Here is a 1093536-nt window from a genome sequence, read left to right on the forward strand (position 1 = left end):
TCTGTGCATTAATTTTGTATCCTGCTACTCTACCAAATTCATTGATTAGCTCTAGTAGTTTTCTGGTAGCATCTTTAGGATTCTCTATGTATAGTATCATGTCATCTGCAAACAGTGACAGCTTTACTTCTTCTTTTCCAATTTGTTTTCCTTTTATTTCTTTTCCTTCTCTGATTGCTGTGGCTAGAACTTCCAAAATGATGTTGAATAATAGTGGCGAGAGTGGACATCCTTGTCTTGTTTCTGATCTTAGAGGAAATGTTTTCACATTTTCACCATTGAGAATGAGGTTGGCTGTGGGTTTGTCATATATGGCCTTTATTATGTCGAGGTAAGTGCCCTCTATGCCTACTTTCTGGAGGGTTTTTATCATAAATGAGTGTTGAATTTTGTCAAAAGCTTTTTCTGTATCTGTTGAGATGATCATATGGTTATTCACCTTCAGTTTGTTAATATGGTGTGTCACATTGATTGATTTGCATATATTGAAGAATCCTTGCATTCCTGGAATAAATCCCACTTGATCATGGTGTATGATCCTTTTAATGTGCTGCTGGATTCTGTTTGCTAGTATTTGGTTGAGGATTTTTGCATCTATATTCATCAGTGATATTGGCCTGTAGTTCTCTTTCTTTGTGACATCTTTGTCTGGTTTTGGTATCAGGGTGATGGTGGCCATGCAGAATGAGTTTGGGAATATTCCTCCCACTGCTTTATTTTGTAAGAGTTTGAGAAGGATTGGTGTTAGCTCTTCTCTAAATGTTTGATAGAATTCACCTGTGAAGGCATCTGGTCCTGGGCTTTACTTTGTTGGAAGATTTTAAATCACAGTTGCAATTTCAGTGCTTCTGATTGGTCTGTTTATATTTTCTATTTCTTCCTGGTTCAGTCTCGGAAGGTTGTGCATTTCTAAGAGTTTGTCCATTTCTTCCAGGTTGTCCATTTTATTGGCATATACTTGCTTATAGTAATCTCTCATGATCCTTTGTATCTCTGTAGTGTCAGTTGTTACTTCTCCGTTTTCATTTCTAATTCTATTGATTTGTCTTCTCCCTTTTTTTCTTGATGAATCTGCCTAATGCTTTATCAATTTTGTTTATCTTCTCAAAGAACCAGCTTTTAGTTTTATTGATATTTGCTATTGTTTCCTTCATTTCTTTTTCATTTGCTTTTGATCTGATCTTTATGATTTCTTTCCTTCTGTTAACTTTGAGGTTTTCTTGTTCTTCTTTCTCTAATTGATTTAGGTGTAAGGTTAGGTTGTTTATTTGAGATTTTTCTTCTTTCTTGAGGTAGGATTTTATTGCTATAAACTTCCTTCTTAGAACTGTTTTTGCTGCATCCCATAGGTTTTGGGTCGTTGTGTTTTCATTGTCATTTGTTTCTAGGTATTTTTTGATCTCCTCTTTGATTTCTTCAGTGATCTCTTTGTTATTTCATAGTGTATTGTTTAGCCTCCATGTGTTCGTATTTTTTGCAAATTTTTTCCTGTAATTGATATCTAGTCTCATAGTGTTGTGGTCGGAAAAGATACTTGATATGATTTCAGTATTTTTAAATATACCAAAGTTTGGTTTGTGACCCAAGATGTGATTTATCGTGGAGAATGTTCTATGAGCACTTGAGGAGAAAGTGTATTCTGTTGTTTTTGGAATGAATGTCCTATAAATATCAGTTAAGTCCATCTTGTTTAATGTATCATTTAAAGCTTGTGTTTCCTCATTTATTTTCATTTTGGATGATCTGTCCATTGGTGAAAGTGGGGTGTTAATGTCCCCAACTATTATTGTGTTAATGTCCATTTCCCCTTTTATGCTTGTTAGCATTTGCTTTGTGTATTGAGGTGCTCCTATGTTGGGTGCATAAATACTTACAATTGTTATATCATCTTCTTGGATTGATCCCTTGATCATTATGTCATGTACTTCTTTGTCTGTTGTAATAGGCTTTATTTTAAAGTCAATTTTGTCTGATATGAAAATTGCTACTCTAGGTTTCTTTTGATTTCCATTTGCATGGAGTATTTTTTCCATCCCCTCACTTTCAGTCCGTATGTGTCCCTAGGTCTTAAGTGGGTCTCCTGTAGTTAGCATATATATTGGTCTTGTTTTTGTATCCATTCAGCCTTTCTGTGTCTTTTGGTTGGAGCATTTAATCCATTTTCATTTAAGGAAATTATCAAAATGTATGTTCCTATTACCATTTTCTTAATTGTTTTGGGTTTGTTATTGTAGGTCTTTTCCTTCTCTTGTGTTTCCTGCCTAGAGAACTTCCTTTAGCATTTGTTGTAAAGCTGGTTTGGTGGTGATGAATTCTCTTAGTTTTTGCTTGTCTGTAAAGGTTTTAATTTCTCTGTCAAATCTGAATGAGATGCTTGCTGTGTAGGGTAATCTTGGTTGTAGGTTTTTCCGTTTCTTCACTTTAAATATGTCCTGCCACTGCCTTCTGGCTTTAAGAGTTTCTGCTTAAAGATCAGCTGTTAACTTTATGGGGATTCCCTTGTATGTTATTTGTTGTTTTTCCCTTGCTGCTTTTAATGTTTTTTCTTTGTATTTAATTTTTGGTAGTTTGATTAATGTGTCTTGCCATGTTTCTCCTTGGATTTATTGTGTATGAGACTCTCTGTGCTTCCTGGACTTGATTGACTGTTTCCTTTCCCATATTAAGGATGTTTTCAACTATAATCTCTTGAAATATTTTCTCAGTCCTTTTCTATTTCCCTTCTTCTTCTGGGATCCCTATAATTCGAATGCTGGTGCATTTAATGTTGTCCCAGAGGTTTCTGAGTCTGTCCTCAATTCTTTTCATTCTTTTATCTTTATTCTGCTCTGCAGTTCTTACTTCCACTATTTTATCTTCCAGGTCACTTATCCATTCTTCTGCCTCACTTATTCTGCTACTGATTCCTTCTAGAGAATTTTAAATTTCATTTATTGTGTTCATCATTGTTTGTTTGCTCTGTAGTTCTTCTAGGTCCTTTTTAAATGTTTCTTGTATTTTCTCCATTCTAGTTCCAAGATTTTGGATCATCTTTACTATCATTACTCTGAATTTTTTTTCAGGTAGATTGCCTATTTCCTCTTCATTTGTTTGGTCTGGTGGGTTTTTACATTGATACTTCATCTGCTGTGTGTTTCTCTGTCTTCTCATTTTGCTTAACTTACTGTGTTTGGGGTCTCCTTTTCACAGGCTGCAGGTTCGTAGTTCCCATTGTTTTGGTGTCTGCCGCCAGTGGCTAATGTTGGTTCAGTGGGTTGTGTAGGCTTCCTGGTGGAGGGGCCTGGTGCCTGTGTTCTGGTGGATGAGGCTGAATCTTGTCTTTCTGGTGGGTAGGACCGAGTCCAGTCGTATGTTTTGGGGTGTCTGTGATCTTATTATGATTTTAGGCAGCCTCTCTGCTAATGAGTGGGTTTGTGTTCCTTTCTTGCTAGTTTTTTGGCATAGCGTGTTCAGCACTGTAACTTGCTGGTCATTGAGTAGCGCTGGGTCTTAGCCTTGAGATGGAGATCTCTGAGAGAGCTTTCCCCGTTTGATATTACGTGGAGCTGGCAGGTCTCTGGTGCACCAATGTCCTTAACTTGGCTTTCCCACCTCAGAGGCACAAGCCTCTCCGCAACGGGAGAGGCCACAACAGTGAGAGGCCCGCGTACCGCAAAAAAAAAAAAAAAAAAAAAAAAGCCAAGCTATACAGACAAAAATCACACAAAGTCCACCACCTCAATTTTGGGATGATTCATTGTCTATTCAGGTGTTCCATAGATGCAGGGTACATCAAGTTGATTGTGGAGATTTAATCTGCTGCCCCTGAGGCTGATGGGAGAAATTTCCCTTTCTCTTCTTTGTTCGCACAGCTCCTGGGGTTCAGCTTTGGATTTGGCCCCGCCTCTGCGTTTAGGTCCCCTGAGGGTGTCTGTTCTTTGCTCAGACAGGACAGGGTTAAAGGAGCAACTGATTAGGGGGCTCTGGCTCACTCAGGCCGGGGGCGGGGGTGTGGATATGGAATGCAGGGCGAGCCTGCTGCAGCAGAGGCCAGCATGACGTTGCAACAGCCTGAGGTGCACCATGTGTTCTCCCAGGGAAGTTGTCCCTGGATCACGGGACCCTGGCAGTGGCAGGCTGCACAGGCGCCTGGGAGGGGAGGTGTGGATAGTGACCCGTGCTTGCACACAGGCTTCTTGGTGGCTGCAGTAGCAGCCTTAGCATTTCATGCTCGTCTCTGGGGTCTGCGCTGATAGCCGCGGCTCGCGCCCGTCTCTGGAGCTCGTTTACGTGGTGCTCTGAATCCCCTCTCCTGGCTCACCTGAAACAGTATTCTCTTGCCTCTTAGCCAGGTCCAGACTTTTTCCCGGACTCGCTCCCGGCTAGCTGTGGCGCACTAGACCCCTTCAGGCTGTGTTCACGCCGCCAACCCCAGTCCTCTCCTTGGGATCCGACCTCTGAAGCCTGAGCCTCAGCTCCCAGCCCCTGCCTGCCCCGGCGGGTGAGCAGAGAAGCCTCTTGGGCTGGTGAGTGCCGGTTGGCACCCATCCTCTGTGCGGGAATCTCTCCGCTTTGCCCTCCGCACCCCTGTTGCTGTGCTCTCCTCTGTGGCTCCGAAGCTTCCCCCCTGCCACCCGCAGTCTCCGCCGCGAAGTGACTTCCTAGTGTGTGGAAACCTTTCCTCCTTTACAGCTCGCTCCCAGAGGTACAGGTCCCGTCACTGTTCTTTTGTCTCTGTTTTTCTTTTTTTCTTTTTCCCTACCCAGGTACGTGGGGAGTTTCTTGCCTTTGGGGAAGTGTGAGATCTTCTGCCAGTGTTCAGTAGGTGTTCTGTAGGAGTTGTTCCACATGTAGATGTATTTCTGATGTATTTGTGGGGAGGAAGGTGATCTCTACATCTTACTCCTCCACCATCTTGAAGGTCTCTTAAGTGCTTGAAATTTGTTGTGTACATGATCTACTGCCACTTTTCTATGCAGCAATCAATGGCTTAAGCATTTGTTTGAACATCTTGTGGGTTAAGCCTTGGAAAAATACTTTAAAGGATGACTTTGTAACATGGGACATATAGTATTAATAAACTAACCTTTTACAAAGAACATTCCTGACACCATTACTTTTGACATCAAATTAAAATACTTACATTTAATAATGGATTACTACAGATGGCATTAATAAGACTAAATATATGTATGGTTATATTACCTATATATGTATGTATATATTTGTGTATAAATGTATGTGTGTGTGTGTATATATATACATATAGTAAAAAGGCAGATCCACATAAGAAGGGATCTGCGTAAGAAAAAAATGTTTTAAAAATTAGAGTTGTTCATGAATGGATTGGACAGCCTTGTAAGGTAATGAGCTCCCTGTCAGTGGAAATGTTCTAATGGAGATTGGATAAATCTCAATCAGAAACATCACAGCAGTGGCACCTACAGTGTGTGGGATATGGGATGAGATAAACAGATAGTTATTTTCCAAAATAATAATAGGTATTATTTCTTGAATATTAACTACATGTTAGGCCCTGCACTAAATTTTTACACCCACTTTCTACCTAAGGAATAGATATTTTTATCCTCAGTAAATAGATGAGGAAAATGAAGCCTAGAGAGGTTAAGTAACTAGCCCAAAGTGATAAGTATCAGTGCCAGCATTTGAATTCATGTCAGTAGAACTTCAGTTATGCTGTGCTGCTTCCCAAGTTAATAATCAGTGCCTTAATAGGGCACTGATTCTACATGCCCTGTGTAATTAAGACCAGTTTTTGAGGTGAGATATGAGCGTTTTATATTTGTTCATCTGTTATAAGAAATTTTAAATAGTTGACACAGTATGGTTAACATTAACTTGCTTTATTTCAAAAGATGCAAAGAATAAGAAAAATTCAACAACTAAGGACAATATAAAGGAAACTAGACAGAGGCATCAAAATTCCTCATAGCAGAATTGAGAATAAATATTGCTGAGTGAATGAGTGACTTTGATATTTTGTCCTAGCTCTTTAAAAATATCCCCAAATAATTCTTATGGTTTCATATTCCAAACAAATTCAAAGTGGCCTATAAGTTTTGCTCAGATCTCCATCCCTTGCTATGCCACTATCTTGTCCTTCACTTTGGTTTCTGACCTTGACACACATTATGAAGGTTTTTAGATTCCTACATTCTTATATATAATAACTGACCTTCTTTCATTCTTAGACTCTGCTCTTGATCCTGTATGTTACTTAAAGTTTACCTTTTCATCTCTGGTACTGTGTTGTGGACACTTTGTGACACACAAGGACTCTGTTAACCTCAGGTAAAAATATTGAACTATAAGATTAGCTTTGAATAAAAAGTGATCATCAATGTCAAGTTTATTGCCCAAGGACTATAACTGATTTTATTACAGTTTGTTCAAAGAATGTGAAGTGTATAAACAATCCAGGAACTTCTTAGGGAATGTAAATATTGTGTCACATATATGTCAATTTTGATGATGAACATCAATATTTATGATAAAAAAGGAACTAAGTAGAATTGCAATTTTTCCTAGAATATCTAAATTGAGCACACGGATTAATCAAATTTACTGCATTATTTAGTGTGAAGCAGTTATATTACTTATTCATATTAACAAAAATGGAAAAGATAAATTTGTAATTGATACGTTTAAGTGAATAGCCTTCACATTCAGGATTCTGAGATTTTCACCCATAATAATTCAAAAAACCTGCCTAGGATATTAAAACTATGTGAACATAATGGTGCTCATCAAATATATCACCTGTATTCTCCAGCCTCCTTATGCTTAGATGAGACCAAGTATATCTGGTTCTGGTCAATGCTCTTGGAAAGGAAGTGATTTTGTCACTTCTGGGCTGAGGCAATAAAATGCCTATGTTAGGTTTTGCATCTCTCTTCCCCTGGCATAAGGATCCAATCATGTCTTCTGGTCCCACTCTTCTCAAACTTTAATGTGCATACAGATCACTTGGGCATCTTGTCAAAAGGCAGATTATCACTTGGGTCCAAGGTAGAGGCTAAGACTCTGCATTTCTAATAAAGTTCCTAATGATATCAGTGATACAGGTCTGCAGAGCACAATTTGAGCAGCAAGACTGTACATAAAACACCTTCAAGATAATAGAGCCTTCCCCAGCCAGGGTCCCTGAATGACTGTGTGGAGTAGAGCCTTACACTAGGCATGTAGCGTGAGTGTGATATAAATGTTGTATCTGCCACATAGAATATCAAAGACAGTTTCTTTCTGCAGAAACTGACTTCTGTGAGTCAGTAGAGGTATAGAAGCCAAGCATAGACATGTAAATGAAAAAATAAGTAATTCCAGTTCATGGGTTCATAAATTGTAACAAATGTATCACGCTAATGCAAGATGTTAATAATAGGGGAAACTGTGTGTGTGGCAGGGTGAGAGATTATATGGAAAATCTCTGTACTTTCCACTCAATTTTTCTGTAACCCTAAAACTGCTCTAAAAAATAGTCCACTTATTAAATTTTTAAATTAAAACTCATTTTTCCATCTCTCCCCCACTCCAAAAAATTAAAAAAATTAATAAAAGTCAAATGCTAATCAGATAATGGAAGTGAAGAGGAAGAGACAAGTTCAAAGAATGTGGTTTTCTTAGGAAGGCAATAAATTCAGACAATTTAAAGAGCAACATTCAAATTTTGCTGTAGATTAGAATTATTATTCTTAGCTTAATATCTACTTAATATCTTGTTTTATATATAAAACAAGAAGAGATTTGTGTAACTGTCCTTTTCTAAGACTACCTTCCCTCAAAACATTATGAAAATTTAGACAAATAAAAGAAATAAAATTTCCGTTAAAGTTAGAAAGGAGATTACTTTGTTGTGTAAAAGCATATGTAGAAAACATGACTATGGGAAAAATTTGGAAATACTTTCATATTTCTGAAAATGCATATTCTAAAAGTTAAGAGCTTCATACTTACAGCAGTAAGTATGCATTCAGGGTATTATGAATTATGAGAGTAATTTATTTTTGAAAATTATTATTATAACAGTGACAGATGTACTTGGAAAAAAGTTATAAAAATGTAGAAAGTATACTTTGAAAACTAAAAGCCTCCTCTACCTTCACATTAATTCCTATTCCCAATTTTATTCTCCAGTTTTTGAAGGTTACACTCCTCTAACACTAAATAATATATTTGTATCCCCATTGATTATTTATCAAAACTAAGGATGAGGAATTTATTATATTTACATTACCTCTCCTTCCCTTCTTCCAAATTTTGTCATTTTTTATATTACTATTTTATTCCTGATTGAATATTTGGAATTTCATATGGTTCAATTTAACCATGAGGGTTGAGGACTCATTTCTATATGAATATATAATTCATATATGTTATCTTTTTTAACTTTAAATTGAATATGGACCATAAACTATTTAAGTTACAGTCTAAACTTTACAATGTATGTTGGTTCCCTATATGTAAAATTAGGAGATTCACACCCCTCATATGTTTCACCTCTTCTTTTTATCCTATACCTCATTGTTTTTTTAGCCATGATAATATTTTAACATTGTCCGGATAGATGACATTACCAATCTATTTTATGACTATAACAAAATCTATGCTATAACTAAATATATTCTGTAGTTTAATTCTAGAACTTAAAATCAAATTAATAGATTTTTTAAATAGAGAAATGCTACCTTTACTCTACAGCATTGTTATCCCCATAAACTATATTATAGCTTGTTTCAAGCATCAATATAGTTATTATCTTAATTTAGAAATGTAGAAGTTGAAATTTAGAAATGTTAAATAACTTTCTGGTGTTATATAGGTAAGTGGTGGAACAGAATAAAAACCAAAGCCTATCTCCCTCTAAATTGTATGCTCTTAACTACTCCATGCACTTAACTATTTACTTCAAGAACATGCCTTCTGACACTTTGGTTTGCTTCACTGCTCAACCAGCACAGTACTAAAGTACTGATGATCTCTGAATCCTCTTTCAGTTCTAACAGTGTGTAGCTCTGATTCACTACTTACTGTGGTTAAGAAATAGTTACTGTTTAAATATTGCTGTAGATTAAGCTTCATCCTATGGGACTGAATAGCCCCTTGAAAAGCACAACATCACCACAGTAGGATTTCTTTTTCCTGATGAAACACATGATACATAGTCAAAATGCATCACGCTTTTTATAGGCTGTATTTATTGCATGAATATAGCTATAAAGTAATTTTTCTTGTTTCTACTTAACTTCCAAATATAAAATGATTTATATTTTCCCCAAAGATGAAGGGTCAGCAATATACTATATATTGAATATTAAACTTTATAAAAAGGGACACATTAAATCAATGGTCAAACTTTGGACATAATGGACATTTTTGATAATTTTCTATCTTTTAAAAATATCTCCCCTTGATACTTTTTCCATATCATTGAAATTTCAGTGTATATTTCCATTTCGAGATGGAAAACTGAGTAAAATGGCAGTAATAATAAATGAAATACAATTTTGGTCATAGAGATGGGGGCATGGCATGAGCCAGTTGGGGACTTTATCCAATTCCTGAAAGAGTAACGGAAGATAAGACTCTGCCAAATTGTCCATCTTAAAATATATATTTGAATTCTGTGTTCTCTTTATAACATAGCTATGACTGTTTCCATATAAATACACACTTTAAATTACTTTCCATCAAATAGAATTAACAGTCCAAAAGTATGTCATATTATGCTGTGTTTTTTATCCCAGATCACTCTAGGTACGTTCCAGTTTGAGAAATATATAAATAGAACTAGCGTCAAGAACAATTGTTTCACATGCTTATTATTGGTTTACTAAATAATTTTTTAAAGAGTCTATTTCTTAGGACTACATAGCCTGGCTTTCCTTTCCCTTTCACGTTCCTCAGGGATTCTTTGACAATAGCCTACTCTTTTCCCATGGGCTTCATCAAAGTTGCATTTATAATTTAATTGCCTGCCATCCCATTTTCCAGGGTCTGTTTCCTTTAATATATTTGGTGGAGGAATTTTTTTTTGTCATACATCTGCCCCTTCTTTTTTCTGCCACAGCTAGTGTTTCTGTTCTTGTCTAGTCTCTATTAGTAACTCTGAACTTCACTGCTTTGTTGCTAATTAGCCCCTGGAACTCTAGGCTAGCCGTCTATCATCTTGTAGCATCATGATGCCCTTGGCGGATGCTGTCTAGATTGCTCTCTCATTTACTGCAGTATCCCCACAGTACAACTAACACAGAGGTATAGAGAGTGTAACAGATTATGATGAAAATGTAGAACTCCTGGGAGAAATTACCATGTAGTTAAAAGAGCACTCTATATTGGATACTAACTATAACTTTTCATCTGGCTAAAATAAATTAAATCCATGAAAGGTTTCCCTCAGCAGAGCCCTTGTGTTTCTCCCTCCCCATTTATAACTAGCTCCCTACCTACCTAGCTCTCTGTGCCAAAACAAGAAAAAAATTGTGAGAGAGTAGCATTATTTTACATTTTCTCAAATATTTTCTCTTGTCTGCTTTAATAGAAGACAGCTAGATTCTCATATCTACTTCTGCTTTCAATCTGTTGCAATATCATACAACATGTGGCCTCTGGAAAACTCCACTGAACACTCACGAGAGAATAAAGACTGAAAACACCAAATAATATGTTACTATTATTATGGAAATAGATTGGAACTTGCAGATTCCTAAAAGGGTCTTGGGGATACATGAAGGTTCCCTTGAACACAGTTTGAGAACTACTGATAGAGAGCATTTAAAACAGTGCCTGTCACAGAGTGAATCTAATTGTCAGAATTAGCTATTATTATTAACTTTATTTCTAAAGCTAATAAAAGTACCTTATCTTCTATCAGTTCACATTTTCAGTGCCCCTTGCCTGTATCAATTCTATTTCCTTTGCCTCCCTGGTTTCTCTACTTTAGCCTCTTTCTTTGGCTCTCCTTCTCAGTCTAGCTTTTCAAAATTGGAGACTTTCTTTTTAGCTATTCTTTGTTGGACTTTGGTTGCCCTTTGAATGTTACATCTGTTATATACTCACTCTGGTAAATATGTGTATGAGGCACCTGGCCTTGCACTCCATTATCCTACCCCTGGGTATTCAGACAGGCCTACCTTTCACCTGGTCTTCCACTTAAGGGAGGAAACCCTGACCAAGAAGTAGGTCTAGATATGTCACCTAAATGAAAACTCTGAAGCACAGATTAGGAGCTATAGTGGACCCAAATGAAGACAAGTACTTTGCCCAGGGTTGATATACTGCCTCTATAGTCTGCTACAAGGGCTGAGATAGGACCAGGTGGTTAAGAAATGGAGGAGGGAAAGGGAAAATAGGCAAGAAGAAATTGAAATGCTCAATATATTATGGAATAAGAGGAAATGAATAATAAAAATTAATTATTCATGACCTAGGATTAGGCAAAGATTTCTCTGACATGACACCAAATGCATGATCCATGAAATTAAAAGAATAAATTGAACTCCATAGAAATTAAAAAAAAAAAAGATTGGTCTGCAAAAGATCCTGTTAAGAATGTGAAAAGGCAAAGAGGATGAAAAGTTCATCAGCAACTGGGGAAAAATAATCCTGCAAATCACCTATCAGGAAAATTGCTTGCATATGGAATATATAATGAGGTCTACAAGCTCAATAGTAAGAAGACAATTCAATTAGAAAATGGATGATGTAACTGAACAGACACTTCATCAAAGAAGATATATGGATGGCAGATAAACACATGAAAAGATGTTCAACATTGCTTGCCTTTAGGGAAACGAAAATTAGAATCACTGTGAGCTATCACTACACACCTGTAAGAACGGGTAAAATAAAAAATACTGATAGTGCCAAATGCTGGCAAAGGCACAGAAAAACTGTATCTCTCATACATTGCTGGTGAAAACAAAAAATAGTACAGCTGCTCTGGAAAAGAGTAAGGTAGTTTCCTAAAAACTTACCATATGACCTAGCACTTTCCTCCCTCCTTCTCCCCTTCCCACTTCCTACCTCTTTTCTTTCCCTCCCTCCCTCCTTTCCTTCCCCATCCTCCCTTTCTTCCCTCTCCTCTACTCTCTTCTCCCTTCCTTTCTAATCAAGATTCATCCATCAGTCTTGGTTACTCTGTCTTGGGCAGATAGTTATTAAGTAACTCTAATACACACTTAAGTTCTTTTAAATAGGCATATATTCAGTATGTATCAAAAAGAGGTTGGCTTCAAGTAACAGAATTATTTACTCATGTAAACATAAGTCTAAATGGCAGACAACTATTAGTATCAGCAAAAATTCAATGGCTTTAGCTCTATTTCTCTGTGGTCCTTTGGTTGTCCATTAGGTTTCCCTATGGCTTTATCACCATACCCCATGGTGCTGAGAGGAGGAAACAGAGTTGCTTAGATAAACTCTCTTAAGAGTGAGAAAGTACCCTTTCTAGAGGAACCCAGGAAACCTAGCCTTGGGTCCTAATGTTCTAGAACGAGTCACATATCCGTTTCTCAATGAGTGCCTTTGCACAGGAAATTTCCAAGTCTGTACATCCTTAAACCAAACACTTTATCAAGGCCTATGAGATTATCCTGACTGCCTTCGGTGAATGGGAGTTTACCTCTGGACCTGGGAGTCAATCCCTCAAGCTGCATATTTACTAATGGTGGGCAAATTTGATAAAGATGTAGATTAGAAAACCACAGTGTCAGTTGTACAACATGTAAATCTTTTCTTGTGCACATTTTTAGAGGAAGCCAAGCCATTATATCAATCATGTAAGCTATATTTTAGAAGATGACAAAAATATTTAACCTTGCCCTACAAGCTGATATTCTATTAAAATACTACATTTGCTTATATCAAGCCAAGAAAAGTCTCGTCAGAGAACAAATGTGAAACATTCACCCATTTGTGAATTTTGTAATATCTGTGCTATCCACCAGGTAGCACTTAATGTTTTTGACAATTGAGATGTCATCTTTATGGTAATACGTATAATATCATATTTTTGCAGTAAGTGCAATTTTCTGGCTGAGCTATCCATCTAGAGTCGTTATTGACTGATGATAAAAAAATATTGCTTTGTAATAATAAGGCTCATTGCCTTATTGGTTTCTCTCTTCTTCAAGTCATAATAAATGTGCTTAAAGACATGGGGCCAAATTTTGTGTAGATTTCAGTTCTGGCATAAAGTTTGACTAAAGACTTTTTCCTTTCACTAACTAGCCTTATTTAGTGACCCAGGCCATCCTTGCTTTGTGATTCAATGTCAAGACACAGATTTCCCAATGGGTAAGATAACAAATCAAACAAAAGTAGACTTGAGACAGCAAGCTGGGTGAACAAACCTGTCTTGACTAGTGGTACCTTCCAGAAGATTAACTACCTGCCTTATCTTTTCAGTCTGTCTACTTTCCCCTGGATTTGGGCCAGTTTGAGTCTTTTAATATTCTCTCTGTCGCGGTGCCTGAGGACTAGTGACAAAAGCCCTGCTCTCTAAAGATCCTTGCAGTAACTGGGCATACGTATATACACAATACATTTTGAGTGAGATAATAATATATTTAGAGCAGAAATCTTGGAGTTGTTCCAAGGGAATCATGGAAATGAAAATGGAATCTTTCTCCTTGTGACTGTCAACATTTTCAGCATAGTCACCTCCCTCCCGTGTTAGCATCTGTTTTCACCTTACCTCCTGCTTGTCTCATTTTCCACTCTGTCATTACTTCTTCAGTCAGCCTCTCAACTCTGAAAAGAAAGACCATAAATCTAAATGAATAACATTTTTTTCCACAAATTCCAGTATTCTATATTAGTGATTCATTCTATCAGTATTTATTGAGCACTTCTATATGCAAGGCTGGGGAAGGTGTTTTAGAAGATACAAAAACGAGACATAAAATTTCAAAAAGCTTAGCTAGGTATGGCTTATTTCAGGCTTAAAAATAAATGCCATGTGAAAGGAATAGATAAAGCACTATGGCTGCTTAGATGAGTGAGAGTGAACACCTACATGGGGAGATAATGGTATAGAAATAGATCCTATATGATGTAGGGCTGAGTTGGGGAAACAGCTTCTTGCCCCTAAATACTTTTTCCATCTACTGTTTGATGCTTAATGTGTATTGTGCCACACAATTATCACTCTTTAATTATAGGTTTGATTTTGACTCAACTACTCATTAACACTTAAATCATTCTACCTCAGGGCAAACAACTGGGTGAGTATTACTTAAGCCCACTGTTTTATTCCTTCTCTCTGGCTCTCAGCAAATAAACTCTTGAAACTGCTGCTCCAGTGTTACCCTCTCTGCTTTAGAAATATCTTTAATGGAGTAGTTTCTTCTTCCTTTATGTTCTTATAGCATCCTACATATTTCTCTATTACAGAATATAAAGTATTTTACTATAGTTACCTATTTATACATTTCTCTTCCTTATTAGATGGTGAGTCCTTCAGGCCAGGGACTAGATACTAAACTAGATACTAAAAATTACTATGTACACTATAAAATATAATAGTAATTACTCACAATTGTAAATATCAGAAAAAAATTTAAATTTATTCTTTATACTATGTATTGCTAACATATGATTATAACTAATGGATTTTTATGCCAAAAGATGTTGAAAATATAGAAAGAAAAACGAAGTTAATAAAAAACCACCATAAATTGTATAACAGAGATGACATTATTTACATACAGATACATATCTACCCAAATTTACATGTGAGGACTCTCACATAGACTCCTGTCATCATGCTGTGTATGTGATGTAGTACGTGCACTTTTTCTGCTAAAAGCTTTACTGTGATCTTTTTCCAAAGCCACTGAATTTTTTTTTTTTTTTTTTTTTTTTTTTTTTTTTTTTTTTTTTTTTGCGGTACGCGGGCCTCTCACTGCCGTGGCCTCTCACGTTGCGGAGCACAGGCTCCGGACGCGCAGGCCCAACGGCCATGGCTCACGGGCCCAGCCGCTCCGCGGCATGTGGGATCTTCCCAGACCGAGGCACGAACCCGTGTCCCCTGCATCGGCAGGCGGACTCTCAACCACTGCGCCACCAGGGAAGCCCGCCACTGAATATTTTTAAAAGATAAAAAGAATCCTAATGAATGCACACTGGTGTACCTCATAGATGTGCCATAGTTTATTTAGACATTTAAGAAGTTTCCAATTTTTCACAGTATTCAAAAATACTTTGATGATCATTTATTAATTAAAATGTGCTAGACATACTGTTAGCTAAGTACTCTTCTAGACACTGAAATTTATGTGCACAGAACTTTGTATACATTTTGATTATTTTTGTAGCATAAATTAACAGAATTAATGTTATAGGCTGAAGGTCATGCTGACATTTTAGGGGGTTGATACTCCTCTAGAAATGTAATAGTTTGTGCTTCCATAGTGATATATAAGCAGCTCCTCCCCTTACTTGGGCAATTTTAAGTTAAAATATAATGTTAGACTCATACTCATTATTTGTGATGGAGATAGCAATAAGGATAAGGATTGGGAAAGAATAAAGTAATTTAAGAGTTGGGAAAATAAGACTGTTGTGAAGGGTTTTATTTCAAGTTGCAGTTTTATTTGGTTAACCAAAAGTATGAGCACTTTTCTCGAGTTATTTTTGTTTCTTTTTGTCAGATGTTTTTTCTTACTTGTTTTTAAAAATGACCAAGATAGAGTTATGTGTCATAATCTCATACTCACGGTTATGTCCCTTTCTCATTAAGTTTTTTCTCATTACAAAATATACTATTAAGCATCATGTATAATCCTGATATTATTTAGAGGGAATTTTAAAATTCAGTTAGAAAACTTGCTTCTTCATCTATTTCTCCAAGGTGTTTCTAAGTTCCACCCGTAGTATGGTTCAATAATCAGAAATAGAATCCCCTTCCAAATGAGGTAAAAGATTTAGGTAATTTGCTGCTTAAAAATACAAGGACAAATTTGGCATTGAACCAAATTGAGTTAGGGACTATACCTTCTTTTCCTCATTTTTTTTCTCTCAGTACTGGAAGAGAAACTTGGGAAGCTATACTTAGGGACTAAAAGTTACATGAAAACCTCTCCTTCAGGGAAGGCTTGAAAGAAACATCCCTTGAAATTTTTCTCTCTCCTTCTTCCTGTATTTTTAATTACTTCAGGGCTCTGAACCGGGACCAAGGCCTGGGGATTCAATCATGACTGTGATCACGTTTGTCAGAGGTCTGTCTTGTGTCAATCTCTTCAAAGAACTAGTGTTATTTATAATAGTGTTATTTATAATAACTAGTGTTATTTATCCATTGTATTGCTTTTTTACTTGTCAGTGCATTAATTTAAGCCTATACCTTTATTTTACTTTACTTCTTGTTTTGAATTAAATTCTTAGTAAATTTCCTCCATACCTTTTATTTTAAATAATATAAACAGAATTTTAAAAATTTTTCTCTAAGCACACCCTGGCCATATTCATTAATTTTTATGTATTATATATTATTTTATTTTAATTATATTCTAAATTGTCTGTATTTGCCACCAACAGACAACCCAAGAGTTCACCAACCCAAGTTTAGTTCACTAACCCAAGAGTCTAGGGATTTTTTTTTTCTTTAAGGTTAGATTTTTAGGTTTCCAATTTGCCTGATGTGTATGTGTGTATGTGCAATTCTGTTAATTGCCTGATGTATTAAATTATTGTCAGAAAATGTGATTGTCATAATTTCCAATGAGGGAATTTGTCGATGTTTTCTTTGTAATCTGTGGTGTGACTAACTTTTAAAAATACTTCTTGGACATTTGAAAATAACTTTTGTTCTTCACTGGTAAGGATCAGTGTTTGGCCTATGATTTGCATATTTAAAAATATTTTTTTATTTTTATGTATTTCAGTATTCCATTTCTTGGCAATTGAAGATGTAGACTATTAGGTGTCCATTAGGGCATGCCTTCTATTAATATAAAACAGCTATAAATCGTTTAATATTTTGGAATCCTGACTTGTACCTTGTATAAAGATGATGATCTGGGAGGTTTTGGCATTAATTAAGTGGAGTAATTGCTGTGCACACAATGTTCCTGAGAGCTGGCAGAAGAGGCAGGTAGGGCAAAGACCACGGAGAGTCCCACAGAAGTATTGCTTTGCTAGGTTGACTCTTTAGTATATTCCAAAAGTGACAGGCCTCATGAGGTAATAAAAGGAATTAGGCCAAAAGTCTGCTCTTGAGGTATCTTCTGATGGAATTTTAATGGAGAATCTTAAAAAAAATCATATTTTGTCAAATTTTTGAAGCAAGAAAAGAATTAACATTTTCTATCACAGTTCTCTCCTCACATTATTTCAAGTTTTCTTCACTATTAGGACTATATATATTTTTAGAAACTCCCAATTTTCTTCCCTATAATTTCCCCATTTTTTTTTGTATCTCACAACTACTCAAATGCCTTTCTTTCTAGAACCCCAAACCTTCTCATCTCCTACAATTATAATATCCTCTTCCATGTGTTCAGTGCCAGTTTCTCAAAAGACCCCCAGAAAAACCTGATTACACAAAGATGTACTGCAGTAAGGGAAACTATCACTTTGTCACAATTTTGGTAATAATGTCTGAAAATGGGGAAATTAGGAAAAGGTATCTGTTGGCATTCAGCACCTGGGATGTGTCCGTGTAAGATGGATCTGACAAGGAGGGAGACTTCTCTGGACTAGACAAAGTGTATGATATAATAGCTTTGGATTGGTGGACAAAATGAGAGTCTCAAAATTAGTCTTGGTGAAAAAGCTGTCTGGTTGGGTCACAGTCTGAACTTCCAGAACAGTGTTTCATATAGGTTACTTTGCTTAGTCTCAGTACTATTTAACACAGGAATGGAAAAGTATGCCTCCAGCCCTAGTATTGTTTAACCCAGAAATAGGGTATTATGCTGGTTTTAGTTCCCACCACTCCCTATTTAAAATGCCACCACCGGGAATTCCCTGGAGGTCTAGTGGTTAGAAGTTAGTGCTTTCACTGCTGTGGCCTGGGTTCAATCCCTGGTTGGGGAACTAAGATCCTGCAAGTGTGGCATGGCCAAAAAAATAAATTAAAAAATAAATAATAAAATAAAATAAAAAGCTACCACCAACTTTCTTTCTATTACCATCATCTCCTTTTTTTCTCTAAGAACCTCTCATCTTCCTTTGCTCTCAAGATCTTTTCAACTCCTCTTTCTCTACACCACCTTTAATGTCCCCTTGCCCTTAGGAACACTAAAACAGTTTAGGACAGAAAGAGGTCTTATGAGTGAGGGCACTATTTCTAGTCTCAGAAATTGCAAAAACAGTCCCACAAATTGCCAAAATCATTCACTTTCCTTCTGACTACACTTCTTAATCTGTTACTCTTCTCCCACGTTCTTATTTTTTTTTCCCCCTGCTTCTACTCACTACTGTATTCTTTGGATGTGAATTCCAACACCCCACCTGCCCCAAACCACCCACAGACAAATGATTGGCAACCAGGCAAGGGGAGAAAGTAAAATATTGATTCCAAGTAGAGTCATGAATAGTAAGCATCCTGGAAGCTTTTTTAAAAAACTTTTTTTTTTTTTCCATGATGAATAGCCATTTCCCTGTTTTATCTTTTGGTTTTCCTTGGAGGTGATATATGAAAGTCCTTGGAAAGACTTCTTGTTATAAAAGGAGAAGAAAAGGCCAAAATATAAACTAATCCCTGAAAGAACAGCACTGAGGTTGTACTGAAACAGATTACAATATTATTGTCCTGGTTTTATTTATGCATTTTTCCAGGGAGGTGTAGAGGGAAAGCAGTAAAGTGGAGAGCCATTGCTTTATCCTTACTATTCTTACATCCTTCTCTCATTTATTTTTTATTTTTAAATTTAATTTAATTAAAAAAGTATAATTGACATATAATACTATTAGTTTCAGGTGCACAACCTAATGATACAATATTTGTATATATTGTGAAATGATCACCGCAATAAATCTACTTAACGTTCATCACTGTACATAGTTACAAAATTTTTTTTCTTCTAATGAGAACTTTTAAGCTCTATTCTTTAGCAAATTTCAAATATATAATACAGCATTATTAACTATAGTCACCATGCTGCACATTACATCACCAGGACTTATTTATTTTATAACTGTCAGTTTGTCCCTTTTGACCACCTTCACCCATATCACCCACCCTTCACGCCTTGCATCTGGCAACTACAAATTTGTTTTCTGTATCTATGAGTTTGTTTGTTAGATTCCACATAAGGGAGGTCATTTTTTCTTAATGTAGACATTTATCGCTATAAACTTCCCTCGTAGCACTGCTTATGCTTCACCTCATAAGTTTTGATATGTTGTGTTTTCATTTTCACTTGTTTCAAGATATTTTTGAATTTACAATTGATTTCATCTTTGACCCATTGGTTTCCAGGAGTGTGTTAATTTCCACATATATGACCGTTGTCGTTGGAAAAGGTACTTCATATGATTTCAGTCTTTTAAAAAAATTTTTTTTTTCTCGGTATGCGGGCCTCTCACTGTTGTGGCCTCTCCGGTTGCGGAACACAGACTCCGGACGCGCAGGCTTAGTGGCCATGGCTCACGGGCCCAGCCGCTCCGCGGCATGTGGGATCCTCCCGGACTGGGGCATGAATCCATGTCCCATGCACCGGCAGGCAGACTCTCAACCATTGCACCACCAGGGAAGCTCCAGTCTTTTAAAATTTGCTTATACTTGTTTTGAACCTAATATCTGATCTATCCTGGAGAATGTTCCATATGTGCTTGAGAAGAATGTATATTCTGCTGCCCTTGGTTGAAATGTTCTGTATATATCTGTTAGGTACATTGGATGTAAAGTATAGTTTAAGTGCAATGTTTCCTCATTGGTTTTCTTTGTGGATGATCTATCCATTGATGAAAGTGGATACTGTAGTATTGTTTATTAGTCCCTTCAGATCTGTTAGTTTGTTTAATATATTTATGTGCTCTGATGTTAGGTGCATATTTATTTACAATTATTATATCCTTCTGATGAATTGACCACTTTATCACTATTAATGATCTTCTTTGTCTCTTGTTATAGTTTCCTACTTAATTGGCTTAGTCGATTTTGTCTAAGTATAGATAACCTCTGCTCTCTCTTTTGATTTTCATTTGCATGGAATGGCTTTTTTCCATACCTTCATTATGAGAGTGAATGTCATGGACGCAGCATGTAGTTGGGTATTTTTTTGTTTCTCTTTCTTTTTTTTTTTTTTTTACCATCCTATAATTTTATTTTTTATTTTTTTAACATCTTTATTGGAGTATAATTGCTTTACAATGGTGTGTTAGTTTCTGCTTTATAACAAAGTGAATCAGTTATACATATACATATGTTCCCATCTCTTCCCTCTTGCATATCCCTCCCTCCCACCCTCCCTATCCCACCCCTCTAGGTTGTCACAAAGCACCTAGCTGATCTCCCTGTGCTATGCGGCTGCTTCCCACTAGCTATCTATTTTACGTTTGGTAGTGTATATATATGTCCATGCCACTTTCTCACTTTGTCCCAGATTACCCTTCCCCCTCCCCATATCCTCAAGACCATTCTCTAGTAGGTCTGCATCTTTATTCCCGAATTGCCCCTAGGATCTTCATGACCATTTTTTTTTCAGATTCCATATATATGTGTTAGCATACAGTATTTGTTTTCCTCTTTATGACTCACTTCACTCTGTGTGACAGTCTCTAGGTCCATCCACCTCACTACAAATAACTCAGTTTCGTTCCTTTTTCTGGCTGAGTAATATTCCATTGTATATATGTGCCACATCTTCTTTATCCATTCATCTGTTGATGGACACTATGGTTGCTTCCATGTCCTGGCTGTTGTAAATAGAGCTGCAATGAACATTTAGGTACATGACCCTTTTTGAATTACAGTTTTCTCAGGGTATATGCCCAGTAGTGGGATTGCTGGGTCATAAGGTAGTTCTATTTTTAATTTTTTAAGGAACCTCCATACTGTTCTTCATAATGGCTGTATCACTTTACATTCCCACAAACAGTGCAACAGGGTTCCCTTTTCTCCACACTCTCTCCAGCATTTATTGTTTGTAGATTTTTTGATGATGGCCATTCTGACCCATGTCAGATGATATCTCATTGTAGTTTTGATTTGCATTTCTCTAATGATTAATCATGTTGAGCATTCTTTCATGTGTCTGTTGGCAAGCTGTATATCTTCTTTGGAGAAACGTCTATTTAGGTCTTCTGCCCATTTTTGGATTGGGTTGTTTGTTTTTTTAATGTTGAGCTGCAAGAGCTGCTTGTAAATTTTGGAGATTAATCCTTTGTCAGTTGTTTCATTTGCAAATATTTTCTCCCATTCTGAAGGTGGTCTTTTTTTCTTGTTTATGGTTTCCTTTGCTGTGCAAAAGCTTCTAAGTTTCATTAGGTCCCATTTGTTTATTTTTGTGTTTATTTCCATTTCTCTAGGACCTGGGTCAAAAAGGATCTTGCTGTGATCTTTGCATAGAGTGTTCTGCCTATGTTTTCCTCTAACTGTTAGATGGTGTCTGGCCTTACATTTAGGTCTTTAATCCATTTTGAGTTTATTTTTGTGAATGGTGTTAGAGAGTGTTCTAATTTCATTCTTTTACATGTAGCTGTCCAGTTTTCCCAGCACCACTTATTGAAGAGGCTATCTTTTCTCCATTGTATATTCTTGCCTCCTTTGTCAAAGATAAGGTGACCATATGTGCATGGGTTTCTCTCTGTGCTTTCTATCCTGTTCCATTGATCTATATTTCTGTTTCTGTGCCAGTACCATACTGTCTTGATTACTGTAGCTTTGTAGTATAGTCTCAATTCAGGGAGCCTGATTCCTCCAGCTCCATTTTTCTTTCTCAAGATTGCTTTGGCTTTTCGGGGTCTTTTGTATTTCCATACAAATTGTGAATTTTTTTGTTCTAGTTCTGTGAAAAATGCCATTGGTAGTTTGATAGGGATTGCATTGAATCTGTAGATTGCTTAGGGTAGTAGAGTCATTTCCACAATGTTGATTCTTCCAATCCAAGAACATGGTATATGTCTCCATCTATTTGTACCATCTTTAATTTTTTTCATCAGTGTCTTATAATTTTCTGCATACAGGTCTTTTGTCCCCTTAGGTAGGTTTATTCCTGAATAATTTATTCTTTTTGTTGCAATGGTAAATGAGAGTGTTTTCTTAATTTCTCCTTCAGATTTTTAATCATTAGTGTATAGGAATGCAAGAGATTTCTGTGCATTAATTTTGTATCCTGCTACTCTACCAAATTAATTGATTAGCTCTAGTCATTTTCTGGTAGCATCTTTAGGATTCTCTATGTATAGTGTCATGTCATTTGCAAACAGTGACAGCTTTACTTCTTTTCCGATTTGAATTCCTTTTATATCTTTTTCTTCTCTGATTGCTGTGGCTAAAACTTCCAAAACGATGTTGAATAATAGTGGTGAGAGTGGGCAATCTTGTCTTGTTTCTGATCTTAGTGGAAATGGTTTCAGTTTTTCACCATTGAGGATGATGCTGGCTGTGGGTTTGTCATATATGGCCTTTATTATGTTGAGGAAAGTTCCCTCTATGCCTAATTTCTAGAAGGTTATTATCACAAATGGGTGTTGAATTTTGTCGAAAGCTTTCTCTGCACCTATTGAGATGAACCTATGTTTTTCTCCTTCAATTTGTTAATATGGTGTATCACGTTGATTGATTTGCATATATTGAAGAATCCTTGCATTCCTGGGATAAACCCCACTTGATCATGGTGTATGATCCTTTTAATGTGCTGTTGGATTCTGTTTGCTAGTATTTTGTTGAGGATTTTTGCATCTATGTTCATCAGTGATATTGGCCTGTAGTTTCCTTTCATTGTGACATCTTTGTCTGGTTTTGGTATCAGAGTGATGGTGGCCTAGTAGAATGAGTTGCAGAGTGTTCCTCCCTCTGCTATATTTTGGAAGAGTTTGAGAAGGATACATGTTAGCTCTTCTCTAAATGTTTGATAGAATTCGCTTGTGAAACCGTATGGTCCTGGGCTTTTGTTTGTTGGAAGATTTTTAATCACAGTTTCAATTTCAGTGCTTGTGATTGGTCTGTTCATATTTTATATTTTTCCTGGTTCAGTCTCAGAAGGTTGTGCATTTCTAAGAATTTGTCCATTTTTTCCAGGTTGTCCATTTTATTGGCATACAGATGGTTGTAGTAATCTCTCATGATCCTTTGTATTTCTGCAGTGTCAGCTGTTACTTCTCCTTTCTAATTTCTAATTCTATTCATTTGAGCCTTCTCCCTATTTTTTTGATAAGTCTGGCTAATGGTTTATCAATTTTGTTTATCTTCTCAAAGAACCAGCTTTTAGTTTTATTGATCTTTGCTATCGTTTCCTTCATTTCTTTTTCATTTATTTGTGATCTGTTTTGATATCTTTCTTTCTGCTAACTTTGTGGGTTTTTGTTCTTTCTCTAATTGATTTAGGTGTAAGGTTAGGTTGTTTATTTGAGATGGTTCTTGTTTCTAAAGTTAGGATTGTATTGCTATATACTTCCCTCTTAGACTGCTTTTGCTGCATCCCATAGGTTTTGGGTCATGGTGTTTTCATTGTCATTTGTTTCTAGCTATTTTTTGATTTCCTCTTTGATTTCTTCAGTGATCTCTTGGTTATTAAGTATTGTGTTGTTTAGCCTCCATATGTTTATATTTCTTACAGATTTTTTTCTGTAATTGATATCTAGTCTCATAGCATTGTGGTTGGAAAATATACTTGATACGATTTCAGTTTTCTTAAATTTACCAAGGCTTGATTTGTGACCCAAGATATGATCTATCCTGGAGAATGTCCCATGAGCACTTGAGAAGAATATATATTCTGTTGTTTTTGGATGGAATGACCTATAACTGTCAATTAAGTCCATTTTGTTTAATGTATCATTTAAAGCTTGTGTTTCCTTATTTATTTTCATTTTGGATGATCTGTCCATTGGTGAAAGTGGGGTGTTAAAGTCCCCTACTATGATTGTGTTACTGTCCATTTCCCCTTTATGGCTGTTAGTATTTGCCTTATATATTGAGGTGCTCCTATGTTGGGTGCATAGATATTTATAATTTTTGTATCTTCTTCTTGGATTGATCTCTAGATCATTATATACTGTCCTTCTTTGTCTCTCATAATAGTCTTTATTTTAAAGTCTATTTTGTCTGATATGAGAATTGCTACTCCAGCTTTCTTTTGATTTCCATTTGCATGGAATATTTTTTCCATCCCCTCACTTTCTGTCTGTATGTGTCCCTTGGTCTGAACTGGGTCTCTTGTAGACAGTATATATACGGGTCTTGTTTTTGGATCCATTCAGCCAATCTCTGTCTTTTGGTTGGAGCATTTAATCCATTTACATTTAGGTAATTATCGATATGCATGTTCCTATTACCATTTTTTAAATTGTTTTGGGTGTAGTATTGCATGTCTTTTCCTTCTCTTGTGTTTCCTGCCTAGAGAAGTTCCTTTAGCATTTGTTGTAAAGCTGGTTTGGTGGTGCTGAACTCTCTTAGCTCTTGCTTTTCTGTGAAGATTTAATTTCTCTGTCAAATCTGAATGAGATCCTTGCTGGGTAGAGTAATCTTGGTTGTAGGTTTTTCTCCTTCATCACTTTAAATATGTCCTGCCACTCCCTTCTGGCTTGCAGAGTTTCTGTTGAAAGATAAGCTCTTAACCTTATGGGGATTCTCTTGTGTGTTATCTGTTGTTTTTCCCTTGCTGCTTTTAATATTTTTTCTTTGTATTTAATTTTTGATAGTTTGTTTAATATGTGTCTTGGCGTGTTTCTCCTTGGATTCATCCTGTATGGGACTCTGTGCTTCCTGGACTTGATGAACTATTTCCTTTCCCATATTAGGGAAGTTTTCAACTATAATCTCTTCAAATACTTTCTCAATCCCTTTCATTTTCTCTTCTTCTTCTGGGACCCCTATAATTCGAATGTTGGTGTGTTTAATGTTGTCCCAGAGGTCTCTGAGACTGTCCTCAATTCTTTTCATTCTTTTTTCTTTATTCTGCTCTGCAGTAGTGATTTCCACTATTTTATCTTCCAGGTCACTTATCCATTCTTCTACTTCAGTTATTCTGCTATTGATCCCTTCTAGATAATTTTTATTTCATTTATTGTGTTGTTCATCTCTGTTTGTTTGCTCTTTAGTTCTTCTAGGTACTTGTTACACATTTCTTGTATTTTCTCCATGCTATTTCCAAGGTTTTGGATCATCTTTACTATCATTATTCTGAATTCTTTTTCAGACTAGTAGGTAGACTGCCTATTTCTTCTTCTTCTTCTTTACTATCATTATTCTGAATTCTTTTTCAGACTAGGCCAGTAGACTGCCTATTTCTTCTTCATCTGTTAGGGCTGGTGGGTTTTTGCCTTGCTCCTTCATCTACTGTGTGTTTCTCTGTCTTCTCATTTTGCATAACTTATTGTGTTTGGGGTCTCCTTTTTGCAGCCTTCAGGTTCGTAGTTCCCATTGTTTTTGGTGTCTGTTCCCAGTGGCTAAAGTTGGTTCAGTGGGTTGTGTAGGCTTCCTGGTGGAGGGGACCAATGCCCGTGTTCTGGTAGATGAGGTTGGATCTTGTCTTTCTGTTGGGCAGGTCCACGTCTCGTAGTGTGTGTTGGGGTGTCTGCGGCCTTATTATGATTTTAGGGAGCCTCTTTGCTAATGGATGGTTTTTTTTTTCCTGTCTTGCTAGTTGTTTGGCATAGGGTGTCCAGCACTTTATCTTGCTGGTTTTTGAGTAGAGCTGGTTCTTGGCATTGAGATGGAGAACTGTGGGAGATTTTCGTCATTTGATATTACATGGAGCTGGGAGGTCTCTTGTGGACAAGTATCCTAAACTTGGCTCTCCGACATCAGTGGCACAGCCCTGACGCCTGGCTGGAGCACCAAGAGCCTGTCCTACACATGGCTCAGAATAAAAGGGAGGAAAAAAAGAAAGAAAGAAGAAGATAAAATAAAATAAAGTTGTTAAAATGAAAAATAATTATTAAGAAAAAAATGTTTTTAAGTAATTAAAAAAAAACATACAGACAGAACCCTAGGACATATGGTAAAAGCAAAGCTATGCAGACAAAATCACACAGAGAAGCATACACATACACACTCACAAAAAGAGAAAAAGAGGAAATATATATATATACGTATATATATATATATATATATATATATATATATATATATACGTATATATATATATATCATTGCTCCCAAAGTCCACCTCCTCAATTTGGGATGATTCGTTGTCAATTCAGGTATTCCACAGATGCAGGGTACATCAAGTTGATTATGGAGATTTAATCTGCTGCTCCTGAGGCTGCTGGGAGTGATTTCCCTTTCTTTTCTTTGTCTGCACAGCTCCTGGGGTTCAGCTTTGGATTTGGCCCCGCCTCTGCGTGTAGATCGCCTGAGGGTGTCTGTTCTTCGCTCAGAAAGGACGGGGTTAAAGGAGCAGCTGCTTTGGGGTTCTGGCTCACTCAGGCCGGGGGGAGGGAGGGGTACGAATGCGGGTTGAGCCTGTGGTGGCAGAGGACGGCATGACGTTGCACCAGCCTGAGGCACGCCATGCGTTCTCTTGGGGAAGTTGTCCCTGGATCGCAGGACCCTGGCAGTGGCGGGCTGCACAGGTTCCTGGGAGGGGAAGTGTGGATAGTGACCTGTGCTTGCACACAGGCTTCTTGGTGGCATCAGCAGCAGCCTTAGCATCTCATGCCTGTCTCGGGGGTTTGCGCTGATAGCCGCGGCTCGCGCCTGTCTCTGAAGCTCCTTTAAGTGGCGCTTTTAATCGCCTCTCCTTGAGCACCAGGAAACAAAGAGGCAAGAAAAAGTCTCTTGCCTCTTCAGCAGCTCCAGACTTTTTCCCCCGACTCCCTCCCGGCTAGCTGTGGCTCACTAGCCCCCTTCAGGCTGTGTTCATGCAGCCAACCCCAGTCCTCTCCCTGGGATCTAAGCTCCGAAGCAGGAGCCTCAGCTCCCAGCCCCCACCCGTCCCTGCAGGTGAGCAGGGAAGCCTCTAGGGCTGGTGAGTGCTGGTCGGCACTGATCCTCTGTGTGGAAATCTCTCTGCCTTGCCCTCCGCACCCGTGTTGCTTCGCTCTCCTCCGTGGCTCTGAAGCTTTCCCCCTCCGCCTCCCCAGCAGTCTCCACCCGTGAATGGGCTTCCTAATGTGTAGAAACCTTTCCTCCTTCAGAGCTCCCTCCCCGAGGTGCAAGTCCCGCCCCTGTTCTTTTGTCTCTGTTTTTTCTTTTTTCTTTTGCCCTACCCAGGTACGTGGGTAGTTTCTTGCCTTTTGGGAAGCCTTAGGTCTTCTGCCAGCGTTCAGTAGGTGTTCTGTAGAAGTGTTCCACATGTAGACGTATTTCTGATGTATTTGTGGGGAGGAAGGTGATCTCTGCATCTTACTCTTCTGCCATCTTGTAGCTCTCCCCATTTCTTTTTTTAACATCTTTATTGCAGTATAATTGTTTTACAGAGTTGTGTTAGTTTCTGCTGTATAACAAAGTGAATCAGCTATATGCATATGTATATCCCCAAATCCCCTCTCTCGTGCATATACCTCCCACCCTCCTTATCCCACCCCTCTACATGGTCACAAAGCACTGAGCTGATCTCCCTGTGCCTTGCAGCTGCTTCCCAATAGCTATCTGTTTTACATTTGGTAGTGTATATATGTCAGTGCTACTCTCTCACTTCATCTCAACTTACCCTTCCCCCTCCCCATGTCCTCAAGTCCATTCTCTATGTCTGTGTCTTTATTCCTGTCCTGGCCCTAGGTTCATCACAAATATATATATATTTTTAGATTACATACATATCTGTTAGCATAGGGTACTTGTTTTCCTCTTGCTGACTTACTTCACTCTGTATGACAGACTCTAGGTCCATCCACCTCACTACAAATAACTCAATTTCATTTCTTTTTATGGCTGAATAATATTCCATTGTATATATGTGCCACATCTTCTTTATCCATTCATTTGTTGATGGACACAGGCTACTTCCATGTCCTGGCTATTATATATAGTGCTGCAATGAACATTGTGGTACATGACTCCTTTTGAATTATGGTTTTCTCAGGGAATATGCCCTGTAGTGGGATTGCTGGGTCATATGGTAGTTCTATTTTTAGTTTTTTAAGGAATCTCCATACTGTTCTCCATAGTGGCTGTATCTATTTATATTCCCACCAACAGTGCAAGAGGGTTCCCTTTCTCCACACCCTCTCCAGCATTTATTGTTTGTAGATTTTTTGATGATGGCCATTCTGACCAGTGTGAGGTGATATCTCATTGTAGATTTGATTTGAATTTCTCTAATCATCAGTGATGTTGAGCATCTTTTCATGTGTTTGTTGGCAATGTGTATATCTTCTTTGGACAAAGGTCTATTTAGATCTTCTGCCCATTTTTGGATTGAGTTGTTTGTTTTTTTGATATTGAGCTGCATGAGTTGCTTGTATATTTTAGAGATTAATCCTTGTCTGTTCGTTCATTTGCAAGTCTTTTCTCCCATTCTGAAGGTTGTCTTTTCGTCTTGTTTATGGTTTCCTTTGCTATGCAAAGTCCTTGAAGTTTCATTAGGTCCCATTTGTTTATTTTTGTTTTTATTTCCATTTCTCTAGGAGGTGGGTCAAAAAAGATCTTGCTGTGATTTATGTCATAGAGTGTTCTGCCTTTGTTTTCCTCTAAGAGTTTTATAGTGTCTGGCCTTACATTTAGGTCTTTAATCCATTTTGAGTTTATTTTTGTGTATGGTGTTAGGGAGTGTCCTAATTTCATTCTTTTACATGTAGCTGTCCAGTTTTCCCAGCACCACTTATTGAAGAGGCTGTGTTTTCTCCATTGTATATTTTTGCCTCCTTTATCAAAGATAAGACAACCGTATGTGCGTGGGTTTATATGAGGGGTTTCTATCCTGTTCCATTGATCTATATTTCTGTTTTTGTGCCAGTACTATACTGTCTTGATTACTGTAGACTTTTGGTATAGTCTGAAGTCAGGGAGCATGATTCCTCCAGCTCCGTTTTTCTTTCTCAAGATTGCTTTGGCTATTCGGGTCTTTTGTTTTTCCATACAAATTTTGAATTTTTTTGTTGTAATTCTGTGAAAAATGCCATTGGTAGTTTGATAGGGATCGCACTGAATCTGTAAATTGCTTTGGGTAGTATAGTCATTTTCACAATGTTGATTCTTCCAATCCAAGAACATGGTATATCTCTCCATCTGTTGGTATCATCTTTAATTTCATTCATCAGTGTCTTATGGTTTTCTGCATACAGGTGTTTTGTCTCCTTAGGTAGGTTTATTCCCAGGTATATTATTCTCTTTGTTGCAATGGGAAATGGGAGTGTTTCCTTAATTTCCCTTTCAGATTTTTCATCATCAGTGTATAGGAATGCAAGAGATTTCTGGGCATTAATTATGTATCTCGCTACTCTACCTAATTCATTGATTAGCCCTCATGGTTTTCTGGTGGCATCTTTAGAATTCTGTATGTATAGCATCATGTCATCTGCAAACAGTGACACTTTTACTTCTACTTTTCCAATTTGGATTCCTTTTATTTCTTTTTCTTCTCTGATTGCTGTGGCTAAAACTTCCAAAATTATGTTGGATAATAGTTGTAAGTGGACAACCTTGTCTTATTCCTGAACTTAGAGGAAATGGTTTCAGATTTTCACCATTGAGAATGATGTTGGCTGTGGGTTTGTCATATATGGCCTTTATTATGTTGAGATAAGTTCCCTCTATGCCTACTTTCTGGAGAGTTTTTATCATAAATGGGCGTTGAATTTTGTCAAAACATTTTTCTGCATCTATTGAGATGATCATATGGTTTTTCTCCTTCAAGTTGTTAATATGTTTTATCACATTGATTGATTTGCATATATTGAAGAATTCTTGCATTCTTGGGATGAACCCGACTTGATCATGGTGTATGATCCTTTTAATGTGCTGTTGGATTCTGTTTGCTAGTATTTTGTTGAGGATATTTGCATCTATGTTCATCAGAGATATTGGCCTGTAGTTTTCTTTTTTTGTGACATCTCTTTCTGATTTTGGTATCCGGGTGATGGTGGCCTCACAGAATGAGTTGTGGAGTGTTCCTCTCTCTGCTATATTTTGTAAGAGTTTGAGAAGGATAGGTGTTAGCTCTTCCCTAAATGTTTGATAGAATTCGCCTGTGAAGCCATCTGGTCCTGGGCTTTTGTTTGTTGGAAGATTTTTAATCACAGTCTCAATTTCAGTGCTGTGATTGATCTGTTTATATTTTCTATTTCTTACTGGTTCAGTGTCAGAAAGTTGTGCTTTTCTAAGAATTTGTCCCTTTCTTCCAGGTTGTCCATTTTATTGGCATATAGTTGCTTGTAGTAACCTCTCATGATCCTTTGTACTTCTGCACTGTCAGTTGTTACTTCTCGTCTTTCATTTCTAATTCTGTTGATTTGAGTCTTTTCCCTTTTTTTCTTGATGAGTCTGGCTAATGGTTTATCAATTTTTTAAATCTTCTCAAAGAACCAGCTTTTAGTTTTATTGATCTTTGCTATCATTTCCTTCATTTCTTTTTCATTTATTTCTGATCTGATTTTTATGATTTCTTTCCTTCTGCTAACTTTGGGGTTTTCTTTTTCTTCTTTCTCTAATTGCTTTAGGTGTAAGGTTAGGTTGTTTATTTGAGATGTTTCTTGTTTCTTGAGGTAGGATTGTATTGCTATAAACTTCCCTCTTAGACTGCTTTTGCTACATCCCATAGATTTTGGGTCATCATGTTTTCATTGTCATTTGTTTCTAGGTAATTTTGATTTCCTCTTTGATTTCTTCAGTGACCTCTTAGTTATTTATTAAGGTATTGTTTAGCCTCCATGTGTTTGTATTTTTTACAGTTTTTTTCCTGTAATTGATATCTAGTCTCATAGCATTGTAGTTGGAAAAGTTACCTTATACGATTTCAATTTTCTTAAATTTACCAAGGCTTGAATTGTGATCCAAGGTATGATCTATCCTGGAGAATGTTCCATGAGCACTTGACTAGAATGTGTATTCTGTTGTTTTTGGATGGAGTGTCCTATAAATATCAATTAAGTCTATCCTGTTTAATGTGTCATTTAAACCTTGTGTTTCCTTATTTTCATTTTGGATGATCTGTCCATTGGTGACAGTGGGTGTTAAAATCCGCTACTCTTATTATTGTATTTGCTTTCGATTTCCCCTTTTATGGATGTTAGCACTTGTCTTCTGTATTGCAGTGCTCCTACGTTGGGTGCATAAATATTTACAATTCTTATATCTTCTTCTTGGATTGATCTCTAGATCATTATATACTGTCCTTCTTTGTCTCTCATAATAGTCTTTATTTTAAAGTCTATTTTGTTTGATATGAGAATTGCTACTCCAGCTTTCTTTTGATTTCCATTTGCATGGAATATCTTTATCCATCCCCTCACTTTCAGTCTGTATGTGTCCCTAGGTCTGAAGTGGGTCTCTTGTAGATAGCCTATAGATGGGTCTTGTTTTTGTATCCATTCAGCCAGTCTGTGTCTTTTGTTTGGAACATTTAATCCATTTACATTTAAGGTTTTTATTGATATGTATGTTCCTATTACCTTTTTCTTAATTGTTCTGGGTTTGTTTTTGTAGGTCTTTTCCTTCTCTTATGTTTCCTGCCTAGAGAAGTTCATTTAGCATTTGCTGTAAAGCTGGTTTGATAGTGCTGACTTCTCTTAAGTTTTGCTTATCTGTAAAGGTTTTAATTTCTCCATCAAATCTGTATGAGATCCTTGCTGGGTAGGGTAATCTTTGTTGTCGGTTTTTCCCTTTCATCACTTTATATATGTCCTGCCACTCCCTTCTGGCTTGCAGAGTTTCTGCTGAAAAATCAGCTGTTCACCTCATGGGGATTTCCTTATATGTTATTTATTGTTCTTCCCTTGCTGCTTTTAATATTTTTTCTTTGTATTTAATTTTTCATAGTTTGATTAATATGTGTCTCAGTGTGTTTCTCTTTGGGTTTATCCTTTATGGTACTCTCTGTGCTTCCTGGACTGGATTGACTATATCCTTTCCCATGTTAGGGAAGTTTTCAACTATAATGTCTTCAAATATTTTCTCAGACCCTTTCTTTTTCTGTTCTTCTTCTGGGACCCCTATAATTCGAATGTTGGTGTGTTTAATGTAGTCCTAGTGGTATCTGAGACTGTCCTTAATTCTTTTCATTCTTTTTTCTTTATTCTGCTCTGTGGTAGTTATTTCCACTATTTTATCTTCCAGGTCACTTATCTGTTCTTCTGCCTCAGTTATTCTTCTATTGATTCCTTCTAGAATCTTTTTAATTCAGTAATTTTGTTGTTCATCAAAAAAAAAAAAACATTGGCTATGGGTGCGGAGTTTAGGTGGGGGTGGAACTTAGGCAGGGGTGGGGTTTATGGTGGGGTGGGTCCTAGGCGGGTGGGGTGGTGACATTTGAGCATGGGTTGGGGCCTTTTCTTAGGACCTGCACAGAATGGGAGAGGCAGCACTTCGAAAGGAGCGCCCCTGCAGTGTGGGGTTCCAGAGTTTGGAGGTAGGGCCATGAGTGAGGGTGTGTGGGTGGGGTTTAGGCCCAGCGCATTGGAGGGGGTCTCCGAATGTAGAGGTAGGGTCCTGGGTGGGGATGTAGGGGAGGTGCTTGGGCTCTGCGCTGCAGGAGGGAGGCTCTGAGGGCAGAGGATTAGGCCCGGGAGCCCAACAGGCTTCCTTGTGCCTAAGTGGATAGGGAAAGCACTGGCCCTGTTCCCTTCTGTTCCTTTGTGCCCCTCCTCCACTGTCTCCCCCAGGGTCTTCCCCATCGCCACTGGACCCCTAACCGTGGGTGGGTCCCTCTGAGTGTGGGAACTCCTTCCCTCCCGCAGTCATTCCTCAGGGGTCCTGGTCCCAGAGCTCCGGCCTTTACATTTGCTCCCCCTTCCCTCCCTCCCACTCCCTCAGGACCCGAGTGGGTGGAGGGGGCCTAGATGGGAAGAGGATCAGGCCTGGGATCTCTACAGCTTCCTGGGAGTCCAAGTGGGCATGGGACAACTGGCCATGGTCCCTTTTGATCTTCTGTCCTCCCAATGGCTCCCCACTCTCCCCCTCGGGCGTGGGGTCCCTTCCCTTCCCCCAGCTGCCCCTCAGGGATGCCAGTCCCATCCCACCTCCACTTCTCCTCCCCCTTCACTCCCCCCATGCCCCTCGTCCTACCCCATCGCTGGGGGTTCCTCCTGTCCCCTTAGGTGTCCGTGGTCCCCCACAGGTGCCTGGTAGGATTCCACGTCCTCCTAGTATGCCATCTTGACTCAGCCTTTTCTTCTTTCATTTTTAAAATGTTGAAAACTTTCAAACCTGTAGAAAAATTGGAAGAACAATGCAATGGGTCTGTATATGCCCCTCATTTATATTCAAGGATTTAAACATTTTTGTAGAATACTTTAACCTGATATACTTCCACATATATTTCCTAAAAATAATTACATCCTCCTACATAGCCAGAATATGTCTATCACCATTGTCATTATATTGATGGTTGTGGGAGTGGGTGTAGAATTAGTCTCATTTTTCTATTCTACAAAAAAGATACCTCACTAAAGAAATAAGTGGTGCTTGGTGCTTTACATTTAATTAAAATAAAAACTATAATAGGAAATTCAGGTTTCTTCACTCAATGAATACTTTGGAGTGATCTTTTCTCTGGACATAAGATTTGAGAAGATTGTTCCAGGTGATTTTGATACTCATATTTAGTTTTGAAAAGTGATAACTGTATTTTCCTCCTCATTTTTTTACAGCTTCATTAAGGTATGATTGACAAATAAAAACTGTATATATTTAAGGTGCACAATGTGATGATTTGATATACATTGTGAAATGATTACCATAATTAAGCTAAACACATGTAGGACTACATCAAACTAAAAAGTTTCTGCAGAGCAAAGGAAGCAATCAACAAAATGAAAAAGTAATCAATGGAATGGGAGAAAATACTTGCAATGCAGTATTTTTCTAGTTGTGATTCTCAGATGGCTCCAGGGCTCAGAGCAGCCTGGGCAGAAAGCTTCCTCTCTCCAACGCTCAGGGATTGTCAATAGAATGATCATAGACAGAAGAGGTTGAAAGATCCCTGGAGGATGTTAATAGTTAGAAGTTGACAAGGTGAGAAGGAACCTACCAAGGCTACTGAGTAGGAATTGTTAGTGAACTATAGGGATACCAAGAGATAGTCAATCCCCAGGAGGCAAGTGAATAAAATATATAAGGGAGGGAGTGGAAAGCAATATCAAATGTTGTTGAAAGGTCAAGTTAAATGAAGGCTGGGCATTGACTTTGGCATATTGGAGGTCTCTGGTGACCTTAACACAAAAAGTTCTAGTTGAGTGGTAGGGGTCAAAGCTTGAATGGATTTGGTTTCAAAGGGAATCAAAAAGGAAGAAATAGAGACAGAGAGTGTGGGCGACTCTTTTGAGGAGTTGCTTTATAAAAGGAGAAGGGATTGAAGAGAGTGAGTAGAGTACAAGGGGGCATGTGTCAAGGGAAAGAGTTGTCAGGTGGGAGAAATTACAGCATATTTATATGCTGATGGGAATGATGCAGAGAAAGGAAAAATTGGTAATGTAGAGAGGGGGGTCAATTACTAGAGTAGTTTCCTTGACTAGGTAAAAGGGCTTGGATCTAATAAAAAGTGGACATAAGAGAATTCTTATATATACATTTTTAAAGTAATTTGTACTGCAGTCTGGATATATATATATATATATATATATATATATATATATTATGATAGTCTATTTTATTTGACAGATTTGTTCAGACTGTTTTGTTCTATAGTTGGTTTGCAGTGAATTACCATGTTTTAGTCAGAAGTTGCCTTTCTGAGTGCTGACAGAATCCATTGCCTTTAAGTTGTTTTTTGTTTTTTGTGGTATGCGGGCCTCTCACTGTTGTGGCCTCTCCCATTGCGGAGCACAGGCTCCGGATGCGCAGGCTCAGCAGCCATGGCTCACGGGCCCAGCTGCTCCGTGGCATGTGGGATCTTCCTGGACCGGGGCACGAACCCGTGTCCCCTGCATCGGCAGGCGGACTCTCAACCACTGTGCCACCAGGGAAGCCCAGTCTGGATATATTTTCAGATTTATCTTCCTAGTCATAGATTCAATTTTCTGAAATGGAAAGGTGCATTTTAATTAGTTTATCTATCAGACATTCAGGAAGCAGAATAAATGGATACAGGTACACATAGGCTATTAGACATGGTTATGGCAGACCGATGAAGTCCTCTTCTTATTCCTTATATATTTTCATTAAATTGGAAGCAAAATCATTAGTTCAGGGAGAGCATTAGGAGAAGGTTTAAAAGTGGAGAGGGTATGAATTAATCTTCGAAGAAGGTGAATAGATGAATTAGATAAATATACTGGGAGAGGGATAGAGACATGTTGTGGTTTTGAGTCTGGGTAGTGTTTTTATCTGTGACATCACCCAGAGAGAGTAAAGCTCTGTATAAAGACCACAGAAACTGCAACAATATGAGAAAATTGGTGAGAAGTATTTTGTTCTTTCAAAAAGGAGGAGTGGGGTTAGGATGATCTGAGGGGAAAATATGTATGCTTAGGGCTCCCATTCTCCTTGAAGAAGTAATGTTTCACCCAAAATAGAGGATATATGTTTTGTGAGAAGACTGAAAAGAGTAGAACTAGAGGCCTGCTTTGGAGAAGGTCAGTGGGACCTCACTTCTTGTCAGCCCTTGGATGCTATGTTTGGATATGAAACCTCTTATTAGAGTCCTCAGGTTCTTTGTATGTACTCCCATCTCTCTAGTGGGTGGATCTGGACTCTTTGCAGCTAAGGATTGGATACCACCCTGTTAGTAGGACTGATTAAAGACTTGCTAATCTTGTGATTTAAAGTATATAAAGTAATGAAAAAATTAATGTAGCTTCAACTTAAATGTCAATAAGATCAAACTAATGTAAAAGCCCAAATTGAATCTCTGTCATCATGTAAACTAACATAACAAATTCCTCCTGAATTTGATATATTTTCCCAGGTGAATTTGATACCCTTCCCATTTTGCTGTGCCAGGTGAAAGTTTCCATTCTATAGTCTTTCCAACTGTCAGTATACTAGAATGGTTCATAATGTTGTCTTTCCTATTTGAAGATCAAAAATTAAGTAATCAGGGCTTCCCTGGTGGCGCAGTGGTTGAGAGTCCACCTGCCGATGCAGGGGACGTGGGTTTGTGCCCCGGTCCAGGAAGATCCCACGTGCTGCGGAGCGGCTGGGCCCATGAGCCATGGCCGCTGAGCCTGCGCATCCGGATCCTGTGCTCCGCAATGGGAGAGGCCACAACAGTGAGAGGCCCGCATAATGCAAAAAAAAAAAAAAAAAGTAATCAGCTGATTTTGAGACTGAAATGCATATGAAATTTGTTATCTAATTTTGGAGATAGAGACCTTAACCTTTGAAAGAGAGGCATGATAGTCTTGACTCAAAGAAGAGCTAACTCAGAGACAGTCCTTTAAGCTATACTAGGAATCCTTCACTGTAGGAATCTCTATTAATTAACCTATGTTAGTTAAGGGAGACTTGGTTGTGTTAACAGACTTCAACATCTCAATGACTTTACAGAATAGAAATGTGTTTCTTGCTCACTTAATAGTCCAGGGAAAATGTTTCAGTTGTGTTGGCCTTTTTTCAGATAGTCACTCAGGGACCCACACATTTTCCATCATGTGCTTCTGTTACCCTTAAGGTCTTATAATCATAAGCCTCCCACCAGAAGACATGGGAAGAGGCTGGAGGAGCCCATGAAAGGTTTTATGTGTCAGGTACATTAATCATTTTTAATCATAATCTGAGTTGGCAAGAACTCAGAAACATGGTCATAACTAACTGCAGGGGAACCTGGAGAACATAACTTAATGGTATTTCTAGGAGAAAGAGGTAAATGATTTTGGTGAACTGCTTAAAGCCTCTGCCATACTAGTGAAGGAAAGAGTGACTGTGGCAAAATAAGAACATTGCTGAGGATTTTGTTTATTGGAAGTTGGTTGTAAGAGAGATGCTCGAGAGATTTCTGACTTTTAAAATATAAATTTTTAAGAGCTTTATTCTCATGTGTTTAAGAAGGAAAACTGGTAGTGTAGGAAGGCAGCTCTTGGTGAGAAATTTATAGTTTGGATCACTTTCACTTCTTAAATTTAGCAGGAGAGGAGAGAATTTAAAAGATACCAAGAAATCAAAATCCAATTTGGAGAAATGGGTGTCTCCAAAATTTTTTTAATTGAGGTATAAGTGACATATAGCATTATATTGGTTTCAAGTATGCAACATGATGACTCAATATTTCCATGTATTATGAAATGATCACCACAATAAGTTAACATCCACCACCATACATAGCTATAGTTTTTTTCTTGTGATAAGAACTTTTAAGATCTATTCTCTGAAACAACTTTCATATATGCCATACAGTATCATTAGCTGTAGTCACCATGCTGTACATTGCATCCCCATGACTTATAACTGAAAGTTTGTACTTTTGACACCCTGTATCCATTTCACACTTCACCACTGCCTGCCTGCCCCCACCTCTGGCAACTGCCAATCTGTTCTCTGTATCTATGAGCTTGTTTTTTTTTTTTGGTTTTCACATATAAGTGAAATCATACAATATTTGTCTTTTTCTGTCTGAATTATTTCACTTAGTATAATGTCCTCAAGGTTTATGTTGCCATAAATGACAAGATTTCCTTTTTTTAAATGGTTGAATAATATTCCATTGGATATATATACCACGTTTTCTCTATTCATCTGTCAGTGGATAATTAGGTTGTATCCAAGTCTTGGCTATTGTAATAATACCACAATAAAAATAGGGGTGCCTATATCTTTTTGAGTTAGTTATTTTTGTTTCCTTCAGATTAAATACCCAGAAGCAGAATTGCTGGATCATATGGTAGTTCTAATTTTCTGAGGAATGTACATATTGTTTTCCATAGTGGCTGCACCAATTTACATTCCCACCAACAGTGCATAAGAGTTCCCTTTTTTCTGCATCCTTGCCAACATTTATTTCTTTTCTTTTTGGTAGACATTTTAACTGATGGTAGGTGATATCTCATTGTGGTTTTGATTTTCATTTCCCTGATGATTGTGATGTTGAGCCCCTTTATATGTGCTTGTACCTGTTGTTCACCCATTTGTCTTCTTTGGAAAAATGTCTATTCAGAGCCTTTGCCCATTTTTTAATTGGATTTTTTTGTTTTTTGCTGTTGAGTTTTATGAGTTTTTAAAAAAATATATTCTGGATATTAAGCCCTTATCAGATATATGATTTGCAAATATTTTCTCCCATTCGGTAGGCTGACTTTCTCTTTTGTTGATGGTTTCCTTTGCTGTGCAGAGCTTTTAGTCTGATGTAGTCCTACTTGTTTATTTTTGCTTTGGTTGCCTTTGCTTTTGGTGTCAAATCCAAAAAATCATCACCAAGACCAATGTCAAGGAACTTACCACCTATGTTTCCTTTTAATGGTTTCAGATATTACATTTAAATTTTTAATCCATGTTGAGGCAATTTTTGTTTATAGTGTAAGATGGTGGTCCAGTTTCATTCTATTGTGTGTGGCTGTCCAGTTTTCCCAACACCATTTATTGAAAAACTGTCCTGGAAACTATTGTATATTCTTAGTTCCTTTAGTCATAAACTAATTGACCATATATGTATGGGTTTATTTTGGGGCTGTCTATTCTGTTCCATTGATCTATGTGTCTTTTTTATGCTAGTACCATAGTTTTGATTACTATAGCTTTGATATATAGTTTGAAGTCAAGAAGGATCATGGCTCAAGCTTTGTACTTTCTCAAGATTGTTTTTGAATATTCAGGGTCTTTTGTGGTTCTTTATAAATTTTAGGATTTTTTGATCTATTTCTGTGAAAAATGCCATTGAAAGTTTGATAGGAGAAATGTTCTGATCTCATTTTTTCACATGTACCTGTCCAGTTTTTCCAGTACCACCTATTGAAGAGACTGTCTTTTCTCCATTGATTAATTGACCGTAAGTGAATAGGTTTCTGGGATTTCTATTATGTTCCACTGATCTATGTGTCTCTTTTTGTGCCAGTACTGTACTGTTTTGATGACTGTAGTTTTGAGTATAATGTGAAGTCAGGAAGTGTGAAACTTCCAACTTTGTTCTTTTTTCTCAAGGTTGCTTTGGCAATTCAGGCTCTTTCATGGTTCCATATGAATTTTGGGAGTATTTGTTCTATTTCTGTGAAAAATGCCATGCATCTTTTGATAGGGATTGCATTAAATCTATAGATTGCTTTGGGTAGTATAGACATTTTAACAATATTAATATTTCCAATCCATAAACACTGGATATCTTTCCATTTATTTGTGTCTTCATCAATTTTTCCCATCAGTGTCTTATAATTTTCAGTGTGTCTTACGTCTCAAGTTAGTATCTTGTAGGAAGCCTATAGATGGGTCTTTTTTTTTAATCCATTCAGCCACTATATGGACTGAATTCTCCAATCAAAAGACACTTACATTTAAAATAATTATTGATAGGTTTGTACTTATTCCCATTTTGTTGTTTTCTGGATGTTTCATAGTTCCTCTGTTTCTTTCTTCTTCTCTTGCTCTCTTCCTTTGTGACTTGATGATTTTCTGTAGTGGTGTGCTTAGTTTCTTTTCTATTTTCCTTTTATGTATCTAGGTTTTTGCTTGGTGGTTATCATGAGCTTTACGTAAAACAATTTATAACAATTTAAGTTTGAATGCAATCTACAGCTTTTTATATTTTTACTCCCCCCCATGTTTTATAGTTTTGATGTCACATTTTACATCTTTTTATCTTGTGTATTCTTTAACTAATTGTTGTAGCTATAGTTATTTTTATTACCATTGTCTTTTAACCTTCATACTAGCTTTATAAGTGATTCAGCCACCACCTTTACATTATTCTGAATTTTACTATATATTTAACTTCTCCCATGATATTTATACTTTCATATGTTTTCCTGTTACTAATTAGCACCATTTCATTTCAGCTTAAGGAAGTCTCCTTAACTTTTCTTGTAAGGCTGGTTTAGTGACAATGAACTCCTTTATCTTTTGCTTGTCTGGAAAACTCTTTACCTCTCTTTCAACAACTTTGCCAAGTGGAGTATTCTTGATTGGAAGTTGTTTTTTGTTGTTGTTGTTGTTGTTGTTGTTTTCTTCCAGCATTTTGAGTATACTGTGTCACTCCCTTCTAGCCTACAAAGTTTCTGCTGAAAAATCTGCTGATGATCTTATGGGGGTTGCCTTGTGCATAACATAACAAGTTATTTGTCTCTTGCTGCTTGGATTCTCTTCTTGTCTTTAACTTTTGACAGTTTAATTATAATGTGTCTTGGTGTGGGTCTATTTGAGTTCATCTTTTTTGGAACTTTCTGGCTTTTCTAGATCTGGATATCTGTTTCCTTCCCCAGGTTAGGAAAGTTTTCAGGCATTATTCAAATGAGTTTTCTCCTCTCTCTTCTCCTTCTGGGACCTTTATAATGAAAATGTTGGTCTTCTTGATGTTGTCCCATAAGCCCCTTCAACTATCTCTACTTTTTTTCATTCTTTATCCTTTTTGCTGCTCATATTGTGTGAGTTCCACCACCCTGTCTTCAATTCCATTGATCCTTTCTTTTGTTTCATCTAGTCTGCTGTTGAATCCCTCTAGTGTATTTTTCAGTTCAGTTATTATATTCTTCAGCTCTGTGACTTCTCTTTGGCACTTTTGTATATTTTCTGTCTCTTTGTTGAAGTTCTCACTGTGTTCATTCATTCTTCTCCCAAGTTTGGTGACCATCTTTATTACCACTATTTTGAAATTTTTTTCAGGTAAATCACTTACCTCTGTTTCATTATTGACTTTTTCTGAGGTTTTATCTTGTTCTTTCATTTGGAATATATTCCTATTTCTTCATTTTCCTCGACTCTCTGTGTCGGTTTCTATGCACTAAATAAAACAACCATCTCTCCCAGTCTTAAAGGAGCGGCCTTGTGTAGGAGATGGATCTTATTGTTCTACTCTGCCTTAGCTCTTGGTTGTCTGTCAATCCTTTGTGATTGTTCATGCAGCCTGTTTTATTTTTAGTGGCTCCTTGTAGTTGAGGGTGTGCCAAGACCTGTCAGTGGAGGGGAGGATCTCAGTCAGTACCTAGATTCAAGTGGTTTGGAGGCTAGGCCCTCAGGCAGCAGCTTTTAAAGTATGTAAATACATGTAGTCCACAAGCATAAATCTCACTGGCCACCAGAGCCAGGAAATCTAGAGGAGTCTTCTGGTGGCAGTTACAAAAATCAGGGTGCCAGAAAAGCTGTCTTCTGGGACATGCTGGTAACCTGAAATGAGGCAGAGGGAGAGCACAAATATGGCATCCACCCACCTCTGTCCGTGCTGTTCTTACCTCAGTAGGCCCCTAGATGTGTGCTAAACCAGATCCCTGCCCTCAGAATAAAGTTCCAGGTCAAGCAAATAGGCCTCTGTCACAGAAAGACTGGGTGCAGGTTTCAGTCTCCTGACTGTGCAGTGCCCTGGGGATGGTGGCCAGCCAAGAAGTGACTCTCCAATTATTATAGTCCCATGGGATACATGAATGCCAGCCCTGCTGGCCACCACAGCCAGTGATCAAAGGATGTCCCATGGGTGGCAGTCACAAAAACCAGGGCACCGGACATGCATAAAGCTCTTCTCTGAGAGATACTTGTGCTCTGCAACATAACAGAGGGAGAGTGTAAAGATAGTGCCTGCCCTCTGAGGTCTCTGGAAAGGATTACAGTCAGCCCTTATATGTGTGTTTCATTAGAATCCTGTCCCTCAGGTCATAACTATGAATATAAGCTAACAGGCCTTTTACACAGAAAGACTGGGCTCCTGGGTCTGTTGCCTCTTGCTGGCCCTGGGAGTGTTGACAATTAAGAACTCTTTCTTGGTTGGTTAATAGAGTGATTGATGCACTCATGAAAGTACATACTAGGTAACACAGTTGTAAACTCTACCTGGAGTTTCATCTTTGAGGAGGTAGCTTATGAGCTGAGTTGTTCAAAAAGCATCAAGAATTAACTCTGCTGGTGATATGCTACATGGCTTGAGAATACAAAATTAAATAGAAGGAGCATTTGTCTCCTGTCTGAAGATTTACCATCTTGAATTAATAGTTTGAATAGGAAGACACAAATAGTCAATAAGGTAGTAAGGCTGATAGCCAATTTGCTGAACTGTTAAAATACCAAATTCTTCCATACCAGGGTAAGTAGTAGCTAATCCAGGTACCCCTTTATTTGTTCTCTACTCTGTCCTGCCTCATTATCACCCACAATCCTGTCTTCCATAGTCCCCGAACTTTCCTGTGTTCTAGTAACTAAAGGTTTAATACTCTTATGCATGCAATATTTTACATATAATCCCAGGGGATGCACTTCACCAAGGGGTAAAAAACTTTCAAGCCTTGAAATAGCAATGAGAATTTGGTGATCTGCAGTTTAAGACCAAAGTGTGAAGTTCAAGTTGGGGAAGAGAGGGAAATGGAAATGAGGAACTCATAAGGATAATATAGATCCACGGAGAGATATTAAGCAGATTTTTTTAAAATGATGATTTTGACCAACCTTAGTATATAAGTACTCATTGATGTGTGTTGAACTAGCTATTATGATGCTAATGAATTATTATTAGTAACATATACTCTTAATTTGCATATGTTTTTTGCTGTTGCTCTTTCTGTTCCTGCCAGCTAATGAGTTTGTATCCACATTTGCAAGATAGCTAATCCTTGTTTGGGATCTTATCTGCAGATGAAACAAAAGAAAATGAGACGAGGCACACAGATGCTAGAGATGTAGTTTCCATAAGCACGAACCTCCAACCAATGGGAGGAAAAAAAGAAAAGCTTCATACATATAAACTTGCATGCAGGGAATTTACCTCCTTAGCTATACAATTATAAAATCTATTATGCCAATGTTACTCCACTTTTCAATAGGTGATTTCAGATTTACAGACATGAGCACTGAAAAATCATTGGGAGGGGAAAAAAATCAAACTTGGTTGATCTGGAGTGATTTTTCCATTTCACTCAGAACATTTTACCATTTCACTCAGAACAGTACCTGAGCAAATCAGTGTTTTATTTTTACATCATAGTTTACTGTCCTTCCTAACTGACAGTCACTGCATTGTAGATACTGTCAATTATAATTCCTAACACTATGTGTATAATGTTTCTTCATCTTCCATCTTAAGAGTAACTGGGTAATGTTATTTACTTCCATCACATATTAATCTTCATATTCTTCCAGCAGCAAGCTCCAAAATCAAAACCTATCAATAAAATATGTATGCATTAAAAAACCCAAAATTTATCCACTTTGAGACATATGGGAATAAAATTTTCATATTCCCAAAGGTCTGCATTTTTTGGCATTGAACAGGGTATTACAATTTAACACAAAGTCAGGTGACATTTAGTACTGTTTAATATTTTAAAACTCTCTACTAATACAGATCATCTTAATGTGATAGAAATGTTTCTTGCACAGCATCATCTTGGGGGAAGCTTTGCCCCTATGGTGTTCCTCTTCTCCATCCCTCTTCCTGGGGTTGGTGGTGGTGCCTCCCCATCGCAGCAGCTCAGGGAGATCCATGCAGGCAGTCCTCTTCACTCTGAATGGGCAAGCGCTCTGGAGGAAGAACAGATTCCAATTTCTGCCAGCGCTCTGGAGGCCACAGGATGTGAGTAGCATGACCATGCAGGAGTCCCAGAGAAACCTGAACTCATGAGAGACACAAAGTGAGAAAGATGTTCTTTTATATAGGATCATCATTAATATCTTGAAAACAGAATTTGATCCAGGCCTGATGTTCCATGGAAAGATAATTATGATGATTAGAAGAGTAAACCCTTAGTGGCATTTTTTCTAGGTGCTTTATATATGTAAATTCCTTTAATACAACCATTTGAGGTAGGTACTGACATCCCCTTTTTGCATAAGAGAAAACTATGCTCAGGGAGGTTAAAGCACTAGCCAGAGGTCACATAGCTCTCAAGCCACAGAGGCTGGCTTCAAGGCTGAGTAGTCCAACTTCAGGGGCTGCTCCCTTAACCTCTATCTTCAGTAGACTTGTTGCATAACCCCCGGAGGCATGAATCTGGTTTACATTCTCAGAATTTCCTCCAGCGTTCCCAGTATCTCCGAGAGACTTTTTCTTTTTTCTTTTTTTGGTGGAAAATCAGAGATCCCTTAAAAATATCTATATTTTGTAAAAAAAAAAATACTGTCCCACATACTGCATGAGCAGCAGAAGTTAGGTGTGAGACTGTGTAGGGTGCCTCCACCGAAAGTACACTGAGCAATTCGGATCTACTGCTCATGAACAGAGGTGGGAAACCAAGGGAAAAAAATCCAGTATATGGTCTTCTACTGATGATGGTTCGACTTATGACTTTTGACTTTATGATGGTGTGAAAGCAAGACGCACTCACTAGAAACCATACTTCCAATTTTGATCTTTTCCCAGGCTAGCAATATACGGTACGATACTGATACTTTCTTGTGATGCTGGGCCGTGTCTTTGAGCTGCACAATTACAAGGGTAAACAATTGATACACTTACAACCATTTTGTTTTTCACTTTCAGTAGAGTATTCAATAACTTACATGAGATATTCAGTACTTTATTATAAAATAGGCTTTGTGTTAGATAATTTTGCCCAACTGTAGGCTAATGTTAAATGTTCTGAGCACGTTTAAGGTAGGCTAGATGAAGCCATGATGCTTGGTAAGTTTATTAAATGCATTTTTTTACTTAAGATATTTTCAACCTTCAGTGGGTTTATCAGGATGTAACCCTATCATAAGTGGAGGAAAATCTATATGAAAATCACTGCAGATGGTAAAAGACATACCATGATGAAAGAGGAGGGAAGGGAATTTTTCCTGGAGGATATAAGACTGAGTCCTGAGAGGGAGGGAGCCCTTAAAGACATGTCAGGGCTCCCTAGGGACATGAACTGCAGTGCTCAAAAGAATGTAGCAAACCGGTTTAAAATGCAGATCAAGGCCCTATACTCAGAGATTTCCAGGCCCTCCCTCAGACCTGTGAAGGGTAATCTGTGCCTTTTGTTGTCTGTGCTATCAGGTAATATTTTAATGGTGTGTAGAAGCTTACAAAACACACTCATATTGAGTGCCATCTATAAACCAGATACTGTGTGTCCATTTTTATTTTCAAATGTTTTTCCTATAAATTGGAGCTCCATAGTGATTAACATATGACACTGCTTTCATTAAAGTTCTTCTATTTATATGCATTTGAAAAATCACACTGCCCAGAGCCTCAGAGCTGGATGTCAAGGGAGACACTTGCAAATAGATAACCAGAAACATTAAAAAAAAAAAAAGTAAACATTCACAACAACTTGAAATACAAACAAGATAAGCCCAAAGGGTACCAAGAAGCCCATGGGCCCAATAAAGGAATTTTTCAACTTGTTACTGTAAAAATCAAACCTACAGAAAATTTGAAAATGTTGTATAAAAAACAGCTCTATTCACCAAAATTCACCAGTTATTTACATTTTGCTGCATTCATTCCCCTTTCATATGTGTATATATGTATTTCTACTTTTTCCTGAAACATTTGAAAGTTGTCATCATGCTGAATTTATCCCCAAATACTTCAGCGTGTATCACCTAAGACACTTTCCTACATGAACACAATACATTATATGCAAGACATTTAATATTGATACAATATTACTTAATATACAGCCCACATACAAATGCTTTCAATTGTCCAAATGTGTTTCAGAGCTATTTTATTTTTTTAATTTTCAACTGAGGATCACAAATTGCATCGATTGTCACTATGATGCTTCAGTTTACATTTGGCTTAATCTAGAGGTTCTACATCTGTAATTACCCGATTTTTTTTCCCCTCCTGATTAGAGTCAAGTGTTCCTGGCAAGAATACCATATAGTTATTATAGTCTTACCATTTTATCACATCAGGAGGCACAAAATATCAGTTCATCCCATGTCATGTGAAGTTTGATCATTCGATTAAGGTGATGTTGACCAGGTTTCTCTTGTAAACCAATCATTTTCCTTTTGTAATAAGTAATCAGGGGGAGGATATTTTGAAATGTAAATATCCTGTATGTCAACAACATATCATCTCACTGCTCTCTGAAGGAAGCTGGTTTCTAAAGCATCTAAAATAATTTTAACAACTACTGATTATCCTGCCTGAAACAGGACAATCAATTATCCTTTCTAAATTTGTTATTTCTTTTACATTTATTAGCTTCCCTTCTCTTAAGAAGTGCTGTCCCCTCCAACCTCAAATGCCTCTCTCTCTCTCTCTCTCTCTCTCTCTCTATATATATATACACATGCACATACACACACACACATATATATATATATATATATATATATATATATATATATATATATATATTTTCTTTTTAGTTGTGGCACATAGGATCTTTTAGTTGCAGCTTGTGGGGGCTAGGTCCCTGAACAGGGATCAAACCCAGGCCCCCTGCATTGGTAGCACAGAGTCTTAGCCTCTGAACCACCAGGGAAGTCCCCAAATGCCTATATTTTAACATAAAAGATTCCTTTTTAAATTCAAAATCTTAGTATCATTTGGTTTGTTTGATACTCAGATGTCCTACATTGGGCCAGTGGGAGTCCTCTGTTCATTTTTGGATATGTTTCCATGAATCTTTGAGCACTTCCTAACTTTTTGGTACCACTAGGTGTTGTGGGCTTACCTTGTACTTTATACCTGTTCCCTCTGAAATTAGACTTCTTTTATCAAGGAATCCTATTTAGAAATCAAGATCTGGTACTAGATGTGCTCATTGCTCCTGGGGGTGTCAATCTTCTATGCCATTTCAGGGGATAAACATAAAAAGCCCCAAACCACAGGATTCTCTCTTACCTTCCCCCATTCCCTATTTCTATCTCCCTTCTTCCAGAGTGAGCACTCTGTCTCCCCATAACAACACATTTACACTATCCTAAAATATACAAACAATAGTTTTGAGATCACTATACTATAAATACTACCAACAACAAATTTCCTGAGTAAAAAATCGAGATTTCTTTGCAATTATTTTGTTCCTTAAAATAGATCTCATTTTAAGGGTGTATTGGCAGAGTACTGTATTCAAAACTTAGTTGAATTCAGTCTTTTTTTCTTCCCAATATACAGTTATATTTCTGTTCGATATATAGTTAGGCCTATTTGTTTCTATTTGTATTCAGTTTTAGAGTTCGCTTTTGTTATCCTTTTTGATTCAATTTAACTTGAATAAATATTTAAATGGTTTAAGAGTAAAATTATTCTTAAAAGGTATGGCATGCAGAATAATGTCCCCACACAAACTCCAAAGATGCATATCCTGATCCCCAGAAGGTGTGAATATGTAATGTTCCAGGGAAAAATGGGAATAAAGATAAGGAGACTATCCTGTAGGGGATCCCATGGACACAAATGTAATCACAAGGGTCTTAAATGTAGACCTACTAGGCAGAAGGGTCAGATTCAGAGAGATATTTGAAGATGCTGATGCAGAACAGGGCCATGAACCAAGGAATGCAGGTGGACTCTGAAAGCTGGCAAGGAAACAAATTAGCTCCTAGAGCTTCCAGAATAAAGGCAGCCCTGTGATACCTTAATTTTAGCCTAGTGCCCATTTTGGACTTTTGGCCTCCAGAACTGTAAAATTATAAACTTACGTTGTCTTAAGCCACTAAACTTGTGGTGATTTATTACAGCAGCAATAGGAAATAATAAACTAATAAAAAATACACACAGAGAAGTTCCACTCCCATCTGCTACCTTACCTCTTTAATAGGCTAACTATATTAAGTAGTTTCTGGTTTATCCACTTTTTTCCAAAAAAGAAACCCAAATACATATTTTTATCAGTTTTTAACTATTACATTCTTATTTCCCTTTTTTCTCATACTGAAGGTATATATTCCCTTTTGCTTGGTACTTTTATTCTTAACAGCATATCCTGGAAACCACTTCCTATCACTTCATAAAGATGGAGCCTGTGGCTTTTACAAAAGCCCTATCGCACATCCAAGCGATTCTGATTAACCCCACTAGAAATCTAGATCTGGACTTTCCACTTGGCTTCACACCAAGAAAAGGTAAACCTAACCAACTTTAAAAACTCTCTTGAATATATCTGGAACTCCTAAGTAACCATTCTAACCATATTAACTGCAGAAGCCTAGATCTAAATGGTCTGTCATGCTGCCGTTTTTTTAATCTATTTTTGTTCTTGTCTGGGCTCAGCTGAGCTAGAGAACAGCTGGTCTCCATCCCCTCCACAATAACCCTTTTTAGGTTTGATAGCTGCTACTCAGTTGTTCCTCAAGCCTTTATTTGCTTTTCCAAGTTGTTTAACTTTTTTCATAAGGTTGATCTGCCAATCTTTTAACTGGGCTGAACTCTTGCCAATATTTTTGCCTGATTTCCTAGTTTCGGAGCTCAGTTTTAATAGAGTGATTCAATTTTTTAAAATCAACATTCGGTTTACCAAAACCTATTATAATTTTATTCCAAACATTTATTAGAGATGCTACTCTAACTTTCTGAAAAAAATGATTCATCTTCATAATTATAAATAATGGTGAAAATTCCCACAGATGGATAATGTCAGTATCATTTTAAAACATGGTATGGGAATGCAAAATATAACTGTTTTTTAAAGACTGAGATTAAGATAGAGAGTGCCTAGTCACTCTCTTAGCTATCTTGTCACGGATCTTTTTTTTTTTTTTGATTGGTATGTACATAGACATGCAAAGAACACAGTGAATTTAAAAGGGCACAAAAATCCAGAAATATATTAAACTTTAAACAAATTAGAAGTTCTCTTCAGGTACAGCATTGGTGTCCACACATACTGCATTAGGCATGGTCTTCCAGAGAAACAGAACCAATAAGATGTGTGTATATATAGGAAGAGATTTATTTTAAGGAATTAGCTCACACAATTATGGAGACTTGGTGAGTCCAAAAATCTGATGCAGAGGGCCAGTAGGCTAGAGACTCAGGAAAGAGCTGTAGTTTAAGTTCAAAGGCAATCTGCTGGTAAATTCCTCCCTGGTTGGGGGAATGTCAGCCTTTTGTTCTTTTCAGGCCTTCAACTGACAGATCTGCAGTATGTGAGTGTGACTTATCCAACCTGCTTTCAAAGTCCACCCATCTAAATGTAAATCTCATCCAAAACCACTCTCGCTGAATGATGTTTGACCAAATATCTAGGCACCTTGGACCAGCCAAGTTGACACACAAAATTAACCATCATACCTACAAATATAATCACCTCTGACAAACATATTTCCTCTGTGCTTACTCAATGTCACACACAGTTTTCACTATATTTGGGGTGATGTTCCAAATGACTTACTTATACACACTGACTCATTTAATTCTCACAATAACCCTGACACAGGTACTATTATTGTCTCTACTTCATAGTTGAGGAAACTCAGGTATAACAATACATTTTTTGAGCTGAGGCTTTAAAACATGCCCTCTGGCTCTCGAATATCTATATCAGGATCATCACCATATAATTTATCATACAAATGAGACACTTCTGACAGTCAATGGGGGTACTTTTTAAATTAAGTCAGAATAATAATCTGTCCAAGACTGTCCTGGACAATTTAATCATACTACTTCTTGATATTCCTAGGTCCCACATACTTTCCTGAAACAAGTAGATTTATCAAAATGAAATGCACATTATGGGCAGAATTGTGTTCTCCCCAAATTCATATACTGAAGCCCTAACCCCTAGTACCTCAGAATGTGACTGTGTTTGGAGATAGATAGGGCCTTTAAAGAAGGGACTAAGATAAAATGAGGTCATTAGGGTAGGCCCTAACCCAATCTGGTGGTATGCTTGTAAGAAGAGGAGATTAAGGCACACAAAGAGGTAACAGGGTTGCATGTAGACAGGTGAAAGACCATGTAGGGACACAGCAAAAGGACAAGTCACTTGCACGCCAATGAGAGCGGCCTTGGAGGAAACCAAGCTCACCAACACAGTGATCTTGGACTTCTAGGCTCCAGAACTGTGAGAAAATTTGTTGTTTAAGCCATGCAGTCTGTAGTATTTTGTTATGGCAGCCCTAGTAAACCACTACAGACATAAATAAAAAGGAACACTGTGCTGGAAACCAGTTCCTGAGATGTCCCAATATTCACACAAAATAAGGGAACAAAGGAAGAGGATGAGGAAAAAAAAAGGAAAAAAATCTGTTATTAAAGAGCAAGAGAGAAAGAGAGATGCTTACACATGTATGAAATACAATTCTTTTCAATAGCTTAAATACTTTGACCAACCAACCTAATATTTTATTGGGACTCAACGCTCCCCTCTCTTTGCTCGCTTGTGTCCCCTGTGTAGATGTGTCTCCTCCAATGGATTCACAGTATTTTTAGGCTTGAGGAATTCACTTTTACAGTAAATTTTAAAACACAACACCAAAAACACATTAAACATTATAAACCCTTAGCAGGTCATTGTACTTTTAGTATCTACTGAATGAGAAAATAGGTCCATTTACATGTATTAATGAGCCTCTTACAATAACTCTTTTGCCCAAAGATGGGGAATCAAGGATCTAGAATATTTGTCACCAAATTATTTTGATTGTGTACCCCACTAGCAAAAATACTTGAGAATTCACCTTTGTATTTATATATTTAAAATTGTATATATAAATATAAAATTATAATATATAATTATATAAAAGTATATTAAAATTATATATACATATGTATTAACACTCTCTAAAAAACCAAATGTTAGTAAAGCTCAAATTCTTATTTTTCAGATCCAAAGTTCTAACTATTTATTTATTTTGCATCCAAGGGATCACTATAAACACCCCTATATATTCCTGCTCCCTCTTTAGAAATCCCTTCTCTGGCAAACACCAAAATTACTGTCTGGAAAATGATCAGTGCTATCAGTCAACTGGTTTGTTTTGTCCACATGATGCCAAGGAACCACATGGACTAAATTTACAGTGAACTACCTGTCTTTGATTGAATTGGCTCTACTAAGAAGTTATTTTGGCATCTGGCAGACACAGCCTTCATGGGCCCAGCCTTTGCTTCAGGTGCCAGGGGCACAGGTGAGTGTTAGTCTGGTTCCCTCCACCCATTTCCACAGGGCTACAGTCTACAGAACACTCTTCTTATTGTTGGCTTCAGGGCACCCTCTGTTGAAGGAAGAGCTGGCAAGGACAGTCTGTGAGTACTGTGGTAAAATAATAAAAATAAAACCAGTTACTTTGTACTGGTCATTGCTGAGCAAGGACAAACATAAGCACATGAGTCTAGAGACAGGACAGAGGGGAAAACACAGAAAAGAAGTTAAGGAAGAAAGAAGATGACTGTTAATGGCAGCAAACTCCTTTTTAAGAAGCTGTTCAGAACTAGAGCCAGGGTCAGAAGAGGACCAATATGAGAAATCAGATGAAGCATAAAACTTCCAAGTTTATGTGATTAAAATGTTTTCTGAAAAGGACAATCTTTTATCCAAGATTAGGAATTACTTTTCAGCAACAAATATTTGTTGAATGAGTGAATGTTCATTAAGGAGGAAAGCTAAAATCTGGAAATGCTATATTTTCTGATCTGGGCATCAAGGAAATTCCCTAACTTATCTTAAGAGAAACATCCATAGTTTGCTGGAAAACAATATTAAGTGACATAAGAACTTTACAAATGATGTGCCACCGTGGATTGACCACAAACTAGTGCTACCAAAAAACTGTGATACAGTTCTTTGGTCCAGTCTCAAAAGAATTTTTTAAAGTTACAGTGTGGAATTTAAAACATATACATGAAATACATAGATTTAAAATTTTTATATTTACTGCCTCTTAAGAATTTTTAAATATGTTACACAGGCAAAGACAATTGGTTTGGATTGCCTCTGGTGACCACCATTTACCTCCAAAACCAATGAACAATATGAGGGAGGAGAGAAATGTATGACTGGTCCTCAGTCTCCTGGGATGAGTACCATTGGTTTTTGAGTAACAGACCAAAATCCTGGCTACTTGTCCTCTTCCACACATTAAACTTTTCCTGAATACAACATCCACATCAGTCTGCTCACAGCGGCAGCCAGGGAACACTGCTCCCTGCTGTATTGACAAATTCTTTCTGGACTGGAGTACCACAAAAGAGGATGTTGTCTTGATAACTACTGATAAGACCAGAGATGGGAGTGGTACCTGGAGAGCAGGACACTGGAGAGAAACATGGGACTTCACTCAGGGCCCGTGCTTTGGTACTGTGCATTCAATATGATGTTGCAAGTGGAGAGTGCAGGGCAGGATCTGTGCACTGGTGATCAATCCCGAGGGAGGAGAGCACTGTACACCAGTTACGAATCCCGTGGAGGAACTCCAACTAAATGGAGGACAGCACAGATCATCACAATGCCAGCCACAAGGAACAGACGTCTAACATCTCACCCGCTGCATCTGGGTGTCAGTCCCCAAGGAAGACACAACGCCATCAAGCACTGGACGGAACAGTGCATCGCTCTCACAGAGAAGAGACAGAGCAACACTGGCTTCCACTGTGGGTGTTGCTGGTACCCTGCTCCACAGAGAAGGACGTCCTGATAGTGCAGAGATTTGCCTTCCTGGCCCTGCCTCTGTGGTCACCATTTTCTGGGAATGTCAGTGTTACACAACAACAACACTCAAGGCAGTTACTTAAAAACAACCTAAAAGACTAAGAGAGAGGTTGAGGAGAACAAAATAATTCCTTTATCAGAGAGCATAAAAGTGAGCTCTCTTGAAAATATGAACAAAAGCAGATGTGTGGTCTAAGTGAATCAAAAAGAATTAATTAGAAATAAAGACAGGCATAAACATACCATGTGGAAAAATAAGCAACGGCACTGTTTTAAAATATTATGAAAAGGATATTCTTTATAAGTCTGAAGGATAGCAATGATAGCACCTGCTTTATTTTTACACATGGGTTAACATATACAAATTTGAGGCTTTCATTAACATTGTTTGATACAGTAGACAAGGGTCAGAAAGAGGATAGTAGTGGCCTGTCAACCAGCACACATTCCCAAGATGCTTATCTACACAGTGTTGAGCAGATAAACATAGTCCTCTAAACAAAAAAACATGTAGGGAGACTGCTTGCAGTCTAAGCAAGCACTGACTGGCATCTACTCAAACACAAACTAGTAATGGCAAAGCTTTGGTTGTAGAGGTGAATGAGAGGCATTGCTAAAGAATTATGCAGAAGACAAACAAGGAAAGTATCAACACTCCTAAGACCTAAGCTGGTGAGCAAAAGAATATATAGGAATAAAGGAGGGGAGAGGAAAGCTCTAGAAAAATGGAGAAATAAGTTAGAACAGAGGGGAAGCAGCAGCAGGTAAGGTAAAAGGCACAGAGGCAGTGGTGGCACGTTGAGAAAGCTTTATTTGTGGGGAATGGACCACTTCCACTGCCCCCCTTCCACAGCGACCCTAGTAGCAGCACCAGTTATGAGAACACGTCACCACCCAGAAAATCCCAGCGCTGTTCTCTTTCTCCTCCGTGAAGTGACAAGAGTAAGAGTCCTTGTACCTGGGAATATTTCCCTTGGATGAGAACGCTTTCCTTCCTAAAGATGTATAATACAGGTTCACAATACCTTATCTACAATTCCAAAATCCAAAGAGCTCCAAAAGTTCAATTGTTTTGTAACTCTCTGGTAGCAAAACCAGACATGACCTAAACTGTTAGAAAATCATACCCTTTATTTTTCCCCTGCAGTGTGCCTATTCATAATTTTTGCTGAAGTATTAATGTGCTTGATTATAGAAGTGGCCCCAGACGCTGCTGGGAGCGTTATGTTACACGGTATAGATATTGTTTAGATGCTGTGTATAGACACTGATACCACCTTTCCAACATCCAAACAGTCTGATTTCTGAAACACATTTGCCCTCCAAGTTTTAGATATAGTATTACTATCTTTAAATATCTGCAAAGATGAATATTTACCAAAGAAGATAAATGTAACCAGAGTTTTGGGCTCAGTCCTAGGTGGGATGGGACCCCATCTAGGATCTCACCAACTGTCAGGAAAGACAGATGTTTAAACACAGCATCAAAATACAATCCAATACGACAGATATATAAAGGAGCCAAGTGCCCTGGGAGCAGAGACTGCGGTCAGGCCTTGGGAAGGTTCCACTGAGCTGATGCATCTAAGCTGGCTCCCAGGAATGATGGAGACTTCCCTCTCCTGAGGGTAGACCTTTACCCAATGACATCCCCTGCCAGATTTCTGGCTAGAACATTCTCCTAATCCTCCTTGCCCCCCACTGAGTTGCAAAATTGAGACAATGTGATAGGTTGATACAACCCAGTACTTTGCCATCGAAAAGGAAAGCCATATGCTTTACAAAAGATTCAAAATGAGATTCTCTCTTCTAAAGACCTCATTCTAGGACAAGTGTTTTCCTTCATTATCAACAATTTTAACTTTAATCATTTCAAAGCAATTTTCCTGTTCAAGACTGAGCTTTAATCAGAATGCATCTTCAGGTCACTTCATGGCCTCTTCAGGATTCTCTCTAGATAACTACAGAATCATGCATAATCATTCCCATCCCCCCCAACCCCAGCACCTTCAGTAAGTAGTTAGTTCAACGTGTTATGCAGAAATAGATACAAAACAGGCCTCTAGGGGTATCTCCAGCTAATTTTCATGAATTAATTTCTCAGGATTAATGTTTATGCACCAGTCTCTTCACCACATAATCAAATCACTGGAGTTGAAGAGGTCTAACTCCTTATTTTGCAGCTTGATTAAGCAGGTGATGAAATACTTGAATATAATTTGGATAGTTAGAAACTCACAGTATCAACAATTAACCACAGTAGAGGATGACATTACTGATGATGTCTCATTGCTTACTTGTGTTCTCTCTAGTAGCTCGTGTCCCACAAGCTATTTTTATGTAGGAGATAAAACAGTTCATATAAATACATGAGGGGAGAGGCGTAAAAGTCTTTATTGTTGTTGACATTGTTTTAAACCATATTTAGGCCACTGGGCAGACAGCTGCTGAGACAAACCAGACTGCCATTGGTAGGAGAGGATTTGGGACAAGGTATCCAGTAGCCGTTGCCAGACCTGCTGCTATGGTGGATGCAGCCACATCCCTACCATGGTTACCTCTGTTCATTTGGGTGGTTATCTGGCATCCAGTCTCTATCTTACCATCTCTCCCTACTTCCCATCCCTCTTTTATTCTTTTTTCAAAAAAAAAAAGAAATCGAGGAGGCTTACAATACAACCAACCAGGAACAAAAGAAGATAAATAAAAGTGACAACTACAAGAGCCAAGATAATTGCTGTGGAGAGCACACTTGGTACGTAGCATGTTTTCTTCTTCATGGTGGCTCTCAGCTAGCTTACACAGCTTGCATAGGAGAGGGGGAAGTGTCCCAATTTTTAAGGGAAGCTAAGTTTTTAATCTGTTTAAATTTCTGCAAGCTATTTCTCACATGGGCTCTGTCACAGGATACTCGAAGCATCAAAATGGACAATGTCCATGGAAGTAGGTTCCCCCTAAAAGACAGTAGGACAGTTCAGCTTACTGGCAATTAGCTGTTCTGCCAAATGATTAAGGCGATGTCGTCTTGTATGGGATCTAGAGACCTAACTTATTCCAATGATAAGTACTTAGATTACCTGGCAGCACAGATAGATAGAATGCCCTTTAAATGATCTTTTCTAAATATTTCTTTCACCTGTGTTTTTGATATACAAGATCTGGTCTGTGTTGTTTGTGGCTGGAGATAATTCCTGATCCAAAAATCTGGCTGTGTATCTACAAATGAAGGATGAGTTGGAATTGATGATCTACTGCACTCAGCCCTTCTCCTCATCCCAGAACAATATCTTAGTGGTCAGAGCTATAACTACTGTTCTTAAACTTAAGCTTACCAAAATCCAAAGAATTGTGTTGATAAGGAAAAAAGAAATTATGCAGTATAATAAAAGGTATTTGAAAGAATGGTCTAAACCCTAGCAAAACTGGCTTCTCTAGAAGAAATATCCACCAGGTATTTGAAGTGATAAAGGTACACATGGTGAAGCAGGATCTTAAGGATTACTGAGATCATTAGAGGTATGGGTGTGGCGTGCGTGGGTACCGCCCATCTCAACCACCTTTTTGTGTCTGTACAAGTCTTGGTGAGAAGAAATGCCTTCATCCACTGCCTACACCCCAAGCTGGATGATCCAGATATTCCTTCTCTCCACTGCCAATAGCTGAGGGTAGGCACATGACCAGGGCTCAACCAATTAGATACTCACATCCAGGGCTATGAATGTAGAGGGAGCAATGCAAAGACACAGGAATAGTCAGAGATTACTGGCAGAGATGAGAGTGCCAGGAAGTGTGCAGTGACACCAATTGCCAAACCCGTCATCCTGCTCCTATGTGTGACATAAGGGTGTCCTATGTTGCTAACTGTCTAATTCCCAAGCCTTGTTTTCACCCCATCCATTCAGTGATATCCAATATCGATATCCTTCCAATGACATCTTTTCTACTTAAATTAGGATGAGTTCGTGTTATTTGCAACCAAGATACCTGATGAATACACTGCCATGGAAATCCTTACACATGAATAATGTTTATAAGGATATTTAGAAATTAGGTCTAATCCCCAGTCCCACAGGCGAGGAAATCGAGGCTCAGAAACGCTGCCCAGTCAGTTAGGGCTGGGACTCAGCACTGGCTCCTAGTTCAAAGTCGTTTTCACCATACCTGTTAGCGATACAAAGTGTAGAGCCCTGGAAATTGTAATGTTTGGCATGGGGCCCTGCATTGATGCTTTCTAAACCTGCTTTCTCCCCAGGGGAAAGTGAGGCCTTTCATTCTCTGCAGGAAAAAAACCAAACATTGCACATGAAGGTTTGTACACATCCATGCCACTTTGGGAACTGTTGCTGATTTGTAGCAGCAGAACACGTTACAAGTCACTGGGCTTTAAGGAATGCTTGCTGGCGGTGACAAGAAAGGCAGTGCTTACTACAGCAATGCGGTTATGTGCATGTGCATAAAAGAGCCTGGAAAACGAAGTGGGGAAAGACTCTAAAAGACACTCCCTTTACTCAACACCATAGATACATAAAAGCCTACAAAAAAAAAGAAAACTTAATCATAACTATTATTCTTAATATATTTACTCTTCAAATTAATAAAGGACTTAAATATTTTTTTAAAAGCCTACTATGCGCAGGGCATGATGTTCTAAATGTACCAAGATGTATGAGCCATAGACTCTGGCCTTGAGGAGCTTACAACTCAGATGGGAAGATGGTTGTCACAAGCTTGATCCATAGGATGTGTCTGGAAGAAGGAGATGAGAGTGATCTGATGAGCAACACAGGCCACTGAAGGATTAGGAGGAGATATATGTCCAACCCTGTAACAGGGGACACCACCTCTGCCCACAGTCGAAGGAAAGAAAAGGCAAGGCAAGACAGTGGAGAGCAAGAGAACAGTCAGGAGATTTTTTGCAATGGTGCTGCCAAGAGATATGATTGTGTATAAGAGAAAAGAAAAGAAAAGGAGCCTTCGGGAATGGAATCCACATTTCCTAGCACGGTATGTCTGGTCCTTCATTAATGGACCTCCGCTTTATGTCTCAGCGCTCCTCAACTTGTACCAGAATCACTCTCACACCTCTGCCCATTTGCACATATTGCTTTCTCTGCCTCCCGAAAGGCTTTCTTTCACTGTTTACCTGGATAACTCCCCTTCATCCTTCCAGACATAGCTTACATGGTACTTCCTCCTGGAAGCCCTCCAAGCCCTCTTGCCATTCTCTGCAGTCTGGGCTTACTTACAATAACTAGTAATGACCACCCTGTACAGTGAGGGTCTATTTAGTTCTTTGTATCTTACTAAGTATGAGCTTCTTGAAGCAGGCACTGTCATATTCTAAATCAAGGGAATGAAAGTAGAAAGAAGCTGAAAAAATGTTGACTGATTATATTAATGAAACAGGAGATGATGTGGATTTAGACTAGATACAATTTAGCAACTGATTGGACCTGGGAGCTGAGAAAAGAACAAGGTGTAGAGATGGCTCATTTCTCACCAGCCTGGGAAGATGGTAATGCTATTAATAATAGAGGGATCACAGTAGAAGGAGCAGATGTGGGAAATGATGAGTTCAGTTTTGGATTATCAATCTGAGGATCCTGTTGAATGTCACAGGAAGACATCCCGAATGCAACTGAGAATTCTGTGCAAGAGTCCAGGCAATGGTGGCAAGTAGAACTTAGACATTCAGGAATCACCCAATTGTACCCATGGGAATTAATGTGCTCACCTAGAGAAGAAGAAAGTAAGAGTGCTAAGGACACAGACCTGGGGGGACATTGCAGTTCAAAGGTAATGCTAGGAAGCTGTCAGCTACATACAAGAATCAATACATTTTGCTGAGCAGTAACACACCCACCTCCAAGGCTTGTGAGACTTTTGCACAAGTAGAGACATACTGCTCTCAGCTTGTAAAAAGGTGAGCATTGACAATAGAGCAGAGATTAGGGGAGGAAATAGTTGTAAGTCACCTTTAAAACTGTAGTTGCTTTTGACTGTGCTTAGAGAACATGTAAAGATCCAGAAAAAACCTATTAAAATTCTGAAAATGATGTTCACCTAGTGTGGTTATACATTTGTATATATGTATGTAACTCATGGACTAAATATATAATATAAAAACAAATCAGCAGATTGATCAACATATCTCCTCTAATGGAAATAAATGTTTTGTTACTTTTAAACATTTTTTCTTTCAGAAGGGTAAGTAAAATGCTTTCTAAGATTTTGAGCTGAGTTTTAAATTAATTTCACACTCTTAATACCACTTTGGTCAGAAATAAATTGTGTGACCCAAAAATGCTACTTAAATGGCTGTATTATTTATGAGGAATAATACTATTTATGGAGGGTAATTATAAATCTTTTAAATATTATGATCTATTTATTTTTAATCAGGTTCACTACTAAGTAAATAAAAACAAAAGAAATGTAAACTATTGAATAGATTTTTGCTACTTTTATTAGTTGTAAAGGATCTTGTTGCCTTCTTGAGAAGTCATCTTGTTAGTATAGTTTGAAGCAACAAAGAAATAATGATACTGTGATCGTGTTAAAAGCACACACACAAAGAAAAAGTTAACTATGTGAGGTGATGGGTGTGTTAATTATCTGGATCTTGGTAATCATCCCACAGTGTACATGCGTATCAAACCATCCCTTTCTACATTTTAAACATATACAATTATATCTGTCAGTTATCCCTCAATAAAGTTGGGAGGGGGAAGCATATTGCCCAATGTCAATTCTAATATTGATATTAAGTTCCTGAATTGCCTCTATGGTTTTTTTGGTTAGATTTTGAGCTCCTGCAAATAATAGTTGTCTTGCTTTTGTACTTTGATTACAGTAGATAATTCAGAGAAATCTCTCGAGGGTTATTTGACATTCAATCAATAAACATGCTAGCACAATGCCAGGAGCTGGGATGCTCTGTATGAGATAGCAATTGCAGTATATTGAAATTAGGGTAAATTTAGTCTTTTGACTTTGAATATGCAGTTATTGTCTGAAAGTTAATTATAGATGATGTTTAAAGTTCAAGTTTATGTAATGATAGATGATCCATGTCAAAGATGACATAGCAACAATAAGAAAAATACTGTTCGGATTACTAAGAAACAAAAAGAATTCCTGAGAGCTAACTATGGACAGTGTGTGGCTTATTTACAGAAAATTTCTATATTCCAAACTATCTGCTCAATTAGATTGAATGATTTGAAGTCGTATCTCTTCTCTCTCTATTGGCCGTATACACACACACACGCACACACCTTGGAAAAGGTTGATAAGTTCAGTAGTAGCCTAAGGAAAATATAACAAGGGCAAATTTATTTTTCCAGCGCAAAGTTACAAATTATCTTTGATCTGACACTATGGATTATACATGACTTTACTCCACTGACTCAGGTAACTGAATGCTGGCTCTAATTTATAAATTCTAAGTGTTGTACCAAACAATTAGGTTGTTTTACATATAGGTTAATGTTGAGAGTACAATAGGCTGATACGAACTGTTAAAACTCTTGGTGCTTTATAAATTCAGAGATAATGTTAAATTGTCAGGACTTCAGCCCAAAGAGAGACTGGGCTTAGCCTTGTGGCCCCACTGCTGGAGATACTCACTGCCCTGGGGAGAGGAACAGAGACTTGGCTGATGATGAAGGTTTCCACATATCTGGTGCTCTGTCTTCATCTCTGTGCCAGCTTCCCAGTATTAAGAAAGTGTCATCAATCATTTTCCTTACCAGAGTGGGCGTGGAGTGCACAAAGCACCAGGAGTAGAACCTGCCCTGCCTTTGGATGAAGCCTTTTCATGAGGATTCCTGGCCATATTTAGCCCACTGTAGCCAGTACTAACAGCATTTGAAGCAACAGTTCCAATTAGCTTTCCCTTTCCTTTTAGCACTTCCCCCCCACCCCGCCTCGGCTGGCTTTTCCATGAAAAGACAACTGCTTCATTACTTAAAAAAAATTTTTTTAACACAAGAAGTTGGAGGGGATATCTCAATGCAAACAAATTTGTTAAAGACAGACTCCAAAGAGATCCTCTCTAATCATCAAAAATCCTGATGATTCAGTATCAGTAGCACACTGTCCCTGTTCCTGAAATAACATGATACACAGATGGTCCAAGGGAGAGGTGTAGAGTAAGTAAGCATCAGTAGCAGAGTGCCAAGAGAGCATAAGCTTTGGAGTCAAGAAATCACAGTGGGATCCAGACTGGAAAAATGAAGAGCTGCGCCACCTTTGGTTAAGTTACTCCACTTCTTTCAGCCTTACTTTTCTCAGTGTCGAAATGGGAACAAAAATATCAACTTTGCAAGGTTGCCATAAGAATGAAAGGGTGCAAAGTGCACAGCTCTAGGGCAGAGCCTCGATACATACTAATTACTATGCTACCCCACAGTAAATCAGGTGCAGAGGAAGCCTGAAGTATAATAAAATAACACCAAAAGAGAAGAAAATGAGGTGTTGAAAATAGCTACATTATATTGTATCCCATTGTTAACCGTGAATAGTGTCCAATTAGGGGTTATGCCTTTGAGAAAAAATGTTTTTGGTTAGCTTATGATGTCAGTTTATAAGTACAAAAATGATTGCAAGAATTCTTGTTCCAATAAAGTTCCTTCTTAGGAGCTCTATCAACAATAGCAATAAAACATGGGTGCTGTTATGTTTCATTTTTTGATACAAGGCTAAACTTTGAAGGAGCTTTTCTATATACTGAGATGAGCTCAATAAAAACAAAATCCTCTGGATTAAGGTAACATCCCTAAGAAGCATCTAGCTCTGGTAAAGGCATTTGCAGTAATGAAAAACAGAGAACCAGAGGACTCCATTGTTGCTTTAAATTACATGTGTGACAGATCACAAAGAATTGCTTTTAGGTAAATGAGCAATATTTTCTTGATTTTCTCCCACTCTTTAACAGCAGTTAAAAGGTCCCCAAGAAGTATGAATTTTCTTAACAAAATAACACTGCACTATAAATGGTGCCAGTTCCTGACCACTGACTCATTCCTTAACGTTTCCTGACTTCTGTTTACACGATTCTGTTAAATAGTGACCTTAAACATCAGTGGCCTGCCTTCAGTCTCCATCTTCCTCTGTAATTTTCAACTCTGCTGATCATTCCCTGCTAGAAAGTCACCCCTGGTGATTACTCTACTTCTCTTCCTAGTGCTCTAAAGGTACTCCAGTTTTGCTGGCTTATCATCATCCCATTTCCTGAATCTAGGTATTCCCTGTGGTTATATTTTTTCTCTTTATATGCACTCCCTTGGTAAGCTCATCCACTGCCGTATCTTGAACTCCCACCACTTTACCAATAACCCTCAAATCCCTATTTCCAGCCTTACCCTTTTTCCTGACATCCACACTTCATTCTCAGTGGCCTCTTGGACACTCCCAACAGGGAGTCCTCCTCATTATGCAAATATGATGTACACGACACACCAGCTCATCAGCACTTCCCCACCAGTGAGCGTCTTACCCTGGTTTTGTGATTTGGGGGGCTCCTTGTTGCCCAGTCTTAACTGCAGTCTTAGAGCCATAATTAGACTTCTGGCTTTGCTTCACCACCATCTTATTAAAATTAGTTGCCAGATTCTTCCTTGCTTGAATCCGTCTGCTCCTTCCCATTCTCACTGCCATCATCCAGGGACAGGTTCTGATTTCCTCTTCCCTGAATGAACACAGTAACCTCTATTCCAAACTCCCCAGTTCCAACCTTGTTTTGCCCCAGCTGCTATACATACTGGTACCAGATTAATTTTCTAAAGCTTGGCTTCAATCAGATAATTCCCAGGATTATCACACTTCAGTGGTTCTTCACTGCCTACTCGTGTAAGTAAAAGAGGAACGGCCTAGCATGCAAGACAGTAAGAGGCCCACTTACCTACCTTTCCGTTCTTTTCTCTCACTGTTCCCTTATCATGTACCCTACACAAGCTCCGTACAGGTTCTCCAGGGTGACTTCAGTGTCCATCAAAGCTGGAGAACTAATGCCCTAAACTACCTAAACCACCAAAGTGAAATGGTCACAACGATTTCCTGGCTCCTCTGCACCTACGGCTTTACTCTTGCCACTCCTCTAAGCATCCTTCATCACCACCTCCACATCCTCATTCTACCCCTCCCTTGACTTCCAGCAACATTTTCTTTCTTTTTTTAAAAAATTTAATTTAATTTATTTATCTATCTTTGGCAGCGTTGGGCCTTCATTGCTGCGCAAGCGCTTTTCTCTAGTTGCGGCAAGCGGGGGCTACTCTTCGTTGCAGTGCAAGGGCTTCTCATTGCGGTGGCTTCTCTTGGTGCAGAGCACAGGCCCTAAGCGCATGGGCTTCAGTAGTTGTGGCTCACGGGCTCTAGAGCACAGGCTCAGTAGTTGTGGTGCACGGGCTTAGTTGCTCCGTGGCATGTGGGATCTTCCCGGACCAGGGCTCGAACCCGTGTCCCCTGCATTGGCAGGCGGATTCTTAACCACTGCTCCACCAGGGAAGCCCTCCAGCAACATTTTCCATACAGCTTTTTAAAAACGACTCTCTTCCATCCTCAATGCTATAGATTTCTCTCTTGTTACCTTATTTATCATTACATATTATGCCCTATCTTCCCTAGCTGACTATACGATCCTCTAAGGCAGACCCCTGTCTAATATGTCTTTTTATTCCTTACTCAGTGTAGCATTTTATCCATGATGGGCACTCAACAAATACCTTCTTCATAAACAAATAATACAATGTCAAAAATAACCACATTCCCTTAGACAAGACCAGTTTAGGAAAGAACCATTAACTGTGTGGCTGACAACATGGACCTGTTTATTAATTGTAGCATGAAGTACATTTCACAACATTGATTACTTCAAAATATAGATCTTTTATTGAGCAAAGAACTATATCTTTAGAAATAAGATTTTAAGATTTTATACTTCTTGGCAAAATAGTCAAAGCTTGTATACGTAAATGAGTCTAATTATTTCTTTATGTAAACAAACTACCTATGGCACATTGTATTTTTCAAAGATGACCACAAAAGTACCTCACAACTCAAATGCTCTTCTGCAATGTAATCTTTCCACCCCACTCTCCCTTTAAAAGGTAAAGTCTATTTCTTCATCTGGTTGGGAGTGGGTACCTGTGACTGCTTTGATCAATTCTGGGCATAGCACTTAAGTGATCTGGCAGCTTGTGCTTCCTAGAAACTATCCATCATATGAGAATTGTGACTCTGTGAGATCACCAAGCTGTGAGAAGCCCAAACCACACTGAGAAGCCTCGGAGAATGAAATGTCACATGGAGAGAGAGTGAGAGAAAGAACAAAGAACACGGAGGCACCAAATATCTCAGTGAAGATGTTGAAAGTGGGTCCTCCAGCCCTTCCCACTACAGTTGATGCCACGTGAGTCAAACACACACCACCTAGCTGAGTCCTTCCCAAATTCCTGATGCATAAAATTGTGGGTAAAATAAAATGGTTGTTTTATACCAGTAATTTTGGTGCAGTTCGTTACACAGCAATATATAAACACTACTATCACCACTTTGGATATGTAGAACTGTGTCCATGCAAATACAAAATTAAAATGGTATGCTGACAAAGCAGACAGCTAATCTTACAAATAGTAAACTTATATGTTATACAACCTAAATGCTGAAGAAAACCTAATACTGATCAATTTATGAATTCCCTTTTAATTATGTCCTTAGCAAAAAATTAATATGAAAAATGGATTACATATCTCTAATATTTTCCAAATCAAGCCTCCATTATGGAAGGTATACTAAAGAGTACATTAAAAAATAAGCTGAAGACTATAAAAGAAACATAGGATATAAGTAAATAATTGGAAAAGTTTGCAAACATGTATTCTGGTAAGTACATTGTTAGTTTATATGAATTATGATGTATCCCAACACTAAAATTCTACATAGCCATTTAAAATGATGATATAGCTATACTGACAGTAAAAATGTTCATAATATGTTAAATGGAAAAAGCCAAAAAGTACAAAACTGTGAATAACACAATCTCATTTTGGGTTATTTAAAAAGAAAGTTATGTATTTGTCCCCTCTTCCCTCTTCCCTCAACCCCCAACACACATACACATATTTTTTCCTGCGGGGAAAAGAAGACTAAAAAGGATACATATTGGGCTCCCCTGGTGGCACAGTGGTTAAGAATCTGCCTGCCAATGCAGGGGACACGGGTTTGAGCCCTGGTCCAGGAAGATCCCACATGCCACAGAGCAACTAAGCCTGTGCGCCACAACTACTGAGCCTGTGCTCTAGAGCCCATGAGCCACAACTACTGAGCCCACGTGCCACAACTACTGAAGCCTGCATGCCTAGAGCCCGTGCTCCACAACAAGAGAAGCCACTGCAACAAGAAGCCCACACACCACAACGAAGAGAGTAGTCCCCGCTCGCTGCAACTAGAGAAAGCCCGCATGCAGCAATGAAGACCCAACGCAGCCAAAAATAAATAAATAAAATAAATTAAAAATTAAAAAAAGAAAGATGCATCTCAATGTCATTATCCTTAGGGAGTTATATTACAGTTCATCCCTATTTTCTTCTCTTATTTTAAGGCAGTAATTCTTAAACTATGCTCCCCAACCACAGAATCAGTATCACTTGCGAACTTGTCAGAAATGCATATTTGTAGCCCCTACCTTGGTCCTACCAATCAGAAAGTCTAGTGTGGGGTTCAGCATTCTGTGTTTCTATACCCCTACTGGTAATTCTGATGTATGTGAAAGCATGGGATCTACAGCTTTACTTCTATTTTCTAATTTTTAAAAAGTGAATGTGTTTCCTTTATAAAAAATTTAAAAGGCCATTTAAAAAAAAAACTTAGGTTCCATTTGTTTATTTTTGTTTTTATTCTCATTATTCTAGGACGTGGGTCAAAAAAGATCTTGCTGAGATTTAAGTCAAAGAGTGTTCTAAGTTTTCCTCTAAGAGTTTTATAGTGTCTGACCTTACATTTAGGTCTTTAATCCATTTTGAATTTATTTTTGTGTATGGTGTTAGGGAGTGTTCTAATTTCATTCTTTTACATGTAGCTGTCCAGTTTTCCCAGCAACACTTATTGAAAAGGCTGTCTTTACTCCATTGTATATGCTGGCTTCCTCTGTCATAGATTAGGTGACCACAGGTGCATGGGTTTATCTCTGGGATTTCTATCCTGTTCCATTGATCTAAATTTCTGCCAGTGCCATATTGTCTTGATTATTGTAGCCCTGTAGTATAGTCTGAAGTCAGGGAGCCTGAACCCTCAAGCTCTGTTTTCTTTTTCCTCAAGATTGCTTTTGCTATTCAAGGTCTTTTGTGTTTCCATACAACTTGTAAAAGTTTTTTGTTCCAGTTCTGTGAAAAATGCCATTGGTAATTTGATAGGGATTGCACTGAATCTATAGATTGCTTTGGGTAGTATTGTCATTTTCACAATATTGATTCTTCCAATCCAAGAACATGGTATATCTCTCCATCTGTTTGTGTCTTCTTTGATTTCTTTCACCAACATCTTACAGTTTTCTGCATATGGGTCTTTTGCCTCCTTAGGTAGGATAGACATTTCTCCAAAGAAGACATATAGATGGCCAACAAACACATGAAAAACTGCTCAACATCACTAATTATCAGAGAAATGCAAATCAAAACTACAATGAGATATCACCTCACACCAGTCAGAATGGTCATCATAACAAAATCTACAAACAATAAATGCTGGAGAGGGTGCGGAGAAAAGGGAGCCCTCTTGCATTGTTGGTGGGAATGTAAATTGATACAGCCACTATGGAGAACAGTATGGAGGTTCCTTAAAAAACTAAAAATAGAACTACCATATGACCCAGCAATCCCACTACTGGGCATATACCCAGAGACAACCATAATTCAAAAAGACACATGCACCCCAATGTTCATTGAAGCCCTATTTACAATAGCCAGGTCATGGAAGCAACCTAAATGCCCATCCACAGACGAATGGATAAAGATGTGGTACATGTATACAATGGAATATTACTCAGCCATAAAAAGGAACGAAATTTGTAGAGATGTGGATGGATCTAGAGACTATCATACAGAGTGAAGTAAGTCAGAAAGAGAAAAATATCATATATTAACGTATATATGTGGAATCTGAAACAGTTGGTATAGATGATTTACAAAGCAGAAATAGAGACAAAGACATAAAGAACAGATGTATGGATACCAAGGGGGAAGGGGGGGGCGATGAATTGGAAGATTGGGATTGACATATATACACTATTTTTCTTTTGAATTTTATTTTTTTATACAGCAGGTTCTTATTAGTTATCCATTTTATACATATTAGTGTTAACACATATACACTGTTGATACTATGTATAAAATAGATAACTAATGAGAATGTACTATATAGCACAGAGTGCTCTGTGGTGACCTAAATGAGAAGAAAATCCAGAAAAGAGGGGATATATGTATACATAGAGCTGATTCACTTTGCTGTACAGTATAAACTAACACAACATTGTAAAGCAACTATACTCCAATAAAAATTTTTTTAAAAACTTAGTAAAAGAAGGTTAAAGATGGTATGTACATTAAGTTTTTCTCTCCTTTATATTCTATTTATTTCTTTTATTCTACTTTTCACAAATTTTAGCTTTTCTTATTTATTTTTAACTCACCTCCCTGTACTTAGTTCCCAGTTCATTGATTTTTGTGTGTGTGTGTGTGTGGTACACGGGCCTCTCACTGTTGTGGCCTCTCCCGTTGTGGAGCACAGGCTCCGGATGCGCAGGCTCAGCAGCCATGGCTCACGGGCCCAGCCACTCCATGGCATGTGGGATCTTCCCGGACTGGGGCACGAACCCGTGTCCCCTGCATCAGCAGGCAGATTCTCAACTACTGCGCCACCAGGGAAGCCTGATTTTCTTTTTAGCTTTGTCAAATCAGCCTATTTAACCTGTCCATTAAGTTTTAATTTCAAACTGCTGTATTTTTCATTTCTAAAGGTTCTATTTTGTTCTCTTTCAAATCTATCTACTTTCTCTCATAGTGACCTCATTTTCCTTTCAGGGTGTATCCCTTCTTTTATGTCTTTAATTCTTATAAGCATACATTTTTATTAGTCTCTTTGAGATCATTCATGTGGTTTATAACTTTTGATTTTGACTTGATCTTTAGAGAATTGTTTCATCTGTACATGTCTCAAGAGATAGGTTGTACAAGTGTTTCAACATGGATTTGCATATATTTTTGCCAGGTACCTGAGGAGTTTCTCTTGTCTAAACCACTTTGTTCCCTAATTTCTAAGTATAGAATCTCATGCACCATGCATGCAGTGTAAATTTAGACTATACTCTCTCCACAGTGAGAACCTACGCCTTCTTTTCTTTTCTTTTTTTTTTTTGTTGTTGTTTTTTGTTTAATTGTCATTCAGAGTCCTGAGACAAAACAAACTACCCGAAGTATAAGGAAACAACTAACTAAAGTTTGCTTGTTAGACTTTCCCTGAAGGGGTCAGGCCTTTAAAGCCCAGGCCTTCTGCAGAGGTTTCTGTCTCAACTCTCATGCACACCTCAGCTCACACAAAGCCACATCTCCTGTCATAGGATGCTAGGACCTGTGTCTAGTTTGGTAACTGCCCAAACTGCAACAGCTTCACATCCTGAGTTCACTTCTCTTTGTTTTCTCTACAATTTTTTTTCTCAAGGTCAACTTTGTATTATATTCGGCGTTTTTAAGTGTTTATAGGAGGGAATTTAACATTCAGTCTGACATATTGATGGAACCTCCACATTTTCTTTAATTTTGTTACTATATTGCTCTTGCAATTAATTTTAAAAAACCTCAGTTATTGAAAATGGACTCCACTTAATATAGTACCTTTGATTCTAAGCTATAGATTATTAAATAGAACCATTGCATTGATTTTAGGAATTGAAAAGTCTTTTATTAAAGAAAATAAGTCTCAAAACTTGATGATTTTATAAGATTTGTTATTTAATTTTCTTGGTATAGATTATCATTGGAGGTATAAATAGCTCTTTCTAGGAAGAAAACTCTGAGGAATCTGAACCAGTGTGAAAACAGCTAGAAGCAGGAAATTAAAATATTGCTTATTCCTATGAAAGGCAGGAGATCCCGTTACATAATGTAAGTGCCAGTGTAATCAGTTAGTGATTTATTAGTTGCTAGCAATATGACAATCTATTAGTTTAGCAATATAGTACAGAGGAACCAGCACAGTTCAAGAAATAGGACAGAGTAGGTTTGAATCCTATATCTGCCTGTTACTAGCCATGTAAATTCAGACAAAACTTTTAACCTAATATTAATAATACATTCTTTTAAAGTTGTGATGATCAGAAGGCAGAAGTTGCTTAATAACTTATTTTATTGCTTTTGTTATTGATAGCAGTCTGGGACTTAGGAGAGACTGAGGCTAAAAGCAGTGTTTCTCAAAGTGCAGCCCAAGACACCTGCATAAAACTCTCCCAGAGTGCATATTTGAAGGTCCATTTTAAATAATTCTTACTGGTGATGCTGCTCCACATTCAAGCTTGAGATCAACTGGTTAAGTATGTAAAAGAATTTTTGTGAGAAAAAACAAGGCATGTCAAAAAGAACTGAAGTTCCATTTGAGACCAAGAAGAATGAAAAGCAAAGGCACATTTTACAAACTATAGGATATGCACTAAATGGTCTGCTTCTCAGGAAGGGCAGGGGTTTTGTGTGTTCTAATGCAAAGTGATCTCCCAACAGAAGAGAGCAGAAAAGAAGAAAAATCACAGCTATCTCAACCACTCTAGACCGAGACACCATCATCTTTTACTAGGACTATTTCATTAGTCTCCTTTGGTTTCAAAGGTCACCTTGTCAGAAAAGCTTTCTGTGACTTCCATATTTAAAATAGCATCATCTGGTTCTCCTTATCCTGTGCTACTTTTCTTCAGAGCATTTATCAATTATCATATGAGATTGATATATAGCCACTCACTAGATTATAAAACTATGAGAACAACGACTTTATTTCGTTAACTGCTGTATCCCTAGTGCTTAGAAGACTGCCTGGCACATGTCAAGGGTCAAGATATACTTACTGAATAAATAAATGAATGGGCTTAAGGAAGTCCTCTCTTCCTTTTGGCTTATTAGAGAGGATAGGGGATTCCTAGAGAGAACAGGAAAATAATCTAGAGAAGGACCAGAAAGGAAGATGTCTTGTGGATGTTGGGAAAACCCAACCAGGGTCATGAGTTTGATGTGGAGAGGAATCTCACACCAAAGGGAGAGAAAGGAAGAACTTCTGCCCTCCTGGAACTCTTTGACAGAAATCAGTTTCTTGTAATATTAGGTTAAACCAGTCCTTCTGGAATAACAGCAGTAGCAATGATGCAAGGGAAGCTATAGAGACCCTAGCAAGTGGGAGGTCATGTGCTCATTATGGATGCTTCTCTTTTGAGGGACGATGGGTGGACCATCATCACAATCAGGTGCTATGTTTCCTACCTGGGATGAGGATCCCAAATATAGAAGAATGAAGGCATCACCATTTCTGATGTCTAACCCTTCAAGAAAAAAAAAATATAAAACCATTTCCCTAAAGATTTGTGAAATGCTTGGATACATAAGAATTAAGTTTTTTTCTTTCTTTTTCCAGTTCAAGCTCTGGCCTTTAATAAAAAATCACACGTAAGTGAATAGCTGGCTGAAAAAGAGGAATAGAGTAGAATTTGTTTCTCTGGATGGTGACTTCTAATTTTGGAATGATTGGCTCCTGTCAGGGACAGAGCACAATCGCAAGAAGACAAGGAAGAAAGTGTTTGGCAGCCTTGCCCACTGGATAAAGATGTTCTAAACCCAGACAAAATCAGATACAGAAGAGAACAATAGATGTGATACAGAAAAAAGAACCACATGGCAGAGAGTCTAGTAAGTCTCAGGGGAATATTAAGGGGAAGGGAAATTAAGTCTAGTATTTAGGTCCTTATCCGTCTGTGAATCAGAGCATAAATTCTGACACAGAGGAGTAAATGTGATCTCTTAGATATTATTAAGGCTTTATGAGAAAGGCACTCAGGACTGAACACACCACTGATTGAGAGAGAGAGTGCGTGTGTTTGGTAGTTCCTCAAAAAGTTAAACATAGAATTGCCATATGACCCGGCAGTTCCCCTCCTAGGTATATATCCAAAAGAACTGAAAACAGGTACTCAAACAAATACCTGTGCATGAATGTTCATATCAGCACTATTCACAATAGTCCAAAGTGGAAACAACCCCAAATCCACCAGTGAATGAACGGATAACCAAAACATGATATATGCATACAATGGATTATTCGTTATAAAAAAGAATGAAGGACTGATATATGAACATGGATGAACCTAGAAAGCATTGTGCTAAGTACAAGAAGCCAGACACAAAAGGTCGTATATTATATGGTTCCATTTACATGAAATGTCCAGAATAGGTAAATCCATAGAGATAGAAAGTAGACAGATCATCTTGCCAGGGGCTTGGTGGAGGGGAAAATGGGGATTAGTTCCTTAATGGGTGAGTTTCCTTTCAAGGTGATGAAAATGTTTTGGAATTAGCTAGGTGGGCTGATTGCACAGCACTGTAAATGTACTAAATGCCATAGAATTGTTCATTTTAAAATAATTTCAAGTTATGTGAATTTTATCTCAGTAAAAAAATAGTCTCAAAGGTGAAAAATATTTCTTAAATAAATTTTTTAAAAGACAGTGAGGGGTGGGGAGGGGAGGAGAGGGAGTGGCAGGTGGTACATGATAGAAAGGGATATGCTTATAGGAATAGCCCAGACCTAAGTGTAGCAGCATAACGTGAGGTACTTCACAAGGCTAACAGCGTAGAGACACGCGGAAGCCACCAGATGATCAAAGGAAGACACAGACAACCCAGCCAGCCAGACCATTAAGAATAATGCTTTCTAATTAAGAATGCAAAATATAGAGACAAAAGATGAATGATGTATTCCGATGGCGACATATACGCTGAACACTGCAAAGGTTAACTAGGGGAGCAGACCCAGATGGATTCAGAGTGGACTGAGTAATCGTGCCTGAAACACATCTATTATGACATGACCGCAAACACAGGAGAACCTAAAAACGCATAAACTTTACACTAAAATGTCCATTACCTTAAAGGAATGTCTTATTTATCTCATTTAGTGGTTGAAAGGAAACTCCAATAGAACCCTACCAAAATATTTTGTTGGCTTAAAGTGCTATTCCATGGTCTGGAATTTTACCTAAAACTGAACACAGAAATAATTTCTAAGAAATCATCTCGAATAAGATACTTGTTACTTGTGAGTATTATTTGGAAGGAAACTGCTAAACACAGCATGTTGTCTTTGTACAGTGTATACATGTAAGTTTTCCTGTTTAATAATCTGGAAGGCTTAATTTTTTTTTTTGCTAAAATACCATGGCTAAATGTACATGTCACTATATGTTAATCTTTGTCAAAATATTTGTTATAAAAATGTTGCCTCTCAGTATTCTGCCTCTCAGAATCATCAGCAATTTCCATTTGAAGAATTTATCCGTAAAATTCCATGAGGAGTCAGCAGGGCCTGGGAATTAAGCACAAGGGAAGATGCAGAGATTGAGTTCCTATCCAAACTCTCCACCATAAAGTCACTGACTATGTACTGGAAGGAAGAGCCAATATATAATTTGCAAGATACACTGAAAATAAAGTATTAGAAAAGTGCCTAACAAAGACAACATGTTCTCTGCAAAGAGAAATCCATCATCCATAACTGCTGCCTAATGGAATAAATAGGTTTAGTCTTTGAGATATTAATGTTATGTCTCAATATAAAACATAAGTTACATTATCCCTTACTAATGGCACTTACAAAGTAGTTACCCCTAAATATATGAGTCATATTATATCATTATAACTCTACCTTTAGAATCCAGAATTGTAAAGGATAAATGGATGGATAGATAAGTAATCTTCTCCCCAGTTTAGACACCACTACAAGATCAGAGTTTACAGTATGTGGCAGAGACTGCTACTTGCAAAATCAACACGCTTCCTCTCCTTATTACAATGACACTGATTTTCTTCCTGTGGCAATATACCAGTAAAGACTGCGTTTCCCAGCCTCCTTCATTACCAAGTTTGGTCAAGGAGATGAAAATGGAAGTTAATGGGTAAAACTTCCACAAATTAAAAGGGGGCTGAGAGGATACCATCTCTCTTACCCTCTATTGCATTCCTCTTTCATCCTTCCTAGAATTCAGAAGTGATGGCTGGCATCAGAAACTCAGCAGCCAGAGAAATGGACATAGAAATTTCAGTTGCCTGCCATTAGGACTAAAAGTTGTGCTCTAAGGATGGCAGGGCTGGAAGATAGATGGAGTTCTGGACTTCTTATGAGTGGGAGAAAGCCAAATACGGTTAACTTTAACCACAACTAATACACACATTATGTATCCAGTATTCACCTTCTCACTCCACCATTCTAGGCATAAGATGCTGCGTAATTCAAAGCTATAATGTTTGCAATTCATTCGAAGGTTTTCACAAATATCCAAGTATGGAAAGACACCAGCACGTGCCTGGATAGTCTGTGGCCTTGTGTCCATCTAAGCTACTTCGAGAAATACCTTGAATTCATATTTTTTTAAGTAAATGCGAATGACATAGTAATTGTTCTTACATATTTGCAATGAAGGGTGAAGTGCTTTGACAGCTGTCAGTAAAGTGTTGAATAGACTGTGGCAGTGAAAGGTGAGGAGATTTAAAAGCCCTTATTCTGGGCTTCCCTGGTGGTACAGTGGTTGAGAGTTCGCCTGCCAATTCAGGGGACACGGGTTCGTGCCCCGGTGTGGGAAGGTCCCACATGCCGCAGAGTGGCTGGGCCTGTGAACCATGGCTGCTGAGCCTGCACGTCCGGAGCCTGTGCTCCGCAACGGGAGAGGCCACAACAGTGAGAGGCCCGCATACCGCAAAAAAAAAAAAAAAAAAAGGAATGGCAGAGAAGAGAAGGAATAATAAATAAAAATAGAGGAGGAAACATTAGTGAGAACTGTTTTTTTGTAAGTTGGGGGAGATCTGAGAAGGTGTACGTGCTGGGAAATAAGCCAAAAGGAGGAAGAATGGAAAAGGCCAAAAAGGGCATACTTGATAAAGTATGGTCGCTGGGACATGGAGGAGATAAATTCTACAGCAGAGATGGAAGAATCAGTCTAAGACCAGAGGCACGTCCTCTCTATCCATTTAGCAATTAAAAGTCAAGAGTGAGGGGAGAGAAGAGTCAAAGATCACTCCCAGGCTTCTGGTATACAGCGGTGGTCCATACCTCTTACCTCAAACCTCCATCAATAGGTAAGAACAGGGGCAACTACAGGCATGTTAATTGGTGTAAAAATAGGAAGTTTGAGGGCACTTATTCCTCAGATTTCTCAGTGAAGCAGCAATGAAGCCATCTTTTTAGAAGGGTTAAGGGTAAAGTAGGGATTTTGAAGATATTTGGGGCAAACTCTGACACCGGATTAGGGAAGTTAACAGGGATACATGGAAAGGGCTGCCACTATGCAGCTGAAGAGGAGACGATACATTTGGGTTGACAGTACCAATTGGATTCAACGGTTTGGTTTTCTCCACTGGCATTCAGCAGTCCTGGTATAGGGACCAAAAGGTGAAGGGCAGGTTTAATCCAAGGCTGGACGTTGGCAGAGAAGTATGATAGGATGGGTAAGAGCTGGGGACTTGACAGTGCTGAAATCGACACACTTGAAAGTTAGGCTGCATGGTGAGAGAGAAGTTGTTAGTATTTTAGGTTTTAAAAGGAGGGGGTGGAAGTGATTAAAGGACTTCAAGAGTATGAAGGGCAAGAGGAATTAGAGGGAATAAGGGAGTGTGGAAGCCTCAAGGATAAGAAAGAATTATGTTTCTGAATCCTTCCCTTAGGGAGGGAGAGAAAGGGCCGGGAATAAAAGGCAGACTTATCTGGATGTGGTTACAGACTGAGACGGGCTCTTCAGTACAGACGGTAGGTCAGCTCAGGGCTTAAATGAAAAAGGCAGAAGCAGCAAGAACAGGACGATGGGTGTAAGCACCTAAGGGCAGTCAGGACACTCATTAAAAATGCTAATATTTGTCTGGCACCCCTGAATAAAAGAACGAGGCTGCCGGAAGCTGTCAGTGACTGCTGACAAGGCGTCCTACTCCGTGACACACATCCCAGACACCTATCACTCATTCCAACCTATTCACTGTCTGGGCAACAGAACACACTTGATTTAGGAAAACTCTGCCTTAGGAAACATTGAAGGTCAAAATCAGGGAAATCAAATTACTACTGACATAGCTCAGAAAGGTAATGATGAGAGGTTCAAAACAAAGATAATAGGATCTAAATCCAAGTAAACACTGAAGTAGACCTAGGAGAAAAGAGCAAGGATAGGATATAAAGTAAGAATCTATGACTGTTGTACTGATGGCCTTGTGTGCCATCTGACGCGGGCCTCGTGGTGCAGGAATGAGTCAGCACAGAAGTGAGCCCAACATGGAGGTGACATTTAGAGTCCTTGAATTCAGGAATGAGTATTTCAAGGTGGTAAGAAGTAAGGCTTTCTCCTAATTTTAATTACTCATATAATACACAACCAAGTATTACAGGCAATCAGGAATTTTTTTTTTAAGATAGGTAATTTAAAAGCTGTAGAGTTTTTACAAATGAAATAATAGGGCTCTGGAAAAAAAATCCAACCCATTGTTTAAATACAGAAGTTCACTTCTCAAAATATATCCTAACATTTTTCTCTTTGGCAATTGCACAAACTAACAGAAAGTTCTTTCAAGTCTGGGATGCTTATAAGAATAACGTTTTTTTGTGTGTCAGTATAATATAAGATGCTTTATTCTGCTTGAACATCTTTGAAGGAATGATCAAAGAAGCAGAATGGTATTGGTATTGTCAAATGACCTTGGTCTGTGATCTTCACAGAAAACAAACAGCTTTAAATGAGAAAAAGCTATCAATTTGGCCATATTACAATACGAGAGCTCATCACATGCTCTATCCTGTGGTTCGGAATTATAGCACTCTTTTATGTAGTTACCCTGTAAATCACTACTCACTATTTATGGTATTTCGGCACCTCTGGCCAAAATATCCAGTAAATCAAATTGAAGATGAAATATTTTTGGCATAAACCAATTCAATATGTTCTTGCTCCTGACAGCTGTAAAACCAGAGAGTTATTTTACATTTCAGGGTTTGAAGTGTAAAAAATCACAATTTTGGATGACCGGTTACATTCCAACTGAAATCCTGGAAATCTCATGATGTCTGGGAAATTAGCTAAGAGGGCCATAAGCAGATCATTGTTACTGGATGAAACCCACAGGAGAATCATAGTAAGGGGCCATTGACTAAGAAGCCAAAAGTAAGAGATTATAAAAAACAAAATTTTAAGAGATACCCAAACTGGAATGAAGGCTATTACAGGATGATAAAATACAGATATATTGGTTTATTCTAGAAAGTCAGCTAAGGTGAAAGAGTCAGAGTCCCTGGTGAGTCTGGTAATTATACTAACAAAACATTTATGTAGAAAGTAATCACTCTTATTTAAGCCTGTTGTAACAATTAGTAAAAGAAATAAAAGAGGACAAAAGGGATGTGCTAAAGCAAGAATATAAACACTAATGAAACAGTTCAGCACCACAGGGGAATACTGTTATAATTGTTTGAGGTTTTGTAAATAAAAATGACTGTCAGTATTATTATCTGAAAATGATTTAATGAAGCCACAGGATGATTTACACACATGCACTAAAACAATTTAAATTCTGGAAAATAAGATGTAATGTAGTCTTTGCTCTACTATTAATGGCTGAGAAATACACTGACAGCAACCAGAGGTGGAGAGCTGGGCCTGTGGCCCTTCTGTTTTTATGTGAGCTGTCTTGTATTGATGGGAACATAACCCTTGGAAACTCAAAATTTATGCTGAATATTTCTGAAATCTTTTAAGTGCATTTCTCTTAGTGGTTGTGACTACTACTTTAAAACAACACAGAAATATTTTTTGATTCATGCCACCCTCATTTTCCAGAATTGGTGGCATCCAAAGGTGAACTTGCGTTAAGTACCTAGGAACCCAGATTTCTACTTCTGACTCTGGATTGGCTGCAACTGTACAACGAACTGGTGCTTTGGGAGGGCTTAGCACTCCCTCTTTCTCCCAGCTGTCTCACTGCCCCCCACACCCAACACTAATCAAGATTAATACACGATACATAAAAATAGTGTCTGTTATGCAAAATCAGTTTCAGGAAGAGTTCTCTTGCTTCCTGTCCAATGGAATCACTATCCTAGACCCTTCCTATATCTGGTGTCATCACTGAGTGGCAGTTGTAGTATACTGGTCAAATACATGGACGTGGGCATCAGATAGACTCTGGCCTATACCAGAGACAAGCTAAAAGGGACCGACATCATCTCTTTCTATAAGTGTGTGACCTTCAGAAACTTTTTTTTTTAAAATTAATTAATTTATTTACTTTTGGCTGTGGTGGGTCTTCATTTCTGTGCGAGGGCTTTCTCTAGTTGTGGCAAGTGGGGGCCACTCTTCATCGCAGTGCGTGGGCTTCTCTTGTTGCAGAGCACAGACTCCAGACGCGCAAGCTCAGTAATTGTGGCTCACGGGCCTAGTTGCTCCACGGCATGTGGGATCTTCCCAGACCAGGGCTCGAACCCGTGTCCCCTGCATTGGCAGGCAGATTCTCAACCACTGCGCCACCAGGGAAGCCCCACTTCAGAAACTTTTAACCTCCCTAAGTCTCAGATTGTTTAGGGTAGTTGCAAGGACTAAATGAAATAATGCTCTGTGAAGTGCTTGGGCAAGTAGGAAGTACTCAATCAAAGCCAGTCATTTTTAATATTACTGTTACCAGTATTATTCATGTTTTTTTGCAATTTTCCCTTGAAAATTGTTTATCCAATGAAAAAATTGACAATAATAACCATGAAAAATTATAGGAAATGAAGATATAAGGTTTTTTCTTACTAATAAGCAGTACACAGTACCCCACAGGTACTCTTATTCTATTACTCACTTTGAAAATTTCATGTGTGAGGAATCATAGGACCATAAGTTATATTATGATGAGGGGGACTAATAGGAAATGAGGTTTTCTGGAAAACAAAAAATTCTGATTAGAAAATGAGTTGTCATCTGTTATGGACTGAATTGTGTTCCCCCCAAATGCATATGTTGAAGTCCTAACACCCAGTACCGCAGAATGTGACTATATTTAGATGTAGGGTCTTTCAAGAAGGGATTTACTTAAAATGAGGCCCTCAGGATGAGCCCTAATCCAATCTGACTGATGTCATTTTAAGAAGAGATTAGGAGAGACAGAGAGATACCAGGGGTACATGAGCCCAGAGGGACAGCCACATGAAGAAGCAGCAAGAGGGCAGTCATCTTTGAGTCAAGGAAAGAGGCTTCAGAAGAAACCAACCCTTCAAGAACCTTGATCTTGGACTTCCAGCCTCCAGAAGGATGAGAAATGACTTCTGTTTAAGCCACCCGGTCAGTGGTATTTTGTTAGAGCAGCCCTAGTAAATTGATACACCATCTATGGGTAACCAACTAGCAAAATAACAGTATGACAAAAATCCCCCCACAATTCTAAAACATGTTGAAGGTCATTTGATTATTTAGAGAGTATTTCAGTCTCTTATATTGTCTTAGAGTTATCTGTATGACCATCAATTTTCATTTTACCAGCAAAGAATGGAAATCCTTGCTATTAGAGAATTCTGGATAACTATTTATTTTAACAAGTATTGATTGAGTTGTAACCAAACAGAAAAGTTTTGTACTCACTGGTGAGGATTGTATGTAGCGGGAGAGAATAAAGATAAGTAAGAAAGTATTCAAATACTTTACAATATAATGAGAGAGAGAGAGAGAGAGTTGTAAACAACCATAAGAACAAATAAAAATGCTATAATAAATGTGAAGACCTAGGGATTTGAAAGCACAGCTGTGTGAAGGATTGATTTTACCTCGGTACACTGATGAAGATTTAGTTGAGAAGACACATTTCAGCTGGTACTTAAAAGATGAATAGGATTTCAACAGGTGAGAAGGAAGAGAGCATTCCAAGGATAAACAACAGGATAAAATTATTTTGGGATATTGGGAAAACATAGGTAAGGGCAATAGTCAGATAAATAGAATAGGGTGAGGATGGAGCAATGGAAAGCCTGAAGGGTTCTGAGTAGCATGGTGGACTAATAACAGATATTAATAGAGGGGGGGTCCTTCAAGATGGAGGAGGAGTAAGATATGGATATCACCTTCCTCCCCACAAATACATCAAAGATACATCTACACGTGGAACAACTCCTACAGAACACCTACTGAATGCTGGCAGAAGACCTCAGGCTTCCCACAAGGCAAGAAAGTCCCCACGTACCTGGGTAGAGAAAAAGAAAAGAGAAAAAAGAGACAAAAGAATAGAGATGGGACCTGCACCTCTGGGAGGGAGCTGGGAAGCGGGAAAATTTCCACATACTAGGAAGACCCTTCACTGGTGGAGATGGGGGTGAGCAGCGAGGAAGCTTCGGAGCCACAGAGGAGAGCACAGCAACAGTGGTGCAGAGGTCAAAGCGGAGAGATTCCCACACAGAGGATCGGTGCCAACCAACACTCACCAGCCTGAGAGGCTTGTCTGCTCACCCACTGGGGCAGGTGGGGGCTGGGAGCTGAGGCTTGGGCTTCAGAGGTCAGATCCCAGGGAGAGGACTGGGGTTGACTGCGCGAACACAGCGTGAAGGGGGCTACTGTGCTACAGCTAGCCGGGAGGGAGTCTGGGTAAAAGTCTGGACCTAAGAGGCAAGAGACCATTGTTTCAGGGTGAGTGAGGAGAGGGGATTCCTTTCCTGTTTGCCCACAGAAGGCAGAGCACCATCTAAACAAGCTCCAGAGACAGGCGTGAGCCACAGCTATCAGCTTGGACACCAGAGATGGGCATGAAACGCTAACGCTGCTGCAGCCATCAAGAATCCTGTGTGCAAAGCACAGGTCACTATCTACACCCCCCTGGGAACCTGTGCAGCATGCCACTGCCAGGGTCCTGTGATCCAGGGACAACTTCCCCGGGACAACTTCCCCGGGACAACACACGGTGCACCTCAGGCTGTTGCAACGTCATGCTGGACTCTGCCACTGCAGGCTCACCCCACATTCCAATTATAACTACCATACCCCTCCCTCCCCCTGGCCTGAATGAGCAAGAGCCCCCTAATCAGCTGCTGCTTTAATCCCGTCCTGCCTGGGTGGGAACAGATGCCTGAGGGTGACCTACACACAGAGGTGGGGCCAAAACCAAAGGTGAACCCCAGGAGCTGTGTGAACAAAGAAGAGAAAGGGAAATTTTTCTGTGCAGCCACAGAAGCACTGGATTAAATCCCCACAATCAACCTGATGTACCCTGAATCTGTGGAATACCTGAATAGACAATGAATCATTGCAAAACTGAAGCAGTAGACTTTGGGGGCTACTGTAGACTTTGGGTTTGCTGTCTGCAACTGATTTGTTTCTGATTTTTATGTTTATCTTAGTTTAGCTTTCAGCGCTTGTTATCATCAGTGGATTTGTTTATTGGTTTGGTTGCTTTCTTCTCTTTATTATTATTATCATTATTTTTTATTTTCATAATTTAAAAAATTTATTTATTTTCTTTTTTTCCTCCCTTTTACTCTGAGCCATGTGGCTGACAGGGTCTAGGTGCTCTGGCCTGGTGTCAGGCCTGAGCCTCTGAGGGGAGAGAGCTCAGTTCAGGACATTGGACCATCAGAGACCTCCTGGCCCCACATAATATCAGTTGGCAAAAGCTCTCCCAGAGATCTCCATCTCAACACTAAGAGCCAGGTCCACCCAATGGCCAGCAAGATCCAGTGCTGGACAGCCCATGCCAAACAACTAGCACCAGTAACACAACCCCACACATTAGAGACTGCCTAAAATCATACTAAGTTCACAGACACCCCCAAAAACACCACCAGATGCAGCGCTGCCCACCAGAAGGACAAGATCCAGCCCCACCCACCAGAACACAGGCACCAGTCCACTCCACCAGAAAGCCTACACAAGCCACTGAGCCAACTTCACCCACTGGAGGAAGACACCAAAAACAACGGGAACTACAAACCTGCAGGCTGCGAAAAGGAGACCCCAATCACAGTAAGTTAAACAAAATGAGAAGACAGGGAAGCACACAGCAGATGAAGGAGCAAGGTAAAAACCCACCAGACCTAACAAACGAAGAGGAAATAGGCAGTCTACCCGAAAAAGAATTCAGAGTAATGATAGTAAAGATGATCCAAAAAAATTGGAAATAAAATGGAGAAAATACAAGAAAGGTCTAACAAGGACCTAGAAGAACTAAAGAGCAAACAAACAATGATGAACAACACAATAAATGAAATTAAAAATTCTCTAGAAGGAATCAATAGCAGAATTACTGAGAGAGAAGAAGAGATAAGTGACCTGGAAGATAAAATAGTGGAAATAACTACTGCAGAGCAGTATGAAGAAAAAAGAATGAAAAGAATTGAGGACAGTCTCAGAGACCTCTGGGACAACATTAAACACTCCAACATTCAAATTATAGGGGTCTCAGAGGAAGAAGAGAAAAAGAAAGGGTCAGAGAAAAAATTTGTAGAGACTATATTTGAAAACTTCCCTAACATGGGAAAGGAAACAGTCAAGTCCAGGAAGCAAAGAGAGTCCCATACAGGATAAATCCAAGGAGAAACACCCCATGATACATATTAATCAAACTATCAAAAATTAAACACAAAGAACAAATATTAAAAGCAACAAGGGAAAAGTAACAAATAACATACAAGGGAATCCCAATAAGGTTAACAGCTGATCTTTCAGCAGAAACTCTGCAAGCCAGAAGGGAGTGGCAGGGCATATTTAAAGTGACAAAAGGGAAAAACCTACAACTAAGATTACTCTACCTAGCAAGGATCTCCTTCAGATTCGCCGGAGAAATTAAAACCTTTACAGACAAACAAAAGTTAAGATAATTCAGCACCACCAAACCAGCTTTACAACAAATGCTAAAGGAACTTCTCTAGGCCGGAAACACAAGAGAAGGAAAAGACCTACAGTAGCAAATCCAAAACAATTTAGAAAATGGTAATAGGAACATACATACTGATAATTACCTTAAATGTAAATGGATTAAATGCTCCAACCAAAAGACACAGACTGGCTGAATGGATACAAAAACAAGACCTGTATATATGCTATGTAGAAGACACCCACTTCAGACCTAGGGACACATACGGACTGAAAGTGAGGGGCTGGAAAAAGATATTCCATGCAAATGGAAATCAAAAGAAACCTGGAGTAGCAATTCTCATATAAGACAAAATAGACTTTAAAATAAAGACTATTACAAGAGACAAAGAAGGACACGACAGAGACTTCCGGGTAAGATGGCGGAAGAGTAAGACGCGGAGATCACCTTCCTCCCCACAGATACACCAGAAATACAGCTACACGTGGAACAACTCCTACAGAACACCTACTGAACGCTGGCAGAAGACCCCAGACCTCCCAAAAGGCAAGAAACTCCCCACATACCTGGGTAGGGCAAAGCAGAGAGATTCCCGCACAGAGGAGCGGTGCCGAGCGGCACTCACCAGCCCGAGAGGCTTGTCTGCTCCCCCGCCGGGGCAGGCGGCGCGGGAGCTGAGGCTCGGGCTTCGGTCAGAGCGCAGGGAGAGGACTGGGGCTGGCGGCGAGAACTCAGCCTGAAGGGGGCTAATGTGCCACAGCTAGCCGGGAGGGAGCCCGGGAAAACTCTGGAGCTGCCGAAGAGGCAGGAGACTTTTTCTTCCCTCTTGGTTTCCTGGTGCGCGAGGAGAGGGGATTAAGAGTGCCGCGTAAAGCAGCTCCAGAGATGGGCGTGAGTCGCGGCTGAAAGCGCGGAGCCCAGAGACGGGCGTGGGACGCTGGGGCTGCTGCTGCCGCCGCCAAGAAGCCTGTGTGTGAGCGCAGGTCACTGTCCACACCGCCCTTCCGGGAGCCTGTGCAGCCTGCCACTGCCGGGGTCCCGGGATCCAGGGGCGGCTTCCCTGGGAGAACGCACGGCGCGCCTCGGGCTGGTGCAACGTCACGCCGACCTCTGCCGCTGCAGGCTCGCCCCGCACTCCGTGCCCCTCCCTCCCGCCCGGCCTGAGTGAGCCAGAGTCCCCGAAGAGGCTGCTCCTTTAACCCTGTCCTGTCTGAGCGAAGAACAGACGCCCTCCGGCGACCTACACGCAGAGGCGGGGCCAAATCCAAAGCTGAGACCCAGGAGCTGTGAGAACGAAGAAGAGAAAGGGAAACCTCTCCCAGCAGCCTCAGAAGCAGCGGATTAAAGCTCCACAATCAACTTCATGTACCCTGCATCTGTGGAATACATGAATAGACAACAAATCATCCCAAATTGAGGAGCCAGGAGTCAGTGCTGTGCCTCTGAGGTGGGAGAGCGAACTTCAGGACACTGGCCCACAAGAGACCTCCCAGCTCCACATAATATCAAACAGCGAAAATCTTCCAGAGATCTCCATCTCAACACCAGCACCCAGCTTCACTCAACGACCAGCAAGCTACAGTGCTGGACACCCTATGCCAAACAACTAGCAAGACAGGAACACAACGCCACCCATTAGCTGAGAGGCTGCCTCAAATCATAAAAAGTCCGCAGACACCCCAAAACACACCACCAGACGTGGACCTGCCCACCAGAAAGACAAGATCCAGCCTCATCCACCAGAACACAGGCAGTAGTCCCCTCCACCAAGAAGCCTACACAACCCACTAAACCAACCTTAGCCACTGGGGACAGACACCAAAAACAACGGGAACTACGAACCTGCAGCCTGCAAAAAGGAGACCCCAAACACAGTAACATAAGCAAAATGAGAAGACAGAAAAACACACAGCAGGAGAAGGAGCAAGATAAAAACCCACCAGACCTAACAAATGAAGAGGTAATAGGCAGTCTATCTGAAAAAGAATTCAGAATAATGATGGTAAAGATGATCCAAAATCTTGGAAATAGAATAGACAAAATGCAAGAAACAGTTAACAAGGACCTAGAAGAACTAAAGACGAATCAAGCATCGATTAAAAACACAATACATGAAATAAAAAATACTCTAGATGGGATCAATAGCAGAATAACTGAGGCAGAAGAACGGATAAGTGAGGTGGAAGATAAAATAGTGGAAATAACTGCTGCACAGCAAAATAAAGAAAAAAGAATGAAAAGAACAGAGGACAGTCTCAGAGACCTCTGGGACAACATTAAACGCACCAACATTCGAATTATAGGGGTTCCAGAAGAAGAAGAGAAAAAGAAAGGGACTGAGAAAATATTTGAAGAGATTATAGTTGAAAACTTCCCTAATATGGGAAAGGAAATAGTTAATCAAGTCCAGGAGGCACAGAGAGTCCCATACAGAATAAATCCAAGGAGAAATACACCAAGACACATATTAATCAAACTGTCAAAAATTAAACACAAAGAAATCATATTAAAAGCAGCAAGGCAAAAACAACAAATAACACACAAGGGAATCCCCATCAGGATAACAGCTGATCTCTCAGCAGAAACTCTACAAGCCAGAAGGGAGTGGCAGGACATACTTAAAGTGATGAAGGAGAAAAACCTGCAACCAAGATTACTCTACCCAGCAAGGATCTCATTCAGATTTGATGGAGAAATTAAAACCTTTACAGACAAGCAAAAGCTGAGAGAGTTCAGCACCACCAAACCAGCTTTACAACAAATGCTAAAGGAACTTCTCTAGGCAAGAAACACAACAGAAGGAAAAGAACTACAATAACGAACCCAAAACAATTAAGAAAATGGGAATAGGAACATACATATCAATAATTACCTTAAATGTAAATGGACTAAATGCTCCCACCAAAAGACACAGACTGGCTGAATGGATACAAAAACAAGACCCATATATATGCTGTCTACAAGAGACCCACTTCAGACCTAGAGACACATACAGACTGAAAGTAAGGGGATGGAAAAAGATATTCCATGCAAATGGAAACCAAAAGAAAGCTGGAGTAGCAATTCTCATATCAGACAAAATAGACTTTAAAATAAATACTACTAGAAGAGACAAAGAAGGACACTACATAATGATCAAGGGATCAATCCAAGAAGAAGATATAACAATTGTAAATATTTATGCACCAAACATAGGAGCACCTCAATACATAAGAGAAATATTAACAACCATAAAAGGAGAAATCGACAGTAACACAATCATAGTAGGGGACTTTAACACCCCACTTTCACCAATGGACAGGTCATCCAAAATGAAAATAAATAAGGAAACACAAGCTTTAAATGATACATTAAACAAGATGGACTTAATTGATATTTATAGGACATTCCATCCAAAAACAACAGAATACACATTTTTCTCAAGTGCTCATGGAACATTCTCCAGGATAGATCATATCTTGGGTCACAAATCAAGCCTTGGTAAATTTAAGAAAATTGAAATTGTATCAAGTATCTTTTCCGACCACAATGCTATGAGACTAGACATCAATTACAGGAAAAGAGCTGTAAAACATACAAACACATGGAGGCTAAACAATACACTACTTAATAACGAAGTGATCACTGAAGAAATCAAAGAGGAAATTAAAAAATACCTAGAAACAAATGACAATGGAGACACGACGACCCAAAACCTATGGGATGCAGCAAAAGCAGTTCTAAGAGGGAAGTTTATGGCAATACAATCCCACCTTAAGAAACAGGAAATATCTCGAATAAACAACCTAACCTTGCACCTAAAGCAATTAGAGAAAGAAGAACAAAAACATCCCAAAGTTAGCAGAAGGAAAGAAATCATAAAAATCAGATCAGAAATAAATGAAAAAGAAATGAAGGAAACGATAGCAAAGATCAATAAAACTAAAAGCTGGTTCTTTGAGAAGATAAACAAAATTGATAAACCATTAGCCAGACTCATCAAGAAAAAAAGGGAGAAGACTCAAATCAATAGAATTAGAAATGAAAAAGGAGAAATAACAACTGACACTGCAGAAATACAAAAGATCATGAGAGATTACTATAAGCAACTCTATGCCAATAAAATGGACAACCTGGAAGAAATGGACAAATTCTTAGAAATGCACAACGTGCCAAGACTGAATCAGGAAGAAATAGAAAATATGAACAGACCAATCACAAGCACTGAAATTGAAACTGTGATTAAAAATCTTCCAACAAACAAAAGCCCAGGACCAGATGGCTTCACAGGCGAATTCTATCAAGCATTTAGAGAAGAGCTAACACCTATCCTTCTGAAACTCTTCCAAAATATAGCAGAGGGAGGAACACTCCCAAACTCATTCTACGAGGCCACCATCACCTTGATACCAAAACCAGACAAGGATGTCACAAAGAAAGAAAACTACAGGCCAATATCACTGATGAACATAGATGCAAAAATCCTCACCAAAATACTAGCAAACAGAATTCAACAGCACATTAAAAGGATCATACACCATGATCAAGTGGGGTTTATTCCAGGAATGCAAGGATTCTTCAATATACGCAAATCAATCAATGTGATACACCATATTAACAAACTGAAGGAGAAAAACCATATGATCATCTCAATAGATGCAGAGAAAGCTTTCGACAAAATTCAACACCCATTTATGATAAAAACCCTGCAGAAAGTAGGCATAGAGGGAACTTTCCTCAACATAATAAAGGCCATATATGACAAACCCACAGCCAGCATCGTCCTCAATGGTGAAAAACTGAAACCATTTCCACTAAGATCAGGAACAAGACAAGGTTGCCCACTCTCACCACTCTTATTCAACATAGTTTTGGAAGTTTTAGCCACAGCAATCAGAGAAGAAAAGGAAATAAAAGGAATCCAAATGGGAAAAGAAGAAGTAAAGCTGTCACTGTTTGCAGATGACATGATACTATACATAGAGAATCCTAAAGATGCTACCAGAAAACTACTAGAGCTAATCAATGAATTTGGTAAAGTTGCAGGATACAAAATTAATGCACAGAAATCTCTGGCATTCCTATATACTAATGATGAAAAATATGAAAGTGAAATCAAGGAAACACTCCCATTTACCATTGCAACAAAAAGAATAAAATATCTAGGAATAAACCTACCTAAGGAGACAAAAGACCTGTATGCAGAAAATTATAAGACACTGATGAAAGAAATTAAAGATGATACAAATAGATGGAGAGATGTACCATGTTCTTGGATTGGAAGAAGCAACATTGTGAAAATGACTCTACTACCCAAAGCAATCTACAGATTCAATGCAATACCTATCAAACTACCAATGGCATTTTTCACAGAACTAGAACAAAAAATTTCACAATTTGTATGGAAACACAAAAGACCCCGAATAGCCAAAGCAATCTTGAGAACGAAAAACGGAGCTGGAGGAATCAGGCTCCCTGACTTCAGACTATACTACAAAGCTACAGTAATCAAGACAGTGTGGTACTGGCACAAGAACAGAAAGATAGATCAATGGAACAGGATAGAAAGCCCAGAGATAAACCCACGGACATATGGTCACCTTATCTTTGATAAAGGAGGCAGGAATGTACAGTGGAGAAAGGACAGTCTCTTCAATAAGTGGTGCTGGGAAAACTGGACAGGGACATGTAAAAGTATGAGATTAGATCACTCCCTAACACCATACACAAAAATTAGCTCAAAATGGATTAAAGACCTAAATGTAAGGCCAGACACTATCAAACTCCTAGAGGAAAACATAGGCAGAACACTCTATGACATAAATCACAGCAAGATCCTTTTCGACCCACCTCCTAGAGAAATGGAAATAAAGACAAAAATAAACACATGGGACCTAATGAAACTTCAAAGCTTTTGCACAGCAAAGGAAACCATAAACAAGACGAAAAGACAACCCTCAGAATGGGAGAAAATATTTGCAAATGAAGCAACTGACAAAGGATTAATCTCCAAAATTTATAAGCAGCTCATGCAGCTCAATAGCAAAAAAACAAAGAACCCAATCCAAAAATGGGCAGAAGACCTAAATAGACATTTCTCCACAGAAGATATACAGACAGCCAACAAACACATGAAAGGATGCTCAACATCTTTACTCATTAGAGAAATGCAAATCAAAACTACAATGAGATATCATCTCACACCAGTCAGAATGGCCATCATCAAAAAATCTAGAAACAAAAAATGCTGGAGAGGGTGTGGAAAAAAGGGAACACTCTTGCACTGCTGGTGGGAATGTGAATTGGTACAGCCACTATGGAGAACGGTATGGAGGTTCCTTAAAAAACTACAAATAGAACTACCATATGACCCAGCAATCCCACTACTGGGCATATACCCTGAGAAAACCATAATTCAAAAAGAGACATGTACCAAAATGTTCATAGCAGCCCTATTTACAATAGCTCAGAGATGGAAACAACCTAAGTGTCCATCATCGGATGAATGGATAAAGAAGATGTGGCACATATATACAATGGAATATTACTCAGCCATAAAAAGAAATGAAATTGAGCTATTTGTAATGAGGTGGATGGACCTAGAGTCTGTCATACACAGTGAAGTAAGTCAGAAAGAGAAAGACAAATACTGTATGATGACACATATATATGGAATTTAAGAAAAAAATGTCATCAAGAACATAGGGGTAAGACAGGAATAAAGACACAGACCTACTAGAGCATGGACTTGAGGATATGGGGAGGGGGAAGGGTAAGCTGTGACAAAGTGAAAGAGCGGCATGGACATATATACACTACCAAACGTAAGGTAGATAGCTAGTGGGAAGCAGCCGCATAGCACAGGGAGATCAGCTTGGTTCTTGGTGACCGCCTGGAGGGGTGGGATAGGGAGGGTGGGAGGGAGACGCAAAAGGGAGGGGATATGGGAACATATGTATATGTATAACTGATTAAATTTGTAAAATAAAAAAATAATAATAACAAAAAAAAAAAAAAAAAAAAAAGAAGGACACGACAAAATGATCAAAGGATCAATCCAAGATAAAGATATAACAATTGTAAATATTTATACACCCAACATAGGAGCACCTCAATACATAAGGCAAATGCTAACAGCCATAAAAGGGGAAATCGACAGTAACAGAATAAGAGTAGCAGACTTTAACACCTCACTTTCACCAGTGGACAGATCATCCAAAATGAAAATAAATAAGGAAACACAAGCTTTAAATGACACATTAAACAAGATGGACTTAACTGATATTTATAGGACATTCCATCCAAAAACAACAGAATTCTCTTTCTTCTTCTGACATATATACACTAATATGTATAAAATGGATAACTAATAAGAACCTGCTATAAAAACAATAAAATTTCTAAAATTAAAAAAAAGAAGAAACAAGAAAAATCTCAAATAAACAACCCAACCTTACACCTAAAGCAATTAGAGAAAGAAGAACCAAAAAAACCCAAAGTCAGCAGAAGGAAAGAAATCATAAAGATCAGATCAGAAATAAATGAAAAAGAAATGAAGGAAACAATAGCAAAGATTAATTAAATAATTAAGTGTCCATCGACAGATGAATGGATAAAGAAGATGTGGCACATATATACAATGGAATATTACTCAGCCATAAAAAGAAATGAAATTGAGTTATTTGTAGTGAGGTGGATGGACCTAGAGTCTGTCATACAGAGTGAAGTAAGTCAGAAAGAGAAAAACAAATACCGTAGGCTAACACATATATATGGAGTCTAAAAAAAAAAAAAACTTAGGGGCAGGACAGGAATAAAGATGCAGATGTAGAGAATGGACTTGAGGTCACAGGGAGGGGGAAAGGTAAGCTGGGATGAAGTGAGAGAGTAGCATGGACATATATACACTACCAAATGTAAAATAGATAGCTAGTGGGAAGCAGCCACATAGCATAGAGAGATCAGCTTGGTGCTTTGTGACCACCTAGAGGGGTAGGATAGGGAGGGTGGGAGGAAGATGCAAGAGGGAGGGGATATGGGGATATATGTATACATATAGCTGATTCACTTTGTTTTACAGCAGAAACTTTACAACACTGTAAAGCAATTATACTCCAATAAAGATGTTAAAAAAATATTAATAGAAACAGCAGTGGGAACAGCAGCAGAAATTTGTCAGGAATAGTAGGACTAGTTAAGTAGCTAATGCTTATTTAGTACTCACTACATGCCAGGCACTTAATAAGAGTTTCATGTTCCTGATCTCAGTTATTGCTTAAAAACCCCTCTTTTCGATGCAGGGGACATGGGTTCGTGCCCCAGTCCGGGAAGATCCCACATGCCGCGGAGCGGCTGGGCCCGTGAGCCATGGCCGCTGAGCCTGCGCGTCCGGAGCCTGTGCTCCACAACGGGAGAGGCCACAACAGTGAGAGGCCTGCGTACCGCAAAAAAAAACAAAAACAAAAACAAAACACTCTTTAAGATAGATACCATCTCTGACTTTTAAAATGAGAAACCAGGTTCAAGGGAGTTAAGAAACTTGCCAGAAGTGATACAGATAATAAATGGTAAGTTGGGGTTCAAACAGATCTCACTGACTCCAAAACCCATTTACTTAATTCACATGAATATTTTCTCTTTGATATGAAAACTAGGACATCATATAATCCATCTTCTCCACATAGTTGTATCTACTATTTTTTTTCTTTTCTTTTTTTTTGCAAATTACAATTCTATACATTGTAATCAGTCTGAGAATATATTCCAACTTTTGTTTTTATGAAAAAATGTTATTAAAAATTTAAAAGGCAAACTTAAAATATATCCTTCTTTCTGGCAAGGAAATAAAGGCCTATCTTCTAGGTCCTTGCTACAATGAGAAGAGAATAGATCCTAACTCAGCCAGTTTTTCCTAAAATAACCAACTGGGATGGTTTGAAGATATAAATGGTAGGAGGTTGGGTTAGGGCGTTGGAGCACAGAAGTGTGTGGGCAAAACAATTTTCTGAAAATAAAAGCTTTTCATTTTTCACTATTTTGCTTCTCATGCCATTAAAATCTGGAATTTGGTACAACCTGAGCAGAAAATACCCAAGCTGGGGTGCTGGCAACCTTGGCAAACCTGTCAAAGCTCTCTTTAGCTGTGTCCTACTCACCAAGTCCTCCTTAAAAGGAAGATTTCCTGGGACGTAGTCTATCGCAGTGCTTTTCTAAAATAGACATACCAACTGAAAGCTGAAAAAACACTTTTTACAGTAATAAATAATAAAATGGCCAATACACTATAGTCCGAAACTTTAGTCATTGGACCATAAATGGGGATGCCAAACTGAATTATGGTGAGGATTTTGAGGTATTCACAGATAGGGACACAAGTTATGCATGTGTGTAAACATTGCCCTCCAAGCAGGAAGAAGAATGGCTGGAAGTCACTGTCACACCAGCTAATGGAATAAGCCACCACCAGTCTGATACAAAACCCTGACCCAAGACTTTGATCCTATACTTGGTATGTACCTGCCACAGGACAATCCTACTCACAAGCAAACTGAAATCCACATGTGTATGAGTGTCCGGTTTTTAATTTTTTGAGATTGATATTTTCACTGACCAAAGGGAATAAAAAGTAACAGGTAGTGACTCATCCTTTGGGGTTATTATTATTTTTTATGCTCTTAATGAATCTCTGTTGATTAGCAATTGAAGCAGTTCTTAAAAATGACTGATGGAGAAAGACACAGGCCATACGTCTGACAATATGTTTAAAAAAAATGCTTTCTGTCAAAAACATATTTAAAAACACCCACAGCATTGAGATATACTTACTGGAACCTTTATTTTATAGTCTCTGGTTATGGCCATGGAGACAAATGAATTAGAAAACAGAGGTAATTATAGAGATAAACCATGGAACCCTCAGCTTCAATCTTGAATGATTCCCACACCCAGGGATATTCTGGATTAGTAACAACAAGAAATTTAGGAGGGAAACACTACTTAGCAAATATTTAGTGCACACACTTGCAAATGATTAGTAGAAAGGACTTATAAATAATTTATGGAATTATAATAGTAACTGAAGTGTTTATGCTACATTTTGATATCTTTGACTAATATCATTTCTAGTTATTTTTTGTTCCTTATGCAATTCTTATTAACAACCCTCAAAATACTGTAGAACACATGATATTTGAATTGATTTGTTGTTGTCAAAATATCTTTTCATATGTTAAGCATGCATAGTATTTTGATATTTATAACTATAAAACAGATTTCAAATGGTCACTGTTTATTTGGTTTGAAGTTTTTGTTGGTGCGCTATTCCATGTGAAATAGAATTATGCTTCAGTAGTTTAAGAAGAACTATTAGCTAGATCCTTCCCATATCCAACTCCCCCAAACTAAGCTTAATGGGTAGGCTGGTGGAGGAACTACTGTCAGACGCATCCCCGTAACTTCCAAACTGATTCCTGTCAATGACATCTTTGGCAAAGCATTCCTATCAAAAAATTTTACTGAGTTGCACTCAGAAATATTCTGGAAACAAAGTGTCTGTTTGTTGCAGTGTAGGAAAGCAATTGTCAGGGACACTTATATACAATAGTATAATAGTACACTGGTAAAACTTCTTTTAGAGTAATATTGCAGATTCCCTGAGGAATAGTGGTGTGGACTCTTCAAGGTTGCTAAGGATGAGGGGAAAATGTCCTCATCCTTTTTTTGTGTGTGTCAAAAGAGGTATTTTAAAAATTAGATTCAGAAAAGAAAAAAGGCATTCCAATAATCTCAATAGTTTCGTAAATGTGTTTTCAGAAATAGACTTCTTACCCCTCAGGTTCTTTTTTAATGACTACCAAATTCACAAGAACTAAGCCTCTTTGCAATCAATGATTGTCTGACCCCTCCCTTTTCACCCCAAAATTATTAACATTAAGGGCATCTATACTTGTGAGTGGCTTATCATGACTTGGCTGTGAGATGTTAACACCTTCATGACCTTGACTCAAGTGAAAGCATTTCCAAGTACAAGCATTTAAGTAGACCATTATACTGGATGACAGGGCTGAGACTGAGGGAGTTTGAGAATAGTAAAGCTCCAAGCCCCTTGGGGTAGACAGATAAAATGAGGCAGAACCTGGGGCTTCCCTGGTGGCGCAGTGGTTGAGAGTCCACTTGCCGATGCGGGGGACGTGGGTTGGTGCCCCGGTCTGGGAGGATCCCACATGCCGTGGAGCGGCTGGGCCCGTGAGCCATGGCCGCTGAGCCTGCGCGTCCGGAGCCTGTGCTCCGCGGCGGGAGAGGCCACAACAGTGAGAGGCCCGCGTATCGCAAAAAAAAAAAAAAAAAAAAAAGAGGCAGAACCTGTTTAAACAACACATTTGTTATAACTAGTTGTGGTGTTTTCAAAGTCTTTGCTCTGGAAACTATGCTGATTTTTTTTTTTTTTTTTTTTTTTCTTTTTGCAGTATGCGGGCCTCTCACTGTTGTGGCGTCTCCCGTTGCGGAGCACAGGCTCCGGACGCGCAGGCCCAGAGGCCATGGCTCACGGGCCCAGCCGCTCCGCGGCATATGGGATCCTCCCAGATCGGGGCACGAACCCGTATCCCCTGCATCGGCAGGCGGACTCTCAACCACTGCGCCACCAGGGAGGCCCGAAACTATGCTGATTATGCCAGGGTTCACCTTATCACTGCTGCCACAAAAGCATTTCAGACAAAGATCAGACTTGCCCATCTCTGCTTTATATGGAGAAAACCAAAGATGACAATATGTATAAACAACTGAATCCAGGCTCACATTTTTCATTAACATGTGCTCAGTTACTAAAGACATTCTTGTTCTAAATATTTTGCTTTTCTACTTTCTTTAAGAAGCCAATATTTTGGTAAATGTTGGCTTTTGTTACTATATGTACAAAACAGAATGTTTTCTTGGTCTAATATTGGTTGCAAATATTTGGCAGACATTATTAATAATTAGAAAATTCTTTTCTTTTAACTTACATGGTATTTGCCTTCTACACACATTTTTAAACGACTATTCCTATTTTATAAGATTCTTTAAATATTATAAATTAAGTTTTAGATCTTAAGAGTTAGATTAAACTACTCAACAAAAATGAGAGGGGAAAGAAATTATCGTTTGTTGACCATGTCTGCTATGTTTAAGCACTGTGCCCAGAAAGAGGTACAATGACCTTGAAATGAACACTGGCTAGTGGAGAAGGCAATATGCTAGCACTAACCTGGGTACCTTGCGACAAGGCTGGCAGCAAAGCAAAGGAAGTGCTGTGAGACCACAGATTAAAAGCTAGCCTATTCTGATTGGGATGATACCCCAAGAATTCAGAAAGTAGGAGATATTTAAACTGAATCTTAAAAGATGAATAGTAGTAGTAGTGGCAATAACAATAATTACAACTACTGCTACTACCCCTTACATAGTTCTTGCTATAGGCCAGGCATTGCTCTAAGAGCCCTATGTATATTATGTCATTTAATTCTCACAATAATGCTATAAAGCAAGTGCTATTATCCCTATTCTTCAGATGAGGAAACTGAGGTTCAAAGAGATTAAATGACTTGCCCAAGGACACCCAACTAATAAGTGGTGGGGCTGGGATTTGATCCAGATGATCTAACCCCAGAGTCTGTAGTTCACAACTTGTATAGCAAACTGCCCCTCCTATAAAAAGTCACCAAGGAAGAGAGTCAACAAGCCAACCTAAACACAGGGAATAGTAATACAGGATGAGTTATGAGATAAATGATGGTGCTGTCTTCAACCACTGGAACATCTCCCTTGCCATGTGAGTGGATATGTGAAATATACAGCATTCCCTTATTCCTCCCACCATATGCCTCCAATTCAGTTCTCGATAGGAGAGAGAGAGAGAAAGGGAAGAAAATGGTTGAAGAAAAGAAAGCACGCAATGGAAATCCAGTTTATCTGAAAGTAATTATTATATACATAACAGAATATTGAAATAGGAGTTTCGGGCTGAAGCACCAACACAGTAATTAACACATTCCAAAGGAGGAGTTAGACCATATGCTGAATTCCCAAAGGAGGATTCTAAGAACCAATTACGCAATTCTTAAATGCCACATCCCCATTCGACTTCTAGAGCTGGAAATTAGGGAGGAGAATTTTTTTGGAGAAAGTTATTGGTAAGCTGTGAATTCAACTCTGGAGGATAGGAGATGTCTACCCCTTACCTCAGACTGGGGAGAGACTTCAACAGGACCTCATGGAGACCTCAATATTTGTCCCCTACAGTTTGAAGGGCATGTGGATTGGTGTCTGACTCATGCACAAGATACCTAATTGCCAAGTGATTGGTTAGTTCCATTTATGGTAGAGCAAAAGGAAGATTGCTAAGTTAAGAATTACCAATTCCCAGCATACACTGGGGTTCCTATGTGTGAGTGGTTTCTTTGGACTAGATGTGGGCATTCTGGAAGAGGGAATCAGAATGGGTCATATCCAAGAAGACCATCTGGATAGGGTCAACAGATCTCAAAAACTGGACAGACCACTTCCTTTCTTAGCCAGAACAGAGATGTTTTGCCCTATTAAAACAACTGCAGCAGGGAGAGTCTACACAGAACCAAGGGAAGCTTTCACAATGAAGTCGCTTTAATCCCACGTCCCCAAGTTCAGAGAGCAGGAATGCTAGACTAACACTATGGTATTTATTAAGGAAGAACTTTCCTATCCTTCCCTCCTTCCCAGTGCTCCAAACCCAGAGGAGTCAGAACCCGATATTACCAAACAGGATGGAGAAGCAGAAAGCCAGGTGGTGAAACAGACAGGAGACCACAGCAGGGAAGGGGATAGTTCCTGTCTCTGGGAGCCCTGAGCTTGGAGCTCGAGGAGAGAAACTTTAAATAAAGTTTAGAATATTAAATATTACATGGCTTGGAGATTTAAATTATTAAATTGAATCTGTGATTTTACCTAAAAAGTACTATAGGATATATTATTATCCAAGAGTGTCCAGAAAAGTCACGGGGCCTGCCTGAACATGTATCAATGGGCAAGGAAAAAACTTGCTGCATAGAGTGGACGTAAGGGGATTTAAAGAAAATTTGTTTTATAATTACATTTAACAAATTGTGCTTAGTCAACTAGGCAGCTACATATGTGACAACCTCTGCACTGAGCACACGTACACATGGAATTCTGCTCACTTCTATTCACAATGTAAAAGGTGGCACAAAGAGCTTCAGGGTCTGAGCTCTGGAGCCAATTTGCCTGAGCGTGCCTCAGTTTCTTTATCTGTAAAACAGACGTAATAACAGTGTATACTTCTTAGTGCTGGTGGGAGGATTACATGAAGCAATAAGTGGAAGCATTTAATGCAGTGCAGTAAGCACTCCACAACTGGTATTTGCCATGCTACTTGTCGTTATCATGATTAACAGTAAAAGGTTCTTTTGGACCCACCTTACCTGCAAAGAACAGCCAGAGCAGGAAGCTCACCACTATCATGTTTTATCTAACCTTCTAACCACTTGCGAATCAACAGACCCAAATACTGCCACTGCCGCCCCTCCCAACCAAGACGGTAGTAAGTCCAGCCACAAAAAAACAAAAATAAGAATACTAACTGCTAATGTTTACTACTTGCCTGCTATCACCACACATTGTACTATGGGCTCTGCACACATTCTCTCATTCATTCCTTCCCCACCCCTGGAGGTGGCTACTCTTATTATTGCATTTTCTTCTTGAGAAACGAAGACTTAGAAAGGTTAAGAACCTTGGCCACGGTAACAACTGCGTGTGGTTGATCCAGGATAAATGGTTATTGTCAACATTTTCGTCAATTTATGGTAATCAAAAAATTATTTTGCTAATGAAAACTAGTTTCTTTTTGGGGCCAGATATGTAATATACTACATGTTCACAGGGATTTCACTAAAGACTACTAGTAACTCAAAATAAAGCAATGCAACTTTTATGAAGAAGCAATCCTTCTTTAGTCATATCAAATAAGTATCTTTAGAATATATCGGACATGATGAAGCAAAATCAAACAGACTGCCCTTTAATTTCAAGTGAAAGGTTTTCATGTTAGAGCACATACAAAACCAAACAGTAATTAAACACATATGGTAACTGATCGGTTCACTATTTAATGGGTGTGAATAAGAAGAGGTAGCAATTTAAATGAAGTTAAAGCACAATATCCCATCAGGTAAACCGTTCAAAAAAGTCATTTTTCACTTCATGCCTTCTTTTAACCTCTCTTAGCCTCAGGTCCCTGATATTTAAAATGGGGATTATTTAAATGAAAGTATATATATATACATATAAAAGGAAAGTATTATGTACATATAGAGGAATTAAAGTATGTATATACATATAAGAACTACTTTTTTAGCTGTAAAAGGCTGTAAAATGTTAGCATTTGTTTATTATGAGACACTACTGTATTTTAATATACAGAATATCATCAAAAATTTAAATATAAATATTTAGCTGCCCAAATGTATACAATGCTTGAGATACAGAAGGTGCTTCAAAATGTTAATTAATAAGTGCAGATGCTCTTAGATCCTTACTAATGGCACGAACGCATCTAGCATTCAGAAATGAGGTGAGCAGTGACCTCATACATTTGTTATTATGATAATGAACTCTACCTAGAGCCACTGTAGTTTAAGGAAACACAGGAGAGAGAAGCTTACAAAGACACACAATATATACAACGGTTCTGAATCTGGAATTCAAACTTGTGTTACTGTTTTTGTAGCTTTTATCTTCTGTGAGCACACTGGCAAATGTACAACTACAACCATGAAAAGTGACATTAAAAATAATACCTTGCAATAATTAGGTGAAGGATTATTGACATGCTCAAATATTATGGTGTTTATGTCTTGAGTATGAGATGGAGAAACCTATTCATGAGAATAAGAGAGAGAAAAGTGCCGTCACTAATAATGTATAATGTATTCATCATTCCATTGCTATTAAGTATCTACTATGTGCCAGGTACTAAATTAAGTGCTGGATAAAAGAGTGGCCCCTTTGAGGAGTTCTCAATTAGTGAGGAACACACACGATCAACCAGCACTTAGGAAAGAGTATATCTGCTGGGAATGGGTAAGTTCTGAAGGCCATAGGAACCCATGAGAGGGATTTTTTGGAAGAGGTCCCTGTGCAAAGTGATGTCAAAGCTGAGCCTTGGATGATGGGGGAGGGGCGCTGTACTGGGAGAACATGTACGATGGCAAATGTTCAGGGAGCTGGACAGCATGAAGAATTCAGTGACCTGGGCGAGCGTGAGTGGCGAGGGGCAGGCAGAAGAGGTAACCAGGGACAGATTATAAAATGCCTTAGGTGCTATGACTCCTCAGGAAACATTTTAAGAATCCTGAATAAAAGTATTTCCCTGTGCGTCAAACATATTCCTTTCTTGCCTGCTATTATTATTAACAATAGCTAGTTGCTTTTTAAAAAACTTCAAAATTTAATCAAAAAGAAAGAGTGTAAGACCTAAAAGAAGCCATTCTAAATCCTTTTCTAATCAACAATAAAGAGATCGTTAAAACTGCATCTTGGGCTTCCCTGGTGGCGCAGTGCTTGAGAGTCCGCCTGCCGATGCAGGGGACACGGGTTCGTGCCCCGGTCCGGGAAGATCCCACATGCCGCAGAGCGGCTGGGCCCGTGAGCCATGGCCACTGAGCCTGCGCGTCTGGAGCCTGTGCTCCGCAACGGGAGAGGCCACAAAAAACTGCATCTCTCCACTTTTGGCAATGTACATTATGATTTGCGAGCTTGGAAAATGGTACTGATTTCACCTTCTCTTAGAAAGAATGGACAGATAGCAGAAAGGAGCCTTTTCCTTTGGCCTTATACTAGTGTGCCTTTATAAAGATTTTATACTCTGTCCATGAACACCAGGAACTCATGGAAAAATTAATGTTCCTGAAGCCAAATCATGGACTTTTAGAAACATCTCAACAGTTTCAATTTATTGATAGACAATGATTTCCTAAGTGCAGAACAAGCAACTACATTCTCCCTGCCTAATAAATGGCTCAGGCATCTGGTATAAGAGTTGTTAAATGGAAAGGAGAAACACTCGAGTACAATGGACTCCAAATCTTTGATACCTTATCAATTAAGATTGGATTTGCATGCAAGAAACAGAGCCCCCAGCCCCCAAAACAGTGGTTTAAACAAGATACAAGTTGTAATTATGCTGGTGGGTGCTAGTATGACAGCTCTACAGGGTCATCAGGGTTTAATCTCCTTCCATCTTAATTTTCTACTATGGTAGGTGTTATTCCCCTCATAGGCACCTCATAGTCCAAACTAGCTGCTGAGATGCCAGGCATCACGTCTGGAGTTTAAGATGTAAGAGGGAGGAAGAAGGTGAGGAATGGCATGCCTTCTCCCTTTCAAGGCACCCTCTGGGAAGTTGTACACAGTTATGCTGAAATTTTATTTGCCAAAATTTAGTCATGAGGCTCTAGCTAACTACAAAGAGAGTCCAGGGAGTGCAATTTTTTAGACATGTGGCAAAGTGCTGAACTGAAAAAGTGTGTTTTTCTAAGTAAGGAGGAAGGAAGGAAGGACAGATGGATTTTGGAAGGCAATTTTCAATCTCTGCCATAAGTACACACTCATGAGTTTAAAAATGTGAGCATTTAACCCCATTATATGTTTATTTATAAATTATATACACACTCTATTATACTATTAGTTTATAGAATTTATAAAATCTGGACAAAGAATTTTGTTAAAACTAAAATTAAAAATATAAATAAAATTTCCTATACTGTCTTTTAAACCTCAGGGGATTGTAATGTATACATCACTTTAAAGACTACTGCTCTACAAAGTAAAAACACTTAGATTCTACTTCTTCAGATTGTCAAGGAAACAGTCACGGAATCTACAAAATCTATATGGATATGAGCTATTCCTCAGTTTATTGAGGAAAAGCCTATCTCCACTGAGAAAAGTGACCACTCAGACAGCTGGGCTAATTCTGAGCACTGGCAAGACTAGAAAAAAGCCTAAGCATCACTGCAAGAATCAGAACGTTAGCATGCAAAAACGCCAGTCCTACAGAACAATGTGGAAAGCAGAAACAATATAAATTACTAGGTGTTAGTACACGAAGACTTTGAGGTTATTTTTGTATATTTCTCTAAATGGGGACTTGTTTCTAAAAATGCAATTATACCAATGCTTTTGGAAAGTACAATGGCAGTATGTATCCAAAAGCCTTACAAATGTTTTTACTTCATGAATAAAATTCTAAAAATTAATCCTAGGGTAAGAATCTGAGATGTGGTGATATATTTATAATGCATTTATAAATAAAGATGTGCATTGAAAACCAATGTATAATACAATATGATAATTAGAAACAGCTTATAAACCCAAAAATAGGCAAAAATAGTTAAGTGAATTATGATATAGCCATACAATGAAACATTCTGCAAGTACTAAAAATTGTACTTTCAAAGACTATTTTATGACATAAAAAATACACGATATAATATTAACCAGGGAAAGAAAGTTATCTTGAAAGAAAAGGTAAGTATGTAGATTCTCATAGTTAATAAATATTAAAAAGAAACCTATAGGTTTATAGTGCTAGGCAATGGAGAGACACATGGCTTCTGGGTCGGAGAAGGGGTAGTTTAAAGGACATTTAGAGAGTCAATTTTACTTCACATGGCAGGAAATGTCTAAATTATAATTTAGATAGTAATCATTCATATTGTAGTAACAGTGTATTATCAAATAATGCATTTGACTCTGAATATGCAGAAGCCATACCTATATTATTTCAAGGTAACTTTCAGAGCATTAAGTAAAAGTTCATCAAAATAAGGTATGCTATTTATTTAAACTGTTATATTAAACAACAGCCAATATGCCAAACTTCAGATCAGAGCAAACCTTTTGCAGCTAAGATTCAGCTCCAAGAAAGTAATGGTTTTACTTAGAAAAACTGCTAGGACCAAACTATAACAGCATAAATATATCACTAATATAAAAACTTTTCAATAGCTAAACACTACAAGGATTACCTGGTTTAAGTTTCCAAGTGCAAATTCAATCTGAAATGATATTGCCAAAAATCTGTGGTCTAAAGGATTTTTTTTTCTGACATCTACAAAGAGAGTGTACAGTTATAGCTTCTACTCACTGATCTGGGCCTTCAGAAACACATCAATACATGCAGTACATAAGAAGCAGCTGTAAGAGATATTTTTGTCAATACAAAGCAAGGTCACTGCATTATAGGAAGACTCAGCACTGTTTATTTCACTTCCAAAAGGGATTGTTCAAGGGCAGATTCTAAAAGAATGATTCTGAAGAACACTGAAACCCCTGGAAGAACAGACAACTTTGGAGAAAACTCAGAATATCTATTGGGATATTTTTGGATTATGTTACAAATTAAAGCAAAGAGTGTATTTTAAAATATATATGTTTTGCATATATCTTCACATAATTAAAAGTCCTTATTTCACAATAGAAAGAAATATAAATACCATAAAGAAAATAATAAATCAGTGGCAATTACAGTGATTCATTCTGGAAAATTTAAGATAACACAAAATAAGGAAAACTTGCAACTAAATGCTGACCAAAACGTCAATTCAATTTAATGAGGTTCTGCCCCACATTAGATACCTCGCTGGTTGCTGAGATACACTGTTAATGCTTCTTTAATACTGTGCTTTCTCTCTACAGAGCATATTACTAATAGGGAATAGGGCCGGTCTAGGGTAAGGCCACTTAGGCATTTACCTCGGGCACCAAATTTAAGGGTCATAAAAAACGCTTATTAATCAAGATACACGATACTTTAATGAAATATTAAAAAATAAAACTAATGCAAGAAATGCATGATAAAAATATCCAAATTTTAATATAGGTAAGGCCTGTCAGAAAGCATGTACCAAACACTACTTATTTCAAGTGGAAATGATAAAAAAAAAAATTGCACGTCGGGCTTCCCTGGTGGCGCAGTGGTTGAGAGTCCGCCTGCCTTTGCAGGGGACATGGGTTCGTGCCCCGGTCCGGGAAGATCCCCCATGCCCGCGGAGCGGCTGGGCCCATGAGCCATGGCCGCTGAGCCTGCGCATCCGGAGCCTGTGCTCCGCAACGGGAGAGGCCACAACAGTGAGAGGCCCGCGTACCGTAAAAAAAAAAAAAATTGCATGTCAAAAAATGCTTTTAGGTACTAATTTCCAGTTATAAAATAAATGTCATGGGGACATAATATATAGCAAGGTGACTGTCGTTAATAATAGTGTAATTCATATTTGAAAGTTGATAAGAGAGTAGACCTTAAAAGTTCTCATCACAAGAAGAACGTTGCACCTATGTATGGTGACAAATGTTAGCTAGACTTACTGTGGTGATCATTTTACAATATACACAAATGTAAACATTGTGTATACTGTTGTGTATACACAAAATAGTATACACGATGTCAACATCAAGTCAGTATGTTGTATACTTGAAACTAATATATGTAATACAATATTATATGTCAACTATATTGCAATTAAAAAAGAATTTAAAATTATAGGAAAAATGTTCTTAAAATGAAGAGAAGATAAACCTTTTTCATAGAATGTCTTTAGACTTTAGGATCTTCACATAATTCTCTCTGGAGAACATCAAGATAAAACACCATCCAGAATATTTCAGCTTTGTCCCTCATTAAGAGACAGAAAGGAAACCATGTGTAAGATAAGGTGGGTCTTCAGAAGAAAGCCATTATGGAAAAATAACACATTGGTATTTACAAAGCAAATCTCATTATTTATGATGGATGGTTACAGAAAGAGAAAATTTTTTTTAGAAATCATTATGATACTCCTTTAGAAACATGCATTTAATATTTGGCTAACCTCCTTTTTTTCATTGTCTAGACATTTCAACTTATTTCCCCATGCCTTTCACAAACAATCCTTTTGAAAGCCAACATTCAAGCCACTCTGAGAGGCCTTGAGGAAATAAGATGAAATATACACAAGAAACAAAAGTAAGAACACTGACTAGAAAAAAGAATAGCCCTGATAAACAGCCAGTGCTCCAGGAAATTTTCTCTGGAACACTGAAACAAGATCTAGCTGTAACATAATATGTTATAATAAGGTAAAGAACGTAACCACACAGCTGTGACATATTAAATTAAAAACTAGGAAACTCTGATATTTAGTGAACTAAAGACTAGTTCGTTTAAACCTGTACTATATTCTTTGAATGAAAATGGTCACTTCCAAATGATTCAGTGATTACATGTAACATTTAAATACTTCATTTATATTAAATGTTGGAAGATTTGTAAAAGTAAATTAATACTATTTTAAAATAAATGAATATATGAATATGACTTCAGAAGATTATACATATCCAAAAAATTGATTAACCTCTGAGTCGTTCTATTCCACTCTAGATTCTCATCTGATAAATTCTCATCTCCTTGATGAGGTAAGATTATTGAAATTGCTAATTCCTAATTCCCATATCAAATTTTCTCAATCAGTATCTCTAGGGTTAGGACACGAGAAACTACACTTTAAAGTAGCACCCCTGGCAATGCTTATACATCCAAGTTTGAGAACCATTGCTGAGGGTAGAGTTTTAATTTGGATTTTTAAAAATAGGCATGATGGAAATAGTTCATGGGACAAATTCTGAGGTTTAGTACTATAGAAATGGTCAGCTACAAAGCATTTTATAGGATTTAAGATCTCTTCCTCTGATTCAGTCGAACTGAGGTTGACTGATGGTAATTACAAGAGCATAATTGGCCATTATTGCAGGGAAAAAAAAACAACAACCCTAAAAAGTGTGTTCCAGTGCTTCACTGTCTTAGTCTTGGAATGTCTAAGTAAAGATTACAGTGTTTTGGTGATTTTTTTTTTTTTTTTTTTTTTGGCGGTATGCGGGCCTCTCACTGTTGTGGCCTCTCCCACTGTGGAGCACAGGCTCCAGACGTGCAGACTCAGCAGCCATGGCTCATGGGTCTAGCTGCTCCGCAGCATGTGGGATCTTCCTGGACCGGGGCACGAACCCATGTCCCCTGCATCGGCAGGCGGACTCTCAACCACTGCGCCACTAGGGAAGCCCAGTGATTTTTTTTTTTAATGTGTCAGTGTCATACATTATGAAAGCTTATGATTACTAACTTGTTCACTATTTATATATAAAATAATTTTATTTATATTTTTAAATCTTGGTTTCAATTCTGTTAAAAAACAGAAAATGACTGGGACACTCACTGTTAATGTTGCTATTGTTTTCAAATCTAATATTTCAAGATCTTTGGACCCTCAGCCTTCCACTGCCATGGCAGCATGGTTGTTTCAGCAGCATGAAGATCCTCTGATACACACTTGGCCAACACTTGAGGGAGGCAGTGGTGGAGGCAGGCGGGCCCACCTTTAGCCAGTCAAGGAGGAAAGCCCCACTGCAAAGAGATGTGTAGGAGAGAAGGGACAGCTTGTCTAAAGAGGCTGGTAGTGCATGTATGTCTATGCCACTCTCTCACTTCGTCCCAGCTGACCCTTCCCTCTCCCCATGTCCTCAAGATCATTCTCTACATCTGCGTCTTTATTCCTGTCCTGCCCCTAGGTTTTTCAGAACCATTTTTTTTTTAGATTCTATATGTGAAAAAAAAAAAAGAATTAACAAGATATCCTGAATAAACAACATAAAAAAAAAAGAAGAGGCTGGGCTGAGAATACATCCCCATCCATCAGTGGGAAACAGAAGGAGAACAGAATCTGAAGCAAATCAAGCATCATAGATTATAGACTACTAATGCTAGAACGGATTTAAGGGAACATATAAATAAGGCCCTTCATTTTACCAATGAGAAAGTAAAAGCAGGGAGCAGTTAAGTAAATTGTTAGATCCTTTAAAAGAGAAGATCTTATGGATCACCACAGTAACACTGTTTCTTACGGTCTCCATGAAGTCTCTTTAACCCATAATGGAATATGTAAGCTTTCCCTCCATAGTAATTATACTCTATGGGCAATGCTTGATCAATCTTGGGAAAGTTGAAGGTAAAGGGATGAAAGAAAAGACTGCAAATGTTCCCTAAACGGATCACTTTTTTTGTAAATCAAGTTACGTTTTAAATCTCCGCAAATCTTTCTACCTCAAATAGTCTACTTAAGGAGTCAAATTAGCTTTCAAACTACCTACTCAAATAAAAGACTACTCAAAAAGATCTTACATGTTAGAAAAGGAATAGGAGGAATTATAAATGATCCATGATGGCTTCCCTCAATCAGAATACTTTTTTTCATTTGCTAATTCATAACCAAAAAGCTGAGATTCAGTTTATTTTCATTACTGACCCCTGCAAATGGGCACTTGCCATCTGACATTTAACTCTTATGACAAGATCCCACACAATGTTATAATGGAACAATATATGAAGAAGCCCATGCTTCAGTGAAATATGGAATCCTAAACTATCAGAGCAACGTCAAGATATCTTAATTTTCTAACAACCATACACAGGAATCATAACTTATTCATGACTGATGGCCCTTAAATGGACATGCATACTGGGACATACCAAGGACATGTGATAGCACATCATGTCTGATTTTTCAAAGAACAGCCAAAGGGAAATGGCCACAGAGGTGAGAACCTTTTGTTTGAAAGTTTATTTATGTGTGTCAGTGTGTGTGTGTGTGTGTGTGTGTGTGTGTGTGTGTGTGTGTGTGTAGTTAGGGAAACAAGAAGAGAGATGAAATAGAAGAGAATGTGAGCAATAGAAGAAAATCGTGTCTGAACATCACTATAATGAATAGTTCTTATTCAGGAGAGTTGAGTCACTTTACAATGAATGTGGAGAGACAGATGGAGGCCCAGCCATCCCTACTTCCTGTCATAAAGGCTCTGGAGTGCCATCCAAGCTTCCCAGTAGACTGGTATTGAGTTTCTTTCTACAAAATTTGGTGCATAGAATAAAACCACCATCACATGTATTACAGTATCAGGGAAATTTTTCCAGCTACCTTTTTTCCAAACCTTCTCCAAGCTTACACATCTCTGTCAAGTAATGTATCTCTTTTTGAAGCCTGTCTTTAAAAATGGGGCAAAGGGTAAAAGATATCAACAGAAAAATAATGTAATGATTTTCCAGTTCTTTTTGTATATTTTACTATGTTTTAAATAATCATAATTCAGTTAATATAATCAGTGAATATCACTGCTACTCTAAGATGAATAATATCTTATTTCAGAGATGACTAGGGTTAGCTACACTGTGTTTGTTCAGAAAGTTCAGATTTAATAGCCTGTAGATACAGTTTTTCCGTCTTCGAACTGCACTTTTTGTAGAAATCTGTCAGCTTTACTCAGCAGCTATCTCTACCCAAAGGCATATCTATTCTGGATTAAATGTCAGTCCTCCCTTCTCTTCTCCCTGCTTTTCTATGGGTACAGAAATAGTTTATAGAAAGTGAAAAGTTATTTTTGGATCTAGTGATATTAACTTGGATTTTGAATTTTGGTAATTCAGTTTAGGATCCTTTTCAGTGTACACATCTGCTACTGCTCAGTATAAAGCTAATAATAATCAAGCTCTTAAAATAATGTGTTATAAAAACTAATATATCTCTAAAAAAACTAATATACAAAAGGAAATTTTCATGGTACCATAACATATTTGCAATAAGAGCCTTTTGCTGGTAATTGGAAGATTCGGCTTCATTTCACTGTTTAATTACCCACAAAACTGTTTATTGCCCTATATATTCCTCCAACAAGAATATAATCCTTTTAATGGGCCCCTCAGAAAACCAGGGAACATGGCATGGTTATAGCACATGTTATTCTTTTCAAATATAAGAGCCAAATTTTAATCTGACTTTCAGGCTCTGACAATACATTCTAAAATTAGTATATATCTGAACTAAAAAGAGTTATTATTTGAAGCAGAATGACATAGCTATGGGGTTAAGACATAAATAATAATTGCAACATAAACTATGTGTCTAAAATATAAACTTTTAATTAAATATGACTGATACTCAGTTTAGTCTTTACAACTATACTTTTATAAACTCTTGAAATATTTTGTTCCTACGTGTGATTAAATATTGTGTACTTGTGTATATACATTTGAAGAGATACTGTATTTTCTTTTTGAAGCTTATAAACAAATTTGACAGTTATAAACTACTAATTTTTTGTTTAAAAGGTAACTTTTTCACAGTCATTAAGAAAAAAATAAAATTAGCTTCCTTTAGTACTTTCTAGGCAAAAATCATTACAGAGTAGTTAATAGTTACTTAGAATATTGTTTAAAAGACTTTAAGACTTAAGTATTTCAAATTATGATTGTGTAGTTCTAGACCTGTGGTTTAAATTTATGCACACATGCACACATATGAACATTGTGTAATAGCGAAAATGGAAATGTAGCATCTGTTTGTCTCATTTATTTAGCACTTACTGTGTGCTGGTCACTGTGCTGGACATGGGGCTACACATATAAAAAGATGTCTCTTCTCCAAAGGAACCTAGAATCTAGTGGAGAGCCAGATATCTAAACCAACTGTCACAATGTGAGATGCAAAGCTGTAATGGGCTCATTACAGTGTGCAGGGGGCACAGAGGGAAAGAGGTGGGTTTAAAGGAGAAGCAGAAATTTGCTGGGTTGGATACACTGGGGAAAGTATTCTCTGTAGGAGGAACAACACTGGGTGCTAAGGCAGGGAGAGGCATTAGAGACCATGGAAAAGATTTGGCTGGATAAGTACAAGTCACTCATTAAAGTATCATACATTGGCAAGACATCGAGGGAGATAATACATGGGAGGATTCTACTCGCCATCTAAAGAAGCTCAGGTTTTACGTTATAGGTGAAGAGAAGCTACTGTAAAAATAACAGAAGAGACATGGTAAGATCTACATGTAAGAAGCCTGCATTAGCAGCATTGTGAATGACAGATTTAACAGCATGGTTAAAGGCAAGAAGGCTACTTAGGGGACCACTGTCAAAATGAATTAGGGTAACAGATGTGAAGATGAGAAGGAGACTCAGATATGAGAGGTATTTAGGAGGTGAAAAACAATAGGCTGTTGGGCTAATTAGATGGTAAATGAGGAAGAGGGAGAAGTCAGCAGAGACTCCTAGGTTTCTGGCAGGGATCATGAGGGATGAAGATACTGTTCTCAGAGGCAAAGCAGGAAGAGCAGGCTGGTGGCTGGAGTGGGAGAAGGGAGATGCAGCGACATCCGTTCTGAGTGGGTTTGCTATCCCTATGAGGCTTACAAGTAATGATATGTAGTAGGCAGTTGGACTGTAGCATACACATTTTGAAGCCCAGGTGGAAGATATAGGCTGGAGATCATGTTTGTGCCTCATCTACTTTAAGTGCTATTTTGATTCACTGGCTACAGATGAGTTTGCTGCGAAGTGTGTATAATGAGAGAACACGTAGGCCAAGCACACAACTCTGAGAAACAATCATTCTAGGATACACAGACCACAAAGAATAAATATTAGCTAAGTTCATAACATGGAAATAATCCTTAGAAAACTTAAAAATTATACTCATGCACACATTTCTATTCTAAATGCCAACTGTTAATTTAAGTTAGAGGTCTTGTTTTGATTACTTCCTCTATATAAGAAATTATTAAGGCAGATGATCTTAAATACTGAGAATTTTAAAAATTATCCTTTCCAATGAGAGATACTGGCCTGCACTCAGCTTTGGGTTTTGGCTTATGAAGAGAAGGGCTATGGAAAGGGAACCAAGCTAAATCAATAAGTGTGATGATCCCTTTCTGTGGCCTTTCTTCTTCCCTGTTCCAGGAGAATTGCATATATTTACACATATTTATTGCATTTACTATGTACCAGGGAGTGTTTAAAAGACATTATATGCAGCATGTAACTAAAGAGATTAAAATCTCTGCCTGGGGGCTCAAATTCAAGTGCAGCAGAGGGATAATAAACTAAACAAATCAGTTAAATTATATAGCATGTGAGACTGAGACAGGTGTAGTGGAGAAAACAAAGTAGAGAAGAGGAATAGGGAATTCCGTGCTGGGGAAAGGGTTGAAATCAAGGCTGGCTTCATGGGTGCGCAGCCTATGCAGTCACACAGGGCCCCAAGATCAGAAGGGCTCCATGTTGGGTGCAATGCTTCACTCCCACTGTCTTGAGCTTCTTAATTTTTAAACAAGTGGCCCCTTAAATGATACACTTGGTCCTGGTTATAATTTTCAATATGGTGGATGAGGAAGCCCCTTGTGAGTGTTATCTTTCCTTTGGCTCATCAGATATATTCTCCACCTTTCTCTGAACTCTTCTGTCCCAGGAGGCTGACCACATGGACTGTATCAGGGACCTCCTTTGCCCTGTGGCTGAAGATTTGGTTCCAATGATAGGGCACCCAAGCAGGAGTTCAAGAGGTCACTGCTTCTCTCAAGATATCCTGGCTACCCACTTCTCTTGTCCTAGGTGCTACAGCTGCTTCTACTCCTTGTCCATCTAAGGCCCACCTGCTTACCAGGCCTGGCATATACATATGCCTCCCGGTCTACCTACTCCCTGCCCATACCTTCATTAGACCTTTCTTCAACTTTTCTCATTTGAGTATGCCATGTGTGTCCTGCCAGTACTCAGGTTGAAAAACACCTCGTTAAGAAGGTGACACTTGAGTAGATTCTGGTGAGAGGTGAGGGGGAAGCAATGTGGCTATCCGGAGAAGACAATTCTAAGCATTGGAAACAGCCAGGATTCTAAGGGAGGGGTTACCTGGTGAATCAGAAAGGGTCTGCAAACCACAGCCTGTACACAAATCCAGCTGCTGCCTGTTATTGTAAACAAAGTATAATTGGAACAAAGCCACATCCATTCATGTGTGCATTGTTTATGGCTATTTTCATGTTACAATGTCAGAGTTCAGTAGTCGTGACAGAAACCACATACCCACAAAGCCTGAATTATGTACTATATTTTCCATTACAGATAGTTTGCTAATCCCTAAATCAGGGGAACAGGAAGGAGGCCAGAGAGTTTGAAGTTTAGTGGGTGAGGGGGAGGGTTATAGAAGACAGTGCCACAGAGGAAATAGGACAGATGATTTGGGGCCTTATGAGCCTTATGGAATGTTTTGAGGCAAGAACTTAAATTTTACCAAGGTAACTATGGTTATTGCCTTAAAAGTAGTCTTAAGAAAGGATAAAAGCTGAGAGATGGGGCAGGGGGAGGGGACACCACTGCAATAAGCCAGGAATCGAGTGATGACAGCTTAGTAGCAGCAGAGCTGCTGAGAAGTGGTCAGAGTCCACCACAGTCATGACAGAGCCAAATTAATTAGCTGATGGATTGAATGTAGAGTGTGAGAAAAAGGAGCTGAGCCACAATTTTCTTTCATGAGGAACTGCAAGTGTGGAGCTCTCGTGAACTGAGGTGGGGAAGTTGGTGGAAGGGGAGAGGGATATAGGGTTAGGGGTGGGAGTCAGAGTGGCTTAGCTCATGAGGTCAGACATTATGAGCTTTAAAGTTTGATTAAACATCCAAGTAGCTGTGAGATAGGAGGAAAATGTGTTGTCCTCCTATCTCATAGGAGAGGGAAGGAAGGAAGGAAGGTGGCTCTACTAGAGCAGGAGAAGGCTCTACTGCATTGGCCTTTTACTGCTCAGTGCAGCTGCAGGTCCATGACGATGAGGTTGAAGAAGGGACCACTGAAGTCAACAACTTGGAGGTCACTGATGACCTTCACAGGAGCAGTTTCTGTGGAGTGCTGTGGGTGAAAAGCCTGATGGGAGTGGGCTTAAGAGAGAATAGGAGGAGAGGAAACACAGACCAGGAGTACAGACCACTCTGAGTTTGGCAGTGATGAAATGAGAAAAATTGCTAGAGTTAATCTCTGTACTCAGCCTCTTTTTTTTTTTTTTTTTTAACAATGGAATCAAAACCAGCACGTTGGTATGCTGTTAGGAAAGATCTTATAGACAGGAAAATATTGGTGATGCAGGAGAGGGGGAAAGAATTGCTCAAGCTATGTCCTTGTAGGTGAAAGGGGATGAGATCTAGTAAGTAAGCACCAGCCTTAGTGACCTGCAGGGAGACATCTCAGGGCATGTGACACTGTGCTATTTAGTAAATACTCAGTCAATCAATATTGACTTTCAGTCTTCCTACAATTAAACCTTCTAATACTTTGTGAACAGTTAGGGCATTAGTATATAACCAAGAGCTTCAAGTTCAATTCACGGTTTTGTCACTGATGAGCTCTGAGACCCCCCCCAAACAAGACATCCAACCTTTCCTTGACTTAGTTTGCTTTTAATTATGAAATACAGTATCTACTGGTCATTGTAGTGCCTGGCAAATTAATAAGTTATCTAAGTAAGCCTAGCCAGGCACCAAATCTCTCTGATTCTTGCTCCTGTAGAACTCCAGATAGAGAAAAAAAAAAAGAAAAAAAAAAGAAAGGTACTTGTAGACTTCAATGTCTACCTAGCAATAGCCACGTACAGGTCTTTTCATAGTGCGTTATTCCCACTTGTATATCTTAAATTTCCTCCAAATGAAAGATATTTACTCTCCATGTCTTAACACCCTCTACAATTAAGTTTAATTTCTGCGAAGACTTATCTTTTATATAAACAACATACGTTTACAACCTTCTAGTTGCCATTATTTCCACAAGGCTCTCACATGCTGAGCTGGACTACAGATTCTAAACATACCCTGTTCATCCTTGGAGATACAGCTTAAGTATCACCACCACTGGGAGGCATTCCTAGGTCCCCTTGAGGAGACTATCTCCTTCTCTGTCCCCACTGCACTCTGTTTATACCTGTGCTATGACACTGACCAGGCTGTAATCTGTTGACATTTCTTTCTCCTCTTCCAGATTATAAGCACCTTATCCTATTCTTCCCTGAGTTGTCAGTGGCTGGCACAGAGCAGATAGTAGATAAATATTTGCTGAATGAATGAATTTCAATGTATACATTTCTGAATGGAGGCTGATCAAATAACATGGCATGATATGCAAGGAAGGAAATGGAGTAAATGGGTCCTAAGATAGGAGACTTGTGTAAATGTTCACAAGAAAGGGAGACTCGTGGTACATATACTTACCAGTTCAGAGTGTGTTATGAAAAGACTCTAGTTTTCAAGGACTGCTTTGGTAAAGAGTCAGGAGACATTTTCTTGACTCAGTATTAAAAAACAGATTTCTGACCTGTTCTACTTCCTCTCTTGGTAACTATGTTAAACAGACTTAGGGGTTTATTTCCTTAAGAAAATACACAAATGCCTTTGACCACCTTTTATTTTAGGAGAATATTGACAGCAATGAACTATTGAAGCCATAGCTCTAATACTCTCAAATAAGAAAGGATATAAATAAATTGAGTTTTCATAATGTGAATTTTCAGCATTGAACTTCCTGGCAGAAGAAAAGTTGACTTATCACTATTAGATTCACTCTTTCCCAGCCTAGTTACTCTCTTTGCCTTGCTGTGAGGTTTCTGTCTTCAAATTCTCCATTAGGCTTTTTAATAGACAATCTGCTTCAGAATTTTCTGAAGGAAAAAAAAAAGCTTCATTTCCCCCACAAAATGGCAGTTAAACCTTCCATTTAATATGAAATCAAGTGGAGACATCTGTGCTTTGTCATCAAATAAGCAAACAGTTTTATTTTTCTCATTATTATCTATTTATCAGCCTTGGGGTAAGAATTCACTTGCCTTTGTGCCACCTTGAGAATACAGTCTTAATTCCCCCACGTCCAGGCCTAAGATAGATTCATTACCTTTCTGTTAGTGTTTATCTGCATCTGCCTCAGACGCATGCTGTTTATATCCAGTATTGAACCACCCTTCACATTAAGTTTAAATTGGAAACATTTTTTTTTCCCAGTGAAGATAATCTATATCCCACTAGTCTCCAGGAAATATAATTATTCAGCAATAGATGAAAATGTTTCAGAGCCATGAAGGGTTTTGAAGCTGATGTCTTCCATTTACAGAGACTTGCGGAGGTAAATACACTGAAGGTCAGAAATGAAATGCCCACACTGATCACTAAGAAGTCGGAGGCTCTCATCTACTACTTACTGCTTTCAACTTATTAAAAAAAAAAAAAAAAAAAAAAGCTTTTGTTGTCCCCATCTCCCAGGAGGGCAACTCCTGGGAAGGAATTAAGTGTCTAGAAGATACCAGACCACAATGAAAGGGAGAAAAGAAAGCTCTGGTTTTGTTTTCCTCTGAACACACCACAGAATTGGTTTTCTGTGTGCACTTTATTTTTGTTCTGTGACATGATAATTTGAAAATCTCTCACAGCACTCCGTACCTCGGAAATCTGCAAAGGTCTGTTGACTACTGTAACAGCTCTGACTAAACACCCATTTCTTAGGACAAGTGTAGAACACTGCATATGGTAATAGCAATCAGTGCCTCACAAGTGTCATGCAGACCCCAGAGGAATTCTGGGCCCAACAAACCATAGCAGCCAGACCCGTAAGACAAACCAGATTTCTATGTTACATAAATGGGCCTACTGGGGTGAAGGAAAAAGTGACAGCAAATATCGCAATGCAGTAATAGCAAGGAAATTAGCAAATTAAGAGCATTTGCTGGTGGATCACGGAGAAGGCGAGCTGTTGGTTGCATCTCTGGACAGCTGAGACTCTAAGGTAGTCCACTGTTCAGCCAATCATTTTAAATTGTTGGTCTCTGCAAATATAACAATGTGAGACTCCAGATTAAGTGGTTTCTCCATCTGTGGAATACTAGCACTCCACCAGAGAAACAAGAGACTGCTTCATAGAAATCATGATATCTGGAGGATGGAGATGGTTAAAGAAAAAAAAAATAGAAAGAAAGGAAAAGGAAAAAAAGGAAAGTATAGCCATTCCTCTTTATCTACCTCACATCAAGCCCTGCTGAATAAGTACAGCATGAAGCTTTCCATTGATCAGTGATGCCATTTCCATGACAGAAAAATGTTGAACTCTCCACCTAGATTGAGATATAGAATTAGACCCATCTACACTAGTTATAAGAAATCAAGAACAATATAATAGAATCCTTCAAAATGATCTCCAAAATTTAACATATTCTACTGGGAGATCCATATCGCCGTAAAGCTGAAGTAGATATGCATCCACTTAGTACCTCTCAAGAGATTTTGGATTTTTACAAAAGTAACTTTCATATTTATCAGATGCTTACTCTATGCTGGAACATACTATGTGTAAATGGCTAACCTAATTTACACATACTGCCTAATTCCATCATTACAACTACCTTATGAGGTAAATACAACTATGAATCCAATTTCACAGATGAGAAGGCTGAGGCTTAAAGAGTTTAAACAAACACTTAACCATTAATTGGAAGGCTGAGCTCTTAACCTCTGTTCCATGCTATCAGTCACAACCTGTTCATTTCTCTAACTTCTGATCCCTGGTGTCACAAGGACAATTGTCAGGTCTATGTAGCATACCTCGTGTTGTTTGTGCCAAAGCTAAATACTGCTCCTGGCCAACAATGGGTCCACACCCCAACTCCTAGCACCTGACACACTCCTGAGTTTCTACCTAGACCAAGGTCCTAGAATCAGAGAATGTTTTGAATTCTGTCTCCAACAAAGCTATTGTCCTTTTCTTTCCAAAGAATCAGGAAACTTGACAACTATCTTAACAGCTATTTTAAGACATTTTGAAAGATTTAATTGCAACTCATTTTGTTTGCTCCTAATGCATTTCTAAATTTCTTTTCTCCTAAAAGTTGTAAAATAATAATAACTTTTCAGAGGTTTTAACAGGAAAAGAGACTTTTGGTAAACATACCATTTTTTTCTTCCATCATTGATGTGCTTCCAAGTGCTACAAAATGGACAGAATACTTGAAATAGAGTACAGCTGAAAAACTCTGAACTGTTAAACTTGTGGGTTTACAAAAACAATAAATCCTGATCACTCAATCCATGTAAGAAAAGAGATCACAACCACCACAGTAGGATCATTACTGGCTGCAAAGTGACAGGGTCTGGGGCTGATGCATAGCTTATCACATTGCCTCAACATCAAGTCCCCTTCAGACTTGCCTCGGTATCAGGGTTACCTTTATTCTCAAAGTCACCTCTGCTTCAAAATCTTGTGTTTGTCTTTCACTCTTTTGTATCCTTCTTGACCTCCACACAAGCACTGAATCTTATTATTTTTTCTTTAAGTAGCTTTGTCTGGGAGGGCACAGGTCAGAGGCAGGTCGGTAGGAATGGACTAGTGGAGTCTTCTGGAGGTCTCTACGGAAATCTAATCTGCTGAATTGAGTTAAAGTCCACTTGTATTTTGGACATATGCCCAGAAGCTAGTAGACAGCAGGGTCTTTTAAAAACAACACAATTACCACAAACACAAAGCAAAAAATAAGGGCAATGTTTTGCCCTTATTTTTTGCCCAATGTTTTGCCCTTAGGAGAGAAAGGGAGACCATAAAAATGCATTGTACTCCACCATGTATTTGATTTTAAAAACATTTTCCCCATTTCCATTATTAATAAGGATTTTTTTTAAGTTTAGTTTTTATCATTCTCTTTCCCTGTAACACTGTATGCAATAAAACCATCCTTTGAGCTGGGGAATAGCTCCATGGTAACAGATTCTCAAACATCAGCTCAGGATGGAGCTTTCAGTGTGTGATCACAGTTCAGAAAAGGAGGATAAGGAAATGATGAGTTTCTTTCCTTCCTTGGGATAATATCCTGAGAAAGAAATCTGCAGTCTCAGGAGGTAACTGGGAGGCGGGGAAGGAAAATATGGTCAAGTGACAGATCATGCTTAAAATGTTATTAAACTAGTTATGGAATTTCAACGTTTGAAATAAATCCTTTATTTTAGTTCCCTAGAGAGATGAAAAAAGCCTTTCCTACTCAAGAGAGCAGAAAAGAACTCTCTACCATGATGCCACACTTTCCAGCACACACAGAAATAGACTAATTCATTCACTCGCTCAAAATTCACATGCCTAGTATTTGCAAGCAAAGCCCCGTGGTAGGTAGTGTGCTAGGGTCCAAGCCTGTGGGTTTTTATATGACAAGTCTTTGTGAAAAATTATTGTAAAGTGTATCCAGACAATGGACTATTATTCAACGCTAAAAGGAAATGAGCTATCAAGCCATGAAAAGGCATGAGGGAAACTTAAATGTATATTACCAAGTGAAAGAAGCCAATCTGAAAAGGCTGCATCCTGTATGATTACAACTGTTTGACATTCTGGAAAAGGCAAAAGTATGGAGACTATAAAAAAGATCAGTGGTTGCTGGGGCAGTGGAGAGCAATGAATAGGTACAGCACAAAAGATTTTTAGGGCAGTAAAAATACTTTGCATGATATTATAATGATGGATACATGTTCTTATAACATTTGTCCAAACCCATAGAATGTACTGCATCAACAGTGAACCCTGAGTTAAACTACAGACTCTGGCTGATTATAATGTAGTAATGTAGGTTCATTCTTGGTAAAAAAAAAATGTAGCATTCTGGTGAGTGATATTGATAACGGGGGAGGCTTTGCTCGTGTGGAGACAGGGAGCATATGGGAGACTTCCGTACCTCCTTCTTAATTTTGCTGTAAACCTAAAACTCCTCTAAAAAACTGAAGTCTTTAACATTTGTTTAAAACCTTTAGAAAGTATTATACGCAGAATGATTTGAATGTTCTCATCTCTAACTGACTGTTCTAGAAGCTGGACACCAGAAGTCCACCTGAACATTGCTCATTGGGAAGGATCATCTCCACTTTGGAATCACTTTATAACACTGACAAGCAACCTAGTCTTTACACAAACTTAATAACTTGTTTGTCAAGTTCAACCTAGCCTCAGGGATTTGGAATAACCGAGTTTAAAGCAGGGGAATAGTGAAGTAGGGGACTATTCCAAATAAGGGACATTTAAAATTCTCATCATTGTTGCTGGACAGTGATCCTGCTTTAAGAAACTCTGGGAATATTTTATATTTTGAGTTGAGATAGGCCTTAAGTATATGGGTGCTCTTCTAAAGTGCTTTAGGGTGTTTAATACCATTTGTTCTTCCAATCTTGTTTGCACTATTAATTTGGTTAATGGGTTAGTAATCTTTTCTTTATAGATACCGGGAAAGAAAATTTCAGCCCAGCACTTTTCTAAATTATTACATCCTCTGAACAAATGGGGTACAGATTAATGAGGTTTTACTCAAAGCTTTGAATTCACAGGAGGCTGAAATGAAGCAACACATCCTCGTTTCCATTTAATGAAAATAACAATCAGGAAATGTAAATCTGACTTGATTGCAGGGTAACAGAGCTGGATAATTACGTGCCAACATTGAAATCACCTTCAAAGTCTAACCCCTGGCAAAATGAGAGGGCTCTGACCATCCACTGACAGTGCACCTACACAACCGTTTGAAGAGGAACAGAAAGTCACATATTCTCCTTTCTCATGTGCAGTCAGGCTCACACTATTACGTAAGTACTGATAACCTTACGGCATATTAACTAAAGACAGTTTCTGATTGTCAGGGCTTTAATTCATTTAACCATAAAACAGCATAAGAACCTCTCCTCCTCCAAAATGCCAAAAATTCCTATTTATATGATTTCACCAAAAAGAAAATGAGTAGATGAGATAATATAGTTACACAAAATATTTTCTACCACATCAGCATAACATGTTTAAGCTTTTCAATAAGCATTGGTACTGGGAATCCTCATTACAAGGCACAGTTAATTTCATTTCAATAAAACTTGTGTAAAAAAATGTGAACTTACCAAATCAACAAACATCTATTTTGAAATGATTGCTCATAAAGTAGCACTTAATTACAATAATAAAAATTCAAGTGTAGAAGTGAGTATGTCAGTGAAAGAGAGTTATGACTCCAAAGAGGGAAAACAGATATCCAGCTTCTTTTCTGTGTTACTAAATTACTTGGGGAGAAAATGTTAGTATTTAAATGTAGCATCACTACCCCCGAATGTGATACTCATAAATCCATCAAACTCAAAACAAATGCTACTATTATTTTACTTCTAATCTTCTAGCCAAACAAGATGTGATTAAAAACATTAAAAAATGACATAGTATCTTTGTGGTTTCTTGTAAGGATCCAAGGTGACAACAGGAAGAGACTGAAAACTGCACCATTTCAGTAAAGGCTCAAATCCGAATCCCAACCTCAATGTTTTCACCTGTAAAATGAAGAAATACTGCTGACCTAGACATTCTACTGGTATAATCTTAGTCAGCAATCTGAAGGGAAAAGACTTAATGTCTGTACTATAGCGCAAGATCAAGGTGCCAGATATTCTGTGGATTTGAAGGGTGCATAATTGCTATGCAAAACTGGGTAGAAGAAGAGGAACAGTTTCCTCTTCCCTTCATAAAATATTATATGCCTACAATAAGTCAAATCACTAAGGTTAGTGATGAACAGAACTTTCTGACCATAAACATTATCATAGGAAATTAAATACTTATAGAGGAAAGTGACAGACCTGTTTATACCCCAGAAGAGAAGGCAAGATTTCTAATGAGATCCCAAGTTTGCAAAAATTGTTGGGTAGGCTGAAACAGTTATCATGACTCTCAATATATGCCCATTAAAAATGATGTTGGAGGGAGGCAGTATGGACAGAAGAGAATGCCAAATATTTTTCAAATGACTTTCCCCAACCTGACATTACCGTGATTACTTAAGAGTATAAATTCAGTATTCAGTGCTTTGCCTATAATTAGGGTATGCTGTCACTAGATGACAGTAATGGTTAGGTCATTACTACTGGGGATAAAATTCATTCATTCAAGAAATCTCTAAAGTACCTACTAAAAATTCTGTTTATATTATATAAAGCTTACTTTTATATAAATCTTTACATGACAACTAAGCTGTATTAAGACAACAAATTCAATAGTCGTGGAGAACACATTTTTAAAAAAATCTGAATAATGAGATTTACCTTATTTCTGATTTAATCCCTAATCATTCTTATATGTTAATCAGAATATCCTTAATAACTATTTTGAAATCGTTTTTGGATTTTGGCCCTTCCTATGGTTGATTCTCAAATCTGGGAACAGTCCTGAGACAGTGTATTTTGGTGTCATAAGCAGTTTCTATCAATAATGTTCTATTTCTTTGAAGTGTTCTTCCATTTTACCTACAGGATTCTTATACTGCTAAAATTGTTATATTAATTTGAAAGGAAGGGGTTAGTTTATATTTTAAGGCTTCTTAGGAAGTTTAAATATATATACTTTAATTTTGTAATACTTGATATATAGTTTTTCACTTATTTTTATAATATTTGGTATAGAGCATACGAATAAAAAGAATACCCAAGGCCTCATCAATATATATCAGAATTAGATAATGACAAATACTGTTTAGGCTATCTATGCTTCATCCCGATTCCATTCTTTGCTGCCCCACCAAGAGGCAATCCGTATCCAGCCTTTTGTGTTTATCATTTTTTGATTTATTTTTTTAAATGTTGGTTTTTAACTGATTTTAGCTCAATTTCATTTACTTCCATTGCTGATACATGCAGATTTTTTTCCAGCATCTTCGTGTGCATGTGTGTGTATATGTGCATGCAAACACTTTAAATCCATTCCACCTTTCCTATTTTTCTGTTTCTCCCTCTTGGTTCTTTTGCACTGATTATGTTGTACAATTTCACTTTTTTCTTTTACTGGCTTGGCAGTTTACATCTACATGTACTCCTTTAGTGATTTGCATAGAAATGTAACTATGCATATTTTATTGATTTCTCCCTTTCCAATTCTTTTATTTCGTTCCTTTTTCTTGCCTAAGTCCTCTGCTACTAGGTGAACAAAAGTGATGGCAACAGATATTGCTTTCTTCCTGATTTTAAAGGGAATGTTTCTAAACTTTTACCTCAGAGTAGTATTTGTTGTTGGCTTTTGGTAGATACATTTTATTAGGACAACAGGGCCCCCTTCTATTCTTAGTTTGCTTGGAGAATTTTTACAATAATGAATCAAGGTAAAATCTTAGCAAACATTTTCTTCATCTAATGAGAAGATCACATCTTTTTCTCCATTAATCTGCTAATAAAGGTGAACTACATTTTATATTTTCTAATGTTAAATCCTTTGTTTATGTAATAAACCCACGTGGTCATGAGAGATTACTTTTTTTTTTTTTTTTTTTTTTGGCAGTACACGGGCCTCTCACTGTTGTGGCCTCTCCCGTTGCGGAGCACAGGCTCCGGACGCGCAGGCTCAGCGGCCATGGCTCACGGGCCCAGCCGCTCCACGGCATGTGGGATCTTCCCGGACCTGTCCCCTGCATCGGCAGGCGGACTCTCAACCACTGCGCCACCAGGGAAGCCCGAGAGGTTACTTTTTATTTAGCGTTGGACTTGGTCTACAATATTTAAAGAATTTTAAAATTCTTTAATAATTAAAGAATCTTAAATAGGTTTATGAATGAGATTTGTTTTAATCTGTGGAAATTTCTTACTTTCTTCTAAGTCTAGAAGGCATTAAAAAATAATTTTTGGTGCACTTTTTCCACATCTAGTTGTAGTGCTATAAACGTGCTTCAGAACTTACAGTTTCCTACACTTCCAGAAGAAAAACTCATCAGGGAGGTTTTTGTTTTTCAATTTCTGGCTTTTCTGCTCTTCCTACAAAGTTCATGGCAGAGCAATTAATGTCATAAGACTGTACAGTAAAACTCCATCATTATTACTTGGTAAAAAAGAAATATTCCATTCGGTATACTATCCTTTCAGAAGTAGAGACCAAAAGAATCCCAAAGATCATTTCCTAAGATTCTTTTCTGAGGGCTGGGGAAAAGTCTATATTATAAATATCTCAAAACAAATCTAAATTTACTACAAAAAGGAAAGTTTATCAATTAAATCTAGACTTTTTTTTTCCCCTAATTGCTCTGATTCACAGTGAGGAAATGCCCCAAGGGGATCCATCATTTGGGGATAGAACTAGGACCCATCTGGATGTTTTTGGAGACCTAACCTGCTCCTTTGAAAAAAGCCTTTGGTGCAAGGTTGACCAGGATGACATCCTCTGGCTGAAAATGGGGATATTCTCTAAGGAAAGGCCTTCTTGGTGAGGAGTGAATGTAGCCAGTTTGGAGGGCTGACTGTCAAAAGGAGTTTCATTTAATCATAACAACATAATTTATGGAGCACTTTCTGTGGGTTGGCTACTGTGGCAGTGTCTTCTCCACATTATCTTTTCTAACCTTCACAACAACGTAGGAGACAACTGATGCTACTTGCTCTGTTTTAAGGATAAGCAACAGACAGCGGGTTACAGAAGTCGTGCAACTTGCCCCAAACAACCCAAACTGGAGGAGGATAACCCTGGACTTGAAATCAGGTAATTTGTCTCCAAAGGTGATGCTGTTCCTCTCTCAGAAGTCAGAAATTATAAACTTATTATTTATAATTTATTATAAATTATAAATGATCTTACCCAGAGATCATTAGGGTAAGAACTTTACAGCTTTAGCTCTATTTTACGTATCAATTTGAGCCTCCATTATATGTTATATATATGTGGTATATGTTATACCAGTTACTCAAATGCAGGTATAGTTTCCTCTGCTATGGAATGAAGTCAGAAAAACATGGATGTAACTTTGTTTCATACACAATTTTCTAACATTTTCCCCAGCAAGAATTAGCAGCTAAACACATCTGAATACAATACTGTGCACCCAATCATCTCATTCAATCCTTCCTAACTCAGGTTGGCTACACTACCTATGGGAAGGGCTTGCTGTTTACTTCTCCCACACACTGCTTCATTTTGTCTTTTTTCATAGTTGAACAGCCTCAATCCTTCCTCTGCCTCTTCCATCAAGCTACCTTCCATATTTCTTCCACACTAAGTCCTGGATAAACTATAATACTCATCTATTTATGAAACTGGAATTTAACATGCCTTTTCAACTGGGCTGGTATTTTTACTAGATTTTTTAAAAATTGTTTTTGGTAGTGTTCTGGTTGCAAAGTTTTCAGTGGTCTATCTTAAGTCTATTTTTCCCCATAAACTTTGCTATTTTTGGTGTGTGGTCTTACAGATTGTGGGTATTTTCAAGCCTACATATATCATGCTATGGCAGAAATTTTGTATTGCTTGGCTATAATTTATGTGATATATAATTATTGTTTCTGATAATTTTATTAAATGCTAGAATTTGTTGTGACTGTATTGGCTATTGAGTTATCTACAAATAGAATAAATTAAACATTTCCAAATAACATGGAAATTATTTAAATGAATTAATTGGTGAAACACAAGCTACAGATAGGCTATTTCCAACTATTTTCTGGCTCTTAATAAACATATTTGACTCCAATCCTGAAGGGCTTTATTTGCCAAGTATTAGTGAAACAATATAAATGTATGTGACCTAGAAAAGTAGTTTTTCATTTCTTATTTGGGAATAGGAGATTTTATGGTGGGGATGGAGATAGGGAATAAAAATCACACTCATTTTTAAATCCTGTTAAACTATGTTTCCCTTATGAAAATCGAGAATTTACATTTGGTTGTTTAGTTCTTCAAGAGAACATGCTTAATATCTTGATTTCTAGTCTCCTATAAAGAAAACACAATCATAACTAATTAGAAATTCTGATGAACTTGGAGAGTTGTAATCAGAAACTTCAGGCAATATGTATTCAGAGGGTAGGACCTGGTGTCTGAGTTCCCGGTGCTCATGATGAAACTTCTGGCAGCTTTCATGCTTAATTGGGCCACTGGATCCTGTCTGTATGAGGAGAGGAAACAAGGTCTTGCTTGTTTGGCATTTAAAATGATTTGATTAATGATTACCTGGAAGCATTAGAGTATTATGATGCCATCAGTATTTCCTGTTTTTCTTGTGCTAATATTTATTTTGCAAGATGCAAAACTGGCGTTTCAGTCTGTCACATAATTTATTTATCCTATTAAGCCATACTGTTGTTGCTTATGAGTCAGGGAGACTTACCTCAATGTAACCTTACCTACTAGAGAACAGGTTGCCTATTTTAGCAAAGTTAACAATTGACCAGAGACACAAGCAGGCAGAACTAGAAAGAGACTTCACACAAAGGAGAAATTTCTCAAATGTAAATTTTAAAAATGCTTTTGATATGGGCTTAAATTTTTTTTTTCAATTTGATTTTGAACTTACATGTGTACCTCAGAATTTCAGCCTTAACCCTCTCAGTCTCATTCATGCCACCCTCTCCCTCAGAATGATCTCATCCATTTTCATCTCTTTGCTGATGACTCTCAAATCCAGATCTCTTGTTACATCTCTCTCTCTCCCTCTTCTCAGTTATACAAGAAAAACACCTAAATATCCCTAAATATCATCTTGACTCCTCTTCCCTCCTATGCTTATCCAATTAATCAAGTACAATATAAAGCTGACCTTTGAACAATGGAGGGGTAGGACTGCTAACCCTCCATACAGTGGAAAATCTAAAGAGGAATTTACAGTTAGCCCTCCATATCCATTTTTCTGCATCCACAGATTCAATCAACCACAGATGGTGTAGTACTATAGTACATATTTGGTAAAAAAAAAAAAAAAAATCCACGTATAAGTGGACTCATGAAGTTCAAATTCATGTTGTTCAAGGGTCAACTGTATTTTGTTTCTACCCCACTCTATTTTCAATGCCATTCCCTTGGTTCAAGTCAGCAGTTAGAATGGGGAGAGGACTGGAACAATCTCAGCACTCTCCTAACCAGTCTTTCTACTTTCATCCATCCCCACATTTGTGCTTTATGATACTTCCGGGATGACTTTTCTAAGGCACGCACTTGTGATAATGCCCCTACTCTGCTTAAAAACCTAGCATTTTCGGTGTAAAGCCCTAAGCATGGTGTATAAGGCACTTTATGGAGTTGATCTATGCTTACTCTCCTATCAGTGCTTGAGGAGAATTTTATTGAATACATATTATGTGCCAAACACTGTTCCAGATACTGAGAATACAGCAGTAAATTGGTATATAGTCTCTGCCCACCAAGTTTCACTGTTAGTGAAGAAAGGTAGAAAACAAATATACGAACATGTATTTTCCAATTTTAGGATTGATAGGTGCTATGAAAAAATAAGACATTACAGAGAGTGGGTTAGAATGCTGGTTTATTATAGACTGCTTGGGGAAGGCATCAAAGAAGGGGTGGTATGTGAGAGGAGTCTTGAATAATAAGCAGAAACATGTGAAAACCAGAGAAAATCCTGATATAAAGACTCTGGGGCTGACATGAGCTTGATATATTTAAGGGACAGGAAAAAAAAAAAAAAGCCAAAACAAAAAATATGAAGCCAGAGTGTTAAAAGGGGGCCAGATGCACAGGACTTTGAAGGTCATGATGCAGAGTTTGAATTCTATTCTACTTGCAATGTAAAACCACCGGAGGGTTTTGATTAGAGAGAGGGGTGACCTGATTTACAAGATTAAAAGCTTCCCTTATCTATATACCAAAAACTGTAAGACACTGATGAAAGAAATTGAAGATAATGTAAATATATGAAAAGACACCCTGTGTTCATGGGTTGGAAGAGTTAATATTGTTAAAATGTCCATACTATTCAAAGTCATCTATAGATTCAATGGAATCCTTATCAAAATTCCAATGACATTTTTCACAGAAATAGAACAAACAATCCTGAAATTTTTATGGAACCACAAAAGACCCCAAATAGCCAAAGAAATCTTGAAAAAGAAGAACAAAGCTGGAGGTATCATGCTTCCTGATTTTAAACTATATTACAAAGCTATAGTAATCAAAATAGTATGGTACTGGCATAAAACAGACACATCAACAGAACAGACTCAAGAGCCCAGAAATAAACCTATGCATATATGGTCAACTAATATTTGACAAGGGATCCAAGATACTCAGTGGGAAAGGACAGTCTCTTTAATAAATGTTGTTGGAAAAATTGGACAACCACATTCAAAAGAATGAAACTGGACCCAGAACTTACACTATTCACAAAAATTAACCCAAAATGGATTAAGAACTTAAACGTAAGACCCCAAACCATAAAACTCCTAGAAGAAAACATAGAGAAAAGCTCCTAGACATCAATCTTGGTAATGACGTTTTGGATATGACACCCAAAGCATAAGTAACAGAACCAAAATCAACAAGCAGGACTACATCAAACTAAAACCCTTCTGAACAGCAAAAGACACCATCAACAAAATGAAAAGACTATCTATGGAATATGAGAAAGTTTTTTCAAGCCATATATCTGATAAGAGGTTAAAATCCCAAATATATGAGGGACTCACATAGCACAATAGCAAACAAACAAACAAAAAACAAACAAATATGATTAAGAAATGGACAGAGGAATTAAATATATCTCTAATAGTTTTTCCAGAGAAGATACACAGATTGCCAATGGGTACATGAAAAGATTCTCAACATCACTAATCATCAGAGAAATGCATATCAAGAAAGTCAAAACCACAATGAGATCACCTCACACCTGTTAAAATGGTTATTATCAAAAAGACAAGAGATAAGAAGTGCTGGTGAGGATGTGAAAGAAAAAAAATTTTTTTGCACTGTTGGTGGGAATATAAATTGGTATAGCCACTATGGGTAAAGTATGGAGGTTCCTCAAAAAACTAGAAATAGAATTAACATTTGATTCAACAATCCCACTTCTGGGTTTATATCTGAAGGAGGTGAAATCACTATTTTGAGGAGATATCTGCACTCCCATGTTCTTTGCAGCATTATTAACAATACCCAAGATGTGGACACAACCTAAGTATCCATTGTCAGATGAATGGATAAAGAAAATGTGATATGTGATCTTTATATGTTAAATATAAATATGATACATAATGATATATATGTGAAATATAGTGATATATATACATACATATTTAAAACTGGAATAAATATAAAAGAATATTATTCATTCACAAAAAAGAAAATCCCCCATTTATGACAACATGGATGGAACTCGAGAGCATTATGCTAAGTGAAATACATCAGACAAATACTGTATGATCTCATATGTGAAATCTAAAACATCGAACTCATAGAAACAAAACAGAATGGTGGCTTTCAGGGGCTAGCGGGTGAGGGAAATGGGGAGATATTGGTCAAAGGGTACAAACTTTCAATAATAAGATGAATAAATCCCGGGGATCTAATATACAGCATGGTGACCATGGTAGTTAACAATAGTGAATTGTACACTCGAAAGTTGCTCTGAGATTAGAGCTTTAATGTTCTCACCTTAATGATGACAAAATGATAATTATGTGAGGTGAAGAATGTGCTAACATTAGGTGGTAAACATTTCACAATATATATGTGTATCCAATAATCACATTGTGTACCTTAAACTTACACAATGTTCTATGTCAATTATGTCTCTATAAAGCTGGGGAAATTTTTTTTTTAAATATCCCTTCAGCCTTTTCCACTTCCTCCTCTCTCCTCATATGATGCTGTAGCCATGCTGAACTACTTTTGGTCCCACAAAGCTCCAATGCTCTCTCTCCAGGCTTGTGTGCATGCTGCTCCCTCTGCCTAGAATATCTTCATCCACACCTGCCTTCCTCCGTCTCTTCCTGCTGGCTTCCATTTATCCTTTGGACCTCTCAGTGCAGACATTATTGCCTGGAGGAAGTCTCTGATCCCTCCCAGAATGAGACACGTATCCCTCCTCTATGCTTTCAAACTTCAGTTTCATAGCAGTTATTCCAACACGTCTCTGTTATTCCAACAGAGATTCCTTAGCTGTCAGTCTCCCTCACTAGCTCATCAGCTTCTTGAAAACACACATTGCCTAGGCAATTCCTGTTTATTCTGCACCAGCACAGAGCCCTGATGTACAGCAGGCATTCAAAACATTTTCTGAATGAATATAGTGACTTTTTAAAATAATAGTGGCTATTGAGTGCTTACAGGTAAAGATGGCTTTATGGAAACAAGCATAGAAGTAGGTATGCTTAAAATGTTTCAAAGAAAATAAACAGAGTATGCTCCAAAACTCCTTGTAAATGTCCTGGTTCCTCTTTGTCTTATAGCACAGTTTCTTAAGTACGTCAGTACCTTTGGTCCAACCTTTTGAATGCACTTTCATTTTCTCAGTACACATTTGTAAAGTGCAACTGTATTCTCCAGCTCTTCTTTACTATTTTTCTAAATAATTTCCTTGATTGCCAGTGCTCTCTCCTTGTTATTTCCTTTACCTTCCTAGACTAGTACTCACTGTTTCCTGGTTGCACCTCTCATTTTACGTCCAGCCTCTTAAGCTCATGAACTGCCACGCTCCTGAGCCATTCCGTATCATCCAGTGTGGCAGGAATGACCTCCAGCGCAGGGAACCCTCGCTTGCCCCCTATCACCCTTTGTTTGCATACAGGCTTGTAATTCAGTAGTCAGCTAATTCCTACGTAAGGTCTCCTCCTTCATTTTCCCACTTCATTCTCCATCTTCTGGCCACAGCATGTTTGTATTTTCACTAGATAATATGAGGTGAAGAGAGGCAGTGAAATGCAAGTGAAACCATTTTGATCATTTTGAGCAGCCCTCATAAAAGGATTTGATGGAAAACAAGGATGAAATAATTGGTTTAATGGAGAATTATAAACTGTCAGTGGACGTCATTTATCCATGTTATTTCTGGCCATGATTTAACGTGGATAATTGGAAAGAAAATGGACAGAAGGGGGAAAAATTCAGAGATAACTGAAAAGAGAGAGCAAGAAGTGAGAGAGAAGTTATAGTACAATACAGGTCAACCAAACATTGCGTGGAGACTGCCCTGGATTTGAAGCAGTTTCCACTGTGTTTCCTGATGGGGAAACAGTGCAAATCTGTGGATAAACATCCATCTGATGTTATATTTATCTGCTCTACTGATTATCTAGTGCACTATAGACTAAAGAGCCAACAGGTTGACTGTCTGAACCATTCTGCTCTATAACGGTCTTATTTGTTCAAGTAGATATGAGCCATTGAAGAGTCCCCAGTCCCCAAACGCTCACACAAACAGATGCACACACATACACACACAACTATATGGCATGTACGTAGTGTTTTCCTAATCCCAGAGGGACCTAGAGACTTGAATTTTTTTCTTAAGAAAACCTACAAGAAAAATCGAATAGTGCTATGAAGTCTCAGGCACTTTTAAGTAAAGCAATAGCTAACTATTTTCTGTGAAGAACTCAGAGCATGGAGGGTCTCATCCTTAATTCCCTTATAGCTAATATGAAGCCATCTGTATTTATGCAGGGTCATTCCTGCATTAATGCAATCCTGTGTGCAATGTGCCCCTCAATATAATGGTACTCGTTAGCAAACGTACACGTCTGTGAATATATTAAAAGGTTTAAAAAAATTAGCCTTTGTTTATAATTAGAAAACATCAGTGAAAGTGTATCTCATTTCATGTACTTTTATGAATAAATTAAGATTAACAATGAAGTATGCCCTCTCCCACCTCCCCGTCAAACCTCATAGAAGTTCAAGTCCTTACACTGTCACGCATTGTCTTGTTCCTGTCAAAATCTTTTTGATGTGTTTGGTGGTAGTAGATGTTTCCAGAGTTATTTTTATATATACAATACGGCAAATGTACCATTTGAACTGCTCTGAATCTTCAAAGGAAGGTATTGAAAGCTGTGCTTATTTGGGTAATTATTACCTTAGGGATATATAGAAAAAGGCCATTGTTGGGTGAAGGAAGTTTACCTGGAGGCATTGTGTTATCAGGTGGATATAGCATTCCTGGAATATCTGACCCTACTGAAGATATTCCAGGAAGATTTGGGGCTCCTGTGCAGCACACATCACTTTATGGTGAAAAGAATATCCCTCTGGCAAAACCACCATGTAATTAATGACTCCCACAGAGCCAATTTGTCCTTGGTAATATTTACACACTTGCTCCGTGGGCCTGTGCTATACTCCTAGGGTCCATCAGGGACACCTAAAGTTGGCTTAACCATTGAGACCTGGGCAGGAGACTGAAATGCTGATAGTAAGAAGGGGAAGAAGACATGACAAGGGCCAGGGAAACTTCATCTCTGGAGGATCCCAATGGTAAATAACTTGAATTTCCCTAAAGAAGGGATTGCTGTTTATGTGATTTTATGGCAGAATTACTTCAAGTTGGGAGGTGAGATTAGGTCAGGAAAGCCACTGTGGGACTGAGATACTGGAAGAGAATCTCATGAGTAGATCCAGCGGAGTATAATTGTTGATGCTGTTATTAAGTAGGATAAGGGAGTTGCCCCGGGCCTCCTCGCTAGGGAGCGATACCTCCAACCAATGAGGCTATCTATACCTTTGAGAAATAATGAGAAAAAACCAAGGCTGATCCTAATAGGGAAATATGGGGCTGCTAAATAAATAGAAAAGACCTTGGAAGTGGAGATTTAGAATGGCAGAATGGTGAGGAACAGGGACCACCAGACTGCCTGACACCCAGCTCTGCCACTTAGCTGTGTGCCCTCGGGCGAGTTACTGAACTTATCCGGATCCCAGTTTCCTCATCTGAAACAAGGACTAACACTGGCAGCCACCTGCTTTCTTAGCCCACAGCTGTTCCACAGCTCAAATTTCTATCATCTCACCCCTCACTGGCCATGGCCAGCTTGGCTGGGCATCCCATCAATGAATGTGATGCTGAGGAGTCAGCCAATTCTCTCTCAAAAGGAAAGATGCTGCTTTAACATTTGTGGTTTCTGCCAGAGGGGGCATTCTGTTCAGGATTCTTGGCTTTGGACAAAGCTCACCAAGGTTCTATGCAATAGCCAGGGCCTCTTGACTACTGTGAGATAGGACCAAGTCAGTCTTCACTCCCTTGCTCCCGTCGTTTGTAAGCACCACACAACCCCTAGGGTGTAGATCAGTGGGAGGGGAAAACTCAGACTTCCAGTCTTCACACTCTTACTGGTAGGAGGTCTCAAGCACAGCATTCTAGGGACTAACTGCCGTACATTATTTGCATTGAATTGTGTCCAGGGAAACCCTAGAACTAGAACTATCTGCCATTCTCATTTCTTTCTTCCTTTGTCCTTTCAAATGTGTGTTACTCCTGAAGTAATTACAAACATAGAATCTTAGAAAGTAATTCTACTAACATGTGTGAATATACATATATATACATATACACACACATAAATGTGAACACATACACATATGTACACATATATGTGTGTGTGTGTGTATATATATATATATATATATATGTACATGTACATAGACAGTCCCAAGGCAATATATATATTTCAAATAACAAAACCTAAAAAGGTTTCTGGTCATCTTGGAGCAAGGTTTCATATGAGACTGCCAAGCAGAAAAAGTGGCATTATTAGTATAGTAGGTGTATGATAGAAAACCAAGGATTTTCAACTGTATAAACAAATGAAAGTTTGAACCTTTCAATATTTCAAGGTCTCTATACTGACAAAATGTTCACAACCTGCCTGAGGCTATAATCTTGCAACTGCTTTAAGCCAACAGTGCTAAATCTACCTCTTAATTGGCTGAGACACACAGAAAATTCCGGTATTTCAGAAAACCGTTAAAATGATTCATTAGACCACTCTTTTCTGAAGGTAGCCTGAACCAGCATATCAATCGAATATTATGGAATACTTTACATCAGAAGTCTTGTCTTTAAGGTTAAAAAAATCAGTCATTAAGTGTCAGGTGCAGAAATAGATTAAATTTGGAAATCTGGCCAAATGCTGTCTTTTAATATATTGCTGTACAAACCATTTTCCTTCGACTCTGTTTTCAAAGAGCTATAAACATAAAAACAACAACCACAACAAAGAAGCTATGCTAATATTATTACACAATCTAACCTGGTTGTCCAGAAATGTATCTAGCAACCCAGCCTAAGAGTTGTAGGTGAGAAGGACCAGCATATTCAATCATCCATTTCACCTGGGAGTTAGATCGTCCTGGAGGCCAATCAGGCAACCTCAATGGCAACTGACCAGCCTACTGTTTTTTTCAATTTTTAAATTTTCTAAAGATTCTGCACTCATAATTTTAAAACTTTTTCACTAGAGTTCCAAATCATAACATTGGGGAAAATAATTTAAAAATTTCTATGAGTAGTCATTTAAAAAAGGGTAGTATTGGAAACATTTATTTTCTGTATCTTTTTAAATGAAATTACTTCCTTTTTGTCTTTGATAACTGTTGCTGTTTGAGATGGTTTGTATTTAAATGACATGTGAGCCCCACAAAAATACTGTCTAGCAGCTTGCAGTTTCACCAAGTTTAAAGACAACTAGTCTACAGAATAGTGGAAAGTGCTTTGCAAGGGAAAAGAAAGTGGAATCAGTGATTGGTAAACCCTCGGTTACCCAAAATTCGATCATGCTCTTTGGTTAGCTAGAAGTCGAAACTGATAGGGACAGAGTAAAGGGACAAAGTAGATGACTAAATAGTTAATCCCACTAAGGGATCATAAGTAAAGAAAAAAATATGGAAGACCCCTGTAAGTTAATGATCACTCAAGAAAGCAGGCTTGCCTAACAACAAAACCATGCAACAGAAGCATGAGACATGCCCCCAAACAATAAAATAATTGTAAAATGAGACCCACATCCTGTCAGCGAGGTCAGTAAGTTAATGATTCCCAGGACATACTCCTCTGCCCTCACTAAAAACAAAAATATAGGGGAAAGATGGCATTAGACTAACACCTGAGATGATTTCCCTTTTTTAGCATATGTTACCACCTTTTTGTTCATTTCCATTGCGCTATAACAGTCCCGGCTTGACCATGTAGGGACAAGAAAACTCCCCCACCTGCTGCGGAGGAGGAGCTGATGATGGAAGCCTGTTGTCTACTCAAAATTGAGGAAGGAGGTGGTCTTCTCCCCCTCTCCATTCTTCCTTTGATTATGAAACTGTAGCCCACTAAGTTCTCAGGGCAGCATCCTCTTGCCCACCCACTTGTAAGCCTCACAAGCATCCTATTCTAATAAATCACTTACTGTCTATTGCTTTGCCTCTCTCCTAATTCTTACCGCACTGAGACACAAAGAACTGGAGCTCCTCAGAGCCCCCCGAGACACATTTCTGTGGTTTCAAAACTGCTTTTCAGCACTGCAAATCTCACCAAGCAAGGATGGAAAGGGCAAAATTCCTATGTAAATATGGCACTAAGTGAATACTCCCAGCTGCCTTTCCACATCCCAAAGCAAATGATCACCTATAAAAATATTATTTTATCTCTAAAGATAATTTTTATTACTTTTACTTAGATGTAAACAAATTAACCATCATTGCATCATAAAATAATTTAAATCTGTTTTAAAACCTTTGTTTACATTTATGCCCTTGTCTTTAGAGACTAAATTTTAAATTGTAAACAAAAATTCTAAGTGTCAAGAAAAACAGCAAAAGAGCTAAATAAATCATGGAAAATCCATAGGATAGAATATTATGCAGCCAATAAAAACCATACCTCCTTCACTGATTATTTCGTGATATAGGAAGATGCCCATAGCAGGTCAAATGGAAGACATAAAACTTTATATGATGTATTACAATTTTAAAATAATAATGCATGCACATAAAAAATACTAGGAGGAAACATTAGTGTTAACCATTTCTTGATAGTGAAATTATGCATGTTTTCTTATACTTTTCTGAATTTTCCAAATTTTTTACTGTGAGCATGTAAAGCTTAAGTCAATCATGTGTACGTGTAGTTCTGATCTAACATTAGCTTGTGTTTGTTGCTTAAGTGTGAACAGTTTCAAATACAGAAATGACAGAGGGTCAAGTTCATTGTTAAGGTTAATGTCACCTGAAATAGAAATACTCTATTTAAATTCCAAGTAAATACCTGAGAGAATTGGAAACCTAAAGAAGGAGGCAATTGTATGAAATGTTTTCTAGACCTAAACTGGATAGAGAAACCATTACTAGAGAAAAGGCCATGCAGGTTTCATTCTGTCATTCCACCCTATAAAAATGTATTTTGAATTTAAACTCTTAAACACATTTGTCTTTAGTTCAAAGCCACTCCTAGAGGAACCCTCAAATACTTTCCATCTTGTTCAAGTGCTATTCTTTCCTAAGTGAAAGTGCTGAAGAAAAAGATACTCTGTTTTTGCTGTACCTAATGTTATTCTTCTTTACTTGAAAATAAAACATTAAATGTAAAGTAAATGTACAGTTAAAGTAAATTAGCTATCAGAGATGAAAAGAACTCAGCTCTCCCCTACAGAAAAAAAAAAATATGGAAGCTGCTCTTGAGAAGGAAAGCTATCTCTCCTTTAGTATACCCTGCCCACACATCAACCTGGTTTTGCACAAGCCCAGAGCAACAAAGTCAACTTGCTGTTGAAGAACAAAAACAAAGTACACACACACAAACAACAACAACAAAACACTCACGAAAAAATAACTTCTTGAGGAAAGAACTTATAAACCCCCAAACAGAGTTAAAAGTCAAACTCTGGCCAATAATAAATTGTGTGAAATTTACAAAAAAAAAATAAACAGTGACTGTGCACGTGTAAATTATCTTTAACCTATACCATGTGTAAGTTTAATGAACACCTAAGTACTCTAATCAGAATGCACACTCCGTAGTTAGCATCTGAAGATCATTATCAAGAGTTCACAGTCTAGGGATGGCTGTGTCATACACTTCAAATATCACCAGTATATCTGTACCACAGGGTCAGAGTAATGTTAAAAATAACTATTCTAATAAAATGAGTGGTATTTGAGAGGTGGTTTCCTGGAAAAATTATACAGATATCTCTGCCCTTCCACATACGAAATTGAAGAACTCAGCGGGACAAGTAGCACTCAAGGTGTAGAATCTCTTGTAGCTGTGTGCCCCTTTAATGGAGGACCCTATCATCTATCTGAGAAAACAGAGGGCCTGTGATCTTGCCACCTTTAATATCTTGCATTTTCTTCCGAGGGAAGCTTGCATTAAAGCTAATTGTTAGGAGTTCCTAAGTGGGCAAGGAGTAGCCTGTTTTTATGCCTGCATGCTAATAAAAGTATGGCAGGACTCAGACTAAGATTTGCTTTCATTTTAATATAGGGGGAAAAACCTGTATCTCCCATTTACCTTCAATTTCTGGAAGTTACTGGTATTTAACACAGAAGCCTGACAACTACATAACTCAGCTCAAGGGTCACCTTCTCGGCCAACATTTCCCTTTTCTCCTTTATGCTTCCCATGGTACAGGGTACTGTATTTATTATATCATTCTGCAGAGCATTGGCTCTTTCTTTTTGGCATGTATGTCTTTACTGATCGTGTGTTTCTTTACACTTAAAAGTTTAGAGTAGGGACCATTTTAACTTCATCCCAGAATGGTGCACTTTAATATTTGTAGTTATAAATTTGACAGTGGCTCTATGAGAAACTTTAGTTAAAAAAAAAAAAAATAGTGAGGGCTTAGCATCGCTGAAAATTCCTGGGAATGTCTCAAATCCTTTTCCACGTGCCTTCTTTTCATCAGCACACCATTCTGAGCTGTCGACTTCTTGGATAAAAACTCTGTATCCCTGTGCAAATATCATAGGAGCCCACCTCACTGCCTGACAATCACCTGGTCAGGCCATATTTGTAAGATACAGACAACAAATACATGAACGCAACCCCTCTAGGCTATTGCCACCCCACAGGCTATTGTTTCCCATGAAGGGAAAAAATGAGTTTGTAGCAATACTAATAAGCAAGACACAATTATTTTGGAGACTTTGGGAGCAATCAAACCTCCCACTCATACACATTTCCTACACTATATTTTTTCCTTAGAAAAAATAGTTTAAATCTTGCTGCTCCAATAAGACCCCATAAATTGAATAGTTTCTTTAGCCTGTTAATTTAGTAAGAACATTCTATACCAAAAATAATATTGAGGAATGCTGCTGAGAAAGCTGCAGAGCTAGAGAATGAACACCGCTTCTAGAATAGGATGTCTTATATAAGCTTCATTCTATATATACGTTTGGCAGAAGTGTCGTTCTGCATTATTTTTGCTACAATATGTGTTATTCTGAGGAGCTGTTATAGTGGTGGCTTGCAGATCCACTATACTAAAATTTCCATATTGACAGTTACAAGAGAGAAAATAATCTTAATACCAAATAAACTGCCAAAAAAGATATGGTTTGGTGGTTGTGGGTACAGTCTCTTATTTTAAAATGAATATATTATTTTAATTTTAAGAGGCAGAAAATAAGTCTTTCCTGTTCTAAGAGTTTGACTTGTTTTTCATTTATTGTTCTGCTAGTCTAAAAAAGGAAACCTAACATTTTCTAACTGACGGACAGCAGTGAATTCTTTTACTGAAACACCCACACTTAAAACTTCTTGGCAGTTTTTAAGGCAAGGCTGGGTTAGAAAGAAGATGATGAGAGTATGTCAACTTAACTAAGATGAACATCTGGCTTCTAGAGGCACCAAATGAAGGCAAAAATGTAGGATGTAAAAAATATTTTATCATGTAAAAGTTTTTTGGTGGAGAAACCTAATGGACAGAGAATCTAAAAGCTTTTGTGGATTAAAAAAAATAGAGTTAAAACTTGGTGTTTTTACAAGTGAGTAAATATAGATCTTAAAGAAACTAGTTTTTTTTTAAACAAAATTAGCCAAGAGAAGACATTGAACAATTCAGAATGTTGTCTTCTATTCAAGAAACACCTACTTAGCACCTATGCCATATACTGAAAGCAGCCTTGGAGATATAAAGATGAAGACAAGCTCTTAGGATATATATACATCATCATTTACTTCTGTTGTAAGTTAGTCAATGTTTTTTGTCCTCACTGCTCTGATATTACTCTTATCAGTTATCCTTTTTCAATGTAAAAATAAACTAAAACAGAGCAAAGCAAAATTATTTTTATTTCCTCCATAATTTAGAAACCTCTAAGACAATGGTTCTCAAGTTTTAGTGTAGAAAATAACTTACTTGGACAAAAGAACCCTATTGAGAGAGTCAGGGGTGGGACCACAGAAACTACAGTTTTAAACAAGCCCAGGAGAGGGCTGTAACATAGGTGCTATAAGAACCACCACTTGAGATACCACCACTGCCCTAAGAACTGTAACAGCGTCTATTCTTTTCCAACATGTTGGAGGTTCAGACACTGATCAGGGTATGACTTGGAATGAAGCATGGCACAGGAAATATTGTACTTCTAACTCATGGGCATTTTTGGTCATGTGCTACTCTATGTAGCTAGCTCTGAAACTCTGAACAGTTTTCCATGGGCCGTGGTAACAGCAATAATTACTATTGTTCTTTCCACAGTAAAGGAAACAGAGGAATAAATTTCCTAGGGAACTTTCTACCCAAGAAGTTAGTAGCAGATCAGAACTTTGAGGTCAATGGTTTTTTAAACCACAGGTTGGCTGTAAAGGAAATACATGGAATGAGTATTTCCTACAAGCTTTTTAGCATGAGTACTATTAAGAGCATATCCTCTAATGCTAATTAAATAAAATTGGTAGGTCATATTTTTCTACTGTCTTTAAAGTCATCTTTGATACACGATTTATTTATCTGGCTGGCCTAGATATGAATATCTTTAGGAAGCTCTGAGATCTCCTTGTTCCCTTTCTACTTCATTGTATTTTGAGTGCCTTGCACCAAAGCTTCAGAAACAAGGTTGATATAAATTAGTATTCAGAAAATTAAGTGTACTGTTTAATTCCTGTAATTGAATTAGAAGCTGACTCTCTGGATTATTTCTCTATACAATAGATGGAAAAATGATATTGTGTTTAAAAACACCAACTGTTATGGTTTACACTGGTGCTATAAAGAGATGTGACAATTCACCACTGGAAAAAAAGAAAAGTACTACTTTAAAAAACCATCTTCCCAATGTCTTTCTCTGCAGATGTAGAACTAACTCCCATGTAGACATCAAGAGTATATTCAGAGGTAAACTTTCAGAAATCGATCGATCCTATCTATTATTTTGGGCACCTCCACCCACTCATTTCACAATTCCTCAAGCCCACAACCTGCCTACCCCCTCACAATACCTCTCCCCATTGCCAGTGCCCCTTCTCCATTCTCACTGTGGTTTGTTCTTAATTAGAAGTCAGTCAATTGATTCCTGGTAAAGTGTAAGTTGATTTTTTAAAAGTCTGGAAGTCTTACCTTAAACCTATCTGCATTTAAATGTGACTTTTATTTACCTAAACTCAAGTGTACCTATCTTATTTAGAGAAGGAGGCTGCCTTCACCACACCCTTCTAGTTCCTCACAGCAAAGAGGCAGGTGCCAGGCTTCTGCAAGAGTCCCTACCTCTTATATTAGGCTTCTCTGTCTCCTGAGTTTACAAGCTGCATAAGACAGTAGCTCCACTAGTGTGGGCTTATTACGTGTTAATGCAGGATTTTCGGTAGGAGACTAAAATGTTTGAAGTTAGGATTTATACGTATACACCATTTGTTAACCTTGCAGAATGTAAGAATAATTTTGATCATGATTTTATAGGAACTCACGGATCGCTGAAGAGGCTTTTAGTTATATATACCAGGTTTGACATTAATACAGGGCAAAGCAAAAAATTATACACTTTCCTCAGTAATGTATATGATCCTGTGCTACAAAAATCATCCATTTATTAAATTAGCAGTTGAAGAAACGTGCTCCTTTCTTTTCTCCAATAATGTAGAACATCTATATTCACTACACTAAGTAAAAATTCTCAGCCTAGCACCGCCTATATTTTGTTCCACATATTGCAAATATAAGCTAAAAGATGTACATTTTTCAAATAATTTTAAATGAATTAAATGCATTGCTTTTCCCTTAATCTCCAGCTTCAGAATGGTAAAAAATAAGTTACCAAATTTTAATTTGCCATTATGGTATTATTAGTTATCAATAACATCAAATATTAGTTCAATATATTATTTTTATTTCTAAAATAAAGATATTTTATAATTTATTTCAAGCAAATCATCCACATGATATGTTCCCAAAATGAACTAAAATATTCCTTTTCCACATTCAAATAAAATTTAGGCAAGATATAAATGGAACTTATCTGACAACACATTATGAATTGTCAAAAATCTTGATCCAAAATAAAACAGACCCATATAAAATATTAACAATAGCCTTTGCCTGAAATAAAACTTTAAAGAGATAATTATAAGGGAAGTCAGCCTAATTATACTTATTTTAATAACAAAAAGTACATATAAAGTTTCATTATAATTATATACCTGAGGTGATCTGCTATATAGCCCTTAAACTTCTTTGGAAAATTAATAGGCAATAGAAATCAAATTCTTTCTTCCAATAAAGGAGAATAATCCCTTTATTCAATTAATTTAAAGGTACCTTCTTTGAATATGAAATGGGAAAATATTAGCTTGTTATCCAAGTTTCTTTCTAACCTGGTTGTGGGTAGAAGAGATGAGACCTGAAGATTAATTTATAGGGTTGAGTCCACCCAATAAGGACCTAGATGGGGTATGGTTGAGTCCAAGGCAGAAAAATCTCCACTCCATTCAGCCTTGTTTCAGTATGACTCCTTGGCCATCTCTGGCCTTTAAATCCAGACATATACCAAAAAAAAAAAAAAAAAAAGATCCTGAGACACTCACTGGACTTATAATTTATGACTGCAAACATATTTTAAGCCTGAGGTGGACAGGGTACAAACTCCAATCCTCAGGAAGATTATATATTCAAAAACAGACAATAGACATGACTACTTTCAATTAGAATTAACAATAGGGGGAAAATCAACAAACATAATGTCTCTTCAATTAAAAAAAATATATGAGAAAGTTCTGTTTATATTCATATAGACTCAACACTTAAGCTAACAGTAGGTACTCAGCCAGATATCTAATTTGTTTAAGAGCACCAGATCCTCCAGAAATTCTTGGTTTAGACTTGCATTAAATCTTGAGTGATGTACAAAACTCTCACTTGCCTTGGATAGATAATATGGCCAGGTGGTATTTTCAGGAGTGTGGAGATTTGTTGCCTCCTGGGACTAAGAGAATAAAGAGTGTTGCAGAACAGAGGTATAGAAAGAACAGAAGAGACCCTGAAAATAAAACTTCAGAAAGGATAACAACCCAGAAGCCTTAGTGAAGATAAATAAATTTCAGTGCATAGGTTCAAGTAGTAGAAGAGGAATAAATAAGGAAGAATCGTGATTTTTCCGGGGAGGATATGAGCTAGGGATGGGAGCAGTGGAGTACATTGGGGTTGGTATAGGAACAGTGAATTTCAGACGAGTATATGCTAACATGTTTTCTTGTTCCCTATCTTGGGTCTAACTAGCTTAAACTCAGCTATCAGGGGACATACAGAACAGGGAAGACCATAACATGCTCTAACTCTGGAACAAATAAATCTTTTCTGCACAAGGACCTTAATAAATCATGAGGCTGACAATCGAAGAATTAACCCTCCAATTTGCCTTTCCCCTGGCTGACTTAGGCGACAAAAATAAAACAGGTAATATTCCTCTTCAATAATAAAATTCTTAAACTCCTACAGTGTTTGTTAATGAATAAATACTTAACAGCAAAAACCTATAAGCTCCTTCAGCAATGGAAAGGTCTTATTGTACATTTTTAAGTATCTGGATACACAGACTCAAAACTCATGATATGCAAAAACTTTCATATTTGCCTTTTAAGATGCTCTCTTCATAATCTTCCTCTGAAATGGAGAACAGAAAATATAAGTGTGCAAAGTTTCTTTCAGGTCTACAAAATGAATAAACAACTCATAAATGATAGCACAATTTAACTATCAAAGTTTTATCATTTATTATCAGTAGCCAAGCTATTAAAGTTTCCAATTAAAACTAACAATGCAAAAAAAGCCATGTAAAAATCATGTAACTTTTGCATCTTTTTTTGCAGCTTCCTCCATCGCACTGAATAGCATCTCTCCCCTCCCACTCCACATTCAATCTGTAATCAAGGCTCTTTATCTTCTAAAAAACTCTTGATTCCATCTCTATCTACCATGAAGTCATTATCTCTGAACTGGGCTACTGCCAAAGCCACCTAAAGGATCAGCCAGCATTTTTATCTACTTTTTTCCCTCTCATCTGTTCTCTGTGATTTCACCAGAGTGCTCTTATAAAAATGTAAATCCAATCATGCTGTATCCCTGTTTAGAACTCTTTAAAGGTTTATCATTGTTCTAGGATAAATGCAAAACCCCTCAACAAGGTCCCCAGTCCACATCCTCATACTTGACTGCACACTGGAATCGCTCAGAAAATTTTAATAAAAACTCTGATGCTTAGGTCACACCCTCAAAGATTCTGGTGTAATTAGTCCAGGATGGGCCTAGGCAGCCAGATTTTTACAAGTTCCACTGAGAGCTCTCCTGTTCCACCAGGGCTGAGAACCAGTGTTCTAGAGTCCAATCATCCGATGTGGTAGCCACTTACCATATGTGGCCATTATGCACTTGAAGTGTGGCTGGTCTGAATATTGACATGCTGTGACTATAGAACATATACTAGATTTTAAAGACAGTGTGAAAAACAGTAAAATATCTCAGTAATTTTTAATATCGATTACATGTTGAAATAATATTTTGGAAATACTGAGTTAAATAAAACATTATGAAAAGTAATTCCATGTTCTTCCACTTTTTAACATGACTAACAGAAATTTAAAGATTACCTATGTGGCTTGTATTCTATTTCTATCAGACATCACCACTGAAGAGCCTTATCGAGCACTACACTCCCCCTCTCCTGCTTTGCCCCTCGCCTTCTCTTAGTTTCCGATATTTTCCTTCTTCTCACCACAAGGTCTTTGTATGCTCTCTGCTTGAGCTTTATTCTTTTCCTTCTTTTTTTTTCTAGTTAACTCCAAGTTATCCTCCAGATCTCATCTGAAGGGATAATACACCACACACCCTTAATATGGGCATCTCTCTCTCCCACACACATATTTCAGAGACTATATAATGTCTTCTCCAATTAGTAAGCTCTGTAAACACAGGTTAATATCTGCTTTTGCATGGCTCAGATTTAAATATCTGCTGAATAAATGACATAATACCAGAAGCAAAAGTATAGAAACTATCATATTAGAAATACTGAATCTACAAAACATTTGTCCATGTGCCAGACAGTCTGTTGCTAATATGTAAAATAAACTTTAGATAACTTTGTGGATTAGAACACATATACTCTTCACCTCTCACAGTGATACCCTGGGAGTGTAAGCTAATAATGTACACATATATTCATATATACATACACACATTTCTGTACATATATATTTACATGTATACTTGTGTTCTTAAGGTTATTTTTCATATTTTAATATTTTATTGCTAAAATCTATTCACAGAGATAAAAATCTGCTTTATCATGGCAATAGAAACTTTATTTTTTATAAAGATACTAAAGAAAAATACTACTTTCTATATGAACAGAAGGAAATATCTCAAAGAATGCTGCTTGATTCTTCAGAAAGTCTGTCAACATTTCAGAGTGGAAAGCATATAATTCTCCAACATTTTAACAAATAATCCTCTTTGCCTGAGTAAAATTTGCTCAAGAGTACCTCCCTCTATGTTCTTTTATTTTTTTTTTTATTATTTTTTTGTGGTACGCGGGCCTCTCACTGTTGTGGCCTCTCCCGTTGCGGAGCACAGGCTCCGGATGCGCAGGCTCAGCGGCCATGGCTCACGGGCCCAGCCGCTCCGCGGCATGTGGGATTCTCCCGGCCTGGGGCGCGAACCCGCGTCCCCTGCATCAGCAAGCGGACTCTCAACCACTGCGCCACCAGGGAAGCCCTATGTTCTTTTTTAATGTGAATCATTGTTTAGCTTTGGAGTTTACTGCCAAATAAATATATATGAGTTCTGTTTTATTATAGTTTGAAGAGGCAATGATGATACTCAATGCAAGAAGAGAGTTGAAAAAGAGCTAACGTGACCCTCGTCCCCGGTCTTACTCTACAAACCAAGCTGAGGAGTCTCCATCAGCTCCTTGCTCTGCTAAACTGGGTCTCCCTGAGGGAGGCCAATGAGATGTAAGCCTTCTTCATTTTCTTCCTGATTTGCCCATTACCAAGATCCAATTTTTCCTATTTTAAGAGTGTGTGATATAACTCCCAAGAGGGTGATCAAGGCAAAAGTATCAAACTATATGGTCACTGACCTAGTTGGAGAAATACTTTGTCCTACGTAATCTCCAATAACTGAATTCAAATTCTCTTCTGAAACAGCAGAAAAATTAACCTCCCCTCATTCTTCATTAAATGAGATTCAGCTAACTATGATGATTTAGGTCACAAGTCAGTGAACATTTTTCATAAAGAGTCAGATGGTAAATATTTTAGGCTTTGGGGGCCCAATGGTCTCCATTGCACATATTCATCTCTGTTGTCATGGCATGAAAGCAGCCACAGACATCAGGTTAATGAATGAGTACGGCTGTGTTCCAATATAACTTTATTGCAATATAGGTGGTGGGCTGGGTTTGGTCTGTGAGCTATTGTTGGCTAATTCCAGATTTAGAAGAAAAGTAAATGGCTCTAGAAAAGTAACCATGGACTCATCAAAAGGCAACTATGCAGACAACTTCCCAGCTGAAATTTTATTACAATATTTAATTCTTAGAGGTCAATGTTTTTTCTTATAACTGCATCTTGCTTTACATATGCTTGCATATATGTTACCTGATGACTTCTAACAAGAACTCTGTAAGGTAGCTCTCACTGCTTCCCATTCAGTAATTGAGGAAATTGAGGTCAGCTATATGAAATGATTCCTTAATATCATACAGGCATAGAAAGCAGAGCTGGAAGCCAGACACAGTTCTAACTTGAAGTTTAGTGTGTGTGTGCATGCATGTGTATTTCTCCACTGGAAATCTTAAAATTTTAATTATATTCTCCTGTTAAATAAAGTCTTAATACTTCTTAAATAGGACACATAACCATATTTGTAATATATTTTCTAATACATGAAATTAGAAGTTATATTTTGTCAGAAATAAAGTCAATTGTAATTTGTCATTAATTCCATGATATGTTCTTTTTAGAGGATTAGATTCAGATATAATACATAAATTTTGGTATTAAAATTACAACAGGTAGCAGAAGAATTCAGAATGTTCAATTATGTCTGAGGTCCTTTTGACCCAAAAGCTATTGGTAAAGAGATTAAAAGTGAAAGCTGTGTTTTAACCAGACAAATATCCTTGAAACAAAACTTACCATCTTTTAAAAGTCTGCATCAATGTAATCTTCCACTTATCACTTTGTTATTTTTCAATAGTATATCTTCTTATTATATATTTCTAGTTCTGTTGGTGGTGATTAAGCATTAACATGACTGGGCTTAGAAATGGTTCCTGTAAACTTGAAAATCAGATGTTCTCACTCTCTGCAGTGGTAAAGAATCCCATGGATCTTTTCCAGTATTAGAACTATACAATCAGTTGGGAGAGCAAAAGTGAGCTCTAACACGCAACTTCCCATTTTATTACTAGATAAATAATCAGAAAATAACTGACTTCTACTATATATAAAATAGATGATTAATAAGAACCTACTGTATAGCACAGGGAACTCTACTCAATACTCTGTAATGACCTATATGGGAAGAGAATCTAAAAAAGAGTGGATGTATGTATATGTATAAATGATTCACTTTGCTGTACAGCAGAAGCTAACAAAACATTGTAAATTAGCTGTACTCCAATAAAAATTTTTTTAAAAAAAGAAAAGAAGTGACTTCTTTAAGGCCACATAGCACAAGTGGTGAAGCAAAGATAGAATCAATGTCTTCCATCCCCTATTAGTCTTTTCAAGATAATACCTTGGATCACCAATGACAGAAATGCATATTTATCAATATAAAGTAACTATAAACCATATAGGCTTTATTTTATTGGGGCAATGTCTTATCTGTCCAATAGGCTGTATCACTAGGTACCTATCATAAGTAAAAACCTTTAATGATGGAAAGTACTGCAACAAAATGTCTTTACTCTGATCTGTAATAACACCTGTTTGGTTCCACATAATTTGTCAACTGTACATTGATATTTCTCTTTTTCATACGTTTGTACCTAGTTTTTCAAAGATACTTTATATTCCTTGAAAGAGAGAGGCTATCTTGTGTTTTTTTCCCCCACATTTTCCACAAGGCAGCCCAGACCTTGGCACATAAGTCCTTTTAGAAATGAAAATGATGAATTCAGAAAAAGGATACTTATTACAAATATTGTCATCATGCACAAAAATAAACTCAAAATGGCTTAAGGACTTAAACATAAGACATGACACCATAAAACTCCTAGAAGAGACAATAGGCAAAATATTCTCTGACATAAAACATACTAATGTTTCCTTAGGTCAGTCCCCCAAGGCAATAGAAATAAAAACAAAAATAAACAAATGGGACCTAATCAAACTTACTAGCTTTTGCACAGCAAAGGAAACCATAAAAAAAAAAAAAGACAGCCAGTGAGAAAATATTTGCAAATGATGGGACAGACAAGAGCTTAATCTCCAAAATATACAAACAGTTCATACAACTTAACAACAAAAAAAACAAATAACCCAATCCAAAAATGGGCAGAAGACCTTAATAGACATTTCTCCAAAGAAGACATACAGATGGCCAAGAAGCACATGAAAAGCTTTTCAACATCACTAATCATTAGAGAAATTCAAAGCAAAACTATAATGAGGTATCACCTCACACCAATCAGAATGGGCATCATCAGAAAAATCTACAAATGACAAATGCTGGAGAGGGTGTGGAGAAAAGGGAAACTTCCTAAGCTGTTGGGCGGAATCTAAGCTGGTAGAGCCACTGTTTGCATGGATGCAAAACAGTATGGAGGTGCCTCAGAAAACTAAAAATAGAATTACCATATGATCCAGCAATCCCACTCCTGGGCATATACCTGGACAAAACTATAATTCAAAAAGATACATGCACCCCTATGTTCACAGCAGCACTGTTCACAATAGCCAAAACATGAAAACAATCTCAATGTCCATTGACAGATGAATAAATAAAGAAGATGTGGTACATATATACAATGGAATACTACTCGGCCATAAAAAAGAACAAAATAATGCCATTTGCGGCAACATGGATCCAACTAGAGATTATCACACTAAGTGAAGTAAGTCAGAAAGACAGACAAATACCACATGATATCACTTATATGTGGAATCTAAAATATTGCACAAATGAACCTATATACAAAACAGAAACAGACTCATTGACATAGAGAACTGACTTGTGGTTGCCAAGGGGGAGGGGGGTTTGGGGTTAGTAGATGCAAACTATTACCTTTGGACTGGATAAACAACAAAGTCCGAATGTATAGCACAGGGAACTATATTTAATATCCTGTGATAAACCATATGGGAAAAGAATATTAAAAAAGAATGTATATATCTGTATAACAGTCACTTTGCTGTACAGCCGAGATTGGCACTATATTGTAAATCAACTATACTTCAATAAAAAGTAGTATTAAATAAAAACAAAACAACAAAAAGAAATAATGCTGTTTTTTTTTGCACATTACCTACCAATATATATTTAACTACTGTAAGTTTTTATATTTGCTCAACTATTCCATGATGGAAACAGCCACATAAAAAGAAAGTAATTATTTTAGTCTAATGTTCCTAGAGTTATTTTTCTAATAAACTGTATTAAGTATAATACATGGTTACTTGAATCTAAAAGTATATCTTTCAGTAAAAAGATCAGATGGATTTTTAGTTGCAATTGGACATTTAAAAACATTTACATGCTAGCTAAACATTATAATTTGCAGGAGTATTATGGCTTTGGAAACACATGAGAGTTCAAATAGGATCTGTTCTATCTTCTTCCAGAGTGAAGATGCTAAAAATAGTGTGGGCTTAAGCTGGGCCACAGTTTTGTGAAATTGCTATCACTTCACTGGAAAATGGAGGAAATGAAACAAGTCTGTTGGGTGGGCAGGGAGGGCCTGTGTAGATGATGGATTGGTACTCATACATCACCGCTTCAGTGCTGTTATACCAAAGGCCTTTTACAGCTTATAGTTAAACTTAACACTAAGCGTAATCCAAATATACGACACCTCATTGTACTTGTATTACCGTATGCAAATATAAATAGTTACCACAAATTGGTGAACAATTAATGAGATTCATTGCAGGGATATTTCATCACTGAATGCTGTTTTCCTGCCAACTGAGACATGATGTATTTAATTTAAATGACACCACCTGCTCCCACTTCTAAGTGAAATGAAAAAGCTGCCAAAGGGCATGTTGGGAATTTACTTGCAGACTTCCTTTTAATCAGGCATTTCTCCATAATACTGAAAGCCAAAAACATCATGAAAAATAACACAGCTTTGTAAGTCGATAGTTGAATTTGGAGTGCTCGCCAAATAAAAGAAACTCAGGATATACAGGATGATATTCGACAATACTATTCTTTTCTTGCTGTGAAATTACTTTCTTACTCTAAAGAAAAAAAAAAGATGTGTATGAAAATACAGTACTGCCTGACATGACAAATCAATAAGAAGTGACTTATAAGAGAGGAAAGTAGAGTGAATGTTTTCATTTGTCATAGTTACCAAGATAATGATACTGTGAACTTACGACTGTCTGAGGAAAATGTTTCCCTAACATTAATTGGAAATGTCTCAATACCCTCTTCACCCAGTGAACTACCAACATGTTATCATGCACATTTTCCTAGCAGGTAAGATGAGTTAGAGGATGGACAGGTACTTTTCTAAGAACCTTGCAGGACCTTCCTTATATCTTTCCTCTTGATATTCAGTCCCCTCTCCTGAGCAATTGAACTGCTATTTAACGTGAACACTGGAGGGTGTAGGAGGGTATTAAACAAGTGTATATGACAATTTCTTATCTAGGGAGTCTGTCAAATGAGGATCCATTTTCCAAAGTCATCAAGTTGCTAAGGATAAGTATTATGCTGTATAAAATCTGCCAAATTAGTTTCCCATTAAGTCATGCTTTCATTCCTAGAAGTCTCAAAATGATGTCCTAATTAAAAAGTGATGTCAAAATCACATTTGAACTGCTAATGTTTATAAAATAAATTTTAAAAAGTACTAAGCCAAACAAAAAGATTCACATAGAAATACACACTCTTCCATTCATTCAGCAGTCATTCACTCCAAACATTTTTCTAAATACCCTCTACACGCCAGGTTCTAGATGCTAGGAATAGGTCCATGAACAAGACAGGCAAAATCCTTGCTCTCATAGAGCTTACATTCTGATGGGTGATAGGAAACAAATGTCTAATGGCAGAATGCCATGAACAATAGAGCAGGTTGAGAGAGAAGGGTATGAGCTTCTACATAGTATTTAGAGCAGATTTTTCTGAGGAGGTATCTGCATGAGCTGAGGAAGGGAAACAAGCAAATATTGATTATACTGCATGCCATACCCTCTTGCCTGCTCAAGGACTTCACTCTTGCAGATGTCCCCTATTATTTATTCCACTTTCTTCCCCACTAGCATACAAATATGCACTAATATCTTCCATCCTGAAAATAAAAATAGATAAATCATATTTATTTTTGACCTAATAGCTCCCTCTAAAAACCATTCCACACCATTCATCTATTTCCCTTTGCAGCCGAAATCCTCAAAATAGTCCTTTCTACTCAAAGTCTTCTTTTCCTCCAATTTGTTCTTGAACCCACACCAAGCTGGTTTTGAGCTCCACCACTCAAGGAGATAGCTCTTCAGAGTCATCAATAACTGTCTTATTGCAAAAGTCAATCCAGTCTCCATCTTCCAACAGCACTTGACACAGTGGATTCTCTTGAAATTTTTTCTTCTTTTGGTTTTGAGCACACCACCCTCTTAGCAGGACTGACTACCCATCTCAGTCTTCCTGGATGGTTCCTTCTCATCTTTCTGACTTGGAACATTGAAGTGGTTCAGGCCTCAGTCCTGGGGATTTCTCTTCCCTATTTACACTCACTCTGCATCATCCAGGCCATGTTTTTAAGTAGATTAATGACTTCCAAATGTACCTGCAGCCCACAGACCATCTCCAGATTCAGGTATCCAACTGCTTACTCAACGTTTCCACTTAGTTGTCTAATATGTATCACAAATAAAATGCTTCTAATTCTTAATTTTGAGATCCCACATATACTTACTACTCTCACAGTCTTCCCCATTGCAGACTGTGTATTGCAAAGATGGCTGCCACAATATCATCCACCAGATGTGCTCTTCTTGCCTTGACATGCCTTCCATTGAGTGGTAATGTGTCTGTCCCCTCTTCCTTTAATCTGGGTGGAACTTTGTGACTGCTTTGTCCAATAGAATATTGGGAAAGTTGCCTTATGTGATTTCTAAGACTAGATGATGAAAATTCCATGCACCTCCATTTGGTTTTCTTGGGTCACTCTCTCTTAGAACCTAGCTGCTTTGCTGTATGGAAGCCCAAACTGGAGACTACCTGGAGAGGCCATGGGTAGGTGTTCCAGCTAACAACAAAGCTGAGGCCCTAACCAAAATCTAGCATCAGTTGTTACACATGTGAATGAAGGTACTTCCAGATAACTCTAGTCCCCTATCATTAAGTTGTCCCAACTGAGGCTCCAGATATTGTGGAACAGAGACGAGGGCTCCCTCCTTGGCCTTGTTTGAATTCCTAACCCATTGAACCTGAGAGCAAAATAATATGGATATTTTAGGTCACTAAGTTTATTACAGTAGTAACTAGGATGGATTTACCAACTGCTGAGGCCAAAATCCTTAGAGTTGCCTTCCATTTTTCCTTTCTCTCATACCCATGCTCAATCTATCAGCAGACCCTGTGAAAACTAGGTCTTCCTTTGAAATACATCCAGGATCTATGACTTCACACCACTATCCCTCTTGTCTTGACTATTACAGATGCCTCCCAACTAGTCATTTTTTGCTTCTATCTTCCCTCTTATACTGTCTACTCTCAACAGAGTAGGAAGATTACTCTTCTAAAAGTTTAAGTAAGACCATGTCACTTCAATGCTCAAAACCTTCCCATGGCTTTCTTCGTGATACAGCTTAAAAGCTAAAGTCCTTAATGGCCTACAGAACTCTTCATGATCTGGACCTCCACCACCTTGCTAATTCTGATTCTCCTGCCACTCTCCCTGCCTTGCTTGTTGCATTCTAGGTAAACTGGTCTACCTGCTCTTCCTTAAAAGCATCTAGCACTCTCATGCCTCAGGGCCTTTGTACTTGCTGTTCTGCCTGGAATACGCTTCCCCCAAATAGCCACGTGGCCACTCACTCTTCCCTCCAGGTCTTGCTCACGAGTCATCTTGTCAGAGAGGTCTTCGCCAAGTAGTTTACATAAAATAGTGTCTTATACCTATAATTTTCTATTCTTCTTATCCTGATTTCCAATCTCCTAAATTATTATATATTTGGTTTTTTGCTTATTGTCTGTTTTTCTCCTATTTGATGAAGGCTTTCTGAGAACAAAAATTTTGTCTTGTTGAAAGCTCTAGTTCCCAGGACTGGGGTAGTCCCTAGTATAGCAGGAACTCAGTAAGCATTGCTTGTTGTTAAAGACCGTTCCAAGCAGAGGGACAATGAAGTGCAAAGACCCTGAAATAGAAACTAACTTGACTTGTGTGAGAAACAGTGTGACCATGACAGAATGTGTATGGGGGAGAGTGAATCAGATGAGGTAACAGAACAAATCAAAGGCCAAATCAGGCAGGTCCTTATAGGCTATGATAAAGACTAATGGGAAGAAACTGAAGGACAATGATGCGATCTAATTGGCCTTTTAAAAATATAATTCTGAATGTCTGTAGAAAATAGTCTGTATGAAGAACAAGAGGGGAAGCACTGCTAGGGAGACTAGTCCTGAGGCTTTTGCAGTAATTCAGACAAGCAAGAAATGACAGTACCTTGAACTGTGATAATAATGACAGAGGACTCCAAGGTGGTCAGATACAAGATATATTTTGAAAGTAGACTTCAACAGACTTGATAGTTTAGATACAAGATAATAAGAACAATCAAAGATTACACCTAGATTTTTGGCCTTAGCAAGTGGTTAAACAGTGGTATTGTTTTAGGAGTAGTTTTACTTTAAACAAGGGTCCTATTTTCATAGGATAGATTCAGAGTTGGCAAGCAAGTTCCAAAGCAATGTTCAAACATATGATAGTTTAGATGAACAGTAGTTCTAAGAACTGATGGGTAAATTCTTTGGTTCTCAGAGACCCCTGGATACAATACCTAACTGGAATAAAAATATACCAAGAGATTAATAGTGACACCCACACATAACAGAGACCTGTGTGTGCCACTGTCTTGAAGAAGCACCCCTGACACCTGCATGCACAGATGGCCTAACTGGACACCCTGAAGACCGACAGGATTTATATCTGGCAGGAGAGCCATCAAGAAAATTTCATAGACAGACTTCTGTCCACAGAGACACACCTCTTCAGAACATTTACAGATACTCTGGGGAAAAAAAAATCACACTAAAACCCTAATATGAAACCACTCATACAAAGAACTAAGTACTCACATGTCTTTCTCCCAACATGCACATAAAAGAAAACAAATTTGTAGGGCAGCTGCTGACCAGGGCTAAAAAGGAATGTAAAATATTGAAACATCATAAGAAATACAGCTCTGTAGGGAGCAGCCATTAAAATGGGCTCTGCTGACTTGGTGTTACCCCAGCAGAAAAAGCAAGCTGACCTCAACATCCTTTCTCTTCTCTTCCTTTAACGTATTAGTCATTCAATTTCCCAAAAATATTTTGGCAGTGATATTTCATTCTCCTTCAGAAGTAGAAATGAAAATTATTACTACATTATCTTTAGTGATAATTTTATATATAAAATTCATAAATATATGTATACATCTATATATGATTTTTTTAAAAAAACATTGATCCTCTGGACTTTGTCCTGCTTATTTCTGAGGTTTCCAGTAGCCAAAAAATAAAATAATTTTCTTTTCCCAGTTTGAAACCAGCTGAGAGATAGACGAAGAAGATCAAAATGTCAGCTTTCTTACTGACAAAGCTGATCAAAGAATGTGGCTTAAAGATGCCACCCTAGTGATCCCTCTAATACCTTCTAATCCCTCTGAATTGCAGTTTCCAGCAATGTTGGACAATTGCCAACCAGTCCCTCAGGGGAGACCCTGGACTGAAAGCTCTCCGAAAAGCAGAGAATGTCTGTATTGCAGAAAAGAGTGATTTGGGCACAATCATTTCCTTCTGCCAAACTCCACTATAAAAAGAAGCCATTCCTCCTGTCCTGGAAGGAGCAAATAATGAGGTGGAGAGAAGAACACACCTTCCTCACAGGTACTTCCCTCCTGGAGAGTGGTGGAAATTACCTTCCTCCATGAAAGCATGAGGAGTTAGGAATAAATGTTCCACCTCACCCTCCAAAGTTGGAGAAGGGAACTAAATTTTATCTTCAACTGTAGAGCTGGATTTTTGCCAACATCTACATAAAGCTCCCCCCTTTCATTTTTCTTCACATACATGAATGAGGCAGCTGGTTGGGCAGAGACACGGAGTGGTTTGAAACCTACTCCCTCCATCTACAGCTTTATGAAGTTCAGCAAATAAACTGTCTTCCCAGTATCTTTTTTTTTTTTTCAACTTGAAAAGCGCCTATACTATCTCCTAGGGTTTTGTTAGAATTAAATGGAAATAAATTTGAAAGGCTTGGCATATGAGTTCTGAATTAATACCACTTTCTTCCTTTTCCTGCCTGATTCAGTACTAGGACAGGGATTAAAATTTGTACTGAACCAAATTCCACAACTTTATTCTAGACTGTGTCACTTGGTTGACCTCCATAGTCATCGGGACTAAACCTTAGGCTTATATAGTCTTGTTTTCAGTGCTGATGAAAGATTACTTTAAAAAAGAATACATCTTCCATTTTTCTCACCTAGTGCTTAAATTCTTTCAGCTATTTCTTTCTTCTTCTTTTTTTTTTTTTTTTAGTTAAGACATTTAAGACGTGTCTTTAAAGAAAATGCAACAACAACAACAAAACAAACCACTACCACAAAACACACATCCTCAGCATCCTGATGACTCTACCACAGTAGATGACCATTGCCATTTCCATCTTGGGACACAGTACTTTCCAGGTTTACTTATAGTGGGCGTGTGGAAAGGAGAAGAATGTTTTGATCATAAGATGAAGATCCTACAGAATCATACATATTGAATTAGAAAGAACTTTATAATTTCAACCCTGTAATTTAAAAAATTACATACATATAAAGTTTAAATGAGTTGATGTTACACAATTAGCAGTTAACAACAGGGCTTGGTCTTCTGACTCTCAGCTCAGTGTTCTTACCTCTGGTTCAGACACAGGGAGAAAAACATGGAGGAGGGGATGCACTTGGGACTCAGGGGTGACTAGAGACAAGTGCTTTGAGAACAGAGAGAATGAGAAAAGAGAGGACTGCAAAAAGTGGCCAGAACATTCTGAAAACAAACTTGCCTAACTTTGTGATGGGGTCCCAAACAAAATATGCTTTGTGATTACATTGTGCTCCTGAGTTTGCTATTTGTACCTGGCCCTGCTTCTTATCCTGATCACAGAAGCAAGCTAGTACAGTTGCCTTGGCTGTTGACTCAACATTTGTCACAGGATTCCATATTCTTCTACTTTGCGACTAAAAACCTAAAGCAAGCATACCATTTGTAAAAATCAGTATCCTAGGATGGGTTAAATAAGAGATATTGAGCAAGTGGGCTAGAAATAGGCATGGGACTTCCTTTCCTGTATGAGTAATGATGAACACTGTCATACAATTGTCTCCTGAGGGCAAGGTAGTGTGCTGACAGTGCTTTTTCCTAACAGCCCTGATAACCAATTCAAGCATAGGCATAGCAGCCATAGAGAAACATCTGCTGAGACAGAAATATGAAGACACATTAAATCTATGACCAAAAGAGAAGACAGCGCTGGAAATACAGGCACTCTGGGATTCAAGTCTATATCCTGCTTTTTAGCCCCAGAGCTGATGCTCTGTGCATTGAATCAGGGGATCAGTCTAAGACTGGTTATGCATCTGGGAATTCAATAGGAATTAACTAATATTCAGGAAGCAGCTACTAAGTTCCAGGCTCTGGGATACAGAGGATGAGGCACCTTTCTTACCCTCAGGAACAGCACTACAAAGCAATGCTTAGTCTTGCAGTGAGGCAGAGATAGATGGGCTTAGAACTCATCCAATGCTCCCCCTAGAAGCCAAAGTACAGAAAGGTAATGAGTTCAAGGCAGTGGCAGAAACAGAACTCGAGTCTCCTGACTCCTGGCTGAGCGCTGTTTTTAATGCACAAGCTCAAAATGAAAATACACTCTATTTGACCATCTTTTCTTTTCTTCAGGGTTCAAAATCTTTGTTTCTGACTTTTAGAAGGAGGTTTGATAGCCAAAACTTTTTCACTGAACCATGTCCTCACCCTATGATAACTTAAAACAATTTCAATTTGAGAGATTCCCCCCAATATTAAAAATATACCCTATGTTATATCACATAATATATTTAAAAGGGAGAGGAAACCACTGAAGCTAGATATGAAAGAACTTGAACAGATTCTGCATACCAACAGGAATCTGATGTCACAACCCACAGCTCTTGTTACAGGTGAAGATCACAGGTGAAAAGACAAGATCACAGGTGAAAAGACAGGGTTTCTTCTTTGAATATTTGATTAACATTATCTATTTATAGGGTGTTACCCAAGACCTCCAGAAAATATTGCATTTGCAAAATATACATAGCAGAGCTAAATGCCTTAACCCACATTAGCTGCTCTCTTAATGAGAATTGGAAGCTCAGCAAGTAATGAGTTAATTTATTACAAGCCCCTCTCCCAGAAAGGTCCCCTTCAGTATCTCATTTTCCTCACCCCCTATAAGTAAACAACTCCTAGGTAAGTATTAAAATGCAGGGATCTAGAGAGCTTGACTTCTCAATTTAAAAGGTAAGAGCAAGGTTATCTTTCATGATCCTTTTGCTCAGGGAATAAGCTCTGTCTTTGCTTCTGTCTCAGCTCATGCAAAAAAAAAAAAATGCTAAGAAACTTAAATTACCGTTATCTTTTTTCAACACACTGAAACATCTAAATGAAAAAAACAAAAAACACCACCTCTAAATGGACCATCTCACCTAATTTGAATCCTCACCAAAATCATATGATATGCCATATGCAAAATACCAGAAGCAGCTTGAGGGGGGAAATAATGTTAGTTTTAAGAAACTGCCATTATATAAAGATAAAAAGCTATGAGAAAAAAAGTTCAAATTTTTAGTGTGAATTAAAATATACTTTTTATATCTTTCTTGTCCTTGCTTTAACTAATTCAGAAAGATAAAATTCATCTTATTTTGAAACATTCAAGTAAATCAAGCCTGAAAATTAGTTAAGAGAAGAAGCAATCAGTTAGACAACACATTTCTGTTGTGCTAGAGAAAGCGCATGCCTGTAAGTGTGAGCACACTAGGTACTAGCGTAAGAATGCCAAACGTTTTACACACCTATATTATACATTAGGAACTAATTTATTCATCTGATATTTATTCGTTACTCACCATTTGGAAGACACTCTGCAAGGCCCTATGGGAGAGTCAAGTCATAAGATAATCCTTGACCTCTTAGAAGCTGAGATCTACTAACAGAAGTAAAATACACATGTGAATGCTTACAGTGCGTGACTGTGCAAGTGTCATGTCTGCCTCAAGAAATGCCAAATCACCTAACATAGGTTATTTGTTTTGAAATGAATTCCTGCATTTGCCTATGAAAATTAAATGACCAGGAAGACAGATTTAAAGAATAACTACGATCCCTGAAGTAACAGAAGGGCAAACAATGGTTATTTAAGCAAAAGAAATATCAAAGTACAAGGTATGCTTTTCAATTAATCACAAAGTCTTAAGAATTCTTGGACGTCATGGAGTTTATGCCTAATTTTTATTAAGCAAGATATAAAATATTGTGTTTGATTCTAACCATACCATGACACAATACAGAAAAAAAAATGCACATATATTTTAAAGTTTAGGTGCTATAATTAACTATACAGACTGGTGAAAATTCATCTTATTTTGAAACACTCAAAGAAAGCAAGCCTGAAAAATAATTAAGAGAAGAGGTAAGCAGATAACACAGATCTGTTGAACATTCACCCTGTGCCTGCCATTATGGAAGGTAAAGAGAAGAATCAGAGGGGAAGCTCCTTGAGGTAGGGAATATACCTCATTCACAAGTCTATCCATAGTGCTTAGCACTGGCCCAAAGGAGATAATCAGTTAGTACTTTTAGGAAATAAACTTAGAGGAATGAATGACTGACTGAATCCCTAACTTCTGGCATTTATGTTAACTTATTTTCAACCTATTCCTAGAAAAATAGCTTTCCAATTGCAAGTTGGTACAATAAGGTCAATGCTAAAAAATATTAGAACCCAAAGAGAAAGGAAAGACAAAAAACACTCAGAGCTGAGGAAAGATGGTTACGTAAACTGAATATCATCTCTCTTTCTGAGATACCTAGCAGTCAAGGAAAAAGGGAAGTAATTTTGCAGTTCTTATTGTCTGACTAAAGGAAAACACCAGTCTTCAGAGAAAGACATTTTCTTGGAACTATACTATAAGAAAATTTTTTCTTGTGGAAAAGGAACTCTGGGTAACTTAATGGGCAATGATGTCAATACCTTCTTGCAGATGGAGAAATGCTCTTCCTGTGGTCCACTGTTTCAAGTGTCTTTTGATTAAAAACTAAAAGAATGGTAATAAACTGTAATCCAAATAAAGCATTTTTATTGGTAGCTAAGCTTCTTGCTTTCTGGTGGTGGTTTTAACGTAAAGTTGGGGAAAATGTAGAGGAATAAGTGGTGACTGTGACCCCTCTCAAACACCAGTAGTTTCCCTGTTATTCTATTGGCAGGAGCTAGACAGTAGTCACTTCAAAGTTGAGGTCTTGGTGAAGAATGCTCAGAGAATAGGCTCCTATGCTTGTTCACTGAATAAGCTTTAAACATACACGTGGTAAGCAGAGTTGGGAAATAAAGGCCTGAATTTGAGGGTGTTAAAAACAGTTTTTTTTTTTTAAAGGGAACTCTTTCACTAAAACCAAGTGAAAAGGAACTTTAAAGATAATTCAGTACACTTTAAATGAACAACTTGCTTTTATTTCTGAAATTCAGGTTGGAACGTATCTTTGAGACTAATTTATTGAGGATATCATAAAACCAATTTACATTAAGGTTTTTTAAAAGATATTAAAACTTTTCTATTTGTATATCTTTGAACTTATTTTTGGAAGCACTTCATGTAAAGTATGAATTATCATCCATGTTTAACTATCTACATAATTTCCCAAATACTTTAGTAAGGAGGAACATAGTAGAGTGACATTTACTCAAGGAACTAGAATATATAATTTCTAGAAGAAAATATTGAAAATGACAATTTAGTTTTTCTTTACTATCAATAATTTTATTACACCAACTAAAGATAGAAAATGTTCAGTAGTAGCATGTGCAGGCAAAGTCAAGGCACCATAGGCCAAGGAGATTGGCAATATTGACGACTTTGTCTGAATTACCAATTCTACTGGTTGAAGCTTTGCTGCAGTTAACCCAAGAGTCTCTAAAATAAACAACTTAGCAGCAATATATGCCAGTCCAACTCCATTGTACATCATCCAATGACAATGAGGGTGGATTCTGAAATTCATTTCCATAAAAGTTCCCTGAAATTGTGCTCTAAATTATTTTAACATGAAATTGACCTTAAAGATTTGCTAAAATATTAAATGCATAATGTTTAAAATATTTATTAATCATTTTTTCTTTATTGCAAGGTCATATCTGTTCAAATAGAATTCACACACTTGAAAGAGGAATCTGATGGTTTCTTCTCTGATCCCTGTTTTCTTATAACTTCCAAGTTTCTAGTTTGTTGTGGCTGTATATTCCACAAACAAAGCATTTATCTAACAGAGAAGATCATCAGGAAATGTGAGGAAGTATTAAGTGAGAAATCTGAGGAAACAGATACAACTGGAGTATAAGAAGCAGTTTGAGAATGAATATGACATTACAGAGAGTAAATAATCAAGCTCCCTCCCACCCACAGCTGAATGGCATGTGCATCTGATCTAATGATGTCTCTTTCCTGTGTAAACTAATTTTTAGATTTTCCCATAGATCTGTAGAGAATTTTTGAATAACCAAGTAGGAATGAGAACAAAACCAGAAAACTTGCAGACACATCTTAAGCAACAAAAAATATTAAATCTACAAAATTCATAAAGTGTCTCCTGTGTGTGCATACCCACCAACTTCTTGATAAATTATAAAAAGAATGAACTATGGTTTCATCCCACAAAATTCATATTCGTGTTTGAATGAAAATATATTTATATAAACCATTCTTCTCATAAGAAACTTTCCCTAAGATAATATTTTTTAAGATTATCATAGTATTTTTACTCACTGTCACAAAGGGCATCTGTACATTTTCTTGAAAACAATGACAGGTTAGCACCATTTGGCCCCAACCATTGCAAGACTCGTGTAACTGGATATTAACCAATCATAACTTCTTTACATGATGCAGTTGGTAAGGGTAGAAAGCCAATGATGTAGGGTGAAGGAGTGGCTCCCAAGATGAACCTGGTCTGTTCCACAGTCTTAGACCACTATTTCATAAATGGGAGCCGCTGGGCATAGGGGGGTACCTTAATAGGGAATATGAATCAAGTATTTTTAAAAATCCTTATCAAATAAAATCAAAGCACATGGCTTACAGTCCATGATTTGATAGATTCATTTTTTATGTATGCATGGCAGCAGGCTATTATCTGTGATTCCTTTAACTCATTGACTTTGCTGTACACAGCTGAAAATGATGCCAGTCCTAGGTTTCTACCAGCTTTCTAGATCTGGCTAGAAAATCAAAACCATGCACATCTGACACAGAGACCACACACATATTAGCATGTTCTTTCTTATGGGCCATAAAAACCACCAACTATATACAAAGTTCCTTTATTCAGTAAGTGTTAATGGAACATCTGCTTTCTTCAAAGTGCAGCACTAAGAACCATGAGAACATAAAGCTAAAAAACAAAAGCTTGTCCCTGAGGAACATGTAAAGAGAATAAAGTGCAAAGATATGTAAGGAGTAGTAGTAGAGAAATTACAAGGCAGCATGAGCACACTGAGTGGCCCCGTGCAATAGGACACACTTGTGGGCCAGTTATCTGTTCATGGATAACTAAAGGTATGATCCTTGCCCTCAGGGAGTTCACTGTCTAGAAGGATAGACAAATGAGTATTTTAAATGTTCATTTTTCAATACCACATAATGTTATAGAAATATGCACAAGTACAGATTATAAACATAATTACTAGGAGATTCTCAAGATCAGCTCTACAGTGCTTTAATAGGGAAGGCTTCTTGAAATAGGCAAGTTTGGACCTGAGCCTTGAAGGACACATAGGATTTCGACAGGTAAAGGGACAGCTCTGCAGAGGCATTTTGGGTGTTAAGAACAAAATAGATAAAAACCCTAAGGCAGGGGCTTCCCTGGTGGCGCAGTGGTTGAGAGTCCGCCTGCCAATGCAGGGGATGCGGGTTCATGCCCCGGTCTGGGAGGATCCCACATGCCGCGGAGCGGCGGGGCCCGTGAGCCATGGCCACTGAGCCTGCGCGTCAGGAGCCTGTGCTCCGCAGTGGGAGAGGTCACAACAGTGAGAGGCCCGCGTACCGCAAAAAAACCAAACCAAACAAAAAACCCTAAGGCAGGAATCCATAGCAGGAGCTGTGCAGGGGATGGTGAGGATCAGACAGACAGGAGATGGGGGTTAGAAAGTGGCTGTGAGCTATGAGCTGCAGAGCTTAGGGATAGTTAGTTGAAGGTCAACCTTGAGTATCAACTCAGAGAGTGGACTCAATTTGATGGGCCACAGAGAAACACTGTGGGCTGAATCATTCCTGTTACAGACTGAGGTCTCTAGAAAAAAGACTCTGAACAGTCTGGGGTTCAGGGTGTTTATTAGAGAGTGCCCTTGGGGTTAACACTTAGACAGGAAGGAGCAGAAAGCAGAATGAAGCCCAGGGAAAAGTCAGCTGACTCCATAAGGAGCTCTGGAGCTGAAACTGGTAAAATGGGTGTTTGAAAGATGAGTGAGTCACTGAGTAAACTAAAAAAGAGTGTCTCATTTCCCAGAGTTCTACAATTAACTTCTTAGTTGTACTGCTGTGAATCTACATGTAAACTCTCTTAAAATTAATGAAATAGGAGATACCCTCCCTGTTTTATTATCTACATGCTAATAGACTTAAATATTCAGGATTTGGGTGGTAAATGCTCAGTTATGATCATGTTGTTGGAGATTTAATATTCATTTAAATGCTAGATCCTTCGTCCACCCCAATTACTATTTTCAGATGAAAAAAACATTCCATGCAGCATTCCTAAAAGAACCTTCTCGACACTGAATATCTGCATAGCAAATGTTCATATCACGATGAACTCTGGTCCTAGGCTACAGGAGCAAAACCTAACTTCACGGAGTCTCATGTCTAGAAGAGTAATAATTCACCTATCCCCCGTAGGATTGACAAAACTGAGTCAAAAGCCCCAGTATTTTGGAACTCTGATTTCTGACGTACACTGGATCCTCCTGTGGCACACTAGTTGTCCTCCAAATGCATTCTGCTATTATTCTTCCTGGGCACATGGTGGCTCATCTGGAGACTACATGTCCCAGCCTTTCTTGTGATGTGGAGTAGCCATGAAAGTGTGGCTCAACAGGATATAAGAAAAGTGAAGCATGAAACTTCTGCTTATCTTCAACTTAAAGACAATCAGTGTTCCCTGAAACTCCTCCCTAACTCACTCCCATTAGGGGCTGGAATGCAGATAAGGTAGCAGTCTAGTTTCAACTAGGCAGATGAGGACAATTTAGAAGAATGGAAGTACAGCATGTAATGAACTGGGCCTCCAAATAACCTAAATGTGCAGAACAAAACTGTCACTCTAGGACAGAACTGTTAGGTGAGAGAGAAACAGATGTCTATTCTTTTTGTTTGACTGCTTAACCTTTATTCTAAATTGTACATTTACGGCTGTGTCAGAAAAAAGTACTTATAATTAAATAAGGAAATAAGGTCATTGATGTCCTTCATGCTCCTTAACTGCTTGGAAAGAAGTTCAACTTAATTTTAAGTATCATCATAGATGCCATATGGAAGTATTTCCTGTTCTCGAAGAGAGTGCAAATTAAGTCAAACCAGTTTTAAGATAGGTAATTCAGATGAATAAGTAACAAAAGTATGCAGGAAGTGCTTTATCTATTACTGACATAATGTAAATTACTTAAAGTTTAACAGAAAACTTAATAGAAATTTTCTGTAAGTAGAACATTTATAAGACCAAGCCTTACCAGCATGGTATCTGATAACTTCTGGTTAATAGTATAAATCACTACCACAAGGTAAGCTCCATGAGAGTAGAGAATGGTTTGTTTGCCAAATACACAGAACCTAGAAAATATTCCTGGTACATAATAGGCAGTGTATAAGATTGCCAAATGAATGAATGATTTCTTTCATGGTCTAACATTTGTAAAAAACCAGAACAAATACCTACAGAGAGAGTATTGAAAGATTTTCATCTATCCTGAAATACATTAAACCTTCTCAAAATCAACCACAGTCTATTTGTTTAAATTACATAAAGAAAAAAAAATCCCATGATTCTATAATTAACAAAACTTTTGCTATTGGACTTACTGATTAAATTCAAGATTTATGAGCAGTTGTGTCATTGGAAAAAGGAACTCCTAGAACTCTTTAAGAAAAATGTAGTAGAATATAAAATTGTATTCTATCAAATAAACAGTGAATTCCCTTATAATAATGGACTAACACTGGCCTTACAATCCTGGCTTGTTTTAAACATGGCTTTTACTGTATATACCTATGTTTTAGAGAGAATATTTTGAAACTTTTCTTAAATCTACAAATGAATGAAGTGGTATAATGCTAAACCCAGAGCACATACTTTATACCAGGTAAAAAAGATCAAAAAGACTTTAGGTTCCGCATTACCTAGTCTATTTTCAGGGCTTCAGTGAACTACTCTAGTAGGATCAACCCTTGCTAAAGTGGGCAAAACCATTAATTCAATAAGTCAATAAGTGAACCAGTTATCTTTGTTCCATTTTAAGCCCAAAGAATACACTCAACTAGGAATGGTTGCTATTGATCACAGAGGGATCCTATGGATAGGTAAATCTATAAAATTATTAGGAAAAGCTCAACCCCATTGCTTTGTTTAAGGTAATGTGCTCAAGTGTCAGTGTAAGTTTAAAAGAGTCAGCTCACATAGCACAGGGAGATCAGCTCGGTGCTTTGTGACTGCTTAGAGGGGTGGGATATGGAGTGTGGGAGGGAGACACAAGAGGGAGGGGATATGGGGATATATGTATATGTATAGCTGATTCACTTTGTTATACAGCAGAAACACACCATTGTAAAGCAATTATACTCCAATAAAGTTGTTTAAAAAAAAAAAAGAGTTGGCTCATGTTCTGGCTCTGAGGTTCATCATTCATCATTAGACTTCACTATGCCATAAGTTTTCAATATGTTTACTGCAGACTTTATTTCCCATCCCTTAACTCATAGGAACATTAACAGAATAACAGGACAAAATGCATTAAAATAGAATAGGGACTATGGAAGAAAGAGATGGTATGGATCCAAGATAGCATTAAACCTATTTTATTACTGAGAAGATTTATCCAGTTTTAAAAGTATTCCATGTCTCAGTCATTACTTCTGTGCTTTAGAAGATAATGCTCTTCATTCTAAGTTAAGCATGAAGAATTTTTAACAAATTTTCCAAAAATAAAAAAGAAGAAAGAAAGAAAAATGGTCTCAAAAATATGTATCCAATTCAAGGGATACTACACACTAAAATAGCAATTGATTATGATAATAAAATATTTCTGTGCTCAGATCTATGACTGCCAATGTCTGGTTAACTTCCCAATACAGAAATATGCTCTAATTCAAATGCCTTTTTTAACCCCCCCTTCAAATATCCTGGCATATTCAGAAAATATTAATCTTGCCAGAAAGTATAATGGAATCTTAGAAAGTACTGGGTTGGCTAAAAAGTTTGTTCGGGTTTTCCCTTGACATCTTTTTCATAAGATATTATGGAAAAAACCAAACAAACTTTTAGGCCAACCCAATAAGAAGCATTCAGAAAAAAATGTTAAATATTTTCTTAGGATGAATTGTTCTGATAATCAAGTAGTCTCCATTCTCCGTATCACTTTTTGGTCACTGTTGATAAGGTTTATTCTGGGTCTTAGTGTTAAAATTTTGCTTGTGTGTACATTAAAGCCAGGAATGCTCTAATTTTATACACTCCTTGTAGATACTTACTTTGGTTTCCCTCTTCTCAGCACCTTTATTCTTGGAGCTTCTTCTTCTAGTCATCATGGAGTTCTGCCCAATTTTAATGCTGATACAGTTAGCTGCATTCTGTCTAATGCAGTATCCTCTTTCTTACTCTCAACCTAGGAGGACATTTCTCTGTTTGGCCATAGAAAAACCAATTTGAAGGGTGTATCTGAATTGTCTGTGTATTAGAAAATCCTCTGGGTTTTTGTTGTTTTTTTATTCAAACAGAAAGTCACAAAAATTATAATCATCCTCATCAGTTCACTCAGTCCCATGTCCTGTGTTTGTTTTACCCACCTCCATCTTGAACAAAAAAGAAAAAACACCCCCATCTCTTCCTAATGACTTTCCTTTGTTAGTGGCACCTTCCTTCTTGTAGTCAACCAGACACAAAGTCTAATTTCTGCCAAGTAAGTATAAGAACATTTGAAATAAATTACTTAGGACTCACATGAAAGCTACTGGTATTCCCTAAACAGTTACTCAGGAAAATCATTTAAATACATGTATACTTATGTTTTAAAAATGATTAAAACTCTATGTATAGAAATCTAAATTTATCCTTTGAACACTACCTTATTAATCTTATAGTTAGTTATTAAAGGTGTCATCCTACCTAGGAAAAAGTAATTTTTAATTTCATATGCAAGTCCTGTCATCCTCACAAAACTGACCCCCAGCTACACCACTGACTCATTCTGGACCTTCCTTCAAACCAGATATAAGTCACAAGAAATCAGTGTAACTTCTGCTCCAGTTGATGGTATGCATTAGCTTAATATCTGTGTGTTATGACTACAATGGTTTCTAAAGCTGCACACTGCCTAGAGGCTTTTGCTTAAGAAAAAGTTACAAGCGAGTTGGGTGTAATATTTTCAAAACGTTTTAATTTTACCTTAAAAAAAAAAGATTGCCAAGGTAAAGATGGCAAATTGTAAAATAATGAATTTTCACTATAATAATGACATTTCACTATATATTCTTCACTCAAGTCTGCTTAAAATATATATTTGGATAGAGACAAAAGCGATCAAGATACAGTCAAATTTCATTTAAATATGTTCTGTTAATAATTTCATTTTTATTTTGTGCCAATATCTTACACACACCTAGGAATTTGACATGGTGGCAGAAGGCTGTATAAGCCAGAGCATCCACCAGGAGCTGATGATCTCAGTACACTTGCTGTCATCCAATACTTCAAATCTTTAGCCTAAAATTATAATAGGGGCAGGGAATCAAGGGTTTCTTTATTTTAGGCAGCAGTCACTAAAAGGCTAACTGTATCTTCTGAGCTATTAATTGACTTAGCTCCAGGATGACTGTATAAAACATATGGTGTAAGATCCAAGCAACTGTCCAGGGCTATGCACAGGGGGCATTTGGCTTCTTTTTGAAAAGAAGAACCGAAGGTAATCCCTTTGCAGCTGCAGTGCAGATGGTTTTCTTTACACCATTTCACTGAATACTAAACAGAAACTGGAAAAAGTTTGAAAACATAACAAACAAACAGCTGAGTGTTAGCTTAAATGCTCTTTGCATCTATCAGAGAGAAGCATTCAGAAACCCTGGATGTTTACCAGATAGTTTAAAAGAAAAACAGAGATGTGAAAACAGAATAAAATGATTTGGAAATTGTACCTAAATATGGTTCTGTGTGGTTTTCTTCAAAGTAACAATATAATTAAATCTCTCTGAAACTTCAATTATGGGTGTCATGATTCATAATCCTCGACATCATCAAAAGTTTAGGTTTCCCTGAAAATATGCTTAGATGATTAAAGCTAAAATCACCTTGCCCTAAAGGAGGTACTTGAAAATCATGGCGACATCTGTTAACCTTCATTCTTTCTCTTTGGTGCGGCAGCATAACGTACCGACTTCCTTTTCAATAAAAATGTACCGTGAAGCTCGGTTACCATTTCAACTTCACATCGTCTATTCTACTGTGACAGAAAGAAAATACTACACTGCAGACTGGTCAGTAGGCAGGAAGAGAGCAAAGTCATGTCAATGACTGGGTTTGGCCTGTTAACATGCTAGGAAATAATAATAGTATATTAAGTCCACTGGAAAGCACTAAGATATTAACACTAAACACAAATCCAGTTATCTGAACATGCTTGATACTCTTCTAGACACCTGGGTTGCAGCAGTAACAAAATACTGTCACGCATATAAATACACATGCATAGTATTTCATACATAACTAGAAAGAAGAACACCAAAATACTACCACTTTTAGTTTCTAATTATGGATAGGATTATGGTGAGTATTTATGGATAATTTTTCTTAACTAACTTGTTTTTGGTCTGATGCTGTCTGGACATTCTAAAATAAACAATTCACTTTCATAGTAAAAAGTTATTTAAAAAACTATGTCATATACTTTATTAATAATAAGCAGGTCCCAACCAAAAGGTGGTATTACTTTATGTAAAAGTAAGTTATGCATTTGGTAAATAGAATACTTTCTTTGTGTTTCCAAACTTCCTCAAAGTCAAGTGTTAAAATGAAGAGCTCCTCATAACTGAAATAAACAATTGCTGCATTTCTCTAACAGAGCAACTATGCAGTTCATCAGTTGGACAGTTCTTGAGTTGTAAACAGCAAAACGATTCAGTCAAATTATGTTCTGAAGCCCTACTATCCAATGAGATCAAACCCAAAATAACCTACATGAAAACGAACTCTTCCTCTTCTCCACTGCTCTGCTCTTCCCCATATTTGTGTTTCATAAGCTTTTCACACATTTTGGCAAATAGCAATAGACTTGCATTATGAAAAACAAGCAAAGACAAAGCACGCCAACGCCAGCTCTGAATGGTTGGTCGCTGGTGTGATGTCTTTTTTCCTAAATGTCTGCCATCTGGAGCCAGCATCCTCACTGCTCTGCCTTGCCAGCATCCATCTCATTCCCAACTTCCAGCTAAAATTGTTTTGCTTATCCCTTGTTTACTCTTCTTAAGTCCTTTCTTCTCACTTGCTTGCCTTTCGCTTAACTTGGTAAAACACTACCACGACAGCATTTAATTATCTTATCAATGTTCAGCTAAAAAGGACTATACAGAATTCACATATGGCTGCTGCTATCAGTTGCAGCCCAATGAGTAAAAAGATGCTTCACATTTGAATCCTTCAACCAGAAAAGTTGTGCTATAACACACTGAAGAAATCATTGATTAAAATTTGATAGACTATGTTTCCAAAGAAGCTGGGAAGGTGATCTTAATATACTGGGAGGCATAGGATCCCTTTTTGGTTACATTAGTTACTAACCAGCCTAAAGAGAAATGCTGAATTGTTGACATGGGAATTAATGCTTAAGTCTAATATACACGGCTGCTTGTCAGTCCCTTGGCCATGAGGAGGGCTTTAATGGGCCTCAAATATCCTAAGGCTGCTAGTGCTTCTCAGCAGCAGAACTTGAAGCTGGAGGAGAAAGAGTCTATGGCCTAATTCAGCTTGAGAATGGATTAGTCATGATGAGAGATACCTTAATTCATTACATAGTACTGGGAAATTATTTGGGTCTCAAATATGTGGTTTTCTTCAAAATAATAATACAGTTAATCTCTCTGAAACTTCAATTATGGGTGCCATAACTCATTATTAAAAGCTTATGTTTCCCTGAAAATGCACAGAGATGGGTAAAGTTGAAACCATTTCCATTTCTGTCAGGTCTGCAACACAGAACACCTTGTACCTACCCTAGGATGACAGGAGAAGCTCAAGTGAGGGCACAGGGAACAGAGCCTGGGGTGAATGAAAGACTTTCCAGACAGGTTTCTGATGATGCCACGCCCCATATGCTGGGATAGTTTTTACTTGCTTGGCAGGTAATGATGCTTAAGTAATGAGACCAGTAAAATTTATTAGTTCTTTGTTAGATTGTTAGTCCTTTTTCCTAAGGAATGCTATTACTTTTTTAGCAATTTTCTCTATTCCTAAAACATTGCAAAATACTTTAATTTTTGCATGAAATCCAAAAGCACCATAAGGTTTAATGAACAGAAAGACTCTCACTTTGCCAATTCTAGAATAACCTTATCTACTAATAAAGACAATGTCACAGGAAATCCTAAAACTCACATCTACACAGCCTTAATGCCAAACATCAGTCTAGTGAAAAATGTGATAAAGGGTAATATACTCATAAACAAATAAGGGGTGACAATTTATTACAAATAGCATATTGGGCTTATTCATCAAAGTGCCTATACAGCTGAAAGGTGGGTGTACAAAAAACTTTTCCTTTTCTTTACTGTTTATGTTTATTCTTATGATTTGTCATAAGTGTTAGTTCAACGTGCATAAAAAATTTACTTCAAATTGAAAATCTTCTGTGTATTTTTTGTTTTATATATATTTTAAGATTTACCCTATGAACCCTTTGACTGCTATAGTAGTACACAAATGTTATAAACAAAGCAAGAAATCCGGGGAGAGTATTATCATGCACAGCTGCTGTATTGACTGTTCAGCATTGATTGTCCCTTCTGGAAACAGCCTCCTGGTGTTGCTCATGGAAAAGCCACCCTTGCCCAGCTGTTAATGCTTGTGGTTTGGGTGGACCACCTCCCGGCTTTAGGGTGAGCACACCTAATAACAGTATTCTAATCCTCTGGCCAAAGAGACTGGCTCACATGTAAGCCAATGACATAAGCCATTTAACAAGATTCAATTTTGTAACTCTGCTGCTTCTTCTGCCTCTATTTCCATTCTCCAGGTATAATCATCGATATTAGTTTGGTATGTTTCCATCCAGACTTATTTCTCTGTCACATATATTTGTCAATAAAATAAGCCTATACATACATATGTATATATACTGATATTTATGTATATACACATATAAAGTTTCTCAATAGAGTGGTAAAGTATGTGAAACTAATTTACTTCTTTTACTTAACATCTTTTCATTTTAAGGCAACACAGGTAGCTTAATTTGCTTAATCACAGATAATATTCTATCATATAGAAAAGACATACTTTATAACATAACCAGTAGGGTATTCTATCCCACAGTGAGCTATGATAGGAGATAAACACTGGCTAAAGCAATAACCTCCTTTCTGAAGCACTATCATTACTTGGCACCTCAGGAATGCCATAAGATTTAGAAGTAGTCAATGCTGAGGGGAGAGAGTCCTGTTGAATAAATTGGGCCTGAGAAAAGGTAAAGAAACTCAGTAAAACTCAGGGGAAAAAAAAAAAAAGATGTCATTTGCACCCAGTCTCACTGCTATCTTCCTCAGATTCCCACCCAAGAGAGCAGAATTTAACATCAGAAGGCTTTATTTAGCAGGAGGACAAAAAACATCTTACTTTGCTTCTAGTAAAACCAAGCTTAGGTTGGCCTTGGAACTGAGCCCCAACTCCTGAATCAGGATTGGGAGTTTGGGATTAAGATCTCAGTTGACTCAAAGGAGATGGAAGTTGGTGGTGAATGAATGCAGGATCCAAGGAAATTATAAGTATGTAAAGACTGAGACCTAGGGGACCACTGGCTGTTCATAGGCTCACATGTAAAACATGTGAGTTGGCCTTATCAAGTCCAAAACTGCATGTGTTCATCTAATTGATCGTTAAACAGAAAGTTTGTGTATGTGAACTATAGCAACTAGTATATCCTAAAGTATTAATTCCTTAGGTCAGGACTCATGTTTACTTAATATTCACAAAAATTATGTTTTTACGTACATACAATATATTATATGCAGAGCAGTTACTGAAGGTGATATCCCTCACCCTTTACTTTCTCATACTTACTGAAAATTTAATTAACTGCAATGATTTGCTTAGTCTTTAGTTTATGAGATTAAGTTCCTTTGGGACAGGAACCACATCCATTTTATTCTGTAGTATATCCCTGGCACATATGCCATGTGATTGGCCTAACCAATACATTTGGTTCAATGTTATCTGTGAGCAATAATGAGTGGGGGAAAAAGGAGAAGAAAAGAGAAAAAGGGGAGAAGAAATGGAAAAGGAAATGGAGGATAAAGAGCCTAAAGAAGAAAAGAAAAAACTCATTTCAAAATCAAGTACATTAATCTGTAATACTATTCCATGAAGATGAGCTCTTTTTTTGCAAAGTAGCTAAGAACAGGATAGTTTGAAGGAAGGAGACTATAATGGTTCCATTTTGCTTTTCTTCTATTCTTATCTAAAATTCTATATATAGACCATATTTCCTTACACATTTCTCCCTTCTCAAAAAGGCAGATAAAGCAAAATGCCAATTCTATTTTTATTATATCAAAATGCATGTATACTCATGTAAGTGGTATTTTCAAATGGTATTGAGTTTTTCTTGTGCCAGCTAGTTTACTTAATAAACCCCTCAGGAGACCTAAAGCACCATCAAACTGAGAAAGAGTTATGTAAAATCACTCTGCAGTAAAGTGTTTTTCCCTTTGCTTTAGCACTATCCTCTCTTTTCAGGATTAAGTACATTGTAAAAAAAAGTTGTCATAAAAATCAAAGGATATTGAGTAAAAAAAGTACATGAAGAGTTTTTCTAACTTTCTAGATCATCTTATTTTTGTACCTTATTCAATAACTAATTCCCATTCTAAGTGGAAACTTCTCTCATTTGAGCAAGAGAAAACGAGGTCAAACTTTTGTTCCTTTTTGATTGAACCATTTTAGCAGGAAAAATTTACCATTTACAGCATTTACTTCATGTCTGTACTTGGTACGGTAATTCTTAATTGTCTGTAGATTTTGGATTATCTAAAAACATCAAGTTTAATCAGAATGGAGCTGCCAGGGAGAATGGGAGAAGAATGTATTACTGCAGCTAATTGTAGCTCTGACATAAAGAAGCTAAAGATTTTAATTCTGCTTAGAAAGATCAGAAATTCCAAGTAAATACTCAGGAATTTAATCATTTCCATATAGATACTGCCCCAGGCTAATTTAATATTTATTAAGTCCTACTAAAGTACATTTTTAGTACTTTTTAAACTGAGTTTAAGATAAAAAAGAACACTAAAATTACACCCAAAGGGAAGTCATTTTACTGTGCTGTTTCCTCAGATAAAATAATTTCATCGAAACTAACTTCTTAGACAGAAAAATATTTTCTATACTTAATTCAGAACATAAACTATCTTTTATGCTTTTGAGTGTAGATTAATTAAAGGCATCAATCCCCAAGGAAACAAATAGCACAAGTCTGTTCATTTGATGGGCCAGATTGGGCTCTCTGTGCTTGTGCAATTAGCCAGGAAATTGCTACATTTCAATTTCACTATATTCTTTTCAGGACCAGTTCTCGATGGAGAGTCAAGCAACATTCCAAATTCCATTCTACTTTTCCTCTAAGGGGAATTTTTCCAGTGTCAGAGAAATGATGGTGTATAATGTCTTTATATGCAATTCCTGTTTTTTTTTTGTTTTTTTTGATAGACAACAAAATCTTTGAGGGCCCACTTGAATTTTATATTGTGATCAGAGTCTTGCATATATTGGCATCTAAGTATACTTCATTATGACTAAACAAAAATTAAACGCATCTACTCTCAATTTAGTCCTCTCTAGGATTAAAACATCCATGACTTTGAGAAAACAGTTCTATGTAGCAGAAAAAAAAATTATCAGAGTTAATATTCTAAGAACTAAATCAGGTAACACTTTTGTCTAAAAATGCTAACACAAACCAATAAACTATCTTGGTTGTTAGTATATGTCCTGTATTTACCAAAAAAAAAAATTCTGATTTCTTTTTCAACAAAAAAATTTGTCAAGTATTGAACTATGTATAATTAAAATTTAATTTCATGTAGATTTCTAGTAATTTATTGCTCAGAAAAATTTAATCTCATTATAAACGGGTATTGTAAATATACAATGAACTCTAAGACACAATGCAGTCACAGTACTTAACTTGCTAACAGGCATTTATTATGAAGCTTAATCTATTATGAAGTTTAATCTGTCTCTTCCTCACTGTGCTGGGTACTATGCAGGTTACAGAAATGAAACACATGGTCCTTTTCCTTTAGAAGCTTAAAATATAATTGAGATAATAGCAAGCCTCATAAAACCACACTGAATAATAATTGCTCAGCTGTGAGGTGCTGGTAAAAAGTGCTCTGGGAGTATGACACAGTAAATCAACGTGGACTGTAGGAATCCACAGAAGGTTCATGCAAGAGCTGAGACTTGTGTGGGCCCTTGATGGAAGGAAGGGTGTAGGTGAGTGAAAGAAGAGAAGCAGCTTGGTGTCTGTCTGGGGAGGCTCAGAGGGCTGGGGTGGGGTGGGGTGGGGTGGGGAATGAGGCTGAGCTGGAACTGAGCAAGGCCTTCAAGCTGAAGCAGCTGCTGTGTGATCTGGACATTACTCTACCTGCAAATGTGAGGCACACATTTTGGCTCATCGGCAAAAGTATGTCCATTTGGGAGCAGGTGAAGAGTGCTCAGGAGGTCTGGCAAAAACACGGCAAAGGCAAGGAAAGGGACTCGATAAATGTGTTGAAGGAAGGGTTGCTTTTATCCACTTGCTTTCCACTGTTTCATCCACTTGGTCAAATCCAAGGCCCCAAGATCAAAAGTAACAAAAGCAGTGACCACAGCAGGTGAGGTTGTGAGATATTCATTACGAACTTAAACTACCCAGGATATTTTTTTTTTAATAAGCAAGGCCCCAATGATCTTACTAAATAAAATGCCCCACTGCAAAGAATCCTGTGAATTTTAGAGCTAAAGGAGCTCAAAATGAGAAAGAAATGAATGATAGTGCAAATTAAAAGGAAGAAGAGGGTGAAACTCCTAGTTAAATAATTATAAACTCCACTTTCCAAGTAAAACTGTAATCATTCATTTTCATGGTGTGCTTAAATTAGACTGGATAAATGTGTGTTACTTTGATCAATTCCATAATATCCAATATTATGAATAGATAATTCTGACATACACACACACACAACCATAATAGTTAATGTCTAACTTGAACTAATATCCACAGTGAACTTCTGACCATTAGCAAATTCATTAATAAGAAAAATATTTTTATTCTATCGTGTGTAACACATACGAATTATCAACTAAAATTACACATTTTCTTAACCTACTCATGAAGGCACAAGGTCCTATTTAACAAAGGGTGACAAGAAAGACACTGAGCTGCGGTGCTTTGTGACCGACTGGAGGGGTGGGAGGGAGGGAGACGCAAGAGGGAAGGGATATGGGAACAGATGTATATGTATAACTGATTCACTTTGTTATAAAGCAGAAACTAATAAAAAAAAAAAAAGAAAGAAAGACACTGAGCTGAGCAGTACTAGATCTTCAGGCCTGTCTTGCGCTAGGTGTTCATGCTTGAATATATCTTACCGATTGCGGGCTTCCTCTTTCTCATCTATAACACTGATATGATTACTGTATCTCCAACATCCCCCTCACTGACTAAAATCCTGCTATTTTATGATAATAAATGATTATGATGCTGCTACTGCCTCTAATGATGTCAATTACACACTGAGGCCTTAATTATTGGTCAGCCATTATCCTATATACTTTATATATACTCATTTAATCTTCACAGCAACCTGTGAGGTAGATACTCTGGTTATTTCTATTTTAGAACAGAGGTTAAACAACTTGCCTGAAGTCAAGAGCTAATAAGTGGCTGACACTCAAACACAGGCAGTTTGACTGGGAGCCCACACTCCTAACTGTTATGCTAATTTACAATATCTGATCATGCTTTTCAGTGTAACTATTGAGTCCTTATCAATGAATTTACTAATAGTTCCATTTCTGCTGATATTAATCTAATTTAAATCTTTAGGTGTTACAGCTATAACTCTCTACTTATATATGCAACATTTTACAGGGATTTCAGTTGTCAAAAAATATGTTTCTTAAAACAACCTTGTGGGGCCTCCCTGGTGGCGCAGTGGTTAAGAGTCCGCCTGCCGATGCAGGGGATACGGGTTCGTGCCCCGGTCTGGGAGGATCCCATATGCCGCGGAGCGGCTGGGCCCGTGAGCCATGGCCGCTGGGCCTGCGCATCCGGAGCCTGTGCTCCGCAACGGGAGAGGCCACAACGGTGAGAGGCCCGCATACCGCAAAAAGAAAAAAAAAAAAAAAAAAACAACCTTGTGAAGGATATTTAGTGGTTTTTTACATTTTCATTTCATTTATGAGAATTTAGAGCTAAGACCTAGACATTTAAAGACTTCCAAATTACAAAGTTAAGCTGCGTTAAATCTGTAATAGAACAAGGAAAGGTAAAACGAACTAGTCACAAAGCCAATGGACAATGCAGCTCAGTTAGAAACTTCAGATTCCTGGCTTCTACTCTTGCCTAAATGTTTAGCCCTCTCAAATTGTTTCTGCAAGGTAGGTCTCTCTCCTGCCTAAGGTCCTGACAGATCAGAATTGATAAAATGAAATAAAGTACATCATTTTCTCCTCAAACCTACTTTTTCTCCTAAATGCCTTCTTCTGGTTAATGATATCAACAATTACTGACCCAAACCAAAAATTGGGAAGTCTATTCTTACTCTCCATCAATCCCATGTTGTCACTCAATTCCACAAATCCTACCTTGAAAATACTGCTCACATCTGGTTATATGTCTCATTCCCATTGCTGTTGCTAAAAATCTTGAATCATTTGCAGGCTATGAAAGGTCCTCTGTGATTGAGGACCATAAGCTCACCATCCTCATTTCCACTCTTCTATACCCTAGGCTATAACCTCACCAAACTATTCCTTATATTTTAGCACAAGTTCCATGCTCCTGTGCGTGAAAATCTCTCTGCCTGGAATTCTTCTCTTGGTTATGAGCACCTCCTTATCTTAAACATCTCCTTTTCTAAGAAATTTTTCCTTTTCTGTCCCCATCCCCACATGAATTACTCTTTTTTGTCCGTGCCCATATTATGGTACCATTCATATTGTAGTTTTAGGGTAATATATTCCATTTGATGAGATTTAGTTCTAGGCCTTGTGTTTTGAATATGTTTTCTTCAATCCATAAAACAGCCATGCAATGAAAATATTTTCCCATTTTACAGATGAAATCCCTGAAATACAGAGAGATTAGAAGGCTATATAATTCAGAAGTGAAGGCCAGGTTTAATATTTGTTGATATCTCCAAAATCCCATGCTCTTCCGATTTTACCATAGCACTTTATTATTTGTTTATATGTCTGTCTGCACCACTGGCCATTGAACTCTTAAAATACAAGAAATATGTCTTATTCACCATGGAGGCCTCAGTACCTGGTACACAATCTGGCACTCAACAAGTGTCTGGTGAGTAAATGAATGAGCCCATGAATGTTTGCCTCACTATATAAAACCTTGTTTTATTAAATATCATTTAAATAGAAATGCCAGTTTCATAAATGTGACTGATGGGGAAAGAAGATTTGAACAATGTTTGAGTTTTTAATGTACTTTTTATTGAGTTTCTTATATCCTAACTCATTAATAAAAGAAATAAAGAATAATATTGGTATGCTTCATCTCCCAACATTATTCAAATTGGCTTTTTTCTTTCTATAAGATGTTTGGGATAAATTATTAATCTGTTCTTCCAGAAAGGTAAATCCATTTTTCACACAATGACCTAAGCCCTGATTTATAAAAACATATTGCATATACAGTCTATATGTGCAATCGTATTTTGACTCTTTAAAAGGCAGTACTGGCCATCAGTAAGTAATTTTTAAAGGAATACAGTAAAATCTGGAACGTTCTCTATTTTAAGAAGGCAAATTGTGTCATTTTTTTCTTACCCTCAACCTGTTGTAAAATAAGTTTATCCTGAGAATGGGGGCATTCTACTAATAAATTCTATTTTATGGAATTGGCAATTGTGAGACAAGTACACTAAATTCTTGTCATAAGATTATAAAAAAGCACTTCCTGCCATGGCATAGTACAAAACTAAGAGAATATTGGCTTATTTGTCCCAGTGGCCCCTCTATTCTTTGAGAACAAAATTGAATGGGGGGGAGGGTGGGAGGGAGGGAGATGCATGAGGGAGGGGATGTGGGAACAGATGTGTATGTGTGACTGATTCACTTTGTTATAAAGCAGAAACTATTAAAAAAAATGGAAGAAAAAAAAAAAGAACATAGCACACCTGAATAGAGAAAGAATCATACATATGTTTTTGAAAGTAAATAATATTTAGCTACTAAAAAAAAAAAAAAACAAGCTTTGTGTTATCTAGTAATGTGAAAAGGAATCCTAATACATCCTTAAATCACTAATCAAATTTTTAAATAAAATAGAATGGAGGTCAGAAAAAAAAAAAAAAAAAAGAGTACATAATACTCTTAAGGTTTCTCAAAAATATTTCAATTTATTTTAAAATTAAGAGAAAAGAAATAAACTTTTATGTCAAGTAAAATGTTTTAATATATAATATTAATACTATGTCTTTATATCAACAAGGTCATAAAATAAAATTATATACATACCTAAAAAAAAAAAAAATTGAATGGGAAAAGTGAATGCTATGACAATTAATAGCTGCAAATGAAATTCTGAAAAATTTTAAAGTTGCTCAGAGATCTGAAAGATATTTGGTATAGAACTTTCATTTTCAAATGTTATGGCTATTCTTTCATAAAAAGGCAGGATCAAAGGTAATCAGAATTCAACCCTAGAGATCAATTAGGCAGAATTCTTTATGATATTTCTATCAAGCTATCCTTCAGTAATTGCTTGGAGAATGGTCTATTGATGGCACCACACAAATTCATGAAGCAGTCTTTTACTTACCCAACCAATACTTACAGAGCAATTTACTACAGGTCAGGAGATTAAACATTATCTCTACTAGTTTTCATTACAATTACAAGTATTATCACCTCAATTTTTGTGTGTGTGTGTGTGTGTGTGTGTGTGTGTGGTACGCGGGCCTCTCACTGTTGTGGCCTCTCCCGTTGCGGAGCACAGGCTCCAGACATGCAGGCCCAGAGGCCATGGCTCACGGGCCCAGCCGCCCTGCGGCATGTGGAATCTTCCCGTGTCCCCTGCATCAGCAGGAAGACTCTCAACCACTGCGCCACCAGGGAAGCCCTCACCTCAATTTTTTATACAAAAAATTGAATGTAGTAAAAAAAAAAAAAAAATCAAACTTGGAAAGGTATGAAATGAAAAACGAAGGCCTCCTTCCACCCCTCTCAACCCCTAATCATTTTTCCCCCAATAAAATTCTGGTTTCCAGTTTCTAGGCATTTATCTCTACAGAGATCCACTAATTATTTACACATGATATCATATTCAAAATAATTTTCTGTATCTTTAAAAAAGTACTTTAATATCTTGGAAATATTTTCATAGTTCCAAAGAAGTATATGAGAATATCTGTTTCTCCACATCTGCTCAAGACCTCTTCCTACTCTTAAAAATGGAGGAACTTAAAGAGTTTTCATTATGAGTTGCATCTATCCAAATTTACCATATTAGAAGTTAAAGTTAAGATATTAAAAGTTTAACGTTATTATTCTTTTCCATTTTAACCATTTTTAAAATTTAAGTATAGTTGATGTAAGTGTTATATGTTACAGGTGTACAGTATAGTGATTCACAGTTTTTAAAGGTTATATTCCATTTATGGTTATCATAAAATATTGGCTATATTTCTCATGTTGTACAATATATCCTCATTGCTTATTTTATATCTAATAGTTTGTACCTCTTAATCCACTATATTGCCCCTTTCCTTTCCCTCTCCCCACTGGTAACCTCTAGTTTGTTCTCTGTATCTGTGAGTCTGTTTCTGTTTTGTTATATTCACTAGTTTGTTGTAGTTTTTAGATTCCTCATATAAGTAGTATTGTACAGTATTTGTCTTTCTTTATCAGACTTATTTCCCTTAGCATAATACCCTCCAAGTCCATCCATACTGCTGCAAATGGCAAAATTTCATTTTCTTTTTTATGTCTGAGTAGTATTGCATTGTATGTGTGTGTGTGTATATATATATATGTATATATACACACACATATATATATATGCCACATCTTCTTTATCCATTCATCTGTTGATGGACACTTAGGTTGCTTCCATATCTTGGTAATTGTAGATATTTTTTAAATATTTTGAATTATTTTTAAATTAAATATTTTAAATATTATATTTTCAATTAAATATTTTTAAATTAAAATGAAGATCCCATTACATATGAACATAAATAACATTTTGATAAGTAATCATAATCTGAACTTTGAATTGAAGTTCAAAGATTAAGTAACCTACACTAAACAAAACAAAAAAAAATTAGTGAAGTTAATGGCTTTGTTTTACATTTTTTATAAATCTTTTTAATGTTTGCTTTAAGAGATGACAGCTGAATTTCCATATCTGGTTCTGCATTCACTCTCTCGCAATATGTAGTTTTGCTTTAAGTATATGAAAAGAAATTGGCCTCACATAGCAGGTATATAGTTGGAAATGGGAGGTGCACTTTAATAGTCTTTTTACATAATTGCAGATATTCTTCTTTGATAGAACACCAAAACTTGACAGTGGTAGTTTTAAAGAATAATTGCAATGTAGAATCTGAAATCCCACCAAAGAACTTAATGTAATAGCTCTGTTACATTAAAATTTATTTATTGGTCTCGAGGCATCCATATTGTAACGTGTACTTTGAACGATCTTTACCTATGCATGATTTTAATGCATACTTTTGTAACATCATGTACTGGTCATTTGGAAATCCCAGTTCACTATATTATGCAGATCTTCCAAATGCTGTTTTATTTCATTATATAATATTTTAAAATAATCTATAACATCACTGATATTTTCACAGAAGTCCTTAAGAATTGAGCAGCTCTAAAGCTCATGGTGAAAGATATAAGTTTTCCAAAATTAAAAATAATGCTTAGAAGCATAATTCAATCATTGGAAACAAATACTATTAGTCATTTTCCTTGAAATGATAGGTTCACTTCATCAACTTTTGGGAAGATATCTGTCAAACACCAAAGTCTGGATAACCATACTGTAATTTATCAGTGAATCAAGTAAAAATGGTGTTACCATGTACAGTAGTGGCTAGTTCAGCTGGCAACTCAATAGCACAAGTACTTTTCCTCAAGATAGCCACTGTACTTCAAAATGTAGCAAAAATGTGTACTTTTGAGTTCATCACACAGAGTATTAGAAAGGACATTGTACCCAAAGGTTGAGACTTAATAAAATTAGTAATTTTACTCCTTCATCCAGGACATTCTTAAATGAAACTGGCATACTTTTTTTTTTCTGCCAGTGTATAATGAAGAAAACATTAATACTAGTTCAACTTTGTGCCTTGATTTGTGCTAAAGCACCAGTAGTTTTCCCACCATCGCTTTTGCACCATCAACGAAACTCAGCGAAAAAGGTAAATACTGCCTTAGCATTCTTATAAAAATAGTTTTGACCTCACGGACATCTTAAAAGGGTCTTTGGGATGCCCAGGGGTCTGCAGACCATAGTTAGAAAACTGGTGCCTAAATCATCTCTATTTCAAAAGTAAGGAAACTACGACATTAAGTAACCTACCTAAAGACAAATGGTAAACAGGACAGCAGAAATTCAAACCCAGGCATTCTAACCCCAAGTTCCGGTTTCTGATGCCTATGCAGCACTGCTTAGGACATATTGTTGCCAATATTGTCACAAAGTTCTTTTCACTGAAATTTCACATTGGCCCTTGCTTTGCCTTTCCTCTGATATCATAATATACATTCATTCATCAAGTATTTAGATTGCTTCTACTATGAGCCAGGGACTGAGCCCCATGATGGGGATGCCAAAATGAATAAGGTATTGTCCTCACTTTCAAGGAGTTCATAATTGACTGGGAGATAAATGTGTAAACAACTACCTGTAATGTGTGTGATAAATGCTATAGTAGTACTCTGTACAAAGTATTTTGGAAGCACAGAACAGTGATTAATTCTGTCCAAAGAAGGGAGGAGGAGGAGTGGGTGATCAGGGGCTTAAGAGCGAAAGTGCATTTGAGTCAGACTTGAAGGACAAATACATCTTCTAATCCTTTTATTCACAGGACAGTCCTTCACATACTTGAATACAGCTACTGTGTGTCCTGCATAAGTTTTCACTTCTTTGAATTAAGTATTTCCATTGCTTGAAGAATGTATTATGGATGAATATAGGAAATAAATCCCCCTATTATGGGAAATGTCTTCTAAAAATATGTATCTATCATTCTTTTGCAAATATATTTTCCTTTTTAAAAAAAATATTCTATTTATTTATTTATTTATGGCTGGGTTGGGTCTTTTTTGCTGCACACAGGCTTTCTCTATTTGCGGCGAGTGAGGGCTACCCTTCACAGCGGTGTGCGGGCTTCTCACTCTGGTGGCTTCTCTTGTTGCGGAGCACGGGCTCTAGGTGCGGGGGCCTCAGTAGCTGTGGCATGCGGGCTCAGTAGTTGTGGCTCACGGGCTCTAGAGCGCAGGCTCAGTAGTTGTGGCGCACGGGTTTAGTTGCTCCACGGCATGTGGGATCTTCCCAGGCCAGGGCTCAAACTCGTGTCCCCTGCATTGGCAGGCGGATTCTTAACCACTGTGTCACCAGGGAAGTCCCAAATATATTTTCACATTTGTTAACATCAGCCTGTAAATAATCATGAGAGCCCGCTGATTTTGCCTAATATCTAAATAGCTTATGCCAAACCACAATTAGGGACAAATGCACAAACTAAAGAGACTGTTCACAAAATGCCCCAACCAGACTTTTTAGCCATCTTTCCTCTAATCCAGAGGTCAGAAAACTTTTTCTGTAAAGGCCCAGACAGTAAATATTCTATGCTTTGTAGGCCAGATGATCTGACATAACTATTCAGCTCTGCCTTACAGTGTGAAAACAGCCAGAGACAATATGTAAATGAATGGACATGGCAGGGTTCCAATAAAACTTTATTTACAACACAGGCAGTGGACCACATATGGCCCACAGGCCATAGTTTGCTGACTCCTGCTCTAAGCCATCTTTCCTTTTATGCCCTCCTCCTTTTCACTGTATAATGCAAAGAACATTAGATTTGGAATCAGGAGAACTGGCTTTTAATTCTACCTCACTCATAACCAGCTGGGTGATCTTAGGCAAATTGCTTTACTACTCTGGCCCATGTTTCTTCTATCAAATCAAGGATCTTTAGATTATATGATCAATAATGGCCCTTCCTAAATTCCAAAGAATTACCTCAAAGTAACTCTCTTCCCCACAGTATTCCTAATTCATTCCATCATGAAATAAACAGTGTGACCTTCAATGATATTAATAGAAACGTTTACCTCAAATGAAAAGAGGGCAGGTCTACTTCACTCTATAAAGGTAAAGTTCAATTATGAGTAAAACACTAACAAGACTGTCCATAAGAAAGCAACCAGGGACCTAAAAAACTCTGGAAATTTTAGCAAATCAAATAGGTTTGAAAGAACCGTGTAAAGAGTAAAGCAGAAATATAGTAGGCATAATATTCTTCTTCAAATGCTTGGAATCGAACAAAGATTAGAACTTAAAACATCCTAGGTCTGAATGATATTTCTGAGTCCTTGGTTCTGACCAATTTTAAGTTCTGTGCCTTCTGAAACTTTGTAATATCTTAAGTCTGTAAAGTCATTGCTAGTAATAACGTTGAAGTAATATCATTTAGAGTTTATATCCCTGTGTAGTATATCATTCGAGCTCCCTGGCCCTATGAAATTGTCAAAGGTAAATACTGTTGCCTTTTTACAAATAAGGAAACCCAAATTCAAAAGGATTGCCCTCCACCTAGAAGACTCTTGACATGTCATAAAAAGGGGAAGGGCTAAAGCTAAGCTCCCAAATCAGCTTAGACAATATATACTGAACACTAAAAAACAGACACCAAAAAATATTTTGTAAAGCATCACCTCCTTTGTACTCTAGGAGGAAGGAGAGGTTGGGTGAGTGGGATTTAACAGCTTACCAGCAACAAAGCACTGTAAATTTGGAAATAGTTGCCTAGCCTTTTGCTTTAGCTCTTAGCGTTCAATTTACCTAGCTTTTCTAAGTGCTTCAACCAAATGTAAATGCTCATAAAACGTACGATGGGGAGAAGGGGTGTTCTATATTAAAACAACCTGGACTAGGAAGGATGTTAAAAGCAAAGAATATTCCTTTCAATTTGATTGGCTTCAAAGACAAAAGCCATATTCTTATAAAAATAAAATACAAGCAGCTGTGAATAATTCAAATCACTAAATGGCATGAATGGATTAATATTTTAATGTTATACTTGTCTTTTATCCAGACACTACTTTGAACATAATACATTTGGTTTCAGAACTGAAACCCTCAATATTCTGAGTTTGGTTTCTTTTTTTTTAATATGTATAATTAAATTCATCTTTGAAGACTCCTGAAGGTCATAGAGGTCAGAGAAATGTATTTTTATTCAAATGAGTCCATCTGTGGGAGGCCGCCACAGTTTCCTACAAAGAAAACTACAAAGAGATTTGAGAAAGAGGCAATTCGAAGCTTGGTTATCCAAAGAGAAAGGCTAATATGGATGAGGAAATTCATCTCAATCAGTTTATTTTCCCTGGGTTTAGAGGATACCAAGGGGGGAACAGGACTGGAGCAAATCATATGTATGCCTGGCTCTCTTCCCTTTCACTCACTCTCCAACTGTTCACAGATTAAATCTGATTGTTTACCACTAATGTCCCAGGTTACCTCTTATGAGAGAAAGGTAAGAAAGGAATACTTTGTGGAATCCTTGGAAAGGAGAAAGGTACATTCATTCCACTCTTGTGTGGAGCAAGTTGGGGGAATTCATGGGCTGACAGTGTGCACGAGTCAAATGACTTCCTAAGCAACAGAGAGTGAGGCTACTCCACTTTCCTGCAACCTGCCTCGCACTAGAAGCTCAAGTTCTCCTAAGGCTGTGGCCAGGAGAGGTAGCACACAGGACAATGGTTGCATCTCACGTGGGAGTTGGTTTCTAACATCAGCCCGTTAGGCAAAAATAGCCTGAAATCAAAATACCCTTGAAAATCCCTTATACTTTCTTTAAAGTACAGTAGGTATGGTTTTCCAAACATAACCCTCTAATTACACATAAATACAATGTAGTCGATAGTATACAGTTTATAATCAAGAAGTCCATCTTGTACCCCCCAAAAAGCCATTGAAATATTTAAAGATTAGAATCAGTCTTGTGAGAAACTAATACCATCAGGCATGCAAGAAGCCACTTGGGGTCACAGTCTCCTGAAAAGGAATGCAGGCGAAAGTGCCTCCACTTTGTAATGTTAGACCCCTTCTCTCCTCCTTCTGCTTTCATTCTCTCTTTCCTCCATTCAGCCACCCCTCTTCCTGACTAGTTAGAGTCGAATTCAAGTCACCCTGGGCACTAAGGCACTCCTAGGAATGCTGAGCCTTACGTGTATCAGTTTTTTATCGCCGCTCTAACCAATTACGCAAACTTAAAACAACTTATCATACACAGGCGTGAAACAACACAGATCTATTACCTTACAGTTCTGAAGGTCAGAAGGTGGGTCTGGTTGCTCTGGGTTTCCCACAGCCGAAATCAAGATGTCCGCTGCCTGGCTCTGGGGGAGCATCCACTTGGAAAATGATTCAGGTTGTTGGCTGAATTTACCTCCAGGCAACTGTAGGACGGAGGTCCTACTTCCTCGCTGGCTGTGGGGCAGGGGTTATTGTCAGCTTCTAGAGGCCGCACTTTGTCTCCTGGACCCCTTTCTCCATATTTAAAGCCAGCGGCAATGAACTGAGTCTGTCTCATGTTCCACATCTCTAGACCTCTCCCTCCGCCTCTGCATCCCGCTAACTGATTCTCTGGTCTTCCTCCTCTGATTTTAAAGCCTCATGTGATTATATTGGACCCACCTGGAAAAACCCAAGCTCCTTGCCCTCTTTTAAGATCAGCTGATTATTAACCTTAACTGCCTGTAAAGTCCTTTCACAGCAGTTCCTAGGGGAGGGTTTGATTGAAAAACGTCCTCTTGAGAGGATACCTTTAGTATTCTGCCTACCGCACTGTAATGACAAATTCTTAGCCCCTCAAACACATTCCTTACATCCCCTAAATTATATTGCACATTTAGCCAGAAGTCACAGGCGGCCAGGTTGGCATTTAAGATCTCACTGCAAAATGAAGAACCAAATGAAAACATATCAAAGAGGACTATTACAAGACGTTACAAATATTTGAATAAAACTTAAAAGAGTTGAAGTAGCAAGTATGAAAATAAGCATGCACTAAAGGAAGGCTGACAAAAACTCTAGAGGGAAGGAGCCTTTAGAAGTTTCATTTGCTCTTTAGACATTTGGGGTCACTGATTTATTGAGAGGTGCCCAGATGTTACTTATTGCCAGGCGAAATCTAAAGTGCTCAGCGCTTTGAAACAAAGACGTTTAAAGGCCCAGGTGAAAGTCCTTAACTGAATCTAAAGATTCCAGCTGGGGGTTGAGATGCTGCCAAACTAACTTGACTTCAAAACCACTCTGTCATTCTGATTTGAGCCAGTGTTTGCACTGTACTGCCTTTATCCTTGCATATTCTTGGGTTTTGCTAAATGACCTCTGAGCAGAGTCAGCCATCCTGGAAGTCAGGGATTCCCAGGAGCTAACACTTCCTTTGTCTGGAGCCAGTGGTCAGAGGTTTCGCCACTGTCTTCAGCAGACAAGCTGGCCTCTTTTAATTCTTTCACAGTCTGAAAGGGGACTGCTGGTGGCATGTTTTGTAGTTTCTCTGTTGCTTTACCTGGTCTGGGGACCTTGGGTTGGCTCAGAACATTGTGAAACCCAAGCATGCTCTGTACCTCCTCCCCACGTCTACCAAGAACTGAGTTTATATCACATGACCTGCCAGTCAACCTTAAACAGGCATTTTATAGGTATTTGACACAGAATGGTGAAAATAGTGAAAAGGGTCTTTTTCCCCTACAAGTACCAGCAAGCAACTTAGAATTTTTCATAGAAATTCTAGAGATCAAAAATCACTGAGCAGTAAGAAAATGGGGGAAGGGAGCAGGATTCAGTTTATTCTCCCCATCTAAAGGACATAACCACGTATGATGTAAAGATGACTTTCTGACCTGAGAAGCTGACGTTAGGAACCAAGTGAGTAGGAGAAAGGACTAGATGTGTTTTCTTTGCTCCTTCCGGTGCATTCCTGACCCGTTTTCCTCTGGGAACTCTACAGATGATGTACAATGCCTGCCTCATCCCCGCTATCCCCTATCTCCTACACAAGATGTAATCAATACACCTTGAACGGCGCTGCTCTTATTTAACTGAAGGGCCGCAGAAGGTTGTTGTTGTTTTTTTTTTTTTTTGCGGTACGCGGGCCCCTCACTGTTGTGGCCTCTCCTGTTGCGGAGCACAGGCTCCGGACGCGCAGGCTCAGCAGCCATGGCTCACGGGCCCAGCCGCTCCGCGGCATGTGGGATCTTCCCAGACCAGGGCACGAACCCGTGTCCCCTGCATCGGCAGGCGGGCTCTCAACCACTGCGCCACCAGGGAAGCCCCACAGAAGGTTTTTACACTGCTAACTCAAAATCATGGGAGATATTCCCTCCAGAATAAGGGAAAGTGGGTCTCTTAGAAAAACTCTATCACTAAATGGAAGTATCCTTAATTATGTCCTTCCACCTACTGGCATTCTTAGACCATTTGGGGGCATGTCTGATTTCTAGCGACTTCATAGTATATTCATTAAGGCAAAACAATAACATTAAATCTTCAGCTTTTTCAGAGGTTCAATATTAGAAAGACCTTTTATAGCAACAGCCATTTCTGTGCTCTTTCAATGAAATAATTTATACATTATCCATTGCATTTTATATTACAGAATGCCAAAGAGACAGACCTATGTGGTAAATTTCTCCTGGATTTCAATTCTAGCTCAGGAGTTATTAATTGGTATCTATCCCTATCCCCACCTCTGGTTTTATCTGGCCAGGAAAGACTCGGTTTTGGTTTGGTTTTAGTTTGAATTTCTTTGCATGGGGCAAACACAAGCTATACCATTCTCTACGGTTCACACCAAGCCTCTTCACACCTTTACTTACTGGCCTGTGCACTGCGGACCTCTGAGACGAATATGAAAGCTCTCTTGAGTTCAACAAGGAGAACTAGGTAAACCAAAGTATTTTCTTTTTTTTACTTTAGTTGCCAGTAACTTCAGAGTCAGGTTTAGTGCTCATCCACATTAATAAATCCATTTGAAGTTGCTTCTAACTTTTCCTCCGTATAATTTCATTGCTTGTTCTGAGTTTATTTCGAATTTCCTAGTTTTTACTGCCATTTATTTATAAAGTTTCCTCAAGTTTTTATTATAAATAATAAATCTTAATGATATTTTGTAAATAGGGGCCTCCAAAGAAACATACCAGATGTAGTTACCTCTGTACTACACTCAATTTAGTACAGCCCTTTCCCAGCCTAGCACAGCAGTCTATCGTTTAAGAAATGGCCACCAAACATAAATCAGGCCTCATCTGCCATGTTAACACAAAGAAGTTAAGAGGGGCTTAAGCCAATGTACACATTACGTACCTAAAGGGATCAGAACGTGCCACTTTGGCATACTGATTATTTTGAGCTAAAGGCACTTAAGAGACAGCAGATGTAGGAAGGGCTCTCTTTTCCTCCTTTATACTTAAAAGCAGGTCATACAATTTCCCAAGCAAGAGATGACCTCCCTCTACCAGGAAGAGAACATTCTTATCACTGGAAACTGGGAACCTATGCAGAAATGGATCTATACAAACAAATGCACTAAAATAACCCTTGTCTTCCATTAGTTTCCCCCATACACTTCCTAATCATTTTCCCACAATTTACTGCCCCTAACTGAAACCCCTTTGTCTTGTCATTTCTCCACAAATTTATCACTCTTTGTTAAAAAAGTATATAAACTCTCAGTCCTAACTGCGTCTTTGAGTCTTCCCTTTTCTTATGAGGACTCTCATGTGCCCATAAAGTATTTAAAAACTTTCTCTCATTAATCTGTCTTATATCAATTTAATTTTCAGGCCCAGCCACAGAACTTAAGAGGATAGAAGGAAGATTTTCCTCCCCTACAATGAACACATATACAAATTAGCCCAAAACAGTCCTGCAAGGATGTTTCTAATCATTGTTCTAGCAACGGATCATAAGAGAAACCAGTGGCAAAATAGCAGACAGTCACAGGGAGGAAGAAAGCTTTGTCTTCCTTCCTTCCAACTGTGTCACCATTATTGGAACAAAGAACTAAATATTTATGTTTACTGCTTTTGTAGTTTAGTATTTATTATATAATGAAAAATTTATCGCTGAATTCCAGTCAGGTTAAAGGAAAGAAACTTATGGCTTGTGACAGCACAGGCTATGAAAATAGACTAGGGTTGGGTTTGTCTCCTGCTACAAAGAGAATTGTAGGGATTAATAAAACCTTAACAGAAAGCAATAGAAGAACTGATCACAGTAGGCAATGGTGAACCTTTCAGAGGTCCTAACTTATTGAAGCAAACCAGAATATGGTTCCATGACACAGGTGCCTTTTGCCACCTGCCAGAAGTCCACTCCCTTACCATGTAACCAGTCAGTCTCAGAAGAACAGATGAGAGGTAAACACTGAGAGCCATCTGCAGGGTGGGCTTCAGGTGGAAATACTCATCCGGAAATTTCTTCCTGACTATGGACTAGTCATCTGTGGCATGTGAGCTCATAATGTCACCACAAGACACCCCAGGAAGGAATAATTATGTAAAATAGGTAACTAAATCACCTCTAGGGCTCAGAGCAGAAGAAGCATTTGCTTCACCAAAGAAACAAAACAGAACAAAAGAAAACAAAAAACAAAACAAATCCTTATTGCAAAAGTCTCAAAAAAAGTAGGGCTGAGGGACCCATTTTAGGGGTGATGCGAAAGGACTTGTCTGGATGGGGGTAGTATGACTCTATTATTGTATGCTGAGGAATAAAGGTGTTTATTACCTGAGACCAAAGATCTGATCCACCAACCAAATATGGGGTATGGCATACAGACTCTGAAATTTTTGTCCTCAAAAGTCTCAGATTATCAAGCACAGACTCTTAGGAAGCTGCCAAAAAGTCTCCCCAAACATCCAGAGAGCCTTGGGACCAAGGAAAACCAGAAAGTGGAGAAAATGACCAGGGGTAGCTGAGCCAAGAAAATGAAGCTGTTTGGTTGTAAATTTCAAATTATTTCTCCTAACTGACATACTTGCCTTTATTCCCTAAAGATAGTTCTGAGCTAAACTTAGTAGCTATATTTTTATTCCTAAATCTTTTTTCTTTCTTTGTGAATTTAACTGGGCAACAATAAGACCTATTATTATTGCATGTATGAAACTGCATTCAATAAATGCTAAATAATAGAAGATTTAAAATCTTTTAATAATCCTGTGAATTACTCTCATGGTCTCTTTTCTCTTGCTCTTCTCATTTAACAAATCTTTCTTCAAATATATCACATTAGGGGGGTTGCTGTCTACCCTGATGGGTCATTGACTTTGTAGAGCATGGCATATGCTGAATTGAACATTGTAATTACATTTAGACCCAGGGCAACACCCAATTGTTCACTCTCATCTGTAGCTGGAAGCACCTACAAATGACATGTTTTAATGAATTACAGATCCTGTGGTGAGTTAATAGGATAACAAATCTCAGTCAGTATTGCATAAATTGGGGTGAGGAGAAGCTGAGCTCTTTGTAAACATATGACTTGGTAGGATGGAATTCCTCTAGAGACAGTTAAGAAATGATAAGGTTGAATTAATATTGGCCCTTGTATTCTCACTGTTCTGTCAGCCTACTCGATTCATATGTTCCAGTTGACTGTTTCCCAGAATTTCTCTGAGGGTAAGACCTGAATATACAAGTATTGTTGTAATTGGGAGGGGGGGGGTACATGCATAAACACACATGGCAAAATCCTCTCATGCATCATCAATTATTAGAGAAAACCCTTAAAAACTTCTGTGACCCTAGGCCTTCTATTTGTTGCCCTTGTACCTTAGGTAGCTGGTGTGGTATAATGAAACATAAAGCATTAATGAAATTCTATTTTCTTTTTACCTATCAAGTTGGAAAAAATGGAAAAGATTGATGACATCCAGTATTAGTAAGGATGCCTAGGGATGAAGGGAAACTCACTTACTGCTAATGGCCATGTTTATTGCCACCACCTTTCTGGAAAGTAATAGGATAATATACATTACAATTTAAAGGTAAAGGTACCTTTTGAATTGGTAATCTAAATTTGGGGGATTTTTTCATACACATTTAAAGGAGCATACATAAGGATTTCTGTACAAAGGTGTTTATTGCAGTATTGTCAGTAGAGGCACAAAGCTAGAAACAACCTGAACGTTCATCAATAGAGGAATGATTAAAGAAAACATGCTACCTCCATATTATGGAATATCATACAGCTATTAAAAAGAATTAATTGCATCTATAGGTATTGACATCAGGGGAATGAATGTGAAACATTGTACAAAAAGGAGCAAGTGAGAGAATATATGTATATAGTATCATTCCAGTTTAGGAAAGGGAGGGAGAAAAAGAGGGAGGGAGGAAGAAGAGAAAGGCAGGCAGGGGGTGGGGAGAGAGAGAGAAGGAAACAGGTAAGTGAAGGGAAAATGCAAAAATCTGTTTCGGTGGGTATGTATCTATCTTTAAATGAGCATAGAGAAGGGATGCTATGCTGCAGCTAACTATCTAACACTGGCTACTCAGAGGAATGAGATGAAGAAGCAAAGGTGAAGTTGTTCATTTGTCTTTACATAGATAGCTTGGTACGGTTTTATTTGACACAGAGAACAATAACTGTTGTTGCCCACCTTTGTTTAAAAAAAAAACCAGTAATACAATCTAAAGAAGATAGGGTGATGTAGACCACGTAGGGACCTCCAGCTACTTTTTAGTTGGTTGAAGCTATAAGATGATTGGGGTGGAGTCGAGGGTGAAGACTAAACTGTGCTTTCTTTCTCAGCGGGAATTCCAGCATGGTTTGGACATGAAAATGCCCAGAAGGCCTGGCAATTCAGTCTTCAATTTCTACCTGTCAATTCCAATTTATAGACTGGGGATGACTCATGGTGACAGACCAACAGACTATAAACATACTGGCTTTGGGGCCTAGACAGGGGGATCCATTTTGTTTTTTCCTAATAAATAAATCTCTGGAAGAGTAAATGTTACTGTTGTGCCAGAAGAAGCCTTGGCTTAAGACATATACTTATGGTCTTAGGTGGAAATAGTAGTTACAATTTTTAATAGACTAATTCTTAGCCTCCTAAATCATCAGGTTCAGTCAGTAGTTATCTGGGCCTTCAATCATATATTCCTAAAGAATCTCTGAGCATGCCCTCCTAATAAATGTATATTTATTTATAACCAATATATATGTTCTACTGTTGATCAACATTTTGACTTAATTTTTGATGAAATTAAATAGAAGTAGATATATTATTAGTTTTTCTTAATGCATCCCAATGGATTGTTCTTTGTGTTTCTTGTGATTTGTATACTCCTCTTTGGGATCTATGGTTTTACAGGTCCTAATGATTTATTTATTAAATGCACTTATAAGTTCCATTAGAAACATGGAACAGTTAGTTTGAGCCAGAAAAAACAAAAATTCACGAGGAGAAATCTCTGTCATCAATTAATGTAGCCTTAAATGTTTTAAGATCTAGTAATTTTATTTCCCACAAATACCCAACACTTTAGGTCTATTAGATGTCCTTATTAATATGACTGATTTAACAACATAATCAATATCACTGCATTCTTCAGTTCAACAATTCATTTCAGTGTTGTTGCTTGTCCCTTAAATCCCTTGACTTAAGCCATTTTAATATACGAACATACAGATGTAAACAAAAGATAAATTAGGAGATGTTGATACACATAATGAAGGGATTATTTTGTTCAGTGAAAGACAGATCTTGGAATATCTTTAAATAACTAACTCCATTAGTTATTTGCAAAAGTATGCTATTTATATGCATTAGTTATAGATAGACATCAGCAGAAACATCAAATGAACAAAGTAATCATTAGGACTTGTAAACAATGCTTAGCCAATCAAACAAACAAACAAAAAACAGAAGGCATATTAGACTAATACAGGCTGTGCTAAAAGGTTAATTCATTTTCAACTCAGGTTAACACAAATTTCATTCTCTGTTGACATGGGTATAGATTTACCAAAAATCATATTTATGACAGAAAAGATCAGTCCTTAAAAGTGTATGTGGGGTATGTCTCCCTGAACTGCTGCCTTCTCTTACAGCTTTACTCAATTATATATACACCCAGATTAATGGTTTGAGAGAGTGCAGTGAAATTTAAGCACCACAATTAAGCAAACATATTTGAGTTAAAACATGACTTCATCATTGTCCCACTCATTAACTGAACACCTACTAAGACAGACATTCCCTGCTTGCACACAACCCTCCTTCCCTTGTTTCCATCTACTCTTTACCTTTCTCCATCTTTCTGTGTGCTTGTGGATGCAGTCTTTGATAGAGTATATTGATGGACTTCTCTAGTCCCTGGCTTTTGTTTGGGTTTAGCCAGTAATAGGCCAGTGAAAAGCACTGAGAAGGCATAAGGGAATGAGGCTCTATTTCTGCTGGGTTTCACTTCTGCCATAGCCTGAACCCCTCAAAAGGCCACAGCTCTTGCCAGCAGTTGTCTCCTACAGCTACAATCTCAGCCACAGCTCTTTTCAGATCCTAGTAACCTCTCCCCACTTTTGGCCCTCAGACCTAGGAGTGATAATAGCTTCCCGCTATTGCTAGCCCAAGAGTACTTCACCATCTTTGTTGTCTCTCCCTTATCCCTGCTCATATCTTTATAACTAGTCTCCTTACTAAACACTCCACAATTACACCAATGAAGTGTACCATCTCTTTCCTTATGGGATCCTGACCCACACATTGATATGCTAATAATCTATTAAGAGCTCTATAACATATAAAAATAAATTAGAAATTGATTCTTTTCTCAAACAGTTTACAGTCTGGTACAGGAGATAACTGTGGTTCATCTGATATTGGTTGAGTTCTGTTTAGATATGATTGAGAAGGGGAAAAAAGAAAGGTAGAATATTCCATGGGATGACTTGTTATCCATATGCTGGCTTGAAATAATTTAAATTTACATGTGACAGAATGAAACTGTATTTAGAAACATTATATCAAGACTTTAAAGTGTCTGTCTTTTATAATTTGTGCACATACAATGTGATATTTGAAAGGGCAATTAAAAATTATGTGCCCTCGCCCCAAATGATTATTTCACATACACATTCATCTTAAGAAAAAACTTCTTGTTTATTTTCTATATGCATTTTTTTTTTTTTTTTTTTTTTTTTTTTTGTGGTACACGGGCCTCTCACTGTGTGGCCTCTCCTGTTGCGGAGCACAGGCTCTGGATGCGCAGGCTCAGAGGCCATGGCTCACGGGCCTAGCCACTCCATTATATGCTTTTTTTTTTTTTAAACTTCTGCATACAAGCCCACAGACTAAACTTTCTCTCAAAGAATACTTAAAACTATCTGATATTAATGGAACTGTTAATTACACATTTTAGCAATCTGGTGGGGATAAACTCAATTTTGGTCATATTTAATTATAACAAACAATTGGCTGGGTTCTAGCAGTGAGAAGGCACTAAGTGTTCAAGCAAAAAGGATACTATGTAATGATGTTTATTTAATTCAGGGGTCCATTCAATAAAGTAGAAAAAATTAGCACTTTTACATGTATAATTAGCTTTAAATTTTTTTTTTTTGCAGTACGCAGGCCTCTCACTGTGGTGGCCTCTCCCGTTGTGGAGCACAGGCTCCGGACGTGCAGGCTCAGCGGCCATGGCTCACGGGCCCAGCCGCTCTACGGCATGTGGGATCCTCCCGGACCGGGGCACGAACCCATGTCCCCTGCATCGGCAAGCGGACTCTCAACCACTGCGCCACCAGGGAAGCCCAATTAGCTTTAAATTTTAAAGCCCTGGATTTTAAAGTCCATACCAGATGGATTAACAAGCATTTAATACATGCTTCTCAATAGAACATTTACTTCAAAAGTTTTGACAAAAGGGCTTCCCTGGTGGCGCAGTGGTTGAGAGTCCGCCTGCCGGTCTGGGAAGATCCCACATCCCGCAGAGCAGCTGGGCCCGTGAGCCATGGCCGCTGAGCCTGCGCATCTGGAGCCTGTGCTCCGCAACGGAGAGGCCACAACAGTGAGAGGCCTGCGTACCGCAAAAAAAAAAAAAAAAAAAAGTTTTGACATTTATATGTTCTCAATATATAAACAACAGATGAGATGACTGAAAAGAGATAGCTCTTATCCTTAAAGTTTATAATGAGAAATCTATGCATGAAAATTAACGATAGATTACAAAGCAGGATCTTTTCTCTATAGGTATTTATTTCTAGATAACTAGTAAGGCTAATCTAGAATCACTTTGTTTAATTAGACTTTAGACAAATATTCCCACATGAATATGTTCATGCTTGCTTTATAGCTTCCTGGCTTTCCTTCATCATAATAGATTTGCCATTCACACTGCATTTCAAATCAAATTTTACATGACTTCAGTAGACATATTATAGAATTAACAAATATTGAAACACTATTGCTTGAAGTCTTCTTTTAAGAACTGGGGTTTAGGGGGAAATTAATTTGTAGGTAAGAGCTACTGAGTACAAGTTGGATAATATCTGGATTGGCAAACAGAAGGTGCTTAAGCATTTGCAGAAGTAACCGGAAAGAACAATGAGTCCATTTTCAAATTACATCTAAGAACAGATTTAAGATTTTAAAATTTGCCTCTATCCCAATGGCCTGCTTTTCAAAAAGGTACAAACATAAATATGTCTTCGTCAAAATAAACACTAGGTCAGTAAATCTCAAATTCATAAAGTACACTCATAGCTTTGAACTGTAGAGCCTCAAGTGATACATATATACAGACATATATTAAAGCACTTAGCATGAAAACCGTCTGCTGTAAAATAGGGCAGAAACACATTAACTATTCTTATCAATCTCAAGTCCAAAAGGGTTACAATTTAGAACATATGCAGGATCAGTTATGCAAAATGGACTCAATAGCTTCTCCAATAATTTTCTCACTATTCAGAGATTTTTTTCTCCTATACTTTTGAATCTGATGAACAGGGAGAACAGAAAGGAAATATTTAAATAATTTAGTTTTGTTTATTTGGCTAGAATAGCAAATCACGAAACACTCACAGAACATAATTAGCTCCTCTGCACTGTGATTCCAAATCTCTTTGGATGCGGGGCCAGCTGACCAGATGGTGTGCCGCAGCATAATGCCTTTGAAATGGAGGCTTGAGTTCAGGTCCACAGGCCACAGGACAACAGAGGCAGATTGTGATGGGGAAGTGACATATTCAACTAGGAAGGCCTGCGGCTGGCAAGTGCTGCTGTACTCTGAAGCCAAAGGGCAAACCACAGGCCACCTTCCTCAGCCCCTGCCTCTTAGTATGTGGTTGCTACTGTGTTTTAACCTTTAGTGGGGGTTGGAGGGACAGGCAATTTTGAGAGGTCAGAGACACAAAAGAGGTGAGGAAGAGGGGGGAGAAATAAGTTCCCAAAATACTCGTAACTGGCCATGCTGAACAAAGGATATGTGGACGTTTGCAAAATGATAAGTCATTCCTCTAAATTACCTTGTATAAAAGGGAATTTCTTAAAAAATCTTCTTCTGCTCTTAATTAATGAGACTGATTGGCTAGCAGTTTGCTTTATGACTAAGTCTGACAGCGTTTAATGGAAGAGAAGCTTAATTGCAGAAAAGCAATGGAAGAAATTCATTAGAAAGTCTTGAAACCTGAAAATTATGGGCAAAGCAGACTACCCAAATGGAGATGGAGCAATTTAAGATGTCTTAATTAGATTTAAAACCAGAGCTTAGAAAAACTAAATTAGCTTTATTGAATCAGATAAAAAAAATCTGAGATAAAATGAATGGTTATTATTGGATTACTCATGATGGTCTGTACAGCATTGTACTGGTGAGGCTAAAAGTCAGCTTTTATGAGGAGTAACAACAATAACAAAAAGACAAAGAGGATAGTGAGCATGAACTTTAAATAGTACTGCATTCATTCCTAACATTACAGTAAAGGTTTTAAGAAGATGATTTAGCAACTGCCTTCTGCCATATTATCTTGAAGAAATCCAAAAAAGGTAAGCAAAGAAAAGCTTAATTTCAAGTTTGTTGGGCAAAATATTAGAAGAAACACACCAATTTATTATTCATCTGAGAGCTAGAAATTTATATAACACTGTGTGATTCAAAGGTGATAATAGTATGGATATGGAGGGGGCCAGCCAAACAATTAACAGAATACTATAATTATTAGATAAGTATGGGGCATTAGGGTTAAAAATAAAGAGAGACTAGAGGAGGACAAAAATATCTATAGTAAGTACAATCCTAAAGCTTGTTACTCATTCATTCATATTTATTGGACAAGTAAGTCTCAAGCACTATGCTGGGAATACATCTTAGAACAAAATATACAAGGTCCCTGCCATAGTGGAGATTAAAGGTTAGTAAACAGGATAGACTTTAAACAAAAATGACGAGATAAATGTAAATTACACATTGAAATAAGCACCATAAAATGTATAAAGCACCAAAGTGAGATGATGCTAGGGAAATAGGATTTGGATAGGGCCTCAAGGAGGAAGTGGTATCCACACTTAGACCTGAAGTTGGAGGAAGGAACAGCTAACGAGTGCCCAGGGAAGAATATCCCAGGCAGAGGGAGCCAGGACAGCTGAGGCCTGCTGACTGGTCGGGGAAGGTGAGGAGAGACAAGCCTGGAGGAGGAGGAAGGGGAGACGGACCAGTAAAGATTGTGGATTTCACGCCAAGGCTTAGGATCTAAGTGAAGCATGAAGCCTTTGGATGGATTTAAGCAGAAAAGTGACATGATTAGATTTGCATTTTTAAAAGATTGTTGTCATTGCTGAGCCAACACTGTTTCCAGAAAGGTCTCTGGATCCCTAAAGCACAACCAGTTACTGCATTCATTTAATATTCATTTGAGAAACATTTTTCCACATCTATTGTTTGCCAGTTCCACTGAAGAGGTGGGAAATGCAAAGATGAAACGGGCTTAGATTTTGCTTTCCAGAAATATAAAAATTATTAAATAAATATGACTTATTAGAGGTAAATGTGTATTTAGAGGCATGTATAAAATGCTAAGGGAGGGCTTCCCTGGTGGCGCAGTGGTTGAGAGTCCGCCTGCCAATGCAGGGGACACGGGTTCGTGCCCCAGTCTGGGAAGATCCCACATGCAACGGAGCAGCTAGGCCCGTGAGCCATGGCCACTGAGCCTGCGCGTCCGGAGCCTGTGTTCCGCAACGGGAGAGGCCACAACAGTGAGAGGCCTGTGTACCGGAAAAAAAAAAAAAGCTAAGGGAAACAAGGGGAAACGTTACAAAAATGATAAACTTTTATTTGATAAACATTTTTAAAAATTAATTAATTTTATTTATTTATTTTTGGCTGCATTGGGTCTTCATTGCTGTGCACAGGCTTTCTCTAGTTGCAGCGAGTGGGGGCTACTGTTCTTTGCACACGCAGGCTTCTCATCGCAGTAGCTTCTCTTGTTGTGGAGCACGTGCTCTAGGCATGCAGGCTTCAGTAGTTGTGGCACACAGGCTCAGTAGTTGTGGCTCACAAGCTCTAGAGCACAGGCTCAGTAGTTGTGGTGCACGGGCTTAGTTGCTCTGCGGCACGTGGGATCTTCCCAGACCAGGGCTTGAACCCGTGTCCCCTGCACTGGAAGGAGGATTCTTAACCACTGCACCACCAGGGAAGCCCAAAAGTAATAAACAATGAACTGTGTCTTATAAGGGGAAAATATTCCAGCCAGTAGCAATTGCAAAATAATGGAGGCATATAAGAGTATGGAATGGAATGGAGACAAAAGAAGTTCAGCAATGCTGGACTTAGAAAAAAAGTAAAGGCTGGGAAAGGTAAACTTGTGACAAATGCTGGGAAAGGTAAACCTGTGACAAATGGATGGGATGGATGGGATGATTTTATGTGCTAAGGGATTTGAACCTTATCCTATGGTTAATGAGGACACTTGGATGAATTCAAGTCAGACCAGACATTGTATTTTAGAAAGATAATTATAGACCCATGCAGAAGAATAATGAGGAGGAAGGTACTACTGTAGTAACACGGAGGATAGTTAAGAAAATTCTCCAGTAGTTCAGAGGACAGATGTTGTTATGGACTGAATGTTTGTGTTCCCCACCCCCCACCCCCGCCACCAATTCATATGTTAAAATCTAATCCCCAGTGTGATGGCACTTAGAGGTGCCATCTGGGAGGTAATTAGGTCATGAGGGTGGAGCCCCCATGAATGGGATTAGTGCCCTTATGGGAAGAGGCAAGAGACCTGACTAGTTCTCTTTCTGCCATATAAGGACACAAAAAGTCATCAGTCTACAACCTGGAATGTCTTCACCAGAATCTGACCATACTGGTACCCTTGATCTCAGATTTTCAGGCTTTAGAAATGTAATAAATTAATTTCTGTTATTTATAAGTCAACAAGTCTGCATTACTTTGTTATAGCAGCCCAAGCTGACTAAAACAGATGGTAAAGGCATAACCTACCACATGGGAGAATGTGGAGACACCAAGGATGGACAGAATTGCTCTCCCAATTCCTTTATACTTCTATCTTTGCTTCTCCCACAACCACCTATGGCCAGGAATTTTACTGGAGAGCCACGGGTTTCCATTATATGCACACCAAAGACAATATAAGAACCTTTGGAGTCAAGATGCAATGAGGAAGATTAGAAGAGTCCCAGAAATGGAGGCCAGGGAGCCCCAGGCACAAATTTCCCTACTTCCTCATTTTGTCTAGGAAATTGGATGGCTTGTGTTTCTACCTCCGAACTCTCAGAAGCTGAAATTTTAAAGTAATATGTGCCATAATTTTAGCATTTAAGCCTAAAATCCAAGAGAGCAGCTGATTCTGCACCAGAACATGCTCAGAACTCTCTCTCTCACCTTTTTTTCCCCTCTCTCTCATTCATTGTCTTATATTATTTATTTGCATATCAGTCTTCCTTAGCATCTAGCACAGTTCTTAGCAAGTAGTACACACTTAATATCTGTTTAATGTTCATTTATAATGATAGCAATTGATGAATGAATAGATGAATGAAAATACATGTTCATTATTTATTTTTGTTTCAGTCTGAGAGCTCTGGAAAAGTATCAGTTCCACTTCCCAAGCCCCAGATTCAGAATTATCTTGGGTGGGGCCTGATCACTGGTATTGCTAAAAAGCTCCCAGGTAATTCTCCTCTGTAACCAGGTTAAGAACTCATGTCCTATAAACTCCTGTTATGTTGCATTCTCAAATATTGCATTTCTATATATTTCACAACATGGGCACAAAAAATGTTGCTTATCACACATACTCAGGAAATACTTGTTGAATTATGCCAATTTTTAAGAATTAAAATACATTCTATTAAACTAAAGTTATAGGATTGTTTCAGTAAGATTTAGAAAATTGTGGCCAGTATACATTAAAAAGGTTTGTTATAGAAATAGACTCACAGACATAGAAAACAAACTCATGGTTACCAAAGGGGCAAGAGGGGAGAGAGATAAATTGGGAGTTGGGATTAAAATACATACACTACTATATATAAAACAGATAATCAACAAAGACCTACTGTATAGCACAGGAAACTATACTCAATATCTTGTAATAGCCTACAATGGAAATGAATCTAAAAATTTTATATATATATATATATATATATATATATATATATATATATATATCACTGAATCACTTGGCTGTATACCTGAAACTAACACAACACTGTCAATCAACTATATTTCAATTTAAAAAAAAGGTTTATTGTAAAGCTTTTAAAAATGTACAGCATGGGTGGGGGAAAATGTAATATAATATATGTAAAGCAACTGACTTTCTGCTTGTATTTTTGTACTAGCAACATATATTTTATTCTAAATATATTTCTTTTAGCCTGATTATAATAAATGTACCACATACTTACTTGAAAAAATTTCAGATAATAGAGAAAGTACAAAGAAGAAAGTAAAATTCATTCCTTTCTCTATTAATCACTGTAATATATTTTGGTATATATGGTTTTCCAATTTTGTTTCTCTGTAACAGGGCAAATGAATGAGTCTTGACCCAGAATTAATGACCAGGGCTGAAAGTTGAGGTTAATGAGATGCTAAGTTCCCAAGGGTATATCAACCCCACAGCAAAGGAGAAACCAAAGTGGAAAAAAAAAAAAAAAAAAAAAAGAGCTGAACTAATTGCAGGACTGAGAAATTGGAATGGAGTAATCTTAAATGATTATTACTACATGAAAGAAGCCCATCTGAAAAGGCTGCATACTGTGATTCTGACTAGAGTTGACCCTTGAAGAAGTAGTGTTTGTCTAAGTCTGCACATATGTTTTTCATTTCTCATTTCTCTTTTATTTTAATTTTGTTTTTCATCTTTTATCAAACAAAGAATAAAAATCTATCAGTGTTTTGCTTTTGTTTTCTATTAAGCATTCAATTTTATTTTTTATTATATTTTCTAATTTATCATACCTGGTATATATCATTTTTTTTCTTCCTGAATTTATTGAACTGCACAGGTCCACTTGCATGTGGATTTTTTTCACTAAATACATAGTATGGTACCACATGATCCAAGATTGGTTGAATCTGCAGACGTGAAACTGCAGTTAAGGAGGGCCAACTGTAAAGTTACAGTAGGATTTTCCACTGAGTTGGGAGTCAGCGCTCCTAACCCCACCTCCACCCCCAAGTTGACTCTTGAACACCCCCCTCAGTTTTTCAAGAGTCAACTGTACTTTACATTCTGGAAAAGGCAAAACTATGGAGATAGTTAAAGAATCTGTGGTTGTCAGAGGTTGGGGGGAGAGAGGGACGAATAGGCAGAGCACAGGAGATGTTTAGGGGAGTGAAACTGTTATGAATGTACCACAATGGTGCATTCATGTTATATATTTGTTAAAACCAATAGAAAGGACACCACCAAGAATGAAGCCTAAAGTAAATGATGGACTTTGGGTGATAATGATGTGCTAATGTAGGTTAATCATTTGTAACAAATACATCACTGTGGGGCAGAATATAGACTGGGGGAAGTTGTGCATGTATGGAGACACATGGTATAAGGGCACTGTCTATACTGTCTCCTCAGTTTTGCTGTGAATCTAAAACTGCTCTAAAAATAAATGCTATTAATTTTTAAAAATCTGTGTGTTTATCCATCAGACCTTTTGATGAAAGAGAATTTGCAAAAAGCAAAAGAAATCAGAAAGGTATAATAATGAAGAGATTTGACTTTACTAAAACAAAAAGTATATTTGTCTATGAAGTTAAAATGCAAACTACTATGTAGGAAACATACTTGCCCCCAAGTATAACTCATGATTGATTAATGTACTTATTATATAAATGAATATTTAAAAAAAATTGAAATTTTAAAATGGACTAAGTTCATGAAAGAAAAAAATCCTAGATGAAACACAAATCACAAATGAGCATATGAGAAAATATTCCACTGTACTAGGAATCAAAGCAAAATGTAAAATAAAACAGTAATATTTATCACTTATCAAATTAATAAAAATTAAAATAAGTGATAGAACACAGTGGTAATAAAGTACAAGTGAGATGGACATTCCCATACACTGGCACTGGAACTAAATAGCAATAAACACTTCTGGCAAGCAATTTGACAATATAACAATATGCATTAAGAGGTGTAAAACTGGTCCTACTTTTAACCCACTAATTCTGCCTCTAGAAGTTGGTTCCATGGCAATTTTCAGAAATGTAGAAAAGATTAATTTATAAAGACAACTATTATAGCATTACTTATAAATGTTAAAAATTCTAACAAACTGAGGGTCCAAAATTAGATTATGGTACACAGGTAGCAAATAATTCATGAATTTAAATTCATATTTTTAGTGGTCTGAAAAAATTTTCATAGTGTAATAATTTAAAAATATTAAAAAAACTGAAAATATGTACATGTAAATATATAGAGAAAATAATAGTATTTAAAGATGATATAATTATCTAACTAGAAATTCAAAGAAAATCAATGGGAAAACTACTAGAAACAGATAGTATAATGTCTAATGAACAAATAAATTCAGGGGAAAAAAAGATATTTACCAGGCATGATAAATTAGAAAATATAATAAAAAATAAAATATAAGATCGATGGGCTTCCCTGGTGGCGCAGTGGTTGAGAGTCTGCCTGCCGATGCAGGGGACACGGGTTCGTGCCCCGGTCTGGGAAGATCCCACATGCCGCGGAGCAGCTGGGCCCGTGAGCCATGGCCGCTGAGCCTGAGCGTCCGTAGCCTGTGCTCCGTAACGGGAGAGGCCACAGCAGTAAGAGGCCCGCGTACCGCAAAAAAAAAAAAAAAAAAAAAAAAAAAAAAATATATATATATATATATATATATATATATATATATATATATATATATAAGATCGAATGCTTAATAGTCAGAAAGCAAAAGACTGATAGATTTTCATCCTTTGTTTGATAGAAGAGATGAAAAACAAAATTAAAATAAAAGAGAAATGAGAACTGAAAAGCATATGTGCAAACTTAGACAAACACTACTTCTTCATTATCCATATAGCTAAACTGTCAAAAAGAAAAATGAATACCCTCTATGAAAAAAATTTTAAAAATATGAAAAACAACTTACTAAAGGAAAAGTGAAGATAATCCATAAGCATGGAAAAAGATGTTCAGCCTCAGAAAACAAATCAGACAGAAACTAGGAAAACAAAAAAATTCTTTTTTCCTTTTAGATTGTTAGCAGTTAGGACATTGATTAAGTCTAGAATATGAGATTAAGTTCTCTGATTCCTTGGTAGAGTATAAATTGTACAGGGGGAAAATTAGTAATATTTGTCAATAGAAAGCAAAATTTAAAATGTACATGTGATAATCTTGACATTTCAATTCTGTAACTTATTTTAAGGATATAATTTGGCAAGTACACATGAATTTATGTAGACAGATGATCTTTATAGCAAAATTCAGGACATGTTAAAAAAATATTCAACATCTCTTGTAAGTACTTCATATTTACTGAGTCTAAGGTAGAAGTGGCAGCTCCCAAGCACACATGTGATGCAGAGAGGAAAGGATGTCCCACGAGAAGATTTTGAACAGTGTGAGATGGGAGTCATCAGATAAATTACTCTCCCTTCCTCCCTTGTCCTGAGACAATGTTTATATCGCCTCTTAGAATATGGTTCTGCAAGACTGAGTGATCAATTGTGCTGGATAGTGAGCAGTGGGCAGCTCAATTAATCATCCCCATTTTGGCTCTCCCACCATCCTGTCTCACTCCCCTTTTCTCTCTCACTAACCCCCTACGATTGGACAAACCTATAATATTATGGCATATAAGTCTTTGCTTTACACATTACTATCTTAGGAATCCCAAGCTAAAGGAAAAGTGGAATTTCTCAGTGTCCATCAATAGGAACTTAAACTATGCAGAAGTTAAACAGGATGAGATAACTTCAGTTGTACTGATACACAACTTGTATTCATCATATTGATCCAAGTTGTATTGATATTTCCAAAAATGTGCCAGCAATATTTCTGGTCTCACATTTTCTTCCAGAATCTTACCACTCTCCTATTAAGAGTTTGTGTCTACTTCCTCTAACCTTGAACCAAGACAGGCCCTTGTGAGTGATCAACCAATGAAATCCATCAAGACTGACATAGCATGGCTTCTGACGCTATGATATTCAAAGTGATACTTCTTCCACCTAGTTCTGTCTCTCTCTAGACAATTGCCTTTTGAACACAGTGACCACTTTGTGAGGAAACTGTTGTCAGATACTGTGAAGGGAATGAGATTTAACCTTATCTGCAAGTAAATGATTTAGACTGCCACAGTATGTATGTATTTATGTAGCATGTACATACATAAATACTTTTGAGTACTATCTCTCTCTCTCTCTCTCTCTCTCTCACACACACACACACACACACACAGAGAGAGAGAGAGAGAGAAAACGTGAGGCCTCAGGGATAGAAACAAAGCTAGTTTATTATTCACAGTAAAAGCAGCAACCAGAGCAACATCTTGCATGAGTTTCCCAAACCCCCGTCCCTTCAGGGTAACATGGTGGAGGCCAAATGGTACCTGCCCATGTAGTGGGGTACACTGTAGGAGAAGAACCCACACATTAGGAAACTCTGATCTAATATAGGGCTGCTGGTGATGTCCAGTCCTCCCCTCAGGAGAGAGAGACCTTATCTCTAGATAAGGCTCTAGAATGTAAGGAAAACTTCTGGGGAAGGGAAGGACAGGTTTTTATTTTCACTATCTTGGACTGTCTCCAGGGAGGGATATGTCTCTAAGCTTTACCATCCTGGAATATCTCCTTATAAAATATTCTCAAGTTGGCTGTAAATGCCTTTGTTCAGAAGACCTGGACCATGCAGAAACATGAAATATTCATGGAGAACTGTCTCCCAACAGGAAGCCAGGCCACATGGACAGCACAAGTGGAGACATTCCAAAGGACAGGCCCAGCCAAGAGCCAGCATCAATTGCCAGATACATGAGTGAACAAGTTTTCCCATGATTGCAGCCCCCAGACTTCGAGCCATCTCAGCTGATGCCAAGTGGAGCATAGATGGGCTGTCCCCAGTAAGCCCCGCCCAAGATTGGAGATGCTGCTGTTGTTTTAAGCCACTACATTTTGAGGTGGCTTCTTATGCATTAATAGATTATGGAACAACAGGGGAAAATGTCTGTGACAAATTAAATTATACAAGCAGTTGTAGAACAAGATTATAACTTGGTTTCATTTGAAGATATATCTCTGAGTACATACATGCATACAGAGAAGTAGGAAGAAGACAAACACAAACATATACAAACACAAAAATATTATGATGATACACCAAAATTGTTCATTCTGGTGGGATTTGAAAATTCTATTTTATACATATATGTATTAGTTGATTTATTTTTAAAAAACCAAAGATACGTATTAGTTTCATTAGAAAAAAAATTTTGCTTTTATAAAATAGTGTGTATACACCTTAATCTCTGGATTATGAGTTCATGAATTTTTATTCTTCCTTATATTTTCTTCCTTCCTCCCAAAGTTTCTATAAACAGTAGGCATTGAGTACATCTATAGTGATGTGAGGTAATCAGGATAGCAGTGGGAATGCTTTCAGACAGTAAAAGCTGGCTTCTTTTAAAGTACAAATGTCAGGCCATTTTCTATAGCATACTAGATGATAGGACCTTTAGGGGACTTTTAAAGAAGAAAGTGCTCTGCTATACATGAAGATAGATATGTCCTGTTCTATCATTATTTTGACACTTGATCTTGACTATCATGTTCCTATTTTTCATTTCAGAAGTACCTGGTTAAAGACAGATTTAAGAAAATGCTAAAAATTGAAATTACAATTGTTAAAAATAAAATGGTAGACATAATTTTATCTAACTTTCTTCATGAAATAAATATTCCATTAAAGAGAGCTTCAAAGCAAAAGAGTCAATAATGATTAATTATGTAGGTTATCTGGCTTTAAATATGAAATAGCCAAAGAAACTATAACTTCCATAGTAAGTAATAACCACAAAAATCTATTGACTTTAATACATATTAAAAATGCTGTTCTCGGGCCTCCCTGGTGGCGCAAGTGGTTGAGAGTCCGCCTGCCGATGCAGGGGATACGGGTTCGTGCCCCGGTCTGGGAGGATCCCATATGCCGCGGAGCGGCTGGGCCCGTGAGCCATGGCCGCTGAGCCTGCGCGTCCGGAGCCTGTGCTCCGCAACGGGGGAGGCCACAACAGTGAGAGGCCCGCATACCGCAAAAAAAAAAAAAAAAAAAAAAAATGCTGTTCTCATATTAGGCAGAATAATTTTTCTGTTTAAAACTGTGGGCTCAATATTTACTAAGAATATTATTAAATCAACTAAAAACAAGAGTGTATTTCTTATAATCATCAATAAATAGCTCCAAATTCTTAAAATGAATTAGTGTTACTCCGTGCATATATCTTTTAAATATATGCATTCTAATATTCTACAAGTATACAAGAATAACATAAATTTAGAAAGTAATAGTAACTACCTACTTTTTTCATTTAGCATATTTATATTTTCCTTTTAAAAAAATTTTTGACAATTGTTATGTATCAGCAGGAAACATAAAGGACAAATTTAATATTAAACCCACTATACTTTACTAAATCCCTCTGGAATGAATCTGGAATAGTAACAGTGAACACATACTTACTCTGAGTAATTTTTGAAAATCCATAGGAAAGAACCATGTAGTCTTCTTTTATTATTAATATAAAATGTTGGTCTTTAAAAGTGTTCTGCTTTAAAATTTATTGTTTCAAAATAATACAAATGTGTATTTCGCTCATCTGTCTTAATCATGTTGTAACTTGAAACACACACTTAAAACGTTACTGAGGGCCTCCCTGGTGGCGCAAGTGGTTGAGAGTCCGCCTGCCGATGCAGGGGATACGGGTTCGTGCCCCGGTCTGGGAGGATCCCATATGCTGCGGAGCGGCTGGGCCCGTGAGCCATGGCCGCTGAGCCTGCGCGTCCGGAGCCTGTGCTCCGCAACGGGGGAGGCCACAACAGTGAGAGGCCCGCATACCGCAAAAAAAAAAAAAAAAAAAAAACCAAAAAAAAATAACGTTACTGAATAGAATGCCGTATGACTAGACCTTGGGTCTCATGACAAATAGCTAATCTAGCCAAATGAAATAACAATAAAAACTAATTGATATGCGAACACATTAAAATCTCAAGATTATCACTTCACAAAACATATCTAACTCACACAAACTCTGAAGACATTTACATAAAAATCAGCTAAAAGGAGTTTTTATCAAATGGTCAGACCTCAAATTGCATGCCACATTCTTGAAATAAAATGGTTTGCCTGAGTCTCTAGCAATTGTCTGCTTACTCATTCATGTCTGTCCCCTACTAGACTGTAATGTTCTAGAAGACAGTGGCTGTCCACATACAGCTTTGTATTCTCAGAGCTTAGACAAGGCCTGATATATGGCAAGTGTAAAACAATCTGCCCTTGAATAAAGAGAAAAGAAAGTGAGGTTTCTATAGTTGTGGGGCTTTTTCCCCTAAAGAATATTCATCATATTCCAAAATCAAATCCATGTTAACAATAAAACCTAAGAAGGGACATTTACATTTTTGAAGGCCATTTCCGTCATGATTTAAGAAAACACACCAACATGAGACAGCCCCAAAACATTCAGTCAATCTGAGAAGATACACTTAGAAGATAACAGGCAAAATATACCAGTGTGGTGGAGAATCAAGGTCCATCACAATTTAGAAAGAGATCTTAAATGAGTACCAAAGTTTCTGCCTAAGAAGAAATAAGATTGTAACAGGAAAAAAAAAAGGGGGGGGCAATTGAAGTTACATAACCTAAAGCCCTCTACAATAGACACTTCTATCTTCTCTATAAGACTACAATGTTTAGGATAATAGAGACCTAACCCCCAGGGGGTGATACAGTACTGCAATGCAGCATAATAAACTCTATATTAGAATTGGGCATTCTGGCTCCACCTCCACCACTGCCAGTAGTTTGGGCAGGGGGGAAGTCAGATCACTTCTCAGGGCTTTGTTTTATACCGTGCAATGTGCAAGATGAATGAGACAATCTTTCAAACACCCAATTCTACACTAAAAACCATTCTGAGCAGAAGCAGACTCTGCAAAAGAAGGAAGATAATTCTTCATGGTCCTAAGGGAACATTTGGTATCCCTTGTACTCTTAGCCATCTGTCTATTCAACTTGAATGATATTTCTATTTTTCCAGTCCAAATCTGTCCCTCCTCTTTCTTTCAAAACTCTGCCAAAACTCATCTTCTCCAAGGTTCCTTGCCAAACATCTCACCTTTATTTGATCATTATAATCAGTCCCACAATAATGCAGTTAGATATGCCACTCCTTAAAGTTAAAATTAGATGTGAACTTGTCAATCTATATTTTAATTTATATATGGGTACCTATCTGGGTAATCTCTTTACAACTTATACTTAATATAGGAGCATTGACTAAACAATCAACTCAAGGCTCATAAAATAATGTGACAGACCCATCAATGGAAAACGATATGCTTATAGTAAACTATATTTTTCCTGAAGTTTTAGAAAAAGTTTTGAAAATATGTAAAGTCTCGATCTGCTTTTTTCACATAACTCTTATAGGCTTTGAGCAGCTCATCCACTACAGCAACTATTCTGACTAAATGTACTTTCTTCCAAAACTACCAAATAATTGAACTTTCAGTTAAAAAAAAAAAACAGTGAGAACTGGATCAAGACTACCACTTAAAAACACTCATCATCAAGTTTGTTAAAATGAGATTGTACAGAAACGCAGGTTAAGGGACTTAATCTATCTTTTTAAGGCAAGGCTTCCTTTTCATGTCAAACTTTTAAAACAGTCCTCAGCTAAAAAGCATGTACAGATTTTAAAAGGTTATAAGTCTACTTAGTTAAGGGCAGAGTGATGCCACTGCCAAGACAGGTAGACAAAATGATGTTAATTTCTAAAAGGGAAACCAATCACCTAGAACATGCCCACTTAGAAATGAAGGCAAGACAGAAGCAGCCATCCATAAGCCTGCTGATGTATAGTGAACGTGACATTATTTTATCTGCTACAAATTCATGAAAAGGGAAAATCAGGGTGTTTTCTTATAAAAGATCAAAAATTATATGTGTCTTGAGCAGCTAGCAAGACCTGACATGTCCAATCAGTTTTCTACTTAAGAGAAATTGATTTGGAAAAGGGAGAATGTCCATTTTCTCTTTCTTTCTGGTACAAAAATAAATAAATAAAATAAAATAAAAAATTAAAAAACAGTAACGTATGTGAAATGAAGATTTATATGAAGATATTCTTTGGAATGTTACCAGTTAACCAACAGAGGCTGAGACCAGGGGCCTTTAATTAATAAGGAAAAAAACCCCAAAAACCTCAGTATTTTAGGTCTCCTAAATGCTAATGAAATGGCTTGATGTTCATTAAACAGGAGTGGTCTTAAGAGGCAAGGAGTTCTGGGATCCAACAGCTGTTTGGAAGAATGACTCTTCATTAACCTTGATGTAACAAAAACCACTGTCACTGGCAGACACTCATCTGATCGATATTAAATCACACCACGTAACAGGTCAATGTGTTCAATTGTCTGGGGAACATTTTGCAGCTCACTCATCCCGGCAGACACATCTGGACACCTGCACAGGGTCATATTAAGGCTTTGTGGATAGCTATGGTGTGACATTGGTAAAACTTTCTTCAAAGATTTCCAAATAAAAACTATCTCTGACTTGTTCTAACTTGACATTTGAGTTCATCAGTGACCCAAGTGCTGGAGCAAACTCAAAACTGTTTCTTGAGGAAAATCTGGCCTTGACCAGAAGAAACCTTTGGGTGGCTGGCCTGTCTAGCCTAGGGTACTGGTCTCATTCTATAATTTTCATAATAGAATGAAAGCCCTACCATCTGTTTGATCACTCATAGTTTTGCCTTTAATCAGTACTATAGAATATCTGCCATCTAGGCTGTCTCCAGATTGTATAACATTGAGCTAATCGTTATCCAATTCCTATAAAAAATTTAACTCACATAAAAGAAATCTGAAAAAGAGAATCCAAGACAGTAGTTCTCAAATGCCAGACCAGTTGCATTAGAATCCTACCACGGACCTGTTAAAAAATCAGATGAGGGACTTCCCTGGTGGCACAGTGGTTAAGACTCTGTGATCCCAGGGCAGGGGGCCTGGGTTCGATCCCTGGTCAGGGAACTAGATACCACATGCATGCCACAACTAAGAGTTTGCATGCCCTAACTAAGGAGCCTGTGTGCTGCAACTAAGGAGCCAGAGAGCCACAACTAAGGAGTCCATGAGCCGCAACAAAGAGGCCCACCTGCCACAGCTAAGACCCAGTTTAACCAAATAAACAAACAAATAAATAAATAAACATTAAAAAAAATCAGATGACTTGATCTCATCTTGAACTGCCTAAATCAGACATTCCAGGAATAGAGCCAAAGAACCTGTATTTTTAACAAGAACTTTATATGATTCTTATGAATACTCAAATTGAAAATGACCAGTCTATGGGATTCAGAATCCAGTCAGTCCTCAGGGTATGCAAGGCTCTTCTGTCTTTGGATTCATTAAACCTCTGCTGAGATTAACTACAACTTCACCATATGAAATATTAGCTTGATTTACAAGTGTTTCTTTCAATGTTACATCATAATCTTTTATTTTGATCACTATCACAAACAGCTATGTGATTTCTTCTTCTGCCTTTACCATAAAAATGTTAAGAATGACACTGCTAATACATCACTCAGGGTAAACTCTCTCTCTTTATAAGAAATGGTATGAATTTATTTTCCTGATTATAAAAACTATGTTATTCATAATATCTCTCTTTTCTCCTGGGCTGCCAGGAAGCTCAAACCAAACTGATGACTAACTATAGCAATCACACTCAACTTCACAGTAAGCATATTTGTTTCCTCCCTTCTCTTCTATCTCTTTACCCTTTCAATGATGTTTGTATTAATAGTTTTTAGGCAAAAACAAAACAAAACAAAAAACTCCCAAAGTTCTTTTGGAAAAAAGCAAGATATGAAAAAAATCTCAAATAAAAATTATAGTGGTTTTATAATTTTTGTCCTCTTTGATTTAGATTATTAATTGGTATCAATTTGGGGATGGGCTTGTTCTATTTTTCTCCATATATTTACCTGTACAGAAATGTAGTAGGTCTAGATTAGTCACAAGCCATCCTTAGTCACTAAGAACTCCAGAGAGATGATTACTGTTTCCAAACTAAAGGTTTTGGAGAATTCTAAAGGAAATAAAATTCCTTGAAATAGCAGAGGGGGAGAGAATGAAAAACAATTATTAACCAGTTTGAAACCTATGGTCCATGGCCAATCCAAAGTCATGACTCAGAATTCAGCTTTGTGTATTAGAAATACCTGGAACCCACAGGATTAACTGAAGCCTGTTAGCCTGCAATTTGGAAGAACTCTGAAATCACTGTTCTGCTTTCTGATCCCATCCAAGATCATTAGATCAAAAATTTTGGTGTATAGATAGTCCACAACACATAAACAACTGGCTCATGTTCTTTTCCTTTATTGTTTCTTTTTCATTTAACTGGAAATGACTAGTGGGTTACCTCCTTTGATTAATGTAACAGGGGAATTTAGAATTCTTTAGGCCAAAATGACAATTTCATAATAAAACTGAGAGTGCTTATCAAAATTGTGTGGATTTCAAGGTCTCTTTAAAGGCTTTTAACTGAAATAACTGTACTATTAGAGAATTTAGAGTTTTCCAAAGTCTTTTTTCAGTCTTTAACTATGGTAGTCTTGTATCTTTGCCACACAGAAAAACCTAAATGCAAAATTTTAGAAATTCAGGCAAAGAAAATTCTTAGAAAATATTTCAGAGCCAAAAATGAGATTAAAATGTTTAGTGCACATACTTTTTTTTGCCAATAAAATTTGATATGTCAATAAATGGTGCTGGAACAATTGAATATCCACATGCAAAAAGGTAAATCTAGACCAGACCCTATACTATTTACAAAAATTACCTGAAAATGGATCATAGACCTACATGTAAAACACAAAACTATAAAACCCCTTGAGGACAACACAGGAGAAAATCTAGATGGCTCTGGGTACAAAGGAGGACTTTTAGATAAAATATGAAGCCCATAACCCATGAAAGAAATCATTGAAAAGCTGAACTCCATTAAAATGAAAACTTCTGCTCTATAAAAGAAACTGTCAAGAGAATGAGAAGACAAGTCACAGATTTAGAGAAAGTATTTGTAAAATACATGTCTTATAAAGGACTGTTATCCAAAATATTGAAAGACCTATTAAAGCTCAATGACAAGAAAACAAACAACCCAATTTAAAAAATGGGCAAAAGACCTCTCAACAGACGCTTCTCCATGAAGATACATAGATGGTAAATAAGCATATGAAAAAAATTGTACATTACTTGTTATTAAGGAATTACAAATGAAAACAGCAATGAGATACCACTATACACCTAGTAGAGTGGCCAAAATCTAGAATACTGACAACACCAAGTGCTGAAGAGGATATGGAGCAACAGGAACTCTCATACATTGCTAATTGAAAAAAAAACAAAAATGGTACAGCTACTCTGGAAGATAGTCTGGCAGTTTCTTATAAAACCAAACATACATTTACCAAACAATCCAGCAATCACACTCATTGGTATTTACTCAAATTAGTTGAAGACTTGTGTCCACACAAAAACCTGCATATGGATGTTTATAGCAGCTTTATTCATAATTACCAGAACTCAGAAGCAACCATGATGTCCTTCACCAGGGGAAAGGATAAATAAATGGTGGTACATCTAGACAATGAAATTTTATTCAGTGCTAAAAAGAAATGACCTATCAAACCATGAAAAGACATGAGATAACTTAAATGCATATTACTAAGTGAAATAAGTCAATCTGAAAAGGCTGCACACTGTATGATTTCAACTATATAACATTCTAGAGAAGGTAAAACTACAGGGATAACAAAGAATCTGTGATTGTCAGGGAATAGGGAGGAACGAGAGATGAATTTGGTAGAACACAAAAGATTTTTAGGGCAGTGATACTATTCTGTGTGATACTAAAATGGTAAATACATGTTATTATACATTTGTCAAAACTCACAGAATGAATGTACAACACCAGGAAGTGAACACTAATGTAAAACAGACTTTGGGTGATAATGACGTATCAGTGCAAGTTCACTGATTGTAGCAAATGTACTACTCTAGTGTGGGATTTTGATAGTGAGGGATATGGCACAGGGAATATAAAGGAAATTTCTGTACCTTCTGCTCAATTTTGTAGTAAACCTAAAACTGCTCTAAAAATTTAAGTCTACTAAAAAATATGTATTTTTTGAGTAAAATGTCATGCAAATAAAATCTTAACCATCTCCTTTCCCAGGGGTATAGTTTTTCAGTTTGAAACTTAGAATAAACAAAGTATCCAAGTTATTAGAGACTGTTCTTCACAATCATACAGAATTCTGAATTATAAATTTATTATTTGATCTTATCTATCATGGACTTAAATGGCTGTTATATTTTTAGCCTAAAATATTAATATTAGGGATTCATGAACTAATCTGCAACATGAATCACTATTTATTTTTGCCATTGTTATAATCAACATTTAGTCTATTCCAAATTGATTAAGTAGAGATCAACATCAATGTTTAGACTGGTCAGAATAAACAGATCAACTGCTGGGCAGCATTATGTTCTATTGTGTAGAATAAGCAAAGTAAACAAACTAGATTGGGGGAAAAAAGGAAAATACAAGAAGTTTAAACCACCTAACTTATAAGTAACACATTTTCCACTTTCCCTCATATTTGTAAAATATTCCATATATGTGGCACGTATATACAATGGAATATTACTCAGCCATATAAAGAAACGAAACTGAGCTATTTGTAATGAGGTGGATAGACCTAGAGTCTGTCATACAGAGTGAAGTAACTCAGAAAGAGAAAGACAAATACCATATGTTAACACATATATATGGAATTTAAGAAAAAAAAATGTCATGAAGAACCTAGGGGTAAAGCAGGAATAAAGACACAGACCTACTTGAGAATGGACTTGAGGATATGGGGAGGGGGAAGGGTAAGCTGTGACAAAGCGAAAGAGCGGCATGGGCATATATACACTACCAAACGTAAGGTAGATAGCTAGTGGGAAGCAGCCGCAGAGCACAGGGAGATCAGCTCTGGTGCTTTGTGACCGCCTGGAGGGGAGGGATAGGGAGGGTGGGAAGGAGGGAGATGCAAGAGGGAAGGGATGGGGGAACAGATGTATATGTATGACTGATTCACTTTGTTATAAAGCAGAAACTAATAAAAATAAATAAATAAAAAATAAACCACCTAACTTATAAGTAACACATTTTCCACTTTCCCTCATATTTGTAAAATATTCCATTCATTTGAATGTGCTATGACTAAAGAGGTAAGTTGATAGTAAATATTATCTTCCATAGAGAGGCTTTGCATATATAGTGTGTTCTTGGATTCCCTGATATTAGTTAAAATAAAATGCCAAGTTGAGGGTAATATTTTTTATTGGCGAATTTAACGTTGACAGACACACTTATAGAGTTGAAAAACGTACTTCCTGGAAGCCAAAGAAAAAGTTTCTTATTCCCTGAAAGCATGTCTGTCACTACTGTATAGTTAGTACAATAAAAGTATTATCAGAAGCTTGGCTTTGAGCTTGTAACTGGCTTAGAAGTGATGTCATTTTCTATACAAATGGAGAAAAAGAATGTATCCTTTCACTGATGCTACGACTGTACTGACAGTTCACTAATACAGACATTCAAGTTACAGTATCTGCCTTTACATCTGTCATCAACAGCTCCAAAATCATAATGTGCTCTCTTTGAAACAAAGTTTGTAAGTGAACTTACCTACTTCCTTTGCATTTCTTAAAGCCATTTCGGAAAAAAGAAAACCTAAGAAAACTAAAACAGAGGTTAACTAAATTTCCTTGTTTGTTTAAAAAAATCAGAGTTGTGCTTTCAATTTTGAAAGCTCAAATAGACACACTTACATGGAATTAATCAAATAATATTAAGGAATTAATCAAATAATATTAAGTCATAATTTTGGGATTCTAAGAACTATGTCAAGCAACTCCATTCTTACCAAGTCTTTTTACCCTTAACTATTTTCTCTTCAATTTAATAATCCCATGTGCCTTGATATACCGACCACATCCCTCCTTTTTAAACTGCCTATATTCCGTTCAGGGGATATTTTCTAAATTATCTAAGTGTTTAAATATCCAAATATTTAATATCTAAATGTTCACCTGTTATTATGCAATTTATATAATATTATTTGGGATATTCAATCGTTTCACTATTCTTTTTTTGTTTTAATTAATTAATTTATTTATTTTTGGCTGCATTGGGTCTTCGTTGCTGTGCGTGGGCTTTCTCTAGTTGCAGTGAGTGGGGGCTACTCTTTGTTGTGGTGTGAGGGCTTCCCATTGTGGTGGCTTCTCTTGTTTCAGAGCACGGGCTCTAGGCCCGTAGTTGTCGCATGCGGGCTCAGTAGTTGTGGTTCGCGGGCTCTAGAGCACAGGCTCAGTAGTTGTGGCTCACAGGCTTAGTTGCTCTGCAGCATGTGGGATCTTCCCAGACCAAGGTTCAAACCCGTGTCCCCTGCATTGGCAGGGGAATTCCCAACCACTGCACCACCAGGGAAGTCCTGTTCCACTATTCTTATCCATGTTTAATGTAAGTGCTTTTACTTCAGTATTTGAAATTTATATATTTAAAAGTAAATTTTAGCTATATCCTGTATTACTTATGAGACTTTAAGGACAAGAAGTGCATATTTGCGTGCACGCACACACACACAAACACACACACACTCTTTATTCATTGTTGGGTCCAGTAAGTATTAATTGAATGAATGAAAAGACAAATTAAAACAAACCCTAAATTTGAACCATCTTCTTAAAGAAAAAACTAAGACAGACTTTTCTGAAATTTTTCCAAAAAGAAATGTAAATATACTTCTTGTCCTTCAGCATTTTCACATCTTGTCTCAACTCTCCACTGTTATCCTTCATTTCATCCTTATCAACTGCATTCAGTCGGCATTTACTCTGAGTTCTATTTCTTAATTATAAACAATTGTTTGAAGCTCTAGCTATGGCTGATGTATTTTTACCTTACAAATGCTATTCTCTTGAACTTCCTGCTGGAATAATGTTAGTAACAGATGGTGGAGCTTCTTGAGATATAAAATGGGACTTTACATATCAGTGCAAATCTGACAAGTGACTTAATCACAAAAGACACTCTCCTTCAAAAAACAATCAGCTAGGCAGCAGTGATGAACCCAAAGAAAAAAGTCATCTTAGATACACACTTTTCTGTATTTTTCTCTTTTCATTAATTAAGCAGGCTCACAGTTAAAGCAGGTTTCTATTTATAGGATTTAACTTGATTTCAGCTTCAGTTTTCATGGGGGAAATAAAGCAAGAATCCTGTACTTATTCCTCAAATTAATTGTTTTTCAAGGAGTATGTGGGCATCAGTGCACTTAAGTATAGAATAAAAAATTTATACAAGGCAGAATTACTTCAAAAATCATCTAGGGGGCTTCCCTGGTGGCGCAGTGGTTGAGAGTCCGCCTGCCGATGCAGGGGACACGGGTTCGTGCCCCGGTCCAGGAAGATCCCACATGCCGCGGAGCAGCTGGGCCCGTGGGCCATGGCCACTGAGCCTGCGCGTCCGGAGCCTGAGGCCCGCGTACCGCAAAAAAAAAGAAAAAAAAAAAGCATCTAGGCATGTCAAGGTGCATCTAAGTATTCAGAGCTACGAGAATAAAGGGGTAGAAAAAAGGCAAAAGTATCTCTGAAAAAAAAGCTTCAAACGATTCTGAACAGCAAAGAGATTTCTATAATTTGGGGGTAATATTTTAAGAACATAATTGACATGCTTTAAAAATTGTGGTTTCTTCCAATAGCAAAGCCTGATCACAAATCCTTATCCATGAGTATCTATTATATTTGTTGTTTTGGTTCAAACTTAAGGCTCTTTGCTATTACTGTAATTTGGGTGATTTCTTAGTGGCATAAAGAGAAGAAAAGATGAAAATCATTAATTTCAGCAAGAAGCCTAAGTGACAGGAAGGGAAATGGAGGTAAGCACAGTGTTAAGAGTCATGTAAATATCTGGAAGATGAGAGCAAGGATTAAAAACACAAAGGCAGTGGTTGGACAATATTCACAGTATAAAGTAGAGGCAGAGAGAAGAAAAACCGAGCCACAGAGCAAACAGAACAGAGCATCTCCTCCTCTTGGCATAGTCCAGTCACTCCGTGCCAACGGGCTCTCCCTTTGCCATCTGAGCTCTCCCGTGGGTGCTCTTCCCTCTAATACCCCACCTTCTTTGTGAAACCTCCCTATTCTTATCTCCTTTTTTTTTTTTTTTTTTTGGCAGTACGTGGGCCCTCTCACTGTTGTGGCCTCTCCCGTTGCAGAGCACAGGCTCCAGATGCACAGGCTCAGCGGCCATGGCTCACGGGCCCAGCCGCTCCGCGGCATGTGGGATCCTCCCGGACCGGGGCACGAACCCGTGTCCCCTGCATCAGCAGGCGGACTCTCAACCACTGCGCCGCCAGGGAAGCCCCTTATCTCCTCTTTATCAGAGTCTTAACCATCATTTCTAAAATAAAAACTTGCCAATCTTAAAGATTACTCTATGCTGAGAAAAATATTAGTGAAGTATCAATACATTATTCTTTGAGGGATATTGATATTTGACTGAGAGTTTCCCTGAGACACAAAGCCTTAAACCTAAAGAAATGAATCTCACATCTTGGGCATTTCACATCTATTGACTGGTTCTTGGGAGATTACAGTGTTCCTTAAATCAAATCGTACATGTGCCGCTGCCTGTTTTTCTGTACACTGGTCATGCAGTATTTTACAAGATGTTCAAAGAACCCAAAATGAATGAAAAGAACCTCAAGCTACAATTACCAATTGCAAATACAATGATAACTTTTCATATACCAGAAAAATTACACTCCTATGTACACTACTGGTTAAAGGAAATTTTATTTAGATGAGATCTTTTTATTCACACCTCCTCAACTAGTAACCTATTCCTATGGTAACTAATTATTACCATGTGAGTGCATTAGTCTGCACAGGCTGCCATAACGAAATACATAGACTGGATGGCTTCAACAACGGAAATGTATTTTCTCACAGTTCTGGAGGCTGGAAGTCAGAAATCGGGGTTGGATTTCTGGAAGTCAGAAGTTCTGGTCAGGTTCTAGTGAGAGCTCTCTTCCTGGTTTGCAGATGGCTGCCTTCTTGCAGTGTCCTCACATGGCAGAGAGAGAGAGAGCAAGCTCCAGTATGTCTTCCTCTGCTTATAAGGGCACTAATCCATTCATGAGGGCCCAACTCCCATAATGTCATCTAAAACTAATCACCTGCTAAAGGCCCTATCTCTAAATATAATATAATCACTTTGGGGGATAGGGCTTCAACATATGAATTTTGGGAAGTCACAATTCAGTCCATGACAGTGAGAGAACACTCTTTAAAATAAAAAATTTTTAAATGTATGAGCAATAAAATAATGCATGTGTATGTGGGGAGATTTTTATTATCCCCAAAATCTTACCGTGTATTTTTTTAAGAAGAACTTTCTGTGAGTTTAACTGTTCCTGAGTATCTTTTCTTTGCCTTCATCTCTAGATTTCACTTCGGATCAAGCTGAATGGCAAGGCCATTCCTGTGCACATGGAAGCAACTGTCAATCCAGTTTCCTCCAGGCTTTTGTTTGAAAGCTCTTTATTTTAGCAGGTGAGCCTCAAGCTCTTAAATTTCAAAAATAAGCATGACTCCACTCAAGTGCCATTCTCAGAAGCTGGTTGGTTTCTGAAATGCCTGAACTCATTATCCTCATTTTGAGGTTTCCGAGGCTGACATTTCTCAGCCCCTCACCCGCACTGCTCAGTCACAGCTCTGTCACCCTAGGAGCTCCCCGTGGGTCCTTAGGGCTCCAGATGAAAATAATCAACATACAGAACCAGAAAACAGAGCAATTAACTAAAGGCAGCTGACCTTGAAAGAGACACAAACTCAAACTGAAAAGTTTCTATCTGGAGATCTTTTTATTTTGAATACGAGATTCTTGTGAATTAAAAAAAAATGTGTAACCGACTTTAAAATTCAGTGACAGATACAGACAAACATGAGGTATTGGATGAGCAAGACTAAGTCAAGCTGAGGAAAAGAACACCTGGTGTATATTATGTTGGCTAAGGGTTTCTTTGTTTTTCTTATTCCCCTAGCCCATTTTTCTGTTTGAAACAAGAGGCATGAAATTTGTTGATTCAGTCATTACAGCAAGAGTAGCTATGTGATAGTGGGAAGCAGCCGCATAGCACAGGGAGATCAGCTCGGTGCTTTGTGACCACCTAGAGGGGTGGGATAGGGAGGGTGGGAGGGAGGGAGACGCAAGAGGGAAGGGATATGGGAACAGATGTATATGTATAACTGATTCACTTTGTTATAAAGCAGAAACTAACACACCATTGTGAAGCAATTATACTCCAATAAAGTCTTAAAAAAAAAAGAAAAGAGTAGCTATGTGAGATCAGGACAACCCTCTGAGCTAGTTTTGCCACAAGAACCCAAATCAATCACCCCAAGTATAACTGTAACCTAGTAGGTTATATCGTTATAATTTTGATCATCAAAAGGGACTAGAGGGTTCAAATCATAGTACAATGATTGCATATTGTATTCCAAACTGCAGTGGTCTAATCTAAACATGCATTAAACCTGTGAGTGTTAGGATTTGGGCTGCACAAAGAGAACAGACACAAAGGTTACTCAGGCATGTTTTATCTTCAGAAAATCTCTAACAGTAGTATGTATGAACTGGCATAGGGCAGGCACTGCTCTGTTTATGCAAGCAGTCAGCTAGCCACTGTCTTTAAAAGAATAATTAAATGCACGGACTACCCACTAAGCACTGTATTTGGTGCTTCTTACATATACAATTTTCCTTGAATCAACTAGCCTATCTCCATTATTCTTCCTACAGTCTAATCAATTTTTGTTTTGGAAAACAGCCAAGTTTTAACAAGCTCTGAACTGAATATAAAAATAAACTTTAAAAAAAGAAAACAAAGGGACTTCCCTGGTGGCACAGTAGTTAAGAATCTGCCTGACAAAGGAGGGGACACGGGTTCAATTCCTGGTCCAGGACGATCTCACATGCCATGGAGCACCTGGGCCTGTGTGCCACAACTACTGAGCCTGTGCTCTAGAGTCCATGAGCCACAACTACTGAAGTCTGAGTGCTTAGAGCCTGTGCTCTGCAACAAGCCACCGCAATGAGAAGCCCGCATGCAGCAGCAAAGACCCAGTGCAGCCAAAAATAAAACAGAAATTTAAAAAAGTAAAAAAGAAACAAAATTTCTGGAAAGAATTTTTTAAAAATAAGGAAAATTCCAATTATTTTAATAGTGTCTTGACTAAGAAGCTCTAAGTTTTTCTAAGACAATATTTTTTTCTAGGATATGCAATCATGTTTACAATTTAAATAGTTTCTTCAGTGGTCATACACAAACGACTTACATAGATACCAAATAGTGGAATTTCTGCTCCCAGAATTCAAAAAAAATCATGTGGGTAGACGCAATTGTATGTGGGGCCATTAAAACTTCTAATAAGAGAAAATATAACATACTTTCTCATTTCTCCAATCTAATTTTATAATTTAGAGTCTGATTCTATAAATTCAAATAATTTGTAAGTTATCTGAAACTCATTACATTTTTCAAAACTCAACCAAAAAAGAAAAAAGGCAGAGTATGCATAACTGTAATAAAAATGAGAACGTTTGAGCTTTAGAATGAGACATGTCTTAGAGTCCCACTATATCTAAATAACCAACAATTAAACGAAATGAAACTTCAAGCATTCACAACATTTTTGAACTATGTCTAAATGCTATGTGACAATAAGTAAAACTATGGGCTCCTCTGAGCCACTGTTTATCAAGACATGGCTTGACCTTACACTAGAACAGCATTAGTTTGACTTGGGGAATACTTGCTGAAATGCAGCTTGCCAAAACTCACACAAGTACTACCAAATCAGTATCTCATGGAGGATGGGAAATCTCTATTTTCAATCAAGCACCACACGTGATTTTGACACACACTAAACTTTGTAAAACGGTGCTGTAAAATTTTAGTTACGGATAACAAGGATTCGGTTTAGAGAGCTTCAGAATGGAATCAGAAGGTTTGGCTCTATCCCTCTTTCTATCTTCTCAGGGAGATGTGTTCTTTTAACACCTAGATTTCAGGTTATTCTGTACTAAATGAGACTTTGTATTCTTAACATCCCAGTAATACCTTGATAGCACCAATTTCTTATAATCCTATTTCTGGCTCTCTATATAAGGAAGGCATTTTTTTTGATGTCACCAAAGATTCCTACCACCCTTATTTATACTATGTCCTTCTTCCAGGTTTCAGCCAGCCTGGTCCACTTACCTGTGACAAAAGCCCTGTGCTCCATCTATGAGAAATCTCGGCTGTTTCTCCTTGTCCTGTTTGCTTTGGTTAAATCACTTTTTTTCTGATCAGCTTCTTTTATTGTTAGTATTAGAGTGTGAATGTTTTAGAGCAAAAACCTACTTAGTTGAGCTTTATTTTATTTTCCCTATCATCTTTTGAATTAAAAATTATTTTCAACTTTGAGGTATAACTGACAAATAAAATTGTAAGATATTTTAAGTGTACAATGTGATGATTTGATATACATATTGTGAAAGGATTCCACTCATCTAGTTATCAACACATCCATCACTATATATACAGTTTGGGGGCTGTGGTTGATGAGAACATTTAAGTTCTACTCTCTCAGCAAATTTCAATTATACATACAGTGTTATCACCTGTAGTTACCATGTTATGCATTAGCTCCTCAGACCTTACTCATCTTATAGGTAAAAGTTTGTACCCTTTTACCACCCTCTCCCTATTTCCTCCACCCTCCAGCCCCTGGCAACCACTTTACTACTCTGTTTCTATGAATTTGACTTTTTTTCTTTAGAATCCACATATAAGAGATACCATGCAATATTTGTCTTTCTCTGTCTGATTTATTTCAATTAGCATAATGCCCTCAAGGTCCATCATGTTGTAGCAAATGGTAAAATTTCCTTCTTTCTCATGGCTGAATAATATACTTGTGTGTGTGTGTATGCATGTGTACATATATGTGCGTGTATATATATACATGTGTGTGTATATATATATATATATATATACACACACATTTTCTTTATTCTTCATTCATTTATCCTTTCATGGACACTTAAGTTGTCTTCATATCTTGGCTATTATGAATAATGCTGCAATGAACATGGGAGTACAGATACCTCTTCAAGATAATGGTTTTGTTTCCTTTGGACATATACCCAGAAGTGAGATTGCTAGATCATCATTTTGTTTTTAAGATGGAATACATATCACTCTCTCATGACATAGTTCCTGGAAAGTGCATCATGCCATGAGCCTAATTCCAACCTCTAATAGCCACTATAAGCAGACAGTCTCTTTTTTTCAAAGATGTCCTTGTATATGTTCCAGTAACTTCTTATTTCTGAACCAGGAGGCACCATTAGAGCTAAGCTCATTCACAGATCAGAAATCCACTTATCCATTTTAAAAAGATGTATTAAGTGCCTGTAATGAGCCAGGCACTGTTTCGTAGCAGTGATCCCAAAAGACATGGTCCCTGACCTCATGAAGCTTAATTTCTATTAAAGGGGATTAAAAAAAGAAAGAAAATAAAAAAGTAAAATAATATAAGATAGTGATAAGAGTTATGAAGAAAATAACAGTAGTGATAGTGATGTGTGTGTGTGTGTGTGTTCCATTTTAGATTGGGTGCACAGAAAAATCTTCTCTGAAGTGGGGAAGATAGGAGCCAGCTACAGAAAGATCTAAGGGAAGAGAACTCAAGGAAAAATATCCAGCTAACACAAGAGACCTATGGCCTATTCAAGGAACTGAAAGACCTGAGTGGTGCAAAGCATAGGCAGGACTGAGATACAACAGCTGCATGGTGTGAGATCCCTGAAGGCCATGGTCAAGTGAGTCAGAGAAAATACTGTGGGGAAGGCTTTTAATTCTAAGAGCAACAAGGGGCCACTGAAGTGTGTCATGTAGGAGAGGGACCTGGTTTGAGGGTAAGATGACCCCAGCTGCTATCTAGATACTGGAGTTTAGAAGATGAAGAAGGAAAGGCTGTGGGCCAGTTAGGGAGCTCTTGTGGTGAGACACGATGATGACTTGGGTCAGGGAAGCAGCAGCAGAGGTGGATGAAAGTGGGCAAGTTTAGGATATGATGGTGGTAGAACTACTAGGCTTTGATGGTGGGTTGCAGGTGGGAGTGATAAAAAGTGAGACATTAAGGATGCCTCCTAACTTTTTGGCTTGAGTAACTGGTTAGACGGTGATGTCATCTACTAAAATCTGGGAAATCTGAGGAAAGAAGACAGGAGTGGGAAGGAACAAAGAATTTCTATCTAGACATGTTAAATTTGAGATGCTTATTGAATATCCAAGTGTGATAAGATCAATCTGGAGATATAATTCTGAGCACCAATGCATAAAAACATCTTTTAAAGACATGGGATCCATTTTCTTAGGGAGAGTTTAAATAGGGATGAAAGATCAGGGTAGAGCTCAGTGGCAGACCAAATTTAGAGGTCTCACAGAGAAAGATGAAAGTGAAAAAGAGACTGAGAAAAAAATGGCTGGTTGTACAGGTTCAAGAAAGCTAAGAGAAAAGAATTCTCAATATGTTTTAAAGAGGAAGTGGTCAACTATATCGAACACTGCTGAAAGGCTGAATAAGAGGAATACCTCGGAAAGATCACTGGTTTTGGCAACACTAAGGTAACCCTGACAAATCCTGAGACAAATGAGTGAATTATTTCTTCAAAGCCTAGGCATCTAGCTGGGCTGCAAAAGAAAATGATAGAAGAAAGGTAGAATGGTAAAAAGGAAGGAGATACAAAGAAAATCTTAGCACAGGTTCAGACCCTTATCAGATTTTAATCTTCAACTGTCATACAAGAACAACTAACAATAGAATTAAAAACAAAACAAATATACTATCTGGCACATGCCTTAAATCAGTCCAAAGATGGAGCTTAGAATTTATCAGCACAGGATAAAAATGTTATTGCTCCTAATTCAGGAGACATAAGGAGATTTTTGAAAAGACTTCTAATTAATTATTGAACAAAGAATAGCCAAGCAAAGTCTACTAATGCACTGCATCTGTGTAAGTACCCCTAGGAGGACTTACCACTCCACCCTCTGCCCAGAGTGAAACTCCAAAAACCTGATGATTAATACCAAGCCCCCATTTGTTAAACAGCCCAAATCACCCTTTGTCATTTAAATTGCACTGAATTTGAATCTGCATAGATTGCAAGTAAAAAAATGGAATCTTGAAGCCACATAAAATAATCACACTTTGTCTTAAAACAGAACATATTAATCTTTTCTGGCACTGCTCCCCCACTGAAACCACATATCTCAATGCTATTCTTCGGGTGAGTCACGCTGTAAAATTTCCAGTTGACTTATCCACAGAGAGATGGCACCACCTGAAATAGAGCCCACGGAAACTTTAGAGGGAAGTGAACCTTCGTGTCTTCACCTTCTGCTTTGGCTCTGACTTCAGGATATATTACACCAAGACCAGGGCGGAAATCCAGAGCTCTGAAAGCCCAGCAAGTTGCAAGGGTGAACCAAGGCTCTTTCATACTCAATTCTTAAACTGATTCTCCAAATTATATCCCAAGATCTGCTTTCCTCAAAGCATGGTTCTTTTGCCACATTCACCTGGTCATTGGTGCTTAAAAAAAAAAAAAAAAAAAAAAAGCAAATCCCAAAGCCCCACTTCATACTTATACACCAAAATCTGCAAGGGGGAGGCAAAGGCAGCTGCATTTCTAATAAGCTCCCTTAGTGTTTTCTAGGTACTCTGAAGCCTGAGAACCCTTATCCTAATTTGTGTACTGTGAGATGACACTGCAGGATTTTTGTAGGGTAAGTTTTTTCACCTTTTGTTTCATTCTCCAGCTCATTTTACACCACACTGCCAGATTATTGTTCCTAACTTGCTGTTGGAATCATTTCTCTACCCTGACCAAAAGCCTTCTGGGTGCTTCATGAAGAATAATGTCCAGACTTCTTTTTGTGATATTCAAGGTTCTTAGTCATAGCTTCAGAATTTGCCCTTCCCACAGTTGAATTTTCACCCAAATAAAATTGCTCAAATACCCAGTACCTGTCCTACAGGCTTCTACCTCCCTGCTTCTAACTTGCTCTTTACTTCTAGAAAGTTACTTTCCCATTTGCCCACAAGCCCGAATCCTGTCTTTTCTTTGAGGTTGAACTCATGGAAGCCCATCCATTTCTTTCCTGCTGGAAGTAATCATTTCTATGAATGTCACAGTGTTTTATCTCTGTCTCTTGCTACAGGGTGTATGATTTCTACCTTTTATTATATGATAGTGTGGATTATTCTTTTGTCTGCCCAGCACCCTGCAGAAGCTGGGAACAACAGCCCCTTTCTCTATGTTGGCATCAACAAAATAAGGTTTCCATGGGACTGTCACAATTTCTATGTAATACTGCCTTCAGGCCACATTAGTTGATCTAGAAGTAGATGCCTGATACAAACTATGGCTCCATAGTGTTCCACCCCTTGACAATGATTGATTGTTCCAGAATGGGCACCTTGGGCCAATCATAGCCCTTTCTCATCTAGATTTTGTTCCACAGGTCATAGGTAATTTGTTCAGGGTTGGCACATGACCCAAACTGAACCTCTGGATTGAGAGTCTGAGGTCAGAGTATTCTCTCCTCTGGCTCCAACTGTGCTGTGTAACACTGGGAAGCAGTCCACAGCTGTGACCATGGGATTGGGCTTCCCCCAGTTTAGAAGGCCTTGGGATGGGGGAGACAGGCATCTAGTCAGGGTGAGGCTGGAGGCCACTTCAAAGTGTTATTCACCATCATCCTCAGGGACAAGCAAGGGGGCCTTGTGACACTTTGGGGGAGCCATCACCACACAAATAATTCCTCTGCTTGCTAGCTTATTTCTACTGCTTTATTAGTTTTTCTTTGCATGGTGATGTGAAGTGGAGGCGAAAGGTTCATGCTACATTTATAAAAAGTTGAAAGTAATATTTGCAAAAGATAGTATTTATTTTCCCCCAATTTTTCCTGATGCCTCTACACTTTCTCTGTCTTTCTTTTTGTCTCTGAAAAGTTATTAGATTGCCTCCTTTGGGGAGGGGTAGGGAAGAGAATTTTGAGAGCAGGAGAGATCTGGATTGCTACGGCAGAAGGAGGGGCTTCTACTGTGGGTTAAAAGAAATAGGGTCTAAGAATATAGAATGTATAATGAGCTTTGAAGACATTATAATTTACTCTAGGCCCAGTTTATTTTCAATTGAGCAGGAAGAATATAGAGTATATTTCCCATGCATCTGTAAATGATTCTGCTTTGCATGATTCATGATGTTTTTGGTTGGTTTATTTTTAAACCAGACTGAAGTTATAGAAAAGCACATTCAAACAGATATACTCATCAAAGGATCATGGTAATAGTCCCCATAGCCATGTTGGAGCCTTTCAGGAATTAAAAAAAGAGAATATAGAAAATAACTTCATAAAGAAGGCAATCTTCCTAAACCTAAAGGATAATGATATATCAATTTAGGGTACTGTCCTCATACACAGGCATATCCTATTTAAACCCTTTTCATAAAGGGGCCTTTTATTCATATTCTTCCTTAAAACCAAATACTAAATTTCCTTTGGTAAAACAAACAAAAAAGGTGTCATGGACAATGAACTCCAAAAGAATGAGGAGTGAGACAGTTATGGGTAGTGACAGAGTGAAGAAGAATATAATAAAAATTCACATTAATACAATATTGTTATGTGAAATACATAAAGGCTGTAGAGAGACTTCCCTGCAATCAAATAGTAGTTTCATCTAAAGGGAAAAATACTTCAGCTAAAGCATGGTAGGTTTTTGGGTTTTTTTTTTCCAAATTAAAATATAAAGAAGTATTGTGTGACTATAATAAAATCAAATGAGAACTCACTTTTAAAAATTGTTTAAAGTTCTTATAAAGTATACTTTTGTGACTCTACAGTATAATACTATTTGAAAAGATGTAACAGTTAACCAGCAATGCCTATCTGGGCAAAAAAAGGTTATTTAAATACCATGCACTTTGATAAATGACCTTTAAATGGCCTTGCCCATTTTGTACTATTAGTTTTCAGTCATTTCAGGGTAATGCACTGAATCAGAAAACAACAGCCCACTGAAACCATGCCTTTAGATGTAAAGAATTCGTTCATTTAATGGCATTACCATTCCCTATGCAGTACATAAATTTTCTTTGTTTGAAAGACTGAACAAATACCTTTTTTTTTTTTTTGGTTTGTTTTTTGTTTTAATGTCAAAAGAGGCACACAATTCAGTTTGTTTTAAAAGCCTCTGGACCAAATATTTTAAGATTAGAACTTTTCCTTGACCAGAGACTAGATAATTCCATAATGACTTGGAGAAATGACATAATCTATAATCTTATTAGTTTATTTTTGAAGTGAAACTTAATTTAGTGAACAACCAAAATAAAATCATGGCTCATTTGAGAGGAATCTTTCATTTTCCTGCAGCTTCTCAGCAAATACTAGGCAGATAGAGTTTAAAGCCTCTGCAGGAAATAGGCAAATACATTTCACAACGAGGGAGATTTAAGTAGCTTTGAAATGGTTCAGTTAAAGCTCTTCAACTATAAATAAAATCACTGGAGGTCTATGTAAAACTTTAGTCTAATGTTGTTAGTCTAAAGTAAATTCTAGTTAATAATTATTATCTTTCTGAAAATCAGGTTTAGTGATTAAAAAAAGACTAAGCCCACAATTCCACAACTTGATGAAGGCTTATAATTTCCCCTTTCCTTACACTGATCATAATACCATTATATTTATTTTAATGTTGTAATTTTATTTAAAGGGAAGATCAGTTAATGTAAATTGAAATTAGTGCAAATATTCTACATCATTCCTTCAGTGAAACTAAAAATTTCTTTTTGCTTTTTAAAACTATTTAAATTTTGAACTGTATCCTACATGTTTACATTTTAAATAATAATATTAAATAACAATAGTGAAAAAGAAATTTTTAAACTTGCTTTTCTCTCAGTGAGTTTAACAGTCAAAGTATTTACATAATTTATTTCCTTCTCATTAGCCTCTGCATTCTTGGATTCACCCGTCACCTTTTGAAATACGTGAGAACTTTAGAAAAAGAGCAGAGAAGGCCTGTGAAATTGATGGGTAGTGGATCAGCTGACATGGATGCTAAGTGTAAGAGAACAGAATTTTCATGGAATAATACCTGCCTTTAAGCTTTAATGAGTCATGAGCAAGGCTCAGTTCTCTCTCCCAAGGTCAGAACAGCAAGTCTAATCAGTATGATGCAGCACAATTCTCACCAGATAGCCAGGCTGCCCACTGCAATGTCTCTACAAGTACTTTGCAAACTAAAGAAGCTTGGAGACATCATGTTGTCACTTCTTTTGGTCTTCCACATAAAGGTGATGACAAATATATCATTGTGATTTAAGCTTATCATGCTTAATTTTAAGGTTTGATCCAACATAGGTGAACGTGAAGGCAGCTCAGTATTTCAGCTGGGGAACTTGTCTAACAGATATGGTGAGTTAATTCCAGTCAGTGGAATCTAACATGCATCCAATCAATTCTTGGTTCCTAAGAACTCTCAAATCAACACACTTCTTCATATTTTTTATTATTGCCACCTTAGGCTGGGGACTAATCATCTCCCACTTGAACCAATAATATCATTGAGTAATTGCATTCTCTACCTGTAGTCTATTTGCAATCTAATCTTTCATTCATAATGTGCCCAGATCAGTCTTGCTGACATGGCTCTTCTTAGTCATTACCCTCCTGAGCAAAAAATTTAAATGGCTTTTTAATGCCTCTTAAATTTGCATATATGTAGTTCAGGATATGATATGCATAAAGCCTTCTACAGACTCTTTCTGTGGACAACTATATGGAAATTGAATCCTCAAACTGTAAAAAGATTTACTTTTATAAAAACATGTAATAAGATTTAATCCTTTAAATACTTAAAAATTCAGTTCTATTCAAATAATATTTATATGTTTTATGTTCATTAGCAGTTATTTATTTTGCCTTTTGATTTTAAAATGTACTTTAGATATTTTACAAAAAAATTTTACAAAAATTTGAAAATATTTATTTTTCAATCTTTTTCATTTACTTTTCATTTACATTTCAATAAATATATATTCAAATTTTCTATACTCTAATTCAATTAAATATTTTAATCCTTTATATAATTATTAAAAATAAAATGCAAATTATGTGAAAATCTTTATTATAGCAAGATAGTGATTTTGCTAAAATGGAGGTCAGAAAAATTTTATGAATAAACATATAATAATTTATGAATTACATGTGCTTTTTTTTTTTTTTTTTTTTTTTTTTTTTTCTTTTTGCGGTATGCGGGCCTCTCACTGTTGCGGCCTCTCCCGCTGCGGAGCACAGGCTCCGGACGCGCAGGCCCAGCGGCCATGGCTCACGGGCCCAGCCGCTCCGCGGCACATGGGATCCTCCCAGACCGGGGCATGAACCCGTATCCCCTGCATCGGCAGGCGGACTCTCAACCACTGCGCCACCAGGGAGGCCCTACATGTGCTTTTATATTACACTTCCAAACATCCCAAGCCTTCCAGCAGAATATATAGACTTACAAAAATTAAATTCAGTCATCTTTGATATGTTTGCTGCTTTTAGCCATGTGTAGGTATATTTATCAAGTGAAGAGAAAGGAACACATTTAACAGTTTATAAACTTGATTTACAGCTATAAAATATTTAGATACATGGTAAGTGGACCTCCATGCCCTAAGCCCCACAAATATTAGAAAGAGACCTGCTGTGAGTAATGTGTAGTCATTGAGGCCAACTTTTAATATTTTTATGTAGTTATTAAAAATATTCTATTACATTTCAGACATAAATGGTATACAGAATATAATGAACAGCTATATACTCACCAGCCTGCTTAAGATTTGAGACAGTACCAGTAATCTGGTGTCACTGTACACCCATCTCCAACAACATTCACTCCCATCCCTTCCAAAGGTAAGCACTATCCTGAGGTTTTTTTTTCCCACATATATATATATATAATTTTATTGGAGTATAATTGCTTTACAATGGTGTGTTAATTTCTGCTGTATAACAAAGTGATTCAGCCATACGTATACATATATCCCCATATCCCCTCCCTCTTGCATCTACCTCCCACCCCTCTAGGTGGATACAAAGCACGGAGCTGATCTCACTGTGCTATGAGGCTGCTTCCCACTAGCTATCTATTTTACATTTGGTAGTGTATATATATCCATGCTACTCTCTCACTTCGTCCCAGCTAACCCTTCCCCCTCCTCGTGTCCTCAAGTCCATTCTGTACATCTGCATATTTATTTCTGTCTGGCCCTGAGGTTCTTCAGAACCATTTTTTTTTCTTTTTTTTAGATCCCATATATATGAGTTAGCATACGATATGTGTTTTTCTCTTTCTGACTTACTTCACTCCATATGACAGTCTCTAGGTCCCTCCACCTCACTACAAATAACTCAATTTCATTTCTTTTTATGGCTGAGTAATATTCCATTGTATACATGTGCCACATCATCTTTATCCATTTATCTGTCGATGGACACTTAGGTTGTTTCCATATCCTGGCTATTATAAACAGAGCTGCAATGAATATTGTAGGAAATGACCCTTTTTGAATTATGGTTTTATTAGGGTATATGCCCATAGTGGTATTGCTAGGTCATATGGTAGCTCTATTTTAAGTTTTTTAAGGAACCTCCATACTGTTCTCCTTAGTGGCTGTATCAATTTACATTCCCACCAACAGGGCAAGAGGGTTCCCTTTGCTCCACACTCTCTCCAGCATTTATTGTTTGTAGATTTTTTGATGATGGCCATTCTGACTGGTGTGAGGTGATACCTCATTGTAATTTTGATTTGCATTTCTCTAATGATTAGTGATGTTCAGCATCCTTTCATGTGTTTGTTGGCCATCTGTATATCTTCTTTGAAGAAATGTCTATTTAGGTCTTTTGCCCATTTTTGGATTGGGTTGTTTTTATCATACTGAGCTGCATGAGATGCTTGTATATTTTGGAGATTAACCCTTTGTCAGTTGCTTTGTTTGCAAATATTTTCTACCATTCTGAGGCTTGTCTTTTCGTCTTGCTTATGGTTTCCTTTGCTGTGCAAAAGCTTTTAAGTTTCATTAGGTTCCATTTGTTTATTTTTGTTTTTATTTCCATTTCTCTAGGAGGTGGGTCAAAAAGGATCTTGCTGTGATTTATGTCATAGAGTGTTCTGCCTATATTTTTGTTTTCCTCTATGAGTTTTACAGTGACTGGCCTTATTTTAAGGCTTTTAATCTATTTTGTGTTTATTTTTGTGTATGGTACTAGGGAGTGTTCTAATTTTATTCTTTTACATGTAGCTGTCCAGTTTTCCCAGCACCACTTATTGGAGAGGCTGTCTTTTCTCCACTGTATATTCTTCCATCCTTTATCAAAGATAAGGTGACTGTATGTGTGTGGGTTTATCTCTGGGCTTTCCATCCTGTTCCATTGATCTATATTTCTGTTTTGGTGCCAGTACCATACTGTCTTGATTACTGTAGCTTTGCAGTATAGTCCGAAGTCAGGGAGCCTGATTCCTCTAGCTCCGTTTTTCTTTCCAAGATTGCTTTGGCTATTCGGGGTCTTTTGTGTTTCCATATAAATTGTGACATTTTTTGTTCTAGTTCTGGGAAAATGTCATCGGTAGTTTCATAGGGATTGCACTGAATCTGTAGATTGCTTTGGGTAGTAGAGTCATTTTCACAATGTTGATTCTTCCAATCCAAGAACATGGTATATCTCTCCGTCTGTTTGTATTACCTTTAATTTCTTTCATCAGTGTCTTATAGTTTTCTGCATACAGGTCTTTTGTCTCCTTAGGTAGGTTTATTCCTCGGTATTTTATTCTTTTTGTTGCAATGGTAAATGGGAGTGTTTCCTTAATTTCTCTTTCAGATTTTTTATCATTAGTGTATAGGAATGCAAGAGATTTCTGTGCATTAATTTTGTATCCTGCTGCTTTACCAAATTCATTGATTAGTCTTAGCAGTTTTCTGGTAGCATCTTTAGGATTCTGTATGTATAGTATCATGTCATCTGCAAACAGTGACAGTTTTACTTCTTCTTTTCTTATTTGGATTCATTTTATTCCTTTTTCTTCTTTCACTGCTATGGCTAAAACTTCCAAAACTATGTTGAATAATAGCGGTGAGAGTGGGCAACCTTGTCTTGTTCCTGATCTTAGTGGAAATGGTTTCAGTTTTTCACCATTGAGAACAATGTTGTCTGTGGGTTTGCCATATACGGCCTTTATTACATTGAGGTAAGTTCCCTCTATGCCTACTTTCTGGAGGGTTTTATCATAAATAGGTGTTGAATATTGTTGAAAGCTTTTTCTGCCTCTATTGAGATGATCATATGACTTTTCTCCTTCAATTTGTTAGTATGGTTTATTACACTGATTTGCATATATTGAAGAATCCTTGCATTCCTGGGATAAATCCCACTGGATCATGGTGTATGATCCTTTTATTATGCTGCTGGATTCTGTTTGCTAGTATTTTGTTGAGGATTTTTGCATCTATGTTCATCAGTGATATTGGCCTGTAGTTTTCTTTTTTTGTGACATCTTTGTCTGGTATTGGTATCAGGGTGATGGTGGCCTCATAGAATGAGTTTGGGAGTGTTCCTCCCTCTGCTGTATTTTGGAAGAGTTTGAGATGGACAGGTGTTAGCTATTCTCTAAATGTTTGATAGAATTCGCCTGTGAAGCTATCTGGTCCTGAGCTTTTGCTTGTTGGAAGATTTTTAATCACAGTTTCAGTTTCAGGGCTTGTGAGTGACCTGTTCATATTTTCTATTTCTTCCTGGTTCAGTCTTGGAAGGTTGTGCTTTTCTAAGACTTTGTCCATATCTTCCAGGTTGTCCATTTTATTGGCATAGAGTTGCTTTTAGTAATCTCTCATGATCCTTTGATTTCTGCTTGTCAGTTGTTACCTCTTCTTTTTTATTTCTAATTCTATTGATTTGAGTCTTCTCCCTTTTTTGCTTGATGACTCAGGCTAATGGTTTATCAATTTTGTTTATGTTCTCAAAGAACCAGCTTTTACTTTTATTCATCTTGTCTATCGTTTCCTTCATTTATTTTTCATTTATTTCTGATCTGATATTTATGTTTTCTTTCCTTCTGCTAAGTTTGGGGTTCTTTTTTCTTCTTTCTCTAATTGCTTTAGGTGTACAGTTAGGTTGTTTATTTGAGACTTTTCTTGTTTCTTGAGGTAGGACTGTATTGTTGTAAACTTCCATCTTAGAACTGCTTTTGCTGAAGGTTTTGGATCATCGTGTTTTGGGTCATCGTGTTTTCATTGTCATATATTTCTAGGTATTTTTTCATTTCCACTTTGATTTCTTCCGTGATCTCTTGGTTATTTAGTAGTTTATGTTTAGCCTCCATGTGTTTGTATTTTTTACAGTTTTTTTCCTGTAATTGATATCTAGTCTTATAACATTGTGGTCGGAAAAGATACTTGATAGCATTTCAATTTTCTTAAATTTACCAAGGCTTGATTTGTGACCCAAGATATGGTATATCCTGGAGAATGTTCCATGAGCACTTGAGAAGAAAGTGTATTCTGTTGTTTTTGGATGGAATGTCACATAAATATCAATGAAGTCCATCTTGTTTAATGTGTCATTCAAAGCTTGTGTTTCCTTATTTATTTTCATTTTGGATGATCTGTCCATTGGTGAATGCAGGGTGTTAAAGTCTCCTACCATGATTGTGTTACTGTCGATTTCCCCTTTTATGGCTGTTAGCATTTGCCTTATGTATTGAGGTGCTCCTATGTTGGTGCATAAATATTTACAATTGTTATATCTTCTTCTTGTATTGATCCCTTGATCATTATATAGTGTCCTTCTTTGTCTCTTGTAATAGTCTTTATTTTAAAGTCTATTTTGTCTTATATGAGAATTGCTACTCCAGCTTTCTTTTGATTTCCATGTGTATGGAATATCTTTTTCCATCCCCTCAGTTTCAGTCTGTATGTGTCCCTAGGTCTGAAGTGGGTCTCTTGTAGACAGCATATATATGGGTCTTGTTTTTGTATCCATTCAGCCAGTCTATGTCTTTTGGTTGGAGCATTTAATCCATTTACATTTAAGGTAATTATTGATATGTATTTTCCTATTACCATTTTCTTAATTGTTTTGGGTTTGTTATTATAGGTCTTTTCCTTCTCTTGCATTTCCTGCCTAGTGAAGTTCCTTAAGCATTTGTTGTAAAGCTGGTTTGGTGGTGCTGGATTCTCTAAGCTTTTGCTTGTCTGTAAAAGTTTTAATTTCTCTGTCAAAGCTGAATGAGATCCTTGCTGGGTAGAGTAATCTTAGTTGTAGGTTTTTCCCCTTCATCACTTTATATATGTCCTGCCACTCCCTTCTGGCTTACAGAGTTTCTGCTGAATGATCAGCTATTAACCTTATGGGGATTCCCTTGTATGTTATTTGTTGTTTTTCCCTTGCTGCTTTTAATACGTTTTCTTTGTATTTAATTTTTGATAGTTTGATTAGTATGTGTTGTGGTGTGTTTCTCCTTGGAATTATCCTGTGTGGGACTCTCTGTGCTCCCTGGACTTGATTAACTACTTCCTTTACCATATTAGGGAACTTTTCAACTATAATCTCTTCAAATATTTTCTCAGCTCCTTTCTTTTTCTCTTCTTCTTCTGGGACCCCTATAGTTCGAATTTTGGTGCATTTAATGTTGTCTCAGAGGTCTCTGAGACTGTTCTCAATTCTCTTCATTCTTTTTTCTTTATTCTGCTCTGCAGTAGCTATTTCCACTGTTTTATCTTCCAGGTCACTTATCTATTCTTCTGCCTCAATTATTCTGCTATCGTTTCCCTCTAGAGAATTTTAAATTTCATTTATTGTGTTGTTCATCATTGTTTGTTTGATCTTTAGTTCTTATAGGTCCTTGTTAAACGTTTCTTGAATTGTCTCCATTCTATTTCTGAGATTCTGGATCATCTTTACTGTCATTACTCTGAATTCTTTTTCAGATAGACTGCCTATTTCCTTATTTGTTTGGTCTGGTGGGTTTTTACCTTGCTCCTTCATCTGCTGCATATTTTTCTGTCTTCTCATTTTGTTTAACTTACTGTGTTTCGGGTCTCCTGTTCACAGGCTGCAGGTCTGTAGTTCCTGTTGTTTTTGTGTCTGCCCCCCTTGGGTGAGGTTAGTTCAATGGGTTGTATAGGCTTCCTAGTGGAGGGGACTGGTGTCTGTGTTCTGGTGGATGAAGCTGGATCTTGTCTTTCTGGTAGGAAGGACCACATCCAGTGGTGTGTTTTGGGGTGTCTGTGACATTACGAGTTTAGGCAGCCTCTCTGCTTATGGGTGGGGTTCCTGTCTTGCTAGTTGTTTGGCATGGGTTGCCCATCACTGGAGCTTGCTGGTCACTGAGTGGAGCTGGGTCTTAGTATTGAGACGGAGATCTCTGGGAGTTGGTGGCCCAATGTCCTGAACTCTGCTCTCTCACCTCAGAGGCTCTGGACTGACAACCAGCTGGAGCACCATGACCCTGTCAGCCACACGGCTTCAGTCACTGCTCTGCAGCTTCAACTTCAATAAGTAATTTCCAATGTTTTCCTTCAGATTCATCTTCTATAACATAAGAGGAATTATCTTATCTTGAGGGTCTTTTTTATTTTTATTTTCCAAAAATGAAGAGGACACTTTACAAACTTACTCAACCCGGAGCAACTTGCTGCTCCATACGCCAGCAGGCAAGGCCTCGAGTTGGAACTCGAAGCCACTACCAGCCCTGAGTTTTTTATTGCTATTTTAAATATCAAGTTCTTTAAAAGTGTGTTTTCTGTTTGTTGATGAAGTCTAGACCTGTTTGATCACTGTATATGATTGTTCTTATACTAATAAACTAGCAGAACTGTCTTAGTAATTCTGCAGATGCTTCTTAGATTTTCTTTTTTTATTATTAATTAATTTATTTATTTTTGGCTGCTTTGTGTTTTCGTTGCTGCATGCGGGCTTTCTGTAGTTGCAGCAAGTGGGTACTACTCTTCGTTGCAGTGTGCGAGCTTCTCATTGCGGTGGCTTCTCTTGTTGTGGAGCACAGGCTTTAGATGCACAGGCTTCAGTAGTTGTGGCAGGCAGGCTTAGTAGTTGTGCCTCATGGGTTATAGAGAGCAGGCTCAGTAGTTTTGGCACACTGGCTTAGTTGCTGCACAGCATGTGGGATCTTCCCGGACCAGGGATCCAACCTGTGTCCCATGCATTGGCAGGCGGATTCTTAACCACTGCACCACCAGGGAAGTCTGCTTCTTAGATTTTCTAATTAGACAATAATATATTTGAGAGAAAAAAAAAGAAACTTGGAATTTTCCTTTCCTATTGCCACATCTCTTCTTTCTTTCTTGCCTTAATGTGCACGGGCAATGACCTTTGGCACAATGTTGAACAGAAGTGGTAAGAGAACCTTCTTGTTTTGTCTGATTTAAAAGGGAAAGCCTCTTGTCTTGTCTGATTTAAAAGGGAAAGCTTCTAACATTTCTTCATTAAGTATGATAAGTGCTGTAGGCTGATGATATTGTTTTAAGAAGTGTAATGATGTGATCAGAAATCTTTTCAGAAAAATTCTTAGCGATAGGAGGATGAGTTGGAGCAGAAATACCTGGAATCATGTTACAGGAATCAATGTTTTTCAGTGAAAAAGCCATGGGGCCTGTGATGCCCTATCAATAGAACACACCACATGGTTCTAATTCTGACCACTGAAATAAAGAACTGCATTTTCACTTGCTTGGTTCACCAAGTTAGAAAAATTTTAACATAACACAAACCCACATGGGTCTTCCAATGGATAATATATAAAACTGTGGTTACTGTGATTCATTACAAGCTCCATTACACAGAAAAAAGTCATCCAAGTCACTGACAATCAAACTGATCTTTTAATTCTCTTGTAAGTTTTCTTTTTCAGGAAAACAAAACAAAACAAAACCAATAAGATGCTGACACAAAGCAAAGTCATTTTTAGGATTACCCAACAAAAGCTTTAGGAAAATTAAAAATTTCTAAAGAAAATCATCTCCCAGAAGCTCAGTCGAAATACAAAGTCATTTCCATAGTTTTGTGCTTGCATATTATGAGTAGAGCCCAATTACTCAGTAAATATTTCATAAGTAAATATCTATTTAAATGAGGAAATTCAATCTCATACCTTGAATCACTGTATATTCAATAGCTGATTTTTTCTCCTTGTATTGTCTAGGCTAGGCAGTAGAAGATTTTCCTTCTTTTTTGGGCTCCTTATACCTTCCATTTTATTTTTCTATGTAGACATGTGATGTAGACACTGATTATATCTTATAAATAATAAAATAAGGATTTCAATCCCACTTAAAAAATTTGAGAACTTATAAAATTGCTAAATTAATAATACTGAATATATTTCACTAAATCTTGTTTCCTGACCCACTGTCAGTAAATATAACATTTCTGGTGTAATGGACATGCTTAGTTCTAGCTAAATGGCCCAAAGGAACAGTATCTGCCATAGCAATGAAGTCTAATGACAATTCTGCTGACATCTCTCCCATCTGAAAATGAAATCATGTGGAAAATAATTTCTACATTAGCAGAATAATTAAGACAGAAACAATAGTTGATTTGGTAGAAATGGAAGCTTAGTTTGTCTCTGTGTTCTCTAGTTGATATTATGTTTCCTTGCTCTTTTTTAAAAATCTTATATATTTTTTGATGTTCTAACTGTATTGTAATTAGAACCAACCAATAGCAATGCTAAACCTTAGGTACTTTTGTGGTTTCTTGTTTCCATTTCTTTTTTTCCTATATGAGCATTTCTTTGTTTTGAATATTGCTCCAGAGGATGGGCTCTTTTCTGAGACTTAACTATCTTTGGATATACAGATATTTTAATTATTATGGCATTTCTTTTCATTGCCTTTGGCCTTTTTATGGAATGCATGCCTTTGTCTACACCAGCCAAATAAGAATTATACCTGAGTAAAATAGATGAGGTTGCTAGGTTCTGGCACTGTTTAAAGGAATTGTGAAAAACAATTGAAGGAAAACCCCAAGGTAAGGTTTTATGATTTTAGGAACCAAGGGACTTTTGTCACAAATATTTTTCTATAAATAGAGCTTGCTTTAGTTCCTAACAAAATTTTTAATGTACAAAAGCATGTACCACAAGGAAACAAGAAAATACAATCAATTAAAGTCCAAGTAACGTTTTAGAGAAAGTGTGAACAGAACACTTTCCTTGGATTCTGTCAACATATTCTAATGACCTTTTTCTTTATTTGAAAATGGCTACTTTTAAGTAAAAGTTATTCTAGCTGCTGAAGAGAATTTACACAAGGAACATACTACAGTTCAACAATACATAAAATGAAATGTCAATTCATTCTCATATGTCCACAAGATTATTTTGCACTGTATAAACAGAGTGTTTTTAATGCAGCTGAAACATATTAACCACTCCAGGCATAAACCACTTCATTCACAAAACATGCAGCATCCAGAGTGTTTTATTGTACCAAATAGTTATTATTTTCACGGATTTCAGAACACTGTTCTACCAAATCCTCCCAGAAGATTTCATAGGTTTTTCTTACGAGTTTTCAGTACACAAATGTCTATTCCTCTAAGAGTCTCTGACTTACACCTCTACTTAGACTGCTGTGTTGGTTCTGCCCTATTATTTGTCTGCCTCCTTGCAGGTAGGCCTTATATACCTCAGTCACTGTTGTATCTATTGACCATGTTATGATCTTCCTAGGCATCAGGGCATCTCTTGATGACAGTGGGAAAAGGACTGGGAATACTCACAGGTGTAGTGCCCTCCTTATTATCCACAACTTGAATATCTGTCCTTATACTCTCTGAATCTTTTAAACATCTCCCCAAATTCCATTCCAACTCAACCCTTTGTCAGTTGGTCTCAAAAATGTCATAACTTCGCTTCCCTTTCTCTTCCTTTCAGCCTCCTTCTCTCTCCAAGAATCTTGTTTTGCTACCCTAGTTAATGTCATACTGTATTTCTTTTTTACCAAAAATGTGTAACATAGGGAGAAAATTCAAAACAGGCATGACTAATAAACCTCTTTGGAAGTTCACTTCCCACACATTACCTAATCTAGCACCCTCTTTGTAGTTAACACAATCCTCATCTCTCCTGATCCATTCCACCCATTGGAATCCCGGCCAAAATCAATTTGGATAATTGGTAGATGCTCAAAATGTGTCTTGAAGACATAAATGAAAGGTCTGAATGATATGAACTCATAAAGTTTACTTTTGCTCTCCTTGACTTTTTCAGTACTTCTTTAAAAAGTAAAAAATGTTTTGAACCTCACTAAGTTCAAAAGGAATTCTATGGAATGTTAATCTTAATTTCAATGCTTTCTTATAGATTATCATTTTCAGATCATTAGCTCATTTAATTAACAAACAATATTTCTAATACTCATTTATTTGAAAACTATCATCTATTAGGCATATTTCATTCAAGAAAACATTCTAGGGGTCTAGTATTTCATTTAATTAGGCATCTATGAAATAAGAGATTAGGTTAGCTCTTTTCCAAATGATTTGGAACTAAAAAGAATTCATATTTTGTATAACTCCAAGTTTCCACTCTCAGATAGAGGCAGTATATCATGCATAGTTTCTGCACCAAATTGTTCAGTCCTGCTTCATGGTTCCTACACACAAATTGTTAACAAGGTGACACTAAGACCACAAACTTAAAAACCAAAATACTTTTATACAGCATGGAAAGGTTATCTTCACCATGAAATGTTTAAGCCAAAAGTTTTTTTTTTCCTAAATATACTTTGCTCAATAAAGTAAAAATAAATTATTTATTTTAGATACTAAAAACCTAGAATTTCTATTATGACATACATCAAATCATTATACAGCAAGCAGTGAACATATTTCAGTGGTTTGTGATTTAAAACTAGATTAAAATAATAGAAAAAAATCAAAGATAGGAAATGTACAAGATAAATGGAAGCCATGGAAAGGGTCCATCTGTGTTTTCACCAAAAGGAATGGAAATCTATGAGACCATTTCAAATATAAGTAAATAAATGAATATTTATAATAAATGGAAGAAAGAACTGCTGCCTTCACTTTTAATTTATGAAGAGTCTGCTAATCTGAAATAGTTAAGAATCACTATTTGAAAATTCACAGCTATGGAAGATGGTGGAGTAGAAGGACATGAGCTCACTTCCTCTTGCGAGAACACCAGAATCACAACTAACTGCTGAACAATCATCGACAGGAAGACACTGGAACTCACCAAAAAAGAGACCACACATCAAAAGACAAAGGAGAAGCCACAATGGGATGGTAGGAGGGGCAAAATCACAATAAAATCAAATCCTATAACTGCTGGGTGACCGACGCACAAACTAGAGAACAATTATACCAAAGAACTCCACCCGGTGGAGTGAAGGTTCTGAGCCCCATGTCAAACTTATCAACCTGGGGATCTGGCAATGGGAGGAGGAATTCCCAGAAAATCAGACTTTGAAGGCTAGTGGAATTTGATTTCAGGCCTTTGACAGGATTGGGGGAAACAGCGACTCCACTCTTAGAGGGCACACACAAAATAGTGTGTGCATCAGGACCCAGGGGAAGGAGCAGTGAACTCATAGGAGACTGAACCAGACCTAACTGCTAGTGTTGGAGGGTATCCTGCAGAGGTGGGGCATGCCTGTGGCTCACCGCAGGGACAAGGATGCTGGCAGCAAAAGTTGTGGGAAGGACTCCTTGGTATGAGCCCTCCCAGAATCCACCATCAGCACCAGAAAAGAACCTGTAGCCTCCAGTGGTGGGTCACCTTATGGCAAAACAACAGGGAGGGAACTCAGCCACACCCATCAGCAGACAAAAGGATTAAAGTTTTACAGACCTCTACCCAGCAGAGCAACAACCAGCTCTACCCACCACCAGTCCCTCCCATCAGGAAGCTAGCACAAGCCCCTTAGATAGCCTCATCCACCAAAGGGCAGACAGCAGAAGCAAGAAGAGCTACAATTCTGCAGGCTGTGGAACAAAAACCAATTCACAGAAAGACAGACAAAATGAAAAGGCAGAGGACTATGTACTAGATGAAGGAACAAGATAAAACCTCAGAAAAACAACTAAATGAAGTGGAGAAAGGCAACATTCTAGAAAAAGAATTCAGAATAATGATAGTGAAGATGATCCAGGACCTAAGAAAAAGAATGGAGGCAAAGATCAAGAAGATGCAAGAAATATTTAACAGAGACATAGAAAAATTAAAGAACAAACAAACAGAGATGAACAAATAATAACTGAAATGATAAATACACTAGAAGGAATCAACAGCAGAATAACTGAGGCAGAAGAATGGATAAGTGACCTGGAAGACAGAATGGTGGAATTCACTGACACAGAACAATAAAGAAAAAAGAATGAAAAGAAATGAAGACAGCCAGCCTAAGAGACCTCTGGGACAAGATTAAACGAAACAACATTCATATTAGAGGGATCCAAAAAGGAGAAGAGAGAGAGAAAGGACCTGAGAAAATACTTGAAGAGATTATAGTTGAAAACTTCCCTAACATGGGAAAGGAAACAGCCACCCAAGTCCAGGAAGCACAAAGAGTCCCAAGCAGGATAAAGCTAAGGAGAAAGATGCCGAGACACATAGTAATCAAACTGACAAAAATTAAAGACAAAGAAAAATTATTAAAAGCAACAAGGGAAAAATGACAAATAACATACAAAGGAACTCTCATAAGCTTAACAGCTGATTTCTCAGCAGAAACTCTACAAGCCAGAAGAGAGTGGCAGGACATATTTAAAGTGATGAAAGGGAAGAACCTAAAACCAAGATTACTCTACCCGGCAAGGATCCCATTCAGATTCGATGGAGAAATCAAAAGCTTTACAGACAAGCAAAAGCTAAGAGAATTCAGCACCACCAAACCAGCTCTACAACAAATGCTAAAGGAACTTCTCTAAGTGGGAAACACAAGAGAAGAAAAGGACCTACAAAAACAAACCCATAACAATTAAGAAAATGGTAATAGGAACATACATATCAATAATTACCTTAAACGTAAATGGATTAAATGCTCCAACCAAAAGACACAGGCTCGCTGAATGGATACAAAAACAAGACCCATATATATGCTGTCTACAAGAGACCCACTTCAGACCTAGGGACACATACAGACTGAAAGTGAGGGAATGGAAAAAGATATTCCATGTAAATGGAAATCAAAAGAAAGCTGGAGTAGCAATACTCATATCAGATAAAATGGACTTTAAAATAAAGAATGTTATAAGACACAAGGAAGGGCACTACATAATGATCAAGGGATCAATCCAAGAAGGAAATATAACAATTATAAATATATATCCACTGAACACAGGAGCACATCAATACATAAGGCAAATACTAACAGCTATAAAGGAGGAAATCAGTGGTAACACAATAATAGTGGGGGACTCTAACACCTCACTTACACCAATGGGCAATAACCCAGACAGAAAATTAATAAGGAAACACAAGCTTTAAATGACACAACAGACCAGATAGATTTAATTGATACTTATAGGATATTCCAGCGAAAAGCAGAAGATTATACTTTCTTCTCAAGTGCACATGGAACATTTTCTAGAATAGATCACATCTTGGGTCACAAATCAAGCCTTGGTAAATTTAAGAAAACTGAAATCATATCAGGCATCTTTTCCAACCACAAAATTATGAGATTAGAAATAAATTACAGGGGAAAAATGTAAAAAACACAAACACATGGAGGATAAACAATGTGTTACTAAATAACCAGGAGATCACTGAAGAAATCAAAGAGGAAATCAAAAGTTACCTAGAGACAAATGACAACGAAAGCGTGATGATCCAAAACATATAGGATGCAGCCAAAGCAGTTCTAAGACAGAAGTTTATAGCAATACAATCCTACCTCAAGAAACAAGAAAAATCTCAAATAAACAACCTAACTTTATACCTAAAGGAACTAAAGAAAGAATAACCAACAAAACCCAAAGTTAGTAGAAGGAAGGAAATCATAAAGATCAGAGCAGAAATAAATGAAATAGAAACAAAGGAAACAATAGCAAAGATCAGTAAAACTAAAAGCTGGTTCTTTGAGAAAATAAACAAAATTGATAAACCTTTAGCCAGATTCATCAAGAAGAAGAGGGAGAAGACTCAAATCAATAAAGTTAGAAATGAAAAAGGAGAGTTACAATGGACACCACAGAAATACAAAGCATCCTAAGAGACTACTACAAGCAACTCTATGCCAATAAAATGGACAACCTGGAAGAAATAGACAAATTCTTAGAAAGGTATAACCTTCCAAGACTGAACCAGAAAGAAACAGAAAATATGAACAGACCAATCACAAGCAATGAAATTGAAACTTTGATTAGAAATCTTCCAATAAACAAAACTCCAGGACCAGATGGCTTCACAGGTGAATTCTATCAAACATTTAGGGAAGAGCTAACACCCATCCTTCTCAAACTCTTTCAAAAAATTGCAGAGGAAGGAACACTCCCAAACTCATTCTATGAGGCCACCATCACCCTGATACCAAAACAAGACAAAGATACCACAAAAAAAGAAAACTACAGACTAATATCACTGATGAATATAGATGCAAAAATCCTCAACAAAATACTAGAAAACAGAATCCAACAACACATTAAAAGGATCATACACCATGATCAAGTGGGATTTATCCCATGGATGCAAGGATTCTTCAATAGACACAAATCAATCAATGTGATATACCATATTAACGAAGTGAACAATAAAAACTATATGATCATCTCAATAGATGCAGAAGAAGCTGTTGAGAAAATTCAACACCCATTTATGATAAAAACTCTCCAGAAAGTAGGCATAGAGGGAACCTACCTCAACGTAATAAAGGCCACATACAACAAACCCACAGCAAACATCATTCTCAATGGTCAAAAACTGAAAGTATTTCCTCTAATGTCAGGAAGCAAGACAAGGATGTCCACTCTTGCCACTATTATTCAACACAGTTTTGGAAGTCGTAGCCATGGCAATCAGAGAAGAAAAAGAAATAAAAAGAATACAAATTGGAAAAGAAGAAATAAAACTGTCACTGTTTGCAGATGACATGATACTATACATGGATAATCCTAAAGATGCCACCATAAAATTATTAGAGCTAATCAATGAATCTTGTAAAGTTGCAGGATACAAAATTAATGCACAGAAATGTCTTGCATTCCTATACTCTAACAACAAAAGATCAGAAAGAGAAATTAAGGAAACAATCCCTTTTACCATTGCAACAAAAAGAATAAAATACCTAGGAATAAACCTACCTAAGGAGGTCAAAGACCTGTACTCAGAAAACTATAAGACACTAATGAAAGAAATCAAAGATGACACAAACAGATGGAGAGATATACCATGTTCTTGGATTGGAAGAATCAATATTGTGAAAATGACTATACTAATCAAAGCAATCTACAGATACAATGCAATCCCTATCAAATTACCACTGGCAATTTTTACAAAACTAGAACAAAAGTCTTAAAATTTGTATGGAGACACAAAAGACCCCGAATCGGTAAAGCAGTCTTGAGGGAAAAAAACGGAGCTGGAGGAATCAGACTCCCTGACTTCAGACAATACTACAAAGCTACAGTAATCAAGGCAATATGGTACTGGCACTAAACCAGAAATGTAGATCAATGGAACAGGATAGAAAGCCCAGAGATAAACCCACGCACCTATGGTCAACTAATCTATGACAAAGGAGGCAAGGATATACAATGGAGAAAAGACAGTCTCTTCAATAAGTGGTGCTGGGAAAACTGGAGAGCTACATGTAAAAGAATGAAATTAAAACACTCCCTAATACCATACACACACAAAAAAAACTCAAAATGGATTAAACAGGGCTTCCCTGGTGGTGCAGTGGTTGAGAGTCTGCCTGCCGGTGCAGGGGACATGGGTTCATGCCCCGGTCTGGGAGGATCCCGCATGCCGCGGAGTGCTGGGCCCGTGAGCCATGGCCGCTGGGCCTATGCATCCAGAGCCTGTGCTCCGCAATGGGAGAAGCCACAGCAGTGAGAGGCCTGCATACCGCAAAACAAAAAGGATTAAACACCTAAATGTAAAGAGCAGACACTATAAAACACTTAGTGGAAAAGATAGGAAGAACACTCCTTGACATAAATCACAGCAAGATCTTTTTTGACCCACTTCCCAGAGTATATGGAAATAAAAACAAAAAGAAACAACTGGGACCTAATGAAACGTAAAAGCTTTTGCACAGCAAAAGCAACTATAAACAAGATGAAAAGACAACGCTCAGAATGGGAGAAAATATTTGTAAACAAATCAACAGACAAATGATTAATCTCCAAAATATATAAACAGCTCATGCAGCTCAATATTAAAAAACAAACAACACAATCCAAAAATGGGCAGAAGACCTAAATAGACATCTCTCCAAAGAACACATACAGATGGCCAAGAAGCACATGAAAAGCTGCTCAACATCCCTAATTACTAGAGAAATGCAAATCAAAACTACAATGAGCTATCACCTCACACCAGTTAGTATGGGCATCATCAGAAAATCTACAAACAGTAAAGGCTGGAGAGGGTGTGGAGAAAAGGGAACCCTCTTACACTGTTGGTGGGACTGTAAATTGATACAGCCACTATGGAGAACAGTATGGAGGTTCCTTAAAAAACTAAAAATAGAATTACCATATGACCCAGCAATCCCACTACTGGGCATATGCCCAGAGAAAACCATAATTGAAAAAGACACATGCACCCCAATGTTTTTGAAGCACTATTTACAATAGCCAGGTCATGGAAACAACCTAAATGCCCATCGACAGACGAATGGATACAGAAGATGTGGTACATGTATACAATGGAATATTACTCAGCCATAAAGAGGAATGAAACTGGGTCATTTGTAGAGACGTGGATGGACCTAGAGACTGTCATACAGAGTGAAGCAAGTCAGAAAGAGAAAAACAAATATCATATATTAACACATATATGTGGAATCTAGAAAAATCGTACAGATGAACCTGTTTGTAAGGCAGCAATAGAGATATAGAGAACAAACATATGGACACCAAGCGGGGGACAGTCGGGGGTGGTGGGATGAATTGGGAGATTGGGATTGACATGTATACACTGATGTGTATAAAATAGATAACTAATAAGAACCTGCTGTATAAAAAATAAATACAATAAAATTCATTAAAAAAATAAAGAAAATTCACAGCTATGTACACACACATAAAAATATAAAATTTGACTTTTATGTGATTTCCTTTTATAGCAAGCAGAAAATGCATCAATATTAATTGTAATCAGTTACTTTTGGGTGCTGGCAAAGAACATGGCCACAATAGAAATGTATTAATGTCATCTACCTGGAAGCAGGGATGGTAAAGGGAAAGGCTAATGTCTTCCACAGAGCAAAAGAATTACTAACAGAAGTTGTTTCTGAATTTTCTAAGCAATCATCAGATATCTTTAATACCCAATCCAGTGACATCAAGTAGTAATATGCACTGAAAAACACTTCTAGACAACAATCTTAAAGGATACTAACAAAATATATTTCTCAAACTAGAAATCTGAGCTAAAGTCATACATTAGTGAATCCATATTATGATGCAATAGGACATTTTCTATCATTGTGCAATGATGATATATTCAAGAGGTTTGGCACAGAGATCTTCCATGGAGACAAATTCATAACTGAAACATTTCCTACCCAATCACATCTGTGATATTTTTCCCTCTGGCCATAGCACCATAAAACACTTTAACAGAATTTAGTCAGAATAAAACTTAGAAGTCATTTACTTTACTCACCTTTATCTTATTTTTTTGACTAATTTGTTTTCTTCTGATTATAAGGTAATAAAAATTTGTTGCAGACCTTTTAGAATATAGAGAAGTACAAAGCTATAAAAAAGAATTGACCATAATCATAACAACTGGCACAATTAACATAATATTGTGTATTCTCTTCTTTATTTTCACGTATTCACCTAAAACAATATCATGAACATGATGTTATTAAAATTCTTCACATATATAGATTTTTAACAACTGCATAATAGTTCATCCTCTGGAGGAAACATAGTTTAATTGTATTCCTATTTTAGGTTGCTGAGGATGTTCATTAAAACCTTTCTAGGGCGGGGCTCCCCTGGTGGCACAGTGGTAGAGAGTCCGCCTGCCGATGCAGGGGACACGGGTTTGTGCCCCGATCCGGGAAAATCCCACATGCCGCGGAGCCATGGCCGATGGGCCTGCGCGTCCGGAGCCTGTGCTCCGCAACGGGAGAGGCCACAACAGTGAGAGGCCCGCATACCGCAAAAAACAAAAAAACCCACAAACTTTTCTATATACATAATCAAAAGATTTTATATATATTTTTAAAAAATATATATTATTAAATTTTTAGTCAACATCCTCAGCAATGTAAAATAGGAGTACATTAAATAAATTATATATTTATATATGTGTGTGTGTGTGTGTATATATATATATATATATATATATATATAAATATATATATATATATATAATATATGCCCATTTTGTTAAATAATCATTCAAGATGAATTCAGAGGAGAGGAAATTCATCCTTTTATACATGAGGAAATGTAGACCCATACAAGTTATGTGACTGATGAGGTCCAAAACTAAGGTTATCTGATTTTCTGTTTTACTATATCCATGTTCATAAAGGAGTCTACTAGTTTATTTCCATAATGTCATCCTCTACAAGTTAAAAGCGCAGATGTAGGATCTTATTCTGTTGTGATGCATTCTATTACTATAACTTAACATTGGTATCTTTAAATTCATAATCCATTATTCATCTTTCACTCATAAAACTCTTTAATTCCCTCTCCAGCCTACATATAGTGGCAATAAACCAAATCAGAAAAGCAAATCAAATATTAAGAAATACATAGGAAATATTAAAACAAACTAGGAAAAAAAGAGTAAGATATTCTTTTCTTATTTTTCACTAGATTATAAGTAAAAATCTACTCAAATATGGAAAAAGCTCCATTGTGATTACCCATAGGCAACAATTTAAAATACACTGACGAGATGCTATGATATAGTATAATTACAATTCAAAGAGTTAAAGCATATTAAACAGATTTGGATACAATTCTGAAGTTATTTGGGAGGGATATGAAGGGTAAAGGCTTCAGTGAATTTCTACAAAGTCAAGATAAGCATCCTGGAACAATGCGGGCTGATTTTTAGATAGGATGTTTACTTTCTGGAAAAGTTCATTCCCTGCTTCCAAGGGGAGAAATGAATCAACAATCCAGAAAGCCTGAAACTTAACTGACCTTTCACAGACAATCTCCAAATATATTGATGGATAAGCCAAAAAATCCAACTGAGAATTCCTGGAAAAATATAACAACTTTCAAGTGTATATGCAGTGTAAGATTCAAGATTATTCTGGTTTTTTTAGAATTGTAAAACTTGAGTTTTTATTTCTGAGAATTATAAAAATATTAAAATAATTTAATGATTCAGATAACCATTAATTAATAAAAAATAAGAAATCTCTATACTCAAACATCACAACTTAGCTTTAAATAAAAATTGTAGGGCTTTAATTCAATTTTTTTCCCTCTGTCCTTTTGAAACTTATTTGGGAGCATCATTATTAATTATTTTTCCTAATCATAAATGTTACTGGAACATAAAACATGAGAGCTCACTGTAAGGGTAAAAATATATGTACTAAAACTCACCAAATACAAGTAGGTTAGTATATGATGTGACAAATGTTTTCCTTCACCCTAGTACAGGTTCTTCATTTAATTTTGACAAATAAAAACAATACGGATTAAATGAATGGAAATCTAAATTTAGTCCAACTTATGAACCAAAAGCCATTCTGCATCCATATATTTATATCCATTTAAAAAAAAAAGAAAACAACCACTAAATTTCAAAATGGTTTTGTGTCTCTGACTCATATTACTGGTTCAAGTTATAATTAATGAGTAGATTTCTTTTAAAAACTTGATGTAAACCAACGGCATTAAAGTCCTGCACAGAACGTATTTGTCAGTGCTTTGCATATCATAGTTTCTTACTGTAATAAACACAATGAGATTGGCCTTCCCACATGGTTCTCACTTTTTCTTTTTCTTTTTTTTAAGATATAACTGAGAGAGGATATTTCCATACGTGATATATTTTCAACTTTCATGTGTCTACTTATACTTCAGTGGTTCATAATACTATTATTAAGTACACAGCAGGAAAGACAGCCCAGAAAGAACTACACAATAGATATGATATTGAAGGTTATGTGCAATTCCCAATATTCTGGCTATCAACCTTATCATTTTTCTCTCCCAAATAAGAAAGCATCTGGAATATGAGTGACTGACAATTATACAATTATATAGATAAGATTGCACTAGCTTTATTTACTAATAAAGAAAAAGCAAAGCAATCTCAAACTTTAGTACTTTATTATTAGTAATTATTTACCCCACACCCCACAACTAATAACAAAACAACAACATTTTTAGCACTTCATTTCAGAGTCACTACCCTACCAATTAAAACCCAAACTAAAGTTAACATTTTAATGTGGACTTGGCCAACATGCTACATTTAATAGATTTAATCTTATTGATGAGAGAGAAATAAAACTGCTTTTAGGTGATTTATTTTCACTTTCAGGTTGCTACTAAGCTTCTTCATGACAGTCACTTCTACTATACTCTCTAAGTGATCTACAACATTTCCAATCTGTTCATTCCATCTTTAATATACCCTACAACGATTCAATTGTATTTTTATAATAAGTACTACTCAAAAGCAAGAAAGACCTTAGATATTTTTCTTATCATCACTGCAGCTAGAAAAAAGAAGTAGGGGTCATCACCTAAAGTTCCCTTCCACTTACGCACAATACTTATCTAACCTCAAGTCTCTTGCTATACTTTTAGCCAAAAGTGAGTCAAGTGACTGCTTCTCCCGTGACAATAATAGTGGTCCCTCAGGATAGGTGAAGGAAATTGTTTTATAGAGATCACCAACATTTAGTTTTAGACAAAAGGATGTGGCTAACTTTTTTTGCAAACCTATCTAAAGGTGCTCAATATTAACTTCTACATACATACAAGTATGGCTACATCTAGATGTAGGAAAATCTAATGGGTTGAAGATCCAAGTTTTTAAAGAGACATAGGTGACTAGAAATCAGGTGTAGTTTCCATTAACTAAAATATTCTTCACTTCATATAATTATTTGTTGCAGGGGTTCATAAATAGAGAATTTCTGTACATATTCAAAAATGAAAAAAATTATATGAATTTAGTCACATATTTTATGGAATGTAAACATGGTATAAGGAATGTGGGCATTTCTGTTATAAATTAAAAGCTGAAAAATGTTAGTTACCAATATGATTTCTATTATACATGCCTTTTAAACTAATTACTTAGAAAATTGATGTCTATAGGTGTTTTATACATTATTTCTGTTAAATACTAACTAAAAACATAAAGTACAAAGCATTTATGTGAGGAAAAAACAACCATTGCCACTGGGATCGGGTAGTCAGCTGAAAGCATCTTTTGGCACTTTATTGAGTTGTCGAAGTTCTTTTCTAGATACACACACACACACACACACACACACACACACACACACACCCATTGACAGCTTACATTATCTATATGATATTTAAAAGGAAATTTTCAAATATAATCTGTTCCACTATAAAATTCACAACTACTCTTGGCTGGGCTACCTGAGCAACCTGTGTGACATACTTTTGTTCCTACATTTGAAATCCAATCATATGAGTAATAAGAAGACTTACCGGCCCAAACGAATTACTGTCAAAACTGTGTCCATGATGATCACCTTCAACCCAGATGTGACCACGGGGGACTTTGACATAGCGGTTTTTGTGTCCAATAGTTCTAGAAATAAACAGCATAACCATTGAGAAAAGATCAGAAAAGAGAGAGACCAAACAGCTAAGCATACAAATTCAGGAAAGGTAAAAATACTACTGTAAAGATGCAACAGATTATTATAGGTTACATGTAAGGCTACTCTAGAATTTTCTTTTTAAATAAGATGTGGTTAAGACCCTGTAAACCTACCCACAGTATTTTTTTTCATGTTTCTGTAGGTAGGAATTTTGTGCTTAAACAAGATGCACTAGCACCAGATAATGGTTTGCTACTTAACTTAGTTCATAATATCCTATGTTTTTATAAAACTCAATAAGCCCCAACAAAATGCAGATCTATTTTATTTCTGACATCTGCTTTTACCTCAATGGTCAACTTGGCCAGCTGCAATCTTCATTTTTTTAGTCAAATAAACTTCTCAAACCAACTGACAGAATTTTCATAACCTCTTAATACTTTAAAATTCAGAATATATAAGAAAAAAAAAACCCTAGATGATCTCTTGTCAAATATAAGCTATCAATGTCAACTGAAAATTTTTGATTAGCACCATTCAATTTCATAAATTTTTTTTTTTTTAATTTTTGGCTGCATTGGGTCTTCGTTGCTGTGTGAGGGCTTTCTCTAGCTGCAGCGAGCGGGGGCTACTCTTTGTTGTCCTATGTCAGCTTCTCATTGTGGTGTCTTCTCTTGTTGCAGAGCATGGGCTCTAGGTGCGCAGGGCTCAGTAGTCGTGGCTCGTGTGCTCTAGAGCGCAGGCTTAGTAGTTGTGGCACACGGGTTTAGTGGTTCCATGGCATGTGGGATCTTCCTGGACCAGGGATCGAACCCATATCCCTGCATTGGCAGGCGGATTCTTAACTACTGCACAACCAGGGAAATCCCATAAATCATTCTTGAAAATGAGAAGCTTTTCAACAATTTTGAAGACAATATTTGGAGAGCAATGATCGACGATATACATTTAGTGGAACATTCTGTCTTCTTAAGCCTGACAAGGAAACCAAGTAAGGAAAGGCTCTCTTGTACTGTGTTGGTGGCAATGTAAAGTGATACAAGTTTTTTCCTATTTTGACATTGGGGGCCCATTTTTGTCAAATTTATTAATAGACTAAAATGTATGTACCTTTTGACCTAGTTATATTACTGATAGAAATCCATTCCAAAGAAATAATCAGAAATATGGACAAATATTTATTACCAGAGATGTTCAACACAGGCCTTCTGTAACAACAACAAAAAATTATCTTTCTAAATAATCAACAAGAGATTGGTTACATAAATTATAATATAACTAATTAAATAAAAGGGATGGAATTAGATTAAATATTATCCCAAGCCTATAATAATAAAGTCTTTTCAGGGAAGAGACTATTTTTTTCTTCTTTCATTCCCCAAAGAATTCCAGACAATGTCTAGCTTAAAGAAGCTTCTCAATAAATAATAGTTGAATGAATAAATGTCACCCCCAAGTCTACAGACTTAACCCCAGAGACTGAGCTTTATACACTGTTCTTTGAGGTGGAGTCCCAATCAGACCATTTCTGTTAGTTACTAAGTTGTATATATGCAGAAGAATACATAAAAAAGGAAAACTGCACATAAGTTGGTGCTATAGAAATTGAAACTATTCATTATCTAGAATGGTTTTTAGTTTTCAAGATAATTTCAGTGTTGAATTGCTTTGCTTTAGATCACTCACTCATGCAAGGTGTTGTGACCACTAGAAGCCCACAGTAAGTAAATGACTGCTGTTTATTTTTAATTACTACTGGGAAGAAGAGTTTCAGTTTTTTAAAGAAAAGCAGAAAAAGTTGAATACATCATACTGTCATATAAATGTTCTTCAATTAAAATCAGTCAATTAGTTGCTGACATCACTAGTCATTTTATCATGAGATTCCTTCTAAGAACTAATATCCCACATCAAGTATTAATGATGGGGAGAAGACCCTTTTACTTAACTGTTGGCAAGGCACATTCTCCTAATAAATCCAGATATTTGTTTACCTTATTAAGCTGGTTAGTTTGGATAAGTACTTAGAAAGGAAACAATTACCTATTTTGTCTCCTCAAATAACCATTCAAGCAGAAATATGAAATAAAACCAATCATTTCTGCAATGAAATGGTAGGTTCTAAGTCAAGCATATTCTTCTGGAAAGTGAATCTGATATAAAACTCAGATTCAGTTTCAATGTCATATAAATCAAGGAGTCAAGATACTTGTGATAGAAAATAACAGTATCATAAAATTACCAGTGACAGTTGCACATTTCCTTGCATTGACTATCTTATTTTAAATTTTTAAATATATCCAACTTCCCATCATTTTCTAGCCCCTTGCAATGCTTTAGTTTTCTTCATTGCACCCACTAACATGATATTTACTTCCTAGTTTATTGGTTTATTGCCTATCTTTCCTCCACTAGAACGTAAATTTTGGAACTTTGTGTTTCATGTTCACGAGAGTATTCACAGAGCACAAAAGAATGCACCATACAAAGTGCTCAATAAACATTTATTAAATGAATGACCAAATGAATGTATAACTGAAGAATGAAAAACACTTTCACAAAGGTTGAATAATACAGTAGAAAGTGCATAGATTCTGGAAACAGACTAAACCAGTTTTAATCTTTATGCAGTTATAAGTAATCTTGTGCAAATTACTTAGTTTCTATCTCCATTTGTCTACCTTTGAAATGGGATGGATTAGACATGCCCTAACTGGGTTGAGATGCAGGTTAGTAGTTAGATGAGAATATAATGGAGAGGTTGTCATAGAGCATGGTCTCTGCAATCAGCCTGTCTTGGCTTTGAGGTCTGACTTAACACTTCCAAGTTTATGTAATCTTGGACAAGTTGATAAAACTCAAGCATCGGTTTCCTCATTTGCAGAATGGGGCAAATAATAGTACCTAACTCAAAAAGTGGTTCTATGGATAAAAGTGGCATGTATTAAACACTTGATAAATGGATTCTCTTACAGTTGAGACTTTTTAAGTAAAGCACTCAATCTAGTTCTTATGTACAGTAAGAACTCAGTAAGCTATAGTTATTATTGCTATTATCTTCCTTTGTCCACTCTTTTCTTTCATTTTATAATTCAGAATGTGTTCAGCCTCTACTGTCTATTAGCATCAGTCTTTTAAAATTACCTGAGTTATGCTTCAGTGATTTCTTTCCCTCACATTTGCACTGGGGCTATAGACTATCTTTAATGGTACAGTGAATCTTATTTTTCTTTTATTCTTATGCCCTTCTGGGATATTCTAAAACTTACATGTGAAAACACAATCTATCTATTTGTACATATACAAGCATGCAGAGAGTAGCAGGTGAAAGCACAATCTATTGGTTTTCACTTACTAATCACTTACATATTTGAATGTTGCTATGCTAATAGAGAATGGTTCACCTAGACACTAGACAGGGTGTGAAATAACTCTTTGAGCTGTAGAACCCTGCTAAAATTCATGCCATATACACATATTTAATTTCTCAGGCTTCAATCTAACTTTTAAAAAAATAACCCAAAGTAGCTTTAAAATATATGACGTTAAAATATTGAGCTGGTTCCTTTTAGGACTGCCAAAGAAATATAATACTTCTAATAGAATCTCTCTAGAGAAGGAATTTTAAATAGCTTTGTGCTCCTGAATTCACATAAAAGAAAGACAAGGTAATATTTTAGGTGATTTAACAGTTAAGTGAGGTGTCAGCCTACAAGGCTGTATGTATCTATGGCTTGCAAATAATTTTGGTTTTGACTGTCAAAAATGAGTTCTGTATGGTATTCTAACTACCTGTCTACAAAAAGGCATTTTTAGTACTAGCTTTACCAAGACAAGTTACCTAGGTCTTATAAATGGAGTGAAGAATGATTTTTTCCAATTTGATTTGACCTTGAAAACAATGGTTTGTTGTTTTTTTTTTAGGTCTCAATGTTTTGAGTGTCATCAGTTGAATACAAAATTGTATATGTAATCCTTGATGTCACAAGCAGGAAACAAATTCATATTTAAAGTATTTCCCAAATACACACACACACATTCTTAACATAGGTAATTAGTATTAATAATTCATAATTGATTAAGGTGTTTTTATTTATTTTTCAAACCATTCTATTGAATTTTTTTCATTGTCCAAAGTAGTGGCTGCCCTGAAGGCGTTTACTGGACACTCCCTGGATCCTAGACCCTCTGGGTTTTCATTGTCCAGAAGGGATCAGGAGTATAGAGCTCAGGATTCAGTAAGATCAAGAGTTGGAACTAGATCTCTTTTATCATCATTAATAGACTGACTAGAAAAAAGTAATCTACCATCAGGAAAGGAAAATGAAAAGGACATTTGCCTATCTAGGGTGACCTCAGGAAGGGAAAAATTCTCTTGAGAGTCCACATCCTGCTCTCAAGGTGAGACGGGTTCAAATTCACATTGCTTATGTGGTCTGGGATAGTCAAGAATTAACTTTAATTGGCTCCAGGAATCTGGCAGAAGGAACTATAAATCTCTTCAGTGATAATCGCTCAATTCAGAGTTTTCAAGGTTTCTACAGATAAGTCCTAGTCAATAGGCACTCACAATCCAAAAAACAGAACTCACAAGGAAATAACCAGCATTAATGAGTCAGAACTCATTAACAAACAGCAGAATTTGACCACCAAGGACTTAAACTGCTGGATTTCTCAAACATAGAATATAATATATACAAATTCAAATATTTTTAAAAATTAAAAAAAGGGAATGAAAAATATGAACAAGGAACAATATATGTTTTTAAAAGACAGATATTTGAGAAAAAATCAAACAGAGCTTCTAAAAATTAAAATATACTATTAAATAGGTGGATTAAAAAGCAGATGAATATAAATGAAAGAAAGAGGAACTGGAATATAATCTAAAAGATTTACTTAGACTTTAGCACAGAGAGGTAAGGAAATGAAAAGTAGGAGAGATGGAGAATATTATTAGAAAATGTAATATAAGTGCAATGAGAGTCCCAAAGGAAGAGAATAAAAAGGAAGAGATAACATTTGAGAGATAGTGATAGAGAATTTTCCAGAACTGATGAAAGCATGAATTACAGCTTCAGTAACCAAAGTGAATCACAAGTAAGATAAATAAATGGAAAGAAATCACACCGTGATATACTGTAATGAAACTGCAGAACACTAAGGAACCCTTCTTCCCTAAAAAATTTTTGAAAAGCTGCCAGAGAAAAAAGAGTAGATTATCTTCAAAGGAATAGCAAACTGACAGCAGAGTTCCCTTGTTAGGAGATAAATATAATCCAGCAATTTTAAGTGTACAGTTCAATGAGTTTTAAAAATCTACCCAAGCCCATAATCACTAGATCAAGATATGAAACATCCAATCACCCAGAAAAGGCCCCTCATGCCCTTCTGCAGGCAGACCTGCCTCCCTCCATCCTCAGCTCCCAGCAACCACAGCTGAGCTTTTTGTCACTATAGTTGTGCCTCTTCTAGAATTTCACATAAATGGGATCATGCTATATGCATTCTTTGATTTCTGGTTTTCTTTCTTTAATGTAGTCTATTTGCTTTTGAGATTAATCTGTGTTGTTGCACATGTTAGTCATTTGTTACTATTTCTTAATAGTTTACTGCTATAGAGATATACCACAATTAGTTTATCAATCAATAGTTCAAGGACACTTGGGTTCTTTCCAGTTTTTGGCTATTATCAATAAAGCCACCATGAACCTATAGGTATTTATGTGGATACATGTTTTCATTTCTCCTGGGTAAATATATACAAATGAAATGGCTCAGTCCTATAGTAACCAAATGTTTAGCCTTGCAACATGTCAGACTGGCTTCCAATGCAGGTGTACCAACAATGTGTGGGTTCCAGTTGTTCCATACACCATTAACACTTGATAATCGCCATTCTTTTAAATTTTAGCCATTTTAGGGACCTACCAAGATTATAACTTATACCATGATTCAAAACATAAGCCACAAAGCAGTCTATTATATATATATATATAACAGATAACAGTCTAAATAAACTACCATAGACAACATTTCACAAGCTGGAAACATCTGCAAGAAAATAATTGGTGAATGGAGGAATAAATAAATGAACGAATGTCAAATGTTGCTAACTGCAGAGGTGTTCAAAGGATGATATTGTTTTAGGCTGGAACAGTCAGAAAAGGCACTATGTATATTTGAATCCAGATATGAAGAACAGATAAAACCTAAAAGGTAAGGAAGATAGTGTGGGTTTCAAATCCCATTCGCTTATAGAAAAAAAGATTTCTTTTTCCTTAGTACATTATTTTCTGGAGATATACCACTGTAAATTAAGGGAGATATTTCATAACTCACTTTCTAATGTGGACATTCAATTCTTATAATTGTATAGAAAAATTAAATATATTTAAATTATTTTATTCTAAAAATGTATTATTGATTTTTCTCTTATATATTCTATTTGTTATTACAATATACCCAATATTAACTTAGATCATATTGAGTCAAAAAGTTTAAGGTAACTATATTATTGAATTATAGCATAATTATAAACATTATGTAAGCTATCTAAATATATAAAAGATAACTCCACAAAGTAAATAATGTATCCAACTTACATATATTTATAATTAGTTTTTGCTAAAATGATCACCAATTGCATGACATGTCAAAGGTGTAAATACCATAATCAGTTTACCTATTGTTAACTGGATCTTATCATGTAATATATATAGTGATTCATTCCATGCATGGCTTCCTAGCAAACAAATTTAAATAGAACAGTGAACTTGTAAGGCATAATTTTATTTTTCAAAAAAATCAATATGTATTATAAATGGTATTGTTGTGCTTATTTACAAAGTTCTCTTTCAAAATGATTTCCTGGGTGTCCACATCATTCATCGTTTAGTTCCACAGGTTTTTCCCACATGCTAGTTACAGAAGGGGGTGGGGTAAACATATTTCAGTGCTTTCCTAACGTAAGGTCCAATAATACTTAGATATTAGAGGAACTATGAACAATTTTCCATCTGTTTCCTCTTATCCCAGTCTTATAACTTTAACTTTTTAGTATTAAAAGGAATGGTTACTATTCTCTTTATTTCCTACAAACAAAATTAATGAGCCTTGGATTAATTACTAGTAAAACAAAAAATAAATGCCTCAGAGCTAAAGAGATCACCAAACAATGGCTCTTCTTTAAAAATATATCTTTAGAATAGGAATAATAGACAATTTTGAAGGTGGAAAGCAGTGTGGCAGAGAGAAAATTAATATAGGCTTTCAAACTAGCCAGACTCCGGCTGAATTCCAATTCTGCCACTTCCTACTTGTATGGCCTTGAGCTCATCAGTTGTAATAGAGGATAACACGATCTGCTTCATAGAGGTGTGATGAGATATGAGATAAGGCATGTAACATTTTTAGAATAGTGCCTGGCAGAATAGACCCTAATAAATGGTAAACTTCATGATCAGAATTAGGGAATAAGCTTAGCTGTTCTTATAATACAATAATTAAGGCAGCTAGGAAAAAAAACTTCTCTAATTCAAATTAATTCCACAAATATTTATTAAGTACCCAGTGGTATCAAGAACTGTTAGGAACTAGAGATGTAAACATAAATATGACACAGACCTACCCTGGAAGAATTTTTAGCTTAGCTAAGTAAATAGACTATTTTTTAAGCATACAACTTCAACTCAAAGTGGTAAGTCAATGTTACAGGTGCAAATAGGGCAAAATAAGGAGCTGGACAAGAGATATCCAACTCAGCTAGGGTTACAGGGTAGTCTTCAGGGAAAGGTAATACCTTTCATATATTATAACCATATTTCTGAAATTATCAACATCCATGTATTACACGATGAGTATAAATTATCAGCATCCCTAAACCACCAAATTTAAGCCAAGGAAAAGGTACATAATATTGCAACTGTGAATGAAGAATGTCACCTGCCATATCAGTAAACAAAGGGTTTTGCGACCATCAAGCCATCATCCACTATAGCCACTCCCGGACTGTGCACCCTGAGAGGATTCAGGGTGGGAAAGCAGGATACTGGCCCTAGTTAGATAAGGTACATATCAAAGGAATGATTTCAATGAGCCCAGACAGACTCTGGTATCTTCCCATACATATAAAAGCTCTAAATTCATTAACTTGAGATGTCTGGCTTTCTTTAATTAACAGTAATCTTTTGATGTTCTGACTGCCTGGCTTTTGTTGCAAAAACTCCTATATATCCGGGCTCCTCCCTTACCTCTTGGGAGCCATCCCTCAGCTCTATCTGAGAGGCTGCCTCCATGTTTGAGTCCTCAGAAAGTCGGCCAAAGAAAACATAATTCTTAAATTTTAGGCTGTGCATTTTTTTCAACTGACACAACCAATTAAAAAAATCAGTATTTAAAAAAATAAAAAAAGAATCTGAAAGCTTCATGTACAAGCTAGGACTGAGGAAAGCCTTTTTAAGCAAGACTAAAAACCAAAAGTTATAAAATATACAAATATCTGAATATTTAAGAATTAAAAACATTTTTGTACCATACAAAGTCAATACACTAACACTAGCTTTGGAAAAAAAAATTGTCCAAATGACATACAAAGGGAAAATATCTACACCATAAAAATATCCTCACAGTCACTCGCATTAAAAAAAAAAAAAAGACAAACAATCCAACAGAAAATGGGTAAAAGATATAAATAGGCAAGTTACAGATGAGACATATGAAAAACCACTCAAATTTGCTAGCATTCAGGAAAATACAAATTAAACACAAGATACTACTTTACAACCAACAGCTGAAAAATTAAAAAGAACTTTAATACCTACTGCTGGCAGAAGTATAGGAAAAGTATACTCTTTCACATTACTGGTAGAAATATGAAGAGTTATAATCTTTTTGGAAAGCAATCTGGCAACATCTATAAACTTTTAAAAATTCATTTGCCTTATGACTAGCAATTCCACTCCTGGGATTCAATGCCATAAAAATAATTGCATAAGGACACAGGTACAACAATGTTTATTACAACGTTGTTCATTATGGCAAAAAAATTGGAAGCAAAGAAAATTACTAAAAACAGAGGAATGGTTTAATAAATGATGGAGGGCCCATACCATGGAAAACTGTACAACCCATAAAAAGAACAAAAATAAAGCCATTAACTGACTTGAGAGATTTTTCAAAAAGTATTATTGAATGATAAAAGTAGAAAAGTACATGTAATATGTTTCCACTTTTGTGAAAAAAATGTTGACAAAAAGTCAGTATACATATAAATGTGAATATAGGAAGCACTGTTTCAGAATAAAGAAAATCATATTGGGGATACACAAGAGGCTATAGATCTGAGTGAGGGATGGGGAAATTAATATAAGAGAAAGGAGAAAGAAGGAAGAGCAAAGACAAAAAAAAAAAAAAAGAAAAAAAGGCATTTCTAAATAAGGCATTATGATATTACCATATTCATGCCTTCATGTAAATTTTAAGTTGATTCATATCAAAGCTAACTACAATAGACAAAATACAAATATATTTATATGTACATATATAAATGCGAAACATAAAATAAACATTTAGAGAAGAGCTAAAAAGCATGGCTTCATAGCAGTGAAACTAGATAAAAAGTAACAATAAAGAGTAAAATAAACACTATTTTATAAAAGCCAGAAGTGTTAATTGGGTGTAATATTTCCAGGGGTCCTCCCATCTCGGGTCTTTCCTCTTAGGCTGCATGCATCAGCAGATAAATGTTGCAGGGGGGCAGGGAAAAATGGTATACCAGTTTATGGAAATATCCTTCATTTTGTTATACCTAAGTGTCCTCAATTAGCCACTCACTGCACTAAGTAAAGGATCTGTCAAATCTTAGTTCCAGTAGGATGCCAATTAACATAAATTATTTCTATTGAAGTAGTGGTTATGAAATGTCTTCACATTTAGAAGTCCAAAAAATCTGGATTCAGTCCACAGATGCCAAAGGTATAGTGCAGGCAAATTTTCACCTCTGTCCTCTTAGAATTTTCAGCTGGGCCTGAGAAGTAAACTGACAGAAACTGATTAACTGGAGAAAAGCAAGGTTGGCACCAGATGTGGAGGGCCAACTGTACTGCACCATCGTATATAAGGGACTTGAGCATCCCTGGATATTGGTATTTGAGGGGGGTCCTGGAACCAATTCCCCTCCGATACTGAGGAATATACTTGTATAAATATATACAAATTTATATAAACTTTATGTTACACAGGAGCCCTCATAAGGAATGAAGACACAAAGAAAGGCAGAATCTACATGATTTTTTATAGTTGGCTGAACAAAGAGAGGTAATTATGGAGAAGTAAATGAATTATGGGCAGAGGCTAAAGGAAGATAAGAATTATTATAGAAGGTCCATTTGTGTAGAATTCTCTGGGTCTCAACTTCTTGTCCTTGATGATAAGAATGTTACTTTGCTTCTATTACAGAGGACATAACTCACATGAGAATTTCATCTCCTGCTTTTAAGAAAAAAAAGGGAATAGGATTTGCTATTTTTCAAGTCCTTTTAAATCAAAATAATCCTTATGCCAAGGTGGCATATTTTGGAGTGGCATATTCTGCCACCCTTCACAGGCAAAAGCAAAACACAAAAACAAACAAAAAATATAAAACACAACAAAACCGCCAAACCAAATACGAACAACAACAAAAGAAACCATGTTCTCGACTTCCTGAGAGATGGCTCCCCATCTGTGATTAAAATTAAGAGAGAAAGATATAAGAGTGGGGGGTACCTACTGATGGGCTGAGGCTGCTCTGGTCCTCCCTGACATAAAATTCATAAAGAATCAAAAGAGAACCTCTAGCTGCAAAATCAGTTGTTTTTCCTGGGTTCATTTTAATGAAAAAACTTAGCCACCATTCAACATAGTCATTAGAATGAAACTTATTATCCTCTGTGGGGTGGAAAGCTCTGGAAACCTTCTGCCTCTGCACTCCTGTTTCAGAGTTGATGACTTAATGTTTTTAAGCCACTGTTTAGGCCTTCTAGGACACAAAGAACAGTCTAATCAAGGCATATGAACTGACCAATTTGCTTTCTTTTCCTCTCTTCTTTGTGGAGGCCTGCAATTTTATATTTTAAGAATCTGTTCCTCTGTTAACTCTACTCATTATTTATTGCCTACAATGGTTATGAAAATATTTGATCTTCAAAGTGTAGCATGATGCAGTATCTTTATTTTTTAACATCTTTATTGGAGTATAATTGCTTTACAGTGTTGTGTTAGTTTCTGCTGTATAACAAAGTGAATCAGCTATATGCAAATGTATATCCCCATATCCCCACCCTCTTGCATCTCTCTCCCACTTTCCTTATCCCACCCTGCTAGGTGGTAGCAAAGCACTGAGATGATTTCCCTGTGCAATGCAGTTGCTTTCCACTAGCTATCTATTTTACACTTGGTAGTGTATATATACTACTCTTGCACTTCGTCCCAGCTTCCCCTTTCCCCACCACCTGTGTCCTCAAGTCCATTCTCTATGTCTGCATCTTTATTCCTGTCCTGCCCCTAAGTTCATCAGAACCTTTTTTGTTTATTCCATATATGTGTATTAGCTATCTGTTTTTCCTTTCTGACTTACTTCACTGTTGGACAGACTCTAGGTCCATCCACCTCACTACATATAACTCAACTTCATTTTTTTATGGCTGAGTAATATTCCATTGTATATGTGAGCCACATCTTCTTTATCCATTCATTCATCGATGGACACTCAGGTTGCTTCCATGTCCTGGCTATAGGAAATAGTGCTGCAATGAACATTGTGGTACATGACGTTTTTGAATTATGGTTTTCTCAGGGTATATGCCCAGTAGTGGGAGTGCTGGGTTATATGTTAGTTCTATTTTTAGTTTTTTAAGGAACCTCCACACTGTTCTCCATAGTGGCTGTATCAATTTACATTCCCACCAACAGTGCAAGAGGGATCCCTTTTCTCCACACCCTCTCCAGCATTTAATGTTCGTAGATTTTTTGATGATGGCCATTCTGACGGGTGTGAGGTGATAGCTCATTGGAGTTTTGATTTGCATTTCTATAATGATTCGTGATGTTGAACATTCTTTCATGTGTTTGTTGGCAATATGTATATCTTCTCTGGAGAAATGTCTATTTAGGTCTTCAGCCCATTTTTGGATTGGGTTTTTTTTTTTTTGATATTGAGCTGCTTGAGCTGCTTGTAAAGTTTGGAGATTAATCTGTGTCAGTTGCTTCGTTTGCAAATATTTTTTCCCATTCTGAGGGTTGTCTTTTCATCTTGTTTATGGTTTCCTTTGCTGTGCAAAAGTTTTTAAGTTTCATTAGGTCCCATTTGTTTATTTGTGTTTTTATTTCCATTTCTCTAGGAGGTGGGGCAAAAAAGATCTTGCTGTGATTTATGTCATAGGGCATTCTGCCTATGTTTTCCTGTAAGATTTTATAGTGTCCAGTCTTACATTTAGGTGTTTAATCCATTTTGAGTTTATTTTTGTGTATGGTGTTAGGGAGTGTTCTAATTTCACTCTTTTACATGTAGCTGTCCAGTTTCCCCAGCACCACTTACTGAAGAGGATGTCTTTTCTCCATTGTATATTCTTACCTCCTTTATCAAAGATAAGGTGACCATAGGTAAGTGGGTTTCTCTAGGCTTTCTATCCTGTTCCACTGGTCTACATTTCCTGTTTTGGTGCCAGTACCATACTGTCTTGATTTCTGTAGCTTTGTAGAATAGTATGAGGTCAGGGAGCCTGATTTCTCCAGCTCCGTTTCCTTCTCAAGATTGTTTTGACTATTTGGGGTCTTTTGTGTTTCCATATAAATTGTACACTTTTTTGTTCTAGTTCTGTGATAAATGCCACGGGTAGTTTGATAGGGATTGCACTGAACCTGTAGATTGCTTTGGGTAGTATAATCATTTTCATAATATAGATTCTTCCAATCCAAGAACATGGTATATCTCTCCATCTGTTGGTATCATCTCTAATTTCTTTCATCAGTGTCTTATAGTTTTCTGCATACAGGTCTTTTGTCTCCTTAGGTGGGTTTATTCCTAGGTATTTTATTCTTTTTGTTGCAATGGTAAATGGGAGTGTTTCCTTAATTTCTCTTTCAGATTTTTGATCATTAGTGTATAGGAATGCAAGAGTTTTCTGTGAATTAATATTGTGTCCTGCTACTCTACCTAATTCATTGATTAGCTCTAGTGGTTTTCTGGTGGCATCTTTAGGATTCTCTATGTATAGTATCATGTCATCTGCAAACAGTGACAATTTTACTTCTTTTCTGATTTGGATTCCTTTTATTTCATTTTCTTCTCTGACTGCTGTGGCTACATCTTCCAAAACTACGTTGAATAACAGTGGTGAGAATGGGCAACCTTGTCTTGTTTCTGATCTTAAAGGAAATGTTTTCAGTTTTTCACCATTGAGAACGATGTTGGCTGTTTGTTTGTCATATTTGGCCTTTATTATGGTGAGGTAGGTTCCTTCTATACCTACTTTCTGGAGAGTTTTTATCATAAATGGGGTTGAATCTTGTCAAAAGCTTTTTCTTCATCTATTGAGATGATCATATGGTTTTTCTTCTTCAATTTGTTAATACGGTGTATCACATTGATTGATTTGCATAGATTGAAGAATCCTTGCATTCCTGGGATAAACCCCACTTGATCATGATGTATGATCCTTTTAATGTGCTGTTGGATTCTGTTTGCTAGTATTTTGTTGAGGATTTTTGCATGTATGTTCATCAGTGATATTGGCTTATAGTTTTCTTTTTTTGTGGCACTTTTCCTCGTTTTGGTATCATGGTGATGGTGGCCTCATAGAATGAGTTTGGGAGTCTTCCTCCCTATGCTATATTTTGGAAGAGTTTTGAAAAGGATAGGTGGTAGCTCTTCTCTAAATGTTTGATAGAATTCACCTGTGAAGCCATCTGGTCCTGGGCTTTCATTTGTTGGAAGATTTTTAATCACAGTTTCAATTTCAGTGCTTGTGATTGGTCTGCTCATATTTTCTATTTCCTTCTGGTTCAGTCTTGGAAGGTTGTGCTTTTCTAAGAATTTGTCCATTTCTTCCAGGTTGTCCATTTTGTTGGCATACAGTTGCTTGTGGTAATCTCTCATGATACTTTGTACTTCTGCAGTGTCAGTTGTTACCTCTCTTTTTTCATTTCTAATTCTGTTGATTTGAGTCTTCTCCCTTCTTTTCTTGATGAGTCTGGCTGATGGTTTATCAATTTTATTTATCTTCTCAAAGAACCAGCTTTTAGTTTTATTAGTCTTTGCTCTCGTTTCCTTCATTTCTTTTTCATTTATTTCTGATCTAATCTTTATGATTTCTTTCCTTCTGCTAACTTTGGCATTGTTTTGTTCATCTTTGTCTAATTTCTTTAGTTGTAAGGTTACCTTGTTTCTTTGAGATATTTCTTGTTTCCTAAGGTAGGATTGTATTGCTATAAACTTCCCTCTTAGAACGGATTTTGCTGCATCCCATAGGTTTTGGGTCATCATGATTTCATTGTCAATTTTTTCTAGGTATTTTTTGACCTCCTCTTTGCCTTCTTCAGTGATCTCTTGGTTATTTCATAGTGTATTGTTTAGCCTCATGTGTTTGTATTTTTTACAGTTTTTTTTCCTGTAATTGATATCTAATCTCATAATGTTGTGTTCAGAAAAGATACTTGATATGATTTCAATTTTGTTAAATTTACCAAGACTTGATTTGTGACCCAAGATATGGTCCATCCTGGAGAATGTTCCATGAGCACTTGGGAAGAAAGTGTATTCTGTTGTTTTGGGGTGGAATGTCCTGTAAATATCAATTAAGTCCATCATGTTTAATGTGTCATTCAAAGCTTGTGTTTCCTTATTTATTTTCATTTTGGTTGATGTGTCCATTGATGAAAGCGGGGTGTGAAAGTCCTGTACTAATTTTGTGTTACTGTTGATTTCCCCTTTTATGGCTGTTAACATTTGCCTTATGTGTTGAGGTGCTCTTATGTTGGGTGCATAAATATTTATAATTGTTATATCTTCTTCTTGGATTGATCCCTTGATCATTATGAAGTTGTCCCTCTTTGTCTCTTGTAATGGTCTTTATTTTAAAGTCTACTTTGTCTTCTATGAGAATTGCTACTCCAGCTTTGTTTTGCTTTCCATTTGCATGGAATATCTTTTTCCATCCCCTCAGGGCAGAGGATTAGGCCCGGGAGCCCAACAGGCTTCCCGGTGCCTAAGTGGACAGGGAAAGCACTGGCCCCATTCCCTTCTGTTCCTTCACACCCCTCCCCCTATCTCCCCCAGGGTCTCCCTGTCACCATTGGATCCCTAACCATGGGTGGGTCCCGCTGGGTGTAGGAACCCCTTCCCTCCCCCAGCCACTCTTCAGGGGTCCTGGTCCGGAGAGCTGGCCTTTACTTTTGCTCCCCCTTCCCTCTGTTCCACTCCCTCAGGACCCCCATGGCTGGAGGGGGCCGAGGTGGGCAGAGGATCAGGCCTGGGATCTCAACAGGTTCCTGGGAGTCCAAGTGAGCAGGGGACACCTGGCCACGCTCCCTTTTGATCCTCTGCCCTCCCAATGGACCCTCAATTTCCCCCTTTGGGGGTGGGATCCCTTCACCTCTCCTAGCCAACCCTGAGGGGCACCAGTCCTGTCCCGCCTCCACTTCTCCTCCCCCTTCATTCCCCCGACACCCCATGTCCTACCCAGTCACTGGGGGTTACTCCCTTCCCCTTAGGTGTCAGTGGCCCCCTACCAGTGCCTGGTAGGTGCCCTAGTTGTCATGCAGTGTCTTTTTGTGTGTGTGTGTGGTACGCGGGCCTCTCACTGTTTTGGCCTCTCCCGTTGTGGAGCACAGGCTCTGGATGCGCAGGCTCAGAGGCCATGGCTCACAGGCCCAGCCACTACGCAGCATGTGGGATCTTCCTGGACCGGGGCACGAACCCATGTCTCCTGCATTGGCAGGCGGACTCTCAACCACTGCACCACCAGCGAAGCCCCATGCAGTATCTTTTGAAATAACTACATTTAGGATATTTTATCACTGTTTTTTTTAAGTGTTAATTACCTACCAATAACATTTCAGTACAAAACTATATCACAAGGACCAATTGGATTTTGGTTAAATTCAAATTGAGATCCTTCTTTTTACATGATCAACATTGCAAAATAGTAGAACTAACTAATCAAAGTCAGCAGGGATTAGTTAGTCATCAGTCATTTTCCAACTAAATATTCCTTAATATGTCTTTATTTAACACTTTCATTCAAACAAAGTACTACAGAGAGAGAATATAATGATTTCTTAAAAGAATTACCATACTAGATTACACATTTGACAGCTATAGACTATTCTTCCTAAAATATAAATATGAATAAAACAGGTTTTATGAAGTACAAAACAAGGAATCTTGCTAATTTCAGTCCCAATTGCTTCAGCCTACAAGAACCTGTATTATAAATCCAAATTATAATGTTTAGAATGCCAGCATTCATATATAAATAGGTGAGTGAATTGTTGGAAAGTCACAAAAGATGATGTTTTTCCTTCCCTAGTCATAGAACTATCACATGGTGGCAGAGCCCTTACCTGGGAATTCTCTGGGCTGCAAAGCATGAACGAGGTTATGGGTCGAATACCTGGAGGCCAAGTGGTTTGCTGTAAACATAAAGTTTACTTAAGGCTTCCTAGGATATTTTGTTTCATAATTACCTTTGAATATTTGCTACCAATGACCTAAGTTTCAAGGAAGTACACAGCAATTTTATCAGCTTCCAAGGAATGTGCTCTGGAGTAGAAGCCTGACTTTTCCATTGTGAAAGAGAAAATACAGGGAATGTTCAATTCAGGTAGAAAGAACAGGAAATCACTTTTAATGAGGTCTTATTAAACTTCTAATGCAATCCAGAATAATATTAAGCAGCATAAAATTGACTTCTATATCCAGAGTTCGTATGGTGAAGGCTGACCTGTAAGAAACTGGATTCATGTGGATAAAGTAAATCTTAAAAAGATGTAATTTTTTTCATCTTGTTGTGAAGATATAAATTGACAAGTAAATCCTCCCTCCATAGACACATCCTCTTGATGTTCTGCCATGTAGGCCAATTGCTATCCTCATAAAGTAAATTTTTAAATAATATAAATCACCTTGTGAAACTTTGAAACCAGATGGAAAAGCCACAGCTAAAAGGAAAAAAAATCATTTTTATTTATACCTGGGGTCCAACAACTACTTGCGTCCTCCTTAGCTCCCACACTGGTACAAACCACCAGCATCTCCTTCCTGGACTCCCACAGTTACCTCCTCACTGGTTTTCATGTCTCTACTCTCCTCTATCTTTAGTCATTCTCCATACAAGTCTAATCATGTCATATTTCTGCCGTGTTGAAAATTTTCCAGGGGCTTCCCCTCACACTTAGAATAAAGTCCAAATTTCTTACTGTAACCTACAAGCCCTTACATCCAAGATTCTGGGCCTTGGAACTATAGATATTTTGAACAAGATAATTCTTAGCCATGAGGAGCTGTCCTATGCAATTTGGGATGCTTAGTAGTACCCCTGGCTTCCACCCACTAGATGCCAGTAGCATCCTTTTCACAGCTGTGACAACCAGAAATGTCACCGGGCATTGCCAAATTGGAGGCATTGCCCCCACCGGGCATTGCCAACTTGGGGGCAAACTCTCCCCCTCCAGGAATCACTGCTCTGTGTGATGTGGCCCCTCACTGCGCCTCTGTCCTCATCTCCTCTGGCTCACTCGACTTCAATCACAGCAGCCTCTTCCATGTCCCTCCCACAGACCAAGAGCCCACTTGACTCCGGCCCTTTTCTGTACTTCCTGTTCTCTGCATGGAATGCTCTTTGTGTTCTATGTCCCTGCTTAAATGTTCTCTCTCTTTCCCTAAAACAGCTCTGCCTGCCACCCTCTACCCCTTAGCATACTTTTCCGCATAGCACTTACCTGCTCCTTAGCTTAATAATCTATCTCACTGTTTACTTGATTTTTGTCTATCTCCCTGACTTGACAAAATTCCACAATGCCAGAGACTTGACCTGTTTTGTTTAACACTGTCTCCCTAATTTCTAAAACAGCACCTGTCTATATTTTCTATAGGTGCTCAGTAAATATACACTGACTAAATGGATGAATAAGTGTGAATTCTGGTAGTAGTCCTCTTTAGAATACTGTAAACAATTTGTGGTTGCTGTTCCTCTCATTTTGATAATAGCTTCATATAATATCCTAAATTGAAGAGGATTTTAGAAGTCTTCAGGTAACACAGTCATTTTACAAGTAAGAAATTTGAGGCCTGGAGAGGTTACTTTGTCAACAATGATTAGACTTAGTTTATCTTAATTGATCTTTAAAAATCAAAATGATGAAAACCAAAATTTTTCAGGGCTTCTCTTACAATTTTCCTTTTGGGTATTTTACTCCCATTAATGGACACTTCACTTACAAACTAAACTTTTAGAAAATCTGAACTGAATGTGGATATAGGCATTGAGTATAAGATCATTATTTAAGAAGGTTATTAGTTGCCATCTTATTAAGTAAAGACGATTTGTCTTAGATATTTAGATAGGAAAATCACTCAGTGACATATCAGATCGTAAAAGGAATCAATGAAAGAATATCAATGGCCTACAGTTCATAGAAATTGCATTAATTTATGGTTATAAACTAAAATAATTCAGAATATGTAAAGCATAGAATTAGATACTTGGCATAAGCACTATTTGAATGGATTCATTTTATGGATTTTATAGACTGATTTGCATCAAAGTTGTAGGACTACATGGGAAATAAACATTACTGAAACAAACATGCACTGTAGTTTATGATAATTTTTAACGTGAGTAGTGAGATTCATTCCTATCAATTCAACTCAATTTACATTTATTAAAATGAGCATCTAAAACATACACTATTTTGGAGGGTTCGGGAGGATTAAAAAGCTAAGAATGGCAAAGTGTATGACCTAAAAAACCTTATAATATAATATAGTACAAGAGATGAAGTAAGTACATGGAAACCACAACACAAACAGAATCTGATAAATGCTGGATTTGAGACATAATAATGATGATAATTGACTACTATCTGTTGAGTCCTTATTATGGACCAAGTAGTAGACTAAATGATAGTAATTTAGACTTTCTCAAGCAAAGAAAATAGTAAAAGATTTGAACACAGATACACAAAAACCTGTGTACTTAACTACTATTCTGCACTCCTTTAAGAAAAAGATTAATTCTGACTAGGCTAATCCTGATCTGGGAAATTAGATGATGATAATTGCATATCTACTACTAACAGCTTTCCCTCCTACAAATGATCAGCCTATAACCATAATATCTAAAAAAAGTAAATAAAAACCAAAAAAACACACAAGTTTTTGGAGCTGATTATTCCAAAATCAAAATTCTGCATGATTCCCTTGTTATAAACAGTCTATCCTTAGCACAATATTATTAATCTTTAAGTCATGGTCAAGTCTGTGATTGCCCTGTAAATTTATTTTGGTTAGGATATTAGGATTAGAAAAGTTTCACTTATTACTTATCCTTATATTTTTTAAAACTATCCTATTACTTCTTTCCCATAAAAGAAACAAAAGTAAAAAGGATGAATACATTCATCATTTCCCCTAAATTTTCAATTACAATAAATTTTTTCTGGGTAGTTGTTTCTAACAGACATTTAGAGGAGCACACAGCCAGTCTTGGGAGATCTGGAAAGGTATTGCAGAGCAAGTAATATCTAAAACTAAGAGACGAATCAAAGGTAGCAAAAAGAATGTTAGGAAAAGGCATTTCAGGCAAAAGGAAAGCATGTTCAAAGGCAGGAAATGAGAGACCAGAAAGTGCCTCATAGGTTAATATTAGAAGAACTCTGAGTTCTGTGGTTTGTCTGGAGCATGGGTATGATGGTACATATGGTACCATATTTCCAAGAGATTAGAAATCCTCTCATCCAACACATTCCAGATTGATAAGTGTCAGGTAATCTTTTTTAAGTTGGCAAGGCAAGGAATTATACCAAAATCTCATACATTCATTTCTTAATCATATCATTGTATTATAAAACATATAATGCCCAATTAATTCACCAGTCATTTGAGATAAGAAGTCATTCTCTTTGGGTATAAGTGCACAAGTTGAAATTCTGAGAAGTCTTTTATAAACCATATTCATACTACACTGTTTATAATTCCCAGTTTTAGTTTCTTTACATTGGAGTAAAAACTTAAAGATATTTGTGACAAAATCTGAATACAGAATCCTTCTAGACTTTTACAAATTTTCCCCAGGATTTCACAGTTGTCTCACCACATTTGACAGCCATTTAGAAAAGAAAACTCATTACAAGTTAGTCTTTAAAAACATCTGACAGTTTTTTTTTCTTTTCCACGTTTCATCAATTTGTATAACATTTAATTAAATTAGATGTGTATGATAATAGGTATAACTAGCATAAACATGCATGGGAATAAACACAACTGATTTCTTTTAGGCATACATTTTAGCTGGTAGGAACGAAAGTACATAGTATTATAGAGTATAACCTTTTAGCTGTGAGTATTCTGGGTTACAGGGCTGAGACAAATGTTTTATAGAAGGAATAGAGAGCTTGAGTGAATCAAGCTTGTCCAGCTGAAGGCTTCATTTAAGAGAGCATCTGTTTAGTTCAGTGTGGCAGATCAGCCAGACAGGAGGATGCAACACCAAGGAAAATGGAGGTTGGAGAGAAGAGCCAGTTGAGCCTTGCTCACAGGGCTTGTGAGCAAGCCTCTAGAACTAGGGAGCTTATTAGGAAAGGCAGTAGGAGCAGTGCTTCAGAACATGCACTCAGGAGCTAGTCTGCCCGAGTGTGAATGCTATCTCTTTATTCATTAGCCATGTGACTTTGGGCAAGTTCCTTACACTATACAACTCTTAATAGTCAATCAGTCCCCACAACTTAAAAAAAAAGTCCTTATTCCTGGGATGTTGTTAGGATTAGAAGAGCTAATATTGTAATTATGTGCTCAAAAGAGGCACTCAATTAACATCACCTTTATTATTATTATTATTATTATTATTATTATTTTTTTTTTTTTGCGGTATGCGGGCCTCTCACTGTTGTGGCCTCTCCCATTGCGGAGCACAGGCTCCAGATGCGCAGGCTCAGCAGCCATGGCTCATGGGCCCAGCCGCTCGGTGGCATGTGGGATCCTCCCGGACCAGGGCACGAACCCACGTCCCCTGCATCGGCAGGCGGACTCTCAACTACTGTGCCACCAGGGAAGCCCTCATCAACTTTATTATTATGCCAAAGTGTAGACCAATAAGTTTCTAGATATACTGTCCCAGGGCATAGTCATGAGTTAATATGGGCAAAGTACTTTGAATAGGGCCTGGCATGTAATAACATTGGTGTATTAATTTGTTGTTATGAGCCATTTAAAAGTTTTAAATGAAGGAGTGATCAGGGTTGCACTTTAGAAGGAACCATGCCAACAGTGAGAGGGAGAGATTGGGGAGTGAGGTGGGGGTCAAATCAGGAGAGAATGCTTGGTAGGTGATAGGTGCTGAGCTAAGACACTCCGAGGGCAGACAGGTAAGAGGACAAGTAGGAGTCAGGACTTACTCATGTGACAGAACTGGGAGTGCTGGCTGCCTGACTGGATGCAGCTTAGGAGCGAGAGGGAGGAACTGAAGACATTTATCACAGATGCTTTTTTCCATGCAGCTGCACTCAAATACTACATCTCTTTTGGTTTATGGGTAAACTCAGGAAAGTAGTAAGAAAGTCAAAGCAGGTATTTCTAAGAAATTCACAAAATCAGCTACAAAAGGAGCAAAAGCCTTATTTTTATCAACAGTCTCTCTGCATCCAGCAACCTCAGTGACCAGAATTAACTAACCCCTTTCTTATTAAGCCATCAAACTTCTCTCTCCCCTCCAAAATTATTTATACTTTAGAATCACTAAACCATGCAGGCAGTCTTTGAAGATCTAGACATGAGAAGTCTTGTGGAATAATTCTTTGAACATCTTTCTTTTAATATGAACTTGCTGGATAACTGATTTAATGTTCATTCTGAGAAAACTCTGTACAACAAAGTCAAGTAGTAAAATCATTATGCTCCCTCTATTGAAATGTGAAAGCTTTTCAGGATGTTTCAGATTTTTCGGTGTATAATCTTCCCTAGAATTAGGCAAATATTTATCCTTAAAGTGTAATTAAGTTTTCTAAAAACCACACAGAGGGAGAAACATACCCTAACCTTAAAGAACTGCCAACATGCCCTCTTTACTATGTAAAAGACAAAAACTAATATTTGGCTAAATAGGTAACCATGTAACTACAGAAGCCCTGTTTTCAAATTTTTATGCATAGAAGGCTTTTCATATGTATTTGGATTCCTTTGTGTTTTAGAGAGTTTAGATAATAGGGTAACAGTTTACACAATAAATCTGGGTTTATGGAGTAGTAAAATAACTGGATTCACAAGTGAAATTTAAGTTCTCAGTTCACTTAATTTAATAAACATTTATTGAGTACTTTGTAGGTGCCATACACTGGGACATAAAAATGAACAAAGACAGATACAGTCTATTTTTTCAAGGAACTTCAAATTTAGTGGGAAAGATGGACATTAATCAAGTAATCATTTAAAATGTAATATCATGTGCGACTGACAAGTGGTTAAGTTCCAAAATATACAAACAGCTGATATAGCTCAATGAAAAAAACAACCCAATCAAAAAATGGGCAGAAGACATAAATAGACATTTCTCCAGAGGCATATAGATGGCCAACAGACACATGAAGAGATGCTCAACATCGCTAATTAACAGAGAAATGCAAATCAAAACCACAATGAGGTATGACCTCACACCAGTCAGAAAGGCCATAATCAAAAAGTCTACATATAATAAATGCTGGAGAGGGTGGGGAGAAAAGGGAACCCTCCAACAGTATTTGTGGGAATGTAAATTGGTGCAGTCACTATGAAGAACAGTATGGAGGTTCCTTAAAAAAAACTAAAAATAGAGTTACCATATGATCCAGCAATCTCACTCATGGGCATACATCTGGAGAAAACTCTAATTCAAAAAGATACATACACCCCAATGTTCATAGCAGCACTATTTACAATAGCCAAGACATGGAAGCAACCTAAATCGACAGATGAATGGATAAAGAAGATACGGGGTGTGTGTGTGTGTGTGTGTGTGTGTATGTCGATATATAATGGATTACTCAGACATCAAAAAGAATGAAGTAATGGCATTTGCAGAAACATGGATGGACCTAGAGATTATCATACTAAGTGAAGTAAGTCAGATAGAGAAAGACAAATATCATATCACTTATACGTGGAATCTAAAAAAATGATACAAATGAACTTATTTACAAAACAGAAATAGACTCAAAGACATAGAAAACAAACTTATAGTTATCAAAGGTGATGAAGGTGGGGATACAGATACACACTACTATATATAAAACAGATAAACAAGGATCTACTGTATAGCACAGGGAACTATATTCAGTATCTTGTAATAACTTATGATGGAAAAGAATCTGAAAAAGAATATATATATATATATATATATATATATATATATATATATATATGTATATAACTCAATTACTATGCTGTACTCCTAAAACTAACACAACATTGTAAATCAACTATATTTCAATTTAAAAAGATGTAATATCATAGCTATGCTAAGAACTGTAAAAGAAAGGAACTTGAAGCCACAAATACTTATAATAGAGGAATCCGACCTAGCCTGGGAGAATGAAGGGAGGTGTGAAGAGAAAGTTATCTTCAGGCAGATTGAGAGCATATGCAGAAGTCCCATGTCCAAGGAAATCCAGGACATGTGGGAGACTGAAAGAAGGAAGGAGTAGCAGGAAGGCAAAAGGAGTGGGAAAGGAGAATAAAATGATGAAAGAGTGATGAGCAGGGACCAAACTGTGCTACACTCTGCTGGGAGAATTAAGAATTATTGTCCAATGATTTTCTTTATTCAGTTGATTAGGTGCCTAAATAAATAGTTTAGTTAAGGTAGAAGAAATAACTCCATATTTAATCACAAGAAAATGAGTTCATGTTTCATAGAAATGCAGTTTTTAATGGCCCTAAAAGAAGTACCTGAGCAGAGAGGACTGTGCAGCAGGACAGGGTGTAATGAGGTTACAGGACTTTCACCTAAAGGTACTGGAGAAAATTTCTAATGCGCTGACACCCAGAGAACAGTGCCATGAAATTACTCTACTTCTACTGCCCAGGAAACACGAGGCTAGGCTCTGTTAAGGTAAAATCCTGAAGAAGGAAACATTCACCTCTATAGCCTTTTGTTGGTGAACATTCTTCTCTTTGAGAAACCACTCTCTGGTCTAACATGAACTATCCCCACCTCCAGGCCCTCTTGAGTGCCTCTCCGTCCTGACGCAGCCCTCCAAAAACAAACTCTCACTCCATTCATCTAGCATTCCATCCCTCTCCATCTTCCACCTGCAGACGCCCAGGGCTTATTAACTCCATCTACCATTCCCACTATTCAATCAACTATATCTGTATTTTCCAAGGAAAGGGAGGGGTGGGTTCTTACTCTCATGAGTTTGGAGAAGAAGCCTTACCTTCAAGAAAAGTAGCAGTGCTAAAAAAAGAGGGATACAAGAGCTTCCCTGGTGGCGCAGTGGTTGAGAGTTCGCCTGCAGATGCTGGGGACACGGGTTCGTGCCCCGGTCTGGGAGGATCCCACATGCCGCGGAGCGGCTGGGCCCATGAGCCATGGCCGCTGGGCCTGCACATCTGGAGCCTGTGCTCCGCAATGGGAGAGGCCACAACAGTGAGAGGCCCGCTTACCGCAAAAAAAAAAAAAAAAAAAAAAAAAAAAAAAAAGAGTGATACATTAAATCAATCAGAGTGCTAAGGAAGAAAATACTAGTATGGGCCAAAGCTAAGAGAACTTTTAAGTATGGAAACTTGAGTTAAGTCTTAGGCTTAGAGAAGGAGACTGAACACTCTGGGTCATTCTAGAGTAAGTAACCCAGGCATGAAAACACAGAATAAAGGAATGATGCATGTCAGGCTTGGGATAAAGCATGAAATACTAGGGAAAATTTAAAAACTACCATGACTGCAACAGAGCATTTACAGGGAGAGTAGTGATAACAATAAAATAAGGAGAGCAAAATCGTAAAGAGCCCCAAACACTACAGTGGGGAGTTTGGTCTTTTCCCCTGTTTTTATCTGAGATCCATAGGGAGTAACATGATGAGAGCTGTATTTTAATAAACTACAACAATGAACCTTGTAGTGTTTATCCATGCACTCAATACATATTTATTCAATTCCTATAATGCCACCAAACACAGTGCTAGGGGCTAGGAGGATACACAATAAACCAGTAAAGAGGATATTCATTAACGTAAGTGTTGAAAAGTCTGATGTAGTGATAGAAAGGAGGCATCCAAGAGACTGTGAAATTTTTATCATAGATTAAATCATAGAGTCAAAAGAGGGGAATTAAAGGTGACTCCACTGTTGGAACTCTGAAATGATGAAACTATTGTATCAAGCAGAAAACTGGGTCATATTTGGGAGAAAAGTGATTAATCTCATCTATAAAATTTGAGTTTCAGGTGATGAGTGATTTCATCAAGTGGGGAGGTCCCACTGACAAATATAGAACCTGATAATCCTCTCTTTTCACTCATTATTTTTGGTTGACAATGCATAATGCCTTTACATCAATATTCTGCCTGCGTGTTCATGTTAATGAGGTTTAATAGAGAAGGTACCTAATGGGAGGATTGCAGAATGTGTGAAAATCAAAGATATTTAGGAAAGAACATTTTAATTTACTCTTAAATATATGTGAAGTATGTTTATGTGTTTATGACTATATAATCACATATATGCATATATGTAAATAAATGTGTCTGCGTACACACACACAAAATATATATTCATGTCTGTACACGTTTCTTTCAACAGATATGTAGATGGTGGAGCTTTTCAGAATCCAGCAGTGGAAAAGACCCAAACATTTATTCAAGACTCCATCCAAATTCCATCAATAATTCCACATATACTTTTAAAAGGTATTTTTACATACTTTTTAATTATTTAAGACAAGTCATAAATATGGGTTTTTATGAGCAACTAGAAATTAAAATTATAGTATATACAAAGCCACAAAAGAGGAAATGACTCAACTAAGAACTGCAGGCTTTCTAACCACCATTTACCTAAACTATCTTGCATAGCAAGATAAATCTAACAGAAGTTATAAAAATGAATTCAAATTCAGCCTTAAAAGTAAAATTAAAAATACATTACAAAATGTAAATCAGACAGCATTATTTTATGCTAAAACTGCCTTTCCCTCCAAGGATTTTTAAGCATGCAAAACCCTGATTTTAGCAGTCATGCTCTAATTTCAATTGAATTGAGAATTATTCTATCTTCATGAACACAAAAACAGAAGAATAAAGAATAAATGACCTGTCCCTGATTTAAACAGTACATCAGAAACTGAACAAATAAAGTGATTCATACTTGTAAATACTAAGTACTTCTAATAAACCAAACTGGCTAAAAGACAGTGAAAGGGCAGTTTTGAAAAATCCTCTGGGGGTCGGGTATCAAATGGATGCCATGAAGCAGAACTGCGTATGTTTTTACTTACCTATCTTGACAGCAATATCCCTATTTTCTGTTCTGGCAGTACAAACAAAATATTTTATCTAGCTTCAGCCACATTTATCAAGGAATAAAGAGGCAAATATTACTGCTATCTACTTTAACCTGTCTAATTCTTCAAGTTCTATTCAGGACTTCCTGAAAAATTCATGTACTTATTTTCAGGCACTTGATGGAATAGTAAATATGTATCAAAATAATTTCCTCTTCTGAAATCACAGTAAATGCACTTAGAAATTTCTTCTCCTGGAAGGTAGAAAAAGTTCCTAGAAGAAGGTGGCTTTCTATAGCACATACAATGTTACAAATTACAAACATTGGTTAGGCAACCACATTCTAAAATGGTAGGTCTAGCCTTTCCTGAAACCCAGTTAAAATGCAAAAGAAGAAACAAATATACAAACAAACCAAAGACAGAAACTCTCAAGCACATGGAAAATGAAAGAGGGCTGAATCATTTATTCCTCTCCTCTTTTTTTAAAATATGCAAGTTGGCTGCACCTAACAGATTTTAACATGTGTGAATCTTTTGACCCAGCAAATCTGAAATTCTATCTAGCAGAAGGAATTGCAAAACTGCATAAGGACATACATATGAACATGGTCACTGAGACATAATTTGTAATAGCAAAAAAAAAAATGACAATGTAAGTGTTGAACAATAAATAAATGGCTTAAAAATTATAATACATTTAAACTGTGGAATGCTGGGCATGGATTACAAATAATGAGTTAGATTTGTGATGCTATAGATAAAGTTCATGATGGATCTCAGATTGGAAACATGGAGTTACAGAAAACCCACGTTGTAGATTTAAAAAAAACCAAAATACACCCAGGTACATACCTATGGGTTTTTATGAGAATTAAAAATTATGGAAGGAAACACATTTAAATGTTAAGATTGTTCATCTTGTGGGAGTAGGATAACGGGACATTATTTTAGGAAGAAAACCTCTTACATTTCTTTTATACAATTCAGTATTTTGAATTTTTTTGAAATGTCATGTACGAACAAGGAAGCAAAAAAATATGTTGACTAAATGCCAGAGACTGTCTGGGAAGTAGTTGCTATTTGCTCCTAGATGATAATCAAGGTCTACCACCATCTGAAAATTGAGGTAAACACCTTGCCTACTGCCCTGGTACCCTGAGACATCAAAGCTGGGGCCCCTCCCAACCCACGCTATGAGTCTGTTATTTTGCATCCATTTACTGACTACAATTCCCAGCACATGGCAATGGCAGGGAGAACAAACCTGGATAGAGAGGGAATGGACAGGGTCATAGGACATTCTGGAAGGCTGAGATCCTCTCCTGATAAAGACATGCAAGTGAGGGGAGTCAAGAAGAACTCTGGGAGCACTAACATCTGGAAGTTGTAGTTTTACATGTTCTGTCACCAAAGACAATCTCAAGTCTGACTTAGGATGGCTAGGATATGTCTAGTCTTCCTCATAGTCAGATAAGAAGGAAACAGGAGCAGATGTCTTACTTCTGCCTAGGAAGGTCCTGGTAGATGAATAAACACTGGCTAATGGACAACAAGTGAGAGGCTATACAGAGAGACACGAAGGAGCACAACACATAGAGAAGAGAGAAGGCAATGTAAAGAGAGTGGCAGAGATTAGAGCAATACAGCCACAAATCCAGGGATGCTGATGACCAGCAGAAGCTGGAGGTGGCAAAGGACAGAATGTCTCCTAGAGCCTCTGGAGAGGGCACAGCGCTGTAAACACCTTGATTTCAGGCTTCTGGCTCCAGAATTGTGAGAGATGACATTGCTGTTGTTTTAAGCCACCAAGTTTGTGGTAATTTATTTGTTCTGGCAACTCTAGGGAACGAATCCAACATTTTTTTCTTTTCATGCCCTTCCTTTCATTCGAAGGTTATGAGTAATGATCATCACCTTCACCAAGTACTATTTGTATGTCAGAAATAGTGATAAATTTTTTTACAGTCTTTTTATTATTTAACTTCCTAACAACCCTGCGAGGATGACATTATTACTAACTCATCATAGAGGAAGAAACTGACAACTGGAATTCAGACCCAAGTCAGTCTGATTTCAGTCTATCATCCTCCACTAAAAATACTAAAGAATAAGGGAGAGTATAAAGTAAATGAATACTTCCTTACCTGCACATGCATTAATAAAGTCTCTGGAAGAAGGGGGGAGAAGGGGGAGATGGAAGGCAAGGTGAGAGGGTATCGTCTATTCTATTACATTATTAAAAATTTCTGAATCCTGTTAATGTACTGTATGGATATATTAAAAAATATCCAAAGAAAATAGCAGTTGCCTAGTGAAAAAAATTTAAATCCCCAAACGAATAACAAGAAATTAATAAAAATATAAATTTATGAGCAAAAGAAACAATTTTGAGAATAGAACTAAAATCATACTGGACTTAGAATACAAGGAAACAGGTCCAGAAAGTATTAGGCGACTAGTGGAGTTCTGCTGACTTTTTGTAGTTATTTAAATAAAGTCAACTCTTTCCTACAATATGTGCTAATTCCCTGCCTTCTGCTCCACTCAGAAGTATCCACTGACAATATGCCAAGAGTGGCCAACAGTGACTAAACATCCCAGTGTTCAATGCACAGGTCTCTCCCTCAGGCATCTCTCTGCTGTCCTTTTGCTGTAATTCTTAAAAGTTTACGAACATACCCTAAGAGAGTGTAGAAATTAAGGGTCTCAAAACATAGATTATGAAATTATTATCAAGGGAGTTATAAATCTGTATTCTTTGGATGTTAATTAAGAAAACTGAAATTTTCTGTCATAAGTGATTTTCATCCAGACTTAGAATTAGGAGACGGGAATATTTCTGATCTCTAATAGCTATTCCTGAACCTACAATTCTAAAATTTTAGTGCCTTTCACTGTAATCCTGCTATCTGAAATGCATAAGCTACAAAAATGCCAACAAATTGGATTCTTATTGTTATATTCTTCTTCCCAGAATTCTTCCTTACTAAGCACTTCTTTTTTCATTAGAAAAGAATTTCTCTAATAATTTTCAAAAGAACAAGAAAATAAATTTTTATCAAAACAGTGACTCAGTTTTTCATTATTATCAATTAGCATTTTATCAAATCTTTACAACTACTCAATATGCCACCAATCATAGCCGGTGCTTCATCTTTTCCAGAGACACATGCAAACCCCAAAAGATAATTGAATAGATTAGAGTGAACACCAATAAAATCTAGGTCAAACTTAATAACCTTCAAACAGCAGCAACCACGATGCATACTAAATGCACCAACCATGAACAAGATGTCTTGATGAAGCCAAAACCAATTCAGGGACTTCCGAGAATGATGTATTTCCATATGGTGACTTTTGTACGACTTTCTTTTTTCAGTATATTTACTTGCAAATGTAACCCTTATTTCACTATTTTCAATACAGTATTTTAAATGACAAACTGATTACTGATCATTAATCTTTGATTGACTTGCCCTATTATGACTCACTGAAATGAAACATTAGATACAGAAACTGGCTGGGGTGGAAGATTGTGGCTAAGGTACAGTCAACAAACCTAAGCCTTCAAATAACCAGGATTTTAATATTAGGAATCACAAACGGAACTGAGAAAGGGCAGAATCAGCAAATAAATTGAGCCTATACTACCCAGGGCTTTCTCATAGCGGCGCCAGTTGTTTTCAGAATCATTTACATCTAATTCTATGGAGCAGTGAGGGTGTGTTTTCAGCACCCTCAGGATGGCAAGGGCTTCTGTGAAGTGTTTATCTCATGGCTGTTCCTCCCGTGAATTCTTGGGAGGACCCTGAACCAAAGGTGCTCTTACAAAAACGGTTTTACCATGTATACATTTTTTTCCCCACAATTCACTGATCCCCTGAAAAAAAAATATTCTACAAGTACTTACTATGGACTAAGGTATTAGTGAAGATAAACAATTAGGTGCCTGTCTTGCAGAGTGGGTCCCCCGGTTAGGGACACTGTGGGATGTGCTAAGTGGTGGCAATGTGTGAAGCCAGGGGCCTACAGGGGACAGGGTAGCTGATTTGTTCTGGAGAATTCAGAAATTTTCACAGATGTCTTAGACAGAAAGGCCATTCAAAAGCTATTCTTTTAAAGGTTTTAGAAGTAATAATGGCTTTCTGCTTTCAGATTAGGTATCCCATAATTTACCCTGTATTATTGAGGTGACTGCCAGCTATCAGGTAAATTTGAAAGTCAGAATGCTAGGAATTGATCCTATGAGTTCCTACATTTTTGAAATAGTATTTTCATATTTAATATGCTTTTCTAAGCTTCTAGCTCTCATTATACTTGTAGGTTTTAAAAAAGAAATGATCACTATGGGGTATGTCCCATTAATTATCATAGTTCTTACCCATGCCACACCTTTTCCCCAGTAACCAGTCTGAGTTTTTGTTAGAAAAAGTATTTTTACATAATTATAGAGATGCAGTTAGAAAAACAATAGAGAGAGTACCCATATACCTTTCACCCAGATTTCCCTAATGTTAATATCTTACATAAACATAGTACAATTATCAAAATAATTATATCAAAATAAGAAATCAACATTGGTTTAATACTATTAACTACAAACTTTATTCAGATTTCAACAGTTCTTCCACTGATGTCTGTTTTCTCCTCTGACATCTTGATGCTTTAAAAACTAATTTAGTGAATGACCAGTTATTTGAGAAACAAAAAGGAATAGGAATTAGAATTGTCAGCTTCTTAAATGAGACATACATGATTAAGAGTATTTTTTGTTTTATGTTTGAAATATAATTGTTCAATGGGATAAGCTTTGTTCAATGTTATTTTATGTGTTACTTATTATATAACCTTGGCTGAACTCTGACATAATAAATAGATGCACAAAAATATATTTTTCACATTCTCTACTCTCCCCTGTTATTTAAAACTAAAGGTAGTTCGTTAAACTGGGGATGGAAAGCTAAGTCCTGTCTGGCAAGTTTTCACAAGAGTGTAGCATCTAGAAGTGCCCCTCCTAGTAGGAGAGGGGTAGCTGCAGACACCCACATTGAGATCCACATCTGCTAAAAACACGAGCTCCTCCTAACATCAAAGCGAGGTGATTTGCTACTAGCACCTGTGCACATCCCTCTTCTAACTGTGCATTAGCTCTTATCCAATTAGCCAATAGAGGCCAATGTGCTTTGCTTCAAATTACTATCCCTTTGAGGAATTTCAATGTAAAGGGCACGTAAGAATTCTAGAAAACCAGGCCAGGGAGAGAACGGCCTGGGATGACACCCCCTGCTTGTTTCTTCTTCTGTTCTCCTTTTCGGACTGGGAGCACTGGCTGGGATCACATTATATTTTCATGTATTCCATAATGTGAAAGCTTGAATCTTGGAATACCAAATGTGCTTAACTACCCATGGCATACCACCAGGAACATTATTTTGACACATATGAAAACTGGAAGTATAAATTGCTCTGGTACGAGGAGGACACTCCATCTCCCCTAGAAGTTAACAGTAGATGACTTCAGTACGACTGGTCGGGGAGTCACTTTTTACTAATTCTCCAGAATCCTCGGCATTAGTCAGAAATTATCTTTTCTTGTAGTGTCATTCTAAAGCACCTGCAGCTCTACTGAAACTTGGAGCCCTATTATAGATTGGGTTCATTAGGTAGAAAAAAATATTAACAGCTACAGTATTTCTTTTGGTTAAATAAGAATAAAGTTCAGTCCATTAGTATTTTCCACCACTCCCATACAACACTCACAGTGCCCAGATGCTATGAAAATAATAATTCCACTCTGCTCTGGAAAAAGAAGCATTCATAAAATTGTGGAAATAATTGTTACTTACTTAAGAGGTTGTTAGGAGGCCTAGCACTCAGGAAAGAAGGTATGTGCTCATGTTAATGAACTGTACAAAAGTATGCAAACTTCAGGCTTAAATGCAGTTCTACTTCTTCCATGGATAGTTGCATATAAAAATCCTAAAATGTTTGTCAGTTGTCTATTGTCTATTGTCTATTTGGTCCAAAGGACCCTGGTAGTAAAAATAGATGCCAAAGTTATAAATTACATTTAAATAAACACAGTAGAAACATATATACAAGATATAAAACCCTCAATCAACTTGGAGCTTGCTATAATTTATCATATTTTAGAAGGTTATTTTAATATAATTTACGTGAACCATCTAAATCTGACATATTCATATCCCTAGAAGAAGACTTTAAAAATTAAATGGCTTGGGACTTCCCTGGTGGCACAGAAGTTAAGAATCTGCCTGCCAATGCAGGGGACACAGGTTTGAGCCCTGGTCCAGGAAAGTCCCACATGCCACAGAGCAACTAAGCCCATGTGCCACAACTACTGAGCCTGAGCTCTAGAGCCTGTGAGACACAACTACTGAAGCCCAAGAACCTAGAGCCCGTGCTCCGCAACAAGAGAAGCCATTGCAATGAGAAGCCCACACACCACAATGAAGAACAGCCCCCGCTCGCTGCAACTAGAGAAAGGCTGCATGCAGCAACGAAGACCCAACACATCCAAAAATAAATAAATTTATTTAAAAAAAATTAAATGACTCAAAACCTGTAATAAACGTTTGAAGCTTTAAAATGTCATTTTTCTCCTCTTCACTTACTCTGTTGTTTGGGTTAGGCTGAGGGGACCACAGAAATTAGAAAGACTCTGGTCTAAAACTGTGTCCTGTTTTATATTCTTCAAGCAGGATTTAGAATTATGAAAAATTCTACCACCCATTGTGAGAATACAAGGTGGCTCTGGTGCTTCAGATGTATAATATGAGCAAGCCATGTGATTTCTTGCTAAATTCTGGATGTAATGATTTTCTCATCAGTTTGACAGTCAAGACTTTCATTTAATGTGTAACAGGGTAGAAGTTGTAAACTGGTGGAAATGGACTGATTTTCTGATTTGCCCCATTGCATGGCAGAGTCAATAGATTAATTGTGTCAGTTTCAGCATTCCAAATCTTCACCTGGGAAGAGGCAAGCCTGGGGCAGTTGCTATGGTGACCATGTCCATGGCTAGGCCCCCAGGCATAAACACACTGCCCCACCAGTAACCATCTCTTGAATTTTAGTTATTTGACTATAGTAAGGACAAAGAATATATAAATGATGAATCATTTATTGATCATGAATCAACTTTACCTGATGAAGAAACAATGAATACAACTATTATTCTAGATTTTATTCTCAAGAATAAGTAATTCTTGTACTAATGGAGAAAATTTTGATTGCTTGACCATAAATACAAGAAAAAGATAAATTCTTGTTATAAAGTACCATTCTGAGAATTAATTAAAAGAAAGCATTTGATAGGGTCACTTACCAGCAAATTACCTTTCTATATAAAATCAAAGTACATGTGCATTTGGTGTCATTAATGCCATGAAAAAAGAGAAACAAATAGAAGATAAACTTTCAAAAGAAAAAGAACATAGAAAATGAACTCATAAAAAATGAATTCTTGAATACAGATATTACCTGAAAGTAGGCTTTACTATCATTTCACTTTTAAGGAAGATTCTACCTTTTGATTACTAGTGTAACCAAGCAGGACCATATGGGGCCTTCCTGGGACAGACCCCTCCCCCATATCCTCTGTATACCTAGATAGCAGTATCAGATGCACATTTCCCAAGTTGATTTACAGAGGCTAAAACCGACACCAAATGGAAGAATTAACTACTTGATGACTGTGAGCACATAGCCCCTAGGTCTACTTGAGCCTTAGGATTGATAATGTTAACCCATGTGACACCACCCTGTTGCCTCACCATGAACCAATCAGAGTATTGTGCATAAGCTGATCACACACCTGGGGATTCCCCTCCCTCATTTGGCCTTTAAAAATGCTTTCCTGGCTCACTACCTCTTGCAAGAACACCAGAATCACAACTAACTGCTGAACAATCATTAATAGGAAGACACTGGAACTCACCAAAAAAGATACCCCACATCCAAAGACAAAGGAGAAGCCACAATGAGACGGCAGGAGGGGCTCAATCACAATAAAATAAAATCCCATAACTGCTGGGTGGGTGACTCACAGACTGGAGAACATTTATACCACAGAAGCCCACCCATTGGAGTGAAGGTTCTGAGCCCCACGTCAGGCTTCCCAACCTGGGGGGCCGGCAACGGGAGGAGGAATTCCTAGAGAATCAGACTTTGACTAGTGGAATTTCATTGCAGGACTTCAACAGGACTGGGGGAAACAGAGACTCCAGTCCTGGAAAGCACACACAAAGTAGTGTGCTCCTCGGGACCCACGGGAAGGAGCAGTGACCGGATAGGAGACTGAACCAGAACTACCTGCTAGGGTTGCGGGTCTCCTGTAGAGGCAGGTGGTGGCTGTGGCTCACCATAGGGACAAGAACACTGGCAGCAGAAGTTCTGGGAAGTACTCCTTGGTGTGAGCCTTCCCAGAGTCCTCCATTAGGCCCAACAAACACCTGGGTAGGCTCCAGTGCTGGGGCGCCTCAGGCCAAACAACCAACAGGGAGGGAATCCAGCTCCACCCATCAGAAGAGAAGAGGATTAAAGCATTACTGAGCTCTGCCCAACAGAGCAACACCCAGCTCTACTCACCACCAGTCCTGCCCATCAGGAAACTTGCACAAGCCCCTTAGATAGCCTCATCCACAAGAGGGCAGAAAGCAGAGGCAAGAAGAGCAACAATTCTGCAGCCTATGGAAGGAAAACCACATTCACAGACAGACAGAAAAAATGAAAAGGCAGAGGACTTTGTCTCAGATTAAGGAACAATATAAAACCTCAGAAAAACAACAAAATGAAGTAGAGATAGGCAGCCTTCCAGAAAAAGAATTCAGAATGATGAAAGCGAAGATGATCCAGGACCTTGGAAAAAGAATGGAAGAAAAGAGAGAGAAGATGCAAGAAATGTTTAACAAAGACCTACAAGAATTAAAGAACAAAGAAACAGAGATGAAAAATACAATAACTGAAATGAAAAATACACTAGAAGTAATCAATAGCAGAATACCTGAGGCAGAAGAAAGGATAAGTGAGCTGGAAGACAGAATGGTGGAATTCACTGCCGTGGAACAGAATAAAGAGAAAAGAATGAAAGAAATGAAGACACCCTAAGAGACCTCTGGGACAACACTAAATGCAACAACATTCACATAATAGGCATCCCAGAAGGAGAAGAGTGAGAGAAACGACCCAAGAAAATATTTGAAGAGATTATAGTCAAAAACTTCCCTAACATGGGAAAGGCAATAGTCACCCAAGTCCAGGAAGCACAGAGAGTCCCAGGCAGGATAAACCCAAGGAGAAACATGCAGAGACACATAGTAATCAAACTGACAAAAATTAAAGACAAAGAAAAATTATTGAAAGCAACAAGGGGAAAATGACAGATAACATAAAAGGGAACTCCCATGAGGTTCACAGCTGATTTCTCAGGAGAAACTCTACAAGCCAGAAGGGACTGGCATGATATATTTAAAGTGATGAAAGGGAAGAACCTACAACCAAGATTACTCTATGCAGCAAGGACCTCTTCACATTCGACAGAGAAATCAAAAGCTTTACTGACAATCAAAAGCTAAGAGAGGGCTTCCCTGGTGGCGCAGTGGTTGAGAGTCCACCTGCCGATGCAGGGGATACAGGTTTGTGCCCTGGTCCAGGAAGATCCCACATGCCGCGGAGCAGCTGGGCCCATGAGCCATGGCTGCTGAGCCTGTGCGTCCAGAGCCTGTGCTCCATAATGGGAGAGGGCACAACAGTGAGAGGCCCGCGTACCGCAGGAAAAAAAAAAAAAAAGGCTGAGAGAATTCAGTGCCACCAAACCAGCTCTACAACAAATGCTAAAGGATCTTCTCTAAGTGGGAAACACAAGAGAAGAAAAGGACCTACAAAAATAAACACATAACAATTAAGAATATGATAATAGGACCATACATATCAATAATTACCCTAAATGTGAATGGATTAAATGCTCCAACCAAAAGACACAGGCTCACTGAATGGATACAAAAACAAGAGCCATACATATGCTGTCTACAAGAGACCCACTTCAGACCTAGGGACACATACAGACTGAAACTGAGGGAATGGAAAAAGATATTCCATGCAAATGGAAATCAAAAGAAAGCTGGAGTAGCAATTCTTGTGTCAGATAAAATAGATATTAAAATAAAGAATGTAACAACAGACGAGGAAGGACACTACATAATGATCAAGGGATCAATCCAAGAAGAAGATATATGCACTCAACATAGGAGGACCTCAATACATAAGGCAACTTCTAACAGCTATAAAAGAGGAAATTGACAGTAACACAATAATAATGGGGGACTTTAGCACCTCACTTACACCAATGGACAGATCATCCAAACAGAAAATTAGTAAGGAAACACAAGCTTTAAATGACACAATACACCAGAGAGATTTAATTGATATTTATAAGACATTCCATCCAAAAACAGAAGATTACACTTTCTTCTCAAGTGCGCATGGAACATTCTCCAGGATAGATCACACCTTGGGTCACAAATCAAGCCTCAGTAAATTTTAAAAAATTGAAATCTTATCAAGCATCTTTTCTGACCACAACGCTATGAGATTAGAAATGAATTACAGGGAAAAAATGTAAAAAGCACAAACACATGGAGGCTAAACAGTATGTTAATAAATAACCAAGAGATCACTGAAGAAATCAAAGAGGAAATCAAAAACTACCTAGAGAAAAATGACAATGAAAACACAATGATCCAAATCTTATGGGATGCAGCAAAAACAGTTCTAAGAGGGAAGTCTATAGCAATACAAGCCTACCTCAAGAAACAAGAAAAATCTCAAATAAACAATCTAACCTTAAACCTAAAGGAACTAGAGAAAGAGGAACAAAACCCAAAGTTAGCAGAAGGAAAGAAATCATTAAAATCAGAGCAGAAATAAAAGAAATAGAAACAAAGAAAACAATACAAAGATCAATAAAACTAAAAGCTTGTTCTTTGAGAAGGTAAACAAAATTGATAAACCACTAGCCAGACTCATCAAGAAAAAGAGGGAGAGGACTCATAATCAATAAAGTTAGAAATGAAAAAGAAGTTACAAAAGACACCGCAGAAATACAAAGCATCCTAAGAGACTACTACAAGCAACTCTATGCCAATAAAATGGACAACCTGGAAGAAATGGACAAATTCTTAGGAAGGTATAACCTTCTAAGACTGAACCAGGAAGAAATAGAAAATATAAACAGATCAATCACAAGTAATGAAATTGAAACTGTGATTAAAAATCTTCCAACAAACAAAAGTGCAGGACCAGATGGCTTCATAGGTGAATTTTACCAAACATTTAGAGAAGAGCTAACATCCATTCTTCTCAAACTCTTCCAAAAACTTGCAGAGGAAGGAACACTCCCAAAGTCATTCTATGAGGTCAGCATCACCCTGATACCAAAACCAGACAAAGATACTACAAAAAAAGAAAATTACCGACCAATATCACTGATGAATATAGATGCAAGAATCCTCAACAAAATACTAGCAAACAGAATCCAACAACACATTAAAAGGATCATACACCATGATCAAGTGGGATTTATCCCTGGGATACAAAGAATCTTCAATATATGCAAATCAATCAATGTGATATACCATGTTAATGAAGTGAACAATAAAAACTATATGATCATCTCAATGGATGCAGAAAAACCTTTTGACAAAGTCAACACCCATTTATGATAAAAACTCTCCAGAAAGTGGGCATAGACGGAACCTACCTCAACATAATAAAGGTCATTTATGACAAACCCACAACAAACATCATTCTCAATGGTGAAAAACTGAAAGTATTTCCTCTAAGGTCAGGAACAAGACAAGGATGTCCACTCTCACCAATATTATTCAACATATTTTTGGAAGTCCAAGCCCCGGCAATCAGAGAAGATAAAGAAATAAAAGGAATACAAATTGGAAAAGAAGTAAAACTGTCACTGTTTGCAGATGACATGATAGTATACATAGAGAATCTTAAAGATGCCACCAGAAAACTACTAGAGCTAATCAATGAAGTTGGTAAAGTTGTAGGATACAAAATTAATGCACATAAATCTCTTGCATTCCTATAGTCTAATGATGAAAATATGAAAGAGAAATTAAGGAAACAGTCCCATCTACCATTGCAACAAAAAGTATAAAATACCTAGGAATAAGTCGACCTAAGCAGACAGAAGACCTGTACGCAGAAAACTATAAGACACTGATGAAAGAAATTAAAGATGATACAAACAGATGGAGAGATATACCATGTTCTTGGAGTGGAAGAATCTATGTTGTGAAAATGACTATACTACCCAAAGCAAGCTACAGATTCAATGAAATCCCTATCAAATTACAAATGGCATTTTATACAGAACTAGAACAAAAAGTCTTAAAATTTGTATGGAGACACAAAAGACCCCGAATAGCCAAAGCCGTCTTGAGGGAAAAAAATGGAGCTGGAGGAATCAGACTCCCTGACTTAAGACTATACTACAAAGCTACAGTCATCAAGACAATATGGTACTGGCACAAAACCAGAACTATAGATCAATGGAACAGGATAGAAAGCCTAGAGATAAACCCATGCACCTGTGGTCAACTAACTATGACAAATGAGGCAAGGATGTACAATGAAGAAAAGACAGTCTCTTCAGTAAGTGGTGCTGGGAAAATTGGACAGCTACATGTAAAAGAATGAAATTAGAACACTCCCTATCACCATACACATAACTAAACTCAAAATGGATTAGAGACCTATATGTATGTCGGGACACTATAAAACTCTTAGAGGAAAACATAGGAAGAACACTCTTTGACATAAATCACAGAAAGATCTTTTTTGATCCACCTCCTAGAGTAATGGAAATAACAAAAATAAACAAATGGGACCTAATCAAACTTAAAAGCATTTGAAAAGCAAAGGAAACTATAAACAAGATGAAATGACAAACCTCAGAATGGGAGAAAATATTTGCACATGAATCAAGAAAGGATTAATCTCCAAAACATATAAACAGCTCATGCAGCTCAATATAAAAAAAACAAGCAGCCCAATCAAGAAATGGGTAGAAGACCTAAATAGACATTTCTCCAAAGAGGACATACAGATGGCCAAGAAGCACATGAAAAGATGCTCAACATCACTAATTATTAGAGAAATGCAATCAAAACTACAATGAGGTATCACCTCACACCAGTTAGAATGGGCATCATCAGAAAATCTACAAACAACAAATTCTGGAGAGGGTGTGGAGAAAAGGGAACCCTCTTGCACTGTTGGTGGGAATGTAAATTGATACAGCCACTATGGAGAACAGTATGGAGGTTCCTTAAAAATCTAAAAATAGAATTACCATATGAACCAGCAATCCCACTACTGGGCATACACCCAAAGAAAACCATAATTCAAAAAGACACATGCACCCCAATTTTCATTGCAGCACTATTTACAATAGCCAGGTCATGGAAGCAACATAAATGCCCATTGACAGATGAATGGATAAAGAAGATGTGGTACACATATACAATGCAATATTACTCAGCCATAAAAAGGAACAAAATTGGGTCATTTGTAGAGATGTGGATGGATCTAGAGACTGTCATACAGAGTGAAGTAAGTCAGAAAGAGAAAAACAAATATCGTATATTAATGCATATATGTGGAATCTAGAAAAATGGTACAGATGAACCGATTTGCAGGGCAGAAATAGAGACACAGATATAGAGAACAAACATACGGACACCAAGGGGGGAAAGTGGCGGGGGGTTAGGGGGGTGGTGTGATGAATTGGGAGATTGGGATTGACATGTATACAGTGATGTGTATAAAATGGATAACTAATAAGAACCTGCTGTATAAAAAAATAAATAAAATAAAATTCAAAAATTAAAAAAAAATAAAAATGGTTTCCTGAAACCCACAGGGGAGTTTAGGTTTTTTGAGCATTAGCTGCCTGGACTCGTTGTACAGGGCCTTACAATAAATGCTGCACTTTTCTTCACCACAACCCGATGTCAGTAGATTGGCTTTATTGTGTACAGGCGAGTGGACGCAAGTTTGGTTCAGTAATACTAGGACATTTAAAAATAATTCACCAAGCCTGCTATATTTAAGCATTACTTTTTCATAAAGTAAAGTTTATCAAATAAACTTCACACATAAATATTTTGGCCACAGTTAATTTTTGGGTAATAACGGAAATATACTGTTAACACATTGTTAATTTGGTCTATATTGTGACTCAAAAGATCTCATTTTTTAATTAGAACATTATTTCTTATCACTATAACATTACAGTCTTTATTTAAGCTATCCTTTGAGGAAGACTGAAACCGATTTCCCAGAACTTAGGTTAATGAGAACTCCATATCCCAGTGCACTGCAGATTATTTCACATTGTAGCCTTCTTTCTAGTGATTGACAACAGAAGTGCAGATTCACACTTGCCTAGGAATAGTCCCCCCTGGATGGATGTACAAGGGAATTAAAAGCCTACCCTTTTCAGTGGCTTTAAGGTAGCATTCAGCTCACCTTGTCACTTGGTGGCAAGTTTACCTAACTGATTCTTACGTGTGACAAAGTAAAAGTTCACAGGATTACTTTAAATTCTGTCTCCTAAAACTTTTTTCCCCTCACTTTGTGATTTTACATGGAACACTGCTTTATTTGAACAGTCAGCCTTTATCAGCATGAAGCCAGGTTTTGTCCGATGAAGACAGGGACAGAGCTGCTTCTCTTTCTCCCCAGCGTTTCTTCAATCCACTTTATTAAAGCAAAATTGAGAAGAGGTTTCTGGTGACAACATTTGTAGTTCTTTAGGCAGATAAAAACGTGTACGTATGGATCAGGATTTATTCAGTTTTATTTCTGCCTGAATATTGTAGAATCAATATTAATTCTCAGGGAAAAGATCACTGGGATGTGAGAAGGCCTCTGGAGGTTCCAATTTGGTAGAACCTTTGCCAAAGTATTCCTGCAAAAGATGCACAAGGGCACCATCGTCTCGTGTCACAGGGTACTCTGACTGAAGGTATCACATTTACCATATGTTTCTGTCACGGTGGGAAACCAGGCGGGTTGGTTTTATTTTAAATATCAAATATTTGAATAATATTAATAAACGATAGATAGTAAGATCCTCACTTGGAGAACAGGATTCTCAAGTTTGAGAAAAATATAAAGATAGGTGTTGGTTGTTTCACTTTTTTTTTTAAGATTTTTTTTTTTTGATGTGGACCATTTTTAAAGTCTTTAGTGAATGTGTTACAATATTGCTTCTGTTTTATGTTTTGGTTTTCTGGTCACGAGGCATGTGGGATCTTAGCTCCCCAACCAGGGACTGAACCCGTACCCCCTACATTACAAGGAGAAGTCCTAACCACTGGACCTCCAGGGAAGTCTCTGTTTCACTTTATATCACATCTATGTGTTATAATTATTACTCCAAAATAGAACTGCTATACAGTCAATTAAACAATTTGGAGAAATGCTTTTTTTATGCCTCTGTCCCTATACTGCCCTACAGCCTTTCATATATATAATTCAAGAAAAGGTTAAGGATATCTTCTTAAGAGAAGAAAAAACAAAAGGAACAGTTGAAAAATTTTAACTCCATCTAACCATTCATGACTATACATGATAATGAAGGCAAAGAATAGAAGCTGGCAGGGAAGGAAGGTCTTGTAAAACTTGTATTGCTGGGGTAAACAAATCATGGCACAAGATGTGGGAAAAACAATTATAAAAAATATTTTCAAGCTAAAGAGGAAGAGCAAAGGAAGACCAGCTTTTATTTTCTATACAGAGCTATTCAAATAAGTAAATTATGTTGGTTTTTAGTAGGTTGAATGAATGGAAAATAAAGTTACACATAAGTTCAGATATTTGGTCTTAATCAGCAACTCCCACTTCAAGGGCATGGCCTCAAACAAGGACATCAGTCTTTACAGGCCTAAAGAGTATATGAGGAACTATCTATAAAAATGAAAACAAACTCCAAAGGGTCCCACCCCCAAATACTCTCATAGCTCCACTTTGCTGTAGACTTTTAGTGCAGACACTGTATTCAATTTCCATGTAGATCTACTGACCTTATATCTGTGATAAAATGGTGTTAGGTTATTTGACAGCATTCAGAAGTTCTTTGTAATTTCCTGTTTTATTAGGTAGCAGTAGGGAAAAACATAACAATAATCAAGTATGGATACTTAAATGAAAGAACATTAAAAAGCTGGTGAACTTGGCTTTCTATAAAGTATGCCATGTAATTACCTTTTATTCATTCATTTCACAGTCTGTGTCTTATATTACTTAATTGCAAAGAAAAGAGCAGACTGCTCATGTGTACACTAACTGTAAGTGATTGAACGATCCTGTTCTCAATTCTTGAGAGAAAAAAATATATTAATGAAGACAATATAAAGAAGGCAAAAATAGGATATAATCCACAAAAATATATACTGCCCTCTTAGAAAAACATGATTTAAGAACAGATAGTCTAAGAACTAAGTTAGTTAGCTCCCACACTTGATCTTACTCATTTTATTCATTAATTTTATTCTAAATTAAAAAAATATTTCACATCAGATTCAAACATCTGCAAAGAAATATTAATGATGAAAAGCCAATTATTATAATAATTTTATGTGCAAGGATGGGAGCCCAAGAGTAGCAAATGGACATTTGCTAAAAGGCTGTTCCACTGAAACTTGAAAACAACCATGTTCAAGGTGATATGTTTTCATCCTCCATATATTAAAAATGGTCTGTGTTGATTTCTGTCTGAAATTGGTGATTACATGAGGAGGAGCACAATTTATTGATTTCATCTAAGAACTCAACACCAAAGTAATTTAAAAACCTAAAGACCTGCCTTTAGCCACAAAGATTATTCTTACTTCTGGTTCTTGTCAAGAAATACAATCATGATCTCTTTGATGCCCAAGTCTTTTAAATGTTTTATCATAAAATATAATATTCATGGAGGATCAGCTGAAGGATGCATAGTCCATTAATTTTTCTGTAGCCTTTAAGTTTTTGCCTGGATTCTCTTTAGTCCATTAGAGACCTTGGAATAACTTTAGAAACGTGTACAATTTTTTTTTCCCAAAATGTACTTTGGTACTAGCACCTAGAAATGCCATAAAAAATATCTCTATGAATTTTATCGTCACACTTTTTTTTTGTACAGACATTGGTGAGGCCATCATCTTTTATTTCACACATAGTGTCCTTTTATGAGACCCATGAAAAAAATTTTATTTACTTGTTATCCCCCAGAAAAGCTGTTCAGGGGACACTGTAAATATTTTAACTGACTGTGGTAGTTTTAAAACATGTGTGCAAATTCTTTGACATTCCTTCAATCTAATTTCCCTCTCTTGAATATGGCCTTGCTTTAGTGTCTCAGTTCTAGTTGGCAGAAAGTGACAGAAGTGATGCTGCATGATTTGGGAGGCTAGAATATAAAAAGCAACACAACTTCTACCTATCTCTTTCTCTTTCTCTCTCTTTCTCTCTCTCTCTCTCTCTCTCTCTCCTCTCCCTCCCTCCCTCCCCTCTCACCCTCATGCCTTGGAGACCTTAGCCAACATACAGATGTTCAGCTACCTGAGCCACTGTGCTGGAGAAACCACATGGAAGGACCATAGAGACAGACAGAGATGCTCAAGGAATGCCAACTGTTCCAGCCTCTGCTCTTTGAGTCATCCCAGTATCAAATGCCAAGTTTTTGAGTGAGAAAATGCTGAGATGATTCCAGCCCCAACTTTCCACCTAAACTGGCTAATGACAGGTAGTACAGAAATGAGCTGCCCACATTAAGCTCTGTCCAAATTGCAGATTCATGAGCAGAATAAATGTTGTTATTCTGGTGTGATAGGAATAGTAATGGCCCCCCAAAGATGTCCATATCCTGCACCCTGGAGTCTACAGGTATGATAAGTTATATAGGAAAGGGGAATTAAGGTTGCAGTTGGGATTAAGTTTGCTTGAAATTAGCTGCCCTCAAGATAGGGAGATTATCCTGGATTATCCAGGTAGGCTAATGTAATCACAAGGGTCCTTAAAAGGGGAGGAGTGAGGAAGAAGAAGAGAGTCAGAGGGAGATGTGAGTACAGAAGAATGGTCAGAGAGATGCAACATCACTGGCTTTGAAGATGGAGGTAAGGAACCATAAACCAAGGAATGAGGTAACCTATAGATGTTGGAAAAGGCAAAGAAACAGATTCTCTGCCAGAACCTCTAGAAAGAAATAGGGTCCTACTTGATTTTAGCCTGATAAGATCTATGTGAGACTTCTTTCATCCAGAACTTTGACAATAAATTTGTGTTAAGTCACTAAATTTGTGATAATTTATTATCATAGCAATAGAAAACGATATACTCTTAAGTCTCTAAGTTTAGGGGGATTTCTTATCATTAATTCTATAATTAGAACAGGGGCCTTGCTTAATTCTCAGTTTTGGCCTATAGGAAGTTCAAACCCAATCAATGAACCATCTTGGACCATTCCTCAGGATCTCATATCTCCACTCTAATTTTCCCTTTCTTTTGATATGTTTTCTCCCTGGTACTATGCTTATTTTTTATATACTACCTCAAATCCTTTTAGAACAGGGCCAGAAATAAATAAATAAGATTGACTAAAACAATATATTTACCATGACCTATCACAAGTAGTGAAATAGACAGAATGAAAAGTATCTTGTCTCTAGCAAAAGCCAAACCAAACCTCTAAAGCAGATCAACAGCTATGGAGGGCATCAACACAAGACAGAAGCAAACATTTAATTTAATTTAATATTTTCTAAAATTAGAGAAATAAAGTATTTAACTCTTCTGTTTTTCAATTTAAGAACATGAAATAAAACTTCTTACTCAAACTACAATAAAAAACTATATATGTGTATGTATATGTGTACATGTAAACACACACTTGATATATATACATTTCAGCTTTGTATTGTATCTGCTTAAGAGAGTATAAAAAAAGACACAAATCAGGAGTTGACAGAGAAAGACACAGAAACAGAAGGAAAAACGAGATGATTAGAAAAAAAAAAGTATGGTGGGGAGAGAGAGAGATCCTCACAGAGACACATAGGAGATAGTCAAACAGAAATTTAACAAAAAGAGGTACATTCAGAAAGAAGAAAAAGGCACTTTCATGGCATAATTAACACTCCCAGCATATGCCTTTTCTTGATATTCTTACTGAGGATTTCTGATATTACACTGGGTTTTAACATGATATCTCTCTCTCTCAACAATTACTCTATAAACCTGGTGCATCTGGCCTTTCTCTGGTCTTCTCAACTTCAGAAACCAAGTTCCCTGAAGGAAGCTGAGCCTCTCCCAGTTCCTGAGCCAGAGGTAACCAGGGCAGAGTGCAGAGTAGCAGTAATCACCTGACAACTAGGATCCTTCCTGTTGCTTTAGGTGACTCTTCTGTACTTGTCTGCTCCACTACCTGCCGCCTGGCTGCAACCATCTTTGCATGGACCACATCCATGTCACTAAGCTTCTGCCTCCCTCAGTTGCCCTCACCTGCCCTTACTCTTACCTGCATATGTGGTCTGGACAACCTTTTAAATGTGTACCTCTGTCTCTCCTATCTACTTAATGCTACTGGCCGGAGTCCTGCTCCAAAACATAGGCATTAAGCAAAGCCACTGTATGTAATGACCCAGCCAAAGACTCCACCTGGCGGCAATTTTCTACTCCCTTTCAATATTATAATTTGTAATTTTGGACACCTTATTGAGATCTCTGTAATTTTACCCATAAAAGAAATGGCAGAAAATTCTCCTCACATGGAAGCAGAAGCAGAGTTACACTGCTTGTCAACTACAAGCCAGAAAAAGGAGAAGCAAAAATGATGCTTAGGTGTACGTATTGTCCCATCTCTGCAGAGTCCCTTGATTTAGCAAAGCTATTTGCCTATTGGGAATCAATGTGTAAGGAGAACAAAGTCTTGGGAATTCTTAAGGATTGTATCTTTGACTTCCTTGTAACTCTGCAATGGTTGGTATTTAATGCCCACAAGATTTAATGACTACTGAAATTGCTCTCATTACCATAATCAATACAACGTGGAAACTTGTGAAGCAGTGTATAGGATTAAGTAACACTAAGATATTTACCTCCATTTGAGAAAATAAGGTCTCCTTTAATCTTGGACATCTGTAGGAATTCCTCATTATCCTTGAGATAGGTTCACCCATGGTCACATAAATGCTGCCTATAAATTCTATTTTGTATCAGAAGAGTGCTTCCCAGTTTATAAAGCACTTGTACGTTAATCATATAGAATGAAGTCTCTTTCTGTTCTGGCTGTTTCAGTATAAGTACAGAGTATTATTTGGAGATGATGTGCTTCACTGAGCCTGCACTGAATTGTTCACGCAACAGCTGTAAATCAAGATTGACTTTTTGAGCCTAACTTTGCATAATTCAACAAGTTCCTCAACATCTTTTGCCTAAGCACGCTCATGACGTATAAGAATCTGCAGAGCTAAATAACTACCCATGACTGTCTCAAAATGATTAAATAAAAAAGGTTTTGCATTAACAAATCAGGAATGAGTCACTGTCTGATTCTTCACTGATCAAGAAGTGACAGAGAAGGTGCCATGTACAAAGAGAAATGTCATAGAATGATTGAATTGTGAATTTCTTCTAGTTCCCAAAAATAAGAAAATGACCACAAAAGGAGGTGGTAGATGGGGGATGATAACTGCTATTAAATACTGGTTTGTCAAGAGAAATATTTATCAGAGTCTTGGTGATGGATTTAGTCTTAGCTCTGGAGAAGTAATCAGTTCTGGAGCCATTGAGTATACTGCTTTTAATCATTTCACTCTATTTAGGACTGAGCAAAGTAAATCAGAAACCCCATTAAGTCAATATATAGTTAGTAGGTGCTTCAACATCGCACAATAATAAAACTTCATTAGTGTGCTGAAACCTTTACCTCCTTTTCCTCTGTGGTACAATTATTTGGAAAGATGGTGACCAACTCCTGTACCAACCAGATTCCTTCATTGTCTCCTGCTTCTTTTATCTTCTTTTACCAAGGTCATTATCCTTCCACTGTGACCTGGCCTTCGGAGATAGTAAACCTTTTGTTACCAGTTGGCCCATCCTCAGGCAGCCTGTACCTGAAAAAGCTTTGTTGACACCACTCATGCCAGCAAGGGATAATGGTGATATCACCAGGAGGAGGAGAACAAATGTTCATTTAGTTCTCACCATGTGTCAGACAATTTTTTCACATTTTTGTCACAAAAATCATACAGAGGGTTATATTATTATTCTCTATTTTACAGAGGAGGACAGTGAGGTTTAGAAGACTTAGGAAACTTGCCAAGGGTCACAGGAAGTGACACAGTAAGGGCTTAAACTATTACTTAAAACCCAATGCACTTAGTCATCACACTAGTAATTTGCACTACTAGTAAAGTTTGAAGTCATAAGAGGAGATCAGAATCATCACCATGTCACTCTCATCATACTGAAGTATGTAACCATACCATGCTGGATGATCATCTCAGCCCTGTGCTTTCCACATAAGCCAAATTACCTAGTATCATTACCTAGTTATTTCATATGAATGTGTTTATATCTTCAATTATATTCTAAGTTTATGAGGAGCAACAGCTATGTTTACAAGTTAAAATTTCTTCTTTAGTGCCAAACACAGTGTTCTTCATAAAATTGGTCAGTATACAATGATTGAATCAATGGTATATTGTATAATCTCAAAATACCCTCTGAGGGCCTTAAAGGGATAGGTTCCTGAAATCTGACGAGTGCAATTTTTCCAGGGAGGGGAGGTGCTGAGGGACAGAAACAAGAGTTACTGTGGTCCAGGGAAGGAAGAGGGTGGGGGGATAAAAGGTGGGGCACTATGCTTAGGAAGAGCTCAGACAGACAAGCAGATGATGGCAAGTAGAGTATCAAGACTAGGATGAGAGCCCTGGATTGAAAATACATAAGAGACATAGTTTATTTCATTCTGTGTTTTACAGGAGTGTTCCAAGTGTTTCCTTGGGGACAAAGAAGAGCATCAGGAATTTTCCTGGCCTGAAACATATGGAAATGAAAGGATGTCATTAACCCCGAAGACAGGATGTCATTGGCAGCAGCAAAACTAACTCTTCTTAACTGAGTACAGTGTTCAGGTAATTTATACCTCATTTCCATTGACCCTTATTCCTGTCTAACTTATTCTCTCCCCCACCTTGAATATCCCTTCTCAGTAACCATTCCTACCATGTACCTAGTTGTTCAGACCAAAAGCCAAGCTAAGGAACTACCTTCCATTCCTCTTTCCCTCAGTCCCTATATCTAATCATTATCAAGTCTTTTGACTTGATTTTCAAAACATATCCAGACTCCTTCTACAGCAGTTTCTTTCCATTTCTTTTCTATCACCCTGGTTGAAGTTGCTATCATCTCTTATCTGGATTATTATAGCCCCTCACCCCCACTACCTAGCTTCCTGCTTCTATTCTTGCCCTCTCCTGTTAAGTCTGATATATACCAGCCTCATGATCAGTTAAACATATTAATCATATCACATAACTCCTTTGCTTCAAAGAGTCTAGGCTAGCACTGCCATGGCCCACAGGCTTTAAGTAGTCTGACCCTATCTCCTTCTCTGGCCTCATTCCACTACTCTCCATACCCTGTCATAGGACCCTGCTTTGCCTCCCTTATACATGCTGAGCTCATTAATACCTGAAGGTCTTGCCTTTCCCTCTACCTTAAATACATCAATACTGTATCTTCTCAGGACTACTCCTTTCTATTCATCAGGTCTGGGCCACCTTCCCTGACTGCTTAAGTGCTCAAACACTCCTACTCTACTGAATCCAGTCAATGGATGTCACCACACCCTCTTCTATATCTTCATAGCACCTACACCTATCATTTATTTATTTATTTACTTGTGTATGGTCTGTCTGTGTGTCCTATTTCTAGATCCCACTTCCTTATGTAACTGAGCAGGACCCTATGGGGCCTTCCTGGAACAGACCCCTTGCCCCAGGTCCTCCTCCTTCCTCTTGTCTGTAGAAAAACCTTAGCCTCTTAGGCCTTCCCTGAGTTCCAAAGAGTAAATTTAATCAGAGAAGTGAGACAATGCAGAAGAAAGGAAAACAGTCAAGCAAGAAAAAAAAATAGTTTAGCCATTAAATAAAGTCAAGGACCTTTAGCTCCACTTCAAGGGCTATAGATAGTATTCTGAGCCATGTCCTTCGAGCTGTTTTGCTGACACTGAAACCCCCACTAGGTGGAAGAAGTTAAGTGTGTGCTGCCCACAAGCACACAGACCCCAAACCAGGTGGAATCAGAAGGTTGATGGTGTTGACTCCTGATTACCTCACCACCAACCAATCAGAAGAATGTCCACAAGCTGATCACAAACCCCACAGCCCCCCTTCCTCACCCTGTCTTTAAAAATCTTTCCCTAACAGCCTTCGGGGAATTCGGGCCTTTTAAGCACTAGCTACCTGGACTCCTTGCTTGGTGTCTGCAATAAACACTGCACTTGCCTCCACCACAACCCAGTGTCAGTAGATTGGCTTTACTGCGCGTGGGCAAGCAGACCCAAGTTTGGTGTGTTAACACTTACACCATAGTTCACACAGACTCATGAGAGTAGGGACACTTACTAATTTATCCACATTACTTAGAACACCAGTTACATAGTAAGGCTCAATCACTATTTCCAGAATAAATAAATCACATGAAAAGTCTTTTGTGCTTAAGCCTTCTCTGAAATTGCTGCTTAAGAATTTACTTTAAGCATGTTGAATATTTTTTTACATTCTCAGATGATAGCAGAGAAAATATCTGATATATTTGCCACAGCAAAAAAAGGGAGGACATGTCTCCTATAGTTTTCTTACACACATATTTTGAGTACTGTGGTCCTTCCTATGGGAATCTAACCTTAGAATTATAATGTAAGGATGAAAGAGATAATTGAAATAGTGTAAAAAATTTCATGTTGCCTTTCTGGAGAATGCAATAGCATTTTCTAAAATGACATATTACTATACATGCCCTCAGTAACAAGGGGAAGCTGCAAAAATGTTATTTCAGAATATTATATCAGGGAAGAGCTCTAACTCTCTTCACTTTTGCCACAGGGTTTTTAAGATTGCTGTTACCATGCTTACTTGAAACAATCACAGATAAGAAGTGTGTGGAAACAACAGCTATATTAACTTTATCACGTACAGTTAAGTATTCCACACACTTGAAAGCACTGCTCCTTCGTTTTCATAGTGTGCTCCCTAGAGAAACAGACTTGGAGGAAGGGCCTGGTGGAGACAGAGCTGCAGTAAACTTGAACGGTACAGCCAGATGCCCATAGACTGGAGGCGGGTAACGAGGCATTGATCAAACACTGGGTTTTCTGGCTCACACCACAGGGATCAGATGAAATATCTAGAAGTGCCCCAGGCAGATGACCCAAGGGAAGGTGTGGTTAAGTCCACAAGGTTTGTCTTTGCATAATTTCCACCTCATTTTAAGAAATCCTCCACCCCACCTATTTCTCCCTCTACTCCAAGGTATTTTTCTTTGCAGTAGATACAAAGGGGAGAATTCCCTGAATTAAGCCTTCTTGTGATATCAGAAGAGAGAAATTATATGATGCTTTTGTAATAAGTATGTGCTCTTTAAACACAGGACTCTTAATAAAATGCCTTCAGCCTCACTCCGTGCTTTTCATCTTTGATGCTAAAATTCCAGGCTGTATGATTATTGGTTCAGGAGATGTTTTCAGTCTTTCCTCAAATCTTCCCCCATGGATTAGGCCCTTCGGCCTCGACTATGTATAAGGCCAGCCCCGGCCCTAGAGGCTCTTTTTCAATAAGGAGAAAAAACAGATTCTCCCTCCTCAGACTTCTGTTCCTAATTAATGATGAAAACAAACAGAAAAAGCAAAGATGGAAAGAAATGGCATATATGACAAAGGTCCCCTCTCTGGCTGTGAATGCTGGTATTAAGAGGAGTGGGCAGGATGGGGGTGGAGAGACTCGCAGAGTAGGGGACTCCAGCTGAGAGAGTTACATATCTGAGGACAGGTTCAGAGTACTCTAAATTTCAGGAGGGACTTATACCCCTGAGACTTAATGGCAAGAGTCTCTGTTGAATGATTCTAGTCGTTCTAACCCTGAGGTCAGGCAATTGCTCACACTAGACTATTTTACTTCCAAGACGGCAGTATCATTTGGTTCAACCACATACAACTAAGTGTAAGAATGGGAGTGGGAAGAAGGAGTTCACTTTCAGACTTGTTACGCTTTGCAAAGCCAGTTCAGTTTAGCTCCTATAACCGGTCTCTCACTTGTGGAGGTACAAACTCATTTTATACTTTATCCTATGTCCTGGCAGAAGGGACCTTTGATGCTCTCATAGTAACTCAGCCTCTGGATCCTCCTTCAGTGATTCTTGTCTAAGTGTCAACTGTACCAACAAGGATGCATACAGAGCCCCTGCTCGTTTCTACAAGAAATCCACATACATTTGGATTTTTAAAAGGCTTATTAAAAACCTGGGAACCCTAAGGAGTATCCTCCTGCCATCTGAGCAGCTCTCTTTATCTCACCGGCCCCCTTGACTCTTTCCCGCTCCTTTTCCTGCTCGTGTGCCCTCCCTTCCAGGCCTACTCCAGATCTGTCTCCTTCTTTTATGGTATCAGTTCAACTCTTCCTGGCTTATGATCTCCCAATTTCCATGTTATCATCTATTAGGCAGATGGCAAAACAATTCAACAGGATCTACTCTCTCAAAATGCAGTCTGAGATATCAGTACATGAGTCAACACACATTTATGGACTATTAATCTACTTGTCTGTGGTCAGCACTATGTTAGGTGCTAGCAGGGAGGGAATCATATGAAACAATGGCTCCAAAAAGCCTCATGGCTGAGGAATTCAGTCTGGTTGGGTAGGCAGACATTTCATTAAAAAAGCAACTCAGTCAAGGGACAGGGGATATTTTGACATTTGTGACATCTGTGACATTTTTTGAGCCAGACTGACTGAGAAGAAATAAGACAGGAAACACATATCTTTACTGAAAAGATACACCCAATGAACACCTTACTTTAAATGAAACAACAAGAAATCCAAACAGTCCCTCTAATACGAATTCATATATGTATGCCAATGATGGCTTACACATTTGAATAAAGTAAGTGCTGATGGAGTTTTGATCGAAAAAATTATTATTTTTTCTAATGGGAAAGAGGAAGAATATCCTTAAAATATAATACTTAGTTCCTACTAGAAGATGAGATAGCAGAGAGACAGAATGGAGATCTAAATGTTAGATGATTTTATATGCAAATCACTTTCCTTGAATCTATAAGAAAGTCTAAATATACCACTAAATTTAAGCTTCCGATAGTACAGATTCTGCAACTGGCATGGAGGTTACCAAACCACTTCACTCAGGAACACACAAATGATAGTCAGGGATTCTTTTATTTGCTCTTGAAGAGCAAAGCTTATACAGCTAAATCCTCTAAGCAAAAAATGCTTAAGAGATGGAAGAAAGCTTAGAGCCTTGGTTTTCAACCCTGGTTACATATGAGAATCCCTTAGGGAGAGCTTTTAAAATGCTGGGTCCTGGGGCATCACCTCCATTGATTTGGATTTAAATGGTCTGGCATGGAACCCAGCCTTTTTTGTTTGTTTGTTTTTAAAATGTCCCAGGTAAGCTCTTAAGAATTACAGATTCCTGGGCTCCATTCCTGAGTATTTCCAATTCAGTTGATTTGAAATGACTTCCAGGAATCTTTGTTTTTAAAAGTGTCCCAAGAGGGGCTTCTCTGGTGGCGCAGTGGTAAAGAATCTGCCTGCCACTGCAGGGGACACGGGTTCGAGCCCTGGTCTGGGAGGATCCCACATGCCACGGAGCAACCAGGCCCGTGCGCCGCAACTACTGAGCCCGCGTGCCTAGAGCCTGTGCTCCGCAACAAGAGAAGTCACCACAATGAGAAGCCCACGCACCGCAAAGAAGAGTAGCCCCAGCTCGCCGCAACTAGAGAAAGCCCGCGCGCAGCAAGGAAGACCCAACGCAGCCAAAAATAAAAACAAATAAATAAGTTAATTAAAAAAAAAAAAAAAAGTGTCCCAAGAATCCACCTGCCAATGCAGGGGACACAGGTTCGAGCCTGGGTCCAGGAAGATCCCACATGCCATGGAGCAACTAAGCCCGTGCGCCACAACTACCGAACCTGTGCTCTAGAGCCTGTGAGCCACAACTACTGAGCCCATGTGCCACAACTACTGAAGCCTGTGCGCCTAGAACCCATGCTCCACAACAAGAGAAGCCACCACAGTGAGAAGCCCGCACACTGTAACGAAGAGTAGCCAGCCCCCACTCAGCACGACTAGAGAAAGCCTGCGCGTAGCAACGAAGACCCAACGCAGATAAAAATAAATAAATAAAATAAATAAATTTAAAAAATAACCTTTAACAAAAACTTTTTTAAAATAAATAAATAAAAGTGTCCCAAGAGCTTCTGTGCTTAGCCAAGTTTTAAAAACCACTGATCTAGGGCCTCCCTGGTGGCGCAGTGGTTGAGAGTCCGCCTGCCGATGCAGGGGATACGGGTTCGTGCCCCGGTCTGGGAGGATCCCATATGCCGCGGAGCGGCTGGGCCCGTGAGCCATGGCCGCTGGGCCTGCGCATCCGGAGCCTGTGCTCCGCAACGGGAGAGGCCACAACAGTGAGAGGCCCACATACCGCAAAAAGAAAAAAAAAAAAAAAAACCACTGATCTAATGCAGAATTGCAGAAAGTGGAGTTGGTTGGTTCCAAAAGCATAAAGCTAGTACACAGGGGTCAAAATGTAATGTACTGGGAATTCTTTTGCTATCGGACAAAGGCTGTCCTAGGGCCCCTGAAGGCCTCATGATTTCCTGGGTTACCGGGAAAGTAATGTTCACAACACTATGAAGCAGTGAGTAAGCCTCCCCTTCTTGAACCCTCAGCTCTAAAAAGGTAGACCAAATGACTTCTCCTCTGTCCCTACTTAAGGGAAGACAAATCTATCTCCCTCTAGAAAAGCATGCCCACAATAAGCAGCCATATAAACAGGGATTAAGGTACAGCTCAGTGATTGAATAAAGTGTGGGCATCTCACTGTACTCATTGTATCAACAGAGAATGATCCAGTGGGCTGTTACTGAATAGAAAAGCTGCCACCCCAAAAGCATAAGTGCAACAAAAGAAATTTTACACAGAAAAGACCACAGACACTCAACAGAGGGGAATCCTCTGCTGAATTTTGTTGAAAGGTGAAACAGAACCTGACATTATAAATTCAATCGGACAAGATAGTAGTACTATATTATGAGCCCACAATTGGCCCATAGTCTTATTTGGAAATAAAGGAGATCTAATTTCAGAAATATCACAGTGGAAGAACCATCAAAAAAGTTAAAAATAACATAAATATTGTGTAATAATATAGACAAAATTTCACATATGCATAGTTGGTGGTTATTCATTAGAAATCACAAAATTACAGTATCTCAGGAATACAAGGGTCTTCAGAGATTCAACTGCCCATCAACCCAATAGAACAAAGGACAACTGTGGTGAAGTTTACAGATTTCCAACGAGTATCATCTGATCCAGCTAGACCAAGGGTTAAGGGAGTTGAATAACCTACCCACATTTAATTCATTAGCTAGCTACATAAACGTGGGCAAGTCACAAAACTTTTCAGGTTCCGATTTCCTCATCTATGATATGAGTGAACTGAACTTGATCTTTGAAATTCTTGGATCCAGTTATGCAAATGTATTTCACTAAGTTTTAGTAATTTAGTCATTAAACAAAGAAGACAAACATCTTTAGATGTGTTGGCCCACCCAGCAGGTGACCTATAGAAGTCTGACATCCTGGAGTAACTCTCCTGACTATCAGGAAATGTCTCAGGTGTCATGAGAAAGAAAAACCACAAGATTATATTTTAGAGTACTAGATGGCTTAAGGAAAAAATGGAAGAACTTAGAAAGTCTTTCTGACTAATATGCTTATAAGTGGGGTTTTAATCATGACCTCATCACATGTCGACAGTGTGCTACATGAAGAAAGCAAACCTGATAAAATACTTAGGGGACCAATCATCACTGTTGCCATTCATCCAGCATGACAGAGTAAACTGCTACTATGGAGAATTACATTCAGCATAATCAGTGATAATGCTGTCTTTAAAATGGAAATCAGAACCTAGAGTAACAGCCCCCTTTTAGATTGAATGCATCTCTCAGAAGAGTGGTTTGTGCATGTCTCATCTCCAACAGAAGTAAAGTATTTCATTTTATCCAGAAACCTACTAGGAGAAACATCCCATTTTCAGAGATATTCTGTTGATGACAGTATTATGGCTACACAATATATCAACTGAAGCACCACCAGACAACATGCCACACAATGTACGTTGCTCAGCATAATGTTTCTAAATCTTTGTTTATTTGCAGCTTTTGTAACTGTCTGGAAGAACTATTGATGGTCTCAAATATCTTCCTATTCTCTGGTGGTCTTTTGAATGAACAGTGCCTGTGATCCTTTTGCTCAACACAGCAAAAGAGATCTTTTCAGTTATGATTAAGTAATAGTTTGAAATTCTCACAATTATATTAATGCATTTAAGTATACAGTCAATGCTTAATTTATTGGTGATAATTCTATTTAGAGAATAAAAGAGGACACATCGTTCAAAGAGAAAAAAGAGCTTTCAACTTGTGAGTAATTGAAAAAATCACAATTTGGTTTTACTTACTGCATTCATTCCCCGCAGGCTTAATTTAAACACCTTTAAGCTTTGAAAGTTTTTCCTGTACGCCTTCCTCATTGAGAAGGTAAAATCTAAATCTTAAAAAGTGTTTCATCACAGAGTCTGTGCACAATACAAAGGAAAACATAAACTCAATTTCATAACTGAATGTATCTGCAGGTTTCTTAGCGTCCAACAGTGAGGCAACAAGTTCTAATTCATTAGGTTTATTTTGTTCCTCTTCCTTCACAGAATTCTGAGTGCACTGTTGAGCTCAATTTTTTTGTTAAAATGGCATAGCTACCCGTTAGTAATTTTTTTCAAAAAATCATAACTTGTTGAAAAGACTTAAGAATAAGTTCAAAAACACCACTACTGATATTAAATCTGTTTTATCAGTCTTGTTTTGGTGCACAGAATCTGTCAGCAATCAAATAATTTTTTAAAAACCTGTGGGTTACTCTGGATTATTTTTGTGGATAACATAACAAATTCTACTTCCAAGGTATAAATTCACTGTTTATTTTCACTGATGAATTGCATTTCATTCAAGAGTTAGGTTTCTTGCAATAAATATTAACATAATTAACATAATGTTAATAAATATTAACATAATGTGGGAAGATCTTATAATTTTTCAATGGACTAGGAATCCTTGACATCCAAATGCTGAACTGAAATTGTAGAATAACTCATTAGGAAACAAGCAATAGCAGTGTCAAGATTTACAACAAATATACTGGATGTGTTCTAAAAATTAATATTAAGCTGCTATGCTTGGCTTAATTACTTTTCTTCTTCATTTTCAAAGCATATCTGTCTGGTTTTATGAAGTTGGTCTCCAATCCCCTCTCCTACAAACCTGTTTAATTAAAGTTTAACAGCTGTGTACACTTTAGAAACAGAATAATGATTTTTCTCCCTTGAAATACTTAATCCTTTCCTAAAATATGATCCTTCTGAATATATATTTAAAAAGCAATGGACGTGGAATAGACTTCCAAGAGGAAAACACTGACAGCTTAGGGTATCAGCACCATGTATTCAGTGGGTAGACAAGAAAGTAATTCCCAGGCCAGAAAATCCAAGGCCCGCATGGGGCACAAGCAGATCTCTTCCTTCAGAAATAAAATGAGAGCTACACAAAACAACTAATAAGTAAAAAGAAAATTAAATAAATAAGCAGAAGGTAAAAAATACTCTAAAATATAATATTTAATGGGTTTTGTAAGATTTCTGGATATGACTCTACACATCCAACACCCAAATAGTATGACTAATAAGGTAACACCAGCTATTTTGATCAGCGTTACCACTTTATCACCACACATGCAAATATTTATTAAATAATTATATATGTGTGTGTATAACATAAATTTCTGAAATGATGACAAGAATTAGAGGACAAATAGACGTGATGAATCCTTGAATAGTACACCTTTACATGTGAAATTAAAAAATAATAATACAAAAATCTGTTCAGATATCAGTAGCAAATGCATACAATTTCACACTATCAGCTTTCTCTCCTCCAAGTGTTCTTCCCAGCATACTGAAGTGACCACCGCGGAGGCAAGATCACATGTATTTTTAGGCCCTTCTGATAGATCCTTAAAAAGAGTCTGATTTCACCTCACACCCTGCCATTGTGCTCTGTTTGTGGTGCACATTCAATTAATGTGTGTTGAAGAGGCACATTGATGCAAGAGCAAAACCAATTCATTTACAAGAGAAGAACTCTAAAAGAGGCTTTAGTAGAGCATGTTATTGTTCAAAATATTTGCTTCCCACCCCTGAGGAATGGTTGTATATACCCACCCTGCTGAAAACAGGCATGGCCATATGACTTGTTTTGGCCAATGACATGTGAGTAGAAATGATACGTGCCTCTTTGAAATAGAAGTGTTAAGGTCCGTCCCATGGTTGCACCATGCTTCCTCTTCCATCTCCCCTGTGACTATAGATACCCTGTCAGCCTGAGTCCCTAAGGGAAGGAATCACGGAGCAGAGCTTCATGGAGCTGAGTGAGAAAAAAGCTATTACAATAAACCATTGAGATTTGGGGGTAGTTTGTTATCACCAAGTAAGTCAGCATAAGATGACTGACACAGGGCCTGTGCAAGCCTTTTCAATAATAAACAAGCACATCCTCATTCCTCTTGCTATGCAGGGACAATCCCTGCAGCACTGATGCTGCTGGAGAGAGTAAAGGAAAACAGATGGCTGGGACTCATGTTCTTTACCACTTGCTTTCCTTAACCTTCAGCAACATGAAAAACTAATGTTCAGCAATTTACAGAGTTTACATTTTTAAAGATAAGGAGCTGGGACTGATGCTAATTGGACTAAGTTGAAATATTTCCAGAATAAATAGAATCATTTCAGAGAGTGAGAGGCAGGATTGAAATTTTATAAATATTGCACAGGAGCCTTCTGCAGTCATTAAATATGACAAATCCTTGCTGAGCACATGTCTCAGTATGCTAGATTTCAGATGACTGGACCCTGCTAAATGCTGGGCTCCAGACATGAGTTGTTGCCCTTGACTTCAGGGTGCTCACAGGCAGAGAGACATATGTTCAAATGGTTGTAATACAATTAGATGCACTGTATACCTGTAAGATCAATAAAGTACTATGGCAACAGAGAAGAGGACAATCATTTCTGTCACAGAAAGGGTACAGGATTTTGTTAAATGGGTCGGGGATGGGGAGGTCTGCCAAGCACAGGATAACATGTGAGTGTATGTAGAGAGGCAGCACATTTTTTAAAAGTCTGGAATAATACAACTCTAGTACACTGTGTGTGTGTGTGTGTGTGTGTGTGTGTGTGCGCGCGTGCGCACGCGCATGCGCACATATACAGCTATCCTTTTCTTTTTAATTGTTCCAGAGTGTTTTATTTTATGACTGTACCATCATGTCCTTAACTATACTGACGTACCTTTAGAAGGCTGCAGTCTTTTGCTATTATAAACAATGATGCCTTGGAAACACTCCTTTTCACTCATGTGCAAGTCCATCTCCAGATGAATTCATAGAAAGGGAATTGCTGAGTAGAAGTTACCCAGGCAAAAACAAAAGGAACAAGACAAAAGGAAGGGTGCTTCCTACATATGCAATGGTATGTGAAAAGGTGCATAACTGCCATGAAACTGCAAACTACCAGGGTGGCTAGAACTTACTGGAGAAAATGCAGCTGGAGAGACACTCAGGGGTCATCAGATCATGAGGGGTAGTACATGCCGTGCTCCTGAGTGTGGGAGACATAATAAGACTAACATTTTAATGAAATCATTCTTGTGGAAGTGTGGGGGATGGATTGGCAAGGGTATATAATAGGGTAACCAGTTAGGATACAGGCACAGTAATCTGGGAGGAAATAACAAAGGCCTGGTAAATCATCTTTTGGGCACTGTGAAAGAAGGGTCTCCCTTGCTTGCCTCTTGTGCTTTCTCCTTTTGGGCACATCACATCCAAGGCCAATGTCTAAGATGCCTCAGGGTAAAGCAGCAGCTGTAGGGAATGACCCAGTGTTGGGATCCACCCTTCTACCCTGGAATGGGGAGAGATTCTTTGGGTGCTAATCCATCTACAAAAAGTTAGGTACGGACTGCTTCCTTCTTTTCTACAAAAAAAAAATACCTATTATAGAATTTAAGAGCTGGAACACATGTCAGAAATCTTTGAATCTCATTTAGTCCAAGGGTCCTCAAATTTATTGTGAGCTGCTTTCCATTTTCCTAAAGGTGTGAGATCCTAGGGAGGTCATTACAAAGAAAGTGGAAATGAATTCCTAAAACCTGACACTAATGTTGTCATCTGGAGATCAGAAACTTTGAGAAACATTCTGCTAGAACAATGCCACCCTCCATGTGGTAGCTATGTTGCCTATAGAAAGTACATAGACATATGTATGGTCTTCTACAATACAATGTTTCTAGATTTTCATAGCTTTAAAATATTGAGAAAAACATGTTGGAAACTTTATAGTGAACTCCCATTTCTCTATATTCATTAAACGCATAGATTAGCATTAACACACTAATAGCGTTAACTCATAGTAGATAAATGTATAAAAGTTATTTCAAAGAATTCAGGTTCTAAAGTTCTGTATTTTGGACCTTTAATCGTCAAAAATAAGATGAAATAACTTAAAAAAAACGTATCTCCTTAATCTATGAGAATGAATTAAACTAAAAGGCAAACCACAAACTGGAAATATATTTGATCTAAATATGACAAGGAGCTAACATACATAATATATTCAAACTGAGAAGAAAACATTTACTACCCTTTTAAAATGGCCAATTCTGGAAAAGACAGTTCTTAGAAAAGGAAATGAAAGATTAATAATTGTATAAAATGTTCATTCTTTTTAGCAATAATAATAATAAATGAAAACAACAATAAGAAACATTTTTTTCACTTTTCTATTAGCAAAGACTAAAATGATGTTAATACTCGTTGCTGGCTCAATGCACAGTGAAATTTTTATACTTTGCTAGCAATGTGAAAAGTAAAACTTTCATATAAATTTTCTTATATACTCCTTGATTCCCTCCACTTTATAACTAAGGATACTGCAAGTTTTAATAAAAAAGCATGATTTTTTTGAAAGTCCTGTGAGAATACTAGAGCTCAGAAACATTATAAAGTTAGGAGTCATTTCAATTCCCATCATGCAGTGAGCATTCTCTTGATTTTAATGATAGCTGTATTAGATTTAGAATTCAGGCTTGATTTACATAATCCCCCAAAGACGGTCCCAGAAATCCATTAAAGGTCACCTTAGTTTCCCATACATATACCAAATTCGAATCCGCTCATTCACTCCCTCTTCTATTATCATATTCCATGGTTTTGTAAAGCCTACTGCTTATTATACTTTCATCTCAAATAGAAAATCCTTCAGTTTGGCTTTCCATCTTACTAAACTCCATTCTAGTATATATTACTTACTCCTCTTCATGTGAGAGTAAAAGATTAAATAGCCATTTACTTTTTGATGTAAAATTACATCGATTATGTAAAATTGAAATTCAGACTGCAGAAATGTTCCTTGGAAGTATCAATACACCTGGAGATGCAGCACCGTGGGACTCAGTGTTTATCACTTCCTGCTCCAGGCTGCATATTAAAATCAGGTATTGCATAATAGTCAGGAAGTAGAATTTATTTGTGTAATAAGCAAAGTGGAAAACCTCCTGGGTTCCCAGGTGACCAGTTGCAGAAGCCTGAATTTAATGACTTGCTATTCATCATAAACCAAACATACAAGTTTCATCACACAATTTCCCCTTCTGAAAGAAAATATCAACAACTATCAGGCTCCTAATAATTAATAAATTTTTAATTATTTTCACTCCGATTCTCATTTGAATCACAACAAGGATGATCAATTTCAAAATCTTATTAGTTCTGCTAGCGTGAACCATTCAGATTCTCACACAGGATCACTCTGCAGTAAAAAACTCGGAAGACATCCCTTTTTAGTTTTTATTTTTTTTTGTCCACGCCACTGGGCATGTGGGATCTTAGTTCCCTGACCAGGGGTCGAGCCCACGCCCCTGCAGTGGAAGCTCGGAGTCTTAACCACTGGACCGCCAGGGAAGTCCAAGACACTCCCTTTTTAATGAATAATTTACAATTAATATTTCTGATAAACAAATATTTTCCAATTTTATAAAACTGCATAGACTTCAGTGTCAAAATCAACATTTTAAGTAAGGGAATAATTACTGCTTGTGATTATGATGCTATTATACACATCGGTATCTATCATAATGAGTTAGATAACATTTGAATATTTTCCATAACACAATGAAATGAACTGAGGAACTAAATTACTTAAAGGAAACAGATCCCCTAGGTTACTACCTCCTTCTCTGGACTCTCAGTTTGGTCCAGCATAGGCAGACTGAGCTAAAATTAAAGCCAAAAGATAATTGGAGTTCTATGTTGGGCTTATAAGATGAGATATAAATAGCATGAGGGTAATATTCTGATACAGAGCTTTTCCAACTGCAGGGCTGTTCCTTTTGTATTAAAAGAAACTATCTGGGCAATGAAATTTATTCTACTCTTTTATGAGCATTGGGACTGCTCTCCAGTGAAGATGTTTTGCAAGGTTCCTATAGTATATTAGCTCTTCCCCATCCAGCTCAAGACAAATATCTTTCTTTTTTTGCGGTATGCGGGCCTCTCACTGTTGTGGCCTCTCCCGTTGTGGAACACAGGCTCTGGAGGTGCAGGCTCAGCAGCCATGGCTCACGGGCCCAGCCACTACGCGGCATGTGGGATCTTCCCAGACCAGGGCACGAACCCACGTCCCCTGCATCGGCAGGCGGACTCTCAACCACTGCGCCACCAGGGAAGCCCAAGACAAATATCTTCATTGTAGAGGTCCACCCATGAGGCTTCTAGCAATTCCGCAAAGATCTCAAAGCAGCAACTCAGTATTTTCTCTCCCACTGCCCTCTGCCTCATCCAACAAATAATCAAAGAACCCATGGCTTTTAGGCTAATTCTTCTCTTCTATTTAAACTATTGGCCAGGACTAGAAATAAGTTTTGTATTTTCTATTGATTTCCAAGTTAAGGGAATAAAAGTAGATAACACAGACCAAGGGTTGGCAAACTATGACCTATGGGCCAAATCTAGTCCAACATCTGATTTTGTAAATAGATTTTTATTACACCATTCATTTTATGTATCATTGAGAGTCGCTTTCTTGCTACAATATCAGTGTAGAGTATTTCTGACAGAGACAGTATGGCCTGCAAAGCCAAAACTATTTCTTATGGGCCTTTTACAGAGAAAGTATACTGATCCCTGCTGTAGGTATAATAAGAAACAAATATCACAACTGTGAAATATCTTGCCAACAGGTAACAATGTGCAGGAGGAAGCAGGTCAAGATCCCAAAGATATAGTATAGCCAGCCTTTGAGTACTTGCATGGAAAGTTTTAAAAGTGTTTTTTCTTCCACCTCTTGGATTCACTAAATATGGAGCTATGTCTTAACCTAGCAGTACAATCAAATTATTTCAACAATGACAAAAATATGATAATCTAAAATGGGCAAGACATTCTGCTAAGCTCTGGGTTAACTCTGTGCTAACCAAATTATATCCATTATTTCATGCAGAAAATTAAATTACACTAAATTTTGATAGTGTGTTGAAATTCACAAAGGATTAGTACATACATTAATTTACTTCCTTTGGTCTTCAAAATAACCCTGAAAATAGAGAGATTTAAAAAAAAAATCAAAACTCAGAGAGGTCAGTAACTTTCCCAAGGTCACCTAGCTTGTAATCTCCTATTATCTTAGCTCAAGTGTAACACTCTTCTACTTTATCATGCTACCCCTTATTGTTCTTAGGCATCTTTAAAAAAAAGATACTTTTATAAGAAAAAATTAACAAAAATTTTAGAGCAACCACAACTAATTAAATCAATACCTCAAACACATCTGCTCCCTACATGAAAATCTTCCTTCAAACATTTTAAAGAGAAACCACGGTCAATGTTAAGTTTAAACAAGGTTAGCTGAAATTGCACAAAAATAGAAGAACTATCTGTTCCTTAATTATTAAGTAATTATTCAGCCTGAAATATTCTTGCATCTTCCTGGCATGCTTCTTAAACTTAGTTAAAAAGGTACTTTAAAACAATCTTTTTAGTTTCCTACTGAGATAATTATACTTATATGTCTTTTCAAAATATTTGACAGACTTACATTACTGTGAGCAGAGGAAAAAAACTCAATATTTAGTTCAAAGAAGTGTACAAAAGTTAGCATTTGTCTATATTTTAACTTGGAGTCCACAACTTCAGAAAGTAATACTACTAAGAAAGGTAATTAAGCCAGCAGCAAAGAAGGCTAATACACTCATGCAGCAGCCAGCTTCAGATGTGATGTACTTCCTGCCAGGAAGAAATCAGATTCCAAAAGAGCACTTCACATAATCTATCTATACTGGGGGAGGGGGATGAGACTAATGGCAGAACCGAGGAGCAAAGTCCCAAAGCCAGCCCAAGAAGAGAGAAAAGGAGGTTAGTGAAAAGCATAAAGTTAGAAACTGACTACTATCTTTGAAAGAGAAACAAGGAAATGTGGACGAGGATGGAGCCAGACCACAGCATCCTGCTAGGCTTTCTGTTGCAAAGATTTTCCCTAATGAAGCTCAGCCAATGGGTTTCCTACCTGAAGCACCCCAGTTATTTCAGTCCATGAACTACCTAGAGAGGCCATGACAGTGCTAATATCTCCTTTTAGATATGGCGAGTTTAGTTTGAAGAACGTTAAATAATGAGGCTATCAGTTAATAATTATTTTCATGTTCTCCCCTTTAGTTTTCTATAAGTGGTTTTGTCTAAATCATAAATCATTGCTACCCAATAATACGCCTATGGTATCTTTGTGTACGTTACTCCTAGGACTGTTACTTATTATTTAGGACTTACTAAATAAGCAATTCTGGAATTGTCATGTTTACAAGTAACTACCTAGTATAGACATATGAGTATACTAGTATAACATAACATACACATTGGGAAACATAAATACTTACAGATATATCTCAAGTATATGTTTTTCTTTATGGAGTATTCAAGGAAAAAACTGCTCAAAGATAAATATTTGACAAATCCTTTCAATATCCTACTATGAGACACAGATTAGAAGGATATACACCAGATATACCTCTGGGAATTCAATTAGGGCTAAGAGAAAAAAGGACCGTGACTTTTTTCTTCATACGTTCCAGTATTATTTGAATTTTCTGTACTAACCCTGTATTATTTTCACAATTAAGGAAGAGGCTGGAGATGTCCTCTTCATCTCAAACTTCAACCTGAAAGTTGTCTCCGACACAGCCCAACTCCTTAGGTCAACCAGATGTTCCTCTTCCAATGTTCCAGGGACCTTTGGCACATCTCCATGGTGGCAGTTCTTTCATTATGTTGTATTTTTTTGTTTGTTTGTTTGTTTTTTGCTATTTTTGTTGTTTTCATACCAAACTGTAAGCTTTAGAAGGCAAGGACTACCTATGGCTTTTTATAATCTCAGAATTCTGCACAATGTCTAGCATATAGTAAATACCCTAGGCACTCAATAAATGATTAAATCATGATGCCTACTAATAATAATATCTAATATTTACTGAACACATACTTATGTGCCAAGCGCTCTGCTAACCAAATTATATTCACTATTGCATGTAGTTCTCAAGAAAACTCTACAGAGTATGTACTATTATAATTTCTGTTTCACAGACAGATGAGAAAAATTAAGTTTAGAGAAATAAGTAATTTGGCAAAGTAACACAATAAGAAGCAAAACTGGGAAACGGATCAAGGAAGTCTGAATTCATAGTTTGTGCTTGTAACTTCTACATCATAGTGAATGAATAAATGAATGACTATGCATGAATGAATAAATGTGGAAGAGTTTCATATTTAAAGAAGACTCCTCTTCAAGAGACAAGACGACTAAGGTAGAAGATGAAACCAGAGAACCACCGATGGGGGTGGGGAGAATACCACAATAATAGATGTTATCACTGTTGGAAAAAGCAATTCAATCTAAATATTCTAGTAACTTCCAGCAAGTACTGCATCCTCCTAGGTGGAGGTATACATACTATGTTTCCAGAGGTAGTACCTCTGGAAATCTCCCTATATTGCTAAATTGATGACAGAAATGATCTCAACTTTAGAAAACCAAGATCAACATTTCTATATGTAAACTTAAGGTAACTATCACTTTGATAGTTAGAAAGAAATACCTATTGCTAGGGCATAGAGCTTTTATTAGCAATTCCATTTTTATTCATGGATATAGCAGTAGTGTGATAAATAATCATTTACAACTACATAAAAGAAAGAAATATTTCCAAAAAGGTATGGGTTACCTACCAATCCCTAATTTTTGATTAAAGAAGAATTAAAATTCTTTAGCAAGAAGAAGGTAAAAATGTTCAGAATATATTAATAATTTTTCAGGTTCACATCAGAGGGAAGCTGATGATTTTTCACAAATGTCTCTTATTTAGTGGTAAATAAACCCTTGGACAGACTCTGGGACACTTACTTTCACAATTCAAGCCCTTACCTATTAACTAACAGCACTGGTTAGATCCTAAGTACTAAGCAAAGATGTGCCATGCTATTTTGCTTTGGAAAAATTCAGGGTTCAAATTAAACCAGGCTAAAGGGCCTTAGAGCATTCTGAAAACTTGCTGTTCAAGTTACCAACAGCTAGGACCCAGTGTGTAAATATCCTTCCGTCCTCAGAAGCAGCCATCTATCTGGCTCCCATTTGAGAAGTATAAAATAAAACCATTATTTTTCATGCTCTAAAACATTGCCTTCACCAATCTTTATCAGGGTCCTGGACACAAGCTTCTTTTCACGTTTCTTTTTCATTCTATTCTTCCTTTTAGGACAGATACATTCCTAATTACTAATCTACCAAAAATGCCATAAATCAATGCATGGTCTTCAAAGAGAGCCATATAGACACATTAGACTTCTATTATTCAGAGCTTCTGCACCAACCATAAAAAGAAGTTATTAAACAGGCATCATTTTTAGTTTTACTGGGGAAAACTCAATTTAGTTCTCTTTTTCTTCCTATAAAGCTTCATCATTTGCTGGAACATAATATGTTTCAACCATCTGTGGTAGGTTAATATTGATTTCCCTATCTTTCCCTATCTTTCCCTAATAGCACATTTAAGATCAACAAGCTTTAAAATGTTTAATTTCTAGTGATTCAATGGATTTTTTTTTGTTAATAGCAGAAAGTTATCTTTAATAAATCAGGATGTTTTGACATTTCACAAAATAGTCTCTGGACTTGAAGAGGAATTATTATTTAAATATTTTGCAGTGAGAGAAGTCTCATGATTCTCTACCTCAGACTACTTTGCAATATCAATACTTGTGAGAGAAAGTCTTGCACTGTACTTCACAGCAGGAAAATCACTGTGCTGTGAGCACAACACCATTGATCCCACCAGACTTAATTCCTCCCGGAGGCCACAAAGTGATTGTTTTCTATGAACACTTCTTGGAATTCTCCTGAACAAAGATGGCCACAAACAAAACAAAATCAAATTATATGAAGTGAATTAGAAAGTAGATTACATTTACTGCTAGGGTGACCATTTGGCGCAGTTTGGGCAGTTCAGTTTATGCTGTTTATTCCAATGTAATAATTAATATCATCCCCTTTCACTCTCGAAAGTGTCCTAGCTTAGGTGATGAATTATATGGTTTCCCTCTTCACTGGAGACTAAAAAGACTATTCATTTACTTCATTGAGGTTGCTAACTACATGGAAGCCCAGATTCCAGATGTCTGTAAAGTGTATTTCATCAGGGACGAGGAGAAATGATGCTAGATTTCATTTCTGACTGGGCTGACAAAATCTGTGAAACAAAAATACAAGTGTCCCAATAAAAAATGCTGATGCCTTCGAAATTTCAACTGTGGTTGATTCATATTGACTTGCTGCCGTTTAGTGCTTTGTACTCATTTTATGCTTTTCTAAAACAGGGCTTCTCTGTGAGTCATAACAAATTAATGAGAAAAAGCAAATAACTATGAAAAACATTTTGGTGGAACTAATGGGTCTAAATATTACTTTCATTAGCTTTTGACTGTTCATGTTATAGATAAGATCCCCATTTGGGTTAACTTTATGATGATAACTAACATTCCTAGCTAAGCTATCCAGAGAATCAAGTAATTGCCTTGTGATTTTAATCAATGTTGACATCAAGAGAGAACATTCGGACCCCTGAATGTCTCCTCTTTTACTATATTAGAAACAGTCATCTGAATTCTTTGAACAAATACTTCAACTCTACTTTTCACCTTGCCAATATAATCATAATGACGGTGATTACAAACAATGTGACTACTTTTATGAGTCACTCCGAAAATAACAAAATCAAAGTAGTCATCATTCATGTCATAAACAAGGACACTTAACTACTGTTAGAAGAAGCTAGATGTGATTTTTCTCAAGAGAAAAATACTTTGACCAGTTAATTGGGTCAGATTGCCTCGCTTTAACCTATTCTCACAGCAGGCAGAGTGAGTCTCTAAAAACACCAATACAGACCTACTAGAGAATGGACTTGAGGACACAGGGAGGGGAAGGGTAACCTGGGACAAAGTGAGAGAGTGGCATGGACATATATACACTACCAAATGTAAAACAGATAGCTAGTGGGAAGCAGCTGCATAGCACAGGGAGATCAGCTCTGTGCTTTGTGACCACCTACAGGGGTGGGATAGGGAGGGTGGGAGGGAGGGAGGGATATGCAAGAGGGAAGAGATATGGGCATATATGTATATGTATAGCTGATTCACTTTCTTATAAAGCAGAAATTAACATACCATTGTAAAGCAAAAACAAACAAACAAAACACCAATCAGATCATACTGCTCCATGGCTCAAAACTCTCCACTGGCCTGCCATCCCACTAGAGTAAACACCTGCCATCCTTCCTATGACCCACAAGGTTCTGTGAACCTCTCAGACCTAATCTTCTACCTCCACGGTCTTCCTTCCCAAAGGTGCAACATGCTGGCTGGCGTCTTGCAATTCCTTATACTCACCCAACCAATGTGTATCCATCTCAGAATTGCATTTGTTATTCCTTTGGGCTGAACTGTCCTTCCCCAGATTCTAGTATGGCTCTCTTTCCCCTCCCCTCCCTTAATTTAGAAGTCTGCTCAAATATCTTCTCATTAGAGAGGTTAACAGTAAATATCCTACCTAAAATAGCAATCCCAGACCCTACCATCACGCTACACATCCTTTCCTACTTTATTTTTCTTCACAGCACTTCTAGCTCATGACATTGCATTATGTGCTATATGTTTGTCTGTTCATTATTAGCTTCCAACCACTAAAATGTAAGCTCCATGAAGGCAGAGACTTTGTCTCTTTTGTTCAACTACATCTCTCCGGTGTCTGGACTAGTGTTCTAAATGAATAGTTCTAAGGCCTACACTGTCAGTGAACTGATTACATTAAATATAACCTAATCATCTAGAACTATTTCTAAATTTTGTGTTGCCATGTTTTGGTTCCTGAATCTGAAGCCCACAGCTTTCCCACTGCACATGATATTTAAATCAATTTCCTCTGAAAGGGTATTTCATGCAGTGTTGGTAAGAGTATAAACATACACAAACCTCTTGGGAGGGAAATTTGGCTGTATATATATTAGAACTAAAAACAACAACAACAGCAACACCAAAACATATGTCGACTGAATATTTCCACTTCTAGATATCTATTCTGTAAGAATAGACACACAAGTTTATGAAGGCATGTGTACAAGGATGTTCATTAAAGCACTTTGCATTTTTCAAGCTTATGTTAACTTCTATAATTTAAACAAACAAAATATCTTCCCTAGAGAGTAAGGTCTAAGCAACTACTAAGGAGAGCAGATTACAGTCTAATTGAAAGTGAGGTTTTGGGTTCCCCTGGTGGTGCAGTGGTTAAGAATCCGCCTGCCAATGTAGGGGACACAGGCTCGATTCCTGGTCCCGGAAGATCCCACATGCCGCGAAGCAACTAAGCCCGTGCGCCACAACTACTGAGCCTGCGCTCTAGAGCCCACGAGCCACAACTACTGAGCCCGTGTGCCACAGTTACTAAAGTCCGCATGTCTAGAGCCCGTGCTCCTCAACGAGAGAAGCCACCACAGTGAGAAGCCCAAGCACTGCAACGAAGAGCAGTCCCCACTCGCCGCAACTAGAGAAAGCCGGCGAGCAGCAATGAAGATCCAACACAGCCAAAAAAATAAAATAAATAAATTTAAAAAAAAGAAAGTGAGGTTTTGAAGGGTAGTGCTGAGTAAAGGGCTGCTAATCTCACTGCCAGAATCTGGGAGGCCTCAGGGTACCTGCCATAACTACAAGCCCTTTCCAAGAGGTTCCTTATAATTACAGGGCTTGTACCAGGTAAATGGCAGGCCTAGACACAGCTGACTGGACCAGGGAAGGGCACCTATCCCAAAGGCACCTGATCAATTGGTTGACAGTGGCCTGTCAGGTGGACAGATTCTAGATCTATACCTCAAAGGGGCACACTCAGATTTCTCTCAGGTTGTTTAAACATGGGGCACACCCAAGGAAGTCAGCAGTTGACAATGGGGCAAAAGCCAACTGAAACACAGACAAGACAGGCAGAAGCAATGTGACAGCAGACAGGGCACAAATGTACAGAAGCCGGAAGTGCTGCACTGCCATTCCTGTTCTTTAGTGAGGCTAGGCTGCTCCTGGGCTCTATCACCCTTCCTTCCCTAGGTAGCTTTAAAATGAGTGCTCTTTAAACTATACTTTACTCTCTATTATTGTAATCTGAAGGAGTTTAACTAAAAGAACATTAAATTGAGGACTGGATTAAGCTTTTTAAGGGCTTAACCTTTGAAAAGATTATGGTTCCCTTTATAGCCTCTAATTATGTGCAATTCAAAATAAAAATAATATAAAACCCACAGCAAGTATAACCAAGTCCTGATAAGTCCAATTTGTTTTTCTTTGGTCATTTAATAAAATAACAATTTTTTGCAAAAAAATATTCTTCTAGAGACCTACATCAGTGCTTAGCTTGCCTGCTAGGTAAACCAGTATTAACCAAGACAAAGGTGGGACTGGAAAGTCCTATCACAGACCAAAGCACCTTGCCTACTACAAGTTAGGACACCAGCCGACTAATGACTTCCAGTGGTAGACAGAGAGCATATTAAAAAAATTTTTAATATGTTCTTATATTTTTAAAAATGGGTCACAGAGAAAAGAAGTAAGCACATGAGTAAACAGTATTTTATTCCCTAAATGTCCCTTAATGTTTTTCAATGCTGTTAGAAAATCATTATAGGAATATATTCAATTATTAATTGAAAGTCCAGGAAGGTTAGGATATTTAGGTACCAAAGATTCAGAGAAATGAAATTTAAAATTTTCTTTTAAAACACCAAATACAAAGGTAATTTTCTTCTAATCAATTATTTACTAGTCTTTAGAGGCCACACAGTAGAAAAGTCTTGAGCCTTGCCACTTCCGTTCTTTATATTATTCATTGCTGCATGATAGAGGCATAGTGAAGGGACCAGAAAGGGATGCATGTCCAAAGTGTCAGTTTGCAGGATGGAACAAAGAAGCTAGACTTTGCACACGTGGGTTGCAGCAGTGGGGAAAAAAGGTGTAAACCTACTACATTCCCGTATCCCCTTTTCTCACCCTTCAATCCTGTACCATTAGCCCTTTTTCTAGCTCAGCCTCTCCTCTGTGAACCCAATATTTACATTTACTGAGGAAAGCAAGAACCCATCCTTTTTTTCTGAGAGGTCTGTTGTAGGACTTCTGATTGCACAGAGGTTTCTTTTTATTTTTATGTCTGAACAAGCTTTGCAATCTCACATTGTTGACTGGTCAGCTAGTGAGCAATAATGATACATCTGAATGAAATTTGTGTTACCTTTGGATTATACTATAAAATGTATCTCTTGACATTCCTAGTTCTGTTAGATTACTTTAGATGAAATTTTTGCCTACTTTATTGATCTTTCTTTTGTTTTGTTTTTTAATAGCTTTACTGAGGTGTAACTCATATAACATGATTTACCCATTTGAAAGGTAGAACTCATTGTTTCTAATATATTCATAAGAGTTGTGCATCCATATGATGGAATGTAATCAATAATATAAAGGAACAAACTACAGGTGCACAACACGGAGGAACCAAAAAACACTATGCTAAGTGAAAGAAACCAGGTACAAAGGACTATATATTGTATATTACCATGTAAGTAAAATTTCTAGAAAATGCTAACCTATAGAGACAGAAAGCAGATCCATGGTTGTGTGGCACTGGCAACGGGGAATGATGGGAACCAGAGTTAAGGGCAAATCAGGTGAGGGAATGTTTGAGGGTAATAGGAAGGCTCAAAAACTAGATTGCAGTGAGGGTTGCACAACTGTATACATTTATATTAAAGCTCACTGAACTGTATATTTAAAATGGGTGAATTATATATATGTATGTAAATTATACCTCAATAAAGATTTTTTTAACATCTTTATTGGAGTATAATTGCTTTACAATGGTGTGTTAGTTTCTGCTTTATAATTGAATAAAGATTTTAGAAGAAAAAAAGACCAAACAAATACTCATGGATATAAACTAAACATACCATACGTCGATAGCTCCATTGATACCATGCAGGCTATTAATGATTACTTAATCTGGACATGAAAATGTTTGCCATTCATTACTGCATCAGCAAGTTCTCAAACTGTTTGGTCTGAGGACACCCTTACACTCTTAAAAATAACTGAGGTCTCAAAGAACTTTTACGTGTATATTAGATGTCAATATTTATCATATTAGAAATTAAAATGAAGAACTAAAAAAATCTTTAGTGATTCAATGTAAAATAACAATAATAAACTTGTATGTTAACACAAAGAACATATTTAATGAGAAGTATAGTTGTTTTCCAAAACAAGAGAAAAAATAGTAAGAAGAGTGGCTTTTTTTTTTTTTTTTTACATGTTTGGCAATCTTTTTAGTATCTGGCTTAATAGAAGACAGCCACATTCTCTTATCTGCTCCTGCCTTCAATCTGCTGCAATATCATACATCATGTAGCCTCTGGAAAACTCCACTGTACACTCATGAGAAATGGCAATGAAAAGGCAAATAACACCTTAGTATTACTAGGAAAGTAGTTTTGATCTCACAGAACCCCACAAAGGGTCTTGGAAACTCCTAGTGGTCTTTGGGCCATCCTTTGAGAACTGTTGGTCTAGATTCTGCTCTAGACCATTTTAATTAAGGTTCATTTTAATGAGATTGCTTAAACTGTATTGTCAGTAATACAAGCTTTTTGGGAAAATAGGATTAAAAAACTTTCTGAATATAGTTTTCAAAGTATATTTAATCCCACATTGTATAGACTTGGCTGTAACTTAAAGTAAGCAATCAGTATGAGACATATCAGGCTACATGAATATTTACTTGTTGAATCTCAAACATTATTCTAGACTTATCAGCAAGTAGAATAAATAAGATGTTACTACACATTGTTAGAACACCTGATTGTTACAATGTTATTTTTTAAAGCTACTGTTTTTTTCACTGAATCAGAAGCTTCTGTTTCACATTCTTTTCCATCTTCCCCCATCTCTATTAATAATAAAAGCTCCCCCTTAGTTCCTGTGTTTGCTTCTAAAATAACAAAATGTTATTGAATTTTTTCTAAAATGAACCTTGACATCATAACCTAAAACAATCATACTAATTTCAATACCTGAAAAACAGTTATTTAATGGTCTTTTTATAAAATGTGGTTAATTTCAGCTTAATTAATATTTATTTCTCTTGTGCTTCCCAGTAAAGGATAACAATACCATCAGTCAGTTTATTTACCTGTTATATCCTGAAATGGTTGATGATACTCACTAAAGATGTACCAGTTCATTTTGAAAGTCTCCAAAGGTTTGAAGACTTCAGAGACAACTCTTTGGATTGAAATGTACTTTCCATGTGATGTGATTTAAAACTCAAAAAAAATCTAGATATTTACAACCTAAAATAAAAAAAAACCCAAAAAACAAAAAAACAAAAAACCCAAAAAACAGTTTAAGTTCTTACTTTACAATATCTCCTTCGAGAGCAATCACTCTCTTAATGATCTTCTGTTCTGGGTTTTTAGGAGACCTAGAAAAAGATAAGGTTATATAATCAGTTGTGTCTCTTGTTTTAAGAAAATGAGAAGAAATTTTACAAGAAAATACACTATATTAAAGTCATTATAGGATCCTTTGCAACTGTGACATGACATCAGTCCTACTTAGGTCCCAAGTGAGATAGAGCTAAGAGTGAAAGAATCCTTATTTTAAACCTCTGAGGGAAAAAGATCACACTGAAACTTTTCAAAAATTAAAAAAAAAATTAATAAAAACCCAGAAGTATAAAGATTTTCATTATTAAATCTAAGTACCTGTAGGAAAGAGGATTCATACATAAAATAATTAGGCATTTCTTTAAAATGATAACATACTTAAGTTTCTTCATTTTATTTAAAATAAACAGAGGAGTTTGATTTAAACAAAGAAAACAATGAAGAGAGAAATTTTTTTGAAAAAACAAACAATTAGGAAATTTTTTTTTTTTCATGTTGGTTTATTTCTAACAAAGCACTTAGACCAGGCCCATCCAGAGGAGGGGATGTCACTTCCTCAAGGACTTGAAGTTTGGGGCTGTTCTTAACCCCTTGGTCCCTTGCCACATTTCCTACTTAAAGCTGCTTCTGACCCTTGTGCAGAAGGATCAGTTGGAGAGGGGCAGGGCCCAGCCTTGCTGGAGTATTGTCACTTGCACTCGCATCATTCCACAGAAGCACAGAGGACACAGTGTTTGAGGTCCCCCTAAACTCTGTGTTTTCCTTCCTCCAAGACCCTACCCTCTTTGGGGCATAATACTGGACAAGGGGAAGAAATTTCTCCCCTTGTCCCTCCGGGATTGGAGGGACAAGGGGAGGAAATTCTTTTAAAACACAACTAGGTTTAGCCATTTAAAGATTATGTAATTCAGAGTGCTAAAACAAGACTAAAAGAAATTGATAGGTTGTGATATACTTAATGCAGACATCATTTATTTTAATCTATGATTAGTAGCTTATGGTAAATGTTTACTTAAGGTAATACTATTTACTCAAATAAATACTCCCCTCCCCTTCTCTTCCCTCCTCCCCCCTTTACTCTATCTCTGGGATTCCTCACTCTAGGAGAAGCCATGTCTGTTTCTCAGCAGTCCTACTGAGAAACTCATTTAGTGAGGAACTAAGGTTGGCCAACCTTCATGTGAATGAACTTAGAAGTAGATCCTTCAACACACTCATAGATAGAGAGAACAAATGGGTGGTTGCCAGGAGGGAGGGGAGTGGGAGGTTGGGTGAAATAGGCGAAAGGGATTAAGAGGTACAAACTTCCAGTTATAAGATAAATAAGCCACTGGGATGTAATATACAGCAAAAGGAACATGGCCAATAATATTTTCATACCTTTGTATGGGTACAAATGGTTACTAGACTTATTGTGGTGATCATTTCCTAATGTATGTAAATGTCGAGTCACTAGGTAGTACACCTGAAACTAACACAATATTGTACATCAACTACATTTCAATTAAAAACAAACAAACAAAAAAACCCCAGTAGATCCTTCAGCCCCAGTCAAGTCTTCAGAAAGTGCAGCTGTGGCCAATAGCTTCACGGCAACCTCATGAGAGACCCTGAGCCATACCACCCACTGAAGCTGCTTCTGGTTTCCTGATTCTTAGAAAAATGTGTGAGATAATGTTTGTTGTTTTAAGCTGCTAGAGGTTACACAGCAATGGAAAACTCAATCTTAATATGTTCAATTTCCTGCCAATAACAGTTTCAGTCTTTTGATTTAACATGTGTTTCAAGAAACAGCTCACATATCACATAAATGATCACTTAAGATGTATTTAAAAATCAGAAATAGATAGTATTTTCAAGTCACATTTTGAATTGAATTACCTTTAAAAAGGAATGTAAATGCACAAATACTAAAAAGATGAAATACATTCAAAATGTAATACTTCATCAAAGGAAATATGCAGTTTCAATAAGATTTATATTTCACATTATATCTTGTAGAGAAAACAAAATCATCTAAACCATTTGAGTCTACTTGTGAAACTTAGTGACATAACTTTCTACTAAATTAACTATTAATATTCTTTATTTTAAAAGGAAATTTGATCAGAGTTTTTGACTGAACTGTCCCCTTCACTGAATTGACTAACCATTATATTTATATAAATTTAATGTCATTTATGTACAGAGTGAGGGATCTGGGCACATTCAAGATGACGGAATTCATATCTTCTGTGCAGGGTTACTTATAGATCTTTAGAAAAATTTGCCCCCATGTCTCTCTGTTTAGATAACCAGAAATGTATAAAAAAAATTCAACCTCAGTGATCACCAAAGAATTGTATATTAAAACAATAGGACACCATTTTCCTATTATATTGACAAAGAAATAGTAATAATACTATTAATACAGTTTGTTGTTGAGGATTTAGTACGTCCTAAAGTACGTGATCATGTAACATACCTTTTGGTAAATAGGTTAAGATTTTATATTCTCTTTAACATATCAATTATGCTTTTAGGAATGTATCCTTATGAAATGGTTGTGGATGTATACAAAATTTTAGCTACATGGATGTTGTCTATTTTAAAAAAGAGAGAAAAACTCAACAAGAAAAGATTGGTGAAATAAGTTATAGTCCATCCACATTATAAAATATTCTTCAATCATTAAAAATGACATTATAAAAGAATTTTTAATGATGTGGAAATATCAACAGGATACAGAGATTTAACATGCGAGCTAGAAAAGTTATGTGTACCATGACCTTGCTTCAGTAATTATAAAGAGAAAACGTGCATGCAGCTGTCCTGGGAAAAATTAGGAAGGATATAAAGCAAAAGGTGGGGGGCATAGTTCTGTGTGTGATAAAAGACATGCCTGGATTTTTGGTTCAGATTACTGGGAAGTCCATTAGAAAATGACAAATATTTGTGTCACATGATGTTAACTGAGAAGAAATGTTCCAAGACAGGAGTGAGACCTGAACTAATTATCAAGTCTCCCCACCTAATATTGACGCGCTATTAACATTAATGAAATAACATGAAATGCAACCCTTATTAGCGTAAAATAGTATTTATGCCACAACTTTTAAGCTTTTGAGATATACTTGAAAAGTATTTTATATTTTAAAATAACCTACATAATAAGATCATGAGGCAAAATAGAATATACAAAGTGAGCTACATATATAATTAAAGTCTTATGAATTACTACTTCAAATGTATCTATAAATTTTAATGTAATATTAATCTCATGAATCTAATCACATGATTCAAAATTTTTTAAAAAGGCTATTACTAACATTAATCCCATTACTGTTCAAAATCTATATCTATATTTTAATCATTAGGCTGTTGAATGCATTACTTGGATGTAAGTACAAGTGGTACGAGAGTTATTACAGATTTATACTGTGAAAGTCACTGAACTTCCCTTTGTCTACATTTTCTTGGCCACTTGCCTGTCTTCTAGAAGTAAGAAAAATAACAAGTGAAGGATTATGCCTTAGTTTAGGGACACGATGTATGCTGCCCAATAAAATTTGCATTTACATTTGAAATTTTAGTGTTTTCATAATAAGCATTGCTTTACAATATTTATTTCTGGAGTCTGAATTTTAGGCATTCTGTTTTATGCCGAAGATTTAATTAGGCAAGGTTCTCCAGAGGTTTGGACAAGATGCCTAGAATCGTCTCTCTATTGCATAGGTCTCAGAAGATCAGTTTGTTGTGGCAGAACTTACCTCTAACAAGAATGGTTGTGGGGAAGGGTGAAGGGTTAGCATAGGCATAATAAGATTTCTGTGATACGTAATGTTCCTCTCCTTGAATTTCACTTCCTATCTTGATAGAAGTGTTGCCATTTTTACCCTGTGACAAGCCAACAGAGCCATGTCTTCAGTCTCATAACCTTTGTAGCTAATTTCATGTTTGTGTATGTTCCCAAAAGGTTGTTATTTTGATCCTGTTTGGAACACTGGGAAGGTACTCTGGAAAACTCAAGAGAGACCCTCTTGTGTTCTGTGGGAATGAGGAGATTAGCAAGTGTACCACCCTCTCTGTTGGTACACTTGTGTTCATCCTGATGTCAGACATAAACCTGAACCCTGTGTCTGAGCACATTCACCCTTCTCCCATTTATAGTAAAATTCTAAAACCTCCCTCTGTGGGTTGTGTAGATTTTTATATTTATATGGTTCAGGATTGGCCCAGATTATTACAGAATTCATGTCAGGATTAGAAGTCACCTTGGCATATATCACAGAAAGGTCTAAATTTTAACTCTTCATTAATGAGGTAAAACTAAGAACTAATATTCTAGGAATGACCTATAGTAGATAGACTATTTTTTATACTGTCAAAAGGATGGACATTCATTAAATCAACTAATTTTACATCATCAAAGTGGTAAAAAAAGAAGTATTGCTGCTTTATTATCAAAATGAAAATGAAAAGTCCACACAACAGAATAAAAAGTCATGAAAAACCTTAGCAAATGATAGCTTCTCTTTTCTTCTCTCTCTTTTTTTTTAATTTTGGAAAATATTGCCTGGGTTTCATATGAGTTTCATAGGTTAGAGCTAGAAAAGGCCTATGAGTATACCTAGCCCATTCCTGGCAATATTCAGTCTCACCCATTCTCCATGGCTTAAGCATTTCTGCTTGGGTGCCTTGTGTCCTACAAATGCATGGACTGGGGGACATTGGAAATGGAATCCACGGTCACTGTTTCACCTTTGGTACAGACAGCTGCTGACTGTAGGCAAGCCCTGTAAACAATCTGGGTCTCATTTTCGGAGAGATAAGGCTAGATCAGAAGTCCTAAACCAGAAGTCAGACAATCAGATCTAGCTTCTAGAAATGTTTTGTTTGGTCCACACATCATTTATTTATTTATTTTTAAATCTGGAGCTGGCCAAACAAATAGGAGACTTCACATAAAAATTCTAATTTCTTGTTCCTCTTAGAAAAATACAAAGATCTGGCACCCCAAGCCTACATTCTTCCATGGATCTGAGAAGCAGATCCTGAGAAGTTGCCCCAGTGCCAACAGCTTGTTTCATGTGGGTCTCAGTGTCTGAGGACACATGAGTTTGGGAACCCCTAGAAATCTTGATGATTTCTTCCACCTCTAGCATCATATAACAACTGAGAGAACACATGAAAACTCCAGCAGAGGGTCTAACGCATAGTAGGAAATCGGTAAATCTTAGAGGCATCTCTTCCTAAAATAAATTCATAAAGGAGATCAATTAACTGGATACAAGCAAATCGTTAGGATTTTTTTTTAAGACTTACATAGATAGAATATTTATTTCAAAAACCCTCCAATAATTTCAGAGTCTGTTTCATTAGAGGGCAAGAAAGGCCTTTTTAAAGGTTTGGTCAAATTTTATTACACAATTAACTAAAGAAACATGAAAACTAAATATAACTCTATTCATATTGGAAAGTCACAGGTCAGTTTTTTTTTTTTTTTTTTTTTTTTTTTTTTTGCGGTATGCGGGCCTCTCACTGTTGTGGCCTCTCCCGTTGCGGAGCACAGGCTCCGGATGCACAGGCTCAGCGGCCATGGCTCACGGGCCCAGCCGCTCCGCGGCATATGGGATCCTCCCAGACCGGGACACGAACCCGTATCCCCTGCATCGGCAGGCGGACTCTCAACCACTTGCGCCACCAGGGAGGCCCCACAGGTCAGTTTTAAGTTAAATGGGTGTTATCTATAAAATCATGATAAAAATGACTTTTTTCTATGTTGAATTCTGTATTCTTGCTTCACTATCAGTAGTAGCTCAAACTTTGTGCAAACAGCTCCTTTTATAATGATCTATTTTCTAAATTCAATACAGTTTTATTAATTAGCACTCTAAAAGTTCTTACTTAGGTCAGCATTTCAGCTACATTTTTGCCCCTTGCAGACTTCTCTTTGTATCATGTGAATCTTTGAAACTTAAACAAAAGAAATTATCAAGACTTTTTTGTTGCTCTTTGGGTTTATTCTTGAAATCTTCAGAAGTGTGAAGTTTATAACTTCAGATACAGTTTCAGAAAAGTGTATGTATGGGATTTCCCTGGTGGTGCAGTGGTTAAAAATCCACCTACCAATGCAAGGGACATGGGTTCAATCCCTGGTCCGGGAAGATCCCACATGCCATGGAGCAACTAAGCCCATGCGCCACAACTACTGAACCTGAGCTCTAGAGCCTACGAGCCACAACTACTGAGCCCTTGTGCCACAACTACTGAAAGCTGTGTGCCTAGAGCCCATGCTCTGCAACAAGAGAAGCCACTGCAATGAGAAGCCCAAGCACCACAACCAAGAGTAGCCCCCACTCACCGCAACTAGAGAAAAACCGTGTGCAGCAACAGAGACCCAGTGCAGCCAAAAATTAATTCATTCATTTAAAAAAAAAACCAAAAAACCTATATGTCATAGAATAACCTTTAAAAAAGTGTATTTATGTGTGTATATATGCAATTCCTAACAATTACTCTTGCTCAGATATCTCATAAAATGCTCCAATCCAAGGGCCTCATTGTTAGAAAAGTGAATTACAGATGAGGTGGCAAGAACCCAGGTTAATGCTTTAAATTTTTCTTCTATGATACCATATTTTCTTACATAGGGAACAGGTGTTGGGGGAAGGGAAATCCTGGGAAAGGATAACCATCAGGCAGGGGCAGAGGGTTGTTATGTGTGTAGAAAATCCTAGTGGGAAGTGAGTAGAATTTCAGAACACTGGGGACAGTGCTCTTGGGCAGACATATTTTGTGGGTGGGGATGGGGTATGGAACGGATGGCTTATTCTCTCAAAGCAAACCCTCCCTGAATCAGGCTCCTGAGCAGTAGCAATATGATCCTATAGAGACCCTGAGAGATTCCAGTCAGGGTTCTAGTGATCCAAGAATGTAGCAGCAGGAACAATAAGCTTATGTTTCAGATTTATGGCAGATAATTCCTTATACAAATAAATGTATTCTAATAGTACTTATGAAACAACAAAAGCATGAACTCTAAAGAATTAAACTGTTGTCTATTGATAAACATTTTCTTGGTTAAATTTAAGAGTTGTCTCACCGTCACTAACTACGATTAGAAGAAGTTTAATACGCAAATAGTGACAACGTGTCTTATTAGTAAATCAGCCTTGATTATACAAAATCAATTAAATGTGTATTATGACTCTAACTTCTGTAACTGAAAAAGCTGAAATAGTTTTGTAATTGACTGTTTTGATTCTGAAAAATAAATGTCTTCACTTAACTGTGAAAAATCTAAGAAATTTAGTATAATCATAACAATGAGCTAATTTCTACCAATGTTTATTAATTCAAGCATTTCAAAACATAGAACACTGCAATCTTCAGTTGTGAACATAACTGCACTTACACTTCACTGTCTAGAATTGTATGTAAATGAACATATATAGTACATACATAAAATATATAGCACTTATGTAACACACATATGTGTGTATGTGTGTGTATTCCACCATACAATATGGAATCATACTATTTAAAGAAACTCCTCTGAACTATAAAGAAACTTCTGGGCTGAAAAATACATTCTCTCATTTATTTATTTTATAAATTTGTGTTTTCACACATTGAATATGCTTGAAGTTGACCATATCTGTGGAAGTGGAGGAGATGCATACCTAACATAAATATAAATATTGACTATTCTTTCAGTATAGACTCTCAAAGTGCAGACATTCGTATAGAAATACTACTACTCTGTCTCCAAAGTATACACTCAGGAGTGTCTGAGCAGTTTTTGCTGTACTCAAGACAGGTTTTACCCCTCTAGCCGCACTATCTCATTGAGTATGACTTTTCAGTAGAGTACCACTTAAGGCCATGGAATAAAACAAAATTAACTGGTCTTCAAATGAATTAAAGCCATCAGTCTAGTCTCATAACCCTAATATCATGAATAAGCTAACTGGATTTATACTTTAAGCTTTAAACAGGTTGGGAAATAGTGCCACATACTTGTGGTAGGCTTGAAGAATATACAAACAACAGAACTTGAAAGTGCAAGGTATTGATATTTTCCATATCAAGCCATATTTATATGCATGAATATGGCACAGAAAAAGCAGACCAACTGAAATGCAAAATGAATAAATTCAGTTCTCTGTATCCCTGGGTTCTGCATCCACAAATTCAACCAACCACAGGTTGAAAACATTTGGATAAAAGAGAAATTCCAGAAAGTCTCAGAAAGCAAAACTTCAATTTGCCGTGCATTGAGCACTACACTAAACCCACTGAATCGAGTGATGTGTAGGCTGCTGCAGCCTCCTGCCATTCCACAGACACTCAGTCTCTCTCCAGTACCTAGTCGTTTGAACACTGTTCACCTCGCATCTTGTTCGTTGGCTGCTGATGCTGTAGGCACCCTTTGTTTCTGTGAAGCAAATGGCTCCTAAAAAGCCATTAAGTGGTCAAAGCATCCCTCAAAGGTTAAGAGGGAGTGTAAAGTGCTTTCTCTCGAAGAGAAAATGAAAATCCTAGATCTTTTGAAAAGTGGCATGTCGCTGGCCAAAGTGGGCAGTAAGGTCGGTAAGAACAAACTGAGCATTCACACAATAAAGCAGAAAGAAGCTAAAATTTGCACAAGTATTAGTGCTTCACCTACAATTGCAACAATAGTCTCTCTGGTTGATGTTAAAGTGCTTGCAAAGACTGAGAAAGCATGAAGTGTGCGGCTAGAGGACATGTCACAGGAGCATATCCCTGTTGATGGCAAAGTTATGCGTGAAAAGCACTTCATCTCTACGAGCCTTACTGTGAAGGGGCTGGGGAGAGCGAGAGGAAGGAGATGAAGGCTGCTGAGGGATGGCTGGCGAGCTACGAGAAGATCATGGGAGAATCAGCATTGACTGATGCCAAGCGTCATCAGTGCCCCCAGAAGAGCTCAAGAAATTCATAGAAGAGAAAGGCTACCTTCCAGAGCAAGTCTTCAATAGTGATGAAATGTGATGAAAGCCCCAAATCGCCTGCCTGTGTTCTGGCAACACAACAAGGAGGCTTGGGTGATGGCCATCTTGTTCTTGGGATAGTTCCATCAGGGCTTCATTCCTGAAGTGAAAAAAATACCTCAAAAAGAAGGGGCTGCCATTCAAGGGCCTCCCCATCATTGGCAATGTTCCCAGCCACCCCACTGTCTCTGCTTCACCGACAAGAATGCAGAAGTAATATTCCTCCCTCCTAACTCTATGTCACTGCTGCAGCCACTTGATCAAGGCATCATCAGGTGCATTAAAGCAACTTACACTTGCCTCACCTTCAGGAAGACTTGTGGATTTATGGAGGAGCTTCACAATTACAGAGACTGTAGATGTCCCAATGCCCAAGACAGGAGTGCATGTTGGCAGCCATTATGGACTGAGGTTGTCTATGATTTCAGGGGCATCCCCACTACTGATGCAAAAGTCAGGAATGTTCCAAGGGAAGTTAGTGGGGAAAGCTTCTCTAACATGATCGAGGACAATGTTGAGGAATATCTAGTAGCATACAGACGCTTTTACCAACAAGGAACTTAAAGATCTGCTGAAATCCTCTACAGACAATGATGATAGTGATGCAGAAGACTTAGAGGAGGCAGAGCTATCAGTTTGGATGCTTGAAAAATCTGCAGCAGTTTTTTTTTTTTTTTGACAGTTTCATGCATTAAAAAGGACACGAGCTTCAAGTATGATTCTTTGATGGAATGAAGACTCTGTATTACCTGAGGGATAATGATGCACCTAGAACCACTGCAAGATTTGTTTGATGATGAAAAGAAAAGAAGAAACAGCTTCCTATAACAATGTTTCTAACAAAAGCACCTGCAATTGTGAAGCTCTGGCCTTCAAGCTTGAAGATCCTCAGCCCTCAGCCTCTACAGATCCTGACATTAGTATCACTGAGCCTCCTCCAAAGTCTCAACATCTGCAACTGAAACCCAGTTCATCCTTCTGACGTCCTGCCAGAAGGTTCAAGTTAGCCTGGTGTCTCACCACTTACCTACAGTGCCAGACATCTCATCCCCTCACCCCATCAGCACGGTACAATAATACAACAATCATCATTGTCGTCGTCATCACCATCATCATTATCATCATATGAGGGTTATCAAGAGAGAATAATCAGGGTTTTGGTGAGGGTTAACACAGTGTGTGTGTGTGAGTGTGAGAGAGAAGTGAATTTATATTTTCTCTGTTTATAATTATATTTTCTATATGTATTTGTATTTTAAATATTCTGTGTTTTATTCTATATATTTTTCTTTCAGGTCATTAAATGAAAGCAACCTGTAAGTATTCAAAGAAGGAAAATGTTACGTTTTTGCTGACGTGTACTGTGCAGTTAGGCCTGCCATGGTTGCATCTGTAGTGAATGTATACAGATTTTTCTTGTATACAGATTTTTCTTGTCATTGTTCTCTAAACAATATGGTATAACAACTATTTACACAGCATTTACATTGTATTAGGTATTAGATGTAATCTAGAGATGATTTACAGTACACAGGAGGATGTGCATAGTTATATGCAAATACTACCCCTTTTTATGTAAGGGACTTGAACATCCGTAAATTTTGGTATCTGAAGTCCTCCTCAGATACCGAGGGACAACTGTCCTAGTATGTAAGAGCTGAAGTGAGGACATTTACACCGATGCTCATACAAGACGTTAGTGGTACCTGCAGTCACCTGAAAAAGGCTATTGGAAAATGGCACAAGGATCATCCTGTCTCTAACTTAGCTCACTCACAAGTTTGCCATGATGTTGGTCATATTGTGAAGTGTGAGATGCCAAGCTCAGGGCAGGGGACATCCTAGTAAAAGTGAGGAATAAAGACAGTCTCGACCATTTTACCTGCAGCCAGCACTTAGCGCCCACCCACTTTTTCACCCATAATTCATTTCTAACCAGAATGAATAACCAAATATCTGGAATAAATGAGACAGAATTTTTATCCTTATAAATACAAAAATGAATACTTTACCTATGGTGCATTAAGCTTTTGAAGTTTGCCTAATTGAGCCCAACAGGTGCTTGCAATGGACAGAAGCTGTTAAATTCACACATGCCCATCAGAGGTGTGCCCTCCAAACAACATGGCCAGAATGTCTTCAATGTAACTTTCTATGATCAGATAAAAAGGTGACATATAAACTGATGTACTAAACCCCAGCCCTTTTGTCTCATGACTGTGGTTACCATGTGATACTTTTCAGGGTCAGGCAATAAATAAATAAAGAGTCGGATGGGAATGGGGGTATTTCAGTGGATACCAGCATGAGAGCAGAGGGTGATGGGTTGGGGGGTGGGTTTACAAGTGAGAACCAGACAGGCCAACATACCTCTCAGTAGATACCAGCGTGGACTGAGGTCAAGCTGTCCTTCCCCTGATTCTATCACAATATAAACTCCCCAATGCCAAGATGCTACTCTGACAAGACACAGAACCATAAACAGACTTAATTTGCTCTGAATTGCCTCAGAAGGCTCTTAAGTTTACCTCAGCTTGAAAAGACTAGGTTTCGTTAGCAATAAGAAACTTAAATCCAGAAATGGCAAAATAAAGGTATATACTTTTGCATACCTGGTTTTTATGGTCTGAGAATTTGAACCCATTCCATTTTCTTTTGTCTACTGCATATATCTGTGGATTACCATTTCTAGTTACTCTGATGACATGCATTATTAATGTATCTACTGTGCTGCAGATTCAAAATTTCCTAGTAAAATTGAGTTAGGTATATGCATGAGGAGAGGTGAAATTCCACACAATCATGGAAACTATCCGAATTTCTCTAAAATGCTCGATCACATGGAGGAGGTTGACAACGTAGAAGTTAGAATATAAGTACAATATGAAGCTTCCTGGCTCATTTCTGTTCTAACCCTGTTGGATTTATTAATTTTTAAAATACAGTACTATTGTTTTGAGGAGGAATTCTGTTAGGTTCCAATAACTACACACAATTTGCTCCCTTGAAAGTGTCAACATTATGCCCCCAGTAGTACACTGAATAGCATTCATGAACTGTCTTCAGAAAAAAATACATGAGGTTTGGGATTTTGCAAAATCAACTCAACTGGTCACCTCTGAAACCAGCATTATCATTTACTTGCTCAGCTTGATAGCCACTTATATAGCTCTAGTTTCTAAGTTATCAGAAACTTTTTCTTAGTATTTTATTTCCTGCAATTTGTACTGCAATAACTTGTTACTATGAGAGTTTATTTATGAAGCTTTAAACTAAAAAAAAAAAATGCTACGATTAAATCAGATGTCTAACTCCTATTTGTTTCTAAGCCTCCTAGTATTACCTCTTTCCTCTCTGCTGGATGGAATACACAGAGTTACAGAAAGGGTAAGAGTTTAGTGTCCGATAAGCTAGAAGGGCTTAAATTTAAAATGGGTTTTTAGTGGCTGAGAATAAATGTCTGATAAAAGGAGGCAGGTTGAGAATGGTACTTTGGAGGGGTTAAAAGAATTGTGAGAGATTGTAAGGGAATTTTGGGGACAATAGAAGGAAAAAGGGGGAGAATATTTCCAAGGACTAACAGAAGTTACCAAGTTATTAGGGTAAACCAAGCCACAGAGATACAGACCAACAGGTAAGTAGGAAGAGAGTGCAGGGCCAATAGATTCACCAAAGAAACCACTTGAAGACAGAAGACCCTTAGAGTTGCTAAATTTGGTTTCTAGCCAAATTGGTTTAACAGAGCCTCAGAATCCGACAAAGTCAGTTAGTTATGCTGTTGTTACAATCTCGTGACTGTCCTTTCCCATTTGGTTATCCTGGAAAAGTTTTATCCTTTGTAAGAAAATTCAGAGGTCAAAGTATCCCTAGTTGCAAGTGTTCTAGATACAGAACACCAAAGGAATCCCGTTTCAAAAATTACAACTATATCTCAACCTGTGATGCATTCTTTCACAAGGCTAAAGATCACCTTGCTATTTTTAGTTGACTGTATACAGTCAGCAATAACTATAAAATATGTTCAGGTATGTCTTTTTAAAGAAAAACTGAGTATGCTGAGGCTACAATTTGCCAGATGATTTACCCTTTTCTATCATTCTTTAATATAAATATATGGTAGACACTTTTTTCTAGTCCATAAAGTTTTATTGCAAATAATGGAGACCCACTTAAAATGGAATATACAGTGTCTACCCACATGTGTTCTTCCTTACAGAAAACCACTTCGATTCTACTTTAAAAGACGTTGATTAATATGAGAAGGCTTGCCTGCTTTTGTAAGCCTCAGTCCTCTAATTCTGTACACACACAAAATGGACTCTAATCTCTCCAGCTGTCACTTTGATGCTCTTCGTGAGCTGTACATTTCACAGGCTCTGAAACCACTCTATAGCTCAAACATGATCAACGGCTTTCCTCAAAACCAGAACAGCAGTGAGAGATTATTAAGTCAAAATGGAAGCAAACTCTCCTCTTCATGTGTGCAGGAAATTCATAGGGGGCCTGATTTCCATATGGCTCCCACAGATGAAGCTTAATGAATATCTTCCAGACACAGGTATAACCATTAATAACTCTCAAATACCTCTACAATGGAGTAAAACAAGGCCAAATAGAATTAAGGGAAATAATCTCCAACTGGTTTAACATGCCTATCAGTTAAATGCATGAAGGAGGCTTTGATTTAAATAAAATCAGATTCTCAGAAACATATGCTCACCACCCACCATTCTTCATCTGAATGGTAGAAATTTATGAGTTTCATTTCACTGTAGCAGGGGAGCTTTGCCAAGAAACAAGAGCACAAACATCAGTGATTAAGAAAGATCTCCAGTATAGAATATGTTTTCAGGGGGCTAATCTTCCTTAGAGTGGGTTTATAGGCAATGGCATCATGTTTTGGACTGACCACATGGAGAGATGTTTTCACTAATGCAACATTATTAAACTTTGTTTGGGACTTTTAACTAACCTAAGTCAACTCCCTAAAATAAAATGCCTTTCTTGAAAAGATATAACAAAATCACAAACATACTTCTCACAAAAATCCTCTGATTCAGCTTCCTTTAAAGATGTATAGCCCCAAAGCCTTACTAATGCACACCACCGTATCTCTCCCACCTTTTATCAGCTCTTTCTTGCCACTACCATCTGTTTGCTTGCTTTTTTCCAGCACATTGCCCATCCCTCAAGGCTGTTCACTGGCACTCAGATCCCTCCCTCTAATTCTCCATCGCACCATCCAAGAAATGCCCCAGGTCTTTTCCAATTCTTCTTCCCAAAGCTTTTCTTCAACACTACCCCTGTATAGTTTGGACACTATCCTCCTCAGATATAATTTTTTCAATGAGATAATATCTAAGTTTCTTCTGGCCTTCTCTTTCAAACACAATTATTTCCTCTTACACTGTTTTGTGTTATACATAGGAGGAAAACTTCCTAAACATCTCATCATTTACAATCACCATTCCCTAAACTCTTATCATTCCAGGCTTTAAAGGTTTAAATACAATACTCAGAGGAGGTATATGATGAAGATGTAGCTAATTCAAGTGTTTCTGGAGATAGCCTCATCCACCAGAGGGCAGACAGCAGAAGCAAGAAATACCACACTCCTGCAGCCTGTGAAACAAAAACTACATTCACAGAAAGACAGACAAAATGAAAAAGCAGAGGGCTATGTACAAGATGAAGAAACAAGATAAAACCCCAGAAAAACAACTAAATGAAGTGGAGATATGTAACCTTCCAGAAAAAGAATTCAGAATAATGATAGTGAAGATGATCCAGGACCTTGGAAAAAGAATGGAGGCAACTATCAAGAAGATGCAAGAAATGTTTAACAAAGACCTAGAAGAATTAAAGAACAAAGAAACAGAGATGAACAATACAATAACTGAAATGAAAATTACACTAGAGGGAATCAATAGCAGAATAACTGAGGCAGAAGAATGGATAAGTGACCTGGAAGACAGAATGGTGGAAGTAACCTGGAAGACAGAATGGTGGAATTCACTGCTGTGGAACAGAATAAAGAAAAAAGAATGAAAAGAAATGAAGACAGCTTAAGAGACCTCTGGGAAAACATTAAATGCAACAATATTCGCATTATAGGGGTCCCAAGGAGAAGAGAGAGAGAAAGGACCAGAGAAAATATTTGAAGAGATTATAGTCGAAAGCTTCTCTAACATGGGAAAGGAAATAGCCCCCAAGTCCAGGAAGCGCAGAGAGTCCCATACAAGATAAACCCAAGGAGAAACATGCCGAGACACATAGTAATCAAACTGGCAAAAATTAAAGACAGAGAAAAATTATTAAAAGCAACAAGGGAAAAATGACAAATAACATACAAGGGAACTCCCATTAGGTTAACAGCTGATTTCTCAGCAGAAACTCTAAAAGCCAGAAGGAAGTGGCATGATATACTTAAAGTGATGAAAGGGAAGAACCTACAACCAACATTACTCTACCAGGCAAGGATCTCATTCAGATTCGATGGAGAAATCAAAAGCTTTGCAGACAAGAAAAAGCTAAGAGAATTGAGCACCACCAAACCAGCTCTACAACAAATGCTAAAGGAACTTCTCTAACTGGGAGACACAAAAGAAGAAAAGGACCGACAAAAACAAACCCAAAACAATTAAGAAAATGGTAATAGAAACATACATATCAATAATTATCCTAAATGTGAATGGATTAAATGCTCCAACCAAAAGACACAGGCTTGGGCTTCCCTGGTGGCGCAGTGGTTGAGAGCCCGCCTGCCGATGCAGGGGACGCGGGTTCGTGCCCCGGTCCGGGAAGATCCCACATGCCGTGGAGCAGCTAGGCCCGTGAGCCATGGCCGCTGAGCCTGTGTGTCCGGAGCCTGTGCTCCGCAATGGGAGAGGCCACAACAGGGAGAGGCCCGCGTACCGAAAAAAAAAAAAAAAAAAAAAAGACACAGGCTTGCTGAATGGATACAAAAACAAGACCCATATATATGCGGTCTACAAGAGACCCACTTCAGACCTAGGGACACATTCAGACTGAAAGTGAGGGCATAGAAGAAGATATTCCATGCAAATGGAAATCAAAAGAAAGCTGGAGTAGCAATACTCGTATCAGATAAAATAGAATTTAAAATAAAGAATGTTACAAGAAACAAGGAAGGACACTACATAATGATCAGGGGATCAATCCAAGAAGAAGATATAACAATTATAAATATATATACACCCAACATAGGAGTACCTCAATACATAAGGCAACTGCTAACAGCTGTAAAAGAGGAAATTGACAGTAACACAATAATAGTGGGGAACTTTAACACCTCACTTATACCAATGGACAGATCATCCAAAATGAAAATAAATAATGAAACAGAAGCTTTAAATGACACAATAGACCACAGAGATTTAATTGACATTTATAAGATATTCTATCCAAAAACAGCAGATTACACTGTCTTCTCAAGTGCGCATGGAATATTCTCCAGGATAGATCACATCTTGGGTCACAAATCAAGACTCAGTAAATTTAAGAAAACTGAAATCATATCAAGCATCTTTTCTGAATACAAAGCTATGAGATTAGAAATGAATTACAGGGAAAAAATGTAAAATACACAAACATGTGGAGGCTAAACAAGACATTAATAAATAACCAAGACATCACTGAAGAAATCAAAGAGGAAATAAAAAAATACCTAGAGACAAAAGACAATGAAAACACAATGATCCAAAACCTATGGGATGCAGCAAAAGCAGTTCTAAGAGGGAAGTTTATAGCTATACAAGCCTACCTCAAGAAACAAGAAAAATCTCAAATAAACAATCTAACCTTACACCTAAAGGAACTAGAGAAAGAAGAACAATCAAAACCCAAAGTTAGCAGAAGGAAAGAAATCATAAAAATCAGAGCAGAAATAAATGAAATAGAAACAAAGAAACAATAGCAAAGATAAAAAAAACTCAAAGCTGATTCTTTGAGAAGATAAACAAAATTGATAAACCATTAGCCAGACTCATCAAGAAAAAGAGGAAGAGGACTCAAATCAATACAATTAGAAATGAAAAAGGAGAAGTGACAACAGACACCACAGAAATACAAAGCATCCTAAGAGAATACTACAAGCAACTCTATGCCAATAAAATGGACAACCTGGAAGAAATAGACAAATTCTTAGAAAGGTATAACCTTCCAAGACTGAACCAGAAAGAAACAGAAAATATGAACAGACCAATCACAAGCAATGAAATTGAAACTTTGATTAGAAATCTTCCAATAAACAAAACTCCAGGACCAGATGGCTTCACAGGTGAATTCTATCAAACATTTAGGGAAGAGCTAACACCCATCCTTCTCAAACTCTTTCAAAAAATTGCAGAGGAAGGAACACTCCCATACTCATTCTATGAGGCCACCATCACCCTGATACCAAAACAAGACAAAGATACCACAAAAAAAGAAAACTACAGACTAATATCACTGATGAATATAGATGCAAAAATCCTCAACAAAATACTAGCAAACAGAATCCAACAACACATTAAAAGGATCATACACCATGACCAAGTGGGATTTATCCCAAGAATGCAAGGATTCTTCAATATATGCAAATCAATCAATGTGATACACCGTATTAACAAACTGAAGAAGAAAACACATATAATCATCTCAATAGTTGCAGAAAAAGCTTTTGACAAAATTCAACACCCATTTATGATAAAACCTCTCCAGAAAGTGGGCATAGATGGAACCTACCTTAACATAATAAAGGCCATATATGACAAACCCACAGCAAACATCACTCTCAATGGTTAAAAACTGAAAGCATTTCCTCTAAGATCAGAAGCAAGACAAGGATGTCCACTCTCACCACTATTATTCAACATAGTGTTGGAAGTCCTAGCCATAACAACCAGAGAAGAAAAAGAAATAACAGGAATCCAGGTCAGAAAAGAAGAAGTAAAATGGTCATTGTTTGCAGATGACATGATACTATACATAGAGAATCCTAAAGATGCCACCAGAAAATGACTAGAGCTAATCAATGAAGTTGGTAAAGTTGCAGGATACAAAATTAATGCACAGAAATCTCTTGCATTCCTATATACTAATGATGAAAAATCTAAAAGAGAATTTAAGGAAACACTCCCATTTACCACTGCAACAAAAAGAATAAAATACCTAGGAATAAACCTACCTAGGGAGACAAAAGACCTGTATGCAGAAAACTGTAAGACACTGATGAAAGAAATTAAAGATGATACCAACAGATGGAGAGATATACCATGTCCTTGGATGGGAAGAATCAATATTGTGAAAATGACTATACTACCCAAAGCAATCTACAGATTCAATGCAATCCCTATCAAATTACCAATGGCATTTTTTATGGAACTAGGATAAAAAATCTTGAAATTTGTATGGAGACACAAAAGACCCTGAATAGCCAAAGCAGTCTTGAGGGAAAGAAAATGGAGCTGGAGGAAGCAGACTCCCTGATTTCAGAGTATACTATAAAGCTGCAATCAAGACAATATGGTACTGGTGCAAAAACAGAAACACAGATCAATGGAACAAGATAGAAAGCTCAGAGGTAAACCCATGCATCTATTGTCAACTAATCTATGACAAAGGAGGCAAGGATATATAATGGAGAAAAGACAGACTCTTCAATAAGTGGTGCTGGGAAAACTGGACAGCTACATGTAAAAGAATGAAATTAGAATACTCCCTAACACCATACACAAAAATAAACTCAAAATGGATTAGAGACCTAAATATAAGATCAGACACTATAAAACTCTTAGAGGAAAACACTGGATGAACACTCTTTGACATAAATCACAGCAAGATGTTTTTTGATCCACCTCCTAGAGTAATGGAAATAAAAACAAAAATAAACAAATGGGACCTAGTGAAACTTCAAAGCTTTTGCACAGCAAAAAAACCCCATAAACTAGATGAAAAGACAATGCTCAGAATGGGAGAAGATATTTACAAATGAATCAACGGACAAAGGATTAATCTCCAAAATATATAAACAGCTCATGCAGCTCAATATTAAAGAAAAAAAACAACCCAATGCAAAAATGGGCAGAAGACCTAAATAGCCATTTCTCTAAAGAAGACATACAGATGGCCAAGAAGCACATGAAAAGCTGCTCAATATTACTAATTATTAGAGAAATGCAAATCAAGACTACAGTGAGGTATCACCTCACACCAGTTAGAATGGGCATCATCAGAAAATCTACAAAGAAGAAATTTTGGAGAGGGTGTAGAGAAAATGGAACCCTCTTGCACTGTTGGTGGGAATGTAAATTGATACAGCCACTATGGAGAACAGTATGGTGGTTGTTTAAAAATCTAAAAATAGAATTACCATATGATCCAGCAATCCCAGTACTGGGCATATACCCAGAGAAAGCCATAATTGAAAAAGACACTTGTACCCCAATGTTCATTGCAACACTATTTACAATAGCCAGGTCATGGAATCAACCTAAATGCCCATCGACAGACGAATGGATAAAGAAGATGTGGTACATGTATACAATGGAATATTACTCAGCCATAAAAAGGAACGAAATTGGGTCATTTGTTGAGACGTGGATGGATCTAGAGACTGTCATACAGAATGAAGTAAGTCAGAAAGAGAAAAACAAATATCTTATATTAATGCATATATGTGCAACCTAGAAAAATGGTACAGATCAACTGGTTTTCAGGACAGAAATTGAGACACAGATGTAGAGAACAAATGTATGGACACCATGGGGGGAAAGCGGGAGGGGCATGGGGGTGGTGGTGTGATGAATTGGGAGATTAGGATTGACATGTATACAGTGATGTGTATAAAATTGATGACTAATAAGAACCTGCTGTATAAAAAATACATATTAAATATCAAAAAATAGAATACATATCAAAAAATAGAATTTACATATCAAAAAATAGAATACAATGAATACATTGTTCAAAAAATAAATTAAATAGGGCTTCCCTGGTGGCGCAGTGGTTGAGAGCCCGCCTGCCGATGCAGGGGACACGGGTTCGTGCCCCGGTCCGGGAAGATCCCACATGCCGCGGAGTGGCTGGGCCCATGAGCCATGGCCGCTGAGCCTGCACGTCTGGAGCCTGTGCTCCGCAACGGGAGAGGCCACAACAGTGAGAGGCCCGCGTACCGAAAATAAATAAATAAATAAATAAATAAATAAATAAATAAATAAAATAAAATAAAATAAAAAACTACACCTAGGCATTTCATATTCAAGCTAGAGAAAAGAAAAAAACATAAAAACAAAAGAGTGTTTCTGGAAAAGTCTTATTTCCTTTTTATTAACTTTTAATACATAAAAGTCTAACTGTTCATAGTTACACTGATCTAATCACATAATCAATATCCTAGAGTAGAACTATTAGTTACAGATTTAAAGCAAATATGTAACATAATTTAATGAAAGAAAAAGCAAGGAAATGGAACTCAATGGTCACAACTCTACAGAACAAATGAGAAGACAAAAAGTAAATGATCATCTCTTACAGTATCTTTCAAACTATAGTACTACCTTTCTAAGTTAAAATCTCATTTTAATGAGTTCCCAACAATGCAATTTAATCACTTTCAAGTCAAAGATGCAGCTGTTTAGAATGCAGGCTGTGTGGTTGCTATGGGCATGTGTACTTGACCTCCTGCCTGTTAACAGAGACTCAATTAATTATTTGCTGTTTTGAATGGTGATTTCATTTCACCTCCACCTTTCTTTGAGTGTTAAAAGGCTCAATTACTTTATCACCTTAACCTTAACTTTGGAGAACGCATGCAGAATTTCTTAACTGCCAACTAATAAACCATCTTGACAAAGAGAGCTAATTTTCAGGACCATAGCTCCTATATGTCTTATGCTGGAGTCAGCTGAAGTAACATATTGACCTGGTGGCACATCCCCTTCCAAGAGAGCCCCTTTGATTTGAACGGCAGCTTGGTGCTAAGTTGTTTCCTGGATATAGGTAAGGAGACAAAACTAGTACTGCAATGGGTATTATTGTCACAGTTACAGTGAAACTCTGGTTTCATTAGAAATATTACCAAACACAAAAATGGAATGCTCTCAGTGTAAATGGAAGGTATGCTGATTAACAGCGTATTGGTTTTTCCTGCGTACTTTTAGTTTTTCCTATATGCTTTCAGGTTACATTAAGCTCAGTTGTGTAATCTCATATTTAAATTCTGAAACACCAAACTAGAACATAACAGCTTCAAAATAATGTAAAAATGGCTTTTGCAATGTATAGCTAGAGCTGATACCATTTAAATTCTAAATGTGAAACACTACCCATAAAGCCAAAAGCTAGTCTGGAATCTATCAAGAATATTCTCGCTCCTCTTAAATTCCTTTAATATTGATACCATGAAGCATTTTAGAAGTTCCCATTTGCTACTTATTTATTTTTAGATTACTTGGTCTCCACAAGTCGAACGGAAGATATGAAAGTAGTGATTGTCTGAACTTTCTCATTGTAAACAGTCCCAAGTCAGTTACTAGGGCTTAAAAAAGAAACAAGTAGTATTTCATAGTGATTAGTTTTTAAGAAATATACCAAGAAATTGCTACTAGGTATCCCATATAAGTAAAATCATACAATATTCTTTTGTGTCTGGCTTATTTCAGTTAGCATAGTGTCTTCAAGGTTTATCCATGTTGTTGCAAGTATCTGAATTCTGTTCCATAATTGTCATTTTCATGACTGATACTAGTCCTTGCTCATGAATATTCAAAATGATTTATTAACCTAGTAGCAATATCTTGGTATATTTCTTATGATCTAATAAAAAATGGCAGCTGAAATTTTGAAAAAACTCATAATTCCTTAATTCTTTCCACGAAAATTTATACTGACATGAAAATGAATGATTCTATATAGTCTATAGATCTTAGTCTATGGATTAGTGGTTCTGAAACTTTAAAGTCTAGGGTTGAATCCTAGGAATGTGAAATCCACATTTTAAAAAGCACATAGATGATTCTGATGTAGATGTTCCTAGCCCACCTTTGACAGACACAGCTGGAAACCTTCACATGAAAACTCTATGAAATTCAGCATACTGGATCCCCACACATTCAATAAGGACATAAGCCACAAAGAAAAGCCATAAAATATTTCCAAAATGAACAAGACAAAAAATATTGATTTCAAAACATGTATAAAATTGTAAACTAGTGGGAAAACAAAATTTCCTACTAGGAAAAAAACCAACATTCTAATAATTCCATATTTAACTCCAACCTGGAATTGATCTAAAACTAGTATGGAACAACATAACTCAAGTAAGAAGGAAAAAAACGTTCCATTTCCAGGGTTCCTTAGAATATAAAAACCTCACCCAGAGTAGACATAATGATGAGAAGCTATGATGTAACAGAAAGGCTATGGTATTAGATATAGAAGAATTTATTTCTTACAATCATTAGTTCATTCAACAAATGTTTGCTGAACTACAACCAGGTACAAGGCACTCTGCATGGCACTAGTTTACAAAACAGACCTTATAACAATTTACGGCACTCATGGTATTTTTAGGATTCAGGCCCAAATGTGAGCCGTATCACCTCGATCAAGTCATTTACCTCTCTTAGCATCTATTGTGTCATGAATGAAAAGAGGTGATGACAATTGGCACTGCTGACCCCCAAATCTTGCTTCAGAGATCAAATGAATTACTAAACAAAAGCTTCTGAGCGTCTGCTTTTTATAAAATGAGCCTCAGGAGATAATAAGTTGTATTGACAGACCCCAAGGGTCCAATTCCTACTTAAGGAAAGAAGTTATAATCTCTGAAACTGAGACCACAAAATGAACTTCTCACCGCAAAGATCAAAATGAAACACTCAGTGAGGTGTGTGTTGTGGTCTATTACATGTAAGGATTCTGCTACCAAGGAGAAAGCTTGAGTCAACTTCCAAATAAATGTCAAATAGCTTCTGTCTCTCAGCATCCCCAGCTCTCTCCCTGCCTTCCTCCTTCTTTCTACACTCCCTCCTTCCCTTCTTTCCCTTCCTACCTTCCTTCCTTCTTAGAACCTTCTTCATAAAACCTGTTAATAACTGAAGATGGTATAGAGAGATTAAGCCATTTTTAGGCCCAGTAATTTGTTGATTTTTTTCATTAGTTCATGAGCTGTTAAATTTGTAGCTAAATGTATTCTTACTGGGCAATTTAATTGCTCCAGTGAAATGCAAAATTTCAATCAACCAACTCTGAGCGGAAAGCGAAGGGAATCTAATTGTTCTATGTGTTGTGTATTTTAATTAATTGTTCCTCACTCAAAAACTAGGTAACAAAAACAATGATATTGTATTAAAAATGCTCAGGAAATTCAGCAAATGGGTCATAAAGCATCCTTAAAACAAGCAAAAATGGAGAAATCCAAGGCCTAAGAGATTCAGAATAAGCCACCAGAAAGTTGACACATGACAGGCATTTGTCCACCTTTTAGTCTCATGTTTACTGTTTCCTGTCTAGGATAATGGATTATGCCATTTATTAATATATTTTCTAGGCTTTTATCCTGAGTATTTTAAAATGTCCTAATTGACTTAATTATTTGTAAACTGAAATAATGGGTACCTATATTTTACAATAAGAAAGGTATGCCATAGACAAATAAATGTTTTCTAAAAAGCACAAACCAGATTGTTAGAACTCAGACCAGAACCATGTGTATGAGACTCTTCATCTATTAGTCAGAATACTTAATTATAATTTCTCATGGTTGCCATTATTATTTGCAATGGGATTTCATTTTTAAGAAATCAGTATAAAGAAATGTATAAGTAACACCAAAGAAAAATTGATGGTGATAGTCTAAAATTATTTTCATTCTTTCTAAAAAGTTGTATATTCACAATGAATTTTGATATGAAATAAATAGATCAAACTATTAATTGTTAAAAGGGACAAATCCTACTTAAAATAAGATTATCATCTATACTAAACGTTCCATATTTCCAAGTGAGAAAGATAAAAGTATTTAATCCCAGTATGAATAGATTAATGATTGATATAAAGACCCCATAGAAGCCTCCAGTTAATTTTCTAATGCTTTGATAAATCTTTCTAAGGTGTATATAAAAAACACTAATCCCTCTTTTAAAAAAAGAAAAATCTATAATTTTGCTAACACATTTTACAATTTATGACTTTAAAAACATACATAACAAAAAATACATATAACTTTAAAAAAATCAATATAACTTTTCTAGAATATATGTACGACATGTATATCCACACGAATCCATGTAGCATATGCTAATTTTCTCTGGGGCAGAAGGTACAATGTTGTCTGGCTATCACTACAAATTGCTCCAAAGACTTTTCTAGTACTTTCAGTTTCCCACTATTTATTTTTTAAATTTTTTTCTGAAAACACTCTTTTCCCCATCACCCAGACATAAGTGCTAGTAAACATTTTGGTATTTATCTTTTTTCATTTTTTCTAACTCTATACATACTTAACTTTTAAAAAATAGAACTGTATATACTGTTTTGTAACCTTTTTTCAAAATTTCATAGTTTATAATGACAAGATTTTCCAATTCTTAACTCGCAACAGAATGAGAAGTTTCAGGTGGGACTAACACAAATTAAAAGCGATCTGTGATTATCTGATTAATTCTATCAATACTGGTGTTCAATGAGATAATAACCCAAATTAGAGCTTCGAGAGAACTGAATTATTGGGTTTGGCAGCAGTCACACTGTTAAAATTATGTGGGTAATTAACAATTCTTGCCTACAGTTAGGTTTATATTTGGCATATCAAAACAATTGGTCATGCTTTACACAGCATTTAGGAAAACCTTGCTAAACTTACAATTAAGATCAGAACTGACAAAATAAACAATTAAAACTACTTTCCTGGGGCATGACAAAGTGTTTAAAATAAAATTTGAGGGCTGTCTTACTAACTTTTTTTCCCTGCATCTGGTCCTCTTCCACTTCTGCTGCCCTCCTTATTTTTGCTCTGTGAAGACAAGCACTGCACAAAATCAACACCTGCCACTTTCTCAGTTAGGAGAATTGAAACAACTGTATTCAATGTCTGGAATAATAACTACCTTCTCTTAACCTTTGTTCTCTCGTTTCTTGGAAAAAATGAATGCAGAAACTAAATATAAAGGTATTAATTAAAAAATGATAGTAGGACATTTAAGGTGAAACATACATTGCAAGACCTTTTTCAAAGACTTTTCAAAATGTCCCAGTGAGGATTGCTCATGTATAAACTGGGAAAATTTATTAATACCTGCATCTGGTTTCAGGTTCTATTAGAAAATCTGAGACAACATAGTGATTTCCCCTATTTAATTCTCATGTTATCAAAAATAACACAGATACATTTGAGCTACTGTCTTCCAAAGCAAGACCCTGCTGCGTCATTGAGGCAAAGGTATAAAACTGAATCAGGTCACATATCCAAGTATATACTCCATGAAGGAGCCATTGATTCAGAACTCCCTATTTAGGGCAACATTTTGACCCTGGCTAGATCACTAGTTACTCAGAGTCAAGTAGTTTTAGTTGAGTTCTTACTGCATAAGTGCTCATATTAGGAGGAAAAGGATATACAGAACATCAAAATTTGCACCTCTGTTGGCAGTCTCAGTAGAGAATCCTGGGGCTGAATAGACATGAAGACCTAGCAACTCTCTGATCCCTGGAGGAGGTCCCATTAGGTCAAAAATGAAGCAAATTGGTGGGCACCATGAAGAAGCTAACACAACAGGGTCCATGAACTACCTAAAAAGACTCTACTGTCACTGTACAAGTATGCTTTGTGAGGACTAATGGATATTTGAAAAGATATGAACAGCATATACCAATCATATTTATTTTTTCTTATAAATTAAGGTTTTCTTAATTATCATAAATTAAATAATCTAGTTTCAACTTCATCATGTAGATAAAGGTATTTTTTTAGATAGGATTTTTGCAATTCAAGTCTCTTATGGAAATGGTAGTTTGTGAATTTCCTTAAGTCATATAATTTTTCTCATCTAATTTGAAAAGTCATAAGATAGAACCATTAACTATGATCCCTTAATCACCCAAAACAGAAAGCCATAGGTGAAAGATCATTAACCTCTTAACATTAACTATAACCTCTTAACATCCTTCCCCCTCAATTTAGGACCATATTTTTAAAATTATGCTTATTGTCATTAAACATCACACATGCATAATTTTGATTCTATTTATCAAACAAATCCTCTTTGAAGTGAAAACATCTGATAAACTCCACATAAGCAATTTTTATAAAGAAATATAAATAAATTGGTCAGCTCTGTCATTAAATAGAAGTTATTGGCAGTTACTGTATACAAAACAAAAAGTTACTAAGTTTCGAAAGGAAGTAGAGAAGCAAATTATTTGACCCCAGACTTCAAGGAAGCCTAAGAGTCTAATTGTCCAGGTAATGCAGACACGAATAAAAGATCTGTCCTCCTTTCTAAAAATAATAGTCTATCTAGTCCTAATGCTAAGACTTCCTAGGTCTCTTGCAAATCCTGCCAAAGAGATTGTCCTCTACCGTCCCCAGAGTGAAGCCTGTCCCAGCTAAGAGAATTTTTAAAATATAACTAAGAAACAACATAATATAGAGGAATGAACACAACTTCAAGTAGGGAAACTTAGTTTTGATTCCTGCTCAAATCTCAGAGCCTCTCTGGGCCTCTGCTGGCCTGTTTGTAAAACACAATCTCCTCAACACCCCCTCCAGGGCTGTGACACTATGATTAGGGTAGGGTGAAACACATCTTCACACTTGATTAAAAAAAAAAATCACACAATAATAAATTTTCCCCCCCTTCAAGAAAACAACTTAGGACTTTATATAATGCTTCACATATTTTATCTTTTAATTATTTTTCCTCTTAGATTACCTATTTTCTTAAGGAGAGATAAAGTACTATATAATGTTATGATTGGGACCTCCAGTTACTCCCAGTGAAATAGTAAAAAATTCTTAACCCAAATGACAAACAGCAGAGTATGAAAAACATACATCAAACTAGTGGAAAGGGAGAATAAAAAATTAAAAGTTATCATAAATGTTTCTTTTCAAGATCACTCCATCATTTTTATATATACCTATAACGTATGGGCAGGTAACAAGTTGAAATTCAAGAAGAGACAGGTTGAAGAATGTACTTAACTGAATTAAATAATCTTTAATATTTATAAAGATGTCAAGAAAGAAAATAATATTTGAATTCTCACAAAAGCAAGTGTTTTTGTTATTTTTAAACTCTTGACAGAGAAAAGGATAATCAGAGTTGACAGGTCTTCACAATGCACTGTATTCCACCCAATAAATCTGTTTTTGAAAATACAATGACAACTCTATTTGAACTGGAACAGTTATCTTTTTAAAACTACATGCAAAATTTTAAATGTTCCTTTCCATTTGCTTTTTCGTTAATCCTTTCAAAGGTTTCTTTGACTCTAATATCCTGGGATGGTATTTCCCAAGCTGTGTTTCATGGAACACTAGTTGTATTGATTCCAAGATGTTAATGGTAGAACCTTAAGGCAAGGCTCCTATGGGAAACTAAGCTTTGGAAACACTAGGTTAGAGAAGGGAGATGAGTTTCTTTACTGCAAGGTTTCTTAGAGCCTTTCAAATGCTAACATGAACTGCACGTTGCAAACAGATGGGTATAGTAAGCAGGTGTCCAAAACGTCTTTAAGAATAGAATCTCTTTTATGCCTAAAATGTGTTAACATCTCACAGATGGTATGGATAACACTGCTCTATGATTTAGTTAAGAAGCATTACATTCATTTAAAGATATTAATTAAAAATTATAGTTGTTCCTGTCAACTAATGTCCCTAATCTCCCAGAATATTCCATTAAAACAAAAATACTCTTGAGAAAGATGGAATATTACCCCATTATCAATCTCTAACAGCTTGGTTCTAGATCAGTTTAACAGAGAATGCCAGAAAAATAAATGGGAGAAAGGAAAAAAGAGATACTTAAGAAGTAGGGTAAGCTGAATATGTAGGGCAAAGCAGAGCCTCAATTCTCAGTCTTTGGAGGTTTAAGGAAGAAGCTTTAGGGTTACTATGAAGTGTAGGCTGTTTTAACAAAGTGACCCCATAATGTGTCATGATTCAGACTTAAGCAAAGTTCATTTATGGCTCAAATAACAGTGGGAAGTGCTTCGGTTTGGTAGGAGTCATGGGGGGTGTGCACCTCAACTCTGTTTGTCGTCAATGGCTCTTCCATTTTCAACACATGGCTTCCAAGGTCACCCTTGGGGTTGCCTCCATCCAAGTCAGTGGGAAAGAACAGAAAATAGAGGTACAAGCATGGGGGATATTTTGAGCCAGACCTGTACTTTATGCACATCACTTCTACTCATATTTCTTTGGCTAAAATACAGTCATGTAACCACAATAACTACAGAAGAAACTGTGAAAGGTGGTCCAGCTGGTGCACAGGAAGAAGAGAAAAACATACATTTTAGTGAACAAATAGTAGCCTTTGCTATATATGTGTAAGGAAAAAGAGGTTGAATGACGTACAGTAGCGAAAAGTCACAAAGCACAAGGACAACAAAAACAAATGTGGTCTATACAGTTGCCCAGTGTTAGAATTGTTTCTACCATCAAAAACAAACAAACAAAAAAGAACATAAAAAGCTATTATTGAAAAAATATAAGTTAATCCAAACATCAAAAATGGAGCAATTAAATGAAGTATAGTATTCCTGTTCCTAAAGTAGAGCATCATGTACTCAATAAACATCATATTGTGAAATGTCATAATGTCTGAAAATCTGCAGAGGATTTCACAATATTAAGATGTACACATAGAGTAAAATATATATGGTAAAATATAGAGTAGGGGCTTCCCTGGTGGCGCAGTGGTTGAGAGTCCGCCTGCTGATGCAGGGGACACGGGTTCATGCCCCGGTCCAGAAAGATCCCACATGCCGCAGAGCGGCTGGGCCCGTGAGCCATGGCCGCTGAGCCTGCACGTCCGGAGCCTGTGCTCCATGACAGGAGAGGCCACAACAGTGAGAGGCCCGCGTACCACAAAAAAAAAAAAAAAAAAAAAAAAAAAAAAAAAAAAATATATATATATATATATATATATATATATAGAGAGAGAGAGAGAGAGAGAGAGAGAGAGAGAGGGAGTGAGTGAGAGAGAGAGAGAGTAAAATATAGAGTAAAATATATATGCTCATGCATATGGAAAAAAAGCCTGGAAAGACAATCATTAAGATATTATTTCCGAGTAGCTATATTTGGGAGTTGGAATTATAGATGTTCGATTTTTAAATTTTTATCTGCAATTTCTTCTTTTTGAAATTAAATATGTAGTATAGTTATAATAAGCAATATTTCTAAATAAAAATATCAATATGTAACTAAATACGTACCAATGACAAAATTCTGAAGCTGTTTTATAGTAAAAAGCAAAGACAAAATTAAAAAAACATATATTTGATCTCTTTCCACACACATCTGATGGGCACATTCTTTTAAGACATGAGGAAAAAATTGTAAAAGTGATTGTTGGTAGGGAAAAAATTAATAACTTCAACTTTTATTGCAATCTTTATTTTATAACTTCAACAAACAACAACAAATATTTCTGAGCTTTCACTATGAACCTATAGAGACAAAGACCAATGTTATTTTGTGCCACCAATTATCTGTGTTGACCGATGGACAAGCAATTACTTTCCATCCAGAGCCCTGCTCAGTAAAAACCCATACATTATTTTCTGCTTATTGATTCTGATGAGAAGCATACAGCAGCACATACGGCTTATAAAGCAATGATTCAAATATATACATATATATCTACATAGCCACATGAATAAGGAATTTTAGTAATATATATTGTGACAATATCCTTAACACTTTGTAATTATAAGTTAATTTATAATTATCTCCCACAATCATGAAGAGATTAAGTTATATTTAAGTAACTATATTTGTGAACTTCTTTCAGAACACTGTAAAATTCATGGCCATTGCCTTCACAAATAATACCAGGCAAAAATTTAAATTTAAACATGCTGATACAATAGATTAATAAGAAATATGAACAGGCCATATTTAAGGTCACAGGATAACTATTTTCCCACCTACATCTATCACCCGTGCTGTACTCTGTACTTCTAGTTAGCCCCATTCCTCTAAATACTTAATCTCCATTATTTTAGTTATATCCTAATTACATGGTAAGTACCAAGAGGATAGAACTCGTACGTATTTTTCACAAGCAACCTGGAATAGTAGAAAGATCACAGGCATTGGGGGCATTGAGGGCAGGATTTTTTGCCTTGGAAAGCCTCCTTCTCCTTGCCACTTTCTAAATCCAGGCCTTTATTATATGACACCTACATTACCGCATAAACCTCATAACCAACCTCCCTAACTCCAGTGCCGATGTTCTCTTGGCTACCATACTACCAAGAGATGGCTGTTAAAGACATAAGCCTGGGGACCCCATTTCCTACTTGAGAACCTTTGTTGATTCTCCAGTTATGTGATATATAGAAAGTTAGATCTATTAGACCTGACCTTACTTTCCTTGGCTATACAATCTTAACTATGGCAGATTCTGATGTGTTGCTGGACAAGAGTAGACTCATAGTCATATGTGGCACATTTTTATTAATGGCGCATTTTAAAGTTTTTTCTTTTTTCTCTCTTGGATAGGAAAATTTTCTAATTTTCATGCAATAAGATAAAAATGTGTATTTCATAATTAAAAGTAAATTTCATGAGTTACACTGGATTAGCACAAATCCTATGAACTGTTTACACAGTACTGGTATTTCCAACCACATCACTTAGGATGATCAAAGCGAAGTCTACAGAAGATTAATAAATGACAATGTTCTGTACATACAAGAAAATGTTATAGCCCTGACACAGCCTCTCAGAAGTTGAGAAAGGATGAGGCCACCTTCATTTTTTGAGCCTCTCAGCATATTAAAAAAATGGAGAAGGGCCAAAACACAACTACGTATAGTATGGCTTGTTCTAAGTGTTTATATTCAACAGATTAATGCGTTCAACATTTAAAAACGCAATGCCATACAACTGTGCTACTCGTAAATTAAGATTCAGTATCATTACAATGAATATTTCACAGTTTACTAAAGGTGGTGTGGCTTGGTAATAGGAGCAAAGCTTAAAGTTTTTTGATGATCATCTTTTTGCAATCTTGTCAGTGTGTCTTTATCACTACATGATAACATCAAAATCACCCACTTAGGCCTCTTCTGAATGGGAACCTGGGTCCACAGGGCCATCCTGGCCCTGCCTGAGATGTTTCTGGTTCTTGTCCTCAGACACAGACTATTAGACCCTGTTAATTGCATAGGAAATGCATGGCTCTAACAACAATAATAACCACCACCACAGTGGCTTCCTATTATCTGTGAACTGAAATACTCCTAAGGACCTTCTTCTAGTTAACATGCTTTCCACAATCACTCCCTACTTATCACACTTCATGCTTACCTTTTGCACCTGGCCTATCTATTCAACTCCAGATTTAGATCCTGCTATCCTCTTTGTTTCTGCTGAAGCTGTTCATTCTGCCCCTCCCATTTCTGCCACCAAAATCCCACTCATTGGCCAAGCCTCTTCTTAAATATCTGCTCTTTTGGGAGGGAGGGAGAGGGAAGGGATGTGGGAACAGATGTATATGTATGACTGATTCACTTTGTTATAAAGCAGAAACTAATAAAAAAAATACTGAAAAAAAAATCTGCTCTTTTATGAAACTGTCACCTTCTGCTTTTTTCATCCTTGATTGTATTTCATATATTTTTCATTACATAAGTTATGTGATACAATTATATGCACATTTATTTTATTTCTCTAAGAGATTATAAGTCTACTGAGGGCAAGGAAAATCTTGTATGCATCTCTACATTCTCTGTGTCCCCTGGCCTAATGTATTAGACATGGTAAACATTTGATAAATATATATTAATTAGAAATTACAATAGCCACAAGACTTTGGCAACAAGCTTATTCAAGTAAATATTTCTGGTGGTTTCAGTAACTTAAATACCCAACTATGTACTTAACAGCTGCGTTATTAAATAACATGTATAATAATTATAGATTTACCACCCATTTCAAATATAACGGGCATAAAGTATGTACTTCATAAATATTAAACAAAGAAGAAAGTATAATGATAATGCATCAACAATGCTATCAGCCCTCAAAATTTAGATGAATCATAATCATAATCTAGCTTAATTTTCCAAACAGAATCTCAGCCATATTTGAAATTCAAATTAAAGATGCATTACTTTTTTTTTTTTAACTTAACTGAGTTCCGAAATGTATTGGCAAGAGCTTTATAATATACAACAGATTCATTAGGATGTTTAATCAGATCACTCAAGCATTTGTTCATATGGAAAATTCATCCAAATGTATCAAAACTCTTAGCCAATATCAATATAACTATAATTAAGAATATATTCAGAAATAATGCCATAATTAATGCTTTATTCAAATTGCCAAATTCTTGGCAAATAAATTAATGTTGCCCTTGTAGGCCACTTGTATTCAGTCCCTGGAGTTAAAGCAACTTGGCTGGACTCCAACGACGAATCACTTAGGAGGGAAAAAGATCATTTCTTTAGTGAGAATTCACTGCATCAAATGGGACACACCATGTAGAAAATAATAACCTACTTATACTTACTGAGTTCTCAACCTCATCTTGTTATATAAAAACAAAAGCATATACTTTAAAATCACAAGGAGAAAAATGCAATTGAGAAAGAAATGGTATTACAGTATCTTATCAAATAATTTAAAGAAAAGGCCTGGTTTTCGTAAGACTTTCCTGCCTTTCAACCTTTCAACATACGTCAGCTCCTTACAGCTCACAATCACAGACAGACACATGCCACGTGAACAGCCTAAATGAAAAGGAAAGGAAACATCATCACAGCATCCTCCTCTCCTTCCTCCCGGCTGCCAGCTCTGCACATTAGTTAATTGCACGGCTGAGGCTCATGCTCCTGTCACTCTACTAAAACTGGTCTCTTAAAAGTTATAATGATTTCCCGATGAGTAAATCAATTGGGCTAATTTCCTTGTCCTTTTCTCTAAAAACTCTACCCTGATGACTGAGCCTCTCCTTCCTGAAAAATCTTACCAACATTAATGAAGATCCATGGATTTGTTGTTTTCTTTTTGAAGTTCCCTTTCCAGCCCTTCTTGCCATCCCCCAATAAACAGGTCTTCCCCAAAGTTGACCTTTTTCTCTCTTTGCCCTGGTATTCTCATGTCTTCAACTACTGTATTAGATCCATTAAAAATGACAGGAGGATCGAAAATCTCTAACCCTCAAAGTTCCAGAGCTCTCCTTACTTCCTGTCCAACAGTGTGACTTTCTTGTGAACATATAGTCACCTGGGTGTTGCACTGATACCTCAGACTCAAACAGTCAAAAACAAAATACACCTCTCTCTCTTCTCCCCTACTGCCACAAACCACAAGCAAAACAAACCACAGAACAGAAACCCTCCTCCAGACTTCCTTATTTCTCTTGCTGAAGACACTCTCTTTCTAGAGAACCATGCGGGACATTACAGTCAGATTGGACTTTTCCGGTTCCTCTCTGCCCATTTCAGGGGACCCTGCCTCGCCAATGTCTCTGCTGTCTGTCCTGTCTCTGTCCTTATCACTATATACACTCCAGAGCTAGTTCTCACTGGCTCTTACCTGGAATAAAAAGAAAACAAGTCTCTTATTTGTCCCTCTGCATTCCATCCCTAATGCCAGTCCCATGTTAATATGCTGGGGGATAGCTGTGAGTATTCATCCATTCCCTAAATATTCACTATTATCCTTGTGCCATGTCATCTTGTGTAGAGAAACCACACACCTGGCTTTCTACTGACAACCCCAGGTGTATTTGTTCAGGTCCAGATCAGTTTCCTATGATCTCTCATCTTTTGCTGCAAGCCACAGGAAATCATCCTACATTTAACTCTCTTCTTGGGGTTATTTCCCCCACCTCAAACCAAAATACGAAATAAGATAAGTTGTCCCTGAATGTCTGCTCTCACTTTCGTCTTTTTATCAATAGGAAAAGTGCAGTCCTCAGCTAAACACTACATTTCCTAGCCTCTCTTTTTGCTAAGTGTAACCATATGACTATATTTTGGCCAATGGAATATGAGCAAAATCACACATACAACTCTCAGGTCGTGCCTGTAAAAGTAGGCCCCCCACTTCTTTCCCCCTTTCCACCTTTGATCATGTAGGTGCCAGAAACACCTTAGAGGCTGGGGACCAACAAGGAGTCTGGTTCCTGAACAGCCTCTTGGAGCAGTGCCATGTTCCCCCATCCTCCTTTTCTGGACCAGTTGTAATTTAGATGTTTGTTTGTGAGAAAAATAAAGTTTGCCCTTGTTTAAGCCTTTGTTATTTTGGTTTCTGTTAAAGTAGCTAATACAACAGGCTATCAAATACATAGACACAATCTCTTCAACACCTCTCCTACTTGTGAACAACGATGACACATGTAGTTCATGAGATACTGTATAGCAAGGAGTCAGGCAGTCACTGTTCTGAGCTTCTAACGCCAGGAGAAAGGTTTAATTGGTATTACACAGAAAGGAACATAGTGCAAGAAATAGAGGAACATATTTTCAGTTTGGGCTCAAATAAGAAAATACATCTTCCTAGAAAAAGGTCCACAGCTACAGTACATTCGATGTAGATAGAAAATTAGAGAGCTACAGCTATCACACCATTTCTACTAGAAAGAAAAGGAGACATTTTGAAGAGCACAACAGAGAGAAGTAAAACTAACATGAACATTAGTCATTGGCTCATACGAAGACTCAGAACTTGGAAATGAGAATCAGGAGAAACAGAAGCTACAGTCCGAATGAAGACTAACATGGAGTTCGAATATTACCGGGTCTATTAAAGAGGAGAAATGGAATTGGAAAAGCCCAAGAAGAGGAACTTAGAGTAGATCAGAACAGATGCTAGAACCTAAGATAAAAGTTAAGACAATTTCCGTAGAAAGGAAAAATCTTGAGTTACCTGAACTCCACTGAAACCCATTTATAGTCATCTAGTTACTGATAATACTTGTACTTACGTTAAAGAGTAGTTGTAAGCAAACTTGTTTTCCCCAGATGCTGATCAGCAAGAGGAGAAAAAGTCATCAGGGACACAGATAAGGAAGTGAGTTGCTGTTACTGAAGTTTGATTCAATGACAAGGGGAGTCCAACCTCCACAAAGAGTCCTTGAAATGGACAGGTCTAGTGCATAGATTTTGTATTTCAGTTCTTTCTGGTTCAAGTTTCTAAGGATTAGGTGTTTTCCCATATCTGGCAAGGCTAAATATTCTTGCATCATCACAAGCAGGCCTGAACCCCATTAAGGATCCTGGATAAAGAAAAACCAGGTTAAGATGTGCTACATCTCCTCCCTAGTTTCTGCCAGTCTTTGTATTCTTAGCCAAATGAATCACAAGTTGCATGTGTGTGTTTTCTACCTATCTATAAGCCGCCAGAAATACTACAGTAGTAAAGAAATATAATCCTACAGGTTAGGTGATTTTCAACAAACCCTTATGCAGCATTTATAAAATCCCGAAGTAAGAAATCCCTCTAGATGTAATACATATAAGATGCCTTAGAGCATAGTGGTAAAAGCATGGGTTTCACTGTCAGATGGACCTGGGGTTAAACCCCAGCTTTATCATCTTAGTAGGTGTGTAACTCATAAAACGTCTCTAAACTTCGGTATATTCTACTGCAAAATTAAGATCAAGTAACAACACAGACAAGCATACAACTGCATGTATAATAAGTGCTATGAGGGGACTTCCCTGGTGGCGCAGTGGTTAAGAACCTGCCTGCCAATGCAGGGGGCACGGGTTCAAGCCCTGGTCCAGGAAGAGCCCACATGCCGTGGAGCAACTAAGCCCGTGAGTCACAACTACTGAACCTGAGTTCTAGAGCCTGCAGGCTGCAACTACTGAGCCCATGAGCCACAGCTACTGAAGCCTGTGTGCCTAGAGCCCATGCTCTGAAACAAGAGAAGCCACCACAATGAGAAGCCCGTGCACCACAAGGAAAAGAAGCCTGCGCTCGCTGCAACTAGAGAAAGCCCACAAACAGCAATGAAGACCCAACACAGCCAAAAATTAATTAATTTAAAAAAATAATAAGTGCTATGAACAGTCAAAATACTGCAGGAAGATGTAACAAGGCAGTTTGGAGAATCTGGGAAGGCTTCTTGAAGAAGTGATATTGCAGCTAAGATCTGAAGGATGCAAAGGGTTAACCAAGGGTTGATAAAGAGTGTCCTAGGCAGGAGAACGCCAAGGCAAAATGGCTCCTGGTGGGAGAAAACACAGCTCACATTAAAGGCAAGTCTAGCTGGAGAACAGAGGGTGAGGGATAGCTCAGTATAAGGAAGCTGGAGGTGTATGCAGGTGCCAGACAATACGGGACAGCATAAGCCATCGTTCAACGAAGGGTTTGAACTAGCAGGTGACGTGCATGTACTAAGTATTCAGTAAATGTTACTTCTGTCATCACTGTTGGGAAGTAACACCTGGGCTGGGGAGACTGCCTTATGGTCATTGATTCTGGGACCAGGAGAGAGAGCATTTGTAAGCAGTCTCTTCTTAGAGAATGGTTTCTTTAAAGCCTCCTTCTCTCTGAATGGGCTACAAAGACACACAGGCCTTTTTCTTATTTTTCTCAATTTAAAAATTTTGAGATAATTGTAGACTCACATGCAGTTGAAAAAATAATAAAGAGAGGTGCTGTGTAGCCTTCATTCAGTTTCCCCAATGGTAACCTCTTGCATAACTACAGTACATTATCACCACCACAATACGGCCATTAATATAATCCACTGAGGGCTTCCCTGGTGGCGCAGTGGTTGAGAGTCCGCCTGCCAATGCAGGGGACACGGGTTCGTGCCCCGGTCTGGGAAGATCCCACATGCCGCGGAGTGGCTGGGCCCATGAGCCATGGCCGCTGAGCCTGCGCGCCCGGAGCCTGTGCTTCGCAATGGGAGAGGTCACAACAGTGAGAGGCCCGCGTACCGCAAAAAAAAACCCAAAACAAAACAAACAAACAAACAAATATATATATATATAATCCACTGAACTTATTCATATCTCACCAGGTTTACATGCCTTTGTGTGTGTGTATGTTGGTGTGTATACTGAGTTCTATGCAATTTTACCACGCATGTAGATACATGTGACTATGGCCACAGTCAAGATACAGAATAGTTCTACCACAAAGGGCCCTCATGTTAACCTGTAATAGCCATGACCACCTCCCTCTGCATCTCCCTAAACGCTGGTAACCACTAACCTGTTCTTCATCTCTATAATTTTGTAATTTCAAGAATGTAATATAAATGGAATCATATAAAACATAGCTTTTTTGGATTATTTTTACTTAGTATAATCCTTTTATGATCCATCCAAGTCATTCCATGCTTCAGTAGTTCATTCCTTTTAGTGCTGAGTAGTATGCCATGGTATGGATGTAGCAGAGTTTTGTTTAACCATTCACCTGATGAAGGATATAAAATTTTTTCCCAGTTTTTGGCTATTACAAATAAAGCTTTGTTATACATGTTCAGGTTTTTGTGTGAACATAAATTTTCATTTCTCTGGGATAAATGCCCAAGTGTACAACTGCTGGTATGTAGTTGCATATGGTAGTTGCATGTTGTTATATAAGAAACTGTCAAATTGTTTTCCAGAGCAGTGGTATCGCCAATAATACATGAATTGTCCAGGGACTCTACGACCTTGATGACATCTGATGCTTTCACAATTATTCATTTTAGCCATTCTAACACTTGTGTAGTAATATATTATCTTGGTTTTGATTTGCATTTCCCTAATGACAAATGATGTTTAATATCTTTTCATGTGCTTATCTATCATATGCATACCCTCTTCAATGATTTTTTCTTCATGTCTTTTGCATATTTTCTAATTGGATTGTTCGGCTTTTTTAACTGAGTTTTGAGAGTTCTTTACATATTCTAGATATAAATCCTTTGTCATATATGTGTTTTGCCATATTTTAGTCCAGTCTTTACCTTGTCTTATCAGTGATTATAAACAATAATCATTATGAAGAAGCAGGGAATTAAAAAGTAATATACATGTGGAACACTCAGAACTTGCAAAGTTCCTTAAATACTGGACCCCATCAATAAAACTATAGTTTCTGACATGCTCCAGAAACAGAAAATGGAAGCTTTGTTGCACTTTAACCTGTGTTTCCCCCACTACCACATCTGCCTAATGTTCATGTGGACTCTTTCCTTCCATAATATATCATTATTCTTAATGAGTAATCAATATAGGTGGTTGCATATCTCCTTGCCCAAAACTGATGTTTGTCAGGATATCTGCCTAGATGAGTCTCAGATCACTGGGCTTTTGCCATTTTCTCAGTATGACCAGAAAGAGACCTTGCCTTCTGCTTACCAGCTGAAAAATCTTCAGGTGTTCCCACTGCCTACAAAAAAATACGAATTTGTAAACCTTGTGTTTAAGGGTCACCACATAATGACCCAAGGTACCGCTTTATTCTTACTTCCTCTGTCCTAAAATTTCTACCACAGTCATTATACCCTGCAATTTACTTCCAAAAGTCTAATGTTTCCTGATACTAAAGACTGGACTTGCTCTACCAGATTGGGGCTGTTACTAGAATGAAGAGCAGGTGGAGTTACATAACACAAGGCACATAATCCTCTTACTATGAAATTGAATGTCTCTCCCATATCTACTTTCCCCAGCAATTACAAGCTAAACATTGCAAAGTAATAAATATTCATCTAAGTAAATAAAAGTTCACTTACTCGGCAATATATATTCTGCTCTAACAAATTTCATATGTTTAAGTTGTTTTCCATGGAAATCTGGTTAATTCAAATATGGTATCACTCACATTCCCATGGTAGGGATGACTGGAGGGCTGGGCTCAGCTACGATTTTCAACTAGAATGCCTAAATGGGGCCACTTCAAGAAGGCAGGCACAGGATAGTTGGACTCCTTACATGGAGTTCTCAGGGGATCTCGTAAAGAGTTTTCCAAATGATGGGAAATGAAAGCTGGTAACTTCTTAAGGTCTGAGCTAGGAAACTGGCACAGTGTCACTTCCACTGCACTCAACTGCTTAAAGTGTTCATAAAGCCCACTCAGATTCAAGGGGGAGGGGATACAGGATCACATCTCTTGATGGGAAGAATTTACAGTGACCTTCACTTCACCACATGATTTGCTGGTGGATTAGGGGAGAAATGTTCTGAGTTTTTAGATACCTGAACATGTCTTCAGTCTGCCATTATAGAAGGGATGGTAAATACCACCTAACTTTGCAAAAGAGATTTTCCCTCGTAACTTTGAAAACAATGCTCTGTCTTCTGATGTTCAGTGCTGGGCCTGAGAAGTCAGATGCAAATCTGATCTATGATCTTTTTAAGACTTTTTTTTTTCTTCTCTTGAAACTTTTATGATCTCATGTTTATCTTTGGTGTTCCAAAAATTCAGTATCTTGGTGTAGATTGCTGTATGGGAGCAATCAAATGAGAAATTTCCATCTTCAGATCTAGGTTATTGTCTTCTACTATTTTCTTACTAATTTTTTTTCTCAGATTCCTATACTGTACCTCCTTTTTTGGTATCTATGCCGTATAGCTTTATTTTTCATATTTTTCATCTATTTGTCCTCTTGCTCTATTTTCTGCATGATTTTCTCAAAATTGTTTTCTAACTTTATTGATATATTTCCATAATCATTTTCTCTACTCCTCTAATGTGTCCTTCATCACAGTATCCTTAATTCTTATTTTACGGATACAATATGCTCTCAAGTATTTCTGAATATATCAGATTAAATTTTAAAAAAAGAGACAGGTTCCCTGAATTATTACATTGTCATCTGGAATCAACTTTCTTCCTTCTTTTTTTTTTTCATCTTTTACTTTCATGTTGTTGGGTCAGAAGATGGAGTTGCTAATATAGGTTTCATCCACTATTGTTTAAGAAGGACTTTTCCCTAAGTCTTTTCCTTGAGTGGAAATTCTGACTGGGATATTTGTGTGGGGTAGGGCAGCATTATGGGAAGGAATCAAAGGCAAAGAGCGAAATTTGCCAACTTGCAGGTTAAGGTAAAAGCGCAGGGAGCCACCAGACAGATTTAGTCCAATCCCCTCAACTGACAGAACAAGAAGACTTTACTCCCTTTAATCTGGAGCATCAATAACCATCTAGAAGCCTTAGCTTTCCCAAGTCAATGCCTTCAATTTCTTTACAGAAGAACCATCGGTTTTGTTGTTGTAGTTTTAACTGAACACCTGCCACATGACTTTGTTCTAAGAACAGAAATTAGGGAGAGGGATGGAGGTTCTCTCAATTAATCTCTGTTTATAGCCACACTCCTTACCAAAACCTCTGTGGACCTTGCTAACTTTCAGTCCAGAGTTCCTCTCTTCTGTTAAAGGTTTATCTTTTTAAAAATATTTCACTAGGGATGGAAGGCAAACACATATTCCTGTCTACTGCTTCTAGCTAAAAGTTCTTAATAGTCAGTTACGTGTAGTCTCAATTTAGCCATGGTAACAGCTCTTGCCTTTAGAAGAAAAAATTTCAAAGGATCACCAGAAGATGATATAATAGAAAATGCAATTAGGTGATAATATATTTGGATGAAGGGAGACTTCATTTTGTAAATACCTTTTATTATATACCGTTTACAATGTATCTGTTATTAACAAATGTTCATTAGAAAACAGATGGGTGATTCCCCTGTGGTAGGCTGAAAATATGGAACTTCTCACCAATATTTCAAAACATTTTTGTTTGTCTGGCAAATATACAAAAAAAAGGTAATAAAAGAGCTAGAAAAGCCAAAGTTAGTAGCAAGAGCACTGAACAAGAACTACTTATAGACATTCTACGTAGACAGTGATATTCACTGGCCAATTCATCAACATGTCACAAGACGGTGGTAAGGCATGAACAGAGCATTATCAATGGCACACAAGTAACCTTATGCATGTAGAATCACAGCATAAGGATTCCAGTGTCACAGAGGATTTGCAAAGACACCCTTTTTAAATTTCTAACACTGGTGCCAAAACACCTATCAGTTGTTCTTGTACAAAGGATTACTTTGCTCCTATAAAATAAAATAATGTAATGTTAATTATTTCAAACATCTTTTTAAGCCAGTCTTCTATTAGGGTCCCAATGTAATTAAAATCCATTGACGCATAACTTCAACTTACATATTTTTCATACCTTATATGATTGTATTCAATCATGTATGAAAGTGTGATAAAGATATAAAACTATTAAATAAATATAGTGTCCTTTATAAAAGCTTTGACAGATTAGTTCCAAAGACATTAAAGAAAACTTGAGAGGGCAGGTTAAAATCAGCTGCTTTTATGTCAAAAGGGAGAACTTGTTTCATTATAACTAAGTATTTGAATAAAAACTATTATGAAATTTGGAAGGTCGTTAATTATATCTCACATAGCTCAATTAAAGAAACATTTATTAGAATTTCTCAATACTCTGACAAAATCCTTCATTGCTAAAACATAATGAAAATGATATTTAAGTGTCAGGCTAGGTTCAAATATGAACAGTGAACAGTGAGCATTAGTGGTAAACTAAAGTCAAACTATAATTCCCAATTTGTAATAGGATTAGACTCTTTCCTCACCATGAGATTTCAGTCCAACACCACTCCCAAAATCAGTGATCAAGAAAAACAGACAGGGACTTCCCTGGTGGTCCAGTGGTGAAGACTTCGCCTTCCAATGCAAGGAGTGCAGGTTCAATCCCCGGTCGGGGAGCTAAGATCCCACATGCCACGTGGCCAAAAAACCAAAAGGTAAAACAGAAGCAATATTGTAACAAATTCAATAAAGACTTTTAAAAAATGGTCCTCATCAAAAAAAAAAAAAAGAGAAACAGACATACAATCCATTTCGACATTTCAATGTTTGTGAGAAAGAAGTAAGCAATTAGAGGTAGAGAATTGACAACAGCTAAGGGTTACAAAACTGACCACACCAAAGTTCCTCCAGCAATTCCAATATAATCTAAGGAATTACAATTGAACTGAGCAAACTAAAATTGAACTTCAGTACCCACTGGTACATAAAACATTAAGTGAACTTCCTAACACTATGAGAGTGAAGTACAGGCAGAGAAGAATGAAGATGAATGAAGAGACCCTGTGAAGCACCAGTAGAATTCTGAAAATAATTTTAAGATAATCAGCATAGAGGATACGTAAGATATAGGTAAAAGTTACCCTAAAGTGACAGAATTCTTTTCAGGCCCAAAGAGGGAGGATCAAGGCTTACTATTATCCAATAGAAGGCATAAACATCTCAAGAGAAGGAATGCTTAACTACCAATGAGGCTGGTCAGAAAAAAGAGCAAGAAAAAAGTCAGGGAGCAACCAGATTGGCCAAAGTTTTATCCAGCAAAGTCCTCAGGGAAAGAGATGATGAATTTTGGGGGAGTTGGGCCACCTGCCACTTTCATGAAAGATACATATCTGTTTTAAGGTAGAGATACTTCTTTATAATTCTCTAGGGTATAAATAAGTGGTTTCAAATCTTAGGGCTTGAGTTCTTGTAGCCCCTTCAGAAGCTGCAACAAGCAGGGGTGAGGTGCAGGGTATGAAGATACAAGCACAGTTCTGTGTCAATCTGTTATACATTTGACCAAGGGATCCACGTCTTTTAAAAAATGGGAAAACGCCTGGCTTAGTTCAAATTGTTTCTGCTATTCTGACTGCAGGTTCAGCACATGGTATTCCAGACAGTTTTCCAGTTTCCATGCATCCTGACTCTGGAAATTACCCTGGACAGCAGTCTCAAGCAATTCAGGTCACTAGAAAGGAAGAGTTCTTTTGGAAACAACACAACTGCACTCCGATTATTTTGTTTTGTTTTCATGGACTCTTGTGAGTTTGCCGAGGGTGAGTCAGGGCCCAGGAGATTGAATACAGTAGCTCGGGAAATGAGGGTAAAACCAAGTTTCCCAAGCTGCACACTCCAGGACTGTGGTAATGACACCATGCAGGTAATGCTTCCATATATGTTCTCCTGAGAATCCAGAATACTCTCTTGGTGACAAAGACATTCTGTCTGGAACCCTCATACCATAAATGACCTTTGGGAGGATTTTTCTACTACTGTATCATTATTGTTACTATTGTAATTAGTTTATGTTAGCATTTTATTATATACTGAATCAGAACATACTGGGTTTAGTCTGGTGCTAAAAATTTATTACTGATAACTTTTCTTAACTGTAAGTGGAGATAACACTAATCCATATCCTTTCCTCTCCCATCTTAGATACTTGTATGATACAAAGGCAAATAACATATTCTTTATAAAACAATATATAAACTATAAAACTACTTATCCATTACTTAATTACATATTCACCCACTTACTTAATTGAAATATCCCTTAGATAAAGCCAGAGGTATAACAAATTCTTTTGTAAACTATAAAGTACTATGCAAATAAAAAAATTGTTATTGACAGAAAAAAGTTAGTGTTCTTAATTTTTTTAAATCTCACATAGATTAAAGTATCAAAATAAACATTAAATTTGGTAAAATAAGAAAAAGATATCTGGGGGATTCACATAAAGCAGATTTTCTGAAAAATACATACTTAATATTATAAATTGAGATATACCACTTCGTATATTCTCAACTAACACATATTGATAAATTTTAGAAAGAAAGCAATAAATCATTGACAAACATCATGGATTAACTGAATGAAAGGGCAGGAAACAGTGAGAATAGTGTACCCCAACACAGCTTAGTGGAGGCTATGAGTCTGGAAGCAGACTGCCTAGGTTTGGAAGCTTGATTTTACTGCATATTACCTTAAGGACCTTATGCAAGTTTTTCATAGGGCTGCCGTGAGGCTTAATTCTCACAAAACACTGAGGTCAGTGCTTGTCACTGAGTGAAGATCTGGTAAGTGTTAATTAATATGATTGTTATTACATTACAGTCTCAAGTTTCCACTCCTACCTCCTTGCAAAAGGGGTGTTCTATGATCTTCTGAGAAACAAGTCATTATCCCCAGAATAAAAACAATACCATGGCCCCTAAAATCTGATCAGAGCTGAATAAAATACAGAGAGTCCTCAGCCAGCTGTCCCTTTCAAGGGATGCAAAGCTCTGCATGAAACATGTGTTTCTGCTTATATACTCAGCACCTGCTGGATCTGGGCATGGTTATTCCTTCAACATACGCTATATGAGCCGTTTATTTCCTTACCTTCTAGAAATAAGTCCATTAATAAAACTAGGCATTTAGGAATACAAATAAAAGTTGGATTTTGAAACCTCCAGATAGATGTACACGGAAAACAAAAATATTCTTACTTATCACATCAAAGTTATTAAATAAGTGTAGCTCAAACTAATTCAAACTGTCCCAAGTTGCAATAAGATCCAATATATGGTACAGCTACTAAGTCATGAACAGCTTGGGAGCCCATCCTATGGGAAGTTACTTTTATCATGAGAAGGGCTGGAATATGTGAATTTAATAATCCAAGAACTTGTGCCCATATTCCTATTTATGTGGCTGTCACTTCAGCGCTTCATTCTGTTGCTTTCCCAGTCAGTAGTTACATTTAGAATCCCACCTGCCTTACTATAGGTCTGCTATTGGTCCTCCCAGAATGACTGGCGTATATCCAGTCAAAATTGTTTCATCATTATGCTATCTCTCCCATAGGCTGAAAAAGAAGAAAACCAGACACAGTGTCTCTTATTAGCAATAATACTTCTACTGTTTCATAAAATAGATCTTGGAAAATAATGTTTGGACCTATATGTCAAGCTAAGTAAGACCCAAATCACCCAGAGAGAACAAACATATGCAAACATTTGCATACCTTGCTATGATAAAGTTTGGGGAAACTATTTAAATCCAGCATATACATCACCAATGTACAAAACAACTAATCACATGCAATCAGAGTCCTGAAACTGCAGTTGCCTCAATTAAACAGATACTTAGTCTACATAGTTCATCACCTACTAATGTCTCTGTAAAGAGAGTCAAAATTATGAATGGCCTGATTAGTTTCTGTTCTAGAAAATCTAGTCTCCTGCAATTAAAGAGTTACTAAAGGACTCCTTTATTCCTTTATTCAGATTTGATATTAAGACAATGGCTCAGTAGAGTGCAACTGCAGTCTTTGAAAACAAGGTCTTCCTTTCTAGTCACTAAATGCTAAAGACTGCCCTCCAGGATAATTCTTTCTAGCTTCAGGATGCACATGAACTGAACTAGCAGATGGATCACTGCTCAGTGAATGACATAATATGAGGCAGATAATGGAAACTAATTTCACCTCGGGTAGTGGTTTTTCCAATTTGTTAAAGTCATAGACCCCTTGGTCAAGTGTAACCAATGAAAACTGAGTTGCTCTTGTCCTTCCACATACCCTTTCCCTAATACCAACTCTCATGGAGATCATCTGGGCCTGGGAGGCATGCACATGCTTTAGGGTGAATTTTGCCTGTAACTCACATGTGGTTTAGGAAAGACTTAATTGTTGCTGCCATAAATACATACTAGTGATGATATACAGATTTGACCTTGAATGCCAACACCAATCAAAAAGTAGTGACTGACTGACATGAAATAGATTCTAAGGACAACTCTTGACTCAATGAGAAAAAAAAACTACAATGATTGATTTGCAATGATCGATAAAGATATAACAAAGGAAAAATGATGACATTTGTATGATATATTTTTGTCTTTGCATTGTGTAAAGGGCTTTTTTTTTTCATATGCTCATAGACTTTTAACACTAAAAGTGATTTAAAAAAAAAACAAAAACAAAAACAAAACCACCAACCAGTTTAATCCCCTAAAGCAAAAGCACATTTTCCCACAGTAGCTATTTACTTTAATATTTATTCATTTACAAGACATTTATTAAGCACAAATCTTTAACAGATGCCATGCTGGGGGAAGCATATTTGCCTGTTTTTCTATTTCTTTCAAGAGCAATAGTTTTATCCAGTGTGCTTACATTCCAAAGTCCTCGCTGTCATCAGGTGACTGTGCCACCAGTCCCTTTGAGAATCTCAACATCTGATTGTTTCAGCTGCTTCCTTTAAAAGCACTGCCATCAGGCTCTCACATTTTGAGTCTACTTTCCTCTCTATTTCTGAAACCCCATCGTAATGAAGTAAGCTCCCTGAGATCCACCTACCGTCAGGGAAATCACTCTATCACCTTTATCACAGTCAAGGAAATCACTCTATCACCTCTATCACTTTTGCTCCATCAACTTCTCTCTTTCTGCTAGATTATCCCTATCAACACAAAAATAGGCTCTCTTGACCCCATATCTCTGCCATATTTCTGACTTCCCCAGTTTCTTGTGCTTTTCTCTTGAACTTAAGTCACTTAGACTTTGGTTCCTACCACTCCATCAAAATAGCTCTTACAGAGTCAGCTCCGTTTGGCACAGCTGATCACTCCTTGGAACATGTACTTCATCTGGCTTCTGAATTACAATCGTTGCTTAATTCTCCTTCTGCCTCATCAGCTGTACCTTTTCAGTCTCCCTTGCTGATGTGCCCTCCTCTCCCTGACCTCTAAATGTTAGAATTCCTCAGGACTCAGACCTCACACCTCTCTTCATCTACACTCACTTCCCAGTTAACTTCGTCCTGTCTCATGTGTCTAAATGCAGTTCATATGTATAATGTATGTGTATACATATATACATACACACATTTGTCAGTGCATACATACACATGTATGCATGTATGTAATATATTCATTCCCAACTTCTCTGAATTTAAAATTCATATATCCAACTGCCTATCTATTATCTCCACTTGGATGTATCCTATGCGTCGAAAATGTAGCATGCCCCTAACCAAAGCCTGACTCCTCACTTTCCACCCTGTTCCTCAGTCTTCCCAGTCTTCCAAACTGCAGTTAATAACAACTCCATCCCTCCAGACTAAAAACCTTACGGCATTATTGGCTATTCTCTTTCTCTCTCACAAAATCAGCAAATCCTATTTGCTCTCTCTTCAAAATTTATCCAGAATCCAACTACTTCTCACCACCTCTCCTACCACTGGCCCCAGCCATGATCATCTTTCTTCTGGACTACTACAGTAGTCTCCTGATCCTTTTTTCTATTTTTTTCTCTTGCCCTTCTCTATTCTCAATTCTCAACACAACACCAGTGTGAATCTTTCACCAGGCCAGATCTGTATATTCTTCTGCTCACATCCACCAATGGCTTTTAAGGCCCTACACATCATGACTCACCTGATACTTGTCTGAAGTCATCTTCCATCTTCACCTGATCTAATCTTGCTGTTCTTTGTGCAGAAAAAGACTGCTACTGTCTCAGGGGCTTGGCAATTGATGGTTCCTCTGTCTAGACCACTCTTCCCCCAGATGTCCACACAGTTCCCTCTCTCATTTCCTGCAAGTCTCTGGTCACATGTCACCATATTAGAAAAAGTCTCCCATGACAATCATGTAAAAGACACCTCCTTCCAGGCTTCTAGGCACTTCTTATCCCTCTTGTACCTTATTTTTCTCCATAACACTCATATATATGGAGACACACACACGCGCGTGCACACACACACACACCGCTGCTGTTACTGTTTATTTTTGTTTCCTCCCCCATCTCCACATACACACAAAACAGTGTCGGTTGCACGTTGACAGGGACTTGGATCAGGTGGGTTTACTGCTGTATTCTTAAGGGCTAGAATGATGCCTGGCACAAAGTGAGAACTCAAAACTATTTGTTGAAGTAGTAGTGAATAGGAAATCATACAGGAAGGTCCAGCAAAGTTACAATGAAAAGATCCAATAATGGCCTGTTGAGTTACAAAGAGTAAGTTGGAGATTTTCAGAAATGGAATAGGATATTCTAAGCAAAAGCAGGGAATATGTGCTGATCTTCTGCCACTTTGGGTCACCAAGGCGGTCAGTTATTTATGAATACCCCTCCCCCACTGACTAGTCTCAGCTTATAGTGATTGTTCTCATACAGAAATTTCTTTGGCATGTGTGATCTATAACACAGAATCTAGTATTTACTTCAGTATTATTTAATACTTTTTTCTGGTTGTTCTTTTAATAAAATCAGTAAGTATTTATTGTTTATCTACTATGTGCCTGCCATAACAATCTGCCAGGGTAACTTCTCTCTGAAAACAAAACAAAACTTGAATATCTGGCCTTATCAGACTGTTCTAGATAAGAAAATTGTGCCTGTAAGTAACTTTACTGTTACAAACCATTTCTTTAGTTTAGCCAAAATGGGTGTCCTTAATTTAGTAAAAAACTGTAATTGCAATGATTTCATTAACACTGTATTAGCAAGTCAAATAATTGCAGATTATGCAGAGCAGATATATATTTCTCAGTCTATTTTTTTACTTTAGTTTTGATCTTAACAATTTTTCTAGGACTATAAATTCTACGAGGGCAGAGATGATGTATTGCTCAGGGCACCTAACAGAGGACCTCACACATAGAAGGCACTAAAAAAATGCCAGCAATGATAAACCCTGGCATGAAGCACAGGTAAATAAAAGTATCTTGCTGATGAAATATTTCCAATTTAAGTTGTTAGTATGTGAAACATTAAAATTTTGACAAACTGAAAAGGCACGTGTTATATTTGGCTTTAACCATATTTAATTTTGTTTTTGTCCTCAGGCTGTCTCCAAAGTGAATAAAAAGAGAAAGTTGACTTTTGGCAACACTGTAAGTGCAGTCCAAAAGCTCACAAAACCACTCGCATTCATATTCATATTCCATTCTGGAAAAAAGGATTTAGGGTTCTTGGAACATCCTGAGTAGAAGTTATAAAACAAATGCTGTGGTTTTGAAAGTACTGCAAAACTGTTGAAGAGAAATTAAACAAAAGCTCTGAACCTTATTTGTGTTCTGTAACACTGTTCAAGGTAACATTTTTATTTTTAAATGTATGTCCTCATTTACTCAGGAAATTAAGAAATGAGCTCCCTGTGTCAGTGTCGCTGCTACTAAAACAACCTAGCCATGGGCTGATTTACAATGGAATCCTAATCGAACAGTTATGGTTTTAACTATATCAGCATATCTTCAGGTTCTTCAGATAAATATTCCAAGCATTTCCCATAGATTTCACAGGCAAAGTAAAGAGTAAAGAGAGCCTTAGAGCAGACAAGATTCTCTAGAATACTTAGCATATCATTCTGCTTATTTTTCTTAGTTATATCTGACCCATATTTTCTTAGTTATTTCTGACACACAATTTCAAAGACCTGCTATTCAAACTATAAATGTTTTCATTAACACCAAAGAAGAGGTTTTAGAGAAATCATAGAGTCTTATGTCTTCAGTAATGTAGCAGATATTTTAGTTTAATGATTATTTGTATGGAGACAGAACTTAACTTTCTCCCTGTTATACTGGTTCTTTTTCCTTCTACCAGCAATAGTCATCTTTAAACATTCTAGTGAGTTCCTCCATTTACATGGCAGTATATTCACTTAGATGCCTTCAGACTAGAAAAAAAAGAAACAAGCAGCATGTGCTCACCAGTATAAGGGGTCAAAAACGGATACTTTATATTAGTGCTATAAATAATTTATAATTTGACTCATAAGCATGCTTACCTCAAAAAGACTCTTACTACTGATAAAGTTTATAAAATTTTAGAGTTGGAAGGGCGCATACAGGCTTTGGCCAGACAACTATCTGACACAGAAGGAGACTGTGGTTTGTGGGCATCTGATGGATTTCTTAAGGTCACAGAGCCAGCTGGGTGTTCAACCACAGGTACACTGAGAGAAATCAAATGAAGCTCATTCTAGGGCATAGGGTAGGCTCTGTGAGTACAAAAGGAGAGAGTTGCAAGAATAGGCTGTATTTCAGACAGAGAAAGAACGCTCAGGGCTCAAGATTATAAATGAAGCACAATTTCAACTGAAGACAAATTGCAGGAATGGCTTCAAAGTTGTCTTCTTAATGAGGTTGTCAGAGTTAAAGCCAAGTTGCAGGCCCAGGTGTTGAAAGTGTCCGTAGGATGAGATGTGTCAGGTGCCCATCACCATGGAAGGCAAGAGAGTGCTCCAGAGATCAGTAGATGAGGGTGACAATTAGGAAGGGAAGTGAATGGCACTGATGAGAGGTAGAGATGGGAGAATGGGCAGTGACTGAGGAGAGAAAGAAAAGTATCCACCAAAGAGGATTTTCAAATTCACGGGTCCAGTCGCCAGTGTAAAGTGAGTCTGCAGTGTGCTGGGTTAATCACGTTGTGTTACTGAAACTAAATTTTAAATGGACTTCCATTTGCTGAGAGCAGTATTCATTAATACCTAATTCAGTCTTAACACTTATAAATAAGTGTTGGCCAAACTGTATACCTGGAGAAATGCTGCTCTTGCCCTTTTCCTGAAGCCACGTGCACCCAAAATGGGTAGGTGTATGTGCTATCATTAAAGAATAAAATATACATAAAAACACATGTTCAAGAAACATCTTCCTTCAGGGATGCAGCACATTTGAAAAACAGTTTGCTTGTGTTGTCATCCCTCTGAAAGGAAACCTGGGAGAGGGAAGTAATAAAGGGAGAATCTGTGGGATCCTTTATTCTTTTTTTTGTGGGCCAGGATCATTTCCAATGGCTCAGTAATTATACTCCAAGCCAAGACGTTTCCTTGGCATGATCTGACAGTCTGCAACTTTGCCGCTAGACAAGGAATGAATTTTGGCACCGTCTTGTGTTGAAGACTGAAACAACTATGAAAGAGTGTCAAGTGATTAAATTCTCCATAAAAAATGAATGCATGAATAAGCAAATGAACAAAAGAAGAAACTGTCCATTGCTTGCGTGATTTGGGTTGGTTATGGATCAATTCTCACCAGGAAGAAACTATGCTTCGCGTGGGGAAGGGTACGACAAAAGCTTGGAATTGCTATGTCTTTGGTAGGAGAGTCAGAGGAAAATCTCATGGTCAGTACTCCCTTTCATGCCACATGTCCCTCTGGGACTTTGCAGCCTGGGAAGCATATAACTGGAACTCGCTTTTCTAGTCATTTCTGCTCTTGCGTAGGATGGCAAGAGAGCAAGTATGTCAATTCTTATAGCCTCCTGCCTATGCTGGGTTAACTCAGGTATTGAGTGAGTTAGAGTGGGAAAAGATATGCAAGGAAAGAAGACTCTATTAAGAAAGAAGATGAAATGTGATGTAGATCCAAGGTACACAAATAAAAGAAATGTCTATGGCTATTTCAGTTAATATTCGGTCTAGCTAATTCTAATACACAACAATTCTGATGAGCTGTACAAGCATGAGTTTTCCAAAGTAAACAATGCAATTATTTCCATTATTATTTTGAATTTATATTATGTTCTTCCTTTAGGGAACTTCAGTGTCTCATACAATATGGCAATTACCCTCAGAAGTACCTCACTACAGTGGTAATAGTACCTCATATTATGCAGCTGGTAAAATAAAAACAAATACATATTTCATATAAGTAGGAATATATTCATTTCCTCTATTTTACAGTTTCTCAGTTTACAATGAAGGTATTCACATATAGTAATCTTTACATGATACTAACATTGAGGCAAATCAAACATAAGTTGAAAAAGACACATATTTCACACTGGAAAAGTTTAAACAAACATTAATAGAGATTAAGCTTTAGAGGTTAATAGGTATAGAACTACCACATATATAAAATGTTTAATAAACTTTATTTTATAAATATATATACATATATATAAACATATGTGGTAGCTACTCTGGAGTTTTGGTAAAGTTAGGTGGCTATGTATATATAGGATCACAGCATTGAATTTCATGGATGATCTGGCCCAACCCCTTTAGATTACAGATTTATCTGCCAAGGATTTAGCTTTTATCTTACAGAGGAGGAAATGGTGGCTGAAAGGATTCACTGTATCTTATTTCTTGAGAACTTGTTCAAGCCTCCTTGGAAGAAAGAAACTAGTGAATACACTAAGTTACTGAAAGAAAATTTGCAATTAGGAAGAGGACAGGGGTTCCATATAGCTTACACGCACTGCTGCTTTCATTCATTCAACACACTTTCATTGCATGCCTAATGCATTGCACGTTGTGCTCGGTAGGCAAGAGGGCTACAGCAGTGGGCTAGACCACAAGGTTCTGGACCTCAGGGAGCACACAGTCCCCTGAAAGATACAGACAAGTAGAGAGGCAGTTAGAAGAACCTGAGATAAAAGCTATAAAAGGGGTAAGTAAATGACAGCAGATGAGATTGTTGGGGTAAGCATGTGCCAGACTGCAGAAGGCTTGTGAGCCATGCTAAGAAGTTTAGTATTTGTTCTAAGAGTGAGAATCATGTAAGAGCTTTAAGAAAGAGATAGACATGAGCAAATTATGTATTAGAAAGTTGACTTCTGATTAAAGAAGGCAAGTCAAGGCAGGCAGATAAATGAGAGAAAGGCTGCCACGGTGCTTTAAGGCACAACACGACCCCCTGCACAAGGAAAGCAGAAGCTGGGATAGAAACGTGGTCTTAGATTTTTGAAGGTAAAATTGAAATAATCTGGTGACTGACTGGATGTGATGTGTGAGGGAGATGATGACTGAGGAATGGTGTCCAGGACCTTGTTTTAGTAAGTGGGTGACAGTAAGTCATTCACACATAAAAAGATAGAAGGAGAAAGAGCAAGCTTTGAGGTTAGGATATGCCTCATTCCAAACTAACCCCTCCCACATACATACTCACATAAACACCCTTGCTGACAAGCGGGAAACAGAATTCATTTTATAGCAAACTAGCCTAAGTCCCTGTAACTTGAGCATTATTATAGAGTTAAACCTTAATTATGCATATCTTTTATTTGAGTTTAGTTTGCAGCCTATCTCAACAGATTAAACAAACTAGTCAGCTTACATTTTTTTCTTTTTTTTTTTAATAAAACAAATCAAGTTTACTTCTTTGTACAGTCTGCGTCCTACCAAGAAAATTCTTTGAAAGAAGGACATGTAAAACATTCCCTCAGGGGGTCAAGCCATGAAAACCAAATATATTTCCAGCTTTTCTTGATCATAAAGTCATATATTCACAATAAAGCTGCAATTACCTTTCAGAACTGTAGTCACACTCATAATCAGATATAAATATAAATTGCATTTTAAATGTAAATATAAATGACTCCAGGATTAAGCTTTGTTTGAATGACTGACCTCAGTTCTTATAATCAAAAGTTGGCTATATATACATGAATTTGTAAAAGGCTTTTGGAATGACTTCTTGAATAGAGCACTAATAGCACAGGAAACAAAGCAAAAATTAACAAATGGGACTACATCAAACTTAAAAACTTGTGTATCAAAGGGCACAATCAACAGAGTGAAAAGGCAACCTAGGGAATGGGAGAAAAAGTCATATATCTGATAAGTGGTTAATATCAAGAATTTTAAAAAAATTCCAACAACTCAACAACAAAAAATCAAATAATTCAATTTAAAATGGGCAAAGAACTTGAATAGATATTTCTACAAAGATTATACTAAATGGCCAACAAGTATATAAAACATATACAAAAAGCTCAACATCACTAATCATTAAAGGAATGCAAAACAAAAGAACAATGAAATACCATTTCACACCATTAGGATGGCTACAATAAAAACAAGCAAACAGAAAATGACAGGTGGTCATGTGGATGTGGAGAAATTGGAATCCCTGTGCACTACAGGTGGCATTGTAACATAATGCAATTGCTATGGAATAACAGTATAGAGGTTCCTCAAAAAATTAAAAGTAGAACTACTATATGATCTAGCAATGCCACTTCTGGGTATACCAAAATAACTGAAAGCAGGGTCTCAAAGAGATATTTGTACATCTGTTCATAGCACTATTCACAATAGCCAAGAGGTGGAAGCAACCTAAATGTTCACTGGCAGGTGAATGAATAAACAAAATGTGGTATATACATACAATGGAATATTATCAGCCTTCAAATGGAAGGAAGTCCTGTCACATGCTAATACATAGATGAACCTTGAAGACATTATGCTAAGTGAAATAAGCCAGTCACAGAAAAGCAAACACTGTATGATTCTGCACCTCTCAAGTAGTCAAATACATAGAAACAGAAAGTAGAATAGGGGTTACCAGGGATCTCGGGGAGGAGGGCAAAAGGGAGTTGTTATTTAATGGGCATAGTTTCAGATTTGCAAAGCGAGAATGTTCTGGAGAACTGTCTCACAACAGTGTGAACATACCTAACACTACTGAACTGTACAGTTAAAAATGGCTAAGATTTTTTGAAACTGTCCATGTTATATTTTGTGCTTTTTACCACATTAAAAAAAAAAGACCACATACTGTATGATTCTATTTACATGGAATGTCCAGAATAGGCAAATCTATAGAAACAGAAAATAGATTAATTGTTGCCTAGGGGTGGGGAGATTGGCGTAAGTGGAGAATGACTGCTAATGGGTATAGGGTTTCTTCTGAGGGTCATGAAAATGCACTGGAATTAAATATTGGTGATGGTTGCACAACTCTGAATATATTAAAAACTGTTGAAATGTACAATTAAAAACAGGCTTTTGATGTCTAGTGATTGACACACTTGTCTCCCTCTACACAGCCTCTTTTACCTGCCAGACAAAGGCTATTAAGCAATTTCAAACCATTCAGCAACCCCTTCAAACACTAAGAAATATTATAAAGTAGTTCTTTCAGATATCTCAATAATTATTTTCTTTGAGTCACTGCATTCAACTCCCTAGGAATCCTAAGGCAACAAACTAGAATGCAGCATTAATAATGCTGTGCTAAAAACAATGCCATAATGCCAGAGAATTTCAAGGATAAAAATATGAAATCCCCTTGCCTGAGATTGAGTGTGCATTGCAAAACACAACTGTATGGATCTGTCACCTTGAATAACATGTTTTGACATCTTATCTCAGCATCTAAAATTAAAACTACATCTTCAATTTGCACTAAAAGCCTTGTGTTTCATCTAGGTTAAACTCAGATAAGGATTTAGTACGAAGAAGATTAGTTACAAGAATACTTATTTGTCTTCTTTCCCCCCCTCAAATTTGAAAAAGATAAAAGAAAGTTCAATACTTTGTAAATCTCTCAGAGTAATATAACTGTTTTGAAGATGTATTATGTTTACACTTTTAATAACATTTTGAGCAGAAAAAATAAAGTAGGAATTTCACTAAGATGACAGCATTCACTTCATCTCAATAGACATTTCATAATGATGATAATCAATAGAACTTCAAATTCTATTTTCTAAATATATTTGCATATCTGTAACTCTATTGCTGTTACTTATTTTCCAGTAATCTCAAAAGCCCAGGATAATGTAATACCTCTTGCTTTTAACAGAAATGGTCATGTGGGTTGGCAGGAAGGAGGGTTAGGTATATCCCAACCTTGTGCCTTTCATCCCGAAGACCATGGATCAGTGAGCAAAAAACAGGAGGCTAAACAACCCGGTCCTGGTTACAGAGATTTTCTTAGATCCTCTTACTTTTACACTGTCCTTTCTTTTTACTCCGCATTCAGTTTACTCTCAACTGGCCTTTATGTTTGATACGATTCCTTCTTTACCAGTCCTACCATAGGTGGAGGTCTCTCTGGTTCTGACCTTTGATGCGGTACTCATATTCTCTCCCCCAAGAGACTCAACTCAGACCCCAGCACAAGTCCTCCACCCAGGGCTCAGGAAGCTTTAGACAAGCCCCCTAGAAGGTAGACAGATATAGCAGGAACCTCCAGGAGAACAGACCCTACAGGAACAATGCCAAAGAAAACACTCATTGAGCAGAAAGAAAGGTTCCTGACTTTACAAAAAGATGTCATTCTGAATTATACAAAGGCTTATTTTTCCAAGGCAAGAAACCCACTTAACAATATCTTCTAGACAAACTATTATCTTGCAAAATGAAAGAGATGTGTATCTTTAGTGCACTTAGATTCATATGGAATATCGATCACATGCAAGTTACAGGTATTCTTAAACTGTCTGCTTTTCTATTTTTTCAAATCTAAGGCAGCATCATTATTCTACTATTATTTGAACTCAAGTTATTTCTCAGAAGTAGGAAAAATCTAATAATTGTCTACAAGCACATTATTCTGAAAGGTAGCAAGACAATTGTCATTGATGCAGAGCCAGCTTGGGTGTTCATTAAAAGTACCAGGCGGAGCGTGAGACCCAGTATTAATGGGACACAGTGTTAGCAGGTCTTCAGAAACAAGCATTGATGCTGATTGCAAATTGCACATGATAACATATATTGGAATCTCTAGATCTTTCACTGATGAAGTGTGAAATTGTGTGTAAGAGATAGGGCACTGAAACACAGGGCAGTTTCTAAAGAAAAGAAACATTTTCTCTTGTTCAAATGAGGAATTTAACTCCAGGCTGTTCCATGGTTAAGACCTTAAAAAGTAGACACACTTTCAACAGTGACTAACATTTGTATAGCACTTGGTATGCACCAGCCACTGCTCTAAGTACTTTGCATATACTCATTTAATCTTCAAACAATCACCCCAACAATCCCAAAAGGTAGGTAACATTATTGTTCCCAATTCACAGTAAAAAACTGAGGCTCAGAGAGGTTCAGTGACTTGCCTAATACCACACAGCTAGCCAATGGAGAAACTAAAATTTGAATTGCATAGTTTGTCTTCAGAGTCCATGCTCTTAATCAGTAAAAAAAAAAATCAGTGTTTTTTTTAATAAATATCCATTTCACAGTGGCATTGATTTTTTAAAAAAATTACATAGGCTGAGCTTCCCTGGTGGCGCAGTGGTTGAGAGTCCGCCTGCCGATGCAGGGGACACGGGTTCGTGCCCCGGTCTGGGAAGATCCCACATGCCGCGGAGCAGCTGGGCCTGTGAGCCACGGCCGCTGAGCCTGCGTGTCTGGAGCCTGTGCTGGCAACGGGAGAGGCCACAACAGTGAGAGGCCCGCGTACCGCAAAAAAAAAAAAAAAAAAATTACATAGGCTGCACTTACATATACATGGCTCAAGCTTTCCAATAAACGTGCTTGGTTAATTAAGATCAACTGCGTTAGTGAACCCGCTCAGACTAGCAGGGGTGTAGACAAGTCAAATGATGGAGTCCACTGTGATGACTAGTTATTTTGTATCTAGATACCACACTGATAATTCTCCTCTTTCAAAGAGGAGATTACTGTCTGTATTCTGAGCACCTAGTATCAACGCTCAATAAATGTGGATATTGAATGAGGATAAAAGGTAAATAAGTCAACACTACATAAAAGAAATGTCTGGAAGCACAAAGGGGCCAGCACATTGGCGCGGGGGGAGGAAGGGGAGACAGAGGTGATGGAGAGCTCCTCCTTGCTGCCTTGGCTTCCTTACTCTCTGCAGAGCTCCACAGCCTAGGCGCTGCATCCTTGCTATACTGGGAGGGAGTTCAGACTGCAGGCCAAGGGGCCGGGGAAATGAGAGAGGGTCCCACGGCAGGGAGGCGGCGGTGGCTAGTCACACCCGCATCTGGGAGCACGCGCCGGGGAGGCATCCCGGAGGGGGAGTCAGGCAGCAAGGGGCCCCCCACGTCTTTTTCAAAGAACCAAGAAGTAACTGAAAGAACAAGGATTTCGCCTTCTCTTACTCAGGGTCTTCTGTCTTCCTTTGAAAATGACGTTAGAAAAGAAAAGGCAGAGTTGAAATGGAACACAGAAGAAAGTCAGATTCATCCCTAGAGAGTTAACACATTTTCAGAGTCAGTGTAAATCAGCAGTTAATGTCTTTGGAAGGAACATGCTACCGCAGGGTACTAGAGACTGGCCTGCTGACACTATTAATTATTCCCCGAAAAAAAAATTATTGCAAGGAGGGCATAAATAGAAACTCAATGACCTTCCTTCCCCCTGCTTTCCTGATTCATACCTTCACCTTTTTCTGAAACACTGCCACACATCTCCATTTTGTTGCCACCAAAATGCCATCTTTGCCATGAAACCTTTCCTGATCACTGGAATGACACTTGGTCTAGAAAGCTCTTAGCTGTCACTTGTGTATCCTATTCACTTATTCAACATACATTTATTGCATGCCTGTCACGTGCTGGGCATCCTTCTAGACACTGGACATAAAGTGATGAATAAAGCAGACACAAATTCCTGCATCCAGGGAGCTTACCTTCTATTTACTATAGTATATCTTATTAAACTATGGTTGTTATACTTTGTATGACATAGCTTATAAGCCTCTTACTGGACAGTAAGCTTGTAATAAGCAACCTTTGTACTGCTTACACTTTCGAATTCTCACCTTGCCTAGCAGACTGTCTTACACAGAGCAGGCATTACCTTAAAAAAAAGAATTGAGTTCAACCTTTTTAAATCAAAAGGAAATCTATATTTCCCCATACAGTATTAGAACATGCTACCTTTGATGGACTTTCAGGAGAATATTTCACCTGTGAATTTGGTATAAATTCTCATATTTTACCACATATTCTAGACATTAAAAAGTGGATACACACACACTTGGTCAGAGGAAAAGAAAAACTTCATTCCTCTTCCCAGTGTACTAAAAATGATGTGACAAAAAAAATTATAAAGGCAATATTATTAAAACTATTTCCGAAAGGGGTGTTTATTAAAATAAGTTAAAGGGAAGGGGAGGAGGAAGCAAGTTTAAAATCAGTGACTGACATAATTCAAATTATTTTCAAAGGAATCTTAAAAAGTGTGTCACGAGGTGTTTCTTAAATTCCTGTTCATTTTGAGAAAGCATGACAATCTGTAATAACTAGAAGAGATGGAGTACTTCCTCATCTGACTTTAATCTCCAAAACAGTCAAGTGCATTGACAGAAACTGCAACATAATTAATACCTCTAATACATTTGACTCACTCATAAATCACTTAGTAAGTGATCACACTATTGAGAGAGATACTGTTTGATCAATAAAGATGGTGAGTCTACAACACACTATTATTTACACCAGGAAATCACCATCAAACACTTAAGTTAGGGGTCACCCAATTCCTCAGGGGAGATGAAGCTCTTTCCGTGACCCAACCCATCTTTCTTCCTTCTCTTCTCTCTCTTCTCATTTCCTTTTCTATTCTATTTAGCAAATATTTAATTTTTCATAAGCCTTAGGAAATTCTTTCTGAAATCAAGTAGAAGTAAATAATAACTATTCTTCACAATTTGATTCCTCAGTCACCCTAATCCATCAACAGTATTTCTTAAGTAGAATGATTTGCTCTAAGCATTATGCTACCCTCCTTCCAAATGAACTAAAGCTCATCCTGTTCACCCAACAAAACCCAGTCTGAAGATAAAGCCATCGTCTAAATCTCATTTCCCACCTCAGTACAGGTGGGACATGGCCTTAACTTTAAAAATTTCTAAGGAGACTAGGGTGATAGGGATAAAGATAGGTTGGCCACAGCAGAAACTGCAGCTCTCTAGCATCATAATTTCAGGATTTAAGTGGCATCCTTAGAATGAAGTCCCCCCACTGACCCAAGAAAGGAAACAACACCTAAGCTTAAAGCTTGGTTTACGTCACCATTCTTTTCTGACAGATTTAGTGTCACGAGTCAATCTACAAGTGTTTTTCCCATCTAGGGGTATGGAGATGAATAGGCTCTCCAGAGCATTGCGGGGGGGGGGGACTTTTTAAACTCTTTTCCCTGCAGACATTCTGAGACGCCCTGTTCCCTTAATAATTTAGGCATTAGCTGCTGTTGATGGGAAGGTGTCATGCCCCTAGTGGGTGTTGGGGGGAAAAAAGAGAAACACAGAACTACACTCACTAAAAACCTTGGCCCTCCTCAAGGATGATCTATATTCCGTAGCTCCAGGACTAAAAACAGAAGCAGAGGGGTCACCAATTCGTATCATGACATCCAATTTCTGGGTCACCAAATCAGCTGACCCTTTCCCCAAACCCCTGTGTAAAAGACCTGTGATGGTCTTTAAAAACATCCTGGAACTCTGACCAAAAATAAATTTTATTCATTTCTAATGTTGAACTTCCTTTTTCTTTTTTGATGGGAAAATGTTGCAAAGCTGAATGAAAAAGACAGCAAATACACAAGGCAGATCCAACTCATTTCTAAGCTCCGAATCAGACACAATACAAAATCACCCCTGCAGCTTTGTACCAACTGCTCATGCCCTCAGTAGAAGAGAGTCATACGTAATGTAGCAGTGAAGCTGTTGACAGGGCTACATGGTCACAGAAGACCCTGCAAATTTGTTGCTGTGGACATGAGGATGTGATATGTAAAGCCAGCCTGATGAGATTTCACATCTCTTTTAACAGTGTCCTGGAGGCAAGTTCTTGTTGTTTACTTAGCATCTGCAGTAATGTAAAAGCTTACTGAAAGTAAACTTTTGAGTTCACACATTTTCTGTATCAGCTAAACACATGTGCACACAAAATGACATCATTTCCTTGTTAAATTGATAAATATTCAAGTGTTTATGGCCTTGGTAAATAATATATAGACAAATCATCTAGATTATTATATTTCAAAATGCTCTCTTTCAAACAGATATAAATTTGTAACTTCATTCAAGTCATGGGTTCTTAAAGTCCGTGACCATTATGGGTGGGGTGGTTAGTGTATGGACTTTAGAGGCTTATGAAACCATCAGGAATCACATGTGCATGTCTATGGGCCAAGAGTCCATGACTCTGATCAAATTTCCAAGAGGGTAAATGACTTCAGAAAGGTTAAGAATCACTCATTTAGAGATATGGGTGAATAGTCAAGGGTATTTTCAATTGCAGAGAAATACTGACATTTTGGTTACCTATAAATAATCCTCATCGAATTATCAGATTCTCCAAATGGGAATGAAGATAGTTCTGAAACCTCGCTATTGTCACTTCCAGAATCATCTACGGGATCCCTTCAGCTCCTTCCATCCCATCACCACTCTCACTCTCCCACCACACTCCATTTTGCATATCACTCTGAAATTTGTCAATTATACCACATGGGGCTTGTGTGATCTTGATCAAACCACTTGTCAAAAACTCATAAGTCTACGGGCACCAGGCAAGTAGTGTAAATGATCCAGTTTCATTGTCTATAAGATGTGGTTAGTGATGCTGTTGATACGTGAGGATTAAATGACAAAAAGGTTTCCTTTGGTAAATCTCAAAGTTTTATGCCAATACTAGTTATTTTTACCCATAAGAATTAGGAGAGTCAAACCAGCTATTTTTCATGGTATAGCCTAGAATATTAGTGTTGTACATAACGTTTGTAATCCACAAAATTCAGAGTGTCTTGCCACAAATACTAACAAATATGTTCTTTGATTTACATTGAATTGTTGTACTGCCATCCTTTTGACTTGATTTTCTGAACTGGTAAAAGTATTGTTAAAATAGTGTTTCATCTGTTAGGAATAGGGCCAAGAATACAAGTGACCCTTGAACAATACAGGTTTGAAATGTGCAGGTCCATTTATATGCAGATAAATATATCAGAAAAAGTTTGGATATCTGCATCAATTTGAAAAAACTTGTAGATGAACCACACAGTCTAGAAATACCCCCAAAATTAAGAAAAATATAGGTATGTCATGAATGCATAAAATACATGTAGATACTGATATATTCTTATGTAGGCTTAAGGTGAGTGATATTTAATATAAAATTAATAATGTTAGTTTTCTTACTGTTTTATAACTTTGCTTTCAAGGAATTATATTACTATACAAATGCCTCTCTCATAATTAGAGAAACTGTGTATCAGCCTATCATCACAGGTAAGTGGTTTTTAAAAAAAAGTAACAATGTTTCCACAACTGTATTATGAATACGAATGTAACTCTGTATGCCATAAGCATTTTATAATGATTCATTCATTAGTGTATAGGTTAGGCTACCATGAAGCAACCACATCAATTACACTAGGCTACCATACAGCAATCATATTGCTCCTTGTTCATTATTAATGTATGAATTGTTACTCCTGTAAATAAATATAAATTTATTTTTTACATTATCTTTTCATTTTTGATGTCTGGTGTTAATAATGCATATAACATCTATAGTGTTTTATTTCATATAAGACAATATTGATGTAGGTACTGACAGATGATTCATCTTGTAAACAGATGACATAAATTTACAGTATCAGTAAATACAGAATAGTACTGTAAATGTATTTTCTCTTCCTTATGATTTTCTTAATAGCATTTTCTCTAGCTTTATTGTAAGAACACAGTATATAATACATATAGCATACAAAATATGTGTTAATCAACTGTTCATGTTATTGGCAAGGTTTCTGGTCAACAGTAGGCTAGTAGTAGTTAAGTTTTGGGAGAATCGAAAGTTATACTGGGAATTTTGACTGTGCAGGGGTTGGTGCCCCTAACCCCTGCAGTTTGAGGGTCAACAGTAAAATGAAAAACCTGTAGGCAACAAAAATAAAATTTGCAAAGAAGATGCATTTTATTTACAGGAGAAGCCATCTTACTTTATAAAGTGTCTCTTATATTGAAAATAATTGGAATAATTGTAGTAACCCTAGGGAACTTGTATCCATATCCATGAAGAATTAGAAAGAATAATGGGAGGAGCAAAGGAAGCAGAGTTCTGCTACAGAAGTGGACACACTAACTAGCAAGAAGATAGTCTTGTAGTCAAAAATGAACTACAAATCAAAATCAAATATAATAATTCAGTAATCAGTAATTCTAATAATCTAGGTTATTTAGGTGTTGAATTCCAGGTCAGTATAATATCTAAAACCATGATCCTGAGAACATAAAGAAAGATTATATCCAATACTTTCCATTTAGGGGTCATACATTAGAAAGAGATCCAACTAAAACATGCTGTGCTTAAATGGATAACTATTAACCATCTAGAAAAGGCAAATATTCAGAACCATGCGGTTCTTGAAAATGGGAAACACCTAAATTTTTAATGTAACTTTCATTCAACTACATACTTTGGTTGACAGTTCTAATTACAAGAAGGTTCTCTATATGAGGGCCACGTGAGTTTCCTGCTTGCTCTTGTACTCCCAGCATCCAGCCCACTGCTTAGGCCTAGTTGGGCATGATATTTACTGAAGGAATGGATGAATGGATAAATACCTGAATGGATGGCTATATGGCTGCATTGAATAATAAATCTCATTTTAACTAATTTAGTAAGAAAACTTTTTTAAAATATTGCTTGCTCCAGAATGCAATTTGGGACTCAGGTATTTTTTTCCTCAGGGACTTTGAAGTTTAAACATCCCATGATTTATAACAGGAATATAACAAGTTCCCATGGTATTTAACATAGTTAAATGTCCTTGTCTACCTGATCGGTCTTTTTGCTAATAGTTTCCCCAATAAACACAAATTAGGAAAAGTGCAAAACCAGAAAAGTTGTTTCAGTACCATTGTCACCAAAGTCTCAAGCAGCACATATTTTTAAAAATAAAATAAAATTCAATAAAACAGTCTATCACAGCCAGAACAATTGTGCAATTTTACTTTCATTATACTACCTGAAACAAATAATTTGAATTCCTATTCCTAGTAGTTAGAAGTTAATGATATCTTTTTGCTCTCTATAAAACCTGGCAGCTCTGTCTAAGATGGTGTGTCATAGAAAAATTTCAGCATTTAATCCTTAAAACTAAGTTTACCTATTCTTTCCCTTATTGCAAAAGAGAATGATGTTGACATAAGGATCAAACTGTTTGCCCTCAAATGCCATTATGAATGTATAACAGAGAGGAAAAATAAATGTACAACTTAGATTAGATTACTGGGCTTCTAGCAGGCCTTCCCTGTGCCAATTACAGAAGACTTTCATTTACATATAAATAGCTCAGAAATTCCAACACAAATGTACTTGAAAACACTGAATCAAGTAGTTCAGAACATGGACTAGGTGCATTTCAATTTAATTTTAAGGTGTTACAGCAAGCATGTATTCAAGTAAATAAAAGAAATGGAATCAATGTTTATTACAGCAAGCAATGTCTTTTTAAATTATTGAAATTATTCCCACACTACTCTTAAGCCCTTCAGTCAAGGTTTCTTTTAGCATGCTGTTAGGTTTTTTTTTTTTTTTTTTTTCTGGAAAAAGAAGAAGGATTGAAGATTGTACAGAGTTGTGGTGTCACGTTTGGGATTATATACTGCTGGTTTTTTGTTTATTTTTTTTCTCTTAGGTTTTTCCTGTCTACATCAGAGATTGTTCTTGAGCTGGCTAGCACCTTACAAAAGATATAAATGAAACAAGGTGCATTTGTCCAACTTTAGGTGCTTTTATCTTTCTGTTTAACTTGGTTTAAATTTTCAATCCTTGTCTTGCTCTCTCCCACTGGAAGACATTTTTTAATGAGTATAACCTCATTAGCAGTCTCTAACCACTAACTCACCACAGATTAACCACTCCATTTACTGATCCGGTGCTTATAAAGAGCCACTTCAACTTCTACTGCAGTTTCACAGTTGGATTTGATAGATGGTATAAACAAACAACTCAGTGTGGCAGAGAACAAACAACTCTGTATGTGACCAATATGTGCAGATTTCTCATTTTCTGAGTTTACTTGTGGATCTAGATAGATACATAGAGAAAAGGAGGCTACTTTTGCTAACTATTCATGCACTGAAATAACACTGGTGATGTTTTATATTTTACAAATGAGATTACAATGATTTGTTTTGTGTAAATACCTGAAAATATTTAATTCACTGAATTTCACAGATAAAATGACACAAGCTAAAATGGCTAAAATGTCTCCTCCTAGTAATGGGGGGTATGTGTGTGTGTGTGAAGAGAGAAAGAGACAGAGAGAGAGAGAGGGAGAGACGGAGAGAGAGAGAGAACAAGAGCTGCTGAGCATTCTGTAATCGAGATGACTGAGGGTGTTTAGTGGGAAGCCCTTGGTCCAGGGAGAGCTTCTGGCCAGTGCACAAGGAGGAAACACTACTGATCTACAGACACAGTTGAAGGACTTGCAAAAATGACTACTCTGATAAGTTTCATCTTCAGCGGATAAACCACATACATTATTGAGTATCTACCATGTGCAGGGAACGCTAATACTGTTCATCTATGAGTTCAACAGTATTCAGACACAAACACTGATACATGTATAGGAAGGACCAAAAAATCTAACTTTATATTTCATGGGATAGAAATTCAGAAAAGGAATAAATCTAAATTCACAGACTAAAGCAGGATTACTGTTATTTTTTTTTTTTTTTACCACAAAAGCTTCTCGATGTAGAAAGACAGACTAGGAGAAATGATTTCTTAAAAATAAAAGGCAGAGGCAAAATTAAACACATATTTGGCTAACAGATTTGAATACATGGGGGCAAAAATAAGTCTTATGTATTTTATAGAATTAATTTCTTTTTTTAAAATTTTATTTATTTTTTTACATAGCAGGTTCTTATTAGTTATCTATTTCATACATATTAGTGCATATATGTCAATCCCAATCACCCAATTCATCCCACCACCACCACCCCCACCGCTAGAATTAATTTCTTAAAGCTTATAGTCTAAAGGTCCATGTTCTTAAAAATTTAAGAAACTCGAAAACACATAGCAGACAAATATTAAAAAAAAATAAAAGTACAACAATTGTTAATCAACCTCTGTTGTTTCTTTCTTATTACATACATCTGAAAAACTCTGAGGGGTAAAATTAATCTTTATTAATGTTTGCAAACAAGTCACCAAATTCAGCCTTAGCCAAATCTTGGTAAAATGAATTTGCACTGTTAAGTCCAGTAATCATAAACTCGGCAGCTCTGCCATTAGCTTCCACATCAAACAAACTCATACTGAACACCAGGGTCAGTGACAAACTGAAAATACATTGCTTGGCATGTGTTTTTCTCTTGTACTCTACCACATTCTCTGTCTCTCTTGCTCTACAAATTATACAAATTAGATTTTGCAATCAGCATAGAGAAATCTCTTTGTCTGCCATGACTGCCAAATATACTTAATAATCACCTTCTTTCTAAACAAAGATAACAGCAAAAGGCTATGATGAGATTTTTATGCAATGGAAAAACTATGTAATTTATTTTTAATGAATATGGTACAACTGTCTATAAAACTGCTTATTAAATACACCATCAAAAAGAGATTCTCTGGGAAAAAATAACTATGCTGTTTTTCAATATGGGCCTCATTATTTGAGAACTCATTTCTCTGATACGTACTAGATGCTGCTAACATACTAAGTTTTTTGTTAGTTTTCCTTGCTCTCTCTTATGTTCTCTTAATATCACAATATGTTGCCAAGGAAAAACTATGTATTAAAAAAAAGAAATGACATATATTTGTAAACTAAAATGATTGGGTTTAGAATAGGGAAAAATATCTTATGTGTAGCAATGTGGAAATTAAGTTATATTTTCTTCAAATGTCCCTGGAATCTGAACCTTCCTCCTAAGAAAACCTGAGATAACCTAATGGATTAGGATACACTGTACATCAATTAAAATTATCTGATCTTGACATAAAGTAACTACTACTCTTTAATATTCAAGGGGAATGTTTAAATCAATTTTTAAAGTATTTCATATAAAATTCTAGTAAACAGTTTTTATGAAAGTCTTCTGAAAAATCACTATTTAAAATATATTAAACAAACTACACAGAATGATTTTAAAGTAAGAAATATGATTCTTCTAAGTAGTTATAGCCGATCAGATGTCATTGTAAAAGGATCACTTAGGACAAGAGTTTTCAGCAGATTAAGAACTCATGGGCATTGATCCAATCGATTGGATCCATTGATCCAATTTTCATACAGCAGTGGCATAATGTAGGTGCAATAATAGAGTTTAACAACTTCCATGGGACATAGTTCAGGGAAGGTCGAGCAGAGAATTACATCAGGGAGAGCTGTGGTTTCAGCTCACTCCTTCCTCAGGGCCAGCTCAGAGCAGAGGAGACGATGTCTCCACACTTTCCGAAGTGCTCTTCTGAGCACTGGAGTCCTCTGGGGAGGTACTCTCTCCATTTTAGAGGTGAAAAAATGAACTACAGAGAGGTCAAGTAATACAATTAGAACAAGCTACCAGTAAGCCTCCAAAGAGAAAGAGCTACCTGTCTCTCCACATCAGGTGGTTCTGGCCAGACAGGAATGAACCTTCTCAGACTTGTTCCATCCGAAGAACCAAAGGTTGTAATTAAAATCACTTAGCCTCAGCAGAGAACTAAATACCCCGAATTAACCTGTCATATCTGGAGTCCACTAGTAACTAGTTTGAGTCCACTCAAATGCCTTAGGACTCTTTTGTGGTGAATCTAAAAGCATATATAAATCTAAGCCTACCAGGTTAGAAAAATAAATTAAAATGACTCTTATACTTGGAAAATAAGGTATTTGGGCATTTCAATTTACTGCTTGCCACTTTCCACAGCAGCTATAACTTGAGCCACTTCAATACAACAATATATTTCCTACACAGCTGAAAGAAAGAGTGAAACTGATAGTCCCGATTTTTAAGAAAACCCTTGTTAGTCAAAAAGAAAAACAGCTTTAAAAAAATACTGACAGCCTGAGAGTGGTTTCAGGCAAGATTCCAGATCATGTTTCACAGGCAATGTAAAAAGAGAACAAAACGGCAGTCATTCCAACGGGATAGTGACAGAATCACAATCACAGAATTTTAAAACCTAATCTGCCAGAATCGATTCTTCTCCCAAATTCCCGATTCCTTCAAGGAGGCCAGAATGTAGCTAATTCCAGCTCATCACTAAGTTTAGATCCTGCCAGGTACGATTCTACCTCAAGAGCCAAATGGCAGTGAAAAAGAGGTTCAGAGTTTTGGATTGAGACTATTGCATATTATCACTGTAAAGAAATTAGAGTTCAGGCAATTACTTAAAAAAAAAATCAGTCACATTCTACAATATCATCACCTAAAGTGAAGAAATATGTGAAAAAAAACCCATAACTGTGCTGAAAAATTTGCCACTTAATTTTAAAAGATTTTTTGTTCCTTTCACTAGACAAACTCTTATTTCCCAATTTTCCCATTTACGTGTGAAAACATATAATCATATAATGAATGTCAGTAGATTATGAAATTCATTTTGTTACAAGGAAATATCTTTGCTTCTTTTCCTTTTCTTCACATGGGCTTTGTACAGTTGGAATGATCTACAGAACAAACACAGGGAAGTCACAGACGATGCCAATTTTGACTTGGATTAAACATTTAGTTTTGCAGCTCCTAAAGAAATCGCATTGAGTTGTTCTCATTAAGACTCAAGCCCAGAAACTCCCTGGAAGTGGGGATGGGCTACTGAAGTTATCACTATGAGTAGCTGTTAAGAATAATATTAACATTATCTACATTAGTAAAAAATTATTAATTACATAGTTACCCATTGTATTTACTATATTATTAAGCAAAAATATATGGTGAGAAAAGATGAAAGCTAAAGAAAGTCATCAGTGATACTATTCTGTATAAAATGAAATTCATGCTGAATTACTGACTTCATAAAACAACAACATAGAAATATTGATAGTATTAGTGACAATTGGATAACTACCTCATATTATCATAGTACTTCCCAAGGGAAAATGCATTTTCTTGTACATTTTCTCACTTGCCCAAATAGATTTCTACTTCTCGTTTGTATATTTTGTATAGCTGACCCTAGAGTAAGCTGATAAATGAAGTGTATCAACTTACAAAATGTCCAAGAACTTTGGAGAAAAACGGCATCAAAATGAAGATAACAACAAAACTGAACATATACACACACAAAGATACACACAAACTGAACAATTAATAAATGAAAGATGGTGGGAGCCAGATATTATTACTGTTGGAGTGGTAGGTCAGAGACAAACAAGGGAGTAGTGGTGATTAGAATGATACACATGGGATAAGCAAGAAGAACTACAATCCTGCAGCCTGTGGAACAAAAACCACATTCACAGAAAGATAGACAAGATGAAAAGGCAAAGGGCTATGTACCAGATGAAGGAACAAGATAAAACCCCAGAAAAACAACTAAAGGAAATGGAGATAGGTAATCTTCCAGAAAAAGAATTCAGAATAATGATAGTGAAGATGATCCAGGACCTCGGAAAAAGAATGGAGGCAACAATCGGGAAGATGCAAGAAATGTTAAACAAAGATCTAGAAGAATTAAAGAACAAACAAACAGAGATGAACAATACAATAACTGAAATGAAGAATACACTAGAAAGAATCAATAGCAGAATAACTGAGGCAGAAAAACGGATAAGTGACCCAGAAGACAGAATGGTGGAACTTGCTGCCATGGAACAGGATAAAGAAAAAATAATGAAAAGAAATGACGACAGCCTAAGAGACCTCTGGGACAACATTAAACGCAACAACATTCGCATTATAGGGGTCCCAGAAGGAGAAGAGAGAAAGGACCCAAGAAAATATCTGAAGAGATTATAGTCGAAAACTTCCCCAACATGGGAAAGGAAATAGCCACCCAAGTCCAGTAAGCACAGAGTCGCATACAGGATAAACCCAAGGAGAAACACTCGGAGACACATAGTAATCAAATTGACAAAAATTAAAGATGAAGAAAAATTACTGAAAGCAGCAAGGGAAAAACAACAAATAACATACAAGGGAACTCCCATAAGGTTAACAGCCGATTTTTCAGCAGAAACTCTACAAGCCAAAAGGGAGTAGTAATGATATACTTAAAGTGATGAAAGGGAAGAACCTACAACCAAGATTACTCTACCCAGCAAGAACCTCATTCAGATTCAATGGAGAAATCAAAAGCTTTACAGACAAACAAAAGCTAAGAGAATTCAGCACCACCAAACCAGCTCTACAACAAATGCTAAAGGAACTTCTCTATGTGGGAAATACAAGAGGAGAAAAGGACCTACAAAAACAAACCTAAAACAATTAAGAAAATGGTCATAGGAACATACATATAGATAATTACCTTAAACTTGAAAAGATTAAATGCTCCAACCAAAAGACACAGGCTTGCTGAATGGATACCAAAACAAGACCCACATATATGCGGTCTATAAGAGACACATGTCAGACCTAGGGACACATACAGACTGAAAGGGAGGGGATGGAAAAAGATATTCCATACAAATGGAAATCAAAAGAAAGCTGGAATAGCAATACTCATATCAGATAAAATAGAATTTAAAATAAAGAACATTACAAGAGACAAGGAAGGACACTACATAATGATCAAGGGATCAATCCGAGAAGAAGATATAACAATTATAAATATATACGCACCCAACATAGGAGGACCCCAATACATAAGGCAACTGCTAACAGCTATAAAAGAGGAAATCGACAGTAACACAATAATAGTGGGGGACTTGAATACCTCACTTACACTAATGGACAGATCATCCAAATAGAAAATTAATAAGGAAACACAAGCTTTAAATGACACAATAGACCAGAGAGATTTAATCGATATTTATAGGACATTCCATCCCTAAACAGTGACTTACACCTTCTTCTAAAGTGCACACAGAACATTCTCCAGGATAGATCACATCTTGGGTCACAAATCAAGCCTCAGTAAATTTAAGAAAATTGAAATCATATCAAGCATCTTTTCTGACCACAACGCTATGAGATTAGAAATGAATTACAGGGAAACAAATGTAAAAAACACAAACACATGGAGGCTAAACAATATGTTACTAAGTAACCAAGAGTTCACTGAAGAAATCAGAAAATGCCTAGAGACAAATGACAATGAAAACATGATGATCCAAAACCTATGGGATGCAGAAAAAGCAGTTCTAAGAGGGAAGTTTATAGCTATACAAGCCTACCTCAAGAAACAAGAAAAATCTCAAATAAACAATCTAAACTTACACCTAAAGGAACTAGAGAAAGAAGAACAAACAAAACCCAAAGTTAGGAGGAGCTTCAAGATGGCGGAAGAGTAAGACGCGGAGATCACCTTCCTCCCCACAGATACATCAGAAATACATCTACACGTGGAACAACTCCTACAGAACACCTACTGAACGCTGGCAGAAGACCCCAGACCTCCCAAAAGGCAAGAAACTCCCCATGTACCTGAGTAGGGCAAAAGGAAAAAGAGAGACAAAAGAATAGGGACGGGACCTGCACCAGTGGGAGGGAGCTGTGAAGGAGGAAATGTTTCCACACACTTGGAAGCCCCTTCGCGGGTGTAGACTGTGGGTGGTGGAATGGGGAGCTTCGAAGCCGCGGAGGAGAGCGCAGCCACAGGGACACGGAGGGCAAAACGGAGAGATTCCGACACAGAGGATCGGTGCCGACCAACACTCACCAGCCCGAGAGGCTTGTCTGCTCACTCACCGGGATGGGTGGTGGCTGGGAGCTGAGGCTCGGGCTTCAGAGGTTGGACCCCAGGGAGAGGACTGGGGTTGGCTGCGTGAACACAGCCTGAAGGGGGCTAGTGCACAACAGCTAGCCAGGAGGGAGTCCGGGAAAAAGTCTGGAGCTGCCAAAGAGACAAAAGACTTTTTCTTGCCTCTTTGTTTCCTGGTGTGCGAGGAGAGGGGATTAAGAGCGCTGCTGAAAGGAGCTCCAGAGACGGGCACGAGCCGCGGCTATCAGCACAGACCCCAGAAAGGGGCATGAGATGCGAAGGCTGCTGCTGATGCCACCAAGAAGCCTGTGTGCAAGCACAGGTCAGTATCCATACCTCCACTCCTGGGAGCCTGTACAGCCTGACACTGCCAGGGTCCCATGATCCAGGGACAACTTCCCCCAGAGAATGCACGGCATGCCTCATGCTGTCCTCTGCTGCCGCAGGCTCACCCTGCATCCGTACCCCTCCCTCCTCCCGGCCTGAGTGAGCCAGAGCCCCCGAATCAACTACTCCTTTAACCCCGTCCTGTCTGAGCAAAGAACAGACACCCTCAGGCGACCTAAACACAGAGGTGGGTCCAAATCCAAAGCTGAACCCTGTGAGCTGTGTGAACGAAGAAGAGAAAGGGAAACGTCTCACAGCAGGCTCAGGAGAAGCGGATTAAATCTCCACAATCAACTTGATGTACCCTGCATCTGTGGGATACCTGAATAGACAATTAATCAACCCAAATAGAGGAGGTGGACTTTGGGAGCAATGATATATATATATTTTTCCCTTTTTCGCTTTTTGTAAGTGTGTATGTGTATGCTTCTGTGTGTGATTTTGTCTGTATAGCTTTGCTTTTACCATTTGTCCTATGGTTCTGTCTGTCCATTGTTTTTAACTTAAAAATTTTTTTTGTAATAATTATTTTTTATTTTAATAACTTTATTTTATTTTACTTTATTTTATTTTACCTTCTTCTTTTTTTCTTTTCTCCTTTTTATTCTGAGCTGTATGGAGGACAGGCGCTTGGTGCTCCATGCAGGCATCAGGGCTGTGCAACTGAGGTGGGAGAGCCAAGTTTAGGACACTGGTCCACAAGAGACCTCCCAGATCCATGTAATATCAAACGGTGAAAATCTCCCAGAGATCTCCATCTCAACGCCAAGACCCAGCTCCACTGAATGACCAGCAAGCTACAATGCTGGACACCCTATGTCAAACAACTAGCAAGACAGGAACACGACCCCATCCATTAGCAGAGAGGCTGCCTACAATCATAAGGCCACAGGCACCCCAAAATGCACCACCAGACGTGGACCTGCTCTTCAGAAAGACAGGATCCAGCCTCATCCACCAGAACACAGGCACTGCTCCCCTCCAACAGGAAGCCTACACAACCCACTGAACCAACCATGGCCCAACCAACTGGGGACAGACACCAAAAACAACGGGAACTACGAACCTGCAGCCTGCAAAAAGGAGACCACAAACACAGTAATTTAAGCAAAATGAGAAGACACAGAAACACACAGCACATGAAGGAGCAAGGTAAAAACCCACCAGACCTAACAAATGAAGAGGAAATAGGCAGTCTACCTGACAAAAAAATTCAGAGTAATGATAGTAAAGATGATCCAAAATCTTGGAAATAGAATGGAGAAAATACAGAAACGTTTAACAAGGATCTAGAGGAACTAAACAGCAAACAAACAGTGATGAACAACACAATAAATGAAATTAAAAATTCTCTAGAAGGGATCAATAGCAGAATAACTGAGGCAGAAGAACGGATAAGTGACCTGGAAGATAAAATAGTGGAAATAGGGCCTCCCTGGTGGCGCAGTGGTTGAGAGTCCGCCTGCCGATGCAGGGGATACGGGTTCGTGCCCCGGTCTGGGAGGATCCCATATGCCACGGAGCGGCTGGGCCCGTGAGCCATGGCCGCTGGGCCTGCGCATCCGGAGCCTGTGCTCCTCAACGGGGGAGGCCACAACAGTGAGAGGCCCGCATACCGCAAAAAGAAAAAAAAAAAAAATAGTGGAAATAACTACCACAGAGCCGAATAAAGAAAAAAGAATGAAAAAAGAATTCAGGCACAGTCTCAGAGACCCCTGGAACAACACTAAATGCACCAACATACAAATTATAGGGGTCCCAGAGGAAGAAGAGAAAAAGAAAGGGACTGAGAAAATATTTGAAGAGATTATAGTTGAAAACTTCCCTAATATGGGAAAGAAAATAGTTAATCAAGTCCAGGAAGCACAGAGAGTCCCATACAGGAAAAATACAAGGTGAAACACTCCAAGACACATATTAATCAAACAATCAAAAATTAAATACAAAGAAAAAATATTAAAAGCAGCAAGGAAAAAACAACAAATAACACACAAGGGAATCCCCATAAGGTTAACAGCTGATCTTTCAGCAGAAACTCTGCAAGCCAGAAGGGAGTGGCAGGACATATTTAAAGTGATGAAGGAGAAAAACCTACAACCAAGATTACTACACAGCAAGGATATCATTCAGATTTTATGGAGAAATTAAAACCTTTACAGACAATCAAAAGCTAAGAGAACTCGGCAGCACCAAACCAGCTTTACAACAAATGCTAAAGGAACTTCTCTAGGCAGGAAACACAACAGAAGGAAAAGACCTACAATAACAAACCCAAAACAATTAAGAAAATGGTAACAGGAACATACATATCGATAATTACCTTAAATGTAAATGTATTAAATGCTTCAACCAAAAGACAGAGATTGGCTGAATTGATACAAAAACAAGACCCATATATATACTGCTACAGAAGACCCACTTCAGACCTAGGGACACATACAGACTGAAAGGGAGGGGATGGAAAAAGATATTCCATGCAAATGGAAATCAGAAGAAAGCTGGAGGAGCAATACTCATATCAAATAAAATAGACCTTAAAGCAAAGACTATTACAAGAGACAAAGAAGGACACTACATAACAATCAAGGGATCAATCAACGAAGAAGATATAACAATTGTAAATATTTATGAACCAACATAGGAGCACCTCAATACATAAGGCAAATACTAACAGCCATAAAAGGGGAAATTGACAGTTACACAATCATAGTAGGGGATTTTAACACCCCACTTTCACCAATGGACAGATCATCCAAAATGAGAATAAATAAGGAAACACAAGCTTTGAATGATACAATAAACAAGATGGACTTAATTGATATTTATAGGACATTCCATACTAAAACAACAGAAGACACATCTTCTCTAGTGCTCTTGGAACATTCTCCAGGATAGATCATGTCTTGGGTCACAAATCAAGCCCTGGTAGATTTAAGAAAATTGAAATCATATCAAGTATCTTTTCCGACCACAACGCTATGAGACTAGATATCAATTACAGGAAAAAATGTGTAAGAAATACAAACACATGGAGGCTCAACAACACACTATTTAATAACCAAGAGATCACTGAAGAAATCAAAGAGGAAATCAAAAAATACCTAGAAACAAATGACAATGAAAACACGATGACCACAGGGAAGGTTGGAGGGAGGGAGATGCAAGAGGGAAGAGATATCGGGATATATGTGTATGTATAGCTGATTCACTTTGTTATAAAGCATAAGCTAACACACCATTAAAAAGCAGTTATACTCCAATAAAGATGTTAAAAAAAAAAACATGATGACCCAAAACCTATGGGATGCAGCAAAAGCAGTTCTAAGAGGGAAGTTTATAGCAATATAATCCTACCTCAGGAAACAAGAAACATCTCAAATAAACAAACTAACCTTACACCTAAAGCAATTAGAAAAAGAAGAACAAAAAATCCCCAAAGTTAGCAGGAGGAAAGAGATCATAAAAATCAAATCAGATATAAATGAAAAAGAAATGAAGTAAACAATAGCAAATATCAATAAAACTAAAAACTGGTTATTTGAGAAGATAAACAAAATTGATAAACAATTAGCAAGACTCATCAAAAGAAAAGAAAAGGAGAAGACTCAAATGAAGAGAATAATCAATGAAAAAGGAGAAGTAACAACTGGCACTGCAGAAATACAAAGGATCATGAGAGACTACTATGAGCAACTATATGCTAATAAATTGGACAACCTGGAAGAAATGGACAAATTCTTAGAAAAGCACAACGTTCTGAGACTGAACCAGGAAGAAACAGAAAATATGAACAGACCAATCATGAGTACTGAAATTGAGACTGTGGTTAAAAATCTTCCAGTAAGCGAAAGCCCATGACCAGATGGCTTCACAGGCAGATTCTATCAAACATTTAGAGAAGAGCTAACACCTATCTTTCTCAAACTCTTCCAAAATATAGCAGAGGAAGGAACACCCCCAAACTCATTCTATGAGGCCACCATTACCCTGATACCAAAACCAGACAAAGATGTCACAAAGAAAGAAAACTACAGGCCAATATCACTGATGAACATAGATGCAAAAATCCTCAACAAAATACTAGCAAACAGAATCCAACAGCACATTGAAAGGATCATGCAGCATGATCAAGTGGGGTGTATCCCAGGAATGCAAGGATTCTTCAATATACGCAAATCAGTCAATGTGATACACCATATTAACAAATTGAAGGAGAAAAACCATATGATCATCTCAATAGTGGCAGAAAAAGCTTTTGACAAAATTCAACACCCATTTATGATAAAAACCCTCCAGAAAGTAGGCACAGAGGGAACTTACCTCAACATAATAAAGGCCATATATGACAAACCCACAGCCAACATCATTCTCAAGGGTGAAATACTGAAACCACCTCCTCTAAGATCAGGAACAAGACACGGTTATCCAGTCTCACCACTATTATTCAACACAGTTTTGGAGGTCAGAGCCACAGCAATCAGAGAAGAAAAAGAAATAAGAGGAATCCAAATCAGAAAAGAAGTAAAACTGTCACTGTTTGCAGATGACATGATACTATACATAGAGAATCCTAAAGATGCTACCAGAAAACTACTAGAGCTAATCAATGAATTTGGTAAAGTTGCAGGATACAAAGTTAATGCACAGAAATCTCTTGCATTCCTATACAATAATGATGAAAAATCTGAAAGAGAAATTAAGGAAACACTCCCATTTACCACTGCAACAAAAAGAATAAAATACCTAAGAATAAACCTGCGTAAGCAGACAGAGTTTGACCCCTATCAAACTACCAATGGCATTTTTCACAGAACTACAACAAAAAAATTCACAATCTGTATGGAAACACAAAAGACCCCGAATAGCCAAAGCAATCTTGAGAAAGAAAAATGAAGCTGGAGGAATCAGGCTCCCGAACTTCAGACTATACTACAAAGCTACAGTAATCAAGACAGTATGGTACTGGCACAAAAAGAGAAGTATAGGTCAATGGAACAGGATAGAAAGCCCAGAGATAAACCCACACTCATATGGTCACCTTATTTTTGATAAAGGAGGTAAGAATATACAATGGAGAAAAGACAGCCTCTTCAATAGATGGTGCTGGGAAAACTGGACAGCTACGTGTAAAAGAATGAAATTAGAACACTCCCTAACACCATACACAAAAATAAACTCAAAATGGATTAAAGACCTAAATGTAAGGCCAGACACTAGAAAACTCTTAGAGGAAAACATAGGTAGAACACTGTATGACATAAATCACAGCAAGAACCTTTTTGATCCACTTCCTAGAGAATTGGAAATAAAAACAAAAGTAAACAAATGTGACCTAGTGAAACTTAAAACTTTTGCAGAGCAAAAGAAACCATAAAGAAGAAGAAAAGACAATCCTCAGAACGGGAGAAAATACTTGCAAATGAAGCAACTGACAAAGGATTAATCTCCGAAATAAAAGCAGCTCATGCAGCTTAATATCAAAAAAACAAACAACCCAGTCCAAAAATGGGTAGTAGACCTAAATAGACATTTCTCCAAAGAAGATATACAGATTGCCAACAAACACATGAAAGAATGCTCAACATCACTAATCATTAGAGAAATGCCAATCAAAACTACAATGAGATATCACCTCACACCAGTCAGAATGGCCATCATCAAAAAATCTACAAACAATAAATGCTGGAGAGGGTGTAGAGAAAAGGGTATCTTCTTGCACTGTTGTTGGGAATGTAAATTTATACAGTCACTATGGAGAACAGTATGGAAGTCCTTAAAAAACTAAAAATAGAACTACCATTCGACCCAGCAATCCCATTACTGGGCATATACCCTGAGAAAACCATAATTCAAAATGAGTCATGTACCACAATATTCACTGCAGTTCTATTTACAATAGCCAGGACATGGAAGCAACCTAAGTGTCCTTTGACAGATGAATGGATAAAGAAGATATGGCACATATATACAATGGAATATTACTCAGCCTTAAAAAGAAACGAAATTGAGTTATTTGTAGTGAGGTGGATGGACCTAGAGAGTGCCATGCAGAGTGAAGTCAGTCAGAAAGAGAAAAACAAATACCGTATGGTAACACATATATATGGAATCTTAAACAAAACAAAACAAAACAAAACAAAACAAAAAACTTCTGAAGAACCTAGGGGCAGGAGAGGAATAAAGACACAGATGTAGAGAATGGACTTGAGGACACAGGGAAGGGGAAGGGGAAGCTGGGACGAAGTGAGAGAGTGGCATGGACATATATACACTACCAAATGTAAAATAGCCAGCTAGTGGAAAGTAGCCGCATAGCACAGGGAGATCTGCTCGGTGCTTTGTGACCACCACGAGGGGTGGGATAAGGAGGGTGGGAGGGAGACACAAGAGGGAGGAGATATGTGGTATATGTATATGTATATGTACAGCTGATTCACTTTTTTATAAAGCAGAAACTAACACACCATTGTAAAGCAATTATACTCCAATAAAGATGTTAAGAAAAAAAAAAGGCATTGGCTTCTCCAAGTGTACAAAAGTGGGTATTTTACTAGAACTACTACTACTTCTTTATTCTGTATCTTTTGCATCACTTAGACCAATAATGCTCGTTGATGCCTAAAATTGGAAAGACAAGGACAAGAATAAAATGGTATCATCAGTTAACCCTGTTGACATCTTCTCACATAAACAGCTGGTGTTGAGTAAACTGAAGTGAAAAAGCTAAATAACATTTTCTAAAGCAAGCAGGGAACAGAAGAGACACACAACTGGAAATAAAAATATGGAGTATTGTGTATTAGTAGTTAGCCATAAATGCTTTCAAAGATGGGGTTGCTTAGTTAAAATGACACCTTGAACCCTGGACACTCAAATTACTAACTGTTTGCAACTACAGAAATATTGCACACCATCATTTTATGTAACAATAAGGAGTTACTAGGTTGCTTTTTTTTTTTCCCCTCAAAATTTTTTTTTCCCTGGAGAAACCCTTATCTCTATTCATCAACATAGTAGTTCTTCTCCTAAACGTAGTCACCTGACATTAACTGGGCTGGTCATTCCACATATACATACTCTTATAACATTCCATGTTTGATATTGGGCAAGTTACTTCTCTGGGCCTCAGTTTGCTCATCTGTAAAATGGAAATGAAAACAGCACTTACCTCATAAGGTTATTGTAAGATTAGATGAGCTAATGAATGCAAAGTGCTTAAAGGAGAGCCTAGTACATAGGAAGTTCTGTAAATTTTAGTCCTATTGTTCTTACTACTTTTCATTGTTATTTACTCCTATTATTCCCTCTTTCATATCAATCTAAACAAAAAATATGGAATTTTAGAACCAGAAAAACCTTAGAGAGGACACAAGAAACCCAAATCTCTAGATCTAGCTCCTGCTGTTTATAATGTTATTTCCTTTAAGCTCAAGATTTACATTTTCTAGAAAGCCTTCTCCTGCATAAACCAGCCCCCTTAAGGACAGTCAGAAAACACTGAATTAAATTCTGGGCTCATCTTTACCAAGTACTGCCAGTGAGCCCCAGGTAAATCACCTTCCATTTAGTGGCTTCAGCTTACTCATCCCTAAAATAAAGTGTTTGCACTTGAGAATTGCTAAGGTCCCTTTTAGTGCTAATATTCTGATTCAGTAAATCCCTTAGTGTTCTTTAATGTATTTATATGACATTATAAATTTGACATTTTGACACTTTAGAATTTATCTCTAGACACTTTGGATTATAAGCATCAAGATCCTCTAGGGCAGGATCTTTATTCTTCTTTTCCTTTCTCTCCACAGCACTTTGGTCATTCAGAAATTAGATGATTAGCCAAAAAATGTCCAGGGACTGAAAAATAAAGGACTGATACAGCCATCAGTAGTTCCAGAAGTAATCTAGAATTTTACTGATATTACACTTATCTTTTACTAATACTACTAGTTATCAAAAAGCTGTTCAATTCTATCATAGAAAAGGGCATTTTTAAGGGTAATACACCCAGTTATAGGGTATATTAAGGGTATTTTACAAACCAGATAACTTTATTGTTTCTGTAGTTTTGGATAGGTAAGTAAGGGGCTTAATGTGTTCAAAATCAGTAGCCACATATTTTCCTAATGCATACATTAAGATTATAAGCTTCTCCCTAATATCATAAGAAATCACCATGTGGGAGTTTTGCCAATAAAAGGAAACATTTTTGTCTATTAATGTTTTCAAGTGATACAGTATTTTGCAACAGAATAAATATGAATAGGAACTAAATGTCAAGAACCAATAATAAGCAGTAGTAACTCCTGAGTAAATCCCTTGCTCTTAGTTAGTAACACTGTTGTGTAAGCTCACTCAGACTGAAAATGAATCTTTTTACAAGGAAAAATTTAATTAACATTTTGTCATCATTACACTGTTTCGTTGTAAGGTGATTTACCTTATCAAGGTGTTAGGTGCTTATATACTTAAAAGGCTAAGATAACCTTAAACTACCATATCTAGTATAGAACATTAATCTTAAGAATTAAGTGCTCAAATTTGCACAGGTCTAAAGGATTTCAAGGCAGCTGTAAACACACAGTCTTTCTGAAGTAGAGGTTTCTAAAAAATCTGGAATGCAACCAGTAAGGTACATTGTAAAGTCAGAGAAGAAACAGGAAAAGTAAGCATAGTTCAAGAGAATCGCAAGATGCAACTGAGGCCAAAAGCAAGAAGTCATTAATTTCACAACTATGCCTTGGATGGTTTTAAACCCACTTCAGATACATTAGTAGGATATCATTTTCTATTTCAGGAGGAGGAATATCAAGCCGAGGCAGCTTTGTAGTAAATGAATCCTACAGCTGTATTTTGTGAAAAGGGGTCATTTTAATTTCAGGGTCTTTATTACCCAGTAAGGTAACTGACTGAACTGTGAAATAACATTTACAATGTAAATAAACTCAGTTGTCTTCAGAGCAGGTAGTTATTATTCAAGTATTTACTTTTTGGGTTCTCTCATGTATCAAGATTTACATAATAGAATCTTGGCCTTTTCAATATTAGACAGAAAGTAAACTTTACAAAAGCAACTTAAGGTACTTAATTGTGTATAATTTAAAATATTATGGGGGGGCTTCCCTGGTGGCGCAGTGGTTGAGAGTCCGCCTGCTGATGCAGGGGACACGGGTTTGTGCCCCGATCTGGGAAGATCCCACATGCCGCGGAGCGGCTGGGCCCGTGAGCCATAGCTGCTGAACCTGCGCATCCGGAGCCTGTGCTCTGCAAGGGGAGAGGCCACAACAGTGAGAGGCCTGTATACCGCAAAAAAAAAAAAAAAAAATCTATCACAGAAAAACTCCCATAGGTCAGCATGAGATTATTAACAAACTGGTACATCAACCACACCATAGTTATCAAGTGTTGCAATGAAGAACCCTAATTTGAAGTTAAAATATTTTCTCATGATCAGCAGTAGGTATTTGCATCATATCCTAAGTTAAGAGGGTAGCTCGTGTCCATCCAAAAGGACTTACAAAATTTTAAAGGCAAAGAAAGAGTAAGGATCCAAAGATCCTTATTTTTATAAAATCCAAAGTTCCTTGGTGGCAGAAATGGAAAGATAGCAGTAGATTAGTAGATAGTGATCTGGAAGAGTAATAGAAAGAGAGTTAATACACAGTGCTGTCTGGTTCAATTATTTTTGAGAACTTTATCTTCATCAATAACTAAAAGTAAAAGGGAAGGAGGGGAAGGGAAGGAGTGAAAATCATTCTCTTTTCCACCCTGCTAAAGCCATCTGCTGGTTGGAGACAGACACGGTGGGTTCAAAGACCCTAACCTAGGTTAGCAAGCTTACCAAATACAACTGTGACCCTGAATGGTGTGCACCAAGCAGTCGCAATGACCTAGGCACCAGCAGTTAACTAAAATGGTGAGGTAAAGAGTTCTAGCTCGTTCAGTAAAATGAGTGCTTGGGCATACAACTACACCGCTTCTAGCACTCAGTGGAAACACAATGAACAGTAAAAAGGGTATACTGGTTCTTCAGTATGTACAGAAAGAGAGTACCATTTCTAATACTTTTCTGGAGCCAATGTTTTATCTGAAATAAGTTGAAATGAAGCACAGTTTAAAATCAAAGGGGCTCATTCTCATAGATCATGCTATTAATAGAAAACAAGTTTAAAACTCTGGGGAACAGCATATTGGTAAATTTCTCATAGTATAGGTAATAGTTAGGTCAACCTTGGGAATGATAACTCACTAACTGAAATAAGGCTTCCACTCATGACCTAATATAAATAAGAAGGTAATTGAAACACATTTCTAAGCCTTGGAATTCAGGGAATTGTTTTCTTTTTCATCTCAGATTTAAAATATTTGGGAAACAGGTGTCATTTCCTTTTGAATGTAATTTCTATTCCAAATTCTGGTAACTGCAATATACAGAAATAGGAGAGTATGCAATTAGTAACATGAAGATAATTTTGATCTCATATTTTTCATCATTATTTTTTTTATATATGAGGTCACTGCATCTGTTTCAACCATGAATTCAGTATTTCATTTTAAATTTGGAAAACATAAAATCTCAAATTAGAAGGCTCAAGTTTTAGAATTTATTTATTGACTCACTTTTTCATATGCCAACTGGGATGAAAAAATATAGTGGGGTGTTCCACTTCAGGAATCATAAAAATTTTCAAAACAGCTGATTTATTCTTTAATAAAAGTAGAATATACTTCTCTAAACATATTATAAGCAAATCTACTAACCTTTATGATTAACATAAATATTATACTTATGGCACTTTAAGGAAGGTATGTTTAGATCCTATGTTTGGCAATGCTCATTAGAAGGCAGGTGTGTTACCTGCACAGTAAAACATTATATTTAGCATCAAGTATAGTGAGCCCAATTCAAAGAAATTTATGGAAGTTCAGGTCAGTGAGCTCTCCTCTTTGTATCCCCTATTTATTTAATGCCTGTATAATCAAATATAAACATGGTAATGATTTTTTAAAATAGCAACAAAAACTATCAAGTTTTACTTCATTAATCCAAAGTTCACAAAACTATGGAAGTCAGGAAATAATTCCAGCTGCTCTGCTGTCTCTTAATCATGTGCAAATATCACCTAAAGAATGTTTTTCCATTTCTCCATGTATGCTACCAGCTACCATTCCACACCAACAATCTATCAGCCCAGTTCTATACGCCAAGGCCCACCTATAAAAGGATATGGTCACCACACTAGATGGTTATTTCCAACAATGAGAATTTAAGCCAAATTCCCTAAAATAATTTATTTGAAGAGAATTTGATACTGCCATTAAGGAACTAAACTCCTTACATAGTTACAGGAGTTACCAAAATGACCAACAACATTTCACAAACTGGCAAATGTCAGTATACTTAAAGTGAGAACAACAGTGGCATTGAAAACTTAATTCAAAAAACTTGAGTTTTCATTCTTAACTGAAGCCAACGACCAGTTTAGGGGACTTTCCTCCCAAGTTTAAAGAAATGTATCATATTAAACGATTATAGCAAAGAGTATTTAATCAAATTTACCTAACATTGGATTATACATCCTGGCTTATCTTTTAATCTGAAACTCTCTCTTCCTTTATTTAAAAAAAATCTATTACTGCTCCCAGGTTTTCAGGACATATTCTTCAAGAATGACACATAACAAAGATGTATAAGACTTTAACTACAGCAGTAAAGCACTGTATGATAAATCAAGTTCTATTTACATCAGAAAATATCATAAATTAATACTGATGCCATTATTTGGCTCAAATATTGCACTGAAGGGAAATATTCAAATTGCTCACTTTAGCATGTATTCAATTACAAATGTATAATGTCATCATGTAATTCTGGTTGTTCTGAATTATGATTCACAACTAGTATTTTGGTATGATAAATATTCCAGAAGATAATCCTGCTTAGGGATTAGTAGCTAATTCTGATGGCCATGTACCACCTAAGGAAACTTCAATTATTGTTTTCCTGAGGCTCAAATAAGCTTATTTTTTAAAAAAGCCTTGAAATCCACTGAATTTGTTTTGAAAATGAGTAATAAATATGTTTAAATTAAAAGTGTAAGCATGTACTTATGTTTTCTTAAAATGTGTCTTTGTGGCATTTCATTTCTATCTTCTTCGCTAGAAACATCCAACTCTAGCAAAAGGCATCAATGACCTCAACTGCCAGATACAGCATCTTTTTCAGCCTACATTCTTTTAACCTCTCAGGGGTATGTGGCAAAGTTAAACTCTCGCTGAAAGTCTATCTTCCCTTGGCTTCCAAGATACCATTTTCCTGGATTGCTTCATTCTCAGTCAACATTTCTGATTGTTCTTTTTTCACCAGTCACTTAAATGTTGCTAGATCCCAGTGCCACATACTTGAGAATCTCCTTTCCTCATTCTATCTGTCCTCTCCTAATGGGATTTTATGTACTCCCATGGCTTCGACCACCATCTCTATATATGTGAATTCTGATCTGTTCTCAGCCCAAGTCTTTCATATGAATTTCCAGTCCATACATCCTACTGGAGCATAGACATGTGGATATCCCATGCATAATTATAAAGACATAAGGCAACCTATTTTAGTTAACGTTAAAAGCATAGATTCTGGAGCCAGAATGCCTGAGTTGGAATCCCACGTCCACTAGGTGTACGAACCTAAGCAAGCCATTAATCCCTCTGTGCCTCAGTTTCCTTATCAGTAAAAAAGAGATAATAATAATAATTTACCTTATAGGGATGCTATAAGAGTAAAATGAACTTAGAATGGAGCCTGTCATATAATAAGGGCTACATAAAACATTTGTTAAATAGAATAATTAATACTATAATTTAAGATTCTTAAAATATTCCCTATAATTCTCTATGTATACTTGTATCTGTAAAACCACCTGTCTTGATTTTTAATATGGCCATCATATATAACACTTAGATATTTTATCTCCTGTAAAGGTCAACCTATTGATAATATCTAAGCTTGAGGCACTTGGGAAAACAATAAACTCAAGCAGGCAGATAGATGCTGGCAAGAGTCATGTGGTCCCTGGGTAGGCAAAAAGAAACAGGGAGGTAGGGCAGGCCAGGTAAGAGAATGATCTATTTAATACTCTGACAAGGATCTTAGTGATGACCAAGGTGCCCTGAACAGCATGGTTTGCCCTGCTACAACAGACAGCTAACATCTAAAGTGGGATTTCAGGGTTTGAAAGAAGCTTACAAATCTCAACTTTCCTCTATTCCCTCTAATCCATGACAACCTTATTTCTTCCCATGAACTGGTTTTCCAAGGCTAGGAAAAATGATAAAGAAATGAAAGATGGCTATAAGTTTCGAATGGGGTCCACATCTTGTTCACTATACCCCAGCACCTAGCAGAGTGCCTGGCATATAACTGGAGTTTAATGAATATATCTTGAATCAAAGAATAAAAATCAAAAGTGAATGAGGCAAAAGAAGTTAAATTCCTAGTTCTATAGCTGATTCTACTGACTATACTTTCTTTTGAAACAATCACATGCCACAGTCCTATTCCACCTCACCCCATCCACATACATTCCTATAATTCTTTTTTTTTAAGATTTATTTATTATTTATTTATTTATTTTATTTATTTTTGGCTGTATTGGGTCTTAGTTGCAGCACGCGGGATCTTTTGTTGCAGCATGCAGGCTTCCCTCTAGTTGTGGCATGCGGGTTTTCTCTCTATGGCTGTGGTACGCGGGCTCCAGGGCGCGTGGGCTCTGTAGTTTGAGGAATGCAGGCTCTCTAGCTGAGGCATGCGAGCTCAGTTGTTGCGGTGTGTGGGCTTAGTTGCCCCATGGCATGTGGTATCTTAGTTCCCTGCCCAGAGATTGAACCCACGTCCCCTGCCTTGTAAGGTGGATTCTTTACCACTGGACCACTAGGGGAGTCCCTCCTATAATTCTTAATGGGAGCTGTGGTAAGTGCCAAGGGCATTCTATCATATCCTCCTTTAATTGTCAAAAGATGGTTTCTTAAAGGTCTCTCGAATTAAACACACACAAAAAGGTGATTTTTAAAAAGCTGTGAGAAATTGACAAAAAGTATTAATATAGTACAGTAATGTGGAATTATAATTAACTCAACCAAGAAGCCTAGAATTTCATGGTTACTTAATGTCTCACTTTCTTGTTCCTCCTCCCCCCAACATTAACATCTTAACAGTTTATTTATACAGTACCCCAAAATGCCTGTAGGAAATACATGAACATTAAAGGACATACAAATTCGGTATCTGCCAGTTCAGTCTTGCAGAACTTTATATTCTCCATCTTAGTTGAATCTGAGATTATTCTTTAGGTAGAAATTCATTCTTTTATAAATGTTATGGGTTAAAAATTAGGCTTTTAGAAAAAGAGAACAAACAAAACAGTAAAGAGCAGTGTTTCAATGCTAGAATATGCTAGTATTATTGTGTGATATAGTAGTTTTTAGTCTAAAACAAATAACTGTATCTGTGGCCTTCTTCATGCCATCTTTGCAGAGGCATAATGAAAAAGTCTTAGTTAATATGTACTGGACAAGAAAGTTGCATAGAAGGAAATGTTTGAATTGCTAAATATGAGACAAAAAACCATTGTGGACAGGAATATTAAATAGAGATCATTACTCTACCTTCAAATATGAGAAAATGACTAATAATTTGTCAGCTGTTTTGTCAGTGAAGGGATTTGATAGGGATGTGTAAGAAAGTTCATAGTCCAAGAGGTAGTGATCCTTTAACAAAAGAATAAAACACTGAGGCATTCACCAAGTTGATTCTTGTCATTTCAGTATCAATCAAAAGATGTCATGTCAAGCAATTGTGCTCTCTGAACCATTTTTAGTAGAGTGAACCTACTGTTCCCTAGATGCCTTCTGATCTATTTGGAAGTTTCCTCACCATCATCATTAAAAGCAACATTACCATCTCATCTTTACACAGCATAGGATCGAAAGAATGGATAAAATTAAATCAACAATGCCTTTGACTTCTACAGACTTAGAATCTAATATTGTAGTCTTGGATATTATGAACAAACTAGATCAACCATTTGTCAGTCTATTAATGTCTTATTTCTTAACTATTCAAAATTGATTGATGAGTGACAGAACAATAATAAATTTAGATAGACAACACAGATGCAAGAAGGAACGACTAACAAACAAAAACTTAACAATTGATCAAATCTGATACTTTTTTGTACTATCAGCAAGTTAAGGGGTGTGTGTGTGTGTTACATAAAGTAATGAATGATGATCATTTTAAAGGTTACCTATGTGGACAGTTGATTATTGAAAACTCAGGTTGCTATCTGATTATGATTTATTTATATTTACTTATAATTTATTTATGATCTACCCTGATTCAAGGCAGCTTACAGAGATGTGAATAATATAATGAGAAAAATAATTTAAAAATGAGAAAAATAAGGTAGAATATAAACAGAAAAGTAGTAAAGAGATAATAGTGTGATGAACATACAAATTTCTGTAATGAAACCCTGCTAGAAGAAATTGCTAAAAGCAACTCACAAACTTCATTCTTTGCTTCCAGACACAAAGATCACAATAGCTATAGTAAAGCAAAACCTGTTTCTCTGTAGAAGCACAACTATTTGGATGAGGAGAGAGACAAGATGGCAGAGTAGAAGGATCTTGAGCTCACCTCCTCTCATGAGCACACCAAAATCACAACTAGCTGCTGGACAGCCATTGATAAAAAAAAGACTGGAACCTAGAAGCGCAAGTATTTGGCTTGCTCGTTAACCTATTCAGCCAAATCAACAAGAGTCAGCCATGATCTTTCTTCTCCCCTCTCTTTCCAGATTTTTCCATTAGTAAACCCTGTAGGCTTTATTGCCAAAATATATCCTCAACATATGATCACTCTTCTCCATTTCCAACGCTGCCACTCTACTCCAACATACTACCCTCTCTTATCTAGATTATTCAAAAGACCTACTGTCTGGTCTCCTTACAACTTATTCTCCACATAGGAGCCAGGAGGGTCATTTATAAAACACAAATCAAGTCTTGTCACTCCTCTGTATACAACTATCCATGGCTTCCTAATGTACTTTCAATGAATTCCAGCCCTTTCCCATGACCTTTGTGATCTGTACCTTGACTTCCTCTTAGAACACTTCTCCTGTGACTCTCCCCCTGGCCCACCATGCTCCAGCAAATTCTTTCTCTTTTTCAGTATATGCCACACTCATTTATGCTTCAGAAGCTTTGCACTTACCCAGAACACTCAGTCTTTGAACTTCAGCGTGACTAACATTTTGCCAGAACTCACTTGAAATATCACCTCCTTAATGAAACCTTGACTAGAAACCCAAATAAATGTGTGTATGTACACATTCACACCCATACAGTCATATAACCCAGTTTTATTTTCCTTATAACATTTCCTAATGAAATCATCTTATTCATTTCCTTGGCTGTTGTCTGCCTCTCCGCCCCCAAATAAAATGTATGCTTCATGTCAGGAGAGAACCTGTCAGCCCCATAACATGGAATCGTGCTCAATACAATGAAAATTCCAGATACTGGGATCAAAAAACTTCTCCACAATAAATAGAATTTCCCTAAAATAGAGGCCAACATTTATACAACAGCATATAATTCAGTAAGGTAGCTGTATAGGAGAGGTGAACACCAGTGCATTTAATCCCTGCATTCAGTTCCCTGTGGTCTGACGTAATCAATGAGTAGGTCTTAAGAGTATCTAGAAGGAGCTGTGAACTGTATACCGCCCCCATAAACTTCTTTCTCTCAGCCAAGACTCTGAAAGGAGCAGCAACGAGTTTCAGAGGCTGCTTGCTTACCAGACATGAAAAGTAGCTCCTCTAATCAGCCAGGTAATGGCAGAGATGGTGCAGTAATAATTAGTCACACTAGTGGAAATTCAGAAAAAAATCTAATTTAACTTCCATTCCTAGTTGAACCAAAGGACTGACAAATATATTTCTTAGAAGGTAATTTGGAGAAAATTTCCAGCCAAGATGACACTGTGATTTACTCTTTAAGGCCATGCCTGTGTGACAAACACAAAACCACAAAAGGTAAATATGTGAAGAAAAACTTAGAAATTTCTGCATTTAAAAAATAATCTCAGCACAAGTCAACCCTCTTAACCCTTCCACCTATACAAACATTTTTACCACCAAAAATTATAAGCTACACAGCTTAAATGTAAATGGTGCCCCTTTTGAATTGCCTAACACAGCTTCCACAAACAGAAACATCAAGTAGTCAAAGAGCCTGAGGTGCTATATTACTGGCCTCCAAACTCAGAAGCATGTAAAGGCAGCTGGGACTTACAGACTGCAAGACCCAGGAGGCTGGCTAGAGGCAAATACAAATTATTTGCAAAATAATTTGCAAAAATATTGGTGGTTGTATAGCAGACAGGATAATGCCCTCCTCTGCCAAAGATATCCATGTCCTAATCCCTGGAACCTGTGAAAATGTGACATTTCTGGGCAAACACTTACTACATTGTACGCAGAATTAAAATTGCTAATCAGATGACCTTAAAACAGGGGAACTATTCTGGATTACCAGTCAGCCCAATATAATCATCTAGGGTCCTTAAAAGTAAAAGCAGAAGGCAGAAGAAGAGTCAGGGTCAGAGTGATGTGACATAAAAAAGACTCATCAGGCTTTGAAGATGAAAGGGGGCCATGAAACAAAAATGCAGGCAGCCTCCTGAGACTAGAAAAGGTGAGGAAACAAATTCTACTCTAGAGCTTCCAGAGGAATGCAGCCTTACAGACATCTGGTTTTTAGCCCAATGAAACACATGTCAGACTTCTGACCTACAGAACTGTAAAATAATAAATCTGTGTTGTTTTAAGCTACTAAGTTTGTGGTAATTTGTTATAGCAGCAATAGGAAAATAATACAGATTGTAATTAAAACCTCCCACATGAGATAAGAACAAAGTCAAAAATTCCAAAATACATTTAAAAAAAGAAGGAAGGCAAATAAAATAAAATGTGGGATATTCATCAGAAAAAATAATAATATAATCTAAAATGATTTGAACATAAGAATAGCTTTAAAACTCAAAAAGATAAAAGGAATAAGTCCATAAAATAGAACATAAAAAGTTTAAAACAGGTAGAAATTAATCAACACCAAGTATGTATGAAAGAACTAATTAGAAATTTGGGGATGAAAATATATAGTTACTGAAATAAAAAAATAGATTGAATAATCTGTAAATTTACTGTAGTCAAAGAGAGATTTAGTAATTACTAATTCCAGAGAGTATTGAGCAGAGACTCAAAATGCATTCCAGGAAGATAATGCAATAAGAAATATAACAGAGTACTTAAGGGACATGGAGGAGAGATTGGGAAGTTCCAACATACATCCAGTAGAAGTTATAGAAGAAGACAAAGTGAGAAACATAGAGAAAACTAGGAAAGAAGGTGGATAAGAAGTTTCCAGAACTGAAAAAAGTTGTGTGGTAAACTATACACTGAAGACCAAACAAGAAAACAAAAATAAATCAACCTGTAAAACCACCACAGGGAAACTGTAGTACACCAAGATAAAGAGAAAAGCTTAAATGCTACCAGAAAGAAAGGACTGTCTATAGAAGAGAACAATTAGACTGGTAGCAGATTTCTCATTAGCAACATCACAGAAGACTACTAAGTATTACCTTAAACATGTTGAAGGAAATAGAACTCAATACTGCCTAAATTATTAATCAAGAATGAGCCAACCTATTCCCATAAAAATGTACTTTAATTCTTTGTATATAAAAAAAATTACTGTAAAGTTTAACTTTACTCTTAAAAAAAAAAGAATGAGCCAGACTTAATATAAACTAATGAAACTTAGATATAAACTAATGAAACTTAAGCTGTAAACCTTCACATTTGCACAGGGCCCTACCCTATTATGCTGGGAGTTGTTGGAAGCTGAAGAGTGTTCCAGACAGAGAGGGAAAATATATCAATCAGGCATTTCTGGAAAACTGCCTACAGAGATTTCAAAAGGAGTCTTCAAGTACTGGGTCTTCTTTCCCTGTTTTTAAAAAGACACTTCCATTCCTAACTTTGTATTTTATAGGGTTGGCCAAAAAGTTCATTCAGGTTTTTCTGTAAGATGTTACGTTTTGGCCAACGCAACATTAAAAGAAGGTCTCAGAGTGTATTAGCTGCATACTCCACAAAATCAGATCTGCCCTGGACTTCAGCAACAAGAAAAGTGAACCCAGAAACAGGAGTTGAAGTAATAGTAAACATAGAAATTGGTAAAATGTTTTCAGAAGCTGAACTGATATTAAAAATAAGTAATTTTATAATAAACAGACTAATCAAAAATTCTAATTGAGATTAACATGGCTAGTTATTATACTAAAGTCCTTTGTTAAGGAAAATAGTGTCAATGTATAAAATCATTGGCCTCAAAAGTCTAGGCTTACAGTTTATATAGCAAAAAATCTGACACGTCATTAGATGGGATAGCTATTAACTGAGTCTTTTTATAATCTGGGGTAATGAAGAATTGCTCCCTTTCTAAATGAGATTCTTGGCTCTGCACCCAAGAATGCTGGGCCACACTCTTAGCGCTGGCAATGGGAAAGTAGTTAGCAAGGCTCAGCATCGACTTTTAGGAGGGAATCCTCAAACCCTCAAGAGGGCAAAACAGCTTCCCTTGGTGCTTGCTCTGCTTAAGATGGTAATAGCTGTATAGTATAAAGGACCCACTCAGAATGGTCTGGAAGCCCTTCATATATTATATGAAGGAAGCTCTACATAGAACAAAGTCTTACATTAACGACTTTTCAAAGTTTACGTCATTAAATAGAAAAGACACTGGACTGTAAAAAAGGAAGCTGAGTTTTACCCCACATTCTTTAACATCTGCTATATTTTTTTTAATGTAGATTCCTGCTATTCCTATCTAGAAAATGAAATGAAGATAACCACCTCAGAGGAAGTAATATAAAATAAATTAAATGAGAATCATAAACTAAAGTGAGCCTAGCATTTCAGAGAATATATTCCATTTGCCATTTAAGCTGTACACAGAAAATGTGTGTGAACCAACATACTAATAGATAGCAATGCTACCAGTGTTGATATTATATTTAAGTCTCTCTCCTCAGGGGACTTCGGATCAGTTTAAGGAGGAAAAGGGATACAGGAGGGTTATGCATATCTCTGCATGAGGACAGTGAAGTAACCTGCTGAATCCAATTTCAAAAAAGGAACAAGAGAACAAGTGTTCATGGCCTGCTGAGCCACTTTCCTAGTGGTCACGTCAAAAAAAAAAAATAGGTAATTGGTATCTGTATTTACCACTTTCTTAGCATTCATCATAATGAATTAGAATAGCCTGTGAGTCCCTTGAGGCCAAGGACTATGTTTTAGTCATAAATTATATTCCCAGTACCTATCACAATACACGGTACATAGAAAGTGCTAACGACACTTGCAGAATTAATGAACTGAATCTCTAGGTAGCTGGAAAAATCCTTGGTAAGGAAGGGTGGTTGCTGACTACAATACATTTGGTCACAGGTGATTCTTGAGCTAATTCAACGTGGGGGAGGATCTATAAACCTCTAGCAACATCTATAGCCACAAGTCAGTGGCACTTCAAGAGATGACAGGGAGTCCAGCAAGAGAGACAGTTATTATAATGACTACAAGCGAGATACCCAGCAGCCAGGAAACCCAGCTCTCATGACTTGTCAATTGTTTTTATTAGGAAGTATTATTGAGCCAACCCATACTCATTTTCTCTAGGTTACTTAGAGATAGGATGGATAACACACATTCTTAATTAATTGCATGTTTATCTAGAATGCTTAGTAAATTAAGTCATAGACCTAACTATTTAGAAACTATTCAATAATTGACCGAAGGACTAGTAAATAAATTACCGGTTTAATTGAAAGCCTCCGTTTTCAAGAAAGATATCAACTTTTGAGTTTTCCTGAAGCAGTGGTTGGCAATCTTGGCTATACTCTAAACTTAGCCTTAATCCCAAATGTTCCAGTTTGATTGGTGTGAGCTGGGGTTTAAACATTTAGTATTCTTCAAAGCTCCCTAGATGATTCTAAGGCAGTGATCCCCCAAATTGTCTGCATATTGGAATTACTTGGGTTCTTTTTTAAAATTCCAAACCCAAGCCATACTCCCAGATAATTAAATCACCCTCTGGAAACGGGGCCCAGGCATCAGGATTTCTTGAAGCTTCCCAGGGGATTCCAATGTGGAGACAAGTTTGGGAGCCATTTATACAAAGAGCCTAAATCCTGGTGAAACTTTCCAACCATTTAATCACTAAACTGGTAACTCACCAGAGACCTACTATCCCCAGAAATAGTAATGCTAAAGATAAGGACATAGAGCAACCAAAGGAAATAAGATACATAAGAAACGTTTTAAGTGTCATGAAGAAATATTTTTATGAGATTTTAGTAGAGGAGATGGAAAAGAGCCTGAGTATAAAGAGTTATTCTAAATGTTTCTGAGAGTTGGTATCATTAGGTAGTACAGACCTGTTCAGCATTTTATTGGAAAATACTATATATAAGCAACTGTTCTTCATTTAAGTCTGAAAATCAGGACACGCATCTGATGAATATTTTGCCAGTTCCCAGGTGTCATTTCCTTAGAAATTTGCAAGTGGGATTCAAATGTCAATGTCCATCCAAGGAAAAGGAGAGGAGCGAGGAGAAGATGGCCAATATCACAGAAGTTGACAAAAGGAACAGGAAAATGATATGCAGGCATATTTCACCTTGCAAGTTATCTGGTTATTTCCCGTAGGACAACAATGAGTTGGTATTGACAGTGATCTCATGGCGGGAGCTAAGTGACTAGTCCCTTATTAAAAGATCATAAATGATTCCTTTGTTAATTGAGGAAACCATGAGGCACAAAGTGAGTTGGGATAATGCTGACCAGAATTCCCTCCCCAGCTCTTGAGAGTGGGTTTACAAATCAGCAGGATACCCAACCCCCAAACTGTAATCAGGGAGGACTGCCCTGACGTCTGGTTAAGCTGACAGTCAGCTGCCCCACAGAATAGAATCCCAATAATTTCATCTTCTTAGTTTCACTCAGATTTAAAACTTTTACCTTTTCTATTCTATGTTGGAAAAAGAACATAGATTCTTTTTTAAAATGACTATAGTAATCTTAGAAAAAGGGTAATTGGGGTAGAGCTATGTAATGAAGTCTGTCAGTTTTTTATTAAAAATATACTTCTCTAGGCTCATGGATTTAATCAATTATAAGCAGTATAAGCTAAAAATGCTGCTACAGCCACTGAACTGATATAACAGACTGATCCCAAGACCCATTCTTGGGCAGTGAGACTCTGTAAGCTGTGCCCCTCTTAGACAAGCTGGTAAATGCCACTAAAGGGGATCAGAATATTCCAATACTATATACATCAGTTTGAAATCAAAGAAAAATCGTCTAATAAGTGGACCAAGAATTGTTACATTGGATGTTCACAACCACTAGCAGACACCAACTTAAATATATACCGTTATATCTGATAGCCAAATACCTCCAGGGCATCTTATAAAATTACAATACTAAAGAAACTGCCCTGTTTAAAACTTACGGTATTTATCTTTATGATACTTTAAAAAAGTGTTATAGGATATCGTGACTTCACCCACAGTTAACTGACGTTTTTATCCCTTTAAAATTCTGATAACCAATCACTCTTAGTAAGAAGCTGGAACAGTTTTTCCCTTTGATCCACCTAAATTCTGTATTACTTAGTAAATTTTCTTTCTTTGTAAAATGGTGTATAACAACAAGATAGTTAATTGGCTCTCTTTGTCCCAGTTGATCTGAAGCCCCAAAAGGTTGAGAACAAAAGTTCCCAAAGTACTTCCAAGGTAAAGTCAATACTTTTAAAACAAACTCTAAAGCACAAGTAAAATGCTACCTCACATTTGCAGATGTTGCAAAGAAAAGTAGTCAAAAAATGCTTTTGCAGTTCAACACCCACCTTGAGGGTATAAAGGTTTCAACCCTTTGGAAGGACTAGATCCTTAGGGAAAGTTTACTGAAGGATTGGGAATCAAGGAACCACTGCAATACGCCATTGGGAGCACAGTGGACATAGTGGTCTGTCCCCCACCTAGAAACCTAAGGGACATAACTCATCTCTCCCTGGTCAAAGGTTTGAGTGTTGAGTTTTCCTTGGACCAGGTATGAGGAAGATTGATTGGGTGGAGGTGGGCGGATCCCCAAATCCTAAGATTTATTTTCATTCCAACCATGCTAGTAAAGTAAAATGACTGTGTTCCAACAGTTCCATTTCTAGGAATAAAGTATATAATAAGCATTCAATAAGCACTTGTTGGATAATCCTGAATTGCCCATTCACAAAAACCTTTTTCTAATTCCCCCAAAGCTTTTACTACAGAAAAATATGCTGCTGGGGGCAATAAAAAACCTTACCTATTTTGAAGCTAAATTCACCATATTTCAAGTAGTTACTGTCATCTCTCCTTTCTAAAACTTTGGGGGAAATTAAATTAACCTCTGTAAGCTCAGTTCTCTCATCTGTAAAACAGGGATAATAAAACCTAATTGAAGTTGAGTTGTGTCAAACAAAGAAAACAACCAATGTGCGGCATCCTCATAAAATGTTAGCCCACCCTCTCTCACCTCCTTTCTATTGATACATTCTTTCTTTAGGTGTGTTAACGTTATATAATCTGGATTAAAGTGAAAGTCTCTGTTTTCTGCTTTTTGTCTGGCAGATTGCCAGTCTTTTTTAAGTGATTTTGCCAGGTGTGTGTATTATCTACTGTGTGTGGATTTAAGTAGTTTAAGTCTACTTTGAGTTTATAGATGACTCAATGTTGGGCATAATTACTGCTTAACTATTGATGCAAGCCTAAAAAATGCACCCTTTTGGGTTCAACCACATTTTTGTCTACTATGTACCATATCCTTTCAAAAGTTTTTTTCCCCTCTCATAAAAACATGCATCTGTGGTATCCATGGGATATGTCCAACAGATTTAAGAAGTAGGTTAGGTGAGTTGAAAAGCACAGGATATACTCAATCTGTTTTAGTCATCATGCCTCTTGGCTGAAAAACCTCAGTGAAAGCAGAGTGAGCTGATGGCAGGAAAGGAAATTAACAAGTGAGAAAGCTGACTTAAGAGTTATGGGGAAACAATGGATAAAAGAAAAATATTCAGCATTCTACAAAGGCAGGCCATGGGGTAGTGTTTTTTTTTTTTTTGTTTTTGTTTTTAAATGGTCTAAGTGCTTTTATGCATCTCCTCTACTCCCAAAACAAAGGCAAAGAAGGGCTAGTATGTCACTGCTTATTTCTATTTTGTCAGCATTTTTACTAAAATGATGCTTTGGTTTTTCTCCTATGTCGCTAAGTTATTTTGTCTCTGAGACCACGGACTATTTCCCCTGAGGAGCCTGAGAAAGCCTCCAGGAACTTTCCTGACTACATGCTTCCAGTGAATGGAATACAGGACAAAGAAACCTGAGGTCAGTCTTGGATCTGTGCATTCTGACGAGTCACATCTATTTTCATTATCATCAGGAAACATTTCTAAAGTGTTTTAGAAAGCCTTAAATACAATTTTTGCTACAAATATAAGGCTGCTGAGGTCAATATAAAAATTCTCAGAGATTCACAAGAACTCAAGCTTTCACACTTTAAAACCTCCTAGGAAAAAATATTTGAGATAGGTCTACGTTTTGAGATATAAGTTGGCTATAATAAAAAAAGTAGATTCACTCTAATTGTGACTAATCACATAAGGCACCATAAAAAAATCTTCAAAGCAGTTATATATTGAAACACCTTTTTTTTAAAACCATAGTTTGTACCATTTTAAGAAGAATCATGATTGATTATACCACAAGTGGCCTCTTTTTCAGAATAGGTAACAAAGAGTATTGGTAACTATCAATAGCCTCCATAGAAAGGAGAAAGTTTTTATGGTCTGGTTCCCCCTTCTAAATAGGTGCTTCTCCAGCTCTAGGGTCTAAATAAATAACCAGCTTCTAAGTTTGCTCATTTCCCTGCTCTTTCCCTCTCCTCCTACTGGGTTTCTGTTTTCTCCCACCAAAATTCAGCACCATAGAAGCTTAGCTCTGTATCAGAGAACAGACAATAAAATGTAGTCAAGAAAGAATCCTAAGAAATGCAGCTTGCAGAGAAAACTCCATTCAGTGCCAGTACACCAAATGATCTTCTGATAAATAAGTGTATCACTGTTGAATCAATTCCACAAGACTTAGCAAGAGGGAACTATATCAGACTACAGAATATTAAAACCTTTAATTGCTAAACAAATCAATAATTTTGTATTTAGTATTTTAATTCAAATCAATCAAGGTCTTTATGGTAGTGAGGTAAGGTAACCCAGGAAAAAACAAACCTTTTTTTTTTTTTTTTTTTTTTTTTTTTTTTGCTGTACGCGGGCCTCTCACTGCTGTGGCCTCTCCCGTTGCGGAGCACAGGCTCCGGACACACAGGCTCCGCGGCCATGGCTCGCGGGCCCAGCCGCTCCGCGGCATGTGGGATCCTCCGGGATCGGGGCACGAACCCGTGTCCCCTGCATCGGCAGGCGGACTCCCAACCACTGCGCCACCAGGGAGGCCCAAAACAAACCTTTTTAAGGAGAAGTTAGATTTATGTGACTTGTTACTAAGAGAGGAATCAGTGAAGTGGTAATTTGTACTAAAAAGAAAAGAAAAAAATGGGTCACTAGGGGAAGAAGCAAATCAGTGCACTAAAATCTTTAAAACAATCATCATCTTGGTGAAAACACATCTTTAAGACTGCACTTAAAAAGAATTCTATTTATAAACAAGACGAAAAGACAACCCTCAGAATGGGAGAAAATATTTGCAAATGAAGCAACTGACAAAGGATTAATCTCCAAAATTTATAAGCAGCTCATGCAGCTCAATAGCAAAAAAACAAACAACCCAATCCAAAAATGGGCAGAAGACCTAAATAGACATTTCTCCACAGAAGATATACAGACAGCCAACAAACACATGAAAGGATGCTCAACATCTTTACTCATTAGAGAAATGCAAATCAAAACTACAATGAGATATCATCTCACACCAGTCAGAATGGCCATCATCAAAAAATCTAGAAACAATAAATGCTGGAGAGGGTGTGGAAAAAAGGGAACACTCTTGCACTGCTGGTGGGAATGTGAATTGGTACAGCCACTATGGAGAACGGTATGGAGGTTCCTTAAAAAACTACAAATAGAACTACCATATGACCCAGCAATCCCACTACTGGGCATATACCCTGAGAAAACCATAATTCAAAAGGAGACATGTACCAAAATGTTCATAGCAGCCCTATTTACAATAGCCCGGAGATGGAAACAACCTAAGTGTCCATCATCGGATGAATGGATAAAGAAGATGTGGCACATATATACAATGGAATATTACTCAGCCATAAAAAGAAATGAAATTGAGCTATTTGTAATGAGGTGGATGGACCTAGAGTCTGTCATACAGAGTGAAGTAACTCAGAAAGAGAAAGACAAATACTGTATGCTGACACATATATATGGAATTTAAGAAAAAAATGTCATCAAGAACATAGGGGTAAGACAGGAATAAAGACACAGACCTACTAGAGCATGGACTTGAGGATATGGGGAGGGGGAAGGGTAAGCTGTGACAAAGTGAAAGAGCGGCATGGACATATATACACTACCAAACGTAAGGTAGATAGCTAGTGGGAAGCAGCCGCATAGCACAGGGAGATCAGCTCGGTGCTTTGTGACCGCCTGGAGGGGTGGGATAGGGAGGGTGGGAGGGAGACGCAAAAGGGAGTGGATATGGAAACATATGTATATGTATAACTGATTAAATTTGTAAAAAAAAAAAAAAAAAAAAAAAAAAGAATTCTATTTGATGTATTTTAATATATAGGCATTTAGAAATTTGACTATACATAGATACCTCGGTTTTTTAAAAATCTATGCCCTAGAGACAAGATTTTTTGATCACTCTGTTGTTTTGACTTTTTAAATGTCCTTTTCTCTCTTTCAGCTGTTTTTTTTTTTAACCATAAGAGCTTCCCTATCTTGAAGACATTTAAAAATACTTCATTTTGAAGAAACTATCAAAGGGACATCAGCTGGCACGTATGCTTGGCATCAGGGCACACCAAATGGCCCAATTAAACCACTTGCAGTCTTTGCAATATGCAATTTAAATGCACCCAAGAAATGTCAAATGGTTTCTCATGCAGAATTATCTTTACCAATGTGCTATGCCTCAGGAACCGAGCACATAAATCCCTGCAGATGTTTGCCTCAGACACACACTGGGGGATGTTAGTTACCACACAAGAGAAGAGACTTTTCAAGCTGTACAGGATGGCAAGAAATGTCTTCTTCAGGTGAAGCAGTGTGGCCAGGGGAAATGACCAGCACCTCTCTCTATTATAAATAGTATTCCCTGCATCAGGCCCTAAAAAACAACAGCAGGAAGAAAGCCTCTATACATTTTCCTTTCTCCACCAATTCTTCAAAAGTCTTCTCAATGTGATAAATTTGAAGGAGAACATGGTAAAGGATAAAAGAGAATGATTAGTAAAATGTACAGGTTCTCTATTTGAAAAAAGAAAAATGGCAATAAATTAACAAAACAAAATAGCTGGGCTGGCTCAAAAGGGGCCACCGAGAATAGAAGAAGGGCACTGACTCCACCCTCTCTCCTTTCTCCAGTCAAGGGGTTGGCCTATCTCCTAATGTGGTTCTAATCCAGGAAGCCCCTACCTCAGAAGGCAGGAGCTCTAATTAATACCTCACTGCCCTTACTTCCTCTTTGGAAGCTTCTTTCTATAGCTAAGATACCTGTCAGAAACCCTACATAACTTGTTCCCAAGCTGTGCCTGGATCTATGCTCTCAGCTCTACTATCTGCCTTTCTGCTGGGGGCTGGTTCCAGTTCTGTTCAGACCCCTGCCTGCCTTAGTGAAGCTCAGCCACTTTATTGGATGGGATCCTGGGAACACAGTTCTATGCATCTCTGCCCAAGCTTAATTATTGTCCATGGTTTGGAATGTATAACAATGTCTGATGGAAAATGATCCATTAGGCTTCAAAGGACAAAGTGAGCAGAGGAATGAGGGAATTCAGGGGAGGGAGAGGATGACCTGCAAGGCTCTAAGCACCAGCCTAACCAGCAGATCCTGGTATTTAAACATGCCTTCTTATAACCTTGGGATATGATGGATAAATTCTAGGGGCTTATACATGTAAATATCAGACATTTATTAGATTGATTTTTCTGTGGGAATAACATGCTTAGGCTGGTGCTTTGGGAATTGGCACGTTTAATAATAGCTCCTGACACAACTATTTTTTAATATTTATATGATTTATATTTTATCAATTATTAATCTAATTGATCAATAGCTGTTATTTTTCATTCATCTCTAATTTTATATTTAAAGATGCATTTCAGAGTGAGCTGTTTATTTTAAAAAGTAATGTGTCTTTAGCGCCTATTAAGATGGCAGAGTAGAAAGACATGCGCTCACTCCCTCTTGCAAGAGCACCAGAATCATAACTAACTGGTGAACAATCATCGACAGGAAGATACTGGAACTCACCAAAAAAGAGACCCCACATCCAAAGACAAAGGAAAAGCCACAATGAGATGGTAGGAGGGGTACAATCACAATAAAATCAAATCCCATATCCGCTGAGTGGGTGACTCACAAACTAGAGACCAATTATACTACAGAAATCCACGCACTGGAGTGAAGGTTCTGTGTCCCATGTCAGGCTTCCCAACCTATGGGTCCCGCAATGGGAGGAGGAATTCACAGAGAATCAGACTTTCAAGGCTAGCAGGATTTGACTGCAGGACTTCAACAGGACTGGAGGAAACAGAGACTCCACTCTTGGAGGGCACACACAAAAGTGTGTGTGAATCAAGACCCAGGGGGAAGGAGCAGTGACCCCATAGGAGAATGAACCAGACCTACCTGCTAGTGTTGGAGGGTTTCCTGCAGAGGTGGGAGGTGGCTGTGGTTCACCGCAGGGACAAGGGCACTGGCAGTGGAAGTTCTGGGAAGGCTGCTTGGTATGAGCCCTCCCAGGATCTGCCATTAGCCCCACAAAAGAGCCTGTAGCCTCCAGTGCTGGGTCGCCTCAGGCCAAAACCAATAGGGAGGGACCTCAGCCCCTCCCATCAGCAGACAAGAGGATTAAAGCTTTAATGAGCTCTGCCCACCAGAGCAACACCCAGCTCTACCTACCAGCATTCCCTCCCATTAGGAAGCTTGCACAAGCCTCTTAGGTAGCCTCATGCACCAGACGGCAGAGAGCAGAAGCAAGAAGAACTACAATCCTGCACCCTGTGGAATGAAAACCACATTCACAGAAAGACAGACAAAATGAAAAGGCAGAGGATTATGTATCAGATGAAGGAACAAGATAAAACCCCAGGAAAACAATTAAATGGAGATAGGCAACCTTCCAGAAAAGGAATTCAGAATAATGATAGTGGAGATGATCCAGGACCTTGGAAAAAGAATGGAGGCAAAGATCGAGAAGATGCAAGAAATGTTTAACAAAGACCTAGAAGAATTAAAGAATAAACACCTAGAAGAATGAAAGAACAAACAAACAGAGGTGAACAATACAATAACTGAAAAGAAACATACACTAGAAGGAATCAACAGCAGAATAACTAAGGCAGAAGAACGGATAAGTGACCTGGAAGAGAAAGGGTGGAATTCACTGCCACGGACTGAATAAACAAAAAAGAATGAAAGGAAATGAAGACAGCCTAAGAGACCTCTGGGACAACATTAAACGAACCAACATTCACATCATCTGGGTCCTATAAGGAGAACAGACAGAAAGGAGCCAAGAAAATATTTGAAGAAATTATAGTGGAAAATGTCCCTAACATGGGAAAGGCAATAGCCACCCAAGTCAAGGAAGTGTACAGAGGCACAGGCAGGATAAAGAGAAGGAAAAACACTCTGAGACACATAGTAATCAAATTGACAAAAAGTAAAGACAAAGAAAAATTATTAAAAGCAATGAGGGCAAAACAAAAAATAAAATAAAAGGGAACTCCCATAATGTTAACAGCTTGTTTCTCAGTAGAAACTCTATGGGCCAGAAGGGAGTGGCATGATATATTTAAAGTGATGAAAGGGAAGAACCTAAAACCAAGATTACTCTACCCAGCAAGGATCTCATTCAGATTCGATGGACAAATCAAAAGTTTTACAGACAAGCAAAACCTAAGAGAATTAAGCACTACCAAACAAGCTCTACAACAAATACTAAAGGAACTCTCTAAGTGGGAAACACAAGAGAAGAAAAGGACCTACAAAAACAAACCCAAAACAATTAAGAAAATGGTAATAGGAACATACATATCAATAATTACCTTAAACGTGAATGGTTTAAATGCTCGAACCAAAAGAAACAGGCTCACTGAATGGATACCAAAACAAGACCAATATATATGCTGTCTATAAGAGACCCACTTCAGAGCTAGGGATACATACAGAATGAAAGGTAGGGGATGGAAAAAAATATTCCATGCCAATGGAAATCAAAAGAAAGCTGGAGTAGCAACACTCATATCAGATAAAATAGACTTTAAAATAAAGAATGTTACAAGAGACAAGGAAGGACACTACATAATGATCAAGGGATCAATCCAAGAAGAAGATATAACAATTATAACTATATATGCACCCAACATAGGAGCACAATACATAAGGCATCTGCTAACACCTATAAAAGAGGAAATCGACAGTAACACAATAATAGTGGGGGACTTTAACACCTCACTTTCACCAATGGACAGATCATCCAGACAGAAAATTAATAAGGAAACACAAGTTTTAAATGACACAAGACCAGATAGATTTAACTGATATTTATAGGACATTCCATCCAAAAACAGCAGACTACACTTTCTTCTCAAGTGCACATGGAACATTCTCCAGGATAGATCACATCTTGGGTCACAAATAAAGCCTTGGTAAATTTAAGAACACTGAAATCATATCCAGCATGTTTTCTGACCACAATGCTATGAGATTAGAAATCAATTACAGGGAAAAAAACGTAAAAAACACAAAAACATGGAAGCTAAAAAATAACATTACTAACCAAGAGATCACTGAAAAAAATCAAAGAGGAAATCAAAAAAATACCTAGAGACAAATGACAAAATAAAACCATGACAATCCAAAACCTATGGGATGCAGCTAAAGCACTTTTAAGAGGGAAGTTTATAGCAATACAATCCTACCTCAAGAAACAAGAAAAATCTCAAAAAAACAATCTAACCTTACACTTAAAGGAACTGGAGAAAGAAGAACAAACAAAACCCAAAGTTAGTACAAGGAAAGAAATCATAAAGATTAGAGCAGAAATACATGAAATAGAAATGAAGAAAACAATAGCAAAGTTCAATAAAACTAAAAGCTGGCTCTTTGAGAAGATAAACAAAATAGATAAACCTTTAGCCAGACTCATCAAGAAGATGAGGGAGAGGCCTCAAATCAATAAAGTTAGAAATGAAAAAGGAGAGTTACAATGGACACCGTAGAAATACAAAGCATGCTAAGAGACTACTACAAGCAACTCTATGCCAATAAAATGGACAACTTGGAAGAAATGAACAAATTTGTAGAAAGGTATAATCTTCCAAGACTGAACCAGGAAGAAACAGAAAATATGAACAGACCCATCACAAGTAATGATATTGAAATTATGATGAAAAATCTTCCTACAATCAAAAGTTCAGGGCCAGATCGCTTCACAGGTGAATTCTATCAAACATTTAGAGAAGAGCTAACCCCCATCCTTCTCAAACTCTTCCAAAAAATTGCAGAGGAAGGAACACTCCCAAACTCATTCTACAAAGCCACCACCACCCTGATACCAAAACGAGACAAAGATATTACAAAAAAACAAAATTACAGAACAGTATCACTGATGAATATACATGCAAAATTCCTCAACAAAACACTTGCAAACAGAATCCAACAACACCTTAAAAGGATCATGCACTATGATCAATGGGATTTATCCCAGGGGTGCAAGGATTCTTCATTAGATGCAAATCAATTAATGTGATACACCATAGTAACAAACTGAAGAATAAAAACCATATGATCATCTCAATAGATGCAGAAAAAGCTTTTGACAAAATTCAACACCCACTTATGATAAAAACTCTCCAGAAAGTGGGCATAGAGGGAACCTACCTCAATATAATAAAGGCCATATACGACAAACCCACAGCAAACATCATTCTCAATGGTGAAAAACTGAAAGCATTTCCTCTAAGATCAGGAACAAGACTAGGATGTCCACACTTGCCACTATAATTCAACATAGTTTTCAAAGTCCTAGCCATGGCAATAAGAGAAGAAAAAGAAATAAAAAGAATACAAATTGGAAAAGAAGAAGCAAAACTGTCACTGTTTGCAGATGACATGATGCTACACGTAGAGAATCCTAAAGATGCCACCAGAAAATTATTAGAGCTAATCAATGAATTTGGTAAAGTTGCAGGATACAAAATTAAAGCACATAAATCTCTTGCATTCCTATAGTCTAATGATGGAAAATCTGAAAGAGAAATTATGGAAACACTCCCATTTACCACTGCAACAAAAATAATAAAATACCTAGGAATAAACCTACCTACAGAGGTGAAAGACCTGTACTCAGAAGACTATAAGACACTGATGAAAGAAATCAAAGCTGACACAAACAGATCGAGAGATATACTATGTTCTTAGATTGGAAGAATCAATATTGTGAAAAAGACTATACTACCCAAAGCAATCTACAGATTCAATGCAATCCCTATTAAATTACCAATGGCATTTTTTTACAGAACTAGAACAAAAAATCTTAAAATCTGTATGGATACACAAAAGATCCATAAAAGCCAAAGGAATCTTTAGGGAAAAAAACAGAGCTGGAGGAATCAGACTCCCTGACTTCAGACTATACTACAAAGCTACAGTAATCAAGAAAATATGGTACTGGCACACAAACAGAAATATAGATCAACAAAACAGGATATAAAGCCCAGGGATAAACCCACGCACCTGTGGCCAACTAATCTATGACAAAGGAGGCAAGGATATACAATGGAGAAAAGACAGTGACTTCAATCAGTGGTGCTGGGAAAACTGGACAGCTACATGTAAAAGAATGAAATTAGAGGAGGAACCACGATGGCGGAGTAGAAGGACGTGCTCTCACTCCCTCTTGAGAGAACACCAGAATCACAACTAGTTGCTGGACAGTCATCGACAGGAAGACACTGGAACTCACCAAAAAAAGATAACCCACAACAAAAGACAAAGGAGAAGCAACAATGAGATGGTAGGAGAGGCACAATCACAGTAAAATCAAATCCCATAAATGGTGGGTGGGTGACCCACAGACTGCCGAACATTTATACCACATAAGTCCACCCACTGGAGTGAAGGTTCTGTGAACCACGTCAGGCTTCCAAACCTGGGGGTCTGGCAATGGGAGGAGGAATTCCTAGAGAATCAGACTTTGAAGCCTAGTGGGAATTGATTCCAGGACTTTGACAGGACTGGGGGAAACAGAGACTCCACTCTTGGAGGGCACACACAAAGTAGTGTGTGCATTGGGACCTAGGGGAAGGAGCAGTGACCATAGGGGAGACTGAACCAGACCTAGCTGCTAGTGCTGGAGGGTATCCTGCAGAGTCGGGGGGTGGCTCTGTTTCACCCTGGGGACAAGGAAACTGGCAGCAGAAGTTCTGGGAAGTATTCCTTGGCAAGAGCTCTCCCAGAGTCTGTCATTAGCCCTGCCAAAGAGCCCAGGTAGGCTCCAGAGTTGGGTTGCCTCAGGCCAAACAACCAACAGGGAGGGAACCCAGCCTCACCCATCAACAGTCAAGTGGATGAAAGTTTTACTGAGCTCTGCCCACCCAAGCAACAGTCAGCTCTACCCACTACCAGTCCCTCCCTTCAAGCCTCTTAGATAGCCTCATCCACCAGAGGGCAGAGAGCAGAAGCAAGAAGAACTACAATCCTGCAGCCTGTGGAACATAAACCACATTCACAGTAAGACAGACAAGATGAAAAGGCAGAGGGCTATATACCAGATGAAGGAACAAGATAAAACCCCAGAAAAACAACTAAATGAAGTAGAGATAGGCAACCTTCCAGAAAAAGAATTCAGAATAATGATAGTAAAGATGATGCAAGACCTCGGAAATAGAATGGAGGTAAAGATTTAGAATATGCAGAAATGTTTAAGAAAGACCTAGAAGAATTAAAGAACAAACAAAATGAGATGAACAATAAAATAACTGAAATGAAAACTACACTAGAAGGAATCAATAGCAGAATAACTGAGGCAGCACAACGGATAAGTGACCTGGAAGAGAAAGGGTGGAATTCACTGCCACGGACTGAATAAACAAAAAAGAATGAAAGGAAATGAAGACCTCTGGGACAACATTAAATGCAACAATATTCGCATTATAGGGGTCCCAGAAGGAGAAGAAAGAGAGAAAGGACCAGAGAAAATACTGGAAGAGATTATAGTCGAAAAGTTCCCCAAAACGGAAAGGAAATAGCCACCCGAGTCCAGGAAGCGCAGCGAGTCCCATACAGGATAAACCCAAGGAGAAACATGCTGAAACACATAGTAATCAAATTGGCAAAAATTAAAGACAAAGAAAAATTATTGAAAGCAGCCAGGGAAAAACGACAAATAACATATAAGGAACTCCCATAAGGTTAACAGCTGATTTCTCAGCAGAAACTCTACAAGCCAGAAGGGAGTGGCATGATATACTTAAAGTGATGAAAGGGAAGAACCTACAACCAACATTACTCTACCCAGCAAGGATCTCATTCAGATTCGATGGAGAAATCAACAGCTTTACAGACAAGCAAAAGCTCAGAGAATTCAGCACCACCAAACAAGCTCTACAGCAAATGCTAAAGGAACTTCTCTAAGTGGGAAACACAAGAGAAGAAAAGGACCGACAAAAACAAACCCCCCAAAATTAAGAAAATGGTCATAGGAACATACATAGCAATAATTACCTTAAACGTGAATGGATTAAGTGCTCCAACCAAAAGACACAGGCTGCCTGAATGGATACAAAAAAAAGACCCATATATATGCTGTCTACAAGAGACCCACTTCAGACCTAGGGACACATTCAGACTAAAAGAGAGGGGATGGAAAAAGATATTCCATGCAAATGGAAATCAAAAGGAAGCTGGAGTAGCAATACTCGTATCAATAAAATAGACTTTAAAATAAAACATGTTACAAGAGACAACGAAGGACACTACATAATGATCAACGGACCAATCCAAGAAGAAGATTTAACAATTGTAACTACATATGCACCCAACATAGGAGGACCTCAATACATAAGGCAAATGCTAACAGCTGTAAAAGAGGAAATTGACAATAACACAATAATAGTGGGGGACTTTAACACCTCACTTACACCAATGGACAGATCATCCAAAATGAAAATAAATAATGAAACAGAAGCTTTAAGTGACACTATAGAGCAGATAGATTTAATTGATATTTACAGGACATTCCATCCAAAAACAGCAGATTACACTTTCTTCTCAAGTGCCCATGGAACATCCTGCAGGATAGATCACATCTTGTGTCACAAATCAAGCCTCAGCAAATTTAAGAAAATTGAAATCCTCTCAAGCATCTTTTCTGATCACAACGCTATGAGATTAGAAGTGAATTACAGGGAAAAAAAAGTAAAAAGCACAAACACATGGAGGCTAAACAATACGTTACTAAATAACCAAGAGATCACTGAAGAAATCAAAGAGGAAATAAAAAAAAACCTAGAGACAAATGACAATGAAAACATGACAATCCAAAACCCATGGGATGCAGCAAAAGCAGTTCTAAGAGGGAAGTTTATAGCTATACAAGCCTACCTCAAGAAACAAGAAAAATCTCAAGTAAACAATCTAACCTTACACCTAAAGGAACTAGAGAAAGAAGAACAAATAAAACCCAAAGTTAGCAGAAGGAAAGAAATTTTAAAAATCAAAGCAGAAATAAATGAAATAGAAACAAAGAAAACAATAGCATAGATCAATAAAACTAAAAGCTGGTTCTTTGAGAAGATAAACAAAATTTATAAACCATTAGCCAGACTCATCAAGAAAAAGAGGGAGAGGACTCAAATCAATAAATTAGAAATGAAAAAGGAGAAGTGACAACAGACACCGCAGAAATACAAAGCATCCTAAGAGACTACTACAAGCAACTCTATGCCAATAAAATGGACAACCTGGAAGAAATGGACAAATTCTTAGAAAGGTATAATCCTTTCAAGACCAAACCAGGAAGAAAAAGAAAATATGAACAGACAAATCACAAGTAATGAAATTGAAACTGTGATAAAAAATCTTCCAGCAAACAAAAGTCCAGGACCAGGTGGCTTCACAGGTGAATTCTATCAAACATTTAGGGAAGAGCTAACACCCATCCTTCTCAAACTCTTCCAAAAAGTTGCAGAGGAAGGAACACTCCCAAACTCATTCTATGAGGCCACCATCACCCTGATACCAAAACCAGAGAAAGATACTACAAAAAAAGAAAATTACAGACCAATATCACTCATGAATATAGATGCAAAAATCCTCAACAAAATACTAGCAAACAGAATCCAACAACACATTAAAAGGATCATATCACGATCAAGAGGGATATATGCCAGGGATGCAAGGATTCTTCAATATGCAAATCAAGCAATGTGATACACCATAGTAACAAATTGAAGAATAAAAACCATATGATCATCTCAATAGATGCAGAAAAAGCTTTTGACAAAATTCAACACCCATTTATGATAAAAACTCTCCAGAAAGTGGGCACAGAGGGCACCTACCTCAGCATAATAAAGGCTATATATGACAAACCCACAGCAAACATCATTCTCAATGGTGAAAACCTGAAAGCATTTCCTCTAAGATCACGAACGAGACAAGGATGTCCACTCTCACCACTATTATTCAACATAGTTTTGGAAGTCCTAGCCACGGCAATCAGAGAAGAAAAAGAAATAAAAGGAATACAAATTGGAAAAGAAGAAGTAAAACTGTCACTCTTTGCAGATGACATGATACTGTATATAGAGAATCCGAAAAATGCCACCAGAAAACTACTAGAGCTAATCGATGAATTTGGTAAAGTTGCAGGATACAAAATTAATGCACATAAATCTCTTGCATTCCTATACAGTAATGATGAAAAATCTGAAGGAGAAAGTATGGAAACACTCCCATTTACCACTGCAGCAAAAAGAATAAAATATCTAGGCATAAACCTACCTAGGGAGACAAAAGACCTGTATGTGGAAAAGTATAAGACACTGATGCAAGAAATTAAATATGATACCAACAGATGGAGAGATATACCATGTTCTTGGATTGGAAGAATCAATATTGTGAAAATAACTATACTACCCAAGGCAATCTACAGATTCAATGTAATCCCTATCAAATTATCGATGGCATTTTTTACGGAACTAGAATAAATCAGTTTAAAATTTGTATGGAGACACAAAATACCCTGAATAGCCAAAGCACTCTTGAGGGGAAAAAACAGAGCTGGAGGAATCAGACTCCCTGACTTCAGACTATACTACAAAGCTACAGTCATCAAGACAATATGGTACTGGCACAAAAACAGAAATATAGATCAATGTAACAAGATAGAAAGCCCAGAGGTAAACCCACGCACCTATGGTCAACTAATCTGTGACAAAGGGGGCAAAGATATACAATGGAGGAAAGACAGTCTCTTCAATAAGTGGTGCTGGGAAAACTGGACAGCTACATGTAAAAGAATGAAATTAGAACACTCCCTAATACCATACACAAAAATAAACTCAAAATGGATTCGAGACCTAAGTGTAAGACCAGACACTATAAAACTCTTAGAGGAAAACATAGGAAAAACACTCTTTGACATAAATCACAGCAAGATCTTTTTTGATACACCTCCTAGAGTAATGGAAATAAAACCAAAAATAAACAACTGGGACCTAATGAAAGTTCAAAGCTTTTGCATAGCAAAGGAAACCATAAACAAGAGGAAAAGATAACCCTCAAAATGGAAGAAAACATTTGCAAACAAATCAACGGACAAAGGATTAATCTCCAAAATATATAAATAGCTCACGCAGCTCAATGTTAAAAAAACAAACAACCCAATCCAAAAATGGGCAGAAGACCTTAATAGACATTTCTCCAAAGAAGACATACAGATGGCCACGAAGCACATGAAAAGCTGCTCAACATCACTAATTATTAGAGAAATGCAAATCAAAACTACAATGAGGTATCACCTCACACCAGTTAGAATGGGCATCATCAGAAAATCTACAAACAGCAAAGGCTGGAGAGGGTGTGGAGAAAAGGGAACCCTCTCACACTGTTGGTGGGAATGTAAATTGATACAGCCACTATGGAGAACAGTATGGAGGTTCCTTAAAAAACTAAAAATAGAACTACCATACGACCCAGCAATCCCACTACTGGGCATACACCCTGGTAAAAACCATAATTCAAAGAGTCATGTACCCCAATGTTCATTGCAGTTCTATTTACAATAGCCAGGAGATGGAAACAACCTAAATGCCCATCGACAGACGAATGGATAAAGAAGTTGTGGTACATATATACAATGGAATATTACTCAGCCATAAAAAGGAAAAAAATTGAGTCATTTGTTGAGACGTGGATGGATGTAGAGACTGTCATACAGAGTGAAGTAAGTCAGAAAGAGAAAAACAAATATCATATATTAACGCATGTATGTGGAACCTATAAAAATGGTACAGATGAACCCGTTTGCAGGGCAGAATTTGAGACACAGAAGTAGAGAACAAACGTATGGACACCAAGGGGGGAAAACCGTGGTGGGGTAGGGATAGTGGTGTGCTGAATTCAGCAATTGGGATTGACAGGTATACACTGATGTGTATAAAACTGATGACTAATAAGAACCTGCAGTATAAACAAAGAAACAAACAAGGAAACAACTAATACTAAAATTTCTTTGGGTTATTTGTATGGACATATGTTAATATAAATGTTACAGGCATTACATGACATGTCTAAAAATCCTATATGTTCTGGTATAATGTTATAAGTCATAATTCTAGTTATTACTTTAAAATGTATATCTCAGAAATAACTAAATTTCCTTGTCAATTGCATTATTATGAACTTTCGTCAAATCTTTAACCATGGTCATTTTTAAGTCTTTTGTCATTTACACACAGTTCTGAGTATACTGTGGTGTTTTTGCAAAAATGTTCCTATAAAAGGGTTTCATCTTCAAGGAATTCATGGAAAAGACTCTGAAAAGTATAGGTTTCTGGTAACTGACTATACTGTTGAACTGAATGAATAAGCATTTTCAGAATTCTATTGGAAAACTGATGAATTCATAAAACTGCTAACAAAAGTTCAAGATGAAAAAGAAAATTCATTACATGGGACTGAGTGAACTGATGAGGATGATTATAATTTTGTGACTTTCTCTTTGAGTAAAAAAGAAAAAATCCCACAATGACTCCGAGGCAAAAAATATACAAATCAATTTTCACCTCAAAGTAAAGGAGCTGTTACAGTGGCGGATTAGTGGACTGAATGTCAATACTATGACATAGTATAAGTGTGTTTCATGTTTGGTAATTGCAATCATTGTTGCTTTTGTTGTGGTCATCCATTTACAATGCTTGGTGTCAGTTTATTTATCTCTTGTAAAAATAAAATACAGTGTGTGTGTGTGAAAAAAAAAAGAATGAAATTAGAACATTCTCTAACACCATAAACAAAAATAAATTCAACATGGATTAAAGACCTAAGTGTAAGGCCAGACACTATAAAATTCTGAGAGGAAAACATAGGAAGCACCCTCTTTGACATAAATCACAGCAAGATCTTTTTTGACCCACCTGCTAGAGTAATGGAAATAAAAAGAAAAATAAACAAATGGGACCTAGTGAAACTTAAAAGTTTTGCAGAGAAAAGGAAACTATAAACAAAACGAAAAGACAGCCCTCAGAATGGGAGAAAATAATTGCAACTGAATCATCGGACAAAGGATTAATCTCCAAAATATATAAACAGCTCACGGGGCTCATTATTTAAAAAACAAACATCCCAATCCAAAAATGGGCAGAAGACCTAAATAGACATTTCTCCAAAGACATACAGATGGCCAAGAGGCAGGTGAAAAACTGCTCAACATCACTAATTATTAGAGGAATTCAAATCAAAACTACAATGAGGTATCACCTCACACCAGTTAGAATGGGCAACATCAGAAAATCTACAAACAATAAATGCTGGAGAGGGTGTGGAGAAAAGGGAACCCTATTACACTGTTGGTGGGAATGTAAATTGATACAGCCACTATGGAGAACAGTATGGAGGTTCCTTAAGAAACTAAAAATAGAACTACCATACGACCCAGCAATCTCACTACTGGGCATATACCCTGAGAAAACCATAATTCAAAAAGACACACGTATCGCAGTATTCATTGCAGCACTATTCACAATAGCCAGCTCATGGAAGCAACCTAAATGCCCATCAACAGACGAATGGATAAAGAAGAGGTGGTACATATATATAATGGAATATTACTCAGCTATAAAAAGGAACGAAATTTGTTCATTTATAGAGACATGGATGGACCTAGAGACCATCATACAGAATGACATAAGTCAGGAAAACAAATATCGTATATTATCATATATATGTGGAATCTAGAAAAATGGTACAGATGGAACGGTTTTCAAGGCAGAAATAGAGACACAGATGTGGAGAGCATACATATAGACACCAAGGGGGGAAGTGGGGGAGGGGTGGTGGTGGTGGGATCAGTTGGGGGATTGGGAATGACATATATACACTATTATGTATAAAGTAGATAAGTAATAACCTGCTGTATAAAAATAAAATAAAATAAAATTCAAAAAATAAAAATAAATAGAAAGTAATGTGTTTTTGAGTATATTCATACCAATTTAGCATGCATAGCATTTAACAGAATTAATGTTATTAATAAGAGTCTTCTCGTAAAAATAAAGTGAATAACACTAATTCAGGCTTTATCATGTATAGCATACTCAATAACATAAAACATTACAGTAATGTCATTCTGCCAACCACATAAGTCTGGGCCATGGCACTAATGATTTTGCTCAGTGGTATCTTCTTCCTGCCTCTTAGACCTGGAGTTAAGATGAAGCCTGAGCTAAAAAAGTAGAAGAAAAGGAAGCTCTTATATTTGTATACTATTTTAACTATTTACTTGGAAAGACATTCATAGGGTTAAATATCTCTAAATATATTGATATTATCAACATTGTTCCAAATAGCTATAAATTTTAGTTATTTAAAATGTTTAATATGAAACTCTTCTATAATCATTACAACAGAACCCCATATCCATCAATACTTAATAGAGTTTATTGTATTCAGCTGGATTTCACTGCCAGGTGTAATTACCTTGAATTCTATCATTTTTGCTCACTCACAGATATAATTTTTCCAAATTGTAAATAACATTCTTTTTTGACTTCATAAAGGACATGACATTTTGACTTCCAGGGGTAGTTAACTAATTTAAGAATGTTCGCTCCTGAATCATATTTCCCCTTCTCTGCATTTTCCGGAGCCCACTTCCTAGATTTGATTCATTGACATAGTACTTTCATCTAGTACAGACTGATGCCTTCCATGAGGTAGGCATTAGCCATCTGCCTCTTTCATCTCTCCAGAAGGTTGGAGGGACTTATATTGCTTTGAGTCAATCATCCTCAGAGCAGAAAAGCTGATACAAAGTAGACTTCAAAATAATAAACTTTTTCAATTGTAATTCTTATTCATTATAGCTAAACACTAAAACAAGTCTCACTGAAGAAAAATTTAAGAATTAAAAAAATAATATGACAAATAAAATGGATCTCTTGGTTAATATCTTATAGACAGTTATTTTAAAGAGGGCTTAATAATATTTACCATTCATAGGAATCTGCATACATATTAAATGGTAACTGAATAAACGGTAACCTATAAGTCAAGACTTTTCAGTGAAATAATACTTGTCAGTGGCACCAGTACATTTAAATCTAATGAATGTATCTTTTGGGATCATAAATCCCTCAGGTTAAAACTCTCATCAACTGGATGTTCATTAAGCATTATTTGGTCCTTTCAAGACAGATGAAATGCCACATTTACTCAGAAACAGAAAGAAACTAGTCACTGTAAAAACTTCCTTCTTTAATATAAAACATGTGTAACTGTAAAACATTCTTATCCATGAGAAATGTCCTCAGTTCTGTACAGCATATGTGTGTATATTATATATATTCTAAATGAAAGATTATTCAAACTACACATTCTTCAGCAGATTCTCTCACCATCACAATATACAAGCCCAAAGTAACTAACATTTCCATTTCTGCAAAAGGCAGAATTTGGTCAACTAAAAATTATAATGCCTTGAATTTCTGCAAAGAAATGTAACTCCTTTCTTCTACAAAGTCATATAAAAGTATACACAGGCACCCCAAAGGGAGAGTAAAGCCACATTCTTTCTAACTCAGGCTGTCACTTCAATCAAAGGTAACTTCCAGTTATTATGAGTTCGAATAAAAGACAATAAAAATGTATCTATAAAAATTTATACCGGGACCTCCTTGGTGGTGCAGTGGTTAAGAATCCACCTGCCAATGCAGGGAACACAGGTTCGAGTCCTGGTCCAGGAAGATCCCACATGCCACAGAGCAACTAATCCCATTTGCCACAACTACGGAGCCTGTGCTCTAAAGCCTGCGAGCCACAACTACTGAGCCTGCATGCCACAACTACTGAAGCCCCAAGCCTAGAGCCCATGCTCCACAACAAGAGAAGCCACCGCAATGAGAAGGCTGTGCACTGCAACGAAGTGTAGCCCCTCTCGCCACAACTAGAGAAAGCCCACACACAGCAATGAAGACCCAATGCAGCCAAAAATAAATAAATAAATTTATTTTAAAAAATTTATACCATGACTATATAAAATTATAATGTGTATTTTAGACTTCTTTCTTTTTAAAAAACTTTTAACCTGTTTTTAAAATTGAAGTATAGTTAAGTTACAATGTTGTGTTAGTTTCAGATGTACAGCAAAGTGATTCAGTTATTATATATATATATATATATATATATATATTATTTCAGGTTCTTTTCCATTATAGGTTACTACGAGATTTTGAATATAGTTCCCTGTGCTATACAGTAGGTCCGTGTTGTTTATCTATTTTATATATAATGTGTATATGTTAATCCCAAACTTCTAATTTATCTCTCCTCGCCACCATTATCCCCTTTCATAACCATTAAGTTTTCTATCTGTCTGTGAGTCGATTTCTGTTTTGTAAATAAGTTCATTTGTATTATTTTTTTTTATATTACACATGTAAGTGATATCATATGATATTTGTCTTTCTCTGTCTGACTTACTTCACTTAATATGACAATCTCTAGGTCTATCCATGTAGACTTATTTCTGAAATGTGCTGGCTAGCCTATTTGAAATAATTCAAACTTCAGATATGAAAGAACAAACAGTTCTTGTAAAGAATAAGCTTAGGTTAAGAAGAGTTCTTTGTGTTTGTAGGACAGTCTGTACCCAGTAAATATGAACTCAGAAAGGAATCATAAATAGTATTACAATTAGAGGCAACATGATTCTTTATGTTATATATTTTTTAAAGTTAAGTTTTCAATACATATGAAAATAGATAAACAAAAGATAGACAACTAAGGGCAGAAGAGTAAATCTACATAGTTCAGCATGCCACACTACCTCCTAACCCATTTTTCTTAAGTGTGAAGCTTTAAGAACCCCTAAAATACATCAGCATGTAGAAACCCAAGAACTATCAAAATTATTGTCATCTTCTCTACCCTTCAGAGAAATTAACCAAAGTCTTAGGGAGCAACGCATCTTCAACAAATGACCCAGCATATACTGACTTGAGCCCTACTACCAAATTTCTGCTTTAAAAAAACTAAACCCTTGAAAACTGAAAAATTGAAATCATTACCTTGATTTTTCTTTTAAAGAATTAATTCTATTTTCTCACCTTGATGCTTTCTCACCATGTTTCGTGTCCCCTTTCTCACAGCTTATCAGTGGTCATTAAACAGGCAGTACCTTAGCCTTATAAAATAGGATCATAAACTGAAATGAAATTAACTATGCTGTTTAAAGTATTTGAATTTATATATTTAAACACACGATTATGGAAAACTTAACCTTTCTCTAATTGTTCCAGGGAAAATTTAAGCATTTCTCCTCTACAGCCCACTATAACAGTCCATAGTACCCAGCTTCTAGTTCCCTAAATATTTATTTACAGACCTATCTCCCCTGTTAGATTAGACATTTCATGAGGGGAAGACTCTACCTTATCATCACCTCTCTGCTCCCAGGGTCTAAAATAGTGGCTAGAACACACAGGGCACTCAATAAATGTTCAATGAATTGACTTTATGTACTTTGGCCCAGATACTTGTCATTTACATATTCTGCTGACCATGTGGGATAGGCATTGAGCTATACTGCTCAAAATTTTATCAGGAAATCACAGAACAAATTCTCCCCAAGGGTAATCAATATCCTTGTCTTTTTCATGTTGGTGACTTCAAGTATGTAAAGTTACAGCCTTCTATATACCATAAGAAGGTAGAGCCTCTTAATTCAGAATATGTACACAAATATATTTTTGACTCTGTAGCATACAGTAATAACTTTAAGCTTAAATAACTAATGGTGAAAAAAAGAGCTGTTCTTGCCAGAATCCAAGTCCTCTGAAAGTAGCCAATGCTGTCTTATTAATTAGTAAACTACTGGAAATGTTGCCAGAATTTCTTTCAGCATCTAGAAAACGGAGTCTGCAACATGCCAAGTCTTCAGTGATTTGTTTTTGTAAATAGCGGTGTAATAAACCCGAGGAGGCCAAAAAAAGCAAATTTTTAAAAAATAAGTATTCATTTGTTATCAAGATGGATATGGCCTTTTTACCCAAGCCTACTACTGACAATCCAGAAAGACTATGTGAAGTAGTCATTCATTTATCTTAATTGCATTTGCAGGTGCTTCCACAACTCGAGGTTTAAAATGCCCTCAATTTTGCATCCCTGTGGCTTTTCTATAAGGAATCACATTATTTTACCCACGTACTTTATTATTTTTCTGACCTTTCAAGAAAATTCAATAATATAAATCTACAAAATGAAATAATACTCAAGAATTCTACCTTCCTCCCTCAGCGTGCCTGAACAAAAGCTTCAGATTTACATTCATTGTATTGCATGGGGATTTTATGAAGAGGCACCATTGTGGTGTTCAGAGCTGTGCATGCTCTGAAGTCAAACTGTTTGAGTCCTGGGTTGGAGCACTGACTGGTTTTAAGACACTGGGGCAAGTTATCTTAATTTTCTAAGCCTCAGTCTTAAATCTACAACATGGAGATCATTTAGCATCCATCACATTGTTTTCTTCAAGTGACTAAATGAATTAATTCGCGTAAAGTGCTAGGACAATGCTTGTGACACAATAAGAACTCAATGAAAGTTAATTAGTATTATTATATATCAATATGGATCACTGATTTAAAATTAAGCTGCTTGGGAAAATGAATATTGTATATATTTTCAAAGCCTGCTTTCTCTGTTTTGATTCAGATACTGTCTTAAGAGTTTAGATATTTTACTTAGATGAATTTCACTCTCACAAAGTATAAGAAATCTATGGCATTAGGTTTCCAGGATTCAGACTAAGTCAGGACCCAATGCCCTTTTTTAAAAATCTCGAAATTTCTGTAATCTCTTATGCATGATACAAGGTTAAAAAACTTGAAATAGAATGGTGCTTATTTCCATGTATCTGGTTACATTCCTGCAGTTCATGCCTACTAGTCTTTATATAAATATTTTTAGTCTAGTTCTTTAATTACACAGGGAGGGTTGGGAATGGGGGAAGAGTTTCATGCAGGGGATGGCATATCACTTAGTTTTCAAAAACAAATAAGATTTCAATGTTAAACATGGCAGATAGTCTGAGCTAAGTCAGGTTCACAGACTGGAGAGAAGTGGGCAAGCCATTCAGAGCGTAACAACTAATCAGACTGCCTAGTGAAGCATATACACTAGTGAAGAGGTGGTCAATAAAGCAGGAAAGGCCAGGACCAAACCACAAAGGGCCTTGACTAACTGGCTGAGTCTGGAATTCATTATCCAGGTGACAATGGTTGTTGGTCTTGGATAGTTGGAATTTCAGGTAGGATTGTCTAGAGACACTGGAAATGATGATGCTCTGATTTTATGGGGAATTCCCTTCTAGCACAGGGACTGGTACCAACTTCTCAAAGAGAGATGGGGTGAGTAATATGGGTGGCTGGGAGTCATGATCCATTCCTACCCTTCCTCCATGTTCCTCATCTGCAAGTCCTATCAAACCTACCTCCAAATATATCTCAAGTCCACAGGCTTAGGACTCACCATATTCACTACCACCTCAATGTCCAAGCTACTAGCATCTCTTTTACTGCCCAAATAGACTTCTAAGGGGTCTTTTGGATTCCAATTTGCCCTATTCCTTTCCACTTTCTAAGACTTACTGATTCTTCACAGTGCAACCAACATAATATTTTAAAGTGTTAACTGAAGGCCTTTTAACAATTTGCCTGTGACACTTCCATTAAAATCTATGTTCTTCTTCATAGCTCTTCACTCACAATATATTCTACCCACATACATATTTTTTCACTTACACTTCATACCGAGCTCTTTCCTGTCTCAGGAAATATTATTCCTTCTTTATGGAGTGTTCTTCAACCACCACCAAATCATTTCAGAGCTGGCTCCCTTCCAGCCTTAGCATCTCAACTTTAAGATTTTCTCCTTCCCCATTCAGTGGGGTTCCAGTGCTATTCTCTGACATAGCACCTTTTCTTTTCTTTAAAGGACTTTCTGCAATTTAGAGCTATTCTATTTTTTGTTTACCAGTGTGTATGTTAAAGTGTATATATGTCTACGTGTGTGTGTGTGTGTGTGTGTTTTGTGTGTGATTGATTGATTGGGGTTTTTTGTTGCTTGTTTCCCACACTAAGCTATAAATTCTATGAGGGCAGAAACCACATCTGTACCAGAATAAAGTAGGCACTTAATAAATACTTAATGAATAAAATAGATGAACAAAGACTAAAAAAATGAATGAGATTTTAAAATATGAGAATCATTAACAAAACAAAGGAGAAGTCATAGGAACATATGCTATTTTCAAAGTAAAAGGAGAAAAGGAACAAAGAAACTGCTTAGGAAGATAACACTTTAAATAGATAAGAGTCATGTTCCAGGTACCACAGGAGGTGATTTACATTGGTTATTTCCTTTAATCTTTGAAGTAATTCTTAAAGGCAATGGGCCTGATAGCTCACTTTTGCCCCTCTAGATCCATTCTCTATTCTTTTCACTGTGTAGTAAAAATCTAACCTTGGCCTTTGCCCTTGGCTTCTGGGAAGTAATCTCTGTGCCCTGGAAAAGTTAGGAGTATCTTCAATTGCCTGGGAGCCTTGAGTCATGCTGGATAGTCTAACTATATGATTTAGGGTAGGGGTTGACCATGACAGAGAAAAACAACAATGGGATTTAGGGTGGGCACTTTGGGTCACATAGTCTCAGTCAACCCAGAGACTGAGACCAACCACTTGGGCAATCAATCAATCTTGCCTATGAATAGAGACTCAATAGGAATTCAGAATGCCAAGGCTCCAGTGAGCTTCCCTGGTTGGCAATACTATGCGCATACTGTCACACACTGGTGCCAGGAAAATAACGTGTCATAATGTGACTCCATAAGGACAAGATAATAGAAGCTTTGCATTTGTACTTTCTCAGACGCTGCTCTCTGTGCTTCATCCATGGGCCGATTTTAATCAGTATCTTTTCCCTATAATAAACCATAACTGCGAGTATAAGAGCTTCCAGTAGGTTATGTGAGTCCTCCTAGCAGACTATCAAAGCTGAAGGTAGTTTTGAGAACCCCCTCCCCAAAATGCAGTTGGAGGCAGAGGTGCAGGCGGTTCCCTCGGACTCTGTAGTTGGCTTACACTCTTGCATCCACCATGATCTCTGACTTGCGAGCTCAACTGTATGGATTACACAGATGAGCTCAATCTTTAACTGAAGGTTGAGTACAGCCAGTGAGGAGCCCAGATGAAGGCTAGAGAGAGGGAGGAGAGAGAAGCTGGTATTTATTCATGTGGTTCCCTCCCAGCAGGACTGCCTCAGATTGGCTGTGTCCTTGATAGAAAGTCACTTCTCTTAAGGCAAAATGTTCTACATGATTCCATTAACTCTTCCCTCCCTTTGGCTGGAAAAGGAAGATGCAGAAGTGAAGGTGAGTGACAGCAGTTTCAATGGATTCCTGCATATCCTCCCATTGTTACTCCCCCATAACCCACATACTTTCATAATTAGTCTTTCTATAAAAAAATCCTTCTCAATTTTTCCTAAACTGAGGAGGTCTTTTTTTTCTTTTCCTGTCAGGAGCCTCACTCATACAGGAAAGCACTATAACATTTTACAGATGAAAAAAACGAGCCTCAAAGAGGTAAAAAGAACTTGTTTAAAGTCACATACTAAGGGTAAAAGTGAGACTGGAACCTGGGTTTGTCTAACAGCAGGGCACATGCTCTTTCCATGACAACAGGCAGAAGAAAAACTGACAAAGGGGATAAAGAAGGAAAAGCAAGGGAATAAGCAGAGAACCAGGAAGATGCATGGTTCACAGTTTCTAACAGAATTTCAGCAAGAGATTGAGGATGGGGTGGGGCTCAGTGTGAAGACATAAAATCCTTCAAAGAAGACTGAGCGCTTAGTAAACCCTGAACTAAACCAATGTGACACCAGGACATTTGAAGAGTAAAAAAATAAATACATAAAATATAAATAAATAAATAAACAAAATTATGTAAACATTATGCCAGTCAATTAATCATGAAGAATAGAGTGTGTGAGTGTGTGTGTATGTGAATCAGTATATGCACACATACTTACCTACATACATACAAATGCACATACATAAAGAGACCACAGGGAATACAGAATATAGAATAAGAGAAGGAAAGTGTGTGAGAAGGCAGATGGCAAAATTTGTTTCATGTATCACTAATAATTTTGTAGAAATGTCTGTGACTGATGGGCAGCATTTTTCATTGTGGAAAAGGAACGTTTCATGATAAACTTTGGCAGAGAAAAGTGTATTCTGTATGAAATAATTTCTCACATTTCCAAGCTGGTTTAAATTAATATGCAAAAAGCAGCAAGAAAAAAAGATTGATTTTCGTATTTTTATGAAATCAATATGCAGCTTAAATTTGTCACTTTATTCGTATTTTGTAAAACAGTACTACTTTCCAGTTCCGGGGGTAAAGTGACAGAAAGCACAAGGTATAGGCTCTAAAACTGAGCAAAGATTCTGAAATGAAACAAAAAAAATGTTTAAGAAAAAACATCAAACAATAAATTATGATCTCTCCAAGTTATTATTGTTTTTATATTTTTAATAGCGTATATATCAACTTCAGGCAATTGAAAGATAAATCTTAGTGCTATCAAAAGCAATTAAAAAGATCCCTTTAATTTCCAACTAAAATTTAATATAGACGATAGCAATGTTGAAAGACATCCTATTCTCCAAACTTTAAACGTCCCAGAACAAACCACGAGGCCATTCTAATTTTAGAAAAGACATCTCAGAAGTCTAACTCAAATCCCTTTTGTTCTTTTGTTCATTGAATTAATGGGCTAATCAGGCGGTGAAGCCAGCTATCTCTCTGCCCATAACAATAAAACAGGAATTCCTTGAGAGACTAGTTTTTTACTCAGCTTTCAGTCTGGTATTCAGCCATGACAGAGGCTGGGTGCGTGGATACTCTCTGGCAAAGTAGAATGGATGCTATACCAGGAGGCAAGAGGTCTGCTCAGCAAATGATTTCTTTTGCAACCTAAGCAAAGAACCTCACTATTGTTTTTCTTTAATCTCTTCTTTAAATTGAAGGGACTGGACTAGATCTGGTAAAGCAAATAGATTCCTTACCTTTTACCAACACCTTTTTACTGGTAATGACGGCTGAGCATGTAAGAAGAAGGCTTTGTGCTCAGTAGGAAGGAGCACTTTGATCTATTAGCAATGTCTGCGGATGGGCAAGCTGCAATAGACATGTTGTTTAGTTCCTAGACAATTGTTAGATGTCCTTTGAACACAAACATTTGGTATAATTAGGATTAATAATGAACTAGTCTATAACAATAGGCCATAAAGAACACTGGACTTGAGTTTTTTTGTCTATAAAATTAGAAAATTATAGTGAATAACATAACATCTAAGGTCTCTTATAACTAGAACATTCTGTGCTTCTAGGTAGAAAAGATTCTGAAATTTGTCTTAATTGCTATTTGGAGATTAATAATTATAATGAACACTGATGATTATATTGATCAATGTTAAGTAGCATTTAGATTCTAAACATATAGATATACAAAGCAGTGATTCTCCTGGGACCCTTGCTGTACTTCTCACTAATCCCCTCCCAGTTATCATTTAGGGCCCAGATGTCCAGGGGAAATGGGGCCATCTGGAACTGGTCTCCTTCCTGGAGAGATAGCTAAGGTGGAAAGACAGCCGCACCAATTTCAAAGAAACAACCACCAGGCTCTCTTCACATCTGTCTAGAATGTACTATTGAACGAGTTTCCAGGGGCAAAGACAGGACAATGTCCCAATAAAAGTTCTTTTCTATTTGCAAATATATGATGAAACAAGTCACATTTCTGTCTCTAGTACAGCCATCCTGGAAGTTTCACATCCAGAATCTCTGCCACCCCTACCCTTCTCCAAAGATAGTCCATATGTAACAGAAGAAAGGTGATAAATATTACCCAGAAGCTCACAACACAGATTTGTAGGTTGAAAGGAAAACAGTTTTTAGCAAAAGTGGTTCACATTTTTGTCTGAAATATAAAACTAGATGTAAAACTGTAGTGAAAAAAACACCTGCCAATGGGTAAAGTCAAAGAAACTTTGAATAATGAAAAGAAAGCTATAAATTCCATTGGAAAAAATAGTGAGCAACATAAAACTGTAAAGGGTTGCAGGCTCCACCTCAAAAGGCAGCCTCTGCATCTGAAAATGACAGGATTGATATGCTGCAAAACATTCCACCAAAGTTTGAAGCAGCATATCCCATGGTGGCACTGCTGATAACTGTCATGGCAAATAGTGATTTGCATTCAGTTGATGAATAATAGTTTAGGGAAGTAATTATATATGGAGGTGATGGTTAGAAAAATCTGTTTTTTGTTGTTAAATAAAAACATTATCTGACTAGAAAGGAACTGGTGATTGGAGAATTTTTATCAAGAAAATAAGAAAATTTGGTCAAAACTTAGCCAGAGTAAGTTGTTTTTGCAAACTAGACTTTAACATGTCTGCCACATTGAACCTCACGGGGGAAATACTGAGTGTAAAGTGATTTTCCCCAATGAGTTTGGACTCCTGATTCACTGGGGATTCTAAAAGTCTCTGCTGCACCATCATAGCCACACTGAAGGAGCCTTGGACAACAGGCATATCATATAATATTTTAACTAAACCCCAGATAGAACAAACCTACATTTCTTGGTTGTATATATAAATAGACTTATTTTCAAATTTCAGTTAAGCAATTAAAAATGATTACCTATTTGATGTTTTTCTTGACACTATTGTTAATTCAAGTCCCACAACTTAAATTTCAGATCAGAGAAAATCATGAGTTTAAAAACATTTGTACTTTTTAGTTTTTAAGTAAATGATGCTGTGTATTACTAAAAGTTTATAACATATAAAGAACTCTTACAACTCAACAACAAAAAACCAAACAACTCATTTCAAAATGGGCAAAGAACTTCAATAGACATTTCTGCAAAGAAGATATACAAATGGCCAAAAAGCATATGAAAAGATGCTTAAAATAATTGGGCATTGAAGAAATACACATCAAAACTATAAGATACTACTTCATACCCACTAGAATGTTGAGAATCAAAAAAATGAAAATAACAAGTGTTTGCAAGGATGTAGAGAAATTGTAACCCTCACATACAGCTAGTGGGAATGTAAACTAGTACAGCTACTGTGGAAAACAGTTTGGTGGTTCCTTAAAAAGTTAAACATAGAATCACCATGTAACCCAGCAATTCCACTGCTAGCTATATACCCTCCAAAACTGGAAGTAGGTACTCAAACAAATACTTGTACACGAATGTTCATAGCAGCACTATTCACAATAGCCAAAAGGTAGAAACAGTCCAAATGCCCACAAGTGAAAAATGAATAAAAAATGTAGATATGCATACAATGGAATGTTATTCAGCCATAAAATGGAATGAAGTACTGATACATGCTACAATGTGGAGGAGCCTATAAAAAATTATGCTAAGTGAAAGAACCCAGACATAAAAGGTCACATACTGTATGATTCCATTTATATGAAATATGCAGAGCAGGTAAATTCATAGAGATAGAAAGCAGATTGGTGGTTGCCAAGAGCTAGAGCAAAGGGAGAACAAGGAGTGATTACTTAATGGGTTTGGGGTTTTCTTTTGGAATAGTGAAAATGTTTTGGAACTTGATGTAGGTGGTAGTTGCACAACACCGTGAAGGCACTAAATGCCACTTACACTGGACACTACAAAATGGTTAATTTCATGTTATACGAATTTCACTTCATTTTTTAAAGTTTATAGCAGACTTCCCAAGACTTTGTTGATGATAAGTACCCATAAAAAATGATGGGGTCATTACAAATGAGTGAAATAATTTTAAAAGGAAATATTGTCCACTGCCAAACCTGGGACAGTGAGAATCATGATGAATAATGATGGTTATGACTCACTGTGGGGAAGATGAATCTACTAGTCCTTACTGGTACTAAACAAAAAGGGAGAAGAGAAAGCTATTCCTTATAAGAGCTAAGGGCCAACTAATAAATATACTGTTGGCCCTCTGTATCCACGGGTTCCACATTTAGAAGCCATGGTTGGTTGAATCCCTGGATTATGGAACCTCCAGCAACTTGAGGGCCAACAGTGCTATGCCATCTTATATAAAAGACTTGAGCATCCACGGACTTTGGTATTTGTGGGGTGGGGGAGGGAGGTCCTGGGACCAGTCCCTCATGGATACTGAAGGACAACTGTAAAAGGAATGATAGAAATGACCGTTGTGCAACATCATAATACTACTTGATTCAGGCAAGAATCGTCAATGAATGCTAGACCTACTGCATAAGAGTTTATAAGGAATAGAATATTTAGACAAAACATATTACTTAATACCAAAAAACAGTTAATGCTACAGTGGATAAACCTGGAAGATACTACCTTTGCTAAGGGATGAATCTTGACATCACTAAAACTGAGGCAAACTGACATTGTGTACCTCCTGATATGAGGTACTAAAGTTGTATTACTTTCAAAATGCAAAACCTCAATCCAATCATGAGGAAACATTAGAAAAACCAAAAATAAGGGAAATGATACAAAATTCAAAACATGTCAGTGTCATGAAAAACAGTGGAAAGAGACCTGACAACTAAAGGCAATGTGTGATGCTCAATTGGATTCTTAGTTAGGACAGAGAAATGGCTAACACGAACACTATTAGAACAATTGATAAAACTTGAATATGGACTATACACATTAGATAATAGCATTGTGCTGTTGTCAAAAATCCTGAATCTGATAGTTGTACTATGATTATATAAGAGAAACAAACGCTTCTTAGAAAGGACTTAGCGCTAAAGGGTCATCATATCTACAATTTACATTCATGTTGGTCAGCAATAATGATAGCAATAAAAATGACAACAATATATGTGTGTGTGTGTGTGTGTGTGTGTGTGAGTGTGAGCGTACATATACAGAGAGAGGGGGCAAGCCAAAATGCTATCAATTGTTGTGGGTATTTGGGAATTCATTGTACTATCCTTGTGGCTTTTCTGTAAGTTTGGAATTTTTTACTTAAGAACTAAATTTTTAAAAATTGTGTTTCTGGGGCTTCCCTGGTGGTGCAGTGGTTGAGAGTCCGCCTGCCGATGCAGGGGACACAGGTTCATGCCCCGGTCGGGAAGATCCCACATGCCGCAGAGCGGCTGGGCCCGTGAGCCATGGCCGCTGAGCCTGCGCATCCGGAGCCTGTGCTCCGCAACGGGAGAGGCCACAACAGTGAGAGGCCCACATATCGCAAAAAAAAAAAAAAAAAATTGTGTTTCTGAAATAACTTTAATTTCATTCAAGCCTATATGCTTACACAGATCAGAGAATATGTTCATAGCCATACTATCTCTTAATTGCCATTTTCCTCGTAGAAGCATGGCAAACGGAAATGAGAAATCCCATTTGCTTATCAAGTCTATCTGCTTGCCAGTGCGAGATTATTCCCCATGGCATCACTTTTACTGCTATTTTGGATCCACTTTTAGGAGGCTCAAATGTGTGGGATTCCACCATTCCCTTGAGAGGTATCTTCTGTTAACTGTCGCTTGCTGAAATAGAGGTCTTCCTTAAATGTTTCCTTAGTTGTGCCACCAATTATGCAGCATAACTTGCCGCTCAGGAAGATAATTCTTATTTCCAATGGTCTGTACACCAACCTCCTTTAATTATTAACCTCTGGCTTCTTTGTGATTTTGACTATTGAACTATAGTCTCACAGAACATCAGAGCTGAAAGGGACCTCAGAGACAACCAGGTTTAATCCCTTCATTTTTTAGATAAAGCACAGGGTCCAGAAAGTTTAAATGACTTACCCAAACTAAGACATTAAGTTTAGGTCAGAGCGAGAGTAAGAAACCTGGTCTATTCATTCCCTGACCTGTAATCTCTCCGCCTACCACGATGCCTCATCAAAGCGTTCAGGGTCTTTCTTTTAACTGATTTCCGCTTTAAATGTCTGAGAAAAATTAGAGAATACTAATTTGCTTTTCATAAACACTACACGTACAATAATCTTTCAAAGCAAGGTTTATTTCTAACCAAGCTGAAAGAGCTTTATTTCTTAAGGTTCAGAGCAAAACCCAGTTAATCCTGGTCCCATGTAAAATACATGGGCCCATGAAGCATATCTTTAGTTCTCTCAATTTTGAACATAGTTCTGCCTAAATCCTTGTTCCTCTGCCAGCTATCTAGAATTCTCGGAACAGCATTTATCACACTCTGGAAAGGGAAGTTGGCTCATGGAGATTTCATCCATACAGGCACTGCTGGAAACCAACATCCTAATATTCTTGCTAATGAGGCTTGATTACAAAAGAAGAGGGTAACAGAGTTCCAATTTTTCTTAAAATACAACGTTTTTTTACTTCCAGAAACATTTGAATGTTTGTTTTTCCTTCCACTTCTGATTCTGACCAAGATTGTAATCCCATATCAAATTTCAGCAATAAGGGTAGTCTTGTAGTCCTTTTTGCTACAACCAAAAAACAGAAATGCTGAAAATCTCAAGAAAACCTATTCGTATAAAATCTGTAAAAAAAAAAAGAAATCTGGGGGAATTCTGGGGCAACATACAGGTGACTGATAAGAACTATGCAATGGAAGGACAACAATCAAAGGCCAATTAGAGTGGAATGGAAAGATCAGGGGAAGTCAGGAAGTAAAGACAATGGCTCTAAGGCAATATTCTCAAGAATTTTGATTCTACTGGGAGCAGAAAATTCTAGAAGTTATATTTTTAAATAGCTTGCTTCCAAACTCTTAAAAGTTTTCTTGATATACATCACAAATCTCTATTAGTAGTGGCCAAATCTGATGGTCAATATTTTGTTTGCCTAATACTTAAAATCACATGAGCATTAAAACAGCTAGCCACTCCATTCTTCTTTGGGTTTCCCTAACACTGAGGTCTTCTGGCTGCCTTCTTGCTGGTTGTTCCTTCTCCTCCTCCCTTGGCAGCTGTTCCACTTTCGGTGCACATTAAATGATAGACGGCCTCAGGTCAGATCTCCGGACCTCTTTGTCTCTGTACACTCCTTCCCCAGGAAGTTTCATCTAAGGACAAGTGGATGACTTCCAAATTTGTATCTTCAACTCTGACTTCTCCTCTGGAGGCTATGCTCATACATCCAAAATGTGATGTGGCCATTATCTAGCTAAAAGGCAACCCAAGCTTAACTGACTGTTCTGGAAAGCACAGAGAAAATAAATGAATGCAATGCTTTTATTTACAGCCAATGAAATTGTTCTCCCCAGCCTTCTACCTGCTAGCTAGAAGAAAATCACATGAACAAAACATCTTACCTAGTTTAAACTTGGCCTAGTCTGATAGTTGGAGAGATCCTTCAGATAATATTTAATTTCTCTCAAGGAGAAAAAAGAACACTTGATTCTTCAAATATCTGCCCTCATGACATTGGTGGGAGGGGTCCACTGGCTTTCATGATGACCCTTTTATGTACTAGCTCCTTGTTACTCAAAATGTGGTCTGTGACCAGCGGCATTGATATCACCTGGGAGCTTGTTGGAGATGCACAGCCCCGGTCTACACTCCAACCCTACTGGATCAGGATCTGCATTTTAACCAGATCCTTAAGTGATTCACAAGTCTGAGAAGCACAGCAGAGCTGGCATCCACTCTGGATGCCCCTGGATGCCTCTTACCCTGATGATGTTCTGAGCTGCAATCTATGATTGCTACAATTTTTGTGGGATTTTGGTTGGTTGGCTTGGCATTTTTGTGTTTGTTTTTTTTTTTTTTGGTTTGTTTCCATCTGTTCGCTCAGAGCCTGGCAGTTCTGAGTAGCCCAATCATCCTCACCCCAGCTCCCACTAGTGGCAAACTCTGGAATGACTGACTTGTCCTTCATTCAGTGTGTAGCTCAGGCACCAGCCCAGCCTCTGATGTAGGGACTCTGGCCATTAGACCACTGTCGCTCAACCCAGCTCCTGTGGCTCAGGAAAGCTAATTCTTCTGCCCGACTGTGTGGTGTGGTGAAATTGTTGTGGCATGGTGTAAGAGATATGGGAGAGCAAAGAGGTGATATGTTACCAGAGACATAAGCAATGATTTTACTTACTTAATTCATTCACCCATCTCCAAGAGGGCACTTTGGAAGACACCTCTCCAACCACCTAATTGTCATCTCTCTCCCCTCTTTTCTTCTTATAAATCCTCAGACTAGATCAAAGAAAAAGCTTTTCTTTTCCTTCCATGACATCGTATTTTTCTTCCTTCTGATTTACCAAATAGCAGATAGTCTCTTCCCAACTTGGGAAAAATTATGTGAGCTGAGACACTTGAGCTCAGACGGAATCAGGGAAATCTTATCTCAAGATGAAAGCCTAGCTTGCCATATTTGGTCTAGAAATCCACACCTTAGGGCCTTTGTACTAATTGTTTCTTCTGATCATTGCATAATTATATATCTATCTCCCTTTAGGGAAGTGAATGAGTAGAACCAATGAGGGTAACATTTTTTTGGTTTTTGCTTTATGCAGTTGAGCAAAATATGAAAGCATTTTAAGCATTTTGCAACATTATGCCTCCATTATATAGGCCATACAGAACTCTGGGGGTGGGGCAACTCATTCTTCCTGCAGAATCCCACATCTCCCTTAATATCATCACCATCCATCCATCAAGATAGTTGTACCACAACGTAGGAGTCATGCTTAAATCATCTTTTTCTATATCCTTTACATACAATCAGTTAACAGTCCTTTTATGTCTAAATTTAAAATATCTCTAGAATCCTACCATCTCTCACCATCTATTCAGCTCCCATGGAAGTCTAGCCATTAGCTTCTGTTTCTCCCCTTAACTCCTATCTTCCTCTCACTAATTGTGAATGCAGCACCCTTATGATTTTTGAAACAGTGAATGAAAATGATATATCCAATAATATCTCTCCCTTAATAAAACCATTTAATGGCCGCACATTACAATGAAAATCCAACTCCTTCACGTGGTTTGTAAGATCATAGATGATCTCAGCTCAGGACACCATTTGGGTTTCATGTCCTACCAATTCCTCTTTGTTTATTACACTTAGGCGCACTGGCCTTTCTCTATCCCTAGGACACGTTAACCTCATTCTTGTCTTAGGACCTTTGCATGCTCTGTTCTTCTGCCTGGAACACCACGGCCTAACTGACTCTCCTTTCAACATTGATGTCCGAGCTCAAATGTCACCTTCTCAGGAGGAACCACTTTAATACTGCATGTTAGACATCCCTCTTTGTTATTCACCATGCTATTACTGTTTTAACTTAAAAAAAAATTCATACCAATCTCTGGAATCAACTTATTACATACTTGCATGTTTATCATTGCCTATTTATCATCCATCTCCTAAATCTCCCCAACAAGTAAAATTTCTAATATCAGTGACTTTGTTTTTCACCTTTATATTCCCAGCACCTAGAACAATACCTTGGTATTCAAATATATTTCTTAAATAAATGAATGAATGGATGAATGAGTGAATGAATGAATGCTGGCATGGGCATGGTAGGAAGGAGATTTACACATTGCTGTGTGTGGTTTCAGGAAAGTTAGCTCTAATACATATCAGGAGTCTTAAAATGCCCAAATCCTTTGGTCAAAAAGTCTCTTATGGTAATCCTATCCTATGATGTTTACCATAGCATTATTTACAACATAAAACAATGAAAAAAAATTTAACAAATATCCAGTATTTGGGGAATGGGTCATCTATATGGTATTAATATATGCACTTGAAATAATAAAGATTCTCTTATTTTTATAACTTTTTAAAATGGAATATTTTCTGATATGTAGTAACAAAAAAGCATACCAAAGTATACACCTCCTTTGATGGCAAAGGTTTTTTCTCCCTTCTTGATCCTTTCTAAATTTTCCAAATTTTCTAAAATATACCTGAGCTATTTTGTTAATAAACAATCTTAAACAGACATATATTTAGTTAAACAATGTAAAAGGAATAAAGAATCAATACAAGTCTCATTCAGTTAAAAATGGCATTAATTTTTTCTAAACTCACTCTTTCTAAGTACAATACTACATGGATGGGTGTTTACTTATATTTAAATTCACTATATTTTAATCACCCTCACAATGTTATCCGTCCTGTGAAGTTGTTTTGACTTGGGTCTTAACACAATGTCCTAAATCATATATGAGATACTTCATGATTCAAAATGTATGTATGTTTGAAGATGCATAGTAAAGACTATAACTTCTCTAAAAAATTACTAAATGAGCTTCTAACTTTACCAAATCATAGATATGTACTAGTAATTTTAACAAGAACTGTAAATTCTCCATTCCTGTTCAAATTAAAATCTCTTTGGTCTACTAACAAATTTAAGTCTTCTAAACAGGACTTTCTTCTCCAAATAAAATGATTCTTGGTGTTAATGGAAATGTATGATTGTTACAACAGACTGCAAATATATGGCTGCAGGCAGAAACAGAATTATAATGAATATCTGATGACTTGTGGTAACTGGAGACATTTTGAGAACTCACCCATTAAGAGAATGAAATACAAATATAACCATGCACACTTGAAACAAAGCAAAGTCTGTATGACAGATTTGATTCAATACTTTCAGTGAAATTTTATCACATTTATATACACACAAAAAATATTTCAAAAAGGGCTATAGGTGATTGAAGGGCCATGGAAAAACCAGAATTTATTAGCTAAATGTTAAAGCAGGTTAAACATTTGATGTTTCCATCATTTCACACTCAGTTAGGCCAGGCTAAGCCTCTGCTGAATGCTTGCTTTATGCCAGGCCTCATGCTGAGTACTAAGAACAGGAAGATGCATACATCCTGATCTCTGCCAAACCTTGAGGAGATAAACTATAAGGAACCAAATGTATATTCATTTTGAAAACAAACTTCATAATAAGTCTGAGTATTAGAATTCTCTTGTCAGCAGCCACAATAGCTAAAGTGCTAAACATACACATTTACTATGGAGTAAATACTCCATAGGCACCTCAGACTAGAAACAGCTGGCAGCTTCAGGCTGTTTGTTTCAAAATGAATTGAAGGCTCGTAATCAGAACTAGTGAGGAGATTACTGATAGGGTAAGTATTTACGTACTTTCATAAGAATAAGCTTTCTTTCAAATCTAGGGCCATTTAAGTGGTGTTGGTATGCAATTGAATTCTAGAAAACATTTGTTGGTATTTCTTAAACTTGGTCAGGCAGGAAATCTGTAAAAGACATCTACTTGAAATACATGTTTATTAAACATGCATGACTGGTGAAAAAGGAAAGTTCTATAAAAACAAGACCTGACAATGCTGTTGGTTTTGTATGATTATTAAGGAAATAAACTTGTACTCGCTTTCTATGCTTGTTTCTAGGTCTTAGACTTGATCGCACCTCTTTGTAACACTGGTATTCCAAGGAGAGTCCTCAGTATCCTCTGTCCACAATGCAGAACTAAACTGCGAGGCTACAAGTCCAATACCTCATTTAGCCACTGACTCTTGTTCAGACAAGTTATCTTACTGCTACAAGCATAAGCAAAACAGTAAAATGGCAAGGAATCTATAAATGTGTGTTAATTTCTGCATTTGTGGATTAGTTGATATACTGATACACCTCTTGTTTGCTGAAAGGGTTAAAGTAGGTCAAAATGAAGATAACAATGCCTTCCTTCCTTGCAGTGGTGGCTCCTGACTTTCTTTATGGGTTTAGAGGCGGCAACCTCTGCTTAGGGTGTCTGTACAGCGCTTTACGTACATTTAAGAAAATGTCAATAGCCCTTATCAAAGAATGGGGAATGGGATGATAAAGATTATATTGTAATCGAAGCCCCATAAACCCTACTTTCCAGGGTGAGGAAGAAAGAAAGATCATCTGATTGTCCAGCAGGAGCTACTTTCTTTGCTGTGGGTCGCCAGAAGCTAGAGAAGGGGGCAGGAGCCTTCTAGAAGCAGGGTTTTGTCACTCAGAATCTGAACTGGAGTCTCAGTAAAGAACAACAAGCACCACTTTGCAGTAGCCATTCTGAATTTAACAGCGACAGTTTGGAGGCTGCAAATTCAGAGGTCTGACTTTGAACATGCGTTTGTTTATTGGCACAGAGCTAGCACCATACATTTAGTTACAAAGCACAACGGAGCAAATCTAGATTAATATAAGAATCCATATTTTGTTCTTCCTATGCTATATGTCACACGTCTGAGTGAGACCCTAACAAGAGCAAGAATTAAGAATAGGTCAGAAGAACATCTGCTCTGCTTATTTTGATTACGTGGGCAGGCAAAGGAATTTGCTTTTATAACACCAAAATAACTTGGAATGCGGCAAAAATAAATGCACCTTCTGTCTCGTGGAATGTTATTACAGTACGACGCTTTGTGAATGCTTGGTGGCATTTTCAAACAGTTTTTGTTCCCCTCATTTCTTTCTCAGCTCCATAATGCAATCCTCATGGTTTGAGCACTAGACTTCAAATGAGACATCTATTCAGAGCATGTTCAGACAAAACGAGTGGTTTCCTTAGTGATGGGAACTATGTGAAAGCGCTCAGCACAGCCCGTCCATCCAGGCTTCTCCCAGCACTGCAGTCCACACATAGGCTCTCAGTGAGCATTATACAGCTGGGGAGCACCCCCAGAGTCTAAAATAGCTAAAACACTGACTATTCATTGCATTTCTAATAAAACATACCCTTTATAGAAGGTTAAGGATGTAAGAAGTACTCTTACTATTGCGGGTTAATGTACTCATGTTTTGCATCATGTCTACGGAATGGAAAGAAAGATAAGGGATTTCACAAAAGAGACACATTTTGTTCCTTCATTTGAATGTATTTTAAAACATTTTCTTACCTTAAAGCCTAAGCTTGCCTTATTCCTTTTCTGTCTATGCCTAAAGTCTGCTGCTTCTGATTTTCCAGTTTTCTGCATAGCAGTCATCTTTGATAAAGATTTGAAATTCTGTTGTTAGGGAAAGGTGTAAATTTTGCCTTTTGATAGTCTCAAATATATTTTTAAAAATAAAATAGTAAATTAGTTTTATGTATAGCAATGTTGAAGTTTTATGGAGCTGTTTCCATTTATCCATTGACTTATCCATTTCCAGGCCAACACAACAATTAGAAAAAGAGCTGGCTTCTCTAATACAACTGTCATTAATCTTAAATATTGACTCTAAAAGGCAGCCAAATACAGACACTATCCTAGAGTAATAAAAGCCAACATGAAAACTTTTAAAAAATTATCTGAGTTGATATAATGCTTGCCTTTGAGGATACTTGTTTATAGGTATCGCCACAATACGATGAAATCATCCGGTAGGAAGACAGGAATGCAGTCAAAGATTCTGAAGTGAGAAAAGTGAGATACAGCTAAATTACTGTTAGCATTCTGCTATGAATGTGCTGTGTCAATCTGGTTACAAATAAGCAAATACAAGAAGCACAAGCTGTTCTGTAAACATGCAAAGAAGAAGCGAATGAGAGCCTCAGAAGATACCTAGAGGCAAGAAGATAGTTTTAGGAGTGTTGGCTTTGGAGCTCGACCTGTATTCCAGCCCTAGTTCCTCGCTGCCTCGATGACTGCAAACGTTTACCAACCTCTCTGAACCTCAGTTGGCAGGTGCCTGAATGTCTCACAGCATTGTAAGAATAAAACTGAACCTATGCAGAGTTAACCACACTTCAGTGTCTTGCACATAGTTAACTCTCAATGAATATTATTCATTATTATTCTAGGTACTTTTATTATCTCAGCACACATAATTTCCACATGTGTAGAGCGACGTATTGCAAATTCTGATCTATTCCCTTGTGTTTTGTGGAGAGCTCAAGGAAAATCATTTGTATTTCCTTAACCAACAACAATAACAGATATAACAACAGGCTTCCCTGGTGGTGCAGTGGTAAACAATCCGCCTGCCAATGCAGGGGACATGGGTTCGAGCCTTGGTCCGGGGAGATCCCACATGCCACAGAGCGACTAAGCCTGTGTGCCACAACTACTGAGCCCACGTGCCACAACTACGGAAGGCCACGCGCCTAGAGCCCGTGCTCCGCAACAAGAGAAGCCAACGCAATGAGAAGTCCGTGCACCACAACCAAGAGTAGCCCCCGCTCACTGCAACTAGAGAAAGCCTGCGTGTGCAGCAACAAAGACCCAATGCAGCCAAAAATAAATAAATTAAATAATAATAGATATAACAATGATATTAAATTTGCTATCAAAGAGAATATTACATCCCTGTCATTGATAGGTGTGAGCTCTTCTTTTTCTCCGCCCCCCCCCCAAGAAATTGTGATGGATTCCTCCTCTTGGTTCATATTCGCACAGCGGTTCTCTATGTAATTAAGAGTAGATAACTCTGACCCATTAGCAGTGGATTATGGCTTAACTGTCTCACACAAGAACCAAAGAATAACTCTGCTCTCATTTATACATGGCTACACATCCACAATTATAGATTTAAAGACTTAACGCTGCTGTGCTTAAACACTTTGCAATTTTACTTTCTTATCCATTGAACCTCTATTCAAATTTCACTCAACCATTTATTCAATAATACATTCTGAGCAATTATTTTGTACTATGGGCCCAGCGGCAGAGCACTAAACCCAGCCTCTTTTGGCAGGGGACAAATTTGTCACAAGAAGGAATATTTAAAGTGAGCGTTAAAGGTGAACCGTGGGAGGCAGTCTTGCTAAAGGAAGTTGTGTGCCTGACTGTGTTACAGGTGGCAAGAGCTCCAAGTGTCCTGGATGGAATCAGCAAAGACACAGAGGAGAGAAAAGCCAGCATGGTGCTTGAAGAGCAACCAACGCTGTACATGACTGGAGAACAATGCGACCAGTAAAGAGTATCTGGATCCAAGAGGCAGGTTACAGAAGGACCTCAACGTTAAGGAGCTTGGAATAATATTCTGTTTGTGATGAGAAACAAATTGGTTTTTTTGCAGAATGGACTATAGGGAATGAGAATGGAAGCAGGCAAGTTTGGAATGATTGCAGCGACCAGGGCAAGACAGGCTTGAAGGCCTAGCTGATAGAGAACGTGATTTAAGAAAATTTGAGAGTAAAATCGGCAGAATTTAGCAAACGGTTGAATGAAGGCTATAAGAGAGAAGGAGGCTCAAAGATCCTGGTCTCCTCCAGGTAACTGGGTACTGCTACTACAACTAAAATAAATTTTTTAAAAAAGGGGGGAACTTCCCTGGTGGCGCAGTGGTTAGGAATCCACCTGCCAATGCAGGGGATGTGGGTTCGAGCCCTGGTCCGGGAAGATCTCACATGCCACAGAGCAACTAAGCCCGTGTGCCACAACTACTGAGCCTGCGCTCTAGAGCCTGTGAGCCACAACTACTGAGCCCATGCGCCAAAACTACTGAAGCCTGTGCGCCTAGAGCCCATGCTCCACAACAAGAGAAGCCACCGTGATGAGATGCCTGTGCACTGCAATGAAGAGTAGCCCCCGCTTGCCACAACTAGAGAAAGCCTGTGCACAGCAATGAAAACCCGATGCAGCCATAAATAAATAAATAAGTAAGTAAGCAAGCAAGTAAAGTTGCTAAAAAAAAAAAAAGAAAGAAAGAAAAATCACTTTAGAGACAAGCTTAAGACGTCAGTTTTAGACATGGAGAGTATGAAGTGCCCGTGCTCATGCAAGTAGAGACATTTATCAGACAGTCTGAGGAGCATATCTAAATGGATATGGAGGAAGTATTTGCAAGAGCAGGGATATACATTGGAGAGTAATGAATATATAAGTAGAAGAGATTATATTATCTAGGAGAATATGAAGAGCAGAGGCAAAAGACGAAACCTAGGATAAATATTTAAAAGGTAGATGAGCCCACAATGACAGCAGAATGAATGTGTAGGCAAGCATGAGCATGACTGGGAGGCTTTGATGTACAAGAACCAAGTTGGGAGGGCACTGATGAGATTCCAAAGGGAAATTTTGGTAGCATGGCTAGAGCAGAAGCCAGAAAAACATGAGCTGGAAAAGTAAGTAGAAAGTGATGATGAAGTAATCTCAAATGCTGATAGCTCTCTTGAGAAAATTCTATGAGGAGGACAGATATAGAGTGACAGAGTAGGATTAAAGGTTAAGAGAATGTTGTTATTAATTTAGTATGAGTAAGAATTAAGCATGTCTATGAACTTCATGGCAATTTGTCAATTACAGGGTGGAATGGGGATAAAGTCTTCTAGAAACGAATTCCTGTGAACACAGAAGTAGATGAATTTGAGGGAAAAAAGGGAGGGCTGTAGAGAGAAAAAGTCTCATTCTTTAAGACTACGAAAGAAAGATAATGATGAGTGTGGATAAAGAGTCATCAGTATGTTGCAAGGTTGTGAAATAAAGGGAGTTCACACCTCCAGGCCTGAGTTCAATGAAACTAAAATCAATGGCATGTTCCTAAGAATATTCAGAGAGTGACAAGGGATGCTGAAGAGGCTGCAAAATTTGGAGTCCTCTCTGAAGATAACTGGATAAAGAGCTGACTTAGGACAAATACAAGAATGGGAGGCCACTGCTGAAGACCCAGCTGAAACAGGACACTCTGCACTTACTATGATTTCCTCCACGACCAATTTACCCCTTGGAGACAAGAGCAGAGAACAATCATGGTGTTGTTCAGAGGTTCTGACTGGGCAGGTATGGTGGGAGACTAGAGCAAGAGACCCAAGGTGACTGAATGGTGAGTAGTTTAGATGATCAACCTTGGTGGGTAGGAAAGGAAGAGAGATAAGAATGACTAGGAGAGAAATGGCCTCAGAAGATCTGAGATCTCTATGGTGTCAAAAAGCAGACATAGGAGGAGCACAGCTCTAAAAGAGCCAGATAGATAGAACTTTAATGGTAGAAAGCAGGACACTCAAGTTCAAGATTTCCAAGGTAGAATAATTCCATTTACCAACGTCATCAATGGAGCATACCTGGGAGTGGGTTTTTGAAATGCAGGGAAAGTGAAAGTTATTTTCATTTAAGGAGATTTAATAATTTGGGGCTGGTTTTATGCTTAAAAATTGAAATCTCCCAGTATTTTAGCAGCAGCCTGGGTGGAAAAGCATATCATTTTCCAGATATCAAGACAGGACTCTAGGGCTTCACTGGTGGCACAGTGGTTAAGAATCCACCTGCCAATGCAGGGGACACGGGTTTGAGCCCTGGTCCGGGGCTGATGGTTTGAGCCCTGGTTCAAGCTCTGTTCGAGCCCTGATCCCACATGCCGTGGAGCAACTAAGCCCGCGAGCCACAGCTACTGAGCCTGTGTACCACAACTACTGAAGCCCGCACGCCTAGAGCCCGTGCTCTGCAACAAGAGAAGCCACCACAACAAGATGCCCACGCACTACAACGAAGAGTAGCCCCTGCTCACCGCAACTAGAGAAAGGCCACACGCAGCAATGAAGACACAATGCAGCCAAAAATAAATAAATAAATTTATTTTTTTTTAAAAAAGACAGGCCTCTACTGAGAAGTAGGTGAGTGATAGCCAACTGGGCAGGTAAGGAATGGTGTGCGCCTTACAGAAGAGTTAATAATTAGTGGCTTGATATTGGTACTGGGAAGCCAGAGGAGGTGCAGAAACATGATCCTCCATCAATATGCACACACATGCATGTGCACACACACATACACACACACAGCCCTGAGGGGTGGGAAAATGAGTGGTCTCCAAGCAGAGATGGCCATAAAAATAATCAAGTCCCGAAAGGAGATTAGATTTCAGCTGAAGCAGGAAATAGAAGAAGAGGTCTGGGATATCATTGAAAGGATGGGAAATCTGCTTACAAAAGAAAAATAGAAAAAGTGGAAAGAATTGGGAGGATTTGTGTAGAATGAAGCATACAGCAGCTGGATGATGGTATGCGAGAGGGTGCTGGAGCCGTGTTATCTGTGACGAGAAAAGTACGTGGAATGAGAGGCAGGGTGAGGAGAGGCCTACCTCATATAAGGATGAGTCTCAGAGAGTGACTTGCTGAGAATCCAACAGATGGCGAAGGTTACAAAACTTTGATCTCAGTTAAAGGCTATTCACAGTTCAGAGGACCGGAGGGAGGACATGGTTCAGGCCAGGCAGGGGCTCCAGTGCCCACCCTGTCTGACTCTTAACACTTCCAGGGAGGACACAAGGTGTTCAGCAGGTCCTCAACCACTGGCACTGTGGCTACTGATGGCAGGAAGCATAGCCTGACTGGCTGTCCAACACTGCCATGCTGAGGAAAAGCGTTAAGTGTGTGCTCCATGGACACTGCTCTAAGTTTCATTTGATAACCACGTGACACTTAGCACAGTGAGTGGTTCCAGACTCAAGCTTGGGAGTCAGATTGATGTGGATTCCAACCCTGGCTGAGCCATTCACAAGCCATGTTATCATAGGGAGTGAAGAAATCTGCTTCCTCTTTATCTGTAAAAGGAGGAAACAGTATCTGCTTACAAACTAACTCTAAGACACTAAAGAGATGCTGTAAGCAAAGCGCTTATTTAGCTCAGCATCTGGTAGACAGCACTCCATAAATAGTATCTAATATTATGAAGTCCTTATTGCTTACCTAGTGGACACCTTCCTTTTCCTGGGGAACTTCTCCTTGTCCTCTACCCTTTAATTTGGGCAGGGACGACAGAATAGTGCTTTATCCAGGAATAAACATGTGGCCCAAGTAGGAATTCCCTCCAAATTTTTCACATTGGAACTAAGAGAAAGGGATAGTCTCCCTGGTGGTAAAATTGCGAGATGAAGAACATGAGAGCTGTTGGTGGTCATGCTGTCAGACATGTAAAGAAAGCTGACCAGCAGTAGAAGAGAATAAACCCAATACTCCAAGAAAAGCAGACACAGGAGAACAGAAAAAGAATCTCCTGGCATCATGTGAGTTCACGGCCAATTTGTCTCTGAGGTCCAGTTTCTCTCCCGCCCATATTATTGTTGCATGTAAGACTACACTACCCTGCCCATAACCCCACCTTGTAACTTGAGCTGGTTTAAACCTAAGCTAATTTTAACCTAAGCTAGTTAAAATAGCATTTGTCTCCCTGGCAGCCAAAAGTATCCTGATTAACACACACACTTAGTATGAACAGCTACTAACAGTTTTAAAATAGAAGACACTGGCAGGGACAGTCTCATAATTCCTTGAAGAATTCTCTATACACACTCAGAGGTCAACAAATGCCACAAAACTCGAATTCTGTCAGGCAAAGTCTGCACATTTATCCACCTGCATTTGACTAGATTTCACTACTTCTTATATTACTCAGAACTTCTTTTACCCTCCCCAGCTCCTGAATCAGAAACCAGCTGATGAACAGGCCAAATCCAAAGAGAGCCAGGCCTGACTTAAATATACAGAGTGATAATAAATGAAGCAGTAACTGTCAAAAATAAATAAGTATGGAGTGTCCAGAATCTGCTCAGAACTACCTTTACCTGCTCATCTTATCAACTCATTTCTGAAAATATTCTAAAGACCAAAGGTTGGAGTAGAATCCGCCGCCCCAAATAGTCCTAGTAGAATAGAGTAGGATTATAAGATAGAGTTGAAGAAAATTGTAAGATTTAAAGCTGAAAATTCAGCAGTGGCATCAGTATAAGAAGTAACTACAAGAATCTCCCATCTCTTCCGCCATCGTTGCTAGTTGTAGTAAATGGCTTTCATTCCTGAAAACACCTTCCTTACCCTAAAAGGAATAACTCTGCGAACAATCACTAAAAGATCAGACAGAGAACTTTGGCTCTGGGCCTCCTGTATGCTCCATCAATGAAGGAAGAGAACCAGATGAGAATGATAACAGTCACCTTTGTTCTCCCATTTAGTAGAAGTCAAGCAAAAGTGACATAAAATATTCATGAAAATTCAAACAACTCTTTAACCTCTATGGTGCAATATAAAAGGATGCCTAAATATTTTACTGACAAAAAAAGCTTGTTTTCTCTGGCTCAGAAATCACTGCCTTGATCTCCTGCTTAGACATAAAAAACTGATAACTTTCATTAGCCCACCTTACAAAATAACTCATGTAAAAGCAAGAAAATACCAGCAGATTTTGCCTAAGAATATTGCACAAAGTGTTATCTCATGCCATGTTGGTTCTTAATTTTTGCCTAGAATTCTTTTTTTTTTTTTTTTTTCGGTACGCGGGCCTCTCACTGCCGTGGCCTCTCCCGCCGCGGAGCACAGGCTCCGGATGCGCAGGCCCAGCAGCCATGGCTCACGGGCCGAGCTGCTCCTCAGCATGTGGCATCCTCCCGGACCAGGGCACGAACCCACGTCCCCCGCATCGGCAGGCAGACTCTCAACCACTGCGCCACCAGGGAAGACCCTGCCTAGAATTCTTATGAACCTACCTGCCATTTGGTTCTTGGAGTTTAATTTTTGCCTAGAACTTACATGAATCCTAGTAGTTATATGAACACAACTGCATTTAACATGTACTAATCAAAGAATAGCAAAAGAGGAAGAAGCTAAGTCAAGAGACACTCTATTCTCCCATAAATAACAGCTCTCTTTTTTTTTTTCTTTTTTTTTTCTTTTTGCGGTATGTGGGCCTCTCACTGTTGTGGCCTCTCCCGTTGCGGAGCACAGGCTCCGGATGCGCAGGCCCAGCGGCCATGGCTCACGGGCCCAGCCGCTCCGCGGCATATGGGATCCTCCCAGACCGGGGGCACGAACCCGTGTCCCCTGCATCGGCAGGCGGACTCTCAACCACTGCACCACCAGGGAGGCCCAACAGCTCTCTTATGAATAGTCTCATGTGTAACTGATCTGACAAAATCTACCACCTTGAGAGGCAGGTTTTTTATTAACTAAGCAATTCTCTGATTTTACTCAAATGCTTGGAAGAAAACCAGCACACGCGTGAGAGTAATAAATTATTCCTTCAGTCACATGATGGGGTTTAATTAATCAAACATTGACCTTTTAATATGTAAAATTCACTACTGAATATACAAAGCAAATAGGACATATTTTCTGCCTTCAAGTTGCTTACTATTTAGGCACAAATAAACCATAAAAGATAATATGTATTAGAGTGAGAGAAATACAATAATAAAAGGTAAATTTAAATTATGATAAAATAAGGAAATACTTATCTCATTGAGATGGAGGGGGGCTTCTTAAAAGATGGGATTTTTGAGCAGAAGCCTTGTAGACCTGATACACTTAAGAAGAAATAAACTGTGAAGAATCCAACAGACAAGATTTGTTCAGGAAATGATAAGGCATTTGATGTAGCTGAGGGATGGGATGTGAAATAGGAATACAGAGAATGACTGGACAGTGATATGGGAAACATATCAGAGTCAGTGTAGCACAGTGGTTACAAGTGTTAGCCTTAGACTCAGACAGACTTTGGCTTGATTGCTGACTCCACTAATAAGCAATTAAGTGAGTTTTTGCACACTCAGCCCTCAGTTTTCTGATCTGTAAAATGAGACTAATGGTTACCTGGTATTCTAATAGGGAGGACTGAATGATACAGTTCATGAAAAACTCTTAACAGACCACTTGGCACAAGACAAGAACTCAGTAAATGGTGTCTACTATTATTACTGTTGTGTTTTGATTTAAATTATTATATCATAGATAGAATTGAAATTAAGTTAAGAAAGTTAGATGTTTTACTAAACAAAACAGCTCCAGGTATAGAAGTAAAATTTTACCCCAAAAGAAATTCATATCTTTTTTTCAAAAATAGCTATTATTTCTGATTATAAAAATACATATTGACTGCAGAAAGTCTGAGAAGCATAAAAAGAAAATTAAAAACCACCCATTATCATGTGGAGAAAAGGGAACCCTCTTACACTATTGGTGGGAATGTAAATTGGTGCAGCCACTATCGAGAACAATATGGAGGTTCCTTAAAAAACTAAAAATAGAATTACCATATGACCCAGCAAGCCCACTCCTGGGCATATAGCCAGAAAAGATGAAAACTCTAATATGAAAAGATACGTGCACTCAGTGTCCATAGAAGTACTGTTTACAATAGCCAAGACATGGAAGCAAACTAAATGTCCATCAACAGATGAATGGATAAAGAAGATGTGGTGTGTGTATATATATATATATATATATATATATACACACACACACACACACACACACACACACACACACACAATGGAATATTACTCAGCTGTAAAAGAATGAAATAATGCCATTTGCAGCAACATGGATGGACCAAGAGATCATCATACTTAGTTAAGCAGAGAAAGACAAATATCATATGATATCACTTAAATGTGGAATCTAAAAGAATGATATAAATGAATTTATTTACAAAACATAAATAGACCCACAGACATAGAAAACAAACTTACGGTTACCGAAGGGAAAAGGGTTGAGGAGGGATAAATTAGGAATTTGGGATTAACAGATATACACCACTATATACAAAATAAACTACAAGGTCCTATTGTATAGCACAGGGAACTATAGTCAATATCTTGTAATAATCTATAATGGAAAATAATCTGAAAAAGAATACACACACACAGAACTGAATCACTTCACTTTGCTGTACACCTGAAACTAACACAGCATTTCAGCTATGCTTCAAATTTAAAAGATGATGTCATATACAGGTCAGCACTTTATCAAAAACAAAACCAAAAACGAAAAACAACCATTATCCCATCAAAGATAACTACTACCAATAGTTTAGAATACTTTCTTTTTCTTTCTTTTTTTTTTTGAGGTACGCGGGCCTCTCACTGTTGTGGCCTCTCACTGTTGTGGAGCACAGGCTCCGGACGCGCAGGCTCAGCAGCCATGGCTCACGGGCCCAGCCGCTCCGCGGCATGTGGGATCTTCCCGGACCAGAGCACGAACCCGTGTCCCCTGCATCGGCAGGCGGACTCTCAACCACTGCACCACCAGGGGAGCCCCATATTTTCTTTTTTGATAGATTTCTTTCCAGTTATTCCTGTGCAACCTATGAACTACCTATCTGGCTACTTACCTATCTATTTACCTGTATATATTTTCTAAAAATGTACTTTACTATTTCACTATTTTTTACATGGCTAGAGAAGAAGTTAAAGTCAATCCTCTGAAAGGGAAGACAAAAGGGATGAGCAGAGAGAAGCCGAGATGAGAGACAATTTTAGACTTAGAGAAAGACAAGGAGGACGAGAGGGAAGAAGAGAGGAATCTGAGGAAGAGACAGAAAGACAGAGATTTATCTCCTTGACTTCTGACATCTTTCTCATTTTTGGTTGTGAATTTCCTCAAGGGGTGAAATTACTTTTGTCCTTCAACTGGAGTCATATCCTGTATTAAAAAATAAGACCTAGGGCTTCCCTGGTGGCACAGTGGTTGAAAGTCTGCCTGCCATGCAGGGGATGCGGGTTCATGCCCTGGTCCGGGAAGATCCCACATGCCGCGGAGCAGCTGGGCCCGTGAGCCATGGCCTCTGAGCCTGCGTGTCCGGAGCCTGTGCTCCTCAACGGGGTATGCCACAGCAGTGAGAGGCCCGTGTACCGCAAAAAAAAAAAACAAGACCTATAGTTAAATAAGGATCTCATTTTTTTTTTCCAATTCTACTTTTCAAAACTCCCTTGAAAAAGAAAATGAGAACACTGCTCCAACTTGCTTTAGTTCAACATTCTAACAAACAGCCAAGGTTCCTCACTTTACATCCTGTTTCTAACTTACGAGCAAATCTGGTATCAGAATCAGACGAGGACGGACAGTGCCACTGAAGATCTTCTCAGCTCAGTGTCAGCCCCTCTTCATCAGTGGCCATTCACATGTATTTAACATGTCAGTTCATCTTTCTAACCAGGCACTGCATCTCTTCAGAGCTCTATTTCCGAAATGGTGCCAGCAATAAAAATTCTGTCATTAACACTGAACCAACAGTAACTATATAAAAACATCCACTGTCGAGTGCATAAAATTTATTCCTTTTTTAAAATAGTATTTTTATTTTTAGCATCCCTTGGTGCTGACTACATTTAATTGGTTGACTCAGTCATCAATCAAGCATTCGCTTATTTTACAAATGAATACTGAGTGCCCTGTGCAGTAAAAAGAGCCTTGACTCTGTAGGCAGACCAAACTGAGTTCAAATTTTAGCTCCATTATTTAATAGTTTTGGGACACTGGGCAAGTAACTTAACTTCTCTGAGCCAATGTTTCTACACTGTCAAATGGGGATAAAAATATCTATCTTGTTAAGATGTTGTGAAGATCAAATAATTTTTAAAACAAACAGTATGCAACAAATGTTTTTTTCTCCATGTTTTTACATGCTATAGATATTAAAGATGATTAAGACACAGACACCTCTCCCCCATGCAGGAGAATCTTAGAGACTAAAAAGGGTCAAATTACAGAAACAGTTGTAATATATTTAAAAAAAGTGATAAGTGATAGCAGGGATAAAGAATGCTAGCGTGGGTCAAATGAGAGCTCCTATCTTGTTAGAGGATCAGAGAAGATTCCACAGGGGAAGCAGCATGTGAACTGAACTAACTTATTTCAGAGTATGTAGACAAAGTGAGAGGCAGGGACTTAGAATGGAAGGTAGAAAGGAAACCCCAAACAAAGGGGATAGTTGGAACAAATGATGATATGATGACAATGACCATGATAATAATGAAAATAATAGTGATGTCAAACATTCATTCAAGCTTACTATGTTCCAGGTACTTTTCTAAGCTTTTAAATATATTAACTACTTTAATCCTCAAAACAATCCTAGGAGGAAACTGAGATGCAGAGATGTTAAGTTCTTGCTGAGGGTCACAAAGGTAGAAAATGGCAAGGTAAGCGTTCAAACCCAGGTTGTCTGTCCCCAGAACCTGCACTCTGACCCACTACCCAGACTACTTCTCTAACAAAAGCGCAGAGGCAAACACTGCCTAGGATTCCACGAAACAGCAATAAACCTTCACAAATGAGTAGCTTTAACTTCAACCATTAAATCAACAAATACATATTTATTGCACCTTTATATTTTCTTATTTGATGATCCAGGCAGAACTCTTTCAACATAATTTAAGGGCTGTAATTACTCATTTATGGTTAAAAATCATTTCAATACATTTTCATTAGAACTGAGTACTCATTCAGGAAACCCTGCAGATATTTATTACGAGGCAGCTGACATGCACATCCATGTAATACACTGTATTTGCAATGGATTCTAAAGGAAAAAAAAAGAAAGAAGAAGAAAAGGGAAGGAGGAAAAGAAGAAAAAGCAGAGACCTATCAATCATAAGAGGGTGATATAGCGGAAAATCTTGGAAGACCTGTGGGGTTCTAGTCTTGCTCTCTCTGACCAGCTGTGTGCACATATCATGTTTCTTGAACTTTTAGGACTCAGGGCATTAGAGTTTTAAGACTTTGTTTCTCATTTGATGACCATTCACAATTGTACTAATTCAAAAGCCCCCAAATCCTCATCCTGTCACAATTTAATGTCTTCACATGGTACTTTATTATATAGATATGATAATTAAATAAGTTCTTAACATATTTTTTGGAGGGCTACCTTTCATTACTAACAAATGATTGACCTGATGCAAAAGTAAAAAATCACCTGAAACATATACTGCTTCTACTCAGCTGCTGGTGCTCTTGTATCAAAAGGAAACTACAGCTAAAGAACAAAACCCTCACTCTTTTTATCCAAAGGCAGAGTTATTTTCTCTCTCACATTGAAATCTCATTTCTAATGTTCCATGATATTAAATTTATAAAAATGAGTATGAAATCTTTTGAATTTATCATGTGCTACACCAAAAGGACAATTGCAAGAAAAGCTATCTCATCTCCCATATGCCAGAAAGAGGTAATCACAGGAAGTTAAAACAACTTCCTATGATAGAGCATAAGGTAGCATTTAAAATATTCCACTCTCACGGAATTAAAACTTAGATTTTTATATGATTTCTGAAAGAGACTGAAATTTATAATATTAGTTATGACTGTTGGTTTCATTTATAAACCAAGAAAGTAGTTTAATCATCTATCTGTTTGATTATCACCACTTCCTTTCATTATGGGAGTCCATTATAATTGGTTTGATAACTGGATTTGTCAATTATACAGTCAACACCAATCAACCACAATGAAATGCTTAAGGAACCAATGGTATAAAACTAAAATTCCTTTTTCATGTAGTTATCACAATTTTAATATAATTCTTCCATATGCGGAAATAAAAATCTGCCAGTGGTGAAATTATTTGGAATAGGCAAGAAATTGGCGCTGGAGAGAGTAAGATTGGGTCAGTTACTATTATCACAAGTACATTAAAGTAAATGTAGACACAGTGCATCACAACGTTCCCGACACTGGACCGTAGGTGCCTAACATTTACGGTGTAAGCGCTAGAGTGTCTAGTAAAGAAGAAATTCTTTCTTTCTTTCTTTCTTTCTTTCTTTATTATTAGTTTCTGCTCTATAACAAAGTGAATCAGTCATACATATACATCTGTTCCCATATCCCTTCCCTCTTGTGTCTCCCTCCCTCCCACCCTCCCTATCCCACCCCTGCAGGCGGTCACAAAGCACCCAGCTGATCTCCCTGTGCAATGCGGCTGCTTCCCACTATCTATCTACCTTACGTTTGGTAGTGTATATATGTCCATGCCTCTCTCTCGCTTTGTTACAGCTTACCCTTCTCCCTCCCCATATCCTCAAGTCCATTCTCAAGTAGGTCTGTGTCTTTATTCCTGTTTTACCCCTAGGTTAGAAGAAACTCTTACGGTAGCATTCTGAAACAAGTGTTACTAGGTTAAACAAGATACTACTTATGTCTTGAACTTATTTTTATTCAAAAGGTTAAGAACCATTTGAATAAAGTTTTATAAAAGAAAAAAATAAAGCATTTGGGAACATTTTAAAGAAAACCACAGAGAGAAAACATTTAGTATTTAGAAAAAAAACTGGTATTATGATTATAATAAATGTAAACTCTTGGTCTATATCATTTCAATAAATACTTAAGGAATAATTAGATGTGAATGTTTTTTTCCCCTCCCCAAGTAAATCCAGTAACATGAAAATGCCATTTCTTTTTACTCCACTAGAGGGTAGTCTCTCAAAACCAGGGCTGGAGTCATGAATCCAGCCTGTTTTTGACCTGTTGATAAATTAATCCTCATGTTCCGTCCTTTTCAACAAGATGTTTCTCTAGGATGCTAATTAAGGTTGTAAAACATGCATTTTTTAAAATTGCTGCCTATTTACTCACAGGTGTCCTTGCAGAAACATACATCACTATGCTTTTCTGTGTTTCTTTTCAAATTTCTGATAATTCAGTGGGTGTTTTACATGTGGTGTATATAGTATATTTTCCTGGTAAATATAAATTCTGAGTTAATAGGTCTAAGAACAAAGAGAAATCATTTTCTTGAGGGTTTAATTTTATTGCAGGTGAAATTCTTCCCCAGAGTTAGTAAAGCATGCACCCTAACACACACACACAGATACCCACTAACACCCTGACACACGTACCCATTCATATGTGGCTGGCAAATTAATTTCATCACATAAGGAGAAGTGAGTGAATGTTAACTGGAAAAATATATTTTTAAAAAATACCCTCTTAATATGCAATATTGTGAATTATAGAGAAGCAAATATATGCTTAATTTTAAAAACTGGTCAGTCCAGGTTAAGAAATGTCATTGCTTTAAAAACAAACAAAAAAAGTGTTATTAAACAACAAGCACATATGCTAAATTAAGTAGGACCTACAAAAAACCAAATGCCACTCAAACAGTTTTAAGCCGCTCTGCTTAAATAATACAGCCCTTGGTGAACTTCACAGAGAAGGAGTCGGAAGCTCTGCATCCCTCCCAGGTGCTTTTAATATTTGGGAAATCCTTATTAGTAATGTGCCCTGCTATTTTCAGAGAGAAAACACAGTTTCTCTGAATGACTGAGAATCCAAAAATGGGAAAACTTGTCAAAAATTCCTCCCCCTCAAAAAAAGGAAGGAAGAAGGGAGGGGGGAAGGAGGGAAGGAGGGAGGGAGAGAAGGAAGGAAGGAAAAAAGGGAGAAAAGAAGGAGGGAAGGAAGGGAATGATACCTAGGAAAATAAGCAAGGCTGTTCCACTTATTTGTATCCTAAGTAGCAGTGTCATAGAACAGACAGGTTGTTTCAGCCAACCAGACGGGAGCAGCTGCGAGCGCTACATCTTGGCAGTCCGAAGCGATTGGCCCCTCTCTGGGGAGTGGAGGGTGTTCAGTTATTAATGACCGCTGAGCAGGCAGCACCATGTCAGTGTGACAACTGATCGGGTGAACGATGCACCACTAACCACCATGGAAACAAGGAGAAATAAAGCCAGCTCCCAGGATCTCTCCTCACTGGATTGAGGGCTTCAGCCTGCCGACTGAGAGAAAGAGTTCCAGGAAAAAGAAGGAATCCTAGCTGTAGCCTCCCGCCTTCGTTTACATTTTAGAATACAGAGATAAGATTGCTTGCATGTGTGCATATCTATAGTACACGTTTGTGTATACTTTAGTACACACACGTATGCACCTATTTACACCCGGGCAAGAACACAACCATGTGATTATAGCAACTAAGGAACTGAGGAATCCAGCACGCAGGGACACAGAAGGTGGTGTAGCACAGAAACCGCTTTTACAGGGTAAGTTTGAAATATGCATTTCTATATAAATACGCTCTATTTCTTGTTTAGTGGATGCTCTTTTCTTTTTTTTTTTACACCTAAATTCTCCTCTGATGTTCTCTTCTGGTCTGAGTTCTGAGAGCAGTTTTCTTTCCATTTCATTTTTGAGAGGAAATTCAAATGCAAAAGCCCTCCGGCTCTGTGTATGCCTAGCTGTGTTTGTGGGATTCTCCAACATGAATTTTACTAGCTTGAACGCCCATCAGAGGATGTGAGTGGGAGAGAAAAAGCAGTGCTGGGGTGGGGGGGAGGAGGAGAGAAAGGAGGGACAGAGAAGATGAGGGGACAGTGGGAGAGAAGACCAGAGGAGAAAAGGAGAGGGAGAGGGGGCGAGGGAATTTTGCTTTTTCTTCACAGTACTTGTAATGAAAAGCAGATCACACATCATTCTGTGTTTTGAAAACAACCTCCCAAATGGGGCATTTTTCTCCCTTTCACCTAGTGGTTGGAGATTTAACACAAATGCTGCTGTATGTCAAGAGCCAGAACCACTAAGCAGAGTGGCAGAATAAGCATATCACAAACAGTTATTGAATTTCTGCCAGGCTACATCTTACGGATTGGGGTAAATGACTTCCCTTTAATAACATCCCCTCGCTGGTCTGAAGGGACAGTGCAAATGTCTGATTGCTGCTTATGCAGCTGCAACCCTAGGTAAAAGGATCCCATGAACCAGAAGACTTCTAATCTTTTTTGGTAATTAACAGGATCACAGCAGGATGGCTTTAAAATACATTTCCTATTTAAGAAGATTGTTTGTTCAAACCAGCGGCTATATTCCCTTTGCTGTTACTGAGCTAGAAGGCTTAATTCTCCTCTAATTTATTCATTTTTAACAATATGTCCTTGTTTCCGTGCATCTAATTTTCATGAAAGCAAGCAAGGAGAATGAGTCGAACCTTCCTCATTTAGTGAAAAGGGGACAATGTGAAAAAAAAAAAAAAAGAAGTAAGGATTCAAAATATCTATCTAGAAAGCAGTGTGCCCTGGCACTATAAATACTGTTTATACCCTATATTTCTCCTCATTAGCCTCAGAAGCAATGCCTTTGAGACAGAATTACTCTCAGTAAACTATGAGCATCTATGCAGAGATGATTCATGGTATACAGTGTGGGTTAATTTATACTTCCAGTCGTGTGAAAGGAAGCCAGCTACTTAGAATATGCTTTCAAACAGACAACGTCAATTGAGGATGTTCATGGAAACATTGACGACCCCCTTTAATGGATCCTGTAAAGATATTAAAACAAACCAAGTATTTACATTTCATCTTCTGCAGCTCCCTCCTCCTTTCCTTTAGGTCAACTAACCAAATAGTTAATGGAGACGGCTTCTTTCGAACTGCACGTTATTTTTTTCTACTACTGTAATTTCAGAGTTTTTATTGGTTTTCTAGTTTATAAATATGAGCCAAAACCAAGAGACAGTAACCAGCCACTTAGACCCTGCCACTTTCCCATAAATGTGTCAAAAAATGAGTCACTTTACAATATGTAATGTAAGAGGTCAATTAATTCCAGGGACCTTTGTAAATGATGACAATAAAGCAGCTCTGACAATATGCCATGGGCTTCGATTTTCCCTCTGTAAAATGAACAAGTTTAAGAAGAGGTTTCCTGCTCAGAGTGAAAAATGAAAGGTGCTGAAGCATTCGCTCAAAATATTGGCAAGTTTGTTCGCTCTGCCTCAAACGCCACACGCAATCTATAGGAAAACAAAATGATTCATTACAAGGAGGAAAAGGTCTATTTGCTCTTCTGCTATTCATTAGAAGTATGCCTTCTGTCACAGAACAGATGTGATATTTTTGAGGTATGTCCTAAGTTCCTAGCCAAGAGAAAAAGCTTGAAGCAGATATTCAACCTCCGGATTTCAAACTCCTGTATAATGTAGCATTGCAGTATTGATTTCAATTTTTCCTAGACCTTTTCTGGGGAAACTTTCCATACCAAACACACACATTCTTAAATCCTACCCAACCTATTTTAAAATTGCAATCAATGACACCTAAGAACAGTGGATTCACTCTTTAACCTTGGTAAAGCTCACATACATATTTTGTGGATTACAGAGATCAATACTGTGCCCACTTGAGTCTGAGAAATACAATCACTCCAGAACACTGGGGTTGTCACTCATTGTGTGCCAGGGAGTTTGGTGATCTGATCAGCATCTACCAATGCCAGATGATGGACATATGAGCGTGCCTGCAAGACTTAACCACAGTCTCCCCCAATCATGAAGCTATACCAGAAATAATAGCTTTCTGGCAAGACAAGCTTCAAAGAACCATGTTTTCAGAGTGTTGCTTTTCACAGGGAACATGCTGAGTTAGAATGCTGATTAGTAGGTGGAATTTTTTTCTTTGGTTATTGTTGCTGCTGTTAATAGCTTAAAAACAGTGATATCAGCTTTCTAGCCCAGCAATTTATGGACTTATGAAAATAGTAATCAACTTATAATTCACTAACTGTATTTTATTATTTTTGATCTTTTTTACACCTACTCCTTTCTTTTTTTTTTGGCCACAAGATGGGTTCAATGTTTTACTTTCTTCCCCCAACTCCGAATTTTTTCTGGTGCAAAATGCCTATGTAAAATGACACTGTGATATTTATTACAAAATAATTATGTTGATGAGAAAGGTTTGTAATCTGAATTTAAAAATAACATTTATGTAAGTTAAATAGTATTACTTAATTAGCAGCCCCTGAAGATGGTCACAGATGAGACATCTGTTGGGGAATCTGAAGGAGATCATTTAAAAGGAAGCTAATAGCATGCTAAAAAATGAGTCCCACTTCTAGCCTCAGTGAGGATGCCCCCGAAGAATGATTTAAAATAATGTAGCTCCAGCCAATCTGGAGAAACACTGGACACATCTGCAGCCACTTATAATGTTCCATGGAGACCTGGTTCTGAGGGTGTAATCACTTATGTATCACTCCTTGGTCCCATGCAACTAAATAAAGCAGGTAAACATGGGCAATAGATCAGTATATCTTGTCAGGGCTGCCAAAAGTAAAGCTCTTTTATGCTGGCTGCGAGAGCAGCACTTAGGAAAGCTTCCCAGCGTAGCAACTGAACACAGGTCCCACGCACTGTACAGTGCATGCCTCCCTGGCTCTCTTCTGATGAAGTGATGTCTGGTTGGACACTTAGCAAGTAGTACATGACAGCAATCATTCCCTCGGCCACAAAGTAAAAGGAAATCAAACTTCATATAAAGAAAGTAGGTGGTGCCAGAGGACAGAAAAAGTAACACGGAGAAATATAAATGTTTCTTTAACCTGATGGGAGGGGTAGAAATAGATCTCAGTTGGCGCTATTTAGAAGTCATTAAGTCAAGGGGAGCAGAGATGACAAGATGTTCCTCTCAAATTTTGTGAAGAAATGCAGTGCCCACTGGGCCATCTACTGTATTTGCATAATTGTCATATTTGTATATAACTGTTTGCTACTATGTTAATTTATCTTTAGGTTGTGATGAGGGAGGGCTAGTTTTTAAGGTGCCATTCATAAAAGCACATTACACAACCTCAGCGTGGGGAAATGAAGAAGGGGAAGAGATTTTCGTATAATAATAGAATTTTAGGATTGAATGGGACCTTTGGTAAATGGTCTAATATGCTCGTTTTTTACTGGGGAAGAAACTGAGGCCCAAAGGGTTTAACATCTTTACCCCAAATCACCCAGCTCTTTATTCGAGGCCTAGGGTGCTCCCTCCAGCAGTCTGTTAAAGGTCTGCCTGCTCACTCTTCCAAAGATAATATTCTTTAATAAGTAAAAGAAAAGACACATAGGTATACGCAAAAAAAAAAAAAAAAAAAAAAAAACTTAAGGAGGTGTTTATCCAGATAATCAAGCACTCTAAAAGTAAAAGCAGACATTCAACAATAGAAGAAATATGATTTGTTAAGTACCTCACAATCAAATATTTGTCTTTGGGATGTAGTCTACTATATTCTGTAATAAGTCATAAAAATTAGAGATTTGCCCTGTTTTTAAAACATCTTATAATAATACTGCTCTCCTTCACCTATAGAAATTCAGCTATTGATCAGCCACTGTAAGTTTTCCCAGGAATTCTGAAGAGACTCTCCAATCCTTTTTTACTGGGTTTACCAGTAATATTTTAAGGCACTTAACATGTGTCTTCTTTATATGCAGTGTCCATTCTCATGCTTTGCTTCTACACCTCACAGAGGAAACTCTCAGAATAGCAATCCCTACTTTCCTCTCTCCATCTCCCCCATTCTGCCTTACCCTTTCATTTCCAAAGTTAAAAGTAAGAGCCTTTGTAGACAGTGACATACCTCCTTAATTTCACAGCCCTATTTTTTCTTCTTGGCAAATTTCTCTGTTTCTAAATGTGCTCTCCACATTTCGCTAAGATAATAGCAATGAACTGACCCAAAAACTTTGGGGAAGTAAAGGAGGATACAAAATTAACACAGCAATTGTGACTATTTGTTTAAGAGCTACACTGTGTACAGAGTAAATGACATTTGCTACTCCCAACAACCTGCTAAGGGAGTAATGATGATCACCTCTCTTTTAAGATTGGAGAATTAAGTTCTGTGAGGTTAGAGACTTGTGACAGTCAGGGAGCTAACGTGTGGAGGAGTTGGGTAGCCTCACTCCAAAGACGGTACAGCAATGATCATAGTACCTGGCACTTTGTGAGCCCATTAGTAAATATTCATTCCCTTTTCCCTGAAATCCCACTCTAGCCTAACCCTTTCAAGTTTTATGCCCTTTGTACCATACCACACTATATGTGGATAGATTTCTTCAATTAAAAATCTGTACTTCTTAATTTACATCACAGCTAATAATATGCCCAAGTTAAATTTTAAAAAACAACAACAATGACAACACACAACCAACATCTATTCTTGGATAAAAAGATTCATGTCTTCTACCTACTCATCCATATGTTTGTCTGACAGCATTAGCACTCTGATAAACAGATACTTGACAAAGGTCTCAAACATTGGATAAAATGGGATGAGAAAATTATTCAGGCATGTTCCAGGTTGTTGGAAAATTAAGAGCAAAGTCCTCAAAGTCATTTGAAGCACCACCAATGGATAAAGTTTACTAGAAAAGCAGCTTCTTTGGCATCTCCTTTCTAGTTAATCTTGGAGAGAAAATGGCACACAAAGACCTCAAAATGCCAGTAAATTTATTCAGATTATTCTGAGGGCCCTTTCTAAGGGAGATTTTATCTTTCAAAAGTAATGTCATCCTCGGAATAAATGAAAATCCCTGAAACACATGTTCTAAAGGTTACCATGTAAAGCTTTACTTGCAGAAGGTGAAGCATTCTACAGATAATCAGCTACTCTGTTTAAGAAGGGTTACGTAAACATCACCACTCTTTTCCATGTCTGCATTGAAAAGACCCATGGACTCCCCAGTGCCCCACTTGAAAGGCTTAGCATCAACAAGCAATATTTTCTATTTCCAGAGTCCTGAAACCCCTGGGATTTAATTCCCTGAGAAGTGAGAAAGGAGGCAGTGTTTCCTGACTTGTACAAAGCAGTGACTCCAGGAAGGGGAGAATGTATAACTCCTGGAACTGAGCCTGCTAACGGGCCATGGCTAAGCAATGGCCTTCAGCAAGTCTCAGGACTTTCAACACTTGCCAATGACATGAATAATACTGACTATTTTGATTACAGAAAATACTTAAAGAGGCCTCATTTGCATTGTGATAGAGAGGACTGAATGTGCTTTATTACAAATGCTTTCTAAAAATAGGAAATTAAATTAATAAAATGACTATAAAGGAACAAGGGCAAATATTCTAGTAGATTCATTCCACTGGTAAAATTTGCTCCATAATATCTTACAGTCTCATAACACTGAAAGGTCAGGGCATTTAAATTACATTGTCAGAAATTTACTTTTGTTACGAAAAACTAAAAACTCAAAAAAATGCTAACAGCAGACATGTATTTTCAGAGGTACAATTCATATTGGCCTTTATGTCATTAGAATAGTTTTCTCACTGCTATATTCATATTCCCAAGACATATTGGTCTTATCATTGTTTGCTAACAATGTCTCTGGGCTCCATGTTTAATTCTATTGTCATCAAACAATCAGTCACTCAGAAACACCAAATACTGAATATATTCTACAGAGTATATGGGACCACAATGGACTTTTCTGAAATTTCAATAGTTGCAGGAGGTAATTTCAATATACATCTAGACAGATCGTATTTTGATTTCTACAAAGACCAAGGGGTTAATGGCCTTACACTGCACATGTTTAAGGCATTGACAGTAAAACAATGGAGTGGATGAAAATGGGCCTGAGTGTAAGTTGCAATGCTGTATCACTGAAGAGAAAGTGCAGTAGAATGGAATGAGAAAAACAATGCTACAACCATATATGAAAAAGAAATATATTCTAAGCATTTAGAAAACTTGGAAGCTCTTTTCCTAACAGTTCTGGAATGAAAAACATGTAAAATGCCATTATAAGATAGAGCTTAGATTGTATTCATCCAACAAGTCAATTCTTTGTGTGAATAGCTGAACTGATTCACTTACCAAACATACAATTTATATTTGTTCCTCTTACCTTAGTTTATCACCCACGCATTTTTTACACAAACACTAAAGCGGCTCAAAGAGTGTCATAAGGTGATGTTCAGCTAACTTTTTAAAATCAATGAGGCATTTGCCAACGTACCATTTCCTTAATCAGTTACTTTACTTTTAACAAGCAAGCAAATTCCATGTAAATATCAAAGTCTCATTTTTCATTTACACTATAAACTGTGACACACTCTGCTGCTGTTGGACAAAATGATCAAAGAAATGAAGAATTACATGTTTTATGATATAAAATACTGTTAGCAGAGACCTTATGAGTTCAAATCACATTATGTCTCTTTGACAATCCCTTATTGGCTAAGGGAATGATCACAGAATTAGCAGATCTCATTTACTACATACCGGCATTTTCCATGCCCAACACTGCTGAACACTTCATGTGAATTTTCTCATTTAACCCTCATAATAATCATATGAAGCAAGTTTTTTATTATTTTAATAGTGATTATTATTAATCCCATTTTACAAATGAGAGAAATAAGGCTTAGTGAAGAAAAGCAACTTGCCTCATCTAATTAAAGGCAGAACTGAATAAAGGAACCAGGTCAGTTTGGCTCTAAATATCATGCCTTTGTACACCAGGCAACACTGCTTCCCTGTTGGTATTACCTAAATATAACTAGTCTGTACTGCCTTCCAGGAGTCAGATTCTCTATCCGAATACAATCAACTCACTTAGCATTTCATAGCATGCGTTCTTCTCATACTAGGATATTATCTCTTGGCAGGATTCATTCATATTTTCTTCTTTTCTTGGTTTCTGAGAAAAAAGTGATGATTTACTTAGTTGTACTTGAGTATCACTATCCATTTGATTAACTAAAATGATTTCTGCAGTTCACTAGGCCAACCTTTGACTGGTGGCTTGTAGGCTTACAGACTTCTTCCTTCACCATTTTTCTGTCAAGTAGAATTCAACATGTTTCTTTAACCGAGGTCGCTCTGCGCAATGACTGACACAAAGGAGAAATGCAAAATTTAGCCCACAGGTCTCAATTTCCATTATTTATAACAATCCTTCCTGGGTCCAACTCCAATCTGTGGATCCTTCCTTTCCTCATGCAATCTCCTTTAAACAAGGAAGGTGAAAACAATCTGAATACTACTTCACTGCTAATATGATTATCAATTGTCAATGAAATGCATCAATCCTCCTCATTATCAATAAGCTTCCAGCTCTGTAAAGATAATTGATGAAAGCCATAATCCATTTTTCAAAAGGAGCATGCTGAGGAGCCAAACCTAAAACTTCAGCAGAACTGTTCTATCCCAGCTGCTTGCAAAACTTCAGCATTTCTCGCTGAGTGACCTCCTCAGAGAACTATCAGGGGAGTCCTTCAATCTGACTGTCCTACATAGAAAAAGCTGAATGTGAAATTAAGGCCAAAATATTACTGAGGATTCTTCCAATGATAAGGAATAGGGTTTAGAGAGCTCATGCTCAGATGTCTTTTCTTATCAGAATGAAGTGTTTTTTTTAACCATTATAATTAGGCAACTGAAAAATGAATTCAAGCTGAGGGTGATAAAAGGTTAAAATATCTGTGCATCATGAATAACCTAACTCAAAGCAGGTACGAAATAAAGAAAGACTTTCAGAATTTTAAATTAAACTTTTTGATTGTTTTATTCCTGCTATTTCTTACATTCATACATAACAGTGAGGCAGAGGAGGAGAAAAAGGGGGATGCTGGACAACAGTTATTCAACATGTACCACAACCTGGACCCTGGTTAAGCTTTTTACACGCCTCATCTCACCTAACGTCACAGCTCTGTAAGGGAGCAGAGGCTCAGGATGGGGAAGCATTTGCCCAACTTCCCATTGTATCAGGGTCCTGATTTGAACCCTGAATGTCTGACTCCAAAGCCCATGCTATTAAAATCATGCTATTTGCCTCCCATGTCATATATATATATTAGAATAAGCATAATATATTTCTCCTTTGGGAAGCATTTTACTTTTCATACAGAAGCATCCAACAACAGCCTCTTTCTATAGTTGTAAGTTTCTCAGCAAAGTTCAGAAAGCTTATATAATAATTAATCAAACTTCAGTTTTACCACATGGAGCAACCTGATTAGTATTTCATGAATAATATAATGAACACTTAATATAATACAACTAATCTAAAAGAAAAGTATTATTTGTGGATTTTCTACTTGAACATTGCCATTAATCTGTGTAATTTCAGAAGTGTAATGAAAAAAAATGATCATAGTTGAATTCCAAAAGGACTTGTGAATATCTAAGATCTTTACCATATATCAGGAATAAAATGAGGAACGTTTTCCAGGCCATAAATTCCTTGCAAATTGAACATGTAGAACAATGTTTTAACCCTATCCTTCCCCACTGAATGTAGCTCACCAGATTTAGGAAATATTTGAAACTTCTTTATATTTTTCTATATTGTGTTCACCTAGGAAAGACGACAAGCACTTATAAGCTCAAATCTGCTCCATAAAGAATTTTTTCATATCTAGAATAGTAACTCCTCCTCGACCACCACATCCTGACCCCATCCTTCCCACACAACACTGAAAATCATAGTATATTCAGTTCTTAATTTCATTTAAGCATGAGGTTTTCCTTTTGAGATAACTATGTTTAATTATAAATCAATGTGCTACTCTGTACTTTACTTGATAAAGAATTCTATGAATCTTTGAAAGGAAAGATATTCTACAATAATTTATCTTTTAGTCATTCATTTAGACATGTCCCATCATGGTTATTTAATCAATGACCGTGGATACATCCAAAATCAATGAAAAGAACCTTGAGGTATTGATAAGAAATGATGTATAACATCTATTTGCTGATGTATAATACAACAAATAGAACCATATCTATTTATCTATCTATCTAAATTTTCTCATCTTAACAGGTGCCATTCTATCAAGATTTTCCAAGGCATCATATTCCAAAAGTATTGCGAAACACATTGTCTAGATGTAATATATCGATATATATATGTTTGTACATTTTGACTCATTTTCAACATTAAACAAAGTTTATTAACCTGTAAGTACGATGATCAACATCGAATTCACAGTGCTTATTTTTAATACAGAATCTCAATCTATGAGAGTGACACCTAATTATTTTTCAAAGTTTCAGAACTTGTGGTTAAAGATTCAAGTCTTTTTTCATTGTCCATTGTCTGCCATTTTTGTTTTAGGTTTAGAAAAATTGCTTATTAGCGATGAACAATTACTTGCTTTATACAGAATATGCATACAGTAGGAATACTGTGTTGTATTTTTCCCAAGAGAAGACCGGGAATAGGGTAGGGCTAAATGAGATAGGGGTTTGACTGTTAGGGATATGACTGAGATATTTAAGTGGATGTTCTTAGTTAATATACCTGTGAGACTATGGTAAGAATAGTCCCTAGTCTAAAGGGGACCACCACCTATAGTCATTCTTGGCTCTCAGATGATGTCTATATGGTGGTAGATCAGGTATCCTTAGGAGGAGTGGACAGAAATGGACAAAACCCTTTTTCCCACATGTTCATGAACTCCTGTTTTCAAATGCTATATCACATTCTACATGGAACTCAACTGATGGTTACCCAGAAACCACCACTGGCATCATTAATGAATGAATTCTACACTGCCTATTGATTTGCCTTCAAATGCCATTGAATAATACAAGTCAGACCTGGTATAACAGAATCGTGAAACTGAGAGAAATTTTACAGATATTAAGTCACTTGCTCAAAGTGACCTCACTACTTAAATACGTAATTGGAACCAGAAACCAGGTGATTCAATTCTTGCCCAGCAGTTATTGCACAGCACACTGACTGTGATGGCAGAGCTTCAAAAAGATTGGACCACATGCTCCTATCAAATCATTCCTTTTCTTAAGCACCATTATGACCAGAAGTTCCCAAACTCAACCTTGTAGAGAAATTCAGCAGTGTCTTCCCTGTGAAGGGCCCATATTTGTACAAGTGTTAGCTGCTGGAGTCTGGCAGAAGCCCAACCCTCTATCATCCAGTCACTCTTCAAGATGCCTCTTTAGATTGACATTTTACTGACATTAATGTGTTGCTGCTTCTCTGCATCAAGCATGTTAATTACTTGAGACCTGGGTTTTGAATTTGTGCCGTAAAGTGGTTTTAGCTGAAGAGTTGTTTTGTTTCATTTTTAAATCAGTCACATAAGAGAGAGAGAGAGAGAGAGAAATTATTAAATGGAAAACTCACAAATTCAAAAATGGCAACCATACAAAAAGCAAGTTTCATAATTATCCAAAATAGAAATAGAATGATACAGTTCTCTGTGCTATTCTATTGGAAATTTCTACGCCTCTTGGATATTCCATCCCAAATTTAAAAGCCTCTGAGATCATTCTGCCTTAATCCTCTTTGCTGGGAACATAAGAAGCCTTATAACATACAAAATAATTACAATTTTTGAAATTATAAATCTCATTTCAGTTATTTTTTTAACTTTTTATAAAAATCCTGTCATAAGTTTTCTCCCAAAAGAATGCATAATATAGAATAATGAGCACTAGAAGCTCTGAGTTGCTAAATTAAAACATTTAAATTGCTGATGATAACATGATCTTCTTTTAGAGTGTAGAGTTTCCATTTATCAAAATGACTTCAGAGATAGTTTTATTTTCTCTCATTTGAAAAATCCTTCTTGCAAGTACTAATGAAAGATGTTTAAATAACATTTTAACTATCTCTTTAAGATTTATTTCCCCCCAAATGTAACTATATCTCAAGAAATGACAACTGTCCTATCCCATCATCTCAAAAAAGTTATGCTATCACTTTTGTAGATTTATATAGTTAACCATTGTACCTCTATAGCTCTATCTATTTCAAGGCCAACTTAATACAAGCATGTAGGCATACATGTATACACTTGCACACACACAAATACTGGATTTTTCTTAACACCTGCCAACTGTTAATAATTCTTACCAGTGTATAAATATTTCAAATAAGTCTAGCCACACTTACCTGTACCTGGTTTCCAATAATTTTTCATCTCCTAAGACATGCCATAGAACTGAGATGACAAATACTGTGGTGTGTTTTAAGAGTTATTCTCACAGAAATAAGCAAAAAAAAGAAAAAATCTACAAGGCAAGTAAAATTCTACAACCTTTTATGCAAGTCAGTCAAATGCCATTCAAGTAGCTCTATTTTGCTCTTCCACTTCTGTTCTCACCTCACCACCTCCAAACTAAGTTACAACAAATTCTAATAAATTTGACCATTATTATGACTATTATTAATTTGATAGTGATTAATATTTAGTAATTACTTTGTTTCCTGTTCAGTTAACATTAAGAGCTCTTTTTTTTAATACTAAGAGTTTTTAATGCATTATTTAATTTTCATGCCATCCCTCTGAGGTAGGTACTATTATCACCCACCATTTAATAGATGAGAAATCAGTGACAGATGAGGAAGAAGAACTAGAGTCTGTGTCTGATCCCTTAACCACTAGACTGCCTCTAAGGAAAACCACTGAGAGTACTGGAGAGCAAGAGAATACAACAAAGCATTTGCATTGGCTACTTAAGACGTATTGGGGTTAAATGTGGGGCAAAGTGGGAACAGTAAAAAGTGATATGTCTGTGATACAGGTTTGGTGGAAAGGCTACAATTTCACTTTCACTTCCCAAGCATAACACCACTCATATCTCTGGGTTTGGGTCTATATTCAGGCAACCATTCTGAAAACCAAATTTGCTGGAGAAATGTCTCCTGCTGTTGAAGAGTTCCATCTTTCCTTCCCTTCATGCATGCACATACACACCTCCACTTTTCACAGCTTGAGCTAGTTTTGTAGAGGGGAAATGATGAAACCCCAGGTAGAGAAGAGACCGTAGTCATACAATTGTCTTTCTCCCACTCCCTCTTTCCCATAAATATATAATTCTATAAGCCTCAATTCAATATTATTCTAGAGAGCGAAACAATTTCTTCTGTCATCTGCTTTAGATTTACCAAATGCCATCTTTTGTTCTAGAAATGTTTTCACATCTGTTGCTAAAGCTCCAAGTTTATATATTTCATGTATCCTTATGCTGTCAGTGTAGCAACAAACACCATCACTTTGATTGCTGCTGATAACAGTTTTAAAAGGAAGGAGGGGATATCATACATGAAACTACTCAATATGGTTGTCAACAGTAGTTGAAAATAGTTCTAAATACTAGAAATGTCTCATCATGAATTCCCCTGCCTAGTCTTTTCAGGTTTTGGCTTTTTGGAACAAATGCTAAAGAAAGATTCTTAAATGTAGGGGAAAGGAGGGTTGTTATTAGGAATAGAAAAGGTGGAGGACTTGCCAATGGGCAGCAGGGGAAGAGATACTAGTGTATCCTAATCAGCTGTAAGCTGCACTACTCATCAAATTTAAAAATACGCGCACATCCAGGATCTCATTCCATTGGAAGCAGGGGCAAAATCTCTTTGGGAGGAGAGGATCATGACTTCTGGAATAATGGGGAAGAAAGTAAAGGCAAGCAGAGGGAAGGGGAGAGTCTTATACACAAGAACAGAGAAAAGATAAAAGGAAGGAAGAGAAGGTGCAAGTACAATAGCTGTTAGAAGTGAGTTGGGCCCAAATGTGGGTCCACTTCCCAGGACACGGAAAGCAAAAGCATGGCTACAGACTTCCAAACGTTCCCAGTAGAGAGCAATTTCAATTTCCACGGCAAACGAATCATGGAGACAAAAGTGCACTCATCTCTGTAGACTGAAACTATGTATTTCCAAATAAAATAATCACAATACCTTTTAAGGTGCCCTTTAAAAATTAATTTGACTCTTTTCCATGAGATAAACCAAGGAATCCATGTGTCAATATGCTGAAAAAATGACAAAATTGATGTCAAATAACCTTCATTTTGCAACAAAACCTTCTGTGATTCTGACATCTAGTTAGTCCAGTTGACATCATGAATGAAACTCAGAAATTATGCAGCCAAAGAACAGAATACTAATTCCTGACAGCATGTGGAAAGGAACAGATGAGAACAAAACACCACAGAAGTTTATAAATTGACCAAATAAGACTACATATGTTACCATCTTCTGTGATAACAGAAATTTATTGACTGACAATTTACATTTGATTTGCTCCCTTATTCTGCAAATCACAAAAATGGGTTGCTGTGGCAACTGCTATTTAGCTTGCTGGGAAGAAAACAACAACAATAACAACAACAACCCTCAAAGTACCTTCTAAGACACAAATACAGCATGTATTTTTATTGTTCCTCCTACCCCAAGAGAACAAGTCTCATGACAGAAACTATTTTTTCATAGTTTTAAAACTGGGCTTGCTTTCTGTCATTTGCATTTTTTAAATTATGTATACTACCAATTTATGCAAATGGGAAAGAAAAAAATCCATAGAAATATAAAAGAGATGGATACAGATTGCCTGAGTCACATGAATGTGATTGGGCCATTGTCTTTTTTTTTTTTTTTTTTTTTGCGGTACGTGGGCCTCTCACTGTTGTGGCCTCTCCCATTGCACAGCACAGGCTCCTGACGCGCAGGCTCAGCGGCCATGGCTCACAGGCCCAGCTGCTCCGCGGCATGTGGGATCTTCCTGGACCCGGGCACAAACCTGTGTCCCCTGAATCGGCAGGCAGACTCTCAACCACTGTGCCGCCAGGGAAGCCCTGGGCCATTCTCTTTTATAGCATCCCCACTTTTATCATCGACAGCTCTTTTAACCAATTTAACTCCGTTGATGTATCAAATCTGTGCATGATACTCCCAGGAATACACCGAGAGCTCAATGCTTAAAGCATCAGCAAGAGCAGTCTTATTTTTCTGGACCAAAACCAAAAGCAAGGTGCAAATAGGAGATCATTAATTTTCTGGGAAGCATATTCTTAACCTCACAATAATGCACATCAGAGTCTGTTCACAAGGAGACTGTGCAGGACCCTAGAATACATCACGTCACCAACATCTGTGCACAGTGGAGAAAGCAAATAAACACCTCTACTCTGAATAAAATGGGAAGAAGAATACTCATCCTTTACCAGCTTACTTCTCCAATGGAACCTAAAAGAATGGACACAAATTAGTTGATCCTTTAAGGCCTTGAAAATAAAAACTTGAGTTATTGTTGTCCTTATTCAGTGGCAAGTTTGATAAATTTTTAAACTCCCCTGATGCTGTTCTAACTGGGAAGGTCAACTTTTCTTCAAAGAGCTCAATTACCAGCCCTTAAAACAACACAAGTCTCTTCTTTCTGGAAGTTTACTGATTCTGAGAAAGCTCTTCTAGAAAAATGGCCTACTTAAAAAGCAAAGAAATAAAACAAAGCAGATATGTCCTCTTCCACCACCACTACTGCCATATGAAAACTCTCTCTCTAGGGTTTCTCACCACCCAAGGCTTGAGTTAAGGGCTGACTATTTTGAAGCAGGGACTCAAAGAGGGTAAGGATTGGTGGGGTATGGCAGCTAAAAGATACTAGAGATTTATAATATAAATAACAAGATAACAGGAACTAAAGTCTCAGTGTGTGAAAACGCTATGTATCCAAGATGCAGATAAAAGTGTTCCTTACAGATCTTGGAGGCAAAAGTTCCTGACTGTATATATTAGTCTTCTGTCGCTCCAGTTAATCACACAAAAGATTAAATGGAGTGAACACACAAATAGATTCTTTTTTCACTTTTCCTCTGGCAACAATAGAGAACAATCGTTTTAAAAATAATTGGAGAAATCTGTGTTTTGTTCATAAGAGAAAAGGAAAACATTCATTCAACAGTACCACATAGAATCATTTGCTTAATAGCATTTCTAATATGTTATGCATTTATTCAATCTACTTCTTACTACATTAAAATGCAAAAACAATTACTCTGGATGTAAATCCTAGAAAAACAATCAAAGTTTCTATTAAATCAGAGAAGAGACAGTTAAGCTGAAATGTGATTTGCAGAAGCTCATGAATAGACAATACTTGGAGTTTCTCACTAGAAAGTGAAAGAGTGGTACAGACCCAGATTCCTTCCCATTTTCCCTTCCCTCCTCTCTCCCTCTTTTTTCCTTCTCTCCTTCTCTTCCTTCCTTTCTTCTTGGACTCAGACTAAGGAGAGTCTTTATTTAAAGCCTAAAAATTCAAATTATGTAGGCATGTAAAATCATCTTATGTTATAATACCAGCCTTAGCAGATAGAAACTTCCTTTCACATTCTGTTATAAATAGTTTACATTCAACTGAAGAGTCACAGGGGAATATGGGCAGCTTCAGCCTTCTAGGTCCATTGTTACACACACAAAAATTCTTGGTTTGTTCTTTGTATACTTATATTAAAGCCATTTCTGTTCATTAAAAACTCAAAATAAGCATGTTAAAGAAAAGGCAACTGAACGTGAAGCAAAGAATAAAAAGAATCTGCATGTATAACAAGCATTGTGCACTTTACTTTGTCTGAAAGGAATTTTTTAAATCCACATGCTTTAATTGGGGCGCTTCTGGAGTAATAATCTCAAATATGAGATTCAATAAATATGTTCATGCTCTGATTAAATGTCAAAGCCATAGATTTGTTATTTCAGATATAGTGAGCAATAATTTTGTTGGATAATAATGGACTCCCAAAGATTTATTTGTAACACTTGCTGTCCATTTCAAAGCTCTGAGTTGTACTGTAGAGTACTTCCAATTCTGCTGATAATATTACAGAATCTGGTATACAGAACTGACATTTAAGTAAATTTTACTCATTTTTACATGTGCTGCATGGATTCTAAGTACTTCTGCCAAAACTTGGTACCAACAATCTTTGCACATCTTGACTAACAGCAGATATTGTTTTGGTTTGCATCAACTTTTTTCCTTAACAGGGTATATATGAATTTCTTTACAACAAGGGTTTTTTTTATGCCCTGAAGTATTTAGGGAAACACACTATTTTCTGTAAGTACCATTTTCCAGCAGATTCTTTACTCCAATCTAGGCTTCCCTAAAGATGCAAACTTCACAGATTGTTGATGTAAGGACCACTTCCAATTTGATCACTATCAGCTGGCCATGAGCAAGGCCTGCCAGCCACTCCAAACCAGTTTTCTAGAGAAATTTTCTCAACACTTACATTCAATTATCTTAATGTTTATTATTATTCTTTTTTATTGTTGTTATAGCATTTTAATTTTTTTAAGTCTGTGACAAGTCCAGATATTAAGAACATACTATGACCAAATTTACATGGTTTTCTCCGTTCTCCAAGTAGAAATGCCACAAAATTTAAGAAATTAATCCATATCCCTTACACCCTCATTACACTATACTACTACTACAGACATAATCTATAAAAATCAAATGAAAAAAACCTATCTCATTTTCACAAAACGTTATCTTCATTAGTTCTCTCCAGACATATTTATTCAAGATACAATTATGAGGGTGAAGATTGGATTAGAGGTATTCTCATGATTAGATTTAAGCAATCTGTATTTAACTATACTTTTATACATGCTACTATTTATAAGTGGCTTTTGCTACAGTTTCCTTAGTCGCTCAAATTATAAACACATACATATTTATTTCTCAGTTTGCCAAGTTTATGTTATTCAATATTCCACTCATAGAAGATATTGTCGGGAACTCAGCATTCATCAGCAAAACCAAGGTCACAAATGAGTGTCTTACACACTAAATATTTCTTATAATGCTATTTCGGGAATCTACAATTAAAGTCAACTGATATGAATTCATTCATTCAATACTTTCTTAACTAGCCAGGCATTATTCTAGCTAGACATTGGAGACATAGCCATGAACAAAACAGGAACTCTTTAATAAAGGTAACTTTCTAGTTGGAGGTGGTGGGAAATAGGCAATAAACAAAATAAATAAATAAATAAATAGGTTCCAGTGGTCCTGAATGCTATATAAGGAAAACAAAACAGGGACTCGAAGCAGTACTTTTGGTAAGGTGGTCAATAAACATCACCAAATAGGAAAATTAAAAGCCAAATTAAAGAACAAATGTCTGAAATGCCTAAAATAATTTCAGTACAATGTAACATGTTCATTGCCAACTATGTGATGAACCATTAACTTTTCCTTCATAAGTTTTAAAAAGAACTATCATCTAATTTTATCATACAAAAAAAGGAATATTCAGCCTTGTGTATGCTGATGAAGTAAATAAGACATTGGTGTAGACCTGGAAGTACTTTATTAACAACTAATAAAGGGGCTAATCAAGCACCTATGCATCTATAACACAAAGCTTTATGCAGTACAGCTTAACAGAAAGATGACCGATAATGGAATCGGGAATCTGGGATCAAGCTCAGGAGCCATCACTTACCAGCCCTTAGACTTTGACCAACTCGTTAAATTTTTCTGAGCCTCACTTCATCACTGTTAAGCAGGTATAAAAGCACAAGCTGACAGGATTATTCTGGGACATATCTGAAAAATGAATTTAGTTTTTTTTTTTTGCAATGTAGCATATTATGACTGCTATTACTTTCACTGTTTTGTTATTTGTTGCTATTGTTATATGATAGCAAAAAATTCATGGAAATGACAAAGATCTTTAAGAAATGTTAGGATCAGAACTACAGTAAAATATGAAAGTAAAGCATCAAAGACCTTATCTGCCCATGGATATTGGAATTAAGTCTACATTAGAAAAAATTATATTCTTTAATCTATGTTTCTCCATATAATTGCTGGGGATCAGTCATTAAAGAAAATCACAAAACTAGAATTTTCAACTCCGTATCTTTCATCATTCTGACACAGTTTAATTATTCTTCTCATACACTGAGGATAGCTTTCATTCACTGAAACAAAACTATACCTTCCAAGAAAACCTACACAATGCCAGGAGTAATGACAAAGATATATCTTACTAACCAGGGTCATGTATTACAATTTTAAAACATCATTAAAAAAAAATTAGTTGACTTGAAATTTAGATCTTAAACTCCAACTCCTTAGTGGTTTAATCTAAACTTTACTACATGGCTATCTCTGAAGAAGACATCTAAAATGTAAATATGATATAAAAAATATAAGTATTAAATACAAAAATTCTTAAGCTTCAAAGAAAGTTTCTTCATAATATGAAATTAATATTGAATAATTCTTGGCTGAACAATGTGAAATATTCCTGCAATACAAATTAATGGTAAATCAACTTTACTTCACAAAATAATTTTGTTTGGGCACACGGGAATAGTAAATTTTGGTGAATGTTCCAGATCAAGTTTAAAGGATTCTAGGTTTTGAATCATGCAACTGCGTGAAGGGAAAGTTTTTTCTCCTAACTCAAATTCAGGAATCAAAAACAAAACATATTAAATCTGACCCTGTGAAGCTGTTATAACATAATGTAAAACTATTTGCTTCTCTTAGCTTAAAATGATAGTTTTAAATGAATTTCTAAATTTTCTGTAGAGAGTTTATCACTAAGAAATTCTTCCAAACAGGTGATATGTCACCGAGTTTTTCACCTAATCCATATATTAGATGAATACCAGGCTTTTAAGTGTAAAGTGGATGCAAATTTACAACCTTGTTTTGAAAGAATCCTTTCTCCCAATTAAGATTTAGAATCCTTTCCATGACTGGTCCTCTAGCCAAAGTGAAACCTCAAAAAAAAGCTTAAGTTGGCATATTGCCCAAGCTCCTCATGAGGTAGCTGTTGTAAAAGAAGTAATGTTAGCAAGAGCCTATACTGCCTATTAACACAATATCAAAATTTGTAGGCATCACAAATTGTACTACTTTCCCTTTCAAAGAAATGGCCATTTTGTCTTTTTTACTTCCTCCTTAAACTTTGATCGTTTCTACTCAACACTTAAAGGCAATACATGCTGCTTTATTTATGTCACCGTTTTCGGGCATCTCATATCCCCCAAATGTTCTTTACCAAAATGTAGCCTAATCCTTAAATGGTATAGTGGTTGAATATTACTGGAAACTTATTAAAGTAGAATTAATCATAAAGCCTATTATGAGCAGGTAGAATATGAATCAAATCGTGTCCCCTCTGTCAAAAATAATATTAGGGCTTCCCTGGTGGCGCAGTGGTTGAGAGTCCGCCTGCTGATGCAGTAGACGCGGGTTTGTGCCCCGGTCTGGGAGGATCCCACATGCCGCGGAGCGGCTGGGCCCGTGAGCCATGGCCGCTGAGCCTGCGTGTCCGGAGCCTGTGCTCCGCAACGGGAGAGGCCACAACAGTGAGAGGCCCGCGTACCGCAAAAAAAAATAAATAAAAATAAATAAATAAATAAATAAATAAATAATATTAAATGAATTCAAGGAGGTTTCAGGCAACGAAATTTCACAAGTTGTTTACTTAAGGTAGTCCCACAAAATTAACTCCAAGTAAAGAGCAATTGGGAAGCTACTGGAAAGTTAAGTGGCTATAAGTTGTTAAGTGACAGGAAGAAGGAAAGTCAAAGCTTTAAGTTGCATATAGTACCTTTTACTTCCACACATGAGATAAATAATAAAGCTTCACTGACTTAGGGTGCATCAAGAACTAACTCTGTCTGCCCCTTCAGACTTCCTCTAAGTACCACCAGATCATCTCACAATGATCATTTGTCAACACAAGTGTTAAAGAGCACACGACGTGTCCAGTAACAAGCTTCTTCTTACTGAGAGATGCACAAACATGCACACAGGCATGAAAACTCCCCCTATACCTTGTTTAGATGATTACTTTTGAAACTCAAAATCGTAATTTGGAAAGGTTTTCTCAAACTTTCAAATGAGTTTTTATTATTGTTCTATTTTAAAATCTTTCTTGTAGCCCCTGGACTCAAAGATAGCACTTGTCTTAAACAGTTTGACAAGAGTATAAGGGGGAAATCACAGAGCATGAGGGAAATCCGACACGCTTTTCAAATAAAAATATACAAGCAATTCCATGCTCATTATAAGGAACTAATAATGCAGACCTTATCTGTATTATCAGCTCCCTCAGTTACAGTAACAGAAAAGCATCATCCATCACTGAACTCATTGGCAGACAAGCGCTGACCCATGGCACACCTGAAATGTGATGCTATGATTCATCCCCTTGTTCACTGCATTTGAAGAAATGAGTTGACCATAGGAGTTCATTTTATTTCAATTCTTTTCAAAATGTGTTTTATTTTAACAATTCTAAGTAAAAATATAAAACTCTGGTATTCATGCTGTTTTGTTTAATAGCAATGAAAACCAATTTTTTTATTATATGCAGAACAGAAGCTGAACTACCCAGAGACCCTGCACTCTGAGTTCCTGTCAGAGGAACATTCCTTTCTAAAATGTAACTTTCAGTTTTCTGTAATAATATTGCAACTAAAATATTCTTCACTCTCTATCTACAGTACATCATCGGACTCTTGTTCAGAGGCATCCTTATCTTCTTTACAAAACAAAGACTTTCTGTTCTGCCAAGCTGAGCTAATGAAAGAACACAAACATGATGAAAATCTTTTTCCTGTCATCTTTTATGGCATGTCTCTGCTTCAAAAACCAACCCTCCTGAGATCAGGATGAAAGCATTTACTTGTACTTGTGACAATCAATATAGAACACACTTTTTTTCTTTTTTTTTTTTTGTTGGGGGTGGTATATATGCCTATCATGTCCTCCCATGTATAAGATGCCAGGGAGAGCAGTGCTTGTGATCAGAAAGCACTGAGCAGCATACGTGTACCTGGTTAACTCAGGCTGGAATCACTCTATATTTCTTTTAACTACACCAGGGAGATGGACAGTCTTCAGATGACTCAAAGAATGGAGGCTTCAAAGACAGGTTAGGGTATTTGGCTGCCTTATAATGAAGAAGAAAATATTTAAAAATTGTTTGAATTGTCTGGAAAATTACCCCAAATGTTTTCATCAGAAATGGAGGGTAATTGAAAGTAGGTCTACATTGAGACATGCATTTCCAAACCATCATACTGCAAGGTACCATATAAGTATTTCTCCTGTCACACAATCAGGGGAATTTGCTAGAGAGACTGTCTCTAAATGCAGCTGGAAAATGCCTCTTAAGACAGAAGGATGGCATCATTTACAAATCGTCCCACTGCACTACCCAAATAAACTGGAACTGGACAATAAGAACAGGCTTTCAGAAAACAAAAGTATCAAGGGAAAAAGGAAAGTTTATTTAGGCAGACTTGTCCTCTTTATCCATGTGAAAGTTTTCAAATACAAATCAATGCCTAACTAAGTCAATTACCCAAAACTCTACTGATAGGAGTAAAAGTTGGAACAAAATGGGAAACCTTAGTACATAAGTTTAGTCAATCACACTGGGAATTTTCTGAACTAATGGATCTTACACATGTGCATGTACGTGAATATTTTGCAAAGAGAATAATTATTTTTTACACATATATAAATTGTTCCTGACACACAAATAAAAAAAAATCTCCAAATTTCCTATGAATTGTACAGGTCCTAAGAATCCTTTTATAGACTATTTCTGATCCTAGTAAAATTCCCACCCTATCTATATGCCACAGTTTGACACACGTGTAAAAGATGTGGATAAACATCATGAAAATCTGAAAATATCATGAAATATCCATGTAAATTATGTCACTCTCTGTCAGTAATATGTTATATTTGCTCAGGAAATATATTTAAACAGTTTTGAACTTATTTAAGATTATTACAAAAATTATTTAATTATAGAGCATGGAGGGACCTCTCATTTTAGAAATCAAGTCACTAAAGGTCATGAGGTCTTCTTCTAATTTTTGGGTCTGCATGCTTTCACAACACCCTGCTGCTAAATTACTATTAATCACCCAAATAGAGATCTATAGTTTAATTATAACCTGAAGCAAATTTTCCATTATTCTGTTTTCTAATTTGGAAAATAAGATAATTATACTTCAATCTAAGATGAGTGAATGTTAAGGATAATGCATAAATGAGTGCTTTTCCCCACAGACACCTACACTTGGGACTATACAAATGCTAAATAACAAGAGAATGATAAAAAGCAAGTTAAAAAGCAAATCAGACAGTCAAATTCCATTGGCTCTCACACAATATTGAATGAAGTACTGTTATGCTATGTTATAAATTAGAGCTCCCCAATACATGGAATGATTCTCACTGAAGAAATACAAGCATAAATAAACAGAACACGTTCCGGCTTAGAAATATCATTTGTTTGGCTAATTACATACAAAAATCAGCTTCACAAATAATGCTATTAATGAAATGCTCAGTTGAACAAAAACTGTAATTAAAAATAAATACAAATCAGAATTTTTTTCATGATAAGAAATGACAGAATCACAACAACCTTTTTTTTAATTTTAGAATTTTATTTATTTTTTTATACAGCAGGTTCTTATTAGTCATCCATTTTATACACATCAGTGTATACATGTCAATCCCAATTGCCCAATTCACCCCCCCACCACCACCACTACCCCCGCCGCTTTCCCCCCTTGGTGTCCATATGCTTGTTCTCTACATCTCTGTCTCTATTTCTGCCCTGCAAACCGGTTCATCTGTACCATTTTTCTAGGTTTCACATATACGCGTTAATATACGATATTTGTTTTTCTCTTTCTGACTTACTTCACTCTGTATGACAGTCTCTAGATCCATCCATGTCTCTACAAATGACCCAATTTCATTCCTTTTTATGGCTGAGTAATATTCCATTGTATATATGTACCATATCTTCTTTATCCATTCATCTGTCAATGGGCATTTAGGTTGCTTCCATGACCTGGCTATTGTAAACAGTGCTGCAATGAACATTGGGGTGCATGTGTCTTTTTGAATTATGACAACCTGTTATTTTTAAGTATACAGAAATCACTACACCAATATGAAACACTCCTGAGACTCAGATGGCATTCCCCACTCTCTAAAAGAATATTATAAATGAGGAATTTCTGCACTGCGAATTATCCTTTCTGATCGTAGCTATGCTATAACTAGCTGCCACAAATCTGCTGTTTTGGGGTGCCATGTTTAGCATTATTTTTTAAAGAAAACTATCTTGATCCTTTTTAATTTTATCCCTATGGATCTCCCCACATAGCACAAGCCCCAAATTTTGAAAACAGCTGAAGAAAAAAGATAAAAAATCTAAAGACTACCTCACAATCTGCCCAAAGCGTATTTTAAGAATCGGGAGGAAAAAAAGAATTGTGCTGTTTAAGTTACTCCTGGTTTCTCTAAAAGAAATTCATTGCAAGGCCTACATTTTAATCTAAGGGAGTCAGCTGAGCCTAGTTTCATGAGGGATGAAAATAGTACATGACTTGTTTAAGATCTGCACTAATATTCTCTGTTCAAATAGAATGTCCGGAATATGACAAGGACACAAAATAATATCAAATCTCCTCTCTTTTTTTTTTTCTTTTTAGCTACAGCTATTCCTATCATAATGACAAAAGAGCATGTTATCCAGTTTGAGAATCTCAAAATATCTGATTTGAGATTCTCAAAATATCAGAATCTAAGGAAATCATCCTTAAAAACAGTATCCACTAAATATATGGGTAACAACATACATTTTACTGCATAAATTCTGTACAATAACAAAAATAATTTTGCTCTAAAAGAGATTTCTGTATAATGGTAACTCTATAAAAAATCTTTATGGGATTTCCCAGAACATTAACAATCAATTTGGAAATAAGAGTGAAAATTTTGTCCAAACCCCACATTTTGTGGGAAACTAAGATTCAGAGAGCAATATGATTTATCTGAATCACACAGCAAAACTAGGCCTAGAAAAAAGTTTTCTTATTCTAGCTCCCTTCTGCAACACTCAACTGCCTTCTAAATTTCATCTGAGTAAAACTTTTCTATCAGAGAAGGAGAAACAAACAACAACAAAAGCCAGTGTACTCATCCAGTTATAGGAAATACATTTCTGAATAGTTACTAAGATGAGTGGTACTATGTTAATAAACATTTGAGAGGAAGTAGAGCTTAGTGGTAGTGAAAGATAAACTGAGGATTATTAAGATTTTAAGAGTTTGAGCAAAAATCGATTCGAATAGGGTAGAGCCAAACTGGAAGTGGTTAGGAGGCTCCATTGGCAGGAGCTCAGAGAGAGACTTTGAGAGAAAAAATGTGGAAGCAAAAAAAGGGAGTTATTGATTGGCTATAGCTTAAAGCCTAGTAAGCTATTTGCCTGCTTGTCCTTAGCATTTTGATTTTGTAACCTTGAGGCATTTACAGGCTTAGATTTTGGTTTCCTTACATAGGTCACCATAGAATTAGAGTCCTATCAGTTAATGGCCTCCTTGTTTAATTAATTTAACAGTGGTTCAGAGGCAAAATAAAGGGATTTGAATCTGAGGGGGTATAAACTGGCAAGTCATTTAACCTCTTTGGCCTCATGTGAAAATTAAGGACGATATTAGCGTCTACAAAAAGAGATGACATGAGGAATACCTGTGAGAATTTACATGAGGCATGAGACCAGTGGTACATGGGACATGCTTGCCATTGATGTATTGTTACTAACTGCTCTTATCATACCCACCCTCCTCCAGAGCACTTCCTTCTTCCTTGCCCCATCCCTTACTTGGCAAATACTTACCATGGAAGCTGAGTGCTATCATAACACACTTAGGGTTTTTTCACTTGAAAGGAGAAAGACCAATTAGGATTCAGTCAAGGTCAAGGGAAAGAGACCTCACTGTGGCAGGTCTATAGACTGAGATGACAGTGGGGGAATTTGTGTTAGAAAGAATGCCTAAGGTCTCTCCAAATTTTCAACACCGTTTTAGAATGAACCACTTTGTATGAGTCATTTCACTCTGAGAGCCTCCTTTACCTCATTTCTAAGAGAGGATGGGAATAAATGGATGGTTCAGAAAACTGAGGTCTTTGGAGCCTCTTCAGGATCAGATGCTATGGGCAGAAAGGCTAAGCTGGGTACCATCTAAATCTTTCCAGAACCACACTCTCCTCCACCATCCCACATCCCATGCTAACCAGAATAGATCTTCCTTTCTATGTTTGACTTCTTCTGAATCTAGGTGAGACTTTATTTGAACAAAGGTTTTCACATTTGAGATGAGGTTGAGAATCAACAGATCTGTATGCCCATTTCCAGATAAAAAATTTTATGGCATCAAAAATATGCTAATTTTATATGATACTAAATTTACTCAGGTGGCTGGAACTTGATATTAAAAATCCATATCTTTCAAATTAGCAAAAATATCATATTGAATATATTGTTCATATGTCAATATTAATACTTACTGGCAACTCATTTTTGCCTCAGTTATTCCATCAAGGGACATAATCCAGGCAATACACTTATCCAGTGTAGTGTGCCTCAATATGATGACTAAAGTAACTCTCTTCCTCATTTACTACCAGCTAGATGTAAACGTAAAATGAAATAGGAATAATGGCAGGTAATTAATCTGATAGCATTTAAAAGCCCCATAATGACTAAAATTCAGTGATCCTAATGTGTCTATGACATAGGGTTACAGCACTAAACATAAATTAGTGATCAATTAAATACAAAGGTTAAAACTGAATAAGTAAGCTTACCCACAGCTATTTTTTGGACATCTTTTAAAATATGTTTCATGTTCAGAGTAGTGTCAGTTTAGAATATGAAGAAACCTTAACTATCATATAACCAATTTCTAAATTTTAATGATCAATGACTTGAGGCACAGGAAAGTAAAATGTCCTGTCTACAATCACACAATCGCCTAGTAAACCTGATCCATATTTCATAATGCAAAGCAAATTTTCTTCCCCTATATCAATTTTTTATTAACAGATAAATATTTTAAGATAGTATCCATTAAACTACTATAGTCATCATTATCCACTCCCTGAAAGTTGACTTAGATATTTAAACAGTTAATTCTGAAAAACTGGAAAATAAATATTTCTCAAGGAAAAAAGAATAGCCTTTCATAGGGATGCATTTAGAATAATGTAACAATACCTTTGGGATATGGAACCTTCAATTAGAATTGAAGAAAGACTGAGTCTTACAACAAAGGAATATAAAGTCAGATAATGGGAGAATAGAATTTAAGTACTTTATACAAATGGACTTAGCTAGCAATTTGCTATAGAAGAAAAGGAAAAACTGGGCTTTAATGTAGCCATAGCAACCTCCTATCTTGAACAATTTTTTATCTTAAGCATCCAAATGTTTCTCTTCTTCAGACTCTGTAGTCTCTATAATACACATAATGAGGTATGGGGAAGGAGCCACACTTTGTTCTTAAGCTTTAGGATTGTAAAAATTCACCTGAAAGGTACTGGATTTTACATTTTCTTACCCATGTGTTTCCCCACTACTTCAGTTGATTTTTTATAAGCATCATAAAAGAACACAGAACATTCAGGTTACTTCCACTGGATGGATAGAACTAAGCCTCTTCCTTTCTGCATCCATAGAGTAGTACACATACTACTATTACAACAAGTCAACTCTACTGTGCATCATCCTCTGCTATTTTCTCCTTCAGTAACTCAGAACTTGGTGAGCAGATAGCTCACCTTATGTATTGTTGACTTTGCAGTAGCTACAACAGTGCCTGCCAAAAAGGAGGTATCTGGTCAATGTTTCATAACTGTAGAAAAACAGAATAAGCTAAAGAATTAAGATTTTTTTACCAAGAAAAAAAGTAGCTTTTGCTCTCAGAAGTTGCATACATAATTATATCTAAAAATAATGTCTGTTTTTATTTAAAGAAATCTAAAGTTACGAGTGTCCACAGGTATTAAAAAAATATAAGATATAAGAATTCTTAAAATTGTTTTCTTTTAATGGCCTAAACTGGGAGGTTTCATGCTGCTGGTCAGAGTCTAATTATACATATATTACTTGTTTAATTTAAAACACAGAAAACACTTTAGATCTTTGACTCTCCCTTAGGCAAAATCTATGTGGGGAAGCCAACAAAAAAATTAAAGACACCATGAGAAAAATTCAGAAAGCACAAAAGGACATATGTATTCGGAAAATTCCACATATTAAAATGCTTTCTAAATTAAAAAAAAAATTTTGAATTTACCACCCACACCCCCAGAAAAAGGGCCTTAAGTTCACTGCCAATTATTCTGTCAAAGAAAAATCACTTTTAATCTTTCAATTCTTAAAAATCTTATAAAATGTAAAGATTAGAAATGCAAGCACAGTGACTGATGCAGTAGGCCCTCAGCAAATATTTATTGACAGATCAAATGGAAGAATAAATGAAAAACTAGATAGATGATAAGCTCTATATAAGGGTTGATTTTGGACTGTATGAGTCATTCATGCAAGTCATTTAAAAGAGCCTTTATATAATACATTTCATTGATATGTCAGTTTTCATTCCTGGTGACATTTCATTAACATTGTCTTTTGAACTTGTGTAATATTCAATTATAACTTATTTTGCTTTAATATATGATTCTGTTGCCTTTAAAACTAAAAGAAGGGGGACTTCCCTGGTAGTGCAGTGGTTAAGAATCTGCCTGTCAAGGCAGGGGACACGGGTTCGAGCCCTGGTCTGGGAAGATCCCACATGCCATGGAGCAACTAAGCTCATGCGCCACAGCCACTGAGCCTGTGCTCTAGAGCCCATGAGCCACAGCTACTGAGCCCGCATGCCACAACTACTGAAGCCCACACGCCTATATCCCATGCTCTGCAACAAGAGAAGCCATCACAATGAGAAGCCTGCACGCCATAACGAAGAGTAGCCCCACTCAAGGCAACTAGAGAAAGCCCACACATGGCAACGAAGACCCAATGCAGCCAAAAATAAATAAATAAATAAAAATTTAAAAATAAATAAAAATAAAAGAAGGTACAAAAATAACCTTATAAAATAGTTTTAGATGAAAAAACAACTGAAAAGAGCAATAGTTAGTTATGAGTTGGTCCTTAGCTCCTACATATGACTATATATATGAATGTGTACCCTAACAACAAGAAATCTAATGAAAATTCATCCACTATTAAGATTTACTTGCATATGGCTTAATTTATTTTAAAGAAGAGAAGCAAAATATTTTATCTACATGTTATCTACTTTACATCCATCCATCCACCCATCCATCCATAATATAATATTTATTTGAAGACTTATTATGTCCCAGTCCCAATGCTAGGCTCCAGATCATCTACCCAGGCAACAGTCCTAAAACCTTCAAAACCTAAGTTGAAATATTGACTTTTTGAAGTATAGTTTTCCTACTCTTTAGAAGAAAAAATAATCCCAGCAAATTGATGGAGTATGGGAAATTATGTAAGTATATCAATAATTACACAATACAAATTTTCTAAGTTTGAAAACATTTTTCAGAGAGTTTATTTTTTCCATTATATTCAAAAAGTAAAAGTAGAAGAGGGAAAGATGAGGGAGGATAGAAGTGAGAGGGTTTAGGGCACATGCATTAAAATTCTCAAAAAGTGGCTGGTCCATCTATTTTTTAATGACATAGTTTATTTTAAAAAAATTTTACACCAATGCACATAAAAAAACAAACGACAATATCTCCTTCTAAAATCAACATGACCATTATCACTGTTACCTAGCCCAAATCTCAAAATAGCCACCAGCAGAAACCATTTTCTCACTGATAAAGCTAAAGTGTACCTAAAGAACAGCTATGTTTTTAAACTGGTGCTGGTAAAGTGAACCACTTTCTGTTTTGCCAGTGGAAAAGTGGCAGTATAACTGTGTTACTTCTACTTTCTTTTTTTTAAATAAATTTTTATTTTATTTATTTATTTATTTTTGGCTGCATTGGGTCTTCGTTGCTGCACACGGGCTTTCCCTAGTTGAGGCAAGCAGGGGCTACTACTCTTTGTTGTGGTGCACAGGCTTCTCATTGCAGTGGCTTCTCTTGTTGTGGAGCACGGGCTCCAGGCACGTGGGCTTCAGTAGCTGTGGCTCACGGTCACTAGAGCGCAGGCTCAGTAGGTGTGGCGCATGGGCTTGGTGACTTCGCATCATGTGGGATCTTCCCAAACCAGGGCTCGAACCTGTGTCCCCTGCATTGGCAGGCAGATTCTTAACCACTGAGCCACCAGGGAAGTCCCCTATATCTACTCTCTAACCACCAAACAATATGAAAAATATTCTGTAAAAATCTGGGAGCATATCTTTTTCTCTTTATTTTTTTTTCCTATGTTGTTAATTTTAAGTTACTTAAGAAGGGAAACAGTCATTTTAATCATTATTCCATATTCTATCATCCAACATGAATTATAGAAAGACACAATTGTGAGTTAGCATGCAGCAAACATTTGTTTAATGACCTATATACTGGCCTAGGTACTAATCAACCGATCAAATGTACTAATATAATCAAAAGTAAGCTGAACACAGTTCCTAATAATAATAATCTCATAATCTAGTAAGAAAATAATAATCTAATAATCTTATATCTAGTAAGGAAATAGTCTAATAATCTAATGTCTAGTAATAATCTACTGTCTAATAATTTTATGGCCAGTAAGGGAAAAAAGAAGTGTAAACAAATGATTATCATGACACAGATGAGAGGTGACCAAGAATGAATCCAGGAAGTTTCCCAGCATAGATGTTTGGGGGTTGAGGTCATGCTAAGGGCCATGAGACTCAAGAGGTCCAGTTTCTGGTGACGATATACTCTTTACTAAAGCAGGTATGTCAGGCTATCATTTCTGATGATGATGATAATTAAGAAGTCTAACCTAACTTCCCTGAACCTGACTCTATAATTACAAACAAATTGCAGATTCATAATTTGTATTTCCAAGTAGATTTTTTTTTTTTTTTTTTTTTTTTTTTTTTTTTTGCAGTACGTGGGCTTCTCACTGTTGTGGCCTCTCCGGTTGCGGAGCACAGGCTCCGGACGCACAGGCTCAGCTGCCGTGGCTCACGGGCCCTGCTGCTCCGTGGCATGTGGGATCTTCCCAGACCGGGGCACGAACCCGTGTCCCCTGCATCGGCAGGCGGACTCTCAACCACTGCGCCACCAGGGAAGCCCTCCAAGTAGATTTTTTAAACGGAGCAAAAGCACTGACCAGCAGATTCAAGTATTTGTACTCTCTTGACAGTCATATTTCTCACTGTAATGTATTGGCATTTGGGTTTTGTCCCTTGTGAGTTTGGTTAGTGTGAATCACACCCTAGTGACTATTAGTAGATTGATAAAATTAATTTTCTAAATTTGAAAAGCTGAAGTCAAAGGCAATGCCAGCCCTTCCTAAGAAAAACATCACTACATTACCTTCTGTTAAAATAATTTCATAGCATCTCTACATATGTATGCAAGCCTAAGGATAAAACCTGGGTTCTAATCCCACCTCATCAATTATTAGCTGTGTGATTTCAGGCAGATAGGTGTCAATACCCTTACAAATAAATAAATAAATAAATAGTGGTTAAAATCCCTCTCCAATCTGTTTCAAGGCCACTATTAACATAAAATAATGAATAACAAAGGGCTTGGAAAACCACAAAGCTCTAAGATATAAGATATTATTACTGCCTTACTATCCTGCAAACAATCCATGCCAAATAATCCAATAGTGAAAGTATCATAATCAGTTTCAAATACATGAGAAAAAAATCAATATTACAATAAAGGCAAAATTTACATATCCTCTGTTGTACTTCCCATACTGACAATTTCTTCCTACAGACCTGGAGAAATAAAATTTGAATTTGTTCACCACTTTAAGAACTCTCCTTATTTTCAAAAGCTTGCAGAATAAATATAGTTCAGATAGGGTTGTTTCTGGCATATGGCTATGCCAAAATGATGAAACGAGGTCAGAATAGAGTTTCTAATTTAAGAAAATACAAAAATTTTAAAACAGAAAGTGGTATTATTAGGTTAACATCCCCCCAGAAAGAATGTTTCACCTTGAACATTTCTAATCCTCTAGTTAACATAAAGGAGAATATATAGGAGTCTTTTTGCTCTGCCAGAGAAAGTGGATATAACTGGTTATTTGGCAGAAGTTATGATTGCTCAGTTCTCAACTGAGTGATTTATGGCAACATGCAGAAATTTATACTTTGTACCTAGGTTTTTCTCTTCATTTTGAAAATAAAGAGGCAATAGACTTCTATTTTAAGTTTTATCCAGATGCCTCTCCTATGTGCTCCCATTTCATCTCTGACACTGAATTGTAACCATCTGTTTACCTGTGTCTCCCCAGAAAGACTGAAAACTTATGAAGGGAAGAGACCATATTTAAGTCATCTTTTTATCCTCCAACTATTAACCCAATAACTGGCACAAAAAAGGTGTTCATTAAATGTTGACTGGATAAATTGAGGAATAAACTAAGATATAATATTAGATTGACTTTAAAGTCTAGTTCCTTTGTATTACACTCAAATTTAATCTTTGGATTTTAGTAATAAAGGTAACACACATTCTGTGTAACTAATAGATTTACCCAAGTTAAACCAGTTGAATACTAAAATTAGGAAATCAAACAAACCGAACTGCTTAAATTGTATGTAGCAAACATGAATATGTACATTTATTAAGTAATATAACTCATTTATCAGTTCACTGAAAACATTTCTTGAGCATCTACTATGTTCTAATTACCATGCCCAGGAGCTGGCAGGCCTCCTCAGGCTCTCAAGGAAGTGAGTGTCTGGTGGAGCAGAGAACCAACTAAATATTCTGACAGAGGTGTGTGCTGGGGCCACTGAACGACCTCAGAGGGCAGCTAAAGTACAACTGGGGGGAGGGGTTATATGGAAGGATTCACAAAGAGGTGATGCTTGAACTGAGGGTTGATAAAACAGCAATAATTAATGTAAAACAAAGAAACAGGCAATCCAGGCAGAGAGAAAAGGGTGAGGCACCCACAGTTCTACTGGCAGAGAGAAGGCTGCATGCAGAATGGCAGAAAATGACAAGAAACACAGAGAAAAAGAGGAGGGACCCCAGATCGTGGAGGGTTAAGGATTTATAAAACATCTTCAGGGAAGAAGCAGTTATATTAAATTCTTTCCTCAAGGGGCTTAGAGCTTACTTAAAACAGATTAAGAGTAATAGGTGAACAGTATTTAAAAAAGGAATTTTGATCAGCGAATAGGTGAAGTAACAAAACAAAACAAACAAAAAAAGCAAAGACACTTAATTCAAGATAACTTAGGAGTTATCTGAACTTCATGATCCAGTTTTATCACATCTCTTAAAGGATAAGAGGAGAATTAGGTGTGACTTTGAACTATAAATATTTCCAACAATTTTGAAAACCAAAGAATGTTTTAAATTAAAAAGAAAGTGTTTTATCTCTCTGTAGAGACCATATCTCCAAATACATTGATCTCTGTCACTGAAGTACCTACCTTAGAGTCACTCAACAATGCCATTATGAATTTCAATATTGGGCAGAGATGAAAGAAAAGAACAGTATTCACAGACTGATTATTCAGCAGACCATTACTGCTGGTAGGCAAGAAGTCTCAGAATGAACAGTCCAGCCATGCTCCAGCTGTCCTGCACACCTGCGGGGAGAGCTCACCGGCAGTCCAACGGATGGAGTGTACATGTAAAAGTAATGTGGTATTTTACAATACAGCACATATCAAAATTGCAACTTGGTTTCAGATTGCTTATTGTTATGATAAAGACGTCAGTAACCATTTAAAAGAAGGTACATCTAAGTGTCTGTATTAGCGATGTAATCAGTTACTTTTTCATTGTTAGTAACTAATGGAATGTAAGTGATTTTCAGGGAAAAATAAAACAGTCTAACATTAATCTGAATTTCAGTTAAGTATGACAATATACAGGTACATCTACAGCAAGTTAGACTACCTTTTCCAAATGCTGCAAAATTCAAGTCACTTTATACAAAGGAGACTATGGAGAGAAATATGAATTAAAATGAAAAATTCAGCAAAATTCCACAATTTCTAGTTCATTTTATAATTTTGTTTCTAAATGTCATCTCCTGGGAACCTGAGGAACCACAGCCTAACTCATTTGATTGTAACTGAACGGTATTATTTATTTATAAACTTTTAATTTTGCCTCTCTAAGAGAAAATAAAAAAGCCATCACTGAAAGGTTTTCTTTTTTTTCCCCTATAACTAATTGTCAAAGAGAACGACAAATAATAAATAAAATTACAGGCTATAAACAAGCAACTATTTGAAAACAAAGAAAAATTCTGGCAGCACAATTTTTACATTTAATGCAACTTCAGTCTTCTAAAGATCCACTTTCGCAGCCATAAAAAAGAATGAAATAGTGCCATTTGCAGCAATATGGATGGACCTAGAGATTGCCATACTGAGTAAAGTAAGTGAGACAGAGAAAGACAAGTATATTGCTTATATGTGGATCTAAAAAAATGGTGCAAATGAACTTATTTACAAAACAGAAATAGAGTCACAGATGTAGAAAACAAACTTATGGTTACCAGAGGGGAAAGGAGGGGAGGGATAAGTTGGGAGATTGGGATTGACATATACTATATATAAAATAGATAACTAATAAAGACCTACTATATAAAACAGGCTAGTCTACTCAATACTCTGTAATGGCCTATATGGGAAAAGAATCTAAAAAAGAGTGTATATATGTATATGTTTAACTGATTCACTTTGATGTACACACCTGAAACTAATACAACATTGTGAATCAACTATACTCCAAAAAAAAAAAAATCCAGCCTATCCAATGTCTGGGCCAATAACTATTAAGGACAGTCATAACAAGGATAAAGTCATCAAAACATACTGAATTAACTGTAAACTAAGAATATTATATATAAGATAATCATAATTAGTTAATGGATATTGTGGGTTTTTCCCTTTGGACTAATTATTTTTCTCTTTTTTCTTTTATATTTTATTTTATTATAGTTAGCATCATGCTGCTATTCCTGCAAGTACTGAACAAGCATGGGATGTGAATATTACACTGTTAAATAAATGAATTACTTAATTTCCTGTGACCATCTATACATACTCCATCTTCAAAAAGTATATCAATATTCTATCATAAAGGAGATAGGAACCTTTTCTTCAACATGCATGACATTTCTGGACAATGCAATTGTGGCACTGGCACTTATCTCCATGAAGAAAATCTTTGCAGTTCTATGGCATTCATCATTTGACAAAAGCAACTATTTTCCTTATCTATCAGCTCTTACTGATCTTACTAGCAGTGACCGTGGAATCCTTAAGGACCCATTAAATCTCTGAAGAAAAAAGCTAAGATGAAGGACCTGCCACTCCAAATTCATGTGCTACTTGGCCTAGCTATCACTACACTAGTACAAGCTGTAGATAAAAAAGCAGATTGCCCACAATTATGTACATGTGAAATCCGGCCCTGGTTTACACCTAGATCCATTTATATGGAAGCATCTACAGTGGATTGTAATGATTTAGGTCTTTCAAATTTCCCAGCCAGATTGCCTGCTGACACACAGATTCTGCTCCTACAGACTAACAATATTGCCAAAATTGAATACTCCATAGACTTTCCAGTAAATCTTACTGGCCTGGACTTATCTCAAAACAATTTATCTTCAGTTACCAATATTAATGTAAAAAAGATGCCTCAGCTTCTTTCTGTGTACCTGGAGGAAAACAAACTTACAGAGCTGCCTGAAAAATGTCTGTCTGGACTTAATAACTTACAAGAACTCTATATTAATCACAACTTGCTTTCTATAATTTCACCCGGAGCCTTTATTGGCCTACATAATCTTCTTCGACTTCATCTCAATTCAAATAGATTGCAGATGATCAACAGTAAGTGGTTTGAGGCTCTTCCCAATCTGGAGATTCTGATGATTGGGGAAAATCCAATCATCAGAATCAAAGACATGAACTTTAAGCCTCTTATCAATCTTCGCAGCCTGGTTATAGCTGGTATAAACCTCACGGAAATACCAGATAATGCCTTGGCTGGACTTGAAAACTTAGAAAGCATCTCTTTTTATGACAACAGGCTTATTAAAGTGCCCCATGTTGCTCTTCAAAAAGTGGTAAACCTCAAATTTTTGGATCTAAATAAAAATCCCATTAATAGAATACGGAGGGGTGATTTTAGCAATATGCCACATTTAAAAGAACTGGGGATAAACAACATGCCTGAGCTGATTTCCATCGACAGTCTTGCTGTGGATAATTTGCCAGATTTAAGAAAAATAGAAGCTACTAACAACCCCAGGTTGTCTTACATTCACCCAAATGCATTTTTCAGACTACCCAAGCTGGAATCACTCATGCTTAACAGCAATGCCCTTAGTGCCCTGTACCGCAGTACCATTGAGTCTCTGCCAAACCTCAAGGAAATCAGCATACACAGCAATCCCATCAGGTGTGATTGTGTCATCCGTTGGATTAATATGAACAAAACCAACATTCGATTTATGGAGCCAGATTCACTGTTTTGCGTGGACCCACCTGAATTCCAAGGCCAGAATGTTCGGCAGGTGCATTTCAGGGAAATGATGGAAATTTGTCTCCCTCTTATAGCTCCCGAGAGTTTTCCTTCTAATATGGATTTAGAAACTGGGAGCTATGTTTCCTTACACTGCAGAGCTACTGCAGAGCCACAGCCTGAAATCTCCTGGATCATACCTTCTGGTAAAAAACTCTTGCCTAATACTCTGACAGACAAGTTCTACGTCCACTCTGAAGGCACACTAGATATAAGTGGCATCACCCCAACAGAAGGGGGTTTATATACCTGTATAGCAACTAACCTGGTTGGTGCTGACTTGAAGTCTATTATGATCAAAGTGGATGGCTCTTTTCCCCAGGATAACAATGGATCCTTGAATATTAAAATAAAAGATGTTCAGGCCAACTCAGTTCTGGTGTCTTGGAAAGCAAGTTCTAAAATTCTTAAATCCAGTGTTAAGTGGACAGCCTTTGTCAAGACTCAAAATTCCCATGCTGCCCAAAGTGCTCGAATACCATCTGATGTCAAGGTATATAATCTTACTCATCTGAACCCATCAACTGAGTATAAGATTTGTATTGATATCCCCACCATCTATCAAAAAAGCAGAAAACAATGTGTAAATGTCACCACAAAAGGTTTGCACCCTGATCCAAAAGAGTATGATAAGAGTAACACCACAACATTTATGGCCTACCTTGGAGGTTTTCTGGGGATTATTGGTATGATATGTCTTTTCAGCTGCCTCTCTCAAGAAATGAACTGTGATGGTGGACATAACTATGTGAGAAATTACTTACAGAAACCAACCTTTGCATTCAGTGAGCTTTATCCTCCTCTGATCAACCTCTGGGAAGCAGGCAAAGAAAAAGGTACAGCATTGGAAGTAAAAGCAACTGTTATAGGTGTGCCAACAAACATGTCCTAAAAACAACTAACTAAATCTACTTCAAAGAAAACTCAAAACTGTGGTTGTACTTTAAAAAAAAAAAGGCAGAGAAATATTACTTTGTAGAAGGAAGTTTAAGCTTCACCAATGCTGCTCCTGACCAATGGACATATGTACAAGTTCAGCATTTTAATTAACTGGCTTCGAAGGGTACTGTGGCAACCAAATAAAACAATTCCACTTTCTAGAACTTTCATGTAACTTTTATGTCTGGACTACAGTTAAAGTGGACAAAAACATTTCTGTATTTTTTTTAAATATATAAGAGTAGTTGAACTGAGCAATACCTCCTCCTGTGTTGTATTACACATGTTAGCCACGAGTTTTTGCATTGACCAGATAAACTTGAATTGACACGTGGTGTAATAAAATGGACAAATTCTGTAGAGTAGACACAGTGAATATGTGGACCTCTTTTATAAGGAAAAATACATTTTGGATTAAAATCAATTGTTTTTGTCTTGTTTTTGTTTCTAAATAAAGAATAATTTCTGGGAAATATCATTTGACCAGATATCATTTAAATGACAATGTTTTCAAAAAGTGTTTTTCTATAATGAAATTTGGAATGCTAAGAGTAAGACACTTTTACTGGGTGATGTAACTACATTTTTATAATGCACAAAAATGGATTTTAGAAGGCACTTTATCAATATTGAAAGGCAATAATAACATTGTACTTAACACTTTATTGACAGAAACAAATCCTCTTGGAAATTATGTATTCACTTATAGATTTTCTTTTCTTAACAAGCAGCTTTTGGAGTGGATTTAATTATTAAGTTCATATAATGTAAACCCAATATCTAAGGAAATGAAAGTCTTATTTTAATAATTGGTAGTGGCTCAACATTAGGCTGCTTGTTTTGCAGAAAATATCGCCAAATTTCCGTAGGACTTATGATCTAGGTGTAATTTTCAAATCTTGCTGTGATTGTAAACACTTAATGAGCTTCACTGCAATAACAAGCAAATAATCTAATAATCTTCTATGTTGCAAATACAGCAAGGAAACATGTTCTACATGACCCCCAAAGAAGGAGGTTTATATACTTGTATAGCAACTAACCTAGTTGGTACTGACTTAAAGACAGTTATGATCAAAGTGGATGGTTCTTTTCCCCAGGATAACAATGGATTTTAGAATTTTAGTAAACTAGAATTTTTAAAATTTATTTTAAGATATACTGAATTCATAGTGGAAGAAGCTCCAGAGTTCAATAGAAATTTAAGAGGACAGTTTTGCTCATGAAAAGCTTCTGAGACTTAGAGTAAAAGAAAAAAATTAAGTGCAGTTTTCCATGACTGTAAGGCACCTAAATAACACAGCTTAGAAAAATTGAGAATCACTGAATTGAAGTGCTAATAACATTACTAATTATTTTAGAGTCTTATACAGAAAATACAAGAATTTTACCTGGAAAAAACAACCAAGATTTTTAGGGCTTTAGTCATATTTACAAACAAAAACCCATAGTCCTACAAAACCAATGTATTTGTGTACAAAGAAAACATCCTGAAACTCTAAAAAAAAATTTACAGAAGGTAATAAGCCTTACTTTTTATAGGCAAATTGCTTATCTCTACAAAGCTACAAGTCTTCCATGTTAACTGCTACTTAATCTGTTCATAATCTAGTGTTTAAGTTCTCTTACCGTAGCTTTCTGCATATCATCAACATGTCACTGGCCTGTAAACATTTCTACCACTGAAATCATATCAGTTTATTTGTTAATACTAGTCATTTGCTTTTGTGATAGCACTAACAGTTTCTAATTAAGTATTAGCTGTTTTTGACAATGTTGGAAAGTAATCGTTATGAACTCTTTAAAACGAAAGGACAACTGTGTTAATTTTAACACAACCAAAATATGAAACTTGTTAATTAAATGTGTTTCCCAAACACAAACTTTACAACCTGATGAATCACTATCACAGAGAGGCTGACATTAGAATTTATCAGTAAGACATGCTCATACATCATAAGAGGTTTCAGCACCACGGACAGAGCTTTTTAAAAGAGCCAGGCTATTTATCAAAAATATAGGAGCTGAAATATGACCTATTAGGATGCAGGTATTGTATAGGTCAGCAAGAACTTGCTCAGATTTCTTGTATGTTTCTATCTTCATGAAGAACTATATCAAACATATGGTAAAGCTGAGAATCCATTTCAAGCTACATTTTTCTTAGAGAAATTGCAGTAAATAAGTACTTGGAATAGATACCTAACAGTGAGCACTAAAATGAAGTATTTTTGTTACAGCGGAATAAATAGAGATACTTAAAGCAAATCATGATCCTATTTACTTACTCAAATTTTAATCTAAATTGCCAGTGAGAAAAAGAAAAAAAGACATTTGTTTCAACAACAGAATGTCATTTCATACTCCCTATATTACCTCCTAAACCTCACATAAAATTAACTAAGCACTGGTTAAAGTACTCAAAGCATGTAACTTACAATTTGGTGATACCAAATGGATACAAAGGCAAACTTTGCCTATAATAAATAAAATTCTAAAGTTTATATCTCTATGAATGCCACATGTTCCCCTCACATTGCATGAAGGAAAACATTTTTTTAGAAAAAAATAATTTTACAAGAATTATATGTTATAATTTACACTACAAAATAAATCCAAATTTTCTATAAATAAGCATGTCTAGTTGAATACAAAAATGTATACAATGTGAAGCAAAATGTGCAACTGTCAGCAAAGCCAAGTAACAATATGCTGCCAGTCATATGTAACCATTTTACTTAGAAAGAAATGAAATAGATTTATGGTACATATGTCAGTCCATTGATACTTACTGCAGTTCTTAAATTTATTCTAATTAGGTAAAAATTTCTTAAGCAACACTATATAACAGCAAGCATAATTTTAACATTATAATTCCTTAGTCTATTCATTTAACTATATTTTCTTTTGTTTATATTCAATATATATGTATTGTATGGCTATTAGTCACTGGGAAAATAGAAGTGAACAGGACAAATTCCCCACCATTAAGGGGCTTATATTCAACTGGTTTGCATTCTGGTTATGTATCACTGATTTCACAAATATGTGTTAACCATGTTACCTAGTGGAGACCCAGCTTCAATCTATAGTTTCACAGAATGGTAATGTTCAGAAAATCAGATTTTTTTTTCTTTGGTCTAAAATATTTTATTTATCACAACATGTTGATATAGGAACTTAATTTAAATTTATTATTGATTTTATTCATAGATAGATAGATAGATAGATACTAGACTAACACCATCCTCAGACTGGTTAAATAAACAGGCATGTCTACTTACCAAAAATTATTTCTAGGCACAAAAACATGGATAACTATTATGTTTCCCCTATTTTCAACATAGAATGATCACCCAAGAAATATAAGTTAAATTCAAGAAGGTAATCTAGCACTGCTAAAATGTTTATGTATTTTATGAGGAAGACCAACTTACTCTATCCACTCTTATAAAATCTTCCAACAACTATGAAGAAAAACTCCACAGATTAGCCTTTTACATGAAAAATTAGAAGTGATAGGTCAGTAACCAATAAAGCAAACAAAACAACTAAAAGTTTGAGCATATATTTGCTAAAGAAAGAGAAAATTCCAATAAAATGTTCTCACAGCTGTCATAAACAGCAAGAAAAAATTCTCATTGTATATATAAACATAAAGTAACATCTTTAGCTTCATCACAATGCTGACTTTCTAGGAGACAGGGAATTATAAATAGTAATTATATTGTGGCTACATTTTCTTTGATTCAATGTCTGTCTCTCTTGTCTCTCTTTCTCTAACTTTCCAAAACAAATGATAACAAATAAGTAAAAGTTTTTTCAAAGAATATGGTTGTTACAGGTATGTTTAGTATATCAAGCATCCTAAATGGTCATTTGGGGATAAATCTAAACAGAAAGACTAAAATGATCTTCTCTTTCAAATGGTAGTATCTGCACCCTGAGTTCTATAGCCCCCACCTTTATAATATCATTTTACCCTGACTAATGCATTGTTAACTAGGCTGTGCTTGGGAGCATGGCAGTATTGTACTGGAATGAAAAAGCCATGCCTGTCATGGAGTTCTGGAAAATGAAAGAAACTGACTCCAGTTTCAACACAATAGTGGCTACTTTCGTGTGTTAATTTGAAAAGTGAGGACTTTATTGTTAGGGGTGACCACCAATTTGGTTTATATTATTTCTCTGAAGCAAGGGAAAAATAAAAACACTGTTTGTACACAGGAATAAAATGGCAAAATCTGAGTTAATTGTAATAGCCACATATATCCAATTCCAAGTAAAATTATTAAAATACAAGCTTTAAAGAAGAATATTCTAGTAAAATATAGATTTTTTCCAAAATCTGGCCTAAACATTCCATTAATGATATAACAAAGGTGCTTGTGAATTGACTAGTAAGCGTTCAGTATTCTCAAGTGAGAAAATACATGAAATAGAACACAATTCCTTTTTATTCCTACTGAAAATAGACAAGCCCATAGAGATTTGAACCTACCTATTCTAGTTCACTTTACATATATATCAGAGGGCTCTTAGCTTACCTTTGAATAAAGCCATATAGTCAATACCAAATAAGGGGTCATGTATATAACAGATACATCGATACAGTTTTCTCTTAAAAGCAAAGTGAGGTATTTAAATAAGTAATAAATTCAGAGCAAATTTATCACATATGATTTCAAAATTATTGTAGTGTGGTCCAGAGTAAGAAAGCATAGCAAAAAGAATTGTGGTTAACCTTGGCAAGTCTTTCAGAAGAGTGAACTACAATGGCATTTGAAGACCTCACAGTGCTTTGTGTCTTTATCTTTTCTAACTCTAATACATCTTCAAGAAACTAATACCATTATGTGACCATTGTAAGGAAAATCCAGCTTCTCATTAAAATATATGGTTTGGTGTCAAGTCATTGATTCAAAATCCAATTGTGATATCCATTTATAATGTTTATCAGCCTCTGCAACAAACAATGGAGTAAACTTAGGACATAAATTGACCCTCCTAATCCTAGCACTGAAAGAATCAGAGTGTAATAAAATAACTTCCCTGTCAGTTGAGGTACCAGATTCAAGGTTGGTAAAGACAAACAGTTCTTAAACCATCAGAGGTGTTATCACTACAGGAATATGATCAAACACACTGAAAGAGTTCTTCAAAAGAATACTATATAAAATTGAAATTCACTATCAAAACTGGGATTAAAGACAGATACCTCTGGTAAACATCTCTTTAATAATGATTGCAGAGAGGAGTCATGTAGTCAATAAAGAACAAAAAAATCATGTCCCCAAAATAACTTTAAGGCTTCTGGGATTCCCACCCCTGTTTCCTAGTCAATCAACAAACCAACATTCCAATATATGATTTTTACATTAAATTGTTTATTTTATTAGAATTTAAAAACACATTTATGTACAAAATGCATGAATTTATATAACTATGTGATTCTAACTACCCAATTCAAACCCTTGAGTGTAAAAATAAGAATCCTTCAATAGAGAAAAGGTATAATAAAAAAAACATTTATTTCTTTTTTCTGTCAAAATCCGTATCTATATATACTCATATAGATTTAATAGACTGCATTGAAAAAATGAGCTACATCAAAAACAACCGTGTTAGATAAGGGGAGTTAGGTTCTTCCAACCAATGGGTTACGTGCATCTCAGTCCAGGCTCAGGCCTGAAGTCATAATATGATGCTTGAGAGATTTTCTTGGCACATATAATGCATAGCAATTAATAAATATATTATCAACATTATTATATTTGAATAAATATACATTCATATTTCCTTGAGTAACAAGATAAAAACTAGAAAGAAAGGAAACAAACACTTACTGAATGCTGAATATGTGCCAGACTAAAAATTTGCTATGGTTGTAAGAAATCCACTACAGATCTAAAGGAGAAGGGGTGTGGGAAAAATGAATATTTACCATCTTACTATGTGTTAGGCATACTGAGGAATGTGCTTGCTCACCCTCCTGGTCTCTGTTTCTCTATATGCACGTCTCTCTCTCACATGTGTGTGACACACACACACACTTATATTAACTCAATTTTCATGAAATCCTTGTGGGTTCAGTGTTAACACTCTCATTTTATACATCAGTCTCAGAGAAGTAATTTTCTTTCCCAAGATAATAATATCATAGAACAGAAAAACCAAAAGGTACAACATCATGAAAAATAATAATACCCAGGTACTTTTCTGGCATGCCATACAAAAAATAACTAATAGGTGGTATTTTAAGGAGGGAACACTCCATCAATAATATACCAGATTCATTAATTGTGCTATTGTCTTCTAACTATCTCCATCAACATGTTCACTTATAATATTCCTATGTCGGTTCTGCATGAGGGATTGGGGTAAAGGGCTCCAGTTTGCCAACTTTCAGTTATTACTTGCCAAAGGCACAACTGTGAGCACTGGTTTAGCAAACAAACAAACAAAAATACACACACAAAAAACAAAACAACCTTCAAAAACCTGCATATATTATAAATTGAACTTTTAAAATAAGCATATTCACTAAGTACTCACTGGCTGCAAGGTACTTTTAGAGACTTATAAAAGACTCTTCTGTAATTATTTCCATGCATCCATTTCACAGTCCCCATGCATAATGCTCTCCTGTTTTTCTATCCCATTACAGAAAAGTAAAGGATAGTCAATTACCTGTTTTACTTGTTTTCTGACTCTAGCTTATATTTGTCATACATGATAATTCTGACCTTAGAAGGAGGTGCATAAAGAGTAAGGACTGAGGGGAAAATTTTTTCCCTTCAACTTTCTGCCAGCATCCCCATCCTTGCATGTATTGGTGCCATAAAAACTAACAGCTTAGAGGGTCATAAGTCAGTGCACTCTGACACAGTTTAGTGTGTTGGACGACTTGTAGTCTGTTACAAATGGGTTCTGAAAAGTTCCAAGTTATGAATTGATTCTGAGGAGTTCTAATAAATGAATTTGTTCTAGAAGAACAAAACTAATTAATATAGGATAGATAACATGGATTATTTGTTCATAAATGGGGCAGCAAAAAATATTAAATAAAAACTTGACACCATCGAACTTATCCCTGAGATTAAAACCTCCAATGCCCATATAGGAAGTTGATTGTCTCTATGTCCCAGTAGAAGAAACAAGGTGATTCATTAAAACAAGCAAACATTTCCACAGACTAGTAAGCTTCTATGAAATTAAATTGGCATGCAGATTTTATGTGTAGAGAAGTATCTCAGTATTTAATGAGTACTAATTTTTGCTTGTTAATATTTCATAGTCACTATGCTGAATCCTGTTCTCATTCAGAAGATACCACCCCATCTTGATTTTTTTTAATGAATCATTGATATGGCAGAACTCCTTTGCTACTATTATTTGGAAAATAATAGTAGTAAACTTCCTAAACAGAGAAGCAAGGAGTGGCCCATGTTTTCATTCATACATGATTTTTTCCCATGCACTCTTCATTTATTGAGGATCTACTATGTGACAGACATGGTATTAGCTGCTAGAGATGCAACATTGACTGTGATAGACAAATTCCCTGACATCATAAAGCTTAGTCTACAGGTAGATACCAACAAATGAATCTGGCAATTGCAATATAAGTTAATAGAAATATGATAGGAATGAGGATAGCTTACCCATATGCTTGGGTACAGGTTATTATAAAGGAGCCCAGAAAGGGTTCTAACAACTAAGACTGTCTTTACACAATCTCCCAATTAAAAAGCTGAGAAATGTTGGGAGCAGGCTAGGGATAGTGTGAAGATGACAACAAGCTGAAGAATTTGAATAGCAACAGCATGCTGAGTAACTGGGAGAAAGTTCTGAAGAAGGAAAAAGCCAGAGCTGGCTTCAAAAGATAAATGAAGATATGGGTAAAAAAATCAAACTTTACTTGGTGCTAAACATGGTGGAAACTAATGTCCCAGGGAAAATGACTAGACCAAATTCAAAACACCAGGACTAATTTATAAGGCTACAAATATTAGTTTTCCATATTTCACGCCTGTCTCCCTCTATAACTAAGCCCCAGTTTCTCATCCAATCCCTAGTCCTCCATAGTTGGGAATATGAGAAGTGGGAAATAAAAGAGAAAAGGAAATAGATACAGGCACACTCTATACACTACTGCTCAGGTCTCCCCTCATCTGAAGCCACATCCCACACACACACAGACTCTCAAGACCCTTAGAAGCATACACTCAGACACAAACTATTCATGTTCAGAGTAAGTATGGTCCATTATATGTAAGATATCCTATTTTCAAATATTAAAAAAATACACCTCCCATGAAGTTAACAGAGGGTCAAAATGTTACTCCAGCTCTCCACTATTTCCCCAAAGAGAAAATAAATGAAAGAGACCTTAGGTATTCTGGCCAGTTTTGTACATTAAAACCCATGTAATGTAAAATTAGGGTCTATGTGTTTGAATTTAAGACCGATCTAGTTCTATTTCCACTGTTAATTGTATTTTTCTTTCAGAAATTTCACACATATGGTACATAGAGTTTAATAAGTATGTAAGTATAAAAACAGATTTAGAAACACCAGGAACAAATAGTGTGTCTCATTTCCTTGGATTATGTTTTCTACCATACCAGACATAGTTCTAACTGGATCTCACAGATATCATTTTCCTCAGATAACAGAAAATAAATTGCTCTCTTATGTTTCCAGTTGAGATCCTGAATTCAAAATAACTTAAAATAAGAAAGAGTAGAATAAGTAGAAGTACTCACCCATGAATAGGACACTCATTCCACATTTTTTATGGTTTCTCAAAACTGAGCTCTCTTAAGAAGAAAATTTTATTAAGATTGTCTAACACAAGTCTAATATAGATTACTAAAGAAGTAAATTATGTTAATAATTTAAAGTTTAAATTTGAAGATGTACTTAAAAGTTAATAGAGGAGATAAGCATTAATAGACATAAACATAATAGACATAATAAACTTAACAGAAAAGATAAGCATTAACATAAAAATTTGGAAATACTTTTGCTATTAAATTTTCTCAAAAAGGTTTTGGGGAACTGTGATACAAAGACTATTAAATTAGTTACTTTTCAATCCTTCAAAATCTTTTGTTTGAAAGGTCTGTTGGAGGTTTTTACCTGAAACCAAGGGGGAGTGAAAGCACATCCACCTTCTCATGATATTTTAAATGCTGGGGTCTTGGTATGCCCAGAAAGATTCCTACAACACTCTGAAGTGAGCTCCTAATTGTGTAGAGGACTACAATTCACCATGGCAAGTGTGTCTGTTCCATTTCACTCTGGTATGAATAATAGAGAAGACTTTAGACAAAATGATACTAAGTAAATGTAAAAACAGAGTGATTTTTGTTTTACTGATACGAGTAACTCTGCCCCAGCACTAGGCTGTAGTACTCAGGTCAACTGTTTTTCAGTGTGACTACTCACACCAGGTAAGAACATGTATGTGGCTCAGCACAAACTCTCATCTCATTCCGGAAAAAACAAGTCAAGTTTTAGGTTCACTGAAGCCAGAATATATAAAATACTAGAAGGTCTATGAGATCAGTAGTCCTAGATGTCAAACTAAAGTTACAATCTTAAATGTCATAAACCTCTGATTACACATTTGTCAAGTACTTTCTAAGATATAAGACATTTTTACATATGTCTGATATTTGAATATATCCTCCGTAGCTACTCTGCGATTTCAGAAAAATCATGCTAACCTACTTTGATGAATTATTGGTCCTGGCAATGGAAATATCAAATAAAATTATCATCAAATTTGCAAACCCACTGAATCTTTCCCCTGCTCCAAAGTGAGCACTGTCAAACACCTGTGCATGCTTTCACAGGGGCAATGGGCTTATCAATAAAGATTTTTGCTATAGTGGGAAAAGCCAACCCTATGATCTTTAAATAACCTGGTTTCAGAAATGAATTTTTATATTAAACCTCTCCTAAAGATCTCCTTGACTTGAAATTCCAAGCTTAAAATAATGATGTCACATTATTCCTTTAAAATATATTATTTTAAAGTACATAATTTTATATTATTTTGCCTTAATATACTTTACTACTAAAGTAATGTGATTATTATACAAAATCAAGAAAATACAGAAAAGAGAACCCCACATTCTTCCTGTCCCCTTCTTACAAAGCCTGTCATTCTGTCTTCCACGAAGTTTATATTATCTGACTCTACTACCTTCACTCTTAGTACAGACTAGAGGTGCCCAGACTGTAAAATTGGCATGAAAGACTTCCAATCTCAGGATGAAAGAAGACTTCATTGCTCACCCCATCATTTCCTCACCCAGCCCCAAAGCTCCCAATGACACGATTGACAGATATTACCATCCTCTAGTATTATACATCAGTCCCTTATGTATCAGCCTATTACATTTTTGCAAAGCTTTAGGAGTAAAAAGATTTTCACTCTCATGTTCAGCTGAGAATTTGCTTCTTTCTATTTTTCACTAGTTTTATTTTAGGGAGCAAAAAAGGAATGAATTTAATGTATGTACTACAGGGCAGCCCTGCAAGTTGATCATGTTATCATGTCCCTATAAGTTCTTTTTTTTTTTAATTTATTTATTTTTTATTTTCAGCTGTGTTGGGTCTTCGTTTCTGTGCGAGGGCTTTCTCTAGTTGTGGCAAGCGGGGGCCACTCTTCATCGCAGTGTGCGGGCCTCTCACTATCGTGGCCTCTCTTGTTGCGGAGCACAGGCTCCAGACGTGCAGGCTCAATAGTTGTGGCTCACGGGCCTAGTTGCTCCGCGGGATGTGGGATCCTCCCAGACCAGGGCTCGAACCCATGTCCCCTGCATTGGCAGGCAGATTCTCAACCACTGCGCCACCAGGGAAGCCCTGTTCTTTGCTCCACACTGAAGAAGTCCATGTCCTTAAAGCTATTCAGGTCACTCTTCTCTGAAGATGATCCAAGTCATCAAAGTCTCTCTTAAAATACAGTACCGGAAACAGAATGCCACCCTGTAGGTGTGCTAAGCTCTCTATTTGGTTGGGGAGCAATGTTAACAAAATTCCTGCACTATTTTCAATCGAAAGCAGAGCCAACTCTAAGCAGACAAGGGTCTTCATACTTGACGCCAAATCTTGGGGTTAGCAACATCACCAAGACCAGCATCACCAGCACTTAGTAAATGCTAAGCCCTAGCAGACATATAACCTAATTTAACCCCTATGAGGAAGGTTCTATCAGTAGCCACATTTTATATGACAGGTGAGAAAATTTAGGTTTAGAAAGTTTAAGTGACTTACCAAGATTTTGCTAGTAAGTTTTTATGGGTAAGAGGGGTTTGGTCTCCATGTAAAAGCAAATTGACAGGTTGTTAGTTTGCTAACACCTAATATAAACCTTGGAATTTCTCATATGAACTGATATGACCTCTTAGGTAAAAGTCACTCAGCAGGTAGTAGGGGTGGGTATTATGAAAACTTAATTAGCATCAGCAATTATCACAAGAGCAGAAAATTAAGAATCTCTATAGTTAGAAATACTATTTCATTGATAGCATGCTTTTGGAAATAAAGCCTGACACCAACTAAGAACCGGAAAACAGAAACAGAGCAATTACACCTCCATGATGCTATGGTCATTAGAGAAATTGATAGAACTACAAGGCTTTCAGTCATCAAAAGAAAGACAATCCAAAAGGAAAAACTAATGAAAGGTATTCCCATACATCAAGGTTATTCCATTGCTTAACTTACTAACAGTAGTCTAACCCCATCCTGAGTTAACAGGATGCTGAGGAGAAAAGTATAGATGAGAATAACTAAAGCTTGTTTTTGTTTAGCTATTGGCTTCCAAACTTGTTTTTAACTGTGCTCCACATTAAAGTAAATATAATACATTGTGACACACACATAAACAAAATTTTAAGTTTCACAAAAAGAATTCTAACTGTGCAATTCAAACTCAGTATATTTTCTATTCTATTCTAGTTCTTTTTTTTAAAAAAATGCTGATATGATCTATTAATTGATTTTATTAACTACCAATTAGTCATAACCTGCAATTTGAAAAACATTAAACACCTACCAGTACCCATGGTCAGAAATAAACCACAAGTCAAGAAATATCTGTGGAATTGCCATTTAGCTCCTCTTTTTGTAGTTATTAGTTCAAAGCTTAATATTATTATTTTTTTCATTCCAACACAATAAGGGAAAGTAGAAGAGAGGAAAAGATGGCCACAGCAGCTACTGAAGAGGTGCTTTGTGAAGGGGAAGAGGAAGGAAGAGCATGTTACATACATATTGAGGCTTAGAAGAGTTGAATAACTTGCCCAAAGAAGGGCTGGGATTAAAACCCAAATCTACATGACTCCAAAGTTTGTAATTTTTACATAGGTTACAGAATAGTCCACAGGAATATAGTTAATATTTCTAAAATGCATCTGTCTTATGATACTACACTAAAAACCTCTCAAAGGGTAGAAAAAAAACTTAAAATAATTAAATCAGGAGATTATCAGATAAACTTTTTATAGATTTCTAAATAAGGACGTATGGTAGAATGGTAGAGCAACTAGGCCCGTGAGCCACAACTATTGAGCCTGTGCGTCTGAATGGTAGATTCCCAGGCTGTCAGCTGGGAATGTTTTCTTGAGTTCCATTTAAGGAAAGGAGGAGTCATTTCCTAGGGCTGCCTTAAGAAAGTACCATACAGCCTTCTCCCCTGTGCCTATACCCAAATCTCCCACTTTCTCTTATAAAGGAACTAGTCATTGGACTAATTTGATTATTCTGCAGAGACCTTATTTCAAAATAAGGTCATATTCACAGGTATTGGGGTTACGACTTGACTATGTCTTTTCTAGGGACACAACTCAACCCACTACAAGCAGATAGAAATGCATAAATCTAGGATGTCAGCTATATAGTTCTCAAAAATTGTAAAGTTACAAAGATACACAGCAGCTCAGTTCAACTTCAAATGGCAACAGGGAATGGATGGAACAGTGTTAAACCTCTTCCATCTCAGTTCTTTGATAGCATTTACAACAGTATAACAAAAAGGCAAACCAAAATAAAGTAAAATTAATTTTCAAGGATTCATTCTGTGTTCAATTTATACTAATTATCATGCTGAAAGAGCCATTTAGATGCCTTATAAATTTTTTTTTTTCTGTTTGAAGAAATTTTTTAAATCAGTCTTTATTTAGTTGCTGATGATCCATTTCACCATTCCCTAATCATAGCAAAAAAAGATGTTAAGCCAGAATTACAGTTTTCCATCATGCAAAACAAAACTTATACAAAACACTGGCATATTCCTTTATAAACTTAGGAAGATCAATTTTTTTCTATTTCACACTTTCAGACCACACTGCTCAAAGTAAGAAAAGGCAAATGTAATCAAACTTGATAAGCCAAGAAGCAGACAAATGACACGAAAAAAAATAATTTGAGGAGTAAAGATATTAAATTACCACCACAATGTTCTGAATAATAAAAGCATGGAGTCAAAAGCAGTTCAGTTTCTTAAGATCAAGAGGCATTTCAACAGCTTTACCAAAGACCAGAAGTCAGTGTTTATTTTTTGTAAGAACTTTAATGTGAATGAATTAAGAAATTATACTTTTTAAAATCTCACTTCGAAATACAGTTGGAATACAGATGGATTCTCTGATACTTCGTGCCCTACATTAACTCGTGGGGCCAGAGGACCAAAGTAAGAGGGAAATAGTGTGCCTCCCTGTTTAGTTGTGGTAGCTACTTTTTATTACATGGGCAATATAATTCATTGTTTCTTATGTAACTGCTAATCTATCTTAAATTTTAATAGCCATCCATAAACAAACAAATGATATCACTTGTTCCAAGTTAGGTGTAACTTACAGATGGAAAACCCTGCAAAATGACTTGCAATAAATTAAAATAATCCTGAAGGAAAAGTGGAACATAGCTAGAAAAAGATTAGAGATAAGAGATAACTTACTTGTAAAACCCTTTAACACAAAAGAGAACTGCCTGCATCTATATTCTAGGAAGGAAAAATCTTGAAAATTAGGATGCATTCAAATGCCACAAATATATCAGAACATACCATACTGCTAAAAATGTTTCAGTTAACATGATTTTAAAAATTTATCTCCATTGAAACCTTTATTTAAAATTGTTTGGCTTTGTGGAAAAAAACAGCAAACAAATGAATATGGTGTCCATTTGATGTCAAGTATTTCATGAACAGAGGGATAAATCTGGAATTTTTATCTTTGCCCTATATACATTGTACATTGAAGAAAATTTTTTGGAACTGAGCTAATAAAAGGCTAAATTAAGACACAATTTTAGTGCTCTGGGAACCTCAGCAGCACTACTACCCAGAGGCAAAAAGCCTAAATGATTCCATGAACAGGTAATAAATGGTAACAATGGCCAGAGACTGGACTAGGTTGATATTTCTTTATTCATTGGTATTTACTATGAAATTAAAATGTTAGAAGCTGCCGGATATACAAGTTTGAACCAGATATGTACTTGCCCTGCAAGAGTCTAGAGGATTATCTATGATGGGAAAAACTACACAGGAGGAAAGAGAGTAAGAAATGCTACAGCAATTAAGTAGCTTCCAGATATATTTTGTGAAAATTCTAGATAATAGTAATTAAACTGGCCCTGATATGCAAGATAACCATCTCCCCTATCTAAAAAGTTGTTTTTGTAACAGAAGACACATAAAATAATGCCTGTTCTCTTTATAAAAATAGGAATAAATCTTCATTTTCTAAAACAGAAAAAAGTACATTTTCTTCTGAATTAAAAAATCCTATTTTAAGCTAGGAAAAGAGAACACCTATTAAGATATATTTAACCTGCTACAAATGTGGTTCACCTCACAATTCCCCAGCAAAAGGAAAAACTAGGATATTCTTTCTCTGACAAAATTGCCTTATGCTGTTGGCATTGCTACTTCGAAAACTGAAACTCTAATTTTATTTCTACAGCTACCTTCCAGCTTTCTATTGTCTCATCTACTAAACCCCAGTTACCATTACAGTTCAATTTCCCAGTTACCATTACAGTTCAATTTCCTAGTTTGTTATTTTCTCCAAGAAAAATGAACAGGAGCAAAAAAAAAAAAAAAAAAAAGAGCAGAAAAGAAAGGAGGAGAGACAAGAACAGAACACATCAACCCTGAAAAAGTGAGACGCAAGAAACTAAAAAGCAAGGTAAGAAAAAAGGAACAGACAACGGGCAGAGTTGGGGTGAGAGAGGCAGACAGAGAGTCTGGAGGCGTTAAGAGGTCAAAGCCCTCTGTCCACTTGAAGTGTTAGCTTATTTGCCCTCGTTAAATATTGTCTTGTCTCTGTTATCACCTGCTCCATACTGCCCTTTAGAAAATTGGTTGGCAAAGGCAGATATGACACGAAGTGGCAATGACCTGGCTAATATGAACCTTTTGGAAAGGAACACATATTCCTGAGCCCAGGTGAGTCAATATTAGATGTTTTCTGCTTGCACATTCAATCTACAGGGTTCTAAAATCTAAACAAAATTCAAAGTCCTAGCTGTGTGCCTTTCAAAAATACTAGACTTCACTTAATATTATAGATTTGCTGTTGAATAAACAAAAGCTTGGAACACAAACGATGAGAAAGCTAAAAAATATAATTGGGCAGGGGTGAAATAAGTTAACAGGGCCAAGGCATTTTGGCCAGAGTGCATTTTGCAATTTGGGAAATATCTGAACTCTCACAAATGTCATAGGGTGTGAGAACTGAAAATATTTCCATCTGCCTAAACGAAAGGAACTATTGCTCCTCATTCATATGCTAATGATAATTCCATGCTGTTCTCCAAGTTATTAAGACTATTTGGCTGCTTGAGAAGAAAAATTGTCTATTCTTCCCCTGAAAGGGTAATTTTAAAGCCACTTGGGTAAATGGCTGAGTGACAAAGCAAAGCAAAATTTAATATCACTGAGGGAGCTACTAGAAATTGTCTCTTCTTGTCTACTCTACTTACAACAGAGGAAAATATCTATGACACATAGTATAGAACTTGGATGATAAAATGGTATAAGAATCATGGAACATTATGCCTTTTTCACTGAAAAATACATGGTTCATTGGTGGCAGAGTAGGACTAGCACACAGATCTTCTGACTGTTAATCCAACAGTCTCTACCCTGTGCATCAGTATCCACAAATTCTGGCATATTTGGGACTGAGAGAAAGCCAAAGAGAGAACATTAACTCAACTATTGTTTCTGGTGGTACTACCGCATTCCAAACCTATACCACTAATAATAAATATTAAAGTCTTAGATACAATTTACTGACTAGAAATAATATTTTGAAGAATGAGAATTTAGTTCCCTTATATACTTCCACATTTTCCCTCTCAATCTTTGCTCAAAATATAATTTTACCACAAACTTTTTGTTAAATCAACACTCATATACACATATTATAAACTCTTAGTGCTAAACCACATAGTATACTATGACTATGATTACACTGTTTCCTGTACAGTTTTGGATTCCCTACAGATAATCATTGCCTTTTTTTTTTCACTTGCTTAATTTTCAATGTACCTAGAACATTTCATTCTTAAATTCTGTACAGATCTATAAATCTGTTAACATGTCTTGCTTAATATAGTATTCTTCCCATTCTCTTTATCATTGTGGGTTGACATTTTCTTTTTATTCCTTATTGCTATTTTAGTGACATTTCAAGAAGAGAAGATAAATGCATGTGTTCAATCAACCATATTTAATAAGGAGCTAGAGATTGATTTTTAACACCTGTATGCAGAGATTGATTTTTAACGCCTGTATGCAGTATTGAAACATTAAGGATGTTAACAAATGCCCAAAGTCATGAAAGACAGTACCATCACAGTAAGTAGGTGTGGACGAATTTACCGATTACAAATTGATTTTGATTATTGAGGAAAATAACAGGTCAAAAATATAAGTCAGAATTTTCATCTTCATTTTTTTCATTCTCTTCATTTTTTCAAGACAAGGGTTTGGATTTTAGTTTAATATAAATCTTTCTCATCTCCAAATTTTAGATTAATGTTTCTCAAACTTTACTGTGCTTATGACTCATCCTGGGAGCTTTTTACACTAAAGATTATGTTTAAGTCTTCATTTCTAACAAGCCCCCAGATGATACCAATGATTCTGGTCTAAGAACTACACTCTGACTAGCAAGGCTTTAGAAAGTATCATTTAACCATGTTACAAGAAGGGTAGAAACTGGAGGACACCTACTCAAACATGGAAAATATTCTTAGCACATACCTTAAGTTTTCCAATTCATGTTTCTAAGCACAAGTTCCCTACCAGAGAAAGCACAATGTCACCCAAAGGAAGAGGAACAGGCATTCTAGGTCAATGCTCACAATCCATGGTCAACTTGACTCACAGTTGACCAGTTTTTCTGCACCAAATCAGCTGTCAACAAAAAGATCACGTGGAGTACTGGGGAACTGCATAGCATGTATGTTTCAAGGCTTAAATTCTGACACCAACCCCAACTGGCATTTTGCAATACATTTCAAGTCTGACGCTAACCACTCAAAGTTAGTACAGACCCCACAAGTTAAGGACTTCAGGGCTCCACAAGTCTGCTGTCACTTCAGAAGCCAGCCACAAGTGGCCTCCCAGGTCACCGGCATATCTGACTAAATAGCTAAATATGGGGGCTTCTAATGACCACCCTCAGGATTGATAACTCTATAGAAAGATTCACAGAATACAGAAAAGTGCTATACTTACAATTATAGTTGTATTATAAAGAATACAAACCAGACCATCCAAATGAAAGGAAGCATGGGGCAAGGTCCCGAAGGGTCCCAAACAGTTTCTGTGTTCCTTCCCCGTGAAATCCGGGCATGTTACTCTTCCAGCACATCAATGTGTTCACCAACCAGGAAGCTCCACTGAGCTCAGTGTCCAGTTGCTATTGGGATTTTGGTCATGTGATTGAACTCAGTCTCCAGGGAAGTTGGGCTGATATCATGTGGCTCAAAGCCCTAACATTCTAATCACATTGGTCTTTTCTGCTGACCAGCCCCCTCCTGATGCTATCTAGGGGCCATCATCAGTCACTTTATTAACATAAACTTAGACGTTGTCCAAAGGGCTCATAAATAACAAAGACATTCCTATATATCCATAGCCCAGGACAAAGACCAGTCAAATTACTATACAACAGCTTCCATTCATTATATTTGGTAAATTTCACTGCATTCCCTTTTACCTTAATTAAGATATAAATACATTCTTATTAGAAATGAGTTAAGAGAGAAAGTGAGGTGATAAAGACAAACAATTTTAAAAACTGAATTCTAGTTTGTCTCCTCACTAACCTGGCAAAATGTACATGACAAATCACTGTATCTCACTGAGTCTTAGTTTCCTCCCAATGTCAGTAAGGGACTGAATCGAATAACCTCCCTAGCACTTTCTGACTTTAATATTCTATAATCCCATGAGTTTACAAAATCTGCTTTATTCATTTGCCCAGTTATAGAGTGATTTTGCTAGCTGCCAACAATATCACCTCCTAGGCTGGTCAAAATGAGGGCTATTAGAAATATCTTTGTGGTAATTATAGTAAAATGATATTCCAACAGTCAAGTCAAATGATGGGGGAGAAAGAAAGGTTATAGTATCAGCTTGCCCTGAGCTGCATAATTTAGAGAATAGGGCTTAGAAAATTATCTTCTTCCCTAACTTTAAAAACTAAAAATTGGGCTTCCCTGGTGGCACAGTGGTTGAGAGTCTGCCTGCCGATGCAGGGGACACAGGTTCATGCACCGGTCCGGGAAGATCCCACATGCCGCGGAGCGACTAGGCCCGTGAGCCATGGCCGCTGAGCCTGCGCCTCCGGAGCCTGTGCTCCGCAACGGGAGAGGCCACAACAGTGAGAGGCCCGCGTACCGTAAACAAACAAACAAACAAAAATTAACTCTAGCAATTAATTATGCAGATTTAGGAATACATTTATTATCATTTTCTAGGACTTTACTGCAGACATTATGGATTTGGAGTTAAAGCCAAATTCCATACTTACCTGTGTCAAGGAAGGCAAAACAATATGAAGCTATTTAATCCACCATAAATTAAGAAGAACATAAAATTAGACAGAGCCCTCTAAACTTATCAGTTATCCTTCATCTGTCTTTCTCATTCCAACTCTATTGTTATTTGAACAGCAAGTATCTTATTATATGAAATAAGAAACTCATGTGTTATCTCTAGTATCAGAAGTATGACAAAGCTGTCTGCATAATTCCAATAAATGGAACAATTTTACACACATATTGAAGAAATCAGAAAAGGTACAACATTCAGGGTTCATTTTGCTATTTCTCTTTCCTGAACAAGACAAGCAGATGACTACAATGAATATCTACTGTGAATTTACAGGGATTCAGTTGGAAAATAATTCATGTTAAACAGAGGTTTTCAACATCATTAACAGAGACTGAGAAACTGGGCCAGCGTGCACGAGAGCAGACATCATAGAGGTCATGTGTGTTAATGAGAAAAAGAACATTTATTAGCCTGCAATTTAAAATATAAAGCACTTCTCCCTCAATGGCTTAAAATGGAACAATATCCTGTACCTGAGGACAGGAGAAGGCAGTGCCCTCAATTAGATGAACAACTCTCCTGGTCCCTAAACTTTTATTGTTGTAACTGAAATTTATCATTCTGATTTTATTTTTAGATTGTGACCTCTTTGTTGTTGTGGACAGAGAGCAGAACATAACCCATCCTATATTACTGCCTACACAGGAGAGTTGTGTACCTTTTTTTCTTTAAGTTTAAAAATGGACACATTTTCTAATTACTCAGTAGCTGAAGCACCCTATTTCCTAACTGTTGTGTGAGCTCTGATCAATGTTTTATGTTTGCATGTTTGTTTTGAGATCAAAAAAGACAGAAAAATGTTTTCAAATATAATTTTAAAAAATCAGAGTGTCTTAAGAAAGATGTCCATTAGAAACTGCTCTTTTATTATACAAATGAGAAATAAGAAAAAGCACTGATTTTAAAAAGAGGTGACATATTACACAATTATGGTACTATATAATAACTTCATAAGTTACCAAGAAGTAACTTACTTTTCTGATACATCCCCCACCTATTCCCCCAACCCCCTCCCAGGCTAAATAAGTGGAATAGATAGCCATGACTCCAGACCACACAGCAGTGACTCTTAGGTCAAAAACTCCAGGAATAACTCTGTGACACCATGGGTTACCCTTAAAATACTAAGAAGCTATTCCCTGTAAAAGGGCAACAATTGTTGGATTATATGTTTTAAAAGAAAAATAAAAACGCTCTATCCTGTCTACATTTAAAAAATCTCACCTTGGATCATTTTACAAATATTTATGTCTTAGGAATTTATTTCCTTTGCTTCCAAGTTTCTTGTTCCACTGATTTCAAATGAAAGCATTCTTTACAGACACTTCTTACTGAAGCTAAGAGAAGGAATAATACCTTGAATGAAAATGGCTCTCACAATTGAAGGACACCAAAGTAAGCTGAAACCACACCCAATAACTTTCATCAGGGCCATTAGGAGACTCAGTATATCTATCTTGCTCTCCACTGTGGGAAAATACACTCTTGTTTTAAATGATAACAGTAGTAATCATGTCGTGCCTTAAGAGAAACCAACTCAGATACTGTATATTCAAAGCTGCTCTTATGCACAAACTAATGATTTAATCACATCTTTAAAACAGTTTTATTTTATTCATTCTTTACCCTGACTTGTTTTGTAAAACATTTTAGAAATTATAATTTCTGTTTTACTGTCATAACATATACTGCAACCTTGTCAAATGAGGAGATTTAATTGCTGGACTAACAAAACCTCCACACTGTAAGACAATTTTGCTTGCAAGGCAAACCCACCACGTTATGATGAAGTCCACAATATTTACCAGGCAAAAATAGCCAAAACTATGAGCGCAAATAACACTTCTTTATGCATCTCCACTATTTGCCTTTAGTGACAATGTGCCAGTGTCCCTGAATAACTGTTTATTCCTTTTCCTACAATACTTCTAAGTCAATACACAATGCCTCCACAATCAATTTAAATTTCAAGTTAGTAATATTTATTTAGTGCCTATTTGCCAGGCACAATAGTAAGTGTAGTCTGACCTCTATATCCACGGGTTCCACATCTGCAGATTCAACCAACCACAGATCATGTAATATGTTTACGATCCATGGTTGAATCCCACGGATAAGGAGGCCAACTAAAGGACTTGGGCATCCATGAATTTTGGTGTCCGGGGGTAGGGGAGGAACAGGAACCAATACCGCCCCCCTGATACCAAGGAATGACTGTACTGGGGATAGAAGCATTGAGTAAGACAGATGACAATTCTGCTCTCATGGATCTTAGAGGTGAAAAGCCATGTAAGCCAGAAGTTGGATATACTTGGAGAGTTTGCAAAGGAAGAAATCATGCCTTCCATAGAGAAGTAGATCATAACGCTGACTGGTAGAGTAGCTTAAATACAACTTGTCCACCCCCAGAATCATCTTTTCCTTGTGCTCCCATAATTTTCACTTCTTTTCCCCCTTTCTTACTATTCAAAATACTTACCACTGCTTATTTGAGGGTTGCTTAGGGAAATACATTAAACCCACAGAGGGTGGAAGATCTGGAGGACTGGCTGTGTGTAAAGTAACAGCAGACAAGAAAGAAACTGAATGGGTTACTTGGAGAGGGATGCTTCCCAAAGGCAAACTAGCCCTCTCAAGCTAGCACTCTCAAGTGTTTATCCACTATTCATGGGCTAACACTGAATAACAACATTGAGCAAAATACAGCCCTAAAGGCACCTGTAGTCTTGCAAAGGCGAAAGAAGTTAACCAAACAATCACTGCATATATAAACACAAACAGTGATAAATGCTATGAAGGCTAAATATGAGATCCTGTTTCAAAAGGGTCAGATCTGGACTGTGGGGTCATGAGGATTCCCCCGGCAAAGTACGGTTTAACTTGGAATATTAGAGCTGAATGGGTACACTATTGCTAAATGAAGAGAAAGAAGAAGAACCTTCTGGTAGAGATGTGCACAGCGTGTGTAAAGAGTTTGGAGAAAGCCAGACAGGGTCAACAACTGAAAGAAAGGATGAAGGCACAGCATGGTTAGAGGCAAGGGGACTAAAGAAAGTGATGAGAAACACAGCTAAGGAAATAACACTCAGGCAAGTACTTCAAGCAAGGCCTGAAAAGCCAATTTACAGATTTAGGTCTTACTCAATAAGAAGCTGTTTTGCTAAAATATACACATGGTATGTCTGAAGGGAATACAAGTAGTGCCTCTGAAGAGAGGAACTGAGGGGCTCTGGAGGACAGAGGTCGGAGCGAGATTTACTTTTCACTGTACAGCCTGTTGTGCCTTTTGAAATTTATCTTTGCACTTTTATTATGTGTTTAAAGGAAAACAATGTGAAATATATTGAAATCACTGGCTCTGTTAGGAAGAATTGATGAGTGGGAGGGTGAAGGCTAAGAGAACAAACAGAAGGCTACTGGCAGTGGCGTGTGTAGGGTTGGGTGGCAGTGGAGATACTAAGATCAGAATGATGACAGCTTTACAAGAAGAGGTCAACAATTCTTTCTCACGGAGAGCATAATGGAGGTCAGAGAGAGAATCTGTCAAAAATGAATCCTACATCTCTGACCTGAACCTGTATGGATGGCAGTATCACATTCACTCTGAGGAAACACTAAAAGACAGATTTGAACTGAAAGTCAGCTTGGCACATGCTTCCACTTGAGAGGCCTTTAAGGAATCCAAATAGAGAAGTCAAGTATGGATACTGGGAGTGCAAAGGAGAAAGCTGGGCTAAAGCCACAACTCTGAACCATTAACATATAAATGATAACTAAGCCATGGGTATAAATGGTATCACCTAGAGCCATCCCCTATTGCAATTTCTTTTAACATATTAGCATTAAATTGAGAAGATCTATTTCTTTTTCCAAATAACTACATTTTAATAATATATACTGATCTTGGTAAAGTCTTATCAAAAGTAAAGCAAAGAAAAAACAGATCTAGGATCTCTTGAGCAACACAAAATGGAACATGAGTCAGCATGGGACTGACTTTTTGGACATCTGGATCTAATTATAGACAAGTCACGGATGGCAAATATCCACTGTAAGTATTAACGTGAAAGGAATCACCCAGGATGGATATATGAATCAGCTGGACCACCTAAACCAGGAATTGACAAATAAGAAAATATCATAGGAATGGTGTGTCTCCTAGATGAGTCATTACGTGAACTCACCCACTCAGTCTGACGGTGTCAAATGAGCATCAGGGCAAATGCTTAGTCTGGTAATCACAGACATTAAAACAATACTAATGCACTATATGGATTATGAGCCACTTCTTATTAAAGAGCATAATTCTGTGAAGCAAAGTCTGGGGTAGTGGGAGAAACAATGTTAAAAACTCACAGGCAGGGCTTCCCTGGTGGCACAGTGGTTGAGAGTCTGCCTGCCAATGCAGGGGACACGGGTTCGTGCCCCGGTCTGGGAAGATCCCACATGCCGCGGAGCGGCTGGGCCCGTGAGCCATGGCCGTTGAGCCTGCGCGTCCGGAGCCTGTGCTCCGCAATGGGAGAGGCCACAACAGTGAGAGGCCCACATACCACAAAAAAACAAAACAAAACAAAACAAAACAAAAAAACTCACAGGCAATTAAAAACAAATTAATAAATAAAAACATAATTCCAAAGGATGGCTCTGGAACGTGCCATTAGAGCAAATGCAAACGGGCAGCTGCTATCTGGACATGCTGGCTCTATTGTCATTTGAAGTCAAGTCAGAGTAGTTACTGAATAGTATGAAAGCCAGGACAGTTGAGTTGCTAGGAGAGATTAAAGAAATACCAACCAAAAATAATTTTTTCTAAAGAATAAAAAAAATCAGACGAATAGAAAAAAAAATGAAGAGAGGTTACAATGTGATATACCCACAAATGAGTTTAATAGCTAAAAATAGCTTTCAGGTAGCTAAAAATTTTAACCAAAACTTTTAACTAAAAACATAAAAGGCTATTAATTCAAAATGAGTGGATCTGGACCATCCTTGTTACTATAACAAATCCTTTTATGAGAACTGGGGAAGCATGAGAACTGGAAGCATAACATCAATGTGTATAGGAAAAATCAGAAAACGCATTGGTAGCATTTATGAATGTCCCAACAAAAAAAGATCTATCCTATGGGTCACTGCAATGCATGCTTTCCTTAGGCACAGCTCCTATCTCCTCTCTTTTCTCTCCTATTATGAGGTTCAGAGACACCTCAGTCTTAATCCTGCCTTACTCTCAGGTACTGAAATCACATTAGAGGCCTTACCCCTCCCCCAGGCCCATTTTTTTCCAGGAAACATTTATGGAACACAAAGTAAGGACCTCTGAAAACCTGCTTTTCCATAAAAGCAACCAAAACATGATTGTTAAACTCTTTCACAATTCTACAAATTAACCAAAGGTTTGAAATAATCTGAGAGGCACCTACTGAACAAAAATGGATGAATCTTGCTAAGAACTGTGAACTTAGTGGCATTTTAAATTGCCATTTTGGTAAACAATCTGGCAGTTCTTGAAAATGTTAAACACAGAGTTATCCTATGACCTACCAATCCCACTCCTAGGTATATACCTGGAGAGTTGAAAACATAATATCCACACAAAAACCTCGACACCAATGTTCATAGCAGCATATTCATAACAGGCAAAAGGAGAAATAACCCAAATCTCCAGCAACTGATGAATGGTTAAGTAAAGTATGGTACAGCTATACAGTAGAATTTTATTTGACAATAAAAAGGAATGAAGTTCTGACACATGCTACAATCTCAGGAACCTTGAAAACATGCTGAGTGAAAGAAGACAGTCATAATAGGTCAAATATTGTATGATTCCATCTATATGAAGTGACCAGAAGAGGCAAATCCATAGAAACAAAGTAAAAGTAGATTAGCGCTTGCTAGAGCTGCAGGGGAAGAGAATAGGAAACGAATGCTAAAGAGCATGGACTTCTCCTTGGGATGATGAAAATGTTCTGAAATTGCAGACTGGTGATAACTGACCAACTTTGTGAATATACAAAAACCCACTGAATTATACACTTTAAAACACTGACATTTATAGTATAAGAATTGTATCTCAATAAACTTATTTTAAAAACATTTCAGTAGATGACAGTTTTCACCTGAGGCAAAAATACCATTTAAAGAAGACATTTTAACGTGAAAATATGAAGACAATTATGTATTTTGAGTTTAGCAGAAGTCACCTGACAGATTTATTGGCTTCCAACTTTATTCATTCTACAAATTCCATCTGGGAAGATAACCTCACAATAGCAAGCATTGTGGGTGGGGGAGAGAGAGAGTGTAGAGTGGTATTATTACCAAATGCTTATATTAGTTTATTATCAAATGCTTACACTTAGTCATCAAACACATAGTTTTTTTAAGTGTTTCACATGGAATAACTCAATGAATTCTCAAAGTAACTCTAGCTGGTTGGTCCTGTTATTAACTCCACAGGGAAACAAAAACAGGGTTAACTAGGCCAAAGTCACAAATGTAGTAACTGATGGGGCTGAAATCTGAATCTAGGCTGACTGGCTCCAGAGCCTGTGCTTTTAACGACATGCCATGCTGCTTCTGTAATAAGAACTTTTGAGGAATATGTTAAAAGCAATACAATAAGCAATTATGTTGAAGACATCACAAATATATAACACAGGAAAAATTTTAAAAAAGAGAGAGAGAGAGAGAACCAAAAACAATTTCCTAATGTTTTCTAAATAGGTTCTCATAGCTTGGGATATAATTTCCAATTAGAACATCATGTGTAATTCAACTTAGACAGAAAGGAAGATCATGTGCTCTGAAAAACTCTGTTAAATGACTTGGAGAGGGGCTCTAATGATGAAAACACTGATGATGAAGATACATGTAAAAAACTGAAACTTTCTTCATGACAGGTAAGAGCAGAAAAAAGAAATAAATTTAAAATAATAAATTTTACATGTGATTTTAAATAACTATTGTAACAAAATTAAATTGTTAAGTAGACATTTGAGTCACCTACAGTTGTGTCTATGAAAAAACAGGAGATCACTTTATGTTCAAGGTTACTTTCCTTTGAGAGACTATATGGTATAAGTAGCTAGTCACTTTTCTATTCAAACCATCCAAACAACTCCTGGCTATTCTCATACTCCATGAAGTAATACACTGTTAGTTCACCAGTAAATTTGGATAATGTCAGAAAGCCAAACCTTAGCAGTACTTTATTTCACTTATTTTTATTTTATTTTCAGTACTACTTTGTTTTATTAATTTTATCACACCTGCCCTTATCAAGTGGTAACTTTCAAGAAGTCTTAAAATCTCATCCATGACATGGAAACGACACAATACAATAATCCCTTTTCAGGGTTAAATATTGCATTCAAGTTTGACAAAGGCGCTGATATAAACCATCATAAATACATGCTCTCTATTTTGAATTTTTTAAAAAGGCTTCTCATCATGTCTTCAAGTAATTCCTTAAACTCTCAGTCATCTCCAAGACACACAGTGTGTTCTCATCCCTAGGCAGTCAGTCCATGGGCCCTTGTTCTGACAGGCTGACAAACCTCCCTCTGTAGTTATATGCTTTCACCACAGGCAAATGAACTTCCTGGCATTAAAGAGTACATTACCTGCCGTTACCTTTAAGATGATGTAACAAACCATGCATCTTGACGGTACCATCTTGGACCATACCTCTGACTGAGTCCTTAGGACTAAGTCTGACAGACTTTTGCTTTCATTGGCTCTGCCACTGGGCTGGCTTTGCATGTTGCAAACAGGAAACAGAGCCAACTAAGGAGAAGCAAGGTTTGGATATTTTCTGTGCTTTGTTTTACTGCCAAATACTCAAAATAGTTTTCATAACTTTGCATTCGAAGTAAAAACAATACCTATATAAATATTTATGTATGTGTGTCTACAGACACACCTATGTATATATTCATTTTATGGCATAAAAGCAAGCCTTATTGCTAATCCCATCTCAGAAAAATGATCCTATTTATTTCAATCACTCTACTAATCTTTCTGTGGTTCAGTTTTCTCCTTGTGGATGACTTGAGGTTACCTGTTCTTCTGTTTGACTTCCATAGGACCAACTGTGCCATTTCATTAGTCACACTCCATTCCTGATGCCTGAAGAGATTATAAACACTGATGGCTTTCATGCCTTAGGAAAAGCTGTTTCCCACCAGAGAGCTGCTCTGTCTGCCTATGTTAGGGTCAGGATATTACAGAGAAAATAGTCCCAGGGAGTCTTGAGCAATCTGGCCAGCATTGCTCCTGTATAACAGGGAATGATTATAAGCACTTGAAAACAGAACTTGAATTTTATTGATGTGCACAATGCCTAGGCCACGTGTCAGAGGACCTCAGCATAGAAAAGATTCAATCAGCATTTGTTAGACTTAAATAATACTTGCGAGAGGGAAGGCCTCAGTTCTACTGACACTTAGCTGGGATAATCCAGGTGATTTTTCATTCATTTCTCCAGATCTTTAAAATGTCTAGAAAGATCTAACTACTAGCTTGTATGAAATATAGGGCACTGAGAATTAGGTTCAATGACCACATAGGGATTTAATCAGCAAAATCCAACATGTGAGAAACTTTTTACAGGACAACTAACTTGGTTTCTTCAACAAATTAATTGTAATGAGAGAGAGAGAAAAAAACGAGAGAGAAAGAAAGAAAGAAACTGACCAATCTATGGATTTTACAATCTACGTAAAGAACATAAAGTTCAAACTGTGGATCTTTTTTAGGATCCTGATTTGAACAAACCAAATGTAAAAAACCAAGCTAAACAAATATTTACAAGGTAATCATGGAAATTTGAACACAATATTTGATATTAAGAAATTACGCCCAACATTTTAGAAGTGACAATGGTATGATGGCTATGTTTTGGAGACCTTATCTTTTATGGATACAGACAGAAATATTTACAAATAAAATAACGTTATGTCTGGGATTTGCTTTAAAATCATCTTGGAAGGGAGGAAGCAAGTGGAGTGATTGAAGCTGGAGTATTAAGTACTCTCTGAGTACTTAATGTTACCACCACAGTGTCTTTATTTACACCACCTGGCCTCTTATGTGTAACTTTTCCATAGGTTCCTCCTTAATTCAGCAAAGTGTGGTGCTTGTTCCTCCCACTGCATCCTGCACACATTTTTACTGCATGCATCATACTTTAGTGTGGTTAGTGTCTCATACTGGCAACTTCTTCTGCAGAAAATATTTTGGCAAAGTCAATCTTAATTTACCCTGGAATAGTAAAAACCAACAGCTACCCAGAATCATTCCTTCATCATCCTCACTAACAAAAAGGATTACCACTTCCTTAACATTAGCTCTGCCCATAAAACTTTCTGTGAGAACACAGCAGACACTAGCAGGATGTTCTGCATTCTTTATCCATAACTCAGCTCCTCCTCACTAATAGGCCATTATTTCATCCTCTCTGGGGTTTAATTACAAAAATCATCTATCCCTATTTTCTTCTAATCCCACCTCTTCAATTTCTCTTTTTAAATTATTATCTGTACTGGATTGTGAGCTAACAAGTTAGGAACCAATTGTTACTCTTAGTATCCCATGACAAGAACAAAAAGTATTTTTTTAAAAAATTTGGATGAGGCTTCCCTGGTGGCGCAGTGGTTGAGAGTCCGCCTGCCGATGCAGGGGACACGGGTTCGTGCCCCAGTCCGGGAAGATCCCACATGCCGCAGAGCGTCTGGGCCCGCGAGCCATGGCCGCCGAGCCTCACGTCCGGAGCCTGTGTCCCGCAACGGGAGAGGCCACAACAGTGAGAGGCCCACGTACCGCAAAAAAAAAAAAAAAAAAAAAAAAAAAAAAAAAATGGATGGATGGATATCAAGCTCCAAAGTAATATTCTGTGTGTAACTTAGCTAAATATAAATGCATTAAAAACCTGTAGTTTTACTATAAAGAATTCTGAAGGTCCTCACATAAGCCAAAAGAGAATATCTTACAATGAGAGAAAATAATCATATCTCTTTAAAATAGCATTTTATGTGTTTGGGAGTACTACCTTATGACAAATAGCTAGTTTTTCAACTTTTTTTAAAAAGCTCTTATCAAAGCACTATCTAAAAGTCATGATGAATCTGGGAATTTGAAAGCAGATTAATTCATAAGTACTCAGATTTCTCTGTCATTAAAATGTCAACACGAGGCATTATACCTATTAAAGGTAAATTATTTGTTTTACGAACTGTGACATCCTCTAACGATAAACACTACGCTACTATGTAGAATTAGTGCTGCACTTTTATTTCCAACACAGTCAATAAATAGTCTAACGTTCTGATGAGTAATCTGCGCTTTGTAACCTTTTCAACTGCTAAAGGATGTCTTGATTTGAAATATAAACTAAATTATAACTAGCTTCTCTTGCTAAGGATGGAAATCAGCCAGTTTATTTATAAATCCACTCATGACTAAGAGAAAAGAGTAAACTCTGGAGCCATGTTATTTCTCTTTACCTACACTCTTCTTAGAAACATAGTAAGAATATCTAAAATTGCAAAAGAAAAATGTTTGCACTTTTAACAAATATCTATCAAATACAGGAAAAAAATGTATTCACCTTTTAATGAGAGCTATATATTTTCTTTATGGTACTTGCACAACAAGCACACAAATCTCCAAAAGTTACCAAGTCTAGGACACTATAAAAATCAATTTTTCATTGAATGACTGCTCATAACCATTCAGCATGAATTATTGCCTTATTAAATACCAGAGACTTTTTCTCCCTAACTGCACACCCCATTGTTCCAAATCTAGTTAGATGAAGCAGAAACAAACTCATATTTCCTAACACTTATTCAAATTCTTTGGACTAGAAACTACACTGCAGATAGTCTTCACATTTCATCAAATTATTCTCTCAGTCAGATCCATACTAACGAGGCTCTGATGTATCACTGCTTTTTGCTTTTTATGAAAAAGAAAAGAATCCCCACTAATTTCACAGTACAAAGATTCATTCATTACTTAATCTTGTTTCTTAGTCTATTAAAATTAAAGATGCATATGCCCTTTTGTGCCACAGTGTTATATTCAATAGTTGGCTAAAAAATATGAAAAATGAAATTAAAACTATTCTACAATATCTTTAATGGCTATTTATAAAACCCTTCTGCCTTATCTTTCCTGATTTATCCTGGACTGACTGACTGGCTGGCTTTCTTCTCACTGAGATTTTTAAAGTTATGTTAGAAAGATAAATCACAGTAGATAGACAGGCATTAGCATTTTATCTACCATGTGTATATATATATATAGGATTTGCCCAGTGAGGATTATAAGTACTACATTAACAAATACAATAGAATTTTGTTTTTAAAGTACAGTAAAAAAACACCACCAAGAAAGTCCGCACTTCAACATGGGGGGAAAAGAATCCCTTTTTATCATTCAGGTTGTTGGATCTGACCTACAAATTAATTTCACAAAGGACAAAAATGGTGATGCTGGGCCAATACAGGTAATATCTACAAAAAGGAATTTTAACTGGAATACAGACCCTCATTCTCTGAATTCTAATTGTTGTGAACTAGGGATAATCAATAAACCCCTTAGTAGCAGCTTTAGTTTACACTTCACTCAGGACACTGTGAGGATGTAAAAATCACTGTAAATTAGTCATCATTAAAACTCTGCTGGGGGAAGAGATATATTCAGAAGTGTATGGGCAACAATTCTGCCTTCTTCTCCAGGGTCAGGATGAATATGGTCTTCTGAATTTGTTTCGAGAAACAGAAGACTCCAAAGTTTGTGATAGTTTCTTGTGCAGAAGCAGATATCAGTATATGCCCTTTCTTTGGGGTTGGTGACACAAGCCCTGAGGATAAAAGGGCAGTTGCAAAGCTGGATCATAACCTTCAACTCTGGCTAGCTCTGCCTAATGGTACAATGTCATTGGCAACTGCGTGTCCACTAAGAAACTAAGGGGCTAAGGAATATCCACTCTAAAAGAAACCGTGTTTAGACCTGTTCTAGGTAGGCATTATCTTTCTGTGAAGTCCTATAACTTCAGCTAAATAAATTGGGACTTTCTCACGATAGTGAGAAACTATCGTCTCTTCCAACCAATCCCTAATTGACCTGAAGGGACAAAGTGTTCAATAAAAATTGTTTTACTAGAAAGCCTTGTGCTTATATTCTGTCTCTTGGTCTGTATGTATATAATTGTATATTATTTTCCATCACAATGCATGTTTTCCACTGAACTAAAATAATATATACTTTTTAAAGCCTTTCATTGTTGTATAACATAAAAACTATAAAAAATTTTAACACAGCTTGGATGGATTTTCATGAAGGGGACACATTTGCAGACACCAGGAGGTGTATGCCCCATCTCAATCATTACCCCACTTCTAAGGTAACAAAAATTTCTATTTTTGTTAAAAAATTTGTTAAAAATTTCTACTTCTAACATCCCAAATTAACTTTGTCTGTCTTTGAACTCATGTAAATGGAAATACGTTATACACACTCTTTTTGTTCCTGACGTCTTTTGCTCTGTGAAATTTATACATGTTGTTTGGGTTGTAATAGTTTACTCCTTTTCATTGATCTATAAAGTTTAAATTTATATCCCCAATTCATTTGTCAATTCTATTCTTAACAGTAAGTTCAGTTGTTTCCAGCTGTGGGATATTTAAAATAATGTTGTTTATGAACACTCTCATACAGACTTTTTGGTGTGCTTACATACATTTTTCTGTTGGGCATATATCTAAAAGTGGAATAGCTTGGTCATAGGGAATGTTTAAGTTCAGTTTTAAAACACAATAGCAAAAGTTTTCCAAAGCAGTTATACCAACCTACATTGCCCGCAACAGCTTAAAAGTTCTAGTTGTTCCATAGCTTCCATTTCTGACACTTGATAACTTTCAGTTACTTTATTTTTTAATATTAGGCCATTCAGGTGGGAATTAGATGTCTCTCTTAGCTTTAAGTTACATCTTCCTGAGAACTAAATTGCTGATTACCTTTTCATATGCTAATTGACCATTAGATTAGCTTCTTTGTAGAATGTTTACTTATTTCTCCCATTTTCATTATATTATGTTTTTCTTATGGATTAGTAGGAGTTCTTTATTCTAGATTTGACTTCGTTTCAGATATACATAATTCTGTGGCACACATTTCCATTATTTTTCCCCACACTATATTTCAGTGATACTTTGTCAATAAATCAGATGATCACAAATGAATGGGTCTATTTCTGGATGTTTTATTCTGCTCCACTGATCTCTTTCTTCATACTTAAACCACTATTACATTCTATTACTGCAACATTATAATAAGTTTTGGTATCTGGTAATGTTAATCCACCCACTTTGTTACCTTCTTCAAGACTGACCTAGTTATTCTTGACATTTGCATTTCCATTTGCGTTGCAGAATCAGTGTGTCAGCTTCCCCATAAATCCCTACTAGATTTTTAATTGGGATTGCAGTGAATCTATAGTCAGTTTGCAGCACTGACATTGACACAATCCATAAACACATGGTATATCATTCCATTTATGTAAGTTTCTTTTCAAGCCTTTTGCTAGATGTTTTTCTAACTTTTTTTTTTTTTTTTTTTTTTAGCATTTCTTCCTTACATAATGGAAAGATACACTGATGAAGTCTTCTCCTGAGGTTTGTTCTGTGAGGACATTTTTATTTATGGGTTTTCTTGAACAAACATCATGATTCAGATTTTCCATTTCTCCTTGTATCAGTTGTTATAAGTAGAGTTTTTTCAATAAATTTGTCCATTTCACTCAAATTTTTAAAACCCTTTATTTTCCCTTAAGGTTTATAGGATTTTTAGCATTGTCCTTTTAAAAAATTCCCCATACTATCAAAGTGTACTTTTCTTACCTGCTTTAACTGTCCTATTAAGGGCTCATCAATTTTAGTAATCTTTTCAAAGAACCGTGTTTTTTTTTTTTTTGACTTTCTTGATGTAATGTACATTTGTTTCTGTTTCATTGTTTTTAACTCCTTATTTCCTTCCATCTAATTTCTTTGCCATTTAATTTGCTGTTCTTTATCTAGCTTCCTTGAAAAGAATACTTGGATCATTAGTTTTCAACCTTTCTTCTTTCTATTATGTTCTTTTAAGGCTATGAGTTTCTCTCCAAATATTTCTTTCCCTATATACCACTAGCTCTGATGTTTTATCTTAATTCTCATTCAATTAAAAATATTTCATAATTTGTATTATAGCTTATTCTTTGACTGAGGGATATTGAGATTTGGATTGTTATATTTCCAAAAAGTAGGACATATTTTAGTTACTTTTTTGTTCTAGAATTTTAGCATGATTCCACTATACTCAGTGTACATATTCTGTATAATTTCAGTTCTTTTATATTTATTGAAATTTGGTTTCTGACCTAATATATGGTCTATGTTACTAAAAGTTCCATGTGAACTTGATAAGATATACATTCTACAGTTACCAGTTGCTGACTGTAATGTGTGTATTGATTTAATCTTGTTAATTGTATTGTTCAAATCTTCTCTATTATTGTTTCTTAACTGTCTTACTGTGAAAGCTCTGTTTAAATCTCCCATGATTGTAGGGGCTTTTTCTAGATTTCTCATTTTAGCTCTGTAAAATTATGCTTTATCTCATTTGAGATTTTATAATTAGGTACATACAAATTTAGAATTTTTATATCTTCTTGAATTGATCTTTATTATTATGAAATATCCAGTAATACTTCCCTTAAGGGCTACATTTTTAATATTATAGATACATCAATATCTCTTTCCATCCTTTTACTTTCAAATTCTGTCTTTATTATTTAAGTAGTATCTCTGAGTTAGCAGCAAATAATTCTTTTAATTTTAATCTAGACAATCTCTGTCTCTGTTAGATTACTTTTAACAAATTTAATTATGAATTAAGTCAACCATTTTACTATTTCTTTCAATTTATCACTCTTTCCTTTCTCCTTATTTTCTTTGGATTATGTATTTTTAATTATATTATTTCCTACATCTACTTGCTTGTTACTAATACTTTTTTTTTTTTTTTTTTTTTTTTTTTTGCAGTATGCGGGCCTCTCACTGCTGTGGCCTCTCCCCTTGCGGAGCACAGGCTCCAGACGCACAGGCCCAGCGGCCATGGCAACCGCTCCGCGGCATGTGGGATCTTCCCGGACCGGGGCACGAACCCGTGTCCCCTGCATCAGCAGGCGGACTCTCAACCACTGCGCCACCAGGGAAGCCCACTAATACTTTTTTTAACCCTTTCAATATTACTTTAGGGATTACAACATACATTAGTGACATTATTTGAGTTTAATCCAAATTAGTGATTTCAACATTTCCTAGAATATTAAAAAAAAAAAAATTCACAACATTTTAATACTGTTAATTTTCTTTTGCCTTTAGTTGTTACATTTTAAAACCCAGGACATATAATTATTGTTTTATAAACATTAACTTTGTTAATATTTTTTATGGCTGGCCTTTCTTCCATATTACTGTGTTTCTTTCAGGAATGATTTCCCTTCTGCTCACAAACTGCCTTAATATTTCTTTAAGCACTGGTCTACTAGAAAAAATTTCTCACAGGTTTTATTTGCAACTATGTTTTACCTTACCCTTTCACCACTATTTCCCATGGGTACAAAATATTGCATTGGCAAATATTTCCTATCAGCACATTAAAGATGTCATTCCATTGTCATGGCATGGTTTCCATTTTTCTATTGAAGTGCCAACTAGCAGCCTCATTGTTGCTCTACTGAAGGTAAAATATTGCTTTTTCACTATGGCTGCTTTTAAGGTGTTTTATTTTGTTGGACTTTGAATTTCAGCAGTTTTACTAGGATGTGTCTCAGAATTAATTATTCTGTTGGCTATTGAGAAACCTTTCCTGATCTCTAGCTTGGTATCTTTCATTAGTTTGAAAAATGACAGCCAGTACCTTTTCAAACATTTCTTCTGTCACATTCTCTCTTTCCTCCCCATTTGGAACTCTAAATATACAATTATTCAATCTTTTTACCATGTCCTTTATATCTTCTTTGTATTTCTTATTTGTATTATCTAAACTTGCTTCCCTTTGCGCTCAACGTAAATATTTCTTACTTATATTTTGTAGTTGTAAAATTTGCTTTTTATGGCTTTTATAGAGTCCAGCTTTCTGGTAACATAGTCAATATTTCTATCTATTTTCTTATCATATTAACAATAGTTATTTTAAAGTCTGTGTTTGACCTTTCTAACATCAGGATCATCCTTTGCTATTGCATTATCCTTTTTCGCCATATTTCCAGGGCATTACTGGTAATTTTTCAAAGAATGCTAGACAGTAAACATAAAAACTATAAAGACTCTGTGTGATATTATCTCCCTAAAAAGATGATATGATATTTTTTTCTGGCAAGTAGATAGAAGACTGAAAATTACCTTGGAGGGGCATGATTTCAAGATGACGGAGGAGTAAGACATGGAGATCACCTTCCTCCCACAAATACATCAAAATTACATCTACATGTGGAAAGACTCCTATAGAACACCTATTGAACACTGGTAGAAGACCTCAGACTTCCCAAAAGGCAAGAAACTCCCGACGTACCTGGATGCTCTACCTGGATACCCTCAGGTGACCTACACACACAGGTGGGGGGAAATCCAAAGCTGAAACCCAGGAGCTGTGCAAACAAAGAAGAGAAAGGGAAATTTCTCCCAGTAGCCTCAGGAGCAACGTATTGAATCTCCACAATCAACCTGATGTACCCTGTACCTGTGGAATACCTGAACAGATAACGAATCATCCCAAAATTGAGGCAATGGACTTTGGTATTAACTGTAGATGTGGGGTTTGCTGTCTGCATCTTATTTGTTTCCGGTTTTACGTTTATCTTAGTTTACTGTTTAGAGCTTATTATCATTGGTAGGTTTGTTTATTGATTTGGTTGCTCTCTTCCGTTTTTTATTTTATATATATATATTTTTTCTTCCTTTTTCTCTTTTTGTGAGTTTGTATGTGTAGCTTCTTTGTGATTTTGTCTGTATAGCTTTGTTTTGCCATTAGTCCTAGAGTTCTGACTGTCTGTTTTTGGGGTATTTTTAGTATAGTTTTTAATGCTTGATATAATTGGTGGGTTTGTTTTTTGGTTTCACTGCACTCTTCTTTCTCTTTTTTTATTACTTTTTAATTTTTAATAATTTTTTCCTATTTTAATTATTTTATCTTATTTTATTTATTTATTTATTTATTTTCTTTCTTTCTTTCTTTCTTTGTCTTCCTTTTCTTCTAGGCATGTGGCTGACAGGGTCTTCATGCTCTGGCCAGGTGTCAGGCCTAAGCCTCTGAGGTGGGAGAGCCAAGTCAGGACATTGGTCCACCAGAGACCTACCAGCCCCACATAATATCAAACAGTGAAAGCTCTCCCAGAGATCTCATCTCAACGCTAAGACCCAGCTCCACTAAACGACCAGTAAGCTACAGCGCTGGACACCCTATGCCAAACAACTAGCAAGACAGAAACACAAATCCACCGATTAGCAGAGAGTCTGCCTAAAAATCATAACAAGGTCACAGACACCCAAAAACACACCACTGGATATGGTCCTGCCCACCAGAAAGACAAGATCCAGACTCATCCACAAGAACAAAGGCACCAGACCCCTCCACCAGGAAGCATACACAACCCACTGAACCAACCTTAGCCACTGGGAGCAGACAACAGAAACGGGAACTACGAACCTTCAGCCTGTGAAATGGAGACCTCAAACACAGTAAGTTAAGCATAATGAAAAGACAGAGAAACACAAAGCAGATGAAGGAACAAGGTAAAAACCAGACCAAGCAAGTGAAGAGGAAATAGGTGGTCTACCTGAAAAACAATTCAGAGTAAAGATAGTAAAGATGATCTAAAATCTTGGAAAGAGAATGGAGAAAATTCAAGAAACATTTAACAAGAACCTAGAAGACCTAAAGAGTAAACAAACAACAATGAACAACACAATAAATAAAATTAAAATCCTCCAGAAGGAATCAACAGCAGAATAAGTGAGGCAGAAGAACGGATAAGTGACCTGGAAGATAAAATAGTGGAAATAAGTACCACAGAACAGAATAAAGAAAAAAGAATGAAGAGAAGAATAGAGGACAGACTCAGAGTCCTCTGGGACAACATTAAACACACCAAAATTTGAATTATAGGGGTCCCAGAAGAAGAAGAGAAAAATAAAGGGACTGAGAAAATATTTGAAGAGATAATAGTTGACAACTTCCCTAATATGGGGAAGGAAATAGTCAATCAAGTACAGGAAGCGAGGAGAGTCCCATACAGGATAAATCCAAGGAGAAACACACCAAGACACATATTAATCAAACTATCAAAACTTAAATACAAAAAAAAAAAAATTAAAAGGAGCAAGTGAAAAGCAACAGTTAACATACAAGATAATCCCCATAAGGTTAACAGCTGATCATTCAGCATAAACTCTGAAAGTCAGAAGGGAGTGGCAGGACATATTTAAAGTGATGAAAGGGAAAAACCTACAACCAAGATCACTTTACCCAGCAAGGATATCATTCAGATTCGACCGAGAAATTTAAAACTTTACAGTCAAGCAAAAGCTAAGAGAATTCAGCACCACCAAGCAAGCTCTACAACAAATGCTAAAAGAACTTCTCTAGGCAGGAAACACAAGAGAAGGAAATTGTTTGTTTTACAGTAACAAACACAAAACAATTAAGAAAATGGTAATAGGAACATACTTATAGATAACTTATTAAATGTAAATTAATTAAATGGTCCAACCAAAAGACATAGACAGGCTGAATGGATACAAAAACAAGACCCATATATATGTTGTCTACAAGAGACCAATTTCAGACCTAGGGACACATACAGACTGAAAGTAAGGGGATGGAAAAAGATATTTCATGCAAATGTAAATCAAAAGAAAGCTGGAGTAGCAATTCTCATATCAGACAAAATACACTTTAAAATAAAAACTATTACAAGAGACAAAAAAGGGCACTACATAATGATCAAGGGATCAATCCAAAGAGAAGATATAACAATTGTAAATACCTATGCACCCAACATAGCAGCACCTAAATACAAAGGCAAAGGCTAACAACCATAAAAGAGGAAATCGACAGTAATACAACCATAGTAAGGGACTTTAACACCCCACTTTCACCAATGGACTGATCATCCAAAGTGAAAATAAATAAGGAAATAGAAGCTTAAAATGATACATTAAACACGACAGACTTAATAGATATTTACAGGACATTCCATCCAAAAACAGCAGATTACACTTTCTCAAATGCTCATGGAACGTTCTCCAGGATAGATCATATCTTGGGTCACAAATCAAGCCTTGGTAAAGTTAAGGAAATTGAAACCATTATCAAGTATCTTTACTGACCACAACACTATGAGATTAGAAATCAATTACAGGGAAAAAAACGTAAAAAACACAAAGACATGGAGGCTAAAGAATACACTACTAAGTAACCAAGAGACCACTGAAGAAATCAGAGGAAGTCAAAAAATAACTAGAAAAAAATGACAATGAAAACACAACGACCCAAATCCTATAGGATACAGCAAAAGCAGTTCTAACAGGGGGAGTTTATAGCAATACAATCCTACCTCAAGAAACAAGAAAAACCTCAAATAAACAACCTAACCTTACCCCTAAAGCAACTAGAGAAAGAAGAACAAAAAATCCCCAAAGTTAGCAGAAGTAAAGAAATCATAAAGATCAGAACAGAAATAAATGAAAAAGAAATGAAGGAAACAATAGCAAAGATCAATAATACTAAAAGCGGGTTATTTGAGAAGATAAACAAATTTGATAAACCATTAGCTAGACTCATCAAGAAAAAAAGGAAGAAGACTCAAATCAATAGAATTAGAAAGAAAAAGGAGAATGAACAACTGACACTGCAGATATACAAAGGATCATGAGAGATTACTACAAGCAACTGTATGCCAATAAAATGGACAACCTGGAAGAAATAGACAAATTCTTAGAAAAGCACAACCTTCTGAGACTGAACCAGGAAGAAATAGAAAATATAAACAGACCAATCACAGCAGTGAAATAGAGACTGTGATTAAAAATCTTCCAACAAAGAAAAGCCCAAGACGAGATGGTTTCACAGGCGAATTCTATCAAACATTTAGAGAAGAGCTAACACCTATCTTTCTCAAACTCTTCCAAAATACAGCAGAGGGAGGAACACTCCCAAACTCATTCTTTGAGGCCACCATCACCCTGATAGCAATACCAGACAAAGATGTCACAAAAAAAGAAAACTACAGGCCAATATCACTGATGAACACAGACGCAAAAATCCTCAACAAAATACTAGCAAACAGAATCCAACAGCACATTAAAAGGATCAAGTGGGGGCCTCCCTGGTGGCGCAAGTGGTTGAGAGTCCGCCTGCCGATGCAGGGGATACGGGTTCGTGCCCCGGTCTGGGAGGATCCCATATGCCGCGGAGCGGCTGGGCCCGCGAGCCATGGCCGCGGAGCCTGTGTGTCCGGAGCCTGTGCTCCGCAACGGGAGAGGCCACAGCAGTGAGAGGCCCGCGTACAGCAAAAAAAAAAAAAAAAAAAAAGGATCAAGTGGGGTTTATCACAGGAATGTAAGGATCCTTCAATATACACAAATCAATCAATGTGATAAACCATATTAACAAGTTGAAGGAGAAAAAAATAGGATCATCTCAATAGATGCAGAAAAAGCTTTTGACAAAATTCAATACTCATTTTTGATAAAAACCCTCCAGAAAGTACTCATAGAGGGAACTTACCTCAACATAATAAAGGCCATATATGACACACCCACAACCAACATCGTTCTCAGTGGTGAATAACTGAAACCATTTCCACTAAGATCAGGACCTAGAAAAGATGTCCCCTCTCACCACTATTATTCAACATAATTTTGGAAGTTTTAGCCACAGCAACCAAAGAAAAAGAAATAAAAGGAATCCAAATTGGAAAAGAAGTAAAACTGTCACTGTTTGCAGATGACATGATACTATATATAGAGAATCCTAAAGATGCTACCAGAGAACTACTAAAGTTAATCAATGAATCAGGTAAAGTAGCAGGATATAAAATTAATGCACAGAAATATCTTGCATTCCTATACACTAATGATGAAAAGATCTGAAAGAGAAATTAAGGATACACTCATATTTACCACTGCAACAATAAGAATAAAATATCTAGGAATAAACCTACCTAAGGAGACAAAAGACTTCGATGCAGAAAATTATAAGACACTGATGAAAGAAATTAAAGATGATACAAACAGCTGGAGAGATATACCATGTTCTTGGATTGGAAAAACGAACATTGTGAAAATGACTATACTACCCAAAGCAATCTACAGATTCAATGCAATCCCTATCAATCTACCGATAGCATTTTTCACAGAACTTGAACAAAAAATTTCACAATTTGTATGGAAACACAAAAGACCCCGAATAGCCAAAGCAATCTTGAGAACGAAAAACGGAGCTGGAGGAATCAGGCTCCTGGGCTTCCGACTATACTACAAAGCTACAGTAATCAAGACAGTATGGTACTGACACAGAAACAGAAATATAGATCAATGGAACAGGATAGAAAGCCCAGAGATAAACCCATGCACATATGGTCACCTTATTTTTGATAAAGGAGGCAATATAGAATGGAGAAAAGACAGCCTCTTCAATAAGTGGTGCTGGGAAAAATGCACAGCTACATGTAAAAGAATGAAATCAGAACACTCCCTAAAGTCATACACAAAAATATACTCAAAATTGATTAAAGACCTAAATGTAAGACCAGACACTATAAAACTCTTAGAGGAAAACATAGGCAGAACACTCTTTGACATAACTCACAGCAAGATCCCCTTTGACCCACCTCCTAGAGTAATGGAAATAAAAACCAAAATAAACAAATGGGACCTAATGAAACTTCAAAGCTTTTGCACAGCAAAGGAAACCATAAACAAGACAAAAAGACAACCCTCAGAATCGGAGAACATATTTGCGAATGAAGAAACTGACAAAGGATTAATCTCCAAAATTTACAAGAAGCTCATGCAGCTCAGTATCAAAGAATAAACAACCCAATCCAAAAATGGGCAGAAGAGCTAAATAGACATTTCTCCAAGGAAGATACACAGGTTGCCAACAAACATATGAAAGGATGCTCAACATCACTAATCATTAGAGAAATGCAAATCAAAACTACAATGAGGTATCACCTCACACCAGTCAGAATGGCCATCATCAATACATCTACAAACAATAAATGCTGGAGAGGTTGTGGAGAAAAGGGAACCCTCTTGCACTCTTAGTGGGAATGTAAATTGATACAGCCACTATGGAGAACAGTATGGAGGTTCCTTAGAAAACTAAAAATAGAACTACCATATGACCCAGCAATCCCACTACTGGGCATATACCCTGAGAAAACCATAGTTCAAAAAGAGTCATGTACCACAATGTTCATTGCAGCTCTGTTTACAATAGCCAGGACATGGAAGCAACCTAAGTGTCCACTGACAGATGAATGGATAAAGAAGGTGTGGCGCATAAATACAATGGAATATTACTCAACCATAAAAAGAAACAAAACTGAATTATTTGTAGTGTGGTGGGTGGACATAGAATCTGTCATACAGAGTGAAGTAAGTCAGAAAGGGAAAACCAAATATCGTATGCTAACACATATATACGGAATCCAAAAAAAAAAATGCTTCTGAAGATGCTAGGGGAAGGACAGGAATAAAGACACAGAAGCAGAGAATGGACTTGAGGACACGGGGAGGGGGAAGGGTAAGCTGGGACGAAGTGAGAGAGTGGCATGGACATATATACACTACCAAATGTAAAATGGTTAGCTAGTAGGAAGCAGCCACATAGCACAGGGAGATCAGCATGGTGCTTTGTGTCTACCTAGAGGGGTGGGATAAGGAGGGTGGGAGGGAGATGCAAGATGGAGGAGATATGGGGATATATGTATATGTATAGCTGATTCACTTTGTTATACAGCAGAAACTAACACACCATTGTAAAGCAATTATACTCCAATAAAGGTGTTAAAAAAAATTACCTTGTATCCATTTGAAGTTAGTATATTTCTGATTTGCCTTGATTCCCAAGAAAAACTCTTTTCAGAGGATTCCATGAAAAGTCTGAGGTGTTAATCAGGACTCCTCCTTGCTCGGCCTAAAATCTACTTTTTATGTCCTATGAAGCAACATGAGCTCTACTTGGTTTCTGGGAGTCTCACTCTCCATATATGCACTAAGTAAGTAAATACTTCAAAAAGATATTGTAAACTAAACACTGGGTTGCTTTCCCCTATCTTTGCTTTTTCTCTAGGACTAGTAGGCTCTGGCTGTTTCAGAACCCTCTACTTCAATTTTTGATCTCTAAAACCAGTGCCTTTCCTGCTACAAGCCACTGTTTTCTATTCCTCCATGCTGCCCTATGATGAGAATTTCCAAATGTCCTTGGGCAAAAAGCTGCTGAGAAGGCAGTGCTCACACATCTACCCTGCTCTTTTCTCCACAACTTTGGATGTCTTAGTTTTGCTCTAGTGCCTTTAAACAGGTTCTTCTTGTTATTTACCCTGTTATATTTTGGTTCCTTTAGGCAGGAAGGAGAGACTAGTACCAGCTCCTCCATCACAGCTGATTCTTTCACAATTGTATTTAATGAGAATAAAATCTAAACCAGAAGGACTATTAAAACTTTAAGTCTATATGAGCACTAAATGGAGTAAATTTAGGAAAAAAGTCAGATGATTCTTTGCTCAAAGCCCAGTGTAATCACTATTTACTGTGTGATTTTAGGCAAGAAACTTAACACCTTTGGAGTTGAATTCACTTACATGCAAATAAGGAATCCTCATATTTCTTCACATATTTCATAGAATTAAGTTAGCAAGTACCTTGCCTTAGGTCCTGTACCCTGATGGCTCATCATTAATAATTAACCTTAGAAATACAGTCGTTTCACATCAAAAACTTTTACCTATGTGTGTCACTATTTTCTTTTGTATTATCTACAAAGAGAAAAAAAGAGATGGTAACAATTCTCTGTGGTGTAGCTATAATAAATTTATCTGGAAAAGAAATATATATAGGCTGGCTATCCACTTGTAAACTTTTTTGTTGTTGTTGCTTTTATATAAGAAAAGAAAAGTTTTTGGCCCAAGGGTTCTATCTTATTTTTATTTGTATCCTCCCAGGACATGACATATAGTAGGGAAATAATTAATAACTCCTAAAGAGAATAGGGCATAAATGTGTTTTATGAAATATAAAGAGGAAGCAGAGACTTACAATTCAAGATCCTAACCTTTAAGAAATTCACAGTAAAATGAACTAGAATCTTGCTTTCACCATCAAGGGCTAAGGCCGCCCAGTTGCCTGGTGACTGAAAATGAAATGCAGAAGCAGCACAACCTGTAAGAGCTTTTGGTTTTAGAAATAATACTTACGGTGACTGACTCTGATTATAGAAGTAACTCATAATCAATCTAAACAAAATTTCAAAATCAATCAGTCAAAACAAGAAAATATTAAGCATGCTCCTATTGCCTCAAGATAACAAATCCCATATCAAGGTTGAATAATTAGGATATATTTGGTGCAATTTTTCTCATATAAAATTGACACCATACAGGATATATTTATGGTTAACATTTTATTTCACTTGGCATTATGTACCATTTTTAAAATTATCTGGCAACCTTTAACAGGACAGTATTAAATAACCACACAGTAATCCATTACATTAGAAGTCCTTTATGTTTTTTAAATCAATCATGACTTTTTTTCTGGAAGTTATATTGTTTCCAAGTGCTTACCATTTAGAAATAAATGAAATATAAACACTATTGTATACTAAATCTTTGTATACATCTTTGATTATTTCCATAAAATAAATTTCTAGAAGTTAATATTAATCTTAATGATATTGCTAAACTCCTGTCTAGAAAAATTGTACAATACCAATTTAGTCTGGAGAACATTTCGGATTAAAAAGAGAAGCAGACTTGCAGTGAAATATTACGGTTTTAAGTTTAAAATACCAAATTATGACAAATATTTTGCACATATACGATGCTCTAAATCACAAAAATGTTTTCTTGCCTTGAAAGGGTTTGATCTCATGGGTCACAGATACACTATGGAACAAAATATCAGATCATTGTCTTATAGGAATTCAGCCCCATAGCACTAAAAATATAAAAAGACTCACACGTACAAGTAGTTTAATATTTTATAATTATTTATATAACAGATCATAGAAGCATGTAAACCACTTATTTTTCATTATAAATAATGCAACAGGTATTTTCTTCCTCTCATGCATCACTAAATACTATGCATATGATAAGACTTTTATCCTCTGACAGATTTACCCTTCTATAATCAAAATAATCCTGCAGGATATTTTAATGTCCATAGAACTTTGAATGTCAAAACTTCTTATTGATAAGAACCACAAATTGCTATCCTTAGAAATAAGTAAGAATGGTCAGAACGCAATCTGTCTTATATGTGGATTCTCTGCTCTGGCTGGAGGAGTGGGCTTTGGCAAAATGCTGTGATTCTGAACAATTACTCAGAAGCATCTGTGTTGCTGAATTCTGCCCAATGAATCTGTATCTCCTGGAGAAAACTGTTTTAAATTTCTCTCTATTATGAATAATCTTAAGCACTCATTACTGAAAATTGATTTTTCCCACACGGAAGAACACACTTCACAAAGAGGGGGAAAAGGTAAAAGTTTATAAAGTGACAGAACTCTACCTCTAGTTTTGAAACAGCATTCAATTATAGAATTTTAAGTTCCAATAAAAGAAGAAAAACATAATTTAATAGAAAGCACATCTTCTAGAAACTACTGGTTATTAAACACATATTAATTTATTCTGCTACACAGTAGGACAAGTAGGGGAAAAATCTGGCCTCAATGATGACAACATTAAAAGGAATTACTGCCAGCACCGCTTGTCAGAATTTATATTACACTTTTCTAGCCTGTAAGTGTTCTCTGGTCCCCTATTCTATTTACAAAATGAACATTTTATTTTAGCTTTTTACTATTCAAGAAACAAACATGCATTATGGCACATAATTAGACAATTATAAAATAAGATTGCTGCATTTTTTCATGTGAAAGAAAACACATTCACATTCCAGTTTCTCCAGCTCTGCAAAGTATTCTGATGATAGATATAGATAGATAGATAGATAGATATAGGTATACAGAGATACACACACACACACTCTCCAAACAGTGTTGCATTCAAAATAAACCCAATACCAATGACAGTCAACACACAATTCATAAGGGTGAGATTTTTTAATTGTGTAATATAATCCATTATAGCACTTAACAACTAAACACTGTTCGCTTCATACAGAAAGTAGTGGCAATTAAGCTTAGAGGTAATTATATGCTTTTACAATTGCTAAGTGTAATTTTAGAATGAAAAACTGCTATGAAATGCAAATTTAACTTCTATCCAAAAATGCTAATTTTTCAAATCACACTGCTTTCAGTTATTTCAGGGCATTGCCACATTCACAGATGCTATACAACACTCTGTGATATCTTTTCTAAACAGGTAAGAAACCACCCTGTGGACGTATTTTCTCAAAGATCCACACATAGCTATGTTTCTCTTGGTTAATGTAGATATTAAATAGAATTGTTTATTCCAGATTTCTTGAATTACCAAACAAAAAAACAATGAAATTGTTCTGTAGAGTAGAATCTAAGCCTCCACTTCAAACTATTTGGTCCATGGATAACACAAAATCTAATTTGAAATCAGAAGCTAGTTTAACCTTTCTTCAAAAGATAGTTTGTGGATCCACCTAAATGTATAACGGCAATGAAATAGGCATGACCAAAATTAAATTGAGACTCTTTTATCGTATGTGCTTAATATCTAGACACTTAATTCACTCAGTGTCATAATGTAACTTTAGAAATTCTAAACTTGGTTGCTTAAAATTAAAGCTATTTTGAAATTTAAAATATTTCTGGAAGCATTCTACTAAAAAGACTATTTTCTGTTCATACTGTTGCTTACAATGTTTATGATTTAAAACTTTTATCTGGTTCATGTGCTTTATTTGAGGAAACAATAGCCTTTATTGTGGTGTTTTATAACTTCTCCAAATTAAGCCAGCAAAAAAAAACTCACTAAACAAAAAGGAAGAGAAGAAAATAAGTTGCTTTTTGAAATTGTTGAAATGTTTTAGGGAATCAGTAGGTTTGTGCTTTGTTTCTAAATTCCTCACTAGTTGGCGCTGAGGTTTACATAGAGAAATAAAGTCTTAGACCAGCACTGTCCAATAGAAATTAAGATGAGCCATATATTAAGTTTTTAAATTGCCGCATTAAAAAAGTAAAAAGAAACAAAATTAATTTTGATAATATATTTCATTTGATCCAATATAAACAAAGTATTGTCACTTCAACATGTAATCAATATAAAATTTATTAATGAGATATTTTATATTCTTTTGTTCATACTTTTTTTTTTTTTTTTTTTTGCGGTACGCGGGCCTCTCACTGCTGCAGCCTCTCACTGCTGCAGCCTCTCCCGTTGTGGAGCACAGGCTCTGGACGCACAGGCTCAGCGGCCATGGCTCACGGGCCCAGCCGCTCCACGGCATGCGGGATCTTCCCGGACCGGGGCACCAAACCCGTGTCCCCTGCATCGGCAGGCGGACTCTCAACCACTGGGCCACCAGGGATGCCCTAATTATACTTGTATTGGAATTTTTCCCTAAAATCATCTCGAGAAGCAATGACCTCAAGTAACCACACACTCTTCACAGAGTCATACAGGATAAGTAAGTTTGGCATGATGAAAAAGAGAAAATGTGGCATTTTAAAATGTTGGTGAACACAGCACAAACAGATAAAACTTTGTAAAAATATGAGAGTCACCAAATGTGCTCAGCTAAAGAAGGACACAATTTCCAAGGGGATTAATTTATCATCTGATTTTAAGTTGCTTTTCCCTTTATAGTAGCCATGTCTGTGAAGCTCAGAAGATTCTACATGTTGAGTTATCATACTCTTTCTTACCCATTGTGGGTGCTCTCCAAGCTCCAGTGCTGGCATGCTCTTGCCCAAGACTTCCTCCTTTACCAAACTATAGTCAGGATTCTCTGAGCCCTCTTGTCAACTAGGCCTCAACCTTGGCCTATAAAAACAGCACTTTGGGCATAAATGATTTTGTCTACCCCATGCACCCTGCCACCCGCCCCCCCACCCATAGACACACTGAGAGACTTGAACAAATATTAACATCATTTCTAATAGCTCAAGCGCACACTCCAGAATGACCTAGCCCCCCTCCCTTAAAATGCCTGCCTGAAAAAGTTCAACACTGCCAGGAAAATTTACTAGTATTGAAAAATAAAGTTTTCTTCTTTGTAAATTCATTTAGGCATATTTAAGGAGTACCTTTACAGTGAAATCTAAAACCTGATTTTCTGTTGGATATGCTTTCTGTAAAAATAGACTTAATTCTGAGTGTTAGAGAATTATTTATGAATATAGATTTACCAAAAAAAAAAACCTTGAAAAAACTATTTGCATATGATATATGATCTAATTATCTGTGATTGGTTTTCACTTGTGGGTTTAAGTTCTTCCTCTTTTTTTTTTTTTCCATCTGAATTTGGCTTTTATTTGAACAATCCAAACTCATTTAGCTGGAAAACCAAATTCCCTGGGGTCCCATTAAGTATGTTGCTAAGCAAACTACCTAACAGCATCTATAAACAGGAGGTCTGGATGTGAGCCAGTCTTGTAAGTTGAGAGCGGGTCAGTGCATTTTAAACCAGCACATCATTAAAGAAGAAAGGAGTTTTGATGTTTAGCCAGCTTACATTTCTTCCTGGGCCAATATACACAGTTATCAACCTATGCTAAATTTACTTTGGTTTTGTACTCCTGCCTTTGAAGCATCTTCCATGTTGCTGTATAGATCTGACTTAACAAGTACTTCCTTATTTTGAAAAACAGATCTAAAGATAATCTTCAAGATCTACTTGTATACCTTTCAAGCAAGGTTGTAAATGATAGTGGAGACTTTCCCTGCATTCTTTCTACAGGAAATAACTTGTCATGAGAAAATAACCTAGATTCTATACCTGACACTAAAAGTAAAGTAAGTTTTTAAATGGATATTAGATTATCTGTTACTGAATTAAATCTAATTAGTCTGCTAGGGGTACTGTAACAAAGTACAACAAACTGCCTGGCTTAAACAACAGAAATTTTCTGTTTCTTTATGCATACATTCAGGATTTGTTTCAAAAAGCAACCCAGGGTTTAACAGCGAAACTGCTAAAATGGAATCATTGTATTTTGGCACTTATTATGAATTAGCATTAGGAAGGAAAAACTAATTCTAAGAATGTTTTCCTAAAAAAGAAACTAAGGTCTCTTTCTTTGTTAACTTGGGTCCCCCAACCCCACAGAAGATCCAACAACTAAACTAAGAAGAAATCAAGGACCTTCCATGCTGGGGAATTTGGATATGCAGCAAACAGATGGATTGGCAAGGAGACCAAGGCCAATTTAAGAACAGAGTTGTCTGTTTCTGTAGTTTCTCCAGATGATCCTGGCAGGGGCAAAAGTCCACAACAACTGTCAGGAACATAAAGGCCAGAAACACAGTTGTTTGAAAGAAGGCTAAGGCCTGAAGAGGAGCCCATGATAAAAGAGTTTAGGCGAGTACATTTTAAGAACTACAGCCTAGGGCACCCATTTCCAGAAGAAATTGATAGCACTGGAAATAGACATAAAAGTAGAGAATGTAGACAGGATAGCTCCAGCAAGGACAATCCTACAAACCTACCCACTAACTGGCATGTCTAAATAACAAGTTCTGAACTATGGAAAACACTATGGAGGTTCCTCAAAAAACTGAAAATAGAACTACCACTTGATCCAGCAATTCCACTCCTGGGTATATATCCAAAGAAAATGAAAACACTTAATTGGAAAAGATACATGCACCCCAATGTTCCTAGCAGCAAGACTTATAGCAGCCAAGATACGGAAGCAACCTAGATGTCTGTCAACAGACAGATGGATAAAGAAGATGTAAGATATATATACAATGGAATACTATTCAGCCCTATGAAGAATGAAATCTTGCATTCTGAAACAACATGGATGGACCTGGAGGGTATTATGCTTAGTGAAATAAGTTAAACAAAGACAGACAAGTACTGTATGCCATCACTTATATGTGAAATCTAAAAAATATAACAAACTAGTGAATATAACAAAACAGAAACAGACTCGCAGAAATAGAGAACTAGTGGTTATCAGTGCAAAGAGGTGTAGTGGGGAGGGGCAGGATAAGGTTAGGGCATTAAGAGGTGCAAACTACTATGTATAAAAAAAATAAGCTACAAGTATATCCTTGTAAAGCATAGGGAATATAGCCAATATTTTATAATAACTTTAAACAGAATATAATCTATAAAAGTATTGAATCACTATGTTATACACCTGAAACTAATATTGTAAATCAACTATACTTCAACCAATAAATCAACAAATAACAGGGTCTGAGGTTTCCCATCACTGCCTTCCTAGCTCCTGGTCACCAATGGTATCATTTCACCTTCATTTGTTTTCTTGTACTTGGAAAGATTCTTAAAACAGAAAAACAAAGCTTCAGACACATGATCATAATGTACTAAAAGACAGTGATTTTATCTTATAATCAGGCTATTCAGAAAAGTTCTGGTTGCTCAGAGAGCAAGAGAAAAGTTCTGAGCATGTGTTTGATATGCATCTGTATTTCATAGGTCCAGTTTTACTTCCAGGAATCAGTATAAAAATCCAAAACTTTTCTAAGTATCCAGCAGTGAATGAAATCAACTTTTTTCACAAGCACTGCAACAATCGTTTTCTGAACAGAAAAATATGACTACAAGACAGATAGACAGACTGATAGACAGACAGAAACATACACATACACTGAGGGAGAGAGGAAGGAGCAGAGAGGGAGAGAGGCAGAGAGTGAGGGTACCATACGACATACATTTATATTTAAAATTACCATGTATTAAATTTTCCCACCAGACATTTTCAATACTGTACCACCTCACAATTATTCGAAACTCATAGGGTAACATAAAATCAATGTTGGGGATCACTGATCTCAAGGGAAGTACTCAACTCTCCTAATTTTATACATATCACAATAACTATTTAAGTATTTGCCTTTAATGACCAGAGAGGCAGAGAGAACCATAAAGAGACAACCTGTAGAGAATAAATAATTTCAGCCTTTCTTGCTTCCATTCCCAAGGTTCAAGATTCTTCTGCCTCGAAAGAACATGATCAGTCAAACATCTATGATAAATACATTGCATAACATTGAATGTTTAAAGACTACAGTCATATAGTTTATAATAAAGGAATCTGAGGGAAAAAGTGCCTAAAATCCTGAAGGAAAATTACCAATTTCCTGATCAAGCTGGGATTTGCTTAGCATATGTCTTAAGATGCTCTTTAGACAAGAAGCAACATGAACATTTTTCCTTTTCCGTGATAATCCTGCTGCTTCCAAAAACAACAGCAACAACAACAAACCTTCAGGTAGCTTACACTAAAGGCAGATAGAAATGTAACTAACAAATATATTAAATCAAGAATTAAAAGATAAGGGCCGGGCTTCCCTGGTGGCGCAGTGGTTGAGAATCTGCCTGCCAATGCAGGGGACACGGGTTCGAGCCCTGGTCTGGGAAGGTCCCACATGCCGTGGAGCAACTGGGCCCGTGAGCCACAACTACTGAGCCTGCGCGTCTGGAGCCTGTGCTCCGCAATGAGAGGCTGCGACAGTGAGAGGCCCGCGTACCGCGATGAAGAGTGGCCCCCACTTGCTACAGCTAGAGAAAGCCCTCGCACAGAAATGAAGACCCAACACAGCCAAAAATAAATAAATAAATAAATAAATAAATAAATAAATAAATAAATAAATTTAAATTTAAAAAAAAAGATAAGGGCCAATGAATAAAGTAAGGTTAGGGGTGGGAAACAGAACAAGGAATCAGTAACTTGAAGGAAAGCATGAGTGAATATTGTGGGCTTGATGAAAAAGGGCACAGGCATTCAGTAATTTCTTTTCTGGTTTAATAGAAACCAGTATTAATCTCAATCAAGAAAGTAATGTATGCCCAGAAGAATGTCTTCAGTATTCTGAACACAAGCACTGCTGAGACTGTTTTGAAGATAAAGAAATCATGTATGTCACTTGCTAAATCTGCTTGCTAAACGGTATAAAATGTAAGGGACTTCTGTAATACAAGTAGCATCATGGTGCTGGTTCCTAAGCAGAATCCGCTCAACTTCAAGCTCTCTGGAAAAAGAAGAAATGAAACTTCACAGCTTTATTTAGTACTGATATCAAATCCATATTAAATTTAATCTACAAATTGAAACACTCTAGGAGGCGATTTCTTATCTCTATCAACACTTCTTCAACGTGGAGTTGTATGTGGAGTATTTTTTAAAGGCAACATACCATTAAATTAATAAAAATCAACTTGAAGTTGACAAAATGACAGAGAATGCATGGTAAAATGTTGGAAAAACCACTGTGCAATAATCTATGTAAACAACAGAACTACTCTTCTCTATATGGCTAAGAGGGAAATGTAACCTGCTAAGGGACTGTTACTGCACCATATGCTACAGACAAATGAACAATACATGAAGTCAGTAAGAATTCCAGCAGAGAATAACTGAGAGTTTCAGTCATAAAAGCCCCAGGAGATCCTAATCTCCTGGAAGTAGAGCTTTCTCTCAGAGCCTTAACATCACTACCAAATTGCTGTAGTCAGAGAAAGGGGATTTTTAATAATTGAAGTTTCTTTTTCAGAATTTAACATAATTAGATAATTGTAGCTGAAAACGTCTTCTCTCTTTAGATAAAATACAAGTCTATTTGTCAAATAGTACATTTTTCTGATAATTTTTTTACAAAATGACTTTTTGAAAGACATTTCTAAACCAGCTTTTCTACATGAATAAAAATTTACATATTAGGGCTTCCCTGGTGGCACAGTGGTTGGGAGTCCGCTTGCCGATGTGGGGGACGCGGGTTCGTGCCCCGGTCCGGGAGGATCCCGCGTGCCGTGGAGCGGCTGGGACCGTGAGCCATGGCCGCTGAGCCTGCGCTTCTGGAGCCTGTGCTCCGCAATGGGAGAGGCTGCAGCGGTGAGAGGCCCGCGTACAGCAAAAAAAAAAAAAAAAAAAAAAAAAAAATTACATATTAACAGAAAATTAGTAACTTATTCGAGAAGGAAAGACAAAACAAAAAACAATCTAGTATCTAACTGAGACTCATTAGTGTTACATATGCTCACTTAATTTTTATTGTATTTAATCATGTTATATTGAACTGACAATTAAGAAGTATTATGCATTACAAAATATGAGCAAAATAATCCCTTCACTTTATAGACCTAGAGTCTTATATCCACACAACAAATTAACTTGCCAAAGGCCACAGTGCTCACCACTAGGCTGTAAAGTGCTCTGACATTGTATTAATCTCCATTATGTGTCCTATGTTCAGAATAGTTCCTGGTATCTAGTCGAATCAAGGCAGGATTCAGCCAGCTCTCTCACTCCTCAAGCTACTTAATCAGAGAAAGAATGGCAACACTAACATCTCCACCCCCCACAAGAAATCTTCCAAACAAAATTTAAACTGAGAAACTGGAAAGGTGCCATCATCTCTCTCTCCCACATGGGCAGACACTCTACTGGCTACAAACACTCACAATTGTTGACTGGTACGCCCCATGGTCTAATTTTCCCATTGATGACACGTAGGATAACTCATGTTTTCTAAGTATCGTTTAACTTAACGAATGATTTGATGAATTGACCAGAAAGGAACATAGAACAGTAGTTAAGAGCTTGGACTTTAGAGAGTTTACCATGTAGCTCTGCTAACTGTGTGAAAAGTTAATACAACACCTCTTTGCCTTAGTTTCCTCATCTGTAAAATAATAATAAACACATCATATGGTTATTATGAGATTAAAGGAGCTAATATTTGTACAATACATGGGACATACCTGCCATGGAAGCACTGTGGATCAAGTGCTACAACATACATACTATCAGGGGCACACTGTCATGCCTATTATTAACAATTTCTACAGAAGAGTTTGAATAATATCCTATAATAATCTACAAAGGATTGAGTACAAATGCTGACAAGGGAGAACACATTACTGTTGCAAGAAGTAAATTGAGGTCACCTAAAGCACTGAATACTCATCCAGACTTTGGCCTCTTACACTCATTCTCTTACACATTGATTATGACTTACTTAGTAAACTTTCTAAAGATGCTGCAAATGGTAAGTCTGTGTCTACAGGACAGAAAAAAAGCACCACAGATAAAGTCTGTGATTTTTATACATGGCTTGAACCATCAGTGACCACAATGGTTTGGGGATACACACAGTAATTCTTTTTCTCAGGGTTGGTAAATAGTGAACTATACTCTGTATGTGCCCTATCAGAGGGCAAGAATGAATGAATTTCAGGTGTAACAGTGTAACTTTCAATCCCTAGCAGAATAGCAGATACAGTGTGCCTCCTGGGATGTTTATCGTACTATCAGAAGAACAAGCCAGGATTGAAATGTAATCTTTATGTTAAATGGGAGTAAGAAGAATTTAAGATTTATTGATTACAGAGAATATCTATCAAGAAAATGGAGACGAACTATGACAAAAAAGAGCTTCTAAGATTGTTTTAACTTTTAAGAGAACCACAAGCAGCAATCAGCCTTTCTCTGTTTTAGCATTTCATGATCTTCTCATCTCCAAAAATAAACACACCTAAAATTTCAAACTTTTCTAAAAACATCTGACTTACACTGAAGTTAAATATATTAATGTAACAAAGTTTACTTGTAACTTTAAACATCTCTTAAAACGAATTCTAAACATCAACACTTCTCAAAAAATGAACCTCCGCTGGGCATCCATCTGTGTGGAATATCTTCCTTCAATTTTTTCTACCTGCCTCATATCATAAAGAAAACTTATAGACACATACACACATTCATGTAAGATTTTTTAAAAATCTTGGGACCCTGGCCTCAGTCTCATTAAAATGATACTACAATCAACAGTGAACTGGCTGTAATAACAATACTATTTCACAATTTAACAACTCTACAGTTTCCAGCCCTTTCACATAGTAAATCTCATTGCACAGTTAAAAATGAGGTGAGGCAGGTACCAGGAATTAGAAAACTGAGGCAAACAGGGATTAATGGCTTCCTATAGCTGACGAGTGACAAAACCTAGTCTTCTGATTCCTGGTTCAAGGCATATTACCATGCACACACACAGATACACACACACTGCCTAGAGCCATAATCTATATTTTTATTGTACGTAATATTTTTGAAGCTATTACCTCACCCAATGCAAAAACATATTGCTGGTTTCAAAGTTCACAGTGCTTACAGAAAATACACAGCCTAAATCTTCTGGCCCTTGTTTGCATATTTTTAAATTTCACAATTACATTCTCTCTGCTTCAGAAAATTCTATTACCGTATGAAAAACTATTAACCAGCCTCATATCGACTCTGGTAAAAGAATTATTGAAAAAAAGAACATAGCCCCATAAAGCATGTACATGGCAACAAACATAATCCCTTCTTGGCACAGATGCACAAATTTAAATTGCTGGGAAAGAATGTGAAAGATGTTTTGGAATCAATGCAATAAATGTTCAGAGAGAAAGATGAAAAGCAGGAGAGGTATACATATATAAAGTTTAACATTAAAAGAATTCCTCTAAGTGGGATGGACTTTCCAATAGAGAATAAAAAGCCAACAAATACTAAGCATACAGTAGGCACTTAATAGCTTCTCATTGCCTTAAGGAGCCCTTACATTTTATAAAAGCAAATAATGAGCTCTATTAAACTGAAAAGTGTTTTTGTTTTTGTTTTTAATCTACCAGAAATAAAGTCAGAATAAACTACTGCCTTAATTTCGGAGTCCTCCTGATACTATGTTTTCCAACTCTGTGCAGGCCAGTTCGGATTAACTAGCACACTAGTAACTTCTTGCTTCCACATACAACTCATTCACTGTGAGGGCCCGTAGAAGGTCAAGGAAAAGGTTTTACTGAAGCAGCCAACATTTCCCCCCAAGTGTTTTGTAATGCAAAGCCCCAAAAAAGTGTAATGCAAAGGATGGGGAATAAACAGCAAAATCAAGCACTTTCTGGTAACCTTTCCCTCACATAATGATCATCACTGCATTATTCTCAGAATTTATGCATTTGAGTTTTATTTTTTGAGGTATCTGAACTGTATTACATAACAGTTACTTCAAATCATTTCACAGAAGTTTCTTTCCCTGATGCACAGACTGTAAACTCACTGAAGTTTAACTAGACTGTCTACTATTTTAATTCCTAAGTTGTACTATATATACACTTTTGAGTAATAATATAACATAGGGGTGGGTAGGAAAGACCATCCTAGGTTCGTTGTGAAGAGGAATCTATAATTTGTTTATGCTAAGTACATACTCCATTAGGGACCACATGATTCATAATATCAGAAATTATCTGAAGAAATGCAATACGGATCTGCAGCTTGGAACTTTAACGACAAAAATGCACAAAATAATTTAAATAAGAGGTGGAATATTTTTCAGTGTAAGAAATTTTTTTTTCTTTTATGAAAAGCAGAGTATTTTACTTTATATTGTGAAATACATTTCTACACAAGTCAACAGAAGAAATGTATTTGCCTCATTACAAGCAAAAAGTATCTTTCACTGTTGAAGTGTCATATATGCGTTATATATGAAAAGAAGGATCAGAAGATTGAGTTTTGTCATATGGATGTCATTTGTTGAGTCTACAGCATATTGTAAATCTACTCACAAATGTTGATGGACAAAAAAGCATCATACTCCCACCTTTTGCTAATTCATGAAAATTAAAATATGCTGCTTAAAAATAATATAAAATCACTTAAATCATAAAGAAAAATAAATGATCCATTGTGTGGACAATCTTATTGCCTATGGCTTCTCAGTGATTCTCTTCTAGTTACGGAATATTGTTTAATATAGTTTATTTTCTACACATAGTGAAAATTAGAGAGCAAGTAAGAATGTGTCCCCTTAATATCTTTTCCTTTATTCATACAATTCTTTTCATCCAGAATATGCACTTCATTTGATGACTATCCATCCTCAAGTTCACTGATGAATGTGGATGAAAACAATAATAGGAAAAATGTTGAATCTTCAAAGTACCCCATGAAAAATTCATAAGAAAATGGTCAGGGAAAGTTTGTTACTACAACAAAAACCTGGTTTAATTACTGAATTTCAAACTGCCCCACTTTTTGAAAATTTATCCTCTTTTCTTCACCCTTCTGTTAATTATTACTTTCTGTCTTTCCACATCTCCAAATTTAAAAGGTGTAGATGTCAAATAGAGTAATAGAGAGAATATAAAACTGAAGATCAGTTAATGTTGCTATATACTAATTGTAGATCCTTTAGTCCATGAAGTAACTAAAATCATTGTTACAAGGACCTTTGGAGATGACCCATAAATTTAATTTACCTAGATTAGTTTTTGCCATAAAATATTCACTGAAAGTTAAGTACCTGTGAGATTTCTTTTATTTACATGTGGGTACATCAAATATGACAGGAAGATGGGGTTTCCTGTTACAAAGAGTGGAAAGGGCCTACAAGGTACTTGGAATCAGAGGGCAGGAAGTTGAATCCTAGCTTCCCCATTCCCTATGTGTATTTGCCTGGATCTTCACTTTCTTTTATTGTAAAAATGGGGTCCTACTGATGATCAAAGGAAACAAGAAAGCACCTAATACCATGAGAGGGACATAGTATGTGATTGAGTATGCTAAGTGCTCTTCATATTACTATTTCCAACTAGCTAGCAGACAACTACATACTCCTAAGAACCAGCAAGCATCTTTCCCATGAACCACAGAACCAAATAATAAAATTGTGCTGAAATGAATGTACTAATTACTTTCAATTCAATTATGCATACATATTGACAAAACCTCTACTTTTTCATTCTGGCTGCTCCATTTAAGACACGTGCTTCATTTTATAAATTAGGAAGAATTTTGACATACTGTTTATTAGGTTCTTACGATGTTTACAGGATAGAAAAAATGCTATTCTTTAAACTTAAATCCAGCACACCAAAAAAACATATTATAGTGCTTAGTTGATGCTACTGAAAAATAAAATGATACTTAGATTTTACAACCACCAAATATCATACCATTATTTCTATAATATTTTTCTATCATACAATTATGACTATATCAGCTTACCATTATTATCACTACATGTAAACCTATTTAACTATAATTAGGAGTATACATTACCTGATTTCCTTATTACCATACTATTTTCATTGCCAGTAAACAAACTGCACATATGTTTGAGATCCACATAATAAGAATGTCTTAAAATCACTGAGCCCAATTTCCCCTGCTGTGATTTGCTGGAGAATAAGTAAAGCAATATCTTTTTTTTTTTTTTTTTTCTTTTTTTGCGGTATGCGGGCCTCTCACTGTTGTGGCCTCTCCCGTTGCGGAGCACAGGCTCCGGATGCGCAGGCCCAGCGGCCATGGCTCACGGGCCCAGCCGCTCCGCGGCATATGGGATCCTCCCAGACCGGGGCACGAACCCGTATCCCCTGCATCGGCAGGCGGACTCTTAACCACTGCGCCACCAGGGAGGCCCCAGTAAAGCAATATCTTCATGTGATTTTCCAAAGTAAGGATGGATAACAGTTCCCCTAACCACATACTATAAAACATGCTTCTAACGAATAGTCTTGTACCTTTGTCACCCTATCACCATGCTGATACTTTCTTATTTATGTTCGGATAATAGAATGTAACCTCTGTGAACTGGGATCTTGCCTGTCCTGTTCATTGTTATATACATACAATCCTCTACATACTCCCTGACATATCATAAGTGCTCAATAAATACATTAGAGAAAGGAGTGAATCATGTACTGGAGCCCCTTGAATTGCTGAAATAGGTAATGGTTTGGAAAAGAGATATGGAGGAACTAATACACACATCCTATGGGTGCCCCCAGCTTGATTCATAGGCTGTGGCCCAACATACACAGCTAATATTTGGCAGCACGACAATGAATCCAAACCCAGATGATCAGTAAGAGGCACAAAGGAAGGCTCTGTTGCCCTAAAACACACTGTTGCACTTTCCAATTTTGAAAGTGGATACTGGGATAAATGCAAAGGTTTTATATAATCCTAAACAAATGACCAGCATTATTTAATCTAGTTGCATGCCACAAACAATAACAAAGAATTGCCCTTAAGGCTTTTCAGTAGCATGATAAAAGCTAACACAAGAATAAAGTAGTACACTGAGGGCTTCTTATCGTTGCTTCCATGCTGTTGATTACCTCTTACAGCTAAAACCTATAGCTATAAATTTTGTAACTAGCTAATCTGTCACTTTAGATATGCTCAAACCTTACTTACATATAGAACAAGTATTGAACACAATTCTTTGGATTCAAAAGCTTTAAGAATAAACATTTCAATACACACAGTCATTTCTTACTTCAAGAAAAGAAATAAGCATAAAAAAAGGAGACTTTTAAACTTCTTTCCCCTAAGTGGCAGAAGAAGGAATGAGTGTAGAACTGAAATATATAATACAGAATCTTATTTATTTCCTTCTGAGTCTCATTCTCAGTATAGTCAGTTCTGTTTAGGTGCCCATCACCTTTATGTTTTCAGGACTCAGAGTGCGGAACTCTGGGACAGAATTCCCGTTTACCAAGCTAATAGCACTAATGGAACTAAATCCATTGTTTGTTTTCTAGTTCTACTACCACCAGGTGTTTACACTCCTTTGAGCTTATTAGATCTAAGGAAGTCAGAGGCTGTCCCAAGGCCTCAACATGATTCAGTCACAGAGGAGGCAGGCTGCACTTGAGTCCAGTCCCCCCACCCTCTGTGATAGATTCCACTGAAAGGAATCCTCACATTCTTTGAAAACTCAAGAAAGCAGTCATCTTGGATTCAAGATAGAGTTTGTCAGTTGATTTATCAATTGAAAAGGAAAATAATAAGTTTGAAAAATTATAATTAGGAAATAGAGTATAAAGTATCCCCAGTGATGAAGTAGTTAAGAAAATGACTTAAGGGGATATGAAAACTTAAAACAAAAATCAATCGTGCTCCTCAGAGAAAATAGCTGGGAGTGGAGGGTAGAGGTGAGAGTGTGTTGTGAGTTGAGGACAGTCATCATTTTAAGAATGGATTTAGGCACAAATAAGAAAGGAAAAAAAAACCTGATCCAAAAGATATACTCAATGGACCTAGAAGCAGAGACAAGTACAAGAAAAATAAGATAACTCAGGATAGTTTCCAAATAGTTTGGATTCTCTCAAGAGTTTATGTAAATTTAAATTTGGAAGTCAGCAATTCATTAATCAAATCAACCCTAATTTGTACCATGATTTGAATGATAAATCTTACAGACATAGATTGGCTTGGCAGCTCTTTCTTAAACTGGTGCCTTGCTAGATTACATAAACTTTTATATTCATTATTATTTTATAACAGAAATTTAAATGATCATTTATATTAAATGCTGACATTAAGTATTAATAAATGCATCTTAAATGTTTATTTTGTGGCTGCACCTAAACTAAAAAATGAAGAAAAGCCATTATGTTCTGCTTAACCCCATGCTGCCTGCAGATGGATGATGTGATACTCCAAATCAGTAATAGTGTATAAACACCGTGTTTTTGTGAAATGCATGTGAAAATGATGCCAATAAAATATCTCCAACCTGGAATGGAAGTAAACCATTTTGATGCATGTTAACATAAGACTTTATAAGGAATATTAGTCATATACTCAAATTTAGTTCTGATTACAAAACAAAAATATGCTGGAAATTCCATAAAGATCAAACTAATTAAAGTACTTAATTGCCTCTGACTAATTATGGAAATTGGCAAGCTCAGTAAGGAAACGAGTTTTTAAAAAGAGTTTATATTTTAGGCCATAGCTTCCTAGGCTTCACTTTACTGGGAGCCACTTCTATCATCTCACATCTGATACTGCAAACTCTGTCCATAGAGAGTTATAAAGGGAAATGACTACATATGCATTCAAAGCTTAACTGGGACAAGCAGAAGCTATATTCTCAGACTTAGCCAGAAGTTGTGTTGGCACTTTCCTCAACAGCTATATTATGTCTTGTTTCTCATTAGCATGACCTCTCATTTCTAAGTTTTGGTTGTTGTTGTTAAAAGAGCACTTCCTTCTATGGGGCATATTTGGAGATCATTGTGGGTCTTTTAACTCAAAAGAGCAAAGTGCCTGAATCAGGAAATTGCAAATCCCTATGAAATATTTGCCATGAAACAAAAGACAGAATTTTAGACATAAGGAAAGAAGATGGACTCTGGAGTTCAAGTGATAATGGTTTTTTAAAAGCCAGTTCTGCCTCTTAATAGCTATGCCCGTGAGAATTTGAGGAGGTTACTTGATTTCTCTTGGTCTCATTTTCTGCATTTATAAAATGGAAATAATAGCACCCAGTTTGCATTGTTGTCACACTAATAGGGAAACCATAAGGGGTGTAGCTTATTTATGAAAATAGTAAGTGCCCATGAATGGAAGTTCTTATATTTTAAATCCAATGAAACAATTTTTCTTCATATGTTTGGTTCACTCCTTATTATAGGTATACGAGCAGCCAGGAAGAATCAAAGAGTACTCTGGGGTATTCCTGAGAGAAATTATAATTCTGCCTTAGGAATCAAAGAGAAATTGGGGGAAAAATAGTGAAAAAGGAGTCAATAAATAAAGTAAATAAGTAAAGTAAATGTTCTTCTATGTTTAATCTTTACTTAAAATTATTTGCAGTGTCAATTTCCACATAAAATGATAGCCTCCATTTATAGAAAACTACATTACATAACGTGAATTATGTACAGTATTCTATAGTAAGTATGTATTAATAATTTGAAGTCAGTGACATAGTAAAAATATTCAATTTCTCCAAATTCTGTTAAACAAGGATATAATCCATTCACTCTCTCAAGTACTGAAAAAGCTTCCCCGCCCTCTCCTTCTCCAAAGCTTCTGGTCTTACTACAGAGACCACGAGACACACTTGTCGCAAGCAGTACTGCAAAGGCAATTCTTTCCACCCTGCCTCAAGGAAGGTATAAACACACTGTGGTGAGGAAGGTTGCTGTGCTAACGGTAGAACTCAAGGAGCAGTGTGACTTTTGGTGTTACCCCAGCAGGCCGCAGACACTGCCTCTTAATGGCTATGCCACCATTCAGAACTATCCATAGATGTGTGTGTGTGTGTGTGTGTGTGACATAAAATCTGAATATAGGAGTATTTAGTTAGTATATAGGAAACCAGTACATCTGTATCTCCCACCACCACCCCAATTACCCCACAATAGTATCTGTATAAAATTTTTAAAATGTGTCAATATGTGAAAAAAAAAAGGTTTGAATCCAATAAAGACAGTGTTAACAAAGATGCTCTTTTTCAGGCCCTATCACAATAAGTATATATTAAAACGAGAAGTCTCTTTCTAGATGGTTGATGGTTTGTTCTCTTTTAAGTAGCTTTATTGCCGATCTGTACATGAATGTCATCAGTGAATGGAAACAGTCCAAGGACTCATATCACTCCCACTAGAAGGAGAAGCTTCAATAAATCTCTACAGCTATGGCGGTGGTCCAGTCCCTGTGCCATATGGCATTCCACCTGCCCCAAGAAGTTTTGTTAACATCCTTTAAAGCTCCAAATAAAAATACTGAGGCATAAACAATCAAGTCTGCTTTGCAGTTGGGTTTTTTGAGCTCTGTGTGGTAGCTGCAAAAATTCCCCATGCTGTGCGTGTTAATGAGACCCTCCATAGGCACTGTTAATACAAAAAAGCAATCACCCATAACTCACAGGCCTTTGCCTTCTGACTATGTCTGACTGTGTTCATTGCATTTAGCAACTGGAAATAAAATAAACCGGGAGACGTCAGTCTGGATGTCAGGAGGCAGGGGGAATGAAGATCTAAAGGTGACAACAAAATTTCAAAAATCTAGAGCTTCTTGGCACATTACCTCCAAGGATTTATTTCTAAAAGAACTTAGCAATTAAACATAAAAATATATTAAAATCAACATATAAGTAAACAGCAACTAGTGAAACTGAAAACTCACTTTACGTGAATTCTTGGGGGTCAGAACAAGAATAGAAAATTTCAGTTTCTATAACCTAATGAAAAGAATAGCAAGGAAATTAGAGCCAACTGATTGCCATATCCCTTTGGATTACTGTCCAATGACTGCTCATTCAAATATTTATTTCAATAGTTCTAAACATTTTAGATTAAATAGCATAAGTACAAACAGAAATGAGTGATTAACTTGCCTAGTTTTTTGAAATGTAAGGGAATACACTTTAATCTAAAAACTATAATGAGAACTACATATATATATATATACACACACACACATATTTGCGTGTGTCAGAATAGAAAAATACAATCCTAAGAGAAAAGAAAAATACAATCCTAAATTATCTCTTATTACAATATTACATATTCAATGTTTAAGTTAAAAAGATCATAGGGTTCTATAAATTTTACAGGTAAGTCAAGGTACTAATACGGAAAATGAAAAGGCCCTGAAGTTTGAAGAAAATCTTATTAAAAAATCATACACCTTTGATTTAAAAAAAAAATCCAAAATGGAGGACAGGTTTCCTTTATCATAAAGCCTATCAACAAACAGAATTTTCCACTGTCTTCATAGTATCTAACGTAATACCTCTCACTCTGGCAGTACTGCCTTCCGTGCTGCTTCTAAACAGGAGTTCTCAACCTGGGGCTCATGGACCCAGGGGTTCACACATAGAATTCAGGGATATTTGTAAACCTGGGCAGAAAAAAAATACATCTTTATTTTTGCTAACCTCACCCTCCAAGTTAGCATTTCATCCTACTGTGAATGTATGCAAAAAAAAAAAAAAAAAAAAAAAAACCCACCACTACAGTCATATTAGCAATTCCTGTGACTTGGTCACCTACATATCTTGAAGTAATTTTTTCCTTTCAACGCCACCTTGAAATTATAATCATTTTTACACTAAATGTTAGATCACATCATTTAATACATTTATGAAGAAGCACATATATAGTACATACAAATTTTTTAAATTTTTGATAAATGTATTCTATACATATAACTGGTTTCCCTTGTAATCCTGTATATTTTATTCATTTAAAAATTTATTCTGGGCTTCCCTGGTGGCACAGTCATTGAGAGTCCGCCTGCCGATGCAGGGGACACGGGTTCGTGCCCCAGTCCGGGAAGATCCCACATGCCGCAGAGCGGCTGGGCCCATAAGCCATGGCCATTGAGCCTGTGCGTCCGGAGCCTGTGCTCTGCAACGGGAGAGGTCACAACAGTGAGAGGCCCACATACCAAAAAAAAAAAAAAAAATTTCTTCTGAGAAGGGGTCTATAGGCTATAGAAGATTCCCACCAAAGGAATCCATGATACAAAGAAAGGGTACAAGTATCTTTTTTAAAGAAAACATCACACAGTGATGCCAGTGTATATGCTTCTGACACACAACTGTCACCACAGCTGAAGTCACAACCATGGGACTACTCATTCCCTCATGCCTACTTAGGCCTTCATTGTTCCTCTCTTCTGCCTACTATATATCCTAGTATCATTCCACTCTATTGTTTTAAGCACCCAGGACCGTATCTCATCTTTTATCAGGCAGGTTGAAGAGGAAATCAATTTCAATATATAACCTAAGAATGGTTCTTACTGCCCAGTTCTTTGAGAACCCCCGGGATTCATGTATCAAGGACAGGGTCAGACCGAGGCAACACTGGGAAGAGGCCACATATGTTTTCTGGAAATCTCCCCTTATAATTTTCTGTAATTCTACCCTTTTTTTCAGTTTTAGTATCTTCTTGTCTCCCCAATAGAGTATAAATTAGTCCACTTATCTCTGGGAGTAGAATTTGTAGTAGGCTCTATTTTCCCCCTAAATGTGTACACTTTTATACAGAAAAAAAAAAAGACTCAAAAAGTATGGGAAAAATATAAGTAAACAATAATGTTGGAGACCACTGCACACGTGTGATGTGTGACATAAAATGAAGTAGGAGAAGGGGAGCAAGGTGGGGCTCTTCCAACAGCCTGTGGGTCCCAAGGAAACTAGGTCCTTTCTTTGCTGGTTAAAGGGAGTCTTAGCCCTTAACTCATCAGCGAGTCTCTGGCAGCAGAGTAACTCCACAGAAAAGGGGGAAGTTTTGCTGCCTGTGGCTATAGGGCCACCAGGCTCTCCCGATTAGGATCAGCTGAATATGATCCTGTCGCTTAGCAAGAGCTCCCAGACATTCAGGTCAATACTACCCAAGCCCAAATTATGCACGTTACCTTTAAGAGTGTGAATAAAAACCATCTGCACTCTTAGATTTCAAATGCAGTATTGGGACAGAAATTCAGACTGCTATAATATAATTGGGTTCGGGTCATACTCATAGTATGAAGCCTCCTGGGAATGAGACAGACTAACATGCCTAGCACATAGTATGCTCTTAATAAATATTTGTTGAATGAGTGATTGAATGCTGTATTCAATAGGACAGAAGAGCGTGCCTTAGACTTCTTTCAGGATTATATTTAAATCATCAATGATAATAGCAATCACTTATAAACAGCTTATCATATGGCAGATATTGTTTTAAAGAGCTTTACAAATACTAACTCACCCAACTCTCTTTATAAGGCTCACAAGGGCTATTTACAGAAGAAGTAACTGAAGCACAGAGGTCTTAAATCATCTGTCCAAAATCACTTCATCAGTAACTACAGATCCGGGAAGCAAATGCAGGCAGAGTCTGGGGTCTTAACTAGTTCACCATACTGCCAAGTCAGAATACGGTTTACCTCTATGTTGATGATATTGCATTGAAAAGGAAAAATTAAAATATTTTTTAAGGGGGTGAGAGATGAAGGAGACCAGGTTGATGTACACCTGTCAGAGAAGGAGAAGCTACATTAGGAAGGGCTGGGGCCTGCTGGGCAGGGTCCCTCTGGAGAACACAAGTCGCAGCCGGTGCTTGTCCTCCCCTGCCAGCTTCTACTACTCTTTCTCCCTCTGCTGCTCTCGTCAGCCTCGGTTTTACGGGTGTGACTTAAATTCTCTGTTGCTGTTTTAATAAAGGCTTCAAATAAAGGTGGTATTCCACATTTCAGGTCAATTCATGGTGCTCACCAGCAGGATCTGCCTTAAGTGGCTGGTTCCTGTAGCTCAAGGGAAAAAACTATTTGGTCCTGGGAGGAGCTAGGGGTCAACCTCCTGATGTAATGGAGAGTCAGGCACGTGTGAGTGATGGGAAAGGGCGCAGAGAGTGGCCACTTGACAAACTTGGCATTTCTGGCATCCCCTAAAAGAGGGAGACTTAGGGCATTACTCACACTAGCTTGTACTTTAGTTTTTAATCCTGTAGAATAATTGCTACTCATTTAATAGGAAGATTTCTGATTTTTAAACCTATTTTTAAGCCAAGAACCTCATTCCAACTGGTTAACTTCAAGTAAGACCAGACCTATGAAGACAGCTTACAAAACAGTTTCTCGTGTTCAAGCACCATTCTTACTTTATATTTATATAGTACCATGCTACTGACAAAGCACTTTGACACACTGACTGGGGGAGGGGTGGGCAGGTATGCACAAGATGGAAAAGAGAGATCAACAGTTCCGCTGAAGAGAATCCAGTACAAACCAGTGAGAAGTCCTTCACCAGAAAAATTAAGAGTAGTGCTTCCTACAAACATCTGCCAGCTATCCTAATCACACTGACTAAGAGTACCGTGGAGAGAAAATTGCCCTCAAGCAGCAAAGGGGAGAGAGCTCTAGTAAGTAGTCTATATGCACCATAAACTCAAGTGTGCTACTTGAAAAAACATGAGAAAATTCACATTTTATTGTGGCCATTTCTCTAATCAAAGCTCTAAAGGCGTATCTCAAAATCAAGGCTTATCTCAAGGGGGATAAAAAGAGCAGAGAAACCTGTCTCAAAAGCAGAAACTCCGCCTCTGTGGTCCCAGAGACCTGAGAGTCCTCTGCTTCGATTTTAACTATTGTAAGACATTAATGCTTTCACAGAGCCCACCTTTTTAATAAAAAAAATGAAATACTGCAAGGGCCTGCCAGAAAGGAAATTAGCTCAACATTAATGACCAGGAAAACCACGCTATTGCTTAATAAATATGGCAGAAATATTTTCTCAACAGCTTTCCTTTAACGTTTCTACATTCTACTCATGGACTCTAACTTTCCTATCGCTGAGAACCCACGTATAGAAAGTAATCAGAAGAAGAAAGATGTATTGGTCCACATTCCCCTAAACCCTACAAATATCGAAGAAATGATGGCATCCTTCAGCAAAGAACTAGGGCAAAGATAAGGTAAGAGAATAAGGATGACATTTTTAATACAGTGAAGTTTCAGAGAATTGCCATTCTTCATACCTTTTATGATCTTGCACTGACTTGGCTTAAGGTGATTTCTCCACCTCCAACCCAGCCCAGTGATGGAGAAGAGACGGGCTTGGGGGTGGGAAGCGAAGACTCACTATACATTTTAAGATGAAAGGATGCCTTTCCCAGTCTAAATGCTTATTCAAGCAAACTGCTATCATAGATTAGCCTTAATATATCTGTTCAAGTATAATAAGGTTTTGTTTACAGGACAACCCAGTGTGGGGCGAGGGGTGCTGATATATATGTTCATGAGATAATTTCAGTTGTATTACAAGTGCAAATTAAAGTGGCCAGTTGTCAGTATATCAAAATAAATAATGACACAAAAACTGTCTGCAGATACACGTTTTAAAGCATTGTCTCACACCATTTTTTACATAAATTAAATGTCTGGCCAATAGCTAAAATCACTGATCACTGAGCTTGTAGGTATATGCTTTATCATTTCCTTTTACTTCAGGGCAGCATGATGGTTATTATTTTTTATTCCTCTAAGCTTTCTAACGACTTGCTCTATTTTTCATGCTCAAGGTAAACAATAACATCTAAGAAAAAACAAGGTTTTCTCTGATTCTACTAGACCTTCAGGCTCCAGTGTAAAGTTAAATCTAGCATCACCATACTACCAAATTCTAACTACAGATCTTCTTTATCATCAAATGTACTTTTAGACTCACCAAAAGTGAAAATAATTTTTGTTTTGCATAAAATGTGACATACATAACAGAAATATAGGATTTTAGGAAATATTTCACTCTTTCATGTACTAATAGAATAAACAGAAAAGCAGGGTAGAGAGCAGTGATTGAAAGGAGTTGGAAGAATGGGTACTGGAGTCAATCACATGCAGGTCTGAATCCTTTTAGTAGATATGTCACTAATGATATGTGACCTTGGGCAGGTGACAATCTCCGGAGCCCTGGTTTCCTCAAGTAGTCTGGCTTCAAAAGCTAAACTCTTTACCACTGAGGGAACACTACTTCTTTACACAAAACAGGATTATTAATCTACCTAGGTAGGTAGGTACATATATATGTATTTGTGTGTATCATCATGTGATGTAAATAAATTTCATAACAAACTTGACTAGGCAGTTTGACTAACTAGAATTTGAAGCTGGGGAAGGAGGGCTGGTGTCACAAGTTTGACTGTCATCTTAGTTAACTAAATGAAAATACAAGTAAAACTTCTAATAAAAAGGCTGACACATAGTGAACATCAATCATGCTACTCCCTTTTCCTTAGAGCAGGCTTTGAAGAATAGAAATGGACTGACCACAGCAGCCCTGAAATGAGAGATAAGAGAACACTATAGAGACGGGTAAGGGTGAGAAGCAACAAAGGCATATTGCCTTGCTCATAACTTTTTCCAGGGCTAGCCTGGCTTACAAGTTTTCAGTTTAATATTGTTAAGTGACTTAATATAATTTACAGTGTATTATTTTGCATTCTCAATGATATTCCTTTTTTAAAAAAATATTCTTTGCCATATTCCTCCCCTAAACTGCAGGTAAGAAGACTGAGGCAAAAATAGAGTAACTGTTTTACTTAGCTTCACAGAGCAATTTAAATTTCATTACTGCATGTAAAACGCATTCATTACATCACAGTTACATTTGCTAACACAATACTTCCAGAAATACAGTTAAAATCTCCAGCAGGGTAAAATGCTGCTGTACACACACACACACACACACACACACACACACACACACACACACACACACACACACACACACATACTCCACCTGCATACTTTTACTTCTAAGCAAAGTGCCCTGACTGGATCTGACTTGTAGTGCACTCTTAAAAACAAACACCCTAAAGGCAAGTAACTGTATATTCCTTCTTCCTCACTTGGAAGTGTTTTAGGTTAGTAGCACAATCCAGTTTCTTAAGGTAAGGAGATTCCAGTATCTCTTACCCTTAAACATGTCACAGCGCTAGTGAATGCCTTTAGAAAATGAAGTCAGGCCAAAAAATAGTTGATTTTCTATGACCTAAGCAAGAAAACCTTTTTTAAAAGCCACTTCACGTTTCACATTCTTTCTGTACACATCCCCCCACCCTATCACATCACCCTAGTTCTCCACTGCCGTTCAAGGATAAATGTATTTATTCTGCAACAGAGGGCAGCTTGGTTCTCTTTCTAGAGCTAGGAACTACATGGCATAAGGAGGTGAGGGGGATTATCGACAGAGGCAGAGGAGGGAGGGAGCCACACAGAAGTCTGGGTTCATCAAGAGCTGGCAAAAGGCAACTGGAACAAATAGAAGTTGCACTTACACAGAGCAACCTCATGTCTGGTATCACCTAGAGTTTGGCTGATCAACTATGTATCCAAGTAGAAGAAGTAATTTTCTCTCAGACTTACCCAGAAGCCAACAAATTCAGAATACAGCAATGAACTTTCATAACACCATTCAACCATGATCAAATTACCTTAAGCCTTGAAAATACCATGAGGTCTCATGCCCCGATATATTATTGAAAGCCAAAGACAAATATTGCAAAGTAAAAACACTACACCATGATGTAAGTATAAGGAACTGCACCAAATTCCTTGTTTCCTAGGACAACTTTTAAAAATATCCTAGGTAAATTTCTTTTAAAAAATTGTACTTTTTATTTCCTGCTTTACTAGTGCCCTAACTTTGTATTTAGTCTGCAAAATGAACAATCGAATACTGCCACCAACCATAATTCCTTCCCTTCTTCCTCCAATAAAACTTAATATGTAAAATATTTCATATTAATAAAATTGCATGAATTGTTTGTTTTGAAAGAGAGAAGTCTCAATTCTAGTTAACAGCAGATATAAATCAGTGAAGGGTTGGAACATTCCAAGTTTGAAGTGCCTGGTCCATCCAGATGGAGCTATGAGTCTGGAACTCAGGAGAAATCTGGACTGGATTTGAGAGTCATTTGGGCAGTTTAATCAAAGAAAAGTGGATGACAGCCCAAGGGAGTGCAAAGTATAAAAAAGAAAAGATCAAATACAGAACTCAAGTGAATAGCCACATTTTTAAGCAGGATAAAGGGAAAAGAAACAACTAAGACCAAAAACAAGTCACAGAGGTAAGAAAAGGGGAGTGGTAGCTGATGAGGCAAGGGAGGAATTTAAGAAGGGATGGCTGACCAGGTAGATGGGGCAGTGACCAAGTACAAAAGGAGAGGCTGAGTCTGGCAACCTGAAGTCCATGTCAGCCTTAGCGAGCTCTCCTGCAGTCAAGTCGATGGTTTGGGCAGTGGATGGAGTATTAATAGGAAATGCATAGAGATGGTGAGTGAGAACAGCTATTTAAAGATGGAGGTAGAAAGAAAAAGGAAAAGTGCGACAGGGAAATATGTATAAGGAATTTCCTCCTTTTTTTTTTTCTTTTCCTTTTTGAAGGATTTAACCTGTTTCAAGACTAAAGGGAAGAAATTAAACTACAAAAGGAAGTTGGTAAGAATCAGAGAGTGACAGATGAAGAACATAGGAGGAAGCTTTGCTTTTCAATCTGAGTTTGAGTGCCTTTCTCCCACTCCAGGAATGAGGGAGGTAAGAATGAGTAAACAGATCAACAAATTTAAAGGCCTAGTAAAAATAAAATTGAGCAAATTTATGTACAATGGTGGAAAAGTGTGATAGAGATTTGCAATGAAAGACCTAGAAATGTTCTTAAAAACAGAATAAAACCTTGAGCAAGGGCTTCCCTGGTGGCGCAGTGGTTGAGAGTCCACCTGCCGATGCAGGGGACACGGGTTCGTGCCCCGGTCCGGGAAGATCCCACATGCGGTGGAGCGGCTGGGCCCGTGAGCCATGGCCGCTGAGCCTGCGCGTCCGGAGCCTGTGCTCCACAGCGGGAGAGGCCACAACAGTGAGAGGCCCGCGTACCGCAAAAAAAAAAAAAACAAACCTGAGGCACACACCTGCAACCTTTTTTAAAGAAAAAAATAGTTTTTATTTCACCCAGGTTTTAGAATTCTCAAGAGTGATTATTTGAGATGAAAGAGAAGAGGGGTGTTTAATACAGTTCTGTGCATGGGAAGTCCTCAACAACCAGAGATCTTGACTAGAGAGCTGGGGCCAGATTAGGAAAATAACTCATTTACATGGGCAATGACTTAGAGATCAGTAGGGAATCTCTTTAGTAAATATGTTGACTGGTAAACCTAGTTAAGAGATTCTAGATGAGATAAGCAATAGTATCTGTAGACAGCATAATTTTGATTCCTTTTGATAGCACAGTTTGTTCCTATTACTTTGACACTTACTTTGGCCTTACTATGGGTCAGCTTCCCATTATTTAAACCGTACCCTATTCATTAACTGACTTTAAGCCTTCAAGACTATGTCACATATGTTTTAAAAATACTATTAATTTCTTAAAATTTCTCTCCTCTCTCATGTCAGTTCTCAAGAGGCCGAATTACTTACAAACTCACAGCTGCTCTTTGGGATTCAGCAGTTATGCTCTGGCCTGGTCAGAAGGCAGGAAGTTCCCACAGCACCGTCACTCCACCCCTGCCCTGGGGCACAGCTCCTGCACATACATGCCAGACTGTGAGCTCCTTTAGAGCAGGCATCGGACCTTGGCAGCTTTGTAGCCCCTCGGTGGCTAACACAGGGACTTAGCCCTTGTAGCTATTCAGTAGACATCTAATGAACTGACTGTCGTTCTCCTTCTACCTTTAGTATTTGTTCAACACTGAAGTAAATATTTAGCTAATTTCAGTCTACTTATGATCACCATTATCCCATTTTGCTGTTAACACTCTTATTTATCATGCTTCAAGCACAGCCACTGGGAAGAATTCCTGAGATCCCCAACAGAATCAATTCCTCCTTTGTCCCACTACATCTGTTAACCACATTTGTTACTGTATATCATAATTATTTGCTTTTAATGCTCCACTCCCTTTTAACAAAGAGCTCTATCAATGCCAGAACCTCATCTTATCACTATACCCACTGCTGGCACAATGTGTAGTAAATACCAAGTACTGAATAAATGTTTGGGAATGAATAGTTCTTATCTCACAATCCAATAAAACCATATGCAGTTGATAAAAATATTACTCAGTATTTGTTTCTAAATAAAAGAGTAACACCGAAAACGCAGTATTTCCTTTATGAAATTTCTTTTACAAATTATTCTCACCAACTCTGTGAGGCAGGAGATTTACCATTATTTCCGACCTTAAATCACAAAATCACTGATACAGAACATAACTGTCTAGCTCCAGTCAGTATCAACTTATAATTAGATTTAAGCATGCAGACACTAAACTTCCAGTTTATTTTGCTATACACTTAAACTGCCCCCCCTACAATAAAACAATTTTTTACTTATTATTTTCAGAGGTAATATTTCAAATGCAGAAATAGATTTTTGTAGGTATAATAAGCTTCAAATAATGCATTTTAGTGAATTGTTAAAATGAATAAATTATTTTAATTAAAAACTGCTGATGTTTGGTATGTTATTTACTATGTCAGTTTTTAAACATTAATTGGCACTACATAAAACTTACATTGTAAAGTGTATGAAAGATCTACCAAGTAATAGATTTTTGGCTTCCATTTATACTTACATAGAATTACAAAGATTTTTATTAAATCTGCTGAGTTAACAGCATTTCTCTAATTTAAAGTAATAAGGACAGTAGGAACCTAAATCCCATTAATATCTTTGGAAGATGGAATGAGAGGCTAGAAACATTTTTTTTAACTTATCAGTTCTGTTTCAAGTGATGCCAGTTTCTGTGAACTCATTACAAACTGAGCTGACTTTATCAATTGCTTTTGAAGACTAATTTCATCAAAGCATAAAGTTACAAGGAATAAAAGTGAGACAGGCTGGGAGAATATAAGAGGCAACACTAGCCAGAGAAGTCAATACATTCAAAGTAAAGAGTCAAAAATCAGTGTAAAATTTTAATTGCATCACTTTACCAATTGCCACACTACCTTTTACACTGTATATGATTTTTATCATGAATGAAGTTTTGTTTCTAAAAGTAGATGCATACAACTATTTTCACTGAAGGTCTGTTATGTGGCCAAGTCTTTCTTCAGGGTACTTTACATATGTTATCTTGCTTATTTTAATTTTAACCATCCTATGAGTACTTTTTACAAATATGTATGATTTCAAAATTCATGTTCCTTCCAGAACATTATGAACTTAAGGTTTAGAAATTATAGAAAAATATGAAATAAATTAAAATTAACCCACTCAAAAAAGTTTGTCTGAGTTGTCTCCAAATCTGTAAATTTAGTTTGGCAATGTGAATAGAATGCTGCAGTGTTCAATCAAATTTAATTTTTTAAACCAAGCTTAATTCTGGCCTTACAAGAACTAACTAATCAAGATAATTAATATTTTAGAATGAAGTAAAAGATTACATTGTTCATTCTGAAGAACAAATTGCTTTAGGGTAGTGACCTTTCACGGGACACCTTACAAGCAGAGGCAGAGCTCTACTCTTCATTTTCAGAATCAAACTGTAAAAGCAAACTAAGAAAAAAAAAAAGAGTTCAATAAAATGACCTACTCAACACTAGAAGTTTCAAATGAAAATCAACATGGCATTTTTCTTAAAGCTTTCGTGACAATGATCGGAAATTAGAAGATAATTTTCATTCAAAAAGGTTATGGAAGACACCAAAAGAATAGTCTCCTATTCATTGTTTCCTAAGTAAATGGGTACTTTTTAAAAATAGTTTTCCTGTATTAAAAATAAAACCTGCTCATTAGAAAAAAAAAAAAAAAAGGCATAGAAACAGAGGCTAAAGAAGAAAGAAAAAAAAGAAAAATCAAAGCAGTGCAGAAAAACAGGAAATTAATATGAAAATGCAAATTATTCTCATTTTTCCTAGTTTCTTTCCCCCGAGTAACCATTGTTAATGTTTCTCAGAAATCATTTAAAATTTTTCTCTGTATATATGTTTGTTATTTACATATCTGTACAGCTTTAGCTTTACATAAGTGCACTCAAACTATTTGCATTCTACACTTTACTCATTTTCACTTAATATATACCTTAGACATCTCTCTTTAACAGTACATACAAAACTAGCTTTATTAATTTTCATAGCTGTGTAGTATTTTATTGAGTGGGTATTTCACAATTTATTTTGCCCCTATTGAGGATGACTTGAGCTGCTTCCACTTTTTCACTATTACAAACAAAGCTACCCTAAATTTCCATGCATTCTCTAGAATTCGTAAAGACTACTTAAAATAATGAGTTTTTTTTTTAACATGACCTGAAGAATACTGAAAAGGTTGAGGAAATACAGTAGCCATCAATAAGTTCCAATAAGCCAATCAATTACTTTGTAAATTAACTAAGCATTTATAGGAAAATAAATCTCAGAGCAATATAATTAATTATCTGATGAAAAAAATCTCCATACATCTTTAAAAAGACAAAAAAAGAGAAAAATAATTATGGAATTGGGGTTCAACAAACCAAAGTGAAATATGTCATCAGTTAAAAATGAAAACGGTACTTCTCAAATATAAACCCCAATTCCAAGAAATTTTAAAGGAGGTGTCAGCTGGAAGAATAAGAAAAATAATCATATTAAAAACTCACCAGAACTAGTACACCATATGATAGCGTTCAATGTGCTTACTTAGTACTGTTACATTCTATCAAATGATAAATTGACCTAATGCTGAAATTGAAGTTTCAAAAGTTTAAAATGATTTTGCTCCCCTGAAAAATTATCTTGCTGCCAAATCATTACTTTCAAATTAGAAGATTTCTCATATTTTGGAATTTTCACACATTAGAAGAGATTTGGAGACAAATATCTGCCTTACAGTAATAACAGCAACCAACAAGAAGGAAAAAACACTGAATATAACTTAGAAATTCAGACAGATGACATTAAACAGAGTAATGAAGAGTTTATAGATGAGTTAAGGTTAAGGATATTTAGGATTTAATTCAAAACTTTCTCCAAGGATTCTAATACATTTTGGGGCAAGTACTCTTCTCTTGTTCTCCAGGACACCAGAACACAATTACTAATGGGAGAATAAACAAGGCTTTCCTTCTACTCATTTTTTAAAAAAGATGAAAATGGGGACTTCCCTGGTGGGCCAGTGGTAAGGAATCCGCCTTACAATGCAGGGGATGCAGGTTCGATCCCTGGTCAGGGAACTAACATCCCATGTGCTGCAGGGCAACTATGCCCGTGTGCCACAACTACTGAGCTTGCGCACCTCAACTAAAGAGAGAAAACCCACAGGCTACAGCTAGAGAGAAGCCTGCGCACTACAACCAAAGATCCCACATGCCTCAAGGAAGATCCCACGTGCTGCGACTAAGACCCAACGCAGCCAAAAATAAATAAAAATAAATAAATCTTTTAAAAAAAAGAAAAAGAGGAAGAAAATGTTCTCTCTACTCTGCATAAACTGGCTGAAGGTTTGGCCTGACATGACAATTCCTCTAAATATGGCTCCAGATCTGCCCTTAGAATCAATCATATAATTAATTTATTTCTTTGTGGGATGCGTTTCAAGAAAGCAATTGGAATGAACACACTTAAAATGTTTGCCACCATTTACCAGAAACCTTGCCTTATTTTCTGAATAAATCAATACGACCTATGCATGTTAACTTAACTACTTCAACTCTCTCATTTAAACATGCAAGTATCTCTGTTTAAAGTTAGTTGATTCTAAAGCTAAGAGTAACTGGACAAGCTAGCTGTCATCATTTTTCCTTTTGAGCTTTAAAAACACCTCATCAATATAACTATAATCAATTTAAAAATATGGAAATATGTGTATGGAATATGCAAAATAGAACCAAATATGAAATATGTAGAAGTGAAAAACACTGAAAAGCAGCCAAAGACTAAAAGAGAATGATTCTCCTGTAACACATTAAAAACAATACTGTACCTGAAGGGAAAAAAGAAAGGTCAATGGTAATCACTAGAAAGTTGATATCCTGTGACAGTGTTAATCTATATAATTTGACTTGACTAAGAATTTTACAGGATGATAGGATGATGTAACACATCAACTAGTAGAAACATAAGCTTTATCTTTCACTATTGTTCTGTTTCTTCAAGGAACATAGAGTAGTAAGTAATTTACTACGGTCATTAACCTGGTCTGGGTGCATTATTATCAGAAACTGCAAACTCTGCTGAAGTAAAAATTCCAGTCTTTTAACATGAATGGATATCCATTAGGGATCCAGTTAAAACCACCAACCTCATTTCAGTAGATATCTTATCTCACAGAATGTATGTTGCTAGACATAAAGTGTCACTGGTTTACCTCTAAAGATCCAGAGCCTTCAGGAAACTGGGTGTAGTTTTTTTTTTTTTATTTTTTTTTTTTGCGGTACGCGGGCCTCTCACTGTTGTGGCCTCTCCCGTTGCGGAGCACAGACTCCAGACAGGCAGGCTCAGCGGCCATGGCTCACGGGCCCAGCCACTCCACAGCACGTGGGATCTTCCCGGACTGGGGCACGAACCCGCGTGCCCTGCATCGGCAGGTGGACTCTCAACCACTGTGCCATCAGGGAAGCCCTGGGTGTAGTTTTAATAAAATGGGACTCATAAGTTTTTATTATATTTATAATGAACGCTTTTCAGTTTTATAGGCTCTTTGAAGGAGCAATTTAGTTTATTAAAAGATGACTTTACATCCTTCACAACTCTCAGGATTTCAATTTTATGTTGCTACCCCTCTAAATACAAATGAAGATATTGAAGTTTTAATAAATGTAGTTATTTTTATTGACGTGTATGGGATGCAAGTTTACAAATTACAGAGAAAAGTACAGAAGATTAAAATCTCCTTCTAGTCTGATTCTTTCAATATCCTTTCCATCATACAAAACCTCTCAAAACCAACCAATGGCTATACAAGGTATATAACATTTAGGTATTAATAAAGCAGGATTCATGATACTGCCTTTTCAGAATCAAGTATAATAAAATCTTTTTAAATTGACTTACTGATGCAGTGGAGAGTATAACTGTTTAACTTGGTGGATCTTTAATCTGTTTAACTTGGTGGATCTTTAATCAGTCTCTTTATTATATCTAACACATCCATATGAAATTTTCAGACATACTGGCTTTATTTACACCATCATATTCTAATTCAAGCCCCAAAGTAGGGATTATTACAAGTGAACTAAAGGTAGACACAGGAAATTTTGTCTGTTTACTTTCCCAGCAAAAAAACCTACAATATATGGGATCCTAATCAAGGAGCTGATTAAAATAGTGACTAAGGCATCACCTCTGCCCCAAAAAACCTCACTATCTGTTGGAAAAAAGAGACATAAAAATAATTATAATACATTATGATATGGCTGTAATAGATATAATAGATATCTATATTTATAATAGACAATTCCAAGCAATAAAGGGATCACTGAGAAAGAGCTACCAACTCTGCTTAGCAGAGAGATGAAGACCTCATGGAGGTGATGTGCCACCTGGAACTTGAAAGATAACTAGGAGTTCACCAAAGAGATAAAAGACACAAAGGCATGGCAAACAACAGGAAGAACACTATGTTTGCATGATTGCTAATCAAATGTAGTACCCTTGCACAAATTAATATTTTAATTAATATTTACTTTAGTCAACAACAATCTCAACAAAAATATAGTATTACAGCGGAAAAAAAAAACTTCCTATATATTTTCTTCCACAAGGGCAAAATCAGATCCTAATCATGAAATCTTGATTCCCATCTTAGCTTGTTTGGATATTCAGGAACAATTCTTATCTATTCTTCTAAGAAATTCATATGAAAAATCTAGCATCACACATAATTTGCTTGGAGGGCCCAAAGACATCATTTAAACACAAACAGTTCATTAAATGAATATGCAGAGCATGCCTACGTCCTACAGCTACATAATGAAAATCAATGTGTTGTCCCCAAGCAACATTTATCATGTCAAATCCACAGGCAATTGCCTCAATTTTAGGAATTCAATCTTCATGCAATTTTTGGAGATTTACACTACCCAATCTACATGAAAAACTAGATAGTAATCTCAAAGCACATCTTTAGAGAAGTAGCTTCTTTAACTTGACTAAACATGTTTCAAATGTGATAAATGTATCACTCCTAGGATAAAGCAGAATTGTCACTGAGAAACAATCAGAAGCCAAATGAAGGATTTCTACTGACTTTTAATACCAGGTTATTAACTTCCATGATCCCCACTCTTGGCAGAAAAAGTCAGTGCAATTAAAATCCATTAATGGAACTTAAATGTGTCTGGAAAAGGGAACTATCAACTGACATGCTGGCCCCAAAGTCCACCTGGCTGATAATTCTCTGATGACAAGTTTCAAGAATTAAAAATAACCTAATTTGTCACACACTCAGAGTTTCCCATCATGTAGAATTCATTGTTAGAGAAGTGCCTTCCTTTATCCCATGGAGACCCATCATTTAAAATGATCTACTCCAAATATACCCAACGGGGCAAAGATGAGTGTCCTCACAGTTAGTTTCACTTGCTGAACCCAGCCAGCAATTCAATTGTCGCTGCTTTGTTCTAGGTGGCTGCCCTCTAATGATCGACAGTAAAGAGGATATGTAGAATTGACTCTTCACAGACACTAGTTGAAACGCGGCTAAAAAAATAGCATCAAAGGAAAACATTACATGAGCAAGAAGGGAGTTTGGGGAAATGGACTACTTCTCTATAGGAATGGGATAAAGAGATAATAAGCGATTTTACTCTTGAACTCTAGTTAACCCAACACTGATCGATTAGTAGAGTAGAAACAGAGATGAGTGTGTATGGAACTTTGCGGATTCAGAGACAGCTGGCCTCCTGAAATTCATTTTGGAAAATGGTGGATAGAAACAAGCAAACAAGTAAGCAAACAAAAAAAGAAATCCATAGGTGCCCACCATTTTGGGAGACCAGGCACAGGACAGACGACTTGAGAGCTGGTCTCCTGCCCCAAACTGCAACACTGATAATCGTGGGGAAGCAACCTAACTTTCTGCAAAAAGGCCATTTGCTATCTGGAAAGTGAGAAGTAAAAATCAAAACCTCCCGAACTAGAACTACATATTCAGACAGATACCAGGAAAAGGAAATGGCTAATGTTTAAAGGTATATTTAAGATGAATTGTTCTTGAAACAAATGCTTTCATAAAAAGAACTACTCAATCATACAAAAAAGCAAGGCATAGGTTTTCTTTTGTTTGTTTTGACTTCATTCATGCAATAAATATTTATTGCCAGCATCCTATGTGTCAGGTGCTATTCTTGGCACTGGAATACAACAGTAAACAAAACAGATACATGGTCCCACTCTTGCACAGTTTTTATAATAAAGGAGACAGATAATAACAAGAAAAATACATTAATATGTCAGATGGCAATAGTGCTATGTAGAAAAATAAAGAGGCCCAGAAGGATAGGGAACATTGGGGACTGTGTTATTTTAAATAAGGTGGTCAGGGAAGGTAAGGCATATGTTTTTAAAGAAAAGAAGAAAAGTAATAATGTTTGGGAAAAAATAGGCTAGGATTATATTACTTTTTAAAAAACTATTGGTTCTTTTAAAATTAAAATTGAAAAACCAAAGAAACCCAAGAAATTAGATTTGGAGTGCTACTTGTTCTGCCTCTGTCACTGTCACACATGAGGTAAAATATTTTATCTCTGGCTTCCTCTTCTCCATTTTTTAGAAGGAGCAATATGGGTTTGACACAAAAAAACATAAAAACTAAACGAATTCTCAGGATATCACACAGTACAATCAGTAGCAGAGCAATGAAATGCCCGAAAGATAGCTCCCAATTGTTTGAAAAATCACTAAAACCTAAAACTTCTCTCGGAAATGATTTCCATGTCTTTGGAACCACATTACATGTACTACCCTTGTAAGAACTTTGTTAGAAATAAATTGTAAATGGTTGCTTTAATAATGCCAAGGATCTAAACACTATAGAACTGCTGAATAGATGAGATTCACTGATCAGTCATGCTCTTAAAGTCTAACCACTCCAGTCTACACTCAGAAAGGAAATAAATCTCACTTTAGAATAGTCATCTATCATCTTTTACAGGATCTGCATTTTAAAATATTATTCTAAAATAATATCATTTCTCTAGTGGATGAGAAATTATTATGTCCTGTCCAAGAATTCTTCAATGACTGAGACAAATCTTCCTGTGAGTAGTTTTGAAAATACTTTCAAAAGTCCACAGTGCTCAGTGGTGCAAATGTCTCATGAGAGGTATCTGCTTTAAAATGCAATTTAGAGCGCCCTTCTGTTTAAATAAATTACAATATGAACTGCAAGGCATAAAACAAAAATCTCATTTTAGTCTCTAATTAACCCCAGAGCATATAGTCACCTCTGCATTACAACACATATTTTTAAAAAATCTGATTAAAATATAATATTCAGTACAACTTTCCATGCATACTAAGTATTCAATAGTGCTGATATACATTATGATTATTAGCACACAAAGTAGCTATATCTAATAATACTGTAATGATTGATAAGCTCTTTTTTCCCATGAAAATTCTATAATACTATACTTTGCTATTTAGGTTAAAAAATAACAAGTAATTAAAACACACACACACATACACAAACACACACAACTTCTTGGCCACCACCAACATTCAGGTAACATGTTGAATACTTTCATAAAGTAAGTCATTTAGTCTTCACAACAGCCTGTGAGGTATGTTTTGCTACCCCTGTTTTAAACATAAAGAAACCAAGGCTCAGAGAAGTTAACTGACCTACCCAAGATCACAGAGTAAGAACCTAGTATTCCAACCCCAGTTTTTCACAGAGTCAACTGCTAGAATCCCTCGAGGAAAACAAACAACCAACCAACCTTAGATCAGAATTATATAAATTGATGCTATTTTCTCATAGAAATAAAATTATAATATGCAATTATAATCCTTACCAAAGGCCTGATGCTAAAGGAATCCAGAAACATAGAAGAACATGTTTAATTACCTACTGCATACACTATGGTTCAGAGACATCTATAAATTAACCTAAAAATAATCATCTCTGTGCTACGTGTCTTTTACCACAATAAAAAACTAAAATGTAAAGTATGTAAAAAGAAAAAAATAATAATAGTCTAGATTTAATTCTATTTACTTTTCCATTCCAAGTTTCCACCAAGCTACTACTGCCTTCTAAAAGTCCACCTGACCTACTTTTATAGAAACAAATAGAGGAAAAACGTAAAACAAACAGACAAAAATACTGCAAGACCACAGAATTTAGAAAGGTTTTTGCAGAGATATTTTGGGAGTCAGATATTTATTGAACAGAAGTATTCTGAGCACCTCTCTGTACCAGGTACAACGCAAGGCAGGAAAAGCAAAAAAAAAAGATGAAAGCAAGGCTCTTACCTTTGAAGAAGTCCTTTTTGACATTAAAAAAAGGCAATAAAAACAAATAATCACAACATAAAATATGAAGTGCTGTCTATAAGTGTAAGGACAGAATGCTTTAGAGGAGATTCTGGGTGAAACAGAATCCCTGTTGATTTTTCTTTTCTCTTCTTTTTTTTTTTTTTTTTTTTTTTTTTGAGAAAACCTCCTGAATAGTTTGTTGTAGCACTCTCATTTTCCCAAGTAAGTTTCTCTGGACGAAGAGCTAATGTCCTGCAGTGTCCAAGCTGCCAGGTCAGCAGCGCTCGAACACTCTCAACTTGCCCTTTACTGACATGCAAGAGCTTTATGTGTGAATCAATCCTCACTGGCACCGAACTGTCCTTGTTCTGAGCTCTCTCATTATTTCTTCACAATGTAAAAACAAACAAACAAACAAACCTTTAAAGCTGTGACTTGAATAATGGCAAATACCAAAGGTACAAAATGGACACAATCAAGTCTTTCTATCCTAGCTAAAAAAATCCTTTTATTAGTGTAGTCATTATTGCTGGGAGATCTGTTTATATTTTTATTTGGAGGGTAGATTGGGTTGTGAGGTGTGACTATACAGTGCTGAGACTGAATTCTTTTCATAAATACATCAAATATAATACATACATGTAAGACATCAAGATCTCACACATCAAATGAGTGCAGCCTTTCAACGTATTTTACTGGACAGCCTATATATTTGCTTCAAGGGCACTGTCGTTGCCACTTTTAGACCTTCTCTATGGGAACTGTCACAGAGCCAATTTACCAACTCCTCTGGGAAATCAGTCCCACTGAAAGTCACAGGACATTATAGGTCAAAGAGGTCTCTTCTGCTAGCCAAACACATTTTTTTCTCCTTCTATCTTTACCTCTTTGATTTGATTTCATGAGCGAAATTTATAAACTAACCATTTTAGTACAAAACAATAAATAACACTAAGTTACAGAAAACAGCAACAACAACAAAAACACAAGGAGGTTTTATACTAGAAAAAGAAAATCACCTCAGGAGCTGTGCGGGCACCCTGCTATTTTGCTCCTGCTCTGCACTCTCTCGGCTGCTGCAGCTCTGGAGCTGGGTCTAATCCTGTCCAGAGTTTCACAGAGCAGCCCATGGGGACAAAGTGAGGCTGCCGATGAGGGGGCCTTATTTGATTCGCATCAGGAATCAGACTAGCTGGGGCAAGTTCATTTGTGCCCTGCTTGCATTAAGTGCCATTGCACAATAACACTGGTAAAACTGGCTGGAAGCCTTTCTGCATCGTCTAGAAGCACAATCACCCTAAGTAGAGAACTGCCTAGACAGCTCCCAACTCAAGCACGTACAATTAAAACAAGCTACAATACATAGTGTTAAATCTCCAAAGACGCTCCAGGACACTAAATCTGTTTTCCTAATGGTACACCAGATTGCTTTAAAACTACCCCATATACTAGCCTATTCTTACACAATTGTGATTTTTAAAAAATCAATAAACTCCTTCAGATCTCACTATTAGTAAAATCCTGAGGTTTTTCATTACCTCTACCCTAGAACACTATATCGTGCTTGCTTTAACTTAAGCCTAATTCTTCTCTATTCATCCTGAGGAAACAAACAAGAACATGTTTCTTTTAATATCCCTTCATGCAAGTTAAGTCCCCCTTAGCTTTCCAGCTGTAAGCTACATAAGCCCAGACTTGCTAGGCAATTTTCCAGTCTTTCCGTTTGTTCCCGCAAATCAGCTTCTCAAACTGCAGTAAAGGTAGGGTCTACGTTTATGTCCTTTCTGGTGTGTAGTAACACAATCAGTGACTCCGATCTTCAGATTGTTTCAAGTGAGAGCATAGCCTTAGAAGCTTATTCTCATCTCACAAGCAAGAGAACAAGAAAACAAAAGATAACAAAACAAATAAGCAGACAGTAAGCCTCACTGGGGGAGACATCTTTGCTGAGGTGTTACTCTTAGGGGCCAGATGGGCACAACAAGTAAACATTTCAAGTAAGTACATAAAAGAAGACCAGCACTTGCCATCTACCATTCTTTAATTGTTTCTGGAAAAAAATAACTTTTACAAAATTTTTTTTTTTTTTTTTTTTTTTTTGTGGTATGCGGGCCTCTCACCGCTGTGGCCTCTCCCGCTGCGGAGCACAGGCTCTGGACACGCAGGCTCAGCAGCCATGGCCCACGGGCCTAGCTGCTCCACAGCATGTGGGATCTTCCCAGACCGGGGCACGAACCCGTGTCCCCTGCATCAGCAGGCGGACTCTCAACCACTGCACCACCAGGGAAGCCCTACAAAAAATATTTTTAAGGCACTTCCCTAGTGGTCCAGTGGTTAAGAATCCACCTTTCAATGCAGGGGACACGGGTTTGATCCCTGGTTGGGGAGATCCCACATGCCACAGAGCAACTAAGCCCGTGCACCGCAACTACTGAGCCCCTGTGGCCTAGAGCCCATGCGCCACAACTAGAGAGCCTGAGTGCTGCAACTACTGAGCCTGCGCGCTCTGGAGCCCGTATGCCACAACTAGAGAGCCCGCAAGGGCCACAACTAGAGAGAAGCCCACATGCCACAACGAAGAGCCTGCATGCCACAATGAAAGATCCCGCATGCTACATGAAGATCCCGCGTGCCGCAACTAAGACCCAACGCAGCCAAGTAAATAAATAAATAAATATCAAAAAAATATTTTTAAGATTGTCAAGAAAAATCTATTGTATGAGTTAACCTTGGCGGTGGGGGGGGGGTCTCTCCCTGTTATGGGATATCTAATGTCAAACTTTCTACAAATCCCTATCTCTCCATTTAGTAATAGCCATTTAAAAACTATCATTAAGATACAGCGCTGGGCTGAAATGTACTTAAAGCATCACTACCAATTAAATTTCCCTTGGAAGGGACATACAATGGTAGCCAAACACTCGGGCTTTGGAATTGGGCTGCCTGAGTTAAACACCTCAGCTCAGTCACTTAATAAAGTAAACTTTGTGCCTCAGTTTCCTCATGGGAGTCTGACCTATTTCACAGGGGTGTAAGAAGAATTGAGTTGATAGACTAAAGCACTTACTGTAGCCCCTAGAACAAAATAAAAGCTCAATTAATGTCAGTGATCATTATGTTGAGTTCTAAGTCATTGCTCACCCTTACCATTCCCAGACTTCAAATGTAGCTTTAAAACTATACAACCAACCAATTAATTCCTAGCAAAAGACAGAGCTTTTTGTTTTGTTTGTTTGTTTTCTTTGTTTTAGGGAGTTGTTTGTGGTTTTTTGTTTGTTTTTTGGGTTTTCTTTTTGTTTGTTTTTTTTTCAACCAGGCTGCGCAGCTTGCAGGATCTCAGTTCCTCAACCAGGGATTGAACCCGGGCCACAACAGTGGAAGTGCCAAATCCTAACCACCAGACCACCAGGGAACTCTGGAGCTTTTCTGTTTTAAAAGACTGACTTTACTACATCACCCTTCGGTTTGCTCTCAAAACTAACCCTTTCCCAGAATGACCACTAGTTAATCCACACCTCATCATTACAGTACCCAGCACTTCACACACTTGTCTTTCTCCTGCTGCTCTCAGCTCAAAGGACTCCCTACCAAACAAACTATGATTAGCCTCCAAAATTCAATTTTGCACTTTTTTTCAGTCTTCGATCAGGAAGTAACGGCTTCCAACAGAGTCCATTACAAAGTTTTATACATTGCTTGTATCACTCAGCTTTGCTTTTAAAGACTCACAGCTAAACATTTTGTCCCTATCTAATTTGTTGATATTTTAACAAGACTCTCTCAGGAGATTAATCATTCAGAAATAAAGTAAAAATTTTATTGACACAGTTTCATTTAATATTTTTAAATCCAAGTAATGGAAATGGTAAAAGCAAGAAAGATTTTGTCCATAACACAGCTTGTTACTGATTAGAATTCCAAAATCAGGGCCTCCCTGGTGGCGCAGTGGTTGAGAGTCCGCCTGCTGATGCAGGGGATACGGGTTCGTGCCCCGGTCTGGGAGGATCCCATATGCCGCGGAGCGGCTGGGCCCGTGAGCCATGGCCGCTGGGCCTGCGCATCCGGAGCCTGTGCTCCGCAACGGGGGAGGCCACAACAGTGAGAGGCCCGCATACCGCAAAAGAAAAAAAAAAAAAAAGAAAATCAAACCAAGTACTCAATTAATAATCCCTTTTAAATTACTTTATTTTGTGGCTGAATTACCACACTGATACTTATTTAATTATGCCAGGGCCCAGAGAACTGAAATTTTTACTGGCAGGTTATGAAATGTTTCTTAAAGCTGTTAAGTCCAATTACAAAAGCCTTCTTTCAGAGGTTCAACAAAAGGTAGAAAAGAGGGAGAAAATTATTTCCCTGGTGCCAAAGGAAGAGTTATAAAATAAATGAAAACAAATAGAGTGAAATCAGATGAATGAAGCATAGTGTAGGTGTTTAGTGTCCACACGTATGAGAGGCTGGGCACAGAATACAGAGTAGAAAATGGAAAGACTGGTCTCGTGCCATCCTTTAGGTCTTTGTATAAAATACTGTCAACATATTTACTTTTTTTTTTCTTCAATGAGGTTGGCTGTAACTTAAGTTTCATAGTTGCTAATATGTGATCATTACTCAAAAAAATTAGACTTGGGAGCAATAGATATTTTTAATTAGCTATCTCAAAGCAAGTACCATTATAATCATCTAATTATCCTTTGAGGCACTTTACGTACAGGGGTGCTGGCTCCATGTTTATAGTTTAAAACTAAGAGCGTTTATGAAAATACAGTGATGAGAAGGAAAAGAGCGCAAATTTCTTAAGCAATTTAAAAGTTAGTTTCAGAAAGTAAGCAACCACTAACTACATTTAAACTCAAAAATTACTACGTAACTTCAGCTGTTAAAACTGGTACAACTAATACTCATGTTCCATTTAGTCGTATACCAATAAAGCCTAAAGGTATTTCTTAGCCTGAAAGCCAAAGGTTTAGCTATATTCAATCAACAAGATTGCTTATCTAGATAAATAATTACCACTTTTATCACGGTAAGATGCCCTCCAATAATAACACAAAGTATGGTTCAATCATCCCTTAAGAGCAAATGACTTTTTGGAAGACATAATTGTATTAAACAAGTCTTTAGAGATCACACCTCCTTATTACTCTAGCAATAATACAGAATGGTATTTGAGCTATAAAATAGCCTTTCTTCACTTATCTTTATTGTAAGCACAAGTATCTCATCCAGAACCTGCCCAGAAATAGATAAGGAGGACACTTATATGTGGGCCTGAGGGTTTGGCTCAGGTAGAGAAAAACGACCCAGTGTTCCTGGTCTCTAGGCCCCATACTACCTGCCTATCAGCCCTTCTGCAGTCTGCAGAGAGACACCTCATGTTCTCCCTGTCCGTTCAGATTCTAAGAGCTAACAATCAATCCCGTCTCCTTTTCCTCCCTTCCAAGTAACGCCTTTTGGCTGAGACTTTGTTTTTTATGTTCTTGACTCCCTGCCTCATCTTAAAATGACCTCAGCCTCAACAGTTCCATAGGAAGGGACCACTGACGTGAAGATTACTAGAGATTTCGGTGGCATATTTGTCTTAAAAATTAAAAAGTTCTTCTTTACAGATAGAGCATATTTCCAACATAATTATGTGGCTCTCTCTACCTTGTCAGTTTGAAGTTTTCAAGCTGGGTTTGTTTGTTTCACACATAAACTGCAAGCTGTAAAAACTTATAAAATTCATCTAATCTACTCTGCTGTTTCTAGATAGAAATCTCCTCAACCAGGCAGACTCTAAGGACTATCTGCAAACCTACTTATAACCCCATTAAGGTATCTCCTTATTGCCATAGGCAAGAAATATTTCCCTTTCTCTATGCCTAATATAGTTAAGTATCACCCATTTTAAAGTGTGTTTCCTTTTCTAGGCTCACCAACTGGTAAAATATAAGAAATATTGCATCCACTTATACTCTTAATCATAGTACTGCCATTTAAGGAAAAGTGTAAAAGAAAATAAAAAATTGCCATTGTACTATTATAGTATTTTGAGTATTGAAGGGAGAAACCCAGTTAAGAAATCTTCAAATTTACAAAGAAGAATGTTTTCTTAGAGTGAGAAGTGGAACACTAGTCAAAATAGGAAATACCAAAACTTGAGAATCTTGTGATTTGTCCTCCAGCTGTATAGATATGGACAGGGACTCTGGCCTTCCCTGCACCTACCTTGAATGAAAAGGGGAAAAGACAGAATAAGAAATTTAACTTAGGCAGAAATTATATCCTTTTTTATAGGAGGAAACAAATATTCAGTTCAGTTACTCTCTCCAACAATTAATTTAACACATATTTATTAAGTGTACTCTTTATACAAGACCTTATGTAATACATGAAGGATATGAAGAAATATAAGAAAACTACAAATACTTCAAAGCAATGACAGAGAGAATGAGTGCTTCAGAGACCATGTATGATTGGTCTGCATAAATATGAAAGCATTTCAGATAGGCCCTACAGCATGAATTGGATTTTAACCAAAGGAGATAAGACAGAGAACATTCCAGGGACTGCTTCAATGTGGAATTACAGGAGCAAAGGTGTGCAAAGAGGATAGCAGTGGCTTGTTCATGAAAAGAAAGGAAGAAATGAAAGAAGGAAGGAAGACACTTTGAGTTTGAAGCATGGAGTGATTCAATGGGAATAGTAGAAAATGGAGCTGAATCACAGGTTGGGCCAGATCAACAAGGTGTTGAGAATTAGGCACAGTCTATTTTACTCTGAAAGTAATGGGGAACCTGAGGCTTTTGATGAAGGGCACATCATCAGAAGCTTGGCAGAGAAATATAGTTTTAAAGCATATTATGTAACAAGGGGACAATCGGAGGGTTATTGAAACACAAATCTTAAATTGAAATTAGAAAAGAAAAATTTGTAATATTCAATGATCTGGTTCTTGGACTGGATAATGGGTTCATGAATTTTTATTGTGTTACTATGCCTCATATACACATATACACAAACACACGAAATTTATACTGTGTGTATCATGTATTATTTTGTGTGTTTAAAATAATATATATAGTGCTATTTAATTTTAGCTTAAAGTTATTTGGAACACATTTCAGAACTGACATAACTGGGAAAATAAATAAATATTAAGGGATAAAGAAAAATATGATAGTGACTCCAAGGTATTGCCCTTGTGCCTGGGAGGTCATACGCATTAGCTGAAATCAAATAGAAGATGTTTGGTGAGGCATCAATGAGGTAGAATAAGCACAGTTTAAGAAGCTGAGAGACACCTAAAAATAAGGAAGATATATTAGATATAGGCAGTAAAAATAAGGGAGAGAACTCATAAGAAAGATTAAGGATGGAAAAATATAGATTTAGCAAAGTTCAGCAGACTACCAGCATAGAATCAATTTTTTTTAAAAGGGATGAGATCAAAAAGGAGAAAACAGAGAGACAGAAAAAAAAAAAAAACTTGGAGGTGAATCTAGGAAATCAGGAAATCCAAAACAGATTTCAATCAGAAAGATGAGCAAACAGGGAAGTGAAGGAAAGGAAGGAAGTGGACCTAGGGAGCCTGAAGCCAAAGAAAGTTGAAGCAGAAAATGCTGGGCAATAATGTAAAGATCATAGAGAGTTCATGGAACAAAAGCAGCAGGAAAAGCCCACTGAACCTGACCATCTGTGACCTTCAAAAGCAAACATTACAGTGGAGAGGCGAGCATAGAACCAGATGATCAGAACAAGAGGGTGCAAGAGGAAGCAACTCCCACAGCTGCCTCCCCCCTTCCCTTGCAGAAATCTGATAGTGAATGGTAAGATTGAGATATGAAGAGGTTTTGAGATAAAGGGGAGGAATTCTGTGTATTGAGAAAAGGAAGCAATGGAAGATATAGGAGTGAGGGGAAAATCATTTCTTAAACAAGATCATGGAAAAAGGTGAAAGGAATAGGCTAAAAGGTCCAGGGAAATTTCTTAGGAAGAAAAGGGATGGTGAAGGATGTTAAACCAAAATGCTTTGCTGCTTTTTAGACAACGGAAGAGGCAAGATGGTCCACTATGGAAGAGTAGAGTATTGGAGCTTAGAGAGAGTGGAAAGTGTTGGAAGTAGCCTTTGTGAGATATGGAGAATAATTTCTCAAGAGGACACATTCCAAAGAGCAAGAATTAACTAGATACATCACAGCATCCCTGGACTAATTTTTCTGTCATCCATTGTCATGTAGAAGTAGTCATTAGCCAATATGGTGAATGCAATGGGACTTAACATTCTACATTTTAGAAACTCATGCTCTTGGAGAAGGTTTTTTTGATCCTCAGGGATACTGACAGAATCTGCTTCAATCAAGTTATTGAGAGGGACAAGAACACCAGACAGATAAGTCTGGAAACAGGAAAGGAAAAGCTCAGAGTACAAACAGGTAGGTAGTCTTACAATAAAAGAGCAGTGGGAAAGCCCTGCTCACCTTCCAGGAGACATGAAAATGAAGGAGACTGAGCAAAGAGAGGTTCAAAGTTTCAAAAATCCAGACTAGAAGGCTGAAATCCTGCTTAATGCTGTCCTTGTTTTTTCTTATCATCAACAGAACTGGGATAATCACTAAATCATCTTAATCATTCATACCTCCGGTCTTCATCATGCTGTATTGAACCAGATTCTCTCTCTCTCTTTCTCTTAAATTTCCAGGGAATTGTAACAATGAGTCAGGTCTGGGAACCCTTATCTAGAAGGTTAATTTCACTTTATAAAAGAATACATCACAGATTTTCCTTTAAAAAGCAAGCAACTTGGGCTCCCCTGGTGGTGCAGTGGTTGAGAATCCACCTGCTAATGCAGGAGACATGGGTTCAAGCCCTGGTCTGGGAAGATCCCACATGCCGCGGAGCAACTAGGCCCGTGAGTCACAACTACTGAGCCTGCGCGTCTGGAGCCTGTGCTCCACAGCAAGAGAGGCCACGACAGTGAGAGGCCCGCGCACCGTGATGAAGAGTGGCCCCCGCTTGTCCCAACTAGAGAAAGCCCTCACACAGAAATGAAGACCCAACACAGCCAAAAATAAATAAATAAAAAAATTTTTTTAAAAAGCAAGCAACTTTTGTTCCCTAATTATGTATTACTTCTGCTGTCAAAAATACAGATGCTTTAATACACTCAATGGATAAATAAAATGATGGTAAAACCCAATTATAAAAGAATATGACTATTACACATATGAAGGTTCAGGTAAAAAAGCAGAGCAATGGTGCTGAAAGTAAAAGACAATTCAATGTCAGATTTGTGAATACCAAGGGACATCTGCTGTTTGTGTCTGCCTGGTGCCATCCCCATTTTCTGCTTTCTCCTTGGGTGGACTTCCCATTCGGGTTCTCAATCCCTATACTTGAATTCTGCCAAGGGCCTAGCCAACTACATATCTTTGAACCTTTATCCACAGAGTCTAAGCCAACAGTTGGCCAGAAGAGCAAAGCAAAGTCAATTAGAGTTGTTCCCTGGGATTTTATAAATGTTCAATGAGAGAAAAAGACTGTCTTCTTTCTGGGGAACTGAGCTAAGGCAATGTATGTCTGAAAATAATTGCCACCATGTGTCCCTCTAAACCTTGCCTCATGTAGGGAAAAATAAATAGAGAGAAGCATAGCTGAGAAAGTTGGGACAAAGAGGAAGAAGAATGTGACAACACCATTTGAGTACCTCAACTTCTGAGGTCAGTTTCACCCCTGGACCTCCCAGTTTCATGCATCAATACACCATCCTCCAAATCCCTTAATCCGTCCCTTTTCACTGTTAACGTAAACTAGATTGACTTAGATTTGTCATCTGCCATCCAAAAACCCCTGAGAGACAAATATATTATGATGGCCAACCCAGAATAAATCGGTCTGTGCCATCTAAATATCATCTCAGCTTCTAAGAACCTTGGTGGTAGAGGGGCTGTGGTCAAGAGGGTGAGGTGAGGGAGACAACTGACATTAGATTCGCCAGAGAAGATGAAAGAAACGTGGTATCTGCTAGGGTATCCATAGTCCCTGTTTCAGGCCACTCTCATTTTTCCAAATTCATCGAGAAATTGCATATTATTAGACATTGCCTGTATTATCTCACTGAAGGCATACCTTCAATACTTAACTACACAGACTAAAACTGACCAGTGCTTCTGTCTAGGCAAACACATTCTGCACAGCACACTTCTCAAGGGTCAACTGGAAGTCACATTTTGAAACTGAAGTGAATTCTTCAACTTGTCCTCATCTTTGCTTTTAATCTAGTCATTCAGGCAATTATGAAAAAACAGCCCGTTATTCCTGAGAAACACAATTAAGTAGACAGGCTAAACCATGATTTGGAAGGCATTCTCATTAATGGAAGTGATATAAGAGAGAAAAGACATCAAAAGCTCAAATGGAAAAAAATAAGCACAGATCTTACCTTTACTCTAAGGAGCTTGAAAATTCAGTGTTAACGAAAAAGTAGCCATCCTTACATTGAGATTTCTTTCATGAAACTCTTAAAGCCCCAAAGGAAACTGCTCAAAATTAGATTAAAATGGTTCTATGGTTATTGCCTGAATACCCAAGCCCAAAATGAAGTAGAGAATGCCTTAATTTACCAACTCACTAAATCTTTACTCAATTAACTAATTTATAATGCTGGTGATGAGTCTCTCTGTTACTTTTCTTTCTTTTTGTATATTTGCTGACTTATGAAAAAAATCCCTCCCATTACATAAAATGTCTCTGACTTTGACAATCTATAACAATAACAATATTTATTAAGTACTTACTATGTGCCAGATACTATCCTATGTATTTTCCATGTATTCATTCATTCAGTCTGCCTATAAGGTAGGCACTAATTATTTCCTTTTTACAGATGAGAACACTAAGGCAAAGGGAGGTTGCATAACATCTCTGAAGCCTCAGAATAAGAAGTAGAGACAGAACTGTTGGAATTCAAGTAGTTTGGCTCCAGGACCAGTGCTCTTAATCACTGTGCTTAAGAGCAGTGTAAGATTAAGCTCTATTCTATTTCCTTTTCTATGTGAGACTGTATGTGTTATGAAAAACAAAAAACAAGCAAATCATGGCAGAATGGAAGAAGCAGCACCCTAAAAGACAGCTAAAAAAATTTTATGGGGCTAGGGGGAGGAGGAAAGCCAGAAGATGGGAATGGAATGAAGAGCGGTACTGGGAAGGAAAACAGTGGAAGCAGCCAGTGGTTTAATTTGGTGCCCTCAGAATCCTCACGGGTGAGTACTGGTCAGAAAAGGTACAGGAGACTAGATCCTCACTTTGGATCCTCATATTAGGCTTAATTAAATTAGAGTTAATTAAGTATCAATTAGAGATTTAGTGATAATTTTTGAGCAGGGTGATATGATTTTCTCCTTTACTTTATGAAAAAGGATCTGAAATTCTGGATAGGGAAAACTGCAGTTAGAAAGTTACTTCGAGGCTAAATCCCATGATCCAAATGAGATAATGGGGACCCAACAATGGGTCAGATGGGATGGAAAAAAGGGAAGACTTGGAGGCTGTAAACATGTCTGACAGGGTAGAAAGAGGGGAAAACTGAGAGATCATAAGAAGGGAAGGGTCAAAAAATAGAGATGGAATCAATTCCAGGAAGGTTTAAAAACATCCCATGGTTTTGGAAAAAAAAAAAAAAGGAGGAGGGAGTCAACAAAGGTTTCTAGAAGGAAAAGAAATCTTGAGTGAGACTTGCTGAATGAGTAAAAGCTCGGCATAAAGGGAGTGGGAGAGAGTAAAGGGGTGAGGGGAAGGAGAAAATTGGATTAATTGAAGAAGAAGGACCAGTGTGAGCACCTAGGGACAAGAGAAAACTCTGTGATGGAAGAACCAAGAAAGAGCCTTGACACAAGAATGGATCAGGTAGTGAAAGGATATAAGGGAGCTTAGAGACTTCAGCCTTGAGGGTTCATGGATCTTTGTCCTGGTTCACTGCATTAATATTGTCCAGCTATTCCTCATCTACCTGCTCCCTGGAGTAGGAATTTTTTATTTTGTCTTGGATTCTTCTAGAACACTCCTGCCCCTCACATTCTGCATGTTTTCATTTCTCTCATATAATGTCTTCATCCTCATCTTATCCACAGTTTGTTTTATCATAAAGTTTAGGCTTTCCATGATCCCTCATGGCCATCTGATAGTCCATGGCATTCTTTCAGCTTCCTCTCAAATGTTAACTCTTTCTCTTGATCTGTCTAATCCACTACTATCTTTTTTTTTTTTTTTTTTTCTTTTTGCGGTATGTGGGCCTCTCACTGTTGTGGCCTCTCCCGCTGCGGAGCACAGGCTCCGGATGCGCAGGCCCAGCGGCCATGGCCCACGGGCCCAGCCGCTCCGCGGCATATGGGATCCTCCCAGACCGGGGCACGAACCCGTATCCCCTGCATCAGCAGGCGGACTCCCAACCACTGCGCCACCAGGGAGGCCCCACTACTATCTTTTAATCAGGCTGTGTCACAGGACAAGTGACCTATAGCTTGATGATCTTTGGAACAGGTGCCCACTCCAAAAACAATCACCTGAAAGGGTAATTTGATTCAAATCATCGCAGCTTCCTCTATTTCTAGAGTTTTCCCTAAAACCAAAAAGTTATCAAACGACCAGAATAAGTTATTATTCTTAATTTGCAATTCTATGGCCAAAAAATAGTGGGAAAATAGAAGGATTTGAATCACACAAATAATGAAGAGTTGTAAGTATCCATATTTTTCCAACATAAAACGCATCATCAATAGTTAACTTTGGTAAGCCTGAGAATAGAGACATATTTTTTAAAATACATAAGTCAATTTAATAGTGAGATAATGATTTTATTTTGAAGAGACTTTTTAAAAAATAAATATTCACCATCTTTTACCTTTGAGTGTCCGTAGGACCTTTAAAACATATCTTTTCTTGCTTATTTAGAAAATTCTGTAAGAAACACTGATGACAAAGTTTATGGTAACAACTCAACAAAATTAAAGATATGAAATCAGTCATCCTTTCCTTTATAGTCCTTCCCATGCTTCAATAAAATGTGTACTATTAGGAACCTTACTTTCAATCCCATAATATTTTTTTCCAAATTTATGTAAAGGTTTAAATATCACCTAAATAAAATATAGGTTATTAGGAATTTCTTGGAATATAATTCAACATTTTAAGAGAGTCTAGTACAAAGCCATGCAACCTATCAGGATCTCAATAAACATCTATGAAAAAACAGATTAAAGAAGAAGATCTAAACTGTAGCCATAGGGCACATCTAGCTCAAAGACTTGTTTTGTTTGACCCACACCAGTGTGGCAAAATTGTTTTTTAATTAATTGCATATGTGTGTGTGTGTTTCTGTGTGTGTCTGTGTGTGTGTGTCTGTGTGAAATTTCACTGAAAAAATGCAAATTTCAGGGTTCTAAAAATCAAAACAAAACAAAAACTGGAAGTTCTGGCAAAACTAGGCCTGCATTCTCACATGTCAACAATCACTTTAAGTTAAAAACTACACTCTTTAATCTGGCGTTCAGATCAGTTTGTCATGGTCCCCACCACTCTTCATAGTTTACCATTGGTTAAAACAGTCTGTGGTTGCCTCCTCACAGAGACATTGTAAGTGTAACAGAAAAAAGAAGTACTATTTCCTCTGCACTGTAGGTACTTTCCAGATCACCTACAAGAGCCATTCCATTCCTTCGAGAGTCTCCCATCCATACTTCTGAACATACCCTTCTATTTAAAGTCATTACATATCTCCCTCAGACTCAAAAAGCTGCTAAATCACAGACTTAACTTTAATCTGCACGTTCAGACCCAAAATCCAGTGCTTATCTGGCCTTGGCACAGCTAATATGGCTAGCAATGAGTAAGACTCATTTTTTCAAACGGGAATTAGGAAGATGCTCTTATCTATATGAATATAGCCATTTTTACATCTGAGATTAAGTTTACTACACACAATAGGCAAAATAAGAAAGACATCCATTTAGTTTAACTTCAAAAACCATATATATTCTCTCCTCTCTGAATTCTCATCTTATTTCCCTCAATAGTAAAAGAAAAGTCAGATACAGAAAGCATCAGACTACCCACAAATAGGCAACTATGAAAGAGAAGTATGTCAATCTTCAGAGAAGCCTCAGAAGCAAACTTTGGCAAAACATTACTTTTCTCCTCCTTTCAGAAACTTCTCTGTTCAAATTCTACTTTTATTCTTTCTAATACAAACCTAACATTGGCTCTCACACAAGTCATCCTTTTGTTCCTTCTACATTTCTCATCTGTAGAAGTGCTCATCAGCTTGTCAGCCAAGGCTGTGAGAATTTATACTTAATCTTCACATTCCCTCTCAGCTGAAATTTTCTCCCAAACCCTTAATAATTTCCTATCTTGATTACTATAATTTCTTTTTTATTGTCCTCTTGAAATTCATACTCTTTAAATTATGTACAACCAGAATATGTGGCTAAAATAACATTTCCCCCCAACTGTCTCTTTTTCACTAATGTAACTTCACTCTCTGGGAAAATTCCAGTTTACCTCTAAATTACTCTGGAGACCTTGCTGCAATTATCTTCTCTGTCACTGGAGTGTGGAGTCACACATCACTAGTTTTGTCATCTCACCTTCCTTCCAGAAAGCCCCAAGCAGATATTCTTTGAGGTATTCTCTTTTTAAGAGCATTGTTTTTAAAAGTTGCCTATCAAGATGAAGAGCAGGAAAACATGTGAAGTACGACCTACATCTGTATTTTCCTTCTTCCCTAAGAAAAAAAGGAGTGGTTCAAAGTGTATCCCACATTTTACATTTGCATTGAAATTTAATTTTAAGGATATAATTTCTAATAAATCGAAATTTGCAAGTAAATGGTTTCTCAGATTCAAACATCTTTTGGGCAAAAGATGAGAAGTCCAATTCTACCATATGAGGCACCAAAAAATGTAAATATTAGGAAACTAACTATATCATCAAAAGAACATCATTTTAGGCAATAAGCCTTTCAACTTCAGAAGGCTTGGCTTTATGACTTTATACCCAGTCAACCACATTAACATTCTGAAATTTTTCAGTAAGAAAAATAAGCATCTTTGAGGGGGAGCGGAACAGAAAAAAGACATTTTATCAAAAGCATGCAGATGATTTGGTTCATACAGGCCTTTAAAGTAAAACCCCAAATGGTATATTTTAATTTTTCCTTTGTAAATTTCTGGGAAAAAAATGCAAATGTACATTCTTACCAAGATGTTCCTCATCTACTGATACCTGTCTCTGTCATTCTCTCTTTTTCACACACACACACTCACACACACATACACACAAACACAGTGGAGTTACAATGTTCCTGGTTGGGAATGTTTTTCTCTGCTCTTTAATCCACAATGAATGTTTATCATAAAGCTAGTTCTCCCTTTGGTATTAGGATGCAGCCAGTAGCCCAGCAGGAGAGAAAGGGAATCAGTTCTGGAAGGTCTCCAGGTGAAGATTAGGATGACTTTTCCAAAAAGGCACCAGGAGCACTGCACTTAGCATCAGTAGGCTTAAGTGTTCACCTGACCTTTTTCAGATGAAACTGTTAGAGGTACAAAAGATGGTGTTGGCTTTAGACAAATCAATCCCACTCCTGGAGCTGGGATAGGGCTCAGCTTCTCCTGAAGCATTTGGCCTACAAGAGAGCAGAACAGCTGCATGAAGAAAATAGGAGTACTGTAGGGAAAGAAGCAAAGTGAAATGGATGCTAAGTAGACATCTAACCAAAGTCCATTGATCAGAATCAAAGTTGTAACTAAATTGTTCTACTTCCTTTACTTTTTCCATTTAAAAACAACAACAAAGCCAGCTATATCTGATTAGAATCAAACTATAATAATTTCAGGAAACCCTTCACCTCAAAATCATGAAGGTGAAAAATAACCACTATGAATGAAATTCTAATACAAGGCAGAAAAAGTATTAGAGGTGTAATTATCGACCTTCTCCATATACTCTAGAAATCATATATTTAATATAAAATTAAATGTAATATTTTTGACATGCTTAGATCTCTACTATGAATTGAAGGCCTTCAGTACTTCTCTTGGGGCCAGGGTCTTAGAATGCTGAGACGCAACAGTATTTTTCATTTCTCACTTTCCTTTTCAAAATAATGAGCTACAGAAATGCTACTGCCTCTTTGTACTTTTATAAGCAGTAAAATTCAAAGGACTATGGTGGACAGAAAATTTGAATCATAAACACAATAATAAGAATTTTCTCTTAGTCATCCTTTCCCTATGTGAAAATAGTTTAGCCTAGCATCTATGATCTTATAAACACCAAAATATAAACAAATGTTCCAAGCTGGGAACTAAGTCACTGCTCCTGTTCTAAAGTTGTCTTGCACAGGTCATCAACCAGGCATGGTAAACCAATGTTTTACAAGTCTTACCAATTTCTGTGCACACCTTTTAAGCTGTACAATCCTTATAAATGGCACGTTTCTTATGAAAATAAATGTTTTCCTCTTGAAAGAGCTGCAAATCAAGAATGCATGTACCAGTGCTATTATTATATGCTACATTTAATAAAACAAAGGGGTAAACTTTCAGCATATTTTCAGAAGTTTTATCAGTTGTTTCCATTACAGTGTTCAAGAGAACTGCAGCAATAAATCCCAGGCAACAAATAAAATGTCTCCCATACAGTCTTAAGAGAAATCACAGAACAGTCCAAGGCTTATACATTCAGTTATACCTAAAATATTTTCATTAACCAAACAGCCATTGTGAAAGTCTCTGCTGATGGAAGATTTCCAATAAACCTACTTTATAAACTGTAAGGTTGGTATTCAGTGTTACTAAAATAGTTGTTGTTTTTGATTATTTCAGGCTGACCAGGTGTAGGCCAGAGCTATGTATGTCAAAGTCACTCACTTAGTTAACAATGACACCAGTGGAAATTACTTTCTATGAACAGTTCTGAAATCTTGGCCCCTGGCTAAAGCCAGTTATTGCAAAAGAGGAATAAATCTTGGAAATTGGTGGCCTGTCTCTTCTAATCCAAAATAATGAATATTAAAAAAACAAACAGACAAACACCTAAGGTTCTGCTTAAAAGGTGAAATAACAGGGCTTCCCTGGCAGCGCAGTGGTTGAGAGTCTGCCTGCCAATGCAGGGGACACAGTTTCGTGCCCCAGTCCGGGAGGATCCCACATGCCGCGGAGGGGCTGGGCCCGTGAGCCATGACCGCTGAGCCTGTGCGTCCGGAGCCTGTGCTCTGCAACGGGAGAGGCCGCAACAGTGAAAGGCCCACATACCGCAAAAAAAAAAAAAGGTGAAATAACAAACACTTCTACTTGGAAAATGTACACAAGTTAAAAAGTCATGTATGTTGAGCCACTAAAACTAATGAAGTTAATAAACTAATGAAAAAATAAGGAGGTTATGAAAATACTAAGGAAGTATGGGTATTAGGCTGGAGTGGTAAAAGACTATACTACTGACTTACTAAATCGACTACTGGTGTATGCTCTAATGGTTCAGTTTAGCTATTTAGCTGTTTATTTACTACCCCAAATTATTCATTAATAGGAATTTCTAAGTTATTATACTATAAATATGAGACTACTGGAAGAATTTTACAAGCCTCTTTATAAAGTCTGCAATACTGACTTGATCACAATAAAATCACAACTTTTGTGTTTTTCTTTGAGGTACTGTTTCTCACAGTGTGATCTTAGGATCACCTGTGATGTTCCCAGGCCCTTCCCAAGACCTAATGACCCAGAATCTCTGAAACTAAGACCCAGGACCCTAAGTGTGAAACAAAAGTTCTAAGTAAGTCTGTACTGGTTGGAGCTATTGTTTTTACCAGTGCATAAATTTTCAATAAATAGAGCTAGTACAACACAAAAATTAGCCCTCCTGGTGACATGAAATTAAGTTATATGTTATTCAAATTAAGTGAGCTTCTGTTCTTGCTTATATATATTTTATTAAGCTCTTATAAGATGTTTTGTCTTATGAAACAGTGAAATCACATGTAATTTTATATGGCTGTCTCTTTGGCTTAGCTGCTGATTTTCTATGATCCAAACTCAATGTTCAACTATAATGATTAAACAGTACCACTAAGTTAATCATGATTTTTACCTTTTTTGTCCTGTTTTATTTTATTTATTTTATTTTATTTTATTTTTTTTGCTTTATAACAAATTTAATCAGTTATACATATACATATGTTCCCATATCCCCTCCCTTTTGCGTCTCCCTCCCACCCTCCCTATCCCACCCCTCCAGGCGGTCACAAAGCACCGAGCTGATCTCCCTGTGCTATGCGGCTGCTTCCCACTAGCTATCTACCTTACATTTGGTAGTGTATATATGTCCATGCCACTCTTTCACTTTGTCACAGTTTACCCTTCCCCCTCCCCATATCCTCAAGTCCATTCTCTAGTAGGTCTGTGTCTTTATTCCTGTCTTACCCTTATGTTCTTCATGACATTTTTTTTTTCTTAAATTCCATATATATGTGTCAGCATACGGTATTTGTCTTTCTCTTTCTGACTTACTTCACTCTGTATGACAGGCTCTAGGTCCATCCACCTCATTACAAATAGCTCAATTTCATTTCTTTTTATGGCTGAGTAATATTCCATTGTATATATGTGCCACATCTTCTTTACCCATTCATCCGATGATGGACACTTAGGTTGTTTCCATCTCCGGGCTATTGTAAATAGGGCTGCTATGAACATTTTGGTACATGTCTCTTTTTGAATTATGGTTTTCTCAGGGTATATGCCCAGTAGTGGGATTGCTGGGTCATATGGTAGTTCTATTTGTAGTTTTTTAAGGAACCTCCATACCGTTCTCCATAGTGGCTGTACCAATTCACATTCCCACCAGCAGTGCAAGAGTGTTCCCTGTTTTCCACACCCTCTCCAGCATTTATTGTTTCTAGATTTCTTGATGATGGCCATTCTGACTGGTGTGAGATAGTATCTCATTGTAGTTTTGATTTGCATTTCTCTAATGAGTAAAGATGTTGAGCATCCTTTCATGTGTTTGTTGGCAGTCTGTATATCTTCTGTGGAGAAATGTCTATTTAGGTCTTCTGCCCATTTTTGGATTGGGTTGTTTGTTTTTTTGTTATTGAGCTGCATGAGCTTCTTGTAAATTTTGGAGATTAATCCTTTGTTTTATTTGTTTTATTGTGTTTAATTTGAAAAGTTTTCTCTAATCCTTAACAGAAGTGAGGTATAAATTAATCAGTAAGTGATCTCAGAGTAGTTCTAGATTGATTCGGGCAATGGGAATACCATTTTAACTTCTATTCTCAGAAGCCAACAAACGGCTAATAGGAAAATAAATTTCACAAAATAAATCCTGAATCTCATATTTAGACTAAGAATTCATGCTCACAAGTATTTCTTCAAGTTCAACTAAAGAACTACGTTACTATGTACAGAAAGAACAAAGGAATAATTCAATTAGAAAATCACAATTTTCCAGCTATAGTAGTAAAACGTGATTCAGGCAAGCATGATCAATAGATGCTAAATCTAAGGGGAAAAGGTTTAATTACAAACAGGATATTTAAAACATCTCAAAGTATTTCCCTATAAATTACTTAAATTTCCAAAGGAAAAAAGTAAATATGGTAGAGAAACTGAATGACTCTTGAAACAAATAATCAAAATAATGCCAACAATAATACTTTTAATTTTTATTAAAAATGAAAGAAGTCCAGAAGAACAACTTATATGCAACTAAACAATGTTTTAAGTGGCTTTCCTATTCCTATTAAAGCTTTATATTTAAAATGTCTACATGATATGTGCTTCACAGGCTTGAGACTATCAAACTTTACCACCCATGTGACTTTAGCAGTTTTATTGCATAACGATCCACATAACACTGCATATTTGTCTAGTTCAGCCTATGTCATAAAGTGCTATTCATAGGGGGGAAAGTAACAAAGCTTACTAAGCACTGAAATTCTCCAAGGTACTTGCTACTTGGGTCAGGGAAAAAAAGCTAATTTAGCACTACCAGCCTGAATAACAGATTTCCATTTATAGATACATGGATATATATATATATATATATATATATATATATATATATATATATATATATATATATATATATATATATATATAATATTTCCATTTATATATACATGGATATATATATACTATAATATATATATTCATATAATATATGAATCTGAATTCCATTTATATATATTTATATATATATATATATCAAAAAAAGAACTAAGAGTTTTAGTTAGTCAATTAAAATATGTCAAAAGCATCCCAAAATAGTTAATTCTATTAATGCTAATGATTAATCCTTGAGAAGGATACATCATCACTAAAACATTAGTTTTATTCCAGCCAAAGCTGCATAATCTGAATCTAATCATGAGAAAACACTAGATAAACACAAATTGAGAAACTTTTAACTTCCTCTATTCTTTAGAAACATCAATGTCACAAAAGATCAAGAAAAGCTAAAGAATCGTCCAGATTAAAAAAGCCTAAAGAGATGTGAAAGGTAAACGCAATGTCATCCTTGACTGAGTGGTGCGGGGGAGGACTGCTATAAGGACATTACTGGGACAACTGACAACGCTGCAGTATGGACTGCAGATTAGATACAAGTATTTTCAGTGTTAAACTAGACTTGATAACTGTACTGTGGTTATGTAAGAGAAGGTTCCCAGTTCTAAGAAAGACACACTGAAAGATTAAAGGGTGAAGAGACATTGTCAAAGCAACCTACTCTCAAATGGTTCTGGTGGGGAAAAAAATACTTTATACACACACACAATATAAAGACAAAATGTTAAGATCTGGACAAAATGTTAACATTTTTTAATCTGTGTAAATGGTTTATAAGCATGTTTTTGTACTATAGTTACAACTTTTCTATAAGTAAAAATTGTTTCAGACTTCCCTGGTGGCACAGTGGTTAAGAATCTGCCTGCCAATGCAGGGGACACAGGTTCAAGCCCTGGTCCAGGAAGATCCCACATGCCACGGAGCAACTAAGCCCATGCGCCACAACTACTGAGCCTGCACTCTAGAGCCCGCGAGCCACAACTACTGAAGCCTGCGCATCTAGAGCCCATGCTCTGCAACAAGAGAAGCCACCACGATGAGAAGCCTGCGCACCACAACAAAGAGTAGCCCCCGCTTGCCACAACTAGAGAAAGCCCACACACAGCAACGAAGACGCAATGCAGCCAAAAATAAAATAATTAAAAAAAATTTTTTCAAAATAAGAAGTAAAATCTGATTTTTTCAAATTAAAAAGAAGAAAGAAAACAATTTGGCAGTAGTACTCAGTAAAGTTGAAGAAGCATACATCCAGACTGGGCAGTTTTACTTGTAGGTATATACCTTAAAGAAACTCTTGACCATATACAGAAGGAAGTATATATAAGAATGTTTCTTGGCTTCCCTGGTGGCGCAGTGGTTGAGAGTCCGCCTGCCGATGCAGGGGACACGGGTTCGTGCCCCGATCCCGGAAGATCCCACATGCCGCGGAGCGGCTGGGCCCGCGAGCCATGGCCGCGGAGCCTGTGTGTCCGGAGCCTGTGCTCCGCAACGGGAGAGGCCACGGCAGTGAGAGGCCCGCTTACAGCAAAAAAAAAAAAAAAAAAAAAAAAAAAAAAGCTTTATATTTAAAATGTCTACATGATATGTGCTTCACAGGCTTGAGACTATCAAACTTTACCACCCATGTGACTTTAGCAGTTTTATTGCATAACGATCCACATAACACTGCATATTTGTCTAGTTCAGCCTATGTCATAAAGTGCTATTCATAGGGGGGAAAGTAACAAAGCTTACTAAGCACTGAAATTCTCCAAGGTACTTGCTACTTGGGTCAGGGAAAAAAAGCTAATTTAGCACTACCAGCCTGAATAACAGATTTCCATTTATAGATACATGGATATATATATATATATATATATATATATATATATATATATATATATATATATATATATATAATATTTCCATTTATATATACATGGATATATATATACTATAATATATATATTCATATAATATATGAATCTGAATTCCATTTATATATATTTATATATATATATATATCAAAAAAAGAACTAAGAGTTTTAGTTAGTCAATTAAAATATGTCAAAAGCATCCCAAAATAGTTAATTCTATTAATGCTAATGATTAATCCTTGAGAAGGATACATCATCACTAAAACATTAGTTTTATTCCAGCCAAAGCTGCATAATCTGAATCTAATCATGAGAAAACACTAGATAAACACAAATTGAGAAACTTTTAACTTCCTCTATTCTTTAGAAACATCAATGTCACAAAAGATCAAGAAAAGCTAAAGAATCGTCCAGATTAAAAAAGCCTAAAGAGATGTGAAAGGTAAACGCAATGTCATCCTTGACTGAGTGGTGCGGGGGAGGACTGCTATAAGGACATTACTGGGACAACTGACAACGCTGCAGTATGGACTGCAGATTAGATACAAGTATTTTCAGTGTTAAACTAGACTTGATAACTGTACTGTGGTTATGTAAGAGAAGGTTCCCAGTTCTAAGAAAGACACACTGAAAGATTAAAGGGTGAAGAGACATTGTCAAAGCAACCTACTCTCAAATGGTTCTGGTGGGGAAAAAAATACTTTATACACACACACAATATAAAGACAAAATGTTAAGATCTGGACAAAATGTTAACATTTTTTAATCTGTGTAAATGGTTTATAAGCATGTTTTTGTACTATAGTTACAACTTTTCTATAAGTAAAAATTGTTTCAGACTTCCCTGGTGGCACAGTGGTTAAGAATCTGCCTGCCAATGCAGGGGACACAGGTTCAAGCCCTGGTCCAGGAAGATCCCACATGCCACGGAGCAACTAAGCCCATGCGCCACAACTACTGAGCCTGCACTCTAGAGCCCGCGAGCCACAACTACTGAAGCCTGCGCATCTAGAGCCCATGCTCTGCAACAAGAGAAGCCACCACGATGAGAAGCCTGCGCACCACAACAAAGAGTAGCCCCCGCTTGCCACAACTAGAGAAAGCCCACACACAGCAACGAAGACGCAATGCAGCCAAAAATAAAATAATTAAAAAAAATTTTTTCAAAATAAGAAGTAAAATCTGATTTTTTCAAATTAAAAAGAAGAAAGAAAACAATTTGGCAGTAGTACTCAGTAAAGTTGAAGAAGCATACATCCAGACTGGGCAGTTTTACTTGTAGGTATATACCTTAAAGAAACTCTTGACCATATACAGAAGGAAGTATATATAAGAATGTTTCTTGGCTTCCCTGGTGGCGCAGTGGTTGAGAGTCCGCCTGCCGATGCAGGGGACACGGGTTCGTGCCCCGATCCCGGAAGATCCCACATGCCGCGGAGCGGCTGGGCCCGCGAGCCATGGCCGCGGAGCCTGTGTGTCCGGAGCCTGTGCTCCGCAACGGGAGAGGCCACAGCAGTGAGAGGCCCACGTACAGCAAAAAAAAAAAAAAAAAAAAAAAAGAATGTTTCTTGTGACTCTGTTTCATATAGCAATAATTGGAAGCAACCTAAATTGCCATCAATCATAGAATGTATATGTGAATTACAGCATAGTCATTAATGAACACTATGCATTGAATACCTCCATCAGAGCTACACATGTTAAAATGAATAATCCCAAAAGCAATGTTGAGGGAAAAAAACTCTTGCCAAATGTACATAATGATACCACATTTTTAAAGTACTAAAACACGAAAAATCTTAGATATTTATCAATGCAAATACATGTGTCAAAATATAAAAAGCATTATGAAAACTGAATAGCAAATTCAAAATAATAATGAACTCTGGGGGGTGACCAGCATAACCTAGGAGGGGTACAGAGAGAGCTTCAGTTGTCTCATAACACTATTTCTGTAAGAAAAGAAGCAAACAGCAAAATGCTAAAATATGAGAAAACTGGATGGTGGCTACATGGATATGTATTATTATTCTCTATCGTTTGCAGTGTTTCAAAAATATTACCTAACAAATTCTTTTTTAAAACTTTAGAAGTTCTAATTAAACAAAATGAATGCTGAGAAGCTCAGTTCAACCCTCTTGGCCAAAAAGGAGGACCACGATGAAATATAATAAACTAGTGTTCAATTAATTTTTACAATATGCAAACACTCTTTGCTATTGTAAACTCGTCAAAACCCTTTTTCATTAACTCACACCATGTACTTCAGCCTTTTGTATTACGAATCCCAGTGTATGATTATAGATTAGTCAGTCACGTTTATTTTGTAATATGCTTAATTACCCAGTAAATCTCCATTCTCTGTACTGTTTTGCCTTACATTGACTGATTGCTTTCTGTGGTTTCCCTTGCAGGTGAAAATTTCATACCTGGGTTGGCTGATATTTATTAAGGTTAAAGAGGCATTAACCTTCATGGTTACAACAGAATTCTGAGCAGCATCAGGCCTCCACTGAGACCACAGTGCCTATGGTAGTCACCATTTCTTCAGCTGCACAGTATTTTTATCAAAGTCAGCCTGTGCAGGCATCGTATGACATAAATGATAACAGAAATGTGCTGCATAGACCAGGGAGAAAAGTATGAAATGCCTTTTAAATTGTTACAAGAAAAGAAACAGTGCTCTACAGTGGAGGAAACTGGAGATCGATAACAGAGCATCTCAGTTTTGTTCTGCCACTCATTCCTTGTGGCCTTAAGCAACCCACATCCCCTCTCTCAACCTGGGATTTCTCATGCGGAGATAATGACAACGTCCTGCCAACCTCCCAGGATTGGTGTTAGGCCTGAAAGAGATGACACATGCAGAAGTGCTTTGTGAAAGATAAAGCATTCAAAAACCACAAAGTGTGATTGTCATTATTCTGATCCTTTCAGAGCCAAAAAATATCCTTGCAAAATGAATACAATAAAATTCTCAGAAACAGATAAGGAAAATTAATTTGGTAGTTTCAGCAAGCTATGCTTTGTATGTGAGTGAGTAGACCTGCTACAAGAAAATCTCCAAGAGAAAATAAACAACTGCTAATGATATTTCAGTATGGAACTCTGTTCAAAGTAGGAGTACACAAGGAAGTTGAAGGAAGGTGTCTGAAGTACTCTCTTCCAAAATTACTTAAGGACTAATTGGTGATTGCAATTTGTGTGTAAAAATTAAAATGGACACTAGCTGAAAGGGAGTGGCAAGGTGGAGAATACCAAGAGTTGTTGCCTTCCTTAAAGCAGTGGTTCATTAAGTGTGCTCAATGGACTCCTAGGGTCCCTGAGGACCTTCCAGGAATTCATGATGGCAAAACTATTTTCATAATAATATTAAGATGTTATTTGCCTTTTTGCCGTGTGGTGCAAAAGCACTGATGGGAGAATTGCTGGTGCCTTAGCACAAGTCAATGCCATGGCAGCAAACTGTATTAGTTGTCATTATACTCTTCACTGCCACATACTTGCATGCCTTAAAAGAAACAAACAAAGCTTGTCTCATTTAAGAATGCCCTTGATGAAGCAGTAAAAAAATCTTAATTCTGTTATATCTCAACCCTTGATTCAATTTTTTTTATTGTGTGATAAAATGGTAAATAAAAACAAAGCAATTGCTACATACTAAACTGTAAGAGGTGTTTCAAGGAACAGCACACCCGTGTGGTTTTTTTTTTAGTTGCCAGCTGAACTAGCCACTTTTTTCATGCAACACCATTTTTACTTGAAGGAACAACTGACAGACAACCTACAACTTTTCAGACTTGGGTAATGGGCAGGTATTTTGCAAAAATGAGGGAGGTAAATCTTTTAGAAATTTGAAAAACTTCTAATGGCCTCTGGGAGCATAAAAGCTTCCCGGTGCAATTTTTTATGATTAGATCTGTAGTAATATTAACAAATGGGATTTGTTTATGCTGTATAATGAAATGCATCAACATTTGGAAAATCTATGAAACTCAGTGAATTAACATTTTCTAAATGACCAATAGTTGATGTTACAGTATTATGCCTGGGTAAAGTATTTGTTCAAAGTGCATGGTAGATCAATGGATTTTAAAATAACAAAATACAAAAAAATCATTAATATGTTTATAACTATTTTTTAAGAAATTACCACTTATTGAATTTCAGTATATTACTAAAGAAGAATGTCCACAGTTATCCAATAGTGCTATGAAAATACTCCTCCCTTCTCTAATCAATCAATGAAGTGGGCTGCAACCAAAGAAAAGAAAAGAAAATGATGTAGAAAGGAGTAGAGTTATGGAGTGGAAAGGAAAGGAAATTATCTAATTCTATCACAATTCTTCAACAAGACCTGTGCACATTATAATCCATATTGTGCCTCTTACACTTCAGTGTAATTTTGCTTCAAAAAATAGCACTCATAAATGTTGTTCTGTCCTAAGGCTAACTAGAGCCCTTTTGTCCAACTGTGGCAAGCATCCACCTTCCCTTACCCTGTAGTCCTGTGGTCCTTAGTCAGTGGTTGACAGGTATGGAAGTATAAATGTCCAGTTCATTGAACTTGGGTTGGAACAGTGGCATAATTCATACTACAGAACTTCCATGAAATTTTAAACTTCAGCTGCACTTGGACTGAAATTACACCCCTTCTTTCCCTTCCCAGTCCTGCCTTTCCCATTTACTACTCCCTAACTCGTTTCTCACTTTATTATTTGCAAATAAATCCTCATCTTAGCATCAGCTTCTAGGGAATCCAACATCAAACAGCTAGTTAAGAGCCATTCAATTATTTGATCAATGCTGCTCTTTGAATTCCTGGTATATGATGATCAACTTGATTATCACAGTAATAGGAAGGTTAGGGTACAATTTCATTTTATATCAACATAATTCTAGCTAAATATAAAGTGAATGAAATGTGAAGGAAGAAATTTTAACTCTGCCAACAAAAAAAAACAGGCAAATTTTGGTTATGATCTTTGGTCCATTTTCCAGAAAGGGCATGATCACATGTGATATTTGAGTCCACAGCATTGTAACATTCTTTTAGAAAATAGGCTACAAGGAAAAGGAAATAATAGAGCAACACTGTGATGGGATAGAAGGAACAGGACTACATAGAACCACATGAGCAAGATATGGGTCAAGATATGTGTGAAGATAATAATCAGCGGAGAGGAAATGACTGGAAAATGCCAACTTCCAAGGGTTAGTTGACTGGTGAATTGATATTCCTGATGAAACGGGAGGGGTCAGGATAAAAAAGGAATGTAATAGATGAGAGGGAAAATGAGCACACAGAAAATGTTGACATGGAAAAAAGGGAGGGGAAGGAGAGATGAGGTGAGCAAGCAGTATTCGAAGGTTCCAGACATCTTTTCTCTGGCATTGGTAGCACAGAAAGCAGCACTTACCGGACACTACTGCCAGTTTCAAGGTACAAACAGCCACACCACCATGTCCTTCTCAGCAGTACTACATTTAGACCAGTGTGCATTTTCTCACGCTATTCTGCATTATTCCATTAACATTGCTTCTTTATCTTCTTCCCTTTTTTCTACATTTCAGTTGCTCCCCAAATCATTATGTTAAGAGACCACAAACTTTCTGCCTCTGGTCAACATATGTTCCCAAAAATCAATAAGCAAAGAAGGAAGTGGGATATATTACACACTTTCTATCTGTTTTCTTTTAGGCTTACTGTAAGAGCCAGTTTTTTTTTTAGCACCCAAGAGGAAAAAACGCATATTAGAAACCTGTTCTGAACAAAACCATATCTACCTACAACTTCCTTTGCCAGTCTCTAAGGACAATGGTAAAAAGGAATCCCAAAGCATATATGTGTCTATAAAGTCACTGCCTAAAAAGACAAAAACTGAATAGAAACCTTCAGTAAGTCTGCTCTCATAATTCTGCATAAGTCAGGAATGAATCACTTTTAATACTGCAAGCACGTAACAGACATCTGATGATGAGTATGTATGTTTGTCAATACATGTCTCTTTACATTTAAATATGTTAATAATAAAGCATTCTTATAAGCAGAATTCTAGCACATACAAGAAAAAAACATATCACATGGTAGCCCATTTTAAAGTTAATCCAGATTAGTATTTATAACATTTCAAGTGAATCAATACTTTGAAAATTTCTTTTTTGAAAATTTCTTTCTACTATTAATCTGTTTTCTTATTAGTTGTATTTATTAGAGAGTCTAACATGACAAATTTTGGTTTCAACAGCACGTAGAGATTCCTAAACCGCTTCTATTGAAATATAACACTAGGCCACAGAAATCTATCAGAAATAACGTCAGGATTGGCTTCTTTGGGTTCACCAGAAATCCTCTCATTAAGAGATTATCTGCTGTTGAAATAGTTTCATCTTTGCACTTTATAAAAAAAACTTTATTGAAAACAAAATAATTCTCTTCTCCTGAATTTAAGAGTAAGTACTAGCCACATGATGCCAGCATATAAATAAAAGTCACAGACCTAAAAAGCTGTCAAGGTGGGGACAGGAGCATTTGGGACGTGTGCCAGGATACAACATGTGTCTGGAATCAGAGTACTTAATACAACTAAGTCTGTTTCAATCAATTTGTATCGGGAGAACATTAGGTTATCATTAAAAAAAAATCAGACTCTACAAGAAGAACTTTCCTTTTATGGGGGCAGGGGTGCAGGGGGAGGCATAAAGCAAAAAGGTCTCTATCTGGAAATATCTTCCAAAAGCCAGGCAGCATGGAGCTTCAAGCACAAGAACCAAGGTAGCTTCCTAATGATCCTGGGGACTAAATGGCCAAGACCAGCACATCCCACAGGTCAGCTCTCAAGTATGTGTTGGATGTACAGAGGACTGGGGAACAAGTTGAAGTTCACAGCTGTATCCATTCCCAGAAACCGACCATATATTGAGCGAGTCCAGTGAATCTTGTATGAGATTTCCTAACTTGAGCAAGGGCAGCTTTTCTGCCCCTGAAGCTTTGTCCAAAATGCATAAACATTCTATAGTTATTTACAAAAGAAAGACTATGATTAAATATAGCCTCTGCTCTTACAGTTAGCTATCAATTTTTAAAAAGAAATTTAACAAAGGGCTTCAGCCATTTTAGGAAAGAGGCAATTTATTACATTGTAAAAAATATGGATATACGTAAAAACAAAAGGGTAAAATAATTTATACCTTTGAAAAATGACCAAGACATAACAGTAAGCATTAAAGTACAAAACAGGTAAGTCAACAAGCACTAGCAATGCCAGTTTTTCTTTTAATTACCTCTTAACAATCCCATATATCTGAAATACTAACAACTTGCCAACACACCAACAGCGCACAAACCTTCAGTGCTTCTACTCAGTCACCTTTATTATAAAATAATTTCTCTCCAAATTGATGACAGATATATTCCAATGGAAACAAAATCAATTCTTAATAATTACATGTTTAATTCTTAAAAAAACTATTGATTTAAACAATGCTGAATTTCTGTTTCAAAGAAAATACTGAACATTATTTCTTAAGAATCCTTTCCCTTTTTATATTGAAGAATATAGCTGACTTACAATATTATTCATTTTATACCTAGTAGTTTGTACTTCAAATACGGCAATTATTAAAAGTATGTAAACTATGGGTTAGGATAGTGATACATATGTACCAGCTATGATTTTATCAGCTCTGGCTATGAACATTACAGTCAGGCAATGAAGGAAACCACTTTTCCTTAGAGTTGAAATCCTCCCTCGTTTCTGATAGGAAACGTCCTGCTGAATGTGCTACACATGTTCCAAATGCTCCCATATCACCTCACCCCAGGCCCCTCCCAGCCATCTTCCATCTTTCTAGGATAACATGTGTCATTTAAGTGCTTAATTTATCATGGGGAATGACCTCAACGAGGGATAAAATTGGATTTAATGAGGAATTTCCAGGGTGTTTGACTAAAAGAGAAAAGGAATTATTGCATATATTAAAATACTCCATGCCATTAGAGTGCACTAGCCTTTTGCATTTCAAAGGCAAATGTTTGATAAGGTTCAATTAGAAGCATTTTTTCATTTATTATGTCTAAATATACAGGAAATGTTACATTGGAGAAATGCTCAGAAAAAGTCCAAATATGAAGACCTGAAGATTATGTAAGCTTTGGTAAAAATCTCTGTGTTACATTTTCTCAGCTCTTAGATGTAATTCCAAAAAGGACCCTGGATAGTGTAGGATGGCTAGCATATGGTTTATTTTGAGTTTTATGGAACAGGGATTTGCATGTTTTAATAAATTTCTAACCATAACCACAGAAGATCTCTTTGGATTTCACCAAATAGAAACCAAACAATAATGAGTTGATGAAGTAACCAGGTCTTTGTTATGATGGCATAGAAAAGAGAAAGGTGTGCTGAGGGCATTGTTTTAATGATGAAAGTGGGGTACCTGGTGCTCAGTATTCTTCAACACTGGATCATTCTACAACCAATTTAATACACGTGAAGGATAGCTTCTTGTCTTGTAAATAATTCACTTCTTCACTTCATAAGGACCTACTGAGGTCTGATATCAACTCAAACATTAGCAAGGTCCTCCATACTCTAGATCACATAGGGATCTGAGGAATAAAGAGACTGAAAAGCAAAGAAATGCAGAAGGAAGATCAACGAGATCAAATACTTATTTTACCCTTATTTTTAAAATAGTTTTGATGACACTATCAATATATTATAAAAGTGTTGTATAATTTCAAGAAACCTTACACTTCATAGCTTATCTTGAAAGAAAATGAATGTGGGGCAATGCTAGCTCTGTTTTACAGGAAACTTTCGGCTGAGGTAGAGTTACATTTACTCGTTCATTTCTTCACTTTTCTTTTTTCACTAAATAATTGCTGTGCACCACTCAGATTCCAAGTTCTGTGTCAAGCCCTAAAGATATTATAATGCTATGATACCCTTTCCTCAGTTTAGTGAGTGGGTGTGGGAGAGAGAAAGAGAGAGAGAGAGGCAGTAATCAAACACATTATCAACTATGCAATTACAAAATAAGGTACAATCTAAAGAAAGGAAATGTAGACCTAGGAATATCTGGAATAAAGGAAACTGACTTGGGCTTGGGGTTACTGAGGAAGGGGGACAAAGAAAGCTTTATTTGGAAAAGAAATGCTTGAGCTGGGAGTAAAGAATGGGCAGATGTTAACAGGGCACAGGCGAGATCCGACAAAAGCAAGAGAATCCCTATGATGGGCAGGGATTGGAGGAAGGGAAAAACGAGAGATCACCAAGGAACAAACATTAACAGTCAATGAAGCTGGAATATAGACAGCTAAGTAAGCAAAGGAATCTGAAAAAGACTTTCATCTCAGGTTACATAGGGACTAACTCTTGAGGAGACCTTCAATGGTCATACAAGTAGACTCAGTAACAAAACAGTTTTAATGGGGGCTTTCCTAGTGGCGCCGTGGTTGAGAGTCTGCCTGCTAATGCAGGGGACACAGGTTCGAGCCCTGGTCTGGGAGGATCCCACATGCCGCGGAGCAACTAGGCCGGTGAGCCACAACTGCTGAGCCTGCGCGTCTGGAGCCTGTGATCCGCAACAAGAGAGGCCACGATAGTGAGAGGCCCGCACACCAGGATGAAGAGCAGTCCACGCTTGCCGCAACTAGAGAAAGCCCTCGCACAGAAACGAAGACTCAACACAGCAAAAATAAATAAAATAATTAATAAACTCCTACCCCCAACTTTTTTTTTTTTTTTTTTTTTTTTTGCGTTACGCATGCCTCTCACTGTTGTGGCCTCTCCCATTGCGGAGCACAGGCTCCAGACCCACAGGCTCAGTGGCCATGGCTCACGGGCCCAGCCGCTCTGCGGTATGTGAGATCGTCCCGGACTGGGGCACGAACCCGCGTCCCCTGCATTGGCAAGTGGACTCTCAACCACTGCGCCACCAGGGAAGCACCCCCAACATCTTCTTAAAAAAAACAGTTTTAATGCACTGCTGGTAAGGGAAATCTCTAAGTAAGGAAAATCAATCTCTCTCTCACTCTCTCTCTGATCATGCTATTTGTTTTTGTAAAGCAAAGGTTTATAAAAATACAAATACCAGGATAGTGTTTACATCTCAGCAGGAAGACATAATGATAATAAAGATAATGAAGAGGCACCCACAGGGAGATGCAGTGAGTGAGTTTTAAGTTGGGGGTCAGATTCGTGGTTGTTCAGTTTTTTGTTTGGTTTGGTTTTCTGGTGTTTTTGTTTGTTTGTTTTACAACTTATAAGTTTTTTTGCATAAATTATTTTATTTCAAATGTTACATGAAAATGGGGAGGGTGAGGCTAGAGAGGCAGGCAGATAACAGACTTTATAGGGACATTTAGGCTACCTTATATAACTACAGTCTTCATCTTAAAATAAGTGAAGGTGATGAAGGCTATTCACATGATAGTAAACTTGAATTTTCAAAAGATCACTTTGGATCAAGTGGGACAAAAGGTTATATGAAGCTGAGTAGATGAAGAGACACAGGTTAATCAACGCCTGTAGCCGTCCTGGACTCAGATAATGTCACTGGAGATGGACGGCAGTGGACAAACATAAGATCAATAGGACTTTGTGGTGGAAGCAATATGAGGGATGAGGTAGCAAGAGGTTTCAAGGATAAATTTGAGACATGGAGCTTATACAACTGGATGTGTTGTGGTTGTTCTTCACTAAGATAGAAAACACTGGCAGAGAACCTGGTCCAGTCTGCAGCATGCTGAGTTTGAGGTGCCTTTGAGATATACAGGTGGAGATGGCAGGCAGATAATTAGATGCAGATGTCAGGAGCTCAGACGAGGAATTCGGCACAGCAATCAGATAGGATAGCAGAATGGCAAAAATGCCATTTATTTATTTCGAAATAAAAATTTTGATAGAGATTTTCTTAAACACTTTAATAAACAATACAAGATTTCCTTAAAAGGAAAACAGCTAAATAAGTGGTGTATGGGTGTACATGCAAAACCAAAGGAAAAATATTTATAAAACTAAAACCAAGAATTGTTCACAAGTCCTACAGCAATCAAATTACTTGGTCTGTCTACCTTTCCAAGTATTTAAAAACTGACAACTAACATAACACAAAGCTGTCTCCATTTTTCAAATGGTTAAGGTAAATTATTCTGATATTTACACCATCACATATTTCCTACTACTATAAACAATGCATGAAAGCTTGGCAAACTTCACTTCATGCTTGGAAATGAAAATCGTCAAATGGCAAACCCCATCTTGCATAACTTTAGCCTTTACTCTAACTTCCACACAGGTTTTCTTTGGTTCTTCCAAAAAGGCCAGTTCGTTCCCTCCTTAGGGTACAGTCCTCCCTCAGTATCTGTAGGGGGATTGGTTCCAGGACCACTCACGGACACCGAAATCTGCAAATCTCAGGTCCGTTATATAAAATGACACAGTACAGTCGGCCTTCCTTATCCCCAGATACAAAAGCTGTGGATACAGAGGGCTAACTACATCTACATAGCCTTTCTCCCAAATCTTTTTTTTTTTTTTTTTTTTTGCTGTACGCGGGCCTCTCACTGCTGTGGCCTCTCCCGTTGCGGAGCACAGGCTCCGGACACACAGGCTCCGCGGCCATGGCTCGCGGGCCCAGCCGCTCCGCGGCATGTGGGATCTTCCGGGATCGGGGCACGAACCCGTGTCCCCTGCATCGGCAGGCGGACTCTCAACCACTGCGCCACCATGGAAGCCCTCTCCCAAATCTTGATGGAGCTAAATAACTCTTAAGCATCCATCAGATCTCTGCTCAATTTTACTTCCCCAATGAAGCCTTCCCTGCTTGCTCATTCTCAAGTGGGTTGCTGCCTCTCTCATAACACACTGTCCTTTTCCTCACACCAGTTGTCAACTTAGTGTGTTTATTTGTTTAATCTGTCTTCCCCAACACAGGATAAGTGTCATAAGGGAAATATATCCATTTCATCTGCCAAGAGCAACACATATGTTAGGGGCTTAGTAAGTATTTATTAACTGAAAATTAATGAATCAACGATGACTGAGTAAATGAGCAAAATAAAGTAAGTCAGAGAATCATGAATAAATATTACTATAATGCTCAATAAAAAGTTTTTTAAGTGGAGACACTTTGAAAATAACTGAGGCACTCCTCTGAGAATGTCTCATAGAATATCACATAATACAACTGTCAAGTATAGTAATTTTTTCTATAAGGAATACTGCCAAATTTCAGAGTGCCTTCTAGAAAGTCAAGTTGAATCGTAAGAAAATTCAAAATGGAAAACGGAAAAAACCCCTCAAAAATAAAAACCCCGAATAAACAAAATCATTTTCACACACAAAAAGATTCAATATCACACATGATACAAAAGAAATAATAAATGTGGAATGAATGAACACATGCCTAATATTCCTACAACTATTTTCTTCACAGTTTTAAGTGTAGACCAAAAAAACGTGAATTTACATAACGACACTTCAATTATCCTTCTTATGAAATTTAGATAGAAGCTAGGATGTAGAATTTTTGCCAGTGTGTTTGTTTCTGTGGACCTAGAAGCAGTTTAGAATGTCAGGAACAAAGAATCTTCAATTTAAAGCATTCACAAACACCAATAAAAATAGCTTACAAATCTCACAGAAATGCATACTTTTTTCCTAATTAATTCACCATACTGACTCATTTGGGGGGCTTTTTTAAAAAAAAAAGAAAAATCAAGAGGCGTAGAGTTGGTGGGGTGGGATAAACCGTGCTCCCGGTGGAAGCAGAGGAGCCCAGCGGGAACCATGGTAGTTCTCATGGTAGTTCCCATGGTAGCGGGAACCAGTACAGTGGTAACAGCTGAACTGACCATTGCTGCTGCAGGATTTGCAGGCTGTTTGTTACGCTTTGCAAGCCGTGAAGCATATGGAGCCTCAAGTAAAACAAGTTTTTCAAAGTCTACCAAAATCTGCCTTCAGTGGTGGCTATTACAGAGGTGCGTTTGAACCCAAAATGACAAAACGGGAAGCAGCATTAATACTAGGTGTAAGCCCTACTGCCAATAAGGGAAAAATAAGAGATGCTCATCGATGAATTATGCTTTTAAATCACCCAGACAAGGGAGGATCTCCTTATATAGCAGCCAAAATCAATGAAGCTAAAGATTTACTAGAAGGTCAAGCTAAAAAATGAAGTAAATGTATGATGAATTTTAAGTTCTTACTCATTTATGTATATGAGTACCAGCTTTTTATAATAAAATGCCTCAAAGCTAAAACAAAAAGAAAAAAGAAAAATCACTTAGTTGTATATGAACTCAGGAGCCACCACTTGAGAGACCTGAGCTCAGTGAGAAAGTAACACAGACAGCACACCAGAGATGGACTGGTAAGGTGGGTTCTGAAGTAAACCCAATCTGTCTCTGAAATGTTCAATTTCCCAAACTAACAGATTTCTTTCTTCCTTCCTCTTCCTTTTTCTCCTTCTTCCGTAATTTATTGATTTAATACTATATATCAGAGCCTTATATATGGCACACACTCAATAACTTAATATTATAAAAGCCTGGAAGATTGGAGACGCAGAAAAGCATCACTTGCAAGCTGGTAGAGACAGATAAAACAGGGCAGGGGTGATTCCAGGGTCAGTCTAGGAAAAGAATCCAGCAGCTGCCTGCCTTTTAAGCCCCCACTCCAAATGACCTAAAAGAAGAATATGAGTGATAAAGATCTATTAGAAGGTAAAATAGTCATGTGGGAAAATAGCTTTTATGATGTAAGCTGAACTGAAAGCTGACCCAATATAGACATGTTATAGAGAAAAATTATTCTAATTTTTTTTGATAATTTGTAATAGTGGTGGTGGATGGAAAAGTCAAGGTTTTGCAATCAGACCTAGTTTGAGACTAAATTTTGCCAATTATTAGCTGAATGACCTTGATTAAGTTCTTTAAATTCTCTGAATCTTAATTTTCACATCTGTAAAAATAAGAATAATAACTACCTTTCAGAATTATTCTGAAAATTAAGTGGGAATGCGTGCAATACTTGCCATAATTGCAATAACTGTAGCTTTCATCATCAGAGTGGAGGAGGAGTAGAGAAGATCAAGATGTACCCCCCAGCCTAGCTGAAGAAGATGAATCAGGCTTGTTGTCATTAAGTCCAAAGCAGCAGCAACCCTTCCAGGGCCTCTGCCTCAGAACATCTTCCTCATATGCAAATTTGGACTCATTCCAGGTCTCTGCCAATTGGAATGAGAATGACTGGCTCAAATCCCCATTAAATTCAACACTATCCCATAGCCAGTTTGCTATCCAAGCTACAGCTGTGACTAAATACTACCTACTGTCCCTGAAACCACCCCCTTCATTTATTTTCCTTACACAAATAGACTTTATTATGTACAGCATTCAGTATGATCAGACCCTGAAGCCAATATTCAATATCCTAGACACTAATTTCAACAAGGCCTAATTTATGCAAATTAAACACTGTACCCCTTTCCACTGTTAATTTTCACAGACTTAATACAATTAGAATCTAAGGTTCTGACACTTAATGACAAGACAAAGACAAATCAGGCAAGAATTATAAACACCTTCTTTGTTGAATCCACCGTATTTATCAAAATATGGAAAACAAAAATAACTCTCTCTTAAGGCAAGGGTTCTAAAATTAGGTCTAGGCGATTGTAACTGAAAACAGATAATTCGTAATGCAACCTATCAACCCGTTAAGACCAACTCTTTTTGTAATCTTTCCCTCTGATGACCCTCTATGAAATTCAGAAAACTTAATCTCCCACATTTTCAACTGCTTATTTTTTACTGCCAACTCCCATCAATTTGGCAAGTAGATGAGAGCAGTAATCACTGGAGAAAATGTAGGAGAAAAAAAATGAGCCAAATCAACTGATTTTGTTTCGATAGTCTATTTAATCCGCACAATGAGTCAGCCCACGTGTTCCTACTAAATGTAATTAAGTGTATTTTGTAATTTTTGCTTTAAAAAAAGAGGTCTTGTGTATAATAAAACACCTTGTGTCCTTAAAGAACAGTGGTAGAAACAGTTGCTAAGGTGATAGTTTGGGATTAGCATCTTATTTTCACAATAATGAACGTTTTGACTTCGACTATGCAATAGATTTCCTTATCAGTACAACCAAAATTCAATTTGAATAAAGTTTTGGTAGTGGCTTTTAAGGAGACAAAGTACATCTATAATATAGAATGTTTCCTTAAGGATACACAGTTACTGCTATGTTTCCATTTCTTCTAGTCAAAAATCAATGTCACACTAGGCCATAATGAATGGCTGCTTGTCAGCTGCACTTAACTGACTGAAACTCATCATTCCTTTAAAATCTATTCTTCTAGCAAGAGTAATTTAATAACTTGACTTAAGTTTGTGATTTGATTCAGACATATAATCTAACCATGGTATGGAAAGTAAGGGAAAAAGGTTGTCTTGATTAGTATTACAGATGTTTACAACATAGCCAATTTTTAAAGGACAGAAGCTACAGTCATTTATTAGATACAGATTCACAACTGTTGTCTGTCATGTTTCAAACCCCTAGGTGTGAGATTTAGTCAAGGCAAATGAAAATGAAGAAGGACGAGCTGCAAAACATGATTTTGTTCTCATACGGTAATTAAAAGGAAAAACTGCACAACGTGTTGTATCTATGACAATCCCATTTTTTCATGTCAAGGACAGTTCCATTTTCTTTTAACAGATTTGTATTGCTGTCAAGTCTGTTATAAAGGCTAGTACTCACAAGTCTAAGCTATAGACCTAATTAATAGTATTGGTAGTCTCCAATTAGCTTTGCTAAATTTCTTTCTGAAGCACACTAGTGGCGTCAGAAAAAGTAAACATCATCATTCCCATTCCAACCCCCACTCCTAAGTCTCTGCCACAATGAACTGTTTATCAAAGGCACATTAGACATCAGACCTACTCAGACCTTATACCTTATGAACACTAAATGCTTTTAAAAGGTAAACCATAGCGCACCTAAAACACATGTGGTACAATAGTAACAGCACATCAGCACAGGTCAACCCTACAGTGTTATGTGCACATTCTTGCTCAAAACACCGTAAGGTAACAATACCTTATGTTTTTATGTTTGAATTAGGCAAACATTTAATTCACATTTGCATCTTATTTTCTAAAACTATTAATTTAATATGCTTTTGAATATTATGAATAGGAGTGTATTCATCTAAAACATGTTAATATACTCCAAGTCACCATGGGTGTGCCTCATTTGAGGAAAATAACAATTCTAATTTATAAACAGATCTTTCCAAAAAAAAAAAAAGGTCGCTTTAAACACATTCACCACTGTTATCTATCATGTATCAAATTGAAAATACGATCTGCTTTGTCAAAACTTTATCTCTATACGAGACAGTGAGTAGAAAGGAAAGGTGAAATACATAAGCTTTGGAGCTAGACAGAGATGTAAATTCTCGCTCTACAACTTACTAGCTGTGTGGTTTGAGGGTAAGTCAGTTAACAGTTCTAAATATGTTAATTTTTTCACCTGTAAAAATGGAGATAATATTTACTTCAAGTTAAGTAACACACGTAAAGTGTCTAGCAAGAAAAAAACAATGTATAAGAAAATTAATGCCAACTTAGCCTACTTACATGAAATGATTGTTACTGACAGTATAACTGACCACAGTAGCATTTATGAATCAAGGAAGCAAAGTGCTACTTATTATGGCATTTATAGTTAAGGACCAAGGTCTAAGCAAATGTATGCTCAGTTTTCACTTCTATCTTTATATGTAAGTACAAAGTACATGCCATATGCACACACATACATACATACACACATATATCTTTTCCACCAAGGAGGAAACTACCAGATTTTCTATGTCTCCAGATGATTTATGCACCAAATAACTTGAAGCACTTTAATGGACACTTTAATAAATACACTTTAATGGACAAAAATATATATATATATATATATTTTACAGTCAATGAAAGGAGGTGCTTACAGGTATTGCTTAGGTATTTGAAGCCTGTAGCAAAAAACATAATGTTAAATTTCAAAATGCCCTAACATTGTATGTGGAAAATATGATTCACCTAACCCAACCATGAAAAATGCCCTTAACCAATCTATGAAACAGGTTTTTTTCCCAGATCATGAAGAAGTATTCACTGAAAGGTTGTGCATTGTAGAACTATTTTGGTGTTTTTTGTTTGTTTTTTAAGTGGAGGCTAAAATGAAAAGAATAATTCAGAAAATAGAATATTTATTTCCCTTACCATAAACTTTTGCTGAATACACTTTAGGGAATTAGAGACAGCAAAAGAGAGCAGGATGAGGACAGGTGTATGTTGCTCAGCTATCACTCAGATCATCAATAAATCAATCCCTTTGAGATTTTGCTTTTAACATACAGCTGAAGTATATCAGCTAGGAAAGAATCCAATCTCTTCCAAGATTATTTATAACAAAGCACTCTTAACTGAAGTCCAATTTGTTTGTGGAATTGCAGTCATTCTGATTCAACTAAACAATAAATGAAGCTGCCTTTAATAGCTCCAACTCTCGAGCATAAAAGAAAACAAAAGGGAACTGCAAGACAACAATACTTCACAACCCACGGGCCCAGATGATTTTCATTTCCAAGCAGTTACTGAAGTGGAGAAAAAAATCTAACAGGCCACAGAGAACAATTCATTCACCTGAACTGCCTGTGTACTTTGTGCATCAGCTGTATTTCACCTAGTGAGCCATTAATGTTATGCAAATGAGCTGGCTGGGGCTTTTTTTTTTTTTAACCATTTCTCTTAGTTCTGAAGGCCTCACGCATCACCAAATTTCCAGACATGTCAGATGACCACTCTAAATGTTCCTCCAACTCAACCAAAGCCAAAAGCACAGCTAGACCATGACTACTGATTGAAGGAGAGCAAATTTGGGAAGCTAGGAACAGGAACATGCTAGAATTTTTCCAAAAAGCAAAGAGAAGTAAACGTATAAATATTCCTCAATGAATTAAGTTTGGGTTCTGACATACTATTATCTTCCATAATGATTCAATTATTTAGAAACAACCTATCATCCTGTCTTCCATAACCATTTCTTATTTTGTTATATTTAGTAAGCTGTATTTTACTAGGGAAGAAAAGAGGACTGTATGATATTTTTTTGTCCTATAACAAATCTTTTTGTGCACTTTTCTTCTGACTCAAGTGTCTAAAGGTGAAAAATACTGTTACTGAAAAACCTGCCTTATTCTTTTTATGCCAAGTAAACAGCAGTTCACTTCAGAAGAAACAGCATTTTTTAAGCTTGATGTTGCCTTGTTCACTTGCCATTCAATCATTCCAGAGATATTTATTATTCTGAATATGAAATATATATTAATATGTTGAATTATGAAATACTTATGCTGAAAGTGTTCACCATCACTAGTAATTCTCCATCTAAATCTCTTATAGAATTAAAAGCTGCAGTATAACTGAAGCAAACTGTCAGGAACAAACACTGCACTAGCAAATTCTCAAGTTGTTAAGGTTGATATTCTTGCATGGAGAGTAGACATTTCAACAACAGATCTTAAAGTCCTTCATGTATTGGGCTATAATCCTATATGACAGGGAGCTTACATCCATTACAGAAGTAAAATTTTCAACTTCAGAGAAGTAAAAGACTTAACTCCGTACATCTGCTTCTTGTTACTAAAAATTTACAAACTGCTTCTAAAGATAAAAGCTATCCATTTGGGGGAACAGTACTATTTCTATTGAACTTCCATCTTACATCTAAAAACATAATGCCACTCTGTCACTGCTTTCTTCATGTGTTTTATTCCCTAATACAAGATCTGCTCTGAAGGTCCACTTAGTATACTCTCTTCTAACAAAACACCTCATATCTGTGAAAGCTATGACAAGAACAGAAAAGAGAACAGAATTTGCTTTAACAAAGGAAGAGAACATATCTCAGAACCTTACCAATAATCGCTTTTTTTTAATTTATTTTTTTATTTTATTTTTGGCTGTGTTGAGTCTTTGTTGCTGTGCACGGGCTTTCTCTAGTTGCAGCGAGCGGGGCTACTCTTTGTTGTGGTGTGTGGGCTTCTCATTGCAGTGGCTTCTCTCATTGCAGAGCATGGGCTCTAGGCATGTGAGCTTCAGTAGTTATGGCACGTGGGCTCAGTAGTTGTGGCTCGCGGGTTCTAGGGCACAGACTCAGTGGTTGTGGTGCACGGGGCTTAGTTGCTCCATGGCATGTGGGGTCTTCCTGGACCAGGGCTCGAACCCGTTTCCCCTGCATTGGCAGGTGGACTCTTAACCACTGTGCCACCAGGGAAGCCCTCATTGCTTCTTTTTTTTTTTTTTTTTTTTTTCTTTTTGCGGTATGTGGGCCTCTCACTGTTGTGGCCTCTCCCGTTGCGAAGCACAGGCTCCGGATGTGCAGGCCCAGCGGCCATGGCTCACGGGCCCAGCCGCTCCGCGGCATATGGGATCCTCCCAGACCGGGGCACGAACCCGTATCCCCTGCATCGGCAGGCGGACTCTTAACCACTTGCGCCACCAGGGAGGCCCCTCATTGCTTCTTAAAGTAGGTCATTCAAGAGTATGAAGAATGATCTTCCTCTCTATCCCAAACTCACATGAAGGATTCTCTCCCTCAGGAATGGGTTCAAATGAAGCAATGGTTTATTCATCTGGTGGTAGGGATGATCATATATCACGTAAAAGGTAAGCATCATCAACAAACAAGAGAAAGTCAAATAGTGTGCGTGTGTGTGTGCATGCACATGCGCACACCCGCATTTATGAATGGGTATGGGGCCATTAGAAATATGCCAATGAAAAAAATTCTGAATTGAGCAGTATCAACTCAGACTTGGCAAACAGATTACAGAGATATGAAAGTATTATGACAGATGAGCAAGCACCCTAAATGTTGTCACAAGGGTATTTTAAATAGCTGTCACAAGATTTGAGAAGATAAAGGTTAGTGGACATTGCCATTGGAAAAGGGATAAAGGACAGGGAATAACTTGAGATGGAGGGCAGGAAAGGAAACGAATACCAGCCTCTAAAGAATAATACTCCAACATTGCATTAGGCTTGAGCCAACACTAAACTGGGCATTTTGAACATTTAAATTAAAATTAAATTTTTGAGAACCTGTGAAGAGTCTATTTAAAATTAGTAATATTGGCACAATATGAAGATAATTATTCAGAGATATCTTTTGATATTGTTTCAGATTCATGAACTTGTGTTTTCCAAGTCCCAATCATTAGAAAATGGTGTTTTCTATTATTATTCTAAAATCTTAGAGTCTCGCTGGAAATATATTTAAAGAGTTACTAGTTTCTAAGATCGACAATGTCATTATTTACAAGAACGGAGATTTAGTTTGAGTCTATATAAAATGTTTTCTAAAGTAAAAATGATATGATGAGCATTAAAAAATTTCACAAATTTTACTAATGTTGCCTAGGCTTCCTCTAATTTCTACAAATGTTTCCAACTTTATTATAAGTGGAAAATATGGTAAGAAAGAGAATATGGAAGATAAAAGACATTGTAATCCAATAAAATTCTATGTGATAAAAGGTCTCGCCTAGAGTATTTACAGGAAGCAAGAAGAGGAGGGGTAGGGGAGGAGGTGGGGGGATGCGGTGGGACATGGTTGGGGGAGGTCTATCGTTCCTCCACTAAAATGAAACACTTCCCTAAGTGTAAACTACCTAAAGGTCAATGCCAAGAGGGAATTATGACTCATAAATAACACGAGAAAAACTTAAGAATCATTTACTAAATGAATATTCACCTGCAGTGAGTGGGTATAGAATGCAACAAAGATGGCGCCTGTCAGGTCTCAACGCGCCCTCAGCCAGGCATGGTGGGCAAGCTAAGAAGAGGGAGTGTGAGGAAGGCTGTCCAGGGAGGAGGAGGACAATGTGAAGCCAGATGAACGAGGGTGGGCGAGTGCTCCAGACATCAGAACACACGAGGCTCAGAGGTAAGAAGCTAGATGTGATTCTGCTTGGCTGTGGGGACTGCCAGAAAATAAAGCCCTTTACAGAAAGGCAAAGCCAAGGTCATGAAAAGCAACATCAATGATATGTGGAAGGAACCCCTCCAAGAGCTTTTGTCAGGGGAATCTAAAGGTTGTGTTTCAGCAAAATCATACAAACTAATTGGGGTCAACGTTAGCTACCAAAGAATCACAAAATATGTATCAACTTGTATTAACACTCTCAAAACCTGCTACAAACAACTTTATCTAAAGTCAGACAAGTATTTAGGCCAAAGCTCATGAAGTCAAATGCTTTCAAAAGCCAGGCAAGTAATATAAGCAAGTGAACAGGCCCAGTGGTGCCCTTAGTGAACTCAGGAGGACTTGTGATAACTCAGCCCCCAAAACCACTGCCAGGCAGAGTTTTAGGTGCAGCATGCCCTGATATAACATTTAAAGAAAACCAGAAATCAAGACTCTTAGGTGAAATACATTAATTTTTAAACAGCAGCAACTAAATCAATGTTTCTCAAAACGTTAAAGTACCACACAAAAATATTTGCAGAAATTATGTAACTCCACAGATAGCAAGATCATTTAGAACAAATTCATTAAGACACAAAGTACAGGTATCAAGTCATCTCAGATTTGAGCTAAACATTTTTTCCCCAAATACCTTCATTGGAAGAGATTTCTGAGTGATAAAAGTTTTGCTTTGGTGGCTATTAATGGTAGAGAAAAGTAAGTTAACCTGTTCTCATTTGGGCAGAAATCTGTTTGCCTTTGTTCGGTTTGAATTTTCTCATCTCAAAGTAAAGTGGATGGTCCTAAGCATTCCAGAATGATCCTAAAAGCCTTTGAATATATGCAAATCTGCAAAGAGGAAAGCTTACAAATATAGACCATAGCCATTATGGAACATTTTTTAATTCACCTACCAATCTCTGATCTGGTAAACAGAAATGAACAAAAGGATGCTATTTCATGGATGACACTCTGAAATAGGACATTTCACTGCCCAGTACTGTACTCAGAGTACTACTTCAATCTTCATGGTGGACTGTCAGTATATCTAACACTAGTTTATTGGATAATTGATGAGCCCAATGTGTTAACATTTTATAGACAAAAAAAAAGAAAAAAAAGAAAAATCAAGCTACATACACAAATGTTTATCTAGTCTGTATACTTTGTTTCTGGAAAATAATCTTCAGCTCTTATCAATGCTAATTTACATAGTAAACTTATATGCAACTCTCAAATGAAATTCAAGTAATATGATATAAAAATTTTTAATTATCCACAATCCCATATCCAGATATAACCACTTTCTATTTTTAATCTATATTCCAAACTAATACATCAAGTAATTCTAGACTGATGAAAACTTCTAGTTATGTAAGCAATTCCACCTGCACTCCAGCAACCCCTACTATTATAAACACTAACATCAGTGCATTTTTTTCCATTTCCTCACATTTTTATTTTTAAAAACCCCCAAAATAATAACTGGATAGATTTATTTTGTAATATATGTCTACTAATGGGAACAATGGGATTCTTCACTGGGAATTAATATTTTGCCTAACTGGGAATCAAAGTTTGTTTTACTTATAATCATAGTTGACTGCAAATGTAGCAATCAAGTACCCCAGTATTTACCCAAAGTAATAAAAACTTATGTCCACACAAAAGCCTGCATGAAGATATTTACAAGAGCTTTATGCATAATTGCCAAAACTTGGAAGCAACTAAGATATCCTTCAGTAGGTGAATGAATAAACATACTATAGTACATCCAAACAATGGAATATTATTCAGCACCAAAAGACGTGAAGAAAACTTCAAAGCTTATTACCAATACGTTTTTAAAGCATTTCTTCCCATAGTGATCAATATGGGTGCCAATACTGAGAGACTAATTTCTCTTCCAGAAGTACTGCAAATATCATAATTAAAGAAAATAATTCAACCACAAATTGAATACCGTATTTTCCATGAGGCTAGAATGTGTTCTCAGACATATTACAAGTGCAATATTGACAGATACAATTTTAAATACAGTGTTTGAAAATTTCAGAGTATAAAATTAGTGGAACAGAGGAATGGTGGAAAGGAAGGTGTAGATCATTCATTTTACAAAAAAATTCTCCACTTAAAATGACTCATTATGAGATATCTTTATAGAGCACCTTCTAATAATAATAACATTATTTATTTATTTATTTTTTGGCTACGTTGGGTCTTCATTGCTGCACATGGGCTTTCTCTAATTGCGGAGAGCGGGGCATTGCAATGCGCAGGCTTCTCACTGCAGTGGCTTCTCTTGATGCGGAACACAGGTTCTAGGTGCATGGGCTTCAGTAGTTGTGGCATACAGGCTCAGTAGTTGTGGTGCATGGGCTTAGCTGCTCCATGGCATGTGGGATCTTCCTGGACCAGGGATCAAACCCGTGACCCCTGCATTGGTAGGCGGATTCTTAACCACTGTGCCAACAGGGAAGTCTAATAATATTATTATAGTGTATAATTAACAAAAAAATTCACATGTATGTCAACTTTACCCTAATAAAACCCTGGGGGTTACGAATTATGAATACAAGTTTACAAGTGAAGAAAAAATCAGCAAGAAAGGTAAGCACTATGTCCAGGATCTTAAAAATAAAGGAGCCACGGATAGATGAGCCAGGATTTGAAATGAAGTCTACTAATTCCAAAGCTCATGCTCTGGTTAACGTAAGCATTTCTAGAACAATCAGAGTACAGAAAGCATCTGTAGTAATCATTGTCCAAACCAAAAGTTTTAACTAAACATTAAAATTATTTTCAAGAAAAGGTTATCTATCTATATGCTGTTTCTAACCAGAAAATAACTCCCACATACCAGCTTTATCTGCTTTCTATTATTCAAAGCCACTATTACCAAGGAATGTTTCTGGAAACAATAAATGCTTTTGACATTTTTCTTGTATTTTTTAGAGATATTCAATACCTCTACCAGTCTAAAGCCTCGTCACTGAAAAGAATAAACCATGAAAAATTTTCTCTCTGAAAGGAAACTAAAGCGTACAGAGATTAAACAACACTGCATGTTATTTCTTTGGAAAAGTGAGATTGTTTTTGCTTAAAACAAAAGAGTTAGTTGCTTGATTTAGATAATATTCTAGCAAGCTCATAAAAAAATAGCTTCTGCTCTTCCCGTTTTAAAGTATTATGCTAATTAAGTTTTTGAATACAAAAACATTTATTTACCGAAGTTTCAGCATAACAAAATGGCATTTATCAAACTTCATTTTGCCTTTAAACCAAACATCTCCAACTGATGCACAAATGAACTATAGTAATTTTTGAATTTGTAAAATAATGTTTGAATCTAATCAATATTTTCTAAAAATACCATACTTTCACAATTGTGCAGAATTCAGATGTAGAAATATGATAACATTCCTAACACTAAAGTGGTTACAAGTGTGATGTTAGGGACACATTTTGGTTCATTGTATAAGATGCTACATGTTATTTCTTCTTCTAATTCAGTTTGGAAGCCAACTCCAAATGACTAAGATATATCAAGGAAACCTCCCATTGAAGGAGGATTAAGACAAAATGCACTTCACTTTTACAAATAAGCGATTTCATTTTTTTCTTTTTTTTTGCGGTACGCGGGCGTCTCATTGTTGTGGCCTCTCCCGTTGCGGAGCACAGGCTCCGGACGCGCAGGCTCAGCAGCCGTGGCTCACGGTTCCAACCGCTCTGCGGCATGGGGGATCTTCCCGGGCCGGGGCACGAACCCATGTCCCCTGCATCGGCAGGCGGACTCTCAACCACTGCGCCACCAGGGAAGCCCGCGATTTCATTTTTAAAAAATACTTGCAGCTTCTCATTATCACACAGATGTTCACTTTATGTACACTGTTCACAGAGGACCAGGCTGCCTAGAGTGAAAAGTTTTTTAATTTGAGTAAAAGTGTAAAGTGTCTTTCCGTATCTATCACAGGAAACTCATAAAACTGAGTGCCCCTCAAGTGGTGCAAAATGGCCCTTCAATAATTCAGCTCTCTGCCCTGAATTGCCCAAATTATCATACACTGAATTCACACCCTCTGAGAAAGAAGTTTTCAAAATACCTGAATTGTGATGCCTCTAAAAGACGGAAAACACAAGGGCAAGAAGCAGTTTCAGGTACTTAACTAAAAAATATCTGGGTAGGGCTTCCCTGCTGGCTCAGTGGTTGAGAGTCCACCTGCCAATGCAGGGGACACGGGTTCGTGCCCCGGTCCGAGAAGATCCCACATGCCGCGGAGCGGCTGGGCCCGTGAGCCATGGCCGCTGAGCCTGCGCGTCCGGAGCCTGTGCTCCGCAACGCGAGACGCCACAGCAGTGAGAGGCCCGTGTACCGCAAAAAAAAAAAAAAAAAATCTGGGTAGATCAACAACTCCAGAGATCTTTCTAAATATGACACGAGGCCATCATTTTAACTTACTCATCTTAAACTACCTATAATTTATAAAAGTAGACTAGACTCACACAATTATATTCCAGACAAATACCAAAACAAGTTTTTCCTTCAAGGGATTTATTAGATTATGATCTTAATATAATCCAACTAGAAAGAAACAAAAATCATTCTCAGATTCTCTAATGAAAAAAACCAACCAAGACTTAATTTGGCTGGCAGTGTTTCATGTGGAACTTAGAATATTTCCCCTGAAAGATGCCATATCTCTTACTAAAAAAGAGTAATATAAAATAGTCCATATTATATATTAATAAGGGTGGTTGTTCAGTTACCTTGTTTTAACTGAAAATTAATCCGAAGCCTGTCATTCTGTAGGACAGACTGATTCAGGTCACCCGTTACAAAATTAAACATTTTCTGCTTTCACTGCATCTCATTAAACATGCTACTGCAAGTATAAATAACTCAGTGCTTTCATTTGCACAGTCACCCATTTGCTATTGTTTACAGCAACCTAATTTGGCACATAATAATTCAGGCAGCATTGGTTTCATATTACACTGAAGTATTAATTTTTAATATAATTGCATTATTTCATCCAACAAAAGCTAGTTCAGTGGGGATTTTACTCAAGTGAGTCTTCAATTATTATACAAGGCAAATTCTTCTAAGACTTTGCACCTTCATTGTCCTACTGATTCATTTCTCTATAAATTAAAAACTTGTTATGAGATTATTTAAACTAACTTATTTGCTTAAACAACACAGTGAATGATTACACTGGTACAAAGTATATGCCCTATACATCTCTAAAACACCTTTTTCCAAAGGACATTTGAATCAATAATTAAACAAAGCATGTTTTCTTTTCCAGCACTATAATGTATTATTACTAAACCCCACAACTTTGCATGAAGGCTAATAAATAAATTGCTGGAACATCAATAAAATAATGATAAGAAGCATATAAGATGTGTTCCTATATGCTTCTTGCTATCACAAATTTGAATGAAGCAGATATTTGGAGAAATGAATTGAAGATCAGTTAACTTGTCATTCCTCAAATGTGGGGTGATCACAAAGAAGTACAATGTACATACTTGAAAAGAAAAAAGGTGAATCGATTGAAAACAGAAGGTCAAGGGTAAAATACAAATATTGGTTAACAAATGTTCACAAAACAGCATGAAGGCCTTCAATTAATCACTAAGCATCTTCTCATGTTTGTGTATCTTCTATGTAATGGCTCATATTTATAACAATCCCCTCTGAAATACTGGCTTTATGAATAAGAGTATATTTTTAAATTAACATGTTAAAATTCCATTTTTCAATACTTATATTTATGGTTACTAGCAGATAATTGAGGAAGCAAAGTAATTGATTACCTAAACTGTAAACTGAATTCTGCAATACTGAGATCAAGCTCTACTAGCCCCATGGCCAGTTCTCTACAGAGCAGAAACTAGGTCATTTTTTGACTTGATCTAAAAAGACTGTGTTTAACTAAAGAAGCAAAAAAGACTTGATATTTTGGGGGAACACCTATAAGCCAAGTGAAGATCTATATTAATAAGAATCTTTTCATAACAATATTTTTCTATACCTTATAAGTCTATTTCTCAAAACATTTTAATCATAATAGATTGCATTTCTTAAAAATATTTATAAGAATTCATTGTTTTTATGTGAAATATATGAGGAAGGGATTGTTTCCTCTAAAGAGCTCTGCAATTGCAACAGGTATTACAAATTACAGGAATATAAATTATGTTTTTAAAAATACAGTACAATATAGAAATTTTCAATTAACCCTATCAATAAGGTTTCCCTAGTGTACGAGTTTAATAAAAAACATACCAGCCTAAATTAGTATATCAGTAGATAAAAATAGTAATTTAAAAATTATCATTTATTAATCTTTGATTTCAGTGTGAACACACATGGGGATAATAAAGCATGGTGCTGGAAATGACAAATTTGGATACTTGGAATGAAGAATAAAGATTCTAAGAAGTCAAGAGTCGTGAATCTCAGTGGAAAATGTGCCCCTCTCTACCTAACACTTGACTTGTAGTATAATATAACAAGATCGTGGGTCAAAAAATTCCCATTAACTTCCTTAACTTGACCTATATAATAAAATGACAAGGATTTAATTGTGGCCAATTTTTCCTGAGCCTTTAAGGATGGGGTAAAGATGAGCAAGTCTCCTCCTCATTTACTCTGAAGTAAATGCACGGCATAATATTCCCTGTGCATTCACCAACTCCAGCAATGTCATTTCCCTCTCAGACTTGACCCTCGGAGGGGTACCTACTTAGTTGCTGCTCTCTGCATATACTACTTTGTGTATACCATGAGATCTGATTAGGAAGATAGTCTTCTGGGTCTTGTGTAACCAAGTCAGAACTATTTTTTAAAGCTACTACTTAATCTAAATGCCCCTTTATCTTTGGTTTAGAGCTTCACATAATCAACACGTTTTGGGGGCCTACTATGTATCAAATTACCAAATGTCTTAGAGATACAAAATGAATAGAACTCAAGAAGCTTAAAGTCTAGTGAATAAGACATATACATTTAAGGACAATTATTACGTAATGTATAAATGCTACAGCAGAGACAGGCACAGTTGCTATTGGAGAAGAACATTTAATCCAGACTAAGGGGAATAAGGAGAAACATTACAGGAAAGAGCCTTAGGCTAAGTCATCAAGGAACCAGTTATTCAGATGATTCAGATAGGCATTTCAGGGACAAAAATTCAGGAACAAAATGAGGGGAAAAGCACATGAGTGAAAGAAAGACTGCAGTGAGGTTGGAGAGTTAAGCAGGGCCTTGGGTGTCATGCTAAGAACTATGGAATTTATCCTGAAGTCTACGGGGAGCCACTGAAGAATTTTAAGCAGGAATGCGATATGACCACAGAGCAGCTTTGTGTTTTAGAAAGATCACGTTGGAAACAATATGTCAGAAACCTTTTAGGAGATGACGGCAGCAATCCATGTGAGAAATGATGAGGTCCTCAGCCATAGGAGTGGTAGTAGGGAAGGAGAAACGGTAATCCATTCAACAAGCACAGAATGAGAACCCATCATTGTCAGGTCCTGTTCTGGGAACTAGGGATACAGCAATAAGCACAAATCTCAACCCTCATGGAACTTATTTTCTAATGGCACAAACAATCTATAAACGAGATGAATAAGTGAAATAATACTATTTTATACAGGAAGAAGTACAGAAGGGAAAAGGCTGGGAAAACAATGTATCTGGGAGTGGGGTTGAAATCTCACCAAGAAGGTCAGTACAGAGCTGAAGGAAGGTAAAGAGCAGGCTATGAGAATATCTGGGTCCAGAACATTTCAGTAAGAGAGAAGATCAAGTGCAATGACCTATAGCAGGACTGTGCTTGCATGAGTGGGAGGAAAGAGTTGGGGGGTGGGATGGGAAGGGCTGGATGAAGGTAACAGAGAAGGCAGTTAGCTATCTAAACCCTTTGCTACCTAGACTTCTGAATAAGCAGATGAATGATATTCACCCAGGAGGAAGAGACAATCTCTGAAATGCCTGTAGCCAGAGGTCCCTAGTTCAGGATTATCTATAGTAACTAGAACCTAGGATTTGTGAGGTATGTCTCCTAGTATAGTATTTTATCAGATATATATCATATCTGTATCATATACAGATATAACTCTCTAGAGGTTAAAATGGAGATGTTTCATAATTTCAATATTCCTTCTCTCTGGGGTAATCTCATGAACCCCACTTGGATATCTCATCTATTCTAAGCCAGAGGATCAGGTCCAACGTGGGAAGGACCTTGAGAGTTTCCCTTGATATCCTGGACCTCTCTAGTTTGCCTAAGCCCTTTGATTGCCTGTATGCTTGACATCACTTAATAGAGTAACGCTGGGTAAGATCTCTGATTCACGTTTGTCTGATTTGACAGTCTAGTCCTATTTGTTTGCTCAGAGAGGAATAGCAGGGAGGCCAGTGTGCTGAACATTATGATTGGAAAGAGAGTCATAAAAAGGTGAGTTCAGAGTGGTAAATGTGGGGCTGAAATTATAGTGCCTGATAAGCCATTGTAAGGCCTTTCCCACTTACTGAGAGATAGGAAACCACTGAAGAGTTTGGAGTGAAAACAATGACACAGTAATTGTGACTTGTGTTTTGAGAAAAGAATGGGGTGCCAAGGGCAAAAACAGGGACACCTGTTATTATAATAAGTAGGTGAAAGATAATGGTGGCTTGGAGAGGTAGAGGTAGTGGAAAATATTTATATTCTGGGTATATTTTGAAGATACAACCAACAAGATTTGCTGACAGATTAGCTGAGGAGTATAAGAAAAAGAGAGTAATTAAGCATAAACCCAAGTTTTCTAGCCTAAGAACCTGGAAGGATAAAATAGCCATTTACTGAGATGAGGAAGACGATGGGAGAAGCAGGTTTCACAGGAATGATCAGGAGGTCTGCCTTGGATATTTTGGACTTGGAATCAAATCAGACATCTAAATGGAGATGAAAGTGGACTACTGGATATATGAATCTGCAGTTCAGGAGAGAGGTCTAGAATAGACTTACAAGTTTGGGCTTCATCAGCATTAGATGGTATTTAAAACCAGGAGCCTGGATGAAATCACCAAGAGACAGTGTTGTTAGAGAAGAGGTCCAAGCACTGAGCACTGGGAGACTCCAGTAATTAGAGATCAGAAAGAGGAAGACGAACAGGAAAGAACTGAGGAGTGACTAGGGAAATGGGGGGCGGGGGGACACCAGGAGAGTGTGGCTTCACTGGAAGCCAAGTGAAGAAAGTTACTTCGAGGAACAAGGAATGCTCATCTATGTCACCTCACCTTATAGTCAAGAAAAATGAGAATTAAGATTTGTCCATTGGGGCCTCCCTGGTGGCGCAGTGGTTGAGAGTCCGCCTGCCGACGCAGGGGATACGGGTTCGTGCCCCGGTCCGGGAGGATCCCATATGCCGCGGAGCGGCTGGGCCCGTGAGCCATGGCCGCTGAGCCTGCGCGTCCGGAGCCTGTGCTCCGCAACGGGAGAGGCCACAACAGTGAGAGGCCCGCGTACCGCAAAAAAAAAAGATTTGTCCATTGGATTTAGCAACATGGAAATCACTAGTGACCTTAATAAGAAGAGATATTTAAGAGGTAGAACACACAGATTTTTATCTAAAAATGATTCCTTAGGTTCTGGCTACGGTGATTGGGTCGGTAATAGTATATTAACAGACGGACATAGTAAATACAGTCATGATTCTCCACACTCAGCTTCGAAGTTTAATAAAAATCCCCAACTGCATCTCTCACTAATAAAGTATTAATACTTAAAGTGAAATATCCACATATTAACACAGAAAACTTGAAAAAAAGGAGTTGCAAAGGCTAATAATTCATTGCTTCTTACCTGTCTCTTCTTAAAATGAGACTTCTTAAACAGATCTCATTTTAAGAAGAATGGTGCTTAACGAAGAAGGGCACTGAGTTAAGTCTATCATCAAATTTATGCAGGATTAAAAGGCCTCATTCACCTAAGAGAAGAGATCCAGATTTGGGTCTATTAGCTTGCCCAACACAGTCTAATCCTTGAGGTAGGAAAGATGCTTCCAAATCATTTCTGCTGGAAACAGCAGATGGAGATTTTGTTTGTTTTGTTTTGTTTTATATGTTCCCTCTTGGCAAGTACATTTCTGGAAAACTTGCCCAGAAGAAACTAATCCTCGAAGCAGGAATTTGTTTTTAGGTTTCTGCCCAAGAGGAATTTAGTTATGGATGGGAAATTTAGGACTAGATACCAGCTGTAGCCATGAATTAATTACAAACCAGAAACCGCAACTGACAGACAAGAAGTTGACCAACTAGTTACAGAGAAGATTAGCTAGTAAGGTTAGCATCCAGGGAAAATTCATGTGGCCAACAGGGAGGCTACCCCTCCACCCTACTGCCAGGACACTGTGTATAGAAGCAACCGTCCACCCACCCCCAGACTCCATCCACTAGTGAAGCAGCAGCTCCTAAGTCGTGGTAAATGTAGATCAGGTAGAGAAAATAATAAATCTCCCAGGGGCAAGTCTTTGGTACCCATAGCTGTGCAGCATGATACTCAAGGCAGGAACCAATGGGCGAGGACACAGATATCCTGAATTGACCCCATCAACTTCCAATCTTTTGTTATCTAAGTCTTTTATACAAATAAGTAAAAGGGTTAATTGTTTAAAGCAAGCTTGTTTACAGATAATTGGAAACAATTATTAACTTGATGAGCTTTAGAGAGCTGTGAGATAATTTAGCACTAACCTAAAGATATAAATAACATTTCTCAAATGCTGCTTATTTTAGCAGAAAACCGTTTAAGGCAGAGTCATCTCCACATGGCTTAGCTGACAGCCTGCTTCCCACGTTAAGTTTGCGGGAATTCATTCTCTCCAACTGTCCCTGAACATAGAACAGGCTATATTTCTGAAAGCCTCTTTCTGTTTAAAATATATTCTATTAAACATTTTTTTCTCCTATGTCTTGGCTACATTTTCATGAGCAGTGTATTTTCATGAGCAGCAGTGAACCCAGACTGCCATCTCAACTTTTTGTTGAGATTTCTGATTCTCAGTGGAAACTGATAAATATCATTCAACTTGATTCAACAAACCCTCATGGAGCAGTTACTATGTACCAAGAGCTGTGCTAATGAAAAGCTGATTAAGAGACCAATTCTTACCCTAAAGGAGGGAACTGGAACTCTTTTCTTTTTTTTATTTGTGGGGGTGGGGTGGGGGGAAGATCAGAAGAAAACTTTCTGGAAAGGGACATCGGTTTGAGATGGACTGTGAAAGATGGTCAGAGTTTCAACTGGCAGAAGAGCATTCAATGAGCAAAAACAGAAAAGTGGCCTGCCCAAGCAGGAGGGAAGGTGGGTGGGAAGAGGAGATGCGGCCATATCACAAAGGCCTTGAATCTCCTGGTGGCCAGGCTGTGCTTAATGAGGAATCATGGAAGACTTAAGAGGCGGGTGGGGGTGAGAGGACTCAGGTTTGATTTCTTCAGGCTCGGGGCAGGATAATGGATACCTTAGAATATGAGACAGAGAGAATGTGTGGTCAAGAAAAGATGCAATGGGAGCTTTCTGTATCTATTCAGTGAAATGGGAAGAGAAATACAGACATTGTACGCATTAAGGAGTAGACGCTACATGATGACTGAGGAAACGACTGGATACCCAGTCAGCGAGGTCTTCCCTGACCACCCTATTCAAAATTACAGCAGTCCACTCACACACACACAACCCCACTCCTCTTTTCCATTTTATCTTTTTTCGTGGCACTTACCACCATTTAACATACACAAATTTAAATATACTTTAAATCATATCTTACTCATTTAGTTTATTCTCCATCTTCCTCAACCATAAAGTAAGGTTCATGAGGGCAAGGACTATGATCTGTTTTGTTCACTCTACCAATGCAGGGATTTACTAAGTATCTGTTAAATTAATGAATACATGAATAAAGACCAAAATGACTGAAATCTGATGGTGTCATGAACAGAAAATTAATGGCTTTAATGGGGTCAGGGTTTTCTTTTCCAAGTCATGAGGCTATAGATGATTACGGCAGGATCAACAGACCTGGGTTCTATCTCCAGCTCTGGCACTAAGGTGATCTGTCAGTTTAGACGAGTCATTTTTCCTCCATAAACTGGATTTCCCTCATCTGTAAAACCGAGGTTTAATTAAACGTACATTTGCCTACTGTAGGAGTAAACGAAGCCCCCATTTAATCAGCCAAGGATATGGGACCTTCCTGCCAGATCTGTGAAACAGCCAAATTCTTGTCATGTCACTACCCTTTTATACATTTGGTGAAAATAATTTACCCAGAAAGAACTTATGCTGCTATAGACATGTTTCCATTTAAAGGAATGTTTACAAACAGCAGCTTTCCTATTTCTTGAATCATACTCAGTGTGGGGAAGGTCACAGCCTCTTCCAGATGGAGAAAGCAGAGCAGGGCCCAGGTGTCCTTGATCAATCTCTCTGCCCTAGCTTTCCAGTGTTCCAGAAAGCTTGCTTCTCCAAAGGCCACCCTTAACTGATTTAATACTCTGTTATCTGAGTGGCTTTGATAATGAGTTTGGTCCAAGGATCCCAATTACAAATTAATTTCCTCCCAACCTCCAAGATCCCTTTTAGTGTTAATATGCTATATTTCTATAAACTTTAATAGGACCTCACCCAGTGGTGGAGCTGATAACCTTTCTTCCTTCTAAATACAAATTCACCATCAGAGTATATATGGTCCCACCAGATAGCAATTTCTTTAAGCATTGAAAAGAAGTGTAGTGATTTGGAATGAGAGGAATTTTAAGTAGTTTGAATGGGTTATAAATATAACTGTAAAGTCCTTTGGAAACAAAGTTATTGAGATATATTCACTGCCATGATTTCAACATAGCCTAATTTGTTATTATTTAACATTCCTATCCCACTTGGTTAGCATTATGGCTCATGAGCTGTAGGGTAATGGGGGAAGCATGCCATCTGCTTCACTGCTAGGAGCGCTGGTCTCCTGAGGTCACTAACTGTGATTAAAAACGTGGCCTTAAAGTAAACAGTGACTCCATGCCCTAAGAGGCCAGAAGCTCAGATGATTTACCAGGCAACTTCTCAGCAGGAGACTTAACCTTGAGCTATCTCTTTAACCTAATCTTTAACAGACTTGATAAGGGCAATATTTTTTCCCTCTCAAGCTTTCAGATTAGACTACGTTTTTTTCTATACACCATTCTGCAGGGATAGATATTACTTATCACCCACAAAGATGTTGGCTGGGTTAATTAAAATATGATTCCAAGATAGACCACAAATTGAAATGCTAAACAAGGATCATTCCCTCATGTCTATGAGTTCATGAGCCATTGCATAAAAATAGTCTCAATGCATTCTTTCTATCATTACAGAGTATCTGCTTCAAAGAAGAATAAGGAAATGCTAGCCCATTCATGTCTGTATATTATCATATTTAAGTATGGTAATTCAAGGAATTTTTAATTAGCACTAATTATTAATAACCCCAGCTTTACAAAAAGAGCAGAGGAAGCAGTCACTTATACGTTAGCTTTAGAATTAGAAGATCTCTGTCCCCAATTTTCTCAATCATCAACCCCCCCCAAAGACGTTTTAAATTTTGCCCTTAGAGATTTATTCCTTTGTGTCATATATTTCTCCCCCCAGGTAGTCTCTTAAAAGAGACTTACATCCTTGGAAGATGTAAGATATTAGGATGCAATCAATCACTAACACTGGGTAAAGCCTCCCAGGCAGGAGGAACTCAAAAGTATTAGGTGTTTGGGAGCTGGCAGAGTTAGAAAAGAGAGGAAGCAGATCTAAGACAAACTTCACCTATTTCACGGTTTTGCCCAGGGCAGGCTTCCACTAATAGGTTTTAGCTTTGTGGTGGTAGCAATGGGAAAATACAGTGGTAACTTGCTGGTTTCAAAATTCAACCTCACCAAAAAAAGAAAAAAAAAAAGCAGAAAATGGTAACTATACCCCTAGGGTAGAAATATGAATAAAACTTCAAATTTCTATACAAACTGCTATCTTTGCTGGTCCTTGGTAACTTGGAAGCATCTGCAAATCTTGCCCATTCTTTATTGCTTCTAAAGCAGGTGCAGCAAGGCCCAGTGACCACATAAGGCACAAAAGCCAGGACCACAGAGGAAGAGAGGACTCCAGACTCGGGACCCCAGCATCAAGAGTGTGCTCTGTCTATCTGCAAAGCTGCCAGTGTCTGCAATCACGCACCCAGGCATGATTTGATTACATGACAGGGCAGAGTTTGTGGAGATGAAGGAGGCTTTCATGTAAAATTTATATCAAAAGCAGCATTTGTCCATATAAGAAACACCTTTACATGATTCATTTCCTTATCAAAACAAATAACAACCTTTAAGTTTTTGTATTTTTACATTGTCTCATCATCCTAAAAAAATACATAAACATTAAGAAATGCAATCTGTGTATAAAAAAATCATTCCTAGGAGAAGACGGAACAAATGATGAGTTTTTTAAGCCAAATCAAGTACATATTATCTTGAAAAACATGCAGTTACACAAATAATTGTAAAATCAAGTAGCAAATACAACAACTATATGTGTTTGATATATACTTTGGCCTCTCTCTTCTGAGAGTCCCTTATTTCATCTTATAGTTGAAGAATAAAAAGACGTATTTACTTAAAATGATTGTTGTAAATAATTATCGTAAGTATCCTACAGTGAATTCAGTATTTTCTCCTCTATGTGTATGATGATGTTAGATACAAATTTTAAATTTCTCACAGTGTGTATTACAGTTTAAAAAAACTAACCAATGTTGACATCATGAAAGAAGAGGTAAATTATGGAATTCTATTATCAAAATCTGGAATTATGTGTTTAAATCCAGCTAAGCCCCACTACCTCATCTGAAAGAAGACTTACAGAACACAAACCCACCACACAGAAATGCTTTCCTAAAGAGTATAATCAAAGTCCCCTTAGAAGCTTACCTGGCGCCACACCATCCTTGGATACCTTGGCTACTTGCACCTTCTCTGAGAGCAAGCACATCTATTTTTTTTTTCTATCACTGACCCACCACCTTGGCACTGGATGCCATCCAATCTACTTCCCTCAAGGACTATCATCCATCAATGCTTCCTTCTCTCCTCTGCAAATTTAATCTCTCTCCCTACTGCACTTTTACCTAACCACATAAATAAGCTCAAGCCTCCTGCAATTGAAAACCACTCCTCTCACATAACACCGCTTCCTACCAAACTATGTCCCTTCTTCCTTTTCTGCTCAACTTCCTAAAGAAACGACTATACGCCTCAACTCTAATTCTTCAGCGTTTAAGTAGTGTTCAGCCCTCAACAATTCCACATCTGCCTAACCCGGAGAACCCTCTCAAAAGCGCACTCTTCAAACCAACTGGTGACACTCCCTTTAGAGAATCTTTAGCCCTTATTCCATGTCTAACATTTGAGACTGTGGGCCACTAGTTCCTATTTGAAACTCTCCCCTCTCTTCACTTCCGAGTCACGCCTACATCTACAAACATGTTCTTCTCTTCCTCCTGTGTGATCAGCACTTCTCTGTGATTTTTCCTGGGTCTTTTCCCAAGTCTGTAACCTGTACAAGCCTCAAACTTTGCTTGAAAAAGAAAAAAGTGGGCAAAGAGATAGTCAAACTTACTGCTTGAAACCAAAACCTAGGAGCCATCCATGCCTATCTCAGGCTGGTCCCTTCTAATATACTAACAAAAGATTATGCAGGGATCTTTCTAAAATACAAATCTGAGTGTATGACTTCCTATTTTGAAATCCTTATATGGAAACCCAAAGCTTCAAGATCAAAGTCAGGATTCTTAGTGTTGCACAGAAAGGTATTTGCCATCAGGTATCGAGCTATTTCTCTAGCATCACTGCTGCAGCTCCTAAAGCACCCAATATTCTGATTATGCTATCTTGGACAACAACACGTCCCTGAATATGGCATGGTCTTTAACACCTCCATCCATCCGCCATTTCCACACACTGTGTTCTGATTCTAGAATACCTTTCTCCATACTGGCTAACTCTTCTTGTCCTTCAAGATTCAGCTCAGGCATCATTGATTGGTATTTGCATTTGAATCTGTGCAATTCCTATTCCTACCATCTGTGTTTGTATGTGTATGTGTCTTCCCCACTGATCTGAAAACCACCAGTTTGCTTTTTCTAGTGCCTACCATGTAGCTGCCCATTAAATGGGGGCAGGAGGAAGCCAGCTTGCCTTTTACATTAAAAAAACAAACAAACAAACAAAAATTCATTCAAAGAAAATGTGTCAAAAGTGAATGTACTATAGCATAGCTTCCATTACTTGAAAGTTATCATTACCTGCCTCCCATTATGATAAATAAACTTCAGTGCTGCCTTAAAGAAACCTCTTCTACTGATCTGATTTTCACTTTTTCATAATGTTCCATATTATTCTTGAGCATAGTGACAGAATGCAATCCCAGAACTGAAGAGTCTAAATTCATTCCATTTGTCATGAGTATTGTATTTATCAAGTTGAATTATTTTTATGCAGATGTAGTCCATCAATTAACTCATCTATTTATCAGAGTTCATTATAAAGGAAAAAAAATCTCTTTAAAAAAATATGAAGCACAAGAGGAGAAACCTTACTCTATTATGTGAGCAAATTAGCTGTCAAAAGCAATTTTAAAAGGCTTACCAAATAGCATCCTACCTTTTTGAAAGCATTTTCCAAGGTCAAGAGTTTAATCTAAGTAACTTCTACACAATACCTGTATTTCAACAATGTACGGACTGTAATTTTGACCTGAAGAGACCTCCATCTAATAAAAACACAAGTATTTATCTGCTTATTTTCTTACTCAGAGCAGTTTTTCCTCAGTCCTCCAAAAAGATACAACAATTGAATTTCGCTTATGTTATACATACAAAAAGGGCATCTCTGAAAAGAGCACTTATCTCTTACCTTACATGAACAAGTTCAAAACTCTTAATGTAAAGTACAGTTTCAGGACCACATAGCTCCTATTAAAACTGTTGCATTCTCCACAGACACACCCAGCTGATGGAATGGTCAAATGTAGAGTAACAAAGTTCATCACAAACTAAACTGCTTTTGGAGTAAAATAACAAATATATTGAATACATAAGCCCTACACCTGCTTTTTTCCCACCTCAGTCTATCTTTCATTACCTTAGCTAGTGGTTGTTAAGCTTCCACATACATTAGGATCATGTGAAAGGCTTATTAATACAGATTGTTGGGCCCTACACTCACACTTTCTGACACAGTAGGTCGGTGTTGGGGCCTGAGAATTTGCATGTCTAAGTTCCCAGGTGATATTAATGTTGCTGGTCTGGGGATCACACTTTGAAAACCACTGGCCAGGTAACTGCATCCACCCAGATGCCTTCCATGAGTCATCCGACCTTATTATCAGGCCCATTTAACCAACTGCCCATTTGGATGTCTTGAGGCGTCCTGAGTGCACAATACCCTGCACTGAATCTCTATCCAAAACCTACATCAGAAAAAAATGGTACCACCATCTATCAAGTTGTTCAAGTGCAAAGCTTAGAAGTCATTCTTAATTATTCTCTCTCTGGCCACATCTAATCAATGGGCCAAAATTGTCTAATCTATTCCTACACATCTTTCCAATCTATACACTTTACTTCATTCCCACTACCACCCTGATCAGGGCCAGCATCATCTCATGCTTGATACAAAGTAATAGACTCCCTAATCAGACACTCCATTTCTTTTGCCCCCTTACTATCTTTTTTGCATAGTGTAGACAGAGCAATCATCTTAAAACATAAGCATGGTGATGTTAAAATACTCCAGGGACTTCTAGGCCTTTTAAAACAAGGTCTAAAGTCCTTCCTGTGGTTTCTCATAGCCTCTAAATAAGGCCCCTAACTGTATCTCTTCAGGCTCATCCAGTGTAAACTCTCCCATAACCATGCTGACCTTCCGCCGCATGTCTCTTTATCCTACCTCAGGGCTTTTGCTTATGATGACACCGCTATACATCATCCACTTTACTTTTTCTAGCAAACTCCCCATTCCTTGAATCTCAGCTTAAGTGTCATGTCTAATAACAATCTTCCTTGATTCACGAGAATAAATTAAGTCACAACCACGTCCTCCCAAGTCACTGTGCACAGTCCCTTTGGTATGATTAATCACATTTGAAACTGCTTGTTCCTTGTACATTTACCTCACTGGTTAAGCTCCATAGGAACCATTATGTCTTGTTCACCATTTTAATCCCAAGCGTTGTTTACTGCTTATTAACAAGTAGTAAAAGTCCCAAACTAAGCACTGATAGGCTGATATGTAGGCAACTGCAAAAATTGTGGTATGTTAATAGAGATGGGGAATGAGCAAAAGTAGAAAGTGGCTGGCCAAGCTCGCTGTAATGTCTGGCCTCGGCTTGCTCTCACAGAATAGCTCCAACCTTTTCAACAGGTCTCACTTAGCCCTCCTTTCTGTCCACACACGCCAGAATCCAAACCAAGCCTGGCCATTGGCAGAAAGAATATAAAGACTCCAAGAAAGCATCTCATTTGCTCAGCAATCCTCTTGCACTGCCTAAACGTTCTAGCCCAGCTTTGCAATAGCCAAGCTTCCATACAGTTGTTGTGACTATTTCTCTTATTCTGCAACTCTTTACCAATCCTCCAAGACTGTGTTCCAGACTGATTCCCCGGGAAGTACTTTCCTATCTCAAAATCCAGCATACTTCTGAGTCCCAACCAAAACTAAAATCTAGGCTATCCCTTTAAGATCATCCCCAACAGTAGGCACCTGTCTCAATCTTGAAAGGTCACCTTCTCATCACTAAGTATATACCTGCCCCAAATGGACACCTATGCAGAATCAGTATAGGCCTTCCACAAGAGCTACACTACTAGTCCTTATCCCCACAGAGTCATCTCTTAAGTTGGAAGCTATCAACAGAAGCTTTGCCATAAAACTCATGTCTTGACTTTGCCAAGGTTTGTACTCCTGTCTTTCATACGGCCCATGGGGTATTTTTAATCTCTGCTCTTCCATCCATTCATTCAAACACTTATTGGGAACCTACTGTGTGCCAAATACAATGCTAGACATGGAGGATACAATAATAAATAAGAAATGACCTTTGCCCTGTAAAGAGACCACTAAGATTATAATACAGAAGTATGTACTGAGATGCCATAAGAGCCCAGAGATCAGCTAACTGATCTAGATATCTTCCTGGAGGACGTGATAATGGAGTCTTGATGGATAATCAGAAATTAACTATGTTTCAAAGAACATTACAAGAAGGAGCACCTTGAGAAAAGTGCAGAATTATAAAATATCAAAGGCCTTATCGTGAAATAAAAACAGCTCAGCACTGCTGGAACGTAAGGTGTGAAGCCCCAAGTAGTGGGAAGTTGGGCTGGAAGAGATGGACGGGGTCAAATCATGGGTGGCCTTATTTGACTTGACATACTAAGGAGGTTAGACTTTGTTCTCATGGAAATGACACCACTGTAAAGTCTCATGGAGGAGACCGGCACAGTCAGATATGCCCTATGATGGATACTTCTAGAGGGCTGTGTGGAGAAGAGATTCAAGGGCACAAGACCAGGGGCAGGCACAAAGGGGTCACTGCAGCCATCTATGACAAACGAGGAGGAGCTCAACTAGCAAAGCAACAGTAGGAATGAAGAAGAAATGCATGGGAGGAGTTGGAACTCATAGCCTAATGGGGAAGATGTAGAAAACTAAATGTACTACAGAGTAATAAGCTCAAAATTAAAGGACATGCTAGGGGACAGAAAAACAGTTATCTTACCTTGGGAGTGGAGTCCTCATGAATAGAGCTTATGAGCTTCTGTCTTGAGGAAACAGGAGGTGCAGGTACATTGTTGTGGGACTTCAGAGATAGAGGACATTCATTCTGTCTGATTAGGGGGCACTTCTTGAGGAAGGTGGGTCTGAAGGGGTCCCAAGCTTTGGTCATTTGGAAGTTAAAGTTCGGAGCATTCAAAGCTGAGGGAAAAATCACACCCAAAACCTCAAAGGTGCACAAAATAGTGTGAGAACTAATAGTTATGCTTGGCTGGAGCACGAGTGGCATAAAGAGAAGCAGTGATAGGGTGGAACTAAAAGTAGGTTTGAACCTAATGCTGGAAGGATGCATATAGCTGAGTCATCAGTTTGATAACAAACTCCATTTTGCTTTAAGTACTATATGTATTTCTTGAAATTTTAAAAAATTAGTAACTTGCCTAGAGCTTCCTCAGCCAAAACCTAATTTTGAAAGTCTTTTCATGGGAAGAAAATGTGCTTCTCTAGCTTTTCCTTTATATACTCTACTGATACCACCCAAAAAGTATTACTTGTGCCTGGTTTTTACCTACACCTATTTTCCCCAACAAAGAAAAAATTAATGAAAGTCAAAATATGACATGGTAGGTAGATCTGAGATGTAAAATTAGTGAGACTAGCCAAGCAATTCCTACAGGAAAAATTTACAAGTCTCTGATTGGGTAGGACAGCCTCTTAAAAAAGCAAAATCCATCATTTCATACTATGAAACCTTGACACTTCCATTAAAAGGAAGGTTAGAATGATCCTTAAATAGGATGCACTCATACTAAGAATTTTTTACAGTAACTGAAAAGAATCTTAATTATTTTCCTTTCTTTACTTGAACCCCTCTAGAAACCTTATTGCCAGTAATTTAGGCTGATGAATGTCGTCAATAAAGAAGAGCCTTGATTTTAACACTCCTCCCTCAAAGCCTATCCCTCTTGTGGTTTTCCAATAGGCTATTGTTAGATTCAGTTACAGTAAAATAATTACCAGCTCCCAATGCCAGACACACTGTGGGTTATCTATCGTCCCTTAGAGGACTGTTGGACTGTTCTTAACAAGCATTCTAAATTACAGTAGCAGCTTTATTGCAATTAACAAACACACAAATCACCAATCCAGTTATATCTCAAAAGAGAGAAGGGTTTTCTGAAGTAGACTGCCATGGTTGTTTTCTCAACAACTGTTTTGCAACCCAAATTTCAAAGACCAGTCTTTAAGCAAATAGGCACATGTCCCAGCAGCAGGGAATACAGAGAGATTGGCTTTTCTTGCTATTCCCAACAGAAAGAGTAACACTACAACGGTTTAGAGAATTAACAGAGTGCAGACATGAACAGACACCAACATTCCCCATCAGTATGTAAAGCACTCACGCATCAGCATTTACAGCTCTGTCCCCGGTCACCCCTCAGTCTCGGATCCAAAGTGGTAGCACCTAGACACAACTCTGCCTCTCCATTTACAACATTCTAATCTTGACATGTGTCAGAATCAAACCTGGCAAGTTTCCAGCCCATGTGAATTCCTTCGTGTTGGGGGAAAATGCAATTGCTCTGTGCATATTTATAAGAATCCCATGGAGGCTCTCAGAGGATCTGCTCAGAAGGACTTGGGGACCACAGGTCAGTGCCTGAAAGTCAGTAAGCCCACATCGCCCACTAATGGAGCAGCGCCCTCCAGTGAGACATGGACACAGCACGAATGCCTCTTCCTCTGCAAATAACAGAAAAGCACTCTCACATAAACAGTTCTATCAACAAACTCCAATATATCTGAGGGGCATCAGCTTGTTAAAAAGGACGGTTATATTCTGGAATGAATTCTAACCGGCTTTGGAACAGAATTCTTGTCCCTCCACCTCTAGCATTTCTAACTTGAACTACTTCCCATAACTACCCCATACTCCAAAAACATGTGTGGGAGACCGCTGAGGGAAGCAAGTAATTACATTGAAATTTTAATAATAAAGAGTCCACTTTTAACAAATCGATAGACCTTAATTAGACTGGTGTGTGTGTGTGTGTCTGTTTATGTGTGTGCGTGTGTGTGTCCATGAGTGAGTCATAAGGCAATACAATTAAGTCTTAACATATATATTATGCACTGCTTCCCAACCTTTTCTACCCTGGGGCATATGGAAAATAATTGTGTCCTTTGTATGGAACATGGGTAAACATACAAACATGCTTGTGCAGATAGAGGTCAGTGGCCTGGGGACTCCAGCCACTATCTAACTCTTTGTGTCCCTCATCACAAGCACCGTGTTTGTAAAATGACACCTTCATACTGTAAAAAAAATTCTATCAGAACTGATGATTTTAAAGATCAAAAATCACCTGAAATCCCACCAACTCAGAGATAAGCACTGTGAATGCTTCAGTAAACATTACTCCACTTATCTCTTTAGGCATATACAGAAACATATGACTCACGCACATTGGGTGTGAAACTCTGTAATAGTGCATGATTTATATGTATTTGTATTAAATCTCTAACTGAATGCTTTCTCATCTTTAGGCTATGAATTTGAACATGAAGAAGGAAAACATAATGAAGCATGGTCTCTTACTCATAACTCTTTTATCATTTTCTAGATCATGTGCATTGGACTTACTCTTTCTCACATATACCAACAATGTAGTTTTTTTGTGACCAAAACTATTTCCTTGGAATCTATGCCTAACTTGCCCCCAGCAATTAGACCTAAAACTCTAACTCCAGTCCAACTTTCAAGATGTCTCATTCTTCTTAACAGAATTAGAAACATTCATTTCTAACAGTTTCTGGGTCACTGAAACAACTTACCCTGAGAACAAAATATTTGTCATAAACATTAAGAAATAGAACATGGAGAAGGGGACTTGAACTCCCTGAATAATCAATAAAAGGCAAGACACATAAGTAGTCTGTTGGGAACAAGTCACCTGTGTTGCTTTTATATTGAGTCAAAAATATTTCTGTATTTGATTTTACTTGAGGAAGAGAGCAAATTGCATAGAGTAGGAACTATTTTACAGAGGTGATTTAACCAACACAAAAAGACTTAAACCAGACTTTTACAAGTGGCTAGGTTTTACTAAACATTAGAAGAGGCACAAAGCTGGTCCTATGAGTGGTCTCAGGCAACTGCAGTGAGCTGAATGGTGACCCCCTCCCAAGATGATACGTCCGTGCCCCAACCCCAAGAAATTAAGTGTGACCTTATTTGCAAAAGGGGTCTTTGTGATTAAGCTAGCGATGCCGAGATAAGAGCATCCTGAATGAAGATTGGCCCTAAATTCAAAGACAAATCCTCAGAAGAAAAGGGGAAACAAGCAGGAACACAAAGGGGAAGACCACGTGAAGATGGAGGCAGAGATCAGAGCTCCTTCTACAAGCCAAAGAACGTCAATGATCACCAATAACCACCAGAATCTAGGAGACAGTCATGGAACAAATCCTCCCTCGTGGCTCTGGCAAGAACTAACCCTGATGACACCTTGATTTCAGACTTCTGGCCTCCAGCATTATGGGAGAAAGAAGTTCTATTATTTTAAGCCACCCTGTTTGCTGTAATGTCTTACAACAGCCCAAGGAAATGAATACACTAATCATCTACTGAACACTTACCGTGGCCAAGGGTTTTCCAAACACTTTACATGAACTTATTTAATCCTAGTAACAACCCTATAAGTTAGAAATATTACTGTCGCTATTTTACAGATGAAGAAACTAAGGTACAAAGAGTGTCCGATCTGAGATCACATAGGAAGGGAAAAAGCCAGGATTTGAACCCAGAAAGTCTGATACCACAGAATGTGGTACTATATTATACTCACTTTTACTTGAAGAATAAGTGTACCTTTGGGTATAATGGGAAATAAACTGACATATGAAGAGGCCAGGTTACAGAGACCATGAAAAACACAAAGGATTTTGTCCATGATACAGTATATAAACAACAAACAGGTCAGGCTTTCAGTGCATTGCCAAGTCTATTGGCTCAACCTCCAACATGTATCCTGCACCTATATGCTTTTCTCCACCTTTATAAGCCACTCCTCTAGAATAAGCTACCAGTATCAGTCGCCTAGAACAGATACCAATCTCCTAAGTAGTCTCCTAGTTCTACTCTTCCCTATTTAAAGCATTCTCCACATAGAAGCCATATTTACCTTTTAAAAACAAGTCATCTCACTCACCTTAAAATCATCAGTGACTTCCCAGAGCTCTTAGAATAAAAACTCCTTGCCATAACTTAGCAAGGCCCTACATAGTCTGCCTTCCTCTTCAACATCATCTCATACTGTCATTCTTAACACTTGATTACAATGTAGCTACTATGCACTGCTTTCTATTTCATAAATGTGTCAAGCCCTCCTCTGTCTTTGGGCTTTTGCACTTGGTGTCCCCTGGAAGCCCTCTTTCTACTTTCTGAGTGGCTACCTCATCCTGATCCTTTAGGTCTCAGCTCATATGACATCTCCTCAGAGAGGTCTTCACTCACCACCTACCTCAGGTGTTCCCCATAAGTTACCCCCTCATGATGCTCTTTACTAGCATAGCACTTATCACAATGTGAGAATCTCCTTTATTTACTTGTTTACTACACATTACAACACAGAACAGAATGCCCAAGAGGGAAGGGACCTTGTCTAGCTTGTTTACTACTAAACCACAGCACCCAGAGCAGTGAATGGCTCATAACAAATATCAGAAAACATCTGTGGTGAGCATTAAGAAATGGTGTGATGGACTGGTACTTAAAGAAAATTGTTCTGGGTAGGAGAGTATAGGAGGGCTTCCAAAAAAGACACAAACTACAGAAAGAGACAAATTAGAAGGCTATTACTACAAACCAATGAGGAGTGTTCAAAGGTCTGGATAATAACTGAACCTAAGGCCTTACAGACCTCTAGAAGATAAAGGCAATAAAATTTAGCTATTGGTTAAATACACAGGATATGAGGAATTAGGAATACTGAAAGTCAAGAAACTGTCCCAAGCCTTATAGCTTAGGTTACATGGAAGACTTCTATAACATTTAGAGTCTACACTTCACAATTTAGTTTTTGATTTATCCAACAGTAACCGAATGTGGACTAAGAATCCAGCAGAGATACTCAGTAGGCTTAGTAAACTTCAGAGGTTTCATCCAATATGACTAATGTGGGAAAAGTTATTTTTGCCAAAACTAAGTGGATGTATTATTATATCCTTGTTCAACAGAAAGAACTATGGGCTGAACATTGTTAAAATACGCTGGCTTTCAGTATTATATAAATAGAGATACTAAGCTACAAGTCAGGGATAGCAGTTGATGTCTAGTGGCGCTAAAAACAAACAAAACAAACAAATGAACTAGATTTCATAAGGTTATAAGGTAGGTAAGTCAAGGCAGTAAGCAACTCGTCTCTGAAAGTGACAGGTTACTAGAAGGAGACCATAAAAATGGTAGGACAACTGTGGTTCTTTTTATGGGCACTATGGGATGCTGTTAAACAACCAGTACATGCTTCATAATTGCTAAGTTATTTAATGTTATTTTCATCCTTTTAATACCTTCAAATGCACCACCAAAAATTTCAGCATTCAAAACTGTGTTCAAAATAGAAAATGTTTGAGAATCACTGACCTGCAGTGTTTCAAGCATCGTGGTAGGTACCGGGCAAATAAATATGAATAAATCATTGCCTCATGAGGCTTGTAAAACTCATCAGCTATTAAGGAAAAGAAACACACACAAACAAACACACACACACACACACACACACACACAAATGATAGAAACAGGCATATGGATTAACTTCTGGCATAGCAGCATGAAAAGCTCTGCTGATCTGGTCTCCAGTGAAAGTGGTAAAAAGTATTTTTTAAAGAACAACAACAAAAACATATAAAGTTTCAGGAAATGGTCCTAAGGGCAAGCAGCAAATGAAAACAGTATCTGTTCCAGAAAATCTATGAGAATTCAAGAAAGGCAAGAGTCTGTGGTATTTGAACCAAGACTTTTCCCTCTGTCCTCACTCCTAGTTCAGAGATAAAGGGTACACTTTTATAATGACAAAAGGATCAATCTATCAGGGAGATACAGCACTTTTAAACACATATGCAGCTAACAACAAGAGAAAGAGGAGCTGCCACTGAGGAAAGAGGAAAAATGCCCAGAAAGAGAGCAAACAGCAGGGGTGAGACTAGGGAAAATGAGAATGGAAAAAGAAATGCAAACGAAGCAGTGTTATCATAAGAGAAATCCTTAACTCATTTTGTATAACAATGCTCTAGAGATCATAATATGTAGGGGAAAATATGACATACTCCTATTTTCATGAGGATAGGTGGGAGTAGGAGAGTCATCCACTGAAGAGTTTAGAGAGAAGCAGTCAAGGACAAATGTCAGAAGGTATAAGTCAATTATTAAGGAAGCACAGGAGAGCCCTCCTTTGTGTAGTCAGAGACAATAGGCATACTTACTGAATTGGCCATGTTCCAGCGAAGACTACTAAAGAGGCATTTTGAAAAAAGAATACCACGTATTTATGTTAAAACTAGAATTCAAGTTAAGCTAGCTTCAGGAAAATGATGCAATCTAAATCAATTTCCAGATTTTAATGTTCATAGCAGTCACCAGGGGATCTTGTTAAAATGTAAATTCTTATTCAATAGGTCAGGGATTGCACCTGAATGTCTGGATAGGAATAGAAAATAAGCTCCCAGATGATACTGATGGAGACCGCTAGGAGTAACAAGAACCTAGATTTCAGTACCTTCGAAATATGCGTGACGTGTATGTGCACTAGAGGAACTTTTCTCAAACTCTCATGTGCACAGAAACCACTTTGGAATTTTGTGAAAAGGCAGATTATGGCTAATAAGTCTAAAGTGGGACCAAATAGTCCACATTTCTGAATATCCTAGGTATACAGATGCTGCTCGTTCACTGACTACACTATGAGCAGCAAGGAATTACAGAGCTCACAATTAAACCACAGTTGTGCTTAACATAATTCATACTGGCTGGACATATTTCCTATCATCCAAAATCAATTGGATAAAGCAATACAGACGCAGTTTTTCCTGATATTTTTCCAAAACCCAAAATGTTTGCAAGAAAATAATAATAATGTAATCACAAAAGTAAAATTATAAGTAAAATTATATTTGCCTAATTATACACTGCATAGGGAAAACATCATAAAATAATCTCACCATAGGGCTCTGAGTCATTGCCTACCTTTGTAAAAATATCGGGAGAGTACTAGATGTCTAACTATCAGTGAGAATTAAAGCCAAAGAACCATTTGTGGAAACCAGATGTAGGAATTAAAGAATTTGCAAATAGTCCTGCTTTCTAGCTTGCTGTAAATTCCCACAGCTTTACTAAGAATTTCTTCTGATCTGCAAAATAATTGAAGGCAAAAGACAGAACCAGTTATTAGATAAATTTGCATCCAATTTATGGTGAACACATACATAAGCAAAATACAAAAATAATTAGAATACATTTTTCCTATTAGTATGTGAATCTCAACCACAGATACCTACATACATAAACCATGGAGGGAAAACCTAACTTCCATAAGAAAACATGATATCTGACCAACCTACTCGAATTTCCCAAGGGGGTATCCATAGACAGAGAAACATCACATCAAGTTTCACACTAAAAAGATTTTTTTTTAATCCGGTTAACGTGAGATTGGAAGTCTTTGGCAGCATACAAATAGGTGAGGGCTTTGCCTAACATTATTGAGGGTGGCCAGGATATAGTTGCTGTCACCCAAAATCAATATGATAAGACAGGTTCAGAGTTTTTTTAAAAAAACTAAAAACTAAATTTAAACCCACAACATTTAACAATATTTTCCTAATTCTCTATAAGTCACATATAATTAATTTAGGGAGAAGAAAAAAAAAGGCAGTAATGAACAGGAACTTTTCTGACAAAAGTAGTTTAAACAAGTGCTCCTTAGAGACGCTTTCTAGTACAGTGATTATTTAACATGTTTACAGATAAGTGCAGAGGGGAATCTCCAGCTCAAGCATGACAATAAGCTCTGTGAGGCAATGAAAGGTCAAGAGGTTTTTCATATACTGCAAGACTGTGCATCTTTACGGTTAGACAGGAAACTGCAAATACAGAGAAACTCACTCTACCAACTATTGAAGAAAGTCAAATAAAATGCAGCCCTGGCCTTCTAGGAGCTCAAGTCTAACAGAGAGGGAGAAACGTAAATCACTACCTGCAATCTGAGGATTGATAGAGTTGTGTGTCTAGAGTCATGAGGTGCAGGGATGAAGTGACTGTGCTGAGGGATCAGGAAAGGCTTCACAGGTGAATGAGCATCATGAAGGATGGGGAGGAATTTGCATAGACAGCATGAGGCAAAAAGGGCCTCCCAGGGAGAGACAGCAGCTGACCCTATGACATGAAACAGTATGGCTTATGAGAAGCCAATGAAGGCACACAGGCTGAAAAGGTCATCAGGATGGAGACCACCAATGGCCTTTAATACAGTGCCATGACCTGAAGATCAACCCCTCAAATCATAGGATCTTCTAAATAAGATGCACTGTGAGAAAAATAAAAACAGAAACAAAAATTATAAAAGAAGCAGAAATCACCATGTATAAAATCATGGCTTAGACAATGTCTCCTTGGCAAAGACCTAATAAACGTGAGAAGATCCAGAGAAAAGCTTTTAAAATGATGAGAAAATGAAGGGAAGAGGTTAATATATCAAGACAAACTGCAAAGATTAAGGTTCTACAGTTTGGAACTAGAGAGGACTGAAGTCTGTACAATCATGGTATCAAGGGCTTATTCTCTAAATTTCAGAACACAAGCTTAAAGGAGAATCCTTGAAGCTTGAGGGAAAACGAAAGTGATTTTGGATCATACAAGAATTATATAAATTTCCCATACAATTCAATTTTCAATGCTAAGAATCCACTTGTCCAAGGTAGTCTCCCCTGGTAAAATCTCACTCACCCTTCCAGAACCACTTAATGTCAACTCTAGAACCACACTATTGGAACTCATTTTTTCCTCCCTAGGACTTCTACAGCATATGACAACTTTTAACACAATCTTCCTTTTTTCTCTCTGAATTGTAAATAAATTTCCTAAGGCTATGGACCATAGCTTACTCATATTTGTATACTCAACAGCATCTAGATTCAATAAACACATATTTATTTAATGCAAAAAATATTCATGGAGAGCCTGTTAATTCGAAGCACTGTTCTTAATACTTCTACACAATCAAGAAGTGAGAGACACAATATCTACCCTGAAAGACCTCAAATTTCGTAGGCAGATTAGGTAAGGAAGTAAGTCACTATGATACAAAATCAAGGAAGAAGGTACAATCAAAGCATACATTGGTGTAATTTTTAAAATTCATTCCCAAGCTCATTCCAAAAGCATTTTTGACCACTTATAGAAATACACCGTAACATTTAAAAAGATTATAAGTTATTGGCATAAAGGAAAAGTAATAATAATTTTTTAAAAAATGAGGTCAGTGTAGTTGACAAAAAGTTTAACAGAAGTTTAGTTAGAGTTGGGCATCGAAAACACTAGTCAGAGGATTCTTAGCAACAGTTGCTCCCGAGAAGTTCAGCCTCTCCTGACACTGAGAACTTCGAGAACTTTCTTCTATGAATGCTCATAAAGCAAACACTGTGTGTTGTATGGACCCTCTCCTTACCCACACCACTGTGATGAATCCAATAATGACTTTCCTGAGGATGCTTATTAATAATGACCCTCAATCTGGCCAATAACATAACACCACAGTACAACTCACTAAAAGCAATTCTCAAGGGAGGCAAAATGTAGCTCTGTGATGGTCTGGCTTGAATTAAGGAAAAAGATCTAATCTCTAGCAGAATGGATGGATTACATATTCCTCAGTAATATTTCACAAATACTATCACTATTTATCACGACTGAGTTCGGGTAAGGACAAAGCAGCACAGAGTTTGAAATTGTGATCTCTGAGAAGAAACGGGAATCAGTTAATGGCATACTGAACTTCCTCATCAGCTGACGAACAACAAAGGCTGCAATGATCTCATGAAAACTTTACAGCTGTATCTGGATATTATCCCAAAGGTAAGCAGAGGAAGACTATTTCTCTCAGAAAATGGTCACAGGTCCTCATTAACACATTCATCAATGGGTGCTTGAGGTCCCAGAGACATGGAGCCTGGCCCCAGTGATTTTAGGACACCCAATTTTCAGAGTAGGCATTCCCAATCACTTTCAAAGACTTGATAAGATACCATCTTTAAAATAATACATGGTAGGGAGTGTTTCAAGTTATCTTTCAAAATAAACTGGCTGCAAAACATATTCTTGTGAGATGAGTGAGATAACTTGCTCTACAGGATTATCAGCTACAAACTAATAGAATGTTAAAGGGCACCTGACATTGATTTTAGAGAAACTTCAATGACACCATTCTTAAACTTAATGCCAATAATTAGATATTAGAAACAGTTTTCTTTAAAGACCACCACCACGCACCTGCCTCCCAGTTTGTGGTAATAAATTCAGAATACCAGCATAAGAAAAGACCTGATTTTTCTCATTTCTAGGTAGGAAGAAAACTGAGAAGAGGTATACATCCTGCTCATGTAGAAATCTATCAAGCTATTAAGATATAAAATGGAATTCCAAACATATTTCCTGTTTTACCTACTCAAAAGTATGTATGAAGCTGTCAAGAGAATACTTACAAACCCTGGTTTTGACACTGGTATTAAGGACCATAAGCATTATGTACAGGCACCCTAACTGCGTGGAAGAGATAGGGGCACTCATATCACAGATACAAACGTAATTTAAGACTCTTCTGTTCCCCAAAATCAAGCCTTCCCCAATGAAAATAATTAAAAAACAAAGGCTGTATTGAGAGAGTCCCAGGCAGGATAAACCCAAGGAGAAACATGCCGAGACACATAGTAATCAAATTGACAAAAATTAAAGGCAAAGAAAAATTACTGAAAGCAAAAAGGGAATAATGACAAATAACACACAAGCGAACTCCCATAAGGTTAACAGCTGAGTTCTCAGCAGAAACTCTACAAGCCAGAAGGGAGTGGCATGATATATTTAAAGTGATGAAAGGGAAGAACCTACAACCAACATTACTCTACCTAGCAAGGATCTCATTTAGATTCAAAAGAGAAATCAAAAGCTGTACAGGCAAGCAAAAGCTAAGAGAATTCAGCACCACCAAACCAGCTCTACAACAAATGTTAAAGGAACTTCTCTAAGTGGGAAACAAAAGAGAAGAAAAGGACCTACAAAAACAAACCCAAAACAATTAAGAAAATGGTCATAGGAACATACATATCGATAATTACCTTAAACATGAATGGATTAAATGCTCCAACCAAAAGACACGGGCTTGCTGAATGGATACAAAAACAAGACCCATCTATATGCTGTCTACAAGAGACCCACTTCAGACCTAGGGACACATACAGACTGAAAGGGAAGGGATGGAAAAAGATATTCCATGCAAATGGAAATCAAAAGAAAGCTGTAGTAGCAGTACTCGTATCAGATAAAATAGACATTAAAATAAAGAACGTTACAAGAGACAACGAAGGACACTGCATAATGATCAAGGGATCAATACAAGATGAAGATATAACAATTATAAATATATATGAACCCAACGTAGGAGCACCTCAATACATAAGGCAACTGCTAACAGCTATAAAAGAGGAAATCGACAGTAACACAATAATAGTGGAGGGCTTTAACACCTCACTTACACCAATGTATAGATCATCCAAAAAGAAAATTAATAAGGAAACACAAGCTTTAAATGACACAATAGATCAGATAGAGTTAATTGATATTTATAGGACATTCCATCCAAAACCAGAAGAATACACTTTCTTCTCAAGTGCGCATGGAATATTCTCCAGGATAGATCACATCTTGGGTCACAAATGAAGCCTCAGTAAATTTAAGAAGATTGAAATCATGTCAAGCATCTTTTCTGACCACAACGCTATGAGATTAGAACTCAATTACTCAATTAGAACTCAATTAGAAATATAGATCAATGGAACAGGATAGAAAGCACAGAGATAAACCCACACACCTATGGTCAACTAAACTATGACAAAGGAGGCAAGGATATACAGTGGAGAAAAGACAGTCTCTTCAATAACTGGTGCTGGGAAAACTGGACAGCTACATGTAAAAGAATGAAATTAGAACACTGCCTAACACCATACTCAAAAATAAACTCAAAATGGATTAGAGACCTAAATGTAAGACCAGACACTATAAAACTCTTAGAGGAAAACATAGGCAGAACACTCTTTGACAAGATCTTTTTTGTCCACCTCCTAGAATAATGGAAATAAAAACAAAAATAAACAAATGGGACCTAATGAAACTTAAAAGTTTTTGCACAGCAAAGGAAACTACAAACAAGACAAACAGACAACCCTCAGAATAGGAGAAAATATTTGCAAATGAATCAATGGACAAAGGATTAATCTCCAAAATATATAAACAGCTCATGCAGCTCAATATTAAAAAAAAAACACCCCAATACAAAAGTGGCCAGAAGACCTAAATAGACATTTCTCAAAGAAGACATACAGATGGCCAAGAAGCACATGAAAAGCTGCTCAACATCCCTAATTAGTAGAGAAATGCAAATCAAAAGTACAATGAGATATCACCTCACACCAGTTAGAATAGGCATCATCAGAAAATCCACAAGCAACAAATGCTGGAGAGGGTGTGGAGAAAAGGAAACCCTCCTGCACTGTTGGTGGGAATGTAAATTGATACAGCCACTATGGAGAACAGTATGGAGGTTCCTTAAAAAACTAAAAATAGAATTACCATATGACCCAGCAATCCCACTACTGGGCATATACCCAGAGAAAACCATAATTCAAAAAGACACATGCACCCCAATGTTCATTTCAGCACTATTTACAAAAGCCAGGACATGGAAGCTACATAAATGCCCATCAACAGACGAATTGATAAAGAAGATGTGGTACATATATACAATGGAATATTACTCAGCCATAAAAAGCAACGAAACTGGGTCATTTTTAGAGACGTGGATGGATCTAGAAACTGTCATACAGAGTGAAGTAAGTCAGAAAGAGAAAAACAAATATTGTATATTAATGCATATATGCATATATTAATGCATATATTAATGCATAACCTAGAAAAATGGTACAGATTAACCAGTTTGAAGGGCAGAAATTGAGACACAGATGTCGAGAACAAACGTATGGACACCAAGGGGGAAAGTGGTGGGGAGGGTGGTGGTGTGATGAATTGGAAGATTATGATTGACATATTTACACTAATATGTATAAAGTCGATAATTAATAAGGACCTGCTGTATAAAAAAATAAATAAAATTCAAAATAAAGAGAAATGAAAAGACCAAAATTAATTAATTAATTAAGAAATCAATTACAGGGAAAAAACATAAAAAACACAAACACATGGAGTCTAAACAATACATTACTAAATGACCAAGAGATCACTGAGGAAATCAAAGAGGAAATGAAAAAATATCTACAGACAAATTACAACAAAAACATGATGATCCAAAACCTAAGCGATGCAGCAAAAGCAGTTCTAAGAGGGGAGTTTATAGCAATACAAGACTACCTCAAGAAACAAGAAAAATCTCAAATAAACAATCTAACCTTATACCTAAAGGAACTAGAGAAAGAAGAACAAACAAAACCCAGAGTTAGTAGAAAGAAAGAAATCATCAAGATCAGAGAAGAAATAAATGAAACAGAGACAAAGAACACAATTGCAAAGATCAAAAAAACTAAAAAGCTGGTTCTTTGAGAAGATAAACAAAATTGATAAACCTTTAGCCAGACTCATCAGAAAAAGAGGGAGAGGACTCAAATCAATAAAATTAGAAATGAAAAAGAAGTAGTTACAACGGACACCACAGAAATACAAAGCATCCTAAAAGAGTATTACAAGCAACTCTATGCCAATAAAATGGACAACCTGGAAGAAATGGACAAATTCTTAGAAAGCTGTAGGCTTCCAAGACTGAACCAGGAAGAAATAGAAAATATGAACAGACCAATCACAAGTAATGAAATTGAAACTGCGATTAAAAATCTTCCAACAAACAAAAGTCCAGGACCAGATGGATTTACAGGTGAATTCTATCAAACATTTAGAGAAGAGCTAACACCCATCCTTCTCAAAATCTTCCAAAATACACTAATATGTATAAAAGAGATAACTAATCAGAACCTGTTGTATAAAAAAATAAATAAAATTCAAAAATTCAAAAAAAAAAGACAAGTGATAATGTTGGAAATAAACTGAAAAGTCAAGTGCCAAAAAAAAAAAAAAGGCTGCAATGTTCAGAAGGGATTTCCCTCAAGGTATTGAATATTAAAACTGCAAAAGCAGCTTGCTAGTTTTGTTCAAAGTTGGCATGCATTTAAAAGCTGCCATATGTTCTGATTTGTGTCCAGAGTTAGGAGGAAAGATGATCACTCTTCTAAAAAGTGTATAGACTCTGTGTCCAATCACAGAGAACCAGAAATGTAGAGCCAACCAGTGTGAGCAAAGGAAGCCAGCTCTTTGAAATGATCTTCAAGCAACTTCACAGACAGGGAAAATTCACTGGGCCGCCTCCTACATGAGGGATAGCTACAAGAAAGCAAGAGAAAGACTTGGCATCTATCAAGTCTGAAACATTTGATTGTGGTCCATGAAGCTGACAAATGTAAACTATCCAAATTTCAAAAAAATAGAATCTAGGTTTCCATAAGCACAATAATCAAATTCTTTCCATAGGTAAACATATTGAAAATTGCTCACATTACATTTCGAAGAGTCACTTGAAGATTTCCCTGCAATTTATTTTGGATTTTTTTCTTATTGCTTTTGTTGTTACTGTTGTTTCTGAAGCACTGAAATATGTATGTTAAGAAAGAGTTACGGGAGTTTCAAAGAAAGAGGACATCACTTCCAATTGCAGACGAGTAGCCATAAGTAGGAATAAAGATGTGTAGTGGGGGACACTAAATTTTGTCCAAAGTTCCTTTCAGAAAGTATCCTGAAAGAGGCAATTCCTGTTTGCCCAGACTTAGGTAATTTGTTTAGAAGTAGGGAAAAGCCTGGAAAGACAAGTTAGTGACAAATTCTAAATAGCCTTAAATGTTGAGGGATGGTTTAAGCAATGGTGACGGTGTTGAACTGAACCTGGACATTAAATTACCACACCATGTAAGTATCCCATGTTATTCTTTCAGTGATTTCAAAGGGATATATAATTCAGAAGACCAATTCTGGAAATTTTAGGAAAGAGATCAAACTATATATTTCAGAGCTCGGGAAAGAAATAGAAAATACACCCACCTCCCTTATCCTTGATTGTTGTGTCTTTGTATTTAAGTGTTCTGTACCCACAGAATTCTGGTGTTGACACAGCTCCAGCTTTTACATCACTTTAAAGGCCAAGTGAATTGGAATTATATTAATGAACATAGTAACTATTAGCACAGTTAAGTATCTCCTAATATCCACCACCTCAAAAGTAAAGCTTTGAACTGGGTCACATCCTATTCAAACACACCTACTGCAAATTACTAAGTTATACTAGAATAGCGATTACTGCAAAGCCCTAACCTATACCCTGTCTCTTATTGTCTTCCCTTCCCCAACTCACCACTACACAAAAAAGTCAAGGATATATAGTTCAATCATTTCCTATGCTTACAGCAGTAATTCCATATCATTCTTAATTTTGTCTTACAAGGCTTCTCTCTTTTTTTTTTTTTTTTTTTTGCAGTACGCGGGCCTCTCACTGTTGTGGCCTCTCCCGTTGTGGAGCACAGGCTCTGGACGCGCAGGCTCAGCGGCCATAGCTCACGGGCCCAGCTGCTCCGCGGCATGTGGGATCTTTCGGGACAGGGGCACGAACCCGTGTCCCCTGCATCGGCAGGTGGACTCTCAACCACTGCACCACCAGGGAAGCCCAAAGGCTTCTCTTTTAATATAAAGGTTATATTGACCCACCATCAGTGGATCATGTACATTAAGTGGTTTTTCTGGGAGTGGGGCTGTTGAATCCTTTCACACTCCAATGCCAAGTGACCTTTGCAAAACTCACAATTGTAAAACACAACATGAGATGAAATATAAAGCGAGGAGACACATTTCTCCCATATACTGAAAGAGATAAAAGGACTGCTTTATGACTGTTAAATTCTGGCCGTATTTACAACCATTGGGATGTTTTAAATGTCTTCAGAGGTAATTTTTAAACATAATTAGCATTTATTAAAACATGATGGACTTTCTTTTGGAAAAAAAAACAGTAAATGACTTCAATCCTTCAGGCTCTATTTGTATCAGAGGTCCGCAGTCCTGCAGAAGTGATGTGCCAAGCTTCTGATTCCTGTTTCTGGCAAGCAAGCGCAGAAAGAAGCTGAAGCCCAGAACAGGCAGCTCAAACATATCCATGATACCTAGATAGGTGGGGCCTTCCTGACACACCTATTTCAAATTGAACTTTGGGTCCTGTATAATCCCCTTTTTGTGTTCCTTCGTTCCCCCCAATGGCATGTATCACCATTTATCACACCGTATATGTTATTTTTTATCCACCTCTCCAGGGCAGATAGTTTTGTCTGTTTTGTATCCCCAGTGCCTAGAACAGTACCTGGCACCTAGCAGGATTTCATGGGAGGGAGGAAGGAAGGAAGGAAATCCAAATAAAGATCCCATAGGAGCTACTTACCTACGTTTCATACATTATGATGTCCCTTTAATTTGAAACCAACCCTCTCTTAAAACCTAGGTGAGACTAGCCACTAAGAAAAAGAATGTTTTTCCAGATATAAAGAGGCAATGAAGAGGCACAGATAATATTTTTCAATCTGGGGAGATTCAGTCAGAAAAGAGCTTTTAAGGAACAACAATAAAAACAAGGCAGAGAAAGAAAATGAGGAGATCTTTGCAGGTGACCAATGTCACAGCAGCTTACACCATCTGAAAGCCCTCTTTCTCAAAGATCAGGGTCTTCCTGGGCCTTAGCTCACAATCAGAAGGTGCCTAAGTGGTTCTACCAAACTGAACTAAAGCTTAGAATTATAACATGAACATGTCTATCATCCAGGCTTATTTTCGACAGGTGTCTCACACTTTTACAGAGCTCAGAGAGAAGGGATCTAAAAAATGTGTATTTACCTTTAAACCAGGAAAAAAGGGCAATGCAACTTTTCTCTTCCTTTCAGTCTAAAATCCATTCCCTAAATTCCAGCAGCATACACACAAAATTAAAACTCTTCAGGAAGAAAATGTCTTTACTGAAGGAATCTCCACCAGCTTCCAAGGATAGTTGAAAAGGTCTCCCTAAATCACTCCTGTGGTGATTTAACCTCTTTCTTGCCTGTCTCCCTGCAGTGAAGAAAGAACAGCTGTTCATCATCACTCATATGATATCCTTTCATGCACAGTGAAAACCAAGAAAACAACCACATTCGAAAGTTCCTGTCAAAAGAGAATTCTTCTGGGAACAACTCATGGCTTCTGTGTCTATGATTTCACTGAACTTGAAGAGTGTAATTAAGTCCCTATGCAGACCTCACTTCTCGAGGCTAAATAAACCCAGTTCTTGAGATTTACAGAACAGATTTCTCAAACCTTTTAACAATTTCTGTTGGATTCCTCTAGATTCTCTCCAAATTCCATATAATAAAGAATATCATTATATTCTTTATTCATGACCAGAGCTGCAGGAGAAAAGTAGAATTGCCTGGCAGCCTCTTAATTTTTCACTCTTGCACTTGTACACTTTGTTTTCCTCCCTATGGGAATTACACTGCATGCATCTCTACTGAGCTATAGTCTGTTTACAGTTACTAGTTCTTGCCAATTCGACATTTTTTTTGAACTGTAATCCTTTTCTTGTTTTTCAGCGTACTGAAATCTTAGCCTGGTTTGGTGATATTGACATATAACATGTCATTAATGAAAGTGAAAAACACCAGGGTTAAGGACAGTGATCTGGAGAGTATTATTCAGTAACCACTTCCACAAACTTCCCAGGAGGAGCCTAAAATAATGTGAAAAACACACTACTGAGTTTAAATCTCAACACTGTCATCTTCTAGAACTATTCTGAGGATAGCAATGCCTATCATGAGAAATGACTTAATAATGGACAGACTATATATATATAGCAGAGTAGGACTTCCCTGGCAGTCCAGTGGTTAAGACTCCACGTTTCCAGTGCGGGGTGCGCAGGTCCAATCCCTGGTCTGAGAACTAAGATCCCACATGCCATGCAGCCAAAAAAAAAAAAGGAATATGGCAGAGTAATAAGTACTCTGCCATAATACTGATACATATTTATTATTTTACCTTCATGGAACAACCATCCAAACCATTATGAGCTACTTTCACTGCACAAACCATTATGAGCTATTTTCACAGCACAATGGCCAAAGTCAAGAGGGCTCATTACTCCTCAGAATGAAACTCAATGTGGAGGATGCAAAGCTTGTCAAACTAACAAGTCAAAGGACTTAACTCTCCACATATACCTCACCATGCCCTGCTTTTCATGTAAGACAGCAGTAATGACATGTAGAATGGGATACAGACAACGATGCACAGGTAAGAAACACAGGGAAACTCAGAAAACAGTAACCTGATACAGGCAAAATAAACTTAGAAGCCAAATATCTGAATTAGATTATTTACCTCAGTTATTATTGAATATTAGACCAAAAGCTGCTCAGATATAAATTTAACACCTCATTTTAGACATGAAGTCAATAGCTTATTGTTTCAGTGATAATCAAAATATTAATGCTTTTTGCTTTACAAAAATAATTTTTGATTCTAATATTTCAAAAAGGCATCTATGTTTCAATGTCAAGAGGCCACAGATTATTTTAAATGCAAAACAAGATGAAAAATTTTCTAATTTTTTTTAAAGATTCAAATGAATCCTAACTAGAACAGGGCAAGAAATACCAAAATAATGTATTTTCTCTAATGACATCCCTTACATTTGACCACTTAGTGAGGAACTCAACACAGCTGGAAAGCCAAAGATTTCCCTCCCTCACAGGAGTAGTATAAAAACTTTACTATTTGACAAAGCATTTATGGATATGCTTCAAAACTACTGACTGACAAGAATATAATTTTATCCATAATTTTAAAAGGTTTCTCAATAATGTGGCAAAAACTTTTAATCAATTATATTCTGTGTAATAGAATTTTAGAAGAGGAAAATCATGCTTATGGTATAAATAAGTAATGAGAATAACACACAGTATGCTCTTCCATTCACCAGATACTATATGAAGTGCTTTATACAGATGATCTCATTTAATCCTCACAGCATCCTTACCAGAGCTGGATGAAGAAATGGAAGTTTATAGAAGGTAAGCCACTGTTCAGGGTCACACAGCTAAGACTGATAGCCAGGAATATCTGAATCAAGATATGAATCTCAACCCAACTCAGTTCTGGTCATGAAATCAAGTTAGTAGGTCATGACCAGCATTTTTTTTAATAGGATGTGATAGAACATGCTATCAATAATTACACCCAGAACATAGGCATAAACCTGAACCATCCTGAGCAAAACAGAATGTATAATATATGGCTTTAGAAACAAACAAAAATTTGTCTATCAAACACGGTGGGGCAAAAAGTTATGTTCAATGAAAGTCATTTTTTTTAAACAAGGCAGAACAGTTTGAACTTATATATAAATCAAGTAATAGTCTTTATATCTATGCTGTGATTTTTTTCCCTTTTTTTCAATATTTACATAATTTAAACACTAAGCTACCAAAGAAATAGGAGGAAAACAATATACACTTTATGCATAGCAAAGAAACTATCAGGACTTTGTCAAAGGTGCACTAAGATTTCTCAGTGTTTTCCAGTTTTGACACCCAAACTGGCAAGGACAGGTTCAAACTAAATTGCTGATACTGTGAAATAATGTTCACCAGATGGAAGCAACATTTAATGCAGGTGACAGTTTCTATAATTCAAAGCTAATATTAGTATTCAAAGAACTTAGCAAAGAAAACTTAAAAAAGGAATCTTTCATTTTCACATGTAATTTTTTCAGTCGTTATTTCAGAGTGGAGATTAGTCCAGGTGTTTCTGTTATGTAGCAGTGAATGAACTTTTCAGAGAGAAGACAACTAATATTTTAGCCTATAAAATCATCATGTAAATTTAACTGGTTTATACTACAACCCTTAAGACTTGAAACATCTGTTCAACTCAAGTTTTTCTTATAATCATAAAGTTTCAAACTGAATATTACAGCATTTTCCAGTATATTTTTAACATGGTGGTTTTGTCCTTTACTAGGTAAAAGACTTTTAAGGTGTGACCCATGTTGAGGTACTGAAGTAATTGCTCACATCACCATCTGCTCATAGATATTTTCACCTAACACTATATAGCCTTCATAAGTATATTAAAAATTATCTTCACACAATTTGGCACTTCATTATATGTATTAATACCTAACTTATCTGAGCTTACTAGTTCAACATCACGAAAAATAAAAACCAAAGATGAGAATGAAAAAGGAGATAAAAGAGTGGTCAAGTTGACAAAACACCTATCATAACACCTATGCACTGAACTAATGGTACAGAACCTTAGGCCTTCCCTCTCAGCCTATGTACTCATAATTTAGACACAATTTGAACTGGGTAAGAGTACTGGTTTCCCCTTCCCTCCACAAAAGATCAGAGTAAGTGAATTAGAAAAGAGTCACAGATTGTCATAAGGAAGCATGCTCAGAACAACATAATATAAAATCTGAGTTTAGAAGTGAAGGAAAAAATAATTATTCATAAGAAGTAAAAATAAAGGAAACAGGGACTCACTCTCCCACCATGCTGATGGGAGTATAAACTTGTGTAACCATTGTAGATAGCAATTTGCATACACTTAGTGAATTGAATATATGCCTTACCAGCCAGAGATACTTTTCCATATAGCCACAAGGAGCCATACGTGACAGTGTGTCATCAGTGTTATTTATGCTAGTAAACCTAAGTAAAAATCAATAGGGGATTGGATAACACAAATGTGCATATGAATAAAAATTAACTCCGAAATAGAACTTAGACCTAAATGTAAAACATACAACTATAAAATTTCTAGGAGAAAATGTTCATGACATTTGAGTAAGCAAAGATTTGTTAGAAAGGATGTTAAAAAGCACTAACAATAAAAGAAAAAAATGGACAAATTGAAATTCATCAAAATTAAAAACTTCTGCTCCTGAAAAGAAATTATTTTAAAAAAGAAAAATGTGAGCCACACAATGGTAGAAAGTATTTGCAATACATGTAGCTGACAAAGCACTGGTATCCAGAAATAGAGTTCTTATAACTCTGTAAGACAAATAAACCAACTTAAAAAAGAGCAAAACCAATCTGAAGAGACACTTCATTAAAGAAGATGTAAGAACCACCAATAAACACTTGAAAAGATGCTCAACATCATAATTTATCTGGAAAACAAAAATTAATATCACAGTGAGATACCAGTACACTCCATTAGAATGGCTAAGATTAAAAACTGATAATACTGTACATTTCACCAGAAAGGATATACAGATGGCAAATTAAGCACATGAAAAAATGTTCAATACCATTAGCCATTAAGGGAGTGAAAATTAAAACCTAAATGAAGTAGTAGTACTCAACTATTACAGTGGCTAAAATAAACAATAATGTCAATAGCAAATGCTGGCAAGGATGTGGAGGAACAAGACAAATCATGTCTTGCTGGTGAGACTGTAAAATGGTACAACCACTCTGAAAAACAGTCTGGCAGTTTCTTAAAAAATAACAACAACAAAAGCTTAACGTACATTACTGGGCATTTATTCCAGTAAAATGAAAAGTTATGTCTGCAGAAAAGCATATACACAGTAGTTCATAGCAGCTTTTTTTGTAAAAGCAAAAAAATGGCAACAATTCAAATGTCTCTCAACAGGTAAATGGTTATATCCATATCACGCAGCAATGAAAAGGAAAATAACTATTGATAAACACAAGTCAACACCTTGGATAGATATTAAGGGCATTCTATTGAGTAAAAATAGCCAGTCTCAAGAGACTATATACTATCTTATTACATTTATATAGCATTCATGAAATGGCAAAATTATAGAGATGGTGTACAGGTTAGTTTTTCCCATGGTTTCACAAAGGGTGCAAGAAGAGGTGGGGGAAGGGAGCAAAGTGGGATGTGTGTGACTGTAAAACGCTAGCATGAAGAATCTTTGCAGTGATGGGACAGTTCTGCACCTTGACTGCAGTGGTAGTTACATGAATCTAACCATGAAAAAATTCCATGGAACTACATACACATGTACACAGAAATTAGTGTATATAAAGCTGGTGAAATCTGAACAACTCTGTGAACTGTACCATATCAATTTCCTGGTTTTGACATTGTAGTACAGTCATACAAGATGTTACCACTGGGGGAAATTTGGGTGCAGAGTACAAAGGACCACCTGTATTATTTTTGCAACTATGACTCTATAATTATTTCAAACTAAATAGCTTTAAAAAAAAAAGGGTGACAATACCAAGAGTTTTCAAGAATGTGACAGAAACTGAACTCTTATTCATTACTGGTCAGAGTGTAAAAATGACACAACCACTTTGTTAAACATTCTGACAGTTTTTTATAATGTTAAATATATCCCTATCATAAGACCCAGGAAGTTCATTCCTAGGTATTTACCTAAGAGAAATAAAAACATTTATCACTACAAAGACTTATGCATAAATTTTCATGCCAGCTTTACTCATTCTAGCCCAAAACTGGAAACAACCCAAATGTCCATCAACAGATGAATAGATAAACAAATTATGGTACATCTATCCAATGAAAAACTACACCATAGTAAAAAGTGAACTGCCAGTTCAAGCAACAGTATGAGTGAATCCCAAAATATGCTGAATTTTTAAAAAAGCCAGAATCAAAGAGTACATACTGTATGGTTCCATTTATAAAAAATGTAATACAGGAAAAATGAATCCATTGTGACACAAAGTTTCTTGGGCCAGGGGTAGGACTGAGTGGGAAAGGGTACCAGGGTATCTCCTGGGTTGAAAGAAATGTATATATTGATTGTGACATTGATTACAGGAATATATTCATTTGTCAAAACTCAGTAAACTATATATTTAATATGAGCTTATTTTATTATATGTATATTATACCTCAATAAAGTTGATGTTTGCAAAATGTGGTATATGCTCATAACAAAATACCAAGTAGCAATTAAAGGTCATGAATTTGATGTACAAATGGCAGCATGGAAAAAAAGGGAAAGAACCAAGTGAGATTTACAGCACCAACGTTTTTGTGACAACAGGGTAAAGAAAATCTACCTCACAGAGCTGTTGTGAGGATTAAATTAATTAATGTTGGAAAAATTTAAAACAGTATCTGAGATATGACAAGTGCTATATAAGTGTTTGTTAAACAATAAATAAATACAATGAAACAAACAAAATAGCATAATCCTTTTTCAAGGATACATATATATCAAAAAAAGCTAAGGGAGAGCTAATTGTAGGGACATTCATTAAAAACTTTATACAGATACTTATAATGGAGGGACAGGAATGCAGGTAGAAGGAAAAACATAATAAAGTAAAATAAAAGAGGGGCTATACATCGATCAATAACAAGAATCGCCCGGAGCAAACAAATTTTGTGCACTTGAAGTCATAAAGGGGAAAAAGTACAGTCAAAAGGCAAAAGTATTTGGATCACACCTGATTCAAGGAACAGCCTACAGACTTCCACTATTTGTCCTGAATTACTAGAACCATAAATAACAGGTGTCTAATGATGACACTGAGACTTTATCAAGAGGACGAGAGACATAGGCAAAAACAGAGGGCATCAGGCTAGCGCACCATTACACACACACACACACACACACACACACACAGGTGCCAAGTAAGTTTGAGAAAGTATCCATCACATCCAATAAATGGAATGTTATAACAAGTTTTTTTTAATGATTTTTCCTGTAATCAATACATTTTATTTCTAAAGACATATAAAAAGGAATAATAAGTTTATGATGTAAAATTTTTCTTAAATGCTTGTGGAAATTGAACACATTAGATGTCTAAATAAAAGGAAACAACAACTAGACAACTGGACATGAGGAGGCCCAATTTCCTTGTTTACTACCAACCAGCTATGTGACTTGAGAGTCACCTAAAGAAATTACCGTTCATGGAGCATAGATGATGTACAGAATGCTTTACAACTGCCTTGAATTTTACCGTAGCTTTATGAAGTAAGAATTATCCTAATGTTACAGATAAGACACTGAGATTCATTAACTATTCAAGGTCACACCATAAGTAAATGGTAGAGCCATGTTTAACAAGTCTTGAATCATTCTCATTACTTATATAATGAGAATATATATTTATATATTTTTTGAAATATAGAAATATAAATATATATTTATAATACATATAGTATTAACTTCATACACTAAAATGAATTGAAGAAATATTATTCAAAAACAAAGAATGGCCTTTGGAAAACTCTGCTGCCTAAAAGGATTTAATGGTCAAAGCTTGTCTGGGTTAGTACCATGAATTAAACTAATGAGAGGATGAAGATATTGTTAACAGAAGGGAAGCTCTCCTGAAATGCTAACCCTGCCATTTCTGTCATGTGATGAGAAATCAATGTTCAAGTAATATGTGCAGATAAAGCTATTACAGAAAATAAATGCCACAGTATTTATGAAGATAGCTTTTTCCAAAGCAAAAACATACTAGTGGTGGTAGGGTGGAGAAAGAGAAAAACAGTAAATGTTGTGCCACAAACGAAAATGAAATTAATGCTCTGAGAATAAATTGTAAAGAATCAAAATGTAATGTTCAGCCATTTGTATAAATATTGTAGGTCAAAATGTATATACATTTATATACACACACACATATATACATATATGCACATATGTGTATATAAATATATATTTATGTATAAATTTTAAATACACATTTTATTCAATATATTACAATTATATATATAATATATATGTATATTTTCTGAAAAAGTCAGGAAACAGGAGGTTAAACTATCTGGACATCAATATCCAAAATCAAAATAACACACACATAAAGCATGATAGAAGGAACATATTAAATAAGAAAGCTTAAACATGACCCTTCCTGTTCTCCTTAAATAATTTTTTAAAAAGTGTGCTCCAAGAACAATGATCTACATGACATCTATAAAAGGAAAGCCCCAGAAATTAGAATTTGAAAGTATAACTGTCTAAGAAAGAAAGAGTCTTCTGTTGAGGAAGGTGGCTCCAGATTGCAGATGTTAGTTGTGAAAGGAAGGAGAACAGGAGAACTCCATGACAATTATAAGAATGTAGAAAAAAAAATCGTTCTGCTTTGGGAGGTTGTTTTCTTCTGTTTTGCTATGAAATGGGGTCTCTAGAGGGTGGCGAGGTGGCAGGGGGAGAGTGGGAAGTTGGCTATGGAAAAATCAGAGTATGAATTTAGCAAGGGAGAGGGTCAGATTATTGGAAAAGAATTGGCATTTTGGCAGCAACTTAGAACAGCATCAATAGGTTTCAGGGCTTCAAAAAAAATCCACTTCCTTAGGGCTAAACTAGAATGGCAAATTAATAAAAAATTAATTAATAAATACAGGTTTATTCGTTTCTTTGGTGGGTCTAGCCCAGAAAGACTGATGAACTTCTAAACACTGAAGAATCAACTTTCAGTACCCGCAAAGCTGAGAACTGAATCCCAGAGATTGGTCCTTGAAACAACAGCCTCCTTCTGAGACTGTCACTACCCTAGATGAGGTCTCCATTCCATTGGTCTCTCTCTGCAATGTTTTACACAAAAAGTAGTTGAGAATTAAAGAAGCAGTTTCCTAGGAAAAGTGGTGAAAGAAAGAGTAGGGAGGAAAGAGGATGGTAGATACCTTCTAAAAAGTATCAAAAATTTCAGGCATATATAGATCTCTAAATATCATGAAATGTATGATAAAATAGTATGCCAAATTTTCAAGTATTACTTTGCTGTCCTTATTTAAATAAAACTGACTTAGATCAAAATGTGTATAATGACTACTTTTTCTTTTTCTTCTTCATTCTATTTTATATTTCTAAGTTTTCCAAAGTGAACATCTATAAGTTTAATACGAAAAAATGATTAAAAAATCTAGCACAGATCTCACTTTATCTGGCATCAGCATCAATACATTTTCAGAAACACTTAAAAGCTTTTCATTTTTCTATAGGGAATCATACTGATGATACTGGGATGGAGACTGTTTTTTCTCCTTTAATTGAGAAAAGAGGTTACTGACTGAGGTGCTGTAATGATGGGCTCTTCTGATAAAATAATGTGGCCAAGCCAATCTTTGGAGTGTAATAACTCAGTTATTGGGGTCTCATACATAAAGAGGTATATAATGGACAAATAATACGTCTAATCTTCAGCCTAACTGATTAACTGGAGAAACCTAAAAGTGTTTTATTGTTGATTCCCTTGATACTCTTAGAACTAATGTCTTTTCATAATTGATATATCTTTTAAAAGTATTCTTCCCTTCACTGTTTTAAAACTAGCATAAAAAATAGAGCTTTTTATTTTATCCCTCTCAGTCAAAACTACAGAGATTGCTATTCTTGCTAAAAAATGTCCCTCAGTTTGATGCCCCCAAACTACCTTCTAAGCAAAAGGCCTGTTTCTGACATATAGGCCTACTTTCATTGTGATAAAAATCTAAACACAGGAAGCCAAATTTGGGCCTTCACAAATTTGAATCTTTTCCTTACAAAGAATAAGATTACATCATCCATTCTTCACCAGGAAAAATGATCCTAAATATTTTTCACCTCTTTTTTAAAAGGGTACGTTGTATTTTATATAATTTTACCTCAACAAAGTTGACTTTCAAAGATGAGAAGACATTAAAAAATATCCATTGAGAGAAGCAAATTTACAAAAAGAAAAAGTTAATCACCTAGAATTTTTTCCTTAGCACTATTTTCTAACATTACTGCAGCACTTACCACATTGAACTGTGGTTTGTTTTGCATTATCTGTCTCCCCCAGTTCAACAGTGAGTTGGGAGAAGGCAAGAAATGTACTTCATTCACCTTTGTAGACACACTGTTAAAGGGACTGGAACATGGTTATATCAATTTACCTAGAATTTTCAGAGGTAATTTCAGTTTCAAATATATTACTCGATCTTCACAGAATGTATCAGCTCACAAATTAGTATTACTCTTCTACTTAAAATTCTTTAATATTTCTTCCACCTGTTCACATGATGGCACAGGGTCCCCTTCCCCTCTCTTCCACATGCTGACCTACACAGCCTTCAAAACCCAGGACTGGGCTTCCCTGGTGGCGCAGTGGTTGAGAGTCTGCCTGCCGATGCAGGGGACACGGGTTCGTGCTCCGGTCTGGGAAGATCCCACATGCCACGGAGCGGCTGGGCCCGTGAGCCATGGCCGCTGAGCCTGCGCGTCCAGAGCCTGTGCCTTGCAATGGGAGAGGCCACAGCAGTGAGAGGCCCGGCCCGCGTACCGCAAAAAAAAAAAAAAAAAAAAGAAAACCCAGGACTGTACCCTGTACAGAGTACATGTGTGTGTCTGTATGTGTGCGTGCATGCATGCATGCATGTGTTTCCCCCATTATCTGCTTACTCCTTGAGGGCAAAATCCAAGGGTTATTCATCTCTGTATTCCTACCAGAGTACCTAGCACATAATAGGCTACCAACATATGTTTATTGAATGAAATGACAACTGTTATCTAGCACTTTTGCCGTTTGTTGAGCTTGAAAAAAATAGAGCCAATTATTCTCAGTTGTGTAAAGCGATTTTGATGTGAATTTTTGGGAACTGGACAAAGCACAATAAACTGCCAAAGTTTATTACTAGTTTCAAGGTGGCTCGCTAAGATCAGAATCTACAATCTCATGACAGCATCTAGAAAGAAAAAGCCAAATGAGATACAGCCTATCACCCTGTTGCTATGTGTCTTTTATCATTAAGTGGAACTCACAAACAGCTGGCTATTTCTTTGAACTATGCTCTAAACAACAGTCACATTTGGATGTTGAATGCTACCTGTCTTTTATTTCAGGGAGTAATGATCAAGCTCTTGACCAAGTTAGTCTATCAATTTGCTGATGTCTCCTAACTTTTATCCCTCAGGCTGAATCAGTGAAAATGAAGAAGTTAATAGGATTAACAGCGTGCTACCCTCAGCAAAATGGAGGGAAAACCTGTATGAATTATCAATATATATTAGCATTATACTTTTAAAATGTATGCTTATGGAATTGATTGCTCATTATTAAAAGAGCTTTTCTGATATTTAAAAAAATGATTAACTGTAAGAAGTATTTTTTTAAATAGATTTTTTCATATAGTTCTTAGTTTATCATTTCAGCCCATTTTTCACATGTGAATAAGATGGAAAACTCAAAAAAGGAAAAGAAATAGCATATAACCATCATCTTAAATTATGTTACAAAAACTTAATACCTTATTCTAATTTTTTTTTTTTTTTGAGGTACGCGGGCCTTTCACTGTTGTGGCCTCTCCCGTTGTGAAGCACAGGCTCTGGACGTGCAGGCTCAGCGGCCATGGCTCACGGGCCCAGCCGCTCCACGGCATGTGGGATCTTCGCGGACGGGGGCACGAACCCATGTCCCCTGCATCGGCTGGTGGACTCTCAACCACTGCGTCACCAGGGAAGCCCCCACCTTATTCTGATTTTTAACCCTAAATAGTCTTTTATCCATATAGCTCACAATTTAGAGATTTTAATTTTTTTAAACATTTGCTTATTTGGCTGAGAGCTGTTATCATAAATGTTACCATTTGGTTTTTTATTCTTATTTTATTAGCATTTACCATTACTTTCAAGTCACTGAGTTTTGATTTTTGGTTCCATTCTTTCTAATTTCACTTCAGTATTTTAGTCCTGAATTTTGTCCAAACATGTTCATATATGCTATATTCAATTATAAAAAAACACAAAAAGCTTTGATTATCTACCTCACAGCAGGTCAAAATATACATGGTCCCAGAGTAATACTCAGCTTCCCAAATTCTACATACTATATACAGTACATAAAGTTTAATTCTGTATGAAAATTTAATGTATTACTATAAAATGTAACTATACCTATAGTATTGTTTATTAATTCAAAAAAATAACTATCAAGTCAGTTTTTCTTAAGTTTTACCCATAGTCATAATTTACACAGCATATCTTTACTCTTTGACAGATTTATTTTTCTTACTTATAGCTGTTTCCTATACGTTCTCATTGAAGTTCTAACTTCCTTTAAAAACCCATAGCAGTATGACTTTTCTTGGTATAACAGTTCCTAGGACAGTGCTTCTAATTGTTAGATTTAAATCTAGTAATAAGACAAAAACATAACAATTCTACCTAATAAAAAAGAGTACAATCAACCAAAATCAGGTCTGATATCCAGAGAATCCAGAATAAATATACAGAATATACTTGAGCATTTTAAGCAACACCACACATTCTAGGAAAACAGAGATGCAGACTGAGTTGTTTTACTAAATAGAACAATTACACTGGTGTACTTCAACATAGTCTTTGAAGTTATAAGTATGTTCCTGCATCTCTATTCCTTATCTTTCCAATCTCAATTGTGATCACTGTCTACAAGATCATATGCTTAAGTTAGTAAATAGACAGCAAAGAGTTCCACAAAAAAAAGCAGATATAAGATCTACACATGGCACAGTGTCCTACTTCACAAAGGTATTGTGATAAAATGGTACCATCTGATAATATTTATAGTACATTTCATGAAAAAATGGAAGTTACGTAAATATAAGGGTGAATAAAATCATGAAATTGTACGAGACAGTTTTATTTGGTACACCTGATAACAAATGTAAAAGGAAAGGAACTGATTGTTATTGGTGGTGTAGTAGTTGGGGGCTGGATCAGACAGGCAGTGAAGATGAGGCAGCAGTGAAAAAAAAGTCATGGAAAATTATTTTAAATTTCCATCTATTGGTTATGTTTTAAGTCAGCATTTCCATCTGTATACAAAGAGCCACAATCTTTTCTATGTAGAAAAATATTATAACCTTGATAACACAAAAAGGAACTACTACAGTTTTAAAACATCTGACTTTTCCAGGCCAATCTTACTTTAATGGTATCATTATACAGAAGAAAGAAAATTGTATGGAACAAATGAAATAATGTACCTCTGTCATAAACTTTGAAACATAACATTATAATGAAAAAAAGTCTCAGGAGAAATTTTGGGGAGAAAAGATGTATTCTTCAATAATAATTTAACTTGGCCTGAATTCATAAGAATATCCCTTAGTTTTGCAAATTGCCTCCGGTTTGCTGAGAGCCATTCTTTTATGCCGGCTTAAAATAAGCAAAGATTACACAAGTACCATGTGCTATCCTAAATAAGGAAAGAGGCAAAAAACAAGTACAATATGGTATTTAAACAGCTGTGTGAAGATCACTGGTTAAAACAAGAATCATTTTTTCAGCTGAGCTTGTTAGGCTTCATTTTGCTAAATATAAACTAGTGCATCATTAAATTAACCACTGATTTGTATACCAAAGCCCAGAGCCCCACCTGCAAATAATCCAATAAACATAATAATTTTTCAAATGCTAGTGAAATTGTCATAATTTGGGACTGAAAATGTGGAGAAGGAAGAAGAAAATACAGAAATTATTTTGTAGCTATAGTGGTCAAAAATGCAATTGTTTTCATTATGTGCAATTTTATTTGAGTGAGCTGACAAATGTATAAAAAGAATACTTTTGTAAATACTCTAGTAAGAATTTCACACCAATCAATTAGTGCAGATTATTACAGAAACTCAATCTTTCAGAAATAAACAAAAACTTTAGATATTATGCAGTCAGTCTAGTTGAGCATTAAGTAAATGAGCTTGAACCAGTTGACAAAATGGAGGAAAACAGCATAATCTTGAAATAGTTTTACTTCAAAAGGTCCATGAGGCACCATCTAGTATATTAGAGGAGTTAGTTTACTATGTGGTAACTCACTGACCTAAGAATTACTACTTATTCACATTGACTCATTCTGGTCTCCACTTTCCATTATGTTAGAGTATTTTATTTCTCCATACAGTAAATACAGCATTGTGGTAAAATATATGATTAAGCAAATACATTCAAAAGATAATAAATATTCTTTTTTTCAGGGCCATTGTGTTACATAAACAGCTTCTGCTCTAAATAGATTTAAGCGAGATTCATGTACCCCTCCCTCATCCACCAAAAAGTTCAATAGAAGGACTTGGGGAGCAGGGGGTGAAGGGATGGTCCATGTATTTGGATGGAAAAGAGACCATACATTTATTTTCACTCACATTCAACTAAATGTTTAAATTGCCCTCTATTAAGAACGCAGACAATAAATGACAGTAGTATTAGAGTACCTGTGACCAGTAATAACAGGTAATATGACAGATAATTTGACATATTGTTATACTCATCACTAACTCCAACATTAAAATACTTATTAGAAGTAATACTAATTTTTACTTATTATTACTATACATGTGTTACTGTACTGGAGATTTTAAAATATTTTGTTGACTATATTTCAACTAATTGACTTGCTTTATAATCCTATGCAAGCTATTTTGTGCATTTGAAAACATTCTGTGACATCCAGACTTCACCAGATTGCAAAGGAGTCCACTGAACCAAAACAAACAAACAAAAAACTGTTCGCCATCTCTGATTTTTAGTCTAAAAAGGTAAGGTGAGGGAAAGGGTAAGAAGACAAGAAATTCTGGAGCTTAAAATTACACTTTGTGTTAACTTTTTGTTTTTGTTTAGTTTTGCTCTACTTTTTAATTCTGGAAGAACAATCATCCTAGCTGAAGTCAATCAAATAAATACTGCTTTAAGCACTAATTCACACCTTCCTCTTCCACCCTTTATTGGTTCTAAGAAATGCTCTTTGGTTTAAAATTTTACAGTAATAATGGGAAAAGTATGAATTTTTTTTTTACCCTTACTTGGCCATTTAAAAAATAACTTCAAGGTATACTAGATTACGATAGCAGATTTTACATAACCCTGACAGTAAAGTATACTGCTTTCTATGCCAGGTGAGTGTAAACAGCTTCTTGTAATCCTGGCTGATTGATGTGGGTGGGAGAAAGGATTTGCAAGATCAATAGCTGTACTATACCGAAGACCAGAGACCAGGATGACTGGCTCTAGTAAAAACATCACATCTGGAACAGCAGTTGCAATTGGAACCACAGCCTGATTCAGCTTATAATAAAACAGCTTACAAGGTCCGTTCTCCTTGTGCACAAGCCAAGGTAAGTAAAATGAGCATGTGATAAAAATCTCTACTTTTGAATTTCTTGAATATTTCACGGTGGCTCTAATCTCTGCAATTCCTGTGATACAGTTATTATTTTTTGATTACTCTCCTGGATGAGAGAACACTTCCAGGGCTTTTCGCTTGGCCCCCTTCCATAATATCCCTCATTCCATGACTCAGAGACAATGTAGATGTTCTTCAGGGTAAACACTGAAGAACTAGGTCAATGATCGTAAGGTAGATACACAGTCTCCCTGGAACTACAGTGAGATAAACTCAATCTAGAGAAGGAGGGAGGGGGAAAGCGAAATAAATCCATCATCTGCTCACCATAAGGCCTCATTTTTCCAAGAATGACGGTAGTGTTTTGGTTCCCTCAAAAGATTAGTATCAAGTAAGGGCCATGTCTAGTAATCCTTAAAAGAGCCGAGAGTTTCCCTTTCCATAATGTTCAGTCACTCTGGTAAATAACTGAGATCCCCCTAGGGAGAACCTAAAGGAAGATTTTCAGTATATATTTATAGCAATAGTTTATCCTCAAAGGGATCTAGCTCTCCCACTTTATTTAAGGGCTGTGGACTTGTGAACTGGCTCAGGTCTGGAAACGTAGTGAGAGGCCATGATGGTGACTGAAATCAGGTTTCTGCTCACGTGACCCAAAAGTTTCTGTACCCTAAAGGCTGTACTTTAATGGTTTAGCCACCACCAATGATAACAACATTGGGGTCACAAAATTCTGACTGTCACTCTGGCTCTCCTGCCCATTAGAGTAACTGTACGCCTCTGGCAGTTACACCTAGATGCCCAGCCTCTGTCACTCCAGGATGCCATGGTTCCATTTAAATGAGAGAGCCCATTTCAATAGTGGCACATAACATATTCCAAGTCAATCAGAGCATAGGCATCCCACAATTTTTCCAGGATTTGAGTGCTCCCTTCACCAATGCATTTCCCAATGTCTCAACAAAGGGAGTATGTGTGAGTCACACATGATACATCCACTCTTCTCCCTAGATTTTTTCCTAGCAAGGTTGAGGCCATTATATAGTCTTCAAGCTGGGAAAAATTAACCCCCTCAGGGAAATAAGGAGGGGCTGGTTCCACAATAAAGCATAGGTGAAATTGCAAATGAAGCACAGAGAGAACTGAGGTTTAAAATTCTCAGATTCATCTAAGTTTACCTAAGTATATTCATTTCAATTCTCATGATCCCATGTCTACCCGATCAATTCTTATCTTTTACATCAAAAAGCTTGGGAGGCTATGAATTCAACTTAATGTGTGATTCTACAACTCTCAGGGTCAAATTTGGGGTCTTATTTTCAGCTTCGTCAGAACTGCAACAGTAAAAGACAGGACAACCCATCATGGAGCTCTGTTTCTCTCACTATACCTGAATTGAGAGTTTAAAGCCCTAAACTAATCATTTCCTTGTTAAAATTTTTCTGTGCAGTCAAAAGCGGCCAACCCACCCAAGAGTCCTAGAAGGCATTATTCCCACCATGATAGTCAATTACAACTTCCATTTGATTTCCTAAAGCTTTGACTTTAGAGAACACTTCACTTGCAGTAAGAAAGCTGATAATCTAAGTAACTAAAAGTGCATGTCAGGGCACTTCTCCACTGGCAATAAGACCCTACTGTGTTCAATCCCAGTCAGTTCAGATAAGTAAATTCTCATCCTTGAAATCTGTTTTCTGAGACCACTCCTGATTATTATCCACTAGAATGGAAGTATTCTAGGTATTTCAAGCATAGGGCAGTTAATACGGGAAATCTATTATGCAGATGTTGAAGGGATGAGAAGAACAAAAAAGGAGAAGGGGGCATAACCAGAGGCATACAACAAAAACAGGGCTGCAAATCACAGCCAGGGTGCTACTATGCTGGGCTGGGGCCCACAGCCTGCGATCATTGTTCAACATCTGGAAACACTGCCACAGCGGCCACTGGGACTGCTCTGTTTTTGTTCAGTGGAGTCCGTATTACTCTACAGCAGTACAGACAGAGATGCTCATGAAACCAACCCCAGCGCTAGTGAAACGTCCAGCCACCTGTGGTCACCGTCAGCCATCATCTACTCCTGCTGCATGCTGAAGTACCCCGTCTAATACAAGGAAATAAACAACTGCTCTTTCCCCTCACCCTCCCATCTTTCACCACTGCCTTCCTTTGGCTGTACCTGACAGAAAACTTGCTAGCAGTGGTGTCTGGCATACGTGCTTTACACATTTTGTATCTCTGCAGTGGAGTGTAATAGGGCAGGCATGGATCTGAGAGATAACTGCCCTAGCTGGCATGAAACCAAACACTAATGGCTAAATAAAGTATGACCATTTTATCCTACTTCAACCATATAAAAAGTTAAATGGCAAATTAAGAAATGTAAAGAAAACCAAGTAGCACAGAAGTACTCAAAATGCTATTTTCATTCTATCTTAGCTTTCTCAATATTCAACAAGTATTTACTGTGTTTACTGAACCTGATTTTGCATCCAATGTTGGAGTTAAATATGCAAGATCAACTACAGGAGTTTTTCCTCTAGTTTGAGGAAAGAAACAAAATACAGTGTCACAAGAACTAGGCTATATGTACCAGGCACAAAGAAGAGAGAACCACGACTAACAGATAAGTCAAGGAAGGCTTCAGGAAAGAAGTGACACTTGGAAGAAAATTAGAGCTTGGTCAGAATACAGGAAGAAAAGGGTATTCCATGTCAGAAATACAGCATGTGCAGAGGCATACAGACACGACAAAGCATGCCTGAAAAGTGGCAGAATTTTGTGTGGCTGGAATATCAACTGAGGAGTTGGGGGTGGGGAGAGCAGCAAACTGGAAAAAAAGGCTGGACTAGTTACAGTGAGCAGAGTATGATTCTGCATCTCCTACAGCTGATCAGATGGTGTTTTGGGGCTTTATACAGTAGCACTGTCAGATCTGGTTTGCATTCTAGAAAGATAACTGCCAGAGGAGTGGAGGATTGATTAGAGAGAATAACACTCAGGGAATGGAAGAGTAGTTCTCTATTCTAGTGAGAGAAACAAAAACTAAAGGTGCAATAAAGTGAAATAATCCCCACTTGTCCTATATTCATAGTCTAAGAAAAGCCTGGCTCTCCTCATTCTTCCTTTTGTAAGTTCCCCAGCTTCTAATCAATCTGTCAGTTAAGCTCATTTCAAAACTATTTATGTATTTTCAGTGACCACTTTAATAACCCTATTTCTCTATAGAGATTAATAAAATTACCCTATAGATTCTTCTAAACAAAAGATGGAAACCTGTGGAATGTAACTGAAAAGAGTAGCTAGTAAAAAGTAATCTGAAGTAAGTGTGGCATATATTCTATTTTTTATTTACCTATTTTGTTTTAATTCTTTTACAGCAAATCTACCTCTTAATAATATTATATTATTTAGGTTATCATTTAAATTCTGCCATATTCCCTCATACATAATCACTAGAAGAATTAGAAGTTGCCCAAAGCAAACCAAGAGGAAAATATTTTTAAAGTACAGTGGCAAATCCCACCCATAGAAAAATAAGAATCGATTCTTGGGGCTTCCCTGGTGGCGCAGTGGTTGAGAGTCCGCCTGCCCATGCAGGGGACACGGGTTTGTGCCCCGGTCCGGGAAGATCCCACATGCCGCGGAGCGGCTGGTCCCATGAGCCATGGCTGCTGAGCCTGCGCGTCTGGAGCCTGTGCTCTGCAGCGGGAGAGGCCACAACAGTGAGAGGCCCGCGTACCGCAAAAAAAAAAAAAAAAAAAAAAAAAATCTATTCTTATTGTTTTTATGGTCACTCTCCCTCAGAACAGCATTGACTTTTTTATATCATAATAAAAGGCAATCATTTGTGATGCTATCACAGCCTATTTTATATTGCCAACCAGAAAAGAGGCCATCTTCAATTGTAATCAACAGTTTTGCACAAAACTTCTTTTATTAAATTCTTGCTATGGAGGAGGTCCAAACAACAGGGCAAGAAATAGAGAACTAGCCTTGACAGGTGAGAGGAAAATAGAACACGGGTGTTTCTTTAGCATCCTGCTTATACTTGTATCATAGTACTTAACGATACTTGACCACAAAATTATCTAACTGAAGAGTAGCCTATGAAAGCCATTGATAGCAGAAACAATTATTATTCATTCTTGTCTTCATTGCACAAAGCACAAGACTGACACACAATAAACACACAATACATGTTTAAAGAAGGGAAGTGGAAAGAAGTGGTGAAAAGGGACAGATACTGAAAGACGAAGTAGGAAAAGGTCAAAGACAAAATATGCCTACTACTCTGTATTGCCCAGGGCAATCCAATCTCTAACAATATATATATATTTTTAATAAGCTAGACCGTTCACAGTTATCATCACTCATATGTAAGTATTGCTTTTCCTTTCAAGTATCAAAGATTAAGTTAAAATTTCTTCAGTGGGATTCTGGACATAATGCATTCCTAAAAAGAAATGACTGATTTTTAAACTATTTCTGAGAGTCTTAGGTTTCTTAAAAACTTACATGGACATTTTCTGGGGTCGGGGGGTGGAGGGTGGAATGTTGTCAGATTATTTGCATATACAATATAGTATACTCTCCCAAATTCATCCCAACCCAGCTTTAGAGTTAAGCTCTGTTTAATCTAAACCAATCATGGTTACTACCTCTTCATCACCAACTAGTGCTTCAGAGAATGACACTAAGTCAGTTTAGGCAAACAATATACAAGAAAAGGTATCTTACAGTCTTTTAGAAAAAAGGGGGGAAAAATGGCTTTCTTACTACTCAGCTAATGCAAAAATGTGTTAGAGCTAATCATTCTGTAGGAATGTAAGAAACAGAATAACCACTCTGGCCACAGTAGTCTGGAAAGACGTGGAGGAGGTAAGACTCACACCATGTCCCATGCCTTACTGATAGGAAAGTACCTTGAGAGGAAAGGAATTGCAAGAGGGTGGATAGTATAAGCAAAGGCATACGAGACATAAAGTCTGAAAGGTGTCGGATGTGTTCAAAGCACAGGCCAGCCACCCTAACTGAAAGATTTATAGACAAAGAGAAGACATGACAAAAAGTTAGTAGGAACAAGAATCTAAAGACCAGTATACATGTTTCATTGTTGTAAGAGCCAACAAAGTAAAATTCTTTGTTGTGATCTAAATGTATCATTTAGGGATAAACACATCAATAGAGATAAAAGACAAAACTCTTCAAAATTTTTAGCAATGAATAAAATTATACCACTATAGTGGTTCTTATTTTTCTTTTAAGACTCCATTCTGAAGGGCTACAGCTTAAAAGACTCCAGCTACCAGGGACTTCAACTTAACAAATTCCTTTATGAAGGAGTAGAAAAAATAAGCAAATTTATTTTAAAAGATGGAAGAAAGGGAAATGAAGAAATGAATGAGTATATCTGATAGTATGTATTATCTCATATATTTATATGCTCAAGTAAGAAAGATTATATCCTCATATTTATAAGCAATTATAAAGGAGCATTTGTAATGGACCTCACATATATTATCTCTGAATTCTCACAACTTTGAAACGGAAGTATTGTTGGAAAAGAATCTAAAAAAAAAGAGTGGATATATGTATATGTATAACTGATTCACTGTGTTGTACACCTGAAATGAACACAACATTGTAAATTAACTATACTCCAATAAAAATTTTTTTTAAAAAAGTATTGTTGGCTCTTTATACAGGTTTGAAAAGTGGCTCAAGAGGTTAAATGGACATGGAAGACTCAGATTCTTACTCAGGCCTCAGACCCTCAATCCTTTACCCACTCCAGGATTTCATCTAAGAGATACATATGATACAAAATTCAACAATATCTAAAGCCATTCTGATCTAGAGGTAAATGAAGAGTCTAACTGTCAGTGCATCATTATTCAGACCTAATGAAGAAACAAAGATTTAGCCAAGCTCAATGTGATTTGGCTGAATGCAAGATTTGTATGTTAAGATCCAACATTAAATATGCAAAGAATATTACATGACTCCCTGTAAGTTGAGGTTTATCACTCAAAGAGACCCTAGATATTCAGTATTTTGAAGAACTAAGTAGTAATGAATCAGAGGAATAAACTAATATAAAATATTCAAAGGTCTAAAAATTAAAAGCAAACATTCTTAGCAAAGAGTGTATGGGATTTTATTTAACTCTTAAATTTGGAACTTTTAAAAAAATCACAAAAATCAACAATTCATCTTCAATCTCTCAAGTCTAATTATCATGGCCCCAAAAGAGACCATTATAAGGCTGCTTGGAACAGCCTGTCAGTCATTGATTTCATGAGGTTAGTAAAGGCTATTTATTTTGTTGTCAAATTAAGGAAAATTTAAGACCCTCACACAGTTCTTTAAACTTATTAAAAATAAGATTTTTTTAAGTTTGTGAATTTAACATTTCATTACTTCCTAATCCTCTCAGAGTTAAATCAAACTTTAAAAATGTCAGGAAAGGCCAAATAAAATTTGTTATAGGTTCTATATGTTCCTTTTTTTGTTGTTGTTAAAGAATATCAAGTAGGCAGTTACTTTTTTTTTTTTTTTTTTTTTTTTTTTTTTTGCGGTACGCGGGCCTCTCACTGTTGTGGCCTCTCCCGTTACGGAGCACAGCCTCCAGACGCACAGGCCCAGCGGCCATGGCTCACGGGCCCAGCCGCTCCGCGGCATGTGGGATCTTCCCGGACCGGGGCACGAACCCGTGTCCCCTGCATCGGCAGGCGGACTCTCAACCACTGCACCACCAGGGAAGCCCGGCAGTTACATTTTTTAAATCTTCATTTTTTCCACCCCACCCTTTGAGCACCAAGTATGTTAAATAAGCATTTACAGAATATAAACAGTACTTATAACACAATCCTTATAATACTATACTCGACCAAACTATGGAGGATTAGAGAAATAGAAACCATGTTGGCTTTGATTTTGCAGTTAATGCTTTCCAATATAGGCCAGAATCTAATAAGTTAAAGTGTGAAAGAGGGCCACAGGTGGCAGGAGAGGGCCTTTAAGGGGCCTGAATATCAGTGTACAGATTGATTCTGTCCACAAAGCAGATGGCAGCCTTTCCCCAAGCTGCCTGGTTAATACAGATGGGAGAGCTAAGAGGGTACTTGGGTTCCTTACGAAGACCAGCAAAGGTTTTGAGCACACAAACAATATTCCAGGTTGAGCACAAGGGAAGGGGGTTGAAGTCTGGTGGTAACAGATAGCAGGTACATACGGATGTCCGAAGGATGCAGAGAAAGAGAGGCCTGGGAACCCACTCCCCATGAAAAGATTTTACCCCAAAAGCTACCACAAGAAGCCTCAGATCAGATGCAAAACCACATCAGGCCTCAACATGACTAAACCTCAACCAAAATATTTATTGTGAAACACTGGTATGGCTCAGATCAAACCACAAAATAGTTTTCTAGTTCTGACAGAAAAGAAACTAGAAAAGTGACAAACTTGGAAGACAGCACTTTTTGAAGGCAATACCTTACCAAGCCACTTTAAGACTAAATACAGTCATCCCACAGTATCCACAGGAATTGGTTCCAGGAGCCCGTATATACCAAAATCCACAGATACTCAAGTCCCTTACATAACACGACGAAGTACAATTATTTCTCTGTATTCACAGATGTGGAACCCATGGATATGGAGGACTGACCACAACTAACTATAACATAATTAAGAAAGATTTCTCTTAGTTAATAGACTCTTTTAAAAATATTTCATTACTAAAGCAAGACTATTAAATATCTGGTGTTATTTACATTTCAAGTATGTAAATAATTCTTTCAAACTAATTACAGAGCAAATATATTGTCTGTTCTTCACAAGATTCAGGGTTACCCAGACTGTACTGAATAACTCAAAGATTAGTCTGCTAATTAGCCAGAGGTTAGCCATCTACAACAATTATTTCTCTGTATCATTATCTTAAATTTTGTTCACACATTGTGGTAACAAATATATCCCTCCATACCATCATGGTGATCAAAAAATCACCATATGCCTTAAGGTAAGACTCCATTAGACTGAGAATCTGAGTGGAAGCTACCAAATATGTCTGTGGGAGGGCAAAGCTGACGGCATGCTTACACTTTCAGGAATTGGTGCAGAATCATTTGTAATTATGTAACACTCAACAATGAAGTGCTGAGGGCATTCTTTTTTTTTTTTTTTTGCGAGGGGGTGGTACGCGGGCCTCTCACTGTTGTGGCCTCTCCCGTTGCGGAGCAGAGGCTCCGGACGTGCAGGCTCAGTGGCCATGGCTCATGGGCCCAGCCGCTCTGTGGCATGTGGGATCTTCCCGGACCGGGGCACGAACCCGTGTCCCCTGCATCGGCAGGCGGACTCTCAACCACTGTGCCACCAGGGAAGCCCGAGAGCATTCTTTTTTTCACCCTCACAGAATCCAGAGAACTGTTCAGCAGTATCAAGTCGTGACCCTGATGTTTTATGGCATAAAGACCATAGTTTAAGTTCTCATAAGCACTAAAAGCCACCTCTACACAAGAAGTAGAATATCCTCCTATACTAATGTGCTACATATTATAGCCTTCTCCAATATGTTCCAAATGTGATATGGTGCTATTTTCAAAAGAGTAAAAAATTCACAGAAAAGCAGATCCAAGCAGGACTCATTTTGCCAGTGAGATGGTGGGAATGGATCACAGAAGGAGGTTAGGAAGCAGAGGCAGAAGAGAATATTACCAGTAAACTACCAAAATTCTCATTATCTACCAATGTTATATATTTGATTGTCCCAGGGACCAGCCCTCAAGAATAATCCCATAATCTGTTTCAAGGGAGACTATATTCTATAGGGATAGGTACTATTTTAAGAAAGAGACAGTTTTAGTTCCAGTGTAGATCATTTAAAACCTAAGTTTTCCTAGAAAGTTAAATAGCATAAAGTGTAAAACAAAGGAAACAAACAGATTAAAGGAAGGCCAGAATGTTGGCTGAAAACATACCTTCAGGGCACACTTCCAGGCAATGCCCAACGCCTATTAGGGAATAACTAATGGGTAATATTTCAGGTGCAACATTTTATAGGTGATAGCAATGACTTATATGAAAATTGCTTCTATTTTTCTCTTTCATCTATATTTTTAATTAAGTACTATTAAATGAAACTCTTTCCTCCCTCGTAAGCTATTCATTACTGTTTATTTCTGTATATAAAGGCCTCTTTTAAAAAGTACCCTCATCACCACAGCATCCTCCATCCTGGGAAGACATCTACTCAGAAAGAGAGGACAAGTCATTGATCCTCAGGCATAAGTCATGTGAGGCTTTGACAACAGCAGATCACACCTGGCCTGCACACTGCTGCCAAGTGGAGAACATCTGCTCAGGGAGTCATTTCAGGACAGACGCTAATTCTATAGTATGAATCTGAACAACTCCAGGCCCCCAAACTGCCTTCCACGCATTCACCTCGGTCAATGTCATCACCATACATCCACCTTCTCATCCAAATCAGAAGCTCGGGAGTCATGCCTGCCTCTTCCCTTTCATCCCACAGTCAATCAGTCCAAATTCTTGTTAGCTCTTTAATCGCTTCATTTCTCTCCAACTGACTGCCTCAGTGTTTGCTTAAGCATTTCCAATTCAGGTTAATCAGTTTCTTAACCCTTTTCTCTGCCTCTGGTTTTATGACCCCAAAATTCATGCCTCAAAACACAGCCAGGGGCTTCCCTGGTGGCGCAGTGGTTGGGGGTCCGCCTGCCGATGCAGGGGGCACGGGTTCGTGCCCCGGTCCGGGAGGATCCCATGTGCCGCGGAGCGGCTGGGCCCGTGAGCCATGGCCGCTGAGCCTGCGCTCCACGGCGGGAGAGGCCGCAGCGGTGAGGGGCCCGCGTACCGCAAAAAAAAAAAAAAAAAAAACACAGCCAGGGGCTTCCCTGGTGGCGCAGTGGTTGAGAGTCCGCCTGCCGACTCAGGGCACACGGGTTCATGCCCCCGTCCGGGAAGATCCCACATGCCGCGGAGTGGCTAGGCCTGTGAGCCACAGCCACTGAGCCTGGCATCCGGAGCCTGTGCTCAGCAACGGGAGAGGCCACAACAGTGAGACGCCCGCATACTGCAAAAAAAAAAAAAAAAAAAAAACACAGCCAGAGTAATCTTCCTAAAACCTTTAAGCGGTTCCCCACCACCCTCAGATCAACTTCAAACTCTTTACCACAGCTTACAAGGTCCTTTATGATCTGACTGTTTACTCTCAAGCCTCCTCTCTTACCACTGCTACTTTTCATACCCAACAATACTAAAATTTTGGAGTGCTTAAATTGATAGTATATTGAGAGTAATCCATACTCTCTCAGCACCAAGTCCCACCATTCCTTATTCCTCAGGGCTTAATTCAGTTTGTAGTCCTCCAGGAAGCATTCTTAGACCTCTCATATTTGGCCCATCTATGTGCTCCAAAAGCACCCCGAGCTTACAATTATCACACTATATTGTACTGTTCACATTTTTTTCTCCCTCTCTCCATCCCTAACTATAAGATCCTAAAAAGTAGAAATAACATCATTCATACATGTATCATGATGCCTAGCCCAGTACTTGGAACCCATGATACTCTCAATAGATATTAACTGAATAAAAGAATGCATAAATAAATATGGGGATGGGAGGGTACACAAATCTTTGCTTCCGTCAAGAAAAAATGGCTACCAAAATGTACATGAACTATGCTAAGCTACTCTCTAGGTCTGCCCAAAGAAAAAAATAACAACTAAGAATTTGTCTGAAATTCCAGGACACTCCTAATAAATCCAGGAAAGTTTACTGATGGAGAAGCTATCAAGTGATGCTGGCCTTTCGTTCTGACTTACCCTTGTTTGTCTCACCATCATACCAAATAAGCACCTGTCCATACTATGAGAGTTTAAGTCAGCACCCAAGTGGCTCTGTGTCAGCAGATTACAACCTCTACTGAAAGAAAAGGATTTTAGTCAAAATCCTGCTTCCTTACATGATTTAATCACTGCACACTGATTAAATAAATGACAGTAATTATAAAGGATGTTTTCCATCTATTCTAAGTGCTCCTTGGAAGCTCACAACTGCTCAGATCTCTGATTTGAGATAATGTACTCAAAGCCTTAAGTTAAATCAAATATTCTCGACTAGGGAAAAAAACTTACAAAAATCTTTTTTTCCTAAATTATTTATCTTTGAAATTGAGCTTTTCAGGTATTTGCAACGTATCCTGGAGGTGATAAAAAATAAGTCCTTAAAAAATCTGCAAATCAAAATTGTAGTCCTAAATCCAAACCCTGCTGTTACTATGTAACTATGCCCTAAATCTTTAAATTCAGAAATCCTTGAATTAATTCAGTATCCTCTTAGACTCAAAAACTTCAAAGTCCAAGAATAATGGGAAAACAATAGCAGTTTATTTAATTAAGAGATGTAGAACTGTACAGTAATTAGTATAGAAAGGCTTTTCAAAGGCTGTGTAAAACACTTCTAAAACTATACTTTCATGTTTGCCTTTGTGACTAAGTAACTTACCTTAAAATACCTACCTGCAGATATGATGATATAAATCCTTAAGCCTAAAATGCCTATGTTAAAACCCAAAGTATGTTAAAATCCAAAGCACAATAAGCAGCATTCTTCATTCACAGTACTTAAAAGTACATTCCTTCATTTTTGAAACTTTATAATTTTTTTAAGTTTTATTTATATTTATTTATTTATTTATTTAATTTATTTTATTTGTTTATTATTTTTGTCTGTGTTGGGTCTTCGTTGCTGTGTGCAGGCTTTCTCTAGTTGCAGCAAGTGGGGGTTACTCTTCATTGCAGTACACAGGCTTCTCATTGCAGTGGCTTCTCTTGTGGCAGAGCATAGGCTCTAGGCTTCAGTAGTTGTGGCACGTGAGCTCAGTAGTTGTGGTTCGTGGGCTCTAGAGTGCAGGCTCAGTAGTTGTGGCACACGGGTTTAGTTGCTCCACGGCATGTGGGATCTTCCCGGACCAGGGCTCGAACCCGTATCCCCTGCACTGGCAGGTGGATTCTTAACCACTGCAACACCAGGGAAGCCCAAACCTTTATAATTTCGGCAAGAGAAAACAATGCCAAGAAATATCCCTGTAGGAATTTAAGATAAAGGCTTGCAATTTGTAGTTTTGCCTGAATAATTGACCTGAACGTGGATGCCATGACTCTGGGACTTGATATCTACTGAGCAATTACTAATAAATAAGAAGCTGTCTCAGAAATTCCTTTATGCCTGACACACTGGAATAGTATGTGACAAAATAACAGATTCTCAATAAATATTCACTGAAGTCGAACTGACCGGTTAGATGCAGAATTTTAGTTTACACTGTAAAGATACCCTGAAACTGAAGAAAATACAAGCATAACTTCAGCACAATTTTACAGTGGATTATGCAGACAGAATTATCAATTTCTCCTCCAAATCAATGAAATGCTAAGGCAGAGGGGATAACAAAAGAATTTTGGGATATAGACAAATTTGAAACCAAGGGAGAGAAATCTCTGGGTGCCAAATTTGAAGAAGGAACTCAAAGTCTGGTTGGTAACAAGAACTGAATCCAAAAATTTAGAAATATACCAATAGGGCTTCCCTGGTGGCACAGTGGTTAAGAATCCACCTGCCAATGCAGGGGACATGGGTTTGAGCCCTGGTCCGGGAAGATCCCACATGCCACAGAGCAACTAAGCCCGTGAGCCACAACTACTGAGCTTGAACTCTAGAGCCTGCGTGCCACAACTGCTGAGCCCACATGCCACAACTACTGAGGCCCGTGTGCCTAGAGCCCATGCTCTGCAACAGGAGAGGCCACCGCAATGAGAAGCCTGCAGGGGGGAGTGGCCCCCGCTCGCCACAACTAGAGAAAGCTCACGTGCAGCAACGAAGACCCAACACAGCCAAAAATAAATAAATAAAATAAAATAAATAAATTTATATAAAAAAAGATATATACCAATAGAGGCATACATTGTTTTATCATGCTTTGCTTTATTATGCTTCCCAGATATTACGCTTTTAACAAACTAAAGGTTTGTGGAAACCCTGTATCAAGAAAGTCTATCTGTGCCATTTTTTCAATAGCAGTATTTTTTAATTAAAGTATGTACATTGGCTTTTTAGTCATAATGCTATTGCACACTTAATAGACTACAGTATAATGTAAATATAACCTTTCTATGCACTGGGAAAACAAAAAAGTTTGTGTGACTTACTTTATTGCAATAGTCGCTTTATTGCAGTAGTCTGAAACCGACCCACAATACCTCCGAGGTGCACCTGTACTAATATTAGTAAATTAATACTGATACTATATTTTAGTGTATTAATACTGATACACAAATACACCAATAGTGTTCTCTGATCACCACATAATAATCAAAAAAAACCCTAATTAATAATAATGTAAAACCTTTTCACCTGGAAATTAACAAACAAGCTATTAAACAACTAATATTTATAGATCATAGCAAAAGCACTTCTCTGAAGAAAATCCGTAGCATTAAATGTTTACATACATAAATTTTGAAAAAAAAAAAAGGTGATTTAAACATTCCACTCCAAAGCTAGAAATAGATCAACAAAGTAAAACAAAGTCAGAAGGAAAAAATTAATGAAAATAAAAACAGAAAAGCTGTAAAACTTATAAAGAAGCTGGTTCTTGTTAACAGACACATGGATCAAAGAAAAAAAAAAAGAAGAAAAAGAAAACAAAAGAATAGAGAGCCCAGAAATAAACACAAACATGTAAGATCAAGTAATTTACAACAAAGGAGGGAAGAATATACAATGGGGAAAGGACAGTCTCCTAATAAATGGTGTTGGGTAAACTGGACAGTCCCATGCAAAAGAAATGAAACAAGACCACCGTCTTACACTATATACAAAAATCAACTCAACATGGCTTAATGACTTGAATGTAAGACCAGAAACCATAAAACTTCTAGAAGAAAGTACAGGTCATAAGCTTCATATGACATCAGTCTTGATGATTTTTTGAATCTGACTCCAAAAGCAAAATCAAAAAAAGCAAAAATAGATAAATGGGATGACATCAAACTAAACATCTTCTGAACAGCAAAGGAAACCATCAACAAAATGAAAGCAACCTACCAAATGGGAGAAAATATTTGCAAATCATATATTCAATAAGGGGTTAATATGCAGAATACATAAAGAAGTCAAACAACCCAATAGCAAAAAAAAAAAAAAAAAAATTCAATTAAAGAAATGGGCAGAGGATCTCAATAAACATTTTTTTTCCAAAAAAGACATACAGATAGCCAATAAGTTCATGAAAAGGTGCTCAACATCACTAATCATCAGGGAAATGCAAATCAAAACCACCATAAGATATCAACTCATCACCATCATAGAATGGCTATTATCAAAGGGACAAGAAATAATGTGTTGGCGAAGATGTGAATTAAAGGGAACCCTGTGCACTGTTGGCGGGAACATAACCTACTGCAGCCACTGTGGAAAACAGTATGAAAATTCCTCAAAATATTAAAAGTAGAACTGCCACATGACCCAGCAATTTACTTCTGGGGATTTATCCAAAGAAAATGAAAACACTAATTCAAAAAGATATATGTACCCCCATGTTTACTGCAGCATCATTTACAATAGCCAAGATAGGGAAACAACCTAAGTGTCCATCAATGGATAAATGGATAAAGAAGATGTGATATATATACACATAGAATACTCTTCAGCCATAAAAAAAGAATGAAATCTTGTCAATTGTGACAAACATGGATGGAAATTGATGGGATTTTGCTAAGTGAAATAAGACAGAGAAAGACAAATACTTTATGATATTACTTATATGTAGAATCTAAAAAACAAAACAAAGAAAGAAAACAAGCTCAAAGATACAGAGAACAGATTGGTGGTTGCCTGGGTGTTATGTGTGTTGGGGGCAGGGGGGGATTATTATTAAAAAATAAATACTCAGCATCAACAACTACCTATTTATTGACAAAATGTATTTGCACTTAAAAAAAAGGTATAAAAGGTAAATAAACCAAAGTCAAAGTGCCAAAAAATAACATATTAAAGCTGTTTTTTGGAATACTGTGAATCTACTGTAACAATTGTTCAACATTTGGTTGCTTCACAATCTGTTTTTTTTTTTTATCAAATATGACTAGAATAAGCCTGTAACATCCATGAAAACATTAACTGAAATTAATATGCAAATTACGGTGCCTGTGTGGGATGCCATTTCATTAATTTCATTTCACTGACATAATTGTGTTCTCTAAATATATGAGTTTTGCAAATGCTATCCCATAGAGAATGCAGTATTTGGTGAATATTATTTTACTAGCATAAAATCCAACAATAGCTTAGTCAACAGGAAAAAATGGTAATCTGAGATTTTAGTCTCAAAATAATTTACATGCATTTTTAAAGATGTATATTCTTTGAGCTAATTGTGATAGCTTTTTCAAACAAATATATTTTTACTTTTAAAATAACACCTGTTAATGGCAGAAACTTTCAAAGACTCAAGAAAGTACATAAAATGGGACCATTAAAAAAATCTGTTATCTTTAAATTATAAGTATTAATTGTTAACATTTTGCTAAATTTTACTTCAATAGTCTTGTATGGAAATAGATATATATTTTTAAACAATACAAATGTGAAAGCAAGCAAAATAAATATAATTTTCTATTCTATTTTTTTCATTTAATATTATAGGTATTTTACTGTATCAGTAAATAAATTCCAACATGTCATTTTAAATAAATGCATATTGTGATAATCATTTGGACCTACCAAAATATTTTTAATCATTCCATTATTTTTCAGTGTTTATGTTTTTGTTTTAATGCTTTAGTACTATGAAACCTTCTGTAATACAACACTTCATGTAATTATTTGTGTAGCTCTCTGATTATTTCTTTAAGAAAAATTCCTTGAGGTGGAATTACTAGATCAAAGGATGTAAATCTTAATGCATATCATCTAATTCCTTCCAAAAAGATTTAAGAATTTTACATTCCCACTACAAGGATATAACTTCTATTCCCTTGAACCCCTGCCCATACTACATATTATTGTTCAGCATTGTCAATGTGGTAGGTCCAAATAGCATCTCACAGTTGATTCATTTGTATTTCTTTATTAGAAAGGTTGAACTTGTGAAATTTTACTGTAGTAATAATCTACTAGAATTTGAATTTAAACTATAATGTAGTTCTGCCTATACCTGAACTGTGAGCAACACTGCTATTTTAAATTTATTACTGCTTGAAGTCACATACAGTAAAACATGGTGTGCTTAAATTATGTACAGTACTTTTTTTTTTTAAGTTACATTTCATAAAATCTCCCAAAGCAAGTAAGAGTAAATGTCTTATCTCCTCACTTCTAATTTCTTTCAGGTTTATACAGATATGAAGAAAATTTTACTTAAGAGTTTTTCATGTATTAGTTATTTTAAAAGCAATTCGTCCATCATCACAGCTCAATTAAGAACATGAATTATCCATATTTAACAGTGAGATTGCAAAAAAGAGTGCTTAGCCAATAATTGTTAAATTTAATGAAGGTTTTTAAGTTTTCAAAACCACAGCAAACAGTTTTTAATGAAGACCAAAGGTAAGAAATAAAATACCTCTTCATTTTAGACAAAGTTATAATAATTCCAAAATTGTAATACATAATCTCCCTCCAGAAGTAAATGTTACAAGATAGCTCAGTTTTCAGTTGTCTCCTATACTGCCCGATTCAAAAATTCTCATAGCCACATTTAGTCTCCAGTAACATTCCTGCTTCATGAATATGGAATAGCACAAGTCAAAGGGCAAAGTGAAAAGAGAAGGAGAGGAAAGTTGGAGAGGGGAGAAAAAACAAAGGAGGCAAATGATACGGCTTCCTCCAAGGTTAATTCCATTTCCATCAACAAAGGAGACTAGTCAAGGGCTTCAGCATTACATGCCACAGTGATTTTGTGGCAAACACTCCCAACCTATTTTTTTTTTCCAGAGAAAGAATATTCACTGCAAGAGAGCCACTTCTCTTTGTCACAGTCACAGCTATCAAACAGAAAGCACTGGATTTGATTCAAGAAGATGCATAAGACTTAACAACCTTATAAACTTTCACTGGTCTCAGTATCAGAAAAAAAAAAAAAACTACCAAAAACATTTTGGGGGAAAATTGTGGACCAGATATCAGACGATATTACAGAGTTACTGTTAATTTTCTTAGGTGTGAAGAGGTAATCAGTTTTATGTAGAAGAATGGCTTTATTCTTTTCTGTAAGTATGAACATGGTAAGTATTGGTCTTCAAATGTCTAATCCCAAATTGCTCTATTGAAAACCAAAATTAGTTAGAAAGAGTAATATTCACAGAGTGGTGAAAATGAAGATTACTCTTATCTTGCATATGAGGGAAGAGGACCAGTATAAATGTTTAAATTAGTTAATATTAACTCTAAAAGCCATAGTCTAAATAATATTAAATTATACATAGACAACTACAGATTACTGTCTTATCAAGTAAACTGACTTAGAAAAATTTAGAAAGGTGATCCCCATACCTGAATTGTTAATTTGCAATTCTTTAATCCTCCTAAATTAGCTGACAAATGGTAAACATTCTGGGTTCACAATGGCATTACAGTTTAAACTTTACCTTTTTGCAATGTATTTCTTATCCCATTTTAAAAGAAGGTACTGGTACTTATTACGAACATGATCTAAAATAATCTATTCCAAACCTCATATTCCAATATGTGAATAAACAAAAGCTAAAGAAATATGGGAAAACTTAGCTCATCAATGCACTGTTTCTGAATACAAGAGTAAAATATTTAACTATTTTCAGAGCTAAGTTAGAAGCTAGAAAGCAACCTTACGTTATCTTGATAACTTAAATGCTATCATAAAGTCCTCTGGTTTACCCAAGATAAATGCAGAGGAAGAAGGAGAGAGCCACAAATTGCTTGAGGTCAGAAATGGAAGCAGAAAAACATGGAGCATATAATATGAAAAATTCTGAACTCTCCAGATGTCTACATATGAAAAAGCTCCTGATCTCAATGTGAAAATGGGGTTTAACTACATACATTATCACCTGTTTGGAGAGGAGAGGTAAATATAGCCATATATGATATATGGAGATAAATACAGGAATAAAGCACTATTAAGCATAGGAACCACTCATATTTTTCCATCTTTTCATTGCTAGGCTGGAGAATATAAAAGCGAACTGTGGTAGCCACTTGATGACCTCTCAGTCATAGTAGAACTAATGAAAGTACAATGATCCAATCTTACTTAGAGAACTTGTATTAGTTTTAAAAAGAGTACCACTGGAACAGCTCTCTCAGAATACTTTCCTATAACCTCTTAAAAGTTATTTTGAAAATTGTCAATACAGCTGGGTTCTTTTCAATTCAGCTGCAGGTTACAAAGGAATATTATAGATGCTTTAAAAATTGATATAATGCAAGAAAATTTAAACTATATTACACCAATTATGACATGTTACAATGAAATCCATGGCAGCTAGAAATGAATAGGAGCTCACAGAATGATAATTAGAAATGCATTTACAAGATTACTCAGTTTTCCCCAGTAGGAGAATTACTGTTCCTTCTTGCTCCTTATTGGTACAAAATTTATGTCAGGGGCCACAGATTCTTAAAGTGTTACAAAGTCTGAAGAATACAAAAAAAATGGCCATCAAAAAAATTAAGGCTTCAGATTTACAAGACCCAGTGAAGCAAGATTTAGCTATACAAATTAGAGGTGTGTTATGTCTTAGAGTAGGTAACAGCTGGATACTGTGCAGAATAAATGTGCGTACCAATGGGTGGGATGTTCATAATGCTAAAGAGCAAGAGAGAGGTGTACAGCTTGGGAAGTGATGTGGATAATTACTTAGTAAACAGCAGAATAATTGCTTCAGCAAATTCCCATGTAACTATTCCACATGAAACTTCAATGTGCCCTTGGACTTACTAAACACACATAGTTGTCTCAGATAACCTTAGCAAAAAGAATCAGCAGTGAATCACAGTTAAAAAGAAGATCGCTGTTTTATTATTTAGTCCCACAAAACACGTTAGGGACTCTAAACATTAATAACACAGAGACAAAAAGCCATTGATTTTTACATTAGTAAGACCTTGGTAAGACCTCAGAATCCATTTTTTTCTAACCTGCTCAAACTATGTGTCTGATAAAGCCTATGATGTATAAATTTAATTATTTAAAATATCTTCTCATCTTTTGGAAAGTTTTCATATATATTCAATACTTGAATTTCATACAAAGTAAAATTTTAAAACATTTAAGTTGCTACAGGATACTGAGTGATATCAATGTATACAGAAGATTCTGGGTTGCTGAAGCAGTGGGAATGATGTAAATCTCAAAGTTGCAACATATCCGAAGAAACAAAAAAACAAAAATAAAACAAAACAGAAACAGGGAGGACAAATAAAACTACACAAACTCGTGACCCAACATAAATGGAAGACAGAAACCTCACAACTTCCAATTACTTGTAAGTATAAAGGTAAACATTAAATTCCAGCATGCTCTCACTGGTGCCCCTGCCACCAGGCTTCATGGAAACCAACAGCAATTCAGGAGAAATACTAGAAAATAAGAGGGGAGCTAATGGCAGACCTGAATGTGATTTAAAACCACTGCCAGAAAGTCGATCCTATATGTGAAAATACTGAAAGTCAACAGTTAGATACGAGCACTGACACAGAGAAGGGACTTGAAAAGGTATATTAGAGATGACAAGGCAACCTCAGAAAGCTTTCATGTTGAAGGGAGAAGAGAGCTAGCACAAAAGGAAAGGTTTCTTTGGGAACTATACATAGAGAAGAAAAGAAGCAAGGGGAAATATTTAGAATCCCCTAAGACAAAACAAAATTTTAAAATCCAGTGACACATAACTATTCGAAAGCCATGTCATCCAGTAAAGAAGCAATACTTTGTCTGCAATGACAGAAGAGAGTGCTCTTGAACTAGGAATGTCATAACCATTCCAACACACTGGAAAAACAAACAAACAAAAACAAAAAAAAACTGCTATAAAAAGAAAATTGAGAATGATAAGCAAAATAATTCATCTGATAGAAATTCCATCCCCTCCCTACAAATTGCCAAAACAGAAGGAAACTATAATGTAACACTCAAACCTTAATTAAATATACTCAAACAAGCATTTAGGTAGATGAAACAGAAATTTAAAACTAAGAGAAAATGCATGATCAGAAAAACAAATGAGTTGATTGAACTCAAAAAAAAAATAGAAAAATACAAAACTATACCACAAATAGAAACTACATTACAAAATTCTAAACCAAAAATAGATTTCAATGAAAATATAAAAAGGGATAGTAGAACAACAACAAAAACAACTAAGGGAATAAAATGAAACTGAGAAAAAAAATTAAACGGTCACAGAGAAAGTGATTAAAATGGAGGACAGGCAAAAGAAAATCCAATTTACATATCAATTGAATTCCTAAAGAAGACTTTTTTAATGGAATAGAACTAATATTTGAAACTCTACTTCAATAAAGTATTAAAAAATGAAAGATCTGAATCTATACACTGAAAGGGGACACTGGGTATCAAGGGAAAAGGACCTCCAATGATCAACTCCTAGTAAGGCTAGTAGACATTAAAGGAAGAATTCTCAGGGTATCAAGGCAAAAAAATTCAAATAATGTACAAAGGAAAGAGAATTAGATTGGCAAGAGGTTTATCAAATACAAGACTCAGTGCAAAGTACTGATGGGCAGCATTTTCTTTTTTTTTAATGTATTTTTTTAAATTAATTAATTAATTAATTAATTTGGGGCTGCATTGGGTCTTCGTTGCTGTGCGCAGGCTTTCTCTAGTTGTGGCGAGCGGGGGCTATTCTTCATTGCGGTGTGCAGGTTTCTCACTGTGGTGGCTTCTCTTATTGCGGAGCACAGGCTCTAAGTGCACAGGCATCAGTAGTTGTGGCACACAGACTCAGTAGTTGTGGCTCGCGGACTCTAGAGCGCAGGCTCAGCAGTTGTGGCCCACAGGCTTAGCCGCTCCGCAGCATGTAGGATCTTCCCAGACCAGGGCTTGAACCTGTGTCCCCTGAATTGTCAAGCGGATTCTCAACTACTGCACCACGAGGGACGTCCCAATGGGCAACATTTTCATAAAATTCCAGGAAATACAGTGGAATCTAAAGATTTATATCCAGCCAAGCTACCTTTGAGTATCAAGCTTATAGAAAAACTGCTTTAAACATGTAATAGCTCAAGGAATTCTGTGTCCACAAGTCCTTGAGAAATCTATTAGAAGATGAATTTAATCCAACTAAGCAATTATTGGGAAAGTTAAGCCAAAAATCAACAGTGTGCATTTATATATTTATTTGTATATATAAGACAGACAGGGTAAACACAGGAAAATAACATGCTATATGATATACACAATATATTATGTACTAAATGTTCTCACAAAGTAGAAACAATGCTGATAAAACAATGGGATAAGAAGGAAAGGGAAATAAAGTAGAATAAATTTGTATAGGCAATAGGTAGGTATACTATTAAAAGCTGACAAACCAGACATTAAGAAGTTAAATTTTTAAGTTGGGAATAAAGCCATAATTACAATGTGACTACTAAAACAAAAATAAAACACTGCTAGAAAAGAAGTTCAAATAGAGAGACATAAGAGAGAGATAAAAACTCATGTAGTAAAAGAAACCCAGCAAATATACCATAAATGCAGAATGATTATAATATGAAATAATATGATAGAATTAAGACCAAACATAACATCCTTTCCAATAACTTTAGAGGCATTAACGTACCTATTAAAAGGAAAAGACTTCTATTCTGGTTCATAAAGCAGAACCTCACTTTATACAATATATAAGGTATATACCTAAAAGAAAATGAGTAAAAAGCCTAAATATAAAGAGTTAAACAAAAATATACCATGAAAATTTTTAAACAGATGAGCAGGGATAGTAACACTGATAAACAAAGTAAAACACAAAACAAAAACTATTAAATGTAAAAAAGGAAGACACTGTTTAATATTAAAAACCAAAAGTCTCAATGAAGATATAATAAGTATGAATATCCATGTAACAAATAACACAGCATTTCTCTTTGTAAAGCAAAATCTCAGAGATGCCACGAGACACAGACAGAGCAAAACCAATAGGAGACTTTAACATACTACTGACAGATCAGGTGGACTAAAAATGTGAAAACACTTTTTAACCCTACAAATAGAATTATGAAGACTCTATGAATATATATTAAACTTTACACCTTGGAAATAGAAAATAAACCTTACTCTATATGGAACATCACAAAAATTAATCATGTATTAGGTCACAAGGAAAATTTCAGAAAGTTCTGTAAAAGAGATATATTATAAACAACACTCTCTGGTTTCAATGAAATAAAACTAGAAATTACTTAAGCAGATTTGTAAAAGCCCCTTCCTACTTGGAAATTTAAAGAACTTTTTTTTTAAAGCAATTCTTGGGTAAAAGAGTAAATACAAACAAAAAATGTCTTTTAAAAATAATAATGAAAACCCTACATATCAGATATTTTTAAAGCACTGATCAGAGGAAAATTGATAGCCTTAAACATTCATTTTAATGAAACTGAAAGAGTAAAAACTTATGAATTATCTGTAGAGCCAGAAATCTCTCATACTTTATATCTCTCAAGTCTCTCATACTTTATATCTCTCTCATCTTCTATACCAGCTCTGACCCAGTCTGAAAAGGCTCTCTACTTTTAAGGACTCATGTTATATATAGACCTGTAACAAGCAGCTTTCCTTGTCCTTGCACCCTGTGGCAGGAGCAGGTTACAAGCCAATTCCCATAAGCTCAGCAGAGATTCACACTTACTAATACATTTCTGGAATCTAAGCTTTTAACACATGTATTGTACAAGAAGCAAGGGAGACAAGAATGGCCTTCTAATAGAAAAGGTAGAAAACTAGAGCAGTATTTTAGCCTCCCTTACCTTCTCTTTTTAATGGATATCTTAAATATTTAAAGCCATATTTGATAAAATGATGCATATCTTTACATAAGAACAATTTTAAGGAGAAATAAACTACGTACATATACTATGATATAACCCTGGAGAGTTGTAAAAACTCAGTGGACGGCATGAAAAGGCAAAGTGTCTATAGAAGAGAAAAACCCCAAGCTAAATGGCAAATGGACAGGAAGAAAACATTTAGAGCACATGTAACAGATAAAGGTTACTATTTAATATATAGAATTCAAATAGGTAAAAATTATCAATATCAATTAACATTAAAAACAAAAATTTAAAAGATTTCCAACATCACGAATAATTTAAGAAATGTAAGTAAAATCAGGATATCCTTGCCATTAAATTACAATTTTAAGAATTTCATAATATCCAGTATTAGTGAGAATATGAAAAAATAGTCATTCTCTTAAAATGTTGGTGAGAACGTAAAATTACACAACTTTATTGGAGGGCAACATTGCCAACACCTATCAAAATTAATTATCTACATACCATTTTATTTCCATATCTAACCATCTATTATTCTAAACACTCATACTTAATTACAAAGACACTTTTAATAGTGTTTTGTTTTGTTTTTTTGAGGTACGCAGGCCTCTCACTGTTGTGGCCTCTCCCGTTGCGGAGCACAGCCTCCAGATGCACAGGCGCAGTGGCCATGGCTCACGGGCCCAGCCGCTCCGCGGCATGTGGGATCTTCCCGGACCGGGGCACGAACCTGTGTCCCCTGCATCAGCAGGCGGACTCTCAAGCACTGCACCACCAGGGAAGCCCTTAATAGTGATTTTTTAAAAGGTGTGTAATAATATGAACACTTTCATGTCTCTTACAAAAAATCAGATTATATATTTCTACATGTGTATATATTTTCATATAAATAAAGGAATAAAGGTCTGGAATGATATAAACCAAATGGATAGTGGTTACTATGGGGTGGGAACTGTGCATGGCTAAAAGGAGCAAAGAGGTACTTTTACCTTTTACTTCAATATATTCTTACCTGACGTTTGAATTTTTATGTCAAGAATGTTTTCACACATACTTGTATAATTTCCTTTTGTTATTTTTAAAGAAAATAGTAGATTAAAAAAATGAAGATAGTGTGTGTTTAGAATGTTTTAAATACTTTTAGTTATAACGGCACTTCTCAAGCTATTCTTTGGTCTCAGTATTTTTATACTTGCCTATTTTTTTAATCTATCTTTGATTTTGATATGGATTCCACAATAATATCTTCCAGTTCAAAAATTCTAACAGTGAATTTTCTAAAAAGTTTATCCTGTCTGTAATGGTATTTTACTTTTAGTGACACCATTTTTCAATTCTTCAATTTCTAATTAGATCTTTTTTTTATATACACCTTCATATTTGGTTCTGCCTGTTTGGTTACATAATTTCTTGCTCTAGTCCAATGGAAGTTATTTTTTCACTTATTCCCATGAAAAAAAATCAAGCATACTTATTTTAAAGTTTTTAGCAGATCCATCCATTACACTAATTTTATATAAAGCAAATTCCTGTTTGTGCTATTTATCAAGTTGTCTTTCTCAAAAGTAGATTTCTTCATGTTTTTTAATGTCTTTTATAGTGGATAAGGTAAAGTGGCCCAACAGAAATTAGATCTGATGAGGTTATCACTTCACTTAATACTGTACACTGTTGTGAGGTATTATTACTCTTGTTTTATGGATAAAGAAACCCAAGTTTGTAATATTGCTTACTCATCAATGAGAGAACTAGCAATAGGTCTGATTCCACAGCCTCATTCCTTTGCCATAGCATTGTGTGTGTTTGTGATTTTAAAAAATCTGTAGTTGGCAACAAGCTTTCACCAAAATAAATTCAGTCAATGTGACTATTCATCCAGAGTGTCAAGAATATTGTCCCAGAAGTCAATGACCACCTTTTTTCTTGATCACAGTACACTACAGGTGAGTTCCTCTAGATTTTACTTGTACAAACAATCCTTCCTTCAAACTAAATTACAGTGAAAACACTTGCCACAAAGGAAATTGCTAACAAAATCATTACCCACCTCAGCACAAACTAATGTTATTACCTCCAGGAAACAGAAGCAACTGAGTTACATAATAGAAATATTAATTTAAAGGTCACTGGATGTCAGAATGTATCATTTTAAAGAAGTCTCCTGAGTCACCATTCATTAGAAATTATAATGGTTAGAACTCCAAGTTCAATGCCATGAATCAGCAGATCTCTCTCCTCCCTGGTTCATTTAGCACCAGCTATGAAGATCTGGAAGGGGGAGGATAGTTATTCTCTCTCTGAAATATTTCCTTTCACTTGTAAGGAAAAAGAAAGAAAACCAGAGAGTCCTTCCTAAGCAACACTTTATTAAATAACACATCTAATACCCTGCATTAATATATGGAGCACACACACACAGAAATTAGCTCTAGAAGGAGCCAGCTTAGTCCCATGCCCTCATTTAACAGATAATGAAACTAAGACTCAGTAAAGGGTTTATCCAATCAAAGCTGCAGAAATACTGATTGAAAGAACCACAAACAAAGAGGGGTAAAAATATTATACCACTTCTCTCAGCTAGATAAAAACCATTCGGTACAACTGAACATGAAACAAAGATATGAAAGTTACCGATATTTTCATTCTTCTATGTCATTTAAAAACTTCAACTCGGGGCTTCCCTGGTGGCGCAGTGGTTGAGAGTCCACCTGTCCATGCAGGGGACACAGGTTCGTGCCCCGGTCCGGGAAGATCCCACATGCCGCGGAGCGGCTGGGCCCGTGAGCCATGGCTGCCGAGCCTGCGCGTCCGGAGCCTGTGCTCCGTAACGGGAGAGGCCACAACAGTGAGAGGCCCATGCACCGCAAAAAAGAAAAAACGAAAAGCAAAAAAACTTCAACTCAACTTTTTCTTCTGGACCTACACTTGCATAGTAAAGGAATTTGGTGAAAACTGAGTAATTAGCCTCTGCAATACATCAAAATACTTTCCAAACACTATACTTAATGTAACTGAGGCTGAAGTAGCATTCAATAATCATATTAAGATAAGGATGCCTATGTTTTAAAATGCATGGTGAGACCTGCATATACCCTCCAAAGTGCTAATTTGGGATTAAAAAGCAATTATAATTGCCAAAGAGCATAGGTTGATCACTGATACTACCATTCTGTATACAGAGTACTGTAGACACAGCTCATTGTCTGTAACATGTTAAACATAACCAAGAAACTCTGGTAGAGGGAAACAAATAGAAAGAAAATTTTATTGCATATCAAATGAACTGAAATCTTCAAATTTTTCTTTTCCTGATTTCAAGTCCAAGAGTCACTTTTTACAGTATATATTGGGCAAGAAAAACCATTAGTACTGGGCATCAAGTACATCTTTGGTAATTTAATATGTTCCCTGAACATTCTTTTTTTTTTAAGTTCCATTACAGATCTCTTTGTACGTCAAGATTACTACTGCAAGATAATATACTTATCCACTCAAGTTTTCTCTATATCAAATTGAAAAGTTGGTACAAAGTATAAAAGACATTATTCTAGTTGTTTTTTAAAAATTATATTCTATTTAGATTTCTTAAAATTTAAAACTGAATATTTTCTGCCAATATGATTCCTATTTCATCACAACACATCTCTGATATTCACCATATTCTAATACATAAAATATAATACAACCACTTTAGAATAATCTTTAGCTATATCTCCTAGAGCTAGACATACGTATACCCTATGTCCCCAGCAATTCCACTCCAAGGTCGATAGCCAAGAGAAATTCATACATATACAGGAAAATTTAAGCAGTTATCTGTAGTATCCAAAAGGTAACAACCTAAATGTCTATTAACAGTACAACTGAAAAATAAATTGTGGAGTAACCTTACAAAGGAACACTTCACAGCAATAAAACTGAACTTCCACTACACACAGTGTGGATGAGTGTCATCTACATAATGGTGAGTGAAAGAAGTTAGACACAAAAGAGTACATACTATATAATTCAACTTACATACACCTTTAAAAACAGGCAAAACTAATCTATGGAGATAATAATTATCTGAGTGAGATAATGACAGGAAGGGAGCATGAGAAAGTTCATGTTCTTTACCTTCATCTGTGTGGTGGTTTCATGGGCAACCACCTTGGAAAAGTTCACCAAGCTGTACTCTTAGGATGTGTACTCATTTCTGCTTGAATGTTATACTTCAATTTAAGATCATCACTTCAAACACTAGGCATACATTAGAATTTTTCTATGATTATATCTTGGAGTAGTGAATTCATCTTAGCAGTATTAATCAGAATAATAATATTCTAGTAATGACTTTCTACTAACTAACTATGTGATCTTTAACATAACTTCCCAGTGATAATTCTAATAGCCAATAAATCTCAGAGATCTTCTGGAGATTTTTTTGAAAGACTTTAAATCATTTTTATTCATGTAACAAATATCCATGTGAGCTTACTATATGTAGGACAGTGTTGTAGGCACTTATTGCTCTTACTCTAGTGGAAAGAAATAGAAAACACGCAGAGGAAGACAGGAAGGAAGGATGGAAGGGAGGAAGGGAGGAAGATGTAAACTGTAATCAGTAATTAGAACGTATAGCTATATTAATAGATATATACACACCAAATGAAACTCCATCCAGTGTGAACACATCTGAACACACAAACACAAAAGGGAACCTAGCTTTAAATAACTATTTCATTATGCTGTGAAGTAAATCCTCTCCCAGGGTTAATATTCCAGCATAAATCTTCATGAATAAGTCTTTATAACACATGAAATATTTAAGCATTTCCTTAAAACCACAGAGGACAGAGCTGGAACCAAAGAGGCAGATTTTTCAAAGAAAGAGATTAGGTCAGTAATTAAAAAGGAACTTTAAACAACCAAAATATTTTAAAAGGCAGTGTTAAAAGAGAAACTTGATACTGGATTGTAGCAAGAAATAATTTGTATTTGGGAAGGAGGTTAGATTTGACCTATAAGACCCTTCTAGGAAGGATTTAATTCTAAGAACAGGAATTATCAATTAGGAGTTTTGAAAATACATTAAAATACGGCATACTTTTAAATGCTTACTGTGTATATACAATAATAAAAAGAATGTCATACACAATCTTATATTCATAATAAATTGACATTTAAAGTACTCTATTATCTTACAGATCTAAAAATGTTATTATAATTATACATATATGGTATAATTATAACAAAAATAAAATTTTATATTCCTTTTTTAGTGAGCATTATATCTCTAAGTATCTTTTTTTTTTTTTTTTTTTTTTCGGTATGCGGGCCTCTCACTGTTGTGGCCTCCCCCGTTGCGGAGCACAGGCTCCGGACGCGCAGGCTCCGGACGCGCAGGCTCAGCGGCCATGGCTCACGGGCCAAGCCGCTCCGCGGCATATGGGATCCTCCCAGACCGGGGCACGAACCCGTATCCCCTGCATCGGCAGGCGGACTCCCAACCACTTGCGCCACCAGGGAGGCCCTCTAAGTATCTTTAATATGTTAATTTTTACTGTAATTCTAGCTAGGTTAATAAGAATGTTTATATCAGTAAATACATGCTTTTTAAGTAGAAAAAGATACATACATTTCTAAAAAGCAACATAATTCTTTTAATCTGCTTTAACATCCTTCTAGGACAAAAATGCAAAAAACAAGCAAACTGAAAAAAATACTTATATATGTATACATTAAAATCAAATTGCCTGAAAATTCAAATAACAGAATAAAATAGCAATGAAACTTACTGAGGCCCTGTTTATGCCACTCCCTAGTGGCTTCAAATTATCTTTCATCAGTTAAACGCAACCAAGCTGAAAATCCTTGCAACTGCCTATTATACACACTAGACATTTGTAGAATATTACCAACAAATATTTATTGAGTGGTTGTAGCCTTTTCTAATCCATTCTCCACACTACAGTTACAACAGTCTTTCTAAAATGATAATTTTATAAACTCATGCCCGTTCTAAAAGACATAAATGCTTTCCCTGCTACCATAGAATCACATCTAAGTTCCTTAAAAGGACTTTTGAGGTGGCATGCCCTGGTTACTTGTGCAGCCTTACCTCTCCCCACTCTATCTGAACTTAGTTTTTCAACAACATGGCTTTAATTTCAGGTTCTCTGAACGTTTTGGAGTCCCAGTTCTAAACATGAGCTGTCACTTCCGCCTAGAACACTATTTCCTGATCTCTCACCCTAACTTCTACTGAGTCTTCAATATTCACCTGCAAGAAGGAATAATCCTCATGGAGAAGACCTTCCTGGTTCCCCACATACCAGTGCTTCACCCCTACAGCAATCTCATGCTGGGTTATACCACTCAATGGCCTACCTTCCCCCCAAACAGCAAGACAGAGATCATTTCTTTGTGTCACCACTCTGTACCCAATGACACCTAGAAAATTCATTATCTGTTGGATGAGTGAATGATATAAATGCCAGTACTTGATATAAGTAATATGAGTTCTAGGTTCTTAGAACACTACGCACAATAAAATATTTCCCACACAAATAGTTTCCTAGTCTGGGCATTTGCTTAATTTGAAAAAGCAGAGTAGAAGAGTAGGTGACCTTGGGCAAATTACTCAACCTCTTCAAGCTTTATCTTCCACTACTTTAAAGAGGGGGACCTTCACCATTTCATCATTTGGTGCAACCATCCACTCATTGATCAAACCAGAAAACCTGTCATCATCTTTGTTTCCTCTCTCTCCCTCTACTATCATACCCAATCCAAACCAAGTCTGTGTATCCACCTCCAAAGAGATATTCCAATTTGTCTGCTTCTCTCCATTTTTTTCTATCCCTACAGTAATCCAGCTTCTCTATTATATTTTCAAGTACATTTTCCCATTCTTGCCCCATCCAACTTATTTATCACAGAGCAGTCAGAGAACCTTTATCAAACTATAAAGTGAACTGTCACTCTACTTAAAATCTCCCTCAGTGACGTCCTACTACCCTATCAAATGATGTGGCCCCTAACAACATCTCCAAACTCATCTCATCCAACTATGCCCCCAAAGTTCCCAACACACGACACACTGGCCTCCTTCCAGATCTTGCAACTTATCAAGCTTCTTCCTGCCTCAGAGCCTTTGCATATGGTGTTCTCTCTGCCTAGCACACTCTTCCCTTTGGTTTTCGTAGGGTTGGTTCCTTTACCTCCTTCGGCTGCAATGTTATTTCTCTTCAAAGAGATTTTCCCTGAACACTGTATGCAAATTGTTCCCTCAGCCTGCAATCCTGTTATTCTCTATTACCACACTTTCCTTCTTCCCTTTACAGCAAATTCCCATCCTTCTTCCCTTTTCAGCAAATTCCTAATGTGTAGAGCCATGGCTCAGCACACAGCAACAGACTAAAAATGTTTCGGGAAGGAAGAAAAGAAGGGAAGCTGTACATGGGCAGAACACATGCAGTCTATTCTGATGTGAGCGTGGGTTCTTTGTTTTCTCTAAATTTCACCTTCAACAGTCTGACATCCATCAGTAGAGTTAGATAAATGCCTTCTGTTATGAAGACAACTGATTTTTGGGGTTTTTTTTAATTCTCTTTTTTTTGGGGGGGGTCATGTGTTTTTTTAAATTTATTTATTTATTTATTTATTTCTGGCTGAATTGGGTCTTCGTTGCTGTGCACGGGCTTTCTCTAGTTGCGGCAAGCAGGAGCTACTCTTTATTATTTATTTATTTATTTTTAATGTTCTTATGACAAGAATTTATTACTTTTATAAATGAAAAATAACTTTGCTGATCAATTTTATAGATTTAAAACAATATGAGCATTTATATATAAATGCTCACATTATAGAAATTTTTATGAAAATACAGATAAAGAAAAAAAGACAAGTCTTACCACTCAGAGATTCTATACTTTCCAGCATTTCAAGCATATATATTTACAGAAATTTGCATTTTTTAGTGTATGTGTTGGGAGGCTACTCTTCGTTAGGGTGTGTGGGCTTTTCATTGCGGTGGCTTCTCACTGCGGAGCAGGGTCTCTAAGCGCACGGGCTTTAGTAGTTGTGGTTCACAGGCTCTAGAGCGCAGGCTCAGTAGTTGTGGCTCACGGGCTTAGTTGCTCCATGGCATATGGGATCTTCCCCGACCAGGGCTCAAACCCGTGTGCCCTGCATTGGCAGGCAGATTCTTAACCACTGCACCACCAGGGAAGCCCAAGACTACTGTTAATGCATAAGTTACCTGAGATAAGGCAAGGGTTGATATAATTGGGTCAATAAAAGTAGACAGCTATCACCTCAGAAAGGATGAAATATGATCATGAGAAATAGAACATAAAATACTTGACAGTTTTGATAAGAGAAATAAATCCAGAAAGTTCTGAAAATGAAGTGCCACCTAAGGGTGGTGGCATCAGGAAGCCGCCACATGATAAGGTTTTGGAGGAAAAAATGAGGCAAAACAACATTCAAGTCCCAGAAATACATGATTTTAAATAGGAATAATACTGATGGGAACAGACAGAGTAACAAAGATAAACCCTCATTATCTCACATTTCACGTATGTTTTTTTCCTAGAATTTTCCCTGCACAGAAATATTAAGCGTGAAAATTGGAAATTTCATATAGGATCACCTATAACATAATCCCAATTTTATGAGTCAATGAATTCCTTTATAACTCCTAGGCCAGTCTAATATTACTGAATGTGTAATATTACTAGCTTGAGGTAGGGTAAAAATGCCAAGTAGATCTACTCACAGCAAATTGTTTCAGTTGTGCTCCATGAGAGCTGGATGCACTCAGGTTTATTTTACATTGGTCACCAGAGGTACAATTTGCTCCCCACCACTCTGCAATAAGCAGCTGTTTGCAATAAGCCCCATGTTGCAGACAACATTAGACCGTCTCCTGGGGCTTACAGAATCTTGATTCCTAAAGGCCAGATTTAACACTTTGGGGAAATATAAAAGCCAGCAAGCAACTACAGAATGAGAAATAATGCATGTTGCTTGATTATTTGAGGACTGAAACTTATTACAGGGATTGGTTACCACAAAACTAAGATCTGTAAATGGCCCAAGTGGGATATGCTGAACAACAGTATGTTGTGCAAAAACTGAGTTGACTCCCAGAAAAGCAGAGATGAGGGGCACCAGGCGGATTAGCTGGTGGCCGTTCTGACTAATGGTTAATGGGTCTGAATCGCTAGTCAAAGGGCTAATGTCCCATTTGACAACCCTGGCCTCCACCAGAACACCTGCTATACTGGGCAGATTGTTTTAAGGCAGCTCTGTTATAGAATTCTTTATATTAAGTGAAAATCTACCTCTCAACTATTTAGTTTATTCCCATTCAGTAGGTTATACTCCCTAGAACCAAGAGAATAAATCAAATTCACCTTCCACATTCCTACAAAAATTTGGAAGAAGCTATTACATACCCTCATGCCTCATTTTCCTTGTCTTCAGATTAAACTGCTGTAGCTTATTCAATTGTAACCTTGATTGTAGGGCATGGTGTTGAGTCACTTTCTTCTAAATATGTTGCTACCACTATATTTCAACAATCAAAGCCAAATGCACTAATCTAACATTAAGAACCAACATAAGGGGCTTCTCTCGTGGCGCAGTAGTTAAGAATCTGCCTGCCACTGCAGGGGACACGGGTTCGAGCCCTGGTCTGGGAAGGTCCCACATGCCTCGGAGCAACTAAGCCTGTGCACCACAACTACTGAGCCTGCACTCTAGAGCCCGTGAGCCACAACTACCGAGGCTGCATGCCACAACTACTGAAGCCTGCGTGTCTAGAGCCCGTGCTCCACAACAAGAGAAGCCACCGCAGTGAGAAGCCACAACAAAGGGTAGCCCCCGCTCACCGCAACTAGAGAAAGCCCACGTGCAGCAACGAAGACCCAACACAGCCAAAAATAAAGAAAGAAAGAACCAACATAAGCACTAAGTGTTTTGCATGACTTGTTCCACCAAATCCTAATAAGGATGGAATTATAATCATCATCGTAAAATGAAGATATGGAGGATTACAGAAATAGAAATTCCTGCTAGAGGCTATATAGTTAGAGACAAGTATGGGAATTGAACACATGTCTGACTGCAAATCCTAACCCCTGTCCTGGACTACTTACTTTAGACGAGACCTGAGCAGAGTGGAGTGGGGATGGGGGTAAGAGAAGCTTCTGAACATCTGTTAACTCCTAATTATGTTATTTAATACACAAACTAACTTGAACCATCTATGTGTTCAATATAACAACCATTTTTCTCCAAGTAATTGAAGAAAAAGGCTAAACCACACAAGGTTGAGGATGGAGTTATCCAAATGCTACAGGAAGATGTCTGAACTTACCTTAGGGTTATGGGGCCACTGAGTATTTTAAGTGATAGAATTATACATTTACTGAAGTGACTTTAAAAGTTAACTCTAAGAGGTGATATGTATGGATGGATGGAAAGAAAGCTACACTGGAGGTTGAGAGCAGTAAGATAACTCTCCCAATATTCCAAGTGAACCCTGCACTAGAGTCTGAACTAAATAAGTCACAGGGAGACGGAACAAAGTATATGGTTTCAAGAGATTTTTAAAAAGCAGAATTGACAGTACTCAGTGATGGTTCAGATTATAAGCTGTAGTATACTACAGGTTTAGAATGTGGGCTCTGGTCTGACTGGGATATGAATTACAGCTCCACAATTTAATTTGTGTGATTGACGCTGTACTTCAGTGTCTGCAACTGTAAAAGAGGTACCAGAGTACCTAACTCATGGAGGTGATGGTAACATTAACTGTGATAATAGATGTAGAAGCTTTATAAAAGTCCCTGTCACATAATAAATGCTCACTAAATGTTAGCAATGACAAGGAGGGAGAGGAGAGAGACAGAGAAGGCAGTCTACAATGGCTCCATGTCTTTGCTTAGGTAACTGGATGAACTCAGAAATGGAACACAGGCAGAAAGTCAGGCATGAGAAGGAAGGTCAGGAGTTTACTTTCAAAGATGATGAGCCTGAGATGTCTGAGCGTTAGCCAGGTAACAATGTGTTGAAGAGAAAGAAATTAAATGCCTGGGCGTAGTCTAGCCTTTTAAAGAAATTTGGCTATGAGCACAAGTAGAAAGGATGTAAAAGCCAGGGGAGGAAAGTAACTTATTTTTGATGGATGACACAAGAATTAAGAGTTTGAAAGAGAAGAGCCTGGAAACAGGGAGGGACTAAAGGTACAAAGGATTAAGGGGTTAACCTGGTGAAACTAGTTTCCAAGCTGTTGGAGAGAAATGGGTCCACAGAACAAGGACAAGCCTCAAACAGAAACAAGAGTTCCTCTTTCTCCTAGAAAAGCAGGAAACAGTCAAAGTAGAGATTCAGATTAAGACTGGAAACTATAAAACCCCTAGAAGGAACAATAGGCAGAACACTCTTTGACATAAACCATAGCAGTATGTTTTTGGAAACTGTCTCCTCAGGCAAAGGATACAAAAACAAAAATTTTTTAATGGAACCTAATTAAATATAAAAGCTTTTTTTACACATCAAGGGAAACGCACCACCAACAAAACCACCAACAAAATGCAAAGACAACCTACAGGATGGGACAAAATATTTGTAAATGATATAACCAGTAACAGGTTAACATTCAAAATATATAAACAGCATATACAACTCAACTCAACATAAAAAGACAGTCTGATTTTAAAAAGGACAGAAGAACTGAACAGACATTTTTCCAAAGAGGAAATGCAGATGGCTAACAGGCACATGAATAAATGCTCAATATCACTAATCATCAGGGAAATGCAAATCAAAATCATAATAAGATATCACCTCACATCTCTTAGAATGGCTATCATTAAAAGAACACAAATAAATGCTGGTGAGGATGTGGAGTAAAGGGATTCCTCATACACTATCGATGGGAATGTAAATTGGTTCAGCCACAATGGAAAGCAGTATGGAGGTTCCTCCAAAAACTAAAAATAGAAATACCACGTGGTGACCTAAATGGGAAGGAAATCCAAAAAAGAGGGAGTATATGTATTCGTATATCTGATTCACTTTGCTGTACAGTAGAAACTAACACACCATTGTAAAGCAACTATACTCCAAAAAAATTACTTAAAAAAATACTATATTACCCAGCAATTCCATTTCTGGGTACATATCCAAAGAAAACGAAAACACTAATTCGAAAATATACATGCGCTACAATGTTCACAGCAGCATTATTTACATTAGCTAAGATATGGAAGCAACTTAAGTGTCCATCAACACATGAATGAATAAAAGTGTAAAGAAGATGTGATATATATACATACACACAAAACAGAATATCATTAGCCATTAAAAGAAATGAAATTCTGCCATTTCCAACACCATGGATGGACCTGAAGGGTATTATGCTTAGTGAAATAAGACAGAGAAAGACAAATACTCCTGTTATCACTTATATGTGGAATCTAAAAAATAAAACAAGTGAATGAATAACAAAACAGAATCAGACTCACAAATATAGAGAACAAATTAGTGGTTACAGTGGGGAGAAGGAAGGTGGGAGTGGCGAGATAGTATTATAGTTTGTACTTCTTAATCCCCTACCCCTAAAATAAAAAAGCTACAAGGATATATTGTATAGCACAAGGAATATAGCCAATATTTTATAACAAATTATAAATGGAGTATAAACTATAAAAATATTCAATCACTATGTTGTACACCTGAAACTAATATTGTAAATCAACTATACTTTAATTTTTAAAAATTTATAGATGCAGAGGTAGATATGTCCTATAGCAAGAAATTGAGGAAGTTTCTCTCCAATTTCATATCTTGTAATAATCTGAGGTCAATTCCATGGGAGTAGAGGGAGGTGGGGGGAGTAGGGAGTTGAACTTGAGTATGGCAGCAAAGCTTTAGGATATTATTTGAAGGGAATGGAGTGAGAATGACAAGGGAAAGGCGTTCCTATGATGAACTTCAACTTAACTTTCAGAGCCCAATTCATTTGTTGCCTGTGAAATTTCCCCCTACTTTCCTCTCATAAATGGAACTTTTATCTGTCATACAATATTTGGTTCTAAATTTTTATTAAAGCACTTATTATGATAAAAGTTATATGTTTATTTTGCCACTAGATCATGTTTTGTTCAATGCTAAAATTCCCAGTCATTCTCTAAAACACAGTAGATACTCTTTTTTTCTTAAAAGAAGCAAGCCAGTTATCGATCCATCTAATTATACTGTAATCCCACATACTTCTCCATGTTAGAATGTTAGAAACCAAACAGTGCAGTTTTTTAATAAGTAAACTAGAGAAAATTTGTATTTTTCTAATAACAAATAGTTCACATGAATCTGCCCTACAAATAAGGTCCCTGGGTCCATAGATTTTTTTTCAATATGCCCAAATGGTATTATTAGTATCATTAACAGAACTAGAATTGTGGGAGAGTCTTTGGAAACTATTAAGATAGCATTAAACTATGTCTCACTGGCCCTAGATGTTCTCCTTGTAGAAACTAAACCTCTGCCATTTACTAACTAGCTGACTTGCCATCTAAAGGTTCTGATATCTGAAAGCAAGGAATACTTTTTTCTGTCCTTCTTATGTATACATATCATAAATTCCTAAGGACCTGCCTAGAATGAATTTAAACTAGCAAAGAAATCTTTTCTTCATCAAAAATCCTTTTGACTATTTATTTTCTTCCCAAGTAGACTGATTTCGGTGTATACCAGCTAATACTTTATTAGCTTGGTCTTGCATGCTGAACACATCAGAGGCTTTTCCCCCCAGATACAGTTTTCTTGCATTCTTAGTAGTATGCCATAAGGAAAAGACTGATTTTTGAGCTACAACCATATTATCAAAGTAGAGGAGCCTCCTAGAACCCTAATTTCCAGAATCAGACATAGAATTACTATCTCAATTCTATTTTTCTCTAAAATTTAAGGAAAACCACAACCAAAAAAGATTAATTGCTGATATTAAGAATAATAAATTATGCGACATATATGAATGAGCACCTATGTTGGGCAGCTGCTATGTTAGGTACTGGGATGGTAACCAAACTGCAGGAAATGTTATTCCTGCCCTCCAGGAATTGTACAGGCAAGTGGGATGGAAAGTACATGAGAGAACAAAATAGTTGAAAGACTTTTGAGCAAGAAGTCAACAAATGCAGCCAGTTAATTTACAACAAGGTGCCTTTGTTTTCAAATTTCAAATGTTAAATATCAGCGTTCCCCACTAAACTTCAGTAAAGCAAATAAATTTGCCTTGACTTTCATAAAGCCATGTGATCCTTACCTACGTAGGTGTTAAAACATTAACAGATAATCCTCTGCGATAGGCTTTAACTAACAAAGTCTCTAGAAGAAGGGTGGTCATCTGGTGCCAGGGAGGGGAGGAGAGGGCGGTCCCGGACTTAAGGAGAGAGAAGCACCGCTAAGGGAAACGGAAGGAGAGGCAGGCCAGGGAAATCCACGGGTGTTTTCCAGGTAGGGTCAGACTCTCGACCCTCCCAAACCCATTCCTGGGCCTCTCCCTCTTCTCTCCTTAGGTCACACAGAACCCTCCCCCGCCCCCCCAGTCCAAATCAAAATGAAGTTTCTGCACCCAACCCCCCTCAAATATCATCTACTCCATGTGAATTGATTATGTTATTTATTCAAAGATATTTCCTTCTTAAGGGGAACTCCTGATACCAATTGTTAAAGTAATAAAATATATTCCATATCATTAAATTTGCATATATAGATATATTGCTGGACTTATTATTTTGTACTTATTAATAAACTGTATTATTATAAATTATTAGGCAATGAACTCCTTGAGGGCAGGGTCATCTTAGATCCCCAGAGTCTAGAAGTACATAGTAGATGTTCAATACATTACAATGAGACAATATTCCTCCCACAACTAGGAGGGTCTAGATTATTAATTATCTGAATCTTACACAATTATTCTCCATAAGTAATCATACAACAGAAAATTTTTTTATATGAAGTGGCTAATTGATTAGGAGAGAAGATTTCAGCTTCACTTTACCATGGAACATTCACTCTTTCACTTCCTCTCTGCAGAATATTTTATAGTAAATAGAAACAGAATTTAACACTTTTTCAAAAATAATCCAAAACATCTAACAGTTTATTCACAGTCACTATGAAGATTTTCACCTTTTACACCTTTGATCTATTTTTAATTTTATTTTATTTCAGTCCACACTACACTAATTTCCTCACAGAGCTTCTGTTTACTTAGAACAGAACGATGAACACTGTCATTGTCCAGGATGATGAGACAGGTGAAAAATTGGCTGTGTATGTTCAATCATGATGTTAAATATTATTAGGTTAGATGGCCGACTATTACATCCTAAGAGATTAAAGTACAACACAAATTGATGAGGAAATCATAATCTTAAAATTTTCAACAACAGTCTGGTATTGATTTTGATATAAGAAAAGCTTACTTAATACATTTTTTACTCAATTCACTATTGCATGTGTGCTGGGGGGAAAAAATTGTATCTTGTATTCTATACCAACCCATTAAATCAAAATGAATGAGGGTGGCATCTATTTTGCTTCCACTGCACTGTAGATAACTACCAATTCAAGAAGATAACTAACAATGGGAGCAATTCATCACCAATATCATTTTGTCATCAAGTTTTGCTTCCATTCTTGACCAACCAAAAAATATATATATATTCCTTTTGACATATGTAAGTTTCAAACAGGTGTCAGAGATAAAAATTGCTAAATGAGTAGCTAGAGTAACATGCGACTGCAAAAACAGAGGCATCCTCTCACTATTCTTTATCATTTTATCTAATTATTTCATTATGATGTTAAACTTTAAGTCATCCTTTTGAGATGAGTAAATGCAGACACACTGTCCCATCTCAATTTCATCCATGTTGTACCACGTATCCAATTAACCTCCCTTCAGGGAGGTTCTGACCTGTGTATTTCAAGACAGCTGCTACAGAGTACCTCAATATATTTCATTTGATTTATTAATATAAAACTCAATCTGATTAGGCTTCAGCTTTTCAGTGAAATGACATTCACTTAAACATGGCATTTGACTGGGAATAGTTCCTTTTTCTGTGTCATATTTTTTAAGTAGCATTTTTTTATCTGTCATTAAGACAACAAATGTGTCCATATCACCAAGACTTATGAGTAAAACATTTAAATGCAATCAATCAGCTAGATGTTTGCAATCATGAGCATAAACACCTTAGGCATGACAAAGCCTACATGAATTGTAATGCTTGGCAGGATATGGAAGAAGTGTTTAAAAAATAGACAAAAAGTATATGCATACTATAGAGGTGACAAAAATCTGAACATGCAGTTAGAGGAGAAAATGTAGAATAAAGAATTAAAAATATATGGCATAGGGAAACGTAACACTTGATGAATGACTGGCTCAAAAATGCTAGGGTAAGATAGACTCATCTGTATCTATAAATTTGGTCATTTCTCTTAGGAAAGAAAATTAATAATCTTCTCAACCTTTGAAACTCATCCAAGAGTAAGAAAAAGACAGTAAGTAGAAAAGAAAATTATAGGCTATCTCCACACAGAAGTCCCCAATGACATCTGGAATATAACTATCCATCTAATCATCCACCTATCCAAAAAGTGTTGAGCACTTAATATGGGCAGGATATTAGAGTAGACAATGTATATATCTCTAATCTTCACAAGTTCTTACGAGTTAAACATTATTATCCCAATTTTATAAATGAGGAAAGTAAGACTCAAAATTTGAGAAACAGAAGGGACTTCCCTGGTGGCGCAGTGGTTAGGAATCTGTCTGCCAGTGCAGGGGACACGGGTTGGATCCCTGGTCCAGGAAGATCCCACATGCCACAGAGCAACTCAGTCCACAACTACTGAAGCCTGTGCACCTAGAGCCCGTGCTCCGCAACAAGAGAAGCCACCGCAATAAGAAGCCCGCACACAGCAACAGAGTAGATCCCGCTTGCCGCAACTAGAGAAAGCCCGTGCCCAGCAACTAAGACCCAACACAGCCAAAAATAAAATAAAAATAAATAAATTTATTTTTAAAAATTTGAGAAACATACCCAATGTTATACAGGTGCCAGTCAGATTCCAGCCTCCAATCCAGGTGCTGGCTGTAGTCTAAGCCAATGATTGTCAAACATTTTGGATTTAGAACCCCTTAACATCTTTAAAAGTTACTACAGATCCCCCAAAGCCTTTCTTTTATATGGACTGTATCCATAAGTTATAACATATTAGAAACTAAATTTGACAATCTAAAACTTTTGTTATTTTTAAACTAATTAACAATAGCAAACCCATTACATGTCAACACAAATAACACTTTTTTGTTTAAAACTAACTATATTTTCCCCAAAAGAGTTTAAAGAGTGGCATTGGTTTACATTTTTGCGAATCTTAATAGAGACAACTGGATTCTCACATCTGCTTTTGAATTAATCTGTTGTGATGTCACATGTCTTTTAGTCTCAGCAAAATTGCACTGTACATTCATGAGAGAATGAGAGTAAAAAAAAGGCAAATAAATTCTTAGTATTATTATGCAAATTGTTTTGACCTCATAGACGCCCCCCCAAAAGTGTTTCAGGGATCCATCAGCATACCCTCAACCACATCTCTCACCTTTTGAGAACACCACTTTCTGAAGTATATTACTGATACTGCATATGCATTACTATATAAAATACAAATTCAGACATGTAAATATAGAACTTTTGTTTTCTGCAACGGAACTTAATACTTATTGCTCAAGATCCTGTTCCACCTCAAGTCAGAAGACATAATCTAATCTTTTCTAGATAAACTTAATCACTTCTGGGTTTCCTCAGTAATTTCTGTATAAGATCAATTCAATATTTCAGGCCTCTCATCTTTCTTGTCCCTGAGGTGAGGGTTACAGGCTGAGGTGCAAATTCACCCTGTGTCATCAGTGGGAGGCATCGGATCTGCAATGCCCTGCTCAGCATCAATTGTTCAGTCTGGTTTTCAGACGTATCTGAAAACCGCTGGCCTCCAAGCATGTGCCCTACACTGCCATTCTTGGTTGTATCCCCCTCGTCATAACTGAGAGCACTGGTTCTCTGAGCCAACTTCCCTGTCCTGGAATTTAAGAAGTTCTAGCTGCCTCCCTTGATCCACAGGAAACCGGGGATTAATATTACATCTTCTTTGCCTCCAGGCTCCTCTCATAAGCATCTCTACCCTACTGACCCCATGTCACTTTAATGTGGGACACATCCATGAGATTGTTGCCTCATAAAGTTCCAGAAGGGGCAGGGGTTCAGCCATTCCAATGTTACTGCTACCACACCCATGGTCATACAGGACCATGTACGCTTTTATGTAAGTCTTGCCATCTCCCTGGCTTTCACCTAGAGAGTGAAGCTCAAATATCCCCTACTCAAATCTTCACCTAAAGGAGTTTCTATCATCATCCCTCCCACACCTCAGCCTGAAGAGGAAAGGAAAGTAAGGTACAGGGCCGCTGTGTCTACTGAATCTCACTTCTAACACAAATCTCTTTCTAGCAAAGACAATGTTTATTTAACATTATAATGAGATCATCTCATTTTTTAGCTAATTTCATTCCAATCTATTGTTTAAAATTTTTTAAATAAATGAATGTATGCACTGGTATCTTCAGAGCTTTGCTTTAAAAACAAGACCTTGTCTATCAAATACAGCCCAGCTCCTGCAACTCAAACAGCTTGGATTTCAAGACTACTGCATCAACTGTAAATTTCAGCAATCTACCTAGAACACAGAAAATAAGAATTTAACTCTTCTTTAAAAGTTTAACTCTCCTCTCCAACATAAAATTGTAGTAATGGTAATAAGCTTCAACCTGATTTAATGGGAAAAGGGCTGTGGATATTAAAAACAAATGTATATTGATATACATATGTAAACCAAAAATAATTTACTAAAAAGAAATTGCACAAATTAATATATCAAAAGACAATCTTATTATCATTTGTATAATGATAGGTTCCATAAACACAAATATATTCAGTTACATGTATTACATTAATTATGGAAAAAAATTGGTTTTATCCACAAATTTTGATACTATTCCTTCTCCTCCTCCTCCACCTTCTCCCCCTTCCCCTCTTTCTTTTTCTGAAAACATTTGAAATATCAAATATTGTTTCCTACAGAGAGTCTTCTGGTAGGATCCTAGGTGGTAAGATGGTACAGGTAGACATGTAACTGGAGTGGTGAGAAGGGGTACTATTTACAGAGAATATAAAGTTAAGGATAGAGCTTTAGATTTATGAGTAATACAGATATAAAACTAGTCTATCTCTGATATCAAAAATGAATAAACATACCAGAAAAATAAGACCCACAAATGCTCATTCAATACTACAGATGCAAAAACTCCAAATAAAATCTTGACAAATCCTGTTGCATATTTTAAAATAACCCCTCATGACCAAATAGAACTTATCATAGGAATGCAAGACAAATAAATTTAAAGATATCTATTTATATAATATATTCAACATACTAACAGATAAACACAACACATAGCTATTGCTATCTCAATTGACCCCTAGTATCAAAGGTTGAAATACTTACAAGTACTTAAAATCTAACCTCCCCTCACTTTAAGATAAACATTTAACAACCAAAAGACAAAATAAAAAACCCAAAAAGCCTCTTAACCAAATAAGAATAGAGGAAAAAACATGTCTTTGATTCCACACGAGGAGGCTAAGGCAAATATTACAGTCGATGTAAATAGTAGAAGGGCTTCCATAGTGAAGAGGAAACAGAGTAGAGGTTGTACTCTAAGGAGAAAAAAAGAAAAAAATGAGATGATTTTGCTTATGCCTATCTAGAAAGACAGATACAATCAATTGAAAAGGCATTAGAATGAATAAGAACATCCAAAAAAGTGGCCAGAATCAGGGTCAACATTAATGACTCTCCTATACACAGAAATAATCAATTGTGAATTTTTTGGGAAAAAAAGATTTCTTGAGAGATAACAATAAAAATATACAGAATAAGTAGGAATAAATCTAACAAGAAATGTGCAAAGTTTGTGAAGAAAGCTATAAAATTTTACCAAAGGACATAAAAGAAGTTCTGAAAAATGAAGAGATGTCATTCATCTGACAAAAAATTAAATCCCTACCTTATATCAAACTTCCCCCTCCCCAAACTTCCAGATGTCCTAAAGATCTCAACAGAGTAAATAAAAGTGTGTAAGTACTGCAACAAAATATGAGTGAATACAGAGAAGCTGGGAAGGAGACCATTCTGGGAAACTTGCCAGTGAATTCAGTTCTCCCCACGATAATCTGCAACGACGGTTCCATGAATGTATTATGTTATACTAAACATGATACTTTTTACTAAATATAAATAACAATGGTTGCCTCTGAAAGGCAAAATTAAATGTTCTGCATACAATTCCCATGTTTTCTACAACAAGGTATTTTTTAAAAATCAAAATAAAATCAATTTCTAAAAGTTAAACATACATAAGGTAGGTGATAATACTAATGCATAAATTAAGTTTGGCAAAATGTTTTCTTTTCATAAATTATAAAAATAAGTAATTTATACACTCTGAGTCTTTAACCAGAGACACTGTGCAAATGCAAAGTGCTCTGAGTCTTCAAAACTTTTCAATGTAAACTGTAGTGCTGCGTAATATTACTTAATTTACACAACCCATGAACATCCTCTTAATTATCAGTTCAATATTTTCCCAAACTTTCTTGCTTTTCTCCAGTTTCCTACACAAATTTCCTTCAGCATTTTAAAAATCATTTTTGAAAACCTACTCAAAAAAGAAAAATAGTTTTTAAAATAGGAAAAAAAATTTAAAACCTCTACTCACTCATAAGACGTATAAAAATGTTGACAGTAACCTTTTAAACTTTCACCTATAGAACAAGTATAATCTACATCTTGTAATACAACAAATCACCCTCATTCTGAAGAAGGATTGAAACATACCCAAAACAAAATTTTTTAATTAAGGAGAACATACATACAGTGTAATCTATTTTAATTTTGCTTTATATTTCAAAGATTTGTGTTTATTAATAGTACTTTTCAAGTTATTTTTCTATCAATAGGTCTTTAATCATCTGAAAATATTTAATTCTGTTAGAAAATCTTAGAACTCTTAAAATACTTGTTTCCATGAGTATTTTAAACGATGATTATCTGAAAAACCAACTCCAAAGGACAATAATTAAGCGACATGGGATTTACCACAGAATTCAGAAAATCAGACACACATACTACACACATACACAAAGCTATATTTTAAATAAAATATAATCATTTATAGAATAAATAGACCCAGATTCCTTTTTACACTAATTAATTGATTCATTCAACATCTTTAAATAATGCCTTATTTGATATCAAATCCAGAATGTTTGCTTTCTGACACAGAATTGAAAATTTGCAGACTTCTCTCATATAAGTAATACTGAAACTTAGTGGGGCCCTGTGGGGCTCCCAGGCACTGAAACTGAATGGGGCCTGGGCACCGAGTCCTCCTTTTGTCCACCATTTCTTATAGGCAAGACTCCAGCCTCCATGACCTCCCCCAAGTTCCAAAGGGCAGATTTGAACAGTTGCTAATCACGGGAGGAGCAGCCAAAAAATCACCTGAGGCAAGATTAAAGGGACCAGAGAAACTCGTCAAGATTAAGAGATGACCACCTGAGGGCTTCCCTGGTGGCGCAGTGGTTAAGAGTCCACCTGCCAATGCAGGGGACACAGTTTCGAACCCTGGCTCGGGAGGATCCGACATGCCGCGGAGGAACTAAGCCCATGCGCCACAAATACTGAGCCTGCACTCTAGAGCCCACAAGCCACTACTACTGAAGACCTTGCGCCCAGAGCCTGTGCTCCGCAACAAGAGAAGCCACAACAATGAGAAGCCCGCGCACCGTAAGGAAGAGTAGCCCCATCCCGCCACAACTAGAGAAAGCCTGTGCACAGCAAGGAAGACCCAACGCAGACAAAAATAAATAAATAAACAAATAAATTTAGTAAAAAAAAAAAAAAAACAGGGGCTTCCCTGGTGGCGCAGTGGTTGAGAGTCCACCTGTCGATGCAGGGGACACCGGTTAGTGCCCTGGTCCGGGAAGATCCCACATGCCGCGGAGCGGCTGGGCTCGTGAGCCATAGCCGCTGAGCCTGCATGTTTGGAGCCTGTGCTCCACAACAGGAGAGGCCACAACAGTGAGAGGCCCGCAAAAAAAAAAAAAAAAAAAAAAAAAACAGGGATGACCACCTGAGATGAGATTAAAGGAGCACAAGCCCTGCTCACACCCTAATCTTGTCAGGACTCCCTGACAAATTGAAGCACTGTTATAAACCCCTCATCAAATCCTCTGGGGTGGAGATACATAGTTTTTCAATGCAGAAGCCCAGTGTGTCTCCCTTGCCTAGCAAAGCAATAAAGCTACCCTTTTCTACTTCACCCAAAACTCTGTCTCTGGGATTTGATTCAGCACCGGTGTACAGAGAGGCCAAGCTTTTGGTAAGGACGCTATTTATGAGTAAAATAATTAACATTCTGTATTAGCTGGGATTAAAAGAATCTTGACTTTAAAAGATAAAATATCTGTTAAAATGTCAAATCTTTTTTAAAGCATGTATGTACAAACCATAAGATTATTACTAAATGGTACAGTACTTCATAAACTGTAAACTCATCTATGCCATGGGATTAATCACCAACACTTGAGAAAGATGTGGACACAGACTGGCCCCAAAGTGGTATTTAAGTTTTTTGCTAAACACACACCTCTGTGTTTTTCTGTTCAAAAACTGACAAGATATAAAACACATTTAAAATCTTTTTAAAAATACCATGCAGCAACAATCCCTTAGAGGCAGCATGTTAGATGGTACTTAAAAAAAGTATTTTTTAATTTTCTTTAGATTCATTTACAAAGCCTCACCACACAGCATGAGACATTATCCTGGTAAGCAACTATAAAGCAGAATTAACTATCCTCAAATGACTATGAAATTAAGTCAGCCATATCAGATTAAGATGACCATAACTGCAGTTAAAAACATGCTAATTTACACAGCCCCCTAACCATGTTTAATTGCCACATTAAAAATCCTAAATGCATCCTAAAATCCTAAAATCCCTTCAGATGTTGGTCTGTGCTTTTACAACTCAGAATTGTGTCAACTAAATTAACTTGTTTTGTCTGAATGTTGCACTTGGTTTTTAAATTTATATTACTGGTAACATTCACCAGCCCTAGCTATTATGTCGAAATATTTTTATTAAACAAATTAATGTAATTAAATCCATCAAACTGTCATGAGGTAAGCCATGTGTTAAAAAAAATCTCTTACCCTTCTACAGCATGAGTCATCATGAAGAATGTACAGAAAAGATATACATAAATGCTGTTGTCCATTTCTATCTGTACCTTTAACCATATGGGACATACTCATCTTCTCATGAACTAGGAAACTGAAGATAAGCAAAGGCACTAGCCAGTGTTAGAATTACTGCTGTACCACTCCTACACACGCCCACCCCTCCCACACTCACTGATCTCTGTGGTCCGTAAAATCCCTAAGCTTTTTACCGTAAGGCAATCCAGACCCTTTGGACACCCTACCTCAGCTCTGGATACCCTTTCTCTACTGGCCTGTCAACCACTTACTTTTTTATTCACAGTACAAAACCATTTGGCCTGTTTCTGCTACACTCCCTGGATGCCTCACTCTCTAGAACCATTTGATTTGAAGACCCAGCATGTCTGGATTTGGCTTCCTTCCTGAACAACTGTTTCACCTTTCCTCACCTACACAATAAGGACATTATCTTTTTACCCTCTATTCCCTTGTCACTCAAAGACCAGGATGCCACCCAGAGTTGAGGACAAATTATTTACTCCACCAGTTACTTAGGGCAACCCCCAAGCATTAATGAAAGTATCTTTTCCCATTATATGCCATACAGAGTCTTCAACAGGCAGCAGAACGTAAGAGATAAAAGAAATTGTGACTTGCTCAAGAAAAAACTACAAAGCATAAAATCACCTTGATTTCCTTCATGACATGATATACCATAATGCCCAAGCTCAGTTAGTCGTTAGAAAGCCAAAGCATCCACAGCTGGCAGCAAAATGAGAATGATCTAGACTCATTTCAACACGTACAGTAGTTGCACTGAAAGCCTCCTTTAGCCAGTTCACTGTGTGACCCCCATCCCCATGAGAACTATGAAAAGTTCTCAGACTAGAAGTAGTCTTCCTGCAGCTGCTGGAAATGACCAATTCTGTTAGTCTTATGGTCTTACAGCAATGAGGGGAGATACTGTACAACCAGGGGAGAAAGGTGAAAGTTCTTTTAAAGTGAAGATTGACATGGATGAGGACAGAAATCAAGACAGTAAAGGAAGGAGTAGGTGCTCTGATTTAATAAGCCAGAAATATTCGCTGTCAACATTTTAAAACATTTCATTTTAGGATTTTTTTTCTATGTATACAGATTGGTTCCCTCAACTCCATTCCAGTTGCATTCTTTAATGCATGCCAAACTAGAAAGCTAAGCTAGAAGGCTAGAGTTCACTTCCTGAACTCCCTGACAGCTAGACTTTGGCACATAATCCAGCTCTTGCCCAGCAGACGTACAGACAGGACTTTAAGTCAGAGTTAAAACACAGTGAGGCAGAGGCCAGGCTGGCTGCTGTGGCTTCTGCTATTTTTACTTGCAGAATCAGTCAGAGAGAAGTTTGATTTTTCTGCAGCATAGATCCTAATGTCCAATTTCCACTTTCAGGAGTGTCGAGAGCCAGGGCCAGCTATCCACTTAACCAGTGTGAATCATGGCAGAGATGATGTGGTCCTAGAGCCAGCAGTTGTGAGACTGTTCCTCAACTGCGCAAAATGCAGTTCCCCAGCTGACCGGCCACCTCTCTCAATGAGCAGCCCCTCTCCAAACAGAAACACGCTCATTAAATGAAGCAACAAATAAACTTCTGAACCACTGCCCATTTTCCTCTCTTTGTTATACAAGCTAGTGCTTACCCTAACCTCTAAAGATTCCAACAAATATTTATTGAATGAATTTTGCAGAGGAAGATGGAAATGAAAGAGAGAAGACTCAGGAGGGAAAGCTGGAAAGAACTGAAAAAGATGGACAGATGGATAGAGATCTAGATTAAAGGATTTATGGAATAAACACTTTCCTGAAGTTTAGAATTCTTTGGTATTATTACAACTGCGTTAGTTAATAATAATATATTTAATTTCTTTTCTATTGATTTTTCTGATTGAGATAAACACTTGTTCAAAATTCCCTTCTTTTAGAAACTTATATTCTAATATACCCCATAATTTCAGTTAAATGTTTTCAGGTTAGGATTACAATTTTGTCATAAACTTAATTACACATCTACAGGTTAAAAGTCTTCCATAATACATGAAGCTAAAATCGAATGCAGACATCAAAATAACACATATGCACAAACTGTACTATTTTATCATGCGCATACAAATTATGAAGGTGTAATATAATGCTTATGACAATATTTTAAAGCAGCACTTCTCATAGTGTGGTCCAAAGAACTCTGGTGATCCCCAAGAACCTGTCAGGGGTTTCACAAGGTCTCCGTTTTCCAAGTACGTATCTGTGTAAGGGTAGATTTTCTTCATGTACTTCAAACAAAACAACATATGTCGGATTGAATGCAAGAGCAGATACGGGACCCCAGCTGTGTCTATTAAGCTACACATTAAAGAGATTTACAAAAATGTAAAAAAGTCCCACTCTTCTCACGAAGTGTTTTTGTTTTAGGAAAGAGTTATTTATATTAATATATAATAGGTTTACTATTTTATGAGTTTTTAATTTTCCCAATTTTAAATTCTAATATGCTAAATACTGACAAATCTAATCCACGTAAACAAAAGCTCTTTGGGGCCGTCAATTTGTAAGATTTTTTTTAAACTATAAACTAATTAGCAAAATCCTGTAACACTGCCAGAATTTCTTCTAATAAACAAACTGTATTAAATTTAACCAGCTTGCTGTATGTATAAAATACTAGGAAGCCTTTCTAATTGCTGTAGTAGAAAAAACATGGTATCATATACATGGGTTTAAATACCAGTTTCACAACTTATTAGCTATGTGGACATCTGGTCCCTATCATTCTCAATTATACCAATATGACAAACTCAACAGTAAGCATATCAAAACTAAAATTATTGCCTTTTGCAAGCATTCTTGAACATTGAATTAGGATTATATAGTGATTTCTATATAATTATATACATTAATTCAATTATCTGAGAGTGTATTTCACAGCTAACTCACTGTTAAGAGTTATACATTCTGTAGTAGCAGTTGCAGCATCATGAAGTATAGCTGAAGCCATCACAAAATTTTTCCTAAAATACCTATCTGGTTTTATGGAGTCTCAACAAAATGCTTAGTTGTTCAAACGTCTGCATGGATCCAAAGATTTCTTTCTCAGGAAAATTTGGTGTTGCCTAGGGATACTCCTACCTTTCAGTGAAGAAGCGTTCATCTGAGAGAGTTGTCTAGGGCCCTCATCTTTGACAGCAGAAGATCAACTTTATCACAACCTCTTCATCAGGCATCCAAAGCCTAGAAATCTGCTCTCTATTACTAACAATTTAATATGCTCTCAATGAGTATGATCAATTCTTTTATCATCTCAATTTTATGAAAAGCCTTATTAAGGAAAGTTAGGGTCTGAGAAACAAGCTCCAAAGCGGGAGACGCCATTTTCCCCCCCATGTTCCCAAAAGAATTCTCTAAAATTTTGCAGTACGCTTTCTCAGTTGACATTCAAAATTTTTCACAAGTTTGAACAGTTGCAAAGAATGTAATTTTGAGTATGTTGCAAATATTCTCATTTTTAAACACAACCATCACATCACTCTTTTAAGAGTACCAAAGGAACCTAAATGTCACAGCCGTTTGATACACACCATCATCCATTATTAAAATACAATATTTAATAGTAAGAAATTTTACAGGGTTCACATTTTTGCTTGAACTCATTTATACTTAACATCCCCACTGAATTTTACCCTTATGTAATACATTTCTTTATTTCTGAAAGTTTTTATTGATCACTCTATCATACTTTGCTACAATAAAAATATTCCTTAAAATCTTACATCTAAACTGTTAATTTTATTTCCTAAAACTGTAAAGTTCAAACTAGAAATATATATTGGAAATGCATTTCTTGATGAAATGGATGGGGCTAGTTTTTTTTTTAATTGTTCATAAGCCTCTGAATGAACATTACTTATTACTAGTATGAAACAAGGTTACGCATCAATTTTTGTTCTATTCTTTTCTCTTTTTATGAAAGGACTGAAAAAATCCTGTTTATTTAAATAATAGATGAAAAGGGACAGCATTTTGTTATAGCAATGTTAATTCCTCAAAATCACATAATGAATCATACATATATTTTTAATAATCAGCTGATAACTCAATTACATCTTCCTACAAGTTGAGAAACAAAGAAATTGGAAACCACATGAGTTGCAAAAGAATTTGTTGCCTAGTGTTTTTAAGTCATTCACTTTCTCAATACCAATACCAATATTTCTAACTGATCCTCTGCTTGATGCGAGGGGCATTTTCCACCCTGGAAAAATGCACCATAGTAAGAAAAGGAATGGGTGAGAGGCCTGTCTGCATTTCTTCTTACAACATGAAAGAGTAACTGTGAGAAGGCAGTTAGTAAAGGAGAACCTGCTAGAGAGATGCTTTCTCAGGTGAACCAGTTTTAGGCAAGACTATGGAAATTTAGGACTTAGAAAGGGATTTCTTCAAAATCAACTGTGTGTCCCTTGCAAAGTAATCATGTACCAATTTGAAGACCTCAGGTCCAAGGGGCACACTATCCTTTCACTCATCTTAGAATCTTAAACTAATCCCCCTTTCCCAGCTTCTCCCTCACCTCTCTCCCCTTCCTCCCCACCTCTCTCTCACACACAGAATTCAAAGCCCATTCATAGAAAGTAATCATATGAAGATCACCTCTGTATTTATTATAAAACTACTGCTGGTGGCACAATCATCTGAACACTAAATATGATCTAAATCCCTGCTACTCAAAGTATGGTCCTGAGAACACAGCACAAGTATCATCTGTGATCTTGTTAGAAATGCAAATTTGGGGGCCCCATCTGACAACTACTAAATCAGAATTTAACAAAATCCCCACATGATTTACATGCAGATAAGCATATAAACACTGATGTAAGAAGGGGAGAAATACTTTTTGAAAGTTTAATATGTAGAAAACTATTTTTCTTTTGAAGAGATAATGTTTCCCCCTTTCTGATCTTAAGAACTAGATACACTTGTGTTTCTTGTATAAACTAACCAGTTTATAAGACCATAAACCTCAAACTAAATATACTGGAAACACATTTCTTCCTCATTTTCCTGGACTTCGGAAGTGTCCTTCCTCCCTTCAACCTATCCCCTCCACAGCTGCAAGAGTAGAATCTATTTAACAAATCTGACCATGGCACTCCCCTGCTTAAAAACCCTTCAAGTGTCTCCAACCCAAAATGAAATATTACAAGTACATGAGGACCTGATAATCTGGCTCCTATCTACCTCTCCAGCCTCATCATGCAACCACCTCCCATTGCCTACTGTAATTATTTTAGCTCCCTGCACACACCACGTGGTAACTGTCCATCATGCTATCCCTTGCAAGAATACCCTTGCCCTATTTATTCTCTGGCTAATTCCTACCTGTCCTTCAAGGCCCCACTCAGCCATCTTCTCCTCCAAGAAGCTTTCCTGTGTGCTGAAACACACACACACACACACAATGGGTAGTTTATTTGCTTTGTACTCCCACATCATTTATTTTATATTCAAATAATCTGTCTCCCTAAATAGACAATAACCTCCTCCAGGGACTAACAAAATTAACGGCATGAAACAGGTGACGAAGACTGAGTCAAAATGAATAAATTGAAATTTAATTCTTAATCACAGCCCTGTAATAGCTCTTGCAATTGGTATATTTGCTTCTTCCCTGCTCTTACGCTTTAGTGTTTTTATGTCATATGATACAGTAAAACCAAGATATAAAAACTATTTTTTAAAATAATCTACCTCAATTCCTTTTTTTCAACTCGGCAGGGCCTGACTACATATACAGAACATGGCTATGTGACTTTGGCAAAATTACATAATCTGTCTCAGTTTCTTTTTTTTTTCTTTTTTTTTTTTTTTGTGGCCATGCTGCATGGCTTGTAGGATCCTAGCTCCCTGACAAGGGATTGAATCCGGCCCTGGCAGTGAAAATGCTGAGTCCTAACCACTGGACCACCAGGGAATTCCTGACAGTTTCTTTATATTGATTAAATAGCAATTGCAAGATCATATTAGGTAGGAAGTATCAAATCAGGGTTGCAAATTAGGATGAAATGTTTTATATAAACTATAAACATTATATACATAGTATTTTTATTTAAATCATATTCAATATCATAAATTCTATGGGTTACAATGTTAAATCAACAGGAAATTCCTTAAGAAATAAATAAAACTTTTTTTTAAAGTTTATTATTTATTTGTTTTATTGGCTGTGTCAGGTCTTAGTTGTGGCATGGGGGAATCTTCATTGTGGCGCAGGATCTTTTATTGTGGTGCCTAGGCTTCTCTCTAGTTGTGGCACAAGGACTCTAGTTGAGGCACACAAGCTCAGTAGCTATGACATGCGGGCTTAGCTGCCCCACAGCATGTTTGATCCCTGGCAGGGATCAAACCTGCATCCCCTGCATTGTAAGGCGGATTCTTTACCACTGGACCACCAGGGAAGTTCCAAGATAAACTTTAAATGAGAAGGTCCTAAACCTTTGTACTGCTGAACTTTAAAATTTTAATTCAGCATAGTATTAATATCCTGGAGTGGCCTTTGCACAATTCTTTATTTCCTTAGTTTCCTGTACTTCAAGAAGGGTATAGAAAAATAAGTGATTATGTGAAACTATTCAGCTTCTGAAACACAATCTGCTATCATGAACATTTCATTTGTTGAAAACTTTCATGCTCATCCTTTTCAACAACCCCACATCATTAATGCTTTATTTCACCTGCCTGAGACAGGTATCATTACTAATCCCACACAGCTGTTCATTTCACGCCACACTAGGGCAGCTATTGGATGTCCTACAACATGGTGGCTAATCCTGACAGTCATGAGGAATACTATCACAAATACATAAAGGACTATGAAAAAGGCAAGGAAAATTAAAATGTCTTGGATTTTGAAGGATGTATCTTAAGTCAGAGAAACTCAATAAATAACCAGTTGGCTTAAGGCTGAAAAGAAGAACTGCCAACTGGTTTAAAACCACAGTTTAATCAACTTACAAAGACAGTAAACCTAGCACCCAGATGCTGCTTTTTAATGCCATTCCTCACTAAAGAACCGTAGCTCCTTGGAGAAAGGGCCGATTCCAGAGCTGAGCAGAGAAGGTATACGATGAGTCTGGAGCATCTTGTTACACTAGAAATTAAGGAAATGCTCAAAGAATGAGAAGACATGTCACAAGGACTCAAAATTATAAATTGCTGGGGGGGAAACAGGAAAACAGTAAATAAAGATAGAAATGGGGAAGAAAGAAAGGTTGATAGAATAGAATGCTGAGCGCTGACACGTAAAAGTAGACTTGCTGCTGGCATCATTTTCCAACCACAACAATAACACTGGGTTCAGGCAAGAATTATCAACAGATGCTAAATCAAGAGGAGAAATTTTTACTAGGAACAGAACATATATATATATATATATATATATATATATATATATATATACACATATATATACACACACATACATACACACACACACACATGCACACATGGTCTCAGAATGTCTCCCCACTGCCTGCTCACCAGCAACAAGGGGAAAATTTGTAACTATAAAAGGGAGAAATTGGACAACACTTTGACCAGGTGGACACTGAGTGCTTCTAGATATAATATCTGGAAAGGAAACATCACTTTTAAAGTATTCTGTCTGGGAGTGTGAAATCTGCAACTAAATTGTGACAAAACGTGAGACTTAAATGAGGATCATTCTATTAAAAAAAAAAATAGAGGGAGAACCCTGTATTCTTCAAATATGTCAATGTTATAAAAAGACAAAAAAAAGCTTAAGGATTGTTGCAGATTATAAAGAGACTAAAGAGACATGACAAACTAATGCAGTATGCAGCCCTCTACTGGATCCTGTACAAGAGAGAAAAACAAAGATGTATAAAGTACATCATCAGGTTCACTGACAAATTCTAATATGGATCGTAAGTTAGATAAAATTAATCAATATTAAGTTACTATGGTCATAAAAACATACCTTATTCTTAGGAAATCACATTGAAATATTTAACAGTAAAGGAAGGCAATGATATCATCAACTTACTCTCAAAAGATTCTGAGAAAAGGATGAATGTAAATCATCACTCTACATATGTGTGTGTACAGTGTATACATAAGTGTAATTAAATACATACATACAGGTATTCTCTGTACTACCCTTGCAACTTTTGTGTAATTTAAAATTATTTCCAAAAAAAAAAATTTTTTTTAAAGCAGGAAGAATGATAAACACAAACTCCAACTAATGTGAGAGAGGCAGAGGAATCAGACAGGGGAATCAGGTAGATGGATGTGAGGTATAATATTTTCCATGACAGATGCATGACTGTTCCTCTTTTTACTATGCTTTATAACTACATATATGTTACTTAAGCTCACATGTATAAAGTAGCATATTATGAAGGAGAATAAAAATATAATGCTCTGTAAATTATTTTAATAATTCATTCAAAACTACTCTAAGAATATGAAGAACAAACAAAGCCCAAAGTTAGTAGAAGGAAGTAACTGAAATGGAGACTACAAAGACAAGAGAAGGGCTTCTCTGGTGGCGCAGTGGTTGAGAGTCCGCCTGCCGATGCAGGGGACATGGGTTCGTGCCCCGGTCCAGGAAGATCCCACATGCTGCGGAGCGGCTAGGGCCATGAGCCATGGCCACTGAGCCTGCGCTCCGCAACGGGAGAGGCCACAACAGTGAGAGGCCCACGTACCGCCAAAAAAAAAAAAAAGACAAGAGAAAAGATCAATGAAACTAAGAGTTGGTTCTTTGAAAGGATAAACAAAATTGACATACCTTTAACTAGACTCACCAAGAAAAAAAGAGAGGGGGCTCAAATAAATAGAATCAGAAATGAAAGAGAAGTTACAACTGATACCCCCAAAATACAAAGGAGCTTAAGAAACTGCTATAAATTATATGCCCAAAAAGTTGAACAACCTAGAAAAAGTGGATAAATTCCTAGGAACATACCATCTTCCCAGACTGAATCATGAAGCAATAGCAAATCTGAATAGACCAATTACTAGTATGGAGATAAAAAAAAGTAATCAAAAGCCTCTCCCCTTCCCACTGCAAGAAAAAAAAAAAAAAAAAAAAAAAAAACAGGACCAGACAGCTTCATTGATGATTTCCACCAAACAGTCAAAGAACAGTTAATAACTATCCTTCTCTCTAAATTTGGTCCAAAAAATTTAAGAGGAGGGAACATTTCCAAGCTCATTTTAGGAGGCCAGCATTACAAAAACTAGACAAGGACACCAGTAAAAAAGAAAACTAAAGGCCAATATCACAGATTAACATAGATACAAAAAATCATCAACAAAATATTAGCAAACTGAATTCAACAACATTGCAAGAGTTGTACATTATGATCAAGTGAGATTTATTCCAGGGATACAAGGATGGTTCAACATAAGCAAATTCATCAATGTGATAAACCACATTAACAAAATGAAGAATAAAAATCATATGGTTTTCTCAGGAGATGCAGAAAAAGCAATTCACAAAATTCAACATACATTTATGACAAAAACTCTCAACAAAGTGGGCAAAAAGGGCACATATGTCAACGTAATAAAGGCCATATATGACAAGCCCATAGCTAACAACAAACTCAACAGTGAAAAACTGAAAGCTTTTCCTCTAAAATCAGGAAGAAGAAAATGATGTCCACTCTCATCACTTTTATTCCACATAGTATTGGAAGTCCTAGCCAGAGCAATTAGGCAAGAAAAAGAAACAGGCAACCAAACTGGAAAGAAAGAGGTAAAACTATCACTACTTGCAGATGACACTATTTCAAATATACAAAATCCTAAAGACAGCACAAAAAAACTGTGAGAATTAACAAATTAAAGTTTCAGGGTACAAAATCAACTTACAAAGATTTGCTGTGTTTCTATACACTAATAATAAGCTATCAGAAAGAGAAATTCAGAAAACAGTCACATTTAGAATTACATCAAAAAGAATAAAATACCTAGGAATAAATTTAACCAAGGAAGTTAAAGACCTGTACAGTGAAAACTGTAAGACATTAATGAAAGAAACTGAAGACACAAATAAATGAAAAGATATTTTGTGTTCACGGATTGTAAGAATTAACATTGTTAAAATGACCATACTATGCAAAGTAATCAACAGATTCAGTGCAATCCCTTTCAAAGTTCCAATGGTATGTTTCACAGAAATAGAACAAACAATCCTAAATTTTGTATAAAATCACAAAAGACCCCAAATAGCCAAAGCAACCTTGGGAAAGAAGAAGCTGGAGGCATCACACTCCCTGATTTCAAACTACATTACAAAGCTATAGTAATCAAAACAGTACAGCATAAACATAAAGCAGACACATAGATCAATGGAACAGAGAGCCCAGAAATAAACCCATGCATATATAGCTAACTAATTTATGACAAAGGAGGCAACAATATACAATAGGGAAAGAATCTCTTCAATAAAATGGTGTTGAGGAAACTGAACACCCATATGCAAAAGAACAAAACTTGATTATATCTTAAACCATTCACAAAAATTAACTCAAAATGGATTAAATTCTAATCACAAGGGGAAAAATGTAACTCTGCATGGTGATGGATATTAACTAGATTTATTGTGATGATCATTTTGTACTGTATACAAATATTGCATTATTATGTTGTACACCTAAGACTAATAATGTTATATGTCGGTTACACCTCGATTTTTTAAAAATTTAAAGAATATGAAAAGCCCTCACAATGCAGCACAGCACAGACTAATAAGTATTTTGGGGGTAATAATCATCAATTTGTTTTAAGTCCACTAAGAGCACAGCACTGTTTTTAAGCCCAGTTCTTTAGTTTCTTCCTTCTTCCTCAATTTGGATGGTCTTTTTCCCTTCAACAAAAAGTGTGTGAGTGTGTGTGTGTGTGTGTGTGTGTAGTGTAACAAATGGTACAGTTAACAAGGTTTAATTGCAAATCATTATAGCTAACATTTATTGCTTACTAAGCACCAGACTATTAATGCTACTATGCCCCTAAGTGCTTACTATAGATCATATCTTTTAACTATCACAGTCACTCTTATGACATAGATCCTATTATTTCCACCCCTCTTCACATAGAGAAAAGCCAGCGACAGAAAGATTAGGTAACTCGTGCAAGGTCACACACCTAGTAAGTGTCAGAGTCGGAATTTGAAGCCAGGGAATCTCATTCTAGACCTCATACTTAAACACCATGCTCCACTGTGTTTTTATTACCTTCCTGAACCTAAGTTTCTGATCTCAAATTGTTCTTGTGCTGAATATATAGGTAAAATGACCATCAAGTACTTGAAATCCAGTACTTTATAAACCAGTAGGTAAAAAATAAATTATAACTATTACTTCTATTCACTGTGTGTAGCAAATGCTCTATATAAAATTTAAAAACCAACACTATCTTAGATTTGAATTCCCATTTCTTCCTCTGACCACTCATGGGGGAAAAAATGTATTGTTGAGTAATTAAAATGCTACCAGAGACAAAGCAATAGAGAAAAGGTTTTAAAATAGTCTCAATCTGTATACACTAGATAACCACATTTTAAAAATACTTAGTATGCTATTCAGAAAAGGCATATCTCATCGGACACAGAACAAGCTTTCCAACATAATGTGATCACTGACAGATGGATGAAGTGAACATATGTCATTTTGTGGCAAACCAGCATCCAGCCCCTTTCCTGACATCACTTCAACTCCCTTTTGGGGAATTTTCTCCTCCACTATATCGTCCTGATGGAAACATAAATCTAAACACATGCTCTCCAACTATGGAAACCAAGGGTGTCCCTCGGAGGCTGCTTCGGGAAGATTTTTGCACAATTCCTGGTACAGGTTGGTTAGCACAAAACCCAGGGTTAGTCAATTAAACACAATCTCTTGGGACTTGGCTTATTAAACAGAGTCTATGCACATACCAAAGATGTGGTTAGAGTTGATTCATGTCAGCAACAGAGCCTAGGTATTTTTGTTGAGTGCTCCTGCTACCAAGACCTTTGGATCTGCCTGATTCCTCCCTGTTCCAAGCCTAATTATGCAGTCTCCCTTCAATTCTGAGAGAGCTTCCCTCATTCTAAGAACTTCTAGTTCTTCTAGTAAATTCCTTTTTTAACTTTAAATCATAGTCTGTGTCTTTTGCTGGCAAGGATGACAAAAAAACAAACATATACAATATAAAGCCATAAGGGGATGAAATTATATAATCTTATTTAGTATTTCTTTGGATGACTTCTACTATTTTCCATTAGTTTGGTATGTTGGAAAATATGCTAGCCAAAGAATATGAAGATTTAGAATCTAGTCCAGGCTTTCATTTTAGCAGGCTATAACATTTCAAGTGTGAATGCACTCATTCTTAATTTTTTTTTTCTCATCTGTGAATGCAGGTGGTTTGAACTGCAAGTTTTCTTTCATTCATAAAATATCATGTTTTGTGAAGAAGATCAGATTCTTAATGACAACACCAAAAATACAGACCTTCTTTAAAGAATTTAGCACATGGTTAATTGTTGACTTTAGTATTACCCATTCTTTTTAAAATATTTTTTATATAAATAAGATTTATAGTGGTTTCTAATAAAAAGACTAGGAATCAAATACTTTCAGACTATTTCCCTAAGGGAATAACATCACATGTCTCAGAAGATATAGCTATAAAAAATAAATAGGTTTGAAATATTATTACACAGTAAATACTATTATATTTTTAATATCCACAGGCAAAACAATGCAACTTTTACAGATTTTTACATTTTCTAATATCAAAATATTCTCCTGAAATGTGCTTTCCTTCAGGTTTTCAAATGTTGTATAAACACCAACCTTACCTAAAAGTTTCAAGTTCAAAAGAATAAATAATTCCTTTCAAAATTCATTGATGATTTGATAGACATGTTCTGTTAAATGTGTATAAAATTCACTGGTGCACTTACTAAGGAATATATCCATAACAATACTAGAGATTCAATTTTCCAAAGAGGTCTAAAATTACTAGTGTCAATGTCAGCTGAAATGTTTTAAACTGTATTAATCACAGATTGATGAGAATCTGAAACAATGGGAGGACATACCATCAGGTCACAAGTGTTAGTATTGAAACCAAGACATCCATAGCAAAGTACTATTATGAATTCTTTAAAAATTACAAAGTCTTCCTAAAAAAGCCATTCAAACCGAGGAGACTATCATTATGTCTACAGAACCATGATTATTTAATATTATCATTTATCAAGCATTCACTGTATTTGAAAGTCTATGAGATTCTATTCCTCTCATCAAAGTTTTCTCTCTCTAAACCTAACCTTGGGGATACTATTTGTTACTAACTCTCAACACAATTCAACACACAGAGAACTCCATCTTCCATGTAAGTCATTACACTAAATTCTAGGGTAACAAAGAGGAATAAGAATCGGTTGCTGGCTTTAAGGCACACATAGCCATGAAAACCGACTCAATATAATGTCATACATACTAGAAAAGAGATGGTATTTAGTGCTATCTGTCAAGGAAGCAATTAATTCTATTTGGGGGCACAGAAAGAGCTACAGAGAAGGTAACATATTAAGCCTTTAGAAAAATATCAGAAATGTGAACAATAACCTCTTATGTAGATACTGGACTTCACAGACATTCACACCTGAGTTTAAACCCCAGCTCCACCCTCCTGTTGGCCACGTGAAACTGATCAAGTTGTTTGGAAACATAGAAAGTAGCCTTCATTCTGACACTAGTTGTGATCTTAGGCAATTCACTTCACCTCTCTAGGCTTCAATTTCCTAATCTATGAAGGGAGTCATGGAGTCATGCTTTAAGATCTTTAATTTCCCCTCTGATTCTAACATGAGTCTATATTTTATATTATAGAAATTCCTATCTCTGTTGGATATCTTCATTTAGCAACAATTTATCAAGTACTACCCACAAAATATCAGGCACCGTTCTAGGCACATGGGAGATGTCAGTGAACATAGTAGTCCAAAATCACATGGAAATTACACAGAAAATATCTACTGAAAAACTTATAAATGCTTGGTTGTCTCCTTGTTCATACATCATTTCCCTGGAAGGTTGACATGTGTATTTGAAATAGTTACCACTGGGAAACAAATAACCAAACATTAACACACAAAGAGAAATTTAAATGAAGACGAAGTATAGTTGGTAACACTGCCATCAAGATGATAGTTTCTCTAAATTCACAATCAGTGAGCCTTAGCAAGCTGACAAAAAAGGCAGTATGTTAATGAGATCTCTTAAACCAATTTAGTATATAGCCATCTTTTCTTCCTCATTTAAACTATTACCTGGTTATATCATAGCTCTCAAGAAACTATGTAAGTTTTACTTACAGATAAATAAAACCTGTACATGGTAAGAAATAAACACAAAAACCTATAATATCACTCCTTTTTCAGATATTCCACTTCTGTATCTGGTATTTTGGGCCTTGTTTTAGACCATCTATGTCATTACATAAGGTCTTTATTTAAGAATCATATTATCACTTTTCAAAAATTGATTTTTTCTTAAGTAAGCAATTTTAAGACATCAGGGATTTCAGGCAGCTCCAGAAACTCAGAAGACAGGGAATTTGGGGGGTGAGTTGGGGGGGAGGATGTGGATTGTTGAAAGGATACAAGATGAGGTAAGAGCAGAATTGACCTGCCCTCAGAATACACAGTGACTTGAGGAGTCACATGGCAAGTCAATTTGGACTCCTCTTCTGGGTCTGCTTCTCTTCTTCACTAATCTACTAATTTCTCAGTATGCCTCTTCCCATTATCTCATGGCAATGTCTTCTTTATGGCTGCTATAGCCTCCTGGATTCTGCTGCCTACCTCTCTCAGAAGATCTGCACACTTCTACATCAGTCTATTAATGGCATCCCTCTCCTTAGGGGAAACGATCTTACAGGGGTTGTGCTCACTTTCCTGTAGAGAGCACCCCGTGGAACAGAGTTCTTATGTCCAGCCCCTTCCATGATTATGCGCCTTTGCCTGTCTTCCTATAGTCGGTTGTCAGGATAATGGGGTGACATGATAAGACAGACAACTTGGTACTATATGCATAAGGCACGCTTCAAAAGAGGATTATGGCACAGTAGGTAACATGAGGTTTCTAAGAAAGATACACCATAACTGCCAGTCACCTGCAATGGACTGTTCATTAAGTAAAGATAGTCTCACCACAGAGACTATATGTACAGAGACTGAATTCATAAGTCATGTCCACAAGGTAAGGCCACTTCTTTAAAGACACAGGAAGCAAATATATATGGCATATACTTGGAATTTAAAATTTTTTTTAAAAGTGTAAAGAGGGGGGTATGTGTTTCAGAATAAAAAAGCTCAGCCTGGGAAACTATTCTTTAAAACAAAACAAAAGAAACATACATACATACACTCAAAACAAACTAAAATCACTAATTTTAAAGATGAGCCTGTTGGCATCAAATTTGCACTGCAGAGTGGCACGTCTTAGATTCTGACTACTCAAACATAAGTCTCCAAGGTGTGCAGCTCAGAGTACATTAACAAATGGCTACCACTCTGGGTGAGAGAGCCATCAGCCTGTCTTTTCCCCAGCTTCAGCACTCCACTTTTACCAGCAAGGGGCAGCCAGCATTGCAAGACTGCTAGCCTGAGGGTCCTGTCCTGGCCTCGTGTTTAAAAACTGCAAGCAACTACAAAACAAAACAATGAAAAAAACTATGGGTTACAATTTGTTTATAAAGATTACTTCAATAAAATAATGGAGGCTTAGAAAAGACAAGGACACCCATCTATGGTTCTCTTTCTGATGGTGGGCAGGAAAAAGCCCATCTGTAAGGTGATATCCATTGCCTCAGAAGGAAGCAGATACTGAGGAAGGTAGTGAAGAACTATGGAAATGGGACTTTGATGACCCGATCAAGGCACTGATCAAGCCTCACACACACTTGCCCCAGCTCCCGTCTTCTCACTTACGTTTGTCAAAAAAGATCCTTGGGGCTTTCGTACTTTGGATAAGACATCACCTCCCTTGACTCCTTGGCCTCCATCAGCACAAATCAACGGGAGAGCCCAGCAGCTACAGACAGGACCAGTCCTCCCCAGTGTCTAGTTCCTTTAGCTAGCATTGTATATCTTCTACCTACATCAGAATCAACTAGGTTGTTTGTTAGAATTGCATATTTCCAGGCCCCCCCCTTCCCCCACCAATTCATGAACAAGCCAGTTGAGTATCAGGCCTAGGAAACAAAATTTTAAGCAAGTAGATTGAGAACTACTACTTTGGTGGTAGACATCTATCTCACAAGGTCAGTATTCTGTTGGATGCTTTTTCACCCGTTTCCTGGTAGCTTTTATCCTTTGATCTGTCTCTACTCTTTGTAGCAACACTCAACAAGCCTATTCCCCTTTGATGCTTGGTAAGCATGGCTCTGGCATGCAGAAAGACAGGACATTTAGTCTGCAGTTTGATCCAGGAAGTTCTGCTGAGTTAATTATTGAGTTAAGAATCTCTTGCTCAGCACCTTCTGAATAGATGGGTAACAGCACCACCTCTGCTGTGCATGACCTCTGCTATGAAAGAGGCAAAACTCTGGTAGGAATTTTAAACTTTAACCAAAAATACTCAAATCTTCTCAATAGATCATGTTTGAATATATCTGATGTGAAAGTTTCTTGATTTCTTCGATAACAAAAGTCTAGTCTTAGTGATAACAGTTCTACCTGATTTCATGTAAGAAATTTTCTGAACAGTGTGATAGCTACAGCTAATATCAGGTGCAGCATCCACTGTCTTTGTACAAGTGATATCGCCTGCACTTTGTTTCCTCACTTGAATTGTCAAGCTAGGAGAGAATATTATTAAAGGGTCAGACTCATGTGTTCGGGCCCTGTTAGCTTTTGATTTATGACCAAAGCCATTTCACTTACATCCTTACTTGTTTGACTCTCAGGAGTTGACTGTCCTTTGGTTTTAACTTGATAAGAACTGTATGGATGTCATTCTTGCCTCTAACACTGTGAAAAATGCAAGGAGCCTGATAAGTTGTGATTGTCAGATAAAGGACAATAATAATGTGGGGATAGCATGGACTTGGTAAAGCTCATCTTGTACAATTGTTAAGTCCTGTCACTTTTTTCTAATGTTGGATTTTTTTTTTCCTCCTGGGAACTGGCTTTTTATTACCAAGTTCTAAAGCTTTTTCTTAGTCATTCCCCTAGGATGCATTTCTTTCCTTTCCAGTTTTTTTTTTTTTTTTTAATTGTCATTAGCCAAGTTTAGGATCTTAACAGCTACAGAATAATCAATACTGGAAAAGGTTAAAAAGGTCAGATGTGAATTTATTACATGACTATTCACTTGATTTATGCAGATGAGTTGTCAATAGGTGACCAATTTACATTATTTGATATTGTTTATAGGCACTTATGATGATGTCAAACTCTAGCCTGTGAGCAATTTTTAAAGACCTGTTTTGTGCTTAGTACAAAGCAGCTCCCATTAAATAATTTGAAGTAACGATGATGATGAAGGTTTGGGTTTTTTTTAGGAATGAGGTCTTTACTGATGACTAAAGTAGGAAGAGTCGAAGCAAACCTAGAATTAGAAAGAAGTATTTGCATTTTTTCCTTCATAATTAAAAAAGCAGGGGATGAAAAAGCATTTTGTAACTTTGAATTGATTCAAAACAGTGTTTTCCAAAGTGTAAGCCATTCTTGTGATATGTGAATTCCTTACCTTAAAAGTGGGTTCATTTCAATCTGATGTATTTCCCCAGGTTCTCCATTCATGCTTAGGAGGTAGGTGATTTATGAGGTACTGTACTCAGCAGAGAAGAAATTAATTTGGCACAAAATATGTAGAACCAAATTTTAGCCTTTTTTTTTTCTTGGTGTAAGAATTCATTCTACCCTCACCACCTCATCCTTGAAGGTGTTTTCCTTTAGTTCATAATCCTCACTAACCCATTTGTCTCCTGTAGGAACTTATAAGCATCAGCAAAGCTTATAACCAAAGTTGTCAAGAAAAATGGACAAGTGAAGATCTCTGTCTCAGTAGAGCTTTACAAGTGGAGCACCATGAACTGGCTTGTTCATGAATTGGTGGGGGAAGCGGGGGGCCTGGAAATATGCAATTCTAACAAACAACCTAGTTGATTCTGATGTAGGTAGAAGATATACAATGCTAGCTAAACAACCAGGCCTTAGCAAACCTGTGGACAGATTTATGCATTTGGTCAAAAACAGCATTTGATGAACTACGAGGTCCCTTTGATATTGGTCTTTGTTTCTATGAGATTATGAAGGCAAGTAAAACAAAATAACAACAATACAGTAAATTGAGACTATATATAACTTGAGATGCACTATCATGTCATGTTTAAGACATCAGCTTTGGATTTAAAATAAGCCTGCTTTCAAATCCTATACCACTTACTAGCTTTGTGGCCTTGGGCAAATTACATACTTTTTCTAAGTCTCAATTTTTTTATGGGTATAATACTCAGCTCAGAGAAATTATGAGGAGTAACTAATTTTGTGTTAAACACTCACAAAAAATGATAAAGAATGAAAAGTAAAGTAAGAAAAAAATGGACAAATCTGATACATTCTTAAAAATTATGAAAGTAAAAAAATTCATTATCTCATTACTTTAAGATATATATATAGCCAATAAGCATATAAAAAGATAGTAAACATTGCTAGTCATCAGGTAAATGCAAATCAAAATCACAGTGAGATGCCACTTCACACCCACTAAGGATAGTTAACATCAAAAAAACATTTAACATGTTGATGAGAATTTGGAGAAATTTAAACCATCCTACCCTGCTGGTGAGAATGTAAAATGGTACAACAACTTTTGAAAAACAGCTCGGCAGTTCCTCAAATACTTAAATATGAGTTACCATATGATCCAGAAATTTCACTCCTAGCTATATACCTAAGAGAATTGAAAACAAGTATTTGAACAAAAACTTGTACACAAATGTTTATAGCAGTATTTTTCATAAGAATCAAAAAGTGGAAACAATCCAAATGTCTATCAACTGATGAGTGGATAAATAAAATGGGGTATTATCCATATCATGGCATATTATTCAGCCATAAATAGAAACCGAGTACTGATACATGCTGCAACATGATAAACCTTGAAAATATTGTGATAAGTGAAAGAAGTCAGTCACAAAGAACCACATATTGTTTAATTCCATTGATATAAAATGTTCAGGGGCCTCCCTGGTGGCGCAGTGGTTAAGAGTCCGCCTGCCGATGCAGGGGATACGGGTTCGTGCCCCGGTCTGGGAGGATCCCATATGCCGCGGAGCGGCTGGGCCCGTGAGCCATGGCCGCTGAGCCTGCGCATCCGGAGCCTGTGCTCCGCAACGGGAGAGGCCACAACAGTGAGAGGCCCACATACCGCAAAAAAAAAAAAAAAAAAAAAAGAAAATGTTCAGAATAGGAAAATCTATAGAGATAGACAGCATATTAGTGGTTTCCAGGGGCAGAGGTGGGGTGGTGTGGAGATGATGGCTAAGGGGGTAGTAGGGTTTCTTTTGTGGGTAATACAAATATTCTAAAATTGATTGTGCTGATGAACGCAAAACTCTGAATATACTAAGCCACTCAATTATAAACTTCAAGTGGGTGAGTCATATGGTATATGAATTAAATCTAAAGCTATTTTTTAAAAAGATTTATCTAAAATAAGAAGGAAAACATCCCTTTATGCCCAGCACCGTTTCCTTTGATGAACTGCCACTACCCCCATTCTCTGTAATTCTAGTGGGCTGTCAATTACAAGAAGTCCTCAAACCCCACTCTTGCCACAGTAACTGCTCACAATTTTCTGCCACTTAACTCTGGAGTGGTTTCTATTTCTCTACTTCCTGAGACCTACTTATTCAACTCTGCTTTCCATTCTGTGATGTACCCGCACTTTATCAAATAACCCCCCCCCTCTTTCTTTGCTTAATCTCTCATTTTAGGTTGCTTGTAATCACAACACCCTATTTAGTATATACTTTACACTTCTCCAATCTCTTCTCTAGAAGTAATTACATAAACAATGGGCTATAAATCCTAACAATTTTTTCTATGATATACAGTTACTTGTCCACATATATAAATGTATGTCTTAACAGCATACTATGCATAGTATGATTACACTGTAATCAATTTTGTCATTCTTCCATGAATAGTTAATTGTCTTATTTATCCATTTTCTTTTAATATCAAGGGGAGTAGGGAGAATCCATTAAAAATGTATCAGCTTAAAATCCAACAAACATTTACTGAATATACTTGGTGGTTGGAAAAAAAACTTTTTACATACTTTTAGATGAGAGAAAGCTGAAAAATAATTTCTAATCAATTTTTGTTTACAATTTAGTTTGACAGAGAATATATAACAATTACAAAACAATTACACATCAGGAAATAAGCAAAATTGTAAGACAATCATCTTATACCAGCTGAAGCCATGCAAATTCAATTCAATTTTATTAAATGTCAACTATGTAATATTTTTCAATGTGCTGATTATATTGTCCTCCAGGGCATCCAAAAAATAGTTTACAGCTTGGTATACTCATCCACTAGTCAACATTTTGTAATTGTCACATATACAAAGGTTGATAAACAAAATTTCCAGCAAAATTAAATATATTTAGAACAAAAGTTTAGGGTTTTGATTATTGTGATTATAATAATCATCTACATCTTTTAGTACTTACTAAGTCTTATTATCTCATTTATGTCTGCAATCAATCCTAGGAGGCAGGTACTGTTGTTATAATCACCCAAGGGCATTATGATAGTTTTAACTGGCAAATCTCAGATTCAAAGTCAGGTCTTTCTATCTCAAAAGTTCCTTTCTTAACCAATACTTTTGTAATATCTTAACAATGATTTTAATGACTAGCTAAAGAATTGAACTGAAGAGTTTTTATAATATTACATCAAAACGTCTTTATTTACAAAAATCTTGCAGGCAACAAATTACTTTTCTGAATCAGCACAGTTATTAAACCTGAGTTCTTTACTTCTTGGCACATGAAAAGTTACAATATCAATTTCTTCAGCATTCTGATAAAGGTGAAATCATATTAATTCAAGCTACCTACTTCATAGACTTGTGATTTTTTACAAACACAGAAAACAGGTTAGTCTAGACTCTTAATGAAATAATTATTCTGCATGAGAAACAGGTACACAATTCCATGAGAATACAAAATAATATAGAACGGATCGTAATTACTGCATTGTTAAACAGTAAATCTTTCCATATTTATGCATATTTAATTAAAATGATATTTATCAAAAGGCTAATGAGACCATTTTGAAACCCATTTACTGAAAGGCTAATGAGACAGTATAATACAAGCTGTTTATTAACTGAAGAACAAGATATGTGACATCTGTACAAAGTCAGAGAAGACTGAAATTAAAAATAAAGTATCACTGAAAGCTTCTCATAAACCTTACAGTAAAGAAGTCATATCACAGATAAGAAAGACCATGTACAATGTCAGCTTCCCACTTAAACTGATAGGTAAAGGCAAATTTATATTCTAGTCAAAGAACTTACATAATGAGCATATATAAATTAGATATAATGAGAATATGTAAATTATATATCCATTTTTCAGGATTACAGTTGTTATAAGTATTTAAATACACATCTTTTTTAAATTGCAAGATAGGCCATAATGGGGACTTCCCTGGTGGCACAGTGGTTAAGAATGCACCTGCAGGGCTTCCCTGGTGGCGCAGTGGTTGAGAGTCCGCCTGCCAATGCAGGACACACGGGTTCGAGCCCTGGTCTGGGAAGGTCCCACATGCCACGGAGCAGCTGGCCCCGTGAGCCACAATTACTGAGCCTGCGTGTCTGGAGCCTGTGCTCTGCAACAAGAGAGGCCGCAATAGTGAGAGGCCCGTGCACCGCGATGAGGAGTGGCCCCCACTTGCCACAACTAGAGAAAGCCCTCGCACAGAAACGAAGACCCAACATAGCCATAAATAAATAAATTAAAAAAAAAAAAAAAGAATCCACCTGCCAGTGCAGGGGACATGGGTTTGATTCCTGGTCCGGGAAGATCCCACATGCCACGGAGCCACTAAGCACTGTGCGCCACAACTACTGAGCCTGTGTGCCACAACTACTGAAGCCCGCATGCCTAGGACCTGTGCTCTGCAACAAGAGAAGCCAACTGACGTGAGAAGCCCACGCACCGCAACCAAGAGTAGTCCCCGCTCGCCTCAACTAGAGAAAGCCCACGCGCAGCAACGAAGACCCAACGTGGCCAAAAATAAATAAATAAATTTATTTTTTAAAAAAAGATAAGGCATAATGCTTACATGATGAAATAAAATTTCATAATGTTGCACCTTAAGACAATCTCACGTTAGATTACTGCATCTCACAAAAACACTGTTTATATTTCACTGAGCCAAAAAGTAGTTCCCTAATCATGTGAATATAGTAGAAAGACACCATGCTGAAAGGCAAGTAAAATGCCAGTCACTTTCTTGAATAATAATGGTAATATTCATAACAATAATATATATCTGAAGGCTTTCAGCTTCAAGAACAGAAAACTCCAGAGATATCAAAATGGCACATATCAAACTCTAAATAACAAAATTACTTAACATTTAATTGCAAACTCTCTGCTCATCAAATAAACAGGAACTCATTTTAAGATTTAAAAAAGTAGCAAGTCGGTTCAAGTCGAATTTTTAGATGAAAGAGCATTCATAAGCAACTTTCCAAGCCAGGATCTTGGTTACATTTTTTCCTAGCATTAATAACAAGATTCACAAATACATGGTAAGTTTAAGCAAAAAATAAAAACCATATGTATTGCAAGTGGCAACTGTTCTCTTCAAGAGAATTTAGCATTATAAATTCCCTGAATAAAAATCAAAAGTGAATTACCAGAAGATAGTAAAAATAACCCCAGCCAAAACTTCTGTATTTCTCAACATAAATTAACATGAAAGTCACTCATGACTAATTTATTTATCAAGAAAAAAAATGATACTTTATTATTGCACGTAGATAATTTGAAGGTACTTCACTGTAACACGTTTTTCTGTTATTTATCCAATGATATATTTATTAGTTGTCATATTAAGGTCCTCCCAAGAAAGTTTTTAAACATTTACTAAGAAACACCGTCTACAGTCAAAATGAGATTATGCTTAATATCTTCAAAGAATCTCTAATAGCCTGTTATTTATTCATTGGCTCCTAGGACATGTTCCAGCCAGATAATGATCTTTTGTCAAAATAAGACCAACCCACTCATGTGGTCCTCTTCACACAGACTGACGGCAATGCTCAGAATGTAATCAAAGCAAAATTATTCACCTAAATGGTAGTGACAGGACTAGTTCGAACTGCTTAGATTTTTATTCTTCTTTAAAATTTTAGTCCCTTGAAATTTAACTGAAGTTAATACACAGCTATTAAAAAGGAGCAGACTTATAATCAATACCTTTACTAACAGCTATTCCCCAGGCTCTCTTAAATAGAAGCATCAGAGTTATGCAAGATGGAAAATACCCAATTAGGTTTTCCTAGACCAATTAGCTTGTCCAGCTATTGAATATTTTGACAATAAATACATTCACACTCTTGAGTATGTAAGAGAAAAGTTATCCCTTTAATTAGCAGTAAAACTAGTCTAGAAACAAGTCATCTGGCATATCTCTGATATACCCTGGGATTGTATTATGTCACCAGAAATTTTTTAGAATACCAGGCATAAATTGCTAACCTCAGAGTACAAACTTAAGTTCAGCTCCCTTCACAAAAAGTAAAAAACAAAACAAAACAAAAAAATCCAACTGTTTCTTTTAAGTATCTGAGTTGATTTTAAGTGAAAAACATCAATTGTTCTCACTGCTATCCACTTTCCATAGTGCCAGAAGGAGAGAACAGATCTGAGCTCCTTGTTCAGATACAAGTGGATCTGGGAATAAAGGGAACCATGTTTTCACCCAGGTGCTTGTGTTTCAGTCAGCCAGTGCTGAGACAACACTGTACAAACTGTTGTAGCTAGTTAACTTGGATGGTTAAAATATTGCCTTTGAATGCATGTGAACAACACTTCTGGACTTGAGTCATCCAATATTTATATTGAGCAGGCATGTTGCACCAGGCATTGGATTTGTCAACAGAAGCATAAATGTTTTTTTAAGATTTAGAGTCTGGTGAGGAGATATATGCAAAAAATTAAATAAAATTTAGTGTAGCCTGGTAAATGAAGTAATAAACTTATGTATAAGTTTGAAAAACATGGGTCTACACTAGCAGCAAACTATGGATTATGACTTATTTTGTGAGCCATGGAATCAACATAGTCACAATCTTTTTTTTTTTAATATAATAGCATAGGATACAAAACACTAAAATGTACCTCATGAAAGAAAACACTGTTTTAAACTTTTGTTCCAGATTTATATTGATACAGATTTAGATGTAAACATAGAGACAGATTTCAGTATAGCTATAGACAAAAATATAGAAGTATATATTTATCTCTATATGTGTGTGTACATACATTTATCTGGGTCACCATGTAAAATACTCTTCCTAGGTATGGTCAAAAATCTTTGAAAGTCACAAGTAGATGAAATTTGCCTGAATAAGTCAAGGTAGGCTTCATCAAGCATTCAGGTTAATACTACATGAAAAAGTTTTTCAGTAGAAGGATAGGAGGCTTCCAGACAAGAAGAATAGGGTCTGTACAGATTGAGCACACTGAAATATGACTAGGGCCACATGTTGAAATATTATTTTGGATATACTGGGTCAAATACAATACATTAGCAAAATCAACATCACTTCTTCCTTAGTTTTTAATGTGGCTACTAGAATATGTAAAACTATATATACGGCTTGCATAACAAATTTTAATGGACAGTAATGTGGTAGATGATGAACTGGAGAAAGGAAAACACACTAACAGTGATTAGGTCAAAGTTAGGCTATTGAAATAGCCAAGGTGAGAGAAGACGACAGCCTGATCCACAACAGTAGGAATGCAAAGGAATAGGAGAGAAAAGTTAAGAGGATAAAAGAAAGTAGAAGAGACAGGACTTGGTGACTGACTGGTTATAAGAGATGAGCTGCCGCAACTAAGGCCCAGTGCAACCAAATAAATAATAAATAAATAATAAAAAATAAATATTAAAAAAAAAAGAGATGAGGGAGATGAAGTCATGTATTCATTCATTCATCCAAACATACCACTGCATGCCTAAGATATGCTGGGTCCCATGCTGGCTGTGCTACGGGGAACTAGCACAATGCTTATCAAAAGCATCAAAAATGCTTATCAACATTCTGGAGTGGGAAATGGAGTGGAGGTTGTTACCATCCACTGAAATAGCAAATGAAGGAGGAGGAAATTTTCTGTTATCAAATACATCAAGAATGAGATGCCGGGCTTCCCTGGTGGCGCAGTGGCTGAGAGTCCGCCTGCCGATGTAGGGGACGCGGGTTCGTGCCCCGGTCCAGGAAGATCCCACATGCTGCGGAGCGGCTGTGCCCGTGAGCCATGGCCGCTGAGCCTGTGCGTCCGGAGCCTGTGCTCCGCAATGGGAGAGGCCACAACAGTGAAAGGCCAGCATGCCGGAAAAAAAAAAAAAAAAAAGAATGAGATGCCTAAAGGATATTTAAATGGAAGTACCTGGGAAAGCATTTGGATTGCAGGGTCTGAAGTGAAGAGAAAGGTCTAAGAGTTTGGCAGCAGATTCTTAGGCGGGGTTGAGATTGCTCAGAGAAAGGCTGGAGAGGGATAAGGGCCACAAGGTCCAAGGGAAAACAACAATACCAAGGATGCAGAAAAAGAGAGCAAGTCCACTAACAGAGAGTGGCCAGACATGAAGGAGAAAACGCCATAAAGGGTAGAGTCACAGATGCCAAAAGAGAAGAATGTTTTTAAGTAAGTAACATTCCATAAAATCAAACTGGAAGAATAATTTCAGAGAAGCACTGGAAAGAGTACAAAATTTGCTAAGTCGGAGATCACTGATGACTTTTATGAAGGTGATTCCAGCAGAGTGGGGGAAACGAGCAAGACTACAGAAGGCTGAAGAGCACAGGGGAGGCCAGGAAGTAGAGAGGCCAGGCAGAGACAGCTGTTTCTAAAACCCTCAAAGAACAATAAAGTAGTGAGCACAGATTTGAGGGAGGGTTTGGGGTGCTTTCATCTTTGTTTTTTGATATGAGAGAGACTTGAACATGTTCAAAAGCTCAGAAAAGTAGTTAGTGCAGAGAGGGTGGTTAAAAAGGCAAGAAATGGAGTAACTAATGGATCAAAGTCCTTAGGAGCTGGGCGAGGAGAAAACCTAGGACACAGATGGACAGGTAACTTTGACGAGGAGAGAGAACATCTCTTCCCCTACAGATGGAAGAGAAGATGGCTTAAGAGACAACGATCAATTCTGATGCAAATAAGGACTCTAGTTTCTATATTAAAATATTACTCATGTTATAGAGGAATCACTGGGCTCCTCTCATTAATGGTAACTGCAAATGTGGCTCCACAGTTCCAAGTATCTGAGTAATACTTATGTATAGCAAACGTTCTAAAGCCAAGGACACAGAGTTATCACAGGGCAAGTCAACTTCAGTCTACTCCATGACCACTGACTTAATAGGTTCTAGTACCTATTAGCTAACCTCTCAGAAATGACTGTCAGTATCAAAGAGGAGTGGGGGGACAGGGAACCTTTCTATCCCTCTAGGGTTTCCACCTATGTACATGTGGAGTGGAAGGTGTAGGAGAGTGTCTATCCTCTCTGCCTAACCCCTCACTAGCTCCTTCCCAAGGAAGAGTCACATCTGTCACTGAGCCACAGTTTAAACCTTGTGGGTGGAGTTATTGTGCCTTCAAGACAGGAACCCGGATTCCCTCTACCTCCACTCTTCCCATTTCTGGCATTGGAAAGGTGAGCATGCACGCCCAGGCAGAATCTGGACCTCCAGGCAGAACGGTCATGATCATTTTGTGTGATTTTAAAAAATCAGATCTGGCCTTCCTCATCTCCCCTCTGCTCCAATTCTCAACCTACAACTGGGGAGATAAGTGGGACTGAGGCTCCTTGGAGTAGGAAACAGTTTAGCCTCCAAATCCCTCACTGGAAAAGCCAGACATGGAGGGTTACCAAGCATCCATCCAGCTATGAAGCAGCACTTTATTTCCCTGCTGGTGGGGGAATAAATCAGTCTTCAGTCCAGAACCCCAGAACACAGGAAGGGTAAAAGTGGAAGATGAAAATATCAAAATACCACCTTGAAACTCCCTCATCCAAAAGCCCTCAGCAACAGACAAACTAAAATTTGCACTAAGTTTTTCTGCCTATTTTTCATTTTTCTTTTCCTCAGGCTGACCCTCCTGAAGTCCTCTCCCCTTCTACTACCACATGTTCAAATCCATGAATTACGTATGTCATCTTCTCAAGGAAGTCTTCCCGACCTGTCCAGTTAGATTTAAGTATCACCACCTCATTTATCCTCTCATAGGCCTTATTTATATATCTATTAAGCACTTTGTTATAATAAGTTATTTAAATGTATCTTCCCTAGTAAATCAGATAGAGATTGCTAAATTCAGCTGTGTATCTCCAACCTTGAGCACATTGCCAAGGTTGGTCTCTGCTCTAAGTCACACCTCATCTCTCCTTCTTCTGAACTTCCACAACAATTTGTGGGGCTGCTACTGGGCCCAGTAGAGTACAATCACCACTATCCCTCTTTTTTTTGCAAGAAAGAAAGATCCAGAAGGATTCTGTATCATGGATAAACAATCTGAATTAATCTGACTGCCCAGACAGGAAGAACTAAAGGAGCAATCTTTTGACTCATCAGCCAGTCAGTGCTCCATTTGGCCTGGAGCTATGGAAATTCTTAAATCATCAGGCTCAAAGGAGGGTCCACAGACAGTAGAAATCAGTCATGAGTCAATGGGGACTGAGGCCAAAAAGACAGCCAGCAGTCGAGGTTGTCCCTTTGCATTTCACAAAGAGTGCTCAACATGCACTTTCAACCTGGCTAAGTAAGTTAGGAAGTATACAGATTGTGCTTACTAAATACTGAGTTTCTAACTTTGATTATTAATAATGGCAAAGCACCTTATAAAGCACACCTTAGAAAGCACATGAAGTACTTCTAAATACTTCCATTTTACACCTGAGGAAGTGAAGTCTTAGATAAATTGGGTGAGTTCTGTAAGGCCTCATTCATCAACAAATATTCAATAAATTCCTCCCATATGCAATGCACTGGGACTGAAGCAGACCAGCCCTTGTGGAGCTTTTTCTTATGGGGGAGACATAATAAAAGAAGTAAAATATAAAATATGTCAAGTGGTGCTAATGGGAAAATAAGGCAGGCTAGGCAGAAGGTAGGGGTTTTGATGGCCCAGGAAGTCCTCAATGACAAGATGCATTCGAGCAGAGACCAGAATGGGGAGGAAAAGAACTTAAGTGGGTGGTGTCCCAGTCTGAACTGTAACCCAAATCTTGGATTCCCACTGCTTATGCTCTTTCAAAATACAGCAATTTGCCTCTATGAGAAGAAGATGTTGACATTCAGGCAAGTAGCAGGAGAAACAGAACCCTGTTCTTAGCATTTCAGGCACATTAGGAAAGTAGATCAGAAAAAAAAAAAAAAAAAAATCCTGAACAAGGCACAGAGCACACTATCCCATGCCCACAAGGGTCCCCAACCACAGAGCTGGATACTCCAAAAAGATGCCAAGGGGTAACTGTCATTGACAGGAGTAGCAGCACCACTGCAAATAGCAAAATGTTAAAGTTGTAACTAGAGAATGTCTGATCTTTTTATTGCTGTTTTTAAAGGCTAATGTCCTAAGTGCTTTGTTATGGTTCCTATCATACAAAAGTCGTTTGACTGTATTCTGAGTTACTTGGCTGTCACAAGACAGAATATGGGCTGCAATAAAAAGAGCTTATTCAGAGGAGGGAAAAGTACAAATTCTGGTCCCGTATCATGTCTTCACCCAAGGCATGATTTACCTTTCCCAGTGAAATTTTTGTCCAGCTCAGTTAATCACCCCCCACCAATCACAAGTAAAGTACCATTCAGAAAGGTGAGGTAAAGGAGCAGACAACCTAACAGTTGTTGCATACAATTACTAAGTGACCTAAAGTAACCACCTCTACAACAAATAAATAAATATTCACTGCATGAATGATGTCTCCATGAGACTTTGCCCGTTTCCTTTGCCCAATCTGCACCTGTTCTTAAAATCACTTCTGGTTTGGAGCTCATATATATTCACTTAATGAACTGAGCTGAATACCTACAATAAGCCAAGTACTTTGAGTGGTTAACTACTTGAAAACAGTATGTGCATGTGTACACACACACATACACAAAAGCACACACCAATTATATACATAGGTCCTGTGTGAGCTCCATTTGGGAATATTTCTATACATGTCAACTATGTAGATTCAAGTGCAAATGTATGTGTATATACGTGTGAGTGAGTCTGTATCAGAGAGAGAGGCAGAAACAAAGCAACAACTAAAGTTACATTAGACGAGGACAGGAGAAATCCTAAGGCTCATGAGAAAACACAAATGTATGTAAAGAAAAAGAATGAGGGCTTCCCTGGTGGCGCAGTGGTTAAGAATCCGCCTGCCAATGCAGGGGACACAGGTTTGAGCCCTGGTCCAGGAAGATCCCACATGTCACGGAGCAACTAGGCCTGGGCGCCACAACTACTGAGCCTGTGCTCTAGAGCCAGCGTGCCACAACTACTGAGCCTGTGCTCTAGAACCCATGTGCCACAACTACTGAGCCTGTGCTCTAGAGCCCGCGTGCCACAACTACTGAGCCCTAGAGCCCGTGCTCCGCAGCAAGAGAAGCCACTGCAATGAGAAGCCCGCTCACGGCAACAAAGAGTAGCCCCCCTTTGCTGCAACTAGAGAAAGCCCGCGTGCAGCAACGAAGACCCAATGCAGCCAAAAATAAATAAAATAAATAAATAAATATAAAAAGAAAAAGAATGAAGTGACTTCACTCACTTGTCTTCCCTGTACAATCATACTCACTGCGCGTCAACTGCTTTGCCCATATCCTGTATGCTCCCTGTGTTCCTTACAGGTTAAATATAATCAAGATCTACCTTTACAGCTACTTGCAAAAACATCTCTCCCATTAACTTTTAGCTGACAAGTAATTATATTTTATCCTTCAAAAGAAAATTAGGCATAAAACAATCCCAAGAAAAATAAGAACTAATAACCTTGCTCCACAAAACAGGCAAAAAAAAAAAGATTTAACCAAGATAACACCTTCAGTTTCTGTCCTGCCATCCATTAATTTTAAATTTGATTTTTCTTTACATCACAAGGCACTTATTCAAAAATAGGAGAAGAATCCCTATATCCATATGTTGTCCTGCAAAAAGAAAACACTATTAGTTGTATTTCTTGTTCAAACACTGTAAGAATAAAGGAACTGTTTTTAGAAATGATGAGGTTCCTGCAGATAACATTTACACACAGGATTTGAGGCTTTTTTGTGACATAAAGTGCAGAGTACTTTGAGGATGGTTACAGATGCAATGGCACAGAAAAGGCTTTTAACTTTGGCTCATTTCCTCTGACCACCATGCCTCTATTCTACATTATAACCTCTCAAAGCTACAGATCCTTTAAAACTAGCTTTTAAACTGCCTTTCCTTGGTATCATCACAAAATAAGAACACTTTGTTGTTTGAAAATAAAAGCACAAAATTATTGTGACTCAATAACTGTGCTCATTATGGCAAACCAATAAACAAGGCTCAACAGAAACTGTTCTTGCCAATAGCTGTTGCTTATTGAGCTGCCAAGAAATAAATACAAAAGAAACCAAAGAAAGATCTGCCTTTACAATATAGACGGTTTCTTATTCAGAAGCTATCTTTAATATCAGAAACTGCTAGCACATATCCCACTGCTATCATTATCACCCACAATAGAATCGTAAACTAAGCACTAAAGCCTTGTCATTCATACCTTAGAATAATGATTTTAAAAAAAAAACTAACAACAAGGACATACTGTATAGCACAGGGAACTATACTCAATATCTTGTAATAATCTATAATGTAAAAGAATCTGAAAAAAGTATATATATGTATAGGTATAACTGTATCACTTTGCTGTACACTTGAAACAAAACATTGTAAATTATACTTCAATTTTTAAAAAATTAAAATACTAGAGAATTCCATTTTTAACCTAGTAATTTCTTTTTTGATATAACCCATAACAAATGCTACCCTGAGTAGAATCAATTTTAGAGACCGTATAGCACTTTATATCCAAAGGAAAGTTAATAACAGGGCGGGGAAACATAAGAAGCATCAGGGCCTCTTCCCCTTGTTTGAGGCGGAAGAATTAGCTGGCATGGTCACCAAGGCCAAGACCAAATATTCAACAGTGCTGGTTGGAGATGGTAGGGCCAAGCCAAAAGAGGTGACCAATCAATAAGAGATTGGTTACATACAGGGGGAATTGAGCAAGTAGGTAAACCTACTGAGGATAATGGGAGCCAAGGTTTTCAGCACTGCAGAAGGAATCTGCAAGTATAAAAATGGGAAAGGAAGAATAAATCCTGCTGTTCGGGGTTGGAGTTGGAGATATCAGTGTAAACCTATTTTTTTTTACATAGATCTATAGATATATACATACATAGAGATATATCCGTGTATATGGCATATATATACATACACACATACATGCATACATATATACATACACACACATACATACAAACCTCTATTTCCTAAGTTTATTTACTAAGAAGATCTAGAAGCAAAGATATCCTAATAGCAATGACACCTCTAGAACCCTCTAGAAACCCCTTGGTTTCTAAATGTCATTTCCACTCAAAGGAACCAGAAAGCCTAAAATTCCAAGGCTGAGGCAGAAAAAGTATAAGATACACCTGGACCACCTTTTAACATGATGAATTGAGAACACAGCACCAGTTCTGTGGTAATTCTGTCTGAAAACATCATCTGAAGTTATTCATGAGTAAACATCAGATAAACCCAAATAGAGAAGCATAATTTGTCTGTATTCTTCAAAAACGTTCAGATCATGAAAGACAAGGCAAGACTAAGGAACAGTCCAGTTGAAGGAGACCAAAGGGCAGGATAATAGATACAAGGCATGATACTGGATGCTGGACCTATAAATAACATCACTGGGGTGACTAGTGAATTATGAATGGGATCTGTGGGTTAGAGGGTAATATTATATCAATATGCATTTCCTATTTTGATGATTATATTACGGTTATGTGGGAGAATGTCCTTGTTTTTAGGAAACACTGAATTACTAAGAGATTACTAGAGCATCATGGCTGCAACTTTTACTCTCAAGCCAAAAAAAAAGAAAAACAAAATCTTCAAAATCATCTGTGAGAGTTAAGCAATAGAGAGAGAGAAGACAGGGAATATGATAAGACAATCGTAATAAAATGTTAATACTAGGGGAATACGAGTGAAGGACATATGAGAGTTCTTTGTCCTATTCTTAGAATGTTTCTATAAGTTTGAAATCATTGTAAAATTAAAAGTTTAAAAGAGAAAGAAATGTTTGGTCATAAATGTTCATATACTATTAAGAAAAACCTTAACTTTCTATGAAGGGTCACAATCTGCTGTAAATTTAAAAAGTAAAATAAAAAAAGGTATGCTGTGGCTACAGACAAAAGGTGGCCTACATAATTCTAAAAGCACTCAAACAAAATAAGGACATTAAAAGGGCTTTTATCATCAATAAGTCTAAAAAATGTGAACTGTATGGGACTTCCCTGGCAGTCCAGTGGTTAAGATTCTGCACTCTCAATGCAGGGGGAACAGGTTTGACCCCTGGTCAGGGCGCTAAGATCCCACATGCTGCACAGCGTGGCCAAAAAAAAAAAAAAAAAAAAAAATTGTAATTCTTATGCAACACTTGGCTGATTAAAGGTGACATATTTTATGGGCATTACAAATATTTCAAGGATAAAATTGCAGAAAAACCCTGCTATTCATGAAATAAGATGACCCACGCAGACAAAGAAATGTGTCACCCAGATCCTGCTTCAAGGATGAACTTGGGGGAATTGTGGTCAGTAGAGGGTCTCCAGGTCAGCCGACTTGAACATGTGTCTCAGCTGCAGAGAGCCCTGCCCTGGGCATTCCACATCCTTCCACAGAGCAGGGGTGACCTGAGACAATGCTGAGGGAAATACCACCTCAAACCCCTCCCCTGCCACTGGCCTGGCTGGGGCTTTGTCAGGCTTGCGTGGAAGTTTGGCTTCTGTCTCTACCCAATCCTGTAGCTTCCCCTTCCTTTCACAGCAGTTGATCACTGACATACATCTTGCACCCCTATTCCATCTCAGTGATTACTTCTGGGGAACCCAACCTACAACCAGGCCCTCCTTTGCTATTTGTTAAAACATAGCTTGAAATGGACACATTTTATAATTTTGTCTTGTGAGGGAGTAACATTATTTCTGACTCATAAGAGAGGTGTGAATTTTCTTAAGGTGAATTCTGCCTCTAACTCCCATCCATTTACCTTCTCATGCTGTGTGACAGAAAAACTGTACTTTCCCCTTTTCATGTTAGCCAAATATAAAAGATAATGATTGTTTAAACAGCAAATTTCCCTCTTACGGTCCATTAGCTCCTGCGGCTTGTTCTTGCAGTGGAATTGAAATATAACAAAATGATTTCCATGGCAATAGAGAATAATCTAGTAAATGTGAATTCTGACTTAGCAACAGAAGAAAATAAGAGGAGATTACGGGACTGTAGTGGGACTAAGTTTTTTTTTTTTTTTTTTTTTTTTGCGGTACGCGGGCCTCTCCCGTTGCGGAGCACAGGCTCCGGACGCGCAGGCTCAGCGGCCATGGCTCACGGGCCCAGCCGCTCCATGGCACGTGGGATCTTCCCGGACCAGGGCACAAACCTGTGTCCCCTGCCTCGGCAGGCGGACTCTCAACCACTGCGCCACCAGGGAAGCCCGGGACTAAGTTTTTAATTTCCATGTGTGTATTTTTAGTATCACATTTTGAAACAAAGAAAACAGACAAATTCATACACACAGAACTAGGAAGAGTGAAACTCTAATTATAGGATAAGTTTAAAAACTATACCTCAATCATCAGTTTGTATTATCACTCCCTACCATTACTACCAAAATACATTCAACTATCACAAAAAATTTTTACTTAGAAATTTGAGACCTTTTTACAACTTTTACTTGAAACTCTATTATCTACTATAATTTCAGTTCCACTTACTAATGTCTCCCATTATGTTCATTTTTACTAATAAAAACAAGTATGGGGCTTCCCTGGTGGCGCAGTGGTTGAGAGTCCGCCTGCCGATGCAGGGGACACGGGTTCGTGCCCTGGTCCGGGAAGATCCCACATGCCGCGGAGCGGCTGGGCCCGTGAGCCATGGCCGCTGAGCCTGCGCGTCCGGAGCCTGTGCTACACAACGGGAGAGGCCGCAACAGTGAAAGGCCCGCGTACCACAGAAAAAAAAACAAAAAAAACAAGTATGGTTTATGGCTAATATGTAAGTGAAAGATTCTCAAAAGACTACAGAATCTTTAGAAAGCACAGGAATAGAGGAACTGCAGGGTTTGTGAGCATCACAAATACGATAGCAGATCTCTTGCCTCATACCCAGTTAGCTGGCCCTTTCTGTTCAGAAGCCCTGTGAAACATGCAGGCTGATGCCCTTGGGCGGCCACTCTCTCTACCATACACCGCTTTTCTCCCCGCCCCCCAACCCCCTGAGGTGTACACTCAAAGGTGGTTGTTTTGGTCCCACACTTATTATCAGTTGTTCCTGTTGCTGTGTAATTTAATTAAATTGTTCACAAGCTGATGAAATCAAAGAGCAAAAAGACAAGAATTATTGCATCTAAGAAAAACAAGTACTATGCATCACAAAGATTTAATAAAGATGAATTACTAAAAATATAAACATATTGGGTATGAACAAGGCTAGACTGGACAATTAGAAAAAAGTTATTCAAATCTAAAAGGATTCTACACTCAGAATGCTTTGTGTCTTAAATTTCTCTTCTTGTTAATCAACCAAACTAAGGTACTGTAGATAACTCATTGTGTCTGTGCCTTATACAAGAACGATTATGCAAACCTACAGACTTTTTAAAGGAAAGCGCTTCAGCCTTACAACAGAAACTGGAAAACACATAAATAGTGAGATAAGCGTAGGAGTTCAAGGAAGCCTGGATCGGATTCTTTAACATTAAGCAATCAACCACACCTCTCTTTCATTTGCCTCCACTCTCTAGGTGGGATTCCCGCCCTCTGTTCTTAAGGATGACATGGAGCACTGCTCCCTCATCCCTGACCTGCGATAGGCATTGCTTCCATCTCAGGCTAATTCTTCCTGGTTTGCAGTGAAGGCTCAGCAAGTGTTCTTCGCCTGCTTGCTTCACAGTCCTTGCCTTGCTTTGTATATATGGATTCTTCATTAGCAACTAGATTTCACTTGTGTCCAGCATATCCCACCTGCAAACTGCATTTTCCCTTTGGACATCTGCTCCCCAAGATGCAATTCAGACAAGAATTTATTCTTGACTCCACAGCCACGTGGGCAATTACTTGATTAGACACATTTCCAGTGCTTTAAGCACCCTTGCCAATGCATATATTGGCTAACTAGGAAAAAGGGTACCCGGACCACTGAAACCTCTTTATCTTCTAGCCACATTTTAATGGTCAAAGTTCCCTGCCCACTGGAAATGTACAAGAGCTACCATAAACTGAGTTTTCTGATATGGGCCCAGTATTTGTAGCTTTAGCTCCTAAAGCATCTAATCTATTTTTTACTTATTCTAGCCTATTGTCTTACATTCCTTAGCCACCACTCACCTCATTTCCTATCAACCTATGATATCCTTACCTCCCTCCTTGAACTTTTTGGCCTGTAACTTGGTGCTTCCCTTATTATTCTTGAACAGGTTTTGCTCACACTGCTTGTGACATCAAATGAGAGGTATTTTTCCTCCTGACACCAACCAGCTGTAACACTTACTGGGTGTCCTACAATTCTAGTCAATTCTGACACTAAGTTCCTGGGGTTAACGTCAGGTTCCCCACAAAATGTTCTCACTTCAAATGCCAGTCACAAGTACCAATTCCCCGGGTTACCCACATTTCTGTCCAACTTGGCTACAAAGTCAGGGGGTTCCCACAATTGACTCTTACTGCAAGAGTCAACAATTCACCAGAACAGCTCATTAAGCTCTGGAAAACACTTTACATACTATTGCCAGCTTATTATAATGGATACAAACGAAGAGCCAGATGAAGAGGTACATAGGGTGAGGTCCGAAAGGGTCCCAAGCACGAGGATTTACATCCCCTTGGAGATGGGGTGTGCCACCCTCCTAGCATGTGGGTGTGTTCACCAAGTGCAAAGCTCTCTGAACCCTGTCATTTAGGGGATTTTAGGGAGGTTTCATTACACAAGCAAGATTGATTAAATCGCAGGCCATTGGTGATCTACTCAATCTCCAGTCTCTCTCTCCACTAGCCAGAGGTTGTTGGGTGGGGCTCAGAGTTCTAAGTTTCCAGTCAAGGGTTGCTGTCCTTTGACCAGCCCTATGCAAAAGCTAGATAGGGGCCCATCAAGAGTTATTATTAGAACAAAAGATGTTCTTATCACTCTTACCACTCAGAGAATTCCAAGCGTTTTAGGAGCTCTGTGCCAGAAAGTGGAGACAAAGACCAAATCTCTCTCTCTAGTACCATAATACATTAACTCTTTCTTCCTTTTTCCATTTTTCCACAAACTACCTTGTAAGTAATAGCTCTCTACTGTGACCTAGTCCCTTTAACAGCTCCTCTCACACTACTTATAAGAAACTTCTCCCATTTCTCCTTCCCTTCCCTCTACCTTTCCCAAGTTTGTACCAGGTAACAGGCAAGATTTAGATCATTACACATTTTCAATTAGACTTACTCTGTTGTCTGCTCTGCTCAGACTATCTGCTGTGTGTAAACTCTGCATGCTAGAAGTAGCTATTTAATTTTGCTCCTGACATTTTATGTAGGAAAGAATTGCTTACAGGTTCAGTGTCTCTAGAAAGACCATTCCTCTGGGAAGAACATATCTGTTGCTCAATGTTCATTGACTGTTTTACTTGTAAAATCCTCCCATCACCATTCCTGACTGCCAAGGGTAAAACTTCACAGTCTAATGTCTACAACTAGTGAAAATTAAAGCTTAGCCTCTACCTACATAAAAAAGTATCCCTACCTGAAGACACACAGTCCCCTCAGAATCCTTTTGCTCTGATTCTCTGTTCACATAAATAGGTTCTATATATGTAACCTTTTCCTAAAAAGAAGACACCCAAAGATAGCCAAGAGATGCAGGGTAGACAATTAAACTTCATTCTGAATTGAATCACCAATGTCTTTTATTGCCTTGTTCTCACATTTTCAAAATTTTCTCCTTTCAGTGATAATAACCTTGTTAAAAACTGACCTTCAAGATAGGGAACAGCAATTGATCAGTTTGCTAGTCCACTCTCCCATCCACCAACCAACGTATTTCATTTACTAGGATACAATTTTTAAAATATTCTGTCATCTCTGGAATCAGGATTTATTTTAGTCAATCACAGCATAGTTTAAGTAACAGTACCTTTTTCTTTCTTAGTGGTATATAAAAATAAGGATGTATCTTAGATTTGATAATAAGTTCCTCTCCCAGCAGCCTCTGGCTGACCGCCAGAGATAACCCATGTAAAGCACTTAGCATTGGATATGGCATACAGGAAGTATTCAATATATTTGCTGTGCTCATCATCATGTTTCTAAACAAATAACAGAAAATTTAAAAATAAACATAGATTAAGTTAGAGTTCTAATGCATTCTCCTTATTCAACTTTTTCTGAGTGCCTTTTGTTTATTTGTTTCTGTCCTAATTTTCTATACTTTGCATTCGTCTCCATGTGCGAGACCACTGGAAAAAAAAATCTGATGCAATTGCTAAAGGTTGTGCTAAATGATCTGGCTCAGAGTATCCAAGCCTGACAGATTAGGATCTTTTCATATCAAAGGACTTTAATATCTTTTGAGATCTTGTAAGATCCTTTCACTAGCTACCAAATCAAAAGACTATTTGGATAACAGACTCTAAAAAAATCTCACTAGATAACAGGCTATAAGACAATTCCACAGTTAGGAGTCTTTGAAAATGGCTCAAACTTTTTTTAAACTAAAAGTACCAAGTCATAATTTCAAATGATATAAGTTATTTTTCTTCCACACTCTCCTACACTTTGACATTTTTTTCTCTGTCTCCATACACAGTAACCTGAAATGTATTTCTACTTAAATCAGAGAGCAGTCAATTAAATTTAAAAATTGTAGCCCAATTTTGTTTGCCTGATCACACATTACTTGTACTCATTTTTACTTTATACTGTATCATACAGTCATTTCAGCAAAATCATTTTACTTCTTGTTAATGAATGTGCTAGTATAAGAAATATCCACATTTTAAAAGAAGCTCAGCATCGGTAATTTTTAGAGAAATGCAAATGAAAACCACGAGGTATCACCTCACACCAGTCAGAATGGCTATCATCAAAAAGTCTACAAATGATAAATGCTGGAGAGGGTGTGGAGAAAAGGGAACCCTCCTACACTGTTGCTGGGAATGTAAATTGGTGAAGCCACTATGGAAAACAGTGTGGAAATTCCTTAGAAACCTAAAAATAGAGCTACCATATGACCCAGCAATCCCACTCCTGGGCATATACCTCAAAAAGACAAAAACTCTAACTCGAAAAGTTACATGCACCCCAGTGTTCATAGCAGCACTATTTGCAATAGCCAAGACATAGAAACATCCCAAATGTCCATCAATAGATGATTGGCTTAAGAAGATGTGATATATATACACAATGGAATATTATTCAGCCATAAAAAAGGAATGAAATAATGCCATTTGCAGCAACATGGATGGACCTAGAGAATATCATAGTAAGTGAAGTCAGACAAAGACAAATATTACATGATATCACTTACATATAAAATCTAAAAAATAATGCAAATTAATCTATATACAGAACAGAAACAGAGTCACAGATACAGGAAAAAAACATATGGTTACCATAGAGGAAAAGGAGGTAGAAAGGGGTAAAGAAGGAGTATGGGATTAAGAGATATAAACTACTATACATAAAATAGGTAAGCAACAAGAATTTGCTGTATAGCACAGGGAGCTATATTCAATATCATGTAATAACCTATAATGGAAAAATAATCTGGAAATATATATTATATATATATATAACTGAATCACTTTGCTGTACACCTGAAACTAACAAAATATTGTAAATCAACTATACTTCAATAAAAATGTTTAATAATATCCACATTTTAATGAAAAATACAGTACAGCTACAATATTTCTAAAAGAAAGTAATACAGACAGTACAGTTTTATGGTATTTTATAGATGAAATTGTTCCTTTATTTTGCTGTTCATTTTAACCTTTCCCCTATTTAAAATAACTTAATTGAAAGCATGATATAATTTCACCTCTGGTATATCAAAAATACACAACCAACTGTGGTAACATTATTCTGTAACATTCCTAAGTGAAAACTATTAAATATTGATTCAATCTGGACCCAAGCCTGAACAATGTTATTCAACAAATTTACATAAACCATAATTCTAACTATTTAATGTTGATGTATCATGTAGCTCTAAGAATAGAGAAATATTGGTTAGTAAATTATTTGTATAAATAAAATATAACTCAATATATAATGCCAGTCGTTATGTTTAAGGCTACAGAAAAAAAAAATTTTTTCAAATTACAAACCACATTTAATAGACATATCCACAATGTCTACATATTATATATATTCCTGCAGTCTTTTTCTACACATATATACCTTATTTTTCAATCATTGGGATTATGGTAACATTATGTAGCTTGCTTTTTTTTTAATTTCACAATTTAACAGCAGCAAATTTCCCTGAAGAGTATTCAAAAACATAGGAGTGCGTAGTACTGTAGTATTATTGAAAAAAATCCGCATGTAAGTGGGCCCACCAGTTCAAACCTGTGTTGTTCAAGGGTCAACTGTAATTACAATAGTAAACAAGTCATTTAACCTTTATAGGCCATGGTGTCCAATTCAGAAATGGGTAATTTCTTAACAAGATTATCTATTAATCTGTTCAACTTAAAGATTCAACGATGACATGACCTCTATTTCCAGAATCCAGTTTTACACTCCCTGCTGCTGCACCTCCACCTTGGTGGTATTCCCTTGCTCCCACCTTCCACCCTTGACCTTCTCCACCTTACCCCACTGTCCATTTAAAATGTTCCTATCCTGTTCTCTTTCAGGCTTTTCTATGTGATCAACCATCTATATATGTAGTCTAAATGACAGTAACTTTTTTTTTTTTTTTTTTTTTTTTTTTTTGCTGTACGCGGGCCTCTCACTGCTGTGGCCTCTCCCGTTGCGGAGCACAGGCTCCGGACACACAGGCCCCGCGGCCATGGCTCGCGGGCCCAGCCGCTCCGCGGCATGTGGGATCCTCCGGGATCGGGGCACGAACCCGCGTCCCCTGCATCGGCAGGCGGACTCTCAACCACTGCGCCACCAGGGAGGCCCTAAATGACAGTAACTTTTAATGTACCTTCTTTGTGCTAAATTTACATTCAGGTACCTTGCATGGCTCAACGGAGAGATATTAGTGACGTGGAACATTCAGGCACGGAGGCTTGGGGAAGAGCTCTCAGCCTATCTGCTTACATCTTTGGAAAGCATATGGCATGAGGCATGACTGCATTTCTACTCTGAAATAATATGTCTGTAGTAAAGATTATTAATATCATTTTATAATTTTACAACTCTCATTTCCATAATGATCACCAGTAGAAATAACACAGACATTTTAGAGTCACACCCCCCCCCAAAAAAAAAGTTATACTGTTAAGTCCTTCTCAAATATATTCTGATGAGGAAAGGTTTATGTTGTTTGGGGGTGGAGTTTTTTTTTTAATTGTGATATAATTGACACACATTTTATTAGTTTCACATATACAGTATGATAATTCAATATTTGTATCTATTGTGAAATAATTACCATAATAATTCTCATTAACATTCATCACCACCCGTAGTTAAAATATTTTTTCATGGGATGAGAACTTTTAAGATCTCTCCTAGCAACTTTCAAAATACAATACAGTACTATTAACTATAGTCACCATGGTATACATTACATCCCCAGGACTTACTCATTTTATAAGTCTAAGTTTGTACCTTTTGACTACCTTCACCCACTTCACCAACACCCTACCCCCGGCCTCAGGCAACCACCTATCTGTTCTCTGTATTAATGAGTTCAGTATTTTTTGTGTTTTGTTTTTTTGAGATTTCACATATAAGTGAGATCATACACTATTTGTCTTCCTCTGTCCAATTTATTTCACTTAGCATAATGACCTCAAGGGAAGGTCCATCCACATTGTCCAAAATGTCAAAAAAAGAAAAAAAAACGGTTCTGTTTTTATTTTTGTATTTTCTGCTTTCCTTGCACTAGTCTAGTTTTTCTCAAATATTTACATAAATTTATGTAATAACTTCATTTTGGACTGAACAGATTTGCTTTTATTTTCTAAGGATTTGATGACATGTGTTGAGATTATCTCACTGAGATGCAATAAAATTTAGCTTATGTTCCAAATGTAATCCACCAAGATATAACATGATTTAAAATGAAGTCAGTAAAATAAAATTCCAATTTTCTAGTGAATATGTATAATTATAAGGATAGGATCTTAAATATTTTCTGATTGCCTACCTGTGCTGAGAGTTATAGGGGAGCAAAAGCAGTTAAAACCAGTTTTCTGTCCCAACAAGTGTACATGCTGGTAAAATAGAGAGACCTGTGCTCACCTAACAATAACACAAGGTAGAATAAAATGGTTCTTTAAAGAAAAATAAATGAATTCTGTAGCGGCACAAAAGTTTTAGCATTAAAGGATATACAGATAAATAGAGAGGATTAAAACTGTAGCTCCAATACCCTTTCAAATTTTAAGGTACTTCTTTGAGCAATAAATAAGGGAAAAACTACCCAACCATGTCCTTTCAAAGGTACACTGGAGATTATACTTCCTGTAGCACTTCTGTACAAATGAGCCCTGACTAGCAGTGGATCACTGCTTGCTGTTGAGGAGATTCCTCAAGTAACTGTGAAGACTAAAATGGAAAAACACCAGGCAAGGCATGGTCATACAGAGCAATTCAATTGGTAAAACATGGACTAGATAGCTACATACAAGGTCAGGTGGAAGGAACAACTTGGAATGCTATTAAGCAAAAGAATTACGAAAATTACAGTTTTGTTATTAAACCAACTTTTATTTAGAGCCTTTGTGCAAAACACTAGATCAGTGAATAAAATCCAGGAAACATGTACTCTGGGAGACTGTCTCCCATGTTATATATTCATGGTCTAAAAATAATAATAATGAATTCAGAGAGCAATCCTTCACTCATTCATCCTGTAAATGTCCCATGTATTCAAAACAAAACAAAGCAAAAGCCTTCTGCTCTGAAACGACCTTTATAAAACACCTCAGCTGGTATTCCCGGTCCCTAATATCAAGTGCTTTTTCATATCTATAGATTATTCACATAATGAAATGCAATCACTCTTTTCCTTAATATGTTTCTTTTATCACTTTTTTGGTCAAAAGCTTTAAAACTTCCATATACTACGAAATCAAATTGAAACTTCACAAGGTGGTATTCAAAACCCTCCATCTCTCTAAACATCCAATTTGTCTCCTATTACCTTCCCAACAGGAATTTTCTGTTCCAACCTCAATGCCCTCCTGGTACTACAAGCACATTATCTTCATTTACATCTATTGCCACCTGTTTTTCTACAGTCATCTTAACACAGCAAATCCTTTCCCTCCTACCCAAACTTCTTCCAGCTCAACTGGAGCACCATTCCTTCCAGAAAGTCCTCCTGGATCATCCAAATCCATACTACTTTCTTCCTTATTGTGTATCATTCATTTTGGTAATGAATCTTATGTTTCAAATTACTATCTGCTGTTTTCATACCAACTAGGTTAGAATTTTTAAAGTCAGATGGTTTATCGTTTATTTATTTTGTACTTCCTAGGATATTTAGTATACCAGTTGTTGGATAGTAAGTATTCAAAATGTATGTGCTGTTTAAAATTCATCAATAAAATCATCTGGTCTAACAAATTTCTTTACACATGAAAAACAGAACAACAACAACAACAAAAAAACAGGACAAAAAGTTAAATAGCTATTGCAAATCACAAAGAGTTTGAGAGCCAAGTCCAAAAGCTAGAATTCTGTATTCAGGTTACCAAGAATCCTGCAGACAGTCCCTAAAAGGGTACAAGGAAAGATCCCTTATTTTTCATGTACTACTGTTAAAAGTTTGGATCCTATGATTTAAAGTAGCTTGAATTCAAAATGTGAAATGACCATCATAGTTAAATGTAAGGTAATATTTGGGCAAAATTAGCTGTTTTGAAGCCTTCTGAATGGTTTATGTTTTGGTTTTTTTAACCAGCATATTATTGTAAGGGCCATACCTGCAACAACTCCAAACACATATACTAATTAATATCAAATGACAGTGTGACATAGAAGGAGTTTTACCATGGAGGCATGACATACCCATCATGTTTTGCTCTATCTCACAGTACTCTATCTACTTAACTAGAAAATAAAAGGCCACATAAATTCACACTAGTCAATCTGTTTTCTAAAATATTTTGGAATAAAGGACATAAATTCATCTGAGAAGATAACCAGTACACAAAAAATCAGGTTCAATGTGATACAATTAAAATTGCTTACCACAAAGAGCTGAAACATTAGGAGTGTTAGAAATTACAGAGAGCCTTAGGAGTATTAGGAGTTACTGAGAGCCTTTTAGCAATAGAGGGCTTGCCTAACTGCTATTGTAATGACAATGAAAAATTTTATTTCTTAATGATCTCATCTGGAACACATTATATTTGACAGCATATAAATGCTGTCAAATATAATAGGCACATAAGGAATGCCAATTATGACCGCCCTCACCCACAAATAAAAAATGACTTTTGAGCACAACTCCATTTTTAATGCTTTTTGGAACTCTTTTTCCATTTAGGAATAATCTAGTACATACAACAGTTCATGGAAAACTCAAACACTTAACTATCTCAGTGAAGAGAGGTAGAAAGAAAGTCTATAAACTTCACTTCTGATCCATTTGAAAAAATTTAAATTTGGAGAGAAAAAAATCAATTCATTCTTAAAAGTCCCTACACACTAGAAATAAAATTCATTCCACACTTTCGTATTTGACAAAGACAATAATATCAAATAGCAGCCCACGATTCCCAGAAGGAGTCAAGTCAATTGCTATTTCTTAAATTAATTCAGTAACCTATAATAATGTGAGTTCTTTATACTTAATGTCTATTAGTAGGCAATGCAAAAATTTCAGAATCACTTCTGGTGCCGAAGCTCCAAAAAGATATGTCTAAGTAGTTCCTTAATTCCTACTTCACCTTGTATCTGCTGCTTATTGCAGTATCAGAAAAATTAAAATTATACCAATGGGCTTCCCTGGTGGTACAGTGGTTGAGAGTCTGCCTGCCGATGCAGGGGACGCGGGTTCGTGCCCCAGTCCGGGAAGATCCCACATGCCGCGGAGCAGCTGGGCCCGTGAGCCATGGCCACTGAGCCTGCGCGTCCGGAGCCTGTGCTCCGCAACGGGAGAGGCCACAACAGTGAGAGGCCCACGTACCGCAAAAAAAAAAAAAAAAAAATTATACCAGGTATAGCTTGCAAGAACTACAATTCCACAAATTAAATGCAAGTTTAACCAAGATTTCTTGTAATATCTTATCAGTCATGTTTCTAAGCTAAGACACTACAAGTCTGTGAAATTCCTTATACCAACTATAGTTTAGTGAGTTCGCATGTGCTTACACAGTTCATTCTTTAGTTACTTAATAGGAAGTGTGCAACAATATTCTTTAAGACTTCAAAGGTCCTTAAAAATGGAAAATGCTCAAATTTAAAGGATTTATCTGTTATTTTCAAACTCTCTTCCTCTACTTTCACTATTTCTGAATATGTAGGTGCCCCAAACAAAAAGACTGGCTGAAAATTCAGGAACAGGAAACTCCAACCATATCATCTTAACAAATAACACCACATATCAGAGTATACCAAAAAAAAAAAAAAAAATGTATTTGGAACAATGCACTAAAAATTTTGATTAGAGCTTCACACTCAAATGTCTAAAGAATTCTGAACATTTTACATGATACTACTCCATAAATTCTAGAGAATGATTAATGAAGTATAATATTAAAGAAATAGTATGTCTCAGACCAAAAGAGATTAGAATATTTCATATTTATATTTTTACATTAGTTATTTATCCAATTACAAATGTAAGTTAAATTAAGGTAAACATAAATTGTAACCTAAACACATTCTTTGAATTTTCCTTCTACATCAGTGTCTCCTTCCAATCTCCCTGGCTCTACGTGTTATACTACCCCAGAGCCCAGCTAAGGGAAAAGCTAAGATCTCTTCTCTTTCTCTATTCACTATCTGACTCAGAGGTCAGCAAACTACTTCCTGCAGGCCAAATCCAACCTACCACCAATTTTTATAAACAAAGATTTATTAGAACATAGCCACACTCATTTGTTTAACTATTGTCACAGTACTTACCAATACCAGGGCAGAGTTTAATGATTTCAACAAAGACAACATGGTGCATCTGAACCCCTGTCAGGAGGAACTCACTCAGATCCACGACTTTGTATGTGTACCCTGAGAGCTCCTCAAACTCTACCTTCAGTCTGGACCCAGACGTGCATTCCAACTTTTCAGGCCAATCTACTCTCATATTTCTAATAGGCATGCAAATTTAATATGTCTAAAACTGGAAATTTGATTTCTACTCACCCCCACCTGCTCCTATGCCTTTCAGGTCTCAACACACTCATCAGCATTCATCCAATTGCTCCGGCCAAAGTCTTCAGAATCATCTTTGATTCCTCTCTTTCTCTCACATTTCTCTCACATCCTTATCACAACCACCAAAAAAAATTATACTCTCAAAATATACTCAGAATCTGGCCACTTCTTGCCCACTCCAATGCTACCACTCTAACTCAAGCCACAACCATTTCTCACCTGGACCATTACAATAGCTCCTGACTGGCTCCCTGTTGCTGTTCTCAGCCCCTTACATTGTATTTTCACAAAGCATCTGGAGTGATCATGGAATCCCACTGCTGAAAATACTTTAAAGGCTACACAGGGTATAACCATCAAAGCCCTTCAGGATCTGGCTCCTTTGGTTTCTCCACATGGGCCTCCTTACTGTCAAGCATGGTCCTGCACAGTTTCTTTGCACTTACTGTTCTCTCTGAAAAATTCTTCCCTCCAGATACTAAGTTGGCATGCTTCTGCATTTTATTCAGGTCTCTGCTCAAATATTACTTTAAGCTAGAGACCACCTTCCTCAATCACTCTCTCTGAATTAGTGACTCCTGTCAACTCTATATCCCTGTAGTTAGATGCCCTGGGAAACAGACTCCAAGACTGTGAGATTTGCATGCAATTAGGGGAACACTTTCAGGAACAACATCTGGAAGGGAGTGAAGAAAGTAGGGCAGGTAGACAGAGAAGTTGAACTACAGTGCAGTTGTAATGGAGGCTTTGGTCAAAGCCACTGGAACCTTGAGTGGGAATGGCACTTCAGAATTTCCCAACTGAGGCAAGAACCTGAGAGGTCTTTGAGTCCACATATTGGTGCATTATGAGATGCAGGGTACTTCCAGAGAGAGGGAATAATCTTGTGTAAGACACATGAGAACATGCTTTAGAGAAATTAGGGAATGTAATACTACATTACACAGTGACAGAACACTTATAATTAAAAAGACAGAAAATAACAAGTGTTGACAAGGATGTGGAGAAACTAGAACCCTCATAAATTCCTGGTAGAAATGTAAAATGGTACTACAGCTGCACTGGAAAACAGTTTAATAGTTTCTTTAAAAGTTCAACATAAACTTATCACACAATCCAGCAATCACACATCTAGGAATCTACTAAAACAAACAAAAATATACGTTTATGAAAAGACTGGTAAAGAATATTTATAGCAGCATTTTGTAATACCTAAAAACTGCAAATAAACCAAAGGTCCATCAAATGGCGAATAAATTTTAAACATGGACTACATCCATACAAGGAATACTATTCAGCAATAAAAAGAAATGAAATACTGGTATCTGCTACAATATGGATGAGCCCCAAGAACATTATGTTCAGTAAAAGAAGCCAGACACAAAAGACAATTTACGATTCCATTTAAATGAAATGTCCATTAAGGGCAGAAAGCAGATTGTCGTTTGCCTGGAGCTGGGGGTAGGAAAGAGGAGTGACTGCAAATAGGCATGAGGAATATTTTGGCGTTCATGGGAATGTTCTAAAACTGGACTGTGGTAATGGCTACACAACTCTCAGAATTCATGAAATATCATTGTTTTCCACACTTACCATGCATGAATTTTATGGGATGTAAAGGAAGAGGACAAAAAAGATTGTTGACTAAGTAACTCTTAAATTAACTAAAGTAATAGTGTAAGGATGGTAATAGCTAATACTCACTGAGTTTGCTAGGGGTCAAAAATTGTTCTATGAACTTCAGTTGTGTTAACTCATTTAATTTTTACTACAATCCCATTAAACAGGACCTATTTCACCCTCAGTTCAGAGATGAGGTAACTGAGGCTCAGGGAAATTTAAGTAACATGCTCATACCACAGAAGAAAATATATTAATTGACTCATACTCATAAAAATAAATCATTCTACCTTACAATGCTAAGTAACAGCCTTTAGCTAACTTACCAGCAAAACCAGAAAACAGAACAATATGTACAAAATGTGTATAAACACGGTAAGTTTACCATAAACAGCACATTTAAGATGGTCCAATAAGTGACCATGTTGCAACACTTCTAATTATCTCCACTAGCCATTGAAACCAGTAATGAATATGTCATTATAGGACTGTTTGGTCAGTAACTGGTGCATATTCAGTGAGAGAATTATTGTAAACAAATACAAAGAACACCTATGATCTTGTCTACTGAATCAATATGTTCATACAGATACAGAAATATCACTATAGTTCATGTAAATACAACTTTATTCTCTAAGGGTCAGGCATAAACAAACACACACTGGATCACATACACTCTATAATAAAAATTCTAGTGCAACATGTCACAAAACTGAAGGCATATCATTGCTCCTATAACTGAAAAGTAAGAGACAAGATGAGATGACAGTGTGTTTTATCTTTTTCATATGAAAGTTTAGTTATAAATTTCACAATGCAGTAAACTTGAATGGAAAACTTGGGGACAATAACTTCTCGTGCATCTTCCAGTAAAACATTCTCAAATTTAGAGATAGCTCTAGATAAGAAAGCTGATAAATGAACTACCTTGTATGTAGTTAGTATTTTTTTAAATTAAAGCACCTCATATAAATGATCACCAAGCCCACATATTTGAAAATTTAATTTTCCAGCCACACAATCCTCAGAATGTGGAGGAAACAGGATGTGTAACTAAAACCAAATTCACCTTCAATACCTTTCCAAGCTAAGACAAAAATCCACGTCAGCTTTCTGTCTAAATGATATATTGATATATTCATGAAAGCTAGAATAAAAATGGTGCTTAAAAATGTGCCATTTATAACTGAGAATAAATGTTTCTAAGCGCTGACAAGCTTCAGTCAGTTAAATTGCTTTTACATGGAAATATTTTTCCCAAAATGTTTTCTCTAGTATTTTTAATAGAAAAATTTGTAATTAATGTTCCTAACTAATAATTAAACAACTCTTTTTGTGTATTGGCTATACAAATTAGTAATGTGAATATATAAAGCATTCATTTAAAGTTGAAGAAACCATCCCATAAGAGAAATGTAATTCCTATCTTTAATTCTCTTAGAGTGTAACATCTTTGCCTAGAAAGCTATGCATCAATAATAAATTTATCATTCAATATGGATATCAGCCCATAGCTAAAAATTTGCAGATCTATATAACCAAGCACATTAAGTAGTCCTCCTGGGTAACATATAACCATGAGTAACTCTCATAATTCAACACACACTATGGTAAGAAACATTACAACAGCATGTGTTCATTTTGAGTCCCAATCCAATTTTATAAGAACCTGTAGATGCTGTCAATGTAATGAATTAAACAACCAATGTGCACTAAAAGGGTTGGGGGTGGGGGGCAGGAATGACCTAAAGTGTATCTTAACCTCTATAAAACCTCTGTTGGTATTATTTTAAGATACTGGTATAACTTTCATTAAATAATCTTCTGCTATCTATAAAAATTCTTCAAAATCTCTGAAAATAATATACCACAAAAGCTTGCTTCTGAAAGTAACCAGATTCAATACTCAGGTTTAGAGCAACTACATTTACCACAATGAATTTAAGTGGGAAAAGTAATTATGCTGGACTGCTACAAGATTGCTCTCCCAATTCTGTATATAACTAGAAAAGTGAGCAAAAATACATAAAGCTATTTCAGATATTGAACAAAAGGCAATACAGGCCTGTGAAATTAGAAAAAGGAAACAAATCAGGTGCTAAGACTGCCCATATTTTACCCTAAAGGCAAAGTCCAATCTGTGGTATAAGGATGGGGAACCCAAAAAGAACTCAGAGACTGCCTAAGTTAAGAAACAAAAGTTACTCTTTGGGGAGGCTGAGATAGCCAGAATCTGTGGGCCTGGTAAAAAAAAAAAAAAAAAAAAAAAAAAAAAGCTGCAGTAATTGGCATTAATCCTGACAGGCTTTGAGTACCCATCTGTGCTGAACAGGGTGAAACTCCAAGAGGCCAAGTGAAGAACAACAAGAAAGGAAAGAGCAATTTCAGGGGAGCTGTAAACTTAACAATTTCCAGAATATAGAGACCTTGTTTATACCCAGAGCATTCTGTAAAGACTCTAGAAAGGTCTACTACTCTTAGTAGTGAGGCTAAACTAGCTCTAGAGTAAATAGTACCATAGATCATGGAAATATAAAAAGCATGGAAATGAGCCTCAAAATGATTAAACTGATCTGTAAATAAAGGTTAAACCTTATTTAAAGGAAACCATAAAATTCAGCTAAAAAATATAAATCCTAATCCTCATTACCTATCTAAAAAAAAAAAAGAAACAGGCAAAAGGCAGGAAAACGTTACCTATAACCAGGAGAAACATCGGTCAATAAAGATAGATCCAGAATTAACACAGATAAAGTTAACATAAAAGGAATTTAAAATAGCTATTAAAATAGGCTTGATAAGATTAAAGACTTAAAGGAAAATAATAAGAGAAAGGGAAGATACCAACACAAACCAGATTAAATCTCTAAAGATAAAAAATATAGTATTTGACATAAACATTTCACAGGATTGGATTAACAGCAATTAAGCACTGAAGAAAAAAATTATCAGAGAACTGAAGACATAGCAATATAAATTGTCTTAACCAAATATGAAGGGGAAAAAAGGCAAAGAAGTGAATACAGCCTCCATAAAATGTGAGACAGTATCAATTAGCTAACGTTTGTGTAATTAGAGTCCTAAAAGGAGAAGGAAAAGAGGGTTAAAAAAAATTTAAAGAAACCATGTCCAAAAATGTTCTAAATTTAATAAAAACCATCTACCTACAAATCCAAGAAGTTCAAAGCCCAGGTAGAATAATTATAAAGGAAAACAAAAAACAAAAAAAACCCACAAGATATGTTATAACCAAATTGCTAAAAGCCAGTAATAGAACACCTTAAAAGCAGTCAGGAAAATATAAAGATACATTATGTACACAGGAACAAAGATTAAAATATCACAGACATCATGTCAGGAACTATGCAAGCCAGAGGAAATGGAATGCCATTTTTAAAATGCTCAAAAAAAAAATTAAACTAAAATTCTATATCTAGCCCAAATGTCTCTCAAAAATAAACAAAAAATAAAGGCAGATATGTTGTCGTCAGCATACCTATATTTTTACGAAACACTGAAAGAAGTTCTTCAAGTAAAAGAAAAATAATACCAAGATAGAAACTTGCATCTACATAAAGGCATAAAGAACAGTGGAAAGAATATAAGTGTGGTAAACCTAAGACTTTTTCCTAATTTTTAATCTTTTTAAAAGATAATTGACTGTGTGTAGCAAAAATAATGTATTGTGGAGTTTATACACATGTAGAAGTAAAATGTATGACCACAATAGCACAAAAGATGGAAGGGACTACTGGAAGTATACTAATATAAGATAATTATAAGTGAAAAGGCATAAAATTATTTGAAAGTATACTATAAAGTGTTACTAATACATACCATACATAAGGTATTGATGTACTAATATATATTAATCCATGCTGTAAACTTCAAAGTAACCACTAAAAAAGTAACAATATATAGCAGTAGTGGAGATAAAATGGCAAATAAAATGTACTCAATTGTCTCAAAAGGCTGCAAGAAAAGACAAAATTACAAACATCAAAAACATAGACAAAGAGAAAAAAACAAACAGCAAGATGGCAGATTTAAGCAGTTACCTTATACAGAAACCTAAACCAGCCTCTCTAGCAGGGCTCCCCAAAAGAATTAAGCTCTAATGTCCTAAGTAATTTATTGTATGCAGGAAATTAACTTCTCCTCTTTGCACCTACAGTGGGACTTGCTTTGTCCCACACCCAGGAAAATTGGGAAAATATCCATTCAAACCATTTTCTGTAGGCTTATTCCTCCTGCAGAAGTCTAGCTGAGTGAGGCTAGTATGTATTCAATTTAAAGGCACAGATTGTCAGATTGTAAATAAAACAAAACCAAATATATGCTAAGTTAAATAAAATGAGCCCAAATATATGCTAAGTTAAACCCAAATTATAAAAACAGACGTTAAAAAATGATTTTTTAAGATTTATCATGCAAACACTAACCATAAGAAAGCTTAAGTAGCTACATAAAGATCAAAGTAGATTTGAGAACAAGTGATGTTACCAAGGATAAAGATGGGTATTTTATTATGACAAAAGAGTTAATTCAACAAGAATACTTAACAATCCTTAATGTATATGCAGCTAATAACAGAGTATCAGGACACATGAAGCAACAACTAACAGAACTGAATGTGAAATAAACAAATTTACAGTAATACTTGGAGATTAACACACTTTTCACAGTAATTCACAGAACAAAAAGACCAAAAAAATCAGTAGGTACATAGGATACTTGATTAACACCATCAACACACTTGACCTAATTTACATTTGTAGAATACTCCATCCAGTGATGGCAGAAGACACATAATTTTCCAGTGCATGTGAAAAGTTAACCAGGAGACATCACATGACAGGCCCAAATAGAAAAGGTCCAGTAAATTTTAAAATGTTGAAATCACTCAATACTTTCTTTGATCACAGTGGAATTAAACTAGAAATCAAGAAAAAATAAAGAAAAAGAGAAGCCCTGAAATATTTGGAAACCAAACAGTATGCTTCTAAATAACCAATGGAGAAAAGAAGAAAATCACAAGGGAAATTTTTAAATATCTCGAAGTGAATGAAAATGAAAACACAACCTATCAAAATTTGTGGGAGAAGCTAAAGTGCTCAGAGCAGTGCTTCACAAAATGTGCTACACATTAGAATCAACTAGAGAGTTTTTAAATATCCCATTGTACCCCATATCTATTTCAACAATTAAATCACAGTGTCTGGGGTTGGGAAAAAGCCATTAGTATACTTTAAAGACTCTTAGATCATTTTCATTTACAACAAAACTTCAGAGTCACTAGTTTAGAGGAAAATTTGTAGCTGTAAAAGACAAATTTCTACCTTAAGAAATTAGAGAAAGCAAAGCAACTTAAAAACAAAGTACACAGAAAAGAGGAAATTGTTTTTACAAGAGTAAATAATCAAAGACATTGAAAACAGACAAACCAAAGATGCTTTTTAAAAGAAAAAAAAATTTAAGTGATAAACCACTAGCTAGAATGACTCAGGGAATAAAAGGAGGAAGATACAAATTATGAATACCAGAAATAAAAAAGGATTCATTCTACAGATGCTTCAGACATTAAAACAATAAGGGAATATTAAGAATAATTTTAATCCGATATCCTTGATAACAGATTAAATGGATAAATTGCTTGACAGATGCAAAGTACAAAACTGATTCAAAAAGAAGCCCATCATCAATCTCAAAAATTGAATTTATAACTAAATGTCTCTCAGAAAGAAGATTCCAGGACCAGATGGCTTCACTGGCAAATTCTATCAAAAATTTAAGGAAGAAATGAGACAAATCCCATACAAACTTGTTCAAAAAGAGGAAGAAGGAATACTTCCCAACTTACTTTATGAAGCCACCAAACCTCCAAAACCAAATGGACATTACAGAAGAAGAAAATGATAGACCAATATATCTTATGGATACAGACAAAGATATTTAACAAAATATTACCAAATCAAATCTAGCAATATAGTTGATTCTTGAACAACATAGGTTTGAACTGCCCAGGTCCACTTAAACGCAGACTTCTTTTTCAAGAGTAAATATTACACTACTGTAAGATCCGAGTTATTGAATCTAAGGGTGCAGAACTCGGGATACAGAGGAACCAGGGAGACAGAGGGCCAACTATAAATTATAGTTGGATTTTCAACTACTCAGGGGATCAGTGTCCTTAACTCCTGCATTGTTTAAGGGTCAACTATATATAAAAGGAATATTAACGCATATATGTGGAATCTGAAAAAATTGGTATAGACGATCTTATTTACAAAGCAGAAATAGAGACTGACGTAGAGAACAAAAGTATGGATATCAAGGGGGAAAGGGGGGGTGGGATGAATTGGGAGATTGGGATTGATATATATACACTATTGATATTATGTATAAAATAGATAACTAACGAGAACCTACCGTATAGCACAGGGAACTCTACTCAATGCTCTGTGGTGACCTAAATGAGAAGGAAATCCAAAAAAGAGGGGATATATGTATACATATAGCTGATTCACTTTGCTGTACAGTAGAAACTAACACAGTATTGTAAAGCAACTATACTCCAATAAAAAAATTTTTTAATGTTATTACATCAAGTATGGCTTATGCAGGAAAGCAAGATTCCTTTAACATTTAAAAATCTAATTAATGTAACTCACCATATTAACAGATTAAAAGACAAAACCTTATGACTATCTTGATATTGTAGAAAAGCATGTGACAACATTCAATACTCACACCTGATTTAAACAAACAAAAACAAACTCTCAGCAAAGTAGAAACAGAAACTGTGTCAGTTATCAACTTCTTGCCCATCAGCTCCAAACTGTCCTTCTACCCTTCACTGCCTTGCTTTGTGATACTGAAGCTGGACCCTGTATCTTTTCATCTTGGCCAGTAGCCATAACATTAAGCTTTATTGGTAGAGGGTGCTAGAGGAACATTGCTCGAGTAAAGGACTTCTCTTGCTGGTTCCAGTATGCTTTATTTTCTTCTTGCTCATGTGGCAGCCACTAGCATGGGGGCACCCAGTGGCACTCACTCCCCAGCAGCTTTCAGCCGCACCCCCATAAGCCCACTGCAGCAAGTTCCACCAGCACCCCAGGTAGTTTCCCCAGCAAGTCTCACAGATGTCCCCAAACAGCAATCTCCCAGAGAGTTTCAGTAGCACCCCATGATCATCTTCCCAGTGGATACTGTCCACTCCTCAGGGATTGGCTCACCTCCACACACATCACAGGAGCAAGAGAATAAAGCACACTGAAACCAGAAAGAGAAGCCCCTTCCTCCTAACCCAAGGAGGCCTCCCAGGGAGCTTTAGTGACACCTCTACAGGCTAATTCCCAGCAATCTCAATAGGACCTAGAGGGTGGCTTACTGGATTAAGCAAATGGTGGTACGTCCATACAATGGAGTATTATTCAATAATAAAAAGATATAAGCTATCAAGCCACAGAAAGACATGGAGTGACATTAAAAGCCTATTAAGTGAAAGAAGCCAGTCTGAAAAGGATATTTATTTTGTGATCCTACCTATATGACATTCTGGAAAAGCAATACTATTAGAGATAGCAAAAAAACCAGAGATTGGCAGAGCTTCAGGGGAGGGAGAAGGGAATGATGAACAGGTAGAGCAGAGGGGATTCTTAGGGAGGTGAAACTATTCTGTTTGATACTGTAATGGTAGATACATGATATTATGCATCTGTCAAAACCCACAGGACAATATGAGGAGTAAACCCTAATGAAAACTATGGACTTGAGTATTGGTTCAATTTTAATAAATATACTACACTAATGCAAAATAAGAATAATAAGGGAAACTGTGTAGAGGGAGAGGGGGTATATGGGAACTCTGTACTTTATGGTCCATTCTTCTGTAAACCTAAAGCTGCTCTTAAAAATATAGTCTATTGGGCTTCCCTGGTGGTGCAGTGGTTGAGAGTCTGCCTGCCGATGCAGAGGACACGGGTTCGTGCCCCGGTTCGGGAAGATCCCACATGCCGCGGAGTGGCTAGGCCCGTGAGCCATGGCCGCTGAGCCTGCGCGTCCAGAGCCTGTGCTCCGCAATGGGAGAGGCCACAACAGTGAGAGGCCCGCATACCACACAAAAAAGAAAAGTAAGAAAAAAATATATATATATGTCTATTAATTTTCAAAACAGATACACTTTAAAATTGTCACCTAACTTCTGTGTGGTTGGCAGTATTCTAAGATGGCCTCCATCTTAGAGGATTCCTGCTCCCTGGTGTACACAGTCTATCCCCTGAGTGTGGGCAGGACTGTAAATATGTTCACTCCCTGTATTAGATGACATTTTATGACAGGGGTAAAAGGATTTTACAGATGTAATTAAAGTTACAAAGTAGTTGACTTTAAGTCTGTCAAAAGGAGATTATTCTGGGCTAGTCAGGTGAGTTCTCAGAAGGGACTAGGACTTTACTGAAGGAAGAGCCTCCAAGAGGCTCTCCTGTTGGCCTGAAAGGAAAGGGCCTCATGAGGGGGTCATGTAGCAAGGCCCTAAGAGGACCTCTAAAGACTGAGAGCAGTCTCCAGTCAACAGCTAGCAAAAAAATTAGGACCTCAATCAGACAACCCCAAGAAATTGAATTATGACAACAACAACACAAATATGCAAGAAGACCCCATGAGACCTCAGCCCAGGTAAGATCTTGATCTCAGCCTGTGAGATCCTGAGCACAGAAACCAGCTATACTGGACCCATACTCTTGACCCATGGAAACTGACATCCGTCATTTATGTTTTTTCAGCCACTATGTTTGTGGGAACTTGTTATTTAGGGATGGAAAACTGATACAGCCTGTTACTCACACACTGACAAAACACCAAAGTCAACAAATTAGACTAAAAGAAGTCATTTGAGGCTTTTGCTTACTCTGAAAAATGAACTGAATTTTACAGTCATAAAAATGTAAATTACTTTATTTTGCATATAGCTGGCATTTGACATTTTGAAAAGCCAAATTATAACTAGCATATATGACACAACCACAGCCTGTTAAAAAAAAAATCCACAACCAAGAAAATATGCAAGAACAAATCCATCAGGAAGCAACTTTTTAAGATGCTACTGAGAATTTTGCAAATGGTTACCAAGTGATAATTTTTTAAAAACAAACAGACAGGTTCTGACCCAAAAAAAAATGCCAAGAGAAAAGTTTTAAAACTCTGCAAATAAAACATGTCATGAGGTAAAAGGATGTCATGATTTCTGAATAGAAATTTACCATAAGCAAAGTCAATGTTCAGGTCTTTCTATGTACCAATCTCTAGAATAGAAAAATGAGGCCCAGCATAGTGGAACAAAAGATTAAAAACAATGAGCCCTTACAAGATGATGCAACACATCTTATATCACAGAATTTAAAATTCTGGTGAAGCTCACCATTTTTTTAAAAAGTCTATATTCACTGATATGAAAGAGAATATTAAAAATTTAATATCTGGAGATTTTTATGACTTTTCTTTTATGATTGGTGGATAAGAAGGATGTTTGATTTTATTGTTTACTTTCTTATCAAATTATAGTTTAAAAGATTATCAGTTTCATAGATCAAGTTTTATCTTTCTTCCAGCTTTATCATTCTATGATTCATCAGACTAAATTCAGAGCATTTGTATTAGACTATCTTATTAACATTAAAAAATAATTTCAAAGGAGGTTTGTTTAGCACAAAACAGTGTGTAAAAAATTAATGAATGGGACTGAGGGTAAAAATTGAAATACTGGTCATATTTCATTTCAACCTGAAGAGTATTGAATAACTAATTATAAACAAGAGTTTTCATGGTCAACCAAGGTTTAGAACTGATTAAGAAAAATTACTTAAGGACTTAGTTTCAATTGTATTTAAAAGTTATTCTACACATCACTGTTAATCAACTATACTTCAATTTGAAATTTATTTTAATTTATTTAAAGTTATTCTAATGGATGAATGGAAAAACAAAATGTGGAATATCTACAAAATAGAATATTATTCAACCTTAAAAAGGAATAAAATACTAATACTTGCTACAATACGGATGAGCCTTGAAAACATCATGCTAAAATATGAAAGAAGCCAAGAAACAAAGGTCCCTGTGTTGTATTTTATTTCATTTATATGAAATATTTGCAATGGTTATATCCATTCTGGATATGGGAGACTCCTTTGGTGATGATGAAAATGCTTTGGAACTTAACAGAGGTGACACAACATTGTGAATGCCAATGAATTTTATAATTTAAAATAGTTAACTTATATTATGTGAATTTTACCTCAACTAAAAAAGTCAATCTAGTAAATCTAAATATTAATTACAATTATTACATATAAATGTACAGAAAATATCTAATCCCAATTTCTATCAACCCTCAGCTGTTCAAATAAAAGTCACTAGCACATTAACAGAAAATCATTAAATATACCACTTCAGTACACATTGAAACTTTATACACAAATTTTGAAAGGTCACCTGTACACTGCAGCAACAATTACAAAAATGCTCCATCCTGTGCTAGGCATATAATGAATAAAATTTGCAAAATCTCAGAAACTTATAGGTAATGATACACCATAGAGGTAGTTCACATAATTCTACTGAACAATATTCATGTTTTCTCTTTTTTCTACCAATTTAAATATTCATGAATTACTGTCAAATGCCAAATCATAGCAAGACAAGATCTAGCCCAAATCTTGGAATCTGGTTTGGAGCACGTGGATTAGCAAACTAATCAGTCAAATGTAATATTAAGCATGTCAACCAAACATTCCACTTTGTCTTTGGAAATGCTCCATTAGATTTCCAAGGAGAAAAATAAAAGACAATGCTTCATACAAAAGGTTTTAACCCCTGCTTTGAAAACACACATTTTAACACATAATTTAATATTTTAATATGACTGGTTCAAGATAATTTTCCAGCAAGACTCAAAATATCCCCACCATAAAAAACACTTTAAAGTTGTTTTTCAGTTTAATTTAAATCAATCTTCAAATATAAAACTTCTCTATAATTTTGAGAATTGCCTGCTTTGCTCAGTAGGCAATATCATATGCAGTAAAGAATTTAGGTTACAATGGAGGTTTATACGTAAATAAACTAAGTAAAGCAGAATATGATACAATACATAGTATCTTCAAGGGAATTACATAAGCACTAATTTTACATAAAATAATAAAAAAGAAGACGCTAGACCTATACTGTCCAATATAGTAGCCATTAATCACAAATACCTATTCAACTTTAAAGTAATTAAAATTACATAAAATTAAAGATTCAAAATTGGTTCAAGATGGCGGAGTAGAAGGACATGCACTCACTCCCTCTTGCGAGACCACCGGAACCACAAATAACTGCTGAACAATCACTGACAGGAAGACACTGTAAGTCACCAAAAAAGATACCCCACATCCAAAGACAAAGAAAAAGGCACAGTGAGATGGTAGAAGGGGCGCAATCACAATAAAATCAAATCCCATAACTGCTGGGTGGGTGACTCATAAACTGGAGAACACTTATACCACAGAAGGCCACCCATTGCAGTGAAGGTTCTGAGTCCAAAGTCAGGCTTCCCAACCTGGTGGTCTGGCAACGGGAGGAAGAACTCCCAGAGAATCAGACTTTGAAAGCTAGTGGGATTTGACTGCAGTACGTCTAGAGCACTGAGAGAAAAAGAGACTCCACTCTTGAAGGGCACACACAAAGTAGCGTGCACATCAGAATCCAGGGGAAGGATCAGTGACCCTATAGGAGACTGAACCAGACCTACCTCCTAGCTAGTGTTGCAGGGTCTCCCACAGAGGTAGGAGGTGGTTGTGGCTCACCACAGGAACAAGGACACTGGCAACAGAAGTTCTGGAAAGAACTCCTTGGCGTGAGCCCTCCCACAGTCTGCCACTAGCCCCACCAAAGAGTGGGGTACGCTCCAGTGCTGTGTCGCCTCAGGCCAGACAACCAACAGGGAGCAAACCCAGCCCCACCTATAAGCAGACAAGCAGCTTAAAGATTTACTGAGCTCTGCCCACCAGAGCAACACCCAGCTCTACCCACCACCAGTCCCTCCCATCAGGAAGCTTGCACAAGCTACTTAGATAGCCTCATCCACCAGAGGGCAGACAGTAGAAGCAAGAACTACAATCCTGCAGCCTGTGGGAAAAAACACATTCACAGAAGGAGTGACGAAATGAAAAGGCAGAGGATTATGTACCAGATGAAGGAAAAAGATAAAACCCCAGAAAAACAACGAAATGAAGTGGAGATAGGCAACCTTCCAGAAAAAGAATTCAGAATAATGATAGTGAACATGATCCAGGACCTTGGAAAAAGAATGGAGGCAAAGATTGAGAAGGTGCAAGAAATGTTTAACAAAGACCTAGAAGAATTAAAGCCCAAACAAACAGAGATGAACAATATAATAACTGAAAAGAAAACTACATTAGAAGGAATCAGTAGCAGAATAACTGAGGCAGAGGAATGGATAAGTGACCTAGAAGACAGAATGGTGGAATTCACTGCTGCGGAACAGAATAAAGAAAAAAAGAATTAAAAGAAATGAAGACAGCCTAAGAGACCATTGGGACAACATTAAATGCAACAATATTCACATTATAGGGGTCCCAGAAAGAAAAGAGAGAAAGGACCCAAGAAAATATCTGAAGAGGTTATAGTCGAAAACTTCCCTAACAAGGGAAAGGAAATAGCGACCCAAGTCCAGGAAGCACAGAGAGTCCCATACAGGATAAACCCAAGGAGAAACACGCCAAGAAACATGGTAATCAAATTGAAAAAAATTAAAGACAAAGAAAAATTATTGAAAGCAACAAGGGAAAAACGACTAATAACATACAAGGGAACTCCCATAAGGTTAATTGCTGATTTCTCAGCAGAAACTCTACAAGCCAGAAGGGAGTAGCACGATACACTTAAAGTGATGAAAGGGAAGAACCTACAACCAAGATTACTCTACCCAGCAAGGATCTCATTCAGATTTGACAGAAAATCAAGATTTACAGACAAGCAAAAGCTAAGAGAATTCAGCACCACCAAACCAGCTCTACAACAAGTGCTAAAGGAACTTCTCTATATGGGAAACACAAGAGAAGAAAAACAGCTACAAAAACAAACCCATAACAATTAAGAAAATGGTAATAGGAACACACATATCAATAATTACCATAAGCAAGAATGGATTAAATGCTCCAACCAAAAGACACAGGCTTGCTGAATGGATACAAAAACAAGACCCATATATATATGCTATCTACAAGAGACTGAATTCAGACCTAGGGACACACACAGATTGAAAGTGAGGGGATGGAAAAAGATATTCCATGCAAATGGAAATCAAAAGAAAGTTGGAGTAGCAATACTCATATCAGATAAAATAGACTTTAAAATAAAGATTGTTACAAGAGAAAACGAAGGACACTAAATAATGATCAGGGGATCAATCCAAGAAAAAGATAAAACAATTGTAATTACATATGCACCCAACATAGGAGCACCTCAGTACGTAAGCAAATGCTAACACCTATAAAAGAGAAAATCAACGGTAACACAATAATAGTGGGGGACTTTAACACCTCACTTACACCATTGGACAGATCATCCATACAGAAAATTAATGAGGAAATACAAGCTTTAAATGACACAACAGACCAGGTAAATTTAATTGATATTTATAGGACATTCCATCCAAAAAACAGCAGATTACACTTTCTTCTCAAATGCAAATGGAACATTCTCCAAGAAAGATCACATCTTGGATCACAAATCAAGCCTCAGTAAATTTAAGAAAACTAACATCATATCAAGCATCGTTTCTCAACACAACATTATGAGATTAGAAATCAACTGCAGGGGAAAAAAACGCAAAATACACACACACATGGAGGCTAAACAACACGTTACTCACTAACCAAGAGATTGCTGAAGAAATCAAAGGGGAAATCAAACATACCTAGAGACAAATGAAAATAAAAACACAATGATCCAAAACATATGGGATGCAGCAAAAGCAGTTCCAAGAGGGAAGCAGCAAAAGCATTTCTAAGCAATCATACCTCAAGAAACAAAAATCTCGGGGACTTCCGGGTAAGATGGCGGAAGGGTAAGATGGCGGAAGAGTAAGACGCGGAGATCACCTTCCTCCCCACAGATACACCAGAAATACAGCTACACGTGGAACAACTCCTACAGAACACCTACTGAACGCTGGCAGAAGACCCCAGACCTCCCAAAAGGCAAGAAACTCCCCACATACCTGGGTAGGGCAAAGCAGAGAGATTCCCGCACAGAGGAGCGGTGCCGAGCAGCACTCACCAGCCCGAGAGGCTTGTCTGGTCCCCCGCCGGGGCGGGCGGCGCTGGAGCTGAGGCTCGGGCTTCGGTCAGAGCGCAGGGAGAGGACTGGGGCTGGCGGCGAGAACTCAGCCTGAAGGGGGCTAATGAGCCACAGCTAGCCGGGAGGGAGTCCGGGAAAACTCTGGAGCTGCCGAAGAGGCAGGAGACTTTTTCTTCCCTCTTGGTTTCCTGGTGCGCGAGGAGAGTGGATTAAGAGCGCCGCGTAAAGGAGCTCCAGAGACGGGCGTGAGTCGCGGCTGAAAGCGCGGAGCCGAGAGAGGAGCGTGGGACGCTGGGTCTGCTGCTGCCGCCCTCAAAAAGCCTGTGTGCGAGCGCAGGTCACTGTCCACACCGCCCTTCCGGGAGCCTGTGCAGCCTGCCACTGCCGGGGTCCCGGGATCCAGGGGCGGCTTCCCTGGGAGAACGCACGGCGCGCCTCGGGCTGGTGCAACGTCACGCCGACCTCTGCCGCTGCAGGCTCACCCCGCACTCCGTGCCCCTCCCTCCCGCCCGGCCTGAGTGAGCCAGAGTCCCCGAAGAGGCTGCTCCTTTAACCCTGTCCTGTCTGAGCGAAGAACAGACGCCCTCCGGCGACCTACACGCAGAGGCGGGGCCAAATCCAAAGCTGAGACCCAGGAGCTGTGAGAACAGAGAAAGGGAAACCTCTCCCAGCAGCTTCAGAAGCAGCGGATTAAAGCTCCACAATCAACTTGATGTACCCTGCATCTGTGGAATACATGAATAGACAACAAATCATCCCAAATTGAGGAGCCAGGAGTCAGTGCTGTGCCTCTGAGGTGGGAGAGCCAACTTCAGGACACTGGTCCACAAGAGACCTCCCAGCTCCACATAATATCAAACGGCGAAAATCTTCCAGAGATCTCCATCTCAACACTAGCACCCAGCTTCACTCAACGACCAGCAAGCTACAGTGCTGGACACCCTATGCCAAACAACTAGCAAGACAGGAGCACAACGCCACCCATTAGCAGAGAGGCTGCCTCAAATCATAAAAAGTCCGCAAACACCCCAAAACACACCACCAGACGTGGACCTGCCCACCAGAAAGAAAAGATCCAGCCTCATCCACCAGAACACAGGCAGTAGTCCCCTCCACCAAGAAGCCTACACAACCCACTAAACCAACCTTAGCCACTGGGGACAGACACCAAAAACAACGGGAACTACGAACCTGCAGCCTGCAAAAAGGAGACCCCAAACACAGTAACATAAGCAAAATGGGAAGACAGAAAAACACACAGCAGGAGAAGGAGCAAGATAAAAACCCACCAGACCTAACAAATGAAGAGGAAATAGGCAGTCTATCTGAAAAAGAATTCAGAATAATGATGGTAAAGATGATCCAAAATCTTGGAAATAGAATAGACAAAATGCAAGAAACAGTTAACAAGGACCTAGAAGAACTAAAGATGAATCAAGCATCGATTAAAAACACAATAAATGAAATAAAAAATACTCTAGATGGGATCAATAGCAGAATAACTGAGGCAGAAGAACGGATAAGTGAGGTGGAAGATAAAATAGTGGAAATAACTGCTGCACAGCAAAATAAAGAAAAAAGAATGAAAAGAACAGAAGACAGTCTCAGAGACCTCTGGGACAACATTAAACGCACCAACATTCGAATTATAGGGGTTCCAGAAGAAAAAGAGAAAAAGAAAGGGACTGAGAAAATATTTGAAGAGATTATAGTTGAAAACTTCCCTAATATGGGAAAGGAAATAGTTAATCAAGTCCAGGAGGCACAGAGAGTCCCATACAGAATAAATCCAAGGAGAAATACACCAAGACACATATTAATCAAACTGTCAAAAATTAAACACAAAGAAATCATATTAAAAGCAGCAAGGCAAAAACAACAAATAACACACAAGGGAATCCCCATCAGGATAACAGCTGATCTCTCAGCAGAAACTCTACAAGCCAGAAGGGAGTGGCAGGACATACTTAAAGTGATGAAGGAGAAAAACCTGCAACCAAGATTACTCTACCCAGCAAGGATCTCATTCAGATTTGATGGAGAAATTAAAACCTTTACAGACAAGCAAAAGCTGAGAGACTTCAGCACCACCAAACCAGCTTTACAACAAATGCTAAAGGAACTTCTCTAGGCAAGAAACACAACAGAAGGAAAAGAACTACAATAACGAACCCAAAACAATTAAGAAAATGGGAATAGGAACATACATATCAATAATTACCTTAAATGTAAATGGACTAAATGCTCCCACCAAAAGACACAGACTGGCTGAATGGATACAAAAACAAAACCCATATATATGCTGTCTACAAGAGACCCACTTCAGACCTAGAGACACATACAGACTGAAAGTAAGGGGATGGAAAAAGATATTCCATGCAAATGGAAACCAAAAGAAAGCTGGAGTAGCAATTCTCATATCAGACAAAATAGACTTTAAAATAAAGACTACTAGAAGAGACAAAGAAGGACACTACATAATGATCAAGGGATCAATCCAAGAAGAAGATATAACAATTGTAAATATTTATGCACCAAACATAGGAGCACCTCAATACATAAGGGAAATATTAACAGCCATAAAAGGAGAAATCGACAGTAACACAATCATAGTAGGGGACTTTAACACCCCACTTTCACCAATGGACAGGTCATCCAAAATGAAAATAAATAAGGAAACACAAGCTTTAAATGATACATTAAACAAGATGGACTTAATTGATATTTATAGGACATTCCATCCAAAAACAACAGAATACACATTTTTCTCAAGTGCTCATGGAACATTCTCCAGGATAGATCATATCTTGGGTCACAAATCAAGCCTTGGTAAATTTAAGAAAATTGAAATTGTATGAAGTATCTTTTCCGACCACAATGCTATGAGACTAGACATCAATTACAGGAAAAGATCTGTAAAACATACAAACACATGGAGGCTAAACAATACACTACTTAATAACGAAGTGATCACTGAAGAAATCAAAGAGGAAATTAAAAAATACCTAGAAACAAATGACAATGGAGACACGACGACCCAAAACCTATGGGATGCAGCAAAAGCAGTTCTAAGAGGGAAGTTTATAGCAATACAATCCCACCTTAAGAAACAGGAAATATCTCGAATAAACAACCTAACCTTGCACCTAAAGCAATTAGAGAAAGAAGAACAAAAACATCCCAAAGTTAGCAGAAGGAAAGAAATCATAAAAATCAGATCAGAAATAAATGAAAAAGAAATGAAGGAAACGATAGCAAAGATCAATCAAACTAAAAGCTGGTTCTTTGAGAAGATAAACAAAATTGATAAACCATTAGCCAGACTCATCAAGAAAAAAAGGGAGAAGACTCAAATCCATAGAATTAGAAATGAAAAAGGAGAAGTAACAACTGACACTGCAGAAATACAAAAGATCATGAGAGATTACTATAAGCAACTCTATGCCAATAAAATGGACAATCTGGAAGAAATGGACAAATTCTTAGAAAGGCACAACCTGCCAACACTGAATCAGGAAGAAATAGAAAATATGAACAGACCAATCACAAGCACTGAAATTGAAACTGTGATTAAAAATCTTCCAACAAACAAAAGCCCAGGACCAGATGGCTTCACAGGCGAATTCTATCAAGCATTTAGAGAAGAGCTAACACCTATCCTCCTCAAACTCTTCCAAAATATAGCAGAGGGAGGAACACTCCCAAACTCATTCTACGAGGCCACCATCACCTTGATACCAAAACCAGACAAGGATGTCACAAAGAAAGAAAACTACAGGCCAATATCACTGATGAACATAGATGCAAAAATCCTCAACAAAATACTAGCAAACAGAATCCAGCAGCACATTAAAAGGATCATACACCATGATCAAGTGGGGTTTATTCCAGGAATGCAAGGATTCTTCAATATACGCAAATCAATCAATGTGATACACCATATTAACAAACTGAAGGAGAATAACCATATGATCATCTCAATAGATGCAGAGAAAGCTTTTGACAAAATTCAACACCCATTTATGATAAAAACCCTGCAGAAAGTAGGCATAGAGGGAACTTTCCTCAACATAATAAAGGCCATATATGACAAACCCACAGCCAGCATCGTCCTCAATGGTGAAAAACTGAAACCATTTCCACTAAGATCAGGAACAAGACAAGGTTGCCCACTCTCACCACTCTTATTCAACATAGTTTTGGAAGTTTTAGCCACAGCAATCAGAGAAGAAAAGGAAATAAAAGGAATCCAAATGGGAAAAGAAGAAGTAAAGCTGTCACTGTTTGCAGATGACATGATACTATACATAGAAAATCCTAAATATGCTACCAGAAAACTACTAGAGCTAATCAATGAATTTGGTAAAGTTGCAGGATACAAAATTAATGCACAGAAATCTCTGGCATTCCTATATACTAATGATGAAAAATCTGAAAGTGAAATCAAGGAAACACTCCCATTTACCATTGCAACAAAAAGAATAAAATATCTAGGAATAAACCTACCTAAGGAGACAAAAGACCTGTATGCAGAAAATTATAAGACACTGATGAAAGAAATTAAAGATGATACAAATAGATGGAGAGATGTACCATGTTCTTGGATTGGAAGAATCAACATTGTGAAAATGACTCTACTACCCAAAGCAATCTACAGATTCAATGCAATCCCTATCAAACTACCACTGGCATTTTTCACAGAACTAGAACAAAAAATTTCACAATTTGTATGGAAACACAAAAGACCCCGAATAGCCAAAGCAATCTTGAGAACGAAAAACGGAGCTGGAGGAATCAGGCTCCCTGACTTCAGACTCTACTACAAAGCTACAGTAATCAAGACAGTATGGTACTGGCACAAAAACAGAAAGATAGATCAATGGAACAGGATAGAAAGCCCAGAGATAAACCCACGGACATATGGTCACCTTATCTTTGATAAAGGAGGCAGGAATGTACAGTGGAGAAAGGACAGTCTCTTCAATAAGTGGTGCTGGGAAAACTGGACAGGGACATGTAAAAGTATGAGATTAGATCACTCCCTAACACCATACACAAAAATTAGCTCAAAATGGATTAAAGACCTAAATGTAAGGCCAGACACTATCAAACTCTTAGAGGAAAACATAGGCAGAACACTCTATGACATAAATCACAGCAAGATCCTTTTTGACCCACCTCCTAGAGAAATGGAAATAAAGACAAAAATAAACACATGGGACCTAATGAAACTTAAAAGCTTTTGCACAGCAAAGGAAACCATAAACAAGACGAAAAGACAACCCTCAGAATGGGAGAAAATATTTGCAAATGAAGCAACTGACAAAGGATTAATCTCCAAAATTTATAAGCAACTCATGCAGCTCAATAGCAAAAAAACAAACAACCCAATCCAAAAATGGGCAGAAGACCTAAATAGACATTTCTCCACAGAAGATATACAGACAGCCAACAAACACATGAAAGGATGCTCAACATCTTTACTCATTAGAGAAATGCAAATCAAAACTACAATGAGATATCATCTCACACCAGTCAGAATGGCCATCATCAAAAAATCTAGAAACAATAAATGCTGGAGAGGGTGTGGGAAAAAAGGAACACTTTTGCACTGCTGGTGGGAATGTGAATTGGTACAGCCACTATGGAGAACGGTATGGAGGTTCCTTAAAAAACTACAAATAGAACTACCATATGACCCAGCAATCCCACTACTGGGCATATACCCTGAGAAAACCATAATTCAAAAAGAGACATGTACCAAAATGTTCATAGGAGCCCTATTTACAATAGCCCGGAGATGGAAACAACCTAAGTGTCCATCATCGGATGAATGGATAAAGAAGATGTGGCACATATATACAATGGAATATTACTCAGCCATAAAAAGAAATGAAATTGAGCTATTTGTAATGAGGTGGATGGACCTAGAGTGTGTCATACAGAGTGAAGTAAGTCAGAAAGAGAAAGACAAATACTGTATGCTGACACATATATATGGAATTTAAGAAAAAAATGTCATCAAGAACATAGGGGTAAGACAGGAATAAAGACACAGACCTACTAGAGCATGGACTTGAGGATATGGGGAGGGGGAAGGGTAAGCTGTGACAAAGTGAAAGAGCGGCATGGACATATATACACTACCAAACTTAAGGTAGATAGCTAGTGGGAAGCAGCCGCATAGCACAGGGAGATCAGCTCGGTTCTTTGTGACCGCCTGGAGGGGTGGGATAGGGAGGGTGGGAGGGAGACGCAAAAGGGAGGGGATATGGGAACATATGTATATGTATAACTGATTAAATTTGTAAAATAAAAAAAAAAATTATACTTGAAAAAAAAAAAAAAAGAAACAAAAATCTCAAACAATCTAACCTTACACCTAAAGGAACTAGAGAAAGAAGAGCAAACAAAACCCAAAGTTAGTGGACAGAAAGAAATCATCAAGATCAGAGAGGAAATAAATGAAACAGAAAGAAAGAAAACAATACCAAAGATCAATAAAACTAAAAGCTGGTTCTTTGAGAAGATAAACAAAATTGATAAACCTTTAGCCAGACTCATCAAGAAAAAGAGGGAGAGGACTCAAATCAATAAAATTAGAAAGGAAAAAGGAGAAGACACCACAGACACTGCAGAAATACAAAGCATCCTAAGAGACTACTACAAGCAACGCTATGCCAATAAAATGGACAACCTGGAAGAAATGGACAAAGTCTTAGAAACGGATAACCTTCCAAGACTGAACCAGAAAGAAACAGGAAATATGAACAGACCAATCACAAGTAATGAAATTGAAGCTGTAATTAAAAATCTTCCAACAAACAAAAGTCCAGGATCAGATGGCTTCACAGGTGAATTCTATCAAACATTTAGAGAAGAGCTAACACCCATCCTTCTCAAACTCTTTCAAAAAACTGCAGAGGAAGGAACACTCCCAAATTCATTCTACGTGGCCACAATCATGCTGCTACCAAAACCAGACAGAGATACGACACACACACACAAAAATTTATAGACCAATATCACTGATGAATACAGATGCAAAAATCCTCAACAAAATACTAGCAAACAAAATCCAACAGCACGTTAAAAGGATCATACACCATGATCAGGAGGGATTTATCCCACAGATGCAAGGATTCTTCAATATATGCAAATCAATGTGATACACCATATTCGCAAATTGAAGAGTAAAAACCATTTGATCATCTCAATAGATGCAAAAAATGCTTCTGACAAAATTCAACTCCCATTTATGATACAAACTCTCCAGAAAGTGGACATAGAGGGAACCTCCCTCAACATAATAAAGGCCATATACAACAAATCCACAGCAAACATCATTATCAATGGTGAAAAACTGAAAGCATTTCCTCTAAGATCAGGAACAAGAGAAGGATGTCCACTCTCACCACTATTATTCAACATAGTTTTGGAAGTCCTAGCCATGGCAATCAGAGGAGAAAAAGAAATAAAAGGAATACAGATTGGAAAAGAAGAAGTAAAACTTTCACTGTTTGCAGATGACATGATACTATACATAGAGAATCCTAAAGATGCCACCAGAAAACTACTAGAGCTAATTAATGAATTTGTTAAACTTGCAGCATACAAAATTAATGCACAGAAGTCTCTTGCATTCCTATACACTAATGATGAAATATCTGAAAGAGAAATTAAGGAAACACTCCCATTTACCACTGCAACAAAAAGAATAAAATACCTAGGAATAAACCGGCCTAGGGAGACAGAAGACCTGTATTCAGAAAACTATAAGATACTGATGAAAGAAATTAAAGATAATATCAACAGATGGAGAGATATACCATGTTCTTGGACTGGAAGAATCAATATTGTGAAAATGACTATACTACCCAAAGCAATCTACAGATTGAATGCAATCCCTATCAAATTACCAATGGCATTTTTTATGGAACTAGAACAAAAAATCTTAAAATTTGTGTGGAGACACAAAAGATCCCGAATAGCCAAAGCAGTCTTGAAGGAACAAAACGGAGCTGGAGAAATCAGACTCCCTGACTTCAGACTATACTACAAAGCTACAGTCATCAGGACAATATGGTACTGGCACAAAAACAGAAATATAGATCAATGGAACAAGATAGAAAACCCAGAGATAAACCCACACACCTATGGTCAACTAATCTATGACAAAGGAGGCAAGGATATACAATGGAGAAAAGACAGTCTCTTCAATAAGTGGTGCTGGGGAAACTGGACAGCTGCATGTAAAAGAATGAAATTAGAACACTCCCTAACACCATACACAAAAATAAACTCAAAATGGATTAAAGACCTAAATATAAGACCAGACACTATAAAACTCTTAGAGGAAAACATAGGAAGAACATTCTTTGACATAAATCACAGCAAGATCTTTTTTGATCCACCTCCTAGAGTTATAGAAATAAAAACAAAAATAAACAAATGGGACCTAATGAAACTTCAAAGCTTTTGCACAGCAAAGGAAACCATAAACAAAATGAAAAGACAACCCTCAGAATGGGAGAAAATATTTGTAAACAAATCAACGGACAAAGGATTAATCTCCAAAATATATAAACAGCTCATGCAGTTCAATATTAAAAAAACAAACAGCCCAATCCAAAAATGGGCAGAAGACCTAAATAGACATTTCTCCAAAGAAGATACACAGATGGCCAAGAAGCACATGAAAAGCTGTCAACATCCCTAATTATTAGAGAAATGCAAATCAAAACTACAATGAGGTATCATCACCTCACACCAGTCAGAATGGCCAACATCAGAAAATCTACAAACAACAAATGCTGGGGGCGTGTGGAGAAAAGGGAACCCTCTTGCACTGTTGGTGGGAATGTAAATTGATACAGCCACTATGGAGAACAGTATGGAGGTTCCTTAAAAAACTAAAAATAGAATTATTATATGACCCGACAATCCCACTCCTGGGCATACACCCAGAGAAAACCATAGTTCAAAAAGACATATACACCCCAATGTTCATTGCAGCACTATTTACAATAGCCAGGTCATGGAAGCAACCTAAATGCCCATCGACAGACAAATGGATAAAGAAGATGTGGTGCATATATGCAATGGAATATTACTCAGCCATAAAATGGAATGAAATTGGGTCACTTGTAGAGATGTGGATTGACCTAGAGTCTGTCATACAGAGTGAAGTAAGTCAGAAAGAGGAAAACAAGTATTGTATATTAACGCATATACGTGGAATCTAGAAAAATGGTACAGATGAACTGGTTTGCAAGGCAGAAGTAGAAACACAGATGTAGAGAACAAACGTATGGACACCAAGGGGGAAATGGGGGTGGGGGGCACAGGGGGACTAACTGGGAGATTTGGATTGACAATATATACACTAATATGTATGAAATAGATAACCTGCTGTATAAAAATAAATAAATAAATAAAATTTTTAAAGAATAGAAGCCACAAGGGAAGGCTTCAGAAAATTGAAAAAAAAAATTAAAGATTCATTTCCTCAGTGGCATGAATCACATTTCAAGTGTGCAATAGCCACATGTGTCTAGTGGCTACCATATTGGACAGCAGATTTTCCATCACTGTAGAAATAGCACTACAGAATCCACAGAGGTGGATTTACCATAAATTTGCTGCATGAAGCTTAGGCTTCAGGGTTCTTTTCTCTTGTGTCAAGTGGTATGAGTCACAGTATGCACCTTGGGGGTGCAGCAAAGAGGAAGGTAAATTGGTGGTACATTCAATTTGGGTTTAGTGAAATATATGTATGTGGTTCTCACTTATTTCCATGTGTACTTAATTATTGCCATCTGATCCACTGTAGGAATGGCTTCAAGGAATACACCTTTTTACGCACTGCTCCAATTCACCTGGAGTCATTAAATGGAAGTACAGAGCCTGAGGTCTATGGAGACATATATGTGTCTCATGGAAAACAGAACTACAGGTATGTGATAAGTGGAGGAGAAAAAGTCTGAAATGTACACAGCTAGAAGCTAGTCTATGGTAAATTCTTCCATTCATGATATATGAAATAGTATAAGCAGAGAATTCAGTTTTTAGTCAGTGCCTAGTCAAATCAGAAATTCTCTTTTATTGGAGTATAGTTGATAAGGCTTATATAATTATAAATGCATCATACAGTTCTTTTTTCTTTTTATGGGACTCCTATGAAATAGAACTTCTCAAACTCTTTGTAGAGCACAAACCTGTAGCAGTTCTACAAGCAACTGATTATGTCTTTGAGTGAAGCTGCATGTTTTATACGCTTCAACTATCAGTAATAAAAAAAAATTTTGTTAGCCAGGCTACAGGAAAGACTAACTTATCTTTCTAATCTCTTTCCAGGTAATCATATTGTAATAGCCTTGTCACAGGGAGAGGCAATCAAAGACTATACATCCTACAGATATAAATTTTTAAGAAGTATTTTTAAAGTGTTATTAGTTCTAAAATGTCCACTTTTCTAAATATTATGATTATGTCATTGGCCACCTTTTAAAAAATCTGTCATCTGTTTTCTTTTTTCATTCTAAGTTTTAACTTCTGTACAACAATTCATAATTTTGTACTTTCTTTCTTAAAGAGGACTTGCCCTCATAAAAAGAGTAAATTTCAGGTCCCCAACAAAACCTTAATGCCCCTGATGCTAGGAAATTATGTCCTGATCAAAATAAGTATTTACCAATTAGCAATCTCTACATTTTTGTTTCTTCACTCCATGAGTTACATTTTATAACCCAGTTACATCACTGTCATTGAATCCCAGGATTTAAAAAGGTTAATTTGAAACACATGTGTTCCCCCCACTCTGGGCCTTACCTGATATCTCTTCAACCTTCAGTTACAAAAAAAAACAAACAAACAACCAAAAAATCCTCACATCTCACTAGCACTAAACAAATGTCATTCCTGGTAATTAGGTTACAATGAGTGCCTTTGAGTTTTGTACTGCTAATACCAGTGAAATTCTTAATATAATTACAGGTACAAGTATTCAAATGACTAAGACTTTTCTTTTAGTACACAATATATTGAACCAAATGCTGGCCTGAAAATACCAATTCATTTAAGAAAATGAAAAACAAAAATTTCTATCATCTAATTACCTTGACAAAATGTTCTAAATGATACCAACATTAGTAAAACTACCTTCATGTATTATGAAAATACACTTACAGTATAAATATAAAAATGCCCAATAGCTAAAGACCTTTTATACAAATATTCCCTAGGTTACATTTTATTTATGTTTCATTTCATACCCTTTACACTTCATTAAGCCATACTTCAAATAACCTGATTTCTAATTATTGTATTGCAAAGATATTCTCAGCCTGAAATTACATCAAATAAATTGTAAAGCAAACTTCTCAAAGCCATAGCACAGGTGGAAATCAAATGAAATGCCTAATATCATATAAATGGCTAAAGTTTTAAATGGATTGCATTTGTATAATTGCCTAGGCACACTTATTTCAAAGTGTTTTTGTTATGCCTTCCACAGCTGTAAAAAAAATTATAGGTTATGTTAAAAAATTAAAGAACTGAATTTAGACTTGGAATGTAGGTATTCTAGTAGTTAACTCTGATAGATACAGTTACGAAAAAGAAAAACACTTCTTAACCAAGTGGAATGGAAAGAGAAAACTTAGCATTCTTAATCAAAACATTTGTTCTATATTCCTAAAGACAAAAGATGGAACAGTGGTTTCCAGAAGCTGCAGGGAGGGAGGAATGAGAAGTCACTGAGTTACTGTTTAATGGGTACAGACTTTCAGTTTGGAAGGATGAAAAATTCTGGAGATGGATGGGAGTGACAGTTGTGCAATAAGGAGAATATGTTTAATAACACTGAAAATGGTTAACATAATACATTTTATGTATATTTTACCACAATAAAAAAAGTTTTAATCATGCTAAAGTAATTATACTTATATTTTTATATACACATTTTTTTTTCTTTTCTGAGATTCAGCCTGAATTGGAAAGTACTTCATTATTAATAATAGCAACTAAGCTCTTAAGTTGTCCCAAGTCATAGCTAATAAGATGGAGAAAATCGGTTTCCTGACTTCTGGCTCCATGAACTTTGTTCTCTAACACTATGCAAATTGAGAGATCACATAAGAAATTCCTAGCTCTGACCAAGAATAGTTCTTTTAAAACATATAAAAAATTATTCGTACAAGTAAAGGCACAAGTGAATCTTTTTTAAAGCAAAAGATAGCTAAATGTACTGATGACTACATTGAGCATAATGAGTTGATGGGGCAGGGCAGGTGTCAATAATAAATCAAGTCCAGCATTTCAGTTGTGAAAAGAAAACAATTACATCAACAGTACAAATAGTCAATCAACTTCGAAGAATCTATCTTTATCATGTATACCATCATGTCCTATATAATACAAAACCTACTGACAAATTCTAAGATGCATGATTATTTTTAAAGGGAGTTCTGATTCATTAGAATTTAATATTTACAAATCTAAGTACCATCTGTAGAATCTGATTTACACTAAGATACTTTCCACTCATCACAGTATCTCCAGCATCTTACACGGTGTTACACAGTTGGTACACAATAAATACCTTTTTAATTAGCAGGGAAGGAAAGAGAAAGAGAAGGAGAGAATTAAGGGAAAAAAGGAAGAGAGGGAAGGTGGGTGGGTGGGGAGTGTATGGAGTTTGTTAGAATTTACATACCATCATTTTCTAACAAACCATCAGCTAATATTCAGCCTTTATGCAAAAAGTCAGAGAGGCTAGAGACTAGAAGTAATGATAAACTGAGGATCAGTTCCCAGACTAGGCCATGCTATTTTACAGATTTTACTGGTGATTTCTTTCTCTATTGCCTGGAGTTCAGAATTTAAATATATTAGTGATAGATACAAAGTACCTGATTAATGCCTTTGATCCATTACACCTGTATAATTTGTGTATGATGTATAACTACACTATTAAAATTATATTTTAAATGCAGACTCTTAATACAAAGTGATTTTATATATTCCAAAATATTTTTCTTCATTGTACAATTAAAACTTTATATTTTCACCATTTTATAATAGATCATTTTAAAAGCCAAATATTAACCAACTCTATTACAAAAGCAAAACACCTGAAACAACTGCCATATTTCAACTTTATAACCTTTGTAAAAATATGTGCTTATTTGGGTCACAGAATTATGTCACTTTTGCTGACTAACAGGCAAAAATCTCTGTCAAGGGACTTTCAGGTTTATATGGTCTAATACCATTATAAGGAATTTCAAGGCTCAATGGCCGCTAGTTGTGTGTACTTCTGGCATTGCCCTAAATTTGTGTCATTAGTCATTTCATGAAGTCCTCCTAGCTTTCCTTCATCAACTGCCCTCTCAGGTTTCCCAGTTGTCATTCTTAAGATCAGTTCACACAATAATTTGTCACCTTGCTATGTTTTTCAGTTAAACATTTACATACTTTGATTCCTTAAAGATTTCATGTTTTGGCAAAACTAGTCAGGAGAGGGAAAAAAATCACATTGTTGCCTATGGCATGTGAGGGTAAAGGCTGACTGGTAATAGACAAGAGGGAACTTTCTGGGGAGATGGTAACATTATCTTGATAGAGGTTTGGGTTAACAGGTATACATATCTGTCAAAACTCAGCAAACGTTCACTTAAGATTTATGCATGTCCATTGTATTTCAATTCACCTCAAGAAGAAAAAATAATGGAGACTATTACTGAATTCTAGATGATATGCATGCTGAAGTATTTAGGAGGAAATGCCTGCAATGTACTTTGAAATGCATCATAAGATTGATTGATGGATGAATAGAGAGATGAACAGATACATAATTGAAAAACGTTCGCTAAAATAAGTGGTAGGTAAACTGGTATTCACTGTAAAATTTTTCCAACTTCTCTATGTTTGAAAATTTCCATAATAAAATGTTTTAAAATTTAGAAGATCATTATTCATAATCCTTTTTACTTTAAAATTTACCCAGTAAAGAAAGAGGAATCAGCAAATGTTCCCAAAGACTCTGAACTATGATCTTAGTTGCTTGTTTGCTTGAACATTTCAGGTATTTATATAAATTGATCCAAACAGTTAAAACTGGTTAAAAATCTTTTTAAATTAATTAAATGTATCTGAAAGGGCATCTTCAGGACCATGAAGGATAAGTGAAATTTTTCCAGATGGAGGAAGTTCATTCTAGACTGTAGAAAATTGTGTACATAAGCATATAATACAAAAAATTTACTTTACAGCAAAAAGCAACATATTTATGGTAGCTGCTTCTTGAATATATCAAGATACTTAAAATAAATGTATATATATTAGATCCTCCTTTTACGATCTAATATACTGCTTTTGAAAGATTCTGCAATCTTTTCAGTTACCAGTATAATCTAGGTGTCTCTTGTTTACCATTCAAACCAAGCTGCAAGTATTTTAAGTAATTGAAAGTATGACCACAGCTGACTTTATTACTTCTTTGGGATTTTTTTCCATAACAAATTTTACCTCGAACTCACTACATGAAACACTGCTCTAAAGTGTTAAAATCCCAAGAGTGAATACCCTGGGATTAGAAAGGTTTCCTAGACCAGACAGCAAATAAAAATGCAAGTGTCTCACATAGCAACTTAACCCACTATAAAATGCACAAAGGACAAATATCCAAAGTACTGTCTCAATTGTCTATAATCTACTTAGATATTTTAAATATTTTGTATCTTCCTTTTTAAGGCATGTGGATGGTCCCATTTCCTTTAATGAGCAGTTTGCCTCTCTAACCAACTCCAGCAAAATTCTAGCACATGTGGGTTTACTTCAATGTACCTTATCTACAAAATGTAGGTATCACTAAATACTCACATGCTTAATATGAGGATTAAATGAGATTTCATTTAAAAATAAAAGCAGTTAGGGCTTACTGTTCAATAAATAATAGTAATTAATAATAAAAATGTTTATCCACATGCATATTCACACAATTGCACAGACATGCTTTTTTAATCTGGGCCATGAGCCCAGGTGAGCCAGAATTCATTTTATCATTTCAGTTTAGTTACAAAGTCCCAGCTCTTAGTCTCAATGCATTACTGATCACTTCAGTGTCATGACAGTTTTTCATTTGCTCGCTTTCAGATCCAAACTCCTTACTTCACTGCTCACCCAAGACTGGAACTCTTTACAGAGTTCACTAGCAAAGACCTTAAAATTCTTTTATCATTTATCCATTAGTGGCTGAGAACAGAAATATCACTGGACCTTCACCTCAAATAATCCTCTAAAAAAATTCTGAGTGACTGAGTTGGGCCAGAGGTTCAGACTCAAGACGCTTTGTAATTTGTTTCAAACCATTTTCTATAGGTACTGTCAAATGATCCCCAGGCTGAATGAGATGTTTTTTGCTCTTAGGGAAAAAGTCAGGTCGGAAAGATAATATTAGGAGAGTTCTTAAGATTGAACACTGCATTATTAAAGGAGATGCTAAATATTCAGAAATTCTAGGGAAACGAAATTTCTAGGACAAAAAAAATGAAATAGAAAGGCTGATTTTGTCCATCAGTACATATAATAATGACTGTTACTATTTAATAGAAAACTACATTATCACTTGGAGATAGAAAATGATCTTTACTATTGATCAGCTTATTAATCTCCATGCTTTATTTCCACTAGGGAAAAAGTATTTTTTATATTTACAATTATTAATCTAGCTCAATATACCATAAAGATTTCAAAACAGTTAAATCTTCCTTAATGCCCTAAGAGCAAAGACAGAGCCTAGGGCTTACTTCTATTAGGCAAGTCCATAACACTGACATATTCTTCTCAATAAACATGTTTAAGATATAGGTATGAATCTTTTTTGCTGGAATGTTAATTATACTCATTTAAAACCTGAATGCTATTAGTCCTGATTTGCACTTTTTCATATTTCATGATATGCTCTTGATATAAGTGTAGGCTGTGAGCAACCACACTCAGGCTACACTCCTCATTGGCTAAGACCCGTGCAACGGGAGAGGCCACAACAGTGAGAGGCCCGCGGACCACAAAAAAAAAAAATACTTAGGTGAATCCCTACAATCCTAAAAAAATCTTTATAAAATGATTCATATGTGAACTAAACAAATCTACCATTTCAGAAAGAAAAGAAACTTTTGGTAAAAGTAAAATCTTCATTAAAAACTTTTAAAAAAATACTGTGATAAAGTACCTTTCTAAAGAAATGGCCAGGTGCCTTGTGATTTGATTTTTACCCAAGAAAATCTTATTCTGCTTTAACTGACAATGTGCTTTATTTTAAAACTAGAGCAGAACAAAAAGTTCAAAGGAATACTTTCCAAAGTACAAAAAAGAGTTGATGATAAACCAAGCCACAGCTAAAATGACTATCTATATAACCTTCCCAAATCTGTAAATGCTTTAAAAAGTATAGTATTATACAATCACAAACAAATATGTACGTATTCTCTACTTGAACAGCTTTACAGTTGCCATGAATCATTCTTTCACTTTCTACAAGTACTTAGAAAGCAGTCTAGTTCCTGATTTAAAAGGAAAGAAAAGAAAGGAAAAGCGGAAAAATAAAACAAAGTGTTTGACAAAAAGAAAGTATCCGATAAGACATGGATAGATGGGTGGGTGCATACATAGATAGATGGATGAAGAGATGCTCAAGAAGGACAGGTAAATGAATAAATAAGCTGCTTTCCATCCAAGGGGGGCAATAAAAACCACACACCGTCTTTCTTTCCTCCTTTTACTTAAGTAATACCTGTGGAAGTCCTTAATCTGGAGGTTGTCAATGCACTTCAGGAGAGGATTTATGAATCTCCAGGAACTGTGAAGGATGGGGGGATGCATGGTGATACAGGTACACACATGAATGGGGTGGGGGGGTGAGTGTGTGTAGACATCCATTCATGCATGTATCTCTGAAGTAAATTAAGATCTTCTTAAAGGGATCATGACCTAGAAGAAGATTAAGACCCACTACTGTAAAGTGTTCTGCTTGGTTAATTAAATGGTACAGCAATACTAGGTAGTCTTCTCAAAGCTGGGGAGCCATGCTAAGAATTTCAAGCAAACCTAAAGACAGACTCAAACTCAGGGCTCTCATTAACCAGAGCTCTTAGCTACCCTAAAGAGGTGAGAAATTGCATTGTTTTAACATGAAAAGCATTTTTTAAAAATGAAATTAAAATCCTAAATGGGCAAAAACTTACATTTAATGTTCTCAAAACTTACTTTTAATGAGACTGAAGTTAGGACACAAAAGTTCTCAAGTGTCAGCATTCGGTACTTTGTGCAGGGAAAACTCTTCACACCATGGCCTGAGTTCCCACAATGTGCCTGAAGATAACATGCAGGCACACAGAAACAAATTAACCTACTCTTTTTTAAAAGTCTCCTTCATCAAAGTCTTTCACCTGTCACCAAAAGCAGTAAGGCCTGAGTGAAGAGGCTGACTAGGCAGCTTGAACAAGCCAAGTTCCCATGCACAGACTAGGGAAGCTTTGGCACTCACAGATGGTGCTAGGCATGGGACCTGAATGAAGAGCAGCAGGATACTATCTACCTAGTAGATAACAAAAGCACTGAAAGTCAGCTTTAAAAAAAAAAAAATTAACACAACATCCCTGATTTCATACTTATTAAGCATCATCCTTTCACAATAGCCCAGAAGAATTAAGAATTTAAAGATTCACATCTAATTTAACTTCAACCCAGATGAAACAGTTTTTTTAAATTGAGACTTCAACAGCTAAATCTTGCCTTTCAATGGCAACAGAACTTTAGAGAAATGATACCTTCCCAGGGATCTTTTCAAGCTTTTCACAAACATTTATAATAATGGCATATAATTTCATAAGTTTCTTTAATGGACAGGTCAGTTCACACTTTGAGAAATGCAGACTCAAGAATCAAATTCACAGAGGAGAAGGGAAACATGGAAAGCATGCTGGACCAGAATCACATTAGAAGGCTTAGGGTCTTAGCTCTAAAACTATGTGGATGGACATGAGTTCCTGGACAAGAACCACATGTAGACAAAGCAAACATAAGGTAACACATTATACTCGAGTCACTCTACTTCCTGCCTGTCTGGCTTTATCTCATAAATAACAAAGCCCTGTTTGAGGTCCTGATTAGAACATTCTAATTGGGGGAAAAAACAAGTGAAATCAGAAAATACATAATAAGGTCAGGATATTGGAAATTAATAATAAGATGAAGAAAATGTATTTGATATTTTCACAATTTCTGCAATATGCCTCCTAAATAAGCTAAGTGACATATGTCCGAAAACTACTGCTATTTTATCTAAAAATAATGCACACTAAAATATTATTCTTCCTTTCTTGCCTGGTAGGAAAAAAAAGTTTTTAAAGCATGTAAATATAAATTTTTAGGGAAAGCTAGATATCGAGTATGCCTTTTAACCTGGTCCAATTTTTTTTTAAATCTGGGTTTATAACAGATCTATAACTCTGAGAGTATCTGTTGCTGCCAGCCTATGGAAGAGATAAGTAATTGAAGATAAAATTTTTGTACTTTACACCAAAACTTGCTAAAATACCAGATACTCCATCCTCAAGCCAAAATCCTTACTTAAGCAAGCCAAATAATATTAGTCACTTAGTTATCCCACTTTCTATTTTAAACTCTTCATTTAAAAAAATTATATATATATATATATATATATATATATATATATATATATATATTTTTTTTTTTTTTTTTTTGCCATGCCTCTGTGGCATGGCACGTGGAATCTTAGTTCCTGGACCAGGGATCAAACCCATACCCCCTACAATGGAAGCACAGAGTCTGAACCACTGGACCAGCAGAGAAGACCCTGAACTTTGTTTGAAAGGATCTAAGCAGGGTAACCAAGTATTTCCTGGATGCACAAAATAAGAACCTTTACCAGCTCATGAATATTTTTATTGTTTTCTCTTTTACTCCAGGAAGTAAACAAACAATAGACACTATTAAATCTAATTACACCCTGCCTTATTTTATGTTGAGGACAAAAAATGTTCCATCTCAGTAAGAGTTACTACACATGCAGCACTCCCATAGTGTAAGGCCAGGATTTATAGTGCTTTTGTTAGATAATAAAATACAGATAAACACAAGAAGAAACACAATTCGTTGCTTGGTAACGTCCACCACTAATGCACTTTAGACCTTTTCATGATATCACTGGTCAATGGAAAAGGAGAATGTTGTATCCTCATGAGCAAGTCACTTTGCCTACTGGATCTCAGGTTCTCATGTAAAGTATTTTACTTATTAATTTTATTAACCTATAAACTCTTTATAGGCAAAAGACCATAGTATCCTAATACCCACCCACGCAGAATAGGTGGCCAGAAAAATAACGTTCAAACTGCAAGAGGACAAAGGCTCTCTCCAGTCTACTTAATCTTCAGTCTAAGACTTTTTAAGTCTGACCCTTGGGTGGGTAAGTCCATAAAATGTAGTAGAAGAAATAAGAGCGTGGGAGGTCCATAAAAGTGTGGTAGAATGAATTGAAGACCATTACAGAAGGAAATGACTTGCACAGTTGAGGATTAGCTGAAGAACTATCTGCTTTTATCTTTTTTTTGTTACTAGAAAGTTTTAGAGGATCCCAAAGGCAGAAATTAAGACATGAGCAGATAAATTATATCAGTTAAACTTTAAAATTGTTTTTTGATAAATATACGTGGTTCCAAGCTTTGATTACCCTCCTAAAGTGTTGCCACCATCAGACTTTACCAAAACGATACCAAAAACTCTAGTTCTAAACTTTGTAGAACAAAGTATAGTTTCTCTTTCAGAAATATTGCTTTGTTTTTTTCTAGTTAAAACCCTCATAGAATGGCTAATCATAATTTTTAATAATCATAAAATCAAAACTTCCTTAATTTCTATTAAAAAATGTTTATGCTCTTTTGGCAACAAAGGAATTAGTACTTAGAAATTCACATTTGGACAATCTCCCTTAAGATATCCAATATGCAGAAAAATATCTGTAAGCTACAAAATGTCTACCACAGAATTACTTATAACAGCAAAAGTCCAGAAAAAAATTATTAAAATAAGAGAACGATTACATAAATTATGGCATACCAATTTGATCTTCTATTTTGAAGCTATTTAAAATGATGGACGTAAAACCCAAGCAGCAACATGGAAACATTTTGTTTGGAAAAAAAAAAAGATAGAAAATAGGCTGGAAGGAAATACATTACCCCCTAAAAAAACAAACAGTTTTAAACAAACAATGTAAGAATACAAAAACTAAATTGCTCATAACATTTCATAATGACAGTAGAAAAGTTAAATAAAGATGCATTTTTAACTAAGACAGGACTAAATTATCTTCCAAGTCTTTTCTTCTCAAGCTTAGGTATACATATCACTGAATACTTAAAAAAGAATTGTTCTCATTGTGTAAAAACACAGTTACTCAAATTTTTCAAAACCCTGTTTTATACTTGGAATCTTGTCACAGAGTTAAACTCAAAGAATTTGACATTAAATTACATAGTTATTCTCTATTTATGAAAGGCCAAAATAGATCTTTTAAAAAACACACCCACTGCTAAAACAGTCTGAAAAAATCCAGAGTGAAAACAAAAAACTGTGACAGACTCAGTATCCTCAGCAATAGGAAGTATAAAAATGACAATCTCGAAAGATGTATATAAAACAATTTTAACTGTGCCACTTATTAAAGATTTTTAAATTGTTTCTTTTCATTTTATTATTTCTTTCTGACCACCTAATCTAAACTAGTTATTAGGCCACTACCACATCACACTTTTTATTATTTGTATAGCACTTATTTTTATCTGATATATTTGACAGAAATATTTATTTATCTACTTGTTTATTATCTATCTGGCCCACTAGGACGTAGACTTTAGAAGTAAGGGAGTATTTTCCACCTTGTTCACCCCCAGAGCTGCCTCATACAGACTTGTAAGCTCTACATACATCACTATAGTTATGCAATACACAACCTGCACAACTGAATATGACCTGCTTATGAATGATTAATTATATACATGTCATAAAGCACCAGGATCTTAACAATGTCATTATCTCTGATGATGCAACACCACTCTCAGCATGTATGCCAGAAAAAGCTGCTCCTCAAAGTTTTCAACTCCTAAGTTTTCTTTAACATTATTTCACATGAGCATGTATGAATTTGTTCCTTGTTATTCCATGGAATTTGTAAAAGCAAAATATTCCTGAGGCAGAAACCAATCCACAAGATTGGTAAACCAATTCTTTACCTATTAAAGGCCAATCATAATGAGTTATGATAGTATTAAATGTTTTAAAGTATCTCTCAAACAAAAAAACACTCAGTTTCTTAGTACTGGGTAAGTCTAATTATTTTTAAAGTGACTTCCTAGTCGTTTCAAAGAATACTGTTTATATATAAATACACACACACACAGTCTAATCCATTAGAATTTTTAAGCATAGAAAGGGATTTTAAACAATAAAGTTATACAACTACTTATAAAACTAATTAGAATAAGACATTTTAGTTTAGTATTTTATTCAGGAGTCCCATACTCACTCTTTCCAAACATGGTTCTTTTCATAATAATGTCTGGAAATCCTCTAGAAAACAAAAACTCATATTTTAATCAAAAGTAAAAGCTAGAACTATCTCCTGGGAAGTCTAATTCAAGGTAAACAACCTCTCCTTTACTAGACTGTCCTAGTCACATAAAACTGTGTGGCTAGAAGAAATGATAATGGAATATAAAACCTTTGTCTTCTAGGTTGTTGTTTATAATCTGGATGAAGCTGATAGTCGACAAAAAGCATACAAAGGCCAATGTGAAAAGAATGTGTAGGCTTGGTCATTCATCTTCCTAGAAGACAGATGCTCACCAGTAAGGTGATCAGCTACTGAATAATAACTTTCTCATACACACACACACACACACACACACACACACACATAAAATAGAAATTACAACCCTTATTCCCCACTTGGAAAATATGAACTACATTCAACAATTTTTTAATTTGTCCACTATGTGCTAGGCAACAATAGGATAAAATATGACTAGGAAACACTATTTGCCCCCAGAGGAGCTTCGCACTCTTATGAGGACATTATTTGGCAACAAAGAAGCGATGGACACATTATCTAATCAAGGTGGGGTCCAGCAGTTAGAAACAGCCTTGCTATGCCTAGACCCAGGGCTGACTCATCTGAAACCATGCTGTCCTGCACCCCCGTATCTACCCTTCGTCTGGAACTGCTTCCCCCTGGAGCTTATCTCCTTGCCTAGCTATTGCATCTGCATACTCCACAGCTAATCCTCTCATCTCTAGTTTTCAAAAGTGATTCTTCCCAATCACCCCTTCCAATCTCCACTCTATCACCCTAGGGTCCCCATCTCAGGCACTCTTTCTGACTCAACTATTCTCACACCTCCTCAAAACTGCACTCCCAGACTTGACCACCCGTGGAGAGCAAACCTGTGTCTGCATATTATGTCAGAGAAAGACAAGTACACAGCTACCTAGAACACAAGGCAGGGTGAAAATGCATAAGAGCTCTGCAGGTACTGTCGTCTGAGCTAGTTATCTCAGGAACGTCTAACGATATATAGTTAAGTGTTCACTGCAGAGTACAGATTCCCTTCTGGGAGCCACCTACCATGTTCCACAAATCAGTCCCAAGATAGTCTTATTGCATTTTTTCTACCGGAAGTTTTATCAGAAACTATTTCAAGTTTTTGCCTTTTCAAAATTGGTTTCAATCACTGGAAGTAGCTTTAGAGACATACATTTGAGAACTTCATCATTTGCAGTTGACTGATTTTCTAGACCTTCCAAATACTGGATTTTACCCCTTTAATGGCCCTCTGCTCCCAATATAAACTTTCATCAATGCCAGGATATTGGACGAAATAACCCTGAAACCAGCCATCAGATTAAGGATGGCTACAAGGTACACCTCTAATCTTCAGTAGTGGCCTGTGCTAAGTAGAAGGCCCAGGTGTTCCTTGCAATGTATGTGTAGCTACCTCAAAAAATTGCCAGCTACCAACCAAAAAACTCTGGTACAAATAAAGTAGGACTGGATGCATCTAATGAAGCACATAACACTGCAATGCTGAATGTAAATACTAACACAATTTTCTAAAGTTATATGCGAGGAGGTCCTTTGTAAATCATAGGAGGAAAAGTGTTTTTAACCTTAAGTTTTCCCATACAACTAACCGGTGCTACCCAAGCAAATCCTTTGAACCGAAAAGCCAAACTGAGCTGGCTTGGTCCTAGTTATAATTACCATTTAAATACAACAGAACAAAAGCCTCTACGTTGACAAGAACATCAAAGCGGAACACAACCATCTAGAATGTCTCAATTACACATATGCTTTGGAAGTACTGAGGGTTTTTCACTTCCCTTTTCTTTCCAGAACATCCAACAAAACTTTTAAATCAGTTAGTGATAATATATACATGTAATAGCATAGATTTTTTTTTAAGATGGAGATCTGAACATGATCTCATTCAATCCCCTTTTAAAAGTGAGAAAATGAAACCTAGAAAGTGCGAGTCACACAAGACCACACAATATATTAAACAAAAATTTTCCTCTGTTAACTATTTATACCTATGCCCCATAACATAGCCCATTTTTCAAATACAATAGAATAAGTTATTTTGTGAGTCTATCCAAGTACCAGGCTACCTTCAAAACAGTATTATGACCACGGTCACCAGAGGAGGAAACCTGAGTGGGCTGGTAAAGGACGCAGAGGACACAATCATGGAGAGCTTAATGGTGTGAACTTAAGTCCCAGGAAACCTGAGCACGTAGAGCTCAAACATGTATCAAGTCTCCTCTGAACAATTCTCAGTATGAGGACATCTTAGTGTACTGTTTTACATTCCTTCCCAGTCCAAGTTTCACATAACAGTATTCTCAAAATATCTAAGTGAGACTTCACAATCTACTTTTTCAAATGTTCTGACACAACACTGAAAAGGCTGAAATTATTAAGGTCTCAAAAGCTATTGGGCTGGCCAAAAAGTGCCTTTGGGTTTTAAGTAAAAATAAAAGACACATTTTTCATTTTCACCAAGAACTTTATTGAACAATGTATTCACCCTTTTGTTCCACTACCTTCTGCCATTTTCCAGGCAACTTCAGAATTCCATCTTCCCAAAACTTTTTACCTTTTTCAGCAAAGAACTGTTCCAGGTGCCTTTTACAGTCTTCCAGGGAATTGAAATTTTTTCCATTAAGAGAATTTTGTAAAGACCAAAATAAATGGAAATACAAAGGTGCAATGTCTGGTGAATACGGCAGATGAATCAGAACTTCCCAGCCAAGCTGTAACAGTTTTTGCCTGGCCATTAATGAAACGGTCTTGCGTTATCCTGATGGAAGATAATGTGTTTTCTGTTGATTAATTCTGGTCGTTTTTCATCAAGTGCTGCTTTCAGTTGGTCTAACTGGGAGCAGTACTTGTCAGAATCGTTTGGTTTTCCAGAAGGAGCTCATAATAGAGGACTCCCTTCCAATCTCACCATATACACAACATCACCTTCTTTGGATGAAGACTGGCCTTTGGTGTGGTTGGTGGTGGTTAATTTCCCTTGCCCCACGATCTCTTCCGTTCCACATTATTGTACAGTATCCACTTTTCATCACACGTCACAATTTGTTTTAAAAACAGAACGCTTTCATTACGTTTCAGTAGAGAATCCCATGCAGAAATATGGTCAAGAAGGTTTTTGTCACTTAACTTATGTGGAACGCAAACATCAAAGTGATTCACAAAACCAAGCTGGTGCAAATGATTTTCAACGCTTGATTTGGGTACTTTGAGTATGTCGGCTATCTCCAGCGTGGTAAACGTTGATTGTTCTCAATTAATGTCTCGATTTGATCGCTATCAACTTCAACTGGTCTACCTGACCACAGAGCATCATCCAGTGAGAAATCTCTAGCACGAAACTTCACAAACCACTTTTGACACATTCGATCAGTCACAGCACCTCCTCCATACACTGCGCAAATCTTTTTCTGCATTTTGGTTGCACTTTTACCTTTCTTGAAATAATAAAGCATATGCCGAAAATGTTGTTTTCCTTCCATCTTCAATATTAAAATGGTTACATAAAAATTCACCAATTTTGATGTCTTTTTTTAAATGCACAGCTGTCACAATAGAATCTAACAAAATTGTTTTGAAAGAATTAAAGACAACTAAGTGCTACTAGAGCCATCTTATGGAAAAACCCAAACGAACCTTTTGGCCAGCCCAATATTATATTTAATGTGTTCAGCTACTACCCATTTTCCCTCTATTTTTAAATGTGTGAATCCCTGTAAACATTCTAAAATTTATTTTCAATTTTTTCTACACAGGCACAATGAAAAGAAGTGGGGGAGTTAGAAGGTGAGTAATTTGATTCTCTAATTATAAAGGGAGGAAATTTTTAAATGCATTATAGATGTGAAAATTTAAGTGTAAAGAATATTGTGTGTGCATCTTGACAGTATCCAACTGTGAAAGATAAAAAAATGTTTAAATAGCCTTTTAAATTACTTCTTTGTAAATATTAAAGGTATAGCCTTAATTTCTATGAAAGTAATTCTTAAATGCAGCCATTTTATTAAAAAAACCAGTTCCCTCATCACTTGGTAGAAGTTTAAGTTTGTTATTTAATTTTCTGTTTCCATCCTATCTGACTCGAATTTGTTTTTTTTCCATTAATTATAAGGTCCTTTCTCTTATGTTTTAAAATAACATGCATATTCATTTATCTGTTAATACACACACACATTTTTATTGTAGCTCAGCTAATGCATTGGCAAACATGTGTATGTACACACACACACACACACACACACACACACACTAGTTTAAAGCACTTTAGGCTTCAGAGGAGCAACACCATACAAGGTCATGGCAAATAAAAAGCAAAAATTTGAAGACTAAGAATAATGAAACTTTAAAGTACAAATAGAGAACAGGAGTTCAAGCACGCTTAAGATATCATGAGCATTTTCAAATAAGTTTTAGAGCTCAAATTAGATGATCGTTTTTGTGGAGTGCTGAAAGAGTAGAGGTTGAAAAACAGAATTAATTGAAGAAAAAGGAGCAACAAGAAAACAAAGTAGGAAAGAAAGGAGGAGGAAATGCAAACTGATTTAGTATTAAAGGAAGAAATGCTATCAAACAGACCAACTGCGTAAAGGCCACAAATTAACAGAGCTTAATTAGTAATTGAAACACCGTATTGCCAAAACAAAATGCCTGAATGCTACTTAATCAAGAAAGAAATCCTACGTTTTCTCTGGACATATCACTAGTAGCATAAGAAATCAGTAAATGCTTTTTTAAAAGGAAGGCTTAAGCAGAAGAGAAAATATATAGGTCACGGGAAATATATAACTAATAGTGTCTTTCCATACAGACAAAACAATTCTAGTCACTAATGGGCAGTGGGTCTGAGGAATGAAGATACTTCTAGGAGATACTACATTCTTATATTATTCACAGGGCAGGGATCCATATCATTTTGTTCACTGACCTATCCCAAGTACCTAGAGCAGTGCCTGACACATAGCAGGTACTCAAAAATAATGAAGGAGGGGACTATTACTTGCCTGAGGCTCTATCTGTACCAAATCCCCCATCTGGGGAAGCACTTACTAAACCACATTGCTGCTCCAATTCTGATTACTTAATTTGCATTTGACTTTTCTCATTCTATTGTCTTTATCATGGGTAACAGTCTGCTGCTACAACAATTGGAAGTGATATCTGTACGGATCAGCACAATACTTCTGTTCTTGGCTGATTTCATTTTATGGCCATAAAAACTTGAAGCATCTAATCCTTTAGCTTGTTTCCTTTATGCCTTCTCCCCACCTTTACAATAGATCTACTCCTCTGAATTTTCCCTGATCAAAACAGTCCCTCAATGATCTCCATAAAAGCCCATTAGTAAAAAAACAAACAAAAAAAACCCAAAAGAGGTAATTAGGATGAAATTAAATCATTAGGGTGGACCCGAATCCAACTTGACTGGTCTCCTTATAAGAAGAGGAAATTTGGAAGGATTCTTCTGCGCAGAGGAGACACCAGGTAAAGACACAAGGAGAAGTCAGCCATCTACAAGGCAAGGAGAGAGGCCTCAAAAGAAACCAACATTGCCAACACTTGGATCTCAACTTCTAGCCTCTAGAACTGTGAGAAAATAATTTCTGTTGTTTAAGATCAAAAAGTTCAGGGGCTTCCCTGGTGGTGCAGTGGTTGAGAGTCCGCCTGCCGATGCAGGGGACACGGGTTCGTGCCCCGGTCCGGGAAGATCCCACATGCCGCGGAGCGGCTGGGCCCGTGAGCCATGGCCGCTGAGCCTGCGCGTCCGGAGCCTGTGCTCTGCAACGGGAGAGGCCACAGCAGTGAGAGGCCCGCGTACCGCAAAAAAAAAAAAAAAAAGAATCTGTTGTTTATATCTTTTCTGAGAAACATCTCTAAAAACTATTGCTAGAATTTTTTAATTTGTACACTTTTATTATTAAGAATTAATTCTTGGGACAAAATATTATTTTAATTAGCTGGGCTTTAACAAGGTATGTGATCAGTAAGTATGTGTCAATTCTTAATTTACAAGTTTTGTTTGTTTGTTTGTTTGTTTTGCAGTACGCAGGCCTGTCACTGTTGTGGCCTCTTCCGTTGCGGAGCACAGGCTCCGGACATGCAGGCTCAGCGGCCATGGCTCACAGGCCTAGCCACTCCGCGGCATGTGGGATCTTCCCAGACCGGGGCACGAACCTGTGTCCCCTGCATCGGCAGGTGGACTCTCAACCACTGCGCCACCAGGGAAGCCCTCATTTACAAGTTTTTAAAAAATTTTTTCTCTACCCCAAAATACAATCTGGGCTACATTCAATCTACTGACCCAAAGATACGAGAAATTCAGAATTAGTAACATTCTAGAGTTAGAATTCTGGCCTTTCACTACTGTGGCCCAGTTTCAATCCCTGGTCAGGGAACTGAGATTCCTCAAGCCATACAGCATGGCCAAGAAGAAAAAAAAAGAAAATTAGTAACATTTCAACACAGCTAGATGAGTAGTGAGTGATGCAAGAAGAAGCCGTAAGATAAGGTACTGATCTTTCTAGAATGCTCTGAACGCAATCCTTCCTAAGAAGTTAAAGGTCAGTAAAAGGCCTGTTGGGAAACCTTCCAAACACTAAGAAACCTTCCAAACACTAAGATTTGTCAGAAAATGTGAAAGAGGTTAAAAGATGAAAAAAGAAGTATTAGTGGGTATCCAATCAGTGTACCCATCTAGGTTATCCAATTGTAACAGGGCTTTTAAGCCTTTCACTGTCTTTTGGCTACTTCACCACTCTTTAAGTTGTAAAATACATATTAATAAAAATGACTTTTTTCCATAGAAATGTAAATAAATTGTGTCCAGTGGGGGGGGGAAATAATTGATGCTCATGATCCACAGGATCATTGCCCTGTGGATACTGATTACTTTGGCAGTACATTCATTTCAATATCCCTGACTGCCTGTGTATGTGTGCTCTTTTAATTCTCCTGTGAACAAGTCGTATTATCTTACTGGTTCCCTCATCATTAATGAGCTAAACAAAATCTTTGACACATTCATTTTATATTTGAATAGGACTCATGATTCTTTTTAAAAGTAAACTTTAACAGAGTCTGTAAGTAAACATACAACTTTTGAAATGACATTCACTTTCCATGAACACACCTTCTTAAAATTTCCTCTAGGTCATTAGTCATCTCATTTAAATTACTCAAGCTAAAATAACATAGTATGCTTCAGTGAACCCTAAACACCAGCATTATATGACGTACCTTTATTATGTACCACCAAGAAAGAAAAAAAGCGACCAAATATGACACAACGCTTTCTTATCATTTAATACTTGTTTGTTTTTTAAAACTCTGTCATATATTCCACTGCTCTGCTTCCATGCCTTTATATATGTACAATTTATCTTTCCAAGGCCAAATCTTAGGATTTGGAAATTATGGTGGTACTTAAAATATACAAAACTCAATTAAACCATTGACACTATAACCACATTCACACACGCACAGACAATGATAAGTTCATCAAAACCACCAGACAGCCAACAAGGAACTTAAGAAGCTATCAATTTAAAGATGTGTCCTAATTTCAGATATACTGAAATATGAACAAAAATGTGCATTTCAGAAACCAGAATAAAAACTTATAAATGTAGAAATATTTAACACGATTATAAATGAAAAACAACTTAGAATCAGAAACCCTAACATTAGATGGTCATCATTTGCTTAAATATTAGCGCCAGTATAGTCCATAAAGATTGCCAGCAGTGTATGAATCTTAAAATTGAGACCCCCAAATCTCAGTGAAGCCAAATAATCCTTTAGAGGTTAAAAATAAAAGATGAGGTCCTTGATTGAAGCACAATTATTCAATCTCTTGCTGACTCAAAGAGTAGTAATAGTGCTTTGGTCTCTAGTAGAAGAACAAGAAAGATGTTACAGCATAAAAGGTATGGTTTAAAATAAACAATAAAAAAAAAAAGAATTACCCCCATCCCTCCTAAGCAAATAATCTTCCTCCTCCTTTTTGATATATTGCTGACATTCATTTCCCATCTTCAATCTAATATCAACAGGTTTGTAAAACTGCTTTTAAAAAAAACTGCTTTATTTTAACAACAATCTCTATCAACACACAGCTACAACTAGTTGTAATCTCCTTGAGGACCAAAGGAGACAAAGTCCTGTCTTGAATAGTCAGGCTTGTAACTTGGAAAAAGTACCTATTATTCTAAATACTTATCAATGATATCGATCAGATTTCCTGGTCAATTTTACTTAATTTTTGACCTTTCATAATATGTTACAAAAGTTTTAATTGTCTCCTTTATTACTGGGGTCTGCAGTACTGCCTGGAACATAGCAGTAGTTGTGAATATTGGTAAACTTAACCTTGATTCTCATAATAGCTTGATTTTCACAATTAATCTATGAAGTAAGTATGGCAACAATCATGACTCCCATCCCATACATGAAGAAACTTTACAGAGTTTAGGACTTTGCCCAAAGTCACACCATTAGTAAGTGGCACCATCAAAACTGAATCCTAGGCCCTCTGACTCTGAGTCCTGAACGTTTCTTACTATCACAGACTCCATGTCCCCTACCTAGGAGCTGCCCTTCCCTCTCTCCCCTTCCTTTAGATAAAAAAATGGTACTTGCCCTACGGATATGGCTTGCTCAGTGACTGACTGAAACCACATCAGTGAGTTCATCATTATCCATGAGGAAATTCTCTACCTAGTTACACCAGCATTTTAGCACTGATATTGTAAAATTACAAAATTGGTACAGCCAAGACTATTGGAAATACCTAATAGTGACAGATAAGGCCAGGTTCTAGTAGGACTAGAACACTTAATTTTCCTGTGCCTCAAATTCTTCATTTGCAAAAGTGAGGTAAAATGTAGAGGATCCAAGTCTTTCCCTAATCAAAAACCTAATATTCTAAAACCTTACCAGTGATACCAAGCAGATCTTGCTAATTTTTACTTCTTAATATTTAGCCTTTCATAATGTGTTGAAAGAAAAGGAGGAAACTATAGAAACCTAGCGGTTAGATTTTATAGTGGGAGAAGAACATAGAATCCATCAACAAAACTTTAAATACATTCCAGCCATACTACCCGACTAAGAAACCTGTACTCATTTAAAACCATAAAGTTTTGAGGATAAAAGAGGTCTACCTAGATACAAGTGTTACAGCAGCCCTTCTGGGTATGCAGTATGCTGTTACGTTTTCCTAGCTTATAGCACTTTCTTGTACAGTTTTCTCATTGCAAATGCCCTAGTTCTTCCTACAAAGTTACTGTAAAGTCTTCAAATGTCACTAATTTGCCCTTTAAAGCAAACATAGAAAATACTGTGTCATGAAAAATAGTCACCCTGTCCTCTAGTTGCTTCAAGATATAGCATATAAATCACTGAGTTGCTGAATAGAACCGTTACTACCCAGATATTTTTGCCTAAAAGATTTTTAAGATTTCCCACCTTCTGCTTTTCTCTTTTACATCTTTCAGACCACTGAATCTGCTCTGATCTCGGAGACACTAATTATTTTTTCAATATGTGAATAAGGTTGGTATTTTCGACCACTTGGTTAGCATAAAGCTTTGTATGAATTTTCCTTGTATGAGTACTTTTTCTTTGCATGAGTAAATGTCTATTAAGATGTAAATTATTTCTGCTTAATCACTTCAGCCTTTTACTAAAAGTAGTTTTAAAATGGACAAAAACCTTTGGTCAATTTTTATGGAATGGTATTATTACCATCAATAATATGATATGCTTCTATTTTAACTAATAAGTAATCTACCACCGTACCACCCTGTTACCAAAAAAAAAAACTGCTTGAAATGACCAATAAAATTACCCCCCCAATCTCTTTCTCCTTTGCCTCTCAGATCTATTTCCCTCCAAAAAATTCTTTCCTTAAAAATTTCCCAAAACTGCATGTTTTTCTGGTTCTCCAGTCCCTCTGATCTTTTCATCACTTTCTTCAGGATCCGCTTCATCCTTTCTCCCACCACCACTTACCTTTGATTCTCTGCCTGCATTCCTCTTCCTCTTAATTCACTTCTTGGTAGCTCATCTACCTCCCCAAGTTCAATTAACATTTCTATACTGATGAATCCCCAAAGAACATTTTTAGCCCTAATCTCCAACCAATCTCTGATCCCAGATTTCCAGTTGCCTTCAGGATATGTCTACATGAATGACTCGATATCTTATTAGAATTTAAAACATCTAGCTTCTCTCCATAATCCTCACCCCCCTGTCCATAAACTCATACTTGGGGACATCTAATCCTTCTATGTAATCCTAATAATTTAAAGTCCTCACCATCTTGCCAGTCCAAGCCCAGAATCAATTATGTTACCTGCTTTATTTAATCACAGGATGCTAAAATGGTCACCAAGTTGCCACTTAAAATGTAACAACTGTTTCAATACTAACTGATGAGTTCAGAATATTCTATGAGTAAATTTTTTATAGTTCACTATTTCCCTACTGGACATTTGTTTCTAATTTTTCAGTATATACAAATCAAGTTACAATATTTATCATTACACATAATTTTGTATTTAAGAATATCACTTTACCATAGCAATCCAGAAGTGGAATTATGGGGCCAAAAGACAGAAGCATGGTTAAGATTCTTGATTAATACTGACAAGCTGATTTCCAGAATAGTGCTATCACAAGAATGTTGGTTCCAGGAGAGCTGAGATATTGTTTGTTTTGTACGTATTACAGGCACAGTAATACAACAATGAAGAGCAAAAAAGACTCAGTTTAGTTAAATAAATTAATCAACCAATCATACCTATGAAAGTACTCACAAATACTTAACATTCTTTTATATACTCACTATACTTTTCCACTCACCTTTAAAAGTGACCATGTCATTTGCTTTGACCAATAAAATATGAGCAAAAGTGACTTGTGATACTTCTAGACAAAAGTTTTAAGAGCCATTTGTCATATTTTTCCCTCTGTCACAGCAACCAAAATGACAGGCAAAAGTTTCTATTACTTTTATTATTATTATTAATCATCATTATTATATTTCATATGGTAAAAGGTAGTTTTCTTCCTTAAAACATATCCCCTTTATTGAGCAGAAAGTCACAGGGAACTCCCTTACAAAGAGCTCAATGCAAGGAGGCCCTGTGAGAGGAGGATTGCAGGTGTGCAGTCCCCTCTAAGATAAAATGTGGAGCAATAAAGGAAATTGCTAAAACCTAGAAGGCATCGTCGAAATCAAGCTGACTTGGAAAATCAGAGAATTCTAATCAAGTTTTGATAGATTTCAGTGAAATAAAAATGCTTCATAGCACGGCTCTAAGATAGCTTTACTGCAGCGCTACAGGCTCCAAAAAGGCAGCTAGAAACCAGGCAAAATGCTTCATGTTACAATTCAGCTGTATGGGCTGAAATGTCACCCCAGCATAAGGGTAGAGGGGGTAAAGGAGAGAAAGCAGCCAGAACCTCAGATATAAAATGTAACTCAATATATTTCAATTGCAATGAATAAAGCAAACAGAATAAACATATAAAGATATGGGCACGTAAACTGAGTTTCTAAAGACATTTTAACTGCTACTATCTAAATCCTATTAGATAAGGAATATTTCTTCTACAAATACAGCTAAACACATTGGAGTTGACAAGTTTTAGTGGCAATTTCAAGACCTACAAGGAATTAGAGGAAGCCCAATCAGAAATGAGAACCAAGTTTAAGGCCAATCAACATTTCAGAAGTTAGACAGAAGAATGGGTATTTTATCATTTTTTGTTTGTATTTCATAAATAAAGGTGTTTGTGGGAGATTTTTAAATAAATGTTTGCCTTCTCTCCTTTTTTTTTTGTTTGGTTTTTTTTTTTTTTTTTGCAGTACGCGGGCCTCTCACTGTTGTGGCCTCTCGCGTTGTGGAGCACAGGCTCCGGACGCGCAGGCTCAGCGGCCATGGCTCATGGGCCCAGCCGCTCCGTGGCATGTGGGATCTTCCCGGACTGGGGCACGAACCTGTGTCCCCTGCATCGGCAGGCGGACTCTCAACCACTGCGCCACCAGGGAAGCCCTCTCCTTTTTTTTAAGTGGTAAAGGTAGAAAAGTTAAGAAAAGGAGGGAGTGAGGGCAGTCAATTGCAAATTTTGCAATCCGGAAAAATCCTATTAATATCCTTTTGTGACGGTATCTGTTCTTATAATTAGGTCCCACAATTACCATAAATGCTTAGAGCCAGGTAGTATGATTATCAAAAGCCGAATATGATGTTCCTTGTTTTTAATCACAATTCAAGTTTATTGTATTTTTCCCATCATAAAACTAATTAATCAATATAGAAGATATGGAACATACTGAAGAGCAGACAAAAGGGAAAATAACCCACAACACTGTGAGCCAAGTAAATCATTATTTCATATTTGGTCTATTTCCTTCTCATGATTTCCCCAAGCCAAGTTTTTCCTTGCTTATTTTATTCTATCCACTTTTTCAATTCTCATCATTGAAACGTAAGCTTTTACTCATGTTACCTACAACTGTTCACAGGCTTCACTTTAATACAGCATTCCATCAAATGGACATCTTACAATTTATACTTTGCCTTAGTGCCAGATAGTTGCTCTCAATTACTTCCACCATTACAAATAATTCTCTAAGGAACACAATGGGTATAAAGTTTTTCAATCATTTCAAATTCCTGTAGTAGACTATATTCCTCAAAACTGAACTACTTATCAAAAATAATAATCAAAGGGCAATATGATGTCTGGGATTTTTAACAAAATTATACAGGGTAACAAAGTAGATGGGAGTTACAGATGAAACAAGATTGTATATATTTAAAATTTTCCAGAACAGTATGTTCAAACAAAAACAAAAAGCAGATAGGATCCTGAGGGAGAAAAAAATATATTTTATATATATATACAAAATTATATACTAGCAAAGATGAAAGTTTAAGGCTCTTTCTGCACATTGCCAAACTGCTTCCCTAAAGGGCTGTAATCATTTTTACTCCCAACATATAGCTTAAGGTTTTATTGTGAAGTCTTCTTTAACTTTGAAGTCTTTGTTTATACACTGACTTTGGCACATCTCTCCAACCTACTGAAATTTTTTTCTATTGAGATATGCTACTGAGTTTTCACTTATTCTGGACACAGGCAATTGCTTTTTTGATGCTCTGCTGTTTATCATGCAAACATGATCTTATGCAGAACAAGAATTGGTAACAATGATTTACCTACAGGGATGTTTATCATATTGTTTGTTGTTTACCTCCTATTAACAAGAAAATGTGGGTTCAAAAATGAATTAGGAACATACCAACAAGGCATAATTAATTAATGCCCCCAAATTAATTATTAGGATATTGAAACCTGTAAATTTATAGTGACAAGGCTTTTCTTACCTAAAAATTCAGTGATACAATGTCTAGATACACACTTTACCTGTATGGCCCAAGCTCTGACCTTGCCAATAAAGTTTCGTGACCTTGGGTAAGGCTCTCATCTCCAAAATCAGTGTTTTACACTAGCTCATTTCTAAAGTCTTTGAACTCTATGATTCTATATAAACGTAAAAGAAATGAAAACCAAAGTTGGTCGATAAGAAACTTTATCATGATATACAGTATATTAGTTTCCTGGAGCAGTTGTAACAAAGCACTAAGAACTGGGTGCCTTAGAGCAACAGAAATGTGTTGTGTCACAGTTTTGGAGGTCAGAAGTGTGAATACAGTTGTCAGCACAGCCATATTCCCTCTGAAGAGGCTAGGGAAGGATCCGTTCCAGGCGTCTCACATAGTTTCTAGTAGCTGCAGTTACTCCTTGGCTTATAGATGGCCATCTTCTCCCTGTGTCAACAACTTCTCCTTCTGCGTATGTCTGTGTCCAAATTTCCCCGTTTTATAAAGACACCAGTCATACTGGATTAGGGCTCAGCCTTACAAGCTCAGTTTAATTTGATTACCTCTGTAAAGACCCTATTACCAAATAAGTTCCACATTCTGAGAAACTGAGGTTTAGAACTTCAACATATGTTTGGTTGGTTTTCTTTTTTTGGTTTTTTTGGGGGGTGAGGAGGAGGTTGACACAATTCAACCCATAACAAATAGCACACTGGTTAATCTGCTGCCCTCCAGATCCACTTCCTGATCATTTCTGACTTCTACCCCAGAGGCTGACATCTGTGAACTTCATTACCCAAGCTTCCTTGACCTCTAGCTTCCAGGTGGGTTCAGCCAATGGGAGGCACCTGAAGGAGATCACAAGCTAATAGAAAAGAGAAGGTGGGGAATTTGTCACCCCCGACCTCCCACCAGGATGCTGTTTTGGGAGTCACTACATTCAGTCACTCAAGGTCCCGATTCCTGTCCACTGGCCCCTCTCCCATGCTTCCAGCTCTCACCAGTACAGGTAATTCCATTTCCTCTCCTTGACCCTCCGGCATAAGGCTGTCATGACTTCCCACTGTTACTAGTCCTTGGGTGCTTCAGTATTTCTTCTCAGTTCAATCCTGCCCACCCCTTTGTGAACAGCCCCTTCATTAACCTCTCTTCATCACCCTCATTCATGTACCATCTGTTTCTCACCAAGACCCCATCTGATATATAGGGATAAGCCACTTCTTTACTTCAGATGATCTACATGATTTGTTTTTCAAAACTCTAAACAGAAGTGTAACCTCAGGCATGGAGGCCTCCAATCGATACTTAAAATAATTGGTAGTAAAGGTACCACTCTGTGTCATATACACATTTGTGACTCTCTGGCTCTCATTTCTATCTTCCTCTAGAGAAGCAGTATGACAGAGGTTAAGAGCATGGATTGTGGAGGCAGACTACTTCACTTTGACTCTTGCCTCCACCACTTACTAGACTGTGGTAACTGAGCAAATCACTTAAACTTGCTGTATGTTAATAAAATGGACATAAAAATAATAGTATACAGGTCATAGCGTTGCCACATGAGATAGACATCAAATTATTGATACTTGCATTAATTTTATGGTAACTAAATCAGTTAATATAGATCAAGTGCTTAGAACAATGCCTGGCTTATACAAGTGTTCTGTATTAGCTGCTATTACTATTAACTTTTCCTTTGATGTTTTGTGCTTGATCTATGCTTTAAGTCAATCTAGCCTCATCATTTTATGGGGACCCCACCTACCCAGTCAAAGGTATGTTAGGAATATATAAAAGCACAGCCAAGCATGAAACTTTTACTACCCAACCCACCTGTCCTTCAAAAGGGCAATAAGACCTGTCCCTCCTGCTATACCTGGCTCTCTGACCCCTGTGGCAGTACATTTTAAGTCGTCAGGATTTTTATTGCCTTACAATTCATTTTTGATGACTTCACGTGCTGTCAGACAAGTCTGTGATGTTCATCAATCCCCCACCTGGGCTACTCTAGGCTACAGGTGAGACATCACACTCCACCCCCTACCCCAAGCTCTACTCAGCCTTTTAAACAGTTACCAAACGCCTCCTTCAGCCAGAGACAGCCCTTAATAGTGATTTTCATCCCAAGATGTATATGCTTGGTTTTGTTTAATTGTGGAGAAGATGTCACTCCAAAAGGACATGAAAAATCATCAAATTCAGCAGCATTTTAAGAAAGGGTAAGTAATTGGGGAGGGAACCTGGGAAAAGAAACCCTCATTGATCTTTGCAAACTATAAGCCTTCTTTTTAAGTTAAAAATAAACAAAAAACTTTAGAAGAAAATCCATTACTTGACTTAGCCAAACACATCTCAACTCAATAACTAATAACTCACATCTCAATAACTAATTTTCAAAAAGTGTTTACTGTTACTGTATTAAATGGCTTTGAAATACATTTAAATGTACTGTATTTGTGTGTTTATATAAGCACTTATTTACCAATACATCAAAATATCTTATCTACATCCCAAGAAAGCTTCAACTTAGAAATGAGAGTACTAGCTATGAGCTGAGTGGTAGCTATAGATTTCATTGTTATAGAAGCAGATTGACTGGCTGGCTGACTACGTGACTACGAAGTTGGCAGAAGAGCCGAGCGACCAAGAGCACAACCCTGAGGTGAGAAGGCCCTGGTCCAAATCCTCACTCCCACATTTACTGAATGACCCTGGGCAAGTTAAAACCTCCATGGGCCACAAGGTCCTTATTGTAAAATAACTGTTCTTACCTCACACGTCATTGGGAAGATAAAATGACATAATATACACAAAGCATTTAGAACTCCTGACACAAAGTAAGCCCTCAACCACTTCTAATTCTACAACTTCCAACTGTATATAAATAGTCCAGAACTATATAGTTCCATAAAAGATCATTTTTATAATATTCCAGACAGCTCTTCCAATCATTAGCTGAGAATCTGGGCCGGTTCGTTGACTTCCCTTAGCCTCAACGCCCTCATGAGTAAAACAGGAATAATAGAGTTTCAAGGGCTTCTTGTGATGTTCAAATGAAACAATGACTATATAAAGCCCAGGATGAGTACAGTGAATCATTCTCATTGTTACACCCTAGTCTCTGGATGAGGAAGAGCACCGTGGTGGTGATAAGGAAATCACGGCGGATCTAAATTTCCCAGTAATAGAGCCGTAAGTAATGGGAGAGGGACTACCTGAACGTCAACCATTTTACTCATTTAACATCCTCATGCTTAATCCTCCACAGGAAACCTGGCACACAGTCTGGGGGGGAAAAACGCATTTTTTTTTCCTTAAAAATTAACAGCAAAATGGCACAAAGAGCTTAAACTTTGGAGTCATATTTGAGTTAAACCCAGCTCTGTCACTTACTAGGTAAATGGAACCAAGCAAATTATTTCTCTAGGCCTCAACTTAAATACCTCTAAACTGAAAATAACAATAGCTGCTTCATGATATTATTTGAGAACTAAGAGGGATAATGTTTATGAAGTATTTAGCAGAGTGTGTAATAGCTTGTATGTGCCAAATAAATGGTAGTGACTGTTTTTTGTTTCTTTTTTTTTTAAAGAGATCATTTTTACTTTAAAGGAAATATTTTGTTGCAGTTACAGTTTGGGGCTTTTTTCTCCTACTTATGAGTCAGACTGCTCATACTTTAGCACAATATTAGTGATTTTAGAGAATAAGTTTTCACTGATGACCCATCTTTACATTAAAACAATATGCTGAGGGCTTCCCCGGTGGCGCATTGGTTGAGAGTCCGCCTGCCGATGCAGGGGACACGGGTTCATGCCCCGGTCCGGGAAGATCCCGCATGCCGCGGAGCGGCTGGGCCCGTGAGCCATGGCCGCTGAGCCTGCGCATCCGGAGCCTGTGCTCCGCAACGGGAGAGGCCACAACAGTGAGAGGCCCGCGTACCGCAAAAAAAAAAAAAAAAAACAATATGCTGAATCCTGAGTTCATGTCTAGACTTGCTTGAAATTACAGAGATGAGAAGGTTAATTACCATTTTAAATATGATGATTGGCTATTACCTTGTTTTCCTTTTGAGAAAAGGGCAAAACAGTTTTACTATATGCAAAAATTTTCCTGTTGACAATTTATTCATTGCTGTTTGACCTCTAGTTTTCTTTCAAATCAAGCAATTAGATTTTAAACCAACTCCCATGAAATAGCAGCAAAAATGACTTCCTCAGCATATTCAGTACTTCTTTAAGGTCTCCCAGAAGTAACACCTTCCAATTAATATTTATCCTTTTCCTCCCACAGCATCAATGACTATGCTGCCTAAGGGAAGCCCATTGCCAGCTAAGGTACATGAGGTTAATAATAATAGGACTGGGCTGGATGAAATAAGACATTGCATTATAAAGAACTAACATCTCATTCAAATGAAATATGCTAGGAGAATAAAGAGGCCAGAAGACAACCAACTGTAAAAATATTAGAAAATAGGTAACAATTAAAGTCATTCTTTCTCAACCCAACCAGATGTACTAACTGCCAGAGTTATTTTCTACTTACATTAGTATTACCTCAGGGGATCTATTGTTTTCCTGTAAAACTCAGCCAAGCTGTGAACCTTAACTAAGATATTTCTCTATATTAGTTTCCAAGAACAGAAAGTATATCTGTAAATAAGACATACATCATTCATTGTTTCCAGGATGCTATTAATTCTTGCTGCTCGGAAACTGAAATATCTATACAGGGCTTCTTTTACAGGGAAATACAGAAATCTGCTTGTTAACCTAGCTATGAGTATCACATAAGCATACATACCATATATTTCCCCATTTCTTATGAGCATATGAATGCTGTCAGGACACACTATCCACACTTGATGACTAGTTTCTTCCACTAATCGTCAAAAAGACTAAAATTTCATCTTTAAATTTAGGCCTTAGAGGTTTTCAGAGGAGAGGAAAATACTGAAGAGAATGTCTAGAGTTAAAGATAGAACAGTAGCCTAGGATTTACATGCCACGTAAGAAGAGGACAAATGGAATCGCTGTAAGTTTCAAACAGGAAAACAGTATTATCCAACTGTGTTGGTAAGTACTCTGGTAGCAATGTTGAAAATGTATTGGAGGAAACAGAGTCAAGAGGCACCATGTGGGATCTTAGCAAGGGTGAGGGGAACATGAAGTGAAACACTGCAAAAAAGAGGAAAGAAAAATGTTCAGAATGTATTTCACAGGCAGACCCAAAAGGATTGTGTATCTAATTGCATGTAGATGGTTAAAAAAAAAATGGAAGAAGTTAAAAGATTATGGTAAAGTCTCTAACTTTGACTTGTGACCAAATATGGCAATGTCAAGAACCAAAATAGTAACACAGAGGAAGAAAACAAGTTTGGTATGGAGCAAAGGCTAGGTTGGGAGAATCCACAGAATATCATCATATGTCCAATAAATAGCTAAAAGTACAGGCATGATTCTCAGACAAGAAGTCAAGGATAGAGGGCAAAGGGAAAAGAAAAGAGACCAAGAAAAGAATCAGCAAAACAGAGAACTCAAGGAAGAACCAAGAAAGGAGTGTAATATGATGAGGGACAAGGAAATTTCAAGGAGGAAGCATTTACAGCGCCTGAGTTTGCTATGGCATCAGGAAGCATTCATATTGTGGTCATTGTATTTAGCACTGAGAAGGTTTGGGAATTTTTTCAAGGAGTTTCTGTCAATTACTGAACACAGAAGTCTGATTTCATAAGTTAAGGAATTGAAGAGAGCTCAGGTTACTCTTTCTGGATGTTTGAAAATAAAGAGAAAATGTGCTGATTCAGCTCTAAATCCTGACAGATTCTAGGAAGTGCAAGTCTGTCACTACTGAATAGAAAAGGGGAGAAAACAAAAGGAATTAAAGGTGACTCCAAAGTTCCTAAATTTGATTGATGGGTAGTGATTATGAGGATCCAGTGACCTCAGGTGCACAGTCCAATACAGCAGCCATAAGCCTCAATGAGGCTACTGAGCACTGGAAGTAGCTAGTCCAAGTTGAGATGTGTTCTCTGAAACCCACACCAGATGTTCAAGACTTAGTACTTCAAACCTGGTAAAATGTCTCATTAATAGTTTAATATTAATTACATATGGAAATAATATTTGGGATATACTATGTTGAGCTAAAGTATATTATTAAAATTAACTTCACCTATTTCTTTTTACTTTGTTAATGTGCCAAGTAGACAATTTAAAATTACACAGAGCTCACATTATATTGCTATTGGACAGCGCTGATCTAGAGAATGAACACTGGAATTGGAATAAGAGCAGGATTCAGAAAGGTTCTGTCGAAACCAGCCCTTCTGAATCACATTAGGGTAAAGTTTATGAAGAGGTCACCCAGGAAAACTTCATGATGGTATAGCTTAAGAAACTAAGGTCCTAACTGATTAGGTGGCTTACTCAGGTCCTCTGGCTAGTTAGAAGCAAAACCCAAACTATAACTCACCCATGGGTATTACCTCTATTACTCCACCTCTTGAAACATAAGTGAAAATTTTAAAGTTTGAATTTAAAAAAGGTAATAGTAGCTGGGCTGTTATATACATCCATCTCATTCTATGCCATGTCCAATAAAATCACTTGCTTGTAGCAAAAAACACAACCTCCAAACATATTAAAATCATGACCTCAATAAACAGAGTGTCCTACGTTCACCGCTCAACCCATATTGTAACTAATCTTTTAAGGTAGCCATGCTAGGTTTTGCTTTTGTTTTGGACATATATATACTCTGAACAACACAACTCCACATTAAAGACAGTATCATCCATTCAAGCATATGTCTCTTAAAAAATAGTTTTAAGAAAACATTTGAAAAAGTTCAAAGAATTCACTTCTCAACTCTTGTGTTGTTGTCTGCCATTCAAGATTGGTAACTCACTAAAATATCAGGGCTTTTTATACTCACGAGAAGTTAAAAATTACGAAGTTCAGGGACTTCCCTGGTGGCGCAGTGGTTAAGAATCCACCTGTCAATGCAGGGGACATGGGTTCGAGCCCTTGTCCTGAAAGATCCCACATGCCATGGAGAAACTAAGCCCGTGCACCACAACTACTGAGCCTGCGCTCTAGAGTCCACAAGCCACAACTACTGAGCCCGCATGCCACAACTACTGAAGCCCACGTGCCTAGAGCCCATGCTCCACAACAAGAGAAGCCCCCGCAATGAGAAGCCCGTGCACCGCAACGAAGAGCAGCCCTCACTAGCCACAACTAGAGAAAGCCTGGGTGCAGCAAGGAAGACCCAACATGGCCAAAATCAATCAATCAATCAATCAATTTAGGGCTTTCCTGGTGGTGCAGTGGTTGAGAATCTGCCTGCCAATGCAGGGGACACGGGTTCGAGCCCTGGTCTGGGAAGATCCCACATGCCGCGGAGCAACTAGGCCCGTGAGCCACAATTACTGAGCCTGCGCGTCTGGAGCCTGTGCTCTGCAACAAGAGAGGCCGTGATAGTGAGAGGCCCCGCGCACTGCAATGAAGAGTGGCCCCCACTTGCCACAACTAGAGAAAGCCCTCGCATAGAAATGAAGACCCAACACAACCATAAATAAATAAATAAATAAATAAAATTTAAATAAATAAATAAATTTATTTTAAGAAAGAGCTCTATTTTTTATTTTTTATTTATTTTTTTTTTGCTGTACGCGGGCCTCTCACTGCTGTGGCCTCTCCCGTTGCGGAGCACAGGCTCCGGACACACAGGCCCCACGGCCATGGCTCGCGGGCCCAGCCGCTCCGCGGCATGTGGGATCCTCCGGGATCGGGGCACGAACCCGTGTCCCCTGCATCGGCAGGCAGACTCTCAACCACTGCGCCACCAGGGAGGCCCTCTATTTTTTAAAAATTGCTAAGTTCGAAGTATAACTACAGTATATATTAATATATATTTCAAATTCTTGCAGAATTTAAAGTCTGACTTTGCCCAATGAAATCTTCAAAGCTCACTCAACCTCTATGTTACAGGTCAGCCACAGTTTCAGGATCTCCAATAATTATAACCAACCAAAACTCTCTGGTTGTAATTTCTTCAATATTCCAAGCTACTATAAATCTGTTTAAACTTCACATGTAAAAAAGGGCACAATTAGGTTTTTAATGACATTTTCTTTTCAAGCTAATTTTCCATGAGAAATTGAAAAATAAACTTATTGCTTTAAACTGTACATAGTACTTAATTCTGTAAGATAGTTTCATAAGCTATTAACTACCAAAATTATGATAGTTATTTTCATTGTAGAGTTACTGCTCCAAACTACAGTGCTGAAAAATGAAAAGATTAGGCAGCATGTTTATTTCTTTCTGTATATATACACGCTGCATTTATTTTAATAAAACTACTATTGGTATTCCAAAATGACATTATTGAGAGAAACAAAGAATACCAGCTTCCATTTCTTGACTATGTGCTGCCATCTCATTGTACCACACTGATAAAAGGCTGATACAACCTAGCTAATGGAGTCAGGCATGCACAGCGATTGTGTTTTACAAAGAGGTGTTTTCAATTTTGAACCACATGTTTTCGTTTCTTTGCCTGCTGTTTGTGATGGCTCTTCACATAACTGGAGCTAGTGTACTCAACTATTTTAAAGGTATTCCATTCCAGATTCCTATATGGCAGCCTGTCCACTGGCTGCTGTTAGTTCCCAGAAGTACAGATCCAGGTATCTCATTTAAAGCAGAGCTTCAGCACATTTTTTAAAGATTTTCCCAGTTTTCCCTGCTTGTACTGGCCTCTTTCAGCTTACTACACATACTAGGTGTTAGGTGTCCCACTGTCATCTACCGTAATGCTGCATGGTGTTACAGACAGTCACTGCTCCTTCAGTGCTTGCAGACCCAGTCACAGTGCTCTTTATGTCAACCTGCTCCATAATAAGAGTAACTTGCAGTTCACGGTGAGAAAATCACATAAATATCTGTGGTACATTCAGTATCAATACTCAAATTTTTTTTACCACAGGCAACATTTTATAGGCCTTCAGTTGGTATAGAGCCTATAATCTACTATAAAGGATTTTTTTATTTCCTTAACTCTCAAAGGATCACTAAGAGATAAGGTCACAAAATTCAAGAACGGTGTTCCATTTTTCACTGCTAGCGAAAACGTGGCCATGTTTAAGACTTGGCTGGTACAGGCTAACACATGATTCAGACATTGTCACGTTCCTACGAGGTGAAGCTTTGACACCTTGTTCAAGATCAACAAACCTACTTAACCACTTCTCCCACACAACTATTAACTTTGGCCTCAGAACTGTTACACGTGCCATCTCTGAAACTCTCGCTTCTTCTCTGGTCAAGCATGGACCACCCCATCTTTAAAATCAGATTACAAATTCACACCTATTTTTCTTTCAGCTCCTCTCCCTTCACTAACTCATTACTTTCAGTATCATATCAGTAGTTGTTCATGTGGCTCAATAAACTCACACACCAGGTGTGCGGATAGAAACTATGGAGAGAAATTATGTCTGCTAGTTCTGTTGTGCCACCTGACAACATTTACCACCAAACTATTTTAATAGCATAATTTTAAAATTTTTAACTGTAAGCCTGGATGTGAAGTGTTTGCCAGTTTTCATGATATAAATACTCCCACCATGACTGACTTCAAGCGACAAAAATGAAGTTGCTGAATGCGGGAATGGGAACATGTAGGCAAACTGACTCTTGGGAACCAGTGCAAAGCACTGTACCATGCTTGGCACAATTGCTGATTTACTGAATATCAAGCTTCCCTTCTAATATGCCCACCTGTTACATTTTTGACGAGTTTCAAAAATGTCTCTTTTCAATTTGGCTCATTCTAGACACATCTATCCAGTGGAATAGTAAGTTCCATGAGGAAAGGTGCTTTTCCTGTCTATTTTCTTTACTGCTGTATCACAGTAGATAGTTCTGTACCCAGAGTAAACACTTGGAAAATGTTTGCCAAATGAATAAACTCTCAATAATTTAAATATAAGAAAATACTATAAGTATCCAATAGAAGCTGTGATATGCCTCCCATCATAAAATAAATTTAACTTACACATGTGGGAAATAAAATCATAGGGAAAAGAACTGTAAAATTAAAAGTTATCTTAGAAATTATCAGGTGCAATCCCTTCGTTTTATTAAAAGGGAAAACCTATCCACAGAAGTTAATTGACAAATTAATTGACATAAAGTCTCACAGTGCCAGAGAGAGCCTAGAACCCAGGTCTCTTGGTATCTGGTCCAAATCTTTTTTGGCTAGATAATCATTAACTGTCCCTTGGGTTATTACCTATTTGAGCTATTAACCTGTTGGGAAGCTGCTAACATTATGAAAAGCAGATTTTTTCATTGGTTTTCAACATTAATATACAGTGCAGAACTGCATTTGATATACTATCTAATAAAAGAAAAGCCAAGCTAATCATAAGATATCAGTGACAAAGAGAGACTATAATTATAAAGTACAGTTCTCTATATATCAAATGACCTTTTTCTCAGCAAAGCATCATAGGAGCTGAGATTAGCTCAATTTCTATATTCACAACATCTTTAAATTTGGAATCACCTATGAACTCAATTATCTTGGTTATTATTCCCTCTAGCTGATCATTAGTACAGAGGTCATATAAAATTAGTCCTTATAATGATTCTAGAAAGATTCCAAGATCTTAACTCAGAAGCATAAGCTTAAAAAATGGCCAAGAATCTACCAACATTTTATAAGATTTCAATTATTTATATATGTTATACATACAAGTATACATATGTTATATATATATTTTATTGGGCTAACTAGAAGTGTATCTCAATTAAGATCTTATTAAAAACACATAAGTAAAAATCCCAAATATTGTCTAAAGAAAGATTTTTCTTCTAAGAATCATAATATCCTGTACTGAATTTCTATAAATGAGTCAAGTAGGTTGACAGTCTCTAAAGTTGTTTCTATTATGAAACAGATAAGTAGAATCCAAATGTAAACAACTGACCAATAACATATACACATAGTGAAAATTACAGTATTTTAACAAATTACATGTTAGATATTTTTCTCATGAGAAATTCTTTCTCTATTTCATTATTTGCTACCATTTTTAAAATCCACAAAAAAATAAATGTGCAAAAGAATCATAACTCCTTGAAAATGACTAAGAACACCACTCCCTCTGTTTCTAGAGCAAAGTGAATATTCGAAGATAACTTCAGGAGGTTAAGTTCATTAGCCAATATTCCCCTAACACCTAAGGCAGTTCTCTGATATTTTTCAGTATGATCTTATTACTGTCTAATTATCCATATTGCTTTTCATCCTTTTTGTTAAACGGAAATTCACAGAAGCAGTTTAACCTTTCATTCAGAATCATTAAATACACCCCCTTTCACTGATAATTGGCCTCTCTCCTTTTTTATTTTTATACCATCTTTATTGAAGTATAATTGCTTCACAATGGTGTGTTAGTTTCTGCTTTATAACAAAGTGAATCAGCTATACATATACATATATCCCCGTAACCCCTCCCTCTTGTGTCTCCCTCCCACCCTCCCTATCCCACCCTTCTAGGTGGTCACAAAGCACCGAGCTGATCTCCCTGTGCTACGCGGCTGCTTCCCCCAGCTATCTATTTTAAGTTTGGTAGTGTATATATGTCCATGCCACTCTCTAACTTCGTCCCAGCTTACCCCTCCCCCTCCCCGTGTCCTCAAGTCCATTCTCTACATCTTATAGCAGGTTTCTTAAAAGGACTTTATTTGAATGTAGTGTCTCTGACATTGTCCTCAATTCTTTTCATTCTTTCTTCTTTATTCTGCTCTGCTGTAGTTATTTCCACTATTTTATCTTCCAGGTCACTTATCTGTTCTTCTGCCTCAGTTATTCTGCTATTGATTCCTTCTAGAGAATTTTTAATTTCATTTATTGTGTTGTTCATCATTGTTTGCTCTTTAGTTCTTCTAGGTCCTTGTTAAACATTTCTGGTATTTTCTCCATTCTATTTCCAAGATTTTAGATCATCTTTACTATCATTACTCTGAATTCTTTTTCAGGTAGACTGCCTATTTCCTCTTCATTTGTTTGGTCTGGTGGGTTTTTACCTTGCTCCTTCATCTGCTTGTGTGATTCTCTGTCTTCTCATTTTGCTTAACTTACTGTGTTTGGGGTCTCCTTTTCACAGGCTGCAGGTTCATAGTTCCCATTGTTTTTGGTGTCTGTCTCCAGTGGCTAAGGTTGGTTCAGTGGATTGTGTAGGCTTCCTGGTGGAGGGGATTAATGCCTGTGTTCTGGTGGATGAGGCAGGATCTTGTCTTTCTGGTGGGCAGGTCCACGTCTGGTGGTGTGTTTTGGGGTGTCTTTGGCCTTATTATGATTTTAGGCAGCCTCTCTGCTAATGGATGGGGCTCTGCTCCTGTCTTGCTAGTTGTTTGGCATAAGGTGTCCAGCATTGTAGCTTGCTGGCCGTTGAGTGGAGCTGGGTCTTAGCGTTGAGATGGAGATCTCTGGGAGATTTTCGCCATTTGATATTACATGGAGCTGGGAGGTCTCTGGTGGACCAGTGTCCTGAACTTGGCTCTCCCACCTCGGAGGCACAGGCCTGATGCCTGGCCAGAGCACCAAGACCCTGTCAGCCACACAGCTCAGAAGGAAAGTGAGAAAATAACAAAGAAAGAAAACAATTTTTTTAAGCTATTAAAAATTTAAAAAAAAATTAAGTAATTTAAAAAAAAGAAAGAAGAGAGCAACCAACCCAAAAAACAAATCCACCAATTATAACAAGTGCTAAAAACTATACAAAAAAAGATAGACAGAACCCTAGGACAAATTGGTAAAAGCAAAGCTATACAGACAAAATCACACAAAGCAGCATACACATACACACTCACAAAAAGAAAAACTGGGAATTATATATATATAGATATAGATATATAGATATCTTTGCCCCCTAAGTCCACCACCTCAATTTCAGATGATTCATTGTCTCTTCAGGTATTCCACAGATGCAGGGTACATCAAGTTGACTGTGGGGATTTAATCCGCTGTCCTGAGGCTGCTGGGAGAGATTTCCCTTTCTCTTCCTTTGTTCGCACAGCTCCTGGGGTTCAGTTTTGGATTTGGACCCACCTCTGCGTGTAGGTCGCCTAAGGGCGTCTGTTCTTTGCTCAGACAGGACTGGGTTAAAGGAGCAGCTGATTCGGGGGCTCTGGCTCACGCAGGCTGGGGGGAGGGAGGGGTACGGATGCGGGGCGAGCCCGCAGCGGCAGAGGCCAGCATGACGTTGCACCAGCCTGAGGCGCGCCGTGCGTTCTCCCGGGTAAGTTGTCCGTGGATCGCGGGACCCTGGCAGTGGCGGGCTGCACAGGCTCCCGGGAGGGGAGGTGTGGACAGTGACCTGCGCTTGCACACAGGCTTCTTGGTGGCGGCAGGGGCAGCCTTAGCGGCTCATGCCCGTCTCTGCGGTCCATGCTGATAGCCGCAGCTCGCACCCGTTTCTGGAGCTCGTTTAGGTGGTGCTCTGAATCCCCTCTCCTCGCGCACCCAGAAACAATGGTCTCTTGCCTCTTCGGCAGGTCCAGACTTTTTCCCGGACTCCCTCCCGGCTAGCTGTGGTGCACTAGCCCCCTTCAGGCTGTGTTCACGCAGCCAACCCCAGTCCTCTCCCTGCGCTCCGACCAAAACCCAAAACCCGAGCCTCAGCTCCCAGCCCTGCCCGCCCCGGCGGCCGAGCAGACAAGCCTCTCGGGCTGGTGAGTGCTGGTCGGCACCGATCCTCTGTGCGGGAATCTCTCCACTTTGCCCTCCGTTCCCCTGTTGCTGTGCTCTCCTCCGCGGCTCCGAAGCTTCCCCCTTCCGCCACCCGCAGTCTCCGCCCACGAAGGGGCTTCTAGTGTGTGGAAACCTTTCCTCCTTCACGGCTCCCTCCCACTGGTGCAGGTCCCGTCCCTATTCTTTTGTCTGTTTTTTCTTTTTCTTTTTCCCTACCCAGGTACGTGGGGAGTTTCTTGCCTTTTGGGGGGCCTGAGGTCTTCTGCCAGCATTCAGTAGGTGTTCTGTAGGAGTTTTTCCACATGTAGATGTATTTCTAATGTATTTGCGGGGAGGAGGGTGATCTCCACGTCTTACCCTTCCGCCATCTTGAAGGTCTCCCTGGCCTCTTTATTAACTGATTTCCACCCTTGATTTACTACAAATCTTTTTTGTATGCATTTTGTTAATAAATTCTTTACCTTCTTTCAGTTCAACACACTGTCACTGTTAGCAAAGCTTTCCTATTATTTCTTCAAGTTCTTACTGCTCTTTAAAGATCCTTTAGTAGAATAATACATTTTTAATAAACCTGGAATATTTTAATGATTCATATTTAATTCTACAGTACAATTTATGTGAGACATACTACTCACACTTAAGTACTTCCTATTGTATTGTCTTAGTACTCTACGGTAATTTTCCCGCAATCCAAATACACAAATCTTTGCAATGTAACTTATGACCTCTAAAAACCACAGTGAGCCGTATTACAATTATCATATCCGTAGCCAAATCAAACTGAGTCAGCTTCTCTGTCAGCAATTTCAAGAGCTATACAATTTTTAAGAAAGTGAAACCTATACTTATTGTGCCTTCAGTAAATATAAATGTGACCTCCGAATGTGAGTAAACCTGTCACTAGATTATGCAAAGAGTTACCTTTCATAATAATGGGTCATTGAGGCGTCTCATTAATGTAAATAAACAATTACCAAAAAAAAAAAGTATTCCTGTTCTTCTTGGAAAGAATGTTTTCCTTAACTCCAAAACACTGATAAAGTTTGGCGATCGCTTTAAGCCCTTTCCTTTTCTTATCAGCCACAGACACATTTCCCAACAACTGCCACCCCCTCTCCAAAACAGTGCCTTTTTTTTTTTTTTGTAAAAGGGAAAAAAAAAAAAGTGGGAAGGTAGCTACTGACCTTAGATCAAATAAGGTGATATTTAAGTTTCATTTTGAGATTTCTTTCACATTTCCAGGACCTAAGCTATGGAACAGAATATGGGATCTAGGATCATTTCTTTTCTAAGAACAAGTGCACAGTGTTGACTGGTAGGAAATGCATCTGAAGTTGACAAAAGAGATGGAGATAACCAGAACAAGATTAACCATTAGAGCCAAAAACTCAACTCCCAGAATAAATGACAAGAGATAAAGAAATAAGGTTTCTATAGCTTTCTTATTTTGAATAATTTTAAACAGAAAGGAAAGGATTTCGTGCTCATCCTCTTATAAAATACCTGCCAACATTTAATTTTTTGATTTTCAATAACTTGAATAATTTCAACCTTAATAAGCACTATTCATCTGATCCCTTTGACTAAAAAAGCTCTGGTGTTCAAAGTCTCCTTATCTATTCTAAAATTTCTGTTTAATGTACCAACATGACTTCTCTTCTTTACAAAAATGTCAAATCAATTTTGACTCCAGCTTCAAAAGTATGGAACAATATTTTTTCAATATTCTGAGGGACTGATTCTTATGTCTAGCTCTCTAACAATTCCATCTGGATTCTAAAACTATTTTCATGCAATTTTTTAAATGGAAGAGATCTTAGAAATCAACTAGTCTATACCTCTTACTTTGCAGGTGCTAAGACTTGACCCTAAGCATAGTTAAGAAAACTCTTCCCAGGTCATTCAGCCAGTTAAAGTGATAACAGCTGAAAGTAATAAGACTTCCTGAAGCCTACTCCTATATTCTTGCACCAAGGAACTGGCAGGTAGAGGCTTACAAATTTGTTTTATGTAAAAGAAAATAATAACTTTTAATTAGTTAGGCAAGTAACTTAATAAAACAGTGTTTTTCAAATGCTTAATAAGAATCTTCTGTAAAAGTTCATTTCCTTATACATTCTAAGAGTAGTATTATAACTGTTTGTATCTTTTCATTGCTTAACACAATTTTCTATTGCCACTCTAACAAATTAAAACAAACAAAGGGGTTTAAAATTAAAACAACAGCCATTTATAATCTCACCATTCATCAGTACTGAAGTCTGTCAGGTTCAGCTGGGTACTCTGCTTAGCATCTCAGAAGGCCAAAATCAAGCTGCCGGCTGGTCTGGGCCCTTATCTAGAGACTAGGGGAGAGTTCATTTCCAGGATCGTTAGGTTGTTGGCAAAATTCAATTCTGTGTAGGACTGAGGTCCTCATTTCTTTGCTGGCTTTTGGCAAAAGTTCATTCTTAGTTTCTAGAGGCAGCTTGCTTTCCTCTGCTCACAGCCCAGAATCTCCAAAGCCAGCAAAAGCACATGAAATCTTTCTCCCGCTCCGGATCGCTCTGACTTGTTCCACTGCATCTTCCCAACTTCCTCCTCTGCCTCTGCTTTTAAGGACTCCTGAGATTACATTGGGCCCACCTGGATAACCCAGGCTAGCCTCCTCACTGACAACTGAAGGTCAACCTTAATTACAACCACAAAGTCTCTTTGCCAGTACGAGTTAACATATTCATGGGCACAATATCTCATCATATTCACTGTTCTGGGCATTACGGCATGGAATCTTGAGGACCAAAATTCTGCCTACTACACTTAGCACCTGTTTTATTGACATAACCTTAAAGATTTACTTTTTTTTTTTAACAGATCCTATTGTTCAAACTTAACAACTCTAACAAAAATGTAAATTTTCACCCCTAACATTTATACGTCCATTTCCAGGAATGGCTCAGATTGGCCCTGCTTGGGTCCAATCACAGGGCCAGCTTTGTAGGGATATAACCAGTGCAATCACCCATGGGCCTGGACTCAGAAAAGCCCCACACTTGGGGCTTAATTAATACTCTTCAGGTGCTATCTTGACATTCTTAACACTTTGTTTTGTAAGTAAATTCCTATAGAAAATGGAGCATGTACTGAGGGTTTGTTTGAAAAAGAGTATATTTCTCTTTCATTTTTGCAGAATAGTTCCAACAGGTACAAATTCTAGGCTGGGATTTTTTTTTTCCTTTAGCACTTTAAAGATGTCATTCAGTTCTCTCCTGTATCCCCCCAATTGAAGAGTCAGCTAATATTTTTGCTTCTTTGAAGGTAATATCTTTTTATTTTTCCTTTTACGAGGTTTCTCTTTTTTTTGGTTTTCAGTGGTTTGACTACCTACCCTGTGCCCTAATTGTGGTTTTTCACTGTATTTATCCTGATAGGATTTGTAGTACTTCTTGATTCTGTAGGTTGATATCTTTCATGAGTTCTACAAAATTCTTAGCCTTTATTTATTCAGGCTATTCCCCTCACCCATGGCCTAGATATTTTCTAGCTGACCTATCAACCAGTTCACTATCCTCCCCACAGCTGTGTCTAATTTGCTGTTAAACTCATCTACTGAGTCCTTCACTTCAGTTATACTAGTTTTCATTTCTAGAATTCCTTTCAATTCTTTTTCTAGATTCTGATTCTCTAATGAAATCCATCTTTTCATCAATTTTTAATACATTGATTATAATTATTTTATAGCCCATGTCTGATAATTCCAAAAGCTAGAACACTATGAGAATGTTTCTAATGATTGTTGTTTTATATTTTTTTAATCTTGGTCCTGGCTTGCGATAGGCATGGTTTATTTTTACAGAATGTCAGATACTGTGTTTAAAACTTATAGACTCTGCATGATGTCTCTTGTTTCTGGCAATGACAGACAGTTAAAGGAAAGGCAGATCACCTTAAAATCAACTGAGTTTATCAGAGCCTGCATTTCAATTTTTGTAACTTAATAGTCTATTTCTAGTTCTCTGTAACTCCTAGGATGTAGCCCTTCAGGGGTCCCAATTAAAAGTTTAGAGTGTTTTACCAGGGTCCTGCATCTTCCTCCCTGAATTCTAGTTTGTGACCTCTTAGCAATGTGAAACTGCCAAAAATTATGCTCAGCATCTCCCATCTTAGCTGCCACTGCTTGGCTTCTCAGCCTCATAGCCCGTACTGTCATTAAGTGACAAATAACCCAAGGTGAAAAGTGGCACTGAATACAGGGCTCACCTCAGTGTGTTTCTCTTCACTCTGGGATCTTTGCCCTTTTGTAGTACTACAATGCCTGTAGATATTCTTTTTAATATAGCTTTCTCATTTTTTCAGTATGGGCCTTAGCTTGAAATAAACTAATCTATCATACCTGAAAGTGGAGATCAGATGTTGCTGATCTTAGTGGCCTCGCTTTATGTATGAATCCATATCTTATCTTCCAAAAGTATTAAAGACAGGTTGACATACCTATGGGATAGTTTATTTTTCTGTGTTTTATCTTCTGCTTGAAAGCTAAACCATTTACTTCTTAAATTTTTCAATTATTTCTCTGTTAGAATTATTATTTCAACTTATATTCAAAATGTTTCTCCTTAATAGTTCAAGCTGGCTCCTTATGTATAACATATAAGGTGTATTTGGGAGCATTTGGGAGCACCTTCACTGTAAATGCTGTCTTGCACTTCTTTTTTTAAATAGGGTAACAGTGTTCACAGAGACTGGATTTTTTTCACAATAAGTTACGTAAGTACCCACTATTTCAAAGAATGCTGCATGTATAACTGTTCTTTGACAACTTCTAGTCATCTCTCAAAGCATATAAGATTTATGAAATGGGTTGAGCAGAAGCTATGGATATCTCCTATAGTTACATTACCATAAAATCTCAATAATTCAAAGTTGAAGTTTATGATCACTGAAACATTTCTATGCTATAATTTGAGCCTGAACTAAGAAAATGTTTTATTGTATAATTAAATATATAAAAATTGTGAAGGCAGTTTATCCTACTCAAGAAAGGAAATTGCTTTTAAGGACTACCTTAAGGGCACCAACTTTCTGTATGCCCCTGAAGAGTATTTATAAAATCATTTAATCTATATCAGACAATAGCAACAATACTTACACTATCTCATTTTTTAAGTATTATTTGTAAATATACTTAGTAATGAATGCAAATTATTATGTGTAATTGAAAGTGCCAAAAACTAAATCTATCATCAAAACAAATTGCAGCCCAGGATTTCACGCTCCAGCATTTTTACTATCAATTAATTAAAGACAAAAAACAAAAACCTAGGCACTTCTTCCTACCTATAGAACCTTTCTTTGAAAGTCATGTTATTTATAAATTTGTGTTCCTGAAATGTACGATATTAACTACAAACTCAAAAAAAAAAATTTGGCTCTAAACCAAAAAAAAACTAGGAATAAGTATAGATAGACTAGTATGACACTAGTAATCACAATTATATTCTCCCAGCTCAACAGATTAACTGGCTTTTAATACAATTATAGGTCATTATTCAGTATTATCATTGCCCTGGGCATTTGTTTCAAAACATGAATTTCGTATTTTAGCAGACTGCAATTAATTTCCCTTGGTGGGTCAAGGGACCTTTAAAGATTTATGAGCACTCAAGACACAAAGGAACTAACACCTTCCCCCCCCACCTGCACCCCAAGGGCTCTATTCCATTTTATCTATTTCCCTGGCACAGTTCTTCATAACTCTTTGCTCATATTTACTGCTACAGATGTAGCCATCACAGTCAGAAAATGGCAATTAGTTTAGCATGTTGCAAATCAGCTGTCAAAATTGTATGCAGCCTGTATGTTCATAATAAAGTATTATTGCTATTAATAAAGAGACAACATTTCAGGAACCACTGTATCAGAAATTTCATTACAGAAATGGGAATAATCTGATAGATGTAGAGATACAAGGGTCTGCATGACTTCTTTGCTAAGAATGAGTAAGTATCCTCAACCAAACCATCACCACAGTATACAAAGGCTTTATAGTTTGACAGTAAAGAACACTGGATTTGATGGGAAGCCCTTCAAACCTTCGCTCTTCCATTTACCAGCCAGCTCTATGTTCACAAGCAAGTTACTTAACCTCTCTGTACCTCAGTGTTCTCATCTATAAAATAGGAATAACAACAGTACCTACTTTACTGGGGTTTATTTTAGTGAGGATTAAATAAAAATGAATGTAGAACTAAGCCCAGTGACTGGAAAACGATAAAGTCAATAAATATTAAAAACACATGGAAAGATGCTCAACATCACTAATTATTAGAGAAATGCAATCAAAACTACAATGAGGTATCACATACCAATCAAAATGGCTATCAACAAAAAGTCTACAAACAATAAATGCTGGAGAGGATGTGGAGAAAAGGGAACCCTCCTACACTGTTGGTGGGAATGTAAATTGGTGTACTCACTATGGAAAACAATATGGAGGCTCCTTAAAAAACTAAAAATAGAGCTACCATATGATTCAGCAATCCCACTCCTGGGCATATATCTGGAAAAGACAAAAACTCTAATTCAAAAAGATACATGCACCCCCATGTTCATAGCACCACTATTTACAATAGCCAAGACATGGAAGCAATCCAAATGCCCATCAAGAGACAACTGGTGAGATATATGTAAGAAGATGTGAGTAGAAAGATACACAAACACACACACACACACACACATACACATACACACAATGGAATATTACTCAGCCATATAAAAAGAATGAAATATTGCCATTTGCAGCAACATGGATGGACCTAGAAAATATCATACTGAGTGAAGTTGTCAGAGAAAGACAAATATTATATGATATCACTTACATGTGGAATCTAAAAAATAATACGAATATTGCAAAACAGAAACAGATTCACAGACATAGAAAACAAACTTATGGTTACTAAAGGGGAAAAGGAGGTAGAGAGGAATAAATTAGGAGTATGGGATTAATAGATACAAACTGTATACATAAAATAGGTAAGCAACAAGGATTTACTATATAGCACAGGGAACAATATTCAGTAATAACCTGTAGTGGAAAATAATCTGAATCACTGTGCTGTGCACCTGAAACTAACACAATATTGTAAATCAACTATATGTCAGTAAAGAATAAATAAATAAATGATTTTTTAAAAACAAAGGGACTTCAGTACTACAAGAAAAAAAATATTGTGGTTACTTTTTTTTCTCTTTGTAGATTGCATGTCTTTTTCCCTTTGCCTTTGGACTTGATCATCCCAACACTCTCACCAACACAGTGTTTTCCTGTCTTTGGGAGTCTGCTTTGCTTCATAGGAGATACATTAGTATTTTTCCACCTCAGACTTTAGGATCTCATCTTAGTTCACCTTAGACACACTCCAGGAAAGCAGCAGTGTACAATGGAAAAAGGTTTAGACACAGAATTTGTCCAACTGAAACGTAATGTATGTCACATAGGTAATTTCAAATTTTCTATGAGCCACATTAAAAAAGGAAAAAGAAACAGGTGAAATTAATTATAATAATATATTTTATTTGACTGAACATATCCAAAATATTAACATTTTAACAAGCGGCAGTAGCCACACTTCAAGTGCTCAATAGCCACATATGCCTACTATATCAGGCAATAGAGATTTAGAGTCAAATGGACCTGGATTCAAATTCTAGTTCTGCCAATTACTTGCCATTTACCTGCCAAATCTCAGTTTCATCACACTAAAAATAACTATGTCCACAAGATTTACTGTATACAGAAGTAGCAATATAATGTTGTACATATGAAACATATAATGTTATAAACCAGTTACCTAAATAAACAATAACTTAAAAAATAAATGTCTAGGGCCTCCCTGGTGGCGCAAGTGGTTGAGAGTCCGCCTGCCGATGCAGGGGATACTGGTTCGTGCCCCGGTCTGGGAGGATCCCATATGCCGCGGAGCGGCTGGGCCCGTGAGCCATGGCCGCTGGGCCTGCGCGTCCGGAGCCTGCGCGTCCGGAGCCTGTGCTCCGCAACGGGGGAGGCCACAACAGTGAGAGGCCCGCATACCGTAAAAAAAATAAATAAATAAATAAATAAATAAATGTCTACCACCCACAAAAATAAAATAATAACTATCTCCAGATACTGTTATGAGAATTAAAATGGCATACACAAAGAACTTAACGCAAGGCCTGACATACAGGGGTGCTCATTAAGTGAGAATTCCCTCACCCTAACCTTCTACTGTAAAACTGAATGCTGGCTCAATACAGAATAATCTGTGCCCTAGCCTTATTTCCTTCCCTTCTGCCCCTACTACTAACTATAGCCTTTTCCCCCACCTTCACAGCTCTACATCCTGGCTTCCTAGTATCTATAAACTTCACTGTGTGGACTTCTAGAAGCCATGGAACCTCTTAGTCATGACCTAAGTATGTGGTCCTAAGAAATGAAGAGACCTGTGCCTGAAAACTTCCTTCTCCTCTGACCCTGTCTCATCCATCTCCCCAGCAGTTGCCACTGCTGCAGCTTCCCCGGCAACTGCCATCAACAGCAATGCTTCCTCACCAGAGACAGACTGACCCTCCAACACTGAAAAGGATTATTCTACAAAATAACTGGCCAGACCCTCCAAAAGTGTCAAGGTCAAAAAAGATAAACAGTGACCAAGGAACTGTCACAGATTAAAAGAGACTAGAGAGACACGAAAAATAAAAATGAAATATAGGATTCTGGGTAGGATCTTGGTATAGAAAGAGGACATTAGTGGGAAAACCAGTGAAATTCAAACAAGGTCTGTAGAGTAGTTAATAGTATTATATCAATGTCAATTTCCTGGTCTCCATAATTGTCCTGTGGTTGTGCATAATGTTAAAATTGGGGGGATATAAGATGAGTAAGGTCTGAGGAGCTAATGTATAACATGGTGATGATAGTTAATAACACTGTATTATATAACTGAACTTGGCTAAGAGAGTAAATGTTCTCACGGAATGAAATTTCTTACAATAGAAGTCTGCTCTGCTACATCCTGTGTTCCTGTAACATGAATTAGCTCATAGGCAACTGGTGAGAAAGAATGGAGAAAGAATTTTCAGTGTAAAGCAGAAGCTGCACTGGTTCACATCCAATTTTCTTCCCAGATCATTCATGTTTTGCCTCATTAATAATAACAGCTGAAGGCTAAGTACACTAAAGGCAGCAAGCTAAGAAGGAATCAGTATTATACATTCAACCTTTCTCCTAGAAATGCTTAAAGCAAGGTTAACCGGGATCTTTGTTTTCAAAAAAGAATAAAGTTATAAATAAATAAATAAAACAAAGTAACACAAAACAATGAGCTGAGCATACATCTCTGGGATCAGTACATTTTATACAAAGCTTGCAATCTTTCCTCTACTTGCAACTTCTGATAATAATGCCCCTGGCCCTTGTAAATATAGATAGCCTCAACCCTTCTTTATATAGTCTTCCATCAAGCTACCTTCACCTTTTTTGTTTTAAGTAAAATCCGACATTTACTGCAGTGTTTGTTTATTAGAAAGTTCATATGTCTTTTAAATGGTGCTATTGGAATTGGTGTTATTTTCATTAGTGCTCTGGTTACAAACATGCATAAGCCCTAGTAACTTAAGTATGAATTTACGAACTACGTTTTCCAGAAATGCATATATAATATTATCGTAAAAATGCTGCATTTCCACATAGTCTGAATACATAAAATGCTATCCGAGGATAATTTAAAATATAAACTGTCAAACTACCTTGTTTCCAAAGATTACTTATATATCAATAAAATGTGTTATTAATACCAATATTATATTTATCATATTTTATATTTAGCCATAAATTCAAAATTTAGTCATGCATTTCCGTATTAGTCACACATTTCTTACATAGATAGGATACTCTAATGTAAGGACATGTGTCTAGAAAGCATTTTTGTTCATAAAACTAAAAAGATACTTTAAACAGTGTCTTTTACTATATTACATCATGCTAAAGAAGATTTTAGTATAAGACTTGGTTCATAAAAAGAAAGCAACAATTACTGCTTAATGATTATTTGTTATTAAATAACATGATACCAATCACTAAGCATTCTTATATGTAAATAGCTCCTGCTAGCAACAAGCATTATGAAAGAAAATTTGTGTTATTTGTACATGACAGAGATATAGCACAATTAACTCATTAAAAATACAGTTCAACTGAAGTAGCTACAATTCAGTATATCAACCTCAATTTGAATACACTATTTCTGAAATTAATTTATATAATAAATATCAATTACTTTAATATTTACATAAATGAATAGTGTTCTCTTTTTTACATAGTCTATGATATGCTAGGGTACTGTTATGGACCCATGCAACCCTGAATTTTAAGGAGCCTTTTTTTTTTTTCCCAACTACCTATTCAAATTCACTGTGTTAGAGATAGTATGTTTCTCATAGAAAAAAGTTACTGCACGATTGTCTGCTTATAGTGTGACCTCTTTCACTTGGGTGGGTATCCTCTCCACCACTAAGCGAGGATGTAACCTTGTCAAACCAAAGGCAAAAGAATAATGAGTGCACGACAGGCTAACCCAGCATGGAAAGGTTGTTAAGGAGGTTGCATAAATAGTTCCCCGAATGACAAAATAAAAGTATACTCCAAAGAGTAGGTTAATATTAAAGAAAGCATGAGAAGCATTTAATTCCCATCCTTGGATGGCTGCCATACAAAACTTCACTCAAATTTATTTCATTAGTTACTGACCAGATTTACTTAATATGTTTTCAAATCTTGGTAGAACAGGTTTGACTGAGACACATTTAGAAAATATCTATTTCCACAAAGTACTAGCCAAAGGTAAGTATGAACTAGTAGATAACGTTTTGCTTTTACCAATTATAAATTATCACCCAACAAAAGACAATCATTCCAATTCAAGAATCAGAACTATAAGTTGGAAGTCTTCACCAAACAGGATTTTACTATCATTAAAACAAGTAACAGTAACTGCTACATTAATTGCCACTCCAAAGCACTACCTGACATAACAGGGAATCATATTAAAACATTTTTATAAGTAGCTGAAACCAGCAGAAATTAGGCAAGTTCTGTTGCAGTCTTCTCAATGTAAATTTACTTTTAAAATAAACAAACAAATCTCAAGCATGTACTAGGACTATCATTGTGTCAGTTACATACATTTTGACATTCCTTTTCTACACTATGATTGGAATGAAATTTTTGTTCCGGACCAGTCTTAATACTTTAACAGAGAAACAGTGCCACCTTTTGGTCCCAAACAAAAGCCTCCAGTCTACTAGTCTTCCAAACTTCCTTTTTTCAGTTAAATTACCGATATATATAAATGTCACTGAATTTCATGTCACAATTATCATCGTCTAGAAATATTTTGTAGCTACACAAGCTAATAAACCATGAGAATAACTTAAGAGTTGCTTCCAAAATGTGGAATTTCAAAATTACCCAAATACCAAGTTCATGTACTCTAGATCATCAATATAATAATTTCTAATCAACATTTCATTAAACACGTTCTGCCAAATCCAGGTATGTAAGTCAACTGATATATTTTAAGTATAAAAGAAAAATCCTTTCTTATAGCACTGTTACATTTCAAAATTGATTTTGAAAAATGCATTATATCAATATTTTAAATGGACCTATTAATTTCATAATTGACAATATGGTATAAACAGTGAATTGCTAGTTAAATCAGATAATTATAAATAATCTTATATATGAATATAGTATGTTTCTGATTTACTTACACTAATGACACAATGTCACCACGTTGTACTTCAAAATTCCTCACTTTCCAGTGGTTCAAAAGCACCACATCAGATGACTGGCTCCCCCCAGGATTTAAAGAAGGCTAAAAAATAAGATGAAAGAGACACATCTATCATTTGTATTTTTCATTCTTCATGGTTCCTTGCACTTCATAGCTGTAGTGCAGTGCAATAAAACATTTCTAATATGGTAGCTTTCAACAAATTGCTGTTCTAAAATAACTGTAAATGATGAGTTTTCAAAAAGGCTCGTTGGGATTCTTCACAGAGAACCAGAAAAAAAAAATACATTACCAATACTTATTTGAAAGGAAAACGTGCTAGATTTTCAAATCTTTACTAAACTCCAACAAAGAGCATGGAAACCTGTAAGAAGAATTAAAAGGAAAAAGTGAATCAAACCTCCCAACAAAATATCCAGATAGGATCTAATTCCACAGTAAGTACACATTATCGTTCCATCTGGAGAAAAGAAGAAATAATCTCAAATCAACCAGGAAAATACCCATATGAAGAAGTAAAGGGACCAGAAGAAACGAGTGATGGGATAATCTTGGAAAATATGGGAATTTGCCGATTTGACCTCTCTTTTCTCCAGGGAGCATGCAACAAGGGTCCTGGCTCCAGTTTAAGCCTAATAAGTAACCTTCACCTTAAGATTCAGACAAGTCTAGATGTGCCTAAGGATTGATGGGGCAAAAACTGAGAAACATTTCGTGTAAGAATTCACCTGAAGGTCAGGAATCATCTAGCCATAAAAAACTGACTGAGGAGCCATAAAGCCAACATACCTGTCACCTGGACAGGGGTGCAGAAAAAGCCAATGGATATCAAGTCTGAAACCTGATGGTGGACAAAAGAATGAGAAAAAGTAGGAGAGCTTTTTCACCATTGACCCTCCAGGGTCTCTGAGAATGTCATAGGGGAAACAGCAATTTCTGCGGTGGTGGGAAAGGTACCAAACCACAGCTGAGGCACTCCACCTTCACAGATGGTGGTGGCCGCAAGAGGAGACACAGCCACAGCAACCAGGGCAGGAGCGAGGAAAACAGTGCATGCCAGACAACAGCCCGTCCCTGGAGCAGTAGTGACATATTCTTTTTTTAAAGATTCCTGGTATTACTTGTAGGTTCTACAAAGCAGATGTGGGCAAAGCTGTGGAAATTCTGCATGGGGGCTATTATCATGATCTTATTTTTGACTCCCCAGATTTTTTGTGGCCAAAAAATATTGGTTATCCTTGGGGGTCTCAAACCCTTCTACAGCTTCTGCAACTCCTTTATGCGATAATGCCTAAATATCTCTAACTTTAGTTTTGAATTCCCTGCTAATCATCACTTGACTATCTGACATAAAATTCAACATGATTAAATGGAATTTGTCATCATTTCCTACCAAAACAATTTTCTTCCTTATTTTCTTACATACTATTTACCATTTCCCCAGTCAACCAACTTAAAATCTTAATTTATCTTTTTACTTCATATTCAACCAGTCACCAAGCTAAAGGGATTTTCTTTTCATAATATTTTTCACTAATGGCCCATCTTGTCTCCTCTCTACCAACATATTTCAAGCACCAGTCATCATATAACTTCATGCACCTATACTAGTCAGTCTCTCATCTCCAACTCAAAAGTGCATTATTCTATTTCTTTATAACTATAAAATCTTAAGTTACTTAACTTTATTATACTCCAATTTCCCTACTAGTAAAATGGTGATATTTAGTAACTATTCTCTAATTAATAATTAAATAATAATAATAGCCAATACTTGCCGAGTACTTACCATGTGCAAGGCATTGTTCTAAGGGCTTTACAAATATTAACTTATTCGGAGAGACCATGCATTTAAAGTGCTTAGAATAGTTCTTAGCCCATAGTTAAGCTCTCAATAACTTCTATTATTGATATTACTAAATCAAAACTTTAATTAGAGGTAGTTTTGTACCCTTTCCCCAGGTTCCTCCTCTGGCTCTATCCCTAATAAGGAACAGAGCTGATATGGCAGGATAAATCCAAGGGGCTTTGTTGGGCCACGGTGCTAGGGTATGGAGCTTTTGCCATCACACAGTAGGGTTAAGCTAAAAGTCACGCTTCCATAGGGGTTTATTCTTTCTCATCCATATTTCTCATTCATATTCTCTATTTCTTCCTCTCCCTCTCTGTCTTTGAGTTCTGTATCTTGCAAGTCCTTTCCCCTTATTTCTTTGTATTTCTCTTCCTACATAATTGATGTGGCAAAGGTGGCCTGGGGGAGACCACCTGCACATAAAGAGAAAATCTCCTTTCCATTGCACTTGCACTGGGCCCGCTTTTCCTTGCCATCAGAGTAGCGAAGAACAAAAGTGATTTAATTATTTCCAACTGCTCTTCCTTAGTGTCCTTTATTGTTTTTCAAAAATTTGTGATTACAACTCTTAATAAGAAAGGCATTTTACACTTTACCCAATACACACATGCATGAATACACACATCTGAAAAAAATGCCACAAAATAATAATTACCTTTGCTTCAAACACCCTGATATTTTCTTTCTCTCTTAATCTATGTTTTTAAAATTCTGTCTATAGCCAACCATATTAATTTCCCATCCACTGTTATTGATTTGAAACCTACAAATAAGTTGTAACCCACAGTGCTAACACCATAGCTTTACATGATTCTTCTTTAACCATTATCCTATGAAGGCTGCTTTCTTCTGGAATTCTACCATCAGTTCTTTCATCTCTGCTTTATATTATTTGCTTAGAAAAGATCATCAATATTCTCAGTTGCAAATACCACCCATATACCTATGACTGTTAAAAGTAAAGTCCCAAATCACTTCCTCCTCTATACTCAATACATAGCACTGCATACTACAACACTTCGCATACTGTGATGTCAGTTTTATTTACCTGTCTCCACACCTAAACGGGAAGCACTTTATCCATTATTGTGACCCCTAGTTAAATTTATACCCTACCCCCCAACTGCATTTCTGAAATTGTAGAACATAATTCTAATTGGTTGCTGGGCATCAAATTTGATCAAGCCGTTCCCCTACTTAAAATCCTTCACTAGCTTCCTGACACTACCAACATGACTGTCTTCAACATAAAAATCAAGAGACAGGGCTTTCCTGGTGGCACAGTGGTTGAGAGTCCACCTGCCGATGCAGGGGACACGGGTTCGTGCCCCGGTCCGGAAAGATCCCACATGCCGCAGAGCGGCTGGGCCCGTGAGCCATGGTCGCTGAGCCTGTGCGTCCGGAGCCTGTGTTCTGCAACAGGAGAGGCCACAACAGTGAGAGGCCCACGCACCACAAAAAAAACATAAAATAAAAATCAAGAGACATATGATCTGCAGGACCCTACCAATCCCCACTTACATGGTTCCTACAAGTTACACTAAACCACAAGCAGTGCTCTCTATACACAGGTTAGTTCCTCACACTCCCAAGGCATCATCTAAGCAAAATTCCTGCCTGAAATGTTTCCCCCTTTCCCTCTTCCCACAATCTGTTTAACTCATACTTCAAAACAACACTTGAGGGCCCCGCCCTGTTGCCACGTTGTTCCCTTGGTGCTGGACGGGAGCAACTGCAGTCGGACCCAGGCAGTGCCGCTGATGCCTCCTGCCCGCCGGGCCCTCGACCCTCTCTCTTTCCTCACTGCACCCGGACGGGCTGGCCCGGAGCTCCCGGGCTTCCTCCGTGTGGCCACGAGAAACTCCCTGCACTCCTATATTGAGCCTGGCACAGTGGTGAACGGCTTTTCCTGCAGTCCGTGTCCAAGTGGATCTTCCCGACAGCCCTAGAGATAATGATGATATTTGAACTGAACAATTAAGGGTTCTGAAATCAGAGATTTTGAGATTAAAAATGGCAGGAAAATCATTGCTTTTTAAAGTAATTCTCCTTGGAGATGGTGGAGTTGGGAAGAGTTCTCTAATGAACAGATATGTGTCTAATAAGTTGGATACCCAGCTCTTCCATACAATAGGTGTGGAATTTTTAAATAAAGATTTGGAGGTGGATGGACATTTTGTTACCATACAGATTTGGGACACGGCCGGTCAAGAGTGATTCAGAAGCCTAAGGACGCCATTTTACAGAAGTTCTGACTGTTGCCTGCTTACTTTTGGCGTCGATGATTCTCAAAGCTTCCAGAATTTGAGTAATTGGAAGAAAAAATTCATATATTATGCGGATGTGAAAAAGCCCAAAAGCTTTCCTTTTGTGATTTTGGGTAACAAGGTTGACATCAGTGAGCGGCAGGTGTCTGCAGAAGAAGCTCAAGCCTGGTGCAGGGACAACAGCGACCATCCTTACTTTGAAACAAGTGCAAAAGATGCCACGAATGTCACAGCGGCCTTTGAGGAAGCAGTTCGAGGAGTGCTTGCTACCGAGGATAGGTCAGATCACTTGATTCAGACAGACACAATTAGTCTGCAACGAAAGCCCAAGCCCAGCTCATCTTGCTGTTGAAGTTAGAGAGGTTGCCTGTGCGATCTAACCAGCTCATACACTTGCACAGACAAGCACAGGGTGGAGACGAGAATTGGTGTTTGCAGCGATGGATCATGTACTCATAAAATTAAACTAACCATATTACTGCCTTGTTAGTGGGTGGGAGAAGGGACACATCCACTCACAGGAGACTCTATTTACTCAGTAATGGCACCTTACATTTATAAGTTGTAACGGTGGTCTAATAATGTTTAAATATGTATGTTACAGAGCTAATAAATGAGATGACCAAGACTTTATAATTAAAACAAAACACCTGAGTATTCTAGAAGTTACTGTTTTTTCCCTGGGAAAATGGAGAACTACTTTTTCTATGTGTATATTTTTATGTAATTAGCATTCTGTTCCTGGTTCAGGGAAAACATGTCCTAAAGCAATAATGTTAGATATTAAAGATTAAAATCCAGAAAAAAAAAAAACCTTGAATTCCGTGAGGCAATCTCATAGGAATTCTTTCCTATCACTCCTTATCTCTCCTCCCCATTCCCATCTTCAGTCTCCATTTGGTGATCAAAACCCCCAAGTTCCCCATCAAAACCTGTGACTACTGCTATCATAGCAGTTTTAAGCACATATTATAATTATTGGATTGTCTCTCTCTCCAAGAGTCTATAAGCATTTTGAGAATAGATTATTTCTTATGTCTGTGTTCTTGATACGTGGGCAAGTAAGGTTGTTAATAAATTTTAGTGGAAAGAATTTTTTAAAAATCAATTAATGAAATTTCCAAAGACTCCCCAAATCAACATGCCCAAAACAGAGAGCATATTCCATCCTAGCCCCAAAATATACTTCCATACTCTCCTCCTTAGTTAACAGTTTCACCACTCACCTTATCCTCCATACTAGAAAACTCTTGAGTCCTTCTCAACTTCTCTCTCCAAGTACCTATCACCAGACTTTCCCTCTTCCCAGAATGCCTTTTCCCTACTTGGAAAAATTCTGTTTATCTTTCAAAGCCCAGCTCAGATGATAGTGACTTCTCTGTGAAGCCTTAAAACAAAACACAACAAAACTTTAAGTTCCCTTGCAGAAATTAGGAAATTACATCCTGGTGCTCCATGGTTAGGGACAGAATAATCCCTATAGACTCAAATCTTAACACTTGCATTCATCTTTCCCTTACAGAATCAATCATCTACCAACTTTTCTAATGTCAATTGTTAGAACCAAAAGGTAATGCATTGTAAACAAAAGATTTATGTAGGGGAAAAAAAACCCAGAAGGAAGCACGTCTAATTTCAAGCAGTAAAATATTAGAATCATTAGTCAACACCTGGAAGACCTTGTTTGACTTTTAAAAAGGAAACAATAGTTTTCTTTTACCTTTTCTCTCCTCCTCAAGGCTAAATTAATCATTCCCCCACCTGTGCTCCCTTAGCAATTTAGGTAAACTTCAGGGATAGCTCTTAAAACCTCATTACAGGCATCTGCCTATACATATGACTCTTTCACTGTAAGTTTCTCAGTTGCAGGAACCATATTTTATTCATTTTTGTATGCCCAATCCCAGAACAGTGGTTGGAAAATAGTATTTCTATACTTTGAGTTTAAAAGATTAAAGGTGTTTGAAAGCATATTTAACTAAGATGTTTCCCAAGCAATGTACGTATTCTAAACAATGTATACATCTCTTGGACTTCCCTGGTGGCACAGTGGTTAAGAATCTGCCTGCCAATGCAGGGAACATGGGTTCGAGCCCTGGTCTGAGAAGATCCCACATGCCGCAGAGCAACTAAGCCCATGCACCACAACTACTGAGCCTGTGCTCTAGAGCCCGTGCTCCACAACAAAGAGAAGCCACTGCAATGAGAAGTCTGCACACCGCAATGAAGAGTAGCCCCTGCTCGCCACAGCTAGAGAAAGCCCACGTGCAGCAACAAAGACCCAACGCAGCCAAAATTTAATTAATTATTTTTTTAAATATGAACAATGTATACATCTTCCAAGAAAATATACTCTGGATAAGTTCAGTAAAAAAATTTTTGTGTTGCATCAAGTAGGCAATTTAAGCATTAGGAATAAAGTTGGACAGTGCTTTATTAGTATCCATAATAAGATAATGCTAATCAAAACAGAATAAAATTTTCTTTACAATTCATTTATAAATGTAAATAACACTTACGAATATTAATAACACTTTTCATAAAGAGAAACTTTCTGTAATTGGGAAACTGTTCCTATAGCACTATAAAAACCATAGTTGTTTGTACTTCAATTAAAATTTTTTTTAAAAATAAGTACACTTTACTTCTTGAGTTTTCTAAAACAACTTTTCAGGAGAAAAATAATGCACTAACTTCAAAATGAAAATTTTATATAAGAAATGAAGAAAACTTCATTTGGATGATGCAATTTTAGAAAAATTAGTAAACGATGTTATTTCTTGGAAATTTTACATCTTGTTTTTCCCTGTGGTAAGGGCAGTTTGCTTCAGACAGAGCAAGCAATCTTTTCAAACCAAAGAAGGTATACACATGAAATCTAAATTAAAAGTCATAAACTTTGGGAACCCAATGTAACCAAAGAGTCCATATTTTCTTGTCATGTTGTTAATATTTTAAATCCTAGATTCCCAGAGATTACATCAAAATTATAACCAACTGAAAATAACAATGTTTTTTGAAGTAAGAAACCTCAGAGAATATTTAATCTAGGAGTTTCTTTTTTTGTTTTAATTGAAGTAAAATTGATTTACAATGTTGTGTTAGTTTCTGGTAGACGGCAAAGTGAGTCAGTTATAGTTTTTCAGATTATTTTCCATATATATAAAACTGAATGTATTCTTACTGAATATAGTTCCCTGTGCTATACAGTAGGACCTTATTGTTTATCTATTTTGCATGGAGTAGTTTGTATCTGCTAATCCCAAACTCCTAATTTATCCCTCCCTGCCCCTTCCCCTTTGGTAGCCATAAGTTTGTTTTCTATGTCTGTGAGTCTGTTTCTGTTTTGTATATAAGTTCATTTGTATCATATTTTAGAGTCCACATATGTGATATTATATGATATTTGTCTTTCTCTTTCTGACTTACTTCACTTAGTATGATAATCTCTAGGTCCATCCATGTTGCTGCAAATGACATTATTTCCTTCTTTTTTTATGGCTGAGTAAAATTTCTTTGTGTGTATGTGCGCGCGTGCACGCACACCTGTGTGTGTGTGTGTGTGTGTGTATATATATATATATATATATATATATATATATATATATATATCACATCTTCTTTATCCATTCATCTGTTGATGGACATTTAGGTTGCTTCCATGTCTTGGCTATTGTAAATAGTGCTACTATAAACATTGGGGTGCATGTATCTTTTCGAATTAGAGTCTTCTCCAAATATTTGCCCAGCAGTGGGAGTGCTGGATCATACAGCAACTCTATTTTTAGTTTTTTAAGGAACCTCCATACTGTTTTCCATGGTGGCTGCACCAATTTACGTTCCCACCAACAAGGTAGGAGGGTTCCCTTTCCTCCACAACCTGTCCAATCTAGGAGTTTCTACCTGTATCTCAAAATGTGTGACTGTGTCAGATGTTCCTGCTTGCAGTCAAGGAGATTTCCAGCAGCAAGGGGGAAAACACTGCTAGTCATTGGGATTACCAACAAAGAAGAAAATAAACCCAAAAGCAGCTCTGCCCTTCTTTACTTCAGTCATTTACATTCTCACACAATCAGTTCCTTAGCTTCTACTGTGGAGCACTAGGATTAAAAATCAAACAACTTAGATAAGTCTTTTGGACTTGTACACACTGTTGTATTTAAAATAGATAACCAACAAGGACCTACTATATAGCACAGGGAATGCTGCTCAATATTCTGTAATAACCTAAATGGGAAAAGAATTTGAAAAAGAATAGACACATGTATATGTATAACTGAAAAAAAGAAAGAAAAGAAAAAAAATCAAACAACTTAGATGAGACTTTTGGATAGCCCTTGCTCTAAAGACAGAAAACTATGTTCAAAACTGGACTCCACTTGCTTACTAGCCAGATTACCTGAAACAAACTAACATTTCCAAACCTGATTTCCACATCTATAAAGTGGGGATTGCAGTACCACCCACCTCATAGGGTTCTCATATGAGAATTAAATCAGAGGATCCAGGAAACATTCTTAATAGTGCATGATACCAGTCAACAAATAAGATGATAATGATGACTACAGCAACAATAGGACAAAGGGGAACAAAATTAAGTACAATATCCTTTCCATAAGATTCAAGATAAGATTAAGCCTTTGCTGGGCTTCCCTGGTGGCACAGCGGTTGGGAGTCCGCCTGCCGGTGCAGGGGACATGGGTTCGTGCCCCGGTCCGGGAAGATCCCACATGCCGCGGAGCGGCTGGGCCTGTGAGCCATGGCTGCTGAGCCTCCATGTCCAGAGCCTGTGCTCCGCAACGGGAGAGGCCACAACAGTGAGAGGCCCATGTACCGTAAAAAAAAAAAAAAAAAAAAAAAAAGATTAAGCCTTTGCTTATTGCCCTGAATGTTTTTCCTTTTAAAAACTGGCATACCTCTTTTTATTGCTCTTCACTTTGTGCTTCACAGATATTTTGTTTTTACAAATTGAAGGTTTGTGTCAACCCTGCATCAAGGGTCTATCAGCTCTATTTTTCCAACAATATATACTCACTTCGTGTCACATTTTGGTAATCCTAGCAATATTTCAAGTTTTTCATTTATGATACTTGTTATGGTGATCTGTGGTCAGTAATCTTTGATGTTGTTATCGTAATTGTGTTGGGGCACCACAAACTGTGTCCATATAAAACAGCAAATTTAATCGATAAATGTTGTGTGTGTTCTGACTGCTCCACCGACTGGTCATTCCCCCCACTCTGGCCTTCCCATTCCCTGAGACACAACAATATTGAAATTAGGCCAGTCAATACCCCTACAATAAGTGTTCAAGTGAAAGGAAGAGTTATACGTATCTCACTTTAAATCAGAAGCTAGAAATTAAGACCATGAAACTAAGATTGGGACTTGAACCCATGCACCAGGACTTGAACCTGGCCAAAACCCAGACTGTGACTTAAACCCACATTCTTTTAACTGAGATCACACACCTGGTCTCAGGACTTACTGAAGCTCAGGTTCTTGATGACTCATGGCAGAAACAATTCAGTGAGAGACAAAGTGGCAGGTAAAAAGTGGATTTATTTAGAGAGAAACACACTCCATAGACAGAGTGTGGGCCATCACAGAAGGCAAGAGAGGCACCAGGGTATGGGGTTGTCAGTTTTCATAGGGGCAGGTAATTTCATAGGCTAATGAGTGGGAGAAGTATTCCAGTTATTTTGGGGAAGGGGCAGAGATTTCCAGGATTGGGCCACTGCACACTTTTTGATCTTTGATGGTCAGCCTCAGAACTGTTATGGAGCTGGTGGGTGTGTCATTTAGCATATGCTAATGTATTACAATGAGTGTATAATGAGATTCAAGGTCCACTGGAAGCCAAATCTTCCACCATCTTGGACCTATTTGGTTCTAATCCGTTTACGTCGTGTCCTCGGGCTATGTCATTCTTTTAAAGGTTGTGCCCTGCCCACTTCCCTCCTGTTTCAAAATGATTAAGCTTAGTGACTAAAGGATGTGGAAAGCCAAGAAAAGCTGAAAGCTGGGCCTCTTAGGCCAGTTAGCCAAATTGTGACTGCAAAGGAAAAGTTATCAACAGAAAGTAAAAGTGCTATTCTAGTGAACACACAAATGATAAGAAAGTGAAACAGCCTTATTGCTGATATGGAGAAAGTTTTAGTGGTCTAGAGAGAAGATCAAACCAGCCACAACATTCCCTTCAGCCAAAGCCAAGTCCAGAGCAAGGTCCTAACTCTCTTCAATTCTGTGAAGGCTGAGAGAGGTGAAGAAGCTGCAGAAGAAAAGTATGAAGCTAGTGGAGGTTGGTTCATGAGGTTTAAGGAAGGAAGCCATCTCCATAATATCAAAGTGAAAAGTGAAGCAGCAACTGCTGATGTAGAAGCTGCCCAAATTATCTAGAAGTTCTAGCTAAGATAATTTGTGAAGGTGGCTAGACTAAGCAACAGATTTTCAATGTAGATGAAATAGCCTTATACTAGAAGATGCCATCCAGAACTTTCATAGCTAGAGAGAAGTCCATGCCTGGCTTCAAAACTTCAAAGGACAGGGTGAGTCTCTTGTTAGGGGCTAATGCAGCTGGTAACTTTAAGCTGAAGCCACTGCTCAATTACCATTCTGAAAATCATAGGGCCTTTAAGAATTATGCTAAATCTACTCTGCTTGTGCTCTGTAAATGGAACAACAAAGTCTGAATGACAGCACATCTCTTTACAACATGGTTTACTGAATATTTTAAGGTCTGTGGAGACCTACTGCTCAGAAAAAATATTCCTTTCAAAATATGACTGCTTATTGACAATGCATTTGGTCATCGAAGAACTCTGACGGATGTACAACAAGACTAATGTTGTTTTCACGCCTGCTAACACAACATCCATTCTGTAGCCCATGGATCAAGGAGGAATTTCAACTTTCAAGTGTTATTATTTAAGAAATAAATGTTGTAAGGCTATAGCTGCCATAGTTAGTGATTTCTCTGATGAATCAGGGCAAAGTAAATTGAAAACCTTCTGGAAAGGATGCACCATTCTAGATGCCATTAAAAACATTCATAATTCATGGGAAGAGGTCAAAATACCAACATTAATAGGAGTTTGGGAGAAGCTGATTCCAACCCTCACAGATGACTTTGAGGGGTGTAAGACCTCAGTGGAGGAAGAAATTGCAGATGTGGTAGAAACAGCAAGAGAACTAGAATTAGAAGTAGAGACTGAAGATGTAACTGAATTGCACAATTTCATGATAACACTAAAGGATGAGGAGTTCCTTCTTACTGAGCAAAGAAAGTGGTTTCTTGAGATGGAATCTACTCCTGGTGAAGATGATTGAAATGACAACAAAGGACTCAGAATATTACATAAACTTAGCTGATAAAGCAGTGGCAGGGTTTGAGAGGACTGACTCCAATTTTTTTAAACAAGTTCTACTGCTATCAAATAGCAGTACAGGCGACAGAGATATTCCTTGTGAAAGAAAGAGTCAATTGATGCAGCAAACTTTATTTTTGTCTCATTTTAAGAAACTGCTACAAGGGACATGGGTTCGAGCCCTAGTCTGGGAAGATCCCACATGCCACGGAGCAACTAAGCCCGTGTACCACATCTACCGAGCCTGCGCTCTAGAGCCCGCGTGCCTAGAGCCCGTGCTCTGCAACAAGAGAAGCCATCGCAATGAGAAGCCCGTGCACCACCGCAATGAGAAGCCCATGCACCACAACCAAGAGTAGCCCCCGCTTGCTTCAATCAGAGAAAGCCCACGTGCAGCAACGAAGACCCAATGCAGCCAAAAATAAATAAATAAAATAAATTTTTTTAAAAAAGAATTTTTTTATAAAAAAAATTCTTGGTGCATTGTTTCATTTCAGCTAAGCAAATAAAATAAATTTATTTTTTAAAAGATGGAAACTTTATTTTCTAATATGAATATTTATTGTTGTAAAATTCCCCCTAAGTGCTGTTACCTATATACCACAAATGTTGCCATGTTATATTTTCATTTTTGTTCTATTCAAAATATTTTCTGATTTCTTTTGATAGTTCTCTTTGGCCTGTGGATTATTAAGAAGTATCTGTTTAATTTCCAAGTGCTTGGAGATTTTTACCTGTTATCTTTTTATCATTAACTCCTGGTTTAATTCCATAATGGTCTGAGAACATACTTTGTGTGATTTCAGTTCTTTTAAATGTAATATTTGTATTATATTGGTGAATATCCTGTGCAGACTTGGAAAAATGTTTATTCAATTGTTGAGTTTAGTGTTCTCTAAATCGTATGTAGTTTGTTGATGGTGTTATGCAGTTCTTCTATGTCCTTGCTGATTTTTTTGTCTACTATTTCTACTATTGATAAAGAAACATATATGCTGTGGGAAAAAAAAAGAAATTGCTAGAGCCATCCAAACTTTCAGCAACCACGACCCTGATAAATCAGCAGCAACAACAATGAGGCACAACCCTACACCAGCAAAAAGATTACGACTCACTGAAAGCTCAGAAGCTGCTGAGCAATTTTTAGCAATAAAGTATTGTTTAAGATATGTTCATTGTTATTTTTAGACATAATGCTATTGCACTTAATAGACTACAGAATAATGTAAACATAACTTTTATATGCACTGGGAAACGAACAACAAAAAAAAAAACAATGTGACTTGCTTTATTGTGCTATTCACTTTATTGTGGTGGTCTGGAACCAAACTTGCAATACCTCTGAGGTACGCCTGAACTAAACTGGAAGTCCTCAGGCTGAAATTTTTACCACCATCACCCCCCGACTACTAAATTCTTGGTGCATTGTTTCATTTCAGCTAAGCAAATAAAGTAAGCATACTTCTATTTTGGATCTCAATTGTTCTGCCTCTAGGAAGTAATCCAGAAAAAATTTCAATGTGCATAACTATTGAAAAATATCTTCTAGAAAAACATGATGCCTGGGCTTCCCTGGTGGCGCAGTGGTTAAGAGTACACCTGCCAATGCAGGGGACACGGGTTCAAGCCCTGGTCTGGGAAGAGCCCACAGGCCGCGGAGCAACTAAGCCCGTGCGCCACAACTACTGAGCCTACACTCTGGAGCCCACAAGCCACAACGACTGAAGCCTGTGTGCCTAGAGCCCATGCTCCACAACAAGAGAAGCCACTGCAACGAGAAGCCCATGCACCACAACGAAGAGTAGCCCTTGCTCGCCACAACTAGAGAAAGCCTGTGTGCAGCAACGAACACCCAACGCAGCGAAAAATAAATAAATTAGCCAGGACATGGAAGCAACACTAAGTGTCCATCATCAGATGAATGGGTAAAGAAGATGTGGCACATATATACAATGGAATATTACTCAGCCATAAAAAGAAATGAAATTGAGCTATTTGTAATGAGGTGGATGGACCTAGAGTCTGTCATACAGAGTGAAGTAAGTCAGGAAGAGAAAGACAAATACTGTATGCTGACATATATATATGGAATTTAAGAAAAAAAAATGTCATGAAGAACATAGGGGTAAGACAGGAATAAAGACACAGACCTACTCGAGAATGGACTTGAGGATATGGGGAGGGGGAAGGGTAAGCTGTGACAAAGTGAAAGAGCGGCATGGACATATATACACTACCAAACCGTAAGGTAGATAGCTAGTGGGAAGCAGCCGCATAGCACAGGGAGATCAGCTCGGTGCTTTGTGACCGCCTGGAGGGGTGGGATAGGGAGGGTGGGAGGGAGACGCAAAAGGGAGGGGATATGGGAACATATGTATATGTATAACTGATTAAATTTGTTATAAAGCAAAAAAAAAAAAAAAGAAAGAGCTGTGAGAGAGGGAGGAGGGAAGATAGAGAGTAAAAATCATACAGACTGCTTCCCTGGTGGCACAGTGACTGAGAGTCCGCCTGCCGATGCAGAGGACACGGGTTCGTGCCCCAGTCCGGGAAGATCCCACATGCCGCGGAGCAGCTAGGCCCGTGAGCCATAGCGGCTGAGCCTGTGCGTCCGGGACCTGTGCTCCGCAACGGGAGAGGCCACAACAGTCAGAGGCCCGTGTACCGCCCAAAAAAAAAAAATCATATAGACTGGGGAGAGAGTTTAGGTAGGGAGTGGATGGCAATGGGGAAGGGGTAGTTAGTTGAGAAAAAAAAAAATCAAAACATTATACCCATTATGTTTTTAAGTTTCATTTTTAAAACATACATACATATATAAATAAAGGTATACAGTAAAAAAAATCTTAAATTAGCTCTATTTTTTTTTTTTTTTTTTTTTTTTTTTTTTTTTTTTTTTTTTTTTGCTGTACGCGGGCCTCTCACTGCTGTGGCCTCCCCCATTGCGGAGCACAGGCTCCGGACGCACAGGCCCAGCGGCCATGGCTCACGGGCCCAGCCTCTCCGCGGCATGTGGGATCTTCCCAGACCGGGGCACGAACCCGTATCCCCTGCATCGGCAGGCGGACTCTCAACCACTGCGCCACCAGGGAAGCCCTAAATTAGCTCTATTTGATGAGATTATAATTTTCTCTTTTTTGGGGGGGAAAAACTTTAAGTTACATTAAAAAGAGGTTATATGCTTTGCTCTGACCTAAGTACTATATCATTCACTCTAAGAAAGACACTATAAGTCAGCAGATTTCAACAGATGTTAATAAATTATGTTAAACCTTGAAATGGCAGATATCAAACCTGCTTTTGAAACAAATATAACACAGGAGTTGAACTTTAACATTCTCTCTGATCAATCTGACGGATTTTTATTTCTCCTACAAACAAATATTATTGTCAAGGTATCCTAAATTCTCAGCTTGTGTCTAAGTTCAAATCATATGACAGTTTGGGGGAAATATATGTCTTGATTTAGGAAAATATAACTCCCCTAGAGAATTAAACAGAGACATGATAGATTTCTCACCTTGTAAGATTTAGCCACAGTCAAATAATAAACGATATTATGGTTTTGATTTTTTCTATAAATTTCTTATTAATTTTTTCTCTCATTCACTTTTTAATTAAAACAAAAGAAGCCCACAGCCACATTTCACTACCTATAGTCTACCAATAAAGCCCGGTTTTAACCTCACATCTTTGGGAGCAGTACTGTCAATCTTTTCAGACCTATAACGAGCACTACCCGCCCTGACTATATACAATCTAAAATGTTTAAATAGTATTTTGTGCTTTTCAGTAAGGTAGTCCCCAGTGGCAGCCACAGGAACCAACAGCAGCCCCCAGACTTCTTTTGAAGAACCATTATTTTAGAGAACTGATTGGTGGGGTGAGGTGCAGTGGAGCGGGACTATTAAAGTAAGAGAAGAAACTGAAATAATACTTCATTGTAAACTTTCTAACATTGTAGCAGTAGCCAGCAAGCAATGAGGTACACTTAAAATAAGTATATTCTGATTACAGAACAATTATTAGATGCCATACTTTTGAAAAACCATACATAAAATTGTGTAAAATGTCATCTTCCTTCTCTTGCTATTCAGGTGTCTTATTGTTTGCATGGCTTCTAGAGTTCTCAAACTTGTCTTACAAGGTGTGCATAATAAAATGGACTATACTGTACCCAAGTCTGCATGAAGCTTTAAGTTGGAAGTGGAGCATTCTTTCCAGGTAAAGGGCACTTATTACCCATAGCCCTGAATACTTGACCCCCTACAATGACCATCCATCTAACTCAAAATTTATTCAAACTTTTGACCTCAGGGCCCTTAACCTGGCAAGGTGGATTAAAACCTAGACTCACACATACATACTCAGTTACACTTGAGTGCTAAAAGGAAGAAATTCATATCATAAAGCATCTCAGGAAATGTAGACTTATTCAGTCCTAGTTACATGTGACACTTTATTAATAAGTTTAGAATAATGGGCTCCTCACACTTGCTCCAGCTTCCAGAGGCCCCCACAGGAGCATCTGGCAATACCAGGAAGTCCCCATTAGAAACCTCGCCGCTTCACAGAGTCGCTTTAGAGCTCTGGCCTAGACCAGTCACTCCACCTTGACCAGATAATCCTGGCAGCCTCTCTCTGCTCACACGTGTACACTTTGGACAGGTTTCACGTGAGCTGGAACAGACATATATTTTTATATGCCCAACTTAAAAGACAACAAAGGATGCCTTTGTTAAGGAAGTGAGGTTATAAAAATTAATTCACGCTTTCTTTTACTCATTCATTCCTTCATCGCTGAAAAACTCCTGAATTCCAATTCTGCTAGGCATTGTGCTGGACAATGGGATTCCTCACCCTTGAAAATCCAAATATGATTCGAATCACATTTTAATCAGAGATTTAACAGCCTTTTAAAAAATATTCACTTTAAATTGAGGTGAATACTTTCTCATCCTTTTGATATTTCTGCATGAAATTTTATTCACTGAAAAATAATGTATATTTCTGTACATACTAAATTTCTTAACTTTTCTTTAAAAAGCAAGCCTTTAAAGTTATATTAATAAAATTTTTAAATGGACATATACCATTTTAATTTAACTTGGAAGAATAGTGAGTTGCTAATTTTTCATTCTTTAGATTGTATTTTCTATATATATATAGGGATATATCAAAGTTTTACAGGCACTCTCATATATTGCTTGTACAAATACAAATCTTTACAAACTATCTGAAAGGTAATTTGCCAAAATGTATCTAAAGTCTTTAAAGTGGTCTTATCCTTAGGCCTGGAAATGTCATATTTAGAAACTTATCCTAAGGAAATAATCAAAAATATGTACAAGGATGCTCATCACATATTATTTATGATAGGTGAATAACTGAGCCAACCTAAATACCAATAATAGAAAACTGATTAAAATAGTAATGGTTAAACCATATGATATATGGATACCAGAAGCCATTAAAAATCACACTGCAGAGAAATATTTAAGGATATTTGGATATGTTTGGCAAAATAAATTAGGTGAAAATGTGATAAATGGAAAAAAAACAAATTGGTGTGATCCAGCTTAGAAAGGGAAGGGAGGCAGGGAGAGAAGGTGGGAGGGAAGGAGGAAGGAAAACTGCAGAAAGGTATGAGAAGAACTTATAATGGTTTAGAAATGCAAACTTTTAGTCAAAAGTCTGGGCTTAAATCTGTGTAATCTTCAACAGATTAATCTCTCTGCTCCTGTTTCTTCATCTGTAAAATGGATTAGTAATAGTACCTTCATCATAGGATTTCCAGGGATATTAAACAAACTATTATATTTAAACTGAATACTACACTATAATGCCTGGAACACACTGATCACTCAGTACTTTTTAACTATTAGTATTATACAATAACATCGTAAAGTAACTAATTCTGGAAGGTGATGTAGATTATTTTTATTTGTGTATTTTTCTATATTGTCCAAGTTTTCTTCAATCAAAATGCAGTGCTTTAGAGAAAGAATGAAGCAATTAACTTTTTAAAGGAAAAAAAGCATCTGATTTTTTTAAATAAAGGAGTATCTAATTTTATTTTATTTATATTTTTTCACAATTTTATTTCTTTATTTATTTTATTTATTTATTTTTGGCTGCATTGGGTCTTCATTGCTGCACATGGGCTTTCTCTAGTTGCGGCAAGTGGGGGCTACTCTTCGTTGTGGTGCGCGGGCTTCTCATTGTGGTGGCTTCTCTTGTTGTGGAGCATGGGCTCTAGGCGCGTGGGCTTCAGTACTTGTAGCACACAGGCTCAGTAGTTGTGGCTCATGGGTAGAGCGCAGGCTCAGTAGTTGTGGTGCACAGGCTTAGTTGCTCCGCAGCATGTGGGATCTTCCTGGACCAGGGCTGAACCCGTGTCCCCTGCATTGGCAGGCAGATTCTTAACCACTGTGCCACCAGGGAAGCCCCAAGCATCTGATTCTTATATCTTTTTATTACAACTATTTTTGAAGTTTGCTTTCTTCTTAAGTTCTTTAGTGTTTAAGCATCCCCTTTATTCACATCACTGTAACTAGACTGCAAGGTTACAATCTGCAAACTTTCTGGTTCAATGCAATAATGCAGTTACTACAAAACACTACCATTAAATATGTGTATGGTGTTTCCCTGCTAATAAAACATATTGAGACAGCTATTCAAATTAATAGTTCTAATTAATCACAAAATGAAACAGATGATGTATAATTAATGAAATATCAAATTGAAATAAACATTTCTACATAGTAACAAGAAGACAGATTACTATATGTAATCTAAGCCAGCTACATAGATACATCTATGTACTGACACCAAGATACAACTATATACTGATGAATCTTTAACGTCCTCATAAAACTGAATAAGGCCTTCTTATTCACTACTACGTCCTTCTCCATTGCCCAGAAGAAACCACATTTCCCTCTGATGTGCCCTCCTGACCTAAAAAGAAGTTCATAGTAAGATGTGTAGCAACAGAAAGAAGTTGGTTCAACGAATAAAAAAAGGTTTTTAGGAGGCTGCTGGGATGATTTCCCCAGGTGTACATAACTCCAAAGAAGCTAAACTCCCAAGTAGGTGCAGTGCACCGCAATCTATTCACTTTACATGTACAATATGTATAAACAAATCTGTGAAAATGAGACCATGGATTTTAAATCCTTCAGCTCTTCATTGCTGAACCTGATACTGCATCATATGAAAAAAAAAAAGCCCCCATTCTAGCAGTACAAGTGGGTATAAATAGAAATTTTGGTCCATGGGACCTCTGAATTACATAAATCAAAGCTATTAGAATTCAAGGGATCGACTGTGTAGAAAACAGTCTATTGAAAGGAATCAAAAAGCATTGTGGCAGATAAAAGGGACAAAAGCATACAATCCTTATATTACTCATCTACTGCTATAAAACAAACTACTCCAAAACTTAAAACATAATCAGCTATTTGCTCTTGATTCTCTGCATTTAGGCTAAGCTAAATGACTAACCAGGTGGTTAGCAAGCTAGTGTGACCTGAGATCATTCAGGCAACTGCAATCATAGAGATAGCAGTGATCCCAGAGGACAAGCTCCACTGTGTAAGCATCTAACAAACCTCTGTAGACATGTTCGTTATAATTCCACTGGCCAAAGGAAGTCATATGGCCAAGCCAAGAGTCAGGGTAGGAGTCTACAAAAGAGCTTGAGAACAAAGAGGCATGGCTTACAGGAGTTGGGGGTAGGGGAGGGGATGTTAATGTAACAATCTATCAAAGTTCTGCCCTCTGGACCCAATGAATCATAACCCTCCCACATGCAAACACATGCAATCCTTCCCAGGATTTCCAACATCTCCTCTGACTTTTGCAAATGGAGCAAATTTTATTACCTCATAATATGCATCAGCTCCAAATATGGATGAGGGTACAACCTGAACGCAGCTCATCTTGAATCAGAAGTTTACGAAGCAAAAAGAAAAAATTGTCTGTCCCCCAAATATCCAACATGCAATGGAAAGACAGGGGACAGGATAACTACAATAGATATTAAAAGGGAATAGGAGAAACACAGAAGTCATTTATCCATACAGGTCTAAAATCCAGCAGCACATGTTGTCAGAGCCTCCTAACACAGGGACAGGAATGTTCTTTTTTTAAAGATTTTTTTTTTTTTTTTTTTTTTTGTGGTACGCAGGCCTGTCACCGTTGTGGCCTCTCCCGTTGAGGAGCAAAGGCTCCGGACGCGCAGGCTCAGCGACCATGGCTCACGGGCCCAGCCACTCCGCAGCATGTGGGATCTTCCCAGACCAGGGCACGAACCCGTGTCCCCTGCATCAGCAGGCGGACCCTCAACCACTGCGCCACCAGGGAAGCCCAGGAATGTTCTTTTAATTAGGGCCCATTTCTGTTATCTGGAATGGTTTCCTAATCTGTTCTCCATGGCTCTTTGCTCTGCCCTCTGGGCTTTGGGGTTCTTTTTAAACAGAAATGCTCCTATTCATAGTAAATTGAGGCCAAGAGGCCTCTTTTTTTTTTTTTTTTTTTTTGCTGTACGCGGGCCTCTCACTGTTGCGGCCTCCCCCATTGCGGAGCACAGGCTCCGGACGCACAGGCCCAGCGGCCATGGCTCACGGGCCCAGCCTCTCCGCGGCATGTGGGATCCTCCCAGACCAGGGCACGAACCCGTATCCCCTGCATCGGCAGGCGGACTCTCAACCACTGCGCCACCAGGGAAGCCCAAGAGGCCTCTTTTTAAACTGACCATCCCTTTTAGTATAAGCCAATTCTAATCTCTTAAAACTTTGTAGACTTCCTATGCATCTAACTGAGGTTCATTCTATTCCCCCTAAAACTACATCCATAACTCTTTCAAACTAAAACTTTCTCTAATTTGGAAGTGTTAGGTTGTTAGGGCACAAAACCCTTAAGATTCTTATCACCTTATCATCTCTTTCATCTAGCTAAAAGGATCTACCTTAAATCTTTCTAAGGTCTTAATAAAGAGTACTTGATATTTACTCCAGGCCACTTTTTACTTTAAGAATCTTTTGCCTGCCAGAGACTACTAAAGAAACAGTTTTATTTTCCAATACAGAAATTCCTGGACACCGTGTATTTCCTCTAATTTCTGCTTTAAGTTCATTTCCCTCTTCCCATACCTTATACAAAGCTACCAGAAGCCAGTTGACAATTTCAATATTCTGCCTGGATCCTTAAGCCAGATCCACAAATTCAGTACATACATCTGTATTCTAAGTTCCTGTAAGTGACAGTTTTTTTTTTTTTTTTTTTTTTTTTGCGGTATGCGGGCCTCTCACTGCCGTGGCCTCCCCCGTTGCGGAGCACAGGCTCCGGACGCGCAGGCTCCGGACGCGCAGGCTCAGCGGCCATGGCTCACGGGCCCAGCCGCTCCGCGGCACATGGGATCCTCCCAGACCGGGGCACGAACCCGCATCCCCTGCATCGGCAGGCGGACTCTCAACCACCTGCGCCACCAGGGAGGCCCAAGTGACAGTTTTTAAAATTGTTTCAGAACCATAAAAATGCATCATCATCATTCCAATCTCCAATAACAGTTTCCTCACCACCTCTCCAGATTCCATTAACAGTTGTTTGTCATTTTTCCAGCCTCTGCCAACAATCCCTTCACCATTTTTCTAGACCTCAACTGCCACCCAGTCCCAAAACCAATGCAACATATTTTAGGATTTTGTTATGGCATCACCTCACTAATAATACCAATTTTAGTTTCAGTTACCTATTGCTTCATGACAAACCATTCCAAAACTGTGCCTTAAAAGAATAACCATTTATTTGATCATGATGCTGCAATTTGGGCTCCACTCAGTGGGGGCAGATCCTCTGCTGCTTTCTCCTGTGGTCTCTCATGTGGTTGTAACCATATGGGGCTCAAATGGGGCTGGAAGTCCTAGATGGTCCTAGTCATATGTCAGGCATTTACCTGGGGATTGTTGGCCAGAATGTCTCATTTGTCCTTCAATGTCCCCTCTAGCAGGACAGCCTGAGTTTCTTGCATGTTCCCAGTTCACAAGTGCTCACCATGTTTCCACTTGAATAACATCTGCTGATGCCCCATGGTTAAAGCAAGTCACATGGCCAGAGTCAATGTGGGGGGAACTATACAAATCAATGAGGGAGTTATGATTCATTGAGAAGCCATTACTGTAAAAATCTACAAGTCTCCCATCCTAAGTGAATGTGCCATTCTCTCAGCTGACACTCTGTGCTTCCTACTGGTCATTTTAAAAACTACAGAAATAAAAGATGGTTTATATTGTAAAAAAGAAAGAGAGGAAGGAAGGAAGGAAAGGAGGGAAGGAGGAAGAAAATTAGCTGGTAAAATAAGTAAACTAAATAAAGCAAAAAAATTAACAGACATTCTTAAAATGTCTTAAAAAATTAAAAAACATTCTTAAAACTACAAAGTGCAGAACACACATTTTAAAGTTTTAATAAAGTAGAAAGATAAGATAAAAGTAAAATTAGGAAGAAGAAATAAAAACAAAGTTCATAAACTAGAAAGAAAATCTACAATGAAAATAATATAAATTGATAAAAGGTATGAGATTAGAAACAAGAAAATAAGCTAAAACTAGCACAGATATATGGTAAATAATTCAACAGACAAAAGGATGGGGAATAAAAAATATATTTTTAAAAAATACTAAGAGTTAGAATTCAAAAGCTTAACAAACCAAGGCAATCAGGACTTTTCAAGCAAAAGTTGTTTGCATTTTGGCAAATCCCCCAACAATCTGTCATACCCAAGAGCTGGGGCTCTCTGTAAAAAACCAGTTCTCAAACTTGAGCATTTACAGAGCTTGTCACAATGCAGATTCCAAGATCTTAGCACTGATTCTAATTTCATAGAGCTGAAATAGGGCTCGGGTACACAGAGAGTGTTAATAAAAAAGGCCCAAGAACCACACTAACTGCAAAAGGGCTTTCTCAGACCGTGCGCCTCCTTATCCTTTGTGTTGCATTTACTGCTTGAAGCCGTTATGACAAGCCCACATTTAAAATTTCAGAATGAAGAGCTAACATGCTCCACTCCCTTAGTTATAGCTCAATTTGAGCAGCTTCACCCTTTCAATCCTCCCTCCAGCAATAAAGCAGCATTTTTCATATTACAGGCCATGACCAGTGAGTGAGTCGTAGAATCAATTTAATGGGTTGTGACCAGAATAGAAAATATCAGAGGGCATTGCACATAATGATGGTAATTACAGTTTAAGCACTGTTACATGAAACTTTTGTTTCAGTCGTGTGTCTGTGTGTACAATGAAAACCTATAATATGAGTCATGGGCAAAAAGGTTTGAAAATTTCTGCTATAAAGAATATGATGGATTCATCAAGGAGCTAAAAAGTTTTTCAGGTGCAAAGCGCAGAAACACCCTCAAATTTAAAGGAAAAAAATTTTAATGATGATAATTTCATTTTATCATATTGCTGTAAGGTTTAATTATTCAGGCACTTCAATGCTTCAAAGAACAAATTTAATATGCAGTTATTCACCATCCCCTTGAACAGGTAGGTGAGAGAAATATGGTCCCTTTCTTTTAGAAGCTTACAAAGTAATTAGTATTAACCCATAGTTAAGATGATTAGAGGACAATACAAAAGAATTATAATCATAAGTTAAATTTACAGGGCTATAGGATTTCAAATAAGTGAATGATGGAATTAGGGAAAGTTGTGTAAAGAAGATAGGACTTGAGTTTAGCCTTAAAGGAAGTGTAAGATAAAGAAAAAGCAGACAGGAAAAGGTATAGTATTAAGTCTTGTTGTATAGTCAAACTAGGCTAACTGCCTATAAAAAGAACCTCCAAAGCTCCCACTATTGGGTGTAGTACAATACACCCAGTACTACACCCAGTCATTGGGAAACCCAGGTTCTTTCTATCTTGTAGATCCACCATCTCCTGTGGCCTCCAAGTCCTCAACTGGATCCTCTGCATTCAGCCAGCAGACAGAAGAGAGAGCATGGATTACAAAGAAGGCTTTTATGGGTCAGGCCTGGAAATGGCACCTCATTTTTCTGTTTTTTTTTCACTGGCCAGAACTCAGTCACATTTGACTACTAGGAAAGGTAAAAAATACAGCCTAGGACCAAAATGGTGTACCTCCATTCATTACTAGCTCTAGGACCAAAATGGTGTACCTCCATTCATCACTAGCTCTCTCTCACAACTAAAGCATCCCAGAGGTAATTAACAAATACAGGAAGACTCTGAAAGATGTAAGAAGATATACTGGAGGCTAGGGACCTTAGGACTTGAGGAGTGACACAGTGGCGAGTTCCCTGGATTTTCCTTTTGCTTCCCGTGCATCCTAGATGAGGTGCTAGAGAAGCCTGCACCCAGGAACCACCAATAGTCAGGACAAAAAAACCTGAAGAAGAGACTGTTTTTTTACCCAAAAGACTGGAAAAGGATGGCCAAGTGCAACAAAAAAAAAAAACATTTTTTATAATACCTGTCCTAATCCAGCCAAACACCAAAGGAAAAACTGGCCCAACACCGTCGTGTCGGTGGGCTGAGCAGGGACCTACACTCCCAGCCTCACCCAGCAGCAGTGAGACTGGGCAGGGTCCCTTCACTTCCCCTGACCGGACAACAAAGAGGGAGAATGAGAGTGCAGGCAGTGCTAATCAGCACACTTTCTCCTACCCCAGTGTTAGTCTGGCAATTTCTTTAAAAATTAAACATAAATGTACCATACAACTTAGCAATTCCACTCCTAGGTATCTGTCCAAGAGAAATGAAAACATGTTTATACAGAGACCTGTACACAAATGTCCATAGCAGCATTATTCACAATAATGAAACTGTAGAAACAACCTAAATGTTCATCAACTGGTGAACAGATAAACAGAATGTGATATATCCATACAATGGAATACTATTCAGCAATAAAATTATACCAACTATTGATATATGGTACAACATAGATAAACCTCAAAACACATTATGGTAAGTAAAAGATGCCAGACAAAAAGACCACATATTGTTCGGTTCTATTCACAGGAAATGTCCAGAAAAGGCAAATCTATAAAGCAGATCAGTGGTTACCTAAGGCAAGGTGGAAGCAAGAATTAACTTCAAACAGGCATGAGGGATCTTGGAAACTTTCTAAAAGGTGATGACTGTGCAGTGCTACAAATTCACTAAAAATCATTAAGTCACTCAGAATGGGTATAAACTTGTTTTTTAAAAACCAGCCAGAATAAAATAATGAACTACCATGTTATCCATCATCTAGATTCAACATTATGAACTCATGGCCAATCTTGTTTCATCTGTAACCCCACTCCACTTTTCCTCCTCTAATATTAAAATAAATTTCAGCTATTATATATATATATATATATATATATGTATGTATATGTATTTATGTATATTTCATTGCAAATTTTATTAGATTCATAGTATAGAAGATAAGGATTTTTAACCTAATCACAATATCATTTTTATATCTTAAAAAATATATTAAAGTACACTTTGCTTGACCATTTTAAATAATCTTTTGTTGCTTTCTCATATTTTCAGTTTCCTTTTTTATTTCTTTAAACATACTACATTTAACAGCTGATAGTTCTAATATCTAAAGTCTTTAAGGTCTGATTCTACCACGGGTTGTTACTGACTCTCGCTTAAAGCACTCACTTCCTCGTATGATATTTTTTACTGTGATATCATGTTCATCAAACTTTGCATGTGCCCAGGAGGACTGGTGATAGCTTCTGCCAGGTGCCTGAGGCTGCCCTAAACCACTGTCCACTATAAATTACTATCTCTGTTTAGGGTTTTTCAGTTACAGTGAAAGTGAATTCAAATCTCAATTCCACATTAGGGCTTTTACTCTATACTCAGAGACTTGACAATTTTTCTCTCATAACAGATTCTGGTTTTAGTTTATCAGTTCCCAAAAGATGTGTCTCTTCCATGATCCTGAATTTATTCAGAATTTCTGTCCCAACTCTCTACCTTGTATCAGTCCAGGGTTGATCTCATGTGGCCATTAAAACCAAAACTCTAAGTTACCAGGAAATGACAAATGTCCAGAAGACAGCTGATTATTTTAATCTGTACTTACTACTCTAGAAATGTATTCCGCCTTATGTGTGGTCTCTGGTCATTTCCCTTACTTTCCTGCAAGGCCACTATGCATTTTTAAAGATTTTTAATGTTTTATTTTTACTTTTTAATGAGTTCTGCATGGGAAATATTTTCAAGATGTCTATTCTGCCGTATTTCCAGAAACTGAATTCTAATTCCTTCTTAGAAAATCTATAATGTTCAGTTTAACATAGGGTGTCTTCCATCAACCTGAGTTTCAAAGTTTAAAATCTTTCATCTCCCACTTATAATATAAGCTTGACTGAGCTCTAACCACCAGAGCAACAGCCAGCTCTACCCACCACCAGTCCCTCCCATAGGGAAACTTGCACAAGCCTCATAGATAGCCTCATCCACCAGAGGGCAGACAGCAGAAGCAAGAAGAACTACAATCCTGCAGCCTGTGGAACAAAAACCACATTCAAAGAAAGACAGACAAGATGAAAGGCAGAGGGCTGTATACCACATGAAGGAACAAGATAAAGCCCCAGAAAAACAACTAATGAAGTAGAGATAGGCAACTCTCCAGAAAAAGAATTCAGAATAATGATAGTGAAGATGATCCAGGACCTCGGAAAAAGAATGGAGGCAAAGATGGAGAAGGTGCAAGAAATGTTTAACAAAAACCTAGAAGAATTAAAGAAAAAACAGAGATGAACAATACAATAACTGAAATGAAAAATACACTAGAAGGAATCAATAGCAGAATAACTGAGGCAGAAGAATGCATAAGTGACCTGGAAGACAGATGGTGGAATTCACTGCAATGGAACAGAATAAAGAAAAAAAGGAATGAAAAGAAATGAAGACAGCATAAGAGACATCTAGGACAACACTACACACAACAACATTCACATTATAGGGGCCCCAGAAGGAGAAGAGAGAGAGAAAGGACCACAGAAAATATCTGAAGAGATTATAGTCTCTTCCCTAACTTCCCTAACATGTGAAAGGAAGTAGTCACCCAAGTGCAGGAAGCACAGAGAGTCCCATACAGGATAAACCCAAGGAGAAACACGCCAAGACACACAGTAATCAAATTGGTAAAAATTAGAGACAAAGAAAAAATATTGAAAGCAGGAAGGGAAAAATGACAACATACAAGGGAATTCCCATAAGGTTAACAGCTGATTTCTCAGCAGAAACTCAACAAGCCAGAAGGAGTGGCATGATATACTTAAAGTGATGAAAGGGAAGAACCTACAACCAAGATTACTCTACCCGGCAAGGATCTTGCTCAGATTCAATGGAGAAATCAAAAGCTTTACAGGCAAGCAAAAGCTAAGACAACTCAGCACCACCAAACCAGCTCTACAACAAATGCTAAAGGAACTTCTCCATGTAGGAAACACAAGAGAAGAAAACGACATACAAAATCAAATGCAAAACAATTAAGAAAATGGTAGTGGGAACATACATATCAATAATTACCTTAAATGTGAAGGGATTAAATGCTCCAACAAAAAGACACAGGCTTGAGATTCCCTGGTGGCACAGTGGTTGAGAGTCCACCTGCCAATGCAGGGGACACAGGTTCATGCCCCAGTCCGGGAGGATCCCACATGCCGTGGAGCGGCTAGGCCCGTGAGCCATGGCCGCTGAGCCTGCGGAACCGGAGCCTGTGCTCCTCAATAGGAGAGGCCACAACAGTGAAAGGCCCGTGTAATGCAAAAAATAAAAAAGACACAGGCTTGCAGAATGGATACAAAAAAAAAGACCCACATATATGCTGTCTAAAAGAGACCCGCTTCAGACCTAGGGACACATACAGACTGAAAGTGAGGGGATGGAAAAAGATACCCCATACAAATGGAAATCAAAAGAAAGCTGGAGTACCAATATTCATATCAGATAAAATAGACTTTAAAATAAAGAATGTTACAAGAGAAAAGGAAAGACACTACATAATGATCAAGGGATCAACCCAAGAAGAAGATATAACAATTATAAACATATATGCACCCAACATAGGAGCACCTCAATATTAAGGCAACTGCTAAAAGCTATAAAACAGGAAATCGACAGTAACACAATAACAGTGGGGACTTTAACACCTCACTTACACCAATAAACACATCATCCAAACAGAAATTTAATAAGGAAACACAAGCTTTAAATAACACAATAGACCAGATAAATTTAATTGATATTTATAGGACATTCCACCCAAAAACAGCAGATTAAACTTTCTTCTCAAGTGCACATGGAACCTTGTCCAGGATAGATCACATCTTGGGTCACAAATCAAGACTCAGTAAATTAAAGAAAACTGATATCATATCAAACATCTTTTCTGACCACAACACTATGAGATTAGAAACCAATTACAGGGGAAAAAAACGTAAAAAACACAAACACATGGAGGCTAAACAATATGTTACTAAATAACCAAGAGATCACTAAAGAAATCAAAGAGGAAATCAAAAAATACCTAGAGACAAATGACAACGAACAAACAATGATCCAAAAACCTATGGGATGCAGCTAAAGCAGTTCTAAGAGGTAAGTTTAGAGCTATACAAGCTTACTTCAAGAAACAAGAAAAATCTCAAATAAACAATCTAACCTTACACCTAAAGGAACTAGAGAAAGAAGAATAAACAAAACTGAAAGTTAGGAGAAGGAAAGAAACCATAAAGATCTGAGCAGAAATAAATGAAATAGAAACAAAGAAAACAATAGCAAAGATGAATAAAACTAAAAGCTGGTTCTTTGAGAAGATAAAAAAAATTGATAAACCATTAGCCAGACTCATCAAGAAAAAGAGGGAGAGGACTCAAATCAATAAAATCAGAAATAAAAAAGGAGAAGTTACAACAGACACGACAGAAATAAAAAGCAGCCTAAGAGCCTACTACAAGCAACTCTATGCCAATAAAATGGACAACACCTCGAAGAAATGGACAAATCCTTAGAAAGGTATAACCTTCCAAGACTGAACCAGGAAGAAACAGAAAATATGAATAGACCAATCACAAGTAATGAAATTGAAACTGTGATTTAAAAACTTCCAACAAACAAAAGTCCAGGACCAGATGGCTCCACAGGTGAATTCTATCAAACATTTATAGAAGAGCTAACACCCATCCTTCTCAAAGTCTTCCAAAAAACTGCAGAGGAAGGAGCACTCCCAAACTCATTCTATGAGGCCACCATCACCCTGATACCAAAAACAGATAACTATACTACAAAAAAAGAAAATTACAGACCAATATCACTAATGATCTGTAATTTTCTGCGAATATTATATGTGATATAATATCACTGCAAAAATCCTCAACAAACAAGCAGCAAACAGAATCCAACAACATATTAAAAGGATCATACACCATGATCAAGTGGGATTTATCCCAGGGATGCAAGGATTCTTCAATATATGCAAATCAATCAGTGTGAAACACTATATTAACAAATTGAAGAAAAAAAACCATATGATCATCTCAACAGATACAGAAAAAGCTTTTGGCAAAATTCAACACCCATTTATGATAAAAACTCTCCAGAAAGTGGACATAGAGGGAACCTCCCTCAACATAATAAAGGCCTTATATGACAAACCCACAGCAAACATCATTCTCAATGGTGAAAAACTGAAAGCATTTCCTCTAAGATCAGGAACAAGACAAGGATGTCCACTCTCACCACTATTATTCAACACAGTGTTGGAAGTCCTAGCCATGGCAATCAGAGAAGAAAAAGAAATAAAAGGAATTACAAGTTGGAAAAGAAGAAGTAAAACTGTCACTGTTTGCAGATGACATGATACAATACATAGAGAATCCTAAAAATGCCACCAGAAAACTACTAGAGCTAATTAATGAATTTGGTAAAGTTTCAGGATGCAAAATTAATGCACAGAAATCTCTGGCATTCTTATACACTAATGATGAAAAATCTGACAGAGAAATTAAGGAAACACTCCCATTTACCATTGTAACATAAAGAATAAAATACCTAGGAATAAACCTACCAAGGAAGACAAAAGATCTGTATGCAGAAAACTATAAGACACTGATGAAATTAAAGATCATACCAACAGATGGAGAGAGATACAATGTTCTTGGATTGGAAGAATCAATATTGTGAAAATGACTGTATTACCAAAAGCAATCTACAGATTCAATGCAATTCCTATCAAATTACTAATGGCATCTTTTATGGAACTAGAACAAAAAAATCTTAAAATTTGTATGGAGACACAAAAGACCCTGAATAGCCAATGCAGTCTTGAGGGAAAAAAGCAGAGCTGGAGGAATCAGGCTCCCTGACTTCAGACTATACTACAAAGCTACAGTCATCAAGACAATATGGTACTGGCACAAAAACAGAAATATAGATCAATGGAACAAGATAGAAAGCCCAGAGATAAACCCACGCACCTATGGTCAACTAGTCTATGACAAAGGAGGCAAGGATATAAATGGAGAAAAGACAGACTCTTCAATAAGTGGTGCTGGGAAAACTGACAGCTGCATGTAAAAGAATGAAATTAGAACACTCCCTAACACCATACACAAAAATAAACTCAAAATGGATTACAGACCTAAATGTAAGACCAGACACTATAAAACTCTTAGAGGAAAACACAGGAAGAACACTGTGACATAAATCACAAGATAATTTTTGATCCACCTCCTAGAGTAATGGAAATAAAAACAAAAATTAACAAATGGGACCTAATGAAACTTCAAAGCTTTTGCACAGCAAAGGAAACTATAAACAAAATGAAAAGACAACCCTCAGAATAGGAGAAAATATTTGCAAATGAATCAATGGACAAAGGATTAATCTCCAAAATACATAAACAGCTCATGCAGCTCAACATTAAAAAAACAAACAACCCAATCCAAAAATGGGCAGAAGACCTAAATAGACATTTCTCCAAAGAAGACAAACAGATGGCCAAGAAGCACATGAAAAGCTGCTCAACATCACTAATTATTAGAGAAATGCAAATCAAAACTACAATGAGGTATCACCTCACACCAGTTAGAGTGGGCATCATCAGAAAGTCTACAAACAACAAATGCTGGAGAGGGTGTGGAGAAAAGGGAACCCTCTTACCCTGTTGGTGGGACTGTAAATTGATACAGCCACTATGGAGAATAGTATGGAGGTTCCTTAAAAAACTAAAAATAGGGCTTCCCTGGTGGCGCAGTGGTTGAGAGTCCGCCTGCTGATGCAGGGGACGTGGGTTTGTGCCCCGGTCCGGGAATATCCCACATGCCGCGAAGCGGCTGGACCCATGAGCCATGGCCACTGAGCCTGCGCATCCGGAGCCTGTGTTCTGCAACAGGAGAGGCCACAACAGTGAGAGGCTCACGTAGTGCAAAAAAAAAAAAAAACAAAAAACAAAAAACTAAAAATGGAACTACCATACAACCCAGCAATCCCACTACTGGGCATATACCCAGAGAATACCATAATTCAAAAAGACACAGGCACCCCAATGTTCATTGCAGCACTATTTACAATAGCCAGGTCATGGAAGCAACCTAAATCCCCATCGACAGATGGTACATATATACAGTGGAATATTACTCAACCATAAAAAGGAATGAAATTGGGTCATTTGTAGAGACGTGGATGGATCTAGAGACTGTCATACAGAGTGAAGTCAGAAAGACAAAACAAATACCATATATTAATGCATATATGTGCAACCTAGAAAAATGGTACAGTAGAACTGGTTTGCAGGGCAGAAATTGAGACAAAGATGTAGAGAACAAAAGTATGAACACCAAGGGGGGGAAGCAGGGGTGGTGGTGGTGGTGGGAATGAATTGGGCGATTGGGATTGACATGTATACACTGATGTGTATAAAATGGATGACTAATAAGAACCTGCTATATGAAAAAATAAATAAAATAAAATTCAAAAAAAATAAAATAACATAAGCTTAATTTCTATCTTTGTTTAAATGCCAAATGTACTATGAAACCATCTCCAAATTAAATAACTTATTAATTACATCATTCAATAAACCAAAACAAAATGGAACGAAATATCTCTGTGAACAGGAATACTATCAGGAGGCATTATAGCACAGTGATAAAGCACAACTTTTATTGGTTATTATTTAGTAAAATGGAAAGCATTATCAGAGTTGGTTCAAATCACTTCTAAAACCTAATGGCTATGTAAGTTATTGTAAATCATCTCAAATGTCTGGCCTCAGTTTTCTCAAATGTAAAGTTTAGAACTTGAATCAATATCTCTTAATGTATCAAAAATTCTAGGCATATGAATCTGAATAAAATGTTAAATTTAAATTTTTAATTAAAATTTTTTAATGTAAAAATCATTAATATACCAATCAGCAAGCATCATGAGTATAATCAGCAGAGTATACAGAAGTACTGTTAAAGGGGCATGATGTATACAGCCTACTCTCAACTGGTTCAATAACAACGTCTGTGGGTACATATACTCACACATACATATGTGTGAGTATATATACATAGAAACATAGATGTATATATTATATGTTACATGTTGTCTATTATATGTTACATATGGGGGGAGGAGAGGAAAGAAGGAGAAAGAGGAAGAGAATAAAACAACATGGCAGGGCCTCCCTGGTGGCGCAGTGGTTAAGAGTCCGCCTGCCGATGCAGGGGATACGGGTTCGTGCCCCGGTCTGGGAGGATCCCATATGCCGCGGAGCGGCTGGGCCCGTGAGCCATGGCCTCTGGGCCTGCGCATCCGGAGCCTGCGCTCCGCAACGGGAGAGGCCACAACAGTGAGAGGCCCGCATACCGCAAAAAGAAAAAAAAAAAAAATCAACATGGCAAAATACTGAGAACTGGTGAATCTGAGTAGAGAACACATGGGGGTTACCTGTACTACTCTTAAAACTTTTCTGTAAATCTAAAATTACTTCAACAAAAAAGAGGGAGTGTTGTGAAGTCACTGTTTAAACAACAGACCTAACCCTGGCTATATAGAACAGAAGCTCACTGCTATTCTATCATGGGACATGAGGCAAATCCATGAAGGGATATTATAAAGTTATCACTCACTCACTGTTTCAGTATCACATGTTTGTTGCTATAAATACAAACTGATCTATTTAAACTCTCTGTTAATGACAGGCTGCAGAACTACATAAAAATGCATAACATCCTAAGGGGTAAAAACCTCAGGTGAGATTTTTGAGCGAAAAGTAATTGGGAAGAAAGCACACATGTAAGCTAATAAAGCCTTCCAACATTAACTCCTGGCTTCCCTCAAAGTCAGCCTCAGCCAACCAAGGGGAGTAAGAGCACAAAGCAGTCAGCATCACAGGAAATGTGTGCCCAGCGGTTCCCAGCATCTTAGAAGCGAAAATTCAGCAGGTAACGTAAAACTCCCTAACTCCACCTTAAATTCTGGCATATAAATCACAATACATCTCTTTTCTTGAGAGTCTATATGTATCTAGCTTCTCAGCATGTCAAAATAATAGTTACAACCACTATAACCATTGTATATTAAGCCCACTATAGGTTTAAATTTTTTTAATAAAATAAAATAATGTGACAGAAAGAGAGAAAGAGCATCAGCCTCTTTGCTTGCTTTTTTTTTTTTTTTTTTTTTTTTGCCGTACGTGGGCCTCTCACTGTTATGGCCTCTCCCATTGCGGAGCACAGGCTCCAGATGCACAGGCTCTGGACCCACAGGCTCAGCGGCCATGGCTCACAGACCCAGCCGCTCCGCGGCATGTGGGATCTTCCCGGACCGGGGCACGAACCAGTGTCCCCTGCATCGGCAGGCGGATTCTTAACCACTGTGCCACCAGGGAAGCCCTGCTTGCTTTTTTGATAGAACTTTTAATTTTAAACTCAGCAGGGAACAAGATAATGACGGCAAAGAGCCAGGTAGAAGTCGAAGAGGTTTATTACAAACCAGTTTCTTCAAGATCATTTGCAGGTAGCTGAAAGTCAAGGCAATTTTGAACCAATGAATGTGTGGTATTGATGAATAAAGACCTAAATGCTGATTAGACTCTATTTTCCCTCACATTCTCTAATTTTCTAATCTATTCTTCGTAAATCCTTCCCTGAAGTCTGAGCTAGAGAGACAGTATTGTGTAATGTTTTCAAGTATTTTCCCCTCGTGCTATGCAAAATGGAAAAAGGAAAAGGGCATACTACCTAAAAATTGTGTGGCAACTGCAACAAAAACAGGACAATGTCACTTACAGTTATTTCTTTCACTTATTTTTTTTATATCTTAAATCTTAATTTTACATGTAGAAGGCATACACCCTTTATAAGAACCAGTGACCCTGCTGCAGGCATTCTCACTCAAATAAAATCTAAAACTTTGGTGTGAGGCCATTAAACATTTCCTAGGGTACCTTTTTACTCTAAAAGTCTCTGTAAGCTATTGAACTCCTAATCTGAGTAATTTCATCTCACCTATATAAATTCCCTCTGTAGTTTCAACTGTATGCAATATCAGTTTTCGTTTCCTGAGTTAAATTAATGTTGAGTAACATGGTGCTTCTTTAAAAAAAAAAAGAAGTGCATCTACTTTCATGGTAACCTTTCAAGCAACCAGTAGAAGTGATTCATGTGCATGAGATGGGAATAGGTCAGTATGAATAATCATTAACCAACAATATCTGCTAGTGTTCCTTGTGTGCAGAGCATTGCTAAAGTTACATCTCATCCAATAAAAGGGATATGCCTATATGACTTGATAAAAAAAATCAAATATTTAATAAACTGAATCCTATTTTTCATTGAATTATATCATTAACTTTATTTGCATTTATGACTTACCTTCAACTAGCTGTGACTCCCCATGTTTGATCACCTCTATCCTTCTAGTCAGATACCTAATGATTTTGTAAATTAATATTGGAAAACCTAACCTCAAAAAAGAACCACTGAGTAGTGTTTAAAAAGTAAAGAATTATTTCTTTTAAGAGGGAATCCTGAAAATGAGCTTGTCCTATTAAATCTCAAGCCAACAGAATTTTTTTAAAGACATAAAAAGAGTTCTAATGCAAAATGTGTCACTCAAAGTGAATTTCCAGTGTTGTTATAACAGCATTTATTCAATAAACTCCAAAGGATTGGTATTATATGTCCTTTAAATGAAATTCTAACTTTCATTTCTTGGATTTTCTTAAATAACATGTCTACAAGTTGCAGAGTGACATTTTAAAAAAGCCACACTAAAGTAATGAACCAATTGGCCCTGGGCTATTTCCAACCTAACGGCATCTAAACTGCATCAATCCATTCCAGAATTCAGTGACTTAGAATTTCAATCTATTCCAATTTTGTCGGACTTGGACTACAAAGACTAGGGTCATTCTAGGTAGACTCAAAGGTAAATACAACTCTGAAATCAATCATGTGTCTTTGGCATCTTAGTGGCTGTGGTAGATGTACTTACCTATTCACAATTCTTCCTTCCCTCCCCACCTTTGTCATGACTTCCCTGTGGGTGGAATAAACTTCCAACTAATTGCTTTGGGGTTTGCCATGTGACTTGTTTTGACCAATGGAATGTGGACAGAAGGGTATAAGTTCTGAACTGAGGCTTTAAGACATTCTGAGTGTTTCCACTCACCCTCCTGTGTCCTGCTATCACCCATGAGAAGAGTACGCCCCAAGCTGTCACTATTCCTTCAGCAGAGGCTCCACAGTGAGAGATACAGGAAGCAGACTGATCCAAGCCCTTAGTCTAGAGTGACTACAATCAATCTACAGACCCATGAGTAAGAAATAAAGGTCTTTTAAGTAAATCACTGGAATCTTGGGGCTGTTTGTTGCCACAGTAACAAACAAACTTAATACAGTGTCCAACCATAAAAAGTATTATTTTTCTGGTACCACTCTGTCTCAAATTTAAATTTCCAGGTCCATTCCCTAAAATAGTATGCTAAACCAATCAAGTTTTTTCATTTCTGGATGTACCGGGCACTGGCCAAACATTTGTCTGACAGCTTGATATCTTCTATATTAAATCTCATCTGAAGATGTATCCATCATCTAGGATTAGTAGTTCTTGAACCTCCTTTGCTAAAGCAAGAGTACCTTGAAGACAGAATCTGTAACTGATTCACCTACCCCTACCCCTATAGCACTTAAAATGTTTTGCACATACTAGCCATTTGATAAATGACTCCCTATTCCAACTCTCAGTTACCAGTGGTTATTATTATTATCCATATCCCAAAATGACCCCGAGTCACAAAATTACTCATATATTTGAAATGACAGAAATGACTAGATATGATCTTTCTACCTGAATACACAGGGGAACTAAAGTACTATGCAATGAATGATGCTCAAGACTGATAACCTACGCCAGTAGGAATTCCCTCAAAATGGCACACAGATTCCTTTAATGAATACTGAGATTTAGACCGGATAGCTGGATAATGAATCTCACGGTGCTACACACAAACATGTAGCAGAGATGGGTCAGCATTCGAGGGTACAATTCCAAGGGAGTTTCCAGAAAGGGGTCCGTGAGCCCCTTCACTGGAGCACTTTTCTGTCTTGAGTCTGTTCATCACTGGTCCTCTGTGCCACTCTGTCTCCTGCTCAGTGTCCCAGTTGTCTAATTTTCTCCATCACCCAACTGATCTTTTATTTTCTTTCCTCTTCTTCACATTTTTCTTCTTTCTTGCCTATTGCTTTTTCTGCCTTCCTTTCATACTTTTAAGCCTTGGTACAAGAAGACATCACCATGGATCCAGAATACTCCTTCTGTTCCACAACAAATCAACCAACTGCAATAACCTGGATATAATTTTCAGGCCTCAGAGTCAATAAAAGCAGATGTGTTCCTTGAAGGAAGCTCAGGGACTTCCAGAGAGCTCCACACACCTTGCCAACTATTTAGTACTTGAATCATTAGAGAAATTTGAAGACAAGAATTTTTTTGAATTTTTTGTCAAAAATTCTGCTGAACCCCATGGTCTAAACACGTTCAGTTATCAAAGCTATATAGTAGCAAAGATCTCTTCAACTATGCTGAATTAATTAATCACCATATTTCATTATTGCACTTTTGGCTCCTAAATACTTTTACGTATGACTTAGTGATATCTAATGAAAGTATAAACAAGTTATCTATTATATTTAAAAGTGGTCTAAAATTCCTAAAATATAGGTCAAACCGTAATAAACATACATTTTTTTCCTTTCTTCCCAGAATATCCTTTCCCCTTTTATTCCAAAAATAGCACTCCCTCTTCTTCTGGGAAGTGTCACCCTTGCCTCACCATGAAAGCCCACAATGTGATTCAAATATACACTGTCATTTTCTCACTCCAACTAGCCACAGGATAGGGATGTGCACCTGTCCAAAGCTGGGCCAATTATGGCACCCTAATCTTCTGGCCAAAGTTGATCTGTATTTGTATGGTTAAGGGCATATGGCCCAAGATGAATCAATCACAGTCCTTCCTCAAGATTTTTCAAAGTGAAATTAAGGCATGAGGAGAAGTCTCTCTCAGGCGGTGATGAAATTGGCATCTAAAGGCATGAGAGCTGCCAGCTGCCATGTGCCCGGCATTGAGAAGAAAGCTGGTCTGAGAGAACTAAGCCAAGATGCAGACAGAAGCAGACGTTGAAACAGAAAAGACTGAGCACCCTGGCAGCATTCAAGTCCCTGGTTCCAGTTGTCTCTGATGATTGCCACACTCCTTCCTTTCTCCTAGGTACATCATAAGCCTTCCAATCAATTCCCCTGTAGATCTAAGTCAATTCAAGCTGTTTTTCTGTAACGCGTAGCCAAGGAAATTCTACATAATCTACCAAACAAACTACAAGTTAACAAATTTGACTTACTGGGGGTAGTGGTTCAGGAATACTGTAAGAAACCCTAATGTATGTGCAACAAACTTACTATTTAGTCAACAGACCTGGCATTTAAGGATGACACTACTTAACACTTTCTTCACTGCCTTCTTCACTGGGGATAAGGTTCTCTTTTCATAAAATGGTCGGTTCCTTGCATTCTTTTCCTCTGAGCACAAGCCATGAATATAGATGTTCATAGTGGGTATATACTGGGCTACAAACATGAAGATTGGGATACTATGATTGCCATATGATCCTCTGGAATGTCATGAGATCCCAGGTTAGGAGGCTTTGTGTTCTGGAAAAATCCATCTCAGGACAGTGAGGGTTGGGTAGCAAGATAGTACTAACTAAACTGGAGAATAATCATTATTCACATGATTATTTGTTACCAAAGGATAATACCTATGGATGGGTTCAAAGGGATGAAAGGGACCAAAAAGGAATTTGGATGGCGGTGGAGAAGGCAGTTTTAATCTCAAATGAAGGATCTGACTCAAAAGCTCAACGAAGAAAGTTTAGCTTTCCCTAAGAATTCGGTCTAAAATGAGGCTGCTAGGAATTCAAAATTAAAGAAGCAGGAAATGTAAAATCCCATCTGTGTTCAAAGTATTAAACTGCATTTAGAAATAAAGCCATACACCTGTAAATCCCTCTTCTTATGTCTGCTGTACCCCATGTAATACAATATTTTTTCATTCAACGCAAGTGACCAGTTTGCTTAGGGCTGGTGACCCACCCTAGAGGGAACCTGAGAGACAGGGTTGAGCCCAATAGAAGGCCCTAAATCACCCTCAAATGATGAAAGCAGAAGTAAATATTCAGACAGCCCTGCTTTAGAACCTTAGCTTCACCCAAAGAGCACACACTCTAAGGATCTCACTGACCACCTGAACTCAGGAAGAGACCTGCTTCTCAGTACAATACTTACGATTTTAAAAAGCAAATTCAGCAGAAGCGGGAGAAACAGAGAGATGGCAGCGGGAGAAACACCTGGCCTGCCAACGCCTACTCTGCAGATGAAGGGGCCACAGGCCAAGAACTGCAGGTGCCTCTAGATGCTGGAAAAATAAATGAGTCTCAAGGGCAACAGCCAGCTCTACTCACCACCAGTCCTTCTCATCAGGAAACTTGCACAATCATTGAAGATAGTCTCATCCACCAGAGGGCAGACAGCAGAAGCAACAACTACAATCCTGCAGCCTGTGGAACAAAAACCATATTCACAGAAAGATAGCCAAGATGAAAAGGCAGAGGGCTATGTACCAGATGAAGGAACAAGATAAAACCCCAGAAAAATAACTAAAGGAAGTGGAGATAGGTAACTCTCCAGAAAAAGAATTCAGAATAATGATAGTGAAGATGATCCAGGACCTCAGAAAAAGAATGGAAGTAAAGATCAAGAATATGCAAGAAATGTTTAACAAAGACTTAGAAGAATTAAAGAAAAAACAAACAGAGATGAACAATAAAATAACTGAAATGAAAACTACACTAGGAGGAATCAATAACTGATTGAATAACTGAAGCAGAGAACAGATAAGTAACCTGGAAGACACACTGGTGGAATTCACTGCTGCGGAACACAATAAAGAAAAAGAATGAAAAGAAATGAAGACAGCCTAAGAGATCTCTGGAACAACATTAAGCACAACAACATTCACATTATAGGGGTCCCAGAAGGAGAAGAGAGAGAGAAAGGACCACAGAAAATATCTGAAGAGATTATAGTCAAAAACTTCCCTAACATGGGAAAGGAAATAGCCACCCAAGTCCAGGAAGAGCAGAGAGTCCCGTACAGGATAAACCCAAGGAGAAACACACCAGACACACAGTAATCAAATTGGCAACAATTAGAGACAAAGAAAAATTATTGAGAGCAGGAAGGGAAAAATGACAAATGACATACAAGGGAACTCACATAAGGTTAACAGCTAATTTCTCAGCAGAAACTCTACAAGCCAGAAGAGAGTAGCATGATATACTTAAAGGGATGAAAGGGGAGAACCTACAACCAAGATAACTGTACCCAGCAAGGATCTCACTCAGATTCGATGGAGAAATCAAAAGCATTACAGGCAAGCAAAAGCTAAGACAATTCAGCACCACCAAGCCAGCTCTACAACAAATGCTAAAGGAACTTCTCTAAGTGGGAAACACAAGAGAAGAAAAGGACATACAAAAACAAACCCAAAACAATTAAGAAAATGGTAGTAAGAACATACATATCGATAATTACCTTAAATGTGAAGGGATTAAATGCTCCAACAAAAAGTCACAGGCTGGCTGAATGGATACAAAAACAAGACCCATATATATGATATCTACAAGGGACTCACTTCAGACTTAGGGACACATACAGACTGAAAGTGAGGGGATGGAAAAAGATATTCCATGCAAATGGAAATCAAAAGAAAGCTGGAGTAGCATACTCATATCTGATAAAATAGACTTTAAATAAAGAATGCTACAAGAGAAAAGGAAGGACACTACATAATGATCAAGGTATCAAACCAAGAAGAAGATACAACAATTATAAACATATATGCACCCAACATAGGAGCACCTCAATATTAAGGCAACTGCTAACAGCTATAAAAGAGGAAATCGACAGTAACACAATAATAGTGGGGGACCTTTGACACCTCACTTACACCAATAAACAGACCATCCAAACAGAAAATTAATAAGGAAACACAAGCTTTAAATGACACAGTAGACCAGATAGATTTAATTGATATTTACAGGACATTCCATCCAAAATCAGCAGATTACACTTTCTTCTCAAGTGCGCATGGAACATTTTCCAGGATAGATCACTTCTTGGGTCACAAATCAAGCCTCAGTAAATTTAAGAAAACTGAAATCATATTAAGCATCTTTTCAGACCACAAATCAATGAGATTAGAAATCAATTACACGGAAAAAAACATAAAAAACACAAACACACTGAGGCTAAACAATACATTACTAAAAAACCAAGAGATCACAGAAGAAATCAAAGAGGAAATCAAAAAGTACCTAGAAACAAATGACAATGAAAACACGACGAGCTAAAACCTATGGGATGCAGCTAAAGCAGTTCTGAGAGGGAAGTTTATAGCAATACAAGCCTACCTCAAGAAACAAGAAAAATCTCAAATAAACAGTCAAAACTTACACCTAAAGGAACTAGAGAAAGAAGAACAAACAAAACTCAAAGTTAGCAGAAGGAAAGAAATCATAAAGATCAGAGTGGAAATAAATGAAATAGAAACAAAGAAAACAATAACATAGATCCATAAAACTAAAAGCTGGTTCTTTGAGAAGATAAAAAAAATTGATAAACCATTAGCCAGACTCATCAAGAAGAAGAGGGAGAGGACTCAAATCAATAAAATTAGAAATGGAAAAGGAGAAGTGACAACAGACACTGCAGAAATACAAAGCATCCTAAGAGAATACTACAAGCAACTCTATGCCAATAAAATGGACAACCTGGAAGAAATGGACAAATTCTTGGAAAGGTATAACCTTCCGAGACTGCACCAGAAAGAAACAGAAAATATGAACACACCAATCACAACTAAAGAAATTGAAACTGTGATTAAAAATCTTCCAACAAACAAAAGCCCAGGACCAGATGGCTTCACAGGTGAATTCTACCAAACATTTAGAGAAGAGCTAACACCCATCCTTCCCAAAGTCTTCCAAAAAACTGCAGAGGAAGGAACATGCGTAAACTCATTGTATGAGGCCACCATCACCCTGATAACAAAACCAGACAAAGATAATACAAAAAAAGAAAATTACAGACCAATATCACTGATAAATATAGATGCAAAAATCCTCATCAAAATACTAGCAAACAGAATCCAACAACACATTAAAAGGATCATACACCATGAACAAGTGGGATTTATCCCAGGGATGCAAGGATTCTTCAATATATGCCAATCAATCAGTGTGAAATACCGTATTAACAAATTGAAGAATAAAAACCATATGATCATCTCAACAGATGCAGAAAAAGCTTCTGACAAAATTCTGTACCCATTTATGATAAAAAATCTCCAGAAAGTGGGCACAGAGGGAACCTACCTCCACATAATAAAGGCCATATATGACAAACCCACAGCAAACATCATTCTCAATGGTGAAAAACTGAAACCATTTCCTCTAAGATCAGCAACAAGACAAGGATGTGCACTCTCACCACTATTATTCAACATAGTGTTGGAAGTCCTAGCCACAGCAATCAGAGAAGAAAAAGAAATAAAAGGAATACAAGTTGGAAAAGAAGAAGTAAAACTGTCACTGTTTGCAGATGACATGATACACTACATAGAGAATCCTAAAAATGCTACCAGAAAACTACTAGAGCTAATCAATGAATTTGGTAAAGTTTCAGGATGCAAAATTAATGCACAGAAATCTCTGGCATTCTTATCCACTAATGATGAAAAATCTGACAGAGAAATTAAGGAAACACTCCCATTTACCATTGCAACTAAAAGAATAAAATACCTAGGAATAAACCTACCTAGGGAGACAAAAGACCTGTATGCAGAAAACTATAAGACACTAATGAAAGAAATTAAAGATGATATCAACAGATGGAGAGATATACCATGTTCTTGGATTGGAAGAATCAAAATTGGGAAAATGACTATACTACGCAAAGCAATCTACAGATTCAATGCAATTCCTATCAAATTACCAATGGCATTTTTTACAGAACTAGAACAAAAAAATCTTAAAATTTGTATGGAGACACAAAAGACCCTGAATAGCCAAAGCAGTCTTCAGGGAAAAAAAAAGGGGAGCAGGAGGAATGAGACTCCCTGACTTCTGACTACACTACAAAGCTACAGTCATCAAGACAATATGGTACTGTCACAAAAACAGAAATATAGATCAATGGGACAAGATAGAAAGCCCAGAGATATACCCACGCACCTACGGTCAACTAATCTATGACAAAAGAGGCAAGGATATACAATGGAGAAAAGGCAGTCTCTTCAATAAGTGGTGCTGGGAAAACTGGACAGCTACATGTAAAAGAATGAAATTAGAACACTCCCTAACAGCATACACAAAAATAAACTCAAAATGGATTATAGACCTAAATGTAAGACCTCACACTATAAAACTCTTAGAGGAAAACATAGGAAGAACACTCTTTGACATAAATCACAGCAAGATATTTTTTGATCCACCTCCTAGAGTAATGGAAATAAAAACAAGAAAAAACAAATGGACCTAATGAAACTTCAAAGCTTTTGCACAGCAAAGGAAACCATAAACAAGAGAAAAAGACAACCCTCAGGGGCTTCCCTGGTGGCACAATGGTTGAGAGTCCACCTGCCGGTGCAGGGGACACGGGTTCGTGCCCCGGTCTGGGAAGATCCCACATGCTGCGGAGCAGCTGGGCCCATGAGCCATGGCTGCTGAGCCTGCGCGTCCGGAACCTGTGCTCCGCAACGGGAGAGGCCACAACAGTGAGAGGCCCGCGTACCGCAAAAAAAAAAAAGACAACCCTCAGAATGGGAGAAAATATTTGCAAACAAATCAAAGGACAAAGGATCAATCTCCAAAATATATAAACAGCTCATGCAGCTCAATATTAAAAAAACAAACAACCCAATCCAAAAATGGGCAGAAGACCTAAATAGACATTTCTCCAAAGAGGACACACAAATGGCCAAGAAACACATGAAAAGCTGCTCAACATCACTAATTATTAGAGAAATGCACATCAAAACTACAATGAGATATCACCTCACACCAGTTAGAATGGGCATCATCAGAAAATCTACAAACAACAAATGCTGAAGAGGGTGTGGAGAAAAGGGAACCCTCTTACACTGTTGGTGGGATTGTAAATTGATACAGCCACTATGGAGAACAGTATGGAGGTTCCTTAAAAAACTAGAAATAGAACTACCATACAACCCAGCAATCCCACTACTGGGCATATACCCAGAGAAAACCATAATTCAAAAAGACACATGCACCCCAATATTCATTGCAGCACTATTTACAATAGCCAGGTCATGGAAGCAACCTAAATGCCCATCGACAGATGAATGGATAAAGAATATGTGATACATATCTACGATCAAGTATTACTCAGCCATGAAAAGGAACGAAATTGGGTCATTTATAGAGATGTGGATGGATCTAGAGACTGTCATACAGAGTGAAGTAACTAAGAAAGAGAAAAACAAATATTGTATATTAACATATATATGTGGAACTTAGAAAAATGGTACAGATGAACCGGTTTGCAGGGCAGAAATTGAGACACAGATGTAGAGAAGAAACATATGGACACCAAGGGGGGAAGCGGCGGGGGTGGTCGTGGTGGTGGGATGAATTGGGCGATTGGGATTGACATGTATACACTGATGTGTGTAAAATTGATGACTAATAAGAACCTGCTGTATAAAACAATAAATAAAACAAAATTCAAAAATTTTTTAAAAAAGCAAATTCATTCTAACTCTTCAGAGCTGATGTCTATGCCCTCACCTAGTTCTAAGACAAAAAGAAAAAAAGTAAGCTATTTATTCTCTGTATAATTTTAAGCTTTTAGAAGCTTATACATTCATTTTATTTATGTTTTATACACATATTGAGCACAATGCATGAACTTAATACATGCTAATAACAGAAGAAAACAAATTATATTACAAAATGCAAATTCTTCTTACTTGAATAAACTTACTTAAACAGCTAGGTTCCAGACATCAACTTTAGAATAATTGAGTTTTCTCTAAGTTACTCCAGAAGACAATTTGCATATAACTTTTGGAAATCTTCACTCCAAATTTCTTTCAATGTAAATAGCACTGAATCTTTTCAATCAGCAACAGGCTTAAAGAATACACTATAATATCTGAGATCAGTGCTCTAAACTTTTCTACCTATCAGAAGTGTGTGTGTGTATGTATGTATGTGTGTGTGTGTGTGTGTGTGTGTGTAACAATAGAGTAACTGAATTTGAGCCAAATCCATCTTGCAGCTGTACTAATAATTTGATCCTAAAAGGACAGTTAAGTATGGATTCAAATATGGATAACTTAAAAATCTTAAAATCTCAAGCCACAGCCACAAAAAATGGTATCATGTAGTAAAATTTCTTTAGAATCTCCATTTACAATTCCAAAAAAAAAAAGCCACAGATACAGAGAACTATCTGATAGTTAATTTTATTCACCTCTGCTCTGATTTTAATATGACTACATTAAAAGACCTTATAAAGAAATTTAGCAACATTAAACTTCATTTCAAGGCCTTTTTAAAACCTTTCAGTTCCAACATAGAGATAATACACAGAAATATCATTTCTAATGCCTGAGAAACAGTGAAGCATGCGCTTTAAGGAACGAAGTCATATTAGTCTCACCTGCATTGATGCTCCTTCCACTCTTGCCACACAGGCAACCCGATCCAGGAAAGTCACTGCCACAGGCACCGCCACAAAGAAGCCTTTACAAAAGGCCTTGAAGTATCTCTTCACCCAGCCTTGAGACAGTGCCATACCTAAAAGCACAAAGAAAACAAATATGAAATTAGCCTCAATAAGGTGAAAAAGAAAAACAGCCCAAGAAAAATAAGAGTTAAGAAAAAGCAACCTCATTTCAATATGTTTCACACTCATCCCTATAACCATTGGAATAAATTTGACTTAAAATCCCAAAGGCAAATACATTAACTTAGGTTAACTCTTTTCAGTAGCTCAAGTAGCTCACTAATTTCAATAGAAAACTTCTGCTCACAAAGCAATGAGTTAGAAAAAAAATAAGCATTCCAAAAGTAAATCCTTTCCTGTTGCTCACTATGGTGGAGATGCTCCTTAAAGCCCTGGTATCTGTTCTCTTCTGCAATAATAGAAGTTCTAGTGGGACACATGGCTGCCCAGCCTCCCTTGCAGCTAAGTGTGACCATGTGACTATGTTTGATGAATGGCATATGAGCAGAAATTACATACTTCCACACTGTGCCCTTAAAAGAAGTATGCCCTCCACTGTTCCCACTTTGTGATACCTGTGATAAGGACGTGGTTGTAGGAACAGGAGTAGCCATCTCAAGTTAAAGATGGCAAAGCAACAAAATAGAAGCGTCCTACGTCCCCAGCACCATGCAGGCACTGTCATTGCCCTGCATCGCTTACACTCGAGCTGTTAATTAAGAGGTAAATCATTTTCCATCATGTTTAAGCCAATGCTACAGGGCCTATGTTATAGCAGCCAAACTGATCCTAACTAACACAACAATGAAATCTATGAAAAATCAAGAAAAAAATCACTGCATATGAATTCAATACAGAAAATTATCAACCCTCACTTAGCCCTGTAACTTGATTAATTTTCAGATTTCAGATTGCCTAGCTAAGGCAATTCCTAAACTGTCTCAAGCAATGAAAAACAAAATAGTGAGAGATCAAGAAATGCTACCCTAGCAGACCCAATGGAGCCAAACTCAGTCCAACAAATGAAGAATCTTCCTGGCTGGAAAAGACAAATGACCAGTTTGTTCACCAGTTTCTCAAAACAATACTTATTCATACTGTGTAATAGACTATAATTTTTGTCTGTTTTATTTCTTGAACAGGACTAGATAGATACAGGGAGACCAGATTATTCTAGCGATCCAGGGCAAGAGATGATGGTAGGATGGATTATGGTGGTGGTGGTGGTGGTGGAGAGGGACCAACATGGGCAAACTTATACCTATTTTGGAAGTTAAACTGACAGGATTGAAAATGGATGGGCAAGGGCTGGGGAGAAAGGAGGAGACAAGAAAACTGTCAAGGGATAGTTGTGACCTATCCAAGCACTGTTATTTTGTCATTCCCTTGGATTACATTCCAAAGTACTAAAAACATGCTCATAATTCAATTCCTCAAACTTCTAATAAGTACAAGGTCATAAGGTGGGTGCTAGGGATACAGGAGTGAAAAGAAGGTACGGTCCTTGCACTCAAGGAGTTACAAAGTGCCAGGGAAGACTGCCCTTAAACAAACATTTCCAATGGAAATGAGCATTAAAATGGGCCAATGTCTCTGGAGCATGGGAACATGGAGCAAGGAAGTCTATCCATCAGAAAATGATTCAGGAAGGTCTCTCAAAGGAAATGGCATTTGAGGTGAGACCTGGGCTCTTCGGGCAAAAGGAGCAGCATGTATGAAGTCTTCAGAGCAAAATAAAATATGGTTATTATAGAAACTAAAAGAAGTTCAATTTGGATGGAGTATACACAAACTTTACTTTGTTAATTCTCAATTTTTGATTCAGTAAACATTTATGTATTGCCTGCTAAACACCAATGCTAAGTGCAGAGGATATAAAGACAGCTACATATACAGTATAATATCACTTAAAAACTCTCACTAAATATATTTTCTATATAAATGTATGCGTATAAAAGCATTTTAAATAGTTATCTGCAGTATTGTTTTAATCATTTAATAAATACCCATATGTCACTTGAAAAATTATTAAAATATAGAGAGAGACAGAAAAAAGCAGGTTTATCAAAATGCTAATAATGGTTCATTCTAGATGCTGAGAAAGTAGATGATGAACTATTTGCTTCTTTGAACTTCAGTTGGTTTCTAATATTTAAAAAAGAAAGATGGTCCTCAGAAGTCACTTTAATATATAGATACTATGGGGTAAAACTAGTCTTGCTCTCTTTCCCATCACAATAAACAAACCACACTTTTGCAGTCTAGTCCCTGCTACTCCAAGTAGAACATGTAAGATTCTTCCCTGTTTGTTCACCAATCAATATATTATAACTGACTGCAATTCTTTTATGTAGCCAATTCAGACTATGACAGAATATTACATACTTTTGAAAACATCTTGAAAGTCTGAAGAGCCTTGGAAATTCTTACGTTTCTACTCACCCATAGTAAGCACTTTAGTTCAAACAGGAAAAAAATACTGACAATTCATATAACAACTAACCTGACCACTTGACTATTTAAGTAATTAATAAACTGGCTTTAAACACACAAACCTATGCTTGCTTAAATATATTTTAATAATCAGGTCAAAGAGACTTAGATAACCAGAGGATTTAGACTCAAAAAAAATGGATAGAACAAATACAAATAGAAAAACATGCTTCTATATATCTGTGGCTCTTAGAATAAAAGTAGCAAATATATTGACAGAATGAAAATATAATGTGTTCTCTTTGCTGTTCCCTGTGCCCTGCATGCCTGGACCTTCACCTTCAGTAAATAACTAGGGATAGCAGCAGGATAGAAACTAGGAAAGCTTCAAATACGATGACGCCACAGCTATCCCAGTTGTAAGGTAGCATGCATGATTAAAATGTAAATTAAAGGGGAAAAATACATGAACATAAGTTCCATTAAATTCAGGTTCCCAGAATTTTACAACTCCACTTCTTTTCCAATGTAAACTCCCCCCTATACTGCTACTCCATTCAGTCACTGTGGCACCCAGGAAGGAGCGTGGTAACGAGAGTCAGGGCCCCTGAGGTGGCGTCCTCTCTATGTCTACAACTAGCTGCATGTCTTTGATCAACTCACTTCTGTTCCTCAGTTTCCTCATCAATAAAAAGAAAGGGGTTAGATTCAATTTCTAAGATCCTTTCTAGGGCTAACATTCTATATTCCTATACATTTTTTGATTGTTTCTCCAGGACATTGAGAAGGTACTAAAATTAAGAAAAGCACTTAGATTATTATTGACTAGGAAGAAATTTTATGTTGCTTTTTAGGTTTGAGATTTTTTTTAATGTTGAAATGGAAAAAAAACTTTGCTTTTATTAAAGAAATAGTTAAAAAGGGAAGCAGAGAGGAAGTTGGAACTAGTGCAATTTATGTGAAAGGCCATTTTAAATACAGGTAAAGACCTGAAAGCCACTGCCCTTTCCCTTCTCATGCTCACAACTCCACTGCTGATCAGGGCACGGGTGCCATCTCCTGCACAACGGTAAGGACAAATATCTTTCTACTGAGAGATTCTCAAAGAGCATGTGGGAGCTGTGCTAACCTGAAGGTGTGCAGATTCTGCCCCAAGCCAAGGGGAAAAATAAAACCTGCCTTGCAGATAAGGGGTCACTATTTTCAGAGGCTTAAAAGCAAAGTCTCAGTACAGTCCTGTCCTACCTGAGTTGTGAACCACACCTCTACCTCATAATAAAACGCTTTTAGAAGCTTCTCACTATCATTAGAATACTAAAGCTATACACAAATGAAGAAATGAATATTATACTTCTATGTCAAGTCATATCAAATAAAATGTTTAAAGTGCTATGGCATTCACACTTCATTAAAGTTAATGTATTTCTTTTTCTATAAAGAACCATTGGGATGATCTGGTCTTTTGTTCACACCTTAAATGTTTAAAACTACCATACTAATAAGCACCTAGCATCCACTTCCTCTGACAAAATTTCCTTTAAGCAATAATAATGTGACCATCCCCGGCAAAAAAGGAATAATTTTTATTCCTACTGAACTAGTGAACTCAATTCTTCTAGTAACCACGCAAGTCATTTAGGTTCAAAACACTGCTCTTAAGAAAATTATTGCTTAAGCGGTAGGCACACCTAGTTCATTGCCAAAGTACATAAACTGAGAATATTTTTAAATAAGCTTTCAGAGTTCACTGAAATCATATTTGCCACCTGGTATAAAACACCTGCTAGTAAAAGGTTTTTTGGTGCTACTGACCTCAACCACATTATGACTTATACTCTAAATACCTCTCTTTCCTCTCACAACTTGTTATGGTTTGATCATACATGAATTCATCTAAAATCATTCTTAAACTTGCATATATTTTAGTTTATACAAAGTCACTAATCACTCATCCATAGCAACCAGGTGAATAAATACAACTCAAGTCATCCGAATTATAAAACTATTTTAAAATTGTATGGCAGGTTTGAAGAGGAAAACAATAAATTACAAAGCAGTATCTTATATAAAATATAAACTTTCCATCACAGAAATCAGCCTGCACATTTGGATAGCCAAATCAAGATTTTATTTGTAAATTCAAACTATGAATATCAGAGAATAAAAGAGCAGGGACCCAAACAAATCTGACACCCATTTCCTGAGTCAGTCAATATATATTTACTGATCACCTACTATGTAACTGTGCTAAGGGGTGAGCACATAATGCAGAACCAGGCAGGCTTGGTCCTTGGCCACGTGGAGCTTACATTTTCTTTCTCTCTACATTAAATGCCTACTTTGTGCTACTCACTATGCTAAGATACCAAAAGTAAAAAGGCACACTGAGTCATAGTTCCTTCCCAAAGGACCTGTGATAAGATCACAAGAAATGAGTAGATGACCACACATGATCAGGCTACCCTCCTCCATGTATCTCTCCAGGAGCTCCTGGTACCAATAAACTCACTCTGCAAACAAAGCATAAGCATGTGCAATAGGAGGCAGGAGGCATTAGGATACGTTTACACTGAATCAAGGGAAAAATAATAACTGATGAACTAGAACAATTTTGATTTCACTGGAAGCAGATCTGGGAAAGTAACTGATGAATACCAATTTGAAATAAATTTCAGGGCCACCTTCCTCTTTTCAGATTATAAATAAATACTATAAAAATAGATAATTGGTAATGTTTACAATGTGAACTCCAGCATGAAATTATTTATTTTTTAACTTGTGTGACTTAATAGTTCTCACTCAAAAATGTGCAGAAAGGACAAAATGGCAAGAAAAAATAAAGTATGAAGAAAAACTAGCCAAAAATAATAAAGGAAAGAAAGCTGGGCTTCCCTGGTGGTGCAGGGGTTAAGACTCCACCTGCCAATGCAGGGGACATGGGTTCAAGCCCTGGGCCAGGAAGGTCACACATGCCGCAGGGCAATTAAGCCCGTGCGCCACAACTACTGAGCCTGTGCTCTAGAGCCCACAAGCCACAACTACTGAAGCCCATGAGGCACAATTACCAAAGCCCGCACAACGAGAGCCCATGCTCCGCAATAAGAGAAGCCACCACAATGAGAAGCTTGAGCAGCGCAACAAAGAGTAGACCCTGCTCACTGCAACTAGAGACAGACTGTGCGCAGCAACGAAGACCCAACACAGCCATAAATAAATAAATAAATTTATTTTAAAAAATAAAAGAAAGAAATGTAATGGGGTTACACATAGAGTGAATCATGTTCTGGAAAAGAAACCCAATTTTAAAAGTCCACACTGGGAGAGGACTGAGGTTGGCTGTGTGAACACAGCCTGAAGGGGGCTAGTGTGCCACAGCTAGCTGGGAGGGAGTCTGGGAAAAAGTCTGGACCTGCCTAAGAGACAAGAGACTACTGTTTCGGGGTGTGGAAGGAGAGGGGATTCAGAGCACCAACTAAATGAGCTCCAGAGATGGGCGCGGGCCACGGCTATCAGCGCAGACCCCAGAGACGGGCATGAGATGCTAAAGCTGCTGCTGCCACCACCAAGAAGCCTGTGTGCAAGCACAGGTCATTATCCACACCTCCCCTCCGGGGAGACTGTGCAGCCTGCCACTGCCAGGGTCCCATGATATAGGGGCAACTTTTCTGGGAGAACATACGGCGTGCCTCAGGCTGGTGCAACATCATGCTGGCTTCTGCCGCCGCAGGCTCGCCCCACATTCCGTACCCCTCCCTCCCCCAAGGCCTGAGCGACCCAGAGTCCCCTAATCAGATGCTACTTTAACACTGTCCTGTCTGCGCAGGGAACAGACGACCTCAGGTGACCTACATGCAGAGGCGGGGCCAAATCCAAAGCTGAACTCCAGGTGCTGTGTGAACAAAGAAGAGAAAGGGAAATCTCTCCCAGCAGCTTCAGGAGCAGCAGATTAAATCTCCACAATCAACTTGATGTACACTGCATCTCTGAAATACCTGAATTGACAACAAATCATCCCAAAATTGAGGCGGTGGACTTTAGGAGCAACTGTAGACTTGGAGTTTGCTTTCTGCATCTAATTTGTTTCTGGTTTTATGTTTCTCTTCATTTAGTATTTAGAGCTTACTATCATTGGTAGATTTGTTTACTGATTTGGTTGCTCTCTTCCTTTTTTTTTTTCTTTTTCCTTTTTCTCTTTTTGTATGCTTCTTTGAGTGATTTTGTCTGTGTAGCTTTGCTTCCACCATTTGTCCTAGGGTTCTGTCTGTTTTGTCTTTTGGGGGGGTTTTTGTATAGTTTTTAGCACTTGTTATCATTGGTGGATTTGTTTATTGGTTTCGTTGCTCTCTTCTTTCTTCCTTATTTTTTTATTTTTAATAATATATTTTAATTTTTATTTTAATAACTTTATTTTATTTTATTTTACTTTTTCTTTCTTTCTTTTTTCTTCCTCCCTTTTCTTCTGAGCCATGTGGCTGACAAGGTCTTGGTGCTCTGGCCGCGTGTCAGGATGGAGCCTCTTAGAAGGGAGAGCCGAGTTCAGGACACTGGTCCAACAGAGACCTCCCGGCACCACATAATATAAAACGGCAAAAGCTCTCCCAGAGACCTCCAGCTCAACGCTAAGAACCAGCTCCACTCCACAGCCAGCAAGCTACAGTGCTGGACACCCCATGCCAAACAACTACCAAGACAGGAACACAAACCCACCCATTAGTAGAGAGGCTACCTAAAATCATAATAAGGTCACAGACACCCCAAAACACACCTTGGGATGCGGTCCTGCCCATCAGAAAGACAAGATCCAGATTCATCAACCAGAAGACAGGCACCAGTTCCCTCCAGCAAGAAGCCTACACAACCCATTAAACCAACCTTACCCGCTAAGAGCTGACGCAAAAACACTGGGAATTATGAACCTGCAGCCTGTGAAAAGGAGACCCCAAACCCAGTAAACTGAGCAAAATAAGACAGAGAAATACACAGCAGATGAAAGAGCAAGGTAAAAACCCACTAGACCAAAAAAATGAGGAGGAAATAGGCAGTCTACCTGAAAAAGAATTCAGCGTAATGATAGTAAAGATGATCCAAAATCTTGGAAACAGAATGGAGAAAACAGAAGAAACGATTAACAAGGACCTAGAAGAACTAAAGAGCAAAGAAACAATGATGAACAACACAAAAAATGCAATTAAAAATTCTCTAGAAGGGATCCATAGCAGAATAACTGAGACAGAAGAACAGATAAGTGACCTGGAAGATAAAATAGTGGAAATAACTACAAAGCAGAATAAAGACAAAATAATGAAAAGAATTGAGGACAGTCTCAGAGACCTGTGGGACAACATTAAACACACCAACATTCGAAATATAGGGGTCCCAAAAGAAGAAGAGAAAAAGAAAGGGACTGAGAAAATATTTGAAGACATTATAAAACTGAAAACTTCCCAAATATGGGAAAGGAAATAGTCAGTCAAGTCCGGAAAGTGCAGAGAGTCCCATACAGGATAAATGCAAGAAGAAACACACCAAGGCACATATTAATCAAATTATCAAAAATTAAATACAGGGCTTCCCTGATGGCACAGTGGTTAACAATCCGCCTGCCAGTGCAGGGGACACAGCTTTGAGCCATGGTCCAGGAAGATCCTACATGCCGCGAAGCAACTAAGCCTGTGCGTCACAACTACTGAGCCTGCACTATAGAGCCCATGACCCACAACTACTGAAGCCCGTGTGCCTAGAGACCATGCCCTGCAACAAATGAAGCCACCGCAATGAGAAGCCAGTGCACCAAAACGAAGTGTAGCCCCCGCTCGCCGCAACTAGAGAATAGCCCACGCAGCAACGAAGACCCAGTGCAGCCAAAAAAAAAAATTTTTTTTTAATTTAATACAAAGAAAAACTATTAAAAGCAGCAAGGGAAAAGCAACAAATAACATATAAGGGAATCGCCATAAAGTTAACAGCTGATTTCTCAGCAGAAACTCTGTAAGCCAGAAGGGTGTGGCAGGACATATTTAAAGTGAGGAAAGGGAAAATCCTACAACCAAGATTACTCTACACAGCAAGGATCTCATTCAGATTCAACAGAGAAATTAAAACCTTTACAGATGAGCAAAAGCTAAGAGAACTCAGAACCACCAAACCAGCTTTACAACAAATGCTGAAGGATTTTCTCTAGGCAGGAAACACAAGAGAAGGAAAAGACCTACCATAACAAACCCAAAACAATTAAGAAAATGGTAATAGGAACATACATATCGATAACTGCCTTAAATGTAAATGGATTAAATACTCCAACCAAAAGACATAGGCTGAATGGATACAAAAACAAGACCTGTCAACAGGCTGTCTACAAGAGACCCACTCAGACCTAGGGACACATACAGACTGAAAGTGACGGGATGGAAAAAGATATTCCATACAAATGGAAACCAAAGTAAAGCTAGAGTAGCAATTCTCATACCAGACAAAATAGACATTAAAATAAAGAATGTTACAAGACACAAAGAAGGACACTACATAACAATCAGGGGATCAATCCAGAAGATATAACAATTATAAATATTTCTGCACCCAACATAGGAGCACCTCAAAACATAAGGCAAATGCTAACAGCCATAAAACGGGAAATCAAGAGTAACACAATCATAGTAGGGGACTTTAACACCCCATTTTCACCAATGGACAGATCATCTGAAATGAAAATAAATAAGGAAAAACAAGCTTTAAATGATACATTAAACAAGATGGACTTAATTGATACTTATAGGACATTCCATCCAAAAAAAACAGAATACACTTTCTTCTCAAGTGCTCATGGAACATTCTCCAAGATAGTTCATATCTTAGGCCACAAATCAAGCCTTGGTAAACTTCAGAAAAGGAAATCGTAACAAGTATCTTTTCTGACCACAACAGTATGAGACTAGGTATCAATTACAGGAAAAAACCTGTAAATAAAACAAACACATGGAGGCTAAACAATACACTAGTAAATAACCAAGAGGTCACGGAAGAAATAAAAGAAGAAATCAAAAAATACCTAGAAACAAATGACAATGAAAACACGACGACCCAAAACCTTTGGGATGCAGGAAAAGCAGTTCTAAGAGGGAAGTTTATAGCAATACAATCCTTCTCAAGAAACAAAAAACATCTCAAATCAACAACCTATCCTTACACATAAAGCAATTAGAGAAACAAGAAAAAAAAAAAACCCGAAGTTAGCAGAAGCAAAGAAATCATAAAGATCATATCAGAAATAAATGAAAAACAAATGAAGGAAACAACAGCAAAGATCAATAAAACTAAAAGCTGGTTCTTTGAGAAGAGAAAAAAAATTGATAAACCATTAGCCAGACTCATCAAGAAAAAAAGGGAGAAGACTCAAATCAATAGGACTAGAAATGAAAAAGGAGAAGTAACAACTGACACTGCAGAAATACAAGGATCATGAGAGATTACGACAAGCAACTCTATGCCAGTAAAATGGACAGCCTGAAAGAAATGGACAAATTCTTAGAAAAGCACAACCTTCCAAGACTGTACCAGGAAGAAATAGAAAATATAAACAGATGAATCACAAGCACTGAAATTGAGACTGTGATTAAAAATCTTCCAAAAAACAAAAGCCCAGGACCAGATGGCCTCACAGGAGAATTCTATCAAATATTTAGAGAAGAGCTAACACCTATCCTGCTCAAACTCTTCCAAAATATAGCAGAGGGAGGACCATCCCCAAACTCATTCTACGAGGGCACCATCACCCTGACACCAAAACCAAACAAAGAGGTCATAAAGAAAGAAAACTATAGGCCAATATCACTGATGAACACAGATGCAAAAATCCTCAGCAAAATACTAGCAAACAGAATCCAACAGCACATTAAAAGGATACACCATCATCAAGTGGGGTTTATCCCAGGAATGCAAGGATTCTTCAATATATGCAAATCAATCAACGTGATAAACCATATTAACAAACTGAAGAATAAAAACCATATGATCACCTCAATAGATGCAGAAAAAGCTTTTGAGAAAAGTCAACACCCATTTATGATAAAAATCCTCCAGAAAGGAGGCACAGAGAGAAATTACCTCAACATAATAAAGGCTATACATGACACACCCACAGCCAACATTGTTCTCAATGGTGAAAAACTGAAACCATTTCCTCTAAGATCAGGAACAAGACAAGGTTGCCCATTCTCACCACTATTATTCAACATAGTTTTGGAAGTTTCAGCCACAGAAATCAGAGGAGAAAAAGAAATAAAAGGAATCCAAACTGGAAAAGAAGAAGTAAAACTGTCACTGTTTGCAGATGACATGATACAATACATAGAGAATCCTAAAGATGCTACCAGAAAACTACTAGAGCTAATCAATGAATTTGGTAAAGTAGCAGGATACAAAATTAATGCACAGAAATCTCTTGCATTCCTATACACTAATGATGAAAAATTTGTAAGAGAAATTAAGGAAACACTCCCATTTACCACTGCAACAAACAGAATAAAATACCTAGGAATAAACCTACATAAGGAGAAAAAAAGACTTGTATGCAGAAAACTACAAGACACTGATGAAAGAAATTAAAGATGATACAAACAGATTAAAGATGATACAAACAGATGATACAAACACATACTTGGATTGGAAGAATCAACATTGTGAAAATGACTACACTACCCAAAGCAATCTACAGATTCAAAGCAATCCCTATCAAACTACCAATGGCATTTCTCACAGAACTAGAACAAAAATTTCACCATTTGTATGGAAACACAAAAGACCCTGAAGAGCCAAAGCAATCTTAAGAAAGAATAACGGAGCTGGAGGAATTCGGCTCCCAGACGTCAGACTATACTACAAAGCTACAGTAAACAAGACAGTATGTGATTGGCAACAAAAACAGAAATATAGATTAATGGAACAGGATAGAAAGCCCAGAGATAAACCCATGCACATATGGTCACCTTATTTTTGATAAAGGAGGCAAGAATATACAATGAAGAAAAGACAGCCTCTTCAATAAGTGGTGCTGGGAAAACTGGACAGCTACATGTAAAAGAATGAAATTAGAACACTCCCTAACACCATATACAAAAATAAACTCAAAATGGGTTAAAGACCTCAATGTAAGGCCCGACACTATAAAACTCTTAGAGGAAAACATAGGCAGAACACTCTATGACAAAATCACAGCAAGATCCTTTTCAACCCACCTCCTAGAGAAATGGAAAGAAAAATAAAAAGAAACAAATGGGACCTAATGCAACCTAAAAGCTTTTGCGCAGCAAAGGAAACCATAAATAATACGAAAAGGCAACCCTCAGAATAGGAGAAAATATTTGCAAATGAAGCAACTGACAAAGGATTAATCTCCAAAATTTACAAGCAGCTCATGCAGCTTAATATCAAAAAAACAAACAACCCAATCCAAAAATGGGCAGAAGACCTAAATAAACATTTCTCCAAAGAAGATATACAGATTGCCAATAAACACATGAAAGTATGCTCAACATCACTAATCATTAGAGAAATGCAAATCAAAACTACAATGAGGGCTTCCCTGGTGGTGCAGTGGTTTGAGAGTCTGCCTGCCGATGCAGGGGATGCGGGTTCATGCCCCGGTCCAGGAAGATCCCACATGCCGCGGAGCGGCTGGGCCCTTGAGCCATGGCCACTGAGCCTGCGCGTCCGGAGCCTGTGCTCCGCAACGGGAGAGGCCACAACAGTGAGAGGCCCGCGTACCGCAAAAAAAAAAAAAAAAAAAACTACAATGAGGTATCACCTCACACAGGTCAGAATGGCCATCATCAAAAAAATCTACACACAATAAATGTTGGAGAGGGTGTGGAGAAAAGGGAACCCTCTTGCACTGTTGGTGGGAATGTAAATTGGTGCAACCACTATGGAGAACAGTATGGAGGTTCCTTAAAAAACTAAAAGTAGAACTACCATATGACCCAGCAATCCCACTACTGGGCATATACCCTGAGGAAACCATAATTCAAAAAGAGTCATGTACCACAATGTTCATTGCAGCACTATTTACTATAGCCAGGATATGGAACCAACGTAAATGTCCATCAACAGATGAATGGATAAAGAAGATGTGGCACATATATACAATGGAATATTACTCAGCCATAAAAGGAAACAATATTGAGTTATTTGTTGTGAGGTGGATGGACCTACAGTCTGTCATACAGAGTGAAGTAAGTCAGGAAGAGAAAAACAAATATCATATGCTATCACATATATAAGTAATCTAAAAAGAAAAAAATGGTTCTGATGAACCTAGGGGCAGGACTGGAATAAAGACGCAGATGTAGAGAATGGACTTGTGGGCACAGGGAGAGGGAAGGGTAAGCTGGGACGAAGTGAGAAAGTGGCATTGACATATATACACTACCAAATGTAATAAAATAGATAGCTAGTGGGAAGCAGCCGCATAGCAGAGGGAGATCAGCTCAGTGCTTTGTGTCTAACTAGAGGGGTGGGATAGGGAGGGTGGGAGGGAGACGCAAGAGGGAGGAGATATGGGGATATGTGTATAGGTATGGCTGATTTACTTTGTTATACAGCAGAAACTAACACACCATTGTAAAGCAATTATACTCCAATAAAGATGTTAAAATAAATAAATAATAAAAATAGAAGTCCACACTGGTGGGACTTCCCTGGATTCCCTGAGAATCCAAAAGACCTCAGTACAAATCATGATTCAATCATGTGACTTTGGAGAAATTACTTCATCTTCCTGAGCCACAATTTTTCCACGTGAGAAACCTTGTGGGGTGTTTTGGAAGTTCAGAATGTTCAGACGTGTGGCATTTTTTTAAAAAACAAGCATTAATATGAAGGAAAAAAACCCATAAAACTAGCATCTGAACATATTATGTGTAATGTATTAGAGAACAATGGCTAGATCATCAAATAAAAGATGTTTCTTCAGATAAAAGCATTAGCCATGTCCAAAGAAAAGGACTAGCAATAACAAATCAAAAAAGGGCAAGAGACTTAACGATGTCCATTACATACAATAAAACCTATAAAGCCTATCTTCTAAATAATGGGACACCTAATATCCAGAGCGATAGTTTTGTTCTACTTTGAATCTAATCTTGTTCTAAGATTTGATGGGTTAGGGATGATCATCTTTCCTGATGCTTGCCAAATAACAAGAATTATGGAGTCCCAACACCAGCACTGTCTTAGGTGTTTTGAGAATTATTTTTAAGCAGAATATAAGAAATATATGACTTAGCAACAAAATTGGACCAGAGGAATAATTTATATAATAGACATTGGGAAAAAAAGAAAGGAAAAATAAGAGCTGGAATTGCAAGAAAAAAAAATTCATGCAAAAAGCTGAAAAGAAAAAAATGAATTAGAATGTAGGTGGTAAGTTTAAGAATGTTCACTCTAAAATTCTTACAATTTTTCTGTATGTTTAAAATTTTTCATTAAAATGTTGAAAATAAAAGAAGGATAAATTACATTTGGTAAATTTCTCAGACAAGAGGAAAATGTGATAATGAGAGTAAAGGTACATAATGGCCTATTTCAGATAGTAAGAATACCAGCCAGACCAGGGAACAGGAGATATATTAAGTGCAGTGAGCAATAAGACTGGAATTAATGCTTATTTTTTATTTTGCTTTGTTTTGTTTCTTAGCAATATGGAAATCATCATCCCAATGTTTTTGGCAACCATATAAAACAAAATCCACATCACAACAGTTCCCCTCTCTAAGAGCTGGCTCAGGCCACCCTAATCCTATATCCTTATCCTTTAAGTCCATGTAGACACCATTTGACTGAATTTACAAGTAAGGCCCAATCTCAAATTTCAGTTATTAAGATGCCATAGATTCTACAAAAGTAGTTTACCATAAAAATTAACAGGACAGAAAATAGCTTTCTATGAAATGAGGAAAACTGTATTAAATGATGACCATTAGCAGGGAGAAGCTTGGTAAGATTTAAACTCTAATAACCACAAAATTTAGATTTCAACACTGTACTCTATTTTTTTCCCAATGTAATAGAAAAGCATAACTGCTGTCATTAAGTAGAAGCTAAAGGCAATGTGGATATTAAGCTAACAATGTAGCAACTTAAATATATGTGTAAATGAAACAGACCAGGTACTTATCTACACCCCAAAGAAAGTTATTAGAGGACTTTGGACTATTTCACCATAAGCCTATTTATTCCTGAAGCAATAATATTTTGAATTAGCTACAGAACGTATTGCCGGCATCAGAATACTTGCTGAACAGCTAAAAAGAAAATACAGCATTATTTATCATTTAGACTGTGAGTGAAATTGGCTTTTAAAAAATTAAGAGAGCCTGTAAACGGAAAAAGTATGCTTTCCAAAAACAAAATCTCAAAACCCTTCAAAAATCAAAACTAAGCAATAGAAGTCAGAGGAAATAAGGAAAAGATGATAACACTGAGAGCCTATAAAAAGAAGGGCACAAGATCAATAAGAAGAATAATAGGAAGTAAGCGTCAGGCGATAATATGAGTTTCCAGGGAAATGTCCCCTAAAACTCCATGTGACACACAGTTCCCGGAGCACAGCTGTCCCTAACCTATCTTGCTACATCCGATCCTGGCCTACTGTCTAATACTACTTCATACTCGCTTCTCCTAGTTACTTTTCACAACACCTCTGCTTCTGCCCTATTTTTAAATGGTACAAGGGTCTCCAATGGGTTGGGCAGTAAGTAGAATAGGCAATTTTTTTTAAATACATGATTTTAGGGTCTCATGAAAATCCTATCCTGACCCCTATCCCTCATGCCTCAAATGTGTTGCTTTCTTTAACCAGACAAACTCAAATTCATTCCAAGAGATAAGGAATAAAAACATGGCTTTTCCTTTGATCAGGATTGAGAAGAGGAAATAGGAAGGTTTCTCAAAATAGCCAAGCCCACCAGCCCACAAAGGGGCAAAGATGGGAAGGTAAGGTCACAAAAAAGTGAGACTGGGAAATAGAATGTAACCAGCAAAACTTACAGCCAGCCCAGGGACTGATACTACTCTCAAAGAAAGATAAATTTAAAAATTAGAAACACAGGCTCCCCCAGCAGGGGAAGCACATTAAGGCTCTGATTAGTCCGTCAAAAATAAAGCCTGTCCAAACTATGGTTGGAAGTTTTGGAAGGCTGCCCACAGCCCATCTATGGCAGCTGCATGTCCACGGGGAGCTCAAACAGTGGCAGTGCAGGCTCAGTACTGGATAAAGACTCAGCCAGATGAGAAGATTTACGCGATTTAAAGTGACAGCAACAGTGACCAAGGTCTTTGGACTGAGTGGTTGTGGTCCTTTAAACTTACAAGTGTAAGCCCACACTTAGGCACATGCACTTGTTGAAATGGCAACAAAGGCCAGGCTGGCAACATGTTTTTAACAACAACAACAAAAAAAGGCAGCCAAGAGGTCAGAGTACAAAGAGGCTCCTTCTGTACAGCCTGGGGACTAAGGCAGATGGAGCACAGCACTCTCTGGACTCAAGTGACTGCTGCACAGAAAGTCCAGGGATCACAATGAGCCCCTGGTGAACATTACAGCATATGGAGCTGAGATGGTTATTTAGATTGCTCCTCACACATAAATGCCTTATTTTGATTTTGCCTACTTGCTGGCATATTAGAAGATTCTGTTTAAGATACCTGTGACATTTCATTAACATGCAATGCCCTCAAGTTACAATGTATCTGCCTATCAAAGTATTTAAAATTACTCACAGAAATATGAAATAGTGTAAAAAAAACTGTTTAATACTGTAAGCAGGTATCTGCAATGAAATACAATGATCCCTACTATATAATTCCAAAGAAGTATCAGAAGTTGGGGAAATAAAGCAACTTAAATGTCACCACATTATTATCAATATTATTTTGTGAATCTGTTATTAGATACTTGACCAATAAGAGTCAATGGCTCTCACATACAGTCGAGCATAGTATTATGGAACAGTCCATCAGTTCAATATTAGACTCTTTAAATGAATTAATGTGATATTAGTGCAGAAGTAGTCAAATACATGAATGGAACAGTCAAGGGAGCTGTGGTGGTTTAAAAATATTCCTGCAAACCCCTGACAGCCCTCCCTTCAAAACGAGGAGCCTAACTCCCACCTTCTTAAGAGTGGACTGGACTTAGTGACTTGCTTCTAGCAAACACAATGTGGCAGAAGTGATGCTATATGACTGAAGCTAGTCAAAAAAAAGATAGCTTCCTCCTGCCTCTCTCTCCCGGATGACTACTTCTAGGCAAGCCAGCACCATGTCCTGAGGACAGCTAGCCCTGGCAAAAGCCCAGTTAGAGAGCAATTGAGGCCTCCCTCCCCGCAAGAGCCAGCACCCCCTGACCAGCCATGAGTGAGCCACCTGCAAGGTGCAAGACCCTCCCACCTCAGTTAAGCACTCAGATGACTGTGGCTCTGGTTGAAATCTTTCCTTCAACCCTAAGAGAGACCATGAACTAGAATTGTGGAGCTGAGCTGCTCCCAAATCTCTGACCCGTGGAAACTGTGAAAGAGAATAAACGTTTCAAGTCACTGAGTTTGGGGGTAATTTGTTTTGCAGAAATAACTAATACAATAGTAAACCCAGAAATAAATCCAACGACACAGAGAAATCTGGTATATGACAGAGAGGTTCACACTGATGGGGAGGAGCCTGAATTAACACATGATGTGAAATAACTAACCACAGTTTGGAGGGAGAAAAAAAAAAACAAAGGTGGATATTTTACTAATTATAGAAAGATAAATTCCAGATGATTCAAAGGTTAAATGTAAAAAATAAAAACATAAAAGCAACAAAAGAACATAAAGGCAGACAGTATTTTAGGAGTGGAAAGAGGCATTTTTGAACATTTTATAAAATCCAGGAAACATAAAAGAAAAAAGACTGATGGATTTAACTTCATAAAAATCAAAACATCCCATAAATAAGGTTATAAGATAATCAGCATGATATTAAAAATTGCAATATATAGTAATCCCAAAGGTTTCTCTAAAATTATACAGTTCTTAGAAGAAAAAAGGTAAATGTTCTGAGAGAAAAGTAAAATACATGAAAGGCATTTCACCAAAAGCAAAATATGGATAGTATATAAAGACATAAAAAGATGTTCAACCACATTAATAATAAAACAGATACAAGTAAAAACAAAATATCACCTTTTTAACCTATCAGACTGGCAAAGATTCAGAAAACTAAAACTACCCAGTGTAGGAGCATAGAATTTATCATGCTCTCCTGGGAGTGTAAATGGGTACAACCTTTCTTGAAAGTAATATTGTAATATGTACCAAAGTGTTACATGAACACACACCTCTGATGCAGAGACAACACTTCTAGGGCACAAAGATAATGATCAAGAATTTTCAGTACGCCACTGTTTACAACAGTGAAAAACTGAAAACAGCCTAAATGTCCATGAAAAAAAAAAAGAAAGAAAGAAACTATGACACGCATACAGTGAAATAATTTTCAATCATTAAAAAGGACATTGTAGGGCTTCCCTGGTGGCACAGTGGTTGAGAGTCCGCCTGCCGATGCAGGGGACACGGGTTCATGCCCCGGTCCGGGAAGATCCCACATGCCGCAGAGCGGCTGGGCCCGTGAGCCATGGCCGCTGAGCCTGCACGTCCGGAGCCTGTGCCCCGCAACGGGAGAAGCCACAACAGTGAGAGGCCCGCGTACCGCAAAAAAAAAAAAAAAAAAAAAAAAAAAGGACATTGTAGGGCTTCCCTGGTGGCACAGTGGTTGAGAGTCCGCCTGCCGATGCAGGGGACACGGGTTCGTGCCCCGGTCCGGGAAGATCCCACATGCTGTGGAGTGGCTGGGCCCGTGAGCCATGGCCGCTGAGCCTGCGCATCCGGAGCCTGTGCTCCACAACGGGAGAGGCCACAGCAGTGAGAGGCCCGTGTACCGCAAAAAAAAAAAAAAAAAAAAAGGACATTGTACAGCTATACTGTTTGACATTCTGTCTTGAAAAAAAGTTGGAAAACTATAAGTATAATATGAACTCATTTATGTGAAATTTTATACACACACATCATCATCATCAAAAGAGGTGGGGCGAGGAACAATAGGCACACAAATGATGACAGTAGTATTTACTGGCAGTCAAGAGATTTTTACTTTCTTCTTTATTCTTTTCCATATTATTTAAATTCTCAATAATGGGTCTATATTATCCTTATATACTAAAGCAAATTAACATTAGCCTTTCCTGCTACAACAAATGTTTCTTTAATATAAATTAGTTCACATGCAGGAAAGCCGCATTTCCTGTCTTCAAGACTCTCCCCTATGGTAAACTATCCAAGGAAGCTGAGAGTGCAGATGAAGAAATGCAAAAGATTTCCCCTTGTGTTTAAAATAAAAGTAAGTCAACACCCTGGATCAGATTTTTAACTTTGATGAAATTGGTCTCTGTTAGAAGTGGGTGACTTTAAGGACCAACAATTCAAAGGAGGAAAACCAGGATTTAAGGCCAAGGACTGACTGTGATGCTGGGTATAAATGCCAGTTGAGATATAACCACGTTGTTGTTTTTATTACAATTGTCATTTTTTGGTGCCGGGTTTGTTTACAAAATTCTACTGATTTCAAACCATCTGTTCCTCACCCTATTTCCTCTAGAAGCCCTATCACTTTTAGCACATGATTTTGCAGAATTAAAGGTTTTTCAGAAATGCAAACATGGCAGAAAGAGAGAAATGCCTCTGTTGTTCTGAGAAAAACGCAAAGAGGTAGAGAAACATTCCATAAGTAAAAAAGGAAAACAAAAAGAAACATTAAACTTTATTTTGCTTCAGCAATAGTTTCTAATGAAAGATGTGAAACACAGGACAAAACAATCGCAATAATCTTGACTTACACCACAAATTTATATATATTTATATATATATATATATATATATATATATATATATATATATAAATACATACATACACACACACACAGAGGGAAGGAAGGAGAGAGAGAGAAAAGAGAAATGGTCCTTGCCCCCACTAGACACTTAAAATCTAAGCAAGACAGAGAATTAAACAGGCATCAATTGTGGTAGATGAAGGAGGGATTAATCAAATTAACTTTTTTTTTAAGTGGCACAAACAGGAAAGAGATTTATTTCTTTCTCATATAAAAAAATTCTGGAGGCGGGCAATTCAAACTGACCCTGTATTGTCCACCATGGCAATTCACCTGCCTTTTTTTTTTTTAACTATTTTATTAAGGTATGACTGACATAACCAAATGCTGCACATATTTAATGTATCCAACTTGATGAGTTTGGAGATAAGTATACACTCATGGAACCATCACCACAATATATTCCATAAACATACCAGACACCTCAAAAAGTTTCCTCCCACGCTCTTTTAATCCCATTAATTTTTGAACATCGTATTTAATTATATATACTCAATTTAGGTAAGTGGAGGAGAAATGCAAACAATGAGGAAAGCAGGTCTGAAACTATTTTAGATACATTGTAGCATTGAGCAAATGGGAAACCCTGTTAGCTGGGAGCCAGGGTGCTCTCTATGGAAAAAGGGAGATATAAATACACAGCAGGGGGCTTCCCTGGTGGCGCAGTGGTTGAGAGTCTGCCTGCCAATGCAGGGGACACGGGTTCGTGCCCCGGTCTGGGAAGATCCCACGTGCTGCGGAGTGGCTGGGCCCGTGAGCCATGGCCGTTGAGCCTGCGCGTCCGGAGCCTGTGCTCCGCAACGGGAGAGGCCACAACAGTGAGAGGCCCGCTTACTGCAAAATAAATAAATAAATAAATAAATAAATACACAGCAGGGAGCCAAGGAAGAACCGTCTGGAGACATAAGAGCAAAGATACGCCGGTAGCAACGACTATATCTAGTACCTGGATCTTAGGTTCTAATTCCATTCCTCACAATAGGAAACCAGGGCTCTTCAAGAAAGGGTTGATTCCAGGGCTGGGCAAGCGAGGTATAGAATGAGCCTGGAACATCTTGTTACGTGAAGTGCTCAGAAAAACAATGGAAGCACATCAAAAGGACACAGGGGCCTGCTTGAAGGTGTTCCTACGGGTTAAATATGAAAAAATGTGACCATCTAAATAAATAAGGTCAGTAATGATTATAAACCACTGAAAAATACCTGTGGATCTGCTTATCTTCTGAAATTGGGCAATATTAAAAGAACTGAGTATTTAGCCTCAAAAAGTAAACTGGGTAATGCTAATTTAATTTCATATAAGTAATTAATACCATTAAAGTATTCTATAAACTGTTGTTTAATAAAATGCAAAATAGTGTTTTCCTTTGTGCTCATTCTCAGACATACGTTTAGAAATGCAGTTTCCTGGCAGGGAAATTTTTTTCAATTCATAGTATCCTTCTACATAATTTCCAAAGTATAATTGTTGACCTGACTAAATAAAGTTTTCCACTGCTCTTTGATTACTATATCAGCACATCCAACTGTCAAGTGAATTGGAGATTTTGTGAATCTGAACTATTTAAAAGGTACAGTTTTAGTAATTATTATTAGTACCAGTAGTATACAATGATTGGACCTTTGCAGGTTTAAGAAACAGCTGATGTTAAAATTATCTAAACCTAAAGAACATGAGGCCAGGGCAGGGCACCAGAGTGATGATTACCACAAAAGAGAACTGAGTTGGCATCTCTTCCTTCAGTATTTACTCCTTTTATGTCAATAAACATTTATTGAGTACCTGTTGTGTGCTGGGCATCATACCAGTTTCTATACTGAAAGAGTGAAGACATATCTGTGCATCTATATAGATACTGAACGTTAACCATTGTTCTTTTGAATTACTCTAGCCTTGTGAGGGCCATAAAAATAAAATAAAGATGGATTTCATAAGAGACAGACGCAATTGGGGATGTTATGGAAAGACAAACTACACAGTATTCTATATTCGGCCCATCTACTCTCAGAGAATGACTCCATCATCCAAACAGCTGCCCCAAGGTCAACATGGTAGTTAACCAAAGGGCCCTCTCCTGAAAAAATACAAGTCATAACTTCTCTGGCTTGAAATCCTTCAATAACTTTCCACTTCCTATAGCACAATATCAAGCTCTTTACATTTAGCATACACAGCTAATTATGATTAGGTCCCTAGTTTCATTACTTCTACTCTTTCGTTAGCACGTCACTCTCTAACCAAACCCAGCAACACACAATTTCTAGATTGTGTCATGCTTTTACTTGTCTCTGGGCTCTTATACATGTTCTCCCTTTTGTCTTCATCACTCTCCTTACCTTTCTTGTCTTGGCTACCTCTTATGCATCTTTCAGGTCTGCTTGGATGTTACTCCACCGGAAGTCCACCCTGACTCTTCAAAGCTGAGTTAGATGCCCCTCCTATGTGTTCTCACAAAAGCCTATGCACCCCCTAGTGTAGTATTTATCACACCTGATTTTCCCTTCCTCACCTCCAACTGGCTGTGAGTTCTGTGAGGGCAGGGACTCTTGTTCACTGCCATACCTCAGTGCTTTGCACTGAAGTGTTCAATATTCAATACAGTGTTATTAATGAAATTAACAAAACATTTCCAATAACATTACTAAAAGTAATTCTTTAATTAACGATTTTGGTAAGCTAACCTCAAAATTTCCTGTCCATGTAAACTATCTAAACATTAGATTCAGAATATGATGGATGTGGGGGATGCATGGGTTGAGAAAAAGGCATTACCCAATCACACGCAACAAACTGTGTGTGTGTGTGCACACATGTGAGCATGTGCATATGTTTATCTGATTATCCCCATCTCTCACCTGATAGTTCTACTTGGTAGTTGAAGATATTTACGGAGAAAGTGGTTTTCTAAAAAAAAATTTGTGTGTGTGTGTGTGTAACTTCAAGAGGTTTTTTTGGGTTTTTTTCTGGTGCTTTTTTTCTTCAATAAATCATAGCACAGCACTCATGTCTAAAGGCAGTAAAGATGGGTAACAAGGATCAAATAACTTCACAACCCATTCAACTACAAGGCATTATGAATTTTCTTTTCAATTAACAGCTTACTTTTAGAAAGTACTTAGCTTGTTTTTCCTTTAAAAGCAGTGTTTTTCAATCCATGCTCCATGGTGTCCTGAGGACTCCCTAGAGGCTTTGGGGCCAAAAGGAGCAGGCACTAAGTGAGCAGAGCTTTGAGCCCCAACTCCCTGCTTCAATCAGAGCCACTCTGCTTTTATCTGTTGCTTTTTATAATAGAATTCCAAAAAAGATTTTCCTTGAAGAAGAGTTCACTACATTAAAATAAGAAGAAAAGAAAAAGGTTAAAAATCACCACCTTAAAGAGTCAGTGGTGGATTGAGGCTCACACTCTATAATTCAAGTCCTTAATGTCTTTCATATTTCTTGTTTATTTCTTATATTCATCTCTGTCAGGTTTATTGGCTGGTTTATTTCTAAAATGAGAAATACCATTTGAATACAGAAATATCCAGGTAGAGAGAAAACAACATGAGTTTTGAGAAGTATATTTATTCTCTGATGCAGCTGTTTCTAAATTAATTTATCTTATAATGCTTAATGGCATAATTTATGTACCAATCTTCAAGCTAACGATTCATAACACAGAACACCAAAATAATCTAATTGAAAAACAGAAAAGCCCACTGTAAATGCCAGCTGCTGCTATGTTTTCATGTACTATCAACAAATATCTCATCTTGTTTTAATATTGTCTTAGGAAAAAGACTGTCTTAAATGGAAAACCCCACCAAACTCACATTTAACTAGCAACTTTAGCTATTTTACCAAGAAACAAAAGGGGAACAAGGTAACTGAAACCAGGGGGTCCTCCATCATGCAACATTCAGAAGACCAGTGGGGAGAATTTGATCTGCTGATGAACACTCTCATGGATGAGAAGGAGAAATGGGATTCTCTCAGACAGAAACCTTCTGCTGTCCTATGCACACCAGCATAGGGATTGTGGAATGGTACTCACTGGAAAACACCTGATAAACACCTGCAATCAAGTCCCAGCTCTGTAACAGTAAGTTGGGTGAATCCGAAAACTTTAGAGGTGAACACATATAATTATTCATAAGATCTACTGAGCTGAGAAGGGTTAAAAGATAAATTGAGGCATATTAAAATGTTAAGCATTTATCTGAGCAAATATCAATTCAAATAGGGCAGTGCCAAACTGGAAGTGGTTAGAAGTGCTCCACCAAGAGGAGTTCAGGGAAAAGGAGGAAGCAAAGAAAGGAAATAATTGATTGGCTATAGGTAAAAGCCTAGTTGGCCGTTGGTGATTGGTGGTCCTTAGGTTTCAACTTTGTAACCTTGAGGCATCTACAGGCTTAGATTTCGGCTTAAGTAGGTCACCCCATGGCATTAGAGCTACCTCAGTCTAATGGCCTCCTTGTTTAATTTAACAGAACAACCAACCTAATTTTCACCTCTTCCAGGAAAACTTACATGAGTACTCCGACCTACAGAGCCATCTTTCACCCCCAAACTCCTCTGGCATGTACTGGCCACACCCACATTTGCCAGCCAGTATTGTCAGTTAACTTTTTGTAGAAGGTCCACTCTCTCCAACTAGATTGTAAACCACCAAAGGGTAAGCACCATGTCTCATTCCTCCCAATACACCCTAAAGATATGAGAATTTTACTGAGCATTTGCAGGTGCTAAATAAATACTTTTTGACTGCTTGTTTCATTTTAGATATGGTTTATATTAATACCCACTTACAATGTTGACAGAAAGACAGCTTGGTATGGCTGTGTCAGACACTCCATTCCTTTAAATGACAGTCAGGAGCGTAAGGGAAAAAGTGGATGGCCAGAGCAGTCTGTTTTGAGAGCCACCCAATCCATCTGAAAGTACCTCCATGCATGTGTCACCCCCAAAGAACAAAGCACCCATCCTCTCCTAGAGCTAAACCTTTCCTCCTCTTCCCATGCTAGGTACCAAATTAGAAATCAGAAAACTTGGATTCAAGTCTTAGTTATGCCAAGGACTGGGCAATTCATTTCATCTACTGGAGTAGACTGCCTCTAAGGTTCTTTGCTCTAACTATCTATGATTCTATGAGACTAACTTCAAGCCTTTTCCTTCCATATCTGAAATCCATGGAATGGCCCGTTTCTCCCAGTACTAAAATTACCTGTCTTTCGTGATACCACCCATCGTCATCATTGTTGCATCTGTGCTCCAAGACCTTTCTGACTTCTGCTGCAAGGTTAACATACTCATGAAAGTATGTTCGCTTCTAATGATGACACTTAAATATCTCATCTGATCTTTACTTCATATCTGTGCTCATTTAACAAATACACATCGCGTGGCTAATTGGATAGTACAGGACAACACACGCACTTGGGGAAATTTCTAATATACTCCTGCTTTTAGCAGCAAAGACAAGTACGACCCTATTTACAAAGAAGTACCAGTAATAATAAATAAAATTAAACTAGTTTCATGTTGGTCATGAAATAGGTTATATTCAACTTAATCAACAGCTCAGTGGCCCTGAGAATAATTCCCTGACCTTTCCAATTTTGTAAGAAACTTATTTTTATTGTCTAATCAACATCAAATGATATTAGGGAATGTCACAATGGTTGTTACAGTAAATGGCTTAGAAAGAAAATCCAGTAACAATTTTCATAGATTTGGGGGAACATATGAGCTAGATAAGAATATATGAGCCATACAGAAATTCAAAGCAATTTAAATTAATATCTATCAGTTTTGAATAATGAAGAAGTTTTTCAGAACCTAATGTAGTTTTGTTCTGCAAAAAGACTAGGCATATCACACAAAGACCTTTCCCTAGCCAAGTAACTTGTTATCCAATTAATTAAAAAGGAAGGTGGCAATTTCACTTCTTCTTGTCTAGCAAAAACAGCCATGATAAAATCACAGATGAAAAGGTCAGTTTTAGAAGTGAGATGTAGGTAACTGAATCCTCCAGGAAATATTTAAATGTTATTTTTCCTTGGCCAAAATTAGACCAACATTTTGCTACATCTTGGGTGTTAACCCTAGTACCAATATTAAACAGTTGCATAAAAATTTTTGACTAACAGAACAATGAGGTTTTGCTTCATTTTTAACAAAGACAGAGTGATTGGCCACTCATACAAAATCAGCCAAAAGTACTCTTCCACAAATTATTATCAAATCTATAAACTCTGAAAGAAGCATTAACTGGAAAGAAAGAAAAACTGTAAAAAAACAATTTTGTGAAACCAATGAAATAAAAATTTTAGTCTAGTGAAGAAAATTCATTTTGTATTGTCTAAAATAGTATATCACTATATCAATGATATTACAATAAACATTTCTGTTATTTTAATTACATCAAATAATCCCTACACTAACTCTATTTTAATCCCTAAATACAGATGTAAACTTAGGCTCAGCGTATTTGAGTAATCTTCCTAAGGTCACACAGATATTAAGCAGCAGAGCTGAGTCTAGATTTTCTGGCCAGTGGCCTACACACTTAGGCACTATTCTCCACTGCCTCCCAGTTAGTCACCACTCCCAGTAAATATTCACCACTCCCGGTAAACACAGAGCAGGATGAGTTATTGATTCCATAACTGCCATTATAGCATTGAGATGCAATTTATATGAAGTGTCTGCATACACAATTAGTTCAATCCACTATATAAAAGGTAAATGCTTAAGTCTCATTCATTTCTAATAAATTTTCAAATTGGGAAAGGATACAAAAGGAAGAAAAGTACAAATCTATATATCATATCAATTAACAGAAAAATATAATTAGAGTTGTCTTTGGACTTAGCAAGTATTGAAAACCCTTATTGTCCTGCTGTCCTTTCAGCCCTTTGAGTTGCCTGTTAGAATTTGACATTTCACTGCCGAAACAAAAGAAAGGTGGAAGATACGTGCATTCCAAAGCATTGTACCCTTCTGCAATTTCCCTTCCGTATTTATTACCCGGATCTTTAAAACATTCAACTAGAAGCTAAATCAATTCAAAGGTATGTGTAAAATGTAAAATTGGAAATGCTGCAAAATCAACGTGACCTTCAAAGTGTAACATTCCCCACAATCATTTAGTTAATACTAGAAAAACATTTTACAGTGTTTAAAGCATAATCTTCATGTGTAATATTTGAAGCAAATATAAAAGCAAATACAGAACAAAGTACTTAAAAATCAACCACATTTTTAAAACAAAAACTGCAATTAATTTTAAACTACCACTTTTTCTGTAGTAGGTACATTATATATATTTTAAACATTCATAACCTATAAGGGTACTCTGCTTTTCAAATACAAAACTGATGAAACCACTGTCACCCTACCCCAGTCACCTCCTGCAACTGGTAGGGCCTAGTTATATGACTAATTCTCCCCCAGTTTACCCATATTAGTTTGCTTGAGAACAAAACTATGTATCGGGCAAAAGGCCAAGATGGGCCCTCTCTGCGAGCCAATAAGACCACACTTGATTAATCCCCAAGGCACTGGTCTCAACAGCACATTTTCAAACCAACCAGACTCCTCAGTCAAAGATACTTTAAGCAAAGATAATAATTAGGTAGTCGATATTATCATAAAATTAAATTTTGAGTGAGAGCAAATGTAGTCTTCCATCTTCAGATCCAATCATACATTTGTTAAAAGTAAAGATATGCAAATCAATGCTAATAGGTTGGCAAAATTTCCCTAAGAGAGAATCACACTTCAGATAAATCGCCATTCATAATTTTTTTATTTCATAATCAAGTAGCAATCCTTGAGAACCTCTCTTTCCCTTTTGACTACTTTGATTAAGTATTTTCAGTAGAAGCTGATCAGAAAATCAGCTGCACCTCTCCTAGCAGCAGAGAAAAATTAGCAAGAAAAATGAATTCAGAATCCATCCCATTCCCATTTACTAAACAGTGTAGATGTGTATATCCCATTGCCTTTAACACCTGAGAATTAGGAAGAAAAAGAGTTCAAGGAAACAAACTGAGCAATCTAATATCTGGCTAAAGGACAAATTCTATCTTTAAAATTGAATACAGTTTTTATCAACTCTAGGAATTCAGTTCATATTTCTTTAATGCAAAGAGTGAAAGAAGGTTACAGCATGAAGAGACAAAACAGTGAAACATCAACCAAGCAACTAAATTAGATACCTCACCTGTCACAGAGAAAATCAATAAGGCTCAATGAATTTATATTGTACACAGACTTACTTAAGGAAAAACTTTGAAATATAATGTCTTTAGCTTTTTGTGTACTAAACATATTCTGCTCCATTGGCTGGAAGAAAACTTTAAGAAGATGGCCTCTGGGTAGAGGGCAAATAGGACTCAAGCTATACTTTAACAGAGAAGCAAAACGAGATGGGAGAAGAGCAGCTGGGGAGGGAAGGTTTATATGCCACTTATGTAAAAATCATACACGTTGGCTTTTTACTGGGAAAGGAATGTAACCGGCAACACTAAGAATGAAATAGGCGGAATCACCTTGGCAAGAAACAAAACAGCAAGAGGATTAAGTAGGCCTGAGAGTGGTTTACACCCCCAAACAAGAAAAGAGTGAGACAAACTCAGGTAGGAAAAAGACAAAACCCCAACCACCTCTCTTACTCTGTGAGAGAGACAGAATAAGACACACCACCACCAACAAAGAAGTCTCAACCTAGAATTCAGGTGCTCTGGTTCTCTCCCTCCCTCCCTCCCTCCCTCCCTCTCCTTCTCTCTCTCTCATACTCTCAGAGCAAAGGGACAACATATTTTACAACATTAACAGAAAACCAAGAAGAAAACAGCTATGCCTGGTTGGTCAGCTCTGCCCACAGAGGCTTCCTACAAACTCCATGGAACCTCTTTTGACCACATCTTCATTTCCCAGAGTCAACCACAGAATTTGTCCCATTTTGTCTGACAAGAGAGGGATTCATGGCCACTGTGGTAAAGCAAAGGCACAATCCTGCAAAATGGCTACATTTAAGGAGTCCACAGAATCTCAGCAGGCTCCTAAGTAATCTCCTTACCTCCCATATGACTCTATCCTTTCTAAAAATATGCCTTTCTCAAATGTAGACCATGATACTACTCAATTCAAAATCTTTCATGACTAGATATCGAAAAAGTCCAAATTCTGTGACCCACCATTCAAAGACATTGAGAATCTATCCTGATTCTTTTCCAGTATCATCTTGTTCTGTTCTATGATAGTATCCTTCACCTTCCCTGTTTTTTGCCTTTACTTGTGCTACTCCTTCAGCCTAGAATTTCTTTCCAGCCTCTCTACCGCGTAAGTACTGCATTCTAACACCAGCTCAAGATATCACCTCCTATTGTGCGAAGTCGTAGGCAACCTCCCTTAGCTACATCTCATTCTGTGCCACACCAGAGCTTTGTTTATACCCATTTTAGACACAGATTATATTCTGAATCACAGCCATTTATTTACATATTCATCTTCCCTACCTCCATACCACAGGGTTCTGGGGGGTGGGGGGGTGGAGTTATATTATCTTTTTTTAAATTGTGGTAAAGTACACATGGTATAAAATTACTGTCTTAACCATTTTTAAACATACAGTTCAAGTGATAAGTATATTCACATTGTTCTGTAACCAAGCTCCACAACTCTTCATCTTGCAAAACTGAAACTCTTTACCCAGTAAGCAACACCTCCTCCTATTCCCTCCTATCCCCAGCCCGTGGCACCCAACTTTCTACTTCCTGTGTCTATAAATTTGACTATTCTAGGTACCTCATATAAATGGAATCATATAGTATTTGTCTTCTCATGACTGACTTATTTTGGTTACCATAATGTCCTCAAGGTTCATCCATCTGCAGCATGTGTCAGAATTTCCTGCCTCTTTAAGACTGAATAAAATTCCATTGTGTGCATATACCACATTTTGTTTATCCATTCATCCACCATGGACACTTGGGTTGCTCCCACCTTCTGGCTATTATGGATAGTGCTGCTATGAACATGGGTCTTCGAGATCTTGCTTTATTTTAAATTCTTTAGGGCATATACCCAGAAGTGGAATTGTTGGATCATATGCAAACATTATTTTCATTTTTTTGAGGAACTGCCTTCCAAAGCACCTGCAGCATTTTACATTCTCATTAAGAGTGCACAGGTTTTTCCAGTTCTCCACATCCTCACCAACACTTGTTAATTTCTGTGTTTTTTAATAATAGCTATCCTAATAAGTGTGCATTTCCCTAATGATTAGTGATTTTGAGCTTCTCATGTGCTTATCAGCCATTTACATATCTTCTTTGAAGAAATGTTTCTTCAGGTCCTTTGCTCAATTTTTAATTGGACTGTTTGTGCTTGTTGTTGTGTTGTAAGAATTTTTATGTACTCTGGATATTAACCCCTCATCAGATATATGAACCAGAGCTCTTTTTTTTTTTTTTTTTGCAGTACGCAGGCCTCTCACTGTTGTGACCTCTCCCGTTGCAGAGCACAGGCTCCGGACGCGCAGGCTCAGTGGCCATGGCTCACGGGCCTAGCCGCTCCACGGCATGTGGGATCTTCCCAGAACGGGGCGCGAACCCGTGTCCCCTGCATTGGCAGGCAGACTCTCAACCACTGCGCCACCAGGGAAGCCCCAGAGCTCTTTTTTAATTCACTTTTCTATTCCCTAATTTTTCAGAGTTGGCTATAAGTATTACAGAAATATATTTTGAGTTGAAGATGTTTCTTCCTTTTTTAGGTTTTCTTTTTGGAGGGGGTCGGGGGGTATAATACAAAATTCAGGATATCCAAAAAGGGGTATACAGTGGAAAATGAAACCCCTTCCCATCCCTGTTACCCAGCCACCAAGTTTCAACCCCCAGAGGCATTTTTCATTTTCTTATAATTCCCTCCAGAGATACTCTGTGCATATACAAGAAAATACGTATCTTAATTTAGTCTCCTCCAAAATAATAACCTACTAATACCCACTGTTCTGTACCTTGCCTTTTTGACTTAATAATTATTCCATTTCGGTGTATATAAATTGCTTTATTCTTTTTAACTACTAAATATTTCACTACATGTACCATAATTTATTTAGCCAGTCCCCTAAGGATGAGCACTTGTTTCCAATTGCTGCCAAGAATATCCTTAAATATACATTATTTCACACAGAATATCCTTAAATATACATTATTTCACACAAGTAAAATATTTGTGGGTTAAATTCTGGTAGGGGGATCAAACGATATGTGTATTTTAAGTTTTGATAACTATTTCTAAATTGGTCTCAATGAAAACTACAAAAATTCCTACATCCATTAGCAATAATGACATTGCCTATTTCCCCATACCCTCAGTAACACCTCATGTGTTCAAAATTTGTTTCTTTACCAATTTGATAGGTTAAAAAATGAGTATTCACTGAAGTTTTATTTTGCATTTCTCTTTTATGAACTGCCTTTCATATCTTTGTCCATTTTTCTGATTGTTAGTCTTTTTCCCACTGAGTTGTTGGTATTTTCAATATATTTATGAATTAGCCCTTTTCCTACGGTATGAATTTTCCAATTATATGAATTAATATATTTATGAAATTAGCCCTTTTCCTATGATATGAATTGCAAATCATCCTAGTTTGCCTTTGATTGACTTATTTATTTATTTATTTATTTATTTATTTGTGGCTGTGTTGGGTGTTCGTTTCTGTGTGAGGGCTTTCTCTAGTTGCGGCAAGCAGGGGCCGCTCTTCATCACGGTGTGCGGGCCTCTCACTGTTGCGGCCTCTCCCGTTGCGGAGCACAGGCTCCAGATGCACAGGCTCAGTAGTTGTGGCTCACGGGTCTAGTTGCTCTGCGGCATGTGGGACCTTCCCAGACCAGGGCTCAAACCCGTGTCCCCTGCATTAGCAGGCAGACTCTCAACCACTGCGCTATCAGGGAAGCCCTGCTTTTGTTTTTTGTTTTTTTTTTTTTTTTGCGGTACGTGGGCCTGTCACTGTTGTGGCCTCTCCCGTTGCGGAGCACAGGCTCCGGACGCGCAGGCTCAGTGGCCATGGCTCACGGGCCCAGCCACTCCGCGGCACGTGGGATCCTCCCGGACCGGGGCAGGAACCCGTATCCGCTGCATTGGCAGGCGGACTCCCAACCACTGCGCCACCAGGGAAGCCCCTGCCTTTGCTTTTTGATATAGTTTTTTTTTAATTTGTTTTTGGCAGTGCAGAATTTTATATAGTCAAGTTTTACTATTCTTCTCTTTTACGGTTTCTGAGCATTTCTTACTTTCTATTCCCACAATTATCATAGTGAAAATCCTCACTACCTTGTAAGTAAATTACAGCTTCCCAACTGGTCTACTTTTCATTACTCCCTCTACCTTCCAACTGATCCTATACACTTGTCAGATTAATCCTCTTAAAATACTGTACATCAGTAGAGACACAAAAAGTTGAGATTACAATATAATAAAGATGTCAACTGTCCTGACAGGAAATGACTATTACAGTTTTGTCTTGTACTAATTAAGCTCTCTGGAGCATTCTCAAACTCAGCAGTGTAAAGTTTTCTATAATTTTAATTCATTAGAATGTCACTGACCACAGGTCTAAGTATTATAAAAGAGAAGGACATTTTGATTGAAAACTACGATTATATTCAATACACCAACTGCCTCAGGATTTCAACTTCACAGGACTATTTTTATGCTTTCCCCCCAGGATCTTTCTACCAAACTCTACCCTGCCTTAGTGGCTTCAACCACACAGACGCTGGTCATAAGAGATTTAGAACCCAGGTTTTTCTCACCATAAACAGGAAATAATGTGTCTCTGACTCTATACAGAATGTGACACTATAATTCATGCTTTTGGAAGGAGGACTAACATTTCAAGCTGACAGCTAGGTAATAAATATGATTAGGAGCCAAGCACGCAAGCAGAATATCCCAAAATGTACACCTTTCATAAGAAGACACAAGCAGGCTTAATCAGTAAGACAAATTCAGATTAAAAAAATGCAGTTCCCCACCACCACCCCCGGCCCCAGGCACAGCTAAATAAGCATCTTTTCAGCAGTACTACCTTCTTAACCCCAAATCATTATTTCCCTTGAGGACTCTTCTACAAAACTAAAAAAAAATGAAAAAAAAATTTAAGTTGGAGACAGTAACCAAGTACGACTCATTAACCAAATAATTTTTCACATTTCTTTGTAATGAGTTAAAATTTACATAGGTTTCAAATAAACAGCTTAAATACACAGTCCTCAAAATTAACCAATGAAGTACATTTTAATCTCCATTTTCCCAAAAGGAAAATGAAATTCAGAGATCAAAAGTTCATGTTCACATAGCTGACAGTAGAGCTAGCACTTGAATAAAAAGTCTTCATAACCCCATTCCATATTTTTGTCACTATACATCATCACTTTAATGTCTAGAAATTTACATTTAATGCCTATTTTTAATTTCAAAATAAATGTTTTAATAAAATGTTTAGAGTATTAACATCATGCAGCCATATACACCAGATATGCCTCAAACTATTAATCTTCTAATGTGTTTTCATAACCCATTTGTTCAGATTATAGTACTTCTCTTACCCGTAAAACATACCCATTAAAAACACAAGCTAATTCGTTTATAAAGTGCTTCAAACTACTCTTAGATAATAACAACAATAAATTGTTAATATTTAACAAACCAAATAATAGTTATTTAGTATCTTAATCTGACACTAATAAAACTCTTATTAAAGTAACTATTAAACAAATAAGTTCTTGGAAAAATACCAAAATACTTAGTAAATAATCTGCTACCACAGGCAAACTAAAAATTCAGGCATACGTGTGTGTGTGTGTGTGTGTGTGTGTGTGTGTGTGTGTTCCAAGTACCTGATATTCTGGAAAAGGCAAAACTATGCAGACAGTAAAAAGATCTGTGGTAGCCAAGGGTTAGGAAAGAGGGATGAATGGGTAGAACACAATGGATCTCTAGGGCAGTGAAACTACTCTGTGTTATACTATAATGGTGAATCCATGACATTACACATTTGTCCAAACCCATAGAACGTACACACCAAGAGTGAACCCTAAGGGCTTCCCTGGTGGCACAGTGGTTGAGAATCTGCCTGCTAATACAGGGGACACGGGTTCGAGCCCTGGTCTGGGAGGATCCCACATGCCGCGGAACAACTAGGCCCATGAGCCACAACTACTGAGTCTGCGCGTCTGGAGCCTGTGCTCCACAACAAGAGAGGCCGCGATAGTGAGAGGCCCGCACACCGTGATGAAGAGTGGCCCCCACTTGCCACAACTAGAGAAAGCCCTCGCACAGAAACGAAGACCCAACACAGCCAAAAATGTAATAAATAAATAAATAAATAAATTTAAATTATTAAAAAAAAGAGTGAACCCTAATGTAAACTATGAGTATTAGGCATAATGATGTGTCAATGTAGGCTTATCAATTGTAATAAATGTACCATTCTGGGAAGTAATGTTGACAATGGGAGAGGCTCTGCATGTGTAGGGGTGGAGAGCATGTGGGAAATCTCTGTACCTTCTACTTAATCTTGCTGTAAACCTAAAACTACTCCAAAAAATAAAGTATATTTTAAAAATTAAGGTAAATTATCTGTGGCAGCTCTAATCTGTTCAATCATTGCTTCAGAGGTCCACTTTCACCTGTTTAGGAAAGAACACCCTTGGCCATCAACCCTAACCTTCAGAGACATTCTGCCTCACACACCCACCGCTCCTCCCAATCCTGCTCTGCCCCTCGTAGCCTGCTCAGCATCTAACATGACATTGGTAGACTAAGTCCAAAGACACGGAGAAAATTAAGTATAGACAACAGATGGAGAAGGCAGGTAGTGGCTAAGAAGGTAAAGAATTCCGAAAGAGGGAAATCTGCAGAAAAATCCACAAGAGAGCACAGAAAACAATCCTGAGATGCTCTGAACTTACTGGTCTACATAATGTGAAAATCATATGAAATTAAATTGTCCTAAAATACAAAACATGATATTACAAGCATTTCCCTTCTTTAAAAAATGTCTTTGCTAGGGCCTCCCTGGTGGCGCAAGTGGTTGAGAGTCCGCCTGCCGATGCAGGGGATACGGGTTCGTGCCCCGGTCTGGGAGGATCCCATATGCCGCGGAGCGGCTGGGCCCGTGAGCCATGGCCGCTGAGCCTGCGCGTCCGGAGCCTGCGCGTCCGGAGCCTGTGCTCCGCAACGGGGGAGGCCGCAACAGTGAGAGGCCCGCATACCGCAAAAAAAAAAAAAAAAAAAAAAAAAAAAAATGTCTTTGCTGAACATGATTCCAAAACTAGACCTTGATAATGTGTTTACAATGTGTTCTCCAGCCACAAGATGATTTTTCAAAAGTTGACCATAAATGCTATAAACATTTTTCAACAGAAAGATATATAAAAGTGTGTGTGTCAAAGTGCCATTACAAAGACCTGGCTCTCAGAATAAACTTTTGGATAAAATTGCAAAATTTTAATTTTTATGATATATTACATGGAAGAAAGATGTACATTTTTATCTTCTAGGTATTCTTAATCTCAGACGTCAGAAACACGCTATGAGTTACCAAACTGAGCAGGAGTTCACTGAGATCTTGAAACAGTCACACGGAATGACTGCAGTGGGGTGGGGGGGTGCTTGTTTGCTCTGTTCATCAACGAGGAGGCCAGGCTAAGCACTGGCAGACCAAAACACCTGAATCATTTGGGAGAGGCTAAGGACTCCGGTGGCAAAACAGGGATCCGTAAGACAGGCTTAAGAATGGTTCTGGCAGGAGTCACCACCATCACCACCACCACCACCTGAGCAAAAATCAACCTTCTGTATCTAAAGTTTCAGGGGAGGCACAAAGGCTGGAGTTTCACCAGCAATCCAACTCAGTTCAGCAAATACCAAGTAAGCACCAACAAAGTACCCGGTGCTAGGGTAAAGGTGCTGGGGGACACTGAAGAGAACTTGGTCTCTTGGTATGGCACTCTGGGGAAGCCTGAGTGAGGACAGCTCGTGGAGAGGAACCAACTTGCCAGCACCGACTTGCCAGCCACTATGGAAGTGAATCTTTTAGCCCCAGGCACACCTTCCACTACCTGCACCTCCACCTGGTATCTGCTGACAACCTCAAGAGACCCTGAGCCAGAACCACCTGAATTGCAGACCCATAGCAACCATGAGATAATAAACGATCACTGTTGTTTTCAGCCACTAAGTTTTCGTACAAAGCAACAGAGAACGAACGCATCCAGATTTTACATAAAAGGCTCAGAGAAGCTAACTTACCTACTACCACATAGGAGTGAGCACTTAAACCACGTCGGGGGCTTCCCTGGTGGCGCAGTGGTTGAGAGTCCGTCTGCCAATGCAGGGGACACAGGTTCGTGCCCCGGTCCGGGAAGATCCCACATGCCGCGGAGCGGCTGGGCCCGTGAGTCATGGCCGCTGAGTCTGCGCGTCCGGAGCCTGTGCTCCGCAACGGGAGAGGCCACAACAGTGACAGGCCCGCGTACCACAAAAAAAAAAAAAAAAAAAAAACCACGACGGGAACCCAGTCTCTAGGCTTTAGATTGAGTTTCCTTGTCATTAAATGACACCACTTCTCAAGTAAAATAGTTATAATACCGTAAGAATGATCATTTCTATATGATTACACGACAGGCACTAACACACCAGGCTTTCCACAGCACAGAGATACAGCACATGTCCCCGCATACTTAACAGACATGATGAGACCTGCAATATAATTGAATTTGTGACTGTTCATGGTACTTTTTGGGGTTTTTACTATCTTCTGAAAGAATTCTGGGGTTTTTTTAAGTGTACAGATTTTGAAAATAAAAACCTAACATATTTATAGCATGTTAATACTAAACAATTACATTATTGACATTGAGGATATTTATACACTTTACAATCTTAATCACAATAAACATTTGTGTAATTTTAAACAGAATTAATATGTCACACTAAGAAAAGTTCCACTGCTCATTGTTTCTTTAAGGATTTGCTTTTTTGCTTTAAGTCTTCAACTTTTAGCATTACACAAACATAGTAAAATATATTATCAAAACGCTCATGATGGTGAAATCTTAAGTCCCAATCCATAAAATGGTTACTATCTTGCAGGACAAGGTGGCTGGCTCTTAGACTGTCTACTCCTAGAGAAAGTCAATGGAACATTTCACTGTTACAATCACATCTGCATGTAAATGTAACTTAACTAAGGACACACTGTTATTAAAAGAAATTGCAAGAATTCAACCTACAATTTTTTAGCTCCAAACCTGACACTTTTCTTCTGTACCATGTTTTAGCCAGTGGTTCTCTACTCTGAATGCCTAGGGCACTGTGAAAATTACCCATACCTGGACATCATCCCCCAGAAATTCTGATTTAATTGCTTTGGTCTGTTTTAGCCATCTAATATATAATAATCCAGTGGTGATAAATTCACAGAAAGTTTATGCCACAAAGGGAGAAACTGTGGATAACCCTACATGTTAGCTAAAACATCCTTATCCCCTAAGACAAAGATACCTTGCAATAAACAAAGCAGAACAAGAAGGAAGAAGAGATGGGAAACTCAAACCCATTCTGCTGCTTTCATGGAGCCACCAAGGAATATTTTATTCCCCTGATTCCTCTCCCTGAACCCCATCACCCCATACCTTAACTCCACTGCAAGCTTTAACTCAAGCATCACCTCCTCCATGAAGCCTTCAGGATCACACAAAATAAAGAAGCCCATTTTTCGGCATCCATCTTACCCTGAACTCTACCTCTAAATAGCACATACTGCACAAGGCATTTATTTACACATCCATTTCTCTTACTGGCCTGAGGGCTCCTTAACGGTAGGGTCCCTATATTATTCATCCTTCCCATCTTATATATCTTTGTATCCAGAGCCTTGAAGATAGACAGTAGATATTAAAAAGTATTTGCTGAATTGTATGGTTTTTGTTTTTTTTTTCTATGTTTGGTATGGTTATTTCCCCCTTGGCCTCCTAGTAGACACTCTTCTGAAATTTTTCAACTTCTCATAAAAGAAAGGGGACTCCCCCTCCCCCCACAACTGGATTAGGTTAGAGAATAATGTATGCAAAAAGGCCAGACATGTTGAGAGCAAGACAGCAGTGGAACCCTAGGCCAAGAAAGAAGAGGATAAATGGGGTAAAATGAGATACCCGAAGGTAAGATCAGGTATGAATTTTTTTTTAAGGGAGATTAGGCAAACAAAGGGACAACTTGATTTTTATTCACAAGGTGTGACAAAGAACACTGATTACAGGCAACCGTATTTTCGGATTTTCGACAGAGCTTTTAAAATTCTGAACTGAGGACCAATGAAGCCAGAAGCTCTGAGGAAGAACCCAGGCCTATCTACTCTAGCCTCACTCCCTCCCCTCCTGTTTACCCCTTCACCCAGGGCAGTTCACTCTGCCCTGAACCTGAAAAGTTTTGCTTTCTCTTTTCTCCCAGCCTCTCTGGTCACTCTCCTTCAGCATCCTTACATCTTTTTCTTGGTTTGTCCCTAAAATGTCAATATCCTCTAGGACTTACTTTCAGCCTTTTTCTCTTCTCTTTCTATGCAGTTCCTCTGAGAACTTTTATCCTTACCCGTGCCTTCAACCACTCGCCATGTGGCAAGCACTCAGAAATCTGTATCTCCAGCCTCCCCAGCTCTTGTGATGCTCCAAGACCGTATCAACTGCCCCCTAGATGTCTCCAACTCACCAATGACATGCCCCACCAGCACGTTAAACACAACGTGTCCAAATCTGAACTATCACCTTCCCCCTCAGAACTGCTTCCTCTTCTCTTTTCCCTCCCACTACCCAGAAACCTGGCAGGCATTCTAGTCAGCCTCTCTCCCATTCCCTTTACATTCAAACAGTTGCAAAGACCAGCCAGTTCTCCCTCCTGCTAGATATTCTCCTAAACATTCTCACTTCTGAGCACCCCTACTACTTCTGCCTTTGTCTGTGCTCTCAACCTCCTATCATCCACGCTAACTGCACTGTCCACTCCAGCTCCCAATCTTACCCCATCCTCACCCCCACTGTACCCCAATCTACCCAGCACACTGCTTTCAGGGTGATCTTTCAGGCCATTCACATTTCTTCAGTGGCTCACTACAACACATGGGATGGGAAATGCACCCTGAATTAGCTTTCTACTTTCATCTCCTCTCACTCCTTACTTTGCCCTTCACACTCTAATATAATGACCTGCCTACAGTTCCCAGAACACACTATGCTCTCATAATACCACACGACTATTCATGTTATTAGCTCCACCTGGAAATGCTCTGTGCTGCTTGTCACCCTGCCCAATCCTACTCAGCTGTCAAGACTCGGCTCAAACACAACCACGGCTAAAGCCCTTCTCTGGCATTCCTGTCAGGGATCAAGAGCTTCTGCTAGGCTTGTTTTGCATGTGTAGGTATCTCCATTAGAGCAAATAGCACACAATATTTGAACTGTTGGTCAAGATGTCCTCTGTCCTATAGACTGTAAGCTCCTTGGTCAAGGAAAGTGACTTTTCAACTTTCTATCCTCAGCACTAGTTCAATGCACACAGCATACAGAAAATTTTAAAAAGGAATTAATGTATGAACTGTAGGCCAATGAAAGGAAAAAAGATCAACTGGACTTTAAGTATAGAAAAAAAATCTAGATCTTAAAGAAGTACAGACATCTATTATTAAGTCCCACCCATTAAAAAAAATAGAAACATATGGTTATTAACATAGTACAAAGGTGACAAAGAGAAAATCTGTCATTGGACTAAGCAGGCAATAAGGAGCTAAGAGTCTCCAAGGGAGCAGCTGACAAAAGATTAGCAGAAAGGTCAGAGACAAAGGTGGTTCTTTCTCTGAGTCAAGTAATTCATCAACCTGAGTCCATGGACTGAGCAAAACACTGGCACCTTCCTCTCTCAGTTCACCACTCCTCCCTTTTGTCACGATTCTCCATACCCCTTTCCCAGTCCCACTACCAAGTCCCAGCTTCAGTGGGTAATTCCCTTCAGCTGGAGCCACAAGCCTGGGATATAAGAGATGGGAAGTCTTTGTTCTCGTGGCCAGGACCTAGAGGAAAGAAAATGAAACTGCTATTTACTGAGAACCTATTTTGTACCAGACATTGTGCTACTTTAAGAACACTCACTGGGACTTCCCTGCAGTCCAGTGGTTAAGACTCCATGCTTCCACAGCAGGGGGTGTGGGTTCTATCCCTGGTCAGGGAACTAAGATCCCGCATTTCTGAGGTGCGGCCAAAAAAAAAAAAAAAAAAAAACACTCCCTAAATCTCACAGTAATCATTTATAATTAGTACCCCATTTTACAGATGGGAAATTTGTGTCCAAGGTCACACAGCAATGACAGAGCTGGCCCAAGAACCCAGGAATATTTCTCCAGAGTATTTCTACACCCCTGACCACCTCAAAATGGAGAGATGTGGTCCAGCCATTCTAGGTTGCAACTCAGAATACATTATTCTCTAAAACACTATTATAAGTGTTGGTTACAGTCTATAGTATCACTAATACACAAAGGCACACAATGAGTTAGCAAAGCTTTGGGGTCCTAGCCTGGAAATCTAAATGCTATTTGTTATTTTATTTGTTCAACATGACAAACAAAAGTGGTCTTGAATACAAGGAGTTCTTAAGTGAGGCTTTTCCTTAAGAATATTTTCTTCCACAAAAAATCACCAAGGATAGAAACTATTTCACCTTGTTAACTTGTAAGAACCATGACACTAGAAGACACCTGTGGAAAATATGCTTATCTGACCAGGTGCTCATTTACAGTGTGCTGTCATTTGAATAAAACATCATACTAAATCCTACAGACCACAGCTTATGATAGAAATGCCACAAACTACAGCAGTACAGCTGATATGCCTGTAATCTACTGACAAAAATGTAGTCTTTAGCAAAGTGAAACCAGATGTCTGGTGTGAAATCACATGTCTGTGGACTTGTCTTTCTTGGCTTCCAGAGCAGTATTAGCTACACTAAATACACAGCTTAGCTGTATATTAAACCCACGACTTGGCAAAATCATGACAGTTTGGACATGAAGCATCAGAATTTTTATTGTAATTCTTATAAACCAAAGACATTTCTGAAATAAAAATCCTAACTTTAAATACTCAGCTAAATGTGGTAGTATGTCTTTCTCACTGTGGGAACAGTGTCAGAGCTTTTTAAACACATTATGGAAACCCTTCCCCTTCACTTTTCAAGCTGACACTCTTTCTGCTATGGAATGAGCTGATAGAAGGAATCAGGTGTCAGTCCTTGTCCCAGAAATTCTAGGATCAGATAGAACAGGTGATCACCTGTGAAAATGCAAATACCCAGGAAGCTTAGCACCTTTAGGAAAGCAAGTACTAGACTGCTTTCCACAATCACAAGCCAGATCAAAAGAAAGTGGGTGACCCGATAGAGAAACAGGGAGGGAAGTTAATAGTATCTGTGTGCCAGGCACTGTTTTTACATTTTCTTTTTAATATACTCATTGTTCTATCTTGATAGATGAGAAGTTAGGGGCAAAGAAGTTTTAACTGGCCTACAGTCGCAGAGCTAATATAGTAAGAGCCAGGATTCACATCCATGTCTGAAAGACTATAAAAGCCATGCTACTTCCACACAGGATTTGGAGTGGAACAAAGAGCAGTGGTAAATAGCCAAGAATATGGAGGTAAAAGGCAGAAACCTACCATTTTTACCCAGCAGTGGTCGTCTGAGACTGATTTCAGATGAGACTCACATTCTACCTCTTATAACCTTGCAAGATTTAATTTTAAGTAACTTTTTTTTACCTTATATAACTTTTGTAACCAAAAAAAGACAACTTGTTTCACTTCAATTTAAAAAAAAAAAAAAAAAAGAGGTTATGGGAATTCCCTGGCAGTTCAGTGGTTAGGACTCTGCACTTCCACTGCCGGGGGCTTGGGGGTTCAATCCCTGGTCAGCAAACTAAGACCCCCGCAAGCTACTCGGCACGGTCCAAAAAAAATTGGGATTGACATATACACACTACTATATATAAAACAGATAACTAATAAGGACCTACTGTATAGCACAGGGAACTCTTCTCAACACTCTGTAATGACCTATATGGGAAAAGAATCTAAAAAAAAAGTGGATATATGTATATGTATAACTGATTCACTTTGCTGTACAGCAAAAATTAACACATTTTAAATCAACTATACTCCAATAAAAATTAAATTTAAAAATAAATTTAAAAATTAAAAGAAACAAAACAAAGTGAGGTTAAATGTAAAGAAACCCACACAAGTGCACAGCCTACTTTAGCATTTATTTTCCTAAGTGCATCATCCTTAACATTGCCCATGCTTTCTAATCTTAGGTCATTTTTCTGGAACAATTCAAAAAATTATCCTCATCTAATTATAATGCTGGTTCAAGACATTTATTACACTGGAAAATGACTATAACTTTACTACAGGACACAAATCACCATGGTCAGTCATCCCTGAAAGTTCATTTCTGAAAGTATCAGTAAGGCAGGAAATAACACTGTTCTCCCACACCACTGCTACCACTATCAGCAGTACAGTGAAGGTCTTCTACATTAACACTTAACTATTCAGAAAAACCACAGAAAACCGGTAAAAGGCCTGCCCCCAAATGGCTATCTCCAACAGTCCCCTCATTCTCACCACCTTACATCAAAGTGCTCAGCACTCTGGTAAAAAAAAAAATATCTACTGAATCAATAAATGAACCTATCACCAATAAACAACTATTTCCTGTTTTTTTCAGAAAGTAAGTTATGTGGCCATCTGCCAGTTGAGCACACACAAATAAGAAAGGTTCGGGACACAGGCAGCCAATGTCAAGATGCCATGGAGGGCAATTCTAGTTTTCCTGTGTAAGTATCCAAGAATGTGATTTACAAAATCCTTGCCTGTGGCTTACCTGAATTTTAACTAATTCAAAACATTTCTTTATATGGGACACAGAGGATGCATAAGGTGTTTCCAAACTTCTGAGAGCAGTTGTGTCTCATTTCACTAATACTAGGGGAAGAGGGATCATGGAAAAGTTCCAGAGAAGAACCGTTAAAAGAGCCCACACTGAAAAATCACAGCAAACCTTCAAAGACTTCAATATGCTGTTTGGCAACGTTTCAGAAGTGAACAGAATGCTGGTGAGGAGGTATCAAAGTGAAAGTCAAGAAGAAAAGGCCCAGTCTGGTCATTTCTCCCTCCCAAAATACCTTTCTCTATGAGCTTAAGAGAAGATCCCAAAAGAACTTCAACACGTGTAACACTGTTATTAACTTTATGCTTTGGAGTCCTAAAGGATTTTTACAGGAGTCCCCTTTTAAAATGTAAAGATCCTTGGGGGGGGACTTCCCTGGTGTCGCAGTGGTTAAGCATCCACCTGCCAATGCAAGGGGCACGGGTTTGAGCCCTGGTCCGCGAAGATGCCACATGCCGCGGATCAACTAAGCCCGCACGCCACAACTACTGAGCCTGCACTCAAGCCCTCAAGCCAAAATTACTGAGCCTCCGAGCCACAACTACTGAAGCCCGTGTACCTAGAGCCCGAGCTCTGCAACAAGAGGAGCCACCGCAATGAGAAGCCTGCGCACCGCAACAAAGAGTAACCCCCGCTCGCCGCAACTAAAGAAAGCCCATGCGCAGCAGCAAAGACCCAACGCAGCCAAAAATAAATAAATAAATAAATTTATTTTTAAAAAAAAGATCCTTGGAGGGGTTCCTGTTCATTATCAAGGAGAGCCATGATGCTTTAATTTCAGTCTCAGAGATTATTCCAAGTTAGCTAAGAGATGGGGGCCTGAGACAGACAACTACAGGACAACTACAAGACAGACAACTACCGAGAGGTAAAGGGTAATGACAGTTTTCTGCCAGGTCAAGTGACTAAAAGGGACCTATGCCAACTGTCAAAGTCCCAGCCAACTTACGGACTCCGAAACACCTGGAAAAAAAAACCTCTTCGACTTGGAGCCTGTGACCCTTGAAGGTGGGCCTTAGGTTCCTGCTGAAAACGTACAATTTGGCCCCAAGATCCAAGGGCAGTTCTGGATCTAGTCCTTCTCTCTCTGGCTCGCTCTCTTTCAGGATAAAGTGCTAGCTCCTTCCACCCCTAACCATTCCTTACTTACCCTTTCTCCCGTTCCTCCTCGGTGAGAAGGGGTAAGTGGTTACTTTGTGCCCTCTCCCAATTTGGCCAAAACCTTAAAAGTAAAAATGACAGAGACAAACACGTGTTTTAAAACCCTGACGTTCAAGCCTCACAACTCCCACCACTCGCCCAACGTGTCTAGACAGAAGGCAGCGCGTCTCCACAGCGCTCCCTCTCGGCCAGGACTTGGGCCGGAGTTGTCCCCTCAGGTGGGGGGCACGAAGAGAGGGCGCGACCTGGGGTAGCCTGGCCAGCGGGGAGGCGCGGGTCGGCTCCGGGCCTGGCGTCCCGGTCTCTGGGCTCCGGTTTCCGACCCGCGTTGGTGGAAGGAGGAGGGGTCCGGGGTTGGCCGCCCCACGGGGCCTCAGATAAACACGCGCACGCACACATGCTCGCAATCACCGCAGGACTCACGGCCAAGCAGCCCTCCGCCTCCCAGCAATGCTCGTCCCCTCTGGGGCTAACTCCGGGGTAAGGGGCCCAAGCCCTGGGGGCCACCAAGGGTCGGCAGCGGCACCCCGCCTGCCCACCCCAGCCAACCTCACAGCCCCCTACCTACCCCCAAACCCCCGCCCTCCGCACCCGCGGCGCAGCTCTGCCCAAGAGAAGTCCCCGCGTGGGTTCCGCCCTCCGCCGGCGGCAAGCTCCGCCCCCGCCCCCGGAGCGCGGGAGCTCCGCGAAGCTCCGCCCCCAGCGGTAAAGCTGCACTTCCGAACGCCTGCGCGGGTTAGGCCGAAAACCCGGCCTGGATCTCAAACGGATCAAAAACAACCCTCGCTTAGCAGGCAATTTATTGAGCACTTGCCCTGAGCTCAGCGCTGTACTAACGGCTGAGGGAGGGCAACAAAGAGCTGAAAATCTGTGAGACTGTGACTTCATCCTCTCCCCTTGTTTTACAGATGAGGAAACCGAGACCCCAGCAGTTGTTTTGAGTGCACAGCTACAGTGGCAAGCTGCCTTATTGGGGCTCTCCCCTCTGGACTCGTCCTTTCGGCGTTTTTTCTACTAAAGTGGGTACGGGAAAACTATTCGATGTTGCTGCTTCTAAACAAGTCAGAAGGAATAACCCAGAACAAGTGGTTTACTTTGGAGAAACTGGAATTTCATACCTAAGCTTTTGCATTCAAATGACACAAACTCTTAACTGGGTTATTAAAACCTTCGAAGAAAGTGAAACCTACAACTACTTTTTTTTTTTTAACCCTCCGCCAATTATATCCTTGATTGTGTCTGTCTTCATCGTCCTTCTGGATACTGACAAGCTATTCTGTGCAAATCATTCAATACAAATCTAAGTACCAGACACTCTGGTACTTTGTGTTCAAAACTAATTCTAAAGTTTTAAAAACCTAGTCAGAGACTTAAACAGTCCTGATAACTAGAACTATTAATCTCCTGAGGAGAATAAAATTGCTCTCCTGTGAAGGGGTTGTGTAGCAGTTTTGTAGTTTTTCTTATTTGTCACTGAAATAATTACTGTAAGGTAAGCTCTTCCCTGCTAGTTCTTAAGGACTTAATTCCAAGAACACTTAGCTTGGAAGACCACCCTCATGGAATAGCAGTGGGGACCGATTTGTAAATTGGACTGGGATCTATTGGCACTAATAATTAATATTAATAATTAATTAGGTGGTCCCAAATTAAATAGATGGAGTTCCTGGCCACCAGGAGCTGACTGTGTGGAATGGAATGCATGTGGAAAAACAACAAAGACAGGTATGTGTGATTTTTATTATAAAGGATTGTAAATAAACATACAAAAAGAGTTGCTAAGTCTGACCAGACTTTGTCTCTAAGATTCATGAAATGTACTTAGGAAGCTGAGGTAATCTGAAAAGGGTACAGTACACTATATGACTCCAACTATCTGACACTCTGGAAAAGGCAAAACAATGGAGACAGTAAAAAGAGCTGTGGTTGACAAGGGTTATGCTGGAAGAAGGGAAGAATAGCAGAGCACAAAGAATATTTAGGGCAGTGAAAATATTCTGTATGATACTGTCAGGGTGATGCATGTCCTCATACATTTGTCAAACCCCATGGAATGGATAACACCAAGAGTGAAACTTGATGTAAACTATAGACTCTGGGTGATAATGATGTGTCAGTGTGGGTTCATCAGTTGTAACAAATGTACCACTTTGATGCTGGGATGTTGATAGTTGGGGAGGCTCTGCAAGTGTGGGGTCTCTGTACTTTCTCCTCAATTTTGCTGTGAACCAAAAACTGCTCTTTAAAAAAAAAAAAAAAAGACTTCTAAAGAAAAAGAAGCTGGGGTAAAACTTCAGAACATCCCATATTCTTCAAATTCATCAGTTAAATTATAAACTGAATATTTGGCTTTATGTGTGGAGTTGAAACATAATGAGTTGTTTCCTTAAATGAGAGCAGCATTCTGTTTGGCATTTATGCCATCAGGAAGAAAATGAATCATCTATTCCTAAGGTACAAAATTGAACTGTGGTTAGAGATCATGGCTAATGCTCAAGGAGATATTTAAACAAAGTTAACTTGAAATAAAGTTTATAAATTCTATGAATACATTTATATTTTGAATCTATTCCTATCCATATATACTTACAATTAGTAAGCAAATAGTGCAAGATATCATAGAATAAAGGTTTTCAAAATTCTTGGTCTCAAGATCTCTTTACATTCTTAAAAATGATTGAGGACTTTAAAGAGCTTTTGTTTGTGTGGTAACCATGTCGATATTTACTGTATTAAAAATTAAAACAGGGCTTCCCTGGTGGCGCAGTGGTTGAGAGTCCGCCTGCCGATGCAGGGGACACGGGTTCGTGCCCCGGTTTGGGAAGATCCCACATGCCGCGGAGCGGCTGGGCCCGTGCGCCATGGCCGCTGAGCCTGCGCATCCGGAGCCTGTGCTCCGCAACGGGAGAGGCCACAGCAGTGAGAAGCCCGCATACCACAAAAAAAAAAAAAAAAAAATTAAAACAAAAAATTTAGATGTATGTTTATTAACTCATTTTTAAATAATAAACCCATTTCATGTTTACTATAAAGAACATTTTTTTGAATAATGAATACATTTTTTTAAAAATTAGTGAGAAAAGTGGCCTTTTTCACATTTTTTTGCAAATCTCTTTACTCTCTGGCTTAAGAGAGAGTGTTGGAACCTCACATTCTGCTTCTGCATTCAATCTTTTATGATATGTTGTTATAGCTAAGATATTATGAGGAAAACTGGCCCTCATTCAAATCATGGTTGAAAAAAGGAAGACCTTGCAAATCCCCTAAAAGGGTCTCAGAAACCCCCAGGGGTCCTCAGACCTCACTTGGAGAATTGCTGCCAAATAGCATTTTGCATTTCATTTATTTGAATATCATGCATTCCCACATCAGAGTTTGCTAACACCTGAAATTATAGCCCTTCACTTATTCCAAGCTAAAACTCAAACTTGACAGCTCATGTCAAACCCATCACATTTCTGAAAGTTTTTTCAAGGCTTTTACTATAGCAACTCTGATTAAATTGATATTCTTTTTGAATACATATAAAAACATTTAAGATTTCATTTATATCCCTCATTTCAAATGTTTTTGGGAAATTTTGAATGTAAATTGTGCTATCTGGAAAAATGAAACATTGGTATATGGTTATTAACCAATTTTAGGTCTACTTATAATGAATGATGTACATCTCCTTTTACATAAAATAATTTAAAAGTCAGCTTAAAATAAAAATAAAACAGGCAATTATACTTTTGTTTATTACCTAAATAAATACTAGGTTCTAAAGTTATTGCCTTGGAATAAAACTTTATATGTATAAGCTTTCATTTTTACTACAAATGAAATAATTTAAGTCATGCATTTTGGATTTTTTAATACAATTTCCAACTAAAAGAAACCAGGGCCACTCAGAGGAATGTCTGATTTCAGGTCTGGGGCAGGATATATATAAGACAAGTGTGGGATATCTTGTGACACAAAACAAGGAATCCATTCACAATAAATAAGTGTGTCAAAAGGTAACAGAAACCAAAATCAAAGGATCTCTTTGGTCAAAGATGGGACAATCAAAAAAAGTAATAAATACAGTTGTTTGAAACATACTGAATATATAAAAATCCATGAATTCTTAATGATGCTCCAAAGGAGGGAGACAAAAATCAACAAAAACAAAACAATTCACTGGACACTATTGCAAGTAACTAGGGCACACACCCCTTATTCTAAAATTGTCAATTGTGGGGCTTCCCTGGTGACACAGTGGTTAAGAATCCACCTGCCAACACAGGGGACACAGGTTCGAGCTCTGGTCCGGGAAGATCCCACATGCCGTGGAGCAACTAAGCCCGTGTGCCACAACTAACGAGCCCGCACTCCAGAGCCCGCGAGCCACAACTACTGAGCCCGTGTGCCACAACTACTGAAGCCCATGCACCTAGAGCTCGTACTCCAGAAGAGAAGCCACTGCAATGAGAAGCCCGCACACCGCAACGAAGAGTAGCCCCTGCTCGCCGCAACTAGAGAAAGCCTGCATGCAGCAATGAAGACCCAACGCAGCCAAAAATAAACAAATAGAAAATAAATTAATTTAAAAAATTAAAATAAAATAAAATTGTCAATTGAAAGAAAAGAATTAGAACTTACACTACCTTTCCTGATTTAACTGTATTTCAGAAAGCCAAATCGTTGTTGAGGGTAAGTTGTTTTTTATAATATAGAAAGAAATATCAGAATTGGAAAATTGCCATTTAGCAATCCTTTGTGAAATAAATGATTCAGGCAACAATCATCAATGGATTAAACCATTAAATGGAAGGTCAATAAGGTACTTTACAATGGAGATCAGGATGTCACTACCTCAGCCTAATACTCTTAAGTATCACTACAAAAGGGACTCCATTGTGTGCTTCCTGATCTAATGCCATCTGAAGCACTCAGCACACCTATGAAGTGTTCTTCCCTAAAAAAACAAAGCAAACCAAAACCAAAACAGTCTAATCAAGCCTTAGAACTGACTTCCCACTTAAAGGCTTACAGGAAACATGAGGATTAGAGGAACAAGTTAAATGACACGACAAAGAAGGTAACAGATAAAGTCTAGAATGTGACACACTCTATAAAACAACTGACACTACTTCTGCAGCAAGTTAATAACAGGGCAAAAAGGAGAGAGAAGAGGTGAGGAAGAGCTCTGGATTAAAGAGATATAGCAGCAAAATGAAAGGTGTGACCTTGTTTAGTTTCAACTGTTGTGATTCAAACATCACAACAGTTAAAAAACTTTAAGACACGCATGGACATTTGAGTATGGACTGGTATTAGACAATGCCAAATAAATATTGATATTTTATTGGGTGTAATAATGGCATTGTGTTTATGTTGGAAAATGTCCATTTTCTTTGGGGAAACATTCTGAAGTGTGTTGAAGTTAAATGACATACTATCTGGGATTTGCTTTAAGATATTTGAACCAGTAGGATTCATCCCTGGGATGGTTCAACATATGCAAATCAATTAGTATGATACATCATATTAATAGAATGAAAGAAAAGAATCATGATCATCTCAATAAAAACAGAAAAAGCATTTGACAGACTTCAACACCTATTCATGATAAAAAAAATAATCTTAGATTAGGCATAGAAGGAATATATTTCAACTTAATAAAGGCCATATATGACAAGCCCACAGCTAACATCATACCCAATGGTGAAAGGTTGGAAGCTTTTCCTCTAAGATCAGGAATGACAAGATTGCCCACTCTCAGCATAGTACTGGAAGTCCTAGCCAGTGAAGTCAGGAAGAAAAAGAAACAATAGGCATCAGAATTGGAAAGGAAGAAGTAAAATTTTCTCTATTTGCAGGTGACATGATTTTATATATGGAAAATCCTAAAGATTCAATCAAAAAACTGTTAAAACTAGTCAACGAATTCAGTAAAGCTGCAGGGCACAAAATTAACATGCAAAAATCAACAGTGTTCCTATACACTATAAATTTTGAAATCCTGAGAAAGAACACCAAAGCAGGAGACATCACACTTCCTGATTCCAAGCTATATTATAGTCATTAAAACAATATGGAACAGGGCCTCCCTGGTGGCGCAAGTGGTTGAGAGTCCGCCTGCCGATGCAGGGGATACGGGTTCGTGCCCCGGTCTGGGAGGATCCCATATGCCGCGGAGCGGCTGGGCCCGTGAGCCATGGCCGCTGAGCCTGTGCGTCCGGAGCCTGCGCGTCCGGAGCCTGTGCTCCGCAACGGGGGAGGCCACAACAGTGAGAGGCCCGCATACCGCAAAAAAAAAAAAAAAAAAAAAACAATATGGAACAGACAAATAGACCCAGCGAACAGAATCAAGAGCCCAGAAATAAACCCAAGCACACATGATCAACTAGTATTTGACAAAGGGGCCAAGAATACTCAATGGAGAAAAGACAGTCTCTTCAATAAATGATGCTGGGAAAATTGGAGAGTCACATGTAAAATAATAAAACTTGACCACTGTCTTACATCATTCACAAAAATTAACTTGAAACAGCTTAAAGACTTAAATGTAAGACCTGAAACCGTGAAACTCCTAGAAGAAAACATAGGACAAATGCTCTTTGACATAGGTCTTGGTAATGATATTTTGGAAATCACTCCTAAAGTACAAGAAACAAAATCAAAAATAGACAAATAGGACTACAAAAAACTAAAAAGCTTCTTCACTGCAAAAGAAATCACCAACAACCAAGTACTTAGATCCACGAAGGAAGGAAACAGTTACCTGGAGGACCCTGGCCTGCCTCACATTTTGCTGTTTTTTAATTTGCTTTTGATTGACAGTTCTGACATATCTGAAGGAATTGCTTAAATTTTCTCATGAATTAGCCAGATAATAATTACAAACCACAAATCCATAATAACTGCTTATGGGGGAAAAAATTCAAAATAAAACTGCACACAGTAAAATTTTGTTAAAAGGGAAAATAAACAAGATCCATATCTTGTTGGTAACTCTGAAAGCTAAAAACACTGAACTGTAGATTTTAGTAGGAATAATCAGTACAAAATGATGAAGCAATGGCTAAAACTGCACATGATTAAAATGTATAATTGACAAATTCTGTTTTCCTTCATCTGAGCATATCTTTATTTCCCCCTCATTCCTAAAGGATTATGTTCACCAGATATAGAATTGACAATTCTTATCTCTCAGTATTTGAAAAATGTGATGCCACTTCCTTCTGGCCTCCATTGTTGCCAGATGAGAAATCTGCTCTCATTCAAATTGTTGTTCTTCTATAAGTAGTGTGTTGTTTCTGGCTGCTCTCCAGACTTTTTTTTATTTGTCTTTAGGTTTCAGAAGCATTGGGATATTTTGGCATGGATTTCTTTTCTTTTTCTTTTTTTTTTTTTTTTTCCTACTTAGGGTTTGTTCAACCTCTTAAATTGGTAGGGTTATGCCTTTCGCCAAATTTTGGAAGTTATTAGCTATTATTTCTTCAAATATTCTCTAAATCTCACATTCTTTCTCTTCTCCTTCTGGAACTCCACTGACACAAACGTTAGCCCTTTTGTTATTGCCCATAGGTTCCTGAGACTCTGTCCATTTTTTTGCCCCAGTTGATTTTCTCTCTGTTGTTCAGGTTGGGTAAATTCTATTGATCTGTCCTCAAGTTCACCAATTCAATCCATAGTCATCTCCAATCTATAGTTGAACCCATCTAACAAGTTTTTTATTTTGTTTTTATTTTTTTAGTTCTATAATTTTCATTTGGTTCTTTTCTTATATAACATTTATTTCTTTGCTGAGATTTTTTTCATTTGTATCAAGATAATTTATAGTTGTTAATTGAAGCATTTTTATAATGGCTGCTTTAAAATCTGTGTCAGATCATTCCAACATCTAATTCACCTTGGGTTTTACATCTGTTGATTTTCTTTTCTCATTCAAGTTGTGATTTTCCTAGTTTTTGGTATGATGGGTAATGTTCAATTATATCTTGGATATTGTGGCTATTATAGGACTCTGAATCCCACTTATTCTTCTCTTTTAAACAGACAGTCCCCCCTGTTGAAGTATAGCAGGAAGCCAGGGGATTTTGTATGTTTAGTCCCCCACTGGACTCCACCAACATCACCCAGGCAAAAGTGGAGCACTCATTCACACTGCCCTAATGTCATGGTTGAGTCTGACACCTTCACCATAGAAGTAAGGCACTCACTCACACCATCTAGATACCTCTTAATGGGGGTGCCACCAGGGAGCTGGGAAGCAGACACCCTATTGACACCATTGTGTTGATGCAGAATTGAGTGGAATCTCAGCTCTCAATTCCTCATTGAGCCTCACTGACACCAGGGAAGGAGAGGGCCATAAACAGAGGGCCAACTAGCCCTACCTCTGGGAGTGGAGGCTCAGAACTCATTGGGCTAAGGCACAGCTTCCATGGGGGAATGGGGGGCTGGAGGAGAAAGCGGAATGTGGCTAGACTTGAGTCACAACTTCTTCTTCAGTCTTGTTGATGATGGCACTGGGGGTGGCATGTGAATTGAGACATAGTTGTGACAAACCCGCATCCTACTGCCTCATTAAGTCTGGTTGCTGCCAAGAGTGGATGTAAGCTCAGCTCATTGCTGGACCCTGCTGACACTATCCTGGCAGGGAATTGAGGAAGACCTGCTTCTGCCAGACTGAGAACAGCTGTCCCCTCAACCAGTCAACACCACCCTGTGTGAGAAGCAGAGTGCTGCTGCCTGCTTCCAGTGAGTGTGGTGGAAAATCAGCTTTCTGCTTGGCCTCCATGGAACCTCCAGAGAGAGAGGGGTGTGGTTTTTCCATTGTTGTTTGACTGGAGTAGGGCAGGTATTACCGAAAATTTTGGCTAAACAGGCTTTTCTTGGAGCTTTTTTTGGTATTTGTCTGTTGCTGCTTCCAGGTTGGAAGCTTCTGCAGGGCCTTGTCTAGGATCTAAGGGAGGCAGCAAGGAAACTCAGGGAACCTACTGCCATCTCAGTCCTCAAGTCCCAAGGTGTCTAAATTGCCCACCTTCTTTTGAGACTTCAGAGACTTCCTATGCTTGTTTGTTGAGTTATGGCCAGGCTTTTTCATTCTAAGAAGGAGGACCTGGGTTGAATGAGGCTATTTCAGTTTCACCAGAACCAGAAGTCATCTTTGTAAATACTTTAATAGAAGAAATGCAAAAATATGAATTGTTATGAAATATTCCAGCATGAAATTAGAAACTGATCTAATCTCAATTATCGAAAGCAATATCAATTTCCAAAAGCAAGGCAAGCAGACAAAATAAAAATATATAAGGGTGCTAATATGACGTTATATGTGCAATAATACTCAACTTCAAGATGCTTTTTTAGATACTCTTAACAATTCAACAAGTGTCAATGCAAAATAAAATTTTCTACATCTAGAATATTTGTTACAAAACAAAGATCAAGATTATCAGGGCAATTTATGTTTTCTGTATTTTAATTTTTTTATTTTAAGAATGATAACTTTTAAATAAATTTCAATTTTTAGTCAGCTTCATTTGGTGTTTACTATTGGTGTTAATTTTCTCATCTCAATTTTTTATATTATCAGGTAGAGATCATTTTTATATGTTATTCAAATATATACTCTTGTAATATGCATTTGTTCTCTTTATTTTTACAGAAAACCTCTAAAACTTTTAGAATAACCCTATTATCAAAAAATGATACACTCCTTATTATTATGGTCACCCATCATTATCTAAAAACACATAAGTACATTAAAAAATACATATTAACTTATGATTCCTGGAATTCCTATTTATTTCCTTAATCATGAATGTATCTGTTGGGAATTTGAAATCACTGTAAAAATGTGAATACACAGACTAATTGCGTTATTAAAAAGTCTTTTTTTTTTCAATGATGTAGACCTTAATCAAAATTTTTTCTCTCTCCAACTCATATATCCAAACTTACTTGGTCATTGTAGGCACTCTGATGCAGGGAAATCATGACATATTCTTAAACAACATGAGAATATTCAGCCTTTAGAAGAAAAGGCTTAGGTGAGAATTTGATAGCTATCTTCATAAACTTCAAGGGCTGTCCTGAACAAGAGAAACTGCATTTATTCTTTAAGACCCAAGAGGATAGAATTAGGATAAATGAGATGGAGTTACAGGGAAGAAAATCTTGATTTTATATGTATACTCATTTTCTAGCAACCAGAGAACTCTGAAAAGAGTACCTCCAGAAATAGTGCATCTTTTTGCACAGATATTCAGTGAGTTGTCCAAGACCAGAGAGGAGATTAATATCAGAACCCTAAAAAAAAAGTCTTAGTAATCAATGTTGAGTTTATTCTTTTATTCTTTTATCCTTAAGATTAATTTTAACTTGTAAATTAATAATTAGTGGTGAAAACTACAGTTTTTAATAGAAAAACCAATATAAGCATTTCAGAATCTCAATAATCTATTCTTCCACCAAACTTAGAAAATAGTTTAGAAGAAAAAAAGGCTGAATTCAATTCAACAACTCAGTTCTTTCAAAATAACTTGTTACTTAATCAAACTTTACTATTTCTTTCAACTATGTAAGCGTATCCTAAACACTACTATGCTAACACAGGACAAAGTAATGAATTACTGATTAAACACATAGTTAATCGAAAATTATGTTTACAATATTCTAATATGTTCCATCATGTAATATAAAATAAAACTGTGTGGTCTAAGTTTATCTCTTTTTAATGACCTATTTGATTTCTGTGAGGGAGATAATTTTTGAAATTGAGCAAAATTAAAAAGGGAAATAATGACTTGAATAATCAGTCCCAAATAAACAAGAGTTACTATTTGTATTTTACTGTACAAGACTAAGATTAGATTAAAAGTTCAAAGTAAACCAGATATGAAGCACAGAGACTATCGTTGAGCATAAATAACTAAAATTAACTAAAATCTTAAACTGAGAACTCCTAGACTCCTGAGGCTGTGAAGGAGGCTATTAGAAGTCTGTAAAGATTTCTCCTACTCAAAGATCTTTGGAACCCAAAGATCTAGGAGGAGCTTCAAGCTGTGACTAGACTCCCAGTGGACTCATCAAAGCTTAACCCAAACTGGACCCTGGAGTCTCCTCCAATGTTCATCGATGAAAATTCCCAGGAAGTTCCAGCTGCCTCTCGACCTATCTCTGAAGTATTAATAAAAAACCTTAGTAAGTTGACTCTCAATCCTAGTACCAAATTGCCTTCCTTTCTACCAGAATATCCACTTCAACAGAGTGGACAGAGACTTGGTAAAGGCATACTCTATAGGAGGAAAGGTGTGAGGACATTGTTAACTGCTTGGAAAGAAAGGGGGGAAAAAGACCCACTATGAAGTAGGTACTATTATTTTTTAATTTTACAGATTAGGGAACTAAAAAGAAGCTTTCCTAAGGTCATGAAATTAGTGTATGATGGACCTGGAACACACAAACACAGGTCCGCCTGACATCAAACTTTATGTTCTTAGCCACTCTGCTATCTTCTGCCTCATTAAATATATTGTTCTGTTTTCAGAGAGCTCTAACTACTAAAAAGTTGCTCTTTTATATTCAGTGAAATTATTTTCCCTGTAATTTTCAGTTACAGATCTTAATTAGGCCCTTGAACACACACAAGATAAATATAATATTTCATAAATTAGATGGTACAGTAAAAGTGCCTAAGAAACAGCATGTGTTCAATAAGAATTAATTTAAATCATCCCAGCAATGGGCATAACAGTCATTAATAAAATATTAATTAAGGCAGGGCCAGCACTAATTGTAGTCTCACCCAGTTTGAATTTCTCTAATTTATACAGAAAGTATAAGAAAAGAATAAACATAATATTTAACTCCAGCTATACAGATAAACTGTTTTACAACATTTCCTTAATCTGCTAGCTGAGTGACCTTGTAGACAAGTTCAAAAAGGGAAATGACTCCTAGATTGGATAAGCAACAGACAATTAGAATGTTTTGGCGGGGCAGGGAGGGAGAGAAGATGAGAGGACATTAAATAAAGCTTCTTAAAATTAATAAGCATTTATCTTATTAATAGGTAAATAGGCAATACTGACTTTATAAATGTTGACTATTTTATAAGTGGAAAAGACTGAACTTGTTCAAAGGTAAAGTGTTGCTTACATTAAAAATTTACTTAAAGTGACAAGAGAACTAAGTACATAATCACTATTGATAATAAGAAGGTTGTTAAAGGATGATTTTCAAAATGGTAAAATACTAAGTGAACATACGTTAAAGATTTTATTTAACTTATTAATTAATGAGGGTAATCTCGGGTGGCCTCTGCCTGAAGTGGCTTGAAGCAGGATTTCAGATCCCTGGTCAGAGATTCAAGTCAGGCCATGGCAGTGAGAGGGCTAAATCCTCCACTAGACCAGTGACCAGTGACAAGGACCCCACCTGTCAGTTTTGTGGAAATAAATTCCTACAAAGAGACAGAAAGTAGTAAAATAAGTAAAGTGTTTATTAGGAGGAAAAAGAGTACATGTGTTTAGAAAAACGGATGGGCTCAGAGAGAGAGTTGCGCCCTCGTGGTAGTTTGAATCACTTATACGGGGCATTTCTTCCAGGTTTCCTTTGACCAATCATCTTGCTTTGCCTGGTTCTGAGTTCATATTTGGTTTATCTCAGGGTCCCCCTGTGTGTGTGCATGCATCTCTTAGCCAAGAAGGATTCTAGTGAAGAGGCCTATGAATAGGTTGACATCACTCCCTTTTTGACCTCCAAGGAGCCTCTCTGTGCATGTATAGCCAGGAAGATCTCCTTGACCTTGAGAATGAGAAACATGTGGTCTCTGTCTTTTATCTGGGCAGGGTGCAGCTTCTCTCTGCTCCTGCTATTTTGGAGTATCTGTCCACAGGGGACAAACCGTGACAGCTCAGCCTGAGGCCCAACTCTCCTGCCTCAAGGGAACCAGTAAGATATTGCAACAGGTTCGAAAAAGAATCAGAACAGACATATGTAAGGCAATCAGGAATCCTGAAGTAAATTTACTAATAGATGCAAAAAATAGATCCTATAGGCACTAAATTATAATGCTAGAATCATCTTTTCTACAGAGAGGAAATCAGTTGTGTTTCTATGACAAAATTTATTTACATGTCTACAAATAAGAATTATTTGCATTTTACTATCAGTTGGTTTTCTATAATGTTCTGAGTTACAAAATAGCTAAATCAAGGACAGTTCAAAGCACAGGCCCCAAGAGAATCAGATAACCTGAAGGGAGAGCCAGGCAACATCAGAGAGTCCATTGAAAGGACACCCAGTAATGGTGCCCATTTCAAAATCTTTCACAATTCTTCCTGATGGGGTTTCCTAATAGGATATGAAGGAGAAAAACTGACGAAGTCTTGGGTTAAATGAAAATTTACAATGCCTGAAATATTTTATAATTTTTTTAAAAAACATGTGAAAATCTATAAGAAATTGAATAATCCAGAAAAATCATAAAATTATTTTCTTAGATTCTTCTTTGGCACATTCTTCAAATAAACCTGGTTACTCACTATACACAAGGTAAGATGGAAACTGGAAAAAAAGAGAAAGATAAAGAAAAGTAATAAATTCTATTCATATACCTTCTCAATCATCTGCCAAAAATTATATTTAAAGTAGTGTTATATAACTTATTTTATATGTCCATATGATCAACGACAAGCTGAAGCGTTCCCTGATCTTGTGTTAAAAGATGATTGGTTGGGAGACCTTCAAGATGGCAGAGGAGTGAGACGTGGAAATTACCTTCCTCCCCACAAATACATCCGAAATACATCTACATGAGGAACAACTCCTACAGAACACCTACTGAACACTGGCAGAAGACCGCAGACTTCCCAATGGTAAGAAACTCCCCACGTGTCTGTGTAGGGCAAAAGAAAAAAGAATAAACAGAGACAAAGAATAGGGACGGGACCTGCACCAGTGGGATGGAGCTGTAAAGGAGGAAAAGTTTCCACACAGTAGGAAGCCCCTTCACTGGCAGAGACGGGGGGTGGTAGAGGGGAAGCTTCAGAGTCATGGAGGAGAGCACAGCAACAGGGATGCGGAGGGCAAAGCGGAGAGATTCCCGCACAGAGAGGATCGGTGCCGACCAGCACTCACCAGTCCAAGAGGCTTGTCTGCTCGGCCGCCGGGGTGGGTGGGGGCTGGAAGCTGAGGCTCAGGCTTCAGAGGTCGGATCCCAGGGAGAGGACTGGCGGTGTGAACACAGCCTGAAGGGGGCTAGTGCGCCACAGCTAGCTGGGAGAGAATCCAGGAAAAAGTCTGGAGCTGCCGAAGAGGCAAGAGACTTTTTCTTGCCTCTTTGATTCCTCGTGCGCGACGAGAGGGGATTAAGAGCGCTACTTAAAGGAGCTCCAGAGACGGGCGCGAGCCACGGCTAAAAGCGCGGACCCCAGAGACGGGCATGAAACTCTAAGGCTGCTGCTGCTGCCGCCACCAAGAAGTCTGTGTATGAGCACAGGTGACTATCCACACCTCCCCTCCTGGGAGCCTGTGCAGGCCGCCACAGGGTCCAGTGATCCAGGGACAACTTTCCCGGGAGAACACACGGTGCGCCTCAGGCTGGAGCAACATCACGCCGGCCTCTGCCGCTGCACGCTCGCCCCGCATGCATGCCCCTCCCTCCCCCCAGCCTGAGTGAGCGAGAGACCCCGAATCAGCTGCTCTTTTAACCCCGTCCTGTCCGAGCAAAGAACAGATGCCCTCAGGCGACCTACATGCAGAGGCGGGTCCAAATCCAAGGCTGAACCCCAGGAGCTGTGCGAACAAAGAAGAGAAAGGGAAATCTCTCCCAGCAGCCTCAGGAGCAGCAGATTAAATCTCCATAATCAACTTGATGTACCCTGCAACAGTGGAATACCTGAATAGATGAATCATCCTAAAATTGAGGCAGTGGACTTTGGGAGCAACGATATATATATATTTTTCCTTTTTCTCTTTTTGTGAGTGTGAATGTGTATGCTTCTTTGTCTGATTTTGTCTGTATAGCTTTGCATTAACCATTTGTACTAGGGTTCTCTCTGTCCGTTATTTTTGGGAGGGGGTCTTTTTTTTTAGTATGGTTTTTAATACTTGTTATCATTGGTGGATTTTTTTTCACTTTGGTTGGTCTCTTCTTTCTTTTTTATTTTTAATAATTATTGTTTATTTTTTATTTTAATAACTTTATTTAATTTTATTTATTTATTTATTTCTCTTTTTCTCCCTTTTCTTCTGAGCTGTGTGGTCAACAGGGTCTTGGTGCTTGGGCTGGGTGTCAGGGCTGTGGCTCTGAGGTGGCAGAGCCAAGTTCAGGACATTGGTCCACCAGAGTTCTCCCAGCTCCACATAATATCAAATGGCCAAAGCTCTCCCAGAGATTTCCATCTCAACACTAAGGCCCAGCTCCACTCAACAACCAGCAAGCTACACTGCTGGACACCCCATGCCAAACAACTAGCAAGACAAGAACACAGCCCGACTCACTAGCAGAGAGGCTGCCTAAAATAATAATAAGGTCACAGACAGCGCAAAACACACCACTGGATGCGGTCCGGCCCACCAGAAAGACAAGATCCAGCCTCATCATCCAGAACACAGGCACCAGTCCCCTCCACGAGGAAGCCTACACAACCAACTGAACCAACCTTAGCCACTGGGGGCAGACACCAAAAACAACGGGAACTACAAACATGCAGCCTGCAAAAAGGAGACCCCCAAACACAGTAAGTTAAGCAAAATGAGAAGACAGAGAAACACACAGCAGATGAAGGAGCAAGGTAAAAACCCACCACACAAAACAAATGAAGAGGAAATAGGCAGTCTACCTGACAAAAAATTCAGAGTAATGATAGTAAAGATGATCCAAAATCTTGGAAATAGAATGGAGAAAATATAAGAAATGTTCAACAAGGACCTAGAAGAACTAAAGAGCAAACAAACAATGATGAGCAACACAATTAATGAACTTAAAAATTCTCTAGAAGGAATCAATAGCAGAATAACTGAGGCAGAAGAACGGAGAAGTGACCTGGAAGATAAAATAGTGGAAATAACTACTGCAGAGCAGAAGAAAGAAAAAAGAATGAAAAGAATTGAGGACAGTCTTAGAGACCTCAGGGACAACATTAAATGCATCAACATTCAAATTACAGGGGTCCCAGAAGAAGAAGAGAAAAAGAAAGGGACTGAGAAAATATTTGAAGAGATTATAGTTGAAAACTTCCCTAGTATGGGAAAGGAAATAGTTAACCAAGTCCAGGAAGCACAGAGAGTCCCATACAGGATAAATCAAAGGAGAAACAAGCCAAGAAACATATTAATCAAAATATCAAAAATTAAATACAACAAAAAAATATTAAAAGCATCAAGGGAAAAACAACAAATAACATACAAGGGAATCCCCATAAGGTTAACAGCTGATCTTTCAGCAGAAACTCTGCAAGCCAGAAGGGAGTGACAGGATATATTTAAAGTGATGAAAGGGAAAAACCTACAACCAAGATTACTTTACCCAGCAAGGATCTCATTCAGATTCAAAGGAGAAATTAAAACCTTTACAGATGAGCAAAAGCTAAGAGAATTCAGCACCACCAAACCAGCTTTACAACAAATGCTAAAGGAACTTCTCTGGGCAGGAAACACAATAGCAGGAAAAGACCTACCATAACAAACCCAAAACAATTAAGAAAATGGTAATAGGAACATACATATTGATAACTACCTTAAATGTGAATGGATTAAATGCTCCAACCAAAAGACACCGGTTTGCTGAATGGATACAAAAACAAGAACAGACTTCCGGGTAAGATGGCGGAAGAGTAAGACACGGAGATCACCTTCCTCCCCACGGATACACCAGAAATACAGCTACACGTGGAACAACTCCTACAGAACACCTACTGAACACTGGCAGAAGACCCCAGACCTCCCAAAAGGCAAGAAACTCCCCACATACCTGGGTAGGGCAAAGCGGAGAGATTCCCTCACAGAGGAGCGGTGCCGAGCGGCACTCACCAGCCCGAGAGGATTGTCTGCTCCCCCGCCGGGGTGGGCGGCGCTGGAGCTGAGACTCGGGCTTCGGTCAGAGCGCAGGGAGAGGACTGGGGCTGGCGGCGAGAACTCAGCCTGAAGGGGGCTAATGTGCCACAGCTAGCCGGGAGGGAATCCGGGAAAACTCTGGAGCTGCCGAAGAGGCAGGAGACTTTTTCTTCCCTCTTGGTTTCCTGGTGCGCGAGGAGAGGGGATTAAGAGCGCCGCGTAAAGGAGCTCCAGAGACGGGCGCGAGTCGCGGCTGAAAGCGCGGAGCCCAGAGACGGGCGTGGGACGCTGGGGCTGCTGCTGCCGCCGCCAAGAAGCCTGTGTGCGAGCGCAGGTCACTGTCCACACCGCCCTTCCGGGAGCCTGTGCAGCCTACCACTGCCAGGGTCCCGGGATCCAGGGGCGGCTTCCCTGGGAGAACGCAAGGCGCGCCTCGGGCTGGTGCAACGTCACGCCGACCTCTGCCGCTGCAGGCTCGCCCCGCACTCCGTGCCCCTCCCTCCTGCCCGGCCTGAGTGAGCCAGAGTCCCCGAAGAGGCTGCTCCTTTAACCCTGTCCTGTCTGAGCGAAGAACAGACGCCCTTCGGCGACCTACACGCAGAGGCGGGGCCAAATCCAAAGCTGAGACCCAGGAGCTGTGAGAACAAAGAAGAGAAAGGGAAACCTCTCCCAGCAGCCTCAGAAGCAGTGGATTAAAGCTCCACAATCAACTTGATGTACCCTGCATCTGTGGAATACATGAATAGACAACAAATCATCCCAAATTGAGGAGCCAGGAGTCAGTGATGTGCCTCTGAGGTGGGAGAGCCAACTTCAGGACACTGGTCCACAAGAGACCTCCCAGCTCCACACAATATCAAACTCAACAGCAGCACCCAGCTTCACTCAACGACCAGCAAGCTATAGTGCTGGACACCCTATGCCAAACAACTAGCAAGACAGGAACACAACGCCACCCATTAGCATAGAGGTGGCCTAAAATCATAAAAAGTCCGCAGACACCCCAAAACACACCACCAGACGTGGACCTGCCCACCAGAAAGACAAGATCCAGCCTCATCCACCAGAACACAGGCAGTAGTCCCCTCCACCAAGAAGCCTACACAACCCACTAAACCAACCTTAGCCACTGGGGACAGACACCAAAAACAACGGGAACTACGAACCTGCAGCCTGCAAAAAGGAGACCCCAAACACAGTAACATAAGCAAAATGAGAAGACAGAAAAACACACAGCAGGAGAAGGAGCAGGATAAAAACCCACCAGACCTAACAAATGAAGAGGTAATAGGCAGTCTACCTGAAAAAGAATTCAGAATAATGATGGTAAAGATGATCCAAAATCTTGGAAATAGAATAGACAAAATGCAAGAAACAGTTAATAAGGACCTAGAAGAACTAAAGATGAATCAAGCATCGATTAAAAACACAATAAATGAAATAAAAAATACTCTAGATGGGATCAATAGCAGAATAACTGAGGCAGAAGGACGGATAAGTGAGGTGGAAGATAAAATAGTGGAAATAACTGCTGCAGAGCAAAATAAAGAAAAAAGAATGAAAAGAACAGAGGACAGTCTCAGAGACCTCTGGGACAACATTAAACGCACCAACATTCGAATTATAGGGGTTCCAGAAGAAGAAGAGAAAAAGAAAGGGACTGAGAAAATATTTGAAGAGATTATAGTTGAAAACTTCCCTAATATGGGAAAGGAAATAGTTAATCAAGTCCAGGAGGCACAGTGAGTCCCATACAGAATAAATCCAAGGAGAAATACACCAAGACACATATTAATCAAACTGTCAAAAATTAAACACAAAGAAATCATATTAAAAGCAGCAAGGCAAAAACAACAAATAACACACAAGGGAATCCCCATCAGGATAACAGCTGATCTCTCAGCAGAAACTCTACAAGCCAGAAGGGAGTGGCAGGACATAATTAAAGTGATGAAGGAGAAAAACCTGCAACCAAGATTACTCTACCCAGCAAGGATCTCATTCAGATTTGATGGAGAAATTAAAACGTTTACAGACAAGCAAAAGCTGAGAGAGTTCAGCACCACCAAACCAGCTTTACAACAAATGCTAAAGGAACTTATCTAGGCACGAAACACAACAGAAGGAAAAGAACTACAATAACGAACCCAAAACAATTAAGAAAATGGGAATAGGAACATACATATCAATAATTACCTTAAATGTAAATGGACTAAATGCTCCCACCAAAAGACACAGACTGGCTGAATGGATACAAAAACAAGACCCATGTATATGCTGTCTACAAGAGACCCACTTCAGACCTAGAGACACATACAGACTGAAAGTAAGGGGATGGAATAAGATATTCCATGCAAATGGAAACCAAAAGAAAGCTGGAGTAGCAATTCTCATATCAGACAAAATAGACTTTAAAATAAAGACTACTAGAAGAGACAAAGAAGGACACTACATAATGATCAAGGGATCAATCCAAGAAGAAGATATAACAATTGTAAATATTTATGCACCAAACATAGGAGCACCTCAATACATAAGGGAAATATTAACAGCCATAAAAGGAGAAATCGACAGTAACACAATCATAGTAGGGGACTTTAACACCCCACTTTCACCAATGGACAGGTCATCCAAAATGAAAATAAATAAGGAAACACAAGCTTTAAATGATACATTAAACAAGATGGACTTAGTTGATATTTATAGGACATTCCATCCAAAAACAACAGAATACACATTTTTCTCAAGTGCTCATGGAACATTCTCCAGGATAGATCATATCTTGGGTCACAAATCAAGCCTTGGTAAATTTAAGAAAATTGAAATTGTATCAAGTATCTTTTCCGACCACAATGCTATGAGACTAGATATCAATTACAGGAAAAGAGCTGTAAAACATACAAACACATGGAGGCTAAACAATACACTACTTAATAACGAAGTGATCACTGAAGAAATCAAATAGGAAATTAAAAAATACCTAGAAACAAATGACAATGGAGACACGACGACCCAAAACCTATGGGATGCAGCAAAAGCAGTTCTAAGAGGGAAGTTTATGGCAATACAATCCCACCTTAAGAAACAGGAAACATCTCGAATAAACAACCTAACCTTGCACCTAAAGCAATTAGAGAAAGAAGAACAAAAACATCCCAAAGTTAGCAGAAGGAAAGAAATCATAAAAATCAGATCAGAAATAAATGAAAAAGAAATGAAGGAAACGATAGCAAAGATCAATAAAACTAAAAGCTGGTTCTTTGAGAAGATAAACAAAATTGATAAACCGTTAGCCAGACTCATCAAGAAAAAAAGGGAGAAGACTCAAATCAATAGAATTAGAAATGAAAAAGGAGAAGTAACAACTGACACTGCAGAAATACAAAAGATCATGAGAGATTACTATAAGCAACTCTATGCCAATAAAATGGACAACCTGGAAGAAATGGACAAATTCTTAGAAATGCACAACCTGCCAAGACTGAATCAGGAAGAAATAGAAAATATGAACAGACCAATCACAAGCACTGAAATTGAAACTGTGATCAAAAATCTTCCAACAAACAAAAGCCCAGGACCAGATGGCTTCACAGGCGAATTCTATCAAGCATTTAGAGAAGAGCTAACACCTATCCTTCTCAAACTCTTCCAAAATATAGCAGAGGGAGGAACACTCCCAAACTCATTCTACGAGGCCACCATCACCTTGATACCAAAACCAGACAAGGATGTCACAAAGAAAGAAAACTACAGACCAATATCACTGATGAACATAGATGCAAAAATCCTCAACAAAATACTAGCAAACAGAATCCAACAGCACATTAAAAGGATCATACACCATGATCAAGTGGGGTTTATTCCAGGAATGCAAGGATTCTTCAATATACGCAAATCAATCAACATGATACACCATATTAACAAACTGAAGGAGAAAAACCATATGATCATCTCAATAGATGAAGAGAAAGCTTTTGACAAAATTCAACACCCATTTATGATAAAAACCCTGAAGAAAGTAGGCATAGAGGGAACTTTCCTCAACATAATAAAGGCCATATATGACAAACACACAGCCAGCATCGTCCTCAATGGTGAAAAACTGAAACCATTTCCACTAAGATCAGGAACAAGACAAGGGTGCCCACTCTCACCACTCTTATTCAACCTAGTTTTGGAAGTTTTAGCCACAGCAGTCAGAGAAGAAAAGGAAATAAAAGGAATCCAAATGGGAAAAGAAGAAGTAAAGCTGTCACTGTTTGCAGATGACATGATACTATACATAGAGAATCCTAAAGATGCTACCAGAAAACTACTAGAGCTAATCAATGAATTTGGTAAAGTTGCAGGATACAAAATTAATGCACAGAAATCTCTGGCATTCCTATATACTAATGATGAAAAATCTGAAAGTGAAATCAAGGAAACACTCCCATTTACCATTGCAACAAAAAGAATAAAATATCTAGGAATAAACCTACCTAAGGAGACAAAAGACCTGTATGCAGAAAATTATAAGACACTGATGAAAGAAATTAAAGATGATACAAATAGATGGAGAGATGTACCATGTTCTTGGATTGGAAGAATCAACACTGTGAAAATGACTCTACTACCCAAAGCAATCTACAGATTCAATGCAATCCCTATCAAACTACCACTGGCATTTTTCACAGAACTAGAACAAAAAATTTCACAATTTGTATGGAAACACAAAAGACCCCGAATAGCCAAAGCAATCTTGAGAACGAAAAATGGAGCTGGAGGAATCAGGCTCCCTGACTTCAGACTATACTACAAAGCTACAGTAATCAAGACAGTATGGTACTGGCACAAAAACAGAAAGATAGATCAATGGAACAGGATAGAAAGCCCAGAGATAAACCCACGGACATATGGTCACCTTATCTTTGATAAAGGAGGCAGGAATGTACAGTGGAGAAAGGACAGTCTCTTCAATAAGTGGTGCTGGGAAAACTGGACAGCTACATGTAAAAGTATGAGATTAGATCACTCCCTAACACCATACACAAAAATAAGCTCAAAATGGATTAAAGACCTAAATGTAAGGCCAGACTCTATCAAACTCCTAGAGGAAAACATAGGCAGAACACTCTATGACATAAATCACAGCAAGATCCTTTTTGACCCACCTCCTAGAGAAATGGAAATAAAGACAAAAATAAACACATGGGACCTAATGAAACTTTAAAACTTTTGCACAGCAAAGGAAACCATAAACAAGACGAAAAGACAACCCTCAGAATGGGAGAAAATATTTGCAAATGAAGCAACTGACAAAGGATTAATCTCCAAAATTTATAAGCAGCTCATGCAGCTCAATAGCAAAAAAACAAACAACCCAATCCAAAAATGGGCAGAAGACCTAAATAGACATTTCTCCACAGAAGATATACAGACAGCCAACAAACACATGAAAGGATGCTCAACATCTTTACTCATTAGAGAAATGCAAATCAAAACTACAATGAGATACTATCTCACACCAGTCAGAATGGCCATCATCAAAAAATCTAGAAACAATAAATGCTGGAGAGGGTGTGGAAAAAAGGGAACACTCTTGCACTGCTGGTGGGAATGTGAATTGGTACAGCCACTATGGAGAACGGTATGGAGGTTCCTTAAAAAACTACAAATAGAACTACCATATGACCCAGCAATCCCACTACTGGGCATATACCCTGAGAAAACCATAATTCAAAAAGAGACATGTACCAAAATGTTCATAGCAGCCCTATTTACAATAGCCCGGAGATGGAAACAACCTAAGTGTCCATCATCGGATGAATGGGTAAAGAAGATGTGGCACATATATACAATGGAATATTACTCAGCCATAAAAAGAAATGAAATTGAGCTATTTGTAATGAGGTGGATGGACCTAGAGTCTGTCATACAGAGTGAAGTAAGTCAGAAAGAGAAAGACAAATACTGTATGCTGACACATATATATGGAATTTAAGAAAAAAAAATGTCATCAAGAACATAGGAGTAAGACAGGAATAAAGACACAGACCTACTAGAGAATGGACTTGAGGATATGGGGAGGGGGAAGGGTAAGCTGTGACAAAGTGAAAGAGCGGCATGGACATATATACACTACCAAACGTAAGGTAGATATCTAGTGGGAAGCAGCCGCATAGCACAGGGAGATCAACTCGGTTCTTTGTGACTGCCTGGAGGGGTGGGATAGGGAGGGTGGGAGGGAGACGCAAAAGGGAGGGGATATGGGAACATATGTATATGTATAACTGATTAAATTTGTAAAATAAAAAAAAATAAAAAATAAAAAAATAAAAATTAAAATTAAAAAAAAAAAAAAAAAAAACAAGAACAATCTACATGCTGTCTACAAGTGACCCACTTCAGACTTAGGGACACATGGAGACTGAAAGTGAGGGGATGGAAAAAGATATTCCATGCAAATGGAAATTAAAAGAAATCTGGATAACAATACTGATATCAGATAAAATAGAATTTAAATAAAGAATGTTACAAGAGACAAGAAGGGATACTACATAAGGATCAACGGATCAATCCAATAAGAAGATATCACAATTATAAATATATGCACTCAACATAGGAGCACCTCAGTACATTAGGCAACTGCTAAGTTATAAAAGAGGAAATAGACAGTACAACAGTCATAGTAAGGGACTTTTAACACTCCACTTTCATCAATGTACAGATCATCTGAAATGAAAATAAATAAGGAAACACGAGCTTTAAATGACACATTAAACAAGGTGGACTCACTTGATATTTATAGGACATTCCATCCAAAATCAACAGAATACACTTTCTTCTCAAGTGCTCATAGAACATTCTCCAGGATAGATCATATCTTGGGTCACAAATCAAGCCTTGGTAAATTTAAGAAATCTGAAATCATAGCAAGTATTTTTTCCAACCACAACGCTATGAGACTAGATATCAATTACAGGAAAAAATCTTTAAAAAATACAAATACATGGAGGCTAAACAATACACTACTAAATAACGAAGAGATCACTGAAAAAATCAAAGAGGAAATCAAAAAAATATATAGAAACAAATGACAATGAACACACGACGACCCAAAACCTATGGGATGCAGCAAGAGCAGTTCTAACAGGGAAGTTTATAGCAATACAAGCCTACCTCAAGAAACAAGAAACATCTTAAATAAACAACCTAACCATACACCTAAAGCAATTAGAGGAACAAAACCAAACAAACAAAAAATTAGCAGAAGGAAAGAAACCATAAAGATATCAGATCAGAAATAAATGAAGAAGAAATGACAGAAACAATAGCAAAGATCAATAAAACTATAAGCTGGTTCTTTGAGAAGAGAAAAAAAATTGATACACCATTAGCCAGACTCATTAAGAATAAAAGGGTGAACACTCAAATCAATAGAATGAGAAATGAAAAAGAAGTAAAAACTAACACTGCAGAAATACAGAGGATCATGAGGGATTACTACAAGCAACTATATGCCAATAAAATGGACAACCTGGGGGCCTCCCTGGTGGCGCAGTGGTTGAGAGTCCGCCTGCCGATGCAGGGGATACGGGTTCGTGCCCCGGTCTGGGAGGATCCCATATGCCGCGGAGCGGCTGGGCCCGTGAGCCATGGCCGCTGGGCCTGCGTGTCCGGAGCCTGTGCTCTGCAACGGGAGAGGCCACAACAGTGAGAGGCCCGCATACCGCAAAAAAAAAAAAAGGACAACCTGAAAGAAATGGACAAATTCTTGGAAGCACACAACCTTCCGAGACTGAACCAGGAAGAAATAGAAAATATAAAATGACCAATCAGAAGCACTAAAATTGAGACTGTGATTAAAAATCTTCCAAAAAACAAAAGCCCAGTACCAGATGGCTCCACAGGCGAATTCTATCAAACATTTAGAGAAGAGCTAACACGTATCCTTCTCAAACTCTTCCAAAATATAGCAGAGGGGGGATCACTCCCAAACTCATTCTATAAGGCCACCATCACCCTGATACCAAAACCAGACAAAGATGTCACAAACAAAGAAAACTACAGGCCAATATCACTGATGAGCATAGATGTAAAAATCCTCAACAAAATAATAGCAAACAGAATCCAACAGCACATTAAAAGGATCATACACCATGATCAAGTTGATGCAAGGATTCTTCAGTATATGCAAATCAATCAATGTGATACACCATATTAACAAACTGAAGGATAAAAACTATATGATCATCTCAATAGATGCAGAAAAAGCTTTTGACAAAATTCCACACCTATTTATGATAAACACCCTCCAGAAAGTAGGCATAGAGGCAACTTACCTCAACATAATAAAGGCCGTATGTGACAAACCCTCAGAAAACATCGTTCTCAATGGTGAAAAACTGAAACCATTTCCACTAAGATCAGGAACAAGACAAGGATACCCACTCTCACCACTATTATTCAACATAGTTTTGGAAGTTTTAGCCACAGCAATCAGAGAAGAAAAAGAAATAAAAGGAATCCAAATTGGAAAAGAAGTAAAACTGTCACTGTTTGCAGATGACATGATACCATACATAGACAATCCTAAAGATGCTACCAGAAAACTACTAAAACTAATCAATGAATTTGGTAAAGTAGCAAGATACAAAATTAATGCACAGAATTCTCTTGCAGTCGTATACACCAATGATGAAAAATCTGAAGGGGAAATTAAGGAAACACTCCCATTTACCATTGCCACAAAAAGAATAACATACCTAGGAATAAATCTACCTAAGGAGACAAAAGACCTGTATGCAGAAAACAATAAGACACTGATGAAAGAAATTAAACAAGATACAAACAGATGGAGAGATATACCACGTTCTTGGATAAGAAGACTCAACCTTGTGAAAATGACTATACTACCCAAAACAATCTACAGATTCAATGCAATCACTATTAAACGACCAATGGCATTTTTCACAGACCTAGAACAAAAAATTTCACAATTTGTATGGAAGCACAAAAGAGCCTGAATAGTTAAAGCAATCTTGAGAAAGAAAAACAGAGCTGGAAGAATCAGGCTCCCAGACTTCAGACTATACTACAAAGCTACAGTAATCAAGACAGTATGGTACTGGCACAAACACAGAAATATAAATCAATGGAATAGGATAGAAAGCCCAGAGATAAACTCACGCACATATGGTCACCTTATTTTTGATAAATGAGGCAAGAATATACAATGGAGAAAAGACAGCCTCTTCAATAAGTGGTGCTGGGAAAAATGGACAGCTACATGTAAAAGAATGAAATTAGAACACTCCCTTATACCATACACAAAAATAAACTCAAAATGGATTAAAGACCTAAATGTAAGGCCAGACAGTATAAAACTCTTAGAGGAAAACATAGGTAGTACACTCTATGACATAAATCACAGCAACATCCTTTTTTACCCACCTCCTAGAGAAATGGAAAAAAAAGCAAAAGAAACAAATAGGACCTAATGAAACTTAAAAGCTTTTGCACAGCAAAGGAAACCTTAAAAAAAAAGATGAAAAGACAACCCTCAGAATGGGAGAAAATATTTGCAAGTGAAGCAACTGACAAAGGACTAATCTCCAAAATTTACAAGCAGCTCATGCAGCTCAATATCAAAAAAACAAACAACCCAATCCAAAAATGGACAGAAGACCTAAATAGACATTTCTCCAAAGAAGTTATTCAAATAGCCAATAAACACATGGAAGAATGCTCAACATCACTAATCATTAGAGAAATGCAAATCAAAACCACAGTGAGGTGTCACCTCACACCAGTCAGAATGGCCATCATCAAAAAGTCTAGAAACAATAAATGCTGGAGAGGGTGTGGAGAAAAGCGAACCCTCTTGCACTGTTGGTGGGAATGTAAATTGATACAGCCACTGTGGAGAACAGTATGGAGGTTCCTTAAAAAACTAAAAATACAGCTACCGTACAACCCAGCAATCTCACTACTGGGCATATACCCTGAGAAAACCATAATTCAAAAAGAGTCATGCACCACAGTGTTCATTTCAGCTCTATTTACAATAGCCAGGACATGGAAGCAACCAAAGTGTTCATCGACAGATGAATGAATAAAGATGTGGCATATATATACAGTGGAATATTACTCAGCCATTAAAAGAAATGAAATTGAGTTATTTGTAGTGAGGTGTATGGACCTAGAGTCTGTCATACAGAGTGAAGTAAGTCAGAAAGAGAAAAACAAATACCATATGCTAACACATATAATATGGAATGATGCAGATGTAGAGAATGGATTTGAGTTCACGGGGAGGGAGAAAGGTAAGCTGGGACAAAGTGAGAGAGTGGCATGGACATATATACACTACCAAATGTAAAATAGATAGCTAGTGGGAAGCAGCTGCATAGCACAGGGAGATCAGCTCAGTGCTTTGTGACCACCTAGAGAGATGGGATAGGGAGGGTGGGAGGGAGACACAAGACAGACGAGATACAGGGATATATGTATATGTATAGCTGATTCACTTTGTTATACAGCAGAAACTAACACACCATTGTAAAGCAATTATACTCCAATAAAGATGTTTAAAAATAAAGATGATTAGTTGGAATTCAAAAATGGACAAAGAAAATATTAAAATGGCCAATAGGCACATGAAAAGATGTTCATCATCCCTAGTTATTAGGGAAATACAAATCAAAACCACAATGAGATAACATTTCACACCCATTAGAAGGCTATTATCAAAAAGGAGAAAATAACAAGTGTTTGTGAGGAGGATGACAAAAATTGGACGCCTTGTGCTTTGCCGAAGGGAATGGTGAGCCACTGTAGAAAACAGTATAGTGATTCCTCATAAAGTTAAACATATGATCCAGCCATTCCACTTCCAGGAATATATCCAAAAGAATGGAAAGCAGTTCAAACAGATACTTGCACACCAATGTTCATAAAAATTGTCGACAAAGAAAAAGGCACAGTGCCAGAGTTGTGGGTTTCTGTTTTATTCAGGGACCTTTCTGAGGACTATAGACTGGGAAATAGCCTCTCAGCTCTAAGGTTATGCTCCTACAAGGTAGGAGGGGAACCATATGTATATGATTTTGGTTAGGGAGTGCTTGCAGTCAAGCATACATCTCAGTAAAATGTTATTGCTAGTCACAAGAATCAGATATCTCAGTTAATGATTTTAGTGCTTTTCTATGTATGGGGAGATTCAAGAATCTGGGTTCATTAAAAATTTTTCCAGCAATATCTCTAACAATCTAAAGGGTCTGTTTTTCCCAAACACAGACTGCCTTATCCTGTTTTTCATCCTGAATTTCTCTCAGGGTGCACTGTCAGTCAGCTACTGCAGTGGCTAATGACTTGAACCTTTTATCCTTATAGAATTGGATGGTGGGCAACATCTTTGCTTTACGCAGCATTATTCACAACAGCCAAAAAGTAGAAATAACCCAAGTGTACATCAACAGATGAATGGATAACAAAATGTAGTATTGTAGGAAAACTTCCTTTTACTTTTGTAGGCTCTGTGGCTGGGCCTAAGAATTAAACTGACAAAACAAATCAACTGGAGAAAAACATACAAATTTTATTTCATATTTTTTCATGTACACAGGAAATCTTCAAAAGGAAAATGAAGACTGGAATAAACCATTAGGTTCCAAAACTTAAATACCTTTTTAAACAAAGAATGAGAAATTGTGCAGATGTGACAAGACAAAGGGGTTTGGGGTAGGGGCAGTAAATCGTGGAACAGTGACTTGAAAATATATGAGGGAAACTAATGGAAGTTATTTTAATAGGTTTGTTTTATTTTAGTAGATTTGTTTGTATAGATCCATTTTGGTGTAGGTTCCCAGTCTCCAGTGATAAGAATGTTCTTCTGTTCTTGGTACACAGAGGGTACCTCTCTTGTGGGAAATTTTATGATCCACTTTTAAGTAGAAAGAGGGAGATCAGAGATCCCTTCATGGGACTTCCCTGGTGGTCCAGTTGTGGTCTGTGGTTCCATTGCAGCGGACACAGTTTCGATCCTTGATCAGGGAATTAAGATACCAGATGCCAAGCAGCACAGCCAAAAAAAAAAAAAAAAAAAAGACAGAGAGAAAGAGAGAGAGAGAGATCCCTTCCTGCATCTGTTTCTTCTCAAGTGCTTTCAGCTCAAAATAATTAATATGCCAAAGCGGCATACGTTGGGATGACATGTTCTGCTCCCCTTCAGTATATAGATACTGTAAGGGAGAAACACTTTTCATTCTACCCTTCTAGGGTTTTTTAGCTGGTCTAATAATCAAGTTGGCATAAGACAGATTAACAGGAGAAAACCAATTTAATTTTGTACATACAGGAGTCCATAAAAATATGAGACCCCAAAAGCAAGTCAAGCAGTAGAGACTTACATGCCATCCTGAGCTAAGGAATGGGATAGGGCCCTGGGGCTTCAAAGAGGAGGAAGGTGATTCACAGGACAATAAGAAGAGCTGATGTCTGATGATTAGATGTTTGCCCTGCCATATAGGTAGGTCATTCAGTTTAAAAGTTGTCTCTGGAACCATAATTCAAAAAGAGTCACATACCACGATGTTCATTGCAGCACTATTTACGATAGCCAGGACATGGAAGCAACACTAAGTGTCTATTGACAGATGAATGGATAAAGAAGATGTGGCACATATATACAATGTAATATTATTCAGCCATGAAAAGAAATGAAATTGAGTTATTTGTAGTGAGGTGGATGGACCTAGAGTCTGTCATACAAAGTGAAGTAAGTCAGAAAGAGAAAAACAAATACCGTATGCTAACACATATATATGTGGAATCTAAAAAAAAAAAAAGGTCATGAAGAACATAGGGGCAAGATGGGAATAAAGATGCAGACCTACTAGAGAATGATCTTGAGGATATGGGGAGGGGGAAGGGTAAACTGGGATGAAGTGAGAGAGTGGCATGGACATATATACATTACTAAATGTAAAGTAGATAGCTAGTGGGAAGCAGCTGCATAGCACAGGGAGATCAGCTCTGTGCTTTGTGACCACCTAGAGGGGTGGGATAGGGAGGGTGGTAGTGAGATGCAAGAGGGAGGGGATATGGGGATATATGTATACATAGAGCTGATTCACTTTGTTATACAGCAGAAACTAACACAACATTGTAAAGCAATTATATTCCAATAAAGATCTTTTTAAAAATCAAATTAAATAAATAAAATATTTTAAAAATTAAAATCACCCTAAAGCTTAGTGCTTAAAAAAAAATTTGTCTCTGGTGATAGCTCTCTCTCTGAGCTAGGCCCCCTATCTAAATTGTTTTAGGTAGTTAAGGGGGGAAGTTTCAAAAAAAATGCTGCCTGAGTTTTAGAGGCTTTGATTATTCTCAGCTCAAAATAATCTACATGCTAAAGTGGTACATTTTAGGTAGACTTGTTCCTAATCCCTTCAATACAATGCAATATGATTCAGCCTTAAAAAGGAATGAAATTCTGATGCATAGTATAATGTGGATGAAACTTGAAAACATTATGCTAAGTGAAATAAGTGAAGTATTGTAAGATTCCACTTATATGAGGTACCTAGAGTTGGCAAATGCATAGAAACAGAAAGAATAGAGGTTTCCAGAGACTGAGAAGAGTGGAGAATGTGGTTATTGTTTAATAGTGATGGGTTCAGGACACACTACTCCAAAGGCCACTGAATTGTACACTTCTAAAAAGTTAAAATGGTAAATTTTATGTTGTATATATTTTACTGCACACACAACAAAGAAGATCATTGGGTGGAAGTCGAGTAGGTTTTAAAGCTTTTTCAGAGCCCCAAACACTCCAAACTGTCTTCCTTTTTTTCTCTCAAGTTAATTGTTAAGCATTTATTGAGAGCTTTTGTACTAAACACTGTGCTAGGCACAGCAGAAAATTCAAAATGAGGCATCTTTCTTTCCCTGAAATCCATCATTTAGTTTTCCTAAATTAAGATGAAAGGAAAGCTGTTCAGTTTTTAATATAGTTTTGTGTTCTTTTGTTGGGAAAGTGTTGTTAATAGGGGTGCTGAGGGGGACAAAAGAATCTTTCTTTTTACAAATAAATAATTAAACAAAGTTAAATGGATTTTTTAAAACATGGGACTTCTTTAATATGCTATTATGTATTTTGAATCTCCAAGACAGGGACTTAGTAAAGGGCATTCCTAAGCTTATTTGATCAGGAATTCTTTGTCCTCTTAGAGCCCAATTAATTAATATCTCCCTTGTACTGTGTGTACAGAAGCTGAGCTACAGATGTATCAGCTATGGGGGGGGGATTCTCTTTATGCGGGGCTAGATATGTTATGCAAGCTGTAATTATGATACGAATGTGCATTTTATTTTATCCCTAAGTGTTCTAGCATGTGTACATGATTATTTTTAACATTTTTTTAAATTAAAAATATAGATTAAATGTTAAATAGAGACAATAAAAGTAATTTTCTAAAGTAATTTCTTACCTCAACTTAGAGTTCACTGTCTCCTTTAGATGGCTTTTAATGTTCTTTTTAAAAAGTTATTTCCATTTTCGGGAGAAGGGCTTGCTAATGGAGATTTTGCAGAAAATGTGATGCTGACTTTGTGGTCTGTAACTTCTAAACATTTTTAATTAACAAAAAATAAAGCACAAATTCTCATTTTTTTCTTGATAAAAGTACAATATTTCTACTAAGTTGTATTTCAATTAACAGCTATAAGGACCTGTGATATTATCTGTGCCTTTGGATAATTGCACTATATTTTGCAGCTTGTTCTTAATCCATCATTTAAAATCTGTCTCCATTTCTCCCATTACTAGACCTGGACTTCAAGTCATAACCTTCAACAATATACTCCCACATTTTCTACATATTCTCTAATTTTGTACCATTTCTTCACAATTAAACATGGTGGACCAATTTAAATGAAATGGGTATCTGATTAAAGCCAAAGATACAGCAAATCTGAGCCCATTTCATGATTTTACTGTTGGTTCCAATTATATTTTCATTAGTAGTATCACTTTCATGTTTATAAAATATTGACTAAATGCATTAGGATATTCAAATAATTACATGCGCATTACAAAGGGACGGGATGATGAAGCTGCCAAGATTAAACATTTGGCTGTCAGGTAGAAGGCCCTTGTGATGGTGGGAAATGTTTATCAGTGAAGGATGAAAGTGTACACTCAGCATAGGAAAGGGTATTTACCTGTGTAAATGCACAGTGGATGGAGGTGCAAGTTTTCTGAAAGTAAAGCATTCTAAAGCTGGCAACTGCCTGAAACAGAGGAAAAACATCTTATGTGAGTTCAAGGATTAATTCCTACTGGATGACTACAGAGGCCTTCATGGAGGAGGACATATTTGGGCTGGATTCTGAGGGATAAATAGGATTCCCACAAATTATTCCAGATGGAGGAGAGAGGCTGAGATGTGAAAATACATAGTACGTCTGGGAAAGTCATTTGGTGGCGCAAAGGGTAGAGCGAGTGAGGATATGGAAGTGAAATGAGACTAGAAAACAATAGATTGAGGTCCAATCATTAATGCTGACAATTTTAGACTTTATTCTCTAAGTAATTGGGAGCTGAGGAACACTTTTGAGCAGAGGACATGATCTGTGTTTCAGAACAATTACTCTAGTGGACCCACAGGGAATAGATGAGTCTGGAATAAAGCAGGGAGGCTGGGAGCCTAATTAGGATGTTATAATTGTCTAGTGAGAAATGATGAAGATTTGATTGAATGGAAAGGAAGCAATAAATAGGAGAGACATTTCGAAAGAAAATTAACTGAGTTTGGTGAGCAAATCAATTAGAAATGAATTTGGATGCAATAAACAGAATTTCTGCTGACTAGGGCTTAACACATAGGGACTTTATTTTACTCAAGTAAATGCAGGTGGCTGCTGGTGTTGGTGCAGAAAATTGCCAATTGTTGGGCTGCAACCCACAGGCCTCAGGAGGCCTGTGCTTGCCCAGCTTCAAGACCAAAGAAAGAGCCTGGAGTCAGCAACAGAGACATCAGTAGTTTAATGGATGGGGGAGAACTTACACGTCTGAAGCAAGGTCCTTGAGCGACACCCACATCCTGCACCATGGAAGGCAGGCAGGACATGGTGGTAGGCTTTCCTCCTGGGGGGAAAGGGAGATCTCCAGTTATAGGGGAATTGGGTCAGGTAAGCTCATTAGTTACCAGGGAAACCAGTAGAGGGGCACGCCCCTCATTGCCCCTTTGATAAGAATAATCACTAACTGGAACCTGGGGCAAGTATGTAGGAAGGTCAGTCACGTGTGTAGGGTGTAGGTGAAGCAGACACTGAGTGGGCAGGGGATGTACAGAGAGCAAGAGAACAGCCATCTTGAGTGGCCTGACCATACACCAATATCAGGGACATTTCTCAGTTCTCTCGGTTTTTGCCTCATGCAAAAACAACCCTCTCTTTCAAAGCCAACTCTAGGGGTCGTTGGCCAGAGCTCGCTCACATGGCAGCCTCTACCTGCATTGGAGGCTGGGGAAGTGGGGGACAGGAGGGCCTTGATTGCCTAAGGCTGCCCATGGTCCATAACTAGGAGCTGATCACAATGTCTTTTTGGAAAAAGAAAAAATTAGTATGGAATAAATAAGCATTAGATATTAGGTGGACAATTAATAGAGTTTGCCACAGTGACTAATTGGATATAGGGGGTGCAGTGGATTGAATAGTGTCCCCCTAAAATTTCTGTTCACCCAGAGCCTGAGAATAAGGCTTTATTTTAAAAAAGGGTCTTTGCGGAAGTAAATAAGGTACGGATTGTGATGAGAACATTACTGGATTAGGATGTGCCCTGTATACAATGAGAGTGTCCTTGTAAATATCAAAGATAAAGCCAGACAGTAGTTAAAGTTTTAAGGACAGACTTTAATCGGTAATAAACTATCACAATAGGGAAGAGGCTCCTTCATGAACTGAATTCAATTTGTGCAGAGGTGACTGGGTGTTCTACAGGCAGAATGACGGAGTAGGGAAAGAGAAAGGTAGAGGGGTGAGAAGAGTCAAGGAAGCAGAAATTTATAACAAGTGTGAAGGGGGAGGGAGATTTGGTCCATGTGAAATTCATCTGGGTTTGTTAACCGGCATTTATCAGAGTTAGGCTCCTACCCTCACACAGAGCCTGGGAGAAAAGGCCCTATCTTCAGGTGTTGGCTGGAACAAACAGTAAATTCTTTTGGCAGCCTTGAGTTTTCTGAGGCAGGAATTTAAGAGGGCTGGACTGGTCATTCTAGGAATTCAACCTTGAACTGTTAGAAACTACACTAGTGTTTATTCAAGTCTTTGTGTGTAGGTGGGAAGGGAGGATGGAAAAATCACTTGTGCTGAGCCTGCAGTTTTTTTTTTTTTGTGGTATGCGGGCCTCTCACTGCCGTGGCCCCTCCCGTCGCGGAGCACAGGGTCCGGACGCACAGGCCCAGCAGCCATGGCCCACGGGCCCAGCTGCTCCGCGGCATGTGGGATCCTCCTGGACTGGGGCACGAACCCGCATCCCCTGCATTGGCAGGTGGACTCTCAACCACTGTGCCACCAGGGAAGCCCTGAACCTACAGTTTTAATAGACCCTGGTAGAGGCCTGGTCAAGAAGAGGGCTTAAAGGAGCCTGACTAGAGTTTGGTAAAAGAGAGAATTTTTGTAGTAAGAGACAGACACAGTGAAGAGGGCCATGTGAAGATGAAGAAAGAGATCAGAGTTATGCTGCCCAAACCAAGGAACACCAGGAGCCATCAGAAGAGGCAAGAGGCAAGGTAAGATCCTCCCACAAAACATTTGGAAGGAGCATGGCTCTGCTGATATTTTGATTTTGAATTTCTGGCCTCTTGAACTCTGAGAAAGTCAATTTCTGCTGGTTTTTTAAAAAATAAATTTATTTATTTTATTTATTTATTTTTGGCTGCATTGGGTCTTCATTGCTGCGCACGGGCTTTCTCTAGTTGTGGTGAGTGGGGGCCACTCTTCGTTGCAGTGTGGGGGCTTCTCACTGTGGTGGCTTCTCTTGTTGTGGAGCACGGGCTCCAGGCACGCTTGGGCCTCAGCATTTGTGGTGTGTGGGCTCCAGGGCACGTGGGCTTCAGTAGTTGTGGCTCACGGTCTCTAGAGCACAGACTCAGTAGTTGTGGCGCATGGGCTTAGTTGCTCCATGTCGTGTGGGATCTTCCCAGGCCAGGGCTCAAACCCGTGTCCCCTGCATTGGCAGGAGGATTCTTAACCACTGCACCACCAGGGAAGCCCAATTTCTGCTGTTTTAAGCCACCTAGTTCGTGGCAATTTTTTCCAGCAGCTCTAGGAAACTAATATACAGGGTGAAGGAGAGAAGCTTCAAAGCATAGGAGCCTGGGAAGACATTAATACCATGGGCTGAACATGGTGACTAAGAGACATCTGGGAAATATTCATGAGGGGATGTTAGGCAGGGATTGGGGTTATGGATTAAGGCTTGAAGAGTGAAGAATAAAGAGACTGCTGCTGAAAGAAAAGTAAATTTCATCAAACAATAGTTTAAAACTTAGAACATAAGTATAGTACTGAATTGCCCACTTCAACACAGTTGTTTCCCTCCCATTTCCAAAGTCTATTTCTGTATGTCGGGGGTAGAGAGAAAGCTAGCATCACTGAGGGTTAGTGAATTTGGTTTATGAGGACCAACAAATTTCCACAAGTTTGGAAAGAGTCACTAACAGTGCTTTAACTTCCCATTTGCCCTAGTAACAAATTCAGCAGCCCTTCCTAAACTTCACCATGGATTACTGTCTCTATTAGTTTTTTGTTTTAATAAGAAAACACTAAACACTAAACATAGCATTGCTATATCCTCAGTGCTCGTAATGTAATTTGTTCATATTTCTAGTATTATATTTGTCCCACTGCGTTGTAATTCTCATTCTGTCTCCCACTCTAAATTGTGAGTTTCTTGAGAGCAATGCACCATTTTAATTCATATTTGTATCTCAATTGCCTAGTGCAATATTCAATACTTTAAGTAATTTATGTAATAATTGTTGCATGAATTGCAATAACAATAGTAGTTAAGGGCCAGGCTCTGGAGCTAGGCCACCTAGGATAAATCTTGGCTCTTACATATTATCTTTGTGACCTTGGGCACATTACTAAACCTCTTGGTGCCTCAGTTTCCTCATCGTAATCTGGAATAACAAGACAATCCTCATAAAATTGTTGTGATGAGTAAATAAATGAGCACATTTAAAGCACTTAGAAAAGTACTAAGTATATGGTAGATGCTCAGTACGTGATCAATATCCATAAATATGGTATTGAATTATTAAGTAGAATAAAGCCTTCTGACATTCCATACTGCTATCCAAAGTAGGCCTTCTGTATTTTCTTTTACATCTTCCTATTTCCTTCATGACAATATTATAATCTGTAGATTCACTTACTTGTCTACTGACAAATCCCATGAGGGCAAAAACCTTGTCTGTTTAGTTTTCCACGCATTCCATGCTTAACCCCTCATCTGCATACAGTAGAGATTAGCAACAGTTTGTTGAAGGAATAAATTGATGAATGATCCATTTCATTTAATTATCATTGAATGACTCATCTGTAAAGTCTGATTGAACTCTTTCTCACATAGCTAACCTTTGTCAACTGAAAAAAAAAGAAGCACAACCTAAAAGTTGAGGGTTATGTGGGTTTTTTTGTTTTGTTTTTTTTGCGGTATGCGGGCCTCTCACTGTTGTGGCCTCTCAGGTTGCGGAGCACAGGCTCTGGACGCGCAGGCTCAGCGGCCATGACTCACGGGCCCAGCCGCTCCGCGGCATGTGGGATCTTCCCGGACCGGGGCACGAACCCGTGTCCCCTGCATCGGCAGGTGGACTCTCAACCACTGCACCACCAGGGAAGCCCGAGGGTTATGTTTTATTAAGTGGACAAAACTGAGGACTTAAGCCCGGGACACAGTATCTCAGATAACTCTGAGGGACTGCTCCGAAGAGGCAAGGGGAGAAGCCAGGACATATAGGAGTTTTTGCAACAAAGACCAGGTAGTTGAAACATTGGAAGATTATTGTTAATTAAAGAAAACCAGATATCTTGAGTTAAGGAATTTAGTGGTTTTCTATGTATGGGAAGATGCAAAAGTCTGGGCTCACTGAAATCAACCCTTTGATATGCACCTCAGCTATCTGGGGCCAGTATCCTGTGATTCTCATCCTGAGTCTCCTCAGGGTATACCATCAGGGATGGCTGCAGTGGCTGACTGCTAGATGGGGGTACAAATCCTGCATCCATCCTGAGTTCCCTCAGGGCTCACCATCAGGGCGAATGTAATGTGATGGCTTGATGGCTGCAACATCCTTTGTTTAGTGATATGGCAGGTGGCATTTTTAGTTCACACACTGAAACTCCTTCTAGTTTGAAGTTCAAAGAAAGGCAATGTGCCATAACAACAGACCTTCAGGCAGATCTGAGAAAGAAGGACTTCCTCTCATTTCTAGGAATAACTACCTGAAAATAAGATAATATCTTATATCACTATAGGAACATACTCATTTTGTCTCCTGTTTCTGCTCTTCAGGGCAGTTTTGACATTGAAACAACTAGTAATAATATTATGTTCTTAGAGAAAGACCGATGACTCACGTGTGAGAGGGTTCAGGACAGGTTCAGGGGAGCAAAATTTGCCACTCTTCATCAAACCCAGCATGAAAACACTCAGGTTTAATCATTTCTTTGAGTCTTCATTTCCTTATGAAGGCTGCTGTGTCACATAAACCTTACATTAAATAGATCGTTATGCGTTTTTCTTGTTAATCTTTCTTTTGTTAGAGGCGTCCCAACAGAGAACTTAGAAAGGTAGAGGAAAAAGATATTCTTCCTCCCCTCCACTGGAATAAAGTTTATTTTATGTGAATTTTCTCTTCTTCTTTTTTTTTTTTTAAAGAAGATGTTGGGGGTAGGAGTTTTTTTTGTTGATTTATTTTTGCTGTGTTGCGTCTTCGTTTCTGTGCGAGGGCTTTCTCTAGTTGTGGCAAGCGGGGGCCACTCTTCATCGCGGTGCGCGGGCCTCTCACTATCACGGCCTCTTGTTGCGGAGCACAGGCTCCAGACGCGCAGGCTCAGTAGTCGTGGCTCACGGGCCTAGTTGCTCCGCGGCATGTGGGATCCTCCCAGACCAGGGCTCGAACCCGTGTCCCCTGCATTAGCAGGCAGATTCTCAACCACTGCGCCACCAGGGAAGCCCCTAATTTTCTCTTTTTTAATGTGATTCATATAGAGGGGAATTCAATGATGAAGAATTGGCTGTTTTTAAAATCGATCCCTCTTTTGGGACTTGAAGAGGATGTGGGAAATAAAAACTAATAGAATCTTTACAGTATTAAAAGTTTCCAAACCAAAATGCAAGCTAGTCTTATTTACCAGAAAGCCTTTCCCATTGCTTTGTTCTGACGTCCTTCTATACATTTGTCCAGAGAGGACAGCAACAAAGGAAGAATATGTAAACATTTTAATCATTTCTAACTTGCCATCTGTGACAATTCACAGTGCTGAGATCAGAAAGGATGGGATCACTTTTCCATTTCTTTAAGGTCACCAAAGACAGACAAGCTCAGGACATACTGTATTTGTCAGAAGCAAAAGAGATGACTGGGGAGGTGGCAGTGACAAATCTGTTCTAGGCTTAGCTCATTTTACTGAAGAAAGTGTGTCCCCTTCTGACATTTATCAAAAGAAATTCAGTTTTATAAAAAGAAGGATGTCAAATAATAGTACATAGCTAACACTCATTCTGTGGCTCTCAGAAGGCCAGATGGGGCAAAAAGGAAAAGGGTGGATGGAAGAGAAAGTCATGCTGGCAAGAAACAGAAAACCAGATAGGGTGGAAGGTCAGTTCTAATATACTTACACACTTGAATACATTTCTAATTAAATCACCTAGTTTTGAGATCCATGTTAATGTCTGGTTCACACTTTGGAATACTGTTTTTCATTTTCTTCAAATACAAGGAATGACACAAAGTAAAGGTTTTGTGTCTGTGTCTGTGTGTGAAGTTTTGGGTTTTATTGTTGCTTTATTTTATTTTATTTTATTTCTGCTACATCAGGGAAGAAAGCTAATGAAACCTGGTAAAATCCCATAACACCAGGTACAATGAAATGCACCCCGTGGGCAAGCAGTCAATACTTCTTACGGTGATGATGATGATTTTTCTCTGGCAGGAAAGGATATTCTGGGTCAAAGAACAAAACCAAAAGTTGTGACAGAGGTAGTAGAAAAAGAGAAGTCAGATTAAGATCAAAGGAAGGGATTCTATTAGGAGGCTAATGATGAGACTGACAAAACACTGTAACAAGTGATAGTGTTTTCCCATACTGCATAAAAATATTGGATTCAGCTACAAATTAAATCTCTTTCTCAGTGAGGGGTTTCTGCAGGACATAAACAATTAGGCTGTTGTCTAGAGAAGGCAGGAAACTTGATTAACAGATCCACAAAGACAGCATAGGGAAGATGGGTTTAACACCAGGAGGTGAAACACCAACTGTTATGCAAATTGACTTTTCCCAAAATGTTGTATAATTTCAATCAAGGACTGAAATACACTTTTTTTTTTTTTTTAACATCACTGTTCTCTGGCCTTAAACTCGTTAAAGGAGTTTCTTATTAAGTAAATGCTACTGATGCATGTGTCACAGTCTCCCAGGATGAGTACTGAGGCACTACAGAAGATTTAACCATGAGACAGGTTTTTGCTTCTTTTCTGAATTTTCAGATATTCAAGGTGTTCTAGCTAAGGATGGCTGAGCAGGCAGCTTCTGGGACACTAGCTGTGAAATGTTTGTGTCTGACCTCTTTGAGTCCCGTACTCTCTGTAAGTTGCCTATTCAGTGCAGTCCAAGGTAGCCTCATTTAGAATAGGGACTCTAAGAGGTGACTAAAATTTGTCAATGACAAAATACTTCTGTGTATTTCTCCCACAAATAAGGCATTGTGCTAAGGCCAGAGACATCACACCAGGAATCCAGGAAAAATTGTAACATTATATTCAACCCTCAAACTCGAGATTTTCAAATTCAAGGTCCTAAAAGTTACTCAGAATATTTAAAAATGTATCTGTAATCAAGTATCTTTCCTTGAACAAAAATAAATCAAGCTCAATAGCATATAAACCAGATCTTTCTGCTCCTTCTTCTTGGAAGATGTCGAGGAGAATTAATGTCACGTAGATGCTCTTTTACATGGCGTTAATATAGTCATCTTCATAAGTATTATTACCAGCACAGCTTTCAAGGTTTAAAATTTTTCATGGGACTGGCCACACACATTTGCATAAATCCTTTTGAATCAGGGAATAAATAATAAATGATCAAATAAACTAAATAAGTTAACATACAAATTTTTAACTCTTCGTATCAGGGGTTGGCAAACTTTTTCTCTGAAGGGCCAGATAGTAAATATGTTAGCCTTTGCAGTCCAGACACACTCTCACAACTACTCAACTTCTGGGACTCAAAAGCAGCCATAGGCTCTACGGAAGTGAACGGGCATGGCTATGTTCCAATAAATTGTTATTTACAATAACAGGCAACGAACTTTTGCCTGCAAGCCTTAGTTCGCTGACTCATGCCTCATAGCATCATTTTTTCCCCCTTCATTTCTTTTCATTCATCCTCTATCACAAAATCACAGCCTTGCACTCAAAATGCAGAAAAACTGGTTACAGACCAAACATTGTAAACAAAGATTGCAGGGGGGAACCTGAAAATCAGTTTAAAAAAATCTGTGCTAAAGTATTAATAGAATATACACTGGAAAACATTAGCGTTAACAATCCTTTCCCCATCCTGCTGCTTGAGACCTCTTTCTAAAATGCAGATTTGCTCTTGGAACTCTCTAGCTTAAAATGTTTTACCTGCAGCAGACAGCCAGCTCTTTAGCTTGTCACAATTGGCTCATCCCACAGCTGACTCTGCTTCCCTCCCAGCCTCATCTCTTGCCATCCCTTCCTCTCAAATTCTCTGCTCCAGCTGCACGGAGGGAATCATAATTTCCACACTGCTACCTGCTTTCTTGCCTTCCAACCCATGCACTTGTTTACTCACTTTGCCTGAAACCTTCTATAAGAAACCCTGACCTTGCTAAATAACGCCTAGAGGACTGAGCTTAGGTGTCTTAGGTGACTTTGATTCCCAGGCTGTGCTCTCAAGACACCCTTTATATACCTGCATTATAATATTCTCACCACTATCTAGAAATGATTATTTCCTTGTTTATTGCCCCTGATAAATATTAAATTCTTGAAAGCTTAAAGCATGGTGCCTAGCACATGAAGAACAATCCATAAGTGATTATTAAATCAATCACTCAATTAAATGAGCTTTGGGCCCTTCCACTTTGGCCTATAAATTCAATTATTCCCAACTATGAGCAATCTCTTTTCTTTTGCATATTATCTATAAAGGATGCCCAAACAACTAATAGAGAAATTTTTAAAAAATCAGTTAAACCAGTACCTCAATATCATATAAAGGAGAAAACTATTAATAAAATTGCTTTGCATTTACCACATAAATAGGAATCTTTTCTCAACTGCTAGTCATATGAGAACAAGGTTTTATTTGAAGAGCAATTAAACATTTATGGGGTCTGCAGGATACATGAACGGATGTTATATGAAGGCATCCAGAAGAACAGACTGTAGAAAAAAATAAATTTGTGTTTCAGTGGAAAACTATACATTATCTACACACAGCATATCCTTCTGGGTTATTAGGTTTTAGTCTTTCATAATCTTTGCACTATTTTACAACTCTTTGTAAGCTGATACACATGCACATTCTGTCTGGTCTGGAAGAGTTTCAACTGACTTCCCTCCATTCCTTTACTCCATAGAAATTAGTACCTTTTGACTTTTCCTTTAAACCAGTTATACCATCTACCTGGTTCCCTCCTTGAATGAGTAAAATAAAATCTTCAACACATGTTCATTTTTAAATCCATATGAGAGTCATGATTTTACCTTTTCCAGAAAATTATCTTTTAACAGTTTTGGAGGTTCCATTGAGATGCTCAGTAGGTTCACGTACCAGAACCAGGAAAACTTCATAAGGAGGGAAGTACACTCCATGGGCAGCTTACGCCCACGGCAGCCTTCTCTTGGCTCCCAAATGTGAATCCAAAATGGAAATAAAACTTTGCTTCCTCTCTGCTTTTCTAGTTTTAATTTTCCTCTCTACCAATTTTATGTTTTGTGTTTGGATTGTTTGGGGCCAATAAGTTATTTCCCAGTAATTGTTGAAAATTTGGTTTTTGACCTGATCATTTGACCATCTCTGTAAATGGATTAATAGTTAATAGAGAACTCAGCTGGCTGCGAAACAACAGAGAATCTGGTGTGTTAGTCTTTTCTGTTTGCCTATTTTGAGATCAAATCAAATAAGAATTTCTTGCCCACTGGTGAGTTTTATATTTCTATGTTTACTCTTGACCCATGGCTAAAATTTTAGAATGAAAGGTATAAGCTTTCTCCCTCTCTCTATGTATATTTGTATGTGACTATAATTTAGAAAGGCTTTTACCTCTCATCATGTGAGTGTATAATATTTTATTACTCCAAATAGTACTAATAAATTAAATTATAAAATATATCTTAAAGAGGGCTTCCCTGGTGGCGCAGTGGTTGAGAGTCCGCCTGCCGATGGAGGGGACACGGGTTCGTTCCCCGGTCCAGGAAGATCCCACATGCCACGGAGCGGCTAGGCCCGTGAACCATCGCCGCTGAGCCTGCGCGTCCAGAGCCTGTCCTCCGCAAGGGGAGAGGCCACAACAGTGAGAGGCTCGTGTACTGAAAAAAAAAAAAAAAAAAAAAAAAAAAATATATATATATATATATATATATATCAAGGAAATAAGTATTTATTAATTAGAATATTCCTAAAATAAGGAAACTGAACTTCTCATACTTTCAATGTGCCAGATTTAAAAAGTATTCAGCCCAGAAATGTTTTAAGAATTCACTTTCACATAATTTAGTTAATGAGACAAGTTTAATACTATTGGTTTTATAAAAATAAAAGTTATGTCATCTATGATTTGTCAGTGTTAAAAAGCATAATACATAAGTATAGATTTCTACTTTACTTGGATATGTACTTCATAATCTTAAATAGATTTGCTGATTGAATAAACTTAACATTACTTCTACTTAATGTTTAAGATTATGAAAAATGTAAATTTGTGTTTACCCAGATTAAATTATTATTCTGATAAACTTATGTCAACAATAATTGTTTTGTCATATGTCAGTTTAAAGACAATTTCTAAGATCTCTAGGTAACTTAAAACCTTGGGCTGACACTAAGTTGAGTTAATTAATGGACTTTCATATGATAGTAAGTATCTTAAGACAGTAAGATAGAGTACTGAAATAGTGATTACTAATCATAATTTTAAGTTAATATCCATCTACTTCTCATTGTTATGACTCTATCTCTTGAGTCCGTAATGGATGTGTTCATTTTCGCCACTTTGGGAGGCAGATATAAATGATGTGTGTGGCTTAGAAAACTGCGTTAGGTGTGTTCGTGGCCTCTGCAAATGTGCTACAGAATGCTGGTGTGTGACAGACAATTATCCACTCCCCAGCTTCCTCTGTGAAATAGAAGTTAGCGACTTGGGGTAAAAGTTATAAATACTATATGGTTTAGACTATACTTAGGAGTCATCACTTCAGAGAAATACAGCTGCACATGTACTTCCATTTTTTGAGAAAAAGAGTAATTTTGTACTAAAGGAGTCAGGTATATGTGGTCTCCAACCCCCTCTGGGATCATCATGCTTCTTGAGGACCTCAGAGAACTAAAACTGTCTTTGAGATTTTCCAGAGGGCTCCTTGAAAATCACAAAGATTTGTTGTTTCACCTTATAAAAAGAGAGGTGCTAGAAAAAAAATTAGGTTTATTTGATATGTTATTATTGATGAGTCACGTAGAAAGAGTTGTCAAATCAGAAGAGATGGCTAGCCTACTCTAGGTTAAATTTATATGAGTAAAAGCTTGTTAATACAACCACTTCAGAAATTAAAACCTAAGTGAAACATTTCTAGAGATTCGTCAGTGCCCTCACTGTCCATGATGTATTTCCATTTATCAGAGTCCTGCTGCTGTTTTGCTTAATATCAGACAACAGTATAATGTTATAGGTCATAATATTAGTTATTATTTTTTATCCAGCTTTATTGAGGTATAATTCACATACCATACAATTTAAAGTATATAATTCAATGGTTCTTGGTATATTATGCAACCATCACCATATCCATTTTAGAAAAATTTTATCACCTTTAAACACTGTACCCATGAGCAATAATTCCCCATTTCCCTGCAAACCCACCAACCCAGATTTGCCTGTTCTGGACATTTCATATAAATAGAATCATACAATATGTGATCTTTTGTAATCGACTTCTTCCCCTTAGCATAACATTTCAAAATTCATCCATGTTGTAGTATGTACCAGAATTTCATTCCTTGTAATTGTCAAATATTATTCCATTGTATGAATATAACACACTTTATCCATTCATCAGTTGATGGACATTTGGTGTTGTTTTCAATGTTTTTGAATGCTGCTATAAACATTCATGTACAAGTTTTTGTCTGGACATATGTTTTCACTTCTCTTGAGTGTATACCTAGAAGTAGATTTGCTAGGTCATATGGTAACTCTGTGTTTAACTGCTTTTATGGTGACTGTATAAACACACAGTCACCTGACAGACTGTTTTCCAAAATGGTGGCTGTACCATTTTACATTATGTACAGGAGTGTATGAGGATTCCAATTTCTCTACATCTTTGTCAACACTTGTTATTTTCTGTCTTTTTGATTATAGCCATCCTAATAAGTGTGAATTAGTATCACCCTGTAATTTTGATTTACATTTCCCTGACAGGTAATGATATTTTTGAAAATAAACACTTTTCATGTGTTTATTGGCCACTCATATCTTTTTTTGAGAAATCTTTATACAAATCCTCTGCCTATTTAAAAATTGAAATACTTGTCTTTTTATTACTGAGTTGTAAGACTTCTTTATATAGTCTAGATACAAGTTCTTTATCAGATATATGTTTTGCTAACCTTTTCTCCCATTCTGTGGGTTGTCTTTTCATTTTCTTTCTTTTTTTTTTTTTTTTCTTTTTGCGGTATGCAGGCCTCTCACTGTTGTGGCCTCTCCCGTTGCGGAGCACAGGCTCCGGACGCGCAGGCCCAGCGGCCATGGCTCACGGGCCCAGCCGCTCCGCGGCATATGGGATCCTCCCAGACCGGGGCACGAACCCGTATCCCCTGCATCGGCAGGCGGACTCTCAACCACTGCGCCACCAGGGAGGCCCGTCTTTTCATTTTCTTAATGGTGTCCATTGAAGCATAATTGTGATGAAGTACAACTCATCTTATTTTATTTTATTTTATTTTATTGGTCACTTGTGTTTTTGGTGTTATATCTAAGAAGCCTTTGCTTAACCCAAGGTCACAAAGATTTACCACTTATATTTTGTTCCAAGAGTTTTATTGTTTTAGCTCTTATATTTAGGTCTATGTTCTATTTTGAATTAATCTTGTGAATAATGTAAGAAAAGCATCCAACTTTATTATTTTGTATGTGGATATTCAGTTGTTATATTTGAGAATGATGCTAATTTAGTCAAATATGACCATGTATTTTAAGCAAATAACATTTTAGATTTTATAAACAAATGTTTACAAAGCTCTCTTGGGTAAACTGGACTGCTACTTGGCTTACAGGGCTCCCAACCTTCCAGGTGAGTGTGGAAGTTTACTTCCTGGTAGGCCCAAGAATCTTAGAATATTTGGGAGAACTGGAAAAGAAAAGAATTTGCCCACATTTATAGGTAGTGCATGTGAAATCTGGTGGTGAGTTCTTACTTTGGTCTCCTAAACTCAGAATAGCACATAACAAGAGGCTTTTAAAAGTTCATTCTGAGATTCCTTATGAAAACCTCCAGCAAAGCTGATTTAAGAAGGCCTATATGGTATAGTATTCTTGCTGCATCTATATAAACAACCAGACCAAAACCACTAACAACAATCTTATTTTGTTTTTGTTAATTTTTAAAAGCTTTTTTGTAATATCTTTATTGGAGTATAATTGTTTTACAATGTTGTATTAGTTTCTGCTGTATAACAAAGTGAATCAGCTATATGTATACATATATCCCCATATCCCCTCCCTCTTGCGTCTCCCTCCCACCCTCCCTATCCCACGCCTCTAGGTGGTCACAAAGCACCGAGTTGATCTCCCCGTGTGTTGCAGCTACTTCCCACTAGCTATCTATTTTACATTTGATAGTGTATATATGTCCATGCCACTCTCTCACTTCATCCCAGTTTCCCCTTCCCCGTGTGGTCAAGTCTATTCTCTACGTCTGCGTCTTTATTCCTGTCCTGCCCTTAGGTTCTTCAGAACCTTTTTTTTTTTTTTAGATTCCATATATATGTGTTTGCATACAGTATTTGTTTTTCTCTTTCTGACTTACTTCACTCTGTATGACAGACGCTAGGTCCACCCACCTCACTACAAATAACTCAATTTCATTTCTTTTTATGGCTGAGTAATATTCCATTGTATATATGTGCCATATCTTTATCTGCTCATCTGTCGATGGACACTTAGGGTGCTTCCATGTCCTGGCTATTTTAAATAGTGTGCAATGAATATTGTGGTACATGACTCCTTTTGAATTATGGTTTTCTCAGGGTATATGCCCAGTACTGGGATTGCTGGGTCGTATGGTAGTTCTATTTTTAGTTTTTTAAGGAACCTCCATACTGTTCTCCATAGTGGTTGCACCACTTTACATTTCCACCAACAGTGCAAGAGGGTTTCCTTTTCTCCACACCCTCTCCAGCATGTATTGTGTGTAGATTATTTGATGATGGCCATTCTGACCTGTGTGAGGTGATACCTCATTGTAGTTTTGATTTGCATTTCTCTAATGATTAGTGATGTTGAGCATCCTTTCATGTGTTGGCAATCTGTATATCTTCTTTGGAGAAATGTCTATTTAGGTCTTCTGCCCATTTATGGATTGGGGTGTTTGTTTTTTTGATATTGAGCTGCATGAGCTGCTTATATATTTTGGAGATTAATCCTTTGTCAGTTGCTTCATTTGCAAATATTTCCTCCCATTCTGAGGGTTGTCTTTTTGTCTTGTTTATGGTTTCCTTTGCTGTGCAAAAGCTTTTAAGTTTCATTAGGTCCCATTTGTTTATTTTTGTTTTTATTTCCATTTCTCTAGGAGGTGAGTCCAAAAGGATCTTGCTGTGATTTATGTCATAGAGTGTTCTGCCTATGTTTTCCTCTAAGGGTTTTATAGTGTCTGGCCTTACATTTAGGGGTTTAATCCATTTTGAGTTTATTTTTGTGTATGGTGTTAGGGAGTGTTCTAATTTCATTCTTTTACATGTAGCTGTCCAGTTTTCCCAGCACCACTTATTGAAGAGACTGTCTTTTCTCCATTGTATATTCTTGCCTCCTTTATCAAAGATAAGGTGACCATAGGTGTGTGGGTTTACCTCTGGGATTTCTGTCCTATTCCATTGATCTATATTTCTATTTTTGTGCCAGTACCATACTCTCTTGATGACTGTGGCTTTGTACTATAGTCTGACGTCCGGGAGGCTGATTCCTCCAGCTCCATTTTTCTTTCTCAAGATTGCTTTGCCTATTCAGGGTCTTTTGTGTTTCCATACAAATTGTGAAATTTTTTGTTCTAATTCTGTGAAAAATGCCATTGGTAGTTGTATAGGGATTGCATTGAATCTGTAGATTGCTTTGGGTAGTATAGTCATTTTCACAATGTTGATTCTTCCAATCCAAGAACATGGTATATCTCTCCATCTGTTTGTATCATCTTTAAGTTCTTTCATCAGTGTCTTATAGTTTTCTGCATACAGGTCTTTTGTCTCCTTAGGTAGGTTTATTCCTCGGTATTTTATTCTTTTTGTTGCAGTGGTAATTGGGAGTGTTTCCTTAATTTCTCTTTCAGATTTTTCATCATCAGTGTATAGGAATGAAAGAAATTTCTTTTTTTGTTTTTTAAATAAATTTATTTATTTATTTATTTATTTATTTATTTATTTATTTATTTATTTTTGGCTGCATTGGGTCTTCATTGCTGCACGTGGGTTTTCTCTAAATGCGGTGAGCAGCTGCTACTCTTTGTTGCGGTGTGTGGGCTTCTTACTGAGGTGGCTTCTCTTGTTGCGGAGCATGAGCTCTAGGCATGTGAGCTTCAGTAGTTATGGCTCACAGGCTCTAGAGTGCAGACTCAGTAGTTGTGGCACATGGGCTTTGTTGTTCCGCAGCATGTGGGATCCTCCTGACCAGGGCTCGAACCCATGTCCCCTGCATTGGCAGGCAGATTCTTAACCACTGTGCCACCAGGGAAGCCCAGAAATGCAAGAGATTTCTGTGCAATAATTTTGTATCCTGCTACTTTACCAAATTCATTGATTAGCTCTAGTAGTTTTCTGGTAGCATCTTTAGGATTCTCTATGTATAGTGTCATGTCATGCAAACAGTGACAGTTTTACTTCTTCTTTTCCGATTTGGATTCCTCTTATTTCTTTTCTTCTCTGATTGTTGTGGCTTAAACTTGCAAAACTATGTTGAATAATAGTGGTGAGAGTGGACAACCTTGTCCTGTTCCTGATCTTAGAGGAAACAGTTTCCGTTTTTCACCATTGAGAACAATGTTGGCTGTGGGTTTGTCATATATGGCCTTTATTATGTTGAGGTAAATTCCCTCCATACCTACTTTCTGCAGGGTTTTTATCATAAATGGGTGTTGAATTTTGTCAAAAGCTTTTTCTGCACATATTGAGATGATCATATCGTTTTTCTCCTTCAGTTGTTGATATGGTTTATCACATTGATTGATTTGTGTATATTGAAGAATCCTTGCATTCCTGGGATAAACCGCACTTGATCATGGTGTATGATCCTTTTAATATGCTGTTCGGCAATCTTATTTTGTAATCAAAAATAAACTTTTGAGATTCATTTTGATGAAAGGGGAGGCATCCTAGAAAAAAATTTGTGTTTCAATGGAAACTATGCATTATATGCATATAGCATAGCTTTCTGTATTAACAGATGCTAGCCTTTCATAGTCTTTGAGCTATTTTAAAACTTTTAAAGTTGATAGATTGCCATATTCTAATAGGGTTTCAACTGACTTCCCTCCTTCCTCAGGAAAAAAACACTTTTTCCTCCATTTGCTATTCCTTTCCTTTACTCCATATAGATTTGTGCCTTTGACTTTTCTTTTCTTTGAACTGGTATAACATCTGCCAGTGTCCCTGAACAAATGAGTAAAGTAAAATCTTTAACACATATTCATTTTTATAACTGCATGAGAGTCATTATTTTTACTTTTTTTTTGGATATTATCTTTTAACCATACATTTCAGAATGGGATGGAGACAAAATCAAGTAAGAGAGAAAGGGACAAGCAAAATGCACAGGTTTTGACTGTGTCTCATTTGGACAATGTATAAACAGTGAACAAAGCCTCAGGGAGATTGACTTGCCCAAAGTGATAGAACAAGAAAATGGGGGTGAGATAAAGGTAAAGGGTAAACAACAATTAATGGAAAAGATAGTAAACTCACCAAAAACATGTGAATAAATGTTCAATCCCATAATGGTCTCAAATCTCCTTATCTAAGTGAGTGGCAAAAACTTAAAAGAGTGATACTACCCAGAGCAAGTAAGGTGTTGCTGGAATAGGTACACTCCTGCTTTGTGAGTGAGTGTGTAAATTATAAATTATTTAGGTGGCTATTTAGTAATATTTATTAAAATTTAAATGCAGCTACTCTTTAACCCAGTGACTCTACTTTTAGATATTTAATCAGTGAAAGACTGACAACAGTATGTGATGATATATGTTCAAGGACACTTATTTCTAGTATTGTCATAACAGAAAATTTGGGAATACCCTACATTTTCATAAATCAGGGGTACTCTCTTCAGAATAGAGTACATATAATGTATTTTTTAAAAAATCATATATATAAAGTAGTTATTTTAGAGGGCTGCAGTTATGGAAGTCCGCCAGTAGACATTTTTTGTTTTATATGTTTGTATTACTTTTGTAACATGCAAAAATAATCCAGTGAAGATGTAACTATAAGAGAATCCAATCTTTTAAACTTGATGCAGTATCTTGTCCACTATTATGTGATGGACCATATCATACAAATTAACTCATCTTTTCAATTCTTCAGTGGAAGTTTATCAGCAGGAATGGGGAAGGTTGTAGAACAGGATTCTTCTTTTTTTTATTTTTTTTATTTTACAAATTTAATCAGTTATACATATACATATGTTCCCATAGCCCCTCCCTTTTGCGTCTCCCTCCCACCCTCCCTATCCCACCCCTCCAGGCGGTCACAAAGCACCGAGCTGATCTCCCTGTGCTATGCGGCTGCTTCCCACTAGCTATCTACCTTATGTTTGGTAGTGTATATATGTCCATGCCGCTCTTTCACTTTGTCACAGCTTACCCTTCCCCCTCCCCATATCCTCAAGTCCATGCTCTAGTAGGTCTGTGTCTTTATTCCTGTCTTACCCCTATGTTCTTGATGACATTTTTTTTCTTAAATTCCATATATATGTGTCAGCATACAGTATTTGTCTTTCTCTTTCTGACTTACTTCACTCTGTATGACAGACTCTAGGTCCATCCACCTCATTACAAATAGCTCAATTTCATTTCTTTTTATGGCTGAGTAATATTCCATTGTATATATGTGCCACATCTTCTTTATCCATTCATCCGATGATGGACACTTAGGTTGTTTCCATCTCCGGGCTATTGTAAATAGGGCTGCTATGAACATTTTGGTACATGTCTCTTTTTGAATTATGGTTTTCTCAGGGTATATGCCCAGTAGTGGGATTGCTGGGTCATATGGTAGTTCTATTTGTAGTTTTTTAAGGAACCTCCATACTGTTCTTCATAGTGGCTGTACCAATTCACATTCCCACCAGCAGTGCAAGAGTGTTCCCTTTTTTTCACACCCTCTCCAGCATTTATTGTTTGTAGATTTTTTGATGATGGCCATTCTGACTGGTGTGAGATGATATCTCATTGTAGTTTTGATTTGCATTTCTCTAATGAGTAAAGATGTTGAGCATCCTTTCATGTGTTTGTTGGCTGTCTGTATATCTTCTGTGGAGAAATGTCTATTTAGGTCTTCTGCCCATTTTTGGATTGGGTTGTTTGTTTTTTTGTTATTGAGCTGCATGAGCTGCTTATAAATTTTGGAGATTAATCCTTTGTCAGTTGCTTCATTTGCAAATATTTTCTCCCATTCTGAGGGTTGTCTTTTTGTCTTGTTTATGGTTTCCTTTGCTGTGCAAAAGCTTTTAAGTTTCATTAGGTCCCATGTGTTTATTTTTGTCTTTATTTCCATTTCTCTAGGAGGTGGGTCAAAAAGGATCTTGCTGTGATTTATGTCATAGAGTGTTCTGCCTATGTTTTCCTCTAGGAGTTTGATAGTTTCTGGCCTTACATTTAGGTCTTTAATCCATTTTGAGCTTATTTTTGTGTATGGTGTTAGGGAGTGATCTAATCTCATACTTTTACATGTCCCTGTCCAGTTTTCCCAGCACCACTTATTGAAGAGACTGTCCTTTCTCCACTGTACATTCCTGCCTCCTTTATCAAAGATAAGGTGACCATATGTCCGTGGGTTTATCTCTGGGCTTTCTATCCTGTTCCATTGATCTATCTTTCTGTTTTTGTGCCAGTACCATACTGTCTTGATTACTGTAGCTTTGTAGTAGAGTCTGAAGTCAGGGAGCCTGATTCCTCCAGCTCCATTTTTCGTTCTCAAGATTGCTTTGGCTATTCGGGGTCTTTTGTGTTTCCATACAAATTGTGAAATTTTTTGTTCTAGTTCTCTGAAAAATGCCAGTGGTAGTTTGATAGGGATTGCATTGAATCTGTAGATTGCTTTGGGTAGTAGAGTCATTTTCACAATGTTGATTCTTCCAATCCAAGAACATGGTACATCTCTCCATCTATTTGTATCATCTTTAATTTCTTTCATCAGTGTCTTATAATTTTCTGCATACAGGTCTTTTGTCTCCTTAGGTAGGTTTATTCCTAGATATTTTATTCTTTTTGTTGCAATGGTAAATTGGAGTGTTTCCTTGATTTCACTTTCAGATTTTTCATCATTAGTATATAGGAATGCCAGAGATTTCTGTGCATTAATTTTGTATCCTGCAACTTTACCAAATTCATTGATTAGCTCTAGTAGTTTTCTGGTAGCATCTTTAGGATTCTCTATGTATAGTATCATGTCATCTGCAAACAGTGACAGCTTTACTTCTTCTTTTCCCATTTGGATTCCTTTTATTTCCTTTTCTTCTCTGATTGCTGTGGCTAAAACTTCCAAAACTAGGTTGAATAAGAGTGGTGAGAGTGGGCAACCTTGTCTTGTTCCTGATCTTAGTGGAAATGGTTTCAGTTTTTCACCATTGAGGACGATGCTGGCTGTGTGTTTGTCATATATGGCCTTTATTATGTTGAGGAAAGTTCCCTCTATGCCTACTTTCTTCAGGGTTTTTATCATAAATGGGTGTTGAATTTTGTCAAAAGCTTTCTCTTCATCTATTGAGATGATCATATGGTTTTTCTCCTTCAGTTTGTTAATATGGTGTATCACGTTGATTGATTTGCATATATTGAAGAATCCTTGCATTCCTGGAATAAACCCCACTTGATCATGGTGTATGATCCTTTTAATGTGCTGTTGGATTCTGTTTGTTAGTATTTTGTTGAGGATTTTTGCATCTATGTTCATCAGTGATATTGGCCTGTAGTTTTCTTTCTTTGTGACATCCTTGTCTGGTTTTGGTATCAAGGTGATGGTGGCCTCGTAGAATGAGTTTGGGAGTGTTCCTCCCTCTGCTATACTTTGGAAGAGTTTGAGAAGGATAGGTGTTAGCTCTTCTCTAAATGCTTGATAGAATTCGCCTGTGAAGCCATCTGGTCCTGGGCTTTTGTTTGTTGGAAGATTTTTGATCACAGTTTCAATTTCAGTGCTTGTGATTGGTCTGTTCATATTTTCTATTTCTTCCTGATTCAGTCTTGGCAGGTTGTGCATTTCTAAGAATTTGTCCATTTCTTCCAGGTTGTCCATTTTATTGGCATAGAGTTGCTTATAGTAATCTCTCATGATCTTTTGTATTTCTGCAGTGTCAGTTGTTACTTCTCCTTTTTCATTTCTAATTCTATTGATTTGAGTCTTCTCCCTTTTTTTCTTGATGAGTCTGGCTAACGGTTTATCAATTTTGTTTATCTTCTCAAAGAACCAGCTTTTAGTTTTATTGATCTTTGCTATCGTTTCCTTCATTTCTTTTTCATTTATTTCTGATCTGATTTTTATGATTTCTTTCCTTCTGCTAACTTTGGGATGTTTTTGTTCTTCTTTCTCTAATTGCTTTAGGTGCAAGGTTAGGTTGTTTATTCGAGATATTTCCTGTTTCTTAAGGTGGGATTGTATTGCCATAAACTTCCCTCTTAGAACTGCTTTTGCTGCATCCCATAGGTTTTGGGTCGTCGTGTCTCCATTGTCATTTGTTTCTAGGTATTTTTTAATTTCCTATTTGATTTCTTCAGTGATCACTTCGTTATTAAGTAGTGTATTGTTTAGCCTCCATGTGTTTGTATGTTTTACAGCTCTTTTCCTGTAATTGATATCTAGTCTCATAGCATTGTGGTCGGAAAAGATACTTGATACAATTTCAATTTTCTTAAATTTACCAAGGCTTGATTTGTGACCCAAGGTATGATCTTTCCTGGAGAATGTTCCATGAGCACTTGAGAAAAATGTGTATTCTGTTGTTTTTGGATGGAATGTCCTATACATATCAATTAAGTCCATCTTGTTTAATGTATCATTTAAAGCTTGTGTTTCCTTATTTATTTTCATTTTGGATGACCTGTCCATTGGTGAAAGTGGGGTGTTAAAGTCCCCTACTATGATTGTGTTACTGTCGATTTCTCCTTTTATGGCTGTTCATATTTCCCTTATGTATTGAGGTGCTCCTATGTTTGGTGCATAAATATTTACAATTGTTATATCTTCTTCTTGGATTGATCCCTTGATCATTATGTAGTGTCCTTCTTTGTCTCTTCTAGTAGTCTTTATTTTAAAGTCTATTTTGTCTGATATGAGAATTGCTACTCCAGCTTTCTTTTGGTTTCCCTTTGCATGGAATATCTTTTTCCATCCCCTTACTTTCAGTCTGTATGTGTCTCTAGGTCTGAAGTGGGTCTCTTGTAGACAGCATATATATGGGTTTTGTTTTTGTATCCATTCAGCCAGTCTGTGTCTTTTGGTGGGAGCATTTAGTCCATTTACATTTAAGGTAATTATTGATATGTATGTTCCTATTCCCATTTTCTTAATTGTTTTGGGTTCGTTATTGTAGTTCTTTTCCTTCTGTTGTGTTTCTTGCCTAGAGAAGTTCCTTTAGCATTTGTTGTAAAGCTGGTTTGGTGGTGCTGAACTCTCTCAGCTTTTGCTTGTCTGTAAACGTTTTAATTTCTCCATCAAATCTGAATGAGATCCTTGCTGGGTAGAGTAATCTTGGTTGCAGGTTTTTCTCCTTCATCACTTTAATTATGTCCTGCCACTCCCTTCTGGCTTGTAGAGTTTCTGCTGAGAGATCAGCTGTTATCCTGATGGGGATTCCCTTGTGTGTTATTTGTTGTTTTTGCCTTGCTGCTTTTAATATGATTTCTTTGTGTTTAATTTTTGACAGTTTGATTAATATGTGTCTTGGTGTATTTCTCCTTGGATTTATTCTGTATGGGACTCTCTGTGCGTCCTGGACTTGATTAACTATTTCCTTTCCCATATTAGGGAAGTTTTCAACTATAATCTCTTCAAATATTTTCTCAGTCCCTTTCTTTTTCTCTTCTTCTTCTGGAACCCCTATAATTCGAATGTTGGTGCGTTTAATGTTGTCCCAGAGGTCTCTGAGACAGTCCTCTGTTCTTTTCATTCTTTTTTCTTTATTTTGCTGTGCAGCAGTTATTTCCACTATTTTATCTTCCACCTCACTTATCCGTTCTTCTGCCTCAGTTATTCTGCTATTGATCCCATCTAGAGTATTTTTCACTTCATTTATTGTGTTTTTAATCGATGCTTGATTCATCTTTAGTTCTTCTAGGTCCCTGTTAACTGTTTCTGGCATTTTGTCTATTCTATTTCCAAGATTATGGATCTTGGAAATAGAATCTTGGATCAGCTTTACTATCATTATTCTGAATTCTTTTTCAGGTAGACTTCCTATTACCTCTTCATTTGTTAGGTCTGGTGGGTTTTTATCTTGCTCCTTCTCCTGCTGTGTGTTTTTCTGTCTTCTCATTTTGCTTATGTTACTGTGTTTGGGGTCTCCTTTTTGCAGGCTGCAGGTTCGTAGTTCCCATTGTTTTTGGTGTCTGTCCCCAGTGGCTAAGGTTGGTTTAGTGGGTTGTGTAGGCTTCTTGGTGGAGGGGTCTACTGCCTGTGTTCTGGTGGATGAGGCTGGATCTTGTCTTTCTGGTGGGCAGGTCCACGTCTGGTGGTGTATTTTGGGGTGTCTGCGGACTTTTTATGATTTTAGGCCACCTCTATGCTAATGGGTGGCGTTGTGTTCCTGTCTTGCTAGTTGTTTGGCATAGGGTTTCCTGCACTGTAGCTTGCTGGTCGTTGAGTGAAGCTGGGTGCTGGTGTTGAGATGGAGATCTCTGGAAGATTTTCGTCGTTTGATATTATGTGGAGCTGGGAGGTCTCTTGTGGACCAGTGTCCTGAAGTTGGCTCTCCCACCTCAGAGGCACAGCACTGACTCCTGGCTCCTCAATTTGGGATGATTTGTTGTCTATTCATGTATTCCATAGATGCAGGGTACATCAAGTTGATTGTGGAGCTTTAATCCGCTGCTTCTGAGGCTGCTGGGAGAGGTTTCCCTTTCTCTTCTTTGTTCTCACAGCTCCCGGGTCTCTGGATTTGGCCCCGCCTCTGCGTGTAGGTCGCCGGAGGGTGTCTGTTCTTCCCTCAGACAGGACAGGGTTAAAGGAGCAGCCTCTTCAGGGACTCTGGCTCACTCAGTCCGGGCGGGAGGGAGGGGCACGGAGTGCGGGGCGAGCCTGCAGCGGCAGAGGTCGGCGTGACGTTGCACCAGCCCAAGGTGCGCCGTGCGTTCTCCCAGGGAAGCCGCCCCTGGATCCCGGGACCCCAGCAGTGGCGGGCTGCACAGGCTCCCGGAAGGGCGGTGTGGACAGTGACCTGTGCTCGCACACAGGCTTCTTGGCGGCGGCAGCAGCAGCCCCAGCGTCCCACGCCCGTCTCTGGGCTCCGCGCTTTCAGCCGCGACTCGCGCCCGTCTCTGGAGCTCCTTTACGCGGCGCTCTTAATCCCCTCTCCTCACGCACCAGGAAACCAAGAGGGAAGAAAAGGTCTCCTGCCTCTTCGGCAGCTCCAGAATTTTCCAGGACTCCCTCCCGGCTAGCTGTGGCACATTAGCCCCCTTCAGGTTGAGTTTTCGCCGCCATCCCCAGTCCGCTCCCTGCGCTCTGACCGAAGCCCGAGCCTCAGCTCCAGCGCCGCCCGCCCCGGCCGGGGAGCAGACAAGCCTCTCGGGCTGGTGAGTGCCGCTCGGCACCGCTCCTCTGTGCGGGAATCTCTCCGTTTTGCCCTACCCAGGTATGTGGGGAGTTTCTTGCCTTTTGGGAGGTCTGGGGTCTTCTGCCAGCGTTCAGTAGGTGTTCTGTAGGAGTTGTTCCACGTGTAGCTGTATATTTGGTGTATCCGTGGGGAGGAAGGTGATCTCCGCGTCTTACTCTTCCGCCATCTTACCCGGAAGTCCGAACAGCATTCTTAAATTGACCTACCTGGGATGGAAAGAGGTGATTACTCTCTGAGATTTTTCTATGGATGTGCACAATATTCAGACTAGGATCTAATAAAGATCCATACACCCTGCCCAAACTAATCATACCCTTTACCTAACTATTTGTCTTTGGGCAAATAAGCATGAGAATTTTACCGAAATGATTTTGAACAACTTATGGACTATGGAGTATATATGTATGAGTGTGTGCATGTGTATGTGCGTGTACGTAAGTGTGTATATATATTTTTAAAATTGGAAATGACTAATTGTCTTTTGACTGTAATACCCAGGGAAGAATTAAGTTGCCAGAAGATGAATTAATGTTAAAAGATATGAATATTCATCATGTAAATAATCACTTCCAAGTGAACATTATACAGATAGAATCAATATATTTTAAAAAGTTATTTGTGGAGTTAATTGATTTCAAACTGCATATACTTCCAATTTCAAAACAGGCTAATTTGAAGCTGACCCTTATTAGATGAATAACATATTATCACTTTAAGAATTTAGATCATAAGTTACACTAAACTGCTATAGGAAATAGATTTGATCAGGCAACCAAACAAATGTCATGGTTCACTATCCATAAATACCATGGCAAATAATAATTAACATTTACCACAGGCTTGGTGCATTGAAATTACTTCTGTCAGTTGTGCATCCAAGCAACCCAGTGAAGTAGGTTATGATTATCCTGATTTAACAGGGGGTAACTAGGGGTACAGGACAAGAAATTGATTGATTCCAGATAAACCAGTGTGCAGACCAATCTCCTGTAGGACAGCTCCATAATTTTGTTAGTATTTATGAAGCCATATTTTGTTATTTTTTATTTTTTTATATTTTGCTTTATAACAAATTAAATCAGTTATACATATACATATGTTCCCATATCCCCTCCCTTTTGCGTCTCCCTCCCACCCTCCCTATCCCACCCCTGAAGCCATATTTTGGAGTCTTTTACTTACTGAAAACAATTTTAGAGAAATAAATAAAACAGAGACACATATAAGTCCCTCAATAAGGCTGTGTATATAGACGAGATAACATAATAGTCCCCAACAGTTTCCATCCCAAATGTATTTTTGGTTCAATATACATGGTTTCCAATTGCTTTCTATTTACACTAATGCTACAAGAGGCAACAGGGATATTGTGCAATAAAAATCATGCAACCAGACTGTTCAAACTTTTTGGCAATGGTGATGTTTAGCTTGGTCATCTGTGGTCTAGTTCTCACATTACTCAGGACTGGGCTCTGAACATAGTAAACAACCAATGGGTGCTACTGATAGAGCAAGAATATTACAGTGGGTCACAAAGGGATACTGGAGACTCTATTTCCCAGCAGGTGCTCAATAAATATTTATCTGTCCAGAGTGAATTGTTGGTGTGGAGGCCACAGAAGCTAAACCACTGATAGATGGCACTTTCAGGACTATAATCCTTGAGAAAAAAAATTTTTTTTCCCATTCATGGTTGATTATCTATTTTTTGGGGGGGGGATAGGAGTTTATTAATTAATTAATTTATTTTTGCTGTGTTGGGTCTTCGTTTCTGTGCGAGGGCTTTCTCTAGTTGTGGCAAGAGGGGGCCACTCTTCATCATGGTGTGTGGGCCTCTTATTATCGCGGCCTCTCTTGTTGTGGAGCACAGGGTCCAGACACGCAGGCTCAGTAGTTGTGGCTCATGGGCCTAGCTGCTCGGCGGCATGTGGGATCCTCCCAGACCAGGGCTCGAACCCGTGTTCCCTGCATTAGCAGGCAGATTCTCAACCACTGCGCCACCAGGGAAGCCCTGGTTGGTTATCTAAATAGTTAAATATACCCTCTTCTGATATGGTACTTGTGTGCCACCCTCCCCTTTAGAGAAACTGATTTCTGAATAATTTCTCTTGTACATTCATTTTAAAGGTGTGTAATTAACTGGTAACAGGTTGTTAGGTAGCTGATGAGGTGTGAACCAGCCACTAATTTGTTTTCTTTATTTACAACTTTCTTTGCACTTGAAGATAACAGCGTGGTGTTTTTCATTCCCTGCTTACTTCACCAGATTAAAAAGTGATTTGTGAAGCCATTTTTAATTCCTCAAATTCCATTAAAAAGGAGTATCCAGGGGAGTCTTAATCAAGACATAATAGGCACTAAAATGTGATCACACAACAGCACTTCTAATGTGGCCCTATCAGCTAAAATGTTAAGGGATTGCCTCCCGTTAACTGAATTCAGCCCTAACACTGACCTACAACTTCTGGAACAACCTCCAGGCACTTGGCACTGGCTTTATTGCAAGCATTTGCAGCTAACATATTTTATTGCTTTAGAATTTATCATAGAATCCACAGGGATAATTTGTTACAAAAGTATAATTATTGTATTATCACTAAAATAGTTTGCTTTCCCCTCAAATTGCCTTGCCTCCTATTTAATAATACATTTTTTTAAAAAAAATTACTTTGAGAAGAAATTAAAATAGAAACATAGTGGAATGAGAACTGCTAAAAATACAAAACTGGAATATTGAAAATGCAGCTAAAACAGAAATGACTAAATGTAGAATCAGCAGGTAACCAAAAGGGGTAATTTGGAACCAGGGAGAATATTGAGTTATTAGATGAGTTTGAAAAGACAAATAAGAATAAAAACCCTGTCCTGGCCTTTTAAAAAAATATAACCAAAAGTTAAGGTATAGAATATGTGAAAACATATGTCCAGAACTGTCCATAAGTCTTGGATAGACAGTTAACCAACATGCAACAAAGCACAGACATTGGATAAGTGGCAACATTCTCCTTTCTACCTGTCAAAGCCCCATCAGTACTTACATCTAGAGCACTGTGGCCTCCAGGATCGATTTCTTTTTTTTTTTTTTTTTTTTTTTGCGGTACGCGGGCCTCTCACTGTTGTGGCCTGTTCTGTTGTGGAGCACAGGCTCTGGACGCACAGGCTCAGTGGCCATGGCTCACGGGCCCAGCCGCTCCGCGGCATGTGGGATCTTCCCGGACTGGGGCACAAACCCACGTCCCCAGCATCGGCAGGCGGACTCTCAACCACTGCACCACCAGGGAAGCCCCAGGATCTATTTCTAAATGCAGGTATGTCTTGGAGCATCAACTCCCGAAGCTGCTATAGTGATTACTTTTGTATGATATTAACAGCCAACGTTTTTTGAGTACTTGATTTATAGCAGGCATTTGTGTGGGGTTTTTTTTTGAAATTGTAAAAACATATTTTATTTAACCAAATATATCCAAAATATTATTAGTTTAACATATGATTAATATAAAAGTATTAATAATGTAGTTTACATTTTTTTCCAACTAAATCTTCAAAATCCAATGTGAGTGTGACATCACACCTCAGTGTTGACCAGCCTCATTTCAAGTGGACAACAGCACAGTGTTGAACAGTGCCTTAATGGCTACCAGCAGGAGATAGTCTCCTGCCCAACTACCTAAAACACCCCAGCTGCTCATCTACCACATTATCTATTTTGTCTTCTTTGCAGCCCTCACCAATACATCAAATTTTATTATTTGCTTGCGTGTTTTTGTCCCTTAAGACAAGGACTCACCTTGAACAGCACCCAGCACAGGGTAGGTGCTCAATATACACTGTCTATGTCTGAATCCATGTCCAGGGATGGAGGGAGGCCCCCGGGCCCCCTTCACCCTTGCCTGGAGCTGCTTCTCTGCCCACCTGGGCCACCCCTCACCCTTTCTTCTCCAGGGCCATCCCCAGAGTGTGGGTGTGCCTGGGAGAACTCTGCCCCACCTGGAATTTCCATGTGCCCTGCAGGGACCACAGCTACAGACCATGGAAGGCCCCACGTGAGCTCCTCCCTCGGAGCTGCGGCTCCAGGACCCATGCCAGCACATGGAGCTCTTGGTGGCCGAGCTCTGCACTTGCGGCAGGGAGCCCTCCACTGCTTCCCCACAGGTTCTGCCTGAAGTTCTTTATGGTATTAATTCATTGAATCTCCCCAGTGACTCCAGGGATAGTACTATTAGGATGCTTATTCTATAGTCAGAGGAACTGAGGCATGGTTTACAGTTGAAAGTAACTTGCCTAAGGTTACAGACTGTTGGGGAAACATAGTTAAAATGAAATCTGCCAACCCAGAAAACCTCTCCATAGAGAGAAGAGAAAGAAAACAGTTTTATTATCAAATAAGCATCAAACCAGAATGTGATGCACATCACAGACAATCCGCTAAGAGATTGATTGCAAAGACAGAAGGAAGACTTACTTTTTTTTTGGTAGCCATAAATATTTAACTAGGATTATTTGGTATGTTCAATGTAATCATTCGTAATTGTGATTATTGTAACCAAGTTTCTTTATCGATTACACTGTAATCAGATGTTTAACCATGCCTTTTAAGTCTTTTGTCATTTATGGATATTTTTGTACTCTGATACTGTTATAAAAAGTGCTTCATCATCAAGGAGATTCATAGAAATGCAATGGAAACAATTACAACAGTTCTACAACAAGATGATGGCTATGCGAGGATTCCAGCCCATACTGACTTAAAACAGGGATCTGCCCTGCCCCTGGGGCCCTAGATCAGGCATCCAGAGATTTTGACTCCCTGACAGGCAGAGTCGACTCCCCTACTCAGCCTTGAAGCAGTTGCAGAAGACAGACCATCACCCTTCTGCTTCCCATAAGAATATGGGAGTAAAATCTCTGAGGGGTAATGAAACAGGAGGGAGGGAGGCAGGGCACAACCTCTGAAAGAATGACATAGTCTGAGGACATGACATAAACTAATTAGAATCAAATGGGTCCAAGATGGCAGACAAGTCGACTTCCGCTAGACCTTGAGCCTCAGTATATGCTCACGTCAGCAACCTATCTGACGCACCCACAGGCTCCATGACAGTTCCATAAGGATCAAAAAGTGGGTGGTGGCCTAATTCCTGGAAATCCCCACCCCTTCCTAAAATAGCTGGACTACTCCTCCCACTCTTTAGCCTATGAAATTATCCACCACTATAAAAACTGACAACCCCACACCCTTGTGCCTTTTCTCACCTTCTGAGATGGCCCAAACTCTGTCTGTGGAAGGTGTTTCTCTCTAAGTAAATCCACTTCTTACCCATCACTATGTCTCTCACTGAATTCTGTCTGTGATGAGACATCAAGAACCTGAGTTTCATTAAGTCTTGAAACCAGGTGTGTGATCTCAGTCGGAAGACTGTGGGTTTTGGCCGGGTTTAAGTCCCGGCCGTGTGGATTCAAGTCCCCAGTCTGGGTTTTGGCTGGGTTCCAGTCCTGGCCGCATGGGTTCAAGTCCCAATCTGGGTTTTGGCTGGGTTCAAGTCCCAGCCTTGTGGGTTCAAGTCCCAATCTGAGGTGCATGGTTTCACTTCCACTCCTCTCCCTCACACTTTGCTTTTCTCTGGTCATACTCCATTCCTAGGTTTCCTCCCACCAACATTTAAACAAAAGGAAGCAAAACAAAACTAAACAGAGCACTGGAATTCCAACCCATCCTCCAGTTCAAATTCACTGCTCATTGGAAGAGAAGTAGCCTCAGTTTGTTGGTTTGTACTGCTCAGCCAGCAGTGATCATTTTTCTGATTAACAGCTGTATTAAAGACATAAATAAAGTCATATGAATATTTTGACATTTGGAATCACAGTGAAGTTCTGGAATGAGGTAGACAAAAAGTAAGATAGGGCTTCCCTGGTGGCGCAGTGGTTGAGAGTCCGCCTGCCGATGCAGGGGACACGGGTTCGTGCCCCGATCCCGGAGGATCCCACATGCCGCGGAGCGGCTGGGCCCGCGAGCCATGGCCGCGGAGCCTGTGTGTCCGGAGCCTGTGCTCCGCAACGGGAGAGGCCACAGCAGTGAGAGGCCCGCGTACAGCAAAAAAAAAAAACAAAAAAAAAAACCAACAAAAAAAAAGTAAGATAAAATCTGTCACTGTGAACTACTGGTATAGATAAGAAACCAATGAAATATTAAAGAATAAAATAGAAAATTAATAAGAATGAGTTAGAATTTAAAATATTAATTGGCAGTGCCCAACTTTAATAGTATTTTAATGCAATAGTTAGTACAGAATGTTAAATATCCTAAGTGATTTTTTCTAAAATTTGAATTCGATATTATCTGTGTCATTGAAAGTCCTTCAGATAGCTTCCCATCATATTACAGATAAATAATAAAGAATTTTAAGAAACTCAGACTATTTTTCTACTTTCATCTTGCACCCATTGCCCTTGCTCAGGATTTGAGGAGCGCATCAAGAGCAAATTGCATCACTTTACTGCCCCATCCCACGATCGCCCAGTATAGCATCCAGAACAGGTACATATCCGTACCTGTTCACTTCCACTCCTCTCCCTCACACTTTGCTTTCCTCTGGTCATACTCCATTCCTAGGTACATATCAGTGTATTGGCTGGAACTCTCCAAATTGTACCTCTACTCTCTCTAGGAAGAGCTATTCTTAGGGCTATAATCTGCAGCTCATTGTTGTGTGGGTTGTGGCAGGGGTTTTGTTTGTTTGTTTTTGGCTTTTTTCTCTTGTTAGGAAAGACTAGTCTATTGTGTGAGTCCATATTTGATGGCTAACTCCACCTATTCAGGTTGATGTGAGGGAGTAGGCATTTGCCTCTTACTAAATGGAAAAGTGCCTCGAAATGTCGGCCTCCCCGTGCTATCCTAATTCCTAGCATTGAAATCAATTCTTTTTTTTTTTTTTTTTGCGGTACGCGGGCCTCTCACTGTTGTGGCCTCTCCCGTTGCGAAGCACAGGCTCCGGACTGAGCCATGGCTCAGCCGCTGAGCCATGGCTCACGGGCCCAGCCGCTCCGCGGCATGTGGGATCCTCCCGGACAGGGACACAAACCCGTGTCTCCTGCATTGGCAGGCGGACTCTTAACCACTGTGCCACCAGGGAAGCCCAAATCAGTTCTATTTTTAAAACGTAATCCTGTTTTAAATAAAATGGATTCCACTTTGGACACACTTTCGTATAAATTCATTGATTACTAATAGGCCCCAGTTACTTTCTTGAGGTCACAGGGCTTTGTTTCTGCCTCTACACAAGTCCTCCACACGAGGCAATCATCACGACTCTTGTTCCCTTCACTAATTTTCAGTGGGGACCAGCAGTAGAAGCCAAGGATACCCCTCCCCCAGCATGCCCATGGAAACACATCTTTTGGGGTGTGTGTGTGATGGATGTGATTCGAAAAACTGCTGTCCCCCCAAGCTGATATGCCTTGCCAGAAAGTGAATCCCACTCTTAAGAATTTCTAATCTATGAGAATAAAACCTGAGAGAGTAGCATATAAAACTGAGGAAGTGGGAGGGACTTCCCTGGTGGTCCAGTGGTAAAGAATCCACCTTACAATGCAGGGGATGTGGGTTCAATCTCTGGTCAGGGAACTAAGATCCCACACGCTGTGGGGCAACTAAACCCATGCACAACAACTAGAGAGAGAAAACCCACATGCCACAACTAGAGAGAAGCCCACGCGTCACAAGGAAAAATCCCGCCTGCCACACCTAAGACCCAACGCAGCCAAAAATAAATTAAATGAATAAATAATAAATAAATCTTTTTTTAAAAAAAGAATTGAGGGGGTGGGAAAGGTGAGAAGAGAGGGAAAGGGTATAAAGATGGAGTGTTGCTCAGAGACTTTAAGCCTGGACAGGACATCGAAACGAGGGACCTCGATGGACACCGGAACCTGGGAGGGGGAGGTTCATGTGGAAGGAGAAGGCCTGCCGAGCACCCAAAACATATTTAGCCCACTTTACACTTCTAGCCAGGGCCAAGTTCATCCACTCTCAGGAGAGTCTCAGCCTGGGGAAGAGCAGTTCTGTGAATTTACTTGGGAAAATGATCTGTATCTCCCTGCATCTGAAAGTTTTCCCAAAAAGGAGAGTCCATAGCCTTCACAGCATGCCAAAGGGATCAGTGGCTCAAAAAATAGTTTGAGAACCTGAGTCTCAGCCATTTTCTCATTACCGTGTTCTTTCTCATTACTATGTCCTTTCTCATTACTATGTTCTTGCAATGCCATTTTCTTTTCTTATCAACCTCCTCTCTAAAAACTTTTCCAATTTATTCTTTTGAGAAAACTTTATATCTTTGTGGATGTCTGATACCGTCCTTAGATGCACTTCTTATGAAATCTGTTCTGGTTTGTGGGGACTTGGAAAGAATGGGCTACCCGGTGAAAAATATTCACAGACTAAGGTGCAGCTAAGGACAAGAGCCCTACTTCAGTTTAGAACACGGTGGAGGACTTGTTGACAGTTATCAATGGTACATTTAAAATCTGCAAAATATTTTACCAACACATCCACCAGGTTTTGCCCAAATGCCAAAGAAGAAAGGAAAAGAACAGACAAAATACCTTTAACAGAAAGACATTACAAACACCATGGTGTTCAGCTCTGCTGCCATTTATCTCAGGCTGTTCAATGCTAACCTCAATTGATCTTCTCCCAGGAAGGAGTGTTTGTAAATTGCATCTAAATGATTCCAGACTATCAGGCAGGCGGTCGGCCTGGACTCCTGGAAGCAGTTAAAGAAGCTCTCACTTGTAATGTCATGTTGATTTCTTATTATTTAATATGTCAGCCAAAGGGGGAGAATGCCCAGATATTTCTGCTCACAGCAGTATGTGATCACATCTCTTCTTGTATGAAGGATTTTAAGAGGGAGATGATTACCTTGAAGTGCTTGATTGTAAGAAATAGGTGCATATCTGTCATTGGTAGCTCATAACAGAGTTTTTGGTTAACTTTCTGCTGCAGATGTTTTTAAGCTTTCTGCTCCACATTATTGCAGCTGTGTAGTTTCAGATTTTAATGGAAACAACACAGTTCAAAACACATTCAAAGTATTTTAGTGATTAGAGAGCAACTTTAAATTCTGTTTACCTATGCATTCTAGAAATGCTAGGAAAAAAGTAATTATTCTCTGAAAGACTGTTTCACACTCTGTCAAGAATATTCAAGAGGAAAAAACACAGTTTCTTTCCATTTGTTTCTAAACAATCAAATAATAACTGTTCACTAATTTTGTTATATATATATGTGTGTATATATATATAGTATTACACAAAAGTATACATAAGGCTAAAAAATGTCAATGCAAAATGCTTTTAGATATATCTACCATTTTTCATATTTTCTTAAACCTTTTCATATTTAATTAACAATGTATATCAGACATAAACCTTGCTTGTGAATATAACAAATCTCCATTATTTAGGTTCTTTAGCCTGTTGATATTTTTGCTTTATTTATTGACAAGTTGCTACAATTTGAAGAACATTTAAGAATCTAAGACACCTGTAGATGAGAGGCAATTAAGTTTTTCCTCTCTAGTATTACACTAACTCTTTCAGACTATAAGAATCCCATTTTCTATATTACCTTTTCTAATAGACTTCCCAGTACCCTAGAACCAAGGTTAGTGACATTTCAGGAAGTGATTGGGAACACCAAAGAGCATTGTTAGAAGTCTAAGAATCAATCAAGAAATCACTCACTTATGAGTTGTCAGGTTCAAAAGACATTTGAGTTCAGCCCGAGATTGCCGGTAAGAAGCCAGTAAATTGCTCTCTTTCGAGAAGGGTATGATTTCTTTTCCAGGACAATTTGAACTGGTATAGTAAATTACTTTATTTAAAAAAGTAGAACTCCTTAACTAAAGTTCCTTTGAGTAACATTCTAACAGTGAAGTTAATGAACTTCTAGACACCCCCATCTACCTTCAAAGGGGACCCCTGTATGGACCCTGCCCAGAGTTGATGAGACTCTGAAGAATTTTCTAATAAACTGCCACATTATTCCCTTAAACAGCCAAGGGACTCGTAAATTAAAATTAATGAAAAACCAGAGTGTGCAGAAGGCTCTGGGAAAACTGGCAGAAGCCAGCAAAAGTAAGAATTCTTACCAGAGCAAGCTCTCCCAAATCTCTGTCTGTAATGCCCAGTTGTGAGAGGGAAATAAAATTTCACACTGTCCCTCCCTTTCCAAATCCAAACCCATCGTTTATTGATCCTTTCTCTCCTAGGGATAGTTATTGCCTTCTTGCTTGTCTTGTTTTACATCCTAAGTACCTGGACTTGGCTTTCTGCCTGCCTGGGCCATGCAAGTTGTCAGTTCTTTCTTTTGGCTACCTTTGGGAGTGACTCTAGATCTTGCAAAGACAATATATTTTGCACCCTTTTGGGAGACACCTCTTGAGTCCAAGAGGTTGTTTAATATTGCCAGAAATAACCATTGCTTGTCCCAGCTGAGACCTGACAAGATATTTAAAAGGATTTCATAACTTTATAATCAGAATCCTGGCCAAATTGAAAACTGATATTCAGAGGCTGAAAGAAAAAAATTTTTGTGAACATCTCCTCTTAGTTAAATGTAACCAGAGAGAAATATTCCAACATAGGTGGGTGGGTGTGTCAGCCCTTTAGCACCCAGGCTATAACCCAGTTCTTTGAGGAACTGAGATCAATTGTCCTTATCTTATAAAACTTTACGTAACTAGAAATATAGCTCTAGGAAAGAAAAAGGGAAAAGGGGACTATTATGAAATATGAACTGCTATAGAAGCACCCTTGCACAAAAATCTAACTCAAGGAAAATATTAAGACAAAAACTATAAGATCTCTGTTTACCTTTGTCTATATGTTCATTTGTGTCTATAAACATGTTGTAGATGTGTGGTATTTTTCTACCCTCAGATGATACTGATAAAATAAATTTGTAAAAGAGCTCTATTTAATTGGTTGAACAAATTAAGAGCTTTTATAAATTTAGTATTAAAACTAACCCAAATGCTTTTCAAGTTTACATGATCTGGGATAAACTTTAGTCAAAAAAAAAAGCTAGTTTAACTTCGTTGGTTTAATTAAAGGGATATGTTTTTAGAGCTGCCAACATTGAATATAATGCAGGCATACAACTTTTTTTTCTACCTGATTTAGTAGTCAAATAAGTTCACATTATCTCTTACAAAATTTTCTGCCAGAAAAATAACCTAGAATGATAACTGACTTTGTCTAATGTCTCATGAAGTTTTGTGTGTGGTCTAAACATAATTTTTGAGAATAATTAAATGGGTGTAAGGGAGACAAAAGTTTCTAGGTGAACTTTTGAAAATAGTTTTCCTAAATCCTTTTGGTAAGCTGAAACCTTAAACTTTTGCTAAATTAACTTAAATGATGGATAGTCATTAAATATCTAGATCACTTCCAAATAAGATAAAATACTGAAACAACAAGTACTGAACATAGGTTTATCCATGTTTTACTTCCTTTTACAGAGGAATTAAAGATAGTTTGGTCTATTAGCAAACATGTTTAATGTCATGCTGAGAAGCATGTTTCTAGAAACTATAAAAGTATAAGTCTGCCAATCAACAGAATGCTAATTTAAAAGTTCATAATTGATTACGTCTTAGTTTTCACTAGAAACTAAAGGTTTCTAAGGATTAATAATTCTAATATATGTAATTAAAATTACTAGAAATAATAAGGAAAAGAAATTTTATGTGTGGTGAGGACTGGATAAAATTGGAATAAATTTAATTAAATAAATGAGTCTTAATATCAAAAGTTATCTGATGGGGACTTCCCTGGTGGCTCAGTGGTTAAGAATCCGCCTGCCAATTCAGGGGACACGGGTTTGATCCCTGGTCCGGGAAGATCCCACACGCCATGGAGGATCTAAGCCCGAACACCACAATTACTGAGCCTGTGCTCTAGAGCCTGTGCGCCACAACTACTGAAACCTGCATGCTCTGGGGCCCGCGTGCTGTGAATAGTGAGCCCGTGTGCTGCAACTACTGAAGCGCTCACACCTAGAGCCGGTGCAACAAGAGAAGCCACCACAATGAGAAGCCTGCGCACCGCAACAAAGAGTAGCCCCCACTTGCCACAACTAGAGAAATCTCACGTGCAGCAACGAAGACCCAACACAGCCAAAAAATAAATTAAAAAAAAGTCATCTGATGCAAAATTGGAATTTGTTTTTTTCTCTGTTAAAATGACAAAGTTTCTTTTTTTTTCTTTTTTAAACTCTTCTCTTGATAATAGGATCTTATGGAAGATTTTTCTTTACCTTTAAGTAATCTGCCTAGAAAAAAAAAGATCTTGTGTCTAATCAAAATAATCACCTATGTTTTATGTTGTTTTTATTAGATCTTGTATTACTTGAATTAACCCAATCCTCTCAAAATTAAAAGAGCTAGGTTTTGCTCGGTACTGTGTAAGCTTTTATATTTGCTATGAAGTCTTTAACTGTTATTTTAGTTGAAGAGATAACTAAGTATTGTTTCACAGTAAACTATGATCCTATTTGATCAAGTGTTATAAAACGTTTTTGACATTTTTGACACCCTTGCCACAAATCAAATTCTAAATGAAATCTTTTTGACCTTAAATTAACTTAGAAATTTTCCAGAGGACCCCTGGAAGATTTTAAAAGATTTGTTCTCCCTCTTTATAGAAAAGAGAGATATTAAACTAATTAGGCTTATTTGATATGTTAAATTACATGGGAAACATTGCCGAATAAGAAGTACTACAGGTCTTCCCTGGTGGCGCAGTGGTTGAGAATCTGCCTGATAATGCAGGGGACACGGGTTTGAGCCCTGGTCTGGGAGGATCCCACATGACGCGGAGCAACTGGGCCCATGAGCCACAACTACTGAGCCTGCGTGTCTGGAGCCTGTGCTCTGCAACAAGAGAGGCCGCGATAGTGAGAGGCCTGCGCACCGCGATGAAGAGTGGCTCCCGCTTGCCACAACTGGAGAAAGCCCTTGCACAGAAACGAAGACCCAACACAGCCAAAATAAATAAAATAAATTAATAAACTCCTACCCCCAACATCTTCTTTTTAAAAAAAAAAAAGAAGTACTACAAATCCTTCTTCATGTTGTATTTATATAGGTATACGTTATAAGTATTTCAGAAACTATGAAATTCCTAGAAATCTGATATGTCCTGGTATAATGTTGCCAGATGTAATTCCAGTTATTTTCTAAAAACATTGTGTGTCACAGAAATAAATAAATTTCCTTGTCAATTCCATCAGATCTTTAATAATTGGTATTTTAGGTCTTTTGTCCTTTACAGAGAGTTATTATTCTACTCTGATGCTTTGGAAAAGTGTTCCTACAAAGGTGTTTCATCTTCAGAGAAATACAAGAAATTGACTTTTTGACAAGTGCAAGTCTGATCATTTTAAGGTCATAAAACTGAACTGGCAAGAGAAACACTGCCCTTGAGTCTCCTTGGAAAGGACTACACCATATCCTCCTCACCACCCAGATGGCAGTCAAACTTCTGGGATTCGAGCCTTGGGTACACAGTTCACAGCTAAAGAAGAGTCCCCTTGAAATCTGGTCACATATAAATGCTGGAGACCTCTAAATCAAATGGACTAGGAAGAGAAGAATCTGACATCAAGGTAGACCGCTTTCTCCCAAGACATCAGATCAAGACTTGATACTTTAACCAAACATGAAACATTCTCTTCTCTTTCTTTTCTTTACTCTGGCATCGGCCTGGAAAGACAATGCCATTGTTCATATCTCCCAGGCCATTGCTAAGGGGAGCAACCTTCCATACTGCTAGACTTGTCATCAGAAACTGTGATCTGTTCATGATGCTAGAGACCCCCTGTTCTGTTTCCCTGTCTCTGCTTAACACCCTAAACTTGGGGAACTTGGTGTCCAGGCAAAAAAGGAACACAAGGCAAAAGTAACCCAAATAAAACTACCTCCATGGCTGTCATTTTTCCAGTCCTGAGCCACACATTCAAACAGAAATTATCAGGAGGCATTCATGACGCAAAATTAGCTTCCTTTGACAGATCCCTAATTCCTTGGTTAGGAGTAAATGTAAATAAGGCTATGATCAGGAATCTATTGCCAACTCTTGAAAACATTTCAGAATCTGCTTCTAAAGCGATAACTGCCCCCCAAAAATCCTTAGACTCTCTGGTGAAAGCTGTTATTAATAATAGGATAGCACTTGATTATCTTCTAGTGGAGTAAGGAGGTGTCTGTGCTGTGGCCACTACCACCTACTGCACCTGGATTAACAGTCCTTGGAAAGTGAAATGCAATTACGTAAGGTCACTAAGCAAGGCAACTGGCTTAAAAAAGTGGCTCCTTCAATGAGGTCTTTCTTGGACTTATTTGATTTTTTTGATTGGCTTCGTTCTTGGGGACCGTGGCTCCAAAGTGCACTGCAAACATTGGGAATTATCCTGCTTATTATAATCATAATAATCTCCCTGGTGCATTGTATTCTCTCAACAGCTTTAAATGTGTGTTCACAGCCACTAACTGCCAAGCAATGATCTCTTCAAAACTGGAATGTCAGAAAAGGAATGAAGAAATTGACCAGCTTAAAGACTGAACCTGAAGCCATGGCCTGTGAATATCACAGGGATTAAGCAAAAACATCATGACCTGTGAATACCACACAAGGGAAAACAAAGCTGAACTTCAGAGCAGTAGCTGAGAGTGGTGAGAAAGCCTTAAGTTTTTTTTTTTTTTCCTTGCAGCACGCCGGCCTCTCACTGCTGTGGCCTCCCTTGTTGCAGAGCATAGGCTCCGGATGCGCAGGCTCAGCAGCCATGGCTCACAGGCCCAGCCACTCCGCGGCATGTGGGATCCTCCCGGACTGGGACACGAACCCGTGTCCCCTGCACTGGCAGGCGGACTCTCAACCAGTGCGCCACCAGGGAAGCCCAAGCCTTACGTTTTTATTTTTATTTTTTTATTTTTTATTTTTTTTGCGGTACGTGGGCTTCTCACTATTGTGGCCTCTCCCATTGCGGAGCACAGGCTCCAGACGCGCAGGCTCAGCGGCCATGGCTCACGGGCCCAGCCGCTCCGCGGCATGTGGAATCTTCCCAGACCGGGGCACGAACCCGTGTCCCCTGCATCGGCAGGCGGACTCTCAACCACTGCGCCACCAGGGAAGCCCAAGCCTTAAGTTTTGATTACATCTCTCAGTTAAGCTGAGAGTCTGATCAAAAGGGGGAAATTGTTAACAAAGAAACAACAGGCCCCAAATGGAGTCACTTGTGCTGAAATCAAGACTGAATACCTAACTTAACTGCAGTTACAACCTTCCTCAAGAATGTAATCCTAATTGGTCAGTTGGTGTGGAAATTTCTGGTCAGCTCTAATGAAGAAATCTGTCACATGGGCCCTCTCCATTCCTCAAAGGATGATGAGGTAATCTGCCACATTCACCCCTTCCATCCCCCATAGGTAGGTTACCTAAGCCTGAAATAAACTTTTTTGTTTATGGCTTCCTTGTCTTGCCTTTAAAAATCTCTCCCTTTCCGTAGCCATTTGGAGAGTCCCTCTGTTCACTAGATGGGGTGCTGCCCAATACATGAATCATTCAATAAATCCAATTAGATCTTTAAAATTTGTTCAGTTTAATTTTTGTTTTTTAACACTACCAACTGACTTTAGGGCTTGAAATTTCCATCTTAGTTCAATCTTTGGATTAAGGAAACAAAGGGTTCCTGTTACAATGCAATTCACCTACTGGCACTTTTATGCATATAGTTTATCAGATTGGTCCAAATCTCTAGTAGAGTGAACGTTTGATGAGGAAACCAAGATTCTTCCCAGGCAGAGCTCTTTGTTGAGGGCAGCCTCGGGTAAGGCACCACTAAAAGGGATCCCAGGCAGCTGTGGAAAAAAAAAGGTTGGAATGCCCTGAAAAAGGGGTGGCTTGTGCCCCTTTTTTGTTTATAGCTATGACATTTGAGCAATGCCTTGAAGGATCAACTGGGCTATATGTGGCAGACTTTTCCGCTTGTCCCCAGGGCTCCAAAATATGTCATCAGAGATGGAATTAAGTGGAGCTAGCTGATCAGGATTTACAACTTGCTGCAAATCTGCCTGGCTCTTTTTTGTGCTGTCCACTGTGTTTTGCTAAGTCAGTTTTCTGGCAGACGTGAAGCATGACAGGCTGATTACTATGTTTGCCAGCATATATTCTGTCTTCCTTTTGACCACAGGACTTACAAACATTCTCCAGGCCAGAGAAATGGCAAACACAGTATGAATCATAATGCAGAGAATTGACTCAGGCCCTGCCCGGAGTCTTGTGTATCCCAATTCACATTGTAACACATTTTGAAAAGTTTGAAGAAAACCGCACTCTTATAAATCAAATTATATTCTGCCATTGATTTTTCATTTTCTAAGATATATATTCCCTCACAGCATAAATCTTAACTTCAAAAATATTGTGAAAGACTCATATTTTAAACTGAAAAATAAAACTTTATAATAAAATAATAGCATTAATTGAACATGATTTTAAATATAACTGCTGTCCTAATGAAAAAGTGGTTGTTGTCAGTGAAGAATAGGAAAGAACACTAAGCATTTTTTTTTTTGCCGTACGCAGGCCTCTCACCGCTGCGGCCTCTCCCGCCGTGGAGCACAGGCTCCGGACGCGCAGGCTCAGCGGCCATAGCTCACGGGCCCAGCTGCTCCGTGGCATGTGGGATCTTCCTGGACCGGGGCACGGACCCGCGTCCCCCGCATTGGCAGGCGGACTCTCAACCACTGCGCCACCGGGGAAGCCCCCACTAAGCATTTTTTAAAGGTTCTCGAAGAACAGTTTTTCTCAGAGTGTGCTTTCTTGTCTCAGTTTTTAAAAATAGGTTGGTTTCCTTCCAGTAATCTTTAAACTAAAATTAATAATGGCCAACAAAAATAACACCAAGGGCTTCCCTGGTGGCGCAGTGGTTGAGAGTACGCCTGCCGATGCAGGGGACACGGGTTCGTGCCCCGGTCCGGGAAGATCCCACATGCTGCAGAACGGCTGGGCCCGTGAGCCATGGCCGCTGAGCCTGTGCGTCCGGAGCCTGTGCTGCGCAACAGGAGAGGCCACAGCAGTGAGCGGCCCGCGTACCGCAAAAAAAAAAACAACCCAAACCAAACCAAATGACAGATAACTCCCAACCCCAATTAGCATTTGCTGTGTGCAAAGCACTGTACTAAGAGATCTACATGGATTATCTAATTTTATCCTCACAGCAACGTATATTATCATTACTGCTGGTGAAGATATCCAAGACCTGCAGAGGTATGAATGTGAAGTATCAATTAGTTGCTCTGTGGTATTTCTCAAAGTATATTGCTCAGACTGCCTGTACCAGAATCACTTGAGACCCCATTAAAAATTCATTTTTTTAGGCTCCCAACATGCAGAGGTTTTAACTCAGAGGTTTGAGGTAGTAATCTGGAATTTGCTTTTTAATAAGCACTTCAGGTGATTCTGGTGCACAGTAAAGTTTATCACTTGAGAATATTCATTTTTAATGTAATTTTCATACATATTTTAATAGAGACACAAAAGAAAGTAAAAATGGCCCATAATTCTACTCTTGTTATAAAAATTAAAATGTGCATTAAATAATTCCAGTAAAATAGAAAGTTAGAGGTAAAATCCCCCTCTGTACCACACCCTTCATCACCAACATCCCCCCAACACACATATAAACACTCCTGCTCCTCCAAATAACCACTCTCAAGTTTCTTGTTATCCCCCAGAAAAATGTTACCATATATATGCATATACCTTGTATTATGCCCAGAAAGTGAATCATACTATGTTTACTGTTCTCCATTTTTTTAATGTATCACTCAAACTCTCTATACTGTATATAGGGCTCTACCTCATTCGTTTAAACTGCTGCACTGTATTTCATTAAATATATGCACTAAAGTTTAATACATTTTTATCTATCCAGTTTTTATTATTATAAACAATATTGCCCTGAATATTATATATGATATATATTTATATTTATATAATATGTTGACTGTGCTGTCTCTTTCAAACTGTAAGTCTGGCATTAAAATTACCCAGGTAGAGACTTCTATGTTTTCTAGAAGATTTAGATCCCTCTTTTAATCTCATTTCTGCTAGAATGAAAAGAAAGATTCTTAGTAAGCATGGTTCATATTAAAGAAGTTAGTGTTTTATTTGAGTTAAACTTAATTACACTTAATTGTAGAAGCACATAATCCTATCATTTATTAACTTAACAGGACCACAAATGCAAAAGAAAGAATCAACTAAATTGGAATATGGCAAAATGGAAGAAAAAAAGCAAACTTAGCAAAACTGTAAGAAGGCAGGATTAAAAGAGACTCAGAAAGGAAAACTTAACTCAGTAACAGAGTTATTAAAAGGAAGACTAGGGCTTCCCTGGTGGCGCAGTGGTTGAGAGTCCGCCTGCCGATGCAGGGGACACGGGTTCGTGCCCCGATCCCGGAGGATCCCACGTGCCGCGGAGCGGCTGGGCCCGCGAGCCATGGCCGCGGAGCCTGTGTGTCCGGGGCCTGTGCTCCGCAACGGGAGAGGCCACAGCAGTGAGAGGCCCGTGTACAGCAAAAAAAAAAAAAAAAAAAAAAAAAAAAAGGAAGACTATTCAAGCAGTAGTGATCATTTCAAGCATACATAATAACTTATTTCAGTGAAAGGTAAATGTATTCATTTGTTCATTCATTCATTTATTCAATAAACATTTATTGTTAGGCACTGTGCTGAGTTTGAGGCTGTATGGAGGGAAAGATATAGATAGGTCCTACCCTCAATGAGTTTACTGTCTATGGCAATACAGATACAAAATACATACACAGATCAATACAGGGCAATTGCTTTTAAAAAACAATTAAAAAAAATTGCTTTTAGAAAAAGTCAGAGCTGTTTTTAGAAAAGGGGTTTCCAGGTGGCATAGACGAAGTAACATGTGAAGTCACTGAGGATTATAAGAACAGGCAGTTTAGGAATCAAAGTGTAATTCATGTTGCTGGAGTGGAAACTGCAAGGTGAGAACTGTAGGAACAAGAGATGAGACTAGATAGATGACAGTAGATAGGGAGATGGGGTGATAGCATGAAATGTCTTACTTGTCACGCTCACAAGCTGAGTATTTATACTATGTGCAATAGGGAACAGCCAAGAATTTCCAATGGGAATATCACCTAATCAGATCCTCAGGAAATTGGATGGAGTTGAAATAATCTAGTTCACAGATAGCGAGACCATGATGAGCTACAACAATTGTGGTGGTAGGGCTGGAGATGTCAGGACTCTTCATGGGTAGAACCAACAAGTCTTAGCAATTAATCATCTGAAGAGAGGAGGCAGAAGGAAGAATTTATGATGTTGCCAAAATTTCTGGCCTGGGCAAATAGGTGTCTGGTATTCTTTGACATAGAAATTAATGAAAGGGGAACAGATCTTTCCAGAATCTCTTTCAGATGTTCTCAGTTTATCAAGACCCAACACACTTGTTTTACAGTAAAAAAAAATTTGTAATATCCCCTGCATACACTGAAAATGTATGGATAATATAACCTACTTATATAGAGAATTCTTAAACTTTTAACATAATGGCCCAACAGTAAGATGAAGTATAAACTAAAGGAAAGTAATTGAAGACAAAATATCTATATCAATATGCAAATGTTCAGGCATGGCTACGTAAAACCATTAAGAAGTAGTCAGAGGTTTAGACCTATTTGTGAAGTCACTGTCAGTGACACAGCCACACACATAGATCAACACACTCCACTACACTTCCCACTACACCACCATGTTCCAGAATGTTAGAGGAGAGTTCATCTTGGCTGCAGTATTGGAGAGGGCTTCATAAAGCTGGTGGCATTTCAGTTTGGCTTTAAAAAGAAGAATAGAATTTTGAAATGGAGATCTAGAAGAAGAAGAAAAAGGCATTCCCAATACAGAGAACCGTACAAAGTCGGCATAAAAAAGGAAAATACAGGACGATCTTTGGCTTTGGCTGTGGCAGAAGCTACATGGAGTTGGTTTATGAAGCTGAAGAAGTATGTTCTGGTTAATTCAGAGAGAGCCTTGAGAGTCTACCAAAGAGTTTAAACCTTAATAATCTCAGTTGAACTTTTAGCTTGCTTTGGTAAGTTATTGGCATTAATCAGCAGCTGGAATAATTTTATTTTCCCATAATTATTGAACAGATCATCTTTAAGCTAACCCTGCCCAAATTATCTCAGATTCCAGGGTGATGAAGTACAAATTAATGAGATTTTATTGTCCAAACTGATAAAGCTACATTAAAGAGAGTTTGAAGGTAATGAGTGGATATAAAGATAGATTTCTTGTCTTTTCATTTAATGTCAGGTTTGAAAGGATCAAATGAGGTATTCTGTACTTTTTCTTCTGGATAATAATCTAAGAAGCGGACATTTATGACCTCTGCTGGCAGTGATATCAAGATAAGAGTAAAAATCACGTAGGGGATAAGCGCCAGCTTGAGAGAAGAGAATGAATTCTGTTAAATAACTTCCTAAGAGAGGGCCCATGTTAACATTCTATCATTTAAATCACAGTTTTCTTTTTAAAATATAAAGATGTGCTACATAATAATATCTAACAGTTCTAAGAGGTTTGTTAATTATCCTTGCTAGAAGACAATAAAAGATAAGTTCTATTCAAGCAATATTCTTCTGAGAAAAATTAATCTCTCTTTTTATTTTTTTCCTTTTTTTTTTTTTTTTTGCGGTACGCGGGCCTCTCACTGTTGTGGCCTCTCCCGTTGCGGAGCACAGGCTCCGGACGCGCAGGCCCAGCGGCCATGGCTCATGGGCCCAGCCGCTCCACGGCATGTGGGATCTTCCCGGACCGGGGCACGAACCCGTGTCTCCTGCATTGGCAGGCGGACTCTCAACCACTGCGCCACCAGAGAAGCCCTCTCTTTTTATTTTTTGCCTGAAATATCCCATTAGGTTTTCAAAGCCTTATCTACCTACCTTCTCTTCAAACATCCATTTGGCTAAGGAGTCAGCCCACAGAAATCAGGAAAAGGACCGTTAAACTACTTCCACACATTTTAAATCTCATAAATAATTGAGATAAAATGGATGGTTGCTAGGCCGCAGTCGATTTCATCCTATCCATTATAATGTAATTTAGGTTCATTGGGTTGTTGTTTTTTTTGTTTGTTTTTCTTGTTTGTAAACCTACGGGGAAAAGCTTTTGGCGATTGAACTGCTATATATATAATAGTACCTATTCTAAGGCAATGACTTTGAGGTATTCAGGTCATTTCTTCTCATATCTTTGAAAAAAGAATGTAAAGAAGTCCAATGCTAGCCCCAGCAATGTCAAAGTCAGAGAATGAGTAAAGCCTGAAACTTGCTCTCCTTGGTCCCAAAGTGACTTTTAACTTCAAGACACTCAGAGCAGAGGGCCCCAAACTAAGTTAAATCAGCTCCTCAGGTGGAAATCAACACGTGAAAGGAGTCAACACTTAAATGTTGTAGCATCATGTACTTCAGCCCAGGAACACCAGGTAGGTCCCATCTTCAGATGGCAACTCTGATTGGTGGTAAGTATTTAGAGCAGGCACCTGCAAACTACAGCCAGTAAACCACAGGACTATAACCCATAGGCCAAATCCAGCCAGCCTGTTGTTTGTATATAATGTTTTGTTGGAACACAGCCAGGCTCATTCATTCCTTATTGTCTGTGGCTGATTTCACCCTACAGGGGCAGAGTTGAGTAGCTGCAACAAAAACTGTATGGTCCGCAAAGCCTAAAATATTTACTGTCTTGTTTGTTACAGAAAATGTTTGCTGATTCCTGGTGTAGAGTATTATGTTGGGAAGACTGCTGCGGCCTCAGCTAGTCTTAGAAGGAAAGAATGCTAAGATTGATTTTTTTTTTTTATGTCTGCTATGTTCACAGAGAAGAGTGTCGTATATTGATCAGCCCTGCTCTGTGCCCTGCCCAGAAGTCAGAACAGCGTGACGGGAGGTATGAGATGGAAAAGAGTAGCTTCAGTGTCAAATCCAGAGCCTAATGATCTCCACCAGAAATGTGAGGATGTTGAATAGGAAGTCAAAAAAGTTGGTAACAAGGAGGGGGGAAGTGATGTCAGGGAAAAGAGATGACTTGTCAGTGGGGATGATAGAAAACATAAAACCAAGTCTATCATTCCAAATATAAGTGCATTAAGTTTAGTTTTCTATTCTGTGGATTGAATTATACTCATTGGTGATATAGAAAATTTGGAGGAAAAATCTTTCTGAGTTTATTTAAGAGAAGGAAGCAAGGCATCGTGGTAAGTAAGAATTCACCTTTCCTTGAAAAAGGGTGGCTCCTTTTCCTCCGTACCATCCTTCACGTGCACACACACACACACACACACACACACATGCTCAGTCCTCCTCATCTCACAAAACTGACTGATTTCATACAAATAAGAACTCTTCTTGGTCCTGAGATATTGCAGTCAGAACTGGACAACCCGGGCTTCCCTGGTGGCGCAGTGGTTGAGAGTCCGCCTGCTGATGCAGGGGACACGGGTTCGTGCCCCAGTCCGGGAAGATCCCACATGCTGTGGAGTGGCTGGGCCCGTGAGCCATGGCCGCTGAGCCTGCGTGTCTGGAGCCTGTGCTCCGCAATGGGAGAGGCCACAGCAGTGAGAGGCCCGCGTACCGCAAAAAAAAAAAAGAACTGGACAACGCTTCTCTAGTGGCCAGTACTTATTTTTTTTGAAATGACCTTAAATACAGGACTTGTGAATGGACAGAGGGAATATTTTCACTGCTCCCTGGATCCTAAGGGCTTATTCCTATGCCTCATAGAATCAGAATAGAAATTTAATGAAAGACAGTCTAAAAGTGTCCAGAGATTTTTAGAACATGGCGTTAGGGATGCTTGCAGTTGTCATGCAAAAACCTCAACTTGTGGCAACATGCAAACAATCCATTGACTGGCAAATTAACAAAATAACAGGTGTTGAGTAGTCACCTACATATCTTTAGGAAGGAACCAGCCAAGGAAGTTTAATTTCTTTCTTTGACACACTGACAAAGGAGAAGTAATAGATATAATATATCCAGACTTCAGTAAGGCTTTTGGTACCATTTCACATGACATTTCTTTTCAACAAGCTGGTAATACATAGCTTAGATCACTGTGCTGTCAAGTGGCTGAAGAGTTGCAATCAAAAAGGAGCTATCAGTGACTTCTTGTCATCCTGAGGACATTTATCAAGTGGTGTCCATCCATAATGGCTGGTTGAGGGCCAGAGTCATCCACAGGGTGATGGAAGTGAGCATAAGTTCAATAAATTTGCTGGTAACACCAATCTGGAGCAGCCTCTTACACCTGGCAAGATGTGAAGAGTTTTCAATGACCTTGATTAAGTCGGGCTGATAGAATAGAACAATCTCAAAGCCAGGATGCCAGGCCAAGACACAGTGGACAGATTTCCTATTCAGGAGGGCTTATGGCATGTTACAGTATAATGCGGCAGTGCTTTATTTTGAAAATTTTCTGAGGCACTGTAATTAATTAACAACTCTCCATGATGCCAGTGGTTTAGAGCTACTTTTATTGTACCAGTTTTCTAATTTGCAAAATAGAAACTCAAAGACATGTCTCACCATATTCTTTTAAAATTTAAATAACTCCTGGAAAGTGCCTGACAGATATTGGATGCTAAATGTTAGTTTCCTTCTTCCTCCCTGTTTTCCCACACTTGTTATAGTGGAACCAGCCCCAGGAAGAGAAAGCCCTGAATTCAATATAGAAATTCAAAAGGAAAAAAGGATCTTCCAAGAAACAAAAATACTGGTATTGAACCTTAAAGCACCCTCTGGCACATCAAAATGTTACCCCTTAATAATATTTTAATGATCAAGTAGAATACTTTTTCAAGGATGAGCAGTTATATGAGTAGTTATAAGAATTTTAAGAAATTTACCTTCAGCAACTGAGTCAGAGAATTATTGCTTCTTTTACTTCACGGATCTTATAAAAAATTAGTCCCATGCATACAGTGAGTACTCAACTGGTACTTGTTTTATTTTCTTTGTAAGTTGTCAGGAGAAATGAGTTTTTAAAAATGAGTGCTTAATAATAACTCCAAAGCAGGTGTTCTTAAGTCCTTTGGGGATTAGACTTTCCTTTGAGAACAAGGAACAATTAACAAGAGCCAGTGCAGCACCTATAACAAGTTTTACTCATAAATTCTTTTCTTTACATTTTAAAATGTATTTTATTCAAGTATAGTTGATTTACAGTGTTGTGTTAATTTCTACTGTGCAGCACAGTGAGTCAGTTACACATACATATACACACTTTTTCATATTCTTTTCCATTATGGTTTATCCCAGGATATTGAATCTAGTTCCCTGTGCTATACAGTAGGACCTTGTTGTTTATACATTCTATATATAATAGTTTTCATCTGCTAATCCCAAACTCCCAGTCCATCCCTCCCCCAACCCTCCTCCACCTTGGCAACCACAAGTCTGTTCTCTATGTTTGTGAGTCTGTTTCATAGAGAAGTTCATTTGTGTCATATTTTAGATTCCACATATAAGTGATATCATATGGTGTTTGTCTCTTTTTGACTTAGTTCACTTAGTATGATAATCTCTAGGTCCATCCATGTTGCTGCAAATGGCATTATTTCATTCTTTTTTATGGCTGAGTAGCATTCCATTGTATATATATACCACATCTTCTTTATCCATTCATCTGTCAATGGACATTTAGGTTGTTTCCATGTCTTGGCTATTGTGAATAGTGCTTCTATGTTTCCATCTTTATTGCTAGAAAATGATAGCCTGCTGGAATTTCATAAAAACATATCAGTGACACACTGCGTATGTTTCCAGAGCAGAGTGGGCACATCTCTGGTCAACATGTATACTAAATGACAGTCATGCTCAAAGGCTCAGCCCTTACTTGAGCAAAAAAGTTATTATTCATCAGAAAGGTACTGCTAACAGGACCACTCATAAATTCTTATCTAGGTTGAGATAGAAAAAGTCAAGTTTGTATTCTCATTAGTAATGACACCGGAGAGACCCTGGGGCTTGGAACAGTGAAAGGCAGGTTAGGCAATGAGAAAGCTGGCAGGTGTTCTTGGTCAGTCTCTTTCCAAAGTAAACTCAAAGATGTTCTCAACTGTAAACACCTTCTGCTTGTAAAGGGTTAGATAAAAAGTCTCCTTCTCCCAATTCCTTAAATTCAACTACGGAAAATAGAGAACCACTGTCAGAAAAGAAAGTTTCTGGCATTTAACATCTCTCCACTTATCTTCTTTCTTGGCTTACCACTTTTATTTCACTGAAATAAATTGGCCAGTTAAAAGAGAGCTTCCCCACACTTCCACCACCAAATCTACCAACCTCTCTGCATCTTTGCCTCTTTCCCTATCTAATCCAACCTTGTGCACTGATTCTATTCCTTTTCACCCCTGCCTTATCAGTTGCCCCCTGGCCCCCCACCACCCTGATCATCCCCATTAGGTTACATGCATGTCGTTAAGTCTCTAACCTAAAAAAATTAAAAATCCAAAAAACATTTTTAAAGAAACCCTCCCTAGATCCCTCTCCAGTTAACATTTCCAGAACTCCACTCTCTGTTCCCTTTTAACTCTTGGTTGAGAAGCGTTGCCTATATTTTTGTCTATGCTCTTCTCCTCTAAGTCACTCTTGAATTAGACTCTGATTAGGCTTTTTTTTCCTCTACTGTACTCAAATTCCTATTAACAGGATTCTAATAAACATCCACATTGATAAATCCAGTGTTTAAGTCTCTGTCCCCATTATACTTGACCTGTCTGTTGATCACTTTCCTTTATCTGAAACACTTCCTTCACTTGTCCTCCAAGACCTCGCTTTCTCTGAGGTTTTCTTCTACATCACTGGCTGCTCCTCCTCAGTCTCCTTGCCTTGACGGAGCTCCTCTTCTGACCTCTAAACACTGGAGTGTCCCAAGACTTTGTCCTCAGACTTTTCAATTTCTGTATTTATCCTCAGGGGGATTTCATCTAATCTCATGGCCTTTATAAACAACCTAAACACTGACAATTCCCAAATATATATCTTGGGCTGAGACCTCACCCCTGAACCTGCACTCATGTGTCTAACTATCTTCTTGACACTTGTACTTCATTGCCTAATTGACATCTCAAATGCAACATGTCCAAAACCAGATCCTTAATGCATTCTCCTGTGCCTCCACTCACCACACCCCCCACTGCTCCTCTCCCAGATGTTTCGGTCTCAATAAAGTCAACTCCATTCTTCTAGTTGTTCAAGTCAAAAAACATGGAGTCATCCTTGACTCCTCTCTCTTTTCAGTTCTGTCAGCTCTACCTTTGAAATATATCCAACTCTACTGTTCCATTATCATCATTTCCTGGTAGGATTATTGCCATCGTCTCCAGCTAGTCCCCTTCTTCCACCATTTCTCTCTCTAACCTTTGCAAATGCTCTACATACACACATACTCTGGTCTCCAGAATAGCTTAAGGGAGCCTGCTAAAGCTTAAGTTCAATTACGTAAAGCTTCTGCTCAAAACATTCCCTTTGTTTTCCATCTAATTCCAAACAAAATCCTCAGTCATCTCCATGACCCACAAGGCCCTACATGATCAAGTCCTGGAAACTTCTCTGGCTTCATCTCCTATCACGCTCCCTTGCTCACTCCTCTCCAGACACACTGCCCTCCTTGTGTTTCTCTAATACTCTGGACACATTTCTGCCCACAGCGCTTGCCCTTGATGCGCTCTGTGCTGGGATCTCTTCCCACTCATCAATCTGCTCGACTCTGTTTCACTTCATTTAGATCTCTGCTAAAGTGTCACTTACTGGGCTTCCCTGGTGGCGCAGTGGTTGAGAGTCCGCCTGCCGATGCAGGGGACACGGGTTTGTGCACTGGTCCGGGAAGATGCCACATGCCGCAGAGCGGCTGGGCCCGTGAGCCATGGCTGCTGAGCCTGCGCGTCCGGAGCCTGTGCTGCGCAACAGGAGAGGCCACAGCAGTGAGAGGCCCGCATACCACAAAAAAAAAAAAAAAAAGGTCACTTACTCCAAACACTCCATATAAAATCCTACACACACACCTTATCTCATCACTCTCCAGCCTAAAGCAGGGTAACTATTTTAGTTCAATTCTCTGTACTTATCACCACCTAATATAAATTTGTTTCCTTTCTATCTCCTTCCATTAGGATATGAACTCCATGAAAGCAGGGATTTTGGTCTCTTTATCCTCTGTTTTATCCTCAACATTTAGAACAGTGCTTTGCATGAAATAGGTATTCCAAAAATATTTGTCACATAAGTACTGCCTAGTGCAATGGCTCATAGCTGCAACCTTTGCTTTAGGAGATTGAGCTGAAGCTAGGATTAGTTAGAATACTTTAAAAACCAATATATAACACCCAAAATTTTCTCTAGAATAATTCTTCAAAATAAGTGTGAATTCTTGGCCAAGACTTTTGTTGTGGGTGTTACTTCTACTAAAATATAAAAATGGCTTTGGTAGTATATTCATTAGGGTTATCCAAAGAAACAGAACCAACGGGGTGTGTGTGTGTGTGTGTGTGTGTGTGTGTGTGTGTGTGTGTGTGTGTATATGGAGAGAGGGAGAGAGAGAGAGAGAGAGAGAGATTGATTTCAAGGAATTGGCTGATGTGATTGTGGAGGTTTGGCACGTCTGATGGGGGAGGCCAGTAGGCTGGAGACTCAGGGAAGAGTGTAGATTGAGTCCCAAGGCAGTCTGCTGGCAGAATTCCTTCTTGCTCAGGAGAGGTCAGTTGTTGTTCTATTAAGACTCAACTTTTTGGATGAGGCCCTCCCACACTATGGAGGGTAGTGTTCTTTACTTGAAGTCTACCTGTTTAGACGTTAATCTCACCCCCCAAAAAAAACACCTTCACAGAAACGTTTGGAATAACATTTGACCAAAATCTAGTCACTGTGACTGACCCAGCAAAGTTGATGCATAAAATTAGACATCACAGATAGGTTATTCTGAATGTATATATATATATATATATATATATATATATATATATATATATATATATATATATATATATATGTATTGGCTTTGCCTGCTTTGTCTCTTCATTTATTTATAAGCTCCCTGGGCACATTGGTTTTCAGGAGAACAGGTGATTGATAGATGTGAGGTGACTTTCATATAATGAGGTCAAGGAAACATGGTGAATGACAATCGAAAATTTACTTTCACCATGAGGGGTCTCCATCATGTTGGGGAAACTCTTGCTAAATTGCTCAGTCAGTTGTTTTTCCAAACAAGGTCATATTTGATCATTTATATCCTTTCACAAGCTAAGAGGTGAGTATGGAAAGTCTTCCAACATCAACACTTCCACTGCAGGTGGCCCAACAGAGTCTAGGTTCTTGACAATGGCCTAGAACATCAATGTTACATACAGCTTTTCTTCGCTTGGATGAAAATGTGAAGCCATAAGCCCAGGTCAAAAGCCACACAAAATGTCCACAAAGAGGCTATGATCATTGCAAACTGCAAAAGCTTAGCAACCGTTATGATCAATGCAAACTACATGGCTTTGGAGATCATTGTAAAATATGTTGATTCAGAAAATAAGAGGATGTGTGTGTGCATGTGTGTATGTTTGCGTGTATGGTGGGCATGTGTCTTTTTATTTTATTGAAAAGAATGTTCTTGAAGAGTGAACACTGATGCCATGTGGTATTTTGTAGTTAACCCCTAAAAGGTGACCTGTCACAGGATAAGGCAATGGTTTGTAGTCATTCAATGTGCCAGCATAGATTTGGAAGTCAACAGATGCTTGACAGTAAACAACTAATTAAATAAACCATTTTAAAGCCTTCATGTGTGTAAATCTAATGCCATGAACTGCATTTTCCCGGCTGTTGGTACAGTGTTTCAGCAATGGCTGTCTCTTATCAAAGAAAAAATTTGAGGGATCTTTTAACAGACTTGAAACTCTTACTCTCTGTTTAGTATGGATTCAGCAAGAACTACCAAAATATGGGTTCCAGAAAATACTAACAATAAGAATACAGCTCTCTCAACAGAGACACCAGTAGCTCTAATTTCATATCTCTATTTTTTTCACTTGGATCCCTGATAAATTGTAATTCAGATATCAGCTGAGGTCATCCGGCCCTTTCAGATTTAAATAAAATTGGTCTAAGTCTTTTTGTTCTGTCCTGTGGGAAGTCTAATGCTTTCCCTGATATTTTCACAAAGATCTTAGAACTCACATTTCTATGTACGTATCTGCTCTGAGTTCCCACTTCTGCTGACTTCTTAGTGTCACTTTTGTCTGGTCCCCACCCTCACTCCTACTCCACTTTTTTCTGCTGAGTGCTGACCCAGATGTGGACCATTGCCCCATTTCCTTCTTGAGAAAATCTCACAGGTGGGGAATTTGGGTGTGTAGCAGTCTTTATCGATGATTTGGAGAATTGGTGGTTAAACCACAGCAGCAAGGCATGCAACTTTACCTTTCTCCAGCTCTAGCCATCTAACATGGCTTTTTCCTCTTGTATCCCCTAACCCCACCTTTGCTTCCTTCCCTTCTCTGCTTTCCCTCACCACCAACTTTCTGTTATTTCTTATTCAGAGCAGTTCAGCCTTCTTATAGATCACACCATCAGGGCCTTATCTTCCCTCTGAGGGTGATCTTTCAGTGTGTAGTCTTAAACCAACAATAGCAACACTGCCTAAATGGCCTTGTGCCAGCTGTTAAATCAATTTTTCCATCTATATCTGAAAAGGTGACATGAGAAGTTCCAATTCCAAATCTACCTCTGTCTCTGAACTTGTTTCTTTTTTTTTTAATTTATTTTTACTTTTGGCTGTGTCAGGTCTTCGTTGCTGCACACAGGCTTTCTCTAGTTGAAGGGAGCAGGGGCTACTCTTCGTTGTGGTGTGCGGGCTTCTCATTGCGATGGCTTCTCTTGTTGCGGAGCACAGACTCTAGGCGCACAGGCTTTGATAGATGTGGCATGTGGGCTCAGTAGTTGTGGCTCACGGGCTCTAGAGCACAGGCTCAGTAGTTGTGGTGCACGGGCTTAGTTGCTCCACGGCATGCGGGATCTTCCCGAACCAGGGCTCAAACCCCTGTCCCTTGCATTAGCAGGCGGATTCTTAACCACTATGCCACCAGGGAAGCCCTGAACTTGTTTCTTCATGCACCAAAATACTAAAGACTTCCTGTAGTTTTTTGCAATTTCATCCTTCTCCTGATTCCATGATAAGCATCACCTTGTAAATATTGAATGTGCTTTTAAAAATTCTACATTTATACTCCTATACTTATAAGCAGATCATGATGTAAACTCTTTGTAAGCTGAGAAGCAACTAATGCATCTGAACTGATTTATAGATGGACTTTCATTAGAAATATTACCTATTCTACCGTCACAGTTCTCTGCTTACATTATTTAAATCATTCTATATCCAGAAAACTAGAAAGCAGAGTCTCAGTGTCATACTAGAAAATTTCAGAAGCATCAAGTTATAACATAAAGATGCTTGAATTTGAACGTCCCTCAGTTAGTAGGTGGGGACTGTTTGGGTACCTCCAGCAGCATCACTAGCAACTGTTTATTGGTAAATCCAAAGACCTTAGTTTAATAGTTGCTCAAAATAACTTTTTCATTGGAGCAAAAAGTGCATTTTAGGAAATAACTTGGAATATTTGGATCCAAATGGAACTTGCAGTTCCTCAGAGGATCCATTTCCTTTGTTTTGGCAAAAAAAATACATTTACGTGTTTACTATGTGCCAAAGACTGTGTTAAGAGGTATATGAATTAAATAATTCCATCGTCATCACTGCCCCATGAGGTAGCTATTTTTATCTCCATTTCAGATATGAAAATACTGAGGTTTGAGAAGGTTAAGTAACTTGTCCAAGATCATGAGATGCTGGCACCCCAGGTGTATCAGACAGGGCTCTGGCCAGACAAGGTTGGCACACCTAAACAAGATAATGGAGGAGAGTTTAATGGAGGAGGTGCTTGTCGTAGATGTGGGCAGGGACAGGCAGGATCAGCAATGGGAGCCATGACAACTCCTCGGCCTCCAAAGCCAAGGGCAGGGAGCACTCACTGGAACCTGGAAAGATCCTGCAGCTGCAGGAGAGGGGATTCCCAATAGACTCTGCCATCTTAGGGAGAGGAAAGCAGACACCGCCCAACTGAGCCCCAAAGGGATGGAGACTGACAGAATATATTTCTCGAGCTCTCATCAAACACTCTGATCCGCTAGTGCATCCCATTGTCCAAACTCAACCCTAAGGCAGAGGACAGAGGCACCTGTGAGATACAGTCCATAAAGGTGAGACTTTTTTAAGAGTAGAAACTTAATGAATGTAAACTCCTCTTCCTCTTGGATTGTGCATCGTGTGTTTCCCGACACATGATCTAAAAATCCCCAAATTTTACTGTTGAGAGAAGGGCCGCAGCTTTGTAACCAAGGCAACAGGGATTTCATCAGCCTGTGCATGATTTGGGATGTAAATCTCTAACAGTAACAGCTGATGAGAGTAGACTGCAGTCATCCTGTAATCTCTCAATTACCTGTGTTTTGGTAAAACAGGAACACTAGGAGGTCGTTATGGTGCTATAAACTGAATGTTTGTGTTCCCACAGAATTATGCTTTGAGATCCTAACCCCCCGTGTGATGATATTAAGAGGGGAGCCTTTGGGAGGTAATTAGTTCATGAGGGTGAAGTCCTCATGAATGGAATTAGTATGCTTATGAAAAGACAGGAGAGAGCTTGCTTCCTCTCTCTCTCTGCTCTTCACCATGTAAGGATATAAGAAATTGGCAGTCTGCAACCCAGGAGAGGGCTCTCACTAGACTCTCACCAGGCTGGCACTGCTATCTCAGACTTCCAGCCTCCAGAACAGCGAGAAATAGATTTCTGCTGTTTACAAGCTACTCAGTCTATGACACTTTGTTATAGCATTCCGGGCAAACTAAGACACATGGCGTATGCAATGAGCCCGGCATGCTTCTGTATAAAGGCCTGTGGTAGGCAGCATAAATGCCCCCATCTTACTCCCTGGAACCTCTGAATTTTTCTTACATGGAAACAGTGACTTTGCAGGAATTGTTAATGTGAAGGACCTGGAGAAAGTGGGAGGAGTCTGGATTATACAGGTGGAAGCAATCTACTCGCATGAGTCTTTAAAAGCAGAGAACCCCTCGCAGTGCTGAAAATCAGGGCGCATGAGTTGAAGCTCTCTTGCTGGTTTTGAAAATGGAGGAAGGAGGCCATGAGCTGAGGAACGTGGAAAGTCTCTGGAAGCTGGAAAAGTAAGGTAACAAATTCTATTCGGGAGCCTCCAGAAAGGAATGCAGTCCTCCCAACACCTTGATTTTAGCCCAGTGACAATTATATCGGATTTCTAACCTACAGAACTATAAGATAATAAGTTTGTGTTGTTTTACGCTGCTGCAGTTGTTTGTTAGGGCAGAAATAGAAAAGTAATACAAGGCCCTTTATCTTTTTGTTTTGGGTTAGAAAACAAGCCTCTCAGTATATACATTTCTGGATGTGTGATGACTGACATCAAGGTGTTCAATAAGCCCCAAGCATCAATCTTTAAGCATCGGATCTATGCAGACTCTAGGGTAGAAGCTGTTTTCAATTGCATACCAGGGTCCCTTGAGAGTAGGCTGATGCTTCACCCTGTTGTTTTTTGAAATATCTACCTCATCATTAGAAAAAGTTTTGTTTTGGGTGTCAGTAAAACAATCAGGGGAGAGTAGCCTTTGAAAAATAGTCCCAGAACTAGTAGCCTAACTCCTGGCCATGTGTAAATAGAAGAACCAAAACTAAAAAAAACCACCAAGTGCATCACAAGGCCGTCAGTATACAGCACACGATTTCTGCACCAAAGTCATTGCGGTTTGCATACACTCATGCCTGTGGGGTTCCTGATCAATCTGTGTTCACCACGGAGGAAATGAAATGCCAATGCTCCTCAGGTACCAGGGACTCTAATGGTTTTATGGAGCCACATAGGAAGTGTAAACTGAGTTAAGCTCAAGCCACCTGTGTCTGAGGGGTAATAAGAGTAAGAAGGGTTTGCGAAGACCTGAGTTATCCAGGTATGAAACCTTAATTCTTCTCCTCTTGGTGTATATGTGAATGTAGCCCTCAGACCTTCCAGTGTACTGAGAGGTAACTGCCACAAGAAGCACATTCTGGTGTTTTAGCAACTGCAGAACACTCAAAGCACGATTCACTCCACAAAACCAAGCTCATTTCCAGATTCTTCCCTCTGTTTTGCAAGTGGAACCACCTGAAAGAATGAGAATCTGTCTTGATATTAAGCTCCCTTTGTTATTTTTGCTTCAGACACGATTTCTGAGTTTGAAGTCCCAGGATTTTAGATGAAAAGAATTCTTGAATTAGTTAAGGGGTGGGGGGAGAGTCACTACATGAAAACGCCTGTTTCCAATCTCACTGAGTGACCACACGCTGAGGGCCTGATTACAAGAAAACAAGGGCCTGAAAACAAGAAAATCCATCGGGAAGGAGGATCAGAGTTTCACTGTGGTTGACGCCTATTTATTTTGTGTTTGTAATCAGTTTCTCAAGGGAGAAAGGGGAAATGTGTCACTCTTATCCCAACATTGTTGCACACTGGTCAGGGCAAAATGCAGGAGTATCCTGCAGACAAACGGAGCAGGGACACAAAATGTCACCCTCTGTACCTGTGTATCTGGCCATTCATCTGTATCCTTTATCATATCCTTTATAATAAGCCAGTAATTGTAAGTCAGTGTTTCCTTTGAGTTCTGTGAATCATTATAGCAAATTATTGAACCTGAGGAGGGAGTCGTGGGAAACACCAATTTGTAGGCAACCTGGGAACTGAGTACTTGGCATTGGCATCTGAAGGAGGGAGAAGTTTTAGGAGACTGAACCCTTAACCTGTGGGGTCTGTGTAATTCCCTGTGCATAATTGAATTGTAGGGCACCTAGGTGGTACCCAGACAGTTGGAGAATTGGTTAGGGTAGGGAAAACCCCCAAGCACTAGGTGTCAGAAGTGTTGTTGAGTGGAGAGGAAAGGAGAGAGTTTTCCCTCACTTTCTTTTAACTTGAAATCATGCGTGTGTGTGCGTGTGCATGTAGGTCTATGCAGTTTTATCCCATGTATAGGTTTGTGTAATCATTACCAGCATTAAGGTAGAGAAATTTTCATCACCACGGAAGAACTCCCTCTTGCTATTGCTGTATATTTTCACCCAATCCCTCTCCCCATCCCCTGACAAGCATTAATCTGTTCTCCATATCTATGGTTTTGTTATTTCAAGACTGTTACATAAATGGAATCACACTGAGTAAACCTATTAAGATTGGGTTTTTTTCACTCAGCATAATGACCTTGAGGTCCAGCCAGGTTTTTGCAGTAGCTCATTCCTTTTTATTACTGAGTAGTATTCCATTGTATGGATATAAATCTTGGTTGACTTTATCTGTTGAATGTCATCTGAGTTGTTTCCAGTTTGGGGCTATTAAAAATAATGCTGTTGTGAACACTGATGTACAGGCTTTTGCAGGACATAAATTTTCATTATTCTGGGATAAATTCCAAGAGTGCTCTTGCTGTGAAGTATACTCTTTGATTCAATTCAATGTCTAATATCAGAAAAATGCAAAACTTAAAAAAAACTTCATTTTCTGAAAAAAGATATGATTATTTAGTTTGTTTTTACACAGAAGTTTTTCTCCAGGTTTACTGAGGTATATTTCACAAATAAAATAGTAGGGTTTTTAAAGTATACAATGTGATGATTTGATATATTTGATAAATGTATATACATTGTGAAAGAATTCCCCTGTCAAGTTAATTAATACATCCATCAAGTCACATATTCACTTTTTGTTTGTTTTGATTTTTTGAGTTTTATTTTTTCTTTATACAGCATGTTCTTATTACTTATCTATTTTATACATATTAGTGTATATATGTCAATCTCAATCTCCCAATTCAACCTACCCCCACCCCCACCCTTGCTTTCCCGCCTTGGTGTCCATACGCTTGTTCTCTATGTCTGTGTCTCTATTTCTGCCTTGCAAACAGGTTCATCAGTACCATTTTCCTAGATTCCACATATATGCATCACTATACGATATTTGTTTTTCTCTGACTTACTTCACTCTGTATGACACTCTCTAGGTCCAGCCACATCTCTACAAATGACCCAGTTTCGTTCCTTTTTATGGCTGAGTAATATTCCATTGTATATATGTACCACATCTTCTTTATCCATTCGTCTGTTGATGGGCATTTAGATTGCTTCCATGACCTGGCTATTGTAAATAGTGCTGCAATGAAAATTGGGGTGCATGTGTCTTTTTGAATTATGGTTTTCTCAGGGTATACGCCCAGTAGTGGGATTGCTGGGTCATAAGGTAATTCTATTTTTAGTTTTCTAAGGAACCTCCATACTGTTCTCCATAGTGGCTGTATCAATTTACATTCCCACCAACACTGCAAGAGGGTTCCCTTTTCTCCACACCCTCTCCAACATTTGTTGTTCGTAGATTTTCTGATCATGCCCATTCTAACTGGTGTGAGGTGATACCTCATTGTAGTTTTGATTTGCATTTTCCTAATAATTAGAGATGTTGAGCACATTTTCATGTGCCTCTTGGCCATCTGTATGTCTACTTTGGAGAAATGTCTATTTAGGTCGTCTGCCAATTTTTTGATTGGGTGGTTTGTTTTTTTTTAATATTGAGCTGCATGAGCTGTTTATATATTTTGGAGATTAATCTTTTGTCTATTGATTTGTTTGCAAATATTTTCTCCCATTGTGCGGGTTTTCTTTTTGTCTTGTTTATGGTTTCCTTTGCTGTGCAAAAGATTTGAAGTTTCATTAGGTCCCATTTGTTTATTTTTGTTTTTATTTCCATTACTCTAGGAGGTGGGTCAAAAAGATGTTGCTGTGATTTATGTCATAGAGTGTTCTTCCTATGTTTTCCCCTAAGACTTTTATAGTGTCTGGCCTTAAATATAGGTGTTTGATCCATTTTGAGTTTATTTTTGTGTATGGTGTTAGGAAGTGCTCTAATTTCATTCTTTAACATGTCGCTGTCCAGTTTTCCCAGCACCACTTACTGAAGAGACTGTCTTTTCTCCATTGTATATCCTTGCCTCCTTTGTCATAGATTAGTTGACCATAGGTGCATGGGATTATCTCTGGGCTTTCTATCCTGTTCCATTGATCTATATTTCTGTTTTTGTGCCAGTACCATACTGTCTTGATTACTGTAACTTTATAGTCTGAAATCAGGGAGTCTGATTCCTCCAACTCCATTTTTTCCCCTCAAGACTGCTTTGGCTATTCGTGGTCTTTTTTGTCACCATACAAATTTTAAGATTATTTGTTCCAGTTCTGTAAAAAAAAAAAAAAAAAAAAAAAAAAGCCATTGGTAATTTGATAGGGATTGCATTGAATCTGTAGATTCCTTTGGGTAGTATAGTCATTTTCACAGTATTGATTATTCCAATCCAAGAACATGGTATATCTCTCCATCTGTTGGTATCATCTTTAATTTCTTTCATCAGTGTCTTATAGTTTTCTGCATACGTGTCTTCTGTCTCCCTAGGTAGGTTTATTCCTAGGTATTTTATTCTTTTTGTTGCAGTGGTAAATGGGAGTGTTTCCTTAATTGCTCTTTCAGATTTTTCATCATTAGTGTATAGGAATGCAAGAGATTTCTGTGCCTTAATTTTGTAACCTGCAACTTTACCAAATGCATTGATTAGGTCTAGTAGTTTTCTGCTGTCATTTTTAGCATTCTTTATGTATAGTATCATGGCATCTGCAGTGACAGTTTTACTTCTTTTCCAATTTGTAATCATTTTATTTCTTTTTCTTCTCTGATTGTTGTGAATAGGACTTTCAAAACTATGTTGAATAATAGTGGTGAGCGTGGACATCCTTGTTTTGTTCCTGATCTTAGAGGAAATGCTTTCAGTTTTTCACCATTGAGAATGATGTTTGCTGTGGGTTTGTCACATATGGCCTTTATTATGTTGAGGTAGGTTCTATCTATGCCCACTTTCTGGAGAATTTTTTATCATACATGGGGGTTGAATTTTGTCAAAAGCTTTCTCTGCATCTTTTGTGATGATCATGTGGTTTTTATTCTTCAATTTGTTAATATGGTGTATCACACTGATTGATTGGCATATATTGAAGAATCCTTGCATCCCTGGGATAAATCCCACTTGATCATGGTGTATGATCCTTTGTTTGCTAGTATTTTGTTGAGGATCTTTGCATCTATATTCATCAGTGATATTGGTCTGTAGTTTTCTTTTTTTGTAGTATCTTTATCTGGTTTTGGTATCAGGGTGATGGTGGCCTCATAGAATGAGTTTGGGAGTGTTCCTTCCTCTGCAATTTTTTTGGAATAGTTTGAGAAGGGTGGGTGTTAGCTGTTCTCTAAATGTTTGATAGAATTCACCTGTGAAGCCATCTGGTGCTGGACTTTTGTTTGTTGGAAGATTTTTAATCTCAGTTTCAATTTCATTACTTCTGATTGGCCTGTTCATATTTTCTGTTTCTCCCTGGTTCACTCTTGGAAGGTTATGCCTTTCTAAGAATTTGTCCATTTCTTCCAGGTTGTCCATTTTATTGGCACAGAGTTGCTTGTAGTAGTCTCTTAGGATGCTTTGTATTTCTGCAGTGCCTGTTGTGAGTTCTTTTTCATTTCTAATTTTATTGATTTGAGTCCTCTCCCTCTTGATGAGTCTGACTAGTGGCTTATCAATTTAGTTTATCTTCTCAAAGAACCAGGTTTTGGTTTTATTGATGTTTGCAGTTGTTTTCTTTGTTTCTATTTCATTTATTTCTGCTCTGATCTCTATGATTTCTTTCCTTCTACTAAATTTGGGTTTTTTTTTGCTCTTCTTTCTCTAGTTCCTTTAGGTGTAAGGTTACATTGTTTATTTGAGATTTTTCTTGTTTCTTGAGGTAGGCTTGTATAGCTATAAACTTCTCTCTTAGAACTGCTTTTGCTGCATCCCATAGGTTTTGGATCATTGTGTTTTTGTTGTCATTTGTCTCTAGGTATTTTCTGATTTCCTCTTTGATTTTTTCAGTGAACTCTTGGTTATTTAGTAACATATTGTTTAACCTCCATGTGTTTGTGTTTTTTATGTTTTTTTTTCTCCTGTAACTGCTTTCTAATCTCATAGCATTGTGGTCAGAAAAGATGCTTGATATGATTTCACTTTTCTTAAATTTACTGAGGCTTGATTTGTGACCCAAGATGTGATCTATCCTGGAGAATGTTCCATGTGCACTTGAAAAGAAAGTGTAATCTGCTATTTTTGGATGGAATGTCCTATAAATATCAATTAAATCCACCTGGTCTATTGTATCACTTAAAGCTTGTGTTTCCTTATTAATTTCCTGTCTGGCTGATCTGTCCGTTGGTGTAAGTGAGCTGTTAAAGTCCCCCACTATTATTGTGTTCCTGTCAATTTCCTCTTTTATAGCTGTTAGCAGTTGCCTAATATATTGAGGTGCTCCTATGTTGGATGCTTATATATTTATAATTGTTATATCTTCTTCTTGGATTGATTCCCTAGATCATTATGTAGTTTCCTTCCTTTTGTAACATTCTTTATTTAAAGCCTCTTTTATCTGATATGAGTAATGCTACTTCAGCTTTCTTTTAATTTCCATTTGCATGGAATATCTTTTTCCATACCCTCACTTTCAGTCTCTATGTGACCCTAGGTCTGAAGTGGGTTTCTTGTAGACAGCATATAGATGAGTCTTGTTTCTGTATCCATTCAGCAAGCCTATGTCTTTTGGTTGGAGCATTTAATCCATTCACTTTTAAGGTAATTAGCGATATGTACATTCCTATTACCATTTTCTTTATTGTTTTCAGTTTGCTTTTGTAAGTCCTCTACTTCTCTTGTGTTTCCCACTTAAAGAAGTTCCTTTAGCATTTGTTATAGAGCTCATTTGGTGGTGCTGAATTCTCTTAGCTTTTGCTTGTTTGTAAAGCTTTTGATTTCTCCATCAAATCTGAATGAGATCCTTGCCAAGTAGAATAATTTTGGTTGTAGATTCTTCCCTTTCATGACTTTAAATATATCATCCCACTCCCTTCTGGCCTGTAGAGTTTCTGCTGAGAAATCAGCTGTTAACCGTATGGGTGTTCCCTTGTATGTTATTTGTCATTTTTCCCTCGTTGCTTTTAATAATTGTTTTTGTCTTTAATTTTTGTCAACTTGATTACTATGTGTCTCAGCATGTTTCTCCTTGGGTTTATCCTGTCTGACACTCTCTGTGCTTCCTAGACTTGGGTGGCTATTTCCTTTCCCACATTAGGGAAGTTTCCGACTATAATCTCTTCAAATATTTTCTCGGGTCCTTTCTCTTTCTCTTCTCCCACTGGGACCCCTGTAATGCAAATACTGTTGCATTTAATGTCCCAGAGGTCTCTTAGGCTGTCTTCATTTCTTTTCATTCTTTTTTCTTTATTCTGTTTCACAGCAGTGAATTCCACCATTCTGTCTTCCAGGTCACTTACCCATTCTTCTGTCTCAGTTATTCTCCTATTGGTTCCTTCTCATGTATTTTACATTTCAGTTATTGTATTGTTCATCTGTGTTTGTTTGTTCTTTAATTCTTCTACGTGTTTGATCTTTAATTCTTTTATGTCTTTGTTAAACATTTCTTGCATCTTCTCGATCTTTGCCTCTATACTTTTTCCGAGGTCCTGGATCATCTTCACTATCATTATTCTGAATTCTTTTTCTGGAAGGTTTCCTATCTCCACTTCATTTAGTTATTTTTCCTGGGTTTTATCTTGTTCCTTCATCTGGTACATAGCCCTCTGCATTTTCATTTTGTCTGTCTTTCTGTGAATGTGGGTTTTGTTCCACAGGCTGCAGGATTGTAGTTCTTCTTGCTTCTGGTCTCTGCCCTCTGGTGGATGAGGCTATCTAAGAGGCTTGTGCAAGCTTCCTGATGGGAGGGACTGGTGGTGGGTAGAGCTGGGTGTTGCTTTGGTGGGTAGAGCTCAATAAAACTTTAATCCACTTGTCTGCTGATGGGTGGGGCTGTGTTCCCTCCCTGTTGGTTGTTTGTCCTGAGGAGACTCAGCACTGGAGCCTAGAGGCTCTTTGGTGGGGCTAATGGCAGACTCTGGGAGGGCTCAGCCAAGTAGTCCTTCCCAGAACTTCTGTTGCCAGTGTCCTTATCCCCATGGTAAGCCACAGCCACCCCCTGCCTCTGCAGTAGACCCTCCAACACTAGCAGGTAGGTCTGGTTCAGTTTGCTGTGGGATCACTGCTCCTTCCCCCTGGGTCCTCATGTGCACATTACTTTGTGTGTGCCCTCCAAGAGTGGAGTCTCTTTTTCCCTCAGTGCTCTAGAAGTCCTGCAGTCAAATCCCGCTAGCCTTCAAAGTCTGATTCTCTGGGACTTCCTCCTCCCGTTGGCTGACCCCCAGGTTGGGAAGCCTGACATGGTGCTCAGAACCTTCACTCCAGTGGGTGGACTTCTGTGGTATAATTGTTCTCCAGTTGGTGACTCACCCACTCAACAGTAATGGGATTTGATTTTAATGTAATTTCGCCCCTCCTACCGCCTCATTGTGGCTTCTCCTTTGTCTTTGGATGTGGGGTATCTTTTTTGGTGAGTTCCAGTGTCTTCCTGTCGATGATTGTTCAGCAGTTAATTGTGATTCCAGTGCTCTCGCAAGAGGGAGTGAGTGCATGTCCTTCTACTCAGCCATCTTGAACCAATTTCCACATGTTTACTTTTTCTCTGGTGAGAATATTTAAGTTCTAATTGTTTAGAAATGTTCAATTATATAATACAGTGTTATCAACTATAGTCACCGTGTGATATATTAGATCCTCAGACCTTATTTGTTTTATAACTGTATAACTGAAAATTTGTACCTTTTCACAAACATCTCCCTATTTCTCCCATCCACCAGACCCTGGCAACCACTTTTCTACCATTTCCATGAGTTTGACCACATTTTTTTTCATATATCATATTTTCTTTATCCATTCATTTGTTGCCAGACACTTAGGTTGTTTTCATACCTTGCCTATTGTGAATAATGCTGCTATGAATATGAAGGTGCAGATAGTTTTCTGAGATGATTTCATTTCTTTGGGATATATACCCAGAAGTGGAATTGTTGGATCATATGGTACTTCTAGATAAAATTTCTTCAGGAAACTCCATACACTTTTCCATAGTGGACCAGTTTACATTCCCACCAACAGCGTACAAGTGTTCCCCTTTCTCCATATCCTTGCCTTGTTATCTTTTTTTTAAATAATAGACATCCTAACAGGTATAAGGTGATAGCTCATTGTGGTTTTATTCTGCATTTCCCTGATGATTAGTGATGTCAAGCACCTTTCCATGTACCTATTGACTATTTGTATGTTTTCCCTAGAAAAATGTCTAGTCAGATCCTTTGTCCATTTTTAAATTGATTTATTTGATCTTTTTTTGCTATTGAGTTGTATTCCTTGTATATTGTGGATGTTAACTGCTTATCAGATGTGGTTTGGAAATATTTTCTTCCATTTGTTGGTTGCCTTTTAATTTTGTTGATTGTTTCCTTTGCTGGGCAGAAGCTTTTAAGTCTGATAGAGTCCTACTTGGTTATTTTGCTTCTATTGCCTTTGCTTTTGGTGTCAAATCCAAAAAATCATTGCCAAGGCTGATGTCAAGGAGCTTACTCTGTTTTCTTATCTCTCTGTGTGATACCTCCAGCTTTAGTTCCTCATTCTCATGATCCCTTAGGCAATTCAGGTTCTTTTGTGGTTCCATACAAATTTTAGGATTGTTTTGTCTATTTCTGTGAAAAATACTACTGAAATTTTGACAGGGATTTCATTGAAGCTGTAGATGGTTTTGAGTAGTATGGACATTTTTGCAGTATTAATTATTCCAATCCATCAACACAGAATATCTTGCCATTTATTTGTGTCTTATTCAATTTCTTTCATGAATGTTTTATAGTTTTAAGAACACAGATATTTTACCTCCTTGCTTAAATTTATTTGTAGGTATTGCTTTTGATGGTATTGTAAATGGAATTATTTGCTTCTCTTTCTGTTAGTTTGGTGGTGGTATATAGAAATGTGAATAATGTTATATTGATTTGGTAGCCTGCAGCTTTACTAAATTCACTTATTAGTTCTGACAGTTTTTTGGGGGGGTGTATTGTCTTTTGAGCTTTCTATATTAAATGTCACGTAATCTACAGATAGAGACATTTTACTTTTTCCTTTGCCATTTGAATGCCTTTTACTTTCTTTTCTTGCCTAACTGCTCTGGCTAGGACTGCCAGTAGTGTGTCGAATAAAAGTTGTGAGAGTGGTTACCCTGATTTTGTTCCTTATCTTAGAGGAAAAATTTTCAGCACTTTAGCATTGAGTATGATGTTAGCCGTGAGCTTATCATATATGGCCTTTACTATGTTGTGGTAAGTTTCCTCAGTACCAAGTTTGCTGAGAGTTTTTATCATCAGTGGATGTTGAATTTTGCCAAATGCTTTTTCTGCCTCTATTGAGAGGATCATGTTACTTCTATCCTTCATTGTACAGTATTAACATGATATATCACATTTATTGATTGGTGGATGTTGAATCACCCTTGCAACTTTGGAATCCCACTTGATCATGGTATATTATCCTTTTAATCTGTTGTTGAATTCAGTTTGCCAATATTTGTTGGATTTTTGCATGGTCTTCTATTAAGGGCTTCTACTTGAAAACAAAGTTAGGGATAGGTGTGCATGATACATCTAAGGTGCATTTAAATTTAAAGTATTAATTGCTTTTTAAAAGTTAGGCCTGATGCTTTTTACATTTGTCCTAGGATCAAGCTGGCAATGATATTTGTTTTAAAAACATGATCCTCTCTAAAAAAAAAATGTGGTGATGAGATACTTTTCAGCTAAAATTATATATCCCCTACACAATTTTTGCTATGTATGTGTGCTAACTCTATTATTATCTCTTTAAATCAACTCACATTTGCTTAAATGTAATTTATGAAGCTCTAAATCACTACTGTAAACTGGATAACGTTATTGCTTGTCATGAGAAAAAGATAAATACAAATAAAAACTGTTCTTAAATTCCAGCTGGTTACCATTGCTTCCTAAATTTTTTGTTAGAAACAGATATTATCAGTACCAGAAAGATGTTACAGACTTAGTAACACCAAACTGAGTCTTCCACTTTGGGAAATCAGAAGGTAGAATTAAAAGAATTTTGAATATTAAGAAAACTGAAAAAGAATAGAAAAATTATTATGATAATTCAACATATACATAATGCCATTTCAGTGACACCACCTAAAACCAAAAGGAGTATCAAACAGCTGTGAAGCAAAATGTCCCCTCTTTTTTGCAACTAATATTGTACATCTTCCTCCATTAAAATTCATGTAGAAAATCTGACTTATCAAAAGATATATGTAGGGGATAGGAGTAAAAAATGTCTTACTTCACTAAAAGCTAATCTAGGTAACATCTTTGGGATCATCCCAACTGACCTGTTTTGCAATATTTCTGCAAACTGTATTTATAGTGTGTACCCCTTGACCCATTGACCTATATATATTACCACAGCATCTGCCTTCTGCTCTTGAAAGCTAAGTTCATTCCCCTCTGCAATACTCCTTTGGCTCAACAAGGGCTCTAGGCACCCAAGCCTGGAATATCATCATGGGGGTGGCCAGCAAAGCCTGAGATGGGCACTAGGAAATGCCCCAAGTATTACACATCAGCAAGAACACACATTGGCCTCAAGGGTGAGAACAGATTCAGCCCAGGCAGTCCTTCCCTACCACTGGCCAATGTTTCAAGCCAACAAACAAGTACTTGCAACATGAGAAAGATGGAAATCATAAAAGGCAACATGACAAGCACAAAGACTTTAAAAGGTTTTAACAGCAGACATTTCTGAGAATTGGTCACATAGTCATATCCTGCAGGAGAAGCTTAGCAGCTTCACCTGATTCCTGGGAAGCTCCACAGTTGCTCCCCAAGTGGCATTAACCAGGGCTGCAGTTATCAATCACCTGGGGGCATTTAAAATGCCCACAGCCAGCCTCATTCTTAGAGACTGTTTTAATTGGTGGGGAGTAGCTACAGAAGTATTTTCAAAGAGCTCCCCAAGAGATTATGAGGTACAGTCAAGGTTGACAGCCAAGAAGTCATCATACTTAACAGACTGTGTCCACTGCTGGGGCTTTAACAGCAGTCAAGGACCCCAGCCTGGATTGGGGATGGGAAGGTGAAGCAGGCTCCTCCAGGGTTAGATGCCAAGACCATGCTGGTAGCTTGATTAGGCCAGCTGTGTTGTCTGTCTACTGAGAAACAGGCAGCCTAGATTCCTGGGCCAGGGGTGGCCACTGTAATAATTGGTAAAACAACATTGGAAAGAAAGCTAAAAAAGAATTCCCATGTAAATTTTAACTTAGCTAAACAAGTTAAGGATCTAGTTGTTTAAGCATCTTGATCTCTTCAGTTCACATCTCATGGCTAGAGAAGGATCATCGATTTATCCAGTTAGTACCTTCTTTTCTTTGTTTCTCCATGTGCCTGTTTTTTTTTTTTTTTGGTGTTTTTTTGTTTGTTTGTTTTTTGCTTTGCTTTGCTTATTCTTTTTTATATTTATTTTTTAATTGAAGTATAGAATCTGTCTTTTTCAGATTCTTTCCCTATTTAAGTTATTACAAAATATTGAGTATACTTCCCTGTGCTGTACAGTTGATCCTTGTTGTTTAAGTGCCTGTTGTTCTTAAGCTAAGGTTATATATGTACTTTCAAAGGTGGGATGAGATCCATGTGTATCTAGATGCAGACACTTCTCTAACTATGCTCTGTGTAAGTTCTCATTATCAAATAGTTGGTTGCATAAAATTTAAAGTGGTGCTACTGAAAACATATCTATGAATAGAACGGTATAGGTAGAACATTGAATTTCAGCTGATTTCAAAACATTAATGAAAAATCAGATCAGTTATAATCCTAGATAAAAATAAATCTTTATAAAAGTGAAATGATTTAATAGGAAAAGTCACCCCATCTTCCCGTTGGAGCCAGCAGAGGCATCATAGTGTCATTTGTAATTCTGGCAGAATCAGCACATCCTCTCCTCCCACAGCTTAGAGATCCATGTGCTGATTCTGACTGACAGGAACAAATGTCATCCAACCACCCTCTCTACAGGAGGAGGACTCCTGGGTATGATGCTGGTCTTCTTCCCTGCTGGGGTACTGCAAAGCTTGATTAATCTTTGCAAAACACTTGGAGGACCTTATATAGATATTACTATGTAATTGCAAAAGATTATTGTGAGGGAAAATGTTAGTAAATCTTACTGGGAAAGGAAGAGGATTTAATTGGTAAATCTTATGCTTTATTTTGAAAATTATATCAGACAGAAGTGAATTGATGTTATAAGCACCCAGGAATAAAGGGAGTTATCTTAAGAATAATGGTCTATAAATCCAAAGTATTGTCTCATGGCTCAGTTTAATTTTGTTTAAATTCAAGTATTAGTACAAACCTAACCACCTACATTAAAACCATTTGTTACAGAGATTAAGATCTGCTGTTTATATGATATCTGTCTCCTAAAAATGTGCTTGTGCATAAGGATCTTTAGTTTTCTATGAATTTGAACCAGAAAACATACCCCAGCCACCAAGATCGTAATTGGATTTACTTTGAGGTCTTTCTTTCTCCACATATCTTTTGGATGTCTGTCAGAGCTGCATATTGTGTTTGTTGGATTACTTCTTGGGAAACTTCAGCAACATCAGAAGTGACTTGCATTTTATTAGTTTCAGGTTTTTTTTGAAGCAGAACATCTGAGCTGAATTTGTTTGTCTGATAACACAACTTCATAACCATGTAACTTGTAGTGGTTTCCCCACCCCCCCAGACCATTTTATGGTACAATGTTAATCTTATCTGTTGATTCTCATTTCAGGGCTAATGGATTAAGTAGACTCATTACTCAAGCCAATTCATAGAAACCAAGGTTTGCAAACCCCAGTTACTGTGTGGCTCAGGGCTTGAATGGCTGGGAGTTGAGCACCCCAACTCAAACGGTGCTTCCTCTTGGGTCCAAAGCCACTTCTGCTTACATCCCAACCTACAGGAGCTGGAGTCTAGATCCCAAGAGCCAGCCCTTGCCCAGGCTGTGGGACAGTGCCCCAACTGTTGGGAGAGCAGCTGGGTTGCTGCAGCAATGCAGAATTTACCAATAACTTTCTTTACCCAGGAAGGGCTGTTGAACCAAGACATTCCTGGAATGGATTAGAATTTATGGCCAGGTGTGAGATGGAAGGGAGTGAAAAGATAATGTTCTCCAAGAGAACAGGTCAAAATATGGTGGTGATTTTGTTAGGCATTGAGGTTTCAGGTGTGTGCAAGTCTCAGGGCAAGAGGTAGGAACTAGAGACCCCTGGTCATCAAACTAAGACATGTTGCTTGGAGTGGGATCCAGAGAACCCAGAGATGATGTCAAAGACCAAAGTGTTGCTGAATTGAACTTGGTTCTGCTCTCCTGCCTCGCTGTGAAGCCAATTTATTGACACCTGGCTGTAGTGAAGGAAAATACAGTGTTATTGCAGGCACCAAGCAAGGAGAACAGGCAGCTTATATTCAAAAGACCTGAGATCCACTATGGCTTTCCAGGAAGGATTTTTAAAGGCAAACTTAGGAGTGAGGGCTGCCGGGTCCATGGCTTTCTTCTGATCGGTTGGTGGTGAGGTAACAGAGTGATGTTTCAGGAATCTTAATAATCAACCTTCTGGTTCTAACCAGTCTGGGGTCAGCATGTAGTCACCATCTTCCACCTGGACCAGTATCTTAGTTTCTCAGAACATTCAAACATATGAGTCAGATTGTTAGGTATATTCCTTGAGGAGGAACTAGGATTGTTTTATTGCTGAACTATAATCATTACTTCTCTTGATAGAGAGGTTAATCTTAAACTTTGCAGGGGAGCTCAGTTTTAGGGGGACTCGGTTTCAAAAGCAAGGAACAGCGGCCAAAGGCAAGTTTTTCTGAGGGGGCAAGTAATGGCAGCTGGGTTACTTGTACTGTTGCTCTACAGCACTCACCTGATTAGGTCTCACTCCTGCTTACAAACCTTGAGTACCTTGAATATCCTCTGTGGTACAACCAGGGTCAAATCTGACAATCCTGAACTCTGTCTGGGTTCCATGCTACCCAAGGCAGCAGTGGTAGAGAAACCACCCTCCTATCCTTGTGATCCTTCTGTGTTCTGAGAAAAGACTCACTGAAGGACTAGCCTGGCCTTGCATGGTCCCAGATAAGACCCACTTCCACCTTTCCTCAGGGACTTGCCTATTTTATAAAACCTTGTTTTCTCCCTCTTTGAGACCGTCTTCATTAATGAATATTCTCTCTATTGAAATTGCCTGAATAAAATCATTTCCTTAACTGTTGGATGCATTTTCTTTCACAAGTCCAAACTCTTTAGCATTTCACAGAAGACCCTTCATGGTCCAAGTCCAGGCTCTTCTGCTGCTCTTCCAACCCTGTGCTCAGCCCTATGGTCGATTCACATCTTACAGTTAGCACCACGTTCTCCTGGGTCTCTCAGCATTTACACAAGCTACACCAACTGGGCAGAACTCCTTGCCCACTTCATCTTTCCAGCTAGTCCCAAATCATCCCTCAAGACTAAACAGAGCTATCCCCTCCTCTCTGGAAGCCTTCCTCAATCCCCTCCACAACTCATGGCATGTTGTATACCCACATCAGAGTACTTACCACACTAGTTTGGATATATTGTGTTATAAGTCTCCCATTTACTTACCTTAAAAGAGATAAAACACTATTAGACTCCAAGGTATGTGGTGTGTGGTGAGAAAGTACTTCATAAATATTTGCTGGAAAAAAATCTGACTGATTAATGATCATAGGGTTAAAGTGGACGGGCTATGGCAATAACCACCTTTGTGCTGTTTATGTGGGAATGAGCATTGCTGCTGTTCTGATTTGATTGATAGCTCTCACCCTTTACAGATGAGAAGCCCTAATTAAATGTCAAAAGAGACTAAATTGCAAAGCATGAATTGTCTCTTAATTAAAAGGAGAAAGCAATTGAATTATATGATCTGGTAATTGTTTAAAGTGACCATGCTGAATTCTTAGACTCATCCTCAGTTTCTTTCCGGCCTCAGCTCCAGATTAGAGCTGGGGGGCAGGCATTGCAATGTCAAAAGCAGGGCCCCGAGAAGGAAACCTTGGGCTACCTAAATGAGAGTCTCCCTCCCTACATTCTTTTCTCTTTTGCCTTCTTCTTTCTTTCTCTTTCACATTTTAGTTCACTCTTGGCCAAATTTTAGTCATTACCACAGAGGATACTTTAAAAATTTCTGCCACTTTTACGTCCCATTTATATTTTTATGTGGCTCATGTCTTATTTTCTCATTTTCTCAATGCACACAAAAGGTAAACTTGATCGTTTGGTAACTGGTTACTGTTACCTTAAATAGTAACCAGTACTGCTTGTCATGACCCAAAAGTCACCCCCCAAATATATAACATATCCTAGGTTTCTAGCCTGCCAGGAAATCTGCTCCACCCTGATGGAGCAGAAAAATTCAAACGGGGCCCCTCCCTAGGATCCTGGTTACCTCTAGAGGATTCTCTGTTTTGCATGAGCTGGAAAGGCTGTGTTTAAAATTACCATTCAGGTCCTACCTAAAGCCAGGTACTTACAAGTCACCATTTTAAGGCAAGGCAAGAAAAATTTAAACAAAATTTTTCTCTGCCTCTTTGGGCCTCCTCCCTCCCCTCTAGTGTGCCTTGTGCATCTGCATTATGTGTTAACCAGACCTCCTCAATGGCAGAAATACCTGCTCAACCATGAAGATCAGTTTTTCTCCTTCTGGTGCCAGCCATGTAACTCCTTAGATGATAATATTCCTTTCTAAAATCTGTAAGGGGTTACAATGGCCCAGCACTCACCTTAAACATGCAGACATCTTTGGTAAACTTTATGTAAAATGCCAATATATCATTGTCCTTAAAGACAGCAACTGGGGCAGAACAGACTGGTCAGATGACCCGGGGAGGTACTGGGCCTCACCTAATGGAAGTTCTTAGCTTAAATACTTAATTATGACCTATTCACGTTAGTTGCTATATTACTGGCATTCTGCCTATTTTACAAGATTGTTTCTTACATTACCAAATGTGTGACTGAGCCTCAGATAAAATTAATGATTAGGTGACTTGAAACAATTGACCAAATATATAGTTCTATAAGATCAATGATTGTAATAGTGTAACTTTAGATATAGGACGAAGCAACTAGAGGGAAACCATTTCCTGGACCATAAGAGACTAGTAAGACAGGTGGTTGAGAGGCTTTTGGCTACTGTTAACAGGACCTAGTCCAGTAATAGCACATTGAGTGGCCCATCAATGAAATCCTTGCCTGACCTGGGAATGAGCATTCCCAGCACCATGGGACAAATTGGTCACGAGATGCTTCCCAAATTTGGTTGAAATTAAGATAGAAAGGGAGGGGATTGTGGAATAATGTTGCCCACCATTCAGTTCTACAAGAATGAAGCCATTAGCCACTACAATCGTTGACTTACAATACACCCTGAAAGGAATTCAGGGCAAAGATCAGGATGAAGCACTCTGTGCTCTAGGAAAACTGTCAGAACAGGGCTTCAGATAGTTAGATATTTTCAGGGGCTACTTTTTATGAACCTGGATTCTTGCATCTTAGAAAGTACTAAACCTTTAAGCTATCTGTTCCTAGTGTCAGCAGCAATCTTCTCCTGAGATTGCATGTACTCCTTTGCCAAAATCACATATATACTGACCTCCCCCTTTACGTTTTTGTAACAGTTCTCGGAACTCTCTGAGAGACTCTCTCCCAGGTTATAATCCTCAGTTTGACTCGAATAAAAATCCCCATTTTTTCTTTAGATCGACCATTGATTAATTTTTTCATTGCCATCAATGGTGTCATGGACCACTGCTGATACATGTACCATACTTTGGATGACATTGCTGGAGTTTTCAGTATCAAAATAGTTGAAAACCTTGTTATTATCTGTGTCAAGTAGTACAGATATTTTTCACTTATGTGCCACAAACAATTCCGATTACTTTAACATCTTCCCTATTTTACTTTCCATCCCTTTTAACCACTTCAGATGTGTTGCTCTGGGCCCCTCTCCATGTCCCTTTAAAAATTGTGCAGTTAGAATTTGGAACTGACATTTAGCAAGCACCTATTTTAAGGTAATTTACATGGTCTATCTCTACTAATCCTCATAACAAACTTGAGAAATAGGTATCATGATCCCTACTTCACAGATGATGTGAAAATTCAGCTGATCAATACAGAGCTAGGATTTAACTGGCCCATTTGTTCACCCCTACTCAGTGCTGCCTCTGAGAATGAGCTGGAGTTTTTTCAGTAGTCAAGTCATGGCTGAGGATCATGGTAGCCCTGCCTCGAGGTTCCTACTTGCTATATTCCAAGTGATAAAATCAAATCAGTCTGCCCATGACTCATTTTCAGTTTGGGTTCACTATGACCATTTCATTCAGAGATGACAGATAGGTTTCATCTGAATGTCAATGACAAACAACAGGCAGAAACTACCTAGGGCTCTGCATTGGGAGACTGTTTCAGGGTTTCTCAGGAAAGGATGATTAATTAGAGATGTCTCCCACAGGCTCTGGTGCAGGGAGTGGCAGCATGAGTACTATGCATTTGCTACGCTTACTGTAATCTTTTCTGGAAATACATATGTGCTTGGTCATTTCCCAGTTAGCCTTTACATGCTTTCAGTTTTCTCCCCTTATTTATAATGTAGCAGTTGTCATTTTGGTTTCACATTACTTCTTGGGCTGCCCAAGTATGAAATTTAAATTCAGTTTTGTGAAGGTGCTAGCAAACCTCATTATTTCTCTTCTTTACGTAACCCAATATTATCTACCTACCTAAGGTGATATAGCATAAACTAATACAGGTACCTGAGAGGGAGCAAATTATGCCACTCCAAAATGTACCACTTTGGCATGTGGACTCTTTTGAACTAAAGGCAATTAAGACCAAGCAGACTCAGGAAAAGCCTCTTTGCCTCTCTTAACTGCCTAAAAGAATTTAGATAGAGGGCCTGTACCAGGAGAGAGCTAGTGCCAAAGATAACTTTTTATATCAGAAAGACTCATCGGCATGGCTGGGCATACATTTGTTTCCCAAACATCTGCTCTTGTCACCTGCCTCTGATTTGTCTTCTTTCCCTTTGAAGCCCCAGAGTCCTCTTCCATTTTGTAGCTCAGCATGGCACATAAGCATCAATTGCCTGACTGCCTTTGAGTCTGATATTTTTATGGGACTTCAGTATTTACAAAGAGTTTTTTTCTCCTTCAATCTGTATTATGTCAAATTAATTATTAGGCCAGCCAAAGAACCTAGAAGGTGTCAGAAAGGGAGAAATTTTCCTCTACACTTCTAGGTTCTTCTGGCTGGTCTATGAATTAAATTGACATGAGACAGATTAACAGGAGAAAACCAAACTAAAGTATAATGACATGTATACATGGGAGAGACTCAGGAAAACTGAGTAACTCACTAAAATGGCTGAAACCCTCACCTTAAATACCATCCTCAGCTACAGACAAAAGAGGATGTTGAAAATGGGGAGTCAGTTAGGGAGGTTACCAGGAAAAGCACAGTAAATGAGGGTAAGTTTGTTATTCAGGTGTAAGTCCTGGCCTTCTCCATTGTTAAGTTCCTGGAGGTTCAGTTACCCTCCTCTTCCAGGAACAGGGAGGGAGACACCCTTACAAATGGAGATTTCTCTTATAAGTGTTTCTTACAAAATGGTAACTCCTACTTGGTTATCAGTTTTTCCCATGTCTATTGTTTCTTAGAAAATAACCAGCTTAAAATAATTAATATGCCAAAGAAACATATTTTGGGGTGGCAAATTTTGCTCCGCTACAAAGAGAAGAAGGGAAAGTTTTCCTGCCTTACATACTTCACAGAAACAGAAACTAGAACTGTATGCCTCCATGAGATTTTATAATCTGTTAAAAATAACTTTCACAAAATACACAATAAGGTTTTGCCAATTTTTGTGCTTGTGATTCCTTAATCCAAAATTGTTTGCCTCTGACTGCACAATTCCAAAATTAAATGGATTACATACTTCATTTCCAATTTCATAGATCAAATTTTTCCAAGTTGAAGACCAGTTTAAAGGTTCAAAAACAGCTTTGGTCATTTAAGAATTTTACCATTTAATTTGTTAACTGGAATTCAGTAAAAGTGATTTTGAAATTTTATCTATGGTTTTTAAAGCACCAAATCACCATTTTTCTTCCCTTTTAAATGTAAGTAGTCCCCAGATAACCAGTTTGGAAATAGATTTCCAATGAGTATCTAAGAACGTCTTATTTTCTAATATTCATACAGAGAAAATAAAATTCTTTTCCCTGATATAATTTTTTGATATAAGTATGGAATATATATGATAGGGAGTGAAAACATACACATTATGGTTGAATTTAAAATTCTTGTGTTCTAGAGTAGGGAAAACATAGTAACTTTTTCCCTACAAAAACCATCTTACTCATAATTTAAGAGGATGAAGTTCTAAGAACTATTTCATCTTTGTGAGTTATTCATAATTAGAATATTCTAAGCTTTGTATTTGCATACTGATTCTTAGTTAAAAAAAAAAATGTTGGTCCTGGCAACTAAAATTACCTGCTCCAAATTATAGTATTTTCTCTGAGAGTTTTGCTTTTCTGTTACCCCAACCAAAGGCAAATGAAATAAGAGACAGCACAATCATATAGCAGCCTCAAGAGAAAATTCATTTTAATTGCATTGATCTTACTTCATAAGGTTAAATACAATTGTTTCCCAAGTTGTATATCATTTTTATTGAGGTTAATGTTGAGTCAAGATCTAATTTCGGCAGCTCCTTAAAGTTATTTGAACTGTTTCCTCCAGCTACATGATGATACTTATTGTTCATCTGAAATTCCAATTCACGACATCTTATTCCATTCATATGTAGTTGGATACGATTTTAGTAAATTGTGTTTTAAAATAAGAGTATGTGCTAGTCAAGTAAAGAAACTTACGAAGACTTCAATTTCTGAACTATGGTAAACATGATAACATAAAATAAGCTTGTGGTTGTTTAGAAAGCTTTTACAATATGGCCTCACATTCTTTGAATCTCCTCCCATTAAGAGGTGAAGTATATACCCCTCCCATTGAATTTGTGTAGGTTTTGAAGATTTCAACGATATAGTTCAGCAGTGACATTAAATGATCTATGAAAACCTGAAACTTGTTTGCTGGCAAACTTGCTCTTGGAGCCCTAAGCCACATGTAAGAAGTTCAGCCCCCTGGAGGGCATCATGCTTCAGAAGCTCCCTGTAAGTTTTCTAGCTGACAGTTCTGGTTGAGTCCAGCCTTCCTGCCATCTGCACAAAGCCTCCAGACATGAGTAAAGATGTCTCCATAGAATTCTGGTCCCCAGTCCTTTGAATCACCTCCAGCTATTTACATCTCCTCAGCTTGAGGTCCCAGACATCAGGAAACAGAGACAATCAATCCTTACCATGCTCTGTATGAATTCATCACTTACAGAATCCATGAGCACAGTAAAATGCCTCTAAGTTCTAGGGTTGTTTGTTATTCAGTAATAGTAACTGGAAGGTAGCTTGGTACCTGAAAAGGGGGGGACTATCGTAATAAAACCTTAAAATGTTGCATTGGTTTTGGGGCCAGGGAGCAGATGGAAGCTTGATGGACATTGAGGGACTGAGGGGAAATATTGAAGGAAATTGAGAGATATTTTGGGAAGTTGAAGGAAAGAGGATCCTTGTTACTCTTAGTGGAAAGTTTGGTAACACTGTCACCTGTGGTAATATGGAAAATGGAAAATATACCTAATGAACTCAGTGATCTAGCTGAAGAGAGTTCTGTGCAGAATACCAAAGGTATCTCCTGGCTTCATCTATCTCCTTGTTTAAAAAATGTGATAAAAGAAGGATACACTAAAGAGTAGAGTTTGGAAAAAAATGAAAAAGACACAAGTGAGTTTTCCCAGCTAGTAAGTAGAGTGTTCTCAAAGTAAGAAAGGACCTCAGGAGAAAGATCAGATCCTAGCTGCTGTCAGGAAAATGGGAACATGGGGAAAAGACAGTACTCAGGGTGTGATTTATAAACCTCTGTTTAAAACTCACAAAAATTTAAGGTGGGGCCTCACAGACCCTTTCCCAAAAAAACCCCCAAATATTCTAAGGATCTTAAAGGTGTGCCTTACAGACATTCTCCATTAAACATAGGCTTTCTAAGAAGAACAGCTGAACGTAATGACAGACAAACCTAAGAACCTTAAAGGCATTGTTCCACAGCAGGCTCAGAGGAGGCTCAAAGTAGAGAAAGGCTTCCTAGGAGAGACTTCTAGGTATGTCTAATGAAATGTAAATGGATAAACAGGAAACATAATTTTTAAAGAAATTATATGTGCTTGGAATAAAAGGGACAGAAATAATATAAAATGAAAGGAGGGCTTTGAACCCAGGAACTTCTATGGGCAGGAAGCAAATTGAGAATACTTAACAGATGCAAAATTGGGTGATTTATTTTGGGAAAAGGAGGATGACACAGAAAGTGAAACCATGAACCCAGAGTGTGGAGCCTAGAATCATGATGATCCATTTCCAAGAAGACCCTGATCAAGGAACTGGCAACATGGGCTTGACTGGTTTCAGAATTGCTATGAGCCAGTGACTGCTGTGTGCCTCTGGTTCTCCCCCCTACCCCTTTTTTTAATTGATGTGTGGTTGACTTATAACATTATATTAGTTTCAGGAGTACAACATAGTGATTCAATATTTTTAAAGATTATACTCCATTTAAAGTTATTACAACATAATGGCTATGTTTCCCTGTGCTGTACAATATATACTTGTTTATTGATTCCCCTCTTTTTTTTTTTTTTTTTGGTTCCCCTCTTTTTGATCAAGAGTATCACAGTAATTCTAGACCTGTCCTGCCTCTGTATGTTTTCTATATAGGGGGCAGATAACTTGTCCCTTTAGTTCACAGGGTTTTTTTTTAATTAATTAATTTAATTTATTTATTTTTGGCTGCGTTGGGTGTTCATTGCTATGCATAGGCTTTCTGTAGTTGCAACGAGGGGGGGCTACTGTTCCTTGCAATGCACGGGCTTCTCATTGTGGTGTCTTCTCTTTGTTGCGGAGCACAGGCTCTAGGCTCGCAAGCTTCAGTAGTTGTGGCTCGCAGGCTCTAGAGCGCAGACTCAGTAGTTGTGGCACACAAACTTAGCTGCTCTGTGGCATGTGGGATCTTCCTGGACCAGGGCTTGAATCCATGTCCCCTACATTGGCAGGCAGATTTTTAACCTCTGTGCCACCAGGGAAGCCCCAGTTCACAGGTTTTTAAACCAGGAGAAATTATATCTGAGGACCCCAAGGGGTCTCATCCACATCTGGACCTGATTTAGATAACAAGATCCTAGACCTCAAACCTGAACTTAATATTGTAGAATCATGGGACTTTTGTGAGTTCTTGACAGGGAGTATGTTTTGTATGTGGGAGGAATGTAAATACTTATGGCCACTGGGCCAATTGTGGCAGTTTAATAACTTGGCCACAAATTCTTTGACACTTTTCTCTTTAAAAGGTGAGGTGCCATAGACTTCCAATCCATGAACACAAATATCTTTTCATTTATTTGTGTCTTCTTCAGTTTCTTTCATTAATGTCATAGTTTTCAGTGTATAGGTCTTTCACCTCATTGGATAAATTCATCCCTAAGTATTTTATTGTTTTAATGCTATTGTAAGTGGGATTGATTTTTTATTTCTTCTTTGGATAATTTATTGCTAATGTATAGAAACACAACTGATTTTTATATATCGATTTGGAAACCTGCAACTTTGCTAAATTTGTTTATTAGTTCTCACAGTTTTTTGGTGGAGGCATTAGGATTTTCTGTATAAGATTATTTCATATGTAGATAGAGAAAATTTTACTTCTTCCTGATTGTTTGGATGCCTTTTATTTATTTATTTTTTCCTTGCTTGATTGCTCTGGCTGAAACTTCCAGCACTATTCTTAATAGGAGTGGTGAGAGTGGGCACCCTTGCTTTGTTCCTGATCTTAAGGGAAAAGCTTTTAATCTTTCGCTATTGGATATAATGTTCTAGCCATAGATCATAGAACATCTGGTACTATGTAGGGTTGTCATATATAGCCTTTATTATGTTGAAGTATGATCTTTGTATACCCAACTTGAGAGTTTTTATCATGAATGGATATTTAATTTTGTTAAATATTTTTTCTGCATCTATTGAGATGATTGTGATTTTTATCTTTCATTTTATTAAGTGATGCATCACACTGATTGAGTTGCACATGTTGAACCCTCCTTGTATCCCAGGGGTGAATCCCACTTGATCACAGTGTATGATAATTTTAATGTGCTGTTGAATTGGGTTTTCTAGTATCCTGTTGAGAAGTTTTGCATCTAATTGATCAGAAATATTGGCCTATAGTTTTCTTTTCTTGCAGTGTCATTATCTGGCTTTGGTATCAAGGTAATGTCAGCCTCAAAAAATGAGTTAGGGAGTGTTTCCTCCTCTTTGATTATTTTTTGAGGAGTTTGAGAAAGATTATATTTAATTATTCTATAATTGTTGGATAGAAGTCACCAATGAAACAATTTTGTCCTGGGTATCCTTCTATGATGGGCTTATTTCACTTAGTGTAATATCCTCAAGCTTCATCCATGTCGTAGCATATGACAGAATTTCCTTTCTTGTGTAATTACATATAATTTCCATTAATATAAATACCACATGATTCCACTTATATAAGGTGTCTAAAATAGTTGAACTCAGAGAAACAGAAAATAGAATGGTGGTTGCAAGGGCTGGGAGAAGGAGGAAATGGGAAGTTGCCATTCAATGAGTTTAGAGTTTCAGTCATATAAGATGAAAAAGTTCTTGAGGTCTGCTGTACAACATTGAGCTTATAGTTAATATATGGTACTGTACACTGAAATTTTTGTTAGGAGTAGATCTCATGTTACTTATTTTACCACAATAAAAACACATAACTAAAATAAAATCAGTACATCCAAAAAAATGGTTAAGGCACTCAAAAGCTGCATATATGTCTGGAATTCAGATTATTGCAAATAATGGTCTCTCTTAAAATGTGCCTAAATGTATATGATATTCCAGATCCTCTCAGAGCACACCAGAACCTCACTTTGGTTCTGAGCACACTGTGGAGGAGATGACGTTAGAGCTTGTCTCAGAGTACTAAGGGGTCCTGGATCCATGGCACACAAAATGTTTGAAGGAATATATAGTCTGGCACCAACCCGACTAAGTTGTATTCAAACACATGAAGAGTTGTCCTTGGGCAGAGAGAGACTTGTTTGCCAAAGAGCTAGACTTTAGTGGGCTAATGTTGCAGCAAGAAAGCCTTTTGTTCTGTCAAAGTGCCCCAAAGCTCCTCAGCGAGAGAATGCAATGTCTCATGAGGGGGTGAGTTGAGTCAAGTAGCGGCTGGGTGGCCATCTGCTAGGGAAATCATAGGAAAGTCCCTTCAGGCTCTGAAACTCATTGACTCAATGACAACACTTATCAATTAAATTAACAACTTATTCTATGTTAAGCACTGAAGGTTCAACAAGGACTCCCCCTACTCATTCTCTGCTTTGTGATGAATATTAGTTGTGACTCAGAACTTGAAAAAAATGTTGAAACCTTCTTTAGAGACATCTGTGTGCATTGACATGGTGCCCTGACACTCGGGCTTTCTGGCCTCTGCAGTTGGGGCAAATGTAACCTCCTGCTTGGAGAATCGGGCTCTAGTGTCTGTGAATCAAAGAAATTTACTTCAAACCAGCATAGGAAAAATGTGGAATTTTTCTTAAGTTGTTTATTTGTTTGTTTGTTTTTATACTGCAGGTTCTTATTAGTCATCAATTTTATACACATCAGTGTAAACACGTCAATCCCAATCACCCAATTCAGCACACCACCATGCCCACCCCACCACGGTTTTCCCCCCTTGTTGTCCATACGTTTGTTCTCTACATCTGTGTCTCAACTTCTGCCCTGAAAACTGGTTCATCTGTACCATTTTTCTAGGTTCCACATACATGCATTAATGTATGATCTTTGTTTTTCTCTTTCTTACTTACTTCACTCTGTATAACAGTCTCTAGATCCACCCACGTCTCAACAAATGACTCAATTTCGTTCCTTTTTATGGCTGAGAAATATTCCATTGTATATATGTACCACTTCTTCTTTATTCATTTGTATGTCGATGGGCATTTAGGTTGCTTCCATGACCTGGCTATTGTAAATAGTGCTGCCATGAACATTGGGGTGCATGTGTCTTTTTGAACTATGGTTTTCTCTGGGTATATGCCCAGCAGTGGGATTGCTGGGTCATAAGGTAATTCTATTTTTAGTGTTTTAAGGAACCTCCATACTGTTCTCCATAGTGGCTGTATCAATTTACATTCCCACCAACAGTGCAAGAGTGTTTCCTTTTCTCCACACCCTCTCCAGCATTTGTTGTTTGTAGATTTTCTGATGATGCCCATTCTAATTGGTGTGAGGTGATACCTCATTGTAGTTTTGATTTGCGTTTCTCTAATAATTAGTGATGTTGAGCAGCTTTTCATGTGCCTCTTGGCCATCTGTATGTCTTCTTTGGAGAAATGTCTATTTAGGTCTTCTGCCCATTTTTGGATTGGGTTTTTTGTTTCTTTGATATTGAGCTGCATGAGCTATTTATATATTTTGGAGATTAATCCTTTGTCCGTTGATTTGTTTGCAAATATTTTCTCCCATTGTGAGGGTTGTCTTTTCGTCTTGTTTATAGTTTCCTTTGCTGTGCAAAAGCTTTGAAGTTTCATTAGGTCCCATTTGTTTATTTTTGTTTTTATTTCCATTACTCTAGGAGGTGGATCAAAAAAGATCTTGCTGTGATTTATGTCAAAGAATGTTCTTCCTATGTTTTCCCCTAAGAGTTTTATGGTGTCCAGTCTTAAATTTACATCTCTAATCCATTTTGAGTTTATTTTTGTGTATGGTGTTAGGGAGTGTTCTAATTTCATTCTTTTACATGTAGCTGTCCAGTTTTCCCATCACCACTTACTGAAGAGACTGTCTTTTCTCGATTGTATATCTTTCCCTCCTTTGTCATAGATTAGTTGACAATAGGTGCATGGGTTTATCTCTGGGCTGTCTATCTTGTTCCATTGATCTATGTTTCTGTATTTGTGCCAGTACCATATAGTCTTGATTACTGTAGCTTTGTAGTATAGTCTGAAGTCAGGGAGTCTGATTCCCCCAGGTCTGTTTTTTTCCCTCAAGACTGCTTTGGCTATTTGGGGTCTTGTGTATCTCCATACAAATTTTAAGATGATTTGTTCTAGTTCCGTAAAAAATGCCATTGGTAATTTGATAAGGATTGCATTCAATCCGTAGATTGCTTTTGGTAGTATAGTCATTTTCACAGTATTGATTCTTCCAATCTAAGAACATGGTATATCTCTCCATCTGTTGGTATCATCTTTAATTTCTTTCATCAGTGTCTTACAGTTTTCTGCATACAGGTCTTTTGTCTCCCTAGGTAGGTTTATTCCTAGGTATTTTATTTTTTGTTGCAATGGTAAATGAGAATGTTTCCATAATTTCTCTTTCAGATTTTTCATCATTAGTGTATAGGAATGCAAGAGATTTCTGTGCATTAATTTTGTATCCTGCAAGTTTACCAAATTTATTGATTAGCTCTAGTAGTTTTCTGGTGGCATTTTTAGGATTCTCTATGTATAGTATCATGTCATCAGCAAACAGTGACAGTTTTACTTCTTCTTTACCAATTTGTATTCCTTTTATTTCTTTTTCTTTGATTGCCATAGCTAGGACTTCCAAAACTATGTTGAATAATAGTGGTGAGAGAGGACATCCTTGTCTCATTCTTGATCTTAGAGGAAATGCTTTCAGTTTTTCACCATTGAGAATGATGTTTGCTACGGGTTTGTCATATATGGCCTTTATTATGTTGAGGTACGTTCCCTCTATGCCTACTTTCTGGAGAGTTTTTATCATAAATGGGTGTTGAATTTTGTCAAAAGCTTTTTCTGCATCTATTGAGATGATCATATGGTTTTAATTCTTCAATTTGTTAATATGGTGTATCACATTGATTGATTTACGTATATTGAAGAATCCTTGCATCCCTGGGATAAATCCCACTTGATCATGGTGTATGATCCTTTTAATGTGTTGTTGGATTCTGTTTGCCAGTATTTTGTTGAGGATTTTTGCATCTATATTCATCAGTGATATTGGTCTATAATTTTCTCTTTTTTGTAGTATCTTTGTCTGGTTTTGGTATCAGTGTGATGGTGCGTCATAGAATCAGTTTGGGAGTGCTCCTTCCTCTGCAATTTTTTGGAAGAGTTTGAGAAGGATGGGTGTTAGCTCTTCTCTAAATGTTTGGTAGAATTCACCTGCTAAGCCATCTGGTCCTGGACTTTGTTTTTTTGGAAGACTTTTTTTTTTTTTTTTTTTTTTTTTGTGGTACACGGGCCTCACACTGTTGTGGCCTCTCCCATTGTGGAGCACAGGCTCTGGACACGCAGGCTCAGCGGCCATGGTTCATGGGCCCAGCCGCTCCACGGCCTGTGGGATCCTCCCAGACCGGGGCATGAACCCATGTCTCTTGCATCGGCAGGCGGACTCTCAACCACTGCGCCACCAGGGAAGCCCTGTTGGAAGATTTTTCATCACAGTTTCAATTTCATTATTTGTGATTGGTCTGTTCATATTTTCTGTTTCTTCCTAGTTCAGTCTTGGAAGGTTATACCTTTCTAAGAATTTGTCCATTTCTTCCAGGTTGTCCATTTTATTGGCATAGAGTTGCTTGTAGTAGTCTCTTAGGATGCTTTGTATTTCTACGGTGTATGTTGTAACTTTTCCTTTTTCATTTCTAATTTTGTTGATTTGAGTACTCTTCCTCTTTTTCTTGATGAGTCTGGCTAATGGCTTATTAATTTTGTTTATCTTCTCAAAGAACCAACTTTTAGTGTTATTGATGTTTGCTATTGTTTTCTTTGTTTCTATTTCATTTATTTCTGCTCTGATCTTTATGATTTCTTTCCTTCTGCTAACTTTGGGTTTTGTTTGTTTTTCTTTCTCTAGTTCCTTTAGGTGTAACATTAGATTGTTTACTTGAGATGTTTCTTGTTTCTTGAGGTTGGCTTGTACAGCTCTAAACTTCCCTCTTAGAACTGCTTTTGCTGCATCCCATAGGTTTTGGATCGTCATGTTTTCATTGTCATTTGTCTCTAGGTATTTTCTGATTTCTTCAGTGAACTCTTGGTTACTTAGTAACATATTGTTTAGCCTCCATGTGTTTGTGTTTTTTACGTTTTTTTTCCCTGTAATTCATTTCTAATCTCATAGCGTTGTGGTCAGAAAAGATGCTTGATATGATTTCAATTTTCTTAAATTTACTGAGGCTTGATTTGTGACCCAAGATGTGATGTATCCTGGAGAATGTTCCGTGTGCACTTGAGAAGAAAGTTTAATCTGCTGTTTTTGGATGGAATGTCCTATAAATATCAATTAAATCTATCTGGTCTATTGTGTCATTTAAAGCTTCTGTTTCCTTATTTATTTTCATTTTGGATGGTCTGTTCATTGGTGTAAGTGAGATGTTAAAGTCCCCCACTATTATTGTGTTACTGTCAATTCCCTCTTTTATAGCTGTTAAGAGTTGCCTTATGTATTGAGGTGCTCCTATGTTGGGTACATAAACATCATGGTGCCCTGACACTCAGGCTTTCTGGCCTCTGCAGTTGGGGCCATGTAACCTCCTGCTTGGAGAATTGGGCTCTTGTGTCTGTGAATCAAAGAAATTTACTTCAAACCAGCATAGGAAAAATGTGGAATTTTTCTTAAGTTTTAACAGAGCTATTTCACGAAATACAAGGCAGGAAGTACAGTCATGTATGATGGAATCCAGACTGGGAGAGCCGTCAGGCAGCCACTCTGTTTCTCTCCATGTCTGTCTCTCTGTATATCTTGAACTCAGTGGCCACATGGTCTTTTTATACCTGTAATCAGCCCATTAGCTTCATTCTTATGTCAGCAGATGAGCTATCTTGGCTTTTCCACACAGTGCTGCCTCACAGGTCTACATGCAAGCTTAAAGCCATTTCCAAATTTCTAAATTTCTTGCAAAGATTTTTGATTGGCTGAGCTTGGATAAGGTATGCATACATGCTCTGGATGGTCAGTGGTGTGTGGTATAAATGTGGTCTTGGGTTTTGTCTCTATAGGTAGAAGTTAGATCTCAGAAAGAGAGCAGTTAATGAACAGAGCAGATACCTAGGTGATAGAAAGTTTTATCACAGTACTTGATACACAGTAATTGCTAAATAAATGTTAGATTTAGATTAATTACAATTAATTATAATTGTATAATTACAATTATATAGAACATAATTACAATTACAGAGGACAAAAATGTTGACCTGAGATAGGGGTTCTGCATGGGGTGAACTAGGCTCATATATTAGCTAGGTGACTGGAAGTTCATGGAATTCAAATTTGTGTCTTAGCCACAGAGAACAGACTTGGTTGTTGAGGGGGGAGGGAGAGGGATGGATTAGGAGTTTGGGTTTAACAGACGCAAACTAGTATATATAGGATGGATAAACATCAAGGTCCTACTGTATAGTACAGGGAACTATATTCAATATCCTGTGACAAACCATAATGGAAAAGAATATAAAAAAGAATATATGGGGCTTCCCTGGTGGCTCATTGGTTAAGAATCCACCTGCTAATGCAGGGGACATGGGTTCGAGCCCTGGTCCGGGAAGATCTCACATGCCATGCAGCAACTAAACCTGTGCACCACAACTACTGAGCCTGCACGCCACAACTACTGAGCCTGCACGCCACAACTACTGAAGCCCACATGCCTAGAGCCCGTGCTCCACAACAAGAAAAGCCACCGCAATGAGAAGCCCTCACACCGCAACGAAGAGTAGCCCCCGCTCAACACAACTAGAGAAAAGCCCACACACAGCAACAAAGACCCAACGCAGCCAAAAATAAAAATAAAATAAAATTTTAAAAAATGAAAAAATAAGAACATATGTATGTGTGTGTGTATATTATATATATATAACTGAATCACTTTGCTGTACAGCAGAAATTAACACAACATTGTAAATCAACTATACTTCAATTTAAAAAATTGTCTTAGCAAAGTTACAATTTATAATATTGTAAACTTCCAAGATCACTATTAATAAGTCAAGTTGGATTTTTAAACTCAGTAATGTCAGAGATATAATTCTCTCCTAAGCACATCCAACTTATAAAAAAGAAAAAAAGCCAAGAGTTCAATAGGCAGTTCCTAATATGTAACATTGATTTTTGGTCAAATAAGATAGAGCTAAGCTACTTCCTTGAACACTTCAAGTTTGTTCCCACATAATGACCAAAAACATAATTTAAAAGTAACAAGAAGAATTGTTGAGTATGTTACAACTTTGAAGTCATTTTTGGAAAGTATTAGGTAAACTTCAATATTTTACTTACAATCATCCATCACTTCTCAGTAAAACTTTCACTGGAAATATTGAAACTATCCCAGTGGGGTTAAAACAGGCCCAGAGGCTCAGAAATTTGCTTTACATGAAAATATAAACTATAGAGCTCTAAGGTCTGAGTTGGTGTGATTTTTTTATATGACAAAGCCAATTATAGACGTATTTACTTTCTACTTACTGAGAGCTAATTTAAGCTAACATCATTTCATATAATATTCCTTGGGAACTAAATCCTTTGCTTCTTAGGTAAGTAAAATTGTTTTTGACTTCAAAAGGAGTTTTGCCCATCTTAGAAACAGGATCATGTTTCTAGGCATATTACCCTTATGTGATCTCCCGTTTCTCTTTACTTCTTTTTAGTTCCTTGATGTCTGAAAATTCTGGTGGACTGTATATTAATGGATAGGTACAACTCCCATGATAGCTTGCATTAACGTCTCTCCTCTTTGCCTCAACTGCATAGATTTTAAGAAAAATTCTGTTGGTGTACTCCTGACAAATTGCACATTGTAATACATATAACAACTTAAAAATATACCAACATGGGGCCTCCCTGGTGGCGCAGTGGTTGAGAGTCCGCCTGCCGATGCAGGGGATACGGGTTCGTGCCCCGGTCTGGGAGGATCCCATATGCCGCGGAGCGGCTGGGCCCGTGAGCCGTGGCCGCTGGGCCTGCGCATCCGGAGCCTGCGCATCCGGAGCCTGTGCTCCGCAACGGGGGAGGCCACAACAGTGAGAGGCCCGCATACCACAAAAAAAAAAAAAAAAAAAAAAAAATATATATATATATACCAACATGTATTTAAAATACTAGGGTATGTGTTTTATAAACAACTATACAGTCCACAGCATTGGCAGAATGCACAGATAAGATACATGTGTTCTGTTTTTGCTCTGTTGCACTAGTAAATTGCTTTTGAAATGCAGGTATTGGACATGTAAGAGGGTAGAGAAGCTATACCAAGGGTTGAATTTTACCAATTATTTGATATCTCTAAGAATTGATGGGGGGCCTCCCTGGTGGCGCAGTGGTTGAGAGTCCGCCTGCCGATGCAGGGGATACGGGTTCGTGCCCCGGTCTGGGAGGATCCCATATGCCGCGGAGCGGCTGGGCCCGTGAGCCATGGCCGCTGGGCCTGCGCGTCCGGAGCCTGTGCTCCGCAACGGGAGAGGCCACAACAGTGAGAGGCCCGCATACCGCAAAAAAAGAAAAAAAAAAAAAAAAAAAAAGAATTGGGGCTTCCCTGGTGGCGCAGTGGTTGAGAGTCCGCCTGCCGATGCAGGGGACACGGGTTCGTGCCCCGATCCCGGAAGATCCCACATGCCGCGGAGCGGCTGGGCCCGCGAGCCATGGCCGCGGAGCCTGTGTGTCCGGAGCCTGTGCTCCGCAACGGGAGAGGCCACAGCAGTGAGAGGCCCGCGTACAGCAAAAAAAAAAAAAAAAAAAAAAAAAAAAAAAAAAAAGAATTGATGGGGCTTCCCTAGTGGCACAGTGGTTAAGAATCCTCTTGCCAATGCACTGGACACGGGTTCGATGCCTGGTTAGGGAATATCCCACATGCCGTGGAGCAACTAAGCCTGTGTGTCACAGCTACTGAGCCCACATGCTGCAACTACTGAAGCCTGTGCACCTAGAGCCTGTGCTCAGCAACAAGAGAAACCACCATGATGAGAAGCCCACGCACCTCCACTCACCACAACGAAAGAAAGCTGGTGCATAGCAACGAATACCCAACACAGCCAAAATTAATTAATTAATTAATTTAAAAAAATCAACTGATTAAAAAAAAAGAATTGATGAGGTACTTCCCTGGTGACACAGTGGTTAAGAATCCACCTGCCAGCTCAGTATCAAAAAAACAAACAACCCAATCCAAAAATGGGCAGAAGACCTAAATAGACATTTCTCCAAAGAAGATATACAGACTGCCAGCAAACACATGAAAGAATGCTCAACATCATTAATCATTAGAGAAATGCAAATCAAAACTACAATGAGGTTATCACCTCATACCGGTTAGAATGTCCATCATCAAAAAATCTACAAACAGTAAATTCTGGAGAGGGTGTGGAGAAAACGGAACCCTCTTGCGCTATTGGTGGGAATGTAAATTGTTATAGCCCCTGTGGAAAACAGTATGGAGGTTCCTTAAAAAACTAAAAATAGGACTACCGTATGACCCAGCAATCTCACTACTGGGCATATACCCTGAGAAAACCATAATTCAAAAAGAGTCATGTACCACGATGTTCATTGCAGCACTATTTACAATAACCAGGACATGGAAGCAAGCTAAGCGTCCATCGACAGATGAATAGATAAAGAAGATGTGGCACATATATACAATGAATATTACTCAGCCATAAAAGAAACAAAACTGAGTTATTTGTAGTGGGGTGGATAGACCTAGATTCTGTCATACAGAGTGAAGTAAGTCAGAAAGAGTAAAACAAATACTGTATGCTAACACATATATATGGAATCTAAAAAAAAAAAAAGTTTATGAAGAACCTGGGGCAGGACAGGAATAAAGACACAGACATAGAGAATGGACTTGAGGACTCGGGGAGGGGAAAGTGTAACATGGGATGAAATGAGAGAGTGGCATGGACATAGATACACTACCAAATGTATAATAGATAGCTAATGGGAAGCAGCCGCATAGCACAGGGAGATCAGCTCTGTGCTTTGTGACCACCTAGAGGAGTGGGATAGAGAGGGTGGTAGTGAGATGCAAGAGGGAGGGGATATGGGGATATATATATACATATAGCTGATTCACTTTGTTATACAGCAGAAACTAACACACCATTGTAAAGAAATTATACTCCAATAAAGATGTTAAAAAAAAAAAAAAAGAATCCACCTGCCAATGTAGGGGACATGGGTTTGAGCCCTGGTCCAGGAAGATCCCACGTGCTGCAGAGCAACTAAGCCAGTGCGCCACAACTACTGAGCCTGTTCTCTAGAGCCCATGAGCCACAACTACTGAGCCCACACGCCACAACTACTGAAGCCCATGCACCTAGAGCCTGCACTCCGCAACAAGACAAACCACCTCAATGAGAAGCCCATGCGCCACAACAAAGAGTAACCCCTGCTCAATGCAACTAGAGAAAGCGTGTGTGCAGCAACGAATACCCAATGCAGCCAAAAATAAATAAATAAATTACTTTAAAAAAAGAATTTATGAAATACATCCCATTGACACTTGGAATTCCTTTCAAATGAAAATGCATAATCAGTCTTCCTTGCTTCTCTGAAGAGAGCAGGTATCAAGGTTTCTCTCTTGGCAAGTCAAGGCTAATTTCACTTGATGGATTTATGCAAATTGATATTTTAGATGAGGATACCTAAAGTCAAGGTCAAGACCACGCCCTAAACTGCATTTGGTTTCAGAGAGCAAATGGGAACTCCAGAATCATTTGTTTTCATCAGTATTTTGCTGCCCCCACAATACACGTCATAATCAATTTCAGTCTCAGCAGAGAACTTTGACCATAGCTCCCTGACTTGTAATGGTACCTGGCTCTAGAATCAAGATATATCCATATGACAAACATGCTCCGTCCCGTCCAGTCCCCCTCCTTGCTGTCAGTCATCACTTCATTCCTGTTGGGGAAAGTAATGCCAAGCTCAGTTATTTGAGTTGTTTTCTTAATTAATTGAGGTTATGTGATCATAACAAAGATTTTGGCAGCAATGGCTAGAACAGACTTAGTAATGATGATCTATTATGACCAGGTGGACTTTTTGACAGCGGATTTTTACCTGACAATGTGTGTAAAGCCTTTAATTAGATAAATATAGCTAACAAGCTGACCTCACCATCTGCTGTCATTTCTCTTCCTGGATAGAGCATATTATGCTCTATGAAATGTTAACACTGTTTAGTGCAGGCCCCTTCAAGCAGCCCTGCACAGAACTTACAGTTCATCTATCAGTATAATCCGAGGCTGCCTACGTCTCAACCTATTTATGGCCCCCTAACCAGAATACAATTTTCTAAAATCAGTTGGTGGGGATCTAAACAATTCCATTCTTGCTCCAAACCCAAGGAAGTAAATTAAGCCCCTTTCTCTTTTATCCAGTCAATGAATCACTGCACATCAAAGAATTCTGAAGCTTGAAGTGCTTGCTTTGCTGTGATGACTGGCGCCAGCTATGATGACATGGTATAATAATGGCAGTGAGGCAATGAGACAACAGGCAGAGTAGTGGAGCTGCTGTACCTGACTTGAGTCCTTTTCAGGACTAAGCTGTTCATTTCCCCAGCTGCTGGGAGTCTGGGCAGGGATGGCTCACAGATGTGTTCTCCTACCTCCCCCAGGAACTGCCCTTAGTCAAAGGCAAATGCCTGGCTCTGTTACATGACCTCTGCTACAGAGCTCCCCATGGGATCAGTTCAGGCTCTTTGGCAAGATTATCTCAGTTCAACTTCTCCCTCTGCCTAATCTTGCTTCCCTTACCCCTTACAACATTGTTCCTGAGTTCCCCAATAAAATCCTGCACCCAAATCTCTTTCCCAGAGGCTGTTTCCTGGACACCCAAGCTATGACATACAGTTAGGTCACAAGGCCTTGCTTGCAGAAAATGTTGGACTTGTACCAGGCTGATTTTGTTTGTTTGCCGTAAGACTTTCTCCACATTTTTCTGTCTCCTTCCTGTGGGTAAGAGAGATTGTGGCTTTATTATGTGCTTCATTATGGATAGAGTATGGTGAGGGCTACATCTTATCTGGATTCACACACACTCTCCTAATGCATAAGCCGTATCAGATACAACTAAAGCACTCGTGCATTCAGTCAAGGATTTCAAGGGCACAAATTGACCTTGGAATGTCACCTGTGTACATCTTGTCCGTTTCTATGGCACATCCCTCTATTTTCTCCCTCCCCGATGGTCACCTGCTCAAACTCCTAGCAGCTCTCCTAAGCTATAGTTTTGCTCCCAGTAGAGTTTGTGTATTTTGTGTGCTTCAAGAGTTCGGTTTTTGGCAAACTAAACCTAAGACGCTTCTAAGATATTCAAGAAGAGATTTCAAGTAGGCTATTTGATCAAGCAATCATGAACTTGGAAAAGAAATGCTGATGTTAGTATAAAAGTGCTATATGAAACCATGGGAACAGGTTGAGGATATTCTAGGGAGTGAAGAAAGACAGAGAAGAGAACTTAGGATGAGCTTGAAATCTCCTTTTAGAGGCCTGGCAGAGAATGTAGGACATGCAAAGGAGACTGAGAAAGAACAGCCACATAGAGAAAATTAGGAGGTGGTGGTATGCTGGGAGCCAGAGTGCTTCAGGAGGGCTGGGGTGGTCAACTGAGGGTTTTTTTTAATAACAGGTTTATTGAGAAATAATTCACATACCACAAAGTTTGCCATATTTTTTTTTTTTTCTTTTTGCGGTATGCAGGCCTCTCACTGTTGTGGCCTCTCCCGTTGCGGAGCACTGGCTCCGGATGCGCAGGCTCAGCGGCCATGGCTCACGGGCCCAGCTGCTCCGCGGCATATGGGATCCTCCCAGACCGGGGCACGAACCCGTATCCCCTGCATCGGCAGGCGGACTCTCAACCACTGCGCCACCAGGGAGGCCCATAAAGTTTACCATTTTAAAGTATACAATTCAGAGACTTGAGCATCCATTATCACTATCTAATTCCAGAATATTTTTATCCCACCAAAATGTGAATTGGCCTATTCTGGACATTTCATGTCAAGGGAATCATAAAATATGCAGTCCTTTATGATTAACTTCTTTCATGTACGTTTTCAAGATTCATCATGTTTTAGCATTATCAATACCTTATTCCTGTTTATTGCCAAATAATATTTTATCACATAAGTATACCACACTTTGTTTATCTGTTATTAATCAGTTGAGGAACATTTGAGTGGTTTGACTTTATGGCTATTATGAATAATGCTGCTAGGAACATTAATATATAAGTTTTTGAGTGGATATGTGTTTTCAGATCTCTTGGGTATATTTGGAAGTGGAATTGTTGGGTCATACAGTAGCTGTAGTTTAACTCTTTGAGGAACGGGTAGACTGTTTTCCAAAATGGCTTCACTATTTTATTATTTATACTATTTTACTCTCCCCAGCAGCAGTGAACGAGGGCCCCAATTTCTCCACAACCTCATCAACATTTGTTATTGTCTATCTTTTTGATTATGGCTAGCCTAGTCTATGTGAAGTGGCTTTGATTTGCATTTCTCTGAGGATTACTGATGTCGGGTATATTTTCATGTGTTAATTGGCCATTTGTAAATCTTCTTTGGAGAAATCCTTTGGCAGATTTTTAATTGGAGTATTTGTCTTTTATTATTGTAAGAATTCTTACAGTCTCTTACCAGATATATGATTTGCAAATATTTTATCTCATTCTGTGGGTTGTCTTTTCACTTTCTTAGTTATGCACTTTGAAGCATAAAAGTTTTTAATTTTGATGAAGTCCAACTTAACTGTTTTAAATTTGGTTGCTCATGCTTTTGGTGTCATGGTCAACTGTGCTTTGCCTGCTGGGAGAGATCAGGTAAAGCGAAGACAGAGAAATAGCCACAGGTTTGGCAACAGGAAGTCATTTGTGACCTTGGAAGAAGGTTTATAAAATGCTGAGGTTGGACTCCTGCTGGAGTAAATTGCGAAGGACTAAGGAGAACACCTAAGCCAAGTCCTAGTCCAGAAGTCCATGGGGTATAAGAGAAAACAGCCTCCACTTGACAGGGCTGCAACTTGCAAGGGAGATGTCCTGAGGTGTCAACTTTTTACTTAAGAGAGCGAGTCAAGGGAATGTTCAGGAAAGAGGTTAAAAACATAAGACAGTCTGTTGATCAGTGTTGGAAAGTTAGAGAAGGCACAGGGAAGGGTTAAGGGACTGTTGTATGACTGGTAGATTGGGCCACTTTGAAAGGAAGCCTGAATGAATTCTAAATGTATCCTTTGGCTTTGCATCACTAGACCAAGACTCAAAATTCTGAGACGATCCATCCAGTTAAAGAGACCTCTTTCTGCCAGGGAGCAGAGAGAAATAAGGTCTAGCACTCCTGGCTTATATAGTGGGAAACTGAATACTACCTCCTACCAATACTACCCACAATGGAGTCATCCACAATTGGGAATGGAAATTGGATTCTGGGTTGCTATTCCTCCCCAAACAAAAAATACACTACATAGACTATTTGTTAAATTTTTGTGTCTACTTTAAAAGAATGTTTTAGATAAAATTCTCTTGGCTAAGTGACAGAGATTCAATATCAAGTCAAATTCACATATAAATATCTGATTTGCTGTCACTCGTAACTATAGGCTTGGTCTAGATGGTTCGAGGTACGAATTAGATCAGCCTAGATTGTGGGGGGAGAGTGTAATCTTCAAAAGTATTTTTAAGGCATCATATGTTTCTGGAGTTAAAGTATTTTCAACCCATGCACCCACGTATAAAGAAGATTCATTGAAAATAATCTTTCCTGTATATGTAAAAATATGCTAGGCATCTGCTTTGATTTTTCCCATTCTACCTATGGCTGCTTGCTGCAGTATAAAAATCCAACAAGAAGCCCTTGGCAAACATGGTTTAATTTTACTGACACACTTGCATCAATTCTCTAATTTAAATTCTACATGTGTTGGTTAGGGTTTAGCCTAAGCTGCTTAAGTTCTGTGGATTAAATTGGATAGTTTTTTTTTTCCTTTCTCCCCACATAATAATCCAAATATTCAAGGATGGGTAAATGGCTCTTCTCCATACTAGTAATCTTTGCTCTCAATGTGTGGTTTCCATCTCCAGACCCAAGGCCACTGCTATAGTTCATCCCATTTCCAACTGGCAGTGAGGAGGAAAGGCTGTGGTCCAGGGCAAGCAACTTGTCTTTACATAAGAGTTGCCCCAGAATTTGCATTTGCCCCAGAATTTACATCACTTATGATCACATCCCATTGTCCTGAATTTAGTCACATGGCTACTCCTAGCTGAAAAGGAGGCTGAGAAATGTCTTTGCCATGAGCCCAGCTAAAATAAACAAGTTCTAGTCCTCAAGGAAGAAGGAAAAAATGGATACTAGTTTAGCAACCTTCACCAAATCAGGGGACAGCTAATGTGTGAAAGTTTACCAGTTTTTCCACAGTTAACTCAATTCTTGTTACAATAAAGTGCAGAGAAGAATGTCCTATTGAACAAGGAAACTTCCTGTCTGCTCTTTAGAGGGAAGAAGCAATTAAACATTAGAGTCAAGAGCATGGGAACACTCTGGGTTGATAATTCAAGTTTTGTTATGTACTGGCTCTGAGACTTTGAGTAAATGACTTCACTTTTTTTGTGCTTTATTTCCTCATAAGGATGATAGAAATGAAAAATGCTTGGAACGGTGCCTTGGTTATTGCAAGCATTCAGTTGATACTAGTTTATATTCTAGTAGCCACTGGGGGTAATTAATTGCTTTTTAGCTAACATTTTTAATTATTAAAATATCCTGAAACTGCTGTTTGTATTAATATGAACATATACTAGGCTCCTAATAATTGTGAATGAATGGATAATAAGTCACTAAGACCAGGGAAACCCAGAGGTCAAAGTAAAAACAGGGCTTTCTTTTCAGAGTCTGTCTTCTGAACAGCTTCAGGGAGTGTGGTCTGGTTGTAGTTGATAAGGAAAATAGGAGTCTGTAATTCTTTCCAGTGCTGTCTTGTCTGATTAACACCATGATTCATGGCTGTAGTTCCATGGGGGAAAAATGATCTCAGCATTTAAGCTAGTAATTCCAAATGTGACACAGATGACCTGGACACCTCATGGTAGAAAATAAGAAAGAAGCTTAAAGTAAAATCCAATCTTTGAGGCCTTTTGTGGTCACCTCTTCTACTCAGAATCCACTCAGGCCTGATGGGCACCACATCCTGGGTTTAATGCATGTATCTGGTTGATCAGATGTTTCTGGGATCATTATATCTGATGGGGTTCCCAAGGCTCTGAAACTAAGCTGCTTTGGGCTTGTTTTTGTTTTTGTTTTTTTTTTTATAGGGAGAGGAAACAAACATTTTCATCTTCCTGTTGCTGTTTTTAGTGGAATATCAACATTTTGGGGGGTCATATTTGAAGTGATGACTAGTCAGTGAGAAAGCACTGGAGCATGAAGAAATGCATAGAAAAGATGGTACAAAGAAATGGCAAATTATCATCTAGAGACTAAAAATATAGGTGGAGGGGCTCACTTAGGACTAGTTCATGAAGAGAGATACCTCTGAGATTGTATCTCCATGGGCTTGAGTCAATAAAAGTTCATTTGATTCACTGTCAGTTCTTTGGAGATAGAAATGTTCGAAAACTTGGCTCATTTCCACTGAAGAAGAGTTTTTCAGCAATACCAAACAAGGGTCCCAGAGTCCAAAACTTCCTGTGATGAATCTATCAAGGTGTTACAAAGAAACTTCCCAAATGTAGGTTAAGGTCTGAAGAAGTCTACTTTAGAGTGTGTATCAGTGAGTGAGCCAGGAAACTCCACCTCGTTCCCCCCACCACTCCCGCCTCCCAGAAATTCTGACTCTACAGAATAGGAGGAATAATTGAGTATTCTGACCAATGGAAAATAAAAGCTCTCTAAAGACATGAGCAATAGTATATTTTGGGTAGGAAATTGTATTAGTCTTCAAATAATAAAACATCAAAAGTAAAGTATTCCAAGAAAGACTGCATCAAGGGCCATTACAGCAATCTACATTAGAGCAAACATTAGGGTTATATATTTTGCTGTGTTTTGATTTCTGACTTTCACTTCCCCTTAATATCAAACACTCCCTTCCACTGCATCCTATGGACTGCTGATCCCCCAGAACTGCTCTGAAATAATCCCCAATACTCTACCCTTGGCCCACCACTTCCTCTCCTTCCAGTTCTCACTCCTTCCACATCCTCTCTTTGGCTTTATCTAAACCTCCAGTCACATTCCTCCAAGTCTGTTAGACCTCCACAAGTTTTTATTTCCTTCCCTGCCTGGCCTAGCCCAATGACCCATTGCTTTACATGTGTCTTTGGGCTTTGGTCTTTCATGCCCTACTAATCCTCAACTATGATGAACCAGGATAAAGGCAACTTTCATCTGCCTTCCTGGGAGCTAGACCTTGGCTACTGAATGCCCTTGGAGAAAGTTACAAAATTGCACCAACTGGTGCCATCACAAAATCAGGATCTCTAATCTCAGTGGGCCCTCCACTGGCTGGTAATTCTTATACAAATTTGGCCAAAACTTCACAACTCTCCTCAGGCCTACTTTACCAACTCACTGTCCTTACTCTCAGTAAATAAGTCTCTTCCTGCTACGTGGATAAAAGAGGGCCACTAGTAGTAAACTGTATAAACTCCTACTACATCTCTACTGTTCTATATTCAGCATCAAGAGTTCGAGATGAACAGGCGTCCCTCCTTTTCATCCACCCTCTGGATTCCTTCTCATCCACCCTCTGGATTCCTTCTCATCCTCAGGAACATCTTCACCTACCCTATAGGCCAAAGATTTCTCTCTCAGATACATCCTATTGTTTCTGTTGCAGACACATCTGTTCTATTTGTCCTTCCTGCTTCTCCACAACTCTGCCTTAAGTCAGACTGCCCTTACTGCAAACCCCCATAGGAGCCCCTAGCTGGTCTTCCAGCCTCCTCCATTCTTTGCTTCTTCCAGTCTATCCTCCTCACCACTGTGAGGAATCTTGCACAGCAATCTTTCTAAAACCTGAGTCTGAGCATGCTTTCCTCCTGCTTGAAATCATTTAGAGGCTCCTCATCGCCACTAGAAAAAATGTCCCAAGATCCCTGGCATGACAAACCATGCTTTTCATCATCTGTCCCTGCCCGCCTCTTTAGCTCCACCTCTCTACTCTTGGTTTGCCACCAGGTGCTCCTGCAGTCAGAGCCCACTTAGCATCCCCTAAACACTACATGCTTGCTCCCAGGTCTCTGTTGTGCAGGTTTCTCTTCCTGGAACGTCTTTGCCCTGTCATGTCATTCCTGGTGGTTCTTCAAGTCTTTGATCAAGAGCTACCACCTCTGTGATGTCTGCTCTGTCCCACTTTACCCCAGTACCCCTCACTCTAGGTTAAATGCCTCAAAACCACCATAGCATCCTCCTCATGATTCTTTTATAGGCCTTATCATAACTTATCATTTATTCATCATTTTAGCTAGTTATTTTTTTACAGAAGTAAATCAATCATAGAAAAATTGAAAATACATATAAGCAAAAAGAGAAAAATCCAAACCTAAAATTCCTCTACCCAGATTTAATCAATACTAACTTTTGGGCATATACTCTAGAATATATTTCCAAGTATGTATGTGTAAATAATTATTTGATAATGGGCTTATATTGTATATATTATACTACACTTTAAAAAAATATTTATTTGTTTGTTTATTTATTTATTTATGGCTGTGTTGGGTCTTCATTGCTGCTCGGGCTTTCTCTTGTTGTGGCGAGCAGGGCTACTCTTTGTTGTGGTGCATGGGCTTCTCATTGCAGTGGCTTCTCTCGTTGTGGAGCACAGGCTCTAGGCGTGTGGGCTTCTGAAGTTGTGGCACGCAGGCTCAGTAGTTGTGGCTCATGGGCTCTAGAGTGCAGGCTCAGTAGTTGTGGCACACGGGCTTAGTTGCTCCGTGGCATGTGGGATCTTCCCTGACCAGGTATCAAACCTGCGTCCCCTGCATTGGTAGGCGGATTCTTAACCACTGAACCACCAGGGAAGTCCCTGTACTACACTTTAAAAATTAAAATTTTATATCATAGTTTTTGAGTTAGCAGTGTTGTAAATATATTACCACATCAAAAAAATATACATACACATCATAACTTTTAATAGCTGCTGAGAATTAGTGTATACATATTTTATTAAAGCTATTCCCCACAGTTAGCCATTTAGAATATTTCAAGTTTTTATTATAATCAGTGTTGCAATGATTATGCATAAATATTTGTGTACATTTCTGATAAGGGTATTTTCTTAGAATAAATTTTTAGAAGTTCAACTTCTGGATCAAGGAGAATTTTAGAGAGTGTTGGTAGTTATTTGCCCAATAGGAAAATCATCTTTTGTTTAAAGATTGGTCTATTTCTCTTCCTTCCCATCAGGGTAGAGACTCCTACAAGCTGGAAACATTGTCTTGTTATTTTCTGTGTCCCCAGAACCACACTTGGGAGTATCACTGCCTCACATCAAGCATGTCAGATTCATGACATCTGGCTGATCGCCCTTTTCTAGGAATAAGAAAACACAAAACAGGTCAAGATCATTAGCCCTAGACAAACTTAGTTCCAGTGTTTTCATGAAAATAAATCAACCCCACAGTATGATAAACAGGGTATTTGAACCTATGTTTTGAATGGGATGTATATCATGTAAATTCTGCATCTATGGGCCTTGCCACTCATTTGGTGATTAATCACTTGTTCATGCTCTCCATGGCACTTCTTGTGATATTTTTTACTAGTTAACATACATACCTCCATTTTTTTCTCAATTAAGAATAAATTTCTGGAAAATGGGGATGATTATACTTCTTTGTATGCCTGTAAGTTTGTGCCCTCAGTAGGCCCTCAATAAATATTTTTAAATTACCCCAATAAATCTAATCTTGATCATGAAACTGCTAGGGAGAGGGACATGGGCCTCATTCTGCTAATGTTTTCACCCCTCATAAAGGGCCAAATAAGAGAATTAACTGCCGTTCACAGTGAGCCCTCAGCACACTCATTAAATATAGTTGGAGGTGACTCTCTGCTCAGTGTCACTCATGGGTGGTAATGAGTGGATGGTCTTGCCTGAGGCAGCTGGTGGGCATTGCTAGGAGTCACATAGGAAGTCAAGGACAATTTCAGCACCTCAAAATAAATGCATAATCACTGTTGTCACCCAGCCCCCACCCTTCAGCCCACTAGTTTCTTCACTATGTTCCTAATATATATATATATATATATATATATATATATATATATATATATATATATACACACACACACACACATATATACATAATTTATGGCTGAGTTGGGTCTTTGTTGCTACGCATGTGCTTTCTCCACTTGTGCTGAGCGGGAACACTCTTCACTGTGGTGCGTGGGCTTCTCACTGTGGTGGCTTCTCTTGTTGTGGAGCACAGGCTCTAGGCACATGGGCTTCAGTAGTTGTGGCATGTGGGCTCAGTAGTTGTGGCTCACGGGCTCTAGAGCACAGGCTCAGTAGTTGTGGCACATGGGCTTAGTTGCTCCACAGCATGTGGGATCTTCCCGGACCAGGGCTCAAACCTGTGTCTCCTGCATTGGCAGGCAGATTCTTAACCACTGTGCCACCAGTGTTCCTAATATTTTAAGCATCTGACTTGAACAAATTTTCTGAATAACACACAACCTTCCGCCAATTTAAAGAATATGGGAATGTTCTTTAAAAGCCAGTAACAGGAATATGGGAGTCATTACTCCCCATCAGGTTGCTCAAGTGCTTTTGACTTGAAATCTGCAGCAATCAAGCACTCAAGGTTCAAAATGAACCCCACGCTCTTAGTCTAGAAAGTCTTTGAAATCACAGCTGAGCATGATGAGGAAGAAGTAAAACAGGTTGAAACTTACTAAATAACATAAAATTACTATTAAGAGGCTACATCTCACTAAATACATGAGGTCAAGGTGATAACTAATCAGCTCATTTCTGTAAATTTTGACTTATTTTTAAATTTTTTAAATTGAAGTATATAGTTGATTTACAATGTTGTGTTAATTTCTGCTGTACAGCAAAGTGATTCAGTTACACACATGTGTATATATATCTATCTATATAGATAGATAGATACATTCTTTTTTAATCTTCTTTTCCATTATGGTTTATCATAGGATGTTGAATATAGTTCTCTGTGCTGTACAGTATGACATTGTTTATGCATTCTATATATAAAAGCTCACATCTGCTAACCCCAACCTCCCACTCTATCTCTCACTCTATCTCTCCAACCCTCTCCCGCTCGGCAACCACCAGTCTGTTCTCTATGTCCGCGATTCTGTTTCTCTTTCATAGATAAGTTCATCTGAGTCATATTTTAGATTCCACATATAAGTGATATCATATGGTAATTTTAGATTCCACATATAAGTGATATCATATGGTATTTGTCTTTCTCTTTCTGACTTACTTCACTTAGTATGGTAATCTCTAGTTGCATCCTTTTGACTCTTGGATTAGGAGTATTAAAAGTAGTTTCTGGGGACTTCTCTGGCAGTCCAGTGGTTAAGACTCTGAGCTTCCAATGCAGGGGATGCAGGTTTGATCTCTGCTCGGGGAACTAAGATCCCACATGCCATGCGTCCAAGAAGAAAAAAAAAAAAAAAAAAAAGGTCTTTTCTGCGTCTGTCCCATCTTATTTCATCAAGAGTAACGGAAGCCCCAGCCCCTAGTCACCTACCCACACCCAAACAATGCTCCACTCAGAGAACTGGGCTTCCACCTCCACTCCTCTTACCCTACTTCTCAGCCTTTGAGGTTTCATGAAGCAGTACAACAACAACAAAAATGGGGGGACAGTGATAAGGTTGTTACCTTTTCATTGTGCAAGTAAAGATATTGGGGGGAAAAAACCTCATCTACTACCACTAACAGTTCAAACACAGAATACTGTAACACCCTAGATAAAGAAGATCCCACAAAGAAAAGTTCTTCACAAGTTAAGACAATTGGAAATTTAAGCCAATATATCGATATCATATTGTTCTTATTTTTCTCATTTTACAAAAAATTTGTGAAAACTTCATAGTGGAGCAACATTGGCGTTTGAGAAGCTCCATTAGTCCGCGCTGGCATGCTTGCCACTTTTCCCAACCACACTCCTTAACGTGCTTTCTTTCTGTTTCCAGTCTATTGTTCTGGGCCACCGCTCTCCCGCTCCCCTCCCCAAGTACTTCTCCTCCTCTGCTTACACATCTTTTTTTCTTGAAGCCCATGGAGCACTGATTCTATTGTGGGCCAGTGTCCCTTTTTCTTGCCTCTTAACTCTATTTCTCCCCAGTCCTCTCCTTTAAGTTGCATCCCAGATGTCCTGATTACACCCCATTGCCAGGGGACCCCAGCATTACTGAGTAGGAGGAATCAGTGTATCCCACTCACTTCTGGGAGATTGATGAACTTGACCAGATCCAGGCCTGAGGCTGCTCCCACTTCTCCTGATCCAGGATTTACCCATTTCTAGATAATACTCTAAGTTGGTTGTTCCTTGGCCTTCTCGTCTAATTCCATTGAAACTTAAAAATATATATAAATATTTGTTCATAAATTTACAAAACTCAAAATAAAGACGTATTGTCACCCATAATTTCACTCCTTAAAACAACTATTACTAGTATCACTTTGGTGTATTTTTTAAGTATGCATCTTTGAAAACACTGCTGTAATCATAGTTTGCATATACTTTTATTTATTTATTTATTTATTTATTTATATCTTCGTTTATCAATTATACTCCAATATAAATAATGTTGTGTTAATCTCCTGTGTACAGCAGAGTGGTTCAGTTATACATATATATGTATCTATTCTTTTTCAAATTCTTTTCCCATTTAGATTATTACAGAGTATTTAGCAGAGTTCCCTGTGCTATACACACACACTTTCACAACTGTGGGACAACTTCTGTTGTATAATTGTTATCCAGTTTGTGGGTTGCCTACCTGGCATATATGAAATTTGATTTTATCGCGATTGTGACTCTCCTACTGTCTTGTTGTGGCTTCTTCTTTGTCTTTGGATGTACGGTATCTTTTTTGGTAGGTTCCAGCACTATTTTGTCGCTGGTTGTTCAGCAGTTAGTTGTGATTTTGGTGTTTCTGTAAGAAGGGACGAACTCACATCTTTCTATTCTGCCATCTTGTCTCCTTCTCCTATACCACCAGTGTGCATATATTTTAAATCTTGCTTTTTTTCATTTCAAACACTATTAGTTTTTCCTTCTTGTTCCTAGTCCTCAAATACGTTTTTCAAATTAGTATATACCATTCCTTTTTTTTTTAAACATCTTTCTTGGAGTATAATTGCCTTACAGTGTTGTGTTAGTTTCTGCTGTATAACAAAGTGAATCAGCTATATGCATACCCATATCCCCATATCTCTTCCCTCTTGCGTTTCCCTCCAACCCTCCTTATCCCACCCCTTTAGATGGTTGCAAAGCACTGAGCTGATCTCCCTGTGCCATGCAGCTGCTTCCCACTAGCTGTCTATTTTACATTTAGTAGTCCATATACATCAGTGCTACTCCCTTACTTTGTCCCAGCTTACCCTTCCCCCTCCCTGTGTCCTCAAGTCCATTCTCTATGTCTGTGTCTTTATTCCTGTCCTGCCCCTGGGTTCAACAGAACCTTTTTTTTTTTTTTTGAGATTCCATGTACTGTGTTAGCATACAGTATTTGTTTTTCTCTTTCTGACTTACTTCACTCTGTATGACAGATTCTAGGTCCATCCATCTCACTACAAATAACTCAGTTTCGTTTCTTTTTATGGCTGAGTAATATTCCATTGTATATATGTGCCACACCTTCTTTATCCATTCATCTGTCGATGGACAATTAGGCTGCTTCCATGTCCTGGCTATTGTAAATAGTGCTGCAGTGAACATTGTGGTACATGACTCTTTTTGAATTATGGTTTTCTCAGGGTATATGCCCAGTAGTGGGATTGCGAGGTCATATGGTAGTTCTATTTTTAGTTTATGAAGGAATTTCCATACTGTTCTTCATAGTGGCTGTACCAATTTACATTCCCATCAACAGTGCAAGGTTCCCTTTTCTCCACACCCTCTCCAGAATTTATTGTTTGTAGATTTTTTGATGATGGCCATTCTGACTGGTGTGAGGTGATACCACATCGTAGTTTTGATTTTCATTTTTCTGATGATTAGTGATGTTGAGCATCTTTTCATGTGTTTGTTGGCAATCTGTATATCTTCTTTGGAGAAATGTCTATTTATGTCTTCTATCAATTTTTGGATTGAGTTGTTTGTTTTTTTGATATTGAGCTGCATGAGCTGCTTGTATATTTTGGAGATTAATCTTTTGTCAGTTGCTTCATTTGCAAATATTTTCTCCCATTCTGAGGGTTGTCTTTCGGTCTTGTTTATGTTTTCCTTTGCTGTGCAAAAGCTTTTAAGTTTCATTAGGTCCCATTTGTTTGTGTTTTTATTTCCATTTCTCTAGGAGGTGGGTCAAAAAGGATCTTGCTGTGATTTATGTCAGAGTGTTCTTCGTATGTTTTCCTCTAAGAATTTTATATATAGTGTCTGACCTTACATTTAGGTCTTTAATCCATTTTGAGTTTATTATTGTGTATGGTGTTAGGGAGTGTTCTAATTTCATTCTTTTACATGTAGCTGTCCAGTTTTCCCAGCACCACTTATTGAAGAGGCTTTCTTTTCTCCATTGTATATTCTTGCCTCCTTTATAAAAGATAAGGTGACCATATGTGTGTGGGTTTATCACTGGGCTTTCTATCCTGTTCCATTGATCTATATTTCTGTTTTTGTGACAGTACCATACTGTCTTGATTACTGTAGCTTTGTAGTATAGTCTGAAGTCCGGGAGTCTGATTTCTCCACCTCCATCTTTCTTTCTCAAGATTGCTTTGGCTATTTGGGGTCTTTTGTATTTCCATACAAAGTGTGCAATCTTTTGTTTTAGTTCTGTGAAAAATGCCATTGGTAGTGTGATAGGGATTGCATTAAATCTGTAGATTGCTTTGGGTAGTATAGTTATTTTCACAATGTTGATTCTTCCAATCCAAGAACATGGTGTATCTCTCCATCTGTTTGTATCATCTTTAATTTCTTTCATAAGTGTCTTAAAGTTTTCTGCATACAGTTTTTTTGTCTCCGTAGGTAGGTTTATTCCTAGGTATTTTATTCTTTTTGTTGCAGTTGTAAATGGGAGTGTTTCCTTAATTTCTCTTTCAGATTCTGATCATTAATATATAGGAATTCAAGAGACTTCTGTGCATTAATTTTGTATCCTGCGACTTTACCAAATTCATTGATTAGCTCTAGTAGTTTTTCGGTAGCATCTTTAGGATTCTCTATGTATAGTATCATGTCATCTGCAAACAGTGACAGTTTTACATCTTCTTTTCCAATTTGGATTCCTTTTATTTCTTTTCTTCTCTGATTGCTATGGCTAAAACTGCCAAAACTATGTTGAATAACAGTGGTGAGAGTGGGCAACCTTGTCTTGTTCCTGATCTTAGAGGAAATGGTTTCAGTTTTTCACCATTGAGAATGATGTTGGCTGTGGGTTTGTCATATATGGCCTTTATTATGTTGAGGTAGGGTCTCTATATGCCTACTTTCTGGAGAGTTTTTATCATAAATAGGTGTTGAATTTTGTCAAAAGCTTTTTCTACATCTATTGAGATGATCATATGGTTTTTATCCTTCAATTTGTTAATATGGTGTATCACATTGACTGATTTGTGTATATTGAAGAATGCTTGCATTCTGGGGATAAACCCCACTTATTCATGGTGTATGATCCTTTTAATGTGCTGTTGGATTCTATTTGCTAGTATTTTGTTGAGGATTTTTGCATCTATGTTCATCAGAGATATTGACCTGTAGTTTTCTTTTTTTGTGACATCTTTGTCTGGTTTTGGTATCAGGGTTATGATGGCCTCGTAGAATGAGTTTGGGAGTGTTCCTCCCCCTGCTATGTTTTGGAAAAGTTTGAGAAGGATAGGTGTTAGCTCTTCTCTAAATGTTTGATAGAATTCGTCTGTGAAGCCATCTGGTCCTGGGCTTTTGTTTTTTTGGAAGATTTTTAATTACAGTTTCTATTTCAGTGCTTGTGATTGGTCTTTTTATATTTTCTATTTCTTCCTGGTTCGGTCTCAGAAGGTTCTGCATTTTTAAGAATTTGTCCATTTCTTCTAGGTTGTCCATTTTATTGGCGTATAGTTTCTTGTAGTATTCTCTCATGATCCTTTGTATTTCTGCAGTGTCAGTTGTCACCTCTCCTTTTTCATTTCTAATCCTGTTGAGTCTTCTCCCTTATTTTCTTGATGAGTCTGGCTAATGGTTTATCAATTTTGTTTATCCTCTCAAAGAACCAACTTTTAGAGTTACTGATCTTTGCTATTGTTTCTTTCATTTCTTTTTCATTTGTTTCTGATCTGATATTTATGATTTCTTTCCTTCTGCTAACTTTGGGGTTTATTTCTTCTTTCTCTAATTGCTTTAGGTGTAAGGTTAGGTTGTTTATTTGAGATGTTTCTTGTTTCTTGAGGTAGGATTTTATTGCTATAAACTTCCCTCTTAGAACTGCTTTAGCTGCAGCCCATAGGTTTTAGGTTATTGTGTTTTCATTGTTATTTGTTTCTAGGTATTTTTTGATTTCCTCTTTGATTTCCTCAGTGATCTCTTGGTTATTTAGTAGCATATTGTTTAACCTCCATGTGTTTGTATTTTTTACAGTTTTTTCCTGTAATTGATATCTAGTCTCATAGGGTTGTGTTTGGAAATGATACCTGATATGACTTCAATTTTCTTAAACTTACCAGGGCTTGATATGTGACCCAAGATATGGTCTATTCTGGAGAATATTCCATGAGCACTTGAGAAGAGAGTGTATTCTGTTGTTTTTGGATGGAGTGTCCTGTAAATATCAATTAAGTCCATCTTGTTTAATGTGTCATTCAAAGTTTGTGTTTCCTTATTTATTTTCATTTTGGATCGTCTGTCCATTGGCAAAAGTGGGGTGTTAAAGTCCCGTACTACTATATTGTTACTGTCAATTTCCCCTTTTATGGCTGGTAGCATTTGCCTTATGTATTGAGGTGTTCCTATGTTGGGTGCATAAATATTTACAATTGTTATACCTTCTTCTTGGATTGATCCCTTGATCATTATGTAGTGTCTTTCTTTGTCTCTTGTAATAGTCTTAATTTTAAAGTCTATATGAGAATTGCTATATCTGATATGAGAATTGCTACACCAGCTTTCTTTTGATTTCCATTTGCATGGAATATCTTTTTCCATCCCCTCACTTTCAGTCTGTGTGTGTCCCTAGGTCTGAAATGGGTCTCTTGTAGACAGCCTATAGACCAGTCTTGTTTTTGTATCCATTCAGCCAGTCTAGGTCTTTTGGTTGCAGCATTTATTCCATTTACATTTAAGGCAATTATTGATATGTATGTTCCTACTACCATTTTCTTAATTGTTTTGGGTTTGTTATTGTAGGTCTTTCCCTTCTCTTGTGTTTCCTGCCTAGAGAAGTTCCTTTAGCATTTGTTGTAAAGCTGATTTGGTGGTGCTGAATTCTCTTAGCTTTTGCTTGTCTGTAAAGCTTTTAATTTCTCCATCAAGTCTGAATGAGATCCTTGCTGGTAGAGTAATCTTGTTTGTAGGTTTTTCCAGTTTATCACTTTAAATATGTCCTGCCACTCCCTTCTGGCTTGCAGAGTTTCTGCTGAAAGATCAGCTGTTAACCTTATGGGGATTCCCTTGTATGTTATTTGTTGTTTTTCCCTTGCTGCTTTCAATATTTTTTCTTTGTATAATAAGTTTTGATAGTTTGTTTAATATGTCTTGACATGTTTCTCTTTGGGTTTATCCTTTATGGTACTCTCTGTGCTTCCTGGACTTGATTGACTATTTCCTTTCACATATTAGGGAAGTTTTCAACTATAATTTCTTCAAATATTTTCTCAGACCCTTTCTTTTTCTCTTCTTCTTCTGGGACCCCTATAATTTGAATGTTGGTGCGTTTAATGTTGTCACAGAGGTCTCTGAGACTGTCCTCAATTCTTTCATTCTTTTTTCTTTTTTCTGCTCCCTGGCAGTTATTTCCACCATTTTATCTTCCAGGTCACTTATCCGTTCTTCTATCTCAGTTATTCTGTTACTGATTCCTTCTAGAGTATTTTTAATCTCAGTAATTGTGTTGTTTATCCCTGTTTTTTTGCTCTTTAATTCTTCTATATCCTTGTTAAATGTTTCTTGTATTTTCTCCATTTTGTTTCTGAGATTTTGGATCATCTTTGCTATGATTACTCTGAATTCTTTTTCAGGTAGGTTGCTTATTTCATCTTCATTTATTTGGTGTTTTAGGTTTTTCCCTTACTCCTTTTTCTGTAACAAACCTTTTGTTGTTTCATTTTTTTTTTTTTTTTTTTTTATGGATGGTTCTGTATTCCTGTCTTAGTGGTTGTTTGTCCTGAGACATCCAGCACTGGAGTTTGCAGGCAGTTGGATAGAGCTGAGTCCTGGTGCTGAGATGAGGACCTGTGGTAGGCCTTACTCCTATTGATATTCCCTGGGTTCTGAGGTTCTTTGTTAGTCCAGCAGTTTGGACTCAGAGCTCCTACCACAGGAGCTCAGGCCCAACCTCCAGCTTGGGAACCAAGATCCTGCAAGCTTTGTGGCGCAGTAAAAAAAAAGGGAAGAAAGGAAAAAAGGAGCAGTACAATATCAAAGAATAAAAAACAAAATAAAATTAGAAAGATAAAAAATACATTAGGAAAAATAAAACTATAATTGAAACAATTGCAACAAGGTAAAATAAAACCACAACAGTAAAAAGAAAGAAAAAAAAGGGGGGGGGGGAGAACAAGCCAAAAGGAGAGATCACTAACAAAGTATAAAGAATAAAATAAAATTAGAAAAATAAGATTATTAAGAAAAAGAAAAATATAAAAGAATCAACAAAATGAATCAACAAGGTAAAACAGAACCCCAATCTAAAAGAGGAATAAAGAGAAGAAAAAAAAAGAAGAAAAGCCTTGGCTATGGGGGCGGAGTTTATGTGGGGGGTGAAACTTAGGCAAGGCCAGGGTTTTGTGTGGGGCGGAACCTAGGTGGGTTGGAGGGTGACCTTTGAGAATGGGGAGGGGCCTCTGCTTAGGACCTGCGCAGAATGGGAGAGGCAGCACATTGAAAGGAGGGCCTCTGGACTGTGGGTTTCCGGAGTTTGGAGGTAGGGCTCTGAGTGAGGGTGTGTAGATGGGGTTTAGGCCCAGCTTGTTGGAGGATGTCTCCGAGTGTAGAAGTAGGGTCCTGGGAGGGGGTGTAAGAGCAGGTCTTGGGCTCTGTGCGGCAGGAGGGAGGCTCTGAGGGCAGAGGATTAGGCCCAAGACCCCAACAGGCTTCCTGGTGCCTAAGTGGACAAGGAAATCGCTGGCCCCTTTCCCTTCCATTCCTTCATTCCCTCCCCCACTGTCTCCCCCAGGGTCTCCCCCATCACCACTGGACCCCTAACCATGGGTGGGTCCCACTGGGTGTAGGAACTCCTTCCCTCCCCACAACCACCCCTCAGGGGTCCTGGTCCCAGAGGTCCGGCCTTTACTTTTGCTCCCCCTTCCTTCCCTCCCACTCCCTCAGGACCCACATGGATGGAGGGGGCCTCAGTGGGCAGAGGGATCAGGCCTGGGATCTCAACAGGTTCCTGGGTGTCTAAGTGGACAGGGGAAACATGGCCATGGTGCCTTTTGATCCTCTGCCCTCCCAGTGGTTCCCCAATTTCCCCTTTTGGGCATGGGATCCCTTCCTCTCCCCCAGCTGCCCCTCAGGGTCACCAGTCCCGACCCGCCTCCACTTCTCCTCCCTCTTCACTCTCCCCACGCCCCACATCCTACCCAGTCACTGGGGGTTCCTCCCATCCCCTTAGGTGTCCGTGGTCTCCCACCAGTTCCTGGTAGGTGCCCTAGTAGTGAGGAGATGTGAATTCCGCATCCTCCTAGTATGCCATCTTGACTCCACCCCCATTCTTTAGATTAGATGTTATATTTTATGTAGCCATCTCCATACTAACATTTCTATGACTTTAAATTTTTGCCTGTTGTTTCTCCATATACCCATGTTGCATTTTGAATTATTTTCTTCTCATAGATTTTCAGTCATGAGTTACAGCTCAAAGGACATGACCATTTTTTAGATTCTGGATCCATACTGCCAAATTGCATTTCAAAAAGGTTATCCTAATTTAGTGCCACCAGCTCTATCAATGAGGACAACTTGTCATCATACTCTTCCCAGAATCGGGTGCTGTCATTTTATACATATAGCTAATTTCATAAGCAACAAATGTTACTTTATTGTTGTTTTCATTTGTTTTTCTTTGATTAGTAGTTCAGTTAGTTATTTTACTATGTTTGTTTATGGTTCATCTTTTGTAAATTATTTATTTGCCTACTAGCATATTTTCTCCCTTCCTTTCCAATACTTATGTCTCTTAACAGTCTTAATTATTATTTTTTAAAATCAATTTAGGTGAATTCTTCATAAGGATATTAACTGTCATATATGGTACAAATATTTTTTTAGTCTGTTTGCTCTTTTATCTTGGCTATATTTTTCTCTGACTTACGTAAGTTTTGAAATTTCATGCCAACTTGTAAATTCTTAAGCTCAGACAGTTGCCTTACCAAGAGGAATAAAAAAGGGAGAAAAGAAAAGTTAACTGAAGTTGGTAAACATTTAGTTATATTTGATCTTGTCTTCAGGCCCAGCCATCAGATCAGTTGCATTAATTAGGTCAAAGGTCACAGCAAGATTCCCCCTCACTTCCTCATAGATATGGAAGGATTCAGAGGGAGGTGAGGTGGGATCAACTCATGGGTAGAGAACATAATCCTGATGAGGGGAGCCCCTTTTTCTGGGTTTGGAAGAAGGACTTGGGTAAGTTATAGGTGGTGAGGCAAGAGGTTGAGGTACAGTGAGGGGAGGGATGATGGATGTACCAGGAGACCCTCTGCCAAGTTTCATTACAGGCTTGAAGTTCTTTTAATGCTGTGTACTTACCTTTTTAAAAAGAATTAATTATTTTCTAATAAGCTAATTTTCTCCCTCTTGGATGGAAATAATGTGGGACTGTTGCCTCTTGTTCCCAAGTCAGTCACACTAAGACCTGTGTGTGCTTTTTTCAGGATGAGAAAATTCACATTATTGACTCAAACAGAACTTGTAGACTGGGGATATGTGCAGAATTCTTTTCAGACCTGTCTAAAAATTTTCTATTGGCTGCTTAGTGCTGCTACTAAAGAACAAAGAGTAGCCAGCCCCTTAAACCTATTGCAAATGACTTAACAGATGGGCTTTACTCATGAATGGAATTAAAATTTGCTTGTATTACTGCCAACCACTTCTCCCAGAGGAGTTTCATATAGGACCAGAAACTCCTCCCCTTCACTTCCTACTATCTGCCACATCCATGCCTTTGAAGTAGAAATCTCCTGGCAAACTCTGTATGTGCTTCGCAAAGAGCTCCAAATCCACATCTGTTTCAGATTTGGAGGGAAAAAAAGTAAGTGAAACCAGTGTGGTGGTATCTGAATGAATGTTGGAGAAATCATTTTTTTAAATCTCTTAAAATATATCACAGTCAAATACGCATATAGTTGTTTAAACCATTGTGAAAAACAGGAGTTTCCTGCAACATTCCTGTCCTGCAGCCATTTTCACTCCAGAGGGGCCATAATTTTCAAGTTATTTCTTAACTTTTGCTCTTATATCTAAATTAAAGTATATTAAATTGCTACTTTTTGCTTGTCTTTAAATTTTAGGCATTACTGATTGACATCCCTATATGGAAGATGAGAATTTGTTATTCTCCACATACACACATTCCTTCCTTACCCTCATCCTTCCAATATAATTTGGAGTTAGACCAATATATATTTTGCATTTCCATGACTATGTAAATATTATGTATAGCTGACCCCCATGGTATACCTTACTTATCTAAACATTTTTTTTGTTTGTTTTTTCTGGAGTTCATTTTTTCCCCCTTGACTTGCATAGCTTTCCAGGTACCTCTCTTATCCATCCCTCAACTATCTTACAAAAGTATAATCTCCTCTTGGTAAATTCAAACACATCAAGCATTTCATTAGTCTCATCTTCTTTGGGACATTGCACTCAGCTGACAGTGGCATTTATTATGGTTGTTCAGGTCAGTGTCCTCACTTCTAGGTTTTTGGCTTCTTCACTGATTGTGAATGACAGGGGTAAACTGGATAAGTGAGATGGTACTTGTGTTCAGAATGTTGGGGATTTTCTAGTATTCTATACAAATAGAGAATCTAAAATGCCTTCCTAGCAAGCTCTTCTCTGAGATGAAGTATTTTCAGTAGGCGCTATACTGTTAGTGCCTGTTACTTTAATGTTGTCTCATTTCTCCTTTTCATTTTCTTTGTAGGATATCAACTTCCTTACACACAATTCTGTAAAATACTTAACTGGTTTAGTAACATTTTCTCAAAGTTTAGGTAAGGCAGCAATATTTTCTTCCCACACAGCAAAAAATCACTCCATCAATATCCAATCTTGGAAAAATATTGCTGGTGGCACTAAAATTGGTACAACTCTTTTGGGAAATAATTTGCCAGTATGCAAGATAACTACAAAAATCATCCTTCCCTTGCCTTTGCAATTTTAGTCTAGGACTCCATGCTAAAGAAATAACCCAAAACATGGAAAAAGCTGTATGTCAGAAGAGTCCCAGTGGTATTATTTGTAGTAGTGAAAAACTGGAAACAATATCATGTCCATTAATAGAGGAATGGCTAAGTAAATGGTGGGAATATATACTTCACTTTTTATGTACATGTAATAACACGAAATACTTACTGTAACATTAAACAAAAAATGAGAGTAGTCCATCCAGGTACACTGTGATTAGCACTATGTAAAATACACATGTTGAAAACTGAAACCATCTACTCTATACAGCTTATGTCTACATGAACATGACCTCACTATTCCAATGTTTGCTGGCATAACTTTACTCTTCCAGGAGTCTCTTTGCCAGGTAAGTAAGTTTATTTTTCATAACGTAATTTCTCAACAGACCCATCAAATTGTCAATAGAAAGTATCAGTTAACAGAACCCCTCAATCTTGCTGTTTCTAACCAACCCTCAACAATTATATCATGATCTTTACCCAATCTTAAGGTCTGCTCATTGAAAGATCTACCTTAAACAAAACTCCAGAAGTTCAATAAAATCTGATTTTGCCCTTGCCTCTCTAAGACACTGCCAAAGCTCTGTTGAGGTGGTGCTCCCCCTTATGGCAGTGGGCAGTGATCTCAGCCCTGTATTATCATTAGATTGTGTTGGGATACTTGGGAAACCAGCACTCAACAAAGTAGGAAAACTATGCCATATATGCATAAAGAAAAAGACAAAAGGAATATGTAAAAATAATAGTTATGTTGGGGGATTGGTATTCTGTCAAATTTTCAAGTCTTTTTAACGATATCCTTATGTAATGAGGACAAGGTTTATTTCATTCAATAACTAAGAATTTATTTATTCTGATGATAAAGCCATCTTTTAACGTGTACAGATCAAATAAAGGTAAAGCTGTGTAACTTGTTATTTTCTTTGTTGTGTTTTGTAGAGAAAATATCAATCTGAAGAGAAGACTACTAAGGTAGGAAAAGAAGCTATTCATATTGTATTGAAGCTTGTAGAATCGAAAGACTCGTGGGTCCAGTGGTAATGAAAATGATCCCAAAATGCTCTAAAATCACTTAATGTCGAGAAATAATCAGGAAGACATGGACAATGACCTTTAAATGGGTTTTGGTATTTAATGGAACAGAGGCTTTAGACAGGGGCTTGCTTAGCCCTGAGTGACATGAATGTTGTAAATCTAACACAGCATCGACGCATCTCACAAAATTAAAAGCCAGGGTTTATTAACAAATTTGGTAGTCAGTGGATTTTGCAGTGTTAAATGTATTTCCTATCAATCAATCATTTTATGAAAATCAGGAGGAAAGCAGGCAGGCAGATAGTTTGCCCAACTGGCAAAAGTAGCACTCAACTATTCCTTTTGTACACTTGGCAGTTATTTACATAGCTTCTGTTCCAGGTAAAGATATGCTGATGACAGGAATAAAGACAAACATCAAGATTAATCAGGTAATTTTATTTAATATTTACCATTCAGCAGCAACCAACATGAACATCTGGGCTAACAGAATCTCTTGAAATGTTCTGCTATATAGCTGCTTCAGAAATACACACACAACTGTTCATTGCCAAAAAAAAATTTTTTTTAAAATGGCTTCAAGAGCAAATAACACTGATTTATACTGTGCCCAAGCACTAGTCAAAGAATCTATTAAATTACAGAGGAAAAGGAAATCAAAGAAGCTTTGTTATCTTATGCATGTCACCTTATTTAAATGGTAGGAAGTCTTTACTTCTTTAAAGCAACAGAAATACGGATCTTCATATATATATATATATATATATATATATATATATATATATATATATATACTTAAGGATGTGATTACAAACACAGAGTGTTATCATCAAAAGCAAAAGCTAGTTCAAGAAATTTTCAACTGAAAAACTTGCAAGATACAAAGCTAAAATTCATGTTCCTTTTCTCTATTATGAATAATTTCACTAAACATAAATATTTTAACATATATTAATTTTCTGACATTCAAAATTGTAAAGTCAATATGGCAGAATTATTGTTAGAAGCACATATGTACAAATATTTTTTTCCGTACATAAAGTATTTGGCATAATTATAACAATCATACTGCATCCACAACAGTTTGCTTTTATTTTTACTTTTTTTTTTACACATAATGGTATCTCTTATTAAAATTAACCAGTTATGTACAAAAATACTTGAACATTTATTATAGAAAACCTCTATAACCAGCCTCAACAGCGTATACCTGCTGAATGGTTTCATTAAGGGAATATAAAAAAGTTGTCACTGCCTTCCAGGTAAGCTATCAACAAAAACAAACACAGTTAGACTAAATTGAGCTTCCCAACAAAAGAGGGAAAATATTCAACAGTATGATTTAAAATACAGTTCATATCTATTGTCAGTTGAGTGTTATAAACAGTCAGTAAAGAAAACAAAGATACAAAATATGTTACCACATACAAGGTGCTTTTTTCACACTCCTATGACTGTGGCATGAGCGTCCCTATCTAGATCTAAGATGCTGTGTTGCAGTATTCAAGCTAGAGTGGTCTACGGCCATCCTCCTTCAACTAAAGGACAACAGGATTAGCTAAGAAGACAAGCTCCACCAGTAATAATGGAGAGTTGTGAGGAATTCCTTATTTTGTGCAGGATTGAAAGTTAATGCCCTTGCCTTTTGAAAGTCCTTTTGCCATTTAATCATGCTAATATATTTTCTCTCTGTTTCCTTTCTTCATTTATTCTATTAATTTACTGCTGTCCTGTATTGATTCCTGAACTCTTGTTAATGGGACACATTAATTTGTGCCTACTTAACACATGAACATCTGTTCTTCTTCAGTGACAAATTTGGTAGAGGAAACTATCAAGTGAGGAAGCACAAGATTCAAGTAAACATTTCTCCTAGGGTCTTTTGCTTCATGTACCCGATTGGAACTCTGGAAGTAAATTGCACCTTGAAAAGAAATACAGTAGATACCATGGTGCCAGGGTACTAAAGGGTTTACCAACCAATTGGTAAAGTAGCGTTTTAAGAATGTAGACAGCAGCCAAGGTCAAAAGCAACCTTAAAGAAGTATTTTGCTTCAAGAACAAAACCACTTCCAGTCCCAATCCTTGCAACCCCTTAAGTTTACTGTCTCACTAGCTTGCTTTAACTTTTAATTCTGAAG

General features: G+C 37.5%; 2 protein-coding genes and 2 pseudogenes across 3 annotated transcripts; 3 read left to right on the forward strand and 1 right to left on the reverse strand.

Annotated features, from left to right (window-relative positions):
• Positions 1–43576: 43576 nt before the first annotated feature.
• On the reverse strand, positions 43577–944899 carry IMMP2L (inner mitochondrial membrane peptidase subunit 2). Of its 2 annotated transcripts, XM_060108457.1 has the most exons (7): positions 944844–944899; positions 944242–944313; positions 900565–900701; positions 855719–855822; positions 322961–323026; positions 248572–248674; positions 43577–43874 (listed from the first exon to the last, which is right to left on the reverse strand). In XM_060108457.1, exons 3-7 carry the CDS (start codon positions 900697–900699, stop codon positions 43737–43739), a joined length of 546 nt encoding a protein of 181 aa, XP_059964440.1. In that variant the 5' UTR covers positions 900700–900701; positions 944242–944313; positions 944844–944899; the 3' UTR covers positions 43577–43736. The 2 variants fall into 2 exon arrangements, with proteins under 2 accessions (XP_059964440.1, XP_059964441.1); XM_060108458.1 differs by lacking the exons at positions 43577–43874; positions 248572–248674; positions 322961–323026 and adding an exon at positions 637904–637992.
• LRRN3 (leucine rich repeat neuronal 3) lies at positions 472132–510176 on the forward strand. The gene is made up of 2 exons (XM_060107912.1): positions 472132–472724; positions 507239–510176. Exon 2 carries the CDS (start codon positions 507598–507600, stop codon positions 509722–509724), a length of 2127 nt encoding a protein of 708 aa, XP_059963895.1. The 5' UTR covers positions 472132–472724; positions 507239–507597; the 3' UTR covers positions 509725–510176.
• On the forward strand, positions 618190–626240 carry LOC132496422 (mitochondrial import inner membrane translocase subunit TIM14-like; annotated as a pseudogene).
• LOC132496280 (ras-related protein Rab-9A-like) lies at positions 859607–860212 on the forward strand (annotated as a pseudogene).
• Positions 944900–1093536: the final 148637 nt, after the last annotated feature.

The sequence above is a fragment of the Mesoplodon densirostris genome, chromosome 9 (assembly GCF_025265405.1).
Source record: "Mesoplodon densirostris isolate mMesDen1 chromosome 9, mMesDen1 primary haplotype, whole genome shotgun sequence".
NCBI lineage: Eukaryota > Metazoa > Chordata > Mammalia > Artiodactyla > Ziphiidae > Mesoplodon > Mesoplodon densirostris.

Bases quoted from the DNA above. Each gene is read 5' to 3' on its own strand.
- LRRN3 (XM_060107912.1), top strand. From the start codon at position 507,598: ATGAAGGACCTGCCACTCCAAATTCATGTGCTACTTGGCCTAGCTATC.
- IMMP2L (XM_060108457.1), bottom strand. From the start codon at position 900,699: ATGGCACTGTCTCAAGGCTGGGTGAAGAGATACTTCAAGGCCTTTTGT. The intron at 323,027-855,718 runs GTAAGTAAATCA...ATCTTTTTCTAG, and splicing joins GGTGACATTGTGTCATTAGT to GTCTCCTAAAAACCCAGAAC. The intron at 248,675-322,960 runs GTAAGAACTTAA...GTTTATTTCTAG, and splicing joins CTCGAAGGAGATATTGTAAA to AACTATTGGACACAAAAACC.